Source organism: Truncatella angustata (genome assembly GCF_020726525.1).
Source record: "Truncatella angustata strain MPI-SDFR-AT-0073 chromosome Unknown BKA67scaffold_12, whole genome shotgun sequence".
NCBI lineage: Eukaryota > Fungi > Ascomycota > Sordariomycetes > Amphisphaeriales > Sporocadaceae > Truncatella > Truncatella angustata.
The window spans coordinates 1-1,072,555 of record NW_025763392.1 but is presented as its reverse complement, the minus strand read 5'-3'; the positions used below and the strand labels follow the sequence as shown (position 1 = coordinate 1,072,555).

At 49.1% G+C, this 1,072,555-nt stretch overlaps 328 protein-coding genes and 5 non-coding genes across 333 annotated transcripts; 157 read left to right on the top strand and 176 right to left on the bottom strand.

The window, feature by feature from the left end:
* Window positions 1-431: 431 nt before the first annotated feature.
* On the bottom strand, window positions 432-2,369 carry BKA67DRAFT_542202 (uncharacterized protein; the record flags this gene model as incomplete). The annotated part of the gene is made up of 3 exons (XM_046101069.1): window positions 432-1,518; window positions 1,574-1,649; window positions 1,712-2,369. The coding sequence occupies 3 exons, from the start codon at window positions 2,367-2,369 to the stop codon at window positions 432-434; spliced, it is 1,821 nt and encodes a 606-aa protein (XP_045951745.1).
* Window positions 2,370-5,351: 2,982 nt separating this feature from the next.
* BKA67DRAFT_587221 (uncharacterized protein) lies at window positions 5,352-6,160 on the bottom strand. Its single transcript, XM_046104307.1, has one exon. It carries the CDS (start codon window positions 5,999-6,001, stop codon window positions 5,612-5,614), a length of 390 nt encoding a protein of 129 aa, XP_045951744.1. The 5' UTR covers window positions 6,002-6,160; the 3' UTR covers window positions 5,352-5,611.
* A 2,090-nt stretch (window positions 6,161-8,250) lies between these two features.
* On the top strand, window positions 8,251-9,623 carry BKA67DRAFT_587217 (acyl-CoA N-acyltransferase). Its single transcript, XM_046104306.1, has one exon. It carries the CDS (start codon window positions 8,744-8,746, stop codon window positions 9,311-9,313), a length of 570 nt encoding a protein of 189 aa, XP_045951743.1. The 5' UTR covers window positions 8,251-8,743; the 3' UTR covers window positions 9,314-9,623.
* Window positions 9,624-10,705: 1,082 nt separating this feature from the next.
* Window positions 10,706-12,261, bottom strand: BKA67DRAFT_527696 (uncharacterized protein; the record flags this gene model as incomplete). Its single annotated transcript, XM_046098888.1, has 3 exons — window positions 10,706-11,449; window positions 11,501-12,074; window positions 12,122-12,261. 3 exons carry the CDS (start codon window positions 12,259-12,261, stop codon window positions 10,706-10,708), a joined length of 1,458 nt encoding a protein of 485 aa, XP_045951742.1.
* A 902-nt stretch (window positions 12,262-13,163) lies between these two features.
* BKA67DRAFT_527576 (major facilitator superfamily domain-containing protein) lies at window positions 13,164-14,816 on the top strand (the record flags this gene model as incomplete). The annotated part of the gene is made up of 6 exons (XM_046098868.1): window positions 13,164-13,301; window positions 13,364-13,673; window positions 13,730-14,036; window positions 14,145-14,456; window positions 14,529-14,600; window positions 14,660-14,816. 6 exons carry the CDS (start codon window positions 13,164-13,166, stop codon window positions 14,814-14,816), a joined length of 1,296 nt encoding a protein of 431 aa, XP_045951741.1.
* A 2,166-nt stretch (window positions 14,817-16,982) lies between these two features.
* Window positions 16,983-18,099, top strand: BKA67DRAFT_665059 (Alpha/Beta hydrolase protein; the record flags this gene model as incomplete). The annotated part of the gene is made up of 2 exons (XM_046108494.1): window positions 16,983-17,240; window positions 17,305-18,099. The coding sequence occupies 2 exons, from the start codon at window positions 16,983-16,985 to the stop codon at window positions 18,097-18,099; spliced, it is 1,053 nt and encodes a 350-aa protein (XP_045951740.1).
* A 529-nt stretch (window positions 18,100-18,628) lies between these two features.
* BKA67DRAFT_527446 (WSC domain-containing protein) lies at window positions 18,629-20,298 on the bottom strand (the record flags this gene model as incomplete). The annotated part of the gene is made up of 2 exons (XM_046098859.1): window positions 18,629-20,109; window positions 20,157-20,298. 2 exons carry the CDS (start codon window positions 20,296-20,298, stop codon window positions 18,629-18,631), a joined length of 1,623 nt encoding a protein of 540 aa, XP_045951739.1.
* Window positions 20,299-28,711: 8,413 nt separating this feature from the next.
* Window positions 28,712-30,715, top strand: BKA67DRAFT_498353 (uncharacterized protein; the record flags this gene model as incomplete). The annotated part of the gene is made up of 1 exon (XM_046097061.1): window positions 28,712-30,715. A coding segment is annotated over one exon (2,004 nt), but the record flags the coding sequence as incomplete, so codon positions are not given.
* Window positions 30,716-31,630: 915 nt separating this feature from the next.
* Window positions 31,631-33,829, bottom strand: BKA67DRAFT_587211 (uncharacterized protein). Its single transcript, XM_046104305.1, has one exon. The coding sequence runs from the start codon at window positions 33,599-33,601 to the stop codon at window positions 31,760-31,762; it is 1,842 nt and encodes a 613-aa protein (XP_045951737.1). The 5' UTR covers window positions 33,602-33,829; the 3' UTR covers window positions 31,631-31,759.
* Window positions 33,830-34,164: 335 nt separating this feature from the next.
* Window positions 34,165-34,842, top strand: BKA67DRAFT_542193 (uncharacterized protein; the record flags this gene model as incomplete). Its single annotated transcript, XM_046101068.1, has 1 exon — window positions 34,165-34,842. One exon carries the CDS (start codon window positions 34,165-34,167, stop codon window positions 34,840-34,842), a length of 678 nt encoding a protein of 225 aa, XP_045951736.1.
* Window positions 34,843-35,324: 482 nt separating this feature from the next.
* Window positions 35,325-37,029, bottom strand: BKA67DRAFT_542192 (uncharacterized protein; the record flags this gene model as incomplete). Its single annotated transcript, XM_046101067.1, has 8 exons — window positions 35,325-35,396; window positions 35,438-35,530; window positions 35,562-35,571; window positions 35,823-36,128; window positions 36,187-36,202; window positions 36,258-36,351; window positions 36,407-36,537; window positions 36,771-37,029. The coding sequence occupies 8 exons, from the start codon at window positions 37,027-37,029 to the stop codon at window positions 35,325-35,327; spliced, it is 981 nt and encodes a 326-aa protein (XP_045951735.1).
* Window positions 37,030-37,907: 878 nt separating this feature from the next.
* BKA67DRAFT_665054 (uncharacterized protein) lies at window positions 37,908-39,105 on the top strand (the record flags this gene model as incomplete). The annotated part of the gene is made up of 2 exons (XM_046108493.1): window positions 37,908-37,971; window positions 38,021-39,105. The coding sequence occupies 2 exons, from the start codon at window positions 37,908-37,910 to the stop codon at window positions 39,103-39,105; spliced, it is 1,149 nt and encodes a 382-aa protein (XP_045951734.1).
* Window positions 39,106-39,821: 716 nt separating this feature from the next.
* BKA67DRAFT_542190 (uncharacterized protein) lies at window positions 39,822-40,854 on the bottom strand (the record flags this gene model as incomplete). The annotated part of the gene is made up of 3 exons (XM_046101066.1): window positions 39,822-40,097; window positions 40,148-40,746; window positions 40,794-40,854. 3 exons carry the CDS (start codon window positions 40,852-40,854, stop codon window positions 39,822-39,824), a joined length of 936 nt encoding a protein of 311 aa, XP_045951733.1.
* A 1,379-nt stretch (window positions 40,855-42,233) lies between these two features.
* BKA67DRAFT_527553 (P-loop containing nucleoside triphosphate hydrolase protein) lies at window positions 42,234-47,639 on the top strand (the record flags this gene model as incomplete). Its single annotated transcript, XM_046098866.1, has 18 exons — window positions 42,234-42,362; window positions 42,415-42,943; window positions 43,009-43,232; window positions 43,282-43,561; window positions 43,607-43,840; window positions 43,892-44,577; window positions 44,758-44,920; window positions 44,972-45,214; window positions 45,279-45,477; window positions 45,527-45,598; window positions 45,650-45,700; window positions 45,749-45,813; window positions 45,861-46,045; window positions 46,094-46,401; window positions 46,563-46,688; window positions 46,744-46,824; window positions 46,888-47,068; window positions 47,139-47,639. 18 exons carry the CDS (start codon window positions 42,234-42,236, stop codon window positions 47,637-47,639), a joined length of 4,257 nt encoding a protein of 1,418 aa, XP_045951732.1.
* Window positions 47,640-49,595: 1,956 nt separating this feature from the next.
* On the bottom strand, window positions 49,596-51,682 carry BKA67DRAFT_542187 (uncharacterized protein; the record flags this gene model as incomplete). Its single annotated transcript, XM_046101065.1, has 6 exons — window positions 49,596-50,122; window positions 50,181-50,259; window positions 50,304-50,777; window positions 50,825-50,833; window positions 51,209-51,571; window positions 51,659-51,682. The coding sequence occupies 6 exons, from the start codon at window positions 51,680-51,682 to the stop codon at window positions 49,596-49,598; spliced, it is 1,476 nt and encodes a 491-aa protein (XP_045951731.1).
* A 3,264-nt stretch (window positions 51,683-54,946) lies between these two features.
* On the bottom strand, window positions 54,947-55,796 carry BKA67DRAFT_651634 (uncharacterized protein; the record flags this gene model as incomplete). Its single annotated transcript, XM_046106078.1, has 1 exon — window positions 54,947-55,796. Exon 1 carries the CDS (start codon window positions 55,736-55,738, stop codon window positions 54,947-54,949), a length of 792 nt encoding a protein of 263 aa, XP_045951730.1. The 5' UTR covers window positions 55,739-55,796.
* Window positions 55,797-64,163: 8,367 nt separating this feature from the next.
* On the top strand, window positions 64,164-65,309 carry BKA67DRAFT_596067 (putative zinc-binding alcohol dehydrogenase; the record flags this gene model as incomplete). Its single annotated transcript, XM_046105253.1, has 2 exons — window positions 64,164-64,949; window positions 65,007-65,309. The coding sequence occupies 2 exons, from the start codon at window positions 64,164-64,166 to the stop codon at window positions 65,307-65,309; spliced, it is 1,089 nt and encodes a 362-aa protein (XP_045951729.1).
* Window positions 65,310-66,412: 1,103 nt separating this feature from the next.
* BKA67DRAFT_632620 (Tannase/feruloyl esterase) lies at window positions 66,413-68,421 on the top strand (the record flags this gene model as incomplete). Its single annotated transcript, XM_046105609.1, has 2 exons — window positions 66,413-67,344; window positions 67,535-68,421. Exons 1-2 carry the CDS (start codon window positions 66,618-66,620, stop codon window positions 68,416-68,418), a joined length of 1,611 nt encoding a protein of 536 aa, XP_045951728.1. The 5' UTR covers window positions 66,413-66,617.
* A 509-nt stretch (window positions 68,422-68,930) lies between these two features.
* BKA67DRAFT_665048 (uncharacterized protein) lies at window positions 68,931-69,797 on the top strand (the record flags this gene model as incomplete). The annotated part of the gene is made up of 1 exon (XM_046108492.1): window positions 68,931-69,797. One exon carries the CDS (start codon window positions 68,931-68,933, stop codon window positions 69,795-69,797), a length of 867 nt encoding a protein of 288 aa, XP_045951727.1.
* A 297-nt stretch (window positions 69,798-70,094) lies between these two features.
* Window positions 70,095-70,737, bottom strand: BKA67DRAFT_665047 (uncharacterized protein; the record flags this gene model as incomplete). Its single annotated transcript, XM_046108491.1, has 3 exons — window positions 70,095-70,162; window positions 70,230-70,576; window positions 70,628-70,737. The coding sequence occupies 3 exons, from the start codon at window positions 70,735-70,737 to the stop codon at window positions 70,095-70,097; spliced, it is 525 nt and encodes a 174-aa protein (XP_045951726.1).
* Window positions 70,738-72,878: 2,141 nt separating this feature from the next.
* Window positions 72,879-73,808, bottom strand: BKA67DRAFT_665046 (oxidoreductase-like protein; the record flags this gene model as incomplete). Its single annotated transcript, XM_046108490.1, has 2 exons — window positions 72,879-73,495; window positions 73,550-73,808. 2 exons carry the CDS (start codon window positions 73,806-73,808, stop codon window positions 72,879-72,881), a joined length of 876 nt encoding a protein of 291 aa, XP_045951725.1.
* Window positions 73,809-76,610: 2,802 nt separating this feature from the next.
* On the top strand, window positions 76,611-79,442 carry BKA67DRAFT_131165 (uncharacterized protein). The gene is made up of 2 exons (XM_046095002.1): window positions 76,611-78,926; window positions 78,984-79,442. The coding sequence occupies exons 1-2, from the start codon at window positions 76,775-76,777 to the stop codon at window positions 79,115-79,117; spliced, it is 2,286 nt and encodes a 761-aa protein (XP_045951724.1). The 5' UTR covers window positions 76,611-76,774; the 3' UTR covers window positions 79,118-79,442.
* Window positions 79,443-79,496: 54 nt separating this feature from the next.
* BKA67DRAFT_665044 (Dolichyl-phosphate-mannosyl transferase) lies at window positions 79,497-80,016 on the bottom strand (the record flags this gene model as incomplete). The annotated part of the gene is made up of 3 exons (XM_046108489.1): window positions 79,497-79,658; window positions 79,796-79,864; window positions 79,969-80,016. 3 exons carry the CDS (start codon window positions 80,014-80,016, stop codon window positions 79,497-79,499), a joined length of 279 nt encoding a protein of 92 aa, XP_045951723.1.
* A 3,651-nt stretch (window positions 80,017-83,667) lies between these two features.
* Window positions 83,668-85,310, top strand: BKA67DRAFT_596063 (uncharacterized protein; the record flags this gene model as incomplete). Its single annotated transcript, XM_046105252.1, has 5 exons — window positions 83,668-83,692; window positions 84,076-84,265; window positions 84,318-84,527; window positions 84,586-84,772; window positions 84,828-85,310. 5 exons carry the CDS (start codon window positions 83,668-83,670, stop codon window positions 85,308-85,310), a joined length of 1,095 nt encoding a protein of 364 aa, XP_045951722.1.
* A 2,110-nt stretch (window positions 85,311-87,420) lies between these two features.
* BKA67DRAFT_665042 (uncharacterized protein) lies at window positions 87,421-88,558 on the bottom strand (the record flags this gene model as incomplete). Its single annotated transcript, XM_046108488.1, has 2 exons — window positions 87,421-87,722; window positions 88,141-88,558. The coding sequence occupies 2 exons, from the start codon at window positions 88,556-88,558 to the stop codon at window positions 87,421-87,423; spliced, it is 720 nt and encodes a 239-aa protein (XP_045951721.1).
* A 789-nt stretch (window positions 88,559-89,347) lies between these two features.
* BKA67DRAFT_665041 (uncharacterized protein) lies at window positions 89,348-89,842 on the bottom strand (the record flags this gene model as incomplete). The annotated part of the gene is made up of 1 exon (XM_046108487.1): window positions 89,348-89,842. The coding sequence occupies one exon, from the start codon at window positions 89,840-89,842 to the stop codon at window positions 89,348-89,350; it is 495 nt and encodes a 164-aa protein (XP_045951720.1).
* Window positions 89,843-90,912: 1,070 nt separating this feature from the next.
* Window positions 90,913-91,736, bottom strand: BKA67DRAFT_665040 (uncharacterized protein; the record flags this gene model as incomplete). Its single annotated transcript, XM_046108486.1, has 4 exons — window positions 90,913-91,098; window positions 91,177-91,360; window positions 91,482-91,533; window positions 91,619-91,736. The coding sequence occupies 4 exons, from the start codon at window positions 91,734-91,736 to the stop codon at window positions 90,913-90,915; spliced, it is 540 nt and encodes a 179-aa protein (XP_045951719.1).
* Window positions 91,737-93,279: 1,543 nt separating this feature from the next.
* Window positions 93,280-93,909, bottom strand: BKA67DRAFT_542176 (uncharacterized protein; the record flags this gene model as incomplete). The annotated part of the gene is made up of 2 exons (XM_046101064.1): window positions 93,280-93,642; window positions 93,676-93,909. 2 exons carry the CDS (start codon window positions 93,907-93,909, stop codon window positions 93,280-93,282), a joined length of 597 nt encoding a protein of 198 aa, XP_045951718.1.
* Window positions 93,910-96,194: 2,285 nt separating this feature from the next.
* BKA67DRAFT_542175 (uncharacterized protein) lies at window positions 96,195-97,955 on the top strand (the record flags this gene model as incomplete). Its single annotated transcript, XM_046101063.1, has 1 exon — window positions 96,195-97,955. One exon carries the CDS (start codon window positions 96,195-96,197, stop codon window positions 97,953-97,955), a length of 1,761 nt encoding a protein of 586 aa, XP_045951717.1.
* A 1,100-nt stretch (window positions 97,956-99,055) lies between these two features.
* Window positions 99,056-101,226, top strand: BKA67DRAFT_130932 (uncharacterized protein). Its single transcript, XM_046095001.1, has 2 exons — window positions 99,056-99,796; window positions 99,849-101,226. Exons 1-2 carry the CDS (start codon window positions 99,245-99,247, stop codon window positions 101,133-101,135), a joined length of 1,839 nt encoding a protein of 612 aa, XP_045951716.1. The 5' UTR covers window positions 99,056-99,244; the 3' UTR covers window positions 101,136-101,226.
* Window positions 101,227-101,965: 739 nt separating this feature from the next.
* BKA67DRAFT_130909 (uncharacterized protein) lies at window positions 101,966-103,988 on the bottom strand. Its single transcript, XM_046095000.1, has 9 exons — window positions 103,689-103,988; window positions 103,447-103,615; window positions 103,341-103,388; window positions 103,070-103,275; window positions 102,979-103,016; window positions 102,901-102,920; window positions 102,790-102,844; window positions 102,663-102,728; window positions 101,966-102,539 (listed from the first exon to the last, which is right to left on the bottom strand). Exons 1-9 carry the CDS (start codon window positions 103,719-103,721, stop codon window positions 102,017-102,019), a joined length of 1,158 nt encoding a protein of 385 aa, XP_045951715.1. The 5' UTR covers window positions 103,722-103,988; the 3' UTR covers window positions 101,966-102,016.
* Window positions 103,989-106,475: 2,487 nt separating this feature from the next.
* On the top strand, window positions 106,476-107,756 carry BKA67DRAFT_665035 (uncharacterized protein; the record flags this gene model as incomplete). Its single annotated transcript, XM_046108485.1, has 1 exon — window positions 106,476-107,756. One exon carries the CDS (start codon window positions 106,476-106,478, stop codon window positions 107,754-107,756), a length of 1,281 nt encoding a protein of 426 aa, XP_045951714.1.
* A 119-nt stretch (window positions 107,757-107,875) lies between these two features.
* On the bottom strand, window positions 107,876-109,298 carry BKA67DRAFT_496840 (homogentisate 1,2-dioxygenase; the record flags this gene model as incomplete). The annotated part of the gene is made up of 2 exons (XM_046097044.1): window positions 107,876-109,166; window positions 109,231-109,298. Coding segments are annotated over 2 exons (1,359 nt in total), but the record flags the coding sequence as incomplete, so codon positions are not given.
* A 1,512-nt stretch (window positions 109,299-110,810) lies between these two features.
* Window positions 110,811-111,444, top strand: BKA67DRAFT_587157 (uncharacterized protein). Its single transcript, XM_046104304.1, has one exon. It carries the CDS (start codon window positions 110,841-110,843, stop codon window positions 111,057-111,059), a length of 219 nt encoding a protein of 72 aa, XP_045951712.1. The 5' UTR covers window positions 110,811-110,840; the 3' UTR covers window positions 111,060-111,444.
* A 500-nt stretch (window positions 111,445-111,944) lies between these two features.
* Window positions 111,945-113,093, bottom strand: BKA67DRAFT_587155 (uncharacterized protein). Its single transcript, XM_046104303.1, has 2 exons — window positions 112,607-113,093; window positions 111,945-112,565 (listed from the first exon to the last, which is right to left on the bottom strand). The coding sequence occupies exons 1-2, from the start codon at window positions 112,997-112,999 to the stop codon at window positions 111,963-111,965; spliced, it is 996 nt and encodes a 331-aa protein (XP_045951711.1). The 5' UTR covers window positions 113,000-113,093; the 3' UTR covers window positions 111,945-111,962.
* Window positions 113,094-113,276: 183 nt separating this feature from the next.
* BKA67DRAFT_587154 (uncharacterized protein) lies at window positions 113,277-114,403 on the bottom strand. The gene has a single exon (XM_046104302.1). It carries the CDS (start codon window positions 114,068-114,070, stop codon window positions 113,573-113,575), a length of 498 nt encoding a protein of 165 aa, XP_045951710.1. The 5' UTR covers window positions 114,071-114,403; the 3' UTR covers window positions 113,277-113,572.
* A 1,101-nt stretch (window positions 114,404-115,504) lies between these two features.
* On the top strand, window positions 115,505-117,332 carry BKA67DRAFT_542168 (polysaccharide lyase family 4, domain III-domain-containing protein; the record flags this gene model as incomplete). Its single annotated transcript, XM_046101062.1, has 4 exons — window positions 115,505-115,706; window positions 115,757-116,205; window positions 116,252-116,380; window positions 116,430-117,332. The coding sequence occupies 4 exons, from the start codon at window positions 115,505-115,507 to the stop codon at window positions 117,330-117,332; spliced, it is 1,683 nt and encodes a 560-aa protein (XP_045951709.1).
* A 3,964-nt stretch (window positions 117,333-121,296) lies between these two features.
* On the bottom strand, window positions 121,297-121,649 carry BKA67DRAFT_587152 (uncharacterized protein). The gene has a single exon (XM_046104301.1). It carries the CDS (start codon window positions 121,560-121,562, stop codon window positions 121,350-121,352), a length of 213 nt encoding a protein of 70 aa, XP_045951708.1. The 5' UTR covers window positions 121,563-121,649; the 3' UTR covers window positions 121,297-121,349.
* A 342-nt stretch (window positions 121,650-121,991) lies between these two features.
* On the top strand, window positions 121,992-124,231 carry BKA67DRAFT_527800 (copper amine oxidase; the record flags this gene model as incomplete). The annotated part of the gene is made up of 4 exons (XM_046098897.1): window positions 121,992-122,291; window positions 122,347-122,912; window positions 122,961-123,763; window positions 123,813-124,231. 4 exons carry the CDS (start codon window positions 121,992-121,994, stop codon window positions 124,229-124,231), a joined length of 2,088 nt encoding a protein of 695 aa, XP_045951707.1.
* A 1,700-nt stretch (window positions 124,232-125,931) lies between these two features.
* Window positions 125,932-127,322, top strand: BKA67DRAFT_596055 (uncharacterized protein; the record flags this gene model as incomplete). Its single annotated transcript, XM_046105251.1, has 4 exons — window positions 125,932-126,194; window positions 126,259-126,694; window positions 126,753-127,221; window positions 127,282-127,322. The coding sequence occupies 4 exons, from the start codon at window positions 125,932-125,934 to the stop codon at window positions 127,320-127,322; spliced, it is 1,209 nt and encodes a 402-aa protein (XP_045951706.1).
* Window positions 127,323-127,763: 441 nt separating this feature from the next.
* On the bottom strand, window positions 127,764-129,823 carry BKA67DRAFT_670776 (uncharacterized protein; the record flags this gene model as incomplete). The annotated part of the gene is made up of 6 exons (XM_046108681.1): window positions 129,337-129,823; window positions 129,116-129,243; window positions 128,913-129,027; window positions 128,817-128,835; window positions 128,657-128,758; window positions 127,764-128,536 (listed from the first exon to the last, which is right to left on the bottom strand). Exons 1-6 carry the CDS (start codon window positions 129,562-129,564, stop codon window positions 127,764-127,766), a joined length of 1,365 nt encoding a protein of 454 aa, XP_045951705.1. The 5' UTR covers window positions 129,565-129,823.
* A 1,038-nt stretch (window positions 129,824-130,861) lies between these two features.
* BKA67DRAFT_665026 (methyltransferase) lies at window positions 130,862-131,575 on the bottom strand (the record flags this gene model as incomplete). The annotated part of the gene is made up of 1 exon (XM_046108484.1): window positions 130,862-131,575. One exon carries the CDS (start codon window positions 131,573-131,575, stop codon window positions 130,862-130,864), a length of 714 nt encoding a protein of 237 aa, XP_045951704.1.
* A 1,126-nt stretch (window positions 131,576-132,701) lies between these two features.
* Window positions 132,702-139,771, top strand: BKA67DRAFT_665025 (uncharacterized protein; the record flags this gene model as incomplete). Its single annotated transcript, XM_046108483.1, has 7 exons — window positions 132,702-132,887; window positions 132,935-133,079; window positions 133,132-133,465; window positions 133,532-134,057; window positions 134,114-134,906; window positions 134,983-138,605; window positions 138,668-139,771. 7 exons carry the CDS (start codon window positions 132,702-132,704, stop codon window positions 139,769-139,771), a joined length of 6,711 nt encoding a protein of 2,236 aa, XP_045951703.1.
* A 533-nt stretch (window positions 139,772-140,304) lies between these two features.
* On the top strand, window positions 140,305-141,146 carry BKA67DRAFT_542162 (uncharacterized protein; the record flags this gene model as incomplete). The annotated part of the gene is made up of 2 exons (XM_046101061.1): window positions 140,305-140,556; window positions 140,985-141,146. 2 exons carry the CDS (start codon window positions 140,305-140,307, stop codon window positions 141,144-141,146), a joined length of 414 nt encoding a protein of 137 aa, XP_045951702.1.
* A 463-nt stretch (window positions 141,147-141,609) lies between these two features.
* BKA67DRAFT_665023 (uncharacterized protein) lies at window positions 141,610-142,568 on the bottom strand (the record flags this gene model as incomplete). The annotated part of the gene is made up of 2 exons (XM_046108482.1): window positions 141,610-141,775; window positions 142,276-142,568. 2 exons carry the CDS (start codon window positions 142,566-142,568, stop codon window positions 141,610-141,612), a joined length of 459 nt encoding a protein of 152 aa, XP_045951701.1.
* Window positions 142,569-142,862: 294 nt separating this feature from the next.
* BKA67DRAFT_587137 (uncharacterized protein) lies at window positions 142,863-145,458 on the bottom strand. The gene is made up of 4 exons (XM_046104300.1): window positions 145,085-145,458; window positions 144,933-145,034; window positions 143,501-144,876; window positions 142,863-143,415 (listed from the first exon to the last, which is right to left on the bottom strand). Exons 1-4 carry the CDS (start codon window positions 145,345-145,347, stop codon window positions 143,354-143,356), a joined length of 1,803 nt encoding a protein of 600 aa, XP_045951700.1. The 5' UTR covers window positions 145,348-145,458; the 3' UTR covers window positions 142,863-143,353.
* Window positions 145,459-145,862: 404 nt separating this feature from the next.
* BKA67DRAFT_130505 (uncharacterized protein) lies at window positions 145,863-149,344 on the bottom strand. Its single transcript, XM_046094999.1, has 3 exons — window positions 148,471-149,344; window positions 146,555-148,402; window positions 145,863-146,496 (listed from the first exon to the last, which is right to left on the bottom strand). Exons 1-3 carry the CDS (start codon window positions 148,897-148,899, stop codon window positions 145,927-145,929), a joined length of 2,847 nt encoding a protein of 948 aa, XP_045951699.1. The 5' UTR covers window positions 148,900-149,344; the 3' UTR covers window positions 145,863-145,926.
* Window positions 149,345-150,951: 1,607 nt separating this feature from the next.
* BKA67DRAFT_130496 (uncharacterized protein) lies at window positions 150,952-151,367 on the top strand. Its single transcript, XM_046094998.1, has one exon. The coding sequence runs from the start codon at window positions 151,055-151,057 to the stop codon at window positions 151,268-151,270; it is 216 nt and encodes a 71-aa protein (XP_045951698.1). The 5' UTR covers window positions 150,952-151,054; the 3' UTR covers window positions 151,271-151,367.
* Window positions 151,368-152,527: 1,160 nt separating this feature from the next.
* On the bottom strand, window positions 152,528-156,046 carry BKA67DRAFT_665020 (uncharacterized protein; the record flags this gene model as incomplete). Its single annotated transcript, XM_046108481.1, has 1 exon — window positions 152,528-156,046. One exon carries the CDS (start codon window positions 156,044-156,046, stop codon window positions 152,528-152,530), a length of 3,519 nt encoding a protein of 1,172 aa, XP_045951697.1.
* Window positions 156,047-158,915: 2,869 nt separating this feature from the next.
* Window positions 158,916-160,173, bottom strand: BKA67DRAFT_130345 (uncharacterized protein). Its single transcript, XM_046094997.1, has 2 exons — window positions 159,306-160,173; window positions 158,916-159,021 (listed from the first exon to the last, which is right to left on the bottom strand). Exons 1-2 carry the CDS (start codon window positions 160,091-160,093, stop codon window positions 159,009-159,011), a joined length of 801 nt encoding a protein of 266 aa, XP_045951696.1. The 5' UTR covers window positions 160,094-160,173; the 3' UTR covers window positions 158,916-159,008.
* A 369-nt stretch (window positions 160,174-160,542) lies between these two features.
* BKA67DRAFT_130292 (uncharacterized protein) lies at window positions 160,543-161,622 on the top strand. The gene is made up of 2 exons (XM_046094996.1): window positions 160,543-160,982; window positions 161,048-161,622. The coding sequence occupies exons 1-2, from the start codon at window positions 160,779-160,781 to the stop codon at window positions 161,462-161,464; spliced, it is 621 nt and encodes a 206-aa protein (XP_045951695.1). The 5' UTR covers window positions 160,543-160,778; the 3' UTR covers window positions 161,465-161,622.
* A 180-nt stretch (window positions 161,623-161,802) lies between these two features.
* Window positions 161,803-162,659, top strand: BKA67DRAFT_130213 (uncharacterized protein). Its single transcript, XM_046094995.1, has one exon. It carries the CDS (start codon window positions 162,141-162,143, stop codon window positions 162,594-162,596), a length of 456 nt encoding a protein of 151 aa, XP_045951694.1. The 5' UTR covers window positions 161,803-162,140; the 3' UTR covers window positions 162,597-162,659.
* A 1,229-nt stretch (window positions 162,660-163,888) lies between these two features.
* Window positions 163,889-165,213, bottom strand: BKA67DRAFT_587111 (adenylate cyclase-associated CAP). The gene is made up of 3 exons (XM_046104299.1): window positions 165,156-165,213; window positions 164,511-165,092; window positions 163,889-164,449 (listed from the first exon to the last, which is right to left on the bottom strand). Exons 1-3 carry the CDS (start codon window positions 165,197-165,199, stop codon window positions 164,338-164,340), a joined length of 738 nt encoding a protein of 245 aa, XP_045951693.1. The 5' UTR covers window positions 165,200-165,213; the 3' UTR covers window positions 163,889-164,337.
* A 351-nt stretch (window positions 165,214-165,564) lies between these two features.
* Window positions 165,565-166,803, bottom strand: BKA67DRAFT_587109 (uncharacterized protein). Its single transcript, XM_046104298.1, has one exon. It carries the CDS (start codon window positions 166,670-166,672, stop codon window positions 165,803-165,805), a length of 870 nt encoding a protein of 289 aa, XP_045951692.1. The 5' UTR covers window positions 166,673-166,803; the 3' UTR covers window positions 165,565-165,802.
* A 4,077-nt stretch (window positions 166,804-170,880) lies between these two features.
* On the top strand, window positions 170,881-172,070 carry BKA67DRAFT_665015 (uncharacterized protein; the record flags this gene model as incomplete). Its single annotated transcript, XM_046108480.1, has 2 exons — window positions 170,881-171,113; window positions 171,890-172,070. 2 exons carry the CDS (start codon window positions 170,881-170,883, stop codon window positions 172,068-172,070), a joined length of 414 nt encoding a protein of 137 aa, XP_045951691.1.
* Window positions 172,071-173,301: 1,231 nt separating this feature from the next.
* BKA67DRAFT_527624 (MED7 protein-domain-containing protein) lies at window positions 173,302-174,113 on the bottom strand (the record flags this gene model as incomplete). The annotated part of the gene is made up of 2 exons (XM_046098878.1): window positions 173,302-173,610; window positions 173,682-174,113. 2 exons carry the CDS (start codon window positions 174,111-174,113, stop codon window positions 173,302-173,304), a joined length of 741 nt encoding a protein of 246 aa, XP_045951690.1.
* A 1,038-nt stretch (window positions 174,114-175,151) lies between these two features.
* BKA67DRAFT_542154 (uncharacterized protein) lies at window positions 175,152-176,240 on the top strand (the record flags this gene model as incomplete). Its single annotated transcript, XM_046101060.1, has 1 exon — window positions 175,152-176,240. One exon carries the CDS (start codon window positions 175,152-175,154, stop codon window positions 176,238-176,240), a length of 1,089 nt encoding a protein of 362 aa, XP_045951689.1.
* A 725-nt stretch (window positions 176,241-176,965) lies between these two features.
* On the bottom strand, window positions 176,966-178,776 carry BKA67DRAFT_542153 (uncharacterized protein; the record flags this gene model as incomplete). Its single annotated transcript, XM_046101059.1, has 4 exons — window positions 176,966-176,985; window positions 177,072-177,096; window positions 177,149-177,649; window positions 178,012-178,776. The coding sequence occupies 4 exons, from the start codon at window positions 178,774-178,776 to the stop codon at window positions 176,966-176,968; spliced, it is 1,311 nt and encodes a 436-aa protein (XP_045951688.1).
* Window positions 178,777-183,824: 5,048 nt separating this feature from the next.
* Window positions 183,825-184,230, bottom strand: BKA67DRAFT_130053 (uncharacterized protein). The gene has a single exon (XM_046094994.1). It carries the CDS (start codon window positions 184,109-184,111, stop codon window positions 183,872-183,874), a length of 240 nt encoding a protein of 79 aa, XP_045951687.1. The 5' UTR covers window positions 184,112-184,230; the 3' UTR covers window positions 183,825-183,871.
* Window positions 184,231-184,887, top strand: BKA67DRAFT_130052 (uncharacterized protein). Its single transcript, XM_046094993.1, has one exon. It carries the CDS (start codon window positions 184,351-184,353, stop codon window positions 184,681-184,683), a length of 333 nt encoding a protein of 110 aa, XP_045951686.1. The 5' UTR covers window positions 184,231-184,350; the 3' UTR covers window positions 184,684-184,887.
* Window positions 184,888-186,179: 1,292 nt separating this feature from the next.
* Window positions 186,180-186,776, bottom strand: BKA67DRAFT_542151 (late endosomal/lysosomal adaptor and MAPK and MTOR activator-domain-containing protein; the record flags this gene model as incomplete). Its single annotated transcript, XM_046101058.1, has 3 exons — window positions 186,180-186,447; window positions 186,514-186,659; window positions 186,771-186,776. The coding sequence occupies 3 exons, from the start codon at window positions 186,774-186,776 to the stop codon at window positions 186,180-186,182; spliced, it is 420 nt and encodes a 139-aa protein (XP_045951685.1).
* A 949-nt stretch (window positions 186,777-187,725) lies between these two features.
* On the top strand, window positions 187,726-188,220 carry BKA67DRAFT_542150 (uncharacterized protein; the record flags this gene model as incomplete). Its single annotated transcript, XM_046101057.1, has 2 exons — window positions 187,726-188,082; window positions 188,137-188,220. 2 exons carry the CDS (start codon window positions 187,726-187,728, stop codon window positions 188,218-188,220), a joined length of 441 nt encoding a protein of 146 aa, XP_045951684.1.
* Window positions 188,221-190,082: 1,862 nt separating this feature from the next.
* Window positions 190,083-190,946, top strand: BKA67DRAFT_542149 (uncharacterized protein; the record flags this gene model as incomplete). The annotated part of the gene is made up of 1 exon (XM_046101056.1): window positions 190,083-190,946. The coding sequence occupies one exon, from the start codon at window positions 190,083-190,085 to the stop codon at window positions 190,944-190,946; it is 864 nt and encodes a 287-aa protein (XP_045951683.1).
* Window positions 190,947-196,757: 5,811 nt separating this feature from the next.
* On the bottom strand, window positions 196,758-197,875 carry BKA67DRAFT_542147 (uncharacterized protein; the record flags this gene model as incomplete). Its single annotated transcript, XM_046101055.1, has 2 exons — window positions 196,758-197,650; window positions 197,740-197,875. The coding sequence occupies 2 exons, from the start codon at window positions 197,873-197,875 to the stop codon at window positions 196,758-196,760; spliced, it is 1,029 nt and encodes a 342-aa protein (XP_045951682.1).
* Window positions 197,876-198,080: 205 nt separating this feature from the next.
* Window positions 198,081-199,393, bottom strand: BKA67DRAFT_587092 (Alpha/Beta hydrolase protein). The gene has a single exon (XM_046104297.1). The coding sequence runs from the start codon at window positions 199,306-199,308 to the stop codon at window positions 198,544-198,546; it is 765 nt and encodes a 254-aa protein (XP_045951681.1). The 5' UTR covers window positions 199,309-199,393; the 3' UTR covers window positions 198,081-198,543.
* A 451-nt stretch (window positions 199,394-199,844) lies between these two features.
* On the bottom strand, window positions 199,845-201,107 carry BKA67DRAFT_542145 (uncharacterized protein; the record flags this gene model as incomplete). Its single annotated transcript, XM_046101054.1, has 1 exon — window positions 199,845-201,107. The coding sequence occupies one exon, from the start codon at window positions 201,105-201,107 to the stop codon at window positions 199,845-199,847; it is 1,263 nt and encodes a 420-aa protein (XP_045951680.1).
* An 8,986-nt stretch (window positions 201,108-210,093) lies between these two features.
* Window positions 210,094-210,847, bottom strand: BKA67DRAFT_587090 (uncharacterized protein). Its single transcript, XM_046104296.1, has 6 exons — window positions 210,764-210,847; window positions 210,658-210,711; window positions 210,587-210,602; window positions 210,411-210,536; window positions 210,290-210,355; window positions 210,094-210,227 (listed from the first exon to the last, which is right to left on the bottom strand). The coding sequence occupies exons 1-5, from the start codon at window positions 210,764-210,766 to the stop codon at window positions 210,312-210,314; spliced, it is 243 nt and encodes an 80-aa protein (XP_045951679.1). The 5' UTR covers window positions 210,767-210,847; the 3' UTR covers window positions 210,094-210,227; window positions 210,290-210,311.
* An 877-nt stretch (window positions 210,848-211,724) lies between these two features.
* On the top strand, window positions 211,725-212,932 carry BKA67DRAFT_587088 (uncharacterized protein; the record flags this gene model as incomplete). The annotated part of the gene is made up of 1 exon (XM_046104295.1): window positions 211,725-212,932. A coding segment is annotated over exon 1 (373 nt), but the record flags the coding sequence as incomplete, so codon positions are not given.
* A 12,431-nt stretch (window positions 212,933-225,363) lies between these two features.
* BKA67DRAFT_665001 (uncharacterized protein) lies at window positions 225,364-225,872 on the top strand (the record flags this gene model as incomplete). The annotated part of the gene is made up of 2 exons (XM_046108479.1): window positions 225,364-225,516; window positions 225,609-225,872. 2 exons carry the CDS (start codon window positions 225,364-225,366, stop codon window positions 225,870-225,872), a joined length of 417 nt encoding a protein of 138 aa, XP_045951677.1.
* Window positions 225,873-225,977: 105 nt separating this feature from the next.
* Window positions 225,978-226,879, bottom strand: BKA67DRAFT_129977 (uncharacterized protein). The gene has a single exon (XM_046094992.1). It carries the CDS (start codon window positions 226,795-226,797, stop codon window positions 226,066-226,068), a length of 732 nt encoding a protein of 243 aa, XP_045951676.1. The 5' UTR covers window positions 226,798-226,879; the 3' UTR covers window positions 225,978-226,065.
* A 1,142-nt stretch (window positions 226,880-228,021) lies between these two features.
* On the bottom strand, window positions 228,022-229,457 carry BKA67DRAFT_664999 (S-adenosyl-L-methionine-dependent methyltransferase; the record flags this gene model as incomplete). Its single annotated transcript, XM_046108478.1, has 2 exons — window positions 228,022-228,079; window positions 228,133-229,457. 2 exons carry the CDS (start codon window positions 229,455-229,457, stop codon window positions 228,022-228,024), a joined length of 1,383 nt encoding a protein of 460 aa, XP_045951675.1.
* A 3,072-nt stretch (window positions 229,458-232,529) lies between these two features.
* On the bottom strand, window positions 232,530-233,525 carry BKA67DRAFT_527750 (Alpha/Beta hydrolase protein; the record flags this gene model as incomplete). Its single annotated transcript, XM_046098893.1, has 1 exon — window positions 232,530-233,525. One exon carries the CDS (start codon window positions 233,523-233,525, stop codon window positions 232,530-232,532), a length of 996 nt encoding a protein of 331 aa, XP_045951674.1.
* Window positions 233,526-235,870: 2,345 nt separating this feature from the next.
* Window positions 235,871-237,095, bottom strand: BKA67DRAFT_542136 (ribosomal subunit 39S-domain-containing protein; the record flags this gene model as incomplete). Its single annotated transcript, XM_046101053.1, has 2 exons — window positions 235,871-236,197; window positions 236,253-237,095. The coding sequence occupies 2 exons, from the start codon at window positions 237,093-237,095 to the stop codon at window positions 235,871-235,873; spliced, it is 1,170 nt and encodes a 389-aa protein (XP_045951673.1).
* Window positions 237,096-237,253: 158 nt separating this feature from the next.
* BKA67DRAFT_587072 (uncharacterized protein) lies at window positions 237,254-238,519 on the top strand. Its single transcript, XM_046104294.1, has one exon. It carries the CDS (start codon window positions 237,621-237,623, stop codon window positions 238,299-238,301), a length of 681 nt encoding a protein of 226 aa, XP_045951672.1. The 5' UTR covers window positions 237,254-237,620; the 3' UTR covers window positions 238,302-238,519.
* On the bottom strand, window positions 238,520-240,084 carry BKA67DRAFT_587071 (phospho-2-dehydro-3-deoxyheptonate aldolase-like protein). Its single transcript, XM_046104293.1, has 2 exons — window positions 239,105-240,084; window positions 238,520-239,038 (listed from the first exon to the last, which is right to left on the bottom strand). The coding sequence occupies exons 1-2, from the start codon at window positions 239,907-239,909 to the stop codon at window positions 238,740-238,742; spliced, it is 1,104 nt and encodes a 367-aa protein (XP_045951671.1). The 5' UTR covers window positions 239,910-240,084; the 3' UTR covers window positions 238,520-238,739.
* Window positions 240,085-241,500: 1,416 nt separating this feature from the next.
* BKA67DRAFT_587067 (SGNH hydrolase-type esterase domain-containing protein) lies at window positions 241,501-243,572 on the top strand. The gene is made up of 3 exons (XM_046104292.1): window positions 241,501-241,904; window positions 241,957-242,492; window positions 242,549-243,572. The coding sequence occupies exons 1-3, from the start codon at window positions 241,707-241,709 to the stop codon at window positions 243,129-243,131; spliced, it is 1,317 nt and encodes a 438-aa protein (XP_045951670.1). The 5' UTR covers window positions 241,501-241,706; the 3' UTR covers window positions 243,132-243,572.
* Window positions 243,573-244,045: 473 nt separating this feature from the next.
* On the bottom strand, window positions 244,046-244,143 carry BKA67DRAFT_t188. The gene has a single exon. It is a non-coding gene; the product is annotated as a tRNA-Lys (tRNA).
* A 3,003-nt stretch (window positions 244,144-247,146) lies between these two features.
* BKA67DRAFT_542132 (Alpha/Beta hydrolase protein) lies at window positions 247,147-248,682 on the bottom strand (the record flags this gene model as incomplete). The annotated part of the gene is made up of 1 exon (XM_046101052.1): window positions 247,147-248,682. One exon carries the CDS (start codon window positions 248,680-248,682, stop codon window positions 247,147-247,149), a length of 1,536 nt encoding a protein of 511 aa, XP_045951669.1.
* A 1,384-nt stretch (window positions 248,683-250,066) lies between these two features.
* On the top strand, window positions 250,067-250,961 carry BKA67DRAFT_527772 (phosphoribosyltransferase-like protein; the record flags this gene model as incomplete). Its single annotated transcript, XM_046098895.1, has 2 exons — window positions 250,067-250,099; window positions 250,338-250,961. The coding sequence occupies 2 exons, from the start codon at window positions 250,067-250,069 to the stop codon at window positions 250,959-250,961; spliced, it is 657 nt and encodes a 218-aa protein (XP_045951668.1).
* A 411-nt stretch (window positions 250,962-251,372) lies between these two features.
* On the bottom strand, window positions 251,373-252,487 carry BKA67DRAFT_542130 (uncharacterized protein; the record flags this gene model as incomplete). Its single annotated transcript, XM_046101051.1, has 4 exons — window positions 251,373-251,383; window positions 251,419-251,910; window positions 251,986-252,273; window positions 252,325-252,487. 4 exons carry the CDS (start codon window positions 252,485-252,487, stop codon window positions 251,373-251,375), a joined length of 954 nt encoding a protein of 317 aa, XP_045951667.1.
* A 543-nt stretch (window positions 252,488-253,030) lies between these two features.
* Window positions 253,031-254,450, top strand: BKA67DRAFT_670730 (uncharacterized protein; the record flags this gene model as incomplete). The annotated part of the gene is made up of 3 exons (XM_046108680.1): window positions 253,031-253,096; window positions 253,162-253,554; window positions 253,613-254,450. The coding sequence occupies 3 exons, from the start codon at window positions 253,031-253,033 to the stop codon at window positions 254,147-254,149; spliced, it is 996 nt and encodes a 331-aa protein (XP_045951666.1). The 3' UTR covers window positions 254,150-254,450.
* A 713-nt stretch (window positions 254,451-255,163) lies between these two features.
* BKA67DRAFT_587048 (uncharacterized protein) lies at window positions 255,164-257,069 on the top strand. The gene is made up of 2 exons (XM_046104291.1): window positions 255,164-255,673; window positions 255,724-257,069. The coding sequence occupies exons 1-2, from the start codon at window positions 255,516-255,518 to the stop codon at window positions 257,000-257,002; spliced, it is 1,437 nt and encodes a 478-aa protein (XP_045951665.1). The 5' UTR covers window positions 255,164-255,515; the 3' UTR covers window positions 257,003-257,069.
* Window positions 257,070-257,607: 538 nt separating this feature from the next.
* BKA67DRAFT_664988 (pantothenate transporter) lies at window positions 257,608-259,306 on the bottom strand (the record flags this gene model as incomplete). The annotated part of the gene is made up of 4 exons (XM_046108477.1): window positions 257,608-258,284; window positions 258,343-258,519; window positions 258,567-258,781; window positions 258,834-259,306. The coding sequence occupies 4 exons, from the start codon at window positions 259,304-259,306 to the stop codon at window positions 257,608-257,610; spliced, it is 1,542 nt and encodes a 513-aa protein (XP_045951664.1).
* Window positions 259,307-260,058: 752 nt separating this feature from the next.
* On the bottom strand, window positions 260,059-261,124 carry BKA67DRAFT_542126 (uncharacterized protein; the record flags this gene model as incomplete). The annotated part of the gene is made up of 4 exons (XM_046101050.1): window positions 260,059-260,222; window positions 260,279-260,488; window positions 260,720-260,947; window positions 261,064-261,124. The coding sequence occupies 4 exons, from the start codon at window positions 261,122-261,124 to the stop codon at window positions 260,059-260,061; spliced, it is 663 nt and encodes a 220-aa protein (XP_045951663.1).
* Window positions 261,125-263,419: 2,295 nt separating this feature from the next.
* Window positions 263,420-265,238, top strand: BKA67DRAFT_596040 (general substrate transporter; the record flags this gene model as incomplete). The annotated part of the gene is made up of 2 exons (XM_046105250.1): window positions 263,420-263,900; window positions 263,962-265,238. 2 exons carry the CDS (start codon window positions 263,420-263,422, stop codon window positions 265,236-265,238), a joined length of 1,758 nt encoding a protein of 585 aa, XP_045951662.1.
* A 2,097-nt stretch (window positions 265,239-267,335) lies between these two features.
* BKA67DRAFT_542124 (uncharacterized protein) lies at window positions 267,336-268,132 on the top strand (the record flags this gene model as incomplete). The annotated part of the gene is made up of 2 exons (XM_046101049.1): window positions 267,336-268,067; window positions 268,127-268,132. 2 exons carry the CDS (start codon window positions 267,336-267,338, stop codon window positions 268,130-268,132), a joined length of 738 nt encoding a protein of 245 aa, XP_045951661.1.
* A 126-nt stretch (window positions 268,133-268,258) lies between these two features.
* Window positions 268,259-268,987, bottom strand: BKA67DRAFT_527430 (uncharacterized protein; the record flags this gene model as incomplete). The annotated part of the gene is made up of 1 exon (XM_046098856.1): window positions 268,259-268,987. The coding sequence occupies one exon, from the start codon at window positions 268,985-268,987 to the stop codon at window positions 268,259-268,261; it is 729 nt and encodes a 242-aa protein (XP_045951660.1).
* Window positions 268,988-269,188: 201 nt separating this feature from the next.
* BKA67DRAFT_129569 (uncharacterized protein) lies at window positions 269,189-270,079 on the bottom strand. Its single transcript, XM_046094991.1, has one exon. It carries the CDS (start codon window positions 269,743-269,745, stop codon window positions 269,356-269,358), a length of 390 nt encoding a protein of 129 aa, XP_045951659.1. The 5' UTR covers window positions 269,746-270,079; the 3' UTR covers window positions 269,189-269,355.
* Window positions 270,080-270,100: 21 nt separating this feature from the next.
* BKA67DRAFT_587041 (glycoside hydrolase superfamily) lies at window positions 270,101-273,826 on the bottom strand. The gene is made up of 4 exons (XM_046104290.1): window positions 272,825-273,826; window positions 272,602-272,770; window positions 272,449-272,557; window positions 270,101-272,401 (listed from the first exon to the last, which is right to left on the bottom strand). The coding sequence occupies exons 1-4, from the start codon at window positions 273,564-273,566 to the stop codon at window positions 270,365-270,367; spliced, it is 3,057 nt and encodes a 1,018-aa protein (XP_045951658.1). The 5' UTR covers window positions 273,567-273,826; the 3' UTR covers window positions 270,101-270,364.
* A 2,436-nt stretch (window positions 273,827-276,262) lies between these two features.
* BKA67DRAFT_129530 (transcriptional activator of glycolytic enzymes-domain-containing protein) lies at window positions 276,263-277,804 on the top strand. The gene is made up of 2 exons (XM_046094990.1): window positions 276,263-276,948; window positions 277,121-277,804. Exons 1-2 carry the CDS (start codon window positions 276,448-276,450, stop codon window positions 277,676-277,678), a joined length of 1,059 nt encoding a protein of 352 aa, XP_045951657.1. The 5' UTR covers window positions 276,263-276,447; the 3' UTR covers window positions 277,679-277,804.
* Window positions 277,805-280,863: 3,059 nt separating this feature from the next.
* BKA67DRAFT_664982 (uncharacterized protein) lies at window positions 280,864-281,583 on the bottom strand (the record flags this gene model as incomplete). The annotated part of the gene is made up of 1 exon (XM_046108476.1): window positions 280,864-281,583. One exon carries the CDS (start codon window positions 281,581-281,583, stop codon window positions 280,864-280,866), a length of 720 nt encoding a protein of 239 aa, XP_045951656.1.
* A 4,595-nt stretch (window positions 281,584-286,178) lies between these two features.
* On the top strand, window positions 286,179-287,276 carry BKA67DRAFT_542118 (uncharacterized protein; the record flags this gene model as incomplete). The annotated part of the gene is made up of 6 exons (XM_046101048.1): window positions 286,179-286,325; window positions 286,387-286,486; window positions 286,546-286,607; window positions 286,677-286,857; window positions 286,914-287,087; window positions 287,143-287,276. The coding sequence occupies 6 exons, from the start codon at window positions 286,179-286,181 to the stop codon at window positions 287,274-287,276; spliced, it is 798 nt and encodes a 265-aa protein (XP_045951655.1).
* A 1,405-nt stretch (window positions 287,277-288,681) lies between these two features.
* On the bottom strand, window positions 288,682-289,495 carry BKA67DRAFT_542117 (uncharacterized protein; the record flags this gene model as incomplete). The annotated part of the gene is made up of 3 exons (XM_046101047.1): window positions 288,682-289,069; window positions 289,129-289,393; window positions 289,447-289,495. 3 exons carry the CDS (start codon window positions 289,493-289,495, stop codon window positions 288,682-288,684), a joined length of 702 nt encoding a protein of 233 aa, XP_045951654.1.
* Window positions 289,496-291,995: 2,500 nt separating this feature from the next.
* BKA67DRAFT_527610 (Aldo/keto reductase family-domain-containing protein) lies at window positions 291,996-293,421 on the top strand (the record flags this gene model as incomplete). The annotated part of the gene is made up of 2 exons (XM_046098876.1): window positions 291,996-292,182; window positions 292,388-293,421. 2 exons carry the CDS (start codon window positions 291,996-291,998, stop codon window positions 293,419-293,421), a joined length of 1,221 nt encoding a protein of 406 aa, XP_045951653.1.
* Window positions 293,422-294,047: 626 nt separating this feature from the next.
* Window positions 294,048-296,783, bottom strand: BKA67DRAFT_527424 (uncharacterized protein; the record flags this gene model as incomplete). The annotated part of the gene is made up of 3 exons (XM_046098853.1): window positions 294,048-295,036; window positions 295,090-296,329; window positions 296,409-296,783. 3 exons carry the CDS (start codon window positions 296,781-296,783, stop codon window positions 294,048-294,050), a joined length of 2,604 nt encoding a protein of 867 aa, XP_045951652.1.
* A 3,212-nt stretch (window positions 296,784-299,995) lies between these two features.
* BKA67DRAFT_129343 (actin family) lies at window positions 299,996-301,833 on the bottom strand. Its single transcript, XM_046094988.1, has 2 exons — window positions 300,231-301,833; window positions 299,996-300,176 (listed from the first exon to the last, which is right to left on the bottom strand). The coding sequence occupies exon 1, from the start codon at window positions 301,599-301,601 to the stop codon at window positions 300,258-300,260; it is 1,344 nt and encodes a 447-aa protein (XP_045951651.1). The 5' UTR covers window positions 301,602-301,833; the 3' UTR covers window positions 299,996-300,176; window positions 300,231-300,257.
* A 115-nt stretch (window positions 301,834-301,948) lies between these two features.
* BKA67DRAFT_587007 (uncharacterized protein) lies at window positions 301,949-303,446 on the bottom strand. Its single transcript, XM_046104289.1, has 4 exons — window positions 302,946-303,446; window positions 302,763-302,885; window positions 302,174-302,359; window positions 301,949-302,124 (listed from the first exon to the last, which is right to left on the bottom strand). Exons 1-3 carry the CDS (start codon window positions 303,375-303,377, stop codon window positions 302,348-302,350), a joined length of 567 nt encoding a protein of 188 aa, XP_045951650.1. The 5' UTR covers window positions 303,378-303,446; the 3' UTR covers window positions 301,949-302,124; window positions 302,174-302,347.
* A 5,716-nt stretch (window positions 303,447-309,162) lies between these two features.
* Window positions 309,163-311,243, top strand: BKA67DRAFT_651569 (cytochrome P450). Its single transcript, XM_046106077.1, has 4 exons — window positions 309,163-309,394; window positions 309,441-309,533; window positions 309,587-310,001; window positions 310,107-311,243. The coding sequence occupies exons 1-4, from the start codon at window positions 309,293-309,295 to the stop codon at window positions 311,165-311,167; spliced, it is 1,671 nt and encodes a 556-aa protein (XP_045951649.1). The 5' UTR covers window positions 309,163-309,292; the 3' UTR covers window positions 311,168-311,243.
* A 231-nt stretch (window positions 311,244-311,474) lies between these two features.
* Window positions 311,475-320,901, bottom strand: BKA67DRAFT_614027 (uncharacterized protein). The gene is made up of 3 exons (XM_046105422.1): window positions 316,849-320,901; window positions 316,571-316,792; window positions 311,475-315,322 (listed from the first exon to the last, which is right to left on the bottom strand). Exons 1-3 carry the CDS (start codon window positions 320,893-320,895, stop codon window positions 311,621-311,623), a joined length of 7,971 nt encoding a protein of 2,656 aa, XP_045951648.1. The 5' UTR covers window positions 320,896-320,901; the 3' UTR covers window positions 311,475-311,620.
* Window positions 320,902-322,613: 1,712 nt separating this feature from the next.
* BKA67DRAFT_527356 (putative polyketide synthase) lies at window positions 322,614-330,703 on the top strand (the record flags this gene model as incomplete). Its single annotated transcript, XM_046098846.1, has 9 exons — window positions 322,614-323,266; window positions 323,328-323,598; window positions 323,655-323,680; window positions 323,747-323,842; window positions 323,900-324,029; window positions 324,077-324,140; window positions 324,196-329,789; window positions 329,845-330,018; window positions 330,080-330,703. The coding sequence occupies 9 exons, from the start codon at window positions 322,614-322,616 to the stop codon at window positions 330,701-330,703; spliced, it is 7,632 nt and encodes a 2,543-aa protein (XP_045951647.1).
* Window positions 330,704-332,311: 1,608 nt separating this feature from the next.
* On the bottom strand, window positions 332,312-334,078 carry BKA67DRAFT_596032 (uncharacterized protein; the record flags this gene model as incomplete). The annotated part of the gene is made up of 2 exons (XM_046105249.1): window positions 332,312-333,900; window positions 334,042-334,078. The coding sequence occupies 2 exons, from the start codon at window positions 334,076-334,078 to the stop codon at window positions 332,312-332,314; spliced, it is 1,626 nt and encodes a 541-aa protein (XP_045951646.1).
* A 1,932-nt stretch (window positions 334,079-336,010) lies between these two features.
* Window positions 336,011-338,691, top strand: BKA67DRAFT_632534 (Di/tri peptide transporter 2). Its single transcript, XM_046105608.1, has 9 exons — window positions 336,011-336,112; window positions 336,164-336,317; window positions 336,523-336,780; window positions 336,906-337,023; window positions 337,184-337,441; window positions 337,496-337,706; window positions 337,760-337,949; window positions 338,002-338,237; window positions 338,311-338,691. The coding sequence occupies exons 1-9, from the start codon at window positions 336,081-336,083 to the stop codon at window positions 338,567-338,569; spliced, it is 1,716 nt and encodes a 571-aa protein (XP_045951645.1). The 5' UTR covers window positions 336,011-336,080; the 3' UTR covers window positions 338,570-338,691.
* A 1,987-nt stretch (window positions 338,692-340,678) lies between these two features.
* On the top strand, window positions 340,679-343,032 carry BKA67DRAFT_586992 (putative lipase). Its single transcript, XM_046104288.1, has 2 exons — window positions 340,679-341,503; window positions 341,620-343,032. Exons 1-2 carry the CDS (start codon window positions 340,906-340,908, stop codon window positions 342,909-342,911), a joined length of 1,890 nt encoding a protein of 629 aa, XP_045951644.1. The 5' UTR covers window positions 340,679-340,905; the 3' UTR covers window positions 342,912-343,032.
* A 1,580-nt stretch (window positions 343,033-344,612) lies between these two features.
* On the bottom strand, window positions 344,613-346,961 carry BKA67DRAFT_527339 (uncharacterized protein; the record flags this gene model as incomplete). The annotated part of the gene is made up of 1 exon (XM_046098845.1): window positions 344,613-346,961. A coding segment is annotated over one exon (2,349 nt), but the record flags the coding sequence as incomplete, so codon positions are not given.
* Window positions 346,962-347,962: 1,001 nt separating this feature from the next.
* On the top strand, window positions 347,963-352,620 carry BKA67DRAFT_527695 (P-loop containing nucleoside triphosphate hydrolase protein; the record flags this gene model as incomplete). Its single annotated transcript, XM_046098887.1, has 3 exons — window positions 347,963-348,247; window positions 348,326-351,600; window positions 351,654-352,620. The coding sequence occupies 3 exons, from the start codon at window positions 347,963-347,965 to the stop codon at window positions 352,618-352,620; spliced, it is 4,527 nt and encodes a 1,508-aa protein (XP_045951642.1).
* A 2,596-nt stretch (window positions 352,621-355,216) lies between these two features.
* BKA67DRAFT_542104 (uncharacterized protein) lies at window positions 355,217-355,600 on the top strand (the record flags this gene model as incomplete). Its single annotated transcript, XM_046101046.1, has 1 exon — window positions 355,217-355,600. One exon carries the CDS (start codon window positions 355,217-355,219, stop codon window positions 355,598-355,600), a length of 384 nt encoding a protein of 127 aa, XP_045951641.1.
* A 1,230-nt stretch (window positions 355,601-356,830) lies between these two features.
* Window positions 356,831-358,055, bottom strand: BKA67DRAFT_527427 (PTH-type GPCR protein; the record flags this gene model as incomplete). Its single annotated transcript, XM_046098854.1, has 5 exons — window positions 356,831-357,167; window positions 357,245-357,618; window positions 357,676-357,740; window positions 357,800-357,836; window positions 357,888-358,055. The coding sequence occupies 5 exons, from the start codon at window positions 358,053-358,055 to the stop codon at window positions 356,831-356,833; spliced, it is 981 nt and encodes a 326-aa protein (XP_045951640.1).
* A 1,772-nt stretch (window positions 358,056-359,827) lies between these two features.
* Window positions 359,828-361,714, top strand: BKA67DRAFT_596028 (uncharacterized protein; the record flags this gene model as incomplete). Its single annotated transcript, XM_046105248.1, has 2 exons — window positions 359,828-360,046; window positions 360,101-361,714. 2 exons carry the CDS (start codon window positions 359,828-359,830, stop codon window positions 361,712-361,714), a joined length of 1,833 nt encoding a protein of 610 aa, XP_045951639.1.
* Window positions 361,715-363,349: 1,635 nt separating this feature from the next.
* BKA67DRAFT_542101 (Alpha/Beta hydrolase protein) lies at window positions 363,350-364,823 on the bottom strand (the record flags this gene model as incomplete). The annotated part of the gene is made up of 2 exons (XM_046101045.1): window positions 363,350-363,414; window positions 363,476-364,823. 2 exons carry the CDS (start codon window positions 364,821-364,823, stop codon window positions 363,350-363,352), a joined length of 1,413 nt encoding a protein of 470 aa, XP_045951638.1.
* Window positions 364,824-373,633: 8,810 nt separating this feature from the next.
* Window positions 373,634-374,539, bottom strand: BKA67DRAFT_542100 (uncharacterized protein; the record flags this gene model as incomplete). Its single annotated transcript, XM_046101044.1, has 3 exons — window positions 373,634-373,768; window positions 373,828-374,223; window positions 374,288-374,539. 3 exons carry the CDS (start codon window positions 374,537-374,539, stop codon window positions 373,634-373,636), a joined length of 783 nt encoding a protein of 260 aa, XP_045951637.1.
* Window positions 374,540-375,455: 916 nt separating this feature from the next.
* BKA67DRAFT_670665 (uncharacterized protein) lies at window positions 375,456-376,675 on the top strand. The gene is made up of 2 exons (XM_046108678.1): window positions 375,456-375,849; window positions 375,916-376,675. Exons 1-2 carry the CDS (start codon window positions 375,519-375,521, stop codon window positions 376,320-376,322), a joined length of 738 nt encoding a protein of 245 aa, XP_045951636.1. The 5' UTR covers window positions 375,456-375,518; the 3' UTR covers window positions 376,323-376,675.
* A 3,055-nt stretch (window positions 376,676-379,730) lies between these two features.
* BKA67DRAFT_527647 (uncharacterized protein) lies at window positions 379,731-381,481 on the bottom strand (the record flags this gene model as incomplete). Its single annotated transcript, XM_046098881.1, has 4 exons — window positions 379,731-379,907; window positions 380,265-380,778; window positions 380,860-380,934; window positions 380,988-381,481. 4 exons carry the CDS (start codon window positions 381,479-381,481, stop codon window positions 379,731-379,733), a joined length of 1,260 nt encoding a protein of 419 aa, XP_045951635.1.
* A 4,696-nt stretch (window positions 381,482-386,177) lies between these two features.
* On the bottom strand, window positions 386,178-387,722 carry BKA67DRAFT_664960 (argininosuccinate lyase; the record flags this gene model as incomplete). Its single annotated transcript, XM_046108475.1, has 2 exons — window positions 386,178-386,824; window positions 386,933-387,722. The coding sequence occupies 2 exons, from the start codon at window positions 387,720-387,722 to the stop codon at window positions 386,178-386,180; spliced, it is 1,437 nt and encodes a 478-aa protein (XP_045951634.1).
* A 530-nt stretch (window positions 387,723-388,252) lies between these two features.
* Window positions 388,253-389,703, bottom strand: BKA67DRAFT_527718 (oxidoreductase NAD-binding domain-containing protein; the record flags this gene model as incomplete). The annotated part of the gene is made up of 2 exons (XM_046098890.1): window positions 388,253-389,565; window positions 389,622-389,703. 2 exons carry the CDS (start codon window positions 389,701-389,703, stop codon window positions 388,253-388,255), a joined length of 1,395 nt encoding a protein of 464 aa, XP_045951633.1.
* A 912-nt stretch (window positions 389,704-390,615) lies between these two features.
* BKA67DRAFT_614000 (cytochrome P450) lies at window positions 390,616-392,900 on the top strand. Its single transcript, XM_046105421.1, has 2 exons — window positions 390,616-391,117; window positions 391,180-392,900. The coding sequence occupies exons 1-2, from the start codon at window positions 390,982-390,984 to the stop codon at window positions 392,697-392,699; spliced, it is 1,656 nt and encodes a 551-aa protein (XP_045951632.1). The 5' UTR covers window positions 390,616-390,981; the 3' UTR covers window positions 392,700-392,900.
* Window positions 392,752-394,318, bottom strand: BKA67DRAFT_596016 (uncharacterized protein; the record flags this gene model as incomplete). The annotated part of the gene is made up of 2 exons (XM_046105247.1): window positions 392,752-392,791; window positions 393,258-394,318. The coding sequence occupies 2 exons, from the start codon at window positions 394,316-394,318 to the stop codon at window positions 392,752-392,754; spliced, it is 1,101 nt and encodes a 366-aa protein (XP_045951631.1).
* Window positions 394,319-394,707: 389 nt separating this feature from the next.
* BKA67DRAFT_542092 (uncharacterized protein) lies at window positions 394,708-396,191 on the bottom strand (the record flags this gene model as incomplete). Its single annotated transcript, XM_046101043.1, has 3 exons — window positions 394,708-395,479; window positions 395,543-396,051; window positions 396,144-396,191. The coding sequence occupies 3 exons, from the start codon at window positions 396,189-396,191 to the stop codon at window positions 394,708-394,710; spliced, it is 1,329 nt and encodes a 442-aa protein (XP_045951630.1).
* A 461-nt stretch (window positions 396,192-396,652) lies between these two features.
* Window positions 396,653-399,039, top strand: BKA67DRAFT_586955 (beta-lactamase/transpeptidase-like protein). Its single transcript, XM_046104287.1, has 2 exons — window positions 396,653-397,748; window positions 397,804-399,039. Exons 1-2 carry the CDS (start codon window positions 397,058-397,060, stop codon window positions 398,886-398,888), a joined length of 1,776 nt encoding a protein of 591 aa, XP_045951629.1. The 5' UTR covers window positions 396,653-397,057; the 3' UTR covers window positions 398,889-399,039.
* A 98-nt stretch (window positions 399,040-399,137) lies between these two features.
* On the top strand, window positions 399,138-400,453 carry BKA67DRAFT_586954 (uncharacterized protein). The gene has a single exon (XM_046104286.1). The coding sequence runs from the start codon at window positions 399,290-399,292 to the stop codon at window positions 400,178-400,180; it is 891 nt and encodes a 296-aa protein (XP_045951628.1). The 5' UTR covers window positions 399,138-399,289; the 3' UTR covers window positions 400,181-400,453.
* A 4,560-nt stretch (window positions 400,454-405,013) lies between these two features.
* Window positions 405,014-406,008, bottom strand: BKA67DRAFT_128964 (uncharacterized protein). Its single transcript, XM_046094987.1, has 3 exons — window positions 405,931-406,008; window positions 405,482-405,880; window positions 405,014-405,411 (listed from the first exon to the last, which is right to left on the bottom strand). Exons 2-3 carry the CDS (start codon window positions 405,791-405,793, stop codon window positions 405,043-405,045), a joined length of 681 nt encoding a protein of 226 aa, XP_045951627.1. The 5' UTR covers window positions 405,794-405,880; window positions 405,931-406,008; the 3' UTR covers window positions 405,014-405,042.
* Window positions 406,009-406,533: 525 nt separating this feature from the next.
* Window positions 406,534-408,229, bottom strand: BKA67DRAFT_664952 (polyamine transporter; the record flags this gene model as incomplete). Its single annotated transcript, XM_046108474.1, has 4 exons — window positions 406,534-406,668; window positions 406,734-406,838; window positions 406,901-408,034; window positions 408,095-408,229. The coding sequence occupies 4 exons, from the start codon at window positions 408,227-408,229 to the stop codon at window positions 406,534-406,536; spliced, it is 1,509 nt and encodes a 502-aa protein (XP_045951626.1).
* Window positions 408,230-408,840: 611 nt separating this feature from the next.
* Window positions 408,841-410,100, bottom strand: BKA67DRAFT_527828 (aspartic peptidase domain-containing protein; the record flags this gene model as incomplete). The annotated part of the gene is made up of 2 exons (XM_046098900.1): window positions 408,841-409,956; window positions 410,017-410,100. 2 exons carry the CDS (start codon window positions 410,098-410,100, stop codon window positions 408,841-408,843), a joined length of 1,200 nt encoding a protein of 399 aa, XP_045951625.1.
* A 4,471-nt stretch (window positions 410,101-414,571) lies between these two features.
* On the bottom strand, window positions 414,572-417,340 carry BKA67DRAFT_527602 (uncharacterized protein; the record flags this gene model as incomplete). Its single annotated transcript, XM_046098873.1, has 3 exons — window positions 414,572-414,975; window positions 415,054-417,103; window positions 417,281-417,340. 3 exons carry the CDS (start codon window positions 417,338-417,340, stop codon window positions 414,572-414,574), a joined length of 2,514 nt encoding a protein of 837 aa, XP_045951624.1.
* Window positions 417,341-418,534: 1,194 nt separating this feature from the next.
* On the top strand, window positions 418,535-419,888 carry BKA67DRAFT_586926 (nucleophile aminohydrolase). The gene is made up of 4 exons (XM_046104285.1): window positions 418,535-418,810; window positions 418,885-419,069; window positions 419,129-419,547; window positions 419,636-419,888. The coding sequence occupies exons 1-4, from the start codon at window positions 418,787-418,789 to the stop codon at window positions 419,761-419,763; spliced, it is 756 nt and encodes a 251-aa protein (XP_045951623.1). The 5' UTR covers window positions 418,535-418,786; the 3' UTR covers window positions 419,764-419,888.
* A 650-nt stretch (window positions 419,889-420,538) lies between these two features.
* On the top strand, window positions 420,539-422,584 carry BKA67DRAFT_586923 (nucleotide-diphospho-sugar transferase). The gene is made up of 4 exons (XM_046104284.1): window positions 420,539-420,824; window positions 420,973-421,029; window positions 421,099-422,271; window positions 422,345-422,584. The coding sequence occupies exons 1-4, from the start codon at window positions 420,756-420,758 to the stop codon at window positions 422,369-422,371; spliced, it is 1,326 nt and encodes a 441-aa protein (XP_045951622.1). The 5' UTR covers window positions 420,539-420,755; the 3' UTR covers window positions 422,372-422,584.
* Window positions 422,585-423,739: 1,155 nt separating this feature from the next.
* Window positions 423,740-424,087, top strand: BKA67DRAFT_664947 (uncharacterized protein; the record flags this gene model as incomplete). The annotated part of the gene is made up of 1 exon (XM_046108473.1): window positions 423,740-424,087. One exon carries the CDS (start codon window positions 423,740-423,742, stop codon window positions 424,085-424,087), a length of 348 nt encoding a protein of 115 aa, XP_045951621.1.
* Window positions 424,088-425,521: 1,434 nt separating this feature from the next.
* On the bottom strand, window positions 425,522-426,139 carry BKA67DRAFT_542083 (uncharacterized protein; the record flags this gene model as incomplete). The annotated part of the gene is made up of 2 exons (XM_046101042.1): window positions 425,522-425,937; window positions 426,028-426,139. The coding sequence occupies 2 exons, from the start codon at window positions 426,137-426,139 to the stop codon at window positions 425,522-425,524; spliced, it is 528 nt and encodes a 175-aa protein (XP_045951620.1).
* A 1,333-nt stretch (window positions 426,140-427,472) lies between these two features.
* Window positions 427,473-427,712, bottom strand: BKA67DRAFT_487127 (trehalose-phosphatase; the record flags this gene model as incomplete). The annotated part of the gene is made up of 1 exon (XM_046096931.1): window positions 427,473-427,712. A coding segment is annotated over one exon (240 nt), but the record flags the coding sequence as incomplete, so codon positions are not given.
* A 10,358-nt stretch (window positions 427,713-438,070) lies between these two features.
* Window positions 438,071-439,519, bottom strand: BKA67DRAFT_527467 (alcohol acetyltransferase-domain-containing protein; the record flags this gene model as incomplete). The annotated part of the gene is made up of 1 exon (XM_046098860.1): window positions 438,071-439,519. One exon carries the CDS (start codon window positions 439,517-439,519, stop codon window positions 438,071-438,073), a length of 1,449 nt encoding a protein of 482 aa, XP_045951618.1.
* A 73-nt stretch (window positions 439,520-439,592) lies between these two features.
* Window positions 439,593-440,427, top strand: BKA67DRAFT_586919 (uncharacterized protein). Its single transcript, XM_046104283.1, has one exon. It carries the CDS (start codon window positions 439,751-439,753, stop codon window positions 439,949-439,951), a length of 201 nt encoding a protein of 66 aa, XP_045951617.1. The 5' UTR covers window positions 439,593-439,750; the 3' UTR covers window positions 439,952-440,427.
* A 930-nt stretch (window positions 440,428-441,357) lies between these two features.
* BKA67DRAFT_128794 (uncharacterized protein) lies at window positions 441,358-442,938 on the bottom strand. Its single transcript, XM_046094986.1, has 4 exons — window positions 442,641-442,938; window positions 442,457-442,564; window positions 442,006-442,397; window positions 441,358-441,947 (listed from the first exon to the last, which is right to left on the bottom strand). Exons 1-4 carry the CDS (start codon window positions 442,845-442,847, stop codon window positions 441,527-441,529), a joined length of 1,128 nt encoding a protein of 375 aa, XP_045951616.1. The 5' UTR covers window positions 442,848-442,938; the 3' UTR covers window positions 441,358-441,526.
* Window positions 442,939-443,200: 262 nt separating this feature from the next.
* On the top strand, window positions 443,201-445,285 carry BKA67DRAFT_586913 (putative aminotransferase). The gene is made up of 3 exons (XM_046104282.1): window positions 443,201-444,378; window positions 444,428-444,570; window positions 444,627-445,285. The coding sequence occupies exons 1-3, from the start codon at window positions 443,538-443,540 to the stop codon at window positions 445,071-445,073; spliced, it is 1,431 nt and encodes a 476-aa protein (XP_045951615.1). The 5' UTR covers window positions 443,201-443,537; the 3' UTR covers window positions 445,074-445,285.
* An 807-nt stretch (window positions 445,286-446,092) lies between these two features.
* BKA67DRAFT_664941 (polyketide synthase PksD) lies at window positions 446,093-454,326 on the top strand (the record flags this gene model as incomplete). Its single annotated transcript, XM_046108472.1, has 9 exons — window positions 446,093-446,263; window positions 446,316-446,460; window positions 446,517-446,785; window positions 446,844-447,186; window positions 447,245-447,335; window positions 447,402-447,558; window positions 447,607-448,393; window positions 448,457-453,105; window positions 453,163-454,326. 9 exons carry the CDS (start codon window positions 446,093-446,095, stop codon window positions 454,324-454,326), a joined length of 7,776 nt encoding a protein of 2,591 aa, XP_045951614.1.
* A 3,991-nt stretch (window positions 454,327-458,317) lies between these two features.
* Window positions 458,318-459,307, top strand: BKA67DRAFT_670639 (uncharacterized protein; the record flags this gene model as incomplete). Its single annotated transcript, XM_046108677.1, has 2 exons — window positions 458,318-458,767; window positions 458,840-459,307. The coding sequence occupies 2 exons, from the start codon at window positions 458,318-458,320 to the stop codon at window positions 459,305-459,307; spliced, it is 918 nt and encodes a 305-aa protein (XP_045951613.1).
* Window positions 459,308-460,231: 924 nt separating this feature from the next.
* BKA67DRAFT_639847 (uncharacterized protein) lies at window positions 460,232-461,475 on the top strand. Its single transcript, XM_046105746.1, has 3 exons — window positions 460,232-460,625; window positions 460,719-461,128; window positions 461,213-461,475. The coding sequence occupies exons 1-3, from the start codon at window positions 460,468-460,470 to the stop codon at window positions 461,356-461,358; spliced, it is 714 nt and encodes a 237-aa protein (XP_045951612.1). The 5' UTR covers window positions 460,232-460,467; the 3' UTR covers window positions 461,359-461,475.
* A 2,516-nt stretch (window positions 461,476-463,991) lies between these two features.
* On the bottom strand, window positions 463,992-464,961 carry BKA67DRAFT_664938 (uncharacterized protein; the record flags this gene model as incomplete). Its single annotated transcript, XM_046108471.1, has 2 exons — window positions 463,992-464,441; window positions 464,596-464,961. The coding sequence occupies 2 exons, from the start codon at window positions 464,959-464,961 to the stop codon at window positions 463,992-463,994; spliced, it is 816 nt and encodes a 271-aa protein (XP_045951611.1).
* Window positions 464,962-465,222: 261 nt separating this feature from the next.
* BKA67DRAFT_664937 (uncharacterized protein) lies at window positions 465,223-465,834 on the bottom strand (the record flags this gene model as incomplete). The annotated part of the gene is made up of 1 exon (XM_046108470.1): window positions 465,223-465,834. One exon carries the CDS (start codon window positions 465,832-465,834, stop codon window positions 465,223-465,225), a length of 612 nt encoding a protein of 203 aa, XP_045951610.1.
* A 1,306-nt stretch (window positions 465,835-467,140) lies between these two features.
* On the bottom strand, window positions 467,141-467,479 carry BKA67DRAFT_586902 (uncharacterized protein; the record flags this gene model as incomplete). The annotated part of the gene is made up of 1 exon (XM_046104281.1): window positions 467,141-467,479. A coding segment is annotated over exon 1 (309 nt), but the record flags the coding sequence as incomplete, so codon positions are not given.
* A 255-nt stretch (window positions 467,480-467,734) lies between these two features.
* On the bottom strand, window positions 467,735-470,827 carry BKA67DRAFT_632487 (ankyrin repeat-containing domain protein; the record flags this gene model as incomplete). The annotated part of the gene is made up of 2 exons (XM_046105607.1): window positions 468,210-470,827; window positions 467,735-467,912 (listed from the first exon to the last, which is right to left on the bottom strand). Coding segments are annotated over exons 1-2 (2,388 nt in total), but the record flags the coding sequence as incomplete, so codon positions are not given.
* A 30-nt stretch (window positions 470,828-470,857) lies between these two features.
* BKA67DRAFT_128662 (uncharacterized protein) lies at window positions 470,858-471,938 on the top strand. The gene has a single exon (XM_046094985.1). The coding sequence runs from the start codon at window positions 471,039-471,041 to the stop codon at window positions 471,552-471,554; it is 516 nt and encodes a 171-aa protein (XP_045951607.1). The 5' UTR covers window positions 470,858-471,038; the 3' UTR covers window positions 471,555-471,938.
* Window positions 471,939-474,562: 2,624 nt separating this feature from the next.
* Window positions 474,563-475,994, bottom strand: BKA67DRAFT_527584 (uncharacterized protein; the record flags this gene model as incomplete). The annotated part of the gene is made up of 6 exons (XM_046098871.1): window positions 474,563-474,908; window positions 474,968-475,440; window positions 475,504-475,571; window positions 475,630-475,666; window positions 475,719-475,738; window positions 475,799-475,994. The coding sequence occupies 6 exons, from the start codon at window positions 475,992-475,994 to the stop codon at window positions 474,563-474,565; spliced, it is 1,140 nt and encodes a 379-aa protein (XP_045951606.1).
* Window positions 475,995-480,106: 4,112 nt separating this feature from the next.
* Window positions 480,107-480,900, bottom strand: BKA67DRAFT_696814 (uncharacterized protein; the record flags this gene model as incomplete). Its single annotated transcript, XM_046109361.1, has 3 exons — window positions 480,611-480,900; window positions 480,461-480,555; window positions 480,107-480,295 (listed from the first exon to the last, which is right to left on the bottom strand). The coding sequence occupies exons 1-3, from the start codon at window positions 480,822-480,824 to the stop codon at window positions 480,107-480,109; spliced, it is 498 nt and encodes a 165-aa protein (XP_045951605.1). The 5' UTR covers window positions 480,825-480,900.
* A 2,686-nt stretch (window positions 480,901-483,586) lies between these two features.
* On the top strand, window positions 483,587-484,493 carry BKA67DRAFT_527409 (P-loop containing nucleoside triphosphate hydrolase protein; the record flags this gene model as incomplete). Its single annotated transcript, XM_046098851.1, has 2 exons — window positions 483,587-483,725; window positions 483,781-484,493. The coding sequence occupies 2 exons, from the start codon at window positions 483,587-483,589 to the stop codon at window positions 484,491-484,493; spliced, it is 852 nt and encodes a 283-aa protein (XP_045951604.1).
* A 1,192-nt stretch (window positions 484,494-485,685) lies between these two features.
* BKA67DRAFT_613959 (major facilitator superfamily domain-containing protein) lies at window positions 485,686-487,410 on the top strand. Its single transcript, XM_046105419.1, has 3 exons — window positions 485,686-486,068; window positions 486,116-486,216; window positions 486,274-487,410. Exons 1-3 carry the CDS (start codon window positions 485,701-485,703, stop codon window positions 487,338-487,340), a joined length of 1,536 nt encoding a protein of 511 aa, XP_045951603.1. The 5' UTR covers window positions 485,686-485,700; the 3' UTR covers window positions 487,341-487,410.
* Window positions 487,411-488,039: 629 nt separating this feature from the next.
* Window positions 488,040-489,956, top strand: BKA67DRAFT_527804 (ASST-domain-containing protein; the record flags this gene model as incomplete). The annotated part of the gene is made up of 2 exons (XM_046098898.1): window positions 488,040-489,449; window positions 489,519-489,956. 2 exons carry the CDS (start codon window positions 488,040-488,042, stop codon window positions 489,954-489,956), a joined length of 1,848 nt encoding a protein of 615 aa, XP_045951602.1.
* BKA67DRAFT_613953 (general substrate transporter) lies at window positions 489,940-492,013 on the bottom strand. The gene is made up of 3 exons (XM_046105418.1): window positions 491,622-492,013; window positions 491,135-491,557; window positions 489,940-491,075 (listed from the first exon to the last, which is right to left on the bottom strand). Exons 1-3 carry the CDS (start codon window positions 491,686-491,688, stop codon window positions 490,000-490,002), a joined length of 1,566 nt encoding a protein of 521 aa, XP_045951601.1. The 5' UTR covers window positions 491,689-492,013; the 3' UTR covers window positions 489,940-489,999.
* A 400-nt stretch (window positions 492,014-492,413) lies between these two features.
* Window positions 492,414-493,367, top strand: BKA67DRAFT_527728 (putative TIM barrel metal-dependent hydrolase; the record flags this gene model as incomplete). The annotated part of the gene is made up of 1 exon (XM_046098891.1): window positions 492,414-493,367. The coding sequence occupies one exon, from the start codon at window positions 492,414-492,416 to the stop codon at window positions 493,365-493,367; it is 954 nt and encodes a 317-aa protein (XP_045951600.1).
* Window positions 493,368-494,331: 964 nt separating this feature from the next.
* On the top strand, window positions 494,332-494,936 carry BKA67DRAFT_527700 (mitochondrial carrier protein; the record flags this gene model as incomplete). The annotated part of the gene is made up of 3 exons (XM_046098889.1): window positions 494,332-494,594; window positions 494,648-494,801; window positions 494,850-494,936. 3 exons carry the CDS (start codon window positions 494,332-494,334, stop codon window positions 494,934-494,936), a joined length of 504 nt encoding a protein of 167 aa, XP_045951599.1.
* Window positions 494,937-494,953: 17 nt separating this feature from the next.
* BKA67DRAFT_527629 (fungal-specific transcription factor domain-containing protein) lies at window positions 494,954-497,367 on the bottom strand (the record flags this gene model as incomplete). The annotated part of the gene is made up of 8 exons (XM_046098879.1): window positions 494,954-495,294; window positions 495,345-495,664; window positions 495,716-496,028; window positions 496,100-496,576; window positions 496,626-496,707; window positions 496,768-497,122; window positions 497,176-497,246; window positions 497,305-497,367. The coding sequence occupies 8 exons, from the start codon at window positions 497,365-497,367 to the stop codon at window positions 494,954-494,956; spliced, it is 2,022 nt and encodes a 673-aa protein (XP_045951598.1).
* Window positions 497,368-498,720: 1,353 nt separating this feature from the next.
* BKA67DRAFT_128638 (uncharacterized protein) lies at window positions 498,721-500,055 on the top strand. The gene has a single exon (XM_046094984.1). The coding sequence runs from the start codon at window positions 498,874-498,876 to the stop codon at window positions 499,678-499,680; it is 807 nt and encodes a 268-aa protein (XP_045951597.1). The 5' UTR covers window positions 498,721-498,873; the 3' UTR covers window positions 499,681-500,055.
* Window positions 500,056-500,399: 344 nt separating this feature from the next.
* Window positions 500,400-502,803, bottom strand: BKA67DRAFT_506752 (uncharacterized protein; the record flags this gene model as incomplete). The annotated part of the gene is made up of 3 exons (XM_046097142.1): window positions 500,400-501,272; window positions 501,327-502,470; window positions 502,694-502,803. Coding segments are annotated over 3 exons (2,127 nt in total), but the record flags the coding sequence as incomplete, so codon positions are not given.
* Window positions 502,804-503,232: 429 nt separating this feature from the next.
* BKA67DRAFT_613938 (fumarylacetoacetase) lies at window positions 503,233-504,855 on the bottom strand. The gene is made up of 2 exons (XM_046105417.1): window positions 503,816-504,855; window positions 503,233-503,763 (listed from the first exon to the last, which is right to left on the bottom strand). Exons 1-2 carry the CDS (start codon window positions 504,750-504,752, stop codon window positions 503,423-503,425), a joined length of 1,278 nt encoding a protein of 425 aa, XP_045951595.1. The 5' UTR covers window positions 504,753-504,855; the 3' UTR covers window positions 503,233-503,422.
* A 669-nt stretch (window positions 504,856-505,524) lies between these two features.
* BKA67DRAFT_664923 (uncharacterized protein) lies at window positions 505,525-505,869 on the top strand (the record flags this gene model as incomplete). The annotated part of the gene is made up of 1 exon (XM_046108469.1): window positions 505,525-505,869. The coding sequence occupies one exon, from the start codon at window positions 505,525-505,527 to the stop codon at window positions 505,867-505,869; it is 345 nt and encodes a 114-aa protein (XP_045951594.1).
* A 1,551-nt stretch (window positions 505,870-507,420) lies between these two features.
* BKA67DRAFT_527786 (peptidase S8/S53 domain-containing protein) lies at window positions 507,421-510,231 on the top strand (the record flags this gene model as incomplete). The annotated part of the gene is made up of 3 exons (XM_046098896.1): window positions 507,421-508,087; window positions 508,138-508,795; window positions 508,851-510,231. 3 exons carry the CDS (start codon window positions 507,421-507,423, stop codon window positions 510,229-510,231), a joined length of 2,706 nt encoding a protein of 901 aa, XP_045951593.1.
* A 65-nt stretch (window positions 510,232-510,296) lies between these two features.
* BKA67DRAFT_128363 (putative MFS transporter) lies at window positions 510,297-512,635 on the bottom strand. Its single transcript, XM_046094983.1, has 7 exons — window positions 512,300-512,635; window positions 512,195-512,244; window positions 512,069-512,139; window positions 511,769-512,014; window positions 511,546-511,714; window positions 511,001-511,488; window positions 510,297-510,932 (listed from the first exon to the last, which is right to left on the bottom strand). The coding sequence occupies exons 1-7, from the start codon at window positions 512,353-512,355 to the stop codon at window positions 510,363-510,365; spliced, it is 1,650 nt and encodes a 549-aa protein (XP_045951592.1). The 5' UTR covers window positions 512,356-512,635; the 3' UTR covers window positions 510,297-510,362.
* A 2,571-nt stretch (window positions 512,636-515,206) lies between these two features.
* Window positions 515,207-517,501, bottom strand: BKA67DRAFT_632446 (uncharacterized protein; the record flags this gene model as incomplete). Its single annotated transcript, XM_046105605.1, has 3 exons — window positions 516,567-517,501; window positions 515,417-516,516; window positions 515,207-515,353 (listed from the first exon to the last, which is right to left on the bottom strand). The coding sequence occupies exons 1-3, from the start codon at window positions 517,132-517,134 to the stop codon at window positions 515,207-515,209; spliced, it is 1,815 nt and encodes a 604-aa protein (XP_045951591.1). The 5' UTR covers window positions 517,135-517,501.
* A 2,809-nt stretch (window positions 517,502-520,310) lies between these two features.
* BKA67DRAFT_527435 (uncharacterized protein) lies at window positions 520,311-521,696 on the bottom strand (the record flags this gene model as incomplete). Its single annotated transcript, XM_046098857.1, has 1 exon — window positions 520,311-521,696. The coding sequence occupies one exon, from the start codon at window positions 521,694-521,696 to the stop codon at window positions 520,311-520,313; it is 1,386 nt and encodes a 461-aa protein (XP_045951590.1).
* Window positions 521,697-524,636: 2,940 nt separating this feature from the next.
* On the bottom strand, window positions 524,637-526,249 carry BKA67DRAFT_595993 (uncharacterized protein; the record flags this gene model as incomplete). Its single annotated transcript, XM_046105246.1, has 3 exons — window positions 524,637-525,505; window positions 525,552-525,712; window positions 526,221-526,249. 3 exons carry the CDS (start codon window positions 526,247-526,249, stop codon window positions 524,637-524,639), a joined length of 1,059 nt encoding a protein of 352 aa, XP_045951589.1.
* Window positions 526,250-527,410: 1,161 nt separating this feature from the next.
* Window positions 527,411-531,629, top strand: BKA67DRAFT_527417 (uncharacterized protein; the record flags this gene model as incomplete). Its single annotated transcript, XM_046098852.1, has 3 exons — window positions 527,411-527,908; window positions 528,038-528,461; window positions 529,510-531,629. Coding segments are annotated over 3 exons (3,042 nt in total), but the record flags the coding sequence as incomplete, so codon positions are not given.
* On the top strand, window positions 531,606-532,436 carry BKA67DRAFT_503752 (ankyrin repeat-containing domain protein; the record flags this gene model as incomplete). Its single annotated transcript, XM_046097105.1, has 1 exon — window positions 531,606-532,436. A coding segment is annotated over one exon (831 nt), but the record flags the coding sequence as incomplete, so codon positions are not given.
* A 3,506-nt stretch (window positions 532,437-535,942) lies between these two features.
* BKA67DRAFT_696801 (uncharacterized protein) lies at window positions 535,943-536,830 on the bottom strand (the record flags this gene model as incomplete). The annotated part of the gene is made up of 1 exon (XM_046109360.1): window positions 535,943-536,830. The coding sequence occupies one exon, from the start codon at window positions 536,828-536,830 to the stop codon at window positions 535,943-535,945; it is 888 nt and encodes a 295-aa protein (XP_045951586.1).
* A 1,262-nt stretch (window positions 536,831-538,092) lies between these two features.
* Window positions 538,093-539,554, top strand: BKA67DRAFT_128185 (uncharacterized protein). Its single transcript, XM_046094982.1, has 2 exons — window positions 538,093-538,826; window positions 538,895-539,554. The coding sequence occupies exons 1-2, from the start codon at window positions 538,440-538,442 to the stop codon at window positions 539,381-539,383; spliced, it is 876 nt and encodes a 291-aa protein (XP_045951585.1). The 5' UTR covers window positions 538,093-538,439; the 3' UTR covers window positions 539,384-539,554.
* Window positions 539,504-540,085, bottom strand: BKA67DRAFT_527488 (uncharacterized protein; the record flags this gene model as incomplete). Its single annotated transcript, XM_046098861.1, has 2 exons — window positions 539,504-539,666; window positions 539,730-540,085. 2 exons carry the CDS (start codon window positions 540,083-540,085, stop codon window positions 539,504-539,506), a joined length of 519 nt encoding a protein of 172 aa, XP_045951584.1.
* Window positions 540,086-540,779: 694 nt separating this feature from the next.
* BKA67DRAFT_527658 (calcium-transporting ATPase) lies at window positions 540,780-544,106 on the bottom strand (the record flags this gene model as incomplete). Its single annotated transcript, XM_046098882.1, has 4 exons — window positions 540,780-543,196; window positions 543,284-543,377; window positions 543,436-543,637; window positions 543,796-544,106. The coding sequence occupies 4 exons, from the start codon at window positions 544,104-544,106 to the stop codon at window positions 540,780-540,782; spliced, it is 3,024 nt and encodes a 1,007-aa protein (XP_045951583.1).
* Window positions 544,107-545,506: 1,400 nt separating this feature from the next.
* On the bottom strand, window positions 545,507-547,138 carry BKA67DRAFT_527685 (amidohydrolase family protein; the record flags this gene model as incomplete). The annotated part of the gene is made up of 1 exon (XM_046098884.1): window positions 545,507-547,138. One exon carries the CDS (start codon window positions 547,136-547,138, stop codon window positions 545,507-545,509), a length of 1,632 nt encoding a protein of 543 aa, XP_045951582.1.
* Window positions 547,139-550,710: 3,572 nt separating this feature from the next.
* Window positions 550,711-553,431, top strand: BKA67DRAFT_586834 (uncharacterized protein). Its single transcript, XM_046104280.1, has 3 exons — window positions 550,711-551,524; window positions 551,590-552,207; window positions 552,262-553,431. The coding sequence occupies exons 1-3, from the start codon at window positions 551,097-551,099 to the stop codon at window positions 552,977-552,979; spliced, it is 1,764 nt and encodes a 587-aa protein (XP_045951581.1). The 5' UTR covers window positions 550,711-551,096; the 3' UTR covers window positions 552,980-553,431.
* Window positions 553,432-556,233: 2,802 nt separating this feature from the next.
* Window positions 556,234-558,226, bottom strand: BKA67DRAFT_664909 (uncharacterized protein; the record flags this gene model as incomplete). The annotated part of the gene is made up of 9 exons (XM_046108468.1): window positions 556,234-556,363; window positions 556,421-556,857; window positions 556,910-557,085; window positions 557,142-557,391; window positions 557,466-557,822; window positions 557,893-557,973; window positions 558,024-558,055; window positions 558,112-558,146; window positions 558,210-558,226. 9 exons carry the CDS (start codon window positions 558,224-558,226, stop codon window positions 556,234-556,236), a joined length of 1,515 nt encoding a protein of 504 aa, XP_045951580.1.
* A 2,945-nt stretch (window positions 558,227-561,171) lies between these two features.
* Window positions 561,172-562,549, bottom strand: BKA67DRAFT_542050 (uncharacterized protein; the record flags this gene model as incomplete). Its single annotated transcript, XM_046101041.1, has 2 exons — window positions 561,172-562,365; window positions 562,508-562,549. The coding sequence occupies 2 exons, from the start codon at window positions 562,547-562,549 to the stop codon at window positions 561,172-561,174; spliced, it is 1,236 nt and encodes a 411-aa protein (XP_045951579.1).
* A 1,254-nt stretch (window positions 562,550-563,803) lies between these two features.
* Window positions 563,804-564,607, top strand: BKA67DRAFT_664907 (uncharacterized protein; the record flags this gene model as incomplete). Its single annotated transcript, XM_046108467.1, has 1 exon — window positions 563,804-564,607. The coding sequence occupies one exon, from the start codon at window positions 563,804-563,806 to the stop codon at window positions 564,605-564,607; it is 804 nt and encodes a 267-aa protein (XP_045951578.1).
* A 254-nt stretch (window positions 564,608-564,861) lies between these two features.
* Window positions 564,862-565,975, bottom strand: BKA67DRAFT_586831 (uncharacterized protein). Its single transcript, XM_046104279.1, has one exon. It carries the CDS (start codon window positions 565,827-565,829, stop codon window positions 565,242-565,244), a length of 588 nt encoding a protein of 195 aa, XP_045951577.1. The 5' UTR covers window positions 565,830-565,975; the 3' UTR covers window positions 564,862-565,241.
* A 4,790-nt stretch (window positions 565,976-570,765) lies between these two features.
* BKA67DRAFT_651519 (trypsin-like cysteine/serine peptidase domain-containing protein) lies at window positions 570,766-572,370 on the top strand (the record flags this gene model as incomplete). The annotated part of the gene is made up of 4 exons (XM_046106076.1): window positions 570,766-571,204; window positions 571,337-571,598; window positions 571,758-571,884; window positions 572,027-572,370. 4 exons carry the CDS (start codon window positions 570,766-570,768, stop codon window positions 572,123-572,125), a joined length of 927 nt encoding a protein of 308 aa, XP_045951576.1. The 3' UTR covers window positions 572,126-572,370.
* Window positions 572,371-573,190: 820 nt separating this feature from the next.
* BKA67DRAFT_613904 (glycoside hydrolase family 30 protein) lies at window positions 573,191-575,222 on the bottom strand. Its single transcript, XM_046105416.1, has 3 exons — window positions 574,281-575,222; window positions 573,911-574,228; window positions 573,191-573,819 (listed from the first exon to the last, which is right to left on the bottom strand). Exons 1-3 carry the CDS (start codon window positions 574,860-574,862, stop codon window positions 573,280-573,282), a joined length of 1,440 nt encoding a protein of 479 aa, XP_045951575.1. The 5' UTR covers window positions 574,863-575,222; the 3' UTR covers window positions 573,191-573,279.
* A 1,460-nt stretch (window positions 575,223-576,682) lies between these two features.
* Window positions 576,683-577,471, bottom strand: BKA67DRAFT_670592 (uncharacterized protein; the record flags this gene model as incomplete). The annotated part of the gene is made up of 1 exon (XM_046108676.1): window positions 576,683-577,471. One exon carries the CDS (start codon window positions 577,469-577,471, stop codon window positions 576,683-576,685), a length of 789 nt encoding a protein of 262 aa, XP_045951574.1.
* Window positions 577,472-578,107: 636 nt separating this feature from the next.
* On the bottom strand, window positions 578,108-579,886 carry BKA67DRAFT_595982 (major facilitator superfamily domain-containing protein; the record flags this gene model as incomplete). The annotated part of the gene is made up of 5 exons (XM_046105245.1): window positions 578,108-578,451; window positions 578,516-578,994; window positions 579,061-579,108; window positions 579,160-579,570; window positions 579,624-579,886. The coding sequence occupies 5 exons, from the start codon at window positions 579,884-579,886 to the stop codon at window positions 578,108-578,110; spliced, it is 1,545 nt and encodes a 514-aa protein (XP_045951573.1).
* Window positions 579,887-584,184: 4,298 nt separating this feature from the next.
* On the top strand, window positions 584,185-585,207 carry BKA67DRAFT_664901 (uncharacterized protein; the record flags this gene model as incomplete). The annotated part of the gene is made up of 1 exon (XM_046108466.1): window positions 584,185-585,207. The coding sequence occupies one exon, from the start codon at window positions 584,185-584,187 to the stop codon at window positions 585,205-585,207; it is 1,023 nt and encodes a 340-aa protein (XP_045951572.1).
* A 2,728-nt stretch (window positions 585,208-587,935) lies between these two features.
* BKA67DRAFT_542043 (uncharacterized protein) lies at window positions 587,936-590,680 on the top strand (the record flags this gene model as incomplete). Its single annotated transcript, XM_046101040.1, has 9 exons — window positions 587,936-588,172; window positions 588,330-588,366; window positions 588,475-588,498; window positions 588,841-589,119; window positions 589,425-589,543; window positions 589,645-589,916; window positions 590,057-590,258; window positions 590,292-590,460; window positions 590,535-590,680. The coding sequence occupies 9 exons, from the start codon at window positions 587,936-587,938 to the stop codon at window positions 590,678-590,680; spliced, it is 1,485 nt and encodes a 494-aa protein (XP_045951571.1).
* Window positions 590,681-595,001: 4,321 nt separating this feature from the next.
* On the top strand, window positions 595,002-596,601 carry BKA67DRAFT_664897 (isoprenoid synthase domain-containing protein; the record flags this gene model as incomplete). Its single annotated transcript, XM_046108465.1, has 10 exons — window positions 595,002-595,168; window positions 595,217-595,343; window positions 595,401-595,419; window positions 595,468-595,585; window positions 595,679-595,802; window positions 595,843-595,925; window positions 595,996-596,085; window positions 596,149-596,182; window positions 596,252-596,469; window positions 596,526-596,601. 10 exons carry the CDS (start codon window positions 595,002-595,004, stop codon window positions 596,599-596,601), a joined length of 1,056 nt encoding a protein of 351 aa, XP_045951570.1.
* A 117-nt stretch (window positions 596,602-596,718) lies between these two features.
* On the bottom strand, window positions 596,719-598,414 carry BKA67DRAFT_542041 (uncharacterized protein; the record flags this gene model as incomplete). Its single annotated transcript, XM_046101039.1, has 5 exons — window positions 596,719-597,647; window positions 597,723-598,005; window positions 598,069-598,224; window positions 598,297-598,350; window positions 598,394-598,414. 5 exons carry the CDS (start codon window positions 598,412-598,414, stop codon window positions 596,719-596,721), a joined length of 1,443 nt encoding a protein of 480 aa, XP_045951569.1.
* Window positions 598,415-599,403: 989 nt separating this feature from the next.
* On the top strand, window positions 599,404-600,261 carry BKA67DRAFT_595981 (uncharacterized protein; the record flags this gene model as incomplete). Its single annotated transcript, XM_046105244.1, has 2 exons — window positions 599,404-600,094; window positions 600,191-600,261. The coding sequence occupies 2 exons, from the start codon at window positions 599,404-599,406 to the stop codon at window positions 600,259-600,261; spliced, it is 762 nt and encodes a 253-aa protein (XP_045951568.1).
* A 658-nt stretch (window positions 600,262-600,919) lies between these two features.
* On the bottom strand, window positions 600,920-605,149 carry BKA67DRAFT_632412 (ABC multidrug transporter; the record flags this gene model as incomplete). Its single annotated transcript, XM_046105604.1, has 3 exons — window positions 604,941-605,149; window positions 602,584-604,866; window positions 600,920-602,509 (listed from the first exon to the last, which is right to left on the bottom strand). Exons 1-3 carry the CDS (start codon window positions 605,133-605,135, stop codon window positions 600,920-600,922), a joined length of 4,068 nt encoding a protein of 1,355 aa, XP_045951567.1. The 5' UTR covers window positions 605,136-605,149.
* Window positions 605,150-606,239: 1,090 nt separating this feature from the next.
* On the top strand, window positions 606,240-607,985 carry BKA67DRAFT_527677 (uncharacterized protein; the record flags this gene model as incomplete). The annotated part of the gene is made up of 2 exons (XM_046098883.1): window positions 606,240-607,833; window positions 607,873-607,985. Coding segments are annotated over 2 exons (1,707 nt in total), but the record flags the coding sequence as incomplete, so codon positions are not given.
* A 2,821-nt stretch (window positions 607,986-610,806) lies between these two features.
* On the bottom strand, window positions 610,807-612,589 carry BKA67DRAFT_542037 (putative cytochrome P450 oxidoreductase; the record flags this gene model as incomplete). The annotated part of the gene is made up of 4 exons (XM_046101038.1): window positions 610,807-611,212; window positions 611,275-612,073; window positions 612,144-612,404; window positions 612,466-612,589. 4 exons carry the CDS (start codon window positions 612,587-612,589, stop codon window positions 610,807-610,809), a joined length of 1,590 nt encoding a protein of 529 aa, XP_045951565.1.
* Window positions 612,590-613,287: 698 nt separating this feature from the next.
* Window positions 613,288-615,087, bottom strand: BKA67DRAFT_664892 (cytochrome P450; the record flags this gene model as incomplete). The annotated part of the gene is made up of 4 exons (XM_046108464.1): window positions 613,288-613,827; window positions 613,888-614,655; window positions 614,714-614,748; window positions 614,796-615,087. The coding sequence occupies 4 exons, from the start codon at window positions 615,085-615,087 to the stop codon at window positions 613,288-613,290; spliced, it is 1,635 nt and encodes a 544-aa protein (XP_045951564.1).
* Window positions 615,088-615,702: 615 nt separating this feature from the next.
* On the top strand, window positions 615,703-617,080 carry BKA67DRAFT_670566 (putative short-chain dehydrogenase). The gene is made up of 2 exons (XM_046108675.1): window positions 615,703-616,071; window positions 616,142-617,080. Exons 1-2 carry the CDS (start codon window positions 615,937-615,939, stop codon window positions 617,024-617,026), a joined length of 1,020 nt encoding a protein of 339 aa, XP_045951563.1. The 5' UTR covers window positions 615,703-615,936; the 3' UTR covers window positions 617,027-617,080.
* A 407-nt stretch (window positions 617,081-617,487) lies between these two features.
* On the bottom strand, window positions 617,488-619,253 carry BKA67DRAFT_527571 (putative cytochrome P450; the record flags this gene model as incomplete). The annotated part of the gene is made up of 6 exons (XM_046098867.1): window positions 617,488-617,656; window positions 617,711-618,315; window positions 618,372-618,446; window positions 618,504-618,578; window positions 618,639-618,967; window positions 619,019-619,253. 6 exons carry the CDS (start codon window positions 619,251-619,253, stop codon window positions 617,488-617,490), a joined length of 1,488 nt encoding a protein of 495 aa, XP_045951562.1.
* A 492-nt stretch (window positions 619,254-619,745) lies between these two features.
* BKA67DRAFT_527541 (cytochrome P450) lies at window positions 619,746-621,290 on the top strand (the record flags this gene model as incomplete). Its single annotated transcript, XM_046098864.1, has 2 exons — window positions 619,746-620,864; window positions 620,925-621,290. 2 exons carry the CDS (start codon window positions 619,746-619,748, stop codon window positions 621,288-621,290), a joined length of 1,485 nt encoding a protein of 494 aa, XP_045951561.1.
* Window positions 621,291-625,325: 4,035 nt separating this feature from the next.
* Window positions 625,326-627,427, top strand: BKA67DRAFT_670557 (putative benzoate 4-monooxygenase cytochrome P450; the record flags this gene model as incomplete). The annotated part of the gene is made up of 10 exons (XM_046108674.1): window positions 625,326-625,581; window positions 625,629-625,754; window positions 625,814-626,087; window positions 626,142-626,207; window positions 626,256-626,331; window positions 626,388-626,675; window positions 626,755-626,819; window positions 626,890-627,012; window positions 627,036-627,188; window positions 627,259-627,427. The coding sequence occupies 10 exons, from the start codon at window positions 625,326-625,328 to the stop codon at window positions 627,425-627,427; spliced, it is 1,596 nt and encodes a 531-aa protein (XP_045951560.1).
* Window positions 627,428-627,904: 477 nt separating this feature from the next.
* On the bottom strand, window positions 627,905-629,531 carry BKA67DRAFT_664887 (uncharacterized protein; the record flags this gene model as incomplete). Its single annotated transcript, XM_046108463.1, has 3 exons — window positions 627,905-628,223; window positions 628,287-628,916; window positions 628,972-629,531. The coding sequence occupies 3 exons, from the start codon at window positions 629,529-629,531 to the stop codon at window positions 627,905-627,907; spliced, it is 1,509 nt and encodes a 502-aa protein (XP_045951559.1).
* A 502-nt stretch (window positions 629,532-630,033) lies between these two features.
* BKA67DRAFT_696787 (TfdA family taurine catabolism dioxygenase TauD) lies at window positions 630,034-631,634 on the top strand. The gene is made up of 4 exons (XM_046109359.1): window positions 630,034-630,649; window positions 630,707-630,819; window positions 630,875-631,300; window positions 631,356-631,634. The coding sequence occupies exons 1-4, from the start codon at window positions 630,212-630,214 to the stop codon at window positions 631,498-631,500; spliced, it is 1,122 nt and encodes a 373-aa protein (XP_045951558.1). The 5' UTR covers window positions 630,034-630,211; the 3' UTR covers window positions 631,501-631,634.
* An 882-nt stretch (window positions 631,635-632,516) lies between these two features.
* On the bottom strand, window positions 632,517-633,951 carry BKA67DRAFT_542029 (isoprenoid synthase domain-containing protein; the record flags this gene model as incomplete). The annotated part of the gene is made up of 5 exons (XM_046101037.1): window positions 632,517-632,849; window positions 632,907-633,058; window positions 633,114-633,215; window positions 633,285-633,603; window positions 633,661-633,951. The coding sequence occupies 5 exons, from the start codon at window positions 633,949-633,951 to the stop codon at window positions 632,517-632,519; spliced, it is 1,197 nt and encodes a 398-aa protein (XP_045951557.1).
* A 366-nt stretch (window positions 633,952-634,317) lies between these two features.
* Window positions 634,318-636,187, top strand: BKA67DRAFT_542028 (cytochrome P450; the record flags this gene model as incomplete). The annotated part of the gene is made up of 5 exons (XM_046101036.1): window positions 634,318-634,608; window positions 634,670-634,801; window positions 634,879-635,038; window positions 635,091-635,717; window positions 635,766-636,187. 5 exons carry the CDS (start codon window positions 634,318-634,320, stop codon window positions 636,185-636,187), a joined length of 1,632 nt encoding a protein of 543 aa, XP_045951556.1.
* A 749-nt stretch (window positions 636,188-636,936) lies between these two features.
* On the bottom strand, window positions 636,937-637,517 carry BKA67DRAFT_542027 (uncharacterized protein; the record flags this gene model as incomplete). The annotated part of the gene is made up of 4 exons (XM_046101035.1): window positions 636,937-637,145; window positions 637,189-637,252; window positions 637,301-637,414; window positions 637,461-637,517. The coding sequence occupies 4 exons, from the start codon at window positions 637,515-637,517 to the stop codon at window positions 636,937-636,939; spliced, it is 444 nt and encodes a 147-aa protein (XP_045951555.1).
* A 764-nt stretch (window positions 637,518-638,281) lies between these two features.
* Window positions 638,282-639,885, bottom strand: BKA67DRAFT_595971 (cytochrome P450; the record flags this gene model as incomplete). The annotated part of the gene is made up of 3 exons (XM_046105243.1): window positions 638,282-638,444; window positions 638,498-638,982; window positions 639,040-639,885. 3 exons carry the CDS (start codon window positions 639,883-639,885, stop codon window positions 638,282-638,284), a joined length of 1,494 nt encoding a protein of 497 aa, XP_045951554.1.
* A 2,876-nt stretch (window positions 639,886-642,761) lies between these two features.
* Window positions 642,762-645,012, top strand: BKA67DRAFT_586813 (amidase-like protein). The gene is made up of 9 exons (XM_046104278.1): window positions 642,762-643,119; window positions 643,201-643,302; window positions 643,378-643,422; window positions 643,480-643,496; window positions 643,566-643,656; window positions 643,714-644,103; window positions 644,167-644,290; window positions 644,347-644,469; window positions 644,558-645,012. Exons 1-9 carry the CDS (start codon window positions 642,853-642,855, stop codon window positions 644,920-644,922), a joined length of 1,524 nt encoding a protein of 507 aa, XP_045951553.1. The 5' UTR covers window positions 642,762-642,852; the 3' UTR covers window positions 644,923-645,012.
* Window positions 645,013-645,994: 982 nt separating this feature from the next.
* BKA67DRAFT_127914 (uncharacterized protein) lies at window positions 645,995-647,460 on the top strand. The gene is made up of 4 exons (XM_046094981.1): window positions 645,995-646,151; window positions 646,198-646,622; window positions 646,677-646,839; window positions 646,888-647,460. The coding sequence occupies exons 1-4, from the start codon at window positions 646,108-646,110 to the stop codon at window positions 647,153-647,155; spliced, it is 900 nt and encodes a 299-aa protein (XP_045951552.1). The 5' UTR covers window positions 645,995-646,107; the 3' UTR covers window positions 647,156-647,460.
* Window positions 647,461-648,561: 1,101 nt separating this feature from the next.
* On the bottom strand, window positions 648,562-650,066 carry BKA67DRAFT_542023 (uncharacterized protein; the record flags this gene model as incomplete). Its single annotated transcript, XM_046101034.1, has 2 exons — window positions 648,562-649,319; window positions 649,382-650,066. 2 exons carry the CDS (start codon window positions 650,064-650,066, stop codon window positions 648,562-648,564), a joined length of 1,443 nt encoding a protein of 480 aa, XP_045951551.1.
* Window positions 650,067-651,433: 1,367 nt separating this feature from the next.
* Window positions 651,434-652,234, bottom strand: BKA67DRAFT_542022 (ubiquitin-conjugating enzyme/RWD-like protein; the record flags this gene model as incomplete). Its single annotated transcript, XM_046101033.1, has 1 exon — window positions 651,434-652,234. One exon carries the CDS (start codon window positions 652,232-652,234, stop codon window positions 651,434-651,436), a length of 801 nt encoding a protein of 266 aa, XP_045951550.1.
* Window positions 652,235-652,779: 545 nt separating this feature from the next.
* BKA67DRAFT_586800 (sorting assembly machinery 50 kDa subunit) lies at window positions 652,780-655,059 on the top strand. The gene is made up of 2 exons (XM_046104277.1): window positions 652,780-653,386; window positions 653,452-655,059. Exons 1-2 carry the CDS (start codon window positions 653,255-653,257, stop codon window positions 654,871-654,873), a joined length of 1,554 nt encoding a protein of 517 aa, XP_045951549.1. The 5' UTR covers window positions 652,780-653,254; the 3' UTR covers window positions 654,874-655,059.
* A 414-nt stretch (window positions 655,060-655,473) lies between these two features.
* BKA67DRAFT_542020 (uncharacterized protein) lies at window positions 655,474-656,136 on the bottom strand (the record flags this gene model as incomplete). Its single annotated transcript, XM_046101032.1, has 2 exons — window positions 655,474-655,617; window positions 655,942-656,136. 2 exons carry the CDS (start codon window positions 656,134-656,136, stop codon window positions 655,474-655,476), a joined length of 339 nt encoding a protein of 112 aa, XP_045951548.1.
* Window positions 656,137-658,186: 2,050 nt separating this feature from the next.
* Window positions 658,187-662,172, top strand: BKA67DRAFT_696780 (uncharacterized protein; the record flags this gene model as incomplete). The annotated part of the gene is made up of 5 exons (XM_046109358.1): window positions 658,187-658,789; window positions 658,846-659,943; window positions 660,129-660,534; window positions 660,591-661,347; window positions 661,455-662,172. The coding sequence occupies 5 exons, from the start codon at window positions 658,187-658,189 to the stop codon at window positions 662,170-662,172; spliced, it is 3,582 nt and encodes a 1,193-aa protein (XP_045951547.1).
* A 1,744-nt stretch (window positions 662,173-663,916) lies between these two features.
* BKA67DRAFT_527542 (major facilitator superfamily domain-containing protein) lies at window positions 663,917-665,837 on the top strand (the record flags this gene model as incomplete). The annotated part of the gene is made up of 5 exons (XM_046098865.1): window positions 663,917-664,036; window positions 664,088-664,109; window positions 664,171-664,227; window positions 664,276-665,179; window positions 665,252-665,837. 5 exons carry the CDS (start codon window positions 663,917-663,919, stop codon window positions 665,835-665,837), a joined length of 1,689 nt encoding a protein of 562 aa, XP_045951546.1.
* Window positions 665,838-666,565: 728 nt separating this feature from the next.
* On the bottom strand, window positions 666,566-668,434 carry BKA67DRAFT_586786 (short chain dehydrogenase). The gene is made up of 3 exons (XM_046104276.1): window positions 667,874-668,434; window positions 667,384-667,809; window positions 666,566-667,321 (listed from the first exon to the last, which is right to left on the bottom strand). Exons 1-3 carry the CDS (start codon window positions 667,938-667,940, stop codon window positions 666,960-666,962), a joined length of 855 nt encoding a protein of 284 aa, XP_045951545.1. The 5' UTR covers window positions 667,941-668,434; the 3' UTR covers window positions 666,566-666,959.
* A 2,488-nt stretch (window positions 668,435-670,922) lies between these two features.
* Window positions 670,923-672,201, top strand: BKA67DRAFT_527374 (uncharacterized protein; the record flags this gene model as incomplete). Its single annotated transcript, XM_046098847.1, has 4 exons — window positions 670,923-671,072; window positions 671,130-671,234; window positions 671,286-671,668; window positions 671,724-672,201. The coding sequence occupies 4 exons, from the start codon at window positions 670,923-670,925 to the stop codon at window positions 672,199-672,201; spliced, it is 1,116 nt and encodes a 371-aa protein (XP_045951544.1).
* Window positions 672,202-673,149: 948 nt separating this feature from the next.
* Window positions 673,150-674,205, bottom strand: BKA67DRAFT_542015 (zinc binding dehydrogenase; the record flags this gene model as incomplete). Its single annotated transcript, XM_046101031.1, has 1 exon — window positions 673,150-674,205. One exon carries the CDS (start codon window positions 674,203-674,205, stop codon window positions 673,150-673,152), a length of 1,056 nt encoding a protein of 351 aa, XP_045951543.1.
* A 1,393-nt stretch (window positions 674,206-675,598) lies between these two features.
* BKA67DRAFT_527604 (Zinc/iron permease) lies at window positions 675,599-676,717 on the top strand (the record flags this gene model as incomplete). The annotated part of the gene is made up of 1 exon (XM_046098875.1): window positions 675,599-676,717. A coding segment is annotated over one exon (1,119 nt), but the record flags the coding sequence as incomplete, so codon positions are not given.
* A 955-nt stretch (window positions 676,718-677,672) lies between these two features.
* BKA67DRAFT_542013 (CAP domain-containing protein) lies at window positions 677,673-678,865 on the top strand (the record flags this gene model as incomplete). Its single annotated transcript, XM_046101030.1, has 4 exons — window positions 677,673-677,763; window positions 677,817-678,266; window positions 678,326-678,694; window positions 678,753-678,865. The coding sequence occupies 4 exons, from the start codon at window positions 677,673-677,675 to the stop codon at window positions 678,863-678,865; spliced, it is 1,023 nt and encodes a 340-aa protein (XP_045951541.1).
* Window positions 678,866-679,974: 1,109 nt separating this feature from the next.
* Window positions 679,975-681,398, bottom strand: BKA67DRAFT_586776 (uncharacterized protein). Its single transcript, XM_046104275.1, has 4 exons — window positions 681,110-681,398; window positions 680,585-681,056; window positions 680,273-680,474; window positions 679,975-680,212 (listed from the first exon to the last, which is right to left on the bottom strand). The coding sequence occupies exons 1-4, from the start codon at window positions 681,144-681,146 to the stop codon at window positions 680,099-680,101; spliced, it is 825 nt and encodes a 274-aa protein (XP_045951540.1). The 5' UTR covers window positions 681,147-681,398; the 3' UTR covers window positions 679,975-680,098.
* Window positions 681,399-684,001: 2,603 nt separating this feature from the next.
* BKA67DRAFT_542011 (uncharacterized protein) lies at window positions 684,002-686,851 on the top strand (the record flags this gene model as incomplete). Its single annotated transcript, XM_046101029.1, has 2 exons — window positions 684,002-684,779; window positions 684,915-686,851. 2 exons carry the CDS (start codon window positions 684,002-684,004, stop codon window positions 686,849-686,851), a joined length of 2,715 nt encoding a protein of 904 aa, XP_045951539.1.
* A 1,835-nt stretch (window positions 686,852-688,686) lies between these two features.
* Window positions 688,687-690,434, bottom strand: BKA67DRAFT_542010 (uncharacterized protein; the record flags this gene model as incomplete). The annotated part of the gene is made up of 4 exons (XM_046101028.1): window positions 688,687-689,058; window positions 689,144-689,518; window positions 689,580-689,622; window positions 689,752-690,434. The coding sequence occupies 4 exons, from the start codon at window positions 690,432-690,434 to the stop codon at window positions 688,687-688,689; spliced, it is 1,473 nt and encodes a 490-aa protein (XP_045951538.1).
* Window positions 690,435-691,109: 675 nt separating this feature from the next.
* Window positions 691,110-693,409, bottom strand: BKA67DRAFT_527690 (uncharacterized protein; the record flags this gene model as incomplete). Its single annotated transcript, XM_046098885.1, has 2 exons — window positions 691,110-692,800; window positions 692,854-693,409. 2 exons carry the CDS (start codon window positions 693,407-693,409, stop codon window positions 691,110-691,112), a joined length of 2,247 nt encoding a protein of 748 aa, XP_045951537.1.
* Window positions 693,410-693,798: 389 nt separating this feature from the next.
* Window positions 693,799-695,479, bottom strand: BKA67DRAFT_595953 (major facilitator superfamily domain-containing protein; the record flags this gene model as incomplete). The annotated part of the gene is made up of 4 exons (XM_046105242.1): window positions 693,799-693,879; window positions 694,203-694,914; window positions 694,968-695,343; window positions 695,392-695,479. The coding sequence occupies 4 exons, from the start codon at window positions 695,477-695,479 to the stop codon at window positions 693,799-693,801; spliced, it is 1,257 nt and encodes a 418-aa protein (XP_045951536.1).
* Window positions 695,480-696,475: 996 nt separating this feature from the next.
* Window positions 696,476-698,308, bottom strand: BKA67DRAFT_664864 (FAD binding domain-containing protein; the record flags this gene model as incomplete). The annotated part of the gene is made up of 6 exons (XM_046108462.1): window positions 696,476-696,906; window positions 696,973-697,296; window positions 697,361-697,915; window positions 697,963-698,082; window positions 698,133-698,198; window positions 698,245-698,308. The coding sequence occupies 6 exons, from the start codon at window positions 698,306-698,308 to the stop codon at window positions 696,476-696,478; spliced, it is 1,560 nt and encodes a 519-aa protein (XP_045951535.1).
* Window positions 698,309-699,709: 1,401 nt separating this feature from the next.
* Window positions 699,710-701,805, top strand: BKA67DRAFT_664863 (putative pyoverdine/dityrosine biosynthesis protein; the record flags this gene model as incomplete). The annotated part of the gene is made up of 4 exons (XM_046108461.1): window positions 699,710-700,121; window positions 700,176-700,561; window positions 700,619-701,274; window positions 701,331-701,805. The coding sequence occupies 4 exons, from the start codon at window positions 699,710-699,712 to the stop codon at window positions 701,803-701,805; spliced, it is 1,929 nt and encodes a 642-aa protein (XP_045951534.1).
* A 171-nt stretch (window positions 701,806-701,976) lies between these two features.
* BKA67DRAFT_542005 (uncharacterized protein) lies at window positions 701,977-702,508 on the bottom strand (the record flags this gene model as incomplete). Its single annotated transcript, XM_046101027.1, has 2 exons — window positions 701,977-702,138; window positions 702,200-702,508. The coding sequence occupies 2 exons, from the start codon at window positions 702,506-702,508 to the stop codon at window positions 701,977-701,979; spliced, it is 471 nt and encodes a 156-aa protein (XP_045951533.1).
* Window positions 702,509-705,748: 3,240 nt separating this feature from the next.
* Window positions 705,749-707,389, top strand: BKA67DRAFT_664861 (FAD binding domain-containing protein; the record flags this gene model as incomplete). The annotated part of the gene is made up of 1 exon (XM_046108460.1): window positions 705,749-707,389. One exon carries the CDS (start codon window positions 705,749-705,751, stop codon window positions 707,387-707,389), a length of 1,641 nt encoding a protein of 546 aa, XP_045951532.1.
* Window positions 707,390-710,443: 3,054 nt separating this feature from the next.
* BKA67DRAFT_651494 (uncharacterized protein) lies at window positions 710,444-712,504 on the bottom strand (the record flags this gene model as incomplete). The annotated part of the gene is made up of 5 exons (XM_046106075.1): window positions 712,186-712,504; window positions 711,852-712,127; window positions 710,834-711,620; window positions 710,654-710,695; window positions 710,444-710,481 (listed from the first exon to the last, which is right to left on the bottom strand). Exons 1-5 carry the CDS (start codon window positions 712,300-712,302, stop codon window positions 710,444-710,446), a joined length of 1,260 nt encoding a protein of 419 aa, XP_045951531.1. The 5' UTR covers window positions 712,303-712,504.
* Window positions 712,505-715,431: 2,927 nt separating this feature from the next.
* On the top strand, window positions 715,432-716,862 carry BKA67DRAFT_670514 (uncharacterized protein; the record flags this gene model as incomplete). The annotated part of the gene is made up of 4 exons (XM_046108673.1): window positions 715,432-715,675; window positions 715,759-716,051; window positions 716,106-716,205; window positions 716,263-716,862. The coding sequence occupies 4 exons, from the start codon at window positions 715,432-715,434 to the stop codon at window positions 716,451-716,453; spliced, it is 828 nt and encodes a 275-aa protein (XP_045951530.1). The 3' UTR covers window positions 716,454-716,862.
* A 386-nt stretch (window positions 716,863-717,248) lies between these two features.
* On the top strand, window positions 717,249-718,352 carry BKA67DRAFT_586737 (uncharacterized protein). The gene is made up of 2 exons (XM_046104274.1): window positions 717,249-717,731; window positions 717,812-718,352. Exons 1-2 carry the CDS (start codon window positions 717,671-717,673, stop codon window positions 718,003-718,005), a joined length of 255 nt encoding a protein of 84 aa, XP_045951529.1. The 5' UTR covers window positions 717,249-717,670; the 3' UTR covers window positions 718,006-718,352.
* Window positions 718,353-720,187: 1,835 nt separating this feature from the next.
* Window positions 720,188-722,290, bottom strand: BKA67DRAFT_595948 (putative amino acid transporter; the record flags this gene model as incomplete). Its single annotated transcript, XM_046105241.1, has 6 exons — window positions 720,188-720,672; window positions 720,732-720,895; window positions 720,957-720,985; window positions 721,101-721,184; window positions 721,304-721,865; window positions 721,926-722,290. 6 exons carry the CDS (start codon window positions 722,288-722,290, stop codon window positions 720,188-720,190), a joined length of 1,689 nt encoding a protein of 562 aa, XP_045951528.1.
* Window positions 722,291-722,789: 499 nt separating this feature from the next.
* Window positions 722,790-733,778, bottom strand: BKA67DRAFT_127245 (uncharacterized protein). The gene is made up of 2 exons (XM_046094979.1): window positions 728,655-733,778; window positions 722,790-728,526 (listed from the first exon to the last, which is right to left on the bottom strand). The coding sequence occupies exons 1-2, from the start codon at window positions 733,630-733,632 to the stop codon at window positions 723,053-723,055; spliced, it is 10,452 nt and encodes a 3,483-aa protein (XP_045951527.1). The 5' UTR covers window positions 733,633-733,778; the 3' UTR covers window positions 722,790-723,052.
* A 973-nt stretch (window positions 733,779-734,751) lies between these two features.
* On the bottom strand, window positions 734,752-737,087 carry BKA67DRAFT_586734 (major facilitator superfamily domain-containing protein). Its single transcript, XM_046104273.1, has one exon. It carries the CDS (start codon window positions 736,704-736,706, stop codon window positions 735,018-735,020), a length of 1,689 nt encoding a protein of 562 aa, XP_045951526.1. The 5' UTR covers window positions 736,707-737,087; the 3' UTR covers window positions 734,752-735,017.
* Window positions 737,088-742,896: 5,809 nt separating this feature from the next.
* Window positions 742,897-744,196, top strand: BKA67DRAFT_595942 (major facilitator superfamily domain-containing protein; the record flags this gene model as incomplete). The annotated part of the gene is made up of 5 exons (XM_046105240.1): window positions 742,897-743,249; window positions 743,340-743,432; window positions 743,530-743,595; window positions 743,675-743,911; window positions 744,094-744,196. 5 exons carry the CDS (start codon window positions 742,897-742,899, stop codon window positions 744,194-744,196), a joined length of 852 nt encoding a protein of 283 aa, XP_045951525.1.
* A 292-nt stretch (window positions 744,197-744,488) lies between these two features.
* Window positions 744,489-745,956, top strand: BKA67DRAFT_595941 (uncharacterized protein; the record flags this gene model as incomplete). Its single annotated transcript, XM_046105239.1, has 5 exons — window positions 744,489-744,545; window positions 744,641-744,815; window positions 744,983-745,096; window positions 745,364-745,828; window positions 745,865-745,956. 5 exons carry the CDS (start codon window positions 744,489-744,491, stop codon window positions 745,954-745,956), a joined length of 903 nt encoding a protein of 300 aa, XP_045951524.1.
* Window positions 745,957-746,339: 383 nt separating this feature from the next.
* Window positions 746,340-747,757, top strand: BKA67DRAFT_586719 (uncharacterized protein). The gene has a single exon (XM_046104272.1). The coding sequence runs from the start codon at window positions 746,506-746,508 to the stop codon at window positions 747,490-747,492; it is 987 nt and encodes a 328-aa protein (XP_045951523.1). The 5' UTR covers window positions 746,340-746,505; the 3' UTR covers window positions 747,493-747,757.
* Window positions 747,758-750,445: 2,688 nt separating this feature from the next.
* Window positions 750,446-750,516, top strand: BKA67DRAFT_t189. Its single transcript has one exon. It is a non-coding gene; the product is annotated as a tRNA-Gly (tRNA).
* A 1,202-nt stretch (window positions 750,517-751,718) lies between these two features.
* BKA67DRAFT_595939 (glutathione S-transferase) lies at window positions 751,719-752,381 on the top strand (the record flags this gene model as incomplete). The annotated part of the gene is made up of 2 exons (XM_046105238.1): window positions 751,719-751,757; window positions 751,794-752,381. The coding sequence occupies 2 exons, from the start codon at window positions 751,719-751,721 to the stop codon at window positions 752,379-752,381; spliced, it is 627 nt and encodes a 208-aa protein (XP_045951522.1).
* Window positions 752,382-752,898: 517 nt separating this feature from the next.
* On the bottom strand, window positions 752,899-754,699 carry BKA67DRAFT_541996 (uncharacterized protein; the record flags this gene model as incomplete). The annotated part of the gene is made up of 3 exons (XM_046101026.1): window positions 752,899-753,455; window positions 753,510-754,215; window positions 754,694-754,699. The coding sequence occupies 3 exons, from the start codon at window positions 754,697-754,699 to the stop codon at window positions 752,899-752,901; spliced, it is 1,269 nt and encodes a 422-aa protein (XP_045951521.1).
* A 1,795-nt stretch (window positions 754,700-756,494) lies between these two features.
* Window positions 756,495-757,631, bottom strand: BKA67DRAFT_527583 (uncharacterized protein; the record flags this gene model as incomplete). Its single annotated transcript, XM_046098870.1, has 1 exon — window positions 756,495-757,631. The coding sequence occupies one exon, from the start codon at window positions 757,629-757,631 to the stop codon at window positions 756,495-756,497; it is 1,137 nt and encodes a 378-aa protein (XP_045951520.1).
* A 1,255-nt stretch (window positions 757,632-758,886) lies between these two features.
* Window positions 758,887-759,990, bottom strand: BKA67DRAFT_696761 (uncharacterized protein). Its single transcript, XM_046109357.1, has 2 exons — window positions 759,753-759,990; window positions 758,887-759,682 (listed from the first exon to the last, which is right to left on the bottom strand). Exons 1-2 carry the CDS (start codon window positions 759,963-759,965, stop codon window positions 758,990-758,992), a joined length of 906 nt encoding a protein of 301 aa, XP_045951519.1. The 5' UTR covers window positions 759,966-759,990; the 3' UTR covers window positions 758,887-758,989.
* Window positions 759,991-760,394: 404 nt separating this feature from the next.
* Window positions 760,395-762,617, bottom strand: BKA67DRAFT_586713 (major facilitator superfamily domain-containing protein). Its single transcript, XM_046104271.1, has 3 exons — window positions 761,895-762,617; window positions 761,119-761,839; window positions 760,395-761,068 (listed from the first exon to the last, which is right to left on the bottom strand). Exons 1-3 carry the CDS (start codon window positions 762,207-762,209, stop codon window positions 760,497-760,499), a joined length of 1,608 nt encoding a protein of 535 aa, XP_045951518.1. The 5' UTR covers window positions 762,210-762,617; the 3' UTR covers window positions 760,395-760,496.
* Window positions 762,618-765,884: 3,267 nt separating this feature from the next.
* BKA67DRAFT_586711 (uncharacterized protein) lies at window positions 765,885-767,714 on the bottom strand. The gene is made up of 5 exons (XM_046104270.1): window positions 767,511-767,714; window positions 767,140-767,452; window positions 766,408-767,087; window positions 766,228-766,359; window positions 765,885-766,180 (listed from the first exon to the last, which is right to left on the bottom strand). The coding sequence occupies exons 1-5, from the start codon at window positions 767,604-767,606 to the stop codon at window positions 765,929-765,931; spliced, it is 1,473 nt and encodes a 490-aa protein (XP_045951517.1). The 5' UTR covers window positions 767,607-767,714; the 3' UTR covers window positions 765,885-765,928.
* Window positions 767,715-768,758: 1,044 nt separating this feature from the next.
* Window positions 768,759-770,498, top strand: BKA67DRAFT_527506 (amino acid/polyamine transporter I; the record flags this gene model as incomplete). Its single annotated transcript, XM_046098862.1, has 4 exons — window positions 768,759-768,921; window positions 768,969-769,040; window positions 769,097-769,983; window positions 770,043-770,498. The coding sequence occupies 4 exons, from the start codon at window positions 768,759-768,761 to the stop codon at window positions 770,496-770,498; spliced, it is 1,578 nt and encodes a 525-aa protein (XP_045951516.1).
* A 2,173-nt stretch (window positions 770,499-772,671) lies between these two features.
* BKA67DRAFT_664848 (uncharacterized protein) lies at window positions 772,672-773,930 on the top strand (the record flags this gene model as incomplete). The annotated part of the gene is made up of 4 exons (XM_046108459.1): window positions 772,672-773,352; window positions 773,409-773,666; window positions 773,764-773,828; window positions 773,882-773,930. 4 exons carry the CDS (start codon window positions 772,672-772,674, stop codon window positions 773,928-773,930), a joined length of 1,053 nt encoding a protein of 350 aa, XP_045951515.1.
* Window positions 773,931-774,227: 297 nt separating this feature from the next.
* On the bottom strand, window positions 774,228-775,031 carry BKA67DRAFT_527581 (uncharacterized protein; the record flags this gene model as incomplete). The annotated part of the gene is made up of 1 exon (XM_046098869.1): window positions 774,228-775,031. The coding sequence occupies one exon, from the start codon at window positions 775,029-775,031 to the stop codon at window positions 774,228-774,230; it is 804 nt and encodes a 267-aa protein (XP_045951514.1).
* Window positions 775,032-776,235: 1,204 nt separating this feature from the next.
* On the bottom strand, window positions 776,236-779,320 carry BKA67DRAFT_586700 (AMP-binding enzyme). The gene is made up of 9 exons (XM_046104269.1): window positions 779,044-779,320; window positions 778,839-778,961; window positions 778,261-778,771; window positions 778,146-778,212; window positions 778,038-778,094; window positions 777,941-777,988; window positions 777,272-777,891; window positions 777,024-777,218; window positions 776,236-776,973 (listed from the first exon to the last, which is right to left on the bottom strand). The coding sequence occupies exons 1-9, from the start codon at window positions 779,054-779,056 to the stop codon at window positions 776,733-776,735; spliced, it is 1,875 nt and encodes a 624-aa protein (XP_045951513.1). The 5' UTR covers window positions 779,057-779,320; the 3' UTR covers window positions 776,236-776,732.
* Window positions 779,321-780,159: 839 nt separating this feature from the next.
* Window positions 780,160-783,607, top strand: BKA67DRAFT_126998 (CHAT domain-containing protein). The gene is made up of 2 exons (XM_046094978.1): window positions 780,160-783,488; window positions 783,537-783,607. The coding sequence occupies exon 1, from the start codon at window positions 780,258-780,260 to the stop codon at window positions 783,219-783,221; it is 2,964 nt and encodes a 987-aa protein (XP_045951512.1). The 5' UTR covers window positions 780,160-780,257; the 3' UTR covers window positions 783,222-783,488; window positions 783,537-783,607.
* Window positions 783,608-785,469: 1,862 nt separating this feature from the next.
* On the top strand, window positions 785,470-786,098 carry BKA67DRAFT_664844 (uncharacterized protein; the record flags this gene model as incomplete). Its single annotated transcript, XM_046108458.1, has 2 exons — window positions 785,470-785,629; window positions 785,734-786,098. 2 exons carry the CDS (start codon window positions 785,470-785,472, stop codon window positions 786,096-786,098), a joined length of 525 nt encoding a protein of 174 aa, XP_045951511.1.
* A 1,194-nt stretch (window positions 786,099-787,292) lies between these two features.
* On the top strand, window positions 787,293-788,354 carry BKA67DRAFT_541986 (uncharacterized protein; the record flags this gene model as incomplete). The annotated part of the gene is made up of 1 exon (XM_046101025.1): window positions 787,293-788,354. The coding sequence occupies one exon, from the start codon at window positions 787,293-787,295 to the stop codon at window positions 788,352-788,354; it is 1,062 nt and encodes a 353-aa protein (XP_045951510.1).
* Window positions 788,355-790,784: 2,430 nt separating this feature from the next.
* Window positions 790,785-792,121, bottom strand: BKA67DRAFT_527746 (Intradiol ring-cleavage dioxygenase; the record flags this gene model as incomplete). The annotated part of the gene is made up of 4 exons (XM_046098892.1): window positions 790,785-791,022; window positions 791,078-791,242; window positions 791,299-791,812; window positions 791,875-792,121. The coding sequence occupies 4 exons, from the start codon at window positions 792,119-792,121 to the stop codon at window positions 790,785-790,787; spliced, it is 1,164 nt and encodes a 387-aa protein (XP_045951509.1).
* Window positions 792,122-793,735: 1,614 nt separating this feature from the next.
* On the bottom strand, window positions 793,736-793,835 carry BKA67DRAFT_t187. The gene has a single exon. It is a non-coding gene; the product is annotated as a tRNA-Arg (tRNA).
* A 721-nt stretch (window positions 793,836-794,556) lies between these two features.
* On the bottom strand, window positions 794,557-797,018 carry BKA67DRAFT_126494 (amino acid permease). The gene is made up of 7 exons (XM_046094975.1): window positions 796,438-797,018; window positions 796,094-796,295; window positions 795,997-796,038; window positions 795,793-795,940; window positions 795,636-795,741; window positions 795,188-795,547; window positions 794,557-795,120 (listed from the first exon to the last, which is right to left on the bottom strand). The coding sequence occupies exons 1-7, from the start codon at window positions 796,746-796,748 to the stop codon at window positions 794,712-794,714; spliced, it is 1,578 nt and encodes a 525-aa protein (XP_045951508.1). The 5' UTR covers window positions 796,749-797,018; the 3' UTR covers window positions 794,557-794,711.
* Window positions 797,019-797,980: 962 nt separating this feature from the next.
* On the bottom strand, window positions 797,981-799,293 carry BKA67DRAFT_126754 (uncharacterized protein). The gene is made up of 3 exons (XM_046094977.1): window positions 799,274-799,293; window positions 798,776-799,096; window positions 797,981-798,714 (listed from the first exon to the last, which is right to left on the bottom strand). The coding sequence occupies exons 2-3, from the start codon at window positions 798,795-798,797 to the stop codon at window positions 798,062-798,064; spliced, it is 675 nt and encodes a 224-aa protein (XP_045951507.1). The 5' UTR covers window positions 798,798-799,096; window positions 799,274-799,293; the 3' UTR covers window positions 797,981-798,061.
* A 2,104-nt stretch (window positions 799,294-801,397) lies between these two features.
* Window positions 801,398-803,195, bottom strand: BKA67DRAFT_595931 (Cupredoxin; the record flags this gene model as incomplete). Its single annotated transcript, XM_046105237.1, has 3 exons — window positions 801,398-802,778; window positions 802,834-803,116; window positions 803,171-803,195. The coding sequence occupies 3 exons, from the start codon at window positions 803,193-803,195 to the stop codon at window positions 801,398-801,400; spliced, it is 1,689 nt and encodes a 562-aa protein (XP_045951506.1).
* A 5,732-nt stretch (window positions 803,196-808,927) lies between these two features.
* BKA67DRAFT_126415 (uncharacterized protein) lies at window positions 808,928-809,312 on the top strand. Its single transcript, XM_046094974.1, has one exon. It carries the CDS (start codon window positions 809,057-809,059, stop codon window positions 809,267-809,269), a length of 213 nt encoding a protein of 70 aa, XP_045951505.1. The 5' UTR covers window positions 808,928-809,056; the 3' UTR covers window positions 809,270-809,312.
* A 2,896-nt stretch (window positions 809,313-812,208) lies between these two features.
* On the top strand, window positions 812,209-814,746 carry BKA67DRAFT_664839 (uncharacterized protein; the record flags this gene model as incomplete). Its single annotated transcript, XM_046108457.1, has 1 exon — window positions 812,209-814,746. The coding sequence occupies one exon, from the start codon at window positions 812,209-812,211 to the stop codon at window positions 814,744-814,746; it is 2,538 nt and encodes an 845-aa protein (XP_045951504.1).
* Window positions 814,747-815,813: 1,067 nt separating this feature from the next.
* On the bottom strand, window positions 815,814-817,898 carry BKA67DRAFT_632325 (uncharacterized protein; the record flags this gene model as incomplete). The annotated part of the gene is made up of 2 exons (XM_046105603.1): window positions 816,595-817,898; window positions 815,814-816,396 (listed from the first exon to the last, which is right to left on the bottom strand). Exons 1-2 carry the CDS (start codon window positions 817,719-817,721, stop codon window positions 815,814-815,816), a joined length of 1,710 nt encoding a protein of 569 aa, XP_045951503.1. The 5' UTR covers window positions 817,722-817,898.
* A 778-nt stretch (window positions 817,899-818,676) lies between these two features.
* Window positions 818,677-819,587, top strand: BKA67DRAFT_541979 (HotDog domain-containing protein; the record flags this gene model as incomplete). Its single annotated transcript, XM_046101024.1, has 6 exons — window positions 818,677-818,715; window positions 818,968-819,033; window positions 819,087-819,201; window positions 819,252-819,317; window positions 819,377-819,455; window positions 819,506-819,587. The coding sequence occupies 6 exons, from the start codon at window positions 818,677-818,679 to the stop codon at window positions 819,585-819,587; spliced, it is 447 nt and encodes a 148-aa protein (XP_045951502.1).
* Window positions 819,588-819,754: 167 nt separating this feature from the next.
* On the bottom strand, window positions 819,755-820,672 carry BKA67DRAFT_664836 (uncharacterized protein; the record flags this gene model as incomplete). The annotated part of the gene is made up of 1 exon (XM_046108456.1): window positions 819,755-820,672. The coding sequence occupies one exon, from the start codon at window positions 820,670-820,672 to the stop codon at window positions 819,755-819,757; it is 918 nt and encodes a 305-aa protein (XP_045951501.1).
* Window positions 820,673-823,298: 2,626 nt separating this feature from the next.
* BKA67DRAFT_664835 (uncharacterized protein) lies at window positions 823,299-824,381 on the top strand (the record flags this gene model as incomplete). The annotated part of the gene is made up of 2 exons (XM_046108455.1): window positions 823,299-824,050; window positions 824,099-824,381. The coding sequence occupies 2 exons, from the start codon at window positions 823,299-823,301 to the stop codon at window positions 824,379-824,381; spliced, it is 1,035 nt and encodes a 344-aa protein (XP_045951500.1).
* A 452-nt stretch (window positions 824,382-824,833) lies between these two features.
* Window positions 824,834-825,995, bottom strand: BKA67DRAFT_696746 (putative 4-hydroxybenzoate polyprenyl transferase; the record flags this gene model as incomplete). Its single annotated transcript, XM_046109356.1, has 2 exons — window positions 824,923-825,995; window positions 824,834-824,855 (listed from the first exon to the last, which is right to left on the bottom strand). The coding sequence occupies exons 1-2, from the start codon at window positions 825,903-825,905 to the stop codon at window positions 824,834-824,836; spliced, it is 1,005 nt and encodes a 334-aa protein (XP_045951499.1). The 5' UTR covers window positions 825,906-825,995.
* Window positions 825,996-827,103: 1,108 nt separating this feature from the next.
* On the top strand, window positions 827,104-830,290 carry BKA67DRAFT_664833 (uncharacterized protein; the record flags this gene model as incomplete). The annotated part of the gene is made up of 3 exons (XM_046108454.1): window positions 827,104-828,262; window positions 828,320-829,025; window positions 829,135-830,290. The coding sequence occupies 3 exons, from the start codon at window positions 827,104-827,106 to the stop codon at window positions 830,288-830,290; spliced, it is 3,021 nt and encodes a 1,006-aa protein (XP_045951498.1).
* Window positions 830,291-831,435: 1,145 nt separating this feature from the next.
* BKA67DRAFT_126208 (uncharacterized protein) lies at window positions 831,436-832,118 on the top strand. The gene has a single exon (XM_046094973.1). The coding sequence runs from the start codon at window positions 831,706-831,708 to the stop codon at window positions 832,078-832,080; it is 375 nt and encodes a 124-aa protein (XP_045951497.1). The 5' UTR covers window positions 831,436-831,705; the 3' UTR covers window positions 832,081-832,118.
* A 1,499-nt stretch (window positions 832,119-833,617) lies between these two features.
* Window positions 833,618-834,702, bottom strand: BKA67DRAFT_586645 (uncharacterized protein). Its single transcript, XM_046104268.1, has one exon. It carries the CDS (start codon window positions 834,690-834,692, stop codon window positions 833,628-833,630), a length of 1,065 nt encoding a protein of 354 aa, XP_045951496.1. The 5' UTR covers window positions 834,693-834,702; the 3' UTR covers window positions 833,618-833,627.
* A 1,212-nt stretch (window positions 834,703-835,914) lies between these two features.
* BKA67DRAFT_595928 (putative dimethylaniline monooxygenase) lies at window positions 835,915-837,726 on the top strand (the record flags this gene model as incomplete). The annotated part of the gene is made up of 5 exons (XM_046105236.1): window positions 835,915-835,951; window positions 836,011-836,142; window positions 836,210-836,269; window positions 836,323-836,611; window positions 836,667-837,726. 5 exons carry the CDS (start codon window positions 835,915-835,917, stop codon window positions 837,724-837,726), a joined length of 1,578 nt encoding a protein of 525 aa, XP_045951495.1.
* A 41-nt stretch (window positions 837,727-837,767) lies between these two features.
* On the bottom strand, window positions 837,768-839,375 carry BKA67DRAFT_595927 (alcohol acetyltransferase; the record flags this gene model as incomplete). The annotated part of the gene is made up of 2 exons (XM_046105235.1): window positions 837,768-839,253; window positions 839,305-839,375. 2 exons carry the CDS (start codon window positions 839,373-839,375, stop codon window positions 837,768-837,770), a joined length of 1,557 nt encoding a protein of 518 aa, XP_045951494.1.
* A 3,368-nt stretch (window positions 839,376-842,743) lies between these two features.
* BKA67DRAFT_664829 (general substrate transporter) lies at window positions 842,744-844,672 on the top strand (the record flags this gene model as incomplete). Its single annotated transcript, XM_046108453.1, has 8 exons — window positions 842,744-842,820; window positions 842,931-843,254; window positions 843,304-843,387; window positions 843,442-843,570; window positions 843,631-844,060; window positions 844,118-844,255; window positions 844,315-844,473; window positions 844,523-844,672. The coding sequence occupies 8 exons, from the start codon at window positions 842,744-842,746 to the stop codon at window positions 844,670-844,672; spliced, it is 1,491 nt and encodes a 496-aa protein (XP_045951493.1).
* An 874-nt stretch (window positions 844,673-845,546) lies between these two features.
* Window positions 845,547-846,171, bottom strand: BKA67DRAFT_495911 (uncharacterized protein; the record flags this gene model as incomplete). Its single annotated transcript, XM_046097028.1, has 2 exons — window positions 845,547-845,930; window positions 845,986-846,171. Coding segments are annotated over 2 exons (570 nt in total), but the record flags the coding sequence as incomplete, so codon positions are not given.
* Window positions 846,172-847,248: 1,077 nt separating this feature from the next.
* On the top strand, window positions 847,249-847,651 carry BKA67DRAFT_664827 (uncharacterized protein; the record flags this gene model as incomplete). Its single annotated transcript, XM_046108452.1, has 3 exons — window positions 847,249-847,259; window positions 847,327-847,454; window positions 847,512-847,651. 3 exons carry the CDS (start codon window positions 847,249-847,251, stop codon window positions 847,649-847,651), a joined length of 279 nt encoding a protein of 92 aa, XP_045951491.1.
* Window positions 847,652-848,842: 1,191 nt separating this feature from the next.
* BKA67DRAFT_487317 (integral peroxisomal membrane peroxin-domain-containing protein) lies at window positions 848,843-850,792 on the bottom strand (the record flags this gene model as incomplete). The annotated part of the gene is made up of 3 exons (XM_046096935.1): window positions 848,843-849,150; window positions 849,214-849,457; window positions 849,515-850,792. Coding segments are annotated over 3 exons (1,830 nt in total), but the record flags the coding sequence as incomplete, so codon positions are not given.
* A 1,189-nt stretch (window positions 850,793-851,981) lies between these two features.
* On the bottom strand, window positions 851,982-855,165 carry BKA67DRAFT_586616 (uncharacterized protein). The gene is made up of 2 exons (XM_046104267.1): window positions 853,321-855,165; window positions 851,982-853,178 (listed from the first exon to the last, which is right to left on the bottom strand). The coding sequence occupies exons 1-2, from the start codon at window positions 854,936-854,938 to the stop codon at window positions 852,046-852,048; spliced, it is 2,751 nt and encodes a 916-aa protein (XP_045951489.1). The 5' UTR covers window positions 854,939-855,165; the 3' UTR covers window positions 851,982-852,045.
* Window positions 855,166-857,947: 2,782 nt separating this feature from the next.
* Window positions 857,948-859,752, bottom strand: BKA67DRAFT_541967 (uncharacterized protein; the record flags this gene model as incomplete). Its single annotated transcript, XM_046101023.1, has 8 exons — window positions 857,948-858,214; window positions 858,515-858,627; window positions 858,787-858,910; window positions 858,944-859,028; window positions 859,111-859,147; window positions 859,292-859,531; window positions 859,636-859,665; window positions 859,728-859,752. The coding sequence occupies 8 exons, from the start codon at window positions 859,750-859,752 to the stop codon at window positions 857,948-857,950; spliced, it is 921 nt and encodes a 306-aa protein (XP_045951488.1).
* A 735-nt stretch (window positions 859,753-860,487) lies between these two features.
* BKA67DRAFT_595924 (putative alpha/beta hydrolase) lies at window positions 860,488-861,516 on the top strand (the record flags this gene model as incomplete). Its single annotated transcript, XM_046105234.1, has 3 exons — window positions 860,488-860,850; window positions 860,902-861,255; window positions 861,343-861,516. 3 exons carry the CDS (start codon window positions 860,488-860,490, stop codon window positions 861,514-861,516), a joined length of 891 nt encoding a protein of 296 aa, XP_045951487.1.
* A 1,600-nt stretch (window positions 861,517-863,116) lies between these two features.
* Window positions 863,117-870,816, bottom strand: BKA67DRAFT_527603 (armadillo-type protein; the record flags this gene model as incomplete). Its single annotated transcript, XM_046098874.1, has 4 exons — window positions 863,117-863,554; window positions 863,614-870,350; window positions 870,546-870,613; window positions 870,746-870,816. The coding sequence occupies 4 exons, from the start codon at window positions 870,814-870,816 to the stop codon at window positions 863,117-863,119; spliced, it is 7,314 nt and encodes a 2,437-aa protein (XP_045951486.1).
* A 1,580-nt stretch (window positions 870,817-872,396) lies between these two features.
* Window positions 872,397-873,266, top strand: BKA67DRAFT_527383 (Rtf2 RING-finger-domain-containing protein; the record flags this gene model as incomplete). Its single annotated transcript, XM_046098850.1, has 1 exon — window positions 872,397-873,266. One exon carries the CDS (start codon window positions 872,397-872,399, stop codon window positions 873,264-873,266), a length of 870 nt encoding a protein of 289 aa, XP_045951485.1.
* A 502-nt stretch (window positions 873,267-873,768) lies between these two features.
* On the bottom strand, window positions 873,769-875,848 carry BKA67DRAFT_586607 (glucosidase II beta subunit-like protein-domain-containing protein). Its single transcript, XM_046104266.1, has 3 exons — window positions 875,655-875,848; window positions 874,544-875,479; window positions 873,769-874,484 (listed from the first exon to the last, which is right to left on the bottom strand). The coding sequence occupies exons 1-3, from the start codon at window positions 875,746-875,748 to the stop codon at window positions 873,838-873,840; spliced, it is 1,677 nt and encodes a 558-aa protein (XP_045951484.1). The 5' UTR covers window positions 875,749-875,848; the 3' UTR covers window positions 873,769-873,837.
* A 353-nt stretch (window positions 875,849-876,201) lies between these two features.
* Window positions 876,202-876,274, top strand: BKA67DRAFT_t190. Its single transcript has one exon. It is a non-coding gene; the product is annotated as a tRNA-Val (tRNA).
* A 3,764-nt stretch (window positions 876,275-880,038) lies between these two features.
* Window positions 880,039-881,978, top strand: BKA67DRAFT_527617 (putative sodium/phosphate symporter; the record flags this gene model as incomplete). Its single annotated transcript, XM_046098877.1, has 3 exons — window positions 880,039-880,114; window positions 880,193-881,632; window positions 881,689-881,978. The coding sequence occupies 3 exons, from the start codon at window positions 880,039-880,041 to the stop codon at window positions 881,976-881,978; spliced, it is 1,806 nt and encodes a 601-aa protein (XP_045951483.1).
* Window positions 881,979-885,373: 3,395 nt separating this feature from the next.
* Window positions 885,374-885,470, bottom strand: BKA67DRAFT_t186. Its single transcript has one exon. It is a non-coding gene; the product is annotated as a tRNA-His (tRNA).
* Window positions 885,471-886,179: 709 nt separating this feature from the next.
* Window positions 886,180-888,888, top strand: BKA67DRAFT_696734 (hint-domain-containing protein; the record flags this gene model as incomplete). The annotated part of the gene is made up of 4 exons (XM_046109355.1): window positions 886,180-886,908; window positions 886,968-887,161; window positions 887,220-887,382; window positions 887,431-888,888. Exons 1-4 carry the CDS (start codon window positions 886,498-886,500, stop codon window positions 888,886-888,888), a joined length of 2,226 nt encoding a protein of 741 aa, XP_045951482.1. The 5' UTR covers window positions 886,180-886,497.
* Window positions 888,889-890,058: 1,170 nt separating this feature from the next.
* BKA67DRAFT_125840 (uncharacterized protein) lies at window positions 890,059-894,709 on the top strand. Its single transcript, XM_046094972.1, has 6 exons — window positions 890,059-891,622; window positions 891,785-891,985; window positions 892,076-892,363; window positions 892,537-892,910; window positions 893,025-894,107; window positions 894,183-894,709. Exons 1-6 carry the CDS (start codon window positions 890,152-890,154, stop codon window positions 894,267-894,269), a joined length of 3,504 nt encoding a protein of 1,167 aa, XP_045951481.1. The 5' UTR covers window positions 890,059-890,151; the 3' UTR covers window positions 894,270-894,709.
* A 7,801-nt stretch (window positions 894,710-902,510) lies between these two features.
* On the top strand, window positions 902,511-906,255 carry BKA67DRAFT_595918 (uncharacterized protein; the record flags this gene model as incomplete). Its single annotated transcript, XM_046105233.1, has 2 exons — window positions 902,511-906,040; window positions 906,225-906,255. The coding sequence occupies 2 exons, from the start codon at window positions 902,511-902,513 to the stop codon at window positions 906,253-906,255; spliced, it is 3,561 nt and encodes a 1,186-aa protein (XP_045951480.1).
* A 475-nt stretch (window positions 906,256-906,730) lies between these two features.
* Window positions 906,731-907,531, bottom strand: BKA67DRAFT_541957 (uncharacterized protein; the record flags this gene model as incomplete). Its single annotated transcript, XM_046101022.1, has 2 exons — window positions 906,731-907,402; window positions 907,478-907,531. 2 exons carry the CDS (start codon window positions 907,529-907,531, stop codon window positions 906,731-906,733), a joined length of 726 nt encoding a protein of 241 aa, XP_045951479.1.
* Window positions 907,532-908,705: 1,174 nt separating this feature from the next.
* Window positions 908,706-910,280, top strand: BKA67DRAFT_527631 (general substrate transporter; the record flags this gene model as incomplete). The annotated part of the gene is made up of 1 exon (XM_046098880.1): window positions 908,706-910,280. One exon carries the CDS (start codon window positions 908,706-908,708, stop codon window positions 910,278-910,280), a length of 1,575 nt encoding a protein of 524 aa, XP_045951478.1.
* Window positions 910,281-911,427: 1,147 nt separating this feature from the next.
* BKA67DRAFT_125772 (uncharacterized protein) lies at window positions 911,428-913,330 on the bottom strand. Its single transcript, XM_046094971.1, has 2 exons — window positions 911,613-913,330; window positions 911,428-911,538 (listed from the first exon to the last, which is right to left on the bottom strand). Exon 1 carries the CDS (start codon window positions 913,212-913,214, stop codon window positions 911,898-911,900), a length of 1,317 nt encoding a protein of 438 aa, XP_045951477.1. The 5' UTR covers window positions 913,215-913,330; the 3' UTR covers window positions 911,428-911,538; window positions 911,613-911,897.
* A 2,887-nt stretch (window positions 913,331-916,217) lies between these two features.
* Window positions 916,218-917,593, bottom strand: BKA67DRAFT_595916 (heterokaryon incompatibility protein-domain-containing protein; the record flags this gene model as incomplete). The annotated part of the gene is made up of 2 exons (XM_046105232.1): window positions 916,218-916,221; window positions 916,785-917,593. The coding sequence occupies 2 exons, from the start codon at window positions 917,591-917,593 to the stop codon at window positions 916,218-916,220; spliced, it is 813 nt and encodes a 270-aa protein (XP_045951476.1).
* A 566-nt stretch (window positions 917,594-918,159) lies between these two features.
* BKA67DRAFT_586570 (uncharacterized protein) lies at window positions 918,160-919,146 on the bottom strand. Its single transcript, XM_046104265.1, has 4 exons — window positions 918,959-919,146; window positions 918,860-918,901; window positions 918,748-918,806; window positions 918,160-918,679 (listed from the first exon to the last, which is right to left on the bottom strand). The coding sequence occupies exons 1-4, from the start codon at window positions 918,972-918,974 to the stop codon at window positions 918,551-918,553; spliced, it is 246 nt and encodes an 81-aa protein (XP_045951475.1). The 5' UTR covers window positions 918,975-919,146; the 3' UTR covers window positions 918,160-918,550.
* A 663-nt stretch (window positions 919,147-919,809) lies between these two features.
* On the top strand, window positions 919,810-920,540 carry BKA67DRAFT_541953 (uncharacterized protein; the record flags this gene model as incomplete). Its single annotated transcript, XM_046101021.1, has 4 exons — window positions 919,810-919,913; window positions 919,963-920,103; window positions 920,191-920,303; window positions 920,362-920,540. The coding sequence occupies 4 exons, from the start codon at window positions 919,810-919,812 to the stop codon at window positions 920,538-920,540; spliced, it is 537 nt and encodes a 178-aa protein (XP_045951474.1).
* Window positions 920,541-922,119: 1,579 nt separating this feature from the next.
* Window positions 922,120-923,527, bottom strand: BKA67DRAFT_586560 (uncharacterized protein). The gene is made up of 3 exons (XM_046104264.1): window positions 923,133-923,527; window positions 922,787-923,067; window positions 922,120-922,738 (listed from the first exon to the last, which is right to left on the bottom strand). Exons 1-3 carry the CDS (start codon window positions 923,334-923,336, stop codon window positions 922,393-922,395), a joined length of 831 nt encoding a protein of 276 aa, XP_045951473.1. The 5' UTR covers window positions 923,337-923,527; the 3' UTR covers window positions 922,120-922,392.
* A 353-nt stretch (window positions 923,528-923,880) lies between these two features.
* BKA67DRAFT_586559 (uncharacterized protein) lies at window positions 923,881-925,440 on the top strand. Its single transcript, XM_046104263.1, has one exon. It carries the CDS (start codon window positions 924,332-924,334, stop codon window positions 925,259-925,261), a length of 930 nt encoding a protein of 309 aa, XP_045951472.1. The 5' UTR covers window positions 923,881-924,331; the 3' UTR covers window positions 925,262-925,440.
* An 828-nt stretch (window positions 925,441-926,268) lies between these two features.
* BKA67DRAFT_586555 (uncharacterized protein) lies at window positions 926,269-928,029 on the bottom strand. The gene is made up of 6 exons (XM_046104262.1): window positions 927,722-928,029; window positions 927,452-927,665; window positions 927,297-927,388; window positions 926,852-927,237; window positions 926,695-926,794; window positions 926,269-926,633 (listed from the first exon to the last, which is right to left on the bottom strand). Exons 1-6 carry the CDS (start codon window positions 927,947-927,949, stop codon window positions 926,415-926,417), a joined length of 1,239 nt encoding a protein of 412 aa, XP_045951471.1. The 5' UTR covers window positions 927,950-928,029; the 3' UTR covers window positions 926,269-926,414.
* A 578-nt stretch (window positions 928,030-928,607) lies between these two features.
* BKA67DRAFT_541949 (ABC-2 type transporter) lies at window positions 928,608-933,215 on the bottom strand (the record flags this gene model as incomplete). Its single annotated transcript, XM_046101020.1, has 1 exon — window positions 928,608-933,215. The coding sequence occupies one exon, from the start codon at window positions 933,213-933,215 to the stop codon at window positions 928,608-928,610; it is 4,608 nt and encodes a 1,535-aa protein (XP_045951470.1).
* A 5,499-nt stretch (window positions 933,216-938,714) lies between these two features.
* BKA67DRAFT_664808 (uncharacterized protein) lies at window positions 938,715-939,123 on the top strand (the record flags this gene model as incomplete). The annotated part of the gene is made up of 3 exons (XM_046108451.1): window positions 938,715-938,897; window positions 938,952-938,988; window positions 939,041-939,123. 3 exons carry the CDS (start codon window positions 938,715-938,717, stop codon window positions 939,121-939,123), a joined length of 303 nt encoding a protein of 100 aa, XP_045951469.1.
* A 112-nt stretch (window positions 939,124-939,235) lies between these two features.
* On the top strand, window positions 939,236-940,436 carry BKA67DRAFT_586544 (uncharacterized protein; the record flags this gene model as incomplete). The annotated part of the gene is made up of 4 exons (XM_046104261.1): window positions 939,236-939,402; window positions 939,524-939,617; window positions 939,755-939,792; window positions 939,842-940,436. Exons 1-4 carry the CDS (start codon window positions 939,257-939,259, stop codon window positions 940,431-940,433), a joined length of 870 nt encoding a protein of 289 aa, XP_045951468.1. The 5' UTR covers window positions 939,236-939,256.
* Window positions 940,437-940,574: 138 nt separating this feature from the next.
* Window positions 940,575-941,867, bottom strand: BKA67DRAFT_586541 (peptidase u61 ld-carboxypeptidase a). The gene has a single exon (XM_046104260.1). It carries the CDS (start codon window positions 941,813-941,815, stop codon window positions 940,691-940,693), a length of 1,125 nt encoding a protein of 374 aa, XP_045951467.1. The 5' UTR covers window positions 941,816-941,867; the 3' UTR covers window positions 940,575-940,690.
* A 2,512-nt stretch (window positions 941,868-944,379) lies between these two features.
* BKA67DRAFT_586538 (cytochrome P450) lies at window positions 944,380-946,751 on the bottom strand. The gene is made up of 7 exons (XM_046104259.1): window positions 946,403-946,751; window positions 946,227-946,339; window positions 946,064-946,113; window positions 945,947-946,006; window positions 945,564-945,890; window positions 944,950-945,512; window positions 944,380-944,865 (listed from the first exon to the last, which is right to left on the bottom strand). Exons 1-7 carry the CDS (start codon window positions 946,505-946,507, stop codon window positions 944,512-944,514), a joined length of 1,572 nt encoding a protein of 523 aa, XP_045951466.1. The 5' UTR covers window positions 946,508-946,751; the 3' UTR covers window positions 944,380-944,511.
* A 497-nt stretch (window positions 946,752-947,248) lies between these two features.
* BKA67DRAFT_664805 (putative GNAT family N-acetyltransferase) lies at window positions 947,249-947,761 on the top strand (the record flags this gene model as incomplete). Its single annotated transcript, XM_046108450.1, has 1 exon — window positions 947,249-947,761. One exon carries the CDS (start codon window positions 947,249-947,251, stop codon window positions 947,759-947,761), a length of 513 nt encoding a protein of 170 aa, XP_045951465.1.
* Window positions 947,762-947,792: 31 nt separating this feature from the next.
* On the bottom strand, window positions 947,793-949,050 carry BKA67DRAFT_595911 (FtsJ-like methyltransferase; the record flags this gene model as incomplete). Its single annotated transcript, XM_046105231.1, has 2 exons — window positions 947,793-948,883; window positions 948,948-949,050. The coding sequence occupies 2 exons, from the start codon at window positions 949,048-949,050 to the stop codon at window positions 947,793-947,795; spliced, it is 1,194 nt and encodes a 397-aa protein (XP_045951464.1).
* Window positions 949,051-949,427: 377 nt separating this feature from the next.
* On the top strand, window positions 949,428-951,760 carry BKA67DRAFT_527692 (DEAD/DEAH box helicase; the record flags this gene model as incomplete). The annotated part of the gene is made up of 2 exons (XM_046098886.1): window positions 949,428-950,849; window positions 950,900-951,760. The coding sequence occupies 2 exons, from the start codon at window positions 949,428-949,430 to the stop codon at window positions 951,758-951,760; spliced, it is 2,283 nt and encodes a 760-aa protein (XP_045951463.1).
* Window positions 951,761-953,614: 1,854 nt separating this feature from the next.
* BKA67DRAFT_541943 (uncharacterized protein) lies at window positions 953,615-954,100 on the top strand (the record flags this gene model as incomplete). Its single annotated transcript, XM_046101019.1, has 1 exon — window positions 953,615-954,100. One exon carries the CDS (start codon window positions 953,615-953,617, stop codon window positions 954,098-954,100), a length of 486 nt encoding a protein of 161 aa, XP_045951462.1.
* A 1,945-nt stretch (window positions 954,101-956,045) lies between these two features.
* On the top strand, window positions 956,046-956,544 carry BKA67DRAFT_664800 (uncharacterized protein; the record flags this gene model as incomplete). The annotated part of the gene is made up of 2 exons (XM_046108449.1): window positions 956,046-956,320; window positions 956,421-956,544. 2 exons carry the CDS (start codon window positions 956,046-956,048, stop codon window positions 956,542-956,544), a joined length of 399 nt encoding a protein of 132 aa, XP_045951461.1.
* A 532-nt stretch (window positions 956,545-957,076) lies between these two features.
* On the bottom strand, window positions 957,077-958,076 carry BKA67DRAFT_586531 (uncharacterized protein). The gene is made up of 3 exons (XM_046104258.1): window positions 957,819-958,076; window positions 957,674-957,720; window positions 957,077-957,559 (listed from the first exon to the last, which is right to left on the bottom strand). The coding sequence occupies exons 1-3, from the start codon at window positions 957,953-957,955 to the stop codon at window positions 957,240-957,242; spliced, it is 504 nt and encodes a 167-aa protein (XP_045951460.1). The 5' UTR covers window positions 957,956-958,076; the 3' UTR covers window positions 957,077-957,239.
* An 840-nt stretch (window positions 958,077-958,916) lies between these two features.
* Window positions 958,917-960,032, bottom strand: BKA67DRAFT_527818 (Mss4-like protein; the record flags this gene model as incomplete). The annotated part of the gene is made up of 1 exon (XM_046098899.1): window positions 958,917-960,032. One exon carries the CDS (start codon window positions 960,030-960,032, stop codon window positions 958,917-958,919), a length of 1,116 nt encoding a protein of 371 aa, XP_045951459.1.
* A 1,014-nt stretch (window positions 960,033-961,046) lies between these two features.
* BKA67DRAFT_595908 (cryptococcal mannosyltransferase 1-domain-containing protein) lies at window positions 961,047-962,958 on the bottom strand (the record flags this gene model as incomplete). Its single annotated transcript, XM_046105230.1, has 2 exons — window positions 961,047-962,498; window positions 962,905-962,958. 2 exons carry the CDS (start codon window positions 962,956-962,958, stop codon window positions 961,047-961,049), a joined length of 1,506 nt encoding a protein of 501 aa, XP_045951458.1.
* A 1,588-nt stretch (window positions 962,959-964,546) lies between these two features.
* BKA67DRAFT_541938 (uncharacterized protein) lies at window positions 964,547-965,440 on the bottom strand (the record flags this gene model as incomplete). Its single annotated transcript, XM_046101018.1, has 2 exons — window positions 964,547-965,030; window positions 965,097-965,440. The coding sequence occupies 2 exons, from the start codon at window positions 965,438-965,440 to the stop codon at window positions 964,547-964,549; spliced, it is 828 nt and encodes a 275-aa protein (XP_045951457.1).
* A 644-nt stretch (window positions 965,441-966,084) lies between these two features.
* Window positions 966,085-967,328, bottom strand: BKA67DRAFT_125419 (uncharacterized protein). Its single transcript, XM_046094968.1, has 3 exons — window positions 967,123-967,328; window positions 966,320-967,003; window positions 966,085-966,252 (listed from the first exon to the last, which is right to left on the bottom strand). Exons 2-3 carry the CDS (start codon window positions 966,921-966,923, stop codon window positions 966,116-966,118), a joined length of 741 nt encoding a protein of 246 aa, XP_045951456.1. The 5' UTR covers window positions 966,924-967,003; window positions 967,123-967,328; the 3' UTR covers window positions 966,085-966,115.
* BKA67DRAFT_664795 (uncharacterized protein) lies at window positions 967,119-967,745 on the bottom strand (the record flags this gene model as incomplete). Its single annotated transcript, XM_046108448.1, has 1 exon — window positions 967,119-967,745. One exon carries the CDS (start codon window positions 967,743-967,745, stop codon window positions 967,119-967,121), a length of 627 nt encoding a protein of 208 aa, XP_045951455.1.
* Window positions 967,746-969,871: 2,126 nt separating this feature from the next.
* BKA67DRAFT_664794 (uncharacterized protein) lies at window positions 969,872-971,012 on the top strand (the record flags this gene model as incomplete). The annotated part of the gene is made up of 2 exons (XM_046108447.1): window positions 969,872-970,078; window positions 970,749-971,012. 2 exons carry the CDS (start codon window positions 969,872-969,874, stop codon window positions 971,010-971,012), a joined length of 471 nt encoding a protein of 156 aa, XP_045951454.1.
* A 4,582-nt stretch (window positions 971,013-975,594) lies between these two features.
* BKA67DRAFT_613739 (uncharacterized protein) lies at window positions 975,595-976,095 on the top strand (the record flags this gene model as incomplete). The annotated part of the gene is made up of 1 exon (XM_046105415.1): window positions 975,595-976,095. A coding segment is annotated over one exon (501 nt), but the record flags the coding sequence as incomplete, so codon positions are not given.
* Window positions 976,096-977,097: 1,002 nt separating this feature from the next.
* BKA67DRAFT_125189 (uncharacterized protein) lies at window positions 977,098-980,182 on the top strand. Its single transcript, XM_046094966.1, has 7 exons — window positions 977,098-977,789; window positions 977,861-977,944; window positions 978,025-978,357; window positions 978,415-978,670; window positions 978,720-978,889; window positions 978,949-979,175; window positions 979,232-980,182. Exons 1-7 carry the CDS (start codon window positions 977,539-977,541, stop codon window positions 980,011-980,013), a joined length of 2,103 nt encoding a protein of 700 aa, XP_045951452.1. The 5' UTR covers window positions 977,098-977,538; the 3' UTR covers window positions 980,014-980,182.
* A 169-nt stretch (window positions 980,183-980,351) lies between these two features.
* Window positions 980,352-981,478, top strand: BKA67DRAFT_527508 (uncharacterized protein; the record flags this gene model as incomplete). Its single annotated transcript, XM_046098863.1, has 2 exons — window positions 980,352-980,988; window positions 981,066-981,478. 2 exons carry the CDS (start codon window positions 980,352-980,354, stop codon window positions 981,476-981,478), a joined length of 1,050 nt encoding a protein of 349 aa, XP_045951451.1.
* A 436-nt stretch (window positions 981,479-981,914) lies between these two features.
* On the top strand, window positions 981,915-982,340 carry BKA67DRAFT_541932 (uncharacterized protein; the record flags this gene model as incomplete). Its single annotated transcript, XM_046101017.1, has 1 exon — window positions 981,915-982,340. One exon carries the CDS (start codon window positions 981,915-981,917, stop codon window positions 982,338-982,340), a length of 426 nt encoding a protein of 141 aa, XP_045951450.1.
* Window positions 982,341-983,296: 956 nt separating this feature from the next.
* On the bottom strand, window positions 983,297-986,859 carry BKA67DRAFT_664789 (uncharacterized protein; the record flags this gene model as incomplete). The annotated part of the gene is made up of 2 exons (XM_046108446.1): window positions 983,297-984,925; window positions 984,979-986,859. 2 exons carry the CDS (start codon window positions 986,857-986,859, stop codon window positions 983,297-983,299), a joined length of 3,510 nt encoding a protein of 1,169 aa, XP_045951449.1.
* A 2,414-nt stretch (window positions 986,860-989,273) lies between these two features.
* On the top strand, window positions 989,274-993,217 carry BKA67DRAFT_595904 (Thiolase, N-terminal domain-containing protein; the record flags this gene model as incomplete). Its single annotated transcript, XM_046105229.1, has 2 exons — window positions 989,274-990,881; window positions 991,997-993,217. The coding sequence occupies 2 exons, from the start codon at window positions 989,274-989,276 to the stop codon at window positions 993,215-993,217; spliced, it is 2,829 nt and encodes a 942-aa protein (XP_045951448.1).
* Window positions 993,218-993,459: 242 nt separating this feature from the next.
* Window positions 993,460-994,492, top strand: BKA67DRAFT_125083 (uncharacterized protein). The gene has a single exon (XM_046094965.1). It carries the CDS (start codon window positions 993,702-993,704, stop codon window positions 994,230-994,232), a length of 531 nt encoding a protein of 176 aa, XP_045951447.1. The 5' UTR covers window positions 993,460-993,701; the 3' UTR covers window positions 994,233-994,492.
* Window positions 994,493-996,228: 1,736 nt separating this feature from the next.
* On the top strand, window positions 996,229-996,957 carry BKA67DRAFT_632241 (class I glutamine amidotransferase-like protein; the record flags this gene model as incomplete). The annotated part of the gene is made up of 2 exons (XM_046105602.1): window positions 996,229-996,399; window positions 996,470-996,957. Exons 1-2 carry the CDS (start codon window positions 996,258-996,260, stop codon window positions 996,955-996,957), a joined length of 630 nt encoding a protein of 209 aa, XP_045951446.1. The 5' UTR covers window positions 996,229-996,257.
* A 288-nt stretch (window positions 996,958-997,245) lies between these two features.
* BKA67DRAFT_670407 (uncharacterized protein) lies at window positions 997,246-998,074 on the top strand (the record flags this gene model as incomplete). The annotated part of the gene is made up of 1 exon (XM_046108672.1): window positions 997,246-998,074. One exon carries the CDS (start codon window positions 997,246-997,248, stop codon window positions 998,029-998,031), a length of 786 nt encoding a protein of 261 aa, XP_045951445.1. The 3' UTR covers window positions 998,032-998,074.
* A 106-nt stretch (window positions 998,075-998,180) lies between these two features.
* Window positions 998,181-999,101, bottom strand: BKA67DRAFT_664784 (uncharacterized protein; the record flags this gene model as incomplete). The annotated part of the gene is made up of 1 exon (XM_046108445.1): window positions 998,181-999,101. One exon carries the CDS (start codon window positions 999,099-999,101, stop codon window positions 998,181-998,183), a length of 921 nt encoding a protein of 306 aa, XP_045951444.1.
* A 472-nt stretch (window positions 999,102-999,573) lies between these two features.
* Window positions 999,574-1,000,974, bottom strand: BKA67DRAFT_595903 (uncharacterized protein; the record flags this gene model as incomplete). Its single annotated transcript, XM_046105228.1, has 1 exon — window positions 999,574-1,000,974. One exon carries the CDS (start codon window positions 1,000,972-1,000,974, stop codon window positions 999,574-999,576), a length of 1,401 nt encoding a protein of 466 aa, XP_045951443.1.
* A 929-nt stretch (window positions 1,000,975-1,001,903) lies between these two features.
* Window positions 1,001,904-1,003,237, top strand: BKA67DRAFT_527378 (uncharacterized protein; the record flags this gene model as incomplete). Its single annotated transcript, XM_046098848.1, has 2 exons — window positions 1,001,904-1,002,055; window positions 1,002,109-1,003,237. 2 exons carry the CDS (start codon window positions 1,001,904-1,001,906, stop codon window positions 1,003,235-1,003,237), a joined length of 1,281 nt encoding a protein of 426 aa, XP_045951442.1.
* A 99-nt stretch (window positions 1,003,238-1,003,336) lies between these two features.
* BKA67DRAFT_586480 (5-methyltetrahydropteroyltriglutamate-homocysteine methyltransferase) lies at window positions 1,003,337-1,005,251 on the bottom strand. Its single transcript, XM_046104257.1, has 3 exons — window positions 1,004,714-1,005,251; window positions 1,004,198-1,004,612; window positions 1,003,337-1,004,136 (listed from the first exon to the last, which is right to left on the bottom strand). The coding sequence occupies exons 1-3, from the start codon at window positions 1,004,954-1,004,956 to the stop codon at window positions 1,003,568-1,003,570; spliced, it is 1,227 nt and encodes a 408-aa protein (XP_045951441.1). The 5' UTR covers window positions 1,004,957-1,005,251; the 3' UTR covers window positions 1,003,337-1,003,567.
* Window positions 1,005,252-1,006,841: 1,590 nt separating this feature from the next.
* On the top strand, window positions 1,006,842-1,008,341 carry BKA67DRAFT_586479 (uncharacterized protein). Its single transcript, XM_046104256.1, has one exon. It carries the CDS (start codon window positions 1,006,889-1,006,891, stop codon window positions 1,007,864-1,007,866), a length of 978 nt encoding a protein of 325 aa, XP_045951440.1. The 5' UTR covers window positions 1,006,842-1,006,888; the 3' UTR covers window positions 1,007,867-1,008,341.
* A 332-nt stretch (window positions 1,008,342-1,008,673) lies between these two features.
* Window positions 1,008,674-1,010,299, top strand: BKA67DRAFT_527380 (pantothenate transporter liz1; the record flags this gene model as incomplete). Its single annotated transcript, XM_046098849.1, has 2 exons — window positions 1,008,674-1,008,785; window positions 1,008,837-1,010,299. 2 exons carry the CDS (start codon window positions 1,008,674-1,008,676, stop codon window positions 1,010,297-1,010,299), a joined length of 1,575 nt encoding a protein of 524 aa, XP_045951439.1.
* A 1,534-nt stretch (window positions 1,010,300-1,011,833) lies between these two features.
* BKA67DRAFT_541920 (uncharacterized protein) lies at window positions 1,011,834-1,013,216 on the bottom strand (the record flags this gene model as incomplete). Its single annotated transcript, XM_046101016.1, has 2 exons — window positions 1,011,834-1,012,883; window positions 1,012,926-1,013,216. The coding sequence occupies 2 exons, from the start codon at window positions 1,013,214-1,013,216 to the stop codon at window positions 1,011,834-1,011,836; spliced, it is 1,341 nt and encodes a 446-aa protein (XP_045951438.1).
* A 5,313-nt stretch (window positions 1,013,217-1,018,529) lies between these two features.
* BKA67DRAFT_527441 (armadillo-type protein) lies at window positions 1,018,530-1,020,988 on the top strand (the record flags this gene model as incomplete). Its single annotated transcript, XM_046098858.1, has 6 exons — window positions 1,018,530-1,018,764; window positions 1,018,937-1,019,068; window positions 1,019,127-1,019,246; window positions 1,019,298-1,020,366; window positions 1,020,421-1,020,674; window positions 1,020,720-1,020,988. The coding sequence occupies 6 exons, from the start codon at window positions 1,018,530-1,018,532 to the stop codon at window positions 1,020,986-1,020,988; spliced, it is 2,079 nt and encodes a 692-aa protein (XP_045951437.1).
* Window positions 1,020,989-1,021,568: 580 nt separating this feature from the next.
* BKA67DRAFT_586466 (ribosomal protein L13e) lies at window positions 1,021,569-1,023,175 on the bottom strand. Its single transcript, XM_046104255.1, has 5 exons — window positions 1,023,033-1,023,175; window positions 1,022,860-1,022,893; window positions 1,022,670-1,022,716; window positions 1,022,439-1,022,597; window positions 1,021,569-1,022,262 (listed from the first exon to the last, which is right to left on the bottom strand). The coding sequence occupies exons 1-5, from the start codon at window positions 1,023,033-1,023,035 to the stop codon at window positions 1,021,873-1,021,875; spliced, it is 633 nt and encodes a 210-aa protein (XP_045951436.1). The 5' UTR covers window positions 1,023,036-1,023,175; the 3' UTR covers window positions 1,021,569-1,021,872.
* An 830-nt stretch (window positions 1,023,176-1,024,005) lies between these two features.
* On the bottom strand, window positions 1,024,006-1,025,147 carry BKA67DRAFT_124756 (uncharacterized protein). The gene is made up of 2 exons (XM_046094963.1): window positions 1,024,773-1,025,147; window positions 1,024,006-1,024,715 (listed from the first exon to the last, which is right to left on the bottom strand). The coding sequence occupies exons 1-2, from the start codon at window positions 1,024,825-1,024,827 to the stop codon at window positions 1,024,093-1,024,095; spliced, it is 678 nt and encodes a 225-aa protein (XP_045951435.1). The 5' UTR covers window positions 1,024,828-1,025,147; the 3' UTR covers window positions 1,024,006-1,024,092.
* Window positions 1,025,148-1,025,321: 174 nt separating this feature from the next.
* On the bottom strand, window positions 1,025,322-1,027,348 carry BKA67DRAFT_651421 (ankyrin repeat-containing domain protein; the record flags this gene model as incomplete). The annotated part of the gene is made up of 4 exons (XM_046106074.1): window positions 1,025,322-1,026,161; window positions 1,026,208-1,026,406; window positions 1,027,149-1,027,229; window positions 1,027,305-1,027,348. The coding sequence occupies 4 exons, from the start codon at window positions 1,027,346-1,027,348 to the stop codon at window positions 1,025,322-1,025,324; spliced, it is 1,164 nt and encodes a 387-aa protein (XP_045951434.1).
* A 2,124-nt stretch (window positions 1,027,349-1,029,472) lies between these two features.
* BKA67DRAFT_664776 (uncharacterized protein) lies at window positions 1,029,473-1,030,552 on the top strand (the record flags this gene model as incomplete). The annotated part of the gene is made up of 1 exon (XM_046108444.1): window positions 1,029,473-1,030,552. The coding sequence occupies one exon, from the start codon at window positions 1,029,473-1,029,475 to the stop codon at window positions 1,030,550-1,030,552; it is 1,080 nt and encodes a 359-aa protein (XP_045951433.1).
* Window positions 1,030,553-1,032,026: 1,474 nt separating this feature from the next.
* On the bottom strand, window positions 1,032,027-1,034,466 carry BKA67DRAFT_586456 (gaba permease). The gene has a single exon (XM_046104254.1). The coding sequence runs from the start codon at window positions 1,034,019-1,034,021 to the stop codon at window positions 1,032,399-1,032,401; it is 1,623 nt and encodes a 540-aa protein (XP_045951432.1). The 5' UTR covers window positions 1,034,022-1,034,466; the 3' UTR covers window positions 1,032,027-1,032,398.
* A 2,157-nt stretch (window positions 1,034,467-1,036,623) lies between these two features.
* On the bottom strand, window positions 1,036,624-1,037,256 carry BKA67DRAFT_664774 (uncharacterized protein; the record flags this gene model as incomplete). The annotated part of the gene is made up of 1 exon (XM_046108443.1): window positions 1,036,624-1,037,256. The coding sequence occupies one exon, from the start codon at window positions 1,037,254-1,037,256 to the stop codon at window positions 1,036,624-1,036,626; it is 633 nt and encodes a 210-aa protein (XP_045951431.1).
* Window positions 1,037,257-1,037,692: 436 nt separating this feature from the next.
* Window positions 1,037,693-1,040,402, bottom strand: BKA67DRAFT_595897 (small oligopeptide transporter-like protein; the record flags this gene model as incomplete). Its single annotated transcript, XM_046105227.1, has 7 exons — window positions 1,037,693-1,037,886; window positions 1,037,947-1,039,013; window positions 1,039,064-1,039,653; window positions 1,039,712-1,039,870; window positions 1,039,921-1,039,997; window positions 1,040,059-1,040,115; window positions 1,040,168-1,040,402. 7 exons carry the CDS (start codon window positions 1,040,400-1,040,402, stop codon window positions 1,037,693-1,037,695), a joined length of 2,379 nt encoding a protein of 792 aa, XP_045951430.1.
* A 1,710-nt stretch (window positions 1,040,403-1,042,112) lies between these two features.
* On the top strand, window positions 1,042,113-1,045,859 carry BKA67DRAFT_586449 (WD domain-containing protein). Its single transcript, XM_046104253.1, has 3 exons — window positions 1,042,113-1,042,397; window positions 1,042,488-1,045,508; window positions 1,045,570-1,045,859. The coding sequence occupies exons 1-3, from the start codon at window positions 1,042,361-1,042,363 to the stop codon at window positions 1,045,671-1,045,673; spliced, it is 3,162 nt and encodes a 1,053-aa protein (XP_045951429.1). The 5' UTR covers window positions 1,042,113-1,042,360; the 3' UTR covers window positions 1,045,674-1,045,859.
* Window positions 1,045,860-1,047,258: 1,399 nt separating this feature from the next.
* On the top strand, window positions 1,047,259-1,048,654 carry BKA67DRAFT_527589 (glycolipid 2-alpha-mannosyltransferase-domain-containing protein; the record flags this gene model as incomplete). Its single annotated transcript, XM_046098872.1, has 3 exons — window positions 1,047,259-1,047,795; window positions 1,047,863-1,048,357; window positions 1,048,484-1,048,654. 3 exons carry the CDS (start codon window positions 1,047,259-1,047,261, stop codon window positions 1,048,652-1,048,654), a joined length of 1,203 nt encoding a protein of 400 aa, XP_045951428.1.
* Window positions 1,048,655-1,049,173: 519 nt separating this feature from the next.
* On the top strand, window positions 1,049,174-1,049,620 carry BKA67DRAFT_124661 (uncharacterized protein). Its single transcript, XM_046094962.1, has one exon. It carries the CDS (start codon window positions 1,049,265-1,049,267, stop codon window positions 1,049,514-1,049,516), a length of 252 nt encoding a protein of 83 aa, XP_045951427.1. The 5' UTR covers window positions 1,049,174-1,049,264; the 3' UTR covers window positions 1,049,517-1,049,620.
* Window positions 1,049,621-1,050,814: 1,194 nt separating this feature from the next.
* Window positions 1,050,815-1,052,617, top strand: BKA67DRAFT_664770 (uncharacterized protein; the record flags this gene model as incomplete). The annotated part of the gene is made up of 2 exons (XM_046108442.1): window positions 1,050,815-1,051,316; window positions 1,051,368-1,052,617. 2 exons carry the CDS (start codon window positions 1,050,815-1,050,817, stop codon window positions 1,052,615-1,052,617), a joined length of 1,752 nt encoding a protein of 583 aa, XP_045951426.1.
* A 584-nt stretch (window positions 1,052,618-1,053,201) lies between these two features.
* On the top strand, window positions 1,053,202-1,055,427 carry BKA67DRAFT_124636 (uncharacterized protein). Its single transcript, XM_046094961.1, has 2 exons — window positions 1,053,202-1,053,870; window positions 1,053,934-1,055,427. Exons 1-2 carry the CDS (start codon window positions 1,053,371-1,053,373, stop codon window positions 1,055,183-1,055,185), a joined length of 1,752 nt encoding a protein of 583 aa, XP_045951425.1. The 5' UTR covers window positions 1,053,202-1,053,370; the 3' UTR covers window positions 1,055,186-1,055,427.
* A 781-nt stretch (window positions 1,055,428-1,056,208) lies between these two features.
* On the top strand, window positions 1,056,209-1,057,309 carry BKA67DRAFT_541906 (uncharacterized protein; the record flags this gene model as incomplete). Its single annotated transcript, XM_046101015.1, has 1 exon — window positions 1,056,209-1,057,309. The coding sequence occupies one exon, from the start codon at window positions 1,056,209-1,056,211 to the stop codon at window positions 1,057,307-1,057,309; it is 1,101 nt and encodes a 366-aa protein (XP_045951424.1).
* Window positions 1,057,310-1,058,379: 1,070 nt separating this feature from the next.
* Window positions 1,058,380-1,061,053, top strand: BKA67DRAFT_527765 (family 74 glycoside hydrolase; the record flags this gene model as incomplete). Its single annotated transcript, XM_046098894.1, has 3 exons — window positions 1,058,380-1,059,492; window positions 1,059,565-1,060,884; window positions 1,060,958-1,061,053. 3 exons carry the CDS (start codon window positions 1,058,380-1,058,382, stop codon window positions 1,061,051-1,061,053), a joined length of 2,529 nt encoding a protein of 842 aa, XP_045951423.1.
* A 626-nt stretch (window positions 1,061,054-1,061,679) lies between these two features.
* BKA67DRAFT_586443 (uncharacterized protein) lies at window positions 1,061,680-1,062,750 on the top strand. Its single transcript, XM_046104252.1, has one exon. The coding sequence runs from the start codon at window positions 1,061,982-1,061,984 to the stop codon at window positions 1,062,528-1,062,530; it is 549 nt and encodes a 182-aa protein (XP_045951422.1). The 5' UTR covers window positions 1,061,680-1,061,981; the 3' UTR covers window positions 1,062,531-1,062,750.
* Window positions 1,062,290-1,063,196, top strand: BKA67DRAFT_124588 (uncharacterized protein). Its single transcript, XM_046094960.1, has one exon. The coding sequence runs from the start codon at window positions 1,062,533-1,062,535 to the stop codon at window positions 1,063,130-1,063,132; it is 600 nt and encodes a 199-aa protein (XP_045951421.1). The 5' UTR covers window positions 1,062,290-1,062,532; the 3' UTR covers window positions 1,063,133-1,063,196.
* A 181-nt stretch (window positions 1,063,197-1,063,377) lies between these two features.
* Window positions 1,063,378-1,064,490, bottom strand: BKA67DRAFT_586439 (uncharacterized protein). The gene is made up of 2 exons (XM_046104251.1): window positions 1,063,882-1,064,490; window positions 1,063,378-1,063,787 (listed from the first exon to the last, which is right to left on the bottom strand). Exons 1-2 carry the CDS (start codon window positions 1,064,058-1,064,060, stop codon window positions 1,063,586-1,063,588), a joined length of 381 nt encoding a protein of 126 aa, XP_045951420.1. The 5' UTR covers window positions 1,064,061-1,064,490; the 3' UTR covers window positions 1,063,378-1,063,585.
* A 242-nt stretch (window positions 1,064,491-1,064,732) lies between these two features.
* BKA67DRAFT_541903 (uncharacterized protein) lies at window positions 1,064,733-1,066,652 on the bottom strand (the record flags this gene model as incomplete). Its single annotated transcript, XM_046101014.1, has 3 exons — window positions 1,064,733-1,065,183; window positions 1,065,246-1,066,342; window positions 1,066,416-1,066,652. 3 exons carry the CDS (start codon window positions 1,066,650-1,066,652, stop codon window positions 1,064,733-1,064,735), a joined length of 1,785 nt encoding a protein of 594 aa, XP_045951419.1.
* A 1,970-nt stretch (window positions 1,066,653-1,068,622) lies between these two features.
* Window positions 1,068,623-1,069,834, top strand: BKA67DRAFT_527335 (uncharacterized protein; the record flags this gene model as incomplete). The annotated part of the gene is made up of 1 exon (XM_046098844.1): window positions 1,068,623-1,069,834. The coding sequence occupies one exon, from the start codon at window positions 1,068,623-1,068,625 to the stop codon at window positions 1,069,832-1,069,834; it is 1,212 nt and encodes a 403-aa protein (XP_045951418.1).
* Window positions 1,069,835-1,072,555: the final 2,721 nt, after the last annotated feature.

Here is a 1,072,555-nt window from a genome sequence, read left to right as displayed (position 1 = left end):
ATGGAAAACCATTCGGGCCAAGAACCGATTGCTTGGCTCAGGCGACCCAGCATTAATACACAACACAGTATGCTAAGCTCCTGGCTGCGAGTACTGCCGTCTTCATTAATATCCGCAGCTTATGTTGTATCGCCCTTGATATGACCGGAACTGACGTAACGCGCCCGACATAGGCGTTTGGCAGGCGGCGATCCAGGCCCTCAACGAACGCGAACATAAATTGGGCCTTATTTTGGGTTCCTCAAAACGCATATCGCGTGACTACTTTATGCATTTGAGGTAACGCTATTTAGATCCACGACGACAGATGGCTTTGTCATAAGCTCTATTTGCGCAGGTGGATTTAGTTTCGTTCGTATTAACTACCTGAAGCTAATCCATAATGTGAACCTAGGCTAAGTAGTGGCTAGACTAGCTAAAAGGAGCGCATCTTATACCAAGACAGCCGTCGATACCATCAAAATGCAGTCCCTGCGAACATCCGACCCATCACCTCTCGATAAGTAGAGAGAATTTCCACACGAGAGAATGTTGGACCTCCCATCAGCGGTCAGGACGACGCTGTTAGACTGCCGGTCGACGCAACCTGGGACCCTGGCATAAGTACCAGCAGCAACGTTGGTGTCGACGGTAGACTTTGGCTTCATTTTTATTTGCACACTCAATGCTGTGGATGACACCACGTCAAAGTACGCCACCAGGGTCTCGCTGGCGCCATTGATAGGGTTGGCCAGTCCGAAGTAACCGCCGGCGCTTAGTACCCACGTCGATGAGGCCAGCGAACTCGCTGTCGGGTTCGAACTAAATGTCTGCCACGCCACCACTGCGTTATTTACTACATTCATCCAGCGCGTCGTGCCGTCAGGGTTCGGACCTCGGATCCGAAAATTGATGCCCCTTGCCTGGCACGAGAGCTCAACCACGGATGTGGGCGTTATCGTCACCAGCATCGTCACGGTCGAGGTTACAGCGTCGGTCTTGGTGGTTGTGCTAGTTACCGTAAGCGACTGGATGTTGATTTGCGTGGACGAGACCGTGGTCGTTACGGAGACGATATCCGTTTGGGTACTGGACACGGTGGACCATATCGATGTAGCAGACGTGGCGGCGGACTCAATGACTGTTTCTGTAGCCATCGGGAGTGTAACGGTCGAGGCCTCAACGCTAATACGTTGACAAGCCGATACATATACTTCCCAAAAGCTGCATGCCGTCGCCGCGTAGTCTGGCAATACCGGCGAAGCAGTCTGGCGAGCCCGTAGACCACGAGCCGTCAAATCACCCAAGTAGTTGAAGGTAGTGGTGGTGATGGTGGTAGGAGCCGAATAAATGTCGGTCAAGGTATTGAAAAAGGTTGTCTGCTCTGAGATAGTGTCTGTTTGGGTGGAAGCCGTGACTGTTGTGCTGGTTGTGAAGAGCAGTGTCTCCGTAACACCAGTGGTAGTAATGGTTTCTGTAAACAGCGCAGTATCTAAAGCTCTCTCGACCGCCGTCACGGTCACTGTCTGGGTGACGGTGCTAGATTTTATTTTGAATGTTAGAAAATTGGATGAGTGTGATATTGGGCGCTTACCTGACAGGTGGTGTCACTGTGACAACCAGCCTGGCCGAACAGTCGGTGACGGCTATTTCATCCTGCAGGGCAAGGGCTTTGAGTGGGGAACTCTGTCAGCGCATGTAGTTAGTGGTTATTTGTTTGTATTGACGGTACCTTTAAAGCACCGATCACCAGTACTTGATGGACCAGGTTCTGTAGATGGAGTTGTCGTTGTACTTATTTCAGTGATGCTTGCCTCGGTGGGAGTCACAGATGGCAAAGACCCGGTGGTGCTTGTTTGAGCATTGCTACTTCCAGTAGTACTGTACTCGGCGGTGCTTGCTGCATTAGTAGGAGCGTTGGCTGAGCTTGATGCGGAGGCCGAGAATGTTATGGCGACGTCAGTGGTGGTGGAAGCCTCAGAATTTAAGCTTGATACATTTGTTAAAGGCTCAGTGTATCTTGTGCTCGATGATATAGGCTCCGTAGTACTCAAGCCAATCGTGCTTGCCTCGGAGCTAGGTGCCAAGGAAGTGTACGAGATGCTTAAAGAGGTGGTCTGAGCAGAATACGACAATATACTCTCGGTACTGATACTGAAAGAGCCGGAATCTATTGTAGTGGCACCATTGCCAGATGAAGAACTACTCGTCAAAGTAGTCACCGGGGTGATGCTATATGGATTGCTATAAGAAGCACTCGTCCCTTGGGTGATTATCGGCAATAATTGAGACGATGGAACTCGCACACATGGCTTAGCAGCGCTGATAGTCAAAAGAGCCGCGATAATGACGTGGGTTGGACGAAGCATTATGTATTGATTGCTGTACATAATAGAACAAGGGATGCAGCTAACTCAACACACCAGAATAGTATACGATCGGGCGCAGAAGAACCAGGAACAAGGTACGCTACCGAAGTTTACGCCATTTGACTTATATATGGGAATTGGCCAGATCTTGGTAGAAAGGGGTCGGGTGATAGTTGCAGGGATGAGCACTCTTGAGAGCATGAGGCTATACCCGAGTGGGGACTAATCTCAATCTCCGCATCATAGCTGACAATAGCGCCGCCTCATGCCAGCTGAACACTGCGATGCAATTTTAACAACGGCGAGGCTTGACTCTAGTGGCTAGTAGTGCCTTGTCAGTAACCTACTTAGTAACGTATTGGCAGTCCTTATGCTAGTTACACCATTGTGGATCTCTGTTCTTGGTAGAGCACAACTATTCCGAGGTTATTCAATCCGGGCACGCAAAGTAACAGGGTTAACCGTATTTGAAAGGAAATGTTGTGAATGCGCGCGACACCCCAATGGAATCCAGTTGAAGACTTTTGAACTTTGTTAAGGAGTTTAGCGTGGTTGTTCCGCTCTAGACTAGTGTCGTCTAGTGATGATAATAATGTGTGTCGTAATATGGCAATTTACAATTGACGAATGCTGAGCTACGCACTAAGCAATGGACTCATTCGAAATCTATCGAGCCACTAGTCAACAATCCCCTGGCTAGAATACACAACATCTCGCTAAGCCTTCAGCTTATAGATCTTAAAGAGAAGCAACTCGCTTATGTTATAGGAAAACGGTGAATTAGGCTCCAATCACGTGGAAATCGTTTAGTTTAGCGCATGTGTAGAACACGAAAGACTAAATGGACAATATATACACCGTAACACACCTAATGTTAGAGATAAGTCAATACACGCAGGTTGCACACGCTACACCGAGCTGATCAAATGTGGCAAAGTACTTCGTATCTTAGCTTGAACCCCCAACCCCCCATCCCCCTAGGACCCGGTACATTGATCTATGTATGTCGTGGGTATTATAAGTAGGGCTACGTTTCACCTACACACTGTATATCTTAGGATTACACATGGCTTGTATACGGTACCGTAGATTGTTCCGATTTGAACAGGTCTTGGCTGAAGATTTCAACACCAAATTCGTTAATTCTTCCGCACTTGAAAGTCCTACATGCTCGAGGGGCAATTATCATTCAATATCAAGTCTAATGTTAGAAAACCTGGAATAGTGTCTATGGCTATCCAGTCCATCAAATTGGCTACGTAATAGGTTGCCCTGAACAACTTAACCTTGTCATATAATTCTACGACAATAAAAGGCGGAAGCCAGAAACCACGGCAGCCCGATCCGAGTTACCTGAATGTTTAGTCTCAGGTGTCCTTGAGCATTCCCCCGCGTTCTCGTAGGAAGTGAAAAGCCTATCTTCTATATCGTTAAGCCCTCGACTGCGGCTACGGTTGTGATTGTTTCTTCTATTAAATTGTCACGTAATATTATCTAGAAGGCATATTTCAAGTTTTCAGCGTGTAGAAAGTGGGGTTAGAACAGCAATTTGACAATTCCCGAGGACGCAAAGTTTGCGAGGTTATATTACGTCAACATGCCTTTAGGGTGCTGTGCCAGTGGAGTTTTATAAAAGGACTTGCATGATCCTCTTGAGACTGATAGCTAGAAGTATTTCGCTATACTTCTCAACATTTCTCACTCGAAAGGATCGGTCATTCAGTTGATCTTATACCAACCATGAGTCGGCGTGTATATGTTCCCGTCTTAGCTTGAACAACTCCGATTTTATTTGATGTTTGTGCCCGAGCAGCAGCTACCTATGCTGAAGTTCAAAGCAGGAAAGTAAAGGAAAAGGAAGAAAAAAGAAAAAGAAAAAGGCGGGGGAGGAGCTTAGTATATCCGCCTTTTTCCTTTCTTCCCCAAGACGATAGTAAACTCTGCCATATGGTTGCTGAAAGTACGGTATAGTAGCTTTATTTACTCACATTGTTTTATAATTCAAGAGTCCGAAGGGTTACCTAAGGAATAGTGGGGATGCTGAGTTCAAAATAACTCGGATCTATTTCTGAGGGCTAGCGCTGATAGATGCTATTCCTGAGCACACCCAAAGCGTGTCCCTGGAAACCATCGTAGTTCCTATCGCCCCGTTGAACTGGAAACTCCATCCACGCACATGAATGGGAGTAGAGCGTAGGAAATGCATTGTGAACAGCTGGAACAGATGTTCATCAAAAGTTGATGCGAATTCGGGACAGTCCTCACTGAACTTTCCGGCAGCGCACGCACATGCGTAGCATTGTAAGATCAACATAGAACGGGCCTACTAACATTCCACAGTATCAGTACGTACCCTTGCGCTTACTCAACTTCGACTTTTCGGAAGCTTTTAAGTCATGTTGACTGTTGTCTGTATGCTCGATACTAGAGAGATTTTGCTTCTGGACTTTGATGCTTATGGACTCACCCATTACGTATTGTGACATGAAAGACACAGGTCAAGTAATGCAGCATTTAGAGATCCTCCCGGTGTCATATTTGTATATATTATGTCTCAAGTATGGCCCTCCAAAAGCAAGTTAGTCCTGAGATGTGGCTTGCATACAGGGGTTCCTTATAATCCATGTAGGTTTGTACAGCTGCCATGGTGCGCATTAGCAAACCAGAAAGGTACAATAAGATATTCGCATTTGGTGTTTTAAGGCGGCACCGTGCAATGGTGTTTTGAAATTTGCGAACACAGCCTTCAAGCCTCATGGTCTTCTAGAACCTCGAGTAAAACGGCTAGGAATCAATGAGAGAAAGCTCGACATAGAGATATATCAGTGCTATAGATATCCATACCCCCACATTTTGGAACATCTTTCAAAGCTTAGACACCAAATAGCTTCCTGCATATACTAGCTTTCCAATGATTGGCCAATGAGAGGAGACGCCATGGCGGTCAATCGTAGTTAGGCGGTGGATATAGCCGCTGTCGGTAGGAAGAAACAACACCATGTCAGCTAATGTCTGAACCAGTTCCATGCTTAGATTATTTCACCACTACCAAGTGCGAATAATGAGTCTAGGAAACGGCTATATGTAGTAGATTATGTGCCCAGTGGTTTTTAGCATAATACGTTCGTATTAGCTCTAGTAAGTCGAACACGTCGATAAGCTTAAGAATCTATAAGAATCCTGATAACAAGAACTGATTTTTTTGTAACAACGCATACAGACATACTATGACAAAGGGTTAAGCGACTAGCTTTCTTGCCTATTTATATGGCCCCTGCTGACCATCCAACTCGGACTAAACACCCATCCGGTCCATTCAAACTGAACTCGAACATTCCCCATTCCTTTATCTCGGGCTTCTTCACTGGCTCAATGATTTCATCGGCGAACTCCACAGCCAGTGCTTTTATATCTTCAGAATAGACGTAAATTCCGAAGGGATTCTTGAATGGCTCTAACCACCCTTCTTCGTCTGGTCCAAGCTCCCTCAAATGAATATCGGAACCGTTAGGGTGAGAGAGCATGAGATATCGGTCCCACTTGTGCACTTCATCCTGGGACGGAGCGGTGAAACCAAGCCGGACGAAGAACTGAATCGCGGAGGCTAGGTCGGTGCATGGGAGAATGGTCGTGATGCGTGAGCGTTTGGACATTTTTTACCTCCCTCTTCAGAACTGATTAAGGTGATCGCAGACACTTGAGCAGTCAGATCAAATATCTAAGTACTGAACTATCATACTCACGGTCTTTAGAAACTTGGGAAGAGCAAAATGGGATAGCTAGTGGACGATCTCGTAATTCGAAAAAGGGTGAAGTTCAGTGATAGTTAAAGCGGGGTAAGGTATATGCGACGTATACCCGGCCTATTAAAATGATGTCATAACCACTAAATGCATTAGTGTTCCACCAGCTATCTAAGGTTGGGAACTTAGGGAGCACTCCCCAAGGGTAGTCTATGAGGGACCTAGGGACCTAGGTTCCCTAACCTTGGCACTCTTAGAACTAGAAGGGACACTAAGAGTTTCGACTATTAGACTAACGTACTTCACAGTCTAGGTTAGGCGATCTAGGCTCGGGCAGCATATTTTCACAAGAAACATCTTACATGGCTGATGGAATCGCGTCGGGTGAGTGACATATTGTAGATACGTCTCGGGAGAAAATGGGCTTCCCTCAAGACTTCCAGTGTCGATACTGTTAATGCGATTCGTATGGATCAAGTGGCAATCAAGATTTTTATTGTATCTAGGCGTCAAGTCAGCTCAGCAGATGACATGTCTCGTATGATACACGCATCGCCGCCAGATCAGGCCTGAATGCATGCGACATACGTATTCGAATTGCTGTCCTCTATTTCTTTGCGGCGCGGTCGCCTAAAAAAGTGGCTGCTGTTTCCGAATATTAGGCTTTCAAGAGTTTACAATGTCAAGCCTACTATAGTCTATCACTTGATTCAATACTTTGTAACAGGTGTACAACAGATGCTCAGCAAGTATTTTTTCTTCTTCCATATTTCATCTATATAGGACTGATCACTTGATAATTCCCACAAGTAACTTGTAGCGTTACATTTGGTGGCCCTTGAGTCATTGTGGTCAACATGGGCTGGACCATCGGGGCGGCTGACTTCTACTCATCCACGGACGACCATGAGCAGCACCGCGTGCAGTCACCCACCCAAGAAGGTTAGTTAGCATACGAAATGACAATTTCGATTCGTGAAACGAACCTGGTTTGGATAAGTCACGTAGTGTTTGGCAGCGTTGTGGCCGAGTCGGTGCATTTTCAACGCCTGCGCTTGTCGTGCTCAGGTGACCGCTGTACGAACACTGGTGCCTTTCCCCAGACAGTTGAGACATTGCCCATGCGCACTATACTTCGCGGTCGAAATTTTTTGATTCTTGGTTGGACGAGCTTGGAGAAACCCATTTGAGCTTTGCGCACAGATTTTGGTAGATTGTGACAAGCCAACCGCTGAGCATGGTTGGCGCTCCAAACGGTTTTTATCTCCGGGACGTGAGCTTATCGCTACCTAACGTTACAGGGCTTCTGCTAGCAACGTGAGCATCCTAAGGTCAACGGGCGAACAAAATGAACGACGAAACATCACGATGGCCGGATGGAGCAAGACTAGTTGGGCTAAATTAACATGAAATTAAATCAATTTCTCATCTTACCGCGAATTAGCCGAAGTCCTGCATGCCAGTTCTTTCCGCATGGAACACACAGTATTGGGTACGTGCTTGGCCGAAGCTGAATAGCGACGACTCATCAAGATTCACTTTGGCACGCGATCATCATCTACGGCCAGCCGGCACCTGCGGTTCTGACACATGGAAACAGCTTCGAGGCCGCCGAGCCTTCGTTGCTAAGTGTAGTACGCATCCGTATTGCCAACAGAAAGCTGATTGGAAAACACATGGCAATACCTCAAAATTTACCAGTGCTCACCTTCAGCGATTCCGGCGACTTTGGCGACTTTGGCGACTCTCGCATCACTGGAAGCTATGCCCGGACGCTGCAATAATAATGTAGCGCTGATTGTCGATGACAGAATATGCATATAATACGCGATATTGCTGCCATTGCTGTCGAACTGCAATCATGATGTCTGCAATGAGCCCATAAGTGACCGTATGATCTCCAGTTCAAGAAAGACGCGGATACGGTACATCGACTTGGCATCCACCGACGGTGCCAAGACATCGCGAGGATGCAAATAACGAATATCACTATGAACGCGCGAGGAGTCCATAGCAAGCGCCCGTTACCGTGAAATCACCAAATTTCTCGAAAGCTCCATGCCAATGTTTAGACGGCGATTACGAATACTCCGTAGACGTGTGGCATCTTTCTGGTTAGTGTTTTCTACATATTCTAGGATCACGGCCCCTGCCATGGGCCCTTCCAGCCTAACTACCTTAGCACTAAAACTAGGTTAGACCAGTACCCAACAGGTCATGTGTAAGGCGTATTGCCGGTCGCGACAATCTCAACAATATGGATCCGTAGCAGGATACAAATTGCCTCAAGTTGAGAGCTATTTTTAGGTTGGTCAAGTCAGCCTCGAATGGTATTCACGATATTTGCGTGCACGTTTACCAGGTATCAGTCAGCCATACACTATCTGGCCTTGAACTGCGCGCCCTTCCGACTGCACGATCAGCGCGCCCTAGGCATCCCGTATAGCATTGTCATATCGAACAACGTTCTGGTGACCACGCGTTTCCAATTATATAACCACTATCGATTCAGTGATTAATGCTAGGCTTCAAAAGTATTTTATAATACAGTACCTGAGCAAAGCAGACGACAGGATAGGCCGCATTCACTACAGCGTCTAAACCAATCAGCCACCGCAATTCCGCTTGAATCTAATTCCATAGCCCGTCAGCATGGCTTCCACGAGACTCAATTTCCGACCCGCAACAGAAGAGGACGCAATTCCACTGGAGCATCTGATCAATACTGCTTTTCGCGACGACAAGACCACCCAAGTATTCTTATCAACTGACCACGTCGGCATCGATGTCACCAATGTTGATGGCATAAAGGCCAAAATCTCGCAACCAAACTGTGCGGTCTTCGTCGGCGTTGATCCAGAGGGCACCATCGTGGCCCATGGTAGCGTCCGCAAGCTTGATGAGACCCGTGCTTGGTTTGGTTTGCTGGCAGTCGATGTGCTTTACCAGAAGCGCGGCCTAGGGAGCCAGGTGCTCGCTTATGCTGAGTACTACGCCCGAAAAGAGTGGACTTCGACGAGGATGGAGTTTGATGCCGTAAACACGCGCTCGGAACTTATTGCGTGGTACAAGCACAGAGGGTACAAGGAAACGGGAGAAACGACGCCCTTTCCTTATGAGTACCATGGTGATTGGAGGGGAGTCTTGAGAGATGACCTACATTTCGTCGTCTTTGGGAAGAATTTGGGTGAGGACGACCTCGCTATGAGACCTGCAACCTAGAAGCTATCAACGCAGATAGGGATAGGCACATATGTGTGGTAAACCTAGATCAAGGTGGAAAGCCTTTGAGCAAATATGATAGAGGGCGAATCTGTGGAATAACAATAGACTTACGATACTCAAACGCATACATTCCACCCACTGACTGTTACTCTTTTGGCGCCATGCGGCGCGAACCTGAGCGATAGAACGCTAAGAATAGTCAGGACGGAGATTGGGAATGCCATCACTTAGAATAGTTAAGAGTGTTGACCTTGGACTAAAAGTAATGCATTAGCAATCCGAATGGCCAATTGATTTATTTTTTAAATGCAAACATTCTCTCTTCACTGCTGGATCTACATGGCACAATTTTATCTTCATAAGCAAATCTAGCCAACATCATTTCTAGCTCAACCAGATAGTGTAGCCAAGATGGTAGCCACAGCTTTGGATCACACGCGCAATTTAGTAAACAACTCACAATCAACTAATCGAGGCACAGACTCTAATCACAACTAGCAGTCTCTGTACAGTATCTCAGCTGCGTGTGTGCTCGGCGTTGTTCCTCACGGCTCTGACATTAGCCTGGGCAAGTTTGACGACAAGAGCCCTCGCACATAAATGCAAGAGGCGGACAATGGCCAGAGGATCGACAATGGTTCACCTCCCGGTTCATTATCACTCTCCCTTTCTCCACGTCATTCACTGCGCTTGACATCACCACTACACATCGCGGTCTAAACTGGCTAACAAATGACAGCCACCGAAGCAGCCATCATTCGCGCTGAAGGAAGTCAGCAGAAAAGGGACCGGGAACCTTGAACTCTTCGCTTCTGCCGTTTTGGTTAGCAATATTACAGATCTGGGGAATCGGACTTTGAATACGCTCAGTAAAGATTACCTCGCCAGTCGGTTTACATAGCCTAGAGCACTACGGATGCCCGTTGTAAGCTTACAGTTCTCCCATTTCCTATTCCGCAAGTAGACCAATCCGGGAACAATGGATGGGATATTAGTGCGATGACGTACTGATTCATGCGAAAGCTACTGCTAGACCCGCTCCATTCCTTACAGGAATAGGGCTCATCTGGACTATGTTCATCAAGAGCGGTAACATCTAATTCAACAAGCAATATACTGCCCCTTAGGTGTCATCTGATCGAAATCGAACCTGCGTTTCTGAATGTAGGGCGACCAGTTTTGACTGGTTAGATCTCCGGAACCATAAATATCTTGTCAGCGAGCATGAGAAGACGGTCACAGGTTGATGGCTTTGGAAGCTATTAGACACACATATATGCTAACACAACTATACAAGCTCGTCTGCGCTTTCCCATTCGGTCTCAATTACTGTAGCTTCGATGCATGCGAAACTTTCCAAATCTTGCCAAGGTCACACTCAACTTTCTATCAAAGCCGTGCCTTAGTCCCCGATTTGGACGCTTGTATGCTTTCGAGTGCCTCCCGTGCTTGTTCGTTACGTCTTCGCCACATTCTTTTCCGTAGTTCATGACCGTCTAGAAATGCACGTACCCACTCTCGTCGAAATTTGGGCAGCTTTCTCCCCTTTTCTTGCATCTTATCATCCCCAGCCATGGTTCTAAGTCGTTCAAAGTAGTCTTCAAAGTCTGGAAAGACCAACGTGAACTTGACCCCATCTCCACGCGCCTTGATCCTGTCGGTTTCCCATTGTTTCATGTCGACAAGCGATGGGAGTGTGGCCCTTTTTGCTAATACCCGAGCCACGAACACAGCTTGCCATTCAAAGACCTTGAATGTTAAACCAGCGGCAACGGCGCCAACGAAAAGGAGCGTCGGGTCTTCTTGCCATACAATGTGTTGATACAACCCAGGCACACGATTATTTCGCACAGGGACCTGAGGAAGGAAAGGAAGCGTCCAGCTGTATCCTGTTCCGAAAATGATAAAATCCACGTCGGCAATAGCTCTTCCATCAATGAGGTGCACTGTCCTTTTCTCGACTCGAGCAATTGAAGGATGCCTCTCGATTGATGGATGGTTGAATGCTTCGTCCCCAAAATAACCATTCGCCGAATGACCAATCGTGATGGCATGTACGGGTGTCCTGGCTGTATTGGTCAAGTCAAACGCAATATCTGCAGCTGAGACCGAAGCTCCAACCACGACCACCCGCTATAATAAAAATATTAGAGAGTGATATAACAGATGTGAGATTCGAAATACCTTCCCCGCAAATTGATCTCTTCCTCGAAATTGCTTGCTATGAAGCACACTTCCGGGTCTGTTCTTCTGAAATTGTTCCATGCCAGGAATCTCTGGTATGTAAGGCACCCAATAGTGACCGCTTGCTACTACAACAGCGTCGAACCATTCGATCCACCAATAATCACTGTCTTTTCCAGACTTTCTGATTGTCAACTTCCACTCGGCTCCTAACTTCTCTGCTCGTTCAACCGTTGTGTTGTAGGAGATCAGATCGTTGTAGCCTCGTCTGTCGACCAGACCTGTAATATACCGTCGGACTACGTCCCATCGACGGAATGGGGTATTAGACCCGTATGTTGATACAGACAACTCACTTTTATCTTTTGGAAATAGCTCCTGAGAAAACTCCATGGGGAGGAAATCAATGTTCGTCTCCAGGTACGGATATACAGATGAATCGTCAAAACGCTGCACACCCGACTTGGAAGTTTGCGCCGGTATACGCTTGGGGATGCATAGTGGGACATCAGCCGTCCTGTCTGACAAGGCCTTGAAGTCTGAAAGCACGGGTGGCTGCGTCGTTTCCCCAATCCTAGGGATGTGAGCAGCTGATCTTCAAAGCAAGCGAAGGGCAAATACCAACAACCGCCTGGACCTTCGCGCCTCTCAAAGACACGAATGATGTCGAATGTCTTCTCTTGGGCTAGGGCATCAATCGTTATCGCCCCAGCCGGCCCGGCTCCTACCACAGCGACCCGTTTGATTTGTGCGTCAGGCATCTTCTCGGATTTAGGTTTTGTCAACTTTTTTGTCAACCGAAGCTACTTTCCGGTAAGGCGAACTCAACAAAGATGACATAAGCTTTAGAGAAGACCGCACTAATGTAATGTTGGACACGCAAGTCTTCTAGACACAGACGGGGGTAGTGCTATCTCTTGAAGCAGATATTTATCCGCGTGTGTGAGATTTGTGGTTTTCACGTCATGCGTAGCCTGTAGGCTTCATACTTTTGTTACCGTAGAGTTTTTATGAAGTGATCACCGGTTCAAACACCGAGTCGACTATCAATTATGGCCGTCCCTTACCTCGCATGTCGGCGGTGGAGCACGAATGCTTGTGAAATATCGCGTGCTCGGGAGAAAGTGGGGCTTGTTGTGCACCAATTCCACTGCGGTGAAGTTATTGCAACGGCAAGAACTCTTATCCTAGCATGCCAAGTTGACTAGGTGCTCGAGGAATGGCGAGACTCAAATCCGGGATTTGATCGTGGATCGTTCGGAGGTTGGTCGACATGACATGGGAATGTAGAACAACTGAAATTGCATGTCAGTCTAGTTTCTCGGCTATAGCTAATAGTCCTTGCAGCTTCATAACAGAAGCTGAAGGGTTCAACTGATTTACATGTTCATTTCTCATTTCGAAAACACTTCTTCTCGTCCAAGATGATAGAAGAAAAGAACGGATGCGATGTCGAACAGCCAGCAATGGATAACTCTGCATCACCTACTACGGAATGGTCTGAGAATGAGAAGCAAGTTGTAAGATGGAAGTATGCAATCGCTGCAATGCCTACAAACCCAGCTCCCATAATTAGTATGCTGACACTTGGAACCTTTCCAGAATTGACACCACGGTTTTACCTTTACTCTTCCTCGGTCTCCTCGTTTTCCAATTGGACCGCATGAACCTCGCAAGTGCGCTGACTGGTGGCTTTGCCACGGACATTGGTATTGTTCAGAGCACGGTCAATTTGGGCAATCAATTGATGTTCATGGGCATCGTGCTCTTGGAGATCCCTTGTAACATGGCACTTCAACATGTATGATTTCCTGCCTGCGATTCTTACTCAATTTCATCGTTGGAGATTAACGACGGCACCAGCTCGGACCGAGAAAATGGATGTCTGCACAAGTGTTCCTCTTCGGTCTGATTGCAACTCTGCAAGTCTTTATTAAGAACAAAACTGGTTTTCTCGTCTCACGCTTAGCACTCGGCTTTACAGAAGCAGGCTACATCCCGGGCGCAATCTACACACTGTCCACCTGGTATACGAGAGGAGAACTTGCCAAAAGAGTTGCAATATTCTTCTTTGGTATGTTTGGTGGCAACGCCATCAGCCCTGTGCTTGCATCTGGAATATTAAAACTTGACCATGCTCAGGGTCTCCGCGGTTGGCAATGGTTATTTCTCAGTAAGTCACGCAACTGGTTGGTGCAGGCTATAGTCTCACTGATCTCCCCGGTGCAGTTGAAGGTCTCTTTACTATATTAGTCTCGTTCCTTCTGGCTATGTTACTGCCTGGGTCACCCGAAAACCCTCGACCGCTTCTAACTCCCGGTGTCATACGTTTCTCAAAATCTCACAGCGAGATCTTGAAATTCCGACTCGAGGACGGCGGTGATGAGAAGCGCAATGGAGCTCAAGGTTTGCGCATACCACTCAAAATAGTCTGGAAGACGATCTCGGAATACCGCCGCTGGCCACATTTTGTGTCAACTTTTGCTGTTTTCTCCTGCTGGAGTCCTCTCACAACATATATGCCATCGATCATGGTGTACGTAATTATTTCCCTCCTTAACATTGTATATTCCAATCCTCAGGTGCTTATATACCAATATCTTCCCGACCGTCATTCATCCATCTTATATCTGACATTTTCCAGATCTCTTGGTTTTGATCCGATCCCAGCGAATGCTCTCGCTGCCGTTGGCGCTTTTATGGCGCTTGGAGTCGTCCTCATGTTCGCATACATCAGCGATAGGACCAACCGTCGTGGTGCCACAGTCATTCTCGCACAAGTCAGTTATCTGGTTACACTCATCGTCGCACGCCAAGTCGAAGCAAAGGTCGGAAGATGGTCTCGCTGGGGAGTATGGACGGCGGTCAATGCATTTGCGGTTGGCTTTCATCCCATTCATAACTCTTGGATGCAGTTGAACTGCGAAGACCCTAAGGAAAGAAGCATAAGCATTGCGTGAGTCTAGCTGAATTATTAAAAGGAAACCTTCTCAACTAGCTAACCAGCGATACTAATATTTCATCTTAGCATGTGGGTCATGTCCGCTATTGGTGGGTTGATGGTTGGCACACAGTACTATCAGGGAAATGATTCTCCTCTGTGAGTTCACCATTTTTGGCAGAAAACCGTGTTAGATGCCTCACTGACTTTGCATGAAGATATCTCACCGGCCTTAGAACTCAGATAGTTATGGTGTCCGTTGGGATTGTTTTCGCTGCTATGCAGATCGTCGTCTACGTCATTCATAACAGGCGAGTCATAGAAGGCAAGCAGGTTTCAACGAATGGGCTGAAGCATGTGATATTTACACCATAGAGAGGCGCATATACATATGACACTGACCATTAGTCCTATGTGTAGAGAGTATGGTTCGACTGGAGCGCATGGGCGTAGTATAACTCGTTCAATCGAAATGTAGTTGCAATCCATGACATCAAAGGAGGCGCATACCATGTTAGATGCCGGGTTCAAAAGCATGAAACCAGCAGTGTACTGTCGTCCAGTGCACGTCCACGCAACCGTAATATACAGTACAGCCTATGATGGCTTCTGGTCATCCTCGTTGCAGTGTACTTGAATTTAGCCTGCTAACTTGTGCGAGCCTGCATCTATAGCAAGATTGGCTACCTCGCAGAGATAGGATTCACGTAGCCAACAAATTCAGACACTTGGCGCCTTGCGTAAAAGGTTTAGGCTGGACTATTCTAGACTAACCGCGTTGTTGAGCTTTTTGATATCCTCGGAGCGTTGAATGACTATATGCACCCAGAGGTTGCTTGATACCGTGACTCAAGTTGTAACCTTTTTAGCATGATGATCCGCGCTGACGCCGAGGAGCACCTTTAGCGAACCGCTCCCTTCGTCTTAAGAGTATTAGTTTCAATTTTTTACGCTTTGATGGTAATCAAGTCGTCTACCATAGATATGTGTTGCTAGTAATTGTGCATGATGGGGACAACAAGCAATCGAGTAAAATTCAACCATCAGGGTTCAAAATTTGCCCGGATAGATGTACTGCACTAACCTATGGCGGTTGAGTGACTTGGGTTCGGGGCTAGTTAGTCTATACCGCGAGGACGTACCCAATAGTTGGAGCCCAGCATCTTGTGCTGTGTTGCAACCCGACACATGCAACGCACAATTACTTCAGCCAGATGAATCAATTTGGTTTGGCTTGAATTGATTCCGTGATTCCATATGCAGACTGTGATAGCGCATTCAAGTCCTGCATCAATCGTCCGTTTTCTCAAATTCTTCTTGCGGCCTGCTCGAAGGGTGATACTTTCGCCAAAAGCCGATGGCCGACCATGTCACCTTCAGATAGCAGAGTCTGCAGAACAGTACTCAAGAAAAGAAGCGTCAAGGCTGTGTGCCGCGCCCACCCTGAGCATTCAGCCATTTGCATGAACGATTGCACTTCCGGGATAGTATCGGACCACGGTCAAAGTGAAAAGTATCCCAACTTGCCACGTCGCGGGGAGTGCGCTGGACCGAACAGCTTGCGCGGCGAATGTTCCTTGAGATGCAGGCCCCACTGCTGGATTCCAACCAGGAGAAGATGTGACTGAGATCTCATTACTATGCACTCAAAGCTGAGCTACCCCAAACAGCTGGATCCATTACAGCGTCGCACCGAGAATTACACATAATAGTCATTCTTTGGACGGAACATGACGGCCAATTGCGATGTCTGGCGTTGGTAAGGTCATGAACCTAATGCAGCACTGAGCCGATATAGTTTACTGCCGCAGCAATGGCAGGATTCAACAAAATGAACCTTCTTAAATATGTTTTCCAGTTCTCGAGTTAGCTAAGACTAAGGATTTGACATTATCGGATATTGCTGTACTCTTGGAGTACTCGTCCAGGCATATGATATGCAACAATATATGCTTGGTTCGAGACCGCAATGATGTCTCCCATGCTCATGCTGGGAAAGGTTAACCGCAACTCACGGCCTGGTATGCAGCGTCACTGTCAAGAGTGCAATGGAAGCTCTATAAAGGTATGATTGAATGACTTCAAAGGTCATTGTTTCCGATTTTTTTCTTTACACAAAGAGAACAAACACCCAAAACACTTCTCGTATTCCGCACAAGTAGGTACAGTTGCTATCTCTAAATATTGCTCTACATTACTGCTCCACATTGCATCCCTCTCGGTCTCGGGGGCCGGGATACCGGCAATAACAATGTCTGCCTTGATGATCTCCTTAAATTAGGCCCCTCTGACCCCTGTGAAGATGCATTAGTTCCGGTTCCACCCACCAAGATTAAGCTTTTCGATTCGCCCTATCGTAACAGCTTGTAATCGCATATCTTTGACGTACTTTGTTATATGAGCTAACCTAGCACCGTAGACATCCAACATTTGCCCTTGTTTACCTTCCTTCCTCGGTGCATTCACGAGTTACAGCTTTGCATCATGCTGTCATTCAAGTTGCAGGTCTTGTTGATAGCTCTGCCATTTAGCACTGCTGACATGGCCTCTCAGAACGCTTCTTCACCGGGCTGTGCCAAAGCTGACGAGGCATTTACGAGCGGAGTCAGTACTCGAGATGTTTCGGGGCGCTCGTATTTGCTCTCAATCCCGACGACCTATTCCTCACAAACCTCGTCTCCGCTCATTCTGTCATTCCATGGTGGCGGCCAATCAGCTGAGACACAGCTTGAATGCGACCAGTTTGCCAACCCCAAGGTCAACGATCGATACATCGTTGTCTATCCTGAGGCAGTCGGTGTGAGTTTGTGACGTCGGAGCGGATGTTATTTTCGAGTCTAATTGCTAATGGGCTTCTTGGCAGTCGCAATGGCAGGTCAGTCCCGATAGCGATTCTGATGATGTCGATTACATATCGAACATCCTAGAAGACGTCGAGTCGTTTTTCTGCATCGATCTGTCTCGCATATATGCTACAGGGATGTCTCAAGGCGGTGGCATGGTAGGCTTCTTGGCCTGCAACCAGACTCTATCTACGAGAATTGCTGCATTTGCGCCGGTCTCGGGAGCCTTCTATGTGAAAGGAGCAAACAAATGTGATCCGGCGTCTGTGGCAATACCTTGCTCCCCTGAACGAGCCGATGTTCCCATATTGGAGTTCCACGGGGGAGGTGATCAGGTAATTCCTTATTATGGCGATGACAGTAAAAGACATGCTTGCTTGCCTGCTATTCCGCACTGGGTGGAGACTTGGGCGGAGCAAAACAACTTGGGCAGCTCTAACATTTCTACATCAATAACAACCTCAGCGACATTGTATCAATTTGGCAGTGGGTCAAAGCTCGGCCTTGTCTCTCATGTCTACGATGGATCCAGCACTGGACATGTCTGGCCAACCACGAAGAGCTTCGCCACGGATATCGGTGGTAGCTCCACGGCATCTTTCAATGCAACCCCAATGATCCTAGACTTTTTCAGCAAGTACAATCTGTATAGTTTCAACAGTACCGAGGTCATTCCCACTTCAACCAGCGGCAACGGCACTGGCGGCAGCAACGATAATGGCACTAGTGGCAGCTCCAGCTCGTTTGCTACGTGCCGTCATGGCGCAACTTTATGGTGGCTGCTGGGTTTCTATATAGCCCAAAAACTCTTTTGATTGGTCAATTGACCCGAACTTTTTGTCTTACTCAATATTCTTACCGTTCCAGCAAAACTTCGCCGGTCGACTTTTGGGATATACCAGCTGTCCGGTATAGCTATCGGTATCAACGCGGAAGTGAGTGAATCTTCCTCGCATGGGTTCTCTCTTTTTGCCGAGGTAAATATTGAGATGAACGAGAGCTTGAGACCCTAATTTTAGGGATACCCAAGTCGTGTTGTGCCCGAAGCTATAGTTATGCGTTCAGATTAGACGCCCACGATAGAGCTGCATTTTTATACCAACTGCCACGCTTTGACTCACATGCAGAGTTATATGTTTTGATATAACTACGTCATCAGATTGCACTACCCAGCCTTTGACGTGACCAAAACCCCCGGATGATCTTGAGAGTTGAAAGACATGTAACTGTACGCGCAACGCTACCGGTAGCACTTGACAGCGAGTAAACAGGACCAGGTGATATTCACGCTTAAAAAGGTTTAAGGCATACATGAGTTATAGCCATCGAAAATTCATTTAAATTTCATAAAGCCTGACAGGTCGTGCCAATCAACAATCTTGTGTTTTGACTCCTTATCCTGACTTCATATGTCGTACGGAGCACAAGATCAAAAGTCGTGCCTATGTTGTTCATTGGTATCTGAAGACTGAAAATCGAGTAATCCCCCACAACCTGCGTAGTCTTCTGGAGCGATGTTGTCTCAACGTTCAAGGCATCCAATATAATGCCCTGTCTCCGTGTTGATTGTACAAGATCCAAGGCAACCGTTTCGTTTGCTTCTTCCGTTCTGACAGCTGCAGAGATAGTTAAAGTCGAGGATCCGTCAACAGCTGATATGTCCACACATGACTGTGGCTGCTGGTACAGAATATCATCTCGCGCAGGGAATCCCCGACCCCCATTTGCGTACGTCGTTGACAGCCCTGTAGATAGGGTTATCAAGTGAACATTGAATGCACTGATCCCATATTTTGGGTCAAGGACTGTACTGAATTCAAACCACGCAAACAGTTCGCCGAAAAGCCCAGATGATAACCCTCCTTGGTATCTTCCTTGAGATGTCGTAATCACATTTGATGAGTAGACGCCATATCTGTCGGTGTAAGTGAGGTTCATACCGATGTCGTTGTAGTCGCGGCCGGTGCTTGATGTAACCCTCAGGCGAACCCTTCCTTGGAAGTCGATCGTTCCGTTGCTATTTAGAGCCATAAGGGTAATGTATGGTTTGATATCGATTGGGTCGAGCGGGTCGCTGAGTGTCACTGTCGCTGGTACAGTGTTGATCATTCTCTCTAGAATGTTCTCACACTTTGTCTGGAAGACTGTTTCGTCCACCAGCACATTCATGGTTTGGTTTGCATCGGCCCCAAACACGCGCTTGTCAGAGTTCATGGTTTCATTCGTCCCCACAACCAACGGATTCTCAGTAGAGTCGTCTAGATATTGAGTGACCACCGCGTTGTCAAACTTTGCGAAAGACGTCCCGATGCTGCCCTCGAAGTGAGAAACTTGTCCAATAGTACCGTTTCCGGTAACTTCAGGAAAATCTTCCCCGTGAATTCCTCCCAAGGTATGCCCACATGCCACCATCGTGATCATGTCACTAATGTTGAACCCGGCTGTCGCAAATCTATTAATATGCGTAGTAAGATCTTGCTGTGGTTCAGGGACGCCGACGGGTCCAGCTTCAGCTGCATCAATCCTGCCAGCTCGGAACGGTATCGCAAGCCCTCCGCACGACCCAGTGGCTATCACAACTGACATTGCCAGGAGATCTGCAGCACCGGATCGACTAGTGTAGAAGTTGGACAAAAAGCCGAAAGTGTTGTTAAAGGCCGATCCTGGGTTCTCTTCCCTATCCAGCTCAAACAAGATCGATGCATCAAGTCCGCCAGTTCCAGCCGCCGCATCGTGGGTAGACATGTCGTGATACGCTGTGCGTATCCATTCTGCTGCATTTTGGCGTCCCTCAATATTTGTTCCAAAGGAACATGGACTCACCCCTGCATCGGTTAGCGGCGCTGGCAGCACCAGACAGGTCGGAACTCACCATCAATGAAACCAAAGTGGATGTAGCCTGACTGCAAATACAGGATGTCCTCGAGGAAATCATGTTCTGAGGGCCATATGTATGCGCCATGGGACAGTCCAGCTTGAAGGAGCCCATACAGTATTAGCCAGTGTGCGTGCATCTTGTCGATAGTCTTTCAAAGATCAGGATATTTGTTTGATATGCACAAAAAGTTAACACTGAAAGGAACAGGGACGAATATGGCTAAATACATATGATTTGGTTATAGTTTCCTACAGACCTTAGTCAATCTCAACAATACGATGTTTGAAGCGTGCTCGGTGGATCATTGCCACCTCGTATTAAGACACGAATTATGCTCCATTTCCCACCTTCCGCACTTGCGTTGGCGGAAGAATTCTAGAAGGTCGCAGTGCCGGTGGGGGCGCTTGCGAGCTTGGACGCAACACTTCTGCATTTCGAAATTGCTACGTCTGGAACCCTGACAAGGATGTTTTTGTTTAGCGCAGGACTGTTCGCCTAGATCGTACCGAACATGTCGTCAAGTTGCACATATTCTTCCAAAAAGTCATCGAGCGACTTATTTGGAGATGTTGTTCGAGAGTGTACACGGCTGTCACCTTTTCCCCTAGAGTTGTGCTCCGTGGCCATCCTTTAATCCCTTGACCAGCTCACCTTAGCCGCCTCAGCTGGGGGGGGGGGGGGGGGGGTTGACACCCGATGGTTCTGTTTTCACAGCGGGAGGAGCAGGGTATAAAGTTTGGCTACAGCGTGCGTCGTCGCTTAGCATGCACACGTAGGAAAATATATTTGGGCTCGAGTGTTGGTCCATGCAGTATCCGAATATCTCTTATTGTTTCATGGCGCCGTAGTACAAGTGAGATCCTGAAAAAGGACCAGTCGGGGCGTCCAAGAACAGACAAGCAGTGTCACATCTCAAAGGCCGGGATGTACAAATCTCCAGCACTTGTCTGCAATCTCGTAATAGGGAAGAACTATAACTTTTTACCTGCATCCACTTAACTACGCAGCTTTTCCGTGGAACTCGGTTCGATTTACGGGTCTGCCATCCTTGAGTCCTCTGAACTGTTTGATATACATGTGCAGCCACAGAAGTTGCATCACCATAAGGATCGGGAAATATATCACCATGTTTTAACTTATAGCTTTCGCCGTACCATTCGAGTCGTGTGGTTCGCACTGAGTTTCATCAAGGCGTAAAAATGACACTGAGCTCAGCAAGCCACGTATCAATGTTAATAAGGTGCCCAGTCCTCCGAGGCGTGGCTTTCAACACTGGCAAGACAGAGTTGATAGAACCTCAGTAATTACTCAGAGTTGCGTAATTCCATGGCAGCACTTTGTACTGAAACCATGGCTCACATCCTATCTCTAGCAAGCGTATGGAAATCTCGGTAGCCTTCCATTCGAGGTAGTTATGCAGCCTTCCGCAATGTTAGCATATATATCAGACTCCTAGGAGAACGTAGTCGTACCGTTGTACCCACTAAATCAAAAGTTGAGCTTCCTTCCTCCATGACTGCCATCTGAGTCGACCATTCCAGTCACATGAACGATAGAGTGGTCTTTAGATAACTGTGCTGTCATTGCTTGTTGGAATAATCTATTGTCTTGCCCGATTTTGGCGTTTCTGATATCTTACCGTGGTACTAAAGCGCATGCCAAACCTGACACAGGCAGGCTTCGACCTTAAGATAATGACGGATGTGCTCACGGGTTCGGGGCGAAATTCGGGGCGAAATAACCATTCCCGTTGAACAGATCTAGGAGTGCTACCCAGGAGCACGCTTTGACCGTCTGTAGATAGTAAGAATCTTTTTCGCCTGTTAATCTGCTCTACCCTGAACCGCATAACAGAAAAAGTGTACTCACGAGAACTGCTCAAGTAGCTGCACAGCAAAGAGGCCGACAAATCTACTGGTATCTGGGTCGACTTGATTTGAAGTATCAAGCCGCCAAAGTTTGGAAACTTGAGGCAGTCAAGAATTACATCGGTAGCTTTACACAAGGCTATGATGGCGAATTATTCTTGCAAGAGACGACTATTTTATTAGGTACCCTTCGAAAGAAAATTTCATGTAGGCTTCAAAAGTGCTCGTTCTAGGAATCAGGGCACCAAAGCGGTACCTGTAAGAGAATAAGATACTGCGTAAAGGGTCGATGTCTACCCTTGGTAATGACTATGATGCTTGCCTAGTATCACCACATTAGGTAGATACCTGAGGTGCACGGTCCACCCTTAATAGATAGCCTTCAGGGATCCCTCAGAATAGCTGAGAAACCACGCCACTCAACAACACGCTACGGAGGATCAATATACACCCATTGATCACTATCACGACCCTACGGAGTCGTGACGTCCATCATACTATTGTTGACGTTTGCGGCTTTTGTGAATACTGATCTACGCAGATTGTTGCCCATAGGGCCTTCAGGATTGCTGTGAAGAGACCAAGAGGACCGGCCAGGCCCAGAGAATTATGAACAAGTTTAGTGCGAGCCCGGGAGTCGTCAATTTTTAATCGATTTAGTCGAACACCAACGTTTGTTCAGTATCCTTACCGATGCCATATTTTACACTGTAATTACACTGGTTTGTATCTCCGGAAACATGCATCAAGATACGCAGAAGCTCATAAATCCTTCATTTTGCCGATAGTTTGGAAATTTTAATTCATTCCGGATGGGGTAGAATCACGCGTCTTTCTTTCTCTCACTGTTTCTGCCTTGAGTTGAAGAAAGCTGGAGATGGAAGCCCTTGTGTAGCCTGACTCTCCAGATAATAATAACTTGAAAAGACTAGACTCTGATGACCATTCTGTTGAGTGACTTGCAAGACTCTTATGGTGCGATACGCTCGACTTCAAATGCCTTCAAGGAGTTTGGAGACCGTTTATACTCAGCTAGAGGAAACACTGGAGTAAGTGTAGAGCTTACCGTCTTCTTCGAGGCTTGAATCACACTTTTGGTCCTTATCGATGGAGATTGTTGCCGGGAAACTATTCTTGGCATCATCATCATCAAAGGTTAAGGTTAATGCAGGACCAATGATAACACTGCTGTTTCAGGCAGGGGTGCGTTTTCGCTCCATTCTTTTGGGCAGTTCAGTAAAGTATACTTTCAGGTTGATAGTTAAAGTCAGCTATCGTCATGATCTTGGAAGATAGCGATTGTGGTGAATATATGGCCATCGGAAAAGCTTCTCGAACTAGCGACGCTGCTTATCAAGCCGTGCAAACGTCTCGTCAAGGTGTTACTTCTCCCCCATCATCCACCTCAATCCATGATCAACACCAGACACCATGAGCTTCGCGATTTTCGCCCATGTGTCACTTCTTGAGTTGTTGGACGTCTTGGACGTCTTGGACGGGCTGGATTTTGGCACAATTATGTTGTTACGCCACAACTGCTGTAACCTTGTGTCCAACGTTGCCAGGCTTTTCTTTATAGTTATAATGCCAATGCAGTGCACTATAGTCTCTAGTTAGTCATCTGTGAAATCTTCCAATGTCTAGTCATTGCCCACAATGGCCAAAGGAGTGTTGAATTGAACCCTGAAAATCTTGAACTGGGTTTTGTGTGCTGAGATATTCCTGTCAACATCTTTGAAAGCCAGAACCCCATGAAAGGCTAACTTTACGATACCCACTACTACTTATAGTCGTTGCAGTATAGGAAAAAATCCAAAATTGGCGATTGAGAAACGTGAATGATCTCAAAGAGGAAGATGCGACAGTCACTTGCCAATGAGTTAGCTGGCGGGGCTGAGGATATATCAGTGCCCATGCCTTTATATGCAGCTCGGGCGCTCGGGGCATCGTATTAACGACAGTAGTAAGCATGGACCGCATCACTAACAGCACCATCGCTCAATAGAAAGGAGCATTATTAGTCTGTGCAGAAGCTAATTAGTCGCTGTTATCATCAGTGCTGCTACTGCTGCTTAATACTACTGCGAGTCTGTAATGAATGGTCCCTAGTGACACTCCAACCGCTTCTCAAATACTCCACGGAACAGAGTTGACAGCAGAGGTTGAAGAGATTGAAAAGAGTAGAACACAAACCGAGACGATGCAGACGGACTTTTCGTGTTATCAGGAAGATGGGGCGACTCGCAGATTATGCGCCCTACCTGACCTACCGAGCCTTTAAATAGAGGCCTCCGTTGAGGCCACCGCGATAGGCGCCTCGGAGACTAACCTAGACCTTACGCGGAATGATGTCCGGCAAAGAATGCTTGCCAATCGTAATGTCATCAACGCTCTCCGCCTTTTTTGACCTCTGGAAATTCTTCCCTGATACTTGAACGATCTTTAAATATCCATATGTAATCCGATTGAGTTCTTTATGGGTTGCTAAATCCCGCTCCCCCCTTTCAGACGCGTGGCTGTGAGTGACCCGCCCAAGCAAACCATCATCGTTTAGTAAGAAAGGGGCAATCAGTTTTTACGATGCTATTAAAGCTGTTTCGGTTTATTATATGTATGAAATTTTGACACGGAACCTATCATTGTTCAATTCAATATGATGCTTATTTAAGGGTGCTTCAAGAGTTAAACACAGTAAATAGATGTCCATTGTAGTACCTGTCCACAACACTTCTCATCCTAAACAATATAGCCTACTAATTATCACTATGGTGGTAGTCGTTTTCTTCGTTTTGGCCACCATCTTTCTCATCAGATACTCCTGGACTACTTTCATGGTCATCCTCTGACGGTTCACTGAGGTCATAATCTGATTCAGGTACGTCTGTCCCAACACGACTGTCGCCATTCCACACATATCCAGTATCAAAGTCGGAATTTGCACCACGGCCCTCTACTACTTCTTCCAGAGACTGCAGACCTCGATGATCCTCCAAAGCTTCAGCATGTTTCTGAGCACAATGCATACTCCGGGTTGGCTCTGAGTAATTGGCGAGAAGACGTGTGGACGCTCGATATCTCGGTCAACTATAGCCAGATATCGTTCTATTTAAACACAAAATGTTGTAGCGACAGATTGACACTAGCCAGGGCCGGGTAATTAGGCTGTTTCAATTGCACCTAGGTTTAACCTCCCTTCTGACCAGCGCCGAATCCGTTTGAGCAGTCTGTTTAGTCCTTTTACAGCTAGCTTTAGGCCTGCAATGCATATTCGAGCAACATGTAGACTGTAACAGCATCGATGATCATTGCGTGTTTCAAGCGAACAAAAACTCAAATTTTCGCAAACTCTTAGAATTGATCGATTTGAAAAGACTTAATGACTGAGTTATACATATAATAAGTTGTAACTGTTGTTTTGTAAATCCAGAGGTGCCCCAAGTCGTTGAGGTATCTCTGTAGCATAGTGACTGTTAATTGATCCACATACATTATCGCGGTGCTTGTGGTAACTGGATATAAGAACAGCGCTTCTATGCCTGGGATATGAATACATCCGGGAATGAGCTAGTGTGATGAGTATTAGACCGCCAAAGATCGTGCAGGTTCTAACGCAGGCTCCAACCCCACCAGATGCCATAGGTTTCACGGTGTTGCTAGTATTCAGCTCAGCGCGCCTCGCCGGTACCAGTACATCCGGCTTTTTCTGTGACTACCGTAACACATCCACCTTTGAATTATGTTATTAAAGACTGCAATAAAGAAATTACAGAGAGAGACGAAACTAGGAAGGAACTATCCTCCGGCAGATAAGGCTGATATGTTCTTCCGTGCCTCAAGGACCTGAAATGCGTATAGAAGGAGAGCCCCCAATGTCTGAGACTCATCACAAAGGCTTATCGCTGAGTGAAGAAAGTTATCCGGGGGCTGACAGCCACGATGTGTTAGGTGCGAAACCTGGTCGGATCTTGCAAGAGCCTTTGAGACAAAAGACAAAAGTTGAAATGATAATGCCCGAACTATTTCGGTCCGTTGATCAAACAAAGCTTTTGGTGTCTAGGGAATGATGAGGTGAACGAAGTTGCCAGTCCGAAATAGTTCCAATGAGAAGCAGCATATCCGAGGAGAATCTGCCGCAGAGTAAAACAACTTATTACAACAGGTTTATGAATGGCAAATAGAACGAACCCATCGTATTCTCCTACGATATCTTTGGTAGTACAATGTTAGCTACAAATAGGCATGACCTCCTTCTTTTCTAAGTTAATTCACCTGTTGGGCCCTTAAATTGCGTCCAAGGCTGTTGGGTAAAGCAGTTTGTGTGCCTATTTGCCTCATATTCTCTACGTTAGTCTTCGAGCTCTGAATCTCTGATACACAGTCTAACGACTCGAACAAGTGATAGGCCCTGCCTTGAAAAATAGCAATTCGATTCGTAGTCCGTTTCGCTGACGAAGATCAACGTTAACTGGCGGATTGACCTTTCCTTGACGGCGCTGTTGTTGATGTTTTGTAACACTTATAGGTATACCGGCAATACGCGTTGTCGGTGTTCCGGTTTTCCGTGGTCTTCTTTGCTGCTATGAAGCCCGCAATTTTGACAGCAACGAGAAGTGCTTGTTCGATGAGCTTGTAGGTTTCGAAACACTTACCGTGAAGCTCCTCCAACGGTTCGTGAAGCTCGATTTCGGTAGCGACGAGGAGGTTCAAACAGTTCTTCGCTTTAGCAACAAGCTCAGTACGTAACCCTCTTGCAAGTGCCTCCCTCCGCGCCAATTAACCTCCCACTTTACCTTTGGTCCATGAGTAGGGCTTTGTACCAAAGCAATTAGTCGACCTACTGCATAGCTGCTCCAGAAGGTAAGGTAAAGGCCTGATCATTTATCGGAACTCAAGGTTTACAGAGTACGAGATAGTATTCCCAATTAGTATAGAATACGCTCGATCTTCCTAAATTGTCACAACACAACGGGGATGGCGACTAGGCTTCTACGCAGGGTTACACGAGATTGCCGAACCATTGCTCATGTTAAAGCCACCATGTTTTGATGGCCACGATTATCCTTGCAGTAAAAGACTCCAAGCTCGTCGCCAAAGCAGAACTACGTAGGTATCTTGGCATCTACAGGTTCCTCCAAAAGCTGAGGATGCAAATACATCGTCAGACGAGATGGATGCCTTGCATCGCAGTGACGCACATCGGGCTTTCCTCAACGGAACTACTAAAGTGCAATTGCTTGACAATTCATCACAAAGGTTATGTACCTTGCACTCCATTCAGCGCATTTCATCACCGTCAGCACCCATGTAATTAGGAACGATATCACACTGGCGGCATGATAAAGCCTAGCACTGAATTTCGGTGGGAAGCGGTTTCTATGAGGGCCTGCTGCACGCCAAGATACATAACATACTTGGTTTTCAGAATGGTTGATGTTATTCCATTAACGTAAAAATGAATAATATGAACAAGTTATACATTACCTAAAAAAATCAACTTGCCTTTGACCCAATGCTCACCCAGCTTTACTCTAGCAATCTTAGAATGCAGCCTGGGTTTTGGTCAGATCTTCGCGCCAGACTTTATTATCCTACCAACCTATATAAGAATCAAGTCGACTAGTACTCAATGAACAATCAACGTCAAGCACAAGACCGAAACTTCCATTATGGCCTGACTAAGACGAAACTTTCTGTACCTGGCCAATTCTCCGCTCGCCTGGAATGATCTAGTCCTCACTACGATGCTTGTAAACTTAGGGGCTCACGGAGCGTTCAGTTTATGACATGGACAGCTTTCTGCTCTAATGGGATGATGAAGATGAGGATTTGACGGACGAGTACATCCCGGGCCGTAGATGACTACAAGTACAAGGATGGTGACAAGAACAAGGATGGTGACGATTACGACGGTGATCCACCGATCGGTGAAGCAACCCACCTTCATTCGTAATACAGTTGGTTGGGAGTTGCGAAATCCAAATCAAGTGGGGGCGTGGCACGGGTAGTACCTCTATAGTGCTTATCTACCTAAGTAGGGAGTTTGGGAAGGAAATGAAAAGCCACAGCTATAGCATGACCTGACACGGCGATTAACCGAGTAGGTTAGTTATTGTATGTAGGTAGATGCAACCTTGTCAGCACTGAGCCTCTTCATGCAGCGCAAAGCAAAAGCAAAGGCAAGGGCGGGAGGATTCAAATTGTGGAGAAGCATGCCCAGGACTTGTGGTTCGTGAGGGCCTTCCGTTTAGGGGTTTTTTACCGGCGCTTTACAGCCCGCCAATCCCTGCGTCCTGCACCCTTGCCGTCGATGTGGGTCCGCTAGAAAGGAGACCGTGGGCGACGCTGTTCCGTCTTCATACTCATTCATACTGGTGTAACTCAACGTGGGCCCGAAATACACGTCGTTGGAGAAAATAGTATAAAATAGCCAGCTCTGATATCATATGGGAGGATGAGAAATATTTATCTTCTTAAGAATTCCGTCGCTTCTGCAACGACGACCAAATGGAGTAAGAAACCCACTTACGCAAAACCTACAGTAGTTTTTTTACGCATCCCAAGACTATGACTATCTCCGTAGCCGTTACGGTTGCGCTCGCGCTTGGCACGAGCTCAGCTTCTGTGCACAATAGCACCGCCTCCGCTGCCCCAGTTGCAACAGCCACCCCCACGACGGCAGCCTGCGCTCTCGTCAGTTCCGCATGGGCTGCCCAGCATGTAGCGACGGCAACACCCACTATCGAGGCATCCATCGGCTATGAATGCCTTAACAGTGTACCTATCGCTAAGGACGCCGCCATCAAATTTATCAACGAAATTGTGCCCTATCTCGAGTGGCAATCGGACACGGCCTTTAAGAAGAACCCTCCAGCAGATTACTCCTTTCCCGGCCATGACTTATGGGAAACATTATATAGCGTCAGGGAAAATCTCGAGGCTGATACGTATTCTAATGAGTACTCTTGGCAAGCAGATCTGTATAATACCGTCTTTGGCCCGGCACATGACGGCCACTTTGTTATCTATACCGATCTATTGACTAGTGCCCTCGAATGGGGCCGACCGTGGGCTCTGGTCTCCATCAGCGAAGACGGCACCTCCTTGCCCGTTATCAAGGTCTATAACGACGCTATATCTTCAGATACTGCTTCCGTTGTCAAGCTTATCAACGGCGTTGATGCAGCTACGTATCTCGAAGGGTGGATTTCTAAGGCCTCGGGCAGCAGGGACATCGACTCCGCCTACAACTCCCTGTTCTTTTCGAAAGCTTATAACCAGAGTGGCAGCCAGGGTCTCTTCAAGAACGCAGGCCGTATCCGATACGTTTACCCGGGCCCGGATACCAGGCTTACCTTCAAGAATGGCACCGAGGCTACTCTGCCTAACGTTGGCAGGATAAAGGGCAACTGGTCTGGCGTTACTGACGGGCTCTCATTCTTTACAAAGTTCGTTTCGGGAGCAATCAATGTTGCGACCAGCACCGCGACTTTTACGACTATTGCAACTACAATAACAACTTCCACTGCTACTGCTACCGTGGCCTCCACTGCGACGACAACTGCGACCGCAACAGTCACACCCGCTATCAGTCCCTTGCCTGGCTATCCTAGTGACCCTGTCGTCCTCTCGTCTGACCAAGTAGTATCAGGCTATTTCCTGGATGGCGATTTTGAAGACGTCGGCGTGCTAGTCATGAATTCATTCTCTCCTGATGATCCCGTCGAGTTTCAGGAAAAAGTGCAAGAATTCCTGGAGGCTGCAGTCGACGCCGGTATCAAGAAACTAGTGCTTGATGTTCAACTTAATGGCGGTGGCTATATCTTCCAGGGATACGATACTTTCCGCCAGCTATTTCCTGACATCGTACAAAAGGGAACCGGTAGGTGGAGACGCTCGGCTGGCTTTAGCGCTATAGCTCAAGTGTTCTCTGCAGCTTGTAAGGATTACGAGCCCCTTACAGCTTCCGAAGACTTGATTTATACCTGCGAAAGCGTTTGGAACTGGCGATATGACCTCGATTTTAACGATGACAACTTCAGATCGTTTGAAGATAAATTCGGCCCCGTCAATTTTGATGGTGATAACTTCACCGACGTCATGCAGTGGAACTTTAGTAACCCCGTCGATACTATCAATACAACCTTTGGAATCGGCTACGACGTGACCGGCTACGGTACTCGACGGAACTTTACCACACGTCCTTTTGGTGGCCCAGAGAATATTGTGCTCCTCCTCGACGGCTATTGCGCCTCTACATGTACGCTATTCTCGCAATTCCTTAAGTGGGATGCAGGCGTCAAGTCAATCGCGATGGGCGGGAGACCCAAGGCCGGAGCTATCGAAGGCGTTGGAGGCATTAAGGGCTCGCAATCCTTCTCCTTTTCTTCTATCTACGCGGAGGTTGACCTCGCTCGTAGAGAGACTAACAATACGGACCTCCTCGCCGAGTTCGATCGTTACCAAGACTATGTATTCGACCGAGCCCGCACACTCACCTTAAATGTTAAAGACGAAATCCTTCCCCAGAACCTCGGGGACGGTATCCCGGCCCAGTACGTGAAAGAGGAGGCAGATTGCCGCTTGTATTGGACCTTAGACATGCATAAGGATATCACAAATCTTTGGAAGGCCGCCGCCTCGGCAGCCTTCAACGGCTCTCCTTGCGCCTATGGTGGATTCAACGAAACAGTTACCACGAGGAGGCGCAGCGCTTTTAAGCCCTCGCGCCCTGTTCCCCTCAACAAACCTCGGTTCGTTCTGTCCAAGAAGAACTTGCTCGCTCCCGCAAAGTCTATTGTCAAAAGCAACTTGCCCACCCGGGAGAAGGCCCAAGAATTTATTCTAGCGCAACAGCACATGGTTGTAATTGATTGAAGCATTACGGTTTAGGCCGATGAACGTGACTAGAAGAATAAAATCGCACCGATGCAAAGCAAGTATGAACAATTCAGGATTATTCGTGACACCAATTGATCTAGTGAAACAACATATTCTATTGACCACCTCGCAAATATCGACCTGTCACTTCTTGGACAGTGGGATTGAGAAGCGGATTGCTAAATGGTTACAGGAGAGTTGAACGTAATATTGCATTCCATAAATTCTCATTACTAAATTGTGTGGAATGATAGTCCGTTGTTCTAGAGAATGGTTGTCCATAAGCGATCGAAGGTCCGCTTTTGCAGCATTCCATTACTAAAATCAGCAAAGCACTTAAGGAGTCTTTCGAAGAACCCTATACTCTAGCGAAATACTGCTCAGGTAGATAAACTTCTAGATTACATGGTAGATAGTGCAGTGGTAAATGGTAGGGTATGTCTACTTGCAAGTCCCTATTCTACCGCCTTGAGAAGCTCATATGTATGGTAGCGTTTGAACATATCTTAGATAAGCTCGAGAGGCAATCTTTTTGCTTTTTTTAGGTAGGAATTTTCAATCGTCACATTCTTCGTTCGAAACCCATGTGGTAGTCCTTTAGCAGCGAGGATAAAGGCAAAGTGGGTTTCCTCCAGGCACGTTTGAAGGCAGGCCAGAAGATGCGTGTTGATCTTATAGCGATTTAGTCTCCGGACGCAAAAGAGCCCAAATTGTTTTATACAGCTCAGTCATAGGAGTTATATTTCAAATAAATTTTAAAGCTAGACTTGCTCCCGCCTCAGCTCTTTTTCCAAGTGTCACATCTTCTACGCTTCCCAGTAGATACTTTTCATAGAATCGATCCCGAGATAATCAGATACCTTGGGTTTTCTCAACCACCAGCACGCAGGCTATGTAAGCCCTGAGGAAAATAGTACCAGTTGCCATGACTTTCTCTTTCAAAACCCAATCAAAGAAAGGAGCAATCTGATCGATGATCAGGAAAAGGAAAAGGTTCGTTGTGATATACGTCTCCACTTTATCACATCGTGTAACAGATTCACCAAGGTCGACAATAAGTTGGTGCGCCGAACACAATTGCTGCTCCTCCTTCTGACTGCTTTCATCAGCAAAGTTGATTGCCGGAAAGCTTTCTCTAATCAGTCGGGCGACTTTGCCGGCTTCGTGCCTTAGCAGCGAAGGCTCCTGTACATCGGCAGTAGTAAACTTATATCCTTCTACAACCCATAGCCACGCTATCAGGACCTGTGCTAGCCTCTCCTCTGGCATCGTCCAAACACTCTTCCGAGCTGGCTTTCGTATCTCTTCATGACCATCTGAATATATGATAAGATCTAGAAGTCCGTGTTTGTCGTAGCCCATAGCAGCAGCGAGCTTCTTCACCAGGAGATCCCGCGAAATAAAGTCGTCCGCGAAGGAAATATAGTTTCCTGCTTCAAATTTGACTCTTGTTGCTGACGGAGCGTTGATGACTGTTTCTCTCCAGCGAGCAAATTTCTCGCCTGACAGCATGAGATTTTCCGTGTCGACTAAGATGGAATGATGGGTATCATCAAGAATATCTGAGATCTTGGATTCGATGGCTGCGGAGTTGGCGCCAATTATGGAACAAAAGGTGCCTATTTCGGTGCTATCTTGATAACCCAAGAGAAGATCTGCTACCGATTGAGGTTTCCAGTCGGCGTCCGAGTCGACAAGCGCACCTGGATGATCATGCACAAGATGGAACGCGGCGATGATACAGCTCCGAGTGCTTCCATTATTGTTACGGTAGCGGTGATGAACCAGGGAACCTGCATTGAAAAGCACCGTGATAGGTTGCTCGGGGTATTCCACTTCGACCACTTTAGTATCACGCCCAGTAATATCTCTTTGGAACTCAAAAACGCTCTCAATACTCTCGTCGGTAATAAAGAGGCTGTCGTTCTCTGTAGACCAAGTCTGAGAAAACTCATCCACCCGGACCAATCGATTCCCTTTTTGCGTTCCTGGCAGAAATGTAAAATTCTGGCCGGTAGGACCTTTGATCTCGCCCTTCTCCCAGCCCAGTAATAATTTATATTCTTCACGGAAAGGGGTATTGTCGACATGAAGCATATTGTCCTGTGCATTCACTGAAATTGGCTGGGTATCTTTGCCACGGGCATCGGTCATCCTAACAGGACCACCCATTGCGTAAGACATCAGTGCGATCAGAAGAGGGTGAATTATAGCATCGTTGTAGTTTTGGTTTCTGAGAAACTTGGGGTGGTCAATCAGATGGGCGAAGGAATGTAGGAACGCGTGGCTTCCTGAACCGCTCATGATCTCTGAATAATCATTGATAAGCTGCTGAAAAGAAGCGACATCTACCAGACCGGCAAATATAGTGCATCCATCACGCTGTAGCACTTCGACTAGTCTGATGAAGCGAGCTTCCGTAGCCGCAATCTTCCAACCTTTTCGGAGCTCATTCAACAAGGCTTTTCGGAACGTTTCTTTGGATACGACATCAGGGCCACCTCGAAATTGGTTGGTCTGAAGACTGATTTGCGGGATAGGAGACGTTGAAATGATAGATCCAAGCAATCTGGCTCGCTCTTCATCTGTGACTGCCACTGATAGGCTAACAGGGACTACACCATCATGCTGGCTGAGGAACATCCCTGGACTCTGACCGAGAAGACTTTTTTCTATTCTTGTGATGACTTTCATTTTGCCGGTAACCCTGGTTTGGAGATGGAAGAGATTCTTGTCCCCAAGCTCAATAATAGGACACTCAGTGCACCGTCTTAAAAGTCGCCAAATGAAAACTCCTTAAGCGCATATTCGGTGAATATACGCATCTTGACAGTGGGGCAGCGAAGTCCAATCCTGCCTGGGCTGTGGATTGTTTCGTGAAATTTCGATGTGGTGCATAGTCAAAAAGTACCAGTCATTGTGGTCATCGTGCAGTAGGTAATTAAACAAGCTATATCGGTGTGGGGCGGACTTGATGCATGCTGACATGCTGACTGACACCTCCGCTCTAGGACCGATTATGTATGCATCGCGTGTTCAATTTCCAAAACCAAACCCTCGTACAGCACCTGCCCAGAGAAGTCCTAGTTGGAAGGAAATTGTTGCAGCTTCGAATCTTGTGTTTATGAGATTCCCCATCACCCATCTCGTTGGGACGTGTTTTTTTCTCTTTCCTCTTTTGGTCTAATTTTTAACCATAATTGCAGTAACAGGCCATTGTTCATACTACTGTTGAGCACACAATGGATTTATCAATCATGTACACAAAACTCGGTCAAAGCGAAGATAATTGTTTGACCTCGCCGAGGTTTGAAGATGACGAGCGATTCATCAACGGAGGTCGCAACTTGACTTGGAAACTCGTATATTTCTTCCTCGGGATCCTCGCTGCTTTAACTTGCGGGATCTTGGGGTATATGGCCTACCCAAATCCTTCAACCCCCTCAACAACATCAAAATCATCAACGTCTGAGCTTCATTGTGGCAACTCCGCCACAGAAGCTCGAGCCCTCGGCTGTGTGTTCGATCTGCTTACGAACAACTGGATGCCGAAATACTGCTCCGACCCGTACACTGATGCCGAGTATCGCGTGTGGGTACTTGATTCTGACCGTCAACTTGGGGCCTGGGCATACTATTACGACGAGAAGGCAGAGCATCAGGTGGCGTCAGAGGAAGAGCTATCCGATCTTGTGGGGAAATCCATCTTCACAACAACTGAAAATCATCTTGGACATTGCACGTTCCTCGCGCGGCGAATGCATCGTCTCACGACTGGCGAAATTTCTGCGGTGGCACATAATTCTTTTGCGCATACGATGCATTGTACTTCGTCGATTCTCAAAGCGTTCAATGCAACGGAGCAGCTAATTAGCGCGCAAATAGGCTCTACGTTTGACGTGGGTATTGTGTCATGCTTGGTTAGCGGAGCATAGAATAGAAGTCTTGATAGCTTTCACTGTATTTCTTTCAAAATTATGTCTCGAAATCCTCATGTCGCGTTCAAGGTGTTATTTCCGACCTGTACAAGCAAATGATTTTTACTTACCGTATGTTGCAGCATTTGTCCCTGTTGGAAAAATATTGTCACTCACTATAACCCAGCTACCTTGTATATTCTGAATGAGTTTCTGTTCCAACTATCTAGATAATTACATTTAAGTGAATGTAATACTGCAATTCGGTTTTATTTCTACACATACGATCATTGACATTAACTTGAGTTGTTCGGGCTCCTTTTTGCTCAAAGTCGTGCTTTCGCGACTCGGTGTCTAGCTTCTTATTAGAGTTGTTGCCTAACTAACCCTAGCACTTGTGCTGTCGCGAACCTTTCATTTTTTCGAGTTGCCGATGAGACTTCGTTTTCTCTCCAGTAGTGGATTGCTCTATCCCTCGACGTCGTTGGCTTTTGTGGCGACTAGGTATGTGGAACCACGTTCTCAGCGGGAAATTTCAAAGCCATACTTTGGGATTCTGTGTTTGGAGAAATCTGTAATTCGATTGTTGGCTATGATGAAAAAGAGTACATACTTTCAAAAGGGCGGGGCGAAGGCCTAGTCGCAGTGGACTTGGTACTCCCGCTTTGGCTAGAGGTCCCGAGCGGTCATATTTCGAGAGGTGGCGCTTCTACACCAAGGCTTTAACTACGACATACATCATATGGACTATTCTCTGTTATAGCTAAATAATACTGGTTTCTCCCTGATCTAGATGCTGCAATCTAAGCAGGCTTTGAATTCTAACCGTACTCCTTGCTCGCCTTGAGATTCTAATGAAGTATTTCCGCATTAAACTTTGGTTATAATCAGGAATTCTCTAAACCGATCTGAGAATGCGGTGCTGTGCCTAACGATATATATACGTGATGTCGAATTGCCGATAATCCACTAGGAATATGTGACTACATAGAACATACAGGCCCAAGGTTGATAGGAGTATTGTTGTTTCTGAAGCATTGAAGAGCTTTAAAACGGATTCCGCCCTGGAGATTTCGTCAGTTTTAGAAGGAAAACCAAAAAGAATAGGTCGCATACCAGTCCACGGATTCACAAGGATATGACCCAAAGGAGGCACGCTGTTGGCTTCGAGAAACTTATTCAGATTGTCGGGTTTTGCGCAGACATGTTGCGAGTGATGAAGGTTCACAGGCTTTTCTTCATTTTCATGCCATTCAAAAATTACGAGCGACATATCAGCGTGGCATAGCTCTGATTGGCGGAGGCTACGCAGAAATTAGCAAGAGCTTCGTAAAATGCGAATATTCTATGGTGTTATCCTACATGTCAATACAATGATCTGCACCTCATGTGTTAGAATGCCTGTTCAGGAGATACGAGTCTAAAGTACTGACCAATGTGTTCAGGAATCGGCTCTTCTGGGGTCGGCTTGTATAGTTCCGCTGCTTTAGGGTAGTAATCACGAAGGATGTAATGCCGAATGGTTTTCTATTGCAGTATAAGCGTTTGTGACTGTGAAACGATACGAACTGTTATGACAAACCAGGCAATGCAAATTGTGCAAGTAGCTAAAGGTTCCCATGACTCCTCCTTTTTCATCTTGGAATTCCGTGATAATGCTAGCAGGCGAGCTTGGATTCCGTGAATAGGCTTGTGGAACACGTATCGTATAATCTATTAAAGTGTTAGAGCTGCGGTTGCTAAGAAGAATCCCGCTTGACTTTCTTTGAAATATTTTGCCCCATGCGTCTTCCAATTCGGGGCGTGGTGTTCCTCGGAACGGGCCGTGGATTCCAAATTTATCGTCATATGTTCGAATCTCTAAATCTATCGCAGTTGCTGTCCAATCTGTGCATGCTTGAGTATTTTGTGCCGACTGTGCTGAATTCTCGGACTTGTTGACTGACCTGCATATGGTAAATGAACAACCTGAGCGTCTTCAGCCACAGAGACTATCTTTGGGACGCTTATCATAAGAAGCACTCCAATATTAAGCAGTAAAATGAAGGCATTCAAAACCAAGAAAATCCAGTTTCGTTTCCTTTGCTGTTTGAATCGATTCGTATTTCGCTCCTGATCAAGAAGATCTTGTGTATCAGATTCGTACTCTTCTAAGTCAAAAGAAGAAGACCGAGGTCCAACTATGTGTGATTCTTTTGAGGTCATGTTTTGAAGGAAGTCTTCTTCCCATATGAGTTTAAAGGTAATGCTAAGAGAAATATGAGACGAAAAATTGGCTACCTCAATAATTTGAGAAATACTCGCGAGTCACTCGTATGAAGTTCATACTTACTCCAAACATAATTGAAGAGTTCAGATCGGGTTCAGTTAAGTTTAACGAAAAAGAAAGCCAACCACTGAAAAGGCTGCAACTACATAAGACTGTGTTGGTACCAAAAATGGCTAAAACGAATGCAAGCTGACCTTGCATTGAAAGTGGATAAGTACAAGCATATCCTAGTTCGCAACCCACGCTACAGTCGTTTACGTCTATTCATGTCAGTGACTTCAACTTAGGACGATCACGAAGAGGAAATGCGAAGTTTCTATCGCCAACGTCATTTGTAGATGCTATGTTGCAACTTTAGTAAATCCTTACAACCATCTAACCTTGGCCTATTCTTTCACGCACTTTTGATGAGAAGTAAATTATGCAAGGTCACTTGCGTATGCAAGGTGGCCTAGCATACGGAGTGGAGAAGGCCCTTGTCCTACAAGGTTGTTCGAGGTAATGGTTCATGTAGGATGACAGCGGTCAGGCTCCATCCAGTCCCACAGCTACGTTTTATGGTCATTAATGCTGAACGTAAAATGACTGATTGATTGGCTGACTAAATAACTAAAGATACACCATGTTTTAAGACGTGAAGATTAAAAGTAACTATATATGTGCTTGATTGTATTGCTACAAGTAGTCAGATCATCAGCATTGAGCTATCACGCTTACTACTTGAATTATATATTTTTGGTTTTGTAACTTCGCGATAGCACTTCACTTTAAGTCTCATTATTGCGCAGCTTTAAAGCTCTCAAAATTTCTCACAATGAAGTTCTTCCAATCAATTCTGCCACTTCTTATTATAGGAGTTGCTGCTTCGCCAGTACCCGGTAAATCTGAACCCAAAACATATACGAGTTATGGCTAATTAATATTCAGTTGAGATCGAACGGAGCACTCAGTATGGCGATGTCGCCCACGGAGAGGCACGCCGCAGCGACGTCGATGCTTTAGGCGATGTCGCCCACGGAGAAGCTCGCCGAACCACTCCCGGTGACGTTGCCCACGGAGAGGCTCGCCGAACTACTCCCGGTGATGTCGCCCACGGAGAGGCTCGCCGCAGCGACGTCGATGCTTTAGGCGATGTCGCACACGGAGAGGCTCGCCGAACCACTCCTGGTGACGTCGCCCACGGAGAAGCTCGCCGAACCACTCCCGGTGACGTTGCCCACGGAGAAGCTCGTCGAACCACTCCCGGTGATGTTGCCCATGGAGAGGCTCGCCGAACTACTCCCGGTGATGTCGCCCATGGAGAGGCACGCCGCAGCGACATCGATGCTTTAGGCGATGTCGCCCACGGAGAGGCTCGCCGAACCACTCCTGGTGACGTCGCCCACGGAGAGGCTCGCCGCAGCGACGTCGATGCTTTAGGCGATGTCGCACACGGAGAGGCTCGCCGAACCACTCCTGGTGACGTCGCCCACGGAGAAGCTCGCCGAACCACTCCCGGTGACGTTGCCCACGGAGAAGCTCGTCGAACCACTCCCGGTGATGTTGCCCATGGAGAGGCTCGCCGAACTACTCCCGGTGATGTCGCCCATGGAGAGGCACGCCGCAGCGACATCGATGCTTTAGGCGATGTCGCCCACGGAGAAGCTCGCCGAACCACTCCCGGTGACGTTGCCCACGGAGAGGCTCGCCGAACTACTCCCGGTGATGTCGCCCACGGAGAGGCTCGCCGCAGCGACGTCGATGCTTTAGGCGATGTCGCACACGGAGAGGCTCGCCGAACCACTCCTGGTGACGTCGCCCACGGAGAAGCTCGTCGAACCACTCCCGGTGATGTTGCCCATGGAGAGGCTCGCCGAACTACTCCCGGTGATGTTGCCCATGGAGAGGCTCGCCGTACCACTCCCGGTGATGTCGCTCACGGGGAGGCACGCCGCAGCACCAAATTTGGCGATGTCGCCCACGGAGAGGCTCGCCGAACCACTCCCGGTGATGTCGCCCATGGCGAGGCGTAAAAGAGTCACTTTTTTGGCACCAACCGTCTCGCTTCGTAGCAGACAAGAGAACCCAACATTGCATCAATGATATCAAGAACGAGATACGAAATGGATGAGGTATTTCCTAATTCGTTTTCTTCCACAATGGATTTTATTTGAAAAGTCAGATGGGATTATTGCAAGAATTCAAATTTCCGAGAGCACGGAATAGTTCGGTACTACCTTCTTTTTCAACGTTCCCTAGGTTCCATTTGGGTAGTTTTGAATAGTTCCTAAAGTTAGATCAATGAAAAACACATCCGTTTCTTTACTTCCAACACCTTGGTGATCATTTATGTTCTGGGAAGCTGTAGGCATCAAAAGAATTTTAGAATTGTATTTCGTACAGAACATCAGTTCTAAAATTCTCCTAATCCTGTTGGATTAAGATTTTCAACTGTCACAAATTCCATCAGTTCAGTGCAAACAAAAGTAAAGCTCCACAAATGGGAAAATCTCATTATTTTATATATAGTTCAATATAAACTAAATACTAAAGTTACCCAGCAATGAACTTTGACTAAGTTAGGTGGTTCATAAATTTTAGCTTTGAAGAGGTATAAATCGTTAGGCTTTTGTATCACAGCAGACCATCCTTAGTAATATAATTTCAAAAGCAAATTTTCAGCGCCAGTCGGTGCCTTTTAAAACAGATATTGACAGCTATTACAAATCGTCGCATTGTTAAAAATGCTCTAATCTATATCTTCATCACTTGAGCTTGAGTAATGTACACTTTTATTTGAGCATCGCGACATCTCACGTAATTTTCCTCTTAGGAAACTTAGGCAGTCGCGAAGCTCGTTGTCTTCCGTCACCAAAAGCCCAAAGCGAAGTCCAAACTTGCAGAGCTCTTGCACATCTGAGATCATCATTTCAGCCTTATGCGCTACGCAGCATTTTATATCTTTCTTCCTGTTTCCATTGCCCGAGCTGGTTTGTTTCATACAAGGTTGTTGATTATCCTTCATCTAAATATTTCGTTAGAAGCCGTCAGACTGTGAGTGTATGCTTGACTTACTCTATGTGCAAAGCGGGTGCTTTTATGCGAGTTGTTTTCGCGTTTGCCTTGACATTGATGGTTGGAAGAAGCACTATTCACTGGTAAATGACTCGAGATAGCTCCTAAGCCAGCGTTTTCAGCACCCGAGTTCGTGTTGTTTGAGGTCTCCATAGACGAATTTATACTGATTGGCGATAAAAGGGCTTCGGTCGATTTGGAACTCTGACCTTCGTTATTCGAGAAAATCGTCGGACTCATGAACATGAGACCGCCTTGATCGAATTGGCAGTCAGCGGTATGATTACATCTCCCTCCATTCTTAGCAGCGATATCATTGCTTAAAGATAACATCGGTGTTGGTGTTGGCACAATTCCGAACACGGAACTTCCTAAAACTTCAGTGAAGGGATCTTCAGATCCGTTGGAAACGGACAGATCGCTGAAGTCTATGCCATTAAAGAAAGTCTGGGGTTCTGGTATCGTAGTGGTTGGTAGTGTGTCTGGTAGACTCCAGCTACTTGTTGTAATTGCGGGGGGTTCGATGTTGGCATTTCCGGGAGTTTCCTTCATGTAGTGTGAGTGGAAGAAAGCCCTGTCGTTTCCCTTCTTTCTGCTTCCTATAACAGTAAATACACTGGCCAGTGATGGTAATTGTTTTACTCACTACAACGTCTTTGCGCGTTACGGTTTTGGAGTTTGCGCTTCCAGATTTGTGCCTCGTCCATTTCTGTATAAACAGTGTAAAACGTAAATTGCAGATCACAGAGAAATTCGAAGTCATTCACATTGTTTCGTCCCCGATAATAGATACATCAAGTCAAGCCTGCTGCTCCATAGAATTAAGGTATCTCCATCGGGTTTCCCGAGATGCCTGGCCGGTTGTTACTCGGAAAGATAGATAACATACATCACCTGAGCGCGTATACGGGAGAGCCAAGTGGGTTATCTCGGTACTATAGCCTACTCTGGAGGTCTATTCTTGTAGGATTATGATGCCATCTCATCAGTCTATGGTGCAGTAGCATGTTGCAAGCTTTGGGGGAAACACATTTAGATTCTGTAGCCATAGTTCTCCACTGGGTGGATCGAATACTAAATTGTGCGCCGTGCACGCAAGTTCATGGCATAGTTTTGTCCATGCCACTCCAGATCCATTACTTAATACGTCGGAAGGTTGATTAAGGGCCCTGCAGCCGTCGTATGTTATGCGACCTTATTCTCTTGGCTCAGATCATTAAAGACCCCATTGAAAAAGAGAGATATGTCGTGACGCGGAATTAGCCGTCTGGACCTCCATGATCGCATAAATGCATGTAAGTGAAAGGTCTATACGAGTGGATCTCGGGCAAATTTTCGAGGTCCTGGTTTGTATCTGTAAGCCATATTGCATACCGGATATAGGATCACTATATCTTGTGCCATCTCGGCGCTTATGGCGTCAGTAGCTGCCCCAGCACATGCGTCACTCACTATGCGCGCTTCGTATACACGTCTCAGGGCCAAGGCGGCCTAGGCTGGGTGCTGCACCACAACCCCAGTATTGACCCGAATCCACTCCGGAAACCCAAGGGGCACCCTCCCCTCATTCATTCACCAAGAAATTGAACCAGGCTTTTAACCCCTGAAACTTATAATAGTATGCTTGACAGGGGTTTGTGTTTGCTCTGTAAGCAGAATGGCGATGCTTGCAAAGTGATCCATTTTATCGTAGTCACCTGCGCTTTCACCATTTGCGCTTAATCCGATCTACTTAGCACAATTGTGCTTTCTTCCTGATCTGTACGTCGCAACTAATCTGACAAAAACAGATCCACTTGAACGTTACTGCATAAATCGTGGGCACCCGCCCACTGTAGTTCGGATACATCTCAGAACGGCTAGTCCCAGAAAGGCTGGATTGGTCTCCTGTGGGACGGTAAAATCATTTCCATTTAATGAGACGTTTGTTCAAGCATCAAGTTCAACATATTTATTTTCAGAACTTTCTATCGCAGTCTGCTAATTTCCACGCATCATATTCATCGGAGAGCAGAGCCTCGAGGGATGCAAAGTCCTTTAATCACTTCCCCGTCATTGTCTTGAATCAGTTTACGCTGAACTCACCATGTACCTGCTCCAGGTTATTTCTGCTCTATGTTCTATCTCATTTCTATCGTTGGTCCCGTTCCGTCTATGGAGACTTCATACAGAAAAAATCAAGATTGTTCTAGAGCACCGCAGTCATGCTAAGATGGTACGTAACAACAGGGCAAAGTTACTTGTATAGCAGCTAACCTTCCTGGAAGATAATTTCGGTTCTACTTCTAGTCCTACAGTTAATCGTATTGATAGTAGCAATATCACCAACGTCACAATTTAATGTTGGCCTTTTTTCTGTCACAGCGTCCTTTGTAGCCTGCATCGGCCTTTGCCCATTGCTGTTCCTGGAGCACACACGGTCTATCAGACCATCAGATCTCGCTGTCGTCTATCTACTTGTGTCTTTGGTATGCGACGCTACCGAGTTACTAACAGTCCTTTATCAAAATGGGATACCCCTGGCTCTCTTGCCGGCCGCAGCGAGTCTTTGCGTCAAGTTAGTGCTCCTAGTGGCTGAGAGTCAAGGAAAGGAGGCGATACTGCGAGGTCCTTATGATCAGCAGCCTCCAGAACAGTTGGCTGGAATTTTGAACAGGACGTTCTTTTGGTGGATTAATCCTGTTTTAGCCCATGGAAGCCGTAATGTTCTTACGGGAGACAGTCTTCCGTCTATCGACGAGAAGCTTTCCTCAACGCTGCTACGACACCACGCCTTGCAAGCTTGGGATAGGAGAGGTAGGTAATTATGTCGTTCAGCTTGTATAAAAATGCTTTACTAGAAAGCCCTAACAATTTTACAGCTAAACCAGAGCGTAATACTACATTGCCACAGGTTTTGGTCCTGAGCATGCTCCCAGATTTTCTGGCGCCAATTGTCCCTCGACTTTCCCTCATCACTTTTCGCTATGCGCAACCGGTTCTAATCAGCACCGTAATACGATACATCAGCAAGGCATCAGATGAGAATTCGAAAACGGGCTACCTGGTAATCCTGATGGCTGTGATTGTCTATGTCGGTTTAGCGGTAAGCTTTGCCGAATTCTGCGCAATATGATAACTAATTGGCATTTTAGATATCTAAGGCAGTATATCAGCACCGCCTGAATCGGTTGAAAGTCATGATTAGAGGCGCGGTCGTTGGTCTAATCAACAATAAGTCGTTGAACCAACAATCCAGCAACTACAATGACGGAAAAGCCGTGACACTGATGAGTACCGATGCAGAAAATGTAGGCGGAGGTGCGCAGATGTTCCATGAAACATGGGCCCAGACAATCGAGGTCGTTGTAGGTACAGTCATGTTAGCCAGAGAAGTAGGATGGGTGTGCCCCGTACCACTTGTGATCATATTCTGTGAGTTTCTATGGCCTCTTGTTCCTTGAAATACTAATTTTGAAGTCTGCTCCCGAATGAGCAGATATTTAGCTAAAACCCTACAAAATAAGCAAAAGAATTGGAATCTAGCTACCCAGAAGCGCCTTGCTATGACAACATCGATGCTTTCTTCAATGAAAAGCTTGAAGATGCTAGGAGTTACGACGTACACGGAATCCCTGGTTCAGTCTTTGAGACTTCGGGAGCTGGATATGGCCAAAAAGGTGCGGTGGATGATGGTCGCATATAATGCAAGTGGTATGTTTTATGTCTGAAACGTATCTTTTGCACATTTTCTTATTATTTCAGCAAATGCTCTTGGGATATTTTCTCCCATTGTCACATTCGTTCTGTTTGTCCTTCTAGCTAGATTGAACGGTTCTGTACTCGACACCGAGACAGCGTTTACAACAACGGCACTACTTGGATTGGTAACCCATCCTGCGAATATGATCATGTCGATTGTACCGGAAGCTATAGGTTCATTGGCAGCTTTTGAGCGGATTCAGCAGTATCTCTTACAGCCTCCGCGACATGATCAAAGGTTATTCCCCAAGGAGATACCCAGCGGTTCATCAAAAGTCTTGCCAGCCATCTGCCTCGAAGATGTTATCATTCAGACTTCTACTTCAGCGGCACCACTTCTCAGAAGTGTAAATCTTGTTATGAACAGAGGTGATATAGTCATATGCTCTGGACCTATGGGTAGCGGCAAATCGACGCTTGCCAAAGCCATCATGGGCGAACTTCCCACAGCAAGTGGAACGATATCGGTTTCATCAAAACGTATAGCTTACTGTGCACAATCGCCCTGGCTGCCAAGTGGGACATTTAAGAAAGCCATCTGTGGTTTCTTGCCAGAAGATGCAAGTTGGTACGAAGAAGTTGTCCGGCTTTGCTGTCTCGAAGATGATCTTTTGGACCTTCCTGATGGAGACCACACAATGATAGGAAGCCGAGGCATTAATCTTTCTGGAGGTCAACGACAACGCGTGGTATGTTTTTCATATACAATCTACTTCTCATGTTATATTTCAGCACAATATGGCAACATCCGCAAAGCATTTTCACGAGTTGTGCCGTTTTGCATGAGAAGATTACGAGCTCAACTTTTCCAACATCTTTGTTCAAATACTCAGAAAAAGCCAGAGCTTGCTTTACTGATCAATTTATAGGCACTTGCCCGTGCTGTATATTCTCGTTGTGAAATTGTGCTTTTAGACGACAGTTTCAGTGCCCTAGACGGGAGAACAGAGAGCCAGATCATGGAAAATCTTATCGGTCCGGGAGGTCTCTTCAAAAAGAAGGGAATAACTGTGCTCCTTGTAACCAACTCGGGTAAGTCCAAAGCGTCTCGGTGATAGCATACTTTATACTCATAATATACAGCGACGTATTTCCACATGGCAGACTGGCTAGTTGTACTAGGTGATGCCTCGATTAAATACCAAGGGCCATGGGCTGGCTTGACACAGAAGGTTGAGCATGTCCTGAAGGTCCATGCTAGCGAAAAATGCAATACTAATGTCAAGGAACAACTCCATGTAGATGGGGCCATTCGAAACCAAAGATTAAAAGTAGCCGATGCCATATCAGACCTAAACAGAGCGACAGGGGATATATCACTCTATGGTACATGCCCACTCAGTTATACAGAGTCTTCCCTCTTGTTTTGCTAACATGATCTCTCTTGTAGGCTATTATCTCAAAGCTGTTGGCTTTCGAAACTTCCTTCTTCTTGTAGCTTGCACATCTTCATATTCATTCTTCGTAACGTTTCCTCAATACTGGTTGGAAAGATGGACTGCGGCGCCACCCTCCCAAACAATGTTTTATGTTGGAGGATACTTGATTTCATCTCTGCTGGCCTGGGCTTTCACTAATGGCTCAATGTGGTGAGTACAATATTAAGTCGTGAATAAGTCTCCGCTAAATCGGAACAAGGTCTACATATATCCTTATTGCACCAGAATCAGGAGCTGAACTACACCGTCGCCTCCTTTCGACCATCATCGGGTTAGTATGCGCTAATTACTCCGCTACAGTCGTTTTACTCATCAATGATAGGGCTCCACTGTCATATTTCTCAGTCACTGACACAGGAGTTATACTGAACCGGTGGGTAATGGCATTTTGTGGTAGATATAGCGTCCTAACCTGTTGCAGCTTTAGTCAGGATATCCAGTTAGTCGATAGACAATTGCCACCAGCCATTCTGTCTATATTAAATCGTAAGTCTTTCCGGATTCCTTCGGGAAACTTTACTCATTATTCACAGAGGTATTCAAGCTCCTAGTGCAAACAACGTTACTATTCAGTGCGCAAAAGATAATGTCATTGACGCTTCCTCTTTGCGTGGCGACCGTGTACCTGGTGCAAAGGGTATATTTGCGCACATCGCGGCAGATACGATTGCTTGACCTTGAGTCACAGTCTGCAGTTTACTCAAGCTTTCTAGAATCGGTATGACGTACTCTGGAGATGTGGCTTTCTTCTCTAACGATATATCAGGTTGAAGGCGTTGCCACTGTCCGCGCATTTGGATGGAAAAAACAGATCGAGAACCTAAATATCGAATTTCTGGATAAATCTCAACAACCCTCGTATATTCTTTTCTGTCTCCAACGTTGGCTGAACATCGTACTTGACCTGATGGTTGCCACGATAGCTACAAGTCTGATCACTCTTGCTGTTTTGATGAAGGGATCTACGACTGCTGGACAGATCGGTATGGCACTTAATATTGTCCTTGTCGCAAATACAACACTTCTTGGACTTGTGACATCTTGGACAAATATGGAAATATCCCTCGGCGCCATGTATGTTTGAGTCTCATATACTGTGATTTCACTCGCCCCCTGCTTCTTTGCGCAACAGCTTCGGGGAGGTCTTTCTGACGGAACCTCTGGCATATCTTTTAGAGCCTTATAATGTTTCTGAAAGGCATGATTTTACCCTACGTATGCTAATTGATTCACAGGTCTCGGCTGAAGAGCCTGGAGGCTGAAATGCCGAAAGAGGACAAACCTTACGAAGATTATATACCTGTTGAGACTTGGCCATCATCCGGGGTAGTTGAGTTTGATGATGTAACAGTAGCATACAGGTAAAACCGAATTCTCCTAGCTGAATCGATTTCGAGGACTAACTTCTCTACTTAGCCCAGAATTGTTAGCACTACAAAATGTCACACTGAAAGTTCCTGCAGGCCAACAATTAGTTATTTGTGGCCGTACAGGCAGGTATGTGGCTTTGTTTCTGAAACCTTCCTGCACACCTGCTAATATATTTCGGCGGAACTTTAGTGGAAAGAGTACTCTGCTTCTCACCCTACTACGTCTCCTAGATATGAAGTCTGGGTCGATTAAGATAGACGGAGTAGATCTTAGCTTAGTACCACGTTCTCTGATTCGACAAAGGTGCTTTATTACAGTTGCCCAGGATTCATTCATCATTGACCAAGCCAGTCTTCGCTTCAATCTAGATGTAAGGAAATATCGATCTTGTTCCCAAATTAATCTTTCTCGGAAACTTTTGCTTACAAGATCGTTGCCAGCCTTCTTCCTCCTTGTTAGATGATACTATCATAGCTGCTCTGGAAAGAACATGCCTGTGGTCACATTTTCAATCAGCGAACATAATATCCCCTAAAAAGGCCCACCAGATATTGAACAGTTCCATCACATCTTTACCGGAAATGTCTACTGGTCAAGCGCAACTCTTTGGACTGGCACGAGCAATTCTTCAGCTAGAATTTATCAATTCGGTACCCAGACTTTCGGGAAAGGATCCCAGCGATGGGCATATCATGCCGATTTTACTCCTAGATGAGGCTACATCGTCACTTGATCCGGAGACTGAATCTGCCATACACAAAATCATACACCAAGAATTTACAGAGAAAGGATATACCGTTATTACCATTACGCATAGGCTGAGCGGTGTGACTGAAAACATGAGACATAACCAGGGTATGGTCGCTTTGCTCTCCAAAGGGAAAGTCGAGAGAACCGGCGTCGTGGAAGATATCTTAAGTACGATACTTTCTGTTAAATAGTCTAAATAAGTGTATTTATATGCAATTGGAACAGGACTGAAAACCGACTAACGACTAGGCCGATACATAATGGTGGCTGATAAACTCAGGGCTGAACTGAGAACCCCTTCCAATATCGACTCTGAAACAGTACGAGCTTGGTTGATTCGGTAAACTTTCCTGACGCTCCTTACTTATCTTCGTATTGAAAATAGTGTCGACGACGACGTATACCACTAGGAACCATCTAGACTCACTTGATTTTCGTGATTTAAAGGTTTGGACTACGACGAACAGACTTCAAAACGCTCTATCCTACTGACAGACAGCGTGTCACAGGCATCCTGCCAGGTAACTGTCTGCGTTGCGATAACATTGCGCCAACTTACCACAAGTGATACAGAATCTCAAGCACCACGTTCAGCTCCGCACTGGACGCTGAACCATGATGACAACGACGACGATAACTGGATTGACGATGAGGACAACAACGTCCTCAAGGCGTCTCGTTACCGGAACACCTTTGCTACACGGCTAACTACGAGTGGCCACAACATGATCTATACCACGCATCCACCGGAATCACCGTACAAAGGGAGACCTTTCGGGACAAAACCTCTCCATTCTACCACGCCGATGACCTTGCCGATTGAATTCATTACTAGGATACATCCGGGAAAAAGTTGCTAAGCCCATCGTTGATGCGCTGGGGGTCCGCGATACACTCATGCGCGACTGGCCACTCAATTGGCGGATCTCTACCGGGGATCCTACCAGATTTCTTATTCATGCGGCCTGACGCCATTCTGATAACTCAACCGAGATAATTTTAGGCCAGATCATCTCTTGTTATACCTCCTCTATTAAAATACGCATCCATAGCCGACAGAACTTCCCAAAGATTATAAAGCTGCCAGATCAAACAGTATTGTATTTGTCGGCATGGAAAAGACTCCAGGCCATGGTGGTTCTCTACCATTTGTGTCACAAGAGATTTAGCGGCTGAAAAGGCTCTGTAGACTCATGGAGTTGCCAGTGAGCCAGCCTCGATCATTTCGACAACACTTTCTAACCTACTTATCGGTATACGCGATGTAGCAAGTCAGACACGATAGGCTCATCGATGAGGGGCTCCATCTGATCCACGCACGTCAGCTCGCCGGTTTCAGCACGTCGTCGGCACTCTATAGGAGGTCAATAAATATCGTTATATAGAGGCCTTCAAGTAAATAGAGCAGCAACACATGAGCGATAAAGCCGTAAGTAAAGGTCCTTTATCGGATTACAGGAAGCTTCGCAGTCAGTGGATCCTGACAACACAGTCCGCGCAGCTTCAAGGTGTGCGGGCCGTAGACGTGGTTCCAGTATTACAATCAGACATCCTACAATTCCGAGTCCAATGATTGCCAGCAAAAACGTCTTCTGCGCAGAGAAGATCTACGATACATGGATCTACAAAATGCATCCGGGCCCTGATGAGGACGATAGTGGCAGGGATATCGAGTAGGCACATGTCGCCCACAGACTTAACCAATTAAAGGCGAACCATTTAACATCATCGCCATCCATAGCTTAGTTACGCAGTCGCCCTGATAATAGTGGTCGCTTAAAAGCGAGACGGTGACCCGGCATCTGGAGAAGTCCACTGGCTGCAGCACGCGCACATGCTGCCTGATAACTTCTCTAATGCATCCATCTTTATTTACGACTCGAATGCCAATATCGATCGAGGTGCGGCGGCTGATGGTCTGCTCGGGTTTGCCGACCAATCCTTCGATGGGTTGCACCGGCAGAAGTCTGAGGCAAGACGTTCTTATAGCCGGTATGCAATGATACACGCTAGTTGATGATTTGGACTGTAGAGATTGACCTCCTGTGCTTGTTAGATCATTTTTTGGAGGACTGCTACTTATTTGGGTGGGTGTTCTGTTCTATTCAAGCATTATACCCTGCTCGTCCTCATTTCGACTTGTCTCTCTATCGCGCTTCGTCAAAGCCACAATGAGTACCACCATATTCTCCTGTATATCCTGGGAGTAATGTTCGTGTTAGATCCGTTCTAAGGGAGCGGTGAGATGATCCGACGTGCCGCAGGGCAACGCGTCGGTTGGGATTTCGATACCAAGCTGCGGTTCGCTTCTTTTCAAGATCGGAAACCCTTGAACGAGAATAGGAGTGCGTAATAACGTCATCCAGCAATCTCCGGATATGTCCGAACCAAGCGGTATATGGCCTGTTTGTTTGGAGTGATCGTAAATCTACGCAAGTGTCCGGGCGATGAGATGTTTCTTTGTCCTTTTGCAAGCTATCCCGTAATTCACAAGACTGAATAATTAGGCGAAAAGCAGCAATACTGTCGTCCTGAGAAGAAGATCGAAGCGCTGTTGAAATCCATCCCATTTGTTCACCTACTTCTACTATAGCAAACTGGTTGCCCTTGACTTGGATCGTTAAGAAATTATGACAGCGCTGTACAGTAAGATGTATACCATCGAGGAGGAAGACTAGAAAGCGTAAGCCATGGGACAGCACAGACCCCAATTGTGATTTTGCTTGACTTACGAGTATGCAAGATGTCTGGATTATCTTTGACAGCGTATTGCAGAATCTTGATGAGGCTTTGGCCGGTCTGCGGCCACGTCTGCAACATGTAATTCAAATTTGTTGATACTTGCTTATGCCTACCACATCTCGTAAGGGTAAATGCCCTCGCAAGTACTTCCTGTAGGCTTTCACTATAACCTTCATTGCTGTGAAAGTCCCAAGGATCCCAGGCGATGCCGAAGCGTGCCACGTACGGCTCTGGAGGGGCTTTACGACTGACATGTCTTGGTCCGAGCAAGCTGTATTCGTCCGACACCTCGGTTTCGGCTGCCCCTTCAATATGTTCGCCCGGACTAATCGGATTGTTACTAGAGGAACTGCTTGAAGAATTGAGAGACTTTCCATGCTAAACTTTCGACTTCCTGATAAATTCTCTGTTGCAGGAGTGCCGTAACTGTCTTCAAACATATCCATAATCCTGTGATCTATGGGACTGGCTGATATTGCGTCGCGCCAAAGAGCCATCTTTTCATCTAGTGATATCGAATTACCAATTCTGTTGGTTCGAGAATGAAATTGCTCCTCGAATTCCTCGACTATTCTTCTGGTTTTTCGCTTAGCAGAGTGGTATCATGTGGTTAAGATATGGAATGAAAACTTACCTCCGGTGTCTGTAGACAGAATGCATAAGCTTGAGTTTTCGAGGATCAAATGTATCCGTTCCAATATTTATAATAACAGCTTCGAGAAGCTTGAGCAGCAGCTTAGCTGTACTGGTAATCGTTCCTTCAGATAAATCCTGGCTAGCAGCTCTAAGCAGATCATTAGTTATATCAGAGATGTAATAATGATTTTCAAAAAGGATTAAGGCTGGTAGCGTCGGAGTAGGTAGTTTCCACATCGTCCTCGATGATTAGGTCCTTCCTAGTTACCGCTTTGAGGTTTAATTGCGGAACTGTCTTAGAGGCATGGTGTGACATTCAAAAACAGTGGGCCCACCGTCAATAAATCGATAGTAATCTCAGGGTATATATTCGTTGCCACACATAGCCTGAGTCTGTAAGTTTTTCAAGTAGTAAGGCCCAATCACCATCCAAGCCAGAACTCTTTCGGAGATTTAAAAGATGAACTCCTCCTTGAATCTCCTGTTTTTTGAGGAATATAATAGCTGCCCGTCGGACGTCGGAGTTTTTGTCCTCGAGCCTTCGAATAATTGTTTGAAACAATGCTTCGGGCAGGCTCGACCGTTTTCCGAGCGCCAAATTAGCAGCGTAGTCGCCGTCGTCTTGTTCATTGACGTCGGCGCCCCTTTCTAGTAGTATTTGTATAATTTCCTGATGTCCTTTAGATGAAGTAGCATGTAGCGCGTTGCCGAATTGCCCGCCTTGCGCGTTGACGTTAGCGCGCTTCTGGAGTAGTTTTTGTACAATTTCCTGGTGTCCTTTAGATTAAGCAGCCTATAGGGCGCCGCCTTATTTCCCGCCCTGCGCGTTTACGTGCGCCTCGTGATCTAGAAGCATTACAACACAACGTGGCAATCCTAGGAGTGATGCATAATACAAGCCAGTCGTTATATGCGAATCTCCTAACTTATCCAGCCGAGGCTTATCCGGGTCGTAAAGGCGACGCTATCTTTTTAACAAGTCACAGTTTAACAGAAGTCGTTTAGCACGATTAAATACATATCCGTTATTATACTCACCGATAATAGTATGGCTCAATTAGTATCGTGCTAAATATTGCGTAAGGTGAAAAGTCTCCTTAATCTCTTTAGCTATCTTGCTTTCCTTAAGTTCTAGAAGATATACTAGACAGACTTCTATAATAAAGGTTCGAGCAAACGTCTCTTAAAGATAGTAAGCCATATCGCTTTCTAAATGATTTAAGGTAACTTCGCCGTATTTACCCTGACTTGAGACGAGCATAACAAGACTCGAACAGTATTGGGTGATATCTTTTAGAACCGGCAACCTATCTTTGAAATCAAATCGACTTCCTTGAGTTGTATCCTTTCCGGTATCGACAGCGGTCGTATCAACCGCCTCGTCGAGTCGTAGCGGTCGCTCCGAGTATGTTAAGAATTACAAGATCCGTCTTGTGTGGTGTACGTGCTCTAGATGTATATTGGCTAGGATCCGCGAGTACGTTTCTACTAGAGTTTGCTGACATGATTTAAGCGTTATTCGTAATGAGATTGGATCACGGCACTACTTCAATACGTCAAATTGGCACGAAACCTAACTAAACCTTAATAGATTAGTATTAGCAATAAGAATCAGGTTATCGACTCTTATATCTTATTAGGTGCTCCTACGAGATTGTTCTCGATCTCTTCTTAGATATTCGGTTGTGATGTTTAAAGATTAAAGCCTTCGTGCTCTCTAATCGTTATATACATGTAACTGTGCATATCTGCCATTAACAAATCGTCTTGCATAGCAATCATTTGTTTGTCGCTAGCGTGGCGTTGAATGATCTATTAAATATGCTGCTCCGGTCGACTCGTTACTAAGAGGTGTACGTAAATCTATATAGAAGAGTCTCAGGCAATACTACTTATTTAAAATAGCAAATCGCGTGGAGACGATCACTTATCGAGCGCATCGAGCACGATTTACACTTTTTCTAGATTACGAAACATTTCGACAAAACCTTTTATAGAGAATCGAAGCTAGGCTACTCCTTTCCGCTTTAGCAGACCAACTAATAGAACGAGTTAAGATACTTCTAGGCATTCTTGTTATGATGGTATATCTAACGAACGACGGAACGTAATATGTTTTCAAATAAATGCTTTCAATTAGCTACAAAGTCGAAATAGAAGTAGAGCAGCGTTTATAAAGGGGCTTTGGCTCTAGCCTCTTTATAAGTCTTCCATTATAATTGACGTAAGGATGGTCTTACCGCATCCAAGGATGCTATGAAGCAAATGCAATAGGCTATCTCCTCTCTTCCATGCTATATATGCTTCGCTCTCGAGTAATCGGCGTCCGGAGCCTGGATGGCGAGCCTCAATGGCTCTGTTTAAATTAGAGGAAACGTCGGGTAGAGCTAGCCATTAGAAGATATCATCGAAAGTATTTATCTAGAAATCGATACGCTCGAGCCTGAAATCCCCTAACTGACTATTAGTATGACGTGTTGTCTTTTACCTTAGAAGATCATATACCGTTGGAAAGAACCTCGACCAACTATTTTTTGGCCTTAATCTTGATTAAAGGAATCCTACCAAGGGTCTCTTTGGCATAGGCAGCCGCGGCCATTGCCGCATAGCCTTGCCACTGATTATGTCTGTAGGTATCGTAATAGTCGCAAATCCCGCGAATTACTAGACATGGTAAATGATTCATTAGCCTAACAGCTTCCGTCTCGAAGCAGAGAACGTCTTTCTCCTACGCCAGCTTGTCTCGTATAACCGCATCCTTCACTGATTGGCTCGCAAAAGCTATTAAGCCATAATGTATCATAGGGTTACATTTAACCTTATATTGTACGCGGCTTACCACTAATACGAGGCATCACTAGATCGGATCATAAGGGCCAGGAAAGGCACGCGGCTCTCGCCATTGGAACCAATGCCGCGAATCCCCAATCGATGAAACTACGGTATGTCATTAGCTGATGTGAAGCATATAGCTATAACGCTTCTATACCCTATCATGTTCTAGTCGCAGTATACGGTGATATTGTTCGGCTTGATATCACCGTGGTCTATGACGAGTGCTGTGTTGTCTATTTCTTTACCGAGTATACATTGCAGTAGACGCTCACGATCAGCACACGCCTAATTAAGAATATCCGAGATATTGCCCACTTCGACACGGTGCCCCTGTTACTCAGGATCCCGTCGAAAGATGTCTCTGCAGTGACTGAGCCTGGAGCGCCGGTTAGCACTGTACCCTGCTAGTAGGGCGTCCAATCCACAGCATTACAAGTACATCTACATCCACGTTGATATTACAGCAAATATAAACCCCAGATGGTAGAGCCTGTCTTAAGTCCGGTGGATACCGTGGAATATGAGGGGGCTACATGGGGCAGAGAAAGTTTCGCAAAAATGCGATTTGAGTGTGAAGGTCATTGCTCACGTCTTGAGGTCTGAGGTTGATTTTTGTTCTGTCTTTGGTGACCCAACAAGATTCTTGGAAATCGTGTCCAGGATATCGAGCCAGTCCTACAACGTCAGTCAACTCGCGTTTCTCGATTTCAACCTTGAACCTCGCAATGAAGACATGACATTCTTCCAACAGCGTAGCGTCTTTCTTCTCTCAGACATAACTCAGTTGGTCTCAAGCAGCTAGATGACTGGCTGGGCGTTCTTCGTTCCAGGAACCACACCATTCCAAGGGGTAAGACTTTCGTGGTAGTCAACCATCTTTTTGCTGGAATCAATTACAAAGTGACAGTGCAGACCAGAGGAAACACCAGGCATCTAAGATTATCTGCAGTGCCCGGTGTCGCTTCCCGCAGAGTTGAACAGACCTTCGAGTGCATACATTTATAGCTATAGCCGCGGACGGTTCATTCGTTTTGAACATATTGGTCACCACCGCTCTGCTACATCTCTTAGCAATTAGAGCTCACTCGATTTGGCTGTTACGGAAGATCTCGCCATAGGCTTGATTTCACTGCTTCTCGGATGCAAAAGATTGTGGCCCATCAAAAACCGCCGAATAATGTCAAAGAGAGGGTGTAGGTGACTGACGATTGGTTCCTGTTCTGTGGTATTCTGTCATGTTTGCTTATAGTAATAAAACTTAGTTTAACCGAAAGTTCAACAAAAGTTAAATGATAATAGAGTTAAACTTCGCAACGTAAAAAACATCACCACTTTCTGAACAGAAAGGGTGTTGCCCGTCCACCGTTGTCACCTCCGGCGCTCCATTACAATATGCAAAAGTGAAATCAATCATATTACCAAGATTTCCAGAGGAACTCAAAGTCCCCGTCGTCCCTGATGCTCTCTTGGGGCACTCGGGTCCACATCCGAGCTGTGCATGCAATTGCGAGACTGGATATCGAGAAGTCTTTTCGGTTGGGCTGAGAAAGACGACCAGGCCGGCGTCGAGCCCTTGCGGGTGGTAAAAGAAGACCTGATTGTTATATGTTGCGGAAAACAATATACCGGACGGGTCCACTGTGAACGTTGTGGCGAGGGTTTTGTTGGTGCTGCTCTGGGCGTAGACATATGTCGATTCGGGCGATGTCGGGATGTAGACATAGCTGCCTGCTGCGGTGCCATTGGCGATTTGGATATGAAAGGTCGGTTGCGTGCAATTCAGGGGTACGGGAGCGCAGGTCTTGTGCTTAAGATCGCGAGGAACGCCCCTAGCATTTCTGTCGATTAGGTCGATTGGCTGAGCCACCACTATCCCCGTGAAAAGAGTGAAAATGAGAGAAGGCAACAACATAGTGTCAGGGAGCAATCGACCATAAGGGGAAAGTAAAGTCTCAAGTTTAGAATCAGACCACACAAAAATCTTTCCTAATAAAATAACTGGTAATATGTGATAGAAGACATCAAATGCCCTGCCGAGGTAGAAGAAATTCCAGGGGTTATACATAAACAGCCGCATATTATAGATGCCACACGACCTCACGGGATAAGTCCGTACTATAGGGGTTCTTATGTCGTCCAACGACGAAAAGGTGTCAAAAGCGACGCCTCAACGTCAATGCCAGTATTGTGTGTCATACACACCTGAAAGAAGTGTGTAGCTAAAACAAGAAGGTCCAACGCCACAGTGTAGCTACCCGAGCCATCGCCGAGTGGGAGTAAAACCTGGGGTGGTGGCTAGTATTATTTTTAGATCTAGTGGCCTAGCGAGTAGCCAATCTTAAACCTGGATGCGGCACGGCCTTTGCATCAGTCTTGCATTTCAGCTCTCTAATAGCGCCATTTTAGCGAGAGATGTTGACCTCGCTAGGGATAAGGTGAATGCTGCCAACGACAAGCTCTGAAGTATTAGATGACTTGGTAGTAATTCATAATGCTTTTACGGCGCACCGAATACGATGTCATAATAAAAGGAAAAAAGGAACGGCCAGGATAAGAACAGTATAGATGATTTAGCACGCACATCCGATCTACGTTAGAGATCTTATATTAAGCATAGTTGACGGTCTATTTGACCAAAGGTTGAGGTATGATAAGAATAACCTTGCCTGTGAAGGACACATCGAGTTATTTTATTATGGTGATACAGAGACAGTATTACAGTACGAGAATCATGCAAGTTGATACCGCAGAGCAACCCTGTAATCAGAATTTACCACGACCATGCACAGCTACTGGTGCAAAGTACAGGCACGAAGTCTGCTTGGCGCATAGCAGATCGCCTCAGTGCATGCCAGCTTCAAGTGGCAAGGGCCCTTGGGACTACCAATGCCCATGGATGCGAACCAATGTATATAGAAAGGAGGTAGAACTACTGCGATCCAACTCGAAAGCGCTAACGTGGCATCGGCAGTGCTTACGCCGAGTCGGAATGCCGCCCCATATGTGCAGGCCGGAATACGCCGCTGCATAAATAGAAATACAGAAAGGGCTCGGTTTGGGATACCTGGCTCTTTTAGCGACCTCACATTAGTAGACAATCGCAAAAGTCTAACGCAGAGAGACTTGTTCCTCTAGATATTTTCTCTGCTTAACGTACATCGGCAATATCCGTTCTTAGTCAGTGTCTGCGAAAAATATAACAACGAGAAAGCGGCCGTTAAAGCTAAAAGCTAGCTAATTTTGCAGTTCGGGCTGACTGAGCTCTTTCTGTAAGGTGTTATTTATGTAGCTTTGATCACAATTATGATTTCCTCATTCAAGAATGATGCGCGGAGATTCTCTAGGGTCAGTGTTTAGTGATCTTCTCTGTGGTGGATGCATTTTCCGAATGGTCTACACGAAGCCGCCAGGGAAAGTAAAAGTTCTCTTTGATATTGAAAAGAGTGAGATAACGTTGTGATCAATGAATACCTCAGAAAATTCGGAATTGCGCCTTTCCTTCAAGGTTTGCCTGCGATATTGATATGATGGAATTGGCCATGGCAGGGTGATATGCGATGAATTATATAGCCTAATATCCTGATAGGTGACCTCTTTTAGGCCCCATCTGTGAGATAGAATGACGTGTGATGGTAGCGATGAAACTGGAAACTCGTACAATTTCTATGTAGTCGTACTGATAAGATGTATGGTGAAACAAGGTCGATAGACTTGTCAAGCAATGACCGACGTCACAGTTGGCGCCAATCATTTCAATCCATCGTGCTTTAGTATATTTACTTTCTATATCTAGTCGTTTGATTTCATGTCTGAACCAGGGAACTGATAAGGCTCTGGCTTATCCGTCTGTTCCAGCCACAATCCCTTAATCTCGAAATCGTTATTTAATATTCAAGGGTATAGGTAGATATACGTATGGTACGCATATCGTACTCTTAAATCTTATTAGTTCATGTGTCTTGAGGTTGGGAGTATTGAAAAGTAGCTATCAAGACCGCGACAATTTAAAAAAGAAAGAAAAAGAAAAAGATATACCCTAAGCCGGCCCTCATATCCATCAGCGTCGCAAACGCCATCACCATCCGCCGGAGGGCTCCAATTAGAATCGTAAACCCAAGCCTTGGGAAAAATGGCTCCGCGGTCATCAATGATGTCACAGATAGGCGGAAACCCCTTCTCGTCGGACTTTTGCTTTTCTGCCGCAATGAGTTCATCGATGACAGGGCGGAGGCCTGCCGTTTTGTACACGATGAAGCCAGACCTGCGCTGACTTTTCACGAATTCGTTCAGCCATGCCGGGGTTTGGCGTAGACTGCATCGTCCACTTGTCTGGAGTCAGCCACGTTCCCCTCGCATCTCCTCCGTTTCAGGTCCCCGGCCGCCTCCTACGGTACTTCGCAGGCCCTTTTGCCGCTCTCTAGAAAGTTTGCAGTAGGATCTATACCGGTGGGCTTCTAGAATCACCGCGTGGCAGCAAACGCTGCTCCTGCCTCCTGATCCGTCCAGACCAGTCTCTCGGCATGGATTCTGTCCCTTGGTGGTCTCCATTGAAGCTCTTCCGGTAGACGGGCGTTGAATCGGTGCATGAGCAGATGGGACTGTTCGACCGTCATTCAGCCGGCACCAACGGTAGTATTGGCAATGAAGTCTTCGGGGAGACAACTAAGCCGACTGTCGCAATATTCGCAACGAACTCTTCACTAGACGGCCATCCCATGGCCTAGCGGCGCTCCTCCTCTGTCAGCGAGGAAGGACTGCCAAGAGCCTTCCCGATTAACGGACCCGAGAGCTTTAGAAGTTGCTCCCGGTCGGCGTCCTTAAGGTCCACATGATTATTTGCAGCCTTTTCGATAAGCGCTATCTCGGCCAGTGTGTAGTCCAGGTCCCACGATCCCGGAGGCCTGAGTTTGCCGTCTTCAGAATGCCTAGTATACGTTTTCGAGGCAAGCGGCATTGTAAACTCACCCGATTTGGCTGTTACGGGGGATCTCTCCGTGGGCTTAATTCCCCTACTTCTCGGATGCAAAAGATTGTGGCCACATCAACAACGGCCAAGTATCGTCAAAGAGTGGGTATAGGTAACTGGCGATTGGGGTTTTTTTCTTTTTCTTTTCGATTGTGTTCTGTCATGTATCTGCTTATAGATGTAGTCCGATTCTTAAGTGCCAGCAGATTTCCTGGCATCATGGTCCTAGCATCATGGTCCTAGCATCATGGTCCTAGCATCATGGTCCTAGCATCATGGTCCTAGCATCATGGTCCTAGCATCATGGTCCTAGCATCATGGTCCTAGCATCATGGTCCTAGCATCATGTCTGCATGCCCAGTTATCCTTGACCAGTGACAAGTAGCCCACCTCCCATTGATTCCACGGCCATTGATCGGCATATACAAAAACAATGAACCAAAAACATACAACACCGGGGATTCGCTGGTGGTCACCCACCCAACTACTAATCCAGCGCTTCTCAGTTTATCTAGGGCAGAGCGGACGGGATGCCGAGTTCTCTGAGAGCTATGGTCGTATGTGCTAACTCACGCTCAAAACATGTACTATATATGTTATCATAAGCCTATCAACTGGTGCTACTCATTGCAGTACCGCTGGATGGCTTAGAGTGTTCCGAATTTTGCAAGCATCTCTATTTTCCGATAACCTCGTCGCTAATAGCGGATTTGACACCGGGCTATTAACCTGTCGGGTCATCTCTGGTCGCAACTAGATCGGCAATGTTTCAGTCACCAACGGTGTTTACAATAGGACAACGAAGAAGCCTCTAGCAGCAACACGGACAGTCGACAACTTTGGAAACACATCAAACGACGCGAAAATGCTTAGAGTATCTCTCGCTAATAGTCTTACAACGACTAGTTTGTCAATGCTTATTCCGACAACTACGTTTCTGACGTCCACGTGTACTTGAACGACGACATAAAGGAATAGCATATCTTTACACGCGGGCACAGACGGGTTCTAATAATTGGCAGAGTGAAAAACTTTTATTAACATCAAGCTCTTCGGGCTCTGATATCCTGTATTTCAATTGTGTCAGCCCTTAGGATGACCGTGGGCCAAAACCGAGGGCCAAACAATGTTGCTCTAGATAATATGGTATGTACGCGGTCTTGGGAGAATAGGCCAGCGATCAGCTCTCAATTCCAACCCTTAGTACTCAGTCGAGAACAAGGCTGCTCCAATATGACGACAAGTTGATTGCGATTAAATGATCCTCGATGTGAACGTGAAGTATTCTGTCATTTATTGGTCCTTTGGCTCGAAGTATTAAGTCTTGGCGCAATGCCCTGCCATGGAGCAGTTCAGATGGCTTTGCATGACTGCGGCTTCCTCCTCTGAAGTCTTCAACCTGCATAATTGTCCGATTGAAGCGGTGGCAATCAATTAGTAGTCAACATAGGACACGCTCCAATCATGGGGTGGCCTGGCTACCACCGAAAGGTGTTCGCTCGATCTTTTGCCATATCCCCTTCCCTTGTGAGCCCTTGGTGCGCCCCATGTGATGGTCCATCTCAGCTTTGAGTGCTGGGTTGATACCCTTCTTGCGCAGCTTCTCTTTCTCGGCCTCGGAGTAATAGTTCTCCCAGTCCACTGTCGTATCTTTGCTCGAGCAACTTATCCCACTTGACTTGTGCTTGAGGTCGTCGGCAGGCTTGTCTTGGTGATTCGACATTTTAAGGGTTAGAGGTCAGATTTGTCTGAGATGCCGTTGGATGGAAGAGATGGCTCGCGATATTTCTAGCTTCGTGATATGAGTAAGCCTGAAAATGGTTATAATACAATAACAAGAAGGTAATTCAACAGCAGGAGGATAATGTACGGCCCAGGAGAACCCTGCGCGAGTAATGCACGGAGAATGATCCACAAAATAATCGTCATTCCGCAATGCTAAGAATCCTTCGACCCACCGTGTCACCTCTAAGCACTTGCTGTGGCAGTGTCGCTCAGACTCTGATTCAACCTCCCTGTGGCCGTGAGAACACGAGGTGACGCAATTGGAGGACATTTACAACGTCCTTCGACACTAGAGAACCCTGAGAGTGGCAGAAGTAGCGGAATCCCAATTTGAAATGATATGACTTGAGTTTTATACGCAGCTGGCGGGTCGATCAGGTGAAATCAGAAGGTCGGAAGACTGGAATGCTGGAAGCTATGATCGTAGCGGGGTCTTGGCAGGATCCTCATTCCTCGCCAAGCAACCCTTCGATAGACCACATTGAATGCAGTGGATACACGTTACGAGCTTCGATTATGTTCAACTTGTTTCTCACCAAATCACAAGTCTTTTTGCTGCTTGTATAACAAACACCTGCAGAAACGTTGTGTGATACCTAGCCACCGCCTAAGCAGTTCTCATTGGCCGGAGAACACCGGCTTTCTACCACCGCGTAAGTATAATCTACATATGAAGATGGTTAGTAGATCAAGTCCTTGAATAGATGTTCTAGTGTGCATCATCTAAATTAGCCTTTTCGTAGCGTCCTGCAATGACCTTAAGCAAAGAATACATGGCCTCGCCAAGAGGAGAGGGCATTCCACGATACCTAACGAGGTAAGAATACTAGCTTTGAAACTGCTCTTGAAATCTAGTCAAGTCGACGATTCCAGTAAGGGCAATACCCCAAGGTCTTTGTAGCGGCGCGTGTAGGGCAATTTCTGCCGTCAATATACCTTGTCCAATTGGTAAATTCGACCATCCTCAGCAGTATCTACGTTGGGTTGGACACATAGATTCATCAACCCAAAGACATGGACTCTTAAAGTATGTATGTTCGCACTCCTGGCTACTTTGCCCAGGAGTATCATGCAACTTGTACCGAGCCTCTAGATCTACCCATACACAATATATCCCCCTAGATGCATTGCAATCCATATTTCATTTTCTTGCTTCTGCCCACTCATAAGTTGGTTCTAACAATAACAATCTCTATGATTTTTCAAGTCTTACCACCCAATGAAAATCTGTTCCGGAGTGGAAGTTCCGCCCTATTGATCCTCAGCTAATGCATTATTCCTGCCGGCCTCGCACTTTACTATTAGTCCTGCATTAGACATGCCAAACAGCAGCATGTGACTTCGGGGATTGGTCTTGTCACTGAATTCTAGACAGCACAAGTCTTCTCGATTGACCCATATAATAGAAATTATTCTGCCTTGGCCGCTACAATTGGTAGTTCATGCACGCCATATATGATTTTGCCTTTCCCTATAAGGCGGAAGATTAACCGTAGTAGCAAGTATCCCAAATACTCTAAAACCGTAGGTATCAGGATAATCTATATCGCCATTTTCCTTAGCGGCGGGGGCCAGCTTTGCTCTCAACTGGGGAGGTCGACGTCAGCGATGCAGAAGATTGTGTAGAGGTTCTGTATTTAGCATTCTTATGTTTCTTTGACATCATTCTGAATACCTTCTGGACACCTTCTGGGACACGTCATAAGGAGAAAATGGCCAAAAGTGATGGACCACATTCGGATCAGATATTATAGCCACGTCATGTATCCCCGTAGCACATCCCGACGACATTCCGAGAATGGGGAATGTGGGGAAACGTTTAATTATTGAGGCTTGCGTCGGGATGATCTATGGTCCATGAGGTTCAAGATGGTAGAGCCAGAAAAATCTTGATTGGGTAACTCCGTCTCGTGCTCGTATCGATTTCCAACAAGCTTACAGTGCTTCATTATCGCACACTTTGGCTTTGGTTTCCTTTCGCGCCGCTAAACTACGTATTTGTCGACACCTCATTGATAACAACACAGATCTTCCATGGCGCCGGCCGCACTCAGCAATGAGGCGAGTTCACGCGAAGGTTATGGCGATCACCATGAGGAGCCGCATATCAATAATGAGCATTGCGTCTGAAACAAGAATCATATACGTTTTAGTCTATGGAACTGGAATAATCCCAAAACATGTCATTTTCTAGCACCGCCCACCAGACCGATCATGTATTTCTAAGGGCGTAAAATCACCTACTTGAAATCCTTCAGCCGTGTCAAGTGAACACCGATGACAAGGCTTGACATGTTCCAAACTGTACCCAAAGTCCCCCTTAGCTATTGCGTATATGATTGCCACATGTGGAGTGCCAAAGAAAAACGCCAAGCCCGACCGATTCTGCGGGGTTGTGAGTACTGTCAATAGAACGTTATATAGTAGTATCGGTTTAATCCCAGTACGGGCGGCTAATTTTCTATCCTTGAGTTCAACCCTACGCTTTGATGAACCCCCTTTCCCCTCTCTGGTGATTAAAGAAGCGCTTGAGGTATAGACGGTCACTTGATGGGTCCGAAGAAGATGATAGAACCACAACGGACGGAATGACACTATATTGGTTCTATGCCATGTAAGAATACGCTAGGATAAGATAAGAAGTACAAGAAAAATTAGATATCTCACGTCCGCCACCCACAAAAAGGGCGAATCAAGCCTCTTGCGTGCCACAAAGCTTATTTTCTTTGGGTCTCCAACCTTAGCGCAAGTTTTGGCTGTTCAGTATGCTCGGGAGTCTGTTCGCAGATCGCGACGGACTCTTTCACTCAGCGCGATCCCCGTTTTCGCGCGCCGTAGCAGATGCCTTCTGCATCTCTCTTAGCAGCACGCACCGATGCGATTACCGGGCTCTGGCGCCGGGCTATGATGCTGATACCTAAATACGGTCAAGTTCGGTATTTGCTTCCCAGCTGACAACGGGCCAAAGTTTCATTGAAATTGCTACTATGGGGCTTCGGCGATAGGACTTAGCAGGTCCAGATCCAGATTCAGATTCAGATCCAGATCCAGGCAACCAGGCCGATGCACGAAATATTTCCGGTGCGATCACAGGGTTTAGTCACCCAGGCCCACGTTACATTATGCTCCATCTTCTTCAAACACTTTTGCGGCATTTTTCATTATCCATTCTCTATAACGTGGTGGTCTTCAAGTGCGGTGTACGTTCCGCCACGGACATGACCGTTGAAGAGCAGTGGATGAAAATTCCGTTCTGCTCCACTAGACTAGACGATTCGACCGACACGGGTCCGACGGAGCCTCAATTTCTGACCAAATTTGAGACAAAGAATGTCGACAGTCGCGGCAACCAGTTCGACAACATTTCTAGCGGCGGGCACCATGTGGGACATTGTTGAATGGAGCCCACGTGAAAATAACGTTCTGACCGCCGATCTGTCGAATCGCGACGAGTTGCGTATCCGCTGGTTCAATGCAGACCCAGTCGGCACCAATTAGTCCTAGAAGCAGTGGGCAACAATGCTTTGTAATGGTGCCCTGTTTCGGGGCTTGCAACGGGGAAGGTCGCCTTGGTTGTAATGACGGATCTCGTTGAGAGAAAAGTGGACTGGTCGATTGTGATATAAGGACGAAGGAGACGGCGCGACACTACGGATCGGCTTGTTTGAATCATTCTCAGTCAGCTTCAAACTTTCTATCCCAGCTACTACCAAATCTCTTTAATTGCATCTCTATTACTGCCTAGACCAAGATGGGTTCTACCGCCACCGACTATAAGTTCGAGGGATGGAACGCCTTGGATGCTTCCGCCGCGGAGGGAAAGATGGTCTGGCAGGAGTTTGAGCCCAAGCGATGGGAGGAGAACGATGTCGACATCAAGATCACTCATGCCGGTATCTGCGGTAGCGACATTCACACACTGCGAAGCGGCTGGGGTGCCACTGCTTACCCCTGCGTTGTCGGTCACGAGATTGTTGGAACTGCCGTAAGAGTTGGTTCCAAGGTTCAAGGCATCAAGGTTGGCGACCGTGTCGGAGTTGGTGCTCAGAGCGATTCTTGCTTGGGCCGCCATGGCGACTGCGAGGACTGCGCCGCTGGCGACGAGAACTACTGCGACAAGTGGGTTCCTACCTACAATGCCAAGCACTTCAACGGTGATGCTGCACAAGGTGGTTACGCCACATACCACCGTGCGCCTTCTCACTTCGTTATCAATATTCCCGAGGGTGTCCCGTCGAACGAGGCCGCTCCCATGATGTGTGGTGGTGTCACAGTGTACGCTCCCCTCAAGAACTACAACGTCGGGCCTGGCATGACTGTCGGCATTGTTGGGGTTGGTGGTTTGGGCCATTATGGTGTCAAGTTCGCAAACGCCCTGGGTGCTAGGGTTATTGGTATCTCTCGAAAGGAGTCAAAGCGTGCTGAGGTTCTTGAGCTTGGCGCCGATAACTACATAGCTACAGATGATGAGAAGGACTGGGTCCAGAAGCACTTCCGCAGTTTGGATCTCATTATCTCTACCGTTGCATCATCCAAGGTCAGTAGAAAAAGATATATTTCAAACGACAGGAACTCATGCTAACAATTATTTCAGGTCCCTATCAACGATTACATGCAGCTGCTGAAGAAGAAGGGAACCTTTGTTCAGGTCGGTATTCCTGAAGATGGTCCTTTCCCGATCGCTGGACCTTCGGTGGTTTTCGGCCAAAAGAAGTTCACCGGGTCCCTGATTGGATCTCCGAAGAATTTGAGAGAGATGTTGGAGCTTGTCGCAAAGAACAACCTGAGGGGTATGATCCAGGAGCGCCCAATGAAGGACGCAAACCAGGCTATTGTGGACTTGGAGGCTGGCAGGGCGAGATACAGATACGTTCTTGTCAACGAGGATGCCACATAGAGGGGCGTCAGTCAAGCAATGATAATAATCAAAGAATAAATCAGTAAAACTTCGTGCCGGTGAGACAGAATGACGCGGATACAGACCGGCTGTATTGTGGTCATTGTAGACAGTTATATTGCCTGCACGCGAACATGATCAAGTGAACTAGATGCTATTCACATATCTGACTTCTGGCTAAATAAATATGGGTACAAGCTGTATCCTTCCGAGCCCGTATGTGTTGTGCAACCAGGCCTTGGATCGCCAACGTTCTTAACAAAGTCCCGTCGAGAATAACTTCCAGACTTTGAAACTTCTTATGTGGGCTGCGTTCGACTGGCCGAGCTCGGGGAGACATCAATGGTGATTTACCATCATCAGGTCCCTTCTAATATATGTCATGCCAGATCCAAGCAAAATTATGGACACAAGCGACCGGATACCCCAGATTGCGAAGTGGTACGGCTTTGCTAGAATCGTTATCGCCCAGTTTGCGACCTAAGTCCTTGGCATGCTGCAATAAAACGCTAGAAGAACATTACCAATGCTCTCTAGCTTATTTGTTTTTCATAAAAGATATAATTTTAAGCTCCAACAATGCTTCATGTCCTGGTTGATGGTATAAGTAAAAGAGGTGTGTTTAGGTACAGTTATGATGAGGTGGGCTACACATAAGTACCGGTCACTAGCGTCTACCATTCAGCCAATTGTTACTGGCCACTCGAATTATGGAGATGCTTTTCAACGCACCAACGATCTCATAAAACAAACTATACCGTAGTATGCGTGTCAGGGCGACAGGCATAGTTGATCAAGAGAATTGATGTTTGATCGAGGCTCGAGGCCCAGTTTGTGCGATTTGTAGTCAAAGCGAAAGTTATTGGCGAATTAACTCAGTGGAACTGTTGAGCATATTTGTCAGTATATGCGGTAAGCATGGGTGTTTGGTCAGAAGACAACACTCGCTGAGTGATCCATATCCACGCCAATTTGTGATTTGACGTAGCCAATCGTTATTGTACCTGCGACTTCCGGTTCACTGATTCTGCACGTGCAATGCTACTCTGACTGCATACCGGTCTAATCGAGGGACTTCTATGTTTTGCACTACACGACGAAAGATCGCATATATGCTCGAACTTGCTCTTTATTGAGCACCCATGCTGTACACTTCGTATAAGTAAGGGCCTAGTGCTATATGCAATAAGGATGCTTATGCTACTCCAATCGAGCGAGCTCTGTAAGCCAACAACTCTTTGGCGTATAAGAGCGTCAAAGCCGTAAGCCCCAGGACTCGGGTGTTCAGCATAGCTTTAGCCTCTCATCATGTGGTCAAGACTTCCACTTCTATTCGCGCCCCTACTGGGTGTATGTGTTTCAGGTTTGCGCACCCGGAGTTCAACAGCAACTTGTGGCGTCAATACTTTCGCATCGTTGACATTGGCCAACATCAAAGTGTTAAGCCTGAATGTAACAACTTCATTTAATGTGTCTATTTCTCGCGAAACAGATGGCTCACAGGCGGGATCTGTAATGGATATTTGTCGCATTGCTGTCCAATACACTCATCAAGGCCAGAATGATTTGATCAACACATATATTGGGTTGCCTTTAGATGCTTCGCGATGGAACTCGCGTTTTCTGATGGAAGGCGGTGGCGGTTGGGTCGCTGGGGGTTCAGATTACATCCTTTCACCTGTGGTTTCTGGTTACGCATCATCGTCGACTGATGGTGGCCACACAGAAGATCAGCAGGCATCGGATTGGGGATTCGTTAGTGAGGGTAACACCAATTGGCCAGCTTTGTCCGACTTCGCCAGTGTGGCTCTGGTCGACGCAGCAAGACTCGGAAAGCAAGCTACTCAGCTGTACTATGGCGCCCAACCTGAGTTTTCGTACTGGAAAGGCTGCTCGCAAGGCGGACGACAAGCGCATATGATGGCACAACGTTTTCCTGAAGAATTTCATGGTATTATTGCAGGTGCTCCTGGTATCAATTGGCAGAAGTTCGTTCTTTATTTGTACTGGCCTACCTTTATGGCTCATATCCTTGGTAAGTTCTGCGGTAACTCACTCCCACTAAGCATCGACCTTGAAAATTTTGATCACAAATACACAAATAGGGAGGTATATTTCTCGGATGCGATCTCCCATTCACATGCAGACCGATTGCTTCATCTCCCATTCGCCCTCAGATGAAAACCAAGGCAAGCTTGTGACAAGGTGCTGACTGGATATTAAAGACGTCCGACCGCCAGCTTGTGTTTTGGAGGCATTCAGAGAAGCAGCGATAGCAGAGTGCGACGCTGCTGATGGTGTAGAAGATGGTATTATATCACTACCAGGACGGTGTGACTTTGCCGCTGCCTCTATTGTCGGACAACTTGTCGATTGCAATAACCCGGCTGGAACAGTTGCAATTACCGAGAAGATGGCCCAACTCGTCGATTCTATCTGGAAAGGTGTCACAACTGCTAATGGCGATTTCGAGTGGTATGGTTTACATAAAGATACTACCCTTGCTGCGCTACTCTCTACATCTTGTACTTCCATCGACAACTGCACTGTCACGCCTATGCCGATTGGTGAGGACTGGATCAAAGTATTTCTGGCAAGAAACGGTTCCTTAGATATGAACTCAGTAACCCACGAAGACTACGATAAGTTCTTTCGGCAGTCCGTGGATGAGTATACGTCAATTATTGGTACCGACAACGCGGATCTCACAGATTTACGTAAAGCTGGAACCAAAGTCATCGCCTGGCATGGTCTACAGGATCAAGCACTTCCACCCAACGGCACAATTGATTACTATGACCGGATCTCGGCGAATCACCGCACCAATCGTGCCAATGGTACTGTGTCCGATTATTACCGGCTTTTTCTGGCTCCTGGTGTAGAACACTGCGGGTCGGGCAATGGGTTTGACCCAAGCAACACCGTCCTAGAAGCGTTAAGGGCGTGGGTAGAAAAGGGGATAGAGCCTAACACGCTTGAAGGTATAGGACGTGCCATTGCTGGTACCAACACTAGCGACACCAGATCTGTCGGATTATGTGCGTATCCGTCAGTGTTGTCATTTGTTGGCGGTGATCCCAACAACAATGCGTCTTTCACCTGCATATAGAGGGTTTCCCGATGGTGAGAGCCTACAGGAAACACGCAGTACGTAGGGGGGCAACTGCACTGTTGTGCTCGTCTTTGCGTTATCATCGTGGCCACATTCGAATACCCAAGGTTAAGGTTTTGACGATCATGTATTTAAGGCTTATGCTTATGCGGCAGCGGCTATGAAGCCTGGTTAATATATCGGTTAGACATGGGGTCTTCTATTCCCATCTTCCTAATACTTGTTGGACTTGAGATTTCTCGCCAAATCACGAGAGCTGGGCTACGGCCAGATGTTTCAGGAGACAAACACAAGAACGTGGGATTGATTTAGACTAAACTAGTCTAGGCGATATAACATCCTCCAATAACATTGCCAAGAGCTGCGCCGCCGATAACCCACGATTGTACTAGCCGGCCGGCATCCTTGTTCCGTTTATTGACTCACACCTCGAAACAGGATGACAGCCCCGAAATTCATTGATGAAAAAGCACGATGGAGCATTTCATACTTCGGTCGCCGATTTCAGAATGTCCTCATCCACCCTTCACTGTTTTCAACTTTTGCCACTGGAATTACGCCAACGCATATGGACACTGAGCATTCAGCAACGCGAAGTTACGATCTGCGTCGCTTTTAGCCGGGTTGATGACAAGAATATACCGCGTTACTACTACTCGCGGACATCGGTGCCGCCCGCTCTGCAAGTATGTGGAGAATCTCGCTCATATTTCGAGACGTTTCACTACAGAAAGGCGTTCGTTCAAGGTATCGAACCACGCTATGTATGGATCAACGTCAACGACCTTGACACAATCCGCACCAATATCCATCAACTGGGCTTTCTCGACATTGAGCGATCGTTGATGCGACGGTTGACTGTCGAATGCGACCCCACGGTGGATAGCTTTTGGTACCGGATTGACGATAGAGGACCACTCCGAGGTAATATACAGGTGTTTTCAGACGTTCTTGAGAGTCTGCTCATTATCCATGATACCATCGGGGACGATTCTGAATGGTGGAGAGATTGGATACAGTTCATGGGGGAGTATTACTATACGGACGACCCAGTATCGTACTACACGAAGATAATCAATCCAAAGTTTCCGGAGATTGACGAGCTCGTTCCAGGAAACTACGTGAGGAGAGATAGGGACGCTCGCAAGGAATTAGCAGTGAAGCTTTCTGATGACGATGGGCTTTCGGGCTCGGACGACGACGTAGATGGAGACCGCCTTTGGATATGGAAGCACACCCAAAACTGTGATTGCAATATACGGAACAAGTCACGATTTACCGACCCATTCAATAATACGAAAGTCAGAACGGAACCTCATCCTACCAGCCCTGGGCATGTACGACTTCTCAGATCTCTTAGCATACAGTCGGGCTAGTTGGAATATTGTCCTCTTTGAGAATCAACGGCTTAGGGCTTTCTCTGACGAGAGAACCTGAGTTGATAGAATTGATCCTTGTCTAGGACTATCAACGGGGTAGAATGCTATTCTGATACAAGTGTGGCACAGATAAGGAACGCAATGCAGTGCGCAGCCTACATATAAGATGGAGTTACTCGTGAGAGACCGTACGTTCAGCAGTAATTGAACAGACCAGGGAGCAATCGGTCATCTCATAGCGCCATTTGTGACAACAGAGCTGGTTCGATCTGTCGGAAACCCCAAGTGATCATCTCAGTACGTGCTAAGCTTCTTGTACAGAATGTCCACGGCCACGTAGTCTTGTGTAACAATGCTAGTACCTATGGAGACGTGTTACCTCTGCGGAGTTTCTGATTGCATATCGAAGAAGCAGGCGAGCAAACTTACCATCGTAGTAATTGACTGACCACCCAGTGCTGGAGGGGAAAGCAAACCAGCCACCAGGGATGTTCTGAGTAACCTTGCCATTCTTCAGAATAAAAGTGTCAATGTTCGACACAGCGGTGTTTCCAGCCGGGTTAACGGTATCCACAAGGGTGAAGAAGCCGTTGCTGCCCTGCAAAGCGAGGACGTGGTCGACTATGCCAATTGGCAATGTGTGCAGGGAGAAGAGACCTGGCTTCGTAGGGTTGGCGACAGGGTAGACCTGAGCGGCAGTCTGTTTGCCAGGGTAGACTCCTAGGACAGAGTTGACAACCTCCAGGGTTTGACCGTTTAGAACAGCATTGCCTTTTCTGTAAGAGATGTCAGTTTTGAAAAGGCGGGTTCTCAGCGCGATGACCTACGTGGAAACTGTCAGTGAGTAACGAGTTGATTGGCGCTCTTCGACAGTGGGAACAGCTGAGACCGAGGTGGCCAGGAGACCGAAGGACAAAAGTTGTAGGAAAAACTTCATGGTGGCGTTTGTATAGCAAGCTGCAATTGATCAGATACTGAAGCAGATTGAACCTGGTGTTGATGAGCTTGAATACTTGGGAGCCTTTGCTCTTATATACCGGTGCCAATAGAGTTGCCAATAGAGTTGGTGGTTGTCACTTCCTGAGAAACATTGGTTTGCCTGATCACATCCCTTCCGAGCCATAATACATAGCACTGATTAAGCCGAGCTTGCCTTTCAAGCAGACATGATGCAGCTTCAGACACTGCTAAGCAACTCCCTGGTTTTCGGTTTCTTGGCGATTGTTGGTAAGGTTTGTTAGTTGTAGTTAACCATTAGCTTGGGGACTTACTGTAGTGCTGGAATCATGCTACGAGATATCAGTGATCGTTCATGTTCATCTCCCGCAGCCAAGAAAGCCAATGTGCCAATTCCGGGGATTCGCCCTTCTCCCATAGCATATCCCACATCAACTCCTTTCATCCACATCGTAGAAAACTTGGCGGGTTTGTTCTTCGGGATACTGTGTCTTTCCTCGTCCTATCAGGCACGGCATACAGTGGCTGCCAAGGGGTTCGAACGCAGGTCCCCAATGCCTGGCTGCGGGGCTCTCCAAAGACCTGGACGACTAAATTTAGCATACTTTTCAGTGGCCGCAGCAAAAGTTCCAGCGTAGCATCCGCCGGCAGAATTCCCGTATGGGTCTCAAATTTCAAGACAGGCTAAAACGAACGACATTCCAAAAAAGCTTCAATGGCGAAAGGAATACCTAGCCTGGAAGCGGAAGCAAGTTTCGTTGAAGGGACACACCTTTTTCGTCCCTTCTCAGACCCAGACGCTCCAACACGGTGCAGCGGAACCCTTGCTCCCCCCCCCCCCCCCCCCCCAATGCCGCTCTCAGTGCTCACACTCCAAAAGATCCTCAGCCCTGTTGCGCCGGTGGCCTTCATGCAACGCAGATGCCGCTGTTCTAGAGCCCCCAATCGCATGTATCATTTCACGCTCCGTCTTGGTTATAAGGTTCACTGGTGACAGGCTGTCGATTGAGATAGGTTCCTGTGACTAAGGCGGCATCATCCCAGAACCCGTTCTCATGGCTACCCGTCGATATGCGCAGAGTAGCCGTATGTCGAGAGGCATGTGAGGTTATTGTCTTAGACCAACTAGCCGAAAACTATAATTCCAACAGGATCAACGATGAACTGAAACCGCTCAACCTTAAGTAAACAGCTACCATTCGTGGAATTATTGCGAATTATCCGACAGTTCTTGCGAATACCATCCTGTGTTCATTCTGACGAGTGTAAGTGGCTGATCCCGTACCGTGGTGTTGAGTAGGTCATCCGTGTGAGGAGTCGTTGTACATGCTCCGAGATCTTTGCATCCTCTTTGTATTGCGGCTTGCTCGAGTGAAGCAAGGCTTTTGTCTTGGAAACTGGCGCACATGTATTCAAGCGAGTCTTTTTAAACAAGTTTGGTGATCTCGACCGCCGCCGCCGCACCATGATTGCCGACGCTCGAGAAAATATCGGCGTCTCTAAATAACAACCGCGACCAGAGTCTCTGGCCCCGTTCTTTCCGAGGGCCAGGCTCTATGCCCCTCACCAGTGTTCGCAAGCATGTGGAGCATCACACTGTGACAAGTATGTATACCCGATCCCGAAGCGGGCTGTTCTGTTTAATGTAGATCCTATCGCGCCGTGCAATTCCGACGGCTTCCATGGCGGGCATCCGGCTGCCAGAAATCGCATGGAGATGATGAGCTCCCGGGACCATTATCCTCAATTTGTGTCACTTCTGTCAGTAATTGTCTCATGCAAAGCCCAATTCCGCCGAAGGCGCAAACGATACTACGGCCGGTCGTCAAAGTAGCAGTTGTTCCTGATAGGACCATAGGAGCTCCATCTAGATTTGCGAGGAACGATCAAGCATGTGGTGTCTGAGAGCGTCGGTTGCAGCATCGCCTGGCGGGTGCTTACAGTCTGAGAACTCCGGCCTCTACGTAGTGGTGTTCTCGCTTGAAATCAAAATCGTGCTGCCCCCATACAAGTAGATCAAACAAGGCGAAGCGGGTGATACTTAAGGTCATAAATAAGAATTCAGAGGCTTCTTAGATATCTAAGGGTGTATACGTACACGAATTCGCATGGTACAGCCCATCAACCACCAAGACTTTCTTCTTCCTCGTGCCTCTTTCTTAATTTTTTCTCAGTTTTCATGAATTCGCGGATACCCACGGGGACACCCTTATATAGATCTTCATCCCAAAGGTCCTTGGTAATCTTGTGTTGATCCACCGGCCAACTCGTGTCGCTGCCACCTCTACCATCATCCATGCTTGTTACCTGATTGACATGCGCACTGCCAATCTTGGATCCCACGGTCGCCGGCCCCTTCAAATCTCGTATGCCTTTGACAGCACTCACACTACCCAGCACCTCGACAGGACCTTGCGCGCGGTCGGCTTGTAGTCGTTTTTCTGCTTCTTTACTTAGAGCGGCCCATTCCTCGACGTCGTCGCGATATCGATCCCAGACACAGTTGACACAGCCACTCATACAGCAGTTGTCTGGCTCTTCGGGTCTCGGCGGTACCATGACTCCTGCTATGTTGGTACTCTTGTCTTGGATGGCTCGTAACCTCTCTTGGCGCTCAAAAGGTCCTGCCAGTGGGGATCCAAAGATGATGCGGGCTTTTTCTTGTGCTGTGGCAGGTTCTGCTGAGGGTGAAGGGACGGGCGTCGCGGACGTGTTTACTGGCTGTTGCCGTTCGTCTTCTGGACAGAGAAAATATTAGTATCATGTGCTGGCGGCCGAGGGCGGGCTCTTACGTGCCGCGGCGGTCTTCTTGGCAGTGCTGCGTGGTGCCTTGGGAGAAGATGTAGGAGGCTCCTCGGGCTTCTTATCGGGAATTGGTTGAGGGTTCACAATGATGGACTCATAGTAAGGGCCGATTGGGTGAGCTTGCTCGCTGGCGCGCTTAATGGGAGAGGGAGGCGACTTGTCGAAGGAGGAGATGGATCGCCTCGAAATGTTAGAGGTGAGCTTAGTAGCTCCTCTAAGTAAGGAGCGTGATGCGAGAGGTGACATGTCTATGTGATTTATAGTGTAGAGAAAAGACAACAATGAGGGTATCGTGGAGCAAGTCGTGAGAGGCAGCTTGGAGTTGTTAAGAGTAGCAAAGTAACCCAATGACGTTCGCTGCCGATTCAGCGCTTGGAATTGATTACGGCGGAGTTTTTTTATTCGACGAACGGGCTTTGGAAATTTCCGGTAACTTGATTCGGAACTCGGTTGAATTGATTCGCAGGTACGGATTACATACACAAAAAGGCCGTCATAGCATCGACTCCATGGGCTAGCTCGAGCTAGACCACGAATGAGGTTAGCCTAATAAACTAAAGCGTCAATCGTCAGATGCAAAGGTATGGCTTCAGATGGGTGAGAGTGACAGCGAACACAGCCACGAAAAACGAGAACAAAGCCGCGTTCAAGATGCAACAACAATAACCAAGGTGCGTATTGAGAAGCGTTGTGACGCGATGCGCTGCCATGTGCTTCCATGTGACATGTGAAAGCCGACGCAAGAGATTGAGGTTTGATGGGTTCTGATGCAAAAACATGTATGGATTACAGCAGTAACATCAGTGCTAGGGGTGCTGCCGATGGTGGTTAGTTACTTCAACTTTCGCGGGCATTTCAGGAGATACAATAGCACTCTAGTTTACTGGGAGTCATTCCCAATGAACGCTCCGAACGCAATGGATGTACTGGTACATCTACTCCCAGTACTAGGTCTCTGCATACGAGAAGCTTCGACAGCACGGCATAGGCTCAAACAATCCCACCTACTGCAGTCCACTGTCGGGACTGTTCGTCATGATAAGCATCATTCGAGTCGGAAACTCCCAGGAAGTCCGTTCAATCCTAGAGCCGAAGCTATCCACCGCTAGGGAGTGTGTCCATGAAGATGGAATCGTTGAACAATGGATATAAAGCACCATTCCCATGAGATGTACTTGCTCAATGGGTGTTGCTCTGGCCAGTTGCTGTCACCGGGCGTTGTCACCAGATCTAACGGCCCACTAATTATAACGTATCGGCAGCGCTAATGTCAAATATCCAACGGCCGGCTACTTCATATATGCACCACAGTGATGGCTCGGCTCACGCTTGGCCACTTGGCAGGCTTGGAAGCTATAGCCTCTGATGCGTTAACACAGACATGGAAGTGGAAACGTCGGATAGACTGTAACTTTAACACTGGCTCGGTGGAAGTTGCATTGAGGAGGCTGGTAATCGCAGCTGTTTGCACACAATGCACATTGTCGCAACTTCACCATAGGCATTTGGAAAGCTTCTTTCAGAATTATCCCGGCAGACCATGTCTGTGTAGGCCATAACTGCTCTGCATCCCATATCAACACCGAAATTGAGAAAGCCTAGGAGTACGGCGCAGGCGCTGATGATCAGGGCCGTCCGCAAATGCGATGCCGAGGCCACATGAACCAATTTCAGTCCTTATCAGTCCATGTGTAAATATAGGAAGGCAGAATCCAGTCTCATAGGCACACGAGCTATGTGTAGACAGTCGAGGTTGTAGCGGGACCAAGAACCGTCGTTTCAAGGATGCTGGTTTCTCTGCGTCATCAGGAATACTGTCTTCAGTCCATGTCCTGAGTGGACATTTGTCGAAAACTCAATGCCATCAAGAGTGGCATCACATCCAAATACGACCTCCGGGACGAAAAAAGAAGACATGAGTGAAGAAAATAGCATAGGCAACCGCAAGAATGCGAAGACACTACCGCCAACCGAGACTGGCAATGATACAATAGCTGATTCTAGGGGCCAACATTGATAGAGACGACGACTGTGAGATTCCAAGGACCAGCGCTTTGGTCACGATGACGAACGAAGAACACACCATTGGTTGGAACAATGCACGCGAGAAGAAGAAGAAGAAGAAGAAGAAGAAGAAAACCGATCACATCCCAGACCATGAAGGACACGATATCAGATCAAATAGCCGTGGCTATGTACGTGGTTGGTCCATACACACCCGATTATCACAATAAGTGGCAGAACCATGTATACGACCTGTTGTTCATAAACCGCTGCCAATGGGGCATAAAAATATGCCTTCACCCACAATGCCATGACTGGAGGCCCTGTCAAGCAATGTGGCATTCTAAGTCCATCGTCGAATGTTGGTGATCTCGAGCATTACTGGAGGATGCCAAAAGCCATATTCCCTGGTTCGTAATCCGTTGGGTTTTGGCTTGAAATATGGTACAGATCTAGAAGAATAAATATTTGGGTTATTCTTGATCTTATGCTGAGCCTTGGGGCGTATCATCACGGTATATGTGTTCAGCAAGACATTCAAGTTCTGGCCTTCAATCTCGTGGTACAACTCATGCTTGTCACCACTAGACTAGATGAGAATGATCAGAACTGGAAGCGACGACATTTTGACGGCGGCAGCTTGACGCTTTCAGCCACGCTATACAACCAAATAAAAGATCCGAGATGAGACTGTTAGCAATGCGATTGTGATGATGGCTATGTATAAACAAGGTTGGAAGCTGATTGGCTGCCGATGAGCGTCATGATCGGCAGGCATTGGGTATCATCCTCAAGTTTGCTGTGAATGAGCAGACCAGTCGTCAAGTGAATGATGAGCTTACCACGACCGATTCTCCTCTTCAGAGATACTATAAAAAACAAACAAGTTCACAAATGGGTAGCGTAGCCGTGCGTCCGAAGAACAAAATTGTACCCAGAAGTGGTGGTCATAATTACAGAAGCGGACGGTCAGCTGGTAGGGGGTGGGGGGCACAGCTTAGGCGAGCCTAAAAGACAAGAAACGCGACCGTGACACGCGAATTACAGAGCATGAGAGCTACATCAGACACCCCCCACCAATATCAACAAAACTTATAGTAACGGTACATACCGGACAACGCATCCAAACTCGACCAAACTCACCAGATAACTAATAACCGAATTACGATCATGCTGCGGAAAGGTTGGCTCATCGTACACCTCTGAAAATGGAGACGTCAGCGCCGAAGCGACGCAAGACCTCGCCTACATCGAACGTGCCAGTGGGTGGATCAGACGCATCCGGTCCAGCGTCGTCGTCGTTGTCGTCGTCGTCGTCGGGCAAAGGCACAAGGCGATCCAGTAGGGCAAAACGACCTTCCTTCGCCTCCCCGACAAAAACCAGTCTCGCGCGCGCAAATCCCGAAGTCCTCGATCAACGTAATGCTACCCGCCGGGGGGAGCGCATGCAGGAGCGCATGCGTGGTGCAGGGCGTCACGAAGTCGCAGATGAATCCTTCGGCCTCATATTACCCGTTGACGACGAGGATGAGGAAGACCCGCCGAGGCAAGACAGAGCGCCCGCCGATCTGGACTTGAATAGTGCTGGGAGCATTGATGCCGATGAACAAGCAGTTACCGCCCAGCTAGAGGGCGCATCAGAACACCGACCAACTTCTGATCCGATCGAACCTGACGTCGGTCCAGAACCCCGAGTGTCCGAGCCCCAAAGTCCCCTACGCCAGGCAATGAAAGGCATGCGTGGGAGGCCACGGCGATCCATGAATGTGCCTTCGCCGAGACCATTACCGCCCCCGTCGGCGCAGGAGGAGGAACTGCTCGACCCCTTCAAGGGCAGGGTGCTGCGCCGCTCGCCGCCTCGGGGTGTCATACCAGCGCAAGAGCCAGAAGAACCAGACCTGCCACCTACACCAACACAAAAGGGCATATCAGACCCCAATGCCGTCATCTCGTCGCCAGCCGGCATACACAACACGCCGTCCAGGCGACCTAGGAGGAGTCGGGCGCTTGCAGACAAGTTGCGCAGTGGTAGTTCCCCCCTGAAGCAACCACCTGTGAGACCGATTGACTTGGGTATGGTTGGCAAAGCATCCCCGCAGTCTAGAATACCGACATCGCGTACTACCATATCGGCAGGACTTGGAAAAGCCTCTTCTCGAACGAGCAAACTGCCATTGAGAGCAGCCACGAGAGATCAAGTTCCGGATCCCCAACCAACACGAGAAGAGTTTGATACAGGAAAGCCACACCCCGCTCGAGCAGTCCGGGAGTTTGATCCGTTTGCAGAGAAGAAGTCGATACGGGACGCGCTACGAGAAGAGGCTACCCAGCTGCAAAGAGACCTACACATCTTGCAAAAAGAGAATGGCAGGTTGTATGCATCACGACAACGGCGTCAGAGAACTTCGATGTCGCAGGAACTCGAAAATGCAGAAAAGGTGTTGGATGTTCTTAGCCGGCACGCCATCCCCCCTGAAAAAGACTCGATACCAGACCCGGCGACGATATGGCTCGAGGCAGCATTGGACCCAATGTCCTTTCTCCCTTTTGGAAAATCTACAATCATATTGCCTAGCCCTTTCCAACTCCCGGAGGGTGAGGACGACTCGCCGCCTATATCCCACCATCCATTATCAATGCCAAGCGCTGAAGAGCTCCCATATCTTCAACTGTTTACACCGTTGACATTCCATTCATCCATCACCTTCGTCCCTCGTGAACCACACGAGAACGATGACAAAGATGAGGACAAGGCTGGTCCTCTTATGCAGCAGCACGATATCTCTGTGTCTTCTACGCCTCAGGGGCTGTTCGCAGCGAGGATAGAGATGCTCGTTAACACCAAGACTTTGTCCATAGCTAAACTATCTGTCCCTAAGCTGGAACCAGCTTCCGCACCGGAACTCGGGCCCCTCGTCAAGAAGATCGTGGACAATCAAGCAGGGTCTGCCCACCTTCTTAGGCGGAATGCGAGCATCCTCACCTGGGCTATGGCCGAATGGACCAGAATAGCCAGTAAAAGAGCAAGATTTTGGTGTCAAGTCACGGAAGAACTCGAGTTCAGGCAAGGCATCATTGACTGTGTGCAGAAGATGCGCCAGGGGCGAGGGAAGAAGCGTAATCATAGGCAAACAACCGACTCAGATGCAGAGAGCTCAGATAGGGAAGGCCACAGCGAGAAGAAGAGGCAGTACACCAGGACTCAGCTGCTTCCTTTGATGGGACGCACCAGCCTTGACCTCGACTTGACTGTGGACGGCCACGACGAGGTGGAGTTGAGGATTACATGGAGGATCGGATTTGATTGGACCGGAGAAGGACGGAGCACGATCGGAGTTCTGGTCCAGACACCCGGAAAGTGTGAGTTGTCTCTATTGATTTAGGTCACAACGAAACACGAACTGACATTGGATGTAGGGCACGCTCAAGATGACAGGCGAAGCTTGGCAGGCATCCCGGCATTATTCGATACACTGCTTCAAAAAGGCAGCGAACCGATGGATGCTCTGAGGACAGTGGTATCCGTACTAGTTGGCGACGAGATGGCTTAAACTTCAAGGTTGTGAAAGACGGTGTGCATGATGGAAAGAATAGCTGGACAATTAAGATTTGAAGACCTGATAATGACGATGATACCCTTGGACTAGACAGTCGGCGGAGTACGCGGTATTATGTTATATTTCAATCAATCAGAGCGACGGTGCGGCATCTCGCGGCCCTGTGGACCCTTGACTGCATCTTGATTTGGTAATTCCTGATTCGTATCAACAATTTTTGGTAGGCGTTTCTTCCTGGGAGCAGACCATTGGCGAGATACTCAGGTAGGAAAAGTGGCTTTGTACCCTTATCACAATATTATGCACATCCTCCTGATCTCTCCGTGTCTGCGAAACAGCCATGTGCTCTCATTGCCGGCTCACTCGTTTCCGCCTAGTCGACCTCAACACCGAGACCGCGCAGGTCGGTCTTGGCCAGCTCGATCTCGGACATGAGCTCCTTGTGCGCCTCGGGCACATCGTTGAAGGTCATGACGTTCCAGCCAAGACGGAAAAGGAGGTATGCGCCAAAGGACACGAGGGCCCAAAAGGGAAGCTGTGTTTCGCGGGGGGTCAGCAAGTAGTAAGGAGCTTGTGCCGTAGAGTTTTGTTGAGAGCGAGTAGCACAAGGTCAAGCAAAGGGATATGGGCTAGAAAGGTTCGAGATGAGGAGAAATAGCGGGTTTGACATACGACAGGGACGACCTCGGTTTGGATGGCCACTGGCAGCGGGACGAGCTGGAGATACAGGGCGAGGTAGAACTAGTAGATCAAGGTTGGTCAGCTCTGGCTCTCGCGCGCCCTCTTCGCAGGCATCAAGGGCATCAGGAGGACGAAGAGGATCAGTTGGGCTAGGAGCCACATACGGAAGAAGCCAGGAGGGCGATGGAGATGGTCTGTTGAGCGCGGGTCATTTTTGCTGGTTTGTTTTGTGTCGCCGGCGGATAGATACAATGTCAATGGGACAGCTATGGGGGGGGGGGCCTCTGGCGTGAGAACTGTCGAAAGGGGAATTGAATGAGCGACGTGAAGACCGAGAGTGGTTGAAGATGAGTACGAGGTGGCAATAGTCGGCGGTTGCAACTGCAATTGATTCAAGGTGCCTCACGAAGATGCTTACAGTCACCCGCAGGCCCCCCCCCCCTTGTTTCTTCAGGACACTTTTTCGCGTAACTACAGCGCGGTTGCCAACTGTAGCTTAGCTCAGCTCAGCGGATGAGGACCCCAATTTCAGAAGGGTCCGTGCAATCTGCTGCTGACTTCTGTACAAGTACGTGCTCCGTCAGGTTATTCTACGTGTAGCAGTGTCCTCTTGACTAATCTAGGCGCAGGCTGCTTTTGTTTCCTTCACGGTTCAAGAGAATCCGGTCGACTCTCTTCGGTAACCAACCCATTTCATCTGGGCACAAGCGTCACAGGTAGTAAATCGGGAGTGCATAGTCCTCATCCAAGCGGCCCGAAGACGTCTTGCCATAGTGTCGAAGTCCGTCACGCACCAATCCTTGATCCGTCATACCTACATAGTACTAATCTTGGGTTGAGAAAGTGGCCGCGTTAGGGGTAACGGCTCTGACAACAACTCAATCAATCATCATTTTGTCAGCTCTGGTATGCTTGACGGCAGATGTGCTCGGCGCTGATAGTCGCGGGCCGTGAACTCGGTTGTGCCAACATTTCTCAGCTTGATCCGCAGCGCATACCTCGCCGAGAGCTATCTGAAAATGTTCCATACTTGGCCTTCCGTCGGTATTTAGGACCTATTTCAACGTTTCCTCGCTGGCTAGGAATATAATCTCCTGCGGCATGACGATGATCCTCTGCTGCTCAGCTCAAGGCCAGCTAGCTGTCATAGGGTTTTCGCCCACATCTTACATATCAGTCTCTCCTCCGACCTAAGTTCGGACATGATCACTGCAGGTGAAGCGTGTGGTCATCCTCGTTGTCATTACTCAGCAATTACTATAGATGATCTCGCATGTAGTTCGGTAGGTGGATATCTGCCGCGCATGCGCCTGATGAAGCGGAGATCTCAAGGCCACATAACAATGTCGTGGTAAGAAGTCCATTTGAAAAGTGCTTGTTCAGTTAGTTAGCTTGTTAGCTTAAGCTTCTACACCTTCTCCCACCCCAATCCGTTCAACCATTCATTACAATGTGTCGATACTGTTGGGCCGTTAATTGGCTCACTTTGGACAAAACATTTCCACGGACTCGCCAATTAGTGATTGGTCGAACTATGTCCGAGTTCGTTGCCCAGAGGAGTTTTGCTGGGTTTGCTATGGGCAGTTCTTTCAGAAGAACTCTCACGGGGGTGCAGCCTAGTGCGCAGGTCTGTGAGTTCGTGGCATGTTCACTTCATATCCTTCCTGTCTATCGTAGAATCATCGTGTATGCGTGGTATGCGGAGTACACCCTTGACATGCGTCGTTGTCTCATGTCCATCGTTTGAAACGAGAATGATTGTGTGCTTAGTCCAACCCAAAAAAATTAAAAATTCGTAATTTATGAAAGATACGGACACATTACTCCGCTGATCATGGAGAAATTTGCCATTACACGTATCTCCAAATGGCCTGTCCTTGGTATACTATGCAAGTAATCAAGAAGTGAGCAGGGGCCATAGCATCACACCCAAGACGCCCTACCAGGAGGCCAATCTCAAAGTCGGGGCCTCGCTTGGGTAAACCTGCCGTGAGCAAGGACCATGGATGAAGCGATGAACTAACAAGCGAGCAAAGCCACTTATGAGGCTGGAAGTGCCTTTCAAAATACGGTTGTCAGGTCGTTTAGGTTACCCTGCTTTCAGATCAGAGACCGAGGACTAGTTGTCTAGCTGTCGATCATTCGATAGACCATGTCTCGTTTTGATGATACTCCGATAAGCCTTGGCTTCCGAAAACCACATGATACAGCCGTAAAACCGTTATGGTCAGTTCAATCTTGAAGAGATATTCATCAAGTCTCAGCGATCACCTTGACACTAGAGGTTCCAGTGATTACTTCTTCTCCCACAGGAATCAGGCTGGGATGCCAGCTATCCACCACCCTACATGATGTTAAACATGGTGTTGCTCGATCATGGTGTTGTTCGATCATAAGAGCAACGGCGTACTTGAGTCTGCTCGTTGAGTTTTAGTTTGGCTAAACTCTTAAACCACAAAGATTCGCACAAGGATCAAACTTCCGGTAGACCGAGCCGAATCGTTCTTTCTGCAGGATTGAGGATATCCATTCCTGTGCAGGTTTCTTATAGTCCCAACGTAGATCCACTACGTCAACATAGTGTTAAAGTAAGTTGGCTGTGCTTAACCCAATAAAGCCACTTCCCAAGGCATCGGATCGCCAGTGTATGCGATTACCAAACTAAGAGGCAACCCCCTCGGAGAGCCGATTACCTATACGGGCTGATGGTTCAAAAGTGAGCTGTCCGAGGGATTCCATTAGTCATGCGACATCAAGCGCGACAGGGCTGGCAACAGTGGTCCCACAAATGCTGAACGTTGCGCCCGCAACCGCCCGGGTGTCAAAGAGGAAAGGAGAACTAGGGCCGAGTTCACGGTATCAATATCGAACAATGCAATTTCAGACGAATACTTTTGGACAAACCATTCAGGTACCAAGTATCGAAAAGATGATACCGAGCTGTCGGGCCCAAACCAGCCGGAAATTATACATGCAGCTCCGGTACATGAGAGGCAGATGTGGATCTTGGCTTTAGGGGTCAGTTGAAATTTCAGTCGACCTGTCATTCGCCCATCATTGAGTTGCTGCCAGTTGAGCCTGCAGATCTCGGCAGGCATCCTCGAATCTCCACATGTGCCAAGATTCACATAAAGTAGGCTTGGCAGCACTAAAAATGGGGTTCCTGGCTTAGCTAAAATGGTTTACATTTCATTGCCCGTTTCGTTGGTTGTTTCTCGCTCTGACCTCTTCTTAGTGCAGAGCCACTAAGCAGCTTGTCCACCACTGACAGCTCAGGCATCGCAAGCGATATGTCAGTCTATCGCGGAACTAGAACAGGTATCCGGATGAGCCCGTACGTTGTGACTGGGCTGCTGGCCAGGCTTTTCGGGGCTTAGTCCGAGAGCAGCGCTTGTCTGCTCATGGAATCAATTCCGTCCCGTGGCACTTGGCAGTCTAAAGCATATTCCAGAACGATGCTGTTGACTAGCGATAGTCTCTGAAACTACAGAATGTGTGTACGGATCTGTACTCCAAATTTCAAGCCCCTCAAGGATGGTCTCCAACATCCAGGCCTCGGGTTTCATTTGGACGTGGAACATTGTATCCGAATGTATCATGTTAACCATATCCCAGTCGGGACAAATCATATGTGGTCCTGGTAAGTCCTTTCGCATAATGCCATCTCCACTCTGCGGGACGCATGGCGGAATGAAATCTTCAGCGCTGTACTGATGTGGGGCAGAACTGATCCCTTTCTTCAATCAGACTAACGAGACCTTAAATCGCATAACAGATGTCTGTCTATCATCAACACAACGTCCGGCATATAGCAAACCACGTGGGCCTAGCTGGTCTAGCTGGTTTCTCCGTCTGCAGTCACCATGCCTGCATGCCGAGACGCGAGAGGTCGAGGTCGTGATCATGATTCTCCACAGAACAAATGTCCCACATCGAAACCTGCTGTCAGGTACCCTGCATCCTATGGACATGACACATCCACCATACACCCACCCACTACATAGTACATCTGTCAAAAAGACGCGAACCATGGGGCTAACACATAGCACAAAGTCATATAGTATGTAGCTGCCACTCCGCTTATGACTCGAAGGTCCCTTTCAAACCTTTTCGACGTTTTTTATATGCAGTCCCCATCCCCAGACGACCCCGACTTGTTTGCTTTGATCTGTGCGTGGTAGCTCCTTATTATAGAGAGCTTGAACGTTGCAGGGTCCAGCCCACAACACGAGCGACTGCCCTCACGATGGCAACCAAAACCGACTACCAAGTTGCCTCGTTGGCAGCTGGCTTCACCCTCGGTTTCGGATTCCTGACGGTGTGGGAGGCCTTGAAGCAGACGAGACGGAACAAGAACCCTCTTCGCAGCTCGTATATCTACATGTTATGGGGAGAAATAGCAGCAAATCTCACAATCGCCATCATCGCTTGGTTATTCCTTGACGGCGTATTATCATCAACGTGGGTCTGGTTCTGCGTGAGCTTCTGACTACATAATTAACGCATCTTACAGAGTCCCCGTCCTGTTCTTCATTCTTTTGCTATGGGTCTTCGAGGTTCAACTTCTGATGCAAATCATTATCAACCGAATTGCCATCATTCACGAGAACCAGAGGTTTATCTCTTGGTTGAAATGGGGATGCTTCTCTGGCATCTTCGTCATCGAAATTCTGGTCTTTTGTATTTGGATTCCTGCCCATATGGACCCGCCACTGAGTCAAACGTAAGTTCAAGATAGCGTTTTGCAACATGACTGGGCCGAATCGCTGACCAAGCCCTAGATTCGTGACCATCAACGATTATTGGGACAGAATTTCCAAGGTATTGATTTTGGTCGTTGATGCCGGGCTCAACTGGTACTTTTTGGCAATTGTTAAGAAGCGTCTCCTCGATCAATATGGTCTCGTCAAGTACAAGCCGCTTGTCAGCTTCAATGCCAAGCTTATGGTGGTCTCCATTCTCATGGATGTAAGTCTCCATCTAGCACTCCAATACCGCACTCAGAATGCTAACACCCAAAAAGGCTATGCTGATCGGCCTCATGTCACTTCCCAATCAGGTCGTCTATATTCAATTTCACCCGGTGGCGTACATGGTCAAGCTCAACATTGAAATGTCTATGGCCTCCCTGATCACGCACCTCGCCCGCAACGGTAGCAACGATGTTCACATGGGCACCCTTTCCGAATCCGACCGCCGCCGCCAATTCGGAACAGACGAGAACGGAACGAGCGCCACCCGAGCCCGCGACATTGGCTTGAAGTCCTTCACAAGATCAAGAGTCCAACATGACCCCGACGACGTCGATCCCTCACACAGCGGTGGTATTCAACGGACTCGCGAAGTCAATGTCACTATTCATCAATCCAACCCGAACGACAGCGCCCACAAGAACCATGGGGTTATGTTTGAGGATGAGCTGTCGCTTACCCACAACAAAGGGTATCCCTCGGGGAGCGTCAAAGAACTCGACGGACGAAGCTCATCAGCAAGCACCAAGTCCTAGGTCTTTTGATTCTGCTTGATAAATTATGTATACTTTTCTTTCTCTCCACTGAGAAACACCTGCCACCCGGGATTGTAAGGCAGTAGGATTACAGTACTACTCGGATACATTGTATATGTACCACATGATACTCAAACCACAACAAAATCTATCACGTAATTGGCACGAAATGCTACGAGGCAACGTCACAAACTTGGCCATACACAGCGGTAACGAATGATTAAATAATACCACAATACCTCTCATACCCCAAATGACCATCAAAGCGAGATATCATTGTACCATACCATAACATGTCCAGCTTTCGTTACTCAGAGCAATTGATACCACAACATTGTACAACAGTCATGCCTGTTTCTTCCAAATCAGAAACGGCCAATTAAGATGCAGCGATGAAAGCGATCGGCAAAGAAATTACCATGACTAGAAACCTCAGTGGAGAGAAGGTCTGGGCCAATGTGGAAACAGGGAGGTCCCAACCTTCTCTCCATGCTGTCACGTTATTGGGCAGACCTTGCAAATCGCACATGGATATGCTAGAGTGATGGACCATTGGAACGGTATGCGTGTTTGTCAACGTGCGAACCCGGGCACGATCGCCCAAGCTCTTGTTGCGATCAGCAGTGGCCATAGTATTGCAGACTTTGACGACCTGACGACACCGTCAAAGCTACACTGCATCAAGGGTTTGGTGACATAATGATGAGCTTTGTGGGGCAGCGGGACCGCCAGGCCTGCTCACAGAGGCAATGATTACAATCATGTGGCAAAAATGAGGCGGGCTATCCATTTGTTATTTCCCTGATTTCAGGCAAGATGGGCAATGATTGCAAAGAACGCCACCTTTTAACTGGGTGTAGGACGCAGATAGATTCGCAGATTATATCACTCCTCTCTATTCCATATATTTATTTCCGGTGCAATCCCGTACCTTTGTTTGTGGTAATGCGGAAATGAACCAGGTAATGCTACATATATCACAGCTGCATTATCATTATTCAACATTTGGTTCAATATCCTGATGCAGGACCCTGACATCATCTCTCACCGCTTGTGTGCTATCCACTTCGATCTACAATTTTGCGAGCAATTCTGCAGCTAGTTGTTTACCATACACTTATGGAAAGAAAGTACGGAGTATCACTGATACTAACTCTGAACCCGTGTTGTCTCATGTTCTCGGCTAGGTAGCGGCCAGTCTTAATCCCAAGCACAAAGATACTCAGTTTAACAGATAGGGTGTACTTAGGCCCCACATCTTTTCTCCTAGTCTTGGTGTTATCATAGTTATTGAGTTAGTCATCTCTTTGCTCCAAACCCTGAAGTACTGCCATGAATGCAATCTGGTACTATAAGCTTGACGGGATAGCTGCAGTTTGGTGAGGATAAGGTTAATAAAATACACGATATTGGAGCAAAAGTGCACGTCCACCAATTTGCTAGTAGGAATTTCTTCAAGGTCAGACTTTCATTTAACGATCCAACGGCACCATTGTTGTTGCAGAGCTAGAAGTGTGCTTACCAATAGAGCACATGTTAGGACGGAGCAGGTGGTTAGATGGGCTAGTTATACAGCTGTCGTTGCGTGATAGAGGGTGTACTAAAAATCGTTTAGGATGAGTACCCAAGATATTGGCATGTAATCATATCACTTTTTTGGCACAGCACGATGCAAGCCAATATATGCAGGTATCATAACTCAAATCTATCGTAGTTCAGAGTTGCAACATTGGAACATTCTGTTTGTATCAAGATAATCTGCATTGGTACCGCAGGCCTAAATCTCGCTTGAAGTGAAGTCTCAAAGAGAGCGTGTCACTTGTAATGAATCTTGATCATTACATGCAGAATCACGAGTTCTAAAAGGCAGTTTCTGCAGAGGGATTTGCTTGATTATCATTGATGTTACCCCTTTGAATCCTCTACTTAAAACCAAGCCTTCAAATTGAGAGGCAATCCTGTTGCTGATTCTGATTGCTCAAATGGCATAAGTTTCTAGAACTCATTTCATCTCATCACTGCTCTTCACTGTTCTGCCCTGAGCCTCATGCGTATCATATATCTGCTCAAGACCCATTCCTTCTTAATGTCCGCCAAGTTTTCATACAACTCAAGGGTGGTCCTGAGTCGATATGGCGCCATCGCCAGCAAACTCCTGTAGTTCCTCAATGTCGTCGTCGGGATGCCGTACAGCCTCTACAGCTCGAGAGGGTATGTTGTCCAAACCTCCCTGCATCATAAAAAGAGCGACATCCAAGCGCTCTACACGAATTGTCATCTCAACGAGTTCCGCATCGTGTAGTCTGTCTTCCACTGAACTCGGAATGTCCTTATATATGAACATGTAATCAATCACATCGATGCTAGGGTGACCATACAAGATCGCATAGCGAACAGATCTTTTATGACAGCCTGTTTCCGGGTTTAGCTCGGCGACGCATTTGCCATCTTTTCTCATATTATATCAGTCAGACCCGCGCAGCCCATGTCGACCGCAATGTGCAATTTGGACTTCACTGATTCGCAAAAAACGTACCCTGCTTTAACAAACTCCAAGGCATCCGTCTCAGACAGCACATTTTCACATGCTGCATGTCGTGGAATATAAGCTCGATGGAGTCCAGACAATGCTAGTCCACTATCTTAGGCTTCAACTTCCACTTGAGCTTGCGGCTATCAACCTGGTTGCAAATATGAAACTTTAGTCGGGTCTCACGTGCTACCATGTAACGTCGCTTCGGGTCTGCGCGCTTCTCGACAAGTAAAGTCAAGATCTCCGGGCGCCTCCTCTCAATTGCGAACAGCAATGGCGGCTTGAGTCATACCATACCATCTTCCTCAGTCAAGTCACCTTTGATGATGTTTGGGCAAACCGACTTCCAAACACGAAGCATCGAGCGTGCTACAGCCAAGTAATTGGGTTTGAAAGCATAGTACATGGAGTTCTGGGCCTTGAGCTTACCGTAGGTATTATGGTACGCCTCGTCATTCATACCGACGAGATAGCTTGCATTGAGTTCTCTGTGCTGGTTGATAAGTCGCTCAATCTCTAGCTTGACAAATTCGAGATTGTGTGACACAAATTTACCTGGCGCTGCTATTGCAGCAGGGCTGAATTTGTCATTTGCCTTGTTGAGGTCTTCACGAATTTTGATGGTCGGCTCATCGGGTACATCGAACAGAACGACAGGGTCTTGATAGGGTAGTGTAGGATCCAAGACGCCACAACCACTGGCTTTGATGCGCATGTGAGAGTAATCATTAGGTATAGACGGAGCTTGGGAGGAACTCGGTATGCATGGGCGTTTGCGAGGAAGTAAGCTCTTCGGAACGACTGTATACTCAAGATTTGGAAAAGACGGCGTACGCTAGTTTAGAAATTAATGTCGGAAAATATCTTTGCGGGAACTATTAACCTTGGTGATATTTAATGAGTCTCTACCTAATATCCTTATCTAGCTGACTAGCACCTTAATGTGTCCGTACGATTATACTCTTAGCCTTACAACTGAAAGCTCACTCCTGATATCCTGGGTAAACTCTTTCGACGAATCTGCAACCATTTCTCGCCAGCGTTGCCTGTCTTGTCTCTGATTACCGTATGCGATAAGTAAAGTTGGGCAGATAGCGCCATGGCTGCATTGTTGAGCATCATCTCCAGCCCCATAGGCGTATACTCCCCTCGGTGAAAGTGATAGCTTTGAGCCATGGATGGTGCTTCGCACCATCTTTCTCCAGATGGCATCTATCACGGCTAGAGAGCCGGTCAAGGCTGTGATAGTCTGGAGCTTGTACACCAGGACCTCGTCATCAAAGGGTAGCTTGAATGATCGGAATGGGAATACTCTCCAACCCTGCCATCTCAAGTGAATTATTCCCTACGAAGTTTCGATGGTAGAGTATGAACTCTAGAGCGTTCTCACAATGGAATCCCTCCACCCATGCCGTACTTCTTAATTGCAAACCGCTGCGGTGGTCGCCAACCCTGCACACATGATGCTGTAGGGTAGGGCTCAGGGTAATTATGTAGCGTCGGGTCACATCTGCGTATTTCTTGAAAAGACCTTTACGATTTCAGGGCGCCGCTTTTCAGTGGCATACTGCACCGGTAAGATCAACCATGCCATATTGTCCGCATTTCCCCACTGCCCATTGCCGTTAATGATGTTACGGTCATGTGCTCGCCAGCCCTCAAGAATAATCTGAACGGCATCGACATAATTGTTATCGATTGCGTAGTACAAGGATACTTGCCGGTCAATCTTTTTGCAGCTGTTGAGATAAGACTCGTCGTCTCCGTCTTCCTTGTATTTATTCTTAAGCTGTTTGTGCTGGTCGATTAGACGTGCAAGTTCAAGCTTGAAGACCTCATGATACTTGTCAGTGTACTCGTTGTACTTGGAGACATACTCATCTGTATCTGTCGACTCGGCTCTCATCTTGGTCAAATCCTGGTGAACTTGATCACCGACCTGTACGGTGGCATTATTCAGAACGTGCATCAGACGAACTTGCTTGCTTGATCGACTCATTGTGCTGGAATTGGCTCAGGAGTGGAGTAGATAGTCGAAGTTTGGTTGTTACTTCTTAGTCATCGATTGCGATAAGTGATAAGTCGCTTGATTGATCAGGCCATCCGATTTCATCATCAACCAGATTTCAAAGGGATACATATAGGCAGCTGGTGGCACGATATATTCGGCCGCCGTAAAGGGCTTGTCTACTTTTCGGGAAAACAATAGCAATATTCATGCTTGGATTGGAGTAGGTAACAAATTCTGATAAAAACATAACCTTGTTTCCAAACGCTGCCGGAACTATAGTAGAACAACCGAGTCGGGGACTCTGAGTCCTTAGGACTTTGTACCGAACATGCTTGAGGACAAAGACATTTTTATATCCCCTTATCCTGTATTTAGCTACATTCTGTCACAACCACTTGGTGGTACAGCAGGGCTCTATTGATACCTATACTGTAATTTCCATGAAACAGGTCCAATGTCCGCATACATACGATTGGCCAGAGCTGTGGTATGCCCGTAACAACAGCCGCATATTGTATGGATAATACGATACACTTACCTGAATCTAGTTCATGGTTAGTCATTGAGTTTCTCCTGAGGTACGTTTGAGCGAAGCCCCTTGATTGAATGAACGGTTTGGTATTCATCAACGCCAAGCATTTGGATTGGGAAGTTTAACTGTACCGTGTCTCGTTGTGCTGTTTGCGATAGTGACGCAACGAGTTAATTAGTACTCCCACTTCGCCGATAGTTGCTATAGCCACACGGGACAAGAGTATATATATTGCACAGCAGGTGTCATCAAAGTAGTGGAGATAGAGCACAAGTATATTGATACAGAATCAACTCAAGGGGTTGATTCACCAGAGAAGCATTCGACTTGCGCTCGGATTCCAAAATCATCAAAGCGATGCTGAGCAAGCTTTGGTACAGACCGTCGGCGATGCAGGCCATGCAATCCTGACAACCTTTCACAATAACCCTGACGCCTTGCAGTGAGTTGCATAACATGACAAGATCAAATAGAGCCCATAAGGATTAGAGAGGAGCAGCTGTGGATGCAGGTAGGTGGGGCGCGCTTATGCTTCTCCGTCCTTGTTCTTCTTGTTCTTCTTCTTACCGCCGCTGGATGCGATGCCGGGTGTGGATTGCAGGCGTACGTGCAACCTTGTCCACTCATGCTTGGTCTCCTCTTCTGTGTTGCCGTCACGTTTACCATTCCACTCAAAACCTTCTAGGTAGGGCTTGTCAAGTTCGTCATCCGCCTAGGCAGGTAGGAGTCAGTATGGATGAGCCGGTCTGAAACGACACCAGGTTCGTGCCAACGATGGAGCATGACTTACTCTCTTCTTGTTGGGCTTGTGCATGGCGTCTAATGCATCCTTGATTGTCACGCCCTTGTTGTTTCGTGCTGTCACAGTCATGCCAAGAGGGAACTCGATGTCGATCCTCTTGACGGGAGGAGTGGTCAGCATCTTCTTGAGGACTTCCTTGTCCTCTACTGTTGTCGAAGACGAGTTGATCCTCCTGCAAGCGAAAGAGGTTAGTCGTGTCCATGCAAGGCAATGCACCGAAAGTGGGAGCTGCTGAACATGATCTCCACAATATGATCGACGCACTGTGGAGATCGAACTGGGGAGTGGCTTACCATCCCGTCCTTTGCGTCTCAATTGCTACTTGGATCGGTGTTCCGTTATCCCCTGACGATTATGAGTGCATGTTGCCATGGGTCGAGGAGCTCGAAGTGAATGCTGTAAATGTGCGCAATTCCAGGGCTGTACTTACGAAGCTCGTCAAGGTTCATGACACCAGGTGCACTAGAGCTCTTCCTAACCTTTGGCTTGGTTTCGTGATGGTCAAGACCCTCAATGGCGGAGTCGACCTTGGCGAGAGGTTCTGTCATGATTGCGACGGGGTTTGCTGAAGTGCTTAGAGTACTTCTAGTAGTGTAGCTCTTGTAATTGGAACAAGAGCCTGCGGAGGAGGTGTTGGTCTTGCTTGTGAAGCTAGCTACCTGGGATGAACCGGAGGTAACCGAAAATTGGATAACGGTTGCTGATTGCTTGTTCAACAGGTGAACAAAGGAAGTGAGGCTCGTGATTAGAGATGAGTATTTGCTTGTTGAGTAGATGTAGGCAATAGAAGAGAGAAGTCGAAGGAAGCTTGAATGGAGGAGGGGAAACGAGATTATTAAGAAGAGGGGAAGCTTTGTTGATCATCCAGGTGCAGACATGAGGATGCCAATGGTTGGCAAGTGCGTGGAATAAGGGAAAACGTCCGGCATGATCGGCGGACAGCTGAAGCCCTCGAATCGAACGGGTTTGAGTTCGTTCCTGCCGTCTGTTGTGTCGCGACGAGCGGGGTAAGGTTTGTATCATGGAACGGACGAGTATCGCGTGACTGCACATGACGCTCAGCTGCTCATGGTTTGGAGGTTACACACGCCATTTCAACCGTATGTTAGTCGTAGCTGCCGCAGCTCAGGTCATGGGTTGTCGTCAGAATTGCTCGAAGTAGTTTAATGCAGGTCTATATCGGGCTCCCCCCTTTGTGATCCGTAGCTTCCGGGTACCACTCGAATGCTACTTGGAGTAGGTCAGCCCACACCGATTGCGGGGAAATCTGGGGTACATGCTATGGTGGGGGCATAGTGGATCGAGGGAAAGGAAATCAATGTCGATGAGCCTATGCTTAATTAAGCAATAAGGCAGGTGAGGGGGTACACTTGGTATAAAAGAGAGTTTGTTGGGCTGGCATGGTCCTTGTTGGAAGTACCAAGTAGAAGATACGCGAGGTATACAAATTTGTAACTAATCCGTATCAACAGGCCAAGGTCCCGCTGTGTAGACGAACCTTATGCGGCCTTGGGGAATCAACGAGAGTTTCTGCGCCGTTTGGCCTTCTTAGACTCGACGATTGGGGGCGTTTCAACAGCACCAGGTGTACGCAAGTAAGGTTTAGAAATTCGCTAATTCAGGTACAGTATTTACACGCGCACGTAACATCACCTGGAATAACTTTCGAAAAAGAACCCACGATGTCAGCATGGCAAGGTTTGGGGTTTCTTATGTTCTACAGCACTACAGCACCTAATCTGTGGGTAGATAGCAGAGATGTCAAGTCGTGATGCTCCAATTAGGAAATTCCCCCACCTCTCCTCAGGATCTCCTCGAACCCGCTGATTGCGCGGGCCAGACCGTTTGAGCAAGATGATCCTTCACCTCTCCCCGAAGCTTCAGGATTTGCTGCTCTAGCGCCTTCAGCTCGTCCTTTAATTGCTCGACTTCCACGTCAATTTGGGCACATTGCGACCATTCTTCCCCGCCACAAAGCTCCCAATCCACGGAACCACGAGACAGATGGCACCCTAACCTTACTTCTGCCAGCTCCGGACGATGCCGTAAGAAACGTAGTAAACGCAGCTACGCGGTGGTTTAGAAAACGCTTTACCGCTGGGCTCGCTGTAGTCTATCATCTCGACATCTTGGGACCGCCCGTGATTCCTGGAGAGCTTCAAGAGCCTCTGGGCGAGTAATCCGAAAGCCACCAGAGTAGGAAGAGCAGAAGTTGACTAGGATACAGTCGAGAATAACCTTCAAAGGATGGAGCACATTCTTCTCTACCCACTCATGTATCGCAGCCCAAACCTTATCCTCGAGCTCGGCCACCTTCTTGACCTCGTTATAGAGCTTCTCGACGGCATCTTTGATATCGTCTATGGTTTTCTTCGCTACATTGACTGCCGTGTCAAGCGCTTTTGTTGCCGTGTCTACAGCTTCGCCAAGGCCTCTTTTTGCCGCATCAGCAGCCTTCGTAACCTCAGTTTTGACCTTGTCCTAGACCTCGGATGCAAGATCATCAACGTCCACGCCTGGTAGGTCTAGCCGTGACTGGAGAGCGCTCTTGACGACATCGTCCGGTCGTGGGGAGGGGTCATTAGATACTGGGAAGATCTGAGAGTGGTCCATTGATAACGCGATTGGATCCTGGCGCCTGAGATATTCGTTCGAGAGATCCGTCACGGAAACCACGGCAAAGACAATTTTTGTCGTACGGTAGAGTGTGTTCATACGCATGGCTATTGTTGCACAGCTTCAAATCGAGTACGTGGGAGAGGGTGCCGCTGCTGGTGAGACGTTTTTGCTTAAAACAATGGAGTGCAATCCTTCATTCTTGTAACACGTCGGAACTAACCAGCAGTGGAGAATGGATGCCAGGCCACGAACATTGTAGCATGGAATGAGCAGACGGGGAGTGGCTTGGAATGTTTACAACTAGGCCTAGCCTGAAATCCGAAAAACTCACCATAGATTGTATCAAACATACCGGCCACAATGAGATTTCTCAGTGGAATTGAACACCCGTGGTATGCAGGAGTTTCGGTGCGAATAAAGGATAAGACCTTGGAGCCATTTCCATGTGACCTGACTGTGTAATGTCGATACCAGGTTGAATACCCATGAAAGTTGATCTTATGACGCGCAACTTTTAATCCTCCTCGTTCGACGAACATAGGTCGACAACTGCGATTCGCGACGACGATGCAGCCTCTGCAGCTTTTGGATTTGCCACATTGGCATCAATTTAAGCCTGAACTAGACATCCCCTCTCATCCGCGGGTTGTTAGTAGCAATGCCAAATGAAATCTTCTGGGCACTGTTCCCTTCGGCAGTCTGTATTAGGGTCGATACTGGATGGATCATACATCAATTGCTCGTCGTGGGGGAAGATTCTGGGTCGATCTCGAAAACGTCTGTTGCAGTAGCCATGGTCAATATTGTACCCTTAGCCAAGAACCGGTGGAAGCCAACCTTCGTGCCACGCACGACTGTCATCGTTCTCAATTACGCCAAAGACATTTTTGCTTGTGATACACCTCTCATGACGTTGTTGTTTCTCCGGTCTTTTTTTGGGGGGCTGGGGGGTTTGTTGTACGAGGCGACGCTTTCGCCTGGTTTACGCTTTTTGCCAGTACTCACGAACCGAACCAAGCACGAAACAGAGCTGGAGGCCGGTTGATGTCAACCCCACTGAGACGGGATGAGGTCCAGCGACATTTGTGGCGTGGGATTAAAGTTTTATTGCCGCCATCACCGCTTCGACGTTGCAATATGTAATGGTAGGGGCCCAGTAAACTGCACTAAGTATGCTGGAGCATCGCACAGTTCTACTGAAGATATAGCGGGGGTCAACTGCACGCTCTGTCCTCTCACTCGGACTAATGTGCAAGCCCTTTGCCGGAAATGGTCTGAATGAGACTTGCAATGATATATGCTCTTTTCAATGTCTTTGGTGTGAGAACGATGTCCCCCCTCGTCATTGTCGCAATCCCAAGAAAGCATGAGTCGGAGCCTGTTGATCAGCTAAACTTTGGGGGTTTACCATGCCGTCTTAACAGTCAAGGGGCCATGTACGCCACCACGGGCACTATGCGCTACTGTACATGTTTCGACATAAACGCTGGCATATACTGGAAAACAACGACAGCTACCCGTGCTACTCCCCCACTTTTTAGAAGGAATCGCAAGCTCACCTCATGTTGGTGCTGACCACCTTTTGCGACACACCACTGCGTCAGCCCAGATTTACACCTAAAATTAAAGGATTTCAATTCTTATTTCTACACGTATAAATTAACTAATAAAATAGAAAATTACAATGATATCTAGTATATACACACTTTGAAGTTCTATTTTATTAGTTCATTTATACGCGTAGAAATAAGAACTGAAATCTTTTAATTCAAGGTGTAAAACCGGGCTGACGCACAAGGTGGTCTGTCGCAAAAGGTGGTCAGCACCAACATGAGGTGAGCTTGCGATTCCTTCTAAAAAAGTGGGGGAGTAGCACGGGTAGCAGCATTCCAGTGACCTCGACCGAAAATTCTGCGCAGAGGCACAGCTCTGAAGGACTTTGTAGACTTCATAGGATTTAAACCTCTTCCGTTCCAATGGGAGTGCATGATTTCCATCAGAAGCTGTTTGTGGCTGGCTGGTAGCTGAACGACCATTTCCTATTCGAAGCTGAGTGTGACGACTAGTCTCTATATCCAAGTGGGTCACCGAGGAATATTCAGGGGGCGTGAGATTGCGACAAAAAGCCACCTACAATGGTAGAAAAAGCAATAGGGACGGGATGGTCCATACATAAGCTGACATGTCACGGATACACGAAACATGTTGGCAGTTGGTTTGTCTCAAACTCTACACAGCAGGGGCTATACCAATGACAAACAAGATGTCAAAGGGCAGAAGAGAAGCGCCTTAAGATAAGAAGCACTGCGCATTTGTCGAGTGCAAAGGCAAGCCAAGCTGGGCTTGTCAGACAGCTTTCACAAAGGGCCACTTCGGAGTTTCTCACTATGGCTATTCTCTGGGGCCGTCTGGCCGTGATGAAGTCGATTCATATCGCTCTTTCTGCCATCATTATCCTCTTGATTCTAGCAAGGGTCAATCAGTTGAGGCATCAACCAGAAACAGCTGGCGGTTTTCTCATATCAGGAAGCTATACATCCGCCGGGAGAAAACAGCCTACCATTGAGGCCACGGATGTAGCACAGTCACCTATCAAGCAGCAAGCTACAGCGTCAAACAACAATTCGCCATCATCACCTGCGGCTGTATACGATGAAGTCGTGAACAATTTTCTTGTAATTTCTACAGAGGTTCCCTACGTTATCACTACCACTATTTATGCCACCGTCACAGAGTCTGCCACCACCACGGTCCAGGCGGCGGCACCATCAGCAGCCCCTGTCAGCTATCAGCCATTGCCTTTACCTGAGGAGTATGCTTACCAGTCGACCCAGTCCGACTTTTGCATAGATCGTTTCACCACGAAGTATTTTGATGTGCTTCGTGATGGAAAAGCAGATTACTGTGGCAAAGATGCATCAGCTTCAAGTCTGACCTGCTTCCATACCCCTTCAGATTTGCACAATGATGGACATGTTGATTCGTTCTGTATAGGACAGGATGTCCAAGTTGATGAGCACTCGAAGCAATTCATTTTTGACTGTCCGCCACCAAAGACTGAACCCGCTGTGCGCCTGACGTCGCTGCATAGCTACTGGTACGGAACAGGACCGTATCATATTCTTCAGGAATATGTGCATATTAATACTCGAGACGCCCAAAATACAATCGCCTCGTCCAACATAGGGAACGAAACCGTGGAACCCAATGCACGCAACTTCACTATTCTACTGAAGCGCGAAGGAGACGCCAACATCTTCCACTCGCTCCATGAAATCATGAGTTTGTCTTACACCATGGATGTGCTTAGGACTACACGGGACCCGAACACAGGCAAAGCCTTCTTCAAGTTTCCCGAAGATCTTCAGGGAACCCAAATCGTGGTCCTCGACGACCATCCGGAAGGTCCATATTGGGACCTCTGGCAACTCTTCTCGTCCACTCCTCTTATTCGTTTCCATGATTTCGTAGAACAGAACCGGGGCCGACCGCTGGGCAATATTATCATACCACTAGCCGGTGCATCGAACCCAGTCTGGCACGACAACTGGGAACAGCAAGGCTGCGTCAATGTGGTCCGGCGCACATTCGTCAAGCGCGTGCTGGACTTCTATGGTATCCACGATGACAGGAGCGATCTGCCTCCTAAACAACTTACCATGACGATAGTAGATCGGAAACAGACAAGGCGACTATTCAATCTGGGCGCACTGGTCAATGCGACTAGGCGCGCACATCCCGACGTCAAGGTTCAAGTCGTCGACTGGGCGGGGCTGCAATTTCGAAAGCAGATCGAAATCGCGCGGGGAACGGATATTTTGGTGGGAATCCACGGCGCTGGAATGACGCAGGGTATGTTCATGAAGGAAGGTCGGGGAGCCATGGTGGAGATCATGCCAGATACAGGCATCAACTGTTTCCATGCAATGGCGATGGAAAGAAATTTGAGGTACTATCGGGCGCACGGAAAAATTGCCGAGACGAAAGACGACTGGCACAACGAAGATGTCGTGATGGACCAGGATAAGTTCTTGTTGTTGATGGATCACGCCGTCAAGTCGCTGTATAATCGCCCAGGACGGTTCCGGGATCTATATATGGACAAAGTCGAGCCAGCTGCCTCTAAAGGGCAGGTGAACCGGCCGTAGAACCAAATGTAACACCAATAAGCTCAAGTCCTATCTCCGCATCGAACCTCCAGCCTTTGCGCCATTCAATGGCCATGAACATAATTTTCTTGAAACAGAACATGCCAAGCAGCCAGGTCTGTTTCAGAAGATACGCCAGAACAATTGGAAAAACCTGGCATGGCCATAAGAAACTAACGACGAAGCAATTCCGCATTGGGGGGCATCTCGCAGGCAGGCTGTCCGTCGCATGGCATTAACCTAGGTTAGGTTAGACCATTCCCGAGCTGTCATGGAGGCGCTAGGCATCGAATCATGCGCCAAACACTCGCATGCCAAGGCGCTTTAGGGCTGCGAACAGCGTCTGCCATTCGTTGGCGATAAGACAAACTCAAGGGCTCGGTGAAGGACTCAGCAACTTTCGGAGGGCTCATAAGGCATCACAGATTTCCATCAATCGATGGTAGTGGTTTGTTGAGAACCCAGCAGCCCTATCATTCGAAACAGCATCGCTACCAACACGCTGCTAACAACCCCTGTCCGACAAGACTGATGAAGTACGATAGCCGTGTGGGACGAATGAGCCGGGAAAACTGCCCCGACTACACAACCAGAATCATGCAAATAGCCAATTGAGCATGCTATGTAATCAGCAGCATCGTCTTGGCGGCAGGGTTCCTCACCTTTGAATGGCAGGTGATGGATTGGCATCCCCTCCTGTTCCTCAGCCGCACCATTGTGCTGAGATAACGGCTATGAGGGAGCTTGAAAGGAATGGGGTCATGCGTCACAAATTCGGAACCCAGATCGATCCCGTTCTCTCTGTTGATCGCTGTGCAACGATGACACCAATGCGGCATTGACGTCGCACAAGTGCCTGACAGGTCTATACAAAAGTGCATAAAACCCGGCGACAGGTCAATTGACACCATTGACCCAAAGCGTAACCGTGTCTAGGATTGTTCGCCAAATTTGCAATATCAAACTACCCATTCCTTTGGTTTTTTTTGAACCCAGTCTCAACTAGATGGACGAAGCGCTGAAAGCTTGGAGTAATTTAGCTGTCAAATACAATGGGACCGATCAGTGGAAGCAGACATGCGTGACACAACTTGATGGAGCCGTGCATGGTGGACAGTCTGCAAACGTCTTCGCTGGCTTGGTGAATCGACAAGGGGATCCAGTTGGTATCGGCCTGGACAGCACCAACGTCTGGGGGATCAATCTGAACGTCTGCTATGACTATTGTGGGTGGGACAAACTACAGACAGTAAGTGGTTTGAGGCAATCACAAGAGACGTAAGCCCAACATGCCGACATCAATGCAGGTCTTCAGCTTCCAAATCTTCTCAGCCGGCGCGACGAACTACTTGTTGCCATGGCTCGCACTTACAGCGCAGCTACCATTCGAGACGGGAGAACACAATGTAATCGCCAACTTCATGAGTTTTTGTATCGCTCTAGGCAGCCCGATGCTTATCACGTACTCGCTCATGATTACTATCCTTAATCAGCACTGGCTTAGGACGCATTTCAGAGAGCTAGAGCGTAATAGTCCTGTAAAGAAGACCGTTAAGAACGCCCGCATATTTCTCCAGGAAAGCCAACAAGTTCCATTACGGGTCTCGCAAGAGGACGGCAGCCTTGCAAGTCTGATCGTACTAACAGAGAACAAGATATGGTGGCAACGACTGAGGGAGCATGTTGAGAGAACAAGACGTGGCGTGACCCTATCTCTGATCGCGCAGATCATTGTGGCAATCCTTTCTTGGGTATTAACAGTCATTGCTGCGTTTCTGTCATCTCTGGGCAATCCAACTGAGGCTCTTATTTTGGCGGGAGGATCACTTTGGGTGTGGCTGGTACGTACAATCCAATCGACTGAGCACGAATTGAGCCACTTACTCCGTCCAGGTTCCTGTCATCTGTGGTTGGATTTCGGTAGGTACTCAAAATGACCACAGCACCATCATACACGCTCTAGACCGAGATGATGCAGTAGTGGCAGCGTCGATGGTGGTTCCACCAGAAGTCAACACCAGTGTACGCAACCGCCACTTCTCCCACGCTACCTCGAGGACACTTAGCGTCAGTCCATTCGACCAAGATGCGATTTCAGCCATCTCAGCGACAAGCGACAAGGCTGGCGTTGAGGAATTCGACCCTTTGAATGGGATCGGCCAGTACACTTATTTGGCCAAACAGAAAGCGTTTCGCATATCTCATGCCAAGGATCTGATGCAGCCTATGGTGAAGAGGAAACTCGAGTCCCGCCGAATCAGACTAGAAGATGCGAAGACAGTACCGGGCTGTTTTGGTTTCAGTATCGCTGGCGACGAGAAACAAGAAGGACCGACCTTTAATTATGCGCGTATGTTCACATGGTGGTACATAGCAAAGCAGGTTCATCTAACATTTGAGCACGCGTCACATAATCTCAGTGCTCGAAGAGATCTGACTGGGAAGGAGATGCCCGAGTACATGGAGTTCCAACACAGGTCTTTGAAGGGCGACAACATAAGCGTGATGCAGTATTGCGGGTTGGCCAACAGAGATGGGGAAAATATCGAAGCAAAAAGCCTACCAGAATATCCAGAATGGAGTGACCTTGATGCAGCTTTTTGGCAAAGAACGATCATCTCGACTGTGATGGCTGTGTTTGTGCAGTGGGGTTCTACTGGCGCCGCATTGACCATCGCATATCTGACCGAAGTAACTGGGTTGGGGTGCCGTTCGGGGAGTTATGTGGTATATGGCTCCCTTGGAACCATGTCGTTCATTCTCCTCTTCGCTTCATCATTCTTTTCGCATGCTGCAATGCTGGGCCATCAGAGGATGCACATGGCCAATGCAATTGCGCTCGAGTCAGGCACACCGCCAGCTTCACCTCCGCCGTGGCTACCTTGGTATCGTATATGTGCCGTGACGACGCGGATATTCGGGCGCATAATTGTTGTGTTTAATGCGACATGGCTAATACTAATTTCTTTCTGGGAGCTCGTTGGGTTTTTCAATAATTGCTGGTGCGATGGTGTAACATTGACGAGAGGCAATAGGGGCTTCATCATTCTTTTCAAGGACGCTGCTGAAATGGCACCTGCAGCCGTTCCCGCATGGGCTGGTGGCGTTTTTTTAAGTATCTCAGTGGTGGCAGTCTCTTCTGGTGTGTTTTGGTTATTTTGCCGTGGGAATCGCAGGTAGTGAAATATTGAATCATGCGGGTGACATGGAATTAATAGTATCCCAATATTAGCCAAAGGCAAGCTTGGTAACCAAGTGCTACCTATTCACAACGTACGTTCGCCTCACCTCCGTGACTGACCAAGTGGTAACTACCCTTTAATAACGGTGAATAATTTGGATGGTCCGTGATTGTGCTAGCAATTGCTGGCATACCCATATTCTGGGGCAGGGGTTTCTTTTCTCTTCTGGACTTGGGGCCATATTGCCGGAGAACATGAGGCGAGTCCGTGTTTATGGAGTCAGCGAGAATATGGAGGCCAGGGTTGACGGAATAAGAACTAGTATACACGGAGACAGATCAGGACAACATAGATTTCGTATATGATTTATTATATTCATTTGTTCGAATAGAGCTTCATGCCTTTGCCCCCCTAATGCCCAGTGCGGTCGTATAACACCAGCTGGAATCTGAAATCTACTCAAAACTTGCCTCCCCACTCCACAAGTGGTACTGGTATAATCACAAGATCACCAATACATCACATGGGCCAAGGTTGTATAACAGGACTCCTTGAAAGCAGCCCGTAGCTTTATCACACTTCGGCTCGAATGCAGTCCCCGAACGTACTTCATCTTCCCTCAATGCGAACGCGTTGTTGCTGCTCTTCACAGTCTAAAGCATTCAGCTCCTGGCTTCATGGCGTCGGTGTTGTCAGTGAGACTGCTGACTCTTTTCATTATCTTCTGTCTGTGTGTTGTGTAGAAGCTTCCTGTGTAATATCGACCCCGTGGTTATAGAAACAGTCCTGGGTTCGTCGGGTTTTCGAGCGAAATGCATATCTATTCATACAATCCAGTCGTGTTCAGTATTCCGCACTTGTGAGTGCATTTCTGCTGCATCATACAGCATCAGAACCTCTATACGCAGTCGCTTTCGAACTTGATCCTTGCGTATTCCAATTGTCTCCGGAGTGTTGGATATTTTCTTCGCTCATGACGTGATAGGTTGTTTGTACAACGACATCATTGGCCTTGGGCATCATCTTCGGGTCATCCTTGTCGATGATAAACTCCTCGCTGCCTCCGAAACTGTCTCTGTGTTTATCGCCGAGGTTGCCTTCGTTCAGGCTACTGGTCATCTCGTATGGTCCATAAGAATTAGGAAGCGTTGTGGTTCGTCCACCGGTTGTTGTCTTGCCGCGGCTTGAATTAATTATTTGTCCAGTCGTCCAGAATGATTTACGGAAGATGGGTCGCAGGATCGGAATGTTGACTGCCACGATACCCACGATGGTCTCCCGCACACCCCAGCGGTTGATGTTAGTGCCACTCGGGTTTGCACCGAGGGTGAGAACGACTCGGATGATGGCTGCTGCTATGACGAAGAAACCAGAGCAGATAAGAAGACCGACGACGAGTTTCCTATTCCACGCAAAAGATTAGTATAACTCAAATGTTGACTGAATGGTCACAGCTCAGGCTCATGCTCGGACTTATGATGTGCATGCGCTAATGGAGAGACTTTACACAGAGAATCATACTTACTTCTTCAATGGGACCTGAAGTTGCCACAACAGAGGAAGGGGGACGCAGAGGATAGCAGCGTCAGTTCTGTGAAATGAGTCAGCGTCTACACTGCTAATCGTATAGCATAGAAGAAATCAAAGCTTACAAAACATTGAGCACGACGGTTACAAGGAAGTTCTGCATTCTGAAAGTGCATTTAACTGGTAGATAAGGTTAGTTGGTGAAGCGGGTGTTCAAGTGGCGACAAAATACTTACGTCCAGGGTCCGGCGTGACTCTGGTCAAACGTTAGTATTTCTGAATGGCGAGAATTGGGTGCTAGAGTATTGACTTACTGCCAGTTCTTGTATGTTGGAAAGCACCCAAAGGTGACCTAAATTCCCATCAGTCATGGTTTTCGGGGTATTTCCCTCAAGTCAATCTCACTGTAAGAAACACTGCGACATAAGTCACAGCGCAAATATACTTCAGCCACTTGACGAGTCGAGCTTGCCAGAGGCCTGTGGTGATCCGATCAAAAAAACAGAGCATCGTGCCTTTCAAACACCACAAAAGCGCCGTGTATGAGTACCATGCCGTGAGCTGCAACTTGGAGCCGAGGGTGAATTGAGCAATGTCTGCGTCGCTGAGAGCTGGAACGATCGGTCAATAAGTCTTCCACGCATGTGGGTCTTCTCCTTTGTTATAATCAACATACTTTGGGTGGTCTGAAAAGCAGCTGCCTCGACATTTGATCCTAGCATGTCTTCCAGTTGCTGTCAGTGGTCGGATAAAAGCCCATCGCTGTGCCCAAGTTAACTCACAAACGAGGTGTACAGTCGCCGCATCACAAGTGTACATGATCATGACCAGAAAAGCGAAAAAGTCGTCCCCGCGAAGGCCTCTGAATCCACCCGAGTAAAGGCGGACAGCAAGTCTCATGATGAGAATTGTCATTCCGATACCGTAGAGCGTCCATATCTCGTTCAGAAACTGACTCCACGTTAGCTTCTGCTCTAGCAGGGGCTCCCATAAGAAGAGCTCTGAAGAGCACTGAACAGCTTACCGACGCATTTCTCTCGAGCCCAGCGTCCGACATTGTGCGAAATTGTCCTATGGAAAGTCAAGGCTTAATCCTGCGAAGCCTCAAGCGTTACGACGACGTGGGTCACAATGTCAGGATACGAGAAGATGCCCACGGGCTTTTGTATGAAATGTACCGTCTTATCGTTAATAAAGAAGAAATTTATCTTCTACCATTTACAGGCTAACTATAAGTCGAGTCAGTGATGTAAAGGGATAGCGTGTAGCTAGCATGGACGAACTCATGGCAGTCGTCAGACTTGGGCGCTACGATAGATGCTAGAGTGTTAGGAAGGGCCGCCAATCAGACCGGATGAGGACTTCCTTCTTCCCATTTATGTGGCGAGTGAAAATATAGTGCGAATCCCCCTTGGCCTCTCCGATCTTTTGCATTACCATCAATTCCGTTCTAGGCATTATAGACGTTTGCTTCGTGCCGAATGGTTAGGAATGCTAGACGTGTAGATCGAGGAGCCGTTTGCAGCCTGGCAGATAACCCGATTCATGGCAACTGCCAAGCTTTCCCCATATGACCGAAAGCACATTTATCAATGAGTAACAGGGTGTATTGCCAGGCTATCTTCAACGTCAGTCTCATCACAAGCATCGATCAGAGCTGCACTACACCGCTATTGTACACATGTGCACACTTGCCTCCGACTTCTTCAGTCATAAATCAACGTCTAAGAATTATTATCAGCTTGACAACTGGTAGAACACTAAACACAAACTTGTGGTGGCGGCTTCACGTAGTGTAGAGTGCCAAGTGTATGCACGGAGATCATCAATACTACGTCCAAGCACGAGGCTCGGCTGGGGCTAGCTGATCTGTTTCCCATTCTCTACAGATGGCGCTGGTAGCTGGACCTGCGCTTGCGTCCCGGGCTGGCGGGTCTGGATCTACTATGTAAGTTACATACGAAGAATGTCGACATGCGGTGGACACAGCGGAAATTTGATGGGTGCGGAAAACTACGGGGTCCATTTTTACTACGCGGCTCTTCAGATTTCATTTGGTAGCTCTAGACCATCCCGGGCAATGATATTGCCAAGACGGAGAGGGAGAGAGTACTAAGAAAAAAGAGAGAAACAAGATCCATGACTCGCTCAAAGCTTAACGCCACTAACACGAAGCCATTTGATAAGGGGTCTAGTTCCCCGCGCCGCTTCACCAGAGATAGTTATTACGAAAACTCAAAAAGATTCCGTACCTGTTTACCACTCGCAAAAGCACGGTTGACTTCTGGATGAGCATTACAACCGTCTCCGGCTGCCACCACTGCCGACACTTGACAAGGGTAGTTAAATTATGCCCGCAACCATGCGGAGCACATGTTAGTATGGTGTAACTTAGGACCTTTTGATCTGGGCTCTATCTGCAATGGTTAGTTGTAGGCTAAATTAAACTAAATGTGTTATTACATGTTAGTTCGAGCCAGTTTGACTGAACAGAGCTCCCAATGTCATGATTTGGAACTGTCTAGCGGGCGGCAGTGAGCGTCACCGGTAGGCAATTTATCTAACAAAGCGCAACCTAGTCTTAAACATCAATGACACCTTTGAAGCTCACTCACATTATTACTTATGTCCTTGTGCATGATCATGTAGGATGCGGTAGAGAGACACAGCAACGCTTGCGCGAAGAGCATTCTTCATAACGAGCACCAGCATGACAAACTCACTACTAACATAGATACTATAAGTACACCTTCTTCCTCATGGTGATTGCTGGTAGTTTTGTACTAAAAGGGTATGTTCATACACAGCCAGTTGTCTATGACGAGAGCCGTACTGAGCTTGGTCTATGGGATATATGTGAGTTCACAAGTGTTGTCGTTGTCAAGACGCATGGAATGCCCCACGTGATCAAAGATAGAGGCTTGATTGCCACTTAGGCCCCCAGCCCCTTACTGGCGAGACCGACCAACTGGCAGCTAATTGACGAGGGGCACAAGCGAAGGGAGTCAAAGAAACGCGACCATGATGAAGCTCCGAATCGAAATATATGCTCACATACTTCTATTCGCATAGAGACAAGAGAAATTGGATTATACGCCTGTCTGCTTTCATGTAATCCTTCATTGAACTATTCGGCTTTTGTGAGAAGTTGAGCCTTTTTTGAAGCCACCGAGTTGAAGCTCCTTGCTAGTCTAGGGGTAGACGTAGATTCAGCGACGACCTCGCACTTCTTGGTTGTGCGAACCCCGAGATGCGCACCACAAAAGCTGACACAGAAATCACAACTACAGCCACTAATCATGTTAGCACGCTGCAACGAATGCCATCGCAGCTGCTGACGGCCTGTGAACCCACGCATCCTTGATGTTTCAATACCCTCATCAATGCACCTGTCAGCTAGATTTATACCACATACCAAAAATGACGTCAGCAATTCTTCTCTCCGCCCTTTAGCAAACTAGAAACCATGCACGAGCTTGTCTTTGACTACAAGTCACCAGGGCTGAAACAGCAAACGGACTTGTACATCTCAGAGGATGTGTTTGCGTCGTGTTGATTGGCCTCGTGTGAACGGTCAAGCTCGGAGGTCGCGTTAGATACAATAGCGCACCATGATAGTGCCATACCGGCTAGTTGACGTAGCTCATTGTGCAAAATATGTTAAATATGTATGCGAGGGCAGCAGGATTGTCCGGTCAAGTCGTATCAAACTGCTGGAGACATTTCAGCATTATATTACAATTTCAAGCATCTATCTTTCATTATTACAAGACTAGTGTTGTGTTGGAAGCAGATAGCCCTGAGATTGACGATGCCGCTGAACGTTCTTGTCAACGGCGCTGGCATTTGCGGCCCGGCGGTCGCTCTGTTCCTGTTGCACTCTGATCCATCACATAATATCACCGTGGTCGAGCGCTCGCCAGGTTTGCGAACAGCGGGCCAGCAGATTGACATCCGCGCACAAGGCATTCCTATCATGAAAAAGCTTGGACTCCTTGAGAAGGTCAAGCAGCGCACAGTGGCTGAGTCCGGAGTAGCAGTGGTCGATGCGCAAGGCACAATCAAAGCGCTGTTTGAAGTGAACAACTCGGGGAAGGGTCAACAGGCCCTTACATCGGAGTATGAAATCATGAGAGGCGATCTCGTGGATGTTTTATATCAGGAGAGTTTGGAAGTTGGCAGAAGAGTGGAAAGAGATGGCAAGGGGCCCGGTGTCAAGTATGAGTTCGGAAAATATGCCACACAATTAAGCCAAGACGACAGCGGGGTGGACGTTATATTCTCTGATGGCTCTCGTGGTCGTTATGATCTTGCCGTCGGCTGTGATGGCCAGGGCAGTCGCACGCGGCGGATGGTCTGGGGCGAAGAGCAAGGCAACAATGTATTCAAGTCGCTCGGAGGCCTCGTCGCTTTTTTCAGCATCCCGCGAGAGCAGGAGGAAGATATTGGAAAACTTTTCAATCTTCCCGAATACCGTGTTGTCTTTACGAGGACTGGGAATCGACCTGTTACTCAAGTGGTCCTTGGCGTCCTGGATAAAGTCGAAGACTTAACGGACTACCCCAGCAAAAGCGTGGAAGAGCAAAAAGCTGCGTGGAGGAAGCTGTACGCGGATTGCAAATGGCAACGCGAAAGACTGCTCAATGGGCTTGACACCACAGAAGATTTCTACATGACCGAACTAGGCCAAGTGAAAATGGACTCTTGGGCCGAGGGGCGAGTCGTTCTTGTCGGCGATGCTGGTTATGCCCCTAGCGGAGTCACCGGCCAGGGTACCACGGCTTCTCTAGTTGGGGCCTATATTCTGGCAGGCGAGCTAGCTAGGCACGGCGACGATGTTGCGGCAGCCCTTCGATCATATGACAAAGTCCTGAGGCCTTATGTGAACGAGATGCAAAAGCTCGCTCCAGGGACACCGAATCTCTTGTATCCCAAGACCGAGTGGGGCATTTGGGCTTTGCAAACGGCACTGGGAGTTGTTACAAAGCTCCAGATTTACAAGGTGCTGAATATGATCTTGCCAGATACCAAGGGTGGGCTTGGGTTACCTGAGTATCCGGACTTGAATCTCCCTGGCGATATTGTATTGTAAGATATCAAAATGTCTTCAGTTCATCTGGCTCTTTTCCATCATTCATCGTTTAGTGTACAAATAGCACGGCAGCGGCCTTACTTGAGCAAATGTGTATCGGTTGATGCGCCTTCTGGTTTCTTCCAGTGCACCTTCAAGCCACCCCAGCTGTGATCGTTGTATGCATTTTGCACCTTGTTGCAAGTTTCTAGTCCCCATTCCGATACACCAATCATGAGACAACTCTCGAACATGAAGGCACAGCTATCCTTACCCACATACTGCGGTTTCAAGTCAGCATTGCTCGCGCCTTCGAAGCTGGTGGCATCCGGCCCATGACCACTCATCACATTGTGCAGACTAGCTCCACCGGCTTGGAAGCCTCCCTTACCACCCTTCTTGGCATCGTAGTCTCCGGTGATCAGCCCCATAAATTCAGACATGGTGTTGCGGTGGTACCACGGCGGGCGGAAAGTGTCCTCTTGCACAAGCCATCTCGGTGGGAAAATGACGAAGTCTGCGATTGCCGTTCCGACATGGTCAGACTGGGCCGTAAGAACGGTGAAGATAGATGGATCTGGGTGGTCGAAGGAGGTCGAGCCTATGGTGTTAAACCGTCCAAGGTCATATTTGTACGGGTAGTAGGTTCCGTGCCATGCCACTATATCGAAAGGAGTGTGCGTCTGCTGTGTCGTGAATAGGGAGTTTTGGAACTTGGAAATAATTGTGTAGGCGTTGGTGCCCTCAGCGGCGGTTGCGCCAAAATCCTCGCTGAAGGAAGCCACCGGAGCCTGAAAATCGCGAACATTGGCCAGGCAGTTCGAGCCAATCGGTCCAAGTTCAGGGAGTGTGAAGTGACCAGAGTATAGTTCCAATGCATAACCGCGCACGTGGCCTGAGGGCAAATGCACTTGGTACTTGATGCCGCGGGGAATGACGGCGATCTCCATAGGTCGCACTATTAGCCAGCCCAGCTCTGTCCTAATGTCAAGGACGCCGTCCTGCGCGACGATCAGAAGATCACCGTCTGCAGAGTAGAATGCAGTCTTCTCGTCCATTGACTTTCCTGCAGCGAAGATGTAGTACCCAACACCGTGCTTCACCGAGGGCTCCCCTGCCCCTCCAATGAACTTCAGGCCATTTACGAAGTCCGTCTGGTCATCGTGGTTGAAGGGGTCCCATCGGAGCTGATTTGGCACATATTTCAGGTTCTTCGGGCTGTACGCCTTATCCGCCGTGAATGGTCCGGTAGTTGTCTCCTCGAAGTTGGGGTGTGCACATGAGGGTATGATACGGTATAGCCATGACTGCTGGTTCTCATGTCTTGGCGCTGTGAACGCTGTGCCGGAAAGCTTCTCGGCGTATAGGCCATGTGCAGGTTTCTGTGGTGAGTTATGGCCAATAGGCAAAGCACCGGGCACGGCTTCGGTCCTGCAGATAGACATAAATTATACTGTGTTGTACTCTTATTGTCGAATTATAGTACACAACTTACTCGTGGTAAGAATTGAACCCGTTCTGGTATAGGTACTTCTCCTTGAACTCGAAGTTGGTGACCGGCATCGTAACAACTTGTCTTTTTTTTTTTTTTTTTTTTAAGGTGCAAGTATATTGTTAGAGCAGAATTTGGACTTCGAAAATACCGATGCCAGTTGTCGAATTATATGATTCTAATCGCAAACATGCATCACGCCGTGACATGCTCGGTTAGTATGGGAATCGGAATCGGAACACAGAAGCTTTGGTTGGAAATGTTTCGTTCCGCGCCAGTGGACCGCAACTATCCACTAATAACCGTGGGCGACGATCTGGCAGTGCAGACATGCCGGCGCCCGCGAGTTGAAATGCGGGGGCGGGGTCAACGGCCCTGGATGGTGAGCAGACACAGACAGAATCTTTGAAGCCGCATGAGGAACATTCGCGGAAAGCAGCTTTAATTGTGGCATCATGCCACATCAATACATTTACTTAGATCGCCTGTCCTGGAAGAGCTTCCATGTGTTCCGATGCCATCAGGTATGGCAGTTGACGAAAATGTCGGAAAGCAGCTGCACATCACAAGAACTTGAGGTTAGGTCAGAACAAGGCGGGCTTCGAGACTGGCCCCGCCAAAATAATTAACCTAGGGCAGGACAAAATTTGAGATGTTAAGACGGGAAAGTCTCCCAAACTCCAACCAGTCTGGCCGTGATATCAGGTGGACGACGGCTATAAAGCTAATGCGTATTCAGCACTTGTGTTGTGCTGTTGCATAAACTTCTTGTATTGCTATTTTGCTAGAAAAGACAAGCATTCGCTAACACTTTGAGTGGCATCGAGCTTTGTCTAAGAACGGTAATTCTGACCTTTCACCTCGATCGTTAGAATCATCAACTATTATAGTCTAGTCCGCGTCAGTATTGAGCGGCCGACTTCTCACCACGTAAAGCTTGACATCGAACCGCAATATTGTCAAAGGACTCCTACGCTGTTGAAAGTGCGAAGCAACGAACCTTTTGTAGACTTCTATAGAGTTTCGGAGAGACTAGGTTGACTGAAAGCAGCGAATTATGTGGCTTTTGCCAAGAGGCTGTTGGTCTGATAATTTGGGTCAGCTCAGCACCGCTAAGGTTAGACGAAATACGTAACGATACTATGTCAAAAGATTAGATAGGAAGTTTGCACATAAATAGAGCTGTAGGTGGCAGACCGGCGGCGGCATACTATGTGTCTCGTAGTTTCGTGACCGTATTCATGCCAAAGTCCGGTACGAAAACCCATCTATGAAACAAATCATTATCATGAACGGTCCATTTGCTCACAAGTATCGATAGCTGATAGCCTGTTGGCACCAATATCGCAAAATTTGCACGTCCTTCTCGCTGGCAGTGTCGTAAAGGGCTACGAGCTCTTCATCGAACATGAATTGACATACATACTCTAGGACTTATTGACCACACTCGAAAACGTCATTGAATGTGTAAAGCGCTATGCGTACGGAGTTGTACTCCGCCTTGCACTCGGTCAGAAGGTCGACAGCATGAAGGACAAAGCTTTACAAAGAAACAGCAAGCTCACTGGCAAGATACTCGATGCCATGCGGCCAACAATTATATTACCAATCTTATGCCGTTGTTGATTTGGCTTCCTAAGTGGTTGACCACATCGAGCGGCACACTAAAAGCAATCGCCAGCGATATGGAGGCTCAGATGCAGGACTATACAAGTAATGCCGAGAAAGTCATATGCAACGGGTCGGCACTCTACTCATTTATGCGTCACTTCTTGAAAAACCAGCAGGAGTACGACCTGAGTTCGGAAAGAAGGCCTATGAATTCTCTATAGCCTGGTTGGGGCTTGTACGAGGTTACCATATAATGCCGTACTTTTGTTTATTGTGACAAAGATGGAGAACTCGAACTGGTTCCAGAAGGTGCAAGACGAAGTCGACCGTGTCGTTGTAGACAACAGACTGCCATTATTTGGTGACCTTTACCCAATTACTCCGTATAGTTCGTGCCGTTGTCTAGGACGGAATCAGGCGGCGATCAATCGTGGCTGAGATTGGGATCCCACATATGGCTGAAGATGACTTTCACGAAGGATACTTTATTCCGAAGGGTACTATCCTGCACGCCAGTCATGGGTAAGCCTGAGCAGACATCATACGAACGAAGTCAAGCCAACCTGTCTTTGAACACCTCGATCTTGTCGGGAAGGGATATGTGCCCTGGCAATCCACTTTTCAACCCCGGTCGATGGCCGAGACCAGCTCACCCTACCTGTAGAGAGCCGCTGATGGTGTACCCAAATCTGATGAACTTTACATCATTCAGATATGGGCGCCGCGCATGTTATGGTACGAACTTCACAGAATGTGCATTAAAAGTCATGGGCGCGCGCATTGCATGGGCTTGCAACATATGGGAACCATCGACCCACTAACGAAGCCGCCAATTAAGCGGATATTCAATGCGAACCGACGCCGAACCCAAAGCCACTGCCGTTTCCTGCGGGCATTATCCCAAGAAGCAAAGATCGGGCGGAGTCAGTTAGATCAACAGCCGAAAACAGACGCAAGAATGACCCGTTGGTGCACGCGAAGTGGTGATAAACCACGAGTTATCTGGTATCTGATTTGCGATTGCATCCTTGGTGTAGTCGCGGGAGGCGAAGAAATACATAAGTTGACCGAATACTGGTTACACATCGCTTGTGGTTATCATCGTGTTTGTGTATCAAGAATCATCATTGAGCTTCTACCTGTATAGCAGCTTGTTGCGCCCTCCATCTTGCCCATGAAACCACAATGTTCAAATCTGTGTCATGCTGTTCTTTCGGGAGGTACATCCATCGGTTCTCCTCCAAGTTCCATCCACGATTGGGCATAAATGTCTCCAGCATGTAGTAGTTGTCTCTCATATACGGGATGTCAGCTGTTGGTGGTCCACTTCTTTCGAGGAAACGATCCGATTCCGACTCCATATCTTCTTTGGTCATTCGAAACCTCCGCCGCTTGTTACCTTTATTAGCAGCATGTCGGCTGATGGCCCGTGTGGTTGATCTGAGATGTTCTTCGAGAATCCGAGCGTGCCAGAGTGGGCTCTCCAGCGCCTTCCTCACGATAGTGGCGTGATCGTCAAGCAGCTTCCGATTATTCTCCGGAAAGATTCCTCGGGGCATTATTGGCAACGGGTTACCTCTTTCCAGATCATTCTGATAGTGTGCGAAGTCCAGAATGATATTGAGGCTGTTCCATCGAAGAAGACAGATGAAGCACGTGCAAATCAAGGCCGGATCAGGGGCTGAATGTGCTGGAATGGTTTTTTGAGCGCGTTTTTGAGTTCCACCCTGTTCATGCTTTGCAGTGCGGCATGCGCATTCTTATCGACATGCTTCAGAAGAACCGGCGGGTGGAAGCACTTCCGCAGACAGCGATAGCGCAAATCGCACACCCGATCCAGAATTCTCGATTCCTCTTGCAGGAGGACGTCCCGGTAGGCTCTGCTTGTGCGGCGCAAATTCATGAGTGTACTTGGTTGACAGTAATAAAGTATCTCAAGCACGAGCTCATGAGGTAACTCCAGAATGTGTGTCACCTGCGACTCGACTTTATGCTTCTCGACCTTTTGCTTTTGTTTGCGCTCAGCACGTTCAGTACGTTTCGAGCGGCGCTGAAGGGGCTCTGTTTTGTCCTCCAGTGGCTCAAGTTCCTCGTCGCCGAGTTGCTCATCCTTGCGAATCTTCGACGACGCTATTCTTGAGCCTTTGAGAAAGTGAGGCATTCTGAAGATGGTTGGTGATTGCTAGACCAAAACCTGCCTACACATAGGAACCAACATCATGCCTATAAATAAGGCTCAAAGTTTAAGATTTTTTTGTTCATGGGTGAGGTCATCAGGAAGCTTCGGGGTTTAGCGGGCTTCCGCCTAACTGGCTCATGCGGGGCAATTTGCTTCTGAGTGTCTCTGCCAAGTAAATCAAGTACCGTACTGTAGGCTGCGCAGGAACAATCTGCGGCAAGTGAAGATTGGCATCTAGTCTAGCACGTTCAAGCTCTACATTTAATCGAACATTCTCTGCGAAGTGACTTATTTACGGTCAGACACACGAGGCATGGGGACGTCCACGTTGGGTCTATTGCTACACGTTGAAGCATGCGGTACAGAACGAAGCTGCATGTACCGATGCGTAGGTATTTGTACAAATATGTACATACTCAGCGAATTCCACCCCTGTCCGTTTCTCGAAGTACTTAGCCGCTGTTGGCTCTTCTCTGCATAACCGCCACCAATTTGCCAATAAGATTTCTATTCCGTCAACATGACACCAGCAGCTTGGATATGTCGTTCAACCACTTATAATGAAATGAACATGCCGCCAAACATGAGGATAATTGCTATAACGACAAGGGGTGTCTCAGGTCCAATGACACCAATACCAGGAGCAGGCTGTATAGTGAGGTCCGCCACAATGCCTCTGGTGAAGTTATTGGCTGCCTCTGCGAGTGCAATTGTGCTCAAGTTTCCGCACTGCTCGTTCAGGTTTTTGTCGAACATCATGCCCATCAACTTCGGCGACTGTGTATCGAGGATGCTAGAGGCAGCGTCGGTGCCCATCGGAGCTGAACGCAGGAACGCTGCACGGTATGTTGAGTTGAGGCCGATGGTAGATAGATTGGCGACCTTTGCGTAGTTCTGGCAGATTGGATTGAGGAGGGCGTTGGTGTTAGCGCTGGGACTCTGTCGTGGTGCGAGAGCCTGCACGAAGCCATCAACCGAAGAGGCAGTGACTTGAAGAGCTGCAATCAAAAGGACGAGCAGCCGCCAAGGCGTGAGACCTTTGGTAACGGACATTTTGAATGGATAGTCCAAAAAAATGAACAGTAAAAAAGACCCCCCAAAAAACCAGTGATGTATTAAAACCCGTAAGTCGTGGCCTGCCACAAGAAACCGCAAATTTGAAGTGAACGTAAATGGTAACAAATGACGAGATCAACTCATAAAAGAAAAGAGAGAGAGAGAAAGGCAGAAGAGCTGAGCAAATCCTAGCTGCACCCGTGGGCAGTGCAGTGTAGTTTATGTGTGTACTTTAGTCAACCTCATGTTTGAAATATCGTCTCAGCTTATGGCTGAAAGCGTTACAGCCGTCATGCTTCAGATGTCAAGATCTGAAGTGGCGATCAGATGGTGAGGACGCGATCGTGTCGCCAATTGGCTGCTGGCCCCTGCAATTAGCCCCAGGCCCACCAACTTGAGGCTGACAGCGAACGGTTCCGACTCCTGCCTGTCTGAAGATATCCGCTGACCCAAGAAAGGGAATCATTCAATGACCAGTCCTCAAATGATCGTTGCCCCTTGATTAAGCTATTCTAAGCCGCATCGCCAAGACAACTTTATTTTGTTGAAGATTCTCGTGGATCGCGACGACCGCGTCCTGGAGTTTCCAATGTGGTGTCAATCCATTTCGACTTAAGTAAGCACACACACACACACACGCCCACACACCTAAGACGCCCTGATTTACAGAACTCTGTGTTCGTACTGTAGCACAACTCTGACATTCACAGCGCACGGTCTACATACCATATCGTCACCAGCGGGCACCAAGTTTGAAAACACCCCGAATTTCTCAACAGGTTTGCCAACGTGGATTGCATTATGCTAAGGACTTCCGGTCACCATTCCAAGCTCGAGTCTCTTATCGATTGGACGGCATATCATGCGCGTCTGGCTTGATTTTGTTGTCAAGATCTGTGCATGCGGTTACGCAGCGTTCAAGCGGGTCACGGTCGCGCTTGATTGCCTGGCAGCCGTCGGCGAGTTTTGTTGCACTGAACCATCGTCTTCAATAACTAGCAAGGCCCACTGAAGATATTTCGAAGATCGGGTGTCTGACATGTGAACGTTTTCTTGTTTGTTCTTCACAATGTTTTGGTCCCAAATCCGTGAGATAGTCCCGCAGCCTACGCCATAAGTTGCGTGATTGCGTGATGCCGCTAAACCTGCGAGATAATCTATTATGCCAAGGCCCACCGACAGAAATATGATTAATACAGGGGAAACTCGAGATATTCCGCCAATTGAGCGGCGATATGATTGCGTGTAGTGGGTGCTCATCACCATGTCCTCGGTAGACATCCGGATCGTCATCGTGGATCTACATCACGACGGCGAGTGTTGACGACCATGGCGAAGCATATAAATAAGGCGCGATCACGTATGGCATTGACAGAAATATCGATACAGGCCAGCTGAAACTTGAAGTCAAAGCCTCGGTCGTTCTATAGGATGCGCGCTTTTACCTTGCTGAGCTGCCTGTCTTGCGCTGCAGCCGCTTTCGCGGCGCCTTTTCTGACTCAGATTGATAGTTCGACTTGGGTCTTTGGCAATGACATCTTCAATGTCACTCAAGGCTCCACCTACGCGACCAAGGTCTACTACCGCGGCCACGAGCTTGTTGGCACTGCTGTCGGGCACTATATGGGCTATGGTCAGCATGAAGTTGTTTTACTCTGCAAAAATATCGCTAACGTGGTGCAGATGGAGAGAACAACTTTCTGTGGAAATCCGCGGCCATCACAGCACAAGGAGACGACTACATAGATGTTGCTTTCACCACATCCACTGGAGAGTTGCACTGGGTCATCTTCGATGACCTTGCCGGGTCTTACCAGTATTTCGTCAATAAAGGCGTTCCAGATCTGAGCATTCTGAGGACGCTTTGGAGACTGGACCCTACCCTATTCCTCAATGCAAGAACTTACTTGAGGGATCAAGCTCTACCTGATTATTCGCTTTATGCCAACGCCACCAAAGTGCAAGATGAGACCTGGGAGTTGGAGGATGGCACCTACATCACCAAATACGACTTCTCAGACTTTGTCCGCGACCGCGACTTCTATGGACTCTATGGGCCGGAAGTCGGTTCCTGGTACATCTTCCCTGGTGGTGATTACCACAATTCGAACCAGCTGAGTCAAACGTTGACGGTAAGAAGCACAAAGTATCCGACTTGGCTCGACTGACAATATATAGGTACACCGGGAGTCTTCTACGGGCGACTCCGTCCAGCTCAATGTCTTCCAGGACACTTCACACTTTCGAGTTGGTCAGACGACACCGCAACCCGTAGGAAAGATCTGGGGCCCTTGGCTGTGGTACTTGGTGAGTGGACCCCCGTTCGTGATGGAATCGCAACTAATATTTTCTATAGAATGATGGCTCAGTTGCAGATGTGGAGACCCAGCATCAGAAGGAGCTTCAGAACTGGCCATACTCATGGCTGGACAATGCAGCATATCAGAGCCGTGGAGAGATCTCTGGTACACTCCAGCTCTCTGATGGTCGTCCAGCATCCGGTGCTGCTGTCTACCTCGGTGACACCGACACCACAGTCCGACCTCTGATTCAAGGTAGCAACTACTATTATACTACATACGCCGACGCCAACGGCAAATTTTCGATCCCCGATGTTCGGTCGGGTAACTATGGCCTGTATGCGTGGTCAAATGGTGGGGACATTGCTGATGTGTACACCAACTTCACCACGAGCGACATTGTCATTTCTAAGGGTGTCACAACTAACCTCGGCACCTTGGACTGGCAGGTCTCTGGACTGGACCAAATATTTCAGGTCGGCGACTTCGATAAGAAGGCCTTGGGTTTCAAGAACGGCGGTCCGCCGTATGAACATGGTGATACAGACAAGGGCCCAGCAGACTTCACTTATACCATCGGCGCCTCAAACGCGTCAGACTGGTATTACGCACAGTCTCTCCTCGGAACGTGGACAGTTGACTTCACTCTGACCTCGGAGGATGTGGCTAAACACACAAAAGGCGCATTGCTAAGTGTGTCACTTGCCGGTTACTCTCAGAGTGCAGCGCTCAACATCAGTGCCAACGGACAGCTTCTGGGGTCGTTGAGCAAGGACACTCTTACTTCCGACCCAGCATTGTACCGTTCGGGCAAGACCAGTGGCGAATGGCGATTCCTTCAATACGAGATCGCCAGTAACGTTCTCAGCGAGGGCAAGAACACGGTGGACTTTACAATTACCAGGTATACTCAATGGAGAGGCTTCTTGTGGGACAGCGTCATTCTAGAATGGTTGTAGTTATAGCAGCTCTTCGGTAGGACATGTAACAGACAATATGTGCTACTGTCGCTTGTTCATATCTGGGTAGTTTTGCTGTACACCCACCGGTTGAACAAATCTTAAAGAAAAGTTATTTAGCGTCAATAAATGCTTTTGGTACATTAGCTGAATAGGTTGCCACGATTCTTCATCTCGTAGCGATAAAATCGTTGTAGACTTCGATATTGGGATCACTGCAGTTAGGAAAGCCAATCGTCGCCGGAAATCTCGCAGAATCGTAGTACTTTGCATCAGGAATGTTCCTCGCATCTAAGAGAACTAGTCAGTATATTCCAAAAGCTTTGAGCCAATGGTTTGCCAATTTGAAACGTTGTTCAATGTACAAATTGTATTTTTATGATCTGTGCTCTAGTGAACGTGGCATTGGACTGACCACAACATAATTGGCACCAATTTTATTCACAAACGCGTCTTCCCGTCGCGAAATACTTCCACAACTAAGGTTTCGCTGCAAGACGAAGTTGACTCGGGTCTTGTGCTACCAACGATGAATGCGTCGTCTGCAGTAGCCCCCTTAACCAAGTTGACGGCCAAAGCGTCCACGTAATAGCTTTATTAGAATGGAAGGAAGGAGTTCATTGTAAGAAAACTATTACCGGGGTGGATATGCCTACCATAGTAGATCGTGTGCTGCAATTTGAATTTGTGCTAGTCTCACAATGTGACTGTTAACTATGGTCATATTGAACTGTTTTGGCTGAAGTAAGACTGAGTTCATAAGAATACCCATCAAGGTTTGAATAGCATTCACCCATAGACAAGTTAGATGCTCAAATTGATCCTTTGGGTGGCGTCTATCTGTGCAGAGTTGGAACTTCGTTTAAATTACTCATTTGATTCATTATTGAGGTAAGGGTTGAGTTGACTTTAGCTGTCGCTATTTGACCGCAGAGTCACATATATAGCCTACTTCCTCATTCTCCTTATAGACGAAAGAAAAGTGTTTTTGTCTCTTTTTCGTAAAACCATCTTCACGACCGTCAAGTTTTATTTTATATGTTCATGGACCCTCAATCATCGTCTACGAGGCAGTAGTTTTCGAAATGAGAGAAAATTCGCAGTATCATTCTTGAGGGTTTACGTACACTCACCGTGATTATGTGGCAAGTAACGAGGAATCTTGACCATTGGTGGAACGACCTCACCACTTGATAGGCCCAAGAGCAGTCCAAGACTATCCACAGCCTATCTCCATACGCGGCGTTTTCGTAGTCGCCTACGCTGTCGATAACACAAGTGATAGTCTTATGCCGTGCGTCATGTGCTGCAATGTACCCCCCTGGACGGGTAGTTCGCGAGGTTCAGGGGTGATGAACTAATCCTGAAACTCGTTGATATTCATGATCTGTCTAATTTAGTTGATCTACCTTCGGTCGAGGCAGTTCACTGAATTGGAGATGTCATTTATATTTGTGTGATCAAGCCCGGATATTAATAATGTTAGAAGCGTATCCACCTTAATAATCGGCTCTAAAGGGCTATTATTATTATTATTATTGTTATTATTATTGATATATATCACCCCCTGAACCGAGCCAACCCTAAAACCGAGCCACCCTTCTACAGACTTGACTTCTCAGGGCGTAATTACCTACTAATATCTTAACTTCTAGGGATCTTCGACGTCGAGATACAATTATTTCGCATTACACCATGGAACCTTTCTAATATATCATATGATATAGCTGTATTGTGGAATGGCTTCTCCATTCAATTCTTCCGTACAGTGTGGGCGACAAATAGATCTATTCAGCGCTATCGTACGAAAGGAAGAAGGGATTCTTCCTATCGTACGCGATCTACAGATAGGGGTTTGGCCTATACGACTGCAAGCTGCCGACAGCCACGGTGTGGCTGTAGTGGCTTGCCGTCAGTACGCCGGTAACTAGCTAGACTATATGGTCGTGCGAGACCGCGGATAACCATATTCCAACATATATTATATTTTGGAATGTAAAAAATGGTTTCCGATTTTCTTTTCGATTTTTAAAACCTGCGTGCGGTAAGTAATAAGCCTCTTAAAGCTAATATTCAACCTCGTCAATGGAGGTGGCTCAGTTGTAGGGGTGGCTCGGTTCAGGGGGTGATATGTCATTATGGGAACTTAAATGCATATGCTGGCAAGTAAGATGATAAGTAGGCAGTTGGCAGGTACGCTTCAGGTTGTATTTTCTCATAATGTGCTAGCACTAGAGTCCACTGCAGCTGTTAGGACAGTCGTGGATAGTGATTATGTGGTTATCGAGGAAAACACTGTAGTGGCGGAGCTGGAGTGCGAGACCAAATTCCTGGTGTCTCCTTGCCGCTCTTGTGTTGAGTTCTCCATTCGTAGTTTCCTTACTCTGAGCTGCAAATGTTTCTGCGTCTTTGCAAATTTTACTGTCGTGCGCCGTATTAACTCCAACAAGGACACTAAACGGCAGTTACATAGCAAAGACTCACTTGCCCTGAGTATAAACCGATTTGCAGCCTCCTTAGTCTGATCAGTTCTAATGGCAGACTTGCTTTGGTCGTGAGCTATCACGTTCTTCTCGTTCGGCATCACACATTTATCGTTCAGCTACGCCGTCATTCATCAAACGTAGGATGTGATTCATCATCCGTATGATATTAATGTTCATCTCCCAGATTTATGCACCTCAGTAATGTTGTTGATACGTTTCGCTCCATTTTTGACTTCTCACGGACAGGTTTAACCTTCTCTAATGGTCGCATCGCTCAACTGAGCCTTTTCGTAGTTACTACCCACACTCGCCCTATTAGGGACTAGACCTTCATGCCATGCAGTATTGATAACAGCAGGCCGCGAAACAGGCTCTACCAGCGGGCAAGTCAGGCCAACCCTAAGGGACGTCAATCCCCGGTCGTGGAACTGTGTTAACATGATAGGAAGGATTTTCTTCGCAAGGGTGTTGAGATTTGATTCAGATTACCATGAGAAGGAGTCGGCTGAGAGAATAGGACGGGTAGTTGACTCGGTTGCTTGCCGGGCAGCGGTTCCGCTGACTTCACCCTTTGTTGTCTTGCTTTTGCTTTTCTTTTTTGAGGGGATAGGGATGAGTATCCGGTTGAATTCTGGCACTACCTGTAATCGTTCCACGTTCCTTTTGCATATTGTTTAACCTTACGCATGATCGATGCTCATATCGACTAATCAACTAAATGCAATATGATTAGTGCTGGGAGAACTAGCTCCGCTTCTCGAGTGAGTACGTGATATCTCCATCGTAATGATCCAAACTTGAACTAATGTGCATGAACATATTGTCTGGAAAAGGGTAGCCTCAGTTGAGTAAGAAATACTATATCTAATGTAGAAATTGTCATGGAGGTTGTGCTCTGTCGAGTGACTCCGAGGGTGTAGCGTGCAGGGGCGCCAGATAGACTAAACGATCCCTCCACATGAGCTCAACCCTCAAACATAAAGGGCAGCCGAAGAGGTCCTCCTTGTTCACATGCCAAGGCCCGTGAGAACCCCCTAGACAGTTGAAGACCAAGTATGTTCCAGTATAAGTCTCGCTTTAGTTCCGTCAGGATCTGAATTTATTATGCTGCCGTCTGACGAAGTCATGACCTCCATAAACTTGTCCTTACTGGTCTACCATGATGTGGGACACTATTGTCAGTACTATAGGTAGATTCTAGAATTCTTCTCAAACAAGATTATGCGCTTCCGGCTTAAATAAGAGTACGTGGTGCACAAGTCATCGCATGCCGTCACAGATTTTTGGGAGGCTGCATAGTGCACATGTTTTGACTAACTAGAGCGAGCAACATAGGCTGGATGAGGTTTTACGTAGATAACACTATGCTAGCGCTATAGATACACCAGCGCTCGATTCTCAACGGCCGGAGGACGTGTTTAGCGATATGTGCAAGGGCGCGTAATAGTTGCAACGATAGTGTTATATATCGCAATACCCCCCCTTTTTTTTTTTTTTCCATACACCATCACCACGTTTGCGTCAGCAGCATTTATTCGAGTGTACCAGGAGATATCGCACATCTAGCGGCCAATCGCACGAGACAAGATAAATGGCGGGGTATTGTCCCACAACCTGAACCGATCCCGCACATGCAAGTCCGTTTATGGAAGCGTGGGGCGACACGGCCAGCACAGGCACTGTGTTCGAAGACATACCCAATCTGTAAAGCATAATGACAAACAGTTCTACGAGAGGAGCTCATAGTCAGTTAGCTATGATGTTCACAATTTCGAACACTTGTCCAGTTGCAGGAAGTCTAGGCGGACCTCGCAGTCCGCCCTCGGCCGGTGGAGAACTATCTTCTAGAGCTTCTTATCACTCCTCCGTATGAGGGGTGTGGCCACTTATCGTGATGAGGGGCTATTCTTTGAGTAGGACCAATGACAAACAATGTCTATACACCTATGACAGCTTATCGAGCTAAGAGTAACCTTACTGTAATTAGGTGTTCTGGTTGGCTAAGCGGATAGCTTTTCCTTATCGAGACACCGTATGCCCATTGAGTTGGAGTATGACTTCTTGCAGCTTTCCCAGCGTATGTAAATAGGGGGCTGAGTACGCTTCAAACAGCTAGGGACATCGTATCCTCAACCACTAGAGATTACCAACCACTTCTTAGGATATACTCAAAATGGGATCGCTTACTTTACCAGAATTGCACCCCTTCGATCCGCTAACAGCCAAGGAGATTCAAGGGGTTATTGGCATCGTCAAAAAAACACATGGCGATGTGTTCTTCAATGTCGTCTCACTCCAAGAACCACGCAAAACTGAAATGACAGCATGGCTCCAAGATAACAGCAGACCAACGCCCAAGCGTATCGCGGATGTTGTTGTCATTGCCCCTGGCGGCAAGGTATACGATGGTCTGGTTGATATTGAAAGTGGCAACATCACATCATGGGAGCTGCTTGATGGCTTACAGCCCATCGTATGTGTCAACCTGACCCATAACGTCGTGGTGCGAAAGCTAACATGGTGGCAAGATTACTATGGAAGAGCTCCAAACTGTGGAGCATACTGTCAGAAAAGACCCCAAGGTTGTTGAGCAATGCAAGATCAGTGGCGTTCCTGAAGAAGACATGCACAAGGTGTATTGCGACCCCTGGACCATTGGCTTTGACGAGCGTCACGGAAACAAGATCCGTCTTCAGCAAGCTCTCATGTATTACCGACCAAACGTAGACGATTGCCAATACCAGTATCCTCTGGATTTCTGCCCCATCTACGACGCTGACAAACAGGCGATTGTCGATATTGATATTCCAAAAGTCAGACGGCCACTGAGCAAGGCGGCAGCCATCAACTACACGCCTTCCGCCGTGGAGAAAGCTGGTGGTTATAGGCAGGATCTCAAGCCAATCAATATCTCACAGCCTGAGGGTGTATCATTTAAGATGAACGGTCGTGAGATTGAATGGCAAAACTGGAAATTCCACATCGGCTTCAACTACCGAGAAGGCATTGTCTTGAACAACATCACATACAACGACAAGGGAACCGCAAGGTCTCTATTTTACCGTCTATCGCTGGCAGAGATGGTTGTCCCATAGTAAGTCTGCTCCCAAGCCTGTTGAAGCATTGTGTTGACGCCCGCCAGCGGAAACCCGGAGCACCCGCATCAGCGCAAACATGCTTTCGATCTGGGAGAATATGGTGCCGGTTATATGACAAACAGTCTCGCACTGGGCTGTGACTGCAAGGGATCCATCCACTATCTTGACGCGGAATTCCCTTCTAGAGCTGGTGACATCCGTACTATCAAGAATGCGATTTGCATTCATGAAGAGGATGCAGGCATTTTATTCAAACATACTGACTTCCGTGACGATTCCAGTATAGTTACGCGTGCAAGGAAACTCATTATTCAACAAGTCTTCACTGCTGCGAACTATGAGTATGCCTGCCAGTGGATCTTCCACCAGGATGGTACAATTCAGCCTGAGATCAAGCTCACCGGCATTTTAAACACTTATGGCATGAACGAAGGCGAGGATACCCACGGATGGGGAACGCAGGTTTACCCTGGTGTCAATGCCCACAATCATCAACATTTGTTCTGTCTCCGAGTAGACTCCAACATCGACGGGCCTGCCAACACCGTTTTCATGTCCGATGCTGTACCATCCGATGCGCCTGTCGGAAGCCCGGAAAACTACTACGGCAACGCATTTTACGCTAAGCGCAAGAAGTTCTCTACTACTGGAGAGTCCAGAACAGACTACAACGGCAAGACGGTGCGGACGTGGGAAATGTGTAATACAAACAACATACATCCGTACAGTGGCAAAGCGGCATCGTATAAGCTTATCAGCCGTGAAGTCCCACCGTTGCTGCCAAAAGAGGGATCGCTGGTGTGGATGCGGGCTGGATTCGCAAGACATGCAGTCCACGTAACAAGGTGTAAGTATTAACTTGTTCCACGATTCTCCTAATACTGACAGAAATACAGACAAGGATGACCAACTATGGCCTGCCGGTCGCCACGTACCTCAGACCTCCGGAGAGCCATCGTTAGGTCTGCCAGAATGGATCGGTGACGGCTCAGAGTCCATTGATAATACTGATATTGTACTGTGGCACACTTTCGGTGTCGTCCACATTCCCGCGCCTGAAGATTTCCCCGTGATGCCGGTCGAGCCTATTACTCTACTATTGAAGCCAAGAAACTTCTTCGGCAACAATCCTGTCATGGATGTCCCCCCTAGCTATGCCAGTACTCCCAGTCAAGTCGCAGCAGGAAATTCCGGAGTATATAACGCGACGGACAAGCTTAGCAAGTTGGCATTCTCTAACGGTTCTAACCACACGAACGGTACAAATGGGAGCTGCTGCAGTAGCAATGAAGAGAACGGTGTGGACGGGCACTAGAAACCTGCCATTAGCGTACATGTATAAAGAAAGGGTTACGGCGAACAATATTCATTGGCCAAAGCTGCGAATAAGTACAATTCAAGCAGCGGCAATATCTAAATATGAACCATGATCGTGATCGACAGCATCGAACAGTTTCAGGTGAAAATTAGTTCGAATTTCTTCGACATGTAGCTTCTATTAGATCGCGTGATATTTTCTCGAGGCTTTAGTTGTTATGGTTATTTTTGCTGCCGTCATATCTCTCTTGTCATCATGCATGACGTCTATTCCACATACCATGTCATCTACGAGTGACACGCGGCTACGAGCGAGGATCTGAAAGCCTGTGCATCTCATACTCGACCTCGAAAGCAATGTATTGGTTATTTGTATGTAGTCCATACCTTTTGAGCTCCAGTCATCTCGTGACTACGTGGTTGTTGACACGTACAGCATATCCATGCCCTTGAGAATTTCCAGGTTCCTTACTAGACATGATACCCGTGTACTCCTCCGTATCATAGATTGCAGGATGAACATCTAGAGTTTCCCGTCCCAGAGCAACGACGAATGGGCATCACTTCTCACTTTCAAAGTTAGGCTCCTCTATGTAAACCGATACGTGGCTTTCCGGTCGAAACCCTTTTCTGTATGCACACACCCATCAATAAATAGTCAAATTTGACCAAGGCTTCTCTGTGTTCGTTCTACCCAGATGTCGGCATAATAGAGTAGCTATATATCTCCGCGAGTAAATGCCCATAAGCGTTAGATTATCCGCCCAGCAGCTGGAGAAGGCAAATTGGTCGGCGCTCTAGATCCTTCGTGAGTAGCGCACTCGTGTGCAGCCCTGATCATGTAAAACTCGTGTGGTCACTCTGTTGAAGCGACCCTCCAATCTACGTCTGGCTTGCGGTGTAGCCCGGCAACTTTTGCGGCGGCATGCATCCCCACTGTTGATCCTGTGGAGAGCTAAGGGTCCTCAGGTGGTTTTAATATAAAGTAGGTGAGTACTTCTAATACCATAAAATCGTGTACAACATGTCTCACAGCCAGGTCATCATTAGTCAAGATAGTTCAAATCCATACATTCGGGGGTGGACAGAATCAATGCAATTCATGTTTCTGCTCTTCCAGGACAAGTGACGCGTTCCGAAACTCGTCATGTGCGGTCGGCCTCACTGCTGCGAAGAATGATCCAGGGCTTTTCCCGGGCAAGAGGAAACACAACAGTTGGCGCATCTCCGAACTTGAATTCTAAAACCCATCAGCCAGATATACTTGCGATGCAAATTAAGACGAACAAATGACTGTAAACTAATAGAATACTATCGTTGTGAAGTGGTTTCTGTTATACCGGTAATCGAGAGGCATGAGGCGACTGCGCTAATCCTTGTCCACTGCCTCACCTTGTCGGCATTCGTTGTCTAACGCTGTAAGTTATTGAACGCGAATGTTATCATTCGAACCCAGTTCAAATCGCACAAAGCTTGCTTCGATACGTTCTAGGATGATGATGTCCCTGTCTCATATTACGAAAAACTCAGCTAGGTGGCCCCGCCATGGCCTGATATTTGCCCCGGCTTATCTGGCAGCGAGATCCTTCATTTAAATGCTGACACGTTGGGCTCCACCGTAACCATAGCTATAAAGTGCATCGAACTGAAGGGACGGAGTTACTTTGAACGATCGAGGCCCTAGAGCAGATAGATGTCATGGCAGGCCTTTTGTTCAAAGTCTTTACCACTCTTGTAGTGCTACTCAGCGCCTTCATCTACCAAATACAATTTCCGCGCATGGTAAGCCTCGGATTAGGTATCGGCCGTAAAGTCGAACTACTGAGCACGTTTCCGTACACTTGTCGACGAATCTATCATGAGCGTATCCAAGCTTGTGAGGACATGTGGCTCTCAGAGTCGACAAGGCAACTGTTTTTGGCGTGCTCTGATCCACTGGCAAGAGCCAGATGGATGCCAACGTAGGTCATTCTATTTTTAGTGTCGCATGAGAAAGAGTTGTTAGCTGACGGAAGATGTGGATAGCATGGGCCATTTCAATGTTTCAGCTCGGGGAATGAGTGATGCTATCTTGGTGCTCGACATAGATGACCTGGCTTCCGACAGTGAAGTCATGCCCCGCGTCCTTGATACGCCTGGGTTTCCGGGAACGAACGGCGACGGTCGTCTTTATCTTTCCGGCTTCTCAGGATCGGATGATGAAGACGGAAGCGTGCGGCTCTGGGTCGTTAACCTGAAGCCGTCTGTCGATCCCGTAACCAAGGACTTCCTCGATCATGCCAAGTTTGGGGCGAACACCACGATTGAGCTTTTCCGTACTGGTAGTAAAGCAGAGAAGTTGGACCATTTAAAGACGTTCGTACATCCGCAGATTGTCAACCCGAACAGAGTCGCCGCAGTTGGTGGTAATAGCAATGCTTTCTACTTCACGAACGATCACGGCACAATCAAGACCGGCTTAGTAGGTTGAGGTCCTCAGCTGGTGCTGCTAGGCTTGGAAGCTGACTGAGCTACGCTAGAAATTTCACATCTCACCCCTTATCGGAACAGGTGACGTCTCATATTGTGACGAGACGTCATGCCGACAGGTTGCGTCCAGTCTCAAGTTTCCCAATGGCTTAGCTAAAGGCGGAGACGGTCGGATATACGTTCCTAGTTCAATGCTTGGACTGATCGACATCTTCCAGCCTCAGATCAACGGAGACCTTGTGAAGGTAGACAGCATCAATGCAAACTATGTGTTGGATAATCTCTCTCCAGATCGCAATGGGAATATATATGCAGCCGCTATTCCGGACGCAATGAAATTCTTTGCGGCAAACAAAGACCCATTGAACAAGAATGCTCCGACAACGGCACTGAAGATTACCAAGAATGCAAAAGGTCAATACGAGGTCAGCAAGGAAATTGAGGATGGAATGAACGAAGTACTCCCTGGAGCCACGACGGTGTTGCATGATTATAAAACAGGCAGACTGTTCTTCTCGGGTGAGTCTCTGCATGGTTTCTTGATCTCTTGAACTTGGGGCGAGTGGCTGATTTAGGTAGGCGTCTATGCTCCTTACATGGCTGTATGCGAGCGGAGATAAGTCAGGATGGTGGGCTCATAAATCATAATCGTTGCATGAGTAGAGTCATTGATGTTGATTTCCATTGCTGGAGGCAGGTCTATTGGGTGCGCCTAACACCGATGCTGATATCTCTGAAGTTCCAATCTATACATCATCCCTTTTCCCTTCTATATGGTATCTTAACAACAAATATAGCAGCAGTGAGTGGCCAAGAAGAAACCACCGCCAAAGCGCGAGATATACAAAGAAAATAAATAATAAAAATAGTAAAATAACCACGAGTTCAGTGATGCCGTGTCCTGGGCTCAACCACGGGATCAATCAGGGACGACTTCATTGACAATGTTAAGTCCTGATCCCTAAAGCCCGTCTAATGAGAGCTGCTCCTAAACATGCTGGTGCAACGTGGAAGTAACGTGGTGTCTTGGCGGAAAGCGGTAATAAATATCCCCTACCAATCTAGAATGGTCCCCTTTCAGCAGCTGTTGCTTGAGATGAGACAGACCTCATTGTCTTGGCCGATGACGATATCGATGAGCCTTCTCTAGGCTTCTGGCACCAAATGGTCATGCTACATCTTTGTGAGCTGTCAAGCATTGAACCGAAAATCGGATGGACATACAGTGTCAGGAACCCATGAACATTCGTGTCCGCAACCTCTCTTTTCAAGCTCACTAGTAGTTCTTGGACTTGTTCGTGCGTCCAGCCAAGGGCACCAGTAAAGACCGGCATGGTGGCACCTTCGATGAATGTCTGAACGTTCTCCGCCATCATCAAACCCTGCCTCTGCAACCGCTTGCCCGGTGCCCATGGGTTCAGAGGAACCGGATATCTTCTCTCTGTGACATTCAGGCAGCCCCTGTCTTGCATGATCTGTTTCCACTGCAATGCCCAAAAAGGCGAGCTTCCGAACTTTTTGAGTCCCCGCTTGAAGTTCTTGTTCCAGATATTGAACATGTTGAGGGAGTGATTCGGAGACTGGAACTTGACAAGCCATTCTGTTATCTCAATCCATCCACCAGGGGCCAGATGCTCGTACATGGTTTCAAACAGTTTGTGCTTGCCATTTGGCAGCTCACCTACCATGCGCATATGAATGAAGTCAAAACTCTGATCAAACGACCATGACTGAGAGGCATCCATCATCTCGAAGCGGCAGTTTGGTAGCAGGTAGGGTGGTTTCACTGGATCAACATCAACACCCAATATTAGAGCTTCGGGATGTTTCTGGGCTGGATGGTTTTCGTTAGCAAACATGTTTTAGTTTTTCAAGCGAGCAAGGGTGTTTGCTTGCCCATTTGCTACATCGTATTAGCCAGTGCTTATCAAACAACGCATGCAGAGGGTCATACCAACGGCCAGAGTCCCGGGCCAGTCCCTATATCGAGCACCCTCTTGGGCCTCACGGGACACAAGAACAATTTTCCATCGAGCACTTCCAAGAATAGTTGATGCTGTAGTACTATCTCGCATGAGCATAAGCGAGCATCAAACCATACAGGGATAACTTACTGTTTCGCTCCCTTTCAATCTAAGATAGTGGCAAGTATTCGTCAGTGGCTGTGACAGAGACAATCATGGTGTAGCCATGCAACAGGCGTTACCCACCTGGTCATTAGGGAGGAAAGCTTTGCCCCGAAACCCTGCCTTCTTGTTAAAACTCCTTCCCAGTTTTCTGGAAATATAGCGCAAGAGCCGACCTGAGCTCTGGGTAGTTGAAGCTCTGTGGATAATCATTCGTCAGCGAACCCGCCGCAGTGTTCAAAACCCCACAAGGGGCAGGCAGGGTCAACTTTTGGGAGCCCATGTACCGTTTCAATGTCTTGACAGTCTCGGGTCCTGAACCATCGGAAGAATCTTCCGCAGGATAGTACTCCACATTATCGATGTCAGCGGATGCAGCGCTTGATAATGACAGCCGATCGTCGTCAAGTCCAACCTATTGGCAATAGTCAATTGGGGTCACATGGATCCATCATCGCGGTATCGATCGATGAAAGCACACTCAACCACACAAAGACAGCCAACTTACATTTGCGCTAAATGCATGCGACTCTGAGGAATCTTTGGGCAGTTGATGGGTCGATGCTGTGCTCGGGGGTGTTGAACAAGTGGCGGTGAAGGAATCTGTACTGCCCATTGTGGTCGACGGCCTCCCTCCCTTCAGCGATAGATCACGGGACCATGATGAGGATCCCGCCGTGGATTCATGTGAAGGTTTGCCACGCAATTGTGAGCCGCTCTGTTTGCGTTTGTCCATCCATGAAAGATACACCTCGGGCCGCTCCGAGGGTGGCTCGTTGCTTTAGTTCGCTCCAGAAAAGAGAACAAGAAGAACAAGTTGGCACCGAAAGAAGTAGACGGGTTGCAACAGTAACAAGCACCAGGGCACTAGGTTTCTGAGCAGCGACGCGGCTAGGTGGAGAGATTCGGCGGTAGTCTCGTTGGTGAGAAGTGGGCTGTTGGATTTATTTTCGAGAGTTTGCCAACGGGATGCTAGACGAAAGTATCGAAGCAACCGATTCCTTGGATTCCGGATGGTTTTTCAATCAATTGATGCCCGATCCTTGCGTCTGCCCCTTGCTTGCGGCAGTTCTCCATTTGTTTGGGTGATCAGATCAACAAGGAGCTGGTGATGGTTCTCTTGGTCCGTGAGTACTCCGTATTTCGTCTATTTTCCAATATTATGCTGAAAAGGTATTATGCAAACCCCAGGCGTCGCAGCTATGCCGACCCGAGACTAGGGCTTTGCCTGGAAGGGTTTGGCACTCTATCCGATTGGCGCTGGAACGTTGCAAGACCCGCGTGTGTCGATGCCGGTGCCATATTGTGGTGCGTGTCGCTTCATGGTTCACGAATTCATATGCCTCGGGTCGGCACTCGTCAACCTCGCTGGCTGTGCAGGTCTTTCCTGCAGCATCTTGTTGGACATTTGTGTTTCCGTGACGTTCGATGGCCCTGAGCCTGAACCGGAGAGAGGCCCAACTCGGACCTAGAGACCTTTCCCGCCCCAGCGAATGACCAAACCCCGACAAAGGCTTTCAGCTCATCCCGCACTAGGTTAGGTTATCGCTCTTCCAGCAGGCAATCCATCCGCTAGGTATCCGACTGTGGTAGAGTTTAGGTTGGGATCCACTAACATAAACACTTTGCCGGTAAGATACTTCAGTGTCACAAAATGTCGCATCGCAGAGAGGCACTCTAACAGGTGAAAACTCAAGAGTGCCTCAAAATGCGCAGGGAAAATCAGGAACACAGGCGCCAAAGAAGGCTATATAGTCGTGACCATTGCAGAGCTGCACGATTCGTTTCGTTTCGCAGGTAGTGCTTCAGCTGCATATAGTTCTCCGTATTTATGCAAGATTCGTATATGTCATTTCATCTACCGTCAACCCGTCAACCGAAACGCCGAACGGGACGCCCCGCTCTCACCCGCAGCCACCAGCGTCTTTGCCCACTGGCCCCTGAAGTGCCCTGAAAGAAAGAAGAAGAAAAAGAAAAGCAAAAATCGTCATTGCCAGGACACTGACCACCATGAGATCAAGCTGCACACCAGGTCAAGATCTTCGGGGCTTTGATGCCTTGAACAATAACATCATGCCAACGACCTCCGTTTCTACCTGATCAAACTCCTGCTTCAATGCCTTCTCAATCACCTCCTGCTCGTCATCCCAATTATTGAAGATATCCAAGCGGTTATAAATCCTGAGGTATGACCTGCTGAAGAAACCTGTCGCATGCTTCTGGCCTAGTACTGTGCAGCCAGCCAACGCGCCGCCGTCCGATAGAAGCTCCTTGTACGTTGCGAACGCGCGAAGCTTCTCGGCGCCTCCTGGTACGCAGTGGAAGAGATTGAACATGGTAATCGAGTCGAACTTGCCGCATGCATCTCTGAGTGACTCAGGCAGCTGTGCTGTTATATCAGCCTGTACGCAGTTGACGCTGGTGTGCGGCGCTACCGACAACACCCGGGCCTTGGATGCATTGAGAGAGGTCTCGTTGAAGTCAACCAGCGTCAACTGGTGTTTCTCCATATTGCGGATAGGCCTTCTCAGCACTGTCGCAGGAAACCATCCTGTTGCGACACCGATGTCCATGTGGTGATGGGAGAAGTTATCCGCAAAGAATGGGAGAAGGACCGCATCAGTCGCGCAGCTCCAAGCATACTTCATATTGAAGCCAAGGACATAGTGATCGTATATCCGCGTCAAGAATGACCGCGAGTATATGTCTTTGTAAAGACGAGCGTCTGGTTGTTTTTGATCTGCCATGATTGGTGATTGATCTTGTCTAAGGGCTGGAAGGTAGGGTGGTGGGCGGTGCACTATTTCCACGTCCTTCTCAAGTTTATATCCCGTCTGCCAGTCTCACGTTACTGTCCCCAGAGCTTGATTAACAGACGAGCAGTACATAGAGCTTGCCCCGTCTTTCTTGAATTTATCTCACGCTGCTTGGCCGAATCCCACCTTGACCCCTCTTCTTTTATCAATGGCCATCCGGCCAATTCAGAACGAGGCAATGAGGATCAGATCATGAAGCAGGCGGAGTTGGACGCGGTAATGCTGATGGCAACTGAACTTGTCATGCGGCAATTATGATATCTCAAAGGTACTGGTGGGACCATTACCCATTCCAGAAACAAAATGCTGTTTCGGCCAGTCATCGGTTGGATTTGGTGCTGCATTCGCCAGGGAAGCATTCGTCATGGGCAGGATAGTTGCATGCAACTACTGCCGTACAACACATTCCTCTCATGCAAGTGCGTGCTCCTTGCAGGTGTTTGACAGAACTAACGTTTCCTTGCTTGGTACCCACCGGGCTACTATACTATTTTGGACTGATAGTGCGAGTGGAGACTGAACCCGTCTTTATACCCTACATTTACAGTCACATCGTCCAGCTGCGGCATAGTTCACGACATGCCAATCGAAACTTGGTGTTAGACCTTTGTATCCGGCACGACAACTTCGAAGATAACAACGGGCAAACATTCATGTACCGGAACGAAAGGTCCTTTCACTAGCGGCCTGCTAATGAGCTGATAATGAGCTGCCAACCATAGATAGTTCTGTCGACAAGAGTCAGTGGAAATGTTACGTGCAGTATTTAGCCCGCAATGGCTAGCTCCTGATGTAGAAAGACCCTATAGAATTCTACGTTGTGGACCGGGAGCTGGCAATTAGTAGGCCTAAGGGAAGCAGTATTACATGGATCTGGACTGCCCAGGTGGCCAAGAAGTGGGCAACGAAGCTCTAGGCTCGGAGCTGGTCAGATCATCTGGGTGAATTCCAAATGGGGACAACGAGGGAAATGCTGCAATTGCGAACTATGATAATGCCAGACGACTGCTGATTCCGAGAACGATCCAGCGTCTTGTAATATAGAAAATCATTCAACATGGAGCAAGCAAAGTCAATGCCTATCGCCATAACTGGTATGGCCTGCCGTTTTCCTGGGCAGGCCGACACGCCAGAGAGACTTTGGAACGTGTGTGCAGCCGCTCGAAACACTTGGTCTGAATGGCCCAAGGATCGCCTCAATGAGGAGGCGTTTCTTCATACACAACCTGAACACCTCGGGACTGTGAGTGATACTACTAATTGTGCGACTTTTCGACTAACCTCGTCAAGTTCCATAGCCGTGGAGGTCACTTTCTTGAAGAAGATGTCTTCCGGTGGGATGCATCCTTCTTCAACTTTACAGCCGACATGGCCAGAGCCATGGATCCCCAAATTCGGCTCTTGCTCGAGACAGCTTTTGAAGCCTTCCAAACAGGTATGTCAGGGGTTGTATGTGTACGAGACAGTCCTGGATTAACGCAAGGCAGCTGGCCTTTCACTTGAAAACATCGCAGGATCCCAAACGGCTGTGTTCGCCGGTTCGATGTTTCGAGACTATCACGACCTACTCATGAGAGACGCCGAAAATCTACCGCGCTACCATGTAACTGGTAATGCTGCTGCCTTTACCGCAAACAGGCTATCGCATTTTTTTGATCTGCGTGGACCGAGTGTTAGTGTCGACACAGCTTGCTCTACTACATTAGCAGCATTGCACTTAGCATGCCAAAGTATTCGTACTGGGGAATCAAACATGGCTGTCGTTGGAGGATCTAACCTTATACTGCATCCAGGCTCATCAACTAGTTTATCGAACCTGGGGTAAGTCTTATTCATACATCAGAACTCTATAACTGGAGACTCGCATAGTTGTTAACTTGTACGAAGACTGACAGGTCGAGCGGGGAAATCATTTAGCTTCGACTCTCGTGCTCAGGGCTATGGCCGTGGAGAGGGCGTCGCTTGTATTGTTTTGAAACCATTGAAAGATGCTGTCCGTGATGGAGATCCAATACGAGCAGTCATCCGAGAAACAGGTATGAACCAAGATGGCCGCACTCAGACAATCACAACCCCATCCCAGGATGCGCAACAGCAGCTCATTCTCAACTGCTACGAACGAGCCGGTCTCGATCCGTGTGATACTACTTACGTTGAAGCACATGGGACTGGCACCATAGCAGGTGATCGCATCGAGCTAGGTGCCCTCGGAGCGACCATTGGCAAAAACAGAACGGAGGACAACCCGTTATACGTTGGCTCCATAAAAGCCAATTTTGGGCATACGGAGTCGACGAGTGGCCTTGCTGCTGTGATCAAGGTTGCTATGATGTTGGAGCATGGACAGATACCCCCGCAAGCGAATTTTGAGAAGCATAATCCTCGTATAGATTTTGAGGCATTGAATATTAAGGTAAGATGTCGGGATCCGTTTATCTACCTATTGACATAAATGTTAACTTAGAGTAGATACCCACTATAACAAGAGAATGGTCCAACGTCCCGGTACGACGAGCATCTGTTAGCAACTTCGGCGCTGGTGGTGCAAATACTCATGTCATCATGGAAGATCCAAGCTATCTACTGAACCTTGCGAAACATACACGAAAAGAGTCTTTGAGCCTAAAGAAACACGAAACCAAAGGCAAATCTGATATTCACATTGATACGGCCGTCGATAGCTGGTATCCTGCGGCTGGTAGCTCGAGCCCTATAAGCCCATCGTCACCATGTAGCATTTCAACACCTGGTAGCGCTTTGACTCCTGCTGAGACTATGACACCTAGTGGCACACCCATAAAAGGAGCAAAGAACACTACGGACAGCGGGTTGGGAACTTCTCATGAAAACGAACATGCGGGAACCAATGAAGATTGTTCACTCGTTTTCACGCTTAGTGCCAGAGATGAGCCAAGTTTGCGGGCCTCTGCCTATAGTTTTGCAAACTATCTCGACCAACCCGGTCCATACTTCACATTACCTAGCTTGGCGTATACCATGAATGAGAAGCGGACAAGCTTTCCGTGGAGGGTAGCGGTCATGGCTTGCTCCTCTTCCGAACTTCAAGAAACTTTACAAAGTGAATCACTCAAGCTTACCAACTCAACACAAGTACCGAAGTTGGGATTTGTCTTCACTGGACAAGGTGCGCAGTGGCACGCGATGGGACGGGAACTGATAAACTCATATTCGGAGTTTCGGGAGGCGTTGCAAGAAGGCGGAGATTTTATACATGAGCTGGGTGCGACATGGAATCCTATTGGTATGACACCCAAAAAGCTTGGCTCTTTCTTCTCATTTCTCTCTATGTGTATTTTCGACTAATTAAACACATATAGAGGAGCTCAGTCGATCAGCAGAGGAGACCAAGCTGAATCAACCATGCCTAAGTTTCCCCATGTCAGTGCTGTTGCAACTTGCTTTAGTCAGACTACTTAGATCATGGGGAGTTGTACCTACAGCTACCACTGGTCATTCAAGCGGGGAAATCAGCGCAGCTTACGCCTCCGGCGGTCTTACGTTTAAACAGGCCGTCGCTGTCGCATACGTCCGAGGACGTCTAACTTCCGAGTTTGTGGAGTCTGGGCAGGCACACGGCGGGATGACGGCTGTCGCTACCAGCAAACAGAAGGCTCTGGAATATCTCAATGCAGCTGATGTAGAAACCACGGCAGTCATCGCTTGCATCAACAGCCCTAGCAGTGTCACAATCTCTGGTGAGATAGGATCGCTCGAGAAGATTGAGGCGCTAGCTGCCAATGAGAACGTCATGTTCCGCCGCCTGAAAGTCCCAGCCGCCTATCATTCCTCAGAGATGGAAGCATTAGCCGATGGATACCTCAACGCCCTGAAGCCACATTTCGAGGTACCTAGTCCAGAAAGATTTACTGCGACGTTTTCGTCTCCTGTGACAGGCAGTATTGTCAGAGAACCATCAAGTGTACATAACCCCAGCCACTGGGTGCGAAACATGGTGCAACCTGTACTGTTCGACGATTGCTTGGAAGCAATGCTCACTCGTCCAGAAAATGCGATCGGCCAGAGCTTGAAGAGCACTGTCGATATCCTCATCGAGATAGGTCCTCATGGCGCACTACAAGGTCCAATTCGCCAGATCCTTGACAATATGAACTTACGGGCATTGAAGACCAATGTCAGTTCATGCCTGAAGAGAGGTGAAGACGCCTCCAAAACCATGAGGGAAATTGCAGTATTCTTATATTGCAAAGGCTATCCAGTAAACGTTACCAGCGTCAATGTACTTCATCAGCCAAGTACGCTCCAGGTATTGCATGACTTACCGACATATAAATGGAATCATTCTTCTCGCTATTCGGGTGTATCACCAATTGTCACGGACTATATGCAGCGAAATTCACCAAAACATGACCTCCTTGGAACACGAGTCGAAGGTATCAACCCAGAGCAAGCTATCTGGCGCAACACCTTGCGCATCTCCGATCTTCCTTGGCTGCAGCACCATGTGGTGCAGTCTGAAGTCTTATATCCTGCAGCGGGTCTTCTTGTCATGGTTACAGAAGCCATGCGCCAACTTGACGACGAAGAAGGCCAGGTGAGCAATGGTTACAATCTCAATAACGTGGACCTATCAAAAGCTGTGATTTTCCCAGCCTCTGGAGATGATCTAGAAATACAACTTGTCATCAAACAGCCCTCGACGAGCTCCACAAGTGCGGCTCAAAACAGACAATTCGTGTTCTACAGTCGCACTGGTAGAGGTAACTGGGCTAAACACTGTCAGGGTAGTATCACGCCAGCTCAACACGCTACTACAGGAGTGCCTGTCGGTGGCTTAGGTCTTCTTCCAATGGATATTGACCACTTTTACAAGCACGTCGAGCGATCTGGCCCTACGTTGGGACCAAGCTTCCGGAATATCACGCGCTTGTCTGGGGGAGACTTCGCTGCAGAGGCGACGGTGACAGTCCCTGATGTAGTAGCTATGATGCCATCTTTCTACGCATCGCAATGCACGATTCATCCGACAACTCTCGATTCGTGTTTCCATCCTGCATGGGCTGCTTTGCCAAACTCGATTCTTCGGAAGCTTGGCCTCTCGGTCCCACGCAACATAAGAAACATTTTCATTGGGAGAAACATTCCGGCAAGCCCTGGTTCTGAGCTCGGTCTCAGAGTGGGTATAGAAGAAGCAAGTCAGAATGGGTTTCGGGTATCAATATCTGTTTACAGCATTGAAGATTTGTCACGCACGCCTATTGTTAGTATTGAGGGATTGAGCATGATTGCTATATCTGACAGTCCTGTCTCTTCACCTGTAGACGAGCTCATGTTGCTCCATACCGTCTGGCAACCAAGCCTTGCGTTTCTATCCCCAAGCGACCTGCAGGCTCATATCATCGAGTGTGCAGATCCAGCTGAAGCTGTAGTGTTTGATGAGCTTCAACAAGCAACTGTCAACGTCATCCATGACGCACTCAATCAGTTGACACCGGATGTTGAGAAAAACCTCGAGTGGTACTACAAGAAGTACGTGGACTGGATGCGTGAGCAAGACGCCACTTTTTTCAGTTCGATGGTAATTTCCAACGAGCAAGAAAAACTTGATCTTTACAGCAGAGTTACTCTGTCCAGTGTCAATGGTCGTATGCTGGACTTGGTGGCAAGAAACCTCCCAAAATTCTTCAGAAAGGAAGCAGATCCGTTGGAAACCATGACAACTGACGGGTTCTTATCGGAGTATTACGCAAACATGATCAAGCTCACGCGATGCCTCAACCATGTGAAGAAGTACATGAAGATATTTGCCCACGAGAATCCTGGAGCTCGTATTCTGGAGATTGGTGCCGGTACCGGTTCATGCACAGAAGCAGCTCTTCAGGGTCTGTCTCAATCAAGTACGGGATCTCTTCTCGCCGAAAAATATGTCTTCACGGATGTGTCCGCTGGTTTCTTTGAAGCAGCGGACCAGCGCTTCGCGCCATTTGCCAGCCAAATGCGTTTCCAGAAACTGGATATTGAGCAAGATCCACTCGAGCAGGGATTTGTGGAGGGCGACTATGATCTGATCATTTCATGTAACTGTTTGCATGCCACTACTAGTTTGCAGAACACCTTGAGCAATGCCAGGAAGCTCTTGAAAACAGAGGGAAAGTTGCTTCTGCTAGAAACCACGACTCCGCATCTAGACCAGAGCCTCACATTCGGACTATTTTCTGGTTGGTGGTTGAGCGAAGAGCAGGAGCGAAGGACTTCGCCTCTTCTGAGCGCTCCAGCCTGGAGTAGATTCCTTGCAAGCTCGGGATTTACCGGCGTCGATGTTGCTCTAGGTGATGCGGGAGGTCCTGATGTTTCAAACTATTCAGTCATGATTGCAACGGCAGCCGACGTACCGAAAACCAACGGTGTGGGACAGGAAACCCTGACTTTGATGGCTTTCCCTCCATCCACTGAGACATATGCTGACTGGCTTAAAGTCGTTGGCAGTGCACTGGAAGATACGTCCAGTATTGCTGTTACAATTGTTCAGAATCTGACAAACCTGACAGCAGATGCATCCCTTGTCTGTATCTTGGCAACCGACCCAGAGTCTCTCGTATCAATGACATGGGCTGATTTTGAGTACCTGAAGAGGATCCTAGTGGGAGTCGAGAAAGTTTTGTGGGTTTCACATGGTGCAGCACTTGAGTCCAACCACCCATCAGCAGCTCTCCATACTGGTCTCTTCCGAACGCTTAGAATGGAGCAAGGAGACGAAAAGTATATCACGTTGGACCTTGACTCCAACAGAGAGTTATGCACATCAGAGAGTGTTAAGGCTATCTGCAAGGTAGCCAAGCTTGCACTAAAAGCTCAGATAACCCCTGAGCGAGAGCTAGCAGAAAGAGCTGGCAGGATATTAGTGCCTCGCTTACACAAGAATGATTACTTGATCAATCAGATGGAACCCTCATTAGAAGATCTTGGTGCAGCTCAAAACACCGTAAGTCGAACGATTCCGTTACAACTCATTTTTCCGTGGTGCAAGCTAATCAGGTCGAACAGGACTCTTCGAATTATGCAGATATAGCTCTCGACCCGAGGGGCGCTTATATTGTCGTTGGCGGACTGACAGGCATCGGCCGGGAAGTGGTACGATGGCTCGCTCACAGGGGCGCGAAGAACGTGATACTTATTTCGCGCAATGCCAACATATCGAATACACAAGACCTGCAATCTGAACTTTTGAGTACAGGCACTAAACTCATTCCCTATGGTTGCGATGTCGCCTGCAAGAATGATTTAGAGAAGTTCCTTGTTGCACTCAAGATCATTATGCCTATTCGCGGCGTAATTCAGGCGGCCCTTGTGCTTGATGATTCATCGTTCGCAAACATGACGATTGATCAATGGCAAACTCCCCTAAGACCGAAGTACCACGGCTCCAAGAACCTCGACGAGCTATTCCAAGGTGCGGATGAGCTCGATTTTTTCATCATGTTATCATCCGTGACTGGCATCCTGGGCAGTCATGGCCAGTCGAACTACACAGCCGGATCAACGTATCAGGACGCTCTCGCACGTAGCCGTGTTTGTAGAGGTCTTCCCGGTGTTTCGATAGACCTCGGTAGTGTACTCGGAGCTGGTTATGTTGCTAGAACGAGTGGTGTGGCTGAGCGTGCTGCAAAAGCAGGTTGGCGATCTCATACTATTCACGAGGTACTCCGCATGATAGGGATCGCGGTCAGAAATCCAAAACAAGCTGAAATTATAGCGGGTATCACGCCTTGGTCAGTGCCTGAACATTTGGCTTGGCGACAAGAAGGTCGCTTCTCAGCACTGCCACTACGCCTAGAGTCGTTGAAGACGTTGCCGAAGGAGTTGTCCACAGTTTCACTGAGGGAGCGGCTGGAGGCTGCGTCCGCGGATACTAAGGTTGACACCATGGTATATGGACTGGTAATTCGGCTGGCCGATATGTTCGTTCTGTCTCCATCCGACATCAACCAAAGCCAGCCCCTTGCAGCACTGGGCGTGGATTCGTTAGTAGCGGTCGAACTCCGCAATTGGCTTGCAGCCAACGTCACACCGAATGTGACAGTTTTCGACGTGACACAGAGCAGTAGTCTGATCGAGTTGGCAGAGAAGGTGGTTAGAAAGCTTGCATAAAGTGGCAGGGCTTTCACGAAGTACGATCCCGTCTGGTCAACATGTTTCCTTCGTACAATTGCATAATAATGAAAACTGATAAACACCTTGATGGGAGGCGTTATGCAGAGCTGTGAGACACATTTCGCTTAGAATATTGACGCAGTGAGATATTCAGTGGTAGTTGCTGCAAGTTTCGTGTGAAAGGTGGACGTGGCACCCGATCGAGTTTGATACGAGCTCCGTAAGAAGTGAAAATGGAAGGTCGTCCTCCGCTGACTGCATCTGATCCCACACTAGCACGTAGGGGCAAGGATCGCCAATCCATCCGTCGGTCGCATATGCAATGCAGGTGTACCGCTGGCTAAGCTTTCTCGTCAGGGAAATCACCGTACCTGCCGGCTCAGATCTAAGATAAAGCGGTTGCTATTCCAGTCATTGGGGTTCCCTTTTCTCCTCAATAAATTTATCCGATTGACATAATCATTTAATAATCGATTGAAACACGTATCATGCTTTCTGCCACGCTTTACCTTATGGCAGCTGCTACCTTCATGGCCCCAGGCATGAAGGCGCAGTACGGGGGATCCAACTTTTTTTGGTGTTTCGATATTCAGTTACCAAATGGGACGTATACCAGCCCTAGCTGCTGTATATCGTACTATGAGTCTTCTGGCGGTTATTACACGGGCGTGGATTGCGTTGGTGCTTACGTCTCGGAAGACTCGAGCATCTACTACTGCAGGAATGGAAACCCGGACGTGCCGGAGATCCCAGGCGCTGTCAACCCGGGCTGCTGTGGTTCTGTAAGTCAATCTCTTCTCCAATGCGCTCAACATCATCTACGCAGTGACATTTGAGTTTGGATCATCGCTCATTACGAATAGTTCGCAAACACCACGTCTTATCTATGCACACCTAAGCCGGTATCAGAAGAGAACGAGCATGAATGAGATCTTGGCGGTGCTATCAGAAGTGCGGTGTTCGGATGCTGTTCAACGTTGATAGCGATGCATCCAGCTGGTTTGGGGTATAGACAGACATTCCGCACCGTTTCTCGAATGTGTGGGGAAAGGGCCGCCAGTCTTGCCGATAGTATCTTAGCATCTCATCATGATGAATCTGCATGCAGAATTCAGAGCAATGCAGAAGGTTGTTTTGTTACTGTCAATGACTTGAGCATTAACTATGCTCTTGCATTATTTGAATTTATATATTCTCTGTTTCTATGCAGAAGAAACAATACCTCGAGGCGTTGTCGAAAGATTTTATCGTCAACTCCGCTATGTTATGGTTGCTGGGCTGTGTTGCAGCACTCATAAACAGCACTAAGCAGCGCCAATTCTTCCAGGACTTTTCGATCCGGCCAAGGGACGATTTCTCACCTCCAATGTGAGACATAGAATTCCAACAGCTCCAGTAATATATAGTGTAATTACATTTAAAAAAGTTATTCATGAAACCTACCGTGCTCTAGGAGCAGGGTGCTACCGAGAATCTATCATAGGAAGACATCGTGGACCTTTACTAACATCGAATGACGTTCCGATTCGCATTCTTACTTTAGCTCTTGACATTTTGTTGATACCTGAGACGGCACGTCAGTCCAGTCGAATCAATCTATCCACATATATATATGGCGCCTACACAGAAGGATTCGTGTAAGCCACTGGTTCTGCAGTCGTTCTGTAGAAGATAGGTGACCAACTGGCGCTAATTTATCCTGTTCTGCAGCAAGTGAGCACTTTGTACTGTGGTTGCAGAACATATATATTAGTCTAGTCTCGAGACGTAGAACCCACATTTTGGGCTGGTATGCAAATATAGTTGATATGCCTGGGCATTATATCTGATGGAGTCTACCTGGTGAAGGCATCGTCGGGCCAGACACTATCTGCGAACGGCTTGAACGTATGCGAAATAGCCGTGATCAGCAGTGCTGAAGTGGGCGTTGGAGTCATGCAGTCCAGGTCGACGCATTGACAGGAGTCAGAGCCATTGTCTGTTCTGAATGCAACTATAAGACTGCGAGGTGTAAGCAATTCGGTGTTGTTTTATGCGTACGTAATCTACCAAAAGATTGGTCTCTATAACTTGAAGACGTGGACAACAAGGAGAAGTGTGAATTCGATGCTCGATAGTATCATATGTGAGCTCTTCGATACTGCATCAAAACAGTAGCAACAGTATTGAATTTAACGGAAAGACCTAATTCAAATACAGTCGCTAAATTGAAACTCACGCCTCAACGAAAGCGGGCACACTGAACGGATGAAAATAAAAGTTCCTTGTTATGGGTCTGGCTCTGGCTATTGCATTTACACTACTGATGAGTTCTGTTGTTACCAGCCATATTAGGATAAGTTACCACCACTCGGTCGAGGATGTCCAACTGTTCTACTATCATTTGTATTGCATCGCAGTCTCCTGTCAGATCAAGCTGATAAAGATTTTGGCAGCGAAACAGGAATTTAGCTGTCTTTGAAGTCCGCTGAAAGAGATTGAATCGTCTTAATAGGCTCTACTGCTTCTGCTGACCACCAGTGACACCCTTAACTGTGTTGCCAACTCCATCCGTGACACCACCGACTGCGTTACCAGCGCCCTCAGTAACGCCGCCGGCAACATTGCCGACGCCCTGGCTGGTCTGGTTCAGAGCGCCGCCGACACCTTCCGTAGTCTTGCCGATAGCACCTCCAAGACCTCCGAGAAGGCCACCTTGTTGATTTGCTTGCTCGCCGCCAGTGAGGACATTGTCGAGGCCGCCAGTTAGACCTCCGAGGAGACCGCCGCCTTGCTTGTTGTTCTGGTTGCTCATGTTGGACAATGGGATTCTGATTCTTGATTTGTATGAGGTAGATTAGAAGGAATGAACTGAGTTGTTCTACTAGATTAGGTTCAGTGTAGATGATGGTCGGAGTGAGTGGAAATGCAAGCGTATAGCATGCGCACGTCCGGCTTTCTTATACCGAGTAAGATCCGCGGCAGGGATATTGACCCACAACCAGAACCTAGAACAAGGGTACGTCAGAATTCCATCGGCTTCGCCACACTATGAGATCAGGGAGCAGTGGCTGACGTGATGTATCTAACGAAAACCAAGGCTAATCACTATGGCAGTGTTGATTGGGAAACTTTATTAACACCACAAGTCACTTGCTACCACAGTTCAATTATTAGCGCATTTCGCCGGTACATAGTACAAACAATTTCCAGACTGCCAAGTTAGCCTGACTGCCTTGTTTACCTCGTACCGCGTGAGGGGTTAACTGATGCAAGGACAAGCGAGATCGATCACTTGCATAGATTCGATGAAGAGCCCACAATGACGCAGAGTTAAAAGTGGGAACGGGAGCGGAAGCTTTGTTCACTTACCACAGTACAGCAGACTACCAAGAGCACGCATTTCGCCGAGAGTATGATGAGAATCATAGAAGTCCTGTCAACCAAGACGCTTTAATGTAGGTTCAGTAATCAGGGAAAAAAAAATATTTTGGTTGGTGTCTTCTACATATGAACCCCAAGCGATGGTCGAGACTGTCAATTTCAAGAACCTCATCAGGTAGCATATCGTGAGAATGATTACAGTTTCCAACAGCAGTATTAGAAGAAGATCCGAAGGCCGTGATTATACAAGCACAAGAGTATCGGGGGTATTATGGCGTGTACGTTATACGCTTCAAAACTTCTGTTCCTCCAAAGCTTGTCCTCCAACTGACTTACCCTCCTGGGCACCCTCTGCCTGAGTAGTGTCGCTGGTGGCTTCAGCAGGCAGATCAATGACCGAATCCGTTTTCTGCTTTCGCGAGAAGTAGTTGATCGAAGGCAAGGTTGGCATTTGTGGGATAGATGGGATTTGGGTTGGGATGTATGACTTGAAACTAGGGCCCGAAGGTATCTCGGGCATAGTCCTAGGCACGTAGGATTTAATCCCAGTTCCAGCCTGCTCTGCAACGCCAAAAAGATATCGCATGTAGGTGTTCTTTGCGGCATCCTTAGCATCAATGCTGTCAGGTGCATTCTCATCATCGTCGGGCAATGGTACCAAAGACGCAGCTGCAGCAATATCCAGAGGTGACTCATCCGGCAGTGACTCGTCATCAGATTGAGCTTGTTCTCCTTTCTCGACACCCTTTTCTGCCTCGTCGACTTTCGGAATCTCCTTGCCCTCTTCAGTAGTTGCGACAGGCTCTTCGATTGGCTCAGGAGGCACTGGAATCGCAAATTTGGGGTCGTCGACAATGCTAGAGTCGTCGTTGAACCACTTTATGACAAGATCGCTGGCGGTATCGGTCATCTGCTCGTACTGCACGTTTTTGTCTCGCTTAAACATGCTCATATGTGCTTGAACTTCATCCTCAATCTCCGTAATGACTTGTCGAGAAAATACGTGGTTCGCGACATGGTCTTTTTCTGGTATCGCACAGAAAGTTCTCTCTGGAACAAAGTAGCCGCCGCTCCAGACTCCATTCTCGCCGAGCGATGTATAGACGTCATGGATGCCAACACCCTTCAGAGCACCCATGCGCTCCAATCGCCTGCTTAGCTCTTGCTGCTTCAACAACGATCCGACGAAGGTAAAGTGGTCCGACAAGTACTCGAAAGACTTTCCCACATTACCGCGGTTGATGTACGCCAGCCCCTGACCTAGTGCATCGACACTGTTTTGATACCCTTCCTTCACGGACTCCTGGACGCTCTCCCGGTTCATGCTGCGCATACTCTTCATTCCCTCCACGATCTGCTTTCGGTGCATGTATGCCGTGACGCCACCTGCCGCAATAGCACCAACGGTACCAGTTCTCACAGCAATCAGCTGCCAACCTTTCCATGCCGGGCTTGAATTCCGAGCTGGAACGGCCGATGCAGTTGCGCGTTTGAGAGAAAGTTTGCTAAGTTGTGCGGGAGCCGCCGCGCCGATCGCCGTCATGACGTTGAAGACACTGCTTACTTTCTGATAGTTGGAGAAAGCGCCATAAACAAACATGGATCGTGCAAGGCCATTGTAGGGTGTGTCAAATGTCAAAATACCTTGGATTAACGGGAAAATTGGTGTGTTCTCGTCCTCTTCGTTGACAATTCTGTCATTCAAGATGGAGAAGAGCGCATCCGCTGCGACGAAACCACTGCTCGAGATTAGCTCGGTCCGCTTGGAAATGTACGCAGAGTAGCAAACACTCACCCCATGGAATGCGCAACCAACACAACGCCGACATCTCGATCGTTCGGCGGCCACGGTTTCTCACTGTGTGCTTTGCGCACTTCCATAACCCTCTCCTTCAGCCTGTTGAAATCAGCATTGGCACAGGGAGCTCTAGACGTCATAATGCTCACCATGATAGGAATTGTTCTGTAGATTGCGACAGCTCTCCCTTCGTCTCATATTTCGGAAAGACAACAGACTCGACACCATGGTCCGGCAACTTCTTGGCAACTTGTACCTTCAAGTCATGAGGAAACGACTGGAAAGTATCATCATTGCCTTTGAATCCATGGATGAAGCAAAGTAATAGCGTTCTAGGCATCTTAAAGGTTCGTAATTTTTTGATACTAGGTATTAATAAGTTATTAAAACCTTGAACTGCACTGGGTATCATATATGAAAGATCTTTGGAGGCCTTCTACCATGCCTATCTTCAAGAACGCCACCAACCATGAAGCCTTGGAGCTGTCAAACAGGGAAGTAGCCGGGTGCGGCCTCATGGTGCGGACCACTGGTGCACATGTACTCCAGCGAAGTCAACGCTTGCCAGACGACCACACACCAATTGCTGGAAATACGTCATAAATAACGTCATTAATGGCTTAGAGCTACGAATGTCGCCCTGTAAGCGACGGGCTAAAGTTCAATCATTTCGTTTCGAATCAATTTCAGTGGATCACCATGGTTACAGAATGGCCAATGTTGTGAGGCACAGCACCCAAGCAGATTTACCCATGTCACAAGCGGTTGAGTAGGAGTTGTTTGAATATCGTGAGATTATTCGTACTATGTACTGTGCTACATGTGAAGACCATTTTGGTGACCAAACCAAACCAGACCTTTTAACCGTTCGTAACGTGAAAACCAAATGTCAAATAATGATACAGGAATCATTACTCATAAAAACCCAAATCTCATGCCTCGAGCCCAATTACCACATTAGGATGCCATTAACAGTGACCGCTTCAAGCGCTTACAAGATTCCTCCGAGAAGGCCGCCACCACCGCTCTTGCCACCCTTCTTCTTGTCCTGCCCAGTGACAGAACCGACAATACTGCCTAGGCCTAAACCATCGAGAACCTTGGTGATACCGAGACCACCGAGGAGGCCGTTGAGGATGCCACCAAGTCCAAGACCATTGAGAAGCTTGCCTACCAAGCCCAAAACTCCGCTGAGCAAAAGTCCAACGGCAGCAATAATCTGAGCCAAGGGCTCCGAGAGAAGACCCCAGAGAGGGTTGATCTGCTTCTTGGCGTACTTCATATCTTCGAGTCTGCGCTTGCCGTTCTCAATGGTCTCAGTGACGGTACCAGTGAGCTCCTTGAGTAGCTCGGCGAGATGGTACTCCTCGGGAGTAGCCTCACGGGAAGCAGCCTTTCCTTTGGCAGTCTCGGAAATGCGACCATCGGGATCAAGACCACGAATGACACCGTTGGCCTCGGTAAGGATCTTACCACCTTCCTCGATCAGGGGTTTGACGGTTCGAACAAGTTGTTCCTCGTCCCGCTCCGCTTCATCTGTGCGCTCAGCACGATCAATATGCTGTGACAATGTTAGCAACTAGTCATGTAGATGTTGGATGTAGAATATAATGACTTACATCAGTAATCTGTTTGCAGATGGGGCGGATTCTGTCGAGCGACTGTTGGATGCAAGCAGAAATGCGTCCAGCGATCTCACGATCTTTCTCAAGCTTCTCGCGCTCCTTCCTCTGCTCCTCAGTCTCCTGTTCAGGCTCAGGCTCGGGCTCAGGGATGTCACTGATCAAGGTGCAATGGCCAACAATACCGCCCTGAGAAGTGATAACATCACCGTCGTCGTCGATCTTCTTGCCGGTGCACAGATTCAAGTCACCGCTAGTGAGCTTGCCGAGGATATCGCCGTTCTCATCAACGACATTACCTTCCTTATTGACCTTACGGCCAGACATAGGGCTGATGTCCTTGGGATCCTTCTTCTCCGGCTCGACAATGTCTTCCAACAGGGAGACGTGGCCAATGGTAGTACCCTTCTGGTCGATAACGTCACCGTCATCGTCAACTTTCTTGCCAGCGCACAAGCTCAAGTCGCCGCTTGTCAGCTTACCGATGAGATCGCCATTCTCATCAACAACGTTGCCCTCTTTGTTGACCTTGCGGCCAGATAAGGGGCTGACATCCTTAACCTTCTCCTCAGGCTCCCAGCGCTCGGCATGGCCCAGGACATTGCCATTCTTGTCGAGGATATCACCATCATCATCAACAGCACGACCGGCGAGAGTCTTAGCGTCGCCCGTAGTGAGACGACCAACAATATCACCGCCAGGGGTGACAACGTGACCCTCCTTGTTGACAGTGCAGCCAGATAGCTCAGTGAAAGGTCCCTCCTTGAGACCCTCACGCTCGGCTTCGGGGATGAGTTCGGCCTTGCCGATAACATCACCGCCCTCGTTGCGGATGAAACCGTGCTTGTCACACATCTTGCCAATGAGGCGAGCAAGATCTCCCTCCTTGACACGACCGAAGATCTCACCACGGCTGTCGACAGCATTGCCGGCCTTGTTGATACGCTTGCCAGCAAGGGCAGAGTTGTCAATCTCAGCCTCGGGCTCCTCTTCCTCAGGCTCCCAGCGCTCAGCATGGCCGAGCGTGTTGCCGTTCTTGTCTAGGATATCACCGTCGGGATCCACAGTCTTGCCCTTGAGCTTTTTGTGGTCGCCCTCGACGACAACACCGACCTGTTCACCGTTGTAAAGGACCTTGCCAGCATCACCGACTGTAGCGTTGGGAAAGTCCTCGAAAGGTGAGGGTTCCTTCGCTTCCTCGCGCTCCTCATCGGGAACGGGCTCAGCCTTTCCGATAACTTTGCCAGCATCGTTGAAAATCTCGCCAGTGGTCGAGCCAACTTTCTTGCCGATGAGGTGCTGCAGGATACCGGAGACAACACGACCCCAGATGGTACCCTTGTCATCGACAACATTACCGAGCTTATTAACCTTCTTGTCTTTGAGGACAGAATAATCAACCTGTTCGGGCTCAGCTTCAGGCTCAGCCTCTTCAGCTTCCTTGCGCTCAGCCTTGCCGACAACGTTGCCGTTCTTGTCGAGAATGTCTCCATCAGAATCAACCTTCTTCCCGATTAACTTCTCATGGTCACCTTCGATAACAACACCAACTTGACGGCCCTCATAAACAACAATTCCGCCCTTGTCGACAATGGCGTCTGGGAAGTCTTGGAAGGGAGCATCCTCGCTCACATCAGCCTCGGGTAAAACCTCAACCTCGCCAATGACGTTGCCCTTGTTATCCCAGACCTTGCCTTCAGCATCAGGTTGCTTGCCAACCAACTTCTTCAGGTCAGAACCCTCCACAACACGACCGAGAACGTTGCCCTTCTCGTTGACAACGTTACCGACCTTGTTGATGGTCAAGCCCTCAAGAATGGAAATGTTGGGAAGCTTGTTCTTGGCCTCGTCGAGAGCATCTAGGCGCTCAGCAGCCTCAGGAACTTCTTCCTTGATGCGCCCGACGATAGTGCCCTCAGGGACAAGATCGACCTTGCCAAGAACAGTCTCATTATCACCGAGCAGGTTACCGTTCTCGTCGATGCCCTTGATGTCCTTGCCAATAAGGTTCTGGAGGTCAGTATCATCGGCGAGCTTGCCCAGAATCTTGCCGTTTTGATCCTGGACTTGACCATCCTCGGAGACTCTGAAGGGACCTTCGAACATGGCAACGACCTTCTGGGCCACAGAGGGGGCGAACTCAGGGATCTCAATAGGCGCTTCAAGATCGCCAACCTTGGAGTCGGTTTCCTCCTGAGCGCCCTCGACAGCCTCACCAGCTTCGTCTTCAATGCCCTCGGCAGTATCATTAACGTCTTCAACGCCCTCTTCCGCACCCTCAGGGAGTTCCTTCTCGACTCCCTCGGTACCCTCAGGAAGACCTTCCGTGACTCCTTCAACATCTTCCTCTGCGGTGTCCTTGACACCCTCAACACCCTCTTCGGTTACGTCCTTAGCACCCTCGACACCCTCCTCGGCACCTTCTGGAAGTTCTCCCTTAACGCCTTCGGTGGTCTCGTCAGTGATATCCTTAGCACCATCGACACCCTCCTCAGCGCCTTCTGGCAGTTCTCCCTTAGCGCCTTCGGTAGTCTCGTCCGTGGTATCCTTAGCACCCTCGACACCTTCCTCAGTGGTATCCTTGGCACCTGCGGTGGTCTCATCGACGGTGTCCTTCGCGTCCTCAGCTGTCTCGCCGACCTTATCGGTGGCATCGTCAGCAGTCTCGCCGACCTTATCGGTGGCATCGTCAGTAGTCTCGCCAACCTTATCGGTAGCATCACCAGCGGTGTCACCAACCTTCTCGGTGACACCGCCAGTAGCATCGTCAACTTTATCGGTCACGGGCTTCGTGGCATCGTCAGCCGTGTCAGTGGTATCCTTTGCCACATCACCAACAGCGTCGGTTGCGCCCTCGGTGGTCTCGCCAGCGGTGTCCGTCGTACCTTTTACGGTGTCGCCAACCTTATCAGTAACATCTTGGGTACCGGTGGCGTCGCCGACTGTGTCGGTGACGCCCTTGGTTGTGTCGCCAACAGCCCCCGTGGCACCCTTGGCGGTTTTGCCGACACCGCTTACAGCACCCTTGGCAAGGTTTCCCACGCCACCCAGTACACTTCCGACACCGCTGCTCTTCTCTTCGCCGTCCTTCTTCTCGCCCTCATCCTGGTTGTCGAGGCCGGTCACGTTATCCACATGGTCTCTCGTGGTCGTTGTGTAGTTCTCCGCCAGGTCCGATGCGACGTCTTCCAGCGGCTCGGCCTTACCGACAACACCGCCATTGGAATCTAAGATGTCACCCTCTTGTGTGACGATGAAGTCCACGAAGTCCTTTGCGTTGCCATTGGTCACTTTGCCAATGGCGTTGCCATCGTCGTCGATGACCTCACCCTTCTCGTTAATGCGGCCAGCTGCCGGCACCATCTCTCCCTCGTCTCCCTCACCGGAATTTGAGGCATCTGCTTGTGATTGCGACTCACTGTCGTCAATGTCTGGGACAGATCTGGGGGCTGACTGTTCCAACTTGGTGTCTGAAATAGGCTTGCTAGCCTTGGTGGGTGTCTCAGGAGCCTCTGACTGTACTTTCTTTGTTGCACTTCCGACTTGTGAGCTCATGATGGCGGTTCTGTTGGTATACACGGAATGGAGATAAGAGGTAAGGGTATCTTGTAATGGGGCAAGGGTATCTGGTAGGTCTGTTGTGATTTCGGTCTTTATTTGTGTAGTGGTAGGTTTACTTGTTACCACGGTCTGTTTTACAGTGTTGGTCATATGAATAATCAGTAGAGTAGAAACTCAAAAGGCGTGAGTAGGAAATATGTATTTATGAGGAACACGATAGCAATGGCATTTGTGATTTCATGATGTCTCAAGACAAGGAAATTGAGCTCCTGGGATGGAGAGCTCCAGTACTTACGTCACATCAGGCTCTTTCTCCAGGAGAGCTTGCCTATCCTTGACGGGTTCATACATTGGTATGATTGGTTATGATGAGAGAATCGATGACTCGAGCCACTCATGAGCTTATTCCCCTTTCTGTCTGCTTGCTTCTTGGGCTAAGACCCTTCTTGCAACTCCTCTTTCGACGTCATACCCGGGTTGCATTATGTTAGTATATGAAGCTGAACGTCATGAAGGAGGGTAGCAGTCAGGGAGCAATGGCGGGAAAGCGCCCGCTTGCCTGCTGATGAGGTCAAGCCACACATGCGGCTACATAGTGCATGTTTCTAGGCCCAGGCCTGAACTGTGTACTATTGCAGATCAGTTTCATACACCCACAACACGACAAGGACCCGGGGTCCACGCCGTCGTTCCCCGGTTTTGTCTAATACTTGGTATGTTCACACAGTAGACTGTGACGGGTTTGGAAGAAAGTTATGCAAACTGCTCAGCGGTACATGCGGGCAGACGCGCAGTTGACGGAAAGCAACAGAGACGCATGTCGCCTGATTGGGGGGCCGCGGCCAGAACGAGCAAGCGAAAACAAGATTCTATGCCACAAGCTGCCGCTCTAGCCACGCTGCCACGGCACTGTCTTCCAATATCCGACGCCATAGGATGGTGCGAGTGTGGATCTCGATCGTTTGGAGTTGCCTGGGATCAAGGCCGTTTGTGATCTGGAGAAAAATCACAGACTTCCCTGCATACCTGGTGTCAGAACGTGAGTCTGGACTTACACGACATGGAAAAGGCAGGTATGAAAACTTGGCAGGCGTCTGGATTGCATCAGCCACCCACCGGAGCCACACCACTAGCAGTACCCACCCACCTTAATAAAGTTGCGAGTTGACAAGGGTGGGCATTTGCAAGGGTGTTTGCGAGGGTCCATCTCGCTACAAGATTGTTGCTTGGCATCGATTTGATCGGAGTGCAGCGTCTCCAAGCACGAGGATCGTTTTCCCCGAATCTTTTTCCCCTAGTTAGCGCGAGATTTGTTTTGACGAGCATTGCGTGAGCGTTGTGTGGAAGATGGGGCCGCTCAGTTTCTCAGTCGCTAGATCTGAGTCTAAACAGAGACGGCGGTCTCTAGCCTGTGCCGTTGACAATGAAGAAGAAAGCCTGAAGACTCTCCAAGGCCAGTCATGTAGCCGAAGCTGCCGAGCTGCCATTCGCCGGAAGTATAGTGCGGGGCCTGCTTGCCCTGCTACTTCACGTCACCTTGATTGTCCGACACACGAACCCTACACCCCATAACCTGTTTTTCAGCCGATTTCAAGCCACACTAGGGCTGGGATCGGCGGTATGTAACGTCATTTATGGTATAGCTATGGCGCAGAACACGCCTTGCGGGAACAAATGCAATTCAGAACTCTCGATGCACTGGTTCGTGATTCCCACGTTGCTGACAAGTTGTGGCACTTCGGCACCAGCCTGCCAGTCTCTACTATGCACTTGGTAGAGGCGTTCGAGCATTTTAGGTGGAACCGGGTGCTGGCTTGGTTGGATACATCTCCAGCAGCGCTTAGTAACTTCAACTTTGTCATATTGAAGCAACCCTACCTGGAGCTAGGAGTCGAAACTCAAAGGAATATCTTGTCTGCTTGTCAGCCACAACTCAAGATCCTGGGCTGCCTGCCAACTCAAAGCCAATGGTGAACGTTAAATGACATGTGCAGATACTAGACTGTGGAAAATTGTATGCAATAGAATTATCGTCCTTGGTATATACTGCGCTAATGGTTCACTGATCGGTTAACGACTTGTAACTCATAACACTATTTTGCCAAGTCAAAGCAAAGTATCATCCAACCCCGTCCTTCCCATCACAATCGTACATGCAGCTTTTAGTAAGACTGTTTCCTGGTTGTTGGCGAATAATTGAATGTAATATCGTAGTGAATGGCGTCGTGTTGACCGCCCCAATCTCTTTGTGTAATTGCAGATATCATATGGTTGTCTCCTGCCTTATGGAGCAGGAACGTTGAATATTAACTCAGTTCCATCCGGGGGAAGCTTGATGATCAGTTCGATGCCATAGACTGTAGACTTCAAGTCCACAAAGATGTCAGCGATTGGGGTGGTCGCTGAACTTCATTCCGTCGTCTGTTGTGTCTCCTGTTTGAAGATGGTTGGAATCCTGATCGTCAGTTGGATACCGTCAGGTGTAGATTTCACGTCCAAGAAGATGTCAGCAGGAATGCTGCCTTCGTCAAACTTGGCTCTAGGCTTCTCTTTCTCTCCATCGGTCTGGGTCTTCGGCTCATCCTTTGTCTCGCCGTTAAGGGGCGCAAGAGCCTTAGTCGATGCACCCGACGGCCTGTTCAACTTTCCGACAATATTACCAGAGTTGTCCAAAATATTTCCTTCCCTATCAACCTTCAGACCATTGGGGAGGGGGGTTTCTTTCAAATCTTCCCTCGGCGATTCTGGCGGCGGTGGGTGGCCTGTGAAGTTTTCCGTAACAAATCCAATGAGTTCGCCTCGGTCGCCATAAATTTCACCGTTGTTGGCAACCTTCTTGCCGATCATAGATGGCAAGTCGCCCGTAGCGTGACCTAGAACCTTTCCAGTCTCGTCCACGATATTTCCGACATCATCAACACTAAAGCCACCCAATCCGCTGGCTAGACATGCTAGGTCTGGCGGAGGTTGACTTGAAATAGGAGAAATATCATGGATTCTGGGAATAGGTGAAATGTTCGCCGATCGTTGCGGCGACGTATGTACAGAAGGATCTAAGAACTCCTCTGGTGGGTCATCAAGATCGTTTACGTTGTTCAGGCCGTCTGTGGTCTTCAGGTTATCAACCTCGGGCATATCCATACGTGATCTGGAGCGGTTTGGATTACCAGGCCTTGGTAATGGTATATCGACGCGCCTGTTTATCCGTGCTGGCTTGCCCATATTGTCTGCTTCTGCCTGAACACCGCCGGTAGAACCTCTAGGTTGATTAGAAGTGTTCGAAGCATTAAGCTGTCGTGGTGCCTTCGCACCGAGGCCATCCTTTCCACCTACCATGGCACTCCTTACAGAACCGTCGGCTAGTTCTTCGGATTCCTGAGTCGAGTTCGAAGAATCCGGCGCACTCGCCGAGAACGTCGAGGTCTTCTTGAGAGACGAAGGTTTTTTATTTGCCTTGCTCACTACGTCACCGTTGCTGGCCTCTTCGGGAAGACTAGATGTCTGCGAGCCTCGTTGCGCAAGTATTTCTTCTGAAACGTCCTGTGGATCTGTCGCCTGATCTCCAGGTCCCTTCTCTGGGGTAGAAATGGAATCCTTCACATCCAAGGCTTTACCAGGACTTTCAAAAGTAACGTGCTTCCCTCGAGTGATGTTCTCGGTGTCAGGAACGCCAATGTTATGGCCTGCAGAACCTTCAGCAGCTTTCTGCGTATCTGCAATGGTTTGTGGTGAGGGTTGTTCTTCTCTACCCTGCATATCGCCAGTTGTTGATTTTGTTTTATCCTGTGCTCCGGATGAGGCTGGCTGCAAACTTTCTTCGCTGGCTTCAACCTTATCCTTGGCGCCAATCACCAGATCGTCGTTCGTTGGCAGTTCTTCCACCGGATCGCACGACACGTCTGGAAAGCCGTCGACAGTCTCTGACGCGTCCGTCGCGAAGATATCTGTATTATCGACCGCACTTCGCGTCTTGCTTGGCGGTTCTGCGACCAGCTCGTCGTCGTTCGGAAGCTCCTCGACTGGGTTTTCCGAAACGTTCGGGAAGCCGCCAATAGTTCCGGTCCCTTTGCTTGTAGCAGGCTGCGAGGATCGCGCTGTATTCTCGGCTCCAGTTGCACGTTGTGAATTCTCTGCGGTCTTCTCGACTTCCCTTGCAGGCTCTGGCTCTTCCGCGGGGTTTGACGCTTTGACGGGCTCTGACGATTCAGTAGGTTTTGACTCTACAGCAAGCTTTGACTCTTCGGCAAATTCTGACTCTTCCACAGCTTTTAAAGTTTCTGCAGTATCCAACTCTTCCGCAGGATCTGACTTTTCTACAGTCTCTGAATCTTCCGCGCTCTCTTTAGTGTCGCTGGTATGCTGCGGGTCTTCAGCGGCGATCGTGGTTTCACTCGCAGGTTGGGAGACCAATTCGTCGTCGTTCGGCAACTCCAAGACTGGATCTTTAGATACGCCGGGAAACCCACTCACAGTGTCAGCAGGCTTTTCTGACAAAGTTAGAGATTCTTCTGCGGTATCTTGTTTCTCAGCTTCTGGGCTTTCGCCTATGGGGTTTTCCTCTGTCGGTTTTGAAACCAAGTTGTCGCTCGTGGGAAGCTTCTCTACCGGGCTTTGCGAGACGCCTGGAACGCCGCTTTTGGTGTTTACAGCTTCGTTTTCAGCGTCTTGTGTGTCTTCAGTGACGACGTCCGCGTCTGACGTGGATTTGGGTCCAGGGCCGTCCTTCAACGTCAGGTCGTCTTTCGCCGGTACCTTCTCGGTGTGCTCTGGGCAATCGTCGTTCGCTAAGGGTTTGGCGATGCCGTCTTGCAGGTCGTCCCTGGGGATAGGCGAGGGCTTCTCCGATCGTTCTGCTGAGTAGTCCTCGGTGGAAGGTTTGTCGGTTCGATCGTTTGAATTCGTGGATTGATCTTCTGGGTCGTCCTTCGAAGCAGATGGGTCTTCGGACTGTTCTGATGATTCCTTTCCTAAAGAAGGCTTCTGGTGCTGATCCTCTGAAATGTCCTTAAATGGGGTTTCTTTGGATTGGTCACTAGAATCCGCAGATGGGTTTTCAGACTCTTCTTTGGAATTTTGAGAGGAACTGCTGATGGTGTGGCGAAATTTCTGCGCGGTGTTCTGAGCGCTATCTTCTACTGACTCGAACGCGCCGGATGCTGTTGGTGCAGATACGTCTTCGTTGTCTTGTCCGATCAATGCTTTGACAAACTTGCTCATCTCAGGATTACCCACATCGAGAAAGTATTGAGCGAGGTCGATCGGATCGTTTGTGTCTTCCGTGGAACTGGCTGCATCGGATTGTTGATCTTCAGTTGGCTTACTAGGAGTTGCTGGCGCAACATCATCTACGCTGGCGCTTTTGTCAGTAGCTTGCTCGAGAGTCTCTTTCGGCTCTGTGGCTTGCGCGGGCGCGTCTGTGACGGTTTCAAATTTCTCATCTAAGGACCCTGGCTCTGTGGAGTCTCGACTCGCCGATCCACCTGCCGCACCCGCCATGGTCTCAGACGATTCTCTGGACAATGCTTTCGAGGCACCATTGCTGCGACTGGCCATGTCGGTTGGTGCATGGACATCATTGTCTATCCAGCCTACAGGAGTGTCCCCAGTAGTATCAGAAGCGGCATCAGGAATTTTGTCACCGTCGACGTCGAGTTTGCTGGTAAAAGGCGCCAAACACGTCGACTTCAAGATATCGTCGCTGGAAGGCTTCGATGGAGATATTGGCGCAGGCAATGAGACTTTCCTTTTTGGCGTAGAGATTTTAGAGGATTTCCCAAACAGCGCTGGACTTGGACTCGAGGATTTGATGCTAGATGGTGCACTTTGAGGAGTCTTGGTGAGATTGTGCTGCCTTCTCACGGGCGGGGTTTTGCTCGAAGCCTTGAACAGCTTCTTGGTGGGCGTCTGGGGCCCTGCAGTGTCTGCCATGCTTGCGACCAAGTATCGAATTTGATTAAGGTTGAGAAGGATGAAATAAACCGAATAGACACCTAACGCAATATTACAAATGAGATTAATTTGTGATTCGTCAAGAATCATTCACGGGAAAGGCGAAATCACCCGTGCCAGATTGAAACGTATTGAACGTGTTGGATATCGTCAATGATGACCTCAGTCTAGTGCAAGGTATAGCTTCACAGTGCAAGCCACGACGTGCGACGCGATGATGAAACTTCATCTATGGCCCATTATCAATGGTTACTGTAGGGGTGGTTGCACCCTCAAATATGCGTCATAGCTCACAAGAGCTAGTCAACGAAAAAGAAGGATGCTTGAGTTAGCTCAGCGAACTATGAGCGCTGCACTTGTCCACCCATTCCAACATGATCCAGTAAGAAGACACGGCTCAGATGCATGCTACAATAGGCGTTGATAGTGCATAATAAGGAGGGGTGTGATCGCTGATGCGGTCAGTTCCCAAGCGACGAGTCGTCTTTGGCTCTCCAACAGATCTTGAACCACCTCTTGTGTGGCTAGATTGTGGCAGTTGAGAAGCCCTCGCGTGTACCGTCAGAAAGTTGTCCACCCTGGGAAGAGACAAGATGACACTAGGCGTCGCTTCGAATTTCCATTGGCTGAAAGGTCGATCAGTCGCGATGCCGTGGAGTTGTGAACTGTGCATGTGGACCAAGGTAGGAGAGGTATCTCAGCAGCAACACATTGTTGCGCATTTCTCAACCCCTGAATAACAATGGCATGCGTGATGGAAATGACTCACAACTTACTCCGCGAAAGTTACGAGAATAATCGATGGTACGAAACTTACATTAAATCACTTTGTTGGCCCTCTGAGTGATCGGTGGTGTTCGATAGACAATGTAAAGGTGGTGTCCGATAGACAATGCAAAGGCAGCTCCGAGCAACCTCACAGGTCATTGGGGAATGTTGCCAGTGTATCGCTGGGAGCCGAGAACGTCCCAGCTGAATCATGATGTTGTAGTAATGAATCTGCCTTTGCTATTCAAGACAGTGCTCATTGATCATACTTCATGTTCTACATGTTCTGCATGTTCCGCGACAACCCGTCGTTGCTTGCACGGCTAGTCATGTCATGTCGTGTTGATCGCGAGCACTACCGGCACCAAGCTACAGGCACCAAGCTCCAGGTCGGATGAACTACATCACAGTGTGAGCATAACCCCAGAGGGCTTGAGTACCGTGGACCGTTATAGCGCTACCTCAAGTGGATCACAGTGACCAGCTTGTTCTTTGACAGCATCGGAAGGTTGTTTTTGTTCTCGGCGACAAGTCTGACATATCTTAAAACGCTAAAGTGTGAGAACCTTTTTCTTTTTTCCCTTCTTTTTTCCTTTTTTCTCTCTGTTCGACAGCATGCGGGCCGATCAATTGTGGAGTATCAACGGGGGATTGTAGTTTAGGAACAAGCACGTTTTTGACTCAGGGCAGCGAGAAGACGCCAAGAACACCATGTACCACCTCAATCTCGTGGTTTCAGTACTATTAGAGTACATGGCACGCGATTGTGTTGCGAAGGTAAGTTATGCTAGATGAGTGAGAGTCTCGGGCATGTCGGCAGGTCGGACCACTGGGAAGGTTCAGAACGACACCGCAGGTTCCACCAAATCGAGTGACCTACGTCTAGGCAGGGAACTTTGATAACTAGACTAACCTTAACCTAGGTTAGTAGGAGATCGCATGCGTTTGTGTTACTGGCGGCAAGTGGTTGTTGTTACATATCAGTCTTTCGAGAAACACAAAAAGCCTTTCTTACGCGCGTCATATACGCATCGCTATGACGGACTGCTACAATTCTCTGCAAGTTAAGGAGATCTCAAGTGGTCTTAACCCAACACTCAAACTGCTGATGAGGTACCAATCAGGTCTCTGGTTTCTTAAGAAAAGAAAAGAAGAAGAAAAGAAGAAGGGGAAGTCGAAGTGGTCTGGCCTGTCTGGCTTCTAGAAGTGAATTCACTGGAACCCCGCTTCCTGGCATTGTAGCTGTAGAAAATGGACACCATTGGACCTCGGCTTTCAGTTGTGGCAGCGTGTACTGTTAAATATTGATGATTGGGTGCTTGTATCAGCACCTATTCTCGTCGCATATTCTTCACATTGCCAATGGCATGCTAGATTGACTGTATGGCTTTGTCGGATCGACAATGAAACACTCGCGAACACGGAGGCAATGACGAAGTCGAGTGTATTCCATATACTTGTACCTATGCACTATAGTCTCGATTGCTCGCCGCTGTAGCTACCCGAGACTATAGCTAACGATGCTATAAATCATTTGGCCTTGTGCCGCTCACGGTCAGACGTTTGGCTAAAACTCCCCTGCAGGAGTACGGTTTCCAGCAGCTAGCATGCATTAAGCTAGCATCTTCCTAGCACACTTGTAGCGCCTCAAGTGGCGTAAAACAACCTGATTCCAACCTCACTCACGCCTTCGAATCTTACAGTAGCACATATCGATGAAAGTGCGGAAGTGCGAAAGTATGGCATGACTTCCATGGAGACTGCCACGCAAGCGTCGCTGGTGCGATGCCATGGTTTTCAGGGCTTTCAGTGCAGGTATGTCTCGCGCTATAGCAAAGCATTCGTTACCTAGAATAGAGCTTACTCGGTGCACCAGCTTCAAATTCCCCCAACCAAGAAATCGATGTAGCGAGGTGACGGTATGTGTCACAACAGCCATTTAAAAAGCGGAAGAGCAGAAACCCTAAAAACCACTACGCCGTTAAATTAATATACAGTAGATTTGGAAAATCTATACGTACTTTACAAGATTGATCATGATACTCATACACATGTTCAGATTACCGTTCACCGATACCAAAACTAAACTAACCCGAACCAGGCACGGGTGCAGTTTCAAAATGCACTTTCAAGCCTCCTACCTCTAGTAGCTTGGAGGCCGGGGCAAACGAACTTAGATGCCATCCCTGTTGTCAACGAAGCGACGTTAGCTACTTGCTCCTTGGGTCTTCCTGTGACGCCTCGGAGCAGCTTCGAAGCCTATACTTTCTCTACGCAGACCAGTAGCACTGCCCCTCCTTGAAAGGAACATAGCCACAGTCGGAAAAGACAGCTTCATGCTCACCTCTTAACCCATGTCACTATGCAAGAATAACGCTTAGTGACAGATCCATACGAGGGGAGCGGCAATTCCAAGAGGCGCCAAAGGCAGGTGTCGGGGACAGAGAGATGCAAGAGGTCTAATACGTACAAGAGAGCAAGAGTCAGGTCACCATGAATCCGAGCCTTCAAGGTAACCTCAATCTCCAAATTAAGGTCCAATCGGAGCTTGAGTGGGTTCTTGCCGGCGTCATCCTTCGGCTGCTGCATTTGTTGTTGCTGTTGCTGCATCTGGAACTGCTGCTGCTGGTATTGTTGCATTTGCTGCTGTTGCTGATACTGCTGCTGTTGCTGCTGTGACTGTGACTGATCTCGCTTCTTGCGGCGAGGAGCCACCTGCTTGTCATTAGATGGGGCGTTTTCGTTCTCGCTCATCCACGATGGGGCGTTGCGACGTCTTCTCCGCGGCTTTTCGTCGGTTGCAACATCTGGCTGTTTCGATGCATCACGCTGCCTAGACTCGGCACGCTGCTCGGCACGCTGCTTAGAGTCGCCGCGTGGCTTCTTCGATTCGCCACGCTGCTTCTTTGGCTGCTCCTTCTTCGACTGCTCCTTCTTTGGTGATGGCGAGCGGTTTGTGTTCGAGGGCTTGTTGTCTTCGGCTTGCTCAGTTTGCTCTTGGTCCTGGTCCTGCTGACTGTCTTGGCCGTCTTCGGTCTTCTCAGACTTCTCTTGAGCCTCTTCGTCGTCACCCTTTCGCTGTTGTTGCTCCTGTTGCTCTACACCATCGTTGCTTTCCTGCTGCTGTTCGGTCTCGTTGTTATCATTCTGCTCCTCGCCAGCTTGTTCTTGTTGTGGGATGTCATTTGTTTCTTGTTGTTGGTTCTCTCCGGCTTCCCCTTCCGGTTTGTTCTGCTGGCTTTCGTCTGTCGATGCCATAATGCTAGAGATTTAGGATAAGATAAATATCAATTGGGTCAATATGCCAAGGCGATGTGTTCAGATTTGGTCAATGGACTTGAAGACAATAAGAAATACCATATACTTTACTCAAGCACTAGCGGCGGCGCCCAAAGTTTTATTTCACACGCACAAGGTCCTAAATATCAGGATATCCTGACTTCTGCCAATCTCGTAAACTGTGACGCAATGCCTCCCGTAATAACGGTCCCCCAGCTTCTCGCCATGCCAGGTATATCCAATACAACCCTGGAGAGACCGGGTATAGCGGACGATGGGTGCCAACAAGCCTAGTACTTTTCGGTACATCGGTGCACTAGGTCACATTAAATACCCACTACAGCTAGGCCAACGCACTGTTATGAGATCATACGCTATAAAAACCGTCGCTTCGCAGCCTACTCCACACCATCAGCAAAAAAAAAAACCCCTGCCTCCCAGCGTCGAAGCTTGTTTTGGGTTGTTTTAGGGGGGTTCGTCTGAACAGAGTACGAAGTCTTGCCACTTTCGAATTGCCAGCGACGTTTCAGCGCATAAGCCAGAACTCAATTGGGGCCCAGGCTCGTGTCCATAAGGTGGTGAGTACCGCAATCGTTATCGTACATTGTTATTCAAGATCATATTCGGCGTTTCGCGGCACACGTTCGCCGCCATACAACACCACATGGCCCTTCTTGCACTCAGTACTCTCGGCCTGCTCGTGATAAACTCCATACCTACCGTGATTGGGGTTGCAGAAGCTATCGACGCTCAGAAGAAGCAGAATCAGCAGGCCAAAGAACGGATCAAGTTCAATCTCACTGCAAAATTTTCCGTTGACGGCAAGTCGCCGATACAAGAAGCTGCCGTCGTTTTCAAAGACAACAAGGTAATTCATCCGAATATCACAGGTGGACCGCCTCTTTCGGTGGACTGATTTCAATCATTGTGCAGTTATACTTGGATCACCCCGCGCGTCCCGTATCTGGCTTCAAGTTCAACGGTTTCTACTTCCCTTACCCATCTGATGAAAAGCATCAGGGTCTTGTCTCCATGGCAGCGGCTGATCCACCAACGCTCCACTGGATCTATGCACAGAAGGAGACCGGGGAGCTACGTCATGGCAGCCGCAGTGATACGGCAGGACATATCATCGGTCCCTTCAACTGGTCCGAGGATGAAGAATGGCTTGTATTAGAAGAGTGTCCTTATTTTCTAGCAGTTGAGGGTACAGATGGCGCCTGGTCCATCTATCACGACAAGACGAAAATGCTTAAACAGAAACTCGCACCGCTGAAAGTTTTAGATATCAGCTTACACCGTGACCTTCAGCTGGGTGTAAGTAGCACAATGGTTGGTGGGGACAAATAATGGGTGGTAGTCTGGCTTTTCTTATTTTGATAGTTCAAGCGTAGGAGTTGGACTGACTCGGGTTCCAAACAATCCCTTAGATACAAAGCACTGAAGGCAACGATACATCAAGTGACTTCTATCGCCTGATCCACAAGCGTTGGAAACAGGGAATGGTAACATGAATTGGTATGGATACTGATTCCACCGGCCCAATCGGTGATTTCCTACCCTTGTTCGCGGCTACCATCCTTGTGGCGTATGATGTAAGTCCAGCCACCCCACAGCAGGATTGCACCACACTTGCAAGGAAACTTGGACAATGTGAGTGGGCTCGATGAGTGTTCCCACTCCGTGCCCATGGGCGGCCGTCAAGGACATCCCACCCAGCCCACCCACATTTCCTCACTCCCGATGTGTATGGTCCGGGGCAACCCCGAATCAGTCTCAGACCAGGTTCCCTCTCTGTACCTGCTGGAGCTCGGCATACCGTTATGACGTATGCCCAAGCAGAAGTCTGCTGTCGGTCTTTCGCCTTGTTTCGAGACTCAATTTGATTCTATGTAAATACTCTCACCCACCGTAGTGCGCTTCCCGCTAGCTCGTCTCCCAATGCATAGTTGATCCAGTACACACATCATCCATAATTCAGCGACTCAATTGATTGATTTTTCTTATACATATCAACCCAAACAATATGTCGACGTCAAGATCAGGCTCAAGGGCAGGCTCAAGGGCGCCAAACCGTCGCCAGCAAAACCGTCAGGCTTCGCGCAAGCCCGCGCCGGTGCCAGAATCTGATTATTCCGACCTGTCTGAAGAAGAAGAGGCCCCGAAGCCCTCGCGCCGCCGCGGCCAGAAGACGAAGCAGCAGGACCAGCAGGGTGGACAAGGCGGTCCTCTCGGCGGCCTGGGCGGCGCACAAGATTTGCTGCCCGTAGGTAACCCCGGTGAGACTGTAGGCAACTTGGCGGGTGGCGCAACAGGCGCTCTTAGCAATGTAGCCGGTGGCGGTCTTCTGGGCGGTGGTCAACAAGGTGGTGGTGACAAGGGCAAGAGCGATACTTTGAGGCTGAGGTTAGATCTTAATCTTGAGATCGAGGTCACGCTAAAAGCAAGAATTCATGGTGACCTAGAATTGGCCTTGCTGTGAGTATTCCCTGTCTTTTCCTTACTTCCGTGTCCCCCCAGTCTCTCTGGTACCAAGGGGCCCCCCCTCTTTCCTCTGCTTAATCTGGGTTGCGACCCCCTATTTCGTGTCTGCTTTCTATGTCAATAGTCATGTGTCTTTCAAATGCGATTCCTGACGCGTCATAAAGGGATGGTGCTTAAGCCGATTGGTGACCGCACACGATGTACACATATTATACCCACTTTCTTTTATGACGGGAATAGATTGCTTGGAGCACATGGACACAGAGGGATGCACATACACGCTTCTCGAAGCACATTGCCCATAACAAAACTCAAACGTCGGAACTTGTGCTGATATATTTAGGAACTGAAAGGACTTCTTAATCCTATTACTCCTTCGTCCATACTGTCGACTATTGTTCATACGAACTATGATTTCTAATGCGATCTTTGAATGGCGTTCAACGGGGTGGCAAACACCACTATCACTATGTTTAGAAGTAAAGCAGAAGTAAAATTGTAATATATACCGTTTCAATCAATGTGTTATCGTCCCGACACTTTCACTCACCTTTAAGGTCCTCACAGAAACCACCCTAGATCGAGATATATGTGCAATGCTTCTTAGCAAGAAGTGATAATCACTGTTCGTTCTATTATGAACTGGCCCACTGTGAAGCCGTCTTTAGTCCTGGAGATCTAGTTTGAACTCGGCACCAGCCTCCATACACATATTTCTTCGATTGCATGCAGGCCCGTAATGTCCTAACTCCCATCAACCTCCTTCCCTTGCCTCGGCTGAACCGCATGTCTTTTCAACCCAGTGACACGCTATGAAGATGCAGATTGTCTGCTGCTAACGACCTTATTTTGACCGAGGTCCCATACCTTGCAGTAGAAACTCACCTTCCACTCGGTTAACGGGTACACCTATTGCTATCGAAGTCTTTTGATATGTCTAGATTCTCAATGCTCCCCAGAAGGGGTTTTTGTAGCGTTCCTTACATGGTTGGTGAGAATGACCCCATCAGAACTGGCAAATGTGCTTCGGACTGCTCGAGTTTCTCCATTCGCGTAAGACTATCTAGTGAGCCCGGAAACTACAACAGCGTCAGACAACCGAATACATGGAGACTTCTATTTAGGGCTATGAAGTCGTTCAGCGTATGCCATTACAACTCCCTGAGACGACTAAAGCCTGCCAATTTGCCGGCGGGCTGCTCTCATAACACAATTCTAAACATCATTCCAGTCAGTCGAGTTTCTTTGACCAGATTGGGCCCGAGCCGAAGTTTTCCTAGTTCCGGTAATCGCGACAGCTGATAGAGGCTATCCGTCGTGAATAATCAAAAATGGGGCATTAAATTCCTTCAAGGAAGTTGAGCAGTGTTGGACCACAGATCGATTTATTCGGCCTTTGTTCAATTGGATGGTATTACATGATCTCAGCTTTGATCAGATCCGGTGTTTGTTCTCAATGCGAGTACACTATTGTCGTTGATACGTTTATGTCAAAGCATAGTTCTATATCAACTTTCGGCAGGAGCTATTTATGCGGAAGAGCATGGATTAGAGATATGGGATTAGCTAAGTTAATAACTAATGTCTGAATTCTGAACTGTTGGTTGGCACACGCGTGGCGCAGCTCGGCTCATACGCCCTATCCAAGTTCAGGGGCCGCAAATAGTACACCACCAGATTCAGTGTGATCCAGACTCTGTAAAGACATCTACGACTTCGGTAACCTTGTATACATAATCCTAGCTGCCAATACGCCAGCTAATTCCAGATCGAAAGTGCTCCTTGATTAGAGCAGAAAGAGCGCGAAAGATCTGATAGTATGACTGGACCCATTCCAAATGTTTGGGATTTCTAAACAGAGTCAGGACAGCATCTTTCTTATGATTGGTACTTCATCAAGATGAATACTCACTTGTCCTTGAACTCTGCAGTCACCTTGTTGCCAAAGTATTGTACGGTATCGAGGAACTTGTCCACGTGTCTGAATGCATTCATCTCGATCGCTACCCACCCCAGTACTGGTATCCCATCGGCAACGCAGCTCAGATGGTTATATGCTACGTTGCCACGACAGGCCCCTTGGATTGCTACGACCTGTGATGCGATATCGTGTGTTGGGCGCAACATTCTTTGTAGACCCGTAGCATCGGGTTTGGGAGTCTTTGAAGCCGTGACGAGAAATTTGCGTTGCTCTTGAAAACTGAAATGGACACCTTGCGCCTGCCTGGCTACTGCACCACCAAGTTCTTTACTTAGTTGTACATATCTGCTTACGCTAGTATCAAGGAATTCGTCAAATCTCTCGATTGATCCTGGTAGCGATTCATGGGCATTGTCCTGAGTTGGTTGAGGCTCAAGATTTCGCGTTGTGAATGCAAGCGAGCTATGTATAACGTCGAGTAGTTCAGTCTTCAACTCCGTGCTGGTAGTGGCTGAATTAATAGTGTCTGGAGTAGTGAAGAGGTCTTCAAGTCGCAATGTCACAGCCTCCAATCTAGATGATACATTATTAACTTATTCCGGCATTATAGCGAAGATCGTAGACTACGAGACGTACCTCTTGACCAGCGTTGTGAGCTTGTGTATATCGCTTGAAGCCATGACTGATTAACATGTTTACTTGTTACTTACATCGAGATATCGAAGGACGTCATATACTTAACCAATGTGGCACAGGCAGCCATGAAAGAAGGCCTGCGCGTTGATGGACTCCAAGATCAGGCATCCACCAAAACTGTAGTAGATCTTCAAGGCAGCAAGTTAACGGTGGACCCGAGAACCTCCATGCATTTCGCGGATTGTCATCTGCGACCATGCCAATTAGACATGAAGCTGTCGTCACGAACCGACCTCCTATTAGTATCATTCGTTATCAGTTGCGATGAAAGTATGTATATACAATAGCGGGAACAGTTTGAGTCAAAATCTGGCCGCTGACAGGGGCTCTACTTGCTTCCTCTTGGAAGTCGGTGTATGATATAAATATTGAAGTTTCCGGGGTATTACACAATTAACAGATTGTGACTAGACTAGTCTAAAGGTCAGAGTATAAATGACTTAAGGTTGGTGGCAATCCGGCAGCATATAGCAACTCAATAGCTCTGCCTTCGCAAAATCCCGCGCTACCACCATTGAATGCCTCAAATATGGGCAACATTTACCTTGTAAGTCTAAATCCAAATCCAAAAAGATACAATGTGCACCTCAGGGAGAATGCTTCATAACCTCATGCCAAATTATGCCCTCGCCATCTAGCCTCTCTAGAGTATCGTTATAGATATCCTCAAACCCGACTGACTTGTATAGCGGGTATCCAGCTGGCGTCGCAATCAACGTAGTCGGCAATTCCATTTCATCGGCCAAGCCCATACCCCAACGTAGATGAACGGCTGCAAAGCCATTACCGTCCCACTTTGGATGAGTCGCAATGAGGGATAAATAGACATGGCGTTCATAGACATTGTCGAGATGCGTCTCTACTGCACTTTTCAGGTGCTTCATGTAATCCTCGGAGCGGGTCTGGTTGGAGTCGAGATGCTTGGAGCAATTACCGCCGTTCTCGAGCATTGCCAACGTGAACAAATCTGGATGAGATTTAGTTCTGTTGAATTGCCAATCGGAGAATGATACGACGCGTGACCCAGACCCAGTGGTGTGGTCGGGCACTGATATCACTCTGCTCACGTGCTCGCTACTTGTGTTGTTCTCGAGCGTGCGTTTGATATTTCGTTCAAGACAGGACCGGATATAGCCAGGGTATTCATCTGCGAACTGATGAACATATTTCCAGGCTGGCGCTCGGGAGAACGCGTCAACAATCACTGTCGCGATGTCGCCGGCATCATTGGCACGAGGGGGGCGGAACTCAAAGAGTTCAGCTCCGAGAGGTTGCTGAAGGGATGAACTCGTCCCTGTGCTCAGTACGCACGATAGCGCCAACAATATGACAACAGAAAATATTTCCATGTCGCAAAACTTAATGCATCTGCCTAGCAACAATTCTTGGTACAAGGTACAATGAGATGAGATGAGATTCATATCCCCATGTCTGCGCTTACTTTCAGGCGACAGCATTAGCTCACGAACGAATACCGATAGCTATGTCTTCACTCGGTTAGCCATTGTCGAAGGCTCCGAACTCCGAAGGAACAACATGCAATGCATTGAACAAATGTTGCCTAATGCTGATACAAATCAATGACTTGGCTTGGAACCATCTGTCTTATGATGCATGTGGAGTCACTAATTTTCTATATTGTGAGAAAACAAGTTAAGCCAATTGAGAAATAATCGTCCATTGGCATCCCATGGCTAAATTAGAGACGCCAGTACTTACTGGAAACCAGCGTGCCTGTCCACTATCAAGTTTAGTCGGCTGCGGGAAATAGTTGAATCAGTTATTTTCGTCAATTTGACACGACTAGGGGGTCATCCTGCTTTGAAAAGCGCCATAATACTTGCGCACCTCACTTATAATTGTTCCATTAATTGCTGTGAGCTGTTCAACTCATTGGCGTACTGTGTACTGACATATCTGCATCCCATGTGTGGTGTGGCAGCAATCTGCTGGGAACCACAATGACACAACAGCACGGCTACCAAATGCGAGCACTTTGGTAGGGTCACGAAATGGCCGAATGAAGGAAATAGATGTGACGACTTATATTTACACGATTGACACAAATTGGTATGATAACAATGTTGCTGCGCATTGCACATGAAGCCACGAGCACGGGGTCAATCACTGCCTTGGCTTTCCTCTATCCCACGGGGAAGGAAGCTCCGTGTCTATCAAAAGAAAAGCAACCACGATGGCGCCTCTACATACATTGGAGCGAGTAGCTTCGTCTCAGCCTGTGTCGGTAGTCTTGCCTGCCTTTTTGCTGTAGTCTGGGAAGTTGTGAGTTCGTGCTGAGTCAAAACCATTATTTGATTGACTGTCTTGCTAACGGGCATGAAACGAGACCAAGAGACGAGCATCTTCTTCGGCCAAGACAACGTTGCGAAGCACAGCTAGAAATATTCAGAGCTTACATCGAGAAAATGAGTCCCATGTCTAGACTGCAAAGATAGGAAGCTTAGAAGTGCTCATCTACGCAATTGATCTTCTTCGACGGCAGGCTGCGTGCATCGCAGTCATGTCGGCCCGAGTGGCCGCTCTACTCTGTTACATCGCTCAGAGTGCATTCCCTCACAAGCAATATGTGCACGCTCTGCGAATGGTCCTTTGACCACATAAGAGCTGCGGCTAAATCTAGGCCACTCTTGGTCTTGTGATTCATTCGCGGCATTTCTGTTGCTCCGTCCATAATGCTGGTTCATGGGGCTTTGTTCTTGCCGTGATTCAAGTAGGTCACGTCAACGGACACCACCACGCGGATGTGGTTCGAAGGTGAGTCACTTCCGTGCTTGAGGTTTTGGTCACAGTTCTTATAGGTGATGCTTGTACTTTCCTGACTAGACATTCTTTGACTTCATAAACAGTTTTCGAAACTCTCCGAATAGAGCAACCGAACGGGACTCTATCTCCATTCTTTGACAGAAGAGACCGTATCGCAAGCTGTTCTGGCTGAATACATAAGGAAAACTGTTTACCAGAAACACGCCAGGGCTTTAATCGACCCCCGACACTTAACCTCGCACATCATCCATTTCGGAAACGAGCCGTTCAACCAATATTTCGTCATGACGGTCGCACCGAGTGTCGGACTTTCGGCGGCCGATCAGGCAACGATCCATGTTGAGGTCAAAACCATAGCGGCGTTCATCGCCTTGATGGCAACTGCATGGGTTGTGCTGGCTATCCTCTTCATCTATCATTTCTACAATTCGCCTATCGGCGTTTATCTTGTTTGGCGGGACTTGAGGCCAGTCAACGTTGGCAAAAACGGGACGACTGAGTATATTGAGCTTGAATATTGGCCGCGCCCACCGCCGTCGTCAATTACCACGGGTGACCCGTAATGACTTGACACGGGACCAGAAAGGGATGCTTAAAGAGCGAAGGAAGTTGCTCTATCGCAGAACATCATTGCAAAGGGTACATATGTAATACACATCTTTAACGAAGCGCAGGACTCAGCGAATTATTGCAAGCTGTTGGGCGCCTGGCGAGGCATCCCTCACCTCCATTAGCATTGACTTAATCTCTTCCACTGCAAATAAAAGCTCAGGATATCGTGTTTCTGTTCAAGTTGTTAATCCAATTGCTAAGTCATGTGAGACAATTATCCTCACTGAAAGACGGCTTGGTAGCCATCCTATAGCGTTCATACTATTTAGCAATAGGATACCGTCCATTCAAGTCACGGCTACAAGTCACATGGCATGTCCTTACAACCAGATAGTCCCAAGGCCCTATACCCCGTGACCTTGAACTGGCGTATATGTTTTCTTTCATAATAACATTCATGACTGAGTAGAGCCTTCAGTATTCGTTCATATATTGCTATGATTTATATTTTCCATCTCACAACAACCACTGTCATCGACCATCACGTCGCTGCCTAGTTCATACCAATTGATCTTATTTAAATTTACAATTTTTATCAGCAGCAAGCGGCTTCCACTCCCACATATAGTTCTCAGATCAGCACAATCCTAACCACACCACAGAACTTCAATACCTCATACTACTGCACGCAGCCGCCAGATGGACAACACCCGATGAAGACAATTCAGGGCTTAGCCACGACATTGACGCCCCACGAGTCATGCAACATTGCGGCAGTGGCAGGCATGCTAGCGGGCGTGTTTGTGCTGTCCATATTGATCGCGGTGTTGTTCACTCGGAAAGGAGAACGGTGATGACGTGTGGTCGGTGCAATAGCGAGGCAGAGAGGAAGGAACAGCCTTAGTCTGCACGAGGTGATTGGGTCGCTGGAACTGAGGGCGGAGTGGCAGATGGCTCTGAATCAAGATCCGCTTGGACCTGATTTCAACAGACGGACTGCTGGTTATTAGGGGGAAGGCGAGTGACATGGCGGGTGGGACGGCAAGGTGAATACGTTATGAGGAATTTCGAGGATGAGGCCTGTGCAGGCCGTCTCGGGGTTCTAGGGGAAGAAGCATCACATGTAGATCTACGGGTCGGAAATGAGTAGTTCGAGTACAGCCATGTCTAGAAGAGTCCCAACCAAGCACGTTCATCTGCTTTACCCTCATCATGTTCCTTGGCATATCGAGCATGTCGAAGATTAATTGCGAACTGTACGGCGGCAGGAAATTTCCCAATATCATGAATAGAACCCGTACCATTCTTTGTCATTCTCTGATTTACTGCTCTGACCTGACAATGCCAAGCCGCATTGGGGCACCTCACAGTACTGTCCTTTGTATACATTGCCAGCTTCCGAGACGCAGACCCTTGGGGTCTAAGCTTTTCATTCCATATCTTCTGGGATAACTTTGCGACCTGCTCCATCAAATTCAAAGATACTTACTTACGTTTTGCTACCTTCTCCGTCTGGCAAAAAAACTCTGACCACCGGCAGTATTGTCTCTTAAAACATCCTGTGAGCTATCCCAACTACTTGTATGTCAAACACAGGCGGTAATCGGAGTTGTTAATCACTAACAACCTGCCCCTTGGTAGCAGCCAGCCAAGACACACATATCAAAACAAGACTGTAAAAGTCGACGACGATATGGGAAACGGAGGAATCCTAGCGATTATAGGCGTCGGTATTGTCGTTGTGGTTATAGTCGGTGGTATCATTTTGTGTAAACGTGGTGGGCCCAGGAGGGTTGACAGCAAGGCTTGAAGGTGGAAGAAAAGTTCTTTCGTACTTGGGAGGGTTGGACTATGTGTTGTTATTAGGAGGGAATATGATCGTGATAGTAAAAACCTTCTTCTTTCCTCAGAAAGCCGACGGGTGTTCTGTTTTCTTTTTTGTGAACTTCTGAGCGGTCGACAGTGACTATTGACAATTCGTGTGACGGAGTTATTCCTTTACCATCATTGCCCCTGGAACTGCCTCACAAACAGTACTGGTGAAGAAGCAATGGGAGAAATCCTTTTGGCTGTGACTTTATAATCCCTCGGATTTACGTGATTGATTGTCTAGAGTAGGCAATACCATCACTGTATAAATAAGCAGCAAACAAAACAGGCACTTTGCCGGCATAAATTGACCTGGCTATCGTACGAATTGCATGATAAAGTCATTTCTTGACTGAATATCACGCTCAATCTGTTTCGCAACCTGGGGGACTGAGAAAACCCCTTGCTTGAACGCACGATTAAACAAGCCCCACAGTACCAATCAAGATAAACCGCAACAATGGCCACCATCAATATAGCACGGCGAGACTCAGCCAGCTCTATGAGCGGTGTCGCCCTCGCCGGCGTTCTCATAGGAGCCACGCTAGTCCTCATATTATCGCTGGTTCTGTTTTCGAGGTACGAGAGCTGGGCAAAAAAGCGGAGGAAAAGACCACAGCGGACTCCAGCGACGAGCGATGATGACGACGTCGCACCAGTATCCTGGGCCGGGCTGCTGTTCAGCAATGCAAGGTATGCGCCTGCTCTCTCTTATCCATGCGTTTAAAACCTGAGATGTGGGGGACCTGCCTCCCTTATATATTACCGACCGAGAGTTTTGTTCTCAAGTTGTTTCTCGTGGCGTACGTTAACAGAAGCCGTCGCTCGACGGGGCATTCAAGTCCCATCCCGGAAAGCTACATACTGACGTCTAAACTTTACTGAATCTTTATTGGAAAGATTTGGCGTTACGTCGCTGAGGAACCGGTAGTGGCGTTCACGCTACCAACGGAGACCTAGGTCGATATCTCGAAGGACGAGGCGCCAGCAATGGGAAAGGGGGCTTGTGGAGTGCAAGGGGGTATGGTGACGGTGGGATGGTCAAAGTGAGGCATTAAAGCAAATTACCAATAGTCAAGCCGCAAAACGTCATTGTTGAAACCGTTGAACCTGTGATGCAATTAGAGCTGTCAATTACCCTTCCTTTATTCATAATATTCTGGTGGCGACTTGAGCTCCGTGTACCGCGTTTCATTTCCTTTGTTCTCGCGTCCAAGCCAACCCCTTATCCCTCCAAAAGAGAGTAAAGTCAAATTGTAGTGGCATCGTGTCCTGGGTATTTACAACACTGAATACCTCTGCGGGCAAATTCAGCCATCTGATCAAGGATGGAACCGGTGGAGCATATCATGCGGGAGTGTTCGCTTCTGCATTACAACAATGCGAGACCGCAGCAGTGTTTCGATTGAGGAAGTTGGCACAGCATATATAGAACGCCTTGTGATGTCCCCCATCGATAATGTATGCAGGAGTCGACATAAACCAAGCCTTGCCAAGCTGCATCCCCAAGCCCTCTCGATGGTTGAGACCGACTCTTTGAGAATCAAGACGCATGTCAAGCGCGCGGAAGACAGCCAGGCTACGGTGCCCACAACCTTCCTCACCGTCGCCATTATCGTCATCGAGGCAAACGGGATCATGCTGATCTGATGGTCGCTGCTCACCCGGAGTCGCTGGTGGAAGCGCGATAAGAATGACTCCACAACCATCCTTTTCGATGGCAACGAGACTCATGAACAAGATGCGGAGCTGGCAATGCCCTCTCGGGCGCGGGCTGGGGTGAGGGACAAACAGCTCCCGACCGCGTCGCCTAAGGAAAGAATCATCACGCAACACCAGGGGAAGACGGCGGCCAGAATTCGAAGTTCTTAATAGTAGGACGTGTGCCCGGGGCGACAAAGGTCATGGAGAAAGCCATCCTCTCAAAGTCTCGAATGCGGCGGCGGAGCGGCACAGAAAGGAAACGGAGGGGAATACCACGGCGCCCTTGGTCTCAAAGCCAGTTTCGGTGGCAAAGGGGTCTGGCGACTTTCGCACTGCGGAAGATGTCTTTCAAAACAGCGGCAAACACTCGGTCGAGAAAGACAATTAGTCTGAGGCCACAGACATAAGCCGCCGAGGGGGGGAGCAACAACCTGCTAGATTGTAGACTTCAGGAGACAATTGCCGGAGTGATGTCGTAAGCGAGAAGCACGTATAGGTCTGTACAAGCATTGCAAGGCCTGCCTTACAATAGCAGATTGGCAACAACACATGATGGTTGCGCGCTGGCTTCAACAGGTTTTTCTGTTCCAGAGAAAACCACCAATGAATATGCTCTCGTCGCTCTTGTGAGAGTTCCCGAGAAGGTTGTCTTGACACTTCCAGCAAGCCTCACGCGCTGCCGGGTTGACTCGGTCTGTTCGCAAACCCCGGCACGCGGGTATAAGTACAAGAAGTCATTGCTGAGTTCCGCTAGACCCTTGTGCGAGGTATATGCAGTGCGCATAGCCCGGCAAGATTGCGGTTCATCGTGTCCAGCGCCCCTGCGGCGTGTTGGCGTTTGCTACGATTGTTCATGACTCCTCGGTAGCCTAGCTTTGAGATTGGGTGTTGATAAAAACTCTCGCTTCCGTCAAGTTGGAGAAGATGCCATGTCTGCAAGAGTGCTTTGGAAAGTATTCTTGCCACTACTAATATGTAATGTTTTTGGGGGTATCATAATAATCTCAAGCTCATGTTTCCGCAACCGAACGCCTCCCTATGCTTTGCTAGACCGTGACTGGTGTCAGAATACGCCTCTTTCGAAAATATGCCTCCTGCAGCTAGTGTAGTGAGCCCAGGCTTGTAGCGGCCGCCAGCTCCCTAGCCCGTGGATTGACGCCTCCCCTCTGCGCGTGTATCATGCGTACTCGATAGCGAGAGCGTCGTCCAGTGTAGCGCCACGGTTTGGAACAGGCTGTTTTGCGTCCCCGGTGCCATTCGGAGCGTCGTCGTCGTCGTCGTCCATCTTCAAGCTTCCAAGGCCTTCCAGCAGGCGCTCGACGTTCTCTTTGACATGGCGTATGGCATTCGTCTCGGCGCGGGTTCGGTCGAGCTGTGCTTGCATGGTTGAGATGAGGGATTCGCGGGCTTGGTGTGGTCGGTACTCGTTGATCAAGTGGTGGAAATTGAGGAACAGGTCTCGAATGTCGGTGATCTTCTCCTCCGCCTACTGAAGCATTAGACCATGGCGAGCGCACGGTATGTGGAAGAAGTGGAAGGAAGGAAGGAGAGCCATACGGCGGCGGGATCGGTAGCCAAGATGCCAGTGAGCTCGAGAAAGTTCAGGAGCAAGCTCTTGGCCAGGCGTTTAAGAATGGTGGCCCTGTCAAAGTGCTTGCCGTCCTGGTCTCTCTCCTCTGGGTCTGGGAAGAGCTTTCTGATGCCGGTGCCGTCTTCCAAGCGTGGCAGTTCGTCCTTGAGCGCGTAGTTCTGACCGAAGACACGCCATGTGCCGTCCTCGGGCTCGGGGGGTGGCTGCAGAGTCCCGAGGTTCTCAGGGAGACCTGACAGTCGGACCGTGGTCGAGTCTGTGATTCCCTGTCGCTCGGCTTGCTCTTGCCTCAAGTCAGCGATTCGTGCAACATTGTCCGGGGTGAAGTCCTTCCAAAATGGTGGAGGGGCAGGGTATGTGCTGGAGATGGCATTCTGCGCTTCGTTGTCGTCGGCCATTGTGCTCGGCTTGCTGTGTGTTGCCTGTGGGAAGTGAAGAGGAGACGAGAGAAATGAAGGTGTGGGATTAACCTAGTTAGTCGTGGAAACAAGACAAGACGTTAGATGATTAAGTCACATTTCATTTGCGAGGCTGGAATGTGAAGAAGATGATTGCGACGCGATGGGACGAAAGTAACTTGACTATGTACGTTAATCCAATCCAATCCAATCCAAGTCCAATCCAAATTCAGTTCAATTCAGTTCACCTTAAATCGTCAGGTTACAGTAATCTTTTAAGAGCTTGACTCCAAGATCGAAGGAAAGCTTTCCTTACATAAGTTTACTCACAGTTGTCGCTTGCATTACAGTGACCTAACCTAGCCTTAGGCTGCTGAGGTTAGGGGAGAAAGAGCTGGCTGGCTGGCGACTGGCGGCAGGCATGCTGGAGCTTCAAGATCGACATCACTAATTTCGGCCGCTTAGCGAGCGACCTTTTGGAGGCGATTGACCATTGAGCTTGTCACATTCCTTTCCAGGGGCCCCTAGGGGCTTGTCATGGGTGTGTGCAGATGGCGGGGTTGTGGAGCTTAGTTATTACGAGCAAGAAACAAGCGTCCTGAGGAGAGAAGCTACTGAACATTCGCTGAAAGGTTGGTCTTTTTATTTATATTTTCTTTTAATCATTGATCGTTTACCGCCTCACCTGAAAGCTGCTAATAATAACAATGATAATAATGACAAATGCATTAAGCAAGCAGCCACCTGCACTAGTTGGAAGCACCAACTTGACAGTTGAGCCTAGTCTAGGCTACGTTAATGCCTGCGAATGGAGGCCTTCCTGCCATGGTCCCTTTGACGCCGGCTCTTTTCGAAATTAAATCAATCCAAAGTAAATCAAACAAAGTCAAAACAGACTTCCTTTTCCAGTATCGTGTTGTTCTTCCATTGCGTCTCACATTTCTGACTTGATCCCCCGACCGCCATACCTTCCCCCGCAAGCACCAATTGAATTCCCTGCCGCTTATACCTTGAACCATTCTACACCTCCCTCCCACCATGGCGGACGCCCGCTCTCTTCTACGAGCCCACCGAGCTGCAAATCGTGTCGAGCATCCTCATGCCGCCTACAGCGAAGCCGGCAAGCTTCTATGCAAGATCTGCCGCGAGGTCATCAAGTCCGACACGCTGTGGGAGTCCCACGTGCGAAGCTCCAGCCACCGGCAGAAGCAGGCTTCGACACAAGCACCGACTGCCTCCATCGAGACCACCAACAAGAGGAAACTCGACCATGTCGACGACGCCACCGAGGTCGAAGCTGCCGACGACGCCCAAGAGACCTTACCCAGGAAGAGGAACAGGACCCGGTCCAATGTCAACGGGGAGGCCACCACACCTCCCGGCCTGAACAGACGGGCTTCCGGCACACCTGCGCAAGGCGTCGAGCTCTCCATACCCTCTCGCCCTGCCACTCCGCAGGTCGGAGAAGGCTCACAGACCTCGACCCCGAGCATTCCCCCCATGGGCCGCTCGCCATTCATCGGCAGTGGATCCGACAATGCCGGCACCCCCAGCACTTCTGCCTCGGCCGCTCAACTGCCCATCTCCACCGAGAGCTTGACCGTGCCCATACTAGCAGCCACGGCCCCAGCCGCCAACGGAGACGTCGACGAGTCCGAATGGGCGGCTTTCGAGGCAGAGATCGCCGCCGACGACGACCAAGTCCCAGCTAAGCCTGCCTATGCCGACGCGACCATCTCTGCCGCTCCCCTCACCGCAGAAGAGCTGGCCGCCAAGTCGCTCGAGGAGGAGAACGAACGGAAAAAGCATCTGCTTGACGTCGAGATCGCAGACGAGAAGGAGGACGCGACCCGAGCCTTGGAAGACGAGTTCGACGAGATGGAGCAGCTCGAGTCCCGCGTCCGCAAGCTCAAAGAGCGCCGCGAGGAGTTGCGGAAAGGCAGCATCGCGAACCTCAGAGGCGCCGCTGCCCACGAGAGTGTGATTGACAAGACGGTCAAGGCGGCCTTGGGCAAGGAGAACGCCGGTCCCGCGAACGGCGAAGATACGGGAAGCGACGAAGACGGCGACGACGACGACGAGGCTGACGATGATTGGGATGATGGGTTTCGGTTCCGGGGCGCATAGCGTGGCCGCGGTCACGAACACGACACCTCTTTTTGCCAAAGACAAACAACAACCGTTCCGGAGAGCGCGGTGTCTTCGATCTTGTGTGGTTTCAAGGTGAAGATCATGGCTGGAGAGGAGGCACAATATGATTCCATGGAGTGGAGTCCTTCATAAGTCGTCGGGTGGTATAGGGAAAGAGGATATTAGGATTGGAAAAAAAGAGAAAAAGGATAGACAAGGCAGTGTCCACGGGTACTGAAAGCATTGAGCGTGGGCGTTTGGGCATTTGCTGTTTTGTGATTTCTCCCGGAAAAGGCACCACTTTATTTTCTTTTTCCTTTTTCCATCTGGAAGAACAGTCAGTCGGCTGTATTATTACTATTGTGTACTATTCAATCCCAGAAGCAAGCCACCTTGTATATGGAAGGGATGGCAATGCACCTCTCCGTCGTTCCATGTTTGCAACAAATGCGATCCGAGGCAAGGCAGTTGTTTTTTGAGGCAAGTATTCCGTCATGTCACACAATCGCTACTCGGCAGATCTCATGCGTGAGCAGCGGTTTCAATGTGCGAATTTGGAGACGAGCGATTATATACCAAAGGCGGCGGCCCTCTCCTGGCCATATTTGATCGATCGATCTACCTGTTGCACGGAATGGGCCACCGAGGGGGGGAGAGGAGACATGTACTCGGGATGTTGATTGTGTAATATACGAGCTGGTCACGCTACTATTACATTTTCTTCATGATGTACCCTCTGCGGCTACAAGAAGGGATACATTCAATAATATGCATTCATAAGGGCACCACACGAAAGCCTGTTGTTAAATTACCATACTCAAAACAAACCTCGTCCTCCAGAGGACTCAAACGCCTATAGAGTGTTCACAGTTACACACATGATACCTATACAGAATCTATCCTACACGCTCGACGGCGCCACCACCGCCGTCTCCACCCACGCGCTCCCAGAACCTGCGCAGTCTCCAAACCCGTCCCACGCCCCGACTCTCGTCCCACCTCCGGACGCCCTCGCCCCTCTCGCGCACCTCGCCCCTCCACTTGCCGCCGACCCACCTCCGGAGGCTGTCCTTGAGCCTCTCGCGCTCTACGGCACGCCGCTGGGCCACGAGCGCCGGTGCCACGGCACCCCCGACGACCTCGCCGGGCAGCACGCCGCGCTGGACGAGAGACTCGGCCGAGGGTCGCAGCGGGAGGCGCCGCGACAGCTTGATGGTCACGAGACTGCGGGCCAGGCGCCGCGAGATCTGCGTTGTGTGCGTCAGGAAGATGTGCCGCGCGATGAGCTCGGCGAGCGTCGGGCGAGAGGGCGAGACGAGCAGGGAAGACAGAGAGATACGGACCCGGCGGAGGCGGTAGTGATGTAGGATTGGCAAGAGGGATAGGCTGCGTAGATGGTGATTTGTCTGTATGCAGGGTCAGCTTCTGTGGTATGTGCGCGGTCTACTATTTCCAAGCAGTTCAGGATGATCTTGAGCAGTATGGAAGCTGTGAAGCGGCTACCAGATTCGGAATGGGGGCATGAGCAGTGAGTCAAATGATGGCGGAGAACAGTCTGCGAATTGTGCGAGTCGAGGCAGCAACATATCAAACTTCAGAAACCTCACAGTTGGACTGGACATGTGTGAAGACGAAAATAAAGGGAGAATAGGAATAAGTCAAATCGAACACCTCGTAGGGCGTCACTGGACTCTCGTTTCTGTGCCGCAGGGCCCCCATTCACTTCCACGTCACAAAATGCATGCGCGAAATAAAGGAACCAACATACCCGTGACGTGGCCAGAAGATCGCACACTTCAAGAAAACTCAAGATGTGCATGAGTATCTCATTCGGTAGACGATCAAGATCCAGATCTTGACACCAGGCCGAGGTACGTCGCATCATACGTAGCCTTGCAATGGAAAAGCCACTTGTAATCAGAACACCAGTGACGGCTTCCATCATCCGCCCCTCACGTCTCTCGGTCTTATGATTCCCCGGGTCAGTAACTGTTGAAGAACTTCCAGACAACCCGGAGCCCAGATCCGTAGATGTCACTGCAGGTTGGCCTACTCCTGTGTGTAGGTCACAGGTACAAGCATGCTCGTCTTGGTGGATCACGTTATTTTCCAGGCTGTGTTCATTCCTGATAGGATGCCGGTCTTCTTTTTCCAGATGTGATCCGCGCAAGGTAGCAAGACTTCCCTTCTGATCCCGCGATGTGGTAGATTCCAAGATACAAGCAAGACGAAGCGCCTGGGGATCCGCCGGACTAAGGATGACATCCTGGTGCCTATTGATGGTTTCATTGCCAACAAATGGGTTTGGACCTGGTGGTGCTGGCTCAGCTGAAGAAGGGTGGGATGGGGCAGGCAAAGATGAGGTGTTCGAGCCTAGACTGTCAAAGGCACGTCCTTCCGGAGTAGCCAAGGTCAGACAAGGAATGTCATTGTCAAATCGACGCGCGCTTGATTCTAAACGGTGGCCAAGGACCTCGTCTACGGCCCTTTCCCCGTCCGGCATCATGTTTGCTGAAGAAGATGCTGCTGCCATGCTGAAGATCAAGGTATCATGGGTTGTATGGGGGTCCCTTGACAGCGACGGCCTAGGATGGTATTCTCATCGAGGTGCCTAGCGCGCCAGATGCGGGATGCTCAGACCGATGCATGCGCCCTCGGTGAGCCCGTTACCTGTAAGTATGAGATAAACGGCGTGGGATGATGCCCAGCAAATCCCTGAAGAGGCGAAAAAGAGGTGTACCTCGCCCGTGGGATACAAGTTTGATATCCGCGTTCCCCGGGGAAGGAAGTCCACCCTACGGATTGCCAGCTGGCAAAGGGTCAACGGGGGGACGTGATCGCGGCAAGCGGAATGCAAGGGGGAGGGCAAAAGGCAAGGTCTCAAGAGATCGCCTATACGGTCGGGCTGCGACAGACCATCATGGGGTTGTCGCGAATCCTCCCTCCTGAGAAAGGGAAGTGTGATGTATCAATCACACCTGAATGAGGCGAGCGAGTTGCCAAGGGTGTTCGGTTGCGCTTATGTAGAGCTCACCAGAAGGAGAAAGTGAAGCGCGGTAAAATGAAGCATCTGGCGTGGCCCGCGACCGGGGTGTAGAATGACGCGGTTAATGATGGCCGGGAGCGCGAGAAAAGGATGCAAACAAGCTCGTCAAGCTCGGCAAGGATGATTTTTGACGGCGGCTGATGAGGAAGTAGGTCGTGAAGGTGGCCGCTGGACCTCAAACACGAGAGGTCAATCCATGGTTGAGACGAGGGGGCGCATCACGCCGTCCAAGGCAGGGATGTCGACTTCTGTGTGATGAGAGCATACATAATCCGTAAACAGTGTCCGCACGGTATGCGGGGTAGCTTCATGCGCCTAGTCTTACGGAGTCAGCACTTCTACGGAGTAGTGGCACAGTGTTCCTTCTTTGGTGCACCTGGTTGTGTCCGTGTTGCTTGATGTCGATGACAGGCAAACTCAACATGTAACCAAACGGCTGCTCCAGGTAAATATGGCCTGTCTATCTTCATTGAATGTGACGCACTGCGTCCCAGCAATGTGCACAGTTGTTGAACTTACACATATCATTGTGGACGCGATTGGGGCCGGACGGATTTCAAATGCTCCCGTCATGTTTTACGCGTCCTGGTAGAGACCACTTTGATAGGGATACCTGGGTCGTCATTTCGGACTTGACCGACCCATAAAATCGACCAACCAGCACCAAAGAACGAGTGGGTTCAACACATCGGACTCAATAGCAATGGACAATGCCACTGATTTCCACACATGTCATAGCCTGGAGCATTTGATTTCAAACAGTCTACATGCCGAAGGAATATGTACACGCTGATTCCAGCTTCCCTGAGGGTTGTGTTAGTATAATGATAAGATACTAGCCGGATACAGCTAGTCTGACGAGGGCTGGGGGTTAATATGCAGTCGGCAAAGCCATGGCTTCCTATTAGCACATCGCCTATATCATGAGACACGTAGCAAATCCCCGACTACTCAATCACGTCTCAACATTCCACAGATGTTTCGTGGTGGAAGTCGTAGGCACGACAGTTATCAGCCTTGCTTTGGTAGTGCTGTTCATCCCTGGTTACGAACTTGGGACTTGTCGTAATTCATGTATGGTGGTTACATGTACCTGACATGTCAGCAGCCTCCCGCAGTGCGTTCGTGTATCTCCAGCCAGCCGTTGCATGCTCGAACATGTCATCGCGGATGTTCCCAAAAGCCCACGACATGGGATCTATGGGGGTAGGCATTCCGTTGATCCCTGGTGGTGGGAACGAGGTCGCTTAACGGGCCAAGCACTTGCAGAATTCCCGCCATCCAAATTGGACGCGTCGAAGCCTAATGGAATGTTTGCTGCTGTCAGAACATTGGGCTGCAATCGTCAATGCATCGGAGTGCGGCTCAATGGGCCCATACATGTGCAGTGAAGCGGAGGGCTCGCTGGAGACCTTGCACAGGTAAACCAGATTTATGCCGAGTCATGAGCAGTTGATCTGTGGATACGCAGTGAGTACGCTACCCTAAAGATTATTAGATTTCGGTGTAGAACAAGGGGCCGATTGCTGGTAGAGTCGTGGTGACTGGAGTATACCGTCACCATCACGGTTCCTGTTCCAATAGGCATACTCGGCCGTCAACGAACAGGGGTTTGAAGGACTGACAGCTCAGGGGCGGCACGCGAACATCATGGTTACATAAGGTTGAACAAGTTCTTCCGCAATGCTTGATGGCTAAAAGCACACTTTGATTAATCTTTCTGCTGTCACAGCATCATGTGTGCATGGTTAAAGTCCACATTGGCGAATAGCGTTTAGTTGTATTTATGGGGGATTGATGGCATACCGTCTTGGCAGCCGCCTTGACTGTTACAACCTCCTTTCCCCATTTCACGCTCGGACACGCACGTAACGAGTTCAATAAAACGGTGACATAGTGTAGCATAGTAGACATTAAAGTGGCTTTTGTTTTGGAGACCATATTCAAGGCCAGAGGCACGTCCCGCTAAGGCCGTACTGCTGGCCTCGTGGCATGCGGCCAATTAGATATCCAAACGAGATACCATGAGGCTGTCATTGAAACAGGTACAGATTAACGTGAAAACAGGCTTAGTTTGTGACGTGCAGGCCTACGGTCTGACAACATCCCTGACACATATCGTCTTGTAATCCACACCATGCGACCCCGTCCGATTCGCGGTTAGCGTACCGATCATGCCTAGTCAGGCCATCAAAAGAAGATATGCACGCAGCTTGACATTGGGCAGATTGCTAGGTCATATGTTTTTGGTTCAAGTTGTAGTGCATGTCACCCTTGCTCTGGTGAATTCTGGGCACTGATTTGATGCTGTGCTTCATACAAAGTTATGCATGTATTGCGCGCTCGTTAAAACCATGATTTGTTCAACTGCAAAGAATGCACCAGCCGTCCGACCTGATATGCACCACTACGAATACTTTTGGGTCGAGGCTCAGTTTGTCGGTTATTAACTAAAGAAAACAAGGTTAAGGCGCTGGGCCAGGTCATACATACTCAGACATGATGGTGCGGAACGGCCCGTCAGGCATCTGGTTATCATGGTCGCAGGATTCCCATCTAGATGCCATAAAGGGACACGGCCATGAGGGGATATGGCCACATGAGGGGGTCTTGTTCATAGCTTGACGGAATACAACGAAGATTGGTCCGCTAGACAATGTTCATCGATGCAGGACGATGGAGCTCCTTCGTTTCGGTAGCATCGTAGCGGATCCTTGTTTGATGTATTGCTGCATAGTTCTTGTTTCTTCAACATTGTCGCTTTTAGTACGATACTGATACTTATTCCACGACAATGTGGGAGAAGAGGCCAGGCAGTTTGGAAAGAGTTAACAATTCACTGAGATCGGATGTAGAGCCGGACTGTAGCACTACAGCAATGCGGTGCTTGAGAGAAGCACCTGTTGTGCTTCCTCCGGAGCTCGGATAGCTGTGTTTTGATCCCTGGAATCGCCTGACTTCGTATCCGTGAAAGAATTCGAGCCGATTTCACTCACTGGCGGATCCGGTATCACTTCCGGTGTGTAGTGTCGTCAATGCCATCCTGAGCCAGACATGATGAGCCTCCGCAGTGTCATAGAGCATCACATATTACCTACCGAATACCTGGTATCTTCAAGTCGCTACATTCGTTAGCAAAATCTCCGTTGCAAATGTATGCTGAGGTATTGCTCTCGTGCAGGCATCGATTCCTTCCTTTTCCAGTTATGGGTCAAGGTTTAGGTTCCACAGCATTCGACGGAATCTATGTCCACCGGCAGCCCTATGACGAAATCCCATCACCAGTCTGCCTGTGCTCTAAATAGCCCTTGGAGACAAGTTCAAAACAAACTTTGGCAGGAAAGCGTGATAGTGGACCTGGCCGGCCCAGAGGGGCCATGCCACGTTGTTGCGGCCAACCACCCTCGTTGAAGATCCTTGGCCTCATTAACCTCTTCTAGCCGATGAAAATCCATGTTGAACATCGCTGTGCTGTGTAGGGTTATGCGAAAATCCCTGTCGGCATCCTGCGGTATTTCTCCAGTTCCCCCGTAGCCTTGTCTGGTTCGAGCTCAAGGTCGCAGGCTATTCACCCAGTCCGGTCGTGTTAGGCTGCCGTGAATTGACCAGGGTTCTACGTGACGATGCCAATCCTAATGCAGACTATCGTCTGTCGACGTATTGGGATGGTATTGAAGAACATCCGAGCTACCCTTGAACGGCTATAGCGGATGCCGGATTGGATTCGATGTGCTGTTCCTTGTTGGCTGCAAGTTCTTAAGACTGCGTCCTTTGATATCGACAGTTCCAGAGTGGCTTGTATCCGAGTTGAACAACACATACGAACGGCTTATGAGTTTCCAATCAGATTATTTCGAAATCGGCGGCAAAAGGAAATGGCGAGGGCGGTGAAAGGCTGATAGTGTTTAGTCCCTGCAAGAGCATGTAATTCGAAGCCTGTGATAGCCAAGTACATTCTGCAGTGCTCTTGAGATGCTGCACGTTTGCAGAAGGTTCATGCGGGGAATAAGTACAAGCAAACCAGAGACGATACAACCAACGGTGGTGCAACGGGAGGTTGATGCCAAACCCCGTGATTTTCAGTTCATGCCTGCCCTAGAACTATTGCGGTGTCTACAAGCGTATTAGGGTCTAAAGCGCGGACAAGCTGCCGTCCGTATTGGCTGTGTGGGACTTGCAAATAAAAAAACAGGCTTGACCCTCCCCCCCTTGAACACAGAGCAAAACAATCAAACATGCGTTGCAGCTGCCAGTATGTCCAGGGTCTCCAAGTCAAATTTAGTCCTGCATATTGCGTACAGAAAACACTATCGGCCAATTGTGAGTGATAGGCCAATAAGGGGGCGGAAAGGATGGGGGGATGGAGCTACTTGCCAGAATACGTCAAAGTATCCGTGTTCATGTGCAGTCGAGCATGTGGGGGAAAGTCCAGATTTATTTTTTCTTTCATGTCAATTTCCCCTCTGCCGACGTGGCAGCAATACATAGTCTGAAGTTTGATGTTGGGCGGGTGCGAGCACATCCTATGCAATCCAACCCAGGAGACAGCTTGCAAATATGCTCCACCAATCCTCGGTAGACACTATGGGTTTGTTGGGTAAAAAATATTAAATAAAAAATATGGAAACGGCAGAGAAGCAGCAGCTGCCAACGCATGTAGCGAGCCGTCCATGTAAGTTATTAACTCTAGATGTACCAACAATGCCGAAGAAAGTTCGAGGAGGACTATAAGTATTGACCAGACTTCCGCTCGCCAAGTGAGATCCGAGGAATCAAATCGAGAAGAGAATATCATACGAATATACTTGTACCGGTTATACATAATATTGGAAAACTAATTCCTATCTCGTCTGGCCTGACCCAAGGTAAGTCAATGTGTAAAATGACTCTTCTTTTTCCCCAAGACAGGCCAATTGTTTAAAGAACAAGAACATCAGACTACAGCGGCGGTCCAGTGGATATGTTTCGTTTGACTGGTGGCAATGTATTGGTTGTTACATCGGGACGATAGACTGACATCTTACTCGTAGATAACGTAGTGACCAAGTGCCAACTGTTGCTATGTGTTACTTCGACCAGACTCGATGGACGTGCGGCTATTGGCGGTGGGGGCACTTCAGACAACAATGTCCCAAGGAGTATCGTACAGGCGAAACATGCGGTCTCAAACTGATCATGTCTACACATGACGATCCGGACATCTGCAAAATCTGCAAGGATATAGAGAAGAAGCAACGAAAGTACAACAAGCTTGAGAGCGATGTATACCGATGGCAAAGAGAGGGGAACCGAAACGCGTCGATCGAGAAGGCTCAACGAGATATGACCGAGGTGTCGACTGCGATCTATACCATGCAGCAACAGCACTGGGACCGAACGCGGGCTATCGCTTGATACGTGTGTCGGCAATGGCGAAGAGCAAGGATGCGGTTATTTGTGTTGATGGTGTTCAAAGAGTCAGAGGATTAGTGTTTGACTATTGCGGAATCCAAGACAGAGAAGGGGGTGAAAGATTCAAAAGAAAAAAAAAAGAGAAAGGGAAGAAATAAACCCTTCCCCCCTCCCCCAAATACGGCTGAAGCCTATAAGCCCCTGAAATGGGTGGTATCATGTTAGGTATTCGTTTGTCGGCGTTCTTTTCGGTTATGATAATCGGGCTTTGTGCAATATATCGTACAGATTGTTGCTCCAGAGATATTGCGTTGCAGTGCCTGCTGGTTGACCAAACTCGAGCGTTTAACTACTATGGGAGAACCCTCCATCTCTTGCTGAGCAATTGTCGAAGTGGAACGATCCTGTCTGGTTAGCACCTCAGAGCCCACAGTAGTGTATCCCACCATGAAGCCCATGCATGGCGAGCGACCGCTGAAGACGATCCGAGTACAGCACGGAGGCGTATAGGGGCTGTGGAAGAAGGCAGACTGCTAGGAAACAGAGCAGGTTGCGGCGGCAGTTGAGTGCCCACAGTGAAGCGACTAGATGTTTTTGAGGAAGCTGGAAAGGCGAATTCGAAAGAGGGACAGCGATCTGATTTTGGATAGTGCGTACAGATAGTCAGGTGGTGCTTGTGCTTTTCGGTGATGCCGCTAATCGCATAGTACTCCATACCCACAGGAGTGGGACGGCCGGCAGGGTAGCGGCGAGGGTGAGAAATGGATCAGGTAAAAAGGGCCGGCCCGCACAACCATGTGAATGGTCGAAATGCTAGACGCACAAGCCACTGCGCAGCTCTAGCTGTCATGTTCGTATTTTTGCATTTTGCGTTTCTTCTTCAGTGGAGGAATCAGCACCGCTAGTACGGAAATGCCATCAGGTCTGGCGTTTTTAAGGTTTCAGACGGTGCAGAATTCGCAGTAATGGCTGGAGCGAGCATGGAGAGAAATAACGCTCCCAAAAATTAGCATTACGGGCAAGGAAAACCTGTCGGACTATGGGCCTATCTTATACAACTCCACCTTCTTACAGAAAGTCGATGGGCACGTGGCTATGACTCTATGGGCCTTTACATAGACCGAAATGTCAGCACGTCTTTTGATTGGCCATGGAAACCAGAGTCAGTTGAGCATAGCCCAATAGCACATCATGCTGACTTGGACTTGTGTGTCGCACAAACGCGAAATGACTAGTAGGGGGCACATTTCCAGATCTGAAGACCTCGCAAACGAGCCCTGCTTCCGCATTCGAACCTCGTTGGAATCCTTGTTGGGCGCCCGGATATCGCCGCCGAGATTGAATTCCACGCGGACAGCACCATGGCAGTGTCGAATCAGAAGCCTAATTCTCCTGAAGTTCACCTCCCGGCGGAGTTCTCACCGCTGCATGATGATTGAACTCAATGACATCATGTCATCCCAGACCGATTTTCAATCCATCACAATCCCGCTCTCACACTAGGCTACGGCTGTTGCGTCTGCAAAAGTGCCCACAAGAGGCTCACCTGCACCCTCCTTGACACTCGGCGGACCTGTAGGCGTGTCCATTGTGTCATCGTCGCTCAGCCAGTCCACATGGCCTGTGGACTTGTCGTCGTCGTCGTCGGCCGAGAGTTTTGACAGAATCGCCTGGTACCGGGAGAGGCGGACATCTTGACTGTCAACAGCGGCAGGGTAGGCCTGCTGTGGTTCTTGAGGTGCGATCTCGAAGATATCAACCAGATTGCTTCCCAACGTTAGCGAAAAGAAAGGGCCTCGATCACATCGTGTTAAATGTAGCATGGATACCTACTTGGATGTTTTCGCAACAACCTTTTGAAGAGCCTCGGTTTCACGTTGTGACTCTTGAGGGTCTGCCTGTGCATTCATGTTCTGGTCGCCAAAGCTTCCATATTGGGAGTTGTTTGGATCGTCGAGAAGGAGTCGGGATTCATCGTCCTGCGCAAGCTCATCAGCAAAGCCTGGTAAAGAACTGAAAAGCCAAAATCAACTGAGCATTACCTCTTCGTAGGAGTCGTCCCGCCCTCTACCTAGACAGGATGCGCATACACCCATCTTGGATTTGGCCTGTCACCGTATGTACTTTAAATGTTGCTGGGGGAAATGAGTATTGGAAGAAATGGAAGACTGCGGAGCGCGGAGCCAGAAGGGTCCCAGGCCGGAACCTATGAAACGGAAACCATAAGGATTGTGTAATCTCCCTATTTAATCGGCAGGAGTTGGATATGCACACAGCACGCAAGAGTATTGAGTGCGACAAGCGTCAGGCAAATTTAGTGTTGATTGAAGTACTCGGTACAGTCCTTATACGTCAATTTCGCGACGGGCTTTGAGCTTCAACTCTACCGCAACTGAGCTTATCTTATCTTATCGAAATTGGAATGCAACTGTGGGGAAGATAGATGATCCAATCCCGAGATGACCCACCGGTGCCGTTGCGACGGGAACTTGTTCCTGACACTGAACCAGGGCAAAGCCAGGGAGACCCTACAACGCTGCATGTCATTCTTGAAGGTCTAACCTAGTTCCCGTTATTTTCGAAATGTTCTCGAAGCCTTTTGCATACAAGTACTCAGGAGGCCACGTGACTACCTGCAACGGCACAGCAGACCTGATGTCTGTCGGAACCAACACAATGACTGCCTTGCCATTCTATAGGAGAGCCAACAGGGTGCAAACAATGTTGCACTTCCTATGATGAGCCCCAGACCTTATACGTGTGTTCTTCTGTGCCTTTCCAAACCGTGCCTCACCGTCCGTCCTACACAACATCCGAGACTGGTGGATCTCCAGTAGCCAACCATATGGACTGAGGCATTTCGCCGTTTGTATCCCATATGAAGCCGTTTGCTATGGCCATCTTGCATGTTTTCGCATTTTCACATTTTCTATCTGGATCTCGGGCTTTGATAGTTTCTAAATATCATTTACAGCGCAACTATTCCGCCACTTGTGTAATGCTATCCTCGGAGTGACCAATACGAGTAATGATGCATGCTTCGATATGGTGCCACGCATAGGCTACAGCACAGTCGATGCTCTCAAGTGGAATCAGCCAATTGAAAGCGTCAGGAAACGCTTCCAGAACGATCCCAATGTCAAACTATATCTGTACTACATCGAGTTGGAAACTGGTGAGCATCCGATGCTTCCATTTGATGGTCATCATTTCCTCCGCTCCGGCTCCAAGATCTCTGGTTTAAACGGTATTGAGACCAAGGCTGCCTACTACGTTCGCACCGTCATTCGTATTACCAACGCTACATTTCGCTGGCGTATTCTCGAACAGCCAGACTCACTTAATCAATACAGATTTTATTATTGGCGTGAGGTTCACGACTCCATTCGTTCTTTTCCTCGCGTACGTATTCTTCATCTTTCTCTAACACTGAGTCCAAGCTAGACAGAAGTACAGGGTATTGGTTTACCTAAAACACTCAAGCCCAGCAATGAGGCTTGGGGAAGTCGCGCCGATATAACACATTGTTCGCAGTGCTAGACCTTCCTGGCAAAGACAGAGGGCTGGTGGCCAGGTGTAACATCAGAGGAGGAACACGAATATTCTACGAGAAGCCACTCTTCACTGTCAAGGGCACGACCCCCGAGATAATGAATCGTGAAGTTGCGTCTGAGCTCAAATCTCCCTCAAGGGGAAAAATAGAGGCAGGTCCTCTTTATACATAATAACCTCCCCAGCCCTCTTGCTTTTGTGGGAATACTCTAAACCGACGCGCTGCCTTGCGGACTCAATGCCCCCATCAGTGAAATCTACTCAGAAGTTTGTCTTGTAAGCCATAGCTGCGTGGCGAATTGTGGCCACTCATGGAACGCATGTATTCAATCAGATACACTTCATGCCACCAGAGATATCTCGGCCTCACCATCTGTTATGAGACACGTGAAGCGACCTAAGTACGCCAGGCATATCTCAAGACTTACTTTGAGTTCGAGAGCTCTGCTCTATAGCGCCCGGGCAGGTGGTTTCGCTGAAAAAGCGTACGCGATCTATAAAAAACCCTCCACTCCATCTATCCCTTGAGAGTCAACGCCTGGAAATCGAAATGTCGCGATGGAAGGGATTGTAATGGTATTCTCTTGAAGCATGATTTAGCCTCTTTTCTGATTTGTCGGGCCCGTACGGACTCTTCTCTACATGTATAATAGAACTGCTAGCCGTGCCTTTTTCCCCCTGGCAGCACGCGCAGGCTGCTATCGCAACCACCGCAGTGGCGTTAAGCAAACAAACAAACGAACAAACAATCCATCCTTTGAGCTATTTTCTACAAAGTGGAGGACTTCTAGGACTTTGCAGCCGAAGGAACTCGGCGCTGATGAGTGCGAGAAGTCGCTTTGCCGTGAGAGGCTGTAGTGCCAATCGATACTGCAGAAACAAGGCCGAGGACGTCCATGTAAAGACTTTCCATCATGCTGGGCAAAGTTTCGGGAAGAGAATGCATAATAATAGGCTGGTGGATCTTTTGAGGCTTAACAACGTCCTGCGATCGCCGAAGTGCAGTTTCACTAAACATTAGTAGGTTAAGACCGAGCAGCTTCGACGATCAAGGTACAGTGCTGTGCAATAAAAATGATACATAATTTTGACGTCTGCGCTTCATATGACGTTATGCATTGCTTGGACTTAAGTATTATATTAGTGCCACCAGTGGCCAAGAGATCAATGACAAAAACTATCTCGCCAACGCCGGGAGCCACAAGTTCACTTGCAGTCCTTCTATTGCCTTGCAGTAGCTATGCATCCACCGCGGGATTTCATGAGGCGGGTACCTGAATCTGGTACGATGACGTGCGGCTGGTTGGGAGATTCAGAGGGGGCTTGTGTAATGCTGAAGACACCAAATGTATCCACTCATCCCAACAGCTTTGTAGCACAAGGTATGAGATCCTGCGGGACCGCGTGCATCTTGGTTAAAAGACCAGATAACACATATTCTTACTACAAGGCTCCAATTTTCCAAGATAACAGTACAAAACCGTTAAGGGAAGCATGCCCGGACATACTCTTTCCATCACTAGCGCACCTTCCACAGTGAGCGACCTGTCCCGTGCCTTTCATCGTAGAAGTTTGGTTGTTGCTCGGCATAATGGCACTTGCCATGTAGCTGTAATTGTTGTGATTCACAAGTAATTCTCTGGACCGTTTGTGTTCCACTGCTTCAACAAACAAGTACGAATGAGAAAGTGAATAGCTCACGTTATTCAAACATCACACAAGTACAACCGAGAGCCACCAAAAAGTTATATCTAATGGCCAAAAGCCTCGATTGTCTTGAAAATATTCTTTCCCTCTTTGTGCCAAAAGTATTTCTCCTCTTCATCATAACACATTAGTCACTCGTTCAAATGGCACTCCTCACCATTTTCTTTCTCATGGCTCTGCTGCCTTCCCTCATCGCCGCAGAAGCTGTTACCACCCTCAGCGTTACTTTAACTGTAACCAGCAAAATCTTTGAGACGATTGTGATCACTACACGGACAGAGTCAGCTATTCCACCAGCTATTTGGACCACCAAGATCATCGGGCCAACAGACGACTTTGTGCGCACCACGATCTACAATTCAGTCACACGAACGATCACGCGCGCGACATCTACCTGCACAGTTTCTTGTCTCCCTGTTGAAACAACCCTAGCCACTTTCGAGCCCGACACAAACGGTTCATGTTTGTCTCCTTCTACCTCGAAACGGCTGGTAACGACTGTGATCACGAGTATCTACACCGTTTGGGAGACCCAATGCGGCTTTGCCATATCAGCTGTCTCTAGCGCTACCACATCAAGCTCTTTCCCGAAATATTCGTGTGACCCACTGGTGAACTGGTCCTGCATGGGTGGTTTGTTCACTTATCCAACTGCTACATATACATTCTCCCATGATACTACCTCAACAGCAGTGCTGTTCGAAACGACCACTTCCAGTATCTTACCTTGCGAGGACACGACCTACTTTACTCTGTCTCTGCCAACGAGCTCCTCCTCTATCAAGTCAAATCATTCCAACTCGCCGCAGACTCATTCAAGCAGCACTAGCAGCAGCTCAATTAGTTTCCATACTACTGCTTACTCAACTGGGGGTGAATATCCCACAGCAAGCCATACTTCTCCTCCAGTCACAGCTGGCTCTATGATGTTGGCACCAATGGTAGGTAGCAAGGTCCTTATAGGATTGTTGGCGCCAGTTGTTGCGGTGATAATAGGTTTCGATTGATTCAGCACCGATGAGTCAAGGAGAGTACCTGGGAACTCGGGGAGAAATTTTTGTGATGCTCTATTCTTTAATTCGCGTAGTTAATACATCATGATCAGCGGGCATTTCATGAAACGTCAACTGTTGTGGTGGGCACATCCAGCCTTGTTTGGTAGCCAAACTCTGCAATTGTCATACCGTGAGCTGGGAGCTGAATATGTAGATTGAGACTCCGTATTATCGCTGAAAATCGTGACGTATGAGGTTGATCTATGGTCAGGAGGAGGCGAAGTGGGTTGGTACGGACATGAAAAAAATACACCATTATCACGCTTACAGATCGGTTCGTTTCGGCGGAGCCGAGTGCCAAGAAGTTTGTCTCAGTTTATTTGTTTGCTCAAATGCCGACAATTAGTTTAGATATCGACCTAATCTACACAAGCAACTTCTAAAATGAAAAGCCAGCACAAAATAATACACATTGGATCTTCCTGGAGAAATGAACACTGCAATGGGCCCATCCAATCAGGTCCTTCTCCTGATCGAAGAGAATGATCATAAGAGCGCCATAGACAGCAGAGGGCCCCTTGCCGAAATGCGAAAGAGGTATGTCATTCCAGGCAACTTCTTCTTAGTGTTCTATGACATGTCAGCGAACCTTTGGCTTGGAGAATCAACGGTTCCTGAATCTGATCGCCACAAAAGAAGGCGCTCAGTACTCCACTCTCCACACACCTCATGTTGTTCAGCCGTTTTTGTCAAAGGGGTTTAAGGACTTGTACTAATTAGTGTTTCAAGTCTCCCGGAAGTTATGGGAGTAGATGTGTACTATAAAGAAGTCATTCACATGCGGCTTACGAGCTTATAGCATTCTTGCTTGGGAGGAAAATATGGATATGGCATATGTAGGTATGCTTAACTTAATGCGGATCTTGGACCCTTCGTATCGTCCGAGAATATTTCAAAGATAATATGGATTTCGGCGGATGATAGCAACTTTGTTGCTATATTGGTGTTGAATAAATATAATCGGTCCCTTCCACACTCTAAAATGGATGAAAGAAATAACGCCATTGAATGAGACTTATGTTCGCTAGACTATACGCGCACGATACTGGTCCCTTTCGGAAGGGGCTCTCACTCATGAAAACTTTGACCATTTTAAAGTGAAGTCAAATTGTCAGACAGGCCGTTCTGCCATGAAAAAGCCCATTCCTATCATCGAAGGCCGCAACATCCTTATACCAAATGGATATCGTGTGTTTCCAGAAACATTGTATCTATCACCAGTGGAAAGACTGCAGATACTGTCCCGGACTGCTGGGATGAACTACAGCCTAATACTGTTGGTAACCGGATTCTAAAGAATATTAAGCGTCCAACAGTACCAACAACGAATGAGAGAATGCCAATATAACCTAAATTCTGTGGAGGCAGGGGATCAGGCGCAATTGGTGAAGTTGGAGAATCTCAGGCTTTCTTAATTCAGTGTTGGGTGCCCGGAAACTTCTATAGCGGAAGCATCGAACTTTCGCAACTTCGGGGGATTGGCTCAAACTACAGGAATAAGTTCATCATTGAGACCAGTTCGCGCATAGGTATGGGTGAAACCCCGGCACCACCAGCATTGGTACCTTGAGAAGAATATTGATCAGGTTCATTGATAATTACAACAAAGCGGGTAGAAGAAAAATGTGGAAAGTCTGGGCTCTCTGTACGGGTGTCGAATTGAGGTGAATATCAACTGTCTCTTTGCGCGTTTCCTGAATACTTACAGATTCAAATCTAGCTTGATCAGGGGCGATAGGCACTCATGCACATACGCTTTTCCGCTGAGCCCGAACATGTTCAAGAGGTAAGCTATAAGGTTGGACTATTGATATCTTTTTGTCTGCTGGTACCCTCAGTTGGAATGTACAAGGGCATATTATAACGTACATCTCTAATACCAGGCGATGACCTTTGAATAGTGGTTCTGATGTTCTTTTCTGCGAATTCCTAGCGCTGGGGTTGACAAAGTCAAAACATAGATTCTTGCTAGTATGAAAGGAGAAACAGAACCTTGAAAGGTTTTTACCACCAACACTGCACCCTTGAGGGAGCAGCAATATCGATTGAAGAGACAAAGTATATCAAGAGCAAAAGTTGTTCGTATTGCACATTGGTGTCAAAAATAGTGTCAAATTCTAGAATAGTCGAATAATGCGCTAGGTCAAACCAGTGAGATGACGTGCGCTGTTTTCATGCTCATATATTGTCGATGCAAGAGGCTGGTAGCGGTTGTAGCACCATAGTGAGATGCGAGCAGAGGAGCCCCTGCCTCGGGTTGCTTTGCTAAATCCACCAAAGGTTAGCTACTTCAGCAGTAGCGACATCGATCGACAGTTGTTACTGTCTAATTTAAGCATCCAAAGCCAATTTAGATCTTGCTTGCACATTATTGAGGTCCAGACCTTCAACTTCGTCAAAACTACCCACGCATCCACACGATACAGCCAACATCACACGATCATAATCACAATCCATTGAGGCCGCCGCTTTCAATCAAAGCCAGCCATATATCGCCAGTAAACTGGGTCTATCAACTCTAGTATGTATTCTCGCTGTTTAAAACATCTTCTTTAATCCAACACAGCCTGTTGAGCAAAACCCTGGAATGTGATCCAGACTGACCTGAGATGCTAGGTCCCTGCTTCTATCAATTGAACTTCAGAGTCTCAATTTCATTCTATGGTCAAGATAAAGGTATGCCATCGGCACGCCGACAAAAATATAACCATCATCGCTCATGTCGTTCCGAGCTCTTTTTAGTCGCCATTTGGCCCATGATGACCTCGGTCGCGCTTGGCATGCCAACCAGCAGTGGCAAGGCATATGCCAACAAAAATAACCTCTCCGAGTCTCCTCCCCACCAAAGTCTCAGAACTATTACTAGAGACATCGTCATGCAAGAGGATGGTCCTTTTGCTCTTTCTCCAGATGTCTCCACGATTCTGTTCCAAGCCACCGGAACTGAGAAGGAATGCATCCTCGACTGCAAGAATAACTTCCACAAAAGTTTCGTTTGTTGGCAAGTGTGATATCTTTTAATCTCAATTACTTGATTTGTGTGTATATATCGTCTTCAGGGGCTTGCCGTCGCTTCCGTTCCAGGTCGTGCCTAAAGACCAAGATTAACAAACTATGATACAGGCACTACAACAATACTAGATATAATGGCTGTGGCCTCAAATCCGATGTCCCAACCTGTTCAGATTCATCCACTTGCCGTGATGGTAGTATACTCAAGAATGGTAGCACTGCCAAATCTGTGACCTTGTTCGGCCTTGGGGAATTCGCCGATCTAACCATTACCAGCATCACTGCTCTCAAAACTTCCTTCGTCGATACTACCGAGCGTGACACTGCCGATGACCAGTCTCCTTATTTTTTCTATTGTGGTAGTAAAAAAACGACGAAGGACTGTGCCATCCCCGGGACTTCCTGTTCGAGCACCGGTCTGCTCAGCGACAGTGATGCTTGTCGCGAGATATATCACTGCCTTGAATCGACCTACGGCCCACCTGGCCATTATCATGGTGTTTCCAACATAAGGAGCAGTTTCTATCCCTTCGCCTGTAATGATCAACAGCTGACAGATAATTGTGCCAGTCGTGGTAGTGGTTGTTCTTCGGAAGGCATCGAAAGTACCAGTGAGATTTGCCGCGAGAAATCCTACTGTCGCAACTGGAACGTTCGAAATTCGACCCTCACCACGGTTATCTATGAGCGCGAGTCAGACTCTACAGCTCAGTGGCATCACTTCTCCTGTGGTAGTGATGAGCTCGCAAAGCTTGCGCCAACCAGAATACAGTCTGCACAACTGAAGGTATCCAGAGCGATGGCGAAATTTGCCGCGAGCATTGTATCTGTTTGGGTATTACTCTCAGTAAAAGTCAAGTCCATGACAATCGAGAGGCTGATGCAGTTGCTGTATAGCGTGGCAGCAGCAGCAAATTAAGACCTGCATAGACCAAGTTCTCAGCTATTTAACGGGCGAGCGATAGATTAAGGGCCTTAAGATAGAATTGGGCCTGAAATCTGAGAAGCATAAATATTGAGGTAGACAGACAGAAATCATGCTTGAACCAGCACTTTGCATCATTGATGTGTTTCTTACTAGATGGTATCACAAAATGACGAGTCAAGCTCTAATTCAGGATTGCCCCACGCTTAATTTCACAAGAAGCTTGCTTGTATGTGGAGGTATACTGTTCAAGTAGCTAGCCACGCGTTCTATTTCAATCTAGCGTGGTGATTCTGAAATGCCCTAATAACGCCTAGAAACTCTCTACCGCTTGTGAATGTAACATCAGCCGTAAGGATTGCAAATGCTACGCCATTTGAATGCAAATTATTTCTGTGTCGTTTCCCACATGGTACATGTAGACCAGACTCTTCTCTTTTAACCAAGCCGAATGCTTTTGCGTAAAATACACCGCAAATACCCCAGAGAGTGACATAATGTGTATGGGGATGTTATACCTTCTGTTCTCGCCGGAGACTTCAATATGACAAGTGATGACGGCCGGTCAGATGAGACAGACCTCCGCACCTAAACACCACACTCTATCAACTTGGCCCAGTAACTTGAAGTGTTGACCACCAGAGCGTCGACCTTTCGCTCGGTGCGGGCAACCTCAGACAGAAGGGTTGCACCGCGGCAACGAAACCGGTGCCTTGCTCACCGCTGGCTGTGATTAACTCTACAAAGCAAATGATAAACGGGTTATCGATGTGTGAGATGAGTTTTGCGAACGGGATGGCGTGTTGCCCAACCTCTTCTAGATTTTCCCGTGCCCATTCTTGATCCGCCCGGTCTAGTCTGTACAATTGGTATATATAGAATTGACCCAGAACCTCGATGTTCTCAAATGTCCTGACTGAGCTGTTCTTGAAGCCCACGTAACGTGAGACCGCCAGACATCGCCCATGACCTCTGACGTTCCAGGACGAAGCCGTCATGGCGCACGATGATCAGGCGAGGAGCTACACCTAGTCACCAAGATGAGGTAGAAGTGGTTACCTCGTGTTATGAGGCCACTAGAAGTCACGACATTGATTCCCAGGAATTGGTGTCCTGATAGCATAATAACTACAGTGGCTGTTAGAACCGATAGCCAGAGGACGCCCCCTGAAGGGACGGGAGCAGGAATGCGTCCATGATGAAGAGGGTCGGAGGCTTTGTAGAAGCTGCGTCTACAATTCGAACTGATCAACTCACATGCTCCAAGCTCTGGAACTTATTTATTACTGTTTCACCGAGAACTATTAAGATGTAGAACATGTACGATTTGTTACCACTTCATGTCAGTACAAGCGAACCCTGACGGGCCATTTTAGTGCAGCTGCCACTAAAAACAAGGTAAGCCCCCTGGCAAAGCTGCGAGCTCGATGCCCTGGCAGTTCCTTTTCCTGGAGCTCTCTGCGGCAGCACGGCAGATTGGGAGGCACAGTTTTTGAGCTTACAAACTGGGTTTTAATTTTTAATTTTAATTCTGCTCCATGCGACACTCTAGCCAAGAGAGATCGTGAGGACGATCAACAGTTTCAGAAGATGTGGCAAATGATTGGCATTGAGCTGTAAACTACGTGGACTCCACTACCAATGAACACAACGTGATGACCAGTACTCCATATCAAGCCCCGGCCCATGATTTGATTCATGAATCAATCTATACAGTATGCATGAATGTAGGCGCCGTAAGATAGCTGCATTTCAGCCACCATCATTGCCTCCAAAAAGCACCTCAACTCCATTAGTCGAAATCGCATTGCCAAACGACAAATGCGTCAGAAAAGTAAGTTGCGGATCATCTCCACCTTGTCAGAAGTAAGCACAAGATCGCCCCTGGGTGCTGGGATGCCGCCGCCGAAGTAGTGATGCAACTCGAGAGCTGTGACATTGGGGACGACCCAGACGTCCTGGTCCTTGATCGCGCTCCCGAAGAAGACGTCCCTCATCATGACCTTGACGGAGTTACAGTCGCACGATGTTGTGGAAGAGGCGGCTTGAGAGGGTGAGCCTTGGCTAGTCATGTGTCCGGCTGTGCCATACCCCGTAAAGGCCTTGTACGGCGTTGCAGTAGACAAGCCCAAAGGGCCAAATCCATGGTTCTTGCCATGATTGGCCCGCATTTGGTTGACCGGTGTGAAGGCGGTGGTGAGCATCTGCGTGCCGCTGGCGGATCCATTATTTGGATACTGGACGGGAGGTGCAGGGGACTGGCTTCGAGAGAAAGTAGGCTGCATGGGAGGGAAAGGTTTGTGGTGCATCTCGTTTCTCTCCCTGAGCTTGGAATTGCGTCGGACAGCAGCCATCAGTCTCTTGTCAGACGAGCTTGGTGCATTCTTGTGCGGAGTCTTGTCGTCCTTCTTGACCTTCGGGGGACGGCCTCGCTTGCGCGGTGGTGTGCTGGTGTCGAGAGGACTGCTATTGCCCAAGGTGGCATCCGTGACATCCGGCAGCGGGTTCTTGCGCGGCCGACCACGCTTCTTCCGACATGAGCTCAAAACAGCTGGTGCCGGCAGTGGTCGAGCTGGAGTAACCTTAGTAGGCGACATCTCCATGCTGAGACTGTCGGATCTGATCTGGACCAAATCTATCGCGACTGTTTGGGTTGAAGGCTGGGCGTTGTCTTGCTTAGGGTCGGCGTTAATGACGTCGACTGCTCCAGGAAAGCTGACTACTAGATGGTCGTTAGCGATCATATGATATTGCATCATGCTAATTTTTGAGAAGAACATAGTTCGATGTGCCATAGTGGTGACTTACTCTTCGAGTTATCATTGTTGACTGTTCCTTCCTTAGCATAGCTCGTCTTAGCAGGGGCCTCCGAGTGTACCTGTGCTAAAGGATCCCGGTTCCCGATCAAATCGGACTCACCTGCTGTAGTCTCTTCGGATACCATGGTGCAGACTTCTGTGTTTTTAGCAGAATGAGGTTTGTGGTGGGGTTGTGAGAAAAATGGTGATGAGTGCTGGATTTAAGTCGAAGACGTTCTTGTTGTGTGTGAATTAGCTGCCCAACCAACTGAATAACTGCTTTGATTCATTGCCGGGTGTGGTTACTCGATCACTCAATGTATGAATTTTAAGCACTGATTCGATAAATTTCATATTAACAATTAATAATTAGTAGTTTATATGATCCGTAGCGGACTAGCAACATAATGAAACCCTAATCCAGGTGCAATGCTTGCAATGATACGAATAGCGGTGGTGCTTCATAGTCTCCGAGTTGAGGTTGAGTCGTATGGGGCAATAACAAACGCATCTCAAGGACAGTCTTGTCAGCCAGGAAGGCGACTACCTGTACGTAATATTGTTGGGGGACAATATTAAGCTGGACATGCCAATTTCTTGCCCCCAGGAGACATTTTTCATGGTGTGTCTGATGTTTACTACTTTGCTGCGTTCCCACTGCTGTGTTTCTGGCCAATTCAACTGAACCATGGTGTTGTTGACACTATCACGTTTCGGCCCAACACCGTACTGTTGGTTGCCAACGTCCAGGATATTAACACATCTGCCAGATTCCCAGTACATCGCAACATGCAAATGTGCGGATAGTCGCCTCTCATGGACGCTTGTGTAATTGCCTGAAGAAAACAGACACGTTACGCCATAAGCTAGGAGTGTTGCGTGTTGACTGTCCATTCCCTAATGGCAGATGTTCCATGACCCAGCGGACTTCCGCTGCTACCACATCTGGCCTCTGTTGGACAACTCCATGTCCACAATCCGGCAGGTGGACATAGCGATAGTTCAGAGATAGCGCCAATTGCGCTTTCTTCAACCGTTCGTCTTCCTTGTCTGTAGCATCGAGCAATTGTTTCTGCGCCTTCAGACTCGGATTGTCGGCATCGCTGCCAGCCGCAGCAATTGCGTTCTCATAATGCTTCCATGTACCGATCAACGTGTTGCCTCGAATGACGACGAGTGGCTTGTTTCCCAGAATCTGCTTCTTGTACTGCCGTTTTTCGACCTTGGGGTCTAGTGCAGTTTCTTGCCCGGTCTCTACGAGTACCATACCAGCTACATCATCCGGCCGCTGCTGCAGAAATTCTCGCGCAAAGGTGCCACCATAAGAGTGCGCAATAAGAACATAAGGCGGCGGCAATTGAGCCTCCCTGAGATGCTCCAGCATTTTATGCACGGATGAGTTGGGCTTTAGATTTTCATCTCCTCGGTCCCAGACGAGAATGCGGTATGCGCCGCTCAGGGACTGTGTTAGAGCGCCCCAAGACGCACAGGAATCACCCGACCCATGGAAACATATGATCAACGGGTATGTACTTGCTGAGTCACCCAAGAGGGTGGCGCCGCCGTAAAGGTCTTTCATTGGGTACCTAAATCAGATACAGTTTTCATACAGTTTGGATTCGCCAATGAGGATCAAGGTTGCTAAAGAGTGCCAAGATTGAGAACTAATATGTAAGTTTGGCAGAAGATAAAGAGATCGTTCGCATCTATAGCGGGGGGCTTAATGTGCCGGAATCTCGGTGCCTAGTTTAGTTAACGTTAGGTAATAGTACTCTAGACTAGCCTAGACTAACGTAGTCTAAGGTTAGGTTAACTAGGTCAGGCAGATCATGTATGTAGCGCCTGGCCGCATTCACAACAGATGCAAGCCGATCATCCCACATGGAACTACACAGGAAAACCACAAGGTTTTTTATTTATTAAATTCTTTTTTTACAACATTTGTTTCAGGGACTCTATTCCACTCTTCATCCATTTATTCTCTGTCCGTACTCTGTCTAGCGTCTAACTAGATGATTTAGCGGTGTTTGCCAGGCTGCTCATTGTTCAACCGTGACGAACAAAGTCTCTTCCCATATCGGATCGTGGCTCAGCTTGTTTGCACCCTGTGTAACCTCAAACACCTCCAAAAGGGCCAGTTGGGACAACCAGCGTGTATGCATTCTCTGTACCCTCAAGTAGTTCCCAAAGATTCTGAAAGGGTACGCTGATGATGCTTAGTAACTCGTCTGGAGTCTTTGATAGGAGAGCGCTGATGTTATGCTCCGCCATCGCTGATTGTGTTTTGTTTTGAGTTGGCGGCTGATTCACCAAGCCATGTCGTAGCAAGCAAATGAGGTTGGCCGGGTTTCTATTCAAGCGTAGAGCAAACTCTACTAGGTTTCCGTCCTCGACCTTGTCGACAGTCTCGGTAATGCCACTTCTAATTTCAAGGAGAAGTTTAAGGACCGCGGTGTTGTCTGTTGGGTGCTTTTCATTGCCTCTAATGGCAGCGCGCAGAGTCAGGTTGAGGAGACTGAGAAGTTTAGACGGGTCTGTCTCCCTCTCTATAACCTTGGGCCATAACACCCTGACAACCTCCTCCATCCGAAGTTCAGCTGCACACCTGAACTTGGCATACAGATCTTCGCCGAATTCGTAGCCACTTTGGATGATCTGAAGAGCTATAATAGTGAACATATCCCTATCCAGATATTCACTTATCTTGGAACCGGAACAAAGCATGGCAACCTCTAGGGCGTCCTTGGGCGGGTATCTGAGCCCTGGGTACTCTATTTTACTATAATGCCAATTGTGATCCGTCCGCATGCTCCTTTGACAAAGCCACGATCCTGTGTACCGTCGATTAGGATTCGCGCCCTTTTCGAGCATATGCTGAACTATCTCCGGACTAGCCTTCTCTACAGCATAGTTCAACAACGGCTGAAGCCAGTGAAGTTCATGATGCATTTCATAATCGCCGTACCCCATAATGGTTGGGTGAAGCTGTGACCAGGCACGAAGGATGATCTTCGTCACTCCAACGTAATTCTTATGCATGGCATAGTAGATAGATACGTTATGCCTCATGTAGGCGGGATCTTCTAATGGATCCGCCAGGTAAAGTCCCTCATCTGAGTCTCCCGTGTCTTTGTCATCGATTAGAATCTCCTTAAGCCCTCCATATTTCCCAATCAGATTTTGCAGCTCAATCTTGAAGAACTCGATGTAGTACGTTAAGAAGTCAGCTGGCATGGGATTCATATTGATTCTAGGGTCAGCGTGCAGACCCTCGATGACCTGTGCTACGGTCGCCATGTCGGGCGTGACGAGCTGGCTAGATTGATCTTGCCAGGATTGATCTTGCCAGAATGAACCTTGCCATGTTGAGTAACTCATTGTGTTAACAAGTCAAAATTGATTTGCTTAGCAGTGATTTGTGAAATAGATGGTAGTATTGTTGTTTGTAAATGTTTTGAAAGGTTGATGATTCAAACTTCAATTATGGGACCTATAGAGGTACATGTACTCCGAAAAGCCGATACCATAATGTAATTTATATTTCTGGATGCCATACAACGTTAATTGTTCAATTCTGTCGTTCCCAATCGGGTCAAATTAGGTGTATAGAACGAATCCTTGTTTCTCAATCTTTCTAGTATCGCAGAACCCAATTAATGGACTGTTTGAGAACGGAGACAATGTGCAGGATACGGAAACAATGAAACCACAGTGTCACTTCAATAGTACAGTGATCTGCTGCTTGACACGGCGTGCTTGCGAGGGCTTATGACAAAGAAACAATACTACAAAGCAGTAATATGCAAAAACATCGTGGATTTTTCGGTGCATGGAGACATGTAACATCGTTCAACCAAACAGTACCCCCGAGAGATACAGCACATTTTCCAATTGATCCTTAGCTACGCTTATTTCTTCGTCACACAAGTTCAATGTATTCTTACGTTTGAAGAGCTAAAATCTGTTGCAATCCTTCCATCCTAGAGTTAGTTACAAGTCGTCTAAAACTACTTGTACTCGGTGCACTGTTTCACGACCATCGCTGTCTCTGAAATTGCTTGTGGTATTTGTTCAAGCACTAAGTTTGGCAGGGTACCAACTGTGGTCAGCAGAGTTTTGTCAAGCCTGAGGCCTCGTGGGAAATCATGGTGCTGTTCGGGTTTCTTCAGACTCCGTGAATGGCCTGAATGGAACCCTATACCGATAGACCGATTCGTTAATGGCCTATCGATCTCACTATTGGTTCTTTAGTAAGACGTCTGAGAACTGACGGATTTACCATTAATGATCTCGGCAAAATTTTCTTATCATTCCGTTCTCCCTACCGAACTGTGAAAGCTTGCTACTCCCTTATAGAAGCTCCCTGATATCCGAGGAATGCGGAAAAAAGATTTCAGAGCAACCCTAACGGATAGAGCGATATTAAAGACACCGACTCAATCGACTCCGTAGTAGTGTTCCATATTCGGAGGGACAGTATCCATTGCCTGGATGCGACAGAAAAGCTAGACCTCATCCGTCCATGATGAATCACGGGAACTGATCGAGAAGAGAGTTTAGAGATAAAGTGGTCCGGGCTTATCTTAATTCATATCCAGCCTTATAAAGACTAGTCAGATGAGGGGCACGACAGCCACGATGGTAGTGTAACATATTACGATGCCGCATAGAGTGCGGCCTGTTGATAATAGCTTATTGGACGAAGGAAGAGCAGAACCACCCCCTTTAGCCTCTGCAACGTCTCCAAATTAGGTATTGCCATCCAGTTGTATTTGTATCCATCAATGCAGATCGGTACTGGAATAAGTAATATAGATGAACCTGTATCCGCTGTGTATTCAAAACCGCGTAGCTATTATCTCTCCAAGGTTCTTTGGCCACATCATCGCCTATCGAATCATCTTTGATGGATAGGCTACTATTCATAGGACGTTGGGGCAGAGTCCTGTGTCTTCAGCGTCCCAACATGACTAAGATGTGTCTGGTTGCGGTTATGGTCTTAGAGGCTTTCCAGCTTGAGCATACATCCAACCGTCTACTTCGGACACTTTGGCACGTTCTTAAGGATAGGGGCAAGTTAATGTGCCCCCGCAATACCTTGACCTACCATGAAAGCCTGGAAACTAAAGCCGCCATGTTTAATAAACAATGCCTCCAGTCCATTGTGATCAGCGTATTTCTTGCTTTATACACAAAGGTCGATCTATTGACGACGTCAAAAGGCCCTTGCGAACCTCATAGACTCCTTCACTATGGTACCGGTCCAGCGGGGGGTGTAGACGCCACCACCATCCTCAGCCTGAAGTAGCTCAACAAGTTCGCGAAGCATGTCTTCTACCTCTGTTAGGATGCACCGCATATAGGAACCTTAGGTTCCAGGCCTTTATAGTAGACCAAGGTATGGCGGTGGCATATCTGATGAGACTGGGGTTGAGGTGGTGGCAAAGACTTCATTCCGGGACATAGAAAAACGTTCATGAAGCGCTTCCTTGGTCTCAATCGTTTCCAAGTCTATACCAGGAGCAACCATATGCAAGTCCCAATCAGAAGCATCTTTCGTTTCCTAGCCTGCAGAGTCAGGTGAACTGCCCAATGACGACTGAATCGGGCTTCCTGGTAGCATCCAACACGGAGTGCTGAGTGATAGTAGGAGTGACGGTCGGCTCTAGCTGCTTAGGAGCATCTAAAATGGGATACTAAGTGCTAACCGACTTTAGCTACTTTGGAGCACCCGCCACGAGCTGTCGAATAGCATCCAAAATGCCCTTTTGAGTGACTGTCGATATCTGCGCTATGAACCAAGGGGGTCTACTCACGATGTGAGAGGACCGTCCAGACAAACGTCCTCACAGGCGTCTCCACCATGGCAACCCACATCTTCTTGTATGTATCGGGAAAGTCACGCTTAGGGGCAACCTTAAAATTACAGAGACTATTGTGGTCAGTTTTGGCTCTTTTTTTTCTCTTTTTTTTCCTCTTCTCTTTTTCGGAGCATTGCCATTTGATAATATAGTATACCTCTTTGAGGTCGACAGCGCTATGAACTTGTGCGAGGATGGACTTATCTTTAGGCCTACCAAGCTCTAACAACTCATTGTCTTCTCCCTTTAGGTCGTTGGCTCCGATTTTTAGCAGTTGACGGCTGGACCGAAGAATAAGATCAGAGTCTTCCGGCACCGGTGCCCGTCTGTGTGCCACTGGATTCGCTTTCGCTTACAGTGTCTCACGTTTATATTGTACTTGCCGTCGACGATCTAGTACTCTCGAAACAAGAATATGACCGTTTCCTAATGCCAAGTCGAGCAAGATTGGCAAGGTGTCCCAGTCGTGGCCGTCTCTTTCCACTTCTGTATAACGAAGTCTTCCGCTGTTCTAGTGCTTAGCGGAGCATTTGAGTACATGTCCACTCAGGAAAGGAAGATCTCCACCCCGATTGTCTAGTTCATGATACTGCCATAATTACTTGTGTAGATATGTAGAAGGCTTTTGTTATTAGCGGATGGAAGTCCGCGGGATCTCAATCGAGGAACGAGTGTTACCTTAAGACGATCGGAAGCGGCAGGCTTGATTAGTCTCAAGTAGTCTGGGACAGTAGTATGCTGGCACCAGGACTACACGATTATTAAGCGAGACAGCGTGGCAGCTACCTTGACCTGGTATGGCTCTTCGTATCCTTAGTCGAGCGCCTATCGTGAGCGAGCTATAATATAGGCAGTGTATTATTATATCGAGCCGGTCGTATTAAGGAAGGCCAGGAATATCACGTGAACTTAGAAGATTTACGTAGAAATTGACGAACAAATCTGTCTCGGGAGTTTCGTCAGTTTTACAAGTTGTAGATTTCCGCTTTTCTTTTTAGCAGAGAACTTACCAGAAACTGTCTCGCAAGAAACCATATCATTTAATCGTTTCCTCTTATGGTGCATCCATCGTTCTTCTTTGCTTTCTCAATAGTAAGTCAAGTTCCTACTATGGATTTTGTTAATGCGCGGGTTTGAGATCGACGGTTGAGGTTGTATCGTCAAGCACCCATTATGACACTTAGAGCCATTGAAGCTACTCTTGTGCACTAGATGGACATCGAACTTATTTCAATGGACGCGGCAACTACCGCTGCTTGTAAATACGGTGATATAAATATCCTTGAGCAGATTGTAACAATATACCGAGTTTGGCCACTGCAACGGCACCGGCTGGTGTGACTAGACGGGTGTCTCGACGTTCATTAACCGAGGACATGGCTACCTTTGCTGATATGCATTGTGAAAGCTATAGAGTTCCTTTAATCATTTGACTGCCTTCAACTTCAGGTAACATGAATTCAGATCTAATAGCCCTTGGTCAAATTGAAGCTCTGGCTACCGCTACCCATCCAAAAAGGTAGCAACACCAAGCGAAGAGATCAGTGGTTTTTACCGTGGTTATCCCTCCTACAGTATGCGCAAGCAGCGCCTACGCACCTACTCCTCCTCCTCCTCCTCCTCCTCCTCTTCCTCTTCCTCGACTACCTCCTCTGACGCTAGCGAATCGGCGTAGCAGCGCAGGATACCCTCCAACGCATCAGCGATGCGGCCACCAATCTCCAGGCCGGCAACAACCCAGTCGGGTGCAGCACCAACCGCAGGAGCAGCGCGGGCGGAAGGAAAACTTGCAGAAACAGCAGCGGCAGCGCGGGGAGAAGTGGTTAGTAGGTGGCAAGCCTAGAGCGTGAACGATAATACCACGCGTCGTAGGAGCGGCGACTTATTAAGGAAGATGGTGGTAAATGATAACGATTACTAAAATTAGCACTATGAAACACTTAGTGTTATAAGAGTGCTCCAAGGAAGTAGTTATTTATGACTTAAATTAATAAGAAAAATAACAAAGATTATTATTAATTAGTATTATTATTACGTTACGCTTAAGCACTTTAAAAGTAAAGATATTTTGTAAAATTTGTAACGACGGTGCGCTCGAGCAGCGTACGAAGTACGCCCGTGCGTAGTCCGTGTAAAACCCCTGCTTCGTAACTAGTGATGGAGACATTCTCTCCCTTCTGCTTAAGAATAGGTCTCTGAATATAATCGTTACGCCTAGGAGCTTATCACCTGGTGATCTTATCGTAATTGTTACAAAATTATAGTAAACTTAAAGAAAATTAGCCTTAAGGGCGCCGCGGAAAAACCTTATATGAGAGATAAGCTGATTATCTGATTTTTTATTATTAGCTATATTGAGCCCAAGTGAAAGAGATATGTCTTCCAGTCGGCTGTAGAAAATTCTAGTGATCTTCTCCTTGAATCGGCAATTGGTAAGAATTGAACTGTGGGCAATGAATAGGAGAACACGCATTGTGACAGATGCAGTTTGAACAGTATGAGCAGAAGAGACGTACTCGATAAGGAAGATCCAGATATCAGCGGAGTGGGATGTGTCAGTATGCGACATCACTCCAGTCCAAGATTTGAAGTGAAGGTCCATGAAACGATGCGTTTGAACATGGCATTCAAGTTTAGGGAAACAACCATCTACATTGATGCGAGCCCGAGGGATTTCCATAAGCCGTAGAAAGGTTAACTCAGTGGATTCTGAGTTGATAGGAGTGGCCAGATCCCTATCAGTCTGGGGTATCCGGACTGGGAAAGGCGGACTTTCACGCGGCCAAATTAGGAAAGTTTGACCATGGCACCTATATGCTTTAGAGAGTGTTTTGGGGGCATGTGGATCTGCTTATGGTAATTAGTAACAGGCATACAGGTTGACACGTATTCAAGCTCTGGGATGCTTCAGTTCATGATACTCACAAATAACTGGGATTAATAGTCACAAAGACTTGTCGCTATAGACTGCGAACCTCAATAGCACTCCGACAGCACTCGTCCTCTTTGTTGAGACTGAAACTGCTATTTCAGGCATGGGCGATGTTGAAGATTCGTGACGAAGCCTGCGATGTCTGGTCTCTGTTGGCGCGATCATCCATATCCCGTACTGTGACCGTCGTGCAAGAACTGACAGGACTCATCATATGTCTGGAGAATTCAACTCGGCTGGTAAAGTCATCACAATCCACAGGTCTGCGACTCTGACGATCGTTCCAGATCATGAACTGCCATATCTTGTTCTTGACTAAAACGTGATAATGCGAGGAAATATCGCAATTGTCGGGGTGCTGATCTTGGCAAGTGGTCATGCAAATGGTTATGACCATGATGACATGAAGAGGTAATGGAGCTGTGTGTTTAGTGGCGGTGATGTGTTTGACGGGTGTGATAGATGTTATGCCGACTGGGAGGTCAAGTAGTTCATGGTGCGATGTTTTCCGTCTTTGGGCCGTCCGTCCTCCCGGAACAAGCTCAATATTCGGCAGTCTCCTGCTGAATAATGATGAAGAAGAAGAAGGAGAAGAAGGAGAAAAAGAAGAAGAAGAAGAAGAAGAAGAAAAAGAAAAGGAAAAGGAAAAGGAAAAGGAAAAGGAAAAGGAAAAGGAAAAGAAAAGGGAAAGGGAAAGGGAAAGGGAAAAGGAAAGAAAAAGGGAAAAAACGGCAACACCTTTTTCGGTGTCTGGGTAGTATATTCGAACACCCTGTGTGAGTGGATGTATTCTGGATGTGTTTAGTTATGATGGGATTCGGGTGTGTCGACGATTTGATCACTAGGTTTGGCTGCTACTCCGAGTTTGCGTAGCTCTCAACAAAGAACGACGATGACTAGCATCATAAGTATCTGAGTGGGGTTCTGGGCGTAGCATTCTTGCAACTCGTCTTTGTTAGTATAGATCTTTGTTGGACCCTTGTCCCAGGGTCGAATCATTCCAAAGTAATGAAGGGCTATCCAAAGCATCCCATAGTCTGGTGTAGTCTGGTGCTTCATATGAGCTTAGTGGTCTCATCATAGCTTCTGGAAGTTGTTTGGGTCGAATGAAACTAGGACTAAGCAGATGTATGTGACAATGTGCATGGATGCTTGGAGATGGAAGTCGAGATAGTTGAGCCAGTGCAAGGTGTGGAATTTTAACTCAAGACTCGGCATTCTGAAGTTGACGCTGGAATGGTTGGTGTATAGCGGTGGCAGCTCATCAAACACGCTTAAACTCTTCCCAACAGTGGTACATATATTGGGTTTCTTAAGCCTGCAATTAGCCGACAACCGAGTTTTTCAGGTTTGCAGACAGTCAGTGTCGCTAACTTACAAAGATAGCTGCATCTGGAATAATATGATGTCTAGGCAACAAGTCTTTCATGATTGTACTTACCTAGTATCATGGAGTAGAACGCTGGAATGTCAATATCCTTAGAAAAGGTTTTCGGTGGGTAGGCACAGTGAGAATACCCCAAATTCTTTACCGCCTCCTTCCACTTTCCTGCTGAACTACCGATGTGTGGTACACAAAAATCGACCGTTCGTCAGTTTGATGTTAGTCTGATCGCTGACGTAAAAAACTGTGTTAATGCGACAAGTGATTGCTGAGATATTGATTTGTGATTTTGATTACATTGAAGACCCAAGTTGGGAAGAATGGGCGCTGGGATTTTTAAGTGTAGCAGTTTTCAGCCTTCCCGCTGTAAACCTTTGAGTTAAATGTGAACCTTGTTGTGAACAAGCTGAGCATGGGTCACTGATGGATAACCTGGGTGTTGGTTGTCCATACTTGAGCCATGTTGTAGTTGCTGATCTTATCATTGTGCATGAACAAAGTAAAAAGGACGATGAGAATAAAATCTGGGGCGGCATTGTGAAGTAAATGTGAATCTTCGGTGGTGGATGTAATTAATAGTCCACATAATTCTGAAGCAGCCTCGATTGTCCAATCGTGAAATCTTATGGTAAATAGTCAACTATGAAACACTCCATCCATATGAAGAGTCCACCATCGCTAGCCTCTAATAACATTGAGCTTTCTATATAGAGATATTTGGTATGAAATACGCCTTCTCCCATGCCAAGTGCAGCAGGCTCTCAATATCAACTTCATACCAACAGTCGAATCTGGGTTAGTGTCAACGCCACTATCCCTAAAATGCCAGCTAGACTTCAAAAAATGCTGTTCGATGGTACATGAAAGCGAAATACCAACCAACACTCCCCTCCAGAAGGAGTACTCATGGTACCCGTTGCGCCTCCTCAAGTTCAGGGCAGGGGTGACAACGCTGGAAGCTCCCAATGCGGCGACGGCTCCGACCAGATACTTTAGCACGCTTACATTCAGCAGATAAATCATGTGCTTCTATTGCTCTACAGGGGGCCTTGGCTTTACCATTGTGCTGGCTCCTTGACGATCGCCCCTGATGTGTCTAGCATTAGCCATGGTGGTGGTGACAACGACGCCAGTTACGACCACTGTGAGGCACATGGAAAGAAGATAGCCGGCATGAGAATATTCTACTCCTTGAACTGGCTACAGGGAATCTAATATATGATTGACAGGGCAGCTAAGTGGGTGAATGCATGAGTCTTCGAAGGTGAAGAGACCTCGGGATAACAGGCAAGTACAATTATCTATCTTTTCCGACTGATCTGTTCTCTATCCAATGTGCTTGCAGCGTACAACACCTGCGATTGAAATCCATCCCAACGCCTTAATACGAACGGTTACGGCAACGGAAAAGCTTAGTGGGCAAGCGGGACGTATGAATGGTAGTTGACAGGCCACCGTTTTATCCTAGACGAACACGATGCGAGGGTACTTCTGAAATATGGATGGAGACGGGCAAGGCGCAGGTCTCGACTCCGTTCATTACCATGATGTCATATCCTCGGTGTGGTGCTTAACAGGAAGTTCATCGGAACGATTTTCCAGCACGAGAAGAGTTCAGCAAGTTTACCCGGACATTTCTGTTAAAAGAGTCCTGGTGAAGGGGGCTTGTGCCATTTGCGAGAGCGAGGCGCAGTCGTGTGCATCATCTTCTTGGCACATATACGTCCATCATTTGTAACATTTTGCATTCGCAATATACTCTTGCGGTTAGTAGTCCGCCAGACCTGAATTATTTGGACGAATGGCTCCACAAGAAGACCAGGAACTCTTCACGTTGAATCCCTGATACATACAAGACTCATCATCGGCAATGTACCACTAGCAGTCGCGGCAATATTTATGGCGCGCGAATGCGCTGCAATGTTCTTGTCAAATCGACAGTACCCCGATCCTGTGATCTTTTTTTATTGCGAGTTGCTAATTATCGGCTCGCCGTACGTTCTGGCAGACGTGGTGTCGCAAATGGTTGGTCAGCCCAGGGGATAGCCTGTACTATTGTTAGCGGACAGGCGTGATATCTCTTTAGCAGGGAATATCAGTAGCAGATTCTCTTTCTCATCTAACACCTTCGATGTGCTATAATCACCACAGAAACAGTTCTACAAGAACCAGATCACAAGCAATTGCATACAACATTAGAGCAACTCCATAGGTTCTCAGTACATCGTTTCGACTTCAAAAAGGTGCTCAGCTTGATCTATGGAAGCGTACATAGCCTGTGACCCCTCGTATGGAACCGTGTCATATCTTTGAATCCGAACCTTGATAGAGAGAATCAGGTAATTGGCGCTTGTATGTTTCCGTTGATGCTGCGAAGTCTCACTTTTGGGATGATGATGATGATTCTATTTCAGTTCCGATTGAGGAACACCCAAGACCTTGATGAACTCTGTAAAAAGCGAATTAGCACAGCGAAGGGCGACAGGAACAAAATCCGGATTTACCACTGAACTCAACCTTCCCGTTGTTGTTCGTGTCCATGCGCTGAATGTACTCCTCGGCATCCTGGTCACTAATGACTATGCCGTCCTTCTTTGCAGCATTAATCACTTCCTGGGGCTCGATGTAACCTACTCTCGTCAGTGCAAGGAATCAAGATAGGCTTCACTTGACTACATACGATCGCCATCAGCATTCTGCAATATAGTTAGCACCTTGAAGTCAAGTAACGTGTTCGTGGCAGTGACGCACCATGTCATGGAAGACCTTCTTCCATTTCTTGATCTCTTCGCGAGTGTACCGAGCCTGCATTCTGACTGTTAAAAGTCTTCGTCATCAGCTCAGAAATAGAACATACCATATTGTCAAAGTTATTGGTCGAGCAAGCGTCTTTGGCAAGTGGTAAGTGTTGAGTACTGTTTGAGCGACTCTGCAGCTTTTGAGAGGACAGCACTTCATTAAATAAAACAAAACGGCATCGGGGGACGGCATAGTGTCTCCATTCAAATAAACATTTGCAGATCACAGCATGAGACAGACAGTTCAGCTCATTGTTCCACAAATAAATCATTACAGTCCACTAACAACTAACTTACATCCATACGTTTAGCCTATAGCATTACTCGAGTGACATTTCTCCCACAAATAAGGTTGAGATCTCACTTAGAATCATGACAGGACGCATATTTTATACATGTTGATCTCCTACTTTGAGATTTCTCAATGCCCGTCGGGAGTGTAAACTTGGTTGCGGCTTTACGAGTCTTGGTGCCGGGGTGCATAACAAACTACATGTCATCAGAAGTAGTTGATTCGGAATACCAGGTATCACATTGGAAACCAATCATCGTGCTACCGTGATATTCCCAATCTTATAGTGCGTGCTCGAGTAGGTGATAGCCACTATTACGCTTTCTTCGTAGCAAAAACAGTAAAAACCACATGAATAAGACCCCAAGGATGTTGGAATCAACACTTCAAGTGTGCTTCCCCAAGGGTAAACTCTGTCCCTCTTATCGAAGGTGCTTATTTGCATTAGCGGCGAGATATCCAGAGACTCAGTCATTATAAGCATGAAACTCGCGGACTTGCAAACTCTCAGTGCAGGTGCTGGGTATATCATCAGAATCGATCTGAACTGGGTTTCCAACATTTAACTGCCCTCCCATTGACCTACAGTTTGGTGTAAGCGGGGAGAATAAGACAAAAGTTAATCGGGAAGCTTAGCCGCTGTGCCGCCAGCACTCTCAGTGCTCGACAGCGGCAGATTTCCTTTTGCGGCTGATACAGCACGGTACGCTAGCGGCTCAGGTGTCTGTCAATCCCAAGCCACTCTAAATGGCAGCATCTAACTAACCTTAGTCTACCTTGAAACTTCGGTTGATTGCTACAGCATGTGTCGCGAAGTATGAAGAACTTGGGCAGAAAGAGTCTGTAGCACCGCGCACGGAACGCCCTGGGAATGAACCGGGATTTTACGAAAGCAAGCATGGGAAGGATCCAGTGGGGCCTGAGGCCAGAAAGACGTCAGTGCTCTCGGACAGCCTGGGGGGTAGGAAGCATAATTCGCGCTTAACGGTAAGTCGTGGATTGTCACGGAGAACCTCACTACCAAACATGCGAATCTAGTGCAGTGTGCTCTCCTCTATTCGAACCACTACGCGGCTAGAGCCACAAGAACAACAATGCTTTCCAATCTGCCATTCTTTCTTCACATCCTAATTGAGACGCCGGCGGCGTTCTCCTTCATCTTCAAGCCAGAGACGCAGCTACCGGCTGTCACTGATGCCTCGCGGCTGATATTGCGTCAATACGGAGGTTTACTCCTTGCAAGCAACTTTGTGTGCCTGGTCACACTCTTCACTGAATCAAGGGACATACGGGGACTGCTTGGGGCTTCACTGGGTTTCTACCACCTGTGGCCAAGCTACCGTGCTTTTGCACGTTTGACGCGGAAGGTTTCTGGCGATGTTCATGGACAAGCGGCTCTGGGAGGCCCAATGGTGCATCTGGGGGTACATCTGATTGCATTTTTATCCTTTGCCTGCGTATCACTAGTGTGACATAAACACCGAGCACTCTATCGGATCCCTAGATCATCCCTCCTTTGGGGCAATGTATTGGTGTGTTGTCGCGCTGAATGGAAACGACCTCTCTTCAGTGCACTCTAGACTAGTCTAGAGTAGTAGTTACCCAAATCATTGATCATGTATCGCTACATGCCACCAACGGACTCAGCCTCCTCGCAATCCTTTCGCTTGTAGATGTAAACATCGTGGAACGGACCGGAATCTCCCGAAAAGAACTTCTTGGTTAAATACGATACCTCGTTGTAGTCACGAAGGAGCATTTCTCTAGCACGGCCCTCTACAGGGTCGGCGATTTCACCAAGGCTAAGGGCCAACACATAGCATTAGTAATCACACCACTTCAAGGACCAAGCGACGAATAGACTTACGGGAAAGGTAATCCGCGAGCAAGACAAAACTCACGCTCCTCGTCAGGGCTCTTGAAGTAGCCAAACTGCATGATGATAGCCGGTCGAGCAATGTCAGCGATGATAGAGATCACGGGGATGGAGGGGCTAATGGACAAGACGAGAGTCTCGTCGTCAAGATCAACGAAGCCGTGCGAGGCGCGGCCAACTCCCTTGTAGACTCTGAAGCCGTGGTTTTCGAGGACCTCGATGACGGGCTCGGTGTAGGCCGGGTCCTGGGCGTGGAGAGCGATGGCGTGGCCGGTCTTCACCCGGAGGTACTTCTGAATGGTCAAGACAGCTGCGTGCTGGAACATGGTCCGGGGACCGTCGTTCTCGTCGAACTCGTGATTGTGGAAGTCGCCGGTTCCGAAGCAGATGATCTTGTTGATCTCCTTGACCTTGTCGCCGCAGGTTTCGAGTACAGAGATCAGCTTGGCGCAAGCCTCGCTCTGGGACCACTCGGCGATGACACGACCGAACTCATTGGTCCAGTGTGCAGCGTTGTCCTCGCCGGGAATAGGGTACACGGCAGGTATTCTGACGCTGTAGGGAGTGCAGCTCCTGTAGCACACCCGGAAGTCCTTGCATTTGGCCAGTTGGGCCATCATACCAGGGAAAAGAAAGAATATGATCATTGGCATCCTGAACTCGACATTAGCGAGGTGGGACGGCATACCAGAATGAAGAAAAATAGGCGTCTACTCACGACGTGAGAGGGCCGTCCTGACGAACGTCCTCGTGGGCGTCTCTGTCATGGTAGCCGGTCCAGCGGAGGGTGTAAACGCCGCCACGGCCCTCGTCCTTGGACATCTCGATAAGTTCCCGGAGCGAGTCCTCCACCTCTAGTAGGGTGGCCTTGGTGAAGAGGGGCTTACCAGAGTCGTAGAGGCCCTGGATTCGCACGATTAACTTCTGCCTGAGCTCGTGATCTCGCTCGAAGTCTTGCACCTGGTTTGACATGCCGTCTTGCTCATAGTCTTGCTCGAAGTCTTGCTTGAAGTCTTGCTCGAAGTCTTGCTCGAAGTCTTGCTCGAAGTCTTGCTCGAAGTCTTGCTCGAAGTCTTGCTCGAAGTCTTGCTCGAAGTCTTGCTCGAAGTCTTGCTCGAAGTCTTGCTCGAAGTCTTGCTCGAAGTCTTGATTGTGACCTTGGTCGTGACCTTGATCGCTGTGTGACGTGAAGCTGTCCTGCTTGTGGTCATGCTCGTAGCCTGCCATGATGGTGTGTTGGCTGATGTTGTCGTGATGGGCGGAGCCAGCAGCAGATATGGTCTGTGATGGGCGACTTGACGTAAAAGCTTTCATTACATCACAGGACTGAACAACCAAGAGAAATGACATTCACGGATCCCTGTAGGACCAAGAAAGAGACTGGGACAAGTTGAGTGGCTTTATCTACTGCAGTTCTATCTGATTGTTCAGGGCGGTCGCGCCACCGGAGTACACACTATCTGCCACTGGAGCGCACACTTTGAGTCTCATAAGCATGCGGAATAAACAATGTGGGCTCTTAGACGTTCTGAAGCCTTGACGATGTCAGTTCAGCCAATTAGGAGTACCTATCCTGAGTCGTGATTCTATGCGCGGCAATAGTGGGACCCGAACGCAACAGGCTAGACTAGGTAAGTTAGTAAGTTGGCACTGACCTCACGGCATGAAAATGGTCCAAGCTCCCTGGCTCCCCTCGAGACAGCTGGACAGCGCTGGCCAAGTCTGAATGGAAGGCTGCCCGTCAGCAATAAATGAGCAGTAGCACTCAAGTGCAAGTGAGCTAAGGTCGGTTAGTTTACTGTAGCAGCTGCCAGTAAATAATAACACCGCCTCTGCCTTTTTGCCTTGCGCTCGCGTCTGCCCATTCCGGAAACAGTCTTGAGAGAAAGAAAGTTCAAAGCAACGGCGACATCAGCTCGCTTTTGTCTTGACTTTGACTCTTTTCATACGACAAGACAGGACAGGACAGACACAACACTACACGAGACGCTCGGCTTTTTGAGCCAAGCGGCCAATCAAACCAAATTGTCCGCTGACCTTGACCGTTCTTTTCCGCGAAGCTATTTCTATTTCCATTTCCATTTCCATTCTATCCTAGGCCCTTTTTCTTTTTTCTCCCTTTCTCTCTCCTTCGCTGGCCGTCAACAGTCAGGACCCTGGCCCAGGCCCAAAAAGAGGCTAAGCGAAGGCAATTCGCCGTGGGGATTTTACTACATCGCGACTTTTATCTTCGTCACAGAGAGCAAAAAGCAAGAAAAAGTCTCCCTTTCTTACTGGCCTCTCACTCCGTCTCCTTGACATAGTGCCCGACCGCCCATGGTTCCCATCTCGTAGCGCGATTGACAGGATGGCAGCCGCCGTGGACGTCGGCTATCTGGCTGCCCACCTGGGTATGCCGGAGGAACAACTAGCCACTGTCAGTACTGATCCTACCGCCGAGCTGGTCCAAGCTGTTTTGTCTGCTATTGCCGCCAAAGCACACGAATTCGATGCCCTATATTCGCAAAAGGTTCAACTGGAGGTCGAACTCGAGACCAATGTTCGTGGCGCCGAAGCTCAGCGCGATGCCAGCAACGAGCGAGCGAACAAGGCTCAGAAGGAAGTTGAGGAGGTTCGACAGAAGCTTCAGCAAGAAGGTAAGGACTGCACTTCCAAATAGCATCTGATTCGGAGCCATGTTGGCCACGATGCTGACATGTGATGGATGAACCAGAGTCCAAGCGCCACGCTGTTGAAAACGAACTCCAGACCGTCAAGTCGTCCAGCTCGACTTCACAGTCCGACGTCGAGTCCCTCCGTGCCAAGGTCGCCTCCCTCGAGTCATTAAACCGAGAGAAGCTTGCCATCATAGATACAAAGAATACCGCCAACGAAGCTCTGTCTCAAGATCTCCAAGCCCTTCACCAGAAAAACTTGAAGCTCAACCAAGAAGTCACTAGTGCCCAGCAAGCTGCTCAGAATGCACAAGGCGCTTCCAACGCCTTCAAGATTACCGAGTCGCGCTTGCGCTCCGAACTCCAGATGGCCGAACGAAACGCCGAGTTTTGGGAGGAGGAACAGAAGAAGAAGGCCGCAGAGCTCAATCAGGTTCGCAAGGACAAGACCAGTACCATCTCCCGGCTGCAAAGCGAGAACCAAGACCTACGAAGCGAAAAGGAAAGTCTTGAGGAGTCCATTCGCACACTCCGAAAGCAGCTCGACGATACACAAACCAAGTTGGCCCAGGCCTACCAAGAGAAGCAGCAAGCGATCGAACTGGCGGCCAGCCGAGAAGAGGGGCTCCGCCAAGACCTCGATGCAACAAAGCGCTTGGTAAACATGAGAGAAGAACAGTCCAACTCGTTAAAGAATCGCGTGGCAGAGATGGACACTCGAATCGAGCAGATCAAGCGCGACGGCGAAGATGCAGTGCGACGCATCAGCGAAGAGCTGGAGCAGACTCGCCGAGCACATGATCAGGCAGCCAACGAGGTTGAGAACATGCAGGGTGAGATCGCGAGACTGGAGGCTTCTCTGGCCGGTGCTCGGGCTTCCTCGCCTGCGCCCGGATCCGCACCACAGACCCCACGACCAATGAATGGCTCTGTCTATGGCCGTCCAGGATCCCCCTTCGTTACACCGGGCTCGGTCCGCAAGTCCGTGTCAGCAACTCAAGCTCTTGACGAGGTGTACCGGCTCAAGGGTCTGTTGGCTGTGGAGAAGAAGCGCAACGACCAACTGGGTAGTCAGATTGAGGAGATGATGGATCAGTTGGAGGCCAAGGGGCCGGAGATTGAAGAACTCCAGGCAGAAAACGAACGTCTACAGCACGAGATTCAAAACATGTCGCATCTTTCCGACGAAAGCTTCAAGGAACGCGATCTGGCAAAGAAGGCCGCCCGCAAGGCAGAGGCTGACTTGAAGACGGCTCAAACCGAGGTTAACATCGCTCGTCAGCAGGTGCGAGACCTTGGCGCCCAGATGCAGATGATGATCTTCAATCTTGAGCATCAGGGACAAGAGCTATCTTTGGAAGAACAGCTCCAGGTTCAACGTCTCCAGAGAGGCAACGCCACGGATGACATATCAGATATCGATTCCCTCATCTCAGAGCGCCTCGTCGTCTTCAGGAACATCCAAGAACTCCAAGAGAAAAACCAGGATCTGCTCAACATCGTCCACCAGCTCTCCGAAGACATGAAGAACGCCGAAGACGCTGAGGCCAAGCAGGAAGCTGCCAAGGACCACGAGGAGGTCATTCGACTGAGGGATACCATCAGGGAGTGGGAGGACAGACTACGCTCGATGCTTGTCCAACATGAAGCAGTTGTTAAGCAGAGAGACATGTTCCGTCGCCTTGCTGAGAGCCGTAGTTCTCACGTCGGTGGTTCGGGTATGGACGGAGAAAACGGCGTCCTCACAACTATTGAGGATGACGGTGCTTCCATTCTTGGTGCTAGTAACATGAACACAGACTATGCTACTGTCCTTCGTGAACTACAACAACAATACGATTCGCACCGGGCCGAATGGAACACTGATCGCGACACGATGAAGAAACAGATCGACACTCTTTCTTCGGAGAGAAACAGTCTCCAGGCAGAAAACTCAAAGGTCAACAGCCAGCTTGGACTTAAGGACTCACGCTTCGAGATGTTGGAGTCCAATTTCAAGGCACTCAAGTCTGAGAATGAGCAGCTCTCCAAACGCATCAGAGAGCAGTCTGAGAACCTTTCGAAGCAGGACATTCGTACTCAGCAGGCTGCAGAGGATCTTGTCGAGGTCCGCAGTCAGGCCGAAGGTTTGCGCAATGAAAATGCCAACTTGAAGGCAGAGAAGAAGTTGGCCAAGGACATTCAGGAGCGCCTCACCCGTGACAATGAGAGCCTTTCCCAGGAGAAGTCGCGATTGAACGAAGTCGTTGCCACTCAGCAGAGAATTCAGAACGAGCGCGATTTGACCGAAACTGAGACGAAGAGACGCCTTCAAACACAGATCGATACCCTGGAAGAGGAGGTCAGGAAAGCCAAGCGCAGGCTTTCAGACCAGGAGGAAGAAAGCAAACAACTTCAGCTACGCAAAGAGTTTGACGGACAGCAATACCAGAAGCGCATTGACGAGCTTACCACGAATCTCAGCCAGATCCGCGAAGAATTCGCCGCGACCAAGACGAGCAAGGAGCATCTTCAGATTCGCGTGGATGAGCTCACGATCGAGCTTCGGACTGCCGAGGAGCGTGCTGAACGTCTACAGCCAAGACCAACACCACGAGCAGGATCTCTGGTACCCGGTGCGAACCAGACTGCGTCTCAGGAGAGTGAAGAACGCATCCAGGAGCTTATTCACGAAGTTTCTGATCTCAAGCGTGACTTGGAACTCGCCAGGACCCGCCTTGAAAATGCCGAGGCTCAGGCCGCTCAGTACAAGGAGCTCAGCCAAGCCAGCGAGGACGAGCTACAGTCCCTGCAATCAGCGCAGGATCAGTATGTGCAAGAGGTCGATACTTCGTTGGCCGCCAAGGACACTACCATCAAGGAGCTCGAGCAACGCGTCGAGGACTTGTCTGAGGAGCTGACTAGAACCAATGGCGAGTTATCTACGCTCCGCGATGGTCAGGAAGACGTCGCACGTCGCTTCCAGATTGAAAAGTCTGCCCTGGAAGAAGAGGTCAAGCGTCTCAGGGGGCAGGAAGAGAACTACACGGCTTCGGCACAATTCCACCAGCAAGATCTCCGAACACAAGCTGAAATTGCAAGCAATGCTCAGCAGCAGTACGAAGAGGAGGTTGCCAAGCATGGCCAGACAGCTGCCAACCTCCAGTCAATCCGCACCGAGTACAACCAATTGAGGACCACCGTTGCCACCCTCAAAGCCGAGGCTGAGTCTGCAAAGGCGACTCTTCTGCAGAACGACAGCTCTTGGCAAGAACAACGCAAGAAGTTTGAGCAAGAGATGTCAGACCTGCGCGCCAGACGGGACGATGCCGATAAGCAGAACAAGACGCTGCACTCGAACCTCGAGAACATGCAGAACGAGATTTCCAAGCTTCAGCAAGCCCGTGCCTCTGCTGCAGATGCAGATGAAACCATGGACTTCATCCCTGCTCAAGCTTCTACATCATCAGAGGCCGGACTTCGGGAAATGGCAAACTATCTGCGTCGCGAGAAAGATATTCTCGAGGTTCAACTAGACCTCAAGGTCCGCGAGGCGAAGCAGCTTCAACAAACTCTTGACTACACTCGATCGCAACTTGACGATGCAAAGTTGAAGCTTGAACACGAGCGACAGTCAGTGAGCAATAACGAAAGATCGAGCATGTCGCACAAGGATTTGATGGACAAGCTTGAGCAGCTCAACTTGTTCAGAGAAAGCAACGCAGCATTGCGCGCGGAGAAACGACAGATCGAGGCGCAGATCACTGAGAAGAGCTCCAGAGTCGCAGAGCTTGAGGAAAAGGTCCAGCCACTTGAAGCAAGCATCGAGGAGCTCAACAGTCAATTGGAGCACAAGCAAGCAGAGGTTGATCAGGTTCGCAACGACCGCGATTACTGGCAAAAACGCAGCGAAGACATCATCGCTAAACATGGGAAGACCGACCCTGCGGAGGTTGAAGAACTGAAGGAAACTATTGCTACCTTGGAAGCTGAGCGTAATACCCTCCGGGAGGCTGAGCAACCACTGAAAGCCAAGGTCGAGGAGCTAGAGAAGGCCATCCAGGAAAAAGAAGCTAATTGGCAGGTGACTCGTGAAAAGATCATCGCACAGGCCAAAGAGCGTTCACGACTACTCACTGCCGCTAAAAATGAAGTGGTGGCAGAAAAAGATCGTTTACAAGGAGAGCTCAACGAGGCCAACATTTTGCTGGCTTCTGTCAGAGACGAGGTCGATACCGAGAAGAGTCGTTACGCTACGGCGGAAGAGGAGATTAGATCCTTCCAAAACCAAGTTCAGTCACTGCAGCAAGAGGTAGAGCAAGCAAAGGCTGCAGCAAGTGCAAGTGGACAGGCCCCTGCTTCAACACCAGCACCAGCACCAGCACCAACGCCAACGCCAGTCTCGACTGATTTATCTAACTCCGAACAGGTCGCCAGCCTTGAACAACAACTCACCGAGGTCAGGGCTGAGCTCGAATCGATCAGCTCGCAGAAAGCGACTGTTGATCAGGAGCTCGAGGAACTTCGGGCTCAGCTTCAGACGGTTTCGAGCGAGCGAGACCAAGCCCTTGCCAGCGCTCAGTCCGTCATTGCCAATGGCGACGTACCAATGCAGAACAGTGAAGGTGGTGAAATAGCTGCAACACAGTCAACACCGAACCCTTTGACCGACGAGGAACGCCAGGCTCTTCAGCAGAAGATCGCTGAAGCGGAGGCAAAGGCTGCTGAATGCGAAGCTCGCATGAAGGAGATTGAGGACAATCAGGCAGCCATCCTCAAGACCAGAAGCGACAGCATGAAGCAGGCTTTGAACAACAAGCTGAAGGAAAAGAATGCACTGATTGAAAAGGAGCGAGCAGAGCTAAAGGAGTCCATTGAGAAGCAGCGAGCAGACTTTAACTTGCGCATGGAGCAAGAGAAGAGGATCTGGGAGGCCGAACAGAAATCTGGTGCATCAATAGACAGCAAGCCACCTGCTACACCAGCCAAGCAGACTGCGCCGGGAACACCTACGACCGCTACACCCAGCCTTGACAATATCGGCGATGATGAGGCTCGCAAATTTGTGGCCACTAACAGTACTGTGAAGAGCATTATTACGGCCAACGTCAAGAGCATGGTTGAAAAGGCCACCAAGAAGGCCAAGGATGAGTGCGACCAGAATCACGTGTTGAAGTCTGAAGTCGAGCAGAAGCTGGCCCAAGCCAGGGATTCTGCGGCGAAGATGGCCTCTACGAAGTCAAATCTACAGATCAATATGGCACAGAATAAGGCAAACATGGCGCAGGCGAAACTTGCTGTAGTTGAAACAGCTGCGAAAGAGACTCCCGAGAAGCCTGTTGGAGAAGTATGGGAGTTGGCCAAGAACGCCAAACCACCGCCAGCCGCACCCAAACCTGCTGCACCGGCGGCGAGCGCTGCTTCGGGTAAGATGAAATACATGTCCGTGGGGGGAAAACTTATGCTAATCATGAAACAGCAACTGCTCAACCGGGCACAGCAACCGGCGCAAGTCAGGCGTCTCAGCCAGCCGGCACGACAAGTCTGCCAAAACCTCAGTCGGCCATTCCGATATCAGCAGCAACAGCAAATGCTGCTGTGGCCCCTGCAAATCCGTTTGGACAATCTACAACGTCGCAAGCTGGACCACCTACAGCCAACAATCCATTTGCGTCATCAGTAAACAAGCCACAGCCAGGTGCGCAAAACGGGCAAGCACAGCCGACACAAGCTGCACCAAATGCACAATCTGGCGGTCAACCGAAATCAGGCATACCTCCTCCCAAGACCGGCCTCCGACAGCCTAGCGGAAACTTCCAGGCTCGAGGTGGAAGGGGAGGACGTGGTGGTGCTCGAGGTGGAGCGCAACAAGCGGGTGGTCGCGCCAGTCTGAACCCTGGTGTTGACAATTTTCAACCTGGAAGCGGCAACAAGCGCCCAAGGAATGACTCGGAAGCTGGCAACGCCGGGCCTGGAGGACCAAAGAGGTTGAGAGGTGGCGCGGGAGCTGGTGGTGGTGCTCAGCAGTAGAGTGCCCTGCACAGGACGCAATGCTGGTGTATTTCATGCAATAAATTGGAGGGGCTGTTCACTGTATACACACTGTATCATGTATTCAAGGATTCAAGGATTCAAGGATCACAAGGATTGGCTCATGCAACGGTCAGGCGAAAGGGAGTGGAAAAACTTTACGTAATTTTGCTTTGCGGACAGAAATCAAATATGCAGACATACTGATATCTGCCCCTCTCTCGTAAGAACAGGCTGGTCGCATAGGAATGTCGTAGATAAGAAGAATCAAATGTTTTCATTCGCTGGCTATTTACCTGTTCATGACGGCTTCGTGCTGTTGCTGGTGTAAGTTTGAACCCTTGCTTGCTTGCTCGCGTTTGCTCACCATCTAAGGGGATGGAGGGAGCTAGAAAGAGAGGATGCAAACAGAATGGCGGCACTGGCTATGATGTAAGTGGACTCGGCTTGCCTCTTCCTCTTCCTCTTCTTCTTCTTCTTCTTCTTCTTCTTTTTCTTCTTCCTCTTCCTCTTCCTCTTCTTCCTCTTCTTCCTCTTCTTCTTCTTCTTCTTCTTCTTCTTCTTTTTCTTCTTCCTCTTCCTCTTCCTCTTCTTCCTCTTCTTATTATTCTCATAAGGGCTTACTCGTCCCTTTCCTTAGCTGGCATCTTCCAGCACAGCTTTCACAGCTTGTAGAGATCTTTGAGCGCGACATCACAAAGTTGTCTGCCTCCCCAAGTTATGTACAAAAAAATTCAACATAATCTCAGAAGATCTCGGATTCATACGGTGTTGCAGGTTTTCCGCTCATTCCTACACACTTCATGCGCTCTTTTATGCTCTCTTAGTACTGCAGTACTCTAGCCGCCCTCTGCACTGGGTCACACATGAACTTATCATCACTGTCAATGCACAAAGACTCGCACTACTCATGACTATTGGCCTACCTACCATACAGTAGGACATTATTACATCAGGCACATGGACTACAGACCTCATGTCCTCGAGGACAGCCCGGGATCCCTAACAAAAAGATCTGGCGACCACTACGTTTGCACAACGTTTTGTTGGTCTGGACAGCCAATTCTCTACTTGCCGGTCTTCAAACAGCCATGTCACCACGCAGATGTTTTGCCAGTGTCTTAGCATTACATAGCATGCTTGTACTGCGGCCTGCTGCTCTGTGATGTGTTGTCTTTTCGTCGGCTGTGGAACAGCCCGAGCGATGATGCCAGCATGAAAGACGCTGATTCCGTCCTTTCTATCCAACCCATCACATATATGTCTCTACGGAGAAGAAATACTACACATTGTAACTATGGAGGAAAGAGAGTATGTGGTGAGGTGCAGTGAGCAGTGCAATCTGATATGCTTGCGTTGTCGGTCCAACGAGGATAGCGAGGCATCGTTATTGTGCCGGATCACGCAAGCGCTATTCCAGATCATGGCCAAGACCGATAACCGCGCCTTTTCCCACGGTATCTTTCGCTGGACAGGACTCAATTTTCCCCCACCGCGTAAGGGTAGTAATCCAGACAGTGCTTTTTTAGCTTCAACCGCCGCTTCGAGATTAGTGAGGACAACATCTAGCAGTCAGCCACCGCCGTCTAATACGGTTTGTCATCAAAACTAGCTTATTCGAATAAGCCGGGCTACTGCTACTTCCTCCACTGTCACGGTTTGGTGTTCCAATATCTGCTAGTTCACCACAAATTGTGTGGAACAGAATGGGGACCTGGTTAGCAACGCCTGAACTCGCCTTTTGATGTGGGTTTACCAGTCTAGTCATTTGCTGAGCAACACAGGATGACAGTGATGGAAATGGAAACACGTGCTGATCATGGACAGTGTCAAGAGACTCCCTCGTTGACCAACACCTGCACACTGAACATCTTGACGTGTTTAACTTCTTGTTGGATCCAGCAGACTTTGTCAGTTTCAAATACCAGTAGAAGAGAACATTGGAGCGGTCATAATAACGTCTGCATTTCTGTCAGATGGTCTGCGAGAAGAGACTGAGAAGTGCAGTTTCGGGTGTCGTGCAAATTTACACGCCGGTCATCTTATGCGTGCCAGGTGTTCTTCGCCTTTGTGACAGACCTGGAGACCTGGCCATTCCTTGCAGCTGTGGCACCGCGGTGTATCTATTCCCACGTGCGAAAGCATATTCCTGATGCTGACGGTCAGGTCTTTCCAAGTTGTGCTCCGCACTTTCTTCCACATGCGCGTCTTGGGGGGACATGACGATTGGTATACTGCTGTTGCCCTCGTCTGCATTCTTGTCGGATGGTGCGCCGTCAGAAGCATCGAGATCAAGTGATGTTCCCCTGTCTTTCGGCTGTGGAACAATGCGAACGAGCTAGTTTCAGAAGCAGCTTCTAGATATATTTGGTCTTTCTTGAAGCATATACCACTTGATGTCGAAGCCAAAAGTAGGCAAATTACGTAGAGTGGTTTATATGGTAAAATGTGTTGTTGTTATTGTTATTATTGTTGTTGTAATTGTTATTGAATTTAAATCATTTTGGGCTACGTAAGAAACCCCAAAAATTTATGACTTACCCATTAGTCCACAACATATAGGGAAAGCAGGACTTGAACCTGCATGATAGAAATAGGTGACTCGAACACCCAACCTTCCGTGTGTAAAACGGTTGGGATTGAAGACATACGGAATCGAATAATACATTCTGAAGCAGGTGCCTTTTTTGTTAGATTTCAAGTAGTCTGTCTTACCATTATATATACAAGATAGATGGCCGTTTATAGAGTAATAACATAAACCTACAAGTGTACGGAATTAACATGGATATGTGGGTTGGGTCAGGTTATGGTTCGTAGCTCTAGGGCTTTATGCTTTCGGTTGCTTAAAAGAATCCCAATATAACGAGCATGCTTTTCGAAGGATTGGGTAGTCCTTTCAGCCGTCTACTAGTACTACTTCGCAATACCACTCTCACACTCCTCTCAATTGCGCTTCCCAGAACAATCCTTTGAGCCTCGCAAACCACTGTCCTTTCCCATGAACATCTGGTCACTCGCCTGCGTCATGTCCGCTCTTCTTGGTCAGCGGCCACTTTTCGAATCATGGTTCCCAACCGACGACCGGGTTATTGAACAACGTGTCGACGCCTTAGGCCAACTTCCTAGTGAGTAGTGGACAAATTGGCCATGCCGTAGTAACTTCTTCAAAGAGCAAAGCCTCGAATGAGTTGATGGTGAAGTGCGTTGGGTTTGAAGGCGCGGGTGGAATTTTCGATTTATTCGCCACGAAAAGAGTATGGAATGCTAGATGCGCCAGAGCCAGAGAAGATTGCTCCGCTTGCCCTTTTGCGATCGATGCTTGCTTTCAAAGTGGAGGAAAGGCCCACTGCTCAACACGTTGCTGAATCGGACTGGATGGTCAATTGGGCGCTGCCTGAACTTGACGATCCTGGTTGTATCACCTTACTTCGTAAAGTATAAAAGAGTATTACGCTTAAACATGTGTCCCGTTATTTTCCCCGGGAGTAATGGCAATTGTCCAGATCAGGACAGCGTTGTACCCGTGCCCCACATGGTATAGCGTCGCACCGCGAACCCGCAGGCAGCTATAATCCTACGGAATATTTCCTGGCTGCTAATTTGTCAGTTGCTCCGTGTGTGAGCTGCAGCTGATACACGCGGCCGCATCATTCCCGGCAGGCAGGGCACATCGTATCATCATATCATCTTGCTTGCTGTGCCGTGTAAATTGATATAGGAGCTGACCTTCTCTCAGTCCAGGCAACGGAATTCATAGTTTTTAGAGCTTCATGCCACCTCGATCGGCTATCAGGACCAAAGATCAATCGCAAAAACACACTCGAAATGGCCCAAGAAAGCCAGTTGATCAAGGTTGACATACGTCTTTACAAGAAAGACGAAGTGCCGTATGAGGACTTTATCAAAGGGGCCACAGAGGTCTACCCTACCAAAGCCATCCCGCTCATGAAGAAGCACGGTCTTGTAAAATGGACTACGGTAAGCAACAAGACGCGGCAGAGAGCCTCTGTCTGAGGACTGTCTATATAATGTCTTTCCGCTGACACGATCTTTCTTGCGTGGGCGTTTAGACGGCGTACCCTCCTCACTTCAGAGAGCCCTTTCGTCATGCGCTGAAAGAGGAGATGGGCCGCCCGGAATGGGTAGTGCCCGACCATGATCTGGTCATGTCGTACTGGGTGCGCAGCTTGGACAGTTTACAGGCGCTCACCACGTCCAGAGAATGGGACGAGCTGGAGGTAGATGCGCAGAAGATTACCAACGTGCAAATTGGGCAATTCGCCGTGGGGCACGAGATCGTGCAATTTCAAGACAACTGGGCCGGAGGCGCCTAACAGGACGCATGAGCGTGGAAATTGCTTAAAATGAGGCAGACAACATAAGCTTTTTGTGAAAGTTCAATGGGGTATCAATTGTTCTGTATCCATGCTCCGTGGCAGGATAGCGCCGTCCTTAATCGCTAAAAGCCTGCCCAGGTGGTGTGCCCTGGGCCAGCATCGCCCGTCCCGTCCCGTTCCCACCAATAACTCAGACCTTCTCCTGCTCTATCGACTGCCTCGATTTTCGGTCGCCGAGCAGCTTGATCGGAGGCGACAACATGAACAAATAGCTCCCATGCAGCCAGCGCGGCCCAGCGAAAAGATAACTCGACCACCGCTTGACCCTTTCCTCCTTCTGCTCCAGGAAGGGCAGATACCCGGAGTCGTAAATCCCCACATACTCCTCCGCCGTGTGCGCAAGCTGTACGATGCGCCCACCAAATCCCCGGTGGTGATGCGCGTCCATGCAATCGCAACCTTCCTTCTGCCACATAGCCAGAGCATTTGAAAGCGACATTGATCCGACGAACCAGCCGAACAGCATCATGTAGACGTATGACGCCGCCGAGCTGAGGAAGATGCCCTGCGAGACCGCCACCGTGTCGAGCCAAGGCTCGTGGACGAGGTGGATCTCGATGTTTCGGGACTCCTTGATTATCGTCGGCACGAAGAACCACAGGTTGAGTATCGAGACGTCTATCCACATGGCACACGCAATGAGGAAGGCTGCCGCGTAGACGCTGCATCTCCCATGTGTGATGACCAAGAGCGCCGAGAGCGTGTGTAGTATAACGATGGAGCAGCAGGCAAAGTATATCATGTCGTCGAGGGGGGCCATGTTGGTGGTGGTGGTGTTGGTGGTGTTACTGGTTGGTATTGTTGTGGTTGAGTGCGGCACCATTCGACGACGGTCCTCGGCAGGTCTGGGCATGGGACGCATTCATGTAATTATATATATCGCGAGATGCAAAGCAAGGGAAGTATCAAGGGCGAGCTAAGATTGCGTGGACTGAGGTTTGGGATGTTTTAGGCGCGTCGATCCTGAGACAGAAACCTACTTAAAGTACGGATCCGTACTGGCTATTGACGACCAAGTCCCTAGGTTAGAGGGCTGGCAAGGTCAATGTCTTGGGTTTTCTTGGTGGAGCAGAGTCTGAAACCCGTGAGAGGTTGGCTCCAGCGAGAGCTCCAGGGGGGGGCCTGAGCACTTTTAGTGGACGGGCTGGTCTTCGGGGGGGAGGGGGGCAGTTTCGCGACGGCGGGCTGGCTTGGCTTAAACAATTCTCTTGAGAAACATCACAAATTTCCGTCTCAACCCTTGACTTCAAACTCGAGAGGACATTTAAAAACCCCCGCTCTTGGTGCCACAGCAGGCGCGCTCATTATTTGAATCTGTGATATGCCATCCGTAGCTCATGCACGTGCTATTAAGGTACAATAACCCGTACGCATTACTGTGCAACAAGGTGCGAGCGGAACACCTTAACAACAGGTCCTTACGCGGTTGGGGCCTCATGCCATGCCACTAATACTCCCAGTGTGGTCGAAACAATCGCGCAGCACCTGGCTCCCCGTGCTCTGCACCCGAACAAACACCAGCTTCCCAATCCAGCGAGCGTTCCCGCCAAGTAATATCGGAGTTACGAGGCCGTCCAGTGCGTCCTCGGCTATATCGACGACATCTATCACGACCTGCTGACTGCATTGATGATTTGAATGTTGCCCGTCAATTACGGAGTAGTCTACATACATACTTTCGTCGCGTTTGTGGAGACCAAGCTTTCGCCATGAAAGGCATGATGGCATGTGATTTGATTTTCACAACTCTATAGACTTTTCCGTACCTCAGGAAGAGGAATGGACCACGACGCATACCATACTTAAATGGTAAGGTGCATTAATACACGGGTCCCCGAGGAAGATCCAATCAAGCAAGCACCGCCATGCGGCCGCCTAGCTTTAGAGCAAAGCAGGGATTGAACACGCAATCAAGGGAGGCTGATCAGCTGCGGCTTCTCAAAGTTGACCCCAAAATCTCCACATCGTGAGGTTAAGTAACAATGAAGGAAAGCTTGTCCGATCCTCCGCAACCGTGCTATACTTCTCTGTGTGCCCCCATCTTCCAAATGAGGCATCTATGACCGAGAGAAGAAAAATATGAGGCTCACTCTCTCTGGGTCGCTATCTCGTTGGGTAAAGGTTTTCGCCCATAAACAACATAACTGCTCAAATATTAGCAACAACCCTCATTCAAGGATCCGCGCGAGCAACTCACAATGGTAGATACCATCGGATGTTTGGGTTCTTCATATCCTCCTGCGCCCTTCTGACCAGGCCTTCCACATCTTTTACCGGCCACTCCAAGCCATCCTGTAGGAGCTTGACTGACATGGCCTGGACGGCCTCAACGCAGCTCATGCACGTGTACTTTCCGATCTTCTTCGCGACGGGATCCGACGGCCAATGGTTTCCCCAAAGCTTCAGCTTCTTCTCAGTGACATCCACGAAGCCGGCATTGGTGAGATAGTCCTTGTACTTGCGAGAGACGTCCATGTCTCTTCCCTTGGCCGCGGCGGCGGCCATGGCCAGATGGCCCCACTGATGTACGGCCGTGCCGATGTGGGATCTATCATCGCTCTCGACATGTATAGTCGTGTCTTGGTATTCTGCCCAGCCTCCCGGCTCCAGGTTGTCGTACATCTTCTTTGCTAGTGCTTGAGGATCGTTAATGCCAGTAAACATGAGGCGCTGGTGGATGAAATCGAAGGCCTCGTCAAATATCCAGTCGCCCTCGCAGTCATCTCTGTGGAACTCGATGTTGGGAAGCTTCAGATGCACTGCAGGCTGTATCATGCTCAGATCGGTCCCGATCACCTTTGAGTAGGGATTGCGCTCCGCGAAGTGGATCGCCCAGATACCGGTCCCCGTGCCAATGTCCAGGACGCGTCTTGGATTCCGCACCGGTGCGAGGTGCAGCGCGTCATTCAATAACATGGTCAGTGGAACGTGGTTGAAGTCCAGACGATCCTGCTCGATGGCGTCGTTGGGCAAGAAGTATCGGCCCTCACGGTAGTTTTGCCACGTTCTGCCGCCCTCCTCGATTGACGCTGGGTCGGCTATTGTGCTGCCCCTTTGGCGTGACATCGAGGGCTCGTAGACCTCCTTACCATCTTTGATGCGCGTAAATGCCCGCCTTGTGACCTCGCCGAACTGTGGGACTAGATGCGGTTCATACGCTGTCAGGTATTGATCTTGACTCTGCAGCGGGGCGCTATTGGGAAAATTCGACTGTTGGTACTGAGGCAACGCGCTGGGAGGGTACATCATGTTCGCTGCGGGTAATGGCTGCATATAACCTGGGTTGACATTACCAGCAACTAGAGGGTTTGTGGACTGGTAGGCGCCTTGCGTAGGGAAATACTGGCTAGGATAGACATGGCCGCCACTGAACGGCTGCGGGTTTGGCAAAGCACGAGGCATCGCCGCCTGAGGGTCATACTGGTCTTGGGATTGGGCGCTCTGATCCTGGCTCACCCATTGATAATTGGTCTCTTGGGGCGGGTCGGTATTGTCGTAAGGTCGATATCGTTGATCGCCCATTGTCGCTGGACACCCAAGAGCTTCTTTACGTTTACAAGAGCGAAGATTGAGGGGCGAGATGATGCGACAACTCGTCAGCTTTTATGCGCTGGTGAGGCAAGGGGATTGTGTACATACAAGGGGTCCCGGACCGCTGGGACCGCGACCATTCACGGGCAGCCGCCCATGTGGCACGGCATTGTGCGCGCTTACTCGGGTAGCCCACGAACGACACCCGAGCGGCAAAGCACACCTTGAAAGGGTAGGCCCTCATAGATATTTATATTCAACAATACCATTATATATGCTGAATACGATAGATCTCAAAGTCGGTGCGATATCAGTTTCTGACTGCTAGACCTCAAGGACCAACTTTATTTTGCTAACTTTTGCTCGAGCGGTCAAACCATCAAAGCAAGGCACCAAAATTCGCGCACGGCTTCGATGGCGCATTCCTAGCAAACGTATACTCAATATCATCTAAAGACTCATGGCTTATTCACTGTGGGTGATTTTACTGCTTAGCATTCATTTTAAAATACTCGGTTACATGGAGCACTCGTTCATGGATTACAGCAAAACTAATCATTCTCAATGTACGCGTGTAGCATCTTGTTTCGCTCATTGCCGTCGATTTCTCCGGGCCGTTGGATTTCGTATAATGCGTCCAACATGCATTTTTAAAGCGGTGTGGGCTCGCATTATGAGAGCGCATTGGTCGACATGGTATTGTTACGCGTAAACATTTCGCAATAATCAAAGCCATCGCGACCGCTTTTCCAGATTTTCCTCAATAACGCTCTGTATGTTCGCTTGTTTGTCGTTGACTTTATATGCAACAGGTACATGGCTTGCGCAAACTAAAAATGACGAGCAGTCCACATCTGGTGATGGTCCAATTTGCGTAACATTCCACAATACGAGCCGATCATGAGCCGTCTATCTTCCCGCAACTGGAGTCCAACTGAGATGACTGTCGAAAAGAGCGATGAGTTTATGACCTCCACGGCGCGAAAGTCGCCTTCACTCAATGGATATGTATCATAAATGTTTGCCAACCAGGCACACAAACTAGCTCATTCTAGGGCATCATGGCAAATTGGCAAAATGATGACTACCATATAGACAAGACAAACATACTACAGCACACAGGAGCAGAGACCATCTCGACTCCGACATAGATAACTCAGTGGGTGGTATGAACAACCCCAAAATAGCAATGAGGGATATATAGGGACAGCTGCAGAGACTTCTTCCAAATCCTCGCTGGGATAGTTTTCTTAGCAAGATTCCACAATATTACAATTAGCGGCGGTTGGAGGCATTAAACTCAGGCGGTTCAGGATTCACTGTCGATATGTTAGAGCTTTTCTATTATTGCTTGGATTGGGCTAGAAAAATCCAGAACAAAACCAACATTCGATTTTGATCTGAAATGACGGTGCCCCATGAACTCATCTCTCACGCTAATTGATTTCTATTTATCGTTCAGTCCTTTACCAGATTTAATAGATGTTATGCTAACATGACATTGACAAGAGCCGAGAGTACCACGACGTAATGGGACACCATAGCTAATTCAAGCCCTCGTATAGACGATGCTGACAAAACTATAAACTAATCTAGTCGTTAAGTCAGGCGGCCCTTGGCGGAAATACCTTGCCGCAATTAGCAGGAGTCGTGTAGGTGGAATGTGATATATTTAATTAGTAATATGTAAGCGATGATTCTCAAGACTACTAGAATATCAGTCTCTCCGCCACGCTCTCTCTTCTTTTTCAAATATGTTCTGACTTTAGCAAACCAACCTTCAAACCGAGTTTACTCATCAAGTACTGTTGAAAGCTTTTAATTGCTATTTATAATCCTCTTTTCATTTGGTCTGTCTCATACTTCTCTCCAAATGAAACCGAATCCTAGCTCAAACACCAAAGCTTGAATGAAACCTGTAACGAGGATATCCAGACCCGTTATAAGCTGTTGGTCGTTGAGTGTTTGGATAGTCTCTTCTATAGTGTGCTTCCAGAGGCTTTGTCAATATCATCTCAGGCAATTATTCCCGCCAGTAGCCAAATAAATGCAAACACAGAACTGCCTAAGCGGTTATGAATAACACCATTATAATCTTTACATATGTTAGCAATGTAAAGATTGAGAGTATGAGAAATACTTACACCAAGTCTAGCAATGTTCGGGTTAGCTACAACGGCAGGATGACAATTGGTGTGGGCTTTTGCACATAGCACCCGCCAAACTTTTAACGATGCTCATTCTGAAATATCCTTCATGATATCTAACGATCAATGGACTTACTATGGCCGAGTAGTCACCTAGAAAACAATGTGTCCTGATGTAAGACTGCAACGTGCCCGTCGAAGTAGATATGTATCACTGAAATTACATAGAGGCAATACGAAGCTTATATATACCATAGCGCAGCACCCAATAACGCTAGGGCTCGATAATCAAGTATGGGATTCGGCCAAATACTACCCTGACTCCCTGCTTCTCCAATCTAGATTTATCACTTTGGAATCAATGACTGGTTAAAAACTATGGAACTACACCATCTTGGTGACTCACTAACTTCGATTATACGGAATGTACACAAGAGCGGATTTCCAGCTGCGCCAGGGATGGTTGGGCTGCTAAAGCGGCCATTTACAACAGCGCGAACACTTCCTCAAGCTTTAGGAAGTCATGATAATAATATTATGGGCAGCTCAAGAGAAAGCTTGCGGGCAACAGCCCGACCATATTATCGAACACGTCTGTATAATTCGGGCGTTTGAGTCTTTAGCTTATCTACTAATATTCCTATTTCCGGCTTTCACTGTGGCTATATTGACTGTCAATCTATCTTTATTTCGAGTTTGATCGTGTCCCTGTCTGGATAGGCATGGGTATAGCTGGTTGCTTTGGTGCAATATCATTCTCCCATCTTTCTATCACACTCAGCCGAAGGTTGACCTGAAGTGTCTGAGTTGTTTTTACCGCAACACCAGGCGATAACGAGGTCTCAATGGACTTAACTCAACGTCTTTGTGATTGATTTTGGACGAGATGTTCTGTCTCCTGAAAAAGACCATGCGATCATGGCCTTGTGCACTCCTCCACAAACACAGCAATTTCTTTGTTAAACTTCTCCGGTTCCTCCCAGAACAGCCAATGTCCGCTACCATACTCGGACCACCTCACAATACCCTGCGACTCACCCCTATCTCTCCTCCCTTTCTCCACCCGCCTGACCGTTTCCTTCATACCCTCTAACGGGAAGCACCCCGTCCTCTTACCCGCGAGGACCAATACAGGAACGCGGATGCCCTCGCACGCCTCGCGATGATCATACCGCGTGTGATCAGCCAACAGCCTCGCCAGCCACCTGGTATCACATTTCCGGCTCTCGCCCGTGAAGAAGTCCTCGTCCCCCTTCCTCCTCTCCTCGCTCACATCATCCCCGGGCAGCGGCTGGTACCTATACCCCAGACAGTCGGCCGCCAAGCCCTTGAACGCGTCCTCGGGTCTCTCGATCCACGCCCTCTGCGCACCGAGCATGGACGCCTCATCGAAGCAGCCCCGGTGCGCCTTCCCCTCGTCCCAGGCGTCGAAGGAAGACCGGTCCTGCAGCGGCGCCTGGTCCACGAAGGCCATGCCGGCGAAATCGGCATCCCCGAAGAGCTCGACGTACGTCCAGAGGACCGCGGCGCCGATCGAGCAGCCCACGGGCACGACGTCTGTCTCGGCGTCATGCTCCGTGGGGACGGACGAGCGCAGGTGCGCGATCAGCTCCTTCAAGTCCGCCGCCAGCCGTGCCACGTGATACCCGCCCCTGGGACGGCCGGAGCGGCCGTGGCCGCGCAGGTCGACGGCGACGACCCAGGATGCTGAGAGGGCCGAGAAGTTTTTCTGGAAGTACGCCGAGGAGCCCGAGAAGCCGTGGATCAGGAGGATGAGTTTCTTGTAGCTGCGCTCCGCGCCCGGTGGCGATGATGATGTGGGGCGGCCGTCGCCGTCTTTGTGAAGGAGGGGCAGCGAGGTCTGGAAAGCTAAGGTGCAGCCGTCGCTGGCTGTGATTTCGGAGTATTCCATGGTTTCTTCTTCTTTTTCTTCTTCTTCTTATGCTGGTTGCCTTCTGCAGTCAGTCGTCAGAGGGAATTTGCCAAACGATGACAGTTTTCTCTGACAAAATTGCTGATGGGATGTGCACAATTACTGTTGAGGTTGAAACAAGCGCAATCCACCGTTCGTCAGTGGCGCCGTTTCGAAGAGGCTCCGCTCCAAGACTTGTCGCGGGCTACTTTCAACGCTTCCAATATCTCGACCACAAACCATTGGAGTCGTAGGTGGATTACGATTGATCTGCATGGTCACAAGTCGGACTTCGGAGCTGGGTTTTCTGGTTATGTCCCTATATGGTACGTGAGTCGTAGGATTACAAAAAATGATTTCGAAATCTGTCAGCTACCATGTAACAGACCTTCGTTTTACTATGATATTAATACATTTGCGTAAGTTCTGAACAACTCTCGTGGAGTCTCAATGATATCGGATCGGCCTGTGTTCAAACTGCTACGGGTTATTCTTTGCAGAAAATGCTCAAGAGAGTGTCAACTCAACGGCTTGCGGTTCCTGGCAGCATTTGACTCGGTGAAGAACTGCCAAGGCGTCCAGTACTAGTGGCCTCATCTATATGTGGTCATCCTATTATGGATAGGATGAAGATCTCTCACATTCAAAACAGAAAAGGTTCAAGTATGAAATTAAGTCAGCGTATCACCAAGTCCGGAAGAGGAACCCCAACAAGGGCGAAAGATCACAGATCACTGCTCTTTCGCGTACGGCAGCTTTGCCCAATTTTTCTACATCTCATATCAACTAGTTTCTTTGTTAGATTCCCTCCACTCTGCCAGGAAGTTGATTACAATGAGATCTACTGAACCGGAACCATCTTCTAACAGTGTCGGCCTCCTGAGGAACGGACTGGACGCATAACTGACAGGGCATTCTGAATATCGTACCTGAGTTTTCAAAGAACTTAAACGGAGCCGTCAGCAACAAGTCATCTGTTATCACTATAGTGACAAACTTCGGCCGCAAATCTAACCCACTCCCACCCTGCGATTTGTCCTCGCTGGTAACGAAGGGCAACTCTCAGTCCTTAATAGGAACAAAAGCCGCGTATCAGACAACGATAATAGCAACGGTCTCTTTCGTTATTAGCAAGAAAAAATCCGGATTCATTGGATCTACTAGATATAGAGTCCCATCTGCCTATATCATGAAGAAGATAGGGTAGAACTATCTCGAAGACTATCTCCGAGCGAGAGATGGATATTCGTCTAGAAGTATTCCTGGCCTTCGACGACAGAGTTCGGCTCTTTGTGAGGAGAGCACATATTCACGCAAGGTCACAATTCGTCCCCGTCAAAGTCAATTTTCTGCGACTAAGTATACAGAACAACCGTGGCTTTGTCCCTCAAGAAAGAACCCTGCCACGAAGGACGACGTGTTATACGGAACCCAAGCTCTATCGCAGCTGTTTTGAGACGACTGCTAATGGACAGCAAGTGGAGCCTCGATCTGGATCAGCCATATCTGTAGTCCACAACATCAACCGTGAAGCCAAAGATCAATGTGCCGTGGGCGTGTGCCGAGGCAAGGTGCGCCGATAGCTGTGCATCTGGCCAGGTCGACGTTCACTACGCATTCAGCAACGCCGCCTCGAAGCAGCAGGTTCGTTGAGATTCGAGCATACGAGTGAAACGCGAGGGCTTGGCCGGGATTGATATGCAGGGCCTTCAGGAGACAGGATCTGCCCTAACACTATAACGGCGAGTGGGTCGCGGGTCGTGGTATATATAATCATCCGCAACGCCTGGGCAAACACATGAGCAAACAACAGGGAGGATTGGTCAGATGTATTTTATCGGTCATACTCTGGTGACTATGTGCTACACTTCGAAATACTGTATCTTTCTGAACTTTTCTTCTTCCCCTTGCGCACCATCATCCAATTGATATTATACAAATATGCGTCTATTCACCTTGAGGCAATCTTGACATAGTGGGAGGCGTGATGGAGGTACAGGGAGGTAGAGTTGTCAACACGAGTTTATAGGCTCTGAGGTGGTGCGCTTCATTTTTTGCTCGTCATCCGGCGTTGTCAATGGTATGCCGCCTTAATGACTCAATATTCTGCCAAAAACATGGGCGAAACTTTTACACATCAGAAAGTGGTGACCAGACGAGCAATGCAGAAAGTCGAGCTTGGCTCAATGCTCAGTGCTCAATGTGATCATATACGGGATCCAATCATACACAAAAAGGCCCTATAGTACAGCTCTTGATTTTACATGGCCTGTTAAGGTTGGCATCTCCTACTCGCTTGACCACGAATATGCACCCAGACGCCAGCCCGCGAAAGCTTCAGTTACTTAGGCCGCGCCTTTGAACCAGTGCTTCTCCTTGGTTGCCGGTACAGCCAGGTGGCCATCCTGCAGGTCTCTCTTCTTGAACTCCTCCTCAATGATCTTGTATTGACCAATTGCCTTTGCCTTGTCGCCTCTGGTCACTTGCTTTGATGAGAAGGCGACGTTGGGCAGGCTGATGAGTTCCCGGCGGGTCTTTTGAATTTCCTCGCTCAAGGTCTTGGCCTTTGGCGGCGCTATGAGGGTAGCGATCAAGGCAGAGACGGACTTGATGTCGTTGAGCTTGTGGTCAGGAACGAGCTGGCCAGTGAGTTGGAATACACGCTTGGTAACCTGTGATGCTTGTTTAGTGGATGGAAAGACAGACTTGGACGCGAGGCAAACATACGGCGAACTTGAAAGTGGCGTCAGCAAGAGAGATGCGCTTCCAGGCACGATCCCACGACTCGAGGTAAGCACCGGCTTCCTGAGGAGAAGGCACAAAAACACGCGGCTCCGGAGCACCCCCGGGAACTCTCTCGGCCTCACGGGATTCCTGGACGTCCCAGTTCAAATCCTCGGCCACTGCACCGTGCTCGCCTGTGAGGGCCACGGCACCATGAGCATTACTGGAGATTTTCACTGCCAACACTCTCGATAGCTCTTCCTCGGTGCCAACCGGCCATGGAGAGGCAAGCTCAGCGGTTCTCCCGGCCTGGATCAAAACTGTGGCCTCCACCACCGCCCTGCGCACGACAGCCTCCAGCACCCGAGGATCCTGGATCTTCTTCTTGGCCTTGAAGCCAGCAAAGTCGCCGGCCTTGTTCCAGTTCTCCCTCTTGTCCCACCAATCCTCGAGGCCACCGATAGTCGAGAGCCCGTCGGAGGAGAGAGCAGGCGTATATGCGGGATCGGAAACCTGGTTGGGAGCTGCTGCTTCCGTCCTCGTGGGAGGTGGGCGGAAAGCGCTGGGCTGCTGAGCGGCAAGCTCTGATTCGGCTCGTTCAAGCTCGTGGAGGATCTCGTCGCTGGGGGGCTGGGGCGCCTGAGCGTCCACGAGGGATCGGGGCAGGGAGGAGTTCTGCGAATAGAACCGTAGACTGCCGGGGCAAGCTGGGCGTGCTGGCCCTGCTGGCCCTGCTGCTGTTCGGGCCGTCGCAGAAAGGGGCGTGGCGGCGCATGGTGCGATGGACTGCTGTCGTGCGGGAGCCTTCCAGCCGCAGGGCTTCCCTAACCTAGCTATCCTCCTCATTTTTGCCTTTGTTTGGACTCGGAAGGCTGGGAAACTCGTGAGAAACAATGGCGGTTGTCGGATGATATGTCTGTAAGTGGCAGACGTGAACTTTTCTGCCAGGGATCGGATGGATTCCAGTGCAGTTAGTCTGGTCTAACTAGAACCAAAAGCCGCGGGGGCTCCACAGTTGAGTTTCCAAGTGTGGCTGTTGGTCGGAGCTTGAGCCACACCGAGCATCAAGAATAGTAGTCCAGACTAGCCTTGGTCTGATTTACAGAGGACTCTTATCGCTGTCAGGGTGCTGAACACATGATAAACGACAGCGGGCTTTGGGCTTCCAGCAACCCGCAAGGTTACCGCAAGTTAACCCCAGGTTAGTCAGTTCAATTCGCGACAGGGGCATTGAATACAATACCTAGGCACGTCCTCCCACCACGGAGTACTATTCAGCACAGCACACCACCATCTCAATGTCGCCAGCATGATGCGCCTCAACGTCTTCATGCTGCTCTTCGGAGCCCTGCTGGCACTGGCCGCCGCAGAATGTACGTACTCATCTCCTGCATCTCCCCCTTGTTGAGCCCAATGCAAAGCCTGGAATACACCACGCAAACAACACGCAGCGCACTCGCTAACAACACCCCGAACCCAACAGCAGCCCCTACATTCTGCAAGTGCACCTGCTTCAGCAACAGCACCATCGTGCGGCTGGGGCCGAAAGACTCCTCGTCCTCCTCGCCCGCGGGGGGCTCCTCGCCGTCCCCCAACAGGAACGACGACGGCAGCAACAACCCGAACCTCTTCCTCCGCTCCCTGAACCCCTTCACCACCTCCCCCCGCCCGCCCTCGCACCTGAACAACAACAACGACAAGCGCGCCGCCTCCACCTCCTGCGCCCAGTGCACCCGCGCCTTCTGCCTCGGGTACAACCTGCCCATCTGCGAGCACGCCGAGGAGAAGGACGTCGTCACCATGTGCTTCCAGCGCGACTCGAGGAAGGACATGATCATCGTCTGGGGCTTCATCGTCGGCACCCTGGGCCTGCTGGGCTGGGCCGCCCTCAAGCGGCTCGTCGAGCTCAGGGAGGGCAGGAGCAAGATCGCCGGAGCCTCCCCCCTCGGTGGCGGCGGCGGCAGCGGCATCGGCATGGGGCTGCCCGGTGGTGGTGTTGGTGGTGGTAGGCGCGAGGATAGGGGGGCTTATGCGCCCGTTGGCGCGAGGTGATTTAACGTCACATCATATGTTTCGATATGTGGAGGAAGAATGAGAGGTTTGCTTTTCTTGGATTGTATATCGTTTGGAGGGACATGCATGCGCGGCGTTATGGGACAACACGGTTTCCGAGAGAGAAAGGTATAGATGCACTCAAACATTGCTGTAGATATCATACCCAGGAGAGGAAAGAGTGTTGGAGATCAATCAAGATGCTTCGTGCGGGACTTTCCGCATGCCATTTAATGTTATGTGCGAATAAAGCATGAACGCCATGTATTTCGCCCCTGCCTATACATCCCATTTCATCAAGAAAATTCATCACTTTTGTCCCGAGACTTCGTCCTCGCCCCTTTTTTCCTTTTCGGATCTCTCGTACAATCACCTGCAGGAGAAACACAGCGAAAAAGAAAGTCTCAGCCGCAGTTCTCTCCCTCTGAAAACGGTGGCCTACGAGCTACCATTACCGTTGGCGTGGCCGTTCTTGGCCCCGATCTTCTCTCTGCGCGCCCGGACGGCGGCCGCGAGGTCCTCCAACACCGTCACCGTCTCGTCCCAGGCGATGCAGGCATCTGTGATGCTGACACCCTTCTTGAGACCAGAGGGGCCCTCGGCCGGTACCTTCTGGTTGCCCTCGTTGATGTTCGACTCGATCATGACACCGATGATGGACGTCTCTCCCTCGCGGAGCTGGTCGCCAATCACCTTGGCCACCTTGGGCTGGTTGCGGTGGTCCTTGTTCGAGTTGCCTGTCGTCAGATGTTAGCTCCCCAGTGTTCCCCATCAAAAGCTGTACCGTGCAAATGTCGGCTTACCATGCGAGCAGTCAATCATGATGGCCTGCTTCTGACCCTTCTTGGTCAGCGTCTCCCTGGCCAGCTTGACGCTCTCCGCATCGAAGTTGGTGCCCTTGGTACCGCCGCGGAGGATGACGAAGCCGTGCTCGTTACCCTTGGTGCGCGTGATGGCGGCCAAGCCCTCCTTGGTCACACCCATGAAGTGGTGCTTGGCGGCCGCGGCGCCAATAGCGTCGATGGCCACGCCCAAGCTGCCGTCCGTGCCGTTCTTGAAGCCGATGGGGAAAGAGAGACCAGAGGCCAGCTCACGGTGCAGTTGTGACTCGGTGGTCCGGGCTCCGATGGCGCCCACAGAGATCAGATCCGCGAGGAACTGCGGCGAGATGGTGTCCAGCATCTCGCTGGCGATGGGCATGCCGCTGGCGGTGAGATCGCAGAACATCTGGCGCGATATCCGCAGACCCTTGTTGATCTTGAAGCTCTCGTCGATATCAGGGTCGTTGATCAGACCCTTCCAGCCGACGGTGGTGCGGGGCTTCTCCAGGTAGGCGCGCATGACGATGCAGAGGTCGCCCTTGAGCTTCTCGGAGAGAGCCTTGAGAAGGGCGCAGTACTCGTGAGCCATGGCCGGGTCGTGGATGGAGCACGGTCCCACGACGACAAGCAGACGGTCATCGCTGCCCATGACGATGGACGCGGCCTCACGACGGCCCTTTACTACTGTCTGCAGGGAGGCCTCTGTCATGGGGATCTCAGACATCAGGAGAGCGGGCGGGATCAAGGGATCCTGACCCAGGACTGCGAGATCGTTAGTTCTGAACATGGTTGGTCGTAGAATGTGAGCGAGTAGGGAACTGAACGAAAGAGCATCATGGCAGATGTACTGGCACGTTCATATAGACCGTAGAGAATGGATAGGTGCAGTTTCCAGTCTGTAGCAAGCCTCTCGAGACGTGTCCATGCCTGTCATGAGATGAATGCCAAAAAGGGAAGACAAGTACCGTCGTGTTGATCAGGCAAGAAGCAAGGTGCAAGATCAGGGTCAGATCGGCGAAAAGTTTGTGAACCTACTTCTTGTGTCATCAACTTGTGATGCCATATCGACTGAAGGCATGTTGACGTATGTGAAGAAGAAGAAAAGGCCTGGCTACTGCGAGAAGGCGATGTCTAGAACTGGTGACCAGTGTCCTCTTAAGACGAGAAAATTCGCCGAATATGTGGATGGGGAATGCGGGCGGAACGGATAGACGCTTTGGTGAAGTTGTACCCGAGGAGAAGAATCGGCCCAGAATGAGATGATCTTTGTGTTTGGTTCAGGCGGTTAAAGTAGTGAGGTATTCCAAAAAGTAGTAAACTACTGAAGGTGAAGTCTTTAAAAGGTCGATATGACTCAGATATCGAAGCCCAGAAAGTGTGGAGGAGCCCGTAATTTCCTTTCACTACTGTCAAGGGTATGATGTAACGGCGCGAACGTCAAAGAGCAATTCGGTCTTAATGAGTCAATTGATACTCGACACACCAGAAGACTTATGTGGTCACTCCGTTGGAAGCTCTAAAAATGGTTTCAGATTTCAATTTTGGCCTTGCAATTGAACGAGGACCTGGAATTTCAAGACGCCGTCTTCGCAGCTATATGCGGCATGGTAGACCCTAGAGAAAAAAATCCCACCATCTGTTCTGCAAGTCAGATATGCAAAGTGTCGAATTGGCCGCTGAAAGGAGGGGTCCACGACATGCGTGGAGGGGCAATCCGTCAAGGAAGAAAAAAAGAGAGACACTAAAAATCGGCGCTTGCAATTGAGAACCAACTGAACTTGTGACCACAGACGACCACAGACCACTGGAAAATCTAGAATCTGCTGATGAGTGGATCTGTGATGCACCCAGACTGCGTGGTCATCTTTTGCACGTTCGCACCTCATTCGTTCGTCGGGGATTCCCCCTTTCACACCGCCCAATCTTTGCAGTACCGACAGACGGGAACGTGCCGGTTGCGGACTTCGGAGGGGTCCTCCCAGTCTTGGCCTTTCTAAGCGACATTCGGTCGTTTATCGGGCGATCCCTGTTCGAGCCTCACAATCATGGTAAAATAGTAACGAAAGGATAATGTAGACATGAACTATGCGGGAGAAGGACGATATTTAAACTATATCTATCAGATCCAGGGGTCAAAGATCTAATGCATCCTCCCGTTGTCGGGATCTGCCAAGTCTGGGGGAATGTGAATCCACCCGGGAATGTCTTTACCCCCTTCGGCTCTCATCCGCCAATGAGGCAGGCCAGTTCTGAGAGCGCTTCTTATTCCGCGCTGTCAGTGTCGCTTAGGGTCGGTATCAATTGCCGAAGGCATGTCATTTAAGTCGGCAGGATTCCCCAGATTCACTTGAGCCGCTTATGGTGGGTACTTTGATCGACTCTGGGTCTGATGGAGACTGACCTGTTGAGCCTAAATGCCACTCGAACGGTAAATATCATGCTTGTAACGGTAAAACATGTTGAGCGGAGCCACCGCTCCGTTATGTTGATGACATCAACTATCATGTCCAGTATATGAGGGAAACTTCAAAATGGTGCTCTTGTCAGCGTCTTGGCAGGTTACTACTGCCACTACATTGTGAACATGACATTCCCTATTCCGAAGAGGCTGAGAAGTCTCGGTGGTGGCATTCTCTCTTTGCTGCTACTTTCACAATGCTCCCACGCCTTGCCTACAGATGTCAGTCGACTAGAAGAGAGACAGGATGACTCTCAGTGGGTTGCCACGTGGACTTCGATGCCACAATTGGTGGAGCAGAGCAATTTGCCTCCTTCTCCCTTTGTACGTGGTGGTTATTGGATGTGCTGTATACCAACTCTGACATTAAGGACAGCAAGGTGGTTCAATGTTCAAGGATGCTACCTTACGCCAGACCCTTCATCTATCTGTTGGCATCGAACGAGTCCGTTTCCAAATCTCCAACACTTTTGGGGGCAGTGATCTGCCCATCACAGCGGCTTCTCTGGCCCTGCCAACTAGTGGGAAGGCCGGAGTGAATGGTATCGACACATCAAGTCTCGTAGGGATAACGTTCAACGGCACGACCTCGGTCAATATTCCCAAGGGACAGGTGGTTTACACAGACCCAGTCAACTTTAAGGCAGCAGCACAGTCCATGATAACCATCAACTTGTATTTCCAAGCAGGCCAGTCGGGGAACAGCATCACAGGTCACCCTGGAAGCCGAACAACATCTTGGATGCAGCAAGGAAACCATCTCAATGCCAGCACCGTGACTGGTGCGAGTACGGCACATTGGTATTTTGTGAGCGCCGTAGAAGCATGGGCCCCCAAGTCGAACTCTGCTCTCGTCATCCTCGGTGATAGTATTACTGATGGGCGTGGAAGTACCGACAACACGAACAACCGGTAGGGTCTGCCTGCATCCACTAATCAGTGACGATCGTGGCTAACCTCTCTCCAAGATGGCCTGACCTGGTACTGGCCAAGATGCAAAAGTCTGGCATCACGACCATCGGTGTGAACAACCAAGCAGCCGGCGGCAATACCGTGCTCACGGGAGGACTCGGCCCACCTCTCATGCAGCGATATAAGCGTGATCTCCTGCAGACCTCCGGGGTCAAATACGCCTTGATTTTCGAAGGGGTGAATGATATCGGTGGCGGCTCGACCGACTCGTCTACCCAGACTCGTATTGGGGACCAGCTGATTTCGAGCTTCAAGCAGATCGCATCCGACGCGCACAAAGCCGGGATCACCGTGTTTGGAGCCACCATCACACCATTTGGCGGAAACGGGCAGAGCTACAGCAACCCAACTCGTGAAGCGACAAGACAGCGTGTGAACAAGTGGATTCTGAGTGGTGGCGATGGCAGCTTCGATGCGACAGTCGACTTCTCCAAGATTCTGGCGAACAGTGGCAATGCAGCGAACTTGGCTAGTCAGTATGATAGTGGTGATCATCTGCACCCGAACCCTGCTGGATACCAGGCTATTGCCGATGGGTTCCCGTTGGACATCTTTAAAAGCAATGCGACACTGGTATAGGTGGATAGTATGTTCGTGGATTTGAGTCGGGAATGCGGGACGGTTGGAAGAAACGGAGATTGACTGCTGATCAGCTGTCATCCATCCCGACATCGATTTATTCCTAAACAGACACAAAATGTTGTTGGACACTGCCCAGATATGCCATATAGTCTACACTACAAATTAATCAGTGTTTATTCCATGCAAATACACTCCCGACACGAGCCACTACAGTACGAATATACTTTAGGGTAAGACCACAATTATTACCGTAAGCAACAAGAACTATGTGTTTGGTGCTCGTCTCCACGCTCTCTCATCTGCTTCCTTCCGGCTCTCAAGATTTCTCTTACCCTTCCCTTTTGACGCTGTACTCGTTTTTTACCCTTACTGCCTCAATTTCTAGTACATAGAGTGATCCAACGTTGTGATCTCCGGATATAGAAGGGCTGTCTACTGGATCACAGTGATGAATAAAATACCAATCAGCCAGAAGTACTGCCTGGTGCATTAGCTATCGCTTTTTGACGTCAAGTTGTTGCAATGCAATATCGTGTTAGTATATAGAAGAGTCTCCCTGAATACACGGTAGTCATGAATAACAGTAGTTTTTATTCACAAGTCGAGATCTACTATGGTTAACCGCATTCGGTTCGGAAACAAAACAAACCGTAGCAAACAATCATAAAGAATGGCTCATTGTGCGCATGTTTGCGGCGGTACACCTCGAGACTGTCGGCACCCGAGACTTATTTAACCAGCGTACACTAAAATAATCACAATCTGTCCATTTTAAAGATTCCGTGTTCCCGCAACTTGTGACTGAAAATTTTGTGCTTGCCTGTCACCGTGCTAACCCGGTAATCAATCCAAGTCCTGCAATGTGATGCAGAAACACCAAAGCAAATCATTGAAAACTCCAAAAAATAGAACGCCCGATGCGAGGCTTGAACTCGCAGCCTTCGGATTGCTGCGGCATCAGGATGATTCCGTAAAAGTCCGACGCTCTGACCAATTGAGCTAACCGGGCGCTTTGTGGTTGTTGGAAACGTGACCGATTATCGTCATTAAAGACGGCATAGTCATAACCGAGGCGTGAATGTGGGGATGGGTGGTGGGATCCATGTGTCAGAAATGCTGGTTCGGACCGAATGGATGTGTGAACGAAAATTCGATGGTTGGGGGCCGTGAAATGGGGCTCAGTTGGCTATACCGGAGGACTCCGGAAGGAATGTGGGATCAATGATGGGCGTGATTGAGCCACTGGTGCGATTTTCCGCATCTAAACCGGACTGAGGGATTTAGCCAATAGGCTAAGGGACACATGAATTCATATATAATTATAGGAAGGCTGGTACCTATACGCACATTAACCAGGAGGGAGGTCTGAGGGTCATGACCATAAACTTGGTCTGTTCAAAAAGTATGCCTGGGAGGTTAGCGTAAAGTGGTGTTTTCCCATCATTCATGAAATCTTGCGATTGGTTGAATTTCTCAGACTAGCGATGTGGTGATGTGGCGAACGACCTGTACGCCAATGTAATCACATTCCTATAATTATTGTTTCCGATTCTTTATTCCGATAACCTTTAATACTGGTTGAACATAAGGCATCGTGATGCAGAACAGTGTCTATGGGCAGTGCTGTGACCTTGTCCAATGTTATCCATATTTGGTTGGGTGCGTGCTTGGGGAGCTTCGTGGGCTTTGACCATGCCAATATGTAAAACTGTAATCAAATTGTTTCGTTTTTGTCAGCTTGTGTCAATGCCGTGAAGTTCGTCAGGTGCAGTGACCGAATTGGTGTCCGCTGCCCAACACTTTCCCATTCTAATATGCCCTGAGTCTTTTCTCATTGCTGCAATTACAGGAAGCGTTTTGAGTTGCGCCAGCTTTGCATCTAGCGGATGCGAGCAATCGGACAGGTAGCCGTCTTCCCGTATAGCAGATTTGACACACTCAAGCTTATAACTGCCGTTATTCGTGTCTTTTCAGGTTGACCGCCTCAAGCGACCGACTGCGACTCTTATCAGGCCCCGGCGTTAATTGGCTTGGGATACTCCAGTGAGCCGGCCACATCGCAAGGGCCAGCCACTCAAGCTATGAACGATTCGATTCTATCAATGGAAGCAAACGTCTCAACCAAATCGTGAAAGGCAATCGAGTGCAATCGAAACCCAGTCTGACCAAATAAACACATCGGTTGTTCTCCGACTCCCGTTCCGCTTTGCCGCCGCATGGAACAGCTACGGTTATATATTTACAATCAGACGCCTTAAAGCCAGGATCTGCTAACTACGAGTTGCTAAACTTTAAAGGAAGATCTTTGAATTACCGAAATCTTATTTGTATGAATACCTTGTTTGGAATTTTATAGTATTACATCCTCTCTTCAATAGTAAAAGGCAGCATTTGTTATCATCGACATTAAAGTGCAAAACGATAATTAACGGTGACCAAATTACAAAACTTTTGTCATGCTTACCATTCCTTATAAATAACTGCTTGGCTTCAAATTAGACGTTGAAGGCATTATGAACCTGGGGCTGAAGAACTTCCTTGTATGGCCGGCCACAGTCGAAACCGATCAGTACGTGTCCGCCTTATTATCCAGTCGATAAGAACAGTTGTTTAAGTCAGATTGGCTTTGCGTGTATTGTGTCAATCCGGTCATAGCCAATTATTTTGAAGCAAATTGGCCTGTTCACAGGTTCCGAAGGTACAGTGCTTAACATGAGCGGCACGTTCTTCAGCACATATTTTCGAAAATCAAAATCTACTTTCGCCTGTCCCGTTTGTATCCTCGCGAGCCCAAGTTTGGGACTAAGGGCAGATCAAACCACCCAGATGCTAGAGCCTTGGGCCTCGACCGATAATCCAGAGGTTCCCTTGTTAGTCATTCGGCGGTCATTAAGCGGCGAAGGTATTAAGCCAACAGGGACGTCTGGTCTATTGTTTCCATAAAGAGTTCTTCGGTACCTGTGTTGTAGTCAAAACAGATGGTGCGGAACCCCTTCCTCATTGGCTGACTAATGCCGACCAAAAGTACGAATCTTATAATTGGAAGTACTGCTAAGTCGATGAGCATATTTTTCAACCCCATAATCATACTCGGACGTTTGCGGTCTTTGAGTGATGAGCGAGATATGCGAATGTCCTTGCAGTGGCGTTCTTCATATAGGCTGACGGGTGATCCTGTTACCACTCAGCAGGTATTGGGACACCTCAGCCATTCTTCAATGCCGATCACACCCTACAGTTCTGGAAAGATGCATCAGAAACAGGCAACACCTACGAAGCTTGATGAAAAATACCACTGACATATCATCAGCCCAGCCAATAGAACTTTAAGCTAAGGATTTATGAAGATCTTTAATAATCAGCCTTTTAACATAGATTAATGTCTTCTTTAGGCAAAAGTGCAGCCTAGCTTAAGGAGAGGCTTATATCAATAAAGATAGTTCAGTAGTATGATTAACAAATCATAATACTAGGTAAACGTGCGAATTTAAAGAGAGATGCGCATACAGAAAATTTAGAAAAGCCAAAATGGAAGCTCAAATTTAAAGAGACCAGTGTTTAAACTAGAAAGCATGACGATTTATTATACTAAAAGATATCCGCTCCTTGAAAGAAGTATTGGCAATATAAGGGTGAATGTGAACCAACAATGCACGCCTATACTTTGCTGCTCATTCTTTATCACGTGACAGTATCGGAGATTAGGCAGCATTGCAGATCATAAACCATTTCGCCATATCGTACATCTTGACTTGGTGTCAATTTACAGAATGGACATTTGAGGGCTTTGAAAGGTGTGATAACGGTGTGGATCTAAATTGTCACCATCTCGAGGGATTATGAAAATAGCGTGGGCTGTTAGAGTGAACGCAAGTATAAATTGACTATCAAATCTGAGGTCTAACCATTACACCCTCCAATCTTCTAAGCCAAACGTAATAAAAACTCCTATCTTTCAACATAGCATCGGAGGTGATTAAGAAACCCAGGAGTAAGTCGCATTTCTGAGCGTTTACTTCATGCCAGGCTCCCCAGAAAACAAAATCTTCAGGATCTTGCCAGTTTGGTGGTTAAGATCGCCGTGTTCTAGCTGGTTGTTTTTGGCCCAGTTCTCGTCGGTCACAAGTTTGAGATTCTTAATGCCCTCGGCCGCTTTCTTAGAGAGCTCAAAATCCACATAGACATCTCCACTGGTTACAACTGCGGTGACGCTTACCTCGTTGTGCCTCAAACGCTCGGGATCGTAAAGCGGCTCTGTCCAGACGTGGTTTTGGATACCTTCCATGAGATCCGGATGGTACCGATTCAACCCCTTGTATGCTTCAAACCAGCAAGGGTAAATCATTTCGCCGGCGAAGTAGAGAGCATCATCATTTTCGAGCCGTTTTGCGAAGGTTTCCGCATCCTCCCCAACCCACCCGAAGTGTTTCGAGATTTCCGCATCGTCCAGTGTCATGTCGTAAGCGGTCCACTGAGATGCCCTCTGTGTGTTGTCGTTTTCTTGCTCCGGAACGAACATTGCCTCGTATAGCAGCGCAGCTAGCGGTCGCTCTCCAAATCTAAATCCGTCCAATTTCAGAAAGTTTTCCAGAAGGTTGTCTGAGAAGTGCCCATTCGTTTGGTCGCCTAAGGCCTTGATTTTCATGAGTTCTTTATTGAGCTCCTCGACGAGGTTGGATAAGTCCTTTTGTAGGACCTTTCGTCCCCAGACCGATCGACCAATAGCAAGAAATCTTCTGGCCGTAAGTAGGTCGCTTCCATCACCACGGAGAGTCTGGGTTGTTTCCTTTGTCTCGAGCTCGAGCAGGTGGCGAACAACATCCTTGACCATTGCCTTGTGATTATGGTGCTTGGTGTAGTAGTCTTCATTCTTCTTTATGATTCTGTGATAAATATTGCTGAAGTGCTCCTTGATGGTGGATCCAATAGGTGGCATACCGGACGTGACGAAACATTCCTGAAGGCCCTCGGGATAACGAGATAAGTAGGACATGGTGATCCATCCACCATAGGATTGGCCGAATGTGGTCCATTTCCTTTTCTCTCCTAACAACGCACGACGAAAACTTTCGAGATCACGGACAATGTCAGTCTGCCTGAAGTGCCAAATGTTTTTCATCATCCACGAGGTATCATCCATAAGCTCCGTCGAACTGTCGCCAGTGCCACGATAGTCAGGGAACAGGATCCAGTAGCCTTTCTGTAACAAGTGCTTGTTGAGAAGAGGAATCCTATGAGGCTGATTGTTTGCTCCAGGGCCACCGCAGAGGAAGACAAATAGGTGATGGTCCTTGATACCGTCTATGATTTCAGTCGCTGTTTTCGGGGTATAATCACCTTTTACCCTCATTTCAGTTATTAGCTTGAAGCTCAAGGACAGTTTGTTTGCATCGAAGCTGCGTGGACGGGTATAGTCGATGGGAACGGTAAATTTGAGCTCATACGTTTCGAAGGTGTAGCCTTGATCAGTCACATTGTCTTTTGCCCATGGCTTGATGGGCCCGGGATCACCGAGTTTGCCAAGTCGTATTTTCTCAGGACTGTGCATCTTTGATGGAGTGAGGCTCGATAATCTAAACCTAGCCGAAGCACATATATTACAGTGGCTACGATGTTGGGGGTGGCGTTGTAAACACAGAGACATCGTATTCGTGATGCTTGACTACTTATACGCATCCTAGTGCGGTGGTGAGCAGCAAGGACTTCTCACCATACTGTTGGTTGACTATCTAGATGGCCTAATGTGTTACTGCATTGGGACAGAAGCTTGATTGCAGTTGGTTGACGACGCATGGAAACTTAGATACCCCTGTCTAGGCAGGACATCAATAAGGCTCTGGAGATGAGCGCTGGCCTCCTCGCCTGTAGGAAAGGTGTGCTGATTCTTGGATGCCCAAGGACAAAGGACGAATCATGATCAGTGTCTCGTCACTATCTGATTTCTCGTAAGCGGCTCGTCTAAATAAGGTTTGGTCTGATGCAAAAACTACGAAAAATGCGGTTCACAGCATCACGATTGCTATGGTTAGTGAGATTCTTTGTTTGGCACATTCTTGTGAGGTCGGTGCCAACTGACAGCAACCTTGATCTCATTGTTACTCGATGTTTGCGACAGGCAGATGACGAGGCCTTTTCGGCCTGCATGAGTAGCACGATAGGTTACCATGATAAGCACTTGGAGTTACAAATGCCCGTCGAGAAAGACGGGCGGTGAAAAGCCCCGGGTTGCGCCAGCATGATGGAAACAGGGCCCAGCTGATATATGTTGGCAACTGTTGGACAGGGGAAGAAGTTGATCATGTCATATCACACAGGGCGTTCGAGTGTTCAGGATATGGTATATTGATTGCATGAAATACTTAAGCGATGGTCCTGCTGTAACCTGGGTCTGCGTTGTACTAACCTGCGCTAGGCTGCTGTAAGATCTGAGGTTAGTCTAGCCTTGGGAGGGGAGGGGAGGGGAGTATCTGAGTATACATATATGTAAGCTGAGTCAGTGAATCTGCAGCTGGAATAGGGAATCGGCGGACTCCTTGGGACTCATTTGGCCCCGCTGATCAAGATTTTTCCGTGGTGCCAATTACAGTAAGTTAGCCAGCGCGGGGGGAGGGGTTAACCAAAACGCCCACCAAAGCTGTCGGCCATTGACTTGCCCAGATTGGGTTGGTTTAGTGGGGTTGCTCTGAATTGCAGCCTGCAACTGCCCAAATGCCCCTCCAAAATTTCCGAGGGGTCCAAGGAGTTGAATTTTTTCTCTTTTCTTGGGCTTCAAGCCTCCGGGGGACCAAAAAAAAAAAGAAGAGAGTCTGCCAAGCTGTGTATTCAGACTTATCTCATTGCAAGGCCATTTGCTTGTCTTTGTTCTTTTCTTCATAAATAATTTTTGAGCCATTTCATTTTTTCTTTTCTTTAAAAGATATCCAAACGCCAAAATGGTTGAGAAGATTTACATCACTTATAATGACGTGAGTATGCCCCGCATCGTGTCGCATGTCGCATGTCTCATATCGCATGTCGCACTTGGCCCTGTCGCATTGTGAGAGAGCCACCACAGAGTTGCCCATATGAAAAAAGAATTGAAAAAAAAAAGCACATTACCGTGAACAAGAACAGGCTCGGCTATCTCACAAGCAAACAATCCGGCAGCAAACAAACAAACAAACAGTCACCGTGCGACATGATGCTGACAAGGTGGTGTCACAGGTGCACAAGCTCTGCCAAGAGAGTGCCGTCAACATCCTCAAGGACTTTGAGCCCCAGCTCATGATTGCCATTGGCGGTGGTGGCTACGTCCCTGCACGTATTCTGCGATCCTTCCTCAAGCAGCCCGGCTCCCCCAATATCCCCATCCAAGCCATCGGTCTCTCATTGTACGAACAACTCCCGGAGATCGGCCCCAGCAGCGGCACTACCACACCAGGTGCTGTTGAGCAGATCGGCCACAGGGTCACCCGCACGCAATGGCTAGACCTCAGCAGTCTGGGTGGAATGGAGAACCTGGTCGGCAAGCGCATCCTCATCGTCGACGAGGTCGATGACACCCGAACCACACTCGAGTACGCCGTCAAGGAGCTCGAGAAGGACGTCGAGTCTGCCCGCCAGAGAATGGGTGTACAAGAGAAGACGCAGTTCGCCATTTTCGTCCTCCACAACAAGGACAAGAAGAAGAAGGGCACCCTTCCCGACGACATGATGGCAAAGGAGCGATACCATGCTTCCCGAACCGTCGAGGACGTTTGGATTTGCTATCCCTGGGAGGCTTTGGACATTGACGAGCATGACCACCTCGCAGAGAAGCAGACGAACCGAACCGGCAGTGCAAACTAGACTATGGCTCGGAAATTGGGAATGGCCAAGAAGATATGAACAATTGGTTGGGACAGGAGTTACGGGCATCATGATACGGTAGACGAATCTTCTCAATAGACGTCAAGAAACAAAACCACTTCCAAGCCAACTGTGTCCAAGTCTGCTCTGAGACGACTTCCAGCCATCGCGCACCAACATACATACCCTCTCCGGTCGTCTGGCCTGTTATGTCCGCGTCGTGCTACATATGATAAGTCCCGACGTGCTTAGGGCGGTACCGCGCACAGCATTCTGATATGCACTGCTTTTGCATTGCTTCTACTTTAGTCGGCCCTAATAGCAGGCAACATTTGCTGCGTGAGTTCATACCCGACATTGTCCATTTTGGCCCGTTCTTCATTGTCCATTCCCCTCAAATCTTCCCGCATTTCATCCAGCCCCTTCTTGATCCCACAGCAACCCAGACAACACCCACAACAACACGTGAAACAGCCCAGGAACCTTCGCATAATCTTTGGCCCAGAGCTTAGGAAGCCAGAAAAGAAGCCAGACAGGACACCAGCTACACCACGTTGCATCGCTTCGTACTCGTCTTCTGTCACCAGAACAGGATCCGGCGTCACCAGCTCATAAACGCCAAACACATTCGACACCTTCCCATCCTCCGTCGTGATATTGACCATAGCCACGATACCAGTCATGGCACGAGCAAGCCAGGCCAGCGTCCCAAACACTGCACCAGCTGAACAGGCAGCTCGGTAGTTGCTGATCGGCATGCCCTGGTTTGACGCCATCCGCGCAAATACATAACCTCCCAATGCGTCAGTACCAATAAGGAAAATGGCAAACACCCAGCGGAAATATTCTGGTTTTCCCTCCTGGTCCAATACTGGTTGAATATTCCGGACCATCTCGAAGATGAACGGCACAGCTGCTACCACGGCCGCAATGACCAGCTCCCTCGGCGCTACCAATCAACTATTAGCCACGGGTTTCTCCCTATACGTCTCAAGGAAACAGGTATATGCTGGAAAGGACTTACTCTCGCCGAGCACTATATTCCCGATTTCAGTTACCAGCAACGCGCAGACACCAAACGAAGACGTGAGCAGCATAAGCAAAATTTGAAACACAATGTTGACGCTGCTCAGACCGACAATCTCACGGAATGATGATATGGCTGCTTTGGTGGCGCCAGCCAGTGCACCCATCCGAATCACCAGTGTCGTCGCCGAGGCACCATTGAGTTCTGCGCCTACACGAGCCGCGGCAGCCCCGGCAGCAGTGTTCATCGCTATATCTAAAAGCGCAAGACCTCCAAAGCCGAGAACTGCACTTGTCAGCAATTTATATCACAGTGAAAGCTTGGATACTTGCTCACCAAATCTCCATGGTGCAGTATTGACTATTACCGGCGGTGGGATGATCTCAAGACTGCCTTGCGGGACAACTCGAATCTCTCCTCTTTCCACTTCCTCTATGGACGAACTGTCCCCACTCCGCCGCGGTGTCGTCGCCGATAGTGCTCGCGTTGTTATAGCCATCTTTGTTGCGGCGCAGTCAATCTTTCGAGAACGAATCGGTCGACCGCTATGCATCACGACTTATTGAAGAGACAGCGAAGTCGCATATATATTGCGTAGCATGACGCAGGCTCGCGGATGCGACACTACGCCAGATTATCGGTTGCTTTACATCACCAGCCAGTGAGGTTGTCTCACATTAATGCCGCTTTTCAGCTTGTCACGGTGGCTGAGTATCCACTATCGAAGCACTACGAGTCTAAAGCTGCAAGGCATCTTTCAGCTCCCCGGTTGCTGAGACGCCTGATTGGGCACCAATACGGATCGCCAAGAAAAGCTGAACCATACGGCGGACTTGGAGCATGTCTCGGTTCCCTCGGTGGATACGACAAGGCTGACTCTATGCTTGTCGAAGTAGTCATGAGACGTACTGGAAGCTCTTGCCCAGCGCCATGCCGATAGCCTGTGATGGATCGAACTGTGTATCCCTTTCAATAATTTGAGCGCTCATTTAAATCTCAATCAAGATACTTCGAAAAGCTGCTGGCGGGATTGTGTCCAAATATGTCGGCAGACACATCAGACTCCTTCTGCACCATCGAACCCAACCCAGATGTCACCGGCACAGGCGTAGGGCTATCTCCACAACCCACCCAAACCTCCAAGAACTCATCACAGTTAACCATGTTCCACAGATCCGCGTTTCCATCTACGCTCTCTGTCTTGCGGCTGGTATACTGAAGACAGTCATCCAGCACGTCACAAGCGCCGAGAACTATGCCGAGTTCTGCCAAGCGCTCAACTCGGCTCTGCAGCTCCAGGGCCTCGCGCTGCTCTGCACCGCCATCGTGCAGACGTTCCAGGCACAGCTGACGCTCTTCCACGCGCTGTGCGTTCTGCACCTGCTGTCGCTCCTGGGATTCGGCCTGGTCGCGCAGCGCAAATACCATGACGGCGGCGGCTTCAACCGCTGGCTCGTCCTGGCCTTCCTCCGCGTGATCATCGCCGGCGCCTTCGTGGCCCTCACGGCGTACATCTGGGTCACGGCGCCGACGTTCGGTGCGCAGCCGGAGTGCAATGCCGATACCGTAAGCTGCTTGATGTGATTATACATGCGGAGAAAGAAGTCCCAACTCACGATAACAGGTCTACGTCGTCTTTGGTGTCAGCATCCCCGCCACGTCCCCCATCTTCCGCTACGTGATCCTGGGGCTCATGGCCTCCATGGCCGTCGGCTGGGTCCTGAGCATGGTGTTCACGGTCTTCTTCGCGTCGTGCTGCTGCGACGGCGGCGCCCGGGGCACGGCGAAGCGCATGCGTCACGCCAACCCTGATGTCGCCGTCCTTAAGAATGTGTGGGCGCGCGTCAGGATTACGGACCAGCGCCACCGGGGCAGCATCGTGAGCGGGCAGGTGATCCAGATGCTCGTGCACACGGGGATCAACATCTACATGATCGTCACGCTCGAGCAGATCGTCGAGAGGAACCACCTGAGCGAGGACGAGGCCAAGTGGACGTTTGGCCAGGTCTTGGCCCTGTTCGTGCTCCTGGGCGTCGTCGTCGAGGTCGTGAACATCTTGCTGCCCAAGTTGGACCAGGTGGACAGCGAGAGCGAGAATGGCGACGTTGAGTTGGTAAATAGAGTAGAAGGCGTGAGGCAGCCGAGGTTATTGGGTGTGTAGCCATCTGGATGATGATGAAAATAGTCGATCATACACATCGCTGACCTGGAAATTCGCCGAGCCTGTAATCGATTTTGACTGGGCCTTCACCGTCCGGGGACCCCTTAGTCGTTGTGGCATCCATAGTATCTAGCGTTGAAATTGTTAAGGACACTTCGCCGATCTGGACGGCCACTTGATCGGTACCCCTAAAGTGACCAGGAACCAGATTATCATCGCATCTTTTCACGACATGTCCTGTGCAGGTCGAGTCAGAAAAGCTCCCGGTGATATATACCGCGACAAACATGACCTCGTCATCGTTGCTCCCCGTTATATCCGGCAGTACGTGTACAGAGTTCAACAGCAGATGAGACTATTCTGGATAAAATAGCCAGATGCGATCTTTATGGCACCCCATGATCTACTCTCTCATGAAGCTATCTTCTGCTCGTTGGGTTGGTACCTAAAGGATTACCATATTACGGGGTCCGATTGTCTATAGTTCAATGTGAAGTCATTTATCGACCCACAGAGCTACTCGTTCGCCCATATTGTATCCCAAGGGTTACCCAAGCAATCAACCTTGCGGAGGTTGTCCTCCGCTTTGTTCTCATTAGTTATGTCCAGAGCCCGAGGAACGTGGCCGAGATCTTCTATCGGTCAAGTACGACTAACTGATCATCTTGAGACCAATGATGTATACTATTGTACATTCTGTCATATCAGCTTTGTGTTGACAAGTCCCATTCCTTTCGTGAAACGGATAGTAGCACAGACTAGGAAGTGAGGCAAGCTATCGACACAAGAATTCACCAAAGTGACATGATTTGGACAACAAGTGGTAGTGTGACTGCATTACCTTATTTGGACCATGTAAAGCTATCAGTGTTTTATTTGAAGCACTTACCGATCTCAGTGATTTGTGAAGTTAATTCGAATGTATCATTGAAACTATATTAGGACCTAGTCGAAGTACCTATGAAATCTTGTAAATGCCACTCAGCGAGGCTTCCCAGTCCAGGCAGAATGGTCTGTGAGACACGGTCTAAGTAACGGAAAGGTCCGTCATCTCCACCAGTCATCATGCACGCCGTTTGCCCGCACCTCGGCGGAGTCTTCAAACTTGTAAATCTATTACTTCAAAATGTCAATTTAAGGTTAAACGAATACCAATATGCGCAAATCCATCCTGCGCCGCCAATTTCCAACCGTGAAGCTGAAGTGAGACATATTAAGCTTATTCTTTTCTCAACGTTTAGCCCCTAATCCCATGTTATTAAAACTAGTTCTGGGAGAAGCCATGATGGTTAGTGATGCGTGAGAATGCGTTCATGCATTCGATATAATCATTTGGGGAAACACGATCCCCCATTCGTCAAAAGGTATGAGGTTTCCGGTCATGGTCATCATCCTACAGTCCATATTTCTGGCTTCCAACGCACTTGCATTCATTGCCTCGACCAATGGCCTCTGTGGCGCCTCAAATGGACAAGTATGTACCGGTTCTGTATTCGGAGACTGCTGCTCGCGTCGTGGCTTCTGGTGAGCACTTATACGCAGTAGAGAATTCTGACAATACTGACCGATTGGAGCGGGTCTACAATCAATCACTGTGGACAGGGATGTCAACGAATCTGGGGTACATGTACCTACAGAGATCCAATGGAGTTGAAAGTCCGGCGCCAGAATCGCTGTGCACATACGAGCGATTACACCGACCAGGAGGCCGATGATTCTCCTCCTGTGGCATCCGCCTATACTTCTCTGAGGACATCTAGCCATATAAATGGAGTGGCAGATGCAGATATACCGGCAACAGGACCGTACTCTCACCCAACCGGGATTGGATATCAGTCAAAGTCGCCCACAACAGATAGGGATGATGATCTGGATACTTTGAAACATGGGACAACAAAATTGTCTAACGAAGCCGCATATTACGGGCACGAGACCTCAAAGCCGTATCTGGCAACGGCATCAGTGATTGCCGGGTCGGAGACACTGAAGCCTGATCCGATCGAAACATCCACAGAATCGACAACAAAGAGTACAGTAGGGCCGATCGATGTCACTACGACCAAAAACAGCAGCGAAACAACGGCTACAGGTGAAAGTAACCCTACAACGCCGTCTACAACGAGCAGCTCGTCAACGACATCAAGCATGACATCAGCCGCAAGTCCTCTCTCTACCTTTCCGTCGTGCCCCTACTACGATGGGTACTGCCTCGGCGTTGCCACCACACTGCCACCGCTAATTTACATCCGTTGCGGTAGGTCGCTAAGCGGTGACGCCACCATGGTCCCCGACTGTGTGTCGCGACCCGACCTCATCTACGAGGGATCGTGCAACCAGGCATGCTTCAACGACCCAGCCTGCAAAGCCTGGTCCGGATCCTACCAAGTCCCGGGCGTCGGGTTTCCGAACGGTACCTATGCCTGTTGCCACGTCTACGAGAACATCACGTTGAGGGCGGACGTCCCCCCGGTGGTGAGGGGCCCGCTGTCTCCGTTCTCGGGTAGCTCCTACGGCGTCCGCGGTGTCTGTCCCCTGGGCGCCACCGATCTGTGTCCGTACTACGACGGACAGTGCGTCGAGGGCGTGCGGATCCACTGCCACGGGTCCATAGAAACCGATGCTGCTTCGGATACTGGTGCCACGTTGGGGGGCGGCAACTCCCAGTTTGATTGCCACCAGTCTTGTGTCGAGGACCCGACCTGTACAGCCTGGTCCGGGTTTGATGATTTCATAGATACCGAGGTTGGAGGTGGTATCACGTTTATCTGCTACCATCATACTCTGCCAATCGTTCTGAAGCCGGGTATCGGTGGAGGTGGTTTGACGCGTGGCTATGGCGTCAAGGGCTGTTGATTTGGTAGATTGTGATGATAGTGATAGCCTTTGCTTCGCTGATTAGTATAGTATAAGCCATGGAAGTAAGATGAAATGTAGTATTTAGTTTCCCCAAGGGTGTCTTCCCGCTAATCACTACGGAACGGAAATTCGAGTCATTACTCCAAGCTATATAAATAACATCTCCCTGACCTCGAGATCTAGTGTTTTCACAAGTCATGACTCTTCAATCGCCACCACCCATTGTACCCACTATCATATCCTCTTAATTCTCACTCAAAATACCCTCTAAAATGTACTGGCCTTGATTACCCCCTGATCTATCAACCTGGTGTTTTGGACGACACAGTCTCAAAGCTTTAAGTACGCAGTTGTCAGTTACATGATTATCTTAAGCTCCGCTGAATCGTGAAATGTAAAATGTAAGTCCAACATCTGCGCTCTTGAAATGTCGTTGTTCAGAGTCTATAACACCTCTAAGCCGTCCACACCTTTCTGAAGCCTAGTTTAACCAGTCTAAGGAACGCTTAAAATAAATGATCTATCGCGGTATGTTTAAATCATCGTTTTAGGAAAGCGCTATGCAGATTGAAGGACGAGCTGGCGATTCCCGTCATCGATCATTATTGAAAGTCGGTAGCCTTGACGGTAGGCACGATTTTCGCATTCGGAGCCACCCCTGCGTCCGCGGCCTGGCTGTTGATGTCCTCTCGGGCCAGGTCATCAGTCTCGTCATCTTCATCGTCATAACTCATGCCGATCTTTCCGGCTGCACGGTCTCTCTTCTCGAGATAGGCGATGAGCCCAATGAACGGAATCACCAGAGCTCCTGTCACCAGACTGGCGATGTAACCTTTCTCGTAGTTGGGCGCATCCGTGACTGGGTAGAAGATGAGCGGCCACCAGGTCACGAAAGCAAAGTCAAACGAATTCATGAACCCAGTTGTGATTGCTCTGAGTTGGATGTCATGAGCAGTTACGTCAGCCATCCATGAATACCACACAGCCTGTGGTGCATATGTCGTACCCAGAAGATAGAACGCGAAGAAATGTGCGCCGTCGGCTACTGGGTCAGCTACGAGGATCGCACTGCCGATGATGAATGTCAAGCCGATAGCCAGCGATGGTTGCCATCGTGATTGAATCTTGTCGGAGATAATTGAGTAGATGACGGTGCCAAGGATGGCGGTTGCATAGATCGCTGTAGGGTATGTGTTTTGTTGAATGACGGTATAACCCTTCGAGGCCATCCATAGTGGCATAACGTTGTTTCCGAGGGACTGTACGCATAGAGAGTAGACTGAGCCGTCGATGTTAGCACCTGACCTTTCAATACTGCTCAGAAGTAGCCGTCTTACGCATGAAGATCAATGGGAGTAACCAAAACTGCCAACTCAGAAGTACGCGTCTAAAAACGGTCAGGTCCCAGCTTGCTTTCTTAAATTTGCCGAGTCGTGTAACAGCCAAGTCCTTCTCCTCGTCTGAGAGATACCAAGCGCTCTTGTGTATGGGCAGGTTCGGAATAACGACCCAACCTATCAAACATGTCAGGTGAGTATTGAAATATCGGCATGTAACTTACCTAATGCAGCGACAGGAATTGTGATGACCGAAACGATCACAAATACCCACCGCCAAGCCGGAAGTCCACCCTTGCCATCAAGTGAGGTGATCAGACCAGCCTGGATCCATCCACCCGCAATGCTGCCCAGATGCCCAAAGCAGCAGAAGATGGCCGCTCTGGTGCTCAATTCTGATTTCTTATACCATGAGCCATATATGAAATGCGCGCCAACGCTTATAGGTGTCAGTTGTGGCATATGACTGCAACGGTGGTGTGAAGACTCACTAAGCAATGGCCGAAAATGCGCCCTCGAAACCATTCAGTATGAACAGCTGGTACACATGCTGCATACGGAATGTGATGAGAGTCAGGACACTCCACGTCACATTTGCGGCTACGAACACGTACTTGGGTCGGGCTAGCGTAAGCAGTGAGGTGGACGGGATCTGGAAGACGGCGTAGAAGACCAGATAGATGGTGCTCATGAGGTTGTAATCAGTGCCCTGGAAGCCGAGGTCCTCTTTCATGCCGCTGATGTAGGCATGACTGTAGCTGGCACGGTTTACGCCAAAGAGGAACCATATCAACGAGAAGTAGGGCAGTATGGTGAAGTCCAACTTAATCACGACGGACCTCTCCTTGGATGCGGGGCCCCAGAGGACGCTCTTGACGTGAGAAAATGCCGACATGTTGGGTTTCGTGGTGTCAACATCTCGATGCCCGAGCAGAGGCTCGTTTTCGTCGCGCGGAGAAGGCATGTCGGCGGTTATATGCCAACCTCTGGCCAATATTCGCATGTTGATAAGAGGAGTTGGAGAATGAATGTCGCAAGTGCGACATCCAATTGCGCTCCCGCGCCTTACTCATTCAGGCCAAGAGCTTATGCAGATCTGGCGGGGCGAGGCCGAGGGACAGTTACCTTGGCCATACAAAAGACATATGTTTACAGTATCAGAGACAGTTCATTCGGTAGTTTATTGCCTGCAGATTCTTTTCGGCATAGACATGGAGTGGGCATTCTCTTTGTATATGCAAAAGCAAAGGGTACATCATTGTTGACGCGTCGGTCCTCTTGGCATAAGGGCTTTGACAACGACCTCGAGCCAAGAACCACATATCATTCTATCTTATCGCCATGGTAGAGGTTATGGTAGAGGTTGTATATAGCGCCGAGCTCGAAATGCGGACTGAAAGAGCGAACTTGTTCCACTTGCCAAAACATAATTGCATCACGAACACCCACCATCCGAGACCACGTAAGACAAACTCTATTGTGCAACATGTCAAGCATATATCACCGTTGATGCACAAGAGCTCCATCCATGACCAGACTGAAGAACTTGGCGTCGAGGGATTCCCAACAACACCAGCAGTGAGTAACATCATCACGCCTCTCTTCACTTGCAGTCTGGTGAATATGCATCTTCGTACAAAGGCGTGAGCTGCATCAGCGTAAATGCCCCCGAGGACATGCAGCGCCTTCCATTCCACGGGCATCTCCCTAGTTATGTCAAAATCTCCATATGGTCCACGAGGCAGGACGGACAAAATCCAGGGCATGTGCCCATACTATATTACGTCTCTGAGGTCCTCCATGGCGCCAAACCACGATGGCATCTGTCAACCCTGCTAGTGAATATATGCCAACCAAGGTCGTGATGGCGTCATCGTTGCCTTGATATCCGAAAGCCATAAAGTCCGGTCCAAAGCTGATTTCACACCTTGCTTACATGTATATAAGAGGAGAGACTTCTCCTTCCAGGTTGGAGTCGCGCGGGTAATTTCCCACGACCACGTACGCGTCCAGAGGATTTTGATAGCTGATCCAAGGTTTAGACCGAAGCGCGGGCATTCACCTCGTGGGTTAGCAGACGCATGGGTTCCAAGCGCAAGGCTTATGAGACCAACGATATACGAAGCAATATGATCCGAGGCTATGGCTAAGAATTCTCAGTTATCGGTAGTACGGTACTGAGCGTGGCATACAAGGTGAAAGGCCTTCAGGTTATTGCGACGTTGCAATACAGTCATTGCTAACAAACCGTGCAAATAAACAATAAACTAGACTTCAACTACGCCGCGGGTTCTAACGACCACAGACTTCGCCAATCAGTGTCATCTTTCGGTCTCCGCCTCGAAACGTTGACCATTTCAAGTCAACAAGAACTCACTTTTCGGGCATTTGACTTGCATTACGCTGCGGGAAAGATGTAGTAATACACCATACACCTTGCTCACGTAGGGGGTGCGGCATTTGAAGCAACTGACGCTGGAAGTTCTAGCACAAGTGATAGCGCGCCGGGGGGACGGGTCCGGTGCTTTGGAGGTTGGGGGAGCGACGTAACCAACCTGCGGGATGCCGAGGCCCAACACATTATTAGATCGCCTTAGCTTTGCAACTAGAGAATGATCGTCTGTAACGTTTCAATATTCTTGTAAAGTCAATATCGACCCAAGCAGGCCAATCTTGGAGAAACGCAGATGTGCTGTCGCAATGTCGCATGCAAATACTTACGGGGCGAAGAGCTTGGGAACTTGAGTATACCGTGGATGGGTGCCGTTCGTCTTGCAGACATGTCAGTGAAGACAATGTCATGATGCGGCAACATCATAATCGCAATAGAATCCATAGAATGTGGCCAAGTTGTCATGCAAGCCTCATCCAAGGTTTCCAAGCCGCGGTTATAGCTCGGCAAAGCTTGACCGAGCTTATCTCAAGTCAATGGCGTCTATGTACCAATAAGGTCCACTCCAAGTCAGATCATTACAGCTTTGGATGACAAGTCTCAAATCGAATAGGTGTCAGAACGTGTTTTATGGGACAGTCGCGGATCACAAACCAGACTTCAGACTTGAGGACCTCTAAATAAAGTTGGCGCTCGTTGTGTCTGGTCGTTGGTCTAACTCAGAGAACCATTGAAAAGTCGCTGGCCAAGGCGGTCGGTACCCGCCGACAAGACATGCCCTAAGTGTCCTCTCAATATCCACTCGTCGATGTCGCCATCGCCCCTGCTCGACCTCATTTTATACAGAAACAGACGATGTGGTAATGGAATCTACGCGTTCGACGAAAACCGGGAGAAGAATGCGACAGCAATCGGAAGAGCAATGCGGGAGTAGTCGTAAGCAAAATATGTATCAATTTGGAACATTTCAAGACGAGAGCCGGATGATCCTGTGACGGCCCAGTGGTTACGCTCTAATGAATCAAAACACAATTGGTCATGGCAAATTTAGTTCATTAGGGTTGTGCACATCTGCCATGTAAATGCCTCCAAACCTGGGGAACCTCGGATGGCTGCCGGCACGTCCAGTCTGTCTCCAGTGAAAGGACCCTGAGTCTGACATACATTGTCAAGATGTCCCGTGTATCGCGTGGTTCTCAATTGGTGCGCACAAGATAGTGGCGCTCTCTCGTTCTCATTCGCCCGCTCAATCCGGGCCGACTTGAGTAAGTGGCGAGCCCGGGCAGTTTAGTCCCAACGTGTATTTCGTATCCACCAAGCGATCGTACCCACCAAGCGACTTCAGACGATTACCTGCGGGAGCTTTGGTGGCGGATGGGTGGTGCACCGGTAATCATGACTGCCATGAATGTGTAATACGCCTGGTTTCTCCTAGTAAGCAATCTACGGAGTAGTGACGGTAATGCCGGTCTCAATAACTTGTACAGGAAATGGCTACGAAATGGGAACCCACACAACACGCGACACGACATGATCGCAAGCCTACCACTAAGCATGCAGATATTACCTTCTGAAACTTGCAAGTTCCCGTAACTGGAAGTTTTCAATAGAAGCTGTTATGTACAAGGAAGCCTATAGATCGTGTAATTGGTCTCATGCATGAAACCCCTGGGTGTATAAATCGTAGATCCATGATCTTGACGAAATTGTTCGATACGGCTTCTATGCTTTCTAGGTTACTATGTGGTGTGGTCCCCGGCTTGGCGGTGCTGGCGACACCACTAACTGATTGGCTAGTGGGGTTTTTCAAGGTGACCTTGCCCCTGGCCACTTTCTCCTTGAGGCAAAACTGCAAAGTGACCCTGGCCTCCGCTGCACCCCGCGCCCGCTATGTCCATGGATATACCCATGGACCCGTCCAATCTTGCCGACCTCGATTCATGGCTGGTGGCTGCGTCACCATGGGCTTGCCAATACAGCCAAGGCCAATTGGCTTTTCTTGGTGAGCTTGAATAGGCAACCGGACTGCAACAAGCTTCAGAAACTGCCACTGCTAGGAGATACCAAGCTGGATGGTGCCCGTCCAATCCATCGATGCTTGTTTGTATGGCTGTGTGTACCAAGATCAAGCCTCGCATGTGCATGTCTAAAAAGAGCCTCAGCTCAACGTTACTGGCGCCAACCACCAAAAAGTGGACGCGACTCGTTTAACGACCGTTTCTCTGGATACTCCGGAGTAGCCATTCCTCTGAACCCCACAGGTCCGCTTGTCTCTCATGGATGGTCTATCTTAGTAATATGGGTCATGTTGTATGCTCGAACTGCGATCGCCGGCGTGCTTTGACCCGGTCTTTCTCCCATCCAGTCATTCGAGCCACCCGATCAGATGCCGAATTACATGGAGCCCGCCAGATAAAACCATGTTTTGACCCATTCTGCTGGTGCCTTCTCCCTTTCCTTCTTCACACTTGCCTCTTGTTTTCCCACTGAGAGCCCGTGTCGTATTTCCGTCAAGATGGGTATGTTCATGTCACAGCTTGACCTTCTGAGCTGTACCATCTATTCACAGTGAGCAAAGCTAACCATACATCAGCGTCCCACATCAACAACGACACGTCGAGCATTGACTTTGTCGATAATGAAAAGGCGGGTATGCAAGATCATGGCCCGTATGCCGCCGGCAACATGAACGAAGATTATGAGGGCAAGCCCACCGAGGAAGAGCTAAGAACTCTGCGCCGTGTCCCCGGAAACGTCCCCATTCTCGCCTACCTCATCTGCCTCGTCGAGTTCGCAGAGAGAGCTTCCTACTATGGTGTTCAGCCGTTGATCAGCAACTTTGTCAACCGCCCCATGCCCATAGGAGGCAACGGCTATGGTGCTCCTCCAAGGGGGGATCAGCAGACTGCTGGTGCGCTGGGAATGGGCACCACAGTCTCCAATGCCGTCGGACAATCTTTCAGTCTGATTGCATATGCATCGCCTCTATTCTTCGGTTGGCTCGCCGATGTCAAGACTGGTCGTTTCAAGATGATCTCATGGGGCATTCTTGTCTTTGGTGTTGCTCACGTTCTCATGGTTGGTGCTGGTGCTAAGGACCTGTTGGCCAATGGACAAGCCAAGATTCCCTACCTCATTTCTATCTACGTTTTGGCAATTGGTGCTGGTGAGTACCCTCGTGCTTTTGCTGTTACTTCCATTTCTGATTGACTGACCAAAATTCTTAGCCATGTTCAAGCCTTGTGTTTCACCTCTGCTTCTCGATCAGTTGACGACAACCGTTCCCACAGTTACCACTACAAAGAAGGGCGAGCGCGTTATCATGGATCCCGAGTCCAGCACCGAGAGAGTCATGCTCTGGTTCTATCTTGTGATCAACATTGGTGGTTTCATGAACGTCGCCACGGCTTACATTGAGAAGTACATTGGTTGGTGGCTTGCCTTCTTGATACCATTCTTCCTCTACCTGCCACTGCCTTTCCTCATGTGGTTCTTGAGAAAACGTCTCATCCTGAACCCTCCTGGTGGAAGCGATCTTGGCAGATGTTTCAAGGTCCTTGGTGTCTGTATTAGAGGAGCCGGAATCAGAGGCATTGGCCGTCACGGTTTCTGGGACCACGCCAAGCCTGCTAACATGGTCGCCAGGGGTATCAAACCCCCATCCTGGAACGATCAGTTCGTCGACGATGTCCGCCGCACGTTCCAGGCTACTGGTATCTTCTGTTTCTTCCCTATCCAGTACCTCAACGACAACGGTATCGGATCTGCGGCCAGTTTCCTGTCCACCATGTTGACCACCAACGGTGTGCCCAACGACGTTCTCAACAATTTCAACACCCTCAGTATCATCGTCATGGCCCCCATCTTGAACTACGGTCTTTACCCCTTCCTCCGAAAGGCTGGTATCCACTACGGTCCCGTCGCCCGTATGACCACAGGTCTGGCTTTGTCCTCCATCGGCGGTGCCGCCTACACAGTGCTCAACTACTACGCCTACAAGCTGTCTCCCTGTGGTGAGTATGGCTCATCTGATTGCGCGGTTGGTACCGGAGTCGCCCCAATCTCCATTTGGTGGATGGCTATTCCCTACGCCATCGGAGGTATTTCCGAGCTATTTATCAATGTCCCGGCCTATGGTATCGCCTACTCACGTGCCCCTGTCAACATGAGAGGTCTCGTATCAGCCATCAACCTGTTTACCACCGCCGTCGCTTACGCGATCGGTCTTGCCTGCTCTGCCGTCATCACCGATCCCTACCTGACCTGGGACTTTGGCGGCCCGGCCATCGTCGGCGGTGTCTTGACCATCGTCTTCTACTTCTTGTTCCGACACATCGACAAGGAGGAGTACGTCATGAGCCAGAAGAACGAGAACATGGATACCATCCTAGACTCGACGGGCACCGTCAACGTTGCCTACGAGAACGAGCACAACAAGGGTTCGACCCAGCGCGCCGATCCCATTCATCAGAATGAAGAGATGATGATTTCTCAGAAGCAATAGTTGCGAAGCGTTGGAAATGTAATGATAGTGGCCAGGATATTTATGCACGTAATGGCGATACGATACCCGATCTAGCGCTTGTCTTGATGTAATATAGTTGATCAAATCTTCTCATGGACGTATGATATGAACTACTACATTCTTGAATTTGGCAGTATGCACATGTAACTGCTCTCCTTATGATTTATGATATTAAGTAAACAGTAAAGACGTTCAAGAAATTTCCAACGATGCAAACATGAATTTTAGCCTCATTCCTAACGTTGCACTTCGTACCTTTATTTGTCTTTGAGCGGTACGACAGCAACTCTTGTTCCATCCAGGTCGGCTACGGTAGGACTCTCTACTACAACCGAACTACCCTAGCCAACTCCTTAGTCCCTCAAAGAACAACTGCATGTCTTAAGCATGTTCTCAATGGTTTTATCATTCTTTTTGAAGATGCCCAGTCCGGTCTCAAACTCCATGGAGTTGTCAAAAGTTAACTGAGATTTGTTACTTGACGACTTGCATGTAGAGATCAAATTTGCTATTGTAGTCGTTGTCGATATTGGTCTAGTTACGGTTCATCGAGTACAAAGTTGTACCAATCACGTCTACATATAGCCGTAGGAGAGCAAGAAATGACAGGGCGCAACTGGAGTCACCATCAACTGATTTTGCCGCATTTACTCATTCGTAACGATATACAGTGTCCTGAAAAGGATGTCGAGAGCATAGGGCGCCATGCACTAATCCGGGCATAAACCCATTGGTGTAGAAAGGGGTTCGAGAGTCGCCCATTGGTTGGTCTCGGCCTTAACTCGCCATTATAAATAGCGTCTATCGACGAGATTTAAGACCATTACATACGGATCCGTATGTTTATATGGTAAGCAAGAGTGGGTCACTGCTAGGAGCAGGAGAGGTCAGAATCTGGGTACCACCTCAATGGATGCCTCAGGTATCCACCTGGGCAGCCTGGGCAACCAGACTAGGTAGCCTTCAGTGGGACATGAGCTTAGCTCTGTTCCTCACCGTTACACCACACTCCATAACAATAGTCTACTATTGTTCACCATACGTGACGTGTCTATCACACCTACCGAGGGGTGAACTGAGATGGACAAGTTATCTATAACTAGTACACCTTCGCCGTCCGTCACGTAGGAGCATTGAGCACTAACTGTAATGGCCTGCTAAAGGCGTACTCAGTGGTGGGGCCCTGTTAACCAGGGACCCCTTCCGGCCGTTCTAACCACATATAATTTGCATACACCTTGATCTACGAAAGGTCTCCCTTGCGACAGCACAGGTTTCGGGTCTCTCCATCGAAGTGCACATTGTTTTGTCCTTGGTTAAAACATAAGGTTGAGTATACTTTTGATCAACGGTCTGCACTCACCTGATAACCTCGGACGTACTTACCTTGAGCCTGTACGTGTGTGGAACACTGGGGAACTATCTTGGACTGGTGTGGAGCATGACTTTGTGAGCAGACCGCACCGGGCAACGTTTGCGGACCGAGGACCGCAAATTATCGTTACAATAGGGCGCGTGAAAGATGAAGAGGCAGAAACCACCGGGCACGAAATATGTGCGGAAAGATCGACTGTTATGCTCGCTATACTGGATGGAGTGAAGAGGTGCTATATTTCGGACTCATAGCCGTCGCCCTACCTCAGCATCGAAGATTCCCATGCGAATCTACTTACGGTCTTTTGGTCAAAAGCCAGGATTCTGGTTGGATCATTGGATACAGGCTCGGAATAATCAACCCACCTCGTGCCGGTTTCGTCGCCGAGGAGTTCTTTTCCCTGGCATATGTCTGACGAGTGACACTGTCCGGGGCTCAGATAATACTGCGTACGTGACTCATCTGTTGGTTCCGACAACAAGGATACGCTAGCGCTAACGACCTTCCAAATCCGAGATCTCTCAGCCCGATACGGGTTAGCAAGAAGCGAGCGGACTGTGCCGCTCTAGTTGTGACTCCAGGCGGCTGACTCAGTATATCTTGACGCCAAGTCCCAGATCCTCTCCATGATCTACGCCTTCGATGTAATCATATCGAGTCTACCTTGAATCGCTGGTCTAGATACACCTGTATACGTCAGCATGGCCGAGTGGGAAACCAAGACGCGGCTCACGCTCTTGCCAGACGAGCCTCTGCCAGCGGCCTATCCAAAGCCAACCTTGTCCGAGACAGAGCAGATCGAAGTGTACCGGCTAGACGAGTTTCGCGCAGCCATCGTCGTGAGAAAGGATAAGGAAACCCAGGCCACATCGCGCATCCGAGGTCTGTGGCTCAGCGCACAGGACGACCTCCTCGCCCGCGAGGTTCTGTCATTCATCCGGCGACAACACACCTCTGCGGGCAAGAAGACAGTCCTGAATGTCAACGGGTCCCAAAGCGCCGTCTTGAGTCAGTTTGAGGAGCAGGGGTTCCCCTTCACCGCGCAGGTCATGACCAAGCGCATCGATGGCGTCAGGACGGATGCGCGACTGCCCGACGAGATCACGTATAAGAGCATGGACGAAGACGAACTGCAAGGCTTCCTCGCCCATGTCGAGCATTCTCTCGCTCAGCAGGAAATGGCCAATGAGGACGGGGGCTTAGCCTGGGAGGCCGCGAAGGAGCGCGCACACGGTATCATGACTCAGCTCCTCCCCGACCGCGGTTCCACCGCCGGTCATACTTTCGTCAGCATCCTGGAGGGCGGCGATAGCCCTGTCAAGGTAGGCTGTCTCTGGACGTACATGAATACGGAGAAGCAACGGTCGTTCTGCTACGATGTGGAGATCGAGGAGAGCATGCGTGGCCGAGGGCTCGGCCGCAAGGCAGTCGCGGTATGGGAGCGCATAGCTGAGGAGCAAGGGGCGAGGACACTAGCCCTGAACGTGTTCAGAGATAACAAATTGGCACTAAAGCTATACAGAGGCACGGGCTTCAGCGTGGAATCTGCAGTTTATATACTCGAGGGCGAAGACCATATATGATATTAGCAAGTAGCTAGCATTCCACCCGTCATTACCGAAACCTACGCGAACTTTACATATCCGAAGAACGGCGTCTTGTGGAAGCTCGCTTCGTCCGGAGGACTCCATGCCCCCAGAGTCTGATCCGGGTACGACTCCTCCGACTCCACGATGCGGAAGAAGTTCATCCTCCACTCCGTCCCCTTCGCCCTGTTCCGGTCGACGTTGAACAGCCCGAGCGGGATCTGCACGTACGAGCTCCAGACCCCGGCCGGCTCGTCCAGCACCGTGCTGGCCGCTATGCCGACCGCGAAAGGGTCGATGGGGAAGTTGGTAAACGTTGCGTTGGGCGCGCGGACCTTGGACGGGTTGTAGATGAAAGCCTGCCAGGTGGCGTTGCCCGGGTTGACCTCGAACTCCAGGTACGTCTGCGGGTCGTTGGTGCCCCGGGAGATGAACGTCTCCATGACCTCGTACTCGTACAGCGGGTCGTTGGTGCCCATGGAAGGGTCGTAGTAGAAGTATGGCTCCGCGTAGGCGGTGAAGTTGATGTGCAGGAAGGCGCTGCCGCCGCTGGGAGTTTGCTGGTCTTCCACATAGCACAGTTCGACTTCGGTGGTGGGGAACGCGGTCTGCTCTGGCACGGAATGGGAATACGTGATGGTGGCCACTTCAGGACATGCGTGGACAGTTAACGATGGCAATGAGTTGTAGGCGGCTACTCTCTGAGTATCTGCAAAGGCTGTAGCAGCTGCAGCCAATGCCACGGTCGACACAGAGGGTACATGCATTTTGAAAAAGGGATGAAGAATTGATTGTACCATAAAATCAAATGGCCTTGGCCTGCTTCGTCATGAGAAATTCTCGCAAATGTCAGCAGGATGACAGTTTAAATATCAGATACGAGGGTGTGATATTCCCCCGCATTGAGCGGCCCCTTGCTTATTCGGGTTCATCACCACCACCACATTCTGCGGAAGGATTCTTGGGGGTTGGCATGGCTGCGGAGTTCGATTGATCCCGGCGAAGGATTGCAAACAACTGCATGATGACATAAGATGTAGATCATATAACCCCAACCTGCTATCATTCACACAACTCTCGTTGTCAGACATCGGTCCGAATCCTTTCGCTCTCGTCGCATTGCACCTAATTCAATTCATGCAGTGATACCCAACTCGGCGTTCGTCTTGCCACCACCATTCCCAAACCACTCCTTCAGGCTTTGCACCTCGCTGTCTGTCAGGTAAGGCTCGTCAGTGCCATGTCTGACGACGATGAGGGCGGCCAGGTCGCCAGCTTCGGTGGCCTTGGTTCCGAAGGTTTCACCCTCGCTGTCCAGGCGTTCATAGCGCTCGAGAACGCTACGTGCGCTAGTCGGGTCTTGCACGAACTCGCGCAGGAGCAGGATGGAGCGGTCGTCAAAGATGGGACAGGCGTCCATGTGTCGTTCGATGATGTTTTGTGCGAAGGTGTGGTCCGCGATCATCTGTTTTGGCGACGGTCCGTCGTAGACGTCGGATGTGTTGCGCTGGACGGCTGGGGCCATTTTGTTAAAGGGTATTATTTGGTACACTAAAGCTGGAGGGTTTTGAGTGGAGTGCGTAGTGCTATCGTGTGTGCTTGAATTGGAGAAGCCTGTGTAGACGGGCGATTGATTTGACTTGAGACTTTGCTCCTCTTATGTATGAAATGAAGGGCGAAGCATAATTGCTGAGCCGCTCGCTTGATATGGTTGCTGCAGCGCCAGGCATCAACATTCAAGTCGGTGCAACCAATCAAAGACGGTTCTCATGCGTAGACAGACTAGCGCTTGTTACGGCAGTTGATGCTTCACTATGAAAAGTGATTGCCTGAATGCCCACCAACAATGTGGTTTCACTACTGTTACCATAATGTCGATCCCTGCCATGTAGGCTCCGTCCAACATGAAAATGACGAGACCTGCCGAATTGGGATTACTCGGTTCTGGCTGCACGGGTCGCCCCATCGCCCCCTATATGGTTGAAGTATATCCGCCCAAGTGGTAATCATCCCACCATGTTGGGTAACCACGAAAGGGTAGTGAGAATCTATTTTTAAATGACGGCATCAGAAAGACAATGCTCTTATTACTAACCACGATGCCGCTTGGTATAGTGAAAGGTACGATTCAGGAATGCTACCATCTAATATGCCCCCTCTCGTTGCCCCCAGGCATCATCCCAAGTCAAAGCCGGCTTCTTCATACCCGACTTGATGACAGCATCAGCTACTAGCTGCAAACCTCCCAGCTTAGCTCCATCCGCACCTTGTGCCCAAAGTGTGAGAGCGACGTAGTTTTTGCCGCCATAGTTGAGAACACCTTCAGGGACAGGGAAGACTGTTTGCGGGCCTAGATGGTTGATATACTTGCCGAACTGCCACCCGTTGACGTAGAGCTGGACCCTGAGATCATCTGGATCACCACCATCCCCCGTACTGTTACCAAAAACAAAGCTCAACGGAATATCCCATCCAACCGGTATATCCAGGTCGAAGCTAGTACTGAAGAAGCCAACACCTGCAGAATTGACGCCGTCGAGTGGTGAAGCCGTCTCCCAGCTTTCTGTGGGTGGTGCTGGAAGATGAAAACCCTGTCTCTCAGCCCACATACCACCTTCGTTGAAAGGACCACGGAGGTGATCAGCATAATCCTCTCCACCCAGGTTGCCAGTGACTTTCCAAACAATGTTAGACTGGGCATGTCCCACGAGCTGATAGTCGACGATACCACGAGGAGTCTTCATGGTATCGTACCCAGGAGTCCAGCTGGTCTCTTGGCCCATATGATCAATCAAAACGGTGATGACATAGCTGTCACCTTTGTTAAGCTTCAGTCCGCTTGCGCTGCTAAGGGTCAATGTTTGATTGTATGACTTGGCCGAACCGGAACCAGTATAAGACCCAATGTACGTGGAATTGAACCATACAGAGTGGCCAAAGCCAGAACCACCAGTAACTGAAAGATAAAGCGAAGATTCATTGCCGTTGGCTATGAAAGACCCACGATAGATGAGGGAACCTGTGCTGAAACCGTAATCGGCTGCAATCAAGCTTGTTGGTGTCCTCAACTTAAAGATTGTGCCATAGTCATCGCGAGCAGTGTTGTTTGTGGTCTCGTGGTCTGCCACAGTCCAAACAGAGTCATCATAATCTGACTTGATCTCAGGAAGTGAGTCGATGTACTTCCATTCTTGGCCGGAGAAATTTGGTAGAGAAAGCTCTGGGGATTCATAAAGTAACGAAGCAGACAACCGGCCATTGGCTGACTTGACGCTGGGCACTTTCTCGCCATTGAAGTAGATGTTATTACTTCCCGGAAGTCCTGCGACAATCTCCAGATCTGTGGTAGCGTTGAGGTCACCTGTGAAATGAAGCGACGTACCAGATTTCGTGGCAGTACGAAGAAGATAACCAGCCTTGGCAACAACTGTCTCTTTGGTTTGGGAGGAGTAGTTACCGATGGGAGCTGGCGCCTCTATTTGTAATACCCAATAATCGAGAGCGTCATTGCGCCACAACAGGTATACGTCCAGATTGCTGCCATAATGCAGGACTTTCCTGGCTTCAGTAACTTGCCACTGCACGACCGTTGTTGCACCCTTGGTTCCGATCTTGATGGTGGTGGCATCGCCCTCGACTGTAGGTTTACCGAGCTTGGTAAGGAATGCTAGCTCATGCGTCTCGCCGGCCAAGCCGTACAGTATCAAGACACGCTTTCCACCTGTCTTTGAATGTGTATAGATGTCTGCAGACGAATACACAAGGTTGATACCGCCGACGTCATAGTCAGTGACGTGGAACTTGGAATCTCGCCCATTCAATGTTAAAGATCCGCCGAGCTGTGGGATTATTACATTACCCTGGCTGGTAGGAATTGCGAAAGTGTAAGAAGTGGAAGCCAAGGTTCGCCAGTCGGAGTGTCTGACAACATAAAATGTCGTATTTTTACCAAATATAGGTGTTGTAGTCAGCTCAGGGGTACTAACGTATGAGCTGTTCGTGAAATTTCCCGGAATTGCATCCAGGTATGCTGGAGATGATTGGATGAACTGGGCTATGAGCTTTGCCTCAACGTATTTTTCTCGGGCTATGGTACGATCTTCTTTAATAGCTGAGCCGTAGTCATAGGATGTGTAGCCGCCAGATTGTCCCAGATTGCCCCAATTTGTTCCACCATAGGTCTAGACGCTGTCAGCACCGGCAAAACCCGCCGAAGGGTTATACCAACCATATAAATGTTGAAGATCGTGAGACCAAAGGTAAAGTCGTTCTTGAAGAAGATGCGCTCGTACTCGTAGTTTGTCATGTCAGCACATCCTTCCAGACCAGTTCCGCCCCTGTAACAATTAGAGGAGTTTCTCTAGAGCGTGGGTGCTCTCACCAGTTGTCTATGGCGCCGCCTTGAAATTCAGGGATGGCGTAAGGAGTGTTCGGACTTTGTTCCAGATGCAGTTCTCGCCAATCAGTTGGGAGATTTCCAGCGCTCCAATTAGAGGGGTGAGCACAGTCCCAACCAATGGGGTAACTATCATGGCCGTAGATATCGGGTCCTGGATTTCAAATTTAGCAGATTGATGAAAAGGTTTCATGGCTTCAGAAAGTACCTCCTGGCTTTTCTGGGGTGAACAGCCCTATGATAGCCGCTTCGTTGTTCACGAAAGGCACCACAATCCCAGCATCCCGGAACAGCTCATTGACGGTCTCGATGTACTCAACATCGGGCCATTCTACCCAACTAGCACCAAAAGTGTACTCATTTTCGGGCTGAAACAGAATGACGGGGCCGCCATTCGTGATCTGAGCATCTGCAACGATCTTGCCGATGTGCGAGACGTAGTTTCTTGTGGCATCAACATACTCGCTCTCGTTCGTTCTCAGAATGGCAGGGCTTCTCTGTAGCCATCCGGGGAAGCCTCCACCGGACACTTCGGCATTGATATAAGGTCCCGGGCGCGCCAGGAGGTATATACCGGCTTCGGCCGCGGCGGCGAAGAACGGTTCGAACGCGAAGACACCTTCGGCGCTAAATTCGCCAGGCTTTCCTTCGAGCAGGGCCCAGTCCACATAGAACGAGACACCAGTGTAGCCGAGGGCCTTGATCTTCTGGAATACGTCCAACCACAAGTCTGGAACCGGGAGTCGCCATGGATGGAATTCTCCGGAGTAGAACATGATCCGCTCTCCACGGACGAAAAGAGAATGCTCGTCCCATGTCACTAGATCTTGCAGAGCTTCTCGTTTGCTGGCATCAACGACTCTGTACTGCTGCCCGCCCAGAGACAACCCGAGAACGCAATCGAAGCAGACCGAGGTCAGGCACAAGGCCAACTGCTTAAGAGAAACCATCTCGACTCAACTGTAGGAGGTCTTGATCCAGCTAAGCTGCGAGCGTCATGTAGACAGGCGGCATTGTCCAAGGCCCTGGCGGAATTATAGCTCTTTTGAAGCCTTCCATTGCCACGGAAGACAGATGAACATCATGTCGGTTAAGCACAATCATGTCGCCTTGTCAAGCTACGGTTCTTCGCTCCGTGAAGCCGTAGCGATATTTCTTGCGATTGAAGCGTGTGGTTGGTGGAAATGAGGATGATCGCATCGAAAGCAACATCCCCACAAGAAAGTGCAGGTAAAGTTGGAGAGGCCGAGTAAAAGTTCGCCAAGGTTAGGGGCATGCGGGGGCAAAATGGCGGGGAGAAGCGTCGGTTGGAGCATCTGCGGGGAACCTTACAGTGCCCCCGGAAATCAAGTCTCAGGGACATGACCACTGATTGCTACTCGCCGGCCCGGCGCATGCAGGTGTTCATGGGGGAGATTGAGCAAGCCCGCGTGTAAACGCACGGTCTGTTGGGATATCCTCACTGTTTGCCATGGTCTGAGAGTGTTACTATCATGAAAACGGGATAGAAGTCCCGCCATTGCTCCTGGTGATGTTAGTTACGGTCTTGCCAAGACTGTGCATAGTTAATGCCTGTATAACACAGAGACCGCGCAAGACAGATTGGGGAAGCTCGTGACTTTCTTATATTTTTATCGGTTTTTCCTATATTCCTATCGCTTTTTTTAAGGGGTTTAAAATTTTTTTTTTTTCTTTAAAATACTTTAGTTTATCTAGCACTCAGTATCTCCGCTTGGAGTCGCGTTTGCCCGATCTTTATGATTATGCCAAACTGATGAGTCGAAGTAGCGTGGCTATCCATCGAAATTGCAACACGAGATGGACAATTGATCATGACGACAACGTCATGAGATCCGTCAACTACTGAGAATTTCAGAGCAGCAGCCATAGTGCAGAGATCGTATCGTTCTAGAGGTTGCCTCATTTTGGCGGAAACACCTTTCGCTTCCAACTTACACGAAAGTTTGGTAGTCCGCGATGCAATCAAACGTATGAGTTATAAATACGAAGAAGCCAAGTATTCCTTCCATGTCAAAAAGTGTTTTACCAGGTTGGGATGAGGCGCTGCAGCTCCCAATCTTTGATCTCAACGATTACTGGCAAGAAGATAGGAGAATATCATCTTCTGCGTTTCACCCAGAAAGATCTTGATGAATATAAGATATGGGAACGAAATCTTACGAAAACCAGATCCTTACATAAATAACCCTCTAACCTAATCTAGACTACTCAACAGTACCCCACAGCTCCAAGGTCCCGGTGAATCTCTTCATCTGGAATGCAAATTTGGTTAAGTAAGCAGCCGCCTAGTCTAGGTCAAGTGGTGTAGCAAGATCACGAGGTCTTGTATTGTCCGAACCATTGATGGGTGTAGTTACGCAAGTAGAATAGTTACAAGACAATATGGTGGTGTCAATGACAACCATCGAGGAATGAAGATGCTGGATGGATTGAAAGCTTGGAGGTCCGTGCTAAGGGACTGTGACCTGAGCAAAGTTTACCAATGGTTTATCAACAGCCAACTTGAAGTTTACTTCAAGCGCCGTCAAGCGCGAAGATGGCATACTGGATATCCTAGCCACTGCCCACGATGCCGATACCCATGTGCGCATTGGCTAGGGTTCTGGGCAGTTGGGCTTCGCTGCTATGATCTCATCGATCAATCTGTTGATGATGAATGCTTTTCAAGCTCCGGGTTTGTGTTCCCAGATTTGATGAGGAGCACATGAAACCTGTCGGCGGGCACAAATGCTGCACGGACCCATACACTGCTTGGATGGGTTCTAACGTTCGGCCGTTGAACTATGAACTCATGGGCGAGCTACGCAACTATAGCGAGCAGCCTGACAAGAAATGGATGTCACACAGCATGCGCAGCCCAGCGCGGATGAGTCGTGACGTGCCGAGTCGTGCATGCCATGTCGAAGGGTGCAACCAATCGCAACATTTTCTATTGGATGGAGGCAGCAGCAAGTGCCTCGTCGCTTGAACAGAGTGCACCGCGTGACGGGGAAACCAGCCAATCGACCAAGTTTTTGGGCGCGACGGTTCTGCTGCAGACGCGATCAGTGTAAGCATAAGCATCAGCATGATCCTTTCCGCAGGAGGGAAATGAACCCGACATTCTTGGTATGCAAAACAAATGGATCTGGAAGTTGACAATGACAAGGCGAGGCAAGCACAAGTCACATTCACCGCATACTGTACATAGATTGTACACATGGTATGCATCGTCGATAGGTGACTTGGCCACTTTGGATGCGACTGACGCGAAATCAATTCAACACAGTACAATGCAATACAATGCAATACGACACCGATACAATACAATACCGATTCGACACAACACGATACGACACAATATAAACAGAGTTACATCACGTGACTTTCGTACGCATCATTTCTGTTCCCATTGTCTCACATTAACGCCAAGTTGCTGTTTGGAAAGTTGCCCAGTTTGAGAACGTGGTGGAGGGGGGGGGGGAGATCGGCATCAGCACATGCATTCTCTGCCGTCTTTTTTTTTGTCTTCCATTTCCTGACCTCACCACATTTCTGTCTGTTACCATTTCTCAAACTATTCTTCTTCGTCACAACAGTACCCGGCTAGTCCGGAGTGCCGCTTTTTCTGTGTCCATACTTTTTTTTTTTTCCTTGACCGGGTTTTTGTTAAACTAGCATCTTCGCTTCGGTTGTTACGCCTTAACGCCTTACGCCTTACGCCTTCGCCCCCCCATTCTTATCGCGTTTCCCGCTTGCAGGTGGCCTTCTCTATCTCTCGTCTCTGTCTCCGTCTCCGTCTCCGGGCTGTTCCCTCTCCCACCTTCTCCGATGCTGCCCTCGCCCGCCGGACCCGGCATATCAACCCCAAACACAACCGCCGCAGGATCAAAAGGTTCAAAGCGTTCCGCTTCCGACCTGCAGCATAATGCCGGCTACCCCCAGGCCACGCCATCGAAAAGACATGCAAACAACAAAGCTTCCGCTGCGGCTGTCCCGACCACCGTCCCAGCGTTCAATGTCGCTAGCGGCCCTGCTATGGGTGTTGGTCTAGGCGTAGGCGTTGGCATTGGCGCTGGCGCAAGTACTCAGATCGCCAACATGTCGTCACATGCTGGACTATCAAACTCACAACCACCATCAGTACAAACACATCAGCCACCCATGATGGTGACAGAAGACCAACTAGTTGGGCGGACGCCAGATCAACTTATAGGCACTATCCTCCAGATCCAGGCTCAACATCAACAATATGTCGCTACGATATCTGCTCAATACAACGGCTTGTCTGCTCAATACAACAACATTACGCAGCAGCTCGACGATATGAAGGCAAGCTTGGCTGCTTTATACAATGCGCAAGCATCACAATACCAAACCGCTGCCTCGGTACGCTTGCTCCTTTCCGCGCTCTGCAAAAATTCACAACCGCATACCCTCCTTTCGCTCAATGTACCAATCTTGGCTGTTCTCAAGCGACACTTGCTGACTTGCAATCTCGTAGCAGCTTCAAGGTTCTCCACAGGGCTATATGGACTCTAGGACATCTAGACCTGTGGCCCCTCCTGTGACCACGCTCCCGCAGCAGTCTCCTACAGGCCCTCCACGGTTGCCTGCCTCGCAACCGACGACTCGTCCTACGAGACCCCCGCCCCAGTCCCCACAATCCTCGCATATGGATGCACGATTACTGCCAAAGCAACCTCATTTACAACCCCCACAAACACCAGGCCCACCTGCGTACGACTACCGGACAGTCGGGACGGTTGAGGAGGTATGGAAAGAATACAGGCATGGAATAGATGGCCAACCGGCAGTCGAGCAGCTCGATGCTGACTGGGGATCCCGGTGGCGTCCTGAACCACGTGGCAGGACCTGGTACTCCCGCAGGAAGGTGATATGGGACAAGATTAAGGAGTATATGGCCGACAACATGCCCGAAGACGAGGCTGTCAAGGAAGTTGAGAAGCTGCGTGATGGAGGCACCATCAACAAACTGATCCGGATGTTACAGGACGAGCGGAAGGATAAGGGGATAGCCGATGACAGTACAGTTGCTTAGGAGGCTGACAACACGGCTGCTTCCGCATCCGCCTGGGAAGTGATGCCAACAGTACGTGGGACACGACCAGGTCACTGCGGCCATGGTAAAGGCACATGAGGCAGTCTTGCCCAAAGGCAATGGGTCGAGGCCTTCCTGTCCCCCGACGCAGTATTACCACACAAGGACGATATGGTTCCGCACATAAGAATATGACTACATCGGCGTTCATGCTTTCAGGGGCGGTTATTGATACCCAGGGCAAAAAAAACATTAGGGTTGCATGGACGGTAATCTTTGTCGCATAGCATATTCGGGAAATACGCAAAAGGGATGTGTATCTGATAACACATTGTTCACGGGCTGAACAAGGGGACTTCGCAAATACACAACCGTCATTTCCAGCTCCATGTTCTTGCACCCCGGCATCGTGACATGTGGTACCTGTAAAATGGGAAGCCTAGAGGAAGCCTCGAGCCTCTAAAATTGTCATTGCTGAAGATGGTATATGAATGCATTAAATAAGGTACGCCAACACGCTACATACCCCGTGAGTAAATGACGATCTGTTTTCATTTCTATGTCCACTACACCTCAGCGTCCCACAGCTTAAGGCCATTATGCCTTAGTGCTGGACTGAGTAGGATGTCGTTGACGGGCAGTACCGAGGCAGGGTGAGTAGATTGGATCAGTTGATAAAGGTCTAAGTTTTGTATCATGAGGGAGATTTCCTTCCGGCCCCGGCCCGGCGTGCCTCGGCAACTGAGGATATCCGGAACTCTGTGGAGCTGGTATAGCTTGACGCGTGATCAGATGTGTAGCTCAACCCGGTGCCAGATGTACTGAAATGATCGGATGGTACTTAGGTCGTCGTCTGTGAATGCTTTGCGGGCTCAGAAAGCCATCATACGCACAGAAGTTGTAGGTCTGACGGTACGAGTTATCGAGCTCGGGGGCGAGGGCTTTGGTGAATCATAGGGATGGTAGCATAGTGGCACTAAGAGTCGAGATCGTTGGATCAGACACTCGAGTCCCTTCTGACTGGCTTGATAGTCCCCACCAGAACTTTGACTGTAATCTCTTTCTGTCGCGTCAGCTCTTTAGATGAGAAATTTAAGCAACAACTTTATAGAACTTTTCATCTGTAGGGCCCTCAATAAACAGGAGTGATAGACACAGTTTTCTGCCAGAGTTTGCCGATCCTTGTTAGACATGCAAACAGAACTTATTTAGTTATAACTAGTATTTACTTTGCTTTTATGAAACACAATGGTAACACAGATACGTTTCACTGACATGAGGATTACAGGTAGTCTCAAGTTTATAGCTCATGGGCGAAAGACCCCCGCATTATCGTTGTGCGAACGCAAACAGCAAGCCGCCTAACGGTTTAGCGCGACGTGCCCGTTTAGAACAGCATGCAATAGCACCTGAACTTTTTCTTCAATGCTCGGGTTTTCCGGTGGACTGCACCAGGTCTCTTTTGAGGCTCAAGTCGTCGTGCCATGATGGGGTGCTCCCGGAAGTTGTCGGTTCCGGGGATTTGCGGCTGGAGGTTTTGGAGACCTGGGGTACGCAACAGGGAACCCACACACGAACATAATACCTTTTTCTCTCTGCTATTCAGACGTACCCTATGATCTATTCATTTCATGTCGGATTTTTTCGGCAATCAACCCTGGACAGTCAACCCCAGATCTTCTGTGAAGGCCCAAGTTCACGTATAAGTGGAACCACACTAATTCACTTACCCACCTGTCAGGTACGGCTACAGCCGATCATCGAACCACCAACAATCATAATTGTAGACTCTCGAATGATGACTGATCTTAACACCGACCAGCTACGGAGTTGAGATGTTGTCAATCGAATTGGTGGTATAAAGGCGTAACGCCGTATATGTGCCCCTTTTGCCTCATATCCATCGTGAATATTGATAGTAATACCATCTCAAGCCTGGACAAAACCCAACGACACTGACTTATACGGGCATTGAATAAGCCGCAACGCAGTCCATACTACTATATTCGGACTGTCAGCCAGATAGTACCCAAAGCTTTGAGATCGATCCCATACCCGCAACCTAGCTCACAGTCCCATCGCCCAGACGTCCTTCGGGGGTGAACCAAGCCAAACTTCAATAACCCATCCACTTCGTCTTCTCGTCGCTCTTCCTCTCTCTTCTCCCACGCCGGCGCAGCCCGACATACACCACCCGACCGACCCCCGCAAGATGCAGCCCGCAACGCGGCTCCTCTTCCGAGCCGGGCCCCGACTCCTGAGCGACTCGTCCAACTCGCACACGCACGGCGTGATCGCCAAGCTGCGGAACATGAAGAACCACGCGCCGCCCGAGGTCTACCCGCTCTTCTTCGCCTGCGGGTTCATGCTCACCGTCATGTTCTCGACGGGGATCCACAAGCTGGTCACGGACCGGAACCTGCGGAGGGCGAGGTCGATCAGGACAGAGTAGTGGAGATGCCTAGTATTGGAAAAGAAAAAGGGAGGGTTCGATGATGCGTGTGGAATGATAACGAGTTCGAGTGGTGGTAAATTCTCGGGTGCGCCTCGGCCGTGGTTCCAGAGAGTATGGGGCCTGCGTGTTCTCGAATAGGGACGAGAGTGGGCATAGTCCATCCAGGAATTTCTCACGCTATAGTGTTGCACACTAGGTATAATGATTGCGCTAGCCTGGGTTTGACCATGGCTGACACAAAGTGACATAGTCGGCTTGTGTCGTGGGGTAAAAAAAAAAAACGGCCGCGGTAAAAATGAGAAGAAAAGAAGTTAAAGAAATTTAAACGTAATGTGTTTTTTTTTTAATTGTTATGATCTGTGACGAGTCTATGCTATGCCAACCGCATCCGCCGCTCTAGTGGTATTGCCAAAGTTGTGAGATAACAACCTCCCCTGTGATTAATCAATATGTGCAGCGCTATGCTATGCTCGCCGTTAGATGCAAAATCTGTTTCCCCTAAAAGATGCGATAAACATATGCGTGAACGCCAGTCGCGATGCCCCCCTTGATTAAAAGATATGCGGGAAAAAAATCCGGAAATGTTGAAAAATCCAAAAGGGGTATAAACAATAACTCCGGGAGGTTACATGAGAGCAACACGGGGATCTCAATGTGACCTGATGCAGGGTTCCGAGCTCTTCGTCCACTCATCAGCCAATGCTTTCGATTATGATTTAACGTCCCATGCTCAGCAGCGACCCACCAACCATCCCATCTTCTTGCCTTTCTTGCACCCCTTTTCCGTATGGTCGTCACAATCGAGTTCGAGGCGATAACGTCGAACGCTGCCATCGTCGTCGTCGAAGCCGAGTCGTCGGTTCTGCTTCGGTACGAAGCAGTCAGGCACAATGTACTTCAATATCCAACCCTTGACTCCTTGGCTGGCGTTATCGATGGCAGCATATTCGAGTCGCCTTGTATGATCACTTGTCCAATAGTGGGTTGTTTGTGGAGGTGGAGGATAGAGCGGCTCGTCAACCTCATGCACATCCTCGTCGACTGTCAATTGTCCCTCGAGGCTCGGGAATTGAAAGTAGGCCGAGGAATGTTGTTGTGACCTTGGACGTTGCACCGAGTAACCGCCAACTATGCTCGCCCTAGGAGTTGGCGTTGATCTGGCGGCTCGGTGAATGGATGGTCTCGTACGGGGACGTGCATGCGATGAGCTGCTAGACGTTGTGGAGGTTCGTCTTCCCGAACTGTGGGAGTCACCCGATTTTGATCCAGAAGGTATCGATGCATAGCCAGAATCATGACGCTGCATGGGAGTCGGCTTGAATTCATTCTGTCCCATGCGGCGCACCGTCATCGGTTCGTATAACTCGATATCATGGAAACTGTGGTAGGTTGTGGCGCTGGCGGACGATCTTGTCCGGCGAAGTGCCTTCTCGTGTGGTGACAGCTGCATCTTGAACAGTTTCTCTCCCGTATCGAGACATGGATTTTCGGAGGCAGCTGGTGCCGAATGTATCCAACGACGGTCCGCGCGCCCAAGGGAAAGAAAAAAGACCAGCTTCACTTCGGGCAATGAGACTGTGCTTGACAAGGGCGACCACGGCTCATATAAAGATCCGGCAGACAAAGACGGCTTGCTGAAGTGAAACGACAAACAGCAGTTCGACGTCAATGCAGGGCGTGACAAGAAGTTGCGGTCAGGGATCCGGGTGTTAACTAGAGGCAATGATAAATGGGCGGTTCTCTAATTTCCTAGGGCCGGTTATAGAGTGTCTTTGTGGAGATCCGAATGGCGGTGGATATACTAGTGGTAATGGGCCAAAGGATACGGTAATTATGATTGGAAAGCCTCAGATGGATATACCGAAATTGCACGTTGCCATTGGTAGGTTGAAGTAAAATTCCCAACACCTGCAGGCTCCCTGTAATGGCGGCGTCTTTTGTCGCATGCAGGTGTACCTAGTTTCGAGCCGGAACCTTTACTACTGATCTTCGGACGAACGTGCTTCAATAGCACTATGTGGGTGGTGGATATTGTAGCCGAAGCGGCAACGGGAACTCCCTTGCCTTAAAAGGTTGAAGTTCCTACGGTTTATCTGATCCCAACCGTAACTAAGCACAAATACGCCTGGTTCGGTACGCTTCTCGGTCGTGTAGAGATATTTCTGTCTCTAGTGACAGAGAAGGCTGAGCTCTCTTGTCGGAAATAGAAGAATAACTCCTGAAGATGAACGAGAGATTGGCATCCGTTTCCCGTGCAGTGAAAGGCGGTCTGTATGGACTTGCCCTATTCCAGTGCAGAAACTCTGTCGTGACCCCGCTAGGACCCCACGCCATGGGCGTCACTGGGCCGCTAAACCGCCTCTACGGGTTGAGGGCAGAGGGGCCGTTAGAAACGATGGCGCTAATGAATCGCACGAGGATGACCAGGGACTGTCTCCACGATGCAGATGAAATGCCTCGACTGCGTCAGGGATGAGGCTTGAGGCGGTGTGTTTTTTCAATTGTTATTTTAGTTGAGAGGAGACAAGATCCCAGATTTAACGGAGATTGAGAAAGAAAGGAAATAATCAACAGTCTCTTGTCTATCAACGACCGAACAATTATCCCCGTGTGATGTTGTCACTCGCTGAGGCTGTGGAGTCCACAACGGTATTGACGATTGAGACAATCCAACCCAGACGGCCAAGACAGCCAGCTCTGGCCAATGCACGCCAATCCGATGTCGCCTCACGGCGACAGCTTCAAGAGCACGATGTTCTTGGCGGTGTTGGTTGCTCCACTTGGACGGGAATAGGGCCACAATTGAAAGAGGGGGATTGCAAAGCTGAAATGTAGCGAGAGAATCGGCATACTTCAAATACCAGTGATGGAAGTTCTACATCGCCGACGTATCTGTCGCCGATCACTTCTCGAGTGGCTGCCATCATCTGCTTCAAAGTGTCTCATGGGGCTATTTTCAGCTGCCGTCCTCTTGATAGGGTCCCGCGTTTTCACATGCCTGGGAGCAGCGTATTCCCAAGACGCGCCACGGCTGCAAACACGCGCGCTTAATGGTCGCTCCAAATCCTTCTTGCCCAGTCACATGAAGCGATTCGCCATTGGGAAGACGCCAATGTAGATAACCTTTTCCGAGGTACAGTCTAGACACTGGGTCGGCGGGCATGTGGATTCATCCGATGATTGAGGATCAGTGCAACTGTTGTAACAACGTGCCCCTGGACGAGATGCAATCAGAACGTTATTTTCGGTGCTGACATGCGCTAGCTTTGCCGCGACATTACACAGATGGCGGGTGCATCACTTGAGCGCCCGACTCACAGCCGGCGCAAGTAATGCATGACGCGTGAGAGAGCAAATGGAATACTTGTGAGACCACGCTTCGCTCTGCATGATCTACTCAGTCATTCAGTGCTGATAAAATACTGATACCATCAATCAGCGACAGGGAGCTGAAGCACAAGACAGCATTTGCCACTATACAATACTGTGAGCGTGGAGGAGCGAGAAGACTTGTTGCACTGTCAATGGAACTAGTGCCACGATAGCATCAATATGCACGAGTTGTCGTACTAACAGCATCAGGTGCGGCCTACTTGTCATTGCGCTTACCTGTCCATTGCTCCGAATATTATCGTATGGCGATGGGTCCTTCCGTTGTGATTCCAAGCCAATGTGTTGTTGGTACCCGCAGATGAACGAAGCATTTTGCGTGATATTGCCGTTGTTAAACCAGTGATAGCCGACGCGCTTGCCATCAGACACTGTCCTCGTTGGTTGCTGCACTATCTGATACAACTTCGTGTATCTTTCATCGTTGTGCTACTCCAATCTCAACAATAACGTTGCCGGGTGTCATATTCCTCAGGCGAATGTTTTGCAGCTTATGCGCAGAAATAACTGAAAGCCTCCAGAGTTTCGTCTGGCTTCAACTATATCCAAGCATGATTCACCATCTTTCAGGCCCGGACGGCAATGCTCTTACTCAAATCCATCCGACAGCATCTGTTTCACTGTGAGAGCCGTTGTGGCTATTGAGACGCCTGTGGATAGCGTTTAGTTGATCAGTCAAAGGCCTTCGTGGCACCTCCCTTGAGACTCGTTGACGTGCTCGAGGCATCATGAACGAAGGATAGTACCCCAAGCCTTTACCAAGCAGCCACGACCGTGACGTCTTACTTGGTATACGCTCTATTGGTGGCTACTGGTTTGAGTGTGAGCCAGCAAGTAGAAAGTACTAATGCGTAATGCCCAGCCTATTATATCCCCGATGTGTTGCTGCATTCTCTCGACCGCGATCTCTCTTAGTCGGCAAGGAACGTCTGTCGGATAAAATGTTGTGATCGTTTAGAGTGCCTGGAAAGCAGGCTCGAGGTTGAACGACAGGTCAGGGCAACCAATTTATGTCGCAGCCACGACAAGGCCTCCTGTCATCCTGCTGGTTTCGACCGATGCATATTCGAGAGCAGCACACTAAACTTGCAGTCGCAAAATATCGCCAACGAGCGAGGACGTTTGACTAGTTTTGTTAATTAGGGCCCCTTTCGTGACTTGCTGTTCTTTGCGATCTGGCAAAACGTCCCCGACTCATGGCAGTACCATCTAAGCCAGCCCGGCCTCATTAGCATCTTGGCCCATGGACAGCAACTGACAGCAGGATACGGAGAAATATCACGGCAGCGTGATTGTATTGTGGCGGAGGCATTGTTTCCGATATGAGCAAAAGAAAGAAGAAGTTGCATCATCGCTGTCATCATCGGCAGAAACACCATGCCTATCCTCGACGCAATTCATCAACATGAATGAAAGCAAGGTTCGAGGAAAGTTTGCCAACACGTAGCGCATTGTATCAACGCCATGTCGATTGCGTTTACTTTTTGAATGCGACTCCCGGTCCAATTCAGGCTTTCGGAATCTGGTCGGAATACCCTTCATTAAAGCAAGACTGCTTGCGACAGAAATGGCTGAGAGGATCGTCAATAAGCTGACGACGCGTCAGAAGATGTGCAAGCCCGAATGATAGGACGACGACTCATAAAGGCTTAGTTAGTGGATATTTCCCACCATTCAGAGGCGGCAGACTCGTCTATTCAGCAGCGCCAGGCCCATGGTGCGGGAACTGTGGGGCAGTCCAGCGTCTCTAGGAGCCTCATTACAGTGGACTCCGCCGCCGATATCAATGTGCACTCTACTTAGCACTGAATTTGAAACACAGGGGGCATCGAAACAACATAATCAAGGGCAGACTCGTACCTTGGTGTGAATGGTCCAAATCACTCCGCCAAGGAGATTTATGGATTCTATCATGGGTCTTGGCATCAGATCTGCTGGGGAACACCAGGAAACAAATTACGAGGAGAGTTTAGCGACCCGTTGATGTAACTATATCCATTGGTCTAAGCAATTGCGGCTCTGCGTGCTGACGACGACTCTTCAATCTGAAAAGCCGCCATTGTGGAAACCCCCGGACCATGGCCACAACTAGTCACCAACTACCGCTGTCAGGCTGCATAATTGGTGTTCGATCAAGCCCAGCTCACGTCAACGTTCGAGACTCTGGCCATTCAACCCTAGTGCGGGAAACAAAGCTCTCATCAATACCAGATCGTCCACACGCACTCAGTGCTCCCAGAATAGTGCCACGGAGACAGGCCCGTCAAGGGCCCTTATTCAAGCCAGGAGTCATTGGTGGAGAAAGCAATCTATTATCCTCAGCACATCATCAACTTTGACCACGACAAGCTATGGAATAGCGTGACATTGACCAGGCTGAGTATGGAGTTGCATACATACATCAAGTGACTGCCGTATGCCGGACAAGAGTATATAGGTTTGAATCATTCTCGTAAAGTTTTCGATCTTCTTTTTGGTCAACCAGCTTCAACAACAGCCTCTTTCACTCACTTCTTTTCTTCTCTCAAGTCTACGACTTCATTCAGCTTGCTGAAAACTTTCTTTGATATCATAACGCAGGTCGACTGATACTACTTCGTACAACATCAAAACTACTCCACCGTTTTTCTAACAACCCTTTCAAACTCTTTCAAAATGAAGTACTCTTTCGTCATCTCGGCTTTGACTGCCGCCGTCTTCGCTCAGGACTCTTTCCCGACTACATTCGCTACCTCCGTCCGCCCTTCTTCTGCTCCTCAGGGAAGCGGATTTGGTGGCGCTCGTCCTAGCGGCCCCCCTCCTGTGAGCATTCTCTATGCTTCATCACTGTCTAGATTGATATCATAGTTGCTGACTGTAATAGTCCGGATTCCCCAGTGGCTTCCCCAGTGGTTCCGGCTTCCCCGGTGACAGCGAGGGCGCTGCCCCTACTCAGAGCGGTAACGCTCGCGCTGCTGCTGCTTGTAAGTGTCAAGCCTAAATTATAATGCGGTTGATGACCAGAACTAACCATTGGCAATAGCTGGCGGCTTTGGCGGCAACGCACCCTCTGGCGCATTCTCTGGCCGTCCTGGCTTCCCTAGCGTATGTTTGCACCCATCACTACGTTGTCCCACGTCTATAGCAAGCAACTACTGACTTTGGCTGTTACAGGGTGCCCCTGGTGGTGGTTTCTCCGGAGTTCCTAGTGGCCCCGTCCCCACCGTTGCTCCTACTCAGGCTGCCTTCCAGCGCCGTCAGTTCGAGTCTGCCCGCCCCAGCGGTGCCCACTCCCAAGGCGCCCACTCCCACGGCGGTGGCCACGGCAGCCACAGCGGACGCCCTACCGGCTCTGGTGAGCATTCTATGCAAGCTTTCTGATGACGTGATCATACTGACTGTATATATTAGCCTTCCCCCAGCCTTCCGGCGCTGCTCCTTCCGGTGCCGCTAAGAACAACGCTTTCGCTGCCCAGGCCGCTCAGTCTGGCTCGCCTTCTCAGGGTGCCGGCGGCGCTTTCCCTTCGGGAGGCGCGTCTCACTCTCAGGGTGCTGGAGGCTTCCCCTCCGGTTTCCCCTCTGGCTGTAAGCTATCATCGACGTCCCACGCCATGAACCCAAACTAATTCGATTTTTGTAGCTCCCAGCGGCGGCCCCGGTGGTGACAAGCCCACTGGATCCCAGGGCGCTGGTCCTCAGGAGACCGGGTCTTTCGGCGGCAGCGACGATGCCCCTGCTTTCCGCGCTCGTGCCCGTGACTTCTTCGGATTCTAAGCTCGTCGCAAGCAGCATAGCATCCTCCCGTGGTGCTTTACCATGGAGGATGAATAAGATACTTCATTTCTAAGGGAGCGTGCGCGCTTCAAAAGGGGGTTTTGATGACTTGGAGAATGTTTGGAAATTCAATTGTACATTATACACACACATACAAATATACAGGCTGGCTATAACATTGATAAACTTTTGATGCATGTGAGACTGTCTGACAGCGTAGGGCTATATCAGTAAATATCGGTATATTATCGTGATAGTGACTTTGCTTACGTTGAGAATACTAGAAAATATTCTCTAGACACACTTGAAAATTATCTCACCCCTTTCCCCATTAGCTGTGTCGTAAGTTCCTGACGGGAAATTCTCATGGTGCCCTCTGCTCCATACCATGCACACGTAGTGTGGAACATCCGCGGTCGGCTTGAAAGCGACCCTCATTGTAAGTAAGAGTGCTATAGAGTAGTGCCACAACGCCGCTGAACGCGAAGGTATTGACGTACTGTTGTGCCGTCATTGTACAAATATGCAAAAGGTTTAAGGACACTCGGGATTCTAATCGTCGTGATACGCCTGAAGCAAGGAGGACGCAAAATTCTGGGCCCCCTTAGGTCGTCCATAGTTTGCGAAGCCGTGAGATACGCTCCAAATATGTTAAGTTCGACGATCATGTCCAAATAAGACTTTATTGTGACAAGCAGGATAGTGTTAACACTTGAAAGTAACTGCAAGAAGAGGGAACCAAAGTGATAGAATATGACAAAATTATGTTAATTACCTGGAGAAGTGGTTGTTTCACAACGGTGAGAAACTTTTTATGTATGGCAAACTCGAAGAGCCACGGCCGCGACTGCAAAGATTTCGTACTTCCTAAAGATTGCAGAAATACACGACAAGATGTTTTATGACGATCGGCCGCGACAGAGACCAGAACCTGCAGTACTATTTCTTAGGATGTGATGGCCGGTTTGAAAACCTACACGAGATCGCCTGTGCTTGTGCAGCTCTGGTATATTATGATGACTGGCACTTTGCTAATGGACCGAAATCTCGCTCGCATCAGTTGGGAGCTCTGCATGTTGCAAAGCGCAACACGCAAATACCACCTATCGGATCGAGGCATAAGGAGAGAGAAAGGAAACAAGGAAAAAGCGGTTCAAATCCTTGCCCTGATATTCGTAGCAAGCGAGCATATGCGTGGAAATGGTATCGAGTCTCAAGCCTATTCATACCATTTTAAGCCTATTCTTGTCTGTCTATGACCATGTTGCCACATATGATGAGCAGTCATCTTCTGCAGTTTGTGAACCTGAACGCTTTTCGGTGTACTCCTATACAAGAAACGTAGATGGACATTGTCTAAAAAGCAACTGATCATTTTGCAACTCCCACACCACCATGTCGCGCACTAGATTTCCGGCATCAAGCCCCGAGCCCTATTCGGCCGTCCACGACGCCAAGCTGTCCCGTTGGCACCCGTTGGAGTATTCTTCGCCACCCAGGTCCCAAAGTCGGCGGACTTGCTGGCCGCCAGGTCCGCGTACCAGTGTCCGACATAATCGTGGATATCGAAGCCTGAGCTGCTGTCCGACGGCGTGTTGACGGCCGTGTGCGACAAGGCGAAGGCGAGACGGGCAGGCTCCACGAGGTCCAGGGTCTGCCGGTTGCCGTCATAGTCTTTCCAAGCTGTGCAGCCCTTGCAGAGGGCGGTGAACTTGAAGTTGCCCCCGCTGACACCGGTGCCCTTGAGGACTTGGTACGTGGTGCCGTTGTAGACAGAGGGTGTATAGAAACCACTGGTTTTGTCCGTCAGCACTGCTTGAAGCGATCGTGGAGACAAGATTGTGGTACTTACTATGCCATGCGGGAGGAGTGGATGACCTCGTTGTCGTTGGCCCACACCACTGTCAACGGGTTGTAGGCCATGGTTCCCGCCCAAGCCCAGCCGATCCATCCCAGGGATGCTGGACCTTCGATCTGGAGGAGGGCATCGTAGTCACCGGTGGTATCCTCGGGAAGTGCTACACGCCAGGAAACGTTGGTGTCGCTGTCCGTGTAGGATTGAAAGGTAATGCCGGTTTCTGCATCGGTGTATGAAACCGTATCTGCCTGGGCAAGTGCTTCGATGCGTCAACATCTCTACTCTTGCGGTGGTTGTGCGTGAGTTACCTACCATGACCAGCCAAGCTGGCAGCGCCGACTGCGATTATTGAAAGCCTCATGTTCAAGAACTGTTATATATATGAGGCCGTATTGGACGTTCAAACCCGAGAAATTATACAATTTAACAACCATGCCTTCCAGTGGGAAACAAGGAACTTATTTATTGGAAGGCAGGCTCAGGCAGTAAAGCTACATGGTGACAGTGTTCACATGAAAAGAGCACTTACAACCAGCGGGTTGACTTGAGCCGAAGACTCATGCGGAATTGCATCCCACATGGGCGATTGCCATGGACCGTAGATTGCCTGTATGCAACCGTAGTGACGGTGGGTAGATCGTCAATACTTGAACCCCAGCCAATCTTGTGCTCCAATTCATAATGACAGTCCATGACAGTACATGGTTATGGGACGCTAGCTAGCTTGCCTGTGTAGCATTTATGCGCTGAGAATTGTGACAGAAAGAGGTACCACAGTCCATAAATTGGAGTGACGACCAGCCAAGGAGTATCATCTAAGCAGTTGCCGGCATAGGCTATACAGCAATGTACGTGAACCTGGATACATGATAGTCATTCGATCTTCAGACATCCTGATTGGCTCCGAGCAATAACATTCAACGTGGCATAAGAGACAGACATATGTTAGCTGGTACGATTAAGACAGTGCCAAGACGTGAACATTTGGAGAGTAACTATGCCGTGACGTCGTAAAAGGATTTGTATTGCCCAAAGCGTAGCGTGCAATCTATCGCGACTTCAGGCTGAACTTAGTGCAACCAGACCATCACTTACCAAACGGCAAAGCATTCCCAGGCATCCGATAGAGAACGTGAATGACAGGAAATTGCCGGGCAAGTCGGGACAAACAACCCGAAAGTAGCACGTATAGTTGGGAAGTGGCTTTTCAAAGCACGGGGGCGATTGCGTGGAAATGCTGCAAAGCGGCTCACACAAGGATTTGGGCAACATGTTACTTCCATAAATTATCGCTACATATACACAAGATAATGCGATTCTTGAAACCCAATATCGTCGAAACTTATACTTGTAAACATTCGGATACCTTTCTTCAATAATAAGATTTATTTATGAGTAATATTGCACACATTGTTTTATAGTCTTATCAAGCAAGAACTCGTTCAGTGGGCAAACTCCTGTCGCAGAATATGTGTTCGCCCAAATGAACAAAAAGAATTGTATTCATCCCAGGCGCGAAGCTCGACCAGAACTTGCGTCGAGCGGCAGTGATAGAAACAGTTCGGTCGGGGATTTGGGCAAACCAGTGTAGGCGCTTTGAGAAGTCGCTCGAGCATTAATCGGTTGATTCATGATCAAGGAAATCCCTGATCTGTGCTGGCTCGAGGGGGCATCGTGATGTGGATATTGGCACTAACAAAAGCCATAGACCATAGCAACCATGCCAGGTTAGCCGACAGGAGTTGAACCGAAATAACTTGCCATCTGCCGTCCCAACTTCCCTCACATCCAAACATCTCAGCAGCCGCATCAGACATATCTCGCGCCTCTGTTTGAGCTTCGGCGAAAAATCCGTCGACGCAAAAGCCAAAGGATGAACCCGACGGGCATATCCGGCTCGAAGGGGGGGCCACATACACCATGCGCAGTTGACGTGCTTCGAAACCCCCCATAAAAAGTATCCGTAGGCTATTTTTATTTGATGGTAGGGATGGGGTACGCTCCGTCAGTTGTCTACATACTACAATGCGGTTATGAAAATGCCATGCGCGATTTGGAACCCCAGTTCCTGCAGCTGATTCCGGGACCCCATACATACATAGGAATCGCGTAATAGTTGACTGCAACCAATAGGGATACTAGAATTTTGCTGCACGTCTGTTTGACTGCTGGCGAGAACCGCTTACTCGTGAATCATCACAAGTCTAAGGTGACCACATCTAGATCATCTAGCCTAGCGACGACCTAACTTTAGTGAGATACATGCTGTAAATCTTCGTAGCTAAGTGACAGATATCGCGCGCATCGCGCTTACATGGTTTGGCATTACCGTTGTTTGCCGTCTCTTGACACATTCCCGTAGGTATGATTACCACCGACGATCCGTAGTGTCTTGCTTGTGACATTTCTCCCGTGCTCGTCGTAATCTTTGTCCCGGACGAGACATCTGTCAAACCGAGAACCCCACTGTCCGATAGTTGTTCCCACCACTTTGCGACGTCGCGAGAAGAGCCTAGGGGCACCCTGACGGAGGCCGAAGAAAAAAAGAAAAGATATCCGAAAGAAATCTGTGGCAGCTATATCTGACCAGTATTTCCGGGCAACAGCAAATCTGATCGGCAACAGGGAAACCACTTCGAATACTACCTTGACTTACACCAATTGTGCGGTACAATTACTTATTTCCTGTCCATCATACCAAGCGATCGCACTCCTTTCCCACGAAAAACTGCCCCTCCAAGAACTACCCCGCCATACCACATCTCATCGGCACCGGCATCGCATCGACATCGCATCAACGTCGCAAAGGGAAATCCATACAATCAAAGATCGCCGCCGTCGCCCCCAGCCCACACGTCACAATGGGTTCCCTGGCCCCCGAGACCAGCCGCAAGCCTCTGCACGAGGTGATGCCGCCGCTGATCGCAGGCACGGCCACCTTCAACTCACAATATGTCTCGGATCCGTTCAACCCGGAAGTGCTGCCGGCGCTGTCCATCGTGTCGCGGGCGCTGGAGCTGGGGATCAACGCCTTTGACACCTCACCGTGTAAGTCTTTTTATTTTTGTTTTTGTTTTATATGTCATGCAGAAAACGCACACACATATACATATATATATATTCGCCTATTTTGCCATCAGGGGATAGACCTCCTGGGCGGCCAAGTATACCGATTCACTTCGCCCCCCTAGACCAAGAAATAGAAGCAACCCCCCCAAAAAGAACCAGCTAACACATCCTCCCCAACAACCAGACTACGGCCCCTCCGAAACAATCCTGGGCTCCGCCCTCGCCCACCCGTCCAACGCGTCCCGATACCCGCGGGAGTCGTACTTCCTGGTCACCAAGGCGGGGCGGATCGCGGGCGACTCGTTCGACTACTCGGCGGCCTGGGTGCGGTACTCGGTGCTGCGGTCGCTGGAGCGGCTGCACACCAGCTACCTGGACCTGGTGTACATGCACGACGTGGAGTTCGTGTCGGCGGACGAGGTGCTCGGGGCGGTGTCGGAGCTGCGGCGCCTGCGCGACGAGGGCCTCATCCGCTACGTCGGCATCTCCGGGTACCCGGTGGGGGTGCTCTGCGGGCTGGCGGAGCGGGTGCTCGAGGAGACGGGCGAGCCCCTCGACGCGGTGCTGAGCTACGGGCACTTCACGGTGCAGAACGCGACGCTCGGGGGCGCGGCGGTGCTGCGGCGCTTCGAGGACGCGGGCGTCGACGTCGTGCTCAACGCCAGCATGCTGGGCATGGGCCTGCTGACGACGCGGGGCGCCGACGCCGGGCCCATGAAGGAGTGGCACCCTTCCCCGGGGGCGCTGCGGGGCGCCGTCAAGGACCTGGTGGCCGTGGCGCGGGCGGCGGGCGAGAAGCTCGAGGTGGTGGCGATCCGGTGGGCGCTGGACAGCTGGGCGCGAGACGGGTCGCGGCTGGGGGTGCACTCGCCGTGGGTGCCCGGGGGCGCCAAGCTGGGCGTCAGCGTCATGGGCGTGACCAACGTGCCGGAGCTGGAGGAGACGTGGCGGGTGTTCCGGAGCGTCGTGGAGGGGTATGGCGCGTCGCCGTCGAGCGCCGAGGCGGCTGAGGCGCACGCGTGGAGCCTGGAGCGGCGGTCCAAGATCGGGGGGCTCGTGGAGAAGATGTGGGAGGTGCTGGGCGAGTGGAAGGACTACAGCTGGAGCAGCCCCGATGCCGGCTTCGTTAACACGAGGAGGAAAGAGGACAAGGGGACCTTCCCCAAGGACGATGGGATCTATGAAAAGTACGAGAAATACTTCCCGAGCAGGTCATGATATGCCAAGAAGATGGAAAGAGAAGGGGCTAGATTTAAGGGGGGGCTGCTGCCCTGCGAATGATCCTATTTAGAAGTGAAAGCGATTGTTTGCTTCTGTCCCGGACGATTAGGCTTGCGAAGATCTGTCGAGAATGTGAAGAACGTACTGGTGCTTCTTTGCTCACATCAGACATAATCTGTATACAATGCATCCTTGACTGAATGGGAAGGGCCCGCCTTCCCGGCGTGCGGAGTGCCACGCATTGCCGCGACTGGATCTAATCGGATTTATCGGAAAGATGACATGGATGAAATAATTGCATGGCCACAATAACCTGAAGACGTGGCTGGACTATTCTCCCATGTGAGACAATCAAGACGAGCCAGTACATACGAAACCACCGGGTTGGGGTAATACTTAAATTCGCTGCCTTTGGAAACGGCTTTCCTTATCGGTTGCTCTAACCCAATGCTATCTTCATCATCATGTGTTCCAGCACCGAAAGCCGTGCCGATGATCTATACCTTGCGAAGCGCCGACAACCAAGAACGCCATAATACAATGCACATGATCCACTTCCGCTATGGCATACAAACAGCCACAAAAATAGGTTACAATTCCGGTCCAGTCTGCTCCAAGAGCCACTACTGCGTAACTTCACTTGGCCGCTCAACCCTATCGGCATGTCCGAGTTGCTTAGCATCGTCATTTCCGTCCTGGGGAGCAGGGGTCTCAGGTGTGATCATGACGCTCGGAGGGTGTAGATGCGCTCCAGACTCGTGCTTCTCGTTCTCAACAGACGGTGTCGCTGGGTCAATACGAAGCTTCAGCGGCTTGTCCGCTGTCTGGCCAGGGGAGGCGTCAGAGCTTGCTTCTCCAGCCTCGTCATGAAAGTCCGGAGCTGCTGTTATACTCTTAGGGGCAGCATGCTCGACATGTTCGTGATATTCCTGAGATGCCTTGTCCGAATCTCTGTCGTTCAGTGCTGACCTGATTGGTTGACCATCCGCGCCGATGGCCTGCTCGCCATCGATAGGCACACCAATCATCTCGCCTAGACTTCTGAAGTTGAACATGGACTCGGTACCATTGCCTTCATCCTCGCTCTTGGCCTCGTTCAGGCTGACTTGACTTGCCGTTGGACCTTCAGCGCCATCTTGTCGGTTGTTGTAGCTGGCTGAGAGACTCTCGAGCCCACTCGCAGAAGATATGGAGCTGGCATTGCTCATATGGCGGAGATGCGACGATCCTCTGGAGGTTTGTGATATCGGTATAGGCAAGGTAGAGTTGTCGCGCTCGACTTCCTTGCCCTTGCCCTGATCTTCAGCTACCGGGCTTAGTGTAGGTGAGGTATCATTGCTCTGACTTGCAGCCGCATTGGCTGCGGCGACGCTGGCTTCGGCACGAAGAGTTTGGCTCCCAGCAGTGTTTGTCCTTTTCCGGCCAAAACCCAAACTCAGAGTGCTCGAGCTGGCCGAGCTTCCATTTTCAGATTGTCCATATACGTTGCTTTTATGTTTGTTGGCCTTGCGCTCTTCTTTTTCCTTCTTTTTAGCCTCCTTCTTGGCCTCCTTCTCGGCCTTCTTCCTTCGATCTTCCTCGTCGGCCAAAGATAACCTTATCGCCTCGGCCACTACACAAATCTCAGTAAGATAAGTCTGGTGAGGCAAATGAAAAACAACTTACTCATCATGCTCTCAAGGTGAGCGGCATCTATCCGCTCCCTTGTTGGGCCCGTACGGACTGAGGAAGTCCTAGCTCCGGGCTCGGGACCTGCTAAAGCAGGGTCGGAAGTCTGCGCTTGGTTATTCTGTCCCAGGTTGCTAGTAGGCTGAGAACTTGGACTCTCGCTGCCGGCACGCATCCGGCCAAAACGACTCGACCGACCGAATATAGAACGGGAGGTCTCACTCTGATTCATGACAAAAGCGGCATGATGTAGGGCATCAGCCGCTGCGGCTCTCCTCCGCTGGTGTTGGCGGGCGGCACTGAGTTTTGTCGTCCAGTCTGGTCGTATCCTATCGGTAGAAATCACACTCGGATCATTTGCAGACAGACTCTGAGCTCGCCTCCTATTGCCAGCTGCTGGTGTCGTCGCAGAGGTAGGGGAAAGGTTGGACCCAAGCGAAGACGAAGACGACATGGCGGTACCGTGTCTACCCAGTCCTTGTGGCTGGTATTCGTGTGTCAGACCACGACGGAAGGGAGGAGGCTCGTAAGTCACGCCGAACTCTGTCTGTGTACAGTAGGGACAGCAAGCAGCCTCCATGATCAGCTCGTTGGGCTGCTCCTCGGGAATTGGCTGGCTTCGGCTCTCCTCACCGTTCTGCCCGTCGGGATGGTGCTCTGGTAGGTGCGGGTCTGGTCTTTTGATCTGCACAAAGCACTCGCTGCAAATATACTGATCGCAGCACCGCGTCTTGTTCAGATACCGCGGGTAATACATGACGCAGATGGGGCATTCTATGCCATCTTTGTACAAGAACACCTCGAGGGGTTGGCCATTGACGAAAGGGTCATTGGGTAGGCTGATCTCGCGTGGAATGATGTCTTGCTGCGACGCATTACGCGAAGACGATAGGCTGAGGACGTTGGCGAGAGTCTTGTGGGGATTCTTGAGAGACGACGACAACTTTTGAGGGGGCGCAGGAGAAGTTGGCGAAGGAAGTGCTGATCCTGGGTTGGAAGCAGTCCTGTCCGAGGCGGCCGAGAGCGTCCTAGGCCCCATGGGTACCGTCAGGTTGTTCAAGTTTTGTAATGACGTACTTGGCGACTCGGCGGGTCGTGGCTGGGGAACGAGACCCTCTGGGACTTGGTCGGCAGGAGGGATATCGAGGCCACGAGCAGCGGCAATGATCTGATGCTCAGCCCAGTTGTCCTCGAAGTCGTCTAATCCTCGCCAGAAGGGTGCTATCTTCCTGTCGATCTATGAGGGAAGGGTGCATGTCAGTGCTGGAATACTGGAGTACTGGACGGCACACCGGGACATGGTGCTGGTCACTCACCTGAAGCTGCCTCACGATGGGTTTGCTAAAGTCCTCGGAAGCAGTATAGACGCCCATGGTGACGAGGAAGCCGCCGTCGACGTGTTCTTCTTTCATGCTCTGCTCTCGCTCCTTGAGACGGGCGACCCTTTCCCTTTCCAGGCGCCTAGCTTCCCTCTCTTGCTTTGTCTCTCTCCGCTCGAACGGGGCATCGGGCTGTTCTTCCCTGCCTCTTCGCGAGGTCGACGAGGGGCCGCCGGTCAGGACGTCGAGAGCGTTCAGATCGCGGCGACTGGAGCGCCTGCCGGATCTATCGTTTGCATCTCCATAAGTTGCCGGTTCGTAGCGCCCAGGCCGCGCACCGTCCCTGGACTCCTTGGTGTGTGCGTTACCCATGCCGGGCAATACCGAGCTGCGCTTGAACCGCTGGCTTGATGTGGCGGGTGGTGGAAGCACAGGAAATGAAAGCGACCAAGACGATGGCAGTTGTTGCTACTGTACGAGCTGAGGTGTGCGCCGTTGGCATGCAAGAGTTGGGACGACGTGGGCGTGTGCCGGTGGATCCTGGTTGAGGTTCGGGATTGAGATGCGTCGAATGCGGCGACCGACAAGTGACAGTGACCGGGGTATCATATGCGAGCAAGCCGACGATGCCGCAGATCCGTGATCATTCGCTGTTGGCAGTGAGCTTGTGGTAGCTCTTTCGGTTTTGGGGGATGAGTTCAGTTCTGGACCAAAGGCAGGCTGATGTCCCCTCACACTCGCAGGAGCAACGGCTACCGTTGTTGTGCTATTGCAATGTTGGATGATGTGATTGAGTTGTTGTTGATAAGGTGGGATGGCTGAGCCAGAACCAGAGCCAGAACCAGAATGGGGCATCGATCAGACTGCGGGTGGCCTGGTAGGTCAAGTCAACTGCGGACTGGCCTGGACTGGATTCCCTAAGGTTAAGTTAAGTTACTTTGGGAATCTGGAGAGTAAGTGGATAAGCCCCGGGGTCAGTCTTGACGAATGAAATGATCATCAATGAAGACGTCACTGTGTATCCCATCCGTACAAGGGACCCTCTCTCACTCCCACTCTCACTCTCACGCTCACTCTCGCCCTCAGTCTCAGTCTCGCCCTCTCCGTCTCTCTCTCGCTTCCCGTCGATTGGATATAGTGAAGCGTGCTACTAGAATGTCGATAGGATGCTAAATGAAACGTTTGTTTGCTACTGGGTGGAGCTGAAGCTCAAAGTCAGATCCATCTGCACCTCGGTTTGCAGAATGAGCGAGGAGCTAGCTGGAGTTGGAGAAATAAGGTAACCATGAGTCGCCGCTGTATTCCTCCTTCTCGTCGGGCTTTGTGCAACGTGTAGTAGATAGGTTGCAGCAAGTGCAATCACTGACCTGTCCCAAAGTGTAAGCTTGAGCGCAAGCTCCAGCGCAAAGTACCGAGCAGGTAACGTTAAAAGTAAAAGTGCCCGGTTTCCAAGGATATTATTATTCTCGGGGCTGCTGCAGCTGTGCCAACTGAACAGGCCCAAGATAACCGCTATACCACTAGCGCCACGATTTCAGAAGGCGGGGCTTTCCACTGTTCAACACCTGTTATTCGATTCGGACATGTTAAGATGCCTTGTCTTGCAATGTAGGGGAAGTTGGAATAAGCCCAAAGGCAATTGGGGGTGTATTTGTTCCGAGTTTGAATAAGATCCTCTTTATTACTACCAGCAGTCTAAATTTGTATACGCACACACGCACACACACGCGCACACACATGCAGATGCTAACGACTTTGCGGCTCAGAATGAGGCTGTCAGACTGTCTAATCAGGACAACCGCTGTATTTCGCCCCCGTCTCTCTGCATGACGGAGAGCCTAGAATCAGGGGTTCATATGGCAACCCATTCTAGACCCAGATCCTCCTTCTGCAGTTTGGAAACCCTAGGGCCAGTTTGGGATGGGGCGCTGCCGTCATTTGAGGCCCTTGAAGGCCCTTGAAGGCCCCGAAAATGGGTTCCAACGTCAGCATTGCCATGTCAGTCGAAAGCCAGCAAGTGCTCCTTGTGACGCCGTGCTAATTACGGTGTCGCCGAATCGGAGCCTGACAGATTGCTAGCGTGATCAATGTTTGCTACTTCAGACGAAACCCGTTTTGCATACACAAGTACAGCATCTATTTGACTGCGACGGGCCCCACTGGAGATCCTCCGTTACCATCAAAAGTGGCTTCCAGGCGTGAATCTCCATGGACCGTCTGGAGTGATCACACGATTAGGTAGGCATATGTGCCAAGTTCGGCGCGATTGGGCAGCCCTAACTGTGGGGGGCGGGGGGCTATAACGCCAAGCAGTCTTATAACATCTCCATGACCTGCAGTACCTACGCCCAATTGCCCAATTGAGGTCATTTGATAAGGTTCGGAGTCACTGATGGTGATAACGATAAAGAAGAGCCGTTTATTATGTGGTCTGCGTCTCAGCGCTAGTAACCAGTCGTACACGCAAAGATGATCACGCAAAGATGATCACGTAAAGATGATCTGTTTACTTCAAAATATGGTAGTAATGGATTGGATATGTGGAGAAATCAAGCTTATCCGTCCAGCGTTCTGTATTCTCAGCTATCATTTCCCGAACAGGTTATAACTCAATAGCGCTTCGCGTGTAAGTCCACATCTCCGTTGAGTTCGCATCTTCCTTTGGTCTGTTTGTCTTGCGTACATGCCTCTTAAAAAGAAGGAGAAAAATTAAACAAAGTCGGAGTAGCTGCTAATCTCTAGTCTAGGTGTACTTTCACGAAGACGGTGTCAATGACTGGGGTCGTCTTCCTCGATATCGTGTAACCACAGCTGTTGGCCGCTTCGGCATTCCAGAACAACCAAGTTTGCTGTCTTGGCCGACACAACGAACAAGAGTGTCGTCGGCAAACCACGTGAACAATACTATCAAGAGTTTATGGAGGCTCGGTATCTGCAGCATTGTGCAAGATAACTACTTCTTGCTTCAAGGCTCCTTGCTTCCGCCAAGGTTCTTTCTAGCTTGAGGATGAACTGCTGTGTTCCTTGGTTCTGTACTTGTCGGCACTTATGCATATCGAGACGAGACAGACTGGGAGTGTCCCATGGCTTACTAGAGATACTCGATTGTTCGTGGAGATGGGCCTACAACGGCCAGGAGAGCTACCGGGGGAGAATACGTACGGGGCCATTCGGGGAGATCGGCTTTGAGTCATTAGTAGCAGCACAGCATCACTTCTACCATATAAGCCGTCGTATACTTGTTTGCTTCGTTGCATTGGTGATTGTACCAACCTTGCGACCGATGGACGACCGTAATCACCTCGAATTCTCAGGGCTAGCCCATCTCCCCATTCCAAACAGTCAAGGCTCACTCACTTGTACGAATAAGCAACATGATTGGCACGGGTGGCGAATCGCAAACCGGCCGCCGCCAAAGCCGAAGAAAGCCCTCAAGGTCATTATAGGGCAATCTAGGCAATTAAAAGGGGTGATAATGCCGAGGTGGGGCTCTGATGATTCGAGAGACCATCGGTCTTTGTGATGTTGGCTTCAAGGACGTTGTCTAATCATGATGTGGCGCTGTAAGGGCGCACAGCGGTGACGAATGCGCGGCTGAAACATGGCCTATCGTCGGATCAGCGCATATATGTGGAGGTGATCGCAAATTACTTGGAGTCAGCCTCACACTTGTACGTATGATGGGTGAAGCATTCCGAGCGTCCGAATGGAACAAGTTACGTTGAGTCGTCACGATAGCACATGCGCATCGAGAACGTGCCTGCACTGTAGGTGGGAATCAGCACATGACCACTACCTCGGAGAAGCAATTCTATTCACCTTGTCAAGATCAAACCGAGCCCAAGCTCACTCGTCCACACCTGCAAACTTGCGGGCAACCCAGGCAGCGCCATACTCGTCGTACTCCTGCTTGGTAACGCACAACGAATTGAGGGACTCATGCCTTGCCAGATTGGCGCCGCCAGACCATGTACTGAGAATTGGATTGGCTGGCCGCGCGACGCGAACAATACACTCGTCGGGCACGAGCTGCTTAATCTCTTCCTGTAGACGTTGGTAGAATCCATCGAAAAGAGCATTGCCTCCGACCACGATGATGTTGGCTAAAAGACCGGGCCAGAGCCCAACTGGTAGGACGTCAAGGGATTCCCGAACCAGGTTTGCTATGCCTGACTGTTTGAGGCCGATATCTGAAGGGTGGAAGAGTGTTTCCGGGACTGTGAAGCGTTCGTTGCGCAGGGTGATGACATCCTCTGTCACCTCTCCAGCACGAGCTGCGGCTAATTTCTTGGCCTTTGACGCTTGGGACGGATCGTAATCCCGAACGATGCCCTTGGATGTGGAATGAAAGTCTGGCAGCACGTAATCCTTGGCTATGCCTCCGCCGGCCAAAAAGTCTTGTCTGCGAGGATCTCCCCTCGTGCCTTTCCAGGTCTTCTCCAGATCGCCCTTGAAGTCGCGAGAGACGTAGCACGCCTGCTCTTTCATCTCGTTCACAATATAGGTGTCGTTGCGCATATCGTAGTGTCTGAGGGACAAGAGGCGGGTGAGGTAGTTTGTCAGAAGTTTTCCGCCCACGTCGAGACGCCTGATGGCAGGGTGAATAGGGTGACCTCGGAGAAGCGGCGTCACGGTGGTATGTGAGTAGCCCGAGTCGATGAGCATCATGACCTCGACTGGCAACTGAGCGACGGTCTCGGGGGGCCTGGGGGTGCGCAGAATGGCTTGTATGTCGTGGTGGGCGTTGAAGGAAGGCCCGTTTCCGCGGTAGTAGCTCGCGAAGGCAAACTCCTCAAACACCATCTGGTCGGTGTGCGTCTGCAGGGCGGGTAGCGAGCTGGAGGGCTCGGCAAGCAGCAGTCGGGTTTCCGAGGGATCGCAATGCTGCGGGGCGTTCTCGTGGAAGAATTCGCGCTCCCAAATGGCACTCTGGGCCTCCCAGTTCACGACGAAACCCTTCTCTACGGGGCGGCGGAAGGCGATCTCGCCAAAGTCCTTGCATCTCTCCAGCTCGGACCCGACGTAGACTTTGCGGTCGCCGTCGCGCGCTATACAGTTGGGGATGACGCGAGGGTCGTCAATCGCGTCGTCGGTCACGTATCCAGCTTTTATTGTGTATGCGCCATTGTCGAGGACCAAGGTCTTCGAGGGCGGTGGCGGTCGTGAGGTTTTGGACTTTCGGGGGGCCATAATTGTTGGTATACTGGGCAGCCGTCGGTGCGCTTTCTCTCGGGATGCGACACTATTTATAAGTTGCAGAATAGACCCTGAGGCGCGAACTTACAGGTCCGATCCGAAGAAAGAGAAGGTGGAGCGAAGGAGGAAGAGGAAGAGGAAGAGCAAGAAGAAGGTGTGTGGTAATAATACATTGTAGGTTAGCTGAGGTAACGATAGCCGCCAGATTCGGATTCAGCAGGGTTCCGGCAGCTACAGGGAGTGACCAGCGACTACACGCCAGGGCGCCCCCCCCCTTAAAAACGCGACGCTATGTAGCTCGAAGCAAGGTCGGGGTTAATCCTGTAACCTAGACTAGACTATACGAACCTTAGACTACAGTAAAACCTCAACTTCGAGACGTGTCTTGTCTCCGGCTCCCTACCATACGAAATCTGCAAAAGAAAGACTGTGTGTTTTCATAATATCACTTCGCAGAACTATTTCTTGGCCATCCTTGATCAAATTTTTGAATGGCTTCCGGCAGCCTCTGCTACTTGTACATGCACCCGCGCCGTGAAATGTTTTTAGTACTAACCTTAGTCTAGACAGAGACGGGTCGTGCCATGCCTTCTTGAGGGCTCCGTGAAAAGCAACTGACGATCACAACCAAGTTACCCAGCCTGCCAGCTTCACCAGGCTAGTGTTATTCCCGGCCCTGGTTTCTATCATGCTGTCTACGTATACGTCACGTTCTTCACTCTGCCTTCTGGTTTCTGAGCCTATGAGCCTAGGTTAGTCTACTCCTTAATTCTCAGGATCCTACGCATGGCAATGATGTTGGTCAACGTCCCCGTTAGGCCAAGCCGTCGTCAGGTCTCGCATGCTCCAGATGCTATCACTATTCAGCCTGCAGCATTTCCATCAGGTGAATACATACATCCATACTATACTTTATCGCTCGTTCCCTCCCTCTTTCATCAACCTTAGCCCATCGCACAGTCATAACCACCACCCTTTTACCTACGTCTTCTGGCCACGGCATTACTGGAAATATACTGCCTTGGTATTACTTTAACAACACCTACGACTAAGTCACCACCTTCCTTAACCTGACGCCATCTTGATCAAATTGACCTTCTCTTCGACCTGCTCGTCAAACTTGTTTCTTATCCTAAAGCTTATCATATTCTGTAGCTCTGCTTTGCATGCTAGTCTCTTATCCTCTCTTGCTCGAAGGCAGACACTTATGACCTGGCTATAGGCATTCCCATATAGGCTTGCGATTTCTGCCAGGAAATCCATTTCTTCTCGTTCCAAGTCAGTGTCGCCTGCTCCCACGGTGGAAATACCATTTTTGCCCCCTAACGTTCTGAGTAGTCGTTTGTACACACCGCGCAATTCGTCCCTTGTCGTTTCCATGACGTTGCCAATACACATAATAACATCGATGGGTTTCCATGTGGCGATTTCTGTGAGAATTACATCTAAAGCATATATATCATAAGATTTGTGGAATGAACTTTTTGCTCGCCAAATTGAGCGTGCGAATGCCTGTATACATCCGACGGAGGATCGCAAAATAGGGGCTTCTGTCATGTCGGTGCGGTCACTGGGTCTGGAGGTACTGAATCCTGCAATATGCGGCCGATTCAAATCGAATTTTTCAGTCTCATCTCCGAAGTAAAGTATGTTGTCGCTATTCAAGCCTTTATGTAGCCAATCAACTGAATGGAAACTTGAGAGGGACTGTGCCAGGGTGCTACAAAGGGAAACTCTCGCCAGTATCGGGGGAAGGGACTGTCTCTCCATCAATTGCCGAAAGGTTAAGGTCTTTGGTTTGGTACCTGCATGACATGGCGGTTCAAGCACTATGCCAAACGCAACCTCGTCGTGGACATCGACGGATTTGACGTAACCTAAACATTGGAGGTCCAGAATCTAGTGGGAATCTTGCTGCAAAGTAGTCTAACAAGAAGAGCTACCACGCCCGAGGTGTTCCAGATCATGTAAGAAGGTATGCAGCTAATGGTGTTGGGCTGAGAGGTTAAATCATGACTTGGAAATGAAAAAGATGAGACATACGCATCTATAGAACTGCTACTGCACGACATCCGCGAGGACGAGATAATGCTGGCCATGTGCCAGATTGTGCAGCCGGCTGCGCAGAGCCTGCTCCGACACCACCAACTGACTGCCGACCTGGACTGGGCTTCGATTCGGGCAAGTTTGCAAAGGGTCGTGAAGATATAAATATTTTTTAAATTATATATAGCTGTCCACTCCATCGCATTAGGAACTGGTGCCACACTCATTAACGCCATACCCACTCTCCCACAAAAAAAAAAGCATCGAAGTAGTTGTACTCAAAGATTAGAAACGTAATGACCTGTGCGATCTTGAGGCGAACCAAATTTATATCGGATTGATCCAACTGATATAAGTATCTATATGTCGCTGTCCGTAATGTCGTCGTCACTAGAAATGATTACCCAACCATGCTATTGTGCAACAGACCTGGTTAGATCAAATGCCAGTAATATACTCCGTCCGTACCTTATCAAAGGCGATATAACGAGTCAGATATAAATTATTCGTAGAAAACAATCACTGTTCTGTTGGGAGGTGAACAGTTTGCAGATAATTGTCTGACGCATCGTACGTTCCGGCCGTGAGATGGATTCGAGAATTAGCATCACTTGTGTGTTCACTCTCGATTATCCATGAGGTTATTTCCAGTGAATTGATGCTAGCGTTTGTCTCGGAATGATAGACTTACCATTCACAGACTTCGGCTGTGTCGCGAGGTAGAACGGCCTCAATTTCCGAGACCGCCTTTTCGAGGGCAGGTTTGATGTTCGCAGCTGCCTATTCAGGCCTTGTCCAATAAGTCGTCTGGGTTGCGGCAGAAATCTTTATTCCCTTGCCAGCTAGACTAGTAACAGTCCCTGAGGCCTTCTTAGTAATACTTTGATTAGACATTATAGATATAGTAATACCGAAAGTAAACTTATATACTCAAACTCAAGCGAAGGGATAAGTACAATTAGAGGATGAAAGAGAACGGAGAAAAGTTTGATATATCTTTATGGAGATGTTGAATATGTTTGAAGTACATGTGGAAAAAAGGAGTTAATATTGTGAGCCCAGAGTTATTGTGACATCATAGGAAAGCTCGCTACTTATATCCAATTTTGTATAGTGGCATTTTCATACTCTTTGTGTTGCTTCTGGGGGTCTACTAAGGGGGCCAACTTCCCTAGCGGGCCGTGGAACCGCGCGCGAAATTTCAGGCTGCATAACAGGGCTGACAAGGTTGAGATCAGGGTTGCCTTCTCGGTCCTTGACTATTCAAGCGGTTCGTAGCTGCGATGATTCAACCACGCCTTTGCTATAAATAGCTAAATCTATTGGTCACTTGTGATGCATATGCAAGTGTAGTGTAGAAATTGGGTATTTGACTTCCGGATATACTAACGTCGGACTACGATGGTGTAATCTGGCTTCCAAGCTGGCGAGCCGAATTATTATATGTCGGATTTACCGAATCCACCTAGGTCAGGCGGCAGGCTGTTGCCAGAAAAAGTGCCGCAACCCTATAGTGACAGGAGTGAGTGGTATGTGTAGGGGTGCGGCACTTTTTTTGTCAACATGTTCGGGCTGCTATAGGTTCCTCGCTAGACAAAAGTTTCCAACAAAACTTCATAATGGGATTACACCTCCGCCAGGATCACATATGTTAGCGCAGGCATAACGCTATACCACTTTTGGTAATGTGCTCTATTGCTATTACGGTACATTTCATAATTAAGCCGTTCATCTCCGGTACGAATAACTTCACGTAGTCGATAGGGCATCGACCATGCTAGCGTTTCTAAGAAATCCTCTAGTATAGCTCGCCATATTACCATTATTACTACCCGTAAATATACCGGGTTTAATAACTATACATTACAATATAGTTTAATATAGTTTATCTAATGTTGTACGTTCTCGATCGTTTTTATGGTTAGGACTATACGATGGCCATTCCATCGTTAATATTATTATTTCGAGAAATGTATACTATATCTTACGAGCTTGGTATAACGGAGCATTTATGTTAGGACTATACATCTATATACGGCACCACGAAGTCACGGCACAAGGAAGTACATAATGGCAGTATTTCTTAGCGTTAATGTTACCGAGTTCTTTACTTAGAAAAAACAGGGGCCTTTCTTCATTCTCACAAATAAACCCTAAAACATCTAGCTATAGCCTTGTTAACAGAGTAATGCCTATATATCGGAGTCCTCCGCATCGTGTAAAATAATCTAGCGTTTTTATATCAAGTTATTCGTTGCCTATACCTCGGTAAAGGACAAAATGTTAATATTATTATTTTATACTTAATCTTCCTCGTTTGGCTACTGTTTTAATGGCTATTAAGCAAAAGCTACGCATTTTAACTTCGTAATAATAATAAGGTAAATAACGCGGCGTCTGTAATGATTATGAAACGATCCCAATAAGTAGGCGACTTAGGCGTACTAAGCCAGATGATGGAGAATATTTATTCGTCGTTCTCCAGCGCATGTATAAATTCTTTGGTCCTTTCCCTCAATCATACGAGGACTTCCAAGACCCCGAACTTATTCAGGTTATCAATGCCATAAACCATGCAAAGCCCCCAGAGAAGCCATTTAATCTGGTCTCCTCAAAGGAGATCTCTCCTGCAGACAAGAATTTTATTTTGAAGATCATGAAACTGGACCCCAGGGACAGACCAACAGCAGAACAGTTCCTCGCCGATGAATGGTTTGCCGAAGAATCCGAGGACACAAGGGAACCCCTTCCATAAGTGTTTCTACCAATGACAGTTTTGTAGTTCATAGTCGAGCACGACTAGATAGTCCAATATTCGACTCATTTTAATTGATCTGTATTATGCATGTGAACGATTCGAAACCAGAGTGTTTTGATTCCACCAACCGATAAGGTACTCTAATACAATATTTTGGTCAAGAAATGCTACGACTGATAATTGCGCACCGTCCCAATCCTGAGCATTCCTCAGTGTCTGCTACACTATATATGCTTTTATGCTCTAATTCTGATTCTGGTGACATCGCGGATGGGAGACTAGCTGTTGCCACGCAGAGTTGTCGTCTTCCGGGACGTATCCGAACAGGCATTTCGCCCATGATGCAGAAGTATTTCCGTCTCACTGATGACGACCCTAGTTTTGTTGACCTCGCATGCTCAGCTATAAATTAATCTCCGACTCCCAATCTGATGGAAGCCTTATAAATGGTGGCTCAAGATTGTCGAGAAGCGATATAACAGGATTGTCCATGACCATAGACCATAGTTCGCTGATAGATAGTATCTGATCTATAAGATTCTCTTCCCAGGCGCTTCGGATTCCCATATAGAGCCAGTCAACTACGGTACTAATTATTACTTCGATAATGCCATTAATTGCACCTAGACACGCCAATCAACTGTGATCCTCTGAATCTATCATAAGTCTCTCTAACTAGTGTCTACGTTCGAACCCTCCGTGAGCTCAGTAAACAACTTCAACCCAATTGATATTTTAAATTGATTTCGCTTCAGGCTCGTGATGCAGCACCTTTCATTGCTATTTTTGAGCTGAGTTGCCCAATAATGGGTTTCAGTTGCAGTATCCGTATTACGCTCACGAGTTTAACGGGGCATAATTTTCAGACACAGCCGTCATTCATACGAGCGATGTTCTCCCGGCTTGCCGGCCGTATTTTTTCATATTGCAGTGCGGGATAGGCAAGGCTTCGTCAGGCATTGGTATGCTCCGCGTCAGTTCTGCTATATTTCACTTTCCAAAGAATAACCAGCCTCCACACAAATACTGATGATAACGACAAGAAGAAGCATTTGTTGCCGAGGGTAACCTTGGTGACTCATGGAATTCAAATATGAGATGCAGCAGTTAGCGGCCGCGAATAACGCTTAGAAACTCGAATTTAACAGCCTCCAGAAGTATGATAAGCAACGTAAATACTCAAAATCAACAGAATTACTATGTAAAGAAATTAAATTGCATTGAGAATGGTTCGGGTATTACAATCATGCAAATTAAAATGCAACAAAGAGGGTACTATAACTGCCAATGACAACAGCCCCTTTCCCTGTAGATGTCCCATCTACAAGTCATTCGGCCCCTAAGAGCGGCTGTGGTGTCAAGAGGATGCCGCAATTCTCCTGATAACGGAGGAATACCTTAGACGACTGGTGCAGCAGTGTTCACACCTTCAGATGCCGAAGCGGCGGTTGTCAACTTGTCGTGGTGATGTCCACCATCGTCGAATCGGCCGTAGCGCGTGAAGACAAAGTTGAGTCGGCTGTAATCCTACTTGCGAGGGAGGTGCCAGAAGGTATGGAAACCCCACTTGTAACGGGTCGTCGTGAAGTGTCAGACGATAGTGTTGCAAGGGAGTGCTAGGGTGCTAGTAGTCTGAGTCTGCTTGATGAATTAAGTTAAGTGATGGTTTCAATAAGATGTCTAGAGTAACCGAATCTGCTAGTACTGTTGGTTTGTATTAAGTTGTGAAAGATGACACGTGACAAGATGAATCTCTTATATGTTGTTCCCTGATTTCCAAAACATTGGGACGGTTTTGACCGGGTCGCTAGGGAACAATCCACCTATCAACACGTCACTGTTCCAATTATGGAAATGAGCGTTTCTTCCTCGACATATGCTATAGACGAGACCTCTGGCAAGCATAATGGTTAAAATGCTAAAGGCTCAGCAGATTCCAGTGATTCCGATACGTGATAGGTGGCCTCGTTTGGGCCGTAGAGTCGCGAGCTTGGCGGGGCCCAACCCTGAGCGTTTGTGGAGTTTGGTCGTCCGTCGCAGACTGTCCTTGAGCGCAAATGGCAATTACGGCCGAATCCAAAAGCTTGTCATAACAGGATGCGACTCTTATGCAGCTTATACTTACCGCTTTCCACTGTGCTTGCTCTGAACCCAATAAGACACAATTGAAATGTCATTTTTAGTGTCAAGCTTTGGAGGTGCCTAGATTCGATGGGAGATGCTGGCGGTATTTCCGCTTACCCTATTGATCAACTTGACTACTAGTGTATGCACCTAACTTGCTTTTAATTCGAATGGCTTGCATGGGACTTCTGTTGTACTTGTTTGTCCTACGGTATAACGTAGCCAAACCATGTATTCCTATTGATGACTCCGAGTAGCAAACAGCTCTGTTCTACACTGATATTATCGTTTCTCCATAATTTGCTCCCCTTGATTTCAGCCAGGCGGATGCCCGCTGCCCTCCGTTAGCTCAATGGCATTATAACTTTATGATAGGGCTACGGATCCGTATAGGTATACTAATGCTACATTGGGCTGCAAGGGTTATCTTCTGGTTGCAAGGCCACCAAATCGCCTGGTTAGTTGGTCCCGCGGGGAGAGAAGATTTGTATACGCGCAGTAGTTGTTTCAGCCACAAACTACCAGGAACAAGTTCGTACCCGTTCAGCTACGTACAGCGCGACCGACATCCCGTCACAGGCTATTAAAATCAACTGGGTTCTCTCTACCATGCCCCTTCCTTTCCCTCCACTATTCAGCAATCAAATTCATGAGCAAAACACAAGTACATGATAGCGTCAATCTTTAGGTAGAAATTATTTTTTACATAAACTAGCCTCTGGATTTCGTCGGGTTAAGTAGTGCTATAATCCTTCTAATGAGTGGTTTCACAATTTGGACAGACACCATGATCGACAGCATACGATGTGTACTCGTCTATGTGCAGCCAAGCTGGGTTATAGCTGGCGTTTTCAGCACCGTGAGTTTGAGTCGAAGAGAACGTGACATAACTAATTCGAAAGCAGTTTTCCTTACTATTAATTTCACGCTATGCTTATAGCATATTCTTCCATCCTCTCGCCAGATTTCCCGGGCCCAGATTGGCAGCAATGTCTGAGGTATGACGCTTTTGGTGCGATTTCTAATTGCAAAATTGTTAAAAATGCTTCAGTGGTGGTACATCCGCAACTATACCGGCGGGCTCTGGCACGAGGCTATGCAGAATGTGCACCAAAAATACGGCCCCGTTGTGCGAATTGGTCCCAACGAGCTCTCCTTCAGCACACCTAGTTCGTACAAGACGATATACAACCACGCCAACAAAGACCGGAAGCCTTTCTTGAAATCCGATTTCTATGACATATCACCGGGGAGGGCTGATATCATCACTGTTCGTGACCCAGCCGATCATGCACTGCAAAGACGTTGTATGGCATATGCATTTAGTGTCAAGTCTCTACGCCAGCAGGAAGAAACTGTGCATTTATATCTCGATGAGTTTATCAAACAGATTGGAAGGCTTGGAAGTCTAGATCAAGGCGTAGATATGACAGAAGCCTTTAACTGGCTAACATTCGATATTATTGGTAGGTCCATCCAGCTCCCTCTAAACGATTTTGCCAACGGATTACTACCATAATCACCGAAATCTCGGACATTGCATAATGCACATTAACTTATTTCTATCTCAGGTGATCTTACGTTTGGCAAATCTTTTGACGCAGTCAAGGAGGCGAAAACACACTTCTGGATTTCGCTTATACTTGGCAGTGTGTATTTATCGACGTTGGCTGGCATACGTAAAAGAATGCCTCTGTTTGCACTGGTGCTCCCCTTTCTCATTCCGAGATCCTTTCCGTCCAACTTGAGGGAACACCAGGCGTTGACTCTGCAGAAAACAAGGACACGCCTGGATATGGGGAAGCTGGAGCGTGCGGATTTCTTCAGCAGCCTTGTGCGTTCAGACTTGAGTATGGTGAGAGCAAATCGCATCGGCGAAGCATCGGAAGAAGAACAGAGAGAAGAAGAAGAAGAAGGAGGAGGAGCAGGAGGAGGAGAAGGAGGAAGGGTGGAAGGAGACGTGGATATCCAGTATTTGTCTAACCAATCCCATGTTCTTATCGTTGGGGGCTCAGAAACCACCGCTACCCTCCTGGCCGGCGCCACGTACTTTCTCCTACGAAATCCAGCAACGCTCTCAAGGTTACAAATGGAACTTAGAGATACTTTCAAGGACTACGACAAGATCACAGGGGATTCCACAGCCATGCTGCCCTATCTAAATGCCGTTATCGAGGAGTCTCTTCGCCTCTTCCCTCCATCCAGTCTGGGACTTCCGCGAATTTGCCCTGGCACAGCAATTGATGGCCGCTATATTCCAGCAGGTACGATTGTCTCGACTGATCCATTCTCCATGACTCGAGACCCCACTTATTGGGAAGATCCTGACTCCTTCATGCCTGAGCGTTGGTTACTTGAAGGCGCGAATAGTGAAGAAACAATTAAGGTCAACAAGGCGGCAAGTCAGCCTTTCAGTACAGGGCCGAGGTCCTGCTTGGGCAAAAATCTGGCATGGCTTGAGGCAAGGCTCACATTGGCGAAGATGGGCTGGAAATATGACTGGGATGTTGCAGCATCGAGTGAGGGGGTGGACCTGTGGAGAGATGTGCGCATGTGGACTCTTTGGAAGATGCCAAAGTGGAGGCTCAAGTTCAAGGAGGCTGATGTATGGATTAGAAGGCATGAAGATTGATGCTACCGCATATTCGGGCTTTAGTGAGAAGTATTAGCAATATTAGGGCGATTATCAAGAACTAAATTACGTTTAGCATTCTCCGCTCATTCGTTGTGACATGACAATATAGGGGATGAGGTAGCATTAGAGGCCATACACCATTCCACCGTATCGTATGCCTTAACTCAGCGTCAATTTTCCATATATGAGTCTGTTACAACAAAAGCTCATGTTGGCAGCAAGAGAGTGGGCATCGACAGGCTGTGTACTACACGTTAGAGAGAGCACGGATACATTATCATTTACGTTACTACACCCAAGAGTAGTCCAAATATGATTCTTATTGTGCATATAACAGACGCGAATACGGATTTGTTTAAACTCTTTAATCACTAGGTCGGCTTCTCAATCTGTAAATGTTTTTAATCCTATCAACCTACCAATCACATCCATATCTCCGAAGTTCTACATTCAATTGCCATTTTCCTCGGCACCAACAATCAGCCCTGACTGGCCATTCCTTGTAGGGTTGTCAATGATATATTGCATGCTTATATCGTGTCCGGTCCGCCGATAATAGCGGGACAGTAGCAAGGCAGTCACGAGGTCTCCGCCGCAAGAAAATACGGAACAGTCGTCGTCGACAGTTTGGCCTTTTTTACTCAGCCCAACCTCATCCCAAGCTTGATCAATGACATATTTCCCGTGACGTGAAGGGTTCGGTGCAATTTGAGCTGAAGATTTGGGAGGCGCCGAAGAGCACGACCTTACGTATGGTTTGCTCGCGTGCTCATCGTATCGTTCGATAGGCTGCTCCAGATTTTGTGGTATTGATTCTAATACCCTCGAGAAAAAGTGTGAAATCCACTTAACCTGTTCGCCTGTGAAGTTCTCATGTGAATACAGAATGTCTACCACAAGCTCCTTCGCTTCATCTTGCCCCTTTGTCGCATTCCATGTGGGTGGAGAAGGGGTCGCTTCCACCAGAATATCGGCGCATCTGCCAAACTTCCCATGTGGAGTAAGCACACAGTCTTGATTCTGAAAAGGAATTATTCTTCGTAGAGAGTCGTGATTTTGATAAATAAGCATGGAGCTGAATCTGGTACTGGTGGGCCAGTCTGTGCAGTTTCTTATGATGGAGCGAAAGCCTAAATGCTGATGCGGAATTGCAGCGACCGCCTGGTCATGCATCTGCTTGACCAACGACCCAAGGGTCATTCGGTTTTGTAGGCATGCCCGTACAGGTAAGAAGTTCAAGCACATCCCCGACACTCGATCCGTATCCGGAAACGACGACAGGCTGCGATTGGCATTAGGACCGCAGAATATGACGTCGCTTTGACCTGTTGCGCGAGAGAGCACCAGCGCCCAAGCTGCTTGTACCACGCTGGATGGCGTTCCATAAGTCGTTGTCACATTGCGCAAAGGGACACGGAATTGAATGCTGTCGCGGCAAAAATGCAGTGTTGCCGGCACTGAAGTTGATACTAAGTTAGTCATCGACGAACCTTCCAGAACTTGTTTCCAGTATGCCTCTGATGCTGACAAATTTACAGACTCAACATGTGACAACCATTCGTAGAAATGTGGACCAGTCGAAAGAGCTCGACCCGAATAGGCCCTGCGCAAATCTTGCAATACTACGTCCACAGAGATGGCGTCATAATGAGCATGATGTATCTTGAGGCTGATCTTATGACATGTCTTGCCGTCATCGGAAAGTTCCGATAAATGGAACTTGGGGAAATAAGTGTCCCAGTTCACAGGACAGCTTATTGGTCGTTTTTCCGGTCCGTCTATTGTGATCATCTCCCCTAGGGTTGCTTTCTTGACTGTAATTTGGTAAAGAGCGCTGCCGAATTGAACGAATGTAGTCCTAAATATCCGATGATGGTGGACTATGGACTCACAAGCCTTGATTAGATTTGAAACGTTGAGACCGGAGGGTGCCTCAATCGTGAATTCGTTATGCCATGCCTCACCATCAAGCTCTCCCACGGCAACCATATCGGCCTGGGCATCTGTTGCTTCGGCAATGCTTTCGATATTATCTCTCACTAGATGAATGAGCTCAGAACTCGCCACCTGGGCCCTAGAAGATGCCAAGAAGGGGTTAGACTGGATCAACTTCATCGTTAAACCCATTGATCTATCCGATCGAGTGGAAGCCATGGAAGACGGTATACGACGGGCCACGGTTGCCATATCAGACAGGGTTGACGATTTAAATACGTCTGCGGCACTGAGCAAAATACCAGACCTGTGCGCTGCGTGCGCCAGTCGCATAGCGCGGATCGAACTGCCACCAATGTTGAAGAAGTCATCTGTTTTATTAATAGCTTCGCAAGGCAAAGCGAGCGTTTCAGACCATAATCGCCGTAGTTCATCCTCGAAACATGTGGGATAGCTTTCTGTATCGTTATCTGAATCAGACCTTATTGAGGGCGGGAGTTTCGTGGTACTATTCAATGTTTCTTGACTGGGATCGTAAAGACTCAACTGCCTCGGTGACAGCATTGCTCCAGTTTTGCGAAGGAGTGACCTGTCTGTCTTGCCCGACCTTGTGAGTGGAAGCTTTTCCAGATGCACAAAAAACTGTGGCACCATATAGGTCGGGAGGGAGACAGTCAAAGCTGATCGTAAAGCGGATGCCTCCTTTTGAACAGGTGGGAGGACCTTGCATGCTATCTTGGACGCCTCAGGCTGGTCAGGCCCTGCGATAGCAAGAAATACAGCTAAACAATGGTTATCATCCTGGCCAGATGGCTTGATAAGCTCCACAGCGACAACCCATTTGGCCTTCAACACCCGTCTGATATGATATTCAATCTCTCCGAGTTCGATTCGTAGGCCATTCAACTTGACCTGTGTATCCTTACGGCCTTGATAGATCACCGAACCATCCGGGGTCTGTATCGCTATGTCTCCTGTCTTGTAACAGCGTTGTGAAGGCTTAATTCCAGATGAAGAAATACCATTTTGTGAATGGTCTTGTATCTTGAACCGGCTTATCCAGGAAGGTGGTTCAATGAAAACGGTACTGGTCAGGCTTGGATTTCCCAAATATCCAGGCGACACAATAGGCCCCTGTATCAATAGCTCTCCGGGACAACCAATAGACATCAGTTTGTTATGGTCGTTTGGATCGACCACCCAGTACAAACATCCATCCGGACGCCCGATATTCAGATGTTGCTTGCCTGAACCAAAGGAAACCTCGCAGCCGGAGGAATGTACCGTCGCCTCGGCTGGTCCGTACATGTTTAAGACCCGAATTTGTTTCCACTGTTCGATGATGTGGTTTTCGAAAGATTCGCCTGTCAAACCTAATGTGCGTAGTGTGGGCACTTCAGAGGGATTAAGCAACGTTGCCAATGATGGAGTTAAGAACACGAAATTGGCTCGCGTACGCCGAATTGCGCCTGCGATATCATTGAACCACTCATGCTGGGAAGGCATGCAAACACAGCCGCCTGATACCAACGTCAAGAAGATGTCAAACATCGAGACATCAAAGATGAAGTTGAGGTATTGCAAAGTTCTCGTTTCCGGGGTCATCTTAACCAAATCACGTCTATATTTGAGGCTCGTAGAGAAGTTCGAGTGCGTTATGACGGTACCTTTAGGCTTTCCAGTACTACCGGACGTGTAGATAATGTAGCATGTGTCTGACGACTTGATGTCAACAGGCGCAGGCCGACCAGGAGCCAAGTTTTGAATAAGATTCATGTCGACCACAATAAGTTTTGGAGCATCAATTTTGGCATTTACTTTTGCCAACAAATTGAATGATGTAACAATCTTGGGCGCGCAGCTTTCAGACAGAATGCATGCAATCCGTTCCGATGGATGATTAATGTCCATTGGAAGCAAGGCCCCCCCGGCCTTGAGGATTCCAAGCATGACCACGATAGATACTGCTGACTTTTCGAAGAAGTATGGTATGGGCACCCCCACTGTCACACCTTCTTTCTGCAGGAGGACTGCCATACGATCGGACAAGTCATCCAGCATTCCGTGATTGAGCTCATAGTCCCAGGAGTAGATAGCAGGTGCTCCTATATGTTGCCCGGCAACGATGCGTGTCTGTTCATGAACACATGTATCCACCGCTGCGGGTATGTGTCTGTTCCAGGCTTGCAATAGTGACGCTTCATGATCACTCAGAGACTTAAGATCAGCAAGCGAGCTTGAGGGATGAGACAGAAGTTGCTGTATGGCATGGTTGTATTGCTCTAGCAATATATCAACGGTCTCAGGGGAGATGGCTTCCTTGTCAAATTGCATGTCAATGAGTGTATGGTTTGGTAACAGCGTGCAGGACACCACGAGACTGGCATTTCCAAACGAGCCCGCGGACCTGTTTGTCTGGATGAGCTTGAAGATTTTCGGTGCTGGGTGAAGTAGAGATGCACTGCTAGTGTCAATGACTAACACATTTGCGAAAGAGTCCGCCGCATGAGTCTCTTGGCTCGGTGCAAAAGCCTTAGATACCGATCGTGTGCTGAGCAGTGATGTACATTCGTCGGTGATTTTCCGAACACTTCGCAGGAGTGATTCAACTGTTAGCAATGTGGAAAAGTTGAGTGAAAAAGGAACCACAGCTCCCACTGGTCCAACAGTATCAGAAGTGTCTTCAGTTAAAGGGCTACGGCATGCCAGGTAGAGGCCGAAGCATATATGATTTTCTCCGGTGATTCTCGAGAGACACAAGACCCAAGCAGCCTGAAGCGTATCGTTCTCAATGTAGCGCGAAAAACTGATGGATCTCGAGCTCGACAGAGATGCGCTCGGGTTCTTTGAGGCGACGCGCGGAAACTGTAGTCCTTCGTGGCAAGCCTTTGGAACTTGGGTCATTTTGGCGCCGTCCGAGACGCTCTCTTTCCAATTGGACAGGCGATGTACAGTTGGAAGAGATTGAACAGATTGTAGTGGATCGCCAGTGCAAGCCTTCTCAAATCCGTTCAAGATGATGGCCACGACCCAAGGATCGCATAGGCTATAGTGAAGTGACAGAACAAAATAAGTAGGGCCATTCTGCTCACGAACCTCGCCAAACCGACACAGAGGCCTACCATACCGTATTGGGCAGTCCTTGTCCCACTGTAGATACTCCGAGAGCGAATGTTCTTCTATCCAGGCTGGAGGCGTGTTGATTATGACTTGGCAGGTCCCGTATTGTTCCAGATTGATAATTCTGGTGCGTAATATAGGGCAGGCTTTAGCGACAAGATCGCCTGCTTTCCGAAGCCCAGTGCTTGAAATGTAGTTATCAACCTTGAAAATGTATTGGTCAAGACTATCGCTACCCCGCCGAATGGAAGCCTCCATTTCCCTGGATTGAGTGGGAATGCAAGGATGAATTTCTTCAATACAATTCCGCGTAGTTTCAATCTGAGAAGCTGCCCTCAGAATGACGGTCCTCGCAATATCCGCTGCAGAGAAAGCACAGAGTGGACTTGTGATTGAAGATTCCAGAGATCGGAGAGTTTGTTCTGGGTTGGCTAGGATATTTGTGATCACACTTGCAAATAAGTTTGCGATGTTCTTTGCAAAGGACCGTGGAATCTTTGAAGGGTCATATAGCAATTTGGAAACGATGTTATCATCGTCGTAGCCAACGCCAAGCGTAAGTGGGTACTGCAGTGAAGTATGGCATAAGTATATATGTTATATTCAACGCAGAATGAACTTACCTCAGTGTATCCATGTAGTGGCAGATGTTCGATTTGGATGCTGCCACTTCTGGAAAGATTGTCTGGCCAAAGACGATAGATCGTCATGATAGTGTTGAATAGGGGCAATTGACCGACACCAACAGCCTCGTGGATATCACTCAGAGGACAAGTGCCATATTCCAGGGCATGTGATAGATTGCTACTCAAATCTCTGAGAATCTGTGTTAGTGTTGAGTCAGGCGCCGCCTCAAATTTGCAAACAGCCATTGCAAGTAATGGCCCCATCATGTTTTCGGCATCTTCCATAGGTCCGAGATCAGAGCGTAGAAAGCCAAAGACCACCCCCTCAGTTCTGGTGCACTGGCGTAGTACGATACACCATGCGGTCTGAAGTAGGTTGGCCACAGTTAAGCCCCGGTGTCGACAGAATAAGTTCAGATAACGTGCGTCGTCGATGGGTACGTCGCAAAGGTATTGGTCCACATCCATAAGCTTCGATTCAACAGCATCGAGAAGTGGAACGAGACAGGGTGTGACGCCTGAAAGATGCGTAGTCCAGTAGTCATGTGTCACTTCATTGCGCTGTACGACCCAACTGAAGTATTGAGATAAGCTCCGGGCCTTTGGCAGACTTGTCGGATTATCATAAGCCTGACTAAGTTGTTCGCCTACAAGGCGCATGGATCTCTCATCGAACAAAGCATGATTTATATGAAGAATGGCGTACAAGACATCTCCGGATACTCGAACAAGGTGCAAGTGGTGTGGTGGCTGCATTGCGGCGAAAGGCGGAACTTCAAGAGCACCTAGTATCGAATCGATATCTGTTTTTTCCTGGTCAACGGCGGTGTATGATGTAGAAACTTGAGGTTTTGACAGGACGGCCTGTTGGAAGGTCCCCAGCCTAGTCTTACAGCTCACTAAAATAGTTCTGAGACTAGGCTGAGCCTGACATACAGCTTCCCAAGCCACCATTAGTCTTGCATCGTCTATCTTATTTGAAGAACTTGTAGGTGTTAGCTTCATTGTCAGTCGCATCCAGTATTGACGACCAGAGCTCTTTAGCTGAGAGAACAGAATCCCTTCTTGTAGTGGTGAACAAGGCAGCAAAACTTCCACGTCAGCCTCGTGGACGCCTATTTCATTCAGATGCGCAAAGATCTCTTGGGTGTCTTTTTCGTCCATTTGATGCAATGACGTGTTGCTCCCATACATCATTGGTCTTTCTCCCAAAGAGTCCGAATGGCCAGGGAGTAGTTCACTAGCTGCAGCTACATTGGCAAGGCTTTCGCTGCGTAAAAGTGTGGCAACCGAGACTCGCAGTCCGCGCTTCCTACATTTTGTGGCGATGTTTATCGCCAAGATAGAATCTCCACCCAGCTTTATGAACGAGCTTTCGCGTCCTATCTCATCCTCCTGCAAAGTTAATACTGCGCACCATACGGTGTGCAGGAGTTGTTCGACTTCGTTTGTAGGTGGGGTCAAAGCGTCTGTGCCAGATCCTTCGAAATGTGTTGGCTCCCATTGAGCAAGCCAACTCCTGACCGCGCTTCGGTCAATTTTCAGTGATGCGGTTCGGGGCAACTCTTCGACGACCCTCCAAACGTTCGGCACCATGTAGATTGGGACTCTGGAGTACAACGCCTTGCGAATACTATTGAGGCCTTCCTCGACCTCGGACTGGAATTCTGCTGAAACTTCTTTCAGCGGCGTTCTCCTAGACAGGCAAGGCTCCTCCAGACTGACCACAGCCACCAGACTCTTGTGGCCATTGTCGATTGTTTGAATTGACGTAATTGCACTGCGAACAGCAGAACAAGCGGCCAGAGCCTTCTCGATCTCAGCAAGTTCAACGCGCTGACCGCTGATCTTGACCTGGTTGTCACGACGGCCGATGTACTCGAGGCTGCCATCAGGGTTGTACCGGGCCAGGTCTCCGGTGCGGTACATTCGTTGAGATTTTGTTGATGTGGATTCCTTTCGGGGTGGCGCCCAGCGTGGTGGAGCGATGAAAGAAGCCGCGGTTTGGTTTGGATCATTTAAATAGCCTCGTGATACACCTGGACTTTCTACAACAATTTCTCCCACGCCTCCAATTGGCACCAACTTATCGACATTGTTCTCATCCACAAGCCAAAGGGCACTTGCGAGAGGCCTACCGATGCTTTCTGCATAGCGCGAAGTCGGCGTCAATTCCGCCATGGCGCTGACGCAAGCTGTTTCACTTGGCCCCCAGGCATTGAAAAAGCGAGCATGACCAGACCAAAGTTTCACCGAGCCCAGATCAACTGGCTCGCCTATGGACATGATAGTCTTCATGCTTGGCGCTTCCTCTGGAGTAATCATCCGTAGCACAGTGGGGGTGAAAATGGCACAGTTTACGCCGACAGACTCAATGAACTCCGCAATGAACGATTCACGAGCCTCTTCGGAAGGAATACAAACACATCCGCCAGATGTTAGTGTGCCAAATATTTCAGCTATGCTCATATCCCATACGTATGAGGCGAATTGAAGCATTCGCACATCGGTGCCCCAACCCATGTCCCGGCCAATGGCCACGAGTGATGACACAAGATTGCCGTGCTCAAGTACGTGTCCCTTCGGAGTTCCTGTGCTGCCGCTGGTGAAAAGTATGAACGCTGCCCGGAATGAGTCATCCTCACCGCTTGGGTGTAGGTTCACACTCCTGGACAATTGAGATACTGACTGAGCATCAATCACTAATACCTCCGAGGCAAGACTTCTGAGCGCTTCCAGGTAGGCTGAAGAAGTCAATATCGTTGCTATCTTGGAGATGGCAATAATCGTCTCTTTGCGCGCAGATGGAAAGTCGGGGTCGATTGGCACACATACCGCTCCGGCTTTCAAGACGGCAAGCTGAGCAACAATTGCCCATATCGACTTCTCGAACACAAGCCCGATAGCGTCCTCCGCACCAATCCCCCTATATTGAAGATCGCTGGCGACCACATCTGATATCGTGTCGAGCTCCTTGTAGTTCAAGTGGCCATCAGGACCTTGAATGGCCTCGGCGTTGGGGTGGATTTTAACGGCACCCCTAAACATATTGTGAAGGCTTTGAAGAGGTGGGTTTGGGATCGTTTCATTCCACTCAAATATCTCCCGACGGTCGTGCGGGTTCAGAAGCTGAAGTTTTTCCAACTGAGTTCCTCCCGGAGATTTGAGCAGGAAGTGTAAGATGTGCTCGAACTGTCTAAGTATCCTTAGTGTCTGGGCCTTGCATACCACATTCTCGTCAAATAACGTCTCTACAGAAAGCCCAGTGTCGTTCACGACTATTGATATACCCAAGCCGTATGGCAAGTGAGGTTCATATTCGCCATGAATCTCCATGTCAGAATTAGAATAGTCACGACCGCTGTCAGTAGGCGTTCGAAAATTCAAGAGCGCTGTGAACGCTGAAGCAACCCTCGCAGCTTCATTGACATGGCGTATCCTTGTAAGTCCATAGTGCAACGCGGGACTCTTCAAAGCCTCTCGGCGCTCCTGTGCTCGCTCTCTTATGATCCCTGCAATGGTCGACTTTCCTTTCAAGTTCACTTGTACGGGCATGGTGACTATGGTAGGACCCAAAGTAGACTCCAGACCATTAAGTCCGGACACACGACCGGAAAGAACTCTTCCAAACGCGATGCTCTGAGAATTTGTGTATGACATGGCTGTTATTGCCCAAGCCGTTTCGACGTATGAGGACATGAGTCCAAGAGGCACACCGAGTCCCCAAGGTCCAAACTCGATACGGCTCACAAGTCTTTTAGACGCATCGGGGATGTATTCCACATCGATCTTTGGAAATACTGTCGGCTGCCCATTAAATCTAGACCCCCAGAATGATTTGGCCGTGTTCTCTTCAATTTCAAGGCAATGCTTTACGAAAAGCTTAAATTCTGCGTATGGTGGTATCGACTGCCCGTGATACACACGCGAGATGTTGTCAAACAGTCTATGGTATGTACCACCATCGGAAATGGCATGGTGAGTCGTGAGAACGAGATTGCGTCCAACAAGAACGACTCTGAAAAGAGGAGTACCAAATCTCATCGGAGCTCCTTTCTCTTGGTCGAGGACATGACTAAGGCTTCGCGAAGAACGTTCGATGGCCAGAGTCTCTCTTAGGATAACCTGAACGAGGCCAAATTCACAATCAACAATTCTTGTACGCAGAACTGGGTTGATTGAGGCGATCTGCCGCAGCGCTCCACAAAAGCGCTCTATGTCGATTGAGTCGACCAGCGTCGTGTAGACACAATTGATGTATATACGCTCAATTGGTTGAGCCATTATCCCAACCTGAAGAGGCGTGCAGGGGTAAACATCTTCAATATCCTGCAATTGAATCCCACAGACATCGGCAATCTCCTTGAGAACCTCTAGGTCGTTCTCAACGTCGTTTGATTCTTGCATGACTTCACGGGTATCTCTAGTGAAACAGTGAGGATTGAGAAGACGGAAAGAGTGATTTCTGACCAGCAAGCACTGATTTAGGCCTTAACTGCGCAACATATACTCCGTAGACACAGAAACAATGGCTGCCTTTCCTCTCATGTCCGTGCACTAGGAAATTACGAAGTACCTCACTGCACATGCAATAAAATACTTCCCTGGTTAGTCCGTCCAACTGTGTGAAAGCAAAACTGTGGTTAATTATTAAGTACTACACATTTGGTATTTAGTCTTCAGCATGAAACATGAATGCTCAGACAGTAATGTTCTGATTGGGAAATTCTCCATCCAATAGAATATTGCCAGTGACTACGGACGCATCGCTGTGGGGCTCAACATAGGCAACACATGGCTTGTTAACAAATATATAGACTTTCCGAGAATTACAGATATTCGTGGCACGTTGCAGGAAATAGTCGGTGTAGCTGCGGGCTGAACGCAGACGGTCTACCGGGGAAGTTTGAAGTGCATTAGACTTGCATGAGCCAACCTTGCTTGTTCAGGTGTGTCAACCAATGATTACCAGAGGACATGATTTATGCAGCGATGATGCGAGAAAAGGAAATAAGTCTGACCCGACCCGCGGGTGCTTATAGAATCAGTGGTCACGTGGACATGGCTCCGATTCACAACGCATTTACGGTATCAGTACCGGTATAGCAATGGTTACACCGGTGGGGTCGCAATCACTCTGCATATCACCACAAACCGGCTCGTATACTGTCTATAGACAGCATGTACTTGGGGTACCATATGCATAGCGGCTGAGTAAACCTTGAATTTACTTTACTGTCATGGTTCGTTTTCGTTGATCGCGTTACTATCCAGGCCACTCCACCGCAACGTGCATATATTTAAATGCATTTTGAAGCGAAGTTTTCTTCAAGTACAATATGTTTACAAGATGTGAAAAGATTCAGATCTTGGTATTTCGACTATGAAATGAGACAATTTTGTTCTGTACAAGTATCATTTAAGTACCTGGATATCTCAAGCGCCTATCATGTCACATAATAGCTTACTGTCTACATGCACCAAGAATCCTTACTTCCTAGTTTGAAGTAACTTGACGAGAATAGACATAATGATTATATCAAATTAAGCGTGTCTCACTGATGTGATTGGGACATGGTGCTTGGTGAAAAGGGATGGTTATTATGGATGTTGTAGCAACTCATTACGTACCTATTATGACATTATTTATACTCCAAATCTTTCACGTCGGATTCCCAAAGATTTCGGTCAAGGTTGAATATTATCTTGAAAATCTCCATCACTTAGCTTTGTCTTGATTATATTTCATTCAACCAGCCAACATGTCTCAACGTCAACCTTTGGCGGTTGTTGGATATGCCTATAGGGCCCCCAATGTTGGACGCAAAGGCCTGTTCGAGTTCCTGGAGCAAGGTAAATCTGCCTGGTCTCGGGTGCCAGCGGACCGCTTCAATCATGATGCATACTACCATCCAGACAGTGAAAGAGCTGGCTTCATTTCCTCCCACGGGGGCCACTTCATGCCGGACGATCTCTACGCATTTGATCCTGCCTTTTTCAACATAAAGGCCGAGGAAGCCCGATCCATGGACCCGCAGCATCGCCTTTTGCTTGAATGTGCTTTTGAGGCCGCAGAGAGTGCTGGAATCTTGCTCAACGATCTGATGGGTGCCAACATCGGCGTTTTCGCCGCGAGTGACAAGTCTGAGTACTATAACTCGGCGGCACAAGATCTACCAACTGCATCTATTTTTACTGCTACAGGTGTGAACCCATGCATGTTCGCCAATCGATTGTCGTACTTCTTCGGCCTCACCGGGCCAAGTATTGCTGTCGATGCTGCATGCGCTTCAAGTTGTTCCGCAATCCATCAGGCATGTCAAGCCATTCTAGCTGGAGACTGCTCTGCAGCTTTCGTTGCTGGAGCCAAGACACTCAATGGCCCGAACCAGTGGATTGAATTGGACACTATGGGGTACGAAAAGAATCCCTTTGATTTACTAGTATGCTTAGAAGTTGGACTAAATTGACGATAGCACTTTATCCTCCGAGGGCAAATGCTTTTCATACGACAGTAGAGCTTCTGGTTTTGGTAGAGGAGAGGGTGCTGCATGCATAATCATCAGGCCACTGTCCGATGCGCTTGCCTCTGGTGACCCAGTGAGGGCGGTCATTCGCAACTCCGCCGGCAATCATTCAGGACGCACACAAGGGATATCCATGCCAGGTCGTGCTTCGCAGGAGAAGCTCCTTTCTCGATTGCACCAAGACATCGGACTGGATCCGAATGAAACGGCTTTTGTTGAGGTGAGAAACCGAATCGAGGTGACCCAACTGGTCCTAAATGCTGACTATGTAACTAGGGTCATGGTACCGGTACTCAGGTGGGGTAAGTTGGAAGTGTTGTGCAAGAATCAACAGTTGTTGTCTAATTCTCAAAGGCTAAGCAAAACAGTGATCCTATAGAAGCAGGGGCGATTTCAACAGTGGTAGCAAGTCATAGATCTTCGTCGAATCCTCTATACATTGGATCAGTTAAGTCCAACATCGGGTTAGTTCGATATGTAGCGTTGTGACGTCCAGACACAAACTGATACCCAGCTTTTAGCCACTTGGAAAATGCCAGCGGCCTCCTATCCGTCATCAAATGCATCATGATGTTGGAGCATGATATAATGCTACCCAATGCCAACTTCCAAGAGTTTAATTCGGATATCGAAGGACGAGATCGTCTGAAGGTATTGGTTTGCCCACCCGTGACCTCTACAATGACTAACTGAAACAGGTACTTACCGAGTCGGCACCTTGGCCATCGGATGCTACGAGGAGGGTATGCATCAGCAATTTCGGTTTGTCTAGCACTATCAGAACATATTAGTATGGCATCTTGCTGATCTGAGTCAGGATTTGGTGGAAGCAACGCGGCACTGTTGCTTGAAGCAGCCCCGAAATCTTCTACCCCGAACGGCAATGGAATTCTTCACCAGAGCAACGGCAGCCACCACAATAATGCAAATGGAGCATTTGGCCTTGTTGAGTACACAAAAAACAAACTTGGGTGGAACGGTAACGGATCGAAGTTTCCTGCCACAAGATTTCAAGGAGTGATCAATGGCCATGATGATGCTGAAATTGTGGAACGTTTGTTCCCTTTTTCAGCACGATCTCAAGTCAGTCTCGACGCATACATAATATCTTTCCGAGATTATTTAAACACAGCCTCCTCTTCCATCAGCAATTTCAATGATCTTGCATTCACACTTGGACAACGAAGGACCCACTTTCAGCACCGTAACGCCGTCAGTGCAAGCTCTATTGATGAGCTGAAACAGAAGCTGCAAACGTTTCCGCCGAGTGCTAAGTCTGTCTTGGCCAAAGACCAAACACTTGCCTTTGCATTCACGGGACAAGGAGCGCAGTATTTCCAGATGGGTAATAGTTTACGGGGGTACCCCAAATTTGAGGAATCAATGTCTGCGGCTGAGCAGCTTTTGAAGCAGCTTGGGGCTACGTGGTCGCTCACAGATGAGCTCAACAAGGGCGAACACGAATCCCGTATTGATGATGCTGAGATTAGCCAGCCGGCCTGCACAGCTATTCAGCTTGCGTTGGTCAATCTACTAAGACATTGGGGCATCATGCCAGCAGCAGTCGTTGGACATTCTAGCGGCGAGATCGCGGCCGCATACGCCGCAGACATACTAACTTTCGAGTCCGCCCTTGCAATCGCATATTTTCGGGGTATAGCTGCTGCGAAGATTCTCAGAGAGACTATTGGTGTACAAGGAGCTATGCTGGCCATTGGGGCGAATGCGGAACAGGCTGAGAAGCTATTTCCCAATGACGAATCTTATGCAGTCATCGCCGCAGTCAATAGTTACGGCAGCGTTACCATTTCAGGGGATCTTGCGGCCATTGAGAATATTCAAGAGAAAGCCCAGGACCTGGGCCTGTTTGTGCGAAGGTTGAAAACTGGCTTGGCGTACCATTCTCGTCATATGGAACGGGTGGCAGCCTCATACTCGGCATCCATTGAACCATACTGCTGCCTCAATTCAGATGTCAGTCAAGCATCACAAAATCCAGTCTTTGTCTCATCGGTAACTGGGAGAATCGAGTCTCCGGCTGCGATTGATACACAATATTGGGCTCAGAATCTCCTCCAGCCTGTCCAATACCTCACAGCTGTGGAAACCTTGTTCTCGGACTATCATGACAACAGGTCTGGGGATGTACTACCCAGTATACTGATTGAGATTGGTCCTCACTCAGCGCTACAGAATCCCTCAAAGGAAATCTTAGAGCGTCTACTCTCGAATGACACTGGAAAATCTCCATCACAGGTGACCTACATGCCCTCACTAGTACGCGGCAAGAATGCCACGACAGCTATTTTGGATCTCACTGCAAAACTTTACTCGAGGGGCGTGAGTGTCAAGTTTGAAGAAGTCAATCAAACGGAGCCGTCTCGCGTCTGTGTGGTCCATGATCTCCCACCCTATGAATGGAATAAAGCGGTCAGATACATTCACCAACCTCGCGTTGCAAAACAGAAATTGTTCGGCGGAAAAGCGTATAATGCACTCCTTGGCTGGGAGAGCCCTTACAAAGAAGGAGATGAGCAGGTATACCGAAATATTTTTTCTCTCGACGACCTTCCCTGGATGCGCGACCATGTAGTTGACGGGCAGATTCTTTTCCCCTTTACTGGATTCGTTTCCATAGCTATAGAAGCTTTCAAATCACTGAATGACACGGCATCGGGTGTGATCTTACGAGAGCTTCATGTTTCCACGAGTCTGGAGATTGACGGAGATAAACCTGCCGATATCACAACTAAGTTTCGCCCTGCCGCAACAGGAACCGGTTCTTTCTCTAAATTGGTCTGGAACTTCGAGATCATGTCTTGGACAGAGGTCCACGGATGGAAGCGGCACTCACATGGCTTCATCGAAGAAGAAAATAGCAGAGATCCCTTTTCAAGAAGTCCAACAGTTCAGGCTGCTTTGAGAGCACTCGAGAACCAAGAACTTCAAAAGCTCGACGTCGATAGTCAATATGCTCTCCTGCGGGAAAACAATGGCATCGCTTACGGTAAGACCTTTCGCAACACGATCGACTTCTGGCAAGCATCAGAACTGGTTGTACACACCATGGCGCTCCGAAAAATTGACCTTGAGGCGTATGGCTCCCCATCAAAGTCTCCATTTACAGTTGATCCACCGACTTTGGATACTATCTTCCATTCCCTCGGAGCCATACAAGAAATCTGTGGACCTCGGCCAATCCTTGTCCCTTCGTTCTGCTCTCAGTGGCGAATTGCCAGCGACATCCCTGCCAGTGCCGGACAAGAGTTCACTATTGTCAGCAGGCGTTTGAAATTTGACGAAAAAGCAAGCAGGATGCAGATGAACTTTGTTGTTTTTGACACTTCTGGCTTGTCTCCTAAGCCCGTAGCCGAGATTGGTCCGTTGACGCTGCAGTGCATCAGCCGCCCAGAAGCTACCAACCTGCGCCTTCCAGACACTTTCTCTTTCAAGAATGTGCCATACGTCAACCTCATGGACCCCGACGTTATTTCGAAGACACTCGAAGGGACACCGCCCCCTGAAAGTGAAATATCGCACCGGCATGATCTTGATCAAGCGGCCATCATTTTCCTTTCTCGCGCACTGGAGGCGGAGTATGACCTTTCCAACTTACCATCTCATTTTCCGAACTTCCTTGTGTGGGCTAAAGATGCATTGGCGGGCAACCCGTCGTCAACCCCTGAGGCCGATGTGCAAGCTCTGATAGACCGCATCTCAACTTCCAATGCCACCGGCGAACTTGTCTGTGCTATTGGCGAGCAGCTTCCCGCAATCCTCCGTGGAGAAAAGCAAGCACTCGAGATAATGTTAGAAGATGGCCTGCTCTGGCGTACATATGCCGAGAATGTCGCTGGAATCCGTGCAAACCAGGCACTGGCAGATTATGTTGCGTTACTGTCAGCAAACAATGCTGAGCTGAACATAATTGAACTTGGTGCTGGCACCGCGAGTGCCACACTACCGATACTTGATGGTATATGTCGAGCAACTAAGGGAGCTGCGACCAACTTCTCCTACGAATTCACAGACATCAGCGCAGGGTTTTTTGACAAGGCTCAAGCCAAGTTATCGCAATGGTCAGAGCATATAACATACAAAAAGTTGGATATAAGTCATGATCCACTGACACAAGGGTTCAAGGCCGAGTCATATGATGTAGTTCTGGCCAGCAATGTACTCCATGCCACATCGGATATTGTCTCAACATTGAGCAATGTCCGTAGCCTGCTTAAGCCTGGTGGAAAGATTCTCCTCATGGAGGGTGTGAATCGTCCACCGCCATCTTTTCTGCCATACGCACTACTTCCAGGGTGGTGGCTCTTTGAAGATAGTTATCGCACAGATGGGCCGCTACTCACAAAGGAGTTGTGGAACAGCGCTCTTTTGGCAAATGGATTCTCTGGTCTAGAGGGCCATGTGGATGATTACCCAGGGCAACCAGAAGGATTATTCTCAGCCTTGTGGTCGTCGCGTTCCGACCAAGAAGAAAGGATTCAGGCATGTGACGGTCCTATCACGATTTATCAGTGCTCTTCAGACGAGGAATCTCTAAGCTTCGCCAAGACTATTTCCAGTAGATTGAAAAGTCAATTCAGTACAACGCCGACAACCAGGGATTTGTCAGACATTGATAGAAAAGACGATGATCAGTTGTGTGTCATATTGGACAGTCAGCAGCGCAGCATCTTCAGCAATATGACGTCAGAAAACTTTTATGCGGTGAAGAACATCCTTATAAGGTCATCTCGACTGATTTGGGTCCTGCCAGACAAGGCTCATCCCGATGCCTCAATGATCAGAGGATTGCTACGTACCATCCGCCTCGAACTTCCCTTTAGCAAATTAATCTTGTTCGAAGCACCGTTGGACGGAGAAGCTGCAAAGTCGATTGGGAAGCTCGCAGACCACATAATGCGGGATCCGCACTCGTTGGTTCAGTCAGAGCAGGAGTACACGCTAATTGATGGGACAATTTGTGTTCCGCGACTTCAGCTAGTCGGAGCTGCGAAGGAAATTTTTGCTATGGAAGCTGGAGGTTTGATAAAGAGTGAGCAAAAGATCTGGCAAAAAGATACCGCGCTCGAAGTATCGGTCGACTTTGCTGGTAGTCTTGATTCTCTCTATTTACGGCGAAGCAATATCCTTGAAACAGATTTAGGTGATGAAGAAGTTATTGTTCGAGTCAAGGCGGCTGGGATTAACTTTATTGATCTTGTTACGGTCCTTGGGACTTTACCATGGAGTCCTCCTGGCCTTGAAGGAGCAGGCATCGTGGAACGCATTGGATCGCGCGTCAACGACTTGCAGATAGGTGATCGGGTATTTTATGCGATCGATAACGCCGGTATGGCTAACTTCGTACGCATGCCCGTCACATGCGCCCACAAAATCCCAGATAATCTAGATTTTGCTGAAGCTGCCTCGTTGCCAATCGCGTATAGCACAGCAATCATGAGCCTTCTCGATGTCGGTCGACTTCAGAAAGGAGAGAGCGTGCTCATTCACAGCGCGTCAGGGGCGGTCGGCCAGGCTTGTATTTCAATCGCCCAAAATGTAGGCGCTCAGATCTTTGCTACCGCAGGCACGCCGGAGAAACGAGAATTTCTTACCGAGAAGTATGGTATACCAAGCAACCAAATATTTACCAGCCGCACACCAGAATTCAAGGATGGAATCATGAAAGCTACTGAGAGCCAGGGTGTCGATATGGTCGTCAATTGTCTGAGTGAGCAGCTACTCCAGTATACTTGGGATTTGATTGCAGAGAACGGGAGATTCATCGAGATCGGGAAAAAGGATCTTCTCGATAATAGCTACCTACCTATGGGAAATTTCATCAAGAATGTAACATTCAGCGGTGTCGATGTGCGGAGGATCATCAGTACTCAACCAGCCAGGGTAAACAAGTGGCTTTCAACTATCACTCGTATGTTCCAAGAGGGGAAGATCGCGCCGATTCATCCGATCTCGAAAATAGCCGCATCTGAGGTCAAGATGGGCTTACGAAAATTACAGACTGGCCAGAACATAGGTAAGATTGTTGTTGTGATGGGACACGATGACCGCGTTTTAGCGGAGAGTTGTTCACCAATGAAGAGAGACAGCTCAACCTCAACATTGCTGCGACATGATGCAACCTACCTTATCGCGGGAGGTACTGGTGGTATCGGGAGGGCCTTGGTACCATGGATGATTGGCAGAGGCGCTAAAAACGTGGTCATTCTGGGTCGCAGTGCCTCGACAAACCCAAAGGTCCAAGAGATATTGAAGCAGTACGAGGGCACCGATGTTTGTGTCAGGGCAATTCCTTGTGATGCTGGCTCCCGTACAGATATGATTCGCGCTTCTCAAGCTATCAGCGACCTACCGAGAGTGCGTGGTGTTGTACATTCAGCGATATGTTTATCCGTAAGTCAGCAGAATCAGAACGTCAATTTTTCATTCGATACTGACAATTCATGAGGATTCCATCTTCGCCAATCTCGAATACAACGAATACCAACAAACAACAGGCTCTCGGGTTCAAGGCGCATGGCTTCTCCACGAGCTGTATCCCGACCTTGAATTCTTTGTAGCCCTTTCCGGTATGACCGGCATTGTCGGGAATAGTGGACAGTCAGTTTATACTGGTACATCGGTATGCTTCATTATTCGCTTAGTATTATTATCTTGATATTCTAGGCTCACATAAACTACAGACATTCCTGGAAGCGTTTGTCGATCATCGCCTTGCACTTGGACTTCCTGGAGCTGTTATACACTTGCCGCCGGTGGAAGATATTGGCCTTGTAGCGGAGCTCAATATCGGCGAGCGGCTAAGGAGCTCGATTGGTGGTATTCTCTCTGCTCAAGAAGTCTACACCCTAGTGGAAGGAGCCATACTTGGACCATCTGCTGGTCTTGGTGTTGGTGGCAAAAATCTATCATGGTCCTTGGTTCCGTCAACTGAAGTCGAAATGTTGCCTTGGGAGCGCTTTATGCCAATTTCAGTGATGAAGCGCCAAAGGATAGGACGCAATGGACTGAATCATTCACAGAGTGGCAAAGAAAATCGCCTGCAATTACTAAAGAGTGCCTCCCTCGATGGGCTTATGGATGCTTTGATGGATAAAGTCTCATCCATGACCGCTATGGACAAGGACGAGGTTACACCAACAAGGAGTTTGATTGATTATGGCCTGGACAGCTTGATCTCTCTCGAACTTCGTAACTGGATTCGACGTAACTTCGACGTCCACATGGAGACCAGTGATATCAATACATCAACAGACCTGAGGGCAATAGCGGACTATATACTTTCCCACAAGAAGACTGTGTCATGATCATTCAATCATTGAGACCAGAATATGTCTTGGCTGATAGTTATACAAGAAATCTTCCGTTAAAATTAGAGGAGTGATCTCTCGTCATACAATTAGACACTTTCGGTACATAGGGTGTTCCATATCATCATTACAAGTGCTCCAAGTACACTGGTATCCTGCCATCTGAAAATCACTTACGAATGTAAGAGTCGGTGGAGTTGTTGCCCAAAATTGGAAGCTGAACAATAAAAGGGGCGGCAAGTTTTACGACTTTCTCGCGATAATCTACGCAGCCGACTGGGGAAAAGGAATCGCCCCTATGAAGCTATAATCAACTTATCCAACCAAAGGACAATATCTGTACTCTTCTCACGGCATGCACTTCCGGAAATGTTGCCTGTGCTGCCGGCTCTAAGGTAGTGAATGGGTTTTGTGATTCGGCCGCCGAATAGTTTCTCCTGTCCACCAATCCTTGGGTGCGTGGTCTACGTCTCAAAGGCTGCGATAATAGATTCGACTGAAGTATTCTGCCTCGGTTGCAATTTGCTTCGTCCTTTGGATGTTTCCTGCATTCAGACCCTGTTCCACCGTAAGGGCGATCTTCACATAAACTACCTGCTTATCTCAGCCATCAGGTCAGCAACCACAACCATCGACAACCTAAAATTGGAGAAGTGTACGAAAAAGTTACGTGAAGGCTCATAACTGTCTAGCGGTGTGCCATGTAGTTCGCCATGAAGTTGTCCGATAACACAAGGGGCTTGAAACATATTTCATCACACCGGAGGATTTAACAACTTGCGTGAAGGATTGAAACCAAGGGCTGTTCCGAGAACCCTATTAGACACTAATGCGGAGCCAACCCGACTCTCTTGTGGCTTGCATAGTGATATAATGTAGTGAAACTGGACACATCACGAAATCTATCGCAAATCAGAGCTGCGGGGGCTGTCACTGTATGAATAGACTTAAGGACTAGCGCGGAGGATCCACTCTATCGGCTTTTCCGGGAATCATATTAAGCACTAACCTAGTCCAGTCTAGTCTAATGCGAAGCTAATGGGTTTCTCTGTGGCGGCTTGCATACAGTAGGCCGGAAATTTCCCCAAATATGTAGCTAATCAGAGTAGGGCTGGTTGTCACTGTACAGAATAGAATTTAGGCATTTAGCAGGCATCCAATCAACATCATCACCTCAATATCTAGTACGAAAGCTTGCCCTCCGTGAACCCTGTGCTCAGCATCTATTGTTTTAGAGTTCGAAACGCACTTTGGCATTACCTTGTAGGGAAATTGTAGAATTCTCTTGGCAGAAGGTGAAATTGGCTCGACTGGTCATATTCAGAGAGTTCACAGGTAATACATGCACAGTGGACAACAATTGGAAACCAAAAAGCATGTCAGCTATCGTAAGGTGTGTTTATAAAATTAATTACCATGCAGCTTTCGGTCTTCGCCCACAATTTTACTGGCACTGTTGGAGGTACTTTGTGCATGTGAAACCTGAAAAACATGATCATCATCCCGTAATGGAGTATGGCGCCGTCAATAACACTTCGCGGTGCTCTCATTGCCCTATCGACTAACTAGATTTGTCAACACAGATCTCATGTGGTATTCTCCCCGTTAGAGCTTGAGATCCCACCTCCCGTCATTTATTGGTAGCTTGTCGACGATGATGATCTTCTCGGGTATGGCATGCGCTGGCAACTGTGACTCTAATGTCTCATTCAATTGCTCCTCAACCATGTGCTTGACCTGCTGTAGTAATGGTTGGTTTGTTAGGCTATGAGACTCGCGGCCCTCATGATCGCTGGGGAATTGAAACAGAACCCTCCCTCGCCTGTTAACGCTGTACTTGTGAAAGATTGCATCAAGTCCGCCGCGCTGAGAATTTTGCCTGGCCCAGCTGATCTCGACCCGGTAGCCGGCTTGTTTGGCTATCTCTTGGAGATCGAGTGCAGATAGGGAAGGCTGGTTCTGAGCACGTTCCCTAATCGATGATAGCCAATTGTCCCCCTCTAGTGTAGTGCTTTGCTCGTAGTCCTCGAGCGAGTCCACCACATTTCTCTCAAAATTAGTTTTGCTGTAGGTAATGTTGCTCACAGCCAGGACTCTTGGGGAGGTCTCCAAACGCTGCAACAGATCTTTGTGGTCAAGACCTTGCTGGCTGAAGTCAATCCACTCATCGTTCCTGATGTTGTGGATATCTTGACGGTGGGTAGTTTGGTTCGGGCACCTCAAATGTAAGACCGCCGCGTAACGATAGCAGCTTAACTCGTTGGTTGCCCTCATCCTTTTGGGAATAATCTCCACGTGGTCGACAAGGTCTGGGAATCGATGCGGGAGGCAAGTGAAAAATGCTGGGTCGACAAGCAATTCTAGCTCTTGCTGTGCGATTTCCGCAATCTTTTCACGTAACAGTCTCTTGTTGACCTTCTGTCCCGCAGAGTAGAGCACTTTACTGACTGAAAACTCCTTGTAGAGTGCATATGACCGTATATCGCCAAAGAAAAGTGTCCGAACAGTCCCGAGCTGCAACACGCTCTCAACAACTTGAAGTAAATACTCTTGGCTGGGAAAGTATTGAGCAACAGAGTTGACGACAACTACGTCAGGGGAAGTAGGAAGTTTTAATGATCCTAGATCCGCCGCTGTCGCCTTGTACATGTGTATTCGGTGCACCCAACTAGGCCTCGATCTCGTCGTCTTGTCGATGAATTCAACTGCCGTTTGTGACATCTCTAGACCAACATAAGAGTGTGCATCATTGATGAGGTTGAAAAGGATCATGCCTGATCCAGTTCCTATCTCAAGAACGTGCAGTCCAGTACCCCCATCAAGTATTGCTGTGATGGTTTCGTCCAGCCACTCATTCATCTCCACTTTGTTAAGCTCACTTCCATCATACATGGATGTCCACCCGACGAAATCGCGGCCCATTGCATTTGGCTCGATGTCCTCCATCGCCAAATAGGTGTATCCATTCCAATAACTGTCCCAGAATTGAACACGTTGTAGCTCGTGGTCTTGTCTGTTCTGCTCTTTGGTCTCGTTGTGGTTTACGGTTGAGAGTCGCCGGAGTGTGACAAATGCAACAATCTCTGCGTCTTGATCAAGTTCCGCATGCCTCAACACCGCCAAAACATCCTCGACGGACTCTTGACTACGGATGATGTGCTCAATCTTTTTCAATTCATCCCATTCTTCTGACGCTTTGTTGCCAAGGCTGGTTGGACCCTCATTTGCATTAACGCCTTCTTCAGCGTACAGAGCAATGTGCTCTGTACCCTGTTGTCCGCTTATGATAAATGCATCTTCTACGGGCTTTTCCCTTGCGGTGGCAAGAGACGTACCAATGTCCCATAACTTCTGAATTCTTTGAGTATCCATGATGATCGGGGAGAACGGTAATTAGAAGACAGGGGTCTCTTAGTTGAATGGGCTTTGCCTACGCCTGGAGGTGAAGTTTGGGGGCCTTGGATATCTTCGTAGCTTGAATCAGGTATAGCACTGGAAGCAACCCCATCGCTGATGTATATATGCCAAAAGGTGTGGGTCGTGTCATGCATGCATCAGAAGCAGTTTTACCATTAGAGGGTTATGTTCTTGTACATCTTTCTTGTAATGTACCTATACTTGAATTTCGTTATTTTTGTATTATCGTCTTAGTGATAGACCACGCGACACTTGAGCGCGTACGACTTACACGAGAAAAAGAAAGTCAAGACGTTCCCTCATTTGAACAATACCAAAGCTCAAGACTGAGCCTAACCAGCTCCTAAGCATAACAGCATAGGCAAGATGTAGAGAGGTCAATGCACATACTAAGTTCTTGGACCGTTGTGGAGATCCGGTCAATTGGATTTGCTAATCCCTGCTGCAAAAGCAATTCGTAGGCCAAATCCTTGCGTGGTGTTTCTGTAGCTGCGTGTGCCTGGCAGCCCTGGTTTCTCCGCTTTGCCCTGCATAATTGTCTCACCCCATGACCCTTTTCGGCCTGCCGCGCATGTCACATCGGCAACCTTCGGTTGGAGCTGTATAACTGGGATAAGATGTCTTCGATGCTTTTAGGGTTAAATTAGAGGATAATGACTTTGCAGCCGCTGGGATTGATACCCCAGGGTCCGGCTGCTCGAAGTCACCCGAGGTAACACAACAATGCTTTTACGCTAGAGTATGTCAAGGCGTCCAACTTTATGGGAATTATGTATACGCCGGCTATAACCTTGGAGTTAGAGGCGATCTCAAGGCTGTCGGTCGACTTAAGAACCACACTAGTTTTGTACTGTCTCAACCGTTAACGGCCGGACCCGTGAGGATCAGGAGCGCCAGTCGGGGAACGAGAGTGTGCGGACTGTACACTAGGACAGGCGGGGTGTGTAGAAGAATACTCCCAAATGACCACGATTTCTCGTACTACTAGTACTATATTGACAAGCGGCTCGGAAAATTTGAGATGATACGCAAAGATGTGAAAGTTACGGATCTGTACTTATGCATTAGAAACGCTGCTATAAGGAGCTATTAGCGATACCATACTATTGAAGACTAGACCAGATTAGGTTAGTTTAGTCTAGTCTAGGTTAGCGACAAAAGGCAGTGCCAAGCTCGCTTAGCTGGCTAAAAAGGTTAGACACACCCCCGCACCCCAGATTTACCATAGAGACGTGGAAGGAAAGATGGCATACAGGCCATTTTGTTATTCAACACTGACCCATGAAAAGGCCCGCTTTATCCCAATAGCCAATAGGACTTCCAGCCCCTGGATGGCGCGATGACTGTCCTATTGGCATTTATAGCTTTAGACTGGCTGCATTCCCAGCGGCATAGATGATACGTACTATATAGCACCTGCAGGATGAATCCATAGGTGAAGTCAGAAAGCATTGATGTACTCAGTCAATAATAGCGCACAAAGTTCCCCGGTGGGCTTCAAGTGCCGGCGCTTGCTGGAACAGATTCAAGGCTTGCCTGAACTAAGTTGATCTTGTGTATAAACATATGAAAATTGCTGAGACATTTCTCACACCTTCAGGACATGAGAAATTTAAGTGCAAACCAATTCTCACCAAGCTCGTTCACCATCAATAGCTACGCACTTAATATCATGGGGCTTGCATGGGAATGGCAGATCTACCCTGCATTTTACTGGTCGGATTATATTCCCATTGCCACGTCTGCACTTATGCGCCGTCTAACTGCATGCCAATTGGTCAAAGATTCCGCTTCTCTCTCAAGGGTTGTCTTCTTAAAACAAGCGTTCAGTGAATCTGGGCGCGCTATTGTAGTCCTAGCAAAGTACCTTATAAATAGAGTGAGCTCCCGGGTGATCAAAATCTGGGAGACATGGATGCCTGATAGTCGGAGGAAGTAACTGTTCTGTCTTGTTAAAATGGAGAAACACACTGTGACCAATGTCGATGAGTAGATATCCCGTCTTCGATCATTCTTGTCAACCACCGCTGACTTGACTAGGATTTTGTTTGCTGCGAGGCAGGCCAGCAGGACATATGGTCTTAAAGGTGATGACGAATTCGTGCATACTCCTGACGGCGAGGTTCCAAACGAGTATGAGAGAAGCAAACTTCGCTTAGTTAGTGACAAGATACCGTTGTCAGCATGGCTAGTCGTAAGTAAATCATCCAGGTCGATGCTTATCAAGTGGCTGTCCTCTGGAATTCACAACAACGAATTTACCACCTACCAATCCCCCCCTTCAACAACCCAACCCAAAATACTTTTCTGGTTTTCTTTTTTGTTTCTTTCTCTCTCCCCAAAAAGGGACACGTCGCTTTGTTCCCAAATACATAGATAAAGCTGACTTATGACATCAGTGTATCGTCGAGACTGCAGAGCGCTTCTCGTACTACGGCACGGCCGGTCCCCTTCAGAACTACATGCAGAATCCTTATGGAAGTGGCCTAAGACCTGGAGCTCTTGGCTTGGGTCAAGCGAATGCCAGTAGCATCTGGTACGGTTTCAACCTCTACATGTTCGTCACCCCGCTTGTTGGTGGTGTTATTGCCGACTCTTGGCTCGGTCGCTATCGCACGATTTGTTGGGGAGTCGCGTTTCAGTTGGCTGGGCTTCTAGTACGTGAACTCGAAATCTTCAGTCTTCTTTGAAAGTTTGTTTCTCGATTTCTTTGTAGGGGTGGTCGGAAAGATCTCGAGGAGTCCGCCTCAGCAAGACTAGCTGACCTGCTGTCGGCGCACAGATAATCTTTTTGACCTCATTGCCGTACTCACTTGAGCATGGTGCGGGCCTTGGTGGCCTCATCGCCACACTCGTCCTCCTTGGCACCGCTTCCGGCGGTATTAAGTCTAACGTTTCGGGTAAGAAGAAACAGTGCATTGTGCCCCGCAGCCCCACATTTTGGCACATTTCCAACGTCCATAGCGTCTTTTAGCATTTCAAGTGTCCAGTACAGGTGCCAGCGCCATCGGACTGCCAGACCTTCCCTGCGGAAAATACAACTGACAGAGAGTTTTATAGTGATGATCTTTGACCAGTACCCTGAAACCAAGGCCAAGCTGCGTACCTTGAAATCTGGTGAAAGGGTTATTGTCGACCCTTTGATCACTATAACGAACATTTACATGGTCTTCTACAACTTGCTATGTATAGGATGCCTTTCGGGTATTCCGGCAACGTATCTTGAGCTCAGAGTCGGCTTCTGGGCCACATTTCTGCTAACTTTTTGCGTCTTTTGGATCTCAGTAGTTGGACTTGCGCTCGGTCGGAAAAAATATGGTTGGTCAGACCAGTGTCGCACGACTCCCGGCCGTCTACTGACATATAAAACAGTGAGAAACAAGCCTCAGCCAGTACTTGGGAAGGCTTTTCAAGCTCTGTGGATGGCCGTAAGAAATGGCTTCAATATGAACGCGGCCAAGCCTTCTTTCCAGGCTCGATTACGCCAAATCGGACGAAATGGCTCTTCCGAGCACATAACGTGGGGTTGGGACGATCGTTTTGTCGAGGAATTGAAACGTGGACTATATGCATGTCGAGTATTGTGGGACACCCCTTATCCAGTAAATGAGGCATTCACTAATGGCATAAATTTAGCATACCACTACCGATTGCTTGGCTGTGCTACCTCCAAGCAATGAACAATTTGGTCTCTCAAGCTGGAACGATGGAAACGCATGGACTTCCAAACGATATTCTTTACAACTTCCAATTGATCATCGAAATAGTAATAATTCAGGTTCTACGAACACTAGTATATCCTTTACTTCGTAATCGGCACATCAAGGTAAGATATCTTCGCATAAATATGCCATCCAAAATTGACCTAATAACTATAGCTCGGACCAATACGTCGTATTACCTTCGGATTTGCTGCCGGTGTCCTGGCTACTGCTTGGGCAGCCATCGTGCAGCATATTGTCTATTCAGCGGGGCCATGCTACGAGTTTCCACTCATGTGCGAGGCCAGTAAAAACGGTACCATACCGAATCAGGTCAACGTGATGTTGCAGTTTCCATGCTACGTATTGTTCGCCTTGAGTGAGGCAATGTTTTCCATCACCGCGGCCGAGTAGTAAGCAGCTTTTCCAACGCGCTTTCGCCTTGTCCAAAATTCTATAAGTATTGTCTGACAATGAAGTTCATAGTGCTTACACGAAAGCGCCGACGAGTATGAAGAGCGTGGTGTCGGCGCTCAACCTATTCACGGTCGCCGTAGCGAGCGCTTTGGGAATTGCTGTTTCGCGGGCAGCTGTGAACCCAGGTCTGACTATAATGTATTCCTCGCTTGCTGCCGTGTATTTTGTAGTCACCTGTTTATTTTGGTTCTTTTGTCGTGGATACGACGATCTAGAGGAACAATTCTTTGACCTTGATGCCAAGAGTAGTTCGCAAGCAAGTCAATGAAAAATTTGCAGAAGATATTGGCTCGGTACCTTAACAATATGGTTATCGTCAAACTTTGCTGGCCTTGGCCTTGGGCTTGATAGTGTAGAGCAGACCACAATCTATCTAACTTGGTGTACTACAAATCATCGATTACTTCTCGTCTATTTATTTTTGCTCCTCTAAATGTATCAAGCTTACTACAATTCGTACCATTTGGTGGGATCCATGCGTGAGTGGCTTCCTCTAAAACCCCCCACTGGCTTGCTCAGACTTTGGCCAACATTGCAATAGTGCGTGCTTTCTATACTGAGGCCTCTCCATGGATGAATCCTGAGCCAGAATAAACAAGTGGGGCCTATTTTCATGAAAGCATTCTGTTTACCGATCTACCCATAGCATAAATCTATATATTGGATAATTGGGTTCGTTCAGTTGGTGTGAGCATCAATGGGTTCTTTAAACCCCGGGCCGTTGCCATATAGCGCTACAAGGTATGTAAGAACGGCGAGATTGGACATGCCGGTCGCACGGGACTCTTAGCTCATGTGATCATTTCTACACGTGATGGTTAATTATCAAGGCAGAAGGCCGAGTCAAGGATTTTGACTTCGCATTAAATGCAAAGTTGCACGGTAACTTCTATCAGGTATCAATCAAAGCCGCAATTTGCGTGGCTGGAGGATAGCCTTCTCGGCGGCATAATGTTCTGGTCTGGTCCACGAGAATAACAGTCCAGCTTACTGAAGCAGGGCGGTGAGCCGTGTTGGTCCTGCGGTCACCTATGATCCGTCGCAGTCACACTTTTCCTCATTGGTCGCTCTGAGTGCTACTACTTACCATCCGAGGCATATATGCAGCCATCCATACTATGCACAGTTTTGACCAATTAGGCACCTTCTAGCACTTGATTGAATAAATCACAATAGTTTCAACTGCGTCAACTCAATCACCAATGAGGTTGCACCGGTGACTGGGCTCAGACGCGCCAAGCGAGCTCAGAGCAGACCATGGTGCTATGGCAGGGATAGCGACAGACACGAGACAAGCAAATGACACTTTCTGCATGTCGTATTCAGCCTCGACTACGGCTGACATGTACAGTATGATATATCTGTCCATGGTGGTGCATGCTGTCCACTTCGTAGAGCAAGCTCAATGACTAACTATGCAGGTCATTTTGAGTTTCATTTGTATGATAGTTCGTCACATAATATGAGTAGTCCAACCGTTTGTGCCGTGTGTGTCACATGTGCACGCCCAAAGACCGCAGTGGGGCAGGTGTTTTCCCAGGGGGTACATCTGTTCTTGTGCATAAAAGCATTGTGGAAAAGCACTATTACTTGCCCCGCTGCGATCAGTTATGCTCTATACCATAGTATGTCACATGTGCAGTGTATGTCACATGTGCAGTGTATATCACATGTGCAGTATATGTCACATTTGCAGTGTAAGCATAGGTGAAGTGTATGTCATCGGTGCAGGACGCTAGACATCAAACATGCATATGCACTTCGTAACAGATACGTATTGAGCTCTCTTTGTGAACTCAACATGTTAATGTATCCTAATAGAAATTGTACGAATATGCTACGAGGCCGGTGTGTTCGGTTGTGTCTCCTGCATCAACGGGTCTAGAACTACGCTCTAGAACTACGCCCTAATGCTGTATTTCAGTGGCAACTGCGAGCAATAGACTAAAGCAAACGAGACAACTTTGCTTGCATCCTGCCAATTCATTCCGTACTGCGAATGCAATTGTTTTTTCAATATGGGACTCCACGTATTCCACAAGCAATGAAGTCCGCGACATTTGTGCACCTTAATTATTTTGCTTCCACATCTGGACTTATCCCGATCCAGATGGGGTTTTACCCGCATCCCATGTCTTGCTTCTTCCATCTGGGTTAACAGCCATGTTTTCCCCCGAAAGCGTATGATCATATGCTACCTTGGGCTTTGCGAATAGCCAATTCTCAACTCGTTCATTCACTCATTCATACCAGATTAATCTTGATGGCGACACATCACCAAGTTCAATTAAATCTGGCTTTCTTCGATTCTCACCACGTCATAGTTCTAGAGCTAGCGTAGAGCTTAGTAAAATGTCTAATTTTTATGTGAAAGTAGCTTGATGGTACTCGGGGCTAACGTTATCATAAAATAGAACACGAAAACGTAGTGCTCTTATGACCGGATGGCTGGCTTTTGATTGGTGCTATTTTTTACTAAAGGAAGACCTTCTGCTTCTCTCCTTCTCTCTCTCCTTTTCTCTCTATCTCTCATCTCGATCACTAACTCTGGACCCTGAAACTCCTTCTATAACTTCTAAAAGAAGTCTAGCCGTATGTTAAAACATGGATCGAATGAGGTGGCTAGTGAAAAATCTCCCGTCAGCGGCAGCGGCAGTGGCTGTGACGTTGTTGCTCATTAGCGGCGACGGGGCGTTCGCCTCACCCTCGGACGCCAGAGCCACTATTTCAAAGGAACCTACAGACACCAATCCGCCCACAGTCTATGATCCGGACCACAACGTGACTTACGTCGGTGTTGCTCGTAATGGCATCGAAATCTTCCTCAACATCCCGTATGGTGCGGACACGAGCGGCGCGAATCGATTTCGGCCGCCGCAGCCGGCTACCGTACCATCGGGGTCCACTATCATCGCCCAGGCGTACGGTCCGGCCTGTCCACAGGCGCTCCGCAATTCCACAAACCCCTTGGAGTTGAGTCCCATAACTCAAGTGTCGGAAGACTGTCTGAACCTGAACGTGGCGCGGCCGAAGGGGCTAAAACCCTCAGACAATCTGCTGCCCGTCATGGTGTATATCCATGGTGGAAGCTATTTTGTGGGCTGGAATGGCGATTTGAGCATTGTGCCGGACGGGTTGGTACTACAGGCGGACGAAAACGGGACCCCGGTTATACATGTTGCCATGAATTACCGGCTAGGGGGTAAGTGAGGGTGGTCATTGCCAATCTCTCCTTCCCTTTCTTCCGTCACCAGACCCAACATGTTACACAGTAAGGGGGATGATTATGCTGATGCTAACCTTTTCGTGTACGTATAGTTTTTGGTTTTGCACAATCGGATGCCTTGCGCGCTGAAAAGTCCGAGAACGCTGCGCTCCGCGACCAACGACTCGCATTCGACTGGGTACGCCATAACATTGCATATTTCGGCGGAGACCCAAGCCGCGTTACGATTTTCGGGCAGTCGTCGGGTGGAGTGTCCGTGGGGCTGCACCTGCTTGCCTATGGCGGTACCCAGCCATTCCACTTCCATCAGGCCATCTGTCAATCGCAGGCGCTCGCACCGGGCATTACGGGTAACTTCACGCGCGACGCTATGCAGGCGGTTGTCGACGCGACGGGCTGCAACGTGACGGCCTTCGACAGCATCGAGACCGTAGCCTGCCTAAGGGAGCTTGATACTGAGGTACTGGAGAGCGCGGCGCTGGACACGTGGCAGTACGACAACGCGCACAATGGCGGCGACGTGTGGCTGCCCGTCGTAGACGGTGACTTCCTGCCCGCGGCGCCATCACAATTACTCCGGGATGGCCGGTTCGCGGCGGTCCCGGACGATGTGAACGCCATCATGATTGGCTGGTGCGACGACGACGTCAACCAGTTCATAGACCCAAGCATTGAGACGGCTGCGGACACACGGAGTTTCATCGGTGAATTCATTTCCGGTGTATCGTCCACAAACCTCGATACCCTGCTTGCGCTGTATCCGGTCTCAGATTTCGACGACGACCCAACTGCCGGGCTGAGCGCCGAGTTCTATCGCGCGGCGCGTATACAACGAGACGTCATGATGGTATGCCAACCGATCTACTTAGGCTCGAGCTTAGCCGCGGCTGTCAAGGATACTAGTGACGACGACGACTTCCGCGTGTATATTTACGACTGGAACCAAACGATGCTGGACACGGCGTTGCAGTCCTCGGAGAACGTGACAGGCCTGGGCTCTATCCACACGAGCGAGTTCGCCTACGTCTTCGGCAACCTAAGCCGCTACGACGTGGACGGCTACGCGTACGCGCCAACAGACGCGGACTGGGTGCTTGAGCAGCGCGCAAGCCGCAGCTGGGCGGCCTTCGCGACGACCGGGCGACCTGGTACATTGGCTGGCAAAATTGTGGACGACGACATCTTTCAAGGGTTTGAGCCGGGCTTAGATGCGGATGGAGAGCTATTGGGCGTTTACGTGATTGGAGGCCCGAACCAAGGGTGGGGCACGGTAGAGAGCGACGATGGCAGGTCTCCCAGCCCATGGAAGATTAGCGCACAGAAGTTGAGAGAGCGTTGTGCATTCCTCAATTCGGAAGAGATGATTGAAGGGATAAGATATTAGTCGTTTGGTTCATCTTTGTGTATTGTTCGTTCTTATTTGCTTTCTTTTCTTTTTTTCTCCTTTATCCTAACGTAGACAAATGACAAGAATCAATCGCTACAGAGAGCCGTTGCGTTTCCGGAGAAAGTACTTAAGTATTTAGAAGGACTGGTTTTATTTATTTACAGTGAGAAAGCGAGACTGAAACTTAAAAGCGGAGAAAAACTATAGAATTCGAGACATAAAACTCAAAGACATAAAACTATAACTTTAAACCAATTCACGCAGCAAATGTCCAGCCGTACGATACCATAACAATTGAGTAGCCACATATCTCTAGACTAGGCCAGAGTACCTAATTACAAGACCCTCCCTCAGTACTCATTAATGACATCCTTTCGTATCTCATATCTTTCCATGCTCTCGAGATAGTCGCCTCAAGACGTCTGCAGACTCTATTAGCGTGTCGCGCTGGTAGAATCTAGGACTACAGATAAAGGTAATGGCCCATTGATCTCTTTGTGGCTTCGCGAGAATATATATCGTTGGATCCGTATAAACCATTGGGCCTTCCACTATCTCGATCTGTGTCTCTGTTCCACGAGTTTGTAGCGACGGGTTTTCTTCTATGTTCTGGAATTGCAGTATGAAGCCGAATTGGTCGGTTGGATCCCAGGTAGTTGATACCTTCGCGATATCGCTCATCTGGCTTGCTTCGAAAGCCAAGCTGGCGATACGCTGGTTGTGTATGGACTGCAACACATCGTCGAATCTCGTATCTTCGTCAAACTTGACCCGTAGGGGAATGAAATTCACGCATGGTCCGGCGATCTCCAATTGATGGGGAGACATGGTGCGGCCCGATACAAGCACTCCGACTGTAACGTCGCTTAATCCTGTAAGTTTCGAGATTGCCAATGCGGTTATGGCAAAAAAGGCGTTCGCGGCAGAAAATTTGCTGTGGGGTGCATCTATTTTAACGGTATGCTCGGTCATCATTGATGACGGGCTGGGTGTGTCAAAGCTTAGCCGGGTAAGGGTGGAACCAGCCAGGAGATTCTGCCAGAAGGGGGCCGATAGCTTGCGTTGGTCTTTCATACTCTGTATGTACGCCGAGAATGACATGAGGGGAGGTGGTGCATTTTTGTCAAGAAATGCGGCCAGCGAGGTGACTATCTGTGTCAGCATGAAACCATCGTACAGTGCGTGGCTCAGACGCATTGCTAGTCGTGTCGGTTCGCCAGGGCACTGAAAGATGGCCATTCTGAAATCGCACTTTCCAAACTCTAGCACCGAATTGTCATTCGCGAACCACCGTTGTGACGCTTCCGCAGGGCACCCAGCTGTGTGGATTGAAATATTTAACGGAATATTCTTGGGGATAACCTGCAGGTATTCGTCATCGATATGTACGAATATAGCGCGGAGCATATCAATGTGCTGCCATAATTGGTTGCAAGCGTTTAGGAGCTGCTCGGGCTGGACGGCGGGAGGGACGTCGAAAAAGAATTGCTGGGTTCTACCAAGCGGAGTTGAAGCGGCGTATTTGATACACCCCTCTTGAAAGTCCGTAATGGGAAGAACATCCACGATTGTTGTGTCCTGAGAATAGTGACTACGGAGTATGGAGTGGATCCGGTCCATATTAACCCGTACAAGAGAGAAGGGTGTGGGTTCGTGGCTGGCGACACTTTGAGTGGTAATTTTGCCAGCCATGTCCCTTAGATGAGGATGGCGGAAGACGTCGGCTATATTAAGATTCAGACCCCTATTCCGGGCAGCAGCCACCAGACGCATGGCACTGACAGAATCACCGCCGATGCGCGAAAAGTTATCGGTGACGGAGATACTGTTCGCGTCAATGGGCAAGACGGAGGCCCAAAGCTGCTGGAGCTGCCTCTCGGCCTCTGTGCTTGGTTCGTGACGGGGCCCATGGGAACGAGCTGGATTCAAGTCGGCCAGCTGCTCGAAGGTCATGGCAGCGACGAGGTCCCGCAGGCGGCGGCGGTCGGTCTTACCGGTGCCGGTCAGGTCAATATTAGATATGGGGATATAGGCGGTGGGTATCATGTGGACAGGTAGATTCTGTGAAAGACTTTCTTCGATCGAGGTGATCAGCGCGACGAGGGTGGCGTTTCTCGTCGCCTCGTCCGCGTTAGCGGACTCGCCGATAGCCAGAAAGGCAGCAAGCAGCGGTGCCGTGCTCCCTGATGGCCGTACAACGTCAGCCACGACAGCGATATCCGGGTGAGCAGCGAGGCATTGGCGCAAGTGGTGTTCTACATCGCCGAGCTCAACGCGCTGGCCGCGGATTTTGACCTGGTCGTCCTTACGGCCAATGAAGTGGAGGGAGCCATCAGGGTTGTAGCGCACGAGATCGCCGGTACGATACAAGCGGCCACGACGACCAGGCACTCCTGGTCCCCCTCGAAGGAGCCACGGTGGGTCTTCGATGAAGGCTGCGGCAGTCTTTTCTGGATCTCCTAAGTACCCCTTGCCAACGATCGGCCCTTCCAGCCAGAGCTCTCCGGTCTCGCCGACTGCCACCAGTCCGGAACCATCCGTGCAGACGATCCAGGTGATGGCACCACAGCCTTGACCGATTCCCGGTTCTGCGTCATCTCCTGGTAATATTGCTGATACTGTGCTTGTAATGGTGCATTCAGCAGGCCCGTAAGGATTGCGGATGGTCGAGCAGTTAATCCAGTCTATCACGTCCGACGCGCCAACTCGCTCGCCACCAAAAACAATCGTTCGTATACTTGGTACCTCTGCCGGTGAAATCTGTCGTGCGACAGTTGGTGTTAAATCAAGGTAGTTCGCTCGCAAGTCTCTAATTGCAGCACAAATATCGTTCCTCCGTTGGTTCTCGCTAGGAATGCACATGCAACCCCCGGCAGTCAGTGTATGCAATGCGTCCGACCAAGCAACATCGAAAGCGTACGAGGCGAAATCAAACACGCGACACGTTGAATCAAATCCGAGAGCGACTTGTTGGTGGGCGATAGCGCTACTAAAGTTGGCGTGCGTGATGATAGCTCCCTTTGGGTTACCAGTGCTGCCGGAGGTGAACACGACGTACAGGATATTGTCGGGTTTGATGGTGGCTGGTTGGAATTTGTGGTCAGGAGGAACCTCTCGCATTAGAGTCTCAGGGACAAGTACTGTGCTTTCCGGTTCCTCCGTACGTGGTAACCGGTGCACCAGGGGCTCGTTAGTCACAGAAGAAAGAATGACCCGGTGAGAGGAGTATGCAAAAGCCTGCTGGACGATAGTGCGTAGGCGAGCCTCGGGGTGGGTGGTGTCCATGGCGACGGAGGCGGCGCCCGCCTTCATGACGCCAAGCATGGCCACCGGCGCCCACATAGATTTCTCGAAGCAGAGCGGTATAATATCACCATGACCAACGCCGGCATTGACTAGGTAAGTTGCCAGTGCGTCAGAGATGGTGTCAAGCTCGCGGTAAGTTAGGTCGCCGTCCCAGGCGCAGACAGCGGGAGCGTTCGGCTGTTGGTGGACAATGTCGGCGATCAGGTGGTGCACGCAGGCGTGGATGGTTTCGGGCACGTCAGCGTTCCAATGCCAAATGTCGGCAAGCTCTTTCTGGGTAATAGTTTCAACTTCTTCTATCTTCTTTTTTGGAGGCACGTCGTTGCAAAGCTGCCGCACGGCCTTTTGGAGCTTACATGCCCAGCTTCGCCCTGCTTCAGGATCACCAACATGTACGCAGTGATCTACTGAAACCCGTACACCACTGGATCCTTCCTCAAAGAAGCGAACAACTAGCCCATAGCGGGAATCCCTGTTGTCAACACCTTCATAGACCCCGTTCAATTCCTCTCTGCCGGCCAAGGTAGAAATATGTGTGCTTTCTCCCTCAAGCCATTGCTCAAACACCAATAGTACATTTGTACATAGCGGGCACAATGACTGTGTCTCTATTCGGCCGATGCGCGTCGAGGAATCGTTATCAGTGCTCCCGTCTTCAAGTTCCTTGGCGAGTTGCCAGATGTTTTCATCCACTTTGAAGTTCTCCCGTATGAAGTTACACTTCCCCCTACTCTCTATCATAATATCGGGCTTCCCCATGTCGTGCCCGGCAAATGCCAACCAGGCGGCCATTGCCGCCACCGGCATAGGAGTCTTCATGTACGATCCCATGATCTTACGAAAAGGTTTGGCAGTCAGATTATATAAAAAATAAAACGTTGTATTCCCAGTCTTGAGATAACAAAGACCATTCGGCTATTTAATTAAAGTGCCTAGCTTGAATCTGCTTGAAGGATGACGGAGAAAAAAAGTTAATAAATAGTAAAACAAGAGCTAATACCAGTTGTGTTACCCCCCGTGTACGTGACTGGAGAATGACTGGAGTATTGATGTACACAGTGTAAAATGTGCCCAAACAGCAAAAGTGAAACTTTGGTGCGTCGTTTGCATTCGTATCAACAGTTGTGTAACGAATTAACTCTTTTAATTGCCCTTGTGAGATAGTAACTTTTGTACTAAGTTTACAAGGGGCTGACACGGCCGCCCTGCTTGATCCTTGATAGGGCAATTAAATTATGCGTGCAACGACAGTATCACAGAATATTAGTTAAAATAACACAGCGACGATGCTGTACCGTGTAGATTACATGTCTACTACGTCATTTCCAGTTATCTTCGATCTAAGAATAGCCAGCTGAAGAAAAGCAATCAAAATAGAAAGGCTTGACCTATAATGTTTGAGCTAAGTCATATTCAAGTAACAAATTCGCTTCGTGGCGTAACTAACCATATCTAGTCGGAACAACTATTCATTGCAAGGTTCAGCAGAGATTCAAAATTGCGGCTCTGATTACGCCACCTCATGGTTGTGTTTCCACCAAAAGACGCCCATCATGCCGGAGTTGTGATAGATTACTAAACCATATTCTTCCTTCTTCTGCTTGGACTTAATACTGGCTCGAGAGCGTTTTTAGCGTTCTATATTTCCGCCGCCAGCGCCTAACGATAAGGACGATAACTTTCATTCTGCCGGCTTTTTCACTTGTCAAGCAAGCACTTCTGATAAAATGGACTTATCATTGATGAGCTCAATCTTTGCTCTTAATTTGACAGTATTGTTGTCAATTGCTGGCATCATTAGAGTTGGATTTTACGTCCGTAAACCCAAGGACCAGTCTGTAACTTATGCAGACTACGATGGAGAAAGTACGTCAGCATCGCAGAAACACTTTAATTCGAGGTTTCCGAAGATATTGTTGGTGTTGCTGTCTATCGCAGGTCTTGGGGTGAATCTTGGCTTGCTCTTAATCGATAGAGCACGGCCGAAAAGCGAAGTCGTGGTAAACTGGCTCACCACCACGACATGGGTAAGAACCTGGATTGGATGCGCCTATTTCAAGATGGCAGAATTCTGATTGGCAATCTAGGTACTTTTAACAATGCAGTCGGTCCTTGTGACGTCTTTACGGATTCCTATCATTGCTTTTGAACTGGGTTTACTCTTGTCATTGTCAAGCCTGGTCCTCGTGGCAGCATCGGTAACCAAGGACCGCAATGCCCTTACTTCTATTATAAGGGATCGCTCCCTAGTCTCGTGTCTAAGGATCAGTGGAATGATTATCCTAATCGGCCAGAGCTTAGGCGCCTTGTGCATTCCGAGACGGCCAGACGTCTTTTGTGATGGTCGACTAGTCGACAGACGTTATACCGAGTCATTTTTGAGTCGTATAACATGGAGCTGGTGCGCAGAGACGTTTCAAAACCGGTCAGAGAAAGATCATCTTAATATACGCGATCTACCAGGACCGAATTGTGTTATCCGAGCAAAGGACACGACTTCGGAATGGCAGGGCTCTGAATCAGGGAGGTCACTCTCAAAATCGATTATATTTTCTCACCGATTCAAATTCGCACAACAGTGGGCTTTGACGATTATAGGCTCACTCCTCGATTTTGCACCACAGTGGTGCGTCCTAAAGTTTCTCCGGATAATTGAGCAAAGAGATATTCGGGGAACACCGGAAGATGATGCATGGCCTTGGGTGATCGGAATTGCTCTTACCATGATGGCACAGTCTTGGACCGAATCATACTCTTCTTGGATTTCATCAGCAGAACTATGCATCCCCGTTCGAACACAACTGTCGTCACTCATCTTTGAGAAGGCTACACGGCGGCAGAAACCCAAAGCTGGGGGGGCTAGCAGTGAAACCCAGGCCGCTCAGAGCAAAAGCACCAAAGAGAAGGAGTTCAGTGCAGATGGAGACAATTTTTCGACTACAAACTTATTTAGTGCCGATGTGCGCCGTGTTTCTGACTTCTGTTCGTTTAACAGGTATCTTCCTGGAAGCCTATGCAAGCTCGCGTTATCTTGGATATTCTTGTTCCACCTCCTCGGGTGGCAGCCTCTGCTCTCTGGACTCTGTGCTATGCTAGCTATCACACCAATTAATGCTCTTTACAGTCGCAAATACGCTGAGGTTCAAGGTCGACTGATGACGGCAAGAGACGAGAAGATGAGGTTTGTGTCCGAGGCACTTTCAGGCCTCCGATTTATCAAGTTTTCGGCTCTTGAACATGAATGGGAGGAAAGAATAAATCGACTTAGGGATATGGAAGTGTCTCGCATCAGTGAGGCATTCTGGTACGACACAGTTCTGAGCGGTTGTTGGATCGCCAGCCCCATTATGCTGGCAACAGTGTGCCTCGGTGTTTATGCATCTATCCATGGCACCCTAAGCCCCTCGGTCGCGTTCGTCAGTCTCGGGGTTTTTGATAGTCTCCAAGTTGCGTTGTCTTTTGTCCCGGAACTTATGACCATGTTCTATGATGCGCGAATTTCCTCAAGACGAATCGACGCCTATCTACAGTGTCCAGGGATTGAAAAATCCACCCAAGCTGCCGAAGAAATCGCTTTCAATAACGCTACGATTGCCTGGCCAGTTGACTCGGGCGACCGACTTTCCGACGTTTTCATGCTCCGAAACGTGACAGTCTGCTTCCCTCAAGGTGAATTGTCGATCATATCAGGTCAAACCGGCGCCGGCAAGAGCCTTATGCTTGCAGCTATCCTCGGAGATGTCGAAGTATTGGCCGGGTCGGTAAGAGTTCCTAAGCAACCAGATTTAAATCGGCCTCAGCTTCAACATGCTATGACTAGACGATGGATCATCCCGAACAGTATCGCATTTGTCGCCCAGACAGCGTGGCTTGAAAATAAAACCATCAAGGAGAATATTCAATTCGGCCTCCCTTATCACGAGGAACGGTACCGTAAAACAATCAGTGTTTGCGCTCTGGAGGCCGACTTGGCTATGATGGAAGACGGTGACAACACAGAGATAGGACCAAACGGTACCAATCTTAGTGGCGGACAAAAGTGTCGAATCGCGATTGCCCGGGCGATATACTCGAGGGCTGGCATCCTCGTTCTCGACGACATCTTTAGTGCCGTTGATGTTCACGTTGGGCGCCAAATCCTTGTGGACTGCCTCAATGGTGAACTTGGTGTTGGAAGAACCAGGATCATAGCGACACACCACATTGAGCTTTGCAGACCCTATGCCCGGTATATTTGCCATCTTTCCGACGGGACTGTCAATGTTATTCCTACAAACACATCTGATCAACTTACCCAGGCTGGTTTCACCTCTTCCAACACAGGCTTTCAGCGTTGGGTACCAAACTACGAGACAGTGGCCCAGAGACCGTCCACAGGACCTCACCCAAAAGCTTTTGTCCAAGAAGAGACTCAGTCACACGGTGCCACAAAAAGGCACGTTTACCTAGCGTTCCTGGAGGCCAGCGGAGGTCGATTAATTTGGTGCTGTATGCTCTCGCTTTATGTACTGGTTCAAGCCCTTATTATAGGCAAGTCATGGTGGCTGAGAACCTGGACAGGATCATACAAGCGAAGCGCTCACGAACTAGACGACCCCGTACGCACCTCCACGATCCCCGCCGCAATGCAACATAACCTATTTGCCGAGAATGTACAAATAACCAGCTTATCAGGCTATAGTTTGAATCTCTACCTCGGCGTATATATTTTGTTGTCCCTTGTGAGTGCGTTTCTGGGCACGGTAAAACTGTACTACATGTTCTTCAGCTCAGTCAAAGCTTCAAAGGAGTTGTTCAGGAAGCTCAATTTCGCTGTTCTTCGAGCTCCTCTACGCTGGCTTGATACGGTACCAAGAGGCAGAGTTCTAAATCGATATACCGCTGATTTTCATAGCATCGATACCCATCTTGCACGTTACTTGGAATTTGGACTATCATCATTCTTCAACATTATCGGCATAATCTTGACTGGTCTTTTTGTCTCCCCAGCCATCTTGGCCTTAGCCACAATCTTAATACTTGCTAGTGTATCCTACGCCAGGTACTACCTCCAATGTGCACGACCTATCAAGCGCCTCGAGAGTGTAATGGGGTCGCCGGTGTTTGAGCATTTCGACTCTACTCTATGCGGTGTCGCCACAATCCGTGCCTTTGCAAAAGTCAACGACTATATCAGACAAATGGATAAGAAACTCGATGACTGGGCAGTGACTACTTGGCACCTAGAGGTCTTCAAAGAGTGGATGGCCTGGCGTATAACGGCCCTTGGCTCGGTGTTCGCCAGTTGTGTCGCTCTTGTCATCTGGTTGAATCCTGATGTGGATGCAGCATTAGCTGGATTTGCACTAGCCTTCTCGTTAGAAATTTCAAAAGCAATACTGTAGGATACTTCAAGCGTTCTGATTCGATCTGATTGCTGACTTCGTAATTTAGGTTAATCGTCGATTGTTATACAAATGTTGAACTGGAGATGAACGCGGTGGAACGTATCGTGGAATTTTCTGAAATCCCGACTGAAAATCTAGGAGGATCAGATGTTCCGGCGGCGTGGCCTTCGGAAGGGCGGATTGAAGTTCAGGACTTGGTTATCAGTTACGCAACAGATACGCAGCCAGTTTTGAAAGGAATATCCTTTAGCATCAATTCGAACGAGCGAATTGGTGTTGTAGGCCGAACTGGAGCAGGTAAATCGACGCTGGCACTGGCTCTTTTCAGGTTTCTGGAGGCTGAGTCTGGCTCTATCATACTTGACGGCATCGATATCGCCAAGATCAGACTGTCTGATCTGCGGTCACGGTTGGCTATCATACCGCAAGACCCGAAGCTGTTCTCTGGTACTTTGAGGTCGAATCTGGATCCTCTTGATCAGTATACTGATGACGAACTGTTTGAGTGCCTCCGCCGGGCGCAGATAAATCCGGAGCATCCGCTAGACGCTACGAGTTCGCCTACCCCTGTTAATGGTAACCTCCACGAGAACAGCAGTGTTTTCGGCAGTCTCTACACCTATGTGTCTGAAAGCGGTTTAAATCTGTCCCAAGGTCAGAGACAGCTTGTTTGCCTTGCGCGCGCGATCGTTGGTAAACCTAAGGTCATGGTGCTTGATGAGGCGACTAGCGCAGTGGACATGACGACCGACACCCTGATCCAAGCTTCCATACGCAAGGAATTTCAAGACTGCACATTGATAGTCATTGCACATCGATTAAGTACAGTTGCCGACTTTGACCGAATCCTGGTCCTGAGCGATGGAAACATGGCGGAGTACGGTACACCGAAAGAGTTGTGGGAACTAGGTAAGGGGGTTGGTGTCTTTAGGGACATGTGTGAAAACAGTGGCGATAAGGACAAACTTAGGGACATATGTTTGAACAAGACATACGCCGCTGATGCGGCCTGAATCATTGTGGGTAGCAGTCAGACGTTTAAGTTAAGCCTGTGTAGACTAGTGGAGTCTGATGCATTGGATTCGTTTACTTCGGTATATACGAACCTTCAAACAAACAACTTGCAACCTGGTGAAGGCGTCAATATCACAATGAGATGGCCAACTTCCGTCATTGTATAGCTTCACAGTGATTTTCAAGTGAAACTCTCCCCGTTCTTTCAATATCGAGCGATCTGCCCCCGATTAAAGGAGGGTTTGGAGCTGAGCACCATAAGCTAGGATTCAACTTAAAGCAGCCAGACAGCATCGCTCATGGGATTGTAACAACACGCGCTATTTTCATGCCGCTTGCGGGGCAGACTACAACTAGCACGCGATTCTTTCCTAGGAAGAAGCTTTTAAGAAACTCACAGTGAGCTTGTATATGATCACCATATTGCAGTGATGGTAGTGCTATGAGAATACTAACTCAGAAGACTTGGTTACGGCACAAGACTCTATGGCTGGGTTGGATCCTTATATTGTGCCAGGTACCCAAGATTCTACCCTGCAGGTGTAATATGTGTGCTCTAACATTTTCAGCTCCAAAAATAACAACGTAGGTACTGTTCTTCTCTTCAACGAGACAAAATTGATCATCACGCTTAAACTCGTAAGCCACATACATATCAAAGCAATCCTAGACTAGTGTATATTTAATGACCAATTGCACCTAGTACATTTAACTAATAAGTGAGTGATCAACCAAGCTCATCATACATGCCAACCTATTGTGCAACAGAGTTTGAAGTGCTTGTTGGCAACAACTCAACGGATATGAGCTGCTTTATTCATTATTTCTTATCAATGAAACAAATTTGACCAACATACGTTTTGCCGATTACTGCGTATGCATGCTACGCCAACGGATAGAGGAGACGGCGATGACATGTAGTGGAGTCATGCACAGAGAATGGCAGGCCAGGGCAGGCAAGACGCGGTCTATCCATTGAACCCCTCCCCCACACACGATGTCGCGTCGATTCCTTGGTATCACAACCGTATTACGATAGGACAGTGGGCAAGAGGGTGAAGAAAAAGGCAGTAAAAAAAGCCAACAGAAAACGTTTAGCGACAGGCGATAGCTGCTACCACGACGGATCACCAGATGAGAAGGCTACTGCCGTAAGCGTCCATGTTGGCTCGAGCGTTGCAGAGGTTGTTTGTTGTTGTAATAAGGGCTCCTGGATTAGCAGTCTGAAGAGGATTTGAGTTGAGTAAACATTGGCGGCAAAGCCAACATACATGCTTTGAAGACGAACCACCATCCGGCGCAGGCGCTCGCCAACGATAGGGCAAAATCAAGGCCTATGGTTGCGGAAAATAAGTAGCTATAGCTTGTGAGGCCTGCCCAGATACTCTGTAGCATTATCCTACGTTCACTCAGCCTTATTGTCATTTCAAAGGTTTTTAGGATTCGCAAGCTCAGGGGGGATGGCACGGGTATCTATATACCGGCAGCTAGAACCGTACACAGCTTTCGAGTTGCGCAACGAACCAACCATATTTGTACATATATACCCTAGAAAATATGGTAGGTAAGTTGTAATGCTTAGGGAGCATACCTGTGTAACCGCCGATAAGAACACATTTCCTAACCCCGCAGCTAGAGTGTCAATTCGTAGGCGTGATAGTTTAAAAGATAAAGGACTAAAAGGGCTAGTATAGCGTAGTTTCTCGTTTTTGACGGACGGGTCTGATGCGATAGGTATAGTGATCTCGGTATGATGTATGTAATAGCAACGGTAACAAGAAGGATTTACGCCTCAACAGGTGAGGCATGCTCCCAGGTTCTAGGTGTCGTGAAACATCAAGTGGCTATGTATGGGGGAAAATAGGTGAGGATCACGCGTGCGAACACCAAAAGCCGGCTTCTGCTCGATATACCAGCAACTTGAATAGATCTACTGAAATAAAAGCGTCATAGAATCAATTGGGACTGAGTTTGGCTGCACAAAGTCTCTAAACTGCTCTTGCAAGTGCGGGAAAAAGACGCCGGGAATAGTGTCAAACTGTGGAGGGACTGATTGCAATGACGGCAGTCTGACCAGATCGAACATTAGAAAGCAATTGGATTACACATGCATTGATCTTCTGAACTGATATTACCAATGTTCGTTCATAGCCTTCACGCGGGGACCGGGCAGGATTCGTCCTGGCAAACGTCGGTGGGGCTGCTTCGACATATCCCCGGTAAGCAGGTTTAGTTTGCCTAAAATCATAACACTCCCTTCCTTTGAGGTTCTCGCCGGAATTCTGGCATAGTCTAGTGTAGTATCCATATACCCACCTAGATTCTCCCTGCACTGGAACCTGTCAGTGCCACCGCAATGACATTCTTCACGTGGCCACTACAATACAGCTTCTTACAATACCTGCGCCTCAAGGTGACGGTTACGCTGCTGCGAGCCATGGATAGCATCACTGGTCACAACAGAACAGGCGCGATAAGGCACTCATTCCCGGCAACGTACACTGTGAAGTTGTCAAGATACCATCGCGCGAGTCTAAACGCTATATCGTAACAAACGTCTATTACCTGTCCGTTTACCCGATTACCGACCTAGCGATGGCACCCGAGGAGAAGAAGGTGCCTCATCCGATCAAAGCCCACCCTTTATGGGCTTTGTATCTGTTTAACAAATGCTATGCGCCTGATCAACAGTCACGAAAATCCCCTGCTGTCTCCCCGTATTACACTGATGCGGAGGAGTTCTCACTGATGACAGCTTTCGTAACTTGCGAAGGGGGTACCCTACGACCTGAAGCCAACCAACTAGCGGAGATGCTCCAAATACAGAAGAATAACTCACAGAATGTGGTGTTTCACGTGTTAGAGGGAGTTCCCCATGGACTTGACAAAGGCGCCGAAGATGGCACACTAGAATGGGTCCGGCGCGAAGAGGCCTATAGCTTGGCAATAAAGCTCTTAAAGGAAGTTTTCGATAGGTAGTCCGAACACGTAATGACAATTAAATAACATTTAAAAACTCATTTACACCCCTAGAAGTGCTCTGCTATAAGCACCTTACATTTACGTTTAGATATTTAAAAGTCCTGAAGATTTTATCGTCCTTAAGCTCCGGTATAAGGACATTATTGTTCCAGGCCATTCAAACCAGGCTTTCAATATTGGAACTTCTACCAAATCCCTATCTGGATGATCTCCTAGGAAGTTATCATCCATAAACATGCCCGTTTCTACAAGATTTGTAACCAAATAATTTCTCATGAAGCCATTGCTTCCAAGTAGGAGTTCGGGCGTGCTATTTGCGTCGAGGCTTTTTAATAGATGCCACCGTATGAAGGTATCTTGAATCATGTTTACTACATATATGCCCTGCTTATGATTATACCATGTTAATTACGACAACGTTTGATACAGCGTTTGATGCGACTTCGCCTTTACGAAGGCTTCAGAGAGCACAGGCCCCCATCGGGTCATTAGTGCTCCAACAAGGCTACTCCGACCATCCTCTCCAGATCCTACTATCGACTAACCTTAGGGCTCCTGATGATGGCTATGGGCCCTAAAGGATATGATACAAGGGTATCTCAGGATGGTCCGGGCCACACTGAGACAGCACTCTCTATACTCTACTGGCCAATTCACTGTAAGGCACTTAAGAGGCTGGCACTTTGAAGAGACTACAAAGCCAACCATACGGAACGTTGCCACAGAATCGCTGCTTTCTGTTTATCGAAACTCTAAGACACATACGAAGGACTGGCATAGGACGCCGAGCCAGAATAACCCAGGCCCGTCCATTTGACGGCAGGTTCATTAGTCGCGCATCAGATCTACAAATGGTGTGAAGTATACATTGGCATCATTTTGCGGCTTGCATATATGGTGCAACGGCCGACAATTTTTCTGCCGAGGCTACTGCTATATCGCGTTGCAAATCAGCGGGTGTATCGGAGTCGGGCACGTCTACGGCGTAGGGCGCTTCTATTCCATGTATGACTGGTAACAAAAGTAGAAGGCTGGTGTAAATAGAGAAGCTAATTATCAAATCTAAATACACATGCGAATTGGCGCGATCAACTTTAAGAAAAGTTATTAACTGAAAATAAGGAATAAAATGTTAACATTAAGTTATTGCTAGAACACAAACGTGTATAGAATTCGAGATGTTCCGCCCTTTCTTTCTACCGTTTAACCCTCTGTAAGAGCTTTCGATTAGTCCTCCGCTCGATGTGGTGCGCTAAAGTTGGACGAAGTTTCACCAAGGTCCCTCAGCCTAATGAAGCTATCTTGTTTACTATGCTTTCTAAAACCTGCACTCCCTGAATTTGCAGGATCGGTGGTCCTCCTGTCTGACCTGTAGCCGGTTTTTTGATTATGTGCTCTGAGGCAGGTAAGAAGTGGCGCAAGTACAGGGAGACTGACACATATGATTGCCAAATTCGGTTCGACTGTTGAGAGGAAATCGGCGTATACCATTGTGCCAGTCAGGTCGTTCTTCAGATCGACACTGAGGAGCGAAACAATCCGGCAAATGCCGAAGACGGAAGTTCTGCAAAAATATTTTAGGACTGTTCATATCTCAAGTTGCAAAAGAGTTTTGGGGGGTTTCGATCTGCTCAAACGTACAAGATTCCGATGAGGAAGACAGCCAGAACTCCCACTTTTGCTCTGGTCTTCATCTGAAGATGCCAAATAGTCCATATAGGTAGGAAAAAGATGATCACATCAGTAATGATGTTGAAAGCTCCAATTGCGATGAAGCTGCCGACTTGGTCGCCACATGTTCCGGGAACGGTGGGATCGTAGGTTGCAGCAAATGGGCGACAAATCAGGAATACTTGGAGGATGTTGCCGATGGACCAGAGTGATACGAAAGCAATTACGACCTTAGTAGCTCGTTTCAGACTGTGGCTGGCGAACATTCGGAGATAGAAGAATAAGACTGAGAGCTTGATCGAACTTATCGCGGTTGCGTATATGAGTTCGTACGCCACGAGGAGCTACCGGTAGCAGTGATAAGCAGCCAAGCCAGCCACGGCCATTTTGCGACTACTTACCCGAAGGATCACGCCAATATTAGCGACCGTTTCTGTGAGGGGATATCCAATGCCCATTGGTAGCCCTAAGAAAGAGCCTATTAGTCCATGTTCGAAAAGTTTGAAAGGGGAGAGGCCGGCGTACACAAGCCCTGGATCACCAGCATGCCTACTCCTTGAGGCTGTGGTTATATTTAGCGGAAAACGTCAAGTTTGGACGTTTGGGTATGTACAGCAGAAATCAAGATGAGGACATCATCCCAGCCCAGACCTGTCTTGAACGCAAGCCTTATGTAGACGCGAAGAGCGACAGCGCAAACCGCTAGGGATGCCAAAATGCAGTTGACAATGAAGTGGGCCTTGACTATTGACAGGACTGGGAATTCCACCACGGCGAGCATTTTGTATCTTCCCAGACGGCGCTAGTACGCCCTCTCGAGATGTATGCGCACTGGAGAAACCTGATAAATATGTTCAACAGAAAGAACGAGTCGTTACACTTGGTGGAATTAAAAGGAGAATGCATCTGAATAACACTACAAATAAATTCGATCAAGAAAAACACTGGTGGGGTGCTTAAAATCCTTAACGGTACCCCCGGCAGTTCATGCATCATCTTATCCATTGATTCTGAGCATCCTTCTAAGGACGATCGGGACTTTAGAGGTTAGACTGGGATTGGAAATCTGGTAGCGAAATGCCGATAGCTATGATCTGATGTTGTGTTATCGTGCTTACACAAGGAATAGGCAAAGCTACCTACGAGTCAACCTTCGACCATTGTCACGATCCTGTACTGTCGAGAAACGAATCTCGGTCCTACTCGCTAGCTACTAGGGAAAGGAGTTTTATTTAACTATTCGCACCAAAATTCTTCTTGTGGCCTCCGATCCACTAGGCACACGAAGCAGATACCTGGGCCCGGGCGGTCGTTATCGTCATTGCCATCGCCGCCGCCGCTGCCTCTCCCTGGCCAGGGTTGCGGCTCTGCCCCCTGTTTCAACTCATTAGATCAGATCAGTCCTATGAACCGATTGAGAAATTAATGAAGGCACCCATGGCCGCGAGCCGTTTTTGTACTGAAGGCGGTCCCGCGATCCCGGGGTTTGGACCAATCAGCTAAGCATCCTGTATGTATGATCTGATAGAAAATTTGATGCGAGGGCTCTTACTGGATGAAAAAATTATCTGTATCAGAATTGTACGATGTCACCTTACATAGTACTTCAAGTCATAATATAATTAGTTTGTAGAGGGCTTAGCTGCACGTATTCCAACGTCAACGACCCCTCAGACCCTGGAGTAAGTCAAGTTGTCTCGCAGACCAGAAATAGTGTATAGGCTAAGTTGGTAATAACAAGCGGGTGTTCTAAGTGTCCAGTTCTTTTTCAGTCGTCTTCGAGTCGTCTGCGAGCCATCTGCTGTGCACTGTTTCTCAGCCGATCTGCACACCAGTGGCGGAAACTGCCCACTAGACAGGACCCCTGGCAGCTTGGCATATCAACCATTCCTTATTTGGCTCTAGACCGAGGCACTAATCCAGGCACCCATGGCGCCGGGCCGCTTCCGCTGAGGCTGCGTCTAAGCTATTTCGGTTCGTGCCTAGTATGGTTAATGCGCTGCTAGCCCAGCCCACATCTACAGGATCAGGACCCGAGTGCGGCGCATGGCGGCAATCAGACAAATCATGTCAGCGCCGACCGTTACTTGACAAGGGGGTTCGAGGTGCAAGCCCACACCTGTCTGTGAAAGGATTGCAAAAGGTGGAGTTTTTTCGCCTGCAAGCAATGGTTCGACATATGGACCCCGCCGATGGATTGCGGGCAATAGTTTGCAAACAAAGTGAACAGGACGGGACGGACGATCGAATGACAGGATCTAATATCTCATATCTTACCCTACGGAACATGAACCAGCCCCAAAATGGTTATATGTGCCGAACGTTGTGATATCTGTCACATGGTTGAAGCAAGGCGTTACACATTGCTGGGTCCAAAGATCGCCGGGTATAAAATTAGCTTATCAGCCTTTGTTCCCTAAATCGATCCGTGATCAACAAGGTGTATTTCGGTCTTCCTTCTTACTAGAGATCAGTTAATAACGTTTCTCCTTGTCATTCCAGTTGGCGTCCTTGCGATCCTTCAGCTTTTGCCAGATTTGTGGCCCATTCGCAATGGCAGAGTTTAACGACCAATTCGACTACATTGTAGTCGGCGGCGGTACTGCAGGTCTTGTCGTGGCCTCGCGGCTGAGCGAGGACCCCCAGGTCAGTGTGCTTGTGCTTGAGGCCGGCCCCGACAACTCCAGCGACCCTTTTGTTTTGACGCCGGGTTTGGTCGCTGCCCAATACGGAAATGACAAATACGACTGGAATTTTATTTCAGAGCCCCAGGTACGCGCAGCGCAGTCAGTGCCTACGCCTGCATATACTCATCGTGAAATATAGCCGAATCTGAACAACCGGAGGGTCAACCAGGCGCGCGGTCGTCAGCTTGGCGGTTCCTCGGCACTCAATTTCAATATGGTGCTGTACCCGTCGCAGGCCAATATTGATGCCTGGGAGCAGCTCGGTAATGAAGGCTGGTCGTACAGTAGTCTCCAGCCTTACTTCAGAAAGTTCGGCAACACCCATGCGCCACCTGTCTCGGCACTAGAGAATTTGGACATGGGGAGGTACCATGACGACTCTCTCAATGGAAGTGGTCCTATTCATGTTTCCTTTGGAGAGGGACTCACCAAGGCATTCAACGGTGCTTGGATGGAAACCTTCAGCGCCCTGGGCCTTCAGAACAACGCGGATCCAAGAACCGGAAAGGCTTTGGGTGCCTTTCAAAACCCGTCCAGTATTGATCCAAGCACCAAGACTAGAAGTTTCGCCGCTACAGCGTACCTGACTTCCGATGTCCGGCAGCGATCAAACCTGACGATCCGTTGCAGCTCCGTGGTCGAAAAGGTTTTGCTAAAGCAGAGAGGGGATACGGTCGTGGCCACCGGGGTGGAGATCCTTATTGATGGACGCACCCAGAGCATCGGAGCCCGTTCCGAAGTTATAGTCGCTGCAGGAGCTCTCCAAACTCCGCAGATCTTGGAACTATCTGGAATCGGCAACGGTCAGCTGCTGAAAGACCACGGCATTCCTGTGGTAATTGACAATCCCAATGTGGGGGAGAATCTGCAGGACCACGCCATTGTCATGCAAAGCTTTGAGGTAGCTGACGGTGTGCCTTCTGGGGACGTGCTTAGGAACCCTGAAGTCCTTAACGCCTTGATACAGCTCTATAGTACTAGCGGTGGAGAAGGCCCCTTAGGACAGAGCACTATAAGCGTGGCGTACAGCCCATGGTCTGACGGCTCTGGCCCGCTATCTGCCCAGGCCAAAAAGGCCTCGCTAGATGCTCACCTCTCTGAGTTCGACCCATTGACATCCGACCAAGCCCGTGCGGTTCGTGCAATCATCGAGGACCCCAGCGAGCCGGCTGTGCAGTATCTCCTCTTCCCTTCCCAAGTCACGGTGAATGATGAACCAGCCCACATGGCCGAGGTCATCACTCCCTCGCGACCGGAAAACTACATCACTGTCATGACGATACTTAATCACCCATTCTCCCGTGGCTCAGTGCACATAACATCGGCTGATGTGCAAAAGAAGCCTTCGTTTGACCCTAAGTTTATGTCTCACCCACTTGATATGCAGGTCCTAGCACAGAATGTCGAGTTCGTGGAGCGGATCGTCTCGACCGAGCCGTTCAAGTCGATTCTGAAGCGTGGTGGTAAGCGAATACCCGAAATTGTCGCTAGCGACCTTGACAAGGCCAAGGAGATTGTCCGCCGCAACCAGATTTCCGTCTTCCATGTGTCGGGCAGCTGTGCCATGTTGCCCAAGGCAAAAGGCGGTGTCGTAAACGAGCGGCTGATTGTTTATGGCACCAGCAATGTTCGTATTGTCGATGCCAGTGTGTTCCCGCTTGAGCCGCTCGGCAACATCCAGACCACGGTGTATGCTGTTGCTGAAAAGGCTGCCGATATGATCAAAGAGGACCGCAAGGCCGCTACTGCTTGAGATATTCATATAGAAAGAGGAGTAACTTTGGAAATATAATATCATTAGATCATGGTACTTATTTCGACTAGACTAGTACAAAATGTCAAGTCATCAACCCAACATAAATACCTAGTTCAGAGCTGAGTTTTGCAAAACGATGGCACAACTGCGATTTTGCTGCCCCCATTCTTTTTGGGTTACTTTTCAACAATGTAGATACCGTATTATCTTGGGGGAGCTTCAGCCTTCCAACAATGCAGTGTTTTACCATGCATTGCCCCATGACTAATACAATACCATTGTGATTATTCACTAAAGCGGTGGGCACCATTACCGGTCAACCTACGTGCAACCCGGTAACAACAGGATCACTCGATAAGATCTCTCTCCGAATCTTTGATCAGCACACGGAGCCCTTCGCGTGCAGACACTTATGGATAACTGCTACAAAACCAACTGTTTTGAGGTGGAGCGCGGTCACAGTGACGATTTACAGTCATAAGAACACTCAAGATTTTGAAGAATCTAATTGACACTACAGCTAACCAGCAGCCCATAATTTCACCACAAACGGGCACGTTGAGGCGACAGGTATAATATAATAAATTATATGCCGCGATGGCTCCACTGGGTGTGTGAGAAACTCCGCCAATATTTGAACCTCAATTCTGCTCTGAATGTGCACAACCAAGATCCTGCTAAATTAAATACGGATTGCCCCTGCATCGTGTTCCTGAAGATGTGATAAGTATCGAGGCTCCTTGACTCATTCCACAGGCACTGTTACAATCGACTTGCTCCAAGCGATTACCGGTACATCCTGTCAGAAGGTGTATATAATATTGCGATACGCGCTAATGGCTATTGTCTAGGTTCCACCAGATCTCATAACCACATGGTGTGTGCAAGATCCTGCAGACCTCACACGTTGGCACCGTGACAGAAAGCTCAATGGAGAACCAGTTGTTTCCAATATTCATAACGCAGGTCGCGACTCCGAGCTTTTCGTTCCCACCGGCTCTCGTATAAGTGCATCTGGAGGAGGGATAATCAGATGTCTTCAAAGGACTAACGGAAGTTGCCTGGGGCCGTGAGCTAGCAGATTACGGCAGGGACGTGCATAGGCTGGAGGCTATCGCCGACATAATTAAAAAGTAGGTTTTACTCAATGTGGGACTATGACTAGCACGGAGTCTACAAATAGTAAACTTTTGACTTGGATAGGCCGTAATCTCTTGGAGGGACTGACAGACCACACGGGATTACTTTCGTGCCTTTCTTGGCTTCACCAAGGTAGTATTGGCCAAGACTTTGGACAAGGGCGACCTGGACGCCCTGCGTCAGGTAGCGATATCGTGCATAAGAGCCGGTGATCACAGTCCCTTTTTAATGACATCGAACATGAATGGCCGCACCCCAGTCTTTACCAAATACTTATGAGGAGATTTGGATACCTTGATATCTAGTATGCGTTGGTAGTAGGTATTTATTGGCAAGACACCAGTGTTCTCGCCATGTCTCAACTCAAGTGTCAAGTCGTGCCACTACACTGCGTTTGAACCTGGATGGATTGCCCGCGCTTCCAAAAGTGTAGGTAAAGCAGCTGAAAAGAAACCTTTCAAATCGAGATTCCTCCAGGCATTAGCTGTACCTCTAAGTGGACGTGATGGCTCTCTTCTGAATAGTCTGGTTGAATACTTGCAATGATAGCTCTGGCTCTGTTCAGATATGTTTAACACCCATCAGTCACCAATTATTCAGAGCGACATAACGACTTACGGTAAAATGGTATTTGATGGCCAGCGTCATAGACCTGCAACCAGCTCAGGTTATCCACAGTCTTGAACAGTCCCTTTTCCACGCCGTTAACAGTATAAGGTATCAACTCAGCAGAATTAAACCCGGTCTGTCCATCCCACTCGAGCGCATTAGCGGCCTGGTAGTTACCCAGGTAGTTGCAGGTGTAATCAGCATCACCAGCCCAAAGCAGCACTTGTACACCTGTTGCAAGGATCTCACCCAGCGTGGGCAGCATAGAGCGCGCCCCGTCGCCGGTCACACCGAAGCCCGCAGAAATGCACTGCGTGTAGTTATTCTGCGCTCCAATGGCGGCCTGAATGTCGGACCTGTACAAGTAGGCCCGGAAGTTGGGCGGAGGCTGTCCTGGGTCGCTGCTTGAATTGGCGCGCACGTCGTACGTGGAGAAGTTTGGGGCAACCTCACGGACAGCGGAACTGATGGAACACGAGCTTGAAGCCGCAGTGCAGGCCGCGTTGGTCTGAAGGAGGGTGCAGTTCTGCACTGCCGGCGTGCACACTTCGTCCAGCTCCACCTGCAGCTGGGCGGCATAGGTGCTGTTGATGAGTTGTCTGTACTTGTTGCGTAGGCCGAAGTCTATGTAGGCCTGTTCACTGACGACCTCATCAAACCAGCCGTTATTGATGCCTAGCGCGACCAAGTCGATCTTGGTACCAGAGATAGTGCCATTCTCAATCTCGCCGTTCTTCTCCTGGATGTAACGCGAGAACTCAGGGCCATACATACCGCCGTAACTCTCAGTGAAGATGGCAAAGTCTCGAGACTCGTACTGAGGGAACTCTGAAAAGAATGCCTGGAGCAGGATCCACACGTAAGGAGCAGCCGTCCATGTCGAGTTAACCGCGTTGGTGCCATACGAGAAACCCACCCCAATAGGCTGGTCGATGTACAGCATATTGGCCACGTTGTTCCAGCTGTTCTTGTTCAGCGTGGGCTCCGTCGCATCACCGACGAACTCGCACGGTCCGTCCTCGCGGAAAACTGCTTGCATAGAACTGCATCCGGGGCCGCCGTTGAACCAGGCTACGACGGGATCTGTCTGAGGGTTGTTGCGTGACTCGAAGAACCAGAACCACATGTTCATGTTCTCGCCCGTCTGCACGTAGCCCGAGTACGTGTTAACCCCGGGCGTCGTCTCGCAGATGCCAGAGTTTTTGACGTACGAGACGGTCGAGTTGGTGTCGTGATGCACGAACACATTGTATGTGACACCACTTCGTTCCTCGAAATGCCGCCTGTTGGCTGCGAGCACAGGAGCAAAGTTGGCCAGCACCAAGAGGGACAAGGTCTCCACCGGTAGTATCCACATTATTTTGCACTTCTCCAAGTATATAGAACGGGAAGAGTGGGTGAGACGACGCCAAGTAGGACAGCTTTAAAGATGGAGATGATGGTGAGACACGGAAACACGAACTTAAAATCTAACGGGCCTGACATGTCGAGTTCTTATAGCCGTACAAATGGATACTAGTCGACGCAAATTATGAGACTAGCAAGCAGCTTCAGTAACAGTCTCCAATTTTGCTCAGTCTTCGGTATACATGTCGGGTAGGACCCGTGATTGACCCTGCTGTCGAACAAGCTCAGGGGTTACACTGAGAGTTTTATGTGGGCCTTTCCATCCGTACCTTGCATGCCAGCACTGTGCCATTCCGGGTGAAAATGGTGACATGTTACAATGCACGCAATGCATGCGTTGCAGAGGTTTTCTTTTATTTCTTTTTTCATGTTCCAGTTTCTTTTTCAAACAAGATACATTCAAAAAGAATGAATGCCGACAAGACTCGGTGTAGCGAATTTCCCGTGCAGATTTATCACATCAGCATCTTGAGATATGTGGTGGACTTCGTCAATTTGTGAGACTGAATGAACAAGCCCCTCGACATGCACGATGTCGATTATACACTCGAGTATGAACTCCCAATTGAAAAGGGTTGTGTTGCCTAAAACCATGGTTTTAGCTTGCCCACTCACTGCATTCCACCAAACGATTATACTACCGTACAGGTAAAAAGAAATTCCACTTTCCTTCTGGCAAACTGAGTATGGCATTGGCCAAGGCCCTATGATAATTGAGATTCAAGTGTTTGCAGATTGTTGGGGAAGGGAAGAAGTGTGATGGTGTTGAGGTGTAGTATTGATGCCAAGCCTTGGATAAAAACAGTGGTGGATATGTCCCCGTGAGTTTTCCTTCTATTATGCAGAGCTCCCAGACCAGAATAATCAGAAGGACTATATTGAAGAAGGGGGGGTGGGGGCTTTTTCGATTGTGTTATTGCCCATTGTAATCGGTTGTGGAGACCGTTCTAGATACGACAGATATGCACGATATACACAAACTAACAAGTGGATATGACATGTGATGTCAACTACCCAATGACAATCTAAACCGATACCGAGACTTGTCAAGATTTGAGAGACTCAGATATCTCCGTCAACTCGAATACAAATTACGTATTATGGGGTGAGGAGTTCTACTCGGAAAGGAGGCGCTGATATTCTGGCGATCTTAACCAAAAATGTTTTTATTTTTAAAAAATCTTTTTACAATAATGGATGCATGCTGTAAGCGAAGTTCTTAGCTCCATTCGCTATCGCACCATAAGCCGGGTGTATGGCGGAATTTGGAGTATTGCACAACGTTACGTTGTGCAGCCCGAGACAACCCGCTCAGAATTCTTTCGTTGCCTGACAATAATCTGTATTGTGCTAGACTAGTCGGACCCCGCAATTCGTCTTTTAGCACAGGGCAGGAGCTGCAAGCAGGAGAATGTACACTGCTCCACTCTATAGATGCTTCCAAGGTCAAACTTAAGCACGGTAACGAATTAAGGAAATATCGAAAATTTCTCTAAATATCGAAGTCGTATAAACACACCAAAGCTGAACTAAACTTGATATACCACACTTGAAATTTTGTTATGTGGTATGAAAAGCGTTCACGGAAAATGTCCCCTTTGGTGGAAAGCGCGAGAGAAGCGTGCATTCTCCCACTCGCAGCTCCTGAGGGTCGTGATGGTACAGTGGGCATAGGAGAAATCTGGTCTAAGTTATTGCACCATATCCCAACGCTATAGTCTAGAAATCCCTGTAGATAGCCCCGCAATTATTCAAAATTCCACGGTCAGATTCCGCTTTCCACTTGAGTCAAGCATACTGCGTGGACCAGGACTGAATATCGTAGATGATCATAGCAGAAATTATGTCTTACGAAACGGTCCATAGATGGAAATTAGTTGCATGCTTACATGGTAGAATGGGTTGTAGTCGGATTGAAATACTGTAACATCGATGTACGGCGATCAATTGTAGACATGCAGACCCACTTGTTCACGTTATGAGATATCGCTATCACTACCGAGAAGGTGGCTTGTGGGGGGGGGGGGGGGGGGGGGGCGCAGCTCTGAATGCAACAAATGATATATATGCTTGAATTAACCCATTTTCTGTTTCTTTTTCTTCTCTTGGTCTTTCTACCCCAATAGATGTCTGATTATGATTAGGGCCGGCGTGACGATGTCGACTTCAAAGTTTCGGTCCAGGCCCGAACAGACATAGGTGCTACTCATGGACTCTAGCCTCGGCAACTAGGATTTTAGGTCCAGCGATCGGATTAATTGGCGGTGGGACTCTTGCCGCTGTTTCCGTCGCTCCTCAGACTTCGGATAGGCAAGTTGTTTGACCAAATCCGAGGATGACCGCACGTGGGTCACGATCTGTGAGGATGCTGTATTACTGTCTACGCGGTACTAGGCCTCCGCATTTATATCGAAAAAAAAAAGGATGCCCTGCTTCAGAGGATCCACGTCGAAATGAATGATCTTAGCTTCGGGGTTAGGCCAGCAGAGCGTGTTGACCCAGGGCACGTAGCAGTCGACGACAAGCAGCAGATCTGCTGCTTTAGTGCTATCTTGGACAACTTATGCCATGCCCGCCCGGCGGGGTGATCTGCAGGGAAACACATGTCACAGCCTCCGGTATCTAGCACCTTCAGTCGTTGAACGAGGTCAGCCAGTTCCACGAAGACTTTTGGGGTGGCATGCTTTTTTCCGCTTAGCCCATGATATCTAGTAGTCTGGCCGCTTCAATCAGCGGCCAGGCAACAAATGCAACAGCATCGGAGGGAAGGGCCGAAACTTGGACTAGGCTTTACTACTTGGGCTTGAGGCTGTAGGGCTCAGTTATTTCCTCCATAACATCACGAGCGCCCATCAGGTACACCAGACCCCTAGATTCGCTCATAGCGAACTGTAAAGCCTCTCAGACTATCGACTTCACGTTCTTGCCAGTCTCAATCTCGCCGATATATCGGCAATACTGCGCAACTTTCTAATTTTGATTGGGAACATCCTACAGCCAGGAAATTCAAAGTTAGCCTAGGTTAGTTATACGTTATTATGAGGTGGAGAACAAAGAGCTTTGCTGGTACTTTACATGCATTCAGTGTGGGAGCCAGTCAGCTCGCCCGTGATTGTGTAAGGAGACAAGCTAGCAAAAATGAGCACAGGGACTCTTCCAGTGGATGCATCGTGAATAACTGCTTCCATACCCGATATACCAACGTCGACATATACGATAACACATTGAGGCTCATTTAGTGACACGCGCATAACCATCAGCCGTGGATAGCACGACCATTTCGTTTGGGCACGTGAAACTTTTGGGAAAGTCTCAGAGTGATCTTGTTGGTCCTTGCCCATAACCTCCAAGATGCTTTGATGATCAGATCCAATGGTCAACAAAACAGTTCTTGACCCTGACCTGTTCTTTCAATTTACCTCCTGTACTTAATTCGTTCGGCATTCAAAACTCTAGAATAAATCACCTCAGCCAGGGTCTTAAAGAAAGCGAATGATGTCGTATGCCTAAGAGTTCTAGTCAGTATGCCTAGACATCTCGAAGAAATGGCTCCCGAAAGATGATTGACATACATTTTGGTTTGCAGATAACAGCCTGTCGGTCAATGCGACGTTTCTTTTCGTCTCTTATTTACAATTCTGTAACTTTCTTCACTTCTCCGATGCTACCTATTCCGAACTACGTCGACATATTATATATAAATGCAGGTCTAGCTCGTACTGGGAGCTTGTTCGTTAGGAGTTGACCAATCGGGATTCACCCAAATCACAGGGATATTAAAGTATGACATTCTTTCTTTTCTTTCAAAGAGGTCACAGCGTACTTACGATACCACATTTAGTGTATGTCAGGCATATGTTTCCAAATACAGTGGACAAGAAGTCACGCGAAGGAGAGACTTGTGTAGTGAAAGTTGTCAACACTCAAAGCTTTCAAGCGGCTTGTTTGATACAAAGGGAGAATAGCGATTCAACCCAAGAGAATAACGTTTATGCATATGTATCCACGACTGCTCAGGAAGGGTGATATAATAACATCTTGAGGGTGGAGCACCAGGCGGGAATGGCTATATGCTCAAGTGAATGAAGTGGCACCTACTGAATGCACCGGCCGCAACCTCTCATCGACCCCTGCCAATGAGACTGATAAGTTTACATGAGGGCAAAGGGGTCTCATCATGTATCCTTGTAAATCGGTCTGAAAATCTGCATCTGTCTTTGAGAACGATGTGCGCTATATAACAGTTGTTTGATTAGATGACACACCAAGCCCTACGTGATCCTTCGAAAATCCTTGGAAGTTCGTGAGGTCCATCTAACCTAGATGACATTCAACCGTGGGACCCTGAAAGCCAACGCGTCGACAAACCTCAGTAAGACTAGTCTAGCTCGACACTTTTTTTTCTTTGGCACAGTCATGTGCATTGTGTGAACTAGAACACATTTAACAACATAAATTTGTGTGAGGCATTTTTAAGAGCATCTGATTGGCTTCGGAAACTGTCAGTGCGGAACGTTTGCTTACTTTTGCATCCAGCAGATTTCAGCAGGGCGAAGCACAGCCCCAATTGAAAAATTGATGTTGAGGTCGGATCTGAAGTACCAAGCACTCTTGCATTTCACAAGTTCGCCGACACGATGGAAGTTTTGGTGCAGTCGCCAGTGGCGTCACCCTTGATGCAGAGAGAAGACCTTCGGAGCAGGAACTGCAGTTGATTAAGCAACCGAAGGGTTCAAATGGATTTCGAAAGCGTTCAACTATTTCCGGATTCAAACCTCTAAATCTGAGAAATTCATGGCGGAAGCATTGAGAAACTCAAAATGGGTTATCCGTGACAGGAAGAAGTTCCTAGAATTAATTCACGAAGTGGGAATTCTCATTGACAGTCCTCCAAACATCACCACAGAGTTTTCCAACAACACGAGTCTCGTAAAGACACTCCAAACACGAATCGGCAGAATAACAGACTCTATGCGCTTTGTATGACCGCAACTGTTTGTAAAGACCTACATCCTGGCATTGCGGATGCGGCATCATGTCAGGTCGATTGCCTCTCAACGATATTGGGATAGCGAAGAGATATTTCAGACTGGAACGCCTTAATTGGGAGTGAAGAAGAAAGCGCCACGATTTTTTTCGATCTCGAAGATCTTACGATTACAGAACTAAAACATTCGGTGGTGAGATCGAGGTAAGAAATTGCTGTTCTGAGACGGTCGATCGACCAAAAAACGAGAAACAAGGGAATATCGCCTTTTCGAACAAATAGCACCAATATTAAAAAGGAGCACCACTTCAAAATAATCAGGATAATCGTTGTGTTCAGCATATCATTTCTCTTGATTAGCTACATTATTGTTTGTGGTTGAAATCTCCTGGCTCATATTGCCATCGATACTAATATTGATCTAGTTATACTCAAACAAGATAAATTCGAGTAGTGTTGATTATAAAGTCGTTGGTGATTCTTGCTAGTGTCGATTGTTTCAGCAGCCAGTTTCACGTTCGCGTTGTAAAAATGCATTTTCATGCTGGCTAGATTGCCGAGTTTCAACCAAATATTGACGAACCGTGAACAAAACATGCTTGAGGCAACAACCGAAATAGCAACAATAAGTTATGCTCGCGTAGTATGTCAGTTCGAGAAGGATCATGAGAAAGTCATGTTTGTGCCATTGGTAAACCACTCGGTATTTGATAGTGCCATGGATGTAATGTACGATATGAGCGATGGCATATATTCTGATCGATTTCGTATATTTATGCTTCACGGACCACTCGACTCACTGCTCGGCGGTGCAGGTGGCTCGACATCGGTACCCAGTTTAACCTAAATGGTTCGTTGACTTACTGTATTGTTACCAGAGAGGTCTCCATAATCACTATTCATGTCACACAGTCGTCGATTTAAAAAGAGGTACCGTAGCTCTATACAAGTCTAAGATCTACGTGTTGGTCAAATAAACAAGAGTTACGTTTTATAAAGAATCTTGATTGACACTTATGTTGTTGCAAAGATTTAATGGTTTCACCTAATGAGTGTAATATGTAACTCTGCTCTATCTTGGCAGACCTGGGGTACGGAAAAACAAAAACTCCCAACTGCTTGAACAGGTTTTAAAAAAATAACGCTAGGAATAATGTTAACATGTAGAGGGACTAGTCGCCATCAAGGGCGACCTAAAAGCACGGACCCTGGTATAAGTTTATATAAACATCCATACGCTGTTCACATCTGTCATCAGAACTGTCGATTCAATTTCAAGTATTAAACTCTCGGTAACAACAGGAGCTTCGTCAATCTGTGTGCGTGCCAAGTATGCATGCTCAACAATAGGAAACTGAGTATTCCAAATCAAACCAAGAAATCCTTGAAATGCTCAAGATAAATTCTCAACTGTATCCAGAGCTCGCCAATAGCGTGCTTATTATCGAATTGATCATTAGGGGTGAAGTATTATCAAGATTCCGGAACTTTCTTCACAAATAACCTGAAATCAAACCCATGATTTCATTTCTCATGTAGATTTAATCAAAGCAAAACATAACCGGGCCCAACCGACGTCTTGAAGCGGTGAATTATCAAACTTCTATTCCCAAGTGATTGTACCTTTTATTTATTCCTGACAGCGTCGTCAAATTTCTTTATGCTGCAATCTTCTCACCCTTTCACAAAGTACAGGCGATCCTGAGATAGATATACACTGATTTTCTGATGCAAGAGCTACCTATTTAAATGACTGTAAAGTAGTCGGTGTATGAAGAACAGAAGATTTTGGGACGTAAGATATGAAGGTCATCAGGGAAGACGATAGCGTACTGCCTCCATTGTAGTTGTTGTTGGCAGCGTTCATACGCAGATGAAAACTTTCAACATGTCGCGCTAATTCCCAGCGGTATTTCCGCGATCGGCAGATCACATTAGTGAAAATATTGATTTATCCTGTTTCAAATACTATTTTGACCAATGAAAGAATAATTGAGGACAGCATTCATTATTACCAATCCACTCCATTAATGTCTTCAGTCAGCTGCAAGGAGGGGTTTCGTCTTGGGGCGACTTCGCCATTGCAACTGCTATGGCAGTCTTGATATTCTCCGCCTACTATTAGACTACGGAGTTTCCATGGAACGGAAGGCTATGGCTGAGTTCAATACGTTATGCAAATTAGATACACTACGCGTTTAGACCAAAAAGCTGTTGAAAGGGTACTACGAAAACATCGAACTCGGCCCCGCGAAGATTATATTAAAACAGACTATTACACACGAAGATAACGACATTGAACTGGCTGAAACCTCCCCTTGCTGTGAGCCACAGTTCGTGGGCTCTATCAAGCATACCGCTCCCATATCATCAAGATTAGATTATTGTGGCGTAGAAGAAAAAGTTAAAATCGGACATTGCTATCAAAGTATATGAGGCCGGATATCAACCGACCGAGCGATCGAACAGTCTACTCAAGGTGTCCCAAAATTTGTCCCATTTGGAGGACTTCGAATTGCCGCTGAATAGTGCTTTCGACACAACATATATGTTCGGAGATGACAATACAAATGATAGCATGAACGCATAAAAGAGGAATAGAGTGATCCTGAAGGACAACATGGGGCTGAAGATGCACCGTTTGAGCCGTTGGAATGGCAATGGTAAGGTGTCTAACTTAATGGTTGATGTGAGAGGTTAGAGAAGACTTGAATTCGTTTTTGGTTCGTATTCCTAAGCATTTCAGGCTCTACAGATCGTTGTTTTGGAAATATATTTCACGTTCACTTGGTAGGATCCACGGAGAGAATAGTCAAAGCAATAACATACTCCCCACTACGAGTCGCGGTACGTAGTAAAACAGTCACGAGATTACGAACTTGGCTATGATACAGTTACAGCCTATGCTATTAAGTCTGTCGCTAAGCCTTTATCTTTTCATATGGTTACGACATAGGTCAATCATCTCTACATTGGGCAGGCATTTTCGGGGCAATCTCGTGAAAGCTCGCGTGAGAGTGCAAGGAACATGAAAGTTTTGAAGCTAATCACCCAATGATTATTACTTTGGTGTGGTACATATTGTAAATTTAGATGATACCTTCCCGTCTTTCTCGCGCATCTCACTGAAACCCATGCCTCCTTTGACAGGCTTAGATATATGTCTTTTGTGAATATGCAGCGAACACAAAATCAACACCGTCGCATTTTACCATAACATGTTTCTCTAAGACAAAATCTCTGTGCCGGCACAGATGCAGATCAATTTCAGTCTAGTGATAGTTTTCAAACAAAAAGGCGTTTTCCTCACCATTGTATGCACATAAGTGGAAGTGCGTTTCACTACAATCGAGCCAGGTCAGGTGGAATGTGACTACCACGACCAAAATTATTCGGATGCATAGACATGTTCCCTGCTAATTCAATACAATCACAGTACTCCCTAATGGGCACATCTGTACAATTCAGGCAAAAGCAATGGTCCTCGGTCGCCATCATGGGCGATGTGAGGGAACGTAATACCTTGATATACTAGGACACTATTGTGTAACAGAGCAAGCCGTAAGCAAGTCAAAAAGGTCAAAATGTCCTTGATTGGAGTTAGGGAAGGAATCATGTTATCTCCAATGCCGGTGTAATGTTACATAGCACTATTCGAAACAAACTGAGGTCACTGAGCAGCTAACACTGTTCCAAGAACACCCACAATTTTTGGTACAAGATGTCAAATCTCTTTCCATTGCCCCAGGCCGGTACGAGCTGGCGTACCTAATTTATACCATTGGTGCTCGTGGTATGCCTTTCGAACGCCAATTTTGGGCTCTCAAAAGACGATGTTGACAAATTCCAGCACAGAAAACGAAGTTAATTACAACTAATCCGCAGCCACAGACAGTTATAATAGCAGCCTACGACCTTGTTAGCAGGCCAGATGATATCGCTATCTTTAGGTATTTCCTTTGCTTACCGTTAGTGACATTTCTGCTTGCGACGGGTCAAAAACAGGCGTTAATAGATGTAAAGTATATCCTAAGAGAAACAGGACCCATGAGTAGTTCATGAGCATGATTGGGCACTGCCAAAACCAGAGCATCTTGTTACTTCTCCGCCGACCGAAAGTATTGTTGCCCCGCGGGACAGGAGGTCGTAGGAAAAGACTCAAAGCCTCTATCAACCTCCTCTCATCGAACGGCTCATCATCTTTCTCCGGCAGGTATCGAAGCAAACGTTGGTGCGCCGAGCTGATGAGGGCAAAGGTGGACAGAAACAGACTCCAATTCCACAGCATCTTCGCTGCCCACACAGTCCTTTCCGTCGAAGGCCACGAGAACACGCCAATGACGGCTCCGCCACACAGAGCTGCCTGTTCGATTAAAAAAAAAGTTAGTCGTCATAGCTTTGCAACAGGCTAGAAGAATCCCACTAACAGCTCCTTGAACAAACTTTAGCTCCTCAGATTTGGTTTGACGAAATCGAGCTAATGCCTTGATCACTGCGTCTTTGTGTGCCCAATAGTCTTGGTTTTCCGTGATATGATTAATGGGATTACGTGTGTGATGCTTGAACGCTGCGGAATAACTGAATGTGAGGACATCGAAAATTCGATCAGCGATTAAATGCGACGAGTTCGACGGTTGCTCATGAGTCGTTTTAGAAGCCGACACAGTTGGGTCGTCCATGCTGCCAAGTGTTGATGGCAGTCAAACTAAAAGAATCAACTTGAAATGGACTGGGCAAAAAATGCCCAAGTAACTATAGGCCAAGATGAATGGACTCAAAAGGTTAAGTATTCACCTATCGATTCAAGACATCCTTGCCGATTTGGCAACTGACAGGCTGCCTACCACATGCCCTGGATCTGCATACTAATGCGCTGGTACAGCCGCGACACCACGTTTCGTGTGACTTGGGCGATGATTTGAAAGCCGAATGCGACTTCAGCGACTGGCTTAACCTAGGTCAGTTGCAAAGTACTATTATTAGTGCCCATCTTTCGCAGAGGGAAACCGTGCTGCCTGTGCTTTTTCGAAGCATTTACAGGGCTTAAGCTGACGCCAAGATGCTGGTGGCAGATTCAGGCGGTCATCGCCACAATAATGTGTAGCCCGTTATCTTCGAGAAAGTCGCTAAACAAAAGGGGAAAATCCCGAATGGCTCCTCGCACATCTGCGCGTGTGGAAAGCGAATGCGAAAGGCTTAGCCTCCCAGCGCTTTGGCATGGGGCTACGGGTGTCTAACGGATCTAGGCTAGCGCATTGCGATATTCTATTCTCACTTGTATGAAAAATCACAATCCGGCTTAGCGCGTGACCGGCTCCCTTGTATGGTCAGTAGCCCACGGCCAATTGGAGTCTAGGGTCTAAGAATAATTAGACTAAAGGCTGCATAAGCCGTATCATGAGGTGGACGTGATATACCAGCGGGCAGTGCATGTCGCTGGGCACAACTGAGGCTCTGCGACTCTGCAACGACTCCAGGATATGGCCTACAGAACTAGGTATATCTTCAGATCACGTTCAATATATATTATAATCGATGTTTCCCACCGCAGACTATTCTCCACTATACTAAGATCCCTTCAGCTCGGCAGCGCATAGCAGCAACATTCAGTGGACTGCCCCCGACGAAGAAACACAGCGAACCTAAAGAATTCGCGCCATGGCCTACTACCAGCAGTCTGTCGGAAATTACGACTGGGGCCATCCTATCTACCTCTATACCACGCCCCTGGCTTCCCAGAAAAAGTTCATGAAGAAGAAGCCTATCGACCTGGTCGGTCACTGGGCAATATGCATCCAAGGATATTTTTACGAGTTGACCAAGAACCCAAATGCCCAAACAAAAAGAGATCCGAAGCACATCATAAGAACATTACCATATGAGCAGTGGCAAGCCTTAAAGGGTGAGGAAGAACGAGTAGTTCAACCGCCGGGAGGACCAGCTGGGTACACGGCTCGACCTTGGACACCTTCACAGATCAAGTATATGGGTACGTACAAGTGACCGTAGTACTACACCCTCCACGATGATGTCATGCTGACTGTAGTTCGTACAGCCGACCAAATATGGCGAGGTCCACTACAAAGCAAATACGTGTACGACGAAAACAACTGCCAAGTCTTTACTCGCCTGCTCGTCGATATGCTCGGAAACGAACAGACTAAAGTCGACTTCCCAACCCAATTCGATAAAGTGGTAAAAGCCGTGGGCAACACCAGGGATGGTGCTGCCTTGGCTGTCACCGCGGGCATGATCACCGTGGCAGCAGGTGCGAGTCTGGTCATGGTCCCGGTGGACGGTGGAGCTACAGCTGCAGTGGGCTTTGCGCTGGCAGCGCAAACGGCACTCAGATCTACCACAGCTTTGTTGGCCGTAAGGCACTCCAAAGAGAAGGCTATGTGGAAATCTCAAGAGGAGTTGAAGCGGAGACTGAGACAGGAAGGATACCTTCCCATGAAATGAAACTGGAAACAGTCAAGGTTGTGAGCTTGCGACATATGGTCTACATATTTCTGCATTAGACCTATAAACCGATCGATACGGATAATACGACAAGCTATGACTGCTGGAAGTCTTAGATATGAGGACAAAGAGCGTCTGGATTACAATCAGGGGCAAGATCAGCATTTGAGCTGCAATGGCGCTCATGCCATATCTTCAAAGCATCGAGGCCCAGCTACCGCATCGATTCTTAGATTGATCACTGAGGTGGAGGATGTCAGAATGAGTAATATCCAGAGAATGCCATATTGTCACATACTGGGCAGGCTGCGTCAGACAACAGGATTCTCCGAGACCGGATAGGAGGGTAATGCGATAGTATTTAGTAAGTAAGCACTTCATATTCGATTTGGGACTGTCCTAAATGTACCAGCTAGCTCATAGATAGAACAACCGACTTCGGTATAATTCTTTTGTTTGCCGGCAACTGGACGAATCTGACCGATAAAAACGGTGGCAACGGCATAACAGATTGACTGCTTTTGGCTTCAAAAGTCTCCAGCAGTAGATAGTGCCACTGCGCCGATGGAAGTCCTTCGAAATCTGTAGAAAGGTTATACATTGTTCTTAATTTAATAAATGTAGCTCACGGGGGTGTCATTTACACTAGTCTAGCATGTCAAATCATTTCCTAGTGCCGTGTCAGTTCACATCGTCTTGATATCGTGCTTATATCGCAGAACTTCCTATGTAGATCGCAGAACATGCCTTATACGCGCTTTTCTGTGTTCAAACATAATAAAAATATCGCCGAGGGACATTCATACATATCAATTGTGCCCACGACGACTGAAACTCTGTTTAAGATTCTCCTTTGCAAAATAAAATAATTGCAAATGATACGACGTACAGGTCAAAGGACTAATGCTGTCGTCGTGATAGAGTCAGGCGACTCCACCACGACCCCGCTCTCACGCGGTTAGCCATTCTAGCTCCCTCTCGGTTGAAATCGTTACTTTTACCAATAAGGCACCGTTACTTGCAGAGCCGGAGCTCCACAGCCGTGACATCATGTCAGGAACTCTATTCAATTACACAATTTTCTCCTTATTTTCATTGATGTAATACACAATGGCATAGAGAGTCATCAGACCAGCCAAGTGCGTTGATTAGAAATCTCGTAGCATATTGTGGGCAAATATGTGGAAGCACCAGTTGGACTAATTCAGCTTCGAGTAAACATGATCTTTGTGAATTTTTGTACCTATTGTTTAGTTATAACGGTTGCTATATCGACCTTGGATAACGCTCACAACGAATCTTTGCAGTTCCATCTGGTTAACGAATTCATACACTAAAAGGATGCCTAGGCGACGTAAGATGCAAGTTGTTCGGGTGACGTAGCTTATATCGCTAGCGAAATAGTTTGTGATGGTGTCAAAAGCGAAATAAACGTGAGCATAGGTCAGGCGTATGGTCTGATGTCATGATTATGCACTCACAGTCAGCGCTAGAAGCAGAGCAGCAGCCGATATTCAATCATGGAAAAGAGTCGGGTGTCATTAATGGCTGTACTGAGATTTTGATTAGAAATGCAACTGTCAGTACTAGAGCCTGCTGTGCCAGAAAACCAAGAAGAGGGTAGAATTTGGTTGTGAAGCCGCAATAAGCTCAAACATGACAATAGTATGGCAGGTGGTCCATAATCATAAATAATCAGGGGTCTTGTTTGCATAAACATTCAGAGAAAATTAATCTAGCGACGTAATCTGATACTGACCCATGGTATTATCGAACCTTGCTAATGTACGTTACACTATATGTAATATACGCATGCGGATAACGATAGCTATTGTGGCGAGATAAAAGTGTATTTAAGAAAAATGGTGTTAGATTCCATGAAAATCAGATGGGCTAGATAAAGAATAAAGATGATGGCTAATGGAATATTATATTTGTGATAAAGACTATTGCGGATGCTAACGATGACCTTGAGGTTTAAAACTTGAAGGCTAAACTCGTTTACTAAATACTAACTATTTGATGTATACTAATTATGAGTAATATGACTAGGATCTAAGTCTTGTTAAAACTAAGTTAATACGCGGTTATTGTGGAATTAGACTAGAGGTATAACGAGGTTAAAAGTTTAAGAATCTACTAGTAATTAGTAGCATGACTATAACAGAAAGCCAGTAGCATATGTCAGCTGAGACGCGATGATTCAATCTTCACCAATTATACCTATAGTCTTCCCTTGAACCTCGATATTTCTTTGCGCAAATTTACTCATACTACAACACCAATTGCTGTCAGTGAAAGTAGTAAATTAGCAGCCCTGCCACAGATAATGAGCGGAAAGTCTGGGCGAATTGAATAGACCGAATAACAGTCATGATACAAAAATCTTGAATAACTTCCGAGACAAGTGTGCGCTTGCCGTAAGGAACCTTGATCTCCCCACTCGATTTCTTGTATCTACTTGTACAATTCACAAGCGAGACGAGTACCCAAACGGGTGCCCAGTCTGCTTCATCCTCTCTGCTGTTTGTCTGAGCTCATTCACTCCAGGTAGATCAGAGACCAGCCCAAGGACGTGCTTGTCAAAAATGGATAGTCGGCCAGTGAAGGCAGGGATCAGTTGAACTAGACGTGGGCGATCATTGCTACAAACCAGGTTTTCAAGCCCGCATCTGCATGTGGATACGCTTCTGGTTTTTCAAGCCAAATGGTCTGGACTAGGCGATCATTGTAGGTTCAAGCAGCCTATACAAACACATAAGTAGTTATAACTTAGACATCAACCGCCTTTAAACGTGGCTACCTAACGTGGTGGTCTAAGGTGGATACCTGAGGTTTCCGTTCAGTTCCCTAAGGCGTCGGGCATGCAATGAAAACGCTCCTTGGTATACGTCATCGCCTGCCGATACTGCAAGCCGCTGGATGCAATAGGTCTTTGACTGACAATGACGCAGCATGTATAAATCCAGGGCACGTGCGACGTTCTAGACGAAGACGGACAGGTTGCATAGGCAAACGCTTCAAAAACTTATTAATTGCTCACAAAAAGTATTATAGACCGAAAAGAGTGGGGTATCATTCATCAAAAGCTGCATGCATGCAGTTGGCTACCTAGCTGACATGACAGCCAGCACGCCAAAAGTTCTGACACAAGCATTGTGTCCTTGCGGCATCACGAAGCTGCTTCTGCGTCGTTTCATCAAATCCGCAAATCAAGGAGTTGGGTTGTTCTCTGCTGCCACTCAGATAGGTCGCAGGACTGGTAGAATGGAGATGAAAGTTCTAAGCATTGCTCATAGTTTCTTCTGTCGACATTTCCCTGCTGAACCAAAATGAGAATCAAGCCAAGATCTCAGTAGAGTTCTCGAATTCGACGACCACGAGCAGAGCACCCTACCACGTGTTAGATCAGTTAGTCGCTTTTGCAGTTCCCAGGTTCAACTTACAGTCGCATAGAGTTTCGGTGGAGCCTTCGTAGTGCACAATGCAGTATCCTCCACCGCAACATCGGCATCTCAGCTGTGTTTGCGCAATGCAGTCAAGACAATTCGTCAAACATTCCCAGCAGTCGCGTTTGATCTTGGGCTGTTTCCGGAACGTTAGCACATGATCATCCAGATACATAGGTTAGAAATGATCGTAGGATCTATTAGGGGTCTCGCCGCATACAATTCTGGGAAGATGAAGTCAGCAACTTTGCTATCAGTCGCTTCCTTCTCGTCCCTACAAAAGAGCCTTTGGCTTTGGAGGCGTAAATTAGGTAGAATTTGGGGGGCTCTCGCTGTTATCCCTCCGTCTTCATGTCTTGCAGTTATGACAGTAATTGTCTCGTACCTGGATCTTAGGGAACTCGTTTCCGGCCACCTCGTGGTCTGTTAGACCATTCGTGTCCTGCACGATGTGAACATGCTGCGCCGCATGTATCTGGGCAGCAGTTGGGACTTGGTAGCACGACTCACACCACCATTCTCGGCAACTGAAGCAGAAGCGATCCCGTATGCAGTCCCAACATCTAGGGACGAATTTGGGGGTCTCGTTGTTGCCACTCTTGCAAGCTTGCGGGCGACTGGCTGTCTTGACATTTGAAGAATGGAGCGGCATAGGCGATAGGAGCGGGAGCTCCCCAGAAGGACTGTCGCCATAGACGGTGAAGCCTTCGGGCGCGCAGCCGCAGTTTGCGCATCCGCCAAGCGCAAAGTTGGCCACATTGTATGGGTGCTGTGCGCCAGGAACACTCGGAACCGAAACTTTGCCAACAGCCGACGAGTTTCTGTGACGCGGCCCTGTACACAATGTGGCATCGAACTGAACGGCGCCGCGACAGTCGAGCAGAGTCTCGGCCCACCCGTCAGTGATGGGCTTAGTTATGATCTTACCCTTCTGTTGATACCATTCGTCGCCGTCGGCATTGATGGCCTCTTTCAGCGCATGTGTCGATTTGTGGTTCCAGTTGATACTGATGCTAGCGCTTGCTACAGAAGGTGTCGAAGCTGCCGAGCTCGTGGTTGGGAGAAATGGTACATCTTTCTTGCCGAACACGTACAGTCCCCTCAGGCGTGGAGTGCCTTCTGGTCGACTGGGGCGACAAGCATAGCGTAGTGACTGCATGAGTCTGTTGCGGCTATATATCAGTGGGTGAAAAAGGTGAACTGCGGAAATACTGACCTGCGCTCGTTGAGGTTCTTGGTTTCGCGGATGGAAAGAATGCGGACTTGGTACTTTGGGTCGACGAGGATGTCGTTGATAAGGTCGGCTGTCACAGACAACCCGTCTAGTACAAGTGTTTGGACATCGCGTAGAATGTCGATGCGTCGCAGGCTGTAGAAGATGCCCCTCAAGGGACCCGAGTAGAACTCATCCTCAGTGAGGTTCTCGTCCAGCTGCACATTGCGCCAAACTTGACCGCCGTGATCTATAGCTGCAACGTCGAACTGGGCAGACTTGATGGTCGTGAGGTCGACGTGCCGGAAGACACCTGGGGTCTGGTAGAGGAGGTTGCGCAGGTCTTTCGAAGTCGCAGCGAGGTGAAGGAGGTCGGAGACTGGGAGGAATAGGATGGTTTCGTGGAGGACTATGGTGTTGGATAGTAGATCAAGGAGACTCGAGTGTGGTGGCTCGGACAAGACGCGTTCGGTGGGTTGATTGGCCCCAGATGCCATTACATGCAGTTTCTAGCTGCTCTGTGAGTGGTTGCGCTGGAGGGTCGGGGATCGCGAACAAGCTGGCGGTTCGCGTAGTAGCCGTGATCGGGGGGGTAGCTCGAGGGCGATGTCAATTACGTACTCCGTACTAGCCTGAGCAATTCGAGGGAGTACACAGTAGTGAGGTTAAACAGGGGGGGCGGACTTGGGGTTTGTAGTCTATACTGTAGGTATAATGGAGTGAGAGCACAGCTCTCGTATTAAAGACTTTAACAAGGAGGGGATGGTAGCAACGATCTTGCGCTGGAACTTGCTGTGCTCACAATAAGTAGGCTTGAGTTGAGGTAAATACAAAGGTACAGAAATGGGCAGGACCCTGAGAGTGGTGACAGGGTCACATCCAAATAGTCGGTCGAGGATGATCAGATCCGTTGCGTTGCACGGAGCAAGAAGGCTGCTGCAAGGTGAGCAAAGTCCGGGTGCTGGGGGAAGCTAGACCCCACACGCTTGTTCTTTCTAACCTAGGGGTTCTAGAGCTGTAATACATTAAAAGTAAGATTATAGCTGCATCTTGGTGGCATCCTTGCCCTGTCCTGCATATGCTGAGATGGGGGGAGAGCGGGAGGATCTCTTGGTTCTCCTCTCTCTCTAGCACTCTCAACATTAAGATCGCCCGTGTTATTGGACCGCTTTGACGGTAAGACATGTTCTTACACCAACCTCTGACCGATGGCAGCATGGAACACTTGGCGCGACCGTGGCCATTCAATATGCCGGCCGTGTCAGACGCCGTCGAGGTCCATCACGTTTTCTGGGCGTATCATAGACGGCTCGTAATGGTCTCAAGGACGGGGGCGCCAAGTCTTGGCTGCCAGAGATGATGGCCCGAGATGGGGGAGAAACAATGTTGATCGTGATGGACGGGCCCGTCTTGGACTGTTTCTTTATTGACTTGGCAGCAATAATTCGGCCCTGTTTCGATGGGGGACCTTGATCTTAGCGTTGCATCTGTGAGCATTGGCACTATATCACCGCGTCGGTATATACATACGACAAACGACGGGGCGCGAGGTGAAAAGTCTGTCCTAATACGGCATTCCGGGAAAGAATCCCCGCCGTCTCACATTACCAATCATGGTGACCGATGGTTTCTTATCGTTACACTGCTTTGGATGGCAAGGTCACGTTTCCTTGTTGGTCCTCCGAATGGACAATGCAAGTCTATCACAGACCCAATGGCGCCTTTGGTACGAACACGTGACATGACACCCGAGCCGTGGTGCGCCAACCGAATGACTGACTATATTTTGAAGCCAACCATCCACGCACCATCGTTGGTAACTGAGACGGGAGTTATCCTTCTGGACTATTGATCAGCTCAGAAGACGTATGTATAGGTATAACATTCATCAGCATTTTTGAATTCTACTGTCCAACTAGATGCTCTATCTCGCGCATATGCACGACAACGCCGGTCTTTGCGTGGCAGATGTACGCCGGTGGACACCATCATGAGCTGCAGAATTGTTATTCACTGCACATTGCAAGTAATGGAGCCAGTGAGGCAGGTATTGTATCTCGACGTAGTGGGGTAATTATGATGATGGCGGGGGGTGCTGCTGCGTCGTCGGACCCCGAATCGAACCGAATCGGGCTTTTAACGTTGGTTAACCAACCTTAGCTACCGTGGCAGCTATTTAGCAGGCAGGCAGGCTGGTGCCCCTGCGCTGTCGCTGTCGCTGTAGCTGCCGCAGGCAGACTGCTGGCTGACCAAGACGTCATGTCATCTTGTCTCATGGAAAGCTTCAGAATCAATCCCATCGGCAAAACCGGCTGACTGATGCTTCATTGTCCAACTTGGCAGACACTCGCCTCCCATCGTGTCTGGACTTTCTTATCATTAGGTTACAGCAAACTTTTGCCCTTTTTGCAATGGTCAAACCACTGCATCGCAGATTGTGTTGCTATTTCGGGCTCTTTGTGTGGGCCATTTCGCCCTGACCAGCGTGACCAGCGTGACCAGCGCGTAGTTAATTAATGTCTCGCGCATCGACTGAAAACAAGGTAAAATCAAATATTTTCAGTCCGACTCCCCGCGCAAGACCAAGGCTCTCTCTCCATACTCATTCCCACCATGGCCGAACAGCCTACACTGAGCTGGACTGCGCCATTCGCCGTGGCCAGTCCATCCAAGTACATATCGAAAGACCTCAGAGGCGACAAGATCATCCTGCCTCAGTCCGCCCTAGAGCAACTTCTTGCCGCATCCTCGAGTTCTTCACGATCTACGCCTTCAACCTTCACCTCATACGATCGATCGAACCCTTACTTGTCCGATTATGGCCGCCCTCAGCATGCCTTCTACGCCGACTCCCAACAACAGCTGCCGAACCCTCTCATGTTCCGCTTGCTCAATAAAGCAAACGGGAACGTTGTCCATGCTGGAATTCGCGAGTTCTCGGCAGAAGAGGGGGAGGTCGTGCTCAGTCCATACTTGCTCGAAGCTCTGGGAATCGACACCACTGCAGTGACGGACGCGCCGCCAAACGGAGCAACAGCCGAAGACGCTGTGGATCTCACCAAGACCGAGAAGGACACAGGGCTCATAATTACAGTCGAAGCTAAACAGCTACCAAAGGGCACATACGTTCGATTACGGCCGCTGGAGGCTGGGTACAACCCCGACGATTGGAAATCCCTCCTCGAACGACAACTGAGAGAGAGCTTCACCACTCTCACCATCGGCGCATTCCTCCAGGTCCGCGGCGTCAAGGGCGAAACCTTTCGCTTCCTCATCGACAAGTTCGAGCCAGGGGGAGCCGGCATATGCGTCGTGGATACGGATTTGGAAGTCGACATCGAGGCGCTTAATGAAGAGCAAGCTCGAGAGACGATGCGACAGATCATGGCAAAGTCGCAAAAAGCACCCGGGACCGCTAGCGGAAGCTCTATTGGACACGACATCAATATCTGGAAGGCCGTCGAGGGTCAGGTTCTTGCTGGAGATTATGTCGATTACGAACTCCCTTCCTGGAGTCATTCAAGGTCGCTTGAGATCGAGCTGAGCGGCTTGGGTCAGGATACTGTGGACGCCGTTGATGTCTTCATCAGCCCCAAGTCACGCCGACAGCGTGCTTTACCTCGCGAGACGGAACACGTGTTTGGTCTATTCAATACCACCTACAACGGCATCAAGTCCATTACTATACAGCCATCCAACGTGGAACTGGAAGACGCCGAAAGCATACTGATCTCGGTTCATGGTTATTCACCACCCACGGGCGCTTCTGCAGACTCTCCGCCGTATCCGTTTACACTGCGGGTCAGGTCTGTTGCGGGAGAAACACCGGCTCCTATGGATGTCGACGACGACAAGCCCCAACAAACTTCGTCAAACGAAGTGCAGTGTCAAAATTGTAAACAATGGGTTTCCAAGCAAACGATGTTCCTTCATGAGAGTTTCTGCAGGAGAAACAACGTAGCTTGCCCTCATTGTGGTGATGTTTTTTTGAAGGACTCAACGGAATGGGCTGAGCACTGGCATTGTCCCCACGATGATGTTCGTGGCTCGTCCACAGCGAGCAAGGCCAGGCACGATGATATCTATCACACGGAACGGACGTGCCCGTCTTGTTCCTTTTCGACAAACTCAATATCGGATTTGGCACGACACCGCACCACGCTGTGTCCTGGCAAGATTATCTTGTGCCAATTTTGCCATCTTGAAGTCCCACAAGAAGGCGACCCTTTCAACCCATCAGCCGAGACTTTAGTTTCTGGCTTGACTGAACATGAAATTGAAGATGGCGCTCGTACCACGGACTGCCATTTGTGCAGCAAGATCATCCGTCTACGTGACATGTCAGCACATTTGAAGCATCACGAGCTAGACAAGGCTCATAGGCCCAAGCCACCAATCTGTCGCAACGCAAACTGTGGACGAACACAACACGGAGTTGGCAAGGGTGGCTCCGTGGGTGGTGGAACACAAATGGGCCAGGGCCCTGGAAATGACCTCGGTCTCTGTTCTCTATGTTTCTCCCCGTTGTACGTCCAGCTACACGACCCCGAAGGCAAGGCTCTCCGCAGGAGGGTTGAGCGCCGATACCTCACCCAGATGATGACAGGATGCGGCAAAAAATGGTGTGTCAATGAATGGTGCAAGACTGGTAGGGCCAACTTGGGAATGGAGGCAAAACCGTCAAGCGCCTCGGCTGTGTTACCTTTGATCAAGCCGCTCATGGAGACCATGAGAGAAACTGATAAGCCCATGTATTTTTGCGTGGACCAGACCAATCAAACTCGGCGGGAATTGGCAGAAATCATCGCCTCCGAGAAGGCGTGGGATTTGGAGTGGTGCATAGCAGCCTGTGAGGCTGTCGGTCCGGACTTGGATAAAGCTCAGGAATGGTTGCTCAACTGGGCGCCCATGGCAGCGTAGTACATGTCACATAGTTAACAGCATTGATGGCGTTGAGGACGAATTGATATATAGCATTTACGGTTGCATAAAGGGTCTAGATATGGGGTGTTAGCAGAGGGATAGAGGTCGACGGTGATGCCATGGTTAGATACCCTGAAACGACTGGAACACGGATAGATTTTCATGGTTAACTGTTCTACACAGACCGTTTTTTCCTTTGCATGCAACAAGCTTCGATATTCCACGTCTGCTTCTTGTATGCAACTCTATGATGAGTACCACACTGTGATCTCAACTGTCGAGCAACTTGACAAAGTCTGCGTCTAGACCGGCGAGGGAGGTTTCTATGAATTCTGTGCGGGCCGATATCCAATCCTTGAACTTTTTCAAGTCCTTCCGCGCGTCCTTTAGCATACGCTCCATCTCAGCGGGCTGCGGCCCTCCAATCGTCGCTCTGTTGCGAATGATGGTTGCAGGATCCAAGGTCTCGCGGAACTCCATGTGACTCATCGGCAACGACCTGGGGTTCTCCAGGCCCAGGTGCTCATGCGCCGTCGCCCAGATCTGTTGTGCCTGGTCATACGGAAAGTCACTGGGCCGTATGTCGTTCTTCCTGGCATAGCCGACGATCTCCGACACGAAGTGGTGGCCGACGCGAAAGGGCACGTCGTGGCGGATCATCAACACGTCGGCGATCTCCTGCGAGGCCGTCCAGTCGAGGTTCAGCTCCTCCAGCGCCCGCTCGCGATTGAACTGCAGAGCCCCGAGGATGCGCCACCAGTCCTTCAGCACCGCCGCCGCGCCCTTCAGGATGTCGACGCTGTCACTGGTGCTCCGCGCGTCGATCATGCCGGGCGTGATGTTGTGCGCCTGGATCGCGCGCCCGACGCCGAGCGTCACGATCCGTGACGCCTCCGCGCGCGTGCTGTTCAGGAGGCCTGCCACAGATCAAAAACGTTAGTCTCAACGACAATGCGCACCCTCACGGACCACCGCCCCGACGCAGCCAAGAGGAGAGGAAAAATAAACCGGAGAGGCCAACGTACCAGGATTCCTCTTCTGCGGCATCGCCGAGCTCACATACGTGTTGTCACCCCCCTCCTTCAGCATGATCCACGGCCTGGGCTGCGCGTACTGCGTGAGCAGATCCTGGACGAAGGACCCGACGTGCAGCATGAGGCCGGCGCACACGAAGCCGAGCTCGACCGGCATCTCCGTGCCCGAGATCTGCACGGCGTCGTAGGCGTTGTCCGCCAGGGCGCCGAACCCGAGGTACGCGGCCACGCGGCCGCGGTCCAGCGCCCAGCGCGTCCCGTTCAGCACCGCGCTGCCCATGGGGCACCGGTCAAGCCGCGCGTAGAACTGCCGCAGGCGCTCCGCGTCGCGCAGCAGCCCCGCGGCATGGCCGAGCAGGTAGTGGCCGTACGAGTTAGGCTGCGCCGCCACGCCGTTGGTGTAGCTGGGCACGAGGAAGTCCTGCAGGTCGCCGGCGAGCTCCACCGCGCGCGCCGCCGTCCGGTGCAGCTGCGCCGCCAGCGCCAGCGCCGACTCCCGCAGCGACGCCAGCGTCGCCGTCGTGTGCATGTCCTGGCTCGACCGCCCCGCGTGCAGCCGCGTCGCCTCGATCCCGGCCGCCGCTATGAGCAGGGGCTCCAGCGTTATCACCTTGCCCGGCCGGGGACCGCCCGGCTGGCTTCCCGACTCCAGCACGCGCGCGATCCCGTGCGCGATGTCGTGGCCCAGGTCGGGGCTTAGCAGCCCCGAGGAGATGTTGGTTAGGGTGCTGGCTTTGTTTATCTGATTTAGCCAGTAGAAGCGGTCCCGTGGCTGCGTCATGGTTTCTGGCATTTTCCCTTGAATTGAGATGTGTTATTTGTGGTTTCGGATGTCTTGCGGGTGATGGAATCGATATCAGTCCGGATCAGTCCGGATGTGGAAGGAGTTCAGATCGGCCAAGTCGGATCGCATCCGAGACCGGTGGTGGAGACTTGAGAGTCAACGAGAACGGAGCTGCGGCGTCCGCGTGCAATCTTTCTTTCAATCCAAGTATTAGGGCGGAAGTCTTGTCTAACCGAATAAATATTGAGGAGATAGTGGCACAGTAATGGATATGTGATTGTATTGTCATTAATGTGCAATAAAAAAAAATCCCAAGTCTAGTTTCTAGTCTATATGATCCCATAATCAGGCATCCAGATCTATCGTACAATGGGGGTATAAACATGTAAGGAAAACCTAGTTCGGCTAAATGTAGAGGCGTAAATGCAGCAAGCAACTCCTAAACCCCGTGATAATGCCTTGAAATAGTTTCACACTGGAGAAAAGCATACACAGCCACTCCTCTTGAAGTGAAACAGACCCTCCGCTTAGAAAGAGAAAACTGCATCAGTCATCTTTGACATGGCAGCCGGCTTCTCGTAACCAAGATCGACAAGGGACTTCTTGGCCGCTGCCACCATACCAGGAGGCCCGCAGAGGAGAACCTTGGCATCTGGGCTAGGCGAAGGGAACTTCTCGGCCATCAGCTCCTTAGTGACGTATCCGGAGCCGAATTGCCAGTCGGCAGGAGGATTGTCAAGCAGATAATAGAGCTTGAAGTTCTTGGGGTACTTGCGTGCCATGGTCTCGAGCTGCTCCCTCAGAAGGATGTCAGCTTCGCTCCTGTTGGCGTAGATGAGGCTGACTTCGGTAAGGTCGCGGTCATCCTCGCAGATGGCACGGATGAGTTGGTACATGGGCGTGATGCCAGTACCACCAGCGAGCATACCGATCTTCTTGCAAAGACCAGGGCGGTATCGCATGGCGCCCTTGGGTCCTCTGAACCTGACCTCATCGCCAACTTCGAGGTTGGCAAGGTAGCGGCCGGTGAGCTGACCGTCAGGGTAGCACTTGATGACTAGCTCGAGGATACCCTTGTCGGCATTGTTCGATACAGGGGTGTATGATCGCTGGACCGTCTTGCCGTCGATTTGCGCTGCAATGGAGACATGCTGACCAATCGGCAGACCCAAGATTTCCTGCGATGTAGGCAGCTCGAATACGAACTTGTATGTGTTGGGTGCAAGCAGTGTCTTCTCGACCAGAGGGAGTGTCTGATAGTCGGTGGGGTGCAACCAGCCTCGTTGTAAGAGAATTTCCGACTTGACTGGCTTGGGCATCTTGAGATGGGAAGGGTACTTGAACGGATCTCCGTGAAAGTCCAGAAGCTTCATGGCCTTCTTGGCCGCAACGGTACCGGCAATGGCAACGGCTGCGGAGGCTACTAGGACCCCCTCGAAGAATCCGAACCTTTGACCCTTGGGACCGCCGACTTTAAGCCAGCTTGCCTTGGGAATGATGGCGGATGGGAATGCGCTGATTGCATGTCCACCGCCGATTTGAGGAGCAAAGTAAAGACCAACTGCGCCGACAGCTACCACGACAGCACCAAGCGCCTTTGGTACAGCACTTGACTTCTGCGCTTTGGGCTTGGGCGTCGCAGCCACGACTTTGACAGGCTTCGGTGCAGATTTCTTGCCAGCTCCCTTGAGGATACCGATTTGGTACCTCTCCATGATCTCGAAGGCATCTTCACTATGTCCGGCATTGTCAAAGGCTTCTGTCGCGTCACTGCCGCCGGCCTCTACCAGGATATCAGCACCACCTGGGTGGTCGTGAACGTATTTCGTTACATCATAGACTATGCCAGCTGGTTAGCTTTTGCTCAAACCTACACAACTGAGGAAAAAAACTTACCCTTTCCTTGGATCACCATGAAACAGTCATCTGCCTCTCTGTGGGCGGCGACATCTTTGGACGTGAACTCTGTAGTAGCCATTTTGAAGATATTAGAGCTGTAAGAAATATAGCTATGTCAAAACAGAATCAATGAAACCCAAGGTTCGGACGTCAGGGCTGGATAAAAGGGCGAGCGACCTTAAAAGGGGGTTTGTCAAGCTGCCGACGGCGAACAGCGACTAGGCACAGATATCACCAATGGCATGACAAGAGGTGAAAACACCATGAAATGGATTTTACGAATATCCACATTTCTAGTTTTCGTCGGCGCATGGGTGAGAGATGCCGAGGCTCGAGGCTCGCGGAAACGCGATTTAGAGCTTTCTAGCGGGTCAGTCGCGCAGAACGAGAGAATTGCAGATTGCCACAGGGCACCCGGGGATCCACGCCCGGTGTCACGGCGCCACTACGGCATAAAACGGACATTAGCAGTAGCGTGGCAATGCGTCCTGCATCTGTAATCTGCAATATGTAATATGTAATCTGCATTGTGCCATGATGCAGGGCCATGAGGCTGGCGCTTGCCTTGTAGGATTATCTGTTACTTCAGAAAGTAACACATAGGAGGACTGATGCAAAATGATGAGGTTCTGCGTCGGGTCTCGAAATACTTCCACCACGCCCTGCAACCACAGGGGTCGTCCAGCGTGTTTCATTGGTCAATTGGTCGTCAACATACCTAACGTTATTGTAGGCAGTTACTGGAGGTTGCGCTTTATCATGCAAAGTACCGCATTGTTATCCGCTCGACTAGACACGATGGGCAATGCTCCCGGCAGATGGACATGCTAACGAGCCCCTAGCTCGATGGCTCGCCATTTGAGATAGAGCGATTACCATTATTTCCGCACCATAGACCCCTGCGCCGATCCTGCCCCGCTGTAAAGTGTCCCTTGGAAAGCCACTGACGCAAAGTCTAGAAACGTTCGATTCCGAGATAATTACAATTCCTGCGACTTCGATTGAGCTGTCATGAGAGAAATTGTGGATTGCGAACACTCCCCGGGGCCGTAAATGGATATCAAATGGATATCATTCGAAAACCCCGTCGGTCTTTGCGCTTGCGTTGTCGTGTCGTCTTATCTTAACGGGTCCCCCGAGCCGAATCAAATTTTTTACTTGCCTCGGCTCGGCAGAGCTCCACTGAATCGATTTGCGATCAATCAATCATTGACCCCCTAGATGACACTATCGACAGTCGACGGTTCGCCCCGGGAGCCTTAAATATCGTCAAGATGCCGTTGCGATGCGCCACGTTACTTCGAGAGACTTGGAGTATAGACATTGATTCACAGTCCTGTTGCACATAACTCTCATAATGACTTCAAAACAATTCTACCTCCTGGGCGAAGACCCTGTGGTCAACGCCAAGGAGATTGACATTTCCTCCGTCACAGATGAGGAAGAACTTAAGCACACCATTGCCGCGCACTTTGCTATCGTGCAACCATCAGGTATGTCGCAGAGCAACTATAGATATGTACATACGTATGAAAAGTCACTAACATCAGACCAGGCGTTGGCTTCAGCTCTCAAAGTATCAACTTGACAACTGTTGCAGATGTGCTTGCAGCCGAAGGGCCTATTGCTATCAACATTGACGGCAAGGCTGTTCGCGAGGTGCCTGGCCCCGCAGGACTGCCTTTCCTAGGTAACTACTTCGAGGTCTACCCGGACCACCTGGGAAACCATCAGAGACTTTTTGAGCAGTACGGGCCTCTGTTCAAGACTACCAACCTCGGTAGTGTAGTGTATCACACGAACGACCCGGTCCTCGCCTCCATCGTTTTCGGTGAGACTGATTTCTTCACAAAGAAGATCATTCCCGGACATCCTCTGCACCCTATCAAGAACAAAGAAGCGGGAGTCTTCCTTGGCGACACTGATACAGAGGAATGGCGAACCGCTCACAAGTTCTTGCCGCCCGCGTTTGGTCCCAAGGCCGTCAGACACTATGCACCTACCATGCAAAAGACTGTCGAGGATGCGTTCAAGGTGTTTGACGAGCTTGACCAGAGAGACGAGGCTTGGAATGTGTACCCTTACATGTTGAAGCTCGGTGCTCAAGCTGTCGGCAAGCTGGTGCTGGGCATGGATTTCAAGCACTTCAACGCGGTTGACCAGCCACCACACGAGATGGTCATGAGAATCGCGCAATCCCTGACACTCAACAAGAAGGTCACCTCGATGGGTGCCTGGTATGCCCACATGCCTTTCGGCGCCCCCAAGCAGCTTCGTGATGCCAGAGGCCGAATCGTCGAAATGGTTGAAGAGTCGATTGCGGCTGCATCCAAGGGTATTGAGGATCTGGAGCTCCAGGAAGCTGCCCAGCAGGCTGAGAACATGGTTGATTACGTTCTGCGTGCCACAGACTCGAAGGGCAACAAGCTGCCCAAAGACAAGATCATGGAGCCGCTTGTTGTTGCTACCGGTGCCGGTTTCACTACCACCAGTTCGCTGCTATCATGGCTGCTGTACGGTCTCGTGGCCTACCCTGGTAACCAGGAGCGTATTCTCCAGGAGCTTGTCGACAATGGCTTTGACGAGAACACGCAAATCACTCCCGAGCTTACCCAGAAGCTCACGTTCCTCGACAAGTACATCAAGGAGACCCAGCGTCGCCACAACCCCAGCTACCAGCCCGCGCGTACTTCCAAGGTTGACATGATCCTGCCTGGTGGCTACAAGCTGCCCAAGGAGCAGATCGTCATCCCCGCCATCCACCACATCCACAACAACCCCAAGCTCTGGGAGAACCCCACGCAGTTCGACCCTGACCGCTGGGACACCGAAAAGGTCAAGAACCGACCTACCGCCTCCTACATCCCGTTCGCCACCGGTCCCAGAATGTGCATCGGCTTCAACTTTGCCCTGCAGGAAGTCAAGGTCTTCCTGCCCAAGCTTGTGTACAGGTACAACTTCAGCCTGGCCAGCGATGGCCCCTTGGAGTACGACCCCATGTTCCAGCTCATCAGGCCCATGAACCTCTACGTCAGGGCCGAGCGACGGGTGAAGTGGCCCGCCAAGAGCGAGTAGAAAAGGGAATAGGATAAGATGGCATCGTGAAACTACGATTCGGTTGTCATAGTTATGTGTAATATTGCATTAGTCGGCGTTTAGTGGGATGTCTGTCATTTTTCACAAGCATCATACCCCTTCATAGACTTGAGTTAGAGTTAGACCTTAGACCTAGACCTAGAATTGGAAGTGGTTGATTGAGCAATCTTAAGATTCTGTATCATTTCGCCTCTGACGTGATCCGCTCCGTGAGCTTTTTCTTTTTTTAATGTTTCGGTTTCCAAATTGGATACATGATGGATTTAAAAAGTAATACATGTAGTGGGCGGCTTTGTTGGGCTAAATGGCCTTGACCTAATTACCTCCAGCACGAACACGTATCAAATGGCCACCCAGATAACCCTGGATGTGTTTCTAATCATCGCTAGCAGAGCCTATATTCTCCAACTGTCTAGCTGGTATCATTCAAAATATTGCTAAATGACAAGTGGCCGCGGCTTGATGGGACATCAGTCAAAGACTGCTAATTCGCTCGCGAACCCCGGGGCAACACTCTCAACCACGTTCTCGAGATACTCTTTGCTGAATGGATAATCGATATAGCCCTTGGGTTGCGCCGGAGTATAGAACGTGCTCCGATCGTACGCATTCGGCTCAAGGCTCCTTTTCAACCTGAAGACCAGGTCCGGCGTGCTCAAGAAGTATCTGCCGAAGACGACAGCCGTGTCGTACCGCGCATATTCCTCGTCCACGGCCGTCTTCGCAGAGTCCAGCTTGAACCCGCCAGCGACGAGCACGGGGGACTGGTTGCCCCATGCCTCGAGCATGAAGTCGACGCTTTCGGTCTTCTCCACGTCCTGCCAGTTATTCACCCTGGACTCAATGATGTGGAGGTAGGCCAGCTGGAACCGCTTCAACTGCTGCACCAGATGTGTGAAAGTCGGCACGGGATCGGCCATCCGCATCGCCTGGAAGCTGCTCCAAGGGCTAAATCGTATGCCCAGTCTGTCGCTGCCGATGGCATCCGAGACCGCTCTGACGGCCTCGACCGCGAACCTGGCTCTGTTCTGGACGGAGCCGCCCCATTTATCCGTTCGCTGGTTGCAAGTGTCTTGAATAAACTGGTCTATAAGGTACCCGTTTGCACCATGCAGCTCGACTCCGTCGAACCCGGCTATGATGGCGTTCTTGCTCGCGGACACGAGATCGCCGATGCAGTCCCAGATCTCCTCCTCCGACATCTCCTTCGGCGTCCGGCTGCTGCTGTCTATGGGGACGGCGCTGGAGCTGACGCAGGGATACGGCTCCCCGGCTGCCCGGCCCGGCGCGCATATCTGCAGAAATATGTGACACCCTTTGGCGTGGACGGCGTCCACGATATCTTTCCAACCCTTGATCTGGGCAGCCGTCCAGATTCCCGGCATCTGGTCGGCTGCGCAGTGCCGTGCCGACGGCATCGTGGCTTCAGCTATGATGAGACCGCCCTCCGTAGCCCTCTGGGTGTAGTACTCCTTCGCGATGGGCAGCGGCACGTGGTCCCTGTCACACCGCAAGCGGGTCAGGGGGGCCATGACGACACGGTGTTGAAGCTGGACGCGGCCCAGCTTCAGGGGCTTGAAGAGCTTAGTGGTCTCCATTTTTGGAGGCGAGACGCTTTTAACAATGGGAATGCGGCCTCTCGATGCGGTTGGGATGAATGTTGACACTTGTTAAGAGACACCGTTCATGTCGATCCTCGGGAACCGTTTTATTTCAGGCTGGTCTATGTGGAGTCGCTGATTAAGCACGAGGCGAACGGAAATATTTCTGATACTATCGCCAAGCATCCCACGCTAAGGTGCCCCATGAAAATGTGGTCCTGGTGGAGCTCAAAACATGAGTCCAAAGCAGGGCTGGGAATTGCGTAAGGTTGAAAATCGCGGCGGTTGAGATATGCTCAATTGCAAATGTGACATCAGTAACGTGTCGGAACTTGTAAAATTCAATCGTGTCCGTGATATAGAAACACGGTCATCGTGAGTGAGTGTCAAACAGTAAAGAACTCTCGGGTTATACACCATTCTCCATCAAACCCATAAGGCAGCGAATTAAACTCAACAAAGTCGCCCCTGCAGTCATCGTCGTTGGTGGTTCGAAGTTCAATCTTGATGAACTTCAGCCGCATAGTCTCAGGTACGAGCATTTCAGTCATCTCGGGTGGCAAGTCATGTATGAAGCCATCAGAACCCTCCTCGAGATCTATGGCTCTTTCGCAAACTTGAATGACTATGGTCCTATTCCAAAGACCTTCTTGCATGGGTGCTCTATGTAGCAGCGCTAAGGCCGCACGTCGAAGGACAGGATCCCGGCATTTGGTGACTATGATGTACAGCGTGGGTATTAGAGCTAGTTCGGATGAGAACAAGGCAAATCTGCCAGACTGTTCCATGAGGTCCAGGACGTCTCGAGCTCCACTGATCGCGTCCCTGATTAGAGGAAGGTAATTGTCGTATATCATCTCTGATCGTCCGATGCTTCCTACAAGCCAAATCTGGATAGATTGAAAGCGCAGCAGAAGCATCCCACAAATGATTTTATGCCAAACCGGATCCGCCGATTGCGTTTGAGTTTTTTCATAAGTGAGGAAGCGCTCGTGCCATAAATTAAGGGAAGCTTCGATGTCGCTTTGACGGAGTAAGAGTTCCTTATAGGCTTCGAAAAGGCCATCACGATTTCCCCCTGGGTCTTCTGGTGGCAACCGCGGCATCCATTTCAACTGCAGGCCCTCTGCTGCGACATTAAACGCCTGAAGTATCAAACTAGGCGTCAGAGTTGAGTGAGGATGTGTCCAGGCTAAAATACAGCAGAGCAGAAACACGTACCTTGTTAACTCTTTCTGAGCCTGTCCTGAAGTAAGGATTTCTCCATCAAGTTGCGCACTATTCTTGTGCGCTACCACAAATGAACCTTCAAACATTGACCATTGAACAGAGAGCTGTGAAAACGCGTCTGCTAAGGCATTTTTAATCGAGTTGCCTGATTTGGTGCTCGGCACGAGATGAGTTGGGCCGCCGCGTTCAAATAGCTGTAATGCTTCATATTCATGTCCTTGTAGGGCTTCAATGGAGAAGAAAAGAAGACATGTTATTCCCGCCAGGTTTGCATCTCCCTTACCAGACTGTATCAACTGCAATGTCGACCGGATTGCTTCTTGATAGTGATGAATCGCGAACGAATCCGTAGCGCCCCTTGACACAATAAGAGAGCTTGGCGTTGCAGCCGAAGCGTCATGCTTCAGCAGTAGAGATCCAACAGCGATGGCAGCGTGCCTTATAGCAGACTCTGAGGTGCTGAGTTGGGGGATCCACCGGCGCCAAAGCTCAACCTCATTCTGACAACCTAGAGCAAACGCACCGCTTTTTAGAAAATAGTCAAACGCTCGATGTTCATCTTCGTTGTGCGTGAAACTAGTCACCAGCAGACCCTCTGATAAGAGTCGTTGAACATTGTCCAGCGGGGAACGTGACGCATTTTGCAAATCAGGTGTCGAGAATCCTTCACACCTTCTCTTGGTACTCGTACAACGAAGGCAGCAAGGCTTTGCTTCGTCGCACTTGATTTTTCTTCGTCTACCGGCTATATTTAGCTCATATGCAAGGAAACTCGCTGAGTGAGGCTAGGATGATTGACGACTAACTTGCAGGTCATGCACCCTGTTCGCTCTTTGCGGTTTCCAAGTCGTCCGCCATTAGGGCGGCCAACAGCCGGCAGTAGCCTCATTGAGATTCAAGTTACAGACTCGATATGTTGTAGGGCATGGTAACCAGGCTCGAAATAGGGGGATTTGTCCTGCTTAAGAGCTCGCATTGTGGAGCTGAGTGCGAGCAATAAGCGGCACAGCCTATATTTCGTCCCGATTGGTCTGCTCGGACTGTGGGGAGGATCCGGGGCTGTGCAGATTGCGGAGGATCGTAGACAATTTCTCACTACTCCGCATGTGAACATCGTATGAACTATAACACGTCGATGCATGGTGTCAATTTGCTCTTAGGGCTGAGGAATCTTCAGCGGTCCTCTCTCGGAATAACTGAAACTAAATCGCACAGCCACTTCGCCAAAGTCAGCTTGAACGGCTGTGTGAGTTGCGCAGCCTTGGCCCCGCAGTGCGAGATGATAGGTCTCCCTTCGTCAACTTAATCTCTGGATGTCGTTAGATGCCATCAACAACAGTAAGATTAAGCTGGCCAGGGGTGGCTTCTTCAAAGTATGCACTGGTAGAGCTACAATGGCAAAGACCAGGAATGTTGTTTTCTATAAGAGTCGCCGCCAGCGCTACCATAAAGTTCCATCCGGTCACTCGCTATTCATAAACCCCGAATCTTTCATATAACCCGAAAATGCGGTGTAATCAATTGTTCCAAGCAACTGTGTTTTCAGTGTTAGTCTCGCTGCCCAGCACGCTGGCAGCGCCGAATCAACCATGTCCCCTGCTAAACGCCTACTATCCTGCTCCGTCCAATTTGACGTTGAGTAGTCATATTGCATCTGCTGTCGAGAGTTCAGAGAAACAGCTATTGCAGGCTTTCAAAAATGGGTCATCTTTTGGTCTGTTAGACGCAAACACGACTGCGTTTTCTGTGGAATTATATTCTCTTCATAACGATCAACCCTTGTTCACCTACCATCATACTCCCGAGCTCTTGAGCAGCCAACACACGTCTGGCGTTAGCACTGTCGACTCAAACTCGGTCTATCGCATTGGCAGCGTTTCGAAGCTCTGGACAGTCTTCATCTATCTCATTGCTGCGGGTGATAGTTCATGGAACCAACCCATCACAAAGTTCGTTCCGGAGCTCGCTGACATCGCGCAAAAAAGACCTGCGTCAGACGACGGGATCAACAATGTATCTTGGGAAACGATCACAGTAGGAGCATTGGCGAGCCAAATGGCCGGGATCAGTCGAGATGCGGCCTATTCTGGGGCGTTGGCAGCCGGTCTCGAATCACTAGGACTCCGAGATCAAGGCGGCAGTTCGCATTCGACTTGTGGTGATGCAGCCAGATCAATGCTCCCATGCAATCGTACAGGTAAGACTATTCCTGGTTTCGGCCGCTCATATATTATACTGACAAGACCTGCCAGCATTCTTTGCAGATTTCCCAACTCAGCATCCTGTCACCCTCTCTTTCAATACTCCAGTGTACTCGAATGCTGCATATCAGATACTAAGCTATGCACTCGAAAACATCACGGGATCCTCCATGGAACAGCTCTTCGCAGACTCCTTGGTTAAACCACTGTCCTTGAACGGTACCTATTATAACACCCCAGCAACAACGGACTCATCCATGATTCCCATCAACTCCACGATTAGCTGGTGGGATGGAAATACTGAAGACGAGACGCCGGCGGGAGGGTATTACAGCACACTCAACGATATGCGCGCCGTTGGGAGAGCAATGTTGAATTCGACGCTGTTAGACGCCGCGACCACTCGAAGTTGGATGCAGCCCAAGGCGTTCACTTCCAACCCAGATATTGCGGTCGGTGCGCCGTGGGAAATCATCCGTGCACCCGGCAGTCCAGTTTCTTGGATGTACACCAAGTCCGGTAACCTTGGTATGTATGCATCTCTCGTGGGTCTTCTCCCAGACCTAGGTTTGGGGTTCACTGTGCTTGCTGCAGGAGAGCATCCTACCACGCAAGTCTCGACGGTGGCCAGTATTGTTACCGCGAACTTTGTGCCTGCAATGTGGGACCAAGCGAAAGATGAGACGGAGGCTACCTACGAAGGCACCTACACTGACGAGACCACCAACTCAACGCTGGCTGTCGCTGTCGCCTCTGACAACTCCGGTCTCATCGTGGAGCAATTCAGTCTAGGAGGTGAAGACGTGATTGCTTTACTGGGGTCGATGCTAGGATCGCAGTTGACTATACGGCTATACCCTATGGGACTGAGCGCAGCGGGAAGTAATGGTACAACCCGAGTTTCATGGCGAGCCATCTTCACTCCATCGTCAAAGTCGGCACAAACACCATTCAATACTTGCACTTCCTGGGGAACAGTCAATCAGTATATATACGGGGGGGTTGGATTGGATGAATTCGTTTTCGTTCTAGACGCCAGTCAAGGGAATGCCATCAGCCTTGAGTCAAGTGTTGTTGGAGTGTCGCAGTCAAAGGTTAAGACTGCAACGGGCGGGGTGAGCATGATCAAGTGCTGAGTAGAAGTTTTGCATCCTCGAATATGAAAATGTGTGGAGACGAGTAATCAGAAGAAATAGAATGCGACAAGGAAATAATCAAATGTAAATAGAAATAACATCCCCTGACTCGTGATGAGTGAGTCAAAAATTAAGCAGGTGTGCAATTGAGCCAATCAGATATTGATCCGCTTGCTATGACGTTCCAGTGGCTTAGCTGGAAGCGCTCAGCCCCCCCGGGCGAATCTGCGGGCTGAAGCCTCAAGACATGTCACACATGATTTCCAACATTCTTCGCGTGCCTCGCGATAAGTATCCTGTGACTGCAATCACGTTGTACGCATGAGTTAGAGCAAACAATGCCATTTCGTTGTTTGTGCGGGCATTCATCAAACATTATTAAACAGCTGCCCATGTAGCGCATGCGCAAACTAAAGTCCCTTCTGCGGCGTCAGCCGCGCAACTCACATAAGATGGTTTCAGCATCAGCCGAAAGAGGGGAAGAGACAGCCATGTCGTGCGAGAATCATCCACTGTATCAAGAGCAGCGCCCAAATCTTGAACTCACGTTTTGTGGCAAGAAGAAACAGATTGAAACTCAATTTCACGACTTTCATCAGGAAGCAATTCCTGATGTGAAAAGCCAGACCGATCAGAGAAAGGAGAAAAAGAATTGGGAAGGCGAGGCTCTCGCAGAGACTGAGCAGATTAAGATTATCAGCAACTGGGCGTCATTCGAGGTTCAACAGTATCCGAAAAAGCCTGCCCAAGCTGGTATGTCCATGGTTCATTTGCTAGCATATCCCATCGAGCATATCAGGAATGGTGTGGATTTGACAGTTGATAATGTCGGTCTCATCGATGATATGATTCAGCTTTTCAAAGGTGCTTGGGCGAATGAGACAGTGCGAAACAAAATTCTGCGGCTCCAGCTCGACGCAGTCGAGCGCCGTGCCAAAGCGATTGAGGATGAGCCTTTCGGCAAGGAAGCCAACGATGCGGCTCTTGCTCATTACCGAGTTCTCGAGTCCAAGGTCACATCTGGTCAGCTCAAGTTCGAGGACTTCCACTTTGGCTTGCACCTCCGACCAGACAACAGTGCCGACTACCTTCATCTTCATATAATTGCAGCACCTTATGAATATCGCAAGTATAGCACCTCAGAACATGACAAGAAAACAAAAGATGCGATTGAGGTCCGTGATGTTATCAGAGACGATGCACGCCCAATGGGAAGAGTTATGACTGGATCGAAAAGCCCATCTATCACGGAAGAAGGGGCTCACCAACAAACAGTAGAGCCCTCTCGATAATTCTGGATTTGGGGGCGGAGTTTTTGGTTGGATTACGTGTTATGATAGAGTTATGATTACTTATTCTGCTTCGGCAACACCGGGCTCTATGTATCTTCCCTATTTGCTTTCTCACATCGAAACCTATTACACGCAGATTATGGGCATTATGGGAAGTCGGTCTTCATAGGGCAACTTCTGCGACCGGAATATTTGCCACGAGGACGTGGCAATTCTTAAGCGTATTAAAATTTTAATCTGTAGAAATGAATTCTGAGTCGCCTGAACATGTAAGTGCACTGCTATTTATGCATAGGCTCCGGAGCCGAATGACTTTCGTATGCTTACCATAAATTCCTGTTTTCAAAATACATTACAATAATGATCCGAGCATCATTACTGTAAGAAATCGCCCCCTATCTAAAGACGTAAACAACCTAAAATGCAGTCTTGGAAACTGCATAGGCACATCAAGATCCAACAATGATACAAATTCAATGTCATGATTGCAAGCAAGATACTGAATCTGGTTTTGCTAGCATTGTCAGACACTAACGTGAGACTAACGTGAGACTAACGTGAGAGATAAACATCTACCGAACCGTAGGACGAGCCTACATTGACAAAACTGCACCTAGCGAGTCCATAAGCTATGACAATGTCAAAAGGAATATTCCCATTTCGGGCGCCGTTCAAGGTACCGGCTTTGTGGCCGCACGCCAACTTCTATCATCAGAACAATAACACCGTGTCTTTCTTTATCAGAATATATTCTATATTCTTAACGTACAAACCTCGCTAATCTCGATGAGAAGGAGCATGAGTATTGAACAAGCACTCATTAAAGGACTACCACCTGCGCGTCAACTACATGACCGCCACTTTGCAGGAGTTATCAGCAATCCGAAGTACCGCCAAGAAGGCCGGCAACGAGTTCGGAGGAAGGATGGACAACGTCCTTGTCAGTAACGCCGGTATTTCACGCGCAATGTGGAGCGGCGACCGGACTACTGAGGGACCTCTGTGTCAGCATATGTGGAGACAAACCTGAGCGACCCGTTTCTGACATCGCAAGCGATTCCATAATTATATTAGATCGAAAGAAGTACAGAAGCCTGACCGAACTCATTTCGCCGCTTGTATCGTTCACACCTCCAGCTTCCATGCTCATAAGTCGGATAGGCGGTTACCAAGGCTGACATCATCAGTCCAAGGCGCTCATGGAATGGCGGTCTCTCGTTAGAATATATGCGATAACGCAATCTTGCTTGGCTGGATCAGGATCGTTCCTGAGTGTTACGAAGGAGACGTAAACGGTAGGAAGTGGGGGAACAAACTTGATCCGGACGCCCATGAGAGTCACCCTGCCGGACGTGCTGGCAGAGGCGAAGACATCGCTGAGACAGTCAAGTACTTGATGGGCGCTGGCTTCATGTCCGAACAAGAAATAGTTCATGGTGGCCAGACAAGGATAAGCATAGAAAAATTAATGATGAATATGTGAAGCATAGCCAGTATAGCCCTGTCCTCTTTACCTGGAAGGCTTTACTACGAGAATCATTCAAATGAAATATTGCTTTGACCTAACATAAGTAATACAAAACAGAAAGACCGCCTTAATCGCGTCCAAATCTTCCTAGTATTAAAAGGCTCGCCACCGACGCTTACTCCTTCTGCTCTATTCCAGCGAAATTCAATATGGAAGTGACGCTGTCGTCGCACTCGACCTCTAGTCTAGCATACCCCAGCCGTCATACTACCATAGGTATTCCTTCGCAAGTTTATATTGGATTTTTGCAGGACTCGTATGTCTAATTGCTCATGAAGATCTGCCAACTCCTGCCGCATTCGCAATCCCTGATCGCGCCATCTGTCTACTTTTAACGTCTGAACCTTCAGGCTTGCCTCAGTCTGTTGTTTGATGGACATAACTTCGTGCAGTTCGCCCTCCGAGCGCGTCAAACTGGCTTCCAGATTCTTGCATCTCTCCATGGCCTAGTCAGCTCTTGAACTCTCAACATGCAACTCTATCTTGCGCACCCTAGCATCTCTCTGGTGGATATCGATCTGCTCCCAAGCAGCTGTAAGTTTCTCCCTAAGTCCCAGTTCTTCCGGCAATGCGGCATTGCAGAGCTCCTTGTACTGTTCTCGCTCCCTTTTCAGGTTATACATTCTCTCGCCAAGTTCTTTGAGTGTTCTCTAGTGGCTCTCAGCCTACTTCTTGAATTCGCGCTAATTCTCGCGCACATGGATGCCGTGAGAATTGTTGCTGGCACTCAAGAGTCGGTCGCAGCTTTGTATCATGTTGTTCATGTCTCGTCGCAGATTATTTTCTAGCTCCATGACCCGCTGCCGCCACTCGTTATCGCGGCTGCGAAACTCAAAGCCGAGTTCCTCCTTCTATAAAGAAATTCGCTTCTAATCGTCTCTCAGACCTTCTATTTCCTTTTGTGATTGGTCGTAAAGCTTATGCAGTTCTCGAAGATTTCTCTCTAGTTCAACTTGACGGTGTTTGGCAGCCGCTCTGCTGATAAAGTAATCGAAAGAACTCATGTAAAGATATAGAAGCACTGCGTAAAAGCTATGCATGAGCGCGACAGTGATAGCGAACATTTCCGGCAAAATTGGTGTCAACGCGACAACAAGGTGCCGGTCGCTCGTGCGGATTTTCTCAGCTATTTGCTCGAAAAGCCTGCAAATATTGCCTGAAACTGAGGGGTCTGTGAGTACAACGAGCACAGGCAAGCCGAATATCAGAAAAAGGAGGTCCATCTTGCCGTGGACGTATTCAACTGCTGGGAAGTCGATAAGAGAGATTCCTGGGGCAAATCTGGCTGGTGTAGTGTAACTACAAGAAAAATGAGCTCTTGGAGTATTTGAACTTTTGGACAGCTGTACAGCGCTTTAATATCTTTCAGAAGATTCACCTGAATGTGTAGTCTCGATCGATTGTGTATGAAAGGCGTCTGACTAGCGTTGGTGCTTCTCATTGTTATGATTGCCTGCTCACATGATTCATAGGAGATTGTTTAGAACTGCAAATGAACTTCTTGTTGTTCTAATTGGGTTCTATGAACATCGACTTTAACAAGCTTAGACTCTAACGAAATAATCTCGCTGTGAAAAGTGATGTTTGAACAATCCATTGTCTCACATCCAAACTCATTAAGGAGGAATGACTTTTAGCATAACATATTCATTGCTCATTGCGGGCGGTAACAAGAGTGTTTGAATGGGGCCAACAAAGCCCTGAGACCAGCGACCCAGCAACCCAGCAACCACCTGCACAGTCGCTGCTGAATGTAATTCTCATGAAGGAACCCTGAGAGATCGCCAAGAAACCAGCCAATTTGACCCGTCAAACGGAAAAGACCTTATATGGCACAGTAATCCAGAAGTTTTCAGCCCTTCAGGGGTACTACGGTATACTAGTCAACTCTGTAGAGTCCAAGCTTCAATGTATAAATGTGAATGTAAGTACGTTAAATTACTGGAGTAGATTGACTAGGTAGTCGGTTCGAACCTTTCACATACCCTGTTGACCTCAGCTGCATCATGAAATCGGGCTGTTACGCAAGCTTCCTCTTTGGGGTTCATGAGTAGCTGACACGGTGTGAGAGAAAGGCAAGAAATGACTTTGGAAAGTAGTGTACGGTGAATCAGATAATAGAATATCAAACTGTCTTTTCTTTTCCCTATCTATCTTTTGTAGATGCATCACCATGCAAGCCGTTAAGATTTTTAGTTTAATTTATTACTACCTAGTTAGCAGCCAAATCACTGCAGGTTTACCGAACGACGAGTATGTTATAACAGAGCCGCTCTTCATTCCAAGTTCAATCGTCAAGCTGAAGCTAACGAGAAGATCTTTTTAAACCCTGGGTTTAAAATCCCAATTTCACCAGCTGCCATTCCTTTTTTAACAATGCAGACGCTGAGATAAGAGGTCAACCTCAACGCAGTCAACAGCGATACCATTGTCCGTGTGCCCGGTCATTACAGTACAAAAACCACCTGGGTTTAGTTTCAAATGGCCGGTTAGCCACCTTCACTTACTTTCTACTGTAGTAGACGCCCATTCGATGCATCACTCGGAGCCACCTTTGTCTCCAATGCTGAAGACCAGTTTTTGCGACGACAATGGAGGGTACTCATGGTCCCTATCACAAATTCGCTGATGGATGGGAGGAAAGTGCTGGTGTCCATGCCATCAGGAATGGCTGTCATCGATTTGACAAGGCCGAGCACTAATATACTTTCTCCAGCGACCAATACTAGAACTGATAAGCATGGACATGACTGGCAGTGAGGTAGCGATTATGATTGTCCGAGTTCGGCTCGAAACACATGAATATTAAACAATCGAGATATCGTGGCAATTTCATTAGCGGCCATGTCCACGGAGACCGGAGAAGACGCGATGTTCATGAACGCTGCAACTAAAGCCTCGGTGGACGTACTATTGTCTTGGCGCCCGGTTGCGCGGCACGAGGCAGGGCAGGCAGGTTTTACGGTTTAGACATGACGCAGGCCAAGACGTAGTGAGTAGCAGGCGCGGGTTGAGGCATGGCGGAACTGTTGAGCGAAAGCCATGGGGCCAGGGGGCTTTGGACTACCGAACTGAGAGATCATAGAGTGTGGCCTTGGGGGTGAGTTTGCAGACAGCTGACTAAGGGCATATACCATTCACGTGACTATAGCATGCACAACTATACCAGTGATCGCTTTAAATCAAAGTGCGCCAAAAGATCAGGGCTCCAGAATCATGTGCTCATCACAAGAGATACCGGTACACTATAATAGTGTATGTAACAAATCAATCTAGAAGGGTTTATAAAAAGGGTATCAACAAACTACATAATCATAACAAAGCCCCCGGTCTTTTACATAGCCAAGAAGCCAGCCAAACCGGCAAACCCGGCCAGGGCCCAGACAGCCACCCCCTTGGCGCTCAACCCAGGAGCGGCGTTAGCAGCGGCGCACGTAGCCGCGGGGTTCTTGGTCTTGTCGGCGCCGGCCGTGATGGCGACGTCGTAGCGAGCATAGCTGGTGCCCGTGGCGGTGGTGGTCGACGTCGTCGACGTCGAGGTCTGGCCGACGGTAGCGAAGACCGTCGCCGTGCAGACGGCCGCCGTCGTGCCGCTCAGCGCGCATGTCTCCGCGATGGTGATCGCCACGCCCGTGCCCCGCGTCGAGGTAGACGTCGCCGTCGAGACGATGTACTTGGATGGGCCCTCGGTAAGGGTCACGACCTGTTGTGGAGAGCGACTGAGTCAGCAAAGTCCGAAGGTGGGAGGGTTTAGAAGTTGAAAATAGACTTACAGGTCCGTCGCTGCCGCAGCCCGAATCTATGTTTCCCAAACCTGGCACATACGTTGTGGAGGGTCCGGCGGTGCATCGGGCGGCGTAGACCGTCTGGTCGGCGCAGGCCGTGACGATGGATGCGGCGTACTCGTACTCGGTGTTGCCCCCGGAATCGATGTAGAGGTTTACAGTGTCTGTCTGGTTGCCGGTGCTCGAGTCGTTTCGAGCGTGCAGGTGCGGGTATGCGACGGGCTCGGCGCGCGAACCGAGTTGGACGCCGGCCCAGTTGTTCAGGCCGGCACCGAAGGCACCACCATGGGGGTAAGACATTGTGTTATGCTGGGGTGTTGTGAAGAGTGGACGAGTCGTAACTTATATCACACTTGCTTGAGTGGTTCTCTGACTTGGATCGGAAGGCTTTCTCAGTCTTAATTGATGTGGTTTATCTACCAACTGCACTCACTCACGCGGCGGCTTCTGCTTCTATTTATCTCATCCGTAGCATGCGCCAAGTCCTACTGTGCCGCAGAAGATTTTCCTATCGAAATAACGGTTTAAGCTCAAGGACGACACTTAGCCCTGCCGCAATCTGCTGCAGAGGCGCATGAATGCTTGTTCCCAGACTTTTCGATCCTTCAGCAAGGGACGTGGTATGGAGGATTTACGGGGTCAGCACCATGGTTGACGTCTAAGCCTTGAAAGGAATTGCGCTTAGCCGTTTGGGGGCTCTTGGCCCTTCTGTGCCCTGCGCCGGTGCCGCTGCAAGTCTCGCAAGAGTGGTATTTTAGGCAGTAAATGTCTTGGCAGTGGGTATGGGAAAATCAAAAGCCAAATACCGCGCGCGCCTGAGGTGCGGCTGAAGTCAGCACAGCGGGGGACTTCAGCCAATGCCATTTATTGAATCCTCGGTTCTGCCTAACGTCGGTGTCAAAATGGATCACTACCAGAACATCATATGAGACAATAAGGTCCACATCATATGATCATGACTCCCGTCGCCTTTTGCTTTCAGGGGGCTGGCCCTTGCCGCAAGCTGATTTCGGACCTTGATGGCTGATAAACACTCTGACCTACTCATTCGGCCTAAACACATGTTTGGCGGGCCCAAATGTACTCGTCCATTGTCTGACACGCTTCCCGTAGAAGTACATGGGAATCGCGAGAAGTAAAACCAAAAACTGAATTCCGACCATCTCACCAAATGTCTGCACATAGTCAGTAGTGTTCCCGATCGTCGTCGGTAATCTGCAGCAGCCATGCTTCTACTTACGTTCTGCACGCCGCTCGCGGCCTGCCAGTTGTAGGTATACAGCGCCAAGAGCATTCCGATGGTGTTGCGAATGACAAACACCACGACGAGTGCCTCGCCCGCCAGCTAAGCAAATACACAATTTAGTGATGCTCTCCTTGCTGAGATGTTCGTTTGGGGAAGCTTACAGATTGATACCCATCCACCGAGTAAGTGACTACCACATTGCCGACCGCAGTGAGCCCGAACCCCTGCATGGCATACCCGACGGCCGCACCAATCCACGCCGTCTTGTGCGCAACACAGAGTCCGAAGACGAGTATGCCAGCCGGGCCGACGAGGGCCGGTATCAGGATCGCCGGGAGACGGTACTCTGGCTCGCGCCTGCCCTTGGCCCGCGTCATGCGCGTCGCGATGAGGTCGATGAGCTTGCCGCCGAAGAAGAAGGCTAGGCAGGCACCGACGAAGCCAGAGAGGGACAGGAGGCCGACCTCGCCCTGCGAGAAGCTGTATGGAGGCTTGATGAACGTCTGACTCGCCGTCAGCTGCACGACGATGTTCCACCCCACGAACACGCCGATGGTGAACCCGGTCCACGTGATGGGCAAGTAGGCCATCATGACGACCATGTTCCAGACGATCCCCCAGAAGCTCTCCTCCCTGTTGATCCCGCGCAGCACGTCCAGGTTCTGCACGATTGTCCGCTTCGCCGGGTATGCAGACGCTGGTAGGGTCGCCTCTGCCTGGGCACGTTTGTACGTTGACTCCCGAATGGTGAAGATGCCAACAACGAACGTCGCTGCGCCCGCAATCGCCAGGACACCACACATCCAGCGCCAGCCAGCACCCTGCACAATGTAGGCCATAATGAGTGGTCCGAGGAAGAAACCGCCGCTCAGGGCAAGGTGGTAGATCATCATCCAATGACCTCGCTCGTGGACAAAGAACAAGTCTGCCACCACGGCGGGGACCGTGGCGTCGGCAGCAGCGCAGGCGAAACCCGACACGATACGACTGGCCAGAAGACTTGCGTAAGTGCCTGCTTCGTAACTCCAGACGTTACTGCCCGTCATGAGCAGCAGCGAAACCAGATAAATGGGTCGCTTGCCGATGCATCGCATCAGTGCTACCCAGAAGAGGTTGCCCAGCCCGATGGCGAGCACATTGAAGCACACTAGGTATCCAGCTTGAGTGGTGGTGACGCCGAACTCTTTGGAGACTGGTGATATTGCCACGGAGAAGTTCGAAGAGTTGATGGTTGACAAGAGGGTGAAGAAGGATATCGTCAGGTAGGTCGCATATTTTTCCCGGGTCGGCCAATTCTATGAGAACGTGTTAGCTGGACGCGGACCTAACCCGAGCTGAGTGTGTCAATGACATACAAGGGGGTCATTGGGATCGTTCGTCGGCTGCGGGATCAGATCGCTCCTTGCGGAAATGCCCGGCTTTTCTCCATCCACTTCCTCCACCGAATCTAGTCCGTTTTCCATATGTTCGGTTTCCTCTTTGGCAGTCATTGTGGGGTGAGAGCGTATGAAGCGGTCTGCATTTCGAACCCAGAAACGTACGACTCGTCGAACGATGGGGATTGTGGAAAATAAGTCATTATAAGCGATGGTGCCAAGTACGTGTATAGAGGTCCGGAAATTCCGGTGCTTTGATACACTGGTTCTCGAGCCGCGTTGCACAGTTGACCCCGGTTTCTACCCCGCAGGCCCAGTCGATCCCCAGATTGAGAGTAAGATATTCTGCACATCCATAGCATCACCGCGGGGATGGTCCACGTACCCCAGTGTGGGCGGAATTGCCGAGTTCTATGGTGATTTGGATGCAGTATGATTGGGTGTCATTTTTGGTAACTTTAGCACAGATGCATATCGATAAAATGATTTATAAGACGGCGGGGTTTCATGTCCGAGAACCCGAGTATGTGGCATTTCAAAGCAGTTCTGTGCGTCTGAGGTGACGTCCACGGACAAGGCCTTTCTTCGAGTGTTGATGACACTTGTAGGTCAGAAGGCGACGGCTCTCACAATATGCGGGCGTTGTGCTGATAGCTTTGTTATTGATAGGTATATTATATGCCATGAGGCGTCCTTGGCAATATTCTAATTTCTGGCCTATCTTGCTAGGCTGTCTTGGTCAAGTAGTCATACTCCTCCTTCAATCTTCCGAATCCAATCTTGGGCTGGTAGTCCTCGACTCTCGTCGCGCCAAAGTCGAAAACCGAGTAATGGCGTCTCAAGAAGGTAGCACCGATGAGAGCAAAGCCATAGCTGCCGCTGTCGTCGATAGGCGGCATGCATTGGTCGTTGGGGTAGGTGAATTCATCGCCCCTAATTGTGAAGGTCACGTCGTCCGCCTCTGCGCCCTCACCAAATGTAAACGATAGTCCCCAGGTAGCGTTTAGATGCTGGCATTGCATGCGCTCCTCGCCATTCAGAAGCTTTGTGACATTCCAGCCAAGGTTGAAGTAAATCGGGGCAATGATCTCCGTTGGGACTGAGATACGGCCAGCGCCTGTGTCAAAGACAGCCGTGCCGTAGACTGGCCACGTGGTGTTGTATTTGGGAAATGTGCCTGCTGCATCACCGGTGGTGGGCATTTGACCGTTGTTCACAGCCACGGTAGTGTTGGTGCCCGTTGCGAGGACGTTGACGGAGCGAAGTGGTGCTCGCCAGAGCTGATAAGGGTCCTCAGCGCGCAGAGGCATGTAGACTACTTCGCCGTCGACATAGGTATCCTCGTGGCTTCCGCCGATGGTAAGGACACCATCCTGGTCGCCTGTATCGAGCAGATTTGTGCCGTAGAACAAAGCGAAGCGGGACGCGTCGAGTTGGTCGTCCCAAAGCAATGTCTCGACCAAAGTCGAGGTCTTGCTCTCAGCGATTGACGAAAAGGCGAGGCCGAGGAAGCCGTCAGCTGTGATCCAGCGCCAGCTACTCTCGTTCACGGAGAGGAAAGTCTGGTTCCATTGCACAGTACCCTTCTCGTCTTCAAACACATCCTGGATTGCAAATCCGTTGACGACATCGCCGTCGATATACGGAATGCGGGTGTACGAGTCCAAATCGACTGATGTGGAGGAGGCTGTGGCGTTATAGCCGACGCGGCTGTACGCGCTGAGGTTGGGGCACGAGGTGTCCGTGCAGTCGCTGTTCACCATCCATGCCGTTGCTGATCCAGTATCAAACAATAATCGGTACGGCTTGGCTGGGGAGCCGATCTCAAGTTCTATCGAGGACTGCAAACTCATTAGTGATCGATTCTACACTGAATGGCTTATTGTACCGGCATGGCTTACATAGGTATTCTGAATGTGAAGCGGGAACTCAAGCACAGCTGCCGATGCAGCCGCCGCAAGGGCGAGAAGAGTGAAGCCGCTCATCTTGACTGTGAAATGGCTGTTCCTGTCGAATTATATAACGAGTGAATGACAGTGTGAGGAGATGCCATTTCGAGAGCCCATGAGCAGCAGCAGCAGCTCTATTTATTTATTTATTTCTTACGTCTTGAGCAATACGAGTTTCTTGACGATCGTTCGCAGAACGTGGGGTCGCAGAGACCCTGGCAAGCATGGCCTGCCCAGGGTCAATATGTCGGCAAATACGAGATGCCAAACCCACCTTATGCTGGATTGGGTAGGCGTGTATCCAGTTTTTAAGATTCTTCTCTCATGCTTCTAATTATAATGCGCTTCGAGATCCCGTCATCTCGCTTGATTGATCTCTAACGTTCTACCGATCCGTATTGAGTAACAAGTCATCAACTGTGGATGGTTTTGGAGCCATACAACGATGATTTGCGGAGTTGCCGTGTGCACGTCGAGTGCCGAACAGCCTGGCGACGGGCAAGATGGCCCTAAGGTTACGCAGTTACCGTGCAGTCGGTTGAAGGCGGGTGGTCCCGCTGCCGCGAAAAGTTGATGCAAGCGGTGTATAATGTAGGATAAGACAGGTTATTATCACATCCAGGCCAATCAATGTTCCGGTTTATGTGGCTTCGTGGATTTCTGTGTTGATGGCTCGATGATCCTGCTCCTGAGCACCACCCGCATGGCAGCATAGCGAAAGAGACGGTGGCCAAGACTTGTCAAGATTCCACTGAGCTACGGGACATCTTTCCAAGTATGCAGACTTCTTCCTGCTGAGTGGCGTGCATTGTCGGCAATTGTTAGTGACTAGCCAATTCCTCTAGACACAAGCAAAACTTTGGAGGTGTGCTTGGGAAATCTTTTTTGAAAGAGCTGCCATTGGGAAACGGCTTCAAGATGAAGGAAGGGTGGATCGTTGTTGGGGATTGAGTACGGAGCATACCCACTCACAAACCGCTTGTTCAGCGTTGGTTACACGGGCCATGCACCAGAATGAAAGTGTTCAAAAGCTAGATTAGGTAGATCCGTTGTCTCCTACCATATTAGGAACGCGACATGCAGGTTCTATCATAAGTTTATTTTGAGCAACACAGACGAGATGGATTCTGGGGTACATAAGTGAGCATAAGCTTGCATGCTTACCTGACTCGGCTGCCCCGCTTCCAAGAGGCTCAGCCCTGCTCATCCCCTTGCTCTTCTCATCTACACTTTACGGGGTCATCGTGAAATCGCGAGATCAAGCAAGTCTTTGTCTTGAGCTCAGTTTTGTTTACTCAAAGCAAAACGCCAAAACCAAAGCTCGCAGTGTCGATAGGCTGAATATTCCCAAGACGCTTGCCTTCCACAGGGGATTATAGCGCGGTCGTATCAGCACCGCCACAGGAGATTTACGGAGCTCCCTATCAATACGACCACCAGGAAACTGGGCTCTTCTGGCTACTGCATACTCTTGGATCATCCATTTAAGTTGAGGATGGCCTCGGATGTGTTGTAACGCATGCACACGTCACGAGGAGTGACGGCGCCGCAGTGCCTAATGTGGCCTTGTAATATATGTAGGGCATCAAGATGGATACTCATGCGATAGACATAAATTGAAGATGAACATACTCTATTTAGTACAAATATGGACTCTGAACTACGTCATCTCTGGTGATGGGACCTATACATCCTCAGTCTAAAGAAAAAGAGTGTGACCATCAGGTCTACTAGATGCGCATGATGTACAAGAACGTATGGGAGACGATGGCATCGTCTCGGCAACTCGGCAAAAGACGAGATCGATGGCCAGCCTGGCCGAGAGCAGTGCTTCTCGAACTGGTACAAATAAACCCCATCAAAGAGATACCCCAAAATTAACGATTTCCAACATAATTCTGCGCGCCCGAGATATCTTACAGCTACAAATGCCCATGACAGGATCTTCGCTGTGTTGGGCATTAGCACTGATTGTTAACTGGGACTCTCACGGCGCGATCAATTACCACAATGGAGCTGATTATAGGTGAACCAAGTTCGAAATTGATAACTCCGTAATTGCAACGAGCGATTACGTATTTCTCAGTCATATCGATCATGAATCAACATCCGAAGAGCTGGAAAAGAAAATCCTGTTTTGGCGTAAGGAGTGCGATCGCTACCGCGAACGAACATGGAATTTTAAGTGGTTTTGAAGTGTAAGCCTTCGATGAGCAGAGGTATTCAACTTAGCCCGCAGTAAGAACAGTTACATCTCATGCTTATTTCAACAAAACCTAAGCGGCTGTAGTGTAGAGATGACCATAGGACCGCGCAAGAACCAGTTAGAATCCTTGTTCTCTTGTCAGCGGCAATCTGGAGACTCGAAGCCGATTCACCAGAAAACATGAGCTCTAAATCCGGCAATTTACATTATTATCGAGCCTCTGCGAACTTTTGCATCTTTATCCAGACAGCCCGTACCCAAGCTTCTAGGGAAGAGTCACATTGACTATATTGCGGCCTTCCGAACATCGATCATAGAGTCTAAAGTTCGATCTTGCTCAGTACACAGCCGAAAGATGGGGCAGTCCGCATGCTGATGTTGGCAATCCATCTTCTCGGCAAGGACGAGAAACATTTCAAGGCGCTTAGAGAAGCATTAATGCAAGGTTCGAAAACACGCTCTGAAGCACGGATCCTCACACTGTGAGCTAACACTCTTGATACAGGGTCAGTCCAAGGAATCCGGTTCCGTATACTTGACAGCTCGGAGGCACATGATATCAGTTGAGAAGAAAGGGCCGAAAAGATTCTGGACACGATTATTTGTCTTAATTTAGATATTGAACTGATGTCGACAGAGAGCGTGACAAACCCGATTTTGAAGGACCACCCTTCTTAAGGGCCCAGTGTCTCCGTTGATTGACTCGGAGGCTGCCATGTCGTTTGTTGATAGAATACATCAAAATGGATGATCCTTGAACGCCCTGCGCGGGCTCAATCGAGGATCATCTTGTGCAGCGCACGTAAAATGCTGTCCGATGGGTCACATGGAAGATGTCCCCCCCTCCCTCCCTAGGAAGTTGTGCGGAGCCATAACTCAATCATCAACCGGCGATGTGGTTCGCTTGAAATAATGAGTTAGCCGAGTCTGGAGATTTATGGCATTGTTCTACTGCCCCCGGAACCCGTGGTCAACAGTGCATCGAAAAAAGCCCGTATCCAATGCTGTCCAGCGTTTCGGTAGTGCCAAACAACGAAAGCTACCCATGACTACCCATGATTGTGACACGAGAGATCAGTGACTTGCACGTAGCGGTTAGGCCAATGACTTCGAGGAGATCGTTGAAAAAAAGAATTTGAAAAAAAAAAAAAAAGAAACAGGCATATTTGACCGCGTTTCAACAAAGTTAGTGCAAATAAACGACGTGAATCGTAGGTTTTTCTTTCCTGCTACATAATCCATTCGCAAATATCTTTTCGAAAGAACAAATGACGAGGAGAGAGATCTCAATTGTTTTGCGAAGAATGCGAATAAAATTCTGTTACTGTTGTCTCGAGCTTTGGCCCCTGAGTTCTCGTCCCCAGAAAAATGCCATGATCTGATGGAATTATTGGGCGAACATAATTTCCTCTAGAGCGCAGATAAACTATTGAAGACATGCAGCCACATGAAATGTTTCCCCACACGGCGTCCCAAAAAATTGAGAGAGATAGATGTGAAAAAACGACAAGTCTTACATTCTATCGTACGCCACCCGGGAAACAACTAGCTTGACCCCCCACTGTACAGAACTTGACGGGATCCGCTGACCAGAACACAGAGTCATCGACAGTGTCATCTCGCAACCACTAGCCAGGCCCTTTGAAACTGCTCATGAGCGGCCAGATAGAGACCGCGTCAGGGAACTGGTGGTTATAGCAAAGTGCCAACTTCTACCGCGAGCATTGCATACTTTCCGCATCTCTTTGGAGCATCTACACCAGCACCAGAGCGTCAGGGCCCGGCAGTGATATCCGGCGTCAATCAGTAGAGCCTGATCTGGTCTGGGGCCTGACCGGGACCATGGGATGCGGGAGGCAGTGAGTTTGACAATGAGACGTAGGCGCTGAGAAAACCTGAAGCCGAACTAGAGGTTCCGGGTAGCTACGATGCTCATCGAGGTGAGCTTTGTTATGAGACAAGCATACAAGAGCAGTATACGTGGATGGACTTTGATTTTATTGAGACAAGCTTGTGTTCTAAGCTAGGGGCCGAAAAGAAAGTGACAAAAACCAATGACGATTTTTTTTCCAGCAAGAAAGGGCTCGCCATAACTCCCCAGAAACCAACAAATTCGCGAGCAAGCAGTTCCAGAGAGGTATCCACGACGACCATAAAAAAGAGCTCCAGAAGTATTTGGTATGAACCAACGACATGCACCAAATAGATGAACCGCCTGCCGCCTTGGTCACGCCCTCCTACTCACTGCTCCAGTGATATATACACATCGACACCCAATGTACTGATTGCGCCCCTTCCTTCTTAGACCTTGGGCTGGGCTGGCGCAGGAGCCCCTGAGGGCAAGGTCGCCTGTGCCGCGGCGATCGTATTCTGCACGACACCAGGCGACGCCGTCGGAGCGGGCGGCTGCGACGTTCCATTCTGTTTTGCGTTGTTACCCTCTTCGGTGAGCAGCCGACTAAGCAGAGGCAGATCCTCTCTCGCCCTGGGGTCACGCTCGATGCACCGTTTCACAGCATTCCACTCCCCTTCCTTCATCCTGGCAGCATGAGGCAGAAGAAAGGTAACGGTGGGGCTGGTGAACAGGGGCCCAAGCACTTGGCGTGCTTTCTGTTCGCCTTCGATCTGAGCCTGCCTAAGAGCATTGACGTCCTGTGCGACACCCTGGGCGGGAGGGGCCACGGGAGGTGGTTGTCTTGGAGGTGCTTGCTGGCCTGGCTGGCCAGGGATGACCGGTGGTGGGATAGGCGTGTGGCTTTGGTGGTGGGTCTGCGGTGGAAGACCGTTGCTGGGGAAAGCTCCCTGAGGGGTTGCTGGTGACCAGGTAGGCGCGGGAACTGACGGCTTTCTGTCGGGAGCAGGCGTGGGAGTAGCTTGCACCGATGGTGTTGGTGTTGCTTGTTGTACCTTTGGCTGCGCCGGCTCGATGGGAATGTTCTCGTCTCTGACCACGAAGACCATCAACAACAGGGGCTCCGGTCGAGACAGAGGGACCTGGTGACCGTCAATGTTTTCCAGGATCTCTGGCAACGGACCATGACCTGCGGGTAGTGGTATAAGATAGGTATCTCGCACTTGACCAAGCTTCCTCTCGCCGACGACGCCATAGCGCTGCTTTGACTGGAAATAGTTGATAACGGCCATAAACTGGCTCTTGGCGTTCGGATCAGCGCTCGCTGGGGCGAGGCTAGTGATGACCAAGTCAACCTGGTTGTTGTACCTCAGACCGCAGAGATATGGTACTGCCTTGTCCTCAGGGATGCGCCCAGCAACGGAGACCAGCGGCGGTATCAGTTCATCCCAGCCGATGCCTCTGACCTGCTTCAGGTCGGCGCCACCGGCAAATTTGGCCAAGATGCCGATATCAGCCAGATTGGTCATCTTGAGATGTCCTTGCCAGACGACATCCGGATCCAAATTCTCCGTTGGTGAGTAGGGAGGCGACTCAGCTCCATCGTCTTGTAACATCCTATCTACGTCTGGATCATCAACGGGACCGGCTGCTGGAGCTGGGGCGGAAGGTCGACGCTGAGTAGTGCCTGGAGAAACAGCGGAGAAGACCTTTTCCAAGTCGAAATTGCTTTGTCGGGGTGACTGTTGTTTTCCGGACGTATCAATGCGGAGAGGGTCAGATGCTGTGTGAGCAGATGAGTCTGCGGAGGTTTCCTTGTTTTCTCTGACGCTCTGTCTTCGGATAGTCGAGGGGACTTCCTCGGCTGCCGTGAAGCTGTCGTTCTCCACGACCTCTTCACCCTTATGAGTACGTCTTACACGTGGCGCGTCCTCGGTGATCAGGGTTGCTTGTTTATCAGCAAGCTCCTTCATTTGCTGTGTTTTGCGCTGCAGCTCCTCGGTCTGCATCTCGTCGCTGGACATGGCGGCCAGGGCAGGAGCAGTGAGGGTTCGGTTGAATACACGGGCCGCGAGCTCAATGTTCTTCTTAAGGTTGAACACGAGGGTACGGATCTGATTCGCCGCGGCGGTGGCGTTGGGATGACTGTCATGAACGGCGCGTTCGATCTCGATAGCATGGCGCTCGGTGACGGCTTTCTTGGTCGTGTCCTTGGACACCCTGAACAACTTTGTCTTGATGGCTTCCTCAAGAGCAACATCGAGAGATTTGCGGATTCCCTCGGCGCGACTCTTTCTTGATCCCTCAAGCTTGTCGATGCCCTCTGCCAGATCTGCGGGGGGTGTGTAGTTGGGCGGCGCGGGGACGGCGCGAGCGTTGTCGACCTTGCGCAGCTTACTCGAAGGGCCTTGGGAGTGGTCTCGAGATTTGCGCTTGCCCTTGGCCGCTGCATCCTCTTCCTTCTTGACCTCTGGGGCAGGGGATGCTTTCGACTTTGTGGTGGAGGCAGCTGGCGAGGAGCGATCTTTGGCGTCGCTTTCTCTCTTCTTGCCCTTGCCCTTCTTCGTCTTCTTCTTCTTGTTCTCCTCCTCGTGCTTCTGTCGTCGCGTGAGCCAAAGCTTCTCGCCCTTGGCTACAGCGGTCAGCAGCTCTTTGTGGTCTTCGGGTTTGCACAACTCGCAGAAGTACTCCTTAGGCAGTTCGTCGTCGTAAATGCTCATACCCATACAGACGTTGTGTTGCCAGGCGCCGCACTGCTCGCAGGCGATCCATGGCTCGTCGGGGTCGTCGTCATCTTGGGTGGTTGCGCCGCAGGCACAACGGATGATCTCTTCATCCTCGACTTCCTCCTCCTTCTCTTCCTTCTCTTCCTTCTCGGCCTTCTTGCTCTTCTTGCTACCGCCCTTCTTCTTGGCTGGCGGGGATTGGTCAAAAGCTTTCGTGTGCTGGCCTTTGGTCGCTCGTGCGGATCGACGGGCCTCCTGTTCTCCTAATGTTGAAGAGGGATGGGTTAGAGCGTCTGTAGCAGGTTTCTGGGTGTGCCGGGTCTGTCTCTGGGGGGCCATCGTCGATTGACTGGTGGATACGCCTGGGTCTCCCGCATGCTCGGTCGACTTATGGGAGGAAGCCGCCGAGGAAGACGGAAGCACGGGGGGGACGGGGTCGGGGTCGGGATCTGTGACTCCTTGGCTTTTGCGGGTGGCGCGCTTACCAGACATGATTGGATTTGTTACGGCTCTGGTCCCGAAGGTCTGACGCGGTGGTATTCCGGACTATGTGGTAGGGCGTGTTTTGGTATGTGTAGCTTCAATGGATGATGTCTTGGGAGTGCCTGAGGAGGGGGGGTTTTACAGATGGGCTAGGAAAGGCCAAATAAGAGGGCAGTCATCAAACAATCATGAATATCTACGCAGAATACATGAACTATGATCTCTGAAGAGAACCAGAACATATGGCGACGGAAAAGGGCAATGCGGAATTCCCCAGAACTAGTTCCCGCACGGCAGTCAAGCTCCTGTCCCGGACCGGATGAAATGCGATTTCCTGCGATCCAAGTCGCGATCGCCCTGTGATGGGATGCGTGGCGTGAGTGTGAGCGTCAGTGTCAGCGTGGGAGTGTGAGTCCGGGCGATGAGGCGAGGCGGGTATATGTGGTCGCGAGCGTATGACGGAGATGTTTTTGGTGATGGGCGCGAACAAGTGAATGTTGCGCTCGGATATGGCGTTGTGAGTCAACAGCAAACGAGACTCGGAGGGGAGACGCGACTGAAGATTTGCGACTGGCGCGAATCGCGTGTCGCTGGGTGGGTAAGTGGGTATGATGTCAGGTGGATTGTCAATATACAGATTGAAGCTCAGTGCGGAGGTGGCGCGTCGAGGATGCAGCTGGTACGTGTGTGAAAATATCGCGCAACTCGCAGCAGTGTAGCTCTCGAGCTGATGTTGTTACTGTGGTTCTGGCGAATCTGCCTTCGAAATGGCAGTTTTGGGTTGGAAAAGGTGGAGGTGGTGGAGGAGACGACCGGCGACCGGTATCTGCAATCGCACCTCCATAAAATCATATCATCATTGGTCCGACCTCTCCCCCGAAGCTTGGACCTCTTCTTTCTTTTCACTTTCACTGCGCTGCTGCCTCTGCAAGCTGGAGAAAGAAGCACGGGCTTTCATGGAAGCGGCCATTCCCCCCACTTCCACTGTGGCTGTGGCTTGGTAAGCAGTATTCCATGATCACCTAGTCTAGTCTAGGCTAGACTAAGGGTGTGCGTAGACCTCCAAGATGTGGCACCCTCACCCAAACTCAGCACTTCGGCTGCATTAAACGAGGCTGACGCACCATGCCGTCAGTTGGTCTGTGCCCTGCTTGGTTCTTCAGTTCCTCGAGGCTAGGCTTAAGCTGCGGGCCAAGTGCAAGTGAGCTACGCGTATGGGTTTCTTGCCTAGCTCCCAGCACCCAGCTCTCCAGTAGTACAGCGGGTTAGGAAACAGCAGCTGCGATTGTGGTGACAGCGTCCCAGGCCCGTTCTCAGCCTTCCCAAACCTCAATTCATTAATCTGCCACCACTCTGTGCTGCCCTCGCCCAACCACGCCCGAAGTCCACAACATTGCCGTCGTAAATACAGAGATTCATTTCCAAAAGGCAGCTTGAACGAACACACATCCCATCATGTCTCGCCGTTACGACTCCCGAGTAAGCTTTCCATGCCTGGCCAGCCTCCGAAGCCCCCCCACACAGCAGCAACTAATTATCACCGATGAACACAGACAACCATCTTCTCCCCCGAAGGTCGTCTCTACCAGGTCGAATATGCGTTAGAGGCCATCTCCCACGCCGGCACAGCCATCGGCATTCTTGCAAAAGATGGAATCGTCCTGGCTGCTGAGAGAAAGGTGACGTCGAAGCTGTTGGAGCAGGACACATCGGCAGAGAAGCTGTACATCCTCAACGAGTATGTGCCCATGTGCTGTTCGTGAAACAGTGGGCGGCCATAATGCTGACAAGGTGCAGCAACATGATCTGCGCTGTCGCAGGTATGACAGCCGACGCCAACATCCTCATCAACTACGCCCGACAAGCCGCCCAACGCTACCTACTCACCTACAACGAGGACATCCCCTGCGAGCAGCTTGTCCGAAGACTATGCGATCTGAAGCAGGGATACACACAACATGGTGGTCTGCGGCCGTTTGGTGTCTCGTTCATCTACGCCGGGTGGGACCCCCAGAGACAGTTCCAGCTCTACCTCAGCAACCCCTCTGGCAACTACGGCGGCTGGAAGGCGACAAGTGCCGGCGCCAACAATGCCAGCGCGTCCAGCCTGTTGAAGCAAGATTACAAGGAGGACTGCACGTTAAAGGAGGCATGCGGCATGGCGGTCAAGGTGCTCAGCAAGACGATGGACTCGACCAAGCTAAGCAGCGAGAAGAGTAAGCTCTCCTTCCATTTTTCCCCTCCCCTCTTTCTATCAATCAATCCGGTGATACTAAAGCCCCATCGATACTAACTTGCCAACAGTCGAGTTTGCTACGGTGGGACAAACCGAGGACGGCAAGATCTACCACAGACTCTGGAGCGCAGACGAGATTACGACACTTCTGAAGGAGCACGATCTAGCCAAGAACGAGGATACTGAGGACAAATAAGTGGCATGGGGCCGCTATCGAGCTGTATCACGACATGAAATGGAGTCTAGGCATGCATCATAGAGCCAATGTACTAATACCACGCTGATTCATGATGATTATGACAACCAGTGCTTTGCATCTTACTTTTGTGTGGTAGGGATAGTGAGCTACTGACGGCTTTTCTTCTTCTTCTTTTTGTTTTCTCATTTCTTTTATCTTTGCTCTGCCTTTCCTATTTTCTTCTTTTCTATTCTCATTCAAGTCTCGTTTTCTAGGTGGTAATGGCGGATCTCATGTCCAGAGTCGGAGTGAACTTGCCGCGTTGTCGTGTGGTACTAGTACTACATCCACGGCGGCCAGGTCGGGGAGTACGGCCATGGCTATCAGCTGGCCAATATCAATTTTAGCCACTGACACCAAGCTCCTGTCTATGGCATGCGTTTCAAACTATAATTCAAAGATGCCGACTGTTCTCTCTCGGGGATATCCTTGTCCGAAACTCATGACTGTGATGAAGCCCTTGTTGATTTGACCCGTAGCGAGCCCCTGAACTGCTTACACACATGCTTTTCGTACCGTAGCGGTGTATTAAAACACAACAGGCGCTGAACAAAGTCCAGCCAATCCGCACTACTAGCCTTGCCCCCGTTGCTGCTGCTGCTGCCCGCTCAGCGCTGCAGGCAATGCACAAGCTGCACGTTCTAGGTTAGGAGGGGCAGACTTGGACCCCTGCTTCGACTAGACTGACCTAGCCTTATAGTAGACTACCCCCCCAATCTTTTTTGTTTGTAGGGGGGCGCCCGGGAGCCAATCCCCATCCAGTCCAATCTCAATTCATGTGCCTGCCGCTTGTGACTTGTGACTCTGGCAACGAACAACGTGGTGAACTTTAAGAATTCCATTCCAGGTGGTACAGGACACTTTCTCTATATTCTTCCTCAGACCCTCTCTTAGCACGGAGTCTTCACCTCAAATCCCTCCTGCATACATACCACATACCAGCAGCAAAAATGAGTCTTCAGGTTCCCCACCGCGGAAAGGTCAATGGCTCCGACAAGGACACAAAGGCGGTGATCCTGGTGAGTTTAACTTAATAAACACCCCCAGACAGACATCACAGCTTCCCTCATCCCGCCATCTTATTTCCTCTCGCTTCGACCCCACCAACCCTCTTTCCCTCCTCCCACCAGCGCATGGAGAGCACTGAGTACTGATTGCAAATCTTAGGTTGGCGGCCCCTCCAGAGGTACTCGCTTCCGACCGCTCTCTCTGGATGTCCCCAAGGTAAATAAATACATGAACAAACAAACCTGACTGGGTTGTCTCGCTTGTCCTGACCTCGTCCCTCGGCAGCCCCTTTTCGATGTCGCTGGCCACCCAATCATCTGGCACTGCCTCACGGCCATTGCCAAGGTCCCTTCCATTCAAGAGGTCATCATGATCGGCTACTACGACGAGTCCGTTCTCAAGGACTTCATCAAGGACGCCTCCAACCAGTTCCCCGAACTGCCCATCAAGTACCTTCGCGAGTACGAGGCGCTTGGCACTGCCGGTGGTCTCTACCACTTCCGCGATGCCATCCTCAAGGGCCGACCTGAGCGCATCTTTGTCCTCAACTCCGATGTCTGCTGCTCCTTCCCTCTCAACGAGATGGCCAAGCTCTTCGACGACAGGGACGCCGAGGCTGTCATTCTGGGGACCAGGGTGAGCGAGGACGCTGCCACCAACTTCGGGTGCATCGTGAGCGATGCCCACTCCCGCCGAGTTCTTCACTACGTCGAGAAGCCCGAGGGCCACATCTCCAACCTGATCAACTGCGGTGTCTACCTCTTCAGCGTCGACGCCATCTTCCCCTCCATCAAGAGCGCCATCAAGCGCCGGACCGACCGACCACGTCTCGTATCCTACCCCTCGTCCGACAACCTCGAGTCGAGCTTCATGGCAGATGACGACGAGGAACAGAGCAAGGAGGTTCTCCGACTGGAGCAGGACATCCTCTCCGACCTCGCAGACAGCAAGCAGTTCTTCGTATACGAGACCAAGGACTTCTGGCGCCAGATCAAGACTGCTGGCTCTGCTGTCCCTGCCAACGCTCTTTACCTGCAGCAGGCTCAGCAAAATGGTGCCCATGAGCTCGCCAAGGCCGTGCCCAACCACATCATTCCTCCCGTCTTCATCCACCCCTCCGCCACCGTCGACCCCACTGCCAAGATCGGCCCCAACGTCTCCATCGGACCCCGTGCCACCATCGGCGCCGGTGTTCGTATCAAGGAGACCATCGTCCTCGAGGACAGCGAGATCAAGCACGATGCCTGCGTGCTGTACTCGATTATTGGTTGGAACAGCCGCGTCGGTGCTTGGGCGCGCGTCGAGGGCACCCCCACCCCTGTCACTAGCCATAGTACTAGCATCGTCAAGAACGGTGTCAAGGTCCAGAGCATCACCATCCTGGGTAAGGAGTGTGGTGTTGGCGACGAGGTCAGAGTCCAGAACTGCGTGTGCCTGCCGTTCAAGACCCTGAAGAGGGTAAGTGATTTCTTCGCCTCTCCTTCCAACACCCCTACTTTTTTCTGATGCAGTGGGTGCTGACTAATTATAGGATGTCTCCAACGAGGTGATCATGTAAGTGGAGTGAACGGAAATCGTGAAATGCCCTACAGAGCGATACACATCTTGCTTTGCGAAACCTGATGCTATGACAATGAAAAGTGTATGTCATTGAGGTAGTTAGACAAAAAATAGCGCCCCGGCTCTATGTGGCCTAATACATAGGAATAAAATCTATTCCGATGAGCATCAATAATAAATGAGTCGTGGTGGACCTCCACTTCATTTGACCCCAAAAGTTTTGTCCATGTTGGTCATGTCAATCAAGTTGTACCCGTCTTGAGTACGCCTGCGCTTGTGGCTTCTAAATCATGTTGTATGATCTTGATGCCCTTCAACAAGGTGTTGTCAAGCAAGTTCTCGATTGACGGGGTTGGCGACACGGCTGCGTGTATGGTAGAAGAATATACCATACAGGTCATTGCTACCTGCGTGGCACTCAAGGGTCCCGGAGGTCTTCTATCTTGCAGCCACGACTGGTTTGACCGCCCGCGTCTGCCGATTAGGCTTCCACAAACATCGAAGTAAACGTCGGGGATCCGCGTCTTCTGAATCATGCGCTGTCGTTTTGACAATTTTCCACCGTGTCGCAAGTGGCCATGTTCTTGATGAACTTGGCGACACGGGGTTGCCATTATGGTAGATTCTTGGTAGAAAAATCCACCGTATAATTTATTGTTTACTCCCTGCGTTGCAGTTGTGGATGGAGGGAGTGTCAATGTCGGTCCACTGGCCCTCCACAAACATCGATGAGCATGTCGAGGGCTTGTGGTCTCCAAATGATGCTCGGTGATTTTTGATGCCCTTCAACATGTCGCCGGTAAGAAGGCTGTTGACGAACTTGGCGACAAGGCTGCGTGCATGGCAGAAAATTCCACCCTGCAAGTTGTTGCTCCTTGCATTTACTTCACGGTCCGGAGGTTTATAGGAATGGACGGTGTCTGTCCACGTAGGCCCATCGATGAACATGGTAAACGCCGATGTCGCCACTGTTCTTTATGGACATGGCAACACGGTGGCGATTCTTGGTAGAATCATCTACTATACAAATCGCTGTTCCCTCCGTGACATTTGACGGCCTGGGGTTCTGCGAGGTCACAGCCGCGGGTTGGCAGACCGCCCACGTGAGTCCGTCCGCCTTCCCCAAACAGCGACGAGCGTGGTCAAGACCCGCGTCACCGCTGTTTTTTATGAATTTCGCAACAAGGCTGCGATTCCTGGTAGAATCATCCCCCGTACAAGTTGTTCCCCCCTGCGTTGCATTTCGTGTCCTCGAGTTCTGCGATGTCACAGCCATGGACTGGCAGACCGCCCACGCCAAGCAGTCAGCCTTCCACAGACGTCGATGGACATGTCGAGGGCCTATGTCGCTGGCGTTGGGGCCAGCATGTCGATCAAGATGGCGCTGACCCATCTACCGTGCGGAGACTGTGCCTACGCGTTGCCATGGCCGAGTCCTCGATCAATCACAGCGAAGACGGAGATGACACGAGAGGCTTTGCAGCCGTCGAAGCCGAGCTTTGGTGCTAATTATCCTGTGGGGCTTTTTCCTGTCCTTGTCGTCCATATCGTCCTCCGCCAAAACAAGCATGAACTGATCGTCTACAAGACTGGTCTCTCAGTGCAGGACCGAACCCTGGGTAGTGGCATGGCCGACCAGCCGACGTGCTCGATTTCAGAGCCGGCTGATGCCAAGCGACATGAGTCGGCAGTGTACAGACTGCCTCCATTGTGACGTCTGAAAAAGTCACTATGGTCATCGGTGGAGGTTTGAGGACCATGTCGAACACATCGCCGGCAGGATGGCGATAACCAGGTTGGTCCGGGGGTAACATAAGCGAGCGAGTGCTGGTGCCGAGGCATGAGGGCCATTAGAGCGAGCGTATCAGTCGGCAAGTGAGTTTTCTCGGTCTTGTTTAAGAATGTCAGCTTCCATATACCGGAACTTGTCTGCTCGAAACCAGGCTGCAACTGCCAGAAGCAGACGGCCGCGTTCGTGTTCGTCAATGTCAACGTTGTCTTTGGACACCGTGTTGTGGTGAGCGCGAGTGCTGGAAGTGCAGATACTGCTAAGCATGATTATATGACCCAAGTTTATCTAGCCTAGGCGCACCATACTTGGATCTCAAGACAGTCCCATCTGCCCTTCGAGCCGTGGAACGTCGAAAAGTCTTACTCGACTATCCATCAAGTTTATTTGAGTTGTATTGTGCAAGTCGGCCCAGCAGGCGACCTTCACGGGGCAGTGTCTCCCATTTAATACCATGTCGCCTCGCTATAGACGCTGGTGGACTATATCGGCAATGAGTCTAGTAACAACCTGCATTGTGACTAGTCGGTTCGTTAGAAAGTTGTTATTGTTTTTAGTGTTCTTTTTAGCCTATATGAGGAAATTGGTTAGTTTCTCATGCTGTAATGAGCCTTTCTACAAAAAGAAAGAACGATGTCAAAGCACCACCGATTTTCATGCATATTTCAGAGGAAAGTATGCTTTTTGACTTACAAATACTTAAGTATATGACATTCCAAGTCTTCTCGATGTAAATGAAGACAATGATAGCATTTGCTGGCTGTGCTGGGGAATATGAGCCGAAGAAGAAGCCCTCTACGTATTTGGAGAAGCCGGAACTTGGTGACCATGTGATAGCGGCCCCCATGTGAGGACGAGACGATGACCGGCGCCACTTTGTCAAATCTGTCTGGATGATTTGCTGTGTAGATTATGTGTCTGTCAACAAGCTTGGAGGGTGTGCCGTTGATGGTATGGTGTAGATCGTCCTTGAGTTCATAACTCCTACCTAGCATGGTTTAGTTCAAAGCCAGACCAAGTGGTAGTAATTGCCCACCAATGCTGTGCATCTGTTCCATGAGAATCTGATGAGGAGTGTTCCATATGCCACAGGTTTTTTACTCCTCTTCCCTTTTTTTCCCTTCCCTTTTTTTTACCTTCTTGTTTCTTTTCCTTTTTTCCGCTTTTCTTTTCCTTTTCCTTTTTTCCCCTTTTCTTTTCCTTTTCTTCTTCTTTTTCTATGTTTAATTTTTAAATTTATTGTTTTTTTCTTTTTTCTCCCCCTTTCCTCCTCTCTCACTTCTATCTCGGATCTGGCGCTTGACGTAAGGCACAGGGCATCGCCGCCAAGACTAAACTTGATTGGGTGTTTTTTTTTTCTCAAAATTGAATGCTCATCGCCAGCTGGAGGTCCATTTGGTGGGCACCCTGCCTCCCTTCGTCTTCTGACTTGGGAAGATGTTCGCCATAACGAACATGCCCCGTCGGCTCGGGGTGAAAAATGATATCGGCAAGCTTGAACTCTAGGGAATTTTCATGGCCAAGAGAAGGGTGCTCATTGCAATATTGCTCTGCCTTCCGCTTGTTCTCTTCGATGTTCACTAACACCACGCTTGTGGTGACGCGAGTGACACAGAAAACCACTACTGTCCAGGTATCCCGGAGGTGGCGACCACCATAGTTTAGCAAGTGTTCAGGACTATGGTGGCTACCAATACCCTTCATGACGACGTTGTGCTCGGGTTGAAGAAGCCTTCGCGGCTTCCACCTCCTCGCTTCCCTCAGTGCTTTGTTAGCTATACAAGTATAGCAGGGAGAGATAACTACTGCCACTACGACGCATCCACAAGGCAATGCTCCACGTGACGTCTTGAAGTCTTCCATACTGACATCATAACGATAACTAAAATCTGGATATTGACTGGAGTATTTTTTCGGCTGGGTAGTTGCGTGCGTCTCCAGGCATTGTAGCGAATGAGTGACGATGAAATTCTTCATGGTGAACTCTAGATGGAGAACAAGAGGCTGTCGCAATCTGAAATTAAAACTTCAGCTCAAGGTTGTTGAAACTCTGGGCACAAAACAACTAACCTTCTGTCATTCGAAGTTAAGCGTGTTTGGCATTCGAACCTTTGAGAATCTCTGCAGTAGTGTTCGTTGAGGTGTCAAGACCTACTGACGTAGTTGCGTGCTGGTGGACACTGGGATCATATGTAAACCAGGAGGCGCCGGTTTTCGAGACGAGGGCTACGAAACAGTCTATCATCGTCCTTGTCGAAGAGCAAGGATTATTTATCGGATTCTCTAGCCTCGCACTCCGACTTAGCGGCTGAGAAAACCCCTTGTGGGCGAGATTGTGTTATCGAGTTCAGTCACCGACCTAAACTCTTACTCGAAACCACATTGGTTGATGTGAAGAGAGTATCATCCAATCGGCGTCCAGATCATAGGATCCTTCATAGTGACTAATGAATCTGAGGCACAACAAACCTCGTGAGCTGGCATAGTGTTAGGCCAAAATTGTTGCAGTTGTTTAGAGAAGGAGAGAAGGTTGAAGCGGACTTACATGACAAATAGGCCTGGTTACCGGTAGGACCCCAGGACAACTGTGTAGAATATGTTGTGCAGGTGACACTAGTTGTATTCCGAACGAGGTAGCGGAAATGTCTTAGCAACCACTCAAAAACCCAGTGATCATTGACCGCCTATGACGGGAGGACACGAATCAACAGAACTATGCTTTTAGAAACGACTGGCGCATGCTGTCGAGTGGCCAAGTGTAGCACAAGCATAAATCAGAGAAACAAATTCCTTGATGGTTTCACCTAGATATATCTCTGGACCACGATGATCCACGTTGACATGGAAGTTTCTCTAGAGAAACATGCCATCGGTGAGAAATTCTGTAGAGAAGTATGCCGACAAAGGCAAAGCCCAGAGAACCCGGCAAAAATCAGATGGAACTCCCCAGCATGAGTCTAGAGCGCTGAACAGCGTTTCTGCACCAGAAACTCCCATTGCATGCGGCTGCCACAGTGAGCGCTAAATCGTCGTGCGTGAAGTTTCCGTGCTTGTCTTGGGTGTTTTTCAATTTTCCTGTTGCATTTTACAAATAATGCTCCCTGTGGAGTTGTATCGACGAGCCATTTACAGTGAATATAAAGGTCTAATTTTGAACACCCTTGAGTCTGGACTCAAATGACTCCTAATCTCAGGGGTCAAAGTCCGTAGCCCAACTTATGTATTCATTGCAGTGTCAACCGCACATCCCCATAGCTCAACAACGGCAAGAGGGAATCCTCCAATTCGGGTAGAGGCTCAGAAGGGGGTGTCTCATGAAGCTTCCATGCTCGGCACTGAAGCCCAGCTCGGAAATGTGACGCGAGTGTTGCTGTAAGAACTCCTCGTCACGATCAGAAATGATCCAAACAGCATTGCGGTGGTCAACCGCCAAAGACTTCAGAGTCTGGATGACGGGCTCTGATGGGATGGCTGCAATAGGTTCCCCAACAAAAAGGGTAGGCGTTCCATCATAGTCGAATATGAACAAGCGCTTGTTGGCAACTCGGTATTACTGCAATATTGTGATGCGGTATGCACTCGTATCAGCACATCATATTGGGGATTCGATCGGCAGGGCTGTCTTGGAAACCTTTGATGCACCTCATTCAGTCCCATTCAAACTAACAACAAGCTGTTGGACTGTCAAGTCCAGATGCCTGAACTGGAAACATGCAAGTGACGGGAAGTTTCAAAGAGAATTAGTTTAAACCCTCTCAGTTGGCGAAAACGATGCAGAAGCGCACCGCGGTGTAAGTGACGATGACTCAATCGAGTTCCATAATTATTGTCTCCTTCGGATCCGTATCCGTTAATTGAAATTCGTGTATCGTGTTATCGATATGATAAATACCATCCTGGCGGGCTTTGAAACAGAGCAAATAATCGCATAGTGCACCGCTGGTTAAACTTTGTGATAATTTCCACCCTGGTGGCTCTGAAATATGGCAATGAATCGCCGAGTGCACTGCGGGTGTGAGTCCACATGGCGGTGTCAAGGTTCCTGATGAGAACTCCTGGAACAAGGTCCCCACACTTTCCCGTGGTGTTGCGAAGTCATCGTAATGGAACCCTTTGTACTGGCCGCCAAAGCATATCATTAGTTTCGGAGGCGTGCCGTTCTGGATATCCAGAGAAGTTTTCTTTTCGGACTTTAGGAGATGCCTTGTTGAGGCTCAGAGGCCGTGGGGGAGATGGCATTGCGGCAATTGCTCGACCCCCTCCAAGTCGACGATTGCCAATTCAGAATGGATGCATGCGATAAGTTCGTGGGTGCGGTGATACCTCCCACATATTGCAGTTGGACACGAATAGAATCCAGCCTCGTATCTTAGTGAGAGATACTCCTTCTAGCTTGAAGTGTCAGTTGGTACTTCGGGTAATGTAATTTGAACACGCGTGGGATTAAATCCTTTGCAGACGACTGAGCTATGCCAAATGTTGCCATAAGGCACTACTTGCCGACGATGTTCTCGCATCGTTTCAGACTCTATCGAAGAGCTTCAGACTTCACAGTCATCACTAGGTGTCAGATTCTGTCCTCGGTTATCTGAGGCTCTCTGACGTAGCCAGCGCCAAGACCGCCTCTTTCTTGGCTGCTTGCCACGGTGAGGCAGCTGGTGATGGCGCCGGATTGCTATCCTAGCCTTTGGGATGACTGAAGGTCTCGATTCTTCATCCGGAAGCGACTACTTGGTCTCAATGTTGATCGAGCGAAGAGGTGGGAGAGACAAAAAGACTGGTCCATCAAGATCAGTTTGGAAAGGAAAGAAAGGCGACATAGAGTCAAGTGAGCTCCAAGACAACAGAACCAGAAGCCTGGTGCCAGTGATAGAGGCCATGGTCGTTGTTGGTGAGCATTTGAATTCCCTTGTTCAGTACGTTGGTCTTGAGAACTGGAGGCGAACTGATATGAGCAAATGCTGGTAAAGAGGTCTCTTCTACTTCGTAGCTCCAAGAACCGTCGGGGCCCACTGTTGATCGTTGAAAGTCCCGGCGTGCGCCAGATTTTCCAATGAGCCCGCCTTAGCAGCGCCTATTCATGAGATTCCAATACTAGCACCAGTCCGAGCCACAATGATGGGCGACGGCCGGGGTGAGATTGGTGGTCACTTTTGCCGGTCATACGAACGACGACGTAACCGAGGCGGGATTTGATGGTCTAGCTCTCGAGTTGGCAGTCCTTAGGCAAATACGTCCACAAAGCTGAACCTTCCGCTATCAGGCGAACCATCGCCATCAGTATTAGAGCGTCTCAGATATCGCCTGGAAAGGATTCCTGAGGTAGTTGATGTTTTTGAGTTTGTGGCCATGGGTCGATAGCCGAAATGGCAAAGATGACCAAGACACATGAGAGGTTATCTTGGTGTAACTCTGCAACACAAGTCGGTCGGGGGGGTGAGGTGCAAACTATTGGGGCCGAATAGGGGTGGGTCATACTCAGATGCAGCTATTGTCTGAGTGTTCTACTGTGACGAAACGACAACGACCAGATCAACCGGATTGCCGACTTCGGATGAATGGCAATATATCTTGGGGCTAAACAGTCAGTCTTGATTGCATGGTATCTGTGGAATGTCATGCTTACCGGGAGCATTTGAGCTGGCTCGATGCTGTAAATGTGCTCAGGTTCATCTCTACCATTGACGTTGCCGTGTCATAGGACTGACTATGATAATGGTATATATCGGGCTGGAACTTGACACGGCCGCAAGCAAAGACAGCGATGATCTCAATGAGCAAGTTGAGAACTGTCATCCAATCTTCAGCCAGAGGTTTGGGGTCGACTGTATCAAACCTGCAGAACTCTTCAGAAGAAAAGACTGAAAGTCCAATACCTAGTATGAAATCGACGCAAAAATGTGCTCGGGATAACCTCATGAGTGGTAATGGAGCGTACCAGGTCGATGCGCATCAAGATGCTCGAACACTCAATTGGAGACTCTGCTGCGACAGACTCGAATTGGAATTGCCACCCCAATAGATTGCTGATCAGAAAGGGTTTTCGTGGAGGGGATCCTAGTCATGCGCTGCTTTGGTCGCACGCGCCACCATATTATCATATGGTAGAAGGGGAACCAGGAACGGAGGGTTGAAGAAGTTCATTCCCACAACGAAGATATCCCATACTGTGAGACGTAATTTCCTCGTCGATCTTGCAAGTTTGCCATTCTTGGTTCTGTTGTTCTTTATCATCGAGAACTGCGGATCTCCAAGAGCCTAAGATTCGTCACTGTCACGAGCTTTTAGACCAGCCAAATCCAACATACCGAGATTGCTTATTTATTGCAACGGCAGCTTGACTTGGTTGTTTGTTTGGCTGATACCAGGGATTGCAAGCCCCAGCATAGTCACAGTTGTCCTTCTCTGCCAGTTTGCGTCTAGCTTTGAGGACTGATCTCACTATGACTGAGTGCGGGATGTGTGGAGAAGCGTCCCTTAGAGTGAAGGAATTTGGTTGTGGGTGTTGCGGTGGAAGAAATATCATGGTCGGATGCTGGTGGCTAGATGGTTCAAGATCTTCTCGCAAATTGACCAGGTCATGCAAGCATCCGCAAGCATCAGGCCCATGTGGTCCGCCTCTATCAAGTTCCCTTGGTTGTCAACCAGAACGAAACTTGTATGAATGTGAGGCTACTGAGAAGAAAGACCAAACGGGGTAGTGAATGTTTTGCTGTACCATTAAACCCGAGACAAAGTTGAGTAGAAAGTTAAGACAAGACAAGCCCGTCTTACCAGTACCTATCGCCTCTTAAGAAAGAAGGCAAGTAAGGACAGTAAATGTCTTGCCTGTACTGGCCGGTTTAATAACAACTGAGCGAGAAGAGTAGATCAGACAGTGAATGTCTGGCCTGTGTTGACAAACTGGGTGTTGGCTTGAGCTAAACTCTGTATACTCTTTGACTAGTACTTGCTTCCATTAATCATGCTGGCAATGGTATTCAGCAGCTGAGAGCCCGAGGTTTCTTTTCTTCTTCTTGTAATTCTCGTTTCTTTTCCTTTCTGGACGGGGAAATAGAGTGGCGGCATATTTGAATAGTAGATTTGGTGATAGTAAATGGTTGAGGTCCTTCTCGAAAGGATTAATGTGCTCGGGAGAATGCTGTCGCCTCTAAAGTAGCTGCTGAAAGTTAGCTTGGAACTGGCGACCCAGTACATGAATGATGCTTACCATATTTATTAGGCTTCAGCACAGCCTTGGATGCAGCTGGTTGGATATTCACTTGATAGATTGAGAGCATCACACAAGATAGAAGTTGTAATTTTATGCTCTTGGACGTCTCTTGGTAGGTGAACCCCGCGACTCGGTCGTCAAGTAAAGAGTCATGCTCCATCTAGTCTGTATGCAGAGCATTGTGATTTTTTCGGTGGGGCGTTGTATGATAGTACCAAAACTTTCTGCCAAACTAAATAATATTGTCATTTGAATTTTTCTCTTCCAACATCTTCTGGAAGCAATCTACAGGTGCGACAGTCAGGTAAACCATCAACAGTGGCGATGGACCGGAGGAGACTGAACAACCACCGCATGATATAAGAGAAATGATGCTCCAGAACATGAGAGACTTGATGAGATTAGAGGCCTTGTGAAAGCAGTGCAACCAAATTCCTCGCGATATTGTCTCAATTGTGGTTCACATGACACCTGAACTCGGGTGCTTGAAAATCTCTATCGGGCCCTTCGACAGATTTATGTTGCCATTGTAGAGCTAAATATGTCATATATTGACTGAAAATATGCTTACTGATTTGATGTGCCAAAGAAGTTGGGACAACGAAGTGTGATGGAGGTACAACCGAAACCATTTAAGCTTAAGCATATTAGGAGTAGAGAAGATGGTAAGTCGACCGAGGAACGTTTATAAAAATGTAGTTTAATGTTTGGAGTTCTACAGGGAATTCAATATGGTTGAAAGAAAAGTTTGCTGAGATCTGCTCTAGAGAGAAGATACCAAAAAGGGCAAGTATTTGGGTGTAGACTTACAAATCCCCAGAGGTCTATAGCGACAAGTAGGCAGTATATCCTCCATCGAAACGGTTAAGGAAGTATTCATCGCTCTTTGAATGTCAAAGAAAATTGAATTTTGTTTCAATTAACCTCAGAATAGATTGTATTGATAATTCAAATGATGTTGGTAGGATGACGGTATTGTGTTGTCGCGGTCAGGAACTAGATTATTGTGTTCAATAGGTCGTCGGGAACTAGCCAAGATTCCAGCGACGAACGGCAGCAACTTCGAACAAGTTTTGCTAGTATTGTCCGTGGTGACCGGAGATTCTCACGAGGAGATTAGCGAGAATGCAACGCTTCTTCATTCTGTTGTTGACCAAAGTTATTAGTATAGGTGATTGGTATAGGGCATGGGGGGTTTTGGGTCTTGATGTGTTTTGGTCATTTTCGTCAATTCGGTTGTTGTTCCTCTTCTTGTGACATTTTGGTTATGTTAGAAAATGCATTGAAAAGTTTGTAACAATGTGAAGCTGAAGAGCTCCATACCATCAGGCATGTATCGTCCGAACGTGTTTTTCCATGCTAGCCATGGTAAAGAGCTACGTTGGGTGTTTGTGTTTGGAACTATGCCATCTCTCCAGGTGCAGAATTTTTGCTTGCAGGAAAGTCGGTACGACTTCCAAAGGGAAAAGAAGCTTTTGCCAGAAGCTGTTTCTGGGACGTTTGGCATCGAAATGACATCTGCAGTTTTGTTAATCGTCTGAGGTATTGCGTGTAGCAAAGGGGAATGGCTGGAACCTAACCTTCGTGAGATACCACAGCATTCTGACAAAATGGTGTAATGTCAGTGCCAAGCTTAAGGTTGTCTCCCAGATATAGCTTTTTACCATACTGATCTTTTGATGATAGGTAGAGCAAGATTGACCTCATCATTTTAGGTTATTGTCCTCAAAAAATATCAATGCAGATCATAAAAGATGTGATTGCTGATGACTTGTCTGGTTGAAAAAAAAAAAAGGGTTTACAGACTGACGATATGAGCGCAAGGAGTATTGGTGCAAGGTAAGTATTCTAGGATAGATGGGTTGAACGTAGTCGCGAATAGGTGAACTGGAGGAAGGGTTTGAGTGTAAAGAGTTGTAGTACAAAATAAATATCCTAGGATGGATAAACTGAAACAGTTGTGGAGTAGGTAAATCCGAGAAGTGACTCATGCTTAATCATTGTTTGAATATTCTCCACAGCTCCGTTAAATGAGGTTTCTTGACTGAGGTGTCTTGGAGCTTGATGCCACCGACGATTTGTCTGAAGAGGGGTTATTCTTGGGATGACGACTCTGTCGGTAGTGTAGATACATTCTGTAAATATGAGAGGATTTAATAAGGGAATCTAGTGGGCAGTCTATGAAGTTTAATGGGATGATGAAGCAGCTCGCCACACTCTTCTTGAAGAGCTGATGTAGAACTAGTGGCATACTTGCCAGTTATCTGTGGCCATAGTAGAGTGTTCAAGTGGTGGATGAAATTAGAAGAGGGATGGGTGGGTATTTGAAGTTCGATGACTGGAAGGTAACTGAGTGTAGTGACTTTTGACAACTTCGTCCAAAAAAGATATTGAGAGAATGGGATTTGGGGGGGATCGTTTTCTTGGTTCTTCAGTGAACGGCTTGTTCGAACTAACCTAGAGTCAGCCTCTATCTTGTGCTGTCGGGCCTTTGATAAGATGGTGGATGAGCTAGCGAGTGAGAATCATTAGGGCAACTTGACGTCTGTTTTGGAGACATAATGGTGAAAATGATGACGATGACGATGATGATGGTACGGAGTTGAAGATTCTGTGCTCCTAAGTGTGCAAATAAAATCACGGGAGTGCGACAATGACGTCAAAGTTTGGTGTTGGAAGTACCTGCCAAAGAGAAATATGGAAGTTTTTATTCCATTGTACAGTGAAAATATTTATGTTCCTGACTCTCTGTGTGTTTGTGACTGCTTTCTTGTGATAATTTCCTTTGAAGTGTAAGTTGTTTGGGAAGGTAGGCGAACTGGTAACGTAGTTTGTCGTCTTGATGGTGTGTGAACAGAGAGTCTAATACTGCCCTCGGGACATCGCGAGAAGACGGCGGAGCAACAGATCACGATCTGTGAAGTCAAAGTCGATTTTTCCATCATGCTTCGGTGCTCTGAGAAAGCATGGTTAGCTCAACTTATTATGTTCATGCTGCTTGAATAGTGGGCATACCTGAACGGAAGATGTTTGACCTGTTGATTGTGCCAGCAAGAAGATGGTGATGATGAAGTCTGTGTGGTAAGTCCATCTTGAGTGCCATTTGATTACAGAAGGGCCTTCTTGATGGGTGCATAAAAGTGAAAGATGTTTAGCATCTCGCCGGTCCGAGTAGTTACTTGGCCAGGAAGTTGCTTGAATTGATGATTGTGCTCTTCGAATAGCTTATTTATATGAAGACGAAGTTTTAGCACATCAATATCAATTTGACGCCCCTCTTTGTTGATGTCAATCTACTCTTGTGTATTTGAGCATTTGTTTTTGCTTCAAGAACCAATGTGGGGGTGCCATCTTGGGGTCGTCGTCGTTTAGAGCTTTGGAAAGCTGATGTGAAGTTGGCTTGATTAGAATCATGGTAATAACGTCAGGAAGAATGCTGTAGAACAAGAGTGATTTCAATGGAGCTTTGATCGTCAAACGTAGCCTATTTTGACGTGAAATAGGCCATCACGGCCATGGCTGACCGCTGTGATTCTTTCTATCAGCATTCTTGTTGGCGTGGTTAGCTTTGGTCTTGTCTTGAAACGGAGAATGGGTGAAGCAAGATAGAAAATATTAATAGAAGTCCGAAAGCCCGCACAGAAGTACATTCCGGTATTTAATGGAAGGTGTCGGAATTCTCAAACGTTGAAAGTAGTGAGGATAATAGTGTGGTAGTCTCAAAAGAAGCACCGGAGAAAACACCCATAGGCAACGATCGCGATATAGGTAGACGAATTCGTGAATGCCTCACCTTCTATTGTCTTGACTTTGGAGCTGTGAATGGAAATTAATGCCAATTGTTACACAAAACAACTATTTTGACAGTAACTTCGGCGACATGGTAGAATATGGGCACACATGAGTATGAGTTCGGCGATAGGGGTAATTCACACAAGAGCTCGCCGAAAGGGGTTAGTCAAGTAGTAACTCGGCGATAGGTGTAGAGCAAGTAGGAGCTCACCAAAAAGGGTAAGCAAAGCAGAAACTCGGCGATAGGGTTAGGTCATGGGCTACAGTCATTGCTGCATCGCCCAATAGAAAACATGGTAGGTAGCAACAACTGTCTACATGGAACTGTCTAACAAATTTTATTATAGTGACTGTTTTCATCATAATTTCGATTCGATCGGTACGGCCACCAGAATGTGTGTACGCATATCATCAATGAGAAGGTAGACACAGAGTAGAGGAGCGAGCTATAGTGCTGCACACTGTGTTTGTACATTTACTGAAGTGTTGGAGTTCCAATTAATCATTAATCACCATTAGTTTCAAAACAGAGCGAAGATCAATGAGTTCACAAGAGTCATTGAAACTTCAGCTCATTTTTAATACCTCATTTGGTTTGCTTTATAGGGGCGGTGATATCCAGAGATATGGTCGGTCATAGTATGCGTATACCTATAGGAGAATGATCGGGTATCTCAGATACTACAGCACGCTTGACCACACCTGACTTATCGCAAAATTGTAATTGTGGAAGCACCCTTAAGTATCATGGGAGTTAAGGGCTCGATGCCATGAGTTATGAGCAAGAGATCTGCAGAACCGGAAACACCTCTGTAAACTTGTGTTGTGCGGCTCTGCTTGTAGAATACAATTGGAAGAAGTCCGGATCCGAATCTTTAGTAATCAAAAGCAGCCTCACTTCCGATTCTTGGCTTGAAGCCTGCGCTATCAGTCACCAACCGATCTGTGGTGGAACACGAATTACCGCTGATACAATTATAGAGCATGGGGTTCTAGTAGATTGGAAGGCTGTAGGCATCTAAATGTTCTACGACGTTCTCACTGGTCGATCGTCTGATAGAACGAACGCTCGGCGATCAACAGCGTCGGAAGAAAGCTTCTCATGCGTCCTCAAGGCGACACAACGAAACGTTTTACTATGTACTATGCATAATGCTGTCTCACGGACGGCAGGAAGAGGCGACACATTGCTACTTCTAGTGAGCTGTGGCCGATAGGCCACATTGCGAAGGACAGAAAAAGAATCGAGTCTCGTTGCTGCCGAGGCGGCCGCTGGATGATGACCGAGACACGACTAAACATGCCGCATCGACCAAACGCTCCATTGGGCAGGCCAATACTTCTGTCTCGTCGCGTGGGCGAATAACAGCTCCCTACGCGAGGGCGGGATCAAATATTGGTGAGAATATATACATCTCCAAGCGATGAACGATCCTTGCCAGGCTAAAGACAGTTGGGGGCCAAGCCCCACAAGTAGCGGAGTGCCGTTTGCGACAATTTTGAGCTGATAAACACCAAGGCGAACCAATCCGGGCCAAAGGCAGCTGGATATCCACGCCTCAAAGTATCTATACCTACTTGAGATCACGCTACAGTCAGGCGCAGGGGTATCCGCATGCGTAGCCAAGACATGCGCCAAGGCCGCTGCTTCGCGATAGGGCTACTTGAAGAAGGATCAAGCGTGCATTTATACGGACACACCACAACTAACTATCGCCTTGCCTCTGCGGGCCCAAAAACTTGCTCAATCAGCAGGCATCTGCATCTGCCGGTGCAACGGTTTGTCGGCGCCACAGATTCGTGTAGCGGTCCTATGGCAGGTTGGCAGGCTGACAGTCTCATGGTTGATTCACCACACCACATAAGCGCTTATCTCGGTTAAAAAGACAGCAAAATATGCGTGACCCCATCTTACCGCGTCAGCTTCGGCCGCAGAACAGTGGAACTAATATGCATGAGCGTGGTATTGCGCGATCCTTCAGAAATCTACTACGTACATATGTAACCCTGCAGGCTCTCAGTGCGCAAGACATGGCCTGCCCATGATATGATAGATGCATTATCATCAGATCAGGGGCTTAAGAGAAAACAATGGCAAAATGGTGTCACCCAATCACCCACTCTTCGTGTAGCGATCTGGACCCATTCAGCCATTTGACTGATATGCCTGGACTCAACTTTCGCCGATCAGAATTACTGCGACTCCACAGTAAGAAACGATCAAAGCCATCCATGTGCAATTGTAGGCTTGGAGCAATGGGACGCGATGATTCACGGAAGTCTCTGGCCTGGAAAGTAAGTACGGTAGGTAGAGAGAAGAGAAGGCTGTGGCTGTCTGTTGATGTGCTGGGGAAGTTGAAGTGTACGCTTTAACGTTGCTTAGCGTTGAGAGGCAAGCGCTGTAACGGCTGCTCCAGAGTCTCTCCCCTTGGGGCATGTAAGCAAGCTGCTGGACGAGGGCACAAAGCTTACTGCTCCTTCCGATTCCACTCTCAAGGTATATCGTACTGTTGACACTCATTCCAGCAATTCAAAGCCGTAGGATTTACCGCAATGCCAGTTCTGATTCGTTTCCAGATGCCCACGCCAAGAAGTGTAGCCCTGGGCGCGCATGCATGCATTGGAACCAACGGGCCGGAACACCAATGAAGCGAAGGCCGCTTTTTGTCGATGCAACTTTCACCTCAAGGATACCGTGTCCAATCCACAAGAGCCATGGAAATGGATGACGCGCTGACTGTCCGTTCTTAGCCCATGACATCATGACGCCCGAAAGAAGGTGGAAATCAAGGTCAATGAGCTATAGCCTTTGATGAAATCTCAAAGGCTGCCTATTAGCATTACTATCTAATTGTTGAACAAGTGGAACAAGAATGAAGGCGTATGAAGCTGCAAGATTCTGACTAAGACACGATTTGCTTCAGCCATCTTTCCAGGTCGCTCAGCAAACGTTCCCCCAGGCTTGCATCAACCACACAGTCCTGCCAGCTGCACGTAACACACATCTGACTATCTTTGACTGTCATGATCGAGACTGACAATGCAGCGGAAGGCACCTCAGCGCTCAAGACTAGCTCTGCTCGGCGTATTGACCAGCTTTGTTCTTGTTCCCGTGCCACTTCAATAGCTCCGTCGAGGACGCCAAGATTCGTGACAAGCCATGATAAGTATCTCGGCTTGTGTGCCTCGCTTTCCTGCTGGGGTCGCCAGTCCGAGACAAACCTCATAATACCTATCATGTCGTTTTTGTTGGCCGAGTCTAATCTGGCTTGAATCTCTTTCCGGACACGAGACGACACAGACCAGACAATGTCCACGACATCAGCAGGCAGGCTTGCTTCCAAGGCCCCGGACGGCATTTTATCTCGGATTGAGGCGACCAATTCGGCGTCGAATTCATGATCTAGGACAGAAACATAATTACACATCGACTCTTTTGGTTTTAGATGAGGGTATTTCGGAGCGTTCGACGGTAAGAAGTGCCGCAAATCGTACGGAGTTCTGCTTGCAAACCCCTTCATACCCTCAAGCGCGGATGTGAGCGAAACCAGAACGAGACCGTGTAGAAGGCCTGTAAGTGTAGTTTGATGCTGGTGACACGCGCTTACTACTTTTGTAAGAACGTCATTGTCGACCGTGAAAGTGTGAAATCTGGTCGCAAAAGGGGTGACCTGTACTGGGGCCCACGTCGCGTGTGTGTTACTCGGTCCAAAGATCGACAAGGGCTTCAACTCTTTCCAGAGGGCTTTCACCAGGAACACTGGTGTCATAGGCCACCAGATTAAGACTTCGGGCGGCGGCGGAAGCAGCTGAGAAGAATCGGGAAGGTTTAGAACCCAATTGTCCGAGCCCTGCTGAGTCTCGAGTACAGATTCTTTGTTTTGGCTCGAGTTTTCATTTAAAATCTGAAGCAACTGATGGTGGAATATCTTGCCGCTCATCCCATCGTGATGTGGATGGTTCCAAACGTATAACACCTCTAAGTTTTGGGCCGCAATATCATGCAATATAATTACCCTCCAGCCAGGCTGACTTGAGAGATGACTGTACCTGGCATCGAGCTGAGATTGCATCAACTTCAGGTACTGCTGCTCGAGATTGCTCGAGCTCTCCAATGTGATCCATTTAACGTGGTTACGAAAGTCAAGTCGATCAAGGCGAACAAACTCTGGATTCTTGGAGTTCTCGCCTATAATACCGGTTTGTAGATGTGGTTGGGCGAGGACTACTTGTGCGATTGCGTTGTAGAAAACGCCCTTGAGTGTCTCGAGGGATTCCAGACGCGTGAGACTTGCCGGCAAGTTGTAGCGGCAGGCTACAATAGTGCCTCGATACTGATCAAGTGTATGCATCGCTAGCTGGTAAGCCTCACTGCGTTCCATTAGACGGCACATCTAATGATTGGGAGCAGATATCTAGACTTACTGGCAGCCGAGGCCGCGTATCTTCTTGGGAGCCGCATCACCGTTGGTGGCACTTGCATTCTGAAGATGGTCGGCCATGGCAGAGGATGTGGCATGAATAAGGACCAAAATAACAAACTCTGGTTCGTGGTGACACCCTAAGCCTCGAGAGAATTTGCGATGACCTCACAAAGGTGGAAGTTGCATCCGTCATGTAGAGCACTAGCTGCTCACATGAGAATCGAACGTGTAGGTGAGAGTTTGAGGCAAGTGTACAAGGAAGCTCCAGAGCTCCAGAGCCCTAGAGTCCCCCGGGTCCTATCAAACGAACCTAGCCGCACGGACCATCTATGGTTAGTCTGTAGCTACGTGGAGTTTTAAGGTACAAATCTCCTTCCTCCTTGCAGTGTTCTAATGTTTGCCTGCCTCAAGGCCTGCTTCTAGAGAAGGGAGTCAATTGTATCTGCAACAGCCTCAGTGCCGGCGTAGCAAGACCTTGTCAGGGGCGGTAAAACATACCTGGCAGCCAAGCGAGCCAAGGCAAGGTACGGGTCCGTACTGGTACCTAGTCAAAGAGGTGGAGTGGATCGTTTCCGAAAACGAAAAGCCCTAACCGTAGCCGTTGGCCGGTATCTGCCGGCGAATGGCTGGGGGCTTTCCAGCTTTGAGACACCTGAGCAAGAAGCCTGAAATTACTTACATGACGTTCAGAAGTGCTGCCGGGGAGGCGCACAAAAGTCCTCGAGTCCCACGATCTTCAGCTTGGTGCGTGCTGGCTACATGTGAATGTCATAATAAGATTAGCCTCTAGCTCCATGGACGAGCAACGGCCCGTCGGGCCACATTCCAAATTAATGTTAGTTGTGTTAGGTCCCGATGGTGGACACTATTATTGGTACATTTTCCCTCCCATTGCCCAGCAGCCAGCAGCTAGCAGCCTAGCAGCCACGGCGATACATAACATGCCTCTAATAGCGTGCTACATAATACATACAGCACACAACCACTATACCGTAGGTGGGAAAACATCACAACGATCAGTGGGGTGATTATACCTTCCTACCTTCCCCTCGCACAAGCAATAAAATGTGATGACTAGTTCCTTTTTCCTCTAGTGCTTACATGAGGGTGGCAACTATTGACTCCGCCGCTCGGCATTGTCTCGAAGCCGTTGTGCTAGACTGTTAGGTGATGGTTACAGGAGGACGTGGCATGTACTAGACAGAGGCTAGTCATACGTTCATGTACGGCACTTCTGTGTAGATCCACGGCAAACAGCATTCATGAGTGTTTTTAAGTTTAAGGCTGAAGAACTTCGATGCAATACAGCATATTCCAGGTTGCATGGCTGTGATCTCAGAACTCCAGGTCACACACGTCGGCACTGCAAAAGAATCAGTTCTATTTCTTTTCCAGCCACGCCCAGCCTAGTTAGCCTCCTTGTGAGGAAACTTGTTCTCAAATTAACAATGCCCAGCGAGTGGCGCTGTTGGCAAAAGATCGAAACATCGAACTGGCTGTGGAAAACGGCAACCCACAGATGGGTAGGGGGGCCCCCAGTATGGATCCGCTTGCAATGCATCACCAAACGGAACCCAAAGTGCATTGCACATGATTAGCTGCAGATTTCCTTTTAGGGACAATTTCTCATGGGAATTGCACTCATAATCCTAGTCTGTTCCGCAGCCGCACGCTTTTTCCTGCGCGGGTAACATGTCCAGGTAGGTAAAGTTTACATTCCATAAACTTGTCCCCTCTTTTAGCCAGGTATACGGAGTAGAGACCATCTTCACCATCACTTTTTAGCTGTTCCATATCCCAAGTGGACCGATAGAACGTGCAAATGCGTTGGTTTGATTGACACAGAAACAAACCCTACAACGTTTCATAGCGTGATTGAGCTTGGGCATGATAATTCACCAACTTTTGCTTGGCCCTTGCAACAGACTAAGTTGCTCAAACAGTCTGCTGTTTGCTAGGTTGATCACCGGCCAATTCTACACGTAGATGAGTAACATCATTGTTGGCGCCATCAACGCTGCTCATCGAAACCAAGTCATGGGTATCGAGGTCAGTGATTTCCCAAAGACCGCGACGTCGGGATGTCGGCTTGTAGAATTGTCGTGGGGGAGCTGCGGGCGATTCACCACTTGGTTGACTCCCACGCGATGTCAACGAGCGGAAGAACGAAACGATTGAATCCGACTTGGGTATAGTCTTGACAACCCTAGGGATAGCAGGAATACCCATGATGAGGAATCCAGTGGTTATTTCCCATATGGTCCAAATGGCGACGCCAGACATTTGATAAGTTACATCCTCGGATGACAACAACTTGACGAAATATACTGTACGAACCACACCGAAAACCCAAGCACTTGGCGCGCGAAAATGTCAGTATAATATTTGGAGATACTGGGAGATCATGTACGAACCCGACTCCAATGACGAAGAGTAGCGACAAGCCCCATTTCCTGCTTGCTGACAGCTGGAGTTTCCAGATGATCCACTGCGGCATAGCCAGGATAGTGGTGTCGGATATGAAGTTGAGAACGCTCGTGGCAATGTTTTGGGCCTCAACGTCAACTGGGCAATGAACCGGTTCAAACCAAGGATCCCAAATCGCTTGGCGCGGCCAGCAACGAAAGATCTCGGTCAATGTCGTAATGATATAGAAGACCACGTTGGTCCAGATCAAAATTTGGAGTATCCACCAAATATGATTCCTTTGATCTCTCGGGACGAAGACGCGAAGCCAATTGACGAGGATAGCAACTTTTATACACATTGCGCATGGGCCGTAGAATACCGCGCCGAGGTGAATGTTCTTAGCAGAGTATATGTAAGCCTCCAAACGATAAATACAGCATAGTGAACGGTACTCACATATAAAAAATGTGGCAGAAACCCATTCTGGATGTTCCATTGATGCGTCCACATTCCCGGATAGATTGTGAGGTCGTATGTGATGTATTGATTTCCCGCGAAGACACCCTGGAAAAATGTTCAGCTCACAACTACTATTCCTTGCTTCGGCGTACGGATTATTGCGCCCAAAGAAAGTGCCTACCAATGCTGCGACCATCAAGAAATCCTCGATCACAAATTTCTTCGCGATGGCACTGCTAACCAAACGTGCTACCACTGCGAGAGTTGAGATGAGAGAACTCGCAATGATGATGCCATATCCAACTGCGTGATCGCCACCCGTGTCAATAAAGTTGGGTGTCACTCCAGGTGGCGGATCCAGTGCGGGTTCCTCCATAAGACTGCTCATGTTCACCACTCGTCCTGCAATTGATTTCGCGATTTTAATGTTGAGTATCCCATACGGTTTGGAGAACCAAGAGCCAGCATTCAAGGATGTGACTAGAAGTGATACACGAGTCGCCAAATGCAAAGTAAGTGAAACGTGGAAGATAGGCGGTATGTATGTAATGTATTACACAGGTGAGATTCGATGTATATATGTGGAAGGACCCGGTTTCTGCGATTGCTGCAGCTTACATGCAGCAGTATAGAGACCCTCGGGGTGGTCATAGAACTGTACGGAGCATCTAGACTGAAAGGATTTAGAGACATGTTATGTAACCCAATTGAAAGAAGCTGTCTCCACTCTTATGAAAATAGCAAGGCACACAGGGGGATGATATCGTACGCCAATGAGAGAGCATTCCCTGATAGTAGTTCATGTAGGCTAGAATCGCGTTGGTCCTGCTTTGATCGAGCTGGAGGACACATTCGGAAGCGAATGTAACGTAATGCACTATATTTGTATAGCTAACGTGTTACAGCCACTCTTTCCAGCGGTCCAACAGGCAACACCTGGGTCAGGGCCGCAACTATTTGGACAAAAAAAGTATCAATCTAAGTTCACAAACTAGAAACCTGCGTGCCAGAGTTAGCGTCGCTTGACACGGGCTCCAATACAGTCGTCGCCAATATCAATTCCAACAACCACGGCATCATGGATCAGAAATATGAAGGATCGCTGGTGAAACAGATCAAATCGCAGCAGGTTCAACCCAATTCGACGAAGGACCTGCCGACTTTCTATCGCAACATTGGTGAAGCCCTCGACGTGCGTCGCTCGACCCAAAGCCTGTTCTCCATCGTCCAGAACAACTGGCAAAGCAAAAATGCCGTGGACTTCTGCTCCAACGATTACCTCTCCTGGAACACAACGGGGCTAATTCGTTCGAGTTTCCTCGAAGAAATCAATCGCTATCCTGACTTTAGCGTCGCCGCCGGTGGTTCGAGGGTCATGGAGGGAAACTACCCATATATCGAGGAGACCGAGCAGGAAATTGCGTCCTTTCATGGAGCTGAAGCAGGATTGATTACGAGTTCTGCATTTGACGCCAATGTCATGGTTTGGACTGCACTTCCCCGACCAGGAGATGCGATTGTGTACGACGCCTTGGTGCACGCGAGCACTCACGAAGGCATGGAACGCAGTCTCGCGATTCAAAGGACTGAATTTCAACACAATGATGTCAAGGCATTCCGCAAGACATTAATTTCAATTCTGGACGCTCAGCCGATGATTAAACAAGGCAGACGCTCTATACTTGTCGCAGTAGAATCAGTGTATAGCATGGAAGGCGACGTATGCCCCCTGCTTGAACTGGTTGAAGTGGCAGAAGAGGTTTCAGAAGGACTTGGGAATATACAGTTCGTTATAGACGAAACACACAGCGGCGGATTGTTTGGGCCGAATGGTGCAGGCCTTGTGTGCGAGATGGGCTTGGAATCGGATATTGCGGTGCGGGTACATACCTATTCGAAAGCGATGGGCGCTTGTGGAGGTAAGAGTTCCTTCTTGATGTTGCAACTTGGGCTAATGCATTATTCTAGGAATTATATTCTGCAACGAAATGATCAAGTCCGCATTGATCAACTTTGCACGTCCCAGCATATATTCTACGTCATTACCCTTCCCATTTGTGGCAGCGATTCGCGCTGGACACAGGCTACTTGGAACACCGGAGGCACAGAGGGTAAGTATCGTGTTGGTGGGACTTCTATGGATAATGAATGCTGATCAATAACTCAGGGCCAAGACAATGTGCAACTCCTTGCTCGAACTTTCTTCAAGTCTTTGACATCACATGCACTCTGGCCAATAGCCCAAGAGAAAGGTCTTCTTTCCGTGCCACTTGCTGACGGATGGGAAGAACGACCGTTTCTTACCCATATCGTCACTATCTGGACTCGTCAAAAGTACATCTACTGGATATACATGCATCTACTCTCGGCCTCGTTCTACGTCTTGCCTGTTAAACACCCTGTAGTGCCAAGCGGTGAAAGCCGTCTTCGGGTCACGTTCCACGCGGGAAACACGGCCGCACAGGTGGAGGCCCTAGTTGAACAGGTCTTTATGTGGGTAGAAGAGATTACGACCATTGAGGACGGAAAGACGGATCAGAAAGTCACGAAGGCCGCCCAGAAAGTCTACACATGGATGAAGCGGGAAGGATTGAAAGGGTTTGGAATGCTTTAGTTCTCGGTACGTTATGGAGCTAGAAAATAATCCTTGACAGAGGCTTAGCGTTCCATAATATCCCATGTATGTTGAGCGGGGAGAGGGGGATGATCCATATCTGTAGTAGAATCGAGTGGAGACGTGGGGCGATAAAGTGGAAAGATGCTGTAACTAGACGGCCAACTCCTGTTATCCTGGATACCTTGACATAACTAGAGACTTGGAACATTAATGGAGTCATAGTACTCACGCTACTCACCTGTCTTACCCTTCAGGCCCTTTGTACATAGGTTTCCGCGATCCTATTGTAGTTATAACTACCGATCGCCCCCAAGTCTCCATCTTGGGCACGCTAATCAGCCGCTCGGCCCCGTCATCCATTTGGGACACACTAGCCCTGTCCCATGTGTGGTACTTTCAGTACCAGACGACCGGGAATGGATTGTTCCATTTGTTGCTGCGCCTCGGCTGCACAAACCGGCCAATGCTCCGAAAGAGGGTGGCGTGGACGACCTCATAGGCGGGAGTAAGCCTATCGCATCCGACTATTAGATACGTACCGGCTCAGCCTTATACCACTTGTGCGAAATTCAACCTTGCAAAGTAGGTGGATCCAGACACATAGGTATCTGAAAGGCCATTACCTCGGCGCTCAAGGGTGTCAGACATGCATACCCTGCGAGACATTTCTCTTGCGGCGCGACGGAGGACATTAAGCAAAGCATACAATTGGTTGGAAACCCGGCCGGAGCTGAGGCGACATTCTGTTTACCATCGCTGTAATATTCACTTCATTTGACCACTCAATGCACATTGTCCGTTGGTTGCAAATGAAAGCGCCTCGTACACTCTTCAGTCTTTGGGTCTACTTCATATGAGCCAGATGTGTGTATTTTTCTTTTTTGAGAACTGTCTGAACTACCTAATTACTTCCAACTGAGCCAGCTTCATATATGCTTGGTTGAGGCATACATCTTTCCCACAGCAGAGGAGATTCTCTCTTTTCCTCTTGCTCTTTCGTTTGCATATCAGACATCATGGAGCCAATAGCTATTGTCGGATTGTCGTTCAAGCTGCCGCAAGGGGCAGAGGATGAACACAGCTTTTGGGATATACTCGAGAACGGCAAAAACGTCATGACATCATGGCCGGACTCAAGAGCAAACCTCAACGCATTCTCTCAACCACAAGCTGCTAGCAACAACACGGTAAGGCGCCGACAATGTCCTGGGGAGGTTACATCTCTGATATAATGATTAGCTACAAGCAAAGGGCGCGCATTTCCTCAAGGAAGATCCCGATGCCTTCGACGCGCCATTCTTTTCCATTTCCTCCAAGGAAGCTGCTGCTATGGACCCACAACAGCGTCTGTTACTAGAAGCGGCATATCACGCCATGGAAAACGGTATGTTGAGAATCAAGTACTCCAGTGACTCCGTTTCGATGGCTCACACTTAACAGCTGGTATTCGTGTTGAAGATGTCGCAGGGACTGAGACGGGAGTTTTCGCAGGATCTATGGAGAGCGATTACCACAGGTCAATATCCAAAGATCCTGACACAGCACCTCCGAATACCGCAACGGGTGCTTCTGTTTCTATCTTGGCTAATAGGTTGAGCTGGTATTTCGACCTCAAAGGCCCTAGTATGCAACTGAATACCGCTTGCTCCTCGAGCATGGTTGCCATGGATCTTGCCTGTCAGTCGTTGCGAGTTGGGCAAAGCTCCATGGTAAAATAGCCCTGAAAACAGACACGTTCCAAAATCTCGAGGCTAACATTCTCAATAGGCACTTGTCACCGGATCTAATTTGATTCTCAGCCCCGAGCTGTCTCTGTATCTAGCGAATTTGAACATGCTCTCACCGGACGGTCTCTGCTACAGCTTTGATCATCGTGCAAACGGATACAGTAGGGGAGAAGGCGTGATCGTTTTGGTGCTGAAAACACTATCAACTGCAATCAGAGATCAAGACCCCATTCGTGCGGTAATCCGGGGGACTGGATCAAACCAAGACGGTCGTACCCCCAGTATCACCCAGCCGAGTTCCACATCTCAAGAAAGTCTCATACGCCAGGTTTATGCTAATTGTAAGCTCGGGTTCGAGTCCACACGATACGTGGAGGCTCATGGTAAGTAAAGTCTTTGACATGAAAGCGACCGAATGTATATTCTTACTAAAAGCCTTAGGAACCGGAACACAAATCGGTGATGCGACAGAAATGAAAGCAATTGGTGCTGTTTTCAGAACCAGTCGTTCACCGAAAGCGCCTCTTTACGTGTAAGCTCTCCCCAATACCATATACTGTGCATGCCTCTGTGCATATGTGGCTGATCGTGGTTACAGCGGTTCTGTGAAAACCAATGTGGGGCATCTTGAAGGCGGAAGTGGCCTTGCAGGAATTCTCAAATGCACGATGATGCTCGAAAAGGGTGTCATTCCACCGAACGCGTTGTTTGAGAAAATGAATCCAAAAATTAACGCCAAGCGGAATAATATCCAGGTAGAATAGTTCCGTGCACAATGGAGGCCCGCTGCTGACAGATCCTAGATCCCAACATCGTGCATCCCGTGGCCCGGTAGTGGCTTACGGCGAATTTCGATCAATTCATTTGGTTTTGGTGGATCTAACGCGCACGTCGTCATGGACGATGCATACCATACACTGGAAGAACTTAGCCTTAAATCCGGGCTGCACAGCGTCCATTCTTCAGCACTCGCACATTCAGCGGGGTATCAAACGACTAACGGAGAAGACAAGGATGAAACTGAAGGACTTCCTATTCTGACAGAAGCTGAGAATCGAGCAGTCCATCAAACTATAGAAACACTCAATCAGTCAGTAGATAACACCGCTAGCGGCGCCGCGGATACCTCGATTTCAAGTGACGTTAGCTCTGTTCCCACAGTCAATGACACTACCCCATCGGGCTCGTCAACGGCAGATTCCAAGTACCAACTTCTCGTATACTCGGCACGAGACGAAGCAGCTCTCAAACGAGTTCTTCAACAGTACAGCAAGTATTATGACGATTCTGTGCTGGGGTCAACCAGCAGACTTCAGAGACTCGCTTATACACTTTCTGCAAGACGGAGCATGATGACACTTAGATCGTTCAGTGTGGGCCACGCAAAGCTGAGCTCTGAGACTATCGGCTTGTCAGGTTCCGACTGCGTCCGTTCATCCTTAGACACGCAACTCTGTTTCGTGTTTACCGGTCAGGGTGCCCAATATGCTAAGATGGGACTGGAACTCATTCAGTATCCTGTTTTTATGTCTGCCCTGGACAAAGCGGATAGGGTATTCCTCTCTTTAGGGGCTGATTGGTCTTTATTCGGTGTGTAACTCAACGATTATATTCCTTCAATGATCTCGGGACATGACTGATCAAAAACAACAGACAAGATCGAAAGTGGAGAAAGCATAAACTTGCCACAATTTAGCCAGCCACTTTGCACTGCTCTTCAAATAGCGCTCGTTGAGTTACTAAAAAGCTTCAACGTCTCACCAACGGCCGTCGTGGGTCATTCTTCAGGGGAGATCGCAGCTGCGTATGCTGTCGGTGCTCTGTCACTTGAATCTGCATGCAAGATTGCATATCATAGGGGCAGGCTGAGCGGGCAACTGGCTGCGTCATCCAAGCCAGGGGCCATGATGTCTGTTAACCTCCAGGAAGGAAACTTCCATGCTTACGTGGAAAAGGTGCTCCCAGGAGGAGATGTCCATGTCGCCTGTGTCAACAGCCCAACAAATATCACACTTGCTGGGTCTGAAGTTGATATTGATGTTTTGAAGACTCACTTGGATGATGATGGAGTATTCGCACAGAAAATAAAGACAGGACTAGCCTATCATACGCCCGTCATGCGACAAATAGCCTCGGAGTATCTGTCCTGCATGGACACCCTCAGCGACTCGGTCTCGGAAAACAGCAAAGTTTTGATGGTATCCTCACTTACTGGACAGAAAGTCGCCCCAAGCGAACTGGCATCTGGCCAATATTGGGTCGACAACCTTACTTCCCCTGTGCGCTTCGTTGATGCATTACAATATCTCACACAAGCGGCACCCAAGCTAGATGGGATCAAAACCATAACTGATTTCATTGAAATTGGCCCTCATGGTGCTCTGCGTCGACCTGTACTTGAGACATTGGGCCAGGTTTCCAACGGGAAAGCATCCAGATATGCTTCTGTTCTTTCGAAACTTGATTCGCCGTTGAAGACTACAATGGAGGTTGCTGGCCGACTTTTCACACGTGGCTACCCAATATCTATTACAGCAGTAAACCAGCAAGGAGCGGAAACTTCTTCCATACTGATTGACACGCCTCAGTATCCGTTCGATCATTCCCAACGATATTGGCATGAGAGCCGGTTGAGCCGTGATTGGCGCCTACGAGGAGATGCGCCAAGAGAGGTGCTTGGCATACGCTCAACGGACTGGAATCCACTGGAACCGAGGTGGCGCAAGATGCTCAGCATTGAAGAAGCACCTTGGATTGCCGACCATGTTGTCGATGGTGCTATTCTTTTCCCAGCAGCGGGAACACTCGCTATGGCCCTCGAAGCTGTCAAGCAAACAGTTCAAGCACCTCAAGTCATCTCAGGATATCTTGTCAAGGAGGCTACATTCAAGAGCCCCATATTCGTCGAACCAGAGAAGAAGACCGAGGTCTTAACACAATTGCGTGCCCTTCAAAATGCCTATGAGAAAACATCGTTGCGTTTCGAGGTTGTGGTTTTCTCTGTTGACGGGAGCAATTGGAATGAATGTTTCAAGGCCATAATACACGCCAAGATCAAAGATGAGATTACCACAGAGGTCGACGGAGGGCTCGAGTCTCGTGCAACTGGGCAAGCATTCTCTAAGAGCTACGAAGAGGCAAAAGCTGCATGCAAAAGTCATGTTACTAAGCAGAACTTCTACGAGGGACTTGACAAGCAGAACTTATCATATGGGGAGGCGTTTGCCCTCGCAGAAGATATCTTTTGGGATGGCGATGAACTCTGTGTAGCGCGCGTTGACGTTGGTGATTCTGTGGAATCTTATGAGGGTGCGTTCCACCCAGCGGTCTTGGACAATTGTCTTCAAGTCTGTTCCACAGCGCCATCAGGGGGTATGTCGAAGACACTTTCAACATTCATTCCACACCGGCTGCACGACACCTGGATATCCGCATCAGGATGGCAATATCCACAAACAAATTCAATAAGGATACAGACCAAATCCAAACTCAACGCATCCTCCACTGGTCTGGACTGTTCTTTCACAGTGTTAGCCGATGATGGATCACTGCTTTGTCATGCCAAACAATTCCACATGTCAAGTGTCGCCGACAAATCGTCCTCAAGCGAGGCTCAGAAAACACTTCTCCATGGCATCGATTGGAAACCACAACTGTCTTTGCTCACCGCAGATCAGCTATCTGATCACTGTGACGCAAACAAGTTCGTAGAGGATGAGACTTTCGCGTCCGACTATTGTGTTCGGTTGGAACGAGCTCTTCGCACTTATCTCCAGCGAAATTTAACCCAGCTCCAGGTGTTACAGGGTCCTGAGACACCAGCACATCTCAAGCACTTTGTGTCGTGGATCGAGAGGCAACTCCTAAAGAAGCCTGGCCAGTCCGTGGAAGAGATAAACGATGAAACGCTTAGTGCTGAGCTCAAAAATCTGCGAGAGATTCGGCCATCTTGGAGAATCTTCATTGATGTCGCGCATGCCCTCAACTCCATAGTTAAGGGAGAGACAGATGCTCTCGAGCTTCTTTTCTCAACACCATTGGCTCAAGACTTATACGACGAGTTTTTTCAACGCACATGCAACCAGAAACTTTTTTCTTATCTCGAATTGGCGACTCATCAAACACCCGACCAAAGAATCCTCGAGGTTGGCGCTGGTACAGGTGGCATGACGAATCAGGTTCTCTCGATTCTGAGCCAGATTGAACGCCGCACCGGAGGTACTGCTTTCTCCGAATACATTTATACCGATATCTCAACAGGTTACTTCGAAGAAGCACGTGAGCGCTTTTCAGCTTATCGTGACCGAATGACATACAAGACTTTCGACCTAGAGCGGGATGTAATTACGCAAGATATCGAGCCCGGCTCGTGCGACATCATTCTTGCCGGTAGCGTATTGCATGCCACCAAGAATCTATCCCATACCTTACGCAACCTCCGGCGTGCGCTGAAACCTGGTGGCCAGCTGATTATTCTTGAGGTTACCGCTCCGGATTGCTTTGTGACGAGCTTTGGATTTGGCATTTTGCCTGGCTGGTGGATTGGCGAGGAGGAGTCTCGCGCCTGGTGCCCAACCATTGCTGAACCTGAGTGGGATACATTGCTGAAAGACAACGGATTCTCTGGTAATGACCTGGTCATCAAAGATTACAAAGATGACAGTGCTCATTACGTCAGCATTCTTGTTTCCTCCGCTGACAGACCGTCCGAAACAACGACCAGTGGCTCGAGGATACTGATAGTTGTTGAAGACCATAATGAAGATCAGAAACGCTTAGCGTCGAATCTGGTGGAGAGCGGCTTTGAGTCTTCAAATAGTCGCCCAATAATCTTTGGACTTTCTCAGGTCGCAGATGCGGAAGTGTCTACAACCGATACCGTGGTTTTCCTTGCCGACGCGGGAGAATCCCTGCTGGCTAAGCCTTCCGAAGATACATTCAAACAGATGCAGGACTGGGTCCAGCAATCGAAGCAATTACTTTGGGTGACCGCGTCGACTATCTCGCAACACTCTTACCCATACGCAAGCCTCAAAGATGGATTCCTGCGAGTCTTTCGGTCGGAGAACGACAGCAAGAGAATTGTCTCTCTGTCCCTAGAGAGTGAATTGTCAGATGGCGCTGGTTGCGTACAACAGATCACGCAGGTCTTCCGCTCAGCCTTTGAGACTGCATCCCCGGACTCTGAGTACATCATACGTAATGGAAAGGCATTGACTGGTCGTCTCATTCAAGAAGTTGATCTCAACAAGGACTTGAACTCGTCTATTTCTCCCCAAATACTAACCGAGGCCTGGCTACCAGGCCCACCATTGAAGTTCGACGTCGGAACCCGTGGGTCGCTTGAAACGCTCCGTTTCATAGAAGACCCAGACCATTTCATCCCGCTTGGTCCGACAGATATCGAAATCGAGAACAAAGCCTGGGCACTTGGCTTCCGTGACATTTTCGGTGCCCTGGGCCGTTTGGACGAGAATGAGTTCGGTACAGATTGCGCTGGTGTGGTGAAGAGAGTTGGTTCGCAATGCACGCAGCTTCAGCCGGGCGATCGTGTTTGCACGTCGACCTTCGGTTGCATGCGGACGTACGTTCGCTGCGATGAGGCCGATGCCATCAAGATCGCCGACTCTCTCTCCATGGAGGAGGCTTGTGGTGTGATCAACCCCGGAATGACTGCTTGGCACTCTTTAGTCAACGTTGCCCGCTTGCAGAAGGGGGAAAAGATCCTCATTCATTCAGCTTCCGGCGCGACGGGACAGGTGGCTATCCAGATCGCCAAAAAGATTGGCGCTGAGGTGTTTGCAACTGTGGGATACGACTACAAGAAGCAGTTACTTATCGATGAGTATGGTATACCCGCAGACCACATCTTTTACAGCAGAGACCTGAGCTTTGTTGAGGGCATTATGCGCGTAAGTGAGGGTTATGGAGTGGATGTTGTTTTGAATTCACTAGTGGGCGAGGGCTTGCGCGCATCTTGGGAGTGTGTTGCTCCGTACGGACGATTCATCGAGATAGGAAAGGCCGATATTCACGCGAACGCGCCATTGCCAATGGCATGTTTTGCCAAGAACGTAACCTTCTCCGCGGTCGACCTCCGCCATCTCAGTTTCTACCGGATCGACCAGGCGAGAGAATTGTTTCGTAAAACCGTCAGCCTTGTCGGAGAACAGGTCATTCATTGCCCGAGGCCATGGCACACCTACTCTGTATCCGACATCGAGGAGGCATTCCGATACCTGCAGAGCGGAAAGAATACCGGTCGAGTTGTCGTTCGAGTCGAGCATTCTGCCAAGGTTCAGGTAAGTGACAATTCCTTTGTGATGCCAGTACTTTCCAGCTAACATGTTGTAATGCAGAAATACCTTATCCACCGCAGGACCTGGAGTTTCAATGAGAATGCCACATATCTCGTTGCAGCAGGTCTAGGAGGAGTTGGTCGTTCGGTCCTTAGGTGGATGGCATCAAAAGGTGCAAAGCAGTTGATAGTCCCATCGCGATCGGGCGCCGCATCCCAAGAAGCGATCCAGGTTGTTAAAGAACTTACCAGCCAAGGTGTGAAGATTGTCACGCCAAAGTGTGATGTTTCCGAGGAAAGCTCTCTCCAACAAGTACTCGAAGAGTATGGACAAACGATGAGTCCCATCCGCGGATGCATCAACGCGACTATGGTTCTTCAGGACTCCGTTTTTGAGAACATGACACATGCACAATGGGAGGGCACCATCCGCTCCAAAGTCCAAACTTCGTGGAACCTTCACGCCCTTCTTCCTAAAGACCTTGATTTCTTCTTACTACTCTCGTCTGCAGCTGGCATAATTGGGAATGCAGGCCAATCGAATTACGCAGCAGGCTGCACATTTCAAGACTCACTATCCCGGTACCGCGTCTCCCATGGTCAGAAAGCGGTGTCTATCGATCTTGGGCCCATGCGCACTGTTGGTGTTGTTGCCGAAAACGAAGGTTTGAAGAGGACTTTTGAGAAGTACCCAGGCCTCACTCGGATTGAGGAGGAGGAATTCCTTACGCTGTTAGACATCCTCTGCGAGCCTGAAAGTAGCTCGCCTTCATCTGCAACGAGGAGCCAAGTTACTATGGGTATCGTCACCCCAGCTGATCTTCTCCTCGAAGGTAGCGATTTCCCACTCGAGCACATGCAGCGATCACTCTTTGCCCATTTTAGCCAGGCCAAAGCTATTTCAAGCAACTCGGCCACGGCAAACGGCCCTAACGCGGCAGTATTGTTTCGGCAAGCGGAGACTGAAGAAGAGATGACCGACGTGGTTGTCGAATCGTTGGTAAGGAAGCTAGCACGTGCACTGTCTATACAACCAGAGGACGTGGATGTGGAAAAACCCCTGCATCTCTACGGAGTAGATTCTCTTGTCGCGGTGGAACTTCGCAATTGGATCACAAAAGAGTTTGCGGCAGAAGTGCCTGTGTTCGAGTTGATGAGTGGAAGAACGATCGTGGCAATTGGCCAGCTGGTCACGAAGACTAGCCAGGTTAAGAAAGCAGCCTGACCGTAGGGCAGGATTTAAGGGGGGGGGGGGGGGGGGGGGCAAGCTACCATGGCAAGACTATTGGCAGACTATTTAAAATACGGACTTGTTTACAATATAAATTTACTACTATTTAAACAAGTGGCCCTGTAGTGATTGATCTAGACTAGGGTGTAATGTTACACATCAAACCATGTATAATGTGATTGAGAGGACCTGGCATGCTTATCCCATTTAGATATCGCCCACTTCGAATAGAATTCAATGTCTCAAACCGCAATGCAATTGAAATTGACCATTTTGTAGTCCATGTTTTCCTGAATATTCACGGCGCCTAATAATCATGCATAAACAATGACAAAGTTGTTGCGTTGCCAACTCTGGTCTTAATGTCCTTGAATCCATATTGGTGCAAATCAACGGCTTTGGCCACATCGTTCATTGCCACCGCCACGCAACCAAGCAACGAGACTCTGGCGAGGCTTTGTTCACTACTGTAATTGATGCGTAGATCGGTGCATAGTCCATGTGTGTTTGTACGGGCTGGCCAAGCATAGGACATAAGATACAACGCCCGAGGGGATGCTGACCGTTTCAATGATGGTAGCATAGGGCGACGTACATGATGACTACTGATCATGATATAGGCGTGTCATAAACGATTCGAAAACATGATGTCATGGGGATTTGGACTTGGTATAGGTTGAACAGTTAGTATATTTAACAGTTTTTGACTTATAACGTATGGACATACGTAGTGCAGACACAACATGTCAGGTGTACTGAGAGACCCTATAACCAATCAGGACCATGTCATAGCTAGATTGCCATGCAGTTCACAGACCAATCGTTCATCGAAGTGGTGTGTCGACAACTTTTTCACTGCTAAACAAGAACTCGGGATCGTTCTGACAACTCTTGTCTGAGACTATAAGAGCTTTGAATAACTTTTAGCTAGTTGTATTTTTTTCATTTGAATCTCCTACTTTGGGCGTCTTGAACCATGATCATTTCAATGCCTAGATTTTCGATCACGCCCACCATCAGGTGAAAACGAGTGAACTAAAGTCATGATTGGAAGACTCTCCCGTACCGAGCTTTGTATAGCGCTAGTGACCTGTGTGGGTACGGAGCACACGACAATCCTAACATTGTAACATCCGCCAACCGACAGTATCACTGTAGCCTTGGAACAAGCAAGGGAATTGAATTAGGCATCCAAGTGAGAAATAACTTTCAAGAAAAGCCCAGAGGCATGGTCGATCAAGTTACTCGAAGCGATTACTCGGGGCGAACGAGCCTGCTTAGCGCTTCCTTGTCAGACCGAAACTTATTTGACCATCATGATATGCCGCATTTGTGCCGTCTGAGTCGGAAACAATCCCGGAATAGGAAGTCAGCCTTAAAAACCCACTTCGTAGGTATACGGCTCGATTCCTTGGCGCTTTCTCGCACCAAACTTACGTCATGCTGGTCATATTGGGTACAAATTAATAACCATAAACGGTTACAGTCAGTGCAATTGACAATGCTAGGTTAGTAAAAGTCTTAAGTTGCTAAAAATCCAAGGACTCTCTCATAACTACTAAGACTGCTATCTCGGACTCTTAAACATAATAGCGAAAACGACATTCAGTAGGTAGTAGAGAGCTGTGCCCTGCTTAGGTGGAAGTGATCAAAGCATTATAAATTATGTAGATTTGCCGTTTCTTCCATAATTTACGGTTTGAATTAATTACAGAATCAGTTTTATGCAGATGGAATGTAATGGTATTATCTTGTTCGACCTTGAGCTCGAACCATGGCCAGGCCGATATAACAGCGAAGGCTAGTCTCCTTTCAAAAATCCTGATCCTTCAGGATCCACATATTGAGTATAGGCAACCGAATGAAGAGCCAGCCACAACGAATATCTGGACAAATCTGTCATATCATGTAGAAACGGTAATAAGGTTCACTATTGTGGTAGCAGGCGAAAAAAAAAACCGCAGTAGGGCAGGTGTTCGCCCAGGGGGTGGTACATCTGTTCCTGTGCACAGAAGCATGTTGGAAAGAACTTGAGAACTGATACTTGCCCTGTAGCGGTTATCAACCCTCTATACTATAGTATATTTCAAGACTGCTGACTAGCGTCCTAGCTCTATAAGAGGCACCTGGGACCTGACCGGGTGTCAAGCCGATCGGACCGACCGTCCCTTTTGGTATCTCGCCTCCTCATTAGCCCGCCCGCTTTTTGGAAATGCCTCTACATCTTTATGGAACCACTGCGCAAACGTTCCTGTTGGTTATGCCATGCGGAAGTTCTTGTATTTTTTGCATGCCAAGTTCACTAGTCTGGTAGCAGCATGTCATCCGATCATAGCGTGGTGCGTTAGCTGTCTTGTCCAAGCACACCCGCCAGTGACTATGCGATCAATTCTATCAACAATCAGGATTTCTGGAGTGCTTCGAGCGGGACTGGAAAATAATTTCAGGAGCCTGTGCAGTACGTATAATATAAATTGTGTACGAGAAAGATAAGTTTCACGGACTTGCTTTTGTGCCCAGATGTAGGAGAAAGTAAAGGTCCTGGCTTATCCCCTCGCAGGTTGACGTGTTTGCTTTGTATAAATGGTACTCACGATGTTACTGTTAGTGACCTTCAAGCTGGCAACTTATGCGCTGGGATAATTAAAAAAAAAATCGAGAATTTCAATGGTCCCGGTCTCAACTGTCTGAGATAGATACATTTCATAGCGTGTGATGCGATTGGCTTGACCCTACCCTGTAATGGTTTCGCCACTAAACTTCTCTCACGTTCTATCTACTTCTACGGCCATTATAAATCCACCACGATTTATAATCCAAGTAATTAGTAGTCCAATGGATTAATAAGATTAAATTACAGTCACAGTAAGACGTGCGATTCGGACGAAGTCTGTGTATAAGTGGTCTACCTTCGAGTATTACTTCGAATCAAGTGCTTCCGCCTAATCAACGTTATATAATATACACATAACCTAACAGCAATAAACTATTTGTTGATTAGAATAAGTTTAAACGTAAACTTAAAACAATCTTTAATAACTGTTGTTAGTAATGACTGTCTATATAGAGTAGGAAATCTAATCATTATTATATTGAAGTAGTGAGTGTTGGCTGTACTATTATAGCAGGAAGGCTAAGTGGGTTATACGGCCTTTGTCGGAGTTGTTCTCGGCCTGATCGTTATGAGGTTTGAGAGATGGGACTTGTAAATAGTTTTCCTCACCATGCTTTTCACATTTTCGGCACAGTTAGTCGTTGGTTTTTGCAACGGTGCATTCAAAAGATGACAAGAATGGCTCATCATCGCTAAATAATAATATTTTGGTTGTCAAACTCATCCTTCCCACTCTTTACTTATTGATCAATCCACGAGCGACCCTGTGAGCTTATCGTGAGGCCTATAACTAACGGACAAGACAGTGGTCCTGGTTCAATATTCATTCATTCCTTCACTGATATTCCTTGGAGCGTTGGGAGCGCGATGCTCCTATCGCTCTTAGAGCGCTTGGAGCGCGGCACCTTTATCGCTCCTAGAGTCGCATGAAGCGCTGTGCCTGTGTTGCTCCTTTGTTACGTGACCCGGGGTCCTGTGCTGTCATTGTCCAATAGAATCCTAGTAGTGGTGATTAGTTGTCTAAGCTCCCTCTCTCCACTTCAGGCCTGGCTCCTGGCCTTCATTCGTAACATATACGCGTTATATATATAATTTATCGTAACTTATTATAACTTTAATAATCTTTAAATGATTTTAACGATTTTTAATAGCGTAAATCAAGGAATAAGTGGACTACAGGAGTCACCATACTCATCTCCTCGGCTGACAGTGCTGGTTTTTGGTGATTAGTTATCAAAAAGTCTTGTGATCCACGGCGGCTTATTACCCCGAGATTTCACGTGTTTACACTTCGTAAGAGAGCTGGTGGACATATATAAACCATCACTATCTTGCTTCAAAAACGGTATGAGTTGTACATCCAAACGAATCATGGCAAGCAGTAATTCAGTGATCATCTTCGGTGCTAGCGGCAACGTAGGCCAGTACGTCGTACCCGCCTTGCTTAAAACCGGCGTTGAGGTCACCGTCGTCACACGCAAGGGCTCAAAGACTGCGCTCTCATATGGGAATGCCACTGTAGCCACAACAGACTATAGCTCCCAGTCGGAACTCGTTTCCATCATCCATGGTCACGCCTCAGTAATCTCGTTCCTCAGCGCCGGGGCACTACCACTGCAAAAAAACCTCATCGATGCCGCCATCGAGGCAGGAGCCACCTTCTTCATCCCCAGCGAATTTGGCCATGACACCACGAACGAGGATGTGACGTCGTTACTACCCATCCTTAGTGTCAAATCCGGGATCATCACGTACTTGCAGGAGAGAGAGAAAGATGGGCTGAGCTGGACAGGCATTATTACTGCGCTGTTCTTTGACTGGGTAGGCTATTATTTTCTCTCCCATAACTGTTTCGCAGGAAACACTCAATAAAAGCTAACACAGTATTCCCAGGGCCTGCCTCAAGGCAACTTCGGCGTCGACTTGAAAACGGGCAAGGCGACTATCTGGGATGGCGGTGACATCTCCTTCTCAGCAGCCAACATGGACGACATCTTGGCCTCTATCGTAACACTCATCATCGATCCGTCCGCGCGCGAGCGCTACAAGAACCAGCACGTCTACGTCTCGTCCGTGCAGACGACACAGAATGAGATCCTGGCCGCGGCCGAGGACGTTATGGCCAAGAAATTCGAGGTGACCCAGTTTGACTCAGAGGAGGCTTTCGCGTACACAAAGAAGCCGCTGCCTATGGCCTACTCACCCCAGCTCCTGGCCGTTCTTGCGGCATTACAGCTGTCGAAGCGCAGGCTGAGCGATTACCAGGCTCGGGTTAACGCTGGGCACAACCGGTTCATTATCAACGCGAAGAGGGATGTGAGGGATGTCTTGAAAGCTGTACTGGAAGAAATAAAGCATTAAAGGAAATTAGAGAATTTAGATTTATAGAATGTTTGATGTCAGCTCTTATTAGATATGACTATGCTTACTCAAACTGTGAATTTCCTATAAGCTCTTCCTGCTCTCATATGCTAGTATTTTCTCCTCACCCGTTCTTCTCTCCTCTTAGTCTCAGTCTTGAATCTCATTCCGTATAGCTTATAGACTGTTATGTGCTCGGTGCGTCCGTTAGGTAAACGCTCGAGGCGCCTAGTACGGCTCGGGCGTTCGAGCTGGATGCATGCATGTCGCGATTAACCGCCGCAGGGGCCTCCCCACAGTGTGTGGATCATAGGAATCAAAATACTGCTATTCATTGATTGATGTATAGTATCTCCCTAACCTACGATGCCCCAGCTTAATTCCTCTCCTCCAGATTTGCAAAATGTCGCAAGTGATGTACTCCGTTTAGCTCCTCAATCTGCACGAACCAGGCACCTAAGCCCTCCATGACTTCTCTACTCGCCTTCAGGCTACGATACCAGTAGGGTTCCCATTCGAGCAGGTTGCCCGAGTGTAAAGTGCAGGAAGGGAGTTCGAAGAGCCCACCCAGGTGACGAGGTGGTGTTGTTGGTCAGAAGGAGAACTCTTGCATGAGGGAGGTGTGTTTGGTGTTGATCAGGGCTTAGAGTTTGTGGTCGAAGGCGGAGAAATCGGGGTGGGCTTGGATGGCGTGGATGGAGCCACAAAGGAGACAGGGAAAGCAGACTACAATACGCGTAATCAAATGCTCAGTGTCAGAGGATAGAGTACTACAAGGCTGCAAATTTGTACAAGTTTTCCCCAAGTTGGCCAAGAGCCGGTTAGTGAAGAATAAGTGTGCGTTATGGTGAGGTCCCATGCGCTTTCAAAGGCAGTCTCCGCCCGCGTTTACCGAGGTTGCTGCCTGGAGAAGTAAAGCTGATTATTCAACATCGGATGATATTAAACCGTCTGTAACACGCAACATAAGTGAGCGCAATTGCACCTTGGAGGCTAAGACTATAAATTCTTTTGCGACAACAAGTCGGACCATATTCCTGAAAGTCTATATAAAGCCTTGCTCGTTTTTCATCCTTCGAAATTAGAATTGTATATATTACAACTGCTTGAATATTTCATATCCAGTAGAAGAAAGCTAATCGATACCAGCCTCAATAGTGATGGATGAAGTAGTGCTCTTTGACATCCCTAGTACACCACGCTGCCATGGCTGGTCGCTTAATCCATGGAAAACGCGTATGGCTCTCAATTACAAGAATGTACCATACAAGACGGAGTGGACAGAGTTTCCAGACTTAGAGCCAAAATTTAAGGAACTGTATTTGTACCCTTTCCTTCAGCTCTTACGTCGTACTGCTTAGTTGAGCCGGCAAAATTTGCTAAAAGCATCGCTAGCTAATACAAGAAATAGCGGAATTGCCCCTAATGAACAAGGCCGCGCATATACTTCGCCCGCAATCAAGCTAGACCGCTCAACCTACATCCAGGACTCCGCCAAAATTGCCCTAGAGCTGGAAAAACGGTATCCTCACCCGTCGCTCTACTTGGACTCATCCTTACTACCCATGGCCTACGAGGCCGTTACCGCCATCTTGGTCATCTACCGTCCTATTTCAATGTGCAAAGTACTTCCCAAACTACTTAACAGGAGAAGCGCGGACTACATTTCCCGCACGAGAACTGAGGCACTTAAAAAGTCGCTTGAAGAGCAAGCGAAGGGTCCTGATGCCGAAGAAGCATGGAAGAAGATGAAAGGACCGCTAGAGGATTTGGCGGCGCTTATTAAAGGGAAAGGGGGCCCATTTATGATGGGGAAGACTCGTAAGCAGTTTTCATTTCTTTCTAGCTATACTCAACACAGAATCAGCGTGACGAAAATGGCAAAGGCTAATGAGAGGAATGTAGCATCGTACGCAGATTTCGTGATCACGAGTTTCCTCTATTATATTCGAAGGATTGATCAGAACGACTTTGACGGGATGATTGCTATAGACTCTGCGCTCTCTGATATCTTTGAAGCATGCGAACCATGGTTCTTGAAAGATGATTAAGACCAATGAAGAATACTTAGGCATCTGTCTAAGTTATTGTTTTTCAATTGCTTGATTGAAGCTATGCACATGATGACTGGACTTTAGGACAATTTAATATCAGAATGTGGAACTGTGATACGGCTATGAATTTTCACTTGGGTGCAAGAGAATAACCCATCATGCCCATGTAGGGACGCCATGATGCGCCTGCTGAAGCGCTTACCAAACGACAGCTTGGTGCTGACTTTTTCAGCGATGGCGACACCCTCCATATGCCATCCTATCGCACACCTGTGACCGGCCAAGAAGTCACGTATAATGAGCTGGTGTCCGGTATAGGCAAAGACAAGACTGACTACGCTAAAATCTGCTTCTGTGTAAATAGAGCTGCCGAGGACGGGTTAGAGTATTCCTGGGTGGATACCTGCTCTATCGACAAGTCTACCAGCAATGAGCTCGGCACAGCTATCAACTCTATCTTTCACGGGTATCAGCGCGCAAGGAAGTGTTGCGTGTATCTGTCAGATGTCAAGGTGCCAGATGAGGTCATTGGTGCCCAAGCGTTCCGCGTAAAGTGGATGGAACCCTTTCGACGAAGCCGATGGTTTAGACGAGGCTGGACATTGCAAGAATCGTGCCCGCGGATAAACCAGAAAACGGTCATTTGCTGCCGTTAGGGAAACACTGCGCGGCTTTTGGATTTGCATAGGTACTAACTTCTCTTCTCTCTAATCGCAAACGATCCAATTTTGGCTCCCACCTAAAAATCTACCACGAGTACTCTTTCAGACTATGCCAGTTCTGAACTCAGGATCATGAGATGTAACCACAACAGCGACGAGCCAAATGCAGCTCAAAGATGACACACCTGCCGCGAGCGACGAAAGCTGCGTTGTGGTCCAAGATGCGTCCCAAGAACGAGTAATTTGGTCTGTGACGAGATCTGCTGCGAATACACTTTTGTCGCTCTCTACGACAGCCTGTTTCTGATCCCTTTTCAGTGGAAGCCTGGTTGGTAAGAACCGACCATTAGAGTCTCTGGCTGAACATGGTCCACAAACAACGCTGAAAGCTAACGCAACCCTGAATCCCCAGTCCCCAGTCCTCGGTCATCATATCATTACAAACAGGGGTGGCCATTGACCGGCCGACCGACCATTTTAGTCAGGTCACCGATACCGATTTCGATCGCTTCACAAGCCTACCGATTGATCCCGAACGGATGAATTGATTCGAACCTGACTATCTGAGCGGTCGTCTGGAGTAGAAGGTGGCTCTGGATATGGCATCCGACCGGTGCATGGTTGTCCCGAAATAATCCGCAACAATGGAGGAAAATACGGGCGGTGCGATACACAATCATAACCATGGCCCTCGTCCAGAAAGTCTCGACCAGATGCCCCGTAAGATGTTTGAGCAGCTATTTGAAAACCTCCTCTGATTGTTGATCCAACTCCTGTACGGTCTAAGCAGTAGTGTTTATCTCCTAGATGATTCGCAAGGCTTTGCATCTTGACTCCCCCAGCTGTCAACCTGTCAGAAGTACGCACGTTACGATACGTTCTGGCGAACTGCTATTGTATCTTAATGAAGCACAGCCTCATAACATGCCTAGCAACAGGGGATAACATCCCAGCGCTTCGAGACCGGCGAAAAGTCTTCAGGTAAGAAAGAACCAGGGTCTAATTCGATCAGCTCACCTTTGATCGAACGGCAGGCCAACTGTCGCATAGCCGTAGCCGATGGTGCGCAGTCCTGGCTATGGGACAAGAGAGGTGGCATAGCAACAAGAATGCCGAGGCATCTTCAATCATTCCTCGATTGTGTTTGGTCGTCAGGAGACATCCTCAGGCACCCCAATGGTTGTCTGATCATCGGTAGTATTGCGCGTCAAACGACTGGGCACGACTTTGTTGTGAAATAAGTTCCCACTCGACTTTCTTCTGATTCGACCGTATGAAAGTTCTCTTAGACACCCCTTGTCCTTGATCACTATTTTGTCGTCATAAGGCGAAGAACATCTTCAATTCCGGCAGACTTAGGGAATCCGTCATACAATCTTGAAATCATTGAATTACCTGACTATATTGTAACTAGGGGCTCGGCCGTTGAGATCGACCAGCAGGTGTGTCGCCTCCGATCGTCATATGATACCCGCGCCCAATAAAGTACAGGTATTTGGGACAGAGATGATGATTTGCACATGGAATCACCATCATATCATCTGAACGGCTGGAGCGCGTTGGGGGAAATCGGCATCCATCACAAGCGCTGCACACTCCGAGAATGGCTTGACCGTCCAGACCCAATATCGGTTCTTGTAACCCAGTGGATAGCCAGAGTATGTATTTTAAGCAGGGTTTTTATTATTCGTTTATCAAGGAGTCATCCGGTGCATGACGCTACCAGAAGTTGGTTTTCGTTGTCCGAAGTCGCAATTCTAAGCTCAAATGTCATTTCTATCTGAAGGGGTACATGGGTGATACGAGTCATCACAAAACGATTCATCCTACCAATACACCGAAACTATTCCATTTCTCAAAGCTACCAACACCATGCACACAAGACACAAGACGGCAGCAATAATCCAGGATAAAACCCTCTTGTTATGTCGTCCAGAAATCCTTTAAGGAGTTTCCAAGAAGGCGACATTATCCCAAGTAGTTTCGAATATTCGTGGGGTAATATGGATCATCCGGCAAGGTGTCAGTAGTATCCCATGATCCTGCATAACCTGTGGATATAGTGAATTTGCAGCTGACTGTTGTGCTATCGTCCGTGCTGCCGCAGATGTTTTGGACAAAGTTTGCATCTAGATCAAGCATCTTGGTGGACTGGACCCAGTCAGGTGTGATGGCAGAATTTGCAACACTCAAAACTTCAGCCCCATTTTCTGGCGCTGTCCCTGGAGCCTCCATGGTAAAATTGACAATGCTACTACCGGTCTTACCGGAAGATGGAACACTCGCTAGGAATGTCCGAATCGAAATGAAGTAGGTAGAACCAGTATTAACATTGATCGTCTGAGACCATTGAGTCGGCGGGTACCAGTAATGGCATGTGCTGCCGTCCTGGCTGGCGAAGGCAGAACTGGCCGCATACTTTATTCCACACCAAAAGTTAGTGCAGCCATTTTCCACCCATCTATCCTCTTCGTATATGCGAACAGCGTTTATCACAATATCATGGTTATTCACAAGTAAGCTCTGTACCAAAACTGTCTGTTGACTGCAAACAGGTGCTCGATCTACTTACCCCGATCATCAATATTGTGTAATTCTCAAAAGATGGATTTCCAAGTAAGTTGGTGCCGGCAGTTGGGGTGGCGGTTGCATTGTAAGTTTGTGTAACCACATAGTTGCTAGTCGTAGTTGCTCGAGGTGTTCTCTTACATACGTTTCTCAGGTACGCAACCGCATCACTTCCTGGAGGTGGGGAGACCTGCTGAATGCAAATCTGGTCCATATACCACAAGAAGTCTGCTCCATCGATACCATCGTCCACTCCAGGCCACGGTTGTGAGGCTGATCCTTCCACGAAGACTCGGTAATTGAGAGACCCGTCCGGTGAGATCTCGCTGGCAAAGGGGACATAGTCGCAGGTAACCCTACTATTCCCCATAGTCTCGAGAGCCCAGCAGGCCCTGAGTCTTCTGCGCCGCCGGACTCAAAGCCGTCGGAGGCGAAATAATATAGAAACTGCCTGCTGTACCGATCATGTTGACTGATGTAGGTGTTGCCCAGGCTGACTCTATGATCCATGTGCTCTTTGACGAAGCTTGAATCCATTCCGTTGTTATTCGCCGACACAATCTTCCAATAGAAGGTAAAGTTGTAAGTAGTCCCAGCAAGTAATTGGATACCATCCTGGTAAAGAACTCCACTACGTCTTCCAGAAAAGGCCTAAGTCCTGTCGACTGCATCGTAATTTTGGAAGACGCAATCCGAGAGGTTTTTCGGTGCCGCACGATGAGATGGTCCAGCCTTCCGCGGCTGGAGCGATCTGGAATGCCGATTGCCGCTTTGCGCGCTTGGATGAAGAGCCATCCCTGGAGATCTCCTCGAAAGATGGGTTATAAATAGCCACTGGTGTTCCGGCAGTGGACGGTAAGACCGTTCCAGAAAAGGTGTTCGTCGGCACTTGTTGGCCTGGGGTTGGAATTTGAAAGGTCACACCACTTGAGGTGGCGATTGACGCAATACTGCTGACAGGAGTGGGAGATGTAGTGCTCTCAAATGGTGTGATGGAGGCCGAGCTTGAAGTGGTAATAGGAAAAGTGCCACTCCGGGAGGCAGTTGTGGTTGCTGGAATGTATCCAGAAACGGTCGTCAAAGTCGGTGGGTGCCCCGCACTAATTTCATACTGATCAGGGACATCATCACCCTCGCTGAAATCGTAACACAGATCACCATTGTCAGCGGCATCATCGCCATCCACGATGCTGAGCCACACATTCACAAGAACCACGAGGGGTAATAGTCCTTTGCAGCCCATCTTAGAGGTCAATGACAATCGTGTCCTAGTTTTAGCATAGGTATAGTACAGCGACAATCCCAATGATCTCGATCTTGAAAGCCAAATGCTTCATAAGTACATAAGCCGAAGACTGTCACCGCACGTGGGTATAGAGTGGTTATAGCATTGGTCGGTTTTATTAGGCTTTTGGAATTAGTCACGAAGGACTTCCACGCATCTAGCTTGATAGCGCTCCACTATCCCCCGAGCTCAAGAACCTGACCGAACCTCGAACCCTAATTTACCTGAGGTTCACTGGCCTGTAATAATTATCAGTGAATCTGCATAGAAGACGTGGGTAATTATCGTGGTTTCATGAACGAGCAAAATGTTACAGCCATTCATCGGCCGTCCGCTGCAAGTCAATCTTAAATACTTGAATATAGCAGGGAGTATATGCCTCTAGAATGTCGATTTTCATCGGCGGTTCTTGAATGTAACTTGAAAAGATAACTAGTATTTTTTATCAGCGGAATGTCGTTGTAAGTACCCAATCACTTCAACACGCCCCTGTTCCATAGCTAGCTGCAAAGGTGTTTGCCATGATTTATCGAAAGCTGAAATATCAGCCCCGCTCTTGATTAGCAATTCAACCACCCGAACATGTCCATACCAAGATGCTAGATGTAAGGGTGCCCGACCTGACATATCGATAGCAGAAACATCGGCGTCGTGCTTAAGAAGCAGCTCAGTCATCTCAACAAGGCCATACCCCGAAGCCAGATGCAAAGGCGTTCGTCCATCATTGCCTTTGATAGACACTTTGACACCAGGCTTAATAAGCATTTTAGCTACCTCAAAATTCCTTTTGCATAAGGCCAGATGTAACGGTGTCTGCCCTGATTTATCGGTAGCTGAAATATCAGCCCCACCTTCAATCAGCAATTCAGCGACCTGAATATGACCATGCCATGATGCTAGATGCAAGGGTGCCCGCTCCAAACCATCCGCTGCAGAAACGTTGGCTCCTTCATCAATAAGGAGCTTGGCTACCGTGACATGACCTACTCTTGAAGCCTGGTGCAATGGTGTCATTCCATCTTTGTCGGCGGCTGAAATATCGGCACCACGACCAATAAGCAATGTGACTATGTTAACTCGCCCGGAGGATGAAGCATGGTGTAATGGTGTCTTTCCATCTTTGTCGGTGGATGAAATATCGGCATTGCAATACATAAGCAATATGGCGACCCCATCTCGCTCTAAGGATAAAGCATGGTGCAACGGTGTCTTTCCATCTTTGTCAGTGGTGGAGATATCAGCACCACGATCAATAAGCAATGTGGCGACGTCAACTCGCCCGGAGGAGGAAGCATGGTGCAACGGTGTCCTTCCATCTTTGTCGGTGGTGGAGATATCAGCACCACGATCGATAAACAATGTGGCGACTTTAGCTTGCCCAGAGGATGAAGCATGGTGCAATGGTGTCCTTCCATCTTTGTCGGCGGCGGAGATATCAGCACCACGATCGATAAACAATGTGGCGACTTTAGCTTGCCCAGAGGATGAAGCATGGTGCAATGGTGTCTTTCCATCTTTGTCGGCGGCGGAGATATCGGCACCACGATCAATAAGCAACATGGCGACGTCAACTTGCTCAAAGGATGAAGCATGGTGCAATGGTGTCTTTCCGTCTTTGTCGGCGGCGGAGATATCGGCACCATGATCAATAAGCAACATGGCGACATCAACTTGCTCAAAGGATAAAGCATGGTGCAATGGTGTCTTTCCATCTTTGTCGGTGATGGAGATATCAGCACCACGATCAATAAGCAACATGGCGACATCAACTTGCCCTAAGGATAAAGCATGGTGCAATGGTGTCTTTCCGTCTTTGTCGGTGGTGGAGATATCAGCACCACGATCAATAAGCAACAAAGCGACATCAACTTGCCCTAAGGATAAAGCATGGTACAATGGTGTCTTTCCGTCTTTGTCGGTGGTGGAGATATCAGCACCACGATCAATAAGCAACAAAGCGACATCAACTTGCCCTAAGGATAAAGCATGGTACAATGGTGTCTTTCCATCTTTGTCGGTGGTGGAGATATCAGCACCACGATCAATAAGCAACATGGCGACATCAACTTGCCCTAAGGATAAAGCATGGTACAATGGTGTCTTTCCGTCTTTGTCGGTGGTGGAGATATCAGCACCACGATCAATAAGCAACAAAGCGACATCAACTTGCCCTAAGGATAAAGCATGGTACAATGGTGTCTTTCCATCTTTGTCGGTGGTGGAGATATCAGCACCACGATCAATAAGCAATGTGGCGACTTTAGCTTGCCCAAAGGATGAAGCATGATGCAACGGTGTCCTTCCATCTTTGTCGGTGGTGGAAATATCGGCACCACGATCAATAAGCAATGTGGCGACTTTAGCTTGCCCAGAGGATGAAGCATGGTGCAATGGTGTCTTTCCATCATTGTCGGCGGCGGAGATATCGGCACCTTTTTGGACGAGCTCTTCCGAAACGGCGCGATATCCTCTCTCTATCGCATGCATGAGTACTGACTTTCCTTGTTTATCTCTCAAATCGAAATCACAATTCTCTGTGACAAGAAAGAAAAGCGATACTGCCTCGTTCCCGTTCTCAACAAGCTGAGGCAGAATCCCTCTCTTTTTACTAAAAGTGAAATTTCGACTAGAGACATGTTTATTACTAGAAGTTGACGGCAACAGGCTGCAAAAATGTGCGAAAGAGAACTCCGGCATTTGCTCAGCCCGGAGTTCTAACATGGCCTGAACTGTAGCGCTACTCTTCATGGCCACTGCTGCAAGAATCGGAAGCCCGTAGCGTTCGTCTTCTACCTCGAAATAGGACTGACGAGGCCGGTAGGCACGAACAAGCGCTGGCGTATCAGACTCAGCTAGGATATATAAGAGACTAGCTTTGGGCGTATAACGACGGGTGTCATGTTTTTGAAGCGCATTGTAATGCCTTATCCATTCAGGGAGCGGAAAGTGGGCCAAGAAGTCTCCCTGGCTTACGCCATAGCTCTCTGCTTGATCGGCGTGATAAAAGATGCTGTGATTGGCATATTCAAGGAACGGAAATTTGAGATTTGTAGCTTCGCGGGACGATTCTCCAAGCCTAATCACCGCTTCCATGCCCATGTACCTGAGGCAGCAATGCTTGAGTGCTTCGTGACTCCGACCAGGGATGTTCGTTCCGAGATGGGGGAAGACTCTGTCCAGTCCACCCTCCTTTAGCAAAAAGTCCCTGACCGATTCGTGTATGAACTGGATGGTTGCCATCTTGGACTTGGTCAATTCAACTAAACCCTTCGAGTTATTGAGGATATACCTCTGCACATCGTCGTCCGAGATATCATCTGAATGACAGTCGGGCAAGTACTGGGGTTCGAAGCCAGATAAAATTGCAAAGTACAACTGCTTTGATGTAAGGGATTGTTTGGCGAATAGCACCCATTGGATGCACAGTAGAAGCGCATCCTGGTGATTAGTATCACGAGTGAGGATATCGCGGAATAGTTCATGGAGGTCACCGGGAAGTTGTCGGAGCCGTTCACGTAGGGTGTGATTACAGCCAGCATCATATTCCTTGTTCAAGATATCCACCACGAGTACAACCCACATGAAGACACCAGAGGCCTTCTCCTGAAGGTCAGAACGAATTTCCTCGGCGAGCTTGCTATGGCCAATACGCAATGCACTGTTCAAGTACGTGGCTATATCGGTTTGATGTTCGTCTCGCTCCTCAAGAATGATGCTTAGTCCCGTATTGACGGTGATATGCGGATAATGTCTGCTTGCGAAACAGATATACAGTCGCTTTCCGATGTGCACCATATCACTCAAGAAATCGACCATTGCTCGAACCTCGACTTCTTCACACTCGTCGAGTGCATCGATCAAGCAAATAACTGGTATTTCGCCCAGGTGTTGTACAACTTTCTCAAACAGAGATTTCAGAGACCCAATATCCCATCGGCGACCTGGTCGGGATGTATCTAGTAGGTGTTGCAGTTCGGGCCGAGTTTCGAGTAACTGTAGCAAGAGCGATCTGTACAAGCCGACGGTGGACTTCTCCAAGTCATCGCCCCTGGCATTGAAGAAGAAGGAGACAACAACATCATTGCTTCTCTTCTTGTGAATCCGAATCTGTGATTGCCCAAGCAGAAACTTCATCAACGTCGACTTGCCGGCTCCAGGCTTCCCCTTGATCCACAAAAAATTGTTGCCATTATGCTCTGGATCCTTCTCTTCCCATGTCTTGTATATTGGGGTTTGCAGAAACCACCGACACGTAGTGGCATGCGCATTCTTGATGCTCAAATGCCGGGCATCTATCTGATCGAAGCGTAACGTCTCGAGTAATGATCGTCTATGGTCGTTTGGTTCGTTCGTCGTTGCAAAATTGTTGACAATCAAGTCACGCCCGACATCGACGCTACCATTCTGAACCTGAACACCCGAACCGTGGAATGTACTCGACTCGCTGCGATTATATCGTTGACTCCATAGTACATCGTTGGGGAGCTCGGCTTGGTGGCCTGTGATGGTCACATCAAGTCGTGGTTTCTTAGCCAGTGGCTCCATGCCTTGAACATTATGCAAAGGGTCGCATCGTTGAATCGAGGCTGTGCTGTGCAGAGCTATCGTGTGGTTGATCCCGCATCAGGGTCATGCGGGATTGACGGTGAGTTTGGTCTGAAGGGGCTGAGCTACGTGGCGACTGGATGGTCAGGCTACGCTCGACTAAAAATGCAGTGAAAATGCGGACCACAGCTCTGGAGGCGGATGTCCCATCATATGACCGTTTTAGCAGCAAGACTGTCCGCATTCATGAAGTGCGCCAGGGCTGCAATGCGACTGCCGTCATTTTGGTTGTAGCGAGGAACGGATATGGCGTCGTAGAATTAGTCGGGGTCACTTGTGTGTGCGGGCCGCGCCGTACTTCATATTTAATTGCTTGACCTTAATCTCGGTCATTGTCATAGACGCTCTAAACGCGACACTAGCGCGCGTCGTTAGGCCTGGTTAGTGCCAATCTAGCTCTACCGCTTCCAAGCGTTCGTCAAGAGCAGACCATGTACCAAACGAGGTCAACAAGTACAGTCAGACCCTTACGGTTTGGGAGAGATCTGAGCTTGCCGTAGACTGTAATCCAGTCAGAAAGCCGGAAATATGGAGGAGCAAAATGCACGGTCGGGTAAATGCTGCTTGATCTGCATTCGAGCACTCGCGCCCGATTCGAGGAAGCATACAGAGGCATTGCAGACCGTCTCGAGCTTCCAGGACGATCCGATCCCAAGGCTAATATCCTTCAGCTTGTGTTTAACTGGCTTTCGGACGAGGGAAATGGCAGATGGGTTATGGTCCTGGACAATGTCGACGACGACAGGGTCTTCTTTCCTAATGTGGGAAACCCACAGCAAGCCGAGGATGAGTCTACACCGTTGGCCAACTATCTCCCACAAACTTCGAACGGATCCATTCTAGTAACTTCGCGCAACAAAGACGCCGCATTTAGATTGACCGGCGACTCGAGAAACATCCGAGAAACTAAGAAGATGGACGAACACCTGGCACTCCATCTCTTTCGCAAGAAACTACAAGCTGTCCCAGCCCAGGCTGAGGCCGGTGCTCTCATACGTGCACTCGAGTGCATACCCCTAGCGATTACGCAAGCTGCAGAGAAGAGTCTCTCGTACTCAGCGCTCATAGGCTGAACGGTGAGAAAGCCTAGGGCCATTTCAGATAAACGAGGGTATTTGACGCGAAGAACATGCTAGTACTGCAAAGGGTTAGGGCAATATGCTATGTCTTGTGACTCGTTGGTACACCAAGCAGCGTATTCGTCCATCCCCTCCGTGATACGCACAGCCTGCGCTTGGTTTTGGATTGCGATAGCACGCTTTTTGAAGACATCCTGCTCGAAGGGATCGTAGTAGGTACACTTATCTCCTACAGCTGGTGTCGATAGGGAGGCTGGCGAGAGAGGCATACGCTCCTTGTTTTATATACTCAGTCCCAGATATCTTGAACCTTTTTCTTCGCAACCTTGACACAATCATGGTGTTCTTTCCATTTATCTTGAAACCAGCTCCATCGTAGCGGTTTCGTCTAGTTCTGTCGATAAGAAGTCAGTGAGAAAAGTTTATAAGAAGGCGTTGGCGGAGTATGGGAAGATTATAAAAGCAGCAATTAATAACCCACTTTTATAGTGTTTATCCAGCTTGTCCCAAGCCAAATTGACGCCAATACGGAACTGCTCCGGGTCACAACTGCTTCGGGTCAGGTAATGACTCCGCCTCTTTCTTCTCCTTCTCGAGTATTTCTAGTAGCTTTTCCATGCCCAGAATTACGTCCCATACGTTACCGTATGAACCCTCATAGCCACGGTGGCGACGGCGGACCTGACCGTCACCCTCAAGAGTCTTGATGACCTTCTCGTACTGCAAAAGAATATGCTCAAAACACTCAAGGGCTACCCAGTCATTATCACTTAATCTGATTTTCTTAAGAAGGAAGCGAGGCCATTTCTTACCATCCTTAAGGTTGCCCTTCTTCGTAAAGTTCCAACATCAACCTCTACAACTATTTTTCTTGGCGCCCCGCTGTTAGGGCGCAACCAGGAAATCAGGCTATTTAGTGACGCGCTTAAAGTATATCCCTAGTATCTCTTGGCATTTGAAAATCTTTTCGATCTGAATGACAACGTCTATAGGTAAGCCGTCTGGCACCCCCGCTTCCGCCCCGCGGGCTATATGCGAGCGGGCTATATGCGATAGAGCTTCTTCCTTTCGCGCTCCGAGGAAGCCAAGCGGCCCCACCACCCCGAGCAGGCTCCGCCAAGTCCTGCTGAGTGACATCGCGAGCAGAGCAAGATTATCGACATCCTCAAAGCAGAGAAAATTGAGGAGTATGTTGTGTAGCACCATTACAAGCTGCGGGGCTGTCCACAAAAAGTCATGACAGCCGAGGGCCTCGCCGTCGATATCGACGAAACGGCCGTCGTCAATGAGGCGGAAGTTCAGACAGGCGTGAGGCCGGTGAGGTGTGTCCTATCTAAGCATACATCTGATAGCGACGCAGAGACAAACTGGCTCGTCTCCTTTACCGAGGATATCAAACGGCCATTCAGGCTTTTTGCATACTCCATGACCTCGTATCTTCTACGCTAGGATCCTCGGGTTCCCCAGTGCGGAGACTGCTTCTTCTTTCATGGCCGAAATTACCGGTGCTGGAGGAGAATTTGCGGAACCTACGCCCGACCAATGCACGAAGGCACCTGTAACAAGCTAATCCCCAAATGTGTCAACTGCCGCGGCCCGCATGCTGCCAAGTTTGAGAAGTGCCCGGCACGGCCGAAAGTGGTGAGAGGGGTTCTCCGCAGGCCGTCTGCGGAGCAGCTACGCGAAATACGCCTGGCAGGTGATCGGGCGAGGTCGCAGGCATTTAGTTCTGCGAAGGAGAGTACTGCCACTCCGGGCACTGGCATGATGGAGGCCGTGGGCGATAGGGAAAGCGCTGATGCGATGCAAGTCGAAGCCGAAACATGCACGGCTCACGAGAGCCAACAGGGCAACAATGAGGATACCATTATCGTATGCCCATGAGTGCAACTAGGAATCAGACACAGACACGACGCGGACACCTTGTTGTGCACTGCGTGAATGCGGCAGGGGGGCAGCGGAGCATTGATCCGACTGAATTAGCTCTTAACCTGGCCATGATCTAATGCCTCACTTCTTTGCGGGTTGGTAGAATGATGAATAATCCAGTGCGAGACAATTGTCAGGCTCGGCATGGCTGTTATAGGCTGTCGCAATGTTATAGACTCGAACAAGATGGAGGAGATCACCTGTGGGCTAACTCCTCAGGGACAGCGAGGCTGAAGATTGCTTTAGAATTGACGAATTCTTTATTTTTTGGTGTTCGCGCAGCTGACTCGCGAGTCAGCTATAACTTGCACAAACTCGTCCAACTGATGGCCGCCACACGAGTCGACCTTGCTGTATGATCCGCTGCGTACAAGTCAATGGGATTTTGTCACAAGTCTGACGAGTTGGGGTAGCAACTTGCACAACCTTGCCGGTGTCCGTCCCTGATATGCAGGACAAATGTAGTATGAATCAGTGAAGTTCAAACATGTTCATGCTGGTGAAATGTTGTGAACTTTCACTGAACGGCACCCAGAGGTTTGAGATCTGCCATAAGAGCATTGCATATCTCAACAACTTCGCCTTGGCATTGCTGCATTCCCTCGTTGCTGATCTGCTGTGGTGATCCTGCTGTAACTTTCTTCCCCTTATGATCGGCCAAAATTGCCGCGAAATACCAGGCGAGAAATCGTTGCCAGTGTAAAAGCTTGGCACGTGATACAGATGGCAGAACCGCAGGCTTCCAAGATACCGTCGTTGAAATTTTTTTTTCCGCAGTGGTCCAAAATGTTGTAGTTAGGTTCCTTTTGGAGAATCGCGAAGCTACATTCTTGAAAAGGAGCACGCGTGCGAAAAGAGCTTTTTGTAATATAATTGACTGAAGCACATATCTCCGTCAGTGCGAATCCCGCCCGAAAGAGGGGCAGGAGCGCAACGAATTCAGCTCACCTTTTATTACGCCTCTATAGGATTATGTCCCGAAGCGCGTCCCATGGTGACTTTCCTGATCCGGGGCCGCTCCATTGAGAAACCACCTCTCTTCATCATCCTTCGTCCGTGATCGCCCGCTCCGGCTATCTCGGGCCAAGCCATCCGTCCCGCCTCCCCTCCCTCGAGGACACGGAGTTAGCCCATCCATTGAACAAGTGATCATAGTCGGTCTCTTTTGTCTCATCTCTGGTTATCTGCCCTGGATGCCTAGACAATATGGCGGGCTCGACCTCGAAATTCACTGGTGGGCTCCTCATCGTAGACATAGGAGAAGAAATGGTTGCTCTTGTCTCGTTGGGTCCCCATCCTCTCCAGCTGGAGCGTGGACAATTGGGGCGGACCGATGGCCGCGTTGGCCAGCAATGTCTTATGAGAATGCTCGCGGCGGGGATACACGAGCATATTAGCCCGATCGTAACCTCGATCATACTACCGTAGAGCCACGTTAGCCCGCTCATATCATGTTTTGCCAGTCTTCAAAAGCTCACACAGTTATGTTTTGGGCCACAAAGTCTGATGTAACGTCAGTTGAGTGTACGAAATTGATGGCCAAGTAAAGACGGAAGACCGTCACAGCAGTGGCAATCCCTCCAGCGCTGAGCAGCGCAACAATCTTGATCTTCTTCCGTATAGGCGTGCGTAGCGACCAAGTTAAGGGAACGGGTATGAGCAGGATGATAAAGTCGGTGAAGATGGCAAGAGATATGTCTGAGAGGAAGATCTTGCGCTGGTTGAGGCATGTACCGTGCACAGAGCTGTCCCAGTAGGCTCTGACGGGTGTGCAGACGACCGTTTTGGCAATCTGAATCGGGAGGTAGGCGACCAGGAGTGCGAAAATGAAGATGTGGATACTATTAGCGACGCACTCCCTGACCGCAAACACCCGGGCAATGAGCAACAGGAGAGTGACTTTGGTAAAGTACGCAGTCGGGCAGTAAACGATCGATCCGGCGTAGAGCCACTGCACAAAAGGCGCTGTGTAAATACTACTAAGGGTTCTTATCGAAGAGTCAACAGGACCGACCTTCAAAATCTGCGAGTACGCCTCTCGCGATACGTCCCATGCATGGTGGCCTTCTCCATGGTGCGCCACTTCATCCCAAAAACGTAAGCACTTCTGGCAGCCCCGCGGGAGGACGATTGTTCTTACTCAGATAGACGGTTGCCGAGTACAGGAGCATCAAGGCCTGTCGCTGCTTATGAGTGTTCGAGTGTGATACCAATGCTGGTCGGTCATACCCAAGCTATTGTACACGTTCCTTGAATAACAAGTCAGCCACTCTTTTTCCGTCAGAGATGCAGGGTCTGCTCGATCGTACCATCTTCAATCAGGATTTTGCGCGTCACCCAGATCTTCACGTATACGCGGGTAAGGAAGAAGACGGTCGCGAGGACATCGCACACAGTGACCCAAACCAAGAGCAGCGCCCGCCCGGCATCCGGTGGGTGCGCCAGGTCTGGGATGACACCAGATGGAGGTGGAGCAACCCCTGGATAGCTCGGCTCAGCGCTCATTCTTTCAGCTACCTACTACGACGTGGGACATAGAAAATAATCCCGCATGATTGTTGCTCGTTCCAATCGAGCGCTTCAGATGAACGAGAAGGAAAACTCGCCACTCAATTGCCTCGAGTGCTACCTTACCCTATTCATGAAATCTCCAATGTGCCATAGCACCCCATCTTCCATACATCATCTGAACGTGGCGACTAGAATGAAAGTCTCAGTAAGCAACATCCAGATCTCTCAGTCCTCTCGGTCTCCCCAGCAGAGGACCAACAGAGCGTGGCGGACGGTTGTATGTCATCGCCAATGAGGGGACAGTTTCGGTAGAACTGGTCAAGGACTAGCACTACCAAGGTTTTGGCTAAGCGTTTGCGCTGCGTCATACATCCACCACATTCAAAGAGTTGAGTGCTGGGCCACCCTAAGTGCCGTTGAGCGATTGGCAAGCTAAACTGACTTTGAAAGTCCCACTTTCGTGAATCCGGACGGATCAGAAGTTAGACAGACCTATCATGAATTGGAAACCGGACCTAGAAAGTAGTAAAATAAGGTTATTAAGTTCGCTATTCAAACCGGGAGACCAATACTTTTGTCAAGTACTATCGCTTGAGCGTACACAGTGAAGTAGAGGAATGTAGTTAGTGAGGTGTCCGAGTCTCGGGCCTTCTCGGATCTGGAAACGTAGTTGGTCTTTGCAATAGCAGCGGCCTCAGCGCGAGCCCGCATGCGCTTCTGAGCCCTACGGTCGTGGCAGCATGGAAGACAATGAATGCAATAATCGCGATCAGGACGATGGCGAAGATGATGGCGACGATATTGCAGGAAAGCGTCATGCCGTCTTGTCGATACATGCATAGCTTGTTGCCTGACGAATCCTCGTCGCAGTATAGGAAGGAGGCGCACACCATGGTGGTGGTTTCGACCATGAGCAGTCATACTGATTTGTCGCGTTACAAGATGAGACCGTGGTCACGGAAGCGGTCGAGCCTGGCCAGCGACGTATTGGTGGTTGCGGCTGAAGTTGTGGCGGCGGTCGTACCAGCGGTTTGACTGGCAGCACACAACTTCTACAACTATTTTTCTTGGCGCTCCGCTACTAGGGCGGAACCAGGGAATAAGCGGTTTAAAATTAACATCCCTAATTCTCTTGGCATTTGAAATCTTCTCGACCCGAATGACAGCGTCTATAGAAAAGCCGCCTGACACCCCCGCTTCCACCCCGGGGGCTATATGCGATAGAACTTCTTTCTTCCGCGCTCCGAAGAAGCCAAGCGGCCCCACTACCCCAGCAGGCATGCTTCAAACATGTCGTGCGGCAGTAGACCCAATTTGCAAAACTGTCAACTTTTTGCGAGCCAACATGTACGGCTGCTGCGCGCGCCTATTTCCTGGCTTTTTTTATACAGCTACGGAACCAAGCGCTGCGTCATGAGTTCTTCTCGTGGGTGTTGGACTTGTAAAGGTGCTGCTGCTACGGACACACTCTATAGTCCCGTGTGTCCATTGGCTAGTGTAATGTTCTAACGGCAATCTTTAGACGCGTCTCCGTCGATTGTTGGAATTCAAAACTAGTGACCAGCTTGAGATCCACATCCTCAACCTTGACCCAGGTACTCTTCGTCTTTGGAGAGCCCTACCACTTCATCAAGTACCATATCGTCCCCGTCTTATAGTTAGACGCCACAAGCTTCTCTACTGCTTATTAATTGTCCTCTAAATTCACTTGAGACGGTCGATCAAAACTCGACTCACACCTTAAGCTACATGTCCTTATTCTATCCGGTAAGGCGCTTCGGAGCGAGCTAAAGAAATAAGATAACCTATAACTTTGTGCGCGACAATGTACTATAAATAGACATTATCCTTTGTTTCTCTATCACGTGTATAAGTCATTGTATTCTGCCACTGCTAAATCGATAACTATATCCAATGGGCTTTTGTAAGACATTGCGATGGAGTCTTTCACGCAGTGCCGATAGTAATGCAAAAGACACTCGCGTAAAACAGATACTCCTAATGAGAAAAGGTTTGATGCGATTGATCACTTTCGGTGCGCTTCCGTAAGAGTAGTTACAGGTAATATAATTGCCGATATAGGCTTTGGCGTATCGGATTGCGTTTACGTTGTCCTGTTTACTATTAGCTCGGAAATGTTTAGCGGTTAGTAAAACAACTTTTAAGTACTTATCAGATTCGGTCTTAGAACAGCCGAGAGACGAGCACTCGATATTTGATGCGCGGATCTTCACGTGACAAAAAACATACTATTTTAACATCTTTTCTCCATTATTAACCCTTGAACAGAGAATAATCATGTTAATCTCATATAACCGCGATAGAACATGTCCTACTCTTACGCTGTTAGAAGAGATATATCTTTATCGTGGACACTGATTTTTTCGCTTAGAAACCATGCGTAATTGCGGAAGTGTGCTAGAATTCGCGATTTTATGAATCAATACGCTCCGACCTCTCATCGTTTCTGGCACCCAAACCTAATCACTATCTTGTAGTCAATGCTAAAGAAGCGCATGTTTTCTTCTGAATTTGTGGCTCAAGATAAATTTCCTGATATCTTCGAAGCGCGCAAAGTGGCTAACTCCAAGTATGCCAAGGCAAGGCACATCACTGAGACCTCCAGTCCAACCCAGTTTAGCGAGCCAATGGCCAATGCTAGACTTATGACTCATGCTTAAGTGTATGCGCTTGCCGAGAAGTACAATATAAAGGATCTCAAGTCCCTCGCCCTAAAGAAGTTCAAAGTTGCAACTATGTGTGAGCATGACAAGGACTAGGTAGAGAATTATCTCATTACTACGGAGGAGACATCTACATGTACAGTTGACACGGATAGGGAGTTGCGGCAAATTGTATTAGAGACTTTTAACCAACAGCATAAACTGTTAGATGAGGACAGAGCGTAGGCTCTTCTCAGAGCTTGGTAGTTTGACATTTGACCTTCTCATATACAAGCACCATCAAAAGAACCCGAGCTTCAGCTGGTAATGTTAATAAAAGACCACCCGAGCAAGCGAGAGGAAAAAAACTAGTAGTAGAACTTGCAAATTTAGGTAATGTAGGACACATCGTCGGAATTATCCTCTAATTAGAATTGTACACCGGTAGGCCAATTTATTCAACGCCCGGGCGTGGACCTGATGAATCTAACACTCATTACCCCTTATGTCCATGAAGGGTAAGCCAATTGATCCGATTCGTAATTTGAGTTGTCCATTTCCACTCTCTCTGCCGTAACTGAAGCGAAATCTGGATTCCTCGTTGTTTCTAGAGCCTAAAAGCTGCCTCTTGATTTGTGAAATCATGGATTAAACCAAGGAAACAGCATCATCCATGATATACTTTTGTGGTCGACCACGCTTCCGCTTATTCAAAGCTTTCGAAATGTCGTTATGAGCTACGTATATATCGTATGCTTCTACATTTTCTAGCTTCTCTGATGGTTCCTAAGTAGACTACGGGTTACCATTCTATTTGACGCGTAATTGAAGTCCTTGATTGTTGCATTTGGTGATTTTATGGTCCAAGATACACTCCACATGATACTCTTCATCTTCTGTTGAATCTCTTACTTGGAATTGGGCATTAGTTGCCGTTCCCAGTTTCGCAGAAGGGTCTTCATTGGTCTATAACCCGTATCGTAGCTTTGCAGTTGCACGGTCTTTGTGTCTATGAGTTGCGTGTGAATCCCAAGTGAATTGAAGTTGAAAAGTCGTCTGGCCGTTCACCGTTATACGTTTGAAAACTGCATCCTTAAGCGGCCATTTCTCAAATCTCGCTGTAGGTATCTCTGTAGTCTCTTCGTCCTCACCAGAACTTTGTGAGGATGGTGGGCTGGTAATGCTGCGCCGGTTAGAGTGCTTTCTGGACGCAGCGCCGGCCGAGCGATTCAGCCGTCGGGTAGGTATTCCTAGGGTTGCATGTGCTAGAGGCCTTAATTTGCGGCGCTTGTGTTGAATTGGCTGGAACTCGTCGTCATCATTATTGCCCTGGCATTCATCCGCGTCCTCGTCGTCGGAATCGACGACGGAAGTGATGGGAGAATGGTGATTTTTGTAGTGAAGTACCGCCGTCCTCACTCTTAACTGCCGCTTGGTTGTTGGCTACTCTTTGCGACCACTGTCGTCTTCCGTAGCCAAATCACAGTTAGGCGTGTTAAGTCGACTAGGATCGTCTTTCAGCCGTGGTGAAGAAGGCGTGGAAAAGCCGCGCGAGTTGCGCGGAGACTGAAAATCAACTCCGATCGATGATTCCTTAGCAGTCTCGTAGTATGTGGCCCGGCCAGTAGATGCCTGCAAAGTCTCACAGGGAACGCTGTTAGTGAGACCTGGCAGGTCAAGGCTCGGCCAGTACTGCTCCGGCTGCGGCCTCGGTGAGGCAGGTGAAATTTACAGTGGCACTTCTGGAGAACTCTGTAGACCACCTGGATGTTAATATTGGCTTAATGCAATTGATACAATATCATCGAGAGCTTCTTCTGCGGGGTCCGACTCTGCGGGGTCAATAACGGTGTCTCTATCGTCACCAGCATCGATGTCTTTGGGACTCTTGTCTATGGCCGTGTTAGCCTTGATGTCCATCCAGGCACAAGGAGTATGTGTACGAACCGGAATTGATCATATTGTTATCTTCGACTCTATCGCGTTCAGGACTTAGAGGGAGCTTTTCAACGCGTGGGAACATGGCATCGGCTTGGCTGTTATCAGAGTCGCCATAATCAGACCCCTTATCGCTTGAGATCAGGATTGCATCAACTTGGGAGACTTTGGTTGCGGCAGATCGAGGATCGCCTGTCCTGTCCTGTTGACGGCTTGATTTCATACCTTTAGGAGCTGTAGACGGAAGGAGGTTAAAAAAAAACTGGCTATCCAAAGAGATACCTGCTATCGTTCTTAGGGGACATGTTAAGTGAGAGTTCTACTTATGCTGCGGTACGGCGCGATACCACTTTGGGCGTGCCGCGAAACCCGGCGGAGCCAACACCGCGTCCTCTACTTTTCTCAAATAAATACCTTGGTTTTAAAAGGCTTAAGATAATAATTTTTTTTATTAATAATTATTATTAAAGGAGACTAATTTAGTGACGCTTTATATTTAGTTTATTTCTTAGCTACGAAATAAAGTAAGGGTTATTTATTACGTATATTTTTTAACGAAATAATAAAGATAATATAAAGCTTTTATTATGTTATTAAGCCCTTTTTAACGCTTTATCTAAAACTAATTAAAAGCTTATTATTCTCTTTTAATTAAATATAAGCTTAGTCTTAAAAATATTTATCTAAGCTTTATTAACCTTATCTGTGGCAATATGGATGACTATAGATGGCCACAGTATACGGGGAGCACTCCGTACACTAAGGCGACGAGCTCGCGGATCACCGAACTTGGGAAGTGGTGATCACGTGCCTAAGCCAGTGGGTATATGCCCACTTTCTATACACCGATATTCTCTTTTGTAAACTCAGACTTCTATATACTACTTGACAGTACCTATACTATCATTTCACGCTTAGAGCGTTACACATGCGATCCCACGCTCATGCGAGCACCGTATTCACTATCCTATGCTCGAGTAGATTTAGGCTCTTCCTTCCAGTGCACTATACCAGACCTTCACTACAACAGATCTCTATATCAACTGTAGAAACTGTCATATTACCTTTTATTAATACGACTTTATTATAATATTAAGGATAGTTATTGAACCAGGACCACTGCCTTGTCCCTTGGTTAGGGGCCTCACGACGAACTCACAGGCTCGTTCGTGGACTGATCAATAAGTAATGAGTGGAAAGGATGAGTTCGATAACCAAAATAGTATTAATTAGCAACAACGAGCCATTCTCGTTGTCTTCCGAATGTACCACTGCAAAAACTAACGACTGACTGTTCAAAAGTGTGAAAATCATGATGAAGAAAACTATCTATAAGTCCCGTCTCTCAGACCTTATAATCAGGCCGAGAACAACCCCGAAAAAGGCCGTATGACCCACTTAGCCTTCCTGCTGTAATAGTGCAGCCAATACTCACTACTTCATTATACTCTTAACAGAAGAGACGCCTGAAGAGCTAATTATAATAATAATAATAATAATAATAATAATTACTTAGTTAAATGTAAAATAATCGCAAAAGTAATATGAAGATTTTAGTCTAAGTAAAACAGAGTGAAAGACGAGTTTTTATAACCTTTAAACCTGGTGTGAGAGTATGGGTGCGGATAGCACTAAGCAGTGAGAGTTGACAACACTGGTGTGAGACAACAAGCCTACAACGTCACGAACTGTAAAGTTGATATGGGCTTGTAATATGTCTTGTCTTGAAAGCTATTCTAGGTACAGGTCAGAGAGATCTGTCTATATACCTGTCATATCCCACAGCCCCGCTGTGGGTACTGTAACACCTGGTAATAAGAGTAAATGTGGAATGGCTTCTCCATTCATTTCTTTCCGTACAGTGCGGGCGACAAATAGATCTATTCAGCGCTATCGTACGAAAGGAAGAAGGGATTCTTCCCATCGTACGCGATCTACAGATAGGGGTTTGGCCTATACGGCTGCAAGCTGCCGACAGCCACGGTGTGGCTGTAGTGGCTTGCCGTCAGTACGCCGGTAACTAGCTAGACTATATGGTCGTGCGAGACCGCGGATAACCATATTCCAACAGAAAATATATTTTAAACACGAATTACTAATAATAATATTAACTTTAATAATCTCTAAACATAACTTAGTATTTTGCCTTCGGCCTAACACATATAATAGTAAAAGGTTAACAGTCTTAGTTTATATAAATAAAAGCCTTCTTAGAGAACTATTATAGAAGATAAAATATTATAACTATTATAGATTATGAGCTCGAGGACCAAGTTTAACTCTAACATAGAACTGTCTGTCCAAACCTTGAGCTGTCTCTCATATTCGCCGTGAGGCTGTATTTAATGGACCGAAAGAGCTTCGATGGTTAAGAAGGTAATAATATGGTTAGAGCTTTGTAAATAAGCTAACAATTCTGGTTATAGACCAATGAGTGCCGTGCTCTCGTAGTTGCTTCCGACCATGAGTTCTAAGGGGTACACGTGACGTTGACTTAACTCTAAAAGCCAACACTTCATTTTCGCTTTGTATTAGCTAAACCTGAGTGTGAAAATAACCCACATTTGCAAGTCAGAGCCACACCCGCTGACGAACACCAATGGAGGCGTCTACGCAGTGAATAGACTCATTTCCTGACTGTACGCATTGAGCATATGAACCCAAATGTGGGTCTGCATTCCACTTCGACCGCCCTAGCGTTACAGAACGATAGGCGAAAAAAGACGTGTGGGGATGTTGAACCTATAGAGTGGACCGTAGGCCGCGTGTAGCATTACGCTTGCAGAAGATCGGCTCTAGAAACCCTCTAGAAAAGCACGACTGTACGGTGGTCCAATAATACGGACCCGGCACGATGCAAACCTTATAGACATGAAGAAGTTGAGCGTCAAATTCTGAATCTGAAATCTCTTTCAAGCATTTTCATTCGTTATACCGTCTCTCGCTGTCTCTCATTCATCGATTTGCATTTAGTCTATCTACGCCATGTCTTGCGCTGATAGTTACACCCCCAAACCACTCACGGATATCTTTACAAATGATACTGATATTGACCGAAGACAATGTGTGCGTACAGTACCCATGAAGGTCCTCATCTTAGGCCTAGGTCGGACAGGAACTGCCTGTAGGAACCTCACAACCCACCCACAATCAATGTTCTAAACGCTAAACGACTTCAGCATTACAAACTGCCATGAAACAACTGGGCTACGTCGATACGTATCACATGTATAACTGTTCTATCCAAAATCCTCCAGACGCCCTGCTCTGGATGGACGCGATGCGAGCCAAATACGATGGTGTAGGCGAGCCGTTCACCCGGCAAGACTGGGATAAACTCCTGGGAAACTGCCAAGCAGTGTGCGACTGGCCAGCTGTGGCGTTTGCGAAAGAGCTCATAGAGGCGTACCCTGAGGCTAAGGTGGTGCTGAACTGTCGCGATGTCGACTCCTGGCATGCGTCGACCCTGAAGACCGTCTGGTGGCGGGCCACCGACCCCGAGCTTAGGATGCTGTCGTACGTGAGCTGGGCTGCTCGCATGTATCAGCCCATGTTGAAGAAGTTCTTCGACACCTTCTTCGAGGGCGATTTTCCCAATCGCGGCAAAGATATCTTCCTGCGGCACTATGAGGAAGTCCGGAGCTTGGTGCCCAAGGAGAGATTGCTCGAGTACAGAGTGAAGGAGGGCTGGGCACCTTTGTGCGAGTTCCTTGGAGAGCCCATACCCGGCAAGGGGCTCATTCCTTTCCCCAACAGCAACGATAACTCGGATTTTGTCGCGCGTTCACGCAGGAGGAATCGGATGCAGATGTATAATGTTGCATTGTACTATGCCAAGAACTTGTTGGTGATTGGACTGCTTTTGTATATATTATGGTCCTTGTTCGTTTAAGCCGTGACACTGGGCTGCAATTTGTAATGGCGCACAGCCTGGGAAAACTTTTCGGAGATTTATAGAGATAGAGAAACGATACCCATTGATTATGAAAGTCAACAAAGCTTCTTGAAAGTACGTCTTGCATGAGAATTTGCAGGAAAGCTGCAGGTGAACAAGTCTGGTTGCGGGATGCGATTCCCCCTCGCCTCCATCTCAAGCAGGCACTCGATGCGCCAGTATATCAGCATTCACGCTTATGGAATTAATATACACTACGGTTGGTGATGTGGAGAAATACATAAAAGACATCTGGTCCACAAATAAGAACTACATTCACCAATATATCAGATTGAATGCCTTGTACCCCTTGAACGCTTGGATACTATCTTTTCCATGATCTGCTCGAAAAGAAATGTTGCAATGTCAGTTCGTCATGTTGTGATTTTGGAGCTAATGAGAAATTACTCTAGTCTAACCTTAGTGTAGTGTAGAACTTTACGGATACTTTTTTCTAACAACTCTGATTGGCTTGCCAGATATACCGAGAGATGTAGAGGGTAGATTGGTCGGGGATAGGGCTTCTGTCAACCAACTTGCCTGCCAGACGTCGTGCGCCTCGCCCTGCGTAATGGGGTGACGAACTAGGTGGAGTATCGTCGGAAAATCTGATGCAAAACCGAAATGATAGAAGGAGACAAAATGATTGGAATTAAGTGGGCAAGTGATCGCGTGGCCTGGTGGGCGCTGCGGGCTTAGTGACCAACTAAAGGCTTGGCAACGGACGTTCCTCAGCTTAGTCTGGATGCTGCCAACGTAAGTGTACGATATAGCAGGTCGAGGAGAAAACATCTTGGCGATCTTTGTCGAGACAGTGAGACAGGTTGAAATTCAACTTTCACAACTTCTTCTCGTGTTTTTTTTTTGCCTGCTTCCCTACACTCGGTACACCCTCGCTTATTCCATCAACGTCTTCATCCAAACCAGCTAATCGTCCAGACCCCACCAAGAGCATAGTCTGGGCCAAAAGCGAGATCTGCGTGCGGATTTGATTTCCAAAATGACGGGCGAAAAGGCGGCAAGTGATTTCGTACTACCTCGCCCTGAATACTACATGTTGGACGAACTCTCGAGCCACTCTGATGCGGACGAGCTCCTGACACAAACCACCGACACCGAGTCATTACGGTCGCAATCAACAAATGGTGATGGACCAGTGTCTTGGATGTCGCTTCCCCGAAAGGACCAACTAGCTATCCTTTTTCTATGCCGACTCGTTGACTTCTTGCAAGTAGCATCGCTGCAGGCCTATGTTTTCTATCAATTGAAGAGCCTCGATGAGACGAAATCTGATGCCCAGATTTCTGGTCAAGCCGGTATCCTGCAAGGGTCATTTACAGGCGCACAGGTCTTGACCGCAATCCTATGGGGGAAAGCTGCTGATGCTAGTTGGTGTGGGCGGAAGACGGTCTTGATTGTTGGGTTGTTCGGAACCGCTGTATCTTGTTTAGGGTATGGCTTCGCGAGCAGCTTCTGCTGGGCCGTCTTCTGGCGCGCTTTTGGAGGCGCGGTCAATGGCTTAGTAGGAATAATGTGAGTGTCGTGATTTTAATGCTGGATTGTCACTAATCAGTCATCAGTCGCACAATGATTGCTGAGATTACTGTGGAGAGGAAATATCAATCTCGTGCATTCCTGATATTGCCAATGAGTTTCAATGTGGCGGGCATCCTTGGGCCATGTAAGTCTCATCTAGCATGTTCATGTCTTCAAAGCCACAGCTGCTCACCACATCTAGTACTCGGTGGCTATCTCGCAAATCCTGTTCATACCATGCCTTACCTATTTGCCGAGGGAGGTGTGTTTGCATCTAGATTGGTGCAACAATATCCGTTCGCACTACCAAGCGCCATTAACGCAATCTTCCTTACCATTACCGGCACTATTGTCTATTTTGGACTGGAAGAGACTCTTATTGCAAGAAGGGGTCGTTTTGATAGAGGACTATACATTGTCGATCGTGTCAAGCAGTTCATTTTTGGACGACCAATGCCAACCCATCAAGGCTATTCCCAAATCGGAAGACGAGATGAATCCCAGGATGGAAGCGTCGATCTGGAGGAGAAATCTTACACAGTCTCTGTCTCCGAGAAACCTCGTGTCCTTCCTTTCAACCGCATCTGGACGCGCAACGTCATCCTGACCCTCGTCACCGGTGCCTTTTACGATTTCCATCTCGGCGCTTTCACCAACCTCTGGACATTGTTTCTATCCACTCCCCGAACGCTCGAAAGTCTCGGCCACATTTCCTTGTTCTTCACCGGCGGTCTGGGGATGCCTGCATCCATGGTAGGCGGCGCTACGTCCATCCTCGGGATGCTCGGGATGCTGCTGCAGGTCTTCCTTTATCCACCTGTTCACGCCCGCCTGGGCACTCTGCGATCATTTCAGTGGTTCTTGTTTCTGTTTCCTATCGCTTACTTTCTGGCGCCGTTCCTGGTCGTGCTGCCATCATCTTCCGCGGCACCGGAAGCGGCGTCGGGTTTATTCGTTTGGGTCGGCATTGTCTTGGTGCTATTTTTTCAGGTCCTGGCCCGCACCATGACGCTACCGGCGAGCATCATACTACTGAACAACTGCAGTCCACACCCGAGTGTGCTGGGCACAGTACATGGACTGGGCCAGAGTGTATCCGCGGGTTTTCGGACTGTTGGGCCAGTGGTCGGCGGATGGTGGTATGGTGCTGGGTTGGATGTTGGCATGGTTGGCGCAAGTTGGTGGGGCGTCACTGGCATGTCTGCGTTGGGATGCGCGGCAGCTATGTTCATCTACGAGGGTAGTGGACATGAGCTTGATTTGGATTAAAGCTAGAGAAGTATAGTTCATCATTTTTCACATCACAGCATTTTCACAGCCACTCTCTTGAGCCAATTCGTTGCTGTCTTAGCTATGTAGTATAGCCCAGTGCTTATAAAAGATCTAGTCTAAGCCAAGCTCAATGTTGTTGGCGCTACGTAAGCTAGCGGGCATTTCCTCAGGGCTGGGGCAACTGAAATTCATGTAAAGTCAGTAACACATCCGCCTTTCGTGGCGTACTTTAAGCTACCGTGTTAGCGCATGATGATCTCGATATGTCCAGAGGGCCATTTCCATATTAAACCCCTTACTGGTTGTAAAGTTTTCGTCCTGATAGTGACGCGTCCCCAGATCTGGGGCCCAAGTGGATAATTGCGGCGGCCACGGGCCCGGCTGACGCGTAATTTGGGCCCGCGTCGTGGGCTGCTTGTGCTGCGGCTCCAGCGTCGGAGCTACAAGTTCAGGGGCCGGACTTAAGGATATTCGCCTCGAGTGAGTTCAAACGATTGGAAGGTCGGTATCGAGTGTTTCTCATTTTTTAACAATCATGTCGAATTTATCACTGCTCGGAGGTGTCTAGTTCTGGTCGGCGCGCATTTCATGTACCGCATCTCGACCCCCAGCACCACTCGATCGATATAGGACCCCGCGTTTCGCGCCTTTGATCCGGATCGAGGGCCAAGGGCGGAAGTCGGTCTTCGGGTCGGCATGTTTGGCAGATGGCTTGGGCTACTGGTCCGAATTGTCACTGTCTCCAGACTTGCCCTAGCAGACGAGTTCAAGGCAGACTATGAGGCCTACAACAATGCTCGCTATGGCGTCTATCCGAGCAACCACTACAAGGGCACCAATGAAAGGTCGCCTATACTCCAGATCACCACCTGGGAAAAGGAAGCCCTTTCCAAATTCGGGTCACATATCTTCATCCGTCACAATGGAGCACAGGAAATCTGGGGCCATCAACAGGCGTCTCCGTTGATCCTGGATGTCGAGGACCTGAGCGCTGTATACGTGAATAGGAGTTTCCCTGTAGTTTTCAACGTCAATGTACAGGAAAACTTCGGCAAGAAATATCTCACTTTCTATGGCGACAAGCTCGTTGGCCAGGGTCTAGGAGATGGATTTTGCCATGCGTACGACACCTCGTATCGCGAGGTGTACAAGATTTCTGCGCAGGGCTTGAAAGTCGGGGCCGACCTACACGAGTGCGAGTTTACGGGACATGGCACTGTCATCGTCAGCGCTTATGAGACGGGTTATTCGAGAAAATCTGCCAGTCTGAAGGACAAACAAAAGCCGACACTGATCAGGGAAAGCATCTTCCAGGAACTGGAGCTGGGAACGAACAAGGTCTTGTTCACATGGAGGGCTTCCGAGCATGTTGACGTATACGATTCATTTGAGGGGCATAACAGTCCCTGGGATTTCTTTCATATTAACACGATCGAAAAGACGGAAGATGGGAATTATCTTGTCTCAGGGCGACATATGCACTCGATATATCTTGTTAATGGCCAGACAGGAGATATCATGTGGACGCTAGGTGGCCAAAAGAACGAGTTCGTGGAGCTGCCACCGGAAAGTGGTGTGTACCCCGGCGATGACGTTCTCACGTTCGCCTGGCAGCATCATACACGATTCTATTTTGGTAACAACGGAAACAAAACTGAAATAACATTCTTTGATAATCATGTCAAGGAATACTCCGAATATGGCTGCAAAGCAAACTGTTCGAGGGGACTGCATATTGCCTTGGACACCGCCTCGAATCCAAAAACAGTTCAGCTCGTGCAGGAGTACCGGCATCCTGCCGGCTTGGCAAGCCAGAGCCAAGGAAGCATGCAGATATTGGATGACGGAAACGTATTCATAGGCTGGGGGCGGATGCCGAGTTTCACCGAGCACACACCAGATGGAAAGGCAGTCCTAGACGTTCAGTTCTCGCCATGGCTTTCGAAGGCAACTGCCGATCATGCGCTGGATAACTACAGAGCGTTCAGACAGGACTGGAAAGCTTCGCCGTATTGGCCGCCTGACCTCACCGTCAAACATCCGAAAGGAGTACCCACGGCGTATCTCAGTTGGAATGGAGCGACCGAGGTCAAAGAATGGGTCCTGGTAAGTAACAATGTTACCAAGAAGCTACTCACACTCTTTGAGGGATGGCGCTAACTTCCTTGGTCACAGTTCGCCAGTGATCTCGAGGACAAACTGAATGATACCGAAAACGTGATAGCCCGTGTTCCTCGGGGTGGCTTTGAGACTGAGATGTCTCTTGCCAGTTCGAACGCCTCCTACCTCAGAGCAGAAGCGATTAACAAGATCGATAGAGTTATTGGATCCACAGGAATCATAGACTTTAGGTCCGGCAAGATGAAGTCAGCGGACACAGCTTTCTCGATTGAGATAGATGCCATGTACGAGACGGAAACTGAGACCGAGACCGAGCAAGACGGCGGGTCGACAATGGTAAACTGGGATTTCTCAAAGGGGGGAAGGGAATGGGACATCATCCTGGGGGTGTTCATGTTACTAGGAATGGGGTTGAGTGTTTGCTGCATGGGATATGCAATAAATCTGAGATCGAAGCGTGGCAGTCAGTTACATCAATACAGTTCATTATGACGCTTAAATATATTGGTCACAGAAAAAGGTACAAAGGTGCGACTTAAACCACCCGTTTCTGCTCCACGGTATAACTTGCGGGCTTCTCATCATCAAAGCGTTCGCTTTTTTGTTGGACACTTGTCGCAACGTTAGAATCAATGCTTGCTTTCCATCCCATCCACCAGTGTCCAGAGAATAACTCCTCCATTCTTTCCATCGGGACACCCTTGGTCTCTGGTGCTATCAACCATAACAAGACCAGACCCACGGCGCAGACGCATGCCCAGAACACATATGCGCCCCATATATTCAACGCTACGAACATGGTGGGCGTGACCAACACGACTGCGAACTGGAAGAACCAATGCAGCATCATGTTTGTGGCGTAACATACAGTTCGAATTCTTGTCGGGTAGATTTCCGTTCCATAAAGGTATTGAACAGTGCAGAGTCCGATTGACCATCCTACTGCGTAGATGAAGACACTCGCGATGGCGGCATCAGACGCTGACTTGTTCTCCGTGTCCTTGAAGATAGCCATGTAAATAGCCATGTATATATGGGTGACGCATTGAAGGCCAAGGCCAGCAATGAAGCATTTTCGCCTACCAAAGACATCGACCAGGCCCCATGTAAATATCATGGTGAAGAAAAGCTTGACAGCGCCGTAAGCGCCGCTTGTGATAAGAGAGGAGTTGTCTCCTGTGATACCGGCATACTGAAAGATGTCCACTATATAATAGGTAATACCATTACCGCCTGACCACTGTGCAACAGTTTGCATGATAGTACCAAGCAAAAACCTTTTGCGGAATGTTGGAATCGTTACGATCTCTTTCACAATAGTAAATATCGATGCGCCGGCAAGGGCTTGCTCTTTGCTGCGTATCTGAAGCTGTATATCTTCGAACTCTTGCGCTAGCTCACCGTCCTTGCCGTTAACGCTTCGGAGCCTTGTCAAAACGGCAAGAGCTTCTTCTGTTCTGTCTTGGGACGCAAGCCAACGTGGTGTATCCGACAGGAAAAAAGACACCATGAGGGCAATTCCAACCGGAATGAGTGGAATTGAGATGACGATCCGGTATTGTTCCCGGGTTGACGGCATTGTAGCATTCACAGCATAGTTTATGAAGAAGCCTGAAGAGTATAAGCTTTGATCCAACAGCAAATTGGCTTTCAAATGGGAACACTCTTACCTAACATGAGAAAGGTTAGTAGAAAGACCATATAAATGCTCACAATCATTCCTCTCGACTTCGCGGGCGCAATCTCAGTGAGATACAGTGGCGCAACTACGGTCAGCCCACCTGCGCCAAGTCCACCCCAGATCCTCGCAAAAAGCAGGAAACCGAGAATGCCACTTGAGAAGATTGTCATGAGATAACCACTCATCCAAATCACAGAGCAGATCTGCCATGCTCGCAAGCGGCCTAGTCGGTCTGTAACCAGCACAGCGAGAATGGAGCCAATTGCGGCCCCCAGAACACCGAATGAGGAAATGTTTGCCTTGCGGCTAGCGAGACCTGCTGCATCTCCTACCCATAACTTGCTGCTGAGTCCAAAGTCCGCAACGAACGAAGGGAGTTTTGTCGCCGCACTGAAGCCGCCCTCATCATAACCTGCCGAATTTTATGGTCAGCACACCGCTCCCCGCCCAGTTCAGTTGGCGGGCCACCAACGTACCTTTGGGAATAGATCCACAGGCTATGACGAGCACAGTGATGAAAAAATAGGGGCTATATTTCGACATGGTGCAGGAGTTGCGACCTCAGAGCAACGATGTCGTTTGTCTTGTATTGCATCTCGTGACGCATTGAGACTCTTCTTGAGCCAAGTTCTTATATCGGCGACGTAAAGCTTTAGTGGGAACGCAACCCCGCTGGGCATGGCGCCACGAATACTCCGTAATGCCCATGGGGAAACTCTACCCCAGAGCTTTCATTTATGAGAGCGCACCACTTTTGACGTAGCGTTGTGAGTGGAGTTCGGAAGTTGACCGAGCCCTATGGCGAGGTCCAAAAATTGTCGCTCAAACGATGGCTATCGGCTTTGACTTGATGGCGGGTTTAGTTCTGTTTGCTCTGGCGTCACGTGTCGCAGATAGTCCGGCAGATGGCCTATTTTTGACGCCTGGTCACACTTCGGTCAACTTCCGACTGCATATCCGTTTCCAGCAAAGGAGGAAGAATTGATTGTAAGTCCACTCCCAACTTGGGGACGAATTATCCCACCTCAGTGCACTGAGCCAAGACTATTCCATAAATACTATATACTTAACTCGGTGGACTTGGCGGCCAATTCGCTGACATACGCCGGAAACGCTGCTCCACATATCGTAGTTCAAGTGTAAGTAAATTGAATCATCCTAATTCCTCTTGTTGTGCTGTTTCTTCCATCGTTTCCAAAGTTGGCCAGTCCATTGTGATTCTGAAAAAGATGTACAGCTACGTTTTTAACCGATTGACCAATCTTGTCATGTTCGTTCGGCGGCTCTTATCGCAGTCTTTCAAACACGCCAGAGGAACCTCACTGCAGTTGAATAATTCCGCAACACGACATTATCGAATACCACTTACGAAACAGATACCTCGAGGATCATGGGACTCGCATATGCATATCATCGATCCAAGCAGATATAGCGTAAGCCGCGATGCGCAGTACCGTCCACAGACACACACTCTTGCCGAGGCCAAGGTCTTTGAGGCATCTGTCGGTATCGATAATATCGTTCTCGTGCAACCTTCCATATACGGTTTCGATAATTCCTGCCTCCTTGAAGCTTTGAAACAAATCGGTACACATCATGCAAGAGGTGTCGTTGTCTTTGATCCTCACACAACTCCCCAGGATACACTTCTCGAGTGGCACAACTTAGGTGTTCGTGGAGTGCGCGTCAATCTGCAGTCGGTGGGCAAATCGATGAGTCCAAAAGAGCTGCGCAAAACGCTCAGTCAATATGCTACGGCTGTTAAACACCTCGGATGGGTAATCCAGATATATGTGCCGATGCATGTCATTGAACAGTTAGAGCACATTGTGCCTACGTTGGGAACGCGCGTGTGCATCGATCACATAGGATGTCCCGATCTGAACGGCCAAGCTCTTCGAACCCCTTACGAAATTCCAGGATTCAGGTCGCTTGTTAAGCTATTAGAGCTTGGGGATACTTTCGTGAAGTTATCGGCTCCTTATCGTATGAGCCAAACGACAGACTATGGTGACCTAGAGCAGGTTGCTAGAGAGCTCATCAGACTGAAAGGCTTCAGTAGGGTCGTCTTTGCAACAGACTGGCCTCATACGAGGTTCGAAGGGTTAGATATCCAGCCTTGGGTACATGAAGTCATAGATTGGTGCAAAGACGACACCCACCTGGTGGAGAGGTTGTTCAAGGGTAATGCTGAAGAGCTATGGGATGTTCCTGCAGTATAATATTTAGACATTTTTGGTAGTTTCCAAGAGCCATGAGCGTAAAGCTCGGGCAGGTGCCGGTCAAGGCGTGTGCCAAATAAAATGACTTGCCAGAATCCAACTGTGTTCAATCCCCATCACGAATTGTCCCGAGATGCATCGTTTGCTCCTACTCGGCTCGACCGAAACTAGGGGCGCAGAAAAAACCAATATTCTAGGTGGGTTTTCACTGAGCATGCGACCATAGCTCTTCATATCAGCCCCCAAGAACCTGAACATCCACTGCGTCGAAAGTGGGTCGGAAAGTGACGAATACTTATCCCCCGTCAGAAATTTAGCATCGTACAGTGGAGTGTAATCCGTTCGGAAGTTGACCGAGCCAGTCCATGTGTTAGCTCATTCAGTGATATGTCGACACCTTCGATTCGCCGCCCATGAATGCCGATATGCTGTTATTGTCTCCCTTCAAGCAGAAACCGTGTGATGTCCCGTGGTTCGAACAAGCCAGCAGATATGCCATCCGAGACCTTTGGAGTGGCAACAAAGATTGTAGCAGGAGGTGTTGCAGGTGTATCAGAAACCATTATTACGGTAATCCAAAATAATGAATCGCAGGGCGACCCATGACGACTGACAAACTCAATCATAGTATCCAGCAGAGTTTGTGAAGACCCGGCGGCAACTTTACACACAGTCCGGCGGTCAGCACGGAGCACCTCGCTCTTTCACTATCCTAAGGAGTACTCTGGCGCAATCAGGGTTTTCTGGAGTTTACTCTGGATGTCAGGCGCTGGCCACTTCGAACGCATTCAAAGCGGGTGTCCGATTCCTAACTTTCGAGACAAGTCGTGACCAAATTGATCGACTCATCGGGCTTCGTGCAGGCGAAAGGCGTAGCCCTTGGGTCAATGTGCTGAGTGGACTCAGCGCAGGCGCAGTGGAAAGTGTGTTTGTAGTAACCCCTGGTGAAGCGCTAAAGACGAGGATGATACATGCCGCCTCAACTGCCAAAGAAACCAATCAGGCCCAGAGCATCTCTGATGCTGTGAAGTCCCTTTTACGAGAGAGGGGCATTGGGGGTCTTTGGAGTGGTCTGGGTCCTGTGCTATGTAAGCAAGCTACGAACAGTGCAGTAAGGTTTACAACTTTTGCCACACTTCAAGAAAAGGTAGTGGCACATTGGCCGAAGCTTGAAGGCAATATTGGAAGCACTTTGGTACTTGGTGGCATCAGTGGAATCTTCACAGTGTTGGTCTGTCTTCCCCGGCGTTTAACATCATGGCTAACCCCCTTTGACATAGGTACGCCTCGATGCCTTTCGACACCACCAAAACCAAGATGCAGGGTACCAGCACGCCGTATGGAGGCATGTTCAATTGCATGAAGCAAATGCTCATAAATGATGGCGTAATATCCTTCTGGAGAGGGACGTCGCCTAGGCTGGTGCGATTGATAGTACGTGGCAGTTCTCTTAACATGCTTTCCAGACGCTGACCGAAACAGCTCTCTAGTGGAATTACATTTACCGTGTACGATCAAATGATCCGCCTCATGAGACCAAGCGCACCCCCAAGAACTTCAATTCTGTAGTGTGGTAAATAACGATATCATGCTGTCTGATTGGAATAATCAAAATCAGATATAGCCGCAACCGATACGCTGAGTGGTTCAATGGTCGACAGCGCTTCCAGTAGTCCCGGATCCAAAACCATATGTGCTGGGTCAAAGTCGATATTCCAAGCATTCTCAGACATGAGTTCTGGTTCGATATCCGTAGAGGTGCCTATTGTATCCGCTAGATCCGACTGTGCTGTCGTACCCTCGGATGTTAACACATCATAGGCGGGTCGGTTTGGCTGTGATGAAGTATCATGTGATCGAAAAGACTGTAGCTCGATACCTGAAGCATGCAATTCTTCGGATATGACGCTCAAAGCACTGGAGATTACTGCAAAATACTCAGCTAAGACGATAAGATCATATCGAAAGAAATCATACCGTTGTTGGTGTCTTTGGCTTTGTCCAGCGCATTCAGACAGAACTCGAGCCTTCCTAAAGCCTGACTGTCGTGAGGGGTGGCTTGGATCTGTAGCAGGAATATGGTTGCTGCGATATAGACACTGTACAATTGAGACAGCACACAGTGCCCAATTCCGAATGTCTTGCAGAATAAATCAAACGCGGCAATAATGGAAGTCGCTGAAGTCACACACTCCTGTAGGTGGTGTGGCATCGCACTCGATTCTTCGTCAACTGTTTTTCCTCGGAAGGGTAACATACGTCGATGTAGTAATATCTTCAACGCATGATACAGAAAGCTGAGTACAACTAATTAGTGGCCGCAAGAAGTAAGCTTGATCGTCACTCACTTCAGTGTAACAATATGCGAAGGCGGTGCTAATGGAGGTAAGGCGAAAACATCAATTTTCAAGGATGGCGGAAGGTTATCCCACCAGAGTAGTAGTGCAGTGCCCTGGCTGCGAAGGCAATCGATGATTTCTTTCGGGGTGTTTTGTTGTAGTGGATCATACATGTGGATAAGAATTTCGTTCAGTATGACCGAGAGCTGGCATATCTTCGTGAAGCAGGATGTCGAATGGGCAGCACATGGTGGATACTGCCATGTATTTTGAGATTTTGATCCGAATGGAAACCAGAGGTCATTGTCCGTGGAGTCGTCAGCTGGTAAGTATTAGCAATGAACCATTAAGCAACGGTTCACTTTATTGCTGCTGTATGGCCCTCGAACTTACACATGGCTAACGAAGGTGACACCCCGGAGCAGTGCACCGACGGTGAGCGACCCAAATACAAGCTAATCATTTTGTCCCAGAAATAGCAGCTCCAGAACAGGCGGCGTCTTATTTCCACGTCCTCATCTGTCAGTTGTATGGATCCAGGAAACCGGGTACCGTCTACACAAATACCAAGGTGGTCAATCATACGAAAGGCAATGCCACTGTACATCCATGCCTGGCCGCTGTTGCCACTGCTGCACTCCCGCGCACTGAGCAGTAGCAAGGTCTGCGCGGTTGGAATGGAACACACGCCTTGCCTCAGCTCCTCAAATAGCATAGTGCGTGCGCATTCGGCGAGATTGGTGCCGCCGCCATAGATTGCGTCGATCTGTCGCATAGTTAAATCGTCGTTCTTAGCCCACCGAATCGAATGTGACAGGATTGTAGTTAGGAGTGTTTGAGAAAAGTAGGGACCATTCATTTGCATGTCGCCTAGCACACTGAGTTATATTCGTCAGGCTTTGAGGTGATGGTAACTCACGACTGAAAGCTGGTCTATAGATGAAGTTAAACACTGGTTGAACCCAGCACCAATGAATGTTGAGTAGATGGTGGAAAGGCGCCTTTGGTTGATCAGTATTGTACATATTGGCCGGAGAAAGCAGCGCAGAATGGCGACTAACCGGAGTGCTGGATAGGTTCTCGAAGGATCGTTCTTGCCATGCATTGACCACCAACCGCTCTCTTCTCTGAGCATTGCCTTCGTCCAGCGACACATCACTCGCAGTAGTTGCTGGGTTTCTTGGGAGGTTAAAGAAGCTCGTCGGCCCATGATAAGTGATGCCGCCGCTGTTATCCACTTTGAGCCCGTTTAGGGGCTGTGACGGTTGCTTTGGATTTTGCTGATTTGAAGCTTGATTGTCCGCTGAAATGGGCGCCAGCGATGGCTGGCCATTGTCGTCGGGACGAGCCGAGAGTGTTTTTTCCAACTCCACGATCCGCTTCTCAAGTCGCTGGGTATACGACAAAGTTGGGTTCCTTACGCAGTTAGCACATGAAGAGATTTGTTTGCATAGGAGGTCGGCTCTCACAAACTATATCCGCACTCGACCCCTCGAGAAGCGCATCGCTTGCATATTGGCTGCTCCCCCCCGCATTTCACCTGTTGATCTCTTACGTTAGCGGCGGCATAGTTACACAGCGAGTCTCTTCCGTCGTACCTTTCTTTGTCTGCAAATATCACACGAGAAGGCGCTCTTCTTCGTGGCCTTCGCATTCGACATAATTTACATGAGTTGTGAATGAATTAATATCCAGTGGTGCATGATGTACTGTGCGTGAACGGCATCGCAATTACTGGACAGAAGGTTAGTGTCTTGATTGAAATCCGGCGTCTTCCAAGTGGTCATAAAACTCTCTGATTAACCTGCCAATGCCCGTTGAAGCGCCCTGGCTAGCGCCTCCTATTAGGTTAGTGAGATCCCTATGGGCAGCACCCGGACCGCCGGGCAGACCGGGTTGTCGGGTGGAAACGGCGGCAACAGCAGCTGGACAAGCAGCAGTAACTTAACCTTAGTATGATTGAATTTTACACAACTCACTTATTATTATATTCTTCTCACCAACCATACCATATACCAAACACAATATTTGGATGTCTGAGCATATCGCACCGTGCCATTCAATCTAAGGTCAGTAGTCTAGGTTAGTTAGTATGCAACTTACGAGCTCGAGTCCCATGGGGCGCAGGCCCTGGAACATGGGCGCTAAACTCAGAAAGTCCCCAACACAGTATGTGCCATACCCCGAAAAGAAGCTGTCATGCTACTCCAAACGTTACGAGACTCATAGTAGGACGGTTTGCGTTGATGAGCAACTTGATGAGACCAATATGTGTCAGGATTCACTTGCCAACATGTGCATGGCGCAATGCAACTCATTTGTTTTGATTTATTCGCCCACCGCATGGGAGCCCTCAGGCACCTATGTCGGCCTTGCAGGTAAGTTAGAGATTTGTGTCTGACGGAGTAAGACTTCCGCTTTCTCTATACTTGGTAAAAACTGGCTCTACTCAGCAAGTATTCGTGTTTCTCTCTATCTATTCATTTTGCACTTCGGTCAAAATGGAGGCAAGAAGTTACAGTATCTTCTATTTGTAATGGTTCTTGCCCGCCGCCGCGGTTGTTGCGACTCTTCGGCAGTCGAACATAGTTGTGTATGAAATATAGTCGCCAACACCGTTGCGCATATTTCGATACCAAATGAAGACAACGAACCATTCAGTGGATTCTCATATAGAATTCAAGCCACCATGTATTTGTTCAAGGAGCTGGTACTTCACCTCGATACCCGTCGCGCGGACCTTGCCTTTGTCTCCCAAGCACGCAGCTCGTAGTGTATTCAACCAAGCTCAGGCTCTTTGTTCAATACATAGAAATATGTTAAAAAATTTTTTTTTTTGGAAATGGCCAACACCAACATAGCCCGGCTTCCAACTTTCACGCACATGCGGACGATCACGAGACGCTGTGAAGCTAACACGCGAGGTCTGCTTTGTCGACATGTAATAGAAAACCATGGCCGTGAGTCAGCTTTGTATTAAAAGTGATGTGAATAAGATTGAGCCCTTATTCAATTCCAACGGCATCCAATCATCATCCGCGAACATCACACGGGGGAGAACATGCTCTATAAAATCTCGTACGGTTGAACCGACTTTGCTTCTCCCATCACAACGACTCGTGCACTCCTGGTAGATAGACCAAGTATCGACGAGCATAAGCAGCACCATGGGAGGATGTTTTAGCTCGCAGCCTCCTCACAGCGAGGAGGGCGAGGACCCAGCGACCGAGCTCCCCCAATATACAGGGCCTCCTGAGCCTCATCGGACATCGAACGCCTCGAACCCCTACAACCCATATGGCGACCCTGGGTCTGCCGCCTATGATACACAGAACCAAGGTGCGAGGAGCAGCCGCTGGGAGCAGACTGGTAACAACAGGAGGCCCGATCGTCTTGGCCTGCCTGCAAACAACAGGGGCCCTATCACCTACAATCCGGCCGGTCGAGACGGCCGGTCTTCAAGCAGTAGGGAGACTGTCCCCCATGATCCGCAGAGCCGGGGACCGAGGCCCAGTCGCAAGGATCGACATACTCAGAATGCGAGGAGTAATCAGGGTGGTGGATCTTCAAGCAGCAGGGATATTGTCCCCTATGATCAGCAGAATCGGGGTGCAAGGCCCGGTCGCAGGGACCGACATGATCAGAACATGAGGCCCAATCAGAGCGGTGGTGAATCTTCAGGCAGCAAGGAGATTGTGCGCCATAACCAGCGGACCCGGGGTCCGATGCCTGCCCTCAGGGAACAATATAATCAAAACGAGATGCCCTATCAAGGCGGAGAGCCTCCACGCCAAGGCGAGTCTTCACGCACAGGAGAGTCTTCAAGAAGAGGGAAGCCTCCAGGCGGAAGAAGGGAGTCTTCACGCAGACGGAAGCTCTACCAACACACCGGACCCCATCAACTTCCATACGGGGAGTCTAGTAGCAGCCAACCGGGGCCGTCCCAGGCTGAGAGCGAGAGCCAAGGCGAGTAGACATCTGGCCCGTCGATCGTAGCTCCGCACAGGCGGCACTGACTTTTCATTCAGATTGGACCACTCCAAACGATGGGATGGAGCCAATACACAGGGGAGCAGAAAGGAAGGTGAAGATTGCACCTATAGATACAGCAATACTACTTCCCTCGAGCGGTGAAATTGTGGCTCCAAGCCCACAAAGCCCTCTCGTTCCTGGGTATGATCGGCTGGTAGCTGATCCGGCTTCAGTGAGCCCCGATACACCGACAGGACCTAGCGATTATCGTGGTTAGACAGGGCGAAGAATACAAGAAGAGTTCTCAGTCTCCTGAGAAGGCACGAGGGAGGGAAGCATGCGTACTTTGGGAACACACACGTGATGCTCAGGAGGACTGATGGGAAGTCTTAAGTAAGGGTATGACGTCGTACAGAACGCTCAAACACGACTCCTAAGGGACGGTAGTACATCTTATTAAAATTTGTTTTGCTCAATTTAACATATTATCGTACTTGCACCATGAGGCCGAGGTAGACAGGCAAAAACCGAAAGCATATTAATTCCATGCTTAAAACATGTCCTTGAAGTGGCTGTATAAACTCGTGCCTCCGACTTGTCCTGCACCCGGACCCGCCATACCGAACTGTCCCATTGGTGCTCCATCATCAACAGGGATAGGTTGCGTCAACTGAGTACCAGCTCGTGTGGGATCCGCAAGAGTATCTACTGACGTCGGCCCAAAGGCGCTCATGCCTGCATAGCCTTCGAAAAGCCTTGCCATCTCATTGGCTATCTGCTGACCGTTCTGAGCGCCATCTGCGGTGGGAATGGCGTTTCCGGGCGCACTGGTGGGCACAGGTTGGGCGAAGGTAGCGCCGGTGCTGGTGGGAGTTGGTCCCATATGGCCAGTTGCCAGCCCTGCCATGGTCAACGCCGCACTAGAATGCGGGTCATCGGCCTCGGCCAATCCAAGCTTTGGCGCAACTTCCTTCAAGGACTTGATGCTGCGCCAAAGGCGCTTCGAGACCCAAGACTTGGTGCTCAAGTCGCGTACAAGCTCGAGGCCCATGTGGAACTCATCGCGACAGGCGGCGCTGAAGTTGACAGGGGCGTGGCATGACGCGAGGAACAAGACAACAATGGCTGACGTCAAGAATTGGTGGTAGAAAACCTGGATCTTACGGTAGATGTTCGTTGTGTTGTTGATGTGGTTCAGGTATTTGATTGTATTCTGAGCAAGCTTGACAGCTCGCTCGGCACCGCGGAGGTTTTCCATTATGCTGCTGAGGGTGTGCAGAATGGGCATGTGAAGCCAGGTTCGAATTTGGTTCAGTCGAAGATAAGTCCAAATCTGTAGGCGATGAATATTGTAGCCTACATTCGAGTTCGTGGGCGTGTCAATCGAAGGCGGCATCGATTCCCAGTCGGCCAGTTCAAGCTGCACCTCGGCCGGGACTTCGGTATACCACTGCTTGATCTGACGGTCAAGATCGTCAATGTCGTTCTGTCGCAGGTCCATCGCCATGTTAGGCTCAAAATGCCTCACGAGGCGCCAGACCTTGGCGCTGAGCTTCGAATATGATATCATGGCCACCAAATACGGATGTTGGTCCTAGGCGTGTTAATGGGACGTCATACCTTCGGGTCAGGAGCATACTGCACTCACAGGCAAGGGTAGGTCAGGATCAATCTCATCGTCCGACACGGCATAAGGCAGGCCTGTACCGAAGCTCCAGCGCCTGTCCAGGACATAGCAACTCCAAAAGGTGTGAATTGCGTTTCGACGGTCCTCCTCATCGGGGATTCGCGAGATGGCTTCGCGACGGTGAAGACCGAGCTCCATGCAGTGGCGCAGGCCTATACCGATGACTCGCCAAGCCAGTATTTCATTGTTAGCAAGGAACTCGTAGCCGCCCAGGAGAGCCAGCAATGGCAGGTTGGCGACATCGCTCGGGTCAGTCATAGTCATCTTATCGAGGATTGGCTGGATGCTGGCCAGAATCCTGAAAGCCTTGTCGCTGTCACCGTGCTCCTCTACAATAAGCGCATTAATCATGACAAGCTTGAGTATGATGGTCTTGTGGTCCGTGATTCCGCTGCCCTGAGACGTGGGTGGCCCGCCATTGAGGAAGTGCTTCTTCGCTGCCTCCATCCAAGTTGCGAGGATCTTGGCATGGTTTACGACGGATTCCACTCGGACGACAGGGTACATGATGCCGACTTCCTCTTCGTAAACCCGACAGAGCCTCACTATTTCGTCCTTGTCGAATTCCCACAGTGGATCTGCAGGAACATGTTGCGATTCAGGCCCGGGTGGCGCCGGCATGGAGGGTGTGCCAGGCATTGGTTCTTGAGACACGGCATTGCCATATGGGGCATCTTCCAGATTGCTGTAGCCCATCTTGTGCAGAGTGTTCTTGGCGACGTCGAGGCTGAAGTTGGTATTGGTGGGCCCTCGGAAGCCAGACGGCCGGACGTTTCCCAGCTCTGCACGCTGCAGTGGTGTGCCGGAAGCCGAGGGAGATGGCGTGCCTGCACTGGCCGCAGGCGGGAGGGAAAGCCCCCGATCTTGACCTTGATGAGGGGCTAGACGTAGGGACTCGGAACGGAGTGCATTAAGATTGTTGAACAGAGTCTCGACCTGTTCCTGGAGACGAGACACGGTGTTGTTCATGTGTTTGAACTCGTCCGAGTCTTTGAAGTTGTTGGTACAGCAGTTGGGAGCGTAGAGGCATTGCAAGTTGAGGTTGCCGCATCGTTGGCATGGTGTCTCGCCGTTGCACTTGATCTTGCGTCGCTTGCATTCGTTACTGGAGGGAGTGTGATGTTAGCTAGTGAGACAAGCAACCACCCGGCGAGAGATGGGGCCGGAGCTCAAAGGACTTCGCATGGAGCGGGAGGCTGCTGTGGAGCCCGGAAGCAGCACAAAACACCATGAGCACTCGACGATGATGATGATGGCGGCGGCGACGACGACGAACACCACTGCGGGTTTCTCAACCGAGCCGGGCGACAAGGCCATGCGAGACTTACCAGGCGATTGATATGTACCGGTTGCGCTTGCTCCTTTGCTGCTTGCTGCTGTTGGGGCTCTCGTCGTGGGTGTCCTTCCTCTTGCCTCCGGTCTCGTTTGCGCTGGAAGCTTGGGCTGGGTGGTGATGCTGTGCGGAATTATGGCCGGCAGCGGAAAGAGGAGATGCAGCGCTCGTGGGCGTAAAGCCAGTCGGCTCGGCCAGGGGGGTAATTGCGTTCTGGCTAAGGTATTTCAGGTCGTTGACCTGGTCGTTCAGGAGGTCCATCTTCCCTCCCTCCTTGGTTTCACTCGCGAGACCTCGATCGTTTTCGTCGCTTGTCAGTCTGCCAAACCGACAACAAAACAGCTCGGTCCCTCGCGCTCTTCGCTCCTCCTGAGATTTGCAACGAGGTCCGCGAAGGCCGCCAAGGACAGGGGAGTTACCGCTAACGGGATTGCCGCCGTCATCACGTGATCTCCTGTTTTTTTTTTCCTTCTGGTTTCATTCCCAAACCATGATCGAGTACTAGGTTAATACGGTGCACATACGTCACAAGACCAAAAAGAACCCAAAGGCAGTATTTCCGTGACCTCCCGTGCGCATGTTCAACGTCGCTCAGAGCTTTGCATTTTCGATGCATTGAGAAACCCCGGGTCCCATCCATGGTAAGATAAATATGTAAAGCATGCTTTTATTATTGCATATACAACGGCATTTCATGACCAAATCGCCTTTGCACATGACCTACCTACCTCTGGATGGCAGAGTATATAGTGCCTGTGCATTCGCCGAAGCCGACGTATTCACCCTGCCTCCCGCAAGTCCCACGCAACGTGACCGTGTCGCCGTCTTTCAAGAACTTCCGCACATCCATGCCCTTAATCATAATGTCCCTCTTCCCGCCCTCGCTCATCTCGAGCAGGCTACCCCGTTCTGAGGGCTCCTTTCCACTGATGGTACCAGACCCCAGCAAGTCGCCTGTGTTGAGATTGCAGCCTCCTAGCGTGTGATGGGCAATCATTTGCGGGAACGACCACATCAGTTGATTTGAGTTGGTCACGCCGATCGTGGTGGTGTCGCCCTCAGGTGCTATACATCGTTAACATCACGCTGTGCTAGTCTTACCAGCCGCGGAACTTACTTATCAGATCGATCTCAAGCTTGATGTCGAATGCTGTCTCCTCCTTGCTCTCCTTCAAGTAATCTTGTACCGGCTGTGCCTTGTGCTCTAGGCCCTTCGTGCGGAATGGTTCCAGCGCGTCTGCGAGGACGACCCAGGGACTTATCGTCGAACCAAAATTCTTGCCGTTGAAGGGGCCCAGAGGCACGTATTCCCATGCCTGGATATCACGTGCGCTCCAATCGTTGAGCAGCACATAGCCGAAGATGTGATTTTCTGCGTCTTCCACCTTGACAGGTTCTCCGAGGTCGTTCGACTTGCAGACGAAGCATCCCAGCTCCAGCTCAATATCCAGTCTCCGCGAGGGAGCTGTCGTCGGCTGCTTAGGTTCAGCGGTAGGATCCAGCAAGATCTGTCCCCATGGCCGACGGATGGGCGTTCCTGAAACTACGATACTGGAGGCACGACCATGGTAGCCCACAGGCAGGTGTGTGTAATTGGGCTGCAGGGCGTTGGCAGGTCCACGAAACAGAACACCGACGTTGTATGCATGGTTGTATCCGACATAGAAATCCGTGTAATCACGAATCGCCATGGGTAGGTGCAGCCTGACTTTACTTTGTGGAATCAGGGCCTTTGTTCGTAGCTCCTCGTTGTCCTTGAAAGCCTCTGGGTGCGTGGTCCCGGACGACAGGATATCTCGTAGCAGCTCACGCACTTCCCGGTGCACGGGTCTGCCTAGGGCGGCAAATGCGTTCAACGTCGGCTGGCTGAAAACCTCGTCCTTGCCCTCAATGAGGCTCTTTGACTGAGACAGAGCCTTGAGATCCACCACGTAGGAACCAATAGCCACTGCTGCGCGCCGTGTGGAGTCGTGCTCCGTTGTGATGATGCCGAAAGGGATGTTGGCCAACGAGAACGGGCTCTCGGGCGATACATCAGGTACCCAGGTCGTCATTTTGGCTGTTATGGTAGCTCTTGGAAGCGCGGTGTAATATTCAATTAATTCTTTAGACCCAAACTGTCTCTTTTCCTTGATATAATGTCTTATGGACTTCAGTTATAAGAGCCGTGGACGGAATCCCTTGCGCGGGGCTAAGTGCCGGCGTTATCCGCCCCCACTAACCCACTGATTTCCGATTCCGCTACGACCGGCTTTGAAATTCGGCTCCATGTCAGAAGGTTTTAAGTTGTTTCGAAAAGGACATGTGCATATCTAGGCCATCGAATCTCGGTAGCTTTATCCATCAATGGCTTAATTTTGTTGTACAGCATAGCTCTACAATTGGCGATTGTCGTGCATGAAAGCAAGGCGCTAAAACAGCCGCCGGCGAGTCGCCAGCGGTTCTTACCAAAGCCCATGCAACGAACAAGGGATCGGACAATGAATGACAGTGCTGGCTTGATATAAACCATGGGAAGGGGTATTGCCTTGTTTGCCATGCGCAGCTTCCTTGGTGGTCAGCGAGCTTGGGGGGATCTCAACCCATACTTACCCGAATACACACAACGCCGTCATTCATTGCCAGAACCCAGTTTTCAGTGATATTATCGGTAAGAACGTCAATGCATCACGGGGTACGAACTATACCGCTGCAGAATGGTACCAATGTCCATACCCTGCAGACTTCTTTCCATACATTGCTCGTTGTAATTTGCATCAGTCTTCTTGGGTCATTGTTCTCGCAACCTTTACCGCAAAGTCGTAGCCGTCTCGAGCATCTCCGGCCATGTCTCATCCCAGTACACCCATTCGATCAGGATGGAATTGCGGTGTTATCATCATCGGTGCAGGTATGGCTGGCCTGGGTGCCGCAATTGCACTCGCCGGACGTGGCGGCGTCACCTCCGTCCTAGTGTTTGAGGCTGATGACGAGCTAAACAAGACAGGGAGAGGCCTTCAGCTCACCCCCAATTGTATCAGAATCCTCGATTCTTGGGGAGTAGCTAATGAACTCGCCTCATATGCTACGGAACTGGACTCAATCAACTTCTGCCGTTACGCCACTGGCCAAATTATAGGACAGACAGATATTCAGAAGGAGATGCTCGAACAATATGGATATCCTTATTGACTCGTTCGGCGAGCGGACTTCCAGAAGGTTCTCTACAAGCGCGCAAAACGTGTCGGTGCTCTATTCGAGTTTAGAAGACGAGCGACTCGCATCCACATTCACTATGACTGGTCGTTGGTCGAGCTAGATGATGGGCAGAGACATATCGCCGACCTTGTGATAGGAGCAGATGGAATCAGAAGCAATTCCCGGTAGTCCATCTTTCCGGACTCCCTGCTCGACCATATTCCCGCGAATTCATGTGCTCACTGCGCAGTTATTGAAGCGAAATTGTCAGGGAGAATCCAGTCACAAGGCACTTACTAGAGAGTACAGACTCAAACGCATGGTTGGAACCTCGTCGACAATTCCTCTGCTATCCCACGAAACGTGGTCAGGACTTGAATATTATGGGCATTCATCTTGGCAGAGTAACACCAAATACGTCAAGTGAAATAGTTGATGATCTTGATGGGATGCGTCGTGACTTTCAAGACTATGACCCAGTCGTTCAGGAAATACTCAAAATGGTTCAGTCAGCTAAGTGCCGGCAACTCCATAAGCTGCCCACACTGGAAAAGTGGTCTTCTCCATATGGACATTGTGTCCTCATTGGCGGTACAGCACATACAACGGTACCTTTTCCTGGCGCAAGGGCCATCTAGCGCCATTGAAGACACAGCCGTTTTGAAAGAATGTCTTCATGGTATGGATGACTACTAAAAAAATCACGAATGGCAGTCGGTTATTCGAAGTGATTCGTCAAGGCAGAGTTAACGGACTGAGGCATGGCGCATACTATAACAGACATACTTTGCACATTCCAGTTGGACCACGACAAGTGAGGCGCGATCGGGACATGAAATACAAAGAGGGCCGTATATGTTACAATCTTTGGTCAGACCGTGTATTTTCCCACTGGGTGTTCGGGTACGATACATCAACGCTGTGAGTCCAGTCATAAGATTGCTGCCAGACTGATCGAGCTAACGTGTTCATCAGACTCCACGACTGGCGACGCATGATCCCAGGCGTTCGAACACCTTCGAATTTGTTATCTGGGGATATTTAGCTTTCGTTGGCTCGAAGATCAATAGGACTTTTCTTGTACCGGAACAGCCAATCGTTTTGCGTACACGCTACGGTTCAGTCAGGTCAACTGAGTTTCCCACCCAAAGTGCACTCAGTAATAGTGAATACGGCGGCAATTATGGTTCAAAACATGGGCATAGAATCATTTCATGGGTCTACCGGCGTGTTTCTCGTATTTGAAAGTCTCTATACTAAAACTGTTCAGCGCCAAGCGTCTAGGTACGAGAATATGGAACGTCAAATCGGTCCACCTTCCAAACTGGGCGTATCGGGACCCACTGCCGAAATTGGCCCAAGACGTGATCACCACAACTCCAGGAAAGAGATCGTGTATGCAGTGTGATAATCATGCAGGTCTACTGCTCTTGTTGATAACAGTATGGATTACCATAGATATAGGCCACGACCCTGCTGCTTTTTGAAGGACGTGTTCTCCATGCTCCAGGCCTTCGCCCAGTCTCTCGTTCAACATTCGTGAGAATGAAGTTTGCTCAAACCCTTGCCCTTCTGGGAGCTTTGGCTCCAGTGATTACTGCTGTTGCACCACCTATTGCTTCGGCAGATGCAGCCGCCAACGCCGCGACTGATGACAACATCGTCTCGGGTGCGTACATCGTGGAGTTTGAGGACGACGGCGAAGATACCGATGTTTTCTACAAAGGTCTCAGCACAGATGGAATTGATGTCACTCACCGCATGGACCTCCGGTACAATCTCTTCAAAGGCGTATCCTTCAATGTGAAGAACGGGTCGAGCCTCAATGAAACGGTTGAGGCAATCGCCGGGCACCAGAAAGTCAAGAACATCTGGCCTGTCAGGAGATTGTCCTTCCCAAAGCTCACCCCGGTCTCAGTGGGAAACAATCTCACCACGCTAGCTGCCCTTACAAAGCGACAGGACGATTCCGGGGATTCCTTCTCTCCGCATATCATGACGCAGGTTGATAAGCTTCATGCCGAGGGAATCACCGGAGGTGGTATAAGGATTGGCCTTGTCGATACTGGTGTGGACTACTTGCATCCAGCTTTGGGTGGCTGCTTCGGTGAGGGATGTCTAGTTGGATACGGCTATGATCTGAACGGCGACGATTCAAGCTCGCCTGTCCCAATTCCGGACGACGACCCATATGATGACTGTTTGGGCCATGGTGAGCATCCGGGATGGTACTCGTCATTAACCTCAGCTGATAAATCATAGGTACGCATGTGGCCGGAATCATTGCCGCGCAAGCAAATGACCAGGGCTTTCTCGGCGCAGCCCCAAATGTCACGCTTGGAATGTTCAAGGCCTCGGGATGCGGAGGATACACGACCAACGATATCCTGATCGCCGGATTTAATATGGCCTACGAAGCAGGAAGCGATATTATCTCGTGCTCCGCCGGCGACGACTCGGGCTGGTCCTCCGACCCTTGGGCTATCGCTGCCTCCCGCATTGCCGATGCGGGCGTCCCTGTCATCGTTGCGCTGGGCAACTCAGGGGACCAAGGCCTGTGGCAGGCGGCATCCCCAGCCAGCGGGATCAAAGTCACTGCGGTTGGCAACGTAGAGAACACCCTGGCACCTGTGATTCAGGCAGCGGGATCGTTTATCGACGGCGAGGGGAAATCAGAGAGTTTTGGCATCTACTGGGGGTCACCTTCTTTCACAGATAATGTGACACTGCCACTCTGGTCCGTCTCCAGTACCATTGGGGCAGCGGCTTGCAGTGCACTACCGGATGACACCCCTGACTTGTCCGACAAGATCGTGCTTGTTGGGGTTTCTTATGAGAGCGGATGCGGCCCAGAAGCACAGGCAACAAACATCGCCGCCAAGGGCGGCCAGTACATCCTTTATTATAGCCTCCGTAATAGGTAAGGATGAATTGTTTTAATCCTTACCAGAAAACCCTTACTAACTTCATTGAAGCAGCACCGATCAACTCTATATAAGTAATACCGCAGTCAAGGGTGTGGCTTCGATCAGCCTTGACCAGGGTGTTCAGTTTCTCGACTTGTTGAGCAATGGTGGAAACGTCACTGTGGACGTAACTGATGCTTTCCATGCCGGCATATATGTCCAAAACTGGCCGAACACACAAGCAGGAGGATACATGAGCCGGTCGTCCAGCTGGGGCCCGACCTATGAACTCAATGTCAAACCACAGATGAGCGCACCCGGAGGCATGATTCTTTCGACTTATCCCGTGAGACTGGGAAGCTACGCCGTGCTCTCCGGTACGTCCATGGCCACGCCACTCGTCGCTGCAATCTTCGCACTTGTGGGTCAGGTCCGCGGCACGCTCGATCCGGTGGTTCTTCGCAATGCACTATCAGCTACTGCTGCACCATTGAACTGGAACAACTATACAGCCGTCGCGAATATCCTAGCTCCAGTCGCGCAGCAGGGAGGTGGTATCGTCCAGGCATACGACGCAGCCTTCACTACGACAATTCTGAGCGTCAGCAGCCTCGCGCTCAATGATAGCGACCACTTTATCAGTGACCAATCATTCACGGTTGAGAATCTCGGGGCCGTTGATGCCACATATGACCTGGGTCACACTAAAGCCGCAACCATGTATTCGCTGTATCAAGATGTTGAAATACTGCAAAACGTTGCTTTCCCGAATGGTATGGTCGACGCATGGGCCGAAGTCACTTTTGAGAGCGAGACCATTACCGTTCCCGCTGGGGGTAAGGCAGAAGTCAAGCTAGCTGTGACGCTGCCTATTGGTGTCAATGCAACCTTACTACCAGTATATAGCGGGTACATCACGCTGAACAGCTCAACCGGCGAGAGCCTGTCGCTGCCCTACCTCGGAGTAAAAGGAAGCGTACACGACACACCTGTCATCCAGAAGGGAGGCTATGGCTTGGGTGGTGTGTACCTGACTGATACTAATGGGCATTTTAATATCCCAGCCGTGGCCAATCGAACATTTACGATCCCCCGGCCAGACGCCGATGTCACAGGTCCGACTCCGGTCTACCCTAAACTCCGCGCAGGTTTAACCCTAGGAACTTACGAACTACGCGCAGATGTTGTGCCGCTTTCCAACACCACCTTGTCCACAACCAATGTGTTTGGGTACAAAAGCGTGGGATTAGTCCCCGGCTTTCCCTATCAGTGGGTCTACCGGGGTGGTGTATCACAATATTTCTGGGGACAGACGGCAGATGGGACCATTGTGCCAGAGGGTGAATACATCTTCGTTATAAGCGCGCTTAGGGTATTTGGTGACTCGGATAATGAGGATGACTGGCTTACTGTGGAGACAGTGCCGTTCCATATTGAGTATACTAGCTAGACGATTTTGTAGGAGATCTAACATCAACGTGCGATACAACTCCAAACCCATAAATACTAGGCGTTGCCCAAGCAGTGTGCTTTTGTGATCAGCATCGTGGCAAGTCCTATAACATCATTTCGGAATGAACCTCAGGCCACATTTGGTTCGTGATGGATGTGTCGTCCATGGAACCGTGCTAGCCACGATCTCGCCATTGCCTGTCGGATTTTCTTGCCCCAGATCATAAAGACTATCAACACGATGTTGTTCAGAATCAAGACAGCAGCAAATATTCCGGAGATCACCACTGCGTAACCCGTCTCCAGTACCCAGTCGAGCAAATTGACGGAAAGGCCGAAACTGATAGCTTGCTTCCCAAGGTTCATCGCGATCAGCATCTCCGACACGTTCGAGTTGTACGAATCTACGGCATACGCCAGCGCGAATGAAAAGTAGAAGTATGCGGACCATTGCTCCATGCCCACGCCGAAAAAGTATCCAAGCCAGTGTAGGTTGTACTGCGCGGTCAAGCCAAACAAAATTAAGCCAGCCGGCGCAACGATCATGGCGGGAATCATGACGCCCAGGCGCATCTCGGCCTCTCGAACTCCGTTGTTGCGTCGCGTCAGTCGGGCGGCGAGGCGGTCGGATGTAGGCGCGAAAGGAACGGCAAGAAGGAAACCGATCAACGTTGCCAATGCAATGAGACCGGAATCTGCCTATTTGGGTTTTGGTCAACGGCTGGCCCTGAAGCACGCGTCACGTAGTGCAAGAAAGGACCACTAACCTCACTCCAGTTATACGGAGGCCCCATGATCTTGATCGGGAATGTGTAGTTGAAAGCGAAAGCTCCTAGTCCGATATATATCCCAAACGAGGTAATAACCCAGAAGACCTGCGGCACGAGAAAGTAGGTGAACGACCTAGCAATGGTCATAAAAAATGGTGATTGGGGATCATAATGTCCTAGTGGGCTCAAAGTCTTGAAAAAGGGAATGCGTTCTGGAACAGGGGCAGCTCTTCGTTCATAGGTCTCTTGGGCGGGCTTTTCGGCATCTTCTGGAGCCCGCAGGTCTTCAGATGGCGTCTCGGACAGTTTATGAGCCTTCCTGTCGTATGAGGTCTCTTCCACGAACAGAAAGGCCAAGACTAGCAGTGCTGACGCGAATGCCAAGATGACATAGAAGAACAACCTCCATGAGTAGGGCTCAATGAGCATATGTGCTGATGGTAATGGAGCGATGGAGCCCAAGCAAATCGCGACTGAACAAGTTACTAGACTTTCGTAGCCAAATGCTAAATAGACATTTCAATGAGCTGAGATAGACTTACAAGAGTAAAATGCCAAATGCTTGCCACGCTCGTGTAGAAAGAAGATATCATTGACCAACTGTACAGGAATTGCTTCGCATATACCAGACCCAAATGCAGCGAAGACTCGCGCGACCATTAGTCCTGTAAAATTGTGAGCTTGAGATGCTCCGATAATTCCTGCGACGAACTTGTCGAGATCAGCTCATGTTATTTCCATACAAGCAAGACACAGGGTACATACGAATAGCATTGATCCCAGCATCACAGGTCGTCGGCCGAACTTGAGGTACAAAGGAACCAGCACCAACGACCCAAAGCCATAAGCTAGGTTTGGGTACGAGATCAGCCCAGACGCCTGCGCTGGGGTGATGTCAAATATTTCGGAGAATAGCGTGATGTACGGCGCTGGTCCGAGCAGAAATGCATTACCGAGAAACGAGTAGGCACAGCAGATGACGAGTATTATTGTTTTCTTAGATGAAGACCACTATAAACGGTCAGCTGCGCCACTTGCTTGGCATTTCGGCCTAAAGCCACTCACTTGAAGAGGGTCATTGGGATCTTCCGCCGGCACCGGAAACAGCGCCTGACCCAACGCTGTATCATCGCCCTCTGTTCCGGATACATCAGCTATTGAGCTTTTTGGCTTCAATCCCTTTTACCTTACCAGCAGCTCGAAGATCAACGGTTCCGGGGACGGCACCTTCGTGTGCGTGGCTTCATCGACTCTTAGTAAAATCTTCCCCGCATTAGAGTTTGGGGTTGTCCTCACCTATGCACTAAGTGCCGCCGGGGAACTGAGGACTGGTTCCCGGGGCCAATAACCATGATTAAAATATCTTGAGTTTCAAAAATCCCAGACTTTTTAGGTATTGCAAGAGGTTCAATGGATTAGAAAAGTTCAATCGTCGGTGGACAGCCAACGTGTTTTGTAAGATACCTTCCCTCGACCCCTGTTGTCGCTTCCTACTATTCCTGCAGATATTTCCCTGTAATACGCCCATGGCTAAGGTCAATGGATAGCTCTATGCGGAGTCATTGGAGCAACGGAGACGGCAGATTTGGCCTGGGGGGTGAGCTGCGCCTTTGAGGGTAGTGTCGACCACTCAACCCTGTCTTTCGTGTCCATTGCTGGCGTATCATTGGTCTGGTATTGGTACGATGATACATCGTTCTTCGGCACTTATGCAGTCAGTCTATGCATGTAACAACACCTCATATTATTCTTACGATATTTGCATTAATAATTGCACCTCATCCGCTGTTATTATCCGACTACCTTCGCCGTCGTTGACGGAGGTACTGTGCTTTGCAAAGTGCTGTTCAAAAACCTCGCATCACTAACAGCACTAGAAGCCGGAAGTACCAACGTCGCTGCCACATAGCGCAGGACGCCATGCGTTTCTACTTCTGCTCTAATTGACCGGATGTTTGAGTTTATGACAATGGTTTGTTCAAGAGTGCGGGTATTTGTGACAGCAGAATGGGCAGCAGTAGAATCTGTGATAAGCAGAATGTCTGAGAGTCACTTTGGTTGTTTATTTGTTGATTAGCATGAATATCAATCAATTTCGCTGCAGTTCTTTGGCTTAGGGTAATTAAAGAAAGAAAGTCAAACGAAATATAAACATAAAAGATCCAAACGTTAAACTTTTTGAAAGTTTAAGAATAAATTTATATGCAGTAACGGTCGGTATCCCACATCCATTTATGCATTATCTATCATTTTACTTTCGCTCTGTCAGCTCTAGTATGATAACGTGCATGGCTGCTAGGCGACCTGTTGCAGTAGCGGTGATATATGAATCGCTGACCAGCACGTTGTTGCCTTAACGCATAGATGAGGGTTGGAAATTCGAGGCTATGTGTGGCGCTTGCGAGACAGAAGATAACCATTTTATGAACCACCTTCTGCACCAAGCATAAGCCCATGGTTCTCGGAGATCGATATATACACAACCTTGAGTATAAAGGTGTGTGAGTGACCCACAACCGCACACTTTCCAACACCGACAGCTCACGATGAATCCGTTTTAGGCAATGATCGAAGACAGCACATTGCAAATGCCAGGAGCAAACATCAAAGAAATTGCACACAACTCACCAAAGCTAAAACGTTGATACTTGAATAACTTTACGAAAAAAGTGTCGCAAAGCAATTGAAATAATTATTAATGGCTTCAGCTATCTGTTCCAATAATTTTGGTTTTAGGTATATTATGTATTGTGATAGTGGTGCTGTCACAGGTTGGTGGTCACTTAGCGTGCAATTTCTTGATTTTGCTCCTGATGCTTGTGCATACGCGGCATATTCCAGCCTTCAAAAGTAAGTGACCTAGTCTATTTCATGTATTGAAGGCCAGTCACATGATCTCTAATCTCGCACCTCTGTAAGCGATCTATGTGTTTATGCAAGCATTGTCTGTAGTGTGTTGACACGTAACATCCATAACCATAGTCCAATCCAGGGGTGCAATGAATGACGACGTTAGAGAGCTTCATGTCGGCTTATATTCTGATAGGCGTCACTACTCTGTAGGGCCATGGTACCGATCAGGTGTGTGTATTGATCCTCAGTAGAGTGTTGTTCTGTTGTGAAGTTCCTCAGCTATTCTGAGGGATTCCTGAAGGCTATCTATTAAGGGTGGACTGTGCACCTCAGGCATCTACCTAACTGGTGGCCCCAGGCAACTATAATATGCAATTCCTTTCATGAAAGCTGCTGTATTTCCCGGGAAATTCGCTACCTACCTTGCGATTACAACAAGGCGGTATATGGTATACCTTATTGCTGCCGTGCCGAAGTGGAGAGCACCAAACTAACGAACCTAACCAACCGTGTTTCGCAAGGATATAAAGCACGAACAATCACGGAACTTTAGAAAAGTAGAAGCCAGATCCAGGGTGATGTGGAAGTATGACGGTATGACGGTCTAGCTGAAGTCTACTTTGTCTAGCTTGTTTTCTGGGCGGTAAGCTCTAAAATTTGTAAACAAAAAAAAAACTGATAAAACGATGGATACAGCCACAGAGAGCTGAATCCTCCTTGGTCTTGTAGGCTCTCTGACATTGGGCATAAATTCCTTCACGGCGAAAGATCTGTGGAGAGTCTTGGAGAACGGAGCTTGTCTGGTAAAGGTATAGTTAAATCACTTTATTGTGACAGATTCAACTGTTAGGATTCTTTCTGCAGAGTCATTTCTGATTGGAACTACATACATGCGTGGGTTGATAAAATTGTGGATATCCAGATGGTAGTGCCTTGTGTTACCTCTTTATACCCTAACTCACCGCAGTAGCTTCCCACGTTGCTTAGCGTAAGCCCGATGTCTATAAGATGAGCTAGAAAGTGGACTAAGTTGCTACTACGAACTTGTCCATATGGAGGGCAACTGAACAACCCACTCCTGGTGAGGCATCTGCGGCAAGTGGAGTATCTACTGGAGTATGGATGTTCAAGTTTGAATTTAGCAACGTGCAAATCAAAAGTTGGTTTTTACTCGCCTCCTAACAGACGAAAATAACATTGAGGGACAACGACGTCAATAGTACGAAGAGATATGATATGCACATGTTTTCGGGGGTTGCTACATAACCACTATGTTTCAAGACTTGTCCGAAACATAACTGAATACCTCAAAGTAGCACCAATGTTACTTTGCGCCTACCTCACTGGTTGCTACTTCTTGTTCTGCTCGTAGTGTGCCTCGTTCAAGCCATGTTCGATAGCCGCAATTTGTAGAGCAAGTACAAGAGAATACTGGCGGCACCAAATGAAGCTGCCCGTCATATACCAAAAACCTGGTGTACCAGTCGGTCTCCAAGTCTGTTCACCCATTCGTTAGTACATTCTCGTTGAGTCTCACTTGATATCCTAGATCACACTTACACCTTTTCTCTCCTGCTCTCCATCGAGAAATCCGATCGTCCCGACCTTATCAGCAACCTCCTCGCCCATTATATCTCGGATATCTACAATGCTTCGGTGGAAGCCAGTGGCCAGCACAACCACATCAGCATCTATGTTAGTACCGTCTGCCAGAATGAGTCCAGTTGTATTGAACTCCTTCACTCCACCCTCACTCCTACGGATCTTGATTCGTCCATCGATTATCATTTCATTTGCGCCCTGGTCAATGTAAAATTGTCCACCTCGGACAATTTGGTGTTCCGCAATGCTAATCCCGTCCTCACCTGTCCTGACTGCCAAACCCGCCCGTTTGAGGCCGTCAATCATTTCTTTATCGTGTGCACACATCATCTGCGTTAGACCAACACTCATAGTCCTGACCACGGGAGTTGGAAATGAGTTCCCAATCACATCAGCCTCTTCGGTACTGATGCCGTCGGTGTCCCAGAGACTAAACAAGAAGAGTTCCTGGCTCTTTTCGGATATGGAGACAATGGCACCTCGCTGGATCATCGTGATGTCTTGGGCTCCATGGGAAACGAAGTCGTGGGCAAGGTCGTGTGCACTTGAGCCCGCACCAATGATGACCACCTTCTTGCTGTGAAGGTCTGGTATGTGGCTTGCCGATCGGTGCGCCTTCGAATGATATAGCTGACCCTGGAATAAGTCCCGGCCGGAGAATTCAGGGATATTTGGCTTCTCACTAAACAAGCCTGTAGCAAGTACGACATGTCGTGGGGTGAACACTTGTAGCCCGGATGGTGTTTGCGCTTCGACATGATACTTTCTCGAATCCTCGTTGTATTCAACCTTTGTCACTGTGCTCTGCAGCATAATGTCAAGTTCCATGAGCTGGCTGTAATGCTCCATAAAGCTTGCGATCTTATCCTGGGGAATATACCGGGGCCAGGATTCCGGCGTCTTGAGAAAGGGGTAGTAATCGGTATACCTCGGGGTGTGGAGAGCGACACTGGTATATCTGTTTCGCCATGAGTCTCCAACACGGGTTGCTTTGTCTACCAATAATGAATTGATACCCATATTCTTCAAATGCGCACCTAGTGCAAGTCCAGCCTGTCCTGAAACAGAAGTCAGCATTGAAACGCTCGAGCAGTATGATAAATGTTACCTGCGCCCACCACCAGGACTTGTAACGCCAAATTCTCTTCGGCAGGTTTGCTGATACCGTTAGTTGCCGGAGTTCGCAGCGTCTTCTTGGCATCCACCTCTTTCTGGAAATCCAACTCAAATAACTGGGTAAAGACAGTCCAGGCTTTCCATTCGCCGTTTCCTTCTTTAGTGAGCCGCACGAACCCTTTGCCTTCCCCGTAGGGGTGTTTGAACACAAAGCCTCCTTGGATCCAGAACAAGTCGCCGGCGTCCATGCATGTTGGCTGTAAACCTCCAGTCTTGGCGCATTGGATGTCTCGGAGGGGGTTAGGGGAGGCGGAGAGATAACTACTGATCGCGTCCTGACCATGCTTTGTAGTCCAGTCCCAAGATAGGCCGACTATATCTCGCCACCAGCAGTCATCAATGAACAGGTCCGATAGACGGTCAAATGCCTTGACCTGGAAGCAGGCCTCCAGTCTCGCAAGCCAGTCGCTGATAATCTGAACCGGATTGATCTGCTCTTTCTTCAACCCATCATGGAGCAATAGGGTTGGAAGAGATGCAAGAGGCAGATTACCTTCCATGAGGAGAATAGTGAGAAGGATACGTGGATGCAGTTCTGGTCTGCTACGTGGAAGGATATATGAACAAATATGCCAGGAATCTGCACGGGAAGAATTGATCAAGTTAGAAGCACGTCTTATGGTACAGCAGATATTGTAAAATTAAAGGAGAAGTGCTGATAGCTGATGGTGTTCAACCTCTTTACATGTCAATGGCGACGTCTTTATAGTTTACCAAAGGTTACTTCTGAGGTCCGCATTCTTCTTGAACCGGGACCGGTTAACTTCCTGAAAAGGCTCCAGTTGCTGATTATACCCCATAATATTGCTGATGGTTTTCTGCGACAGGCTGCATACAAGTCTAGTAGACAGTTGACGATGAGGTCCGTAGAGCCGCGGTATGAGTACGTGATCTAATTTCACCAGTGGATGATTATGCATGTAAGCTTACGGCACTAGTCCTAGTTAGGCTAAGCGAGATTTAAACGATTGGGACCTGGCTATTGCAAGGGCTGATTATATTTCTTGAAATGGACTAAGTTAAGTAGCCTCAGGCTCAAGAAGCATGAAATATGTTATCCACTTGTGCCCCACCAAGACTAGAACAACATAAGGCAATGCTCCCCAATCCTAGTCTCTGAGTGCGGCCGCTGGTGATCGGTATCTCAGATCCCATGTGTGGCATTGCATTTTTTGCTAGAATGTAAAGCCTGTGATTTAATCATTTTTGGTTTACGGCACCGCATAATGATCATCTGAGGGTTCCGAACAAGTGCAAAAAAAGGCACTAGGTTGGTCAAAGCAAAGCTAGGTGCCTGACATGCAGAAACCGTCATATGAGACGTGATGAGGCACACGCCAGAGTGGTAACTTAAGTGAATGGTATCCGATTTGCGTTACAGTCGGGGGAAAATGGGGCACATCGGGTACAGCCGTGATGTTTACCTGCTCTTAATCACTTCCAAGTTTCTGCTGTGTGGCGATGATCATATCTCATACTCATGGTTGACCTGGTAGCACAAACTGTCTCAATAGTAAAAGGAAGTGCGACTACCTGTTGAATGAGCACCCAATCCTGGAACGGACACTGCAAGGTAAGCGGCCGTTGCGGTCAGGCCGGCAGAACCCATAGCTAGCCCGGAATAATTCCAAAACTTGCTTTGCGAGCCAATTGGCCCGAGCCGCGGCTGTGGATTCTTTTGACGTTCTGCCTATCAAGATGCCATATGCATCAAATGAGCTGTTCAATTGTTGTAATATATGAGCCCTTATCAACTGGTGTTGACTGGTGTTGAGAAGTATATGCTAATCACCTGTTTCCGATCTAGTCCATCAATTTAGTCTTCTGCAGGGAGGAAATCTCAACACTCAAGTCGCAGATTAGTCTACCCGCCTGCATCACCTGATTTATTTCTAGCCCTGCGAGCTCTGACATGACACTCCGGAGTACGCTTCTCATTGCTGGCTTGCACTACTCTAGGCACAGAGGTCACTTGGAAACTCTCCGGGCTGCGTTCTTCTTTCATATGCTAAAGAGAACTCATAACATGAGCAGCTAGCTCAACACCATCAGTTATGAAACAGTGGCGCTCTACCTAAGGCTGAAATATACACTTTGTGTGTAAGCGGTACGGCAGCCACGGCGTGTCCCCACTTTCACCGTCCGTTTACAATAGCTGATATCAAGATTTGCCTCGGAAACATAGCAGCCGCGGAAGCCCATCTTGACGGGGTACTAAAAACTCTTAGACACCACAAAGAAGTGAAATTTCGCGTTATTGGCTACTGAAGATATAGACATGTAATTGTATGATCGTTGCGTTATTCTGTAAGTACTTAGGAACACCTGGCGGCCGTCAAAGCAAATTCTACCTGGAACCTATTTCTCCAGAACATGCAACTTTTTGCAACTTCTCAAACGCCCACTCAAGACAACTTTATTTTTTTCTCGCTGTAAGTACGCTACCAGGAATATTTGGGACAAATCTTCCCTCCACGCCCTGAACCTCATGCACAACTGGCACATGATAAAATACCGTGGCCTCGACAACAAGCTCAAGGCTATGCACATAACACCCCAGTTATTTTGTCTCACTCCCCCAATCAGAAATGCAAAGGACAATGATGTAGCGCTAGCTAGAATTAACTTGAGGCTTATGATGGATATGGTGAATAGGAGAAACGATCATCCACAGTCCAAGTACGACAATTCGGTCTACAAGGGAGGGGCTCTTTACCAGATGTTCGTTGACTTAGTCCATTCCCACATGACATCCTTCTCGGAAGAAAGAAACCCCACCTTACTCTATATCGAGGGGCAAGGCTGGACAGAATTGTCTGCCATCTTCCTGTGGCTGCAAGGCTGCGCCAGGGAGTGTGTACATGCGTAACGTTCACTGTATTGCCAATATCGAAGACCCAATCGACACGGGCCACATTCGTCGGTTGGCGATGAATTTAAAGCAAGACAATGAGCTTACCATTGACGACTTAAGAATAGAGCCTGGCCGCAATGTGCAAGACTACTGGATCTGGAAGAATTTTGTCACGTCTCTGGCGTTGGCTATCAACCAGAGAGATGTCCAACACAACAAATTTACCTGGGCATCTGTTTCTACGGAGGGGCCTTGTAACTTGAAGTCAGTACCAAGACAATGGTACACAGCATCACAACGTATAGTAAGCTCGCCGGGATTAAGTATTGGCGGGATGCCAAGAGTGCACTGAGCAGTGTAGCTGGTCTGTCGTGTGGTCTGTGGAGAAAGAGACTGTTGCTGTAGCTTTGTAGTATCGTCCTATTTCCACGTCAAAGACGCTTAGATTCAATCTGTGTTAGGCACAACCAAGAGGGAGGTTGTAAAACTTCGGACATGAGATCGAAGTACCACCAATCATGAGACCTGCTAGCAATTCTTCAATCGAAATGCGTGTGCCATGAGCTCTGTTAAATTGGATCTCGTACTAGCATTTTATTACGGTAATGTCACAGCGGAGACTTATTATTAGTGAAAAGACCATCGATTTTTGGGGTCCTCCTTGTTCTTCCATTTTTCATCATAGCTTTATAATACGTATATTATCTCTGGAGACTAATGACGCTAAACTAGTGCTCACTAAAGCCCGGTGCGTTGTTCTATACGCTAATAGAATCGATTGCGTTCATTCTGCTGTGTTTTCCTGTGTAGCGTGCAATTGGACTATGGTTGGCCAAAGTTTACAGGCTCCAATCTTGCCCGCAGCCATGCACCATATGCAGCAAACATACCAACGGATTTCCACTTGTCACAAAGCTCGATCAATGCCTCGTAACGTTTTGTGATATAATTCTGCTTGAGTTCCTCGTCGAGACCTTGCAATTCCCACGCGACGGCGTGCGTGATCTTGCTAAGGCATACTGGACACAAATAAGGAGGCTGTCGCAGGTCCTCTGCCATGCCAGCTGTTCCCTGCATGACACAGGCGTAATAGCTACAGTGGCCCATCCCCAAGCAATGCCCAAGCTCGTGGGATACTGTTCGCACCAGGCGAGACAGCCACAGCCCGCGCTGATATTGTAGGCTCCCTGATGTGGTGTCACCATTCGCTTCGTCAATCGCTGAGCGCAGATGTGATAATCTAGTCAACGGCATTTGGGGCTTCTGCTTGGATGTGGTCATGCCTCCCATCCTGCAGATTTTATCTACATAGGACTTGCAGTGCGATGCTGGCCACATGTGATTGTAGTCGATATTTTCAAACTGGTCGAGCACAGGCTGGTATCTTGCCGATGAGACAACACATACACGACTGCCTCCGTATGCTCGGCCACAGCAGAAGTCGTCGTCTTCGTCTTCGTACATATCGTGGTCTATCAACAGCACGAGGGCATACGCATCTGTGGGAAGCATTTCAATTGCAGCGTCTAGTATATCTTCGAGGTTCAATTGCCCTGAGAATATGCCGTCCGGTGATGGTCTTGCGCGTATGCGGACGCATTTCTGTTCAATCGTAAGACCGACATGATTCTCCTTGGCGCCGCTAGTCCTCTTCTCTGCCCAAGGGACAAACTGTAGGCGTTGTGGGAATGGCTTCACGCTCATACCGTGATAGAACGCGCCGAGGTAGTCGACAAAGTCCTTGGCGAGGAGAGGCTCCATTGCAGAAGCAGGGGCTTGGGACTGCTTGTTGTGGCCGCCATCCGCGATATTTGGCTTTAACCACGAGCTCATGTGCTGCATCTGTTTCGTGATCTCGGGCACTGATGCTACATATAGCGTCTTCCGCCTCTTCGTCGGCTTATTGCGTTCTCCTTCCAGTAGCCAGGATCGAAAGCTTTGGGGCGGATCCTTGGGGTCCAAGGCCAGATGATCGTTTGGCAAGACTAACGGAGCGGGAAACGCAACTGCAAGCTCTTGGGCCGACTTGAGTATTTCTGACTCAATGGTGGTGTCTCTGATGCCTTTGACTTTCCACGGGTTTCGCCCGGACTTGGTCGTTGCAGCAAGTCGACGGTCAGCATCTGGACGATGGAAGCCCGCAATATTCGCGTACGCTGATGTCTCGTGCTGGAGATGTGTATGTGCACATGGCTTAGAGCTTGACATCATTACGGAAGGGGCAGTTGTCGCATAGAGCGGCAATCTTCACGTGCGAAACGCCGCAGCAGAGGCCGCGAAAGACTTTCCCGGCTCATCGTCGCGGAGGTCTCTTAAGTACGTCCTCAAAACCGCCGCGAAAGGCAACCCGTCAGTTGAAGCTAGTACTAATGGGAACTCATTCTAGGCAGAAGTTCTTCTTGTTGACCAAAACGTTACACAACAATCGCGGGGTTGTGCGCTAAGAATAGGCTTTTCTATGTGGCTGGTATAAGCACCGCCGCCTCATCATGTCAAGCAACCTCAACATGGTTTTGCTTGATATTTTCGTTAGAGAAAGACAGATCGATTCAGATCTCTAGGATGGTTATTTGATCATACCGAAATCTGGAGGAATACTGTGATTAGAGGAGGAGGTCAGCAAGGAATCGGGGGACAAGATCGCACGGACGCTGAATATGGCAGATGACCAGCGCTGAGAGGAGGATCCCGCCCAGCGCATTAGTGATGCTGCGAATGACTAACCTAACCGGATGCCAGGGGAGGCTGATCACCCATTCTGAATACAACGCTCTTAGAGCCCTCAATTAGACCTAACCCCCAACGAAACCCTGTTCACAATGCTGCATGTATATAGGGAATGGGCCGAGAGCAGGGTAGAAGAAGTAGTTATGATCATTTCTTGAAATCTGCATATATTATAGGATGCCACAATCTAGAGCCGCATACCTTATGGTATTTGTACGGTCAGATAAGCATTTTACTGTTCACCACATGAAGGTAGTGCTTCGCGGCCAGAGAAAGTAGCAAAGATCCTTGTCGCAAGTAAACAAATGGCAAAAGAACGACTGGAGAAACGAAGAGCATAACAAATGAACTCCCCTCCAGCAAAAAGTGACCTTCGAGATAAGCTAAATAATCGCATCAGAACATTAGAGTATATCTAAACCTCCATACCGTTCAAAACTGGTTTATCGAAAATTATGTATTATGGCTTGTCTGCAGTCTGAGATGTTAAAGGTTGCGTTACTCGGCAAGCTAGTGGATCTTTTACCTTTTTTTTCCAGTTGATGAAAGACCATGGTTTGTCTCAGTAGACCTTGGGGTACTATTCGGTTGCCTCCACAGCGGTATCGTCAGCCTCAACGTCGATAACCCAATTCCATCTGGGTTCGAGATTGGCGGCATCCTCGCGCCCGTTCACAGTTAAATTTGCGGTGCGATCTTGGATAAGAGGTACAGCCGAGACGGCGGTACCAAGGAAAGTTGCGATCAAGATATTGCATACAAATGTTGTGCAGTTGGCATAGAAGTGTCTAGAACTTGAAGTTTGGGAGTCGAAAATTGAGGTCCTTAAGTTGAACTCAGATCTCTAAGTATAATATAGAGAGTTTACTACACCCACATATGGATGGCCAACATAATCCAAAATAAAGTCCCGATACTCCGATAGCTTGCGTTTGACACCCTAAGGCCATGCGGGTGATTTCGATTCCCACAGTGAAGTATATTTTTCAACTTTCCTACAAACCATGTGGCATGTTTTCCTTGTTTAGTCTAAGCATGTTTTGCCTTCAGCCGGCTTGCGAGACCGTATTTTCTTCCGGCATAGTGTAGAGCTGGCACATATGTGCCAGACGCTGGATTATGCTTTTTATCCAGCAATTTACTACGAACCCTCACTACCATCATCCCATGACTGTGTTCCGTTGTACTTTATCGACGAACCTATTTCTCAAATACTGCTATGGCTACCGCCATCGTAATGCCATGCTCAATGATGAAGTCATCTTATGGACACCTTTCTGACCACGGTGATGAAGTCTGACCTGATCCATGCCCGATTCAGGGTAAGGAGCATGGAAACCGTTTAGTATGATCAATGGGGATATTGACGCCGCTACATTGGGAGTTTCCCTAGCAGTTTCCCACGAGGAAGAAGGTTATATTGACTTCGTTGCTACTCGGAATTTTAATAACGATTTACCTTCTTGGCTGTGAGCATACTAACACGCGACTGGGGTGGAGCTTTACAATTATCTATTGGAACGGTCTAACAAGCGAACGCAGGTCATTTGATAGTCAACAGAGATGACTCATGCGAATGAAATAACCTCACGCTAGACATCACTCACTATTCTGCATTTGTATTTTTTGATTAGGAACGCATAGCCTACTATGACTATTCTTGTAATTTCCCATCGGTTCAATTCTTCATCCAATGTTTATCTAGCACGACGCCCATTCGCCGTGCTGTGGCGGCATCAGAGCTCAACCTGGCTTATATTAGACAAAAAGTCCCTCATGGCTGTATTTAATTCCACAAATACTGCGATGCCGTCAATCTTTCATTCCATGACTCCACTTCCAACTTCAAAGAATTCCGTTAGTCACTTGCATTGAATCGGCCGGTTACTTATCCCTTCATGATTTACAAATACCTGCCCTGGCTCCAGATTCTTCCATGCTTGCCTCTAGATCTCACCAGGTTCAATCTCGAATTCGATATCAATACGCTGAGGGCACTTGGCCAGCTCAATATTAGAGGAGGTCATCTTAGACTCCGTTACCTCTAATTCTCCACGCTTACGCAGCAGAAACTCAATTATCAGCCTTGCGTATACGCAAAGTCTTGCCATATTCGGTTGTTGCCGTGCACCGTTGAGACTAGACTAGTCAAACTTTAGTCTAGAGAAAACGCAAGGCTCCGTCATATTTGCTGTCAAGTAATGCACCCTACCGGATAGACAACTCCTTCGGATTGAGCGACTATATAGTTTCTGGCGCGCGTCATCGCAATCATTCAATACGTTGTCCCAGATTTGGAAGTGAAACACAAAATCTTTTTCAAATCAATTAACGAGAGAATTACGTATTAGGCATTCCAAGAATGTCCTTCGTCATAAACAGAGAACTGGATTTATCTCTTCCTGCCTGTAGGACGACGTCTCATATTACTGAGCTGTGTCTGTTACGGCCACGTGCAGCTCTCGAGAAAAGCTTCGATGGGTATGTTCCCTGCCAATAGTAATATATGACGGAAGTTAAAAGAGTTAACGGGAGAGCAAAAGCCCAATACATCCAGAACTGACTGGAAACGGCCCAACCAGAGTCAGGATCGAAGTTAAAAAAGGACATGCTGAATATCGCAGAAATGAACGTCGGTGGCAAGAACGCCAGTGTCAATACCGATACGGTCTTCATCGCAGCACTGTCCGTCTGGGTGGCCCGGCCCATCTGCAGAGCCACTATGTTGAAAGCAAGCTGGATTTCGTTTTGGAGTCTCTTCTCGTTGGAAATGGATCGACCCCGTAGACTTTCGATCATAGTCTTCGCTGCCACAAATCTCTGGTGGACACTCCACCAAACAACCGAGTCGGGTGTATCGCATTTGATCTCTTGGTGCCGTGCAATAATGTTGTCCAGCGTCTTCTTCGACACATCAAGTGTCTCATTGACGTGGATAGCGTGACGCGCTATGTCGTGAAGACGTCGATAATCAGGTTCGCACTTTTCCGTCGGAGTTTCCTCCAGTTCTATCGTGCGTACTTGATCACGTATAGACCATACGGCAGCATCCTCGAGGCGGACAAGCTCGTCCAGTATCGTAAGATAGGGCCACATGGAATCAATATACTGCTTCGGTTTCACATCCATGAACGAGCTTTTGAGCCGTTCGAAGACGGACGGGTTGGTGTCAAATAGAAGTATGTATATCTGTTTTTGGGACGACAGATATCGTGTGAAAATGTTCATCCTGAGCCATTTATATCGTTTGTCGTCTTGAATTTGCTTGGTCTCGAAAAATGCCCATGTGTCTACTTCGTAAGTGCGTGTTCAAGTTGCTCCTGAGGGCATACGTACTTAGACCGGAAACGCCTGCAGCGTCCTCCTCTTCGGCACATCCGAAATAGCCGTTCGAATTGCGATACTGGTCTGACCACCAATGTTCGGGAATCGCATACGTGTCGGTCAAAGCCTGGCGGCATCGATAACAAACGCGAATGCTATTGGCAGCAGCGAGTCTTTCACAAGTTTAACATGGATCGAAATTTCCGGAGTATTCAAGAGTATGACGAACATGATGCAAATGGATGAAGTGGACCACCTCTGGCGCCAATGTCTACCTTTGTCGAGGTGAAGGTCTTCCGAACTTAAGTACTGCTTTTCCCAACTGTTGTCATCTACGAAAATGGGTATCCTACTCAGCTCCCCAGCTTGGAGTACTCACCTGTACCCCGTTGCAGCACAGAAATGCTCGACGAGCTCTGGCACCGCGCCGATTGCATGCGGTCGTTCGAGAGTTGAAAAGCTTGGAAGATAGAGGGAGGGGCTGACCTTACAGCGGGGGCAGTGATTATGAGGGGGTTAGGACCGAATTTAGGTGCTTCATCATAGGCGCTGGAGTTTCTACGCCAACTGGATGCAGCTATTTGACTGGTCAACGTGCCGTACCTGGAGCTAGGCTAGCGCGAGGTTGTCTATGAGGCACACTGCCAGAACTGCAAGCCAGAACATGCCGACTCCACCTACGGCCCGCTTGAATGCAACCAAAGCCACATATCGCCCAGCTTGTTCACAACGACCTGTCCAATCAAACGGCAATTGATATTTGTTAGAATAAAAGAGAAGATGAGCGCGGCTACTACTACAAGCAACAAGGCCTGTAATCACGTCATTTCAAGCAGTGGATTACTTTCGGGCGGCGACTCAATGTATTCTTCGGGTAATCAACTTGTGGTTTGTTGGGAAATAGCCGGCGAGCCAGTGCTACTCTATTCTCGCGACTCCCCACATATCTCTGTGGCAAGTATTACCACGTAAAGTCAAGAGGCTTTGTTTGTAAGGCTCCATGGAGACTGGTAACCTTACATGCGAATTGAATCCTAACTTCGTGTGGCGCGCTCAGGTTAGAAAAGCAACTCTGTTGCCATTGACTTTGCTCGGGATTCGAATCCAACGTTTCCTTGGCCGGTTGAAAGTAACATGTGGAACAGTTGACCTAAATGCCAACTCGTCCTGGTAGTGTCAATTTGTCCGCATTCCCTTCGAATTCTCCAAAGATTCTACTTGGGAACTAAAAATGCATCTAGAAACCGTTATATGTGGTGCAGCTCTGCATTTCATATAACAATATTGAATCGAAGCCTTGTAAGCGCGGCACGAAGAGGTGGGTCACTGTATCAACCGCGTATTCATGCTGAGCGTCGCTAACAGGTTCTTGAAGTCCAATTGTGTCGTGAGCTAACTATCCTGTGCTGTGGGGCAAATTCATTGACAGGCCAAACCCGGTTCTATTCGCGCAGTGCTTTCTACGGTGTGGATGCGTCATTTGATTTCGGCGGAGCGCATTCAAGCTCAACGTCAAATGTGCTGCCGGTCGTTATGTGCTTGTATTGATCAAGGACCGTCGCAGTCGCAGTGCATTAGACACTGGGCTTTCGAAAGCCAACATGAGGTTAGGCAGATTCGGCTTCACGCCAATCAATTCGTGAGCATCTTGATCATGCAGTCGGGCTCGAGGTGACCACTCACTTCTCCACTTCTCGCACAGCCTTGCCATGTTACTGCTATCTTATGGTGTATATGCAGCGCACTGCCTCCTTTCCTCAACGAGGCGATGACATAATTATACTTGCCAAGAGCTGTTGTATTTCACGTCAATCTAGCTAACCAGTTTGACTTCCTTTCCCAAAACTTGCTGATTTATCACGAGGGTGATCATGTCGAAACAACCACATGCAAAGACGCACGAAGACTACACAGTGGCGATAGTATGTGCGATCGAGTTCGAAATGAGCGCCGTCCGGTATATGCTTGATGAAGAACACGGTCGGTTGCCAAGTACACAGGGAGATTCGAATGACTACATTCTCGGTCAGCTATGCGGTCACAACGTGGTGCTGGCGTGGCTCCCTGGGAACCAAGGCAAAAGTGCAGCGGCGATCGTTGCGACAAACCTCGACCGAACCTTCCCATTCATCAAATGGCGCTTCATCGCCGGCATCGGTGGAGGCATTCCAAGTGCCAGAAATGATATTCGTCTAGGCGATGTGGTCGTGAGCATGCCAGAGGGACAGTACGGCGGTGTGGTGCAATATGACCTAGGCAAGGACACTGATGCTGGCTTCAAATTGAAAGGTTTCTTGTCAGCCCCACCTTCTCGGTTGAGGGCCGCCGTGGGAAGGATGCGGTCAGACCATCGGTTCAGCGATAACAAAGTAGAGGAGTTTATTTCGTCCATGTTACAGCGAAGCCGACGTCTCAATGCTTATCGGCGACCACCGGCTGAGACAGATGTGATTTATGATGCAGATTATCCACACGCCGCCGCCCAAGCTACCTGTGAGCAGTGCGACGGAGCACAGATAGTGGGCAGAATACCCCGCGAACATGATGCTCCAGAGGTCCACTACGGCTTAATAGCCTCGGGGGACCGTGTCATGCGTAGTGCCGTGCAGAGGGGCATCCAGACTCAGAATATAGGCGACATTCTTTGCTTTGAGATGGAAGCGGCCGGTCTTATGACAGAGTTCCCTTACGTTGTCATACGCGGCATCTCCCACTACGCCGACTCTCACGAGAATGACGTGTGGCAGTACTATGCAGCCGCGGCAGCAGCCGCCTGCACCAAGGAACTCTTATCATACTTAGATCCGGAAATGCCTACCGAGGATAAGCTGTTAGCGAGCATTACATCACGAAACCACCCCTACGGCTCAGCGGTCCATTCCACTTTTACAGGTCGAGGGGTGCACCAAACAGGCAATGGAAGTTTCTCAGTCGGAGGGAACATGTATATAAATTAGCCTTTGCTTACATATATAGTAATGTGCTTGGGGCGATCCAATTGACCTGTTTTATGACTTGGCGTCAAAGTACTCGGCATTCCCATCTGATTTGGGAGGGGTGCAGTTTGTGATAGACTTTTGACAGTAACCAACACGGACAACGGATCAGTGCTTCGTGTGTTTTACGAAGTAGAGGTGCATGTTCCCCCACTTGGCGTTGGACGATTCAAATGTTGCAAATCGCCCGCACTACGTAGTTATAAATGGGACGCAATGCCGGCGCGCCTTGGGTCGCTTCTATCTCTTATTGTCATGAATGTATAGAACTAAGGTTAGGCTATCAATTCATCAATTCCCATCTCACCTGATGATCTGTTGCCTAGAGCTGCGAAGTAAGACCTGTACTAGTCTAGCAGTACAACTCTGTGAAGAGCTAGGCCAGCGGCTATCCATTTTGTTGGCGTCTATAGATCTTAGCAGACGCGGTACTATGCATTCAATACATTCAACAAACCCTAATTTTTTAACCGTCAGTTGTCCGCTTTTGGGCGACACTGTATAGCTTTGCATTCCGAGATCTGTGGTCATATTAATTGCCGATAACTACGACGCTGGAGGAATAGGAGCAAGGTCCACATTATTGGGCAGAAATTGCAAGTCATATCTGCACTGCATTTTTAGTGGGATATGGCCTGGTATCTCAGCCTCACCTCAATTTTTAACCACGAAATACTTGTGTTTAGCCTTTCAATCTATCATCACTTGTAATGGCTCCCAAAACGCCATCCCGTCGTTGACCGATTCGAACTCTCAACAGCCTGTTGCGACCTCCCGAGCGATCGATATTACCCACCCCCGACACAACGACATGAGGCGCGCAGCAAAGAGACGAAAGGTTGATAGTGGAGCCACGAACTTTGATGCAGAAGGCCCAAATGGAGCATTGCAGAAACAGCATCACAACAACCGTGGATCAAGTAGTTTTGATGGTACTGGAATTGCAATGCGCGATGGGAATTTCCATGTTCAAGGCGATCTTCACTTGAATTCCCCTGTTCCCACCACAGCAGGCAGCAAGAGCACTACGAGGGAACAACTTCTTGAATCTTTACAATTCGATCAGATAGATGCCCGGCAACTGAGCGTTAAGAAAGCCCATGCCAAAACATGTCGCTGGTTTTTAAAGACTTCATTATACCAAAAATGGGAAAACAAGAACATACCAGCTGTTGATAACCAATTCTTATGGATCAAGGGCAAACCGGGAGCGGGAAAATCGACGCTGATGAAGTTTTTGCTTGAGCATATACGAAGTCGCATCCGCCAACAGAAAAATACCGACGTCATTATCTCGTTCTTTTTCAATGCTAGAGGCAACGACCTAGAAAAGTCAACGATCGGCTTGTATCGTTCTCTTTTGTTCCAGCTTCTAGATGGACGCCCAGAGTTACAACATGTGCTGGACGCCGTAAGGCCAGGTCGCCAGTGGGATCTTGATTTGCTTAAGAGTCTATTCGAACGAGCTATACAAGCCTTAGAGAATGCGTCAGTCGTCTGTCTTATCGATGCATTAGATGAATGCGAAGAGGCACAAATCCGAGACATGGTCGATGTCCTGAATGGACTTGTCAATGAAGAAAACCGGCTACAAATTTGCTTTGCGAGCAGACACTATCCACATATCACAATCCAAACAGGGCTTAGCGTCATTCTTGAGAACCAAAGCGAACATGAAAATGATATAGCCAACTACTTGAGCACTACATTGCGAATTGGACAAGGCAGGCTGGCTGAGCAAATACGTACGGATCTCCAAAAGAAAGCTTCTGGCGTTTTCATGTGGGTAGTCCTTGTGGTGGACATCTTGAACAAAGAATACGATGAAGGTGGCAAGCATCATTTAAAAGAACGTTTGCAACAGCTTCCCAGCGATCTCCACAACTTGTTCCAGAGTATTCTCCTTCGTGACAGCAAGCATCAGGCCGGACTCCTTCTTTGCATCCAGTGGGTTCTGTTTGCCAAACAGCCTCTGACAACAAAGCAGCTATACTTTGCAATCTTATCTGGCTTCGAATCTCAGTATTTAGCAGACTGTCACTCCGAGGATTATTCAGAAGACGATGCTCGAAAGTATATACTTGACAAATCAAAAGGACTAGCAGAAGCGACCAAGTCCAAGAATCCTACTATTCAATTCATCCACGAATCAGTCCGAGACTTTTTGCTCAAAGGGGATGGGTTCAGTAAAGTATTTCCTCAATTAGGAACGAACATCCAAGGGCAGAGTCATGAAGCCCTCAAGCAGTGCTGCCTCACGTACATGAGCATGCAAAGTCTGTCCGACCTCAACGAGTCCACGTGCGAATCAGTCAATGCGCAATTCCCATTTTTAAACTATGCCAACGGGGGACTCCTCTACCATGCTAACCAAGCACAAGTTTACAAAATTTGTCAGCAACATTTCTTGACCACTTTTCCACACCTTGAATGGGTGGAACATTTCAACATTCTTGAACCTCACAAACTGCGTCGATATACATCCAAGGTCAGCCTTTTATACATATTAGCTGAGGCCGATACGCCAGCTTTGATCTCTATCCAAGCAGGTCGCCAATCCTGCTTTGAAGTCGAAGATGAGCGATATGGACTTCCGATTCTTGCAGCAGCGGCTGCTAAGAGCCATACCACAACCCTGGCTATGCTAGAGCTTGAAGCGCAGCGAGTGTCAGGTTTTTCGTTCGAAAAATTCTGCACTCAACTGCGGCCGATTCCTGATAACTTGAACGCCGATAGTCGGTCATTTTCTTTTAACGGGAAGCAGGAATTATTCCATCAACTCGTCGAGCATGGAAGTGAGACAGTGTCGCTCTTCTTCCTCTCAGCAAACCCTTACGTTGTTGATTCAAAAAACAAGAATGGAAAGACAGCGCTCATGATTGCCGCGGCGAACGGACATACCATTTTGATGGAAGAGCTGTTTCGTAGGGGCGCGAACGTCTCGGAGAAAAATCGTAAAGGGCGGACAGCGTTGCATTCCGCCTCAAGCGAAGGAGTTTTAGCCGCTGCCACACTCCTAATCGACCACGGCGCTGATGTCTCTGCGCCTGCGCAAGGTGGAGGCAGGCCATTACATATAGCCGCTCATAATGGGAGGATCGAAGTAGCAAAATACCTTGTCGATCATGGTGCTGATATTTCGGCCACGGATAATTTTGGAGAGACGCCACTACATAAATCTAAGAGTATCGAAGTAGCCAAATACTTTGTCGATCATGGTGCCGATATTTCGGCTACGGATAATTCTGGAGAGACGCCACTACATAAATTTACTTACGAATGGAGCATCGAAGTAACCAAATACCTTGTCGATCATGGTGCCGATATTTCGGCTACGGATAATTCTGGGCAGACGCCACTACATAAATCTGCTGACAGAGGGAGCATCGAAGTAACCAAATACCTTGTCGATCATGGTGCCGATATTTCGGCTACGGATAATTATGGACAAACGCCACTACATAAATCTGCCGACAGAGGGAGCATCGAAGTAACCAAATACCTTGTCGATCATGGTGCCGATATTTCAGCCATAGATAATTCTGGACAGACGCCACTGCATAAATCTAGGAGTATCGAAGTAGCTAAATACCTTGTCGATCATGGTGCCGATATTTCGGCTACGGATAATTCTGGACAGACGCCATTACATAAATCTGCCGACAGAGGGAGCATCGAAGTAGCTAAATACCTTGTCGATCATGGTGCCGATATTTCGGTCAAAGACAATTCTGGAGACACGCCATTACATAAATCTGCGTATGAATGGAGCATCGGAGTAGCCAAATATCTTGTCGATCATGGTGCCGATATTTCGGTCACAGATAATTCTCGAGACACGCCACTTCATAAATCTACTTATGAATGGAGTATCAGAGTAGCCAAATACCTTGTCGATCATGATGTCGATATTTCGGCCACGGATAATTCTGGAGAGACACCACTACAGCTGGCTCGCTTAAGAAGAAATTTCAAGCTAGTTAGACTTTTAAGTTGAGCCGAACGCTTTCGCAGCCGGTATTTCAGTCCGGGGTCTGATATTCAAGTTCATGATGTAGCCACAATTAACTAGTGTCGTCAACTGCTTGGAGGGAATGCTGGTGGCTGAAGCTCTCCATTCACTAGAACAATAGCAGTAGTCCATAGCTGAGAACTAGTAAAACTACTTTTTATAAAGATAAGTGTTGTAAACCTTTCCAGGTCCCTGTTAGAAAGTGTGCGGATTAAAAAAGTTTTGTCGAAACATCGGCTCCTCCTGGCTGAATGGCTGTGTAGATCCCAACGAAAACCACGAATGATCGCCATTCCGTGCGATGGTTGCATGCTGGGATCACATCATTGCATAAAAGTATATCAACGAAACCTATCGACAAAAGTTGATTGGAACGTATGCTATCAGACGCGATGTTTTAGTTCTTGTTAATGATTAATATAATCTACAAGTCGAAAGTCGTATTTGAGAGCCAATGGGGCATACTGACGAATGCTGTTCATCGATCAGGTGGCCGTCTTCTTGTGCAACTTGGAAAAAACGACCCCCAAACCATGTTCATTCTTTTATCGATCTTGTGTCAGACATGTTACATGAAGCGTTGCTCATATAGCTACGTTCACCATTACCCCAGCACACTCACCGTCTACATTGGAATCCCACTTCATACTCAAATTGTTGTTCCGCTGTCTTCACATCTGGCATGATATCACCGGAAAATGTGGTTTTGCTGCGCGGTCGACCACACTGGATCGGATATCATCTGTACATCGCCAGTGATTACTTAGTATATAAATAAAGGGACAGTATGCTGAGAAACTCTCCATCAAGATAGAGCGTTTCTAATTCTGCGTCAACAGGCGTCTCAAAAGATTGTTGTTTATTGGTAGGTCCGAGATTAAACTTAGCTTGCCAGCGATCGTACATACCAAAATGCAACGACCAGCCGTTGTAAATAACCCCAGTCAAGTGCAGGAAGTATAGACCAGTTCAAAATAAGTAAGTTTCGTTATAACAAATACGTATCTAAGAATAGTCCATTGCTGCTGTGTGTAAGAAATGTTCAGAGGCAGTGATAATGCTGAGGAGTAGTCATACGAAGATGCGGCGAGAGCCAAACTTTGACTAAGCAAAGTTAGTAGTGCACCACTAATGGACGGGTTCTTTTGCCGAATAACGAGTATTTCAGAGTGATTTCCGTCCTTGCGAAGGAATACAGCTTACTAGTTTACCATTGACTAGTACTGGTGAAGACTAGGACATTTCGCACTCGTGCAAGTAGCAGGAGTTCCAGTCTGGTAACTAACTTAGAGAAGAAGCTCGGTTCACCTATAGTTACAAGTTGATACAAAGACGTAAATTTGAGCGATGTCAGTGACGACAGTTTGAAGTGACGTCAGACCAAAAAAATCAGGCTATCATTTGAAACAAGAAAATTGATGATATAAGAGTTAGGCACGCTGGTTTTCACACATGCTAATCGAGCTGGAGATTTTGGAATCATTCATGGTTCTAAAGAGTTGGGTATGAGAACTTGAGTGACGCACTACTAACATCTCACCAACTCAACGATGCAATGGGCCAGGAAAGCGCTCATTTGTTTGTATGAGTTCATGAGGCACTTCTAATCCCATGACTAGTGGGAATCTTCGCGTGCAGCTGTATAGATATTGTTGTCTCCAAGGATATCAACTTTCCCTTTTTGCTAGCTGGGTGGGTATCGTGTAGATCAGCTATTCATTGCCAAGCCTCGGTACTACTTGCTCCACCTCTCGAGTCGATCACCTTCCAATAGAGATACACTTTTACCAAACGTGTCCAGTCTATGGTTCGCATCCGTGAGTCGTTCTTTCTTGACGAGATCGCATCCAGCGCTGGCAATCTACCAGCCGAATTCTAATGAGCCTTCTACATACAGCTCTTCTTCAATACCTCCACCACAAGCACCTTGGTCACCTAATGCTTCTCATTATCCGGGTCGTTCAGTTGGGTAGTGAAGAGCTTGACCTACTTGTTGCCTATGAAACACGTTCCGATAGCGCTGAGAACGCTATTGTATAGATCCTCTACCTTGAACATCCTGTTCTCGCAGAATTCTCTCCCGCTCCATCCCATGCTGACATCAGGCAGATTCTGTGTGCGATCACTAATGAGCATACACGCCACATAAGCTCGTATCTCGCTCACCTTATGTCCAAGATGAAAACAGCACTACCCTACACAACACCGATCCCCTTGATCGTGGAGATTCTATCGAAGTCATTGCCATTAGGCTGACCCGTTCACAGCTCCTTGTAGCCATCGTGCCATTTCTATAAAAAAAAAAAATAAACCGTGCAGTCCTTCCTCGCGGCAAATATAAAGTTACCAAAGCCGCCCCACTACGTCCAAACCTAGCTGGGGATGATCTTGGCGGCTTTCCTCATAGGCGAATTCGGCGCTAGTAACTCATCTCAGAATGGGGTTTCGAGTTGGGTGTGTAGCATGTTTATGACATCTATCCACGCGCCGCTGTACTCAGATAGCAGCCGTTCTGCGCTGCGTGGGGGACATGGATCTGTGGTCTTCTCAACAAAGTACTCGAGGAACCCACTCCCTACCGACAAAGACACAGATATTGTTCGGTGAATGTTTCGTGAGATATACAATCCGGACGGTCCACGATCGGGCAAGCTACACACCGAGCTCGACACCGTGCACTGGTAGCTTGGGTATATTCTGTTTTAGGCTATTGGGTTGAAATGCTGAGACGTTCTTTTTTTTAATAATACTGGTATGAACGAGGGAGGGTCTGTGACAATCTCTGACCTCGGCGCGTATGTACAATTCGGAGTGAGCCACCTCATGCAACATAGTGGCGGGCTCGGTACTGCGAACTGCGTGATTACGGCGTATAGATTAGTCGCGCGACTGGTACGATTGTGGGTGGTGTTTGCAGCAACACTAGAGACGCTGTTTGTATGCCGTAGTATACCAACACTAGCCATAGCTCTCATGACAGCTAGTGTCGTTTCTTGGCATAACTCCACACCCTTGGCTCTACTCAGCAGTTAAGTTTCAGGGTTTGATTTAAGACAAAGGACTTGCCCAAACAATGCTGATACGGTTTACCAGTTCTCCAACTCGCAATTATTTCATCACGTCACCAGTCGTCCACTTGTATACATAATATAGTTATCACCACTTTGCCGATCATCGAACAGTCCAGGTGATGGAGGGTTTTTGTTCTACAGCCTGGGAAACTCGTACAAAGATTGGAAACTCATGTGCTCGTCTAAAGTGGTAGCATAGAGTACTTTTTGTAAAGATGAGGGCTTATTTGTTGATAGAAACACATTGATGAACAGAATATGGGCGCATGCATTCTATCTACTCTTTGCTCGTCCACCATCTTGGTTTATCGAGGTCCGACTGATTCATGTATGCTGCTGACTCGGTGTCCTTCCGTCGTCTTCGTTTCTCGAGGAACTGTTTGATATATGCTCCATAGCTGTTTGCCAATCATCTTCGAACTCGCTCTCAGGCTTGCGTGGTCTAATCTTCATCTCAGTGCTTTCCGAACGCATTCTTCTCCTGATTGCAGCCCACCAAAAAGGGCCATGCCCAGTTTCAACGTTGCCCTGGGCGTCCATGTACTGTATCACCTCATTTTGGAGCGTGAACGTGTAATAAAAGTCAATTTGATGAGCGCCGTCTTGAGGTCCCATGTGGCCCACCGATATTTTGATAACACCCGACCCGTGGATCTCTGGTTGTTCGGGAAACCCCAACAACCAGCGGACCTTGTTCATATGAGAGAAAACGAACCGGTACTGTTCCTTTACTTGTCTGAAAACTGTGGTCATGTAGTAAATGTAACTCCAGCCGGTGTGTATATCTTGGGAGAACAACAGCTCTGAGTCTTCGTGTAAGCTGAATTCAACTACGGTGAGACTTGCCTGACTGCACGAAGACCAAGGAGAAGTGGGAGGCAGATTAAGACATTTGCAGCTGGCGCCGCTGTGATTATGAGCCGCAGCTATGCTGTATTTAGGAACGTCGATATGATCCATGGCGACACAAACGCTTCCTGGAAGGTGATAGTCGGCCCGATCAGTTGTGCCGGAAACAGTCGCCTCAAAAGGAACGGAGGTTTTGTGCCACAATATGAGGAAGGATACTGAACATCCACCCTGGTCTTTTTGGAAGACTATCTCGTCGGCAAATAAAATTCCGGAGTGTTGCTCCCTGCGGGGAATGCATCTCACTATCAAGCCATCGAAGATGGATGCAGAAGAACACCGCTCTTGACTAGCATTCGACATGATGACTAAAAGAGTTTGTGTTGTTTTGGTGTCGAAGAATGCCAATGTGAGAAAGATTATGGGTTTTGATTGACGTTATATATAATCTAATTCGGTGATTATGTGAATGGATTTCATGATGGTATTGCTCTCAAGCATTTCGGTCCGGCCTCGATCCGTGAGTAACATCAGGGGGAAACCCGACTTTTGAACGATGTTGGTGACTAGAAGGTGTGCGACAAACGCCACTGCCAAGATGAAGCATTTCATCGACCATACGGATGACTACGTATGCATTACCGAATCGAAGCTGCGAACCAGTCACCCAACAGACGCAAATCATGCCATGCCGCAACGACCATTTTACTACCATGGCAGGAGAGAATACCCCCGCCCAACTCATATAATGGCATCAAACTTTTGCTTGATAAGTCTGAACCTCTTGTTGAGAGTTACTCATCTTTTCCAGGTGCTCTGTACGAGGTAATTAGGAGGAAGCTGACTAATTGAAAGCTCGATGACGAACCGCCCTCAAGTTCTTCATTCTGCAGCCGGTACCTATCGTTATTTCCATCTACTAAGAAAAGAGCAGCAATCCACAGCGGCCTAGACCATGCCTGATGGGACTGGTAGCCTCGTACTTCGCAGTGATTATTCACCTTTTGCTGGTCCTCATGTTGGGAATCCGATAGTCCTATCGATTGGTTTTCGCTCAGCGGGTTTTGACTATTTCAACTAAACCTCAGGAACTCATCATGTTCAATGCGTCTAATCCACCGAACTCGATGTCAACACTCGCCACGGTGGCGGCACTGCAATGTGAACAGGCGAGTGTGACGTCAGACCATGTTTGATAAGAAAATGCGCTGCGCCTTTGAATATGGTTAGTCATCGGTCCCGGCCCGGATTTCAGCATCCTACCGAATTTGGCACAGTTAAATAAGGAGTGAAGGTGCATCACATGTAGGTTGACATCCCGCGTGATTGCCCATTTGCAGCGGTCACAGTACTACAAGAACAACCGAGATGCCAGCTCCAGCACGAGATAATTGTTACCATGTGGCATATAGGTAGTGTGAAGGGAGAAAAGATAGGGTGCAGTTGCAAAAGGCAAAACGAGTGTCTAATAAGTTACCACGTGGCACGGCGCGACAGAAACACAACATCGAGGGTATTGCAGTAGGCAAGAGTAACAATCTAACCTATCCGACAGTCCCAATGGTTAAATAGGAAGTGGGCCACGGTTACCTTCCATGGAACTGGGAAGCTGAATGCGCATCCCCACTAAACAATGCACAATGAAGCCGTTCTCACCCACTAAAAACGCACCAAGTACCTGCCCCTGTTAGATGCTGTATGTTATCCTGGCCATCTTGATCCTGAATCTGGCCAGGTCCCCCAGCAAACTCAGCCCCCTGATGCAACGTCGGCGCATAGCAAAACACGATCCAAATTCGTAGGATTGCGCTTGGCATTTGTGACTGTGCCGCTCTGGGTGACCTTTAAGTAGCTAAGACGCAGTTCTGTAAATCATGACTGCAACATGCCTCCCGTCTCACTCTTGCTATTTGACGACTTGCATTCCGGCGAAGGACGGCAGGCTTCTTTCGCCTCCCCGGACTGACCGACCATGAAGACCACACGCAGCACACGAGACCGCACCGCCGTTCTACTGCTCACGAGCCTGCTTTGTGCGACCCCGGCTGCGGCACAGACGTGTTACGCCCCGAACGGGACGGCGGTCACGTACTCGTCCATATCGCCCAACGGGACGGTATACCAGTACTCGACGCCCAGCTCGGGCGCGCGGCTCTACGCCTGCCCGCCCGGCGCCGACGGGTTCGCGACCTGCTGCGCCGAGGGCGACTTTTGCCACCCGGACGGCCTGTGTTATGGGCCCAACGCCGGGCAGCCGACGGTGCGGAGGCAGTACTGCACGGATGAGAGCTGGCGCTCGTCCAACTGCAGCCCGCTCTGCCGGCATGATGCCGATGCCAACTCGCCCTCGAGCGGCGGTGTAAGTTTTTGAGCCCATATTCAATTGCACTACACCATCGTCGGAGCTGTACTGATTCTTAAAATTAGGCAGTACTCACCCCTTGCATGGATGGCAAGATCTGTTGCGGCGCTTTCCAGTCTGACTGCTGTGACGACCATAAAGGCCAATACGCGATTCAGGGCTACGAAGTTGGGCCGGGCATCAGCTACAACACCAATTCGACCACGACACAGGAGGTGGTGTCCGCAACTAGTGTTACATCAGCGACGGCATCCAGCTCGTCCTTGTCTCAGAGCGATGCCAGCACAACTCTTAGCGGCGGCGTGATCGCAGGTATCGTAGTTGGCGCAAGTGTGGGACTCGGCTTGATATGCATTGCGGCAGCGCTGGTATATCGGAAGCGAAAGCCGATACAAACACAACCGGGGGAGCCGCCGAAGGAGGCGTGGAGTGATACAACTGCTATTCAGAGCTACGGTCATAACTTCTACGGCGGCCATTCGCAGTACGAGCTATCCTCAGCCACGCAACCTGGAGAGCTTCCCAGTTCTCGCCTTCGCCACGAGCTGAGCTAAGCCCATCTAAATCTTGAAAACAGCATTTGTGTAGGAGATGAGGAGCTTGTTGACCGTCAGCATCGAAGCTGGGCTTAAAAACGATGCTCTTGGTACACGCTTCAGAACCTGCGCCGGAACCTATAGACCCAGGAAGTTGCCCAGAAAGTCCGCCTTGCCCAGTGGTACGCCCTTGGCTCTGAGGATTGAGTAGCCCGTGGTGAGATGGAAGTAGAAGTTGGGCACGCCCTGGGTCAACACAGCAGCCTTGACGGTGATCTTATGCGTCTGGCCAGCCCATGAACTGCATGACGACATTAGTGTCGAGGCCCACAAAGACATTATCAAAAGCAAAATGAGAACTCACAAGTCGAGCGTCTCGAGGTCTCGGCCCGTTGCCTTCACCACATCAAAAGCCCTCACCGCATCCAGGGTCTTGGCGATCCTCTGCTGCAAGTCCTCAAAAGTGGTCTCATTGTTGGGAAATAGTGTCGGCTCAATGCCGCTAAGACGGCCGAGAGATATTTGTACGGCCTTGGTGGCGTTCTGAACCTGGAATGCCAATGGAAGCTGGTCCTCGATCAGACGGGCCTGAACGAATGTGTTCGGATCGATACCCTTCTCCTTCGCAAACTCTTGCGTCTTCTTGAGAATGTGAGAGTATGTCTCGAGGCCCTTGGTAAAGGTCGAGACGGCAAGCTCGGGGAGGTCAAGGGAGGACATTTTGAATGAGGTGGAAGTAGGCTTTTGCTTTTGCTTGTGCTTGTGCTTGTGCTGGTGACCACGCGCGTGTTGTAGTAGGCTGGGGGGGGGTAGGCTGCTGGTTTCTAAACTATAATGAGTATGATCAGGGGAGTAATTGAGATACTTATACTTCGGATCCGAGATGCTGGTGACACGCCAATCACCAATTACGCAATATGAGAAAGTGGTTTCGTGATTCATAGGTGTGACAATGTCAGAAGTCTCGTTGGTGACGTCTTGTTTGCTTGAGGCGGTTTGCCATGTCAGGTACACTGCCAATGGCGGGGTTGGAGGGGTTCTAGCGGTCAGGGGTTGCTGTTCCTATCGCGCAATACGCAGGCACATCGCGTGATTCTAAAAGCATCGTCAGTGCCACAAAAATGGCAATCGCGATGGATTCAATGGTAAGGAGCGACTCAGGTCAATTGTGTTCTGACTAAACTGCTGAAGGAGTGACTGCGGTCAACGACTTCTCCCCCAATAACCGACATGCTAAGATAAATGATGATGCGTGTTGATGAATGTACAAAATACAACCCAGACATTGCGAACCCCCTCCAAATGTGCATTGCGAACGAGTGAACCGAAGGAATACCCCAAAACTTGTGCCAAAAGCTGGCGGGCTTTTTTTTTTTTTTTTTTTTTTTTTTTTTTTCCCTGTGTGAAACAGCCATCATACTGTGCTCACAATAGTACGTGGTTTCATGGTTTTCCGCTTTATGGCCTTGTATCCTTCGATCAAAGCAACATAAGCCACGAAACAACCAATCACCACGCCCCACTGCCAGGAGATACCGCTATGTTTAAATCCAATCTCATTGACGTAGGGAATGTAGATTACTGGGAAGGAGGCCAAGAACCCACCGACAACCGCCCAATAGAGAACCCTGTTTCTCGAGACAGTTTTGAAGATGGCAAACGGCCCAGAGTACAATTCTGGATTCATAGCGAAGAGCGACCGAGTAAAATGCTTAACCTCCCAAGCAGTGACGAGCAACAGGAACACGAGCGTTGCGAAAGTGGTGGCGCGTGCTTGGAACACAATATCGCAGGATTTGTTGTATTCGGAATTACAATTGAAGCCGAGAACAGAGGGGTCAGTACCATACCGGCCGTAGGTCGTGGTGATGAAAGCCGTTAGGCAGAGCGAGCCCATGAAGAATCCATACACCATCTTATCTATGATGAGTTCCCACGTGAAAACACCGACGCGCAGACTGTGGGGTGGCCGGGTCATGATGTCCGGTTGAGCTTCCTCCAGACCAAGACCGATAGCAAGACCGGATGAGGTGATAAGATTCGCCCAAAGAATTTCGAGGGGTGAAAGTGGGAAAACAGAGTTGCCCCTGGTATCTTTGAATGCCAGGGCGATGAGAAGAAGGATGACCTGGGCTATGTTTGACACCAACAAATGTAGCAAGAATTTCTGGATGTTGTCGAACAGTCGGCGGCCTTCTTTAATGGCAGTCACGATGGATGCGAAATTGTCATCCGTGAGAACCATGTCCGCAGCCTCTTTAGCCACGTCGCTTCCATTCAAACCCATCGCGATACCAACGTCAGCTTTTTTGAGTGCCGGAGAGTCGTTGACGCCATCTCCAGTCATCACGCAGAAGCCACCTCGGCGGTGAAGAGCCTCCACCATTCTGACTTTGGTAGAGGGGCTGCAACGTGCGAGGACGAGAGGGAGCTTCTCCAGTTGTGTGATAGCATCGTCACTTAGTGCGTCGAACACACTAGCCTGCATTATCGCCGTGTCGAGTTCAGCCGGCGACAGTTTACCACTGAGAATCCCAACCTCTTTGGCAATGGCTGTTGCAGTCTTGATGTGATCTCCGGTGAGCATATGAACCATGATACCCGCCTGCTTGCATCGTTGCACCGCATCTGCTGTTTCCAAACGGGGAGGGTCATATAGACCAGCCAACCCAAGAGGAGAGAGTCTACACTCTGCAGTCTCTCGATTTTTTGCAATGTCTTCAAAGCCAGCAGAGTTGAGAGGCACAAGCCTTTGCGCAATACACAAAACTCGTAGTCCTTCGGAAGCTAGTGAGTCAGCCTTCTCTGTGAGTTCTGCCTTAACCTCATCTGTTGCGTCAAGCAACGGGAGAATTGCCTCCAAGGCTCCCTTGGTGTAGATACATGCTGTTCCCGAAGATGAATGCCTGTAAATGACTGTCATCCTCTTACAAGAGGAGTCAAATGGAAACTCGGCAATCAGATTTGATGCCTTTGCCTGAACGATAGTGGACTTGCTATGACCAAACCGCATGGCAAAGACGTGGAGCGCAATTTCGGTAGGCTCACCGGTAGCATCCCAATTGGCAGGGCCGACAGTAGATATAGTAGAGGTCTCAACCATGTCGTCAGAGGCACCGGCCTTGCCATCACTGATAACAGAGTTGTTGCACAGAGAAATGCAGTCGACAAAAGCTTCAGCCTTCGCGGGTAGCCTGGAGAGCAATTTGGGTTCGTCGATCACCCCATCAGAACCCCACGCAATTCTACCGCTGGTAGGATCAAACGGGTGTGTGCACTCTTCTACTGTAGCCATTGACCCATCACGGAGCCAGATCTTCCTTGTAATCATCTTGCCCTGTGTTAGAGTACCAGTTTTGTCTGTGCAAATATTGGTGACGCCACCAACAGCTTCCAGAGCAGCCATTTTCCGCACAATAACGTTGCCGCGAGCCATCGCTTTCGTGCCAACGGCAATACTGATCGTAAGCACAGCGATGAGCGATTCTGGAATGACTGCAACGCCGACACAAATGCCGTAAATAAGTACTTCGTCACTGATTTTGAATATACTTGCCGAGAACACGATAATTACCAAAAGTATGGCAAGTGCGAATAAAAGCAGGGCAAACTTGCTTAGCTTAACCTGCAATGGTGTGCCGTCAAGACCAAGGATACTTGTTGAAGTGGCTTTGAATCGGTGCAATAATCGTGTGATCTGGGCCACTTCTTGACCAGCGAAAGGGTTGGCTCTAAGCATTTCTGCGATCTTGCCAACTTCTGTAGTCATGCCTGTGGCCACAACAACTGCCATTCCTCTGCCCCTTGTGATCTTGCTCGCCTGGTAAAGCACTGCGAATGTCAGTGTATTGCGCGACAGATATATCAAGATAGTGTGAATAGTATGTAACTGATTCAGTATCGCACGGGATTACCTACTGTTGATTCGGTCACCGAGAGGAACATCCGGGTCATCGAGGATGGCATCAGCATGCTTGCTCACAGGCAATGATTCTCCGGTTAGATGGGCTTCCTGAAAATAATTAGCTTAGGATAGAATGAACGGCACGATCTGTTAGGCATTAACGCACGTCAGTTGTCATGTTAAGACTGCTAACGAGACGGAGGTCGGCAGGGACAATATCCCCAACGTGAAGAACCACGATATCACCCTTGACAAGTTCCTCGGCCTTAATGTTGATCGTGCGTCCCTGACGGATAACCTTGCAAGTAGGGGCTGAAAGGGCAAAAAGTGACTGGATTGCTTTTTCTGCTTTGAAGTCTTGCCAGAACCTACATGTTGTTAGATGTTGTGCAGAATTTCTGGAGACTCTACAGCTATGGCCAAAACAGTTTTGATCTGGCGGCGGTTGATATAGTCCTCTTTTCGACAATAGTGCCGAGTCCGGAAGAAAGTTAAAACTTTGAGAAGAGAGGTGATCAAAACTCACCCGACGACGATGTTGAGACAGATAACAAAGGCAATGATACCACCTTCGATATAATCATGGATGGCAAAGGAAATCGCCATGACGGCGACGAGAACGAGTGTCAAGCTGTTTGAAATCTGCCTCAAGAAAATCTTCCACGGGGATAACCCTTTAGCTCCTTCAACCTTGTTAGGCCCATCCTGCTCCAGGCGAGCAGCGGCTTCGCCTGCGTCGAGTCCATTCTGGAAGCTTGTCTTTAACAGAGACCGCTCTAGTTGCTCAAGTTGGACCGTATGAGCGGAGTCGACGGAAGCAGGGGGAGGTTCACCCATTCAGTTGTGTTGATAAAGCTCAGCAAATGGTTGCTGTCGCTGATATAAAATACGGGATGCTTTCTAAGAGATGTGTGAACTTCTGGTGTTCCGAAGGGGAAGTGGGATAAATGGGAAAGAGCTAGAGGTCATAGAATTAATCACCATGGGGCACGTGCTTGCATAGGGAAAGAGTGAGGCAGTCGGAGCCATGGAACCCACCCCGCCATTGCTGCTGTTTGGTACGTGATCATGTGGCCAAGCGCCAAGGCTTGAAGTCAAGATGAGAAGTTGACGTGGGTAATGGTCAGCGTTGCTTGGCCGATTGAAAACTGTCGAACCACATCACTGGCGATGCTGCGGGGACGGTGCAATGAGTGGGACTGGGTCAGGTCCAGTGCATACGCCGGGATCCGCTAAGAGTAAGGTGCCCCGACGAAATGCGGGCGTGGTCGCCACTTTGCTTTTGACACGGCGCCGAATGGATCCAGCGCTCACCGTTTGGACGCTGTACGACAGAAGGACGCTTGCAGAGGCGACTGTTTGCCGTCTACCATTCAAGAAATCAATCAATTGCTTGTGTGTCTCAATACCTCACTGCAAGCAAACGGGTTGTTGTCTCTCGAGAGGCGAGCCTACCCGGTAGGGTCGCCTGTCCAAAGTAGCAGAATTCATGTTGTGTGCCAAGCTGGTTGGTGCATGTCTACGGGCAGCCAAGCACCTAAAAGAAACACACAGCCACCCATGGCAAACGATTACGACAATCCCAACACTACTGGTGTCTTGTCCCTGGCGATAAACCTTGGGCCTTCCTATTCAGACAAAGCACGTTTCCCGGCTTGACAGGCTGTTCATAATAACTGGCCGCATTGCAATTATGTCTTCGGTCGTGATCCGAAGATAGGCCATACAGCGACCCGATACGGATCCGTACTCTGACACTAGACCTCCTTGGCGCAGTGCGGCTCTCCTCTCATTCTGACATTAGTCTAGGTTAGCAAGAACTTGGAAGACCTCATAGTTAACCTACCCCCCCGACATAACTTCCGACAGTCGCCATCTCTACACAGAATAAGGTTGCACTAGCACAGGTGCCAGCGTCCGGACCGGCAAATTCAATAAACATGTCGCGAATGCACGCTCGCCTCGTTCTGATCGCCTTATCTTGTCATTGGTGAGGAATCCAGTTCTTTTGAGATGCTAACCTCATTCAAACAATACACATGGGCAAGACGCAAGCACAACTGCATATAATTCTGTATGTCTGGTCACGCACCAACCCAATCTGAGAGCGTATGGGCAGCTGGCAGGCTGCAGCTAGTTTAGTATGCCGCTTGCCATTCTTGCCTCAAGCGATTATTGGCTCGATATGACTACCCTTAGCGCATGCTTGGAACCGGATTCCCACTTTGCTTATCAAGCTATTCTGCTTCAAACACCTTCTTTCCTTTGAACCACGTTTGCTTGACCTTTGCCCGCAGCAAGCTCTCGGCGTTCCATTCCATATCCACAACAGCAAAATCTGCGGAGAGACCAACATCCAGCTTGCCTGCCCGATCATCCGCAAAACAGCTGTAAGCCGAGCCAGAAGTAGCGCCAGCGACTGAAGCGGACAGCTCAAGGGCGAATTGAGGATTCACTGCCGTCTGCAAATCAGGCTCCCGGGCCGACCGCCGTGTTGTCGCCGTGTAAATGTTCTGAAAAGGGCCGTGTGGAGCAGTTGGTGCGTCCGTGCCGAGGGCCAGCACAGCTCCACCATCGGCAAAGTCCTTGTAGGCGAATGCGCGTCCGCATCGGTCCTCCCCTAGCAGTGTTGGCCATGCTCGGAGGATGGCTGGGTCGGAGTGCACGGGTTGGATTGATGCAGTGATGCCCAGCTTTCCTAGACGTGCGGCATCTTCCGGCGCTGTGAGCTCGAGGTGTTCAATGCGATGTCTTCGGTCCCGGCTTCCATTCTGCTCCAGTGCATCTATGGCCATACGAGCTGTGTAATCGCCAATCGCATGGAGAGCGCATTGCAGTCCAGCTTCATCTGCCCTTTTGACGATGGGGGCGAGCTCTTCCGGTGTCCAGAGTGCCTCACAATCGACGCCATTAGAACTGTAGGGCTCCGTCAATGCTGCCGTACACGCATCTATGATGCCGTCGCAAATAATCTTGATGCCTGCGATGAAGAAGTCTGGGCTTGTCTCGCTATTCAATTCTCTGTGCAGCTCGATTGCTCTGTCCACCTGCGCTAATGTCTCTGCTGGGTCGTTCTTTGGTGCGATGAGCCAATATGCGCCTAGTCGAAAAGGTACCTCTTCCCTCTGTCGCAACGTTTGTATTGCCCTCAATGAATTCTCGTCGAGGGCCATGTCGACTGCTCCAGTGTAACCTTCTGCGTTGAAGAGATCTACGGCTCCTCTTATCGCTCCAAGCTTGTCATCCATGGACGCGACTTTTGCAATGTGAGGCCAGATGATAAGCATGACACAGGACTCCAGTAACAAACCAGTCGCTTTACCGTCTGCATCCCTCTCAATCGTGCCTCCCACTGGGTCGGGCAAGTCCGCTATCTTGAGTTCCTCCAGTGCAGCTGTGTTGCACCACGTTGCATGTAAGCTCTTCTCGTCGATAAAGATCGGTCTCGGGTCCAAATCATCAAGCATGCTTGACGTGACCTTGCCAGGTGTCATGGAGATCATCCAGCCCTTGCACACAATCCTGGGCACCTGCGGGTTTGCTTGAGCATATTCCTTGATGGCAGCTCTGATATCGTCTAAATTCGTGCAATGGCTGAGCGGCACGCTCTTGAGTGACTGGCCGAGGCTCAGCAGGTGGATATGCCCATCGAAAAATCCGGGCAGCACTATACGGCCTTGCATGTCTTGTCGTGTTGCGCCATCTTCGCCAGCTCGTGCGACTTGCGCATCGCCAAGTTGGCCGACATGCGTGATATTTCCTGCCGCATCCGCAACGATGCACTCCGCGAAATGGTGGTCTTGGCCGTTTACACCGGTACTCCGGAAGAACTTTCCATTGTAAAAAATCGTTGCCGTTTGCGATGCCATTTTAAAGGATTATCTTGCGCAAAAAGGGTTGTTTGTTGAAAGAAGTGGTGAACTTGCGTCGGCTGAGGCAGAACAAGTCCCTTTGACCCAAGCACTTTCCTAATAAGAATGGGTCGGGTTCCGATTGCGGCCCATTATATCGACAACCTCACAAATGCAGCACCACCTCCCACCTTTTTAAATGCAGTGCAGTCGATGCATAAATGGCCCTACGAAACTTTCCAAATTCCGAAGATTGTTTGATGCGATTTTATCTTTGCCATGAAAAAAGCACACTCCTTGCACAAGTCCCAATAAATGCAACCATGATCTGTCATTGCAGGGTGTCCAGGTGTACTTCCGCATCGCACGGTTTGCCCCACTAAAGTAAGTAGCTATTGTAGGGATTCCACCTATTCGCTGGTTGGCTAGTTAGAGAGAGTTATAAGCTAAAGTTTATACAATCCGATTACGAACGAGACGACCACAATTATCTTGTTTCGGAACTCGCTTGCAGCAAGACGACACTAAATATGAGAGCATGATTTGAGTATATCATCACAACCACATGACTGATCCAAGCACTCTGGATCTACTTCATTGCGCTCTAGCTCTGCATAGGTGGCCAGAGGAACCATAGCCTGTGGCTATGGTTGCACGCTAAAGGACACCCAACACGTATTTAAAAATTATCAGATCCAGCTAAAAGTCCTCGTGATCGTCTACGCATTGTATATTATGTACAAGATGTTGATGATCCGGTCTAATCATTAGAGAAAAAGGATTGCAAGCGATGTGTAGGCTTTTTCCCCCCTCCTTTGAAGTCCCATTACAGAGATAGACTCTTGGAATGTGACTCTGTTTCTAGTAATTTATTCCATCTGATAACCAATTTCTCTACTTCTTTTTGTGCATATCAACAATATTTTCTGCCAGTACTAATTACTATAAATCTATACTATATCGCGAAATGTGGCGGAACATTTATTTATGTTGTATTGCAAGATGAACTGACTATATAGCCACTGATGTGCACTTCCTTCCTGCCCCTAGATCCTAGCCGCAATGCGATGTCGAGCGGGTATGTCGCGAGGCCCTGGCATCTCATGATAGCAAAGTGATGGGGCACCTTGGCAAACCGCTTGCATCGGGACAGCGGATGCGCACCTCGGGATAGACGACATGACGTTCTCGACACTGATCCACCTCTCCTGGAATACCATATGCAGGTGCGGACCAAGATTTATGACGTGTGCCAACCCACAGTCTGCTCTGTCGACGCGGTTTCCCCCCTCGCCAGAAAACCCACCGCGACTCTATGCATGAGCTTGCTCAAGCTCTAGGTGCTCGGTGGCTTAGACTCTGGCGCCATTCCATGAGCTTGCGGACCCGAGTCTCTCCTGGGTTTCACCGTAGCATTGAGGAACTGCACAAATCTAGGAAGATTTCATAAACACCATCACGCAGCTCAATATTGGCGATTTTTTGGTCCGAGCATTCATACGTGAAACGGCTGAGACGAACCCACTTGATCACAAAGGACGAAGGAGCGGGCGACATGACCATAACATTGAATTAAGGCGTTTGTATATATTTCTGGAGGTATTTGCTCGCGCTGGGTTATCACCTCAGAGTTTATCGAACCAAGGGGTCTGGATGGCTAATTCCAGGTTGTGTTCGGAGAGGCTACCCGAGCGTAGTGAGAGTCTTTGTTGTGATCCACATGGCAACGACATAGACGTTCGAACTGACTCACGACAGTGCTGGTCCCGCCGTAGCCATAACGAGGATGACCATCAAGTCGAGTCTCGGATCTCACTGCGCCCCGAAATGTCCACATGCGAAACGTCGTCACGATGCCTGATTTGCATGTTGTACATAACACGGATTTTTACTCAAGCTACACCAATTGCCAATTCCAACGGCTTACCCCATACCAGAATCCGCGATACCGCCAGATACCAAAAAAAAAATAGAAGATGGCTGTTCCCTCCCATCGCTCAAGAGACGCCCCTCCAGATTAGGCGTCGGCCGCGCATTCATTTCGTCTAGCAGCGACGTCCTCTACGACCACCATAGCCCATCCCGCGCCTGCCGCCATATCCGACCACGGGCGGCCGCCCGTAGACGGGGCGAGGCTGCACCACGACGACGGGTCGTGGTGCCATCATCATGGGTGGACCTCTCCTCCGCGAGCTGAATCCGAAGCACATTCTTGTCCGGTGCGGGACCCTGTTGATCTGGTCCAATGTTCACTGGCTGGAGTTGAGTTTTTCTGGGTGGCTTTTGTGTGTGAGCCACTGATAGTGTGGGTGTGTGGGTTCGATTTGTCGCGAGTCGGAATCGATATAGAAGAGTCGATGATGGAAATGCCGATATGACTTGGAAGTTGTGTAGAAAGAAGACGTTAGTTACTTCCGATTCACCCGGAACTAATCGTGGGAATATTATTATTTAAATACACAACGACACTCGGTAACCATTCGTCCATGCTGCTTTATAGTTCACGCGAGCCACGTGCGTGCGCCAGCCCACTATAGCAAGGTTAACGTTGCGAACGAGCGTCTGTCGGGTGGCTGATTGGTTGTTGACGGGTTGCCGGCACGCAGAAGGTTTTCTTGGCGGGCTCTAGTATACAACCGCCCATACCTTACCACCTCACGGCAGATGGAACCGTCTGGGCGAAGTCGTGGTCCACAACGTTCATGACGCAGGACCGCGTTTGAGATAGGCCAAGGTGATTAGATTCGTCTGTAGTGTGGCTGTTGCGGGCCCTCGCGCAAGATATCGCAAGCAGTGTAAATGAGATATAGCGAGGGGTATCGAATGATTCGTTGTGTTACTGGGTGGGCTGCTGCTCATCTTGAGGTCTGCAATGATGCTATCAGTTGGTGCGTTTAGACACGATGTAAGTTAGTGTGCCCACGCCGTCGGGCTGCGCGACCGTTTAGTTGAAGTTTATGTGATGTCACGACGCTTGATTGTCAGCAAGCCAAGTACATCGAGGCAAAGCTTGTAGCCGTCGTGCTGCAGGTTCCAAGCATATGTGGTGGTGCGGACAAACCTCGAAACCTGCCAGCAACGGGATCCTGAGATACGCGGTTATATTCCGCGCAGTGCAACTGTGTGAAGGTTTATGGCTACGGGGCTATGCGACACGATCAATAGAAGTCGAATCGGACCTTTCAGTGCCCAACCAGAGGTGTGATGGAGGGATCTCTAGTATCGTAGCCACGGTTTGTTGACGTTTCAACCTGATCTAGACGTGGGAACAGAAGTGGATATGGAAATGGTAATGGAAGTGAAAATGGAAATGAAAATGGAAATGAAAACGGCAATGAAAACATGGGGGAAATTAACAAGAGCAAGAGATCCCCCATCCCCCAGCTTCCCCACAATGCACAACATCCTACCCAAGTAACCTGACCTAGGTTAGGTTAGTGGATACGCAGATGTCGGAGCGCTTTTCTGCAGTGAACGGAAGCCAATTACGGTTAGGTTAATTGATTAACGTAGCCAAGGTCACGTCAACTTCTTGCTCAGTAACTACGTCGCTGGGCTGCCGAGGGGTCAGATTCAGGACTCGCTCACATGTAATTTCGGCCTCGGCAACCCGAACAAAAAAAGTAAGATTGCAGCTTCATGCCAAAACGCGAATCGCGTGTAATTAACTGTCGGCTTTCGCATTTCCTTTTTCATTTGTTCAATGTCTGAATCGCTCGACACCCTTCCCTTGTAATCAGGGGGTACGCACATCCAAACGCGAATTCGCATCTGACACTGGCTCTTCAGCTGGATGATATGAGACCTGAGCTGCAAGAAAGCTAAGCTCCAGCTCCAGCTCAGCTCAGATCAGACCAGCTCAGCAGTTCTACAGTTAGCTCCTCAACAACAACAACAACAACAACAACAACAACAAAGTGCGGACATCACCCATCAACCGCAGGCGGCGCGGCACAGCTCATCGCTCACCATCAACATGGCGTCTGGAGCTGGACCCTCCAAGCTCCCTCCAATCGACATACCGGAACCTGTTGCGTTGTCGCGGCCGCCGGCTTCGTCCAAGTCGCAAGCCAGAACATCGGCAGCAGACCCTGTACTGCGCAATGCCCTCCGATACACAATCTCCGCCCGAGAATACGAGTCGCTCCACAAGTATGTCTTGTCCCGGTCAAGGCTGTTAAAGCGACGGGCACCGAGTGCCAATACCGTCGAAAGGTACATGGACGGAGGGGCCAAGGATGGCGGGAAGGGTAAGGGCAAGGCAAAAGAAGGGTCTGCCAGCGGTGGTGGAGGCGATACCTACAATGCTCGAGCGATTCGACACGCGCTTCGCGTATTCATAGCGACTGGGTTGGGAATGAAGGCATATAACGTATTGATGGCGAGGCTCAAGGGCCAAAAAGAGTATGTCATGCATCCGAAGGAACCTGCCATCGATCTACTGTCCGGATCAAACTGACACCGTCTAGCTTGACTGGTCAGAAGAAGAACGAGCCCTTCTATAAATCACCGACGTTGCGCTTGTCACTGTCGCTTTCCACCATACTGCTTCTGTACCGCCTCCTTTTCCGGTTCATGAGCCGCCTACGAGCCCATTTGCTGGACGCATCCGCCGCGCCGTTCCGAAACCGCAACCCGAGGACGACACAGACACTAACTTCGCCTTATGCCCCTGCTCTCGGTGCCAGCCTAGCAGGTCTCGCGCTTGGTATCTATCCCGCCCAACAGCTGCGCGTGTCAGTGGCCATCTACACCATGTTCAGGGCGCTAGAGTTTGGCTGGAACCTTCTTGAGGACGACGGCATGGTCTGGGGCTGGAAATCCAAAGTCGGCGGGAGCGGTCTTCTGAAGCGCGAAAGACCCTGGTGGTTCGGCAGTTGGATGTTGCAGCCCTTCGCCTTCGGCCAGCTGCTTCATGCCACCATCTTCGACAAGGACTGTATTCCGGCCCAGTTTGTCGATCTGCTGTGGAAGGGGAGCTCGGAATATCTCCACAGTGCACCCAAGAACCTACCTACGGGAGTCAAGTGGCCGACCCCTCGGGAAGTTGCCGACTGTCTTGCCCAGATGGCCAAGCTTAATTGGCCGTACGTGCATTCAATTCATCTGCCACCAGGCGAGAGTACAGCTAACAGACATAGGCCATACATCAGTCCAACATTGTTCCCAAACCAGGAAACCCTGCCGCCCACCTTGACCTCAATTGCGCCTCTGACATCACGGGCACACCCGCTCATTACTTCCCTCAGCTGCGCGACACTGCATCCATCGGATCCCTCTTGCAGCCGGACGTACCTGTCATTCTGGCTACAGTCATTCCCGAGGGTAGGCCGCTTGTTCCTCGTCTTTTACTCCCTCACCATGCTGCCGCGGTACAAAGCTCTCTACAATGCGCCGTTGACTGTCCTTACCAACATACTGGGACGCAGCCTTCGACTCTCAACCTTTGTAACAGGCGCCATCTCGACTGCATGGGCGAGTATCTGCTTCTTCCAGACTTGGCTGCCACGAAACTTCCTGCCGACACAGCGGTTCTTCCTCGGCGGATTTCTTGCTGGTCTCTGGGGCTTCGTAGAGCGCAAGCAGGGTCGCGGCATATTCCTCTATAGTGCTCGCACCAGCATAGACAGTCTGTGGAAGGTAGGCGTCAAACGGCGTTGGTGGAAGGCCATGCGAGGTGGTGATTTGTGGCTTTTCGTACTAGCGCTGGCCATTACGGGCGCTGTGTACGAGAAGGATGCCCGGGCTATCAAAGAGGGCAACTGGAGGAAAGGTGTCAGCTGGGTCAGAGGAACAAGCTGGAGGGACTGGGAAGTGGAAGAGGAAGAAGAAGACGAGGCGAGGGAGAAGTTCGAGTGAGGTGCCCACGACCTGCTATGCAGTCGTACAGGGGCTCGAGTTTTGTAGGATGGAAACCTGGTGAGGCTTGAACATAGGCCGACCAGTTTCGGCCAGCTTGAGACACTGGTGTGTCTCATGCTTGATGATTACGATGATTCCCACCAATTATCTACCGCTCATGGCGTATAATGTATAAACCTTTTTCGACCACGCAGTGTTTTGACCCTGTCTTCAACTGGGCCGTGTTTCCAATACATGTTCCCACCGCCGACGTGATGAGTCATTTCGTTTGTCGTGCCTTTGGTCTTGACAACTTTGCCCGCCCAACTACTAATCCAGCGCTGCTAAAACATAGCTACTTGGCGAGGAGGGATCGCTTGCCCCGTAGCTTGTGACACGGAAACCTGTAACGCATGCGTCATGTAAAAGGTGACTTCCAACAACGCTCCCAAACGTGGTCGGTTATGTCGTATCAGCCTGGAGGCTTTACTGTTGTTCTCTTTATCAAAAGAATGCAACCAAGAGCAAGTCCAATTTAGCGCAAGGCATGCTACTATACCCCATCTGCTTGACTGCATTCACCGCCCAGCAAAGCTACACCAGTCCGCCACAGGATTTTGTAAACAAGGCTCAACGCTGCTAATGGACTTCGGCCGTGTCGATACGAGTCATCTCTGACCTTTACCTGGAGGCGCCTGGAGCACGCAATGTCTTCGAACTTGCTGCCAGGGCGCCATATCTGGCATTGCTTGCCGATATCGGGAATATTGTGTCGCAAAGGGATGACTGCCTCTTCCGCTCGGTATTGTTGTCCCCGAAAACTACGAGGCATATCATTCGGAATGCCCAGCCCCTGAGAGATGTTGTAAAACAAAAGGGTTGTGTGCATCGACGACTCTGAACTTTAGGAGCCAGATCAAAATCACAACTTAAATAGGCCTAGCTGTTGTCGTTGTGGAAAATACTGCAATAGTATAGTTGTAATGTAGAGACCTCGCGAACCGCCTCGACTAATCTTAAGCAGCGGGTACTAGTGCCAATATGATAAGCTCAAAAGTCAAGATCGTGATACGGTTCTCAATGGGCTCGAAAACGACTAGGACCCCCCAAAAAAGAAGAAGAAAAAAAAGGGACAATCGACAGCCAGAAGACCTTTTGAACCCAACATGAACGGCACAGCACATCTCGATCGGACCACTTTGCAGCTCTTGCAACTAAGTGGGCTCATATAGACGACTGTAGCTAACTATATCACAGCTCAGCAGTCTCCCAAGAAGAAATTTGAAGGATCTCTGCCTTTTAAAACTCTTGTGAGACGCAAAGAACTCTCCTCGCAGCTGCGGGTCTGTTCACGGAATTGGTCAGCGATCCATCTAGCCGCATTATCGAGGTTGTTCTGCAACAATTTGAGGCCAGAGCACTGCACTTGCAGCCGCTCGGATGCCAGAGATCCTAGCCAAGTATGAGGAAAAGGACTACAGTATTGATATTCTATCAAGCTAGATTGGTGTAGAGAAAAAGAAGCTGTGTGCGCCTGCATTCCTGCGCTGATTCAAAGTGACCAAATATACTTGTAGGTATTGCAGTTCGTGTCATGCGATGTCTCTGATCCATTCACCTATCCAGTGAAGCAGAGGAAGACTTCTTCGTTAACGGCAGGATCCCTGCTTCGTTGGCTGGAATACTATCCCCAGCGCGCTTACGTGTTGACTTGTGGACAAGTTGCCTCTACTGCCTCTGACCACTTGCTACGGTACCTGCGAGACCCCTTCAAGGGTCCTTCCTACAACATTGAGGTGAAACCATTCCAAGACACTGTAGGCACCAAAGCGCCACGTTGGACATGGCTAGAGGAGAAGTCTACGATTCGAGATCTTCTCGACGGGCCGCAATGGTCCGGACAGCGAGTCTAGTGGATATCCTGGTAACTTTGGAACAAAGATTCAGGACTTCGCCGAGAAAGTGAACGCGGGAGAGGATGACTAAACAGAGGTACTCCGCCCAGAATATGGACGGTTCAGTCTTGCCGTGGTGGGAGACAGAAGAGTTTTCGGAGAAGCTCATTCATGTAGTAAGATGCTTTGATGTTTTTTTCGACGATGCTCCTATGCTAATGTTTCTAGACTTGCCGTGGGCCTCACTTGGGTCTGCCACCGTAGTGGGTCATTGCGGAGGAATGGGTATATTACACTTCTGCAGGGCGATGACCAACGGCGAGTGTATTTCGTTCTAACAATTTTGTAGGCGGTTTCAGTCTACAACTTTCGCATATCTACCCAAAGCTGAACTTCGTCATTGAGGATCGCGCACCGGTGCTTAAACTTGGCGAAACCGAAGTCTGGCCGCGCGAGAATCCAACTGCTCTTCAAGAGGGCCGCGTGAAATTTGTTCAGCGCGATTTCTTCTAAGATAACCCCGTGTAGAATGTCGATTTGTACTGGCTGCGCTATATCATGCATGACTGTCAGATGACTGCTGCGTTTAGATCTTGAAGGGTATCAAATCAGCCATGGGGCCTCGAAGGAGAATTCACATCTGGTGAGTCTCATTCAAACCTTCGTGTTCAGCAGGATACTGGCCACAGCAGACGCTGATAAATTGCATATGGTGATCAAGTCATGAACACCACAAGAAGTCACTCCGAGCTACCCTCGGCGCCAGGACCACTTCCGGCCAACTACGGCTACTTTACGCGTTACTCGCATACACGAGACTTGCTCGTCTTGTCAGTAATCAACGGTATTGAACGTAACAAACCGAGCGAGTTCCGCGAGCTTGTCGAGAGAGCAGGGTTGTGCTTGAACAGATTTTAGAACTGCCGTAGTCAAGTCGGCTTAGTTGAGTCGATGCTGCAAGACTCTGAGCTTCGTTGGCCATTGCTTGAAGCGAAGCCCTTTCTAAAAATAAAAAAAAGCGCGCAGTTCTAGATAATTGTTATTTATTTGATTTCAAGATTGTTAGGACCGCGGCTTTTTGCACTCTCTATTTCTCTCAATCGCGTGTAATGAATACGCTCCCCAATACTAAAAAAAAAAAAGAAAGGAAAAAAAAAGCAATTGTATGAATCAAATCGAGTCTAACAGATTTTTGTGCTAGACTCTAGTATCTGTAACATCGAAAGGTGAATCAAAGATAACCAGAAACTGAAAAGCCTTCGGCTGGACCTCATGTAATCACAGTGAGAACAGAATGTAACGACGCAACTATGTCTGTCTGGCATGTACGGGCATGTTGCGTCTAGAATGAAAGCACTGGTCTAAGAAACTTTGCAGTTACTTCGATTGGGCAGGTGTTAACCGTCGCTCGTCATTCTTTCGCTTGTTCACGAAATCTGGATAGGTGAGCGTCAACTCTACTCCCCCGCTGAGGACATGGTCGACCGCTTCGACGCCCTGCATGAAACTGCGGCCAAAAGGTCAGTACGATTGCTCAAAGATGCGGGCAGGGAAATCGTAGTACCTATGATCTTGATTTCCAACTTCATACTTCCACGCTCCAAATCGACCACGTGACAGGATGTCTTTATTCTTCAGGTAGGGCAGAATCTCTGCTAATGCCCCATCCCGCTCCACACTTGGCGTCGGGTATCCATGGTCAAAGCGACGAACATATGTGCTCACGATCTCATCCTTGGGCAGCACAAGTTCCGTGGCAATAAGCCCTTTGATGCAGTCATCTAGCAATGTCTTCTGATTCACGGGCTTGTAGGAAGACTCGGACACTTCCAGCATGAGTGACCAATAGGGTCCAGGCTCAGGGCTCGAGGAGGACGGCTTCGTGCCATCAGCCAACTGTTGAGTTGGAAGCTTGACCTCTTTGTTCGGTTGGTTGAAAGGTGAATAGTTGGAGAAGATTGTAGCACGATAAAAGGGGCAGTCATCCTGGACGAAGTATAGCTATGAGGTGTTAGTTGAAGTAATCCTACCTAGTGCTATAATCGTCACTTACCCAGCATTTGTCGCCAATACGCTCGGGACGCTCGCCGCGGATCCCGACGCCGATGACATTGGTGGAGGAATAGAACAAGGGTTTGCACAATTCCTGGAGCTTCACATCACTTGCAAGCTTTGCTAGTTGGTCCACAGCCATTGTGTTAATGAGTTGGTTGTAGCGAATGGTCGTACCTACACAGAATTGTCATTAGTATAGGAGGTATGAGAACTTTCGATAGAGCACTTACCATCCTGGAGATGGACCTTCTTTGCATTTGCGTCAACTTTGACCACGGTGCTATCTCCCCCAAACTTAGTCTTGTCCTTCGGCAGAGTGTCGGCCACTGCCTTCCAGATGCCTCCCGTGCCGCCATGGGCAGGGAAAAGGAATGTAGCATTAGGACCCCAATTTCCCGCTACCTTGTTCAAGATTACGTTGCGCATGAGCAGCTTGACATCGGGAGCTGCAACGCGCTCTCCGAGCCAGGTTGCGTTCATCTATATTTGTCAGATTCAACTCGGGTCGAGGATGGCTTTGGGGACATTCTGATCTAGCCGTGTACGCTACTTACCTTGGTGGTAGGCACAGCCCAGACCTTGAAATTGTATGGCCTCATGAAGATCTCTGTCAGTCGCTCCCCAACGTTGCGAATATTCCACTCATCGAAATCTTTAGGCTTGTCATCCGGGGATCGAACGCGAGCCTCGAGTGAAGCAGTGATTAGGTCCTCCATGCATTTCACCTTTTCCTCGGCTGGCAGGACAGCGATATTGTTTTGAAACGGATACGGAACCCACTGCCCACCGAAGCGTACGTAGGATACACGCTGGTGCTCGAACCAATCTTCGGGCTTCGGAAGAGCTTCGTGAAGGACGTCGTCGAAATAACGGTAATGGGAGAATATGACATGCCCGCCTACGTCGAACAGCTATTCATCATGGCATGAGAACCAGAATCAAAAATGAATTGATCAGGGGAAACAAATACAAGTAACTCACAAAGCCTTCAGGGGTCACATCTGTGGAAGCAAGTCCGCCCGGTATGGCATTGGAATCGACGATAAGCCACGACGCATCGTTCTGAGATAGGTCAGTACTGAAAGTCTCAATGGGTATAAGGTCAATTGTACCAGCTGGTTAAGTCTCTTCGCCGCCCCAAGACCTACGCTCTACTTTAGTCGTTTCTCCAAAGTTTTAACAATTTTGAATTCTATTCACCTGTCGGCCCCGCGCCAATGATGAGAACATCAACACTGCTTAAGAACAGTTCATGTCAGCGCGTTACATGTTTTGTGACCGAAAGCTTGAAGACTTACTGACTGTTTTCACCCATACTCAATTCACTTTGGGCTTGTCGCTGTTGCAGGTCTGTTACTTGGGGCCTCTTTGGGATATTGCGAATACACAATTGTTCAAACAACAAGCGCAGGGGATGTAAGAAATGAATCTGAGTCTTGACTAGTTTGTTCATTCAACAGATGAAGGTTCATTGTTGTTTCTAACAATCTACGTCAATTGGTCCACTCTGCATGTCACGACGAGGTGGGCTTATCACGCCATGCGGAATAAAATGAATATCGTGGCGCAGTGCATAAACCCCTGAATCTTGCTTGTGATGACCCCCAAAACCCCACGTTTCAGCTAGGACTAAAGTTGGGCAATTGCATTGGCAGGGGCTTTTGAGGGTGAATTGGAACTTTTAAGAATTTGTCACAAATAATAAACACCCTTGATGGAGATACAGATCCGTAGACGATATGAAGGCTCCTGACTCTTCCGTATACCACGGCGACAATAAGACGTAGGCATCGCCGTTCGGTAGTAGTTAGGTACGGGCGTCTCCACAACCATCCGACCTCCTAATAATGGGGAAGTGGAAGAAAAAGACGGTGAAGTCAATGGAAGCATCGTTCGATGTCGTTTTTATATAGAGAGTTACTCAAATAGAGACTGGGTCACATTGATAATCTCCAAATGGTCAAAGGGCTAAACGGTAGTTATGTGTGTCCTGGTTGCTTCATCAGCTGAGACGAATGTCAGGTTATCCGCGGTCATCATTTGGCCCCTCAATCAACTTTCCAGATTGGTCTGCCCATTCCCAGTCATTGAATTTCTGCATCAGATATTCGGCTTGGTGGCTCCATTGTAAAGCATCAACCCCCGTTTTTGATCTTCTGTATCGCTGCCACGCGATAAGCTTTGATATAACAGATAATTCTGGGTCGGAAACCTAAATATGATATCATTATTGTCATTAATGACCTACACACGGGCGGGTGATATGTGAAGAATCCAAGTCATTTCGCGTGTGGTGGGCACATATGACCATTTGCTGAGCCCGCAGCGCTTGTTGAGATCCCAGATCAGGGCCTTGAAGTTCTGTTTCTCCATTCCAAGTGCTTGTTGAAAATACGGACGGTTGAGATGGTGTAAAGGTTTCCATCAAGCCTACACAGAGGTATTCTCCATTTCGCAGCGCATGTTCGTCGTACAGTAAACGCCACCATCTTCTACTAAATCTATTAATTTCTAGCAATATACGGATGTAGCCTCGCATATGTTTTTCATGTAGCAAGTTTCAATGAATTGATTGTTGAGTCTCTGGCATTCTGGGCCGCGAGTTCGATGGTGCGGCAGCTCGATTCATTAATGCTTAGCTTTAGTTTGTTAATTCCGTTCTTGTCAAATAGGCACATGTGATAACATCAACCGAGAGGTCCGCACCCATTTTGTCAGTTACAGCGTCGACCATCTTGATGGACTGAACTATAATTTGGAAGACCCCACTAACCCCGAGTTGCTGCTGCTTACCGATTTAATCTACAAATGCTGGAATACAGGTCAAAGGATTCACCAGTGATGTGGGATGGGCCATTTAGAAAGCCGGGAAAGACTTTCATTAAGAGATTTGACAAGAATTCGTTGAAGTCATCAGCTGGTTCCACGATGATATCTGGACCACCGAATGTGTTCCCATTCATTGACGACAAACTGACACCTGCAGGCTGGCCGAAAAACACGTCAATTGCAAAGAATCACACGTGTGGATGAGACTCACTTGACAGAGAGAAGATTGGCCAAATTCTACCAGCTGTGCTTATTGAGATAAGTCCAGTGATTTCCGGTTGTATTCTCGCTTCTTTGGCAAGGGCCCATCTCTGTAAAGAGCCCTATCATTGAAGAACCGCCCGGTCCTCTACGAAACTTAGTTCTACTATTCTTCCTCAAGAAGAAATGATTTTTACATGTTTAGCCATTGAGCAATGAGACCGGTTGCCGGCTTTGAGAGACTGGCAAAACCCCTTTTCAAATAGGTAGCAACGACACGCTAGCTATAGCAAATATCAGCCGTACAGAAAGATAAACTTTCTTTTCTGAAACATCGACCCAGCTGGTCCATTGACGCCCTCTAGTATGCGAGGTATATCATGTTGTTCAATGACATTAATCTCAAGTCTGCAGTCAGTGAGGTCGAACTTAGAGGCATTTGACCTTCATAGTAGTTGAATGGGGTAGTAAGTCCCGCCACCAAGCTGGTAGTTGTGCTGGACTTGATGAGCTTGCTGGTAGCCTTCGACTAAACATTCTTCAATGGTGGTTAGAAGTTCGGAGAATTCTCAAGTTATGCTTCTATTCAGACTCTTTTTCTTTCTTCTTTTCAGTCAAACATTATCTGTCCAACCCTGATACTGCAATGATGTCAACTTCGTGGACCAAGCACCTACACATTCCGTTCAGTAACTTTTTTTACTACAGATTTCGATGCTCAGGACAAGAACATAACGATTATGTGTCCTCTATCTCCTGAAGTTTCTTCACCATCTAAATTTTCTCGCACTAACCGATGGCTTGGCACAAGCACAACATCAAATCCCGAGGGCCAGATTATTGCCTGACGGTATATGAAACCAACATACAGTTTTATGACACCAATCGCGATATACATGTCATTAGGACGTATTTTTTCATGTTTCTTTGCATTAAAAATCGTGGATTAATTATGTATTGTTGAATGTTACCGTAAAGTTCAAAATACTCTTTACCATACCACCATTGATTATAGTATCAGCATTGTACTTTAGTGTTGATTTTGTATCCATTCACTCTGTCGTAGTATTTGAGACGAGTCATACTTCATCCGTGGGGCGACATATATCATCAATCTGTCAAATCGAGAGAGTGAGGGTACGTTTATTATAGCCAATATCAGTATATTAAAATTATCACATCACTTCCATTCCTTCTTTATATCTAAACTAGTTTCAAATGCTGCCAAGTCTAATAGAAAGTCACCGCCAAACAGTTGTTCTTCGACGCCACGTCAGGGACACCCGTGCCCCCAAGGATGTAAACCTTGCCCTGGCCCAGAGTATTGGTAAGATAATCGATAGTAGCCTGGTTGGGCCCGCCATTCCAGTTGCCGACGGTAGTATCTAGAGCAACTTCGCCATTAGGCTTGCGTCGAATGGCAGCCTCCGGGGCGCCTTGGAGTATTTCATTCGAAAATCCGTTAGAAACATTCGATCCATCAGTGGAAGCAATCTCGGCAGCGCAGTCGCAACCTTGTTGGAGACTAATGTCACCATGTGCAGCTTGGTCGTCGTCGGCTCTGATTTGAAATTCGACCCATGTGGCTGGCAGTTCCGTGCCCTTCTGGACACGGCCCTTGAACTGAAGATCAAGGGGAACATGAGTGGAGGCGCCTGGTGCAAGGGTTACGTTCTTGAGTGGGTTGTCAAAGTTCGCACCGGCAGTGCCGTTTCCGTTCCAATAGTTGTCGTAGAAGTAGTAGGTGTGCTCATTGCTCCCCCTATTGGTGAGAACAATACCTGGAGCGTAAGACTGTTCCTCAGGAGCAGAGGCAATGGAAAAGCCACCGGAGGAAGGCTCCTCGACTGACTGGGCCCCGAAGTTCCCCCCTTCAGGAGAAGCATCGCCATCGCTATACGTAATCAGAATATCCTTGCTACCAACACCGGCGGAGCTCTGGGCATTGTCACCAGCGTCGCCTGCGCTGTCGCCCCAAGCACCTACGCCGATATATGTTCTACCCTGCGCAAAAGTTCGGACAAATCTCTCAAGAGCCTGGTTTTCCTTCGGCGCGCCGATTCGCTTTACATTACCGTTGTCATCCAGAAAAACATGACTCTGGATCTGGTTCCGGGTGTCCTGATCCGCTCCATGCCAGGCGTTGTTGCAAGCCTGCATAAAGGTCTCATGACCCTTATACTGCCTAGGATCGTCACCAACCTGCTGGACGGTCATGTTACCGCCGCCACCGCAGATATTGCTAATATCAACGACGTCGTTACCATTCCAACCACACTTGGTAATTTCAGCCTGCTCGGCAACTTGCCCATCGTATACAGCGATGACGGCCCCAGACTGGCCGTCGGGAGCATCAATGCTAACCTCGGTACCGGCATTTACCGTAACATTCTGGTTGTTATTGAAGCCATGAACTTGAAACTCCTGTCAATATGTATTAGTGGTTTCTTTTTCTGCCATAGTTATATGCATGCAGACTGAAAGCCTCAACAGCAGCACCACCGGTGTACTATCTCCAATACCCAATCGTTGATAGTAAGATCTAATGGGGGAGATGTCAACTGACCTGTGAGCGTCCACCTCTGTTACGAATAATGATGCACGGCATTCTGGCGGAGTGGGGGTATGAGCTTTGCGTCGGATTTCGATTTCAATGTCTGTGTTATGATATAGTTCGTAGGTCTGTTGTTAACGGAATACTTGAGTCTAATTGACGAGGAAGAATACATGGTCGCCAAGTGGAAATATATAGTTTCAGAACCGAAAGGATGGACAATTCGACAGGCAAGAAAACACACCAGGTCAATTCACGTGCACGCAATCTTATCCATTTACGGGTTGCACAGCTCAACAAGCTTGTCAGCTGAGAAGAACAAGATGTAAGTCGGCCGGATTACATCTTGTTTGCGCTCCCAAAATGGTCAGTGCAGGATATAGGCGACCTAAACTAGTTGTATGAATTATCTGACACACGATCTTCAAGCTTCCAGCACCCAGCTAAAGATGTACTATAGGTCTTCTTTCAGTGCTCCACAGGCTAGGCATAGGACGAATCTCACGTCCCTGTACAGCCTTCTGCAAGAAATCGAAGCACGTGAATGAAATGGCTGGGCAAGACAGTGCCCTCAGCCTTGCATCGTCTGTCAGCTTACGTTGTAGCCACAATCGCTTTAGGGTGAAATATTCAGTGTCTAGCTTTTCCGGGCTTAGTTTCACATGCATTGCCAATTGTATGAAGCATCGCACGCGGCTCATTCTAAACGACGAAGATGCGTATCAACGATATTGAGTTGGCAGCTGACGGGCGTCTTGAGCAGCCTTTGTAAAAGCTGTACCTGCATCTACGCCCAGAAAAACCATGTGGGCATACGTGGTCTATAGTTCATGTCAGAGACCCCGGATCTTCTCGATGGTAAGCTGACGCAAGCTTTATTGCTCACGTTATCAATGACCCTGATCTTATCATACCACTAGTTTAATTTAGCCAGCAGAGCCCCAAAAGCATGGGTGCATGCAACCTTTCGCATTTTCTTCCTCATTGAATCCATGTAAATTTTCAAATCTGATACTAATGTTACTTGCTTACATACGATCTTTTTCAGATCGTGCGGTGAACATGTGAGCAGTCTTGAGCAGTCTTGGTGAATGAACCCTAGCACCACCGAACACATAAGACGACTCAACCAACATCGTGTCGGTGCAAACTATAAAGACTCTCTCAGTTCACCATGATGATAATAGTTGTAGACAAACAAAAACTAAGGATACTCGATAAACGCAGAAGATCGAGGTTCCCCGTCTAGCTTTTTAATACAGATCCATTCGGAACGTTCCAACATTATTCCCTTGATATCACGACACAATGCCCAGCAAGCGTACACTGCTCTGGGATTATACCCTCACCAGGGACTTCCAAAACACTCCAGCTCTCAGAGATACTGTCGGCACACTATCCGATAATGGACCGCTGACCACAGTCATCAACTGGAACGCGTGGAGGCCATCAGAATTACCCGAGTTCTTCCGATTCCAGCCTATGGTGCGGACTCCGGCCCAGCTAGAGGGTGGAGAGTGGGACTTGATCAACGGTAGCATCAATGCCGAAATTCAGAAGCCCGGAGATGACGAGGTCATTGTTTTCACGTTCAACGAGCCCGAGCGGATCCCTCTAAGCCCAGGCGACGCAGCAGGGCTTTGGCGTGCGAGACTTTTCCCTTTGCGAAACCAGTATGGTTCTCGGCTCAAGCTTGTGTCTCCCTCCTGCGCCTCAGACCCTGCTGGAAATCAATGGCTCGAAGATTTCATGGGGATGCTGGGCGATGACGAGAAGCCAGACTATGTCGGCGCCCACTTTTACACCAGTCAAGACCAGTCCGCTGAAGACGGAATTGCAGCTGCTAAGGACCACTTGGCATTCTTATGCAACAAGTTCGGCAAAGCTCTCATTGTTTCCGAGATTGCTAGCACTAGCCGCGATGGAGGTAATGTGGAAAGGTTCAGTCACGAGATTGTGGACTGGATGGACGCGCAAGGCTGGATCCACGCATACGCTCTTTTCGCCGCTATGCGTGAAATAGCGGATGGATTTGTAAGTCCTGCTGCCCAGTTGATGGACAATGAAGGGCGTTGGACGAGTTTGGGCCGTTGGTGGGCCGGATCATCATAAGTAAATGACGAGACCACGGATAAAATCATGATGAGCTATCGGAGGGACATGTTTGATACGTTAGGCTTCATTTTTCCAATCTAGATTGAAGGTTTTTGATGTCATGGTCATTGTCCTACTGGGCCAGAAGTCTTAGTCTCGGCCGAATGTGGAAGTCTTGGACACACATATATTTATCCTAAGAGGAATCTTAGCAGCGGCTTCACTAGTATGTCGATCATGGTCTTTTGTAACTGGCGGTGTGATCAAATTTGGGTCGTTCTCAAATCTCATAGATCAGCGAGTACCACCGATTATTGTTTGTAAAGGTACACATGCGCACAAAAGATTTTGATTTACTTAATATAAATAAACACCTATGAGGTTTTGGATTAGACATGTGCGTTAAGGATAGAGTTGGTAATCAGCCCTGTAATGATAAGCATGAGTATAAACAACCATAAGAGACTAATCAGAGTGTTCAATATCAATCGTTGATTGTTGTTCATAGAATGACCCCCCGATTTGCCCTGTATCTGTGCATATATGCGATTACTTCTTTCTATCGTTGTTCTCATCTACGAACAAGATTTCACAGAAAACAAACATACCAGCACCCGATTAAATCCCCATTGTCTTCCACATTGTTGATAGTTTACAACATTGCCATAGCGCCAAGGAATCCTGCTACGGCAACGGCACCAGCGGCCAACCCAATCTGCGTTGGTGCACCATTAGAGGAGGAGCCCCCAGTTGACGATCCGGTAGCGCCGGCGCCGCTCGCGCTAGTTCCTGAAGATGAACCCCCTGAAGTGGTGGTGGCATTGCAGCCACTAGCATAGGCTGCCAGACCTGATGTCCTTGATGCTAGGCTCTGTACCGCAGAATCATTGGAGCAGGCTGATACGAGAGAGTTGATCCGGGAGCTTTCGGTGCCAAACCATGATACCAATACATTGTCGTAGGATGAAGCTTCGGATTCAAGGGAGGACGGAAGCGCCGAAATGATTTGGCAAACCCGTGTGGGGCTGACAGCGCCAGTTATAGAAGCGAGGAAGCTGGCGAAGGCCCCAGTACCAGTTGGGATTGAGCTGAGCACTGATGAAGCTGCTGTGTCACAAGCTTGCTGTTGTCGGGGAGTGAGACCGGGTTCAGCATCAATGATAGCTCGTGGTTGCTCCGCAATGACGATTGTTGTGCAGAGGAGGCCGGCAAAGGTGAAAATGATGGTATGGGCGTGCATGTTGGCTTCAGTGTTTATTTGCAGGTGATGGAAAGAAGTATGGAACACGGGAAGCTTCTTAGCATGCAATTTGAATTGAGGGTGGAAGGTCTGGGAAGTCTAGTTGTTAAAGATTTACTTTTTGGCATTGGCAAAGTCTGTGTAGCATCTTGTATTATAAGCAACATTCATATGTCATAAGCTACGCCATGATGATGGAGATTGTATCACTTGCCAAGAAAAAGCTGTGGGTCTGCATGGGGCCAACTCAACCTGGTCACTATCCAGCTAGGCAATGGCCGGCTGGAACCTTCTTTGAGTAACATCCATCGTTAGTTTCAGCGTTTTCCCGGTCAGACAGTTGTTGAAATATGGTATCTAGCTAGTGTGTTTTACCAGAAGCAGCATGGTGAATCACGATTACCATATATGGTAAGTATATGATTAGATTAGTGATCCTGAGAGGTATGTAAGACGTTCCGCTGAACTTTGACATGCGTCCACTTGTCAATACTAGTGAATATTAAGCACCTAACTAATCGCCGATCGTCTAGCCGCGCGACTTCCCCACCCCCAAAAGCTAAATCCATTTCACGTCTGCTCAATTATGTGCACACAAACATCATGCATGAAATTGAAAAGTTCCCATAGTTGTAGAGAAGAGCCTAGACTAGGAGCTTGTTTATGTTTCAGCATACTGGTGAGGAAGAACATGCCTCAAAGACTATTTCTGTTGCCAAAGCCATTAAATGCCGCCTTCATGCCGAATTTTGTGAAGCACTGAACCCATTCAAATAATTATCTTTGGGTACACCTTGTTTATTGAAATGTTGTTCGGTCGTCATTCTTTTGCTCGTATAGCACACAACGGACGTTCCACACAAATAAAACATGGACTGTGCTTACGGTCGATATAGTCTGCTTACGTTTTGGTTTCTCACCGTTACTAATTTCCTTAACGGACCATCATCCTCATGATTCTTTCATTGTCGCTACTGTAAGCAGATATATTATCAGTATTATGCCTAGTCTACGTACATGCTTCGTAGATCCAGCCTGGTATGTTGTTCTTCGCTTAGTGTCGCTGCATGGTCTTGGCCCATACTTGAGAAACGATCTTCGCACCACTCCTCGCATGTGACAATCCCAAACTCGATTGCACAAAGTTTGTGTTAAAATGGTATACAAAAAACACGATTTGATCTGCTCTTTGCAATGTGAGAACGCTTCCGTGCATCATGCATTCGCTCATATAAATAGCTCGCAGTCCCGAGTCGTAAAGTACGGTGAGCGGTCAATATGATTTTAGGGGTAAGCGGCAATTAAGATGGGAAGGGCTGGGGTAACATGGCCTTGGCATATTGTCTAAAGCGCCACCAACCACTGAATAAAATTATCTAATGCAATATTATCATTAACTAACATGCACAGTGATGTAGAATTTGGTTTCGAAGCTGCAAGGACGCTAGCAAGATATATTTTATAATAGTTTAGATGTGACTAAACGAATCCATGTATCTGTAAACCCCTGCAGCAAAATAGATTATAGTGAACCTAGACTTCTCGGACCCACGGTCGAACCACTATAGAGCTCTCTCCTTGATTCCCCCTTTGCTAAAATTGAAACTCAAGTAACCCATTGGAGTATCTTCAACGGACGTAGAAAATCCTTTCGAAAGTGGTTGTTCTTCTCGTCCTTATCATCCTTATATTTCAGTAATCAAGAAGAACACATTTTAGAGTGGCAATGTTTTCAATTGAAAAAAAAAACATTTCAGTCTATTCACTAAATCTTGAAAGTAGAACAACTATCTCGCTTAAGATATCGTTGTCCACGTCGTGGATCAAATAGTTGGCTATTCTTTCCAACTGCCTCATGGCTGTTTGGAGCTTTTCATATCATTTAGAACTCCTTTGTTTGCTTCTCAACAGGTAACGGTACCCATAACGCATTTTCGGATATATCCGTTTTGGAGAGTAGGCCCGAGGAAAGTTACGAATCATGCCCGTTTAAACTGATCTAAATTCATACGTCCGGTGAGGACATCGCTGGTGCCTATCGTTGCTAAACCCCCTTATAAAATATAATTTATCTTTGCCAGGTTGTTTTGAATTCCTGTAGTACTTGACAATGGACTGTCAAAGTATCACAAATACATTGCCGCTTTGTGACTTCAGTCTCATTACGAACTACTTGAACACTATATTTTTCATAGACCTTTAAGGATCGATGGTCCCCTATCATGTTTATGGACCAGAAATTCGACTTTTAATCCAAAGTTTTAGGAGGCTTCTTATTCCTTTGACTGGTGCGAATTAGAAATCGTTTCACGCCGCCTGAATATACAGTGAATTGGAATCCCGTTAATACAAAATTTTAGTAATGAAGCATTTGGGATATGAAATAATCAGTCATGTTCGAGATGTCATTCAAAGCATTTGCGGGCCAAAACGCTGTTGAGAGACGGGGTGCGCATACTTAAACCCAAAGTCACCACCACATGCTGGCGCCAAGCGAACCAGAACAAGCGTCAATGCGCCGATTCTCCTCAGTACAGTAGTCGGCTCTATGGATTAATTATATGATTTCCCTATATAAGGGCGTGTCAGATGAGGCTAATTCTGCGAGCAAATTATTTTGATAGCACGACTCAACCCTGGGACTTTTGTAGATTAGCTCCTAGGTAGCTTCTTCCCGGTTTCTAGCCGTTGCTGTTGAGCAAGTACTGAGTTCTACAGGCTCTACTCCCATCAGTTCCGAAGCAAACTCGGCAAAGATTGCCATATTTAGTGCTGTAGATAATATAGACATACATCCACAGTTTTCAAGACTTTTCTGTTACAATAAAAAACAGTGCCTCATAACGTGCGAGAGTCAGAAGCCGGGGTATCGCAACATAGAGGACTTAGACTAGATGGCGTGGTTGTTGCCTATTTTTACTGGATGTAAGCACAACTCTTCGCTATCTTTTGTCCACCACAGTACTTATGTGTTTTGCCAGAGCGTCAACCAAAGAGTGTAAAATAAAAAGAAAAGAAATAGAGCAGCTCCACTTACATCTTCATCTGCAGGGACATTCTGTTTTGGGCTTCAGTTATGCTTAACAGAGACCACGATGTTTTTCCTGGTGGAATTTCCGCGTTGGCGCCTCAGGCCGAAAGGAAGTCTCCTTGTTCGTAGGCATGATTTCAGTGTAGGCTATGAATGACCTGGTCTGACCCCCAAAAAAACAAGCAGTCAGCAATAGTCCTAAAATTTGACCCTCGGCGTTGCTTGTAAATTGCCCCACTTTGATTACAGGGGCCATTTCCAGAATTGTACAAACCCAAAACACAGTCCTATGTAACTGTGTAAGCGAGCTGCGTGCCTAGTATGCACTCACTCGGATTAGCTGGTTCACTTACTTACAGCCAGGCTCTTCGTTTGGCTGGTTGAACTGACCCTTATTTGATCTCTAGGATGCAACCTGACAAACGTGCATTGTACAACGAGGCTCGCTTTTGCTTAGACTAGCTTTCAGCCACACATACGTAAGCAGAGATATACCTTTTGGCGACGCTGTAAGCAGGAGATAAATATCCTCGACCTTGCCAAAAACAGATTTGGAAGGTTTGAAGGATGGTTAAGGATCGGCCCCATGGCCTCTTAACTGTAATTACAAGGATAATTTGGTCCGAAACAGACCAGATAAAGATCACACACCTAGTATTCTAGGATCAATCCGAAAAGCGGCGTTAACCACGCTTTGTTCAGCTTAGTATATCGTCTTGTACATCCTATGGTGCTATGTTGTCCAATACTAATCATCCTGATTTTTTGCACTTACCAAATGGGTAAGTTAAATAATGTGCATATCTGTCTGAATGCTAGTCAAAGGGTACGGCGAGATTGGCTATGAATCAAACCGCCCATATGGACAATTGCACGATTTTGCAAAAAATTGAAAGACCCATTATAGTACTCACTTGGCCCGGACCTGCATTTTGACTTGATGATATCGCAAACCGAAATCAAGAGGCCAATTTACGGTTCAAGTCCTGTGAAGACAAGGACCAGCGGGCTTCCGGATTTGGCGGACTGCGTCACCGAAAGTTTATGTGCTGTGCCCCAGTCCCCCTGTGTATAGTACGTACCTTTGCTCGCACTGGATTGGCACAAAACAAACTAACCTGGTCATCCGCACGCATCCTTACGCTGTCGAATATAATAGTTAGGTACCGCATGATACTAAATCCTACAGTCTGCTCCTTGTGTTCAACAGTCGTTCTTAGTCAGAATCAAAACAAAAGTTAGAGGATTCCTGCATTGAGTCTATATTCAGAGTCCATAATGTGTAGTTGGTTGTCATAATCGCCGTATACCTAGGGTTCTCTGCCCCAATTTTCGGCCAAATTGAGCCTAGCAGATTGGTCGCTTTACCTGGGGCCAGGCCTAGTCACTCACCAGTCAGTCACGTTCTGCATAGCCTGAGTAGCTGTAGTCAATAGTAACTTGTGACCCTAGTTGATGCTCGCCATGAGGCTATGATAGACTCGACCCACTGGTGGTAATTGGTTGGTAGGAACTGCGGAGAAATGGGTTTTGTCGACCCACTCGTATTGGCTACCAATCATTTGATGCGAATAGACAAAAATATCCCCATTTCAATATTGCGACGCTGACTGTCGAAAAGGTCTCATGCAGCTTACCTTTGTTTCCTGATTGGCCAATACCACGATGTAAGGAACAGTTCAAGTACGTAAAGAAATCTTTTCTAAATTGCAGATAGTCTACAATTGAGTCTCAATGCAATGTCATGTTCAAAACACTTGGCATTTTTACTGCAGTTTATTAAGCAAAGCGCTTGTTTGCTTGTGTATATATATTATCTATAGCTACCGATGTTCCACGAAGTTTGAAAAGATCTTAACATCTATCAAGACTCACAGCATTGCCCTTTTAAACTCATCATTCATCATGGTTTATTTTCCCATCCTAGAGGCAGTCGTGCTGTTTGCCATCAGCTCCCCTGTCGTTGCAACCGCTATTAAAAGGGACTTTGATGATCTGCTTTACCACGTTACCTTCCCTGCCACTCCCGCCGCTGACCTCGTTAAGCCGGACTGGATACCGGTTCCAGCTGATTTTGTCACCTCTGCTAATAAGCGAGAGGCTTACCCGGGTTTCAACACCACCCGCGGCTACCAACCTGGGGTAGAGGAGAGAAATGTTCTCGGTGACGATAACCGATTCCTCTGGGAGGGCACCGACTATCCTTTTAAAACTCAGGGAAGGGTCACTTTTAACTCGAGCCCTACTTCGGGTGTGATTTGCAGCGGCGTCCTGATTGGCCCGCGTCATGTACTGACTGCCCGTCACTGCGTCGGCGATGGAACTTGGACGAACGGTCGCTTCGGTAGGTTTCCTCTTCAATTCCACTGGCCTGCTCTCGCCATCTTTAGGAACTGTCTCCCACCGGAGACCATCCTGGTTGTAATACAAATGGCCCAACGGAAACTGAATTCGTAAGCTGACATCTTATAATTAGCACCAAGCTATGATAACGGTGAACGTTTTGGCTCTGCAGGGGTGACCGGAGTCATAACCGACCCTGATTACAATTATGGTTACCTTAGCCCCTGTTGGATTAAAAACGACTATGCCATTTTGATTTTGGATCGACGCATCGGCGATGAGGTTGGCTACATGTTTCTGTTCGACGTCCCCAATCCGGCCTATTTCAACCAGCCTATTCTTAATTCCTGTGGTTACCCAGGAGACAAGGGTGCTACCCAGTTGTGGTGTCAGTAGTAAGTAGTCCCCTGTCCCTCATGCAATGCATTCTTCTCTATCGCCTATCTCAAAAGCGTAGGCTATCCGTTCAGCCACTATGCCGTAGAGACATGACCTTAGGCCTTTGTTAGATTGCCAAAGTCTATTGGACTGATTACTGATTTATCTTGCTGTAGTGGAAGAACCCCTTGGGGATACGGAGGCTGCGATACCACCGGACCTGTGACCACGGATATTGACGCTATAAGTGGACAGTCGGGTTCGGCGGTATGGCAGCAAAGACCCGATGGGTCCCTTTGGCTTGTAAGTAAAATCACTCAGCTATTTTCCCGCCTACTCCCGGAGCATCCCATCCGGGCAGGATACCGTTCGATGAGAACTCTGATCTCCTTGCCTATGCCATGACCGCTGTGTACCGATTGGACACTGACTCAAGGCGTCTTAGTGGGGAGTTGTGTCTGTAGTCAGCTCTGCCTCGACTGTGATCGCATCGGGTGATGTGATGTTGCTTGGTTTCAAGTTCGCTATCGCCGCGTTTCCATAGGCTGGATTAACTTGCCCCGAATCTTCTTTATGCTTGGCTCAGCTTATAGATCGGACAAAAAGATGGAGTAGACTTCGGCAACGAAATGGAATTATCCTACGGCCTGCGGTTCAACCGTGGAAAATACAGTAAGATTATTCTGGTTAGCGAGAGACTGAGCGGGGAAGTTTTCCCTACTAACCTAGAGTTTTTCTTCCTCCAGCACCATGCGGTGCAACGCCGTACTAGTGAAATTACAAGCGAAGGAAAATGATCACCTATTTAGCGTAAATAGTTAATTATATACTTCATATAACTAAACTGTCACATAATTGTTCGTAAGATTTAATGTCACCCCTAACAACTACAACAAGAGCAAAGCTTTATAAGCAAATGATGCTATAGCTATGACGAGCTCATAATGAAAGCTTTCAAACTCTTATACGTTACTGAAGGGTGGCGTAAAGAAAACATTTATGCAGTCAATTAGCTCAATCTATCGATGATTTGAGTACAGCATTACCAAGAAGAAAAAACTCGTAGTACGGGCGGGACTTAAACTCTCGATTAAGCTTAGATAAATTTGTTCCTCCTATGTCATAATATATGCGAACAAGTGAGATAATTTTCACACTTCGGAATATACCTCATTGTCTTGTTCAGTGCCTTCCATTCAAGGATAGTGAAAGGTTATATTAAGTTGTTGCTGAATCTACTTATTCGCCGCATTCAGCACCTTCTGAGCACCCTTGCGGTCCTTGTAACCTGGGCTAGCAATAGAAGGCTCGCCGCGCCCGACGAGCAATTCTTTTCAAATGCCGTCCTCAGGACCATGGTAAGCCTCACACCCGGTGTCATATTATTCGACGCACCTAAGGTCGCCGCATTACTGTTGCTCACGCGTATCATGAACCCTAGTTGTCGACATTGCTTAAGTTGCTGTGGTAACCATCTATAACGCAACGCGAGTATCCACGCTTGCGAGCGTTGAACTTACTTTGGAGTGGGAAGCATGTAAGAGGGAGAGTGCGCTGACAGAATAGACGGCGCCTGAGACCTCATGAGTTGCTTGACAGAATATCAAACCTGGCAATGCGAATAATAGAGAAGGGCTAACGATTATAGTTGGTTTGCATTATGTACAAGAACTATAGAAAGTGATTTAATATGAGACTTTACGGTAAGATCCAAGTGACCACACTTTGAGCGTAGATGTTGCCACTCCATGTCTGTCCACTCTGTGTGGTCAGTGTGAGGTAGACATCGTTGGAAAATGTGTTTTCAATGACAACAGTTCTTGTACCGTCAGGGTTGAGCGAAGCCACTGACTGAATACCGTTGCCACCGTCGTATGTGTAACTTCCAGAACCGCTAAGGATAGTGGCGCCCTGAGGGATGAATTTGGAATACTGAGCCATCATGTAGTAGTCAACCTGAAACTCGTACGTCTTGGTGTCAGTGTTGACGACGACCAATCCACGGCAGGTGTCACAGCCTCCGGTTGAAAGATGAGGTCCGTCATTCTGATCAGTAGCAAGAGTCCAAGCCAATGCACCTTGAGCCCAGTTCTGCAGGGGTCCAAGAGTGAAGCTCGAGGCATCGTTCCAGCCGGTGCCAGAAGAAGACGTCCAGCACTCGGTCATAACTTGATTGACGTTCGGGTTGGAGTTGTGGAAATCTGTGAGCACAGACCATTGGTTGTTGGAGGCATAGCACTAAGTATCAGTTAGAAGGGGCATTTGGAAGTGCTATTAAGGGAACACGTATTCGACAATCACAAGGGCGAAATTTATGGTCTTTACTTACGTGCCATGCAACAGTGTTGACATACTCAGAAGCCAGGTCAATGACCGTCTGAGGATAACTAGGGACATCGGTGTTGTGGTCGTATGCCCAAACTTCTGTATTCAAGCCAGCATTTCTCAGGGCGGGGCCGACATTGTCCCGGATGAGTGCGCCAGACTCGTCGGCGTAGACATACATGGTAGGGTACGTGGCTTGGCTGTTCAAGGGTTCATTCTGAATGGTAATGGCATCAACGTTGGCGCCTTTGTCTGCATATGCCTGAATATACTTGACGAAGTATTGTGCGTATGCGTCGACGTAGTCATGGTTCAAATTGTTCTATGTACCGTTAATAAGTCGTCACATTTCGCTCAACAGTTGGCAATCTCACATTGACAGTCGTGCCGGATAAGGCATTATCAAGCTGCATCCACGCAGGCGGGGCCCAGACAGAACCCAGCAACTTGGTGTTGGAGTTTAATGCCTTCATCTCAGCCAACAATTCGGCCATGGCATTTCCACGGTCACCTAAGTAAAAGTTGCTGAGGCTAGTATCCACGTTCCCGCTCGCATCATCGTACGTGTATGCAGGGTCGTCGGATAGATCCGAGGATGCGACAGTATGGCGCAGCAGGCTAAAGTCAGCCCCTACTCCAGTCATCAACTCGTTTAGAAGTTGAGTGCGGAGGTTGGCAGGGAGCTGGTTGATGACATCGACGGTGGCATCTGTCACTGCGGCACCGAAGCCTGTGACCTTTTGCTTGTAGCCGGAAGCCGTGTCATCAATCTTGAGCGACCAAGTAGATGCAGAGCCAGGCGAACCCGCTCCGGAAACAGGCGCATCCCATGGGCTCAGATTATACTTCCGGTCGGAGGATGAGACGTATGCACTTGGCGAAGCGCGGCTTTTTAGGACAGAGGCAGAGACGACAGTCTGGCTGCTGGCCAGAAGTGCAAGGGTTGAAAACTTCATCCTGACAAAATGGGAGACACAAAGGTGGCTTGGCTTGGAGGAACGAGTTTACAATTCCTAGCAGGATGCAGGGCGGCAATCTTCTTTTCTAGTCCATGATTGTCATCAGGACGCTGACAGTTGCACGGAGAGAACGGCTTAGTTCGACGGCCTAGCAAAAAAGGCATTCGCACGTTAATCCCACATGTGCCCACAATCTCCGGAAGGCCAAGCATTTCCAGGGAAGGGCCGAGAAGCCAGACTTGATCTTGGGTCAAGGTTGGGGTTTAGATTTGTCTGCAGCCAACCCTGGCGTGCAGTACCCCTGGTGGAATGGGGAATGGGCGCATTCTCGCAGCAGCTCTGAGTGCAGATTTCTTGATGATGTCAGGCTTGGACGAGATCAGCATGGGGAATTAAGGATATAGTTAGTCTATTCCCTTAGGCGGGTCATGCTGCTAAATTTAGCGAGGCTAGAGCAGGCCAACATTCTGTGCTAACTTAGACTAGTCTAGGCTAGGGGTTTGTTTTGGGGTACTTACGGGACCATACTCAAGGTCGTAATAACTGCAAATGGTTGCCTTTGACATTTATCAATTTCACTACTCTATCAGTCACGCACGGCGACTGCATGTCATCGTGTGCGACATCGAGATGGTTAAGCTGAGGAGCTGGAGTCAGCTGTAACATGTCTTGTTGTGCGGGATGTGATGAGGCTGCAATGCAATGCGAGTACCCAGCACGCCAGCAGGCCTAGTCAAGGCCCGAAGGATCACACCACTAATGCAATGAAACGTCGATGCGCGGACCCCGTTCTCGCCATACATGAAAAGCTTTCAGCCGAGACAGCATCACGTAAATATCCATAAGTCCGTCAGAAGTGGACAAAGCGGGACAATGAAGCTTCGAACTTGAGTGCAAGTGTATTTAACCTCGAAATTTGTGCATCCTACTTTACGTTGTCGAGGCTGTTACTCGTGGGAACCCAGCCGCCAGTGATAATATATTCCTCCCACCGTTGTGTAGACGTCTTCGTTCTTTTTAACATATGAGAATGTATACATTCTGAAATCGCCGTATCAAACTAAACCATCCGTACAAGTTCTAGCCTATCCCAACAGTTGAATCCTGCTCGTATACCGCACACAGTCCCAATTTATCGATTGTTTTCGTCCCTGTTCTGCATAAACCTAGCTTTAGGCAGTTGACTATGCTGCTCTGTGATTTTCTGGATTCGGACAGGAAGAAACGCCATGGATGTGATACATAAACCTACTCAGCGCAAAGCTTCATGCACACGAAACATGTAGATCCTAGATAATTTGCTACTTGTGCCTCGGGCATCGTGATTGCTATCAGTGGTTAATGTTTCAGAACCAACGCGTGGTTGCATTCCACATTCAGGTACATAGGGCACCGTCATAATTCGAGGGACACTTTTCGGTAATCAGCCACTCTGGTTACTTCGGGGCCGACATGCTGACCTCCTCGCCACACAGTAACGATCGTCGACAGTAATGGGATTAACAGTCTTCTCATATCAAAATCAAAATCAAAATATCCTATTTGTGCATTGGTGGTTCATTGTACTGAGAAAGTCGGAAGAGCATGGCTGTTAGGTTGTCTTTATCCAGTTTAACGGGTGGCTTCTTACGTGCTTCACTTTCCCTCAGTGGTAACTTCAGCTACGAGTACTTTGATCTGAGCGCTTCCCGCTGCGCAACGTCTTTATGCACCATCCCCGCACCAAATCAATGTGTCCGATAACATTATCTTAACATAAGTACCTGCTTCCACAATTGTTGTTTTTGAAAGAAGTCAAGATAACAGATCACTCAAATTTAGCTACCCATCACCGTCAAAGTATGCACATATCGAATCTTCCCTCCCTCGACGCGGAATTCATGACTGTCGGGAAGGCTGTTCGCAAACGTCATGAACAGATCAACACTGCCCGTTGCCTCGTCAATAACGTAGCGACGGTTTGTATTGTTGACACCAGTGGGAATGCCGACATCGCATCTGTCGCTCGGTGAACCATTGCCAGTGTATGATCCGCCTTCAAGCCGCGCACATGGTTGTCCCCATGGAACGACAACGCTCTTGTTGTTGAAGATGTCGGCATAGGCGTCCGCGGCGGCTCGAATGACTTGACGACTATCTCTCTTCTCTATCGGTATCTCGTCCCAATGTTCCTGAGATGCCCAGTGCAGAGTCCCGGTCACGTTGAACAACCAATCCCCCTTGTCCGTGACGAGAGTGTCGATGTGGCTTACGGCGCCGTCAACGACACGTATCTGTGTTCCTGTCACCGAGGGATGGTTTGAGTCAGTAATGATGAGCTCAGTGTAGCTTAAGCACTCCGTCTTGTCATAGATACTGTGGTTGTGATCAACCTTCAGTGCTTGTGACACGATTCCTTTGGTGAAGTCTGCGGTCTTGAAATTCTCTGTATACTCGGTAGAACTGCCGGAAGTAATGAAGTTCGATGGTTTCCCTGCAACCTGAGCCCCGATGTAGGCGTCGGTGGCATTTTGCAGAAAAGACAAATCACAAGTGGTCTGTATAGGCGCTGGAACAGCCAGTGCACTAGCTGCAAATCCCACCGAAGCGGTCAGTTTTCGCATCATCTTATCGGTGTGTGTTGATGAAGGTAATGTTTCTGCCACGGACAAAACTTCAGCTATGTCATTAGATTTATGCTCCTTTTCAGGTCTAATCAAGCTTCTTTCACAAGACCAAACCAAATGCCGAACGAAGTCATTTAGCCAATATCCGATCAGGTGCTGCCGATTGGCCCCGCTCCCAAACCCCTATATTCAGGATATATGGATATTCTCCACTGCAGATCACCTACGTCAATCGTCTGGAATTCATTATACTTCTGCTCAACAGACTGGGGGTCAATCATCCGCAATGCATTTCTCTCGGCACTGATGGATTGGCTTTTAGATCGTGTATCATACCCTGCGCTCCAGTATTTGGTCGTAGCATTGAAGGTCCGTGTAACCAGTTCATTAAACAAGCCACAATTCGGCATTTTGCACACAGTCTATTTTGTTTACAACTGTGTAGCCAGGCTATTTTCTTTTCAACAACTGAACTTGGACACATCCTGACATGATTACATGAACAAGATGACGGAAGTTGAACGTATATTCAATGAATGATTCTATGTGATATGGACCATCACTCGCTGTTGAGGCGGAACATTCGATGGGAAGTCATCTGTAGGCATCCCATGAGGTGATAGAGGTGGGTGTCTATCATCTAGGTTGGCCCAAGTCTTCCTCACTCACTTGCCCTGCGGGAGTGCCGTTACTCTCTGTGAGTATGGGGACAATGCCTGCCCTCCTGGGCCGTCCTCTCCGCTCCCGCCTACTAAGGAAAACGATGCCGAATGTTACAACCACCTGAAGTAAGCTCAATGCAAGATTTGCCTTGAAACCTGCGACCCATCTCGGCGCGCCCGTAGCTGGATACATCACAACTTGAACACCAGCCGTAATAGCCTGCCCAATTGAATTCATGCTGGCAGTAACAACGGCCCGTTCTTCGGCATCATTCGCCATTATAACAGATGCCCAACTCATCGACATAGGCGACAACGCTAGAAATCAGATTTCAGCACTGGGGAAGTAGGAATGTAGTCTCTAGACTAGTTGGAAACTCACGACCAATAAAGCCCCCTAGCATGAATGCTGCCAAACGCGCATGCTCGCCGATATTCCATGCCACGAGCATTGCCATGCCAATCACCACAGGGACCATTGTCGCAACTATTGGCATCCAAAAGTTGCGTAGCTTATCCGCCGCAACACCAGCGGTTATGGCTGCCACGACAGATATTGCTGTGGCGATCGTGGGCAGAGTATTTACCTGCACGACAGAATATAACTTGGGACTATACGCTTTTAAGTACAACGAAAACGGTGTGCTACTCGTCTGAAAGTTGAGATCCATCAGTGTCCACTGGAGAACAAAAACATAGAAGTGCCAGCGACCAAATACGCGTTTGAAGATACTTCGCGATAGTTTTAGCTCCGGTGGAGCGGTGAATCCCGCCAGTCGCTTTTGTGCAAGTGCTTGCTCCTCGGACGACAAAAACCACGGCTTTTTCCTAGATGGTACGTCTGGAAACACGAGGTACCCGCTATGGTTTCAACTGTCAGCTCGGTTCGGAGGGAGGAGATGTTGGGGTCAGATCTCTCATACGCACAGGAACGAGATACCAAGCGTAATGATAGCATCGATTATGAACAACCATCTGCCTCATGATGTCAGTAACGTTCGGACGTCGTGAGCCTGGACTTCTCACCTCCATCCAGACAAACCGTTCACGCCATTCAGATGCGTATAGGCCGCGGCTTGAAGGTAGCCAGCAAACATGGTACCTAAGGGACTTGATACGAAGAATATTGCAACTCTTCTTGCAATCTCATGGGGCTTGTACCATGACCCTATGATATATATGGTGCCAGTGAATGAGGCGCACTCGAACAGCCCGACCAAGAAGCGCAATGCGTAGAGAGTATTGACGTTCTTCGCCCACGATAATCCGAAAGTTGCTAGACCCCATCCAAGCTCCAGTGTGGGAAGGACGAGATTCGCCGGGTATCGGGTGATGAAGTAGCATGCAGGTATCATTGCCGTACAGTATGATGCCCAAAATGTGGCAGTAAGGTAGTTGAGCTCGTTGCCATAGAGACCGATCTCCTCTTTCATGCCGCTATTGTAGTGAGCTTGGATCCGATATCTTCGGATCGGTGTATTTCTTCTTACCTCACGTAGGCGTTGGTGATAGATTGCTGATCCAGATATTTGGTGAAAAACGATAAGCACCCAAAGATGAGAATACTGAGATCCAGCTTGAGCACAAGAAGCTTCTCAGCGCTCTGCATCCCCTTATGATACCATCCTATGAACGACAAAAATTTGATCCACAGATTTTCTTTGGTGTCTCCTGGCGTTGACTCATGAATGGGAGGCGCTGGAGTCATCGCTGGGTCAAACCCCACGATTGAAACTCCCTTTTCGGCGTCCATTCTCTTAAATGCTTCCAATGCAGCGTATGATTGTAACTTATTCCTGACCAAGTGCCATTTGACTTGTAAATGTATGGAATGCGAGGTAGAGCTCTTCGCAATATTTAACTGAGAAGTTTGCAAACTTTCATTATCCCCTCCACTATAGAAGATGTCGTGATCATGTGGGTAGGTCGCGTTTTGGACAGTATTATCGCTGAGGTTCTAGCTTGGACTGCTAACTTGTTGTTGCCGTTATGCATTGACCCACAAATTCTTGAAATGGTCGTGATATCGGTGGTTGATGACAATGGCGCCATCGATACCCGGGATGGCGACGCCTGCCGAAGGCTTCAATGCGACGTTACCCAGTGTTCCACATCAATTATTAGCAACGTATCTATCTTATCCGTTGTGACAAATTCTAAACCGTTATGACGACGGTTGAAGCACCGCGGGCGACGCATCAAATGGAACTGGTATATTATGAACGCATTCTTTCGAGCATTGACATGAACCTTTTTTGGTCACCCCCCTGTTTCCTGTCAACAATCATGATATTCGATATTACCGTTCATTATCAAGGCAAATGTGAAAGGTTCACGGCCTTCCCAATTATACATACTTGATGAAGTATATTTATTTTCATCATTTCTTACAGTTTGATGCCTTCATTCAAACCGAAGACGAAATTATATAAAATATACATATAAATTCCAAAACTCATGTATTCTTTCATTTCTACTAGGTAGCTACCTTATTCATAACTTGTGGCTGCCCAAGGTACCTAAAAATATACGTATAAATAAACATGTGTTTATATGTACCTTCCTCTCTCCGAGTGAATTGGTAGCATTTATAGCTCCGTTGCTCAACAATACCGCGAACCCATTTTGCATCCAAGATACACTAGAGCAAGCTAGTCGAATGTTAATATGTAGTGGGATTACTGTGAAAACAAGGCTCGAACGCGCCGGCGATTATGGCAATACCGACCTCAGGGGAGCCTTTCGTTGAGCCAGTCTCATTATGCAGCTTTAAACTTTTACCTAGTAGTCAAAGAGCACCTTAGGTAATGCCGTATGCACCGGGACACGCAAGCTAATCGATTCCATATACAATAGGTAACTAAGCGTTGCACGACCCCACACGCAACAGATTGGCTGGTTACAACGGACGTCCTTGTAGTATAGCTGGCAGCACCGAAAGGACATACTTCCATTCACGTTCGAGGACACTATCCCGCGATAGTGGATAGTCCGAGGTTATGCAATTGGAAACGCTATAGCGAGCAACCAACAGTTGAAGCAACGGTGTTTTTGCTCGCAAGCCGGGATTCTAATTCGTTGCGGTAAGGGGGCCACCGTGGCAACAGCCTACGGCTGCGTATTGATTTAAACTTGGGGTTTATAATGAAATACTTCATGCTATGAAGTACCTTTTACGTATTTTCCAATAAAAATAAAACTTGCATGATTTTACCATTTCTCTTAGGCTTACGCTAAAAAATTGCATATGATACCGCTTGCTGTGATCGTAAAGCTGTCGATTAGTAGAAGTCTCAATCATTTTCGCGATCCTTTCTCTGCTGCCAACCATTACCAGTGCATTGGAACTTTCTAGTATTTGCTAATGATTAGCCGCGGAGAAATGCGACGTTAGTGTGGCTCCTCGTTGGTCAGTGGAGAGAATGCGATGCACATATAGCAATTTCCTTTTCCTTCCCTTTTCTCTGAGGATCTCGACCTATTATATTTGCTATCTAAGATCTCATGCACCTTTCTTCTTTAGGCAGACTCTGAGCCCCTGGCTTTACGGTTGTTCTAACGAACGTCCGTTTTTAATTATCTAGATCCCCGGGGGCCGATATTAAAGCAGCGTTGGTTCTGATGAAGACGACGATAAATAAGGGGAAACGGAAACCATGGTTGATCACCTGATTAGTGCTAATTGTAGTTCTGGTGTGGTGCAACGTTTTCAGTTTGTGTACTGCCAGTTTTGGTATGAGTGACACAACAGAGCTTCAGGGGGTAAATGCCTTCCGGAAAACTGATTTCATGAACTTGCGTGATGTGGGAGCCACCTGTCAGGGCCTGCAATATCATAAAGCTGCGGCAGATGAGAGGGCTGTGGTTTTAAAAATGGGATCATCGCCAGTATTTCCTTTTTGACAACATCGAATGAAATACTAACTAGTCCTACATATAAGGATAAACCATGTATGGAAGCATGATGACTTATCTCTAATTCTATGGTCAGACATTGCGCATCGCAAACCGCTGGTGGAGTGTGCAAAGGTCATGGTATCTGATACAAATAGTCGAAAGGAAATTCCGACGCTATTTTGAAACACCGCAGATCATTCACCTCAATCAACAGTGCTTTTGCACTGTTGATTGGAAATATTGGTGGAATATTGGCTTGGAACAGTGAAATGGGGTTTGTTGATTGCAGCATTTGAAAATTATCGAGTTAGTCACATGTGATTGTCCACAATATCACCACGAATCCAAGTTGACTGCGCCATCATGCCGGCGTCCACAAGGCAAGATATTGAGTTTAGTGTTTGTTGAGAAGTATGGAAATCTTGCCGAGCTGCAAGCAGGTTGTTAACTACGTGGAACGTGGACATGAGAGGTAACCGGCTAATGAGCGGGACCATGAACACTGGTTTTGAGACAACCTGTCCAATATCTCTCAAAAGTTCAATAATTCATGGTTCGCGAGGAAATCTTACCATTTCGTGCTTGCCCCACTGCTAAACGCCGGCCGATAATAAGTCGGCACATGTTCCCATCAATTGGTACAGCTAGATTGATGAGTTTTACGAATAGTAACTTTAAATATACTAGAAATCTTGAACTGTTTGCGGAAGTCGAAAATTTCCAGCCGGTATTTAGCCATGCTCGAAATGCTCGGGTTGAAGTCGCTGGCCAAGCATGCACAACGTCGGGAACTCTACATTTAGTCTAGACCGCGTTAGAAAGTGACCAGGCCTCTGACGACAGCACACACGCGCTCGTTTCGCAGATTGATGGGTCGAACACGTCAATAAGCCGTACCCAGATGGATGGTTAAGGATCGTACAGTGTGTACAGGCAACTTTAGGCGGCCCGGTGCGGACTGTAATGCTCCGACCGGGTCATACGGCAATTCGCAGTAAAGCATCGGAGAATGGAAAAGGCCCGGAAGTGGGCACAGATTTTGCTCTGCCTTGTGGGAAGCCATGGGGAGCTAACGCAGGACACGTAGTGTCTTTGAAGCAGAGGACTCATCAGTTAGCGCGGAAGAATCAGATACTATTGGCTGAAGTTCTGGAATCGTATAAGCGTGGGGCTTTGGATGAGAGAGATGAAGGCTCTGACAAAGAAGCTGAGTTCACTAAAGTTCGACGGGCGATTGAGATCTTGACGGTGCGCCGGAGCAGGTTAGCGTGAAAGGCTAGAGGTGGATACAAGGCGACTACCGGCACTACCAGCACTCAGCCCCAATACCAAATGGATTGAAGAACATGTCCACCTCTCAGCTCCATCATTCAGCTCCCGTGTGGAGGAGAATAAAAGCTATGGTAACATGTATGAACGGCGTTCGACATAAATCTGAAGATAGGTAGGTCTTGTATATTTCAGGGTGTATTTCAAAGTTCCAAAACGGAAAAGTGATCAAGAGGAAATTCATGTACGGTCTGATCTGGTCATTACTTAAAATTCAGAACATGAGCAGTATCACGATACAACATGATGAGATTATTTACAGTATCAAAATTAACATTTCATAAAAAACTAAGTAGAAATGCTTTGCATAGCTCATCTTTACATAGTAAAGCGCATCCAGAATAGGTTGTATGAGTTGGTGCTACCGGACATGTTTATACACTTACGCAAGAATCAGTTACCAATCTGCCCTTTCTAAGGCGACACGTCAGCACCGCACGTTCTTCTGGGTCTACCTGCAGCGGAAGTCAATACTACAATACCGGAAACAGGAGGACATCCTCTGTGCTCCACAGGGAAATAGTGGAGGTGAGCTGCAGACCCGACAAGTCAGAGGTCCCGAGCCTCATTTGTGCCTTTCTCATTCTCATGTTATGTTGGGAGAGGTGGTGGAAATGAAGCTTAGGATGAGAAGTCCATCAATATAAAAGGACCGCAGAAGACCTGAATATCATACCGTCTTCACTCATCAAACAATTCACTCTCATTCGAAACATTCACTTACAAATCCAATCTTCAACTTCCAACACCCGTTCATTCACGTCCACCATACAACATCTTTTTTTAACAACTAAGTTACCCGTATCTCTGGAATTGAACTTCAAAATGCAGTTCACCCTGTCTACCATTGCCCTCGTTGCCTCTTTGATGTCCTCCCAGGCCGCAGCTAAGCCTGTTTTCTTCGCTCGCGATCAGACTTGTGGCACTACCCCTACTGGTACTGGCTCTGCTCAACCTCTCTCTAGCCCACAGGCTTCCACAGCTGAGAATTGTAAGGAGGCATGTGAGGAAGCCAAAAACTGCCAGAGCTTTGCTTTCGGCCTGCCGGCTAACACTAAAGCTCCCATCTGCAAGCTTTACTCGGTTTCTGCTGCCCAGGTTCCTTCTCAAGACACCAACGTGGTCGTCTTCGACTTGACCTGCAACAACGTTCCCACGCAAGCTCCAACATCTGGCAACCCGGTCGGTCTCCTCAGATTGAGACGTTCTCAGACTTGCGGTGTCACACCTTCTTACTCAGGCTCTACAACTGCATTGTCTACCCCTAGCGCCTCTACTGCTGAGGATTGCCAATCCGCTGGTGAAGCCGTGAGCTCATGCCAGAGTTTTGCATTCGGTCTTCCTAAAGACGCTAGCTATCCCATCTGCCGACTCTTCTCCGTGGGTGCTTCTCAGGTTCCTGCCCAGGAGAGTCTTATTGAAGTCTTTGACATTGGCTGCTCTGATGTCCCCAACACTGAGCCAACCCAGTCGAACCCTGTCGGCCTAGTCGACGAGAGTGCCACCACCTCGACTCAGAAGTCCTCCACCAATGTTGCCACTACCACCAACAACAAGGAGACCTCCAGTACCCAGAACACCGCTAGCAATGATAACAGCAACATGTGCGGTGCCATTCCCAGCGGCACCACTAGTAACTCGGTCTCGCCTCTTCAAACAAACACTGCGATCACTTCCGCCGATGCTTGCCTGACTCTCTGCCAGGCTACTTCCGGTTGCAAGGCGGTCGAATTCGGCAAGACTTCTGCCAACGGTGCCAATCAATGCCTTCTCTTTAGTGTCGCTGCTTCTGAGCTCCCTACCCCCACCAGTGGCCAGTCGCTCGTTGTCTACGACGCTGCCTGCTAAACGCATATATGAATCACCAATCGGCTTCAGTTACTCGACAGATCAATGAATGACCTATCTAACACTATTTGGAAAGGTCTCGGTAGAAAGGAGCTCTCACGATTGCCATCATTGCAAACATTTTCTGAGACCTGAGAAGGAGACAATGGCGGGTGAGGCAACGCCCACAAACTGTACCACACATTTTCTTTTTGTATCTTGAATTCTGTCTTTCTTAAATCAAAGAAAACCCCATTATAGACTTATACATTTTCTTTAGTTTTGTAGAGTAAAAATACCATTGCGCAATGGATAAAGCAGTTCTTGCATGCAAATGTGGAGTGATAAGTCATTCACGCCTAATCGACGGGATTTCACTTCAAGATGTGTTTAGGCAGCATGGACTTGTTAATCACTATATCGCGATTGAAAATAGTGCTCTTTATCAAAGCGCAGACAACTGATAAGCTTGCAAAGTTTCGAATTTGTAGAAGGCTTTGTGAAATTCACAATTCAAGTGGCTCCAGCCAGAGTTTTAACGTGATAGCCTTTGCCTCCAGACGAAACAATCATGACCTTCAACCTTTGATCACAGAACAAAGTGATGCCATACAGGTGGGCATGAAAGAAGCTCTGTCATGCGTCTCGTAGCATTTCAATATACATACAGGTGCCATCGCATCGTCCAAGTTTATTAAAATCGAAGATTGACTTATGATATATCTCCATACAATCGAGGCTGTGTCAATTGCTTGTAAACAGGTGAAGCTTTTACATATTAAACACTCACTGTCGCTTGTTTTTCTTCAGACTGAATCGCCTGCCCGCAAAGCTGTTTCGGCGCAACTTCATTGCAAGTCGGATCAATTCATTCGAGTGTCGACAGAGCAGTCTATGAGCACTCTCATAGCAAGGTGATTGCGCAACAAACTTTGCCTACCCAATCTTCATTTATTACCTTCGGCCGAACTGTCTAGTAGCAAGCCTTTAAATACTTATAATATCAAGATTCTTTATATCTTCGATCATTATACTTATCACATCCACGAACACGACTACTCTTCTTACCATGGCGGTAAGTAAAAAGAGCAAAAACTGCCGCCACCATCGGCCCCTTTCTCAAAAGCCAGCCGCCATCAAGCTTCGGGAAATCCGCAAGAACCGCAACTCGAACGAGCGCTTGATCGAGAAAATTAACAGTCAGCGCCGCAGTGCCGTTCGTCGAGCCCGAGCCATGTTGGACAGATCGGCATGGTCGTTTCTTGGCCTCACTAAGCGCAAACATATCTGGGAGGCTGTAGAGGCGCTTCTTCGGACCACATAGTAAGTTCTCTCCCCGTCTGATATTTGAAAACTTGGAAGTTAATGGTATCATATCCTCAGCGACTCTGCCGTCAGAAATGGAAACGATGCACTCTCGACATCCGGCGAGGTTCAGAAGGCAGTTGCGAAGGCATTCGAGGAGCATGCACGGCTTTTTGTTTTACTTGGAGAGGATGATCCACTTCCCTTTGAACTTTTTGATTGTTCTTGAACGAAATGCTCCAAATCAAGTTCGAAAAACATGGCAGGCGCATGATAGCAAACCGGCATTGCTAGTTCTGGGGACTATGGCCTTGCCTCATGGTTTGTTTGCAGAATAATTCGTCCAGGACAGAGACGTATCATCTGAGACTAGATTGCACACCGATTCCTAAGGCCAATCTAATCGCATCATCCCTCCTTGCGCATGAGGAAGGCACCAACGGATAAATTGATGACGCTGGATATCATGCATTTAGACCACGAACATCGACCATCAGCAACGGCGGTCATGCATATTGGTCTGTTGTGGGCACGACAAACCCTGGTGGCAGTGTTTCTAGTACAGTTTACCTTCCTACTCATGTTGTTGCAAACAAACGTAAAAGGCACAACTCTTTGTCCGTAATTCCTAAAATGAGCTCAATTTCGTGGCATTCTAAACCCACCAGCTCAGTTTATCATCTAACTCGATATCCTCATCTAGATCAATAGTGTTGGTGTCAAAGTATGGAGGTATTTTAAGATCACAGCTGTGATATGTGAATAGAAATATGAAGGCAGCATACTCAGTATTTCTCACAAGTCTCTTCAAACGCCTCATTGATTGATCGGTGCCATCATTGAGGGCGCACGCCTTGTGTTGCCTGATCTCATCCATTTTGCAGATCGAGAAACTCTTCGAGAAAAGCTGTTTGAGGAGAATATCGGATGCTTTCCAAAGTCCGTAGTGCTCAAAATCAGCGATGGTGAGTTAATTTGAGTCCGTGACTGCGCAAGGATCAACCCCCAGCTCTATCTAGAAATTGTTTTGCAAGTTGTCCTAGGAAGCTTACTAGCAGACCTTCTGCCGGCGACAATATAGGGGCTGTAAATCCAGACATATGGCAATCGCGGAAATAAACGATAAAAATGGTTCTCCCATCATTACCATCTACTCAGACACGCCTATGAGCAACCGTTACGGCCACGAGACTTGGAGGCAACGTGCCTGCGTATGTGCTTAAGATTGGTATTTTCATCCTTGAACACAAGGCAGAAGACATCTTAGGCTACGGAAGAGCTCTGGGTGTTACCCAATAGATTCGAAAAGTTTATTCAATGCCACAAAATTTGAGACATTATCTCCCATCTCTTGGCACAGACGTACGTGAAATCCGTGTGGAATTGCGGTGCTGAGTCCTATTCGGCTAGACCCCTAGGGTCATGCTGCGTTAGCAATGGATCCATGTGCCTACAACGTATAACGGAGCTAACATTGGAAATCATCTCGGTCTGGTTAATATGGTGTATGAAATTCATGTTCGTGCAAGACTTGATAAGTGATCTGAAAGAGGAACACGTAATGCACGCAATGAGTTCTGAGCTTGACTTTCGTGAAAATCAAACAGGAAGCCTAGGACGAGTGTTTTTACAAACTGTAGAGAGTGATTCCAACATAGAATCTCAGATCTACATGTCAAAGGTAAGGAAGATAAGATTAACAGTCGACTGGTTATAAAGATTGTCTGATCAGTTGCCTTACCTTTTAGTTTGCATTGTACAGTTGACTGTTGTTCGAGCATTGAGCTCATAGAGATAAATGTGGTACAACACTGCCATTGCAACGCTGGAATGTGCAGCTTCATGTTATAAACACCAGCGAGCTACAGCGGATGGGTATGTGGGGCCCTTCGCTGTTGATGAGCGAATTACCCAATCCGGCGATCAAGCGAGTTGCTATTGGTTGGCCGTAGACGTAGCAAACAATCAACTATATTTTAACAGCAACACGATGCGGCAATAGCCAAGGTGAGTTGGGCCTGAGTTACATAGCTAAGTCAAGTTGTAACGGACGTCTTGCTGTTGGCAGCAATTTTCTTTGTGTTCAAACTTCGTCACCTGTGGTTGAGAGAAGCCAGAAGACAGATTGGCGTTGGGAATGTGTATAAAATGTAGCTTGCTATCAGTTAAGATTGATGAGTCATCCTCCAGACAGTACACCTAAGCAATTATTCAAAATACCTGCGAGTATGGATACGAAAGATTTGACCTCCGCTACTTTTGACCTGGGAAATCTGGGGAACACCCTTCCAGTAGCACTCTCCAGCGACGGATGATACATCAACAGTGATTGTAGACATTCGGCGATAGATACCGATTCCAATTCCCTAAAATACTACAGCAACCATCGCGTCGCGAACGAATGTGGTGGAGCCGCAGTGACGACCATTCCAAGCAATTCACCCGAAGGCCAATATATTATCGAATGGTTTGCACAGAGTATGCAATACATGCCATACCAGGCCCAGGGAGGATGGAAGACCTCACTGGCCGAAAGGTTCAGTGAGTACTTGTGTCATACGGCCAATAAGGGTCTACTTCGAGGATTCGAAGACGAGAGAATGACACATGTAATGGCTTTGAACTCTGGTAAGCGCTTTTGCAATCAACGCCGGAACAATTGATCTGACCAATACGTTGGGTCTGTTGCTATAGAGGCGACCATGAAGCTGATCACATAGTATTGGTATTGTCGTGCCAAGCTTGACAACAAGCAGGGGGAAAGGAGGTTGATTGTCAGCAGAACGACCTCCTACTATGACAATACGCTAGAAGCGCTGTTCGTGAGCGAATTTTCAGCGAGGCAAGACATCTATCGTGACATGTTATTGCAAACATGCCGAAGGCCAGTTGTTATTATTCTATGCGTGGGGTAAGTAATGGAGTATTAAAAGAATGTGAGGATGGATTGATCACCGAGCTCAGGGGGCTTTCCACTACGCTTGCTGTCACGAAAAACGGTGTCGCTTTCGAGACAGTGGGGGTTTTTATTCTCGGACCTGTTTCCGGTGCTGTAAGTTGTATACTTATCGTGCAGGGAAACATCGTCGGCTAACACAGCTATGGGCTCTAAGTTGCCAAGTTTCTTCTGCCCAGTACTTGAAGCTCGTAAAGCAAGTGTGTCGCGAACATGGAGTTTCGTTTACTTATGATGAAGTCATGTGCTGTATGGGCCATAGCGGAAAAATCCACTCTTGGCATGGGCGCGATGACGTTAAGGAGCAGGAGGCTTTGAGATTCAGGACTCACGAGGAAGCCAACTCCAGTGTAGAGGTTTTGAACATCACTCCAGACATTCAAATGAACGCCAAAGCCGTGGGAAGCGAATTCCAAGCAGTGGCGTCACTCATGGCAAGCCAACGGGTGGTACAAGGTCTCCAAAGAAGGTAATATCTCTCTAGTCTTGACGCGCACTCGTTGCTGACTCAGTTCCTAGTGGCGTGGAGTTTGTGAATGAGCAGACCTATCAGAACCATTAAGCTTCGATTGCAGCTGCTTTGAAGGTTACGGAAATTGGTCAGTATAGTCTGACAAGGGTTTTCGAGAAGGAGAAGAAAGAACGGGAGGGGCGTATTGAACGCAACGACTTGGCTCTTAGAGAAGATGCCCACAACAGGATGGAAAAACTGATAGAAAGGAGAGTATACTTGCCACTTGTTCGGAACGTTGAAGTACTTGGGCCGTTGCTCGGCCAGAAACTCAAAGCCGCGCTGCTGGGCAATAAACATGTGGGCGAAATACGTGGTGTGGGATTTTTCTAGGGGATGGAGCCTGTCAACCTATCTGAAGACGACAAAACCCCAAACGCTCCGTTCATCAAGAAATACGGCAATGATGCGGCGGTCTCCTCCAAGATCGTCAAATACGGAAAGAGCCATGAGTTTAAAAAACTGGATAGCTGGCCGAATGACAAACCGTTCACGAACTCAGGTATTGAGCTATATCCAGGTTCTTGGGTGTATTCGAAGCCATAATTGAGGAAAATCTATGAATATATGAGGAAGATGAAGAGGAATGGAAGAAGATGCCCGCGCCGATGGTTGAGGACGGTGCCCAGACTGGTGACCACGTCATGATCGCGCCGTTCCTCACCACCACTAAGATTGAGATCTATGAGCTTGTGGAGGAGGTTACGCAATTGTTTCAATAATTCCCAAGGCCTCAGTAAGCCGTACCGGTTATGTTTATCCCCAAAATCTCTTCTTGAGCTGGTCATATCCAAATTGGAGGCCCCTTGTGGTCCACTGTATTCGACTACGCTTCATTCCAGTATTGCTGAGTGCTCATCACATGTCAACACTCAACCTTTCCACATGCAGGCGATGCGACCCAGGCATATAATATATTCTTTCCTTTGGTTTCCTAATCTGTTCTGCCCACGTCGGTTTTCGGGCCGTTTCACTCATGATTTCGACAAAGACACTCGTTTGACTAAGCACTGTTGAATAGGCTTAAGCGGAGCAAATCAATTCAAAAGAACCTGACTAGGTAGTACAGACAGTGCAGAAATAATCAAGTAGCGACCGAACGTCCTTCGAATGCATTCCGTATGTCGGACTATACCATTAGGCCCGAGACGTGTCTCATTGATTGCCCATATAATACATCGAGGAAATATTGCCTAATGTGCAGCCGAATACAAAATAAGTACCACAAAAGCATATTTACAGACGATATTACCGGCTCCGTGGTATTAGATTTCTTGCTGGATGTAAATACCCCTTACCACTCGATCTGCCTTGCGTCCATGTCGGAGCTCTAAGAGCTAGTCCATTGGTATTTCTCTCAACTGCCTGCAAACAGATGGTGTCTATAACGAAACTGATAGATCTATTGTGGCTGATACATGTTATGATACTCGATCGTGAACTCAACAGTGAAATTCCAGGAAGGAATTCTCCATCGCCATATGTGGGCCCTTCGCTGCGACCGAGATCTGTAGACGGCGACCAGGCGAAGGACGAAGAGTGCATAATGCAGCAGGCTTGTCAAGCAAATAGACAAGTTTGATTCTCTGTATTGAAAGTCTCTCGTCCACCAACCAAATTTGTTTTTATATCTGCGACTTTCGTGAGTAAGAATGTGAGAGCCATGGAGTATCTCTACTGCATGTGAGAAGCTCGTACACCGCGGCGCATCGGACCCAGGCATGTCACAGTTCCCGCACCAGCGTGCAAGTTCCCAGTAAGTGAGCGTGTCAACCGTCTGCACGGCATACATCAGCAGCCAACACACAATCACAACATCAGCCAGGACTTTACAGAAGGCTGTGGCCTCGCTCCGGTCGTGGCACAAATACTTGTACAATTTCGCATGGAAATGAGATGAGATCACCGCCAGAGCTGACTCTCGAAACTTTAATTTATGATCTTAGCGTAGAGTGTGTAGAGGCTAGAATCATGGCGGATATCGAAATTAGAGTGCTTGTATGTAAACGCAATTCCGATGGCGACGACGACGATGAATATTACAACTGCTTGAATGAGAAAGACGACTGCCAGTACTCGTCTATTTATTGTTAGATTACCGCCTGGGTTGTCCAGCTAGGGGCTTGGAGATTCTAGATCCTTGCCATCATGACCACTGGACGCGGTGTTATCGCGACGGGCCGAAAGTAGAGGTATTTGTTCACTGGCTGTCGTTCGAGAGACGTCTGGATCAGTTGTAATAGCAGCGGGCATTTCTAACAAAGGCACGTTTGATTGGCAGCTAAGACTTGGTGTTAGATGTTACGATATTGAAAGGATGGAAATTAGCTGACGAGTTTTCAGAACTGTATTTCAGAACTGTATTTCACAGAAGTGAAGAGCTGTCCGGACATGTTGCCTTTGTGCGGTCGCATGTACCTGGAAACAACTGCGCTACCAATATTTTCAGCGTCAATTGGTTTGTGCTAGCCTAGTTGATGGTTTCACCAAAGTGCGAATAGTCATCAGCTAAATACACCCCCTTTCTTTCTTTTCTCATGGGATGGCTGTACCACGCCATTGTTTCACACGAATACGGTTCCTGTTGATACTAGTCTTTCCCGCATGATAGTGGAGTTTATTTCGACATTGAGACAACCTTGAATGAAATGACCTCCGATTACTGCGATCCGGGATTTCTAGTATGCTCGTCGTCAATCGAAATGGGCACTAACAATAAACAGATCGACGTGAGCATTGAATAGTTGTGCTCTACAAAACGAAGAGACGAAGAAATCATCACGTTATTGGTCTTGCAAATCTCAAGGACGACGATGAATTATTGCCTGGATCGACAACGCGTGATGAGGTTATTGATTTCACTGGCTCTAGCGAGGAGCCAAACTTATTTAAACGAGAAAGACTGCTATCTTTATTAATCTTACGCATGATCATGATGATTACAAAGATTTTACGCTAAAGGAAATCTGATAACACGATCATTTCTTACTCTGACTGATGATGGTTTTAATCTGTTTAATGGCGACGGCAGAATCTTCGATAAAGATGACAAAAATGAGTTAAATATGGAAGACGATGTTGATTGCATCGATTCAACGGGCTTCGATGATGTTGAGGAAGTTTTCCAAGTGACAAAGAGAAAATCATATATGTCAGACAAGGCAACATTTAAACGTAGGAAATTGTCCTACGCATAATAGTCCTCTATTATGGGGAGTTGATATATCATGCCACTAGATATTCAATTAATTTACTCACATCGAATAATTTTCAAAAACGGTTTGATTATTATGCTGACTCATTATATCTCTAGAGTGCTAGCTAATATCAACACAGAATCATCCACGGTTCCGACTCGTATCGTCACAGGTAGCCGGATATGGTTTAGAGTCTATCACCAGGAATAGTCATGGAATCTTTCCTGTACGTGCTCAACATGACAGAGTGTTCAACCCTTCCCAGTGTATATCTAAAACTTCTGCTTTACTGAGGTAGTTGAGGGGAGAGAAACAACAGCGGCAGTTGAAAAGGCGTGTCTATAATATATGAATCTATGACAAACGCAACCTTTGCACTTACTCGGATAGGTCTCCCGCATAGTTATCATTTTCTGGGAGCACTTTCCGCCGTCTCACACTTATATCGCACCACCAATCTTTCCTAGGAGGAGCACACTTACGTGGACACTTTCTTTTGACTAGGAATTCATGTCTCATTTTATCGAAAGCAATGTTATCCGCTAATCTTCGCGAATTCTTGCCCATAAGCCCACCTGATTTAACCAGGAAGTTTGAACAGTTGTGTAGAAATTCTTCCATAACAAGGTCTCCCCTGTCCGGGCCAAGACCACGGCCATAATTCACGAGTACCTCGCAGTTTTGTAGTAGCTTTCTATGCTGGCTCAACAGCTTATGGGTATCCCTTGGCATTTGCGCGTTCCAGATGTCGCTAATAAACTTGAGTATCGTTTGACTGATAAACCCGCAATAATCGCCCCGTGCTTCAAGAACAAGGCTGCGAGATCTGGGGCGCCGTGTTGAGTTGAGAGTTCCATACTAGCGCTGTCTTGCCTTGAGAATCTGTTTGATCAATGACTACGCGTCGTTTTTGGAATAGGCATTGGAGGCAAAGTATTGACTTCTGTCGGGCCAGCTTCGCGATCAGCGGTTCGCCTCCATGACCTTGACCATTAGGCTATGCCCCTTTGACAAGAAGTGCCTCGATAAGAACCCGTCTGTCTTGGCTAACCTCAGCTTTGTGATTTATTTCTCTCTAACAAGCAAAACGTAACGGACGTAGTGACCCGGGGCCTAAACCATCAAACATTACCTCTCTAGACCCTCCTACATCAGTGATATGATGCAAGAGCTCTACAGCACAATGACTAGTGCGAAACGATGTCCTCTACGGACACATTCCGGGCTGTGGGATCGTCCCTCACCCAGTTCTGCCTCGACCATTTTAGGAATTCCTAAATCGACGCTGCGCTCAAGCGTCTTTGTCTACGAATAACTTTTGATCGATTTTTTTCAGGGCCTCCAGTCAGGAATGCGTTCCGATGACGTCTGACCTCCGACTATAGAAGCTCGGACAGGTACCGGACGGTTCGCTAAAACTGTAGATCTCTAGAATCTGAGAAACATAGCCTGTTAGAAACGCATCCGAGGAGTGTGGCCCCCGGCAAAAGCGTATAGCCATATGAACCTTCACAAGCGGACCAAGTCCAATCTTAAAAAGCTATACTTGCTGAATAGAGAAAGTCCGAATATTCCATCTGCAAGTCGGCGTATTGGCCATGCCACTTTTAAATCAACCATGTTCATCGGTCCTGGTGCTCGGTGCAATATCCTCTAAGGGTGGCCTAAGCCACGGCGGCACACGAAATAGGAAATGGCCGAGCCCACCACACACTGAACCTATCCGTGGAATTTTGATCTGCATGGGTCGACTTTTAAAGCTGAGCCCATGGAATATACTCATAACTTCCTGCAAAAGATCTCATTTCACAGAATCTGCAAAGTCTACTGCCGTTGTCCTGTCATCATGTCAGAAACACTCACCTCAGTGCGACGAGAGCCCGTTCGGCTACAAACAGGCCAGCCCAGAGAACTTCGCATTCCCGATCTCTTCACCGGGGTTCTATCAGGTGAACCTGCATTGAACCCATACGAAGCCAAAGTCAGATCAGAATCCGAAACATGGACTAAAGAGTATGAATAACGCCACTTATGACAGCTGAGATTACTAAAGGAGAATAGGATTGCACAGATGAGCAATAGTATGGCCAAGATATTAACAAGAGCCAATTTCCCTTACCTGATAAGCCTTTCGGCACCTGATGCCGATGCAGAGGCGTTTCGTATGGGTTGCGATTGGTGTATTTGGGTAAGTGCCGGTACCTGTACAAGAAAATACGAGAGCAGCGGAACTAATAATGGCTAGGCTTTCGTATTTGACGACCGTAAGATGAGATGATACGGGAAGTGGAATAACTACTAATGTCGAAAAGTTTTCGATGAGGGCATCATGAAAGATAAAACCATTGTGGCGGCCGAGGAAATGATTGCCACACTAGCGATCATGGATAACACACACCCACCCGTAAATCGCAAGCAGTACCCTCTCAGGTATATGTTCCAGACGGTTTGGCAGCGATTTATGGATGCAAGTGACCCTCTCCAAAAGAAACCCTTGACGTCAGGCTAATTAGTAGATCACAGAGGCACCCTTCCTCAGGTATGCGAGCAATTTCTGGCTTTTTATGGCCTTACTATTGTACACGACGAACTAATCGCAAGTGACAGAGCTACAGCAACGCTGGAAGATGACCCATCGAAAATGTCTGTATGCAATACTACAGCAAGTTGACCTAGCCCAAAAACAGACTGGACTCGATGTTGCCATCTCTGATTACATAGATACGCGACGACAGTCGATCGGGTCTTACTGTTTGTTCGTGGTAGTAGAGTACGTGACATATTCCTTTGCAGCAAACCGATGATTGTAGTCACTCAGTTCCAATGCTTACATTTACCAGATGGGCGCACGGAATACAGTTGCCACAGGCTGTAATCGAGCATCCTTCTGTGGCTATTTGTGAACGTGCCGCTGCCGATCTGACCTGGTTGTAAGTAAATTTTTGTTCTTCATTCCTGAAATTGGAAAGATTAGCCCTGACATGTGTATCTAGAGTCAACGATATCTTGTCCTACAAGAAAGACCTCGTAAGTTACGTCTCATTGCACTAGTCGCCAGACCGCATCAGCTTGAAGTTAAGCTAATACCAACAATAGGCCTTCGGTGTGGAACACAACATCATCTGTTTGTTCAAGCGAAGGGGCTTTTCGGAGCAAGAGGCAGTTGGCAAAACTAATAATCTCATGGATGAACGACAGAGAGAATGGAAAAAAGCAGTCTCGGAATTACCATCTTGGGGGGAAAAGGTAGACCACGAGGTCCGCAAATATCTTGACGCCTGCCGCGATGTCGCCAGAGCAAATCTCTATTGGAGGTCAGTTCGATATTCATCATTTTCTTTAGTTTCTGACAAGCTCACTGTGCGCTTAGCTTCAAGAGTGGTCGATATCTGTCTCCGGAAGAATCAGACCGAGTCCGTAAAGCCCATGTATTGGACCTGGCTTGAAGCTTGACAGGAATGCAAAAGACATATCAATTATGTACGGTATTTTACTCTGGATTATTTTCAAAGTCAAGGTCCCGGCATTTGGTCTCCCATTATGTCTCTGATTATCCACGTCGTCTAAGAGTCTACATTAGAGGGGATGCTATCTCCCTCTGACCTAATTGAGACTATCTTATCTGTATTGAGCTCCCTGAGTGCACGGATGATCCACTCATAAGTTGAATGATTGGAGCTCACGGCTGTCTCAAGCTGACTGATTAGGTTACCAAGCTTCGTTATACGGACGCCGATCAGACGTCGTATGATCTGCACCTCGTCCTCGTCCTCAAGTTGCCAACCACCGGCCAACACACCCCTCGTAGCACTCGTCAATTTGTCACTGCCCCGGCGCGGCCTCTTGGAGCTCTCGCATTGAGATCTGGGCACTGTCATGGTATAAAAGTCTCCCAGGACGTTCGTCATCTCATGACACATAGAGACGACCAACATGAGATACTCAGCCCGTAACCGGCAACTGTTGCATTTCAGCAACGTTTCGCAGCTTCCCAATACATCTTTCTGACACTGCAGCATGTCATCCACACTGACGCTGGTTCCGCTTCGTAAACTTGCTCCCCAGACCAACTTGACCTGCATTGCTTTATTCGCACATAGCACATGATCTAGACATCGGCATGTACTGGACAGAGACTGCGCCGGCTGGGTACTGCTCATCTCGGGCCCAGAGCACCCCGTACCAGAAACACCACTTAACGATTTAGCCCTTGTCGCCGAAGTTGGCGCCGGAGTCGGAGTCGTACTGGACGCTCGGGGTACTTGCACGTGAATGCAATCGGTGTCTCCAGCCATGGTGGATGCAGGTTGTGGCCATGTTTTGGAACCGTTTATGGGTTCTCCTCCAGGATTGTTTTTGTCACCTTCGAGCGCACAGTCCGAGATAAAGTCTGCAGTAAAATCGGATATTTGGTTCGGGGGAAATGCTGTCGGGTCTCGATGCCAAAAGTCTACTTCAGGATCACTAATTCCAGTGCAAGTACCTAGGCCATCTATGGCCGTAGTCTTCTTAAAAAAAGTCCACAAATTATGTTCAGGAGTTCAAGTTGGAGCAAAGAAAAACTTACCAGCGTTATTCATCAGACCTGAGAAGTCGACATTTGGAAAAAAGAAGTGCAAAGAGGAATCATGATCATCATGGATGGGATCCGACAGGCTGCTATTGGCTGGCAAGTCCACTTCATTACCACTGTCGCTTGTCGGGTCCGATTGTCGTCTGTCTATTGCAGAGGTATCTGTTGGATCGGTATAATCTATAGTCATCTCCGTCGTATCGACTGTGCTATACGAGCATTGCAAGCCCTGCTTAAGGCATCTTGCGCAACTTGACTCTTGGGGAGTACACTTTAACTGTGTGAATCCCATTAGCAACGTATAGGTGGTGGAACTTTGGGGTAGCCTGTTTGAGCCTACCTTTTTCAGTTTACAGAATGTGCAGGCCTGTTGCTTTTTCGCTCTGTTTCTCTCGAAGGGAGGACTAGCTGATTGCACGACGTATTCTGAATTGCCGGAAACTCCACGCCGAGCCTTGAGGTTTTGAAACATTCGATTTAGCACACCCAGCTCGTGCTGGATAGTGACAAGAGCTGTAATAGTACTGATGAAATGCTTGTTGATTATGATGTGGGGTTACAAGCTTACTTGTCCATAAACAATCAAGCTATAGCACCTTGGCAGCTGTGTCCTAGCCCCGGACTTGTATAACCGAGTAGATTAGTGCCTCCTAATATGTACTGACCACAGTCACAAAGATGATCATCATGGAGTGCAGGCATGTGTCCAAGAAACGCTCACAATTATGTGCTGTCCGGAATACGGACCTGGAGAGACTAGTGCTAGCAGAAGAAACAAAGATTGGAACGGATATGACGTCGGTTAGACGCTGATAAGATATAAATAGAGGGTCGTATGAGGATCTACGTTGAAGAAATGCATATTAATACCTGTCGTCCTGACTTGGACCTATCTCACACGTATACGTGAATTGCAGGAATCTCACACCAAGTACACACGAGAACTGCAGAAAGTCGTAGTATGGGTATTTGTTTGTGATTGGGGCTCAAGTCTCTGCGACGAAGCGAAGGATTCAGAACGGAAGGTTTATTAAAGTGAGTGATAAATGTCGATCTCACTGAGATCTCTCTAGTAGTTAATGATCGGCCTTTGGTCTAACTGGAGAAGCAGATTTCACAATAGGTGCTGCGAATGGTGTCATATTGGTCAATTCCCGTGCAGAGGATGTAACCTATTCCAGCATGTGTCTAGGGGCCTGCCAGGTTGTGAAGCGATGTGGAAAACAAGGATCTGAATCCTTCGAGATACGATAACTACATATGTGGTCGGTGGAGCTAAGATATGCGGGTCTGATTGGGTGCTGGGATTATCTCCCGGCACATGCGAGTTTGTGTCAGCACTGACCAGGTGTTATATTAGTTATACCAAGAAGTCCCACCTTTTAATGACGCCCGTGGCACGCCCCGCCCCACAGTAGGCTGCCGGTACTACCTATTATAGTAAAAAGGCGTAGAGACCTTCGGAAGTAGCCTATTAGAGGGGCACCGCGGCCATCTCTGCCCAGAAGAGACCTACCGTAACACCAAAACATCACTGTCCACCCACGTATTTCGATTTCGAGGCCATCATATGTAACTATAGATTGAAACAATCCTCTTGGAGCTTAGGCGATATCTACAACGTTAATTCCCTAGGGTTTGCCATATGGTTCGGTCATCAAATTCGCATCGGAAAATGTCACAAAACAACCACTCGTCAGGCCCTCCGTCAGTGATTAATGCCGGTCTGTTTAAGACCGGATCGGCGTCGATGGCAGAGGCATATAAGATTCTGGGACTACGGCCGCATCACGGCCTCGATATCACGGACGTGCCCGAGCACTGGGCGCAGCTCGAGCGAGCGGCGGAGGCAAAATGGCCAGACATCCCCGGAGCGCGACCGCATAAGGCCTTCACGCGCTCTGACTGGGACAAAGTCTTCGGCGAGTACGACGCTATCACGGACTTAGGGGCCCCCTTTGCCGAGGAGCTGGCGGCGGCGTATCCAGATGCCAAGGTTGTGGTGGTACAGCGTGACGCGGACAAGTGGTTCAAGAGTTTCGACCAGCAGACGGTGACGCCGACCTGGGGCGCCCGCGCTAGTTTCAACCACTATGTCGTGTTTCCTATCCTGCGCTTCCGCGGAGTATATACCATCCGTAAGATTCTCTACGGGCAATGGCGAGCGAAGACGCCTGACGACATACGAAAAAATGCAAAGCGTGAGTACGAGGCCTACTACGCTCGCTTACGCGAAGTGATACCGCCGGAACGGAGGCTTGAGTATAAGATAGGGGATGGTTGGGTTCCTCTTTGCCAATTTCTGGGGAAGGAAGTGCCGAACGTGGATTTCCCTTGGGTCAATGAATCTGCAGCACACTCGGCTAGTAACCAGAAGAATATGGACTCACTCACTTGGAAAGCATGGGAGACAGTGAAGCCTTGGTCGTTTTCTGCCATTGCTCTCGGTATTATCAGCATAGGGTTCTTCTTCGCGCAATCCAATCATGAGGGATTTGGATATTTCTCTTCTCAGCAAAACAACTCGAGTTAGATGTATCTGGTGATTTTCGCACCCGGAAGCTATTAAGATGACGTGGTGCTTGTTGCATCAGATTAAGATTTTGTTTGAGCTACAAGCCCCAAATGTGGTCAGACAGCTGGGTGTAGCTCTATGGTCCACGATGGATTTGGGTGTTTACGATTCTGAGTTTACGACGCCTGCGATATGGTTGGTGATTAAATCAGGGCTCTGCTGCCAATCACTCGACAAGAAAGAGGAGGAAAGGAGGAGAAAAAAAGGGAAAAGCGATTAAATGTATATGGGATTAAAAGGTCGATAACTATCTAACAAATGTCGTCTTGGACTTTCTGTGATCTATAGCTCTTGGTCGAGTGAGATCGATGTCTCCGTTGCCTAAGGAAAACTTGCTGTCGGAAGTGGTTTGCTAAACGGCGACCCAGTATAAAAAGATATCCGAGGGCGTCGGGGAGCTTCTCTGGAGTTCTTCTGCTTAAAAAGTTCGAAAATATGAAATTGGAGGAGAAGAAAAGAGAGATGCAAAATTAAATACAGCCGGTTTTAGAAAAAGAGGAGCAGAGAACGTAATGACATTAAACCATCAGTCGCTTGGGGCGAGCGTGTCTCTGCAAAGACCGTATTGCGACATTTATCTAGTGTCTATTTGGCAAGACAAGCTACATATCACAGTCTATTCATGTATCTGCTGTTCTTTCTTTTTTACGATTTCAGCCCTCGTAACCCCAGCCTTCCCACACAGACTCCTAAAGATACCGCCTTGATCAAATAATTCTAGAGGTGTACCTATTTCCGCAACTTCACCATGATCCATAACACAGATGCGATCATAACCAATGACAGTCCATAGCCTGTGGGCAATGCAGAGGAGTGTTTTGCTTCGAAATGACTCCAAAGTTCGCTGAACCTTCTGGTCCGTCGCAAGATCGATCGAACTCGTCGCTTCATCGCAAATAATGATCTTAGCATCACACACGAGCGCTCGAGCAAGCGCCAGAAGTTGACGTTGACCCAGCGAGAGGTTCAACCCTTCTTCCCTGACTATTGTATCAAGACCGATTGCAACAGACCTTTCGTGACTGTGGCCGAGACCTGCTTGTCGAAGTGCCAACCATAAATCCGCATCTGTGTGCTCGCTGAAAGGGTCAAGATTCGACCTGACTGTACCTTTGAACAGGGTAGGATCTTGGGGGATAATGGTAAGTCGAGATCTAAGTTGCCGCAGACCTATAGTGCTGATATCTATTCCGTCAATCGTGATAGAGCCGCCAGAGAGTTCCACGAGTCGGAAGAGTGTGTTGATAATACTGGATTTCCCGGCGCCGGTTCGACCAATGATTCCCAATCTCTCACCCGGCAGAACATGGAGATTGAAATTTCTTAGCACGAGAGGGAGCCCTTTCCGATAGCACATTTGCACCCGGTTGAACACGATTTCGCCCCGGGCCGGCCAGTTATCTGCAACATTACCGATTTCTGAAGGAGCTTCTTGCTCAATCTGCGTCGCATAATAATGTAATCTTTCCGTATTGTTCATATCGTTCTCCACCTCCGCCATTTGCCGTACCAAGAACTGCAACGAAGCCGTGATACCGTGCATGTATGACAGAGCGAGACCGCTAATTGCAGGATCGACAAGAAAACGTGATGTGACCACAAGAATACCGAGAATAAAGATCAGAACTACTCCAATGGCGTTGAGTCGGATACTAATCCATCGCTGATTTGCAAAGGTGAGGAAGTACGCGCCGTTAAAACTGTCAATGGCATCTCGCAAAACTCCCGAGAATCGGCTTTCAATGCCATAGGCTCGGATTGTCGTTGCCCCATATACTGCCTCGCTGAACCTAGAGAACACGTGCGACCTAAGCACGGCCTCATGCCGCTTGATCTCCCTAGCTGAACTGCGGTAGTAGCTCCCAGAGAACAAAATGATAAGTACGAGAGGTATGACAGCGGCGATGAAGTAGTAGAAATACGCCACAATCAAGGCTGCGGTGCCTAGCAGCGAGCCAACAGCCATCAGGTACAGCCTTATGGAGTCACTGAGGACATTATCCATGACATCGATGTCCTTGGAGAAGCGGTTGGTGATTCGGCCTAGCGGCGTCGTGTCGAAAAAGGAGATTGGAGCTCGAAGAACTCTCGTCATAGCGCGTTTGAACATAATTTCGCTGGCTTTGGTACCAAATATGGTCAAAGAAACGGCGAAGATGAACATCAGAAATGCTTGAGATCCACCAAGCCCCGCGTAGATTCCGATCTGTAGGGCGATTAGTGGTGTTATAATACTCGCTTATGAAATGCGAAGAACGAAGAAGACTGCTGGCAACTTACCCAGGCCCTGTTACTTAGGGCGAACTTCTTAGCCGTCCACCAGGAGAGCCATATGCCTGTGATAAGGTTTGATCCTTGAGACAGAACTAGAAGAATTATCACCAGTGGGGCGACGAGTAGAGACCCAGTGGTTTCAATATATGCTCTGTATACACCCCACGAGATTGCTCTGACGGCCCGGTCTTCCACTTGCATGAGCGCCCCTGTGTTTGATGTCGGCATAACTCGCTCAGCAGCATCGTTTTCGTCCACCGTGTCAATTTCCTCATCACCATCCTGCGGCTTATCAATAACGGTGAGTTTCATTATCTCGGCAAAGTCGGGATTATTAGCCATCAGTTCCGAATAGGGACCTTGAGATCTTATTCGTCCGTCTTCCAGCCATATGATTCTATCACACCGAGGAAGCAAGTGGAGCTGGTGAGTTGCCATGATCCGACATTTGTCTGCGAGCAGTCCGCAAATGGCCTGATCCATGATCTCCTGACCGACCCGGGCATCTACAGACGACAGCGGATCGTCCATCAACACAATGTCGGAGTCAAAGTAGATAGCGCGGGCAATGCTAACGCGCTGCTTCTGTCCACCTGAGATATTGATGCCTCGCTCGCCAATCTCGGTCCTGTCGCCATCAGGAAGCATTTGGAAATCTTGGAGCAGGGCGCATGCTTCCGTTACCTGAGCATACCGTGTCGCATTGAATGTATTCCCGAAGACAATGTTGTCCTGCATACTTGCGTTTTGGATCCACGCGTCCTGGGCACAGAACGCCCGCGACGCGCCGAAGGTAACAGTTCCGGCCGTCTTGCGCATTTCTCCGGCAAGAGCGGCGAGGAAGGAGGATTTACCGGAGCCCACACCACCAATGACGGCCACCAACTCGGCACGGCCGAGAGTGAGGGTAAGATCATGGATTTGAAATGGCTCAGGAATGCTTGAAATCTCCGCTGGCCCATCATCACAGTTCTTATCCGACGACTGCACTTGCTCCCACGTGAACGTGGCGTTTCTGAGCACAACTGCCTCATTGATACTCTTGTCAAATTGTGAGTCATCGGTGGCCTCTTCGGCCAAAAGAAATTTCTCAATTCGTTTCACCGATGCGTAGGCATCTGTGACCTGGCCAAGTGCCACGGGGAACATATTGAGTGGCAATCGAAGTCCGTTGAACAAGGCTAGAGATGAGAAAATTGGGGCGGGATCAAATATGTTACTAGTGAGTGCAAAGGTAATAAAAGAAAACATCGAGGCGAGTACAGGTATGGTAAGAGCGATGGCATTGATTCCGTCCCGGGTAGCAAGTAGAATCCTAATGGATCGAAGTTCTTGCTTTCGAATCGCGTCGATTCTGTTTTGGAAGCTGCTCTCCCATCCGAAATACTTGACGAATCGAATTACTGTGAGGATCTCCTGGGTCAAGCCAACGCGCTGGTCTGTAATCTTGTTGATATCCGAACGTCTTTTGAATAAGGCCTTAATGACCAAGGAAAGTACCGGCAAGAATATGAACAGTACTCCTAGCCCTGGAAGAGCACTATAGGAAAGGTTAATTAGAAGAAGCGCTAGAGTGATGGCGATGCTCAATGGAGCCGCCCAAAGCATGTGGAGCATGCCTGATGCTTGATCGATGCGGGAGGTATCAGTGGACATCAGGTTGATGATTCTACCATTGCTCCAGCCGTCAATTATCTCAGACTCCGTTGGCAATTTGTTCTTGGTTTTGTCCTTTTCGTCCCAAGAACTCCTCTTTTCGTGCCTTTCCTTTTCTTCCTCGCTGCCAGGAGCAATGTAATTCGGCGGTATGGCAAGCCCACCAGCCTTGGCCCGCTCTGAGAGCTTCAAGGCCTTCTCAAAGATTGTGGACATCAAGACGGCGTGGGCTTCTCCGCCCACGGTCATACCTAAATATGCTGAATGATTGGTCGCGACCGATATGACTATTTGTACCACAGTCAGGATGATGACTAGGCCTATTCCATAGCCCAATGACGGCCCCGGTGACCCAGCTTTGCTGGCATTGAAGGCATCTGTGGCAAAGGCAATGAGGTACTTCAGTACCAGTGGTAGTATAACCAGTGCGATCGTGCCGAGAGCCTGGCAGAAAGCGCCAATGACCAGATCTCTCTTGAACGTGGTGAAGAGGGCAAAAAGCAGAGGAGCCTTGCTGCGTCGGTCGACAAAGGATTGCAGCGAAGTACTGAAACGCGTCTCCAGAACAGCCGTACGTCTCCTCGGATTGACGAGCCATATGTCATTCAACTCTAGCGGCCGGTGGTAACCAACCTAGAGAGTGTCTGATGAGTCTCGAGTACGCCGAGTCGCGAAGGGAATGCATAAAAGGCGATATGCCGACTGACCTTCAGTAGAGGTGTGAGCCATGAAAACAGAACCGTGCTGAGGAACCCGGCCGGTGGTTCCCTAGAAGGTTGCCTGTAGCTGGGTGCCGGGGGAATGGCTTGAGCCTTCAGTGGGTTAAGACGAGCCACCCAGCTGGTGCGCCGCGACTCCGTGCGCTCACTATTAGACACGTTACGGACGCTCTCTGCTCTCATTGCTTCAAACTCAGTCATAGGTGTTGTTGAGAAGCATCGAGTACAATTGTCTCGAGCGATGCATACTTAGTTTAGAAGAGCTCAGCGCGAGTTGTGCAACTCCGTTTTCAGACTGGGCAAGCCCGAGCATTCTTATCAATTAGGAAAGCCCGAATTTAGCAGGTCAAACGCTGAAGGATTGTTTCGCACGCCATCGGCACCAGTGACGATCTCCAGGGTTCCTCGGGGGAAGGGCGGCTGGTCCCGATAGGCTGGGTATATGATATATGTGGATATCATACGTCGCCTTGATGACCGCGAGCTCGCTTCCGGCGAGGAAGCAAAAAGGATGATGTGTAGAAGATAATTGGTCTTGAAACACTCTCCCTGTCTCTCAATATTGGGTTTCGCCCATGGCCTCATGCGAAAAGTCTCCAATCATCCGTGTCCAGCATGTCGGATGCCCTGAATAGCGCCGGTCGAGGCAAGTCCTCGTTCTCTACCAGCCTTGAAGGGTTGAGTGACTCCAGTGTTGCTCGCGCGGCGTGGCTGGTCCTATTATCCCGCTACTCGTGCGCCGACACGATAGAAGTGGCGGACATTGGGAAGCTAGGCCATGTGGAAATCGACACCGACCCATGCAACAAGACAAGCACATTTCTCGAAAGACTGGCGAAAAGTATACCTAGTAGGGGTTACTTTACCTCTGGTACTGTAAATACCTTCCCCTTAGCTGAAGGCTGCCTCAAGGGGGACCTCGTGAAGTTTGTCACCTGTTTTTTCGACGACGAGGTACCTGGCGTAGACCTGAGCTCCTGTCATATTGTTATCGGCGTTATCAATAACTCCGTTACCGTCTCAGTTCACGAGTCACTTTCTTCTCGGAATCACGATCACAGACTGGCCGAGCGCCTATGTCGTCAGCTTAGCACCGTCACAAATCGACTTCAAAACGCCGCAGCTGAATTGACCATTGGCGAGATCGATGTAATGGGGCCTTGTGACTGGGAGGACGCAAGAAGGGCTGAACTTCCATACCCGGAGTCGATGCACGAGACACTGCACGAGCTGATGCTAAGGAATTCCCTCCCAAACTCACCGGCTATAGAAGCCTGGGACGGAAGTATGACATATGGCGAGCTCGATCGAGCGTCAAATGTCCTAGCTAGAAGGCTCCTGAGGATCGGTATCAGCCAGGGCTCTTATATTTCTCTTTTTTTTGACAAGTCCCGGTGGTATCCAGTTTGCATATTTGCTTGTTCCAAAATTGGGGCTCCGTTCTTTTCGATCCCGCCTGATGTGCCCCCGAGTCGCGTACAATCTATAATCAGTCAGCTCAAAGATACAAAGGGTCGAAGAAGTCGTGTAGCCTTGAGTTCCATTCGACAAGGAGAACGGGCGGCTTCATTTGCTCCGATAGTGATTCAAGTGGATGAAGAAGCCGTAAGTGAGGACGACGGCAGCGTTCACAGCAACATCGACCTCGAGTTTCCTCGTGTCAAGCCTACGGATAACGTGTACGTGGTGTTCACCTCGGGAACCACTGGAAATCCTAAGGCCATTCCCATCACACATTCTGGCATTTGCAGCTTCATTGCAGCGTGGATCGGCCTTCGTGGTCATCCTGGTGGTTTGGGTGTACGTCATAGCCAGATCCTTTCGTACGCTTTCGATATGTCCTACGTCGAGACTCTGGTCTGCCTGGGAACTGGCTCATGTCTGTGCATTCCATCAGAAGAGGAGCGTCTGAACGACCTTTGTGGGGCGTTGGCACGTTACCGTGTTACACATCTTCACGCCACGCCGTCACTCTCTGATATCGTCGACCCTGAGAACCTACCTGTGCTCCGACACATCCATTTCAGCGGAGAGTGGATGACACATAGTCTCGCAAATAGATGGCTTCCAAGGATTGACGTCCAGCTGACATACGGCACTGCTGAGATAACGAATGAGTGTAGCGGCGCACGGGTATCTCTTGAGCCGGGGTTCAGTACTGCTAATGGCTGCATCGGTCGGCCGTTCGGGGCGCGTATGTATATCACTAATCCCGCCAACCCGCACCTGCGACTACCACGGGGTTTTGTAGGTGAAATACTTGTTGAAGGTCCAGGCGTTACTAAGGGCTACGTCGCAAACCAAGAGCAGACGGCCAGGGCTTTTGTCCAGGACTTGGAATGGGCGCCACCATTCAACGGCAGGGCTCGTCGGTTCTACCGCACTGGCGACCTTGGATACCAGGCTGACGACGGTCTCTTTTTCTGCCGTGGGCGTAGTGACCATCAAATCAAGATTCGAGGGCACCGGATCGAGCTTTCTGATGTCGAAAGCAACATCAGGGCGTTGATGCCGCAAGCAACCCGCATCGTCGCTGACGCCATTCTGCTAAGGGGAGGCACGAAAGCGCTGGTGGCTTTCCTGCAGTTCGATGCAACTTTGTCGTCAAAGGAGCAGAGAACTCTCATCAACAGTCTGAAAGAAAAACTTGTCGAGAAACTGCCCCTAGCATTCATACCATCTTCATTCGTTGTTGTCGATCACATTCCACTGGGTCGCACAGGAAAGGCCGACCGTAGGACGCTAAGAAACAGCATCGTGGCTGACAGCATGTCGGAGCTTCTCAGCATCAAGACTTTAACGATAACCACACGATCCGCGAACGAAACAAAACGCAGCAATTTTCTCAACGTGGAACCAGTAGCTGAGAGCCTCCTTGACCGTGGCCAAGAGACACGTGCGCCGCAAACTCCGGCCCAAGGTGCATTGCCCGCAATGCACAGCGAAATATTGCGCGGGTTGTGGGCGGCAGCTCTACACGTAGGTGCCGCCGAAATCCTCCCAACGTCTAATTTCTTTGCACTGGGCGGCGACTCGCTCTCTGCAATGAAGCTGGTATCGCTATCGCGGAAACAAGACGTCCAGATTCTCGTCAGTGATGTATTCAAGTACCCTAGCTTCCAGGCAATGGCCAGCAGGCTTCAAGGTACCACGAACAAGCTGAAACCGATATTTGTTGAGAAGACAGGTTCAGGTGGCGAGGCCGACCCAGAAATCATGGCTAGTTATGCAGAAGAATGTTTGAGGAAATGCCTCCCAGAGGGTGTAGAGTGCGCCATAGCTACCCTTGCGCCTCGGAACAAACCGGCGGTACTCGTCGCCTTCCTGGACTTGCACCTTGACACAATGCACGATACCTTTGATGGCCAAGTTGCGAAGATACGACGACAGTTAGAAGAGGAGCTACCTAGAAGCTGGCTTCCCAGAGCCTTTTATCCAATGCCTCGGTCTGACCAAGCTGAACCTCCGAGCCAGGTCATGAATACGTCTTGTAATCTAGTGTTGACATCTAATGATGAACAGCTCACCCAACGTGCTGTTGCTGTTGATGATGTCACAACCATCACACCATATCAGAAGCGGGCGGTAAAGCTTATGCAACGAATTCGTGGCCATGCCACTTTCATCCGCCAATTTACAATCCTGCCCGAGATGGACATCGACCGCCTTGTCACAGCGTGGGATCTGGTTTGTTCCCGATTTCCCAGCCTACGCACTCGCGTCGTTCTCGGCTTACAAGATCGGCGGCCACGACTGGTCACAATGTCGACCTGGGAGAAGCTCAAGGTCTGCCACTACAGCAATTCCGCAGCAGCTGAGGCCGATTTGGACAGCATGCGACTCGCAGCCGGTAGTTTTAACTCAACACTCGCACGAGCCGCCATTGTCCACATCGCCGACGGTGCGGGGGGTCTGCCTATCTTCGCATGCGCCATGAACCACCTCATCTACGACGCGGTCTCGATCGCGAACTTCTGGCGAGCGCTGAGCGAGTCGTATCGGACCGGTTGTGTCTCACAGATTGTCGAACTACCCTTCCGCCGGCTCACCGAGTACCTCGCTGGCCTCGATCCGAAACCGGCGCGCTATTTCTGGAAACAATACCTCGACGGTGCACCGCCCAGCCCCTTCCCTGCAGTCGTCAAGACGACCAGCACGGTAGGGCCAGGGACCCCCGCGGCCGTCCGTCCCTCCATGGCGGCCATGGAGTTTCCGTTCGCCCGTGGGGGATCGCGAATCACGACGACTACCCTAGTCCGTGCAGCATTCGGCCTCACCATCGGTAGTTACACGTGTTCTACCGATGTTACATTCCGTGAACTGCTGTGGGGGCGTAGCTTACCCATCGATGGCATAGAGAGCGTAGCAGGTCCCACCTGCAACCTCGTGGCGGTTCGCGTGCGCATCAGCGACGACGACGACATGATGACGATTTCCGACCTTCTCGCTCAGATCCAGGAAGATGGGGCTGATATCCTCGAGCATGAAACGCTCGGCTTTGATGCAATTTCAGATTTGAGCCCCGGAATCGCCCGCGTCATTGACAGTTTCAACTGCCAGCTCATTGTACGCCCGCCGGTCGATGAAAACGGGTCGGAGCCGGCACTCCCGATGAAAGCGGCGTCATGGTACGAAGACCTCACGGGCTCTCTTGCCCTAGTCCTGACATGTAGGCTTCAGGCCAATGGAATGATGGTATTCCGCGCGTTACACGACCTTGATGTTCTAGATGGTGCGGGGACAAATAGAATGCTTACTAGGTTTCGTCAATTCCTAGAAGCCTTGTCAGCGGCCGAGAGTTCCGGGACAACATTGGGTGTGCTGAGAACGACTGCTACGCAATTTGAGTAGCTTCGAGTTTGCTCAGTCGTAACTATAAGACGACTGGATGCGTATATGCGAGCAAGCAGCTTTAAGCCCCAGCGTTGACCTTTGAACAGGCAACACACTCGCTGTGGTCTCCAAATCCTCACTCCATTTTCCCTCTGAATTCTTTTAGAAGATGATTCAAACCTTGCGCTGGTGCTTCTCCCCTGCTTCTCTATCTGCAAATAAGAAGGACATAAGATGTCAGTACAGCGTGGTTCAGTCAGCGACTATCGTCGCTGACTGGCGGAGTGCAACGAAGTAGAAAGACTCGGTGATTAGCATTTGAGCAGTCAATGGAAGATCTACGACCCAGTGATATAAGTTTTGAGGTTGGAAGAAATCCAAGAATCGAGAGTAGAGGCGTCTGTCAATCCCATATAAGGAATATAGTATAGCCAAGTAATTGTATATTTTTACCACTTCGTCTAGGTTCCAAATTCGTCCAAATGGTGATTTTCTTTAATAGATTTATTAATAATGTACAGAGAGGAGGAAAATCATCCTCAAATAGACTGGCCGCCTGCGCGAGCTGGGATGCTGGTCTTAGGTACTAGCATGTAAGAATACTATAGCTTAAGCAGTTATCGATGAACATGTAACTATCCCGAGCGCCCGTCCAACTTTAAATCTGACAAGGAGCAGCCAGTATCGGACAATGATGCTTGCAGTGCTTGTTCGCACCACGTCTCCAACCAACCATCAACATCATCAGCAGTTAGTCGCTGTTGGAGTGGAAGGCTAACTTATAGCCCTGAAGGTTCACATCGCGTAGACAAAAATAGAAGGGTAAAATGAAGAATACGAGTATCAATATCGGTCTACTTAAGTTGGCTGGCATCTACTTTCTCCCAGACTTAGTCAAATGGTGCCCCAACCTCCCTGTCTAAACCTAGCGAGCTACCTCACATTTGATGTATTAGGTTCGGTCAGCTGGCTCATTCCCATTGATAGACCGGTTACCGAGCATAAAGTAAGTACTCCCATTTTAGACCACATTTGGTACACGCTGCAATTCCACACCATGCTCTGTTACAAGGCTAAGTGACTCCGCGGCCGTTTGGGCAAGCTTGACTCGCTCGGGGTTCCTGGCCTCAATCCTGTACTTCTTGTATTCGGTATATATTTTCCTGTCTTCATCCTCCTCTCGGCCTTCATCTAATGGTGGCAGAATATTGGCGGCCCATGCCAGCTTAGCGAGCATAATCGTTACCACGCGCACACCGAAGTCGTCACCGGGACAAGCGCGCCTACCATAGCCAAAGGCAGCGAAGTTCTGCGTGTTGGGGTGCACAGTCAGAGGCTCCTTGTATGTCGGGTACGAGGGATCCAGATAGCGTGCAGGATTGAAACCACCTCCGTCCGGATATATTTCTTTATCCACTAGAACCTGCCTGTTTACTGTCAGCTTGGCCCCTACTGCAGCATGTTACTGTTAATGGCTGGAAGAACGCACGAAAAGTTTGTGTGGAACACGGTACCCTTCTCAAAGAAGTATCCTTCGTAGATATCGTCCTCTTCGAGACGACGAGGAATTCCTGCTTCCCTCACGCAGCCTCGGCAACGAATCCCGTCTTTGACGATTGCCCTAAGTGTAGGAAGGTTGGGAAGATCCTCAAATGCTGGCATTCTATTCGAATCACCAACAACGCTGTCAATCTCGTGCTGTAGTTTCGTTTGCCACTCGGGATGCTTTGACAACAAATACATGGTTGTAACCAATGAGTCATGAGGATTATGTATGCCGGCACCAACCATCGCTTGATATGTGTAGACCACCTCTTCGTCCGTGATAGTGTACTCATCCCGGTTTGTGAGAAAGTGTTTGTATATGGATTCCCTCGTTGTGTTTTGAATTCTGCGTCTCACTGATATCATCTGCTCCACGTACGACTTTCGGAGGGTCTCGATCTCTGCTAAACTAGGGTGTAACCAGGAAGGCAATTTCCCCAAGATAGGAAAAGTATTGCTTGGGAAAATATCAATGCGGAAGCCATCGACAAATCTGTCCCTAAATTGCTCAAACTCACGGACATATGAATCAGAGACTGAGCCGACTGAAAACCCCATAAGTGAGCTGGTAAGAACGGAGTAGCCATATCGAACAAATATGTCGTCTGACGGCGTCGGCGTGGGTGACTGGAGCAGCTGATGAAGGGTAAGAGTTGCTTCATCATCCATCAAATCTCTGTACTTCTGATTGGCGGCGATGGAAACGGCGCTCTGCATGAAATTTCTCTCACGGCGGCATCCATCTATCTTGCCGTTAGTACAGATACTAAAACTAAGCCGCTTCGTCGAGAAATAAAGAAGGGAGTAACCTACCCTCTTTCAGTGGTCTCAGAGCAGGGTTCTGGCCCATTGTGGCTGTTGTGACGGCGTGGGGCGCGTGGCGATCCGAATACTTGCCCGATCTCTTTATGTAGAGGTCGCGTGCCACCTTGTCATCAGATAGAATCACTTGTTTCTCATTGCCGACGGTGAACTGAACGATGGGACCATGCTCCTTTGCCCACTTCCGGAAGACGGCTGTGTTTGCACCCTTGGCGGCTGCCAGCTCAGGAGCATTACCGACAATGGGCCATCCTACTCAATCAATGTCATTAGCAATTTCACAAAATTCGACTGTAATTAAATGCTGAATTACCTCTGGGACCCGGTGGTGGTTTCGCCCCTTTCATGCGCCGACGCTTCGAGATGACTCTGACAATATGGTACACCACAGCAACTGCAAGGAGTGCCAGCCACCACCTATTGGATAGTAAATCCATATTGAGTATCGAAAAGTTCATATTGGAGTAGTCTTGAAAACTCAATCCTGCTACTCTTCTGAAAAAACAAAGGGCCATATACTAATTCATGTTGCCGGGGCGAGTACTGTCTCCGCCTATCTATTAGAGGGTCGTACCTGAGGGGCCTCTTTGTAGAAAGGCCGAAATGTGTTGGCGCAGGTTGAGTATGACATTAGGCGGCAATGCATTCGGACTGCGGCGAGTTACGAGACAAGAAATTCCGAGCTCAGATACGGCAAGTTTAAAACCGAACTAGAACGGTAAGGATTTACCTTAACTAGTCGCTTAGCAACGGTAAACAAGAATCCGGCTTGAATCACATCAGAGTTGGCTCATTGAACTGATACATCTATTGGGTGTGCCTTTATTAGCGTTCCAGACTCTTGAAAATCATTCGCCGGACCCTGATAAACACTTGCTGTGAACAGAGATGCCCCTTGAGCCACAAATGAGTCAAAATTATATCGTATCAATTCTCTGTAGCCCAAACGATTATGGAGTCAAGCTCAAAGACTGCGTCTGATAGCGTTTTATTGCATTTCTGCTATCATGATTCAGATCGGCGAAGCCCTGTAAACTTCATGGTAGGACAGCTTGTGCATAGCGTGGTCTTTTGAGGTCGTTCATACACGAGACTTGCTCAGAAATTAATTTTCCACTGATTGGAAATCCTACACCTATGAAGAGGCCTTTGACCGCTGGAGGAATTGCAGGTCTACCGTCTCCGGCTTCCATATCCGTAGGGTGAAAGTAATGCCACTGTCCTCGATAACCCCACGTGTTCGTTCCCTCGCCTGCGTCAAATTTTCCCCTTGGCGCGGACTGATGGCTATCCTGTGCTTCCACAAAAGTGCTGATACGGTCGCAACAAATTCAACCTGAGAAAACTTCTTACCCGGGCAGATGCGTGATCCGTCCGCCCATGGTATATACGAGCCTCTGATCGGAGCGTTCACTAGTTCCTCGGAATCGAGAGTTTCTCTCGTCGATAAGAATGTAGATGGCCTCGAGCTCGATTGGATCCAGCGATTGGGCTTCCACAACATGCAGTCCTCGCCCCAATATTCAGTGTTGGTCTGCAGTGCGATCACATTTGGATAGATGTGAGTATGTGGAGGAATCGTGATCACCCGATCGTCTAACAGCAGTGTTGCCGGTGTGTTTCCAGTCCATTTTGGTATTTTCAGTGCTGGTGGGTAAAGCCTCAACACCTCGTACTGTTTGTCCAATTAGTCACTATAGCACCATAAGCTAAGGTCTTAGTCGTCGTGACCCACCATGACAGCACGGCAACGCTTTAGCTTTGGATACAATTCTTCGTAATCCAACGTTTCGATACTTTCGTGCGCCTTGAACACCTCGTCAATCTCGGCTCCTACCCATTCCTGCCATTCCGGAAAGGCGGCAAGGAGATATATCGCATACTCCAGTGTTGTTGCCATAGTTTCATGACCCGCAAAGCTAAACATGAATAAATTCCCGTGAATTTCAGAGTCGCTCAGACTGTTTTGTGAAAGGGTTTCGTCTTCAGAGTTTTCCATCTGCACGTCACGGGCCCTGCGCACCAAGTTGCTGAGCAGATCGGCGTCAGTCGATCCATGTTCTTTCGCTTTAACCTTTGCCGCAGCAACCATGTCTTGCAGATAGCGTTTTAAATCAGCTACCGCCATTTTGTATTTTGTTAGCTTTTTCGGGAGCCAGGGCAAAGAGAAAACACTTGCTGGAACGACAAAAACCATTAACACATCGCTCATGCAAGTTTCAAGCGCATCCCGGTAACTCATGCCAAACCCATCCTTCCTGTCGTCAAGAGAGTCGCGAAACGAGTAAGTCATGCCAAAACCAGCGCACATTAGCACATTAAGCGCTAGCTTCGCCGTGTCGCGAAGTGTAGTGGTCACATTGGTCCCCCCGATCTTCGAATTCCAGTGCTCCAGCATCTGTACTGACTGGCGCAGCGCTTCACCCCAGACGAGTTGACTATTCCGCTCGTTGAATGGTGGTGCGGTTACTCGTCGATGACGTTGCCAATCAGATCCTTCGCTCTGTTCAGATGTTAGAGATTGAGCGTTAGTTGCAAATCAGAGGATTATGGGAGCTCACCGAGATCACACTCTGTCCAAAGACATCAATCAACTCTGTTTCTAGTCAGTCAGGGATAGTCTGTTTCTAACGGAAAACATACTAGCTAGCTCAAGCGGCTTGAGAAAATCCTTCCGCCGAGAAAGTATGAAGTCAGTCGCAGCCGCATCTCCAACATGTAAATCATTTCCTGATGGTGAGACAACGATGAAGACCTTTCCCAGCTCCTTGTGTGCCTTGTTCTTGTCCGACCAATTCCATCCCCGCTTTGTGTACCTGACGAACCTTCCAAGTCCAAAGGGCAGCGTTTCAAGGAAAGACCCCAAGAATCGTTGAAGCACCAGCCATGCGAAATCATTCTCCCCGACAGGACTGATCACATACGGTAAATCCATACCCTTTGCGATGTTTCGATATTTCACGAGACAAAATGCCTTCCAAGCTACCCAAGCCAAGACGGCTAACAACATCAAAAACAACATATCTATTTGTTCGAGTAATTTTCTCGAATAACAAGAACTATCTAATACAAGTCTGGTCGTAGGCAGGGTGATGAACGGCCTGATCTAAGCCCCAGGATCGATATGCAGACAGGCTTAAGCTGCGACTGAACAAAAGAAGCAGTAGTGATACTGTTTGGTGTCTGTCACCGTAAGAATCGTATGACCACACTCACTTTCCAGTCGATTAGTCGCGGTTTTGAACAGTGCGTCAATATCGATTTTGATATTCCTTAGAATTGAGACTAAAAATCACCACGTTCTTCCCTATAGCAACATCGAGCCACGGATGATGTGAGTAGTTCCTTGTATGGATTTGGAAATTCCGAGATCTGTAGGGGTGTCCTGGATAGAGTCTAGCGCAACTCTTTTGAATGCGTAATCTAGACCAAAAGTGGTAATAACCGACTCCGAGTGCAGCAACTGTCTGTTTGCCCCATAAATAAGCGCAACAAGATGGAGAAAACCAGATAATTGATAGCAAATCGGTTGGTTAGATCTAATTTTGATCAAGCATCTTTGCAATGTTCGGACTTGCCCAGATGGGTATCAAATAGGCAGTGAGATGCAATCCTTCGCGGTCTGATTTGCCGCGCCTAGGACTAATAACAGTAACACCGCAACAAAAGCATCCTATACATTGAGTAGTATGAAGAACGTGATGTCATACTGAGAGGATGGTTGAGGTTTATCTTGAGTCATAGGTTCTTCGAGCGCTGCAGATACAGCTTAGGTAAACTGAACATGGTCCAGTTCAACGGGCCGCACGGCAAGATCAGTGACGACTACTTGCGCAATGCGCGTCTCAATCCACCAACAGAGCCCACCCAGACGTTCGAGGGAAAGACAGTGCTTGTTACGGGATGTAATACAGGTGTAGTATGAACTTAGCCAGATCCAATGAAATCACAGTCAAAGAGTAATATGGATACTAAGACAAGACTGAAAGGGTTACGAAGCTGCCCTGAGGATCGCTGCCTCGGGGTGCAATAAGTTGATTCTAGGCACTCGCACGGTTGCCAAAGGAGAGGCAACCAAGAGCAAGATTCTTGGCCAGGTCTCATCGCTGGAAAGTCATAGCATCGAGGTCTTCGCGGTCGAGTACACTTCTTTTCTGTCAGTCAATAAGTTCGTCGCGGCGGTCAAGCGGTCTACGCAGACCCTAGATTGCGCGATCTTGAGCGCCGGTGTGGTCTTCCCTGAACAGCAACTCGGCGAGGATGGTTGGGATACCGCGATCAAGGTCAACGTGCTCTCGACCGCGTTGCTCGCCATCGAGCTGCTTCCACTCCTCAAAGCGACGCCCAGCAGCGTGTTAGAGTTCGTCAGCTCCGTATCGTATTGCAACGTGACGAGCGAAGACCTCGCCGCCATTCTACGAGAACCTTCGGCAAATACCCTTCAGTTCTTCAACGATTCTCATCGGTGGACAAAGCAGAGAGGTTACTGCGAAGCAAAACTCCTCTTGATGTTGTTTATTCGACAATTAGCGACCTCTCTTGGTGGGGAAGAGGGAAGACCTGGGAATTTTAAGAGCCCGATTGTCCTGGCTTGTTGTCCTGGTCAATGTAAGACAGATCTATTCAGAAACTTTCCATCGAGCGCAAGGGCATACATTGATGCAATTGGTGCGAGGTCTGCTGAAGAGGGATCCAGGACGCTAGTGTCTGGTTTGCTACAAGGTGAAAAAGCAAATGGGAGGATGTGGGTGAATGACCAATTTGATGACTGGTCGCCGGGTTTGTCCGAAAAGGAATGGGAGGCCCTGCAGCAACGAGTATGGGTAGACTTGTTAGCTGCCTTAAGAGAGCACAGCACAGATGTTTCACTTTAATTAAGAGGGGCGATGATGAAATACTCGATATTCCCCATAATGGGTTTCCCACACCAGCGCCTTCTTGTTTCAGCGAAATTTTACGGAAGGGGACAAAAAGCGCCAGGAGAAGTCCTTCCCACTAGATTAAATATAATAACCTTTCACGAAGACCTGAGACTCGTAAATATTTCGCCCGAATCAATTGTGTGAGGTTCAATAACAGGCGTTGACATCATATAATTTCCGTACTTTGGCATTCTCTTGGACAGATGCGTGCATGAAGTGTAGTCCTGAAACAGAAAGCATTAAACCCACAAGCATAGTACTGGCATCTAGGCTACATTCTGTAACAGGCTCCTTGTTACATCGGTATATCAAAGTTTCATGTAGGCCATACAAGCAACTGACAAGAAAGTGAGTTATAAAATTAGTATATTCCTACATGACCCCTAGATATTCACCCTAGCCATATACTGATATCACAGGGCAGAGATAACCTTAACCCGTAATCCCTTTGAGTTCAGCTTAGGCGAGGGTACAAAGAAGTCATGAACCATCTCGACGTCTGAGCGGTCGGTGCCATAAAGCTCAAATGTGAAGCGCCGGAAAAGTGTCGCGAGCGCCAAGTGAAGTTCTACATATGCCAAACTGTGAGGCCGCGAGTCAGCAAACCGTACATGGGGATTAAATGAGTGAACTGACTTGATTCCGATGCAAGCTCTGGGGCCTTTGCCGAACGGGACAAAGTAATGATTGAGGCTATCGCCCTCTGCAGTTTTTGGGTTACCTAACCACCGCTCTGGGACGAATGAACGAGGCTGTGGGAAAACCTTCTCATCGTAGAGAACATCAGTTGTCGTCATTGAGACAGGCGTGCCTGTAGGAATTTCCCAGCCTTTATACCTCATTGGTGCATTTGGGGAAATACGCGGGAGCCGGACCGAGACACCAGATGAAAGTCGAATCCCTTCTTTAATACAGGCACTCAGATACGGAAGCTGTTCCAAGTGGACTGAGGTTGGTATAGCTGTGGCGTCAGGAATAGCTTCTTGGAGTTCGGCCCGCAATCTCTCTAGAGTGAGCGAATTCTCGAGAAGGTAATAGACAGTCGTGGTCAATGCCCAAGCCACCGTCTCTAGACCAGCTCCTATCATTTGCTGTGCCTCAGCACCCAGCCGGCGAGTTGTCTTCTCCTGTGATGGAAGATCGCTTTTAAGTAGCGCATCGAATATGGTCGGGTGACGAGACTTGATCTGAATCTTATCATTGTTGGTTTTGACAATTTCTTCAATCTTACCCCTCAGGTCCTTGTTCCAGTAATTTCAGCTAAGCAAGACATGGAGCGAGGGACAAATAGGCGCACCTGTTGTAGTAGCAACATACGATGTATGTTAGGTGCTACCCTCTTGACTAACCAGGTCGGACAGAGTCCCATTATCTGCCGAGGTGAGCAATGAAGTTCAATGAGATCATAACACAAGATCACTGTACTCACTATGTAGGACGCAGGAAAGTGCAAAGCGACATGCGCGAATTTGCGTACAGCCTCGTAAGCTAGGTGGAAATTATCCTTGAAGTCGGCCGAACCCAAGTGATTGTAACAAAACCCAAAGCAGTATGATGTGATAACGTCACCTGCAAACGCGTTAAACGCATTACTCAGAACTAGCACATCTGCGTTCTCTTTAGCTGTCGCAATGCACTTGCTCAAAATTTCGACCTTCTCCTGTACGACAGGCTCCACCTTGGTGATACTCCGCTTGGAAAACATGGGATTAAGGGGAGCCCGACGAATGGCATGAAGGTCGCTTTTGGCTGTCGAAGATGTCGTCGTGTTGGCCCCAAATCTTCCTAGCATCCATTCATATCTTTCAAACTCCTTGGAACGAGTATAGAGCTCGTCCCAATAGTTGCTGTCTTCGATATGTAGCTCATGTGGATTGATACGGACAATTGGACCTGCAAAAGTCAGAAACAAGACGAGCACAGTGGACATCAGGCTAATTATACCATATTCTCTATGCATCTTCTGGATCTGGAAAGTAAACTGGCCCCGCCGTATGACATCGTAGTAAAACTCATACCATTTCGAAGCCGCCGCAATTTTCGGTCCGGGGAATTTGGCAAGGGGACTAAGATACAACCGGTAGTATAAAAGACCAGCCAAGTATATGATGCAAATACAACCAACGAGAATAGCGGCAGATAAGGCAGCTGATGACTGCACGAAGCATAGATAGCCCATGACGAGGATGATAGATTCGGCGAAGGCAAATGCATGAGCTGTACGGCGATGGTAAGGGTGCATGTTAATTTCAACCGCCTTTAAAATAACTCATAACGCCCCTATAAGGAATATAGCGACATAGAATTCGGGGTAAGGTATGGTAGCGTAGTATACTCACCCCAGTTAGTTGAGCATGTGGGCCCGCCTCTCGGAAGGGACTTCATCTGGAAAATCCGGGCACCCTGCTATGTGAGGAGGCGGAGAGGCAGAAGGGCCGAGCAAGCCAACTGCCATAGATAGTTGTTCACCCTACTAACTCGTTGCTAATTGCTCCATTGATTGAACAGCATTTGGCATTGTCTCGCTGTTGACTTGAAAGCTATTTCACGCCCGCTCCATTTCTTATTCAACCAAACCAACCCCCAATGAGTTTTGTATGCGCAGCTGCCACGATGCTTTCCACAGCCCCACTTGTGCTTGGGGTAAGTATCGTGATAGTAAGTCCACTCGATGATATGCTTTAATCTATTAGCTGACGATTTCAACGATTATCTATTGGCTTTGACAATCTACAATAGATTCTTCCACCCTCTTCACGAGGTTCCCGGTCCCTTCATGTGTGCGATATCATGGCTTCCATGGTACAGGTACTGGTTTTCAGGACACATGCACCTCGAGGTTTTGAAATTACACGAAAAGTACGGTCCTGTTGTGAGGTTGGGCCCCAGTGAAGTCTCGTTCATTGATGCGGCGGCATGGAACAACATCTACAGCTTAAAGCGATGTCGGCAAATAGAACGATGCCCAAAGTCATTTCCAGCGCTCACACCCCACGGCGCAAAATTCGACTTGCTCACTTACAATCCATCTGACCATGCAAGGTATCGCAGAATTCTCAACCCGTCCTTCTCCGAGAAAGCAATACGGGAGTATGAGCCTGCCATTCATCGGAATACAGATAGAATGATATCAAGGCTCTTTGAGAGTGTTCTTGATGAGGGTCCGAATCTCAACATCACAAGATGGCTACAGTGGCTTACCTTTGATATGGTTGCTGATGTCGTCTGGGGTGAGCCATTTGACTGTATTACAGAAGGCCACAGCCATCCATGCCTAGCACTGTCCATGGACCTGGTCTCTTTATCGTCGTTCATTGTCTTCGTTGCTTGGTGGATAGCACTGAAAGACTTCTTGATCAAACTTTCGGGAGTCGAGAGAATGTTTATCGAGATGGTCCGTTCTAAGTGCGAGGCCAACTTAAATTCGGAGTCCAAGAAGAAGGGGGTTTTCTGGAATCTAGCCAAAAGTGGAGGACCATTGAATATAAACGAGCTGGACGGAAATCTGAGCGCTCTTGTCATCGCGGGGAGCGAAACAACAGGCTTCGTCTGCACGTCAGCATGCTTTTACCTGGCGAGTCACCCAGCATCCTTCCGAAAGGTGGCCACAGAAGTGAGGTCAGCATTCTCGTCCGAAAAGGAGATCAATGACGATCGCCTGAAGAAACTACCTTACCTTCGGGCCGTCCTAGAAGAGACTCTGAGAATGACTCCAGCTGAACCAAACGGTTTAGCGAGAAGAGTCGTCGCCGAAGGCATTGATATCGGGGGCAGATATATCCCTAGAGGGGTAAGAATATACCTGCAGAGATATTGTACAATGATAAGTTCGACTAACACGTTGTCAAAGACTGCCATCTACGTCTCTCAGTTCGCCGCCAACCGCTCTTCGACACACTTTCACCTTCCGCAGGAATTTCATCCTGAGCGATGGCTCAATGATCCTAGTTTCCATAACGATAAGCTCGAAGCCGTTCAACCTTTCATTATGGGTGTCAATGCATGTATAGGGAGAGGGCTGGCCTGGATGGAAATGAGATTGATCATGGCGAAGATGTTGTGGAACTTTGATTGGACCATAGATTCAAGTGAGGGCAAGGCATTCGAAAGGGCGAAGGCCTGGCATGTCTGGATGAAAAACCCATTACAAATCACGCTGTTGTCGAGGCATAATCTGCCAGATCCAATAGTTGATAGTACTGAGGAGTGCGGATGAAGTTTTGTAGTTAGATTCTTAGAGCTCAAGTGTATAGCGTGGGGGATGCCACAGAGCACTCATACGAACACAATTGCACGATCCGCGTCAGCTCTGAAACCAGCCGGTATAATTATTGATATCACGTAGAACAGACAAGCAACTATAAAACAGCATAAATTTCACAGTGTAGACAAACTAGCAATCGAACACCACTGACACTGATTAAAGAAACATTGTCATTGTTATTATTATTATTAAATACGCCGTAGGACTCTAAGTCCCTCGGTACCTCTTCGAATTACACCGTGCGGTAAACCTTGCCTTAAGGGCTGGACAAAACCCGTACGCTTCGTGTGCTCTACGCTCTAATAGCGTCTACGTTATAGTGTCTGTAATGCGACGTTGGTTCTCACCTAACCAACGTAACTACCCCTGAAAAGACTGGCTATCCCCGATATAGGATAGTCTCCCCGTTTGTAATAGCCACCGAACTAGAACCTTCGACACTTTCGGAATTAACGTGGCCGCGGCGAGGTCGCGGCGTGTATCTAGTCTTACCGGAGCTATAGAGCTCCTTAAGCGTGCTTAAGCCTCTTCTAGTAGCCCGCAATATAGGAATACGTGTACGACTGTTTCAAGGGCTTCGCCGCAGCGGTAGAGGGGTGTATACGCTCCGAACGCGTCTATTCTAAATAAAAAGGCTGCGAGTCCTATCCGTTCAGACCGGATTTGGAAGAATATCGTGGCTTCTTTCCTCTTAAACTTCTTATACTGTTTTAGACCGGTTCTAGGGGCTTCATCGGCTAATGCTCTACGTTGGCGATCATCTTGCGAAGCGTTATCGCTTTGTCTACGCTTTTGCCAGTGTCTAGAGAGAGCTTGTCGTATATCTGGTCCTTCGGCCCATCTTAGTGCTCGTTCGTACTTCTCGATCGGGTATGTTGCTAGGCGTAAGGGAAGCGGTAACGGCTTTCTCCGCCTAACCGGCTTCGCTTCTCGTAGTATATGCGTCGCCTTTGCGCAAGCGGTGCGTAATAGCTTGTCGGTCTTTTTCTTACGAATCCGTAGTTCGAACTTCGTTGTTTGAGCACTTAAATAAATGTCTAGCGGCGGGATCACTGATTTAGCTTTAAGTATCCGCGTTAGTATAGCCTTGTATACGCCGCAAATAGCGCGTAAGCACTCGTTTTGGGAGCTCGCTAATGCTTTGACCGGGCTTACGGGTCTCTCGTTGATAGTGTGCCACGTAGCCGCTCCGTATGCAAGGGCTGTTCGTATCACTACCGTATATAATAGCCTTGCTCGTAGGAAATCTATTCCCCACGCCATTCGTACGAGCTTCGTAAGGGCTAGCTTTTGTGTAGCGAACTTCGATTTTACTCTCTCTATATGGGCGTGCTAATTCAGTTTCCTATCGAACCAGACGCTAAGGAACCGCGCTAACACAACCGGCGTTATAGCTACGTTTCCGAGGCGAACTCCTAGCGTTAACGGGTCTCTGGCTCTTGTAAAGTGTATAAGCTCGCACTTTTCTGGCGCGAAGTCCATGCCATGCCTGGTTGCCCATGCCTTACACGTTGTCCACGCTACTTCTAAGTGTGTACAGGTTGTCTTTGTATCGTGGCCGACGCTAAGTAGGTTCGTGTCGTCGGCGAACCCTACTATAATTAGCGATGGGTGATTTGCTACTAGCTCTTCGTACAAGGTAGAGATATAGAGTAAGAATAATATAGGTGATAGTGGGGAGCCCTAGGGGACGCCCGCGTTTAGTGAGAAGGGCGTGGACTCTTCGCCGTCAAAGCGTAGCCTAGCCGTCCTATCCTTTACGTAGCTCGTAACCCATGCTCGGACCTATTCCGGAAATCCCTTCTAGGCTAGGATCGCGATTAACCTGGTATGATTAACTGTGTCGAACGCTCCTTTTATGTCTAGTTATAGTAACGAGGCGATGCCTCCGCGCCGCCACCTGGAAACTCTTATATTGCTATATAATTCAGATAGATATTATACTGCTTTATAGACCTATACTACTATAAATATAGGTTAGAAACGGCACAAACCAATAAGATACCTCTAGGGGCTCTTAAAGGTGCTTAATAGAGCTATTAACGCCTCTAGGTTTGCACTATAAGCTAGCCGCAACTACAGCCAGTCTATAAGCCAACCGACATGCGCATCCGTCCTCTCCAACTACGATACGGTCTCGTCTTGCTCCCGATTCCTCCACGTTCCTATACGCGATAACGTCTTACCGGCGATACCCTGGTTAACTAACGACGCCCTTTGGCGTAACCGAATGCGACTACTTTATCTAATTCCTGTTTATAGCCGGTTCCAATAACCAAACCACCCTTAGTACGAGCAAGGAGAATTCTGCTATCGTTGTCGAATCGCTTACGAATCGCCTGCTTCCCGTCACCGTATCGCACCACGGCCTAACGCTAGTTCCTAGGCGCGACCCTAGGAGCGTCTTCCCGTTGCCATTACTGTCTCCAGAGAATGGCCGACCATGTCTTGCCACGCTGCCCTCTCGAGCTACCACGCCGGCATAGCTCGAGGTATATACGTGACTAACCGACCCCGATCCACCCCGTATACACTATAAGAAGCGGTGCGCTGTAACTAAGCAGGCGGCCGGCCGTAGCCACCTCGTAGCCTTAACGACCCCGTATTTACTATCCTTAACAACTTCCTTTACTCCTTATAGGTTCGTCAGCTTGCGTTCGGCGCCCTCGCGTCGGGACTGTTACGACGCCCGGCGGCTCAGAGCCCGGCGGGGCCTAAGGGTGTCCTGTCGTTAATCGAGAACCGAATGACGTCGGATGGTTCTTAACCAGATTCCCTTGAGAAGAAGAGCGTAAATGTTCACAGTCGTGTTGTGATCGTATTGCCGTCGATTCGACACCGCGTCGACTTGCTTCCGTAATCGTCGGTCGGGCGCGTGTGAAAATTTTTTGTGCGGAGAAAATCCCTCACTTCTGACCATCTCAACTGACTCAACTTTAACGACCTCTCCACGGCTGCGTAACACCGGCGCCTCGATACACATACGTGCATCGCGTTTCTGATTTAGCAATCTTTAATTTGATACCAAATTAAAGAGGTTCCCAGCTGGCGCCGCGGGGAGGCATCAGAATCCGACTTCGCCCTTGTCATTATGATAATCCTGCCAGGTCTTGTTTAAGTGGAATAAATGGCACACAATTATTAGAAATAAACATATTCCTTATCTTCCGTTCTCGTGGCCATCTGAAGCTAGACTGAAGACACTGATCACTAATGTTGAGGTACTGTCACTAGCGTATCAAGACGCGTTTAAAAAGTTACCGTTAAGGACCGGAACAGTACGGCGTAACATCCCCCTAGGTTATTCCAATGACTCGCCATTATCCTCATTCAACTACTCTCAAGAGATACTTGCCATTCTTATAACTTAATATGTGAAGTCGTCATCGCCTGTATGACTCTACCTGTTGCTTCAAGCATGTAATCATCTTGAATACAGTTGCAACACGAAGAATGTGTGAATGGCTGGGTTAAGCCCCTTCTAGCGATACAAGCACAACTATTACGCTGCTCCGAAAACATTTCATGCCTATTAAGCCCGGCGCCGCCGGATAAACAAATTACCTTATCCCAATTCGGATGTAGAAGTTCGGACTTACCCAAGCGAGCTACGCTCTTAACCGAACCATTCCAGTTTAGGTAAACCTCAGTCCCATAATTCGGCATAGGGATGCGAAACACGCTCACTAGCTTATTATTGGTCAGCCTTTTTGTATGGCTTCCAATTCCTACGTTGCTACTCCACAGTCGGTATTTCCGGAAGAAGCGAACTAGCTCAATCCAGGTGAGGCAATACTAGGTGTCTAATCAATATATTCCTCATCTCGGTATCTCGCATGACATATTATCAATTGAGGATGAAGGCAGATGTACTGCAGCTGGAATTTAAAAAGTTGAAGTTCCGACTGAGATTGGAGGCCATTTTTGTGATTGACCGCATTTCTCGCATCGCATTTCCTGTCACAAGGAATGGTGATGTTGCACGCCATGCCTGTGTTATATGATAGACTTGATGCGGTGGTGTTCGCCTTTCGTAATTCCGACTACTGGGATATACTTTGGCGTGCCGCTACCGTCCTGGTGGTTTACAACATTGGGCTTATTGTCCACCGTCTTTTCCTTTCGCCACTTGCCAAGTTCCCAGGACCAAAACTCTTGGCAGCGACACCATGGTACGAAACATTGGTAGATATTTGGAACCATGACTTTCCTGAGAGACTGAGAAAGATCCACGAACAATATGGTAGAAACTCAGAATGAACCATAGTGACATTTCTAACATTTTAATAGGGCCCATCGTACGAGTATCGCCATGGGAGTTACATATAAACGACGCCGGCTTCATTGATACTGTCTTTGCCACTGCTGCAAAACATCGGACCGACATAATTGCACCTCAAGGTTTGGGAATGGATGGTAAGTAGAGAGGCTGGCATATCCAATGTAAACACACTGAATCTCAGCTAATCACAAAGTAGATTCTGTAGGATCTACAGCTCAGCACGATGTGCACCAGATGAGGCGGAAACCGCTCGACAAATTCTTGTCGCGCCAAAATGTTGTGCGCATCCAATCAATGATTCACGATGAAATCAGGGTCCTGGACCGCAAGGTGGCTGTGGCGAAAGGTTCGGGTTCAGCACTCCGACTAGACCACGCGTTCATGGCTTTCACTGGAGATATCGTGGGACAGCTCGCCTGTGGCGAAAGCCCTCGACTGTTAGACGGACCTGGCTTTACACCAGAATGGTGAGATGGCTTCGTTATTTAAATGATACATAGGACCAGCTGACATTCTCTGAGGTACAACATGATACGCGGTGCGGCTCGGATGATTCCGCTGTTACGGCATTTCCCCGTAGTAGGAAGGTGATTCATACAAGACAAGCCTGAAGAACATAGCACTAATAGGCCAAGGTTATCTCAATACGCACCTGTTGGCATCATTAGAGCAATCATTCCAAAATCTACAGGGTTTCGCATCCTGAAACTTGTGCGTACGGACCTAGATTAGCTAAATACCTGTATTATTTCTACTGACCTTACAAGCTGGGGGACGAAAGGATTTCTCGTATCCATGTTGAGGTTCAACGCGAGAAACAGACCCATACTGAGGAGGGCTCTTCTATGTTCCATCACCTTCTCCGGAGTGACATTCCCGAAACAGAGAAGCATCCAATCCGATTATCTGCTGAGGCAACATCCTTTCTAGGCGCTGGCACCTTTCCGACTGCTACTACCCTTACGCTTATCACGTACTATATTCTGGCACAGCCGTGCATAGAGACCCGACTCCGCAAGGAACTTGCAGCCGTCACTTCCGAATTCGACTATCAAGTAAGCTCCCGTTTCCGTTTTTATTCTTCACCGGCAGTTATCGAGACAATAAAGCACGGTACTTAACCAAGAATATCAGGTACCCAGCTGGACCGAGATAGAGCAGGTTGAGTACGTTGGAGCATGCATTAAAGAAGGCCTTCGGTGAGAACAGCAAGCCCCTCACCGCCATAGTACCGTATGAGGAGATAACTAAATCTTGAGAATACCGAAGAATCATGCGGTTATTCCGCCGGAAGTCCCGCATCTCGATTGATCGAGAACTTCAATTTAATGAGTGGACCATCCCTAAGAATGCAAGACACTGGGCCCTGCATTCCAAGACCCACGCTAACAGGTATACCACCAGACCCCGGTGAGTATGTCGCCTTACTCAATGCATATGGATCCAAGTGTGTTCCCCGAACCGTCCAAGTTCAAGCCAGAGAGGTGGCTAAGCGAAAATCTGCATCCCGCCATGGACCGCAACCTGAATCCTTTCCTTAAAGGCTCGAGGAACTGTATTGGCATGCAGTAAGAACGCCCGCTATTGCTTAATCTTTACCGACCTACGGCGCTGATCAGAGCTAATATATGAGTGTAGCGTGGCGTGGGCACAGATGTATCTCATCCTTGCCACATTGTTTCGGCCTAATAAGTCATATCGTCTGAGCCTAGGTGATAGCGACGAATCCGATATCGTGCCGATTATAGACGAGGAGTTTGGAGCCGCAAAGCATGGTGCAAGAGGGCTCAGAACAATGGTAATCTAGATTTACATGGATTGGGGATGCTTTGGACGAACCACGAATCTTACGAACAATAATTCATACATGGAGTCTTTTGATCTATTAGACCAATGCGAGTGCGAAGTAATAAATTGCTTATATCTGTGTATACCATGAAGTTTAATAGCTTAGAGGCTCTGAGTTAAGCTATTCAATAATACTATCATGTGATTGTCGGGAGAGCTCCGCTTCGATGCATCCTTTCGTTATCTTCTTCAGGTCGATGTATGACCATCATAAGGAAACCATTCATCTGTAGGACCACAGCTTACCTGATACGATACTCTACAGCTTTACATGCCACAAGTAATTATAGGAAACAATAATAGGACCCACTGCAATCTATAACTATTGTAAGAATTGAAAAGTTGAAGCAATAACATGTTATCTGCTTAGGGATGGCAAATAGGCAGTATTTGAATCAATACAATGAGATGGAGAGGAACTCTAAATACAATACCATCAATCCTCATAACATAGCTCTGTGATAATTTCCGCTGCTTCAAGTCTACCGTTTCTGTCTCGACATACCTCTCCTAGTTGCGCTGCTCTTCCTCTCATACTCTTACTTTGACCATTCTTCTCGCCAACAGCTTTGAGGAGGGCATCACCGAACTCTCCTCCATCGATCATAAGCGGCGCTACGTAATTATTCATCTTCGTAGAGCAATTTTGACTTGCTACACGATTCCCGTACACACCAATACCGAGATACTCAACGCGCGCCGCGTAGTCGAACGTGTCATACCACGTCGCAAGCACGACCTGAGGAATACCAGCCCTTAGCCATTACAGTTAGTATTTCTTTCCAGGCAAACAACAGTCCGGGAAGAGAGATACATACCAAGCTGACTCGAAATAAGAGTTTGCCCCTCCGTGATGCACAGCGCACAGGATGTGGCCACTTCTCAAGATTGCCACTGGGTCGGCCTTCAACCAGCTCTCAACCCTCACTCTCCCGCTCTCCAAGTGAGGTCCCAGGATTTCCTTCAAAACAAAGTTGCCGCGGGCTTCGGATGATGCCTCAATTTTTAGCTTCCATAACACCTGTATATCCGGCCGTGCGGTGAGGAGGACGCGCAAACCGAGAGCTAGCTCCCGGACTGTTTCTGTGTAGGCCTCAAAATGTGTCCCCAGCGCCATGAGAATGGTCTTCCTCTGCTGTAACCATTTTAGGAGGTCTGAGTCGCTAGAGGCAACAGGTTTGGAGGCGAGGAGTATTGGGCCACAGTTGTGGACATTTGGAGGAACTTTCATGGGCAAGTCAATGGCAGGGAGTGAGGGGCAGATATGGGGAACGTCCTTCACCCATGGCGTGAAGCTCCCAAGAGTCTCGTATATACCACGATCCTTTCGTGCAAGATTTAGCGCCGTGACTTTAGGGTGCCAGGCAGCTTTTCTCACTAGCCAATTACAGTACAGGTTGTCTGCTATTCGACTCCATGGGAGAGGATATGGAAACCCTGTCGAAAATCTATGATACATAGCTTGTTAGTAGGAAGAAGGAGCAAATAATCATTGAGACATACGCAGGATATCTCCAGAAAGCAGAAAACCAAGGCTGTTCAAGCATGAAACCATGGGCCAAAGTACACGGGCTCAGTACTGCGTAATTCCATTTGAAGTGCCGGGACATATCGTGGATAGGAATCAGGAAAGGGTCCAGCACGACCAGTGCCGGACCTAACTCCTTCACTAAATCTGCTGCCCAGTCAAACAGCGATAGATACTCTTCCGGCTCCCAGGTGGCCAGAGCTCTGACCGTAAGGAGGGAAATCCGTGCTGCTCCTAGACGGCCAGGTGGGTGAGGGACGTCGGCCTTTCTTCTGTCCTTGTTCTTTTCCAGGAATACGCCAAATCCGGGGAAAGATGCGAGGTTGTGGAATGTGATGGGCGAAATAGACCGCGACGGGTCGGCATCCTGAACTTCTTGGTAGAGGGTCTTCAGCCGTGATTCTAAGGCGGGCCAGGACGCAATGTGGACGTCGACTCTATTTTGGCGCAGGAGATCGTATATTACGGCTAGGACGACGTTGGACTGACCCGAGTCACTGTTCGTGAAGAACAAGACTTTTGCGCGCTTGGCCATGATCTCTCTCACGCACGAGAAGAAGTTCTTCGACAACTGTGACAGCAATAGCTGTTGGCCAGAAGTATTCCCAACAATTACCAGTCTCAGCCAGTTTCTTGCTCCGGTATAATTGTGCCAGAAACCGGATCTGTGAACATTGCTACATATATCACTAAGTTAGGCAGGTCCGAGTGGTTGGTTATTGACTTATCACCCGCTCGGTCAACCAGATCGAGTACTCTCCCTTGTGGGCACTTTTTATTCTGTGGTCTTTTTAGGAAGTGCAGCCAACGCAATTCCAAAGTGTATGTATTCTGCCATAGGAAGAACGGTAGTAGCACTGGACTTGATGAGCCAACTTATCTGAACTGTTCGATACTGGCCACCTGTACCTGTTATTTGTCGGCACATTGGCCGGCAATAGCCGACGGACCAATCACGTCCGCGAGCGAGCCTCCGGACTTACCTAAGTTGGATTTAGAAACCCAAGATCGTAATGACAGAGAGAGAGACAGGTTCACGAATTCGTTATATATCTCAAATTAGCTCCTTTTGTACTGGGTGCGTGTAGAAGTGACTTATTGCCTAGCACGTCCAAAATCTCACATGCAGTAGTGCAATCAATTCGCATTCCGTCAAGCAACCTCTTTTGCAATTGGTGTGACCCTATCCAATCAACTTCGTTTTTTCAAGTCGCCATGAGTTCTGCAGTGGTCGAGCTCTCATTCGAGAACTCTCGGAAGCCAGCGCGCGATCAGCTGCTTATTCCCGAGCGTACTCGCAAGCGATTTGAAGCAGCAGGTATTGATCTTAGCAACGGCTACCCGGCAATCCCGCCCCCATTTCAGAGCGTTCAAGAAGCCGAGAGCATTTTCTCCAAGGATCGTGACTTCGTTGATCGAGGTACATTTGCCCGCAAAGACAAAAAGGCACTTTTTGAGGCCGCTGAAAAGGTCATTCACCTCACGAATCATGTCGGAACCGAGATCGTCGGTCTACAGCTCAAAGACTTGACAGATGAACAGAAAGACGATTTGGCTCTGTTGATCGCGGAACGGTGTGTGGTGTTCTTTCGTGACCAGGAGATTAGTCCACAGGAGCAAGTCTCCTTAGCTCAATATTTGGGGGAGCTCTACGTACGTATTGTTACATTTGTGACATGGAGATGCACTCGACTAACAACCCGACCATAGCCTCAAGGTGGCCACGTACCAGGGCTTCCGGAGGTGGCGGTCATCTGGCCGGATTTCTTCGCCAAAACCATAAGGAAGCCCGACTATCGTAATCCTTTCCAGGGTTGGCACACGTAAGACAACGTCATTTGGCCCCATCCAACATGAGTCCATCTAATGTTTATGTAGGGACGTGGCGCATGAGCGCTATCCTCCTGGCATCACTCATCTACACATGGATGCCGTACCGGAGTTCGGAGGGGACCTCCTGTGGGCGAGCGGATATGACGCGTACTCCAAGCTCTCACCGAAATTCCGCAAAATGATTGATGGTTTGCACGCTGTGGTAAGATCCCGGGAATCATTTCCAGACCTTGATAAGCCAAATGCAAATCCGAGACCAGCAGAGAGGGTACATCCTCTCGTGCGCGTGCATCCTGTCACTGGGTGGAAGAGTCTGTACCTAAGTAGAGCCTGGACTGTGAGGATTGTAGGGCTGGACAAATCAGAAAGTGATCTGATACTCAGCCACTTGCTCACAGTTTATGAGAACAACGCGGATACTCAGGTCCGGTTCAAATGGACACCGGGAAGCTCCGCGCTCTGGGATAACAGGTTTGTCTCTAGCAATCCAACTTTTCAGGATGCTTTTAGGCTGATGAAGATGTAGAATCTCACTCCACACCGCTAGCTGGGACTATGAGAATAAGGTAGAGAGGCATGGGACAAGAGTTACTATTTTGGGAGAAGAACCTTACTTCGACGAGAAAGCAACGTCAAGACGGGTGGCCTTAGGTTTAGAAGATCCTCAGTAAAAGCTTCGATACTTCCCTCAGCGCGGGACTCGTTGGGGTTGGTTGTAGCGCAGTCTTTGAGAAATTATTTCCGGATCCTTGTAGGCTAAAGTGTTTAAGGATCAGGCTGATGAAAGGATGTTTTTAGTATCAAGAGTTGAAAAATCTATATTAAATCTGTTTCTGCTGTGCCTGCTCATCGCCTTACCCACTGTAGCACGGGGTGGCCATTCTCTATTTAAGTGGCGGAAAATCACATGTGATGAAGTTGGTAAATAACGTCAACCTCTGTCACATAAGTAATGTTGCCCGTATATTTGTCTTTACATTTTTACCTCTCTTACACCTTACAACGAAAGAGTCATTCAGCTCCAGCTGGATTTGAGATACACAAGTGAGTCTATTCCCCTGTTTTATGTTCACAATAAACGTGATTCTGGCGTTAGATGTAATGGCACGGTATTCGACATGACCCAGAAAATACAGTTTTCTGCCTCATCGAACAAACCCACTGCAAAGAGCCACACGTCGTGAGAGAATTTATTGGGCATGACTTAGTCACCCGATGGATCATATAAGGAGGACTGAGTTAGAATCATTACAGAAAATCAATCGATGCATGAAGCTTGATGCCGGGCTTACCAACATTGATCTCGGCTGTTCATTATCGTTCTGTATTAATTGCTTACGGTGCTTAAATACCCCCATGGGCAAACCAGATCGACTAATTGATCCCGTCGCAAGTACTATTATAACACGATCACTCTGCCTTTGATTTTAACCAACGTTTGAATCACTGGAGAAATGAGTGCTTAGCACTCCCGCGTAGAAAGCAAAAAACCGAACGGCATCTCGTTTGTAGCAAAATCTCAATCGTGAGCTCTGTAGTGCTTGAGCAAAGCAGCGAAAATCACTCGTGGGAGCCCCGCTGGTTTGTTCTAGTGCAAGAAAGAATATTTGCAAAGTGATGTGATGACAAGTAGTGTCGATGGTCTATGAGATGAACATGCGCAAGCAATCCCCAAAAGTTATCAAGTTCATTCATCTGGCACCTCCAGCTTCCTCAACAAAGAACGAAGTGGGTCGTTTTCCTTACCAGTCGTGACCTCAATTCTCCCTACTACCTTATCTATCTCCCCAATCAGTCTGCGGAGCAATGTCGCAGTATATCTCAAGCTCCCGGTTTTCTTGATGATATCGAGCATCAAGTGCTTCTGCGTTAATGACATTGCATCGGACTTGTGGCGTTGCAAAAGGACATGATTTAGAATGGAACTGTCTACATCTGACGCATTTTGGTATGCGTAAATGAGTGGCAGACTGAATTTTCCTTCGTCTAAATCATCGCAAAATCCCTTTTGGTCGGTGTACTATATTGATATCAGAATAGGATACTATATTAGAAATGACTTTCGTCTTGCACTTACTTCCTTCGATGTTAGATTCATGTAGTCGTCCCGTATCTGAAAATATCTGCCCAAGAGCGTCACAAGAAGCTTCAAGTCCCAAGTTGAAGATGATGTAGCGTGGGACTTGGTTTCCATGAGACTGACGAGCATCTTGAAAAGTGCGCCTGTTTCTTTCGAAATATTAGTCAAAAGTGTCGTTGCGTAGTTCTGAAGCTAAGTACGTACTATTATCAACCATGCTAATATACTCATTGACAGTTGGACGATGCGTATTGAATGTCCAGAATAGGTCGTGGCCTTGACCGACGTAGAGCTTTTCCATTTCCTCTGAAATTTACAGCACTTAGATAAAGTCGTACTCCAATATAAGTATTTTGGGTGTTCTAATACACGTACCACTGAATGACTTGATGCATTGGATGTCTCCGAGCTTAAGAATCTCTTTAGTTGCCAAGTTGATTTGATATCCGGCCGAATTGATCGCCTGGGGTGTTCCGAAGACCATGTGTGCTGATGGCCTTCCTCGTCGGACAGCTGAGCCATCCTCCACGTCGTCTAGTATGAGGGAAGCATTGTGCAAGAGGCCTATTATGTGCTTGATTTGATAGAGACCACCGGCTTCAATACCAAGCCAGACATTCAAAGAGTCTGCTAGTTTGTCGCGTATCTTCTTGCCCGGAAGCGACTCGATATATAGAGCCGGAGCCTCAATCACCTATGCGAGGAATTGAATTAGCACAAAGAGTAAATTAAAGACGGGTGGCAGTCCTACGTCACTTGACAGAATATGAGAGTCTGAAGAGCACAAAATGGTGATATTAGTATCATGAAAACTCGGCCCCGGCTCATCAGTACTCCCCATACTGGTATTTGGTGTGCCAGGGTCATGGCCATCGTGCCAGACAACACTGCCATTCACGCTATTGGTTATCGGAGTGGTAGGTAACTCGAAACTTTGATCGGTTTCACTAATTTGCATGTCTGTCTCCATGGTTTTGTTGTATTTATTATTGACAGGGTTACCGACGGAGTAGTTCGCAATATTCTTGGTGACACAACTCATCGCGGGGATCTGACGCGCTTGTGTAAAAGCCATGAATCATATCAACAATTTAATACCTTTAAAAACACTGTAGACAAAAACGATATGAGTTCTCCTATTCTCTATGAACAGGCGTCATTGCGAACAACTTGCCTTGTGTAGAGGCAGCGGATTGGGTCTCGGCGCTGCTGGAATAGGCAGCACCGGACACATTGCCCTATCACTACATGCAAAGAGGCATTAGCACTAGATAGCCTCAAGTCTGAGCTTCCGAAAACAAAGAAAGCTATTGAGCTACCCCGCCCTGATTCCATTGTATTGACAATCGTTCAACATCAACGCCTTCAATTTACCCCAGCAATACATAGTTGATATCACATGACAATCATGGAGACGCATTACCCGAGTTTTCTTCAAAACGTCACTGTCCATGGAAATAGTCAGGATCTCTTACTGGTAAACGAGATTGTCGATATCTTGCTGGGTCTAAAAATTTGGCAGGGACTCCTGCTGTTTGCGTGTTCTTTCTGGAGTGTCACAACATTGTTCACGCGAGGGAGTATTACAGTTGCCAATGCCCCCGTACATGGTTATCGATCATGGTTCGAGCCCACCTGGCTCTTCAAATTGAGATACGCGCGCGATGCCCACAAGATTATCGCAAGCGGCTACAAGAAGGTTCGGCCCATCGACACCTGTCATGAGAGTCAAGGTGCCAGACTGTCTGACTCTTTCTCAGTACAACACTGCCGACAAACCTTTTGTCCTTCGACGCCAGGATCATGATGTTACTATTCTTCCAAATAAATATGTGTCGGAACTTCGGTCGATTCCAAACTCAAAACTGAGCCGAGGAAAAGCCAATGCCATGGTAGGCGCTGGATTCCCTCTTTCTACTTCGTACGTGAACATATCTCATTGCTGACTATGTGATGATTGTGAATACAGGAATGGGGTGATCAATGGGCGATGAAGACAATGTGGAGCCATTCAGAACTGCCGATCCGGGCCATAGGTGACAATAGAAACGGCCGATTGGCACGATATCTTGAATCTATGAGAAAAGAATTCGATTACGCTTACGAGGTTGAGATGCCTCAAGTGGATGGTAAGATAGACTACGGCACTGAGTAACGAAGGATCATTGCTGAAAGTAATAGATTGGACAGAAGTTGACATTCAACATATCATACGCATGATCTTGGTGCGCATCATCGGCAAGATGATAATTGGTAACCCTGCATGTCGCACTCCAGAATGGCTGGAGATGGGGGAGCACTTCACGGAAGACTTCGTCGCAGCATCTATCATCATGAGGCTACTACCGCCGTGGCTCCATCCTCTGTTCACGAATCTGATTCCACAGAGGTGGAGGCTCAGACGGAGACTTCGAGAAGCCAGAAAGATTGTGGAGCCCGCCATCGCCAGACACCAGCAAGCAGTAAACAAGAAAACTACAGAACTAGATTTCGATGAGGAAGACAGCATGATGAGCTGGATGATGGAAAATGGCGAAGACAAGGATTATGTCTTGTCTAACATGGCGACGCTCGTGTTGGTCATTCTTGTTCCTGCAGCGCACACTACGGCCATGGCGATTTCCAACATCCTGTTCGATTTATGCGTCCATCCTGAGTGGGATACGGAATTAAGGAAAGAGATCCGTAATGTCACCACCGAACTTGGCCCCATTGGAAAACCAACAGCTGTAAAGGATTGGGTTTCAAGGCTGGAGCTACTCGACAGCTTCTTCAACGAGAGTCAGAGGCTCAGCCAACCAATATCGAGTAAGCTCGCAAAGCTGCATCTCTGTGCAATATACTTACCATTCTTAGTCACTCCCAATCGCTACGCGACAGAGTCTTTCACATTTTCCGACGGTCTTCATGTTCCAAAGGGCGCGTTGATTGGGTGGGTGGGTATACACAACCAGATTGACCCCGATATCACCCCTGATCCGAAGCATTTTGATCCAACGAGAAGTTATCGTAAGAGGCATTCTTCTCTAGATGAGGAAACTAAGCATCTTGCTGGACAACCTAGCAGAGAGAACCTCAGCTTTGGGTATGGGAGTCAAGCTTGCCCCGGAAGACACATTGCAGTCAGCGTGGTCAAGATGGTTGTTTCGAGACTGCTTCTGGACTATGAGTTCAAGTCCTCTGGAGAGAAAGATAAGCCGAAGAGTATTCATTTGCTGGAATTTATCTTCCCCGATCCAGCAGCGAAGCTTATGATGCGGAAGAGGCAAGCTATGTAGGTCGTGTCAGAGTAGTTTTCGTTTCACTGGCAACATCGGATGACCAATATATATCATGCATGAGGCTGCGAAGTATCACTCATGGCTTTGTGATACTCCACATGCGATAAGTATCAGTAGCACAGATTATCTAAGTCAACTCACGACGATTATAGGCATGATTGAAATAACGACTCAACTTTAAAAATGAAAAATGTCTGTGAGTTCGTAATGACAAGTCCTATTATATGTGGATGAACCACGTTAGCATCCGAATAAATCGCCACAAACCAACCTGGTTCCCAAGTTGAGAACTGTGTGTTCTTTCCATAAGCCGGCCATTTCGTGAAAGTGGGCTGCACCAAAGGCATAAAAATATCCACCCTAAAAATAATAAAATTAATAAAACATAACTTTTAATTAAACGATGGCCTTTTTATATATATGAGGCAAGGCGTGATACTTACTCGCACCAGATCCCATTTGATCGATACCCCTTTATTTAACTGACGTTTAGTCTATCACATTGAATACATAAGAACTTTGGAATTAACATAGCAAATACAGGAATATAGCGGCAAAGGTAAATGATTGTAAACGTGATACAACGCTAATATTAAATAGCTACGGACAAATTCGAGTCTTCACCATGAGAAGCAGTTGTAGATCACACCGGAGAATCACTCTTTTTTCGCCTCCTAACGCCTCGTATAAAACAGCCTGTGTTACAAAGCTCATCATAGTTGTGAATTCTAAACAGCAAACTAACTTCAAGCCATTCCCGGTAGTTTTTGTATGAATGGTATGAATGGTACACGATCTTTATGTATTGCCATGTTTTTGATTTTCCCACACTCTGGACCATCTGCCACCATTGTAAAAACACCAATCATCGGGATCGTTATTGGCGAATCGGGGTGCGCCTCAAATACTGTTGTCAATCTTCCAGAGCTGTATATCGTGCCATCGCTGGCGACATCTGGGAAAGTCAGCTTGTCCAAATATTTCAAGATGATACTAACCATTTTTATCTCTGACATGCCATGTCTTCATCGGCGGTGCAATTTGCATTTGCTTCCTCAAGCTCTACTAAAGAGTTAACCACCGTCTAATTATACTGATATCTGCACATACTTTTACAAAGTTGTCACGCCCAGTATCTTTCCACAAGCCTCCTGTAAACTCCAGGTCTGCTGAGAAGACTTCTTGGAATCGATCGTAATCATAGGAATCGAGAATCTCAAACACCTAATAGATTTGAGCTATAGCTAGATATAGTAATCAAGATACAGACCTTGGAGAGAAATTTCTCAGTTTCATCAGCTGAAGAAGTGACCTTGATTGTAGCCATGCTTGGAGCTTCGAGAGCAAAAGACTGCACCGTTATTTAGCTTGTGAATAGCAAACCTATACTTCTGGCGTTTTTAAGCCTCTTTTCACTAGGTTTAATGAGACTAATAGTTTAGTGAAGCTTCGCGACCTGCGGAATGCTCGGCACTACCTAAAATGGAAGTTCTCCGTTATTACTAGGCTTATCTGTTTGCGGCCCACTTGCCAAGGTATCACCAAAAGTAGAAGTAATCTAGAGGTACCGGCTCTACACACTACCCAACACAGCAAGCTTTTCAGCGCTTCGCCCCGACGTGTGAAATTTCCAGAATCCGCGTTAGGCCAAGATGACTGGTGGGAGGTGAAAATCGGAGTCTCTGTTTTGAGGTCGGTGCAAATTGAAGCGCGCGTTGCAATTCGCATGTGATGGATTAGTCGGCCTAGATATCAAAACCTATGGTTGGTTTTGGATCTCATTGACTATCTTTGATTATTGAATGACTCTAGTGTGACTCTCGTGGACAAGGCTGTCTTCAGTTTTCTGTGCCGTTTTGCCAGAATGTAAACATGGTGATTCGACATGCGCAGCCCTGCACCATTTAGAAACTCAATTTACCGGCAAACAATTTGGATAGGTAAGAGCTTTAAATAATATTATACTGTGGATTATTCTACGTAGATGTATGCTCACGACTTGAATTTGTCATCCCAGACTTTTATAGCCGCTGAAAGTCGATGCTTGCCAAAGTCCACACATTCTCAAGTCTTCTGACCTCCTAATAGTCTTTAACGACGACAGACAGGAGCCAAGTGGATGTTTAATCGGGGTTTGTCCCACAACAAGTAGATCTTTTGAGCCTTCAAGAAGTCTCTACTATCATCTGCTATGTGGAAATCAAAATTCCAGATCAATTTTGCGAGAATCAACCGCATCTCTGCGTATGCGATACTAGGTGTTTCGTCAGAGGATGATCAATATGTAAATCCAAAAAGAGTACTTACTTCTGGCCAATGCAATTTCGAGGGCCTAAGATAAAAGGCTGGACTGCATCCAGTTTGTCATTCACAAAGCGCGGGTCTTTTCTGAGGAAGCGTTCTGGATGAAACTCGTCTGGCTCGTAGAACAGCGTGGGACTACGGAACATCGCCCATTGCCAAATTCCGACGATGGTGTTTTCTGGGATATGTTGTCCGGCTATCAATCCTCCCCCCTTTGGCACACTCCTGGGCAATGCCCAGGCTACGGGTGGGTAGCACCTTAGAGCCTCATTCAAACATGCCAGCATGTAGGAAAGCCCATTTGTTGAAGTTATAGTGATATCCTTTTCGTCCTTGTACCTCGATCGCACCTCTTGATTCAATTTCTCGAGCACGTTCCGATGGGTAGCCAGCAAAAACATAGCCCCAGTTAGCAGCGTAGCCGTTGTTTCAGACCCAGCAATAATGATCACGCTTGCATTCGATTTCAGCTTATCAAAGCTGACATTCTGTTTCCAATGTCAGCATCCCGGGCAGAGAATCCTGAATATCCGACATCTTCATACCTGATCAATGAAACCTTGTATGAAATCTGTTTTTCCCCCACCCATTGCCAACCTTTGTTTTAATTTTTGATCTGTCAGTCTTTCGTGCATCTGTCTCTGCTCAAGCCCAAGGTTGGCCCATTTTACCACGGCCTTTAACATTGGAGCCAATCCCAAGTATGCCAGGCCATTCATCTTCCCCAAGTCCTTAACTGCCCCATTGATCAGCTTCACCCACGGATGGTAGTCGGCATTTTCTAAGCATCCAAAGTCCGAGCCAAACGACAGGTAGCCAATGATGTCGAACGTTGTGTAGTTTAGCCAAGCCGTCATGTCGACCTTTTCGTCACATCGCTCCTGCAGCCTCTGGATCAGGAGATCTACATATCCTCCAATGACGGGCTCCTGTTCACGTATCGCGCGCTCAGAGAAACCGGGTGCGATATAACGCCGCAGTCGATCGTGCTCCTCCTTCTCAGCACCCAGCATCGACGTCGAACCCTCGTCGCCGAAGTGGTAGTAGTTGTGTTCAGGAGGCATCTCATCACCGTTCGCTCTCCGGCCATAGATATCTTTCCAAGCTACAGGGTCGCGAAACGCGAGCTCGTTGGGCCCGAGACGAATAATTGTACCATAGCGGTCGTGTAGCTCGCGTACCCGGAAGGGCAGTTGGCCAGTAAGTTGCCAATACACTCTAGGGAATCGTGAGATACGGTTGAACAGAGGCCCAGGATATGACCGTAGAGGGTGAACGACAAGATTGTAAAACATCATCAATAGATTGTAGAATATGATGATGAGCGCGAGAACTCTGACTGGTGCAACGCCGCTGCCAAAGACCGCGGCTATAAGACCAGACTCGGCCATGACTGTTACTGAGTAGGGTCTGTCTTCACAAATGCTGATGTTCCGATATGAACCTCTTGTTTCTAAGTACCGATATGAATCAATAGGTCATAGCGTACCAGTTAAGGTCTAGAAGGTACGACAACGATTTGTGTTTGCTGGCGCAACGTTGATAATGGTGCCTGAGCTGTGGCAAGGAAAATTCCGAATTGTATCATGCAACCAGGAAATAAATCTACATACAAACGGGGTATACATCTCCAGCATTTCTCAATTGTCAGCTGGCGCCCAGATAGTTAATTCCGGCTATTGCGACAAGATGAGGTGGATTGATTATTCCCTATTTGGGATATAGCGGAAGGTGGAGAGGTCCGGGAGGCAGCTCAATTGGGAACAACATAGACATCGTACAGTACGAATGATAATGCGTACTGCACTGTGCAGACAGAAGTTAGAACAGCCGTAAGGACGATAAAAGGGATGAGGCAGGGGGAGATAGGCCCTGGTTGACGTAGACCGTATGCTTTCTTTGTAATTTTACTTGTTTATTTGATTTAATGAAATCTTTATCAAGGATGATTGTCTGGTTAATTGCGCTACGAAGTCTTACTGTAGCATAGCTATAGTGTGTACGCTTTAAACTAGTCCGTAAGACATCAAAAGCGTGTAACAAGCTAATTGAAAAGGCCTGCTAAGGATCACGAAATGAATAAGACTCTTGGGTATTATTTAATACATATTACATACTTTAAAAGATATTATGAAGATCTGGCTGCGACGCTGGCATTACGGCCGAGCGGCGCGCGAGTAGCGCCCGTGCGCAGCTGGCGTAAAGCCCCCGTCTCATAACTAGCCACGATAGAAGTCTTCTTCCCTCCTTAAGAATTAGCTTTTGTATACACTTACCCTTGACAGTGAGCCTATCACGTGGTGTGTTATTGTAATTGTTACAGATATTTAATATTTTGTTAAAATAGTTAAATATTCAAATTTTTATAACTGTGGAATGGCTTCTCCATTCATTTCTTTCCGTACAGTGTGGGCGACAAATAGATCTATTCAGCGCTATCGTACGAAGGAGAAGAAGGGATTCTTCCCCTCGTACGTGGTCTATAGATAGGGGTTTGGGGTTCACCCGCACGGCTGCTGGCTGCCGACAGCCACATCGTGGCTGTGGTGGCTTACTGCCAGCACGCCGGTGACTACCTATACTACGTAGTCAACCGTCGTACGAGACCGCGAATAGTATATTCCAACATTTTAAGCTTATCCAGACTTGAACATTCACTCATTCCATAGCTGTCCTAGTGATGGCAACATCGGAAGACGCAAACGCTTGGCCATTCACAAATCCGCGCGAAAAATTATGTGAGGCGGGAATTATCAACTACCAGATTATTCCTCGCAATAGAAATGAGTACTGAATTAATTCTATACGCATATAGCCGAGATAAACAACGTAGAACCGGTTGAAGAGGCTTTTGGGAGTTTGGGTTTGGGCGCCCGATATATTGCAAAGAGGAAAGACACGACCTTGGGAGGTTGATCAAAACTACCAGGTCATAGGTACCGATTATACCAACCATATCAACCATCATGCCGCTGATGCCTTGCTTGCGCCCATTGCTGAGGGGTAATTGTCAATATATTTGTGCTCCTATAGCCAAGTGATTGTGGTACTAAGATTCTTGCACTGCCCAAACTGCCCTCACCAGGAAGGGGCGAGTTGGTAAGCTGGCCAAACAAAGTCTCATCGAGGTTTCACAGCAAATCGCGCCGCAAATCTCCCAAGCAGTGCTTAGCATGAGTCCACTGATCTTCTGTGACCGAGTGCCCAGCGACAGAGCTTTGTTGGAGATAGTAATTGAACATAATATGTCGAATCGTAGTCTGCGCACGATGCTGATCAGAGGCAATGGAATGATACCAAGGCATGGGAAGTGGCCTACTAAAAATTACAGGGAGTGCTAACCCGACAGGATATAGAGCGATTTTTAGTCCTCGAACGGGTTGCGGCCAGAGGGGGCCAGCTGTACCTCGGCGATTGTTTGGTTCGTCAAAGCCACGACCCCATTGCCGTCTGATCAGGCGTCAGTGCAAAACTAACAAACAATATTGTGGCATTCACTGACCAGGGAATGCCTTTGCCCATTCTGTATCGGCAAACTCCAGGTTGTCATCATCATCGATACCAACTTCCCAAATCTAGAACGGAACCATATAGGGTCCTTCCGACACTGCACGCTGGGGATCGCGGCCTTAACAATTGAGGCCGGGTCAGTCGCAGTGAACGTATAGCAACTAGACTTGTGTCGGTACCAATACCTGGTGTTCCTTACTGTCTTTTGCTCCTGGCCCACGCCATGGCACCGACACGATCCCCCTTGCATATACAAGCAGCCATGTAGCATCAGAAAGAACGAGAAACATAAAGAGCATCCATACAAGACTTGAGGATGAAAAGTCGAAGCGAAGGACAGAAATGGTACTTCTCCATTAGCATAGGTGGCTACGGAGGGGCAAATGCAAGCTATTCAGTTCTTGCTTGGTAAGGGGGCGTACACAACCACCATGACTAATCTGATGTTGGAGTTGTTCGTGATTTTCCAATAGCCAAACGACTTCTGAGTAGCCCAGCTCAGCCGCATATATTATCGGTGAAGCATCATTATTATCCTGCGACCCAGTTAGGCAGATGTACGTACTACCTAAGGTACCTACCTAGATAGAAAAGAATAAGCAGCTGCCTCGGCAAAGGACATCTGACATCCTACGGCTCTTAGGCATCCCTCCTAACAAGACCCACATGTCATTAGGCAGCGGAATAAATTTGAGCCTTATAATAATATGCTTTGGGATGCTCAAAGTGCAAATATGAAACTCCCTAAATGTTTAATACCTACCTATGTCGATTTGAGCAATTCCCACAGCTAATTTTTCTGATTGACGACGTGGCATAGAGCACCTTAAGTAAGCGATTTGGGAGTCATGGCTACGGTATCGACGGCTCAGTTGCTCACAGCAACGGCTCATCAGTTACAGCAGAAGCTAGCAGCAGGTGAGATAACGAGCGTTCAAATCGTCGAGGCCTGCCTAGCGCAGACAAATCAGCACAATAAAAATGGCCTAGGGTTGAACGCCGTCATCTCGAGCTGCCCACATGAGCTTGCATCGTCACAGGCGAAGAAGCTTGATGTGGAACGGGATCGTGGCCAGATTCGGAGTCCGCTCCACGGACTACCCATAGTTCTTAAGGTATGGCTCTCAAACATTGGCTTCTCTGCGTACCCAGGCACACGCAGTTGTGCTCACTTACTAACATGCTGTTTTCACAAGGATGTGATCGTCACGGGTCTGGAGCTGGGAATGCCCACTACTGCAGGTGCACACGTATTTGCGTCACTGAAAGCGAAAAGGAATGCCTCGCTGGTGGATCGTGTAAGAGTGATCATGGCCCGTTTGGCGGCGGGCATCACGATCTGCGACCTCACATCTCTGACTGTCGTATTATAGCTTGTTGATGGAGGTCTGATCGTCATTGGCAAGGCTAATCTGACCGTAAGCATGTCACAATGCTGTATTACGGGCGCTAGGAGGCTAACATATTGACCAAAGGAGTTCTGTGGACTGAAGTGCGTTGCATTGCGAACCATACATCCCCAGCGATCTCATTCCGAATGGGCTGACTAGATCCATTGCAGGTCTAAAGACACGCCTGTGGGTTGGAGTGCTTGTGGGGGACAAACCCTTTCGCCTTACCGTCAGAATAGTTTAGATGAGAGCGAACAGCCCGTAAGGTTATCCTCAGCCAACTGAATGTTAGACGAGGCTTCGCTAACCACACACAAGATGGCGGGAGGATCTTCTTCAGGGTCTGGCGTGAGCGTCTCCGCTGGCTTCAGTCCACTGGCAATCGGGACAGAGACCGCGGGCTCGGTCGTTTGGCCAGCCAGCTTAAACGGCTTGTACGGTATCAAGCTAGCTCCAGGCACAGTGCCTGTCGATGGTGTGTTCAGGCTTAGCGATAGCTATGACGGTATCGGCGCCTTTTCCCGCGATCCCTGGACTTTGGCAGCGTTGGTTCATCTTCTCGCTCCGCCCCAGCCTGGAGCTGCACTTTTACCGCCTAGTACACTCGATGGACCAACATCCTGGGAAGGATTAACCATTGGTGTTACCGAGCCGCAATGGGGCGTAGGGACGGAGACAATCAAGGGGAAGTGGGATCTCGATGAAGTAGTAAGTATTTGCTGATTTCAGTATGTCTCTATTGCCGAAGTCCACTTACAAGCCATTTGATAGGTCAAGACCTACGTGGATGCTGTTGGCAAACTGAATCAAAGAGGATTGAAGGTGGTGTATCCACTTGAAGCACCGGATGCAGGAATTCTAGAGTACGAAGGCGAGAACTTTCTCTCAGTGGCATGTAAGTGGCAATTCTCCACTTCCCCTGACTAAAACTTCTGACTGATCTGAGAGAAGACCACGAGTTTCCTCAAAAAGTGGCCGAATTCATATCAGCTTTCGAGCACCAGACTGATATCTCGAACTTGGAGGGCATTATCAAGTGGAATGAGGATCATGCCGAGCTTGCACTACCGGCTCGTAAGTATCTCCTTCAGAGACCGTGGGTTCTCAGAGAATGCCTGGGAACTCTGAAGCGATCCATATAACTAAACCGCATATACCGCAGCATATACCACTCAAACGGAGCTAATTGCTTCTGTTAATAATAAGATGTCAGACGAAAAGCATAGCAAGGCTGCAGCGGAGCTTTTTCGCCTAGCTGGAGAAGATGGCATGGGCAAGATATTCGACGACTATGGCCTCGACATTGTGATTTCCGCCTCTGACGCCGTGCTTGTCGAGTTTGCGGCGTGTGCACGGTGGCCAATATGCACGGTTCCGCTGGGAAACCTCCCCAAGAACAACCAGCCATTTGGCTGGTTCGCAATGGCACGCGAAGGCAGAGAGGATGTGCTGCTGAGGTTCATGGACGGGTTCTACCAGGTCTTTCCCGGCGCTCAAAGGGCGACGGCTCCATTTTCTCAAGTTTAGCTTTTGAACATCTCTCCGTATGTTGACATGTAGTGTCCTAGAGATTTATCAATCTCTACACGGAGATCTGGAGCCAGCCTATCTTTCGACCATAGTGGCCATTTCAAAAATGGCAAGTGTTTCATCTCATGAATAGGGTCTATTCTCCAGCAGGAGTCAAAGTTACTATGTGCGTGAACTTCTCCGGGATTTAACCGGATAATCCTTATGCCACTCGGCCTCCCTTTCATGCATGTCTGTATCGTTTAACAGTTATCAGCCCACTTTAAAAGAATAGAAAGTTGGATATATTTAATAACTTATAAGTGTAACGATTTTATTATCAAAGTTAAAAAAGACACCACACAATAAAAGCCTAGTAAAATTTATATTAATAAAGGCTATCAAGTATAAACATAGAAGGTTAAAAATAAATTAGACATACAAAATAAAAGTATTTTATGAATATAATAATTAAAACTTAATGTAATAATGTCAGTGGACAGACCATTGCGCGAATAGTCAAGAGACTAGCTATATCAGCGACTACCGATATGCCCACTATCCCACTATATATGTGCGCCACAGCAGTTCCATGCTGCACTGCAGCCAACATCATTACACCACCAACATTAGGAAAGAACAGGTCTCCCACCCTGTCGCGCGACCAAGGACGGGCGTGGGAAGGCTAGAAAAGCCAGTATCTATCAATATGCCGACGAGCGCTCCCGAACGACACCGGGGGGCGCGGCGTGCAGAACCCCCAGGGATTAAGCCGAACTCCTTATTAGACTATATGAGACATCGGGTACGACCGATGATCAAACTCCAGAACACCACACGTCAAAGTTTCACACCGTAGCTCAAGCAATATCGCGGGTTGCATTTGCCCTACAGCTTCAGTTCCGATCTCGACCTCCAAGGAGTCATAACACCGCACTGCGTCGCCAGGCGCGCGCGCGCATCGGCCACATATCGGGGTTGCACAAGATATGGGATGCAAGTCCAACGATTGGACGCCACTTAAATCTGGTGTTACTGCAGGAACTGGGCACGCGCGACGGCTGCCTGGCCTTTCAGGCCGGAGTTTGACCTTTCTCCCATGGGGACTGGCAGCAACCCCACCTGCCCTGTCGCGTTTCCTCTCCGGCGAGGAGAACTGGGCAGGTGTCACATAGCATCCGAGCACAGTGACTTTCGCGTGCCATGTCTTCCGCGCGAGTAGTCGAGCACGCCTCAGACAGGGAATCGTACGTCCGAGCTCTCTTGACCGGCCATCAGACGCTGACCCGAGAGAGCCTGCAGCAGCCCGTCCCCCGCCAGGAGCCGCCGTCCGCAGGCCGATGAGATCGCCGAGGACTTCATCAGCATAGTCCTCAGCGGCCAGGCGGCGCTGAAGGACCGCCGGGTCGACGACTTCGAGTTCACGCCCGACATCCTGGGCTACGTGCACCGCGGCGCCCGCCCCGGCGAGGTGGAGGACAAGCTCAGGGGGCTGATCAGCTCCTTCGGCCGGTGCCAGGACTTCAAGTACTGGCTCGTCTGGCTGCACGGCAGCTGCCTGCTGCGCATCATGGATCTCTACAAGAACGGCTGGACCAACCTCCCGGTCCTGCGGCCCCGGTGGCACCATGTGCTTGCCCATCTCCACATGATCGTAGATCAGATAGCTGAGAGCCGTGGGCATACCACGGCGTTTGCGGTTTATCGTTATCTTGCAGGTAATCGTAGTCCAGGTTCTCCGGTCGGTTTTCGATAGGTACTAATTATGGTAGAAAGGGGACTATATCTCGGCAAGCTGGCAAATATCCGACAGAAGCACGTCGCAGATGTAGTGAGAATATCCGCGCAGGTCCTAAGCCAGAAGCTTGTGGACCTTCCTAAAGGTTACAGAGCGCCAGACCCTGCGGGTTGGATATCCTCTGTCGTCGATCTCAGGTACCGACCCCGCCGGTCACTTCGGAGGCCCCCCCTAATTTCTAACAGTCGAGATCAAATATGCAAGGAGCTGGGAATACCAAGACTGGGTGGTCTGACATTGCCGCCAGAAAGAGGCGGCCAAGCTCTGCTGCTGGGAGTTCATCTATCACGAGATTACACATCCAGTGTCACCTGTGGCGGCTTGGTGTCACCTACTACAGTGATGACCTCCAATACATCCGTGTTCTTGGATTCCTTAACTACAATAGATGCGGCCGGACTAGATCGCGAGTGGTTTTCCCATCTAGGACGGATAGACTTGCGCTGCGATTAGCTGTTTCTGAGTCTCGGGCGCACCCATATGAAATCAATTTCCCCCTCCAGGACTATAATTGTGATATTGTCATGCATGAGCGATATTGTGTTAGAATTCCACTCGATAGGATGCAAAACTTCATCTTGAGCCTCTGATCCTGCATGCCACACCACGCTTGGGGTTGGTTGCGACCGTGACTGTATCGTGCTGAGAATGTTAAGCATTCCGGGTCCAGTCCAGATGGCACCCTTCTTCAGTCTGAATGGCTGTGCGTCGATCTTGATAGTATCTAGATCGGGGTACAATCTTGATATTTCACTACGCTATAGTCGTGTCAGTAGTGACTTAGTCAGAGCAATGTTGGACATACTACGGCGTCTTTCGTTTGTTCAATCATTGTTGTATGGTGATCCTGGTACAACAATTGGTAGAGAGCTGTCGTTTGTCCCTGGGGATCTACCACCTTTTTGGTCTCAATTTCTTGAGGATATTCATATTCAGGCTGTCTAACCTGGATAGCTTGGAAGGCCGGCATGGACCGGTGAGTACACTTGGGATTGGCGTGACGACTTGGTATAGAATTGTGAGTTTGACTCTAACGCAATGTACCGAGCCGAAAGGGGTTATCTCAAAACAGATTGAGGGATACTGCTGTGGATTATCCGATCGCCCTTATTATGCGTATATTCCTGCAAAGTATTGCCATCGCCCGACAGCGAGGATATAAGCCACACCGCTCAGCAAACTTCCTTTTTTTGCCGGCCTCCAGTCAGCCAGCTGCAAGCAGTCCGCCCGGGCCGACTGCTTTCAGAAATGTGACCGTCATGTTTTCTGAGAGCCTGGTATAAACGATCAAATACTACCACTCTGGACAGCATTAATATCTACACTGTGTTGACTCCCGACCTTTAAATTCTAGTAGTTATACGACCTACAATACACCCACGACATTTGAGCATTCACTTGTTGCTCATGTTCTGTGCAAGTACCTCCATCACCGAGTCTCCAAGCGCGTACCTCTGCAGACGTTCTGGGCCCAAGCCTGAACAGGTTCGTCATTAGATGAGATTGCATAGGTGATCTTTCCGGTTGATTAGTGCGAGGCTCTCGAGCTGGCATTTGCGGAGGACAAATTCCTCCTGGGGAAGTGGTGTAATCTCGATACCAAATTTCGGGCACGATTTGGTTGAGTTATTGGGTTGGATGTGTGTAACTGAGGCTCTGGACCAAACCCGATTAGCAGTGTGTTAGCTTCAGACAGATATAGCGACTGAAAATATACTGGAAAGATGTAATTAAACAAATCGCATTAGTACCGTGACTCCAATGCCCCTTTTCATGAGTATCCGCCAAAGTACCATGGCCAAGACAACCTACTACAACGACAATGGTTGCAAATTCCGCATACATATGCTTCTTCTTGATCAAGCCTCTTCCTCAGAGTCCTCAATCTTAACGGCTACCTCCTCCTCCAAGTCCTCAATCTTGACCGCTACGTCCTTCTTGCTAGTCTCCTCGCCATTGAGCCTCTGGGCCTTGGCGGTCTCCTCACCATGATGGTTCTGGTTCTCTGGTGCCGCCCCGCCGGTATTTGTGGCCTCTTGGGTGCTGGTCGACTTCTCTGACTCTTCCTCCTTAACACTGTTGCTATGCGAATCGTCCTCCAGATCCTCCGTCTTCACGGCTGATTCCGAACCCCCGCTGCCAGACGTGCCTGCGGGCTTGAACTCAGGAGCAGAGGCACTAAGCTTGCTTCCTAGTCCAATAAAGGCGTTGCCATTGTCGACACCGGTGATCTGTGCCTGTTGGGCCAGGTGTCTCAGATGCATGGTCTGAACAGGGCTTCCCATAGCGCGCAGGATGACTTCCACAGCGCCCTTAAGCCCTAGGTTGCATCCGGTGTGGGCTTTGTGAGGTGCATGATCCTTACCGATGTAGGGTTCGTAGATTATGCTATACACAATATCCTTGAGGGTGGTGATGCTGTTGGTATACTCTTTGGCATCGGGGACTGGGAGGAGGCTAGCACGCAACAGCGTCTGGCAGACTGAGCCGAACATCATCTTGCCACATGCGCCACTGTCTGTGCTGACTTTGCAGTACTTGGACATGTCGTGCAGCGGTTTACGGATCTCGTCGAGGATGGCTTGCATGATAATTGATCGAACGTGGTCAATACCATCTGCACAGTAAATCAGATCAGCTTATGGACCTCGAATCCACCGAGAAGAGAACCCAGCTTACCGAGCAGGCCATAGGGCAAGACAAGAGTCTTAACTTGTTCGCCGCCGACGTGGATAAGGCTTCCGTTCTCGTCAACCTTGCTAGTAAGGATGAGCGAATCGGCCATCTCGCGGAAAGGACGGGCACAGCCCAAGACCCAGGCAACCCAAAGGACCTTGTAGTTCTTGATCGCGACGTCTGCACCAGTAGTGAAGTCAGCCAGAACGTGGGCCCAAGATTCAGCCCAGGGCTGAACTAGGTGGATACAGTCGTATTTGGACACAAGAATGCAAATTTCGAAAAGCTCATCGACTGTGGGCTGCTTAGGAACCTCCTTGAAGTTGTAGTGAACGATATTCATCAAAACACGGAAAGCGGTTGCATTGTCGGGCACTTGAACGACGCGGCTGGTACTATTATCCTTGTTTTGGACATTGACCTCGAGCAGAAGACGAGCGAAAGCATCGGAAGCGGCTGCAACATTGGACCAGATGACCTTGTATTTGACGTCGTCTGACTTGGAGGTGACCTTGATGACAAGGTCTGCATCCTTGTGAAAGGAGGCAACAGTCTCTTTACCGTCCGCGGCAGGTTTGCCAATTGGAGCAGCCTCATCGCGCTCGTTGATTGGTGAGAGCGACCGAGGAGGTGAGTTTGTGGGCTCGACAGTGGCATAGTTGCCCGGGTTCTCAGTAGTATCCGACATGATGATTGACAAGGTGTATGTCTAGCTTCGAGGTGAAGAAATTGTCAGTGTCAATTGACGAATGAGGCTCATGGCCAAAGATGATATAAACGAGGCGGGATGAAATGGCATCAATGACGCACATTTCAGCTGGCTAATGAACTGAAGAGGCGATCATGCAAAAGCTGGAGCTTGGCAAATGCGTCAGTCGAAAAGGTGATTTCCAAGAAGCGGCCAGTCAGTGTAGAGATAAGGAAGCGAAGGCAGACTAGGCACCGGATCTCCTGTGATGCAACTGGGGAATGCGTGATGCGTGAGGATGAGAATAGTGCTAGACGGTTGGATGAATGGTTGGCTGGATGTGTAGATGGTGAAATTTCTGGTAAGGTAATCACCAGCCAAGGTAGGTGAAGGATGAGGGTAGAGCAACTTACCAGGCTGAGAAGAGAAGAGAAGAGCTTGCCTCGTCTGGGGTATCGAAGAACCGAAGGATTGGTTTATGAAAACGGAAGATGCCAGGTGAGATCGACCTCACAAAATGGAATGAATACTGGTGATCTTGATTGTCAGCGTGAAAATGTGAGATGCAGTTGACCAAGAACGAGGTCAATGAGGCAGGACGTACGACCTGAAGCTCAAGACAGGCCTGGGAATTTGTGTCGAATGCCAAAGTTTGAATGAGAACTTTGAGGTGCGGGGTGATTTATTTATTTTTGATATTCACAGGTTCTATTAGTTGATTGCGGTTGCCTTGCAATATAAATGGCATAGATGGCTACCACGGTAACTGGTTATTCCAGCTGTGAGTGGAGGCAAGAATAGTATGAGGTGGAATAATGAATGGATCGACGACTTACCTCTGGCTAGATTATTCAACGATAATAGTGTGGAGTAGGAGAGGATGATTACTCAATACTCGCACCTAGAAACAACGTGGGCTTCACTTCACATCTTTGAGTCGACAGGCTCATGGCTCTGATAACTTTGACAAATGGTCTGAGTTGGGGATCGAGGCATAGATGCCATAAGGGGTGTAATGGGGAAGTTGATTCGTTTCCATATTGTATCGACACCGTCGACATGTTTTGATAGTCACTGTTGCGGGCCATGGTTGTGTCCATCTACACATGGAAAGCGTTCAAGAGTGAGAAGAGATACTCCTCGGAGTTTGCTGGAGTACTTGGATAATAATGGTAGACGTGATACAGCCATGTCCCCAAATGGCCATGTCTTCAAGTACAGTACATGCCAAAAGTGTGTTCAGCCATAACGCCAGACAAAGTCAGAACTCGGCTGCGACATTGAGCCGGCCCAACTAGATTAGCCAGTATCAGAAAGCCTCTGATTGAATCCGCCTGGCTTGTCCCCAAGAAACCGAAAATGACATATTACAAGCGTTGCCGGGGCTGCTGTTCAGCGTCCCAACCTAACCACCTTGCGATGGCAGTGTAAAGCACTATGACGCCTATGGCGATCCACCACCTGCTCGACATCCAGCCTCTTCCGGCGGCGTCCCGCTGTTGTACGACGGCATCCACTACAGCCTGTGTTTGACCGCTCGCATTCGCAATGCCCAGTTGTGGCACACAGTTGCTACCTCCGACGGGCTCGCCGGTGGCGGAATCGATCTTGTTCTCAGCCATCCAGGTTTTGTTCTCGGCGTCGACTTCGGGCCACTCTGCCCTGAACTTGACGCCGCCGTCGCCCGCCTTGATGTTGCCCTTTTGCGCGGCCTTGGTCTGTGAGCCTCCTCCGGTGGAGTTCCACCACCTGGAGCGCCTCGCCAAGTACTTGCGTTCTCTTTCTGTGCCGGAGATGGACCCGGTGGTCATCTCCTCGCTGGTCATAAAGGAGAGCAGACCAATGAGGATGGTGCTGACCTCCCACGCGGGGTTGAAGCTCTTGGGGTGGAAGTCGGAAATGGACAAGCATAACCTGGTGGAGGGTTGGAATCTGCCGGAAGGAGTGTGCATGCGGATGGCTGGCGGAGCGAAGGGGTAGTTTGAAGGGAAGATGAGTGTTCCCCAGTATTGACCGCCATGGTAGGGAGTGTTCTCCGGGCCGGTGATGATATAATGCCACTCGAGAATGTTTGAGTCTGAAGGGTGTGCCGTGATGTAGGGGGGTGGGTTTTGTGCGATGGTCTTGTATTCGCGGGTCAGGCGCTTGTGTGCTGCCTTGCTAGCCATGATGGTGTTGCTGGCGTCGATTCGTGGTTCGGTCTGTGGCGACGCTGGAGATTGGCAGGCAATGTATCACCGAGTCGAAAGAGATATATGTATGTATGTGCGTGTTGGACGACAGCAGGGCAAAGGAGATGTAGAAAGGATCGACGGGATCAATGACACGAATCGGTGCAGGTGGTATTACAGGTCGAAAGTGAGAAGAAGATTAAGAGAGACAGAGAACAAGAATTGGTTGAACAGGATTTTGCCTATGTTGGAAGGATGCGCAAACGCAAACACACTCGTGACAGCAGTGAAGATGTGGTGGTGCAAGTTGGGTATGTCGGGGGACGGGGATGGGGCCTGGCTCGGATGGGGGAAGTGGCATGTGCTGGTGCTGCTACTGCTGGTGCTGCATCATAGTTACTTTTGCTTACTTACATGCTCTAGTGCTGGGACTCGGCACCTAGAATTACTTACAGTCAGAACAGTCTCAGGTCGGAGATAAGCCCTGGCCGATCCACCAGCCCACCGATGCTCCACCGCTGCACAGTAACTTCACTAAATCGCTTAAGCAATAACTAAGTCAACTACGTACATAACTTATCCAGCACCGAAGAGATCGACGCCCCCCTCTCAAGCCACATGGCATATGTTGACCTACCCTGCTACCTACCTTACATTGTGCGTGCGACAGGTTTGCACCGCCACATATTGACGTCGTCACCTCACTGGCTCATCTCGGCTCTCATTCTCCCTCTTCACTGCAGTCAAAGACATGCAAAGCTCTCGGGAGCTCTCAGCTGCGTCCGGGAAAAGCCGACTCTCCTCTCGCTGAATGCTTAGCCCTCTCACACACTCCCAGCACTCTCCCAGCTCCAACAAGTCCGGAGCACAGTATTCTCTTGCTGCAATGGCCGTAAACAACTCCTTCGGAGGCAATGATGTGAGTCTGCCATTCTCTTTTGTTTTTGTTTTTGTTCTTGTTCTTCCTTTTCCTTTTCTCCTCTAGTACAACAGTCCCTCCCCGGTTCCTCGACTTCAATGGCTGATTGCGGAACCCCCTCCGAAAAACAGGCCTTCGAGAGCACCCTCCGGCGGGAGACGGCTTCGGTCGACCAGAAGCTGGCGGCAGAGCGAGAACAGGCACAGGCACAAGCACGAAACGCCGACTTGGTATGACTATGACTATCCTCGTCCTGCAATGGCATATCAGGAAAGTCGTAACTCATCTGCCCTAGTTGCAATCAAATGGCACCCTTCCCGTCTCCATTTCCTCCATCCAGGTTCACGGCGCAAAGAACACTCGGAGGTCCTTCCTGAACCCCCTCTTCCAGCCGCTCGTCGACCAGAGCAGGAACACGGGCTACACACTGGTTGAGATGCTGGACGAGGTCAGCAAAGTAGTCGGCAAGCTCCAAAAGTTCGACATCTTCCACGACCAAATACACGTCCACCTCTCCCAGCCTCAGCAGACCGACCCTTCCACTTCTCCCACCGATTACGATGTCGCCCTGCGAGTCCGCGAAAAGTCAAAGGTCTTCCTGAAGACCGGCACAGATCTGGGCAACACGGAAGGCTCCGCATATGGCACCATGCACTTGCGGAACCTGTTTGGCGGAGCAGAGTCCTTGGCACTCAACGCATCTACCGGTACGAGAACACGGTCTGCGTATAGTGCTGAATTCAGTACCCCCGTTCTCAGCAACCCTGATCTGCGACTCAGCTTCGAAGGTCTAGCGAGCAGCACGCACAAGCCGTGGGCAAGCCACGAGGAGGCTGTCAAGGGTGGAGGTGCCAAACTCAACTGGCTGAGTCCTGCCGGCGACAAGTATCAGGTCGGCTACACTGGCGCCTGGCGCCAAGTCACTGGTCTCGGAGAAAGAGCAAGCCCGACCGTGAGAGGCGATGCAGGCGACTCCGTCAAGAGCGCAATCTCCTATCTCTACACCAGGGATCGCAGAGACAACCCTATGCTGCCCCAGAGCGGTTACCTAATCAAGTCCGCCACCGAGATTGCTGGCTGGGGATCGCTGGGCGGAGATGTGGCTTTTGCCAAGAACGAGATGGAGTTTGGCGGTGCTGTACCTGTCCCGGTCCCCGGCGTCGATGGGTTTTCCGGCGTATCAGTCGGCGCCGGTTTCCGTGCAGGCCTGCTTTACCCTCTGCCACTTGGCTGGGGCTTGGACGGCGCAAAGGCAAGTCGCGTCAACGATCGGTTCAGCTTAGGCGGCCCGACAGATGTTCGTGGTTTCACCCTCGGTGGTCTCGGTCCCAGGGATGGCGGCGACGCACTCGGTGGCGATGTCTTCGCGGCAGGAAGCGTAAACGTGCTAGTCCCCCTCCCCAGAGTCGGTCCTGACAGTCCATTCCGACTTCAGTTGTTCGCCAATGGTGGCCGCTCAGTAGCCCTACAAAACAAAGCCAAAGGCAGAGAAGACCCGCTCACCAAAGCCCTCAGCTCGAGACAAGTATGGGATGGTGTGTTTGGGGCCACGAAAGACTTGGCTACCGGGCTGCCCAGCTTAGCGGTAGGTCTTGGTCTCGTTTATGCTCACCCGGTAGCACGCTTCGAGCTGAATTTTAGTCTACCTTTGGTGGTCAGACGAGAAGAAGAGAAGCGCAAGGGTTTGAGCATCGGAGTTGGCATCAACTTCTTGTAGAAAAAGAGCAGGTCCGTGTAGACAGCGCGTCCTCTTCTGTGTATATTGCCTTTACTATTTTCCGTAGATACTTGAATATCCCAACACTCTGAGTCCCCGGATCGTTTGGCTACACTAATACCGAAACCTGACTGTTCTTTATGGGGAAGTCCTTGCCGTCCGTAGCACTCTTTTCTGTTTCTGTTTTATGCACAAATTTCGACAGTCATATAGAAGGGCATCCCGCTCTATTCGTATTTTATCGGTAATCCCCAGCAATAGACAACCCCCGCTTATAAACCCATACGAAATTCGGGTACGTACAGACTTCAAATGAACTTAAAAATCTTACAAGGTTCGACCTTTACCGCTTCGGATATCCCGGTGGCACGTCGGTGTAAAGATGGGAATAGGGGCGTCTGGGGCATGAGCTATGAGATGAGGCGGGAAATAAGTAAGCGGGACTGACAACGCTTAGTGACAGGGCATCGGATTGCCTTTGTTATATCTCTGTTGCCGAGGACTTACACGACTATTTGTATGGGGCCCAAACCGTTCTTCTCTTCTTATTGTGAGCTGTCTGGTCTGAAACAAATTGAACGGCTTGCCCGCTACACAACATCAGATAGCTTCTTCGTGGGCCGTCGAGCCTCCCTCGAGGTGAAGGAGCTGCTCCGGCTCCACGACACCTCTGTATCGCCTCGCGGGCCTTTCGCGTGCTTCATCCATCTCGCGCTGTGATCGGACGTCGGATTTGCTCTGCGTCTTCGCATCACATATATAGGGCCCACGTGCTCCCCCTAAGCACGACGCTCTGTTTTGGCCGCAAGGCTGACTGCTCTTCGGCTTGGGGAAACGACCTTATGATCCTCGATAGTTCGGTGCAAACTTGATAGATTCCTCCAGCGCTCCTTGGCGTCGACGAGGAGCATGTGTTATGTCACTGGGTCCAGCATATCACGTGCAATGGGCGAGCGGTGTGTGTGAGCAAGCACCTTATCAGTCCACTGAAAAAGGTCGTCAACTCCATCTTAGTGATCATTGAAGAGCCATGAAGTCTTGCCAGGTAGCAGTAGACTAGCTTCGTACCTCTTGAACAGCAGGTTTAGCTACTGCTGTTCTCTTTCCGCTAAGACTCTCCTCAATAATGAGAAGGTTGTCTGCTACAAAGTTCAGAGCTTTGGACTTTGTCTCTACGTCTAGCTGGTTGTTCAAATCATCTGCGGGCTCTGCTCCAAGAAAGTACCAGATACAAAACGCGAAGTATACACATCCAAGGGACATATTTCGTGTTTTGACGATATATTCTGTCAGAGATCCACCCCAAAGATTTCATACTTTCGTGTAGAGCCTTCAAGTCGCAACAGCAGACTCGATATTTTGTTGATTAGGAGTGCTAACATGCAAGGCCGAGGTCGGACAGGAAGAGAAGACCGTGGTCACCCTCGTACGTGTCGGACCACAGGATGGTCCTGGCCTTGATGTCCCCGTGGCGTCCTAAGTCACGACCGCCCTCATCTGAGGGCGCCGCTAGCTTCCGCTTCTGTATCCGACATTGATTTATACAGGATGACACAGGATGCGGTAAGGCTGTATTTATGATCATTTTCTCGCACCCACGAGGCTAGGTCGTGTGTGAGAATTAGTTGTGGACTTAGCCATGTAGTAACAAAAATGTGCCTCGACAGCAACTACCATCTAATCAGGGAAGCTTACCTTTCGCCTGATGGTTAAAGCATGCCAGGATGAACATATGCACGGCAATGATCAGGCTGACAATGGTGGTAAATTCGAATCGCGGAAGGGCTATCCTCAACTGAGCCCGTCGCTGCTAGCTAGCCATCTTTTGTCAACGTGTTGTGCTCAAATCTCCAGCCTATAGTTGTGCTGCATTGCATAAGTTCAGCGTCAAACGATCCTAAGACCTCAAAGTTTTTGAAAAGATTAATATGCTTGTCGTGGGCTTCTAGTTTCAACTCAGATATCAGCGCCGCCTATAGTCGCGAGACAAGGCCATTGCCAAGGCGTGAAGCTCCAATATTATTCACGGAATGTGTATTCCAGTAAGGTCTATAGTTGAATCCGAAGTCTCAGAGGCATCGACTGATTCGCGGTCAGAAACTGAGCTGCACTTGAGGCATGTGACTACTCTAGTGATGCATAAGCTCCCCAATCATCTGTAATTGCTGCTCTGTGACTTCTTACGTCTCTATATCGCCAATACCTCTCACCAATTACCCTCTATGTGGTGGATTAAAACCATGTATAGAGGATAAAGTCTAGGGATCCGATGTCTCATCGAACCACGTATGAAATGCATCGCTCTTTCAATATATGGAAGCATACCAAGACCATCGAGGGGGTGGCTCTAGTTCGATATGTTCTCCCTTTGTGATACGCGCATTGCGTGTTTTGGCATACCTAGCAACAACTTCGTCTCCCAGATTGTGGAGGGTCGAAGAGGGATATTGGGATGGTGGCATTGGCGGCAGCTCGGCTATTGAATGCTATTGTCTGGTCGCATTGGTAGCACCGGGTGATTTGCCGCCTATCATGAGATTTCTTACAAGATGATAGGAAATGCAACCCGAACTGCGGGTCGAATTCGGTTGATAAGATGCCCGCATATGGTCTAAGGCTGCCTGCAGAAGTCCCTACTGCTATTATATACATGCATGCATAGATCAGTTTGGTTCTTGCCCCAATTCAGCCGTGGCCCCTCAACGGCCATGGCATGATCTGCGTGGCAGTCTCTGACCGGGCGAGGTTCCTCACTGAACGTCACATTATATGCATGGCGTTAGGTGCATGGTGTTACACCATGAGACGAGGCTCTTGGCTAAATAGACAAGTATTGGTCAACTTGTAATAAGCGAGCCACACCGGTTTCAACATTTCCAGCACCCACGGGATGTTTTGCTAGGGATTAAGCGACCATCACGGGATTCCTTGTCCTCCTCTCACATGGGGATGGATGACATGCAGCTGAGATGGTGTGTGTTACTACGTCACCAGCCTGCTCTACGGCCCGCAGCCTTATTATACTACAGTATAGGTGCTTCACACTCTGGTATGACCGACAAGGTGGAATATGTATTAAGTCACTCGGATTTTCTCACCGGTCCCCTTTGCCGTGCTTTCGAGCTTAATGCGCAAATCCCATCTTGTTACGCCTTCCCTGTAGGCACGGTTTTGTACACAATTCATATTGGGAGTCTACCACCAGAATAGCATGTTATGTTTCGATTTATCTTGATTCATAACTATTTGAAAATCGACCGTAAAGAGCGACCAGACTGTGAAGAGCGGCCAGACCATATAGAGCGACTAGACTATGGAGAACAACCAGACGGTGAAGAACGAGGTGACAGAGCACATTCGCACGCTGATAGAGAAAGCATCTTCAATAAATTTTCAAGGTAAATCATTTGTGCATTACGATAAGATTAACGAGCTTGTCACTCGGGAGAGGGTCACAACCGTCCTAAAGAGTCTTAAAGTCAATGATGGACGACGACAACTCCTTGAAGATTTCGTTTTTGCTGGCACAGGTGCGAGACGGTTGTTCTTAATTCTGGCCAGTACAAGACTACTGGACCATCTCAGTACATTACAACAGCAGAGATTCAACGATGACGCACTGCCAATTAAAATCGTGCATGACGGCGCCAAAACAGTGGTCATCTCCCTCAACACCCATACTCGACACGAGTTCTTCAGCCAGTGGGACATGAACGATCGGGACCTTCTATCCTTAAAACAGTGGGAACTCTTGGCCCCTAAATTTGGCGACAAATCCTTCCACTTCTCCTTCGACGCAGACCACAGATTGCCTTATCTGGAGCGAGAAGAGAGGCCGGCCAGTGATGGGTTCTTCGGAGAAGTATTCCTCACGAGGATCCACAAGGCACACCTAGCTGAGACACAGTGGCACGGAGTAAGTAGACCACTCACATCCTAAGCTTTCACAACGCTTACAACGTAGTTACCTAGACCGTTACAGGGGACAGTGTCACAATCGCTGTGAAGAAGGCCAAAGATCATAAAGAACTTGCCCAATTCTTTGATCAAGAGGCCGACAATCTACAGAAAATTAAGGTCTACAGATCGCCTCATTTGATCAAGCCCATCGCTGCGTATAGTATTGGCAACGAGAGATGTCTAATATTTCCGTGGGCAGATGGTGGCAATCTAGACAACTATTGGGCAAAACTAAAAGGTCTTAACCCAAAAGGAGCGGATACAAAGAAAGTGACGTGGTTCATAATGCAATTTGTCGGGCTCTGCTCGGCTCTCAAGGAGCTACACACGTCCGAGACGGAGAACTGCATCCACGGGGACCTGAAGCCCGAGAACATTCTCCTTTTCAACCAGGACGGATCTCAAGCTATACTACAGATCGCCGATTTGGGCCTTGCGGCATTTCATGTCGAAGCAAATACGAACATGAGGGTTGCTTCCGGTGTGCGTTCTGGGACGTCTCGATACATGCCCCCCGAGATGGACCAGCATGGAGGCGAGAAATCGCGAGGCCGAGCTTACGACATATGGTCAATGGGATGCATTCTCTTAGAACTCTTGGTCTGGTTCACCTCGGGATATGATGCGTTGACGAGGTTCAAGCAACGAACTTCCAACTACTTCTGGACCAAGCCCGTGCGCGACTACATCATCCATCCGGACGTGGAGTCCTACATGAGGCTTGCGGAACAGAAGCTCGAGTCAGATTCTTTGTTCAAGGATATTCTAGAGCTCATTCGAACAAAGCTTCTAGTCAATAAAGCCAACCGCATTATAGCACGAGAACTTCATTCCAAACTCGAGAAGATCGGGTGCAAATGTCAGAACTCGCCATCGTATACTGCTTCTGCCACATTTACCTACCCAGACACCAAAATCGACAATAGAAAGACGCCGCCCCCTACCGCCCTCATAAGTCCGAACCTGGAAGTCCCGGGACAGCAAAGCGTGGTTGGAACTCTTCCCGGGCCCAACCTAAACGACGCAGCAACTGATGAAAGGCTGGAAATCGTCGTCGTGAGACCACCAGATGAACTCAACCCGGGTTCGGGGGGCACTATGAATCGAGAAGTGAGTTCGGCCTCCCTCTATGGAGGTGTGCACGGCTGACATGTCCTGCTAGTATGTTAGTTGAATCCGTCCTTTGATCACAAAGGATTTCAGACTGACGTCGGTGCCTGCTCTTGACAGAATGCGAGTGGTAATCCTGCTTCGCGTGGCTCATAAGCTTCACTTTTCGCTGACATGACGCGCAGTTGGTTGGTTCTACGCCCCAGTCGTGCTTTACTTCGGTGCTGATGTTTCAACAGATGCAATCGAATTCTCTCCATGATCCATGGCAATCTACACCGGATGATGATTTTGCCCGCAGTTTCTTTGAAAAGGTTGGTTGGGATCGAGTGAAGCCAGAAGACCATGCCGGGAGCCCTAAACTATGTTCCCATTGCAGTACCATAGACTCATCAGCAGAGTTGCTTCCTAGAGATTGCGATCTTTCGGAACTACAGTCCTCCTCATTCACCTGCGAACTCTGCGAACTTCTCTTAGACAGGTTGCGAGAGGCCGGGGTCCAGCCCCCTAGACGGATCACTCTGCGGCATACTGGGGCTCACATTGGCATTGAGGGTGGCCCGGACCTGCTCTCCATCTACGCCGACCCAGGTAACGTCGCCCGGAGAGCTTCCTGAAGTCAACGTATTAAAGGTTTTCACAATCAGGTTCGAGTCTCCAGCAAAAAGCACCGCTTGGCATACCACGGCTCCTCGAGCCAGCTAGCCCGGAGCATTTCACACTCCTTCAACAGTGGCTGCAAATGTGCGACTCGACACACAGCATGTGCCGTCGAGGATATCAGGAGGGCCCATCTAACATGCCAACGCGCCTCCTAGACGTTGGTCATCCTCTTCGCCTGATAGACTCCGCATCCATCACCGCGGACCGCTACACCGCTCTCAGTCACTGCTGGGGAATCACATCCCAAAGATTCTGTACACTCCAAAACAATATCAACCAACTCAAGGAATCCATCGACTTCGAGAAGATCCCGCAAACCTTTCAAGACGCCATCATCGTCACCCGCGGCCTCGGCATTAAATACATATGGATCGACTCCATCTGCATCATACAAGATGACAGTGAGGATTGGTACCGCGAGGCGGCCAAGATGGAACTGGTCTTTAGCGGAGCCTACTGCACTCTTGGCGCCAGCTCATCCAAATCGTCGGTAGAGGGCTTTCTCGCTCGCGACCCGCCACGTCGCTGTTTACAGCTGTCAGTTTCCAACACCTGCACCCTCTTCGTGTGTCCGGCCATCGACGACTTCCACCGCGACGTGGAGCTCGGGCCCCTGAACCGCCGCGGCTGGGTCCTGCAGGAGAGGGCGCTCTCGCGCCGCTCCATCCACTACACCTCGACGCAGGTTTACTGGGAATGCGGCGCGGGCGTACACTGCGAGACGCTTACCCGTCTCCGAAAGTAAGCTACTCCCGTTTCTTCCAGCACCAGAAAGTAGTCGAGACAAGCCGGTTCCTGGGAAGGTAGTGAGGTACTTGAGGCCTGCTGGTGCTGAATGTTAGTTGTAGTGCCAAAGCCGGCTTTCTCGGCGATGCCAACTTCCCCAAGTTCGCGCTGGAATACTACCGGGACGGGAGACAGCTGCTTATGCAGGACCTGTTCGAGCGATACTCGGAATTAGCCTTCACGCAGCCGACAGACCGGTCTGTGGCGCTACTGGGCCTGCAGAAGCGCATGGCGCAGGCCTTCCGTACCCAGGGAGCCTACGGTATATTCTCGGCGTACTTTGCGCGTGGTCTTTTGTGGGGGCGCGCGGGCGACCCTCATCAGCGCATGGAGCCCATCGTATGGGCCCCGGGCCACCACGTACCCAGCTGGTCCTGGCTTTCTAAGCTGGGCGCTATCAAGTATATGAAGCTCGATTTCAAGAAGATCGAGTGGGCCACGGGCGACTTCAAGAACCCCCTGGTACACGGTAGCCCCGCTTGGAATGGTCAGAAGGAAGAAAATGGGGTCTTGCCGGGGTTGGCAAGACCGTTGTTGTTGGTGGAGGTATGCCACCTTGTGATCACCTTCGACGTTAGGGATGACTACGATTTCGAAAAACTGCGGTGCGTCGTCGTCGGCCGAGACAAAATGGACACTTGGACGGATGACCAGAAGCATTACGCACTTATTATCTATCCAAGGAGCGACATTAATGGTCTAGTCTATGAGAGGGTTGGTGTGGCCACCTTGAAGGCTTCACATATTGGCGATGGGGAATCTTGGGTAAATATTCGATGATGGATTTACTCTATCTTTTTTTTTAATATGATAATCAACCTAATCTTGTGTTTTAATCGTGGTCTAATGTGATTATGACGATTGGTCTATATAAGCTGCCGTTCCTGTCCACGGCGTTTGTTACGCATACCTCGCCGAGAGCTATCTGAAAATGTTCCATACTTGGCCTTCCGTCGGTATTTAGGACCTATTTCAATGTTTCCTCGCTGGCTAGGAATATAATCTCCTGCGGCATGACGATGATCCTCTGCCGCAATGTCTCGCGATCTAGTTGCCGGAGCTAAACATCGTCGATTGTCATCTTCTCGGCGCCGCAGGAACAGGAGAAGGAGAAATGGGTTTTCACTATCAAAAACTCCACCATCCGTGCGACAGGAGAGCTTTATCCGCTGATTCACGGCGTTACGATCTGATCGTGCTTACACGGCTTCTGTCTCGTGGGTTTATAATCTTCTTTTTCTTATTTTTTATTTTATTTTTTTGCTTATTATTTCTGAGCAATCTCATGGTTGATCAGATGTTTCTGTGCCGTCCGTTCATGCTTAAAAGATTCCCATTTGTGTTCTTGGTTGTTTTCGAAATGGAGCTGAACCCCTACTTGTTGCAGATCGCGGCTGAGACATGCGGGGTTGCAGGTTTTGTGGGGACCTCTAATGCCTCTAGGGATTCAGCTGAAAATGAACATTTCATACCTCTCGGAACGAAATGCCATGTTCGCAGTGTGTGGGGATATGGGTATCGCTATTGCAGCTTTTCCAAACATAGTGTGTACATTAGGCCTCTGATTGCGGTACAGATATTTGCCAACGTGAAGGGGCGAGGACTACATTCAAGTATATACCAACTTTGTACACCAACAAGAGACTCATCTGGTCTCAGCACAAGCTAAAACCCCTTGTTTCTGGTTAATCTACTTAGATTGTTTCGTTGCAGGGAAAGGAACTTGTATGACTTCTCTGACGAAGGACTCTTGTTTATGGTGACTTGATGACTCAATCGGAAATTGGTACTGTGAATTGATTCCACATATGCATATTAGGAGTTTCTTGTATCTCCCCGACAGCTCTTGTAATCGGGGGCATCGGTCGGATTGCCGAGCGAACAACCAGCCCTATATATCTACTGCCGATAATCGCTTTAAGCATGCCGGGGCCGATCAATCTACAATTGCATTGCGCATCAGATTCTAGAACAATGGGTCCTGTTCGAAAGCCCTACGAAGCCAAGACACCCAATCCAAAACGGTCTACTGCCTTCCCGAAACGGACTTGACCGCAGCTTCATCCCATCTTTCTTCCCAACTCAGGCCTCATTATGCAACACGGCAAGGGGTGCCCAGCCTTTAATCATTGCAGATCAGTCAATTGCCACTCTCCTCGATCGCGATGGTTGTCTTCTTTTCTTACTGCCGAGTGGTGACCGGCTTTTCCACCATCATCTAATGCGTTGACCTGTCAAAAATACGATCGGAAGATATATTGTCACCTAGAGATGAGACGGAGCTGAATTTTGTAAGGTCTCAGATGATAAATATGATGAAATCCGCACACTGTTCAACCTAGTGTTGTCCGTCTGTTTTCATTTCTGCAGAGCTGGACCTCTCTGTTTCACGAACATATATTAGATCTTGGCTGACGAAACTTAACAAACTACCTTCCGCTGGACGGACAATCTAATGCTTTACAACATCTCAAAAATTTAATAAAGAAGGGGCCATCTGCGGCGTACGAAAGTTGCGGTCAAGATGGACGAGAAACAAAACTACCTAGTGCGGTCCGAGACCGTGAGCAGTGTGGCAAGTGAAGCAAGGGCCGTCGGCTCGACGGACCTGGTCGACGAGAATGGGGAGATTCGTCTGATTCCGGTCAGTTCATACTCATGATTGATTCGAAGACCGTCACTTATCAGAAAGTAGATGCCCACCCCGGACCCCAAAGGTCGGTAATCTGGCTCGGGATGTTGGACAGAAGAAATGAACATTACTCACAGTCTAGACAGATCCTCTCAATATTCCAGACAAGCAGAAGTGGCTAGCAGTCGGCATCTTGTGTTTCTGTGAGCCAGTTCTCAGTCTCCACTCATCTTTCTTCTAATTTTGTACAGTTGGTTCTCTTGCTTTGAGCGCAGAGGTAATTATTGGCGCTCTCATCCCAGTATTTCTCCTGGAATACTCCGGCGTCGATCCACGGGTTCTGAACGACGTCGACTTTGTGGCAAACTCACATGGCTCAATCAACTTCAACCCGCTAGCCGTGGTACCACCCGGAGTCGTCCCAGCAGATCTAGGCAAGGTATCCCTGCTGGCCACCATCCCACTTCTCGCCAACGGCATCGCCTCGTACTTTCTCGTACCACTGTCCATCGCCATCGGCCGGCGCCCTGTACTCTTGCTGACCGGGGCCTGCGCATGGATCGGAGGTCTCTGGGCGGGCCTGAGCACCTCTCTGGAGAGCCACATGGCGGCGCGGGCGCTGCAGGGACTGGGCGCGGGAGCGGTCGAGGCGCTTATCCCGCTGATCGTGCAGGACATCATGTTTATCCACCAGCGCAACCGGGCCATGAGCGCCGTGGTGAGCAGCCAGGGCATCATCATCATCGCGCTGGGGGTCGCGGCCCCATACGTGGCCGCCAACTTCACCTGGCGCATCCTCTACTTTGCCACGTCCGGCTTCGGCATCCTGGCCTGGGGCCTGATGATCGCGTTTCTGCCCGAGACCAGGTGGACGCGGGGCAGGGAGGAGCTGAGCGGGCAGCGGATCTACGAGCTCGAGCCCGGCGAGAAGAGGCCGAGGCTGGACCCCGACACGTATGGGCCGAGGACCACCTACACGACGATAGGGTTCTTCCAGTTTGGCTTCGAGTGGAAGGAGGCGGGCATGTCGATGCTGGACACGCTGCGCACGACACTGTTCCCGGCCATCGTGTGGGCGACGCTGGCGAACTCGGCGTTCGTCATCATCAACCAGGCGGCGCAGCAATTGGGTTCCTTCGCGCTGTTGGCTCAAGGGTAAGTTTAACCTCGCTACTCTGCTGTGCTAGCTCTTAGCTATCTGGTAAAATTTTATTAACAATGATGCAGCTGGCAATTTCAGTACACCGGCCTCTCGGTCATCCCCACCGTCGCCGCCACGATCGCCGTCTACTTCCTGGGCGGGCCTCTGTCGGACAAGGTATCGCTCATGATCACGCGGCACCACAACGGGGTCCGCGAAGCCGAGTTCCACCTGCCCAACCTGCTGCTGCCCTTCGCGTGTGGGATCCTCGGCTGCTTTGTCTTCGGGTACGCCGGGCAGAACAACCTGCACTGGGCGTTCATCCTGCTCGGGGCGTTCTTCCTCATCTTCGCCTTCCTAATGGTGCTGACGGTGGTTAACGTCTTCGTGGTCGAGTCGTACCCCATATGGGCAGGGCCCGTGCTCGTCAACGTGAGCAGCCTCCGCATCATCATCGCCTTCTTCCTCAGCAGCCAGATCACCGTTTGGGTCACCGAGAAGGGCATTCTCAACACGTTCGCCATCTACGCCGAGGCCCTCATCGTGCTCAGCCTGGGCATCCCCGCCTTGTGGTTCTGGGGTCGGCGCCTCAGGATCTGGACGGCTGGGAGTGTGAACAAGGTGGACGGGGGTAAGCCCAAGCAAGTGGAACATATTGGATATGCGGTGTAAGAAAGGGAACGCGGGTAAATATGTTCCAGAGATGTGTCGGGTGGGAAAGGTTGTTGGGGTTCATCTGTCAATGTATACGTAAGATGTGGATATAGAGTCAAAACATGTCTTCCATATAATTATATATTTCAGTGCGAAAATAAGCTGAATGTCCAATTTCAATTTGCGCGAGGTGTGTTGTCCGTGTGATAGCCAGGCATCACTGTTCAAGCTGGCCAGTCAACTCGTCAATCACATGACCCAACATGTGAGATAATCGGAAAGGATGAATTGGTATATTCATCCAAACTACCAGAGTTGGTTAGGAAATCCCACCAACAGTGAAATCAATGATTTGTCCCCACCTATTGGTTCATCTTCATAAATCGCATATCAGAGCCTCAATCCCCGCCTGCTTCGCCACAAGGCAAAACCACAAATAAGTATGCATTGCCCCGTGCAAATCAAGGGGTAACCTATTTTGATATATAAAATCATCACTTCGTGCCCTGTGCGCTCTGATCTGCCTGCGTGGTCTTCGATTGTGTGCCCTGAGCCGTCTGGGCACCGCTGTTCTGCTTGGCGGCTGCGGCCTTCTCGGCCTCCCGCTTGCGAATGTATGCGTCCTCGGACGCCTTCTCGCGGTTCTGGAAGGATGGAATATTCATCCTAGACGGTTCGTTATTGGGATGGTTTTTTATTCGACTGAGGGCTTAGACCTGAGGATTGGCTTTTCAGAATTGATGCGTTGTCGAGGAGGATATATAAGGTATTCCGCATATCTTGGAGACTTGCCCGCTGAAATGCTGGGGTGGGTGACGTCACTGGCATGAAGCTGGCGGAAATGGGCGTAGTGGGGGTGAAAGTAACTTAACCTAAAGTAGTTACAGTACGTTCCGTCCTAGCGATCCCGACCTGCTGCAACGCTCATGCGGTTTAGCAGGTTCTCGGGGCCCAGTGCCCTGGGACTGCTGTGCCTAGCATCATGTCAAGCCAGAACTTAATGGCTGAGAGTTCGACGGCACCTCAATTTACAATTCCTGGCAGCACGTCCTTAATATTTCGCTTTTTGTTATGAAATTTCCATGTCATCGTTTGTTACTGTCTCTTTCATTGTATCAAGGCTGCAGTTGGCATTTCTATTTAACCAAGTGCCTGCACGCGGGCAAGGACATCGTCCTCGAAAGGATAACCCTCACCGATGATCTGGTTAGCATGTGCAGGTAAAAGCACAGCGTCGTCAATCTCCTTGTACGTGCCGCGCTCAATGTAGATAACGTTTCCATGTCTGGACTTGTCAGCAATCATGAGTGCTGCTGCACGTGCGACAACGGAGGCGGGCTGGAGGTCGACGTTGATGGCAGCCAAGAGACCCTTCAGGTTGGGGAGGACCTGGCTGTCTGTCCATGTCGGGGTCAGGGTGTTTACGCGGATGGGAAGACCTGCTGCGCTGGTGAGCGCAGTCAGACTTCGGCCGAGACCTAGAGTACCGTGCTTGGCAGTGGCTATACGATGTTAGTTGCGTAGTCACAGATCGCAAATTCGAAGTGGTAGGGTAGAGACTCACAGTAGTCCACTGCTCGCACACGTTGTAAACCTGTGGAAGAGCCGTTGATCACAATGCTACCGCCTTCTGCCTGTTGGCGAAGATAGAAGATAGCAAGTGTAGCCGTGTTGATGACACCCTTCAGACTGACGTCGAAGAGAGCATATGTTGGCTCCTTGAGATCGCCATTCTCGTCAACCTCGGTACTGAGGTAGTCAGCGCGAGGACCGAGGCCAGCGTTGGCAAACACGGCGTCGATGCGGCCATATGTCTCCTTTGCTTGCTTGAAGAGAGCGACAAGGTCTGACCACTTCGTTACATCGGTCTTGACGAATGTGAACGCGCCGGAGGGCTTCTCAGCGGGGGCTTGGATGTCACCGCTTACTACAGAGGCGCCAAGGGATAGAAGCAGTTCAACGGTCGCTAAACCAATGCCGGACGAGCCACCTGCGCGGAGAGGGCTGTTAGTTTTGTGCTGCGTGGATTATATGATCGAGGTGAACCTTCGTACCGGTAAGCACAACAACTTTTCCCTCGACGCTAGTCAGGTCCTGATCTTTGATTTGAAACTCGGCCATGGTGTATGGGAGATGTGTGTAAAGGTGCAGCTGGATGAGGGGTTGATAACGTGACAAGTCAAGTCAGGGTATGAGCTTGATAGAGTCTACTTTTACTAATTGGCCAATAATTTGTCAAAGAAAGACGAGGTTGCACGACGCTCAAATATGCAGGATATTGCAGATATGCCGTGCTTTGAGGTCCGGACGACTACATGATTCCCCATTTCTTATGGGGATGTCGGAGCTGTCATATGACACTGTGCTTGGTCTAGGGAATGCATCGTCTTCTAGCCGTGTCTAGGGTCCAATACTGAGGGTCTTTTGACAAAGTACGGAAATACTTCCTCGCGTGTTCTGTTCTGTCAAGGGTATTAGCCAGGCCGAGTCCCAAGCCGATCGACACTCATGCGAAACAATCAATCTGGCGTCGGTTGTACAAGTGCATGAATCCTCTGAACATAGTATGTGCGCTAGTGCAGGTCAGAACTGAAAAATAGCCAGCCAGATCACTCCACGTGCGGATTACAGGGTGATAAAAAGACCCTTGAACAGTGTTGAGGGGCTCTCCATTTCTGATTCACATAGGTAGCAGGGTAGTACGGATCCCATAGTAGCATGTGCCAAACGCGGCACACGCCACAAATAACGGGTAGTGCAATGAAAGCATGCTTTTACAGTACTGTGCATACTAGTAGTAGTCACAAAAGGAGGAACATTTACCTTGGAAGGCCTAATTATCCAGAGCCAAAATCCCGATCAGCTCGTCCCGAAAATGTAGCTATGTGTCAACATAGCAATTATTTGTATTACGGGAGCAATTGGCTGGCTTGAAAGAACTGGCAAAGTCCCCGCACGTGTGGAGGCTGTCAATATTCCACACGGGAAACCCACTGCAATGAAACTCGCCTTCGTACAGTATGTACATAGTTTATCACTCGATCAACCTCCTACTATGTGTGTATCGTCAACCTGTCCATTCGTGGATGTGCGGTGGCTCCAAATATGTTGAGGAAAAACAGCGCTTGTTGCCGAATTAAAGGTGCGAGTATTGCGTGCGGCGGTAAGTAATAATTCTTACCGAGTACAATCGCGGATTTCAAGCCGGGACCCAGAAACGATCAGTCTAGTCTAGGCGATAATTGATCCTACTGTGACTGCTGGATAAATCAAGATTGTCGAGTTACGTAAAACCTTTGTTGAATCAGCACCACTGAAATAACTCAAATGTTCTCTCTCATCATTGCTGCGGACTCTTCCCGCAGCTAGTCGTAGCCCTGTAGCGCGAACACCCAACTGGGCCTTGGTTAGGGGAGTTGGTCCCTGTTTCCCCCTGAAGAACGCCATAAAGCCGGATTGCGCGAGCCAATCGCAACTCGTGGCATTCTTGAACACATCTGCGTGCGAAGTCGAAGAATTTGAGTTTTCCAACGGTGAACTGGCTGACTGAGGCTCAAACACCTTCGCAGTGATGGTAGGTTGCTCTCTATATGTTCTCGACTTAAGCTAAGGAACATACGATCCCCATAAAGTGAAACGTGCGTTTTCATTTACCAGAATGCTCATTCGGCGGTATATACGCAATACTATGGTGATTTGATGCCAACTCAGCAGCACGAGGAACCCAGAACCCGACCTGACTTGCTTGGAGGGGTATGCTAGCCAGTCGGGACCCGTTTCTACATAGTACAATTAAAAGGACCGGCAATTGACTAATTGCTAGCACGACAGCAAGCGCTCCCCACTTTTGGTGGGCGACGTTTCTGCTAGCAAGGAGCATGACACTTCTCTCAAATTTCTTGCTTCTTGTTGGCTTCTTCAACGTAGCTAATATTCACTCTACCCCAGATATGGCACCATGCAGCCCGAGTCGACGGGTAATGTAATTTCCCTAAGGCGAATGTCTTAGAGTAAATAGTGTGTCTTGGTGACGCCGAGTTTTGAACGCGGGTAGGGCCTAGACGCGGGAAGAAGACGGATCCTAGTTAGAAATACCTAGAGGACGCGAACATCCACCTGTCAAATCACTTCGTTCATCTGACCAAGACCGTTGGTGCCACCGGGCAGGACACTTTCCTGATGATCTCTGGGCCTTCCCGTCTCGCTGAAATCAAACTCCCGTCCTCCCGTCCTCGTTCTCGCTCGTGAGTCGCCCATGGACTTCCCTGTCATTCTAGAATACTCGGTAGTAGGAGGTAGACGAGACTGGTTATCTAATCATTGAATACTCCTAGCGCAAACTCTATCACTATGCATCGGCTGTCGCTCGCGCTGTCAATCAGATACTATCGTCGTACGATCTTTAAGGGGTTCACTAATAAAGTCTAGTCTCTGAAATAGGTTAACAGAACCTCATCGCTTGTTTGCGATCTTAGCGTCTCACTCAATACGGCTTGAGAAGACGCAGCTGAAAGGTTCGGTGACGTCCTTCAACGCGAATGATATATTCTGACGAGCTTGGCTTTGTCAGCGAGTCAGCTACCTGGTTCCTGGCTCTCGACGGTACCGGAGAAAGAACGCAATTATACGAGTGGAGTTATGCTTGCTTTTCGACGTGGTTGGCACGTTTGGTGTAACGAACCCTAGTCCGCCTTCCCAACGTTTACTGGCTGCAGACCCTCCCAGACCCTGGTTCCTTTCAAGAAAACCACTGGCTGCAACCCCATACCTATTCAAGATCTACAGGTGCAAGACACCAGAAACCTCCTTGTGGTTGCAGGGGAGTAGATTTTGCTTCGCCCACGACAGGGCCGTTGCTACGGGGGAGACTTCTTTGCTATTGGGAATTTTCCAACAGTTTGTATCATTAAAATGTACGGCGTTCGTTGATTGAACTGACTGTTGTCTATTTTCCCCTCTTTGCATTTTGTAGTCGACAACTCTTCTTTTACGGTCGTCAACCGAAACTTTCGGTGCTGGACACGCAATATCCTGTGTGCCGGAGGACCGGATAACCGTTTTCGCGGCTCGGAAAGCGCGTCGACTGGTGCGATGATGGACAATATGACGGATCCGAAGGGAGACGGAACGATTTTACTCTATGTTACTATTGTGATGTTGACATTAAGTTGGGTGGTTGTGATAGCACGGCTCGGAGTACGAAGATGGATCAACGCTTTCGGAACAGACGATTGGCTCATGTGCATTGGATTGGTACGTCAACTGTATTCACTGCTGGCGACTAGACACTAATTTAGAGCCGCATCATAGGTCCTCTACACGGTTACAGCATCTCTAGTCATCGTCTGCTGTTACTATGGTGCCGGCCAGAAACGAGCAGATCTTGAGCCCAAAGTCATCATGCAAGGAACCAAAGTAAGGGTCTTCAACTTAATTGCTCAAACAGGATACTGACCGACCCTCAAGCTCTTCTTCATTGCCGAGTTCTTCTATGCCTCTTGCACAGTACCTATCAAATGCAGTATTTGCGTTTGTCTGCTTCGCATAGCCGATGCGCGCCGTCGGTTTGTATGGACGCTTTGGGTCATTATGGGCATGACGGCCATTGCGTCCGTTATCTTCATCATCGCAATCGGAAACTTGTGTCACCCAATAACGACTCTATGGGGAGAGACCACCTACGGAGTCTGCAATATGAGCCTAAACAGCAATGTCAGCTTCTTCTTTTCAGCCGTTTCGATCGTCACGGACTGGTCGCTTGCCATCCTACCGGGAGTGCTGTTATGGAATGTTCAAATGAAGGGTAAAGTCAAGCTGTCTGTCGCTGTCATGCTGGGTCTTGCCGCTTTGTAAGTACTCTAATGAAACGACAAACGCCGGCTCGATATGCTGACAAACCCACAGTGCAAGTTGCGCGACCATCGTTCGGCTACGTTTCCTGACTCTATACGACGACATAAATGAGTTCATGTTCAGCACTGGTGCTATTGGCTTGTGGTCCGTTGTCGAAGAAGGCATCGGCATTATTGCTGGCTCTATGCCGGCTCTCCGCCCTCTGCTCAACCTCCCTGTCTTCGGTCGCAGCACCAACCGAAGCAATCCAAACCAGCTGTCTGCTGGCCACTCTCGACTAACACCCAATCCGATGCATCGACTTGACGATCAGGCAAACGAAGGAGTCAAAATGGATACATTCCGAACAGCAACCACAACTGAGTCTGGGCGATCCCGAACTAAGCCGCGTGGTTCCTCGGACGACGACGGAGACAGTCAGAAGAATATATTGAAAGAGACGCAGTGGACCGTGACTGCCGAGAGTACATCAGCTTCGGACGACTGGGCTAGACAGCAGGTGCTTGGGTGGAATAATCGTAAATTTTAGGATAATACGGCGGATATACATACTATAAAGTCGGCACATTCTTTTCCCGGAGTTTAAAAAAAACACCATTTCAAAGCACGACTTTCTGTACAACAAGCGAACGACAGTCCTATCTCAGTACATTTCGAAAGATAGAGGGATATATTCAGTATTGACCGGCCCTGATGAATGCCGCTCCAGGTTGTTGCATTGCCAACATAGCGGCGATGCAGAAAGCTGTAAGCGGTTCATCGCAAATAGCTCGTTTGAGTCCAGCGTTCTGCAACAATTAAGCCTGTCCAAGACACAGTGGCTATAGACGTCCCCAAATACAATACGCAAGAATATCATTACGTCTTTTCCCTTCCGCACAATGGAACATAAAATTCCCAACAATCCGATTGTAAAAGGGTAGCATCAAAGCCCAGACGACATCACCAGCCTGGGCAACCCTTGTCAGAGGACCGAATAGCATCTTTTTGAAATGGATTGCATCAATACGAACACGAGTATTAAATTAAATCTAAAGTATTTTTATTGCCCATCGGCTGGCGATTTCAGATCATGTTTATCTATTAAGGCGATTACAAGTTCTCAATGTGTCGGAAATAATTCGCGTGTCGGTTCAGGATCCTTGTAAGCTAGTATCCAAGGTCTATCATGCTCAGCCGCGTTCTTCGGACCATAATTCCTATAACCAGTATGTGTTTATAAGTAATAGGTGGGTTATGTATCACATGGACGTATAAAGAGTGAAAGGTACTGACAAGTCGATCGGACAAGGTAAAAAATTGCCAGTCAACAGCATTGGGCCACTCTACCACCAATTCATTTACGTGTTTGCTGTCGATATGACATAGCACACAGAGGTGATCATAGCTCTGCCATTTACTAGCACTACACACTTTGATTGAAACACCATGTACTATTTACCCGAAGAAACTGGCAAATGAGCACGGCTTGTCATACTCAAAGCTCAACTACAAGCTTCTTGCCGCTAACGCCCTTGGCCATGGCATCGACCGCGTCCTGGATCTTTTCAAGGCCTTTTCCAACAATCTCTGGGTTCGGCTTGCACTTCATAGTTCCGTCCTCTAGGGCGCCGGTAAGCCAATCAACCCACAGGGCTCTGCCAGTCTCTGTCTGATTGAACCTAACAAGATCGTTGATTATAATCTTTACATCACCAGGCAAATCTGCGGGAAGCGGTGACCCAGGTGGCAGAACTGTTCCCACGCATTTCCTGCCTTCAAGCCGGCTTGCAATCTGAGCGCAAGCCCGAACGGTAGGCCCAAACATGACTGCGTCAAAGACACCGGTCAAGAAACCCTTACCGTCGAGCTCTCGCACAATCGCGTCGGCGACACCATCGGTGTTGTAATCAAACACATAGTCTACCCCCATCTCCTTCATCAGCCCATAATGCTTCTCACTTGCTGTCGCCGCAACCACATATCCGGCAGCCTTCACGGTTTGGATCGCGTTAGAACCAACGCTGGAGCTGCCTCCCCAGACAAGCACGATCTCGCCCTTGGAATTGGCTTTAACGCCTGCCTTGGGCAGGTCCAGACCCATCAGTTCTGGACTGAACAGCATCGCGGCCGCCGTGGTCAGGCCCAGTGGGAGTACGGCCGCCTCGGTGTAAGAAACATGGCTCGGAATCTTGGCCAGCAAAGGCTCGACACCAACCATGTATTCCTGGAAGCCACCGTACCTCGACTCGCCCAGTAGATAGCCCATGGCGGTGGCGGTTACGCGGTCGCCGGGTCTGAAGCGGGTCTGGGACGGACCGACAGACACGATCTCGCCGGAGACGTCGACGCCGTTCACATAGGGGTAGGACTCGGGCTTCACGACAACTCCGAGAGTCTGTACTGCCCAGTCGGCGGGGTTAACGGCCACGGCATGGACGCGGATGAGAACCTCGCTTTCTGTTGGGACGGGGATAGGGGAGGTGGTTACGACCATCGGATGAGCCTTGAGGTGCGGCAGGACCACAGACCGGTTGAGAGTCGCCTCAGACATATTTTCAGTGCACAAAAACTTATGGGCTATTGAGTTGACTTTATTTAATATGGTTGATGGCTTTTCTTTTTTTGAGTGCCCCGGTTGAGTTGAATTAATTCTCAATTGCTATCTGAGACGACAAAGGTCCTGGCATTTTTATACCATGATGACACGGACTTCGGAAACTTGCTTCCAACGGAGAAGCTCGTGGTATGTATACGAGCAAACGCCGCGTTTTCCTCGATTTGTAGGTGCGATGACCCTGTCTTATTATACCTCCGGATGACACCCCACTTCCCCCGGAGCTAGACGGCCTCTCGGGATTTTCGGACTACCAGATATGGCAAGTTTTCGGAGTCTTGGCTCAAAATCCGCTCTTGTTTCCGGCTCAGCAAGGTTCGCCCCAATACCAGGACATGACATTCTGGACCGGACTCTATCTCCGCACGACTGTACAAATCAATATGAGTATTCACTCTTTCAGATTGCCTTCGTGGCGAAGAGTCCATCCGCATTTTGATATGCATGGTTTTGTAACATATAGGCCACGATACTCTCTCTCAACGATGCGGAATATCTTTTCGCCGTTCACCCCACACGACTTTATTATATCTTACATTGAAGCTCTCCATTGCTTCCAATTAAAAACAACATGGCCATCTATGATGGTTTTGAGCAATGCTGACGACTTGGTCACGGATTCGTTGCTGGTTTGCACCCTGTTCGGAGACATGTGTTCAAATTAGAGACTGCTGTGCTTCATTGTGGTGTGAGATTCCGCTGACTTGTCTCTTTTCTCCTCGTCATTTATCTACTGCTTTACAATGACCACTCCTTATCAACCCATGTTGACGCTACTGAATCTTTCCAACATGTCCAGTTTAACGAGGATGTGCCCCGATTGAAACATGCTCCCTCTGTTACAAAGAACAGTGCGCCCTATCCCCTTGCAAGATGTGAGGCCTAGACCTTTTTGGACTATCGTCGAGTAACTCAGATGACTACTGCTTGGCTGGCTAGGGACTAAGTATGTTAGCGGTGAAATATGCCTTCTTTCAATTTAAGACTTTGCCAAGCCTCACGCACACGGCGATGTGGATGACATTGTTCTTAACCATTGGATGCCCGACCCTATTTGTTTTGCAGGCCGATTGTGTGCCGTCTTGGCCTCAAATTCTAGGGAACTATGCGTTCCGTTGGGGCCCGATGCCCGCAAAGGTTGCTACTTGGCAGACTTGGCGATAACCACAGCCTGCAACCCCCACAAACTTGCTGCCCAGCTACGCTTAATCTTTATAAATCGTGATGGCCGCGTCGACTTCTGCGATGTCTCTCCCCCGGGTACCTTGATCCAATACGACCAAATCGGTTCCTTGGCGATGGAAATGCATTGGATGGTCACATATACGCCCTGAAGTCGCCAACGAGCAGAATGATGTCCATATATCTGAGCCGAAGGGCCAGCTCATGTGCTAGCGTAAATGCCGAAACGGCTGTGGATGATATGCCGTTACGCATTGGGGCAGTATTCGTGATCCTCGGTGTCTCGACGCTGGCGTGCGCATTTCCGCTCCTAGCATCGGCCTTCCCGCGCTTGAAAGTACCCCAGGCCTTTTTCTTCGCGATTCGACACTTTGGCACAGGTGTACTCATTGCCACTGCGTTTTGTCATCTTCTCCCAACGGCATTCATTCTTCTGCATGACCCGTGCTTGTCGGAATGGTGGACCGAGGGCTACGCTGCCATGCCTGGAGCTATTGCGCTTGGCGCTGTCATGCTCGTTACCATAGTAGAGATGTGCATGCATCCAGGCCGGCATCACCATCGCAAACCAGAGCCAACAAGTGGTTCTGTGCAAACTCGAAAGAAAGGGCAGTTCAATGGCAGATCTAGTAGCATTGGGCGCGGCTTGTCGCTGTTTGGTGGAGAGGCTGCTAATGAAGCCGCTCAAGGCAATGGGGATGACAGGATTCCGCCTACAGCTGAGATCCAAGACGAATCTCTTGTTCCACTCAAGTTGTCCGTTGAGCAGAAAAAGCGGGTCGAGATCATGCAATGTGTACTATTGGAGCTGGGAATCTTGTTCCACAGTGTGTTCATCGGGATGGCGTTGAGTGTGTCGATTGGAGGTCGCGAATTCGTCATTCTCCTCATCGCCATTGTCTTCCACCAGACATTTGAGGGCCTGGCACTCGGAGCACGCATTGCCGCAATCGAATGGCCTCAAAGGGCAGTCAAGCCATGGCTCATGGCCCTGGCATACGGGATGACAACGCCAATAGGGCAGGCACTCGGTCTTGCGACGCGGGCGCTCTACAGCCCAGACTCTGAAGTTGGACTCATCCTCGTGGGAGTCATGAACGCCATCTCTTCAGGGTTACTGATATTCGCGTCACTCATCGAGCTTCTCTCTGAAGACTTTCTCAGCGATGAAAGCTGGCAGACTCTACGTGGCAGACGCCGTGCATACGCATTCTTACTTCTTCTCGCCGGTGCTATGGGTATGAGTCTGGTGGGCGCTTGGGCATAATGCAGCAGCACGCTGATCAGTCACGAGACTGTCCTACCCGGAGCCTCGCAGAGACAGAGACACGCCGATCCCGATAGCTAATTAAAAACCTGTATTTTTGTACACTCTTTTGAGCCCATTCGTACTGTTGTCGTTGAACCAAGCCTTGACGAACCAGGGCGCGCGACTCTGATGGTTCTGGCTTCGTCTTGTTTCCATTGGCATGCAATTTCATGCAGCTGACCACTTCGTATCGATACTGTATGACACGAGCGCTCCTGGAGCAACAAGCTTAGCATGTATTTGATTGGCGATGCACTCCAAGTTGTCCGTCAATAAGATGCCAAGGATTTGTTTTACTATGCTGAATGCTACCTAACCGCCACAGCTCAAAGCAACGCCTATGAAAAACTACCGTATGATCAACAATGGCTCCCTCAGCTGTGGAATGTCTCTCATTCTCACACAATTGGCCCCGCATTGAAAAGGTTAAGTAGGTGGTGGTACTCTCATTGAAGGATGACAGAACAAGCATATCGGTACGTGCAATCAATTGAAAACATACGGTGCTATCTGACGACTGATTTCAGATACAGTCCAAGGTACTGATACTATGGCTTATAAAGGGGGAAAGAGTGTACAAAAGAACCTTGTATGATTGGGAGTACAATTGGGCACCATTTCTAAGTCTTCAGCCAGGGTCACGTGCCACATAAATATGCAGAGACGACACTATCGAAGGATGAGACATTATGATTGAAACCAGCGCATCACACGCACGCGACGGAATGGAACTGAATCACTTCAATCAGCTTCGTGACTTGAGAGGAACTCTACACTAATTGTGGCGCATCAAGAATTCCAACTATGAAATTAATGAGAGTAATGTTTAAATCCAAGGCGATGCGCACGCATCACGCTCACTATGACCTGATTGTTTGTTTTCGTCGATCTTCCACGGCGTGCAGTTGTCAAGATGCAGATCTCCTTCTTGTCACTCGTTCAATACTCGTTACTGTCTGCATTGCCATTGATTAGGGCAACAAAATGTACCAAGATCCGCCTTTGTAAGCTTCTTCCATTGTGATGGCGATGTCCTGAATATCGCTAACCCATCCAGCGTCCGAGGAGATCCTGAGTACAAGCAGTTCTAAGATCGCCTCTACAACAACAGTTACTGTTAGAACATCAACCACCACTTCTTCTTCGTCTTCTTCCTCGTCGTCTTCTTCCTCGTCATCTTCTTCCTCACCATCTTCGTTTTCTTCTACGGTTTCTTCTACGGCTTCTGTCTCAGCATCTGGTGTTGCAACATCAGCTAGTTCAACATCCAGTTCCTCGATAACTGCTGTTCCAACATCTACTGTGTCAATATCCGTCACTCCATCCTCTGCCAGTTCGGGATTTACCACAGTTATTGATACTGAGCCAGTTTTCACGACCTTACCAACAAGCGTTTCGGGAGCTAGTACCACTTCTACAGAGGGGTCCGTGGCACCAGTAGTCACCAACAAGGCCTATATCGACACAGTGATCCGCCACCACAATGCGCATCGTTTCAACCATTCCGGTAAGTCGCAGAACCTAGAACTATCTACGAGTACATGCTAACGCTAGGAATGTAAATAGCACCTGCCGTGAGCTGGAGCTCCAGTCTCGCCGAGACGGCGCGGATCATAGCCTCATCCTGCGTGTACGCGCACGACACCAGCGTCAACGGCGGGGGCTACGGCCAGAGTATAGGCGCCGGGTTTCTGCCCACGTCCATGGGCCAGTTCATCACCGAGGGCCTCTACAACGGAGAGGTGAACGCGTACACGTACTATGGGCGCGAACCACCGCTCACCGGCGCCGAAGTCGGGAAGTGGGGGCACTTTACCCAAATCGTCTGGAGGAGCAGCATCTTGATCGGTTGCTATACTAATGACTGCTCGGCTACTGGGCTCAGGAACGCGGCTTTTACGCCGTATTTTACTGTTTGCAACTACGGGCCACCTGGTAAGTCGTTCGGAGGTAATAGACGATGGGTGAGCACGACTGCTAATTTGTTTCCAAGGTAACGTTGGTGGTGCTTTCAATGTCAATGTCCAGCCTGGTACTGGTGCGCCCTCCATAGATGCTAGCTATAGGTGCCCAAGTCGAGCTAACTGCGAGGATACGGGCAGCTAGGATGTGGGGGGTAAACTTGGGCCGGAAGATTCTATTTGTTACCATTCTCAATCTATCAGAAGGCATTAAATTTATTGTATCGTTGGTCTGTTCGATGCAACAGGTCGTATCTCTAGTCATTTATTTCATGATCATGGAATCATTTCGGAATGTGCCTTCATCTACAATTCATAGCGCGCCCCGTGCCTCCTGGTCACCTCTACCCATTATACAAAGGAAAAAATTATCTGCTTTGCATAACCGCCGGTAATGCGTTCTTTCTAAGATATTAACAATCCATTGTTTCACTTTGCTAATTACATTTCTTTCCTTGCGGAAAATTCTTTTCTAAATCCTTTGTCGAATCTTTGTCGCTTTTGCTCATGTATGCACTCACGTGCTAAACTATAAGTGCAGAAGCAGAACTCTCATGAACCATGACTTTACTGAACAGCAGCAATAAATCTAACAAGGCCAGCACTAATTCCAAAATGGTGAATACAGATATCCTCGTCGCCCACACGGCCTTCGACTGCTTCGGCAACATCTGGGTGCAACACCCGACCACGGGATGCAGCTTCATGCTCCCCGACCCGAACCGCGCGGCGCCGAGGGATGAGGATTTCCGGTTCCCCATCTTCAACCACCACCATGGGCAGGGTAGAGGGCAACGAAAGAACTGCACCTGCTCTGCGACCACATGAACCAGACGGGGCAGCCAGGGTGGCTCTTCGAGCGGGCCGTGGCCTGGGTCGCGGCGCTCCGCTACCTCGTAGTGGGCAAGGCGTGCATGGGCCTGTGGCCGCTGGCGGAGGGTAGCGAGGTGGTGGTGCGGGTGCCGCTGGTGGCGTATGCAGATCGGGAAACGAGTAAGTTGTTGTTCACGGTTCCTGATATTCCGATTTTGGAACCCTAGGTGTTTTTCTCGACCGGGACTGTTTTTTTGCCTCTTCTATTTCTTTCGGGATGCAGATCTGGACTATAGCCATCCGAACTTTTTCAGTAGTCTTGGCCGAGTGGCATCCGTCATAAAATAGCTAGAGAGGTAAGGCTGAGTTGAACTCAAGATTCATCTCAATTATATGCACTGTACAAATACATATTTATCACATCTACGATTCTTTTAGGTATTGAACCAAAACTCGCATAAGTATTGTGTCTGCCATCTGTTTATCGTCTAATTTGATATTGACTAAAGACCAAGTCGAATTCTTATGATAAGCGAATGTTTTGTAGCACACATAACAACACTATTTACCAAGGCTGGATCATGTCCCTCCGAATAGCCTTACCCACATCATCATCCCGCTTGCCTTCAACCACGTCTTTGATGAACTGCCCGCCAATCGCGGGGTCGCCGGCACCCATCTGCGCCATGAGATTAGTATCGCTATGTGCGATTCCCCAAAGTTATCGATGAAACCTTACCTGCTTGAGCTTCTCCGCACCCGCGCCGCCTAAGCCCGTGGCCAGGAAGCCGGGACTGATCGCCCATACCTTGACGCCGTCGTTGCGTAACGTTCTTTGCCATTCGCGCATGAGCATGTTGAGGCCCGTCTTCGCGCTGCGGTAGGACATGTAGCTCGGCCTAGCGCCTACGGGTTTGGGCCATCCGGCAGGCGGGGAACCGCTGTGATAAAAGCACATTAGTCCATGCAAAGGATTGATTTGCTAGGTTTCGAGCGCAGAGGAGGTGTCATAGACAAGGCCTGGTAGCTGTCGGAGACAAAAAAGACTTACTTCAGTCGCTTGTAGATGTCATTGTCTGTTCGCTCCGTCTCAGCCAGCGTCGCGGTCCCGCTTGTGATGAACAGCAGCCTCGGGTTCTTTCCTTTGAGCAACAACGGCGCCGTGAGGGTGGTCAGGACGTGCGTTCCCGTCACGTTGACGTCCCAGCTCTTGTTGAAAGCTTCCCTGATGCTCAGAGCCCCTGAAGCGATATCCTGGTCGAAGCTGGCGCCGCCATTGTTGATCAGGACGTCCAGGCGGCCAAATTTGGAAGTGAGTGTCTCGACGGCTTTCTCGAGCGAAGAGTCGGACGACAGATCGACTTGCACTGTGCTGAAAGTTGAGGTTGTGGAGGGGTATTCGGCCCTGATGGTAGAGATCGCATCCTCTCCCTTGGACAGCGTGCGACAACCAATGATTATTTCGTAAGCTGTTGAGCTGCCGCTCAAAGCACGCACGGCCTCGAGACCAATGCCGGTGTTACCTATGAGATGCCACGTGAGTTTCGAAATCAAATGCTACGGGTTGGGCTCTTACCGCCAGTAATGAGAAGGATTTCCTTTTCAGCTGCCATTGTGATGAATATTAACGTCAGACTAGAAAGAAATTTGTAAGATTGGCGAGAGTGCTGCAAAGAAGCCGATGGAAGCTCGCGATACTAGCAGCATACTGGTGCTGTAGTGATATGATATATATCTCTAAATGTCACTGACCACCCCGCACGGAGGTATCGTCAATGATACAGCTAAAGTCCGATTGTCGAACTAGGCTACGGATCCTAAACAAAGTCTCGAAAGTGCCCTAGCCCAATCTATTTAGTAGTGCCGTCTACATGGCTATTTTAGGGAATGTAGTGGGGTCTGACAAGGCCTGTGGCACCACCACTTGTGTAGTTACGGATTTAGTGATTGCTCGATCCGGCCATGAAATCATATCTGATTGGTTTGCTTTTAGCGCTGACGCCGATCCAACGGAAAATACGTACAGGCATAGATTAACGGACATTAGATATGAGCGAAGAGCGACCATCAGGATCCGGAATCTCGGAGCAATCCTTCGTCCCTACTCACCAGTAGAGATGAGTACACATATAATGCATGAATATTGGGGACATGGCTGTTAATCGTGCCAAGCTCTTGAGCATCACACGCATACGAGGGTCTACTCTGAGGAGACGGATGAATATGATACCAATTGGCGAGGGCGAAGTGTTTCACAGTCACTTCAACCCGGTGAGTGAGAGCCGGTTCGGTTAGGAGCTTTGCGTACTCCTAAGACCGGATCACAGGGCGCTTGGATCAGTGCTCACGCAGACGGCGTCTGGCGACGTGGAGCCCTTTAGGCCTTATGATATAGTCTCCAGCCATTCTCAAGTCAATTCAGATGCATTTCCATCGAGAAACTTCAAGATCGCAAGGTTGGCACGGCCGTTAGGAGCTCGAGCGATATCATGGACACCTTACTGCCACGCTACATGATAGGATCTGCCACAGAAATTATTGGGTTATCTACAACGTTGATACTTTGGTATATGATCTACTGGAGAATGAACTTCAACGATGTGGGCGGTGTTTGATAAAGGGAGTGGCGCCTGTATGGAATACATTATGTAGATATTGAGGTTGTGCTATACAACGAGAGTCATTGTAACAAAGAACGAGTCTGGGATGATTGCCCGAAGCAGATTGACTTAGAGGAGAAAGTCCTCGCCACATGACCAATGAACGGCTGAAGTCAACTACGGAAATGCAGACATGCTCGCGTGTTTAGGCTTTGGATACTGCACTAAAGTGGGGCAACGGCACACCCAGATAGAAATAGAGTTTGTTGCCGATGCAGCTCTTGGATACCGATGAGAACAGTCCGAGTGCAGCCTGCAGCACATTTGATTTTGGGCCGCTCAGAAAAATGGATACCTATTGGCGACTAGGTTTGGGAGCTCTTTGGCTGTGGCGAGTTCAACATGGATAACGACATCGAGCTCTGCCAAGCTCTGGAAGCAACGGCGGGATGGATTTGGATGAGGATTAGGATGACCCCACATTGGTGGGAGGAGGATAATTTTTCTACCGGGGCCGATGATAGCTCTAATTGGATAAAAGCTGCACTCGGAGCTGCACTAGGACTGCGGGGAAAAGCGAATCAAAGACTGAAACATACAAAAATTTGACATTTGAAAAGAGCTCCAGGGAAAAAGAGGGCTGGCGGGTATGACGCAAACGGATAGCAATTGGACTGGATTGGGAAGAGGTACTAATCATCTCAGGGAGGCTTCGGCATTGGCTGAGAATTTAAAAAACCTGCTGGCTTGAGGATGTATTTGCTGGCCGATATCAAAACGAAAGCCCCCATACTTTCTAGTTGCATTGCATTTTGTTGAAGGCGGTTGGACTCAAGCTCAACACATGAGACATAAGATCCATCACCAGCGAGCCACGGACACCGACGTGGAGTAAGACTCACGCAACTCATGCAACTCACGAAAGCCCATCCTTTTGGGTCCAGGCACGCGCATAGCATAGCACGCAAAGTTCTAAATATCCGCCGATAAGCCTTTTTATTGTTCATCTGCGGTACCATTTCCCACTGGGTTGAAGGAGGCGATCAATGACCACTAGTTTTCTTCTACGATGAGTGGCTCACAATCAGGAGCACACCCCGTTTAGTGGTTCACAGATCCTCTTTTTTTTTTTGTCTTTGGATCAAGTTTGGAGTCAGCTTCGATCACCTTCTCTTGATACCTTGTTCTTTAATTCTCCTCCAATTCCTTTCTTATCACTGTCACTTTGCGATTGGTGCCTGAGACGTACTCGACAGTGCCCACCAACAGACTTGACCGGTGTTTGCGCTTCCAGCAAGATACGGGATTCTTGAACTTTGACCTTGAAACAGGTCGGGTACTATCACTGTCCATCCGTATTTTTAGCCCCGGTTTTCCAGCTGACTACGCGGCGGCTTCGTTGAAAGCTGTTTCCCTCGCTAAAGGTCGCAAGTGGTGTGCCGGCTGGGGCTGTCAACGGTGTGGTGTGTTGTGCTGTGGTGCACTCCAGCTCCAGCTCCAGCTACAGCTACAGATGCGGCTACGGCTACAGTGGACAGTCGCACAGCTACAGTACACACACACACCCGCTACAAGCTCAAGCTCAAGGTCCGCGGCTCACGGCTCACGGCTCACAGCTGACAGCTACGGTTACAGAGCACCCTTAAGGTTGTATTCCATTCAAGTATCCGTACACAAGGTGCCTTTGATCGGCATAACTCAAGCCTAAGGAAAAGGCAGAACCGAATTTTGACGACGCTCGTGCCCCCCGAATTTCTAATCCCCGGATTTCGGACGGGCACCCTTCAAGCAAAAATCACTTTTCAATGATGCGCCCGTTTGCAAACAGATCACACCACGACTGAGAAAACTTCAACCACCTACCCAAAATGGCGCCCCAAAAGGGTGGTCAGGCCACCAAACAGCAGAAGCAGCAGCAGCAGCAGCAGCAACTACAATACCAGCAGTCTGCTGGCGCTGGCAACGTGAAGAAGCCAGTCGCCAACAACGCAACTGCAACTGCCACTGCCACTGCCACTCGTCCTGCTGTCGTGCCTGCCATACCTCTGCCCATGATGCACCGCCAGGCAAGCAGCAACGTTAGAGGAAATGGGAATGCAAATGCAAATGCAAACGCAAATACGAACACGTCCGCAAACAGCAAACCTGTCGTCGCCGTCTCGTCGAATGGTTACCCCGTGGCCTCGCTCGAAGCCGCTCTCATCGACCACCAGGCGACTGGCCATGACCACGCAATGGCTCGCAACAAAAAGCGACGCAGCAAGCACAAGCATGAGGTCAAGACCGCAAACGGTACTCATGTGGAGAAGCCCGAAGACAGCGAAACCGCCACAGCCAACCGCGACAACGAGAACGACAACGACAACGAAACCGACCGCAACAGAAACACCAACAGAAACAGCAACAGCAACGTCAAGCAGCACCACGATAAACAGCATCCCCTCAAAAACGGCATAGACAAAAAACTCTCTGCCGGTGGCGTGGCTGCTATCGCTAACGGTGTCACCAACATCACCTTTGGCGATAATGTTCGCGACCCCAATGCACCATCCCCTCTGGTTTCGGCTCAAGTTTCGACTACTCCCTCGCTTGCCGGCGACGTCGAGTCCATTGCAGGCTCTTCCGCCGTGACTGGACCTCATAATGGTAAGACGTCTCCCTCAAATACCAAGAATTCCTCAGCGCCACCCAACCGCAACCCCCCACCTCGCCTATATACCCGTTCCGGTTCCCATCATGATTCTCAGGAAGGAAGCTGACTCTCTTTTCTTCTCCTTCTAGGTGTCGCCCCCAACGCCACGTCTGTCCCAGTCCTGCAGCCCGAGCCTGCAGTTCATACCAACAATCTGACCACCCTCGACACTGGCCGACCGCATGCTCACGCCGACGAGGCCATCGTGCACCCTGTCCCGAGCCTTGCCGCCCAGCATCCCCCCGCCCCGCACCACGTTCGTCATGATGCTAATGGTGTTGTGTTTGGAGGTGCTCCCACTCCCACGTCCGATTCTCATACGCCTTCGCCATCCGCCGGTGCATTCATGCCACCGCCGCCTCGCCATGCCGTGAATGGTATTGTTAACAACAGCCGTAAGCTCGGTCATACTAATGGTCATCGCATCCACCATGGACATGCTGACAGCCACGGCACCAACTTTGGTGGTCCCGCCACACCATTCCGTCCTGCTCATGAACATGTGACCAGCATGGATTCCTACGGCAATGTGCCTGCTGCTGTCTCGATTCACCGCGCCGCCCTCGACGGTTACCCTCCGAATGCCGCCCAGTACGAACCTCCCACGCCTCACAGCTTCCACGGTTCTCAGACGTCCGGTGACTTCAACGGCTTCGACAACATGGCATCTTTCCACCCCAACGGACTTGGAGGCTTTGATCATGACCATAGGAACGGTCGCTCTCACGGCGCACCGCACATGCAGTCGTTCTTACCTCCCCCGCCTGCCCGCCGTTCGAGCTTTGAAGACGAGGTCATGGACAGTGTCATCTACTTCCAGAACCAATTCAACTCGGCTGAGCTGGCTGACTGTACTTTGGAGCTTAAATACCCCGACGGTTATTGCCACCCCGTCAAGATTCATGCTCACAAGCTCATCCTCGCTCGCAGCCCCGCGCTCAAGCATTCCATCATGATCGCCAGGGCTGCTGACCCGGGCTCCCACGTTATCACCCTCAATGCCAACGACCACTACCTGAGATCCGACGCCTGGTTCACTGCTGTCCAACGCCTCTACCTGCACCCGCTCTTCAGTCCTCCGCCGTCTGGAAACGGTGCCGACTTTGCCGGTAGTAACATGGACCAGTTCCGATTCTGTCTCGGTTACGCTGCTGCAGGCCATCTGCTCGAGATGGGAGACGTTTTGCTCCGCGGCTTGCAGGTCGCTGCAAGCATGGTCAACTGGCACACTATTGAGGAGGCACTTGGTTTTGCATTCGACGGCGCAGCCCAGCGCCACTACATTGGAGATGATGGACATGACTACTTTGACATCGATTTCACCTACGGCCGTGATACTAGGATTCTTATGGCATCAATTACGAGTTTTATCGTCAACTGTTTCCCGCCCAACTTCGAGCTCGATACTACCGTCGTCAGCCCCCCTCTTTTCGCACGCATCCCACCCAGTGCCTCTGATCATTTCCCGTCGACCAAATCGGCCCCCGCTATCGCCCGGGGCACATCCACTCGCAAGGCATCCAAGGGCAATCGCCTGTCAGTCATCAAGTTTGGCGATCTTCCTACGGCCTTTCCCGAGGAAGAGACCAGCGCTGCCCCTCGTGAACCCGCCAAGTGTTCTCCCCAGCTTTCTCGAATTCTCCTCAACCTTCCCTTTGAGGACCTCCGTTATATATTGGCCACGGAGAGCGCTACTCCTCAGGGATGGAATACAGCCCAGGATCGGTTCCACGCGTTGACTACTGTCGTTGCCGAACGCGAAGCTCGACGTTTGCGTGCCGTCGAAGCTGTCCGTGCTCATGCTGTTTCTGGTGCCCGTGAAATCCAGCACCGCCTGTCTGCACCGCGACGCTACGATATCGTTGATGCCTGGGATGTGCTCAACTGGCAGGAAGAGGTGGTCCAGCCAAATGGAGCCGGGGTCCCTTCCCTCATCCGCAAGTGGGTCCCGCAGTTTGGCGTTCCTGCTGAGCTTGTTCAGACGAGCCCTCCGTACGACCAGAACTACCAAGAGTCAATGGTTTAGGATCCCAACGGGGATCTCCTCGTACAACTTCACGACTTGATGATGGCTACCGGATTTGCGGATGATGTTCCATAGTCTATGGACGTGGTGTCACGGCGAATGGCGGTTTCTTGAGTTTTCTGCATTGCGTAGCATAACGGCTCACTGGCATCCTTCATCCTCTCCCCCCCTTTTTTTTTTCTCTCGACACAGATTCTTGCTCAAATTCGAAGCTTGAGATCTGGTTCGGTAGCATTGCGTTAGGAGCGATCAGGTGTTCTCGATACCATATCCCGAACATAGTTTGCAACAACCATCAAGTCAACAATCAAACGACTTGGTCAGGCAAAACATGACCACGGATGGGAATGAAAAGTTCTAGAGCGATCATGGTTGAGGATGGAAAGCATTAGGCTACACAAAATACCCCTTCACACTTGTAGCCTTTTCACAAAATATCCCCCATTTTGGTATGGTTCGATGATTTATTGAACTTGAATGCTTTGGGAGTTTTCAGGTCAGGAAGGCTTTGGTAGATATGACGCGAACCGAATGTCGGCAACGATGTTTTGGCACGACTGATGATTGGAAGGAAGCCTTGGGATTGGCGTCACAATTATTTACGACGGTCAGGATGGGCATGATGATCTTCGTTTGCTGTAGAGGCGGCGAGGATGGGGTTGTGGATAGATGAGACATGACAAGTCAGCCGTAAAATGGCGACTGGGAAATGCACAAGCCCCACGGTTAGAGCGGCTATAAATAAAAGGCATTTGTACCATCATTTCATGGCTATTCATTATTCGTGCCACAACTCAGCTTCGCGTGGAGGTGAGCTTCATGGTGAAGTTGGACGCTGGTGTTGCGATCCCGCCGTGTGGCACTTGTAAGACTTGTTCTTTAAAGTAGTTGCACGCCCGCTCGGGAAATCAAAGTCAGAGTTTATCGGACCATAGAATCCGAAAGTATAATGTCTTCTCGGTTGTCAAAATTCCACACCATCTATCAAGTCCCCACAACTATGGAACCATCCTAATCAAATCAACGGCTTGATGAAATCACTTGTGAAACGAGTCAAGAGTGAGACGCACAATTGACACCGAATGGACCTAGACCATCCATCCTGGTCGTTTCTAATTATTTTATTGCCGCATTGAGAGTGTTCTTCCGAGAGAAGGGGGGGGGCAGGTATGGATCTCCCCTGGTCCGGATTCGAGCCGGTATACATGCTTGCTGCCTGCCGACTTTCGCGGGCGTGGGGGACCCACCGCCCCGAATGCATGATGCGTAGCGCCTTGAAGCGGGTCCTGCTTTGCGGCCTCCCCCCCTTCTTTCGTCCGCCCCGGGGAGGCGCTGGGTTGCTTGTTGTTCTCGTGTGCGTACCACGTTCGAAGGGCCGAAGACCGCCGAGGTGTAGATACCCCGTGACCGTGATCTGAGAAGCCACGAGGACGGTTTGGGTTGCCCGTGGCTGCGATTTGGGTTGTTACGGACCTTGTTGGTCGTTGGGACAGAATCTAGGTCCCTTGGTGGCATATGAGGGACCGATACCTCGTGATTGGTAATGGTGCCTTGATAATTGCTGGCTTTGTTGAGTTTCGAGTTACGAAGAGGCATGTCAGAGAATGCTGCTAGAAGAAAATGTACAATCTCTTTTCGGTCAGTGTTGCGAATTGGAAGAAGTAGGTCGAAGCGCGGCAAAGCTGTCTACGTGTAATGAGGAACTGTTGATTTTAGGACAACTAGGCGGCCAACGAATGGAAAGTATTATTAAAGGACAGAGGGCGTTGTCCGAGATCCTTATCAATATTTGCATAATTCAAAAGCCTTACTTTGTGGCGTCTGGCATTTGACATCTACAATTTTGCCTTGACCTGCCCACTGCCTAACTCCTCCTCGGCCCTTCTTCTCTTCCTCCGCCACCCCTCGATCTTGTGGCTCACCATGGCTGGCCAGATCTCCTTCCACTCCTGTCTGAACGGCTCCAGGGCCCTCCCAGTGGTACCTTCAGCTGGTTCTCCAGCGACACCTCGCAGGAACTCGAAGTACTCCTCGTAGTTGGGGGCTATCGAGTAGTAGTCCTTGCCTCCCTTCTTCTCGGCAACGCGGGCGCGCTCCCATTCAAGTTGGTCGGGGACAGAAGGCAGAGCACGCGCCCGCCCGGCGAGATGCCGAGCCACGGCCACGGCCTGATATTCGTACACGCGGAAAGTGAAGCCGCCGCCGAGCTGCGATGTTGTGTTAGAATAATGTAGCAACGTCAAGTCATCTCGCTTCTTCGCCTTGCACCAAATTGAGATGGTAAGAACTCACCATTCCGACAAAAGTCAACGAAGGATCCTCGATATCCCACGTATGCTGCCAGACGCCCGGCAGTCTGCGGTAGGCCTTCTGCACGCGCTCCTGCACATGCGGCAGGAACGGGTAGCTGAAGGAATAGCCGGTCCCAAAGACGAGGTGGTCCACACCGTCGAGGTGCGTGCCGTCCACGAAGTGGACGCGGCCGGCCTCGGCGTCCAGGCGGCTGATCTGCTTCCTCAGCGCGATGGCGGGGTGGTTGAAGGGCTCCCACCCAAATGCCGGGATGGGGTCGCCCCTGATTGATGCGTAGACGGGCTTCTGCGCCGTGTCGAGGATCTCGTGGATGATCTCGTGCGAGGAGACCGATGCGCCCACGACTACCACGCGCTGTGTCTGAACGTTAGTCTCCGGGCCGCGAGACAGACGTGTCTGGTGGAGGAAGACTTACCTTGCCCGCGAACTGCTTGGGGCTCTTGAAGTGCTTGCTGTGCCTGTTCGTGGAAACGAGTCAGTCTCCGTACTACATCGTCGACGTCAAACGCCATAGGGGATTCGTCTCGCGGGTGCTTAAGACGAACAATGCGGCAGACGCAGCTCATGCGGTCATCCGGGGCACTCACACGACACTTCCCGGGAACTTGCGATCCCACTCCAACAGCCCGTCTACTTCCGGAAACCAGGGGACGTTGTAATGGCCCGTCGCGACCACCAGAGCATCGAACCTCTCGCGCCACCAGTAGTTCCGGCCGTTGCTCTCCTTCCGCAGCGTCAGGACCCACTCGCCGCCCTCCTTGGCGGCGCGCTCCACCGTGGTGTTGAGCTCGAGCAGCCCCTCGTGCCCGTTGGACTTGAAGATGCCCTCGACCCAGTCCCTGATGGTGGCGTGGTGGCGGAAGGGGGCGCCGGGCCCGTACTCGGCCAGCGTCCTGGGGGACAGGGTGCCGGGGAAGGGGTAGGAGGAGTACGCCATGATCTCGGGCGTGATGTTGCTGTGCAGGTTCTCGTGGATGGCCGTGTCGGAGAAGCGGTGCTGGTGGCCGTTCACCTCCTCCGACACCGCGGTCACGGCGGGGAGCTGCGCGGGGACGGCGACGGCCCTGTCCGCCGTGCCGGCGAGGACCTCGCCCAGCGAGGGGATGGACGCCGGCAGGTGCGGCGTGTGAACCCAGGTCCCGCCGATGCCCGCGCGCCGGTCGAAGACCCGGATCGTGTCGAAGGCTTGCTCCTTCACCAGAGCGTCTGTGGCGATTGCGCCGGCCGGGCCGGCGCCGATGACTGCCACGCGGCGGTGTGCTGGTGCCATTATGCTTCGCTGTGTAGGCTGGCCTGGGTGTCTATATGGCTGGCTGCAACAGGCAACTCCGGGCAATTGGGCTGGAGGGTGTTGGCCGCAAGTGATGGCGATGCCGATACGATGACGGGACGGCCCTCATATACAATGTCGCATATCACGCATTTGCGTATTCCCGAAGTCGCACAGGGATAAGGTAGTGTGATGACGCCAGATCTGCTGCGAGCACGTATGGCTCCTCCTCGGTAGCCATGCAGGGGAAGGGATAGCCGTGGATGGATATCAGTGGGCCGCGCCCAGTGAGTTGTGACTCTTGGAGCAAGTTCGAATACCGTGGCACATGTATACTTGCTATTGTGCATGGCAATAGTTTGGGGGTCCGCACCGTGACAGTGACATGGAGCCGGAGAATGGACCACACGCGGAAAGCTGAGCATGAGTTATGCTCTATGCCAAGAACCAGCGCTGTTATCGTTATACCGCCCGGGCAATGTCAGGCGCGTGCCCCGCTACCGACCGGCGCGGATGATCACGCAATTAGGTGTCATCGCACGCAAACCCGCCAATACGAGAACAGGTCTGGTGTGTGTTCAGTGACCTATCAGTATTTTCATGTTTCGTTTCGTAAACGGAGTAGACATGGATTGATCAGATTAAAACACTATGGGTTGGGTATCATGCATCAACTTATGGCAACAACTTCGAGGGCAAGCTCTCACTGCCTCTATACGGCGCCAATGAGATAGGGATTTCACCACTATAGCCCACATCACCCTGAGCCTTCTGCAGCGCTGCGGCAGTTTTGCCAACCAGCTTTGCAATCCAGCGGTCATTTATGAGACCGCCGACCATGGCCTTTTTCATACCGCGATTCGTACTCTGATGCAGCTCCTTCGCAAGCTCTTTGATTGAGCTATTGTATGTACCATCTTTGAGGTTCTGTCGAATGTTCCTAGCCATCATCTTGAAACCTGCAACGTCTTTCATACCAGGTTTGGCTTTTGTAGATGTATCGGACGCCAGTGTATTGATGCTTTCGGTTTCGGATGCAGTATCCGAAATCGGCGAAGTCGGAGCGTCGTCGATATTGGCTATGGTAGAAAATGCACTGTTTTCAGCCTTTTGTTCAACGTCCGCGAGATCTTTCTCTAGTTCGATAATCTTTGTGGCTTTAACAAGTGCAGCGATAAAATTCAGTAATGTCTGATCGAAGGCAGCGGGTAAACTGGCGTGTACGCTCATAGAAATAGCTGACTCGTCCTTCTGTATCTTCTCAAGGTCCTTCTCGGCCTGGACAGCTTGTGGGATTCCATCCGCTTCCGTAACTTCAATCTCAAATTCTTCCTTTTCGGCCCGAGTTGGTCTGGGTGGCAGAAGGTGTTCATGATGCGGCAACAGGTACGAAGGAATCGTAAAAGTTGCATCAGCACCTCCAAGGCGGACAACTTGTGTGATCTTGTTGAATTCCTGCGTGTTGCGATATGCCATGACATCTTTGAATCGTAGATATGCGATAATGTCGTAAGCCGTGGTCAGAGGGACCGATCCAAGGCCGTCTACATCGGTAAGCTGCACACAAAATGTAGCATCTGTTAGCCAGGTAGAGACTCTTCGATGAAGCCTCCGAAGCTCGGCACTCTTGTCAAGGTAATGCCTGAACACTTCCTGTTGGAGGAGTTCGGACACCCACTGGCCAGAGCCCGCTGCATTGATCGAGGCGATGCTGATGGGGTGGAAATAACTCAGCGGCGCGAGCAGGAGTCTTAGCAGAAAGGGGAGTCTGTGCATGAAGCGGCGCACGTGCGGTGGTGACAGTGTTTGGAGAGTAGTAACACGAACAGACCGTGAAGGCGCATGAGCAATTGATGGCATGCTGTGCAGCTCTGCAGAGATAGCAGCGCGGATATCTTTGTCGAACTTAAGTTTGGGCTCCAGATTCGCGGCAGCCTTGGAACGGGCTTCTTGACGCGATTGATAGATGGGACTGGTAGTCCGAATGTCGGTCAAGCGCTGACGATACTCTTTATCTGCCAGCTCGTCATCCGGGGACAGCTTCGTGACACCGTCGAACCCATCTTGTGCCGACGAATCTCTCATAAAGCTAGCGCCGCCAGTCAGAGATTCTCTAAGCTTCGGGCGGTCCCTGAAGCCTTCTGAGCCCACGGTGGCGGCGCGCAGCAATGGAGTGTCACCAAGGAAGGCGCTGTCCACGCTGGCATTGTCATCGATGAGATCATTGTCGACGTCGCCCAACGTCATCTCGAACTTTCCACCTTTGACATTTGCGTATACGTCGCCTATGTCAATGTGCCGAAACAGTTTTACCGTGACTTCATCGACACATAACGCCAGCTCAATGTCATTGGTGATTTTGATCCCTGCAGACGTCGGTCAACCTCCCGAAACAATCAAACATGCTTATGCAACATACCGACTTCTATACCATGCGCGACTATAGTCAGGGTAGAGAGACTTATTGTGACGCCCCTGATGACAAACAGTCCGTTGACCTCAGTGTCGATTTCCAGGGCGGGAAGGTTGAATAGGGCTAATTGGTCACGTATGAAATATGAGATAAAATGCGGATCTTTGCCGAGTGCTTTTCTGAGGCATTTGCGACAGAGGCTTGCCACGGCCGGGAACTGGGCCACGCTGGTGAAGAAAACGACGGGATAGATGAAAGCGATGAAAAGTCCATTTAGTAGCCATGATGTTGAGCAGATGGCATAGGTTAGGTTGAGCGTGGAGAGCAGCGTCCATAGCGGCATGGATGGCAGGATCCTCTTGGAATCGCTACCACTGGCGTGCAGAAGGAGCAGAGTTTCAACAGCTGCACCTGATAATACCCAACGACGGGCCCACGGTACTATCGCGACAAACACCGCCAGTAGGGCTGTCGCTACCAATGTGGTCGTGTAGCCAGCGCTAGTGCGCCTTGGCTCCTTGTCCTGGGATAGGGAAGACGCAACAGGTTTTCTAGGTATCATTATTGGGTTCGGCGCCATGACGAGTGCGTTTGCGGGCTGATACCCGGTCGTGTAGGTTGGAGTTGTTCAGCACCGGCGCTCAGGACATTGTTGCGGCTGGGAAGAGGCCCAGGAAATAAACGAAGGGCCATATTGTGGTGTCGCGGCACGACAAACACGGAACGATTGATCGTTGATGAGGCGCTTCAATGATGACGTATGTAGGGGCTGGATTGAATGGCCTGCCGTGCGGATTACCTACTCCGTAGGGTTGCCGTGCCTACATAGTTGGTGTAATTAGAGGCTAGCGCTCTGTTTGTTCTAGACTTCAGCTCTCATCTCTACAGAATACTCCCGCTGAAATCACGAACCACGTGGATCTGTTCTGTGTCATCTACCTAACCTAGCCATCACTCTCCAAAATCAAGCTTACTGTGACACTGCGTTGACGACAGCCAATGTGATGGTTCACTACATGAGACCATTTTAAGCTGGGAGAAAGAAAAAAAAAAAAAAAAAAAAAAAAAGGGCAAAAGCCTGCTTTGGCTGAAATCCAGATTGGTCTTTTGCGCTACGGAGCTCATCTATGCACGTACTTTGAGGACTCCGAGTCTGTAGAAAGTTGTGCATTGCGGTCTGCCTTTCGCTCGTCACAGCGCTTCACGGTGCCTTGGACTTGATTTGAGCTCGCACCCGTTACACAAATGATTTCTTTCCTCTTCTGCCAAAACTGTAGTGTCATGATCTAGGACTGACGTCATCCATCATTTGGGGTAGCGAGCTCTTTCAGCACGCGACGCCGCCTAGCCTGCACCATTTTAGCCACTCCAATGATCCCCCCTCCTGTGAAAATTGTCGCTCCCACCCACGCCCACGATGCCCCGTACCCGTGTTTATCCTGGAGCGCACCGCTTATTGGTGAGCCAAACAGTAACGCTACGGACATGACAGTGAACGCCATTCCGAAGCGCGTGCCCAGGACCCTCATGTCTTGCGTAAGTTGCACGAAGATCGTTGGCTGCAGTGCGAAGAAGGACCCCGTGAAGAAGCCGTAGAGAGCGGAAACAGCAAACACAGTCACGGCCGTCTTCGCACCCAGCAGTCCAAGTCCGCACGCTGCAAGCGCAGCACTGGTTCCGACAATCATACTCAACGCTCCAAACCGCTGAGCAAGCAGCCCAGGAATGATGCGCCCGGGAATCGAAGCAATGTTCATGGCCGTCACAATGTAGAAGGCCGCGTCAGAGGACGTTATAGCGAGCTCGATCGCATAGCTCTGCACGTAGAAGAAAGGTGTGTACATGCCCAGAAACACTGTGAAGCAGCCCAGCACGAAAAGCACATATGGCCAGTCTGTCAGAGAAGCACAGTCAATGAACCGCCGCCGGCGATTAGTCGACTCTGGGATACGGATGACAAGGTTTGCCGTTCCCAGCAAAACGAGGATGATGAGACCAATAGCTCGGACGGTCCACCCAAAACCAACTGAAGGCAGCAAGTTGCGGATCAATATTGGATATATCACTCTATGGGTCACGGTCAGTAGATACCCTCGATTGTGAGTAGAAACAGATCATACCCGCCGAGTCCACTCCCGCTCGCCGCGACAGCATTCGCAAGAGGTAACTTTGTTGTAAACCAGAGAGATGGGATGGCGACACTCAAGATGGCAAGGCAGCCACACCCAACGCCTATGCACAGACCTTGGGCAAGAATCAAATGCCACAGCTGACTGGAAAAGCTTTGGGCAATGGTCCCAGCAACAATCAGAAATGATCCGGACAGCAAAAGATATCTTGCATAGCCTGCATCGTAGACTGGGCCTGCGAGAAATCCTAGGAATACCAATAAAAAGCTTTGAAGAGATCCGATCGTTGACACCTGAAAATGAGTGCTAGACGTCAGGAGGGCTGTCTCGTAGTATGCCTGAAAGCTTCCGTAGCTGGATAACAGTCCTATCAAAGTAAGCCAGCCTCCTCTATCCCGAGCACTCGTCTACTAACCCCAAGTGTTGAAGTATATACAGAAGGCCCCCAGAACTTGGAGCCATGCCTGTGCACCGGCATTTGGAATGCTTCTCACAACTGCCATGGCTGCTGCGTCTATATCTGACTTGAAAGCAACCCAGTATCTACCTGTTTGTTGTGGGCCAAGCACCGATATGCTTTCGAGGGCAATGTGCCTGCTCAAGAATGGCCCACCGACTGGAGGTCTGACGCGTTAAATTGCTGTTTGCTGTCCTGATTATCAAGCTTAGAAGAGACTGACACTCGAACCATTATTCTTTTACAATGCTGAAATTAGAACAGGCTGACTCTTGGGCTAGGGCGGAAGTGTTTCCGCGCTGCATATGCCGTTCCCTGCAACCGATGAAGGTGTGCTCAACATTAGTCGAACAGAATCAGCAACTTTGCAGTGCAGACCTGTGAATTGATAAGGGTCGTCGTGCATGATGCATCGAAGGACTGCCGAGGGCAATTTCAATTTACTTGGCAGACGGAATTTACTTGGCAAACGGAGAGACCTTCGGTTGCACTCGAACTTTGCAAGCCAGCCGAATGCCGATATGTCAATTCTACAACTGAAAAAGCCCCGACAAGCTTAGCCCCGGGGTCTATCTCCACTGCTTAACCTTAAGCGGGAATCGCACGACGCTCAATCTACATATTACATAGTGCAGTATGTATGAAGTCCCCTGAAAACACTCTTGTGTGCAAGATCCATCCGTTTCGCTCGCAGATCCCTGCACAGAGTAGGATTGTGTAGTTGCAAGGCTTGATTACAGGTTTTAGATCTCGTATTCATTGTACTAAAGTAGATATAGTTTCGCGAAATTCTTCGAAGATCGTCGGTCGGCTCCGTTAGATCTCGATACAGTTTTCCTCACTATCTTACATAGTACAAGTAAATCATCCCTACGCCGTATGTATATCACCACTGGCGCTAACGATGTCCAGAACTCGCAAGACAATCCCTGGATTTGGCTATTCACTGGGTACCAGGTACCTGGTCAACATGGGTCTCTTTGCATTGTTGCATTCGTCAGTGTCGACGCAGTGCATTTGCCAACTAACTTAGAGTGTGTCCTCACAGAGTTGGACTTGTCGCAAAGATGCTCGACATGTAGTGGTCAGCGTCAGCCTCGGCACCCACAAAGCCGATGTACATATCTGGTCGCACAACTACGACAAACGCATCTCCATAGGTGACATGTGCCGACCGGAATTGCAGGATCGCATCTTCATCAACACCGCGCTGCTTACTCAGACTTCCGTCTTCTAACGCAACAACAGTATGATAATCTGCCACATCCTTGAAGAGGTGCTTAGGGGAATGGTTGTTGCCCACTTGTAGGATCAAAAACCTGCCGTAGCGAGTAATGGAGTAAAGCCGTTGAGGCTGTTCGGACCCTAACTCAAACAAGTCTAGGTCAGGGCAACGCTTTCCAGCCGTCCAGATACCCTTTGCGGATGCTCTTATCAAAACGGATCCTGCTCCGTCGTACGAGACACCCATGCCTAGTTAAAAGAACGAGTCAGTTGCCAGTGGAGATGAACGGGTTGACCCGCGAATGACGGACTTACCAGTAATGTATCCAGCATTCTTCTCAATGGTTGCAACATATTCTTGTGCGCTGCGCATGGTATCCCGGACTAGTCTTGCCGCAACGTTGATCACATCCTGGGCTACAGCCCGACGTTCGGTATCATAGCTCTGGATCAGCTGTGTCGCCCCATCCGGATGGCGGATTGCCGTGGCAATTCGCCAGCCGATACCAAACGCATCTGCAATTCCGGTATTCAGACCCTGGCCCCCGTTGACTGAATGAACATGGGCGGCATCCCCTGCTAAAATAACCCGACCGGTGCCTTCTTTGGAAACAAAAGACGAAGCTATTCTCTCTTTGACTGAGATAACGTAGGATTTGTCAGCTTCTCATCACGATCACGCCTGGATATCTTGCTCACTCACCCTCGAAGGTACTGAACCATTCCGTCTTCACAAAATCGATACGATGTGGAGTCATATGCTCTCGGATGGAGTCCTCAGCTTTGCTCTGCGTGATCTCGCCATCCAACAAGACATAAAATCGCGCCATACCTCGCTCGCGCGGGATCCACGAGACTCGGGACTGGCCCTTCAACTGGAATGTGATGATTTCCGAACACTCGGGAAAGTCCGTGTCAATGAAGGTATCCAGAACAGCCCACACCATTTCCGGCTTTGTCCCCTTGAAGGAAATGCCAAGCCCACCACGAACATGGGATCTAGCTCCATCAGCTGCGATGGCATACTTGCCATGGAATACCCGACCAGCATTTGTGGTTACCGTAACGCTTTGTTCATCCTCCTGTACCGCTACTACCTTCTCCTTGTAGTATACCGGAGTGTCCAAAAGGCTCAGAAAGGCGGCTTCCACATCAGGTTGACCAATCATGAGGAAGCATTTGTGCAAACAATGCTCAAGGCTGGTCCACCAGTGACTTTGCCTCGACTTGAAGACCCCATCTCCAAAGGTAGAGCTGGCTGCGAATGTTTAGCCCTGATACTAGGCGTTGTGGCATCTAACTTACTGTTGCATTCAATACCTTTCGAGCGAAGGGACTCTAGGACGCCCACAACCTCTAGATACTGCTGTGTACGAGCATTTAGAGCATCTGCTCTTCCTAGTTCAAGGGACGATGGCTTCTCATCTGCAACTATTAGTACTGCGGTATTGGATGCGCCAGAAAATAAGACATACCAATAATGCGGACGGAGAGGCCCTGCTGCCTTGCCAGTACGGCAGAAAGGAGTCCAGTCGGACCACCTGCTCCTGTCAGCATTGTTATGGGCTCAGACGACTTGCTACTCACCTCCAATGACAACCAAGTCAACGAACTCGACGTCCGGTGGCGTTGGCGAAGTAAGGCTGCCCATCTTCTAAAACTCAAGGTCTCAAAAGAGGAAAGGCATGCACTCTCTAAAGAAAGTGTGGCTGGTCTACTTCTTCGCGATTTAATAAACTTGCCCGTGATCGAAAGTTAAGGACGTCCTGAAGTCTCGCCCAAGGTCTGTAGATTGAGGAGATAGACACAATGCTGGTCAACATGAAAGGACTTATTCGTCACGACTTAAAGCGACGTCCACCAAGCAGTATGCAACGGATCGTCCGAGATACCCCACAAAAGTTCCCCCTCGGGCACAAGTGTATGTCCCGGTCATGGCTGGTTCACACCATCCACACATATCGCCTTGCCCGATGTGGGATGTGTGTTAAACGTTACATTGGTCCCTACCTGCATCAAATATACAAGGACCACTGCCACCCTCCTAGTCGGGCTCCGCATGGGATGGATTGGGCGTTTTAGTTAATTCCGCTATTGCTCGAGGCATGAATCTCCCTATCAGTGCTTAGCAAGTATCGCCGCTTGCTGACACGATAGTTGCAAATCATAATTCCGCAAGACGGAATGCGGTGTCTGATATCATCTGTCGTACCATTTCCGCATCGATGGCCGTCTAGATCTGCAAGTCTCGTTTCAACATCTCGCACTGCATCTGTACTTGGACCCCGGCGTAAGCTGACTCGATGAGGTTTCCTTTGAATGCATGACAAAGAGCCTCAGTCGTTGTACCGAACTAGGATATTCATCCTTGAGGCGGGGCCTGGAACACCTTGAGTGTAACAACAGGCAATATCAATTTTCATCTAAAATCGCGCAGACAAATATGTAGTGGCAATTCCAGGTCTTTATGAGATCCTGCAAGCCAAGCCGTTACGTGCCAAACGATCGTCGCCCTTGTCACGGCCTTAAATTGGAGTTTAGCCTAAGCTACGATTTCTTTGTTATAGGAGGCAAATTCATCCATGGTTCATTCTTTCGAAGTACTGGTGACATTCATTCAAGAAACGACTGTTATGATAATTCGCCATTGTCACACCGCCACAACTCAAATATCCAGCTTTGGACTTATGCTTGGTTCTATCTGAGGCGTCGTATGTCGGAACCCAGATCACTCTCACGTCATATGAGAGAGAGATTAACGCAGTTCTGTTACTACAGTCGGTCTCATTCCGCGTTATCACAGAACATCCCACACCAGAGTGTTTGAACCGGGATGGTAGTGCTTGAAGAAAACGCCAAGCCACGCCCCCGCCATAACAGTCAGATACTTCTATTTTCTTCGTACGACGCAACGACTTGTCACACGGGCAACCCTCGCGGACAGAGCTTCGGACATAAAAAAGGTGGTTGTTCCAGATAATCTGGTGAGCAAGTTTGAAATAAAACAGAACAACTTCGCTTGGGAGGGAACTCAACAAACCTTATAGACACAATGTCGACCACTACCATATCGACCACTGCCGAGCAGCTGTCGGTTGCCAACGCTGCTATACCTGATCATGTAAACTTGGACGCGTCTCACATCAAGACCGCCGTGCGCATCCTTGGCATTATCGAAAGATATGCCCTACCACACAAGGCTGGCCCTCTAACCAAAGCCAACGAAGACACTAAATTTCTAAGTCAAATCGCTGCCAAGGTTGCTGACAGGCGACCGATTGAGATGTGCCTTCCTGCGTTCCCGTTCAAGTCCCCAAACAACAGTACGAAGGTTCTAGGACGTCTTCCAGACAAGGCGGAAGAGTTCGCATTGGCGCACCTCAATGGACTTTGTTGTGCGATTGAGGACGAGTACAATCCAGGAGCCAAGCTCATGATTATTTCAGATGGCCTCGTGTACAATGGTATGTAAAGAAACCCCTGAACTCTAGATCCGCGCTTTATTAAAACCTTCTCAGATCTCCTGGGTGTTCCAGACAGTGATGTTTGGGCATATGGCGAAGCTCTGCGGGCACTCAGCCTAAGCAAAGGTTTTAAGCACATTGAATTCTCGCGACTAAAGGACTTGGTGAATATTGGCGTGCCCAATGAGATGGACCAGATCGTCTACGCCGCTAATGCCACGAACTTTCGGGTTGCTCTCTTGTCTCAGTTCAGTAACCCCGACTTCGATGCGTCGCTCAAGATCCGCGAGGACGAGGACACGTGTATGACATATCGTGGCTACATCAGGTTTTTATCAACAGATCTCCAAGATGTGTATCCCGTTGGAAAGGATCGAACCAAGTCACAGTTCAAGAGAGGGGTTGAGTATGTCGCAAAGCAGATGCTCTTCCGTGGTGACGTAAGATTTCGGTTCACCCCCGGCTCCCCTCGCCATGCTAACCAAATAACGATTTAGGCGTTTGCTCGTGCTGCAAAGAATACCTTTTCAGACCGCATCAGACTCTCAATTCATCCATCGAACGGCGAGAACAAGATTTCTATCAGCCCTCTGCCAACTGATACTTCTTTCACAACTCCTTGGCACTGCAGCATTGCCATCCGAATAGATGGCACCGTCACTAGCGGTCATCGTGCATTGTTCGATGCCGACGACAAATTCGAGCTCGTTTATGAAAGCGGTCGACCAAGTTTCTACAGAGAGAAGACAGATTTGCTATCCTGGGGAGACCAGCATGGTGGAATCATGTGTGAGCCCATTTACCCTGCAGGCCTCCTCATCAGACCAGCGGCTGGTGCTGGCGCGCTGTCGATCGAAGAGGTTGATGGACCCAAAGTTCGGGCTCTCGCTGAAAGAAACTCTCCGGTAATCATTCGAGACTTCTCGAAGACCAGGGATCGGGATCTGTTCGTGAAGAAGTCACACGAACTAGGGGCACCCACAGGATGGAAGTTTGGTCTGGTCCTCGAAGTGAAAGACCGGGGTGCTGATACACGCGGCTTGAATAATGTGCTCTCGGCGGAATGGATGCCGTTCCACTACGATGGTTTGTTTAAGACTGAAAAAAGAGTGCTAGTGGACGGCAGTGAGGAAGTCATCTCAACGCCACCGAGGTGAGTACAGTCGGTGGAAGATGAAAATTGCAGGAATGCAAGCTAACAAGCGTCAGATTCCAGTTCTTTACGGGAGTCACTTCATCACCAAAAGATACGGGCTTCACTCTTTTCTCCTCGTCGACACTTGTATTCAAGTATCTTCCACGCGAATTACAGCTGGAGTATCTACGTGATCTGACATGGTCTGTCTCCACTTCATCATTCAACGCCACGGTGCTCCGCGGTCTGCCTTTGGTCGTCAACCATCCGGAAACAGGCCGCCCATGCCTCCGTTTCCACGAACCATGGCCAGAGTCCAAGACCAAATTCGAGGCAACCAATGTTGAGATCGAGAATCCCGGCGAACACAGCGATAGCGCAACGATATGCGGTACTCTCACTGATCTTCTACACGACAGGCGGATAGCATATTATCATGCCTGGGAGAAGGGTGACCTGGTGATAAGCGATAACATCTTGGCGATGCATACCAGGAGCGACTTCACAGCAGGATGCGACAGAGAACTTTGGAGGATTAATTTTGATTAAAAGAAACGTTTGCGTCTAATCACTAGTAATGCTCCTTACAGAGAGCTATGGCATGTATACAACCCAATTGATCACTTCTAGCAAATTCCCCATCAACCCATAGTTTTATTGTGCATAACATGAAAGCTGGTCTGTCGAGCCTCCCCGACAGTGAAGAGCTACCGCCTATCTCTAAGCCGTAGACTGGAATGTGAGGTTGATCTCGACAGCACCAGCGGAGGCAGTGCCGCTTAGGGCGACTGAGTCATCGTTCTCCGGAACTTCACTGGCGTACCAAACCGGGCCGCCAGTTGGCGACCCACCAATGTTGGCAATAAGGTCATATGCGGTCCGCTTCAAGTTAGGTGAGTTAGCAAGGCTCCTGAAAGTGCACGTGGTATAGCAGATGACTTACACCCTGGAAGACGTGGGTTCCGACCCAGGCCGTGGACCAAGTCACCGTTGTGGTCGTGACGATGTCGGAGGAATTTAGGATGTAGAAGCCGTCAGGGCCACCGAGGCCACCCTGACCGTTGCCGCCAACGGAGGCGCATCTCCCCTGGTTCACAGTCCACTGTCCGGCGGCATCGATGCAGCCAGTAGGCTCAGTGTCGCCACGAATGCTGACGGCGATGGTACCCGAGCCACCAGGAGGATATATGGAGAGCTGGCCGGCGACGAGTGGTGCCAGGGCCAGGAGACGGGGAAGATTGGTGAACTGCATATTGTCTGATACTTGGTGGTACGAAATAATTGCTGGATAATCAGGTGAAAAGGCTGCGTGTTTATTCGAGAAATGACCGGAGGCATGGGCGTACTTATATGTCACCTGGTCGGTTCATTTTCACCATGATTCCGTCCCATCTCAGAGTTCCTCCTGATTTGCACGGTTTTATTTTTCATCATATCGGCACGACGGGACGATCTTCCACCCTCGACATCGATCACATTACAAGCTCTACGTGAAGTGATCAAGCAACAACGACGCAAGGTATCGTAATGGCGTGAATAACCACCTCACCGAAGTTCACCGACAATTCCGGCACGAACGAACACGACCATGTGGTGGAACAAGCATTCTCGTAAGCTGCAAGCCACGCTACAAGGTACAACAGAATATTGGCAGAGATTGCATGGATCCCTGGAATCTTACTGGCCTGCCTTACATGTTATCCCGATATCCGTGCTTCCGCGGCTTACCGAACGCCGGGTTCACACCTGTAAGCGAGAAGGAGCGCGCCGCGTCGCTTAAGCAACGTGAGCCCAATCAAGCTACCGGTAGGCGAGCTTTCGAATTTTGAGCTGGTTGTTGGAAACTGATTTGTTCCCAATAGCTTGGATCCGTCCTGTCAGACGATGCCGTATGTTACCATGTTTATTAAAGAAGTAGAGTTACAATGGACGGTGCATTGTTGCAGTATAAGTACGAGCAGATGATCGTATTGCTCCAAGTACCCACTTCATTACGTACTTGCTGACATCTTGATGGCGTTGAAAAGCGCGACGCTCATCTTAACAACGCCTCCTTTCCACGTTGATGAGCAAAATGACTAGGCCAATAGGGTGAGCCAAATCCGCATTATTCGGTGCAAAGCCACACTCGGTATTCAAGGGCCGGAAGCCGAAGCGTTGGGAACGCCCTGTTGACCGACATATTTGCGGCGTAGAGTCAGCTTATGGCGTGTGAGTAGATTAGCAATCACGAATAAGCGTGAATGAGTAAGTTTTGTTGAGCAAGCCATATCGTTGGACACTCTGGTGATCACAAGTCCAATACATATACGTACTTCTTATAGCTTTATTATAGAATACCTCGTCTAAGAGGTATCACAGGCTCCCACAGATCATTTTTGTTGTTATTCAGTTGTTAATTGCGAACTATGTCTAATCAAATGTGATATTGGGCAAATAACATGTACGTAATAGAACTTGGCGGTATTATTAATTGTGACAAGCCTATAGCTCTCGAACAATTCAGAAACATCTAGCACTACTTGCCAGATCTTCTGGCGATATTTCGATCTGCACCTTTTTGGAAATCGACTCTGATCTTCCTTTTGCGTATCTCTATTGCTTAAGACTTCCTTCACGGAAGTATACGCATATAACGCTCTTTCTCTGATCTATTGTGTTATCGTGTTACTAGAGATACTATGCCCGGAATAATAAAAATGTTTGTCTTACCACTTCCAAGATGCCCCCTATGCCAAATATATGAAATATTCGCCGTCTTTAACCGTGAAGCAAGAAAGAGGTGGCATGCTCGGCATTTTGGTGATCCTGAAGCGCCGGAGACCTATTAAACTCGGCCTTAGAATTTCTCTCAGAAGTCTAGTCGCGATTCCTATTGGTTGAACTAAGATACTACAAAATTTATTAATGTAAAGGAAATAGGAAAAAGGAAACAAAATGACTCTCCTAGATTGTCGTTAACTATGCTATGGATAATAGGGCACATTGGCAATCTGCCTACCGAGCCTTTCCCAATCAAATTCTTGTTCGATGATGATAGCAGACTACTATACCACTGGTGACTTGAGGCAAGATTATCCTCTCCATACATGAATGAAAGGTTTCATCTTAAAGTATTAGAATGGTATTTTGATCCAAACTGTTAGACCAGAAATGTAATTCGAGAGATCTAGTTATCGTGTTTTTACGGCACCCCCGCGCTAACGACGAATCAAAACTTAGCATTCCGCTCCTTGTCCCACTTGTCATACACGGACCCGTAGTCTAAGGTTAGTCGGGAAGTCTTGCTCTTACGGGCCGGTTTGTGTTACGTCGTCCTTCTATAATAGTGTGACGCTATAGATTGTTACACCAAACAAACCAATAATGGCACCGTCTTTAACGATGGGTTCCTCCATACACTCTAAGCCACTATTGCCAGGCCGAGCACAAAAGACACAAAATGCACTCAATTATCGAGCTCTATCTACGCAGGGGGCGTGTGTCCAAAGGGATGGGATTGCAACGAATCGGAAATGTACACACAGCGTGGTTTATGATGAAGGGAGTGATGGGACGGGGCAGGGGACGTTGAAGTGGATATGCACAATGATTACGGATCCGTACGCCTTCAGGGGCTTTAATTGGTGGGGGATGTCTACATATTATCAATATTTCCGGCCCCTCCATTGAACTTTATCATTTATATATTATTGTTTTCAAGTTGTCTTTTCTGATATTCCAAGTTCAGTACAAAATTTAATTCCAAACATACTCTGCTATAAATTTTGCAATTTTCTTTTATCATTTTTCAATAATATCCGCGACTCGGGCGCAACTCGGGACCAATCAATCCATTCGGGACCGAACTCTTAGAGCAATCCGCGCGTCTCCTTCCGAAGCTCTACAGTAACACAGCTTCTCTTCGGAACACATCAAAAACACATTACACGCTTCCGAATGCGAGCATCATGTCAACATGCCTGGTGTGCTGTAGTCAAAATTTCTCGCTGGCAGTGCTGTTCTCAAGATTGCAATAAGAGCGACAATAATACCATGACCTGGCGAATTCAGCCTCGTCGCAGCATGGCAACCACAACTACACGGTGAGCTGCAAATATGGTGAACAACACCATGGTCACAATTAATGGTCTCGAGAGCTTGCCATGAGGAATTTAAGCGATTTACACATTTCAAGCAGCGATGCGTGGCTGCAGCTTGTCAGTTTGGTTGCAGTGTGGCGGTTTGTCGGGATTCCTGGGGTTTCGGGTCCGAAGTCAACTCTTCGAAGCCGTGGTAGCTGACCCCTGGAAGCTGCCTAGTTTTATCAAACCCAACAATGACATATATATAAGATAGCAAGTGCTCGTTGTCAAGATCATGCCGAAATCCCACCATTTCCTTATTACGAGACTATTTCATCAAAGTCATAGTTCACACTTTCAACACATTTACGTCTAATTCCCACATCGTCACTTGAAACAGGCACATCTTTCTAGTCCGTGGTCCTGTCATGTCAAAACCAATTGAGACATCAGTCGTCATAGTTGGTGGCAGCATTGTCGGCCTCGCTAATGCTCTTTTTCTGGCACAGCGGCGAGTGCCTTTCATCCTCCTTGAGCGTCACACTGGCAGCGCCATCCATCCCCGCGCAATCGGCTACACTACTAGAACAATAGAAATATTGCGAACTTTAGGCATAGACAAGGAACTACCTAAGCTTCCACCTGGGGTTGACGGTAAACCAAGACGGGTCAGGGCCAAGACGTTGAATGGCGAATGGACGGAAGAAACACACTGGACCAAAACCAAACCGACAGTCCATGGCGCAAGGCAAGTAGGTCCTCAAGGGAAACCAACAGGAGCGCAAAAAAGGGGCCCTCCTGATTATGCTTCGCTTAGTCCAGTTCAAGGCACAGCAATTGCCCAGGACAAGCTCGAACCCATTATTCGCAACAAGGCCTTGGAACTAGGTGCTGATTTGCGCCTTGGGTTTACAATGACTGACTGGTCACAAGATACAAATGGCGTGTCGGTTACTGCGACTCAGCCTACTGGAGAGACTTCTTCAATAAAGGCGAAGTACATGATCGCCTGTGATGGCTCAGAAAGCCGCATTCGCAATGACCTAGGCATCGTGACCACCGGCGTCGGCTATATGCGCACCCTTCACAGCACACTCTTCCGCTCTCCTAGTATCGATCACTACTTGTCCAAAGGCGTTCATCAGTGGGAATTAAAGGACGGAGATTTTGAAGCTTTCCTTGTCACCTACTCCGATGGTCGCTGGGCGCTGATGAGCCAGAATCCTGAACAAGATACACTTGACATAGATGGTCAGAAAGCATTGATTCGAAAGGCTGTCGGCGAAGACATCAGCGATATTGAGCTGCTAGCTCAGGGCAACTGGACACTGGGTGGGTCCATAGCTGAGAAATTCTCCTCTGGTCGGGTCTTGCTGGCGGGCGACGCCGCGCATGCCCTTCCTCCGAATCGTGGAGGCTATGGCGCCAACACTGGTATCGCAGACGCGCACAATCTTGCATGGAAGCTACAAGCTGTTCTATCTGGCAAGTCTGATGTATCACTACTAGACACGTACGACCAGGAACGGAGGCAGGTTGCGCTAGTCCGACACGATCAGATATTCTCGCGCGATGACTACAAGCCCTACGTGGTCGGCACGGAGTGGGAGAAGACGCACGCGTCAGTACCTATCATTGACGACATCGCCATGGAACTGGGCCAGATCTATCGTTCTAGTGCCGTTGTTGGTTCCGAAGACAAGTCTCTGCCCGATGCCCAGACACCTGGGCAGTGGAAGGGTCAGCCAGGGACGAGGGCACCGCACATCAAGCTCACGCGCGATGGGACCGAGATCTCAAGCCTGGACCTACTCTGCCAGGGATGGGTCATACTGTCGAAAGATGAGAGCTGGAAATCCCGTGCTGCAGCTGTGTCTGATGTTGACTTTGTGCTCATCAGTGGAGATGTTGCAGAAGTAGTTGATGGATCCTTTATTGATGCTTTCGGTCTAGAAGCAACCGGCGCTGTATTAGTCAGACCTGATGGACACATTGCTGCTCGCTGGATCACTACATCATCAGTGGATGAGTTTTGTAACATATTTCGCAGAGTTACTCATTCGCAGTGATCATGGCGAGGTATGCACATATTACTGTAGGGCGAGGTGTTACAGAAGATGAGGCTTCACGGACTTGTGTATTGGCGATATTGGTGCAGCCCGTTGGTGTAGACTTTTATCACTTTATGACCTCATTATATATGAAATAAACCCCTTCCCAAAACAACCAGAACTTCAACAAATTAAATTAGTGCGTCTATCCTAGCATACCGTTGGAGATTTTCCCACTGTTTTACTTGTTATAGCGTCATTCTAACTGGTATTGTATCCTGTCTGCTTCATCGCACACTGCTATGTTTGAGTATGCCAAGGTTCGGTATTATGTGGTAGCTCATGACCGAATGGATTACCATGCTAGCCTGTAGTTCGGTTTCCTGTATGAATTATAGTGGTGGCGGAGCTTTCGCACCAAAATCAACGGCCACGTCCTTGGAAAGACAAACGAGCCACGGCTGGGGAGGTGTGTAGTGTTCCAGTGTTCTCATTATGACTATGAAGTCCTATTCGCAAGTACTTTATATCACGCGACATCTTGGAAACGTTGCTGTTGAATGAATGAGATCATAGTAGATTGTATAACCAGTTAGATGGTTAGCCTTCTGTTAAGTAGGTCAGGCGGTGGGCTTCATAAGCAATTGGCTTGTATGCTAGATATTGACACGACAAGGGCACTCGAATACATGATCGGATCATTCCATATAGTTTTTAGTCCTTTTAGCCGCACATACAAGAGTAATACAGCTTCTAGCATGGAAATACAAGTCATGTTGATTTTTACTTAGGTATGTAATAGTTGCTGCAGGTCCCGAGGTAAGCGCTCAGCGCCATCGCGCGTGTTAAGATTCTTGGTATTTGAAACCAACTATCCTTGCCTTTTGTGTTGAGCGCAGCTTTAGACCACAATAATCTGTCTAAAATGATGTAATCCATGTGAATTATATTACTGTTCGTATCCAGAGCAATATCATCTCAGACTTTCGCGTCGGAGGCACATCTGGCTCGAGGGTCTTTGCATCAGCGGTTTGGGACGACTGTCGTCGTGATTGAGGTTTGTCGAAAATTATTCCAGCGTTGATCAAACGTAACTTACCATGTGCAACAAGCTGAAGTGTAGTTTGCGACGTTTTTGTTGATCGAATCAGGTACCATTAAGTCCTAGCAACATTTCGTGTTGCATACAATGGCCTCTTTAGCGGGGTGGGATCATCTCATACAGACTCACAAGGTTATTCATGTTAGAAGTGACCGCATTTGCAATTGGTGGAATGAGCAATCGAACTCTACACGCATTCAATATTGTGACCTCGTCGCTCATTGATACGCTCTCCTCCCCTCACACAACCGCCACAAACCTCCTTTTATATGTACTCATCGTAAGGACCTGTTCAGCTTTGCACCAAGAACACTACTAATATGATAGGTCAGTGGACATGACTACACCCCTGGTAAGGTCAAATCGCAAACCGACTTTAGACTGAATGTGGCACCCGAATACCTTCCGAAGCCCGTATTATTGGTTCTTAATGAACGAACCTTCTCTTGTCGGCGCACCCTGGATTATTATGACCAATGAGCTTTGTTCGTTTGTGTCAGAAATTCCTCACGTGAGAACATTGCCGATCATTGCATTTCTCTTGCACACGCCAAGTCAGCTTTGTTTCTGTTAGCCTTAAAACGTTTGAGCTTACCCACGTAGACAGTCTGCAGTAAGTGGGGTTTCGTCACGCGTAGGATGATTTTCTGAGAATCCTCCTGAAACGGTTCTATTTAAGAAGGTGGTGATTCCGAATGGGACCGAAGTCATTACCATTCATCAAGAACCGGCCTGCACGTCGTGGCGTAACGATTCTATCCAGCTCCACTACTTTGAGCATCTATCTTGTTACAAACATGAAGCTACTCGCCTTCGAATCCGTCATCATGGCTATAATGAGCGTCGCTTTAGCCGTGCCCTCGGTGAGCTACCAGACCCGAATCGGTCGGGAGTGTTAAGACTATGAGGACTGACCATCACGTTTTGTCGCCAGCTCGAGCGGTCGTCAGAAACCAGATCTATACAGTTAAGGGATGACGGGACTTTCTACCTACCACGCAGCCCTCTTGAAAAGCGCTGCATTGAATGTATGTGTGATGGTTTCTCGGGCCCATGTTGCTGCAACCGGCCCCCAGGTCAGGATTGTTGCTGTGGCACCGCATGTGGCTTTTGTGAGAGGCCAGGATGCTAGTTTAGGCACCGGTGATGAGTTGTAGCGCCTAAGACTTGTAGATTTTATCGGTAGCTCAAACTCGGGCCGGCAACGTCTGAAATTCTCTCTTTTTTTTTTTTTTTTTTTTTGGAAAAGAAAACGAAAGAGGCTATTACTTGTCGCGCGCTTATCATGATTGTCCTCCCATTAGCGATTTCTGATCTCTGATGGTGACCTCAAAGACTGTATAATAGATTTCAACCAACAGAGTCGATGTGCTTATTGAAACACTCTCTGAGAAGTTTCGAGGTAAATTGGACGATCGCAAGATGTGCAGCATATTTGTAGACCTGCATGTGATTTTAGATGATATCCTTGTCGACAAGCTCTTAAATTTGAAGTTGTTGTGTTTCAGCTTTTGTGTTAGATTTCGGAGAATAATTGAACCGTATTCGTCCATGCTTGGCATTTTTTGTTCTAGATTTGGTGAAAAGGTCACTTATCCCATCAAAAATACTTATAAGACCGACAATTTAGAACAGACTGGCATACAACCTTTTCTTGGTTCTTAAGCGGCATCAGGGTGAGTGATGGGAAAGATGATAGAACCGAAAATTGCCCGAGTCAGCACTTCATTTAGATCCCTCAGCTTATATACAGTCTACCTCTCCTTCAATTGATTGATTACTATTTGGGACGTAGCCAGTTTCTTATGCAATTAAGCGAATATGCGATCATGATACGATTCCGAGCCGCTACAAGCAACAACCAAAGAAATTTGTTTAATGGCAATAGCCACTTTGTCATAATTGCCATTGACTCATTCAGCGGTAACGGCTCGGAAGGTTGCGCGAATATTGACAGTATATTTATTGACTTATTGTAAAATAAATTTCAACTCCTCCTGAGCCGATGCTATGAAATGCATAGCATTTGAGGATTTGTAACGCTTATACATATTCAGCATACGCGAGAAAGTCTGTCGACACAGAAATAAGCAGTGCAGTACCCAGCGGAAAGTAAGTGCAAACAAGGACATCCCATTTCTAAGACAATGCTTTAGTGAAGAAGAACAACAGGAACATACTGATACGAAGTAGAGGGCCCCTCTCCTTTTTGCCTACCGTACCTATCAAATTCAAGCAGCCTCAATGATCATGTTAGTCAGCTGCCCAGCCATGGCATAAAGTGTTGCCTGTGGATGACCTCTCAGAGGTATCAGAACAATACTTGCATCGGCAACCCTCAGTCCTTTGACGCCGAATACTTTGCTTTCGGCATAGACCACAGCTGCAGTCCCCGGAATGGTGGTGCTGCATTCCGGTCCGTCGAATTCTCTCCTTGGTTGTATCGTAATTAGAATCGGCCGTGAGAGGTGTCAAGCCATCTAGACCTTTCCCTAAGGCCGGCGTTTCACTTTCGACGATAGCTTTCATTGGCGCAGTTGCCAACATGGCCTTCAGCATTTGATGCGCGGCATGCAATAGAGAATCCTGGTCCAGCTCGCTAGAGAAATAGTTGGGCTGGATATATGGGGGGTCGGTTGGGTTGCCAGAATGAATGGACACGGTACAGCGGGAGGTGGGAATGAGTAACATTGTAGAGGTGGCGATGTGCGTACCATGTATTGGAATGCCTGGAATACTAGGTGGTACATACAGAGTAAGTACCTCGTGGAGGTTTCTGTTATGCTTCTCGACTTGGGACTCATGCTTGGTCATAATCTCTGCTGGGAGAGGCAGACTCACGACCCAGTCCCACGGAAGGCCTTTGAAGGCAGTTGGAGCTTCTAAGAGCGTAGCCAATGGATGGATCACACAAACGGAAGGCAAAGTAAACGACAAAATGATCATGGATGTTTTGGCCAATTTCTGGGTTCTCATGGACATAGAGATGCCATGTTGAGTAAGGCTATCTGAAGGGCCAATACCGGAGAGCGAAAGCACTTGGGGAGTGCGGTAAGTACCAGCGCAAATGATGGCCTCCCTTCGTACGGCAATTATGCGGCCATCGGCCAGGTCCACTCCAGTAGCAGTGTTATTGGAACATACAATCTAGTTTGCGATGGTGTTGGAAAAGACCTTCACATGGTCGAGTGGGTAGGCTGTGTCTGATGGCTGTCGCATTCCGTCGCGCGAGGTCTCGTACATCTCAGCCAAACCCGTAATCCAGCCATTCTCTTTTTGCAAGTTGGGCGATACACCAAGCTCAGCCCATGCCTTCTTCACATGATCGCGAAGCATATATTTGCATTCTCCCGACTAAGAGGCTGACACTGAAATGACCTGCATGGTTCCATCGAAGTCATGCGCATTGGCGTCTGCTGCCGAGTCATGAAAGTTCTCTGAATTGCGGAACCAAGAGAGAAGACCTCGGTATCCCCAGCGTTCGTCGTCAACCAATGAACCCCACTCATTATAGTCCGCGGCATCTGCACGTAGCCAGCCACCATAGTTGAGTATACTGCCTCCTCCTAGAGCCTTACCAGAGTTGAGGCTGTGGACACGGTTGGCTGTGTTTGTAACAGGTTCACTGTGATACGCATAGTCGAATTCGCCGCCCTGAAGAGACAAGCTGCTCAGCAGCCCAGCAGCAGCAGGGTTCGTTGACAGGTCAGACCCTGCTTCTAGCAGGATGACGCCGGGGTTCCTTTTCGCTCTGACTTAGGCGCGAGGCTACCAGGCATCCGGTTAGACCTCCGCCAATAACGATGTAGTCTGCAGTCAAGTCGGTCATGTTTGATGAGGATTCAATAGAACAGTGGATGATTCGGATGGAAATGATCAGGAAAGAGGAGAAGCGATGGGTGAAATACAATAGGGAAAAGTGTCCATAAAAGGCGTGTTGGCGGTTTTTGCGGTGAGGTTGTGTGCTACTCTTCTACATGATAGGCAGGTGAGGATTTCTAGTTGTGGTCTACAGTTGAGCTAGGAAGCATAAGTTATAGGTATCTAACTACTAGTCTAGTTGAAGTAGGAATTGCATCGGTACAACCCCATATGCAAGCCCCGCCAAAAGCAAAACTTGGGGCATTCCTGTCAGCATTTACAAAAGGCGGACGATGCGCATGTATAATACTTATAATTATGTCTTTCACTTTCTGTAGCGAAGTAACGTCCCAAATACTCGTTCGTATAATCTTTCAATTGCGCATTGCCTTGCTGCGTTTTCTTTAACTCTTTTCTGCTATTAATTGGCCGACTGTATGTAACCCCAAATCGCTTGACGACTTTCACCATAGGTCCCCTACAAAAAGACGATCCGCAGTTATGGAAGTAACACAACATTGAAGCAACTTATTGGGATGAATACATCGCCACATGGCCCGTCTACGATGAGAGAACATTTCAACGTGTTCTGGATTTCTAAGCAAAGCATTCTCGATCGCGATTAGTAACACTCGATATAGGCACAGGCTCAGGATCTGCCTTAGGACCTCTTGCAAAAATTTTTGAGCACGTTGTTGCCAGCGATAATGACCCCACGAGTTTGAGCTTTGCAAGGCGTAGATACTCAGCTCTATCGCCTGAGCGTCTTTCCTACACCCTATCTTCGGGAAAGGATCTTCTGCAGTATCACTCTCATAATTCAGTCGATCTAATTAGTTGCGTAGAGACATTTCCATTGATTGACACAGCAACAGCATTATATAATATCTTCGTACTGCTTGCGGCCCAGTGGTACTCTGGCTATCTGGTTCTACGGGCCACCCTTTTTTGTCGAGGCGGCTTTTACGTCGAAATGTCAGCCGATATTGGACTCAATCATGGACCATAACTTTCGTCCTATTGTCATTGGGGGTGGAGATGCTCGTAAACAGAGTTGGAAACGTGCTGTTGATGGAAAGTTCAGCTGGCTGGACTGTATACCCTTGGCGGCAGAGCACTGAAAAGATGTGCGTCGTCACAAGTGGAACACTCGCGCGAGATTGTCGTTTTTCACATCGGACATATGCGATTTCCCTGTGGAACCAGTGAGCAGTGTTGGGGAACATGAAACAACGAGCGAAGAGGAGGACTCTAGCTTTTGGGCAATCAGTTGGGATGTGAGGATGCTAAGGAAGTTTGTGGGAGCGAGTTTTCCAAAACCAAGTGAATTAGCCGGACCAGATAACATTATGGATGGACTCTTTGAGCGACTGACGGATGCGATGGGTGGACAACAGGCAGTGAGAAGATTCTCGTGGCCCGCTGTGTTGGTTTTAGCGGCCAAAAGCAGTTGAAAATTGTTGATAAAGACTAGCTAGCTGTACACACAGTTCCAGTGTTAGTTCCTTTTCCAAGGATACCATTCATTGAAGTCCTTGATCTCATCAATGGTTACAAAGTTGCCTGGAGTTCCTTCTCGTGTTGATTTCTCAATCTGTTTCGTATTAGCAACCGGGTCATCAATTCTTTTCGAGGTACTGCGATTCGATGCACTGCATCAACCAAAGTGTACATGTCACAACTGACCTACCCTGCCACAAAGTCGGCAGAAGTATCGGCTGGGACAAATTATTGCTCGTAGCCGAAGCGGCGTTCACCAATGCTCCCTATGTCCGTTTGAGTAAACCTTTAAGTCTCTCATTAGCGATACCTTCAAAAGAGGGTCGATTAACGGATAAGTTACTCCTGGTCTACGACGAAGGTAACCAGCCGCGGACTTTCATAACGGACTTTACCTGTGAGGTACTGCGCGGCGGATCTACCGATTCCATATGCATTGGGAACGGCGGCTTCTTTATGGCCGCAATACTGACGAATGACGTGCCAATAAGCACGAAGTGAGCTGACAGCCGGGAACAGCCGCAAAGGGTTTAATCAATCATCCCAGTTTCTTGTCGACAGACAATGTATGTGTTTACTCATCTTGTCTGAGGTACTGATTTCGGCAAGGTTCCGAACTTCGTCCGACTTTATTTGGATAGATCACCGTACACCGCACCATAGCCCGCATTGGGTACGATGACGACCAGCTGTCGATATTTTGTTGTGTCTGAAGTAGCTTAACGATATCTTGTCCATACGTATCTGACAAAGAATCGATCTTGACAATAATGGGAGTGCTGTTTGGACCCGGGGAAGTTTAGACAATGGTTGGCTAGGGGTGTGTTAAGGGTTGCGCACTGCAGCTACAACAGTAATGTTTAATTGGTGCAAGAACCGAGGGGTAAGAGCTCTTCTTAGACCTATAATAGTAAAAATATGACCATGCGAAGGTCATCTAACATGAAGAGCGATCGTTACATGGGAAGACAGGAAGCCAGCGCACCTCAGTTCCCACTTGTGATAAGCACAGTCGTGGGGGGTAGTAGAAGTTGCAACTATTTGACGATATCTGTCCGTGTTTTGACAGCGCAGAGGTAGCAACATGAACAGGATGGAGAACGATCTGAAATCAGAAATCTCACTGTTGTATTCGCATTGTGTTCATCATTACTAACAAATATCATTTATCATCCCATATGCATGTTTTAACGCTTCCGAAGAACTCTGAAATGTTGGGCATCTTGGGACATCCCGTGCAACCCCACCTGTTACACGAATAGATCTACCTTACACGCGACCCCTCATGCATTGTTGCTCGATGGATTTATACAGGTACACCCCATTCCAAGTTTTCACTTACTACTCCGCGATTTCTGTGATGCAGCCCTCATACTACTTATGGAGCAAGTGGCGCCTGTGATGAGGGTTCTGCCAAGAATTACGCATTGGATCTAGACTAGTACAACTGCAAAGCTAAGATATGCCTATTCTGTGCCCTGCCAATGTGCTTGTTTTCTGATGCTTGAGAAGACCCAAGTGAAGCGCGGGGAATTCAATCCATATTGAAAATTTGTTCTGCCGTCATCATTTACTTTGTGTGATCAATCTGAGAGAAATGACCTCGTCTCAATACTATCACCGTCTATACCCCACAGGAAAAGAGGACGACAATAATTCAGGGGTCGAGGACCTCGATAGCCGCTCACTCACATACCTCCAAAGGTTTCGGAACATTCAGGTCGTAGTCATTGCACTGCTTTTCATCTCAAATGTCGCATTCGCTGGTCTCTGGCTGAACTCCCAAATGCAGGGAACACAGCAAAAGGCTTCCGATTGCGTACGACCTCAATTGACATTTTGTAAGTCGTCACCATCAAATCTGGCCGTCGCATGAATATGCAGAACTTATGTTAAGCATTGTTTTGTGATGAAACAGCACCAGCCATCAGCGCCATTCGCTATGAGAAGAAGCGCCTATGGCGAGATATTGATGGGCCCAATCCGTTTACTGGAAAGCCCCGGCCAGAGTTTGACAAAGCATGGCGTGACATTATAGCGCGTCAGTGGCTTTCTCAGTCTATCATAATTTTCCTGACAATGGTCCCCGTAGCACTCACGATCAAGGTACATGGCGACGAACTTGAGCGCTTCAGTGAAGGTGACACCACACTAGCTTTCAAGGACGGTTCTGGATACATTGCCGAAATGGGCGTTTACCACGAATTACATTGCGTCGTAGGTTCAATCGACCACTAGCCTTGTCAACGTGATGGTATTTTCTGCTAACAGTGTTGGGCCTTCAAGAAACGTGTAAGACGGTATCTGCATCTGAATCATTACTATCCGAACATGTCAGAGTCAGATCGAGAAAGGGAAGATGCTCACATTGGTATGCTCGTCGATGCGCAACCGGAGAACCATTTTGAACACAACTGACAGTGAACAGACCACTGTCTCGAATATTGGAGAGAGTCCGCCATGTGTCGAGGCGACACAACTCTTGGAACCTTTTTCTGGAGAGATGGTGTACCGACCTCTAGAGTGTACACAGACAATGAGTGTGTGGATTGGCAGGCACTAGATCACTGGGCCAGACGGAGGAAGGTTGACATGACAGATTATTCACAATTTGTATAGCATGATTGAAACGGGCAAAGCTTCACCCCACTTTATTCTTCACATAGGCCAAGGAATTCTACGAAGCGAAAGGTGTATGAAACCTCGCCCGGTAGGAATCATCGTGCCCCAAGCTGCTTCGGATTCCAGTGACGGCCTTTGGTTGAATGTCAGATTGTGCTCCCAGGTCGTATGAACAGAACCTGGGGGCACTTTTTAAAAGTAAGTAGTGGATTTTCTTCAGGCTTTGTTCGACGTGCTTACTCGGAAGTCCAAACTGAGCCCTGTCCGTAAGCATTGCAAGACTGCAACCGAGAACATATCCTGAAATAGTCGATGCTATCACAGCACATGCAACATTAATCCATCGCGGTTTGGCGCTGGGCCGATATGTAGTATCATTCGAATCGAGCTTTTCACCCGTTGACAGGAGGGACTCATTCTGGCATCCTCGTCAGCTGTCGTAGACCCCATGGTTGGCTTGTGTGAAGCTGAAGTGTTTAAGAATTAAGGCTGTAAAAGACGGCTGACCAGTTGAGATTTGGCCATCAGGCAACCTCGCATGACCAGCATAATTCATAGTGCTGGAAGCCTGGACAGTGTTACAACGTGGATCAGGTCCGCCGCTGACTCAACATCCTTGTTTCTCCTTCTTGGGGGGGTTTCAAAAATAAATTTTTTCTTTCCGCCCTATGATTCTAAAACAACGGTATTTCTATCAAAAGGAATCCAACAAATTGCGAGGAGTGGACGTAGTGATTCCTGATATCTAGTGACACAAGATGCCCCAGGCTGATGCAGAATGGCGCGTTAGTAGTGGGGAAGGTGGGGAAATCCTACTATGTAGCCTCCAGTCGGGTCCGCCGGGAATATTGTCGCAATAGGCTGGAGACCTAGAGGACCGGTTGCATGAGAAGGAATCTAAGGTTACCACGAGAGAGGGATTTGGACAAGTGTAACGCTTGTAAGATCAGTAGTATGACAGCACCATACTAGATGCATATGAGCTGTCTGTTCGACCCTGAGTGGTGACAACCATCCGGTAAATGACGGAGGATAATCGCTACAAGCGATCAACCCCAGATCAGCCACTTAAGTACAAGAAGATGTATGTATTTAAACTTAATCCCCACGGGATAAAGATATACGTCCACCCCAACTTTGGTCAGTCGTCCACACTGTCCGAAGCACAAAATTCAAATTACACGATCATCACTCAACAACCAAAGTGAAGAAAAATGCGTCTGGCTTACTTTACGGTATTCTTGGGCATGACCCTTGCCATTCCCATGCCGCAAGGTAATTTTCTCCAACCTAATCCTCATTTCATATCAGAAACAGGCCTCATCAGAAGGACTCATACACAAATGGTTCTTTAGTATCTATTCGCAATCTTGACGCCGACGACCTTGTTCATAACTCATGGTCTGCAAGGGCCGTGGACCAAAGAGAGGCCGTAGCTGATGCCGACGGCCTCGTCCACAACTCGTGGTCTGCAAGAACCGTAGATCAGAGAGAGGCCGCACCCGATGCAGATGATCTGGTACACAATTCTTGGTCAGCCAAGAATTAAGCGTGGCTTCCCGGTGGCTGTGGTTGGAAAATATAAATGAGGAGAACGTGTTGCGAGACTGGGCTGAGGCCTGAACGAGCGGCAGCACGGGTGGAGGAACGGAGCAGGAAAAGTTTTACAAGGTCAAAACCTCTACCGAGCTTCACGAGCAAATATAAGTGGCCTATCAACCAGAAGTACCAACCAAGTAATCATGATAGCGATCCACATGTTGAAGAAATGCAGGCTGTGTTCTTAATCATCTTACTGTGACATCAGCCTTGGCATCCTGAATGTTGGCGCATTCATGCAGGCCAACTGTCGCATCCTTGTGTTGCCGAACATACGTGCATCAATCCAGGTCATGCGTGATGCGAAACTGCGTCTTAATTGGTGCAAGCATTTGGCTGTGCAAGATGGAACTGGCAATAAGTCGACTGCTAGGTGTCATTTGGTTTACCCTATCTCAAGACCCACTGTATAGTATTGAGCCGGCAATGAGAAATCTAATTGGGAATAGTCTTTCACTCTGAGCTGTTGTCGATCTATTCCTTTACGAGCAATATCGGACGTCGATTATAGTAAGTAACAGTCAAAGAATCCTTTGAACCATTAGCATAATTGGTATCTAGATCGGTCGAAGGGAACGAATTGTCGAAGAACCTAAAGAGAAAAGTCTCTGTGATAGAAATGTCACGTCTGGTGATCATAGTAGTCGACGTATTGATATGGAGTGTGATGTAACGGTGAAGAACAGAGCTATCCTCTGTTCCACTGAAGGTTACCTAAAGTGGTTGCCCTAGGTGGAGGCCTGAGGCATCCATTACCCTGTGAGTAAATCATGGCGCTGCGCACGCAATTTGAATAGCTTGGTTTTGCTTGATATCTCAGGTAGTAAGCCCAAACCGCTTTTCTCCCATAGAGTACTGTACACAATTGATTTTCCATGTATACATGGGAGTTTGAATACCGCGGTCCGGGTCAAAACACTGGAGAAGCACTGCCTGTAGGATTTATACGGATTGAAATCAAATTTGCATACATGCATGGTGAAAAGCAGTCCGAAGATACCTGAAATGAGAACCTTGCAAGTAATGTCAAGTCAACCCGGCTCGGCAAATCCTGTGGTTGCGGAGTGTCACCATCAGCCCATGGAAGCTCTACAGTTTATAATACAGGCAAGGCACCGCAATGGTAGTGCGCTGCAACCCGACAACTATCTGTGCGTCGGAGCACTATCTTTTGGAGTGATCAGCTCTACAGTCATACGGTAGGTCTTTGAGCTCACTGACACATTTTCGGGATTATTTACTGAGGAGTCACAAGCAGCTGCGATGGACGGGCAGCTAGACAACAACAAGTTTTGGGCTCGATGCTCAATCAATTCTTGACGATCCGCGTTTCCTCGTCTAAGAAAGGCTAATTAGAATGAGAATTGTGCTGTCTATTGAAAATGTTTTTTGTTATCTTATTTTAACCCTTTTCACACATGACCATGACTTACTATAGACAAAGTCGTTATCAATATCCCCGCCGTCGTTGGCTTGGGACTGGTCAACACAACGACTCTCATGTTCCACAAAAGCATATTCAACAACGTTCGTTATTTTCGATAATCGGTCTACGGGATGCTTAGTGATGTTACCGCATGAATGATATCCTATTTCTTTGCCAACTTGATCAAATACTCTCCGATGACGACTCTTGTAGAACCTTTAGAAACAACAAACGCATCAACGCCATTCCAATGTGGCTTTCGGTCGTCATTACCAATTCCATTATTTATATGGGAATCTTGGTCATGCTAAATCCCATGGTCTTGAGACTTCAGCTGCCGCGGAAAGAAATTAAGGATCGGGAGTGCTTGGAATGTTCATGTTAGACCAGGTGCTGCGTAAGCCTCTTGTCTTAATCAGGAACAGACTATTCGAGGATGAAGACTTTTAATACTGTTTGTGAACATTCAGATGAAAACATTTACGAGTGGCTTAACAATAACTAGTCGATTGCAAGTCGAAGTAAGGGACTCGGTATCTATCGTAAGTGAGTGTACAATATAATTCTGAATGAAGTCTTTAACATTCCTTTCAACCCAATTTAAAACCCTTCTCTCAAAAACGTCTCCCTGAGTCAATGCTCTTGTTATACACAAACGCCGCGAGGCTCGCTGTCATGTGAAATTTCAAGTTTAAGTCCTAACAGGCTAAGAGCCATCCAGCGGGCTCTTGCAAACATACGAGTTGGTCGTGTTGTCTCCAAAGGCGGCTTTCAGGACCTCAATAGACGAGTATGCGCCCAGAGCCGCCAGTGCCAAGGAGCCGAGGAAGTAGAAGACGTTAAAAATGTTGACGTACCACCTACGGGCGACGGAGCCACGAACCCAACGACGAATACCCGAATCGCCGTGTGTCGTGCGACCCGTTGCCGGGTTGTAGCCTTCTCCGTCAACTAGCGCATGCTTCCGGACATAGAAGGCCAGCGCCAATATCGGCGGAAATGTGTAGGTAAACTGCAAGATACACACCGCCGAGACTACCGACGTCAATCCCGAGAAGTTAGGAATGCCCGCTGCGATGGCGAAGGCGGTAGACCAGTACAAGGGCACCAGCATCCCGAAGGCCACCTTGCCGAATGGTCTCGTAAGTGTTGGGGCTCGGAACCACTCAACAAAGATAGCATTATAGATGACTAGTCATGCGTTGTCAGTTCTTGAGTGGGCGCGTTCTGTGTGACCGAAAAAAACATGCCTTTTATCCCGATATTGCCATAGAGAGCTGCTGCTATAGTAGCACTGACCATAGCCAAGACGTTACCCGCTGTTTGGAGGCTGTACTGGCTGACACCGAGGTAGCTAGGATTGATGGCATACTGGCCCTGGTAGCCGTATATAAAAAGACCGTAGAACATGTACCTGTTATGAAGTATCAGATAGTATACCTAGGCTGCTTATTGCCTTATTGCTTATAACGTACCAGAAATAGATAAATGCTTGTGCAGCCCACTAATCCATCTTGTCAGCATACAACTCTAGAAACTCTGATCTTTCAACAATCATAGAGCCAAGCCTATGATTTCGGCTTACTTCTGATTTATTATAATAGAAATTTAATACCTACCATAGCGGTGAGAAAGTCCTTCGGCCGCTTCATCTCCGCCATGAACTCAGGAAAAACCATTGCGCCACCATATGAGAAAATGGCCTGTTTGGTAAAGGCATGTTAACTGAAGAAAACCCGTAGTAAGAAGCACAAAGAGTGAACTAGGAGTAGTACTGTATGGGGATAGGTAACATCAAAATGGAAGGACTGAAGTTACTGACCTGCATGGCGCCTGACACAGAACCAGTAAAACCATCGGAGCCGGGAAGGCTACCACTCGTCTGAACCGGCGGCCAATTTCCCTCGGCATCAGGCGTGATAAGTGTGCCATTATCAATCACGGCGCCAGCGCTTTGGGATGCCCCAGCGTAGTTAGGTAGCGCATGAGCGACAGCCCCCATTGTGATAAACATACAGGCGAGGTTGATCCACACGGCGGCATTGGCGAGCCACCCGAACTTCTGCAGCGTACGAATCTGGCCGACAGCCATACCGATGAGAGCCCAGACAAGGCAGCAGACGGCAAAGCAAAGTCTGAATCTGGCAGCCTGCGAGAGTGCCTCACCATTGGAGATGACGATCAGTCCGACATTTAGCAAGAGTTGGATGGACTGTAAAAAGTTGAAGATATGACGCAACCACCGTCCGTATAGGCGGTAACCTATGTCCCCAAAGCTGCGGACTGGGTATTGGTACGAGTCCAGCCCTAGAAACATGTCCCAAAGTAGCCAACCTGAATAGCCGGCGAGGGCTGCAAACACAGTGTAGAGTGCGATGCCGGGCCTACACAGTAGTCAGCATGTATACAAAATTGCTCGGAACAATTTTGGATTCCAATCTTACCCCCAGCCCATTGTAGCGAAAGCATATGGAAGGCCAAATGGGCCCAGAATATCCGTGGTGATGAGGTAGAAGCTGGCACCTCTGGTCGCCGTTCGTAGGGCACGCGAAGCGTCAGCCCACTCATCCTTACTCACGATGGCAAGACTGTTGTGGTTCATTTCACTTGGACCATTGTTTTGAGCAACACCTACCTCCGACTTGGATGGGAAGATGAGAGACCAAAAAGACGTCTCGCGTCCAGTGCGCGGGCGAGCATCCTCTTCTGCTCGTGTTTGTTTGGCAAAGTAGAGGTACTCGTCAAAGGTCACATTTGGGTCGTGGAGCTTACGATCCTGTGGTATAGCACCCGTATCCGACGTGGTCATGTTGCCAGTGCCCACGTTACTCGTGCGGGGCTCCAAGTCCCCGGTCGTCTTCTCGGAGCTGTGCGTGTCAACCTTTGCGGCCGTCCCATTGTTTAAACCTTCCATGTTCAAATCGAGTCCTTCCTCATGTGCAAACCTATAGATAGTCATGAAAACGCAGGCGGGGAGGAGTACGAGCCCTTCAAAAGAGAGGAGGAATAGACAGAGGAAGAGAACGGCAGCCGGATCGTAAAGTGGTGGCAGGCCACTGGTATACTCCGTGTTACCCTATTCGGCCCCTGCATAGTCGTTTCAGACAGTAGATAATCAAATTCCACCCAAATCTTCCAGGTCATATCTATCAAGCGTTGCAGACTGAAGCAAGCTCCTTGGAGTCATAGCATCATCATGTAATACCGATATCTGGACTTGCCTTTTCTGGCACGCTAATCAAGCAGGGGCTGATAAGAGACGTGATCTGCCCCAATGATAGTAGTGTAACAATGTGCTATTACGACATCCCGCTTCGTGTTTCAGTATATTGCCGGCAATTGCTAGTCTATGTGGCATTCTAGGCTCTAGTTAGTCTAGATTAGCCGGTGAGCACATTTGGGCGTTGAATGATTTAATAATTTTAACTGTTTGACCCCGACCTAGACTCTACCTAGAGTCGCATTCTTTCTCTGGTCGACTCAGAAAGCGCGACACGGGCTGTCGCAGTCGTCCGCAATATTCCATATCCAATACCTCCAAACCTCCCACATAAATCGTACATCGTTATTCTTATCGCCGAGCTCGCATAGTGACCGTGGAGGCAGCCTGCTGCCACGCAGCACCCCCCGAGCCAGCAAGGCCCATTTCTCGTAGATACCTAACATTTCGCCGGATCGCTGCTTCCACCCGGCCATTTCCGATCATCTCTTCAACGTGATCTGGTGCATCACCTCCCAACGCGCCGAGGAATTGTTGCACAGGCCAAAGAGGATGTGCCTCGCGCTCCACGGCCATGCTTTCCTGAGCCAATTGAATCCACTCGTCCCAGGAGACGGGCCGCAAGACTTGTCTGATTTCGCTTTCTATTGCCGTCCAAAAGTCTTCCACCCATAAGCCATGGTTTAACTCGACAAAATGGTCAACGTCGTCGGCCGTCGCATGATGCAGTACAATGTTCGAGATGGAGGCGACATCGGAAACAGCCAGCCACGCTTTAGGGGCTTCAACCGGCCGCGTCCGGAGATGAATCGCTGTAGTAACCACCCTCCACAGGAAGTCGTCCGGGTTAGCCACGCCGCCTTCGCTGTCGCCTATGATCAGGCCGGGCTTAACAATCGAGAACCTGCTCCGCTCCTCGCCCTGCTGGGATGCGGCGGCGGTGACTAGTCTCTCCGAGATGTGTTTCGATATGTCGTATCCAGTGGCCTGCTTAGCCACGTTGCCAGAGGCCGGGCTTGCCCAATCGCCAGCATCCAAGCCGCCCGAGATGTAGACAAATCTTTTCAGGGCCTTTGAATGAATTGCCGCTTGTAGTAGCTGCAACGTAGATACTACGTTCACAGCCTTCAGCTTTTCGTAGTCTGTGCTCCAATGGACAGCCGCACCATTGTGAATGATGGCGTTGACTACGCCTTCTGAGGTAGGCACGCCGCAGAGGGACGACCACTGTAGAGCAGTAAGCCCAAGCCTGTCTGCCGAAAGGTCGCCTTCCCAAACTTCAATAGGCGATGTGAAACGTTCCTCCCACCACCCGGCCGCCACAGCCGCATCGCGTACCCGGTCGAAACAAGGGCTGTCTCTATTCGTTTTACGAACCAGCAGCACCACTCGCTCGAAGGCCCGCGATATAAGAAGATGCTGGAGGATGCGGATTCCAAGGAAACCCGTAGCCCCTGTAAGCAGGACTGTGGATTTCGACACAATTGGTGCTATGCGCAGCGGCGATCGGAGCTTGTTGGTCAGTGCTGCTAACTCGGTTTCCAAGTCCATAGGCGTGGGTCTGACAACATCTTGTCCTTTTCGCAAGTCTGACACCATTTTGGCCATGGATCCCAGTGTGTCTTGTGGCCCAAGCAGCCTAGGAACTTGTATATTCAACCGCCACTGCCTGCGTATTGCCATACTCAACGACATGACTTTGATCGAGTCACCCCCAAGTGCTGAAAAGCTGTGCCGCGGAGCAATCAGAAATCGGTCGAGGTTGAGTAGACCGGCCCAAATTTCCCTTAAATGGGCTTCTTCCTCGGTCAGCGCAGAGTCTTGCGGAGGTTGTTCGTCCAACTCCATGATGCTGGGTGGGCTGTAACTTTTGCCCAGATCTCGAAGGGCACGTCGGTCTGTCTTGCCACTCGCAGTCATGGGAAACTCGGATAGAGGTATGTAGACGGTCGGGACCATGTACGCAGGAACTAATTTGCCAAGATCTTCCCTGAAGGTTTCTGGTATGGCAGTATTTCTACTGTCCAGCCCGACGGGGCCCAAGTTCTCCGAAACAGTGTAGAACACAGCTAAAGCAGGGATCTTGGTACTCTGTGGGGTAATGACCTCTGATACAATCTGCTGAAACTCGACCGGGAGAAGCTGTCGGATATGATGCTCAACTTCTCCGAGCTCAACGCGTTGACCACGAATTTTCACTTGGGTATCCCGCCGACCGAAGTAATGAAGGGACCCATTAGGATTATACCGGACCAAATCGCCCGTCCGGTACAATCGCCCTCGGCGACCCTGGAAACCAGCTGCTCCACGCAGTAGCCATTGCGGGTTCTCAACAAACACATCGGCCGTCTTTTCCGTATTATTGAGGTACCCTTCACCAACGTTAGGTCCTTCGATCCACAGTTCGCCAGCGGTACCGACAGCTGCTAGACCATTTGCGTTGGGCTTCACGACCCATGCCACGATGCCGTATGGCTCGCCAATACTTATTTCAGCCTTTTCAAGCGGGCTCATAGTGTCAATTGTGCTAATTACAGTGCATTCTGCCGGTCCGTACACATTATAGCACATCACGTCGGGTCTGGATGCCCACCTCTCCACATCGCTCCGCTTCAGCGCCTCGCCTCCGAAGGCAATCTTCTTTAGCCCAGGCACGGCTAAAGGTTCAAGAATATTTGCGACGGTTGGCGTGATAAAAACAAAGTCGACACAGAGGCGCGCGATAGAACCGGCAACATCTGTCATTCGCTCTTCCTCCGATGGGATACAAAGACAGGCGCCGATGGTAAGGGTGTGAAGGATATTCGACCATGCAACATCAAATGCGTATGACGTGAAATCAAACACACGCGACGTAGGTTCTAGCCCTAGAGGTATCTGCTGGTGCTTTATGGCGCTGCAAAAGTTTTCATGTGTCACAACTACTCCTTTTGGCTGACCAGTGGAGCCAGAAGTAAACACGATGTAGAGCGGCGAGCTGGGTTTGACGTCAGGCAGCTGTACTCCTGCCCCGGACGGTTTCAGTTTCTCCAATGTGGACTCGCTGACTGTTATTGTGGGTGCTGTGGTAACTCGGGAAGCATCGCCGTAATGAGTAGCAGAAGTCAATAAGAGCACCGGAGAGAGCTGTCCTACGAGTCCTCGCAGGCGCTCTACCGGTAAGGTGGCGTCAAGTATTACAGCAGCTCCACCTGCTTTGAAAACGGCTAAAACTGCCACAGGAACCCAAACCGACTTCTCCAGGTAGATTGGTACGATGATTCCCGGGCCGACTCCCTCGCCGATTAAACAATGTGCAAGACGAGTTGATAAGTCATCCAGCTGGCGATAGCTTAGCTTACCATCCCAGGCGGATACGGCCGGTGCCGATGGGTTTTCGGAGACTCTTTCAGCAAAGACATGATGAACGCATCCAGATACCGTATCAGGAAGTTGCATATTCCAGTTCCAGATGGTCTCCAGATCCTGCTCTGAGGTCATGCTCAGATCCCCCATCCTTAGGTGCGATGTTACAGTCTCGGGCTGGCAGAGCTGCCGCAGTATATGCTCCAACTGCTGCAACATTCTTTGCACCTCTGATACACTGAGGACATCGGAGTCAAATTTGGCTTGTAGAATGACCCCGGAACGCTGAATATCGCAAGTAAGATTGATTGCGTATGTACTGAACGCATCAAGGTCGCCGTTAGTCTCGGTATTGGCGTTGTAATTTTTGAAAACAGTGCTCTGGAAGACTGTATCGTCGGATGTCTCTTCTGCTTGGACCACGAGTAAACTCTGAAAAAGACAGCCACGCTGTGTGTCATCATGGAAGGCAGCAATCTTCTGAAGGCCGCTTTGCTCAAATTGGATCATTTCTGTTGCTTGCTTCTGCGTCTGTCGCAGTAATTCTTGAACAGTGGAGTCATCATCCACAATGATCCGAATCGGCACCGTCGCAATTGTAGGCCCGACCAGCTTCTCGATATCTGGCACCGGCGCCTGTCTCCCAAGCACGACCGCCCCAAAAACTGTGTCCGGTGAGGCACCGTACCAGGAAAGAAGCGTTGCCCATGCGGCACGGACTACGGAAGATGGAGTGACGTTATCGCCTGACCACTCAATACCACCTATATCGTGCCTCAGGGCCTCGTTTGCCCGAGGCTGGTGGTTGCTCGGCATCGCCGGAAACTGCGGGGCATCTAGCCCTGCGAATTGTTGTTTCCAATAAGCTGCTTCATCGTCGTGATTTTGGTCAAGGACGTGCTTGATGAAAGCCTGGAAAGAAGTAAAGGCATCCCTTGCCTGTTTCTGATAAATATTCTCGAAAGCATCGTACAGCAACTGCAACGACCACCCATCGTAGGTGGCGTGGTGCTGCGTGCACGCGAAATATCTCTTATTGGACTCGGCGTCATCAATTATTCCGAAAGTAGTTAAAGGAGTCCCCGGACTCATGGACATATGATGATATTCCTCGTCCCTCTCATCAAGACGATAGCTGTCGATCGAGTAACTATGCTTCCATATAAGCGGCGTACGAACCACGGCTTGGAAGAGACCGTGACCGTCCAAGTGAACAATCCTGGTGCGCAAAATAGCAGTCTCCCTGTAGACTAGCTGCCATGCTGATCGAAATCGATCCAGATCAACGTCTGGCTGTAGCTCTAGAAGCGTGCGTTGGACGTAATCGCCAGATCGTTTTGCCGTTAGCGCTATTAGGCCCTCTTGCATCGCTGTGCAAGGTAGTAAATCTTCGATGTCGGCCACATCTCTAGAACACAGTTCGGCAGCCTGCCTTCGGAAATGATCAACATTCATACCGCCATGCAGTAACGAGAACGGCTCGATTGTACGCTCCTGCTGGCTATCTAACCGCTGGTCGGATCCCCAAGTAATCACTTGGGCTAATCTATTCAGTTGGGGGTGCTTGAGAATCTCAGTTACCGTGACGTGAACGTTGTTCTGTCGTGCTGTCGACGCAAGCCTCATGGCCGCAATGGAGTCGCCTCCCAGACGTAGAAAACTGTCGTCTGCGCTTATTTGACTTGGATCGAGTCCAAGAACGGAGCTCCACAGTAGCTGAAGCTTTTTTTCTGCCGCTGTGACGGGCTCAAGGCGTTCGCCGCAGCGATACATGCTCAACGCTGAGAAAGTTTCAGGGTCCAGGGAAGCACCGTATTCCCGAACGGCGCGTCTGTCAGTTTTACCTGTGGCTGAAATCGGAATATGCGGAATGGGAATATAAGCACCAGGTGGTATAATGACTTGTGACTGCATGGCTAGTTTTCTCTCAAGATCATCCAAAAGCGGAGAGAACTGCTCCTTGATTGCTGTCACATTTTCCTCGTCTGGAATAGTGTAGAAGATCACCAGGATAGGAGCTTTTATGCCCTGAGGCCTTACCACTTCAGCTAGAACGGAGTTTGACAGGTAGGACGGCAGCAATTGTCGAACATGCAATTCGACTTCGCTCAGGTCGACCCGCTGTCCACGAATCTTGACCTGGCTATCAATACGGCCGACAAATATCAATGACCCATCTGAATGGTAACGAACAAGATCCCCAGTGCGATAAACTCGACCGCGACGACCAGGCTCGCTGATTGCGCCGCGAGTGAGCCAATGAGGGTTATCGATAAGGCTGGCCGATGTCTTTTCGGGTTGGCCGAGATAGCCTAAGCCATTGAGCGGGCCTTCGAGGACAAGTTCTCCCACCGAACCAATAGGGACAAGTTCCTGTTTTTCCGGATGTACAATCCAAGTTGTAGAGCCACAAGCCCGACCAATAGAGCCAGCCGGAGTCTTGTGGTGTCTAACGTCAATAGCGGTTGCGGTAACCGTGCCTATACGAATTCGTGTTAGTATGTACTCGACGACAAGCTAATACCCATACAACAACACACTGCCTCACTCCCTCACAGAATAGATCTCGGGTTGAGGCCGAAAGTGAAATGGCATGTGAGCAACTTACATTCTGCTGGACCATAGGTAATGATCAAGGACTCTAGATCTTGCAGATGCTCAAACTTGTCTAATTCAACGAGCTCACCACCGACTACGACGGTCTTGAGATGTGGCGCTAGGTTCAAGTCCAACGCAGCTGCAACGGACGGCGTCAGGTCCGCGTAATTGACCTGAAATCTGGACATGAACCCAACAAAGTCGTGCTTCCGGTCATCTTCGGAGGGAATACACAGACAGCCACCTGCCATCATAGTGTTCAAAAAGTTAGCCCAAGACACGTCAAAAGCATACGATGCGAAATCGGCCACTCTAGATGTCTTTCTGAACCCCAACGCCGGCCCATGATGTCGCGAAGCGGTCGCAAAGTTGGAGTGGGTAATCATAGCACCTTTCGGAGCCCCGGTACTACCCGAGGTGAAAACGATATACAAGAGTTCAGTCGGTTTGACCAGAGGCAAAACAGTCGCTCTCTGATGGGGCATAGAATTCAATGGAAACCGTGACAATGATTCCTCATCAATTATGAGTGGTAACTTCCCAGAAATTGATGAAGCTAGGGCGGTGGTGGACGTGCCGCTTAAGATGATATCAGATCCAATTTGCTGGGCGATGTTATTGAGTCGTTCCCGGGGCTGTGTGCAGTCCATGGTAACAGAGGCACCACCGGCTTTCATAACGGCAAGTGCTGCGACCGGAACCCATTTAGACTTTTCAAAGCAGAGGGGAACGATAGCCCCGGGTTTGACCCCAACGGTCACAAGCTCAACAGCCAAAGAGGTGGAAAGGGCATCAAGTTCGCCATAAGACATCTCGCCGTCCCAAGCACATATGGCCATGGCGCTTGGGTCTTCATGTGCGCGTTGGCTGATTAGTTGGTGAACACACGCCTCTACGGGTTCAATCGGGTTGGCATTCCAGGACCATATGGTGCGAAGATCTTGGTCAGTAGTCATAGTCAGATCGCGTATGGGCGACCCGGCCGAATCCGGTTGGCAGAGCTGATGAATAGCGTGCTCCAAGTATTGAAGCAGTCTTTCAGCTTCGCCCTCGCCAATGACACTCGAATCAAAATGCATGCAGAGTCCAACATTGGTGCCATCAATTTGACAAATGATAGTAACTGCATGTGTGCTAAACGCATCAACTCCGTCTAGCTCAGCTTCAGCACTGTTATCTTCATCATCAAAAGGCCTGACAAAAACTTCAAGCGGCCGATCGAGCTGTTTGACAGGTTGGACGACCAATAGTGATTGGAAACGACAGCCGCGCTCTGTCTCCTCACTGATTCGGCGGATGTGCTGTAGCCCGGTCTGCTCATGGAGGATCATCTCCGTTGATTGATTCTGTACGCGCTCGAGCAGCTGTGTCACGGTCACCTGCTCATCTACGATTACGCGAATGGGTACTGTAGCGATTGTCGGCCCTGCTACGCGTTCAATATTCAGTACTGGGGCTTGGCGACCAAGTACAACAGCGCCAAACACAGTATCAGGCGACGAGCATTGCCTAGAAATTACAGTCGCCCAGGCTGTCCGAATGACAGTCGACGGTGTGACTTGGCCTTTACACCATTGGACATTGTTAATGACATGCTTGATTGCCTTGTCGGCTTTCGGTTGATAGATAGCGCTTGGAAGAACTGGATACTGTGGCGCTTCAAGTTTGTCAAATTGCTTCCGCCAGAAAGCTTCGCATGCCTCTTTGTCTGACTGGAGCAGGTATTGGACGAACGGCTGGAGCCCTGGCATAGGTTCCATGTCTCCCCCTCGGTACGTGTGTTCGACGGCATTTTGGAGGAGATCAAGTGACCACCCATCATAGACAGCGTGATGTTGAGTCCAAGCCAGGAAGACTTTATGTTCTGCATCATCGTACACTAAATGGAACCTCGTCAGCTCAGTGCCCAGTCCCATAGGCTCCGGTGCTCCAAGTCGATATTCTTCTATCGACTCGCTATCTGCCCACCCATTGACCCCTCGTAGCACTACCTGCACTAGACCTTGGCCTGGCAGGTCCACGATCCGGGTCCGTAGTATGGGCGCCACTACGGAGACTTTGTCCCAAGCCTCTTGGAGCCCAGTTATGTTGACTCCAGGTTGAAGCTCCACGAGTCCGTGGGAAATGTACTTATCTCCGCTCAATGCTGTCATAGCCAACAGGCCTTCCTGAAGGGGGGTGCAGGGGAAGATATCCTCAACGTCTTCGGCCTTCACTGAACAGACCGCCGCCGCAATACGACATGCCTCCACTACATCCGTGCCCGATTGGATCAGTGAAAAGGGTGGCGGTACTTCCTGGACTTCGGTGCTGTGCATCTTGAATTCCACTAACTTGGATAGGCCCTGGAGGCTGGATTGACGAAAAATGTCTGGCACTGTCAAGAGCATGCCCCTTTTACGCGCCGCAGAAACGAGACGCATGGCTTGAATGGAGTCTCCACCAAGGCCCAAGAAGCTGTCATCGACGCCAATCTGGTAGGGGTTGAGCTGAAGCACTGACGCCCAGAGCATCTGCAGCCTACGCTCAGTTTCTGTTAAAGACAATAGCTGGGTAGCTAGGGATGATTTATTAGTAAGACGCGCGTTTTTGTCGGCAGATGCGCCCATCTCACGAAGGCTGCGACGGTCTGTTTTCCCGCTTGCGGTCATGGGGAGTTTTGCCAGCGGAATGAATACAGTTGGTATCATATAGGTAGGGACTCGGTCCACTAATTTGTGCTGTAGATCTGCTACCAGTGGCGCCGCCACGTTTTCTAAATCCTGGTCTCTGACACCGCGCAAGGTGAAGAACATCGTTAGAGTCGCAGTTTGGGCATAGTCTAGTGTAATGACTTCGACGACCACTTGTTCTACCTGGTTAGGTAGTACATCGCGAACATGGTGCTCAATCTCGCCGAGCTCCACTCTCTGGCCCCGTATCTTGACCTGGTTGTCCTTTCGACCCGCGAAGAAGAGTGTACCAGCGGCATCGTACCTAACCATGTCGCCAGTCCTATATAGTCGCCCTCGCCGGCCTGGTATTCCCTTTGATGGGACGCCCCGCAAGAGCCATTCCGGATCTTCCACGAAGACCTCATTGGTCTTATCCGGCTTGGCTAGGTAACCCCCGCCGACGATTGGGCCTTCAAGCCACAACTCCCCGAGAGTCCCAATAGCCGCCAAGCAATTGGTATTAGGTCGAACAATCCAAGCTGCAGCACCGACAGCGGTGCCAATACTAGGTGGATCTAATCTTTCTGACTCGATATCAACATCTCCCGCCGTGCTGGTGACTGTACACTCCGCTGGCCCGTACGCATTGCAGATTTTGACATTGTTAGATTTCCATCGAGTGACATCAGACCTCGCCAGTACCTCTCCGGTAAATAAAACCGTTTCAATACTTGGTAGCTCCTTGGGGTCTATCATTCGCGCAACTGTTGGTGTGATGGGCAGCAGATTGGCGCGCAAGTCGATTATCGATTTCGCTATATCATCCGCGGTAGATCGACCCTCTTCCGAGGGAACGCAGACACATGCGCCGGCTGCCAGAGCATGGAGCATATTACTCCAAGTCACATCAAAGGCATATGATGTGAGATCAAAAACACGAGACCGGGGCGTGTAGCCGAGGGCCGCCTGCTGGTACTTGATTGCACTGCAAAAGTTTTTGTGCGTCACAATAGCCCCCTTAGGAGTACCCGTGCTGCCTGACGTGAAGACAACGTATAATGGAGATTCCGCATCCATGAGAGGACGTGGCTGAGAAGGCGGCCATGAGAGTTGCTGATGGGTGTCAACCGACGCCTTGCTGACAGTGAAGACCTTTCCGTTGACAAGATCGGTTGAAAGATCTTCCTTCGTTGTAGAGCATAGTATGAGACTGCATTGCAACTGTTGCACGATGTTGCGTAGGCGCTCGGTCGGCAGAGTAACATCCAGAAGAACTGACGCACCCCCGGCCTTCATTACACCCAAGACTGCCACTAACAACCACATGGACTTTTCGAAACAAAGTGGCACAATCATCCCCGGTCGGAGGCCACCCTCGTTGATGAGCAAGTTTGACAGCTTCGTGGATAACTTGTCTAGCTTTCCATATGTTAAATCGCCATCCCAGGCACACACAGCTGGTGCAGCCGGCTTTTCGCGGACTTTTTCAGCAAAGACATGATGGACGAGCATATCCACGGATTCGGGGAGCTCCGCGTTCCATTTCCATATCGTGGTCAAGTCGAGGTCGCTTGCAGCGTCAAGATCGCCCAACTTCGTCTTGGTTGCATCTTCGGTGGAAAGTTGCCGCAGAATGAGCGCGAACTGATGTGCAAGCCGTTCAACTTCTTGCTCATCCAGCAGGTTATGGTCATATCTAAAACATAGACACAGTGCACCGTCTTCAACTCGGTAGGTAAGAATGATGGCGTATGGACTGGAGGATTCCGTCCTCCTGGCCCATACGCCACTATATTGGTCGACAAGAAGCGTTTGAAATTGACAGGCTCTCCGTGCCTCTTCGCTCACACTCTCTATTTGTCGCAAGCTTATATCTGTGAATGGAAGCATCAATGAAGCTTGGTCTTGGACCCGCTCGAAGAGCCGCTCAGCCGTCGTGTGCTCATCAACCGTAATCCGCACAGGAACAACAGCAGACGTTGACCTCGTGGCATCACAGCTCCCTATCTCGGCGCCGAACGTGGTGTCAGGCGATCCACTGTGCCAAGAAAGCAGCGTTGCCCATGCTGCTCTGATTATAACAGAGCGCGTTGTATCATCTGTAGGAAGAACTATGTCTTCGCATAAATGGTCGTGAACTTTATCTGCTCGGGCATGATATCCCGGGTGAGGCAGCTGGGGAAATGGCAGCGTGTCCAAGCCGATGAACTGTTCTTTCCAGAAAGCAGTAACTAGTTCGGAGTGCACTTGCTGTGCCGCGCGGTCCAGTGACGATTTGGCATGACAAGACGGAGAGATCGAGGTCTCATTTGGTATGTCCTCCAAGTAACCCATTTCGAACACTTATTATCACGCTGTGTTGTGTACTGAACCTTCAGAACCACCCGAGTAGGCTCAATGCAGACCCTCTTATGTTGTTCGGTTTGCGACGAGCCAACGTACCAAATAGTCTCTGTGCAATTTAGATAGACGCGGACATGATGAAGCTGGCCCGAAAGGGAGTGGGGCAGGACGCAGCATAGTCACAAGAAGTCGAAACCACTAATACTCGTATAGTTCTTCTTGCACTGAAGAAATTCGTGCCTGGGTCTTCCTCGGGGGCTTCAGACTTGCCTTCTCAAATCACATGGTGGGTGCGAGACCACCCGGTCCCTGTAAGCAGAACCGGGTTCTTTCAGAGAGATATTGCTGTCGCAGCCACTCTCACCTCTTGTGGTGTCGTGTAATCGTCATCCCTGATCACTCGCTATTTCTCTTTCGTCTGGTTGCGGTGCCGATAACAGGGTTCTATGTTCCGATCTAAACTTTAGACCTCGGGCTTAAATACCAATCCATACTTGGGTTCCATCTAAACAATCTAGCCACGACCTAAATACCATCTTTGCGGAAGTGGAGTCGACTCCAGTGACCAGGATGTCTAGCATTCGAAGCAAGGTTTTACGCTTTTCCTTGCAATTTGACACCACGTCGGGGTCCGTAAGGTTTTGCTGTCTATGGTCCACCCGAGTTTTGGGGATCGTGACCAGAAATGACGCTAGTGAGCCAAGCATCATGATCCTCCTCGTTAATCCTGGCTACAAGGCTTGGCTAGATTCGGGCTGGGCGCACCAATAGCGTAGGCATCCACTAACAGTGCTAATCCACGAACCTCGCCTGTGCGTACAAACAGCTGGACCTTAGGATATCTGCTTCCTATAGGCTGAGACACATCGTGAGTCAGATTATAGCTGAATCACGTACTGGGGATTACACATGACGTTTCCTTACCCAATGAATAACGTTGCCGCCTTCTATCGGACGCTCTGTACCAGGCTACCGAGCAATGATTACACAGTTCTCACGGTATATTTTCGAAGTGCGAACCTTCGGAATATGAGAATAAATAAGAATATGGAAAGCCCACATATAATGTGAATGACACTAGGAATCGGTATTCAACGCACAAACGTATAGGCCAACATACCGGTGACTTGTGTGGGTATAGTATGTTTTCGCTGGTCCTCATGCAAATAAAGTCACGATAATAACTCTACTGCAACAACAAATGATAACGTACTTGAAGTTCACGCAGCTCACACGAATCGGTGCAGGGGCTCAATGGTATTCGTGAAAAGGCTACATCATAACGTGAAATTTGATATGGAAATGGTTCAGACGTTGTATCGTGTATTTGAATCTGTAGAGCGAAGCGAAGAACCATAGACACCGCCAACGGCAAGTTACGGAGTATCGGCTTCTGGGTCACCTTTGACTGATCGCCACTGAGTCGCCACACTGCCGATAGCCATAAGGCAGGCCAGTACGACAGCAACGTACCAGATCTGTTTGAATGACCCCGCTATGATATCCTGTGAGCCAGAGGTCAATGAGCTTCCGGGGAGGTCGATGAAGCTTAGGTTTTGGATGGCGGTCGCCGTCAAGTCAGGTAACTTATCGCGCAGATTGTCCAACAGCTTTGCCGTAAAAACCTGCTGGGCAATAGATATGAATAGGGCGCCTCCAAAGTTTTGTGCAAACAGAGTCACAGATAATCCAAGAGCGCCATCGTCTTCAGGAAGGACCGTCTGAACCGCGATTTGTGGTACTTCGAAACCCAGACCACTACCTAGCCCGATCATGCCGGAGAACACGATGAATGGCGCCAGGCTGCTCGATTTGGTCCATGTAGTAACAAGTCCCGCTCCTATTGGTAATATAACAGAAGACATAATCATAAAGGGGTTGTAGTAGCCCAGCCAAGTGGTTCCAAAGCCCTGGATCAAAAGACCAATGTTGAAACCAACCGTCACAGGTAGCATCATATATCCTGCCTTGGCCGGCGACCAGCCCAGCACAACCTGGAAATAGATGGGGATGTAGTACTCAAGTACGCCGAGAGCTCCATTGAGGCAACAGCTAAACCAAGCACCGGCCGCAACGCTCCGTTGTTTGACGATTCGAGCGGGCAGTGTTCCCTCGTTGCCTCTCCTGTATTCAACGAAGACAAATATGAAGAAGCCCACAGCAAATGTCACCAGCAACCCGATGATCGTGGCACTAGACCATTCATAATTGATACCCGCCCAAGACAGAACCATGAAAAGGCAGGTGAGTGAGCCTGTGAGAAAGATATTAGACACAATGTCCATTTTGACTAAGATCTGCTTCCAATTCAAAGTCCTCTGCTCAGCGCCTGGTGGAGGCGCATCGGTCAGAAACAAGACCAGGAACACGAGCGCCGCCCCGCCCACGGGCAGGTTGAGGTAGAAGCACCACCGCCACGTGGTATGTTGTGTCAGGACACCACCAATGATCGGCCCCGTGACCATGGCGACAGCCTCTAGGGCACTCAGCAGGCTGGTAAGTACAGGGCGGATACGCAAGGGCGCAACGACCATGATCGCGGTGAAAGTGCCGCCGAGCACACCTGCCGATCCCACACCGGAAATGGCGCGACCGACAACGAACATCACGGAGGAAGTCGCAGCCGCAGCAACAGCCGAGCCGATGAGAAATACAATGATGGCGACTGCCAACACCCGACGCACAGAGAAGATAGTGTACAGCTGACCCCATGCAAACTGGCACACGCATGCCGTGAGTCGGTAGGAGACACTGTACCATCCGACGTCGGCGATGGTATGAAACTCTTCCGTGATGGCCGGAACGGCGACGCCCACGATAGAAAAATCTAAACCACCAAGAATGATGACGAAGCTGAGGGCGGATAGTGTCAGCCAAAGCCGTGGTCCAGACTGATAGGCTGACTCAGGTGAGGCTCGACCATGCGGATCAGGAGACCTTGATGGTGACGATGGTCTGCCGCTGCTGTCATTATTGACCTCTTTGGACTCTGCGACTCCAATGTCAACAGCCTTCTCCTGTAGTGGCTCTGAAATCGGCTCGTCTGCCATATCGTGCATCTTCATGGATGGAAGGTGGAAGGATTTTTGGTTCAACGCCGCTGGCCAGGGAGCTGCAGGACTTCAGCCATGATGTGATCGATCAAGAGTCAGGGACGGATCAGCCCACTACTTGACTGACTATGAGACGTAGAAAGGGACATCTGCAGTGTCGTAAGGACCGCCAAGCCCGCTTGGCGGCGGCAGCGGGTCATCGCTCGGTTCCATTTCCAAGATGGCGGCGACAAAGAAGCAATTCTGCAAATGCTTGATCTTTGCTCCCGGGATCTTTCAGTTCAGACGTGAATCCACATAGGCACCCATTCTATGCAATCCTGCACAGTGGTAGTAACAACTTAGTGCTGACATGTTCGAAGGGCCCTGGAAAGCACAGCGGAGACGATTACAGGGATTGCTCCGCCCATTCCATCCACTGCGGGGCAAATGCGCGTTAGCTCCCCTTCTTCTTCTTTTTTCCGGGAACTCTAAGCAGACTATCCTACCTGCCTACATAACGCCCACGTGTAGGCGAGCTCTTGGCAGTAGCTCGTCCAGGGAACGGTCCTTGAAAGTAGCAGTGATGCTACTCTTGGCCACTGGTATATGCCGTGATGCGTTGAATTATCAATACGAAGGTGCCGGCTGAGGGTCATCGTCTTCTAATCAAGACGAAGACGCCGCTTCTCCAATACAATTTGCAACCTTGGATCGCCGGTAGCACATTCCCAATATCATGGTTCAGAGCCCCTTGCAGAGAAGCAGTAGTATTGTAGAGGGCCAGATACGCGAGTCTGACAACGCAGGGTCGAGAACTACTGTACTTGTCCATAGAAGGAAGGTCACAAAAGTGTAGCGGATAGTCTCAGCACGGCCCACGGTACATACGATGAAAATCTAACCACCGCCACCAATGATCAGAGGCACTTGTCCGCCAGCAATCTTCTCGCTCAACGTAGCCGTTGCAATGAGGAGTCATGGGATATGAAAAACTATCACGACTCTAGTGGTTACCGGCGGTATTACCATCATCATATGACTCAGCTTACAATATGTCATGAAGCTTGTATTTGGTCTTTACATACACCAAAATCCTTCAGACCCCACCATGCTGTGCCCCATTAAGCACGCATGACACAATGACACCCGCTGTACCGCATGCAGCACAATAGAAGCCCTTCTAGAACCACAACAAGTGCGCTGTCGCTTATCCACGAACGTGCAGAATGTACCTTGCATATTTCTTCGTACATATGTACTCCGTGGTAGTGTTACTTTTGAGTGGATGACTAAGGGCGAAGCAGTACGGCAGACGCGAAAAACGCTTCGGATTCTAATGATGCGTAACATAACGTTAAGCACCCGACCTAGCACCGTTTATATAGTACATGTGAGTAAACTTCCAGAAACAGGAACTGTTCTGCATCATTGAAAATTCCAAAATTATGCATTTATCAGCTGAACCTTTAATTTGCACGAATGCAATTGACCTGAGGCTATTACGCGCAAAACCTAACTTATAAAATTGTTATCAGAGAATCAAAGCAAATAATATCACTGGTCATATTAGATAACTAAGCGTAGTATAGCTCATGAGTTCGGACTCGGTAGGGTTGGCGGTTTATGTTCATGCACTGGGTGTGAAAACATAAGGGTGTGTGTCGTCTGGTTTAAAACAAGGCACAGTTTAGTTGCTTAGCACGGGTCATTAATCTTTTGCGGGGAGAGGTGAGTTAAAACATGCTTTTGATTGTTTGAACTTCATCTTACGAAGTGGCGGAATGTATATCTCTATATATGTGTACATGCGTATTAATCGATGCGCAATACCCAGCAGCTCGTATTCCGACAATATCTTTTCCTTGAATATGCACAGCCGACAGAATTTCATGGTAAGATATTTTGGGGGTAAATCTTGAGTCTCACGTCGGTAGATTGCAATGTTCCTTAGCCCTTTACCATTCCTCGTACATCTGTCCTGGCTCAGAACCACCCATTGGGACATCTAATTCCGCAACGCGGGTGTATTGTGATACTTGGTCTTCGTGATATGACAACGGCCGTGGCGTACCGTTCATTGCACTGTGAGCACTTTTTGGCCCTTGGTATTCATGCTCCATGTCTTATCCCTTTCTCCAGAAATACAATCCAGCGCGGACCCGGCAAGTCCAATCGCGCCAAAGCCAATACCGACGCCCAGTCCAGCTACAGCAGTCGTAGAAAGGTCAGATACTATTCAGGTAGAAGGTGTCAAGGATAGGGACGCTGCGTAGTAATCGATCAATTAAATTTCCATTTGACACGCCTTTGTAACAGTGGTTAATACGTGCTGGTGCTTATTGATGTGAATGTTATGCTGTAGGTTTTATTGTCGTTGTGATAGAAGCAATTGTCGCTAGGATAGGAGTAAGTACTGATGTTCTGGAAGCTCTGGAAGAGGTGCCAAAAACCGATGATGAAAATAGTAAGTATAATAATAAATATAGTTCCGCTAGAGATGTGAAAGACTACACTCCAAGACTTGCCTGACCTCTGGCTATCAGAACTTCCATCCGCGTCTACAACTCGAAAGCTTTACAGCTGATTGCTGTAAATAGAATCAGTTTCGACCTCACACACATGATAAGCTGCCGATGATGTAGTAGTAAGGCTCTTCGTAGGATTTGCCAAATCACATCCCGTATCAACCAGAGGGTAGACGATGCAACAGTAGTTTCCCAGGAGATGGGTATAGAGGTTCACCCGAAAAATTAGGGGTATTACCATAGGGAAAAGTAAAGTTCCTAACATTGTGAAATATCGCAGATTCGCCTGGCACGATCTTGCTGCAAGCCGCTAGACAATACGACAATGAGGCTTGATATATCACTTACGCTTCTGCCAATTTTCGCAAAGAAGACAGAGAACGGATTTCCAATTAACTTCGAGTATAACGCGATGCAGACCTACAGAGAAGGGGCTCAAACTTTGAGGCTGGGCGGAGTGATAGCCAGAAATGTTATCTGAGGGTTACGCCACACAATCAAATAGAACACAAATGGGGCCCGCCTTAACCTATGCACCATCATCGGCTTCCCTAGTTCTCGGCTCGGCTCTTAATGCGCCATTAACCCTGTCCTTCAGACTCCCTATTCTAGGTATCGCTGCTAACATTACCACACGCGCAGCTCAGGCTTTGTAGGCAAACTCCGCAATCTTCGTCACGACACATACAGATCCGTACCTTCCCTTCACTATTCGAATATCTTTTTAATTTGTTCATCTCTACATACTTCGTTTTGCTCCGTTCTGTATTTTTGGTAATTCCTCGTGTCGGTCGTCTTCCCGTCATATCGCGATTTCATGTCTCACAAAGTGGTTTCCTTCATACGTTACAGGTCATTCTCTGCGTCACACCCGCATTCATTGCTGCGCTTTATGGCCGTTGCACTCACCTGGTCGCTATTCATTTACGTCTTTAAAGTTCGTGATGCCTATATTCCTGTCGAGCAAATCTCGTCTCCATCCACAGTTGTTGAGGCCTCCCAGCAGCCGACACTACCTATACCTACCGAGGACGCGCTACCACATGTTGTTGAGTCCGCTTCCAAACGTACTCTGTCGCCATGTCAGTCTTCGCAAGGCTTGGAAGAATCCCTCATTAATACAGGAACCAACACCAGCGAAGCTCTAGACAAACTTCCGGTACATTTCAATACCACTTTGCGCTGCCAACCACAAGATTCATACGGAATTTAGTTCGATTTATGGCCATTACGTTGGTAATGCTTTGGACAAGATCAGCCTTGAAATCATCAACGAGTACCCTGATTTCGAATACTACTGGCGCTTGCGGGAAAAGGGACGGACGGCATTCTCGGCTAACAAGATGGCAACCTAGGCAACTACCCTAAACTCAGCAAGTAAGCACAATAATCCCGGCTAAAAGCTAGATAAATAGGAATTCTTACCATTATCAAAGAAAGCTTATAGTTAGCGGCCCGATGCCAAATATTTCATCGTTTCCCAACGGCGATGGATACATAAACTAAACATTATTACTATCTCACCATGACCCGTCCATGCCTTACGTAGGCCAGTTGATGGTCATTGGTGATGTTCCGTCCGCTTATAGTGGTGCCAGTTGCTTTATTTCAAACGAAGCCATCAAAGCTGTTACTGAGCTTTCACCAGCCAGCATTGGGCAGGTGATTGTGTGCTTGGGAAAATTTTGAAGAATGGTGGGATTGATTTCTCTTACAATCATTCAATTGGCACTCGCCAGAGTTGTGCTATCTCTTTCAAGTCCATCTTTCACCAAAGACGCCACCAGTTCCCAAGACGCCAAGCGCTATACCGAGGAAGGCTCTGCACCTAGCTGTTCCAAGCCCACTCTTGACAGCGGAGTCATGGCTTCCGACTCCGCTAAGCGCTCCGTTATCGAGGACGGTAGCAAATCATTTGATGTTGCCAAGCGCTACATTGAGGAAGGCTTTACTCCTAGCTGTCCAACATGCTCTCTCGACAGTGAACTCTCGACGGTGGACTCATCACTTCGGAGTGTGCTTAGCGTTCTGCTGAGGAATTGTTAATAATTTCGGATGGTGCTTGAAACGAAAGTGGTGAAAGGGGGTTAATAGCCTCTTCACAGTCGATCAACGAGGAGTCTATAGCTATGGCTATCAGATGGCTGTACGATGTGACTTGCTCTAGTTTTATTCTATTTATTCTACAATGGCTCTTGCGGTGATATTCTTCAAGATAAATCAAGCAAGAAGACACTTCATATTCAGCCCGTTTCTCTGAAATTGTTTTGATCAATCCAAACGTGTATTCTCATCACCAAAGCCGCCACCCCTGTGATGCCGATTAAGAAGTCTTAGTGAACGCCTCCAGCCCCAGGTAAGGAAATAGAGTGAACGTATCTAAGCAATAGCTTTGCATTTGTACCGTATAAGGGCCATTATCTCTTTGCGAAGTTCCGCACCTATGTTTATATCATAACTTATACTTACTCCACTGAATAATTCCAACAGCCAAGCAACGTCTCTTTCTTATACCATGTTAAAGAAAATTGGAATAGTATACAGCTAACTAGAAATACGGTACAATATTCTATTAAAGCGTATAAAGTTTTATTTAGGAATAATTCTGATAGGGATAGTCATTAGATGAAAATCACGGTAATCTTGAAGTAAATACAAACTGAATTATTCTATTGCAAGAATATTTATATCATCACGAAGGGGCGCTCTAGATTTTAATCACTATGTGTCGCCTATGTAATTGACTCACCGCATCAGACAGATAAATACACATTTGGGAGTTGCATAATGACACACAAAACTTTGGATATGCAACAAATGACAGATCTTTCTGGGCAGGGCAGAAAATCTATGATCGACATCAGAGATCCAGGCCGAATATTGACAGGATGCATGTCTCGATCTCGCTGAGAAGTATTACATAGACTACTTACTTGTCCATTTATTTGATATCTCTTTTCGAGAGCTGAAGCGATAGAAGATCACTGTTGTTGTTGTTGTTGTTGTTGTAGTTGTAGTAAAGGACGTTTTAAGTCAAGATATTGCGCATATCATGACCTTTGCGCCGGCAGCTTCTACTTCGGCATCAGCTGAGGACTAGCAGGCATTTTAAGGATACATTGCCGAGGCTAGAATCACTATGGTACAGCTGTACCTTCGAATATCAGAGCTGGAAAATTTGCAGGCTCGTTTCAGTGTTCTTTCATAAGATACGCTCCCGTCTATAGTATCGAGCCTAATCGGATATAGTGGTAGTAATGAGGTCTTTGCTATAAGGAATGACCCTTAAATACTGCTGCCTTTTGATCTCAAATCAGTGCACTAAAGAACCTGAATTTACCTTCTGGCCTTACTTCCAAGACCGGGCCGCCACCAGCGCGGGACTCTGACTGCCCGAGTCAGCTAGGAAACGCCCTCTATACATAGATCCATTCATTCCTTCGCTGATCCTCTGTGAGTCATCTGGATCATCAATAACCCCACTGATCCGTCAGTATAGGCTCTGTCGGAGCTTCACTGATCCTACTGATCCAATAGCCACGTCTTGCCGTCTATCACGTCAGCAATATCTGCTTTGTCTGTTCCACTATCGGATGCGCATTGGCACCTACCTTGGAAGAATTTATCGTGCTTCGCTTCTTTGCAGGCACATTGGGGTCTTGTATCTTGACGGTTGGTGGGGCAGTATTACCTATATGGTTCAGCAGGAACAAAGGGCTGCTGCAATGGCCAGCTGCAATATTGGGCCTCTCATAGGTCCTATCTTGGGCCCCGTGATCGGAGGCGTTATACTGACAAGAAAGGGATCGCGATGGGGTTTCTGGATCGCGGCAATTATCAGTGGATGCTTAGCTGCTCTTATGACGTTAATCATGCGCGAAACATATGCGCCTGTAATCTTGCGCCGGAAAATCGAGAGGTTGCGGAAGGAGACTGGCAATAATCGCCTCCGCTCAAAGCTAGACTCAGGTCTTTCTTGTCGGGAGTTGCTCAAGAGGTCTGGCGAGTGCCCCTTGAAGCTGTTAATATTTTCGCCGATATGTACTGTGTTCGCCTTATACATGGTCATGGTTTATGGTCACCTCTACCTACTCTTTACATATGTTTCCTTTGTGTTTCAGCAATCGTGTGGGTTTAGCACAACTACGGTTGGACTCGTCTATCTTGGTTTGGGGATTGGGTCACTCGTTGGCATAGCTGTTTACACAGTAGACAGCAACCGCTTGATGAAGTAGAACACCGACCTTGGAGAAGTTAAGCCTGGGGTCCGTCTCCGGCTGCTATCAGCTGGCGCCATAATACTTCCAAATATATTTTTTTTGTTATAGATGGACCAATTATGTAGTGCACTGGATCGCCCCGGCAATTGGTCTGGCTATCATCGGTTGTGGTTAGTATCTACCCCATTGGTCATGCTAACTTGCTCTCGCTAATCATGCCCACGGGTTATCTTATATGCTTCATGGCCATCAGTATTTATCTTATTGATGCATACTCCACGCACGCTGCATCTGCCCTTGCAGCGAACCCCGTGATGCGATCGATTGCTGGAGCAATCCTACCCTTGTGCTGGCTCAAAATCTATGCAGTGCTTGGCTTAGGTCGGGGCAATTCACTACTCGCGTTCATCGCAGTCGCGCTCATTCCTGTTCCCTTCGTCATTTTGCGGTATGGCGAGAAACTCCGCCTAGAGACTCCGCCTAAAAACGAGTATGGAGGAACTATAAGAAAGGTTACTGATAGGGCATTATATCCTGATGGGGATATCAGTCTTTTAGTGTAGCTCTTGATTATAGGCCATGATTGTCGGTTTTCTTTCAATAGCCTAGAAACCCGAATTCGATTCATCCATGTAATAATTTACCATGTTCTCCTATTTTCTGCAGTACCAGGTACTACTCGGCTACTGAGGCTCTTTTTCTCGAACTAGAGGGTGGAGACAACTATGACTCTCGACGTCCTGCTAATGAGGTATTGAATGGACCATGGCCTTGAACTGTTGAGAGCTGATAAAGCTTTCTCAAATTCTCCTGATACTTAGCTGGTGGATCCGAATAAGGGTTCAACATGAACACTGGTACTAAAGCATCTCAGAATGACGAGATCAGTAACCTAACCTAGTTGATTGGTCTAATTAGTGCAAGGGGGTACCGGTACGCGCTAAGATTAATTGCAACCAAGCGAAGGTTAGCGCGTTCATTATCGGGGTAAAGCGTTCTTGCCGAAACAACACAAATCCGATCGGTACCGAACCCTCCGCTTCTCTCAAGATTTTCAGGTGGGCGCTATGGAAAAGCGCGGGAGGCGCTATAGCATAGGAAGTCTCGGGACGGCTGCACTCGATGTAAGGCACAGCATATTAAGTTTCGTCTACAGGGTCAAACCTGCTCGACTAATCCACTAGGTTATGTTGCAGCTGTCTGTCTTGATGTGTAACAGTGCGATGAGCTTCGGCCTTGCAGTAATTGCGTACGGCATCAGACTCCTTGCAGCCCGACCACCCCTGGAATCTTACCCAGTACCTCTCAAACAAGTCCTCAGCATTTTGTTGCTTTATCAGCATCAGTAGAAAGGCGCTCTGGGTCTCCACAAAGTCCTCGTTCAAGCCTCCCAGGTACGCAATTGTAGGACACAAATATGTTACGTCCATCATAGGAATTATCACCCAGTCATCTTTGAGTTATCTCGATCAACGATTCATCATTTTATCAGGCCATCGTGGATGCGAATCATGTTCAAACAGTAGTACCGTGCATGTATACAACTAACTCTTCTCTGCAGAATGGATGCAAAGCTTACGTTTATGGCAGCATTACTGCGCGAACACCTGCTACACCTTAACCCGGACAGGCCGAACCGAAGAGCTTTGGAAAAATGTTGTACCCGTGACTGCATGTTCATATGTTTGATTCCATCCTTCATGTCGCAGATAAGTGGCACTAATAGAAGCAAGGTTTTTTTATGCACGGCTTACTAGCTATCTCCGCACTACACTATGCTCATACCCATCCACAGAGAGCTGTACACACTCATCTCGGCGAAATACCAAAATCAAGCGATCCAACTACTTTTCCACGCGGCTTGACTACATCAATGACAACAGCTGTGATGCATGATTCTTTCTTGCAACAATTATTCTTATACCGAGTTTATGCTCGATAGCTCAATGGGACAGTATCGAGTTGACTACAACTCCATCTGATGTTGCACAATCATTTTTCTTGCTTCAAGGGATCAAAGGCATCCTTGACTTCAAAGCACTTGAGACATGGCCGGCAGAGAAAAATGAACTTGCTTCACTGTTACAACATGCCACGTATCCACCACAAGAGCATGACGGTGCATTTCAACTTCGGTTGAGTGAGATAACGTGCCTTTTGGATGTACTTCCACAATCCTTTGATCCGATCAGCCCTCGATCCGTGTGTCTACTAGCACTGGACTCACTCAAGACAATTCATCATGCTTGCAAACATACGACATCAGACACGGGCTTCGTCTGGACTTGGCCATTCACCTTTCCGGCTCTATTTATCGAGACGATTAGCGAGAAACGACACGTCCCACTTATTATCCTTGCGCATTTTGCTGCTCTTTACCAACCGCACAAGCATGCTACATGGGTCAGTGAGGGATGGGGATAGAGTGTGCTGAAGATGGTAGAGAGCGCTCTGGATCCAGGTTGGCAGTCATGGATCTATTGGCCAAAACTGAGTTTGGGAAACGAGATTGATGTTGACGATATGGACGAATGAGAATATAAGCTTTGGTGATGTGGAGAGTTTGGCCCATGTAAGAGGCAGTTCTGCCCACAACTTATGCCTCGGGTGTTTCAACAAATACAAGTGAATAACGGGTCACATCAAACGCAGAAACAGCGCAAGCCGGGATCTTGAATTGGAGCATATGTTATTGTGTTTTACATCCAAGGGCTAGGCTATACTGGATTTGTTGTATACAGCCAAACCATGCATGCCTGAGCAGAAGTGGGGCTGCGTCATTGGTTGGAAATTATCATGACGGATCGGGGCGAGCGCCTCTGGTTGGCAAACTCAAGTGAAAGCTCGGGCCATCCACTTGAACGTAGACTCGCGAATGCCCACCTCTTACCGGCCGGTCTTCTATCGATATAAGGTGGGGCGGACTGTGGAAACTAATCAACGGTTGCTGTAATCGGATGATGCTACCAAAGTATAAAGACAACTTCGTTTTCTTACCTGATTCATCGCATCAACCATACCTTTCTGCGCCTCACGTCTCTCTCTTATATTCATTCTTGAGTTGTAAACAGCACTACCTTAGCGATGGATCTCTCACTTCCAATCAAGGCCCAAGAGCTATTTTCATGTGATGGTATGGTGATTGTTATCACTGGTGGTTCTAGTGGTACAGTTCAAATTTTTCTTCGCTTTGGTAATGGTGGATTGTTAATAGTTACAGGCATAGGTCTAGCCATGGCGTCTGTCGCGGCTAAGACTGGAGCCTCTAAGGTCTACATTCTTGGCCGCCGCGGCGACCGACTTGTTGCTGCTGCTGCAACGCTCAGTTCAGCAGAGAACAACGCCGTGATCCCGATAGTATGCGACGTCACTTCCCAAGAATCGATCAACGCGGCCGTATCGTTCATCGAGAAAGACTCAGGACACATAGATGTTCTTATCAATAACGCGGGGGTGGCCAATCCATTCTTCGACCCGTCAGTGGCGGAGAGCATTGATGAGCTGTCTCGTGGCTTACTTGCGGCTCACAAAGCTACACAAGATGTCATACAGACCAACACTGCCAGTATTATTGGCGTATCCTCATCATTCCTGCCCCTTCTCCACAGTGGAAATTTAAGAAGAGGCTGGCCGGGTAATAAGCTGACCGACCATTCTACTAATACGCGACAAAATCAGCGGGCCGCCAATGTCGATCAAGATGATTCCCGCACAAGCCAGATCATCACTGTATCTTCAATCTCTGGCTTTGAGCGTCACGGAATGACTGGGCTGGCGTACTCAGCCAGCAAAGCTGGGGCGACCCATTTAGGCAAAGTGTTTGCTACCATGCTGGTCCCGTGGAACATCCGCAGTAATGTCATAATACCAGGGTTGTATCCGAGCGAGATGACGGCCTTCATACCAATGGACCAGATTTTGGTCTCTAATACCCCTGCTGGTAGAGCTGGTTCATGCTCAGACATTGCTGGGGTGTTGCTTTATTTGCTCGGAAAAGCCGGAGCGTTTGTGAATGGTAGTGTCTTACTTACGGACGGGGGAAGACTCACAATCGAGGCATCTTCCTTTTGAATAATATATATACCTATCGTGGGGACGAGTTCCAGGCAGCGTTAAATACAGCTGACAAAACACTGTTTGAGTCGTGCTAAGAAGCTTCCCCCATGTCACTAGTCGTGCAGGCTCATGTCTCCGATCTTAACAGTAGCTTTATATGTTGTCCAGGATAGTTGTCTCAACACAGTTATTACCTACACCACAACCCAGGCCGTGAAATTGCAGACATGTTTGACCATCCTGAAATATACAGCAACCAGGAGGGACCGTTGGCTTTATACACGCGTAAGATGCAAGGTACAGATCGGGCCATGTACCTGATGGGCCCCGTTCTGGACAAATTCGCAAACATCAGGGCTTGTTTTCGTACCAGAGAATGTATTATGGATGTAGCTGAAAATTGTCTGAAGCTACGTGACGACTTTGAGGAAGCCTTGAAATTGGGAAATGACGTTCTTCAGTCTTTTACAATTGTTTCAGTCAAAGAACTATCACTAGTTGCTTTCGAGAGCTATAAGCATCACTATATCGATCTGATATCTGCAAGATGATGGAACACCGTACGAATCATTAACATGGCCCCAACTTCTGGGTCTATATGCGCATCAAAGCGCATCTGTTCTCCGTCGAGGAAGAGCGGATCAAATGGATACAAGCAAAAGAAGAGGGAGGGAGGAATGGCCTCAAAATACTTGCGAGTTTTGTTCATCCATTGTGCACACCATCTGCGCGTTTTATAATTATACCGCTTGGTCTGATAGCTGAAGAATTGGATAAGCCAGTCAAGACCAGACTGTATGCAAGAGAAAATCTGGAATTGATTGAAAACATGAGCCGTCCACCGCAAGCTTCCCGTGTTGTTGAGATATTGCATGGCAATCAATCTATAGAAGATTGGCAAGTCGTCACCATCACTACTTCCGAGATCGTACTGACAAGATTCGGATTTAGATTTCATCTTTCCTACTTAAGTTAGAAATATCTGTCGGGTTTCGGTGTTAGCACTTCTACGAATACAGTTGTTGCCATTTGTCTGCTTGAACTAAAGCTAGCTTGGCGCTGATCACGGTTGTGATCTTCGAGTTCCGCCATCGGAGGACGGCCTCTGTAGACTACATATTTAATTTCTGACAACGCCTTATGAAACCCATAGAATAACAGTGACGGTGTTTCTATTACACGAGTCCTCGATTGATGTCATCAATTATTGTTCTCGAAGTATTTAAGGGGGCACAAGCTCCGCTTAGGGGACTCAGGCTCAAGCGGGTTCACACAAGCAGAATACATAAATTCTGGGTGGATAATGGGTCGAGTGGAAAACTTCAGGGTGGAGATGGACGAATCCTGCCACGGAGATGGGTAGTTGTTGTCTCAATTCAATGTTTATTCAATTAACATGACAAATGTGATTTTTAATCAAATTCCAAGCTCTCACCCCAGGATCCGAAGAATATCTCGGGAGGCGTACCTCTACAGTCGTCGTCAATCAACACCCACCACCAGTACGAAACACGACGCCCATTCACCATTGAATTTACCAATTCTACTTCTTGACTTGAAGCATCTGACCCATAATATAAGAACCTCCCAACCGGTGTGATTGATCAAGTCGTCTGGAAGATTTCTTTCCTTGTGCCGCTGATCAAACATGTTTTGAAGACATAAAAGCCCAATAATAGCTTTGAATAGCTGAGAATGAACGAATCTGAAGTAGTAAATGAGACCAGCCGCTACTTGTCTTCCTTTTAAGCTGCTGATATATCCTTTTTATTCCTTTACAAAGACTGCGTACACAGTAATGCCGCTTCTTGTGACCTCGGAACTGGTCTTTCTGACCCACCATCTAGGTGACTTAAACCGGTATTGTGTTTTGCCATCATTGCCAAACAAAATCATCCACAAACAGTATCGATTGCAAAGGAGTATCTATTGATTTGAAGAATACGCCTCATATTTGTTTGCAGTGGTTAAGAAGACAAGCCTTTTATCAGAGGCTCACACACTCAGAGGTGGGTCGGTTGAGACTTCTGTATAACGCTTTACTGTGGCCATCAGTATAAGTATAAAGGTGTAGAACAAGTGCTCATCTCAAAAGCTGATCGAAATTAGCGCATGTAATTAATACTATTAAAAGCGGAGCTATAATGCTCAAATGCTGCTAACAATTCTGGAAGACTAGAACACATACTTGAATGCTTCTAGAAAGATCTTCTTATCACGTTATCCAAAGTACTTGTCAACATATCCTGGAGTGGAAAAACTGGCTCATGACACGAACCACTGAGGCAGGGCCATTAGAAGTAGTAACAACGTAATCTAAGTGGAAAAGATCAACACCAGACAATCTAACATTTCAACTGCAAGAAGACCAACAAATGTCAAAAAGCACTCTCATTCAAGCCGGTGGACATTCAAATATGTGTGAAATGCTTTCCTATGGTCCAACAATGACCAGGACCTCGATACTTTGAAGTGGTTCTCAATAAAAGCCTGTGGCTGTCACCACGAGAAGTCAGGTCTCGAAGAACATCTTCTTCGACGCCTCTTGTAGACGCTCCGCACCGGTAGCTCACGTGTGTAGTCACACACTCGACTTCCATCATATTTGCAATTCAGCGTTATAAGAGGGCGAAGAATCAAATACTTCCTAGTCCTCAAACCACCAAACGCCGTGAGATAGCTAGGGTGCATCATGAGTAGGCGCCTTTCCCATAATGAATCTCCGGTATATAGTTACTCTGCGCCATGGCTACGACATTGGGGTGGCTCGTGTCCAAATACACCTAGAAACACAGACACGGAGGATATATTGCCAACAAGGAAAAGAAGAAAGAGATAAAGGCAGTGCTAGCAAACATTACCTATGTTAAAGTAACCGAATTAAAAGGTCACAGTAAGAATTGCTAGGTGGAAAGAGTTAATCTAATATAAGTTCAATTCGATCAGAAAATATCACGTGATTAGTAAAGCACTAGTGGTTTAGTGGTAAAATCCATCGTTGCCATCGATGGGCCCCGCGTTCGATTCGCGGCTAGTGCAAAATTGTCAAGAAGTTTGTTTAGTTCGCCTGTTAGCTGGAACTTCATTTTTAATTTTTGAATCACTTATAGTTCGTCTTATTTCTTAGGAAGCAGTCGTCGAAAGTGACGAGCCACCCCATTTATGTATAATCTTGGTGCACAGCTACAGGAGCGATAACTGGCTTTGTTAGGATTGTGCTATTATGTAAAGAATGGACGATAGGTATCACTGTTTGCTGATACTTTGAAATAGGGCCCAGTTAGATCGATGCAACTCGAACGTGCGGCAACATGATGAACTCGGAAAGAATAAGTAGCTGTTGCATCCGTAGCCATAGGGATTTTTGTAAATATGAAAGCCATATAATTGAGCCTAGCCAGTAATCTAACCTAAGTTCCCTGCTAAATAACGGATGAAAGCGAATTCTGGTATACCTGTCGTGTCCTAACAAAACTGCATCGATGAAGTAAGCATTCATAATAGCAAACATAGCCCAGGAAGAGTGCAGTGTTGGCAGTATCGACCAGCATATTAGATTCCCGTCCTCACGTCGGGAAACTTTTTAGGGTGTGGAGCACCACAGCCAAGTCTGTTCTCAGTGAATCTGTCAGAAGCCATTCTTTATCACCGTATAGCGATCTCCACTTTCATGCACTCGCCTATATCTCCTCTCAAAGCCCAGAGTAGGCTTTTGTAGTGGGGCTGCAGGATACTTTCGGCGGCAGATGACCAATAATGTTGGACGCAATTCGGGCCCGCGGAGTGCCATTTCCACAGACCCGCCTATTTGCAACCTCCAATTTATTGCGCTAACGGGTTTAGTTAGTATTGGCAAAGTTTATAGTGGAGATTTCCTTTGCCAAATATGCAAAGGAGAGCGTGCGTCCGGATATTAACTTGTTGCCATGACATAAACTCCGTACTGTGCATATTTCAGGGACCAAAGTTAAGTAAATATACTGACTTGACGTCATGGTCTCTAGTACTTAGACTCAACAGAGTTGGTTTATGGTTGAAAGCCTTGCAGGTGGTGCATGGCGATTGATAACAGTCGAGGATAGACGCCGCCAAGCCGTCCACCACGAGTCATTGGGTCTGTTTAAGTAAGACTATAAGATACGTACAATAAAACCTGTTCTTCCACCATCGACAGAATTACCATTTTTATCACAGTCAGTTCAATATACCAGCAACGCCTTTTCCAAACAATTTATAACAATATGAAGCTATATGATGCGCAAGCACCGAACCCTATGGTGGTGAGAATATTTGCCCTCGAACGTGGTGGCCTTTAGTTCGACGTTCAACAAGTCGACATCATGTCTCTCGAGAACAGGAGGCTCGCCTATCGCCGGGATGTCAATCCTCGCGGTGAACTGCCCGCTTTGCGCATATCAGACAGTTTTGTCCTGACCGAGATCACGGCCATCTGCGAGTATCTCGACGAGATCGCCAAGGGTGGAAAGAGCCTCTTTGGGGAGACCCCGGAGGAAAAGGCCGAGACGCGCATGTGGCTGCGACGAATGGATCTGGAGATTGCTCAGCCCGTGATCTCATGGTACCGCAACGACCCGGCGACTATCGACTTTTACAAGGGCAACCGCATTCCCACCCCATCCGCGCAAACCAACGAGAAAGTCATCATTAATCAGTTCCTGAACCTCCTGGATGATGAGTTAGAGGGAAGAACATGGCTTTGCGGCGGTCGCTTCTCTGCAGCCGATATCCACTTTTACGGATTGTTGAAGATGATGATCATGGGCCCTGCTTCTTGGGTGCTTTCACCTGGTCGCAAGAATGTAGAAGATTATTTCGCAAGGATGGATAGTCGCAAGGCTAGCAAGGACGCTCTTACGCCATTTGGCGCCACTGTTTCGGTGTAAGCGCTTTGGCATAACAACTGCTATATATATATCGAGCTGCATAACATCTGTTGTGCATGTATACTCAATGCATGAATATAGCCACAGAAGTGTATCAAAAATGAATGATACATGTATCTTGCAAGCAGCTATAAACCATTGACCTATTGATGATATACAACATCAACGTGTTTGGGATGTAGGAAAGCAGTCGTTCTTGTTTCAATGTTATATGCTCACTGGGCATGGCTGGCTATATGATCAAGTGTGGGACGCAAAACTTCAAGAAGTTCACCATTAACTTCGAATATCTTCCACAGCAATGTCTCTCTAAAGTTTCTGGCGTTAATATATGATTTGAGTAAAACGCGAGCAGCACGATATCGGATAAGAGGGGCAATCACAGTCAGATTGGAGGAGATTAGAGCTGGTGAAAACCTTTTGTGAATCTTGGTGGAGTTACCTTGTCAGGCTTACTTAAGCAATAAATACCATATCAGTTCTTCACCTCTATAAAATACCGGCAGTATGTGACCCGTTAATCACCATCAGAACTACTGTCGGAAATGCTCTTAGAAGACTCGGATGGCGAAATACTTAGAACTCGTGCCGAGGCAGGGCTCGAGACTGCACTTGACCCCGAGTCCATTATGAGCTTATAATTCCATAGCTCTCGTCGCTTCTTGAGCTTCTCCTTCTCTTCGGAACTCAATACACTCGGAACAATATTGTGCTCCCACACCAGCGCAGCTCGGAGAGATGTATTCGGGTTGCAGCCCCAGTGATCCCTCCAACTCGATTCACAGCCGCACAGGGTGATGGATGCGAGGTTGTGGTAAATAGCATCGACACTCATGTGATGTTCGTAAACGTTGTCAAGCTCGTGGTGAGTCCATCCCACGCGTCGAAGCCACTTGACGAGTGAGCCAAGAAGCTTGTCCTCGCAGAGTTCCCGGGACTTCCGGCTGTGGCCAACCATGCAATGGAACTCATCCTTGGTGCGTGAGATTGGGAATCGGGAGAGCTCGTCGTAAATTCTGCGGTAGGGAAACAGCATTTTCTCGATAACCTGAAGACGAACAACGGGTATCGCAGCTACGAGTTGTCAGTCTTCGAAGGGATTGCACAACAACTGAATGGATGACTCACCCTCCAGATCAACCTCGTAGAGATGTTTATCTTTTGCGAATGGCTGATTGTTGTAGTTGACTAGATCACCTTGTTCGTTCAGTTTGTAGGTCTTGATGATTCCAGTTGTCGCCGTATCGATGATGTCTTGTCTGCCGAAAGCCCAAGCGACCCACAGAATGGCTGGTCTGTTGCAGAGGTCGACGTCTAGTTCGACGTTGATCTGGTAGTCCTTATCGTTCCAGGCTGTCAAGTGGCGGACACCATTGACAGCAACAAGGCAGCTTAGGTAGCTGTTCCACTTTGTCATCATGGGCTTGACTACCTTGAATAAGTCATAGTAGTCAATGAGAGTAGTGAGTTCGTACAAGAAGGTAACATCAGGTTGCTCGGGCTCGTAGTCATAGTCATAGTGAAGCCAGGCTAGAACCTGTTCCATGGCACCGACGTTGTCCTCCTCAAGCTTGACAACCCGTTCACTGCCGTTGCTAGGCTTGGAATCCACCCACTTCACACCGGTGCTGCCATAAAGCATGCGCTTCCAGACACGTGAAGCTTGGGATAATGCAAGGGAAGAAACTTGGAAGGAAGTCTTGGCGGTGCCCGTTCCCACGTGCAGCTCGAGATCACCGTCCTCATGAAAGGATCTGTGGTGCGATGGAACCTCGGTGACAGCCGCGCCTATAGCTGCGGCTGTGCTGTGCTTGTCGATGTAAATTTTCGGCGACTAGATGTGACAAGCAGTTAAGGGTGGTAATTAAACGTTACAAGGCAGGGCTGTGAAAAACTATGTTCACGATTTCTATGTTGGGATGGAGAGCTTGCTGGTGCTGAGCCACAGCAAAACACCGAAATTCACTTGTCGTTTGTAGTACTGCTGCCGGGCAACAAAAAGAGCGACGCGGCAATTGCTCAAACCATCAATCATCAATGATCCAGTGTTATTCTGTTTCCTATTTAAGCCGACTTCGACAAACACTTTCTCAATTAGCAACCAGGAAAGATCATGTGCTATCCTCATCCTATAATCAATTAGAATTAGCCTGTGTTTCCATTTCTAAATATGAGCAGGTGCTTATGTGTGATTACTATAAGCAAGGGTTGCCAGAGCAATTTCGAAGGTAACAGGCGGCAATGGAGATATGTTGGGGAGACCAATTCATCGACACCAAGGTCAGGAAGTTGCATATAAGCTCATAATTTACCAGCATATTTACTAGCTTAATGGTCTCAGCTCATAGCATCAGCATTTTGCTTGAATTAGCAACCTGTCTTCTACCATATCTCAGACTTCTTCGTAGTTTAGTGAATGCATATTACAAAGTGGCGGCCTTCACGAATTGTCCTACCCACCATTTCGACGTTTATATCGAAACATTGTTGATAGGTAAAGGCTAGATAAAGGCACCTGAAGATAAGATCGTTATTCAATGAAATGTCATGAATAATGCAAATAATTGCAAGCCGACTGCCTTCCTGTTGGGCACTCACTTGATTACTCTCCGATACGTATTGTCGTGTGTCAATTTATTTATTAGCAGATACCATATGGGTGAAAGCACACAAGAGCAGAAGGACTTTTCGATTGACAGATGAAAGTCAAAGGTAACCTATGACATGTTAACAAAGTATAGGGACCCATGAGTTATCATTGGCAGTTTTAGAAAGGTGGGCGACCCATCGACAAGCCATCAAGTCACCATTTCTGCATATCTCTGCATGCGAATCCGTGAAATGGTGGCATGAAAAATTAGAGTTGCCATAGAAACAAAGCTTCTTGATTGCTGTACAATGTACTGCGTGTTACAACTGACTAGCATTTTAAAGAACAAAAGATGTAGTGAATATCTCCTCGAAATCTTGGATATGTCTGCTGAATCTTGTTGTTGTACATGCCGGGAACTCCCACATTATAACATGATAGTGTTTCACAAAGAGGTCAGTATTGTGCTAGTTACAAATTGACCGAGGACAACCAGAAAAAGTAACTTGGTCGGAAGAGTGGTGAATAACTATCAAAGGGGAGGGGGGTCCCCCAATCCCGCTAGAGACTAAAAGATACTCTAACCTAGTGACTACACCCACTCCTCCCGTGTTATCTGAGGGGTCCAAGAGCCTGGGTAGCTCGTTGTCAGGCGGATCCTCCAGTTGCTCTGAACGAAATCAGTATCTGCAAACGGCCACGTCTGCCGAAGGAAAACAAGACAATGCGATTCGGTGTCATTTTCTTTGGTTATCACTTACTATATTCCTCTGTGAAGCTTGCCTCAACCAGTATATAGCTCATGTTACTCTATGTGTGACCAGCAAAGACTCGGGCAGTTTGTGGCAAATCTTGAGTACGAAGATATAGCAGAACTAATAGAGAGAAATAGAGACTCTAATGCGTTTCCCTAATTGAATATTTTAGCAAGCCAGGTTCTTGTCTAAGAACTTGTAGGAAGGGTGGTGATTCGGGGTGCCGTCGTTGAGCCATGAGGCTTGACCAGGACGCTCAAATCAATCTTCGCCCGTTATAGCAGCGATGGGAAGAACTATCGTGCTATGTATGGCCAATAAGTGTAAACCTTTCTTCGGTTTGGCTGATTGTGAAAGATAACCAGACTAGATGCAATCGTACCTACCTATGTCTATATCATCGAAGGGGCTTTATTTATAATGTCGTAGGTTCGATATGAAATCCGCCGAATGGGTCAACTACACAATTTTTGCGGTATGAAAACGATGACGAGCTAACGGCTCAGCTCAGAACTTCCATCGGGACACCCAGAAGCGCTTGTCGTATGTTACAGCTCTCGGTATCGTGTTAATGTGGCCGACTGTTTGTTTCTAGTCTAGATTTGGTACCCCGAGAATCGACGAGCAAACTGCCTCATGTACTTTGCAGATCGAGAATCAGGAAATTTGTTCATTCATGACAAGTGCAGGAAAAGTCCAATCGAGCTTTTAATCAGGCGAGACATATTTCATGGTCGCACGGTAGGATTATGCCTATATAAGATAATCCTAGTCGGGCTTCTTTATGCTGACTTGGAACTTCTGCGCCCATTCGGTAAACTCGTCCTTGTCTCCGTCCCAGGGCTTCATGAGCATCTCGGACGCGGCAAAAGCGTCAAAGAAACACGTGTCCATGTTCTGGTCGATTGCATCTGGCTCCAACTCGTAGAAGGCGCAAGCCAGATCGTTGAAATGATCTGGCAACTGCTTCAGGATCGCCAGAACTTCGTCCAGCCTCTTTGCCACCGATGTTGGCTCGCTGCCTGGAAGCGGTGGAAGCGTCTTGAACCGTCGCTTCACCACTGCGGTGTAGAGCAGTGTTGTAAGCCGCAACCGCTTCAAACAGCTCTCTAGCCTTTGACCGATCTTGTCCTGGTCGTCGCGGGGTATGTGGCGGGTGTTCATCAGGTCGTCGACCATATCCTGATCGGTCAGATGTGTCGTGTCGAGCTGGCTGGACACGTATTCGACCTCATCGGCGTCGTCCTCTTCTTGCTCCTCGCCCTCCTCCTTCCACTCCTTCAGCTCATCCAGCACGTCCTGGAGCGTGTCGCGGTATTGCTGGACCTTCTTGACCAGAAGACCGGCGACTCCCAGCTTCCTGAGCAGTATTACGTCGTCGCACGCGGACCATATCACACCGGTCGCAGTGAGGCTCCCCTTGTCGCCCCTCGCGCCATCCTTCTTCTCGGCCGACAGGACCCTCCCGTCGAGCGGTATTATCTCGACGAGGCCCCGCAGCTCCTTCAGCACCCGATAGCACCTCCATGCCAGATCCTGTCGCACGACGGCGGTATAGCGATCGGCCGCGCAGACCTGCACCGCGGATGCGATGCCGGGGACGGGCCCAGCAACGAGCTCCTGCAGAACTTTGGCGATGGCGGAGGGTGTGTAGGGTTCGTTGATGATCAGGAGGGAAAGCTTGGTGCTGTGGGCGCGGATCAGACTGGCAGAATCGTGAGCGAGCGAGAAGGCATCGACGGATGGTGGCGGGGCAGTCGACGGCGATGGCGGGGCGGCCGCGTCTGCTTTTCCGAGGGCGCTCTGGTGGACGACTTCCTCGAGCTGCTTGATGAGGGTCGCCGATGTCCGGACAAGCGTTCTGAGGCCATCCAGAGTGCCCGCGGCGGCCTGTGGGCTTGGCATGTTGAGTGAGATGTGGCGATCGCTGGTTGTTTTCTCAGAGTCAGAGGCAGAGGGAGAGGCAGAGGCGGGCCGTGAAGTCACTAACCGCAGTAACCAGCCAAGGAAAAAAAGAAATTTATTTTGGGAGCTGCAGGGCCGCCTCTGCCCCGCGCATCGTCCGCTGAACCTCGAACCACAGCGCTGGGCCGATTTCAGGCATGCACACACAGCTGTCCGCCAGGTGCAATGCGTTCTCCCCATGTACGCACACACGACCACCACGACAACAGCGTGTTAATCACACACGTCTTCCTGTGCAAACCGAGGTTTTATATAGAAGCAAGTCAGCATCCCCGCCGATTCGTCCCGATTTAATATACCCGATGGAAGATTGCGCTCTACGCAATTGGTCTCGTTGGTACTACCTCAGCCCCGGTACATACTGAGATAGCGTTCATATCGCACTGAGAAACGGTCACTGGCCCAAGGTCGCACAACACTGCAAGCTGCCTTTGCACGATGCAGTACGTACAATATCGTATGAGTAGTGCCTCAAAGAAGCGGTATGCGCATTCGGACCACCTAAAGCCCCAAATCCAGTTCCATTTATGGAAAGCCAAGCAGAACGGTGGTGGACCGCGGAAGGAAACCTTCAAGCAGTTAACCTAGTATCTAAACAATCACTGGTATAAATAAACTATAGGCACGCTATAGACAGCGGCAGGCGTCTGGTTAGTGCGACTTCTATAAAGGGAAACCTACCATTAGTGGGGTTAGTTTAGCGCAGATCACTTCTTATCAAGATACCATATATGAACTGTGGTATCCTAGTCACGCCATGTATCCAGTTCCGAAAGGCGTTCAATGCTCAAAGGTGCAGTCCGACCCCCACATATAGCGCAGACCTCACATCTGTGTTACTCTCGATGCCGATTCGCCATGGCCAATGCGACTTGCTTCTGTGACGAACCCACCGGTTCAGGGTTAGCTCGAGTGAGTTGTACAATCCACCCTCGACATCTTGGCTGCACGTAGCGGCGGGACGAAGATGTAAGCGCATGGCTTGTATCTCGGATGAAATGATGCCCCAACGCTTGCATCGGTTACGGTAGCCTTATCAGGTCGCGAGCCCACGCTGCTAATTACCATATACTCAAGCAGGTCAATGCCGTCTCATCGATCAGTCAAGTCCGTTTGCGACGAGTTCCTTCACGCCAGTAAGACAGAAACTTTTTAAACCACGAAGCAACCAAGTCTTGCCATTATGATCATGAATCAATGTCATGACTGTTGCCCACGCCGTTGGCCTTGCCATTTATTCTACGTCGAGCTCATATGGCGATAGCCGAAGTCCTACATGATACGCAACGAGAGTCGACTCAAGCGACTCGCTCCAGAACGAAAGTCAGCCTCCTCGTCTTATCGTCAAGATCCCACCTTCTCTTGCCGTCACCAACACCCAGCCCTTGATCCAGATCCGCCTTGACTCGAAACTTTGCGCCTGTCGCCCCTTCAACTTCCCGGATGAGCTGCTTGAAGGTGGTATCGCTGTGCTTGAAGCTGATAACACCTTCGTGGGCCGGGCTGGCCTTTCCCTCGGCATGACCGACTGCCTGGCCGACGATCAGGGCACCCGGCTCCGGCTTCAAGATCTCAACACAGCGACTGAGGGTAATCAGCTGGTCCTCGCGGCTGAACACATGCAACACCATGCCCAGGTGTATGACATCGATGCTGGCCTTCAATCTGTTCAGCTGGGTTTCCGGGTCGTCGTCGAGCGAGTCCGCCTGAAAGAAATGCGCCCCGAGAGTTTCGCGGTCTTTAAACAGATCATAGCCAACATCTACGAACGGCGCCTCGTACTCGGCGCCATATAGGTTCTCCGCCGGCACGCCGTCAACGACCAGTTTTCGAATGTCCTGGGCCAGGCAGCAGCCGAGATCTAGCAATTTGCCCCCCGCTTTTAATTTCTCGAGGATCCGCGGGTAGATGTCCAGACGCATCATGCTGAGGTCCAGGAAGCGGAACTGCCCGATGCATGGATAGGCATTGACCTCCCATGCCTGGTCGCGCTGTGCACATGATGGTGAGCTTGGCGCGACACCATCGAGACTTTTCAAGGGGGTTTCCCGGACCGCTTACAATTGCCAGTACATGCTCAACGATCTTCTCCGCGGGTATGCCGGAGTAGTTTTCGAGAAGGTCCCGAGCGGCTGGTTGTATCACAGGTTCCGTCTTGGCGAACCAACCAACGTTCTTGTTCTTGGATCCTACATGTCCCGTAGTCACACCAACCACGATCTCATGAGAAGCGACCGTCGGCGTCGAATTAGTGAAAAGACCAGCGGCGGTCATTTTCTCAGTGATTATCTACAATGACAATGTCCAGCGATGTAAGAAACTAGATTTGTTGGTAACCCTCTAGGGCAGATTTGACATTGAAGAACTGGGGGCGACGTGTTGGTGGGTAGAACGAAATTTAGCTGGGAAATTCATGAGTATCAGTGGTCGCATAGCAAGGGTCCATCAAGTAGGGTGCAGATTTCCCTCATTCCAGGGTCCATACTTGGTACATATGTCCATGTGCTATACAAGCTAATGCAAAGTCGTTAGGAAGTGGTGCAAGGATACCCTTGACCATGCATATTGAAATCGTCACAAATACTCAGGCCCTCGGGATATTTAGAGCCGGGGTTTACCATGTTATGTGTCGTTTTCAGTCTCCTGTAGTTTTCGTTCGAAAACGGGGTGGTGACTTGGAATATGCTTTTGAAATGCATCTGGGCATTATCTATACTGTAGTAGTAGTAGTAGTAGTAGTAATCAGACGGACCAAGACCTCCAGTACTTCAATAGATCTGAACAATTAACTTTTTACCTCCACTATCATCCCGTCATTGTCAGGTTCTCTGGCTTCTTCGATATGACTTTCACGCCCTCCTCGGACGCGGCAGTATGGAAAGGTGAGGTTTCACGAAGGGCGTGTCCCTTCCACATGATTATAACTAAAAAGCCAAACGATCCAGCACATAAAAATGCCATAAGCCCATAAACCCAACCGATACCCATCGCAGAAATCCACGGGTTGATGTAAAAGTTGATTGTGAGACCAAAGAACAAGCGCATTGAACTCAGCGGGATGATGGCCTCGACCGTGGACTTGCGGAATGATTCGGAAACATAATTCATCGTCACTGGAATTCCTTGAAATGCACCAAAAGTGACAAGGAAATTTCCAATAGCCATCACGACCCAATGCAGATGGTACTGCAACGAAGCACCAATGAGACCAAGACCGATAGGGGTGAGCATGAAGTTTGGAATCCAAAGGGCGTGAAGTCGAAACTCGGGTTTCCAGATACCGTTGTTGCGGGCGCATAGCCACATGGGAATTCGGTCCGATAAGAGGTGCCCATAGAGTTGACTGACAATGAGCGTCATCCAATGGACCGTAGTGACTTGTGGGCGTGTTAGCCCAGTAAAGGAAGCTGGCCTGGGGGCAACTTACATGCAGCGTTCTCGAGGACTGTAAAGCCATAGCCTCCAATCTTGGCGGGCTGCTGAAGCCACACGGGCGTAAGGGCGTTCAATGCTACCCAAAAGCCAAACGTGATTGCATCAAACCCAGCACAAAGCAGGAGCACGGGGGAAATAGCATGCTTAAACGGAACCACGAAGGCAGTAACCAATTCCTTTCCGCTTGGACGTTTAACAACTCTTGTTCCGAAAAAGAACGTCTGCAGCCTTCCTCGTAACCATGTGCCCTGGGCACGATGGTTTTGTGCGCCGGACGTACGGTCCCACGTTGTCTCCTCAACAAAGAGGAAGATCAGCACGAGCGCAAAAGCAGTACCGCCAATGGTCCACCAAAATTCGTTATACCAAGGATGGCTAACAGTGATGAAGCCAGAAAATGTCGGGCCGGCGGAAGCACCAATGTTCATGGCAATCCCGAGAAGATTAAAAGCGCGACCTCGCTGGTGGAGGAAGAACAAATCGACGACGTAGAGCGGGCCGAGAATGACCAAACTCTGTCCGAAGAAGCCCATGAAGAACTTGGCAGCCATAAAGCCGTTATAGTTGCTCGGACCTCGCATGTAGCAAGCCCAAATTTGCGTCACGAGAACAGCAGCAGTCGCCCAGAATATAACGGCGCCACGACCGATCTTCTTCGCCAGTGGCCACCATACCCAACAGCCTGCTGCGAGACCACCGGAGGTCGCTGAGTTCTGAAAGTTGAGACGTGTTAGCCAGAACATGCGGATTTTGAGAGGCGCAGCTCACAAAGTAGGTGATCTCGACCACTGCCTTATGGTAAAGAGTAGCTTGTTGGGCGATCTGGATCTGGCCGTTGAATGCGCTAGAATAGCTCATGAACAGTGCGAACCATAATGTGAAAGAAATGGTAAGCTTTCTTTTTAATGTCCAATTCAATGGATCTTGTGGATCTCCGGATGGTTTTGGGACAAGGAAAATTCCATTCTGAATTGGATCTCGTGGATTGCTTTCGCTCGACAACTCTGCGTCGTTCTTCTCTTGAGTCATTCGTGAAAGTTGCAACGTTGGTATAGGGCTGGGACCCCCGTTTGTTGGGCCCATCGTGCGCGCCTTTGACCACCTTATCTCAAAACTCAGTGAGAGATCGAGTACAGAAATTGCAGTAACATGCAGTCTGGAACGGAAGGTCAAACTTGGTCAATCGTTTGGGCAAATCGAAGAAACCAGCCAAAGGCAGCTTTTGGTGGCGTGTGTGTTGCAGAAACGAGCATGCAGCTCTGCGGGGGTTGTGCAGCAGAATGATTTAGAACTTTCATCCAAATTTCTTCCTGAACACCATCACGATTACCAGTTCAATTCTTTATGGGTTGTCAAAAGAAAGTATAGAATTTATATAACGAAAAGAACTTTTTCCATAAACTAGAAACATTGGTATAGGTTGAACGGTAGCGTACATGAGTTCTAAAGTTTCCTTCATGTCGCTATTGTACAACACGTTTCGAATCATCTTCCAACGCCTCCTAATTGACAGTCATGTATGTGGGAGGCACGCAGGGAACGTACCGTCCATCGCGGGGATGATATACGCAACGGGTCTGCACTAACCGGCTTAGTCATACCCTGGCACGGAATTTCAGGCAACTTCGCCGCTTGTCCTTTTTGCTAATGTGCATACATAGAGAAAAAGCGACCCCAGTAACACTTCTTATAATCCCTGTCATGTTTGGGGATATAGTCCAGGGGACGACCTGCCTTGTAAACTACCGGGAATCCAAAAATGCATCGAAGCCGTGCAATCTTTGCCGAATTTGAATCAAGAGATGCCAAGCTGCCAAGCTGGAGAAGAGATCCATTTAAATTTCAACCCTCATTCTTCAGACAATATATTTACTACTAATGAGGGAGAAATCCTCGACGCTACGAATCTCCCCCCGCATGGCCCAATAGTTGAAGTCGCTTGTTACCAGTAAGTCAGTAACTGATGGTGAGACAAGCATACGCAACACACGTCACCAACGTATGGGGCGTCGTACTATGTTTTTGATTAATTGCCCGAATATGGTGTCAGCAACCCCCGTTCACTCAGCGGCCCACTTACCTGTCCAGGTTGATCTCCTTCATAGCGTGAACCGGCTAGATCCGCGCGCTAAAGCCGACAGGCAGTGGGGAAACCCACCTTCAGCGGAGGGTTCCCGTCCTTCCAGTGCAGGGCGTGTAGCTGGGACTTTCATCCAAGCAGTCACTTTGTTTGGGAAGCGATATTCGAAATGCTTACTGCATCGGGAAAGCCTGAAAGAGTCTTTGAGGCGGTTTGTTATCTCGGCTGGCAATGCAGGGTGGGAGTGGATTTGACAACATCGAGCATGCCAATCTGATGTCAAGGATGGTTGGCGAAGCACTATTATTAAGGACCGATTGTTGGGAGAGCTTCAACCTAGGTATTATGTACATAGTATCACGGTATTTGAACGAAGCGAAAGTGTCAAATAAAGTCCTTTGGCTCAAAAAATCGTGTAATCTCATGTCTCATTGTCAATCAAGAGGCAGTATGTTTGCTCAAGCTGGGATGTGCTGTTCTCCGACGCCGGAGCAGTTGTAGTCTGTGATCAACCCCACGAAAGAAAACCAGAATTAGATGGCTCGAGATGGACTTAAAACTTTCTTACTCGCATATCCAGTGCGATAAGAATGGCTCTAGAAAGTTTGTTTATGCAAACTCCATACTATAGGCAAATACCTGTCAAGGGAAGAACGAGGTGCAAGAACATACGGCAACTTCATAGATAGAGATCGAGATTGAACCCCCTCGTTGACAATGATTCCATTCAACGGCAACTAGCTACGTCTCAATTATTGCTATATAGTATTCCGGGAAGCAGAGGTGTTCAATTGGTAAGATAACAGAGCAGACCTAGAATGGCAGAGCGGACGGTGGAAACTGGCTGGCCGATTGTTGTCCGAAACTTCATTGGAGAAAGTATCGGGCAGTTACATTTGATCTGCATGCTGAGATCTAGTCCTGTCATCCGGCATATATCCCTTTGAAGTCTCGAAAATGTTTATCAACGGGGCTTTTCACACATGCATAACTCCTACCAACAATTCACGAAGCTGGATCTGACCGAAAACAGCACATACATTGGTCCAATCTAGAAAACCATAAGTCTCATGTGCATCCCGTCTTCGTGCGCCGTTTCTACACAGGGGTCATTGGAAAGGAAAAAAAAAAAAGACCTGAGCATCCACGCTCATCTCAACGATTACTGCTACTGTTGGTCATCAAGTACGTGACTCAGCAAGGAAGTTGCACCAGTAGGCCGTTCCATCGATGATGGACTTGTATTCAATGGTTTGGAGGCTAAGGTGAGATACTCAAGCGGTATAGCTGGAAACAGTTGCGCAGACAGGTACCTGATAAAGTCAATAGTTCCCCAAATCGATGCTTCTCAAGCCGTTGTTAGCGCCGCATTTTGTTTGCCCGGCCTTCTTATTGCTTCCGAGGCATACATTCTGCCGCCTCCAGATCCTAAATTTTCTATTCTTGAATATCATTATGCTAAAAGCCATGATACATTTATAATCTGAACAAAGATTACTATAAAACGCGTAAGATCTAATACTCATAAGCCCGCCGAAGAGATAGAGGACGTTGGCCAAGTGAAATAGGTGGGATAGGAGCTACGCTTAGTCGTGCCGAGAAGAACTTAGCTTCAACAAATAGTAGATACCGCTTCTCTTCACTGTTGTATTGAGATACGCTAAAAGGGACGCATTGACGTGTATATTGTGCATCATTAATTGCTTAATGCACCCTTTGGTGCGCTCTTTGATCATTCAAGATAGTCTGCGATCCTTCCCATTCGAATTGCCGCCAAGCTCATATTCGTAACTATGGCCTTCAAACTGAACCCCTTGCCCATCTCATTCAAAAGTTCTCTTAATTCAGGCTCTGTTATCCAAATTTCGTTTCTGCTGCATACGCTGTTATATTGCCCTCTGCTGTGTAGCCGATGTCGTCACTAGATTCCGCCTGCCATCCCTGGACAGTGCGCGTACTCGCCATGCGTCTCCAAGGCCTGGTGTTTTTTTCCTACCGCCTCTGCCTCCAGCTAGAAGTGCCCATTTAAGGTTCCATAACGCTAAGTGCAATCTCGAATGGTGTTTCTCATCTCGGTCAACGCATTGTTCAGGCTTCTGCAAATATCGAGGATCGATGGTTTAGCCCGACCCTAATGCAAAGCCCCCGATGGGATGAAGACGAGGAAGCCCGCTGCCAGAATTGGTAGAGTGGAACTCGGAGGCTACTTCAAGCTAGTGATTCATATACTGTAACTACACGGAGTGTTGTGGCAGGTCTGGATGTCAGGCGGTGGTCGCAGATGATTACGTGAAGTGCTTCAAGTTCTTCCCAGGAATTGTTGTACACTATCACCCTGCACCACATCTTGGTAGGGCACATCTTGGACTCTGTGAGCATCAACGAAGTCACAATAGTTATGTAGAATTTGGTAAAAAATTGGAACACGTAGCACTATCTAGTCTATAGCGTGGAATGAACGGGAGATAACTTGGAGGCTCGCGTTTTCAGAGGTCTCTCGACGCCACCACAAGGAAGGTCGACACGTTCTCTCGAGCTCGTATTCCACCACCAGCCTATAAGAAATTTTGTTATTGGCAACGCAAGGACTTTTCCATCTATTGTCATGATCATATCGCAACCGCTACATATTTCACGATACATTTCCAATATCACGATATCGCAATGTTCTTCATCAGTCAACATAAAAATGACCCCAACGGTGTCTTCTCAAATCAACTAGTTAGTCTACTTCTAATGTACCATTCCCGCTTTGTGATGATGGCTTGTCTTGCACAGCTTGCTGAATATCGCGAACGAATCGTCGCTCCTCGATCCTCCACCATGTAGCCCAACCTATGAGAGTGAGTATTGTCAACGGTATTGCGACTGTCCAATAGATCCAGAAATTGGGAGACACAAAGCTCATCGGTGCACCATCCCCACTGTCGCTAGAACTGCCTCGCCAGTCAAACATCCCCATACTGAACAAGGTCTGTCTATGTTAGTGCCTCCAAGTCAAATTTCGTCAGTCTGACTTACAGCAACAAACGTTCCAGGCAAATACGCCGCAGTTATCAAGGCAATGATTTTCATGGACGTACTATCCTTACCAGCCGAAGCTGCCAAGCGAGCACTCGTCTGGCCATCGTCTTGCGCGACAGCCGTATAAAGCTAATAACGTCAGCTCGTCTCATCTTTTCACCATTATCCATGACGTACAATATTTAGCTGGAGCTTCATTCTTTCCTCGGACGTTTGTGTAACCTCGAGGCTAGCTTCACTGTAATTCTGTACATAGTCCAAGGTCTCCCGAAAAGCCTGGGCAGAAATATTTCGGTAGTTTCTCAATCTCTCGCTGCCATCTAGAATTCCACGTATAAACTTGACCGCCTCAATGTCCCAGTAAGGTGACCGTTTGGTGAAAATGATCCATGTGGAGAGATTGTTGATTGTTTGAGTCAGTTTCTTGGCGTGGTCTCTCTGAAGATGCTCACCGACAAACAGTTTTTGATCGTCACGATAAGCGGGATGCGTCCGAGGTTCGTAATATCGCCTCTGTGATTGGCCTGCGTTGGTTACACCAACAATTTGCTCGATAGCCACGATGCGCCTGCTCAAATCCTCCATGATGTAAGTCCTAACACGTTGCACATGGGCAACGAGGAACAAGCTGGGCAACAAGAGTGGACTACCCCAGAGATGTTCACACTCTTCGATCTGATCAAAAAAGGCCCCGAGCGCTGGCGATGGTTGTAGAGAGCCATCAGCGGATGCGCATTTGTCAAGCTCAAATGCAAGCCCTATGCTTAGCGCCGTCGTCATCCCCGACTCGAAATCATGAGTGACAATCAGTCCACCAGTGGACATTTCCCATTTCTGAGGTGTTCTGAGAACCAAGCCTGTAGAGTGTTAGTATCCGTGCCTCGGTCATCAGTTTGTGCTTGCACATACTAAGTCGAGAGCACTGTTCCACAGAGCAACCCTCAGGATAAGTGTGGGATGAAAAAACGCCAGAAGGTTGCTGATAGGACGCGAAAGAGCATCGCGGCAGTTGTAGTGCCTCAAGAATCTTGTCTGATACAAGAACGCTCGGGACTATTGGTCGAAAGGGTGATTTGGACTGTGCAAACAGGATTCTTAATCTAGCTCCTTCATTTGTGCTATTCACATAGCTAAGATCTGGGGTGAACTGCCCTCGTTGCCATGCCCAATCCTCCAGTTCAATTGTTTCCAAGCGCCGCTTGGAGAAGCTAGGTGTCCCATCCTTATGTTCGTATGAGTGAATCAGTTCTTGGCTGGACTTTCTTTTGACACAAACTCACATTGGGATCATGCCAAGCTTCCACGCACACGAAATCACCCCCTTCAGAGCCACCCCGCGACGACTGAAGAGGAATCCGTTCAAACGCTTTAAGCATAACTAATGCTCAGGTCTTCGCGAATTGCATTGGAAACTCTATTTGATGAAGTAAGGTTAGTGGGGGCTCGCGGCAAGGCCTGTTACGTGAGCACGTCCAGGTGTTCCCGGGCTGAGCTCTGATAACTGTCATCATTGCTGCTAGCCGGATTCTAGGACCAATCAAACCTCGATGGATCCAGCATTTATGCTGGACATGCATAAATGCAATAGGCAGCCTTGATGCACGCCTCAGCCCTATGCCCTGCTGAAGTTTACCCATCAGCAGCATGAAAAAAACAAGGGTTCTCATGTCGCTTTTGTAAAATCTTCTACTGTTGACGAGCAGGGTTACTTATAACAATAGAGCATTGAGCCGATATTGTACTAGATACCCTCGCAATGTTGCTGCCAACATTGCGATGAGAAAATAGCACCTCACTCCAACCCCAAACACCAGGCACAATGCGGGGCGAATGAACATGAGATTCTCAACATCCGCCTGCAGAACAGCTGATCTGACCTTCTCAAGTCGGCTTCAATGTCGACTTTTCTTCATTTCATGTCGTGATAATATTCTATTAAGCCAAGGGCTTTGCATTCAACATCGAGATCTGGTGCCGAGGGAACAATAAATTCGGACCAGACTTCGTTAGGCAGGTGCCGAGCCGCGGGTAGCTTGGTCCCTGGCTGCAGCGGCTCGTCGCGGCTTGCTGGCGATCACATCGGTGCTAGCCAGCCACTGTACGACGATTGCGTGCTCAGTGCTCACCATTGCGAGTGCTGTGAGCTGGTGCGGGCATTGGTTCAACCAGCAAAACTGTCGCACATCCCAACGACTTTGTGAAAACTTCTTCGGGAGCGCCGAGCATATCCAAGATCTTTTACGTACACGGGATCTTGTTCCATGTCGCCATGGTGAGACAACCTGTGACTATAACGCCTTAGACGACCTTGCCAAGACAAGTCGAATGTTGTTCACTGCTTGGCAACTATTGCGAAGTTCTCATATTCCACTTTATTGGGTTACAAGGAGCTTAGGGTTCAGCTGAGCTCTGGGTGGTCGTATTTACTCATATATATAAGTTGCGCCTTTAAAGCCGTCGAGGGCGCGGCCTTCCCCTTCGCCATGTCGTCACAGAGCGCAAGTGAGGAAACGCCGCTGTTGCGCACCATGTCCAAGGATTCCGACCACGACATCCGCGCAGTTGCGCAGGATGGGACCCAAGATGGCTCATCCGAGACCGGTCAGATTGTGCAGGCATACGATGAGTCGAGGAAGATCGGCATTACGGGAGCAGTGTTCTTAATCCTAAACAAGATGATAGGAACCGGAAGTAGGTCACATTCAGACACGGGCCAGCATGTCGCTAACAGTAGGCAGTCTTTTCGACACCGTCTGGTATTTTCGCTGCAACAGGATCTGTGGGTGTGTCTTTGATCCTTTGGTTAATTGGTAAGATAGGATTTAAATGTGCTCGATGATCGCTTACATGACTGACTCCTTACTAGGCGGCATCTTGACCTTCTGTGGGCTGAGTGTGTTTCTCGAATTTGGTCTGGCTATCCCACTATCCGGCGGAGAGAAGAACTATCTTGAACGAGTCTACAGACATCCTCGATACCTAGCAACATGTGTATTGGCCTCGCAAATGATCCTCTTGGGATTCTCCTCCGGTAATTCTCTTGCTTTCGGACGCTATATCCTATTCGCCTCTGGGAGCACTGCGCCGGACGGCTGGGCGGCACGCGGCATTGGCATTGCGTGCATTACCTTTTCTGTTGCATTGCACTCAATCTTCCCCAAATGGGGTCTGAGACTTGTCAATGTTTTGGGCGTATTCAAGGTCATTATACTGCTCTTCATAGTATTTTCCGGATTCGCTGCTTTGGCCGGTCATCGGCTTGTCCCAGACCCCCATAATTTTGACGATGCGTTCACATTCTATCGTGGTGATGGCTGGGGTGGAGGCGGTGCATACGCTTACGCACAAGCTCTCCTCCGCATCATTTACAGCTACAAAGGTTGGGAGAATGCCAACTATGTCATTGGCGAATTGCGACACCCGAAAAAGACGTTGGCAATCGCGGCCCCCATCGCCATTGGCGGTGTCACGATTCTGTATATGCTTGCGAATGTGGCATACTTTGCGGCCATCTCCAAGGAGGACCTCGTTTCGTCCGAAGTCATTGTCGCTGGCGTCTTCTTCCGCAATGTCTTTGGCGACAGTGCGGCCGCGCGCAGTTTACCCACTTTTGTGGCTTTGAGCAACTTAGGAAATGTGCTCGCCGTCAGCTTCGCCCACGCCCGTCTGAATCAGGAGTTCGGCAAAGAAGGCCTGTTGCCATTTAGCAAATTCTGGGCATCCATCAAACCGTTCAATGCACCAGCTCCCGCTGTGAGTATATTCTTATCTCTCTTCCTCGGTTGTCTCGATACTAACATTGCGGTGTGAAGCTCTTGTTGCACTGGATTGTTACAGTTATCATCTTGGTGGCGCCTCCCGCTGGTCCAGCATATAACTTCATTGTCGACTTGTACACATACCCTGGAGCGTGGATCAATGGGTTCGTCGCAGCAGGTCTCATCTACCTCCATTGGAAGAAATCCGAGAACTGGTCATCACCATGGCACTCATATCTACCGATCACGGTTCTCTACCTTCTTGCCAACATATTTCTCGCACTGGTTCCATTTATTCCTCCGGATGGGGATTGGAATGCCGAGGGATATCCGTACTTCGTGTTCCCAGTTGTCGGTGTTGGCGTCCTTCTCCTCGGTGGCGTATACTGGGTCTGCTGGACCAAGATCTGGCCAGCGATTGGTGGATACCGGATCGAGGCGCATCGTATCAGGGACGAAAATGGTACTGAGGTGATACGGTATCGGAAGGTTGATCTGAAGCACCTTTAGAAAGACCATAGGAAAGATCATTTGCCTTGTTGCACGGACCATATCCATTAATAAGGGTAAGATCTTACTTTTAATTCCCACCTGAGTATACATAGTGCAATAAGATGCTCTTTAACTCTGAAGCCTTGGAATAGTCTTACATCGTTCGCTCCATTTCATGCATCCTACGTGACATTTGCGCAATTATGTTGACTTCCCAGTGGTGTACTAAAGCCACCTAGGTTAGTAAAGTTTATTGATCTTTCAGAGATGCAAATCGACTCGCAGATCATGCTATTATGTTCCACACTAACCCGAAAATACAGGCTTAGTACCACTGATCAAGTTACAGTCCACGAGGTGCTTTTTTGAAGGTCTATATTTGTGTCGCCGGTCTTATGAATAAGCAAACTTGAAAGATGCATTTGGGTCGCTGGACATACAAACTTATGCGCATGCACTCAGCTAGTTGTATCGCTCCATAAACTCGATACTCCGCCAAGATTTCACTGTTCTGCTTGTTATCTATCCCAGCGATGCGAGCTTTTGTCTATATCCTAGAAGACGGTTCAATCAGGTCATATTCTCTACCTACTATACTGATCCTTCCAACCAACTTCTTCAACTCCATCTGATGGATGCTTCCAACATGGCTTTTCCATGTACAGGTGGCCCGGTACCAGGCTACCTCCATCATAATAATATTCTGATGCGTCGTGGAGAAACCGGCCATTTGCAGACCCACCAGTCGATCGGCTTCGATCGGCTTCTCCTACATTTACATGGTATGGTGGAAGATATAAGCGGACCGTGCTTGATTGCCGAATTGGATTCCTCCCGCAGTCATACAGGTCTGCAACTGGGTCAATTTCAGGAGCTCGCCCGCACTAGTGGCGGGGTGAGAAACGGATGTCTCAGGATGCCGGTGAAAAGCAGGGAAGGGAGCTGCACTGGGCGTCTGTCATTCATACGGCAAGTTGTGGGAGGCCCTTAATCTAGGCAAGGCCGTATGCTAGATACGTATCATCAACACAAGGCTTCGGGACTTCCGCGCGGAAGTAGAACAATATGTCAGCAGAGACACGACGGCCACACTCCACCGGTTGCTGAAGTACGCTTTGGTCAACGTAAAGTACACCGACTCATGGGCGATGCAATGAGCCGAACTGGATGTCAAGCTAGAGGACCACGGCTTGCTCACCACGGTTAAGCCTGTCGAAGCGTTTCATTCATATTCTGATCCTGATTCACGGAATTATCGCTATAGAAAGAGTGGCCATATGAAACCATTTGATATCACATTAAAAGCACCAAACCCTTCAGTGGAGATAGTGCACTCGCGTTTACGTACACGTGCGCGCAAATGTTGCAAATAATATAAGCAGAGAGCTGCCGACAAGGCTTGCGACACAGATTAGCTTACTAACAGGAATCTACTGCCCGCCCTGTGTTGGAAGATACTATTTATAGACAACTGAGGAACGGCTAGGAATATAAGTGGTGTAAAGAACCTGGAAAGGAAAAAAGAAAAAGACAAGGAAAAAAAAAAGAAGATTCATCCATAATGAACTCGACAGTGCGCTATTACGTCGAATAGTCTTGTGTCTTGACATGAACAGTTCGGGCACCATGAAGGTATTTCTTTGTCATATATGCTCATCAGCCGACTAGACTGCTGTTGCTCAGTATTCGGTGTCAATAGATTAGACTTTAGTCACTCTGCCGATGTTCTGCTACTCCACAGCTGCCTATGAAATTGGTACTACTACAAAGTAGTCACACGCGCCCATGACGTTTTCATATATGCGGTATGCATGTAACCGCAGGCATGTTCCAGTTCACGTTGGGCATGAGCGACAAATGTAGAACTTACACTTGGTGGATATTCTAGTATCTGGAAGGCGCGAAAAGATGCCGCTTCCCGTAGTACCTGGTTCGGAAACGCTACTTGGAACGTCATGAGCTGATGAGTTCCACTCGACGGGTAGGTGTATTTTAGTGGTGGTAGACGGTTTGCTGCTGCCGCCGAGAGCAACAGTCCCTACCTGGCGATCTTATCTTATCGGGTAATTTGCATTGGACGTACATCGCAGAGCTACTCGGGTTTGTTTCAAATCTTCCTTCCTACGACCCCGGCTTTCCTGATCCGTTTCCCCGATCTCTGAGCCTCATTGCATTGGCTCGCGATACAGCTATGGCGAGTCAGCCCGCAGAACCCCCTCAGTACAGCCAAGGCCTGAGTGTCAAAGACGAAGCTTCGAATTTGATCAAAACCTTGATCAAGACCAAGATCCAGCAGCTGTGTCATTCTTACGGAGCTAAATTCGAGGAAGATCACTCTCCTCGCTTACGTATTCTCTTGGAGGAGATCAAGAAGACCAGCGACGAGTTTAATACGGCCAAGCAGAACCTATTTAACGAGCTTGAAGACGTTCTGCCATCGCTTCAAGTCCAGCCAGATTTTCTTGACAACATGCCATCACCATTTCATGGTTTGGATCAAGTTCTATCTGCCGTGGAGTTGCTGAGTACCAATTTCCGAGTGGCGGCTGTATCTACAACAGGTGCCGCATTTGGCCATTGTTTGGAAAACTATAGACGTGTCTCATCTCTTAGCTCTAGTGATCTTACTCCCAGCGTCTCTCTGGCGGAAATATCCGGCACCGCGGTTGCAACCGGGACGTTACAAAACACTAGCAATCACTCAACAAGCTTGTCTCCACTTATTGATGGAATCAACAACGAAAAAGGTGATGCTTTACGCGGAAGCAAACGCCGCCACCCGGATGGCCTGGGAACCCTACAAGGTGATGCTCATCCTAAAAAAACCAAGCTAGAGGATCCTAATTATGACTACTCGATCAACCCCAAAAGCGTGAGTCTTTCAAGTTCGTCGAAATTTCACAGTGACTAGTTGTTAACCTAACGCAGTTTAGCCAATACGTAGGACTGATAGTTCCCAAGAGCACTTTTGAACCATTTCGTCAGGAACCAGAGTTATTCAACGCAGATGCACCATCCACATGTGAAGACGAGGGACTTGCTGAAGTTGATACCGGAGGTTATGAGTGTGGAATCGACGAGCCGGAGAGTGAAGCGTTGCCGCGACGAAGTTTGCGCAGACGGCCTCAACCATCATACGCAAACATGGCTAAGGGTCTGATTCAGCCCCAAACTGTTACAAGCGAGGTATGAGGCTCCCCATTATGGTTTCATCTTCCAAAGTCTTGCTTCAAGGCCAGCAGCGGCTTCAGCGTGGCGGACTAGCAACACTGACCAATCATAGTCCCACGTCAAATCATTGAAGACAACTTCTGGAGTTTCGTTCAGATCATCGGGCAGTGAATACAAGTAAGTTCAAGATCCTAATGTGGGGGATTTCGGCAGTTGACAATGACACTGAGGCCGTTTGGACATACTGGTGAATGGCCCAGACGTTCTGCACCCAAGTGAGCCAAACAGCGACTCCGCGACCATGTGATCTGGGGCTAAAATATTCTCTCTGCTTTCCTTGTTATCATTCAGCTTTAATTGAAAAATTAAAAAAACCTCTAGGGACTTCTTGTTCATCAGAAGATGTTAAAATAAAATCGGGTGTAATGCGTTCTCATGATTTATATTCTACAGTACTTGCCCGGCGTTGGAGGCAGGCAAGATCTTGCAGGTTGATATCGGTTACATTGTCACCGAAGGACTCGGGGGTATCTGAACAAAAATATCTAACAAAGTAGTACATATCCAAAAATGAATTCACAAAAAAGAGTCCAAAGCGTAATATCCCAGTGAAACAGAAACCGCTGAAATTACCAAGTCCCGGCCTCGTATCGAGATTCGACCGCTCGCATTGCCATTCTTAGCATTGTCATCCACGACTTGTCCCGTCGATGCAAGTACTTTTTCCCCGGATGGATAACGGATATTGTAGACAGGTTCCGAAGTCAGGGCGATCGGCGTACCCAGTGGGTTCTTGCAGGTCGCCTGGTTCGCATTTGGCCAGTCGAGTGTACATTCCTCGTCATATCCCCACGAACACAGCGAATCGAGAATATTGTAAAGCACGTAATTATCGCCGACCCAGTTGCCGTCACCGTCTTCAGAGTCTAGGCAGCTCGCGAGGAAATTCATGCTGTTCGATGCGCTGAGCGGCAGCTTGCTCCCATCGGTATGTATCAAGTCTGCGCAGTCCGACGCGTCCAGATCAACATACTCCATCTCCACCGCGCCCCCGGCCGCCGGCTGGTCCAGCGCCGAGTGCCCCGTGTAGAGGTAGTTCCAGGCGTCGTAGGAGATGTCGTGGGCGCCCTGCGACTGGTCCACCCGGAGCAGCCTCACGCTGCGGCCGGAATACGCGACCGACACGCAGATGTTGCTGCACGAGACCGCGTCGGGCCAGTAGGCGACCCGGTCCGTGTCGATCTTGCACCCCAGCACCCCGACTGATGACGAGAAGCTGTCGTGCGGCGTCACCCAGATCGAGGTCCCGCCGCTTGCGACGACCGCTGGCGACGCAGACGCGGCGACCAAGATTAGTCGAATGAATGTGGTTGGACGCATCGCGCCCCGCCTCAAAAAGAAACGAATGACAAGTTCAAATTACAGTGTAACGAGTGACATACCCGTGCCTTATTAGGCGGGTCTTGGATTTATGCTGAGGCTGATGCTGATGCCGATGCCGATGCCGCGGCCCTTTCACAAAGTTCGAGACATCTGGGTGCTTGAAGAGTACCCAGTCTTAAGAGTCAGGTAAGGGGGTTGTCGTGGGCTCAGGGCACAGGAAGTTCCCCCCCCCTTGCCGCCCCCACAAGTCAGCGCGTGCGGCCTGTGGGGTTGAACTGTCCAATAGCTGAGCCTTCTGAATTTAAGGTAATAAATTAAGATTAAGCCAACCTGGTACAGATCCGTACATAATCCACGAAAGTTAATCAGCATGGGCTGTGCCTGCGCCGCGGCACAGACCATGTTAAGTTAAAACACGAAGAGGAAGCCGCACCCGCGCTGAGCAACGGGTTCTCCACATATGCAAGACGGTCGTGTCAACTGCGGAGACTGCGATGTTGAGTTATAGGAGCGACTTATTATCTTCAAACCTCTCCTTTTTCTTTATGGCAATTTGGAATGGGGGAATTCCATCCTGCATTAGTCCCCCTCTCCTCCGACCTCATTAATACGCCACTCTGTCCAAGCCTCAAAACAACGTCTAAAGACCCTGTGGTGGCTCCCGGTGCGGCTCCTGCGGGCGAGACCGTATCGTGCGAACATTCTTACGCCATTTCCCATCCATACTGCCATTTAGTCTGATGAGAGTGATGTATAGTTTGTGCCTGTCCATTTCACCGGCGGCCCGAATACACCCATACCCGGCTGTCCGGTGTCCCATATTGGTATATCGAGACAGCCCAAAAAACGCGGATGAAAATTTATACATTTATCTAAAAAGGAATTTGGGGTTCTGGGCCTATTAGACCATAGTCGCCAGGGGGCGTTGCGAGATGCCAAAGCAGTGGAACACTAGTTTGTCGAATTGGCCAAATAAGACCCTGCTCGCCTGTGCTTGTACAGCATTGACTTGTTACACCGGCTCGTTCGGGCCGAGAATAGCCCAAAACTATTATCCGGCATTCTCATCCCAATCCTCGCGACCGTACGCCACTGATTGCGTAGTGTTCAAGTGAAAAACTAATAGAGCCTCGAATCTATACCAAGGAGCCGTGAGAGTGGAGCCGGCCAGGGTTGTAATTGCTATATGTTTTCGGTTGGGCAGTGAATCTTGGGTATGCCTTTTATCACACCTAGCCATTGAGAATTGAAGCGCTGGATCAGAAATTTACATGAAGCAGGCCTATGCTATCATACTTTTCCAGTACCTGCCCTGCTTTGAAATGGTCACGGCTGTGATATTCGATATACATTGCCTCTCACGTGTGTCCTCCTCGCAAATGACTTGTCCCAGATCACTCGGGGGCGAGGCAATCCATTTTCTTTTGGTTCATATGTTTCTGCTATTATCAAGGCTAGACTGAACATTATCAGCATAAAATATCAGGAATGTCGTTTTTTGATGTGACAAGCATGTGGGTGCGGTGGTTCGAAAGGATAGACAACTTGCTTCTTTATAATATGCTGAACTCGAAGGCAGGAAATCGTTGGCCGCTGGTCAACGGAAGAACTCGCGTATTGCGCCACGAAACGCATAACACTAGTCCGGTTCGATGGTCGGTTGCCTCTTGCGTCAAATTTGTTGTACTACTGCTATAATTACAATTTAGCCTTCCCGCTATTCAGGGAATCCCAGCCTTCCTGTCCATAAGGCACGTAGCTCGACCCTTTGCCGTTGTCGCTTATCCAGAAGATTGGGTCGCCGTTGACCTTGACGGGATCGATACCTTCCTTGACAAGCGGCACCTTGTTCTGCTTGTTGTTGTGTGTCGCAGATCTCTCTTTGATCCGTCTGATAAAGATTGGCACTGCATACTTGGGCAGGTGGGTACGCGCATGTCTATTCGTGTCAGCATGTATAACGGCAGTGGCGAAACAAGGAATCCTTACTTGAGCAAGCCATCATAGTCGAAATCTTTCCTCTCAGGATCAATGTAGATGGCAGCCATACCAGCTTTTCCGTCGTGGCCAGGAAGCCCAATACCATAGACTGTAGCCTCGAGAACGCCAGGGTACTGTCCAAGGACTTGAGAAACCTCTGCAGTCGATACGTTCTCGCCCTTCCATCTGAAGGTATCTCCTAATCTGGGCCAGCATTAGCAGTATGCCTCCATGGGAAATCCAAAAACCCGACTTACCTGTCCATGAAATACCAACGACCATCAGAGTCGCGCCGAAGCGCATCTCCTGACCGATAGTATACATCGCCTTTCCTGAACACATCGCGAACAAATTTCTTCTCGGTCGCTTCCTTGTTGCCGTGATAGCCACCGAATGGCGGCGTATGCACACTTGGATGCACCACGATGATCTCGCCGCCCTGGTCGTACGGCACTCTGCTTGCAAAACCGGTCTTGGGATCGCGCGCAATTTCTCCAGAGTCCGCATCTATTGCCACAGGGATGAAGGTACCATGGAAGCGGTTCCTAAGCAGCAAACCATGGTGGCCGACACTGTGAGCGTGGAAGTCGCCTCTGGCGGGGTTGTCTAGTTGGACAACACCTTCCGTGCTGTTAAAGAATTCGAAGATCTTCTCGATTCCAAAGCGATCGCGGAATTGCTTCCACACATCTGGCCGCAAGCCATTGCCGTAGATGGAGTGAACGTTGTGATCTTTGTCTCGTGGGGAGGGCGGTGCTGCCAGTAAATATCGTAGCGTCTCTCCCACGTAGACAAACCACGTGGCTTTTGAGTCGCGAATGTCGTCCCAGAAACGCGATGCACTGAACTTGGGTGCGAGACACAACGTAGTGCCGAGCTGAACACGTCATTAGTACAAGGCTCTCTACGGTGGCGAGACCACTTACTAATAGCTGGGTCATTGCACTGATACCTCCAGTACCGTGATACAGGGGCTATTTTGTTAGTTGGAGTTTCGCATAGCGGATATAAGATGAACCTTACCATACAATCATAGTACCTTTCATTTTCGCCATCGACGTAGGCCAGACCACATTGTCTCTGGTCAGTGTCAGTAGAGCCCGGTATGATCTATGTGGGTGCTAGACTCACGCTGACTCCATGGTTGAATCCTGCTACTGCGGGTATGGTGCATGCCTTGGGCATGCCGGTTGTGCCACTGTCACGGTTAACGATTGTCGTATTTGGAGTCGAATCTCTGACTAACCTCGTATAGAACAAGCCGAATGGAGAGCCAGGGTTGACATCCTCTCTCAGCTTGTCCGACGGCCTCTCTGCCTTCATACCGCCGATCTCCGCCTTGACATCTGCGAGTTTCACAACTTTCACGCCTTTCTCGCCCAGCTCAACTCTTACCTCGTCGATCCGTGCCAACAACTCCGGCCTGCCATCCGCCAAAATGAGCGGTGCATCACTGATACTCAGACAGTGCAGCAATGCCGCCTTGGTAAGGTTATGGTTGATGAGGGCCGGTGCGGCACCTATTGCCCACAGACCGAGCCAAGCGAATACGAAGTCGGGGCTGTTGGCCATGAACAGCGCCACCAAATCGCCAGGCTTAACTCCCTGACTCAGGAAGAAGTGCGCGAATTGATTTCCACGCGTGTACACTTCACTCCAAGTATAGCTGCCCTTGCGCCACCAGATACATTCCTCATTGGGCTTTTGCTGAGCGTTATGCTCGAAAAAGTACCAGGGGGACAGCCGTTTCTCCTTAACTATGCGCTGTCAGTACTTATAGGCGTAGGGGCTCAAGATGAGGAGTTCCATGTCATAGATGCTTACGGGCTTTTTGGAGAAGTTTGGCCGACTTCTTTCTGCCTCTGATGATGGCCCAGTCCTTGCGAATGTGATACTTGGCGTCGATATAGGACAATCCAGCGGCCGTGGCGGCGATGGACGCAGCTGCTATAATGGTAACACAGTTAGCGGATCCTGTATCCCGTATGCCACACCCCTCGCGTGAATTGTGAGATGGAAAGCCACATACCGACAGCGGCCATGGTGAGGTCTACGTGTCTGATTGACAAGATTTCACAAATGGTGCAGTCGTTGGAAGCAACACCCGGATAGCTGCCAGTTGAGGTTGATGTTGAGTTTCGTGGTAGCGCTGGCCGAATAATTATCCCAGCCCCTTGTCGGGCTTAGTTGGCCGGCAAAATGAACCTCGGGGAACGATTGGCAGGCAATTGCTCTAACGGCAGCGCGGACGGCAGTTCAGGGGAAAGCGTCGACAGGGATATTTTCCCGAACGTGGGGGGGTTCGGAGATGGGTGTGATCTCCACACTGCGCGTCGCTGGAGAAGCTGTACTACATAAGTAGTGAAGCATCTTCGCCAGTTCAGGGCTCCACCATTTGGCTACGTACTTATCGAAGCCATCTATACTTCACATTGATGCATCATGGCCGATTCCAAGCCTGAGAAATCAAGCGCTTCTCATTGGGACCGATCAACATTCCGCTTTCGATGAGTTGCGAAACCTTCAAGGATGCCTTAGCAATGTCGCCAGGACTACATAAGTCCCTACATCGGTAATTTGCGTTCCCCGTAGCTGTTAGCAGAACCAGCAGGCTTCATGAAAACCACAACTGCCGTGCCTGTTTAAGCTGGCCTCGGATCAGAAAAATTGGGAGCATGTAACGGTGCCTTTGAGTTAGCAGTATCGTGATGCTGTGCAAATCAAATGCTCTTGAAATACAATAGAATTTATCCAGGTTACATAACTAAGGCGGGTCTATTGTAGACTAGACTAGACTAACTTAGGCAAGTTAACCCAATCTGGTCGTTTTTGAGATGCGGGTCTGTACCTAACTTGAGTTAATGAAGCCCCAAAGCTCGGCTGTGCTCTCACCCAACCGGTCCCTAACAACAATGTGTTATCGGCCTCAACAGAACTTGTTTTGGACCCAATATGTAGGCTGTAAGCTGAGGATATGAGGCGATTGCATACATAGCCATCATGACTGGCTGGTGCTGCATATCAACGTGAATCATCTCCTGCACGACGCCCGGTTGCTGTGCATGCAACATGCTTGATGGCGCGCACGTGTTTTTCGTTTCTCCAACTGCTCTGAGTCTGACCGTAGCTTGTTGTAGCCTTGCGCGAGAACATTCGACTTCAAGAAAGTTCTCAAAAGTCAGACAGTGAAACTTCTATCTGTTAACTCTCCCGGAATCCCATTCGCGTATTGAATGACTAACCATGGCATTACCTTTGAAAAACCTGAACCAGGGGTTGAGCGTGGCTGAACTAGATGATGAGATGCAAAAGGCTAGCCGCACCATTGTCCAAACAGAGTTGGGCAGCAAAGAGCATGTGTATGCACTACATCGGATGGGCGTTATCTACAGATTCAAGTACGAGAAGACCCGCAAGCTTGCTGACATAACAGAGTCAGTGAGGCTGGGCCAAGAAGCGATCCATGGTGATGTTGAGGATGAGTTTGAAACTGACGACATATTGTCAATGTACGATGAGCTGGCCGCATCATTATCGTATCTGTTTGGTGTGAATCGCCAGGTACGCGATATTGATGCGGCCATTCATTGGCAACAAAAGGCTTTACTACTTTCCCAAGAGGACTCCTATGACATGTGGTGGGCACGAAAACGGCTAGTCCAATGCATCCATACAAAAGCCGCCCATACACGGAAGATGGAATTCATTGAGGATGCCATCAAAAGGCTGAAGACATTCATAGAGGAGCCCAATGACAGCAATCCTTACTTTGCAGACTTATTGAGTCGGTTCGCAGGGACTCTGGTGATGCGCTACAAGGAGTCAGCGTCACAAGACTTGGAGGACTTGGAGATGGCCATTCGCTATGGTTATGAAGCATCCAGCATTGAGGATTTGACGGAGCGGGATCAGATATATGCGGAGCTTGCAACTGATTTGCGCGAACACCATCAAGCTACGGGGTTATTCGGTGGTCTGGAAGAGTCGTTGAGGATTACCAAGCTCAACCTTGCAAGCCAGACCAGAGAATCACGATGGAAGTTCGATGATCTTTGCGACTATGGCAGTCGCCTCCTTGCGAAATGTCATCGAATGAACAACACACGAGCTGATCCGGATGAGTTCTTCAAACTCTTCGGGGAAGCTATCGAAGTCGCTTCCGAAGCGGAGAAAATTTGCTACGAGAGCTCAATGCCCGATGGCGACAAGATTGACCTACTCATCCTCTTTGGCGAAATATATTGCCTGCAGCAGAGTTTAGAAGATGATTTGAGTCATGGGGTGCGGGCCATTAGCTTGTTACAGCAGGCCTTGTTTCATGGACCGGAGAACCATTGGGCGATAGTCCGAGCGCTTTCGACTTTATCCAAGGTCCATGAAGCCCAGCACAATATACTAAAAAAGTTGGGGCATAATGATGAGGCTAACGAACACCTCAAACAAGCCGTTGAGCATGAAAGGCAGGTCCTTGACAGCTTTCCGGACAAGAACAACCCGATATTTGCAGAGCATTGCCAGCTTAGTGGAGAGCTCCTCATCAAGGCGTATACAGAGAACTCTGATGAGTCGCTGCTAAAACTTGCCATCAGGAACTACATGGCAGCCTTGAGGGCTGAAAATGGGTCTCCAGTTGCCCGCATAACGGCTGGAATGGCTGCATCGTTATTCATGGAAAATGACCAGGATGCTCACCAGGTACTCCAGCATGCCATGGCCATTCTCCCCCAACTCAATCCCCAGGACATGGCGATCGAGGACTTACAGTACACACTACGCCAGGTCTCAGGACTCTCCAGTATGGCTGCAGCCCGCGCGCTTGGGGTCGGACGTCCCGTTGTAGAAGCCTTGAGCTCGTTGGAAACCGCAAACTGTATCATTACAGGGACATTTATCAATACACGCGAAGACTTGTCCCAATTGCGTCTCATAAATTCACAACTCGCTGGACGGTACGAATTAGGCCGAACTGAAATGTCTACCCTCACCAAACAGCAGAACACAGCAGGCGGCTTCTTCACTGCCAGGTCTAGAGCCAGAGTACTCTCTGAAGAGCTCAAAGCAATAGAAACCCAGATTAGGGAAGTGGAAGGATTCAAGAAGTTCCAAAAGCCGTTCGATGAGGAGGACTTTCGAGCCCTAGCCTCTGAGGGTCCCATCGTTACAATCAATGTGTCGCCGCGACGCTGCGACGCGATCATCGTGACTGAAGAACACATCGACTCTATAGCTCTCCCACTGTTGACCGAAGATGAACTCGAAAAGCGGCTAGCAGAACTAGGATCCTATGGCAACGATGCTAGGAGGGATGCACGACTACGTCGAAAGAAGTCTCCAGACGGGCAAGTGAGCGGTATCTTGTCCTGGTTGTATACGGTGGCAGTGAAGCCTATCCTAGATGCCACACCGCTGAAGCCAGGAAAGCGCATATGGTGGGTAGCAGCAGGTCTCGCCGGCCGCGCACCTCTTCACGCTGCTGGAAACCACCAAGAAGGCTCTACCGACAACGCCCAAGCACGTGTGATATCTTCTTATACCCCGTCCTTCAGGGCGTTACGGCATGCGAGAAATCAACCAGCCCTGAACTCGCTTCAGCGATCCATGTTGCTTGTGACTGTGGCATCTAACCCGGCTCCCCATAGGAGCCTGAATACGCAGTACGAAGAGGAAGTCACAAAACGCATTTTCGACAAGAATCTCACTCATCTATCGCAGCCTGACCCAGAATCTGTCTTGAGAGAATTACCCCATCACCCATTCGTTCACTTTGCGTGTCATGGTGTCGTATCAGTACTAAACCCCTCGGAAAGTGGGCTCGTGCTAGTCAAGGACAACAGGCCTGCAATGGTAACGGTATCGGATCTCCAGTCTGTCCAGATCAAGGCGGGACTGGTCGCCTATCTATCGGCCTGCTCCACAGCAGAACAAAAGGATCCCTACCTTGTAGACGAGGCCCTACACTTGAGCAGTGTATTCCAGGCGCTAGGGTTTCGGCACGTGATCGGAACAGTTTGGGGCGCAGATGACTTTGCGGCCGGCGAGGTTGCAAGGAGATTCTACGAAAAGATCAGTTCAGCTCTGAGCTCGGGTCAGAGCAGCGAGTTGCACGTCGCAAAAGCTCTGCACGACGCGGTGCTGGAATACAAGGCCATGGTGGATCCGCAGAAAGATGTGCTGAAATGGGCTCCATTTGTGCATATCGGCACATGAGAGATTTGCCAGGCGTCTTTCGATTTTAACATGCCTTCGTTAAAAATTACTATAATAATATTCTTTTATTCGTTCATCTGATCTATATATATCGCAGCAAGCCCCCAGTCACGACCACAGATTCAAGAGCCTTCCCCGATGCAGTAAACCTTGACCATGCCAGTCGAATCGTTGCCTTTAAAGATATAGACCTTGCTAGATTCAATAAGGGGCCGTGCAGTCCTCAAGCGGACCATGCAGACTTCAGATTGCCCCATCCTAGCTTTGGTGAGTTAGCTGTTATGACATGATCACTTTAGTCGCTTACTGGGAAAGCATCACTGCGCTCGCTCGTATCCACCACAATAATTAGGTTGTCGACCAAAGCTTCTCTGAATTGGTCAAGAGATGGCGGGCCAAGGAATGGTTTCAAGTTCTCGTTTCATTTTGACCGTTAACTTTTGACGATTCCAAAATACTCCACTCCTCTACTTTGATTTTTACCATCCAACTATCCCACAACGTTATATATGTTTCGAATACCTTGACCTAGAGAGTGTGCGGCTGCACTCACCCAATCACAGGTTATTTGGGACAGGAGCCACTCTCATTTTCAACCAGGAAGCTTCTATACACTAAATGAAATACAGCAATCATCAAGGGCCTCAACCCACTGCCGGTGGTTCGAGCGGCACAAAGGCGAGCGCAGAAGAAATTAGAGTAAGTACCAGTGATGTATATGCCTAAGTGAATGGGCATTTTGGTTCGATAGCCACCATTCTCATTTAGTTTAGGAAGAGGAGGAGAGGGAAACAATAATAGTTGGACTATAGTCCTGCAAATGTCCCTGGCCCAGAGGTCATCCTTTATGGTGGGATCCATTCTTTTCTTCTACGGTTGTCTTGGTTGGCGTTCATTTCTTTTCCCCCGTTCGATTCGCCGTTGTTTTGATCGGGGCTTGTTTGTTCTTTCCGGACTATAGTTGTGTTAGAGAACTTTTCCATCTAACATTGCCTCAGTTGGCGTCCATTCTCTTATGTCGGGGAAATTTTGGTTCGACCATTTATTTGTTTAAGACTGTATCTTATTATACACTCGTTTGTTCTATTTCCTAAATATTTACAAGTTAATATCTTTATGATCCAAGCTTGCTGACTCTTTTAGTATAGCATTACCTCTCACAAACAGGTGGTTCATCGAGATAGACAGTAGGCGAACTTAAGCTTTTCTCCAACCTGCAAGACTTGGTCTAGCATGAATCGCCCCTTATTTCCAGACTCCATTGGTTGATCTATTCGGCTCAGACCAATCGAACCCTAATAAGTAGTCGTTAAATTAATGAAAGCTTTCTTGACCTGCCTATAGGAGCTATGGGCATTAAACAAGTAAAAAAAAAAAATTGCCTTAACAACTTTTATTAGAGACCTGATACTACAATATTGGTAGAACGGTTAGTAGTTGCTTATCTCCAACTTGGTACGCGGAAGTTAGTGGTGAGGATGGGGCTCCTGATGGACATTCACGGCGCAGACACCACAAAAGACCCCAAGGGAGGATATTACAAAAGATTGCCGATTAAGCAATTACCATGTATTAATTGCAAGCTGGGCTACTCTGGCGGTTGTCATCAAATTTAAACAACTTCTGCACGGCATTTGGGCTTACGTTAACAGCTCTACTAGTGTCTACCTAACTCAACTTACGACTCCAAGTGAGTAACTATATATAACAATATATACGTCATCATGATTTTACCTGGAGAATATGAATTTGTGGTGGCTTCTTTGACAGCTCTTGCAGTGTGATGATGCTCTTGCTCTGGTGGGTATTTGGGTAGACCCTGCCCTTCGCATTCATTACTTTAATTCAGATGGGAGAGGGGAGAGAGAGGGGAAGGGAAACAATTGGCTTCCCCTTGGAAGTAACATACGGGTGGGAATGAATTCAGATAGAACTACAGAAGAAATTGAGGTGAGTCGACACGTACTTGCTTGTAGAACAATGGCCGTATGCTCCTGCCGCGTTAATGACCAGTCCAGAAAACGAGGGAAGGAGGAAGCCAGCAGAGAGAATGGCTCAATCTCCACGCGGAGGCCGTGAGACTGACGTCTGGTCTTTTTCCCTTTCCTCTTCAGCTCAACATCGAGGTTGAGCCCAAGACCATTCGCTTTCCAGCTCTCCTAGAAGTAAGACGACGACGAGACCGACGACGATGACGATGACGATGACGATGACGATGGCGACGATGACGACGACGACGATGATAACGATGACGACGACGATGAAGGATACGGCGGGCGATGCCTGGTGGCATCACCAATACGAGAAGGCCGGCACGTTCGCTGGATGGGCAACCTTTGTGGCTGCTGTGCTGGGTGGCGCCTGGGCCATCTTCTTGTTTTATAAGAAGGCCAAAGAGATTGAGGAGGGTACGTGTCTCTGTAGCTTATTTATTTTGGTGAACTTTCTTGCTCACATCGACTTGTTTTTTACGAGATAAGGTATATGCTGACTCTATAATATTGATAGACAGCGATTCCTCAGGTCCACCGAGTCCTCCTGGCCCCCAGGTCATCCCAGTCCTCCTGGCCCCCCAGGTCCTCCCGGTCCTCCCGGTCCTCCTGGTCTCCCTGGTCACCCCGGTCCCTCCGGTCCTCCGGGCCCCTCTGGTCCCTTGTGCCGGTGCCGTTGCACTCCCGGCCCGAATACCGCGTGGATCCCTCTTCCTCCCTCACCGACTCCTTCTTCTCCTCCTTCTCTCCCTTCTCCTCCTCCTCCTCCTACTACTACTCCTTCAACCTCCGGCCACCACTCTCGCCTCCCGCGCCCATACCGTCTGACTGTAATGCCTACCTCGGCCAAGGAGCAGCAGCAGAAGCAGAAGAAGATGAAGAATAAGGAGAAAGAGAACAAGGAAAAGCGCCTCCTCCGATTTTAAAATCAGAAGTTCACTTATTAGAGTGAAAAATGTCTTTGCGCTGGTCGTCCACCCTGGACCAAGCCTTCAATTTTTATTTGAAGGTCTGATCCAGGGCCTGAACCATGGGGACCGTGGGTCAGACGCTTCAATCAATCAGAGCGACCCGTTCAGGTCTAGTAGGCACATCATCAATGCCAATGCCGTCCAGGTTTCGTTTATGGCTAGCTTTCTTGCACCACACCACTAGCTTGATTTGACTCCTTCCTGAACGAAGCAAGAAAAACTCTGATTATGAGTTCCAAACAGCGCTTCCGCAACCCGGATTTGGAGGGCAATCGTCGCTACAGCAAAGAATTCCGATAGCCCATCTCCGCCGAGGTTTGGGACACCAAAACCTACTTGTCTGTCAGGCCACTGCTACGCTCATGCGTAGTAGACCACTCGCGTGAGAACCTGGTGTGAGCAAATTGATTCTACACGCTATGGGGGTTCGGCTGCGTCCGCATTACACGCTGTTATCAACCATGATTCTGCTTGCGTGTTAGCACCTCAGTCGGCACGCCACATATGCCAAATGACTCAAATGTGGATTTATTCGACGCTGTGTTTAGCCGATGTTGTTTCATTCGTCTTCTTGCGTGTCACTGGAACTCAGACACATGGTGGGCGAAGAATTCATAGCTGGCACTCTATGTTCTTTGTCGGAACTGCTACTGGGGGTCAATCACTTTTAAGTTTATCGCAACCATGGGAAGAAGGCAATTCGTTGCCGGACTATGCATAACACCTCCAAAATATGGTCGATGGCGGGTAACCTGCGCGTCTTTCGAGCTAGCGGATCACTAAACTGACTCAAATCGCCCCAAGACATCCTGGAAGCAAGAACGTACTCAGTTTTAAATCGTAGTCTATATAAGGCTCATCACCCACTCTTTTTATAGATGGAATACTAGTCAAGCTATCCATTCCTATGAATCTCGAGGTCCGCTAAAGTACGGCAGTTGGAGATCAAGACCTCGAATCACCATACATCCTATTGTTCCAATCATCTTCCGGCCCACTACAATATCTTCATTCTTTTGTGTAGCGACAGATTCTAAACACTTGAGGGGGTCAACCAGTTACCTGGTACATCACGACGAGGGCCACTAGCTCGGCTAGAATCTTGAAATATGGACAACAGCTCGACCAAGACAAGCCTCTACTCGTCTAACACCATGGTAGAGCAGGACGACCAATGGTATGGCCACCTACCATGCGTGTTTGGTAATTACCAACGGGGCTGCCACGAGCACAATCCGACACAGTCGCTCATTTACTACAATCCTCGTCTGCCTCCGAATGAAACGCGCCTGGACTGCCTCATTAGTGGTTTATCTTCGTTCTGGCACAGTTTTTGGGGTACCCTTCGCCTCTCAGAAGCATCAGAAACTAGCTTTGAGCCGCTTCTCACTGATGCTTCTTCGGCCAAAGACCCCGTGCCTTCACCCCTGTTCTGCATGGAACGGCCCTTCGATTCCCTTTCAGTCGACACCGTTGCACCTATACACCCGACCATGCCTTACCATCTTGCTTTCTATCACCTAGACTGTGTACGTCAGAAGCTCGATCGTGACGTTCAAACTGCCTTCATCCCAGAATTGTCGTGCGGCGGTACTTCCAGTTTTTATCACAGTGGTCCCAAATATACATGGTCAAGCGAAATATACTTCCAAAATGGGACTTTTCTACAAAAACAAGAGATCTGTTGTATAATAGACGAAATCTCTGCCTGCGGAACGATCAAATTCACCGAGTGTCCTCATATTACCTTCAAGGTCAGGCCTTTATGGCTGACGGATGACGACGGTTTCTTTGTCGCGCGAGCGTGGTTGAGTTTTCCACCAATTAATGGCAGGGAAACCTTTGGGTTCAAATGGTGGACCAGTAAGACGGGCCGTTTCGCCAGGATGAGCATGTGTGGAGTATGTCAGTCTGATCATGAACAAACTTTGGAGTTGGTGGGTCGTCAGCTTCATCTACGAAATACCTGCTACAGAGACTTGGGCCCTGCTACCGATCGGTCTATACCCAGATGGATATCGCTATTGACAGGAGAGGGCTCCATGAACCGAACCCGTAGGTTTGATTTGTATGCGCGTGTTTGGAAGACCGCCCAGCAACTAGGACGGCCGAACCTGCACGTGATTCATCACAAATCGCGCAATGGGGAGTTTGTTGTTAATGCCACATGACACAGGAGATTGATCGGATTGCAATCTCGCTTGGTTGTGACTATTATGCTGAGAACATAAAAAGGTCTCCAGGAAACAAGTTTAGGAATTGAAAAATGGTTGACAGGATCTGATTAAAAGATTGCCGGAGTCGTTGACGTATTCGCGTATAGGCTGAGAGGGAAGGACTGGATGGCTGATAGCAACTTGTTGGTAGACACTTCAGGCACAGCTGCATGGTAAAGGAGGATGCGTAGGGTCTATCAAGTAAATTGCATATATTCCACCAAATCAATACTTAATTGATCATTGTTTATCCCAATCAATGCTACACTCGATGTCATGACAAAATTGAAGTTAGCAAATGAAGGGAACTGAGCGTATCTTGGGTTGTGTTTCCCACATTACAATTTCTCAACTGCGCTCCCTCGTGTAATTCGGATCGACTGTCCTTACGATGTCGAGGACGTGTCATATTAGTTTCAATCCTTCTCAACATTTGTTATTTTACGGCTGTAAACACAAGCTCGTTGGTGAGTACGATTTGGTCCGAGTGGTGGCCCTACAACAAAAACTCTCAGGAGAAGGCAAGGTGCATTTCAGAGTTAAGGTGAGCCTAAGTGCACACTGGGGATACATCTGCTAGATGAAAGCTCGGCATAAATGTGCAGCCTGAAATGGATGTCCCGCTTCCTAGAACCGTAGATTAGATCTATCGACGTATACTGTCATTAATGCACCGCCATGGCTGAAAACTACAAGTGTGTTGCGCTTGAGTATGCCTGAAGGAGCGTAATAGACTGTCATTCATATGTATTGTGACGAAGATAATAGCTAGGAGTCGCAAGTCTGATATAGACGACAGCATTCTCACTACACATGTAATCCCTAGCTATATCCTCTCCGCGCTAATAGTCCTCGGCAATGTCTTCTTTTCTTGCCATGAAATTGAAGACCTGTCTAAGAGCTAGAGAGCTTAAGCGCATACTGTGTTAACCAAGAAACTCGTAATGAGAGAAGACTTCATGATAGCGGTTGATCCTGACAAAGACAACTCGTTCTCGGAGTGAAATAATGTGACATTCAAAAACGGTAGGCCTACCGTCAATAGAACGATAGTAATCTCAAGGTATATATTCGTTGCCAGAAATAAGCATTGTAATAGCACGCAGGGCAGCACAAGAATCTTTTCAAGTCTTTAGATAAATGCCAGTGATAGTCTCATGACGATTTCGCGGTTATCCAATCCCAAACCCCGGGCTCCTCGGCTCTCAGCTGCTACTTCCTAAGACCATGACATCTCGGCTAGAGTGTTCTTAGAACTAATATGGCATTGTTCGAGTTGGCGACAAGCTTAGCGTCCCAAAACCTATCGAGAATCTAGAAACCCCGTTTTCTCTGTTTGAGGTGGATAGAATCAGCGCCAGCGAGGAAAATAGGCCACAGGAGGATTTTATTACGGCGCCTTCATCCTCCAAGCATTTCAATTCCGAAGTGAAATCATCCAGCATCCTAAGCATATCAAAAAGTAGATGCCATCTCCGATACTGGTCGGTAAACGTGTGACAAGTGACTTTATCAACGTCTCCGGTTCCACGAGCTTAAAAATAAAATGTCAAATCTGTGCGACCTTTGAACACCCGAGATAATCACATTTTGATGGTTACCAAATGTCACCAATTAGGTAGATGGCTGAGGTGCACAGTTCACTCTTAATTGATAGCCTTTAGGGATTCGTCAGAATAGCTGAGGGACCACGTCACTGAACAACACTCTACGGAGGATCAATATACATCCACTAATCAATACCACGATCCTACAGAGTGGTGAAGTCCATCATATTTTAAGACACAACTCAAATAATAAGCTAGTTAACCATATTAGTAAACAACTCCAACGTCTTCGTATGACTGATTCTCGCTAAGCATAAAAATTGGTTTAACACTTTTTAAATAGATAGTCTAAGATTTGACGCTTTTTAGAAAATTGTTTTTTTTTTTTTTTTCAAAAACAGAAACCGACTTAAAAATAATAATAAATGTTTTAATAAATATAATGAAAGTTCAACTTACGGTTTAGAATTTGAATAAAATCAATAATTCTTTATATTCGCATGGGCTAATGCTCAGAGCTAGTTGGACAGCTTGACCACAGCGTGGGGCAAGGCTACACGACCATGTAATTTTCATGTCAAAGCCTTTTCACTCTTTAGTTTTCTTATTTTGTCAATACATAGGGTAAACAGCAAGCCAGAGCGTCGTGCTCTAGCGATCGTGAGAATTATACCCTTGAAGGTAATAAGTCTATTTAAAAGAACTAATGTGCAGGGTAAAAAGAATCCTCGCAATTTTGATTTTCCCATCATTGGCAGATAAACAGAATCGACCCTAGCGTCAATGAATATATATACATGTAAACGAATGAGGATCCAGCGATCCAACAACCCACACTCTATGCGGTGGAAGAAGGAGGAGCACCGCTCAGAGCACCCGAAGGGGCTGTTCCGTTGCCCTCGCCACCATCGCCACCACCGCCACCGACCGTGTAGCCTGTAGAATGTCCGCCATCGGCAGCCAGATAGGCGGCTACGCCATAGTAATCGTCGGTCGAGTAATCGGCAGAAGCGTTGACGCCGATCTGGATCCACGCAAACAGTCCGTCGGAGATGTCGTCGCCGAGATAGACGTACCTTAACAACCTAATCAGTAAAGAGCTACCAAAACGTGCTGTGATGCTGGACTTACTCGGGGATGGGATCGTAAGAAGAATCAGCCTGCACAATGGACCACATGTCTTCGTCGTTTGTGGTGAGGTCGGCAGTGTTCGTGTTGTAGGGGTAGGTAGCTTCGACCTCAGCGCGAAGATCATCAGGATAGAAGAGTTGTCCAATGTGGGTCACGGGCGCGTTGCTAGGCGAAGTGTCAGCAGATACACGTATGATACCCGTGCTAAGAAGAGAGCTTACAAGACGGAGATGGTGCCGTTGGGCTCGAGAGTCGCGTTGGTGTGAGCCAAAAGATGAGTGTGGATGGCGCGGCCGGAATAGTGACCAGGGAAGATGGTCTCGAACTGAACAACACCTTCGTTGTCGGTCAGCTGAATACCACGCAGGAACGTGCTGTTCAAGCCAGCCTGGCCGGTAGAGTCGACTCCGGAATAGACACCTGTGGCATTGCAGTTCCACACATCGACTGCGACACTTGGGATAGCCTCGCAGGTGTTGACATCGATATACTGAACCTCAAGGAAGAGGTTGACGCCTTCGCAAGACTCGCTCTCGATGACATTTGAGCGGAAGTACTCGCCAGCGACATAGTACGGGCCGTCGGTAATCTCAGGCGCCAAAATGCAGCTGGTGTTGGCATCAAAGATGTTCGCCAGAGGCGTGAACGCATCATAGTCGTAAACACCTGTCTGGTTGTGGTTGACGGCTTCCCATGCCTGAAGGTCCTCGAGGGTTCGGCGATTCTTGCGGGCAGCTGGCAGAACGGTCAGCTGATCAAGTTCAAAATCACAGTCGGACAGAAGGACTTCAACTCACGGGCCTTGATGCCGCGCTTCTGGCGTAAGCTCTTCAGGGCCTCGGCACGGCGCTGGACGGATCGGGCTTTCAAGGCTTGCGCGCCGGCAGAGTTGCCGCAAGATGCCAAGGAGCGGGCGGCTGCGTGCGCCGCATTCTCACGGGCAACAATCTCGCGCTTTACGTGGTTGGCGCTGTGGCTCTCGCCCGGGTGAGCGGTGGCAAAGCCAACGGCAGTGGCGATGAAAACCTTGGAGAAAGCGACCATTTTCGATTAAGTACTTCGAAGGAACGAGTGGCGTGAAAGAGCGACGATTGACACAACTGGAAGGAGTCTACTGCGAATACAATATCACTTTGGACGATCGGTCATTGCCCAATCTTTATATCATCAACTGCGTGGGGTCCTATCTGAACTCGGACGCGTATGCACTCAAGATCGTAACCAGGGGCCCGAAATCTTGAGCCGCGGGCGGTGCCATAGCCAATACAGAGGCAAAGATTCGTAATGCGATCTGCGATATATGGAAAACATAAACAATCCACATGGTTGCGTAGGCCCTTGCCTCGACTACTACTCCATGCATATTGGCAACGGGTGCAGCCGAAATGACTAGGTGGACCAAGACCCAGATCCGCTTCGGTGAGGGACGAAGCATTACCATGGTATAGACGGTCAGAAAGGGCAACGCGAGCAGGTATCGCCTCGATTCCATGGGTTGTTTTCCACAATGTTGAGCTCCGAAGTAGTTGTACCTCGCTTGCGAAAAGAACTCGCCTCGTTGCGCTTCTCAGGGCCTAATACCATGATAGATGCGAAGTACTATAGAATATTGAAGTGTCGTGCGGCTCAAACGACTGCCGCGTCCTCACATGAACAAATATGGGTCTGAGGATAAAAATAAGGGGCGGCGCACTTCCCGGCGCTTGCCCGTGGGGAGATCCCACGGCATTTCGAGCTAACTTCAAGGTTAAGTGAACGGTGGGCGGAAAAGTTTCATAATAGCTAAAAGTGTCTAATAATAAATAGGCTTTATTCGTATAATACGGCATGGCCCCGAATGTCACTGGATCCAAGTAGCTATCACGAGTGTATAATAAGGGAGATCATAATGGCCAACGTCACATTAGCAGGCGTACAAGTTACCGGGGAGACTTGCATGTGCATATGTAGTACAGCTTTGCTTAGTGACGTTTTTTTGCCCCTGTAGTACCTAGCATATCGTCGTTATCGAGTTGAATAAAGGATAGTCAGGTTATGCGATATACCCTTGCCAAAAGGTATGGAGTGGAGTGGTGGAGTCCAAAGCTTACGCAAGTTCATGGATCGCCCACGTCCAGATCAGGCGCGAAACATCGCGAATGGATTCGTGAACATCGATTGGGTATTGGTCGTTGAACACTTCGGCGCAAATGTACCTAAGTGTTCCTTCTAGAAGCACTTTCACTAGCGGCGTTTTCACCTGCGCGTCTGATGCACCGTAGAACTTGCAGCGGAGCAGATCCACAAGCCGTCCAAGCCAAGGCTGGTACGTGCAAAGCAGTGACCTATATCAAATTCCATCTTGTGCTCCATGGTTCATGAGATGCAGCAATGCAGAAAGAGTTTGGTTTGGTTCGTAAGTACTACATGTGTCTGTAGCTGTCAAGTCACCCAGATATGTATCGAAGTACTCGTCCTGTCGATTATAATATGGCATTATGTAATAAGCAAAGGAATTACAGCGAACGGATTGGCTTAAGCCGAAGTGATACAATGCCACGCATTTTCGACACAGGATAATGTCCCAGGCACAGCAACAAGTTTAAAAAAAGAAAAGAAAAGAAAGACCTGCACACAGACGATGCAAAATCGAATCTCTAGCGAGAGAGAAAAAATAATAGGTCTGCCTGGGGATCGAACCCAGAATCTCCTGATGCCGTACTGATTACCCAAACGAGTAGCTCGTAGTCAGACGCAATGCCAATTCTGCCAACAGACCTTGTTGAAGACAGTATCCATAATTAAATTACATGTTGCTACTATTGTGGAGTCAACGCTAAGTTTACGCTTGTCTCGGAGGGCGCCGACACGGATTTGTGAGTGAGCTGGTGGGAATAAGACGGGGAATGTGTCTTGGCACTTTTGGAGTATGACCACTGCATATTTATTTGTAGACGCTGCAATCCTTGTGAGAGCTTGAGTCTCAACTTGCCGACTCTAGTAAGGAACTAGTGACGAATGAACGCAGTCCGATCAACCAGTGATTCTGCATTTCATTGGTCGTAATTTCACACCTATACTCAGGCCACCCTACTCGAGACTCCCAATGCAGAGTCCTAGGCCATATCAACTCAAACTCCGAGGTCACTTGCTGGTTCATGCCGTGAAACCGCAAAATATGTGGTTATAACAATCGGTATGAAGATTGGCATAAACATCTAACAACCATGATGAACTTAAAGTCGTCGCCTCAGGATTAACGTCAGGATGCTCGGGCCGGGTGGCATGAAGACGGACTGGTCTTGCTCGTGGGTGGGAATCCCGAACGTGAGTGCGGCGCATCATCAGATGGTGCGCGCCCTAAATCGAATGTTGCGCAACGACATGTCGGGTGACGCGATGTTTGATTCTGAGAACAAGAGGGCCCGGATTGTGGTCAACCTCACCAGAGAAGCCACCGGAGTCTGGGCATTTTGATTGTCACGGATGGTGTTGAGTACGGTAAAGTATATGGAATAAACTCTGGCTGGATCCGTCAAGAAGTAGTATGAAGCCAGCGTCTCCTGGGTTTGATTTATAAATAGAGGAGCAACATCGAAGTCTGAACCTTGCGATTAAATATCGTAGACTCGGGCACCAAATACTCACCATTCCATCAGAAAAGCCAAGTCAGAGCCCTCTTGAGTCTCCCCCGCCAAGTCTTTGGAACTGTTGGCTTTCCCTCGTCCGCTGTATGGGTGTCGGTGTCAAGATCCATCTCGGCCAGGCCGACCAGCTTGGTCTTCTTGAGGAACTTCCAGGCGAGATACATGACCAGCATGACGGGCAGCTCGATGTAATAGCTGACAAAGCTGACAGCGTCGAAGCTCGGGCTGAAGCAGTCCCAGCCCTGCACGAGAACGATGACTATGTTTAGGATTACGCACAGGTAGGGCCCCACCGGATACGTCCAGTTCCGGAACGGCAGCAAATGCGTCTTCCCCTGGACCTCAAGGGCGCGCCGGAAGCGGATCGAGGTGATGCCAATGGCGATCCAGCTCAGCTGGTTGGATACACCGACGATACTGCGACGAGAAGAAAAGAAACATGTCAGATCTGATACCCCGGACGCGCAAAATTCAATTGACTCACTTTTGAAGCCAACTCCAAAGCTGGCCGGCGCCGATGTAGCTGGATCCGAAACAAAGACCGCTGATTAGACTAGTGACAAGGACTGCGATCCAAGGCACTCTGTTTCTGTTCAGTTTACCCAGGGTTCGGGGAGCATGGCCCTCCATGGCAAGTGTGTACATCAGTCTGGTGCCAGCAAAAAGTGCATGGTTGCCAGCAGACAGGACACTCGTCATAATCACGGCATTAATGACACTCCCTGCAGCGTTTGCCCCCGTCATCTCAAAGACGATGGTGAACGGGGACGTGGTGGTAGTCTTGTTCGACAGATTGGGATAGTTGTATGGCACGTTCAGTCCGATTAATAGTATCGACAAGATACTAGTGCAATGTCAGCCACGCTACTTATACTAGGAGGGCCAAGCCTTGGCCTTGCTTGGAGTTGTGCCGCCGCGGAAGAGAGACCCACTAAAACAGGAGGATGCGCCAGAAAACATTCTTGACCACTCGGGGGAGGTTCTTGGTGGGATTCTTGGTTTCGCCGGCCGTGATGGCTATGGACTCCGTGCCGCCGTCTTTGGGAATGTTAGTCGAAAATTACTGGACACCTCAAAAGCTCGACTTACACGCAAAAGCAGCCGTCACAAAGACCGATGCAAAACCACCGATACCGTGCACGAATGGGGCGCCGGGAATGCGCCAGTTCTCGCCGCCGATATAGTGGCCGTCTGCATTACCTCCGCAGTTGACAACTATACCCATGACGATGAAGACCTGACATGCGTATAAGTGGTACTTCTGCAGCGGTCACAGTATATCAAGAAACTCACCAGAATAGTTATGACCTTGAGCAAGCTAAGCCAATACTCGAGCTTTTGGCAACATTAATTTGGTGAAGGCTGAAATCGGGATGACACGGAAACTGACCTCGCCATACGCAGACACCGTGATGATGTTTGCACATATCAGTACTACCCAGAAGATGAGACTCAGCGCCCACCCGGGAAAGTTGCTCTCCCAGAACGCGAAGACGAGCTGAAGAGCAACCAAGTCCGACGCCGTAGAGACGGCATCGTTAAACCAGTAGTTCCACGTGAGCGCAAAACCAAAGGCGTCGTCGACAAAACGCCTGGAAAATGGGAGGTAATGGTCAGTAAGTAAGTTTTTTGATCGAAGTGCCGGCGGCCTTGTTATTATGACGATAATGATGATGCCCAGCAGTAAAAAAGAAAATTTAGAAAAAGAAAAAGAAAAACCTAAGCTGTACCTACCCGGCAAACGTGCAGAAGCTGCCCGCTACGGGAATGAAGGCAGCCATCTCCCCGAGGCTCAGCATGGTGGTGAAGACGATGCCGCCGACGATGGCGTAGGCGATCAGCACCGAGGCAGGTCCACCGGTCGCGAGCGACTTCCCGGTGCCCAGGAAGAGCCCCGTGCCGATGGTCCCGCCGATGGCTATCATCTGGACCTGGCGAGGGGAGAGGGAGCGCTTCAGCCGGTCGGACTGGATATGGTGCTCCTGGCCGGGGATATCCTCCGGGGGCCCATAGTGGGGGTGCTTGGCCTCATCGGCTTGGGACATGGGTGTGGGTATTTCTCGGTCAACGCCGGTGCGCTTTGCTGCCTCTATCCTATGTCTTTCGAAATATGCGAGGAGATTCGGTACGACTGCTCAATCAGGAGTTTTGGACCACAATCGTCGCATGTCGATTCTTCACTTTTCTTTTTCAAGGTTTTGCAGTAACGTTACTGCGTAGGATTCCCCAGCTTGGCGGGGATCTAGGTCACGGGAAATGGCGTATACTAACTACCTTACGTAAAGAGGCCAAAAGAAATATTTCACCCATCGGAATCCGGACTAGTGCTTATACATTTCATGAGCTCTCTTCTCATTTAATCGAGATCTCTTCAGCAGCCGTGACGTAACGAAATGCCACGGCCTCGCTTTTTGCTGGCAACGATATATATTCTCGGCCATAAGTAAGCACATTCATCGATATACATCGATATCTGTCGATGTTCGTCGAGACGCACATCACGTCGATATGACACTGTCCTATCGAGAATGATCTGTACCGCAGGGTCAATCTAAGACATAATAGGACGCGACACTACACTACAATCACCCGTGTAAACTCCAAGAATATCCGGGAAAAGCCATGAACGTACCGCAGGCTTCGTCCCGCTTGGGGGCATTGTGCTGACCCTCATCTACCCCGGCAAAACGTCTTCTGTTGATGACAAGAAACGGTGACATGGGACCCCGTTTGCAACGAGTTAGGCTGCGTGCTCTTTTGCCTTTGGTGGAAGTCAAACTTATTTGCAGCACATACCCTCTGCTGTGGATAATGAGAGGCATCATAAAAGAAACAGCTGTCGAGAAGCACTATGCTGCTATAGAGCACGGAATGATGCATGGCCCAAGCTTCAACTTTGGCGTATGTATCTCATTCGGTGCATCATCTACATGACGAGACTAGGATGTCCGAGAGGGCACCGTTAATTCTGTTAATGGATTTTGTGAAGGTGCGCTCTTTGTACCATGTTCTCCAGGCTCAGATACGTGAAAACTTAAGAAGATGCGATGATGCAGACATGGTTGTAAGGGTAGATTACCGGAAATCAGAGGCTGAGTTTGTTACCATGAAATGGACAGCCAATGGCAACATTATCACTCCCAATCTTTTCGCCCAACCTCTCAATGCTCATGCTCCAAACGCCGGGTCATGCTGAAGGTCAGCACGATACAGTATAGCAACAGGTGATCCGAGCACCGTGGCTTCCCCTCACTCACTCGCTCATATATGTACAATACCAATGGTGCAATCAAGATAACACAAGCTCTAGACAGCCGTGCCTAAGTATAACAATCGCAGCGGCCCTTGTCATGGTGGATCACTCGGTCCTCGCCTTCTTAGCCCTGCCACGCTTGGCTAGAAACTGATCTCGACCACCCTTCATGGCCCAATACTCATCCAGTAGTTCCTGAGCACACTTCTTCAGCTTCGCCTCTGTCTCCCAAGAGGTATTAGTGGCATCGGCTGGATAGCCCACCCACTGGACGTGGAATCGAAAGGCCGACCGCACTCTCTCGTGATTGAGGATCTTGTAGACCCAGTACTGTTCACCCAGTAAGGGCTTGGAACCTTTCTGGAACAAAGCTCCCTCGCGCCCGCCCTGCTTCTTCCAGTAGTCAAACAGCATTTCAGAAGCGCCGTCTTGGATATTTTCCTCTGGTTCCCATGTTATCTCTGAATCGTCAACCCACTTGACCTGAATGATGATTCTGCCGGGGGCATCCTCTGAGACCTTGTGTCCGACAAGTGCTTTTATCTCGTGAATGTCATCTTCTTCCATTTTTTTACCCAACAAAACCTCGGCGCGTTGTTCGGTAGGTTGTTCTTTGGCGGGCTCTGGTGCAGGGACCTTGTCTTGAGCAATCTTGGGGGACGGCTTCTCGTGGGCAATTTCGGCTTCAGCAGGCTCGTTGACGGAGGCCTTCTTCTCCTCTGGCTCAGCTTCGGGTTCGGGTTGCCTTTCAAGCAGTTCTGCATGGATGACATATATCAGTCTAAAGGGGGTGTTGAATCAAAGTACGACTGGACATACCAGCACCACCCATATCGGCCATTGGGGCCCTCGCAGCCAGAGGCTCTTCTGCTTGGTCGTTGGACGACGCGACAGCATTTAAAGGGCTGGCAGGCGCAACACCGCCGACGGCGGAAAGTCTTTTGGCAACCGAGAAACGCTCTGCATGCAGTCAGTATTCCACTGGCTTCCCATCCTCGAGTTCGCGTCTGAATATAGGATTTCGCATCGCAAACATACTGGTCTTGCTGGCTGAGGGTCGTGATTTTGCGCTCGAAGGTGTCGCGCTGGATCGTCTCGATCTCGTGCGACTCGCTGGAGTGGCAGCTACCGATTCGACTTCTGTTTAGTTGCGCATGACGGATTAGCCACAGGTTCTATGAACAAACACTCCCCCCTTCATGCGAACACACAAACACCTGCTCCCAGCTCTCAGGTCGCAGGTCCTAAGGTTTGGAGAGCAGAGCAGAGCAGAGCAAGCAAACATTCTTTTTTTTTTTTTTTTGGCGTATGACGTACCCGCGTCATCCAGGTCATAGACGCCCTTTCGCTTGGTTCCGCGCTGCATCTTGTCAAGTGGTACTGGTTCCGGTTCTGGGGCAGCAGCTCCTATCGATCTAGTCTTGGCCTTTGCCTTTGCCGGGGAGAACTGGTCGTAGATATTTCTCATGAATCCGGGCATGCTGGTCGGTACACTCGGCAATCTCTAGTTGCGAGACATGGACTTTTTCGAAACAGACCAAAACAAGACCAGACTAGAGAAAAGAAACACGGGCCAGATTGTTTAGTAGGTGGGGAAACTCCAGTGTTACTCTGTCAGGTTATCATGGGTAAGAGAAAGATAAAAAGGTCGTCAGAGTCAAGACCTGAGGACCAAAGGAGTGCAACAAGAGGGTGGGTCGAGGCAATTGGTTGGCAAGGGAGAAAAGCTTGAGGTGCGAGAGGTAAAGACTAACCTAAGGTTAGTGCAGGAGGAGGAGAAAAACAAGGTAGTCGCGAAAAGAATGGGGGAGAGCGAGAGCGAGAGAGACAGAGGGAGAGAGACGTGACGTCGGCGAGATTCAAGATTCGAGATTCGAGATTCGAGAGTCAAAGTCGCGATCAGATATTCACTACTTACTCGGTATTCGTACATGTGTGACCTGGACTGCATAAATCTTCAACGGCAATCGCGGCGGCCATTTTTCTTGCTGCAGATTTCCCCATTTTTCATGTCCCAGATCCTTGGTTACCTGCTCCTACTAAGTCAGGCGGGATTTGTATGGAAGACAGGCATCTTCTTCCTGCACAATCGAGCCATTAGGCTCAGAGAAGGGGGAGAAAAAAAAAAAAGCCGATTGATGATGCGCCTGTCAACCGACGCGCTAGGGACCCAGTGCTTTGCTTACCTGGGCAGTTATCTCACTTGTCGTTGATAGCTCCAACTGCCGTGGCATAGTGGGACAATTCTGGGTCCGCAACGAGTAGCTCGACACCAGGGCCAAACAAACAAACAACCGAAATCTCATACCAATCAAACACAGACCTCAAAGGATCGAGACTCCAAAGAGGCAGTCTGATCGTGTCGTTACGGGTGCAATTGAACGTCCTACTATGAATTAACCTGTGTAGTGCGGTAACATATTCGTTCGGGTCTGAGCATCGCTGAGATAACCACCACCCCTTGCCTCTCGCGTGGCATTCTACATGTACATAAGTACTCTTGCTGGGGTCGCAGTTCCCCCACTTTCTTGAAGCAATATGGCAGATTGAAATTGACGATTGACAATCTGGGAGACATTCATGAACAACTCCTGCCTAAGACGGAAGGTGTCCATGGAATCACCTCATTCGGGACATTGCGGGTCTGCATATCAGCCTCAATAAAGTTTAAATCAAAGCTTGCATCCTGTCTTTTTCTTCTTCTTTTTCGTAATGCTTTCAGTGTATAGTCGCTCTTAATTGATCAATAGGCATACGAGAGCTAGACTAGGGTTGAGTAAGACCTTCCCATAATCTACAGGCCAAAGTTCCAAATATGTGCAGTTTTATAAATACCTCGACAGACATGCGACGACGACGAGATGCCAAAGCAGCAATTCTGCAAAGCAAGGGTATCAATCCGCTTGTCCGAGGAAGCAACGAACAAAAGTAATATCGACACGAAGCGAAGTAGGAAGATAGCTTCAGAGGACAGCGTAGGGGAAGTGGAGAAGAAGAAGAAGAAGAAAAAGGAAACAAGAAAAAGAAAAAGGAAACAAGAAAAGAAAGAAAATGAACATGAGAGGAGAAAAGTATAGTCAAGAACCATTCCGGATACCGTAGCTCATTTTACAGGGCACATTTCCCACGCACACCAGTGTCCGTCCAATATCGCCGTTTCCAAATATAACCTCCGGACCCAATGCCTCCGGGTTGAACAGACCAGTGTTGCAGATGCCACACCGGATGCCTATTGGCGCAATTTAGCCATGTAAGCCGCCTCATGACACCGTTTGATGACCGAAACCCCCATTGTCCGAAGAACCCCCCGAAACCCCCGCCTGTTAACGGAGAAGCCACCCTACAAAGTGTGGTAGTGCATAAGAAGGTATTGGCAGACGGCAAAGTGACTCAATTCTTCTCGAATTCAGGCCACCTCATCACATATCGCGAATGATGTTTCTACAATCGAAGACCAGAATCGATCTTTGGGGGCGCCGTCTTGGAGAACGTCTTCCAAGCAGCGCAGTTGTCTTGGTACGCCTTCAGGTCACCCGCACTGATCAGCGCCTTCTGCTCGTCGCGTCTCTCCATGAAGTCGGAAGAAAGGCCACCGCTGACGTGCCAGGCGATGTGGCAGTGGAAGAGCCAGTTGCCCGGGTTGTCCGACCTGAAAGCAATAACTAGGTATCCGCTCCCTGGCAGCATGGTAACATCTCGGCGGGTAGGGTTCTGGAAGTTGAGCGTAGGGGACAGGCTGCTGGTAAAGGTCGTGCCGGCGGCATGGCCGAGGACCAGAAAGTCGTGGCCGTGAAGATGCATCGGATGTGGGATCGGCGACTTGTTCTGCACCACCCAATAAGTCCAGGTGTCCTTCTTGTCGACAAAGATCAGGTTCTCGCTACGAGGATAGCTGGTGTTGCCCTCGAGAACGTAATCAAGCACGGGCCTGTCCCAGTTGACATTGATGGCGCTACCGTTGATGTACCAAGTGACAGGGAAGGTGAAGTTCAGGGCGATATCAAGCTCATGCGCGGGATCGTTGGCATCAGTAATCAAGGTTTTCTGGTCGGCAATGCGGCTCACAACAGGTCCATACTGTGTGTTGTCCTGGCAATTGGCGTTGGGAGGAACAGTACCGACATTGGTCGGGAGGGCATTGGAAGCACCTGCATAGCGGAAAATGGAAGCAGGGTGTGGGTTGACTGATGTCCCGCAGAGACTGGTAGAGAACATGGTGACGTTGAACCAGTAGTTGTCAACCTTCTGGTCAGCATCGATCAGAATGTCATAGCGCTGGCCAACTGCGAGGAAGATGTTGTCAGTGGTCGCAGTACTGACAGGCACGAAATCGGTGCCAATCACGGTAAACTTGTGTCCGACAAGGGAGATCTGATAGTTGTTCTCTACCGAGGGATTAATCACGCGGAGCAAGTGGCGCTTCCCAGGAGTCAAGGTAGTAACAGCGTACTTTCCTTGACTCGGGTTGAGGGGGTTGATGTTCGTGCCGTTGATCATGACGTTGTCGCTTGGAGGCGGGCCAGCACTCTGAGTGAGCAGCGTGATTTGCTCAGCAGTGTTGTAGTAGTAGTCGGCAACGGGGAAAACGCCCAGATCGATGTCGTAGTTGTTGGAAGCCGGACCTGCGATCTGGACTGTTCCCCAGATACCGTCACCGTACTGGGCAGAAGTGTGAGAGTGGTACCAGGAAGTGCCATATTGTTGCGCCTTGAAGGTGTAGGTCTTGGAGTGTCCAGGAGGAATAGGACACTCTGTAACACCGTTAACACCATCGTGGATGTTAGTCTTGAACTGACGGATCCCATGCCAGTGGAAGGATGTTCTGGATAAAGACCGTCAACAGGCTGCAAAGCATGACGAGCTGATTCAAGACTTACCCATTGTGAGGGAGACTGTTCTTGATGGTCACAGAGATCGTGTCACCCCAGTCGGCAAACAGTGTAGGTCCTGGGTATTGGCCGTTAATCAGCTGGACATAGGCCTTCTTCACGCCGTCAGGGCCAACATAGTTTGCGATCTCTGTTACTTCCCAGCTATAGGACCGAGTGGTGCCAGATGGAGTGGATGTTTCATAGTCAGTTGTGACGCTGAAGCCGTTCTGCCAGCAAGCACGATTGGTTGCCGAGTTACAAGTGCTTGCACGGGACTCCAGGTCTGTCACTGGTATAGCGGAAGCAGAAGCAAGCCCAGTGAAGAACAAGCTCGACACGAGACCCTTGAAGGACAGCAAAGACTGCATGGTGAACGAGGATCGAAGTCAAACAAGAGATGAGAAGCCAGTGGTTTGTCAATGAAGGCAAATACGATATTAACGAAAGTCAAAGGCAAAGAGAGTTTGAAGAAAACCTTCTTGGTTTGTGGCGGGATGCTGGTGCTTGGAATACAGAATTCAGGGAAAACGTTGGACTTTATACTCGGCAGTATCGAGATCAATACGACTGACAACTATGGTGGAGAGGCTTCACTAGAGACCAAAGGTCGAATATGACCATCACGAGCTTGACTTCTCTGAAGTCTGATCATCTAGGATCTAGGAGAATAGGGCCGAGGATCCCCTGGAGGCGTTCATCAGAAACCATTGGAATATCCTGACAATGCGATCGCATGCAATGGCCTTTCCTTGTACTTGTCAGGGGTGAAGAGTATCTCAAGCATGATGGAGTGAAGATGTGCCAGGATTTTTCTGCATCCGAACGCAGCCAGACACGTTATGCAGATGCTGGATAGTCGTCCTGATGCTATTCTGAGACCCGTTTGGACTCGGTGTGAACGCTTGTGGATTCTAGATATCTGGGTCCAAATCAATAGTTCTAGAGGCGCTACAGGTAATGGGCGTAAGATGGCTTGCGGCGTATCGATCTAGAGACGCTCTATCCGGAGAGGCTCACATACCCGTCATGGCGGCTGACCAAAGCTGCCTTGCCAAGTATTCAAGCTTCTAGCTGCTGACCAGAAGCGGGCAGACGAAGGTCAAAAGAGAGAACCCTAGTACCTCGCAGTGGAATACGAAAAGGAGATGAATGGTCTTGTACAGCAGCATGTACGAGTTGTCTCATATTTACTCAATGTCACGGTCAAGCCGCAGAGTCCGGGTATGGGCTTGGGGTGTGTCAGACTGTCCAGCAGATGTGGCCGCTGCAAATGCCAACAATGTGGCTGATGTGAGCTCGTTCAAGCTGGACAATAACCACATGTCCAAGCTGCGCTGGACCAGGAGTAACCCAGATCCATGGGTGGGAGTATGTGGTCGGTAAGCGCGGCTATATCGCAGGGTAGCTTGCCAGGCAACTGGGACACAAGTGTGCGCCTTACGCTGGGGAACCTTTGCCGTGCTGCACTGGAACTTGAGTATCCCGGGGACGGCTTGCATTGGGAACATTGGTTCTACAAGCGACGAGTCTGAAAAGGCATAAGCGGTTGTGAGGAGCTTACCATTCGGATTAGCGAGGCGAGCCGACTGACTAGTGCTACTTCCCACGGTGCCATCCCTTCACGGGCCGCTAAGTAGGCGGATGTTCACTACCGGTGAGTGCTACATCACTTTGAAGCGGGATGGCTTGAGGAATTCCGGTGGAAAGCGTGAAGTTTTCAGGCGACTAACTTGGCACCTATGTGCTCGCGTGCGTATACGAAGCAGCGCAGCGCTCCTACGGCGCGAACTGGACGACTGAAATCGTATTCTGACTGTCGGTCTTGGAAGAAATTGCAGGGCTAGTACAGGACTGGCCCAAGTCCCTAATGCGAGTAGACAACATACGACACGCTCCAAGCACTGCATTGAGGGAAGTCTCATTTTGGTTAAAGCTAATCAAGCTTACTTTGATGTTTAAGCTTTGCCTTAGGTGACGTATACTCCGACCAGGTTAACTTTAGCTACATACAGTACCAAGTACATGCAATCTTGGAGTCCGACGCTACATGTCAGCAAGGGTTTGGTATGGGTGGAGACTCGATCGGGTTGCATCCGCAGCGGATGGCGGGGGACATTGTCCTCGCGAACTACTACGGAGTACAGTGGGAAATGCCAGAGGTTTTCGCTTTACAGTAGCTTTGCGAAATACCAACCAGCACTGCGCGACCTTCGACTACAGCTCGCAAGCAACTCCCAAAGACAACATGCAGTTTGGCCCACATGTAACGCAAGCCACACATGGACGTAATTTTCGGAAGCGACTTTCACTTGCACATGAGACTCGCTTCTAAGCAATTTGGATTATCTCACTGGCCAAGTCTAACTCTCATCGCGTCCCATCACATTTCAGCACTGGAAACGAGTGATGCGCCATGTCTACCTGCAGGAGACCCGTTGCTACACTGCGTCCCAAGCCGCCGAAATAAGGGATTGAAGCCAATGAAGGAAGAATTCCTGCTACAACCCAGCCTCTGATGAAGACAAACAACATGCAATCGGCCAAAGCTCCAACTTCCCACCTGATCGCCAAATTCCATTCAAGTATGCTTTTCGAAAGCCTCAGTCGCTATGGGGACTATTTCATCTTCAACAATTCTGCCTAATTACTGCAGCCGTGCGCAAACTTTTCGGTCGCTAAATATAGCTGATTTCGGGCTATGTATCCGTTTTGATCCGGCCTCGCAATTTAGGATCTCATCTGGTCTTTGAGATGCAAGATCAGCTCGTTTTCGCTAACGCAGCCAATACGAACAGATCCCCAACATTGTATTCGTCGAACCCAAGGTACTAGTGAACGCACGATAATGCTAGAGCAGATTCAGTTGTCTGCAAGATAATCACACGCAACACAATCCTTCGTTTTGATTCTTGACTGCATACATTAGCTGCAAGCTGTTGTCGGCATATCATAGGCAGCCATGCTTGGGTGCAACTTGCGTCTGTCCTCGTCTGTACTTGTCTCCTAGATTTTCAACGACCTATCCCTGGCGAGACAATACCTATGGCGAAAATAACTCTACAATCTCTCTGACACACTGACGATTAGACCGGCCTACTGCAAGTACAGTGCATGTCTGCGTTATATGCACAACATTGCTTATTTCATAAGGGTCGTAGTCATTCAACCAGCTTCTAGAAAAGACGGCTGATTTACAATCAGCACTAATATCGGTGTATAGGGTGGTTGCGGTTGTAGCCTTACACCACAGGAAACCGGGAATGCTTGGCGCTGCTTTTCCGGCAGCATCCGAGAACATTAACGGTCACAACTCGAAGAGAAACTCACCATTCCGCATACCATGTGCCTTGCTAGCTTAGAGCTGGAGCTAATCTTGATAGAAATCTAGTGTATTCATGTCAAAACTTCATACAAGTAACGTCAAAACTTATTCAATCACGAAGTGGTTCGAAATACGCTGCTCGGCTTGCTATTCGGAGCTAAGACGTACTCGGAGCCACGTGCGCTTCTCGCGGATAATACAAGTCTCATATTGCATTAACCTCGCCTATGTGTGGCGTCTGCGACTGTTACGTGATACCAAGCGTTCGGCACAGGTAACGAACAAGGTTCTACAATATTGACAACCAGGGTAGCGACAGGGCCCTCATGCTAACCTTATTACCCCTGGCGCTGAAAGTTCCACGACATGGGTTGACTGATCAGCGTTACCTGGCAAGCAGGGAATAACAGTCATCTGAGCCGAAAGCTCCGAACAATCGGAAAATAAGGTGTGAACGATGTGGCGATACGACGTAGATAGGCGGGTAATCATTCTTTGAAGAGGAATCAGTCATGTTCCTCCACATAAGCTTCTTCATTTGAGCTCTCCTATGTGACACACTGGACCCCCGCACTTCAAGTTCTTGCCTTTGCCCAAGTATACGTCATGGCATGTGGCATAGCGTTAATCCATCTAGGTTCCCAATCTCCATTTCCATTTTGCTCTGGATCATTTGACATTAATGTTGCTAGAAGGCTTCCAGAATTTCGGGCCCCGACGGCACTGGGCAGAATCGCGAGCTGGATCGGCTGAAGCAGTTATCTCAATGCCACACTATGTCCTGTACCACGTGGGTTTTCGAGCACAACCTCCTTTTATATGGGCTCGAACTATCCATCACGCGCGCCCGAATCCTTGTTCGGAGTACCTACATATCAGCAATAACCTACGAACACCACTAACCTAGGAGCGATGGCCGATTATCCATTCATTCACGCTTTCATCACATAAGACATTGAACTTGAGTAACGTTGAACTTAAGGAAGATGCATCTAGCGTGAGTAGAGAAGAGAAAAGGGTTATTTGAGCGTGACTTGGCACTTGTGAGTGTCACAGACTCTCCTGAATTCGCCTGCTGTAGCTCAATATCTGCAAGCCACAATCTGCAGGCGCGGGAATGCCACACAAATTCCTTGCGAACTCCTTTTTTGTTATTATAGGTTGCAGACTCACTTTCCCAAAAGCAGAACCGACACCACCCTTTACGTTCAGTCCCGTCAGGTACCGTGCATCAATAACGCGTGGCCTTCCGGGGGTTTATTTGCGTAGAAAACTGGGCGGCAATAACACCAGTGTCACCAGACACGGGAACAATCCGACACAACCGAGGCGAACTGGCCGAGCAATCTACTAGCAAACTATACGATGCAGTTTTTCATTGCGATTATGGCCAGCTCGCATGTGTAGTCATCACGAAATGCTTCACCGGTCGGCCTTGATGGGTCGCTAGGATGCTAAACGCCTCTTCAAGGTCACAATTTAATTTCTAGATAACCCACTGAAACCAGACTGACGATACGCGCATGGTGTGTCATGCCAAGCTGGTGAATGTAGCCTTCAGCATTTTGTGATATAACTGTTGATGCGAGTGCGAGACTTGGCACTTGCTGACCTTATCTTCAAACTTCTGAGTCAGCGCGGTACCCATGACCCCGGGTTGCTATCAGTAGAACCACAGATCGCTTTGACTGGATATCCCCGGGTCACGAGTATCAGGTTACATTTCAAGTGACAGGAATGGTTGGTGATCGAGGGTTCTACAAATACTTCCAAAATCTTATTTCATGCTGTTCGACCTAATAATATACGCAGGGTAGCTACATATCGGTACTGATATGCGCAGGGCTGAGCATCGCACCAGACACTTCGTGCAATTTACGAGGTCTGAATCCTTCCCGCCTGTCATCCATATTCTCCAGTCGGATAAGATCAGCAAAGAAGGATCAGGGGTACAGTCGACGCGTTCAGCTTGTGGTTGGAAACGTGAAAGCCACTTTTCTCACCCCTATACAATCAGGGCGATTTAGGAATATGTGGCTTAACTGCGCCTTTCGAGCATGAATAATTGCAACACCAGCAGAATCCTATGCGAAGAACTCCAGACGCTGTATTTCGTAACACGAAGTTTGTACTACTCAGCCATGAACAGAGTGCAACAAGTGAGAAGATTTTGGACGACCAATGAACACCCACCCGGAGTGTCGGGCCGTTAAACTCTCAAGTACATAACGCCACGGTAACGGTCACGTCTAATTAGGAAAAGTTCCAGATTACACCTGGAAGACTAATTTTCTTGATTTGCTTTTTTTTTTCTGTTCTTCTCACAGAAGCTCACTTCTCGATCCTCAATCCTCAATCAGTACCAGTTTCTTGCTCTTTGCATTTCTTATAAGCAGCTCCACCTCGCTTATAAGTCGACTCGTCTTCCTGCCTTCTCATCACCGCCATTTGTCCGACTCTGCCGTTCTTCGTCTTGCCTTCCACTCTTATGACTCCCCACATTCGGCCTACAACTGTCTGACGCCCCCTCAACACACCAAAGGAGTGACGAATGAGAGTCCAAGATTGGCCGAGCATTTCGAACGCCCAGTAAGCAAACACATGATCCCAAATTCGTAATCCTTCCGCCACAGTCGTGTTTGCTCGTCATTGATCAAAGTCTTGATCTCAGAGCATTTCACGCTGACGGCGGACCCCGTCTTACGGTGAGAGTCGCTAGTGGCCGTGTTTATCGTCCGGCAGCGCTAGCTTGGACTCACGCCGGCGCTGCATGAAATATGATCTGCCTGCCATCCCAAAGCATAGTCAGCCGCATTAGCTCGATGCGCCGATCTACTTCGTTGTTCATCGCGTCGACCCTGGATCCTGGGTCAAGAGCCTCACACGTGCACACACGTGCAGACACGAATGCATATTGAATGTAGATCTGTAAATCCTTGTTTTTTCTTTTCTTTTTTTGGTGTGGCCGCCATTGCTTTTCTATCGTGGTATGATAAGAGTAGACAAGACAAGACCATCCTTAGCTTGGAAGAAATAGGCGAGCGAGCTTTAGCTCTTGCTCTTCTTCAGCTGCTGCTAAGTAATCTTCGAACTTTCGGGATGTGGGCGGGTCGGCGATAGCTGAGAGCCACTCAAAAAGATGGTGTGCTGTCAGCATCCCAGGTGGGATTTCAGCAAAGCTGACCAGTAAGTCAAACTTCAGACGGCTAGTCTTTTAAGGCTGAAGCTTGGCCAACCTCTGCTATCGTCATCTTGCATTGTTTTTCTAAAGCGCACCAATGTAGTGTAAGTAGGCTTTCAGCCCAGTTACCTATCACGCGGGTTTTCAAATCAATCGCTCGAGTATGTAGAACTTGGAGCTGTCGGTGGTTAAGTTCAAAACACACACCTAGAAGAGAGAGAGAGAGGGGAAGAGAGAGACCCTTGCCAAAATATGAGCAGATAAGATACAGGAAGCCCAGAGCCGTAAGCGCTTGGTTTCAACGTGATGTAACTTTGGCCGAAATGCTGCCAGGATGGTTGTACGTGAAACTCAATTGCCTCGATCGGTTCCACGAGATCTTGGATCCAAACCATCAAAATAAGCTTATTTACGATGAAACCTTGCTTGTGCTCGGTACTGCCAACGGTGAAAACGGTTTAGGTTTGCTATGGTGAGACCAGGCTAAATCGCAACCCGACAAAGTGGCGGGATTGTCTCAGGCTGACGATAAGCTTTGGCATTGCAAAAGTGTGCTCATAATCACAAAGATGACTACTAAAATCCTCGTTCCACCGCTTGACTGTATATGTATGCAGCGACTAATGATCCTGAGGTTGGTATTTGGTAAAGCAGCCATGACCATAAATAAGGTGCTTCAATTTTATTGTACGATTCACGGATTGCTTAAATTGATAGTTACAATGCAATGTATGGGCGGATAGATTAAATCACTATAGTCTGCAGCCTTCAAATATGAGGGGCTTCGGCTATTCTTAAGGTGCGTTACGGGCTATCGATGGTGTATCGAGAGTTGTCTTAATAGGGTTTTCTGTATAATCTATAACCTTGTCGGTGGCCTCTAACCTTGTAACCTTAAATTATGATAGTTATAGAGAAAGGGGTGGAGGGGGAAAAATGGGGAAGGGGAGATAGATCGACAAATTCTGCCAGTACAGGTGATGATAGATTCGAATATGTTATTGTGCTCAACTATCTAGCCCTAGAACTTAGTTCTACAGGAACCATCCAGACGATGTCTCAATACTCAACTCAAGGTGACTCTAGTGAATCTTAAACTGCAGCAAGTTGAGCTGGTAAGGAGAGTTGACCTCTCATTCGCTGTTTCCCACCTGGAACTTTGTATATGAAGAATATTAACATTGGGATTTTCACAAAAGAAAACCAACTAATTGGTTAGGATGGTAGTGAGATGAACCTATTGCACAGTCCATGTGGCTAGATGGTGGGGAATAAAATCTCTTTTTCTTTTTTTCCCTGGATGACCGCCGTTATAGAATGGGAGATGATCAAACGCCATCTTGCGTTTTCATTTAGTTTTCCACCTATCGTTTTTTCCAAACAGGCTATGATACTACTGATCGTATATTAAGAATTGATTTGCGCCTTCATAAAGCGCGGACCGTGTCAATATTTGCGTGCGAGGCGATCGCAAAAGCTGACAATATACAAAGGTGCTTGCAATAGCAACAGCTGACCACAGTAATACTGCACCTGGCTTTAGGTACAAACCTTCAATTTGAAAGATCACACAGGTGCAGGTGTAACAACTCCATTTGAACAATGTCAAGCAAATACGACCTTGCTAATACTGAATAGCAAAAGCATGAGACGATTAGATGATACATCTGAACCATCTCATCTGAACGCGTTTGGGAAGGAGTGGATACCAGTGGTGGTCGCCGATTTGAACCATTAACTTTTGACTCTGCTCCTATAATCTGAGGATGATTTACTGATGGGATTCTGATCATGTGAGAAGGCGTAGAAAATTGTAAAGGTGTTGACACCAATTCAGATAGCTGCCTCAGGCCTGTTGGGTCTTTGTCAAGTGGATAACGCTGTCCAGGAATCAAAAACATCATTGTTGAAGTGTGACTATCTTGTTGTTCAGTGATAGTCACAGTGGCCCAAGGACTCCTTTAGAACCACGAAATAAGTTAGCTGATAGTCACGAGTAACTTATATTTATGGTTCTATGGTTGAGCTTTGATAATGTTGACTGTAAAAAAACCTGTCCTTGTCACAAATAGTATGCACACCACTTTGGTAGCATGCTCTGCATATAAAACAACTCGACCACTTCCATGCTCGGTATTTTACGCATCATCCTGATCGATCAGGAGCCACAGACCACTCGTGGGGTTACCCGTTCAAATTTACCACCCATTTGCTGCGAATAGCTTCAACTAAGCCGCAGCTCAGCGTTTTGTACACTTGACATAGCAGCACCTTTCATCTTTCACCCTCTATCCATCTAAACTCGCCAGCCTCGATAAATATTGCAAGGCCACCTCTACTTGGGTTGTGGCAATTTTCTTGCATCCTACATCCTTTGACTCCATACCACACCACACCTAATCGCCATTTCCATTAATTCCGGCGCGGACTGTCCTGGTGAGTCTAGCTTGACATTGCAGTCCATGTCCGTACACGACACTGAATTAGCCAGACTCACTATCATCTCTTCTTGCAAGGTCCTCAAGTCCCTTCATTCGCTACAGTTCTTTGTCGTGGTTGCCCAAAAAAGAATTCGTGCTACTCAAATCGCCAGGCACCATTCGGCTGTTTTCGAGACTCAAATATTCTCATCAAATTTCTTTTTACAAAACACAACCAATATCAAACAAGCTGTAGTAAGCTGCCATACTCGCTATTTTCCTCTTTTCGAACTTAGTTGCTAACCTGAGCAGGTGCACCAATTGAGCTTCTTAGTGACAGGCTCGACGCGTCGTCGCGTGTTTACATTGAGGCTCCATACTCCTAGCAGTGAGTGCACGTCGTTCCCAATCTTCTCGGGGCAATACTAAATTCTGGTAGAGGTTCAAGTTCCAGCACCATGTCTTTGCAAAACATTCGCATCACCGTGCGACCGGCTTCCGCGCAAGTCAACATGCACGATGCTCCTAACGAAAACGGCGATCATGATGCAATATCTGAAATGAGCGGTCCTCCTGACTATGCCACCATCGACCCTAACGACCTCAATCGCTCCATCACACCCTTCCCCCGCCCAAAATCGCCAACTCCGTCCCAGACTGGTAACTGGCCGCTCGCCAGTGCCGATGATGAGCATCCGCCTGACTCATCAACGAGTTACACTTCGGCTGGGCCAAGCACTAGACGTGCCAAGTCGCAGGGCCGCAAGTTCAAACGCAACTCGCCTAAGAACGTCAACAGACCGGAGCCCATCGCGGAGCGCCGAAATAGAAAGCGCGCTCTCAGCACTGGCTCGACTCCCGGCAGCGCCAAGAAGAAAACTACGCTACAGGTTCCTGTCATGGCACGCCTCGCATCTCGTCGCAGCGAAAATGGGCTGCCCCGATTTGGATCATCTGCCAGCATGTCAACGACGCTCACGAACAACAACCCTTTCACTGGCGACCAGAAGAAGCCCGGCCTCGTTTCCTCGCTGTCTCGTGGTGACTGGACTACAATTGGGTCCTTCTTCAGCCAGAGCGTCAACTCAACTTCTCTCCAACGTGGTGTCGGGGGCCGTGAGATCAGCCAGCCCTTCGACTTCCGCCATGAAGGTGGTATAGGGTCGAGCTCATCGGCCTTCCTGACGCAGCCGCATAACACCATGACAACCATTGGGCAAGCCGATCATGAGGCACAGAAGAACGACCAGACCAGGACCTCTAGCGTCCTCATGGACATGCGCACCGAGTCGCGCCTCGGCAACCGCACCTCGCTGCCGGTCAAGATGCCCAACGCCTTCTCGCCTATCGACACCACTGTCTTCGATGTCGACTGCGGACATGACCCCGCCGTCCGCGCTTCGGTCCGTACTACCATCAACCGCTTCCAGTCGCCTCCCACGCCGGAGGAAGACCTGTGGCACGGCCAATCGTCTGCTGACAAGACTCTCCATGGCCATGACACCGTCCTCGGGCAGGCACGCATTGACACCCTCAAGGTCTCGATCAGCAAGCTTGTTTTCGCAGCCGTGGCGATTCTCTGTCAGGTCTTCATCATCATGGCCGCAGCTTCCATCACGATCACGGTCTACACTGCTCAGAACGGCGAGAAGACAGACGGCGGCGCCATCATCGCCCTGATCGTCTCGCTCTTCGGGGTGCTGATATCCGGCACCTTTCTAGCCCTCCTGTATGCCCACCGCCTGGGCGGCCGAATGGTTCGCGAGTACACAGGCGTGCGCGTCGAGACGTTCCTCTTCAAGATGTCACCCGAGCGCGCCGCCTACTGGGGCGTAGCCTCGCTGACCGAGGTGGCGTTCCTGTCGACCGCCGCGGCGCTGACGGTGGTCGTCGTCAGATCTCGCGCCGGTCACGAGGCCAGCAGCGGCGTCGTCGCCTGGCTCGTGGTGTCCCTCGCCGTCTTCGTGATCCTGGGCTCGGCCCTGTCCGTCTTCTTCGCCCGCCGCGTCAGCGACCGAATCGTGCGCAACCACCGCGCCGAGCAGCGGGACGAGGAGTGGGTCGAGATGCACTCCGGCGCCCGACGCGACCTCTCTCACCATCCCGGCGACCAGAGCAGGCTCGCACGCGACATCTTGCAGTCTGCCACCCAGGACATGCAACAGCAGCAGCACCACCGCGGACCTCGTGCGCCCGACAGCGCCTTCTCGACCCAGCTCCAGCTCCACCCCCGTGCGAGCCTGATCGGCATCGCGCGCTCGGACTCCCTCATGCACCACCCGAACCAGACGCCCAGCATGTCCTCGGCGGCCTCGACCTACGAGTCCGAACACACGGAGAAGCCCATCATGCCGAAGCGCGCTTCCCGCTCCTGCTCGCCGGCGGCGGTGCACGTCGGTTCGGACCCCACCACCCCGCTGTCCGCCGAGGACATGTCCATGATCTCCATGGCGAAGCACCCGCAGCCGAGACCCGCTTTCGGCGGTGGCAGCGGTGGCGGCAACATCCCACACTCCCTCGCTGTGGCGGACCTGGCCTCCGAGGCGGCACAGGCGCCCGGGGTCAGCAGGTCCGGGACCAAGTCGACCATCGCCTCGCTGATCTCGTCGTACGCGTCGGCGGAGCCTGGCTGTGGCGGCCTGGTCGTCGTCGAGTCTGTCGAGCGGGCCTTCTCGCCCGAGACTCTCGCCCGACGACAGCCCGCTGTCGATGATGCCCCGCACTCGCGGCTGCCGGCCCTGCTGCGCCCCATCGTCACAGAGGCGGGCACGCCGAACTCGCAGAAGAGCGGGGACCGGGTCGTCGATACCTTCGTCGAGGTCGGCGGCGGCGGCGGTTTGAGGAGGGACTGGAGTTTTCGCGACGGACATGCCGCACGGTTGGTCAGCATGACGCCGATCGAGGAGAGGTCGGAGGCCGGGACGCGGTCGAGCCTGCTGACGACCGGGCGAAGGGCTTCGCTGCTGGCTCATGGGTCTGAGACGTCGGTTTATTGATTGAGCGGTGGCAGTTCTTGCGTTGCGTTGAACGAGGAAGACCTGCAGAAAATGCCATGATTCTGTTAACAGTGGTGTTTTCCTCTCCCACCCCGGATCCCGCTTGACTTGACCGTCGAAAGCCTTGTTATGGCAGCGTGCTCCAGATGCTTCGATGCGGAGCTTCTGTTCCAGCTCGAGACCTACTCTTCTTATTTTTGGGCTCTGCGGGTGTATGTCAGCAGAGAGCTAAAGATCAACGGGGCCTCCTTTTATTTTTCCAGGTGGTCACCTTGCACCAATGACATCAATAGGGTTGCTTGTACACTTCGACCATGAGAATTGCTGGGCAGCGGCATCGGAGAGCAGCTTTTGATTCGACAATTTTGGCCACGTTTCTGAGTCTCCTTGCAGATATATGATCTACATCGGTGGCCTCTCGTCTGCATCTCCCTTCAGGTTTGACAAAACGCTCGGCTGCAGGGCCATCTTTCTGGCGGCTGAGCTGAGGCACGATCCAGACACTGGCTGACCCACCGGGCACGCAGTGGAATGGCGAGCAATATAGTCAGTTGGTCGGGGCCGGAGGAGATTCGATTTGAGGAGGTCCGATTTGAGGAGGTCCGGTCCGCTATTCCAAGATTCTGGGGAATTTATTTTCTGCATTTGTTTCTTCCGGATACATGGAGCGTTTCGTCAGGTTGGCGCCGTGGCAAAGAACGAACACCACTACCTCAAGGCTTTTCATAGTATGCACGACGCTCGCATGGTTATTGGTCAATGCCACAACTTCTCATCGCATGGTAGGGAATGGTAAGGAGTTTTGGGGCTTCTGAGCAGATGAGGCACGGAGACATGAAAGGATTGATGGTTGCTCACAGATGCATCCTGTATAATAGGGACCCCGCTGGACCAGGGGCCAGGACATGCTCAAGGCTTGGGCGACCTGCGATCAGATAGGACGGAAATATGTCCAGGTGACAATAATATGAAGGACTGCTGAACGGTTTATGTGGTGAAGGATAAATCTTACTCCTGAGATCATGACCTATTCGTGACTTGTTCATTTTCCAAAACCAACAATTAAACTAGATAGCCTTCGCAGCTCTGGCGCGGTTCTCCCTGTTCCTCTTCTCCTTGCTGGCGGTCTTCCTGCGCTTCTTCCATGATCGGTTGAGATCGCCTCGATGCTCCCAGAACCAATTCTGGAACTCGCTCTTCGCCTCGGCCTTCTCAGCGGCCTTGATATCAGCGACATTAGCCATGATAGTATCCTCGCCTGTCTCGTCTTGCTCGGCGTCTTCTTCCTCGACGGCATCCACTTCAAAGCCGGGCCATGCGGATTGTGAGCGACTCGGGTGTGCCGTGTCGGGTGTAGGCGCCGCACTGCGGATGTTCCTGAAATCAAAGTCCTGCTTGCTATAGGGTGTCATCGGGTTCTGGCTCCCAGAGGGCGCAGTATAAGCTTCATCCTCGAGGTCATCGGCGTTTCCGAAGAAGCTGAAGCCAGCGTCGGGTGCAGCTTCGGTGCCAGCAGGTCGTTTGTACAGGGCCTCAAGGGGATGCACTTTGTCGGCCGCAGGGGTTACGGGAGGAATCTTGATGGTAAGACTTGTTGTCGAACTGGATGATTTGGGTCGTGCTGAATCAATCTTGGCTGCCGAGACGGGACTTGTCAACGATTGCACGTCGAGTTTCAACTGCTCAGAATCCTTGTGATCGGTGGCCGCGGAATCGTCCTTTCCATCATCACTATCCGAGTCTTCCTCGGAGGACGAGCCGCTGCTACTGGTATCGTCGGCATCTTCTGCGTCAAAGATGGAGCTTTTAGTTTCCTTGGAAGGTTCCGCCTGTACTGCTAGTATAGACTTTGGTGTCGATTTCTCTTCTTCTCCTTCTTTTTCTTCTTCTTCTTTCCCCTCCTCGTCGGACGACGAACCACTACTGCTCGTGGCATCGTCATCTGGCTGCGTGGCGATTGGTTTCTTGGCTTCTTGCTTGGCTGAAGGTCGCACGGCTGTCGACTCTTCCTCAGATTCGCTTTCTGAAGAGGAACCACTGCTGCTGGTGGTATCGTCATCAACCACGGGCTTGGGAGGTTTCTTCTTGTTCTTGGAAGATGTGGATTCGGCAAATGTAGGCCTCTTGCTCTTGGCGGGTTCGACGACGTTACCTTGGGCGTCTATCCATCCCCTTCCCTCTTCGAAAGTCAGAGGTTCCGAAGAGGTCGACACATTGGTCGTCTTCAGGAAGGTGGGGAACTTGTGTGCCTTTTCGAACTCATGGACGAGAACCTGACGGTCCGCCTTTCTCTTCTTGCGCTTGGGCGCATCTTGGCCGTCGTCGTCGTCGTCCTTTTTCGTGGCGGGTGGCTCGTTGGGGACTTGAGGCAGCTTCTGCTTGAACAGACATTCGGGGGCATCGGTGTACTTGGACTTGATCTCCCGCTTCTTGAGCTTCTCCTTCTTGCCGTCCTTGTCCTTGCTCCTGGTCTTCTCCCTGCGCTTTTCGTGGATCTTGTCGCTCTCGGTGACGGTCCAGCCTCGTTTGATCTTGCGGTCCTCGATGACGACGCCGTCTACAATGCTGGTGTCATATTTCCGTTTCTTGGACTCGTCCTTCTTGTCCTGCTTGTGCTGGTCCTTGGTCTTCTTCTCCTTCTTGGGCTTCTTGACCGCGTCGGCCATGGTGGCAGTGGGCTCTGGTCTGGACTCGGGGCGTGCCTGCTCAATGCGGACCTTGGTGCCCCTCAAGGTGGCGCCGTTCAGCTTCTTGCGCAGCTTGTCCGCGTCTGCAGTTGGCAGCTCGACGAAGCCGTAGCGCTTCTCGGGGAAGGTGTCGAGGGTGTGGTAAGAGATGTTGCGGGCTTGCGGCAGGACGGCGGCAGGTATGACAACCTTCAAGAGAAGCGAATCGAGAGGTGTGATGTGCAGACGGGTATATCCCTGGCTGTCGGAGGTCAAGGTCGATGTCTTTGGTGGAGCGTCCGTTGCCATCTTCTATCGATGAGTGAAGAGGACTGTCCAGCTCGTGCGACACGACGCGACACGAGGCTTGAAGTTGTTGGAGAAAGGAATTGCCTGGACGAGGCTTCGGGCGGCTAAATTGCTGCCGTTCAAGAGGTCCCTTTGGATGGGAGGTCGAGTGAGTGAGTCCCGTCGCATTCTTTTTTTCCTTGGGCCCGCTTTTCTTTTCTTCTCTTCTCTTTGTCGTCTTCTATTAGTTCGAGGGCCAGCGTGTCTAGCGCCAAGTCTAGTGCTGGATCCAGCGAACCTTACAGGGGGCTTGAGGCGCCCTTGAGGCGGTCGGGCGCTAAGGCTGGTCAACGAAGCTTAGTCAAAGTGTCCCAAATTGCTCCCATCTTGTATACTGTATCATCTCGAGAGTATGGCAAGGTAATCCGCGGATGTAGCCAAGTGTGAGACCGTGCATAAGTCTGGTAGACCACGACATGAACAGACGTGAATGCGCGATGATTCGGAGCCTCACACCCATCAGATACGGTAGTATGTATGATGTTCTTGTCTGTTTGGCACTCACGGTATTCAGTTTTCTGCCTTCTGCTTTCTGTCATCGTCCAGCTCGGGCTATATACATGCGAGCTTGTGTATAGTCTCTACGGTAGGACTTGATGATCATTTATGTCTTCTTTCGATCCACTTCTCTTCATCCTGTCACTCAAATCAGACCTTATCGCGGACCCGTTGATCATGAGTTCCAACAGGTGCAACTCGGGTCTTAAAAGCCTCTTCGGACAAAGTATGCATTTCGGACACCATCTCACAGCTCAACCTCACCTCCTTTCTAGCGCTTGCCGGGGTTCTCGTGGCGGGTCTTTCCGTACGTCAGTGCTTAAGCAACTCCCGTTCCTGTTCATCAACAATTGTTCCCGAGACTCGATATCAATCGCGTTGCATTTCTTAGTTGAAGGGAGTACACCAATCGTCCAAAATGTCTGCCAAAGCAACCCCTGTCAAGTTCGTCAAAGGCGTAAGTGCATCGAGTACTGCTCTACGGATGCATGACTGACAATCCCGACCAGGTCCTGAAGTCTTTCATGGCCGAGTCTGGCCTGGAACCGAGGTTAGTTGCCATTGGTCAAGACTCAACACTGTCAAGTCGCCCTCATGACCCTTGGGAGCATCCACTGACACGGCCATACCTGAGATAGACTATTTGGACCTCATGTATTGTCACTATGATCCTGTGTCCGCATCTTCATCAAGTGGCTGACATTTACAGCTGAGGGTTGTCAATGCTGTGCCCGGCAAGGTTGACTTTGAGTTGGACATTACAAAGGACCACACCGTTAGCGTTTCCTCTCCCTCTCCCGCTTCACAGTCAGCTGACCCTGGTTCTAGAACCGCCTGAAGATCATACACGGAGGTACTATCGCCAGCATGGTAGACCTTGGAGGCTCACTGGCTGTTGCGTCCATGGGCCTCTATGCGACAGGTGTCTCGACAGATCTCAACGGTAACATCCCGTTGCAAGTCATGTCGCAACAACGCTCTAACCGCTTCAAGTTACCTATCTAAGCAGTGGAGGGAAAGTCGGCGACAAGATTTCCGCAACTGCCACCTGCGATAAGAGTAAGTCGTGAAGACATCCCACAACTACTGCATTAGCTGATATTCTTTAACCCACTTAGTGGGCAAGACGCTTGCATACACATCAATCACGTTCAAGAATAGCAAAGGCGAGCTAGCTGCCCGTGGAAGTCACACTAAGTAAGTTGCTCTTGCGAATTACAATAGACTATGTCTAACGTGTGGCTTAGGTATGTAACACAGGCCTGGAAGTCTCAGATAGCTGAGCCCTATACGCCCCCTGAAGGTGTCAGCCTCGACCAAGTTGACTGATACGGCCGGCTTCCACACCAAAGTCACACTGCAGCCAATGTCATCTGAATATAGTTAGGGTCTTCCTCGAAGATAGAAATTCTTAGGCGTCATGGAGCTTTTGTATCAACTCAGATACAGTTGGCACACTCGCATAACCATGAGATATTTCGACCCGACCTCAACTTTTATTCATGGGCACACATGTCCAAAAGCTCGCTGAAAACAGTGCTCATCATAACTGCTCTTGGTGGCCACATGTACATGATGTTTCTGCCGTCGGCTTCCGTTTTCACAGAAACAACCATGCCAATAATTTGAGGATAGATGTATTGACCCCTTCCTGTAGGTATCGCCGGGTTGTCCTGGTGGTCGAAAGAACGCAACTGCACCCATGCACCCGCAAGAAATGATGGCATGGGTTCCCGCATTACACACCTAACGAGTGGTAGTGGCTTGTGATCCATATGGCTCGGTCCCTTACAGACGGAAATATTAATGTCTGTAACAAGCCCTCGGATGGTGCAGAGATCGTTTTTGACGATGCAGGGCATTGTTGGATCCGGGTCAATGAAAAGTCTTAGCTCGTGTGCGTCAAGGTAAGGAGGGAACTCAACCACGCGTCGCCCCCATCCTACTCTCCAAGTCCCTGCGCTGCTGATATGCAAAGCGTAGTTGTCGATATCCTCTCCATGCTGCGCCAACATAGCAGGGTCGAGTCGCCCGAGGCCAAATCCGAATTGTTCAGCCCTGTAGATTTTAGTCGCGACGCGAGTCAACATGTCGCTTTCTGCATATTGTCCTGGTACTCCTTGTGCTGTACGTAAGCGTGGTGCCTCAGCGCAATCCCGATGGTGCAGTTGGCTTTGGTGGTCGGTTGCCGCACAAAGACGCCAGGTATCGTCGATCATTCGCAGTCCGATGAGGAGATAATAACCATGGCCGTATTTGAGAATGCTGGGGGCTGTGTAGTTGCCACTTACGTTTGCTTGCAAGTATCGTCTGCCGGGTGGCGGGTCATGATTTGTGTAGACCATACGGTTCATGCGCCAATATGGGGACCTTTCAGGGATAATCCAATCGAACTCGAGAATGAAAAAGGACATCTTTGCTTATAATTAAATGTCCCCTGTCGGTTTTTCAGCTCGGAGATTGTTGGTGTTTAGACTTTAAGTAAGAAGTGATCAGTCGCAGGCTTCGAATTTATATAAAATGCCTTCCCTGTTATCAACATGGAAAACCTGACAAGGGAACGTGATTTACAACCGCTTGTTACAAGCCATTGTGGGCGAGACTGATGACTGGGCAAAATGGTTTAATTCCTTCCGCAAGAATCATCAACCCAAGATTCGAGTATACAAATTCTTTGTCCTCAAATCCCAACTTCCACTATCCATCCCGTTTCGAAAAGGGCATCAAGTGGCGCCACTGAACCGAGTCTCGGAACTTGTCGCCTATTCCGCAGCTTCAGCGCAGTGACATAACGTCGAGCAAGTCTTGAAGTTGCTTGGTGAATCATGACAATCGATTACGTGATTCGATTCGCCCTGTTTATTGCGTTGTCTGGTTGCCTCACGTATAATATCAGATCTACTTCACGGTAGATACTGTAGTGTGAGCCTACGGAATAAAGAACTGATACACGAATGTGCTTATTATGTGGGCTGTGGCATTGGTACAGAAGGGGACTCGCTGGAATCTATACAACAATACCACATTGGAACTAGGAGTATATTTTCATGATTCAGGAGCAGATCTTGACGCAGTACTAGGGTAAGAATGACCACGAGTGGGGTAGACGAGTCCTTGTGTCTTCGCTTGAAGTTCTTGGTGATTTGTTGAAACATGTTCCTATCCTCGCATCTGACTCACTGCACATGAGCGAATTGAGTATGCCGCTCCAAAAGTGGCCTCGCTCTGAAGTTAGACGAGAAACATGGCCACCAACGTGTTCGACAGCCAAATAATGTTACGTATAACGATAGACGCCAAGGCAATAGCTCTGACTAAAAGCTGCTTAACATACTCCTCTTCATGTTTCTCTGCAGCACTCTGTTTCAAAAAAAGTTGAATTGGTTTGAAAACAAACTCACATCAAGAAACAGAAATGGTGATAGCCCAGCAAATGTGGTCCCGGGTTGGTCGTTTCACTTCACTCCGGAGATATCTTGAAGGGCCTCGAGCTATAATTAGGAATAATTGTATCTGACGAGGATGAATCTTCTAATCCAGACGATGTACAAATCAAGGATCATACTGATTGGAGGTACAGCTTTTACGACAACTATGGCCTCACATAACCCCGATATTAGAGTAAACTCATCTCAATCAACAAAAGGCTTACTTACTTGCAGAAATTGTATTGAGAGTACTAGTTTTCCCTTGTAGGGTGAATATCTATATAAAAACTTGATGTTATTTATATTAACGTCGGAAGTAAAAATAAATACATGAAAAGCCGGTGTTCTACATGAGGTGAACTATAATACATTCCAACGAAGTACAGAAATAGCGGAGCGCAGTAAGTACGTCCTCGTTATTAGTTCTGTTTATTACGGGAGTTCGCATGGATATGGTCGGTGATAGAGGGTTAGAGTCATATCATTATGGTAGTAATCATCAGTATTGGTTTTGATGTCTTTTGGGATGTCGTTGATCGCTTGAGTATCATGTTAATAAATTATGTCATGCGACATTACTGGCCTCTTGGACACCAACATTGTACAGGAAGGTGCCCTCGTGGATTGCAAGTGCTACCTCACCATCCAACTAACCGTAGGAGGTGCGCCAGGAGTCAGCACCGTTGGAAAACCAGGTGTAACCGTAGTTCGGCCCTCCCCTGGTATCGAAGCAGCCTCCAGCTGGATCGTTATAAAAAGGAGCAGGATGGTTTTGACCAAGTTGATAGCCACCGCCGCCAGCTACAGTTTGCCAGGTACCAGTATATTTCGTGGTGAAGTCAGGGTAAATGGGCTCTAAAAAGATCTACAAGTCATACTGCCAAATTAAATTGTACCCATAGCTCGCCGCAATATTGGCTAGGTCATGAAATCGTTGTTACGGAGGGTGTCTAACGGCTACCTCGCTTGTGGCCATTACTTGAATATATGGCAATTAATCCAAAGAGTAGCGAAATTAAGTGTAATCAATCTCGCCTAAGGGGAAAGTACCTCCCTGGGAGGCATTGGAAGTAGTTTCACAGTCAATTGATCTGCAACAGCGTGGGTTCCAATTATCGAATCTACATTGTACATGAAATATTATAAGTGATGTGATATGATAGAAAGACCAGCAATCTATTGGTTATCCACGGCTCGCAAAGATGTGGAACTAATGAACCCTTACGCATATTACGATGTACATGATTAACTAAGTATCCACTGTTGTAGTGCAGAACGGCACTAGACTAGGCCGATTCTACCATCAACAGAATGACTGATCGTAACATAACCTTTGCTTAAGATATATGTAGCCTTATTACTTTTATATATGCTCGTCAGAGACTGGCTAGCCACGATATAGAACAAAGGCTTACCAAGCGGAATTTGAATAAATAAAGCTATTGTTGCTGTGCGGTCAGTCATCCGGTGGCATATATTAAGACTGATCTGTAACACTCATATAAGAGCTTATCCACTGGGTTATCGATTTATTATCATCACTTACAAGTAATATTCGAAAGCAACTAACATAACTTCTCTTCAGAGATTTCTACTTTGTGAAACGAATAATATGGACTCTACCAGCAATCAATCCAGATCTACAGGAGCTACAGGCCCGATCCGGCGCTTTGTTCATCGATCGCCGTTGCAAGAGGGCAAAACCTTTCATGGTCATACCATTCTAGCCACAACCACTGATCCTGCGTTTAAAGACATCATACGTATAAAAACAAATGGGAACAAGATCATGTATGCTATCAATGTGCGTGGCTCACTTGAAGACGGATTTCAGCGTCAGGTGAACGGTCACCTCCTGGACGACCTACCGCCAGTGGCAAATGAGGATGAAAAGTGCTTTTGGTTGGAACGTCATGATGGAGAAGACTCAGCATTCAAGCCGTGTACGGCCGGTACACCCAAAATCTGTGACCAAGTGCCATATAACAACGTGGGTAACCCCGTCCCGGTTTATGATTACATATCGTTTGAGAAGGTTCCCTCAAGGGTTCCCTCAGCCCAGAGGAACCTCGGTCGTTGGACTGAGAGGGCATGCGTAGTGACGCATCCTTACGTTGAGGGCAAAATGGCTATGCGCATCGTCGAGTTCCCTGAGTGCCTCCACGATCACCCGCTGACCAAGCTTGAAGAGGACCGACTGTCTGGCAACGCCATCACACTCATGTTAAACCCGGAGCCAAGAATAGAACCGACCCAAAGTCAAAGAATTTTTCAAGAAATCGAAATCTATATCTTAATGTCTACATTCTTCATTGCTCCTGAAATGGTTGGGCTCGTGATGGAAGAGGGCCGTGGCATCATTGGGTATGTGGGCATATTCGTAGAGGATTCAATGACGCTAACGTCGGCAAGTCAAAGATGGACTGGAGAGGAAGAAGCGAATGCCGACATTTGTGAGGCTCTTCAATTAGTCGCACGAATGCATGAATCGGGCATAATCCACGGAGATCTTCGCTCTGCAAGTATTGTCAAGCAAACTGATGAGAGTATGTACATTATAGACTTCGAGACCGCGTATTATTTGGGCAAAGGCGACCTCTCTGACGAAGAAGAAGATGTTGTGAAACAGAAAGAATATTCTGAATTTAGTGGAGTGTTAACCCAGTTGCTGACGGCCGCAATGAATCGATGGTAGAAAGAAGCCGACACTAGAAAGAGCAAACTGGAGAGATCATATCGGAGATGTCACCGAGATGTTTCATATTTTAGGTTTCGACAATTAAGAAGGCATGATCTCCGAGAAGGACAAATACGTTGAACGGGCTCTCAAGAACAAAGGGACGGTACCGGGTGGCGTTGTACTAGGATTAACACAGGCCAAAATAGACCGAAAATGGATGTAGAAACATACCAGGAGCTCCTTAAAGTTATGCGCATCGTACCAAGCTATCAAAGTTATATTGCCCGCTGCGACAGCTTTTGACCAAAATCATCTACAGTACAACACTCCTGTCAGATCATATATTGTACTTCTTACACTGTTGGATCATGGCACGTGGCAGTCAGTTGAGGCAAATAAGATGGCAGGTGCCGGAATATAACCTCCCATATCTCCACATGCATTGCACCCCTCTTAAGTTAGTCCAATCACTGCGGGTTCTTGTAAGAACTATACCATCCATTTTTTGGCATAATATCCGCCAGTGAGTCCAGCCAGAAAACCAGATCCCACCAACCACATCTGATCATGGAACCAAGCACCACAACTCTCCGGCCGCTTCAGATCCACATCGTATATATAATAAGCCATAGCTGCCGCGACACCGCCAACGGTGCCGACGAAATAGATGCTACTAAAACCCGCCCATATGCCGACCAACGCAAGTGAAAGAACCTGGGCGACTGACAAGACACTCGCCACGATCTTCGTGCTGTTCTCAAAGCGCAAAGCCATGCTCTTGACGCCCGCCTTCGCGTCGTCCGCGACGTCCTGATGCGCGTAGATGGTATCATACGTGATAGTCCAAAAGATATTGGCGGCGCACAGGGCCAAGGTCGGCCCCCGCACACCCGCCTGGAGAGGATCTATCCCGAGCGCGGCGACGCTGAAGACGATGGCCCACGCGACTGGGAACCCGAGGAACACCTGCGAGTAGAAGGTGACGCGCTTCATCAGCGGGTAGACGAAGAACAGGACCAAGGCGGCCAGCATGTGCGGCGTGCATGCGGCCGGGAACAGCGACATCAGGGGACACATGGCCGCCAGCTGCGCGGCGGTGAAGATGTGCGCGTTGCGCGTAGACACGGCGCCCCGGGCGATGGCGCGATGGCGGCACCGCTCGACCCGCCTGTCGAACTCTTGGTCGAAGTTGTCGTTCCAGGTACAGGAAGCACCTCGGAGTAGGACGTTAAGAAGCAGGAGGATGGCACCGAACTTGAGGACGGCTAGGGGTTTGACGGGCACAGGTGAGATGCATGCGGCGTACATCAAACCAATGAGAAATGGGAAGTAGAAAGCATACAGGCCCGCGGGGCGGTCGAGACGCATCAGTTGTGCGTATGGAATCCACAATGACGGAAGCTTAGATACTATGCCCGTAGTGGGATCTTGATGGGGCGGCAAATGAGGAAAGAAATTGAGGCTTTCGCTGGCTGGGGGCGACTCCCGCTTCGGAGCGTAGACGACATCCTGGAGTGTCTTTGTCTTGGTTGTCGCCATGACTTACTGAACAGTTCAAAATATTAATAACAGTACACGATTTACCACACGCAAATTCGAGGTAGAACGAGTCGTGAAAGCTTTCGAAATAGCATGATATAAGAAAAGAATGAAAATCAATAGAAAAATATGAAAAAGCTGAATCTGCGATAGCTAACTGTCCTTGAACAACGACATCATATCATATTGCTGACGATATATCCCTGACGATAAGTATAGCTTGCATATGCAATGGCACTTTTGATGATATGATCTTGCTGATGAGTAACGATGTGGGTGCAAGCAGCACCTCATACCCATTGTCAGTTGTGAATGGCTGATCTTGAGCCAAGATGTAGTATTAATTTCACTAGTGCTTACAAGACCCACAGCTCAACCGTCCGTTTCGACCGACTATATTGTACGTTATAAACACCACAGAATACGAGATAATCCACGCCCAGTCAACCCCGGTTCTTATGGATGCCACGCGTATGCTACAGTGTAGGGCGTTCTATGTAGGCCAGAAATGGCATCCGAGCATCTTAGGATGCCTATAGGGGGAAGGTTGCACAACCACCAATTCCGCGAAACTGAAGCAATCAGGCCAGGCTTCGAGTTAACCAAAAAGAAACCCCCCCCCCCCAAAAAAAAAAGTTAAGACCACAAAAGAAATATAATTTCTATTGAAGATAACCTACTAATTACTAAAGATATATGAAGAAGCCAAGCTGTCCTGAGTACTTCGATGATAGGTGAAGGTATGCGTATCCGTGGTGCTGGCCGCGTGGACCGCTCGGCATTATCACAGAAAACCAGCGCAAGAGACCCCCTGCCAATATAGTTCCTCTGAAACCGTACCAAAACGATCGGGGGGTGGTAATGGACCCATTATAGTTGGAAGCTTCGATGGAAGATTGGTCAAATCTCTGCAGGCCGCCAATGCAATTCAAGCAATATTCAAAGATATGTAAGAGGCAGAGAAGGCTGGAACAATGTCAAGCATGACCCTTGCGGGTGGTGAGAACGAGTAGTATTGTATTATATTGACGGGGAAGCCTGGTTATTGTCCAGATTGCCACAAGAACCCGGAGTTGCACCACAGGAATTTAGGCTCGATAAGTTCTTTTAATTGCCGAAAAGTCGCTGGTTTTTCTATTGGTGACTATGTAGCGTATTGACCTTTCATGTTGTGGGAGCGCCCACCAAGTCAGCCATCATGACCCCTTTCCGCCAGCGCTTGTTGCCTTCACTCTTAGACGAAATCGCCGCAGCGGACCCAGGCCGCATTCTCTACTCCGTGCCACGTACAAACTACCCCAAGGATGGCTTTGTTGATATTGACGCGAAGACGTTTGCTCGTGCAGTTGACCGCTGCGCCTGGTATATTGAGGATACCATCGGGCGGGGAGAGGGCTTTCCCACCTTGACATACCTGGGACCTCAAGACATTGTTTATGGAATCTTGCTTCTGGCTAGCGTAAAGACGGGCTACAAGCTGCTTCTGAACTCGGCCCGCAATACTCTCGAGGCACACTTGAGACTTCTTGAGCAGACTGAGTGCAACACTTTCTTGCATCCTCCCAGTTATTATCCACTTTCGGTAGTTGAAAAAATTCTATCCGCCAGAAAAATGCGTGTAGTCGACATTCCGGGGCCGGAGCACTGGTTGGAGGATGGCCATGCACTACAGTATACTTGCAACAAATCATTCGCAGAGGCTAGACTTGAACCGTTCACGATCCTGCATACGTCTGGATCTACGGGCATGCCAAAGCCCATCACGCAGACACACGCCACCGTGGCAGCTCAAGATGCTCTGGCAAGCCTGCCATCACTAGGCCTCGAGCCTGGCTTTCCAGCGATGTGCACAGGCACGCGAATGTACATTGCAGTTCCGATCATCCATTGTGCAGGGCTCTTGATGTTTCTCTCTGCAATCTACGCTAAATACACGGTAGTTTTAGGCCCTTTTCCACCATCGGCGGAGGTGATCAACGCGGTTCACGTCCACGGCAATGTGCAACACAGTGTTCTTTCTCCAGCAAGCCTAGTTGATCTGGTCGAGAATTTAGAATACCTGGACAATCTAACTCTGCTGAAACAAGTTACGTACGGCGGGGGACCACTGCCGAAGGAAATCGGGGAGATAGTCAGCACAAGAACACGACTATTTGCTGCTCTAGGGTCGACCGAGTGTGGACCTATCGCGTCCGTATTGAACGAGCCTCAGGATTGGGCTTACCTGCGCAACTCTCCCGTGCTTGGAGACGAGTTTCGTGAGATATCGAAAGGATTGTATGAGCATATAATCGTTCGCGACCCGAAGTACGAGGCTTTTCAGGGTGTCTTCGGGACTTTCCCGGCTTGCAGGAATGGTCGATGAAAGATGTCTACTCTAAACACCTCACCAAAGAAGACCTTTGGCTCCATAGAGGGCAGAGTAGACGACGTTATTGTGTTTTCAACGGGCGAAAAACTGAACCCCATCGATATGGAAAACGACATTAATAAGAACCGTTCTGTCAGCTCAGCACTAGTCACTGGCGTTGGACGGTTCCAGTCAGGCCTACTAATTGAGGCTGTCAAACCGCCAACCAGCGATATTGACAAGAATGAGCTGCTCAGTATAATCTGGCCATCTGTAGAGGCTGCGAACAAGCAAAGCCCCTCGCATGCACGCATACACCGGGACATGGTCATTTTTACAACAACTCAGAAGCCTATGCTTAGAGCTGGTAAAGGTACTGTGCAGCGCCAACTGACGATCGAGATGTACGCAGATGAGCTCAATGCGCTGTATGAAGCGAGCGACGAAACGTCCTCTATTTTCACGGATGCGGCGACCGAAGACTACCTGATCGATGACGCCGAAAGTACTAAAAAGTACGCAGATGCGAAGGAGTTTGTAAGCGACGGCTGTAACGTATCTGTTGCCTTGAAAAATATGATTGCTCAGGCCACGGAAATCGACGTGAATCAAATATCGCCTGATACAAACCTCTTCGAGCTGGGTCTAGATTCCCTACAGGTGATTTTAATTGCCAAGGAAATCAAAAAGCTATTATTCGACCGTGGCGTACGGCAGAAATTCGAAGCTAAGACCTTGTACTCGAACCCCAGCATATCTTCACATGCTTGGTGTGTTGTCCGCCATGATCGAAGGGCGGCCCCTAGCAGGCGAGGGCAAAAGCGACTTGCAAAAGATGCAAAGCATCTTTGATAGATATGCAGCTCATATGCCGATCAGTGCTAGAGAGCCAGCGCCAGTCGCTTTGGAAGGAGCAGTCGTTCTTCTTACGGGATCCACAGGCTCCCTAGGGTCGTATGTCCTTGACTTGCTGCTGAGGAATATAGCGATTAGGCATGTGTACTGCTTAAACCGCGGTCCCGAGAGTGGTCGTCGCCAGAAAGAATCGCAATCTGCGAAGAAACTGCAAGCACTTGCCGATAATGTCGAGTTCTACACTGCAGATCTATCCAGGCCATACTTTGGCCTGGCGATTAAGGAGTATCGGATACTCTTACGGGAAGTCACAATAGTCATCCACAACGCTTGGCAGGTTGATTTCAACCTCAACATCGACTCGTTCGCGGATCATATTGGCGCGGTGAGACGGTTCATTGATTTCTCCACGCAATCCAGATATGGCGCGAAAATCACCTTTGTTTCCAGTGTCAGTACCCTTGGAGGATTATTGCACAACTCGGCGCACGGTGCGCCGAACTTGGAGAGGATGTTTGACGATTGGGATGCACCAGAACCGACAGGTTACGGACAATCCAAGTTCATAGCAGAACGACTGCTTGATACGGCAGCCAGAGAAGCGGAAGTGCCTGCGATACTTCTCCGTGTAGGTCAAGTGGCGAGCCCGACAACAGACGCTGGCATATGGCCAAAGCAGGAATGGCTACCCAGCTTGATTGCCAGTTCGAGGTTTCTGGGTGAACTACCCCCATCGATCGGGAAAGTGAGCGCGATTGACTGGATCCCTGTCAATGACCTCAGTCATAGTATCGTGGAGATTGCTACTAGCCAATCGGCGGCGAAACTGACTGAACAGGGCGCGGTAGTATACCACGTTGTTAACCCACGAAAGACAAGCTGGGAAACATTAGCATCCATCTTCCAGAAGTACTGGGCCAGCGACAAAGCTGTCAAAATGGTGTCTCTGGAGACGTGGGTTGAATCGTTGCGCAAGAGCGCGTCGGCGTTCAGCGTCGAAACCACGTCACAAAATCCGGCAGTCAAACTGCTAGACTTCTTTGAAGGGCTAGTGTCAGACAGTGCGGGTCCTCCTGTGCTGAATACTCGAAACGCTATTGAAGCGTCGCCAACTCTCGCGGGTATGGATGAGATACAGACATGGCACATTGAAAATTGGATGAGACAATGGGGCTTCTGAGGCACTTGGGTTTGGTTGATACTCCATATCAGTGGGAGTTTGCAAGCGCTTCAGCCGCCCCTGATGATGGTGACACGATGGGGAGTGAGCTCCCCGGGGATTCGAATCCTAATGCACGGCCCCGGGATTGTGTAATGTAATGACCAGATCTGGCAAGATACACAGTTGTCGACCAAATTTCCATGTGCCATTCTTCGAAAGCTTTCTCAGGAGCTCGCTCAAATCGAGACCTTGGTTATTCATCATACAAGCCGGAAGGCCGCCCAAATCTGTGCTGTGTCTTGATGATTGTCGAGTCGGATGTTCCTTGCAAGAAAAAGATGGAACATGGGCACATTCAACATGGCAAATCAGCAATTGACGTTCAAATGTCAGTGCAGTTTCGAGACGAAAGTTTGGAAGCGTAGTGGGGGTCACATGAAATAGTATTCTTGGTGAGTGACTATCAAGTGCCTAATAATGCACACCCTCCCTCCACCTAGTCCTCAACAAACCCCCTCCAAAAGCCTTCCAATCTTCCAGTCTAGCTTATGTGTTCCATAACCGCAACCGATTGATTCGCGACAGCGAAGTGGTGTATGATGAGGTGAAGTCAAGACTTCATGAGATGTAGTATAGGAGATGCTTATTTGCCGCAGTTGCAGGTGGTGCCGCAAGAGCCTGGAGAGAGAAGCAATGTCAATACCGTGTACCAAGAGGTCAAGTCGAGGCGGGGTAGCGGGGTAACCGCCGAAGGGAGAAAAGAACTTACAGGTCTGACCGCAGGAGCAACCGTCACCCTTCATTTTGATGGATTTGATAGTCGAAAATTGACTTGTGTATGTGTGTGTAGTTGGTATTGTGTTTGTAGTAGACTGGATTGTGTTGTTTGTTGATTTGCCTGTGGTGAATGGGGGATGTGGCATGGTTGAAGGGGTCCAACAGGGCCCTTATATATCCGAAAGGACCCTGATCTGCGTTGGTCGATTCGCCCCACCGCTCCTGTTCGGGCCAATCAAGTAGTGCGTTTGGACCTGCGCGGTTTGTGCGTAGATGCGTCTTTTCTGCGTAAAACCGCCCCGTCAAAAGGGTCCGACCGCATTCGTGCCTGCAGACCCCAAAGTCATGCGCCTGGGCGCCTTCTCCCTTGAACCAAACCAAAGCAAACCAGCGTTCCGCAAGCTAACAAAGGTTATCTCGTTCTTTGACAGCGGGCTGTCCACGGCTGCCTGACTCAGATTTTAGCGTTATCATACACACTTGGCTGGGTTAGTTGGCTAGGTATTCGGCAATGTAGAGTAGCAAGCCTGACTAAGGTTATGTGGTTCTACACTACTTACTACCTCAGCCTTCAATGAAGAAGCATCAATCAGGACCATTCCAAATTATTGAACCACGTAGCCAGGCTTGCCAGGATAGCCAGGAGTCCCCGTGAAATGCGGGTGAGACACAGTTTATCCCAGTTTTCGTTCTTTGTCAGTCTTGCCATTCTGCGCAGTTTCCGTGCGAACCATCGTCCGTCGATCTTGCCACCAACGGCCAATCCCATCCTCGATTGTGACGACATGGGACGCACCTGCGCCAAGACCTCAAACCGTAGCTCACGCATCATTCCAGAAGCCTGTACCCTAGGCATCGAGACTAAGTCCAGCCCCAGCCCGATCTCAGGTCTGGCAGCTGGGTGGAAAAATTACAGTTACCTACGAGCATCTTCCTTTTGTTGGGCTCTCTTGAGGTGGTTGCTAGCTTCCGGGACACCATGGTCGTCGCAGCATTGGATTCCGCGACGCCCGCGACTAGCAGTAAACTAAAGTATATCTTGTTGTTAACCTGGCTGGGAAGAGTGCATTCCAACATCCTCACTGTTGCGGTATCATATGGTAATGGCTAATTTGCTATACCGACGCGAGCAATTTCGTACGTGGCAACGTCTCGCCAGCACAAACCACGGATCATTCCCAGTGTTCTAGGACAGGATCCAAGAGCGTCACATTGCAGAAGGAGCAAGATTTCATTTGACAGTCGCGTTTCGATCCCCGCGCATGCATGCAAGTCCACACCCACCTCATGTGTAACTCGGGACACTGCGCCAAGACCCTGATCCCACGTCTGCCAAGAAACTGCCGACATCAATTCGCATCGATAGTCGAAGTAGAAGGCAGGAAGGTAAGCTGACGGCCAGTGCCTGGTGGCCACTCCAGACCCGAGGAAGCACACATTTCATCTGATGAACCAAAACTTGCGCGTGCGTAATGCTTATCTGCTGCTTGGACGTTGAAACATCGAGACCCGCTCTGATGTGCATTTCAGTGCCGGCCGGTTTTTCGGGCACAGACGTGGATCCTGACATCCGCCGCTTACGGTATAGAGCGAGCGCCTACCTTCACGTTGACGTGCCGTTCAGCTGGATCGTCTTGTATACCAGGACAGAAGAGCCGGGTCATTTACAACTCCTTATTTTCGTGACATCGTAATGTCAAGCTGTATGTACTAATAATAGCCATGAATAGACTAAACTTACACTATTCATCGTAATGTTCTTTCAGTCAGCGCATCGTTCACAAGCTGGGAGTCGCTATACTATGCCCACCTGTTATACTATGCCAGATTGCTTGTGTTATCGATGTTGGCTGTAATTGGTTGGAGATAGTACGTTGGCTCCCTGAAGACAGCGCTCCTACTGTACACAAGCATCACATTTCATGCCTGTGTTTGGCTGGACTGACAATTGGCCATCTCCCCACTAACCTGTGGAGCTAACATAGGTTAGTATCCACTAAGACTTTGATCATGTAGTCAGATAGAATGTCACCTATCTTTCGCATCAGTCAAATCCGGAATAAATGCCACACCGAGTAGCAAGGCGATGGTAAGCGGTCGATCGACCTCAAATATAGAACGATAAACAATCATGTTACTGGATCTGAACACCAATAACCTACTCGTTTATGACCTAGCGGTTAAGTTTTATGGGACAACTGATAGACAGAGTGCGGTACTTGTCACGACTAAACCGCATCTGCTGACAAAATATGCGAAAGCGCAATTCTATTTTATAGCTTATTGAATTGTAGCGTTGGAAGTACGTGTGATAGTCTCAACTACATATAGTTTAGAACACATGAGTGCTGGGCGGCTGGTCTCAAACCAGGCTAGTGTATACATGTTTGTTCGTTGCCCGATGTGGTAGTATTATTTCAAGGTTCTCGCACGAGATTTTACCGAATTTATGATCAAAAATGTCCTGAAATTCAGAGATTCTCATGCCATGCCCTCCATGTTATGCTGATGTAAGGGATGTAGCAACTAACCAGCTCTAGACAAATACGAGCTATTATATCCACCACCCGCCAACTGACTAGATGAGCTTTCGCCTCTCAGGCTTTGGTTTCGTTTCTGTGCCTATCAAAATGTCCCGGCTTTTGACAGCAGGGCTCGGCCGTTCTAAATTATCTGACGCGCACTCAGATTGACTCTCGGGCACCACGCGACTAAGACTTGATCCTGAGCATGCCGGTTCGAGCACTGGGACATCGAGCAGGATAATCTTCGCTTCGTCACCGCAGAGGTCTACTGCGAACACCAGGCCCCCGAATTCTACAACTTGCTCTTTTTCGATGTCCTTTTCCTCTATGAAGTGCATTGGCGCAACTGGCGCTACCCTTGTCCCACTGGCCTCCATCTCACGTACGCCTTCGGGTCGGCATTGGCAGTAGCGACATTCCACGCTGACACCATTCTCAAAAGGGCACTTCTCATGCGTAAAGGTTCTCTCAAGATTTCCGAGTTTATGCAGGATGTCCTTTCTGGTCCTGGTTGCCTCGCCTTTTGATTTGGTCGTCTCTTGACGATGCTTCTTTTGCTGACGAGCATATAACGTACTCGCCACCTGGGTGATTTCAACCTGCAGCCGGGCGCAGAATTCAGACCAGGAGAGATGCAACTGTCTAACCCTTATGAAGCTTTCGATTCTGGCCCTTGACTGTCGCAATTCCTTCGGTTCTGTCTGCGCAGGGGCTACTTTGCTCGCGGCAGCCTCCTTCGCTCCTCGCCGGGGTTGTACTCTTGTCGGCCTGGGGGCGCTGGCGTTCATGTTACCGTGCGTACGTCCAAAGCCCGCAACCAGCCTGGCCAGTCGCGCCTCCTCCTTCTCGAGCTTCTCTGCCTCCAGGGAATAATAAACCAAACACTCTTGCAGGAAATGCTTCTCGCAGTATGCTTGATACAGCGGAGGAGGCCATGCCCTTTTCTGGGCAAGATCCCATTCCGAGATTGGCGAGACGACGATTCCTTGGGTTTTCGCTATGACCGCTAGACCTCCGTATGGATCCCCCAGATGTCGCGGATTATTCTGTGTAATCGACGGTACAGGATCGTGGCCCGAACTCGACGAATGCGTTGATACTTCAGGCATATTTCGCATGGCATGCTCTAGAATTCTTACGCATGTATTGCGGGTTTATGCCGTACGATGATTCCTATTCATTCCTATATATTGCCGAAGATCGATACTAGTTTCTACTCGGCTTTGTTCATAATTGCTCAACAATAGACTCGTGTATAAGCTGGTTGACAAAGCATTTTACCGAACGTTTCCGGGAAACAATAAACAAGCAACAACAAAGCCATACTAGTGCACTGAGGTCAGCAACTAAAATCAGGTCTTGTATTGACTGCCATCCTGGCCTGGCCGGTTTTGAGCCTTGGCCTCAGTGCCTTAGCTTTGAATCCGCGTGTTGGTTTATATTTGATCAGCCATCTGTTTGGTATATGTAAAGATGATCAAATCGGCTCACAAGATTGTGAGCCAATGCCTCGCCCGATACATACGTGAAATGTGTGAGCATTGGCCCCTTCCGGCGCCGTTAGTGGAGCCCCGGGCCAATTGCCACCACGACTGGGCTCTCGCCATAGATGCGCGTCTGTTTACAAACTTACTGGTTCAGGCAGCCTGGAAGCAAATGCTAATATCAAGCACTACATAGGGCAAAGACAAGATAACTGAGATGTATGATGCGGGGAATTGGATGACGTTCGTTCGTCGTTGTCTCTTCGTTCAAGTTAGTGATCTACTTATTCCCATCTGGAATACAGAATACATAAACCTCCAGGCATTTCTTAGTCTAGACTAGTGCAAAAGAAACGGAACCTGGTGCTTGCAAACGTTAGTGCTTAGTAGAGAGAACATCGAATGGTCATTCGTACTCCCTTAATGATTCAGCAACACGGCTCAAGCTAATACTTGCTGCTCTTAGAGCACATGCGTTGAGGTGTACGAGAATTGGATAGGGAGCACGACATGTTGACTCTAAACGCCCCCAAAAAGAAAATCTTCTGTCTTCTCTCGAGATCACGAGGATGTTTAACCTACACGCGGTAGCGCACTCGATTTTGGCATTGATCGCCAATCGAATGTACAAGTCGTCTGGAAAGCAACTGCGCCACAGTGTTGGCGCGCTAATTCCTGACGGTGCAGGGATTCATTCTCACGAGCTAGACACCTTGAGATAACAATGCGAAGCGGTCGGCCTGGCGTAGAATAATGGACATAATATTTTTTTTTTTTTTTACATCCATCGTTTCGTCCGCTTCGATTCATGTCACCGATCCGTCCTTGTAACTCTCTTCTTTCTGCGAGCCGAATTATGAGTCCGCCGACGACTGTCGCCGTTATTGGCGCTGGTGAGGGGACTCCTCTCTGTAATACCTGAACGCGGCACTCAAGACTGATCGGACTTTAGGAAGCACGGGCTTGTCTATGCTCAAGACGCTTCGCGAGGATGGATTCCAAGTTACTTGCTTTGAACGGAGGACTCAAGTGGGCGGGTTGTGGGCCTATACCACCGACAAGTCCATGACGACCGCGTTGCGCAGTATGTGCTATCTATCGAGGCAGCGCGTCGATTCACTCACTCTCAAACCGGGCTGATGCGTTCACAGCGACGGTCGCAAATATCAGCAAGTATACTTGCGGCATGTCGGACTTCCCTATGCCTGATAGTAAGCACCCACGGTTGATTAGTGATGGTAATATGTTTGCTGACTATAGTCAGAATATCCTCATCACCTGAGTCAGGCAGACTTCCAAGAGTATATGGAGTCTTACGCCAAGCATTTCGACATGCACAAAGATATTGTTTTCGGAGCCTCTCTGAAGCAAGTAGTCCGAACTCTGGATGACACCAAATGGCGCTTGGAACTAGAAAAGGATGGCAAAATCATTTATGAGGAGTTCGATAAAGTAGCCCTTACTCATGGGTACCAGACCCAGGCAATTACGCCAACGTTCGAAGGCCAAGAGAAGTTCGAAGGTACTTTTATTCACGCGCAGCAATACAGATCGTGAGTCGTAAGGCACCATTGGAAACTTGGCTCTTTTTTTGACAGTTTTTACTAGAGCGGAGGACTTCAGAGGCAAGAAGGTAGTGATGGTTGGGCTTGGCACCACGACTGGGGACGTTACTGCTGAGCTCATTCCTGTCGCTTCGAAAGTCTACGCTGCGCACCGGCGGGGCTCTCTCATTGTCAAACGATGGCGGAAAGGCACCCCTACTGATCTCGTTGTCAGTTGGCGAAAGCGGCAGATCAACAACTGGCTTCAGAAGAACTTCCCGGACGCAGCAAGTTGGGTTGCGGATATTGCGCTCCGATTCTTGTTGAGGCAGGTATGGGGAAAGTTTGATCCTGTCTGGCGGCTAGAGCCTTTCCCTTCAGTGTTTCTGTCCCTGCCGTCTTCCTCGGAGACTCTCATACCAGCGCTTCGGGATGGGTCTTTGACATCTCTTTGGGGATTGAAGCGTTTCGTTGGGCCTCGCTCAATCGAGTTCGACGATGGGACCATAATTGAGGATGTCGATGCCGTAATATGCTCTACCGGCTACAAGGGTGACTTCGGCGTGGTTCCATTCCTGGAGAAGAGCCGGCCGGCTAACTATCATGGCGAGGAACTCGCACGACTCTGGATGAATATGTTTCCGACGCAGTATGCTGATTCTTTATGTATGCTCTGCCATTCATCCTACGGAAAGAGTAATGGGTTCTCGTTTTGTGATGTCCAATCCATGGCGGTAAGCAACGTTTGGCGTGGAATTCACCCCCTGCCACTGCGCAGAGAAATGGAGAAGTGGGTCGACGAGCATCAAGAATGGCTTGCGACGCGCTGGAGATTGGACGACAAAATCGACACCTCTATGGTCAGGACATGGGAGTTTCAAAACTGGATTCACGAAGCGGCCGGCACGGGTATGGACAATCTGGGCTGGGGATGGAAGGGATGGAGGTTTTGGTTCAAAGACCCGAAGATGTCCTATCTGATGAACAATGGTATCGACACAGCACACGCATTTCGGTTCTTCGAAACGGGAAAGAGAAAAACATGGTCTGGAGCGAGAGACGCCATCATCCACATGAATGGGCTTGTGAAGCAGTTTCCTCTTCAAGAGAAGAGGAACCAATGACTCTAGACGTAGTTATATTAGGATAATATCATAGATCTTGCTTACCGTTTGCCAAGGGTGAGAGCTTTGCCCTGAGCTATGTCTATCAGCCACGTCTGCAAATCGTTGGTAACACCAATAGCCAAGGTTTGATCAAGAACTTCGTACTGCCACGTACAGCCGAGGGTCAAAGATCCTCCTTTCACGGTTACCGGGCTAATTAAATACGCTGGTCCGATGACCGCGGCGCTTTGCGAAAATACTGCGCTTTTGATCGTCCAGTATTGTCCTTCCTTTGCTGCATCTCCACCAATTTGGCCATCGAGTACTCCGAGGTTACTGACTTCCCACGAATGTGCTCGCGGCTTTTTAAACTCGTCTTTCAGAAATTTTCTCCAGTCGCCAACAAATTTAACCAATCCTAGTGACGTATTCTTCGTCCCGGCTTCAAGCCTCTGGGTTATTCGCTCTCTGAAAACCGTGGCTTCAGACCATAGCCCGCGCTCTAATTCTTCGAGAATATCGGCACTGGTCATTGCCTTCTCGAATTTGTTTCGTAAGGATGCCACAATATCCGCGTCAAATTTGTGTGTGAAGTACGCAACAAGGTTCCCGACTGTCTGATGCGGGTCCAACCCAGCATGGCCAGGAGGCATTGAGGACATGAAGCGGCGCAGATCGAAAGGGGTTCCAGCTTCAAAAGCGCGGGCTTGGTTCGCGTTAAGCCTTGTAGCAAAGGCCAAGAGTGTTACCGCATGTAATAAACCTGTAAGCGTAGTCTTCTCCTGGCGGCATTTCATCAGGAGCCTTTCCAAGTCTTGCTTCGGTATCTCTACCAAGCGAATAACTGTCTTCAAAGGAGTGCGCCTCATTGGCGCCCATGTGGCTGCATACTGTGACTTCGAGCCCAGAAAGGATGGCCGCATGGATTGCCACCCTTCCGTCGCCACGAATGCTGGCGAAATTGGAAACTTTAGCAACTCTTCCAGCGGTGGTGTCAGTTTGGATAGCTTCGGAAGTTTCAAGACATGGTCTACTAGCTCAATGGCCGGATGTTGCGCTGAATATGTATGGTTGAGATTTCTGAGCAAAGTCTGGTGGAAAATCTTTCCACTCATGCCGTCAGCAACGGTGTGATTCCAGGCGAAGACGACCTCGAAGTCAGAAGAGTCATCGGATCTCAGTACGACGACTCTCCAAGCCGGCCGTTGACTGAGTTCTCGAAAGGGACTGTCGTGTTGTGTTTGTAATGTGTCAAGCAAGGTCTCTCTACTGCTCTCGGGATTTAAAACATCTCTCCACTCAACGTTGATCCTGAAATCGACGGAATCGAGCTGAATCCACGCGGGCCGCTTAGAATTCTCGTCAATTAGACCGACTTGGAGCAATGGGTGCTCCAATATTGTCAAGGCCAAGGCGTTTTCAAGGACATTTCGCAACGATATTCCTTTCGGTCTCGTAATTGAGTCGTTCTGAAATGTGTACTGGCTCGTCACTGCGCAAGCGCAGTAGAAACCAAGTAGATGCTGTGCTGATTGATAACCTTCACTGAACCTTGTCAGCACCACTACTCAGTAAATTCGAGTAAATGAAACTAACACAGGGCCAATTCGTCGCAAGACATCCGGCACCGAGCCTTTGGCTGCATCTTTATGCCCAAAACAGGACATTGCCTCTTCATACGATATGAATGAGATAGGGATCTGTGCGACTACACGACTGAGCTGCGCGGGGCTCATGTTAAAGATATATGCTGTGCCACTTCCATCCAGGCAGATACAGGAGAACCGGGCGTGTCGGGTCCCGTAGTTGATCAGATCGGCGGGGCCTTGAAATTAGCCTTGAAAAAGATCGTACGGGCGGCCGCGGAATGCGCTCTTGACAGGGGACACGCCGGCAAGTCTTGAAACATAGACTTGTGTTTTGGTGCTTTCTGTAACCATCTTGCAGATTGTACACCAGTTTGACCCTGATTTTATCAAGCTAGGTCAAGGAAATTTGAAAAATTAACGCCTTGGGAAAGGGCGTATACCCGTCAGGTAGAAGAGACCTGCCATTATTGATCTTGCATTTTGTGTGAATCTGTCAATTATCATGGTATTACTATGATAACGTCCAAATTTGACTCTACGTGCACGTTTTGGAACAAATTGTGAAAGATGCTTAAAGCACAATATTGCTGGTGAGTTGGTCTTGACCTCGCGGTGTGTAAACTTTCTAAACTTTCGCAGAAACAGGCACTTAGCCTATGCATTAATCGTACGATCACGTAGTAGTACATTTCATCTGTTGAGCTTCTAGATCAATTGAGGACTCTTACCGCTATTTACAGTATTGCGCTCTGAATTTGATTACCAGACCTTCTGTGTGATTTGCTCCCCAAATGCCTCTTCCGTCCCAAGAGAATCAAAGCATGCGTTCATTGGCACCAAAGCAAGGATCGGATGCCCTCATGAAGCATTGACTGAAACACCTGCGATCTAATTCGGAAGACTCCTAGATACCTCATTATCACCAAGCCGGTTTACATTTATCAAAGACTTTACTGATTCTGGAGTAGCAAGCTCTTATATCTAATCACAAATGGGCCACTGGTCTTCCGGCATGCTGGCCTGCCGTGGTGTCGGAGCCCGATCACCGGTGTATACATCTACAAAAAGAAAAAAGAAGAAGAAAAAAAAAAGACGAAAAACAGAAGAAAAAAAGCGATTTAGCAATGGCCTGAGTTCTGATACCACTGAGAGACATAGAAGTGATCGAGACTTGCGGCTTGATGGTGCATTAATTACTCGTGGGCATCTTAGCAACCTTGAAGTGCATACAATGGATTTAGACATGTGTTCAATCTTACAATCATTTTCCAGGTATTTACATACCTTGGAGAAAGTCTTTGTCTATCGATTGACCTCGAACTAGAGCTTGGATCTTTTTGGGAAAAAAACCCCCCATCTCTGGTAAGACTCAAAGAACACCTAAGCTGCCACTTTGGGATGCGTATTACTGAGTAAGGAAGTCAGCCATGCATACAATGAGGCTCCCGGTCGTATTCAGGTTACAGAATTTTGATGACGTGGTTATACAAGATTGTACGCCTGTTTGAGCCAATTAATCAGCCAGCCAACAAGAACTCGTAATGAATAGGATACTCGAGTATCCAACATCTCTTAGCCCCGAGAAATATTAGTCACGTTTCGACCCCTCGTGTACCATTCACACCGGCTGATCGGAAGTGACAATTCTGTTGACAGGTGTTATCCTGAACTATGACCACATTGCTGCAAAACATCGTAACCGTTGAAGGGCCATTAGGGCATCAATACCATGATCTGGCCAGATGAGAGACAGACAAACATTCCGTTCAACATGCGCTCCACAGATATACAGATTTAACTTTATACTCCAAATAAACACAAGATGTACCTCTTTCAAGCAGGGTCTGTCACGGTCGAGGTTGTCGGTTTACCGCCACTGATACTTCGGTCAAGATGAACCGGGGCAACAATCTCAATAACAATCATGGGGGTAGCCCGGTTTTACTTTAAAAAGAGAATCAATGGCTAGCGCACCTTTAATCACACGGGCTGATGAGGATAGCTCGTCTGCCGCCGAAAAGACTTCACCTGCTGGTACGACCCCTTGCAGTCAACCCGTCACCTTGGCCAACGGACAAACCTTTAGGTCGTGGGTTTGCAATCCATCGCTCAAGGCTGATATTTACATTTGGAATTGCTTGAGGCTGTTGTTGGGCTGTTCCTCGGCAGGTACGGCCAATAGCCGCGGTCATACGCTGCCCCACCGAAGGAGATAGAAGATTAATAGACAAATGCACTCAATTCGAGGCCACGGCCGCCAATTATGGTGTTGTTCGTACATACATATATCCTTGCTTTTTGCAAGATATCGCCCGCGGTAGTCGTCTTGGAGTGAACGGTAGCCATTGAAGCCACGTCCATTCATTCATAACTCACCAGTTATATTTTCTTCTGTACGTAGACTACGAAATACGAGAAGTACTATATACGCTCTTCTACAGTATATTGATATTTAGTGCCTACATCGACATGTGTTCTGCAGTAGTTTCGGAGGGTAAAAAGGTAAGTCGGGCTGGACCACTTACATATGTCCAAGGTTAGCCGACTTCCGCGCAATCATAATGACATCAAATATACCCATGCCATAGCTCCTTTGGAACCTTGAAACATGAAAGCAAAATTTTCGCTTCGCCACTCGAAGCTATACAAACAAGAAGCACAACCCCGCTGCGGAGTTTAGGCTAAAATTCCATCGATGTCGTCGAAGCCGCACTCTAGCCATGAGGCTCAGAGTGGGTCATTAAGACCAATAACAGGCTCGAGGTAGCCCTTATAGATTTCTGACAAGTTCAATTCTCGCTATTCTTCACTAGTGGTTTGATAGAACAGTCCTGTTTGTCTTACTTAACGCAGTAAGAACCATGAAGACTGGGGATGGTATCTTACAGGTCGCTCTTGAGCCCTGTCCTTGCCCTGCCGTGTTACTTTGCGGATATCGGAGCCCTTGACTGGGATTTGATAGGTATTACTCCACTCGGGACGGCTTGATCAATGTTACATTGCCCAGGCGAGCCCGTGTGCTGGACTGCCCCCAGGTTGCAACCTCCAGCTCACACACACCAAATAGTGCGCTCTAATGTTAGCTATTGTGAGAGGTGGTCAGCTTCGCTCCGCATTTTGCTGCAGAGTGAGATGTCTATCAAAGCGGGGAAGCTGCCAGCATCATCAAATTTCCTATAACACACCCCTTATCGGTGGCGCGTCGCTACGCGGGGTGACCCGAAGTCTGGGGGCGGTCGTACAAACAGTCATGCTTTACTCAAATATCGATTTTCAGGCACACACCTGGCGAATCGGGTGGCGAGTCATGCCGGATCATGAGATGCTCCATACTCTGCCGTTATGATATTCTGCGGACGCTTCTGCGGACAAGGCTCGCTCCGTCCTCGCGCACAAACCTCAGCATAGAAGCCGTGCGCACAGTCATCCTGTTCCGTCCCAAGAGAATGGCATTCATAACGAAGTCTGTCTTTCGCTTGCATCTTATCTGCATTTTTTTCGCCGTCGGGTCATTTGTTTGGGGGTGAGTGATTGTCTCCTAGTCTAGGCATACTTGTGGTTGGGGAACCGATTCAGCGACTAACATAAGTCCGTGAATGCACCTTGAAACTTACTGACATTGTTAATCGGTAGTTATCATGTCGGTGTTCTTTCGTCTGTTCTTGTCCATCCAGGTTTCATTGCTGCTCTTGGTAAACCAACCGCAGCGCAGAAGGGGTTGATTACGGCGATCTATTATCTTGGGACTTGGTTCAGTTACATATTCCTTTCGCATCCAGCAGCCGACTACTTTGGCAGGCGCTATGCTGCACTTATTGGAGCCGGGATAGTGGCCGTTGGTACAGCTTTTGAGGCCGGTGCAACGGCGCCTGGTGCTTATGCTATGATGATTATTGGTCGCATCATAAGCGGGATGGGGGTAGCGATTATATCTACCACGGTTCCGCTCTACCAAAGGTTAATTTACAGTATATCCGAAACACAATCGTTTCTGACAGGATTGTAGTGAAATTGCGCCGGCTGGTCAACGTGGAAAATATGTCGTATTAAACCACATTGGCTTTGTTGCAGGATTAGCCACTGGCTTCTGGTACGTCAAAAACCAAGCACTCTGGCTGTTCAATCACCCGATTAATCCCACCAGGGTTGGTTATGGAGTTACATTTTGGGAAAGTAGCCCGCACGACATCTATGTGTCATGGCGATTCTCAATTGCGGTTGTCCTGATCCCGTGCTTCATTTTCGCTGTCGGGCTTCCATTCGTGCCTGAGACGTGAGTGTCACTCCCTGTACTGTGCTTCAATCTTATACTATAGGCTCACTGATCCCAAAGACCTCGGTGGCTTGTTGAGCACGGGCACTACAACAGAGCCCAGCGATCCCTGTATTGGCTTCGTGAAGGCAGCTGCAGCAATGCCGAAATTGAGATTGAATTGAACGAAATCCGTGATTCAATAGAAGAACACAAGTCCTACGGTAAATCCTGGCTGTCGATTTTCAAAGAGCGCGACCTATTCAATCGGCTATGGCGTGCGTCTCTGCTGCAATTCATGGCGCAAATGTGTGGTGCAACCGCGATGAAATATTATTTACCGACACTACTTGGCAAACTTGGCGTTCCGACACGCATCACCCTCTTGATCGGGGGGATCGAGTCTACAGTCAAAATCGGCATGACCATCGCTGAGATGTTGATAATCGATCGAGTTGGCAGGCGCACTACTCTGGTCGCTGGGTCCGCTGCTATGAGCGCAGGCATGTTGGTAGGTTTGATCTACAAGTGTGGCCCTCCGATCATACTTCTAATCATAATGCCTTAGATCAATGGAGTGCTTGGCGAAGTATATCCCGGAAATCAAAACCGTGCTGCTGATATTGCATGCATCGTCTTCATATTCATTTACGCGATGGGTTACAGTATGGGCTTTGGCCCCGCAGCCTGGGTTTATGGTTCTGAAGTAATTCCATCTCACATTTATCTAGCGTGGAGAGAATTGTATTTCTGATTGTTGCGCAGATATTTCCTACTTCAGTTCGAGCTCGTGGCCTCAATTTCTCAGCCTCCGGCGGCGCCATTGGTTCCATTATTGTTGCTCAAGTCTGGCCTGTCGGTATCGACCGTATAGGCTCTCGTATCTACTTCTTCTTTTTCGCTATCAACGTCGTCTGCGTTCCAGTGAGTAAGCATTGCCCATCTCATGGCAAGCTGCTGACTATGGCTGCAGATTATCTTTCTGTTTTACCCAGAAACTAAACGTCGTACATTAGAGAATATGAACGTCCTCTTCTCAGGGGGTAGAGGCTCGCAAGCCAGCGACGTCAGTGATGAACAGAACGAGGTCATTGTTCCAAAGAACACCGCTAGAGGAAACTAAATTCCATATAGATGAGGCTTTATTGTGCGGTGTTGTACTCAACCTCTAACCTGTCCTCACCAACGACACATCTTACATATGGCCTGTGCGGTCGCGTAGACATAGAGGCTACATTGCTCGATTGAAGATGGTCGAGGATCAAGCGCATAGCCACAACGATAGCTACATGAGAAGGAGCCGATGAAATGGAAACTGCCACCAGGAAATATGCTTATAATTACTGGAATTTATCATCGGCATGAATTTAGCATTATTTCATTGCTCAATGGTCTTACTTGATGCGATATTGTACCTATGTTTGGCACGTTGCTCTGTGAGTCAGCGGCGTGGCACAAGACTCACATGTGTGGCTGATCAAGTCGTCCCATATCGTATGATGCCAACGCACTCCTTCCCGCGGAGTGGCATGTTAATCAAAAGACCAATTAGATGTAGAACACGTTTTGTGAAGTTCTGGTAACATCCCTAAGTCAGTATGTTGTGCCGCACACAATGAATAAGTAGGTGAATGGTGAAGACAAATCGGCATTATCTTCTGACACTCCAAGGTCACCGGCGTTAAGCATGTTCGAAATACATAGCGGAAGCTTGTAGTCAAATTAAACACTCATTTAGTTCTAGTCACGTAATGGTGCTCGATCTATAGTATGGTCTGAAATGAGAGAATGCCTGTTGAAGGCAAGGTCTATTGTGCAGCAGGGGCAATGGTGTTGTTGATAATTGAATAGTAAAGTCTGAGAAGAGCTCACTCAGTTTCTGGCGCGTCCGCCCGGTGGCTTGCTTCGTCTTTCTTTGATGATTCAATCTCACTGCTCTGAATGTTATTAGCCTCTCCACTGTTCGAAATATCGCCATGATTAGGGGGGTGTCCGCGCATCTCGACCCTCGATAACTCTATTTCCAGGACGACGGTTCCCTCGGTGACCTTTGACTTGAGCTTGTTCTGCTGTAAGTCAAAATATAAGGACCAGAATTGCCCTTCTCTGACAGCCATAAACCCTTCCCAACCACCGAACGTCAAGCGTCGATCCTGTTGCGTGCAGTCGAAAGGTCCGGTGTAGTTCGGCTCGGCATAAGCCCGAGCTCCGAATTTGACCTCGAGCGTGTCACGGTCCACGTAAATCCAGTTCATGATGGGTGGCTCATCGCAAATCGTGGTGACCAGGCCGGAGTATTTGGTGTCTGGGAAGCCGAGGAAGTAGCCTGCGAATGGGTGACCAAATGGCATATCGTGCACGGTACCTGTGTCGATATAGAGCTAGAGTGTGTCAGTAATAATGGTATTAAGCAGTGTAGAAATGTATTGCTGCTACTTTGTCTCCTGAAAGCACTATGGCTCTTCCTTCCACGACATGACTATACTCCGATGATTTGGGACAACGGACGGTGAGATTATTCTTCCTGCTTCGGTGTTCTTGTCTTCGAGCGCGAACTTGAGTCTGCCGGATTCCCTCCGCTGCTCCAACGACTGCAGAGAAAGCGATTACGAACGTGGCCATGGTCAACGAGCATACTCCAGAATATTCTCCTCGGGCAAAATTCTTTTCGAGTTAGGGCCAACGTAGTTTTGATGTGATCGAGTCTCTTGAATTGCTTTGGTTGACCTGGGTTGGTCGGATGGTTTTTGCAGCTGGGCTTCGCTAAGTTGGAACAGTACGTGATTAGTTATTCAGACCTGCTGATTGGGTGTACTACGACGAGTATTCCCTATCGGTCCATCGCAGTCGTACGCCAAGAAGTAAAATACTGCGTGTTCACGATAACGAGCTGTCGTTTACCATGGCATTTGCTGTGTAAGTCCGAACTATGGCATTTCGGCCAACGGCCATGAAGGTAGACCCTACAAATAATGCAGTACTCAGCGGGAAAAAAGTAACACGAAGACGGGGTCGCGGCGATTCCTGTGTCTTGTTACCTAGGTACAAGCGATGACCCTGAGTCTACGACATATCATAGATGAATCGAACTGCCACGAGCCACGAAGGCAATGAGGAGAAACCGTCACGATGAAAACGATAGCACAGCACAAAGACGAGTGTTCGTGTTCCAGGTGACCATATATTGGGCCAATGGGTCGATGTCCAACATAAAAGGCATTGTGCGTTCGGCGCAGTCCGATTGTAAGACTCGGTATCTGGCGAAATATACGTGAAGAAGAGTGAGTCATAAAGATCAACAGCTTAGCCTAATTCATTATATAAAGCAGTCTCATTGACCTTGACCTTGAACGCTTCCTTCCATACAGCAAGACGCAGCTACAGTATCCAGGAGAGCCCATTGAGCATCCAACCCACCTACAGAGCAAGATCGTCGCGTCTCATCCACCAGGCGTGACATTGAGTGGAGAGCAGCGAATAATTTCTTCTTCCTCGAGTAATACAGTTTTTACATTGGCATAGGATATATCGCCTGCTCTTCGGCGGCCTCAATCTCTCACCGACCAACATTCACCTAACTCCAAACTCCGGAACTCGTTACGCCGGAAGCCAAAGGACTCGACCCTAAGGCTTCGCTGGCAATACTTCGAAGATCTCTCAGCAACAGATAGCAACTCAGTATCATCTAAACCACGTAAGATGTCTTCCTCGTAAGTTTTTTTCATGACATACACCCCCCAAACGGACATCGTGTGCCAATACTGACTCGAGCACCAGAGGCGATGCCCCGGGTCTCGGTAGAACCGGTCCCGACACAGGGAGAGCTGGACCCAGCGAAACTGACACTGGCAGCAACCCATCTCTTCCGCTGCCCGGGCTGTCTGGGACCGCGAACGGACCTGTCGGTGAGCCTTAACTTTTCGGTGAGGTTTTACCGTGTCGACGCTGACCTGGGAACTTAGGAAACCTCCTCAAGGGGCCGGTGGACGAAAATGGTAACCTGAAGAGTGCAGCGCTTTTGGTTGGGATCAAGCTTGATCTTGAAGCCGAGGTTCACCTCACTGCGAGAGTTCGTGGCGATATCTTGGTCGGACTTTATTGAGCGTCTCAAGGCATGAGTCCAACTTGAGGGGCGGGGCTTATGGAAAGTCAAGATTTGGGGTGTGGAATTGAAACTCAAACGAGAGGCACCTACGTACCTCCAGTATGGTGGCCAAGGAGGTTGGATGACCGAGGGTCAAAAGATATTCCTCCTTATGCGCAGTATGGTTATCTTGAATCACTTTAGTAATCACGCTCGCTCTTATTCCTATGCTCGGTAGAAGTCCAAGTCGCTCGCGATGTCTATTTTGCTTAGCTGAAGTTGTCTGACCTGTCCATAAGGGACATATATTTTGCAACAACATTGTTTGGGGGGGCTTATGGCACAGTTCATATAAGCTATACGGACTGCGGGCTTATGAGCCATTGATATTTTTCTCTGACCTATCTTCAAGCCATCAGGATGTATTACCACCTTAATGAAACCCATTCTTCATGAAACTTTCCAATTTATGGTTCCAGTTGTAGTATTGTCAAAACTTCCAGAGTAAGTCTTTTAATATAGCACCATGTTCAAATGCGCTTCCTCGAATATACGCAGCGGCCTCAGTCAATCCAAACTTGGAGCGCCGACACGTCTGTTCAAGCACCCAATCGACGAACTCGCAAAGATTCTGACCCAGATGATTATTTGTGACTCTTTTACAGTGCTAACAGGCATAATGAAAATCTATGGCGGTTTTGATGAGACACGAAGGCGACATTGTCATAACTCTACTCTCGCTGATTTAGTCATGAACTCGTGTTCATCTATTCTGGGGACTAATCAATTGGCCTTAAGGCTGGCTGTGTGGAGCATCTGGCTCACAGCATAATATGCTTCTTCGGCGTCATTCGGCATTTTACAGTCTCCGTTTTGGAGGTGGTGCCAGAGTAAAATCTTTCTGCAAGTCGGGAGGTGTCAAGCTCGACTTGTTCCATAATATTTGAGTAAGGAGCATGAATAGCTAGCCAAGCCTTTGTGAACTCCTTTGTGCACTACTTGCTCAGTGATCTTATTCTTCACTCGGTAGGCCAAGGCGTAAGTAGAGACATTCAAAATGATTCAACGTCGTTCCCACGGGTCGTAGTGAGTTCGGTAGGTTCTAACGACTACCATATGCATTGTGTATCAGTGCCCCGAGGCATGATCAAGGTAGGAATGATATTGCTATTTCGAAGTAGTGATGTATGACTATGGAAGCTCTCATCCCTAATCAAGCCCCATGGCCACATCATCGCCAATGCCCCAACTATTCTGATCTCTCCTGCTTCCCTGTATCTCCAACTCAAGCGCTGGTGTTAAATTGCCCTCGTTATCCTTCTTGATACTGCCCGTTTCGCTTAGCCTCCTACTCTTCCGCTTCTCATTGCCTCCTGTGACCGACTCGCCCGTTTTCCTCCTAGGGATAGGTGGGGGTTTCGAAGGGGCGCTGTTGCCGCCGCCTGTGCCAGGGAACCTCCACCTACCATTTGATTTGGAGGAGGTCGAGAGGACGGAGACGCTATCTGCATCTTCGTCTTGGAAAGAATCCGAGTTAGTTGACTTTGTGGAGTCTGGGAGTGATGATGAAAGGGAAGCACTGGTTTCTGCGGCGTGTCGAGCTGAAGCATCAGTACGTGGAGGGAGTTTGGGCGCCGAGGTATCGGTACGCGGAGGGAGTTTTGGCGGTGGAGGGGACGTGGATAGGTCGGCCCCACGGTTTGCTCCTTGGCTCTGATCGTGTTGTTCATTCGCATCTACCTCAACCAGCTCGGCATCACGATACCACTTCCGACGTCGGGTCCATTTGCCCCAGCCGTCGGCACCACGACGGCCAGTATTCCACTGTGTTTGATGTTAGCCGATTTCATGTTGACATTCTTGCCAATGACGATAACGAACCTTGTTGTCGTAGTAAATCCACCCGTTCTTCCCGGCCTCGCCGTCATACTCGCTGTCATCCTGGACATCGCCGAGGCCATCAACCCGCCACTTGCTTCCCTTGACCCATCGCCACTTCGCAACTCCATCGTCGACTTCTGGAAGTTCAAACTGATCCTTCGGGGGCACGGCATTATTATGCTCATCCGTCCACGCGTTCCTTTCGTACGCAAACAGACTATTCGTCCAACCCAAGCCGACCCAACGCCTCTGGTTCTCGTAAATAATAAATGTAAATCTGACACCCGTCTCCTTTCCAGAAAAGGAAGACCCGTGTCGCTTCAAAGCCGCCGTGAGTGCAGAATGTGACTGTGATTTCTGCAACTCGGCCTTCTTGTCTGGAGCTGGCGGTGATTTGTCTTTTGCCGTGCCCTTTGTCGCCGGCTTCCTTGGCCCTTCGAATTCAAGTCCTGTAATGAACCGCGCGGCCCTTCTCACAGCAGCGCTCCGCCATAAAAGTGTGCGCGTGACCCGGGATATCCTCGAATGCCATGTCAAAATCAGCGTTCCGAACACCATCACCACCCTTTTTGTAGTGATGATCCTCCAGGGGGGCAGGGTAAGGGCAACCCAAAATGGTGTGATTGCCAAGATCCGCACGAACAGAGTTGTCAGAGCAGGCCTCGTAGTCGCGCTCGTAGCGGTGCGCTGCGTGCTCAGAAAGTCTGTCATCTCCAGCAAGGGCTCCAGCAAGATGTTGCACCTCGTGGTTAGCACTTTCAGTGTTTCTACGATCTCGTCTAGTGTCTTTTGGTGCCTCGTACTCGTAACCTCGCTCGTGTTTCTCTGATGTGATGCCGTGTTCCCTCCCCCGGCATTGCTGTTGGACTCCTTGCCTTTCTTGGAGGTGTTACTCCCAGCAGTCCAACTCGGGTGCTCGGCCCACCCGCTGCTGCTCAAGGGGCTATATCGCCGGCCGTACATGCCGGCTATTATGCCCAGCACGGTGATGATGGGCCCCGCCCATCGAAGGACGACGTCGCCATATTGTACAACGGCCCAGAAGACGGCGAGCAGCAGGAAGCTCTCCCATGGGTCGCCGGAGGTCCAGCTCAGCAGCCCAACCAGCTTGTTCAGTGGCAGCAGGAACGGGTGGCTATAGGCCAGTGCCCTCGTGACCTGCGGAGGCGTCGCAAGCAGGAGCGGCGACTTCTGGTGGACCAAGATGGTGGAGCGCCGCTTCGCCGCATTGGCAGCGGTCGCACTCAGGTTGGAAGATGAGAAAGCGGCATATGTCGGCTGAGGCGTGGCACCGTAAGGGCTGTTTGCATTATCGAACGAGGGCGTGCTGCTGCCCGCGCCGTCAAAATCGCCATTGCTGGCGCCGCGGGGCGCGGATCTCGGGGTCGACATCTGGGTCAGCCAGGGCGTGTCCTGTAGTTTGATGAGTTTAGCGACAGAAGTTCATGATGCGAGATGCCACATTGGAGGAATGGTGAAAACGTCAACGTGAGATCATCGTCATTGGCTGGCGCTGCGACTGGCTGGATTGGAGCTTGCGGCCAACGGACTGGTGTGCCTAGAGCTAGAGCCAGAGCCAGAGCCGCTATACTGTCACATGAGAGCTCCTGAGCCGATCTGGAGTCTGCGCGGGCCCGTAGAAGGAGAGGGGGGAAACGCGATACAGGACGAGATGATAACGGCGATAAGTGACGGAAATTGTGAAAGCATGCTCACCAGCGCAGCCATCAAGAAAGCCCGATAATCATTCAGCTGCCGTACAGCCCACTCAGTGCTCTAACCCTACCGTAATCCCGTGTCGCGACGTCATCGATGGGGCGAGCTGGGCCGAGGGTTTTGTGGGCAGAACAGCTTGATAGATGAGCAAAAGTCGCTGCAGTTGTGAGATCTCTTGCGCTTCTACGAAAACAGCAACAACAATAACAAGAGATATGAGCGAGGAGGAGAACAGGCCTGCGTCATGTGTTCTGCTGGAATGAGAACATCTGTCAGCCGGACGTTGAGGTTATCAGTCTAACCTAGCCTTACAACCAGCTAAGCTTAGCCAGCCAGGCGGGGAGCTTGAAGCGCTGCGTTGCCGACGCTATCGCCGCCGAGCGCGCCTCGGCGCCTTTCACATGCCTCACGAAGCAAGAACAATTCCAAAAGCCAAAACCACATAGGTAACGCGGCTTTTCCTGAACTGTAATCAAAACTATAATCCGTAGAGGCACTGCCCGCAGGAACACATACCGGTAGCCGTTAACATGGGGAATAACGCTCATGGGGAATGACACTGCCATGGTACGAGCTGCTACTCACAGTACAATAGCATTCGAGATTATTCTAGGTTCAGATCACATGTTTGACTAAAAGCACTTTTAAAATGTCGAAAAACGACACCACAATCCTATTGCGGTTCGATTTGAACCGCTGAGCACACGAACACACTAATTTAGGCATTAATAACGGACAACAATGCGCCAAACCCCCCCCCCCCCCAATGTTGCCAACGGTAGGACCATTCCCAAAGTTCCTTGAAAAGCATCCCGTCAACCCAAGGAAGCGTCGAGCGTCAAATTCAACTTCTTCCGCTCGCCCCGTAGCCAGCTTACAAAGTCTCTGGCCTGCTGTCGTCCTCTTTTGACCGTATCATCCCCATCCTTACGATCGAATATCATCTTGATTGATTTAGTGCCATCTGTGCGGGTAATTGTGACTATACAATTTCCGGTTATGGACTTGTTGCTAAGCGCTCCCCATTCGGCCGCATCGATCCTGACATTCACCGGACATCCAGGCGAAGACTGCAGTCCTTTTCCGTCCTCCACTTGAAAAAGTCTGATCCCGTTTTCTGTACAACTTGATCTTTTCCAGTGGTACCCATCACTATCATACTCGCATACCTCGAAGCGGTGCGGGCCTGTGAGTTCATTAGAAGCTACTGGTGGAGTAGTCGCTGCAGTCCGTGGCAGATTGATTGTATGAGTTACGCGTGTGATAATAGGCTGACCCGATTCTTCAGCTGTCGGGTTCTTGTCACTGATCGACGCCTGTGCAGTCGGTTGCTTTAGCAATTCAAGAGGCGAGGGACCCGCAACCGGTGCCAATGGACGCGGCGGTAGCGATGCTATAGACTCAAGTGGCGGAAGAGCGCTAGCCGACTTTATTGGCCGAGGCGGTAGCGATGCCCTAAATTGAGACATTCCTGTCCGTTTTGCAGTGAATTTGCGCGTCGGGCCGATGGCCGTCACTGGCGTGGGGGCTCGAGGTTCGAGCGTCTGCTCGTTTGTTTTAGGCGGCATTGGAGGTATCGTTGGTTCTCGAGGTGACGGGCGAGTAACATGGAGGTCCTCTGGCACCGAGCTTGCCCTATCCTCGCTTTGTGCGCTGTGATTTGAGGGCCACTCTGTTTTCTCAAGGTTCGGCATCACGTCCGCATCAATATCAGCATCAGTATCAGTATCCTCGCCATCCTCGCCAGGGTCATCGTCGTCCAAATCCTTGTAATCGTCGTCTCCAGGTATTTCTACTGCGTTCTCCTTCAGTGCCCGGAGCTCGTCATCAGAACACACTGGCTCCAGCGAGCCTGACTTGTCTTTGTCGGAGCTTCGAGTAGGGTTTGTGGTGTTAGTCCTCGAGTCTGCGCGGGAAGACGGTTGCTCAACACGAGGCGTCCAGCGAGCTGCACAAGACTATTAGCAAAGCAAAGGGGTTCCGAGGTATGGGGTAAACCGAAAGAGGGTTATGGGACGAAATAGGATAGAACCGAGACTAGCATGACCGCAGCAAGAAAAGAATTTCAGAATAAGAGCGGATGGTCTCACCTAAAGTCCCATTCTTCCTTGCTCGCTCTCTTTCGCCCCAGTCGGCAAACCCTTCCCTTTTAGCAACAAACTCCCGTGCTTCATGGAAAGCTATTTCTGAATATCCTCGCCTTTTTGGCGGCCCTCTCCTCTCTAAGCCGAACTTGGACAGCCACGTTGCAGATACCCAGCCAAAGGACCTGAAGTCGTCGAAATACATGACTGGAAACTTTCGATTTCTGAGTTTTATCGCGCTGCTACTATCGTCGTAGCCAGCCGCCCATCCAAGGATTCCTTGATCACCATATTCATAGCATCTGGGAGGCTTGTTCTCGTCTCTGAGCAGGCCGGTTTCGTGCAAGGTATTCCACTGTATGTTTATGTTGGATGTATCATTTGGGATTTTGCCCGGTCTGAGGTCATCCCAGCCTAGAATGATGACCGGCCAGTAGGTGATGATTCTTTCGCCGTCCACGTCTTCCGGAAACTCGGAGTAGTATATGTGGAAAGTCTTTGGATTGGCGACCAAGTGCTGGGTTGGCGCCGGCTCCAATGCAAGGCCAGATGACGAGCCATTGTTTGCCTTTGGTATCAGTCTTGGTTCTGGCCGTGTTGAATCGTGTTGATCAGGGTGATCCCCTTGTCCCTCGAAAGGATACTTGACTTTCTTTCCAGAGTACTTGGTGGCATTGGCTGGCTCGTATCCACATTTATATGCAGTCTCGACATCTCTATTGTATTTTGAGGCTAGTTCAGGCGTACAGTCAGGGATGCGAAACCCAAGTGCCGCTATGGCAGGCAAACTGTTCCGGTTGGGGAAGTTGTGGGCCGACGAGTTGAGATGTTTGGCCGCAGCACGGATGGCAGATTGCTTAAAGTGCACATGGTGATCTTGACAGTAAAGGATGTACCAAGCCTTTCCGCGAGGAGGATATTCCATGATGGAGTCCCAATGTCCATCTTCGGTAGCACGCCGGCGTACTTCAGCATAGGAGATTTCTTGTGCTGTGGACGGGGCTTGTTGCTGGCTGGGTTGTGGTGCTGCAGTGGATGCTGCTGGGTCAGTAACGGCAGTCCCGTGAGTATCTGCCAAACAGTCAGGCCGGGACCGTTTGACGTCCTTTGAAACTTCAAACGATGCTTTTCGCTTCTGGTGGCCGTGAATGCTCTGGATCCTGAGAATTAATTGATGCTGACTACGGGAGATTTCTCGTCGTACCTCTGTGGATGGCCGCGATTGGCTAGCTGGTATGTCCCTGAGACTTGCCTGTTCCTCGGTTTCCTCGTTCCTTGGACCTTGATCTGTGTTATTGTCATGGCTGAATGAGGTGGGTGCAGGTGCCGGCGAACTCGAGACTTGCTGATGATGTAGCGCGGTTAGATCATTAGCTCGTTTATGGCTTTCGGCCAGGTCGGCCTCCAATCCTTTGTATCTGGAGGCCAGTGCCTCTATTCTAGTGACCTTTTCGTCGTTGAGTTTGATGTACTCCGATACGTCTCTTGTGGCTTTGATCAAAGACATGTATCGCCGGCGAATAGCATCCTCTTCGAGCCTGCGTGTCTCGCGAAGGTCTTTCAGCTCCTCGGCCTGCTGCACAGCTGCTTCCATAGTGGGGGTTTGGCAGTAGTTAGTGGGCATTGTTTGATTGTAGTCGGTAAAAGTGACGGGCCAAGACTGAATTCGCGTCACGGCGTGTGCAACTCAACTGACACAGGAGCGTACATGTAATCTCCTCACCGACTGAGCTTGGGCACAGTAGCTATATCATTCCATTAGTGCGCTAACATGAACGTTATATATGTAGTGAGTGAATGTTTTTGAGTTGGGCGTGCAGCTCCGAGAATGACCCCCAACAGTAGTTCTCGGCGATAAGTGTGAACCGAATGTGACGGGGGCTTTCAACTTTTCCTGTGGTACTACTCTGTAGCGCACCTGTCACCACACGTCCCTTGCTCCGACTAGACTAGTCTCGATTAGCGCCATGCAACTTGGAGCACGCTTGCACACATGTATAAACAACTATAACTAGACTCAGTTAGTGGGATATCACGTACCAACTCCAAGATGACCTGACTGAATTCCAGCAGTTTCTTATTCTTATTGCGAATCATGATGGTTTGCAAGTCAGGGCCACGCCAATCTCGTTCTCCACGGGTTCGGCAAGGCAAGGCGAGGCAAGGCAACAGAGCATCGGCGAATCTGTACCATAGCAAGTAGACCTCCTTGCAGGGGGGATGCATTGTTGACCCTGCAGCTCGATAAAAGCAACTTTCTTGTTAACTCCTTTCCTTCTCCCTTTCTTCTTCACAGGCTCACTCTAGTCTGGGTCGCATTGCTTTTGCTACCTACCTGTGATGCCAAGCTCTGACGCCGATAGTCTTGCTGTTAAGCTTACTTCCCGCTTTCCTGGCTGCAAAGCTTAATCACCGCAAGTTGTCGACACCAATACATCCTCACTTTATCATCTGACTACTCGGCGCAGCAGCATCACACGGCGGCTTTGTATGCGGCTGCATATTGCTTACAGCAACTCATTGGCCACGTTCTCTACGCAGTTGAACTTGCAAATCTCATGCAACGAAGATCCCCCTAATGAGCTTACAACAAGAAACGTCACGGCTTAGGGACTATAAGAAATTGCAGGTTCTTTCCGACAGGCTAAACCTCAATTTACCAGCCATAGGACATCCTATCGTCACTGTTGTTGCCGTCGTCGCCGTCGTCATCGTCATAAACAGTTGTTCGACTCGTGTTTTCCGTTTCTTTCTTCTCAAGTGCAGGCTCCTACCCTTAAAATCGTCCATGTCTAGCTCGTTCAACCGACTTTCTGTGGCTTGAGCACAGCCTTGGCATTCCTCGCCGCGAAACTCCTTCTCCTCCTGCCGGCTGCCCGTTGTGCACCGGCCGAAGCCGAGGCCCTTGCGACGCGCCTCGCCACACATCTGACTGCTGGTGCTTTGTGAGAAGCATGTATTGCACGTTGGGCATACAGATTGCAGCTTTACGTTGCGACACATCGTGGCCTATGGTGGTTGAGATTGGTAGGCTGCCAAGGTCAGTTGAGCCGGGCTTAGGGATGCCATGCTGACGTAGGCAATACCTGGTACGAGGTTGCAGCAAGCTCGAAGCTCGGTCTGAAATTCAAACTTAGTTGTGTGTCTTGGGTCACCACGGCATCCGGTCTGGTATTTTCGGGTCTTGGTTGTGTTACTATCCGAACATGTGGGTTTCCGGCTTGGCTAACAGTCGTATGTGCTTCTTTGGCAATATATAAGACGAATTCAGCATACTGCCGTCGTCTTGAATATCTGGCAAGTCCGCACTTCATATATGTCGCCAAACTCTTTGCCTTCTCTCCCTTGATTGCGCCTATCGCACGCATGCATCATCATGGTACACATCAAGACGTTATTTTGCAAATTATTGGTTCAGACATTGGGGTTTTTGAGGTCTGTACGATGCCACCGGGGATTTTGACCTTCCCAGTCCACATCTACGGAGCATAGGCGTTACAAGAAGCTTGCTCTCATTCGGGTTGTCGTGAGTCTGGCAGTACCAGTATAAGACATTTTGGCTACTCAGATGCGACTGCATCGGTCGTCGCCATTTTCTGCCTTTTATTGACGAGATGCAACGTAAATCGTTGTTTTCGAATGTCTCTCTACCAAACTCATTGATGATATATTCAACAGTTGATGCACAGGTATAACGACCATTCACTTGCTGTCGGACGCACAAGTTCGATTTGGGTCCGTTTTTCTTGATAGCGAGATTTTATATTACAATTCGTCACTTCACGCCCCAGTAAGATACGACCGCCAATAGACTGGCCATGCAAGCAATTCGTTTAGAAAAGCATACACAAGTTCTAGTCACAGTCACACAGGGCAGGTATTTTCTGTCCCGGAAAGCCAGAACCAAGAACTACCGTAATCCATTCCAGCAGCTCTCCATGTCATTGACTTGATATCTGTCCGGCATTCGCAGCCATAACTTTCTCAAGCGTTACGCGGCGCAACGTCAAGTTTGGAGAATTGTGTGCTCAAAATGCAAACATGCTGCGTGTAAATCTACTTTTGGCAATCGGATGTCGTTCTGACTATTGTTATGCAGATTTTCGACATTCGAGAAAGTCGAGTCTCAAGTCGCGACGTACTAGTGCATGTGTGATACAGTCAATGGATTATTTGATGTACGTAACCGAGACTTTTAAGGGCTTTTGCGGCTCAATCATGGTCACTCCGAGGTGCCGGCTTTCTCCCAGAAGCTGTATACGATATCGTGTGACCTTCGTCACACCATTTGGCAGTTGGTACCAGATCTGTACACGCTTGCACTGGTGTTCGTATTGCTTCGGCTCGCCCGAAACTCGGCATGAAAGAAGTTTACTCAGTGAGCACATAACACGACCTGCCGAGCTATGGTGCCAATTATTGATGATGAAACACTCACTACTTCTTGGTTAAGGTTGGTGGACTGGAGAGCAGATTACGACCAAATCTCTTCCCCCAATACGTGTTCGTCCGTGAACTTCCTTTGACCTCTCCCCCAAATGTACGAGGTTTCAAGATTCAATACCTTGGCCTACATGTCCAGGTCTGAGGTTTTAGCCTCGCTCAGCATGACCTCGACAATGCTCAACTCATGTCACATCTCCAGTTCGAAATCATTGCGAGTTTTTTTTCCGCATAACCCCTTGTGCGATTTGATTGGCTTAGGAACGAATGCGCTCAGCTCGAGCAACAAAGTTATTGGGTCACCGCGCCACTCCTCTGTTGTTGGGATTGATGTCCAGCCGCGATTCCAAAACTGTTCTTCAAATTGACCTTTACGATATGTGTTGCAATCATCTTGTGTGTCGATGCCAGTTATGGAGTCGAATTGGAGGAAATATAGCGGTTTGGACGTGTCAGACTGCATAGTGCAGAAAAAAGGTCATCTCTACGAAGGCCTTTTGCAATGGCACAGGAACCGGAAAGAAAGCCGTGAAAGGCTTTCATGTAGACGTTGGAATATAGATCGCAAAGGATTGAGCCGAGTCATTTGAATGAGATCTGTTGTCTCGGTCAGCAACACAAAGGTTGAGTCAATGCTGGGACACCCACCGATAGCAGGGCAGTCCGGATGCTGATTGACAACTTGAAACCATGGACAATCCTTCCCCCCCCCCCCCCCGGAGTCATTCAGGTTTCCTTCGGTGTCCAATCCGCTAACCATGGCAAGCATCATAATGAGTTCTTTGGCCCATCCTGCATCGCCCAACTCCCATGCGATGAACAGGAATCGTTCCCAGCACAAGTCATCATCCCCAGCGGTACAGTCCCGAGCTAACGATCGAGCATAATCACGCCTAGCGAGAACCCATTCGACAGCAAAAGGCTACGGAAGCGAAGTCATTCTGTAACATCTTGTCAAAGAAACGACATCGTAGATAATCTTGTGGTGGTAGGCACTGAAACGCTCACCAGACATACAATCAAACATACCATGTGCGATGGCAAGAAGTGCATCCATGGCGGCAGGATCGTGATCGGGCAAGTTGATGATCGTTCTGCCATGGTTATCCCGCTTCTTTTCTGCCAATGGACCTCGGATCATCTGCTTGAACGACTAGGGGGCCCGGCAGAGCGCATCGGAACCTACGTGGAAAGCTTTCGACTGATCTCCGCTGCCCGCGTATACGGCTACGTCGCCCTTCTCCGTATTGATAATCAATTCTGTTGCCATACTGCATTAAGAACTTGGTAACAGTTATAGAGGCTGTTTGATTACCAATTTCAAAAGACAATGGAATGTGTGCTCTAACTCACAGTGAGTGACGCATGGGTGCCACTGCGAAAGGCGTACCTGCCCAGGATGGAAGGTAGAGTTGGTCCAAAGGCAGTTTTCAGACACCCGCTGCTCCTCACTGACTGTAAATACCTCGGATTACTTTTTTTTCCCTAGTAGCTGTGCACTTATTACATATCAAATGGATCAAAATTTACTGACCTTGGTGCAGAATTCGAATAGGAAGCCACCAGTATGATATTAAAAGAGACAGTACACCGCTGTTAAAGTAATAGTGTCCAGGGCTGTATGGCCTCTCTGGACGAACACCCACAGCAGATGGAATATTAGGCCTCATCTCGGATAGCCCGCCAAGTAAGCTCCTGATACAGGTGTACACGGAGGTACAAGCCGCGTCCCAATATTGAATCATTGCAACTAAGCGTGTTTCTGATACTGAGACTGTAAAACGGGTTTGATATGTTTTAAGGTAAACTAGATAGCTTGGTTGATATACAAGATATATCTTCAATAAAAGATTTTGAGGTTAGGAGCCTCATACTAACAGGGCAGTAAAGCAATCTCCTTCTCAATTACTACACGATTTTGAGGTATTACCGTTCCAGTACTAACTACAGATATGGGAGCAAATACTTACATTTCTCCCAGCCATCAAAATTCATATCAGGCTTTATAATGCAGCTTCACTAATTTTCCTATCTAACCCTCGTTTTTCGAATTCTGCCGCCGGTCAGCTCAATCTGCTTTTAGAAACCAGTGACAAGGACATGAGACAGCAAAGCTGACGTGGGCAACTCATCAGAGAGCCAGTGCTTTTAGCCTTCTCCAGCTGTTCAAGGTTATTAAGCTCGTGCCGCCTCTCGCGGCGTGGAAACATTTCACACGTTGAATATGTCCACGATGCACGCTCGCGAACTCAACCAGCACTGGTATTACCACAATGAAAGTTGCTGGTGCTTGAGGACTCCAATTCGAAATGAAAGAGTTGATTCGTGACCCAATGAACCTGTTGGTCGCTCGTCTTTTTCATTCAATATTCATAACTGCTGTATAATCTTCACTGTGATTCGCCCAGTCAAACTTTGCAGCATATTACATCACAGCATGCTATCTAGAGTGATAATACACATATACCTTCCCCCTTCTCAACAACGTATTACTGGCATCGACCACCTAAGCCCTACGCCCCGCGGCGCGTCTTACTATTATGGCAAGTTCTCCGCAAGTGGATACCTGATCAGCATACTAGCTCATATGTTACGTATTGAGATAGGTTATTAATACTACTACCACAGCATACGACCCTCGCGACAACATCACAGGAGCACTCTGACTTAAAAACTAGAGTTCTGCCATCTTCCACATATTCGCATTGAGCTGCAGATCTGAGCGGAAAGATGCCGGCCACCAAGACCGTCGAAGTGCCGTATCTCGGCATCCGTGCCGGATATGCGCTAGCCAACGATGCCTACGACCCCTCAAAGCCAACATGCGTCCTCATGAACTCGATGTGCATGACGTCGGCGCTGTTCCGACCTCAATTTGAGAGCGAACAGCTGACGAAGGCCATGAATCTTCTGGCCATCGAGCCCCTGGGCCACGGCGCGACGACTTGTGCCTCGGAGCACTTCACCTACTGGGACACGGCCAGGATGGCTCTGCTGGTCCTGGACAAGCTGGGCATCGACAAGTTCTTCGCGCTGGGCACCAGCCAAGGCGGGTGGATGGTGGCCCGGCTCGCCTTGCTTGCCCCCGGGAGAGTTCGTGTCGCCCCAGCGAAGATCCACATCACCCTGCTGACCTCTTGACAGATCCAAGGCCTCCTGCTGTTGGGTACGTCCATGGACAACGAGTCGGCCGACTCGCGCACCAAGGGCTGCTGGGATCCTGTCCCGTTCTTCAAGCCGTTCCTGCAAAAGTGGACGAGCAGCGAGCCTACGCCCGACTTCGTGCCTGACCAAGACTGGATCGGCGCATGCACCGGCCTAGGCTTTGGCGCCGCCGGCACCGCGGAGAACACGGATTTCTGGACCCAGACGCTACGCGAGGTGTACAAAGGAGACGAGGGAAGGAAGAAGCTCAAGATGGCCACCATCTGTCTTGCCGAGCGAGATAGTCTGCTATTGCGACTCGAGTATATCACGTGTCCCGTCCACTGGCTGCAGGTATGTTCCTAACTGTTATCTCATCTGACTACTAGCTCAGAATCAACTTGATAGCGCTGCCATTTACATAAACTGACTGATATACAGGGTTCCGATGACGTGGTCTACTCGACTCAGATCGCCAGTGAGCAGATCAAGCTGTTCACAGCATCAAAGAACGCGAAAACTGGCGTCGTCCAGGGAGGAGCTCATTACCTAAGCGCATCGAACCCAACCGAGGCCAATGCGGCCCTTTTAGCTCTAGTCGAAAACAGCTCTTGAACTCTAGAGCAGATTGTAGCTAGCTATAAAGGCGCTGGGTAGTTATAGACAGTTATTGTAGAATTGGTCTATCAATATCATCTCAAAAGCGCTTCCAAGTCAAGCCATCACGGACCAGGCTGTACCTATAGCATTGCCATACCGAAGGCGTCTCTGCGACGTAAACCGCGTCATCTGTAGTCGAAATACGTGCAACTCGCAAGCGAGAACAAAAGAACACCCATCGAACAACCCCCCTCCCCCTTTTCATAGCCCCCACCATTCCAAGCATACAAAAATGCTGCCAAACATACATACAGGCCACCAAAAACAACCGACTAAACCACCCCTCTCGTCCTCCGGCCCACCCCCCTCCTCCGCTGAACCCGAACCCACCCGGCGAGCCCCAAGAGCGCCGCAACCAGCCCCGTGCTCGCCCCCGCCCAGACCAGCCTATACCACCACCTGAGCCCATCCTGCTTCTCCCAGTCGAGGACCAGCTTCAGCCACGCGTTGGCCAGCTGAGCAGACCAGACCAGCACGAACCTCTTCGTAATAACAGGCTCGCGGCGCGTCTCGGACTGTTCCCCGTCGTTGACGCGAGGAGGTGCCGACCGGCCGTCTTTGGGACGACGGCCTGCGCTGATTCACCGCATGACTTCAACTCGCCCAGGGCCGCGGCGATCCGGCCCGACGCCTGTTCGGTCGTGGACAGGACGGCGTGGGTCTGCGCGATCGCCGCTAGGGCTAGGAGGGCGTAGACGCAGGCCCATCCGAAGGTGAGCATCTCGAGTGCTGGAAGGAGAAAGGGGGAAGGGGAAAGAAAAGGCAGTAGGCAGGGCGGGATTGATTCTGGTTGTTCAATCTTCCGACTGGCAAACTTGCCAGATTTAGATACCAACCCAAAGAGTTCAAAGGTCGGAGAGGACTTCTGGAGAGGAGACAATGATTCCCTGGTTGGTAGAGAGGGAATAAGGAGAAAGGAGCGTAGGGCTCCCCCGTCTGGGCTGCCACGCTGGCAACTGGACTTTGATGTCGGAAGATTCAATTATAACAGGTTTTCGAATCAAACGCCTGATCTTCTCGACGTCGGTGTGCAAACGTTGAGATTGAGCGAGGCTGTACAGCGAATGCGAGCGGCACGGTTCGTGCACAGCCTCCTGAGACCCTGGCAGGGAGCGCTCATACACCTACAACTATGCCCATCAGATCAGCGTAAATAGCTTTTTTAGAGTCGTGTCTATACGAACCCCCGATCGGCTGATCAGCCCGTGATGGTAACGAGACCTCCAACCTGAACAACAAACACAAGACAGCGAGACAGTCGGAGGAATGTGCTTAGTCGCAAGTATAATGCATCATTGAGAGTCGCATACTGCTGCGATACTATCTAGAACACGGCAGTACTCAGCTTCCCTCCGAGCAAATGTGAACCGTTATAAGGCGACGTCTCACCTTGCACTAGACTAGTCTAGACTAAACCACGATTGCCCTGGCCACGAACGCCTTGCCTCCGTGAGACACCATGCCATGAATACTCCAACACGCCCATTGGGGAACCAAAACATCCGCCAAAACAGACAACATACCATCGAGCCAATATACAAGTTCAATCCGTTGCTCACCAGAAAGAACACCAACCAATGTAGTGCTGGCACAAGTTCTCCAGCCTGGTTGCCTCCATAATTAGCTTGTTGACTTGGGTGTTGACATCGAGCTCCTCGCCAGGCTTGAAGTCGCGACCATGAAGCTTCTGGGAAACCCTGTCTAGAACCTCCAGGGCCCGAGCATTCTGTGCCTCGGCCTCTATCGGTCCCTCGACGCCATTGGGCATCACACTAGAGTTGGTACGAGCACGTGCTCGAGGAGGACCGCCCGCCGTAACTGAGCTGCCCATCGTCGTTTGCTGGGCGGCGAGGTGCTGAGAAGGAGGGTGCTCAGCGTCGAGAATAGAGGGCCGACGTGCACGAGGGGCATGGCTATTGTCGGTCTCGAAATTGGGCCCAGCTGGCGACGCAGTTTTAGTGAGACGCCATGTCAGGAGTGGATCGTGAATGAACTATTTATGGAATATTAGCAAGTAATCTCGGGTGGAGTACAACTCGGTCGTGAACTTACAGCTTCGAGAACGGCCATAACGCTCTCCTTGTTCTCACGCAGTACACGCATAACATGTTCACAAGTGATCCGGAAGCTGCCTTCAATGTTGCTAACTTCCATGGCGTATGTAAGCATCCGAGTAAGACGGAAAGGAACCTGCTCAGGATACTTGTCACGCTTGCACGCAACTTCGAAGCAATCACCGAAATCAATATGGATGATTTTGCCCGTAATACGGTCAAGCATCAAGTTGCTGGGGTGACGATCTCCAAGACCAAGGATGTAACCCACTATGCTCATGACACCCAAGGATCGGGTGTAGTTGGTACGTCGCTCAAGCCAAGCTTCCGACGATTTGCTCTTGAGCCAGAGAACTCGATACAGATCTTGACCGGTGGTGTTGTCAAGCGCATAACCGAACACCTCAACCTTCTGCATGAGAGTCAGGTTGTCGTAATCTGGTGCCATCTGCAACATGATACGGTGCTCGATGTTTAACAGAATCTTTCTGCTCTCTCGGTATTCCCTGATCAGAACGTGAAGGGTATCGCTGTTAGGCACCCAGCCAAGTAGACCGGAATTCTGGCTCAGAGGGATTGCTGGGTAGCGTTGAATGCCGAGGTGACGCTTGTAACATTCCGAGTCGTTTGCCAAAAGCGTGTTACAGAGACCGAACAACTGCATACATCGCTCGTCCTGGCGGATATCCTCATGGCCCTTGAGGAGGAAAGCGTATGATGTGCCGTCGCTGCCGGTGATGTTCAACTTTCTCGGCCGTTGCTTCGAGTTGATGACACTGAAGGTGGAATCAAAGCCAATGATGCGGACCACTGGTGCGCCACTCTTGTAAGTACCAGGGACCGCCAAGTCAAGATCCTTGGCACCTTGCAGCTTGGGAGAACAATAGGTGAGCTCAAGTGATGTCATCTGGGGAAGCTGGCGGCCGATCCTCCGGAAGACTTGGTAGTACAGGTCCCATGCCTGGTTGAGATCGTTGACATCCTGGCTCTGCTCATATTGGCGACACCAGTCACGGGCCTCTGCCAGATCACGGCCGAACGTCTGGGCGAAACTGACCTCTCTGAGAGTCTCTGGTCCTGCCTCGAGCTGGTCGTGAAGCGGTCCTAGGGTGGCAAACATGCCTTGGATGTTGTGGTCACCGAAGTAAAGACGGGATGCCTCTTCTAGACCCTCGTGCCATTGCTCGTGCCACAGTACGGCAACCCGTATTAGCTCGTGGCTGACAATGTCGGCTTGCTCAACCAACTTGGGACTGTGTGCGCGCATGCTGTCCATGATGAGAGCAGCCGACTGCGATCGGCGGCTACTTTGTGCCGACTTCATGGCCACAGTAAGCGGGTAAACAAGGGCTTGGGGATGGTTACGTCCAACATCAGCAAGTAGGTTATGAATTGATTGCCGCACCCGAGCGTTTCGCTGGTTGATTCTAGCAATCAGCTGTGGGATCACTTCGAGCCACGTATCAACGCTGACTGTGGCGAAACCTTGGACGACGGCGCTATTGACTTCGTTGCTGCCGCCATGAGCGAACCAAAGAGTGAGCAGTCGGAGTGTGTCTTGTAAAGAACTACCTGAAGATAGCGCAATCGACTTGAAGAAACCTTGAACGGCAGGAACAACGTGGTTGATGATGACAGCAGCGTCAGGACGAGGGGTGGCACGGTCGGTTTGTGACGCTGTAAGAGCCTGAACAATCTCGAAGTTGGCCAGAGCCCAGGCATGCCACGCTTTGTACGACTGAGGGCTATACTTAGTGGCTTGTGAGTACGCCGCCAAAATGTCCTGGACATTGTTGTACTGCCATGCGTTCTTGTTTAGGGCAATTTGCCATTCGCCTTGACGCAGGTAGCATTTGGCAAGCAACTCGGTCTGCTCCTTCAGAGCTTCGAGAGCGTGCTGAGGAGCTTTGCGAGAGTTCATGGCGAGGTGCATGTCTAGATTTTGTCCGTGCTGCATGTTAGGCATCTCGGCGGCGATGTTTGTCCTGTTCATCTCGAAAGCCAACGCGGTATCCTCAGTAAACTGGCGGAGGCAGAGAAGAGTCTTCGACAGCAAAGGACCGCTGGTCACGATAGGCTGTTGCTGACCAACTTCCCATTGATACTTCAAGACGGCATAAATGACCTGGGGAGGGATGCCATGATTGGCCTGCATTCTGCCAGGTTGTCTGATCAGTCCATTTTCGGCCTCGTCCCAGTACGGCAGAATAGCCTCGAGCGGCTGCTCAATGCCGATAAGTTGCTTGAGAGATTTCTCGGCCAAGCCCATCCTGTTGGACTTCCTGCAAAGATTCGCGAACTTGATCCACATGTTCATGTTTTCTTGGGGAGTGATGACAAGATTACGCAGTCTAAGCATACGCTGCCATACCTCAACGTTGCGTTGACACCCCTTGAGGCGAGCCTCCCATGTACGGCGTATGGTATCCTTCTTGTCGTTGTCTGCTTGTTTGTATACGATGAGTTCTTCGAGCTCAGCAAGCATTTGAACTCTAACAACGACCTGGTAAGCTCGGTTATAGGATTCGCTAACGAGCGCACTCAATTCAGTATCGAGGCCCTCCCTAGTCTGTTGGATGCAGTCCGCAGCCTTTTGGAACTGATTCCTGTGCAGTGCAAGGATTGCTCCGAAGAAGGTGCGGTCCGGAGAATGGTGTTTCATGGACTGCAGGTACTTATCCATGGAGTCCCATTTGCCTTGTCCCCACGCTGCCGCAGTGGCGAGGCCTGCTATGCGACGCTGTATCTCCGGAGCGGAGTTTGACCAAGCATTTCCTGCGATATTGGCGAGAGAATCCCATTCTCCGAGAGCGTGGAGACATCGCATCTTACCCATGACAATATCGATTGGCACGGCTTGATCGGGCGGTACCTCTTTCTCCCTCTTGGTGTAAAAGGCGAGAGCCTCATCCCATCTCTCCAACTTCTCGAACCAAGTCTCTCGGAGCTGAATGCCATCTTTGTACAGTTGGGCCTTACGCAGGATACCAATAGCAGCATCGTACTGTTGGAGCTGGTTGTTGATGACGATCAGCGCCTCTACCGCGGGTCCGCTTTGGTCCTGCAAGAACTCGAGCTCCTTGTAATGAAGAGCTTTCGCGTAAGCATGGCAACGCGCGGCTTCCCGTCCCAACACCCGAATGTCAATTGGCAAAGCTTTGTCGTCATGCTCCATGAACTCTGCCAGGTTCAGAAGCAAACCCAGCAAATCAGGAGGAACGTTCTCGGACCGGATGGCATTCTCGATGTTTTGTATGAGTTCATCTTGGAACTGTTCGTAAAGCTCGCTCCAGCAAGACACGAAGGCAGAGTTGAAGAGCTCACGAGCCAGGGGAAGATAGACACTCGCAAGTACTGCGCAAGCACGAAGAGCATGGTTGGGTGATTCTGTGAGCAATGTTGTGCTGAATCGCCGGAGCCACTCTTGCCAATCTTCTTTAGTTGATTTACCCTTGGTGTCCCAAGCGCTCTTTAAATGAATAGCGTTCATCTCAAGCTTCTTACCGCCAATCTCGGCGAATGACGGTTCGTCCGCCTGGTCGATGAACCCAGTCTGAGAACTAAGATCCTGCGGCAACACCTCGCCCTTCTGTAGTTTGCTGGTAAGCAGATCGTAGTTTTGGTGCTGGATAGGGTAGACCTGGAGAACTTTGTTGACAGTACCCATAAAATGGAGATAGTCCTTGCCAAGTTGTTGAATAAGAGCACACAGAGTATCCAGAGCAGCCAGGCGTAGGGATGACTCTCCACTAGTCGATAGAATACGGGCAAGTGGGTGTATGATCTTGGCAGCATAGTCATTAAGGTTAACCTGTCTAGAGATCTTGCCAATAGTCTCGATTGCTGACTTTCTTAGGAAAGTAGGTTGTCCAGGCTTCTCAAATGTCTGAACAATGACGGGAACGATCAGGTGCATGTACTCCTCTGCACTGGCACCGAAGACCAAGAAAGCATGCAGGACCTTTTCAGACGGTATCCTCTTGGTCGATGCATCTTTGTCGAGAACACTAAGCATCATTGGTAGAAGCCCTGCCAAGTAAACCTTGAACTCTCCCTCGAGCGATCTGGAGATAGCCTCCACCAGCGACAGTATCGTGGATTGCAAAGAACCAGATGCTCTTCCCCAGTATTCGCGCAAGGTCTCTACAATCTCTGGGAGGAAGTTGCGGATGTGCTGTCTTACTATGCTGACTAGAGTGGCAAGCTGGTTGAAGTACGACTCCAATCTGTTGAGGGGCGATGTCTTGATCACTTGAAGGAAGGCAGGTATAATGCGATCCAAGAAGGAAACACATTCCAGACCCAGAGTTCGGAAGATTGCCATGATTGCCTCGATGACACTAGCGTGATGCGGCTGGAGTGACTGGTCTTTCAGAATGTTCAGGAGCGCATTGATAGAGACGGTAGGATAATATTCCTTGTTGGATGGGGTGAGGCCAGTCATCATCAGTGAGATATCGGTCATGCGCGACGACTCTGTATTCTTGGCGGCGTCGGGTGTCTTCTCCTCAACCTGTTGATGCCTATATGGATCAAGGGCGCCTAGTATACCCATGAGCTTGATGGTCTCTTGGCGTAAAGGCCCTCGTTGTGGCTCAGCACGGATGATATTCTGCAACAGCTCGAGTAACTGAGGGAAATCAAGGTAGGGGTCAATGACGTAACCGCTGTTGCTTGCGAGCTGGCCCAGAGTATGTAGCGCGGCAAGACGTTTTGGTGTTGAACTCTGATCCTGAAGTGCGTCAATGATGATCGGCATCAGTTCGTCCTTGTGCTTGAGCATGGCTTCGCCACCAACCGTGCAGAGCTCGCCAATAGCCTTGAGGATAGTAGCCGCCACCGCTGAGCTCGGGTCTCGCGCTTTAGGCAAAAGGACAGCCATGATCGGCTCGACGTAAGGTTTGATCAATGATTGAGCGTTCTGAACGAGTAGGCTTAGGAGTTTCGCGCTTTCCTCCTTGTTACGTGCCACGTCGGTGTACTCGAGCTCGGTCAACATCTGAATCAAGGTCTTCCTTAGTGATGGAATCACATAAGCGGGATTGTGTCGAGCCAAACGACCAATGATGGAGATGGAGACTTCGCGAATGGAAAAGTCCTCGTCATTCAGAGCGAAGAAGAGAGTTCGAATGTTCTCCGCCTTGGAGAGATGATGGTCGAACCGCTCGTCGAGTGCTGCAAGAACAGTACGTCGAATATCCGCCTCTGGATCAGCCACACCAACAGTAAGAAGTTTCTCTATTACATCGCCGACCACTTGTAATGCATGATAACTAGTCTGATTGACAATGGGGTCGCGGACGTATAGCTGGCAGCAGGTAAGTGCTGCAGCTTCTCGAATTTGGGGGTCGTCGTCTTCGACGTATTTGATAGCGACATCACGGACGAACTCGTTGAGAACATGGCCCGAAAAGTCAAAGCTACCAAGAGTGTTGAGAGCAAGTTTGATTTCGGCCTTGCGATGCTCATAGGCGTGCGGATCCTTGGTGTCCTTGGGGATGATGGGGACTGACGAGAGTGTGTTTGGCGTAGGCGCACCGAGGGGCTTGAAAGGCTCGCCGCAAAGGACTTTGCTAAGCATGTCGAGTAGTCTCTCTTGAATGGTTGCCTTGACTGGAGGAATGTAGAAGGCCATGTCTACCAAAGCTTGTGTGAGCTTGGGCGTGAGCTCGCAAGCGAAGATGGGATCCAGCAGAGCCTCCATGTATTTGCTGAGGGTTTGGCCCACAGCAACTGCCAGCCTGCTGATACAGTCGAAGACCGGGTCTACAGATCCCTGTCGTCTGGATTGGATACTGAGACCTTCTCTAACGTATATCAGGACACCATCCAGATAGGGAGCGATAGCGCTCTTAACGGAATTCGCAATGTTTCCGATAGCCAAGAAAGCATCGTTGCGCTCCTTTGCTTTCTTCAGCATGCCGGATAGATAGAGCATGAACTTGTGTAGATAGGAGTGTGCGAACTCGGCGGGAGCATAGTTGGCCAGGTTGGGGATGAGAAGGACGACAGTCTTTCTGATGATGGGGTCTTTATGGTCCTTGTGTCGAAAGACGATCTCGCAGGCATCCCCGTAGTGCTCCTGCATGAACATGCCGCCCTGCTCCAAGAGCTCCTTGAGCACAAGGAGCGAACCATGAATGGACTCGACCGTGTTGATCCGAAGCCCGACAATGAGCTCGGTGTACATCTTGGTCATCCACGCCTGCTTCATCTCTTGGTCTCGCTCGCGAATGATGCGGAAGCAGGCGCTAACTGTCTCGCCGGACGTGACGCGGATGAGCTGCCTTGAGTCTCGGAGGCCAACCCAGATGAGGTCGAAAATGAGACTGACATAGGAGTACATGAGGGTAGGGGCATTTCGAGCGAGCTCGCGCAGGACAAGAACAGCACTATATCTCTTCTCCTCGACACGTTCTGACTGAAGCCACTCCAACGAAGTCTTAACTTCAGATTCGACCAACTCCGAGATGAGGGAGCCACCTGGTCTACAAAGCTTTCCGAGTGCTACGGCTGCTGGCTGCATGGGTAATATGTCCTGTCCTCGCAGGATACCTTTCAGGTTGTTAGTAAACCGCGTATACTTGAGTGTGACATCTACGCCGTCAAAGTCAGCTAATGCGTCCATGGCATAAACACCACCGAGGCGGTCGGCGGATATGTTGCTGTGGACAAGACTAGTGATCTTGCTGTTGACTTGATTGTAGAAAACTGTGAAGGTATCACTTGGTTGATCTGTGAGAATAACATCAGCACATGGTTTTCATAGTGAAGGGGTCAGTGTTCCGCATGTAGCCAGTAGATCGACTCCTTCCCATTGAAGCCACCAGCGCATACGGCTGTCTATAAGTTCGGTCTCATGGCCGTCTTTGGCGCCTCTCCATCCGCCACAGTCATGCCCTCACGAGTTCAAGAAGCCCATAAACATACCTCGGCAGGTGCTTGCAACGAGCTCGCGTAATCTTTGGGCGGCATGTTTCCTAGTTTCGTCGGTGGCTCTAAGCAAGAGCGGACAAGTGTCAGTATATGCAGATTTGCAAGACGATGATGATGGTGATGATATGGTAGGGACCCAGACTACTGGGGTCCACATGTTCTTCTGGTGGGAGGACAAAAAGGAGTCTGCTGACTTCGCTCTCAGATCTTTGGTGATGTTATCCAGTGCCTCGAGGGCCAGCTGTTGGCTGTATGGTTGCGCCATGGTGAGCAATGGGTGTGTGGTGGCTCGTCGAAGGCGATGAGGAGTGGTTCGAGTTTGTCGTTTGCGGTTTGACGAGGGGGGGTTCAAACTTCAAGTTGCAAATGATGGTATAAGTAAAAGGAGCTGGGAGAAGTTGTGTCAAGGAACTTTTGTCGTCGCCCAAGGGGTGTCAAATTGGGGCAATGATCTCGATGGACTGGCGCAGACGGGTTGGGCCAGCGCGGTCGAGTGACCAAAGGCGCAGCGGAAATTAGTTGAGTGGTGAAGAATGTGAAGGATGGCTGGCGCTCCGTTGCCTTGGATTAGGGTCACCAACTGTGTCGGCGGTGGTCGTGGTTCTGATGCTCCTTTGCCCCCCAGATCTTCTGTGCCCTCAGCCGTGCTACAACAGCTTCAGCAGAGGGCTACAGAGACCACCGGTGCTGCGCGGCTTCATTCGACCCGAGAATGATCTGGCGCTTCGTCCAAAGGTTGATTCGTGGTTGTGTTGGGCGGCAGCAGCAGTTACGGATGTTCGGAGGATGAGGCGTGTGTGATAATTACCAAACCTGGGGATCGATCACGACTTGACTTTCAGGGAGCTCACAAGACTGAAAGCTTGCATGAATGTTGCTGGGGTTCTTTTGGGTGTCGCGCCTAGTCTAGCCACGGCGGCGGCGCCTTCTGACGCAGTGCAGTGTTCCTGTTCCCGGTGGGTGCCCCAGCTGAGCTGACCTAAAAAACCCATGGAACTTTTGGCGAGATAGCGTACCGTTCGAGATTCAGCCCCCGCGTCTTGACGTGCAAGTTAGGCTAGTTGCTTTTGTCGTAGCTCAAGTTCAAGTGGGCGCAAATACGGAGTACTGTACTTAGTATGGATGCCGATGCGTGTGCCCTGAAGATGATGGAGATGAGAGTGGACATGTACAGTGCGCCTGGAGCTCTTATCGTTATCGTTATCGAGTAACCTACCTAACCTTAAGTGACAACAAATGGCAGCAACTCGTGAAACACAAGGATGGGAGCAAGAACAAGATGTATGTGTGGTATGGCCTTGCGCGCAAACTCAGGTCGGCGATTCGGTAAGGAATTAGCATCTTGTGGATTTGGTGTCGGGCGACTGGAAAGGGTGAGGTACAGTAGGTAGGGACATAGCAGCTTCAGTGATGCACGTGAGAAAGCAATCAAAGTTCTTATCGGGGGCTATCCGTCAAGGTTATCCGCTTATCGCCGTCAGATCAGTCCAATTCCCATTCTAATGCCCATTCCCCCATGTCCTCGGCCCTTGACTTTTAACTTGTACAGCCTCCCGCCGCCACTTCTTTGTCTCATGCTTATATTTCTGCGACATTAGCAATTAGTTTGCAGGCAATACTTCCACATATTTGACTGTCAACTGTCGCCAACACTGCTTAGCCTCCTCCTCACTCAACCAATCTTTCACTTCCAACCACTCACAACTCTCTGCATTTCGACGACTGCGACTACACCAATCCCCCCATCTGCGCCAACCCGAACCATCATCAGCATCCTCATCATCCCACCAGCCAGCCAGCCAGCCAGCCGACCAACCAACCCGCGCAATCCGCAATTCCCAAATCATGGGCAACGACGGCGGCTCCATCCCCAAGCGCCGCGAGCTCGTCAAGAATTCCGCACGCGCCAAGACCACCACGGAGCTGAGGGAGACCCTGCTGGAATCCCTGACCCACCTCTGGACCTTCTGCCCGCTGTCGTCCCTGCCCCTCGACCACACCAACACCGTCTCGGACGCCCGCGGCCGCCTCTACAACTACGAGTCCGTGCTCCAGTGCCTGCTGCCCGGCGCCGACGACGACGGCGGCGCTAGCGGCGTGCCCGAGGCAGAGGCCGAGGCCTTCAGGGAGAGCGGGATCAAGGGCCTGAAAGATGTGGTCAAGGTCAGGTTCGCCATCCGGAAAGACGACAAGGGCCGCGAGTTCAGGGCCTGTCCCGTCAGTCTGAAGGAGCTGGGCGCCGCGACCAGGGCCGTCTACCTGGTGCCCTGTGGGCATGTCTTTGCCGAGGCGGCCATGAAGGAGATCTCGGAATCCGAGAGCAAGGAGGGGGATGAGAGGCATTGCCCAGAGTGCAGCGAGGCGTTCGAGGAGGGCAACGTGATACCCATCCTGCCGACGTCGGAGGAGGAGATCAAGAGGCTGAGGGACAGGTCAGAAGATCTGAAGGCGAGAGGCTTGTCGCATAGCCTCAAGAAGGATAAGAGCAAGGATAAGAAGAAGCGCAAGGCCGACGAGGCGGCGAACGGCGATTCTGGGCACGGCGTCAACGGAAAGGGCAAGAAGGAGAAGAAGGACAAGGATGCCAACGGTATCGAGAGCCGGATCAACAACCCCATGACCGCATCTTTGACAGCCAAAGTGCTCGCCGAGCAGGAGCAGAATAACAAGCGCCGGAAGATGGCAGAAGGATTAAGAAGAGAAGCAGTGCGATGAACAGTTGTTCACCACCCTCTCTAGAAAACGACTCCCGGCATGGGGAACAAACAGACCTCATCTGGTCCCACATTTCCGAGGACGATTTCTTTCAGAGGTGATCCCCGTGCCAATTCCAACGCGGCTTTTTCAAGATCCGATACAGAATGACTGCATATGCTGGAAACAGGAAGGTTGTCCCCCCATTCAGGGATGGGATACACACATCCTGAAGTGTCGTGCCATTCCTCGAAGCCGGAAGCCTGAGTCTGTAGGAGTTGGTCAGCGTGAAACCCGATTGATATATGCTGGTCTGTGGGAAAGGTACTTCCCTGGTTCTATGGTTCTGCCATACCTTCATGACAAGAGACTTGCGGCTTGGAACTTAGCCGAGCCGAGTAAGGCACATGCATGTGAGCATTGGGAATCCGATAACGGTTATTATGTCAAGACATCAGGCATGTAGTACATAGCGTTCTATTCGATAGATGCGCCCCTTAATCTACAAGAAGAAGGTCTTGCAACTTCCATGCTGAATAGTTTTTTCTTCTCTAATGTCTATATCTTGCTCATCTCGGCCGGGATCGACCGGCTACAACTCATCTCTACCGTGCGCCGCCGACTCAACAGCTTCCTCGCAGGCAGCTGGGGTGCCGACCTCCATTTTATAGACACACTTCTCCTGCTCGGATATCCTCCAGAGCTCCTCGGTCTCGGCGCATCCCAGCCAGACATCGGTACGTCTGTTGGGGCCGTTCCAGCAATGCTGTCCGTTCTCGTACCTGAGGACCATGCGCTTGCCTCTGCCCAGGCCCTTGCCGTCATGTCGCGCTTCCTCGTCGCTCTCCTCAAAGTCGACACGGTCAAAGTTACCCATGTTAGTGGAACCGCCGCCTTTCTTGGACTTCTGCGACGTCTTGCCCATCCAGCAGAGTTCATAAGTGTACTCTCCGGCGTCGGTGCTGACACACTTGTCCTTGAGTTGACGGAAGATGTCGTCGCGGCCGTAATCCTTCTCGAGGTCCTTCTTCTTGTCGTCAATCTCGCGCTGCTTGTTGTTGATGTCCGATTCGACAGACTGGTATGCCTCACGGGCGGCGGCCACAAGACGCGACTCGCCCTTACCCGCAGGCTGGTCGGCCAGGATGCCGTTCTCAATAAGCCAAATACGCAGCAAGTTCAGCTTGTCGTGGACGAAATCGCGGACAGGAACAGGAAGATAACCCTCCAAGTTGTACACTGGATTGTGTTAGTACGGGACAGCTCTTTCGTAGAAGAAACTGGATTCAAAAACTTACGGACGTCGGTATCAGTGATTTCACCTTCATCATATTCGCCCCAGTTGATACCGTTGCTGTCGCTGTCCTCCTTGAGGATCTCCTTAACGTCGTCTTCGGTGACTTGATCCTTATCCTCCCCTGACTTGGCAGCGTAGTCCTCCCATGCTCGGACAGCCTTCTTGACACCCTCGTCATTGAAGTTGGGATTGTACTCTTCCTTGAAGGCTGCGAGGATGGCCTCAAGCTCCTCGACCCTGCTCTGCAGCTCATCCCGGTGGCTGATAATGAGGCTCAGGGCATCTCGCAATTCGTTGATTCTACCCTTGGCGAGGACGACCAACTGGCCCAGCTTGCCGGTGCCGGGGTCCTTGACGACCTTGCCACGTTCGCTCCGCTCGACCTCGTCGTACTTCTTCTTGAGATCGTCCCTCCTGCTCTCCAAGCCCTTGATCTCGCCATTGAGCTTTTCGATCTTGGCCTCGACCTGGCGGCGGAGCTCCTTGGACTCCTTGGCCATGGTGCGGCGCTTCTTGTTGGCCTTCTCGAGGTTGTCCTTCCTCTCCTGCTCGACCCGGCGCCACTCCTTGCCAATCTCGCCACAGCGGTTCGGGCACTTGACGCCTCCAACCGCCTTATACTCCTCGGTGCCGTCGCAGCACAGGTCGTAGTCGCAGACGCCGTCGTTGACGTAGAGGAAAGGCAGGTAGGCGCCAATGTGGCCCTCGTTGGCACACCAGAAACCGGGCAGGGCGTTCGTGGTGTTGGTGGAGCCCGAGAGGGAGGCGGGCAGGGGCTGTGAGGGTGAGAGGCTGTCGAGGTTGGCGCAGGCGGCGGTGCCGGGCTCATCTGAGCCGTCGGGGCAGTCGCAGGTATTGTCATTGACGCGGGACTTGGATAGTGTGATGGCGGGATGTCCGATGCAGGTGAACTTGTCCAACTCATAAAACCGGGCGACTGCATTGTTTGGTTGATTAGCACCTAGGTCATACTTGCGAGATGGCGGGGCGGTACGACAGTGGTTGAGCCTGGGGTTTGCGGTCGGTGAGTTGACAGCGGCGGGCAGGAGAAGCCATCACCAAGGTCAACGTCATGCAGCACAGAGGCTAGAATCGAATGAGACTCGACTTACACTCGGGACTAACACCCCTCGGGACTGAACCAGCAGACACGAGGCCAGCGTTGGCAACAGTGCCCAGGAGCACCAGAGCTTGCAATTGCCTCATTGTGATATGTGAGTGCAACCTCAAACGCAATCAATGGGTATGAGGTTGTAGGAGTGCTGCTTTGACTATTATATTGAGAGCAAGCAATTGAACACGAAACACAAGGCAAGGACCACGGCGAGGGCAGAGGAAAGCTCCCGAGCGTCGGTCTATCAATCCAGGCTAACCTCGACAAGCTTAGTCTGGTCCCCCGGCCGGACAGGGGCGGGGGAGCTTCAGCCACAGGGACAGCGAGGGCTGATCGAGGGGTTCGTCGAGCTCAGCCACAACCGAATAGGTTACGCCCGCCTTGATTCTTTGTTCGTGGCCGCCCATGCTGCAACACAATACGCCGCACTCTCTTATTACACATCCGCAGGATCGTGAGTTCCACATTCTCCTCGTCCATCACGTCTACGTTTGTAGCGTATGGAGAGCTTGATAAGCGCCCGGCTTAATAAGCAATAAGCAATAGGTTTAGTGGTGTAGTGGTTATCACACCTGTCTCACACACAGGTGGTCCCCGGTTCGAACCCGGGCTGAATCATTTTGCACATCTTGTCTTTTTGGACTCACCCTACCGAGTCACACTTGGTGGGGGAACTTCCGAAGTGAAGGCTCACTCACAATCTCATGGGACAGGTATTATTCACCCGAACGAGAGGGCGAATGCAAATCAGAAATAGAGCCTCATATCTTCAAGTCATGGCTTGGCAGGTCTGATGCGAAATCTCCATATTCTCAAGTCAAACCCGTGGGTAGCCATCTTGGGGTAGGTTTGCCTGCTGCGAATCAACGTCGCGACCAAGATGATCATGACTACTCCGGCATAAGTATGCCACCGGCGAAGCAGCATCGTGGTCCAGCAGAGCCCAGTGTGCTTACACCACCAGAACAATTGACAGCGACAGGCGATCTTATGAAATGGACAGAAGCACATGTACACGTTTTTGCAGAACTTTCCGAAAGACCATGATCTTGTAGAAGGCATACCGGAAATACCCCTGGAAGTAGCCGGGGCACTGCCGATTCTGCCTCAGATGGCACGAACAGTCAAGGCTGGCACCGAAAGCACAAGCCATCGACCGGGACATGCTGACAACATTCATTATCGAGGAACTAAAGGGTCTCGTCAAAGACATTCCAACAGATGGGAGTACGTTGGAATGGCTCAATGTAGCTGATATACTCGCCAAGCTTTGAGCCTCGAAGCTTTGGAAAATGGACCCCGATGAATATCCTGAACGTCGGCCAATGATCCTCTATGACATGGATAGTTCCTGTGGGAGATGGGTTCACGCACGCGGGCCGGTCTACATGAGAAGGACTAACAACTTCATCTATGACGTTCGGAGCATCCCTTACGGAGCGTGGGGTGAAGAGCGAGCAACGGAATCAGAAATGCATGATGATGATCAGTCCTCTTGGTTTTAATTTGTGAAGGTTCTGGGGAAGGACAATGACTTGACGAGGAAAAGTCGATACCCAGCAGCTGAGGTATACATAGCTCACACCCAATATACATGATCACCAGACAAGATAACTCCCACGTCAATGGCGCCATTAGGTGATCGTTGTCTGCGCTTGCGAGGGCCCAAAACAATAAAATCAACCTTGAACAAGGCATTCAAGTACAATGATTTCCAATTCGAGGCGAGGCAGAATAGGCGTACCGGGAGGTTTGCTCTTCCCGAGGAATAAAAACATCGCTCTACAGAAACCACTTGCACAGGGCAAGTTCCGATGATTACTTGTCCATAATTACCATGCTGCAGCACTATTGTGTCAGTGATATTGATTGCCGCCAAGCGTCGTTTGGTTTCTCCTAGGATCGAGATTGAAACACTGAATTTGCACCAGTGGCATGGGATGGTCCGATTTGAATATCGAAATTGCTGTCATGTTCGCTTGCGAGGAACTCGGCAGGTATGGAAGACAAAAGTCGACATCAGAATCACCAATTCGTACGTTTGGCTCCAAGGAAACGTTCAAAACCGAGAGTATTGCGATTTTACGGACATGAGCAATCTTGCAACTGAAGTCTGGAGGATTCAGGAAGGTCTAGAATCTATCGGTTCTGGGGTTTCGAGGCAAATCTTTGATCGCTGCTCAGCGTGGCTGTGATTCGGTCACCCATCCGGCAACCAAGGATTATTGGCAGACTATATGGTTCGACCAGAGCAGCCTAGAAGTGCACAATACAGGACAGACGACCGGTAGAACGGGAAAAGAAAGCAGCAACGGCTGAACTAATACTGCGCGGAAGATGTCAGGGGGGCTAAACTATTGCCACGAAAACGCCATCAGCAGCGGGATCCCCGCCGCTGTGCATGCAGATGCAGCTGCAGATGACTTTGGACTGACGGAAACGCTAATGCGCTGCTCTTGTGATACATGTTGGATGTCTAGCTTCTCTCCAGGCTGGCCTGGGTAGACGTTCCCGATCCTCGGTCTCCAGCCGAGTTGGCTCGATGAACGGTTACATCGCAGAGTTTACTAGCATGGGCAGTGGGCATGTGAAGACGAGTTCACACGACAGCGGCTTGCGGGAAGGAGGAATCCTGGAAAGTGTAACAATAATAACAATGCCATGTATCATACGGGCCAGTAATCTCATGGCTGCATGAAGACAATTTTGACCTCGGTCGTGTTCGCAACCAATAAAACATCATGGTCAGGCCAGCACACGGGAATAATACCTCCTGAGTTTCCACTTATGAGGAACAATCTGGACGATTGTAATTCAGTGGCTCCATCGCCTTGTCATGGCGGACATGTCGTCTCGCGTAGCAATGCGTCCTTTGTTACTGGCATCTGCTTTGACTACGATCGATACGACCATGAGCCTTTCTCATCAGACGATAAGCAGCCGACGTCAAATGTAGAGTGTCATTCCTACTCCTTTGCGTAAGTGGGGAGGCAGATCGTAAAGATCTTCGTGAAGATCAAGCACGTGTGACTCTGTGACCTCGGAATCCTGTCGGCCTATCCTGAGAAAGAGCCACCGAAGTCTAATCCCACTACCATGTACTGGAGGGCGCTCGGCGGTGCATCTTGCTCTGACTTGAACTCTGGCCATGAGACAAGGTTCCATGCTCTGGATGTTTTTATTGCCACAGATTCTAGATCGGGTCCTGCTGCGTCAAGCACATCGTCTAGTGATCGCGATGGGTTCTGATGCCAAGAGCATGGCAGACGAAGCACTCTTAGTCGCGACAGGCGATTCACAGAAAAAGACTCCAATTAAAAAAAAATTCAGTCGCAGCATTCTAATGCGACCGAATACGTCGACCGATGAGAACCGACGGCCTCTGCCCAGACCCAATGGCTTGGTACAGGCATTTGAAGGGCTCCATAGTCGTGTGATTACATGCGGTTGACGCATTCTGTCCAATGTAAGTTACGTGTTAGTATAGAGGCGTCTCCTTCGAGAAACCAGAGGTTCTGACCAATTGGCGACGCAGACTGGGAGAACGCACAAACACGTGCATCGATGGGGTCGTGCGATTGTATGCCGTGCTGCTGGGTGGGTGATGTGGACCTTCTAGTCTTATTCCACAGCTAAGAAACAATACATAAATATGCGATGCGCCAAGACCCAAGACCGCGAACGTGCTTGAACTCTACAACTGACTTTTGACCGGGGCCCCGCAAGGGTCTTGGCGGGAGATCAACCAGATAGACCCTTTCAAGCACCCACGTGGGGTGTTGTTGAGCTCTCATTCGAGATCTGGGGCAATCCTCGTCATGCAGCCAAGGCACGCTAGGAGCCTCATCCGCACCGGCGTTGCTTGCCATGGTCCAGTCTTTACCCAACACCACGGGTATAAACTCCCCTTCTAGACCTGCCAAGATCGATATCTCGGTGGCGCTTCAGCTTAGAAGTTCGAGGCCAAGCACTCGGCTGTCGAGATGAGCAGAGGCGGACTGCCCGTTGTGTTGATTGTGCTGTAACCGACGAATCAAGTCTCGACTTAGCCAAACGGGCAGCCAAGAAAGTGGCATGGAAAGAGCCTGCTAGGGTCAAATCCGTTGCTGGTTTGTGCGGAATGTCTCTGAATACTATACGCCATCCGCCGGGCGTCGGTCACCTAAGAGAGCAAGTGGGGGATGACAGGGCGAAGGGCGGACGCATAGCAATATGAAGAAGCAACATGGATGGCCGGCTGGGCGCGCGCATACGGGCAAACAGATATAAGCTCTTCGCTCCCGCTCTTGTCTTCAACCCCTGGCTGGAAACTCAGCAAACCCCAAACCAACAGACAGACACTCAGTACTGCTGAATATCAATCAGCTCGCCAAGCATTCACAATGCTCGACCAGTACACTTACGTCTTTGTCATCGGCACATTTTTTGCCTTGCTTGACGCATACAACAATGGTGCAAGTGAGTATACCAATCTTCCACCATTTTAGTTAACAAACCTACCGGCTGAGAAAATGGAATGCTGACTGGATTCCGCAGACGATGTTGCAAACGCCTGGGCTACCAGTGTCTCCTCGCGGTCGATTTCGTACCGACAAGCCATGATCTTCGGTACAATCTTCGAAATGCTCGGTGCGATCACTGTCGGTGCCCGTACTGCCGATACTATCAAGAACGGAATCATCCCCACTGCGGCTTTCCGTGGCGATGCTGGTGTTCAGATGCTGGCTTTCACTTGTGCTCTGGCTGCTGCTTCTTCTTGGGTCATGTGGTGCACGCGACACTCTGCTCACGTATCTTCAACATACTCGCTCATTTCTGCCGTTGCTGGTGTCGGTGTCGCGACCGTTGGAGCTAAACAGGTCCAATGGGGCTGGTACGATGGAAAGGGTCTCGGTGCTATCTTCGCTGGTCTCGTCATGGCTCCCGCCATCTCTGCCAGTTTTGCTGCCGTCATCTTCATGCTCATCAAGGTCACCGTCCATATGCGCAAGAACCCTGTGCCATGGTCTGTTTGGGCTTCGCCATTCTTCTTCCTCATTGCCGGTACTATTTGCACGCTGTCCATTGTTTACAAGGGATCTCCCAACCTCGGTTTGAACAAGAAGCCCGCGTGGTACGTCGTTGCCGTTACTCTCGGTGTAGGCGGTGGTCTGTTCGTGCTCTCCGCCATCTTCTTCGTCCCTTACGTCTACGCCAAGGTCATCACCAAAGACCACAGCGTTAAGTGGTGGATGTTCATCTACGGCCCTGCTCTCTTCAAGCGCCAAGCTGTCGAGGGTGCCGAGCAGGCCAAGGTCCCCAACTACGCTGTTGTCCAAGAGGACGAGGAGGAGCACAGCTCTGCTCGCTCTGAGAAGTCTTTGACCGACTCTGCCGAGGGCGTTGTCGATGCCACACGTGCTCACGAGGACAGCGAGAAGAAGCTCGTTCGGTCTGAGGCTAAGCAACTCACCTACAAGGAGCTTTCTGAGGCTGGTGAGCGCCGCCTCAAGGCCAAGCTCATGGAAAAGCGTGGTCCCATGGGCTGGGCTCTGCGAACTCTCCGCGACAACCCGATGGGCCCTGGCGAGATTTACGAGTTCAAGAACATGAAGATTGCCTTGAAGCGCGTTCCTGCCATGATCGTCTGCGGTGCTCTATATGGTCTTCACTATGATATCCACGCTGCCCAGTCTGGCGTCGAGGGAACTCCCGAGGGTGCTCGCATGAAGAGGGTCTACGCTCACGCCGAGAAGTACCCCAACGAGGTTGAGCACTCTTTCTCTTTCATCCAGGTCATCACCGCCTGCACTGCTTCTTTCGCTCACGGTGCCAACGATATCGGTAACTCCGTCGGTCCTTGGGCTGTCATCTACTCTGCCTGGTCAACTGGTGATGCCGCTGCCGCCAAGGCCAACGTCCCTGTTTGGCAACTCGCTGTTCTTTCCGCCACTATCTCGCTTGGTCTCATCACTTACGGCTACAACATCATGAAGGGTAGGAAATATTGCTCGATCTTAAACTTTAAAATACAATGCTAACTCATTCTACAGTTATGGGTAATAAGATTACTTACCACTCTCCTTCGCGTGGTTCGTCCATGGAGATGGGTGCCGCCATCACCGTCCTGGTCTTCTCACAATACTCGCTACCTGTCTCGACATCGATGTGCATTACTGGTGCCACCGTTGGTGTCGGTCTCTGCAACGGTTCCATCAAGGCTGTCAACTGGCAGCGTGTTGGTCTTTTGCTTCTGTCCTGGATCATGACCATCCCCATTGCTGGTACTATTGGTGGTGTCCTCATGGGTCTCTTCCTCAACGCCCCTCACTTTGCTTCTTGAGAGGAGGTTGATTTTTGGGTCACTGCCTATGTCCCTCATTATAATGCATCGATACCCGCATGTCTTTAACATGCTACCCACATAGACTGTAAACATCTATAATGTGAATATAAAAGTTCTATCCTTACCATGACTTATTTCATCACTGAATTCCCTGAGTGCAACTGCGGGTGTAGCTAATTGAGCGAGATTGATTGGACATAGGCTCCGTATTACGCTTCTACATAGCAACATGCACGGCTATTCGCACAACAACGTCGGCATATAAAAGCACCACCCCCATTTGTAGCTGGTACTCCTTCAACAACGATATCGCAAGCAGATACTGCGACGGAGGTAAACTTCGGGATCGAACGCGTGTGCTGTCTCAACTAATTCAACATGGCATGGATCCTGTTACTCAGTAACGATATTGCCATGCCTTTAAGCATGAGATCAGTCAATCTCGCTCTTGGCATGAACTATGGACAGAGAATACATCAGGCGCACCTTTCAGTAACTATCGTATGACTCGGCGATGGCATTTTAACACGCGAAAACTTTATAATTCTCATTCTCCCGGTTGAATTTTCATCAGCACTTGACTCGTGATAGCAGTAATGTTGACACCATACAATCAGTGTTGTCAGGATTAAAACAGCAAGCTGATACCATCGGGCAAGTTCGTCCAGTAGTCAAACAGTCATAGAAGAGAGAGTTTGACCTTAGGCATCAGCGTTCGGCGAAGTGGTATGTGAGGACCTGAGTAAGCCCTTGAATGTTCAAGATACTACCCACTGTTGGGCAAACCAACCATGGACATGTCGTGTCTCATTAGACTGCTATCGGTGGAGGGAAGGCTTAGCCTCATGACACGCTGCACACATTGTTAGGGAAGGTAAGAACCTCTACACCTAATTTTCTCTATTAATTAACAGAACAATCTCAAGCTTGTTTGTGGAATCTGTGGAGCAAGTAAACATTGCTGAGAATGATCTTGTGAATCGTCGTGATATGTCAGCATCTATGAAAACTGCGGCCTACACGAATTCGCATAGCTGCAATATGTTATTTGTTATTGATACGTTCTCTGCATTGAGTTAGCTGGCTATCGGGGAAACGATGGATGTGTAGTTGATAGGTTGGCTTGTGTAATAGCTTCAGCTGCGTCCCTGATATGAACTGATTGTTAATGGCCCATGAGGTTCATTTAGAAATGGCCTATTAATGTTTTAATACACCGATTCATTGACTCGTAAACATGGTGTGTTCGACGATGTTAACGGCAACACGGCGATCATACGTTATATAGCTTTCCATTGTGCTGCCAGCTCGTATCCTGCCCGTGGCCCATACTACTATGCGAGATCATCCAGACGGTATGCTAGACAGCAATGTATATGTCATTATGATATGCAGATGATTAGCTATACAAATCACTAGCCTATAATTCATTCTAGGTCGCCATTGAAGCGCCGGATACTGGTCTATCTGTACCTCTCCATCTAGTTCCAAACACTGAACTGTCGTATCCAGCCCTGCGAACTCGATATATTGACTGGCCAGCACCAAGCTGGGTAATTTCCAAGCCTGTAGATAGTAGAGGACTTGTGTACCGGCGGATCCGTGCGTCCTTGCCGTTAATAACTAGATCACCGGCAGTCTAGCTGTGCAATCGTGCTACGTAGTTCCATGCCTCATCCAGTTCTTTATCAAGGTTGGAGACAGGCATACTCACGGTCTCAAGCGAGGGTAAACGACGGAGAATCAACCACACCACGATGGGCTCGATACAAATTCCCATGTCGCCACAACTAGTTCTGATCTTCATTTGTTCCAGGGAAGCCATATTAAATAGCAGCTTTCACAACAGCTAGGAACCATGACTTGATAACAGGAATGTTGGGTGACCCGCGGAATTAAGATACCTTCTGATCCTCCTCGGCAGAACCACTGGGGTGGCTATCCAAGACATCATCGTCTTCAACCCATGGCTACTCCTCTTCATCTGCGTCACGATGAGAGTCAAGTCACCATTGTCCGGAAGGTGTTGTGGCTGAGAGCTCGAGTTTCAGGGTTTGCAAGTTAGGCTGCCGCGGCCGCTCGTAATAGCCGCGCTTAGTCTTCGGGCCAGAGAGAGCTGCTTTCAGGGATTCAACAATATCTGCAATAATAAGGCGTCTACATACTTTGCGTAGTGCTAAACTATGTGGTTCTTCTCAAGTGGTGCCCCTTCCAGAGTGCTTATAAGAGAAACTGCAAGGTTCCTGGGGTCATCTCGGTCACAACGGGGCAGAGAAGGTGTTGTCAGTGAGATGCTTCATCCTTTGACCTGCGTATTTGCGGCCTGCTGTTTCATTGAGGAGCCATGGGTCGCTTGGTGAATAATCCTACACACGACGCTCTCTCTCTTGGACGCCATTAGGTTCCTGCTAGTTGTGGTTCTCCGGAAGTATTAAAAATACAGCGGTAGTTTGTACGAATCGCTCATTCTTACTTGCCATTCTCAACCAAAGAAGTAACTTCCTCGCTGTAAGTATTGAGAATGATCTCGGCGCCTAGCAGCCATCCAAACGTGGCATTTAGAGACAGAACTTCTCAAATATGAACCTTTACACAATGGTTACCATTGCTTGGAGAACGTGTGATTGGCAATGCAGCCATGCTCTTCTAGGGTTTGGTCTAGACCGTGAGAGGACGCCCACCCATTTGGTACTTGATAGAATATAGGAGACAAAACTACCGAGTATATCTGCCAGGGGGGTATCCATCTAAGTTGTGTTCAAAGGAAGGTAATCGATGAGCGAGCGCCGTGCAGATCTATTACGCTGTGGCACATCGTATCAAGATCTAAAGAAAGACGAGGTGTAGCATGCATCACTGCAGCACAGCCGGCCTAAGCGACACTGTACGGACCGTTACAGTCATTTCGTTAAGGATCTTGCTATCAGTAATAGAGTCTTTCAACATATTAAGTCAGGAGCGATTCATATCCATGAGTTCAGGGCATAGTTGCAGATCGGACTTTGCCATATCCGTCAAGACCTTGATTATACTGCATACTGGCTGATGTCCGACTTTGTTGCTTGCTCAAATGCTTGAATTATAGCGTCAAAAACAGCGAGCATATTTCCTTCCCGCGTATCTGAGCGATTTGGTCTGACATGGCCTCCGTGCAACAAGCCTCACATTCGTTATGGAAAGAGCACAATTGCTGGGTTCAATGCCAAGCCGGAACATGCCGAATTATGCTCAGTTCTTTCCAACGACAAAAAGTTTGCCGTGAGGCGGGGTATTGCCCTAGTCAGAAATTCGCTGAAGGAGGGAGAAATGAGGCGTATGGTGTAGAAGGATAGCCCATCTACAAAAGAAACAGAATAAATCCAGGCACAATCTGTGCGAGATTAACAAAAACATGGCGACACCCGGAATCGAACCGGGGTCTAGTCGGAAACGTCGTACTCTCGAGGAGAAAGCCACAACGACTCGTACTGACCACTATACTATGTCACCAGTGCTGTTTCACACGTATGTGTGATTCGATGGAAAAACGTGCTCCAAAATAAACTATATCCATTAAAATTTGGCTTGAGTCAGAGTATGGAGATACCACAGACCGCGTGCGGAGAAGCTAAGCATTAGATGAGGGGCTTGCAGCTCAGCCCCTCTGATACTAGAACACTTTTGTGGCTGTGGCTGCAGGAATCCACCATTGAGCAGTGCTCGTTTTTACATTTCCATTATGCATATCATGTAAAATATTTCCGAGGGAGTGTATAACAAGATGAACTCGGCATATGTTGAATTTAGCTCAGCTAAAGCATTGGTGCAAGGCCTTGTAAGTTGTGAGGAAGGCACACTGCAAGGCTTTCAGGCAATCAGGGACCTGACCATGTTCAATTATGGAGTCCTGAGGCCACCAAGTGCTCCTAGGTTTTGTTCTTGTCCGGATTCGGACAAGAAATGTGTAGTTATAGTCAAGCCTCCTTCTAAGGAATGCGACTTCAAAGACGTCCACGAATGATATCGCAGGACTTATATAACGGATGGCAAATGGAGTCAGAGGAATGAGTATTTCCATGTATGCGTGGACTGTTCGGTGTTGGTGTGCTTAGCATTCCTTCGCCCTTATTGTTATGACTTTTATCGTATAAGCCCTCAGAAAGCGAACGTGATCTCTCTCCAATGATATGACCAATTATAACTTTGTCAACTTCAATAATCCACTACATGCCTCTCGGCCTTTGAGCTAGTCTCGTGTTGATTTCACGGTTTCGATCTTGACACTTGACTGGCAGATCGCGACCGACCTAATTTAACACTGCCATCAAACTAAGAAAAGAACTACTTACTGCTATCTTTAAGCTAAACATATCAGCCACAGCGAGTAGAAGGACTTTATTGCCGAGGGTGGCGATCTTCAGGACATAAATAATGCATCAGAGCCTTGTCGAATCGTTTCTTTGAGAAACAATACTGACGGGACATGTTAGAGGGCCGCCTAATCAACCAATACTCCTGCCCAATATAAACAACAATCATGGTTCTACATCGGCAAATACGGCCCGAATGGTGGCACAACTTCAACAGCAGGAATAACACTCAGTCCTCATCACAACATAGCACGGCGACATTGGTATGCCAAGAGCCACAAGTATCTATACACCCATTGGCCACACAAGAAGGTGTTCTCATCAAAGTCGAACCTCCGTACCGTCCATCAAACGATGACCTCTCCCATGTACCCTGCGACATTGTCCTTGTAATCGATGTAAGCTGGAGCATGAGTGACGTCGCACCAGTGATTGGCCGCGACGACGAGGGTATGGTGACCAGGGAGCATACTGGGTACTCTGTCTTGGACATCACCAAACATGCGGCTCTTACAGTGCTGGAGACACTGGACGCGGGAGACAGATTAGCGGTGGTTACTTTCAGTACCAGCGCAAAAGTGCGTATCCTTCGTAATTGCAAACTTCGTTTCACGCGTGTGTTGACTTAGTACTTCAGGTTGTGCGAAAACTACAACCTATGGATCCAGTTAATAAAAAGGCGACCGAAAAGTGTATACGGGGTCTAAAAGTGGAGAGCGCAACGAATCTTTGGCAAGGTATCGTGAAAGGAATTGAACAATTCAGGGACTCAAAGAATACGGGTCGAGTGCCTGCAGTCTTGGTCCTCACAGATGGACAGCCTAATCTTCAGTGAGTATTAACACTGGCTGATATCGGAATGTGCTTTGGTCTCATGTGAGATGCATAGAGACCCTCTTCAAGGCTATGTTGCCGCTATTCGGAATATGGCACCTTTGCCCGCCACTGTTCATACATTCGGCTTTGGTAACGACATCAAATCTGGACTCCTAAAATCTATCGCTGAGATCGGGGGTGGAAGTTATTCCTTCATCCCTGATGCAGGAATGGTTGTAAGACATACTCTTTTCCCGACACATCTCATCCGCTCACAGGAATAGGGGACCGTCTTCGTAAATGCAGTGGCTCATCTCCAGTCCACATTCGCTAATCGCTGTACCCTAACGTTGACTTTTCCCGAGAGTCTTCGCTTGAAACAGACTGGCGGGGAGATCGTCGCATGCAAGCAATTTATGCTCATTGATGCTCACGACCCCGGAGTTACCATGAATGTTGGTGAAAAATCCCACGTCTACTCTCGCGGACTCGAGGCCTGTGAAATGACCATTCCGCTCGGCAACTTGCAATATGGCCAATCTCGGGATATATACATTCGCAGCGACGCTCAGAATTGGTCTTCTCAAGACGCTGAAAAGCCGAGCATCGATGCGACGTTGAACTACTCGCTCATGCACAACATTCAATACACTATTTCAGCCAGGCAAGATGCTCTTTCGTTTACTTCCCTTCCAAGTTCCGATCTTGCATATCATCGAAGTCGAGCAATGGTCTGTGAGTACCTCTCCTCTTTCTTTCCTCTACAAGGAAATGGCGAACACAGCATGCCCTTTGTTACACCTGCTTCGACATCCGCCATCAGAACAAAATTCGAAGATCTCCTCGCGAGAATTCCAGCCAAGGACTTTAGCGATTCACGCAACAAGTCTATCATGCAAGATATACTCGGTCAGATTAAGCTGGCTGTTTATGACGACACTTACCTCAAGACTTGGGCGCCACATTACTTCCTCAGCTTGTGGGATGCGCATGCGAAACAAGTTCGCAATACGTTCAAGGACCCAGGCGTGCAGATGTACGACCTCAATAGCCCATTGTTCACAAAGTGCCAGGAGGATTTGACTCGCGCCTTTGACATCGCTGTTGAAGCGCCAGAACCAAGTTTAAGGAGGCAGGCCGATGAGAAGTATAGCAGCGGGCGAGCCAACGTCTCGATGTCGTCTTATAATAATTGCGACCAACCCTGCTTTTCTGCTTCCACATTGGCCACTCTTGCCGATGGCAGTGAAATCCCTGCCAGCCAGTTGCGCAAAGGCATGGCGGTCCAAACACCGTGTGGCAACCGAAATATCGTTGCCGTACTAAAAACCAGAGTGCAAAGAGTTACGCTGTGCAGGACCCAGAATCTGTTGGTCACGCCGTGGCATCCTGTGATGGATGATGATGCGTCATGGACATTTCCTGCTAGGATTGCGAAAACAGCCGTCAGGTACTCAGGGGCGATTTATTCAATTCTGCTCGAGCCAGACTCCAATCCCCAGGCACACGCAATTCGAGTAGGTGGGGTTTGGGCAGTAACTCTAGGTCATGGGATCATCGGCGGTGAAGATGTTAGAGCGCATGCATTTCTGGGTGACTACTCCAAGGTCTCCAAAGCTCTGTCAATCGTCGGTGTTACGCCAGAGGGTATGGCTGTGGCCTCAGGTGTTAGGCGCGAGAGGCGTAGTGGGAGATTAAACGGGTTCAGGGGGCAGACAAGTGATCAGATCGGCGATTGTTGAGTTACGAGCCAACAGCATGGCTGTGCCTAGACTCAAATGCCGGTGGTGGCATTCTGGCAACAGGAAGAAATTGGATTTATCAACAGACAAGCAAATTGAAACAAGATGCCCAGTGTATGTGATTGAGCAACATCGCGGCGTATTCATAGATGAATATCATGCTGCAGTGAAGACCAGACCAGAGACATCGGAGCTTTTATTCCCTGTCCCCAACTTAACTTTAGACACGGCCCTAAACTACGGATCCCTAAGTGGTCTGATCTTCAAGGTGTCGGTCGGGTTTGCGGCAGCGCTTGAAAGTGGAACTGCCTGCTTAGTACTTACTTAACCTATGTTGTAACCCAACACTTGCGGCCTATCCCTGAGTGCCTATTTCTGAAGCAACTGCACGCGGGAGATCGTCAATTGTCTAAGGCTAGAACATCGGAATTTGCAATATCCACCATGGCAGTCTTGACGTGCAGTAATAAGGTAATGAATGATAGGACAATTTCGATTGCCAGTTCCAGGGACACGAAACCCACCATACAGCGGACTCGGTGACTGAGTTTCCGACACAATTTCTAATAGTGACGTTAGAGTTCGTTCTCAGGAGCAATGACTCGACTTGATTGAGGGGGCCGCGGGAGAAGCCCTCCAGCTCAACGATTGGCTCCCAAGCTTGTCTGCTCTCCTGCCAGGTGGCACCTCAGAGCCTGAGAGCTTCTCCTTCAAATCTTCTGGCTCCGTGACTTTCTGGCAGGTGGGTTCTCTTGAAACGCTGTTGAGTAATGCCACATGGGTGTCGCACACACGCTTGTCGGTGCCACTGGAAACACGCTAAGCAATCTCACCAGGCCCAAGATCTAGACCCAAGGTTAGAGCTGTGGGTGGGACATGCGAGAACTTCGAGATCGACGTTGCCTGCATCTTCAATTGCATCACAAAGCTGTGTCGAAATCCCCGGAGAACAGAAGGTGGCTCAAACTTGACGAGTCCTTGGTTATTATTTGCATTGTCTTATGTGGATCCATACCGTTAGATTGGTATTGGCCATCTGGTTTATCCTTAGGATCCTGCACCGGCGAGGCTTTCTGACACCATCTAGGTCGAGTCTTGTACAACAACGTCTACCTATCACTCGCCATCTTTCGGCACTTCTCCGCCCAAGTCTTTGCTTCTCATCACAACAGATAAACTCTCAGGCCAAAAGCCGGGCACCTTTGATGATTCGGTAAATTCTGACGCCTCCGACTCCTGGGTCGAAGTGTCCTGAGTTGCCCAATGCTACCAGAATGTGCCGGCGCCGGGCATCTCAAGGCAAATGATTTTCATACTGAAGCCACAATGGCGGTGGCACAACGAGTTAATCTAGACTGGTTGCGGGATCCGCCACCAACGAATCTAACACCATATCAGAAATACATTCGCGATGTGGACTGGAGCTGCACAACGGCAGGGCCCATAGCAACGTGGTCGCGAGAGCTCAAGCAAATGGTCCGCTTCCTTGTGGCCGATAAGGAACCACGTATATTGTACTGGGGCTTGTCACGCACTGTCATCTACAATGAGGCCTACATACCTCTTGTCGGGGCTAAGCATCCGTATATGCAAGGGAAGAACGCGTCGGACGTATTCCCCGAATTCTGGGCGTTCTTTGAAAATCTTATTACACGGCAGCAGTCTACGGGGGAATGCTTAAGTGGAGATGCCGAAATGTTACTCATGGAACGACATGGATTTCTCGAGGAAACCTACTTTGACTGGAAACTGGTGCCGGTTATTGGCGACGATGGGGAGGTCAAAGGGTCTTTGGGCTGTCCTTCGGACAAAACTTGGGATATTATCGCAGCGCGGAGGAGGGACTGTGTCAAACACGTCGCACGACAGATCGGCAGGACTACCAGCCTCAAACATCTTTGGGCTGCCACTTTGGATGGGCTGAGTATCAACGAAAAGGATACGCCCTTTGCTCTTCTATACACCGTGAAGGAGCAAATGAGTCTTACAGGGCCACCTTCTCGGCCTAACTACACCTGTCGTTTAGAGGGGTCCATAGGTGTTTCTTCCGATCATGCCGTGGCGAAAGAATACCTCGACGCACAATACGACCTTGATGGGTTTGCGCCTAAGGTTCTCGCAGCTATCACGGCCGATGAGATGCTCGTGCTCAAGGCCGACGACCCGCAGGTAAATTCTTTGTTGAACGGTATCAGCTGGAAAGGACATGGACTACCGAGCCACGAACTTGTTATCGTCCCCCTCAAGGCCGATGATGAGATAGCTGCATTCTTCATCATCGGATTAAACCCCTACCGAAGATACAATAAGCTGTATCAAGATTTTCTGCGTTCTTTAGCCGATGTCATGGGGCCTCAAATATCGAAGCTCATTCTTGCCGAGGAGGTCCAGCGCCGGGCTGAAATCGCAAGAAAAGCCGAATCGGATTTTGCTCAGAGTGAATTGAGATTCGCCAGGTTCGCGGAGCGCTCAACATTTGGACTTGCGGTTGCTGGCCGTGATAAACATATCACTTATGCCAACGAGGCTTGGTATAGCTTTGTCGGGATGGACCCTGCCCGTTCGGACTACGGTGGGTGGTTAGAGACTGTCCACGATGAAGATATACCACTTGTGCTTGAATGGTGGGAAAGGGTTTTGGTCGACAAAAAAGGAGGCCAGTTTCAATATCGATCAAAGGTACCTTTTCGCCAAGGAAATATGTACTCAGAGCATCGGACTGCTCTGTGTGCTAGTGAGTTATGTCCCAATTGTAACCTATTCGTTTTCAAGGCGGAGATCCTGTGTGACAGCCAGACTGTGTTATCCACTACCGGCACTGTCAATCTGGCCGTGGCGGAGCTCTAACTCACACACATGCTCAAGGAGCTGCTCGCTAACCTCATCGATTTTATAGTATACCCTGACCTCAATGAGGTTCAGATAGTCGAAAGTGTTATGGCATTTATAATAGATATATCAGAACTGAAGTGGGTAGAGGAGCAGCTAAAAATCCGGACCAAGGCTCTGGAAGAATCAGAGTACAAATGGAAGCACTATGCAGAGCACTGCCCGTTGGGTATTGTACGGACGGATGGTGAAGGTCACGTTCTTTACGGTAAGCCGTCGTTAGGGATCTGAATGCCTTCGAGGCAGCTTCGAGTTCTTGTAGCAGTGTTCAGATTGGTGACTAAACTCATTGAATTAGGCAACGATGCATGGCATGCATACTACGGCTTCACTAGGGGCAAGGTCCCGGGCGCACAACCATGGCTTCCTTACGTCGACGAGGGCTGCCTCGAGGCATGGGCAAAAGTCTTTCGAAGTTTACAAACTGAGCCTGGCGCGAAAACTCACGAGCTCAAGCTGAAAAACCAGGTTTATACTGTCCAGGAAGGAGATCATGTTATCCAAAATGGCGTATACATTTTGATAACCGGCTTTTCGGAATTCAAGGCGGACGGCACATGCGATTACATCGACTTTTGGGTTACTGGTGGTAGGTGAAAATCCTTCCCGGGGCTACGCCTTCAGAGTATCAGTACTAATTATTTAACAGAGTGCTTTACCTCATGTTGACTACCGGCTCCCAAGATTGACTCCGCCCCGATCCCATATCTGCTCCACCTGATTCTAAACATTAAACATGAACGTACTGACTATTCGCAGACATAAGCGCTCAAAAGATGGCAGCCAAAATCCTAGCTGACAAGATGCATGAAGCAATCCGTCTCAAGACACACCAGGAACGGTTCATCGACATGATTAGCCATGAGATTCGAAACCCATTATCAGCGGTCTTACATTGCGGTGAAGAGGTTATTGGCGCCATGAAGACATGCCTGGACAACATCCAGCCACTCGTGCCTCAGAAATGTGATGGGCGCACCATGCTTGTACAACAGATGGAGAATGCCCTCGAAGCTGCTAACACCATCATGTATTGTGTGCAGCATCAAAAGCAAATAGTCGACGATGTCCTTACCCTGTCAAAGCTCGACGCAGACCTTTTGGTGGTGTCCCCGGTGCCAGTTCATGCAATGGTAAGTTGCACTCAGGCATTGTTTCTCATAGCTACGAATGCGTGATGGCTACGCATGCTCTCCGCAACGCTCTAGAAGTATTCTACAAGTCCACGATCGCTGACATTCAAGCAGAGTCTTGTGAAAACTGCTCTTAAGGTGTTCCACCCGGAGCTGAAAATGACCGACATCACCCTCTCTGTCATCGAGGACGATTCATTACTAGAGCAGCGTATAGGGTGGGTGCTACTTGACCCCAATCGCTTCCTGCAGATTGTCATCAATCTCGTCACCAATGCGATCAAATTCACTCGCACAGCCCGGACTAGAAAGATAAATATTGTAGTATCCGCGTCACGAGTACGACCCACAGGTGCTGTACTGGGAGTACATTATGTCCCTCGACGATATGAGCCAGCAACGCCAACAAGTCCTTCCGGCGACTTAGCTGGAGAATTCAGTGTTTCGGAGGAGGTCTTCCTGTCATTCCAAGTCACAGATACCGGCAAGGGTCTTTCCCCAGATGAAGAGGCTCTCTTGTTTAATCGCTTTGCACAAGCCTCTCCAAAAACTCACATCGAGTACGGCGGGTCAGGCCTTGGTCTCTTCATCTCTCGCCAGATCACCGAGATGCTGGACGGTGAGATTGGAATGAGTAGCAGTGGTGTAGGCAGTACCTTTGCGTTTTATGTCAAGACACAGAAGGCCATACCGCCACGGCGGCCTTCCGTGAGTATTGAGCCAATATTAGAGCTCACTAGGACTCTAAGTTTGAACAGCTCGGCCTCGCCAATGGTGGTGCCACCATCGCCTAACGATGAAGCAGCTGGGACCATAGACGTAACCCTTGTGACTCCTCCGGATCCTGACGCCAAGCTCGTAAGCTCGGTTGAGCGGCATGTTTTGGTCGTGGAGGATAATCTAGTGAACCAGAAAGTTCTCTGCAAGATGCTACGAAACAGAAACTTCATTGTCAAAGCCGCCAACCACGGTCAAGAGGCACTCGAAGCAATTCGTAAGTTACAGGAGATAAGTGAAGGCAGAACGTTCGATGTTGTCCTCTGTGACATAGAGATGCCGGTGATGGATGGAATCGATTTTACAAAGGAGGTTCGGTCACAAGAGTCAACGGGTCAGATGCAGGGGCACGTGCCTATTGTTGGTGTCACGGCCAACGTACGAAGCCAGCAGGTCAGCGCAGCCATTGAGGCCGGCATGGTAAGTCCTCCCTAAGATCCCCCCCGGGGGCTGATTCTGTTTTGTGTTCCAAAGTAGCGACTAATGCATGCATAGGACGGTGTGACTACCAAGCCGTACCGCATCGACGAATTGATAGCACATATCAACCGCGTTTGCTCACTATTGGCAGCGGTGACCTGATTGCAAAGCATAGAGCGAAGACTCGGGCTGCAAATACAGATATCCGGGTTCAGTGAGGAGAATGGAACCATTGTCAGAACAGAAGCTTTGTCGTTTTGGACAAGGTCGTATGCGGAACACTGTATATTGTACGGTGACTCTTTCTGGTATTATATAGGACATCAGAGCAATTCCTTCCACAGCAACGACACAATCAAATAGTATGCTTATCGCCCTATCGGATGGATGCGGGTACCCATAAAGCTTTGATTTGTGTCTGCCTTATGGTGCTTCAGAACTCAGCAGAGAACCTATGATCGCACAGGATGGAGAGCAAAGGCCACGACCACGTTCGGTACTCAGTGTCTAGATTTTTGAGATTTAGCACAGTGAATATTCATGTGTGGAGGGAACGGTGTATGGATGTTCACATGTAAATATTTCATTTCAGAAGCATTTTCAAGTCCGTCACTTAGGCACCGTTCCTACCTGAAAAAAAAGTGAAAGGAAAAAAAGGGAGAAATACGTCTGAATGAGCAAGAATCAGGTCATATACTACCACAGATGTACTCATCAGCAACATAATCATCCAAGGTCGATGACACTTATGCGACTGCCGTATCTAGTGTTTCGGCATCTCAAGGCAATTTGATACATGATCATGATCATGTTTAAGAAGTAATCAACTTAGCATGTCGAGGCGAGCTTACACAACAAGGCTGCTTCTTTGTTGGGATCAACAACCTGACTTAGAACGCTGGTCAATCAAGGAACACGACTGCTTTCGCACGGCATGTAGGAATGTCAAACTACGCCTTTCGATGAATCCCCTCGGCAGTTACACATCTCCGAGGAAAGAGCCACGTGAGTCTAACACGGAGCGCTTCGTGATTGTACAAAGCCGCTCTGGACTTGAAAAGCAACGACAGCATCGGATATTTGACGTCGTTGCCTTGTTTTTAGATATGTTGGGTCAAAGCGTCAGTCAGGTTTAACCACAGAACGGGGACCTCGTCTTCGAGGGGTCTTCTAACGGTGATGGAAAAACAAAATCGATTTCAAAACGCCGCTCGAGCGCGTCCAGGGAAGGTTCCGGACAGCAAGGCGCCCCTCATGTGCGGGTTCGGGCCCCCATGAACAATGGCGCCCGGGAAAATATGATCAAGGTTCGGGCCTCTCGAAAATAGGGAGATGGACGACGCCCGAGCCGATATCTTGTTCTTCCCGACGTTGGCGAGAGGTCGCTTGTCATTCACTAGCGGTTTTGTTTTTCTTTTCCTTTTTATGGGTTGATACGCGGGTTCAGCCATCTGCTCCGGACGGAAAATACATAAGGTGGGTTTGATGGGCTGACACGGGCGAGGTTGTCACTTCTTGAATGACTGATTGACAGACGCTTGTTGTGGTTTATTGTTGTTGTCTCGGTACGGCGACGTTTTTTATTTTATTATTAAAAAACTTTTTACCGAACTCTTTTGTCAATGCTGTACCGATGTAAGACATTGTGCCGACCTGTTCACGAGAGTCCGCACAATATAAAAGAAAAAGGTTGAACTCGAAAGGACACTGCAACCACAACCCTTCCGAAGCTCTGAGTTCTGGCCACTTCAGCGGCACTGAACAGTATAATTTCCATATACTTACTCTACGTCATCGCTTCTCCCGTGACCCAACCGCAGCTAAGCATCCTCGGCGTCGCTTTTCCGGGCATGTTAATTTGTTTCGCGGTAAGATTACAGGCTTCAGGGTTAGCTGGCATGCCGGGCCGCATGCCAAATATAATAACAACAATGTGCGGTCAATGTCCCTTCTCAATGATTAATCGCTTCTTTGGTCGCAATACAAAGGCTACATAACCACAGAATACACCCAGGCTCTGGCTCCAACGCAACTTTAACTTTGAGGAACGTTCGTTTACATTAGCAGCACTCGCGCCCGTTGTGCTGCAGTGTGCATGAGACTGTGGCGTTCGACTACTCGATCCAGGGTGTTAATTCGTAGAGCGATTAGACCGCTACCCCGCGATCTGTTGACCGTTGACAATTCTTTCGGCCTACCAAAATGAAGTGAGCAGAAAGGCGACGACGCGTGACGCGACACGATATCAATGCCGGAGTGCGCTCTTATCTCGAAGCGACTTCTGCTTTCAGGTATCCGCGCCGGTTAGACCAATATCCCCGCATCCCTCTTCCTATTCGTGATGCATTTACGAAAATAGTGACCGATGCTCGTTGTTGCCACGTTTGTTCACGTTGTAATTTGTCGCATGAAATGTTATTACAGACAGGTTCACTAAAGATCGGCGACGAACGGACCATCAGGTAATGAGAAATCAAGTCAGACTGCGTGTTGCTTGCTCATCGATGACGATGATAAACCTCCGCCCCTCCGAGAAGATCCATGGGTTTGAATTAAAAACAAATTGTTTGCACAACCTTGGTCGCTGATAGTCCCCGGGAACCAGGGCCAGGTCGCGATCGAGTCATTATCAACTGCGGAGAGGCCCCATTCTGATTGAAACGACGGACCAAACTTGTCGAGGTCGAGGCCGCGGGTCGCTAGGACAGCATGCAGAGCAGTATAACGGCCATGGCATTTTTATCCGCACTAGCCTAGCTGCAAGGCAACCAAGAAAGTTGGCATTTGACACGCGTTGGCGATAACTCTAATATAGAGCTTAATACCGACGGCGAAATTGCGCGGCTGTCATTGTCTTGTCACACAACCGGCACATACATAGTAGTTCATCGGTAATGGAGAAGCGAACGGATCGTCCCAGAAAAGGAAGCTGGACCGCAGGATGGGAACTTGTTAATGAAGAGCTTGCCTCACTCTCACTCATGAAGCATTTTGGTGTGCGAAATGGAAATGCTTCCCTCTAAGCTCATCTCCGTAAGTGACAGGGGGAGGGGTGTGTCAACGGCGAATCAATTCCCAACTCTCTGGGCTTTGAATCGATCTGACGATTCCAGGCTAATCGGCAAGGTTCAGGGAACGCGAAGGAAGCACCACCCCACGGGCACTCGCTATCGGTTCCACCATCCCTTGATCATCTTTTATGCAGACACTTCTGCCAACAGAAGAGCCCAGAAGCATCGCTTAGGGAGAGAGGGTGTGCTGAAGATATGCAGAATCCTTGGAAAGTTGGCTGTGATAATGCGGCGAGCCGCGAGGACGCTCGCATCTTCCCGCATATGCAGGTTTAAGGTGCAAACGGTGAAATAATCCATGCGCTTGCTATGAGAGGGCCACTGGAATGTGGTGCCGAGCGCTGTTCGACTTTGAAGCCGTTGGCCTCGTCCGATCATCTGTGACATCTCATGTTTTTTGACCAACATAAACAGAGCATGTGCTTGGTGGGATTTTTAGAAAAGCACTAGCCAGCCGCGATGCAATGTACTTTGCGGAAGCGGTAGCAGAAGCCATTTAGTAAGAACTAATTTCCTACTGCGCTGCCGGTAGAGTATTCAAGGTTTCAGTAGTCAGGAAAGATGAGAGCTGCATGCGGATCGCGTGATGTGGCTCACACAAAGGTTGGGCCATGTGCTGTTGAAATTAGAGATTGCTGAGCCACCACGCTTGGAAAGCTTCATTGCGGAAACAAGACGCGCATCGGAACAAGAAGACGTGATGCTGGACTAATACTGTATAGGCCATAACGCGCAGTAAGGTTTCCAGCACGAGTGAACTAGATTGAGGAATAACCGTAAGATGACGAGTTCCGGCGGTCGTGATGAGTTTGTTTACTTTCAGCATGATGAAGCTGTCGTGCACCAAATTGCTCGATAGAGCACTGTCTGAAATCAGTGGCTCCTGTCGAGAAGCCTGGATAGCGGGTCTATGAACTAAGTCAACGTGGACGGACCTGCACTAGAACAGACTTGGGATGAACGAATTCTGACTATGCAAGGCGCCGGTGCTGCGCGGGTTGTTTTGCTTAGACGCGACGAATGTTTTATAAATGCAGCCTTACAAACTCAAGCTTGCGAGCTGTGTAATTATGATTGCAGCGATAGCTTTCAATGGTTGAATAACTCTCAGAGGGTACAGGGCTGTCGTCGACGATCTCAGTGAGGAGTTTCCCGGTAGTGCAAGTTGCCAGGGACCTGGGTAACTACCTATGTATGTGGAAATCTGTACTGTTTGCTGTTTGTGCCCAGTCGTTTCAAGCCCTCCGCAACATTTCTTCGCAAGTCTGTCGTCATTCTTAATGAGGCGGTATCAACCTGAGACTGCAGTGGCACATCGCAAAATCCTCTCCATCTATTATAAGAAGATAGATGATGTTCCTCATCCAACGGGCACGGAGGACAATTTAACAAAATTTAGCATACGAGAATCAATTGCCGCGTCATTATGCGCCCGCCTGTTAGAAGATAGATAGAGTCTACCCAGGTCGGCACGAGAAGCAGCGACATGTGCTCGTGATCGAATTGACTTGCTATGCTGGGCACATTGGCTTTGATTAAGACCTGATCAGTTTCATCCGAGGAATTTTAATTTTTAATTTTTAATCTTTTCCTTTTTTTTCCCACTGAGCGGGGTCCCTGTTTCCGCCATTCAGGGGCAAGGGTAGGAACTGGCCGAATTAATTGGACGAGTATGGTCAAGCGTCAGGAACAGTGATCCCATTCGTTCGCGGAAGCACAGAAAGACCCCTGAAGAGCGAAGAAGCACAACGTGCATGGATCATCCTGCAGGCGCCTCGCGTGGTGGGCAACGGGGAGGGGTTGCGAGTCCCGTCAAGGTAGCTTGTCCGTCTGTCTCGCGAAGACGGCACTGTGCTGCACCCGTACAGTAGACAGTTGATAAGTTACGTTGTCGAACCTTTCACTCTCATATGTTACAAGCTGAGTTTGCAAACACGGATTTGCGATTGCTTTGGTCAGCTATGCAGTGGAATCGTGATTGATAAACAACCAGAAGATGCTGCCCGGGTTGTTTATGGTTATTGTTGTGTTTCAAACAGGTGAGACATTCACTTAGTCCCTGACATTGGGCTTGGGCCCAATGTTTAAGCCAACGCCAGAAACTTGGTTGGCAATGACACGCCGCATGCTTCCAAGACATCCTCTTTCCCGTGTGTTTCGCCCACGAAATAGATATATGAGCTCATGTAAACATGGCGCGCGAAGTGTTTGTTTGCACATGACCGTGCTGATTGTGAGTCGTGGTCTTTTGGCTCAAGATGGATCAATGTGGGGATTGGGACGGCTGAGTGCAGTGGTGGCTTTGTCGCTAAAGCCGGGGACTAGACTAAGCACACACCAGCCCGCTGATCGGTTGCAGTTCGAGAGGTTTACCGTCAATGTGGTATACTGTAGTAGCAGTATCGTCCAGAACCCCGAGATTTGACGGATCTGATGGGTTTGATGGCGGGATCTATTGTTTCGTAGAAAGGCGAAAGAGAAATTGACCGGTGAAACTCAAAAAGGCCATTGGTTATAGCGGTTCTGCTGTAAGTTGTTAGCCCAGCTTGCCAAACCCAGGCGAGGAACCAGGGTAGACAGGCCGAGAAAGGCCAAATGTATTATCGTGAGCCTGTGATCGTCGCGTCTATTCTGTATTGGGAATTCCGAAGAGAAAAGGCCTGCAAATGCCGTAGACGGTTACGGCAGAGTAATTAGCCCTACCGTCGTCGAATATTCTATTTCGCAGATCTTCCATCTCAGCTGGGCCAGCTAGTCATGAGTGTGCAATTACTGTGTGGATGCGAGAGATTGTTCGGTATCTGCACAACCATAGTCACCCGTAGGCAGAGCCCATAGTGGTTCGTTGCGAATGTCATTGGCACGGCTTGTATCACCACTCAAGTCGTGTTTCCTTTTTTCGTCGCATGGGTGTAAGTCTGCCTCAGACCGCGTGGCGACGGCTTTCTTGGGGGGTCTGGAGCTTTAGCTGGAAGCAGCACAAAGGGCACGAGGGCACCACCGGTAAAGGAAACGTTAGATGGATAGGGGAGCCCCGCTGGCGGGTTCCCCCCAAAGTTTTCGTCCAATGTTCACGAACACCAGAAGTGCAGGAAAGGTCCAAGCATCTATCGTGGGTCAATAGTTCTCGAATCGGTGAATGCTCAAGGTGCATGGACATGCTTGAAATGTGGGCTCTGTTGTCGACACGCCCTCACAAGCTTGCTGGATCTGGCAAGAACCAAAAGAACAACTCCCGGCATAGAGAGAGTTGTGTCAGGGTAGTAACCTAGTATTGTATTGTGTCGACCGCACTGCACCTGCTGCCAGACCACTGTGTCTCGACTATTCCTGCGTTCCTGCGTGCGTTCCTGCATAGTCCTGTAATTCGCCAGGAGATGGAATTGCTTACGCGACTCTAAATGGGGGGCGCTCAAGCTGTGGGCGCCGCCCCGCATTAGAGCAACAACGCCTGGCTCAGAAAATAAATTGGAATAAGAATGAAAAATATAAACAAAGATGAACAAGAAAATAAAAAGCAAAAAGCCTATGGAGAAGGAGGCTGACGTCTCAGGTTGCTCGGCTCATATGACTGTAACATGTATGCACGTAGTTTATGAGCTTATTACGATGCTTCCAAACGGTTGCGCCACAAAACTGTCAAGCCTTCACAAGTCCATTTCAAATCTACGCTCCTGCATGCAAGTCTGACATGGTAGACTAATTGACAGCGTTGGTCAGCACACTCACGGCACTTTGTTTCGTAGGGCGTACACGTACAAGAAAGACAACCAAATTTCGGAGCGTGTGCTGTGCAACCAGGAAATCCAAGTCCCCGTCCCTGATACTCCGTACTCATCCGTGACACTGGCACTGGCTACTTCTCTCGGTGCAAGTACGGATTGTGTGTGGATTGCGGATTGCGGATTACGGATTACTAGGCAGGGTTGCAGATTGCTTCGGACACGCCCCTCACCCCAACCCGCTCCCAAGCCTACCAGGATCTCATTTCCACACGCACGGTTTGCCCGTTTCTTCGTCGAACCAAAAGCGTCAGTCAGCACTCCAGTCTCTCCTGATAGCTTACAGTAGCTTTGGACGAGCATCTCTCCTCTTTTTTTTCTCCCTCTCCCTCTTCATCCGATTGCGAACTCACCACAGTCACTCCTTACAGCAAAATTGTTTTGGTATTGCGACCGCCCGCCGGGACGACAAGCCAAGCTTCGACACGTCTCTTCCACACTACTCGGCACCCAAAGTATCAACAAACAAAACCACCCGAGCAATACAAGTCCAAGTCCAAGTCACATCAGGTGGGCCGTCGGGAATAGGGAAGGCAGCCCAAGTTGGGAACAGGTACAGAAAGGCTCCCTCAGCTCTGGCATTCGGCCACACCAGACATCCATTCATTCACACAACAAACACCGCATGATCATCTTCATTCCAAAGGCCAACCCCGGACCTCTGGAGCCAAGCGGGTCTCGATCCAGCAATAGAGCTTGTGCTGTCAGCAGCCTGTTCTGCAGCAAACCCCCATTGATTGATGCTTGTATAACCGTGAGAGCTGCATCTCGTACCCGAAACCTTGCCTTCGGTGTGACACCTGCTCTTCAGCACCCGAGACGTTCATTACGAGTTGAATTTTTTCGTTTCCGACAGCATTGAACTGTTGTTTCCCCGCCTGCTCACTGTCATCTCACTCTCGCTTTCACTTTCACTCCGCCTGAAGTGTGTGATCGTCCGCAGCCCCCGTTACCAACCCGGTGCCTTTTCTTGCTCCAAACCCGGTGTTCTTATTTGGTGAAACACACCCGACACAATCTGCTTCTAGTCAGGTACGTTTGTCCAATGGCAATCCTGCATTGATTCTTTATTTTCCCAATACTACGCTCTGCTATGCCTGCAATTTGTTTCCCATCGATGCTGAGATCCCCCCAACTTGAATACCGATCCATCCCACTGTATTTGGAGCTAGCGATACAATGCATAGTCTTAAGCACTTATACTTGCACTCACACATACACAACCATATCATTGGTAACGCCGCTGACATTTTCTTTGTAGAGACAGAGAGCCCCGACCATTCGTTTGTTGCTCGTTGGTCACGGTGAATCCGTCGAAATTCCAACGCCAGTCGCCCTGGACTACTATAATCTTTCGGGAAAACGTGTACTGATTCGGCATTGCCATTCTTACGACTCGAGCGGTCGCAGTGGCTTTTGAATGGCCTCCGTCCGCCAGACTTGAACAGCCCGAATACTCACAAGTGCACTATCTATCTGCGGATCAGATCTGTGGCAGTAGTCCTCACGCATCAGTCAGCACGTTCCGCGCCCCACTCGTCAACTACAAAATGAATCGCTTCAAGACCAAGAAGAAGGCCAAGGACGATACGCCCGTCGGTCGTCCTTCCCAGGAATCGGAGTCGTTCGGTTTCTTCAGGAGAGGAAAGAAGAGCCAGGAGGAGCAGAAGCCTGAAATTGACCTGGCAACCGCCCTTCCGTCGACTGACGACTTCCGAACCAGCTTGCTCATGAACGGCCTATCAGCACGATTTTCCATGCTGCGAGAACAGGATGATCCTAACACGAAAATTGGTAAAGCCAGCGATGACAGCGTCTTGTTTCCCACCAAACGACAATCCCGCCTTGGAGAGTTTAGCGGGTTTGGCTTGACTGATATTTCCGAGGTTGAGTCCATCAAGGCCCCTTTCGCACGAAATGACTCGTATGCTTCTGATGCGGATTCCATCAACGGAAGTGTTATGAGCAGATCCAAGCCAATTGAGGGTAACAACCTGTTTGGTGGAAGACAGAAGGTATATAAACTTGCTGCTGGCTCAGCGTCGACGAAAAGTGTCGGCGGTGGAATGAGTGGTCGAGTGCTTTACGACGATGACGTTGCCCTCTCAGCCTTCCAGAAATGGCGCAAGGAAGAAAAGGACCGTAACACGGTAGAGGGAGAGCTTGATGATAACTCGAGGCGACCGTCACTGGAAGAGCCCGAGGCTCGACCAGAGTCACCATTTTCGAGCGGTTATAACCGAAAGCGTGAAACTTCGTCAACCACATCGTCAATAACACGCAACTCGACGGCAGCCACATCCGTCACTTCTCAGCAGCCCGCTTCGTCATCCAAGGACTGGCCCATCAGCTCTACAACTCCATCTTCGAACAGCTCGACACCTGCCCCTGAGAGAAATTTCACGAGGACCAGGCGTCTGTACGAAACAGGCCTGAACAACGACTTGCAAGAGCAACAGACATCGGCGCTCACAAGGATCGACACACTGACGAAACGGCGAGAACTTGGCTCGCGTACCCCTGATTTATCACAAAACTCCCCATCTCCGACGACTGCTGGCTCCGAGCGCTTTGGAGACCGACGCATTCTGGCGAAGGCTAGTGCCCCGAACCTGCGATCGATGAGCCCAGCTTCTCGTGCGTCCTCAGCCACTCCTGATCTCGGAATCCGCGTCCCGAGTATCACTGAAGCCAAGCCGAACTACCTTGGATCGCCACCGCTGAGCCCGCCGATCAGTGAGACGGAGGAACTCTCTGGTCTCTCCATCGGGCCCAACGATCATGGCAAGGCAACTGCTTTAGGTGTCTTCCAGAAGCCTTCGCACGGTTACGACGAGAGCAGATTCGCAGAACGACAACTGCAACTCCAACAAGGACGGGAGACACCCACGCAGCGATTCCGTAATGACTCGAATGCTTCTTTCACGGTTGGTCGATCGCGGTCATCTTCTTCGGCCCACCGTCAGACCTTTGAACCCAAGCTGGAGCCTTTTAAGGCACAGCCACCTTTGACAGAAGAAATTAGCTCCCCAACATTCTTTACCGAGGAGGATGAAGAGTCGCCTGTCATTCCTTCACAATCAACTCTTGGACCTCATCCACCTAGGGCCCATCGCCCCGCAGATAGTGAACATCCTGCCTTCCGCGGACCCGCGATACCGACCCCCCTGTCTATTGCATCAAAGGTCAGTGGCGAGCCATCCCCAATAGTCGAAATGGAGTCAACCTTTTCGCCCGAGACGAAGCCATCACCGCCAGATTCTCCGACTCTTGGCCCGGCCGTGACAGTGTCGAATGGCCTCAGCGGTATGGTTCGACAGCACCTCAGAGCTGACAGCGGGGCTTCTTCCATTTATGGCGGTGCTGCACCAACCACATCTGGTCTGGAGGCAAGATTTCCGTCTGATCCCTACGTTTTCTCGCCCACATCAGATACATGGTCTCCGCGCGAGCCCACAAATGAGTGGACCACGTCATACTATGGTGTCGACTCTGAGTCGAGGACGCGCTCAACTACATTGACCAGCCCTGAGCCCCGCATGCCAGCCGTGCCTCACTCGGAAGATCCAAAGGCAAACGACGAGTTTGCTAGCCAACTTGCAGATGGTGCTCGCAGAATCAGAGAAAGACTCACCACCTATGTGGAGTCTGATAGTCGTCCAAGCTCACCAAATCCTGTTGCAGAGCCCAGAGAATCTTCAGTCGGTCCGGCCCCGGCAAAATCAAACACCCTTGGTCTGCTCAAGTCGAAGTCTAGTAGAACTTCGTTGGCGGAGCGCAACCGTGATCCTGTTGCTCAACTGAAGGCAAAGAAAATGCTGGGAATTTCGGACTCTAGTCCTTCTGTGCTCCAGAGGAAGGCGTCTTTTGAGAACTCTGAAAAACTGAAGCCTGTGCATCGGGAGGACGTCGGAATGGCCAGATCTACAGTTGAGGATTCCGGAGCAGATACGGGTGACGTTCCTGAAGAGCAACACGCTGGAATCCGTGCTTTCAGACAAGCAAGACGTGAGCTGCAGAGAATGAAGGAGGTGGAACTTCAGCAGAGGCACCATACACAGCCACCCCAGACAGCGCTGCCAGAACCGCCAAGCACTCACATGTCACCATCCAGAGATGTCGAGCAAGGTCAGCGACTTCAGGGGCGGGATCAACGGGGTCCACCCATCGCATATCGCCAGCGCCAACTTAGCGAAGATTCATATGCCACAAACTCCCGCTCTGGCTCGCAAGAACCTTCACGAGGTGACCGTGATCGAAGTGGCTCGAACTCTAGTGGCGAACGATCCCAAAGTAGGCCACAAAGCCGCCCACCAATGCGCTTGAGGGATGGCCCTTCTCCCTTAGAGGAGCGCAGCCTTACCCCTAATGCAAGCAATGGCCCAATGGCTCGTTCTCCGGGCCTGCCTGGCACCAACATTCGCCGCTCTCCACACATGCCTCAAGGGTATCCTGGTGCTCCCCCAGTCAGGATGAACCAGTCTAACTTTGTTGCCAACGGGAGCCTTAACGTGCAATACCCTCGTGGATATGAATCAGGCCAGCCGTCTCCGATTTCGCCCATTCCATCTCCGTTTGCAGGTTCGGCTCCTACAACCCCCGGTGGCTTGGCTTCTCCTCAACGGCCGCCAATGGCACCCACTCCGCAGATGAATTCCGACGGCTCCGAAGTTCCCGGTCTAAATGAGGCAATGAAACGGCCAGTCAAGAAGAGGGACATCTCTGAGCCCACCTTCGTCATGTCGACATCGCGAGTGCCGACAATGGAGCTCCCTCCTGAGGCTGCTACCAATAGGTCACGCAGCAACAGCAGATCTCGGTCGAATAGCAAGGCGGAACCATACAATGCTCCGCCGCTGCCGCCGATCAACCCAAGACGTCGTCAAGATAGCTCCAAAACACGAACTATGTTTGGAAGCATGGTTGGCCGCAATGGGGATATGAATGAGTCTGCCAATGCTAGCGCACCAAACCTACCTCTGGGTCATCGCAGTCCTATGCCCAGCCCCGACGAAGGCCGCAGTGGATATCCACTTGGTGGAGAGGAATTCAGGCCAGAACGTCGACCACTCCGGCAAACGTCCGACGATGTTATCAAGCCCGTCGGTCCCATGATGCGCATTCCCACTCACAATGCTTCAGCTTATGGCCCTCCTACATCCAGGATTGTCACGCAGAACAATGGTGACCTTGGCATGGAACTTCCTGGTGGCATGATCTGATACCAATCGCGATCCCACACAGCCTGACTACCAAACTTACAGTTTACCCTACATGAGCGCCATACGGCCTTAACGATACATGAACACATAATCCTTTCGCGTTTGCCATACTGTATACTTTTCTTATATCTTAGTGTCTTCTAATTAACACATCATGGGGTAGCCCTTGCTATGCATGGAGTCTGGAAGGGTCGTGATTCGGGCTGGACTCGGAGTTGTTGGGCATCGGCTTAATACGAGGTGGTTCGCTGGGCGCATTGAAAAAAACATAGGCGAGAGCGCCGGGGATGGTCAAGGAGTTCAATGTCATGGGGTGGTCTTTTCAAGGTCATTTCTGGCGTCATGTTTGATTGGCAAAAAGATACCTACAATGCGGATCATCACATGGTTAGCGGTCTCCTAATTTGGAGAATAAATCTAAAATATAGTGTCGACTATATAGTCAAGAAAATACCTCATATCACTACCTATCAGATCCCGCATCTTCCCGTCCTCCCACTGAAAAATGTACCGATAATTAGCATTTGCTCATTCACTGTATCTGTATACTAACTTGCACCTTCTGCCTTGGTGATGTCTCTCACCATGTTGAATCCACCTCCCCCTTCGCTGGCAGGCCTCTCAACGATTCGAAACCCCACCTTCTCGTAGAACTTGATCACCTTTCCATTCTCTCCACTAATTCCAATCCAGATTCCTTGCCCGTAGTCCTGCCCACTTCCATTGACGCTCTCCACAAACTTGTCGATCAGCTTTCGGCCGAATCCTTTCCCCTGCCACTCGTCCAGCAGATCGATATGCATCGTCGCCCTCCACTTGTCCGTCAGGTCCTCATTACCCTCAAACAGGAGCCACTGCGGGTTGTAGGCCGTTTGCGCCATGGCCACCACATTGACCTTCTGCTGGGTGCCCCTCGGGTCCCCTGGCGCCGTCAGGCCCAGCAGGGAGTCGTCCATGATGGTCCAGGGCTCGCGGGTCTCCAGGTCCGGCGGCGCCGCGACCGTGGGGCTCAGCACGCTGGAGACGTACCGGTCGTACGAAGATGCCAGCGCGAATACGTCGGGACACCCGATGCAGTAGCCCACGGCGGCGCCGTGGCCGTCGTCCAGGATCCAGCAGGTGTCGGGGGAGAGGAAGGTGTACTGGTGGGTCCACAGGTAAGGGGATAGTTTGGCCGCTATGGGCGATGTGGAGAGGGAAGGGGGGAGGGTCGCGCGGCACTGGTGTGTGTATGTGTGTCAGTTCTTGGGAGGGGGGCCCAGGTATGTCAGACATGACAGCAAGGTCGGACGTACAATATGAGCGCACGCATCAAAGTCGGACTCCCTATAGGGGCGGATGAAAGCCATGGCGACTTTCGGGTGTAGGGAGTGTGCACTAGGTGACAAGTTTGCGCTGGATCAGACGTAGCTACAAGAAGTAATATGCGAAGAGTTCAAAATTACACACGCGAAGTATATCTCTGTTGAACTTGAGCCTCACGTGTGCTCGATGCCCGGCGGGATTCCTGCCGATCGATGTGATAGGCAATCGGGGTAGGTAAGCAACCCCCCCACCTTCCCCATTCCGAGCAACGTTACGGGGGCGTGCGCTCCATGTGCGATCGCGGCGCCACGGCGATCTGTGGAGAACGTCAAAAAGGAAAGAAAAGAAAAGGAAATTGGGAAAGACGCAGGGTTGGACTTTCAACCTCATCCATATATCGATGCTTGGCGGATAAAGCTCGTACTGTTGAAACTATTTACGGCATTCTGGTTGACAGCTGAGCGTCCTCAACATTTCCTCCGCCCACCCTGTTTTATGTAGCAGAGGGGATACACAATACCTTATTGAATTAGATATGGTATTGCGTAATCTGGCTTTCTAACATTATGCTGATAATTGGGAGCCGAATCTCCTTCATAAGATCTAAATTGGGCATATTAATGATAGAGTGTGATAGCGTGTCGCGAAGCATGAAGATGGGATATAAATCCACAGATCCGTTGCGCAACCTTCAGTGGGGAATTGGATACTGAGGGGCCGGACAATGTTTGCTCCAGTCCTAGGGGTAGGTATACTCCGGAATGACGGGGGCGCAACTGATCTGACCAATAGCCGAAGAGTAAAGACCCTAAGCCGTTCTTCGACCGTTGATGTCTTTGTCCTAGATTCGATTTAGGTGTCTTAATGAACCATCGAGAGTCAAAATCCTTGTATTTGAAACCCGGGCTTTCCTGTTTGGACAAAGTAATAAGTATCCGCTTGAGAGATCAACCTTTCCGGACCACAAAGGCCCGCCGATGGCTTGGATGAGGAACGCTCGTACCGATATTCGTAACAGCAATCCTGGGGCGCTGACTGCTCCCCACGATCATTCCCCAGATGGTCCCTCCGCAAACATTCCCCGTCCGGAGAAAAGAGGAAGAGTATTGTGGGGGGGGGACGAGATCACTATATGATTAACTATAAACTCGCCATCTTTTAGAGTAAATTTCTTTCTCCGCGATACTCTCCCTTCTTATTATCCAAGTCTACTCATCCATGATGCCCTCGAAGAGTTCGTTTCTCGGCATGAGAGGCCACGCCCTCAGGGCAGCCCAGATAATGTTTGTTGTTGCCCCTAGCTTTACGCTTTTCGGCTATAACCAAGCAGGCGTCGGACCTCTGGCCACTCTACAGAGTTGGGTTCGGGAGTTTCCCATGGTCGATACAGTCAACACAGAAGGGGCACAGGAATCACTAAACTCGACAAAGAAAGGGGCTGTGATCGCTTCGTTTCAGATAGGAGCCCTGATGGGTGCTTTATCTTGTTTGTTTCTTGGCGATTGGCTTGGTAGACGGAAAACAATCTTCATCGCGGCCATCTTGACGGTCATCGGCGAAGTACTACAAGTCGCATCATATAACATCATTCAGTTCGTCGTTGGCCGTGTCGTCCTCGGCATTGGCGTCGGTGAAATCAGTGTTGCTGTCCCTGTGTGGCAAGCAGAATGCTCCTCTGCTGCTCACCGTGGCAGAGATGTTATCACAGCAGGTATTTTCATGTGTCTTGGGTATGCCTTGTGCAACTGGATCGATTTCGGATTCAGCTACATCCCGAATTCGACACTCGAATGGAGACTTCCACTCGCAGTATCTTTAATCCTCTCACTTATGGTTGCGACCTCTGTCTTCTTTCTACCGGAGTCTCCCAGGTGGCTATGCAGGGTTAACCGCGTGAGCAAAGCCACTACCAACCTAGCGGCGTTGAAGGATTTGCCGGAGGATGACGAAGCAATCAAGACCGAGATTGCGCAGATCGAGTCCTCACTTGAAGTCGCCTCGCAACGCAACAATTCACTTATGGAGATGTTCTCAAAACACGACGATGAGCGACTCTTCTACCGTTTCTGTCTCTGTTTCGCCCTGCAGTTCTTCCAGCAGATGTGCGGTGGGAATCTGATATCTGTCTATGCCTCCACGATCTTCCAGGAGAACCTAAAGCTGGGAACCACGCTGTCAAAGATCCTGGCAGCTTGCGCCTTGACCTGGAAGTTCCTCTGCTGCTTTCTCGCCTTCTACGCGATTGATCGTCTCGGTCGCCGAACCGTGTTCATGATCAGCGGTGCTGGCATGTCGCTCTGCATGGCATGCCTTGCCGTCTGCACCAGCTTCCCGTCGGATAACCATTCCGCCTCAATTGCGTCTGCATTCTTCATCTTCCTCTTCAACGCTTTCTATCCATTCGGATTCCTGGGGGGCAACTTTCTGTACTGTACCGAGGTGGCCCCAGTTCGCCTTCGCGTGGCGATGAACTCGGTTTCGACGGCAAACCACTGGCTGTGGAATTTTGTCGTGACTATGGTCACTCCGGTCGCCATCTCCACGATCGGCTTTCGATATTACATCATGTATGCAATAATTTCGGCTTGCATCCCCATCGTGGTGTTCTTCTTCTACCCGGAGACGATGAACAGGAACCTGGAGCTGCTCAACAATGTTTTCAAGGATGCATCGTCTCCATGGCAAATCGTCTCCATGGCTCGGCAGTTGCCCCAGGGTGAGGTCGTCGAGGGGTGTAGCGACTTGAGCGGAAAGCAGAATTTTGAGCAGAAGGAACATGTTGAGAAGGCATGAAATGGGAGTAGGTAGTTATAGCCCTGCTCATAGGCATAATAACAGTTCGGACTGCTACAGAGAATCATGATTTCTTCGACTTAAGCCTTGGGAACAGGAATATTGTTCTATTGACTGCGGATTCCCGTTGCCATAGTCGTTCGTCCATCCTATACGCGATCAGTACGTTTAGCCGACCATTCACCAAGTACTTTATCAACACACTGGTGATTGCTACCCATGTCAACGGATCAATAGATCCTCTAGAACGAGGTGAGAGTTTCCAGATAAGCGACGACGCAAAATCCATCATTAATGAAAGACATTACACAGGTACACGAGAGAGAGCAAAAGGGACAAAACTACACAGGTGTAAGCATGCTTGACGTTGAGGTCTTTCATGCTTCCCCATTCTGCGGATCCTAGTGATGATCCCAACCGGGCAGACATTGAAATCTCCAGTTATACGGTCTGCAATTACCTTACTTGCAACCTCAAACCCGCTTTGTCGTAGGATGATCAGAGGGCACATGGGCCCGAATTGTTATGCCGAAAGGACAATGACGAATGCAAGGACTTGCTGCGATGGCCGACGTTCCAGCCAGTGGGGATGGACGGCATTGAATCGAACGGTAAACTTGGACAACGTGCCAGTCGCATCATGCGCATATAATTTCACATCCACAATAGTATCCCGGCTGTGACTGTCAACCATATTTGCACCACAATGAATTACTAAGTCTATATTGGTCAGAATATATGGGGCTGTGGACCACTCCACACACACTTATACTCTCGTGTTATATAGATCTCTATATTCCTATGGAAAAATAGATAGACGAGCAACCTAATCCATATCATGCTTACCTTATTCTTTTCACAATAGCATCCGTCATGCACGTTTCTTTAGGCGATGATGTAGACACCATGTATGCGCTAGAGATGCCTCGCTAAATATCTCGTAAATCTGCAGAAACGTGCGAGATTCTGTAGTTGGACCCGGCGGGTGTGACCATTGACAAGTGAAGACATTTTATCGCGATGATAACAGGGGCGCTCAAGGTTGTCTTAGCAGTAATCCTGGAGTTAGGTGACGCATTCAGGGGGTATTCGCGTGCAAATACTCACGGGAAATGGTAGTTCTCCGTAACTAATCGATTAACCAATATACCGGCGACGAACTCACATGGGCTTGGCGTCCATGTGGTTGCCCGTATAGTTGAGGCGGGGGATGTCAGATTCTGCAAACGACGCCGCAGGTGACTGGATGGATAGTGTGCTGAACGTTGGCGGAGCGGAGCTGGTCAGGAACTGGTAGTTACGTATAATACTATCGTGGACAGCACAGCTTACGTGGAACTCATTTAGACGCAAGCCGAACATATCGCTAATCGCTCCATTGGGCCAAGCGCGCCCTGTGATTAAAGGGCATTATCGTGTATGCTCATGGGCATAGGAATTTAGTACATGACGAATCGAGCGCTATACCTAAGCACTGTGATGTCTTCCTTCCATTTGACCCATCCGCGCGCGTGACGTGGTCAGCCCCCAAGCTGCGGGGTCAGGCACGTGCTGACGAAAGAATCAGTCGATGGCTTGTCGCTAGCTCTCCTTCTTCGTCAAAGAACTGTGATAACTCTAGCCGTCATCTTGGTTGTCAATATATTGGTCAAAGTCGACATCTTCTTCCTCTGGCTGCACCAATCCAGAGTTGGCAGCGTGGATCGTCGCCAAGGCCGTGCCGCCACTGAGAGGTAGCGCATCCGAACCCAGCATCCATCTTTGTATGTCGATGGAGGATGGCAACGGCACAGGGTCTGGTTCTTGTTGTCCCAGAAGAGAAGGAGTTACATATAGCCCGGACCTGACGCCAGCACCCGAACCTGCATCCTCAAGAGCTGACCGCTGCGCTTGAGCGTACGCGCGATATTGCTCCAGGATACTATCAAAGATATCGAGCACTACGTCGACTCCGTCCTGCACATAGTCGGCAAGGGGGAGACCTCGAAGCCCATGCTCAACAATGGCTCGTCGCTCGTCTGATTGGTAGTATTTGTGAAGATCCCATGTCACCTCTGTCGTGAGATCGGTGCGATAGGGCGAAGTAGGCCTGTCCACACCTGGAAACAGCACGTCCCACACCAAAAACCAACGAAGTTCATCACTTCCACGGGATTTCATGATGCTTGAAATCCGCTGCGCTTGTTCCAAGGTCACACCCTGAAAATTGAAAACGCGGCGTTGGCAGGTCCGCTCAGTAATGTGTGCATCTGAAGTGGCATGCGTCTGGAATGTGTCACCGCAGACTGGACAGTAGAATCTCGGTGCCTGATGCTCTCGTGTGAGGTGCTGGTTTTCGTCTTTTAGCTTCTTGCAGTGGAACCCCAGACACGCGATATGCATAGCAGGATTGTGCTTGTAGAAGTGGCAGGCAAAACCCTGCGACGAGAGAGCACCCCGGGTCCGTCGCTTCTTTATTGAGGGAGCACCAGACCCTGGCTCCACGCCAGAGTCAATGTCTCCGAATGACGGGTGGGCTCTTTTGCCTCCGATCTGAGCTGAGTTGGCGATAGTGGACCCTGCAAGATTGGTTGATGTTTTACTCGAGACCTGGTCGAAACCAGCTTGTAGCGGCTCTATCTTGGCCCGTAGGGAGTGTTCGCCTTCGCAGATTCTTTGAAACAAACCATGCATTGATTGCGCAATGTCTATAGCGAATTGTTTGTTTTCAATCCAAAACTTGTGGCGGCCATCCTCTTTTGACTCGGCATCTATCAGCAAGTCCTTGACTAGTCCCTGGAGCTGTTTTTGGAAACTATGGTGTTCCACTGGTAACACAAGCCGAGGATCGCTTGACGAACATTCCAATACTCGGCCAGTGCTCAGCAAGTGGGCACCGGTCGCACCGCGGCAGCCGAGATGGGGATGAGTATAGAGCTTTGAAAGACACGCCATTTTGGAGCTTGTACCCCTGTTCTGTACTCTCAAAGACCTAAAACGTCACTTTGGTTAGGCTGGTGAATGTCAAATTGGTGCGACAACGTACAGTGAATTGTATAGACATATAACTCTGTTACACTAGTCTTTCGTTTCTCCTTGGTGACAATAACTCTATTCGACTAAACGAATACCATTTGACTCGCACAGGAAAGTCCAAGCTAAGTGGGGCTGGATGAAGTCTAATTGGGATGTACTGTACTGTAATTATAACGAACTTACAAAGGATCCATAAATTGGAAAGGCACAGGTATGCAACCTCTGAGGCACGCCAATTGATGAAACAGATAAATCAATATGAAGAAATGTGTCAAAGGAATCAGTGGGATTGTTGGCCAGCGGGAAAAGATGAGTCCACACCCATCTCTGCTCATGTGCGGCTCCCAGCACAATTGTTCTGGGGCGCAAGAGTGCAGAGCGCAAGCCGCGAATGACCTCTATCTCGGCAGCGCAGGCGTTGCTACCACAAATACAAGCTGCAGATTGTCGAGTTGAGCAAAGTGGAAAAACACCCACCGCTCTGAGCTCGAACTGAGATAAAACTGGAATCAACCAATCACACCATCAGGGCTTACAGCTAATGAGAGTTGTCCTTGAACGGTAATCGTCTTTATAGCACAACTGCTCTGAGAACTACAGCTGTTAGCGATGCAGTGCATCACCAGCACAAATGTTCTCGAATGGTAAAATACATACAACACATCGTATAAAAATGTAGTTAGGAGCCATGGCAAACTAGTGGCTGTTGAGAAAAATAGATCTCATCAAGTCATCTTTCAAAGAATCACCAAATTGTATTTCAAAAAAATCACAATGTCATTACCGCGATCGCTCTCTTCTGTTGTCAGTGGACAGGGGATCAACGACCATACGTGCGTTCAACCATGCCGTGGCTGATAACTCATTGACCATATTTTAGGCAAGCTCGGCGAGATTCAAAATCTTTCAAGCCTAAAGTCATGGGCTGGTCGGATGGTGTTAGTGGGTTCGCTAGGAGACAAGTGGACAGCTCTTGCATAAATTCTGGGGATATGCTGAATGAAGAGGCACGCTTGAAAGCGAACAAAGCTATCAAAGACTTTGATCAAAAGTGGTTCAAGCACTAGCATCGAAAGAGCATCCTCTTGTGAGGGGCTCCAGTGTGGAAGCAAACTAGGAGATCCAAACGACAGTATGGTCATGCAGCTTCGCCATATATCGATGAATTTATTCATATGTACACAACATCAAATTAAATAAAATGGCTGTCTACAAGTTCAAATGTCCCGAAACCTTGGCTTCTTGATTTCAAGCCCTCCTTAAATGGTTCATAATGATTGCAGTTTCTAGGATACACAAAACAAGCAGAATGATCCCGAAAGTTCGGTACATGCAATGTCACGAGGCCCGAGGAGAGTAGTACAATTCACCAGACCTTTCTTTGTGATACAACTTCACGCAAGAGAACATAAGTAATAAATTGAAAGTAGATGCAAAATCCTGTAAAAAGGCAAACAATCAGTGACTTGAGAAGAAACTGCTTTCATACTTTGTAAATCTCATATTGAGAACAAGTGTACTCCATTGGGAAACTCGGATATGAAAACCATAATGGCAATAACGAAACGCAACACTCCACGAGTTTATTCGCGAAACCAAAATCTCCCAACTTGTTACATATTGTTCAAACAAATCATGCAGAGCAGAATCCCACATTAAATGCTGATTTGGTTCACAGCCCGAAATGACGTAACTATCAGAGAGAGCGCCTGTGGTACTTTCCACATAGTGTATATTATGGGGAATCCGCGGACTCGGCCGCAGCCTTAACATGTATGGGCAATCCGGCAATGCACAGAACGCTTCCTGTGACTGGATATCACCGCAGGAGCCCGAGACGAACGACTTTTCTTCATCGAATCTCTGGGGAAGCTAGACGAGCGTCGTGAAGTTGACAGTATGGTCCTTCTAGCATCTTCGCGGCGAGTACAGGCAGAATTGACGCGTCCAGGCTGTACAGCAGGACAAATTTGGTCATGACGAGCATTTGTTCGCAAATTGTCAAGAAGGACCACGTTTGAAGCATGTGATAGTTGTTGGTCAATAAGATCTGAGAGAATCATCGAGAACATCGTGTTGAGATCTTGTTCTTCATTCGCCAAATCCCATTCGAGCAGTTGTCTTTCGCTTAGGAACGTCCCAATGATCTCACGACCATTTTCTTGCCAGTATTTTTGCAGTGTACCGATGAGCCGCTCCAGGTCGTTGTCGTTATAGATTGAGACTGGAAGGCTATCGTTTGCAAAAATACAATTCCAGATTTGATACCATTGGCGTTCCTTGGACGCAGTTGTGGCTAGCAAAGTACATATCTGCTGAACCTGTTCGGCTGAGACACCCTCAACAAGAACAGTATCTTTTGCACTGCAGTTTCTGGATATTATATGCTCGTTGCGTTCAACCATATGCGTGAAGGTCATGAAGCACACCGGGCAATATGGCAGCTGTTTGTGTGAGGTCCAAATATGCTGGATGACGTCGCTGATGGTTGTGAGGTTCGCATTTTTAAGACAATCAGAGTGTCTAATTTTGTCCTTCTTGTAAAAAGGACAAGACAAGTTGCAACATGTGGTGTACATGGGCGATAGCCCAGTCATGTTACTATCGATGATTTTGGCGCCCCTGTGTAAGTGCGGGGGCCACTCCGGCATCACTTGCTCTTCAATTGCTTGGAAGTGGTGTCCGATGTTCCTTGGCGACCCCACGAGATTGTGGTCATTCATCACCCAGGCGTGGAAGCGTGCCATAGCAACTTCGAGAAGCTCAGCTCGAACTTGACAGAAGGGATGATCGGGAGAAAGCACAGTATTATCGGCGCCAGAATCCATATCAGACAACATGTCCATATCAGCTTGCCAAGCACCGATTTCGAGAGTCTCGCAGTCCAGGCTGGGATTTGCATCAGATAGAGTAAATGCCCCATTATCTGAAAGGCTATACAGCTGCCCTAAGCTGCCGTTAGAGAGATATTTTTCGGCATGGTCAACGACCTCACTCTCAAAATCACGCCTCATCCACGGGTTTTGCAGATAAAATTCATCAAGGCGAAGGTCGACGTCAGTCGCATTGTCCCAATCACTCTCAAGAAGCCCATCGTATCTCTTGGTAGACCACCTGGCCCAGCCAGAGAGACGTTCCGAGCAATTTGATCGATCTGATCCCGACCACTGTGATTGACTTTTAGTAGTCGTTCGGATTGAGTTTGAAGCCATCGCAGAAATGTTGGCATAAAATGCTGCTGTCTTCCTAGGGACGGCCCCCAGTGGTGCCGTCGTATGCGGCCGAATTCTGACGAAGACTCCATCATTATCTCTGACCCAAATGCCAATTTCTTGTCCTGGGAGTGCTGTAGAGACAGTCGTTAAAGGTATAATGATTTCTGAATCATAATGCAGTAGCGGGCATCTGTCAATGCGAACTCTACGGTTCGTGATGGACATATCATAGTCGCAAGTGAACGGTCTTGTTGTGACCCGGTAATCACGAAACCCTAGAAACTCGTTGACCGACTCTGCTAACAAACCTCGAGGCTCTGCATGGCCATCTGCTGTCCAGGCAAATATAGAAGTATCCGTGGTGTTTTTCAATATTTCCTCCTGTAGTCGAAAAAAAGCCCTGGGACCTTCGCCGTACAGTATTGGTATCCCAACATCGAAAATCCCAAGAAGACAATACGCCATATCTTCGGGCTTTGTGGTCTTTCTTCCTGCTGCCCAGGACATTCTTTGGGCGACCGCGATATCTTGAAGCTTTTCGTCGTTTGTAAGGACAAGTTCGGGTATACCGGTAACGGTCGACAAGGCGGTGCGGAATGGTATCGAGCATTTCTCTCCTATGACCTCCCATGAGTAGTCATAAAACAGTACCGTTTTGGGAGCAATGAGTTCTTGCAAGGTCCAGCCTCTGGAAAACCATCGGCTCGATGATAACGATTTTGCTTGTCGACCCTGTCCGCCAGCCTCAGTGACGGAAAGGTCACTCAGGTAAACAAAGCAAATCTCGGCGTTTTGATACCACTTGAACATGGAGTTGATAGCCTCTGACAGCTCCGCGCTGGAAGTTTTGTCGATACAGCAAGTATCAACCCAACACCAGTCGAGGGCTCGTTCTTTTGCCATGCGACATACTCCTTGAATTTTCTGATACCCCTTCTTGTTGCGCACTGATGCTTGTTCGTTCTCACTCAGATCCCGGAATTGGATCTCTCCATCATCCCACGTATGCGACAAGACAGCATAGCGCGGGGGTTCCGCCGGGAATTCTTCCAGCAACAAATTATGGACGTTGAGAAGCCTCATCATTTACAGCGCAAGAGGTTTGCTTGCATATGGTGCAGATTTATATCGTGTTCTATGTGCATTCACAGTTTCATTGTAGCAGAATAGCCTGCATTGTGTAGTGACAAGACACCAGATGCATCAACTGGCACAATTGTGCTGCAACCTACACGCCGATTGGTCGAGGCTGACCTTGGCCTTACGTGGCACAGGGAGCTATACAAGCCTTGCCGCTGAAAACCCCATTTTTCAGAATAGCCTTACTAGGTTGACACTAGGGTATTTGAAAGAAGTGAGCTTGGATAAAAATATGGAGATTACTAACCTGATCGGGCTAGTGTAATATCTTATTGCCAGCTGCGCGCTTTTCTTATTGCATCTGGTATCTTCGCCAAGCCCACTATCCTGCCGATATTTGGCACCTTATCGCTAAACGCCAGCTGTCAGCTGTACGGATCCGTGCGCTATCGCGACTGAGTGTTTCATTTTATTTTCAAAAGGGCGTGAATGTATATACAAGGGTTGGGGTTTTTCCAGCAGTAAGGCTTGTAAGCCTCCATAGTGGCAATACGTGCGGGACATTCCATCAACAAACTAAGAATAACTTACACCCATACACAAATAGTATGGATCCTGGCCGTTGTAATTTTCAGAAAACAAAATCACTAATCTACCGAAAAATGTCCTTTACTTGACTAAGCTCTCCAAAGCCGAGCGAAAACCGCACAAGACTAATTCGTAGTTGAGAATGAGGGAGTCCCAAAAGCGAAGACCCACCAACCTCAGTCCCATGGTATCTTCGCTTGTTTTATTTTGATATGCTTTCATGATGATGAATACACTTGGCTATGTGCGTCAAGCGTGGCTGAGGATTGAGCCGCCCGTCGAGACTTGGTGATATTGGGAATCACTGATAGTCTTGTTGATGCTGAACATTAAGATCCATATCCGTGGCGGCCCGCTGATTGCGCTATCATATTAAGTTTCAGCCTTTTTCTTAGAGTCGCTCTTGTGCTCCGGTGCTCCCTTTTTCGGCTCGTTCTTTGATCCTGGCTCGTTCTCATAGTCCCCGCCTTGCTTTTCATACTCTTTGGCAAGCTTGGACGCCTGCACTCCATGTTAACTTGAGTCCACATCATTATCTCCTGTAAAACTTCAGGCCCAACAGGTCCTACCTTCCATGCAGCCCATTGACCTTCACCACCGCCGGATTTGTTTGGCTCTTGCTTGATCTCTGATGTGATGTTAGTTATTTCGACCGCGCACAGAAGTCATGATAGTATGCACCCTCCTTGAGCTGCTCTCTGAGCTCAGGGTCGGTTGGCTTTCCTGGAGAACAAGCTGTCAGTGATCATTTCAAAGATTCCATGAATAGTCTGCTCTAACCTTTACTCGAGACCATCTTGTGATTGGGAGTTGTTGTGATTTGTGCGGTGAATATTCTGTTTTAGCTGGTAGTGTCGCATTGGCTGAGTGTGCGATGAACCGATACCATTGACAGACTTATATAGCTTGATATGGAGAAAGACGCAATGAAGGATAGCTCTAGTAAACATTGAATCTATGACGACTACGACATTCTCCAGATGGTGATCACTCAGGAACAAAGCACCTTAACACATTTAGCGTCGGGAGTAGCCGTTGCCTATTACATCATTATTCCAAAAACTGAGATTGGCCTTGTAGGTATCTACTGAGCATGAACACTATCTCACTTAGCTGACAGATTGAATTCGACTATGCACAATGGCGATATGAACGACGCATTATTCGATGTTTCTGTGGTCAAACGAAAAAAATGCATTTCTGGGATATGACTATCTGACTCTGTGGTTCGTTGACGCTAGTCTATGAAGGACTTGAATTGACCTCTCCTAGCTGATCTTACAGCCGTTTGTCTCATCGCCCAGCGGATTCTTGAGTAAAGGACTCGAAATGGTTTCGATCAGAAAAGACTGCCAATCGGGTTTCATATTGGCAGGATACCCCGAGAGCCCGGTCGCAATTGTTGCATCTAATTCCTGGCTCCAAAGACACTGTAAACGGATAAAAAGGGCGGTCGTAAGGCCTGTAGGGGATCATTTACGAGGCGTGCATAGTCGTGTCAGCAGGTACGCGACTTTCGGATAAGGGGGTTCGAATACGTCTCGAATTATGCAGAAGGGGCTAAGATTTAATCTAAAATTCTGTCCGTGTGGAGCGGCGAATCATCTTGGTCGATCGAGTCACACAAAAAAATGAAGAAGAAAAAATATATGTCTTACGCTCTGGCTCACGGTGATGATACAGAAGTCTTTTCTGAAGGGGACACGCAGAAGGAGATCTTCCACAGTCCTCCAGAGTCAGTTGGAGTATCCTGACGTGATCTTTTTAAACCGACCCAATCATAGTACAGGGCACAGCCCAGAAGCTACGGCAGAGAAAAAGAACCTGCGGCTTTACATGACTAAAGTTAATCCTACTTCTATGGCTGGTATTGTTGTAATCACTGCGTCTGTAAACAGAGCCGTAAGAGGAATTTCGGCTATACAGTGAGTTGATCATCCTGGATTGAATAATAGATACGACAATGTAGGCTTATACATGGATGATTTATCAAATATACTAGGAGTACATAGGACACCAACATCTGCCGGCCAATTGACCGTAACAACTGTCCATGTGACGTTGGCGTCCGACTACAATCGAGAATCGGGCAGGAACATCTGCGTTGCCGTAGCATTTAATTCTCGTACGTTTGAGTTCTTAAAAATCAAGTCTCTTGTGGCAGTTGACTAATTTATTCCCAGAATTATCATCATCAGTAGCTAGGGATAACGGAAACTTTCTGAGTCAAGAACTTTACAGGAAACGAAGTGGCGGGACGCAATTGGCAGATGGCTGCTATATTGGTGAGCTGATGGATACATATATGAACAAGGATTTCGGTGATAACCGCAAGGACGCTGTTGCTGTTTTGAAAATATAAACTAATCCCACTGAAATGATCACTTGTACGGATTATTGATATCGTATGTTTCACGTATGTGCGAAACGGTGACAGCTAGATTGTATCTGACTGATGATGGAGCCATGTAGCAGCGAAGAAGAAATTCTAATATATATGAGGATAAGCTTATGTTTGTAGTACCCAGCGATGAAGTTGGCTGGTTAGCAGTGAGCTGTAGGACACTTCTCAGGCATCATGTTGTGACAAGATTATCTGTTCACCGCAGTTCCCTGTTCGCGCCAGCAAACACCTAGGGTTAGTGCAAATCAATGAAGCGACGGGGGTGACTGCGAATGAGCGTGCGAACCCCATTACCCCGTGAACTTAACCATCACGGAGTTTGGCATTGTGGAGAAGAATGCCCGCATGCGCCTGTGTTGATCTACCGTCTTGGCTACAACCTAGACTAGCTTCTAGGCAACTAACTAGATCAATAAAGCGATGTTCGGTGACTCCTCGCCTTGGCTGACGGCAGTCTTCGAGACGCCCCAATGGGATGCATGTTGAAATCCGCTCCGGTTGCGCTAGGGTCTGAGACTTGCAGTTGGGAGGATGAGCTGAGACAAACGAATGGCTTCTCAGACTATTAGAAATTCGCATCCTCTAATGAAATGACGTCGGCCAGTAACGTGGGATCGTAGGGCGGCGCTAAGCCCCACGATGTTCGTCCAAGATGGGTGGCAGGGTGGGTTCCAGGGAGCCCCCGTGCTGTGCGTGTCTGTAGTCTGCCACTAAAATCGAATATGCAACGCTCATTCGACAGAGGGCAGCCGACGGTGCGGGGTAAGGTTGACAGTGATTCGCCCACAAGGTGTCGCGGAACCTTGTTGTACGAAGTATGTATGCTGCGCAATGCAAGAAGGGACCAGAGGGAACTGGGGTATGTTAGCGACTGTATTTTCTCAGCGACGATCCGGCGAAGAGTGGGTTGGGACATGTTGTGCAGTGCATGGAGGGAACATGCGACCGTGCCCGGAGGAGACGCTTATATAAAGAACAGACTTCGCCTTCACCTGTTCCAGAGACCAGTTTCTACACAGCTATCAACCATACACAGCGAGTATAAAATTACCCAACACGGAAAACCCGAAAACGCATAACAACCTATCTCATCGAGCCACTACCTACCAAAACCCTTCTTAACAATGGCTCCATACTCAAAGTACTGCTGCAAATGCGGCTCCATGCTGGTTATCAGCAACAAGTGCACCGGCTGCCAGCATCAAGAATGTCCTACTTGCCTGTAGTAGTCATGAAGTAGGTTCAATATCATTGGACTGGCCACACTGTGTTTTGAGCTAATGAACAAAGTTTAGCATTGCTTGGATACCTCTGTCGTTCTTCATTATATACGGCATGGATGATACCCTTTCTCGGTTATGGAGTTAGCACGCAATATGGGTCACTGGGAACTTTTGGAGCGGGAAAGCGAGTTTGTCACGCATTGGCTTGCTGAATGACACTTTCTAGGCATGGTGCAATGGAGTATGGGAGTTCGATCGCCGCTTGTCCAAGGACTGATCTTTGAGGACGGTTCTAAAAGAAATTTATAAATTTGCTTTCGAAAATGCATCCCACCATTGTCTTTCGGTGTGACATGATCCAGATTGAGCCAGTGTATGAGTCGATGAGTAAACTATCATATTTGATGATTCTCGTAGCCACTGTACAAGTTGAGCTTGAAAGCAGATGCCACCCTGATACTATGGCAACATCACGTGGCATGGTTACGGATTTGATGCCAAAGCTTCTTGAGCTACTCCCCTTGCAAACTCACCCAAGACTAGTGGGATTGTGCCTGCCACGAAAAGTTACACACGCCTATCTCGATTTAGATCTTCTCCAGCAGGTGAACATGACCATATGAGACATCCCATGAAGTTCGTCTGCCATGGGTCACCTCGAGCCACGCGGGATGAGTTTTCACTATGCGCTGAGCATAATCTAGAACGGTATCTGGTACTAGGGCTTCGCGGCCACTCTCCACAAGTCGAGCGACGAACGGAATGACATGACCATCAAGCACTGTTGGTCCAACTATATCGCCAAAAAGCCACTCTCTGCCGTCCGACTCGAACTTACACTCCTTGATAATGTTTTCAAAGAACACACGAGCTTGATCTTCGGCCCGATCAATGTTCTCATGGTATAAGGCCTTCAGCATATGGCCTCGGTCGCTATGACGAATGTTAGGGGCGCATAATAAGCCAGGTACAAATACATACACTTCTTTCTTGTATTCCAATGCCCTGCGATACTCGTCGCTGATGCCTGTCCTCGCTAGTAAGTTGTCACACGCAGGGTCGACGTTGTCCTCTTGGGGGTCTTCTGGGCGAGGGGCTGAAAGGGACAGTCCCTCGATGGAGTGTAGCTGACCCAACAAAACTTCAATCACTTCTCGATGCGCTTTAGGCAATAGTTTCGGATATAACTCGCAGAACCAGTACGAGATCGCCTGACTGTTAGTGAGAGCTTCAGGTCGCCCCTGAACGCTCATGGAAGGAACCTTTGCTGGAGTATCAGCAATAGGCACGATGGTTGATGTCGACGCAAGGCCGCTCGAAGACTTGCCTGGCCTTTTGGATTCAGCATCAAGTAAGCTTCAGAAAGATTCTCGCCACGATGGAGGTTTACAAGCCGGTATTCCACCGAGAGGGGCAAGGTCTCCTCCTTGGTAAATGGGCCAAGCGCCGCCGTGAATTTCGCCATAATTGAGTATAGAGAGAACGGAAATATGTACATGGTACAATGCGAGGCCCGGGATTGTTCGTCCATCTTCAGGTTGTGCGTTTGACTAATAGGCGAGATGCATACAACAGATGTAATCGGAGTTGAGAATAAATGACGCCTACCACTTTGCCATTCGCCATGGTCGACAGCGTTTTGTTGCTGCCTGCATGCGGACCCCCACTATTCTGCTCGATGCGGCTGGCACAGCACCAGATCATGGCCTACACTAACCTTAGGGCCTAATGCAATTCTATACCGACGTACGTGAGCTGGTCTCCATTTATAGGAAGTATATTGCCGCGCATCTTAGTCTGCTATTTAAATTGGCATTTAGAATTATAATGATCGCTTCCGTTGCATGGTGCCGGATAATACACAGCAGCTTGGGTGATACTGGGTTAAAGCTTCTGGCTGATGGAAATAGTCTACCCTGACCCAAAGTAAGGTGCTGAGGAAATGGTCCATGACAGCCCTCGCCTTTTCAATTCATGCAATGAAACCGCTGCACTCATCGACGGTTTGGAGGTACTAATAATTGCGGACGCATTGGCCCATAATATTCTTTGTACACTATTAAGTAAATATACGCAGCAACTTGAAAATAAGGCAATATCCATTTCGCGTCATTGATCCGATCGGAGATTTCACAAAACGCCGCCGAGCGGTCGAGTCAGCGCGAGCACCGAGCCGAATGATGCATCGAGACAACCCACACAGTCCTTTCCAGCGCGCGGGTGCTGAGTGATTCGACTAGTCTAACCTAGGCTGAATGAACCAGAGTCTGCAGCAGCGCCTAAGTTACATATAAGTTCGTTTCTTATGCCCCGCTTGGGAGCCGCGCGAGGGCTTTCGTCACACTTTCCGCAAACTCCGCCTGGCAGGAGCGCGCGCGCAATGGCCGGCTTGTCTTTTTCGAGGGTTAAGTCAAATATAAAAGGATTCGTGCGACCCAAGACCAGAAGAAAAACAATACCTGTCCCAGCTACATCTGTCACCCTCTTCTCCTCTACTGTAGAGCTCTGAACAGAACGTCCACCATCATGCAGATCGCCGAAGTAACTTCATGGTCCGAAGGACCCCGCTACACCACCGCTGCCAAGCCGCCGGCTGCGACCCCCGACGAGATCCGACTTCGCGTGCTTGCCGCCGGCGCCCATCAAGTCGTGCGATCTCGCGCGTCGGGCAAGCACTACTCCGCCAAAACCCTTCCTCATTACCCCGGAATCGATGGCGTGGGCCGCGATGAATCGACAGGCACGCTTTATTACTTCATGTACTTTGGCGACAGGTTCGGCAGCTTCGCCGAGTACGTCAATGTGCCAAAAGACGCCACTCTGATCCAGCTGCCTGACGGTACGGATCCAGTTGCCTTTGCGGCGAGTGTCAATCCAGCCATGTCGAGCTGGATGGCAATCACACAGCGCACGAATGATCTCCCCAAAGATTGGACCGCGCTCGTCATCGGTGCCACGAGTGCCAGTGGGCGATTGGCTGTCTATGCCGCGAAGGCGCTGGGTGCGGCCAAGGTCATTGGTGCTGCCAGAGGTGAGGAGACCTTGAAGGCCGTCGAGGGATTGGACGGGCACGTCATACTGAAGGACAACGTGAGGGAGACGGATTTCTCAAGCTTGGAGCCAGACGTTATCCTAGATTATGTCTACGGCGACGTCACACACCACTTGCTTACTAGTCTAAAGACGAAGAGACCAGTGCAATATGTGCAGATAGGCACCCTTTCGAAACAACCGGAGATATCCCTCGCAGGCCCCCTGCTGCGCTCGACCAACTTGACGATTAGAGGCGCAGGCCCCGGAAGCTGGAGGCTCTCTGCACTGGAGGTGGAGTTGAAGACACTGGTGCCTACAATGGCCAAGTGGCCCGCTCTCAGTGCTGCAGCAGTGCCTCTAAAGGATATTGAGACAGCCTGGACAGACAGCTCAATCAAGGGCAGAGTTGTTTTTGTGCCCTAGCCGTAAAAAATGATACCAAGGCACCGAAACGGGCAGCTAAGCTGAAGGAATCGGCGTCCCAACATCAAAGTCTTGTTGATTCAACCCAAATCATGCGAAGTAACTAATTATTCAATGTATCACAATGTTTTATCAAATTGCTTCAAAGCCCTTATTATATTCACGCTTTCATCGCCGTACAGACAAAATCTTGTCAAGTATGCTCAAACTTTCATGATTCTTATTTGCAAACTTAACCGTTGCAACATGCCCAAAACTACTCTATTCGATGTTACACTGTGTCTGCATGTCGCCATCTCACGGCCGCAAACATGCTCTGCAGTGAATATATGCCACTCGTAAAAGACAGGAAGTGATGATATTCCAAAGAAGGCCTTTATTGAAGAGTTTGCGATCGTAAACTACATAAAACTACACAAGCTAGAATCTAAGTAATCTTCATGATTGTTTGCTTATATTTGACGGAGCGACAGTGTTGCGACTCATCTCGCATCATGCTCCTATTCACTGCATCTGCTTCGCATCTTTTGGACTGGGCAGTACTTCTATCTGGCCAGAAGCCGAGAATGCCATGTTTCTACCTCACCCACAAATATTATCCGACACTCATTGACCATGTGCTTCGAACAAGTAGATCAAGACTGGTGCATACTTGGCAGCCACTATTTCGGCCGCCGCCGCTTAAAGGAGATCATTACCTGCCAATTAATGGTCCGCGGATCAGAATATAGAAAAACTTCGCCAAGCGACTGTCTTCATGGCATTCAAAGGCTTGAAACACCTCGCAGATACCCTCTTCAACAGTGCGTCGAGTGCTACATCAAGAAGCGGCGCCAGGAAGCGCCTCGCGAGTTTAACTATAATGGCGGATACAACTTCCATAGTTCGGACTCGAAGAGAAAAGCCAAGCGTAAACGCAAGAAGAAACGCCGAACTGCTTATAACTTCTCCGACTCTGACTCCGAGAAATGTGCTCGGAGAGATCCCGCCACACGTCTCAGTGGCTATAGCTTCAGTGACCCCGACTCAGAGAAAGGATGCGAGAAATGATACAAGATAATTCAGCGTAATTGATCAATTATCTATCCTAGCCATGTAGCCGGCATGATGTCTGCGTGGGTCCCTACTTGAGAACGCTGTCAACCGACTTAATTCACGCCGATCGCGAGCCCGTATCTCCAGTGTTTCCCAGCAGACTGCTCTCTTCATCTACAACCGCGGGCTTGGCTTCCACTGCCGGTTTCTTCTGCTTTTGCAAACTAACCCAGATGGCGGCTCCGATGATGAGAACAGCACCAACAAAACTCCAGCCAGCTGGCGTGGTGCCCCAAACGATCTTCTCCAAGATCAGGGCAAATACTAACTGGGTATACTGGAACGTGTAAGCAGATGCCCGTCGATAGTTTTTGGGCGAACGCATCGAGGAGACTTACAATCAAGTTAGTAGCGCGCCCAGCCTTTTCCCGCTGCAGTCCCTCGGTCAGAAGGAATTGCAGCAGGAAGCCAGCGATGCCGATGGCGGTAAGCATGCCCCTAAAGCAACATTAGTCGAACCGTCCCCCAAAACAAAACTTCTATCGTAATGCTGACCATTGTGCGGCACTCTGGGGAACCTTGAACTCCAGGTCCGGGTGCACCAGAATGATGAGGAAGGAGCCGATCGTTGCCACCAGTGCGAAGTAGTTAACGCTGACTAGGGAGTGTGCACGCTTCCCAATGACTCGGATGGTGGAATATGCGGTAGCGGCGCCCAAGGAGCCGACCACTCCGATGACAACTGCGAGAGACCGCTGAGCTGGCGTCACGGGAACGTCGGGGACCAGACCTGCAGGAGCGTCCGCAGCGGCTGATATCTGAAGATGCCCTGCGTTGGCCTCATCATCGGGGGCCGGGAAAATGAACGTAGGGCGCGCGATGAAGAGGACGCCGACGAAGGCGATAACACCAGCAAGTGCCTCTTGCGGTGTGAAGGGTTCCTCGGATAGGTCAGCCAGGCAGGAACTTGTGCCGTTCGTGTGACGACCATGCAACTTACTTTGAGAGCGACAAAGCAGATGAACGCTGTAAGAGTCGGGACGATGAAGCTGATGACCGTGGAATCGGATATGTTCAGAAACGAGAGCGAGTCTGTGGGCGTGGTCTCAGCATCGCACTGATGACCAATGGCCGTGTCCTCCACTCAGCACTTACAGTAAGAGCAGAAGAGCCCGAGAAACCCCGCGAAGCCTCGCAGCACCAATAACCCCCTGATCTTTCGATCGCCGAACGGCATGTCAGGGACTTTCTTGATCCACATGTACAAGAAACCAAGAATAGCAGTAGCCAACATGCGGACGAAGATGATTTGTAGAGCATGGAACTTGGTCTCGAAACCTGTTTCAAGCAGTCGAGTAGTCATTGTCATCTAGTTTGGTCAGTTTTGTGCCTTGAACCCGAAGAAGCTGCGGCGCTGGGACATACCAACGAGCCAAAAACCTGAGCCATGAACACGAGGAAGAGACCTATATTTCTCTCGTAGAAGCTTCTTGCTTTCTCCCATGTTGTTTGTGGCTCACTAATCCCATCGTGCTCGGAGGCAGTATTGTCGCCAGGCGGCACGGCGTCGTTGCTTGTCGCAACAGAACTGGGATTGTTGTATGCATGTCCTCGGCCTGAGCCGGTTGATTGATTGCCTGTGCCGTAAGACATATCAAAAATAAAATATGTGCAGGCAAATATCAAGACTCCCCTATATTACATCGAACTTGGAGACGACACCAAATCTTATTGCACCACGAAAAGTCGCATTACACCAATTTTTTAGCACTCTTTTTGGGGAGCGGGGCCGGCGTCGGCTATCAAGGTTAGCGCGCTCACCGGTAAGAAGAACCCATCAGGCGCGTTTGCCGATCCGCAGAAGAGGGGTCAGGTGCTGAGAAAGGCTCCCACAACCTGCAGGCAAGGCTGTTAATTCCGGCCTCTACTCCGTATATAACGAAAGGACCCACTACTAATATCTCAAGGACTATATTATATGGTTCCGCACTTTCTGTTGAACATCTTGTACTTGAATGTGAACCTGTGCATCCCTGCCACGATGGTCCCAAATCTGGAAAACGAATCATTGACGAAAGTGAATTGTTATGCCTATGAGAAAGGATCTATTCTTAAGCTATTACTTCAGCTAGGTACTTTGTACTTGTACAGCGTCTAGGTTTGTTCCCCTAACTTCTAAATGCATATCGATGAAACGGAAAGACATGACATGCGACACTCGCTACATCAGCGAGGACAGGGTATTCCCAGAAAATCGTGGGGTTCAGAACGCGCGATTAAAGGATATGAGAATGAGTTGGGATGAAGTGCTCTATGAGTGAGCAGTGGACGAGCCAGCAGAAACGGCGGCAGTCTTCTCTGACGCTGACGTCGTGGGTGCGGCCGTGATCTGTTTTGACTTTTTGGGGTTCTCCGTCTTGGCCTTCTTGGGCACACGGGCAAGCCAGTACATGCCGAGAGCACCGAAGATGTTGAAGATGATGTAGGCCCACATGATACCGAAATTGCGCCACCTGTCGTCGTACGAGGATTGAATACTGGTCAGGAACACGTTGGTGTCGGCCACCTTGCAGAAACTGCAAGAGTCCGTGGCGTTCGGGTCCTGGAGGTATCCACCTGCCGCTGCAATGTAGTCGGCCATGTAGTCACCACAGGATGTACCCGACGGAGGCTGGAAGCTGACATATTCATTCGCGGCGCATATGACTTCAGTGTTTGCGACAGCGGTAGATAACATGGCCGAGATCAGATATGAAAATGGACTGAGCCGGTACATGAAAATCCAGAAACGGGGGAAGGTGTCGGGGCTGGCGAGGACACCACAGAAGATCAAGCAAAGCATGAAGAGCAAGTTGGCGATGTTGCCACCAGCCTCAGCGGTCTCAAATGCGGCGATGATCATGTCAGTGAATGTAGATGTGAAAAGAAGGAAAACCCAAAGAAGGAGGAACATTAGAGCACCGCGTTCGTGCTCTTGTCCGGCGGCGATGGCGTTGTTGTTCAATCCGACAGGATAGTACCAGCACACAAACATCAGAACAGCCATGAGAGTATTCCAAGGCAGTTCGACGATGATCTGCGAAAGCATGAAAACCTTCCACCCGTAAACCTTGGACGGTCGCTCGCGAACCTCGTACAGAGATCTCTGGACGACAAAGTGAGGCATGGTCTGTTGAACAAGTTGGCCGAAGACAGTCAGCAAGTTGAAGATGGCAAACATTTGGTTCTGGAGGCCTTGGATAGAGTTTGGTGCATCAAAGAAGACGAAACCAATGAAGAGGGCAACGAGGATGCAGAGGGCGGCCTTGGAGTAAATATACGAGGGTGTTCGCCAATATTGCTGGAAGACACGATGCGTGACCTCGCCAAGCTGCGAAAAGAAGCTTGCTGCGAACTCGCGGTAGGAACCCTGATCCTCAGTCGGGGGCGGGCCCTCAGGAGCGTCATCCTTGAGCCGTTGGAGTTCAGCCTGAACCTCTGCATAGTTGGAGCTGTCACGCCATGTTTGGAACCAGTCGACGTCAGTGTGGCTACCAGGAGCGGCACCAATGGCATCCAACATCCATTCGGCTGGGTTGGCATCGGCAGGACAAGGCGGGGCACCGTGACGCTCGAAGTAGTGAATCATCTGTTTTGAGCTCTCACCGATATCACCGAAGTAGACAGTTCTGCCACCCTTGGCAAGAAACAAGAGACGGTCAAAACGTTGAAAGAGCATGGCAGAAGGTTGGTGGATGGTGCAGAGAATGGCCTGACCAGCCTTGGTCAGCTTTTCAAGCAAATCCAGAATGGCCCAAGAAGTTTGAGAGTCGAGACCGGAAGTAGGTTCATCGACGAAGAGCAACAATGGAGGCTTAGCTGCAAGTTCAACACCAATGGTAAGACGCTTGCGCTGTTCGACGTTAAGACCTTCACCGAGGACACCGACGACGGCATCGGCATACTCTTGCATATCCAACAACTTGATGACTTCGTCGACATAAGCAAGCTTTTCAGCTCTGGGAGTATCGGCAGGCTGACGCAGCAGGGCGGAGAAGTTCAGAGCTTCGCGTACTGTCGTCGTGGCCAAGTGGAGATCCTGCTGCTGAACATAACCTGTCTTGCGCTGGAATGAGTTATCACGAAGACGCCCGTCTACAAGCATCTCACCAGTGATGACACCCATGGTGATACGGCTGGCGAGAGCATCGAGCAAGGTTGTCTTTCCGGCACCTGACACGCCCATCAAGGCCGTAAGTGTACCAGGCTTGACCCAACCATCGACGTTATCCAGAATACGGCGATGCTCAGACTTGATCTTGATGTCATAGCAAACATTGTTCCAGTGGAAGACGCTTGTTGAGGCTTGCAGAGCGCCAGTTTCTTTTCCGTCACTGCCGGCAGTAGCCCTTTCATTGGTAGCAGTGGGACCGACACGCATCATGCCTTCTTCATCGTCGCCCTTTCTTTCCTTGAACTGTGCAGGCTTGTAGCCACGGCGGAAAACCAAGACCTCGCCCTTCGACTTCTTCTCGGACACGAGCTCAGCTGAGACCATGTATGTGAAAAGGAAGAAGAGGATGAAGCAGATGGTGATGCCCCAGTTGCGCCATCGGTTCTCATTGTAGTACTGGAATGCGCTGTTGATGTAGGCATCACCGTCGACATAGTTGCTACCAGCAACAGCGGCGACAGCACTACAGACGTGCTGCAGATCGCTAAGATTCTCATATCCAGGTATAGCTGCGTTAGGGATATAGTCGGTGCAGATGAACTGTCGCCCATGGAATTCGTTGGCCATCAGCGATTCGAAAGCGTAAGCCAATGGATCAAGATAATTCATCCATCGACACCAGGGCAGCATATAACTGATTGGAATGACGAAACCAGTGAAGATGACCAGAGCGAGAATCAGGATGGCAGCGGGTACCATGGCCTGTGACAGCGTTCGCGATGCAGAGGCAATAGTACGGAAGATCATACTCATAGCCAAAACAACAGTAAACGAGATCAGCAAGAAGAAAAAGAAAGGTCCAACCTCGCGTCTCAGATTGGTCATGAAGTAGAGCGTCAGGTTATAGACGATCGTGTTCATGATCTTGTAGGGCAAATCAGTCAGCATGGACGCCACGGCTTCCGCAGACGGATGATACATGGCATATCGACTTTGCTTCTCGACGATTGGTCGTTGAGCGTACAGAGTGAGAATTTCTAGAGCGGATGCGAAGGCGTTCGTAAGACAGGCGAAGAAGAGCAAAGCTCCTCGTTGGAAGAAGCTGCCAGTAGTAGGTTGAAGGTTGTAGAAGACGCTACCAATGATGAGGGCCATGACAAAGTTTCCGATCAAGGACCCAACAGTCAAGCTGGGATCGCCGCTGAGTCTGCGGAATCCACGCCACAGGCACAGCTTAACTTGCTGCACGTAGGAGAGTGTGTAGGGCGACTTGAGTCTCTGTGCTTTAGCTTGAGCTGCGCGCTTGCTGGCGCGGAAGGTATCTGCGTCTGGGCCATTGAGTGGGTGCTCCTGCTTGTACTCCTCAATTTCAGCTTGTAGTTTGCGATACTCTGCGCTGTCCCTCCACGCTTCAGCAAACTCGTCCGGGGTTCGAGGGGCTCTGCCTTCAAAGCCGGATCGAACATGTCGCTCGAGGGGACTGGTCATCGAGGTCAAGAAATCTGGAGTGGTCTGGCGATCGGGGCAGTCGAATCCTAGGTTGATGAAATATTGACGGGCCTCATCGGCACGGCCAAAGAAGATCTGACGACCCTCGTATAGGACCAGCGCCTTATCAAAGAGGTCGTATGCGCTTTGGGGTGCTTGGTAGATAGAGACGCAGGCAGTTGCACCGAAGAGCTCAGTCTGCAAGCGCAAAGTCTTGCAGAACTCTACGGCATTGGCACTGTCGAGACCTCGGGTACTGTTGTCCCAACATTGGAGCGGCGCACGACTAAGAGCCGCCTCCGAGATGGTGACACGCTTGCGCTCTCCTCCGGAGACACCACGGACGTACTCGTTACCGACACGGGTATTGATTGTGTGGGAAATACCGAACATGGCCATGATGACATCTCTAAGATGGTTGGAGTAGGTTTGCTTGTCGACTCCTTCGGGCAGCTCGCGCGGGGCACGAGCCTGTGCTGCGAAAGTCAAGGTGTCGCCGACAGTCAACATGGGGAAATGCACATCTACCTCTGCAGTGTAGATAGCCTCACCCCTGTGATGGGTGTGCATCTCCTTGGCGGTGACACCTTGGTAGTTGAAGTACGATTTGTCGTCAATGAAGATACCGTTAGTTTCGCCAGCGATTGTCTTCAAGAAGGTAGAACATCCTGATCCAGGAGGACCCAGCACAACCAACATCTCGCCCTTGCGCACCAAACCGTCGAAGTTGCGCAGGATATCGATCTTCCGCGGCTTGCTCAGGCCAAAAGCCTTGCGCACCAGACCAGCAGCATCCAGCCAAACGTTGCCAACATCCTTCTGATAATCTGTGGCGTTGCCGAAACCGTGCACGTTGACGTTCTGGTAACAAATACCAGCTGAACGGAATCCAGCAGTATCCATGTCCACAATAGCCTTTGCCCAAGCGCGTGAACTGAAATTCTCTGAAGCTGGGTTCAGGGGCGAGTTCTCGTCGGCGTGAAAGGGGTTGCCGCCATGAGCGCCGGCATTTGATTGTGTTGTGTAGCGGCGAGCCAGCGAGTGTACGATGGACTCGCGTCTCGACCTCTCGACCTCAGATTCGTCCCCTGCTTGTGTTGTATCCGAGTCGGGGGTGCCATGTTTGTCCACGCCGGTCTTTGACCTATGCGATGTAGTCTTGGCCAGTGAATGCGCATCGCCCACGTCCTCGTGCACTGGCGAGGTGAGTGGCGGAATGCCAGTGGCCTGGGCGGTCCGGTCGTAATTCATGAAGCCGGTGCCTCCCACGATGGACATGGTGCGGGCGGCTTGTGTTGGGTGTTGTTGTTGTTGTTGATGTCGGTAGTAAATTATTTACTATAGTCGATTGGTTGATCTGCTTGCCTTTTTTTTCTTGATGCGTGTAAGTGGTGAGAGCACGAGCGCTTGTTTCTAGAAAGCCCCACTCAAGGTGTTTTGTGTCGTGATGGAATCTAGTGTCATTAAAGGTTGTAGGATGCAGTTGCCGACGGTAGTCTAGAGAATGATTCTACCGTGTAAGAGAAATCCAACAAAGGACTCTTGACCTCTAGAAATGCGCAGTAGAGGGGCAACGAAACGAAAGGGAAGGGTTGAGAGCGTCCCAAATAGGGTCAAAGGGCGCCAACGATGGGGGCGCGCCCGTTTTATTGAAAATATTCAATGCCTCGTTTTCGTATTTTGGGCGGGACCCGAAGACGTCTGGACTCGGACAGAACGAAGACCCCTAGTGCCGTCAGAGCAACATAACACCCACAGCTTGCTAAGCTACGCTACTAGACTGACCTTAGGTTAACCTACAGTACGGAGTAGCAGTCCGGGGAATTGGGAACGCTGCTTGCTTGTACTTGCAGCCTCGATGTCGTCTAACCTTACCTTCTTTCTGGGTTACAGCAGAGACTCTACCGCGTGCATTCCATCAATTCCAGGCGGTGGCCATCCCGCTTGCCTCGTCTCTACAGAACCTCCATTCCATCACCCATTGCACGCAGCCACAAAATACTATTCTTATAAAATGGCGCCGTGAGCATTGCGCGTTTCTTTTCGTCCTCTGCAAGTGTGCTGCACAATAGTGGTTGCGTGAGCGTGCCATCGAAGTTGACAGGTACCTCACGGAGTGCTGTTAGTTCCCGTGCCCGGGTAGAACGCCGCCCAAATTTTGGGCACCATGTACTCACTAGCCTAGCCGCCACATGGCCTCGTAGATGTATCCACAACCTCGCAGCAGCGCACCATATCTGATCGCTTGAATCATAGCTCATCAGTATCTCATCACTTTATAGTTACTATGTATCACACAGTTACCTAGCGCATTTGAGGCTCGGTCTCTGGGGAAAAGTCCAGTCCAGTCGGGAGAACGACCTATTCCTCATACACCTAATACCGTACAATTTACTTGGCACTGCATGGGCTGATCCGAGTTTGAAAGACTGAACAGGCGTGTTGGTCTTGTTGCCCGCACATTGCGTTGAGGTGCGTTTATGCGACATCCCCTGCTAGCGAGCTGGTGCCACTAGGTTAGGCTAATGACAAGATTAAACACTGAAACCTTGGCGGGTTCCAACCATCTGCTCCTTTCACCTTTGCACGCAGTGAGTTTGTTGATTAGCATGAGACAGTATACATACTCAAACATCCAAATATCCAAATAAGCGTAAGGCTTGCTACGGCTTTATACTTGAAGCAAGTCGCGCCCATGTATATCCAACGAGATTTGGGGACAGGACCTCCTTGCTGTCGTGATTACGCCATTGTTCGCGCAAGAACCGCATGGAACAGTAAGATCGGTGCAATTCTTCGATTTGCGCTTCTGACTGCATATTGGTTGCGGTGTTCAACGAATGGGAAAACGAGGCAGCACAGGACCTGGGCAGCGAAGCATTCGGAAAGATCTGACAGCAAAATTGCGACAGGATTGGCCGAGCAGCTTGCAGGAGGAGGAGCCGCAAACGATGAACACCTCCAAGATTATCTTAACCTTAGTCTCCATTCAGCGCTAGGGTCATTCGGGGTCTTGCAACAACCCGACAGCCCGCCACAAAGGTCATGGACCAAGAGATTGGTACTGCAAAGTTGCCCATCAAGCAAGCGAATGGACCCATAAGTTTGGATCAACGCTTGATTGGTGTTTCGTTTCATCTGAACCACGAAACTACAGAGCACTATGAATAATTAAGGCTTCCAGCCTTAGGGGCCGTAACAAGAACATAGGCGTTGTGTTTGCGAAATTCCCCGAAACAGTAATTGACGGCTCGGTTTTGCGCGACTAACTATGTAGCACAGATACACATACTAAGCCCTGTCATACGGCCGTGGACAAATGTTACACACGAAGAGCCCATAGGTTTCTTGGCACTGATTTTTGGATGTCTTTATAGTTATCTTGCAGGAAATTCATTTCATTAGAGAAGGCGGTTGCCATCTGATCATTCTAAACAATCCTCTCATCATAATTTCCGTTTCGGAGATATAGACACGTTCGGACACAAACCTACTAACCATACTTCGTTCCACGATGTATGCGTGTGTACATGCTTGACTGGGCTCGATGGCCAGCACTGAAAAATGTCGATCGTTCGAAAACGTATCCACATTGGAACCAACGATGCTCTCCCGTATCTGCAATGCCAATTCACGGACGCTATACTCGCGGCGTCCGCTTGGGGACCGAAAGCCCGGTGATTATAAATACTTGTATACTCAACCCCTGCTGATGGGCCGTTTTGTTGTGGGTTTCTTGGCCAAGTCATCCAAGGAATTTGCAAATTGGCTTACGGGCTCAGTCCCCGTTGGGGTTTCGTCTGCTGATAAAGCAACATAAGTGACATATGGATAGAGATTGCACTGTGTGTAGCATCATGCCTCATCTAGTCGTCATCCCTGCTGAAACAGACTTATAGTACTTGAAGAAAAATACAAGCCGAGTCTCTTTCACACGATAGACTCGATACACATGCTGAACGTTTACCGCCGTCTTTGGAACTACCTTCTCGGTTCGTGGCCAAGGAAGATGAAATGACAGCATACTGTTAAGATTGGTGCTTTCGAAGTGTCATCAAGACAATCCAGGCAAACTAAGCCATCTGAAAGAGCTGGGTTAATCGAGTCCTGTCACTTTATTTTGACTAGCGAGCTGGTATCGTCAGTGTCCTTCCAGCCTAATGTTGTTTGGAGAACATCAGATCGAGCCAATCTCATAGTTGTACACAGTAGCCTGTACATCACTTCATCTTGGTCATTCAACCCTAGATTTACTTGATTCAGAACAGAGAATCATTGATTGAGGCAACGACTGACGACGTTTCGTATCTTGGCGGTATGTGGGGATGAAGTCGCAGAAGTCTGTGACAGTAAAGTAGTGAAGCAGCAGAAACAACTTGCAACGATGATGGTGTGGACTAGAGGCTCGTTTGAATGGTTATCCACACGCCATTCCGCCATCCAATAACACAAAAAAAATTTAGAGCGGCGAAGATCCGCACACAGCATATCTTCTTATAACTTGCCCAAAACGCTACCGATAAGGCTCCTGCCTGATTGGGTTCCGAGTTTTCTCCCCGGTAAACCTTTCAAGGGGGATCTTGGTAGTTCGTTGTGATATCCTGAACCAAGGGAAGAGTATGGCCACCATCGAGCAGTAAAGAAGCTTTTATATGTCCACAGGTAATATGGTATAATGTCAGGGGATCTGTGTTACGTTATATCGAGGTTGTTTTGACTGGATGGCTCGTGACTCTGTATTATAATTCGTGCGCAAGCCTCTGCAATATGCAAAAAGCAAGACGAAAATACCCCTAGCTTCCTCATCACGAAAAGCGGTGAGTGTGGCAATATTAGTACGGTTAACAATTTAGGCCCTGGAGCAGCACTTCGATACTCGATACATTTCGAAACTCAGGACGCAGAATACTACAAGACATTGAAAATAAGCATATAGCAGTCAGCATGTCCACAACCATTGGTAGAAACTACTTCCAATCAGCAGGTCCGTCACATTTTGCCTAGTACCAGTCGTATCAAGACACCATCGAGCTAGAATGGTATGCGCTTTGACTCTTGGCGGTGCCTGAAGATTCGAGTGTTCCGTCTTGTACTAACGTGTGCCCTCTCCCCAACCGCAAATATGAATGTTTCATACCAGTATGTATGGTATGATATGATGTCGCGGTCAGCAATCAAGAGCAATGGTGGAAGCTGTCACCAGCCATGTCACACCGGTTCATCCAGGGGGTGTTGTATCTCAGGACACACGGACCTCGTCGGTCAACAGCTTGCTTGCGTAGCGTTTGCTCCATTAGGATAAAATTAGGATAACTTATCGTGGGCACCTATGAAGAACCCAGCGCTAGCTAATTGTTTTCCTAAAGTTTTCGAAGTCTACCAAAGTTTGAGATTAAGTATAGTATCCTGGGAGATTTACACACGAAGCTAGAACTGGCTTTTTAGTAGGTTAGGTTAGTCTAGCTTGATTTCGCGACACTATAATAGCTGTTTTTAACTAACTACAATGTGCGGGCCCCAAATTTCGCAAAATCCAGTGGGTCAATGGTTTCGTTTTAGTACGAGTCGTCCCCTGCTCATTGAGATTAGTACTTTTTAGCGGCCATGCGCTCGATGTCAATTGACTTCTATCCCTTAATTTCTTATCTAATCCCCAAAAAGTGAAGTAACATAGAAGGCACAAGTCTTACCACGCACATGTGTTAGGAGCGCAAATGATCTCGAATTTGCTCTCATTCGTAACGGCCGACCGGAAACTCAGTTAACCTCATGTACTGCTACGCCGATCCATGACAGTGGCGGTCGTAAATCTACTGTCTACTTGCTGTACGCTCAGCGCCTCCAATTACAGCCCGTCTGCATACAAGTTTGTCGGGGGCTTGATCCGAAGCTTTCGTGCCAAAAACTAATACCCTGTTTTTCATTGGCAACCTGCAAGAAACAAGTTTAAAAAGTTTAGATCCCAACGAACCGCATACCCTCCAAGCGGGGGAACACACTACGTGACGGAAGGTTGTTCATCATCCCTACATATCAGTGGACATGCAAGCCTAAGCAGCACCTCGGGATCTATCCACCAATCGGAGCGCTTACCTTAGTATTCGTCTGAACTATTGCTTAGCATCATACTATATCCGGCATGCAGCTTTTCAGGCACGGACATCTGGGGTACATCGTCGCACACGATCATGGCAATATTATACGGTAAAGTATCACATGATTGGTCGTACTGGGTAGGGAATATACGGCTTGCCAATTATGACGAAAACGCATAGACCTATTCACCCACCGCCGAATGGACTCGAGCATCCGCTACCATGAATTCATTCCACCTGGTTACAACACAACGTCAGCTCTTGGTCAGAGCGTTCACGTGAGCCCAGGCCGAACGTAATAGTCCCCGACATGCATCGAGACACACATGTTCGCCATCAAGCCCTTGTTGCCACCATGGCAAAGAAACGGCGGTAAGCGACCAGTCGGCCATTTGCGCATAAGCAGGCAGGGTCTGTGTCGCGCAGGCTGGTCTTGTGGCGTCCCAAGATCATAGATTCGGGATATGATGTGACACACATGCATGAGCATAGATCATCGCTTGCAAAACGCAGGATGGTATTCTGTCGACCCTAGCATATGGTGTGCAACCGAGCCCATCAAGGAACATCGAATGTAAAGGCCTCCAGTTATAAGTCAATGAAACGCCGCACTACATGATAGCAAATTCGTTCAGCTTTGAAGTATCTGTGTGTAATTCCATTAATAACCACCTTCGTCACAATGGATACCAATCAGATCAGCAACCCAGAATTTTTCACGCCGGAGTCGCGGGCGCCTATAGTCATTGGCGTTGCTACTTTCCTCATGATGGGCGCAACATCTGCAGTAGGACTGCGTTTCTATACCCGAAAAGTTATATTGAACCAACTGGGCATTGACGACTGGCTGTCGTTGGGTGCCTTGGTATAGTTTGACTGTTATGTTCGTGCTGATCGTCTTCGCTGACAGGAAATTTAGTTCTTCGCGCTGGCCACTGGAATTAGTCAATGTTACCGTAAGTTATCTCTTCCTTCAAGCGGCATTACAATACTAGCTGACGTGGTTAGTGACACAGCAAGGCCTTGGCCGACACATAGGCACCTTGCCGCAACCAGACGGTTTCATGAATTACATGAAGGCTAGCCTCTGAGATCATCATCCTGTAAATCCATACTGACATGTCGTAGACTTTCTATGTCGTACTTGTCTGGTACAACATCGCAATTGGACTGGTCAAGATGACTTTTTTGACACAATATTATCGAGTCCTTGCCACGTCGCGAATGAGAAGGATATGCATCATAGCAATGGTAGTGATCGGCAGTTGGAGCTTGTCGCAGTTCCTCTTGACCGTTTTCCTCTGTGTTCCAGTGGCAGGATTTTGGGATGCGTCAATACAGGCAAAGTGTATCCCGACATTGCCAGAATGGTAGGCAACTGCCAAGTTTCACGACACCAATCTGGGTGACTTCTGCTAAGTCTACAGAATATCTAAACGTCATCTTTCACCTTTTACAAGCAGCAACAGACTAACTATTATTGTGGTATAGGTATCAGAATGCAGCCGGAAATATATTTACAGATATAGTCATATTCTGTTTGCCTTTACCGATGCTAGGACGTCTCAACTTGCCAAGAACACAGGTAAGCATAACGAGCCTCCTTCACTACTTATGTTCCACCTCAGTGTACTAGTTGTGCCACACTACGATGATGCCGGTCACCGTTTTAGAACCATGCTACTATATCATTCAAAGAACGTGACTTACAATTCTTGGTAGAAATGGATTCTGCTGGGAATTTTCTCTCTAGGGTTTTTGTGAGCTTTCACCAGTATTTCTTAACTACTATTCTCTGACATGCAATAGCACCTGCACAATCTCAATAATTCGAATCAAATACCTCCATCTAGAGATTGATGCCACCTGGCAGAACGTGGAATCGTCGCTCTGGTCGTTGTGCGAGTTGTGTTCGGGGACCACTTGCTCATGCTTGCCATGCCTTCGTCCTCTGGCATCGCGATGGCTGCCGGTTCTCTCGAGCAGATATGGGAACGGCTACAACCAACAGCCTGAATCTCATATACACATGAGCGAAGGGCATGTGGATCTTGAGTCCGGGCGCAAAAGGCACCTTCCAGGCTCGTCTGTAGAGTCTGACAGCGATATGATATTTGGTCTAGAGGACTATCGATTAAACGCGTCATCGAGCGGCGATGACCCTGGCGCGCTGACTGGTAGTGGGCAGAAGGCCATAAAAATGTTCTATATGGCCAAGGGGCCCAGCCTCAGGATACCTAAGCCACTCAAAACAGCATCTGGCAGAGTGTGGGTACAGCCAGTTATGGCTACTCGAGAAGGTCAAAGTGGCACGCCTGTCGACACGAGGGATAGGTATTGGTCTGTTGCCCCAGTTATTCGAGTGAAACGTGAAATATATGTATATCAATCAAGACTATAAATGACCCTGGTGTGCCGTAAAAATTCATTCTCTGAAAAGAGATATTTATATGTAAACAAAATTAGTGGGAAAGCAATGCGAGATCAATGAGCGGATTCCGGGCGCAACTTCACAAATACAAATGTGAAAACGCAAATAGGTCTAGTCGTTCTCAAGAGTTTAAGGTGACATGCCACTAAGAGCTATTTGGTTTTGGGAAACTGAATAGTGAAGCCTAGAATATTGATTTAAGAAACTGCCACAGTTGTCGAACATTCTCATATTACTCCAGCTTCTAGTATAGTGAACCGATCAGTCTCCGAGTCCAATTCAGCTAGCACGTCGAACGGCAAAGTGACCATTGGGGTGGTATGACCTATGTCCACATTAAACAGAATTGGGAATTGGTTCTTAGACGCAGCCAGGCCGCCCTTACATAATAGCTCCTTGAAAGCGTTGGTATATTCATCTCTGCGCTCCTGAGAGTCATACCCATATGGCCTCCCAATCACCAGGCCGGCCGCTTCTTCAAAGACACCCTGAGCGATCAAGTCGGCGATCCCCATCTGCACCAAACCCAGGTCTCTGCTTTCACCTGCGGATGTCTCGAGAAAGATAATGCGACCGCGCCAGTCAGGGGCAATTGCATGAATTCCATTGAGCCGTACCACAACAGTCAAACAGCCTCCGAAGAGGCGGCCTTGGGCTTTTCCACGGCGGAGCCATTCCCATCTTGCCGCGGGGGCTACTTCTTGTCTGTCCACGGAGTCGCGCTTACGAAAGAACGAGGGCGCCTGGGGCGCATAAACCGGTGAGCGCGGGATGTCGCCAATCGGCTCCGACTTTGTGATTGCGCCGAAAAGGGATCGCACGCAGAAAGCGAGCGGAGATGCCTCATCATCGATGGGGTCAGCGGTGCCGAGCTCCGGGATAGCGCTCGGTCCGTAAAAGGTGCGCAGTCCAGTAAGTCCGTGCAAGAACCAATGCAATCCAGTCATATCAGAGGCCCCAACCACTATCTTAGGATTGGTGTGGATGTGCGTTTGTAGTTCTCCATCAGCGATCAGGGCTGGCAAGAGCTGAGTGAATGATTCACCACCAATAGTGCAGATAACGGCTGTAATAGTAGGGTCTAGAAATGCGGCACGGATCTCGGTGAGCCTGTTGGTAATGGACGATTGGGTGCCTGAATCTTGCGTGAAAAAAATTCGGACCTGATACCCTTGGCCCGATAGTACTGCTGTTGCGCGAGACACAGCAGCAGGAAATCTGTCATTGAGTCGTGCTGAGGGTGAGATGAAAGCAATGGTTGCCCCCGGTTTCAGCGATGGGGGAGTCACAGGAGAAGGCATTTCCAATGCAGAGAATAGATATTGAGATAGTTTGTTCGAGGACCGTAGCATGTCACAAAATGCAATGTGCCTGATGGCACACTAAGTACACGATACTGTGCCATGAGCGGGCATTAGAGGAACCTGCCCCGAGATTATCTAGTTTCTATTCGTCAATATGCAATAATTGTAGTGTAGCACTATTTCCATAGCAACACCTTCGATCGACAATAATAATGCAGGAAAATATCGAGTCATGTACTTTGCTTCCGCATAATCCCTTGCGGAGTGATAGGCAGCAAGTGGTCTCGCACGCCGCGTTTTCAAATTGCATACCCGTGGCCTCCTAGGTGAGGTGCCTAGCTTAGCCGCGGTCGCTTAGCAGATCGTATTTGGCAAACGAGACAACCGAAATTGCTGCCCCTGCAGCATCCAACTTACCGATCCGTCAAAGGTATCATCGCGATTGTACCGTACGAACACAACCGCTATATACTCATAACATCTCGGATTACCAGCGGCTTGCGACAATCTAAATGGTGAAGAGGGTTAACTAGGTGCCTAGCTTAGCCGGGGTCGCTTAGCAAGCTTTGCAACGTGCATGAATCCTTGCTTGCTCCACGGGCCATGAGAGGAATTCCTGGGAGAATTGCTAAGGGCAGTGCGCTGCAAAGGCAAACCCACACAGATCAAAAGGGTCAGATGTAAGTTTACGGTGCTGAAGCAAGGTTGTTTACTACCTGGTATGTACCAGCAGCCTATCATTGGAAAGAGAAAACTTGGAAGAAGGCAAGATGACCAGGGTCAGAACTCAGTGCCTTAGCAAGAGCTTACATACATTTGGCGAGAACGTCAGCCCAAAGAAGGTGTTCCTCTGACCTGCCTATAGTAGGAGGGGGGCACCAGAGTAGGGAGTGTTCAAGACGAAGCAGTCTTCTCGATTTATTCCATCATAAAGGTATAAACTTAATACTCTACTTTCCTTTAGTCTTGCTTAACATGGTTATCGTTGTCTTAGTATCTGAAGTCCTTGGCGCGCAGTTTGTATTTGGGTTCTACCTGTAAACTGTCTCACCACCAACACCACTAACCAACCCCCACGCTTAAATATCGTTTATATATAAGAGTGGAAGCCACTACAATTTTATAGCTTGCTGCGCCGTTGGTTGGAAACTACAAGTACTCGTGTTAGTTACATTGGTTTCACCAGTACTCATCTTTGTAAAAAGAAAAAAAGAAAAAAAGAAGAAAAAAACAGGAACGCTTACGATATGGGCTGTGTAGGTAATTTATGGCGACCGCCACTGCTGTTGGGACAAGCACGCCTGTCTCGATATTTGTCTTCCAGATCCACAGCTCGGTGACTTCAGGTTCGGCCCTGATGGATCCGAGCGTGAAATTCCCGTGCTAAAGCCCGCAAGTGATGGGTATGAACTGTTAGCTTGATACTGATAAGCCTACGAGAGGTACAATACAAAGCCTTATAGATACTATTCGGCTCTACCGGGGTCTCGAGGGTTAAAGAAATACAGAAACGTAAGCTTGTAAACGAATACTAGGAAGTGTTTACGGGATATAAAATATCATTTCTTTACATTGTGTATCACATCATACTTCTTGTTTACGGGCCTTCAAGTTAGTTGATGTAAGGACGAGATTTTGAATAACTGCTTTTCTCTTGGAAGTCGATGAGAAAGTCTGCCAAAGTAGCTTATTGACAATTGTGGTTGGTTGGATCCAGGGCTATGGCTACAACGGAATTCTCTTACTGACAATTTATACCCCTGCGAAGTGTATACATCAGAACTTTCCGAGAGTTAGGAATCATGCCAAAATTATATCATGTTGCCGTCTTTGTCCTTTAATTATCTTGCACAAAGCAACTGAGGTGAGCAAATGACTGATGGCCACCCTCATTGAGACTGGAACCTAAGCAAGCTGCTGCAAATTCCACCTTGTCCTTGTCTCCATCAAATACGAACGTGTTCATATAGATAATTCGCCTCGTCAAACACACTAAAGGCGACCGCTTTGGTCTGCACACTGACCGTTACCACAAATCCAGTCAGCCGGGTGCATAAGACGCCCAATACAGGCTCGACTATGGCAGGCATCCACACAACCAGCTTTGGAGCTCCATGATCTGTCTGGAAGATGACTGTACAGGCGGACACATATACTTTCAAGACGTTGCTGGCGTCGGACATGCCGCTGATAGTTCCAGGTTCTCTCGTGAGGTCTATTGATAAAGCCAAGACGAGGCAGTGGTGTATTCTGGAATAATTTCCATGCACAGGGCACGGGAGATCATATGTTATACCATATAAGTCCACCCGTGAAGTCTGGGGCTAAGGTGAGTACTAATCCATGAAGCTGGTCAAACCCATTGTGAGCTGTTGACTGACTCCGACTGTCGCCAGGTTGGATTGAATATGCTAAGCGTGTATTTTCCACACTTACATATGATAGGCTATTGATTGAATAATATCTAAGGTGCTAGAAACTAGCTAGGTCTCATTGTATTTGGCGGCATGTAGGTATTTAGAGCCAGCGTAAGTGCTGTGGATTTGCGAATAACGGAAACTCCTGGAACTGGGAGATTAAATATACCTAATGGCTTATCATAAAGCTTTAGACGCATTCGTAAAGGTTAGACAGACAGATTTTCACTTAGCACGACCTCCATGTTGTCAGATAACGATAGTCGTAGAGTAGCCCGGTGGCTATCGTCATTAACCGAAGGTTCATCGAGTCTATAATTACACGTTTCATGCCCTTTGAACAGGCTTGAATCGTACCCAAAATGGCGGTCTTTCCCAAAATGTGAGCCACGTGAAGTCTTTATCAAAAGACAAACCGTCCTGACCAGGCGCAGGATCTATATCAAACTGCCATAAGACCTTTGCAATAAACAATCGGACCACAGCCAAGGCTATAGCCCCACCGGGGCATCCTCTCGGACCCTGGCTGAAAGGTTTGGAAGCCATTAGAGTGTCGTCTTTGTATCGCGGATCGAATCTTGGATCGTTTGGTGGTAACCACCGGTTGGGACGAAACTTGAGCGGGTCAGAGAAGTAGCGTGGGCTTCGTGCTGCGGCAAAATAACTGATCTGACAGATGACCTAGTTTAATCTACTGTTAACATACAGATGTACTTGCCTCGGTGGCGGGGGTATTGGCGTTGTAACAATAATAATTGAACTTACCCCTTGAGGAATATAGATCCCGTCCACAAAAGCGCCCGGACTCACGCGCGGCAAACCGTCAACCGTTTCTTGGTGGAGCCGGAGACTCTCACGTTCACAAGCCTGCAGGTACTTCAGATTCGCCGTAGTCTCCGAATTGATTGCATTATAGTCAGGAAACGCTGCCCTCACTTCTTCCACCAAAGTTGCGTAAGCAACTGGCTCCTTGAGAAGAAAGAATATCATAGAGTAGAACTGATTCGCCAAGGGCTGCCAGCTAGCCAGAAGTAGTTGACCCGCTACATTTTCCAGATGATAGATTGTTTTCCTGTCTGTAGGGACGGGGTTGTCAGCAGGTAGGAGCTGCTCGAAATAATCCAAGTGCTCTATCTTGCCCCGACGCTCGATGCGCGTCTTCACATCTTGAGTGTTCATCTTTATGAGTCTCGGCATTGCGAACCAGACGGATGGCGGGATGGTAAGATACATCAAGGGGCTAAGGAAACGGAATTTCCTTGTAATCTCACTCATCGTTAGGAATAGGTTTAGCCTCAGAGTGGAGCTTAGGAGTATAGAGTCCTCCACTGATCCGTATTAGTGAGGTCAAATGGGAATCGCGTTTTTCATTTACTCACTGTCTCGCACCTGGCCCATCTCGCGGCCATATGTCATATCTGCAGAAAGGTCCAATGCCAACCAGTCCGTCCAACGTTGTAACTCTGCCCCTTGGTCTCCCGCCTCAAGATCCTTCATTTTCTTGACGAAGAGATCGATATATGCTTGGACGGTCGACTCTTTCGATTTGAAGTTCCTCGTACTGAAGGCAGGTGCGAGCTTCTTCGCAATCTCACGGTGCTTAACGGGATTGACCTCCCCCGATATCCCACCATCGCCTGTATCCAAGGCGTCATAGCCGACCTGGACGAATAGCTCAAGGTTCTTTTCCTGAGAAAGGTATATGTCTGTTTCGGTAAATATCTCGGACGGTTTATAGTGGGCTAACCACAGCAGAACTGACCTTTCGCCGCATTCGGCGTTAAAAATACGAGTTCATTAGGAGCAATACGAACAACATCGCCTATAGAATTGTCAGCTATTTGGAATTGGGCAGGTGTGACAAGAGTGTCAAGACTACCATATTTTTTGAGGACATCCTCGACTACCCACGGGTATCTTCCCGTCGCCCTGATAATTGCAGCATGTTAATTTGGAATTTAGGGGTGATGGATTCCTCTGACATTGATCCACAGGCATCGCTGGAATAATCAATTCAGCCTGCTTAGGGAAGTCATATGTACCTAACGTAGGCCCACCAAATATCGGTAATGGCAGCAAGCTTCGGCCCTGGGTATTTCGAGAGTGGATGAAATTTGAGATTGTAGATTACTCGGCCTATGCAACAGACGATGATCTGTATGGAGGTGAGTAAGACTCGCATCATTGCAGACAACTCTCAATATAGAGCTGCACTCACCAATGTAGCAATATGGGAAAGAAGTTGGCTTATAGACATGCTGTTACTTATATAGCCCCAAAGGTAGCCTGGGAGTACCATATTGTGGTCACCCAGCACTGCCATTGGAGTCAAGATCAATTCTGCTGTCCAGAATGATGTCCAGATTTGATCACCTCGGCCCAAACAAAGTATGGAGTATAGAAAAGAGGTAGGTTCGGCACAGGAGAGTATGGTAAGCTAGAGTTAAGTACCGTGGTAGAATGAAATCAATGTATAACTTCGTTCTACGAATTCCGAACGGCCACAAGATACAAGCGTTTTTGCCTGTAATGCTCCAAGTTGTCACATAGGACTCAGCAAAGTGATCTGATCTGAGGTGCGCATTGCGGCACAGCAATGCTAAGATCAGTGCTGTGCCCCCCACGCTGTTTGGCCGAAACTCCCGACCACAATTCGTCAACAAGCAAGCTGTGTTGATCATGATTAACACAACCGATGAGTTGCAACGCATAAGCCACATATAATTAACTGCTTCAAGAACATCTGTGTTTGGTACGTTTCTCTAGTTGAGTTCATGTAAAAGCCTATAAGCTTGAACTGATCTGTTAAGTCTCTTGCGCGATGAGTAAGGCATTAACACAGGTTGAATTGAAGCTCCTAAGTTGTGCAGGATATATGTACATCGTGCCATGATTTGAACCTCACATGCGCAGCATAAGACGATAACGTGCCAATTTCTCTGTTTAGAGCTGATTTAGCAAGAACAGAGATTTCCGAGCAAACTTATTCATGAAACTTTGCAACCATGACCATTTCTCAGATCAGTCTCAGTGTCTATTTTTCTACTGACTTCTTGAATTCATCATGCTGGAAACAGAAATCAAGAATTGGTACCGCGAGCACTATCTCATATCAACAGAACCTGGACTCATCCAGATTGATCAGGTCAGCGCGGCATTTAATTCGGATGTAGCATGTTGGGCGAATAGTCTGCCAATAGACGCTTTGAAGAAGACATTGCGCAACTCGCTCTGTCTCGGTCTATACGCCCTTCCTGAGTCTACGTCTGAAAGTGCGAGTAAATCCTTGAGGCAGGTTGGCCTCGTCAGGATTATAACAGATGATGTGACTTTTGCTTATATGACGGACGTCTATGTCTTGCCAGAGCACCAGAGCAAAGGTCTGGGACGGTGGCTACTTGGATGCGTGGACGAGCTCATCAAGAACTGGCCGCACTTGAGACGGCTCATGTTCTTGACAGACGAGCAAATGCCTTTCTATCGAAAAACCATTGGGGCTAAAGAGTGGTCTGAACTTGGTATGTCTGACATCAAGATTGGCGTGGTCCGGGGCGTTGGATCATCGAAACATGGCTAGTTTGCGGGCATTCGGTGCTAGAAAGACATCTTCATTCCTTCGAGGTGGTCTTGCCATAAGCACCTCCTTTGACCCTTCTCAGCTCGAGTGCTCGTTTATATGGAGGAGCCGTAGGAGGTTGAACTGGGTCTAGGGATACATGACCTGGAGGTAGTTTGTATGAAGCGTCAGAATCGAAAGCGGATAGATCACCGCATGCAATGAAAGGTGCTATCCATCGGATGTTGTCGCCCTCTGGTACGCTGACGTCTTCGATCTCGATCTCGGTGACCCTGTCGCTATCCTTGACTTTGGGTTGTTGTGGTAAGGCATCCCAAGCGCCAGTCAACTGGTTTTGTAAGATTGAAGTTGCAACAACAGGTAATATGCTTGTACGTTCTGTAATCATTTCTGAGAGACGATGGCCAACCCCCAGGGGTTCTTCAAGACTAGCGGAGAAACCCTTCGGTGGTTGGAAGTTTAAGCAGACGATGAATGCTTCCACGCTGCTTGCACGCGAGGACCTAGGCTTGGCCACATAGACACGCTCGAAAAACAGCTTCAACTGCGCATAAAGCACATCTACGTTCTTACCCCTGAAGATCTTGGCGACAAACTTGCCACCCGGCTTCAGAACGCAGAGTGCTAGGTTCAGAGCTGCGAACAACAGTTGCGACTGTACGTATATGTCCAAGTCGTGCAGGCCGGTAACATCTGGTGCACCATCACTAATGACGAGATCGACTGGCTGGGCGGCTTGCTGACTATGGGAGTTGGGATCATACTCTTGATCCAGTGCCTTGAGAAGAAGCGGGACAGTGGCAGGATGAGTAATGTCTGCACGAAGAGTGATGATTCCCGGCAGAGGACTAATAGGTTGCAAATCAATTGCCACAATCTTGACATCTTTCCTCGGCTTCAGCTCATCCCCATCAGTCGCGGCCTCTTTAGCCAGGGCATCATCATGCTTGACGGGACTGAAGACATTGAACATCTGCTGGCGGAACTTGGCTTCCCTGTCCTGCCACGCGGCACGGCCGAATTTCTCGCCCTTGATCAGCACTCGCGAAAGAACTTGTGACCAACTTCCAGGAGCAGCACATAAGTCGACAACCCGCGTAACATTGGCGAACAAGTCAAATTCTAAGTGGGAATCAGTACATGACGGCTGAAATGTTGTTGCGTAATGCTCTCTCCTTTCACTCACCTTCATCTAGCTGGAGAAGCTTGAAAGCGCTTCGTGCCCGCCATCCCTGCTCCTTGGCAAGACGATAGTAAGCGTCGCGCTTATCTTTGGAGGATTTTCCCATTTTCACGAGTGCTGATTCTCAAGTGAGAAACTGCTTAACGTCCCTTCTCTGGCCTGGCTGCTGGATTCATGACAATTTTTGTCGGTCATTGTGCGGAGGGCCGTTTAGGTACTTGGGTACCTAAGCAGAGCTAAAAGAGGTCGCTAGGCTCAAAAACACGCAGCGCCGGGCAACGGTGTAACTAATGATGGTAGCGATAAGGATAAGGATGATGATAAGGATAACGGTGGGGGGAGTCTAGACTAAACATAGACTACGCTTAGAACTTTTGGCAGTCGCTATCCAAAAATTTTGGGACCCTCGTAAAGTGGCAGGTGGAAAGACTGGCAAGGACAATTGCTCAATTCCAATTCTCCCCAAGCACAACAACGAAAGAAATGGATGGACACAAGAAGAGAAAGCTTGCTGCTGCGGGTGGCTCATCTGCAGTCACCAAAAAGCAAAAAACTCGGCCTCAACCAAAGAAGCCGACCACAAAAACCCGACGAACAGTAGGCTTCGACTCGCTGCGATGGACCTCTGCAAAACTTCCGGATATGACCAACGATGCCGAAGGGTTCTATGGACTGGAGGAAGTCGACGACGTGGAGATTGTCAAGGACCAAGACAACAACATACGCTTTCGAGTCTTCGACGCCAAATCGGACTCGAATAGCGAGGCTGGAGACGGAGACGCAGACGCCGATGAGGCTGGCCATGAGAGCGACGACTCATTCGAAGGCTTTGGTGATGACCCAGTAGCACAAGCCAAACCTTCACCAAAATCGTTTGAGCCGTCGACAGTCGCGTCAACCAAAGAGCCCAAGCAAAAGAAGGGAGACAGTAAAGCCGAGAAGAAAGAGACGAAGGCTGAGAAGAAGGAGACGAAGGCTGAGAAGAAGGTAAAGAAGAGCAAGGTCATGGAAGACAGCCAACTAGAAAGCAACGTTTTTGCCTCTCTTGAGAATGTCGATGACGCGCAAGACGATGTTGATGTGTCAGAGTGGTTACCCCTCGACCTCTCGCCGTCATTGGTTTCGTCTATTGCCAAGCTCAAGTTCTCGAAACCGACCGCCATCCAGGCCTCATCTATTCCTCATGTCTTGGCTGGGCACGATGTCATTGGCAAGGCCTCTACTGGTTCTGGAAAGACCCTGGCTTTTGCCATTCCCATTGTCGAGAAGTGGCTAGAGCGTCGCGAGGACGACAGCGAGGCCACTGAATATGGTCCCATCGCTTTGATTTTGTCTCCCACCAGAGAGCTGGCACATCAGCTCACCGATCACATCACCGCTCTTTGTCAAGGGCTACCCACATCGCCGTTTGTCTGCTCCGTGACAGGAGGATTGTCTGTTCAGAAGCAACAGCGCCAATTGCTCAAGGCTGATATAGTTATTGGAACACCTGGCAGATTGTGGGAAGTCTTGAGCTCTAGTTCTGATCTCATGGCCAAATTCAAGGATATCAGCTTCCTCGTCGTTGACGAGGCCGATCGGCTACTCAGTGAAGGGCATTTCAAGGAAGCTGAGCAGCTATTTGATGCGCTGGACAGATACGCAGCGGACGAGAACGATAATACTGAACAGGAGCTGTCACTCCGACAGACCTTGGTCTTCTCTGCGACATTTCAGAAGGGCCTGCAGCGAAAGCTTGCTGGAAAGGGAAAGAGTGGACTGAAGAATAAGGACGACTCTATGGAGTACCTCCTGAAGAAGCTCAATTTCCGCGAGGAACGCCCAAGGTTTGTCGATGTCAACCCGGTTTCACAAATGGCCGAGGGGCTCAAAGAGGGCCTCGTTGAGTGTGGTGCCATGGAGAAGGTGAGACAGCCCAACTGCTGTTTTAAGTTTTAAGTGCTAACTTGATCCAGGATTTGTACCTTTATACAGTGCTTCTACTGTATCCGACCGCACGAACTATGATCTTCACAAACTCAATTGGTGCCGCACGTCGAATCACGCCAATGCTGCAGAATCTGAACTTGGCGACTCTCCCGCTACATTCTCAGATGGCACAAAAGGCCCGCTTACGATCCATCGAGAAATTCACTGACGCTCCAAATGGCAAAACATCCATCTTGGTTGCTACCGATGTTGCTGCACGTGGTTTGGACATTCCTAATGTGGATCTTGTCATTCATTACCACGTTCCTCGAGCTGCAGATGCCTACGTCCATAGGTCGGGAAGAACAGCTCGAGCCCAAAAGACTGGCGTTAGTATTCTGCTGTGCTCCCCCGAGGAAGTTGTTTCTACACGGCGTCTCATTGCCAAAGTACACTCAGAACGCAAGGTTGCGAGCAAGAATTATTTTGTTCAGACTGTTGATGTGGATCGAAAGCTTGCCGGTCGCTTGAAGCCGCGTGTCAACTTGGCAAAAAAGATTGCCGATGCCGGCTTAGCAAAAGAAAAAGGCAGCAAAGAAGACGACTGGATGCGCAACGCCGCGGAAGAATTAGGTGTTGAGTATGACAGCGAAGAGCTTGAGAAGGCTGGAAAATGGGGAGGTCGTGGTGGTGGTAGGAGACTGAAGCAAGATGAGGCTAGGGCTATAACTAAAGCTGAGCTGGGAGCTATGAGAGCCGAGCTCAAGGCCCTCTTGGCGCAGCGCATCAATGCTGGTGTCAGCACCAAGTATATTGCAACTGGCCAGCTCGATGTGGATGAATTGCTCAGGGGAGCGACGGGCGACTTCTTAGGAAAAGTCGACGGTCTTGATATCGGGAGCCTATAAGGCCTCTAATATGGTGGCGTAGATACCCAGGAATTCAACAGAGCCATGTGGCAAACATACCAAAGTCTTCGAATCCAGCGAAGAGCTATCCTTCAACACGTATCGAAGTGCGGTTTCCTGGGGCACTGGGCGTTGCTTCACGCTATGATATTCTTTTTACCGTCCGGCAACATCGTGACGAGACTTGTTTTGGTTGCCTCACTGACACATGGGGTGTCAAAACAAGCGATGTTGATCTTGAGTGTTCCGAGCTCGGCCGGGTCTACGAGGTCATTGCTGGGCGGATGTTATCGGAAAGACTGCATAGTGGTCCGGTGGGATGATGCTATCCGGGCCAGGTAAAAGGTATCAACGAAGATCGCGTAAATTGATACCGAAGTCAAGATGTCGAATTGTCATAATGTGCTTCGTAGCTGCGTCCGCAATTTTCGGAATTCTCAGGGTTCGAGGACATCCAAGATGTGGATGGCTCGACAAAAGAAAATTCAGGGCTTCACTGCTGCAATCTATCAAGATGAGCATGGCAGGTGAAAACCCGATCCTCCATCTGCATGCCAAGCTCTACCCCTGACCCTGAACGGTCGTTGGTGGAGCTTCCTTTCGGCAGCTCCCGATAACAGCGATGCTACCCAATCATTGTCATGTTCTCGCCGCGTAATAAACGACCCGCAGCCGTCGGGACGATTTTATTGCTAATCGAAGAAGGTAAAACGAACGTTGAAAAAAAAAATTGATGGGCTGCATATCGTCTATGTGCGCCACAATATTTTTATGTACTCTGGGCCCAACAATCGCCATTCTGAGACCCTTCTCCCGGTAGCTCAGGATGACATCCCGGTGGTGGCTGCTGCCAGCCTCGTCATCCAACTGGCCGGAATGGTCGGTGAGCATGGTGAGAACAGGCTCACATCCCAACCGATGAGACTTGGCAAGCGGTGGTACGGCCATGAACTTTGGCATCTGATAATAACGGCTCTGTTCATAGCTTACTCAGGATCTGACCGGCTAGGAGACCTCATGCACCTCGGGGTACCACAGACCGACCATAGCAGACTATTGCACCAAGGGGGCCTGCAGCGCAAATGCATGCGAGCTGTATCTTTTCGTGGTGCGCATATCAGCCCATCATATGCTTGAACCCTTCCGCAAACCTTGATTGCACATTCCCAACCATTGGCGAACTGCATACACGTGGGTTCTGGTGACAATTGAGCAGTGGTTCTCAGAGTCGGCTACCTGCTGGATCAACGTACACTTTCTAGACGTCATGGCATCCTCTAGTGACGAGGGAAAACCTAATAGGGTACCTTTGAGCGAACCTCTTCGAAGCTGGAATATCATCTATACCGCTGGGTTCTAGACTTAACTAAATATAGGATCCGCAGGGGCCCACGACTAATGCCCGATCTTGTCCGTTATCCTTGCTTGCAGATAACATTAGAAACGTAACCGTTACCGGCCATCCGGGAGGCCTGGTCAGCCTCAAATCCTTGGCATGCATCCGTAGTAGGGATGAAGCGAGGTTGTTCTCGTAAGATTCGATGCAATCGAAACTGTAGCATTTCGCTTACAGTCAGCGTGAGGGTCATCAGAGTCGTCCAGACCACGGCTAAGCGGTTCGCCATCCCGATGGATAATGATTGGCATTGCCAGAAAAAGTCTATATAAACTTGGTGGCGTCCTGAAGGCCGGTTTATACTATTTCTGTATCATCACCTTCTCCATTCAGACAACTCATCCGAACGCCCACTCTACGCCGTGAGTACATATAGTCCCGGGCAAACCGCATCAAGCTGTAGACGAAAAGAAACGCCTATCGTCTTTATCAGATCCTACTCAATCTTAACTACCAACATGCAACTTTCATCAATCCTCCTCGGCGTTTTCGCCCTTACGGCCTCGGCCCTGCCCCAGGTGCCCGCCGAGCGCCGTGCCTACACCTATACCGCGACTGTCTCGGACCCGGGCTTCTACGTCTATGCTACCGGTGACTACTACGAGAACCAGATCCTCCAGTACTTCAACCCCACCACAACGGGCAAAGCGGCTCTCGTCGCCAGGTTCCCCGTCGGCTTCGAGGTGGGCCAGCTAAAAGGCTCACCCAAGATCGATGTCTACACCCGCACTTCGGCAGGCATCGGCTCCAAGATCGGAAGTGTCGGTCCCTTGTCAATAAGCAACAACAAGGTGACGAAAGCCGTCGACGTCGTCGTGGCTAGCTTGGCTTACGCATCGAGCTATACCTTTGAGTTCAAGCTGGACAACAGTGCAAACGCCACCAGCGTCACCAGCATCCAGTTCTCCAATGACGGCTTCTTCCTGAGAACTGGTAGTGCTTAGAGCTGTTTTCACTGTGTGCAACCGCACTCACACTGAACCGCAAAAACGATTTGGCTTACATTACCACGCAAGGGGTCTAATACTATAATGCTGCTAGGAGCGGAGGGGAGGTGGGACTTGGATTTGGATTTGCGGCGCCCGAAAATCTAGACACGAAGGATTACGTATAGAAAAATACTCTTCAGGGGTACATGGCTTAATGATATGATTTATGACTTAGCACGCTATCTTTCTGATGATGATACCACATTTGCCTCCTCCACAATTCTTCTCACACAGGCTTACTGCCGCAATTATTTCCAGGGTCTTGATCCGTTATCTTCAACTTTTGTTGAAACTCATCTGACAACTTCGAAACCGTGCTCATGTGATCCGTAGACTGAGCAATCAACCGCTGCTGCTCCTCGAGCAGTCGCGACTCCCGGTCCGGTGGGTATGCTCGACCAATATGGCTCCGCTTGAACTGTTTCGAGACATTACGACCCACCAATGGGCTGTGGTCGAGCGCTGAGACGGCAACCCACATGTCTTGGTCTTTGGTTGAAGAAGTGCAGTCCTTCGGTTGGGAGGCCATTTTTGCCAGTGCGCGACTGACAGCTACTAATTGACGCTCACTTACATCCATGGACTCGCCATCGATTTAGCACGTACGTACGGACCAGAGAGTATGACTGCCAGACGATTTTGAAGTTGAGAGATTTGGAGATGATTTACTCGGGGATCTAAACGTGCTTAGTTGATCGGGCGAAAATATGTGTTCGATGAATACACATCAAGCTCATTATAAACTTCTTGGTATCGGCTTCTAACTCGTTTCTCTGAGGTTGTTGCCGGGAAGCGTTTGAGATGGAAGCTTTGGATTCTTTGTTACGCTCCCTTCTGATGAAATTCCGTTCTTTATCAAAGCAGAACATGCGAACCATGACGAATAACTCTAATGAGAGCAAACACCAGGGCCATGCGGGTGTCCTGTTGGCCAGTTCGTATCCAATGCATATGGCTTCGTCTCAGTGCTCACAGTGACGTTCAGATTGCAAGATCCCCAACGGGCTGCCCTGAAGCTACAAATAAGGGTTAACAACGAGGAGCCTATCTTTTCACGGCATAAGGTTGGGATGTCTCGTAGTCGATGTTATTTATGAGGCTAAATATGTGGTATCTTATTATAACTCTCAAAATGCGCATACCAATTCGTTGAACTAATAAAGCTGCGGGTTTACGCCTGACAGTTCAAGCTCAGACCAACGATATACGCAAATACTGGAGCCGCAGAGATTCATGAATGTCTCATGTTCCGGTTGGCATAATTCCTAAGAGCGATCTTTTTTCGTTGCCTAAGTGGTGCATACAAATATGCGTGGAGGCGTCCTACAAAAGTTCATCGCTAGGTTAGTCTAGTGGTTTTCCGATGTTGTCATATGGAATGACCTCAAAAATCGGTCAAATCTAGTGATGGCTCAAAATGAGTAACAAGGGTATGGCATGGACGAGGATAGGCTTTCACAGCTAGACAAAAAAAAAGTTCGAGTGTGTATGGCCTATACGGCTTGGTGGATACTGTTATAGACAGATAGCTTGTCGGTATAAACATGATCGCTTGAAAGGAGACATGCCAGATGCATCCCTCATGAGTGATACTCCTTGAAAGGCGGCCAACAAAGACGTCTTACATGGCCCCCAAGCCAACTACCTCCGATCTGGACAATGCCTCATTTGACGATGCTGGGCATCATATTGTTCAATGTAAGAGACACATCCCCCCAAAACATCACCTCCACGCGACTGTATTGCCCTATGCTCCACATTTCCGGTCTACTCCGCATGGCGGAAGCTTCCATCCCAAAATCTTGACCGACAAACCTTTTTTGGACCACACAAACCCCAGCACCGCAACAGTCCCCAGGAAAAAAGAAGAAGAAAAAACAGTATATACTCACTAGTCGACATGTCTGAGCCAACGCCTCAAGAACCCCAATCCAGCCCCCGGCCCGAGGTCGACTCAGACGTCATGGCGTACCTCCGCCTCTGGCACGAGCGCCTGGCACACGCGAACCTAAAAGCCGTCGTGGTGCTCACCCACAACGGGGACGCGGGGGAGATGCCCAAGGGCTTCCCAAAGGGGCAGAAGGATAAATTCGAGGGCCTCCAGCCGTACATGGACCAGCTCAACTGTGATGCTTGCAGGGAAACTTATGGAAACCCGTCGGGACCCTCTTCCTGGTGAGAGAGGCGATCGTTTCCTGCTTGGAGCAACGAAGAGCTGCAGAGGTTAGAAAGACCGGCCATTGTCATCCAATTGTTCTTGCACCTTGATGACCAGTGGTCTAGGGCACTCTGTCGAGTCTGGCGAGCTGGACTGTACGCGGTGCTATGGACAGAGAGTAGCCGTCCCGTTGTTGTTTCTGCTCCAAAGCCTCATGAGAAATGTTTTCGGTCATTTGTAATGAGCAAGAAGTGGCAACTCGTCACGTACCAGAATGAGACAATATTGCCGGGCATGAGAAAACTAGCAGTGCCAAACCCTTTATGTATTCAAGCCTTAGCAGTTCGTGTCATCGGAGATAGGATACGCTATCAATAATTCACACGCTTGCTTTGACAGAGCCAAGCGAACCCGACAACTCACTATTCCACTGACGTCCCCAACGCCAAACAAGATTAAAGACCCAACAGATAAATCGCTAGTGGTAGCAACCGCCATCATATAAGATAGGTGGCGACAACTGAAAGTGTTACTTGATGCATTGAGTAATGCAATTATTCGCGCAATGCGTGCCCAGCTTCACCCAACAAACTCAAATCGTCTCTTTATTCTCCGCGTAGAATACCCGTCCAGGGCCTGACAGTAATGTCCCGACGACGCGTTGACTCATGACAATGTTGTAACCCCTACTTAGTCGTGGTAGCAGGAGTAGCAGCCTTGGGCTTGGTGGCCTTCTTCGCCTTGGTTTCTTCGCCTTTGGCTTTGGCGGTAACCTTGTTTACGGCAGCTTTCACCTGGAACATCATGTCAGCAGAATTGCTATTACACAGTCAAAGTTGATCTCAAAGGTAGCGGCGCTTTGTCGTGCATTGGAACCGCATTAAACGCTGACGTAAAGGACCCGAGAAACGACAGCCCAGTGAGTTTGAAGCGTGGCTAAATAATATGTACGTATAGCCGGTCACGGTAGATGACTAAAGGGCAGCCAGGACATTGCAACGGAACAAGTTCTCGTACCTTGGCACCAACGCCTTCCTTCTTCGTAGCAGGAGCCTTCGTGACGCCTACAGGCTTTGCGCCCTTCACCTTGGCAGCAGTAGTGTCCTTGGTGGTTGTGGGCTTTGGCTTGGTGGTGCGCTTGATGGCAGGCGCGGTATCGACAGTCTCGAAGAGGCGAGGTTTCGAATGGCCTGTGGCAGACCGTGTACCCTCGCGAGCCATCTTGTTGGATGTAGTAATGGCGAATATTAAAATGACTGTTGGAAATCGTTAGTGGCCAGTATGATATGAACGAAGCTGTGCCCAACTATGTAATGCGACCGTTGATGTTGTTGTGAGAAGAAATGCGACAGAACAGAAGGGTGCCCGACCTGAAATGGAGGTTGTGGGCTGCGCAGGATGAGCGATGCGCGAGGGACTACGGCAGAGTAAATGGGGCGTAAAAGTAGGCCTTGGAAGCTATTGACAAGCAAATGACGCCAAACAAAATTGACAGAACTCAAGATGACTACTTACCACAGCTTTAGACAACAATTTTGAGGTGAATTAGGTTGGTGGAGGAAGGGGGAAGCGAAAGGACGTGGACCAAGATGAGGAGGTGTTGCTCTCGGTCGCGCATCCAGCCCATTGACGAGACGTCGCAGCTCCTCCATCCCATCACACCAGACCCAGCAGACCAGTTCGCTATGGACTCGGCCTTGACCTATGCCTGTACGGAACGAAGTACGGAGCAGACAACAAGGCGCAATACAAAAAACCAAGAGGCTGGGGACAGTAGTAACGATACATCCTATCCATAGATGATCTGTTGGCAAACAGAGCAAACCAACACTGGTTGGCTGGTATGTGTGTCTTTGTTCATAATCAAAAATGTCCTCACCCACCATTTCCTAACCTTAGTCGTCGGCGACACTTCCAACGCCATCATTACTACCCACCATCTCGCGCAATTTCATTCGATATGACGCCCCTGGTTGAGATGTACCGGTGCCGCATCGCGGTAATTGCGACTGGTTCACTGACCGCTGCCGCGCGCCTCCATTTCATCTGCCATGGAGCATTTGACAAGACGGTCACGTCAATCAGCGCATGCACCATTATGGGCACGATCTACTCCGTGTGTCGCCCGGGTTTGGTATTTTGTGGACATCGGTAGCATGAGATTGTCAAATCCCATGGTGTCCTTTCGTCCTGGTCGATTCCTTTTTTTTATTTTATTTTTTTACCCTTATTCTTTTTTTCTTGTTTTTCTTTTTTACTGATTCTGGGAAATCATAGATCAGAGAAAGTGTGATGATGTGAGTGAGCCTTGGGTTCATCCATCCAATATGGATTGGTCTTAGTTATTTAACCTAGGTCAGCGAAACTTTAGGGGCCTTCATAGCTGTTAGGCATGCCTAAGCCTATCATTGGCAATGCCTTACCCGACCCCGCACTTTCATCGCATTCGATCCTGTTTACAAATTTGAAGGAAGCCATTCGCATCCAATGCTAATAGTGGCCTTTGTTCGAATTAACAATCGCGCTCAGAGGTCACGTTCTAACATGGCACTGTCATCCTGCCGGTAGCCCAGCTTCGCAAACGGTCCGCAGTACGAGAGTCTCTTGAAGCAGCTAATACATGACAGCAAAATCCAGCGTTCCTCCTGTCGTCTTGATACCCCAATCCTCATGCCCTACCAATAAGGCATTTGTAAAGTCGGCATCGTACCTCCGTGCGTCATCAGCCCACGCGACCTTTGCTGTTCTCCAGGAAACCCAGTTTCCCGCTGTGACGCCTTCAGGTGCCCGCAGTACGCCCATTGCAACGTTTAGTATCGCTTGCCTTTCAGTCGGCATTCGATCAGTAGTGGCCAGGAAAACTGTTGCACCACAGACCCCGCAGAATCCTCGCGTAGTAGGCTCAGAGGACTTGTAGGTTTTGATTGACCCGAGCGTTAGATCTGGCGGCACTTCAGGCTCGAGGGCTGTACGTGGCACCAGCAGCCATGGTACAACGCTCGTACCCGAAAGACGACCACAGTCGCGACAGAGGTCCAGGAACGCCTTCCACTTGTTCGGGTCCGTCGGCGAGACATACTTGCGCATATAATCGTCGTCCATGATCTTTTGAGTAGGCCGCGAGATGGTAAACGATACGCCGCCGCAGCAGCATCTGGCTCGCAGCCTTTCCTCACCATCAGAGCCGATTTCTTGCTGGCACTCCTCTGGCAAGTCTTGCGTGCCAGAACTCAGGTGCAAGACCTCCTTGCCAGCGACCTCAGACAGGCAATGCACTATACCGCCCCCGGGAGCTGATTTGGGGAATGTGTGGAAGCTCAGCTGCCAGAACTTGTCGTCAAAGATCCCCCAAGCCACTGACCACTGACTGTAGCTGGGGCCAAAGTGTCCGACATGACTCCCGCACGTGGGGCAGAACCATCGCTCTCCTCTCCCGCCCAGCTTTTCGTAGCCCTTTAGATCACCTCTGGATGAACCGTTGATCCATTGCGGCTCGACACCCGGAGGCAAGATGACGTTAGAACTCGCGAAGGTGCCGTGCGTGTACCGACAAGCACTGCAGTGGCACAGCAGGCTGCGTAGTGGGAAAGATGCCGTAGGTAGAGTAATGTTGAACTGGATACGATTGCAATGGCAGTGACCATTGAAAGTTCTCTTTTCATGAACTCCAGACGGACGAGCCTTATCTTGGTTGCAGAATTGGGCGAAAAGGTCTTCGAACCCAGCCATAATAAAACAACTTCGAAAAGTGCACGAGTGTCGATTGGACAGAATTGAGGTTTAACCATCAACCACACTAAAACAGGTAACGTTTTAGAAGCATGGCTGTTACAATAAAAACAAGCTTTCATCCTTATCATGACAAATTGTGCGTATTTATAAGCAGTATTTTCGCGTTCACATATGGACTTTCTGCTTACTTAGCGTACCCAAGGATGGCGCCAGCATTGCCCATCGCCACCGTTGGCGCCGGCTTTCCAGTTGGGCAGTTGTGCATATGTCGGTACTGTCTCCGTTTTCTTTGAATGCATTGCATAGGATTAAATGGAGAAGTTGATCGTACGTATAGATCCGTATATGCTACAAGTAGCCGAAACAAAGTGTCGCACTCCAAGCGAAAATCAACGATTCCTCCATGGAACTGGATCAGCTTTGGGTACTTCAGTTGAGAGATTATTGAACAGCGAAACTAGACACATAAGTGTCTCTTCTGGCGTTTGACACTGTCAAGCTTACTGCGTAGAGTTCTTTGTTCACTGCTTGCCAGAATCAAGCCTGGACTAGTATAAAAAGCTCTTCTTGGACGCGCAGTCTTGCCCCTATTCCGTGTAATCTTTTCTCAAACTCAAAATATCAGGTGAACCATGTAACACGACTTTCTGCCGCCTTTAGATCCACTACATATCCCGTATCTGCCTCGTGTAGATAAGGTGCAACGAGACGAGAAACCATCCAGCACGCCGAGCCGACTCTAACACCAATCGCCGACGTACCACACCGCTCACGCTGGATTATTCCAGAGAAAGAAAACGTTCCGTTCAAGGCCTTGGTGGCCATTCATGATGATGCGAGCGCCATATGTTTCCAACGAGCTGCTTTGGTTTCATCTCATGTCACCGTCATAACCGTGTTCTTTTTGCTGACTGTTTTTGACGCATCAGCCTTTGCCTTTTCAGCTTCTTCTCTGATCCTCCAGCTTGTGAGAAGGGACCATTCCTCGCCAGACCGCTGCACCTCGCCCCATCAAGTGGGGAATTTGAGAAACTGGCCGGCTGGCATTCTGGTATTCTCCCAGTTGATGTCTTCGCTTCGGTCACTCTGTAGGACGAGCTGCATCTCCCGCACGCCGCAAAACATTCCGTTGCGCCCAGTGCGCTCAACGAGCTGCCAGTGGCCTGGACTCTGACCATTGTCCTCCTTGCCTGGACCAGGTCCAACCCACACTTCCTCCATGAACTTTTGGCCTTGCTGGACGGTCCGGTGCGGATTATGCGTCGGGAGTCCCACGAGTTTCGTGATCGCCCATTGTGGAACGATGAGAAGCCGCTCCCATCGCCGGACCCACGAGAGCCATTTGAAAACGCCTTCTGTGTATGCGGTCCGGATGTACGGGTTGACATACGTGCCCAGCTCATCGGCTCCCTGACTTTTCGCGACTTGAGTCACGTCAGCGAGGAATAAGCAGCATTCACAGGCGTCAAAAAAGACTTCGGGTTCATATCTGAACCGCACAGGGCTGGTGACGTTAGTAGGCGCATCCGGATCAATAACATGGCTCCCACTGTCCTGAAAGTGTGGGCGAGACAGCGCCGGGCTCGTGTTCTGGACATATTTTGCCTGCATTGCCACCATGCCTCCCCAACACGACTTGACGGGAACGGCGTCACTTTGCCCAAGGACGGCAGCACGTGAGACACCCTGCCCCTCTGTACTGAAGAATGGGTATATCGGCAGGCCGCCACTGAAACCCTCAGCGTCACGCTGTGCGTACAAATCGTAAAACTGGAGAGGCTGGATGAAGTCCAGGGCGCAAACCGAAAGATAATGTGCGCGTCCATCTGCTCCAATATTGGTACTAAATAACAGGTTTGCGGCGTCCGTCGGATTGAAAATCACGTCGTTCAAGAATAGGATCTTGTCAAACCGGGCTGTTCCCAGCTCTACCTTGTTAAGCCTGTCGAGGAGACGGAGTGCTCGGTTCCGCATTTCGGAGAGATATGAGATACGTTTGACACGATTGGTCCCGTCTGGCATCCTTATTGTTGGGAAATCTTGGATTGGTACATGTGCATCGTTGACGATCTTGTGTCGACAGCTTAACTTCGTCTGGAGGTGCTCCAAAGCACTGGCACCACCGGGCCCACTGTCATTTTCGTATATGCTCAAGAAGACATTCTCTGCGCCGATCATGTGGATGAGTCGGAGGAGAAGCTCACCCCATTTGCCATCAGCCAGATGTCCATTCTTGTCGTATAAGCTGACGCTGATAAAGACCTTCTCATTGAAGGGGTTGGCACAGCCGCCCTGGTCAAATCCTGGCCCGCTGCATCTCGAGACAAGGCCACGGTAATGCGGTGGTAAGTGTGTATATGATGGTGCGAACACTGGCGTTGCTATAAGGACAGAAAACAATGCGATGAGGACGTATTTGACCAGAGTGAAGACGACGGGGTTGCGCCGAGTTATACGTCGTAGCTTCCGGCGTGTGCAGCAATGCTTGGGGGAAAGCTGTGCAATCCATGGGGAATGCTGTTGTCGTTGTTTCGATAACGAGTACGCGGCTTTCTCTTGAGCTTCGATGTCGCTCAAAAAGTCACCGAGAGTCGAAGACGTGGATGGAGTTGGGGATTGTTCTCGAAGCAAATCGATATGCTCTTCTCCGGTGTGGGACATCCTTCTGGCTGCCGGGACTTGCAGGGGTGCACGTCGCTTAGCGGATGCTACACTACGGTTCTGGCATATACAGGGGTCATGCACCCATCGTTGAAGGCAAGAAGATACTGCCAGTTACTCTCGACTGTATAGGCCGATGGAGTTTTCTTGTAGTGCAAGGATATGTTTTGGTTCAGAAACTCATGTGAAGAGGATGGCAGAAACCGACAATTATGGTAAACCGGCGCAGTTTCAATGCGCCTTGGCCAAACAACGTACGCATGCCAATACTGTGAAAAAGCAACGGGCTTGGATTGCAGCTAACGGCGGACAGCAACGCAAACGAGCAAGATAGCGGCGGAATAGACGCTTAAGATGGATCAATAAAGAACGGTACCTGACACCAGATGGACAAAGTTTCAGCGCTTCTCCAGGCCAGACAAACAAAGGACCGGAAACGTACAGTACGTGGCTGACTTGGCTAGCTACCTTTTGCTTTCTGCTTCCATGTTAGAATCAGATATTGCAGGGACCCTCAGGGTCTCAGTTGACGTGTCATCTCGTACATCTATCTACAAGGCAGCAAGGCTCCTCTGCCCGTATATCTATATCTTGTCCGCGACCACTACTCTACCCTACTATGTAATGCAGTCCGGTCCCGGAGTTCGGCACAAGCCCCCCGTCGGTTCTGTCAGGCCGCATGGCGTTGGCGTTGACATCGCCCTGGAAAAGGAGAGCCAAACCCACATTTAGTGCTGCTGCCCCTGTCACTTACGAGTTACCCCATCGCCCTCCCGCATTTTAGCTCAACCTTAAACCTGCAGGGCCATCTAACGTTAGGCTCTAACGAGACCGGACTAACTTAAGACTCTCTCTACAAACCTCTACAAACATCTCCCGTGGCCAGTCCGAGGTTTAAACCTGTGTCCCTCGGTCCATGAATTTGTGCGATCAGTTACACTGGCCACTAGACTACGGCTCTCCTATTGAGTTGAGCTTGCCAAACGCAAGATCCAAAAGCCAGACTCTTAACATTCGCGATGCGTGAAGCAGATCTGCAGTTCTCAGCAAGCCAAAATTTGGTCGATATCGATTTAATGAGGCGCGGTGGCATATCTTAGCTGACCAAGAATAATTTAAAAATTTGATAGATGTCTCAGACACCAAGCAGGTAGGTAACCACACATGACGTTTAGCATCTCTGCTCATCGCTGTACACCAATCACTACACAGAGATCCATTCTGCACAGCTTTGCTCATTTAAAGAAAATTGCGACGAACAAGATATAAAACCCTCCCGCATTGGGCTCGGCAATGTTGACGGGGGCGACGGATGCCCACATGGAAACCTTTCGTATCATACCATTTCGAATATTATCAAACAGGTTACCCACATAGTTCAAGAGATTTGGCCATGCTTTTGACTGACCCGGGCTACAGAACTAGTCTCGACCAAACTTGCTTCTCCCTCCTTGTCACCACTAGCTTCCCAGAACATGCTCCCTGCCATGCCTCTCCCTTTCACATCCTCAACCTTCCTCTCCACCAAGACTGGCGAATCGTAGCCGATCACTTCTCTTGTTTCCCTACCGTATCAGTACACCGTGCATACGATGTAATCATAAACTTCTACGGTTGCTTCTCCAGGCTGTGCGTAGCGCCTTGAACAAGTAGGTTGCGTGACATGCGCCGGGATATCACTTTCTGCTTACAGCCGCGACGTCCGCCGACGCGGAGGTCTACAGTACTCAACCATTGTCTGAAATCGCGGCTGTCGTGGATTACTTCAATTTGATGGTGTATGACTTTTCTGGAGCCCGGGATGAAACGACGGGACACCAGGCCAATATTCAGACAGTTTCTAATTCTGATCAAGCTTTCTTTTTGCTAGCACCGCCATCCACCGTGATGTCCTGGCCAGAGATGAATCCAGCATTCACCAGGAACTCTGCCGCGTCAGCTATATCCTTGGGCCTCCCAGCGCGATTCGTCAAATGGTCTTCCACATCCGCATTATCGTTCTGCTCCGCCCACTGCATTCCCTTTTCGTCGCCGTCTTTACTCTCATGCGCAACCTTGATGCGACCGGGTGCGATCAGGTTGACACGAATACCCCAATGCTGGAGACTGACAGCCATGCTGTGCATCAAGCCTAGTTGACCAGCCTTGCTGCTCGCGTATCCTTCCTGGTTGGCATCGCTGTGTTGGGCGCGGAAGCTGCCGATATGAATGATGCAGGGACCGGCCTCGCTGTCGTCGTCGTGGCGAGCCTCTTTGCCACCTGCTTCCTGCTTCATGTACTCCAGACAAGCCTGTGAGACAGCAAAGGGTGCAGTAAGATTGGTATCAATATAACTACAGTATAAATATTAGTATCAAGCCTTACCCAAACAATTAAGTGGGTCTGGTGAGTCCGCTTACGCTCGCCACTGCTCCAATGTCTCCATGCTGGCCATGGTCTTGCCATCCTTCCACTTCGGCGAGGCGATTCCACCATTGTTGATCAGAACATGGATCCGTCCACCCAAGAAATTGGCAGCTTCGTTGACCTTCTTCCGTATATCCGCCACATCGCTGAGATCGCAGATACTTGCGGCCAATTGGCCAGCATCCGAATACTTCTTCAGGTGGCTCTTGACCGTGTGCTTTAGCTCCTCCTCATCGATGTCGAGAACGTAAACTTTGTAACCTAGCTCGCAGAAACGACGCACAAGACACCTTCCAATCCCTCTCGCTCCTCCGCTGATGATAGCTGTCTTTGTCATCTTTGGGCTCGATGGTGCGTGGCTGATTAGTGGTATCAAGGGGCGGTGCGGTGATCAGATGTAAAGATTTGATAGGGTCATCTCAAATAGAATATTTCCAGTTTTGCCGTGGAGAATGAAGAGACATAGAGCTTGAGGGGTGAATCTCCATTTGTTGCAGATGCATGCGTGGGTAGAGCCACTTGAGATGACGTAATATATACGGCGTACGCTAAGGTAGGTGGTCGAAACCGAAAATATGACCGCCGATTGACGATTATAACATGGCATGTATCTAATCCGATATGAGTTATGCGAATCACAGTTTCGGCTATTGTGGTCCAGGATTGCGAGGCTGATGTTGTCGAATCGGTCGATACCTAGCTTAGCTCTACGCTACAAAGGTACTGCCTTTTACTCATATTGCATAAGCGATGCTATGGGGTTTGTCATAACGCAAGCGATTCGACATTATCGAACAGCTTTTCTCATTCTACATGAGCAGTACACAAGTCAAGCAAGATTAGGTACGAACACTAAGCAATTTTATTTTTTTTCCCCTACAAACGTGGGCTTGTCTAATCATCAACCCCTGCAAGCCGGGCAACCTCAGGACAATATGAACTTCCCATAATACTAACATGCACGACGCTTCAAGTACAGGGTGATTCTTTTCGGTCTTATGACAGGGTGCAGCTAAGTCATGATCTGCAAAGTCTCTGGTCGCAAGCGACTTCCGTGGAGCCTCAAAGCGCCCTTCATCCGCTGAAGACCTCTCGGTCGAGTCTGACGTCTTGGCTCGTGAGGTTGGCGATCAGTGAGCTCATGGTGATCTATTACATTTTAGATTTTATCGAAATATGATACAAGTAACTATTCATGCAGGGAATAGTGACTCACTTCGACATCCTAGGCAGTAGTAAGCCCAACGCACAGCACCCATGACCCAGCCAATGCCGTCGACATACTGAGCATATGATGGAGCGTTGGGTCGTTTGTCCAAGCAGGAACAACAGTACTTCGGATTATTGGTCATCGAACAGTCCCGTGCCTGCCAGTGATCACATGCCTTTTCAGAGGTTATGAGATTTGCGCGGCCTCGATTTGTAGAGCTGGTTGGGATTGTTTTGTGGTTACTATCATGGTTATGATTGTGAGTCTGGGCTATATGAACTCGGTTTGCCTGTTCGCTGGACTGTAACCAGCGCCGTGTCCGCTGACGTATTCGTTTCTCCATGGAAAAGCGACGAAGTACAGTAGCAAAATTGTTGAATGCTAGTTGACAATTCGGGCAATAGCCAGCCCATCTTGTTGCTTGCTCAACCCAGCCTCTTCCATCAATATATGTTGCATAAAAGCCGGATTGCGTACGGGGACGTTGATCTGCACATGCACAGCAGTTACCGTCGGTTGCAGTCATGGAACATGCTCGTGGCTCCAAGTGGGTGCATTGCCGCTGATGACGTGCGAGGTCGCGGTCATGAAGGCGCACGTTTAGATGCATATCAGTCGGCAAAACTGCACTAGGTTTGTTATACTCGAATCTACTAGTTCTCTGATTGGTCTCCTCGTAATGGCAACAGCCTGGACTATCGTTATAAATGTAAGTTCAGAATTCTGTATTCGGCAATTGCTTAACGAATGGTGACCCGTAAGGGTGGCACGTAGTTTTAAAGAAGCTGAGATATAGCGGATTGGCTTACCAGTAGTGTGCCCATCTCGAAACGTCAGCTACCCAACCCTTACCGTCTACATAGGCCGGGTAGAGCTGAGAACTTGTGCCTGGGCGAAGATCAGAGCAAGCGCAGCACTTGCCGGTATTTGTGATGGAGCATTCTCTTTCCAGCCAGTGCTCGCACTGAGAAATTGCAAACTGCTGTTGTGCTTCTTCGTGCTGCGCTGCACGCCTCTGTAATCTTTCCATAACCTGGTTGAGTACAGCGGTCTCATGGTAGTCCTTGCAACCAGGGCAGTAATACGCCCAGCGAGTTGCCTTCTCAACCCAACCTCGGCCGTCAACATACGTAGAGTACAGACCGGATTCAGTTCGTGAGCGCTTGTCAGAGCATTCGCAGCATTGGCCAGAGACGTTGATCGCGCATCTCCTTTCCGCTAAATGACTACAGTGCTGGGGCTGATGTAAAGCGAGGGAACGAGAGGAGGCTTGCATAGGTGGGTGCATACGGTGTAGCTTGATGGCGATCCAGGAATCATCAGAGTCGTACTCATTTGTGGTCAAATTGTTGTCGAGGTTGAACAATTGTTCCTCGTCAGAGCTCGACTCGACATCCTCCCAGGGAGACAGGTCAGGAGAGCGTTCAGCCATGTTAAGCGAAATGCTTCCTAACAGAAGTGACTGTCTCAGGAGAGCTGGATAAGAAGGCAACTATGAAATACAATGTTGATCTAGATGTAATAGCTTGGTACAAGAGACGATTCAAATTTTCGGGTCGAGTACAATATATATACGGACAAGCTGTGTGGCAATTTGCTTTGTACTGTTGGTTATAGGGACGTTGTATCCAGGTAGTGGGTGGACTGAGGAACGAGACAATGATCGATTGCCGAGTGACAACAGCGGTGTCTGTCTACGGCGAGATACATTTGGAAGTTGCATGGACTACGGTTGCCTGAGGCAGGAGGTATGTATGAATGGAATGGGCCGGCTGACTTTGGATTAGCGTCCTCTGACTACGGATTACCTCTGTTGTGGCCCAAGACAACAGTCGAAACGGTGATTCGTACAGCCAATAAAACATTCATCATTTGCAAAGCTTGATTGAATTAGATCGACAATCTGTAAGAAGACGACTGATTTGTTTTATACTATTGCAACGGTGTACAGTTTGAGATTGAATCTCCTATGTAAAAGGCACTAGGTTACATGGGTTGACTCACTAAGGTTAAGTATCAAGGGTTTGCTATAATTGCAGCCCGTACTTGCCCGACTGCTGATTCAGCCCGAGTCCACTGAATCTAGGATGCTTTTGGCGCATCGTGCACCCACCTGAATATTAGGATTGAGAAGGTTCCAACTGCTAGATATCACTAAATCATACTGCTAATGACTAGTCAGCTGTGAGAGTATGCGCAATGAAATTTGAGAATGCGTCAGTCAAAATGGCACGCGCGTTTGTTTTACTTAATTTGTTGATATTCTGGGTGAGAGAGTGCTGAAAACACCCGCAATTCGTCGATTTTCGTATCCCAAGCCCCAAGACTAGAAGTAGGGATTTCGAGCCCTTACTTATCCCTCTAACTTTACTGAGTACCACACGTAAGATGACGATTAATAATGAAGACATGTTCCAGATTATCATTAGTTAAAATAGGCCGGTTGACACTGATCGATCCAACATGTCAGTGGTTTCGATTTTTGTTTTGTCCACAACTAAACCATGGTTCAACCATCCTAGAAGATCTACCAGACGAGCCATTTAGAGGAGGGCTTCGTCACAATAATGGCCATGCTGATATTCAAGGCATCAGAACTCTACCAACTGAGGAAGAAATGAAGTCTCTCCGTGCTCTGTACCTACCAATAACGGAGACGTCTCTCTTCCATAAACCAGGTATTAGCGGACACATTGGCCGAGAGTTCCGACTAGTCTCGTACGTGATGGTACGATCGGACAGCTTCAAGATGCTGTTGCTGCACAAACTCATATTTTGCATGACGATAAAATGGCTGTAGTTTGTCCTGATAAGAGTAGCCTTGAAGCATATACATATCAAAACGCTGTGGTTCAAGACATGACTTTCGAGAAGATCGTGGTCTCGATCTACTTGTGAAATTCCGTCAACCGTACTTTTCAGAAACGCCAGGTACTACGTACTAAATGGTGGGCTCAGTCTAAGCGTGCAAGTGGGCAGTCTTGTCTGCACAATCTCTGAGGGCCGAGTTCTCTTCTTCGTAGTAACGCGATGCCACAGCCATTCTACCAGATTTGAACTCCAGACCTGAAGATCAGGACAATAATGAACAAGACCAATATGGGGCACTAGGAAAGCCGCTATTCGCAGGGAGTGACGAACTCGCTTTCATGCATTTGCGCTTCAGAGAGGTCACTGATAGTAATCCAATATAGGGCTTTAAATGGTTTCATGAGACACACGATCGCAGTTATCGTCTGCTGGTGATATTTCCTAGAGTTCTGCTAACTTCGTTCCAACACATCATGAAGTCACTTCAACGAACGTCGTAAACTCCGAGTCTGCCTTGAACACAACTGATTGATCCCAGCCACTGATCAAGTTCGTCCTCCCCAGTATTCGATGCGTCCTTGCTCATGAATATGAGAAGATACCTTGATTCGTAGCCATCAACGTAAGTAGACTCTCCAGCCGGTGCGAGTCTTATTCAACACGACTTGTTTAGGTCCCTAGTTGTGTGGCGCAATCTGCCCTGCTCCAGAGTACTATCAACTGTTCTGTGTAAAGGCACTCAAGGAGATGACCGTCGATTTCATTCTAGCTTTGCAATACGATGAGGTCAATGTCAACAACGACCCTCGTATTTTCTCTAATTATGGTCATATTGTGAGGAAGTCTAGCATGGATGGAGCAATGGATATGAAGACGTATTATATGCTGACTGAGGAGGATAATTCGAGCGCAGAGTCGGGCCATTCGTTGCCTTTGTCCATGGACGAGGTTAAGGTATGTCCCACTTGCCGTGGCGTATTGTCCGCAGAGCGATGTTGTATAGAGCATCCAAGAATTCATTTTCTAGTCTACTACCGAATACTTCAAGCTAGCAGAGCGCCTTGCAACTGTTCAGCGAGAGCTGACGGATCTTCAAACACCAAAGATACCGCCACTGCAGCGGCCCACAAGCTCGCAGATCGAATAGCCAAATCGATGCGGTTAAACTTGATGCCCTATTGCGTTGGCGAGGACCGGTTCAAGACGGAATTGTATCTATGGCGATACATAATCATTTACCTCGACAGGGCTCGTGAGAAGGAGCAGCAATTCAAGCGCGTTGCTAGCTTCATACTCAATTTACCCGGCGGCACATCGAGATCTGCACGGATCTTCAGAAAATCGGCGAAGATAGCAATGTCGCATCTCAACGCGAGAGCTTCGCATTGATGTTTACCCTTGACCTGGATAGGCGTATCGTTGTAGGTAAAATTTAGACTAGTTTGTTGATGTAGCACGGCATGCTGAACGGAGTTTTCAGAGCATTCGTGCGATTTAGTCCCCTTTCGACAATGCATAGTCTTTGAAATCCACGGCAAGAAATAGAGTCTCGCACCATATTATTTACTCACTTATGGGCTCTCGACCGGGCTGCTTCGCGCCCTGACCGGCCAGAGCTCAACAGAATAAAGAAGCTAAGGATGAAGAGCTCAAACAAGAAGTAGAACATCACATCGGGGCTGCACGTGAGCTTCTGGACTTTTCCCCTGGGATTCAAGTCCTCAAAACAGAAGTCAATACAGCCGAGACCTTCTTGCGCGACGGTGTCTTCTATGAGCCAGTGCCGCCGGAGGAATCGAAAGCCGTCATCATGTCGATGGAAAAAGAGTTCCTGGGCACCGGTCGCTGGTACAGACGTGTGCAACGGCCATCCCGTCACGGTAGGTGAGTGTGGAATTCCCATAGAGCAAGCACATTGTCCGGAATGTGAAAAGCCCCGTTGATAGTCGAAATCATGAGCCCGCAGATGGAGTGGCGGTCGCATTAGATCCACAAGAAGTAGCTAGTGGTGTCCAGGATATGGCACTTTGATCACGAAGTACTTGGTGTTTGGATTGTCGGGTTGTTCCTTTAAGTGGAAATAGCAGGTTACAAGCAGAAAATGCTATGGTTTTGACATCAAAGAAACGATCAAGCTTTAAGGGACATGGCTTGTGATAGGTTTCCATAGCACAAGTTTTATTTCACGGACTGAAAATACAGATACACAAATATCCAAAGACTATTTTCGCTTCTTTCACGATAAGAACAGCGTACGCGTGAATACGGCACCGCTTTGCGGATTTATACGCCATACTCCTTGACTTTGATATGTAAAAAAGGGTACTTGGTGTGCTTTGTTGTCTATATGATATCTGCAAGGCGGGCAAGGTTCCTTTGGATTGATGATTCTCGTTTCTCTATGAACAGTAGTTAAATTTCAGACATTACAAAATTACTTGATATCCATCCTCGTTAAATTGCCGCGACTATGAGCCTGTCTTTTCCTGGCCTGAGTATCTTGCGTAGACTGAGAAAGACCTAGATCCGACGCCGGTCAGGTGAACCAACATCTCCAACCGCTGTGCTAATAATACACGTATGGTCGAGCACCAAGCTAGACATATGTTTTGGTGGCTTAAATTAGCTCATAGTGCTTGGACTAACTTTAGAAATAACAATCACTACTTGCATACGGCGCACGTCCCTCGTCACGGAATTTCCTCCGGCACTGATAGTACGGTCCTGTCTGTGTGTTGTTCTAAATGGAGAGTGATAGCAGCACATGGAAATTACCTGTATTGCTGTCATCAATGGTTGCACATAAGCGTAGTGACTAATTAAAGACCTTTTCCCGTGCCAGGGGAGACCAAGATATTGACGCAGCCACAGGGGCTTTTCCAATCATTGACGTACTCAGTATACGGCACCGTCGCTCTCCTCGGGAGCATTGCACCGCCGAGATGCTCCGTATAACCACATATCATTAACCAAAATTTGCGGCTTCTTGGGCGTTTATATATGATGGTGGACGTCAACTGAATCCAATCCCAGTGCGCGCGCCATTCTATCAGGTTACAAGGCCAGATAGAGTTAGTTCCCAAATAAGCAGGCTATTCCTGACAGGTACCCGTCTATTTAACAGCAACTGCCGCTTTACTACTGGACAACAATGAAGAGCATGGCAGTCATTGGGTACTATTGGTAGCACTACCATATTAGTGCCCCTTAAATGGTGGGAATAACTGGGCACTATCTTAGACTTAGTGGCAGCATGGGCCCGGTAAGAGCAGAGCAATCGAACAGTTGAAATTGCCATTTCGTTTCGTACCACTGAAAACTTGAAGGCGTGGTAGTCATGGAAATCCCATAATGCTTTGCCTCTGATAGGTAAGGGCACATCCATCAACTTTACTACGGCAAATGTATCGGCGCCGAATTGAGACGTGACACTGAGGCACCTCGAGATCCCTGGGCGTGCCGAGGCGGCCGCTGTCGATCACTATCTGCTTCCGACAACAGCCCAAGGAGGAGTCAAGTTATTGCATCCACTGGCCACGTCCGTCAACGCCTAAGCCTTTCGGATCCCCGGCTGTGCATATAGTATGGTCTTCTCCCATGTCCACGATGAACGCGCAACAATAATTATCCCCATACACAATAACCATCAGCCAGGTCTAGATGAACTGAACAGTTGGCCGTTTTTGAAAAGAATTTTTTTTTTCCAATATTATCGTGCTTTTGTCCATCTCCCGAATTAAATGGATCCACCTGTGGGAGGGCAACGACTGTCGTTGCTGCATCAAATTTTCAAGACCGCGACGTCATGTCGTAGGAAAGTGCAGGCCCATAATGGGCATGTGCTAGCCCAGTCTGCGGAACGGAGTAGAATATTTGGCAAATCGAACAATTTGAGGTACATGCATCGTTCTGTAAGCTGCGAGGTTGTTGATATTGCATAGCACGAACTGTAAGTTTGCAGGTCGCGGGATTCCTTCCCGTGCGTCGACTAATTTCAGAATGCACCCCTGATCATCCGTTCCTGGCTTACCCCACAGAATAAGCCCCTGCAGTATCCATGAACTGCTGTCAACGATTGCCTATTCGGGATGAGTGTTGCCTGTCAAGACGATCTAATGATCTAACTTGTCAACGATCAGTCTGCTCCCGGCTCGTATGCTGGGTCCGTCCGCCCTGGTACGGGCGATCAGAATTAGAGCCCACCAGCTCCCACAACGTCGTAAGCAGCACACCGGTTCTCAGGTGTAGTGATGGTGGATAGGAGTATCATGATCGCTCAGCGAGAGATTCCTCAGGGGATCATGCCCGTCTCGTTGTGCGACTTTAAAGATGGGCGGTTCCCTCTCTGCATCCAGTCTCCTTTCCCTTACTTCTGCATCATTCAACTAGCCTGTTGTTTAATCGTGCGTCTAGCACAGTCACTCTTTATCGGCAGTTTTATACGCCAATCCATTCATTAATAACAATCACTCTTTCACACTTATACGATGCTCTTTTCGTCTCGCGGCCCCTTGGCCGTGGCATTGGCAGCCTGTTCGGTAGCCTCTGCTACACCTCATGCCCTCGCCCCACGAACGGGCCTCAACCTCGACCTGGGTCTTCTCAGCGAGCCCACCAGTGTCGATATCAGCCTAGACACTGACCTGACTGGTCTGACGTTGGTCGAGGGTATTCTTGTCGGTGCTGTTGTCCCTCCCGTCGCTGCCGTTGGTGCCGAGGTCGACCTCATCGTCAAGTGCAACAAGGGATATACAAAGGGAGATATCACTGCATCCGTCTCCGTTCAAGACCTTATTCCTTCTCTAAGTCTCAGTCTGAAGGACATCGAAGCATACTTGGATCTCGACCTTTATGTCGGTATTGCCACCACCGTTGCCGTCAATCTCTTCACACCTGTTGCTCCAATTCAGCTCCCTATCATCGCTGGTGGCCTCGAACTCAATGCTCTTGTCTCCGTTGACCTTGTCCTCAGCCTCGATGCCGCCATCGATGTCAGTGCTGGTGTATACATCAAGCTTACTGAGGACGCCCTCCTCGAGATTGACATCCTGAAGGGTGAGATTCTGAAGGCCGACTTCACTGGGCTGGCTGTGAAGACTCTGCCTATTGAAGTTCGCATTGGATGCGCCAGGGTACAGGCAGATCTCCGTGTACGTATCCAGGCTGGTGTTGTGGCCGCAGTCGATATCGACGACCTGATCAACGACCTGATTCCTCTGGGCATTGACCTTCCCGATATTGGTGTTGGTCTCGAACTCGGTGTCTACGCCAACCTCGTCGAGTACGTTGGTCTTTTCTGCGATACTCCTAGCTGCCCCTTGGCCAAGGAGTCCTATGGCCTCAACGTTGGTGTTGTCGCCGGACTTGATGTCGAGGTTGAGGACCTTCTTGACCTCACCCTTGCTCCCACAGTTTCCGTTGCTCTCCTTACTCTGCCTACTACCACCCACTGTAGCCAGTCAGGTGGCACCGCCGTCGCCACGCTGCCGCCTAAGATCGGTGTCCCATTGGTATCAGGCACCGCTTCCGTCCCCGCTACTTCTACTAGCAACTCCGGTCATGAGTCTGGCTTAGCTGGCCCCTCCAAGGCTGGTTCCAAGTCCGGTACAGTCACTGTCAGCGCCAACGGACCGACTGGAACTGCTACTACGACATACGGCTCTGAGCTTGTCACATCTACCGTGAAGAGTACGGCCTACTACACTATCACAAGCTGCGCTGCCTCCGTCGCCAACTGTCCCGCAAGCTACCAATCCGAGCAGACCGTGGTTAAGACCATCGATGTTTACACCACCGTCTGCCCCATCACTGCTTCCCTTACTGCTCCTGCCAGCTACAGCTCGTCGGCTGCTGCTCAGAGCTCTTCGGCCGACTTTACCATCGTCACAGATGTGACCACCCTGGTTCCTTGTTCTTCTACTGCCACATTCACCCCTCCCGCTGGCGTCACTTCATACCCAGGCTCCAGCACCCCTGCTGCCTCTTCCCCGACCAAGCCTGCCGGTAGTGCTTCCACCAAGCCGGCTACTGTTGTTTCTTCCACCAAACCGGCTACTGGTGCTTCTTCCACCAAGCCCGGTACCAGTGTTTCGACCAAGCCCACTACTGGCGCTTCTTCCACTAAGCCTGTCGAGTACATTATCAGCACGGTCTACAGCACCCACTCTTATACCATTACATCGTGCGCTGCTAGCATCACCAACTGCCCTGTTGGGAAGACTACCACGGAGGTTGTAGCCGTTTCGACCACTGTATGCCCTGTGACCGAGACTGAGACTGGAAAGACCTCAGCTACCAAGGCTACTGAGACCTACTCCGCAGGGAGCTCTTCCACCAAGCCTGCTCAGTCTACTCATTCTGCTGAAACGTCGACCAAGCCTGCTCAGTCGACCAACTCCGTCGGAACCTCGACCAAGCCTACTCAATCTACCTACCCAGTTGAGAACGCTTCCACGAAGCCTGCCGACTCGACTTACCCAGTTCAGAGTAACACCAAGCCCATTGAGTCCACCACCAAGCCTGCTCAGTCCATTACCGTGCCTGTCGAGAGCACCACCAAGCCTGCTCAATCCACTACCGTACCCGTCGAGAGCGCCACCAAGCCTGCTCAGTCTACATATCCCGTCGAGAGCGCCACCAAGCCTGCTCAGTCCCTTACCGTGCCTGTCGAGAGCACCAAGCCTGCTCAGTCTATTACCGTGCCTGTCGAGAGCACCACCAAGCCTGCTCAGTCCACTACCGTACCCGTCGAGAGCGCCACCAAGCCTGCTCAGTCTACATATCCCGTCGAGAGCGCCACCAAGCCTGCTCAGTCCACTACTAAGCCAGTCGAGAGCACCACCAAGCCTGCTCAGTCCACTACCGTACCCGTCGAGAGCGCCACCAAGCCTGCTCAGTCTACATATCCCGTCGAGAGCGCCACCAAGCCTGCTCAGTCCACTACTAAGCCAGTCGAAAGCGCCACCAAGCCCGGCCTCTCTACTTACCCGGTAGAGAGCGCCACTAAGCCCGGCCAGTCCACTTACCCGGTCGAGAGCGCCACTAAGCCCGGCCAGTCCACTTACCCGGTCGAGAGCGCTACCAAGCCCGGCCAGTCCACTTATCCCGTCGAGAGCGCTACCAAGCCTGCTGGGTCCACTTATCCTGTTGGAGGCGCCTCCTCGACCAAGCCTGTCGGCGGTGCTCCTACAATTTCTACATACCCAGCCGTTGGTGCTTCTTCCACAAAGCCCGTCGGCAGTGTATCTACCCAGCCTGCCAGTGGCTACCCTGGCTCATCGGAGGCACCATACCCCACATACCCGGCAGGCGGAAACCCAAGCAGCGGCAGCGGAAACGGCTATGGTAACTCGACCATCGCTTATCCTACCACTATCAGCAGCTCAGTGTCCAAGCTGAGCACTGCTTCGGGCTACCCAACAACCAAGACGTCCGCATCTTCATACCCTACAGCTACCGTGGTGACTGCTGGTGCTAGCAAGATGGTGCCGAGCCTCGCCCTGTTCGTAGTTGCTGCCGTGGCTTTGCTCTAAGAACTTATGGAAGTCGGAGGTACATATGACACGCCCGGTCTAGAGGCTGATTGGCTGTAATCTTAATGTAATCAATAGTGCATGTGTATAAATTGCTGCTTGTGCACGTGTGTGGCTATTCTGTATGTTCAATACAATATCGATTCAAATACACCTCGAGATGAATGACGTGCGCAACCGTGGTTCTCTATGCTGTCACACGAATGCTAAAACATCAATACTGCCAATGTCCCAGGTGGACAGCTTTACGGAGTCGTCGGGTGTGCTTTCAGCGAGTTTGACATTAGCATTCTATCGCTCCGACGATATCAGAGCATTTGTGACGTATGTCAGAGCACCGGCTCCAAGAAATGGCGGAACTGTTACAGTATCCGCAGATTGATTGGTGTTATGTACGTAAAGATGATCCATCAGGTATGTTAGTCAGGACTCCTTACTATATCGGGCAGGCGAGTACGTTAGCGCCTAGCACCCATTTAATCTGGGGTAGTCCCTTCAGCCGCTGGAAACGCGGATCCAGTCATTGGTTCAAGAATGTTAATAAGCCGTTCGGATTATGTACGTAATGTCATCAGCTCGCCCAGATACAAGATAATTGAGCCATTTCAAAACTCGTAGGTTTACATGGTTTGCACGATCAAGCAACGCAACCACCGAGAGCTCTTTATATGAACAGCCACAACGTGGCTCACATGTGACAAAATCCTCCCGGCGGAAAACGGCGGGGCTAGCAGCCAATGAAAGCCGCTTATGTGGGTCTTCAAGTACTCTCTTTAAACTGCCCATATCCTATGGTTCTCCAGCGTTCTCCGCCGGCTACCTCGTTCGAAGTTCATCCCATCGTACGACCAGGTAATTCCGAGAGACAGTCACAGTGACAGTATGGCAGGAGAAGAGCAGCCGCCCGGGTCTGAGAGACCCACAGAAGAGGCCCAACCTGTGGCCAGTGCTGAAGGCCCACGGTCGTCGAAGCGCAAGGCCACTAAAGCCGAGAAGGATGAAGCCGGCGACAAGAATAACGGTAGTCAGAAACGCCGCAGACGTGTCTTCTCGTGCCAATCTTGTCAAAGACTCAAGTGCCGATGTGAATATGACCCTGGATCCCAGGCATGTCACCGTTGCGTAACTCTAAGGTCCGTTCAAGCAGGGTGGCAAAGAGATCACAAGTCATGGTTGTGTGAAGGCTCTAAAACTTGACTTACAGGATCGAGTGTTCGCTCAAGGGTGAGATCCTTGATATCCCTGCGCATCCCAAAACTGTGGAAAATGCGACGAGTATTGAAGAACGGTGAGTTGCCAGCTTACCCTGCAGTGACCGCTCAATCACTGCCGCATAATTCTAAACCAATCTGATTGATCTGTAAACAGACTTGGTCGTCACGAAAAGTCCCTGGCCGAAATCAAGGGCATGATCGAGTTTGTGTCCCGTCAGTTTGGACTTGCCGGAGCCGGCGAACTTCAGAAGATTAGAGCGCCAGATGGAGAAGCTGGCACTGATTCACCGAGTTCCGTTCAAGACGATGACAGCCCGGAGAATATAGCAGATCCCGTTGATCTCGGCATCAAGTCTGCACCAACCGTGGTGCTCAGAGAGATCGGGGAGCACGTCACTCAAGGGTACAGAAGACTTGAGCACGTGAAGCTTGACCTGGTACAATTGCAACTCTTAAACGAGCAAACAGCCAACGAACTGTGCCGGCTGTAGGTCGCTATTTTGCCCAACATGAATTCGGTTATGTTGCTAACGGACCATGCCAGCTTCCTGAGACACCACGGGCACTTGCTGTCAGTCTATGATACTACAGACTCGCCCAGCCGGGATATTAGAGAGCTCTCTGCATTCCTTCACAGCGTTTGCTGTCTCTGTGCGGTTCTCTATCGTGAAGATCTTTGTGGTACACCCATGCATAGACAGGTGTATGAGCAGGTTCGGATCACTCTGGGCCAAGCCCTCCTATCAAGTCCTCTCAACCTCGAAGAGATAAATGCTATCTTGGTCATGAGTGACCATGCGGTAAGTTCTCTGAATGAGTCAATAGTTTGCTGCGTGCTGAATAGTTTAGGATGGGCCAGAATACATTGATAGCTGGCTATTGACCGGCTACTGTGTCAAACAGGCCATGCTCAGCATTAGCTTTTCCAAGATCGTAGGCAACATCAAGCGCGGAACATCGACTATCCAAGATCGTCAGGCGATCCATCTTTGGTCCACTATTTGTTTACATCACCTCCAGTAAGTTTTCCAGGCTTTTTAGAAAGATTTATCAGCACTGATAATTGATAATTAAATAGCTGGTCGGCCACGACTGGGAGACCTTCCGTGCTGCATGTACCCTATATCAATCAATGTAACATTCTATTGAGCTTCTACCAAGCAAGCATGCAAGATGGCATGCTTGTTGCAGAGATACTGTTATATTCAGTATTACATCAGAAATTATCGCGGCGGTCTTATTTGGATACGAACGGCGAGTGCGATGACTTTAAAGTCTGGAAGCAGAAGTGGAATCATCTCATGTGTAAGTATCACACCCAATGGAGTTGGGCGGAGTTCTAATTTTCTTGACTTTTCTAGCTCTTTCGACGGCGTCAATGCTGCGTATTGGCTACTATGCTGCATATTTGATACTGGCGGTGCGAGCTTTAGAAGAGCGCGGTGATGCCATGAGTCTGAAAACGTTTCTCTCTAACCCGCCGTTTGGTTCACCTGCGAACAGCACCTCCAACGTCTCGGATGCCAAAGGTGCAAAAAATACTACCCAGATGTTGCAATTCCATACCGCCAGATACGCCCAATCCGTTCTCGAAACCTTTGTGGAGATGCCCCCTTTCCTCATGGACACAATTCCGACGTACTTATGCCTCGTCATTGGATACTCTGCCCTCATCTTGGCGCACTACGATGAGAACCAGTCAAAAGTTTCAGCAGAAGTTAGTATCAGGTTGATATCGCGACTGGAGGAATGGTGTATGCGGACACCGAGCAAGTCATGGGCTATCAAATTCGCAACATTGGCCAGGCAGAAGGTTGAGTCCAGAACAGGCGCAACGAGACCGCACCACGAGATCAGAAAGCAGGCTTCTACTGAACACGACCGTCGACATCCTGCTGCTTGGAGTGCTTCGGATATATCGATGCCAGCGTTTCCGGTTGGAGGAGAACACGGCGCGACACCTTCATCCTTGTCAGATCATCGTACTTATGATGGCGAGGAGTTTGTAGGCGGAACGGACAATTTCCAAATGGCCTCTGATCCTCTTCATCTTGGATATGAAATCTCGCAGCCGGTCATTCCCAGTATGGAAGATTTCTTTGGTGGAGGCTTTCTTGATTTCATGCGGCAAACTCGAGGTTAAGGATTGCACAAAACACGGTGGAACCTGCACAGTCCAGCATTAGTCACTATGATCTGAAGCTATAGTAGGATGCTATCATGTGCGGCAAGGACATGTGAGCCTGTTTGGTTCATTATATCTGTGGATCAATTATCCACTCTTCCAAAGCCGGCCCAGAATTATATAGCTATCTTGACAATCACTGATTTGTAAGCAGTGCTGACAATTCGATGTCGCTGCACGGCCATGGTTCATCCGGTCCATTACTATAAGTAGGACTTCTACTGGCTGGCATCTACGGACGACGCGGTCGAATCATCAGCATAGGAGCACAGGCACTGTTTTCAGACTTTAACGAGATGAAGCAGAAGAGCGTTCTTGTGATCGGTGCGAACGGCTATATTGGTTCCGCAGTATGCCGTGCTTTCACTCGAGCAGGATGGCGGGTCTTCGGGCTCATTCGTCGCAAGGAAGCCGCTGGAGTTCTGGCACTTGACGAGACAATACCAGTCGTGGGATCTTTGTCTGACCCTACCGCTTTGGGCGACGTAGTCCTCAGTCACAGTAAGACATTCGACGTTATTGTTGGATGTACAGAGCCTCCAGAATATGTTTCGCATATCCGCGAGGCATTGGCATTTATTCGCCATATCTCCGAGGCCAGTAATCTTCACCAGGTGCGACCGCTTGTTCTCTGGAGCTCGGGCTGCAAAGACTATGGGACCACAGCTGTCGATGGAGCACCAGATCTCAGTGCTCATACAGAAGCTTCTGCGATCGATCCTCCTAGCGTTTTGGTCTCACGGGCCACGCACTCCCTCTTGATGCTTGAACAAACCGATCTGTTTGATGCCGCCGTCCTGCGACCAACAAATGTCTTTGGGCACAGCAGTAGTTATTATGGAAATATGTTCGCGTGGGCGGCCAGCAATGCTGCTCGCGGTGCAGGAAGATTGACTCTGAGAGGGATCGACCGTAAAAGCATCATGCATGCAAGTTAGTCTCCACCGAATCCTGCCATCTAAACAGTTCCGAGCCTTGGCCTCGTGGTGGCAGAAAGCTAATCATATCAGTGCACGTGGATGACTGTGGTGAAGCGTATGTCGCGCTTGCCGAGCATCAAGATCGCGCTGCAGTCGCTGGACAGTGTTTCAATATCTCTGCCCGTAGCTACGAAACGGCAGAGACAGTCCTCAATGCATTGGCCAAGGAATATGGGTTTCCAGATGGCGCGAGTTTTGCCCCCACAGTTGATGGTGCTGAAGTAGACTTCAGCTTGGCGGTCTTGTTCGGTTTTAGTCAGTGGGTAGGGAGCGACAAGATTAGAACGTTGACCTCTTGGAGCGACCGGCGAATGCTGTTCTCCGACAACCTGGGTGTGTACCGCAGATCATATGAAGCTGCAGTCGCCGCAGAGCATCAAGATCTTGCAAGGGTGCAGGCACGTCAAAAGATATGGCAGGAAAAGGGTCCGCTAGCCGACTAATTGATTTCATCATAGTGGTGTGTCTAAATTGCACTTGAAGATATCTCACCCAAGGTAGACTCTTTTGATGTATAAAGAAAATCATCCAACTACAATGCTTCCTTGTCCGTTGTCGAGCGTCGTACGACAGCACTTTAGTAGCACATTCTTTGTCAGGGGCATCACATGCATACTCAAGGTAATAAGGGCCCTCTTTGAACATTTCCGTGGGCAAACTTCTTTGGCATGTTTGCAATTGACCAGCGCCCTCCCTGACAGACCACAGCCTCAACCCCCGGAAAGAAAAACAAAACCCTCCTAGTCTGCACAATCAAACTTCAATAATCTAAACAATCAGAAAAGCTACCACGGACATCCCAAGACACAAGTCAAACTACAAATATCTTATTCTACCAGCAACCAAAAAAAAAAAAAAAAAAATCCCCCCACCCCCAAAATGCTCGTGCTACAATTCGCCGCCATCGGTCTTCTGACCTCGGGCGCGAAGGCAGGCCAGGCCCGAGGGACCTGGCTGAGCGGAAGCCAGTACACCAATAAATGCGGCGACACGACCTGGGATATGGGCACCAGCGCCACGTCGCCGCTGGCGAGCGACTGCGATGCCCTGGTCAAGTGGATGGAGGGCGGCACGGGCGGCGTCATGCTGTCGGGCTTGAAGACCGACGGGCCCAACCTCGTCCACCGCGAGGGCAGCTGCTCGTTCATGGTGACGCCCGAGAGCGCCGGCCCGTTCTACGTCGGCCGCGACGACATGGCGGACCTGGTGCGCGACTCCGTCGCCCGGTGGGCGAGGGACGGGAGGGTCGGGGGCGGCGGTGCCACGCGGTGTGGGGACATGTCGATTACGTGGTCGGTCGGCTAGGCGTACATTGTGTGAACAGCGGTGGTTGTTAGATAGAGGGGTGACCCGTATGTTTATCTGGAGGATTTTCAGCGGGAATCGCGATTTGGAGTTTGATGATCCCATGGCGGCCGGTCTTCCAAGACGTCGGTGTGGATCGTCTTCTGGGCCCCAGACGTTGGACGTCTGTGCAGATTGACTTGTTACCTTCCGGTTCTCCCGGAGTTCTCTAATTATTTCGATTCCGATGCATGGAGGATGTGGTAGTTTCTTCTTTGAATGTTGCCAACTGCCCCTCGATGGTCATTATAGACTCGAAAATCCATCACGATTGCATCTCTGTGATGAATATTAGCGAGCGAGAGATAGAGTTTAGAATCGGAAAGCAAACTAGACACGATCGTGTTAACTGATTTTCCATCTTCAATGGCCGGTCAGGGACGAGATACAGATATTAATGATCGAAGGCTGTTCTGTTCTCGTTTAGCAGCGGCTCTCATGCAGCTACGAATAGGCCTAAAGACAATGATTGAACAGATAAGAGTAGAGTGGAGAGAAAGCTTGCTCAGATTCGCAGGCTAGCAGTATCTCACGTAATAACAAGCATACCGAATTAAACCTTGAGCATATTTATTCCAAGGTAGTACAACATTGAAGACTGGGATGTGTAGTTTCCATTACATAGCATTGGTAATGCCTGCTGATTCAACAACGCCGCATGACTCCACGCTGCCGAGTCCCTAAGACCCCAGACTCTACAAGTCAAACTGACAACAAAAATTCCAGTCCCGCATCAAAGTGGTATCGTTAATGGTGCCTTCACCAAGATCTATCAACGCCAACTAAAAATAAATGGAGACAAGAGTAACACTGACACCTCAAATACTCAAGCGGCCGTGGTAGAGGATAAGAATACCCAACCATCACTAAATCATGCCAGGCGTCCCGTTTTCTGTTCCAGCAAGAAATGTCTGAGCTCACTCAAAATCGCCATCGTCATCATCAACATTCCCGGATTTTGCTCTCCATTCAGCCATTTCCGCCACAGGTACACGTCCTCGGAGCCATCTAAGCGTAGCCTCAGTACCACGTTCGAGTACATTCCATCTAGGAACCCTGAAGCGATTGCCGCTGACTTCAAGGCGCTCGAAGGGCTGCAGGCCCAGCCGCGGGTTGAGATGTGCGATATCGTTATTTTCTGCCGCGACAATCTTTAATCCTGTAACCCAATCTGGGTCCAGGTCTTCCAGATGGTTATTGGAGACAAGTAACACCTCGAGGCTCGGGAACGCATCGCGTAATGCTGGAAGCGAAACGATACGGTTGAAAGAGATATCGAGCTTCTGCAAGTTGGGTGCTCGGAGGTGAGTGACCAGAGGAGCTAAGCTAGTGATGTGGTTGTAAGACAAATTGAGTTCCTTGAGTGCTGTCAAGTCAAGCTCCTCACACAAATAACCTTCGCCAACGAATTGGTTGTGGGATATATTCAAAGATGAAAGGGTATCGGCAAAGAAGGACAGCGAGTTTGGAAAATTGGTGAAGACGTTATGCTGAAGGCGAACCTCGCGAATAGTTTGGTCAACCACAAGCTTTGAGCAAACGACTGGGTGAAGTGATGAGGATTTGGTGTTGGCGCGGTCAAGTATTCCACCAGGCTTGATGGGCCATGTCTGACTACCTAGGGGATTTGACCTCTCTCTGACGGGCGATTGTGGGGCGGATGTTGGAGGCGTTGCAAAGTCGTCATTCTCCGAGCGGCTGTCCTCGTTGTCGTCATTGTCAGCAAGTGGTGCTTGCAGACTGTTCAGTGATTCATATGTGGACAGTGATCGTGAACCCGAAGGGTCGAAGCCGTTGCCAAACTGTTCAACCCCACCTTGAAACTCAGCCAATGGCTCAAGTCTCGCTGCCAAGCTGTCCTTGAGCTCGTCGGTTGTCATGGAGGTGAATTTCTTGTCCTTTAAGGGGTTGCCCACTATGCGCAACAGTGTCAAAGCATTCATGCGCGCAATCTCCGGGGGCACGACACGAATGTCATTGCTGGTGAAATCAGCCGATTTCAAATTTTCCAAACTAGCAAAGCCATCTGGAATGGCGGTTATACTGTTCTCGGCGGCATTGAGTGTATGAAGGTTTCCCCAGGAGCTGATGTCGGGCAAAGACTGCAGACGGTTCGATGAGATGGTAACTTGAAGCAACGAAGGCATTGAGATTGGGCCTAATGCAATCAAGCTCAGTTGGTTGCTAGACACATCAAGAGTTTGCAAGTTGGGTAGAACCTCAACCTCTACATCCAGTAATGTGCCAGCCAACCTGTTTTTGTGAGCAAAAAGTTCGATGAGGGGCAGTTTGGCAAGTGTTCCGAATGGTAAAGATTCGAGAGCGTTCTCATTGAGGTTTAGCACGCGAAGCCGGGTCAGTTTGTCAAAACTATCGGGCAAAGCAGTTATCTCATTGCCCTTCAAATCCAAGATCTCCAAGTTCTCCAAGGATGAAAGGCTGGAGTCTAGCTTGCCGTACAGGAGATTGCCACCTAGCTTCAAGTCGCGCAATGACCGGACTTGAGAAATAACCTCGAGACATCCATTGGCAAGTTTGTTTTGTGCCTAAAACGAGTTAACGAGGCACGAGCGGGCCCTGGTCAAGAACTGCGACTCACCAAGTTCAAAGAGGTGAGTTGTTGGAGCCGCCTCAAACCTAGAGGCACAGCTATTAGTGTATTGCCGTGTAAATCTAGAGCCTCCAGGCCCCCAAACTGGTGTCCTCTACTGTCCTCATCGTCGGCGAAATCCATAGGGTCAGTATCAGGGAATATTGAATCATCAAGCATTTCGAGCTCATTGTCGGCCGCGACGAACCGAGTGAGGTCCATGCTTTCTGCCCAGCTTGCGCCATGGCCTACAGACTCAAGATCATACATCTTGACGACCTCATCAGGTATCTGCTTCAGTCCCATGGCAGCAATGTTCAGTCTGCCGGTAGTTCGGCCCATGTCAATTCGAGACTGCATGACCCTCCGATTCGAGGTTTCAAAATGTGCCTGGTTGAAAGGATCATCTGAAAGACCAAAATCAAATGTGTTGTCAGTGGGAATTAGGGGCGACTTCAAAGGAGCAACTCCTACACCGCCAGAAACCTGTCGTAAAGCAGTTCGCTTAGCGGCTTTCGCTTTAGCAATCTGGTCGCGCAGCGCGGCAGAAGATTTGCGTGCGGTCGTGGTATTCTGGGCGTCTTCTGCAGAGTCAAACGTGAGTGCTGTAGAAGCGGTCGACGCACTGGAAAGATTGCGGTCCTCGGTCGATACATTTGTGTTGGTCGTCGCTGCAGAACGAACTGAAGCCAATGAGACTTTACGAGATTGTCGCGCTGGAAGGTCATGTGCCTTGGTGTCCGGTTGGCTCAACGCTGTGATTGATGGTTTCTTTACCAACCCATTGATCGAAGCTCTTGATCTGAGTGGGCGTGCAGTCGAGGGCTTTGCTCCAGATTTGGAGGGGGCAGCTTCTTCTACTTTCTTCTCAGGACTTGATGTGCGAGATGCTAATGCGGAGAGTGGCGGGTTTGAAGGGATTCTACTTGCTGCCGAGGCTGGCTTAAAGTTGGGGGGTTTGGCAATACCAGACACTCTTCTGGACGGCGTTCCTTGCACAGTAGATAATGGTGGCTTGTAAGAACTTGACGAGGCTCTGAAGTTTGTGTATGAGGCGTCTAATGGTTCCGAGCTGGAACCCGGCCGGCTCAGAGACTTGCCGTTGGAGCCATCGGACTGGTAGCTTGAGCCAGGTCTGGATCCAACGCTGGTAGCCCGGGAAGCTCTCGAAGATGGTCTCCTCGACGATGGGTCATGGTCAAAGAAGTTGGTGTTGCGCTTGGCTACAGGAGACGAGGGCAAATGGGAAAGTGTTTCCATGGTTCTCTCGGCGAGTGATGGCCTCGCTTTCCTAGCTGCAAGACGTATGCTCAGAGCGTCGAGTGTAAGGCCATCTTCGGTGGAACTGGCCAAGGGAGGCAAGACATCTTGTGCGTCTTCCTCATCAATGGCAGACTCGGCCTGAAAAGCGGACACGAATTGCCCGGATGGTCGTCTCCTAGGAACAAGGGGTTTCCTAAACTGTCCATCCTGGGCGTCCAAGGCGGCGCGCTCGCGGCTAGGCTCCCGAGATAAACTTGTATCCCTGGCACGACGAGAAGCAACAGGAGGGAGGTTTGTCCTCCCGGGTGTCCGAAGTGTGGACGGGGTTGTGGGATTGGATCCCCTAAGCTGTTCCCTGGAAGTAGGTGTCCTCAGCCGGGAGGTGTTGGCAGTAATGGGAGACCGCGGTTCGGCGGCTGGCTTTGATTGGGCGAAGCGACCTCGAAGACCTTCCGTGGAGGCGGCGGGGCGGAGGGTCGGTGCAGCAGCAGCAGCAGCAGCAGGAGCACGAGTAAGAGCAAGAGCTGGGATAGTTGAGGCTCGTGGCTGTGGCAGACGCGATGTAGGCCTAGGAAGAGCGCTGGACCTGTTTGGAGCGGCCGACGTGCTCAGACGTCTCTGATCCATGCCTGTGGTCTGCTTGGTATATACGTCTCGTCGTGTCGTCCCTTGACCACGGCTCATGCGTCGCGTTGCGGTTCGGTTCGGTTCGTGTCGTTCCGTTTCGTCAGTGGATGGCAACCAAGAGAAAGGGCCCGGCCTCACAGCTGCCCAAGAGGTTCCACAATGCCAATGCAGAAGCCCAAGGCCAAGCAGAAGCAGAAGCAGAAGCAAGTGCAGATGCAGATGATGCAGCAGCTACCTACAGCGCAGTCACAGAAGATGCACCACAATCGGTGATAATCAACTGGACCACGAAGCCCTTGGTAACATGAGTGCGATGATACGTGGCGCGAACGAGAGGGGGTACTGTATGGTAAGAACGACCTCGAGGTCTTTCTACTAGTATTACACTCTTACTTTTTATTTATTTACCAATCATAAGCACAGCAAGTTAAGGGGCGGACTGTTGGGTTGGGTTGGGTTTTGGATCTGGGCTGTAGCCACGCGAAAAAGAGCACCTTGCACTGTCCAGACGAGAGACCAACCGTAGACTAGATGCGGGCCGCTGCACGGATGCCCGGCGCACTACAGTGTGTGTGTATGTACCTACTGCGATCCGTATTTAGAGTAGAATTTAATTACCATGTAATCGGATTTCCCTTGAATTTAGTGCACTCGGCTGTCTTCTATGCCTGTCATGGTCCTGAAATTCCCTAGCCTGCCCAGATTTTGGGGCCACTCGCCAGTGCTGACCGTGCCCTAACCTACCTAGCCTTGGGTACGAATCTGTACGGATCCGTAGGCATGTCCTACTATGTGAGGTTAGTGGTGCCCCCACTGCAGAAGTTTCCTAGGTTAGGTACGGATCCGTAACCTAAACCAGAACAATAAACTGGAGTGGGTTCATCTAATAATGTGCAGCGGGTTTCGTCTGATCTCGAGCGCAATTTCGTTTTCATTTCCAGCCAGTCCTGAGTGAACTTTGTTCCAGTCGTGCGGTGGAACTTTATGTGACGAGCGGGACGAATGAGACAACCCGTTGTTGTTGAAGGCGAGCAATACACTCGGATTGTTAAACTTTACATGCATACGTATATATATACACACAAAATATCTCTGTATAGATATGTCTGAGCTTACAGCTTCGTGTGTACGGATCCGTACCTCGACGCAAGGTTGAAGCTATGCGTGATCGCCAAGATAAACTGTATCGAATATATTCCTTATCAGCAGGGTTGTACTTGTAACCATTAAAAACAGCAGCCATGTAACTTACACTCAACGGGTGGATCACCATCATCTGCGCACCATGTAATACTCACCACGAGCCCAACATGTTAGATAACTTATAAGCTGCGATGGCATGGCCTGCGGCGGTTCTTGTCTAGTTTCCTCCCAGCATCATACTTTGTACGCGCTTGAGCCAGGGTCTGGGGGACAAAAAGAAACATGCGCTACGCCACGACAAGTAAAGGCTGGCGACGGAAGCTGCCAACCTGCCAACCACAGGATTTAGCAACAGTTCTGCAGTCTGTGCGAAGTGCGACTGAAAGTGGACTCCCTGGGATGGGGATTTGGACTCCAGCCTTTTGTCCAGTTGGGTGCTGTGTCCATCGCTGAGTCGGAATCCACTCACCGCAAGGGTTTGTTGGATGACGGGGCAACCACCACATGACAAACAACCCACTTCACCTGTCCTCCCGTCGTCCCAACCTCATACTTGGTTTTGACCGTCGGAATCCCAAGTCACTGCTCAATTGACCGCAACAACTGCCCCGGCCCAGGTCAGCAACATCAGCTTTTCTCGTTCTCTCGAGTCTGGTCGTTGCCTTCACCCCCCACAAGCAAGTCTGACTGTCTGAGGTCATCGTGAGAGGGATTCGCACCTGGACTACTGCCGAGATACCCCACGATCCACGTTGCTTATCCGTTATCGACCACATTGGACCCATGAACCCATGAACCCATGAAGCCCACCCCAAGACCCCCAGCCTACTGATTTCCTGGGATTCCCAAAGGTCATGCGCTTCTGCTTTTATACCTTCTAAAAAGCCCAAACTGCAGATGCTGTCGACGTCAGCCAGGCGCCTTTCACGCTGAACTTTGTTTCTTCGGGTCTGGCCTTTTTCTCTTTCTTTGCAGCACAACTAGCTGCACACCAATCCCACGCCTACCGATGCGCATACGGCACGGATACCTAGTCTAAACCCAACTCACATACTCAAGGGCGTCTTCTTGCACCTCCCGCTTGACCTGGTTACATCACAGTACCGGCAGATTACTCCGTCAGCTTGTCGCAGCTGCCCACCTGCCACCCATCAGCCAGATCCTGCATCATGTCGGGCGGAACAGAGAGCAGTAACCTTAGGCCCAACGGTCTTGTTCACGACACACCGTCGACCCCACCAGAGCCAGAAGCTGGACGAGGACCCGAGGCTATGGCTATGCCTATGGCCGCAACTCTCTCGCAACAGTCCATACCCTCGACCGAGGCCCCTCCCTCGCCGCTTGATCCTGCCTCTTCCTTCAAGACAGAGCTCAACGATGATCGCCCTGTCTCTCCTCGCGTCATTCCCTCTTCTCTCACCCCACCGCCCTCCTCGCAGCCCTCGCAACCCAACGGTGCTGCAGGTCACCCTCTAGGCTACCTCGCTTCGCAACATAGGTCCTCGGCCAGTATGTTCTCTCCCCCAGCCACCACTGCTGCTCGCGTCTCCCGCCATGGACAGCAAGCCCCGGCCGAATATGCCCCACCTACCGGCGATCAGATCGCCGACGCATCTGCTGACGACCTGCGCCGCATGCTGCACGCTTCCTTGGGCGAGAATGCCCGTTTGAAGATGGAGACGGCCCACCATAAGCTTCAGTACAACTTGCTGAGCATGCAGGCCGATGAGGAGGCCAAAAGGGCTGTCGTCGAACACGACATGACCCGCCGCGAGGTAGAGGTCCTCCGTGTCGCTGAGAGCGCGCGCCAGGTCCGCAGAGAAGTCAGTGCAGCCGCCGAGAACACCCAAGTCAAGTATATTCAGCTCAAGGCTACCTACGATCTGGCCATGAACGACATGGATGGCTTGAGGAAGCGTGAGAAGAACTTCAAAAAGGTACTTCAACAGAAGGAGGACGAGATCATTGCCCTGACCGACGAGCGCTATCTGCTCCTAAGGCGAATCCGAGAAAACCGCGAGCATTTTCACATGCTTTGCAGCCCTGGCGGAGCCTTTCATGGCGCCCTGACACCCAAGCTGGCCCCTGCCGTGGCTACCCCCCAGCAACATCGCACCACGCCGAGACAGACCCCCAGGTCTCATCGCCGCGAGCATGACCACCACCAGATCGGCTTCCAAGTCCTTCTAGAGGCGCTCAGTCAAGACAACAACAGCGCCCCCTCCACACCCACGAGCGCTCACCGACCAGCCCCTCGCATGCTGCCCAAGCACACCCGCGGGGCCCAGTCCATGTCCTCTCTGCCAACAACCCCAATGGCAAAATCCCGAGGCGACCACGCCGCTTTGCTGCCTTCCATAGACCTCATACCTCGAACCGAGCCGCCTCATCGTTTTACTACGAATCGCTTCGTCCCCGATGCACAGCACACCCAACGAAAGAGCAGGGAGAGCACCATCTCGGCCGATGACAACAACGAGGAACTCGCTCGTGCTGCCCTGAACATGGCTGCCGTCAACCGCTCCATCATCTCGAACCCCTCCCAGAAATCTCTTTCTCACTCCCATCACCGGCAAGCCGAGGAGGATGTATATGAAAGCCAGGCGAGTCAAGCAGCTTCGGAAATGCTGCGCCGTGATCCTCGAGGGGGCTTCGACGAGGTGGCAAGCTCGGTTGACTCGCGAGATGCCACCCCAGCACCAGCCGAGAAGAGTGCCAAGCTCCAAGCCAAAATCTTTGCTCCGATCAACAAGGCAGCCCCGGCCGCGGAGAAGCGCAAGTACAACGGACAGGCAGAATATGCAGATAGCAGTCGCGAGCCTCTCCCAAGCCCAGCGAAGAAGATGAGGTTCGCACCAGGAAGTGCTGATGCTCACAGGGTCGGTCTAGGCATCCAGTACAGCTGATCAAGCTGTTTCTCCCGCGACGAATCGCACCGAGCAACACAAGTAAACGGGGCAACAGGCCTGCCAGAACAACGACAGCAATGCATGGGATCTTTGCATTCATAGTGCACAGAAGGAACGACGCTTTGTGACCAGGCGCTATTAACCACCATAACCAAGTTTGTATGCCCATCTGCTTGGAGCTTTGCTCATTTTCTCAAGTCCTCTCTGTCCAGAGATTTCTCGGTCTCAGTGAGATCTTTGGCAACCTCCCCAGAACATATCTCCCCTGGATGAGTTGACACAGGACGTGTAGTATAGGGAGGCAAGACGCAGGACGCGTCGGTTACGTAGCGAAAATAATGATTATGATTTGACTCTCACAGATGCAGGTTGGCCCAATGTCTCATGCACAATTTTTGTTTTCCACTTCTTGAGATGATATCACCACAGGATGTACGAAAGAGTAAAGCAGGCTGGCATGGGTTTCGATGCGAGACAATCGCCCATCCGTCCCAGCGTACTTGTTGTCTATTAACAATTGCCAACTATGAGAACCTTGAAGCGCTATGATGTTCTTGATCCAGACCCTCACCTCCTAACCAGAACACTTTATAGTATCCGTAAGTTGATTTGATACGCCTAGGTTGGGCACATCATTGAAGCTGTCTTCTTTATCTTGAGGGTCAAAGTCGGGTTGCACCAATTCTTTTGCCGGACCCCGTTGCCGATGTCGCGGAATTGGCATGTTCTATTGGACCGGAGCGGACCGGGAATGCGTTTATCCCCCACTTCCGGATGGCAATTGAGTCGGGAGGCTTGGGGATACTTCATCCCCATGGGGTATTCATTGCTCCGGTGTCTGAGGCTGGTCTTCTCTGTTTTCTTGACTTCTTTGTTGTTCCAGTCTTCGATTCGTCACAGGTGGTTCTTATTTTTTTGCTGGTCTCGCCGTACATCTGGTTGTGCTTCCCCCTTCAGTCCAGCGCCGCTGAACACACTCGAGCTTTGTGTAGTTGCCGACAGACCCTAGACGAAAAGCGCAGTACGCCACGAACCCGGCTTCCACGATGGCGCTCCCCAAAGGCCTCAGCAATGTTCTCGCCAAGGCACCCTCAGACATCGTCATACTTTCCGCCTTGCGGACGCCCGTCTGCCGTTCCTATCGGGGACAGCTGAAGGACGCCTACCCCGAAGAGCTCCTGTCCGTCGTCCTCCGAGCCACACTCGACGCGAACCCGAATCTCCCTCCCGAGGCCGTCTCCGATGTAGCCGTAGGCGTCGTCCTCTCCGAGCTCGGCGGCTCCAAGGCCGCGCGCATGGCCATGAACCACGTCGGGTTCCCCAACTCGACCTCGCTGTACACGGTCAACCGGGCCTGCTCGTCGTCGCTGCAGAGCGTCGCCCTGGTCGCCTCGCAGCTGCGGACGGGCATGATCGAGGGCGCGGGCATCGCCGCCGGCATGGAGAGCATGACGCGCAACTACGGCAGCCGCGCCATCCCCGTCGACCTGTGGCCCGAGCTCCGCGACAGCCCCAGCCAGCACGCCAGGGACTGCATCATGCCCATGGGCCTCACCTCCGAGAACGTCGCCGAGCGCTACGGCGTCGGCCGCAAGGAGCAGGACGAGTTCGCCGTCGAGTCCCACCGCCGCGCCGCCAGGGCCCAGCAGGACGGCGCCTTCGACCGGGAGATCGTCAGCGTCAGGACCCGCTTCCAGGAGGTCGACAAGCAGGGGAACAAGGTCGGCGAGGAGAAGACCATCGAGGTCACAAAGGACGACGGCATCCGGGCCAACGCGACCTACGAGGGCCTCGCCAAGCTCAAGCCCGCCTTCAAGCCCGACGGCGCCAGCACGGCCGGCAACTCGTCGCAGGTGAGCGACGGCGCGGCCGCGACGCTGCTGATGAAGCGAAGCACCGCCACGGAGCTGGGGTTGACCTCGAGCATCATCGGCAAGTTTGTCGGCGCCACGACCGTCGGCTGCAAGCCCGACGAGATGGGTATCGGCCCCGCGTTGGCGATTCCGAAGCTGCTGGGTCAGTTCGGCATCGAGAACAAGGACGTCGACCGCTGGGAGCTCAATGAGGCCTTCGCCAGCCAGGCCATCTACTCTGTCAGGGAACTGGGGCTCGAGAAGGATTGGGAGCAGGGCAAGGTCAACCCTGACGGCGGTGCCATCGCGCTGGGCCACCCTCTGGGTGCGACCGGCGCTAGGATGACGAGCACGTTGCTACACGGACTGGGCCGCACTGGTGGCGAGGTCGGTGTGGTCAGCATGTGTGTTGGCACTGGTATGGGCATGGCTGGTCTGTTCGTGCGAGAATAGAGGATTTCGCCAAGGGACAACTTGAGCGTATTGTACATAATGAGGAATCGGTAGATGTGCAACATATCGGTTACATAAAACTTGTATATTTGGGCATGAATTCGACAGTTCGCGGACCATGCTGTCTTGGAAACAGCTGCAATGTCTTTGGCGGTGCTTGGCGTGGTTTGAACAAAGAAACATGGTCATTTCGGCAGTTGCCGGATGCGGCCAATGTCTCACCGGTCCATCAATGAGACGATTCTGCTCCAGCGCTTCGACACTCCAGCGGACCAGGGCTACAGGCATTCTCCCGTTCTGATATGATGGCTCATGTTGTATTCGTGTCTGTCTCACCTGACAATTACGAGCGGCTGTTGCGGTGAGCGGCACACTGGCCTAAATGCACAGTCGAGACACAACTTACAGACGAAGCCACTACTTGTCCAGGACCCCTCAACTGGGGGTTTGACCATAAACCCTAGCTCTTCTTCAGTCGAAGGACATGTACCTGCTCATCCTCGCCGTCCCCCTGGCCTGGACTTTAGTGCTCACGATCCACCTCCTCAAGAACCTACGCACGCTTCTAGGTCTGCTACGATGGACACTGTGGACGTACCTATTCGTCTTCGCCATGCTCATGTCCGAGGTCGTGCGCGAGGGCCTCACGACCAACGGTGACCACGAGATCGTCCAGGACATGGGATTCTGGTGGTTCCTGTGGACCCTGCTCGTCGTCTTCGGTGCCCTGGTCCCCTGGGCGCTCTTGCCCGCGACGTTGCTGCCATTGGCTCTGTTCAGCCATCCCCCATTCCGTATGTTGATCAACTTTGGGCTGGCGAGACTAGGGTGGACCGGTATGATGTACAGTCCGGTCATCTGGGCAGCGAGCAAGCTGGGGAGTGCGGTATTGGGAGGCTGGAGGTCAAGCCTGGGTGTACTGAAGATGGGTGGATGGGTGGTAGCATTGCTGGAAAGGTTGAACTCTCCAGGCATGCCGATGCCGTTTGGTGAATATGGGTGGATTCATGCATGATTGGGGTGTAGTAGACGACAAATGGATGCTGAAGCCTCATTTATTGGGAACGTGGGATGAATGCAAGGTTACGACAGCAAGGAGGTGCTGATTCTAGTTTTCAAGATGGCCTTTAGTTGAGGATTCGAAGTCGTTTATCACAAATTGGAACATAGTAAAAACCTTGCTCGTCCCGATAGCATTCACTGGGGGTTGGTTCTATCCAACCCTTTCCCAATCCTCGATTTCTAGATTCTCTGTCTGTTTCACGTTGACAATCACTCCCTTTCCATACCACTCACCACCGGGTACAGGAAAGTTTCTGGAATTATGATCCATAACTTGACACAGTTAACAGTCTGTATGATTCCTGATACGGCTGAAGCACTCAGTGGATGCACTATTTGGGTAAACTCCAGGGTGCTCCTCATGGGCATTTCAAGAAGCTTGTTAGATGATATTGCACGAAGCTAATGGTACGCCTACCCTCATCTTGGATGGAATCACCGATCAAGCGGATCTAATCAAAATCTATGACAAATGACCTACAAAAGCTCGATAAAGTCAACAATCTCGCTTGATATCAGGGTGCCGCTCGACGTGCATGGCCGGTGAAGCTTTTACTCACATCATATCAAGATCGCATTGTAAAAATATTGCCTCATATGCCAGCGACCCCTTGTGAGACACATACTTGAGGTAGGATTCACTCAGGTATTCCATTGATTGCCACATCGTATCCTAATGATCTGATCTACACTAGGATAATCCATGGCTGCTTTCTAGCGCCGTGATGAAGTGCCTCTAGAAGACGCGTATGCATCGATACAAGCACCATCGATCCCGCGCATCATTCGCAAATTACTTCTTTCAGGTCAGGACGGAATGCGAACTAGCGATCTTCTTCTCAGCATCGCAATCCTTCTTCTGTTCTCCACCCGCTCCCCTGCCACGTAAAATCAGGTCTGCCACAGATTGCGCACTTCAAATTCATGGGCTCACGACATGAACATTTGCTCCTTTAGCGCTTCTACCGAGATCACCTACTATTGATGTATTAGCGTCAAGCAGGGAGTAAAGACGCGTACTATTCGAGAACTCCTATCGGTCTGTCTCGCCAAGACATTTATATATAAAGTTTCGGTTCACCTGTCTCTCGACGTGTATATGCATGCCACATATTATATGACTTTGCTGACCAGTTGTAGCCATTGAAACATTGTCACGTTATCAAGCTTCGAGAGTATTATATTCAAGGACCTGTTTGCCCCCACTAGGGGTGGAAGGGGGTGAATGAGGTGGTGGGGAGAGGTCGCTTCCAACTCCGTTGTGGTCTCTGTGTTAAGGCTAAGGAACTTCGAGCAAGTCGGCACATCCGCCGTTCACGATAGCGTCTGTCGGTGAAGTTCCCTGCATATGGCCATGAAGCGGGATGTTGGCAGGAGTTTGCGAGGCCCACTCCTGAGACATCCAGGCTAACCAGTTCTGAGCTTCGCTTGGTCACCCTTACATGCCATTTTTTGTATGTACATGAGGTTTCTGCACATTGAACGAAGCAAGGCTAATCAGAGCTGTTGAAGACTCCCTGGCCTGTGAATGCAGAGTGAATGCAACAGCATGGGGTGGTGATTCACTGGCATCTAATGGAATCCGGTGAGTTTTTGGGGGGCCACTAGGGGGGCAGGCACATTTCGTATAAATGTACCTGTTGTTCGAATCCACGAAGGAAAAATAAAGTACATGTCAGCACTTGACATGCACCCCATGGCAAGTCCACGAGTAACTGACTGTGCCGTTGACTTTGAGTGCTTACTGCAGCTTACCGATATGTTCTCAGAACTTAAATGTAGTGGCAAGATGACCATCTCCGAAAATCGACCATCAAAGTGGAGGCCCAGAGTCATACACATCGCCGTACTCGAATGCGAGCAAATGCCGGAGAGCATCGCCCAGTCTCAGGGTGACTTCACGGACATCTTCGATCGATGGCTCCAGTCAGGCGTGGCGCGACTGAACGCAAAGAAACCCGCTCGAAGACGAATAGCAATGAAAATGAGTAGATGGAAACCGTTGGAAGGGAAATATCCCAGCGAAACATCTGGAATTGATGCTTTCATCATTACCGGCTCTGTATGCAGTGTATATGACGACTTCCCCTGGATCAGGACACTGATGCAGTACATCAGATGTATGTATTATTCAAAAGAAACGAAAGACAAGCTGCTATAGAATATGAACGAAGCTGACGAAATTTTAAGACATCTATGATACCCAACCGCACATCAAGTTCTTTGGTAGCTGCTTCGGTCATCAAATACTCGCTCAAAGCTTGCTCGCCGAGCATGGAGTAAGGGTTGAGAAATCCAAGTACGGATGGGAGAACGGGGTTCACGATGTCACACATTCCGCACAATTCACAGCCTACTTCCCTTTGCTACGAGAAGAGGCGATGCGATATCAATTCGTGCATCAAGACGAGGTTGTTGCCGATTATCTGCCCTACGGTTGGCTATCAATTGGGTACTCCGATATGTGCGCAATCCAGGGACTATTCCAGCCTGGGCGAGTATTGACTTATCAGGGTCACCCAGAGTTTGATCGCGATATCTTGTACTACTTCATGGACATGCTAGACAGGAGTGGAGCGATTGATGACGTTGAATACGCAACGTCATTAAAGCTCATTGATCAGGACACGACGAGTGGATTGGCAGCCGAAGTGGTTTTAAAGTTTCTGGAAATGTGATACCGAATGGTAATAGGAACAAAGGTGCAGTCGTTTGCGTTTAACGACTGGTCTCTAAGACATCCCAATTCGGTTTCGGGTGGTCTCGGTGGTGAGACAAAGAAGTATACATTCCGCAATGAATCACAAGAGCTTATAAAATCTGATAGCCTGTTTCGCAGCCATTAATCATCACACTAAAGCACAATTGAAGCCTAAAGTCATCTTCTCCTTCAATATATTGATTCATCTCGATACATCGTAGGCTATCACTGATTAAAATCGTTCGTACCTCTCACTATCGATACCATGTCGACACTAGCTCGGAACAGCCGCCCAGCACAACAGCCCACTACGCCTCCGGGCCGTCGGAGATTTGTTAGAAATGGAAGTACTGGTAGTAATGGGAGCAATATAAAGCAAAGGCATGATACAGATACAAGAGTCACCGTCAACACACCGGCGTCACCACCACCACTACCAACGGCAATGGGCGAGGCTTGGCATTGGATACAAAAGTCGATCGTAGGTCCTGGTACAGACTTGGGCAGATTGGAGTTAGCCCATCAGTTACATGTACTCAAGAGAGTATATGATAGACAGCCCCGTCACTTTGGGCATTTTGTCCTGAAGCTCATCAGCACCGTTGAGTGGATACCCAGATACCTCTTCGATGCGTGTTGTGAATTGCTCAAAGTTTCCACCACGTTTGTTATTCAGTTGCTCGACTTGCTCCTATCGTCGCTTTTCTGCGGTCTGTTTGGGTTCCCCTGGGCTTCGACCCTATTCTACGGGCTTCTTGTCACGTTCCCTAGAGTTCCATACACTTTTTGGCAAACAGGGAACTTCAAAGGCGCTGCAGTTTGTACCTTGCTTTACACTACATGGGCAGCTTGGATGATTCATGTATATATAAACAAGCCAGAAAGGTGGTTAGGCTACGCTCGCAGCTGGCTCATAACCCCTGGAGAGATTTTGGTCGGGCCCTACTTATGGCTGTTTCTTGCAGCTGGGACTATGTTGTGGTTTGAGTATCAACCAATCACTGACCCTCTGTTTCTGTCGCCTCACTTGGTGACGGCCGTCCAGTGGTGATATTCGAAAATGGCATAAAGGATCCACGAGAGTCTATAATTAGTGTGCCGGTCGACTAGTGGTTCTGTTGGAAGCAATATCCTTAGTTTAGTAAAAGTTTCTCTATTGGAATATCACACTGCATACCATCATTGAAAGTGTTCTCGTGATCAAATGACGAGCTTTGCAGACCACATTGTCTGTAATATCTTCAATGCATCTTCGTCATCGCGCCTTTGATTCCCATGGTCGGCAGCGGCCAGTTCAAAAGCGCCAATCTCCCGCAAGTCGTGCCATTGATTGATGAATCCAGCGATTGACATTGAGGGCTCAGGCCTCGGAGGCCGAATTCGCCGATCAAGAAAATGCCAGGATAGTTGCACAATCCTATTCTCATCCATGGGCAGGTGGCTATCTTGGTCGTAGATTTCTTTAAGATAGTTTGTCCATTCCAGAAGACTACGGTTGTTGTTCATGTCCTTGACGGTGTACCAGCAAGTTTCGTCTCCCCTCTGCGCATTTCTGTCAATTTCCTGAGCAATCCACTTCTTGACGAAGCTCTCCCCGTTTAGCTGAAAGGAGGTGGATTGCCCGTCGGCATCCCTGTTCTCCCGACCCAGTCTTCGGAACTCTCGATCAAGGTGATGCAAGCGACCCCAAACATCACTACTTAGGCACTCTATATCCCTGATGAGCTGATGGTTACATGAGCCTGCATCTTCCCTTGAGTACTGCGCATTCTCTATTGTTGCGTCTAATGTCTTTCTGACGTGAATCTTGGAAACTTTGTTGGTGCGTACCTCTAGCTTGAGTAGGTACTGACTTATCTGGGTGAGATTTTGGTGTGTCGATACCAGGTCGTGCCTAGCGGAGTTGTCCTTTGTTTTGGGTGTCGGTTGCTGCGGTCGCTGCGCCGGGTTGTAGATGGCGTTACGTTCAGAAGCCGAGCTTGCGGCATCCTCGATGTCTATGCGCTCTTCGTTGTTGCAATGATGAACAGCCTCTATGCGATCCACAACCGCCTCCACGTGATCAACCTCACGCTTAAATTTCGTGGCCAATTTTTCTATGTAATGCATCGGATATGGCATATTTTCTCGTCATGAAAACCGTTGGTATCAAAGGAATTGGCCCGATTTTATTGATTCAACGTCAGTCTGACAGTCACCACAAGACATATGAAATGTAGTCAGAACAAAGGAAATGCCAATTCTTGTTGCAACAACGATCTGTCACTTGCGCGTTGGTCATAATGCCATCCATGACTCTCAGTGGAATGCATGCCTTTGTCTGCCTGTTACAACAACTCATGTCGCCCACATTCCAGTTAAATTCGTCACCATGATCGAGGATACTCGCGGGCATTGCGCTGCAGCACCGATAATATACCATGGCCGTCCCAAAGGCACCACATGTAGGTCTAAATGGAACTGGCTTCCACAATGACACCTTCTAGATTAGCCAGGAGCTACAAGTTGACATAGTACATAGACTTATTCGAACGTTGCCTGCGTGCAGATGCGGCCCGTGGAAGAGGGGACTTGTCATGAAAAGGAACCGTTTTCAGAGCAACGATAACAAGTCGACTACCTTTCGTGAATCAATATTCTCAATGGCGTTGAGAATCGCATTTTGCGTCTCTCCGTCATAGCATGGTTCCGTCATGCCCACAAACTTGCCATGAATGCGATCCTTGGAAAACGGATGCTCGTCCTCGCCTAATGGATGCACTATTGTTTTTTCGCGCGTGGTGCCATCTTGGAAGCTGAATTTGATTCGAGCTTCGAGGTCGAAGACTTCCTTGTTGATTACCACCTTGACCTTTTTACACCAGCCCAGTACTTCGGGGTCCTCCAGTTTCTCGTACATTCTCCAGCCAATATCCATTCCATAAAGCCAAGCAATAGCAACCTGGTAGTACATACTAAATTGTGCATCAACAATGGTCTTGGGCTGTAGCTTGTTTGGGTCCTCGGTGCCGACAATTGGAAAGCAGCCAGGAGATATCTCTACCAGGATGTTGTTGACAGATTTACGGTTCGAATCGGTGGCTACCCCAGCGACAATCTCAATGGCCGAATGGGTCATGCGACAGGCTGGGAATGGTTTCATAGCTGTAGAGGCAAATATCCACTCCGTCCCGAGGCCCTCGATTAAACGTTCGAGGGTCGAGGTAGTCGAATAAGAGTGCAGAACACCATATCTTCCTTCGATTGGCCTTGTGGCGCCAAGCACATCAGCCTCGGCCAGTGCAACCACGAGAAATGCGTCATGAACAGCAAATCCGGGATGAAGGCGCTTATTCCAGGAGCCATTGTCAAGAAACTGCATTGAACCGGCTGCTTTGGAAAGCGCCAGACCGAAAGCGTTCTCGATCTGTGGTGCTGAGAGCCCCTTGATCTTCGAGATGGCAGCCACAGCTCCGAAGATGCCAGCAATCGCTGTATTGTGGAATCCTCGGGTATAGCCGCCGTAATTCAGAGCACGCCCAATTCGTGTGGTGATTTCGTAGCCCACTGCTGTACCAAGTAAAAACGTCTTCCCATCACACTGAGACGCTTCAGCCTGCGCCAATGCGGCGGGGATCGAGGTTGCCCCCGGGTGCAGAATAGAAGCAGCGTGCGTGTCGTCGAAGTCAAAACTGTGGGAGAAAGCTGCGTTCAGGAAAGCGGCATATTGCGGGGAGAAACGTTTCCCTTTGGTATAAACAGTGCACTGGCCAGAGTCTCCGTGCAGGGCAAAGACAGCCTTTAGGAACGGCTCAGTGGACTCGGCAATGGCAGCGGCGCCAGCGGATATTCCGACATGATCGATAATAAGATCTTTCAACTTGATTATGTGCTTTTCGTGAAGCATCTCATATTTCGCATTTGCCACGAAGCTACAAAGCTCCTTGGTGATGCCATCGGCTGCTTGAGTGGCGTTTGTCCCACTGGCTATACCATCACCAGTTGCTGCCTCCATTTTGGGAGTAAGAATTATCACAGGTTTCTCACCCGACCCAGGAGCTGTTTCTCAATGGTTGAACAGTGTCCCATAATTGGAAGACCCAATGTATAAATATAATTTGCTGGATATAATACCCGGTATGTATACCCCTCTCCACAAGCTCGGATAGACGTTAACCCCACGTTCTCCGCATCTGTCCACATGCAGAAGAAGACTAAATAACAATGCCTAGGCAACCTATTCTGATGGACGATAATCAGTCTAGATTTGGAAAGGCCATTGCCAGATCCCGGTGGTGCAGAAAGGATCGCCCATTGTGTTGACCGGTTTGACCTCATAGGACAATCACACCAAGAATTTGCAGGAAGAGCGAAGAGGCGAGGATTACAAGCTGTCGGAAAGTACCTACTATAACGAATCCAACGTTGAGGAGATTTGAGTAACTTGTTAAGTGGCTACCGCATTAGTTATGTACTAACCTTGGACTAACCTAAGGTTACTGTCTGGCTGTATGAACGGAGTACAGACCACGATTATAGTGCATTAGCGCGCCTTTTTACCCCAGATTGGTGGCCTACCAAGCACTTCCTCCCCTATCAAATAAGTGCGGTCGCTGGTGAAGCTGTCCATGCTGAGCAAGACCACCGCTCTCTATCATGTTATTCATGAGAAATTCGGATGGAGGAAGAAGCAATAGAGCGAAAGACTGCGTCCGAGGATCACTGACTCAGCCGCCGTGAGAATCAGTGAATGGATGTGGGGCCTGCGTCATTGGCATGACGAAGAGCTCCTACGTCATAGGCTTCATGTTGTTCTTAACAGACAACATCAACATCGCAGCTGAAGCTTAAAAGTTACCTACACCTTACAACCAGAGTCAAATCACCACATTACCGAACCCCAAGTCAAGACACGTTCAAGCATATAAATAAGTCATAAGCACAATGGCCGAGGTCGCAGCAGGCGCAATAGCGGCTGAACAAGTCTTATCAACTACAATTGAAGCCGGCGCCGCAAGTTACGCTGTCGGAAAGCCTTCCAATGGTCTGAAAGTTACGCTGAATCAGCTCGCGACTGCTGCTGCGGATGGCACAAGGTAGGTTCTCAGTGACAGCTGCAAGAATGAGGATCTGAATTGATTATCATCAGTAATTCACTAGTGAGGTCGAACCACACCCTCACAGTTGTAGGCGACAGAGCCTACATATTTGGTGGCCAGACGGATTCGGGGAAGATCGCGACCAACGACATCCACTCATTCGCTCTGCCTACAGCAGATGAACCTCAGTCTGACTATCACCTTACTCCCGCTATCTCGTTCGAAACGGGCACCCAGGTTCCAGCCCCTCGGACTGGCCACTCGGCTTGCGCACTGGGTGGTCGGCTTGTCGTGTTTGGTGGCCTGGACGAGTCCGGAAAGGTCCTGCAGGAAGAGACCATCTGGCTTTACGACCCTCAGAAATCTGCTTGGAAAGCTGCTTCGCCTGCGTCTTCAACGACGACACCCTCACGCCGAAGCAAGGCCAAGATCTTCCCTCACGGTGAGAACCTCTTGCTCTATGGAGGCAACGACGAGGTTGGCACCTCTCTTACAGATGTGTGGGAGTTTGACTTTTCAAGTCAAACCTGGGCCAGACTGCCCAATGCACCAGTCTCAACTACTAGCGCAGCGTTCGCTGAGGGCTCCCTGTATCTGATCGCTGCTACTGATGGGCTGAGCAGCGTTCTTTACCACCTCGACATCGCCAGCCAGAGCTCAGAACAGAGCGATGAGCCGCCCACCTGGGTTACAACTCAGTTTCCCACGAACCCGCTAGTTCCAGGGCCTAGACCTCGCGAGAACGGTGGTTTACTTCATGTTACAACTGGCTTTGGACGTAGCTACCTGCTGTACTTTCTTGGCGACCGCCAACCCGGCAGCTTATCTGAAACATCAACAGGGCCACCACTGCAATGGAGCGACATCTGGTCTCTTCAACTCCCCGCAAGTCAGCTCAGCGTTCAACGCACCACCACGATTTCCGAAGCAATCAAACCCGCCAAGATCAAGGACGCCATCCGATCCAGACTTGGTTATGATACTGGCACATTTAGCTGGGCCGAAGCTGAGGTGGCGCCTCCGGGAGACTTGCCGGAGCCTGAAGGCAAAGTCCATCCGGGGCCACGAAGTTCCTTTGGTTGCGATGTCCTCGCCAACAAACGTGACGTGGTACTCTGGGGCGGGATCAATGCGAAGGGGGAGCGCGAAGGTGATGGCTGGATTATTCACCTCCAGTGAGCTAACCAGACATAAGAAGATAGGCTTGGCGTTGGCGGAGATGTAGAGAAAAGTACAGTGATATGGCATAATCATTTTATTAGAGTGAATCGTGAAGATAGCTGAATTTTAATCTCATTCATGGCCACAATTTGTCTCCTGCTCAAGTATTTGCTACATATGTACAGCGAGGCTTCTGGATACAGTGTTGAACTCATCCTGAAGTGGTCAGTAGTTCTTTTTCTTTTTCTTTTCTCTTCTCCTTTTCTTAATTGTCTGTTGCTTCGTCATTCCGTTTCCTTTACTCCCGTCATTGGATATATCACGGCTCTGTTACCGCATAATGCTGATTTAAGGCTCACCCCAGATCTCGTCGGCAACCTGCCTCACAAGTGCCAACTTCTTCTTTTCGTCATCGAAGCTCAGAGGGTATCCGCTTTCGTGTGTCGAGAAACCGCATTGAGGGCTGAGACAGATTCGCTTCAATGCCTCCTCCTTTGTCTCGCCGCTGCCCTCGGCCACGAACTCAGCAGCCTTGTAGATGCGCTGCTTCGTGGCCTCCTTGTCTTCCAGCTCGCGCAACTTCGTGCTGATGACACCAACAACGACATTCTTGTTCTTAGGTAGATACTTGAGCGGCTCGAAACCACCGGCACGCTCAGTATCGTACTCCAAGTAGAAGGTGTTGACATTTAGATTCTCGAAGAGCTTCTTTGCGATGATGTCGTAAGCCCCCTCGGCGAAGTGGCGACCGCCAATGAAGTTTCCGCGGCACAGATGTATGCCAGTGTGGAAGTCCTCTGGCAGCTTGCTGATAGAGTCGTTGTACAGCTTGATGTAAGCATCCAGGAGATCCTCAACAGAGGTGGTGTTGTCCTTGTCTTCTTCCCATCCTTGACGGAACTTTTGAGAGCAGAAGTCTGTGATTCAAGTCAGCTAGGAAGGTTCAAAGAAAAACAATCAACCGAGGTGTTTACTTACAAGCCATGCCGGGGTCGTCGAACTGGACGTTACGTAGGCCAGCCTCGTAGAGCATTTCAAGCTCAGCCTGGTAGACCTTGGCGACATCTGCAAAGTACTCGGTGTCATTTGCATAAGCCTCAGGGGTGTAGGCCTTGCCCTGCTTGTATCTCATGTGAAACCATGCCGGGGTAATCATGGTGAGCTTGATGTCCTTCCATTCACTCTCCGGCAGCGCAGCCTGGACGAGTTTCAACTCATGTAGGTTGGACTTGGACTTTTGAGGGCTGTGGGAGAGCTTCTTTCCCGCAATGACGGAGTCACCTGGCATAACCTTTCTGTCTTTCTCGATCAGACTCACGACATCGGGGTGATACAGTCTGAACATAGAAGCTTCAGCTTCTTGGAGTACCTCGGTACCCTCGAACTCATCCCACTTATTTAGAGTTAGCCCAAGTCCCATGCGCGTTTTCGACATCGTTTCAAGAAACACTACTGCAGATACAAAAAGACAAGCAGTCAACTCAAATGACATACCATTAAACCCCAAAATCGGGTACGGTTATACTCGCCACTATTAACAGCCTTGAAACCCAAGTCGCGCTGCAACTTGACAACATCACTGACAGCGGCCTTCTCGACTGGCGGCAAACCGGCCTCTTCCTCAGAAATGCCCTTGTCGCGGATTGTAGCCCGCACTTCCAAGAGGTTTTCGGGACGCAGCAGCGAGCCCATGTGCTCCGCACGGAACGGCGGGGCACTGTGCAGCTTCGAGGCCATCTTTAGTGCTGTATACGGACCAATGGGTCTTAGTGCTTGTGTATAGTGTACAGGTAGCAAAAAGGGCAATGCAAGAAAAACCTTGATGGTCACCCTACGGTCTATACAGCGATTCTTTGTGTTCGAGGAGAAATTCCTTACACCCCCGCGCGATGCGCTCGCAGCAGATCCCTTGAGTTTTGTCAAGTTTGTGAAGCGGGGAATATTGCCTAGTTCTTAAAGGTCCCGCTGACTATGAACGTATTAACCGCCATTAATATCCGATGACGGTGGGGTTAGCGTGTGTAGTGGACTGGACATTTCTCTACTCTACAATTGCCGGCTGGCTCCGAACTTGTCAGCTTAATATTGATTTGTTGTTTGTTCTTTCTAACAGATCCTGTGTGACGAGTTGAGAGCGGACTGGTGGGTGTATTGGCGGACAATCGGCAGGATTGGTGGCTAATATAATGTGGAACATGATAGCCGCGACCTTGTCATTAGTGATGTAGTCTCGAGTTCAGCGTCCGTACTGTGATCATCTATCGAGAAGGCATTATGCTGTGGTCGATGACAGCTACTGGTAAGACTCTCCTGATGAGACTCAAATGCTTTAAGAACACGATACCAGCCAAAATTCCGCAACCTAATGGGGTCCCACAAACCTGGATACATGGTTCCAGCATGGCTAAGTAGAAGATAATTTGATGTTTGGAAACTGAAGGAATCAGCTGTCTTTGCAACGACTTGAATAATCCAAACGCGATTTTGAAGCATCCACCAGATCATGTCAGCCTGACTTTCTGCGCCTGTTCATGCTATATGTGTTTAACCGGAGCTTGGCACTTCGAGTGTGCAAGGGCTTACTTTGTAGTTACATTAGAAGTTCTGCGTGTAAGAATGAACCATGCACACCTCCGAATACCCCACCCAGTCCTATAGATGTCGACAATTTTCGCCTACTCCGCGAAAGTGGCCTTTATCCAAACGGCGCCATACGGACTATGATTATAGCATTTGGGGGGGGGGGGGGGGGGGGGGGGGGGGGGGGGGGCACTGTTTCCTTGGCGAGAGCCGCTTCCGGATCTAGATCCTTTCGCTCAAGGCCGTACCAGCCCGCAAGTTGTGGCCAAAAGGCTTCGCGTGTGACTTTACTGTTTCGTAATTGTTGAATTGTTCATAGTGTACAAAAATTCAAGAGAACCCGCTCCTCCGTGGGGGTTGTCTTGCATGAGCATACGGCACTTGTTTGGGAAGAAACTATCTTTTGACAAGGAAAAGCTTTCGTCAGTGCTTTGAACTGCTTACATTTGAAATTTTGTTTCATAACCAGACGCGTGTCTAGCGGGTAAGTTGCGTCATGCCTTCTACTTATGTCATTAGGCCGCATTATATTCATTAAGAATAATTGCAGGGACTTTTGGCTGTGCACATCTAACTACACATGATCACCAGAAAGCCACGTGGGTTTATAGACTATATCACGCTGAACCTTGTCTATTCATATGATATGCCGTTGTCCGGCTGGTTGCTCTATATATTATGGTTATAATGTTACAGAGTTACTTGTCATGAAATAGTAGTGCTGAGGTTTGGTAAAGCGCCGATTGGAAAAGCATAGTCGCAATAAACTCATATGCAGTGTAATAATAATCACTGTATGCCATAATTTCTTTGATTTGTACAGAACCTAGGTAAGTGAGGTGAGGTCCCCTGCGATCATAAGTTTCCTGTGGTTCACCAAGACATGCAGTTAATAATGGTCCTTCTGTAAGACGTAGTGCCTGTACGACGTAGTGCCTGTAAGACGGACCAATTCAGCGCCTAGCACCATAGCAAGCCCTCAAAAGCCCCAGCCCAGAATTTCTCTTTCTGGAAAGCATTCCACCATTACAACTCATATTTACAAACTTGGTGCCTTGATCCCCTATCCCCAACGCGCCTTAACAGGAAATGTATGCAGGAAATGAAGCGCTTGTTGCGAATGGTGCTGCCACGATGAAGAGCGGATCTCCGCAAGCATCATCCAAGGCTACAACTGCTCTTCTTTGGGCGGTGTTGCCAGGCTTGGGTCTCACTTTCTTGTTCACTTCATCGTTGAAAGCTGCGTTTTTGCCTGTCCTTCTGGCACCTACGTTCTGCCTCTTTTGGGTGAATCAGTCTTTTCCTGTAACGAAGCGGGCAGATCTTAAAACACTCATTTGGACTTATGTCTTGACTGGAACTATCGGCACAACTCTTGTCGTTGTATTTCAGTCTTTGCTTTCCTATGGCTTCGCCGTCGTCATTTTTGGCTCCGACTTGGATACATATTTCAAAGAGTTCGGAAAAAGTGAGAAAATTTTAATGGAGGCAGATGAAGAAACTTTGTCCAGGAGGCGAGAAATGGCCGGCCGGTGGGGATATTGGCTTTACTTGGTCTTTCTGGCTTTCATCACGGCAGGGCTTATCGAGGAGTACATGAAGTATTGTGCGTTGAACTTGGCACGCCGCTATGGTCGAGTCACGAAGCAACGAGACTTCCTCACAGTGGCAGTAGCGGCTGCTTTGGGTTTCAGCACGATTGAAAACATTGGCTTTGTGTATGCTGCCGTCCGAGAGAAGCAGCCTACAAATGAGCTTTTCTTAACAGTTGCTGAACGTGTGGTTGTTGGTTCTACCGGTCACTCTCTGCCAGCCCTGCTGGTCGGTATCAATGCCGTTCAGGAAAACTATCACAATCAGCCGACGAGTTTGTTTGTTGTAATTCGAGATGCCGTGTTATTTCATGGCTCAGCGGATTTTATGTTATTCGCAATCAGTGCCATCGACGGGAACGTTGGATGGGTTCACCCTCGAGGGTCTTTAATGTACCTGATGTTCGCGCTGGTCATCATAATGCAGTCAACATTTGGGTGTTATGTACGACAGAAGCTAAAGCGGTCTTCATGACTTGTCTCTGGGTTGTATGGACAATGGCTGGTGGCATTGAAGGCCGAGCATAGTTAGCGGCCACCACGTTGAATCTTGTAATAGAGCGGCTCCACTGTACTCTTTACGCATATGGACAATGCGTTCTCAAGACAATTTCGACTGGACCGAGAGCAAAAGGCGGCAGTGCGAGTTTTGGACGTTGTGAAAATAGAATTGGTGGTTTGGAAAATGGACGAGTGCTCATGAGAAGGCGTGGTTGTTGGTTTAGAAGACGACCAGTTCATCGTAGCAAGGCGGACATGATGAATATCGACGACAACAAGAGTATTTCTCAAAAGGCTGAGGTTTGTCCAAACTATATTACATATGGATCCATTTGTGGGGGCACGCTAGGTTTGCCTCAGGCGGGAGAAGGACGTTGGGAATGCTGCTCTGGTAGCCAGGCAGGTAAATGCGTTTGATCTGTCTATAGCACTGGCATTCCAACTCTCATGGTATCGCTGCATATAATATATTCGGTACTAAGTTTATGTAAGTGCAGACGTAGCGCCTGGATGAATACCTCAAAGAAAAAAGCACCTTGATGGCCGAATACCACATTTCTGGCCGCTTGGCGAAACTGGGCCAATCAGTGTGCATTCAATTAAATGACACTGCTTCTCCCCACGCTTGGCATTTCCCACGGGATATGCAACCACTTGATAATCGAATTTGACGGAGTGTTATCATGTCTCACACCTTTTGGCTTACCAAGATCTCAAGGGTTACTTGCAAGCCCTTCGATCTCACTGCGACGCCAGTAGCGCCCTCGCGGTCGACTTGAAGATGGACACCGACTGTCGCTCCAAGAGTACGACAATAGTGCAGCGCGTCAGAGTGTTCATGCTTGGGGATGAAGCCCAAAGCAAAGAAGAACGATGGCTTGTTCAGAAGCTCGGTTGGTGAAAATCTGGATTCAACTTCAGTAGACTGTCGCTGATGCCCACAGATTTCTTCATCTTGGTATATTGCTGTTTGAGCTACTTCTTCAACTACCTTGACAGAGCTGCTTTTGCAAATGCTTACGTTGCGGGGTTAAAGGAAGACATCCATCTAGAAGGCAGCAACTACAATGTGGTGCTGGCGATGTTCACGGCTGGCTCCGTGATTGGACAAATACCACACGGGGTTATTATCCAAAAGATCGCGCCCCGAATATGGCTGCCATCTATGGTGCTGGTCTGGGCCGGGTTGACCATGTGTACTGCGGCATGCACAACCTACGCCCAGTTATGTGTTGTACGTTTCCTGCAGGGGCTTGCTGAAGCTAGCACATATAGTGGAACAATTTACATTATTGGGTCTTGGTATAAGCCCCGGGAGATAGCCAAGCGTACTGCCATCTTCACAGCATCTGGTCAGGCCGGCTCCATGTTCGCAGGCATCATGATGACAGCCATCTATAATGGGATGGGGGGATATTCCCTGAAAGGTTGGCAGTGGGTGTTCCTCATCAATGGGATCATCACGTGTCCCATCGCGGTCATGGGCTTTTTCTACTTCCCAGATACCCCAGAGCTTACTCGAGCGCCGTGGCTGAACAAATCGGAGCGCCAACTTGCTCTACTACGACTCCCACCCAAGAAGGCCGATGGACACGACATCAGCCCCTGGTCTTTGGCAGCGCGAACGCTCTCCTCGCCAGCGCTGTACATCCTGTGTCTCTTCGCGGTCGTCACAGGAGCTTTGGAAGCATTCGTTGTGCAGAACCTGTTCCTTCTCTGGCTGAAGTATCATCAGGATCATTTCAGCCAAACTCAGATCAACACGAATCCTCTCGGAATACAAGCAGTAGGTATCGTGTCGAATTTCCTGGCTGCGGTCCATATCGATGCGACAGGACGGAGAGTTCCCATGGGGATTGTTGTTTGTGTTTTTCAACTGACATCGGCTGTCATACTCTTGATACCCAGTGCCCCCTTCGCAGCAACCTTTTTCGCCTACTACTTATCCGGAACTTCCTATATGGTAAACCCAGTTTCTTTCGGCTGGGCAAACATCATCTGCCAGCGCGGGGGAGACGACGCAGTCCGGGCAATCATCCTTTACTGCATGAATGCGGCCTCCACATGCTTGTACACCTTTTGGGGAATTGCTCTTTATCCAGCTTCGGACGCACCATACTGGAAAAGAGGCTCGATCGCCATGATCGTTGTGGTATTTGCCATGCTGGTAATGGTTTGGGTTGTACACAGACTGGACGAGAAGACTCTCGCTCAGTACCCGGATACAGCTGTTCGTGACCTCCCCGAGGATTCGATCGGAGACGACACAATACTTGAGACAAGGTCAGACGATGAACTCGATGATCCCATAGGACCACACCAAAGATTACTGATGGATTTTCCGGATTATAGGCACACCGAGGATCCGACACGAAAGAGGCGACATGCGTCCCAGGCGGATTTATGAGAAAGCTCCATTGATGGATGGAAGTCATACATGACACACGACAGGACCTCTGATGCAGGCCTATATAGTTGAAAGCGCATAACTATGTAATATGAGAAAGAAAGCAGCGTCTACATCTCGCGATAGTTGGATGCATAGTTCAAGGATCAACATTCCTAGCAGGAGTATCTCCACTCTCACAACGCAGATGCTCGAGATCGAGAGTTTGTACGTGGTGTTGATTTGGTATATGCAGTCAATCTTAGGGCTCTTTAGAACCGGCTGCGCGACATCTCTGTCGACGACGCACTGATATGCGTGTATCGACGGGATGATGTGCATACATGGACCAAAGTAAATACCGGCGACACTTAGTCGAAAGTGGGCTCGAGACTAAAATTGTTAGTATTGCGTTATCTTGCTGGCTAGATTTGAAAGGGCACCAGCTGATAGTAGTGTTGGAAAAACCCACATAGGATATGTCAGTAGATGACTGTGTGGTCGACCCTGACATCAATTGGGTAACTGACTTCGGCGGCTGGCCTTGACGCGTGGCAAGATGGTGGAAGGGTCTATAGATCGAAAGTCGAAATCAAACTCTTTGTTTTTTCGAGTATTCGATTTCGTCGGCCCCTATATTTTGTGGACAAGGATGATTCAACAATCGGGATTTGTTCGTATAAGCAAGGAGGTTTTGGGGATATACTCCAGTATGGGGAGCAACTTACGACTAGCCCAGTCGTTTACCTTATCATCTTCGCGAATCACTAACCCGCCGCTTTGGAGACGACCGGCATCTGATACTTCCTGTCGTCGCAATTTTTTACAGTGGTTAGAACAGCTATAGTATCAGTTAAGAAATGTATGCGGTCAATATAAGGCGTCAGAAGGCGGTGTCGCTTACAATATTGCCAGGCAAGACTATGCATGCCACCACAACTTTGTTCCTCCTGTGAAGGTTGAGACCTCGTAAGCTATGGTTTCAAGTATGATTAAGCATTCAAGGCCGTAGGCGTCGGGGAGGAAGATCTTTTTGTAGACTAATCTGTAGTGACCATGCAGCAGGACACAGCAACCAGGATAGATGAGATTCAGTTGTACTCACGCGTCCTGTCTTCATCTCTATACTAGAACAATTACTCTGCTACCGAAGACAATGTGGCCTTCTTACCAAGACCCTGCTTGATTGGGCATTGACTTGTTCCACAGGTTTCGAAGCTAGTCAGGAAGCCTGGATCACTACTGTACATAGACAGACATCTAGAAGATTGCATTGCGACGCCAGCAGATTGTAAAGGATCACGTTATACGACTCCTGACTTTGGTTATCTTATGTTCTTCAGGTCACGAAACAATTCAGCAACTGTTTGGCAACTTTCAGGTCAGGCTTTCTCGAAAGTGGCTGCAGCACGTGAAAAGTTGATGAGTAACAAATATATAATCAGTCCGATTAGTAGGCTAGATTTGAGGATGCTGAGGACCTGTGCTGACACAATCAACAATCAGGTGTCGCGTTAGCAACCAGATATCGGCCGAAGAGGAGGTAGCATAATATCTAGTCATCAAGAAGACTGCGGAGTTTTCGTTTGAAACCAGCCACGAAGTCCACCGCCTTTTTTTCCATGTACTGCTGAATATATCGCTCAATGTACTTGTCCAGTGAATCACCCAAATTCTCATCAACCCAGCGCTCTACGTCATCACCTGCCGTGACCTGGTAGTCCTCAAACTCCTGACGAATGTCGGACACCTGCCCTTTGAGTATCTCATGATCCTGCTCTAATTCACGAGTATGGATGCCTGTAAGCTCAACTGTCTCTACTGTTTTCTCTTGGTCACTCTCGGCAATATCAAGACGTTCTTGTAGATCGTTATTTTGACTCTGAAGCGCCGCTAGGTTTGCGCGAACTTGTTTCAGTTCTTCTTCTTGGCTTCTCATTCGAGTCTCTAGGGCTTTTAGTCTACAGACAAAATCTGTGGATGGGTCGTGGGACTGCGACGATGCCCTGGATACCCGTAACTTCGGTTTTCTGGCATTGTCATGTCGGAGCTGACTGGCCGTGTCATCATCATCATCACTGCTGATATTACGCTTCTTGGCACGGCCAGCGTAAGCCGGTGGTTTATCGTCATCGTATCCTGGCGGAGTGGCGACAGCGACGGTATCATCCGACTCGGACACCGTCGATTGTTGGGATGCTGGTAACAAAGACCCCTGCCCCTCGATATCATCGCACTTTGGCAGTGAGCGGTAGTCTGGTGGAGAGCTAGCGGCAACTGTAGCAGCGGCTGCCTCGAGTACCAAACTCGAACACCTTTCAGAACTGCAAAGTGCACCGCCTCTGCCGTTATAAAACTTTCGAAGATCTGACGCTCGCGCGACTGATTCATCCCAGTTTGCTTTGTTGGACTGATAACACTGATAGGACTGGTAAAAGCCCTGATATATCTTATTTGTCATAATATTGCGTGGCATGTATAGGGACAATGTCGAGGCGGTGGCCAAAGCGGCAATTGATAGGAACTTTTGTCGCGACAAGATGTCATAGCCGTCGAGAATGAACCCAGCCGGCGTGACAAGACCGTCGCCACGTAGCAAGTCGAACTGGAGACGCGTGAAGGATCCATGACCTAGATGACAGCGTACCTGGTCAAAGCACGATGGGCGCGTGGTGCCGCTTTTGTGGCAAGTAGTCTTTCTAAGTGACGAGATGTGGTCGGGCGGGAGCTGCAGGTAGAGGGTTGTCTTGTCGTTGAGGGCGATGCTCAGCCTGAATAGAACCGCACCTGGTGGTGTGTATATTGCGTGAAATTCGAATGACTGGCCCACATCGAGGGAATTGATAGCGCCTGTTGTCCTTGCATCGTCACAGACAGCGACAACTGAACACTTGAATCGTTGCGCCCCAACAACAGCGCCATGGGGGTTGGCGGGCATGTCTCACGTATCTGTATATATATGCAAAAGAGGCACCCTTAGGAGGTACCGTGGAGGGGGATACGTACCGTACGATGTCTGCAAGCCTCCGACGATAAGTTTCCAACCGCACACGCACACGAGGCGAAGGGTTACGTACTGTACCAGTGTCGCAGGCACAAGAGCTGTAAGCCACCAGGGGTAGTAGAATGACCGGGTACGTGGGTGACTGTTGCATGTATTTACGCCGGGTGACACACAGGACGAGTTCCAACGTGATCCCGATCCTACGCCGACAACATTACAGAGCTTCTCGAGAGGATTTCGAAGCGATTTCGAAGTCCCTGACAAGAGCTGTAAGCTGCCAGGGGTAGTAGAATGAGCGGGTACGTGGGTGACTGTTCCATGTATGTATGCCTGGTGAAACACAGGACGAGTTCCGACGTGATTCCAATCCTACGCCGACGGCATTACAGAGCTCTCATACAAGTACAAGTAGAATGATAGACAAGAGACAAAGGGTAGCAAAATACGCGTAAAGCTAAAGTGGGGTGCAGGTGAAGCGATGAGAAGGGGAAGGTTAAGGGAGATGTTGATGAAGCGGGAAATTGGAGACCGTGAGGCTAACGGAGATGGGATAATGGGATGATTGGATGATGGATAACGGATAATAGATAATGCGAGTGGCTGGGGTGGTGCTAGTGCGCTTTTGAACCAATCATTCATCAAATTCTGTACAGGAACACCCGGTGTTGTTGACAGCCTGGATTCCAACTGATATTTCGGGTTTTTTGTGCAAGACCCTCACCTTTGGAACTTCCTTTTCCGAAGTTGAGACTTGGTTGCGCTCTGAGGGTGCGTTGTTGCCCAAATTTTTCAAATATTTACAGTGAAGGGCGGAAGTAGAATTACTACACAATCCTTACGTTTGTTTTGTTCGTACGGAGGCAGCCGTCAAAAGTCATCGACCGCCCCCACTTATTATTATGTTTTGGCTTTTGGTAGCAACTACGTATATACACAGTACAAAGTATAGATAGCGGTCCTACAAAGTATGCCAGCTTAAAGCCGGACCGTACTGGAGTAGCGCTAGCTGCCGTTAGAAGCACTCTTGTAATAGAGGTGTGTTGCTCCTTTTTGGACAAAAACAGGGCGTACATTCTTGTGGAGAGGATCCAAGGCGAGGAACTGCCAAAAGTCTGGAAAAGCATGTCCGAAGAATCACTTGAGGTTGTCTTTGTGTAGTTAAGAGCCGTTCTTACATGAGCCACGCTCCTCGACGCCTCCTCTGGGTATGGGTGTAAAAAGCTATATTAGAAGACTCATTATACGACTTTCGCCTATCTCGTGGAAATCCACGTTTCGGTCCGTTTAAGATAACCTAGGGTTTTAAGTTTTGATTTAGTCTAGACGAGATTTGGAGTTCCAAGACTTTGGAGATCGGGAAAAGACCACGGTTAATATAACCTTGCGGAGATGACGAGACAATAGGATGGGCTTTGGTCTCTGCTAAATTTTGCTCACAGCTATTTCAATCCGTTGAATATTCTCGTTCATAGCAGTAAAGTGGTTGGAATTATTAATTAGGAGTTCTCGAAATATTACCCACATTGTTAGGAATACACGTCGGCCTGGTTCGGCAATCTCACAAGGACGGAATGGTAAGGCATGCTTGATAAGATTCTCAATCGACCACGCCATGGGGAATTCAGAATGAAAAAGGTTTGCAACAAATGGTGGGGTGAATCAACCCTTCTCAAATGGTGCTTCATGCACAAATACCTCCAGGGGATCTTCGTGCCTCTCGTAGTACCATTGCTAAGAGATAAAACAGCTGCAACCTAACGCCCTAGGATACTAAAAGTAAACGATTGTCCTCTTCCGACGTTTCGCGATTACTAACTTCCAAGGCTACACTTTTCCTTGTTTTCAAGCATATCCCAGGTTGGCTTTGGTTTCAATAAATCTGTCATAGACTGATAGCGATCACTGGTAGTCTTGTCTCTTATATACTGTTTTGCAAACGCCTTGATCTTATGTCACACCAGCTCGGCCATGTCAAGACACTTTCTATCCTTCGCAAGCTCGGCCAACGTCTCCAATTTGGATCGCGCTGGATGACCGAAAGTCGGCGAAGGAGGGTTATAAGACATTGCTCATCTTCGATTTTCGTAATAAGGGTGCGGGTGGTTCGGACATTCTCTAAGGGAGTCTCTTCGTATTTCCATCCCAAAGGGAAATTATTTTTAACGTGGGAACGCGCACCTGGTACTAGTTTGCAGCCTTCCCGCCAGAGCTTCGAGTACCTAGTCTGGGCAGCAGCGATCGCCGACCCAGGGCAGAGGGTGAGCAAATTGAAAAGTAGGACCAGAGGGTTTTCTCCACCCTCGATTTCCGCCGGCGGACATCTCCTACTTGTATTCTCTCCTCACCTCACTTAGTAGGGATCATTGATGAGAATTCTTTTGCCCAAGTTCATGTTCTTCGAATACCTCATCGCCCCCTAGAACGAGCTACTATGGCCGTGTTAGAAGTTGGAAGCATGATCTGTGATGAGAGGCAGCCCAGAGCATTGTTGAACTTCATCCTGTGTTGTGTTGCTTGGGCATCATGATAAGGACGGAGCGAAATGTCTGAAGGCCCAAGCCTGAGATCGAGCTATTTTACATCAACAAATCTTGTAGCCCGGTTCAATACACCAGTTTCAAAAGTCGTCCTGCTCTCCAGTCTACATATCTTTCGTAGATCTATCCGCGTACATGTCTCAACACCCAAACTAGAAGCCTAGTTCCTTCTCGGCCTCTCGTCCCCTCATCCCATAACCCCTAACAGCTGTGCGTCCTTATAACCCCGATATATTATTGCCACGTTATTAGTGCAGCATAAGCGAGAGTTATCGCCTTCTCCAACCTGCCTGATTGATTCATCCTTGTCCGAGTTGTATGGGCCAGTTCAGTGGATACTAGTGCTCCGCGATGGCTTTTCGGAGAGCAGGTATGAGAGATACAAGCTGCCAGTTACTTGGGTTAGTTACAGGCACAGAAATGAGCACAAGGTGCTTACTCAGAATGGCACAACAAGGCGGCTCGAAATCTTCGTGTTTCAAGTCTTTCATTGACCAGACCAAGATAGAAATTAGAGGCATGCTGGCTGATGTCAACGATCACTGTACAGCGTTGTCTGGCGTGGCAAGATTGTAGCACATCGTCGTGATGAATCAACGTTGAATAAGTCTCTAGGAGAAGAGAGTTCCAAATTCGAAGTTGGCTATACGGTTGAATGTGAGCGGCGGTCGGTTATTGAGCAAAGCGAACTTGACTATGATCGATGACGAGTTTTAAGACTTCGTGGCCTCAAGAAGAGTATTGCATTACTACCCACGTAAATTTCATGGCGCGGATGGTGACTGTCGTGCCGACGGAGGACAAGAGGTACCTAGAGTGGCATATCAGGGGGTCAGCCCGCGTTCGGAACACCTGGTAGCCCAGTGAGGGTCTAAGTAGGGACCATTTTGAGATTATAATCATTGCGAGAGCTCTTATGGTCAAGTTCCTCACCGCCACCGCCTTTCTGATTTTTCAGAAATGCATCGCTACTCAGCTTCAATGCCGCTCTGGTAGTGGTTCGTTGAGCCGTTGTTAGCCAACTGATGGGTGAATTTTACTGCTTGTGATGCCATGATATTCGAGGGAAAGTGGAACACCGGAGCCGAGAAGAGAGCAGCCTTATGTCAAGATAGTGTGTGGTTTTACAAAGCAGCGAGATGAACGAGCTGGTGTGTTTAATAGAGTAATAGAGGTTGAGGATGGCATTATACCAACAAATCGGCAGATGATCCGAGCCGGAATGCCGAAAAGGGGGGGGGAGGACCTTTGAGATGCAGATCTGGATAGGGAGAAGGGAAGGAAACGGGGGTTGAAAGAAGAGGTGCAGAGTGAAGAATGCTGGAAGGATATTTAACATCCGGACGGAGAGTGATATTAAATCACTAGCAAGCTAAGCAGTCACGACACTGAACAGAACATCAGAACGTAGCAATAAAGAAAGAAGGCACGACACTCTTGAAACACTTAGATTAAAGTGAATGAGCAACGGGAGTTGTTCGCAATAGTTTAAACGCCTTCTGAGAAGACCAGATCCTCGACAACTTATCTTGAATTCATATCTTCACCTGTAACTGGAATCTGATCCCATGAATCGGTCCTAGACTCCAACGACAGGGAGACCGACATTCTCGCTTTTGACGGTGCGTTGGCTTGCTTTGATGGATATGGTCTGCAATACAAGTGCCGTTGAAGCCTGGATTAGCTGACGATTCCTACCTTGGAGTGTTCGCCGACTCTGGGTTTCGGTTCCTTGGAATTACAATCACGACTTCCGTGACCGCAGCTCAGAACGGGAATCTGTCGGTAAAAACTCGCAACGGCTCCAGTTTATGGGTTACGGTTTCTCGTCGGGTTAGTACTCAGGTGGGTGACCACTGGGGAATCTCCGGTGTTGTATTTTTATTTCTATTTTTTATTTTGAATCGCTCCGCAGGTTCCGTGAAGCTAGCCATATTAAAGGTGCGGGTTGAAGTTCAACAAGAATGCTTCGATGGTATATTCAGGAGGGTCCAGTACTGCAGACATGCCTTCAAGCTGAGAACTATGAACAAAACACTGGACTGTGATACAGCCAGAAGTCAGCCACCTCATTTGGCGATAAACGCCATCATGAGAAATGGTATTTGTATTTGCATCAAGCAGCCTGCGTGACACAAAACATTGAACTTGCGGCTAACGTTCAGGTTAGGCAATTCAGCCCTGCTACAGTAGTACACGTGACATCAGCAGACTTCGACTTTGGCGGATTAGCAACCCCCAACAGTGCTGGTTTCGCAGTACACTAACCTAGACTAGACTAAGGTTAGATGGAATGTTGGATATTTATTCAGCTCAACGTGCAAATACTATCTATTGAGTTTCGATTATCGAGAGACATTTGAAGCGACAGTGCTCGTCCAAAATAGAATAAAAATAAAAAGAGAAAGAAGGTAACATAAGAGAAGAAAAAGGCAGACCAAGCGGGAAACTCACTGCGCCAGGCTGGGATCGGCGCTGCTGTCTTCTAGGTATGTATGTACCTAAATTGCTTCTAAAAGTGGCTACTTGATCTCCACTCGTCGTGTAACTTTAGAACTTTGTCAATGAAGAGCTAGGATACCGACCTGACTATAGACTTCGACTGCCATAAAGGTTCGCCATGGCCGACTCTTCAGAAAACCCTGATGTTGCGAAAGGCTGCGACATGGCTGCCGTTACCGATGCTGCTGCTGAAGTAAACCAGCCGATTATGACGCCAGAAGATGTTCAGAAGCTGTTTGAAAGAAGCACACAGCCCGTGCAGCCTTTGCGCGCTGGCTCCACTACAGACGACGAAGATGACGAAGTATCTCTTTCTGATGGAGAGCGTTCGCGGCGAGTAGAGCAGCTCAAACAAGTCCTTTCTACGCTGGGGATGCTTGTTGATTCCGAAAGCGTACAGCTAGATGCTCTTGCCCAAAAAGTCGGGGATGGCAGTAGAGATGGTAAGCCCCTATTCAGACAGCCGAGCCCGGTTACATATGATTGTTCTTACTACAGCCATCCAATGGCGATCACTCTGTTTTGAGTTCCAAACAGGCTTCCTTCGCCAAGAGTTTCCACCCGCCTTACCCAAACCCGCAACTACCTGCAGTAATACACTGACATGACGAACAGCTTCATGGAGATTACCTCTTGGACAATCAGGTGTGCTTGACTTCTTCCTCGAGCTCGTCGGAAGGACTGGTCTTCGACAAGCTACTACGATACATGCACTACGGGTTATCGGCAACTCTTGTGCAGATACAGGTTAGAGATATCGGATAAGACGCTCAAGTAACTTTAGGTGTGCTGACCCTGCGAACAGACGAGAATCGGGCGCGAGTAGTGGCTTCCAACTGCATGCCCAAGATAGTCAATCTCCTGAACGACGACTCGATACTTGGCTTTGTGATACCGGTTCTGTTCAATATTTGCGTAGACTATGGTAAGCAGTATCAATATCAACCATCTAGTAAATGTACTGATAGACTCCAAGAACCAGCTCAGGCGGCCGCTTATAAGGCGGGTATCAACCCAGAGCTTGTCACTCTTATCTCCGGCCCAAGAAAACCCACGGCAGATGCATTGATGAACATTATATGCAAACTTCTTGCCCTGGTCGCCAACCAGGAATCGGAGGCTAACCTCGTGCACCCTGCAACACCCTTTATCCTACTCAAACTTGCCATAAACCCGCAATCCTTGGCCGACTTGGAAGACTTCCTTGGGCAGGTCTCGGTCGCATTGACCTATCTTTCGAACGCAGCTTTTCAAGAAACGTTCCTCCAGACGCCCAACGCCATACCACTGTTCCTCGAAGCTTTCTCTAAATCGTGTACCAATTTCGATATCAATGCAGCAGATTCAGAAGATGCTTCCCGACTGAAGAAAGTCAACTCAATTTTCACTCAAGCATTAGCGGACATCTCGTCAAGTCCCCAGTTTGCTACGGCGTGTCAGATCGGTGGTGCGGAAATGCAGACGCTGGAGCGATGGATAGGAAGTCCCTACTCTGAGCTCCAGAGTGCCGCCTGCCTTACAATTGGCAACATTGCTCGTTCCGATGATATATGTATCGCTCTTGTTCAGCAGTCCGCGATCCACCGTTCTCTGATGGCCATTCTTTCAGATCGGTCAAAAGCGGATGCACAACTCCTGCATTCGACGCTGAGCTTCCTCAAAAACCTCGCCATACCTGCTTCTAACAAGGCTATATTGGGCGATGCTGGTTTGTTTGAGTCGCATGTGCTCCCGAGACTATGGGCGCTCGACGCACAAGTTCAAGTGCAGTTTACAGCCGTATCACTCACAAGGCTACTACTAGTATCGAGTCCGGAAAACGTGAAGCGGATCACCGCCACCTTGAGTGCCGACCCGTCCTCGCCTGCGGCGGACCGGACACACCTGAAGACCCTCATCGACCTTTTCCTTCGATCCGACCAGGAACCAACGAAGACCGAGGCCGCGCGCGCCGTGGCAGCAGTCTTGAGAGTTCTTCACTCTTCTCCGGACGCTTCCACATTGTTACCAAACCTAACTGGGGATTTGTCCAAAGTCTCTTCGCCGTCTTCGCACAGACAGTCACCAGGCTCCTCGCCAGGGCCGAATGCCACAACAAGCTCACAAGATGGCCCGGGAATATCGCCTTCACCAGCTCTTGAGGCCTTCTATGCAAGCCATGACACTCTTACCGACACGCTTGTCTATCTCGGCACTCAGCAAAAGTTCCCCGTTCTCCGCTCCGACCTCTGGTTCGTGATGGCTCTCATGTCCCGTTCCGCGGTAGGCGCCGATGTCGTGGCCCGATGCCTACAGAATGTCGAGCTGCTCCGGGCTCTCCTGCAAACCATAACCGGACACGACATGATTGCCGGTCGAGAGCTGGAAACAACAGCTTCAGGCACACCGCAGAACCAAGGTCTCATCGCCGGCGCGGTGCAGGAAGAGACCGCCATAGTCTCCGGCATTCCCGGCGGCCTGGAACCACAGCAAGTCGACCCGGCCCGGAAGGCAGGCATGGCGCGCGTAGATCGCGAGAACGGCCTCGTGCTCGTCGCGGAGCTGCTGCAGCGGTGTCCTGATCGGCTCACGTTGCTGCCACAAGAGACGTACAGAGAGATTCTCCAGACAGGCGGTGAGCAGGTCCTGAGCGACCGCGACGGGAACAGGGTTGATACAACTACTTGAGCGGCGGAAACCGACCGCAGTAAAGGATCGCCATAACTTGACTTGAGTCCCGAAGTGCTGATCACGCCAGTATACGTAGAAGACAAGACAGAAGTAGACTATTTAGACGATCACAGAAAGCATCAGTCCATGTGTAAGACGTTTTCGAAAATCCTTGAAGTTGGTCAGAGTCCCCTTGAAAGGTGTTAGGCGTCCGGTAGAAACTGCGAGCTTGCAGAACCTGCGGCTAACTGAAGCTAAGGAGAGAGCATTGTCGTACTTGACCCGTTGTTTGGTATGGCTTGGCAAACGGCTTGGCTGGTCGAGGCAATGACGCAACTGTAATATACATCAACTCCCCAGGTCGATTTTGACTATTCGAGCGTCGTGCTGTCATCTAGCTGCAGATCCCGGTCATTTCGAACTTGAGGACTACGTCTACCCCAGTGGTTGATACGGCTGTGTAGTCGTGCGGGCGAGAGCTCAAGGAACCCGGCCGGCTGATGTTTCATGATTATGGATAGTTCTTTGTTAGAAGACATCCAAGCCACCTGCAAAGGTTAGCTAGCAAGACACATTCACTATCTCGGAAAAGGCTGGCTGCCAGTATGATTCGTTTCAATTCGTTCAGATTCTCGTCCCCATTTGTCCAGAGATGATGAATTATCTTTTTCATTCGTCTTCTCTAGATGACATACGGCATGAGACCAACCCATTCCCTGGTTGATGTGACCATGACCGACCGCCTGCCTTTGACCCTCTGACTTGGAGGGCGAGAATAAGGCATACAACGCACGAGAAGAAAAAGCAGAGCCCAAATTGCGATGATGATAGATGCCTTAATCCGTACTCCCGTGCATTCACTCAACTCTCGTCTCAGAACAAACCCGTTTTCCTTTCTCCGTTTATTTCTTGTTGGCCTCGGCCTCGGCCTTGTCCTTGGCGCGCTTCTCCCGGATACCTGCGTGTCTTTGGACACTTCGGGCGTTGCGGAGCTTGGCGTAGGCACCACCCTCGATGGCCTTGGGCATGTCGCTCTTCTTGATCTCGACGACACCCTTGGCCTGGGTGATGGGCAGACCAGCGGACAGAGAGGAGACGGCCTTGCTGACTTCGGTCTCCTTGCTGTCACCAGCCTTGGGCTTACCGGCCTTGCGGGGGAAGACGACGAGGCGCTCCTTGTACTCCTTGAGGCGGGCGACGTTGGCGGCGAGCGACTCCTCGCTGAGGTTCTTGCGGCGGGAGTCGACGGAGATACCGATGGTGGGGGCGTACAGCTTGGGGATACCAGCAGCCTAATCAAAGAAATTCGTGTCAGCAACCATGACCATGACCATTCATCTCTCGGGTCTTTTCAGTCCCATCGACGCCTCTCAGTCTCGCTTGCAGAGTGGTTCTCCGTTGGTCTCTGACGGGCCGTCGACTTCCAATCTCTCTTTCTCTCCGGATGGGGGGTTACGGGAGTTCGTACCTTCAGCTCAGCCAGGGTGAAACCACGGCCGGCACGGACGCGGCGGTTGTACTTGATGGTAGGGCATCGCACAACAGGGCGGAGCTTGTCGACGGGGCGGGGGGCCAGAGCGGCAGCCTTGGTCTGACGGGCAGCTCTGCGGCGGATCTTCTGGGGAGCCTATTTCCACAAGCAAAGTCAGATCTCATGTGCTCCTTGTTCTTGCTTTCCGTGTCCCCAAGGGAATCGTACCTGGTCGAAGTGGGTTCGGACCCGGCGTTGCCAATCCTTGCGGAAGTCTGATGAGAAAAGTCAGTCGTGCTGTTCCGTGGCTTGCTGTGCGAGCATCTCGCCGGCTTCCCCGATCAGAATCGGACGGAACTGGGAGTCGAGTGGGCAGATTGAGCGGGTGTGATGAGGGTGGATTAATTCGGTGACGTACGGTTCTTCTGGATCTGGTTGTTGTGCTTGATCGCCTGGAGAATTCGAGCAAAAGATTAGCGATCCGAAATGCCAATGCAACTTTGCGATCTCTGGAGGCTCCAGGGAGGAGCAGTTGCTCTCGACGCAGCTGCTCCCCCTGTCACCGGGTCCAGGTGCAACATAGCGACGTACCATTGTGATTGAATTATGCGATCAATGTGGGAGATGGTCGAAGGGAAAGTTGGTGGGCTGTTGGGTTAGTAACTCTCGCAATGCCTTCTCTCAAGATCGTCTTCGATCACTCCACGCAAATGAAAATTCCGGGTTTGGGCGGTCGCTGCAGGCAAACCACAAAAGCACGTCCCACCCCACAATGGTCCGAAATTTCCTCTGAAGGGCACAAAAACCCTAGGTAGGCTCGTGTGGCTGTGTTGCTCAACTGTGGCGTCTCCGTCGTTTTAAGTGGGTACCAAGCTTGGTCGGCACAAGTTTATGCCACCCACGTATGCGTTCGTTTATGCATTCATTTATGCAGACCACGACTCCGCAGCGTGCTTGGATCTTCGTCATACATAGTACCCACACGTCACTCATGTCTCTCGTTGCAGCTCTGCAATCAAGAATCTCCCTCTGGTCAGCCGACGCGCTTCTCAGTTCGCGACGACGGGCCGGCCTCGGGTAGGCGTGTGACGGCAGAGATGATTGCTGCATGCTTGGCGGAGCATACGAGTCCGTAATATTAATACATCACGTGTTGCCGGGTTGGCTGCGGTATCCTCAAAGCCGACTTGAACGACACTGAATGGAAAAGCAGCATAGTAGCCAAGGAGCGTTGCGCATGTTGAGCAATAACCTTCTGATCACTTGGTCGTTATCACTGAGCATGGACAGCTGAGAAACAGAAGCGACATTGTGACGGTCACAGCAAAGAGACGACCCAAAAACAAAATGACTGAGGCTTGCTACTGCTATCTTTTGCTCTTACTCTTGAGGACCAACAATAAGCCCCGACCGAAAAGCCATCGCGAAGGATGATCGAACTGTATTGGAATAAGCCCCAGCGGTTACAAGGAACCATATGCGTTGTTCTTGGCCCGCACTGCTCGATGGCAGCGTATACCACCAAATCCTTGTCTTCTTCTTTTTTACCTTTCTCTTGTGGGGGGGTTTGCTCCACCGAAGCACCAATGATGCAGACGTGATGCTTCACCTTGATCGAATATCGACTAGATGAACCTTTCCCACGTTTCTACTAAACGTGTGAAGTGAGCGATGTCTCAAGTTTAGTATTTGCTCTTGACATTTGTAAACCACATAGTGACTTGGAGTACCCCAAAAAATTTTGGTCCCCATTAAAATAAATCTTTTTTTCTATTATATATTCATCCCGCCCAACAACGTTTGAGGCTCGTCTTCGTCCGAGACTGGTGGATTGGACGCCCGCCGCGAGCAGCGCTCGAATGACGCCAGGATAGACGAAGTCATGGGAGGCCGCCACGAAACAATGGTAGCCTATCTCTGGAAAGTTCGAAAGAGATTCATATATCTTGTCTAACGCAAATATAATGCCGCGGCGTGCTTTCTCGGTTCGAGCACTTTCAATAGCAAAAACGAGGGGGTGATAGCCTGGGCTCAGCCACTTTGGCATTTTAAAACCCCCCTCATCAACTGTTGGAGGATCGAGTCTCAAACGAGCGCCATGCTTGCAGAAAAGTCGCAGCAAGTTCCAGTGATAACCAGAGTAAGATTGAAGGTCATATCCCGATAGAGTAAGTTGCACAAGAGATTGCTCGCACGGATCCGCACCCATCTCAATAAAACGCCGCGCATAATAGACAGATACATCGTAGTGGCTTTTGAGAAGCATGTGCAAACCTCAATTTATCGTCAGTCAAAACTCCGTTAATAATCAATTGAACGGACAGCACTTACAACTTTCACCATGCTCTTTCCAAGACGTGTCACAAGCGCCCAGTTGGAGCAGCATCTCGGTCCATGGAATCTCGGGGCAACTAGCGGCCAGCCAGAGGCTACAGGTGATGCAGTACTGAACTTGGCCGAAAGGCCTGAGTCTGATGTTCTTCGCTGAAACACGCGTATTTTGGCTTTACGTTTGCTGACACTGGCACCTTTCTTTATCAATAGGGAGATGAGCTCGAGTCGGTCTTGTTCTGACATTGAACCCATGTACTGAAGCAGATCCATTGGCGTAAGTGTAGAACGAGAAAATGGCTCGCGTTTGAGTCTACAGGCCGAAATATATAGTCCATTTAATCGGGTGCAGCATAGGTCTAAAGGCCTAACACTGCTAAGAATCTCAATAATGTCATCAGAAGGATGGTGCCAAACAAGGTCGGGCATAGCGCCGGCTTTGAGATAAGCAATAGCTAGGCGAGACCAACCAAACATACATGCCGCATGAAGAACAGCCAATTCAGAAGCACTGAGCTTTGTATCAGGATCAGCTCCGTTTTCGACCAACTATTGCATCACTGCTGTGTTACGTTTGCCATAGTGCGCGAGTTGGAGCGGTGTTTTGCCCTGGTAGTCCTGATCATCGAAACCAATTAGGGCATAACACACGAGACATTGCTTCAAGGCCGTAACTGACCCAAAAGTAGCCACTGTATGGACAATGGTGGTTGTATGATTGGCATCAAGATATTGCGAGGAGCCCTTTGCCATCAAAAAGAGAGCGATGTGTTCATTACCAGAACACAAGGCAGTGTGGAGGGGCGTCCATCTTTGCGTCGTTTTATAGGTGAGTTCCTCGTCCCAGCTTTGGCAAACACAAAACCGGTGGGACGGCGGGTCCAGCAGTGCACCGTAGCTGATGAGTAATTTCACAATCTTGTGTGATCCGGCTTTCGCAGCGGCATGTAATGGGAACCAGAAGTACGGTGTTCGGATACGATGCCAATGTTCAGGGTTTCTCGGTTCAACCCCAACATCGTCCGGTTCACTGTTTGCGCCATCTTGTGAGGAGTCCGGGCTTTTGCTGCCACTGTTAGGGTTAAATAAGCCATAATTGAATGCCCCGTAGGCTTCCGGGGGCGATGTCACACTGGCCAGATCCTCCTCCAGCGCTTCGCCAATAGGACTGATATGATCCGCCGAGGATACGGACTGTGATTCCGAATATGACTTACTGGGACGTTCTTCGTGGATGGCAGAAACCAAACTGATTCGGTCCTGTAAGGCAAGACCCGGCTGCCGCTCCGGTTCCTCGATGGTGACGTCGTCCAGTGAAGCCGGAATGGCTTCAGTCCTGTTGCCGGCAAATCGTTTGTGAGTGTAAAGATAGTCCAGCAGAAGGTAAGCCTGTTCGAAGTTTACGTCATCTCGCGAGCCGGCTAAGCGGCTCTACTCCGTATCTTTCCCAATAATTTCTCTGATAACCTCGTTCTCCCAAAGGCGCGAACGGAACGTTGGGGTTGACGCCTGCGTTTAGCAGTTTAGCGACAACAGCAACCTGGCCGGCCTCGCAGGCCCATGTCAGGAGGTAGGGATGCCTTTTCGCAGCAAGTTGATAAAGCAGTAAGTCGAGGATGCTGTGCAACTTGCGACTTGTGAGCGAGAGAGTATGCAGATGATAGATGTGATCGCAGAAATGGCCAATGTGGAGCAGGAGCTCATCCGGAAGACGAGATAGTTATGCCATAAGGCAGTCTTTCTCGAAATGCCTCTGCGGGATTCTGTATCGTTATGTGCCTGACGTGTGATAGTGTAAATTGACAGCTCGACTTGTCTTTGATGCCGGGTCTAACGTTAACTCGTTGAGCGACGCGTTGAGTGCCGGCCGATGGATACACCAGACCCCACAATCAGGCTTGGTTCAATGTTGACGCAGGCAACTTCCCCTGCCTCCTAAAAGAAAGTAAAGAAAGAGAAGAAGGATTGAACACAAACTTGAGCACCAAAGTAGTTGTTAGCTCAAGCTGGCCAGTTTGAGCATTCCTTGCCGTTCTAGATCTTTTCTGAAACGCAAATAGAAAAAGACTGGTATATCATCGCTTCCGTCGTAGGAACTAATACTTCGAATTACCGTCGTGCATTATCAATTGGTTCAGCGCAGCAAGCATTTGTCGCCAGAACAAGATCAGCAACATGTGTCAATGAACATCAGTCAGTCTTTCAAAAGCTCAAGTGTGCAACCTTAATTCGACATATTCCACATAGCTTGTCTACAGTATGTAGAATCTCCTCCAAGGCACTACTGCCTTAAACCGGTCATAGTCGACCATGGATTTCGAAGGAGGAGCTGGGCTGCATCAGAGGCGGTAATACGAGAAACAACATCTGCCTTACATCGCGGTGATCGAGCGGGGTGGTTTGTCCCCTTGGATGATGAAGCAATTCTGAAACCCACCGCCAGAACTGTCTTGGACACTAAGTTATCATTACATAGTCTAGGTGGGATGCATGGTACGCAGATGCAGCACGGGTTATGGGGCACAGACCCACTGCTGCTTTGTGAAGAACTGCTGGGAGACGCGAATGGTAATCATTGAGACATTGATCCGAAGTCCAGGGGGCACTGATCAACGCGATGTGCAGACAGATGTCAGGTCAGATCAGGGTAGAGAATGTTGCTAGCAGGTAAACACCGGTTAGTTTGTTATTTTGACCTCATAGACGGGATCGACATGCCGCAACGTCTTATCTTCGCTGGGCAGTTTTTGTTGCCGGCTGTTGGCTTGCGCCGTTCGATGCTGAATGCTAGGTAAAGTTGAGTTGTCAGAGTTTCGGCCCCGTACTCCGTACCTCGGGAGTAGTTCCCCCCTGGTGCTATCCAGGCCAGGATAGGTCATCCAGGTGCCGCAATCCGGCACAGTGGTGTTGCGTGCCACTGCTCCTGCTCCCCTCCAAAAATGTGGGACATCGAATCTTTTGATGTTGTTTTTGCTTTTTAGAGCGAGTCCGGACAAGGGTGAACTGCCACTGCCTTTGTCGCAAATTTTTGGTTTGCTTTACATACGAAATACTCGTGCAGAGGTGCAGATGAAAGCTTGCGACTGACACAACACACGACGTGGAACTCTGCACGCATAGAACCACTGGCGGACAGTGCGTTGCTTCCAGAAGGATTCTGGTCATGGGTTATTGCTGGCTAGAACAAGCTAGAGATACGGTATTTCCGGCTGTCAGTGGACTACGCTGGGGTTGCTACTTTGTACATCCAGTGGTACAGCTTTGGGAAAATCGTGACCTCCACGCAGGCATTGACCCCCCATCTTCGAAGAGCAGAAAAATCTTTCAGGAGCCGTAGCATGAGTTGACGCTTTTTATTTTTATTTTCCTAACGCACTATGCTCGCCTAAAGACAATGTAAAAGAGGCTTGATGAGAAGGTTGGCACAACCTTGTGCCTGGAAGTTTAACGTAACATGCCGAACATGCAGTAGTCAAAACATTCGAGGGCAATAAGCAAACCTTTTGCCGTTTCTCCACGTTGTCCGTACATGGCGTAGCACTCGGAGCCTAAAAGCTACAGTGCATGTATCCTTTTTTACGTCAATGTCTATAACTAACCTTAGCGGGTCCGCAGCACCCTCGCCAGGGCTTCTAGCGTTCACCTTGGCTCTGGATCCCTAGCCGTTTTTGGGTTCCAGTGGTGCCTAGGGCATTGGACGACAGGCTACATACAGACTACGGCAGGCGGGCACAACAAAAGTCGACGCACTCACAGTGTCCATTGGGTCCTCTCGGTGGGTGCTGTCCATGTACACAACTACAGTATGCTAACCTACACACATGCCTTACCTAGCCCACTAATAAACGTGGACAGAATCCATGACCACGGCCTAGAAACCAACCCCTTACCGCAGGGTGGCAGGTTAGTGTGCTGTAGTGATTCTGCTGTCTGCACCTTGCCCGCGCGACTCCAACCGAGTCTGTTATCCTTTTTTTTCTTTCTTTTCCATTTGCTTCAATCACTACTGCCTATATCTTACACCTTGCCGTAAACTGTCATAATTTTCCTCTGTTCGTTCTGTCATTTCGCCCTTCATTTTGTGACCTATCATTGCTCTTTCACACAAACCCAACCCTCCGATAGCACCTGTGCCCGGAGTGTGTTTATTGCCCTTTTTTGTTTTGTTTTTGCCCTACTCCGTCCGGAGCATTCTAATCAAATCCAAGTTTGAAATCGATAATCGCGAGCGACTGGAAGTAGCCCAACCAAGCCATTGGGTAGTCAAGCAGTCAGGGTAGCGAAGGCAGGAAGGAAGGAGCTGGACCCCGACCAACCTCTCAGCCACGCAGCGCAAGGAGCGGCAGCGTATCGCATCGTATCGTATTGTACCGTGCCGTATCTCTCCCCCACTTCTGATCTAAGAGAGACAGAATAGAGGACACCATCGTTGGTCAATCGGCTTCAGTCACGATACACGTCAAGAGCTACAGCTACGTCTTCGGCTACGGCTTCTCTTTAATGGATAGAGCTTGCATTAGCAACACAACATAATTCTGCGTACACCCTAGACTGCCCACCAAGCTATTGCGAAGCAGAGCAGAGCAGAGCAGAGCGGGTATAGTACCGTTACGTATTTGCATACCGGTAACATACCTTGCCTCTGAACAAGTGCCCACGTCACCCGCCCCGTGCCAACTGAACAAACATTGTCCGCCGACATGTACGACAACCTGCAATGGTCCGCCGATTCCACTCGAAAGAGGACCAGGGAGGATGACGAGGGCCTGAATGGCATTGCCAGCTCTGGCTTTACCGAACACCGAAACAAACGTCTTCATTCCCTACCAGTCCGCTCTTCTCCCAACCATAAGCGATGGTCTGGTCCTCCGAGCTTCCCCGTCTCCCACCCATCCCATGGCATGTCAACCATCACACCGAGCGATTCCGACTCTGAGGATGCACAACAACAACAACAACAACAACAACAACATCAACAACAACAACAACAACACCACCAACAACAGCATCACCACCACCGACACCACGCAGTCTCTCATTTTCCACCATGGTCGTCCTCACCCGCCACCTCGCATCACCAACACTCCCCGAACCCTCCCATGGATGTCGATCGGGATACCGACATGGTGGCCTTTGAGGAACCCCAGCACCTGCAGTCAGGCCCCCTGCCTTCAAGTATAACCGGTCGAATGCCGACTCCCATACATGCCACCTTCGCCGCCCAGGTTCGAGGCAACAGCTGGGCCTCCGCGAACGGGGATAGCATGCAGGCCGCTGCTGGTAACAGCTTTGCCCGCCCCTTCCCTCCATCGCACGACCCGACAGTTCCTCGGTCCGTACAAGGCGCAACAGAATGGTCCATGGTCCAAAACAGGCGACTACCGTCTCCTATTAGTGAAAGCGGCGGAGAGGAAGCCCCCCTTAGTCCTGGTATGGTGTTGGACTCTTCGCCAACTCTGCAAAGGCCTCACTTACCACACATGCCTCATTCCACTAGCCCAGCCATGGCCCACCCCAACGTGGCAATCGTCACACCCTGCGCATCCGCCGACGATGTAGGCATGATGGACACGGAAGAGGGAGAAGAGCACTCGCCTGCATCGGCTCCAGCCACGCCCTCCCCAAGATCCAAGTTTGGTCATTCGCGGAGCAAGCATACTCTGAACTCGTGGACTTTGCAACCTGGAATGAAGAAGTCGTTCAGTATAGGATACCGCGCAGACTGCGAGAAATGCCGCCTGAAGATTCCAGGCCATTTCAACCACATCATCGTCTCTTAGCAGGAGCAAGGTCGTACTGCAATCTGGCACCAAGATCTTGACGAACACGTCAGTCAGGCTATCGTTGAGACGACGAAGCAATATGACGGCCTCGAGGAGGGACACGTCTAACCTCGGCGAATCCACCGCTCTCCAGGTTGAACCTCGTTGGAAGCCACGTTGAGTTGAATTGATTTGAGACACCAAAATTGGAATTACACAGCAATAGGAAAGGCGACATCTACATGGATGAGAATCATCAAACTCATAGCGACTTTTGTTCTTTTATTATTGCATCATTAGGAAACGGGTTTCGTTTGTTTGTTTTACTCTTTAGGCCAATACCCCCTCCACACTCACTACTGCATCTGGGTTTGTCTTTATGGAGTCTTTCGGCCGGTCGCCTGCATCGACATTGCATACGGTGACACTGGGGACTATGGGCTAAAGTTGTGTCATCAGAGCCTGTAGAGCTCTACTTAATATTCTGTACTTGCTGTAGCTTGTAGCGTTGTAGCATGAATATTCAGTCATGTTGACGCAACCATAATTGAAACAACCACTGATGTGACTACAGCCACCCGTTTATCCCATGTTACTGGGAATTCAGCGACACGCCTGTGAGTGGATGATCGGTGAGCCCCTGTGGCGGATAGACGCAGGTTTGCTACATCTCCATGCAAGTTGAGAACTATCAGAATTCATGAAAACTGCACTTCATTCTATCAAATTTCCTTTCATGGCGGTCTCTAAGCCATGCCAACAAGCGTGCACCCTGGAATGTAAGTATTTGCGATAGCCTTTCTGCAGTTGAAACAGTCCGGAACTTTCTCTTGTACTGTTCCCATAAATCTTGCCTGCGGATATGCCTCTCTTTCTAATGGCGTTTTCATCACGTTTGAGCCAATGCAGCCACTTCGTAGCTCTAGTTCTTAGTAAGCCTATATTTTACGCATGCACAATTCACCGGGTGCTTCTTCCACCGCGTTTATATCCAGCGAGTACAAGGAAAAAGAATCACCCCCTGTCCCCACCCAGTTCATGCTCAATCATGGCAGCCTTGCCATATTGAACACGAAAGCCGTCTTGAATAACACCCGCTGCGTATTCTTCTTCGTCCGGACGGCGTGTAGCTCTAACATGGATTGCCTCGATGAAAGGGTCTTATGGTCCAAGCCAGAGGATTCGAACATGGCGCTCGTTCGAATCTTCCAAGTAAAGACTACTTTCTACGTACCTTCAATTTATACTACTAGTACTTTATCTGGGGTCTTGAACCGTGGTGGTTCAACAGATCGGCTGGCTGCTGCTAGTTGTCTGTTTGGGAGTTACCTTGTCCTCATCTGATGTCGTAGTGCTGCAATTGTTATGTCTTCTGGTTGTCCCACCGCTATTCATCCGTGATAGAAGCAGCTTCCTCTGCACTAGAGACAATTCAATGAATAATAGCTACGAGCTTTTCAATGTCTTCAATATAGTTGGTGGGTTGTTAGTCCTCCTCTGTAGTCGATGTCTTTTTTCTTTTTGAAGGAATTCAGATACATCCTCTCCTCCCTTGTGGTCCAGCAAACAAGGGACGCGACATCTGGTCGGATATTATCAGAGGGCATTTTGAAAGGTTGGCTCGCAGTAGTTATTTTTTATTGATATGACTAGTGATAAAAAAATGGAAAGAGCTCTAGAATCCCAGAAAAGTTTACAGGGACATGTGCTGTGTTTCTGCCCGGTCTTTGTGTGCGGAACGGCGGTCGCATCTCACTGTCCCAGGAAGTGTTAAAATATTTCCATTTGGATCGAGCTAATTTGAAAAGGCAAGATTCGGTGATCTGAGAATCAGACAGATTTCCATTAATTGAACAATAATAACTCATAGACTCTTCTCGTTGGATCTCTTCTTCGCAACTTCCCCGCCCACAGCTGTCTCCTCGTCGCCAATGGAATGGCCCCTGACCACACCTACACCGCGGTCCGCCAGCTCCGACTTAAGGATCGGCGGTCCAGAGAAATGCTTGCGACCCCAGACAACGTACCACACCATACTAATGGCTGCAAAGCCTGCAAACACGACGCTGGCATAGTTCATGGTGGAGGGGCCGAGTCCAGTCAGGTTGGTGGGCATACAAAACAAGAAGATGGCTAGCACGATCCATAACAGCGTGGTGACGTTGACAACGAATCCAATCTTTCCGAGTGAGAAGGAAGCATGCTCTACATGCTTCCGGCCCCGCATAACCAATACCAGGATCGGAAGGCCATAAGAGGTACAGAGGCAGATGGTAGCCACACCAGTGAAACTACTGAACGCAGCAGAGGAGCCAAAGTAGATCAGTCCTAAAAGGCAGTCGACAACCGCCGAGAGTGTGAGAGCCCACAGCGGAATGTTGAATCGCTTGTCGACCTTGCTCCATATAGCAGATCCGGGGATAGCACCATCGCGAGCGAAGGCATATGTGCAACGGCTTGAAGCGGTCAGCGCACCAACACCTGCGAAGAGCCAGATACCCAAGATCAAAAAGAGCAGTCCGAAGCCACCGCCAGCACTGCCGGTGGCAGTCTTGAAGATCAGCCCGATTGGCTGGCCATTGGCAACGCCCAGCAGCAATTGGACATCCGGTAACACGAACAAGACCGGGATCAAGAAGATCAATCCAGTGATGCCAGCTGCCACGACGGACAGAACAATAGCCTTGGGAACCTCACGCTCTGGGGTCTGGACCTCCTCGCACATCGAGGCAACCATGCCATATCCAGTCAACACGTAAGCAGGCTGCAGCAGGCCCACAAAGAATGACCATCCGGACGGCCATCCGGACGCAGATGCGTCGTAATGTGCGAAGACAAATTCCCCGCTGCGTTTCGAAGGAGACATGACTAGAAGAACAATCAAAATGATGACGATCGATGCTCCGGTCCAGTAAATGCAGAGCGTATTGATCTGGTCCAAGTATTTCGCGCCGAAGATGTTGATAAGATAGCACACCAGCGTGACACACCAGAACATCAGAACAGTCTGCCATGCATTGGCCACGAAATCTTCGTTCCAGAGCGAGATGGCGCTGAGAATCAATTGTGCTCCACCGAAGTTGATAGACAAGGTCACCGTCCAGTTACCGACCAAGGTAAGCCACCCGGTAATCCAGCTGGCAATCGGGGCATATTTTGGCGTTGAGAGCAAAGCGGCCCAGTAATAAACACCACCAGCAGTCGGATAGACGGAGCAAATTTCAGCCAAGGAGGCAGCGATGGCGGTTGAGATGATGGAGAGGAGTACCCAGCCCCAGATGATGGTGACGGATTGGCCATTGGACAGCGTGATGTAGAATGTTGTACTCAGACCATAAGGCACGGCCATGATGGCGAACGAAAGACCCAAAACGGACAGCATGCTCAAACTTCGCGGAAGCTCCGACTTGTATCCCATTTTGGCGAGCGCATCGTCAGCAGCTCCCATCTCGTGGGACCTGCGTCCGGCACTCGTTGACGTCGCCATGATTGAGGGGTTAGTTCTGACTCGGACAACAATTATTGAATCGCTTGTGAGGACTTCATACAGGACGGGCTGTAATCCGGTCGAAAGTGAAAGAGAAGGCCAGGTATTATGCTTGGCTGAGGTGCTCACGGCGCAAAGATCATAAGTAAGACTCACGGCAGCAATCCCAGTTAGATAGTGGTCATTGTAGCAATTGTTATTACTGTTCGTCAGACCTGGTCAATGGCTGATTGTCGCGTGCCATCTCCACCTAGGCTAGAATGGTCGTTAGAGAAAACGGCGCCTCGGCGGGTCGCGGTATCTATCTAGTGTATCTATCTGTGTCAGCACGAGTCAGAGGCGATTGGAACTCTTAGCAGCCGACGATAAGATAGCCGGCAGGTGAAGGTCGGAATGCAATTGAGTTTCCAAGTTACCATTACGAAATAACCATGCTCATGGCGCTTGAGTGATGTCACACGCATGTGCGGGTCCGTACTCCGTGCATAGAGTGGTCTTGATGAGATTGTGCCTCTGCGCTACCGCCCTTTGGGTAACGCGTGCCGAGACTCTGGGGTCTCCGGCAAGAGGGGATACTCCACCACGTCTTATCACGGCACTCGGTGTGCTGCTGTTGTGATAAGCCTTTGCACTGATGCAGGAACAGTCAACGAGATCGTCCGGTACCATATTAGATCTGACATAATTTATATTTGTTGAAATTGGTGGTGTGTAAACTGTGAATGAAGATTAGCAGGCTACACCAGGTGAAGAGTATCGCTATGCATCCGTCTACTAACCCCAGCGACCTTGCTATCCCGGATCTTAATCACAGTGGTTTCATCTGCCCTTTCTTTGTCCAAATAGAACCATTTCTGTGTGTTAGCAGGGCTAAATTTTACCGTCTGGGCGCGCTCTTCGCGGTCGTCTTTAAGCAGATCGTATGCATGCATATCACGTACGTCGGCGGTCTGATAATCCATAGTAGCTCATGGCCAATCCTTGACTGGTTCATTCAGTGGTCGCCACACACCACAGCACATTTAGTTGATTGTCCAGAGTGTCTAGCGTTTCAATTGTACTTGACCATTTGGACTCACGATTCCAAAATTCTGCCTATACCCTCATGATTACGGATGTTCGTCTTTAGTCACCTCGAAGCACCTTTCTCGGACTGGTCACAGTGCACCTAGAGAGCGAGTTAAGCTTGGGAAGGGATCACGACCAAAGGTGTGGAAACTCACCATTGTGGCCGGCTGCCCTTTTGCGTAACTTTCTGGGCCCTGCTCATTTCAGGCCTCCTCCTTCGAAGTGTGTGGTCGAAAATAATGATCCTCCGGGCGCCCGTCATTCCCTTCACGAAGCTCTCGACGTGATGGTAGTATGAACTTTTCACCATGTCTTGATCTTTGACCACCTTAAACGTCGATGGTGCCTTGGGGTAATAGATTGTTGTAGTAGCCACGGTAAGATCTCTCTGGCAGTATAGGTTCTAGGTCGCAATGGTGCTTTCCTCTGTTGACATGCGGACAACAGCAGCCAGGCTTTCGAAGTGCATATAGAATGTATGATCTCCCCGGTCGCAATTGATGGCGATAATGAAAGTGTACTAAGAATCATCGGAACCTTAAGAACTGTGACATATTACCTTCTAAGCATGAAAGAGCTCGTTTTCCTGTCTCCGATGCCAACATATGAAATGAGTCTCTCATATATAAGTTATTATTAGCCGTACGAACATGAATCATCTCTCGTCCACGCCCACACCACCGGGCTTCACAACTATTCATCTCAAATTCAATCCTGAACCCTACACGCCTTTGAAATAACGAGGCTCTGTCATTTCGAATCTTTCGTTAGTAGTATTGTATGGCCAGGTCCAAAAATCACAAGCCTAAATCAGCTGCATATTGCTCTGCAAGAATACCTCTAAAAACCATCTCAGCTTTGAAATCTGGACGCGATAATAGGCTATAAGATCAAAATCATTCTTTACGATCTTCGAAAAACCTCTGAGGACAAGTCGTCCGAGCAATAAAAAATAAAAATAAAACACTCGCCACTGTCGACGAACTATACATTACCAGTCCGTGATTTACCGCCGAAGAGGCCGCGGGGTCAAGGCTGCCACAATTGATCACGGCATGTTGTCAGTAGAGGACGAAGGCGAGTCTCAGGACGTTTCGAGATATGAGGGAGCACTGAAATTAGAGACCGTTGCCCATACCAAGCTAACTCGGTTTCTTGTCAAGCGAAGAGCAGGCGGAGATGCACGGCCATACGGCCCGCACGACATGGCACCCCTGTATGCGAAACTGTCTTTGGGATTTCACATGAGGGGATGGAAAATGAGAAGTTCTTGAGCCGGCTGCATAGGCAAGGAATCCCCGGCGCTTGAGGAAGCCAAAGTCCAAGATGACAAGATCATGACAAAATCATAAAAATGGCAAGAAACAATATAAACAGTTTGCTCCCGTCGACCTGTCAACGGCTTACTTCCTTGCATCTCGATCAATCATGGGCAAACTCAAGAGTACGAGGGTCCATACGGTGCAGATCGAATGTCCAGGCTTTCATCTTATATATTAGAATGTTCAATCTTACTCGATTAATATTGCGGCGTTCATTTCCCTTCGGCTTGTGATACATCAACGGGTACGTCTTCCCGGTCCAGATTGTGCCAGAGGTTCCACCACAAACCTTCAACCTCAATTTCTGCTTTCCCATCCTTGATGATGACCAACTCTTCAGCCTTGACCACACGACACCCGGCTGCTAATTCTTTCCATACGTCAACTTCTAACGCCGGGACGTCGAAGCTCCAATTTCCATCCTTAGGGGCTACTGCTGTAGCCCCCGACTCTGTATGCAGAAACCTTCTCTCGTCGGCCGCAATCACATCCTTGAAGTACGGATGCGACGATCCATCCATGAGGTCTCGCGTCTTTCCCGGGGAAATGCTCACGGGTCTGTAGCGGACTATAGCTATACCGTCTGCCTGTGCCATAATCTTCTGGGCCTGCGCCGAGGCTTCTGGCGAGATGTGGCTCGGAGAAGAAGACAACATGGTGCTGAAAGGAGTATGGAGAGAGCGGTTGGGTGGAAGGTGAATTTGTATGTACTCTGTGACTCCAAATTGCAGGAACCATGGTGTCACGATCTGAGCGTGTCGACGCCAGGAGGTGCTGAACTCTTGGTATGATGTGCCTGGATGGCGGAAGAGGGGACCACCGAGGCTAACGACGGGGTCAGACATGGCTGTATCAAAGAACCACAGAACCACGGGCCTTGATGTGTGCGTGTTGCGAGGAAGAAGGATACGCAATAGTTGAGTGAAGATACTGTGTCGATGTACGTGACACCAAAGGACGCCAATGACGTAGTGGTTGGAGTGCCTTCATTTGCTGACGCCAGCTTGTAGGAAATGCCACGCCTCAAGGATATGATGATCGTTAGTTGCCATGGGTTCATATACGCAACAGCTAAGAATATAAGTAAGCGTTGGCTAAAAACATCATATTACTTTTCTTTTACAGTAATGGTATCATAAAGTCATTGGCATTGCCAGATTTTACCCCGCTCCCTTCTCTCTCTTTCTCTCTCTTCTTTGATAAGAAAGGCCATGATCAGTGCCTGTTTTTTCAGTCGACCAAGTTTACAGCAATGTGAAACATCTGCGAAACCCTCTTCTCTTAGAACTGCCCTGGACCTTTTCCGAAATGAGAACCACTAGGAACGGTCAAATATGGCACTGAATTCGAGTCATCGGTATTAGATCCAACATTATTCCCCCACCAGCTCAGTTTGATGTTGTTATAGCTCAGAGCGAAGAAGATGATCACGGTAGCGAGAGCAGTGCCGGTATCCATTGCAGCCTGGAGAAGATCTAAAAGAATGTCGGTCAGTCGCGAAGACGATGCAAAGGGAGCAGGCGACGTGAACTTACAGTTGTAGCGCTTCCACCACGCAAAGGCACGCTTACGGATGAGGTAGTTGAATAGAAAACCGAAGATGAACCACAAGGAGTATTGTGTCGTGTTGGCTGGAGGGATGTTGCCGGCAGCGTTGAAGAAGATCGGCACGTTGATGTATCGTACCCAGCTGTTCGGGTACTTGCGGTAGAAGCCGTAGACGATGACCGTCACCACAGGACCAATCAGGAAAAAGTACATGATGCTGTTGTACACCTGTCCAGCTTGGAACATGCGCTGGGGCCCGATGCTGCCCCAGATAAGTGAAGCGTTGTACACCACCTTGGCACCGGCACATGTGAATCGCTGCGTGTTCTTCGAACTACAGAGATTTGGAATATGGCCGATCATCCATCGAAGCACGCCGGTTTGCGTGGCAGTGGCTAGAACGGATGCGTAGATTTGACCCGCAAAGAGGACTCGAGGAGGAATCTTCATGTACTGACCGAGCTTCAAGTCCTGCGCAAAGTCCATGCCGTGCTTGACCGAGTTGTATCCGTAACATTTCACCATCATGTTGGCGATCGGCTTGCCGGGCCACGCGTATCCGGCGATCAGTTCAGTAATGATGTTGAGGAAAATTCGCTGATTTGTGGTTCCTTCCAGAATTCCCTCGGGCACGATCAGGAGGACTCCCATACCGAAGCAGACGACAATGAAACCCCATACTGGTAGGCCCGATTCCCAGTAGCGGACAGTGAAGATACCGAGGCCAAGAACAACGACTGTGAGAACCCCATACCACCAGTCTGGTACTTCTTTATAGTGGTTCATTAGCCGCTTATGAATATCCTCGCCTCCGGAACGTGAATTTTTGAACTTTGCCCATATCTCCTTTCCGTTGTATAGGTAGGTGTGAAAAACCATGGCAGTGACCGCAGCGAATGACAGAGCATACGAGAGAGAGTATGACATGGATATGTACATGGGGGAGTACTCTTCATATTTGCTTAGGACGAAGTTGAGATTCTTGTCGACGACACGGGAAATGTTGTAAGATGAGCCGGTGTTGTCGAATGTGCCTGAAGACAGAAGTGGCAAGCTATTGACTGTTAGCAGAGGTGTCCAACATTAAGGGAAGGGCTTACTGACTAAGCGCTGTACCAGACATTGTTATAATACAGGATCGGCGACAGGAACAAATAGAATATCAGAACAACGGCAAAGGCGTTGCAGGTAATATAAAAAGGCGTTGTCAGAGGCGTGCCCGCATAGACGATTTGAGTCCAGTCGAAACTAATGGGCAGTAGGCCGAGCCCTGAGTTCATACCAAAGATGGTGTTGACTTTTTGGTTATGTGGCACGATCCAGGTGATGAATGCAAAAGTGCTGAGACTAGTCCAGAGATAGTCGGGGAACCAGAATATGACAAACGCGAAGATGGTGAAGTATGAGAAGAAGCGGTATCGCGATATGGTCCAGCCATTGGATGAGACGTGTTCCTGAGGTTCGTGCAAAGCGCGAAAGAGTACCGTCGATGCCAATGTCGACGGCCAAATCAAGGCAGCAGGGTAGACCAACCATCGACGAGCAAGGCCTGCGAGACCAAAGCCAAGCATTTGCGTCGTCAAAAGGAACAAGAAGGAGAATCCCGCGCCATTGTCTTGATTCCAATATATAGGACTGATGATGGCTACGAGAGCGCCTGAGGCGTAAGCAATACTTGAACTAATGTTGACGCACTTTGACAAGTCAGCCGTTTGTAACAGTACTTTCATGGCCACGGTAGCTATGACTCACAATGACGATCAACGCATGCTCCTTGATCGAAAATGGTCCTGGGTTGAAGTCGAAGGACAACGGACCCAGGGGTAGGCGCCATCGAGGGAGTTTCTCCCAAGCTCTTCCAATAGGGAAAACCAGCAGTTGCGCGACGACGTATCCTATGGTCAAAGATGGCTGCATATAGTTAGTGCCAGGGCGATGGTTTCAAGATAAGCGCAACTCACGTATCGCAAACCAAAGAACTGGTTGGCACCAGCGAAGATAATGACAAAGACCGTGGTAAGTACCCAGGCTCGGAATGCTGCTCTCAGTCAGGCCATATTGAACAACCCGTGCGTGCGAACGCGAATATTGGAACTTACTGTTGCAAGGGATGCTGGGATCATCCGTGTTGGGCACACAGGCAGCTACTTCGGGGACTTGTGACCGTTAGATCCAACTTCTAACCACGATTTATTCTGACCAACTTACAAGGTGACTGGTCACCATCAACGTTCCAATTGAAAGCTTCATTGGGTATGAGTTCGACAGCCTCGGCCTTCTCGACGAGTTTCTGCTTCTCGGCCTCGTATCCTTCGCCTTCCAAATCGGCTACATAGGGTTCAATGGTGTCCTTCCCATCCTTTGTCTCATTGTCGCGAGTAGACTGTGGGATCCGGTCGTCACTCGAGTTGTCGGGGGAGGCTTGCTCTATCTCAGCAGCCATGGTGATGTCTGTGGCAGCTCAGTCGGCTTGTGTCTAACAAACTCGCCTACCTGAGTTCGGAAGAAGAGATGGATCACAAGGGATCGCCCTTTTGCATGGAGCATACAGTCAAGTATATAGATTTTAAGGTCGAGCAAGACCCACAGGTCGCACATTGATATTCGGCGGCCGACATTCGCCTCTGTATTGCCATAGTACGTATTTTCCCTGGCTATAGACAAGGTTGATGTAGGAGACCCACGATGTTACGACGCTCGCAAGCACGACATTTGGTCTTTTCTCTTTTGATACTGGGCCAGATCATTGGATGGAGCCAGTAGTGGCCCGACACTAGGAAGGGGGGAGTCTCAATATCCAGCCAAACAAGGTGACACGGAAAATTGCGCACCCCCACCATAGCACACTATACCACAGTCTATTCCTCTACGTACAACAAACGGCCAGGTGCGCAATTTTCCGTGTCACCAGCCTTGTGCCAGCCAATGCGCGGTGTCAAATATTGCATGACCCATGGAGTCGATGGTTGACTATGTCCCTATGCAGCTATATCTACCGAGGTTGCTGTCTGGCTTCTGGCCACGGGGAGGGAAATGCATGACGCGAGGACACAGCGGATTCTCTGTAACCTGGTCGCCAATCCATCCACTGCGACGAGAAAGGAGAAATGGATTTCATATTGGAGCGGAGCTGTCCGGTGGGCAAACTTGCAGTGATGGCATGCTGGAAGTGGCAGAGATATCGGCTCGGGAGTTCCGCTACGATCCCTGCAAAGATTGTCCGAAGAAGGGGCGCAAGCACGAAGGGTGATGTGGAGGTTTGCCGGTGCTGTGAACCGAAGCGTCGGGATTGCGTTATAAAGAATGGATAATATTATCAATTCAAAGGCCGGTGGTGGTGGAAAAGAGAGAACTCGATCTCGTACAAGTAGTCGGCTAGACTGTGTTTGGCGAATTTTCGATCACGTATCTGGCCCTGGCCATGGCGTATAGGAAGCGGATCAGTTGCCGAAGGCATATATATCCGTGCGCCCACATTAGCTCAGTATAGCAGAAAGACGGCGACGTAGGATTTGGCCGCGTGGCTGCATTTCGGGCGATTCCACAAAAAGCTTAAAGTCAATCAAGCATTCACTTGATCACGAAATGTCAATAAGGGCCGTGGGCCGTGGGGGGAACATCTGAACGAAACACATGATTTACATGTTGTGTGGTTTTATTGGGGAAAAAGTCATAATGAAGCGAGGGGCAAAGGGATGGCCGCCACAGCCAGCAAGCTGGCGCCTCTACACAGTAGAAACAGGTGAGAGGTGACAGGTCATTGCTGGGCGTAAAATGATAATGCACGAGTGCACAAGACGAAGTATCTGAGATGATAAGCCTAGGTTGGTCAGGCTCGTCGCGTTGGCCTCTTCGCTGAAAGGGATGTTGTGTATATGTGCGAACGACTGCGATGGTCATAGTTTGATGTTGGGCTGCAGAGATCCTACAGCCCACTGATAGTCAAGACGATCGATCTGATATGGTGCTTCATGTGTACGTACCTGCGAATAACTAGTGTAACTAAATTAGTTAGGTTAGCAAGCTACACAGTCACTGTACTAAGGTTAGGTTATATGACAGCAACGGCCTTCGGGCCTGGTTAATTCCGAACGGCCCCCAATGCCAATGCTGCATCTCACTGAAACTTGCGTACTCGAAAGCCACTAGGTTAGGTTAACACTGGGTCAATAGCTTTGCTTGTGGTTGCTTGCCTCCCCTGCCCTCCGCTTCCCCTGCCTGCAGTTCCCGCGTCGCGACTTTCTAATTTAGCGCAGGCGCGTTCATTGCCTTGTCGCTGCGCTCGCTGCCTTTAAGTTAGTCTAGGCTAGTTCAGTTCATTTTCCAACCTTACCTCACCTTGGACTCCATCGATCATCGTGAAGCCGATATGCGACAAGCTCGGCCGATCCTCAATCAACCATGCATCTCGTCAAGCCATCATGGCTAAGCCATAAAGGTAGGTCCCGGTCCAGATGCACAGACATTGAACCACCCACACACCATGCAGTGCGCGATGGACCCAGCTTGGCTAACTTGCATGCGACAGGCGAGCAGAAGGACTTCGAGGTTTACAGCTGCCACGTCTCACCCGACGGAAAGAGGTTGGCCACCGCTGGGGGGGATGGGCATGTCCGCATATGGTCTACAGAGGCCGTCTACAATGCCCACGACAGAAGCTATGCGAAGCCGAGGCAGCTATGCCACATGAGCCATCACCTCGGCACCATACACTCGGTACGCTTCTCCCCCAACGGCCGCTACCTCGCATCCGGCGCAGACGACAAGATCATCTGTATATACCAGCTCGAGAGCGGTCCCCCGACCGTGCCCGCCTTCGGCACCAACGAGCCCCCTCCCGTCGAGAACTGGAAGACCTCGAAGCGTCTGGTAGGCCACGAGAACGATGTGCAGGACTTGGCCTGGTCTTACGATGGTTCCATCCTCGTCTCCGTCGGCCTCGACTCCAAGATCGTCATCTGGTCCGGCCACACCTTCGAGAAGCTCAAGGTCCTCTCTGGCCATCAGAGCCACGTCAAGGGCATAACGTTCGACCCCGCCAACAAGTTCTTCGCCACCGCCAGCGACGACAGGACCATCAAGATCTTCCGCTTCACCTCCCCCGCCCCCAACGCCACCCAACACGACATGGTCAACAACTTCCAGCTCGAGACTACCATCAGCGCCCCCTTCAAGTCCTCCCCCCTCACCACCTACTTCCGGAGGTGCTCCTGGTCCCCCGATGGTAACCACATCGCCGCTGCCAATGCCGTCAACGGCCCCGTCAGTTCCGTTGCCATAATCGAGCGCTCAAGGTGGGACAGTGAGATCAACCTGATTGGGCATGAAGGCCCCACCGAGGTCTGCATGTTTTCTCCCCGTCTCTTCCACACCGAGAAGCCCGTCGAGAACGGCCTCGGCGCTACCAACGGCCATGGCTCCGGCTCGCTCGTCACCGTCATCGCCTCGGCTGGCCAGGACAAGACCCTGAGCATATGGAACACCAATTCGTCTAGGCCCGTGGTTATATTGCAAGACTTGGCCGCCAAATCCATATCGGACTTGGCCTGGACCCCCGATGGCCAGACCCTCTTTGCCGCCAGTCTGGACGGTAGTATCATCTGTGCGAGGTTCGAGACTGGCGAGCTGGGCTGGGTGGCTAATCTGGAGGAGACGGACAAGGCCCTGTCCAAATATGGTGCCTCGAGGAAAGCCATGGGCATCGCAGAAGACGTCGACGGGCTCTTGCTGGAGAACCACGCCAAGGAAGGAGAGAGGCGAGGCGCAGAATCCAGAATGGGCGCTCTGATGGGCGACCACCATCCTCTGGCGAAAGACCTTGCCCAGACGTCGACCACAAATGGCACCAAGCCCGGTACTGGTACAGCAACGCCGAATACCGCCCCTACACCCAATGCCCAACTCGAGGCAGAGGCCACAAAGGAGTCGGAAAAGGACAAGGAGGCTGCACCTGCCAACGAGTCGACCGACAAGACGGCCCAGCGGGTGAATGAGCTGAAGTCGCGTGTTACAATCGGCAAGGACGGCAAGAAAAGGGTGGCCCCCATGCTTATATCTTCATCTGGCACTGGCCAGTCCTCGTTGCCTCAGACCCAGCTGGTGGGTTCCAGTGCCACCAAAGCTGCTCAGAATGACGCCCCGCAAACAATCCTTGACCTCTCCAAGCCTTACGACGGTCTGCCCGAAGGTGGCTTGGCATCCATGCTGCTTGGCAACAAGCGCAAAGCCATTCCACTTGATGATGACGAGGAGGAGGTTTTGGGGAAGCGCCCTGCGACTGGGCCTCGACCCATCATGAGAAACGGCGTCGACGGTCTTGAACCTGCAACCCTGGAGCCGCCCCGTAATGGTCTTGTATCGACGCCCGAATACCTTCGACCCGCCGTCCTCAACCCATCTATTGCCATATCGCAGGTACGACTCGCTGTGCCAAAAGTGCGCTCACACGTTCTCCGACCTCTCGAAAAGGGGATTCTACTTGACGACACTAGCTCCGAGGAAGCATCAAAGGTGCCCGAGAATGTGATACTCGAAGCGAAGAACCCGGCATCGATCAGGGACCCCTCTCATATCACAGCATCAAAGCGTGGAGTTGTCCTTTGGCAAGACTTCCTTCCGCGAGCTATCATCCTGGTGACTGGTAACAAGAACTTTTGGGCAGCGGCCTGCGAGGATGGAAGTATCTACACCTGGACTCCAGCTGGTCGCAGGCTGGTCAACGCCATGGTTCTCGAGTCCCAGCCAGTCATTCTTGAATGCCGGGACTGGTGGCTCTTGTGCATCACCGCTGTCGGGCAATGTTATGTATGGAACATGAAATCCCTTTCATCGCCACATCCGCCCATTTCGCTCGCCCCAGTGCTCGAAACTGCTATCCATTCGCTTCAGCCGCACGCAGCCATGCCCGCCCCTGGCGTCACTTCTGCTCATCTCAACTCGAATGGCCACATTGTCGTCACTCTGACCAACGGCGATGGCTACTATTACTCCCCGGATATGTACTCATGGCAAAGATTGTCCGAAGCTTGGTGGGCTGTTGGCAGTCAGTACTGGAACAGCAACGATTCTTCTGTTGGTGCACTTCAATCGACGGCCGTTGGCCCAACACAAAGCAAAACCGACAAGAACGACGTATCCTTGGTTTCGGCCGGCATCATACCCTTCTTGGAACGCCATACAACCAACGAGTTCCTGCTCAAGGGCAGGGCCTATACGCTACAGCGAATGATCAAAGCTCTGCTGTCGAAAGATGGGTTCGAGTCGTTCGAATCCACCGTCAGCATTGCTCACCTCGAGAATCGCATTGCTGGTGCTTTGCAGCTAGCAGCCAAGGACGAGTTCAGATTGTACCTCTTCATGTATGCTAAACGAATTGGCGCTGAAGGACTGCGCGGTAAGGTCGAAGAGCTGCTCAACAGCCTTCTCGGTGGTATTTTGCAGGACAGGAAGTTCGAGGCTACCGAGCAAGCCAAGGGCTGGTTCAGCAAAGACGGTCAGATCTGTGGATGGGACCGACAGGAATTGCTCAGAGGTGTTGTCATGATTCTCGGTAAGTTATCTGGTTTTGATGCGCGCGACATGAGATAGAATGACCACTAACGGCAACACAGGCAAATTCAGGGAGTTACAGCGCCTCACTGTACAGTATGCTCGTGTTCTTGATCTTACTTTGGAGGACGACGAGAATGGTGATGCTATGGTCGTGGAGACCTGATAACGTGCAGCTCGATATGCAGTATGGCGTTCCGGAGTTGGTGGCTTACTGGAAAAATGGATTGGTGATACCAATGTTGTTGCTTTATTGGCCTGATGTCATTGTACTGAGTGTCTATATCCCTTTAGATAGTGTTGTCCCTGGTCAAGCTTGGGTCACCTTGCAAATCTATGATGAAACCCATCACTATCCATGGCATATGATAATGATTGTAGTGGCTGCTTTGATAAGTGCAAGGTCACTCAGCCGATGAACCACTCATATATATTAGTGAGTAGAAGTCTATTCTGTACACTGGAAGTATGGGTGTGTAGCCACGTGTTAGCTAGATGGAGGCTACAAGCTAGAGGGTATCCGGGGTTCTTTCGACAATCTTCCCATATCTGACTGGGTCCCCTGGGTTGCCACCGCGATTGCAACTCGCTAGCCAAATCCGTAGGACAATAACACCTCAGATGTCGGGCTTCATGAATCAGAGCGAAAATAATCTTCTCAGCAATGCCTTGCTGCGGCAGCTGCTATCAGTGGGCAGTCATATCAACCCACCAAGATTCACCCAATTGTCAGCTCAGTATTAGTGAGACTGAATTTCACCATTTCGCTGCTTCCGGTGATGCTTGGCGGCGGCAGTCTCCCAGATCTCCCATACACTGCAAGTCACTGCCCAACCAGTGAGTGTTGTGTCACTGGCTATCAGAGTTGCAGGCCATTACGGGATGGCGTAATATTCAAGTCAGTGATGGTGATGCCTCGGGGACGAGCAGAACAGAATTCAATGTTAGGAGGGCATGGCGTGGTCGCAATGTCACAAGGCAATCACCTCATAGCGCTTCTAGCTGGGTGTGAAAGGTACTCACGTGGTCTGTGATTCAACAATATGGTTTTCCATATTAGCGTTAAGTGGTGTTGTTTGTTGTGGTAATAGTGCCATCACAACTGGCAGAAGCTACCAAAGAAGTGGTTGTGGCTGCCGTTCTTTGCCAGCAGTGCTATACTCCAAGCAAGCTTTGCCTTCCCGAAGCGGGCAACGAAGCTGTTGTCATGTTTTATGGTCATTGTGCAGTAAACAAGCCGATATTAAGACAGCTTTAGTTCAACGATAGCGTTGCGTTTACCCTCTGCCCCTTGCCTCTTTGCAGCTGTTCTGATGTTCATTATCACAATTGATGTTTGGACTATGCAAAGACAGCACCTAAGCAACGGCTGTTAGGGAACAAAGAAAACATGTTCATGGCCGAGCCATCCGTACTCATTTCACCTGAGAACAACACAAGTGATTAAACTGTGGGATGACCACAATAGATGGCCGCTGTCGGCGACCAAGACTAAACAAAAATATCAGCCATAACGTAGAATGATACGGCACAGCCACTTACGTGTGACAATAAGGACATTCGCATAATACAAAATAACAGATGGTTACCCGGTACCTATCGCCGAGTTTTAGAATCCACCCCATGGCTCACATCAACTTCACTCAAAAACAACAACCGCCAAAATGCATCGTGCAGCGCTTCAAGTCACTGCCGTCCTGGCCATTCTTTACCTAGTCTTCGTATACACCAAGGTCCAAGAGCACACTTCGATGCAGGAGTATGAGCCTCCCGTCGCTGCTTCCATTCACCAAGCTCGCACCCCGCTCGAGTGGCTGAGTAGCAACAACTACAACCATAGACCTGTCAACAGCATTCCCATGTCCGTCCTCGATCAATTCATAGCAGACAAACCCAAGGCTGCACTCATCGCGCTGGTACGCAACTCGGAAGAGGCGGGCATGGTCCATTCCATCCTGCAAGTCGAGGCAAGATTTAACAATCGCAAGACCCACCGCTACGACTGGGTCCTGTTCAACAACGAGCCTTTCACGGCCTCTTTCATGGCAGCTGTGGGCAACGCCACCACGTCTCGGATTTTCTTCGAGCAAATCGGACAAGAACACTGGCAGGTCCCTAGCTGGGTTAACCCCTCACGTTATGAGGTTGGCCGTGAGTTCCAAGGCGGCATTGGCGTTGGCAAAGCCTGGCTCAAGAGCTACCATTTGATGTGCCGCTGGTACTCTGGTCTGTTTGCACTTGAAAGCCGTCTGAAGAGCTATGACTGGTACTGGCGTGTTGAGCCTGATGTATGCCCAGAACGCCTTATCCCACTGTATTTCGTTTCATTCTGACGTGCTAACACCGGCCTCACAGGTCCAGTACACCTGCAATATCAATTACGACGTCTTCCGATTCATGCGTGACAACAACATAGCCTATGGCTTCAACATGGCCATCCTAGATGACGCGAGGTCCTTCCCCTCCCTGTGGGAGCGGACGCAGACATTCAAGAGGCAAAATCCTCACATGGTGAATCAGGAAGCCGATATGCGATGGCTCCTGCACAACACACATGAGCCTGGCAGCATCGTCCGCTCTGGCCCCGGTTACCAGCCCGTCATCGACGGCGAGTACAACAACTGCCAGTTTTATTCCAACTTTGAGATTGGGTCACTCAACTTCTTCCGCAGCAAGGAGCACCAATCCTACTTTCAACATCTCGATCGATCTGGGAGCTTCTTCTATGAGCGATACGGCGATGCTCCAGTCCATACCCTTAGCGTCGGCATGTTCCTGCCCAAGCGGCGTGTCTGGTTCTTCCGTGACATCGGCTACTCCCATGGCCTATGCGAGAATTGCCCGCCTCACGTATCCAAGCTTCCCATGGGACCTGAGCCTGATCCACGCCGCATCAGAGCTTCAGAACTGCGTGCAGACATGAATCAAGGCGATCAACACATCGACCACGTCACCAAGGACTTTGAGCGCCAGAAGGCTATGCCTGGCTTGGCATGCGGTTGCACCACCACCAACCTGGACAACGGCTTTTCCAAACTTGTCCCGTACGAGTCGAAGCAGGTCAAGCCGCTGCACAGCTGTATCCGACTGTGGCTGGATGGCGACTACTTGAGGAAGGGGGGTGATGACTACCTCATTGATGTGTAGTTAGCCGACTAGATGGCCTATAGCTTAGTCTCACACACAAAACGCGAATCAGTTTTGATACTCTCTATGTTGCCCCATCGCTACCAGTAGACCACAGTATTGTAGGTAAGATCGTCAGTAACGAGAGAAAGACCTCTGGAAATGGCAAAGATCAATTGAAACTATCAAATACACACCCACCCATAGCTGGCCGTCGAGTCCACGGTATTATTTGCCCAGGATGAATAACGATCGTAGCGACTCACTGGCAGCCTTCTCTCGTTTAAAGCAAAAAGAAGGAAGGAAGAAGATAGAAAAGAAGAAAAGAGAAAAGAAGACAAGAAGACAAGAAGACAAGAAGAGAAAAAGGTGCATGTATCGTGCCCAAGTGCTTGATATGTCATTGGCTGTTCATCTCCAAGCAAAGAGCATTGGTGGCGGCTACACATATCAAGCACCTAGATCTGTAGGAAGGCTGGAAGGGTATCCCTAGGATCTACAGGGCCAGGTAAAATACAAGCAAGTCGCTGACTTCACCACGTAAGTGACAGATCCTCGCATTAAAGCAATAAGATTGCATGTTACCAAATTCGTGTACATCGAATCGAGTCAAGCACGACCTGGTCGTACGATGCAAGTAGGACTACTTCAAGTCCTGTTTGGGAGAACGGTCTTTTTGTCGTTAATATGGCTGGTTTCAACGACACGTAATATAGGAACTATTTTACTTGATAGTCTCGAGACCGAAACACTTGCAGGCAAAGGTTTTCAAATTTGCTGGTGGTCCTCCAATGTCCGAAGCCAGCTTAGCAGCTTAGGTGAAAACTGGCAGGAGAATAGTGAAGGAGACCGCTGGTTTGCTAATGAGTCTGAGCAGCAATGAGGAAGTGATCGACCAGAACTTGTACGGGCTAGAAGTTCTAGAAAAGTTCTAACCTGTGTAGTGACATGAAATATTTGTGCTCGTCTCCACCCTATTATCCCCGCCGGCTGCCCCCCAGCCCTCCAGCTTCCAAGCTCTTGACCCGAGAGCCTACGCAGAGACAAAGACGTCATCGCTTTTGAACGACAGGATCCGGAGCTCTTGACGTTAGTCGCTGAAAACAAAAGTCGCACGATAATAAGACGGGGTACCGCATTTCTGCTCCCCGTTTTCCTGGTGTGAAGCGAGGCGACCCGATACAATGCGGGCGTTAGTCCCGGTCGTTTCTCGGCGCGTCAGTGGGCCGTGGTGGGCCAACAGCAGATGGCCTTTTTCGCGACTGGTAGACTGGCAACGTTTTGATGCGGACCTGCCATTACTATTACGAGTCATTGGGCGCGTGATGGGCAAGAACGGTCTGACCATCATCCCTAGGTAAGGATTAGGATTTATCATCGACACAACGGTGCGCAGACGAGAAATCGGCTCGATCGTGCTTGGCTGCATCCAATTCTTAAATAAGCAGAACCCAATATGAGGCGCCGGCTCTTGGGTGGCATGGGCAAGCTTTTCCCGGGCGCCTCTCCCGTTACCAAGCTTTTGAGGCTCTTCTCCTTGACAATTGGTTTGATCCATCATTAGCACACATCAGCATGTAATTCCCGGTATCTCGATCTGCTATCGAATTGCCATTTCTTGAAACAAGGTTTTTGCAAATGCAAGCAGATGGGCGAGCTACAGTACTGCTGATGATCTCTGCAAGTGTTGCGGAGGTGCGCAATCGGTCCTTTCCCCATTTATTGCCAGACGCCCATCTCCAGGTGGGATGTTGAGCATTTCTGGAGACTGGAGCACCCAGACTCCAGACAACCCAAAAGAAAACAGTGGTGCATCTGCCCAAGCTGGAGACTGGAGTCGACCGGAGAACTTGCTGGGGCCCCAGTAGAAGCACCGCCCCTACCTCGGCGTATTTGCTCTTGTCGAACTCCACTATCGCGAGTTGAGTGCTGACTATCGTCGGTTGTCTCGAGTCAAGTGACCAAAATACAGCAACCCACAATGACATAGACTTGTTGATGTCTTTGTGAAAATTCCTGGCAGGTTGCCCAGGGGTACCCTTTTGGTGTTGATCTACAAAAGGCATTCCCATCTCCTTTTGTCCAAATCTGCGTTTCCCTCTCAGTATCTTCTCCTTATATTGTACACACAATTCCGCTGGGCGAAAAAAGCCTACACACTGATACACAACTATAAGAAAGATGGCGGAATCAGTGACCAAAGCCCCTACGGGCAAGAAGGCCGTCGACCAAGTCGAGTACCCTTCAAGCACTCTCCCTGGATTGAAAGAGAAGGATGCCATCGCTGTCTCTCAGGCCAACAACCGTGTTGTTGATTCGGTCATATTCGAAATGGAACAAGAGCTTGCCGCTGCCGGCGGCTTGTCCAAGGGGTTTTTCGATTTACAGTTCAAGGACCCCAGACACTTCACCTGGATCATAGTCTTATTTGCCTCCATGGGTGGTCTTCTCTCTGGTCTCGATCAATCGCTTATCTCTGGTGCCAATCTGTTCCTTCCCGACGACCTTGGCCTGGATACTCGGCAAAACAGCTTGGTGAACTCGGGTATGCCTCTAGGTGCCGTCGGCGGTGCCATCCTCCTCGGTCCTCTCAACGAGTGGTTCGGAAGACGTTGGTCTATCATCATCTCGACAATCCTGTACACAATTGGCGCCGCGCTTGAGGCTGGTGCCATGAATTTTGGTAAGAGTTACCTGGCCAACGAGAATCATGTCATTTTCTAACCGACCTCAGGCATGATTGTTGCTGCCCGTGTCATCCTTGGTATCGGTGTCGGCCTTGAAGGTGGTACTGTTCCCGTCTACGTCGCCGAGACCGTCGAGCGCAGGGTTCGTGGTAACCTCGTCTCCCTCTACCAGTTCAATATTGCCCTAGGAGAGGTTCTAGGCTACGCCATTGCTGCCATGTTTCTGAACGTCCCTGGTAACTGGCGATACATTTTGGGCTCGTCCCTGGTTTTCTCCACCATCATGTTTGTGGGTATGCTTTTCTTGCCCGAGTCCCCCAGATACCTAATGCACAAGGGCCGGAAACTTGATGCTTACAAGGTCTGGAAACGTATTCGTGGTGTCGAGACAGAGGACGCCAAGGAGGAGTTCTTTGTCATGCAGGTCTCGGTGCTTGACGAGCATCAAGTCGTGTCTGAAGGAGCTAAGAACAAGCGCTACCCCTGGATGGACTTCATCTCCGTCCCCAGAGCACGCCGTGCCCTTGTTTACGCCAACATCATGATTCTTCTTGGACAGCTTACTGGTGTCAATGCCATCATGTACTACATGTCCACCCTGATGACACAGATTGGTTTCGATAAAACCAAAGCCACCTACATGTCTCTCGTCGGTGGTGGGTCCCTCCTGGTCGGCACTATTCCTGCATGTTTCTATATGGAGAAATTCGGTCGCCGATTCTGGGCCAACGCCATGTTGCCTGGATTCTTTGTTGGTCTTCTCATCATTGGTTGCAGCTACCAAATCGACCCTGCGACGAACCCCAATGGTGCCATTGCCTGTTACCTTACCGGCCTCATCCTGTACATGGGCTTTTTCGGTTGTTACGCCTGTCTGACTTGGGTCGTCCCATCCGAGGTATACCCAACATACTTGCGTCACTGGGGTATGACAACCTCCGATGCCCTCCTTTTCCTGGCATCTTTCGTCGTCACCTACAACTTCTCCGCCATGCAAGAAGTCATGAAGCCTGAAGGTCTGATGCTTGGCTTCTATGGTGGTATCGCGGTCATCGGCTGGTTTTACCAGATTCTCTTCATGCCAGAGACAAAAGATAAGACGCTCGAAGAGATCGACCTTCTTTTTGAGAAACCTACGAGGGAGATTGTTGCCTTGAACCTGAAGAACACCTCGCAGTTCATGTCTAATTTGTTCCACGGACGATGGACTGCCAAGAGCCAGGCGGCTACAGGCACCGCGGCCTCGCCACCTGCTGGACTAACGGAGAAGGAGAAGGAGCTTGATGCTGATGTCTAAATATCATGTCACGGTCGTGAGGATTGTGAATCTGGCCGGATTTTTGTAATTAGTTTCTTTTACGCTGGTGATACCCATGATGGAAAATAGACGCCGGGGGAGAGCGCTATGATTTAATGAATAATGAACAATGTTCGACAACACTCCCTAATGGACAAGTAACACGGATGGGATCACTAATAGGTCCATTGATGGTGTTTGTAAACCGGACGAGGAATACAGTAAAGCTATCCTCTTTTCCTGGCGAAGGTTCGTCAACCAACCGAGCAAGGTCATTCAATTTGCCAACTCCATGTAAGACTCCATCTATCATGCTTCCATCGACTCCTATGTAGAATCCACGATGCTGATTCGGCTTGAAGCAATCTACTCCTGGATATGAGTGAGCTGAGCTGACACGAACAACCCCCAGTCCGCAGCATTCAGGTACGCTATGCCGGATCTGGTAACTAGGAACTTCTGCCATGCAGGGACCTTGATAGCCGACCAATGATGGACATTCATAAGATTAGCGTCACGAGAACGTCCCACCATCACGATTCCGTAGCCCCTCATGTGAGATGGTGATAATAAACGTTCCGATTAGACGATTAGGACATTGCTTATGTTTCCGACTCCTTGAAGCAATTACGGACTTCAAAAAAATAAACTAGTTCTTTTTCTTTCACAATTTCTTGGTTTGCGATTGTTGCAGCTGTTGCAAACGTGAAACCGTTATAACCATGGTAACCTCTTGATCGCTGAACTGGAAAGATGGATCAGTCAAGTCCGACACCAACGGATAGCGATTCGGAAATTCTACCGTCATCATGTTCGCCAGATTCCCTCGCGACGTCATTTTGGATGAGTCCCTACACCGACTCATTCACGAACGTCGCGTATGACCCGAGTTGGATACAGCAACAGCAGCGGCAGCAACAACAACAACAACGTGGCTTTAGCTATGACGATATGATGCTCGATGTGTTCAGCACCGACATCAGCTCGATGGAGATGGATTGGCTGTCAACGCGCTCAGAACCAGCCCCATGCACGGAAGTCGTAGAGCAGCTTCGCCCCAAGATGGAGAAACGGACCCCGGCATTTTCAGAAATGCAGATCAAATTCTCTACCGGGCGCAGGTCTTATGTCGCATCTCAGTCGGGGGAAGCTTGGGAGTCGCGGAAAACCGAGTTACACCGGTTGTACATCCACGAGGATAGAACACTAAAGGATGTCATGAATACACTGGAACTCAAAGGCTTCAAAGCTAGGTAAGATATGGGTTTTGCACCCTCGACACAATCGTCCTGTCCCGTCTGACGTTTTCCTCACAGCGCAAAGATGTACAAGACTAGGTTCAAGCAATGGGGTTTCGTCAAAAATAACACCAGGGACGATGTCACCAAGATGATGCAGGTCCGGCGCCATCGTGCTGCCATCGGGAAACCAACAACGTTCGAAAGAAACGGCAAGGTCGTCATGATTGACAAGTATCTCAGAAAGAACGGCATTGTCTTGTGCGACATGAGAACTTCTGCGTCTGAAAGTGAGCTCCCGAGGACGGTAAGATGCCATACGCCACCACCGGAAGCCATGCCTACCTCTGGACCACTTCTACTCAAAGAGCTCTTGATGAAATGCCTGAGGGGCCTGACGCCATCGTTTTCCTGCATCAAGCGTTCCTTGGACGAAAAATACTCTGCAACCACGGCGTTGTGGGACGCACCTCGGTATTTGAAACTCGCCTGTGACTTGTTTTCCGAGAAACGGAACAAGCAGGCTGGATCTATATGCAATTCAGCATTTAGCTCAGTGCACACCCTGGTCCACCCGCCGCGACTTGACACTCTCTTCAACTTCCTATTTAGCCAGCTATGGTGGGCCAACCGAGATATTACCCTTGAGCTATGGCGATACCTCGCTGCATATATGTCGAATGTTCTAAGAATACAAAATGAGGTGTACTACCTTCTCCGAAGTCTAATCGAGCATATCGACACATACGGTTACAATTCCTACCTTGACTTCATAACCGAGTGCATCGACGACATTCTGGTATTGGCCAACCACGATGACCGTAGGACGATATTTCGGAGCTCTCAGAGTCAGTTGATTGGCTGGTGTCAACTCATCGTCATGGACTGTTACTTCATAAACGGATACAATGTACGGGCCGATCGAGTTCAGGCACGATGCGCGCGTGCTCTTCCACGGAGTTGCTTTTTCCCACACGACAGGAAGATCAACGAACAGCTCTGGCGAGAGGACTTCTCGCGGCATACCGCATCGTCTGAAATCGCTCCAAAACGCAATAGCTCAAGACACGAAAAGTTCCTGCGGCTAGCATTCGAAAGTTACGCCAAATTGTTGGGACGGTCCAAGTTTGGGACACCTGCTATGCACCCAAGCCTGACGCGTATAGAGAACGTCGTTGGTGGGTTGACCAGGAAGCATCTCGATCCATCGGCCATATCAAGACAACAGCAGAGTTTCAACCTGGAAAGTCGAATCCTAGCATTCATGACGCGAGATCTGTCCCAGGGTGCGGTAAACATGCCTTCCGAGTACGGATCATACCCAGTCTGAAGACATCCATCTCTGACTGTGACACGTGGAAGCGCTTCTGCGTAGTGCTGTGCTGGAGCCCTGTTTCCTTGAGCTATAGGGAGCTTCATTTTTAGACAAAATTTCAGACCGGATACCGGATGCGGGGCCCGGTACACTGTTCATCATTACCACAATGCATAGAAGTCTGCGACTGCATTCCCCCAAGGGTAGATGCAGGTGAATCCCCGACCGTGGCTCAGATCGAACCTATCAAACTCCATGGGGGTGTATGCATTTGAAGCAGTTGTTTGAACCTTTTGGAAATTCAAAGGGGTACAGTTTGGTCAATGTCTACTACGGCCTGATGCTTGCATTAGAAGGGGTCTGCAAAGAATGTGGGGGTCAATAGTCTGCAGCTGCAGGAGCATGATGTCAAACTTCAAGCTGCAGATAGGCAGTTTCTCTAGCTGTATCTGAAAACTGCATAATTCTGCTCGTTGTCATTACACCACGAGACTTGCAAATGTTCCACGGGAGCGCGTCGGCGGTGAGAGAACGACTTCATACTGAACGCTGTGTGGGACTCAAAGAAAGCTCGAGCATGAAGAAGATAAACAATGAAGGCTACCAACTTGTAGCAACGACACCTGACTGTTATATTTCTGGGGCCGTAGGTTTCAAATTGTTCCAGTCACAGATCTGCCAGCCAGAAAATATTGCACAGTACACCAGTCTAGCTGCAAGCCACGATGCAATCTTAATCAGAATCAACGCAGGCTCTGCGTATCCGAACAGAGACCGAGACGGTACGACCAATCAGCAAGAAACTCGCTCAAAATCCGGCATCGTCTGATATCAACTTTAAATATATCCAACCAATCGTCACTAAGGGGGTTTTTCAAGAAAGTTAGAGGCCGACAGGGTTCTTCTTGAACTTGATCTCCTGGTGCTTCACTGAAAGCAAGTTGGCAGAAGTCTGAGATCCTGGCCTCTCGGCCGTATTTAATAGTTGCGGACAGCGACGTCACCCATCTTTTACACGTAGTTCACCAATTGCCGAACATGTCGACCATAATCAACTTTCAGCTTAGGGCTCACATGAGCCTCGTGGCTCAAGTTCAGACCGATGCACCACAGCCACAACCAATCCAACAGCAAGCGTCAATCAAGGCATTACCAACCAACCAGAAGGATACGTCCAGCCAAGATGCAGAGCACAAGAGCTTTTGGAGCTCGCCTAATTCACCACCACCCATCAATCACGATAACTTCGAAAATCCCACCCGAGTTGCCACAGACATCCGCATCTCACTCAGGGGGCCCAGCCCGGAGGTCGAACAAGACTCCGAGGAGTTTAGGCGGCAATCCAGAGAGATCAAGAAAGACATCCAAAGGATGTCGAAATACAAGACGAAATCCGCTCAAACGAAGATCAAGAGCCAGGCACGCCAGGAAGAAGACGAAAGGCACACGAGGGAAGGTTTGATGTACGAACACGAATTTCGACGTCGTATGTCGGCCAACGAAGGCAGGGAATTTCTGCTCGACTTTATACAAGACCATTTCCCAGAGCATGTGCAGAACATCACCATCAGGGGCACCAAAACTCTCGAGGAAATCAAGATGATCGGCAATGAGGATGAGCCATCTGTCGGTGTGAGGCAGTGCCGTCGTCTCTTCAACGCGCCGGTCATGAGCGATCAGGTTGGCTTACTATTGTGGCAGGAGCTGAGGCAAGGCGATGCACTTGACCACAGCCACGAGACGCTCACAGGCGACGAAGCCGAAAGAGACGGCGTCGTACTACAGGCGGTGCGAAGGAGGCGATCCAAGGAGCTGGACAGGCTCTTGACCGAGTACATTGCGGAGCGACGGGTGGAACGAGAGGCGTCGACGGTCGCGGACGCTTCCTTGCCGGTCAATGCTCAGCAGAACCGTGAAGTCGCGGTCAAGCCTTACCTTGGCAGGACCAATTGTAACCAAGGCCCCGGGGGCAGATCGGCGATGAGAATGCCAGAAGCAATGAGTAGGGTGGCTGAGCAGGCCGCAGCATGCATATCCATGGAGAAGAAAGCACCGGATGGGTTCCTGGGCGGAGTTAAGAAATCCGCGGCCAAAGGTGTGGCACAGTTCGCAGCTGCGCTGGCGAGTGGCTATACTTGAGCGTTCGGACGACTGGAAAATACGTATGATACGTTTTGCGAGGAAACTTGGAACACGATTGATGAGGGTATGACTTGTTTTTGTTCCTGAAATGTGTGGTTTCTACTCTGTACGTACTGCAGGTCAGATGAGCTGTTTGGTTTGAGGTATTGAGGTGGCGCACGAAGCATACTAAGGTCAGAGAGGTTTTCTGCTCTGAAATTGACACATGATCCCGAATTGTTGAAAATGTTGCCGCTTCCCGCCTGCAGCGAGCTTAGCTCGAGGGCGAGATACGTGACATCGGAAGCAGCGGGATAGGCCTTCTAAACGTCGAGGACATTTACAGAGCTTATCCGCTGTCCCGTGCAGGTTCATAACGCCTAGACTAGTTTAGATTCGTATCTGACTTGTTACGCGTTGGGTATTACTATGGGATTTCCAAGTATTGTGTGTTCCTGCTTTGAAAGTTACCCTGCTTGTTTGCCCCTGTCGATCTAAATGCCTGCGCAGACGGGGCATGCGCTCTACAACTATACTATACTGCGCAATGCAACCGTGCTTGTCTGCCAAGCAAGGGCACCTGACCTCTCCCCCGGATTGTTTCTCCAGAGTACTACGAAATGACAAATGATCCAGGATAGATAATGGAGACAATTTCGGTTGCTCCCGAATCGCGCGGAGTACCACGTTCCATGATGGCCGATGGGGTCTAGACTGTGCGGCTCGCGAGCGACGTCAATCCGGAACAGGGGTCTGCCATTCGCGGAGAAATCCCAGCTCACGATCAATATGGCGCCATGTATCCTTTCATCTCCTGGACTTCCTCAGACTCACGAGTCCTGGTATGTGAGTTTCCACGAAACCATGCAGAGATGCGTAGCGAGATGCGCGAGTTCCTGGAAACGGATAACGTGGCCGCAGGGCAAATGCCAAGCCATCCTATTGGAGGCATATTCAGAGGGCTTCACGAGGCGAGACCAATATAAGAGCTGTGAGGATGTCGCACCGGGTTGGTTAAAGGTGAGGAAGGCTAGGAACAATTGCCACTTGAAGAACTCTCTCTTGTTGACCTTCTGGCATCCAACACCATGAGGGGTCTGTCTTGCCTTTCTCTGCTGCTTGCAGCGACGGCTGGGCCAATCCGTGCCGCTTTCACTTGGCAGAACGTCAAGATCGGTGGCGGCGGTGGATTTACGCCCGGCATCGTGTTCCACCCCAAGACAGAAGGCGTGGCATATGCCCGAACCGACATTGGCGGCATCTATCGTCTGAACTCGGACGACTCGTGGACCGCCATCACCGATAGCATCACCGATAATGCCAACTGGCATAACTGGGGCATTGATGCCATTGCGCTTGATCCTCAGGACGACCAGAAGGTGTACGCCGCGGTGGGCATGTACACTAACAGCTGGGATCCTAGCAACGGTGCCATCATCCGCTCATCTGATCGGGGAGCCACATGGTCGTCCACCAGTCTGAGCTTCAAGGTTGGCGGCAACATGCCTGGCCGTGGAAACGGCGAGCGTTTAGCTGTAGACCCGGCCAACTCCAAGATCATCTACTTCGGAGCCCGATCGGGCAACGGGCTGTGGAAGTCCACCGATGGTGGTGTCACTTTCGCCAAGGTGTCCTCGTTCACGGCGGTTGGAACATTCGCACCAAATCCCAGCGACACCACCGGTTACAACAACGATATCCAAGGCCTGAATTGGGTCACCTTCGACTCTACCTCGGGGACGACCAGTGGTGCTACATCGCGCATCTTTGTCGGTGTTGCTGACAACACGACCGCGAGTGTCTATGTCAGCAACGATGCTGGAAGTACATGGTCCGCTGCCGCTGGACAACCCGTCAAGTATTTTCCACACAAGGGGAAACTCCAGCCCGGCGAGAAGGCGTTATATATCACATACACGGACGGAACTGGCCCGTACGATGGTACCTCTGGTGCCATCTACCGATATGACATTACAAACGGTACTTGGAAGGACATTACCCCCGTCTCCGGCTCTGATCTTTACTTTGGTTTCGGAGGTATCGGTTTGGACATGCAGAACCCTGGTACGCTCGTGGTATCGAGCCTGAACTCATGGTATCCCGATCAGCAGATATTTCGCTCCACTGATTCGGGAGCAACCTGGAGTACGCTCTGGGCATGGACTAGCTACCCCAATATGGCCTATTATTATGGACTCACTGTAAGTTTGTTCACTCACTCACTCACTCACTCGCCCGATGGCACGAATCAGAAAGGTACTAACAGCAACAAGACACCGCTTGCTCCCTGGATTAAGACGGGTTTTGTGGACGTCGACACCAAGAAGCTTGGCTGGATGGTGGAGGCTCTAGAAATCGACCCCCACGACAGCGACCACTGGCTGTACGGTACTGGACTGACGATCTACGGTGGGCACGACCTGACCAAATGGGACACGGTCCACAACATATCCATCCAGGCACTTGCCGACGGCATCGAAGAGTTTGCTGTCCAAGGCCTCGCTTCGGCCCCTGGGGGCAGCGAACTTCTGGCAGCCATCTACGATGAGAACGGCTTTACTTTCAAAACCAAGAGTGATCTTGGCACCTCGCCGAAAACCAACTGGGTGAACCCCGAGTGGTCATCGTCCACTGGTGTCGATTATGCGGGAAACTCGGTGGCCAATGTCGTCCGAGTCGGCAACGTAGCAGGTACTCAGCAGGTGGCCGTTTCTACCGACGGCGGATCGACTTGGAACATCAACTACGGCGCAGACACGGCTACATACGGCGGAACGGTCGCGTACTCTGCCAATGCTGATACCATCCTGTGGTCGTCATCCTCCAACGGTGTGCTGCGCTCCCAGTATCAGAGCACCTTCGCGGCGGTCTCTAGCGTACCGTCTGGCGCCGTGATTGCGTCGGACAAGAAAAACAACACGTACTTTTACGCCGGGTCTTCAGCAAAATTTTACGTAAGCAAAGACACGGGTTCGACTTTTGCGGCGGGTGGTGGGCTTGGAAGTGCCACCGCTATCCGCGACATCGTTGTGAGCGCTGCCACCGCTGGTGACGTCTGGGTGTCGACAGACATCGGTATCTTCCACTCGACCAATTTCGGCGCATCGTTCACCCAGACCTCGACGGCGCTGACAAACACATACCAGATCGCGCTTGGTGTTGGTTCCGGCAGCACCTGGAATGTGTATGCGTTTGGTACGGGGTCTGCAGGTGCTCGACTTTATGCGAGTGCCGACAGCGGCGCCACGTGGACCGACATCCAAGGAAGCAGCCAGGGGTTTGGTGCCATCGACAGCTGCAAGCTCGCGGGAAGCGGCAGCACCGCCGGGCAAGTGTATGTCGGCACCAACGGCCGCGGTGTGTTCTGGGCGCAAGGAGCCGTCAGCGGTAGTGGGGGGTCGTCAACGTCGACCACGTTGAAGACCACCACGTCTTCGTCGGTTGCCACGTCGACTACGATCAAAACGACGACGACCACGTCGGCCTCGAGCACCGTGCGGTCGACATCAACGACAGCCTCGACGACGGTGCGAACAAGCACGTCCACAAGCACTGCGGCATCGTCGACATCGACTGCTGTAGCACAGCACTATGTGAGTAGTTGACACTTGCCCAGATTTGTTCCATCTGCTCTTGAATGTACGGGGAGCTGACTCTGTCACGTAGGCGCAATGTGGAGGAAGCGGCTGGACAGGAGCGACGACTTGTGTTTCGCCATATGTATGTACGAAACAGAACGACTTTTACAGCCAGTGCCTGTAGCGTGGGGGGCAGAGTCGGTATCGCTTACCAAAAGGAGGGTTTTCATGTTCTATTTTCTAATTTCTTTTGGTCAACTGCGCACCATGTTCGTTTGAACGATTCTAGTATATACTTAATCTTGCACATAAGTTACCCGGCAACTACTATTATTAACCGTTTTGTGTTTAGAGCGTATGTGAAACGGGAATTTGAGGTATGGCTATACTGCCAAGCCCCTTATCAGCGGAGCTTGAGTGATTATTGCCTGCCCGTGTATGTTTCGTAGTAGTCTTGCATGGAGTGTACATGCTTTCTTTCTACTGCAGCGAAAGATGGGGGGTGCTATAGAGCTTTGGCATTTTACATACACAGACAGTATGCAGGACTTGGGGCCCCTAGAACAATGCGGAATATCTTGGGGGTTGTGAAAAAGAATGGACGGCGGGCCGGATCAACCCCCACCCCCCCTAGCGCTCTCGCCCCCCGCTACCACAATACTTTGTAACTAGGTGACGTTAGTACAGTACCGAGTGCTACGACTTTTAGCACAGCACGGCGCTGTAGCACTGCACTGCACTGCACTGACCTGCATAACATTGACCTAGGAATCGAACTCGACTTTAGTTTAGACTAAGGCTAGTTTACTTTCAAGTATCGAGTAGTTCCAGTATCAATTATAACTATGGGTCGCGCTCCCCCCCCCTCCTTGGTGTGTTCGTTCTCACCTTTGGCCAAGGTTGGTTTAGCTCATTGGCCAAAAATTATCCATTGATCTCCTGATTTCCCGTTTGGCTGAGGCTTTGGAGCTCAAATCCCCAAACGACACGATATTTGTTGTTTGACCCTCCAGTAGCCCAGTCACCCAGCTCCGGCGAATGCCTGCGCAATCACCATTCTGATCCAACGTCCACCTCCACTCCGACTCTGGCTGTGACTCTGGACCGTCCCAATGGCCGCAGACAGTAGCCCTCGCAGCGTCGCCGACGCCACGCGCTTCACCTCCAACACACCACATGCCAATTCAAAGGCCCGGAAAGTTGTCGGCGGCACACAGTCTACAGCAACCACAACAACATCTACTACTACCGCCCCGTCTTCCTCATCGCTGCCGAAAGCACAACCGAGGACAGCCTCCGCCTCCGCCTCTGCTCCGCAGCCGCCGAGGAGGCCCGCCCCTGCCTCAGCTTCGGCTTCAGCCTCTGCAGCTGCGCTCGCCGGAGCTCATGGACAAGGACATGGCCACAAGCCCGAGTCGCTGGACGAGAGAGTACGGAGATTAAGGGCTGCGCATCTGGCAGCACGGAACCATGAGGTCTCGCGGATGGACAAGGTCATCAGCAACTCCAGGAGGTACATGGACGCAGCGCATAGATATACCGTCATGGGATTAATAGGCTTCAGTGGTATGTCGCCTCACCCCCCCGGCCGTCGCTGCACTCTAACCCCCCCATCCTCCTTCCAGGGCTCGCTCTCCTCGTCACAGTATATGCTACCGTAGACATGATGGTCTATAACCGAAACCGCCGCAACGAGTTCTTCGCCCTGCAGCAGCAATTGCAGACGGGCAGTCTCGAAGCCGCCCGTCTAGCTTACATGACTGGTTCCGCTACCGAGGAACAGATTGCCCTCGTAGAAGATGCTACCGACAAGGCAAAGAAGGCCGGCCTTGAGCTGCCAAACTTACTGCACGCTCCCAAGACCCTGTCATCCATGGCCGCCGCCGCCACCACCACCACCACATCCGAGGCCGAGAGGACAGTGTGGCCGGGCGAATCCCTGCAAGACACCTCGCTCAGCCCCGCCGATCATGTAGAGGCCCCCCGGAAGAAGGGTCTCACCGGCTGGCTATTCGGCGGTTTGAAGGACGAGGATACCGCAGCTGCTCCCGCCCATCTGGGCTTCGAGAGGGAACACGATGCGGCCTCGCCAGACCAGGGCCGCACCAGCGCTGCTGCACATGCCTTGGGCGAGAAGGGAGACGCGTTGAAGGACAAGGCAAAGGCCGCCTTCGAGGCCGAAAAGCAGCACCAAAGGCAGGGTGGCCCCCTGGACCAGCTCGGTCTCGACGCAGCCGAGAAGAAGAAGGGTTGGTTCTGGTAAGACTCCACCAGGCAACAGGCACAGGGCACAGGCACAAGCATAGACGTGTCTCTTCATGTCGCCTCGGATGCCGGGATAGCTTTTTGGAATCTGCCGGCTGTGGCGAAATTGTATACCGTGTACGTCTCGTTATCCCTCGGTTACTGGGAAGGACTGTATCATATGTGTAGTAGAAGGATGGTGCCCAAGACCCGGGCGTCCTGGCTTATCATTGCCCCTATCCAGAAGTATATAAAACTCTTGCATCTTGACCAATCCTACCGCCTGTAGCTTGAGCCTGTCGACCTGAATTACACATGTCGGTGAGTTGATGTGCAAGGAGGAACCCGAAGGAACCCGCCGAGTGCCAAGTGTACGCATAGTATTGCCCCGTGCTTAGACCTCGTCCATCGCCAACACAGACGCTTGGGTAGCCCGTAATTTGTACATCCCTACAGTACCCCGAGGCCACCCTCACACAGCACAGCCGTCGTGCCCTCCGACAATCACGCTCCAACCCTCGATATCGAACTCCTGTCCTTGCGTATCCGACGCCGCTGTCAGCGGGGAGTTGTCGCACCGGTCCTTGATATCCTGCGCATAGTCGGCCACCGTCTCGCAGTCAATCTGCAATTCGTGGTCCAGGTCGTTACACTGCGGCCAGATTTTTTCCCAAGTCAGTACAGGCTTTTTTCTTTTCACTTTTTCTTCTTCCACCTATTTTGAGCATTTCGGTAGCAGTTTGGAACCAGAAATTGCTTACTAGGAAGACGGCCACTCCCGGGTCCTCACAGACGAGCTGCGTGCACACCCGCGGTCCTGAACTGGCCTGGCAGCTCCGGCCACGTGATCGCAGTTGCGCAATCACGCTATCCACGAGTTCGTCGGCGCCCCAGTCGTAGTCGGGGATATTACAGATTGGCGGGTAAACCTGCGGCCGAGGGGGCATGTCAGTGAATGCACGAGAAATCGCTAGGTAAGAGCCGGATGATATGAACAGAACTTCGATGTATGCCGGGGCAAGCAGAAGTCGTTGTCCGGTTCGTCAGGGCCTGCTACTCGCCTTGGTGGGATGCTAGCCATGACCGCCCGGTATGGTGCCTAGTCTGTGAGGTGTCACGACACTGCTCATGCCAGCAACGAGTACGAGGACAGAGGCCGTGCTGCTGTTGAGCTGCATACCAAAACTCTCACGTGTTCAAGTTCTACGGGAATATAGCGTCGGCGAGAAGAGATATTTTGACCAGAGGTCGTCTAGGTATAGCCGTCTAGGTATTCGTGAGGGAACTTGTTTGGTGCAAGAAGACAAAAGAACATGGACAAATTCGGACCTTGGGTTCCAAATAAATTAAAAGCGGCGGGAAGCGACCACATTCTGCTCCCCCCCCCCCCCCCCATGAGGAAGCAACGTGCCGCCGTAGCTGACGACGAAATTAGCCATGTATATATTCGTCATCGAGTGATCGCATCCACCGGCGCCTGGTGCGCTTGATATGGCACTGAGACAACGTGTAACTCCTTCCGCCAATATATCAAATACATGAGAAAAAGTAACGACTGCGCGCATTCTTGGCATCCCATGGTAGCATTACAAATGATTTTCCATGTCTCTTAGGAACTACTATGCAGTAGCTTTGTAGGCCTTCTTTCGTACGTTTGAGCCGTGGTCGAACAACTTCGCCATCCATCTGCTGGCTGAAGTCTTGAGTGCTTGATCCAGAAAGCGCTCAAAGGTGTTCATGATCGACACCCATGGGTGCCATGCGCCCAACACACCTCTGTCGAGATCACTCTCCAATGGCATCTCGCCGAGCTTGTGCCGTTGAATCTTGCCGCTCGGAAGTCTGGGGATCTTGGCGATGAAAACGACCCCACCAGTCAAGGCCTTGTAGCTCACCAGCTGCCTCCGCGAGAACTCAATGACCTCGGCTGCCGAAACAGTCCGCATACGTCGCACCACGTACGCCCGCGGCATCTCTGCTCTGTCGCGCACGACCTTGGTTACAGCACAGTCGCTGATATCCGGATGCCGGAGGAGGGTCGCTTCTATCTCGGTTGGCGACACTTGGAACCTGCTTGCGTCTAAGGTTACCGTACACATGGACCGCGCTCGGCGGACAGTGGAACAACTTACCCATTCACCTTCATAATCTCCTTAGCTCTCCCGGATATATAAAGCTTCCCATCTCTCATGTAGCCTAAATCACCCGTACGATACCACTCTACGTCGGTATGAGGGCTTTCCGCACTGTTTTTGTAACCCATCATGTGCGATGCCGCTGAGACGACGACCTCTCCCTCGGCAATGGGACGCTCGACAAGTGTCCTAGGACACCCGTCGTCCGGTACAACACGGCGTATGTCCACCTTTACGCCGGGAAGGGGGCGGCCCACGGCACCGGACTCGTCGTTCTCCCCATATCGGAACATGCAGGCTGTTCCTAGCTCTGTCGCACCGTATACACCACTCAGGGTGGCATCGTCATGTAACATTGATTTAAACTCGTGCATGTGTCCGGCGGTGATAGGTGCACCACCCACGCCTACAAATCGCAGGGAAGCTAGGCGGCTGCGCGTCAAGGATGAGTCGAGCTGTTTGATGCGTGCTACAACTGGGGGTGCCAAGAAACTTTCCGTGATGTTGTATTCGCTGACATATTCCAAGTATTTTCCCATGTCAAACTTGGGCATGACATACAAGGGCTCGCCATGGCGAATGGTCAAGGCTAGAGCCCAAGCACTGCCAAATATATGGAACAGCGGCAGGCAAGCCAGCCTCACGACATCGTAAGGCACTTCTTGGTGTATCTGGCTGAAATGCGCAACCATAGAATAGTGCGATAACAGGGCCAGCTTCGGACAGCCAGTTGTGCCGGACGTTAAGAAGTACGATGCTGGTGTCTTCTTCGCCTGCTCCTCGTCTCGTATCCTCTTCCAATCTCTTTCGCCGTGGCACAGCAGCGAGCAGATCGGCTTCAATGAACCTATCTCGGCCCTTGTAGCTCTGCCACGCAATTCTCCCGGTTGCTGCGAATCGAAAAGGATGATGCGGTCGAGTTCGATATTTGGTATCCAGTTCTGCAGGCTCGCCAACAAATCCGACGTGGTTATGATGAATCGAGGCTGCGCGAGGTGGACGATATTTGTCATTTCGCTCCTCAAACTGGGGTTGGTTGCACAGAATACTCCTCCGGCTCCAACAATAGCCAAAAACAAAGGTGCGTATTTGTACTGTGGACTTGTGTCAACATTTCGTCATTTCCTCTCGGTTCTACGTTCTAACCCAGCATGGACTATGACTTACGTTGTTGAACAGGTGTACGAGAATCGTGTCGCCGTCTCGGAGCCCAATAGCCTTTAATCCTGCCACCATCTGCCGCACATACCGCCGTGTTAGGTTGTAGCTGAGGAACTGATGGGGATCATCCGCATTTATATATAGCGGCTGCTCGTTGTCGTATATCTTCTCCGTCTCGAAGGCAAAGGAGACAACATCTTGAAAGGGAGCACGGAGCTCTTCGATGCTGAAAGCCTCATCCATGATACACGGGAGAAACTTCGCTTTCCAAGTGTTGAGCAGTGCGTTCGAATTCGTGGCAGAACGACGATCAAGTCTACTGGCTGGTAATTATGAGTGGCATTATGTCCAACAAAAAAAGGAACCACCACAAACTGCTGCTCTTGCTTTCTCATTTCCTGGCATTACTGAATCCTAGAATACGAGGGATCTCAAGACATTGTCTACACACGATTCCTTTTCCACGTTACTTAGAGAGCCGCACACCTAAATCTAATAACTGGATGTGCGTCATCCATGAATGTCGTTTTCTCCAAAAACGCTTCAATGGTGTGAATGCTTAGGTTTGGTTGGCTCCAGGACCTGAAAGCTTGCAAAATTGTGACACCATGAGTAAAGTTCAGGGGCGTGATTTGCGGTGCTTCGGCTGCCTTTCCCCGAGTTGCTGCATGCAATCCCGCAGTCATACGCAAGGCGATTGAAATAGCAAGTGGCAAAAGCACTGCCGGTGCAAGGGAGGCCGGCTAGTCTCAAGCTGAAGTCCGCGCGCCACGACGGTGGTTTTTAGCAATGTATGCATTGCTTTGCGAGGGGCTCGGCATCGATGAAAATTCTCACCTCTCCGATAGATCTAAGATTGTCGGCGTTGTGGCGCTTTAAGGTTGCATATCCCACTCAGCCGGAACTATATCCTGCATTGTCAGGCACCGGGTGATGTGCAGTACCATAGTAATGCATATTATGGTGGCGCAGAGCTAAGCAACACGCTACTATCCAGCCTGCTGGGACCACGATCCCAAAGCACACTCATGAAGCAATCTTGTCCAATATCACAGCAGTAATAACATTTGAACGTGTTTGTTTTCTCACGCCAAAAGGACTGGTTGCAATCAGGATCATCCGCCGAATAACTTTAGCAGTGTGGAAGTCTTGCTTCTGCACGTGTATTGGCCAGTCGGGCTTGTGCCGTTTCAGGAGAAGTCTCGGAAATTTTTGTAGAGATGCCTGACAAGTGCAGAAAAACCAAGAAAAGTTAAATCACGGAGTGGCTTGGTTAATTTTTGATTATTTGGTTTTGTTCTAGAATCTCGGTCATCTACCACCAGGTCCGATATGTGCGCAGACAGTCACGAAGCATATTTCTCGCCGGACTTATATAACCACGTCATGGTTCTCTCGGGTGGTGCGATAGGTTGAGTAGCTTAATACCAAAAACCAAAGTATGCCCAACAGGAGTCGACGAAATCTCAATTGTCATTGAGTGGCCTCCGCTGTCGATATACCGCTCCGTCTAGCACATCTTTCACATCTCCCCCAGCCTAGTGTGGAATCTTCCACGTTCTCGGCGTCCGATACCACCATTATTGGTGCTTGTGCTGTTTATGCTTTAGTCTGTGGTTCGGAGTCACCAGTGGACCAGAACGCAAAACTTCGGTGATAAGTTCAAAAGCACTCTACTAGGCTGCAGTTGTACTGCATTGGGCAAGCCATATTCGAACAACAATCTATTCAAGCTTTCTGCTAAACCGTCCAGCGTCGAAAATCAGGCGGAAGTCTCTGCTGTCTCAGCTTACGACACCTGGAATCTGAAATTGTTCATAACACGAAGTCAGAACATAAGATTTCCACGTCTCTACTGCGATCAAATATACTGGAACCAATCACCCCACAAATTATTCAGCACATCCTGACAGTCTTTACTTATGGACAACAATCAACTCGCTGGCCATGGCGCGTCGGCCAACAGCTCAGTCACGGTGTTTGACGTCGAGGCACACGGTTCGATAGAGACCAAGGGTGCTGAACGTGTTGATGTCACATTGGCGCCCAGAACAGAGCCTCACCTTGACCCCTCAAGCCGGGGAGAGAGATGGCTGTCGAGAACACGCTTTGGACTCTGCGATGTACACTGTCGGCTTCTTTGCATAGTGATTGCCATGAACACAATCCCTCTCGTTTCTGTTCTGGTGGCACGTTTTCTTGATGGTGCGAATATGCAGAGTACTGTACACGATCTTGGCACCTTATGCATCAACATGGCGGCTGGAAATGCCATGGTGTGCACGGCAATACGATCACCGCTAATCATCAACGGATTATTTATGGTATTTGGAGCCATTCCTCGGTCCGCACCACTGTGGATACGACGACGAGCAGCCAAGATTTATCACTTTGGTGGCGTCCACAAAGGCACCGGTATTGCCAGCTGCGTCTGGATGGTGGTATTCGTTATCCTGTTCTCCTTCGTACTCTTGTCGCCCACGGGACCACGAAATAGGGTGCTACCAGCAGCCATCTTTACCACCTCGATATCAATCACATTTGTTCTGATAGTGGTCGCCACTGTAGCCCACCCATACATTCGCCGCAGATACCATGATATCTTCGAACTCACTCACAGGTTTGGTGGTTGGGTCGCGCTGGTACTCCTCTGGGTTGCGCTCCTTCTCCAGGCACAGAATGAGGTTGTCCAGGGATCTGCTTCGTCAATGTGCATCTATCTCCTAACCTTTCCGACCTTTTGGTTCTTGCTTGTCGCCACAGTCGCGGCCATTTGGCCTTGGACGATGCTGCGCCACGTCGAGGTCAAATCAGAAAAACTCTCAAGTCATGCAACACGACTCCATTTTCGACACTGTGAAACAGCCTGGGGAAGAGGGTTATCTCTTGCGAGGCACCCTCTCAGGGACTGGCACAGCTTTGCGAGTTTTACCGATCGATTTGACGAGCCCGGGTACAACTTCTCTTGCCTCGTCTCAAATGCAGGCGATTGGACAAAATCAGTAATCCATGATGAGCCGACGAGGCTGTGGGTCCGAGCCGTACCTGTACATGGAGTTGCATACGCGATGAAGCTCTTCAAGAGAATACTGGTCGTCACCACTGGCTCCGGAATAGGCCCTTGCTTATCTTTCATTGGCTATGATCAAATGCCTGCAATGCGTGTCGTTTGGCAAACCCGCAGCCCTCTTCAGACCTATGGAAAACGCACACTCGATCTTGTCCGGCGGTTGGATGCGAATCCTATCATACTGGACACAAATGTATACGGAAGGGTGGACATGCTAGCTATGGTTCGTGAAATGGCTGGGGAGTTCCAAGCAGAGGCTGTGATCGTTATTAGCAACCCCGGGGTAACAAAGAGGCTTGTATATAATTTAGAGCTAATAGGAATTCCTGCTTTTGGACCCATATTCGATAGTTAAAATAATAAACAAAGATAATTATTACGGTTATAATTAAGAACAAGGACTAAGCTTATTACATATTTTATATATGTTAAAAACCTTTTAAAGAATAATAACATTATAATAAAATTTTCGTGACGATTATACTATCGGGTTGCACAACCACAAATAATATAATGCAAGGGGGTTTATGCTAACAAGATATACTAGCCACGAATAGAAGGCTATAGAGATAGACCTTCGGAATATACTGAGCAAAGAGATTCACAAGTGTAGTCGTCAAAGCGTGAGCTTCACCTATGGGTAAGATAGATGCTTAGATTGATCACTGAAGTAATGACTGTCTATGTAGAGTAGGAATCCCGATCATTATTATATCCATTCATTCCTTCACTGATGTCCTGGCTCACTGTCCTTGGCAGTGAGGCTCACGGTCGGCTCACCGTGATCCCAAGTGATCCTTATAGTAGGGCTCACTTCTCTTGGCAGTGATCCAACGTTCGTCACGTGACCTGGGTCCTTTGTCTCATGCCCGTTTGAGGCTCCAGCTGTCTCCACATGGCGTGCCCGCAGCTGTGCCACTTAAGGTTGCATGCATGGCCTGCATTCGTAACAATTTAAAATTTAAAATTTAAAATTATATAGTTTTCCTCGTTTATTATTTTTTATTATTTTTACTTAGTAATATAACTATAAGTATTTTATATAAATACTTATAAAATTATAATAAATTATAACAACTATTTTATTAATAACTTTACTTAAATAATACCCTTTACTATTTTTATTAAGTCGTATTAAGTATTTAATTTATATAAGGTTATAACGCGTTATAAGCGCTTTTAAATCTCTTTTTAGTTTATAATATAAGAATATTTTTTTTAATGTTTTTAAAATATCATTATAAATATATAAGTATATATTAAAATAATAAATTCTAGTTATACTTTTAATAAAAAAGTTAAGTAAACTATATAATTATTTATTAATATAAGGCTTATATAATAAACTTTTTTAAATAGTATTTTTCTTTATAGTTTTTAATAATTTATTATAATAAGTTATTAATTTATAACGGTATGTAAAATTATAAGAATAACTCGTCGTTACTAGTTAATAATATTTAAGTTATTAAACTTATACTTATACTTTTTATTTATTTATAAGTTTACGAAAAAAGCTTATAAGCTTATTATAAGGCTTATAATTAAGAGATAAATAATAACTTTAATTTAACATATATTTTAAAGGTTTTAATTTTAAATAAGAATATATTAAGTTTAATGTTTTTAATTTAAGTTTTAAAATATTATCGTAACTATTTATTTCGTTATTTATTATATATAACTTATATATAATCTTTTAATCTTTTCTTTACGAACGGATTTTCTTTCATAAACGTTTTATAAATCGTTAATATTATATTATAATAACTTTAATACTTTATAATAACGATCTTTAAGTTAAAGTTATTAAGTTAATTTTATATTTATTTAAATCTCTTTATTAAATATATTATACGTTGTAAATTAAGTATTAATAATAATATTTTCTTTTTTATAACTTTAATATTTATAATATATATATATATATATTAAGATTAAGAATTAATTGAATTAAAGATAATTAAATTAAAACTAAGACTAAGATTAATTTAATCTTAGTCTTAATGAAACTAATTTATTTTTAAAAAAAAAGTCCGTGACTAAGACTAAATTATTTAAATACCTTTATAATTTAGTCTTAGTCTTAGTTATAATTAAATTAATAAGTAATAATAAAAATGTATATTTAATTTAATTTTAATTATTAAATAATAGCGTTATCTAAAGCAATTAATTTAAAAGTTTAAATAAGGAAAAAAAAAAGAAAAAAAAACTAAAAATAAGGAAAATATGAAAATAATTTAGCGTATTATTAAGTTAACGAGCCAAAAGTATATATTATAAAAGTTATTTACAATAACGTAATTACACTATATATAACCGAGGGGCGTTATACTTATATTATAACGGATTTAATTAATTTCTCATTTTAGAAATAATTAACTCGGAAATTCTAGTTAAGTTATCTTTTATTAAACGTGTTATTTTTATTTTTAAATATCGACGAGTTATAATTAATAAAATTAAGTATTTAATAAAGTATTATTTATAAAAGATTAACGGATTTATATTAAAAAATTAATAAGTTACTTTTTTATTATTTTATTATTTTGTACCTTTTAAAAAAAAAAAAAAAAGTAAGTATAAATCGTTTTATTAAAGATAATTATTAATATAAGCTTTATTATATAAATTAAATAATATCGATATTAATATTAAACTTATAAATATATTTAAACGTAAGTTTAAGTTTTCTTAATAAATAATAATTATTAATATAATAATTATTAATATAATATTTATTAAATATTATTAATATTTATATTAAACTAATTTAATAATACTTAATTAATTATGATTAATATTAATTATTTAATGCCTTAAATAATAATTATATTAGTCACGAAACTCGTAATTAAAATTAAATAATATTAGTCTTAGTTTTTAATCTTAGTTATAAATAATAAAAAGAGTAATAATTAATTCATAAACCTTACTAAAGAGGCATTATAATAATAAAACGGTATATATATATATTAATAACATATACATTGTAATGCTTAAAGTATATCGACGAAGTTAGTATTTTACTAAACTTAATTAAATAAAATTTATTAATGAGTTATTATTATAA

Coding starts and splice junctions, on each gene's coding strand:
- BKA67DRAFT_129343 (XM_046094988.1), bottom strand. CDS start 301,601: ATGGCCCCCCGAAAGTCCAAAACCTCACGACCGCCACCGCCCTCGAAG.
- BKA67DRAFT_586570 (XM_046104265.1), bottom strand. Junction 918,807..918,859: donor CAGAGAGCAGCTCAAGGAGG/GTGCATACTATC, acceptor ACATCACATCAG/AGATCAAGCAAGAGCCAAAC. Junction 918,680..918,747: donor GTCAATGGGCTGCATGGAAG/GTAGGACCTGTT, acceptor CATGGAGTGCAG/GCGTCCAAGCTTGCCAAAGA.
- BKA67DRAFT_651569 (XM_046106077.1), top strand. CDS start 309,293: ATGAGTGGTTTCACAATTTGGACAGACACCATGATCGACAGCATACGA. Junction 309,395..309,440: donor TAGCTGGCGTTTTCAGCACC/GTGAGTTTGAGT, acceptor ATTCGAAAGCAG/TTTTCCTTACTATTAATTTC. Junction 309,534..309,586: donor GATTGGCAGCAATGTCTGAG/GTATGACGCTTT, acceptor AAAATGCTTCAG/TGGTGGTACATCCGCAACTA.
- BKA67DRAFT_586711 (XM_046104270.1), bottom strand. CDS start 767,606: ATGCTTAAAGCGTTTGAACGGATTCCTCTTCAGTCGTCGCGGGGTGGC. Junction 767,453..767,510: donor AAGCTTGGCATGATCCCAAT/GTGAGTTTGTGT, acceptor TACGAACATAAG/GATGGGACACCTAGCTTCTC. Junction 767,088..767,139: donor GGAACAGTGCTCTCGACTTA/GTATGTGCAAGC, acceptor AACACTCTACAG/GCTTGGTTCTCAGAACACCT.
- BKA67DRAFT_670566 (XM_046108675.1), top strand. CDS start 615,937: ATGGTCCAGTTCAACGGGCCGCACGGCAAGATCAGTGACGACTACTTG. Junction 616,072..616,141: donor CGGGATGTAATACAGGTGTA/GTATGAACTTAG, acceptor CAAGACTGAAAG/GGTTACGAAGCTGCCCTGAG.
- BKA67DRAFT_586719 (XM_046104272.1), top strand. CDS start 746,506: ATGGATCTCTCACTTCCAATCAAGGCCCAAGAGCTATTTTCATGTGAT.
- BKA67DRAFT_124756 (XM_046094963.1), bottom strand. CDS start 1,024,827: ATGCTGCTCCAACTGGGCGCTTGTGACACGTCTTGGAAAGAGCATGGT. Junction 1,024,716..1,024,772: donor GAAAGAGCATGGTGAAAGTT/GTAAGTGCTGTC, acceptor CGATAAATTGAG/GTTTGCACATGCTTCTCAAA.
- BKA67DRAFT_587007 (XM_046104289.1), bottom strand. CDS start 303,377: ATGGAGAGACAGTCCCTTCCCCCGATACTGGCGAGAGTTTCCCTTTGT. Junction 302,886..302,945: donor TGCGCGGTGTGTACAAACGA/CTACTCAGAACG, acceptor GGCGACACTGAC/TTGGAACGAGAAGAAATGGA.
- BKA67DRAFT_130345 (XM_046094997.1), bottom strand. CDS start 160,093: ATGGCATCGACAGACGAAAGCCAGCAGAACAAACCGGAAGGGGAAGCC.
- BKA67DRAFT_587067 (XM_046104292.1), top strand. CDS start 241,707: ATGACATTCCCTATTCCGAAGAGGCTGAGAAGTCTCGGTGGTGGCATT. Junction 241,905..241,956: donor ATTTGCCTCCTTCTCCCTTT/GTACGTGGTGGT, acceptor CATTAAGGACAG/CAAGGTGGTTCAATGTTCAA. Junction 242,493..242,548: donor ACCGACAACACGAACAACCG/GTAGGGTCTGCC, acceptor CCTCTCTCCAAG/ATGGCCTGACCTGGTACTGG.
- BKA67DRAFT_586831 (XM_046104279.1), bottom strand. CDS start 565,829: ATGCACGCCCATACCATCATTTTCACCTTTGCCGGCCTCCTCTGCACA.
- BKA67DRAFT_130496 (XM_046094998.1), top strand. CDS start 151,055: ATGGTGCGAGTGTGGATCTCGATCGTTTGGAGTTGCCTGGGATCAAGG.
- BKA67DRAFT_587157 (XM_046104304.1), top strand. CDS start 110,841: ATGCCGTTGTTGATTTGGCTTCCTAAGTGGTTGACCACATCGAGCGGC.
- BKA67DRAFT_587109 (XM_046104298.1), bottom strand. CDS start 166,672: ATGCTGTCGCCTGAAAGTAAGCGCAGACATGGGGATATGAATCTCATC.
- BKA67DRAFT_127245 (XM_046094979.1), bottom strand. CDS start 733,632: ATGGGTTACTTGGAGGACATACCAAATGAGACCTCGATCTCTCCGTCT. Junction 728,527..728,654: donor TACCTATGGTCCAGCAGAAT/GTAAGTTGCTCA, acceptor GAATTCGTATAG/GCACGGTTACCGCAACCGCT.
- BKA67DRAFT_124588 (XM_046094960.1), top strand. CDS start 1,062,533: ATGATGGTCTATAACCGAAACCGCCGCAACGAGTTCTTCGCCCTGCAG.
- BKA67DRAFT_130052 (XM_046094993.1), top strand. CDS start 184,351: ATGTGTTACTTCGACCAGACTCGATGGACGTGCGGCTATTGGCGGTGG.
- BKA67DRAFT_130932 (XM_046095001.1), top strand. CDS start 99,245: ATGCCGACATCAATGCAGGTCTTCAGCTTCCAAATCTTCTCAGCCGGC. Junction 99,797..99,848: donor GATCACTTTGGGTGTGGCTG/GTACGTACAATC, acceptor TACTCCGTCCAG/GTTCCTGTCATCTGTGGTTG.
- BKA67DRAFT_696761 (XM_046109357.1), bottom strand. CDS start 759,965: ATGACCGCCGCTGGTCTTTTCACTAATTCGACGCCGACGGTCGCTTCT. Junction 759,683..759,752: donor TTGAGCATGTACTGGCAATT/GTAAGCGGTCCG, acceptor TCATGTGCACAG/CGCGACCAGGCATGGGAGGT.
- BKA67DRAFT_587154 (XM_046104302.1), bottom strand. CDS start 114,070: ATGTCCGTTACCAAAGGTCTCACGCCTTGGCGGCTGCTCGTCCTTTTG.
- BKA67DRAFT_128662 (XM_046094985.1), top strand. CDS start 471,039: ATGCTGCTTGATCTGCATTCGAGCACTCGCGCCCGATTCGAGGAAGCA.
- BKA67DRAFT_613938 (XM_046105417.1), bottom strand. CDS start 504,752: ATGACGACCTGGGTACCTGATGTATCGCCCGAGAGCCCGTTCTCGTTG. Junction 503,764..503,815: donor GCTTGAGATCGATCTGATAA/GTAAGTTCCGCG, acceptor AACGATGTATAG/CACCTGAGGGCGACACCACC.
- BKA67DRAFT_670665 (XM_046108678.1), top strand. CDS start 375,519: ATGGCCTACTACCAGCAGTCTGTCGGAAATTACGACTGGGGCCATCCT. Junction 375,850..375,915: donor TTCACAGATCAAGTATATGG/GTACGTACAAGT, acceptor TAGTTCGTACAG/CCGACCAAATATGGCGAGGT.
- BKA67DRAFT_614000 (XM_046105421.1), top strand. CDS start 390,982: ATGACTTCAAAACAATTCTACCTCCTGGGCGAAGACCCTGTGGTCAAC. Junction 391,118..391,179: donor TGCTATCGTGCAACCATCAG/GTATGTCGCAGA, acceptor ACATCAGACCAG/GCGTTGGCTTCAGCTCTCAA.
- BKA67DRAFT_587090 (XM_046104296.1), bottom strand. Junction 210,356..210,410: donor CGGGAAGGTTGAGTTCAGTG/GTAAATCCGGAT, acceptor CGCTTTTTACAG/AGTTCATCAAGGTCTTGGGT.
- BKA67DRAFT_586480 (XM_046104257.1), bottom strand. CDS start 1,004,956: ATGGCCTCGAAGCTGCACAGTGCCCCGCCGTTCCGTGCGGAGCACATG. Junction 1,004,613..1,004,713: donor CCCGATTTTGGGGTTTAATG/GTATGTCATTTG, acceptor ACTCTAAATAAG/TGGGATGAGTTCGAGGGTAC. Junction 1,004,137..1,004,197: donor CGACGACCCCGGCATGGCTT/GTAAGTAAACAC, acceptor CTTGAATCACAG/ACTTCTGCTCTCAAAAGTTC.
- BKA67DRAFT_613904 (XM_046105416.1), bottom strand. CDS start 574,862: ATGAAGTTTTCAACCCTTGCACTTCTGGCCAGCAGCCAGACTGTCGTC. Junction 574,229..574,280: donor TATCCGGCACGACTGTCAAT/GTGAGATTGCCA, acceptor AACGGTACATAG/AACAATTTGAACCATGACTA. Junction 573,820..573,910: donor TCAACACTGTTGCATGGCAC/GTAAGTAAAGAC, acceptor ACTGATACTTAG/TGCTATGCCTCCAACAACCA.
- BKA67DRAFT_587221 (XM_046104307.1), bottom strand. CDS start 6,001: ATGTCCAAACGCTCACGCATCACGACCATTCTCCCATGCACCGACCTA.
- BKA67DRAFT_128794 (XM_046094986.1), bottom strand. CDS start 442,847: ATGAGCAGTCTTATGGAGGAACCCGCACTGGATCCGCCACCTGGAGTG. Junction 442,565..442,640: donor TCTTGATGGTCGCAGCATTG/GTAGGCACTTTC, acceptor ACATTTTTCCAG/GGTGTCTTCGCGGGAAATCA. Junction 442,398..442,456: donor TTCTGCCACATTTTTTATAT/GTGAGTACCGTT, acceptor TACTCTGCTAAG/AACATTCACCTCGGCGCGGT.
- BKA67DRAFT_130909 (XM_046095000.1), bottom strand. CDS start 103,721: ATGTCGGACGCTGGGCTCGAGAGAAATGCGTCG. Junction 103,276..103,340: donor TGCTTTTCAGACCACCCAAA/GTATGTTGATTA, acceptor CGATCGTTCCAG/CTCTCAGCGACGCAGACATT. Junction 102,540..102,662: donor CTTCAGGTCCCATTGAAGAA/GTAAGTATGATT, acceptor TGCGTGGAATAG/GAAACTCGTCGTCGGTCTTC.
- BKA67DRAFT_124661 (XM_046094962.1), top strand. CDS start 1,049,265: ATGCAAGTAGGACTACTTCAAGTCCTGTTTGGGAGAACGGTCTTTTTG.
- BKA67DRAFT_125419 (XM_046094968.1), bottom strand. CDS start 966,923: ATGCATCTAAACGTGCGCCTTCATGACCGCGACCTCGCACGTCATCAG. Junction 966,253..966,319: donor CTACTGCCTAGGATGTCGAA/GTGAGTCACTAT, acceptor AAAATGTAATAG/ATCACCATGAGCTCACTGAT.
- BKA67DRAFT_586443 (XM_046104252.1), top strand. CDS start 1,061,982: ATGGCCGCAGACAGTAGCCCTCGCAGCGTCGCCGACGCCACGCGCTTC.
- BKA67DRAFT_587111 (XM_046104299.1), bottom strand. CDS start 165,199: ATGGCTTCAAGCGATATACACAAGCTCACAACGCTGGTCAAGAG. Junction 165,093..165,155: donor CTCACAACGCTGGTCAAGAG/GTACGTCTCGTA, acceptor TGTATCATCTAG/ATTGGAGGCTGTGACATTGC. Junction 164,450..164,510: donor ACTGCAGAGTTCAAGGACAA/GTGAGTATTCAT, acceptor GACTCTGTTTAG/AAATCCCAAACATTTGGAAT.
- BKA67DRAFT_125083 (XM_046094965.1), top strand. CDS start 993,702: ATGTACCTGCTCATCCTCGCCGTCCCCCTGGCCTGGACTTTAGTGCTC.
- BKA67DRAFT_586834 (XM_046104280.1), top strand. CDS start 551,097: ATGGCGTCTGGAGCTGGACCCTCCAAGCTCCCTCCAATCGACATACCG. Junction 551,525..551,589: donor AGGCTCAAGGGCCAAAAAGA/GTATGTCATGCA, acceptor GACACCGTCTAG/CTTGACTGGTCAGAAGAAGA. Junction 552,208..552,261: donor ATGGCCAAGCTTAATTGGCC/GTACGTGCATTC, acceptor TAACAGACATAG/GCCATACATCAGTCCAACAT.
- BKA67DRAFT_127914 (XM_046094981.1), top strand. CDS start 646,108: ATGTCTTCCGCGCGAGTAGTCGAGCACGCCTCAGACAGGGAATC. Junction 646,152..646,197: donor CACGCCTCAGACAGGGAATC/GTACGTCCGAGC, acceptor CTGACCCGAGAG/AGCCTGCAGCAGCCCGTCCC. Junction 646,623..646,676: donor GGTTTATCGTTATCTTGCAG/GTAATCGTAGTC, acceptor TAATTATGGTAG/AAAGGGGACTATATCTCGGC.
- BKA67DRAFT_613953 (XM_046105418.1), bottom strand. CDS start 491,688: ATGTCGAAATATAGCCCCTATTTTTTCATCACTGTGCTCGTCATAGCC. Junction 491,558..491,621: donor CTGTGGATCTATTCCCAAAG/GTACGTTGGTGG, acceptor AAAATTCGGCAG/GTTATGATGAGGGCGGCTTC. Junction 491,076..491,134: donor ACTAACCTTTCTCATGTTAG/GTAAGAGTGTTC, acceptor TATACTCTTCAG/GCTTCTTCATAAACTATGCT.
- BKA67DRAFT_587048 (XM_046104291.1), top strand. CDS start 255,516: ATGAGGTTTCCGGTCATGGTCATCATCCTACAGTCCATATTTCTGGCT. Junction 255,674..255,723: donor TGCTCGCGTCGTGGCTTCTG/GTGAGCACTTAT, acceptor GACCGATTGGAG/CGGGTCTACAATCAATCACT.
- BKA67DRAFT_586919 (XM_046104283.1), top strand. CDS start 439,751: ATGACCTCACAAAGGTGGAAGTTGCATCCGTCATGTAGAGCACTAGCT.
- BKA67DRAFT_586786 (XM_046104276.1), bottom strand. CDS start 667,940: ATGGCCGAGTTTCAAATCAAAGATCAGGACCTGACTAGCGTCGAGGGA. Junction 667,810..667,873: donor AAAAGTTGTTGTGCTTACCG/GTACGAAGGTTC, acceptor CTCTCCGCGCAG/GTGGCTCGTCCGGCATTGGT. Junction 667,322..667,383: donor TGTGCGAGCAGTGGACTACT/GTGAGTCTCTAC, acceptor AACATCGTATAG/CCACTGCCAAGCACGGTACT.
- BKA67DRAFT_586560 (XM_046104264.1), bottom strand. CDS start 923,336: ATGGACGAACAATCCCGGGCCTCGCATTGTACCATGTACATATTTCCG. Junction 923,068..923,132: donor TGCTGAATCCAAAAGGCCAG/GCAAGTCTTCGA, acceptor ACTCCAGCAAAG/GTTCCTTCCATGAGCGTTCA. Junction 922,739..922,786: donor TTGGAATACAAGAAAGAAGT/GTATGTATTTGT, acceptor CATTCGTCATAG/CGACCGAGGCCATATGCTGA.
- BKA67DRAFT_129569 (XM_046094991.1), bottom strand. CDS start 269,745: ATGGCCCCAGCCGTCCAGCGCAACACATCCGACGTCTACGACGGACCG.
- BKA67DRAFT_586456 (XM_046104254.1), bottom strand. CDS start 1,034,021: ATGGCGACGTCAACGAGTGCCGGACGCAGGTCCCACGAGATGGGAGCT.
- BKA67DRAFT_586479 (XM_046104256.1), top strand. CDS start 1,006,889: ATGTATGCAGGAAATGAAGCGCTTGTTGCGAATGGTGCTGCCACGATG.
- BKA67DRAFT_586737 (XM_046104274.1), top strand. CDS start 717,671: ATGCGTCTGGCTTACTTTACGGTATTCTTGGGCATGACCCTTGCCATT. Junction 717,732..717,811: donor TGCCATTCCCATGCCGCAAG/GTAATTTTCTCC, acceptor ATGGTTCTTTAG/TATCTATTCGCAATCTTGAC.
- BKA67DRAFT_126998 (XM_046094978.1), top strand. CDS start 780,258: ATGGCATTACCTTTGAAAAACCTGAACCAGGGGTTGAGCGTGGCTGAA.
- BKA67DRAFT_130053 (XM_046094994.1), bottom strand. CDS start 184,111: ATGTATAACCGGTACAAGTATATTCGTATGATATTCTCTTCTCGATTT.
- BKA67DRAFT_614027 (XM_046105422.1), bottom strand. CDS start 320,895: ATGAGATTTGGTACTCCTCTTTTCAGAGTCGTTCTTGTTGGACGCAAT. Junction 316,793..316,848: donor CACTACATGGATACACTGAG/GTAAGTTCATTC, acceptor ACTTCACTGCAG/TACCCACTTACGCTTGGCGT. Junction 315,323..316,570: donor CAGCGGATATTGCGAGGACC/GTCATTCTGAGG, acceptor GCTGATCTTAAG/TCTCTGAGTGATCATGAAGC.
- BKA67DRAFT_128185 (XM_046094982.1), top strand. CDS start 538,440: ATGAAGACCACACGCAGCACACGAGACCGCACCGCCGTTCTACTGCTC. Junction 538,827..538,894: donor ACTCGCCCTCGAGCGGCGGT/GTAAGTTTTTGA, acceptor TCTTAAAATTAG/GCAGTACTCACCCCTTGCAT.
- BKA67DRAFT_587071 (XM_046104293.1), bottom strand. CDS start 239,909: ATGTTCAGAACTAACGATCTCGCAGTCCTGGGTCAGGATCCCTTGATC. Junction 239,039..239,104: donor CATGATTGACTGCTCGCATG/GTAAGCCGACAT, acceptor ATCTGACGACAG/GCAACTCGAACAAGGACCAC.
- BKA67DRAFT_587041 (XM_046104290.1), bottom strand. CDS start 273,566: ATGGTTTCTCTTAAGCAGTTGGCCTTGTGCCTGACCTCGGTCTGCTTC. Junction 272,771..272,824: donor CACCCCAGAAAAGCCAGGAG/GTACTTTCTGAA, acceptor TTTGAAATCCAG/GACCCGATATCTACGGCCAT. Junction 272,402..272,448: donor CGATCTTCAACATTTATATG/GTTGGTATAACC, acceptor GACAGCGTCTAG/ACCTATGGTGGAACAAATTG.
- BKA67DRAFT_586555 (XM_046104262.1), bottom strand. CDS start 927,949: ATGTCTTACGGCACAGGCAATCAATCAACCGGCTCAGGCCGAGGACAT. Junction 927,666..927,721: donor CTCAGGTTTTTGGCTCGTTG/GTATGTCCCAGC, acceptor TGACCAAACTAG/ATGACAATGACTACTCGACT. Junction 926,634..926,694: donor GGCGCGCTACTAACTTGATT/GTAAGTCTCCTC, acceptor TACACGTTCCAG/TATACCCAGTTAGTATTTGC.
- BKA67DRAFT_586645 (XM_046104268.1), bottom strand. CDS start 834,692: ATGCGAAATATGCCTGAAGTATCAACGCATTCGTCGAGTTCGGGCCAC.
- BKA67DRAFT_130213 (XM_046094995.1), top strand. CDS start 162,141: ATGTCGACGTCAAGATCAGGCTCAAGGGCAGGCTCAAGGGCGCCAAAC.
- BKA67DRAFT_130505 (XM_046094999.1), bottom strand. CDS start 148,899: ATGTTGAAGGAGTCACGGAAGGTCTTCCTGAGGGTACCGAGGGAGTCG. Junction 148,403..148,470: donor GGTCGATCTTGTCCCTGAGG/GCACTATCGTCG, acceptor GCTCTCGACGAG/GCCAAGAACAAGCTTCCCAA. Junction 146,497..146,554: donor TCTGCAAACAGATTACTGAT/GTAAGTCATTAT, acceptor ACATTGTCACAG/CATATTGATCGTGCTGAGCG.
- BKA67DRAFT_125840 (XM_046094972.1), top strand. CDS start 890,152: ATGCTACCAGAATGTGCCGGCGCCGGGCATCTCAAGGCAAATGATTTT. Junction 892,364..892,536: donor CATCGACTTTTGGGTTACTG/GTGGTAGGTGAA, acceptor GACTATTCGCAG/ACATAAGCGCTCAAAAGATG. Junction 892,911..893,024: donor CGGTGCCAGTTCATGCAATG/GTAAGTTGCACT, acceptor ACATTCAAGCAG/AGTCTTGTGAAAACTGCTCT.
- BKA67DRAFT_586700 (XM_046104269.1), bottom strand. Junction 777,892..777,940: donor GTGCAATGACCCAGCTATTA/GTAAGTGGTCTC, acceptor TGACGTGTTCAG/CTCGGCACTACGTTGTGTCT. Junction 777,219..777,271: donor CGTTGGTATTTCATGGACAG/GTAAGTCGGGTT, acceptor ATGCTGGCCCAG/ATTAGGAGATACCTTCAGAT.
- BKA67DRAFT_586734 (XM_046104273.1), bottom strand. CDS start 736,706: ATGAAGATGCACGATATGGCAGACGAGCCGATTTCAGAGCCACTACAG.
- BKA67DRAFT_587072 (XM_046104294.1), top strand. CDS start 237,621: ATGTACGTACTCATCTCCTGCATCTCCCCCTTGTTGAGCCCAATGCAA.
- BKA67DRAFT_128638 (XM_046094984.1), top strand. CDS start 498,874: ATGGGAGGATGTTTTAGCTCGCAGCCTCCTCACAGCGAGGAGGGCGAG.
- BKA67DRAFT_125772 (XM_046094971.1), bottom strand. CDS start 913,214: ATGGCGTGTCTTTCAAAGCTCTATACTCATCCCCATCTCGGCTGCCGC.
- BKA67DRAFT_586466 (XM_046104255.1), bottom strand. Junction 1,022,717..1,022,859: donor CAACCAGATCCAGAAGAACC/GTACGTCACCGA, acceptor TTTTCTCATCAG/ACTTCCGCAAGGATTGGCAA. Junction 1,022,263..1,022,438: donor TCACCCTGGCTGAGCTGAAG/GTACGAACTCCC, acceptor TTCTTTGATTAG/GCTGCTGGTATCCCCAAGCT.
- BKA67DRAFT_586559 (XM_046104263.1), top strand. CDS start 924,332: ATGCAGATCGCCGAAGTAACTTCATGGTCCGAAGGACCCCGCTACACC.
- BKA67DRAFT_613959 (XM_046105419.1), top strand. CDS start 485,701: ATGTCGCTTCCCCGAAAGGACCAACTAGCTATCCTTTTTCTATGCCGA. Junction 486,069..486,115: donor AATGGCTTAGTAGGAATAAT/GTGAGTGTCGTG, acceptor ATCAGTCATCAG/TCGCACAATGATTGCTGAGA. Junction 486,217..486,273: donor GGCGGGCATCCTTGGGCCAT/GTAAGTCTCATC, acceptor CACCACATCTAG/TACTCGGTGGCTATCTCGCA.
- BKA67DRAFT_126494 (XM_046094975.1), bottom strand. CDS start 796,748: ATGTCCCAAGCCGATGAGGCCAAGCACCCCCACTATGGGCCCCCGGAG. Junction 796,296..796,437: donor AGCTTCTGCACGTTTGCCGG/GTAGGTACAGCT, acceptor CCCATTTTCCAG/GCGTTTTGTCGACGACGCCT. Junction 796,039..796,093: donor CGGTGTCTGCGTATGGCGAG/GTCAGTTTCCGT, acceptor TGTTGCCAAAAG/CTCGAGTATTGGCTTAGCTT.
- BKA67DRAFT_586926 (XM_046104285.1), top strand. CDS start 418,787: ATGTCTCGCCGTTACGACTCCCGA. Junction 418,811..418,884: donor CTCGCCGTTACGACTCCCGA/GTAAGCTTTCCA, acceptor CGATGAACACAG/ACAACCATCTTCTCCCCCGA. Junction 419,548..419,635: donor CAAGCTAAGCAGCGAGAAGA/GTAAGCTCTCCT, acceptor ACTTGCCAACAG/TCGAGTTTGCTACGGTGGGA.
- BKA67DRAFT_586923 (XM_046104284.1), top strand. CDS start 420,756: ATGAGTCTTCAGGTTCCCCACCGCGGAAAGGTCAATGGCTCCGACAAG. Junction 420,825..420,972: donor ACACAAAGGCGGTGATCCTG/GTGAGTTTAACT, acceptor TGCAAATCTTAG/GTTGGCGGCCCCTCCAGAGG. Junction 422,272..422,344: donor CGTTCAAGACCCTGAAGAGG/GTAAGTGATTTC, acceptor GACTAATTATAG/GATGTCTCCAACGAGGTGAT.
- BKA67DRAFT_586449 (XM_046104253.1), top strand. CDS start 1,042,361: ATGCATCTCGTCAAGCCATCATGGCTAAGCCATAAAG. Junction 1,042,398..1,042,487: donor ATCATGGCTAAGCCATAAAG/GTAGGTCCCGGT, acceptor TGCATGCGACAG/GCGAGCAGAAGGACTTCGAG. Junction 1,045,509..1,045,569: donor AGGTGTTGTCATGATTCTCG/GTAAGTTATCTG, acceptor ACGGCAACACAG/GCAAATTCAGGGAGTTACAG.
- BKA67DRAFT_128363 (XM_046094983.1), bottom strand. CDS start 512,355: ATGGTTATTGGCCCCGGGAACCAGTCCTCAGTTCCCCGGCGGCACTTA. Junction 512,015..512,068: donor ATCCCAATGACCCTCTTCAA/GTGAGTGGCTTT, acceptor GACCGTTTATAG/TGGTCTTCATCTAAGAAAAC. Junction 510,933..511,000: donor CTCCGTATAACTGGAGTGAG/GTTAGTGGTCCT, acceptor AAACCCAAATAG/GCAGATTCCGGTCTCATTGC.
- BKA67DRAFT_696787 (XM_046109359.1), top strand. CDS start 630,212: ATGAGTTCTGCAGTGGTCGAGCTCTCATTCGAGAACTCTCGGAAGCCA. Junction 630,650..630,706: donor AATATTTGGGGGAGCTCTAC/GTACGTATTGTT, acceptor ACCCGACCATAG/CCTCAAGGTGGCCACGTACC. Junction 630,820..630,874: donor CCTTTCCAGGGTTGGCACAC/GTAAGACAACGT, acceptor ATGTTTATGTAG/GGACGTGGCGCATGAGCGCT.
- BKA67DRAFT_587092 (XM_046104297.1), bottom strand. CDS start 199,308: ATGAAAGACCTTTACGGCGGCGCCACCCTCTTGGGTGACTCAGCAAGT.
- BKA67DRAFT_130292 (XM_046094996.1), top strand. CDS start 160,779: ATGGCCCTTCTTGCACTCAGTACTCTCGGCCTGCTCGTGATAAACTCC. Junction 160,983..161,047: donor TCGTTTTCAAAGACAACAAG/GTAATTCATCCG, acceptor ATCATTGTGCAG/TTATACTTGGATCACCCCGC.
- BKA67DRAFT_586541 (XM_046104260.1), bottom strand. CDS start 941,815: ATGCTACGGTCCTCGAACAAACTATCTCAATATCTATTCTCTGCATTG.
- BKA67DRAFT_632534 (XM_046105608.1), top strand. CDS start 336,081: ATGGAGAAACACACTGTGACCAATGTCGATGA. Junction 336,318..336,522: donor CGTTGTCAGCATGGCTAGTC/GTAAGTAAATCA, acceptor TTATGACATCAG/TGTATCGTCGAGACTGCAGA. Junction 337,707..337,759: donor CTATATGCATGTCGAGTATT/GTGGGACACCCC, acceptor GCATAAATTTAG/CATACCACTACCGATTGCTT.
- BKA67DRAFT_586955 (XM_046104287.1), top strand. CDS start 397,058: ATGCGGTGTAATCAATTGTTCCAAGCAACTGTGTTTTCAGTGTTAGTC. Junction 397,749..397,803: donor GCTCCCATGCAATCGTACAG/GTAAGACTATTC, acceptor AAGACCTGCCAG/CATTCTTTGCAGATTTCCCA.
- BKA67DRAFT_586954 (XM_046104286.1), top strand. CDS start 399,290: ATGCGCAAACTAAAGTCCCTTCTGCGGCGTCAGCCGCGCAACTCACAT.
- BKA67DRAFT_586531 (XM_046104258.1), bottom strand. CDS start 957,955: ATGGAGGAGCTGCGACGTCTCGTCAATGGGCTGGATGCGCGACCGAGA. Junction 957,721..957,818: donor AATTGTTGTCTAAAGCTGTG/GTAAGTAGTCAT, acceptor ACTCTGCCGTAG/TCCCTCGCGCATCGCTCATC. Junction 957,560..957,673: donor GCCCACAACCTCCATTTCAG/GTCGGGCACCCT, acceptor GATTTCCAACAG/TCATTTTAATATTCGCCATT.
- BKA67DRAFT_126415 (XM_046094974.1), top strand. CDS start 809,057: ATGCATATTGAATGTAGATCTGTAAATCCTTGTTTTTTCTTTTCTTTT.
- BKA67DRAFT_586800 (XM_046104277.1), top strand. CDS start 653,255: ATGGCTGATTGCGGAACCCCCTCCGAAAAACAGGCCTTCGAGAGCACC. Junction 653,387..653,451: donor AAGCACGAAACGCCGACTTG/GTATGACTATGA, acceptor CATCTGCCCTAG/TTGCAATCAAATGGCACCCT.
- BKA67DRAFT_586439 (XM_046104251.1), bottom strand. CDS start 1,064,060: ATGCCCCCTCGGCCGCAGGTTTACCCGCCAATCTGTAATATCCCCGAC. Junction 1,063,788..1,063,881: donor GAGGACCCGGGAGTGGCCGT/CTTCCTAGTAAG, acceptor GCCTGTACTGAC/TTGGGAAAAAATCTGGCCGC.
- BKA67DRAFT_587137 (XM_046104300.1), bottom strand. CDS start 145,347: ATGATACCCAGTGCAGTTCAAGGTTTTAATAACTTATTAATACCTAGT. Junction 145,035..145,084: donor ACAGAACAATTCCTATCATG/GTGAGCATTATG, acceptor TGATTTCAACAG/GCTGAAGGAGAGGGTTATGG. Junction 143,416..143,500: donor TGCTGAAGCCACCAGCGACA/CTACTCAGGCAG, acceptor CGTATAACGTAC/ACGCCATAATACCCCCGATA.
- BKA67DRAFT_586713 (XM_046104271.1), bottom strand. CDS start 762,209: ATGGGCCCAACAAACGGGGGTCCCAGCCCTATACCAACGTTGCAACTT. Junction 761,840..761,894: donor TGGTCGAGATCACCTACTTT/GTGAGCTGCGCC, acceptor CTCAACTTTCAG/AACTCAGCGACCTCCGGTGG. Junction 761,069..761,118: donor AGTCCTCGAGAACGCTGCAT/GTAAGTTGCCCC, acceptor CACGCCCACAAG/TCACTACGGTCCATTGGATG.
- BKA67DRAFT_586616 (XM_046104267.1), bottom strand. CDS start 854,938: ATGCCCACTAACTACTGCCAAACCCCCACTATGGAAGCAGCTGTGCAG. Junction 853,179..853,320: donor AAGGAAGAATGGGACTTTAG/GTGAGACCATCC, acceptor AGTCTTGTGCAG/CTCGCTGGACGCCTCGTGTT.
- BKA67DRAFT_587155 (XM_046104303.1), bottom strand. CDS start 112,999: ATGCCTCACTTTCTCAAAGGCTCAAGAATAGCGTCGTCGAAGATTCGC. Junction 112,566..112,606: donor CGCCGGTTCTTCTGAAGCAT/GTCGATAAGAAT, acceptor AAGCATGAACAG/GGTGGAACTCAAAAACGCGC.
- BKA67DRAFT_586538 (XM_046104259.1), bottom strand. CDS start 946,507: ATGGCAGTGCTGGGTGACCACAATATGGTACTCCCAGGCTACCTTTGG. Junction 946,340..946,402: donor TTTCCCATATTGCTACATTG/GTGAGTGCAGCT, acceptor ACCTCCATACAG/ATCATCGTCTGTTGCATAGG. Junction 946,114..946,226: donor ATTTGGTGGGCCTACGTTAG/GTACATATGACT, acceptor TGCAATTATCAG/GGCGACGGGAAGATACCCGT.
- BKA67DRAFT_587217 (XM_046104306.1), top strand. CDS start 8,744: ATGGCTTCCACGAGACTCAATTTCCGACCCGCAACAGAAGAGGACGCA.
- BKA67DRAFT_639847 (XM_046105746.1), top strand. CDS start 460,468: ATGGATGAAGTAGTGCTCTTTGACATCCCTAGTACACCACGCTGCCAT. Junction 460,626..460,718: donor GAGCCAAAATTTAAGGAACT/GTATTTGTACCC, acceptor TACAAGAAATAG/CGGAATTGCCCCTAATGAAC. Junction 461,129..461,212: donor ATTTATGATGGGGAAGACTC/GTAAGCAGTTTT, acceptor AGAGGAATGTAG/CATCGTACGCAGATTTCGTG.
- BKA67DRAFT_587152 (XM_046104301.1), bottom strand. CDS start 121,562: ATGAGCTCCTCTCGTAGAACTGTTTGTCATTATGCTTTACAGATTGGG.
- BKA67DRAFT_586992 (XM_046104288.1), top strand. CDS start 340,906: ATGGATCGAATGAGGTGGCTAGTGAAAAATCTCCCGTCAGCGGCAGCG. Junction 341,504..341,619: donor CATGAATTACCGGCTAGGGG/GTAAGTGAGGGT, acceptor GTGTACGTATAG/TTTTTGGTTTTGCACAATCG.
- BKA67DRAFT_129530 (XM_046094990.1), top strand. CDS start 276,448: ATGCTGCCCTCGCCCGCCGGACCCGGCATATCAACCCCAAACACAACC. Junction 276,949..277,120: donor AGCAGCTCGACGATATGAAG/GCAAGCTTGGCT, acceptor GCAATCTCGTAG/CAGCTTCAAGGTTCTCCACA.
- BKA67DRAFT_126754 (XM_046094977.1), bottom strand. CDS start 798,797: ATGGCCGATATGGGTGGTGCTG. Junction 798,715..798,775: donor GGCCGATATGGGTGGTGCTG/GTATGTCCAGTC, acceptor TCATCCATGCAG/AACTGCTTGAAAGGCAACCC.
- BKA67DRAFT_586813 (XM_046104278.1), top strand. CDS start 642,853: ATGGCTACGGTATCGACGGCTCAGTTGCTCACAGCAACGGCTCATCAG. Junction 643,657..643,713: donor TAGATGAGAGCGAACAGCCC/GTAAGGTTATCC, acceptor ACCACACACAAG/ATGGCGGGAGGATCTTCTTC. Junction 644,291..644,346: donor GAACTTTCTCTCAGTGGCAT/GTAAGTGGCAAT, acceptor ATCTGAGAGAAG/ACCACGAGTTTCCTCAAAAA.
- BKA67DRAFT_124636 (XM_046094961.1), top strand. CDS start 1,053,371: ATGGATCAGTCAAGTCCGACACCAACGGATAGCGATTCGGAAATTCTA. Junction 1,053,871..1,053,933: donor CTCAAAGGCTTCAAAGCTAG/GTAAGATATGGG, acceptor TTTTCCTCACAG/CGCAAAGATGTACAAGACTA.
- BKA67DRAFT_586776 (XM_046104275.1), bottom strand. CDS start 681,146: ATGGCAGCTGAAAAGGAAATCCTTCTCATTACTGGCG. Junction 680,475..680,584: donor GACATCTACAAGCGACTGAA/GTAAGTCTTTTT, acceptor CTTTTATCACAG/CGGTTCCCCGCCTGCCGGAT. Junction 680,213..680,272: donor GTGCGGAGAAGCTCAAGCAG/GTAAGGTTTCAT, acceptor CTCATGGCGCAG/ATGGGTGCCGGCGACCCCGC.
- BKA67DRAFT_125189 (XM_046094966.1), top strand. CDS start 977,539: ATGGCAGGAGAAGAGCAGCCGCCCGGGTCTGAGAGACCCACAGAAGAG. Junction 978,890..978,948: donor ATTTGTTTACATCACCTCCA/GTAAGTTTTCCA, acceptor ATAATTAAATAG/CTGGTCGGCCACGACTGGGA. Junction 979,176..979,231: donor GAAGTGGAATCATCTCATGT/GTAAGTATCACA, acceptor TGACTTTTCTAG/CTCTTTCGACGGCGTCAATG.
- BKA67DRAFT_126208 (XM_046094973.1), top strand. CDS start 831,706: ATGCGGGTGAGACACAGTTTATCCCAGTTTTCGTTCTTTGTCAGTCTT.
- BKA67DRAFT_586913 (XM_046104282.1), top strand. CDS start 443,538: ATGGATCAGAAATATGAAGGATCGCTGGTGAAACAGATCAAATCGCAG. Junction 444,379..444,427: donor AGCGATGGGCGCTTGTGGAG/GTAAGAGTTCCT, acceptor GCATTATTCTAG/GAATTATATTCTGCAACGAA. Junction 444,571..444,626: donor GAACACCGGAGGCACAGAGG/GTAAGTATCGTG, acceptor TCAATAACTCAG/GGCCAAGACAATGTGCAACT.
- BKA67DRAFT_128964 (XM_046094987.1), bottom strand. CDS start 405,793: ATGTCTTACCCCCATGGTGGTGCCTTCGGTGCCGGCCTGAACAACTGG. Junction 405,412..405,481: donor GCTGCGGCAGCGACGGACCT/GTAAGTCTATTT, acceptor TCTCCACAACAG/GTCGTGACCCTTACCGAGGG.
- BKA67DRAFT_586607 (XM_046104266.1), bottom strand. CDS start 875,748: ATGAGGCAATTGCAAGCTCTGGTGCTCCTGGGCACTGTTGCCAACGCT. Junction 875,480..875,654: donor GAGGGGTGTTAGTCCCGAGT/GTAAGTCGAGTC, acceptor CAAACAATGCAG/TCGCCCGGTTTTATGAGTTG. Junction 874,485..874,543: donor AATCACTGATACCGACGTCC/GTAAGTTTTTGA, acceptor AACACAATCCAG/TGTACAACTTGGAGGGTTAT.
- BKA67DRAFT_587211 (XM_046104305.1), bottom strand. CDS start 33,601: ATGAAAGTCATCACAAGAATAGAAAAAAGTCTTCTCGGTCAGAGTCCA.
- BKA67DRAFT_129977 (XM_046094992.1), bottom strand. CDS start 226,797: ATGCGTCCCATGCCCAGACCTGCCGAGGACCGTCGTCGAATGGTGCCG.
- BKA67DRAFT_131165 (XM_046095002.1), top strand. CDS start 76,775: ATGGAGACGTCAGCGCCGAAGCGACGCAAGACCTCGCCTACATCGAAC. Junction 78,927..78,983: donor GGTCCAGACACCCGGAAAGT/GTGAGTTGTCTC, acceptor CATTGGATGTAG/GGCACGCTCAAGATGACAGG.